Source organism: Phyllostomus hastatus, unplaced genomic scaffold (assembly GCF_019186645.2).
Source record: "Phyllostomus hastatus isolate PE091 unplaced genomic scaffold, TTU_PhHast_1.1 phas_scaffold_114, whole genome shotgun sequence".
NCBI classification, from domain to species: Eukaryota; Metazoa; Chordata; class Mammalia; order Chiroptera; family Phyllostomidae; genus Phyllostomus; species Phyllostomus hastatus.
This window is the reverse complement of record NW_025334006.1, coordinates 5,665,893-6,738,534: the sequence shown is the minus strand read 5'-3', so window position 1 is coordinate 6,738,534 and position 1,072,642 is coordinate 5,665,893. Positions and strand designations below refer to the sequence as shown.

Below are 1,072,642 nucleotides of genomic sequence, written 5' to 3'. Positions count from 1 at the left end.
AACCTCTCCAGCCCTGCCTAGTGTGGCTCAGTGGAGTGAGCATGCTGCAAACCAGTTGCTCGTTCCATTGCTGGTCAGGGCACAGGCCTGGGTTGTGGGCCAGGTCCCTGGTTGGGGCCACGTGAGAGGCAACCACACATTGATGTTTCTCTCCCTCTCTTGCTCCCTCCCTTCCCCTCTGTCTAAAAATAAATAAATAAGATCTTTAAAAACTATGTTAAAAGAAAAAAGAAAACTACAACCTCTCTGAGAGGAACTCACAGTTTCAACAAGAGATGTACTTTCTTTCCAACTGGAGCCATTTCTAGATTTCCATAAACAAATCCCTGAGACTAAATTTAGTATTTCTTCACTTCAGCCTCAAACACCACCTCTCCCTGGCCCCCCCCAAAAAATCCATTATATTTGGCCTATGATTTTATCTCATGAACTATGTACTGTTTCATCTCTTTCCTGTAAAGTAAAATTTTAAATACCATGGTTTTCAAATCCGAAAATAAGAAAACAGGGAGGATAAACTATTTGCAACAAGCATGCAGAGCACGCTTTCATGTCTCCTTCCACCTTGGTTACCTAAAATAGTTAGGCCCTAGTAGGGATGGGGCAGAGAAAAGTTAAGTGAATGTCCAAGAGAGCATCGGTTAGAGGAGGGGATTACAAGTACATCAAACAAAGGTGAGGATATCTATTTTGGAAAGTTTTTAGTTCACCTCTACATGGCCAGCAAATAAATTTAAGTTATCTACATGAACTTTTTTTTTTTAGTAGCCCTGGTGAGGTAGCCCAGCTGGTTGGAGCATCGTCCCCATAAGCCAAGGTTGTGGGTTGGATCTCCTGTCAGGGCTCCTGCTAGAGGCAACCAATCAACACATAAAAATGTGGAACAAGAAATGGATGTCTCTCTCTTACCAATAAATTAAAAATAAAAATATTTTTGATAACTTTTCTGTGACGTGTTAATTTAGCCAAATGGTCTTAGTCCTACAGAAGCATATATATTTTCTTTAGAAATTAGGTTAACGATGCTACTGTCAACGTAAGAAATGTCCAAACCTGTATAAATTTTTTAATGACTTTATTTGAGCCAAACTGACAATTGCCAGGAAGCAAACTGTTTGAGAAAGTGCACTAGAGAATGGCAGTTTGGCAGTTAATTTTATACGTTACAATCAAAGGAGAAGGCGCAAGAAGGGCGACATGGAATTTGTTAGTGAGAGATCAGGGAGGTAGGAGAAAGTGAAGTGAGAAAGTCTCTGAGACTGGATGAAGAATAAAGTGAGACAAATACTTCTTTTACATTGGTGGGTACAGGGCCATTAACAGTTAACGTTCACAGCGCATGCAGGTGGCAGGCGGGAGAACAAGGTGACAGTGAGGGGTTCTGTAGTCTCCTGCCCTGCTGGGAGGTTGTGTCCTGAGGGATCTGGAATAAAGGGATTACTCTGCCATTCCAAAGATGTGTTATCCTAGATGCAACAAGACAGCAGACAGGCCCAGTTAAGTTCAAGATTGAAGGGTTTGTCAAGGAAGCTACAGGCCTGGGATAGGACTACCCGCCATGATTTGCTCTTAGGAAGTTTTCATTGCAGACCCTCCCATGTGGTTACTTTGGTCTCTGAGTTTGTGGGACCTGCTGCGCAGACCTCCCCAGGGCTTGTCGGGTTAGCATACAGCCCCTTTTTTTGGTCAACATTTCTCTGCTTTGTTTCTGGATGGCACTTTGTCTGTTTCCACTGGAATGTAAAACTCACTGTCCCATAATAAGTGTCAACAAGAATGCATTATTAAAGCACAATAATATTTTATGGTTGTGGGTAAATACATTCAAATGGAAGGGAATTTGTCCAAGAGGAAAAGGAAGCAGGAGAATGACATGGCCAAAAGCGATGACCATTTAATGATTGCCTACTGTTTACCAGGTATTGCCCTGGTACCTTTGAATACATTAACCCTGAACTTCTGAAGAGCCTTCTGAGGAGGCCTCCCTGAGCTTATGTGGTACCTGTAAATGATGCCCCTCGCATTTCCCCAGGATCCATGGCTGGTTGACCACCCCCCTACCTGCACCACCAAGCTGCGGAACAGAATCGATGTGGTAGCTCTTCTCTCTGTGGGTTTATTTTACAATCAGAATGCAGCCCAGAGCCCTGGCTGCCATGGCCCCTTTTATGCCCACACTGCTATCTTCCATTCTTTTCAACATTAAAGAGCAGCTGCCACAACACAGCATGGCATCCTCTTAATCCATAGGTATCCACAAAAATGCAATAACATTTTTTACTTCCAATGAGGTGCTGATTTATTACTCTAGGTGTCTTTAGGGCAGAGACTATTTCTTTTTTATCTCTGTATGCCCAGTCAGTGGCCGAGTATTGAATTTACTGCATGTAATCATTTTGTTCTTTTAAACATACATAAATCCAAATTATATCATGCTATTTTTGCCATTTTGAGACTCTTTGTTATTTTGTATGGGTTCTCAAGTAGTGTGATATGTTTTTTAAAGATTTTATTTATTTTTAAAGAGGGAGGGGAAGGGGAGGAGAAAGAGAGGAAGAGAAACATCAATCAGTTGCCTCTCATAGATGCTGGGACCGAACCTGCAACCCAGGCATGTGCCCTGACCGGGAATCAAACCAGCAACCTTTCACTTTGTGGAACAACACTCAACCAGCTGAGCTGCACTGGTCAGGGCTATACAGTATATTTTTACCTTCCTTCTACAGAGAGGTAAATATCCCAGAAATTGTGTCTTTTGCTTCTTTGGGATGTCCCCTTCACAAACAACAGCTTCTGTGCCTATTACCCTGATATTATAATATTTATTGGAGTTTCTACATAAAACAGAACCTCAATAACTCCTCACCAAAATGACCAATTGCAAAAAAAGAGTTCCTTGGGAACTTCCAGTCAAGATGGAGGTGTAGGTAGACACACTCTGCCTCTTCGCACAACCAAAAGAAGGACAACAACAATTTTAAAACAAAAAACAACCAGAACTGACAGAAAATCGAACTGTATGGAAGACGGACAACCAAGGAGTTAAAGAAGACACATTCATCCAGACCGGTAGGAGGGGCGGAGGTGGGCAGCTGGGTGGAGAGGACTTGTGGTGAGGCAGTGGCTGGCGGACCAGGCGGTCCCACGTTCTTGCAGATAAACTGGGAGGAACAACTCGGGAGAGAGACAGACTGCACAACCCAGGGCCCCAGCGTGGGGAAATAAAGCCGCAAAACACTGATTGAAAACACCTGTGGGGGTTGAGGTGCCGGGAGAAACTCCCAGCCTCACAGGAGAGTTCATTAGAGACCCACAGAGTACTAGAATGTACACAAACCCACCCACCCAGGAATCAGCACCAGAAGGGCCCAATTTGCTTGGGGGAAGTGGCAGAAGGGACTGAAATCCAGCAGAGAGTGAAGCAAGCGCCATTGTTCCCTCTCAGAACCCTCCCCCACACACAACATCACAACCCAGCAACTGGGTTTCCCCACCCTGGTGAACACCTAAGGCTCCACCCCTCAGGTGTGCTGAAACAAAAACAAAAAAAATGGCCCAAATGAAAGAACAGATCAAAGCTCCAGAAAAAATACAGCTAAGCAATGAAGAGACAGCCAACCTATCACATGCACAGTTCAAAACACTGGTAATCAGCATGGTCGCAGAATTGTTGAATTTGGTCCTAAATTAGGTGAAAAAATGAAGGCTATGCTAACTGAAATAAAGGAAAATGCACAGGGAACCAACAGTGACAGGAGGAAACCAGAACTCAAATCAATGGTTTGGAGCAAAAGAAAGAAAGAAACATTCAACCAGAATAGAATGAAGAAACAAGAATTAAAAAAAATTAGGAGAGGCTCAGGAACCTCCAGGACATCTTTAAACCTTCCAACATCATAATCATAGGGGTACCAGAAGGAGAACAGGAAGAGCAAGAAATTGAAAACTTATTTGAACAAGTAAAGAAGGAGAACTTCCCCAATCTGGCAAAGGAAATAGAATTCCAGGAAGTCCAGGAAGCTCAGAGAGTCCCAAAGAAGTTGGACCCAAGGCAGAACACACCAAGGCACATCATAATTACATTACCTAAGATTAAAGATAAGGAGAGAATCTTAAAAGCAGCAAGAGAAAAGGAGACAGTTACCTACAAAGGAGTGCCCGAAAGTCTGTCTGCTGACTTCTCGAAAGAATCCTTGCAGGCAAGAAGGAGCTGGAAAAAAGTATTCCAAGTCATGAAAGGCAAGGACCTACATCCAAGATTACTCTATCCAGTAAAGCTATCATTTAGAATGGAAGGGCAGATAAAGTGCCTCCCAGATAAAGTCGAATTAAAGGAGTTCATCATCATAGGAAATGTTAAAGGGACTTATCTAAGAAAAAGAAGATAAAAAATATAAACAGTAAAATGACAACAAATTCACAGTTCTTAACAACCAAACCTAAAACAAACAAATGAAAAAAACAAACAAACTAAGCAAACAACTAGAACAGGAACAGAATCACAGAAATGGAGATCACATGAAGGGTTCTCAGTGGGAGAGTGGGTGGAGGGGGGGGAAGGTACAGAGAAAAAGTAGCATAGATGGTAGGTATAAGATAGACAAGAGGAGGTTAAGAACAGTATAGGAGATGTAGAAGCCAAAGAACTTATAAGTATGACCCATGGACATGAATTAAAGGGGGGGAATGTGGGTGGGAGGGTGTGCAGGGTGGAGGGTAATAAAGGGGGGAAATGGAACAACTGTAATAGCATAATCAATAAAATATATTTTATAAAAAAGAAAGAGTTCCTTGGGGGAATACAGAGACAAAGGAGCCACTGGTTATCTTAAACATATTTAGTTCCTTATAACATTAAATGTGTTCATTCAACCAAATACTTAATATGAAAGCTAATCATGAAAAGTAGTGTGTTGCCTTCCCTTTTTATGATACAGAAACATGTCAGTGGTCTTATCAAGCAATTTGAAAATACTTTAAATGTGCAACACAGTATTTTTTAACTCCAGTATTGGAGATCTGGAAAGGCCTCATCACAAGAAAACGACTGAAACTGCACCTGGGTGCACACGTTATTAGCTGGAGTTACTGTGATGATTGTTTCACTGTCCGGACAGACATGGACTCATGACGTGCACATCTGAGACTGATATGGTGTTACATGTCAACTGTACCTCAATAAAACATCAAATAAACACAAGTACCTCAGACCCATAATCCATTACAATCAACACTGATGAAGAAACCTTCCAAATTAAAAAAAAATATATATATATATATTTTATTCTCGGAAAAATGCCTACTATAATAATATTGTTGTATCTATATCGATGTCAAGGCCAAGCCATGTCTACAGCCCCTTCAAAGGAAAATGTCTAGCAATGCCCAGAACCTGTGGTCCCCCTTCTCTCTGCCCACAGTATAGTAGTGATCCTCTAACCCAAAGGCGGCATTTATTAGCCAGACATGTATGAGCTAGAATGCAAAGCTTTGCCCACACAAAAATGATAGCTAACACTTGAGCCAGTAAGATTCTCTATGTCTTTTTTCTTTTTCTCTATCTCTATTTAAACAGGAAAATTCAGAACATACAAAAAATGGCAAAGACAGAAGCTATGACACTGACTCAGAAACATGAGACGTCATAGCAAACTACAGGTAGGTGGAAGGAGAAACTGTAATGAGAATGAAAGATATCCACTGAAAAAATAAAATGATACATATTTCCGAGGTTATGAATAGAAAAAATCCAGGAAACCCACTGAAAAATTATCAGAACTAATAAAAACATGTTTAGCAAGATGGCAGGATAAAAGATCAACATAGAAGAATTCATTGTATTTCTGTACACTAGCCATTAACATGCCAAAATTAAACTTAAAACATTATTTCATTTATAGTAGCATAAAAACAATTCAAATGTCTATTAGCTGGTATAACAAAATTAGTATATCCAGACAATGGAGTATTACTCAGCAATTAAAAAGAATAAAGTACTGACACATGCTACAATATGGATGAACCTCAAGAGCATTATGACAAAAAAATAAAAGGGAAAACACAAAAGACCACATATTGTATGATTCCATTTAAAAGAAATGTTCAGAATGGGTAAGTCTCTAGAAGATGAAAGTAAAGTACACCTGCCAAGGACAGGAAGAGGGCGAGATGGGAAGTGACTTCCAGTTGGTACAGGTTTCTTTTTCTTGGGGGGGGGGCGGTACAGGAGGATGATAAAAATGTTCTAAAATTATATTATGCTGCTAGTTGCCTAACTGCAAATATACTGACACTCATTGGATTGCACACTTAAAGTGATCTTTATGACATGTAAATTATATATCAATAAAGCTTTTGAGGAATGGATAGCTATCCAAACATGATTCGAATTCATTTATCATTTAATAAAGTCCAAAATAAGGTGCTTTTTTGAGGAAAAAGAAAGAAAAGAAAATGTGGGAAGATTTGAGGTGCTGAAAAATAAGCCAACTGACAGGGAGAGGGGGATGAAACAGACCTTCAAGAATTAGCATCGTCCTACAAGTAACAGAGCACTGGAGTGAAGACCCGCAGCCGTGGAAGCTTCCAGAATTGCCTAGAATTCAGGGAGTCCTTCCAAGTGTAATTTCCATAATGGCCGGCTCCGTCAAGGCACCTTGTCTTCCTAGGTTATAGGGCACACATAACTTTACTAAAGAGTCTTCCTAATCACAGGAGGCATAGCGAAGTATATATACCAATGATACAACAGAAGAATTTCTTCAGTCTCCAGCCAAGAAACCAGCGCTCACGGTAAAAATAATGAATATCACCAGTTCACTGTCATGCAGAGCAGAAAACTAAGCGGTGATTTGATTCTTCACAAATCTTAGCTTGGCCAGCAGCAATATCACCTTCAAACTCCTTCACTCTGAGTGATTTCTTACTTTCCCACCGTGTTAAGCCATTGGAATTAATGCTGCCAACAACAACAACAACAAAATGCTTTTGCTGTTAAAATTCTACTCATCTGCAATTCTACCACCCTCCTAAAAAAAATCCATCTAGACTTCCAAATCACTCTAACAAATAATTTCAGGAGGCTCAAAGTAGGAAGAGTGTTGTTCACTACATACCCTGGTTTTTCAATCTCAGCTTTAAACAAAAGGTTATGGAAGGCCAAATCCGAGGGACTCCCCCTCTCCCACTTCTCTTCACACATCTCTTGATTGTCCCTGACATCCTGGTTGAGGGTGAAGGAACAGGTGTGTGCGAAGGAGGGGTAAAAACTAAAAGAACGTGACCTGGCATGATGAGGAACCAATGAGGAGAGCCTGGATGCTGGTCCTCAGCTAGGAAAGCTAATCAATGTGGTATTCATCACAGCCCTCTCCCCAGCTCTTCTGAGTAGCATTTAAGCTGCACAGTACGGAACACAGATTCTATGGCCTCTGCTGGACTAGAATATAGATGTAATGATCGTGTTACATGAGCTAAAAATTGGAGCACATGCTCTGACTATTATTTATGTGCTTGTAGAGACAATTACATCGGTCCTTGAAATCAGGATCATCCTAGAAAATCTAGGATATATAGTTGCCATAGTTATAGCAAACCAATTAAAATCACTGAAAAGTGTTTTTTATGTAGTGCAATCAATATAAAGACATTCTGAAAATATGGACTAAAACTTACATGACAGCCCTGGCTGGTGTAGCTCAGTAGATTGAGACCTGGCCCGGGAACCAAAAGGTTGCTGGTTCGATTCCTAGTCAGGGCACATTTCTGGGTTACAGGCCAGGTCCCCAGTAGGAGCATGCGAGAGGCAACCACACATTGATGTTTCTCTCCCTCTCATTCTCCCTCCCTTTCTCTCTCTCTAAAAATAAATAAATAAAATCTTTAAAAAAAAATAGACTTGTACAACAGGCTGTAACAGCACATTAGACTTAAAGATTCCCCCACCAATTAAGAAACATACAAAACCAATGAGGCCCTAAAACCATAGCATGTGTGTGTGTCTGTGCAAATGTGCTTCTTTGACATATTCTGAATACAAGAATTTGGAGCAGCACATTTGAAGATATTAAAAAACCCCCAAAAGGCATGAAACCAGTCAGCAATGATTATGTGTCATTCATCAATGCTACATAACAATGTCTCCCTGTGTCCTTGAAAGGAACCACAGTAATGGCACACAAATCACACGTCTCCCTGTAGAGTCTCATCACTGTATGAGTAAAGCTGATCACTGCACTCCCCGTACAAATCATGAGTCAAGGCTCTCCCGTGTCTCAGGAACCTCTCCATCTATCTGGACTTTCGCTTAGCATTGGTACCCCGTGCTACTAATTTCCTGCTCACAACAAATTGTGTATGCTGTGCCACATTGTGTCATAGGATGGGCTCCGGTGACCATTCTGCTTCACAGACATCCCTTAACACCAAGCAGCTCAAATAAGTTTTACACATGAGTTATAACTTGGCGGCGCACCAAGATTTCTTGGCCCTCTGGCATTAACATTATTCTAAAGTCTCAACAAATTTATAGCACATTTCTAAAAGGCCATTCTCTGCCATTTCCTGGACATTCTTCTGTTATATTTTTCCCCTCTTTTATGGTTTTTCCCTGACACCTCATTTCTTTTCTCCTCACCCTACGTTCCTCGGAATACAGTGGCTGAAATACTGAGCGTTCGTATCGGCAGGGAAGGAGGGATGATGCCAGGAAGTGGGAGTGTCCGTCCAGAGAGCGAGAGGCCAACCCGGCCTTGTTCCTGTCTCGTCCTCCCTGAAGCTCTGCCAGGCTCCCAGGACCTTCCTATGGGATCCCCTCCGACAACCCGAGCCCAAGTCAGGTGAGGCTCATCACCTCTCATCGCCGATCCTGAAACAGACACAAACAGCCCATCTGTCATCTCTCCCAAATGGCTCCTCCATCTCTGGCCTTGATGAATTTTCAAACCATTTTTACTCGGGAGGACAGGGACATTTTCCTAACCCTTTAACAATATCCACCTGCCGTGAATCTTGAGCGATTTCTGAAATGCAGGTTGTTAGTCTCTTCACTTCCAAATAGCAAATGCTTGAAATGCATCAAGGTCACACAAGCACTTCTGCTGTGAGGTTGGACAAGCGGAGCAATGCCTGCTGATTGATGCTAATCATGGAGAAGCGTCCCTAAGTATACATTCTAACTAACTATGGCTCACCTGAGTATGTTGCCCTGTTTGTTTTCTCCTCTGCCCCAGTGCAGAGAGGCACCCAAGGAGGGCACTTTGTGGGCATCTCAACTCCAGTGAAACCTTTTCACTCACATGTTCCAATGCAGAGGGTTTCCCAACCCTCAGCCTGAAACAAGAGGACAATGCAATGCTTTCGGCAGGAATCGCAGGACTGCCAAGTGGAAGCGACTGTGACAATCAGCCAGTCTTCCTCTTTACTTCACAGATGAAGGAGCTGACAGCCAGAGGGCCTGGGCGAGTTCTCCAAGACCACACAGCTTCATTTCATCAGAGTCTGGGGAGAGTCCAGATTCCCAGAGATTCTACCTGGTACTCTGCCACCACCTGACACTGCTCTCCCTCAAGAAACTGCCCTCAGGAGCCCTGAGGCCCAATCTGAGATATTGCAGTAGCTGCTAGAACTGTGGCAACCGTGGCTATTAGGCAAAGATGGGGAGGGACAGTGCACGGCTGGGAGGCGGCAGTGCAGGCATCCAGCACAGAGGTGGCTCAGGCCCAGCAGGGGTCAGTATACCCTCCCCAAGGGAACGTGAGAAACTTCATCAATTTATTTACTAATTGCACCCTAGCTAATGACCCAGCAGCTCCGCCCCCAGGAAGATACACAACAGAGATACATGCTAATATCTACAAAAAGACACGTACAGGAATAGTCACTGCTGCTTTATTCACAAGTGCCCCACATTTCCACCGTCTTTAGAATGGATTCATACCTTGTGCGTTATTCACAGTGGAATGCTAGACTGCAGAGAAAAAGCATAAACTACACTCGACAACATGGCTGAATATCACAGACATGATATTGAGCAAAAGAAGCCAGACACAGAAGAATACTTACTGCGTGCAGCATTTACACGGTGTTCAAGCACAGGCCAAAGTAATCGGTGGTGGTGAATTCAAAGCACATGTTTCCTTTATCAGTGGGGTTGACTGGGAGAGGCCCCCAGGGAGTCTTCTGGTGTGCTGGCAATGTTTTATAGTGTGGTTGTTGCGTGCGTGTATATATTTGTAAAAATTCACTGAGATGGAGGCTTAAGATTTGTGCACTTGCCTGCACAAAAGAGAGAAGTAATACTTCATTTAAAAAATTAATTTAAAGAGAGAGAAAGGTTTATTTGATAGAGTTTAGGGGATACAAGAATTCTTTATAGGAAAACTGGGATCCAGAATACTTCATCATTAGCACGAATATTATGAATCTACTATAATCATTCATCTCTGAGGCTGAGAAAATCAAAAAATGGAACAAGAGGAACGGAGGGACAGGTATGTCCCAGGTCATCCCAAATGGAGGAAGTGAAAGCAGCGGTGGGCTCAGACGAGCTCCCACTGACTGGTAGAGTCGTCCCACCTACGGTGACACCCAGCTCTACATTCAGTAACGTCACCCGGGGAGCTTGAACTTGACAATGGTGGGAATAGTTTTCCCACAATAGAACACAAACACTTACAAATCAGAGCTCTTCTACTCTTCCCTCGAGCTGATTGCTCAGCAGCAGGTTGGTGAGTAAGATTTAAGGGCCGTCCACATGGGCTGGTGCACTGAATCTAAATGAAACGCATCTCACTCGGTCTCCAGGCTACTGGGTAGTCGGTCGGGATCTGCTCACATATTTCTTCCTTTTCCCATTTTGTTTACCATTGCTTTGTTTAAATTTAAAAAAAAAGTGTATGCTATTACTCTGCTTCAGTCAATGTATTTAAACCACTTAGCACAAATAGCATCTGACATTCGATGGGATTCAATACATGGCAATTCTGCGTTTTTCTCTTAGGGTTCATTTTATTCTGCTTGATTTGAAATATCTTATTAATTATATTTCCAAGTCCTTAATATCATATTTTGTTTGTACAGGTTTTAGGTATTTCAATGACTTACATCGATCCTATTTTTAAATTCTTAACTTAGAATTTTATTTTTAAACTGTTATCTTATTTCTTATCTTTCTTGAGTAACTTTTAGTTATTAAACATAACATGTGTTCATTGTAATAAATACAGATAAACAAAAGATTGAAAATTAAAATCACTGGACACTTCCAGGTGGGACCAAAGTATAGCGGCGGGGCAGGTACGGGCAGCTCCGGTGCCCTCATGATGCCTCTAATCGCGATGAGAATGTTCCGGAGTGTCGTCTGCCTCCTGGTCCTCCGGTTCATCCCTAAGAGTCCCAGCCGGAGAGGTGTCATCACCATGTCAGTGACCTGTTCAGTTTGCTGCTATCTCTTTTGGTTGGTTGCGGTTCTGGCCCGACTCCATGCTCTCTTGGGACCACAGTTGAAAAATGAAACCATCTGATATCTCGAGCATCGCTAGCCTTGAGGAAGAAGACCCATGGTCCAGTGCGCAGCCACCGAGGTCATGGAGAGAATTTCTCTACATACAAAGCCACCTCCACACCCAAACCACCTTCCTTGACTAGCCTGCTTGGGCCATCCACTGCCTTGAACATTCACAGCACAGCTGAATACCTTATTCTACAATGCAGGATTTTTTTCCCTGTGCCTTTATTACACTTTGATGGATTACACACCTCCTTAATCTAAATGGTGCTGACGACATAAAATATGTATGCATTCTTCTGAGATAGAAGGTGCTATTCTTCTGAGAAACATGCTCTCTCTCCTTGGAACCTGTCGGTTTGAAGGTGGCTCCTGCCTGCTCAGGACGTGGGAATCAGGGAAGTGTTTAAAACCTGTCAGGAGAAAATTCGGCTCCAGTGCAGCATCCAATAGGAGAGCACACTCAGGGGGTGCTGTCTCCCAATAGAATTACACCACAAAGTGTATTTTCAGGATGAATTTCTTCTTCTGCTATCTTTTGGAATAAATTATTTTCCTGTTTTCTATGGAAAGAAAAGAAAATTAAAATCACTCATAAATACCCACTACCCATAAGTAGCTACTACTAACATTAAGAATATACATGCATTTTTTCTCCAAAATTAATGGTATCATATAGTATATACTATTCTTTAACCTCTAGGGATTTTGCTAAATAAATTGTGATTCTCTTTTCCATGTCATTTTCTTTTACAAAATATTTCCACTGATGGTATGGTGTTCCTTCATATGTAATAAATCTTAATTTATTTATCAAATTTCCTAGTCTTGGGCATTTAGGGATTATTTTCCCTAATTTTTAAAAACACTATTAACAATGCCTTGAAGATTCTTGTAGGTCATTTGTTTTGTATATTTGCGATTATCTTCCTAAGATAAAGTCTTAGCAACTAATTTCCTGGGCCAAAACAGCATGTATCTGAAAAGACAAATACTATATGATTCCACTGATATGAGGTACATTGAGTGGTCAAATCCACAGAGACAAAAAGTGGAATCGTGGTTGTAGGGACTGGACGGGGAGGCATGTGGAACGCAGGGATGCGCAAACTGCTTGCTGCTTGTGGGCCACACACAGCCCAAGATGGCTGGGAACGTGGCCCAACACAAAACTGTAAGTTTACTCAAAACATTATGAGATTATTTTACTCATAAAATGATATTCATAATGTAATGTGTCAAATGTATTTACTGTGTGGCCGAAGACAACACTTCTTCTTCCAGTGTGGCCCAGAGACGCTAAAAGGTGGGACACCCCTGGTGGGTGTCAAGTTTGTTTTGCAAGAGGCAACCATTCCAGAGAGAAATGGAGGTGATGACCACACAGCGATATGAAGGTACCTAATGAAGACTGCGGAACAGTACACTTAAAAATGGTTGTGATGAACTTGAACAACAATTAAAATTAAAAAAATAAAAAAAATGGTTGTGATGATAGAGTTTGTGATGTGCATTTTTCCACAATTAAAAAAAATAAGAAAAAAATGTATTTATTTTCAAGCTTTTCACAGGTCTTCTCAACCCCTGTATGCAGAAAATGTTTACAGTTCTACCTGTAGAATGTGCAGTGGTTGTTTCCTGTGTCCTTGACTATACTGAATGCCATTATTTTTCAAACCATAAACAACTTGGTAAGTAGAAAATCGATAGCTCATAGTTTTAATCTGCATTTATTTTACTACTTGTAAGATTGGATGTTTTTGTACATATGTGTTATTATTTGGATTTTTCATATGTGAATTCATCTTCGTTGTCCATTTTTCTATTGGTATCCTCATCATTTCTAAAATATTATTTTAATGTTCTGACTGAAGTGGTTCACTTGGTTAGGCATCATCTTGCAAAGCAAAAGGTTGCCAGTTCAATTCTCTGTCAGGGCACATGCCTGGGTTATGGGTTTTGTCACCAGCTATATACAAGAGCCAAGCAATCAATGTTTTTCTCTCTCTCTCCCCTCCTTTCTCCTCCCTCTAATAAATAAATAAATATTTAAAAGATAAATAAAACAAAATATTATTTCAACTGTAGTTTTTAACATAATACTATTTATTTCTAGGTGGTTTTTCATTATAAATCTTTAAAAAGTGTAATTATAATTTATAAAGCCTTTAAATAATGTAATTATAATTTTATTTTATTTTTAAAGGTTTTATTTCTTTATTTTTAGAGAGAGGGAAAGGGAAGGAGAAAGAGAGGAAGAGAAACATCAATGTGTGGTTGCCTCTTGCATGCCTCCTACTGGGGACCTGGCCTGCAACCCAGGCATGTGCCCTCACCAGGAATCGAACCAGTGACCCTTTGGCTCAGAGGCCAGCACTCAATCCATTGAGCCACACCAGCCAGGCCTATAATTTTATTTTAACATTAATTGTAATTTTGTTTTACACTACTAAGATTTTTAACTTTAAATCATTTTATATTTATTTTTAATTGTTAATCTTGCAAGTGTGTTCTCAAATCTGTAATTGCTGTTATCTAACTTGAATCATTGATGTCATTCTTCCAGTCATTTTATCTTCTTAGACAGTCCTTCTTTTTATCCCTCCTCCTAATTTCTCTTGAAAATAATCTTTTCTGTTTTCAATGATCTTTTTAATGATTATAAGACTAATCAGAGGAGAAGCAGGTTGGCGATAGCTCTGGGCCAAAGAGGCCATGCTGTTCAAGGGAGTTTTGAAGTTTTCTTCCCCCGTTTGCCCTGAGGGTACTCTTTTGGAGAAGAAATAGACGTTTTTCCTTCCCAAGTTGGCCCCTCATCCCTTGAGCCCCATAGAGCAATGCTCCTGCCCACAGTATCAGCCTGTGTGTGCCTCCATAGGAGCGCTGTCAACTCCAGCTACAGCATCTGCCCTTTCGAAGAGAGCTATGGATGAATATGTGGGATTCCTGACGTGCGCGGTCACCAGATTTGGGGCAAGCTGTGCCCACCATGCCCCATGAGGCAGGCAGGGAAGGCAGTCAGGAGAGCACACCTGAGGAGGACCCCTCGCACCCTGCCTTTCTCCTGATGGTGCTGGGAAGCGGGAGGGCGTTGCACCCGCTCTTCCTTCTCGGACACTGAGAGTGGGGATTGTGTCTTATTCAGCCCATCTGGAGTCCTGCGTCTTTGATGTACGTTTGTTAGATGATTCATTAATGTGAGCCAAGTACATTCTCATTCATAAAGAGCTGGCATAGTGCCATGGAGACAGAAATTCTTAGGCTCTAGACTCAACTTTGTGACTAGTTACGTGAGACCTCAGGTGGAAACTTCAATAGAATGTTTCATTACTCTAACCCTTGGTTTCCTTATCTCTAAAAAGTAATAATACCTACCTAATCAACCTTATAAAGATAATATTAAAGAGCTTTCCAGATTGTTTTGGAGATTTCAGGAGAATTTTTTTAAGATTTTATTTATTTATTATATTTTTTTTTAGAGAGGGAAGGGAGGGAGAAAGAGAGAGAGAGAGAGAAACATCAATGTGCAGTTGCTGGGGGCCATGGCCGGCAACCCAGGCATATGCCCTGACTGGGAATCAAACCTGTGATGCTTTGGTTTGCAGCCTGCACTCAATCCACTGAGCTACACCAGCCAGGGCTTAGATTTCAGGGGAAATTTTAATTATTTACACTCAAAAGTAGTTTGGAAAACCTTAATAGACTAAAAAGTGACGAAGACACGTGTGTACTTGTTCTCTTTTTCTCGGTCTCGCACACTGAGATCCAGACTTGGCTTTTCTACTCAACAGCCCCCGTTCTCCTTTTCCTCCTCCTCCAGCCCTGGGCAGATCGGGGCACCCAGTGGAAGCAGAGGATGGAGGATGGCTGCATCTGTGCCGGAAGGATGTGGGTGACCCCCAGGGAGACCAGCAGAAGAGGGACGGGGGCGTTGGAAGACAGAAGGGCAGCCCCGTGGACAGCAGGAGGGAGTTCTGTACACACACACACACACACACACACACACACACACACACGTACTGCAGACACGAAGGAGGGGTACCGGCGTTTAGCTGCAGAGCCTGAGAGTATGGGGGACTACAGAACAGAATGGCAAGGGCGACAGGGTATTCAACAAACGTCTCTGTGGACTATGGAGCGGCTCCATTTTATTTATTGTCTTTCTGGAGATGCCACTTGTACCAGTCAGGGTCCTCCAGAGAAACAAAAATAGTAGGAGACAGACAGATATTTCAAGGCATTGGCTCATGTGGGGACTGGCAAGGTGAAAATCTGCAGGGCAGGTTGTCAAGCTCGAAACTCTAGGACAGAAGCTGATGCTATAATTTTTTTTGTTGTTTTTTGTTTTTTAAGAAAAAAAATTTATTGATTTTAGAGAGGAGGGAAGGGAGGGAGAAAGTGAGAGAGACAAATATCGACATGAGAGAGAAACATTGATTGATTGCCTCTTTCATGCACCCCAACTGGGCACCAAACCCACAACCCAGGCAGGTGCCCCAACAGGGAAACGAAACCATGACCCCTAGGTTTGCAGGACAACCCTCAACTAGCTAAGCCACACCAGCTAGGGCTGGTGCTGTAATCTCAGGGCAGAAATTTTCCTTCTTTAGGAAAACCTCGGTTTTACCATGACAGCCTTTCAACTAATTGGGCTACAAGGCCCACAAACATTATCGAGGATAATTTCCTTTGCTTAAATTCAGCTGCGTGTAGAGGTGAGCCACCACTGCAGAATACCTCCACGGGGACCCCTTGGTTAGCGGTGCTTGAATAACTGGACACGATAGCCTAGCCAACCTGACACAGAAAACTGACCATCACGTCAATATAGATACGATCTGTTTTACGCTTTTGTCCCTGGACTGTTTCTTGGAGACCCTGACCAGAGACCAAACCACACAGTGCAATGAGACCCATTCCTGAAACAAGTATGAACTCTCGGACCCACAAACATGAAAGCCAGCACCACGCCCAGGATGAAGTGGGTGCTGTGCAAAGAGTTTTTTATTATCACTGTGGAGTGAGGGGAGAAAGAAAATAATTGGACAGGTGGGCGCTCCTGGGTGGACCTCCTCCCTGAGGGTGGGCGAGCTGGAGGGGTCCACTCAGGATCAAGTGCTGGCCCAGGGAAGGGCGCGTTGTGAGAGTGAGCACCTTGTCACTGATGGGCGTATGTTCATCCACACGACTTAGTGTCTGCCCCCGTGCAGTCCACAGGTGCTATTCATTTGTGAATAGAAATGCCTTCTAAGGAGAAAGGGCAGACCAGGAGGGACCCTGGGAAGCAAGCAATGGGACGAAAGGAAAATACGCTAAAGGTTTCTGTGCAGCCTGGTCATCCGAGTCAGTTTTCTCATCAGATCAGTTCTCTGGGGCCCTGAATGCAGGTCACTCAAAGCCCTGTGCTCCTGGGACCCCCTCCCAGGGCCCCTGTGTCCTCATGCTGAGTCCCCGAGAGCCATTTCCTCCCCCTCAAGCCCTGCATTGTCCATCGCGGAAGGACTGTGGAAGCCCTCCTGGACTCCCCAGAGCAGAAGATTCCCTGGATGGAGAAGCCGTCTTCCAGGTACCCCTTCCCAGAAGACATGCTGTAAACTGAATCCTGAGCATCGAAAATACAAGCCTTGCCATGTCACACATCACGTTTAATGATCCCTGAAAGAAACCATCGGTAAACCTCGGGCAGCGAGCTGGAAGTCTGCAGGTACAGCTACACAAACCACAAGGTGAGGCAGATGACAGAGAAAGGCTCATTTCACTTGGGCAGCATCTCTGTTTCTTCCTTTCATGGACCATTGTGTCAGCCTCTTTGTCTGCAGTGCAGTAGAGATGGGTCTTACCTAAACACATTAGGAATTTATAGTTAATCTCGAGCTGCGATGAGCCTTATCAATCGAGTATCGGTACTGTCTTCATGAGTCTGCAGCCTCTGTGTTCTGAGAGAGGGATTCGGTTATAAACAAAATTCTTCGGCTGTCAGGACTGTTACATGGTTAATGTAGCTGTGAACATCAGAAAGAATAATTCTTGTCAACTTCCCTTGTCTTTCAGCTCATTTCTGCTCTGCCTTCTCCAGCCTTCACAGCTAGGATGGGATGCTGATACCCAGTTCTCACCTCTGCACCCCCATTGACCGCCCCCTCCCAGTGTGAGGCAGGCTCCAGTCACCGGCACCCATGGGACCAGGAGACCAAGCGTGTCAACTGCCACAACCCTGCCTTTACATTATAACGATGGCAGACTGAACTTTCCAAAACTGGCCACAGTGATGTTTCTGATGTTTTGTCCCATGAGCTTTTTCCCAGAGCTTTGTCACTCTCTATGAGGAAGTGGGGTCTATTTCCCCATCCCTTGAGCCTGGTTGGGACTTTGTGATGACCTCAATGAACACCATACAGCCACAGGACACTATATGACTTTTGGGGCTAGGTCATCGAAAGCAACATAGCTTCTGCTTGGCTCTCTCTTTCTCGAGATGCCAAACCACGGAGCTCAGCCACCATGCTGTGATGGAGCCCAGGCCACCACAGCATGATGCAGAGGCCTCGTGCTCCCGCTGATAGCGCCGGCTCAGGTCCCCACCTCCAGCCAGCGTCACGGCCAGACCTGTGAGTGAGGGGGACTTTAGATGACCCCCGCTTATGCTGAGTGAAGCAGGGATGGGCTACAACGGCTGAGCCCTGCCCAAAGCACAGGTGTGTGAGCAAAAGCAGGGTTGTCTTGTTTCAATAATATAGGGTAATTCGTTGCAACAGCCATAGTAACTGGAATCATGTCTCTTCTAAATCCTGAATCCAGGAGCCAGGAAGATGGCTAGACTCCCCCTTCACTGAGTCAGTCTCCACCAGGCCAGTCCCAAGCCTTGATTCCCTACGGTTGCCTCTCCACATTGGCTTAGCCCTACCCTGGCTGGTGTGGCTCCGTTGGCTGTAGCATCATCCCATAGACCTACAGGTCATGGGTTCGATTCCAGTCAGGGCACACACCTAGGTTTCCAGTTCAATCCCCGGTCAGTGAGCATATGGGAGGCAGCCAATTGATGTTTTTCTCTCACATTAATGTTTCTGTCTCCCTAAAAACAATACACATGTTTTAAAAAGTAAAAACAAAATCAGACTTATTATGAAAAATGAAAATAAAGTAAATAAAGGCTGGGCCCCTGTGTCCTTTCATCCTCCTCACTTCGAACCACTCACCCTGCCTGCGAGCTCAGTCTCCCTCGGGACTGGCGTCTGGCCCTGGACTCCGCTGGGTGCCCCGGAGCTGAGCTTCCCCACTTGTTCGGCCCCATCCCTGCTTTAAACTGTAACCCTCGATGCAGGCTCGCCCTGTCACCCCAGTACACCCACCCCTTCCCATTACAGATGACGGCTGCCCAGGAGCTTGATTACTGACTGGCCCCGGCCAGCCTGGCTTGATTAGTGCTCTGGGGACAACCGTTACCCGAGTGAGGACCAGGTGCACCACGCCCAAGAGGGTTCCTTGCCAGGTGCCAATATCTCAGGATTGGGCTTGGCAGGTGGGCCCGCCTCCCAGGTCACGGGGACGTTGTCTTACCAGGTGCCCAGGGGCCCACTCCTTTTACCCCTCCCCCCATCGGCTCACATGGGTCAACTGTCAGTAACCCCTGGAATATAACTGGAGGGTGGTTTGGGATAAACGTGGGCAGGCAAGTCCTGTTACATGAGGAGGCCTGAGCAAAACGGAAGTTCTCGGAGGGGCAGAAGCTTGAGATTATTGTTTAATCTCCCCATTCTGAAGTAGGGTTTGGAAGTCTCTCTATATTTAACAAAACGAGTACAAATATATTCGCTTAGCTGCTGGTAGCAAGTTTATTTCCAGGAGAAAACTCCACTTCTGTTGGAAAAATTCCACCACTCCACATAGGCAAGTTCCACAGGCACGAATATTGGCTGATGGCAAGGTTTCAGAGAAGAAAGAAAGCATACTTTTTCTGTAAAAATAAAAATTATTTCTTTATTTTTAGAGAGAGGGGAAGGGAGAGTGAAAGAGAGGGAGAGAAACATCAATGAGTGAGAGATACATTGGTCAGTTGCCGCTCACACACTCCCAACTGGGGACCTGGCCCACAACCCAGGCATGTGCCCTGACCAGGAATCAAACCAGTGAACTTTTGGTTCACAGGCTGAAGCTTAATCCAGTGAGCCATACCCACAAGGGCAAAAGCATACTTTTTCTAAGACAAGGACAGATATTTTGCTCCCGATGGAGAAGGACAAGAAAGGGAAGAGAGACTGGCTGGGACCTGGTTGGAGAAGGAGGTCCCAACCAGGGACCTCCCTGGTCAAAGACGGGGCGGGGGGGGGGGGGAGCCACATATCCTGTCACATGATCCCTCCCCGTGAACTTCATGGCTGCAGGAAGGTCCCCCCAAACCGACTATGCTACGCACTGGGTATGACTGAAGGTGCTGTGGACAGTGGTGAGGAGGTCAGGTTTGCGTCCGGGCCGTGTGGGGAGATGAAGATGGGCAGGGACACCGGAGCTGGAGGCAGAGGGGAACGTGGGCTGCAGGAAACAGCAGCAGGAGGAGCCCAGGACCCTCCAGAGGGGGTGGGGGTGGGAATTCAGGGCCGCCCTGCTTCAGCTGTGCAGGCTCCCGCTGAACGCTGGGCTCATGAGGATTGCAGGCACCCGAGGGCACTGATGCTTTCATCCTCCCCCGACCACACGGTGAAGAAGCAGCACGTGGTCGCTGTAGAATATTCAGACAGTCCACAAACTATAGAGAACAACGTGAAAAGTCTTATTTTGCTGCACATCTTAGAAACACATATAAAAATGCTTTTTTCCCCAAAACAATAGAATCAAAATAAATATGTTCTCTTGTCACCCCTTTTCCCAACTATTGTATAATATTAACAACAATATACTTTCATTTCGTGTGTTTGTTCCTCTTTCCCAGAAAGAGTCAAAACAGTGTCATGGTTTATGAAGAATTCTGAAACAATTCATCTAATTTTTAAAAAAGTCCTCATATGAGGCTCATTGGAGAGAGGGGGAGGAGGGAGAAGGAGAGGGAGAGAAACATCGGTGTGAGACAGAAGGAACCTGCAACCCAGGCATGTGCCGCCGAGACTGGGGATGGAGTCCGAGACCTTCCAGTGTGCGGGACCATGCCCCGCCAACCAAGCCGCACCGGCCAGGGCACACCTGGTTTCTTCAAAAGGATTATTTTTGGATAATGAAGTAAATGCTACCAGGTGTCACATACCAAGCTTGTGGTCACTGACAACCCAGTAACCTCCCTGGAAAGTTCTCTGGAATGTGCACTTAGAGCTATTCGTTTTTGTGGACAAGTTTTCAAGTATTGTTCATCTCTGTCATCGTAAATATAAAAAGAATTAGAAAATACCAATGCTTTCCCCAACTCAAGGAGCTTTATACAAATACTGATATGAATAAAACACTTACTATGTGTACTGTAAATGTATAAAAACACCAGCAATCTATGTCTAGAACAGCAACCTTACTAACGTGGCTGTTTCTGAGCAGGAGAATGGGGGAAGGTGATGAGCAGGGGACTTTAGTTTTTTCCTGTACTTACTTTACTATTATTTGAAAAGAACATATTATAATTTCTAAAAGCTTAAAACCAACCAATGCATTAGCATAAAAAGGTTGTCAGGGGGAGAATCGAACTTTTGTTTGACAACTGGGACATTTTTTCCATGAACAATTTGGGTGAGAACTTAATTGTTCAAAATCGGAGACATTTTAGAACCGAGAGTAAACTGTGAAAGGCTTGTTTTTGACCTTGAGGTGGAGAGACGAGAGGACAGGCCCTGCCGTGCTCCTGTCTGTTTCTGGGTGTTGGGGAAGGGGACAGTGACAATGGGAAGTTCCTGTGGGCTCCTCCCCTTTCTCAGGCTGGGTCAGGTGGGGGCCCTGTCAGCCCAGGTGTCAGCCCAGGTGATCCAGAGATCACTGATGACTAGCAAATCCAAGCAGCCCAGGCAGCCTCCTAAGATTTCTAAGCCAGTGTGACAACCAAGTGATATTTCTTTCATTTGAACATGAGGATAAATCTTCTTTTAGAACAAACCTTTTAAACCATTCCATCATCAGCAGACATGTACCCTCAGTTGTTTCTCTGAAAATGGGGATGATTTTCCACAGAGTGACTGGTGAGTACTCAAGAGGCTTCTCTGACAGCCGCAGGCTTGATTTGGGAGACGGCTGGCCAGCGTTGGGAGCTACACTGGAGTGGAATGGAATTTGAACTCGTGGTGCGGACCCAGTCACCATAGAAGCTGGTCATTTTAGGGTGGGTATCATTAACCTTGTGGACAAATTGTGGCACCAGAATACAACACATCATAATCATAAACTTCATTTGCTAAATAAAGACAAGTGACTTTATTTCTTGCTTAGTTATTCGCATTAACCCGCACTGGTCGCCCTCTTATGCCGGAATGTTTTCTCCATAGTAACATGAGCTGAGCCTGTTCCATATGTAACTCAAGTCATTGCTGCTGAGAGTGACGGTTTACTGTGTGCCAAAACCGAATTCCCAAAGCAGGGCAGAAGTGACAGAATCAGCAATTAACAAAGTGGACCAGAAACTCTCTTTTCATGCTAGCTGGAATTCACCCAAAGAGAATTCAGATGGCAAAAGCGTGCTGAGGCTGAGTTAGAAAGTGTAAGCCCCCACGAAATGCAAGAAAAATACACTTCCCTCTAGAACAGCCAGTAGTGGCTCAGGTTGGAGGGGAGGGAGGTCACTGCCCTCTCAGGTCACTGGCCTGTAGCCTGACAGCTGGGAGCTCACCTCTGCAGGAACTCAGTGAGGTGACCCTGGTGAACAGGCAGCATTCTCGTTCTGAACACCTCTCTGATTTGTCACTGTCCTGAGACGGGGCTGCTCCATAATAGCTTTAACCCGGGCATGCACACAACCTTGTGAGGCGAGCAGCAAGTTCGAGCACTTTCAAAGAAACGTTTTGCAGGTCTCCCCAACCCTTTCATTTCTTTTCTCCTTTGAAACTCAAGGTGGGGTTTCTTGATCAGATAGTGCATTCTCTTTAAAAATGCTAATTTCATGTGAAGCATTTCTTGCCCTCTTTCCACAGAGTGGTCAAATTTTGAAGACTAACATGGCAATCACGTTTCTAATTTCTTTATCTGTTCTCACAAAGGTCTAGCTCTCCAAAGCAGTCTTGACATTTAAATGCCTCCCAAGCGTCAGTTTCTGCTAGGTGCCAACGACAGATGCTACCTCTGTTGGCTTGCTGTTGGGGTAGCAGTCCTGAGCATTAATGTGCACCAGAAACACCTGGATACTTTGTAAATGTGTGATTTCCTGGCCCCGTCCCCAGAAACAGTGATTCACAATAGGTTCGGGGTAGGGGTCCCAGGCTTCTACAGTTTTAAAAAAGCATCCCAGGTGATGCTGGTGCAGGTGTTCTGAGGCCCACGTTGCTGTTCCAGTGATTACGATCCCCTTGGTGGCCTCCTGCCTCCCCAGGCTAGAAATTGTCACCAGATAGCATTTGACATTTCCACTTCATTTTGCTTTTTCAATATTGACCCTTTCCCCAGTGCACATAATGACTCGATTAAGACTCAATTTTTACTTTTTCCCGGTCCCACGAGGTCCAGATTTGAGCTCGAGATAGGTGAAGAGGTGCGAGATTTTAGCCCCATGGGTGTTTAAATCAGAATCTAATTTTGATGCAAGGCATGATGTCCCTTTGCTCAGAGCAGCTTAGGGAGTCTAAGCTGAGAAATAGTCACACGGATGGGAAAAAATAAACTCCATTGTGGAAGGAGTGAATCACGTGGGTTTTATTTTTTTCCTGAAATGTCACCCTCTATTTGAAAACTAAAGCATAGTTTTCACGCTGAAGGCAAAAAAAGGCATGAGGACTGCTTAGCGGAACTCTAACTGCTGAAAGCCTCACGCTGGGACAGTTCACCCGCCTGCTCCCCAGGCTCCCAGTTCAGCGCCTGCGAGCAACCAGGTGGGCAAAGCGCACACCTTGCCGGCTGGCAAGGTCACCACGTCCTGATTCCAGGCCTCATGGCTAAAGAATTTCCTGTCTTACCGCTGGGCAAAAATTTTTCCTTCTACTGATATTTCGACCTTCCACAAGCCCTCTGCTCTCCCTAGACTTCCTCGGCATAGAAAAGAGAATTGAGATGCACTGAGCGGAGTCACAAACATTACTTCATATCGGGCCCTGGGCTCCTTCAAGGTGGCAGTTAAGGCTAAGACAGTGGCATATTACTCTTGAACTACAGAGAGTCAGTGAATGAAAGGATGGCATCCCCTTCGCTCTGATAATTAGGGGTCTGGCCACGAGGAGAAGGAGAAGAATTAGGGAATGGATGGTTGTGGACAGCTGTTGAGGGTTTGTTTTTGTTTTTGTTTTTGTTTTTTGCCTCCCTTTCTCCTTTTGGTAGTAGAATTTCTCTTTTCTGTGGGAAGCCCTTTACATGTGCCTGGGACTGAGTTGCCCCTGCCCCTCAGCACAGTCAGGGTATTCTGCCCCTGTCCCCTTCCCCACCCCAGGCCCCGAGTGCTCGGAGGTCAGGGAGAGGCGTAAGACCAAGGGGCCAAGGAGCAACCTCCCTGTTGCTTTCCGCCAGAGCTACGAGAAACCTTCTCTTTCCACTAGGACTGCTGAATCAGCAGAAAGGGACTCTTGGGCTGCGGGATGTTGTCGTTACCATCATAATGAAAGAGCCTCTCTGGGAGAGGGAGGGATGCACGGGGCCCTGGTGCCTTGCATGGGCCCTGCATGCAGCCGAGTCTGACTTTTACATGAGTCAATAACTTTTGGAGTCGACACAGAAGATGAAGCCCAGCCACAGCCCACATCACTTTCACCCACAACGAAACGCCCCTTCACTGCTCCCTCGACCTTGTCCTCCTTTTCCCTTGATTCTGTGCTTGCTTTTCTCAGGGTTACTGCCCTGTTCTCATGGGGCGCATCCTCCATTATCTTCCCGAAAAAGGTCTTTCCTGGCCTTGTTTTCTCGCAGGTTAGTTGGGCGTGGCTTCCTGTCACTTGCAAGCCAAAGAGCCATGACTGCTACAGATTGTACATTTATCCTTGAGATTTACAGCATCATGCCCTGCCCAGAGCGCCTTTCCAGCTATGCACCCACGTCCCAGCCGCCATAAGTGCTGTGCTGATGACTTACACCTGTGCCCTGGGTTGCTGACAAACTACCTTCACCTTGAGATACTTAAGAGATCACATCCTACCCAGGGGCCAGCCACTGGCTAAGGGATGCAGTCCTGCCCCAAGGAGGGACAGCTCTGCAGAGCAATCCATGACCCGGATTTTCCATCGATCGGTCAAGGCTAGACTTGAACTGAGGCTGATTCTTTGCTCAGCTGGCTTTCTGCCTTAACCTGCTCTTCTCGCCTCCTTGCAGACTTTTCCTGAAGAGCCCAGGAAGTCCCAGGCCCCTGAACCCCTCTCTCAGCCCCTGCTTTTAGGGAACACCCTAAGACACACTGCAGTTCCTTTAAAAATTAGTTTATATTTTAATCAAAGAAATATATTACATGGTTGAAAATAAAACTATACGAAAAGGCTTTTGCTGGTAATAGCAGTCCCTTGCCCAGTCTCAGAGAGGCAATCATTCTCAATTCTTCTAATGCCCTTAGTAATTATTTCAATGTTTTAAATAATATGAATATCCTGTTGTTTCTGTTTTAAACGTTATTTATTGACTTTCCGCAATGAGAGAGAATTTAGCTCATTTATACCACCTCTGGTTTCATTCTCCCATGACACACTATCAGAGTATATCAAACTTCTAGTTAAATCAATAGTCATTTTTTATATCACTATGACTATTATGACCTATACCCATATTTCATCAAACTCAAGATGTCATCAACTGTAAAACATACTATTATTTTATATACTGCTACGAAGGAAAAATGTTGCCAATTAGGCATGACATACCATCAGTTATATGGTGCATTGGAGTCTTGGAAATAACATGGGGGTGAGAAAAATGTTTGGTCCCTTCACCTGCCCTCCACGCAGTAGAATCAGGTCTGTGAAAGCAAGCTCGTGGCCTGTTTCACTCACTGCTGCAGGCATGGTGGCTGGCATGTCGGAGGTGCCAGTGAAGGAGTGTTGAATGAACATGCAAATCACGTCTGTTGTTGGCCTAGCAGTTGACCATGGCACAAGTTGATTTTTGAGGAGGCCATCTGCCCACTGGTCCTGTTCTCATAGGCTCCAACACACCCCTTCCTTTTTCTCTCTGGGGATACCTCCAGAAGCTCTCTGTCTTCCTGTCCCAATCTCCTTGGATTTCCCCCCAGAAATGCCCCTTCCTGCTCCCTTGTCCTCCTTTTTCCTTGATTCTACGTTTCCCCTTTTCAGGGTTACTGCCCTGTTCTTACCGGGCACATCCTCCATTATTTTCCCCAAAAGGGTCTTTTGTTTCTTTTTCCAAATACAGTCACATTCTGAGGTTTGGAGGGTCAGATCTTTCACACATGAATCTGGGGTCGGGGGACCTACTGCAGCCCATCGTAGGGGCACCATCGGGGACGCGTGCCCTTTCTTAGTTTCTGCGGCCGAGGGAAGAGAACACCGCAGGGCCTGCGGAGAGGATCAGTGCTCCAGCCCAGCCGCGGCACACCCCACTGTCATTCACAACCCGTCGGTCAAAACAAATCACATGGCCCGGTCCAGTGGCAGTGGGGCCATGATGTACCGGCTTCCACAGGCCTGGCACACGCTGGTAATGCCTGCTGCGGCTACCTACCAAACACGTGCCTCGCAGTAGCCTCACCCTCAGCAAGCCTGGAGCTGAACGAGACCCCTCCTCTTGGAGCCCAAACTGAGCACGTTTTCTCTGGGAGATGGAAGCCCCCGTCCATCCAGTGAGTTGCGCAGCCCGGAAACCCAGCGGCCATCGTCTCCATTTCTCCCTCAGTACAAATGGTCATAAAGTCCTTCTGATTCTGTCGCCTTCAAACATTTGGGTTTGGCTTTCCTTCTTCATCCCTGACACCGCCTTAATTTCAGCCTGCCGTGCTTCTCTCCGGGAGTATTAAAAGAGGCTTCTTGCCCTGGTTGGCATAGCTCAGTGGATTGAGCGCGGGCTGCGAACCAAAGTGTCGCAGGTTCGATTCCCAATCAGAGTAAATGCCTGGGTTGCAGGCCATGACCCCCAGCAACCGCACATTGATGTTTCTCTTTCTCCCTCCCTTCCCTCTCTAAGAAATAAATAAATAAAATCTTTTTTAAAAAAAGAAAGAAAAAAGAGGCTTCTTTTAAGTGGAGAGGAACGGTTCCCGGAGCCTTGGGTGTGGGTACCTGCAGAGGTGCTGGTCAAAGGGCAAAACCTGCAGCTGTAAGACGAATGAAGCCGGGGGACCTAATGTGCAGCGTGGTGACTACAGTTAATAACACTGTGTCACATACTGGAAAGGTGCTAAGAGGGTGGAGCTTACATGTTCTCACCACGGAAAAGGTTGTCCTGTGTCGTGATGGAGGTGTAGACTAAACCACAGTGGTAATCATTTTGTACATATATAAAATCATCACGTCGCACTCCTTAGACTTCCCCAACATTATGCGTCGATTATATTTCCATAAAGCTCTGGGGAGAAAAGAGGCTTCCTTTTATCCCTCCAGGCTTCACGTTTCAGCCCGCTCTCGGCACAGCTACCGGATGTTAGCCTCGGAAATTCCAGTAGTGAGATGTTACTCCGGTGCTTTCCACGGCCCCCTGCCTTTAGGCTGCCACTCAAGCCCAGTAGTAGCGACGTTAGGTAGTGTTGTCATTTTTTCCCGTGAGTTAGAGAACATCGTCCTCTACTCTGAACCGCCCCACCACCGGAAGCTCTCATCTGGAGAGTTGATAGCTACCCACCCTCCCAGAATCCCGCAGGAACTGACACAGTCTGCCCCCTACACACCCTCTTCTCGGCGTCCCCCTACCCTCCCCTACGCATCTGGCTCTTGCTCACTGGGTCCAGTGTGCTAACCTCCTGACCAGGCTTCAACCCTGCTTGCCTGGCCGTTGCAGGACCTTGCATTGACCGGACTGTCTACCTAGAACACTCCCCAGCTAGTTGGTGATTAATGCCCTCATTTCCTTAACATCTTTGCTTATATAAAAAATCACCTTCTCAGTTCTCCTCACCCCATTCTCTCCTCACCCCTACTCCCATCTACCCTACTTTTATTTTTTCTCCTCATACCACTTTCCAACACACAACTTATTCTTTTCTTTATACGTGTTACTATTTATTTTCTCTCTCCATATGGTAGAGAACGTTTGTCCATCTTGTTCACTGATGTTTCCCAACATATAAGAAGGCATGGCCCCTAGTAGGTGCTGAGTGAATGCACAAAGGTTGAAAGAGTGAATCTCTGTTCTTTTACTTTGCATAGGACTTTGTAATTATCAATGGACATATCTGCTGCTCCCACTAAAATGCAGATTTATTTCTCTAACCCCAGTATGATGCCTGGTACATACCCGTTCAACATAGAGTTGGTGAATATTAAAAAGTAAAAAAAATAAAAATAAACCTATCACTCTGCCCATAAGGACACTGAGGCCCATGGTAGGGTCCAGGCTGGAACCCAGGTCTTCTGTGTCCCCGGGTGGAATTTCTCCATTATACAGCCCCACTCCATTAAAAATATTTAAAAGTGCATTTTGTCTTCCAATTCCGTTGTAAATTCCTTGAGACAGGGGCAAGGTACCAAGTTCTTTGAACCTCCACTGGTGTCTGATACAGTGCTAGATAGATGTACTTATTCAATAAATATTTGTGGTTTGGGTGTTCAGTAAAAATATTATTGTTGGTGTTGTTCCCACTTTTAACAACAGAAATGATAATAACCTCCCAGCAATCTGCTTTAAGTAGGTTCAAGACCCTGAAATACAATTTTAACGGTGTCTTCCATCAGCTCACTCCCCGGAGAGATGAAATGAGTTCATAATGAGATTCCTGCAATGAGTCAAAAACCAGAGGGAATGAGGGCAGGGTTTTGCCGCAGGAGACACAGAGGTGTCACTGGTGTTTGGGAGCCCATTTTTATTCTGCTACTCAGAGCCAGCCCTGTGCCATGGGGAGACAGCCAGGAGGATGAGTCCCCAGTGCTGAGCACACACTCTCTTTCAGATCTAGTTTGGCTGTGATGGAGGGCTGGGAGAGAACTGACTGTCCACGCAGGATACACGGGGCATGCCACCAGTCTATGCTGCCCCCGAACCCCACATGAAATAACAAATGGATTCATCGCCACCAACTACAACAGGTTATTCTCTCGGTGAAAGACTCTTATTTCAAGCTTCTGGTGCTGATACGTTTGACTCACTTGGTTTTAAAATACAGGTTAATATCATCTGGTGTTTTCAAGCTTTGGTGATGAAAGCGTTAGTTCAGTAGAATCTGGGCCAGAGGTGGCCAAACAAATAATGACATGGGTAGGGGTAAGGTTTCATTTCCCTTTATGCAGCTAGCATATCTGTAGGAAAAGGAATGGGGAAAACAGGAAGAATTAGCCTGGATTGGAAGGATGCTTGATGTGCATTGTTCCTTCTTGCTACGTTCCTCTGCCACACTCCATCTAGGGTCAAGCCAGAAAGACGTCCCAATGACAGACTTGCAGAATGCCGTCCTGTGTATTCCTGCTCCTGAACTGGAATATAGAAGGGTCTTCTTCACCCTAAAGGACCCTGTGAGATAAAAAAAAGTGAATGCTGTATTCGCCTCTCTGGAGCAAGAGTCACCTGGGGGCGTGAGGCAGCTACTGATGCAAATTTCTACCCTCCCAGAAAGTCCCTTCTCGTAGGTGTGGAGTGGGGCTCAGGAGTCTGCATTTTTAATCCAGTGATTCAGTAAACGGGAATTCTACGATAAACTTACTTTTAAATAGTATGTTAGTTACCGAATGGATTTTGGTGCCAATTCCAATGTGAAGACGGGATTCCCCCCACACCACCAAGGGATGCTCTGGACACTGCAACTCAGAGTGCTCCTTTTCTGACTGTGTCTATCTCTCAAGCTCTTGGGCTGCCAGGGTGACGAGATTGACTTCCGGTGTGTGGGTAGCCCCCTGCTCACTCTCAGTGCAGCCCCCTTGAGGTCAGCCTCCGCACTTCACCGCATGCGTTCGCCCCATCTCCCAGGAGAGCGAGACAAACAAACAAACCTAAAATAACTCCAACTCCAGAAGCACTGACAAGTTGCATACATTTTGACAGATTTTGTGACAAAACAGAGCAGAGGGATACATTTTGTAAGGATGGTCTCCAGTTTCCTCTCAGCCCACAGCGGCCAGCCCTCCTCACCTCTGCTGCCTCTCCAGCTCTGTGGAGCTCACCATCCCCCTCTCCCCAGTTCCATTTTTCCTCTGAACAGTTGCAGGGCTGTCCAGCCTGCTGTCCAACCTGCCGCCCATGGGCCGCACGCAGCCCAGGATGGCCGTGAATGTGGCCCAAACACAAAATTGTACATTTACTTAGAACATTATGAGATTTGTGTGTGTGTGATTACATGTCGCAATGATTTAGTGTATGGCCCAAGACAACTCTTCTTCTTATAGTGTGGCCCAGAGACGCCAAAAGGTCGGACACCCCTGGCAGCGTCTCTGGCTTCTTCCATTTGCATCCTCACAAAGAACTTCGTTGGCCACCATCTTCCTTAGGAGGGCAGGAGACTGAACTGACATTCCTCCCCCTCACCCCCCACCCCCCATCACATAAAGTAAACAGAGGTTATGTGCTGAGACACGAGGTTCTTGGGCACTGAATGCAATGTAGTTCAGCTCTGGTTAGGGCCTTGCTCTAGTCAGGGCTTCTGGATCCAGGGATACGATACCGGCTGGGAGTTAGGATACATGGAGGATGTCTCTTCACCGCCCTGTCATAGATAAAGTAGGGTTCATGATACTTTCCCCACCTCCTCTTGCCAGTTGGGATTGCAGATGAGCAAGCATTAGCAAGAGTAGTTAACAGACCCTGCGAAATTGCATCATCTGGATGAGATCCTGTGCAATTACCTTCCAGGTCTTACAACTTTGAGTGGCTTCTATCCGTATCAGCATGCAACCTCTGAGCATCTGAGCCTCCTCGGGGTTTTCAGCATTCGCACGTCAGTCTAGTGCAGCGATTGCTTTTTTACCCCTTTGTCCCTGCTTTTCTCATTGCTAAGAAAAATGCTGTATTGAAACTCAAAACCATGCCTTTTCTATACCTGGTATTATTTCTCTTTACTGAGAGGGTAATTCTAAAGGTTTTAAAGGAAAACGCAGGGAATCGTAGTCACAATGGCAAATTGAATTACATTCCAGTGGAATGAGGATGGCTGTCTGATAAAAAAGTATAATAACGCATGCTGTATCTCTTATTATTTTTAGTAAAAGTGTTTCTTACAGGAGATTCCACTAAAGGGTTTTTCTCTCAACATAACACCCGATTTAGCCATACAGACATAAATAAATAGGCAGAAGCACAGGGGGGAATTGAAAGTCCAATTGGATTTGGAAGATCTTGTTTTTCTGCTTTTTCTCTCTCTGTTTTGCTCTGATTCATTGTGGCGATGGTGGGAAGGAGAGATGATCTTCCATCTGGGCATCCGTTGCCATTAAGAGATCAACAGACACGGTGGGTGGAATTTTCCTTGATGCCAGATTCTTCCGCAGAGCCTTTCAAAGGAAATTGGTCTATTTCACTGCATTTTTTTTTTTTTTCAGAAAACTCATCTCAAAAATTTTAGCTCTTAGCGCTGCTTTAACCGTACCCCTCAATCTCCTGGGATTGGATCTGAGTTCCGACTTTCAGAAATCACTTTCTCGCCGTCACTTTCATACTTGAGGGACCTGTTGATCCCACACATGCCAGCACAGGAACCCATCTGCCAGGATGGCGTGATGCCCTTGCTGCCGGATGACATGCCAATATCCACCAGCCCCAGTGCCAGCCAAAGCGGCATTTGCAACAATGCCCGGCGTGACACAATCAACTGTGTACCATTCAGCAAGAAGGTCTTCCCAGGGAAGGCACACGCTGCCAAAGGAGGAACATGTTTCTCATTATGGCCAGTCACGCATGGTCCATTTCATTCTGCTGTCCCATGGGTGATATTGGCTCTGCCTGCCCAGAACTTCTGTGATGGAGAGAAGCTTCTCCATACTGGCGGAACACGCCCTGGCAAGGAGAATTAGCAGTCATCAGAACACCCATAGGTTGATCAACTGACCCGATGTGCCAGGGACTGAGGGGTTTCCTGAGATGCTGGGCTTTCAGCATCTTAAGCGTACTGGGATGAGTTGGTCACCCTACCTGTGTACCCATCACCAGCCCCACCAGGTTAATTCCTCCTGGTCCTATGTCTCCGTCCGACCTTGTTTCCACTTCTACTTTTGTGGCAGGCATCCTCCAGATGGCCCCGATGATCCCCACCTCCTGGTTTTCACACATTTGTTAGTCATCTCCAGCTGCGTGTGGACTGGACATAGTCACTCACTTCTAATGAGAATCGGGCAGAAATAAAAGGATTTCAGTTCTGAGGTTATTTTTAGAAAGGGGAATGTGGCTTCCATCTTGAGTATTCCTTCTTCATCTTCTTGCCTCCTTCCCCTCCTCCTTCCCCTCCTCCTTCCCCTCCTCCTTCCCCTCCTTCTCCTCCTCCTTTTCCTCCTCCTTCTCCTCCTCCTCCCTCCCCCCTCCCTGTCCCCCCCTCCCTGTCCCCCTCCCTCTCCCTCTCCTTCTCCCTCTCCTTCTTCCCCACCCCCTCCTTCTCCCTATGAGGACAATCAGCTGCCATGCTTCACACAGACTTATAGATGCTCTCTCATAGAATTGATGTCTCTGCCACCAGACAGCAAGGACCTGAGACCTACCAACAGTCATCTGAGTGAGCCTCTGTCCAGCCCCTGCTGACACCTTGACTGTAGCCTTGTGACAGACCCTGAGCCAGGTACCCAGCTAAGGTGCACTGGGGCTCCGACACACAGACACTAAGACAACAAATGTTTGTATTTTAAGCCACTAAGTTTTGGGATATCTTGTTACATGGAAAAAGGTAAAAAATACAACTTCAAACTATGCAGAAGGTAGACCCAGTTCAGAAACACACTGGATGTAGAATATCACAATATTTAGAATTGACAGGGACTCGAGAGCTCAAATATTTGGAACAGTTCATTCAGAAGATTGGAGCGTGAGTCCGAAGGAGGCCAAGGGCATTGTCGCAGAGCAAGTCGGAGACAGCTAGACAGGCAGGTTCTGACTCAGCTCCGGTGCTGGTTCTGTTCCTCGCCGCCACCCTGCTTGGCCACGCCCAGCACCCAGAATCCTGCTACCTCCTGATTCAGTTCACGAGAAAGAGACTGCCTGGGAGTGACCATCACCTTAATTCTCTCTTCCATGACGGAAGTCTCTTAACTCTTGTTAGCTAGCTGGATGCTGCTTTCCAAGGCGTCCTGGGTGAAGTGGATGGGAACCCCGTCCCCCATGCGGTTCCTTTTGAAGTGGTATTGTTTCTCTGAGATCCTAAGGGGAGAGAATTTATCTCCAGCTTTGTCACGCAGTTGATAAATGTAATACAATCTTTTACACATGACCTGGAAACACTGCAGATTTTTTCCTGGCTCTGACAGTGAAGAAGCCTCTTATCCTCTCTAAATCAACTTTCTACAATGGGAATCAACGATCATCTCAGTTCAATTCAACAAGTGTCCCTAAAGCACCTGCACCAGAATTTGTTCCAGACGCGCTGGAATGGAAGAAGGCAGGAATGGAAAAAGTACATGACACGATTATTATCCTCAAGAAGCATTTCTGCATGGAAATAATAATCATAATTAGAGTCATAACAACATTTGGCCCTAGGGGCTTATCCATGCTTATCTAATATGCATTATTTCTTTTATTTAAAAATATCTGAAAAAATGAAACATTGACTGTTATTAATTCTTAGTGGTGGGCACAAGGTTGTTATATTAGTTTCTTTTAAAAGCTATACTATATTTTAATATAGACAGTATAGTGTATGTTAAAACACACTATATTTTATAAGGTACACATTATATGTTCTGCATGTTTTTTTCAAATTAAAAGGGTGTGTGTGTTCTGTGACACTGAGCGTGCTCCGGCTCCTGGAGACCCTGTGAATGAGTGACGTCCACACCCGTCCTACCCTCACTGGCCCTGCTCGGTTCCTGCAGACTCGTGCCTGAGTCTTCTCTGTGTGATTGGTCCATCCCATATTGGCTCTTTTTCTTTTCCTGCTGCCTCCCGTCTCTCCCACATTATGACTTTTCCAAAGACCCCGCCTTCCCAGGCTGTGTCTGAAGTAGGACAGCTTCGATTTCATCATTGTGGCCTCCAGTGCTGTTTCCGGCTTCACTGGCTCTGGGCTGCTCTCGTTCATCTTGCTCGTGGCCCGGGGTTTTTGCAGAGCTCTCCTCCAACCCACGTTCCCAATGAATCCTTTTTTTAAAACCAGCCTTCTTTACTGTCCAACTTTCACGTCTGTACCTAGTAATTGGGAATGTGAGGGCGTGGATGACCTTGACCTCAGTCTTTAATGTCTATTGAGTGCTCACTATCCCCAAAGCACTCTGACAAGTACTGCATGTTCAATTTCTCACTGATTTCTACCAGAAATCCTCCAAGGAAAGTACTCATTTTTCCTTGTTCCAGTTTAGAAAGGATGAGCAACTTAATCAAAGTCACTCAGCTAATACATGGAATTAAAATCTAATTCTGTATTATTTGAAAACCAGTGATCTCAATCACCAAGCTTAAATTCTTACCAATAAGAAGTAACAAGAAGTATGCCTATGTGGGAAAATACATACACATATTAAATAAGTCCAGACAACTTCAGGAAGCTGCTACACCAGATACAAGGCAAACCTAAGGTGCTGGAGTTAACAGTCAGGAAAGTGAGAAATCAACACTCGCTAACCTGAGAAGAGAAGGTTCCATGAAATAGATTCTTCAACTACAGTTTCTTGAGCACCTGCTAAGTGCCGTGCACCAGGGCTGGGGAATAAACAGGTCACTCTTCCCATGGAGCTCACAGCCTATGGGAGGGATAGGCAATCAATCAATAAGGACAAGAATGAGGTATTTTCGCATTACAACAAATGCTAGGAAGAAAATTTAAGTGAAATGAAAGTGCAACAAAGGTGGGGGCTCTTGGATTGATCGACTTATAAGACCCACTTGATTACAATTTGCAATTGATTTTCCCTTTCTGCTTCATTGCTCTGAGGTTGCATGGCTGGGGCACCCCAAATGATAATCAGTAAGGTGAGGAAGGGACAGCACGTGCAAATTGACCATGTCAGGTGAAGTATTAGATTCTTCTACACATGCACTACCACGTAGTAGTATTTGGATATGTTCGCGGTGGGTAGAAAGGGAATAAATAGTAGGATCGTGTGCATGAGAGCAAGAGAAAGCATCCTGAGCGAGGGGGCAAAAAGCATCCTGAGAAAGAAGCACTAGGAATTAGGGGCAGGATATTTCAGACAGATAAGAAAGGCTGGACTTTTGAAAGCCAGGGTGGGGTTTTGGATAAAAAAAAACTATAGCCAGAGAAGATACTGAATGAGAGAATGAAATGGATGAAAAAATGTATGTTAAGTGGTTTATCCTGGCTACAGATAACACAGCACAGATAGTGGTGGTGAGATAGTAGTGGAAGGCAAAATAATCTTCTAGAGACTAGAGTTCAGATAAGCCTTCTGGAACCTTTATCTAGGGAGGCAGGGGTCAGGAATGGAGGCAGGAATGGAGGCAGGAACCTGAGAAACATCGCAAAGAAGAATTCAACCACCCAGCCCCGAGAGCCAGGGCTGGGAGGCCTTTGGATATGACTTGTGTGAGCTCTCCAATGTGGCAGCTTTGTTTGTGTCCAACAGTTCCGGAGGGTTGAGTTGTTCTGGTCTGTGGCTGTTTGAACAGATTTCAAAAATGATCTCTCTGACTCTTTGCTTTTGGGCTCAAGAGAGAAAATTTCTCTCAACCCCTTACTTGGGTAGGTGGGAGGATTATGGGTAGGAGTTGAGCTTCCGGGGGGCAAGAGAGCAGCTGCCCAGATGGCTGTATTACAGACTACAGACTACAGACTACAGTCAACTCCTGCATTTAGAAGGCTTCATTTCTCACTAAAATTTGTTCCCCCCTTTGAGAAATAACAAAAGAACTTGTGCCATGTGCTTCAAATATCCTAATGCTCCAATACTTTTCAACGATATTTAAACTGGTATTCTCTCTCAGTCCTGTAATTAATACCCTGTTCACCAACATATGTAGGTAATATATAATATAATAATATTATATATAAGTTTTAATTGGATTCTGGGTTTCAAAGAGTAGAGACTTGTCCGAGTTACCCCAAGAGAAAATGGGAAGGGACCAAGAACTGTAAGGATTTGTAGCAGGATATGAAGAGGGGACTCTTTCTGTCTCAGAATTTGGGCTTAGGCTCCCCAATGCACAATTATGGGTGCAAAATACCTGTACCTTCCAACCTGCAGCACTGCACCGTTGATATGGGACATGCAAGAAGGGGTGGTGGGGAACATTCTGGCTGGCCTTGGCCCATCAGCCACCCCCAGGCAATGTAAGAGGAAGCACATTTATTAAGGGGAATGGAGGCCAAGAGTCGGGATGTTTGGAAAGGGCCATCCATATGTTTGTTGTTCATCAACACACTCGCCACCTCACCCTTCTTCCACCGTGCACCACGTGTGGTTGGTGCCATGTCCCATGCCCTTGCCCTTATCACTGTCGTGGGCACTGATCCAACCTCCCACTACCCTCCCTGCCTTTCTTTGCCTAAGCACTTTCTCCTGCTCTCAGAACCCAGACTGGGAGTGCTGGTGTTAATGCCTCCTCCCTGGTGAACCCACGTAGCAGCCTTCAAACGAGAACTGATAGGAGTTGGTATATACGTCCCCCAGGCGCTTTCTTGCCCTTTGGGAGGAATATTCTTCTGGAGAATCCAACTTGCAACACTGCTGCACACAATTTCAACACTCTTAAATGCGTGGAGATTTCTTTATTGTCCCAGCATAAAGATAGTTTTCTCACATGCATACACTGATCAGCCTCTGCTGAATACTAAAGGGCCCGTTGCAGGTTCCCAGAATTCCCTATCTCGTCAGCTCTTTCCTCCTCAGTACTGTGTCCTGTACTCTCCAGTCACCTGTGTGTGTCTTCTCGGACTCTACGTTCTGTTGTTTCAACTCAAGGAATTTACCAACCTCTGCTTGGGTTTTCCCTTCCTGACTAGGAATCTGGAAACTGTTTAAAAATGGAATATATTGGGGTAACATTGGGTAATAAAATTATATAGGTTTCAGGTGTATAATTCTAAAATACACCATCTGTACATTGTATTGTGTGTTCACCACCCCAAGTCAAATCTGCTTCCATCACCATTTATGCCCCCTACACCCTCTTTGAAAACTTTAAGACATTTGGCTGGGACGATAGCAGGGATAATCTCATTTCTTCCCTATTTTTCAGAGATCAGTGTTCTTCATTGCCTAATCCCAGTGTCTTGAAACCCATTGTTCAAATATTTTGTCTGCTTCTGGTGCTTGTTTCCAGTGGGAGAGTGAGTTCGATCCCTGGTATTCCCTCTTGGCTGGGAGCAGCAGCTTCATTTTACTTTTAATTTTTCTGTAGCCTCATATTTTAGATATATTTTTATAAATAAAATGTAATTGGATCTTTTAAGTCTAGTATAAAAATCTTTGTCTTTTAACTAAAGTATTAGTCCACTTTAATTAAGCAATTTTGGATTTACTTAGGTTTATATCTACCATCTCATCTTCATGTTGTTTCCATCTATATGGTTTTCTTATTTCCCTTTTTTCTTTCTTTTAAATTGTTTACTTTTTGTTTTTCTCATTTTTTTTTCTGTCTGGACTAGTTTAAAAGTTACTATGAACCTGATAATGTAGTCAGCAGGATTCAGAAGAGGAGAGCTCAGAATCCAGGTGCCCAAATGAACTCACAACAGGCCTCTGAAAAGAGAATTTAAGGAATGAGAAGTATCCAGCATGACTACTGAGAAAAAAATTAATTAATAATGGGGTGGAAAATAGCTGAGGAAAATAACATTTTCAGCGAAGATTCTGGTGAAAGAGGTAAAATGGCAATTACTACTGTAGCTTTAATTATGCCTGCCTGCCTTACGGGGCCAAGCAGGCAAATGAGTTCTTACAGGAGAAGATCCCAGAGACGATGGGAGGTGGTAGTAGAATAATGTAAGCCCTCCACACCTTGCCCTTTTCCTAAATAAAAGGTCTATTCCTCCGGGAAATGAGAATAATAACAGTAATTACAGCAACGACAGAGTAGTTTTCGTGTGTAACGTGCAATGCAGTATTACATCGTCCTCTCATTTGGCCCTCTCTATAGGGCACTCCCTGTACACACCTCCAGTCTTCGGAGCCTCACTGCTCTGTCAGTCTAGCCAGTGCTGCAGGCACCCATCCTGTATGGGCTCCAGCCAGCTGGATGCAACCTGGTCGTATCTGCCCTTTGTCCCGGGCTGCCTGCCCTGGCGCTTCTGTGCTCACGCTCAGTGTGGGTTGCTGTGAAAACGTCCCTGAGCATGTCATGGGGATGTTTATACTCAGAAGTTGGGAGAATCCTCGCAGTAGTTCTCTGACCCCTACAATAAAAGCCACTGTGATAGGAAGGGCAGTGTGGAGGCTCTTGTCCCTGCTTCCCTCCCCACTCTTTCTGGCCAAGATAGCACTTGAGCATCTCAAGAAGTGTAGAGATTAGTGTTACTACCTGAGGTTTGAAAGGTATAGGGTTGAAAAATTAAAAATGATTTGAAGTAAAAAAAAAATAAAAGAAACAGGAGTAGTGAGTCCCATAATATTTCCATTCAGTTTATCCATCTGAATGCTGAAAAACAAGAGTAGAAAGTATCCAAGACGGATCCTGGTGGATGACAGACCCATAAACCTTACTCAGGTAGCAGCTTCAGCGAGCAGCTGCCATGCCAGCTGTCCCGTCCTGAAGCGGATCATCATGGCATCTCGGTCTTGGCTCGCGGCTGTTGATCTGGAAAATGCCTTCTTCCTCGTCCAGAGTGGGAGGTGGACGCCCAGAATCGGTTTCATTTTACACCAGAGGAGCAGAAGTGCATTCGCTGTCTTGCGCCAGGGCTGTGTTAACTCTCCCAGCTCCCTCCCCAGTAGAGTCTGCAGGGACGTGATTGACTGGACACTGCACCGGAACAGCAGTGACGTCACACAAGGGGACCGGTGAGGATGGGATGGGAGTCCGGGATGCCCTTGCGAGGGAGCCAGCGTGGGGAGAGGAATTCCGCAAGTATGACTAGTGTAATTATGGACTACTAATTTTTTAATTGAATTAAAATAATGGTAGACATTTACCACAGAACATGTCAAACATATACAAAAGTAGGAAGAGGAAAATCATAAATCACCATGTATTCTTCACCTAGCTGCAGCAATTGTCACCAGTCTTGTTTCACCTGTAACTCCCTTCATTTCCTCCTTCCCACGCTATTTTGAAACGAATCCCAGACATCATATCCTTTCACTCATAAATATCCTGCATATACCTCTTTAAAAAAGCATCCTTTCAACATAATTACAATACTACTTTTATGCAAAAATTCTTACGGATGCCTTAATATCATCAAATGTTCAGTTGTTTTTCTTTCCTTTTTTAAAAACAGATTCTATTTAATTTTTTTTAGAGAGAGGGGAAGGGTGGGAAAAAGAGAGGGAGAGAAACACCATTGTGTGGCTGCCTCTTGCAGGGCTCCCTATTAGGGACCTGGCCTACAACCAAGGCATTTGCCCTGACTGGGAATCGAACTGGCAACCCGTTCATTCGCAGGCTGGTGCTCAATCCACTGAGCCACACCAGCTAGGGCTTCAGCTGTTTTCAAATTTTCAGTTGTTTCATAAATGTCACAAATTTTTTAAAAATTCATTGTTTGAATAAAGATACACACAAAACCTACAGGTTGAAGTTGGTTGATGTGTTTTTAGGCTTCTTCTAATTTATCAGTTTTCTTTTCATCTCACTGGTTTTGTTCTTTGTAATTTATCTATTTAAAAAATATCTTTTTTTTTCCTTGCAGTTTGCATCTTGCTAATGGCACCCCTGTGGTACCTTTTGACAGGTTCCTCTCTGTTTACTGTAAATATGGAGCTGGTGATGACATGTTTAGAAGTCCCTAGAGTCTGGGATATCCACTCTAAGGCAGAGGACAAATTTTTGTGCCTTGCACCAACTATGACTAAGGAGGAGGCACAATGTTTGCAGAGCCTTTTTGGATTTGGGAAGCGGTGCCAGAAAACACTATTCTGACCGGTTTATCAGGGGACCAGAAAGCCTTCCATGTCCAAGTGGGGTCCAGGACACAAAAAGATCTCAGCAACCGATCCAGGTTGTGGGGGCAAACCTCCTTGACACCTTGGCCACATGACCCAGCAGATCAAATGATCCTACGGAGATCCCTGGCGGGTAGGAATGTCGTGTGAAGTTTCTGGCAAGCTCTGACTGGAGAAGTATATGTAGCAAGTTTCTGGAGCAAGACCATACCCTCTGAATCAGAGAATTACTCTCCTTTTCAGAAATAGATTCAGGCGTGTTCTTGGGCCCTAGTAGAGATCTAACACCTGAACCTGCAAAGGGCCGTGAAACTCAGACAGACCCTCCTGAGCTCACTGTTACCAGAACTTCCAAGTCATAAAGTCCTCTGGGCACAGCAGCAGTCCGCTGTGCAGAACAAACAGTGCACGGAGGATCCCGTCAGAGCAGGTCCAGGATGCATGGGCAAACCCTATGATTAGTCGGCCCAGTCCCCAAGTCCCCTGTTGGACAGGCATCTGTCCCTCAACTCACACCAGTGGCTTTATGGAGCAGGAGAAGGATGCCTCTGCTTCCGACTAATAGAGGAAGAAAGGATTTGCTTCTGGTTCATGGAGGGGTTGACATTTATGTTGGTAGTGGCCAAAAATAGATTTCATAATTCCAGTGGTAAAGGGACATGTTTCCTAATTGTTCCATTTCTGTGGATGGAGAAGCAGCCTGAGGTATGGCGGCACATAGTTTTCTGGGCAGTGCTGCATGCTTTGAGTGGCTTGGAAGAAATGGGACGGGAAGACGTAAGGCAGGGACGTTTAGAAAAAGGCATGTGGATGGACCTCTGGGAGTGAGTGGAGAGCGTGCAGATTGTCGTGTCTCACTGATACTCCGAGGGGCACATCCACGCAGAGAAGGCTGTAAACAGCCAGATAGACAGGATGACTCATCCTGTGCTGTCAGCCAGCCTGCGTCCTCAGCCACAGCAGTGGCGAGCAGTGGATCTAAAACCAGAGAGGCAACAGTGGCAAGAATGGAGACTATGCAAGGGACCAACAGCATGGGTCCCCCTCACACTGAGTGTTCAATCTGCACAGTGACCTGGAGCCCTTGGAATGGCACTGTGCCTCAAGGACACCACCCAAACACTTGACGGCAGGTTGATTTTCTCAGACCTTTCTACCTCAGAGGGAGCAGAAATTTGCTCTTAACAGAACCGATACTTACTCCAGACCCACATTTGCCACTCCAGCCCACAGTGTCTGCACCAGAGCTGCTGTGACTGATCTGCAGCCTGTGCGTGGTGCACAGCACGAGCACAACGCTGCCTTGGAAGAAAGGGTCCAGTTTTATGACAGGCAGGTGCGACCATGAACACGTGACCACAGGATCCTCTGGTCTGACCACGTATCCCATTATTCAGAAGCAATTGGTCTAATAGAATACTTTATTAAGGAGTGTCATCCCCAGTAAGGCTCCATCTCAGGAATAACACCCTGCCGGGTAGTGACATTTTCTCCAGGGTATAGTCTATGCGTTGAACCAAAAGGAGACATATGGTTCTCTCCTCCCAACACTAGAAGGTGCAGAGGGGAGGGATTTTGCCAAGGGACTTAGTCACTGAAGTTGAAGCTGCCACTACCAACCGACCACGTTGGGATCCTCATGCAGAAGCACACGACTAAGAAAGGATCTAATATACTGGCAAGAGTAACTGACCTGATCACCGCGAGGTGCTCGTGTTATGACTCAGGGTGGGCGGGATATGTCCGAGGCTTCAGTGGGGGCATCACTCAGGGAAAGGTGAATGGGAACACTGCGTGGCAGGACAGGGCAAGCAAAGCGTACTGCTCAGAGATGAGTGTCTAAGTCACCCCCACGAAAGAAGCAAAGCAGGTGAAAACCAATGGACAGATGTTTCCCATCACTCGCCACTCCTCGGATTGCTGAATCTGAGTTGCACTTCAGGCAGCTCTTCGGGTTAGTCTCCCAGAATGAAATAGCTCGTTGCTTACAGCCGTGAGCTCTCCCTCCTGCCCTGTTTCTCGAGTTCCATCCTTCACTCTTGTTCTCTGCAGTGATGCTCCTCAGCGAAGTATGTGTGTGTAGGCCTCTGTTTCAGACTCTAATTTCTGGGAACCTAGGCTAACACAGGTACTACTGTTATTTCTCCTTTACAGAGACGGCCAATTAATTAACACAGCCGTGGAACAGTGCAATGCCGATTCAGCCCCAGTCTGCCCGACACCAAAGGCTCCGCTCTGCACCAGCACTGTCCAGCTTCCTGTGAGGATGGAAATGGCCCCTATCTGCACTGTCCGACATGGCAGCTACTAGTCACATGTGGCTACCGAAACTTGAAATGTGGTTAGTACAACTCAGGAACCAAATTTTTATCTAATTTTAATTAATTTTAAATTAAATAGCCGCAAGCAGCTAGTAACTATCATCTTGGATGGTCTCTGATTATCCAAACCAAACAGCTCAAAACCATTTCGTTCAATTGCTTTCTAGGAAAGATTTAGGGTGAGCTACTAGGCTCCACTGATTACATATTCATTAAACAGTCTGCAAGCACATAGTAGCTAAAACCAATAAAGGTGTACTTGATTATTCTCACTGAGACCTAATTGCAAAAAAAGCCTGATGTCAGAGACTAGAAATTTATTCAACAATTAAGCAGAAATTAGGAGCCAGGCGCCGTGCTAAGCAGGGGAGGGACAATGGTAAATGAGATAGATGTGATCCTTGCCCTTCCCTTGGATAAAACCAAACCCAGATATTACTGGAATATTATCTCCCTTTGTCTTCTTTTATCGTCAAACAGTTCATCTGTATAGGATGTCATTTCTCTCCCCTACTTCCTTGACCTTCGAAAGTGTCATTGTTGAGTTACCTTCCTGACACGACCACCTCTGAAGCACAGGTTGGGAAAGGAACATGGGCCCCAGAGTCAGATACGTCTGGATTTAATCCAGTTCTACTGTTACTTTTTTTAAAACATATTATTTATTTATTTTTAGACAGAGGGGAAGGGAGGGAGAATGAGAGGGAGAGAAACATCAATGTGTGGTTGCCTCTCACACGCCCCCTACTGGGACCTGGCCTGTAATGCAGGCATGTGCCCTGACTGGGAATGGAACTGGCGATCCTTTGGTTCTCAGGTCGGCACTCAACCACTGAGCCACAGCAGTCGGGGGCAGTTCTACTTTTAAAGTTCTGCTTTATCTTATAGTAGGTAGTTACCTACCTCTCCGAGTCTTAGTATTTCTCACCTGTAAAATGGGGTTGTGAGGATTAGATGTAGTCCTATGTATCCTGGCATCAGAAAGCCCCACAAAAGTGTTACTTCTCTTCTCCTCATTCTGACCACTAGGTATTTCCTGCACCAGTTCTCCATAAACATTTATAAGAACTTTCTACAAAATGATCAACTCCACAGCAGGGAGCTGTTGGCTTCAAAAGCCTCAAGATAACATTGGAAAAAACTTACAAAGGGAGATAAAGTTATAGGCGTGGAAATCACATGGCTTTTTCAAAAGGAAGAGGGAGTTACAGGCCCATAATCACACAGTCCTGTCTCATTCACCATAGAAACAGGTTCGGATTATTAACCAGAGGCCTGTAAATACCAGGTAATAAAAAATAGATGATACTTGAGCTGTGCTCCTTTTATTACTTTAGGAAATTTGAAACTGCTCATTTTCATGCATGGCACTATTACCAAATGCTTTTTGGATGCCCGCTGTGTGTTCGTCGCTGTGCTGGGCCGTGGGGGTAGAATCCAGGTGGCCTGGCCTGTGTTCTCCAGACGGAGCCGGTGGAGTGCTATGCACAATACATGTCACATGTGACAAGTATCACACTACTGGGACAGCTGCCCTGTCCTGGAGTGCTTCATGGGCCTGGACAGTGGGTCAGAAGCAGTGATGTTGATGGGGGGCTCAAATGCTGGGAAAATGTTAGTTTCAAGTAATACCTAACAAGCTTAGTGATTCATGTATGTAGAAAACTATTGTTAGCCCTGGCTGGCGTAGCTCAGTGGATTGAGCACGGACTGGGAACCAAAGTGTCCCAGGTTCGATTCCCAGCCAGGGTACATTCCTGGGTTGCAGGCCATAACCCCCATCAACCGCACATTGATGTTTCTCTCTCTCTCTCTATCTCCCTCCCTTCCCCTCTAAAAATAAACAAATAAAATCTTAAAAAAATAATAATTGTTGTTAAAAAAAAAAAAGAAAAGAAAACTATTGTTCCAGGAGCTGAAGGTATGACCCACCCTGAATCCAGGAGACCACAAGCAGGTCCACCTTTGTGCCCCAGGAGGACTGTAGGCAATCAAGAAGGAATCTGAGCCCTTGTGCTCCAGGGGGACTTGCCCACTGCCCAGGACACAGCTAAAGACCACTGCCTGAGGCATAGCTGAAGAACACTGCCCAGGGCAAGAATGCTGCAGTTTTTAAAATCTAAATAACTTATCCCTGAATTCCAGACCCCTTACTTACACTTCGTTCTTCTTATAAAAAGGGCCATTTTAATATGGAATTTAAGATGGCCTGTTAGGGTACAAAGCCTCAGTCTTCCCCAACCACTGGCCCTCCGAATAAAGCACCCATATAGATTCAATCCCTGTCTCTGCTTATTGGGGCTGGTAGGTGACAGGCAGCACTAACGCTGGCTTTTCCCGTTTCAGTGGGAGGGTGTGCCAGCCAGCCTTAGATAGCATGGACCTCTGATCAGGTGACAGAGTTGGGCTGGGGGCCTGTGTGATACTAATAGAAAAGCTCCAGGCTCTCGTTTAAAGCTAGTTTTTGATGGCGTCCAAGGATGGAGCCAGAGGCTGGGGCAAATGCACATGCTGGTTCTGGCCTCAGCACCTAAGTAGGAGATTCTGGCTGTAGTATCTTGAGCTGTCAACAGTATCCTCAGGACAAACCGTCAGCTGATCTTCCTTCAGCTGAAAGAGTTGGTTGCACCTGAACACCCAGTCTGGCCCAGGAACCCTTGCTGTTTTCTGCAGGTGGCTCAGCATCACCGAGAGGACCAGGTTTTTCTTGCAGGGTTAAAGCCCCCTTCTCAGATCACTCTTAATCTTTAGATTTCCCTAGTGAGCAGCATTCTCTGGGATGTGGTCCTCTCCTGAGACTGGGGTCAGAGATACCACTGGTAGCATCTTTGAGTGTCCACTGAAGGGAGAGAGCCCTGTGGACTGTGGGGATCAGGAAGGGCCTCCTGATGTGGGGCGTGAGGATCTGCATAGGCATTCACAGGGCGATCTGGGTGAATGGAACCCCGGGAGCTGCGTGGTGCACCATCTGCGCAGCTGTAGGTGGTGCCCTCGTGGCTGGGCAAAGCAAGGAAGGGATAAAGCGTTCCAGGAAGTACAGACACGGCGAAAGATCCAAAAAGTTGCATACGATTCAGATTCGTTCACTACCATTTTCCTTCAAGGAATAGCCTATAACTCACAGGCATTTTCAGCTCATTATTATTTCAACTCCCTCTATTTCTCTGGAAGATGGCTTTGTGGCAAGTAGTATTACCTTCAGAGCTGCCTCAGTAGAATACATTAAAAGTAACAGCCTGGATGCTGAGAGTGAATTATGGCCAGCGGTGGAAGACAGCTTCCCATCCGTGGGTTCTAGCTCCTCTCTTGTCCCTCCTTAAATTCTACCGCTTACATTTTGAAAAATCAAGCTCATGTTTCGAGGGTGAATCAAGCAGATGAAAGGAAAGGGGGCTGGCCCTGAGAGCACTCCACTAAACGAGGGCCAAAGCTGGAATTAAATTTTAAAAATCATTTATCTTTGCGCAGCGACAAACTGAAGTTGCTATAAATGCCAAGAGAAAACAATACGGAGAAAATGGATGAGGTTACGGGAACATATTCATAAATTTATGCAGTAAAAGTGCCGTGTGTGCTCCAATCGGCAAATGTCTGATATAAGACATTAAGGTGCTGGAAAATCTAAGTTAATATAACATTTCTCCACTCTACTATTTAGATTTACTGCCTGAATTTTTATGGGTTTTAAATGGCTTTTTCTTGACATTAAATATTTAACAGTGAACTGTTAATTCGTCACTTTAATCTTGAATTGTTTTCTACAGAATGCTATGACAGGGGTTTCGGGGAGGAAGTGGGATATGGCTAGGTCCTCGATTTGTGGGCAAGCTTGGGGTTGGAAAGTTCCAGGGTTTTCCGAAATTGCTTCTGCTTGTAATGATGAGATGCCGCGTTTGAAAGCTTTCGTGGAAGGTTTTGTGCAAGTGGAGCAAATGCCAAGGTCCCCGCTCTCATCACCGCAAACTCCTGGGACAAAGGAGGGGAATAGACAGTAGCCATTGCTCGCTGTGCTGGGGAGACAGGGAGGCACCAGCGGTGAGTGGAACACAGCTAGTGAGTAGTCGTGGTGCTGGATAAGTGTGCAAGAGGTTGACCAGCATAGGCACGCCATCTTTCTGTATGTTTGAAATATCCATCATAAAGAGGAAAAAGAGAGAATCAAGAAAGGAACATGCAATAGCACATTTCATTCCAAATGGCAGGATAGGGGAGCCCCAGCCTTACTTCCTCTCTTTCTCTCTCTCAGATAATCTTCCCTTTCCATGTATTAATTCGCCTTTTTGTATCTGCAGTTTCTAACACAACGCCTAGTCCTGAGCCGGTCCACAAAAATGTCTGTTGAAAGAATGAATGAGAAGGTTCTATACAGGGATATGATATAGGAACTTACCTTGAAGTCCAAATAACCCAAGCAGATCAGGCCTGTTGCTGGCTCAGTTCCAACAATGTACCAAACTCTAGTTATGCAGGACTTGTTTTAATTTGGACCTTCTTCCACCATAGTCAGCCTATCTGTGCTCTGTGAGACTGGAACTTCAGCCCAGCCCCCCGGTCTGTTCCTGTACACCGAGCTGCTGATGCTGGAGTGCAGAATGGGAAAAGGATATCCGCCACCTGAGGGGGTAAGACTTTGTCTGTGGATCTGATTGTCATTTTTAGGGTCACCCCATCTCACAAGTATCTATTACATTGCTCCTGGAACCCAGGCTTCAGATACTGAATAGAATGTTCCGAGAGCAGCTAGCTTAGAAGTGTCTCATTGCCCTGACTCTGATGGGGTCGCTAGGAGAGCTGCCCCAGCGTGGCTCAACTCCTGTGATTGAAATCTTGCTGAATTTGCCCTTCATTGCCTACTGCACTCAGGGTCATTTTGAGTTAAACCAGTCTGAATTCTGCAAGTGCAGTTTCCTTAGAGACAATGAGGACAACATCTTACTCTGTATCAGGTCCTTCCCTTGTAGGTAGGATCAACAGTCAATTCTGTGCCTGGGCTCCCTGTGGCTAGAGGACATCTCCCCTATTTCAGGGTGAGGGGCCATGCAGCTACCAGCAACGAGATCTGAGGTTTCACCTCTTAGCTTATGCCCTACATTTCCAGAGCCTGTTCAATTGGGGTTAACAAGCTTCCTGCCAAAGCACTGTCCAGAGGACTTGCAGGTCCTGGGGATGTTGGGATTTCTGGGTTCTCCTTCATCATCTAACTTCCATTCTCCTGTGGGAATTATCAGTGTTTGTCTTCAGATCCCTGTGCTGGATGCTGTGATATACTACCCAGACGCCCCAGTGAAGTTTTCCTAGTTGACTCTTCCTCTTTGCCCTGGATATATTAGCTAGGAAGCCTACCTAGAAGGAGAAGCTCCAGAGTTCTAGCTCCAAATGCCAACTCTTCTACTGACTTTCATAAGTCCACAAGAAAAGGTATTTGTCATTTTTACCTCTTAGGATCTTTATCTATTAAGGAGAAATAAAACTATCCAACTGACTTTTGTGATGGGGAACATATTTGTTAGATGATCAAACTCTCAGGAACGGGGAGGGTGCAGAAATGCAGAGCAATGGACTTGAGCGAAGGCGCTGCCCGCAGAGTCCAAGTACCGCAGGGGCGGGCAGATCTCTTAAATGACAGATCTGTCGCTGTGGGTTTGTCTCTTGCCTTTGATCTGCGCTTCTCTCCAACAACAGTGAGCGTTTCTGCCCTTCAGTCTTTAAAATAAGAAGGAACCTTAAGGGATAGATTCCAGAAAGTGAGTTTCAATTTTTTCAAAAAATGTCTTCCTCCACATGACAGAATCTCAGAACTATTACTCATAATTACCCTGGAGAAGGATGTGCCCTTAGAGGCAGAGGGATGAAGTGGCAAAGGCAGGGCAGAAGGGGACCCTAGGTTACCAGGCTGCTGCAAGCCCGAGCTGGCCTGGCGAATGGATGCTTCTGGACCCCCTCGCCAGCCCCCCTGTCTCAGAAAACTAGCTACTCACTTCCCATATCTGGAAAATGGTTTTACCGGGTGCCTCTCTCGCAACCCATTGTGGAAATGAATAGGTTGAAACAGAATAGATCTTTTCATAACATTTTCACCTAGACTGAACAAAGACGTGATGAGCGGTGAATTCCAGATGCTGACGAGCCCCTATTGCTACCATTTCTCTCTGCGCCTGCCTCTCCTCTGACAGCCCGGGGCACGGATGGCATCCTGAAATGGCTCACCGCTCGCCCTGTCCCTCTCCTTTTCTCCCTCTCCCTCCCCCTGTGTATGTTTCCCTTTGAGGAGGACTGTCTTCTTCCAGGGTGAGGTATAGCACTTTGCAAATATTTAAAAGCAGCAGGATTTTTTTCCTCCCCAGATACCACACAAGGAGCAAACATGATCAATGAGCAACTGCTTGGAAATATGAACAGCGCCTTTTCAATGGTCCCAGGAAGGCAAGACACCTCTAATGGGAACGGGTTTACCATCTGCCACCCAAACACAGTCTTTTTGTGGGTTGTTTTTTTTTTTCAGGAAACAGAGTGGGCTGGGGTTCAGGAACACCCCACGGCTTCCTTATTATTATTCTTTTTTCAATGCAAAGAAAAAACCCGGTCAAAGGTTTATCTGTTTGCATCAGATAGGAACCTGTCTGTAGTTTTTCAGGAATGTTTGCAGTTTCTTAGTGCTTGCAAGCTGGACTTGGCAACAACAAGGTAGGGAAATGTCAGTATATTGAACGGGTAACAAGACACGTTCTGGGGCCGAGCAACCCATCTCCTGCGCAGAGACACACTCCCGCAGCTGACGAGTACTGATGGGCACCAACCGCACTGGTGGCGGGCTGCTGACGGCAGCCTAACACCCCCAGAAAGCCTGCTGTGTTGTAGAAGAAACGAGAGGGGGCCTTGGACAGAAATAATAGTAATAATGTTATATTTATATGGCACTTTGTTCTTTTGTGAGGCTCAACACACATCCTCATCGTAAGTGTATGAGTTAGAAAGGACAAGTTTTCTAGTCTTAAACAGATACATAGCTTGCCAGGGTCAGTCAGGGACTGGGATGGTTAATTTTATGTCAACTTGACTGGATTGTAGTTCTGTCCAGATACTTAGCTCAACATTCCTGCTGGGTGTGTCTGCGAGGGGAAGTCCTGACAAGGTAAGCGTTTGAATTCATGGACCTGGTAAAGCAGTTTGCCCTCCCAAATGTGGGTAGGCGTCATCCAATCCACTGAGGGCTGGCATAGAAGAAAAGGGCAGGGGGAAGGAAGAATTCGGCCCTTCCTGCCTGATTGGTGAGCGGGGACATCAATCTTCTCTGGCCCTCGGTGCTCTGGCTCTGAAACCTTTGGACTCAGACTGAATTATACATGAGCTTCCCTGGGTCTCCAGTTTGCTGACGGCAGATCGTGGGCTTCTTAGTCTCCATGACTGGATGAACCCATTCCTTGCAACAAATCTCTTCACACGTGTGTGTGTGTGTGTTTCCCGTTGGTTCTATTTCTCTGGAGAAGCCTAATACAGGGAATCAAGGCCTTTGATGCCCAGAATGCATTCTTTCTAGCACATAAGGTCTGTGCTCCCCTGAGGGCTGCAAGACCAACCAGGGGATCTGAGGAGCCAGCGACAGGACTTATCAGTCTGGCAGGATGTATCCTAGCATGGGACCAAAGCTGGACCGTGCTCCTACGGAGCTGTGTGGGCTTCTCTGCAGCAGATGTTCGTGGGACATGGTGATACGTCTCTTTGATCCACTTGACATCAGCATAGCGGTGGTGGACAATTCCATCAGGTGACAGCATCCCATTTCCAGCACGGGGCCCAGGACTTGCGTGCTGGCCCAGGACTTTCTCCCAAGCTTCAGAAGGTGCTCAGGAGCCACCTGCAGGTGCAACTTTGAAGTGTAGAGGAGATGATGCAGGCTTAACCAACCAAGCATCAGAGAGTGAAGACCCAGACTTCCTGTCCCATGGTGGGTGGGGTGATTTTGAGGGTGTTCTACCCTGTTCCTCCCAGGGTTCCCAGGAGGACGAAGCCCCAGATGCCCACAGCAGTCACCCGTCCTCAACATCCACTCTGTCTGCTTTCCTTCCTTCCCACTTCACTCTCTCCATTCTCTCGGACCTGTTTCCTGAGATCACCTCCCAAATAAACTCTTTATACTCACATTCTTGTCTTAGGCTCTTCTTTCAAAGAAACCCGTACCCCAGTCGGTCCCCTTGCCTAGTCCACTCTCCCTGCATCTCTCACAAGACTGATGCCTTCTTACCTGTACTATTATCTACCACCCGCCAGCCCAGCCTCCTCTTTCACTTAAATGCTCTTTCATTGCAAAGTCAGCTCTTTGTAGCAGCAATAACACTTGCTCCCGGCTGATTCAATATCTTTTCTGTCCTGGAATCCTAAAGGCAGGGAGCTGCTGCTGAACTTAGCACATTGTGAGGGAGCTTCCTCTTACCTGCCTGTGTGCCCTAGATCGCAGTTGGCAAACATTTTCTTTAGAAGGCCAGGCAGTGAGGATATAAGGCTGGGCAGGCCAGAAGGTCTCTATCGCAGTGAAATAACTCTGCCACTATGGCGAGAAAGCAGCCACGGATGATATATAGATGCGTGAGCTGGGCTGCATGTCAATGGAACTTCACTTGTGGACACTGACATTTGTATTTCATGTCATTTTCCTAGGTCAGGAAGTATTCTTTTTCAACCATTAAAAAAAAATGGAAAGGCCATTCCAAGCCCTCGGGCTGTACAAAAACAAGCAGGGGCAGATTTAGCTGCCCCCGCCCTAGGTCCTAAGCTCCTGGGGAGAGGGAAAGACTTGCCCGGTGGCCTCTGCTCTGTGTTTTGCGTAGTTCCTGCCACACAGAATGTCCCCAGCACTCATTGGGTGACTCAATAAACAAGAGAAATGCCAACCCCTACATGGCTTCCTAAAAAAAATCCACTTTCTTATCCTCGTGTCCATCTGCCCAGGAAGTCTCCCAAAAGACAGTTGCTGCCGCAGTTCCTGTCAGGCTGATCGGTGCTTTGCTGGGCACCAGCGGCCTGTGAGTCGCTGGTAACTGCCAGCTGCGTCAAACCCCCCTTTCCAGTCTCGTCTCCAAAAATTTCCAGGCAACACTCGGGCACAGTGAGTGGGTGAAGTTCAATGTTGAAAACAGGAGCATAGGTAACAGGTGTTTCTGCTACCTTGGTCAGAAGAGGAAAATCCCAACCGTTGTTGGCTGGGAATGGCACGAACACCAGGGGAAAGAGCGACTGCAGTCTATTCAAGCAGTACGCCAGCCTGTACTCTATAAGGCTCAAGCACATTCCTTCCGGGACTCCCCCACTGATTTTGCCCTCAGCTAGGATAACCATCTGCGGACTCAGCCTAAAGGATTTATCGCCTCCTGGTTCTGTTGCTGGAACAAGTGCCCACCGCCGATAAGATCAGGAAGGCTGATTTAACAAATTGAGCTTTAATATGATTTCCTAAGAAAAATTATCATCCCCAGTTCCCCTCTGGCTTGTTGGAACAGTCCCCACAGGAGATAAAGAGATAGGAACTTCTGAAACCGCATGACCTTTGTTGGGGCTCAGCTCTACTCTGATTCTTGGAGCTTGTGTGGGCAGGCGCCACATCCAGGAGCCGCCGCAGAAATGCGGTGAAGTTGGGAAGAGGCTGTTTACCCTAAAGATGCCGAAGCTGCTCCCGCAGGTTTCAGGCAGACACTCTGGGCTGACCTCAGGCAGAGATGTGATGTGGCACAACTGCCCAGACTGCTGGTGACCCCGTCTGGGTCTTCCTGTCACCGACGTGTGTCCATATAACCTTACCTCCCAAACCAGATCCTGGGTTTTGGCCGCCCTCTCATCTATCAAAAGCTACTTTCAGAAAGACTCTCTGGTGAACTTCCTGCTGAAGTGCTGGGTTCTCTGGAACAATGATGTACAACTAATAGTTTGTTGTCTGTCTCCTTCTACTGGAATATAAACTCCAGAAGATCAGTGCAAGCTGTTTCCTTGACTTGACAGGTGCTCAGGAAATCTTTCGTGAAAGAATGAATGAATGAGCGGTGTGCAGCTGGGCACACGAATGCTGCCTTAGCGACCCCCAGCAAAGAGACGGAGTGAGACAGAACAGATATCCCTGCTGCTTTAGGAAAGGCCTGGGGCTCCTAGGCCTGCATATAATTAACTGAGTGTACCTGTACATTTGTAAGTATGCAATGATTTGAATATTTGTAAAGCGCTTAAAACAGGCCTGGCTCACAGAAAGCAGTATAGGAGTTTCTTCGGCAAGCAAACAAGCACAATAAAATAAATAAAAAGCTGGTACACCTTCCCCTGTTGCTTAGATGAATAAGAAAAGATAATGTCTCCTAATACCCATCTCTCTCTCCCTCCTTCTCACCTTCAACCCCCATTTCCTTCCTCCCTCCCATTCACAACAAATTATTTTTTCCCCCATCAATGGATGGCCTTTGCTGCTCTGATTCGTACCAGGTTTCACTGGTCTGGTACTGTAGAGGTGGGAATACTCTTATGACCTAGTGGGTCACTTCAAGAGTGACTTCTCCTTAGGTGATGATTGTTGATGATGATGGAGAGACAAAGATTTTGATCATGAACCAGATGCGGATGAAGACGGTGGCAGCAATACAATGTAATTGCCATGGACTATTCGCTATCCTAAGATCTTTTTTATTGAGTACCCTGTTTAGCCCTAGGAAATAGTTATCATTTTTCTCTCCCTGTTTTTACAGACTTAGGAAGATTAGCTAACTTTCCCAAAGTCAAGCAGCTTATAACTCGTAAGGGAGAGACCCAAACCCAGGTCTGTCTCTATTTGTATATACTCTGCATCAGGCACATGCTCAGACCAGACACTACGCTAAAAGCCATGCTTGGATTATCTCTAGTTCTTGCTGCAATACTGCTAGGGAGGTATTAGTGTGCTTTTTTTACAGCTGTGACAAATGGGGCTCAGAGGAGCTAAGTGACTTGTGCAAAGTTACTGCTAAAAGTGACAGAGCCAGTATTTCCACTCTTACCTATTTTTTAAAGATCTTATTTATTTTTAGAGACAGGTGAAGGGAAGGAGAAAGAGAGGGAGAGAAACATCAATGCGTGGTTGCCTCTTGCACGCCCCCTACTGGGACTTGGCCTGCAACGCAGGCATGTGCCCTGACTGGGAATCGAACTGGCGACCCTTTGGTTTGCAGGCTGGCTCTCAATCCACTGAGCCACACCAGCCAGGTCTTCTCATGTTCTTTCAACACAGTGTTTTGTTTGTCCCAGCACTGTGGGTCATTTTTATGCTCTCCTTTAAATTTTTAAAGTCTTTTTCAAATTTTTGATAATAAGCACATATTTCTTTTGTTTTTCATATTTTAGAGTCTTTTAATTATAATAGTAATACATGAAGACATACTTATTGTAAAAAATTTAACACTTGTAGAAGCTATATTACTTTTATAATGAGGAGGAAAATATCATTAAAATGGTGCTGCTGCATATTTCCTTAGGTTCACTAATGACTTGATTTTTGTTACCACCAGCAGTTCTTTCAGAGAGAAAGGAGGTGGACCTGCGGCACTACCCCCACCTTTCAAATGAAGACCTGGGGAATAGTGGCAGTGCCATTCACCAAGAGTTTCTGTTGAGAGGTTTAGTTCATCTCTCATCTTCCACTTCTACCTGGTCTGCAGACCATGGGGCAGACAGGGCGGGTTGCAAGAGCACCAGTGGGACACAAACTTACCTTGTTTTCTTAGAAAAGCATTGTGGGTTGCAGGCTGTGGGGTACAGGGCGTAGATCAGGCAGGTACAAGGGGTATTGGTAGTAGTCGGGGCCCTAAAGGCCTGGGAGAATCAGTGGGGTCAGGTCAGGATACAAAGAGCCCATTTGAGTGGGAAATTTGGAACCGCTTCCATGAAGGGTATGGGCAGGGTCAAAAGAAACCAGTAAGTTATGGTAAAATGTCTGGACAACAACGGCAATATTTATGGCAATAGTCAACAGCAAAGCCCAAAGGAGCAAGAGGAGAGAGTAGTTAGGCCAACTTGCAGACAGAGCTGTGGAGAGGCCCACCCAGACAGAGCTCTGGCCTCAGATGGAATAACACAGTCACCGCCAGCCCACAGCTCAACAGTAGGGCCACCAGAGGAATACATACCCCAAATTTGTTCACCTTCTATTGTCTAATCTCCCACCAGTGCCTTCTATTTGAAGACCTAATAAGACAGCAGGCAAGGGGGCCCAGTTGGTGCAATTCATGGTGGTCAGCTTCCAGAGGCACAGAGTAAGGGTGGTGAGTGATTATGGAGGGGTCAACATACTGCCAGCATTGCCCCACCATCCTCGCCAAAGGTCAAAAAGGGCAAAGCAGAGGGGCTGTAAGGTTCCCAGAATGCAGATGCAGGAGACAAAGGGACCAAGATGGTAGCCCTGATGACCACAGACCTGCCTCCCATTTAAAATAGCCAATATTTTATGCCCTGCTGGGTAGCTCATTTAGCTGAAGCATCATCCCATACACCAAAGCATCGTGGGTGCATATGGAAGGCAAACTGATCGATGTCCCTCTCTCTCTGTCTCTCTCTCTCTGTCTCTCTCTCCCCACCTCCACCTGCTCCCCTCTCTCTAAAAGCAATAACAACATATCCTCGGGTGAGGATTAAAAATAAAGTAGGCTATATTTTAGAACAGTTTTGGTCTTACAGGAAAATTGAAAAAGTAATACAGAGAGGCCCCATACACCCTGCACTCAGTTTTCCCTATTATTAACATCTTAAATTAGTATGGTGCCTCTGTTATGGTTAAGGAACCAATATTGATATATTACTAATATATTACTGTTAACTAAAGTCCATAGTTTTTTCAGATTTTTAAAATTTGTCTCTAATATCCTTTATTTCCTATCCCAGATTCCCATCCAGCATACCACAGATCATTTTAGCTGTGGCAATTTCACAGACTTTCCTTATTTTTGATATTTTTGGCAGTTTTGAAGGGTTCTGGTCAGGTATTTTGTAGGGTGCCTCTTTGTTGAAATTTTTCTATATTATTCTTATCATAAGGCTGGGGTTAGGTGTTATGGGGAAGAAAACCACATAGGTAATGAAATGCCATTTTTATCACAGCATGTCAACAGTGCATACTATCAAAATGACTTAAGACTGTTGATGTTGACCTTGGTCACCTGGCTGAAGCAGTGTTTGTTAGCTTTCTACACTGTAAGGTTATTTTTTCCCCTTTTTATTTTGTACTCCTTGGAAGGAGATCATTCTGTGTGACCCCGAAAGAGTCAAGAAGTAAGCTCAACTTCCTCAAAAGTAGAGTATCTGTATCAATTATTTAGAATTTTTCTGCATGGGGGATTTCTCTTTTCTCCCCATTTATTATTTTATTCATTCATTTATTATACCAGTAGGAACTCATGGATATTTAGTTCCTGCTTTAGGTCACAAGCTAATACTGCTTTATCTATCTTGCTGCTCAAACTGTCCCAGCTTCAGCCACTGGGAGCTACTGTAGCTGGTTCCTATGGCCCTCTGACATACCCCGACCAATGTGCTTTGTTTCTGGCATGTTTAATGCTCATTTTCTTTTTAAAAATCATTTTAATTTTGCAGTTAAAGTTGACATACAATATTATATTAATTTCAGGTGTACACCCTGGTGATTAGACATTATATAACTTACTAAATGATCATCCCAATATATCTCATACGGATCTGACACCATACACAGTTATTATTGACTATATTCTTCAGGCTGTGCATTCCATCCCATGACTATTCTGTAACTACCAATTTGTACTTCTTATTCCCTTCATTTTCTTCACCTGTCTCCCCCAGTCGCCCTCCCATCTGGCATCCATCAATATGTTCTCTGTATCTATGAGTCTGTTTCTGTTCTGCTTATTCGCTTATTTTGTTTTTTCAGATTCAATTGTTTTTGTTTCTTCTAAATATATTTTATTGATTATGCTATTACAGTTGTCCCATGCTCCCCTCTTTATCTCTCTCCACCCTGCATGCCCCCTCCACCTGCATTCCCCCCACTTAGTCCATGTCCATGGGTTGTACATATAACTTCTGTGGCTTCTACATTTCCTGTACTATTTTAACTTGCCCCTGTCTATTTTCTACCTACCATTTATGTTCCTTATTCCCAGTACCTTTTCCCTATGCCCCCCATCCCCTTCCTTGCTGACAACCCTCCATGTGATCTCCATTTCTGTGATTCTGTTCCTGTTCTAGTTGTTTGCTTAGTTTGTTTATTTTTTTATGTTTGATTATTGATAGCTGTGAGCTTGTCATTTTACTGTTCATATTTTTTATCTTTGATCTTCTTTTTTTCTTAGATAAGTTCCTTTAACATTTCATATAATAAGGGCTTAGTGATGATGAACACCTTTACCTTGACCTTATCTGGGAAGCACTTTATCTGCCCTTCCATTCTAAATGATAGCTTTGCTGGATAGAGTAATCTTGGGTGTAGGTACTTGCCTTTCATAGCTTGGAATACTTCTTTCCAGCCCCTTCTTGCCTGTAAGGTTTCTTTTGAGAAATCAGCTGAAAGTCTTATGTGAACTCCTTTGTAGGTAACTGTCTCCTTTTCTCTTGCTGCTTTTAAGATCCTCTCCTTATCTTTAATCTTGGGTAATGTAACTATGATGTGCTTTGGTGTGTGCTTTCTTGGGTCCAGCTTCTTTGGAATTCTCTGAGCTTCCTGGACTTCTTAGAAGTCTATATCTTTTGTCATATTGGGGAAGTTCTTCTTCATTATGTTTTCAATTTCTTGTTCTTCCTCTTCTCTTTCTGGCACCCCTATGATTCAGATGTTGAAATGTTTAAAGTTGTCCTGGAGTTTCCTAAACCTCTCCTCATTTTTTCAAATTCTTGTTTCTTCATTCTGTTCTGGTTGAATGTTTCTTCCTTCCTTTTGCTCCAAACCATTGATTTGAGTCCCAGTTTCCTTCCCGTAACTGTTGGTTCCCTGTGCATTTTCCTTTATTTCACTTTTCATAGCCTTCACTTTTTCCTCTATTTTGTGTCCATACTCAGCCAATTCTGTGAGCATCCTGATTACCAGTGTTTTGAATTGTGCATCTGATAGGTTAACTATCTCTTTGTCACTTAGTTGTATTTTTTCTGGAGCTTTGATCTGTTCTTTCATTTGGTCCATTTTTTTTTTGTCTTAGCATGCCTATTATGTAGTAAGGGGTGGAGCCTTAGGTGTTCACCAGGGTGGGGCAACCCACTTCACTGAGTTGTGATGCTATATGTAGGGGAGGGTTCCGAGAGGGAACAATGCTGCTTGTTCAACTCTCTGCTAGCTTTCAGTCACTTCCACCACTACCTGCAAGCAAATTCGGCCTTTCTGGTGATGATTTCTGGGTGGCTGGTTTTGTGTACATTCTGGAACTATGTGGGTCTCTCCAACGAATTCAGGAGAGTTTGGCTGAGAGTGAGGCTGAGAGTTTCTCCTGCTGCCTCAACCCCCACAGGTTTTTCCAGTCTGAGGTTTTGAGGCTTTATTTCCCCTGGAACCCTGGAACCCTGGGTTGCTCAGTCTGTCTTGCTCCCCAGTCGTTCCTCCCAGTTTATCCTCATGCAAATGTGGGACTGCCCAGTCTGCCAGCTACCACACACCTTGGTCCTCCAGCTACCACCTTGCCATGAGTCCTCTCTGCCCCAGCTTCCCATCTGCACCCCTCCTACCAGTCTGGATGAATATTTCTTCTTTAACTCCTTGGTGGTTGGACTTCCATACAGTTCAATTTTCTGTCAGTTCTAGTTGTTTTTTGTTTTTAAATTTGTTGTTGTCCTTCTTTTGGTTGTGTGAGGAGACACAGTGTATCTACTTATGCCTCCATCTTCTGCAGAGGTCTCTCAACTGTTGATAGATATGTATTTATTGCCATTTTATTGTTCTTTTTAAAATCTTTTTTCTTTTTCTTAAAGAAGACACTTTAACGTTTCATGTTATACTGGTTTTTGGTGATGAACTCCTTTAACTTTTCCTTATCTGGGAAGTTATTCATACATCCTTTGATTCTAAATGATAGCTTTGCTGGGTAGAAAGAGCTTGGCTGTAGGTCCCTGCTTTTCATGACTTTGAGTATTTCTTGCTAGCCCCTTCTGGCTTGCAAAGTTTCTGTTGAGAAATCAGCTGACAGTCTTATGGGAACTCCCCTATAGGTAAGTAACTGCTTTTCTCTTGCTGTTTTAAGGTTCTTTATTTGTCTTTAAACTTTTGTGTTTTAATTATGATGTGTCTTTGTATGGACCTGTTTGGGTTCATCTTGTTTGGAACTCTCTGTGCTTCTGGAATTGTATGTCTATTTCCTTCACTAGGTTAGGGAAGTTTTCCATCATTTTTTTCAAATCCTTTGATTCTAAATGATAGAAAATTTTCAATTTATTGCTTTCTCTCTCTCCTTCTGACACCCTATGATTGTGATTGTTGGTACACTTGAAGTTGTCCAAGAAGTTCCTTACACTATCCTCATTTTTTAAAATTCTTTTTTATTTTTACTGTTCAGATTGGGTGTTTTTTGATTCCTTATATTCCAAATTGCTGGTTTGACTCTTGGTTTAATCAACTCTACTAGTGATTCCCTGTAAATTATTCTTCATTTCAGTTTGTGTATTCTTCATTTCTGACTGGTTATTTTTTATGGTTTCCATATTAATTTTTATGCTGTTGAAGTTCTCACTAAATTTGTTGAGCTTTCTTATTACCAATGTTTTGAACTCTGCATCTAATAAGTAGACTGCTTATCTTCATTTTGTTTAGACTTTTTTCTGGAGCTTTGTTTTATTCTTCCATTTGGGACATGTTTCTTTGTCTCCTCATTTTGGCAACCTCCCTGTGTTCGTTTCAATACATTAGGTAGAGCTGCTACATCTTGTGGGCTTGGTAGAGTGGCCTAATGTAGTAGGTGTCCTGTAGGACCCAGTGTTACAATCTCCCCCAGTCACCCAAGTTGGGCACGCTAGGTACATCCTCCCCACCCTCAATGTGGGCTGTGTACACCCTCCTGTTGTTGTTGAGTCTTGATTGATTTTGGAAGGTAAATGGGAGGGATTTATCCTCAGGCTGATCAACTGCATGAATTGGCTACAACCACCACAGAGGATCAGCTGTGCAGGGGCCCACTCTACAGAGCAGGACATTTCATTGGGGTTCTGATGCCCCTTGAGTGTGGAGGTGGTTGAGTCATGTTTCAGCGTGGTCTGAAGCTGTCTGCCAAGTGTGATGGGGCTTCCTGGGGTGTGAAAGCTAAGGCCAGCCTCCTCCTGTGTTCTGCCTGGGGCCTTCCAGCTTGAGCTCCAAAGCAATCTGTAGGTGGCTGCTGTTTGTGCTGGGCTTGAAGGTACCCAGAAGAGGCAAGCTGTGAACCAAGGCCAGCTGCCACTACTGTCCTGGGCCAACTTAATGAGAGGTACAGGGCACACCAAGGTCATATGTTGCTTTTTGGGGAAATTTTAGGAAAGTATAAAGCATGAGGCAAGGGAGGTCATTTATATGGAAAAGCCACTGGAAATGGCTTTGGTAGTAGTTCCAGTTGGGTAGGGCACAGTCTCAGGTAATTGCTAGCCGAGACAAACACTGATAATCAGGTTGATGGAGTCTCAGATATGGCACCCCATCTGGCTCTGTGGAGAAAGCGCTTAGCAAAGGAACAATAGCCTCTGCTAGCACTTCTCTTTGGGAGAAAGCCACCCTACAACCATCACTGTGATGCCAGACAATTTAGTTCCTCACTATATGTCCCTGGTGCCTTTCAAGCTGCTGCCCCAGTACTGGAGTTTAGTGAGTCCAAGTAAGTTCATGGGTGGCCTCTTTAAGAGGAATGCCTGGGACTCTGGAAGCCCTCCATCTCCCTCAGCCTTAATTGCCACCCTTTTTTACAGCTAGAAGTTGCGAGCTTCTTTCCCTGGCACTGAAACCCTGGGCTGGGGGAACTTATGTGGGGCTGGTGGAACTTATGTGAGAAATTTCCTCAAGTGGAAACTTCTACAGCTGAGATATCCCTCCTGATTTTTATCCACCACACGTGGGAGTGGAACCAACCTGTTTCACTCCTCTGCCCCTCCTACCAGTTTTGATGTGGCTTCTACATATCCTTAGTTGTAGGGCTTCCATTCAGCTAGATTTCAGGCAGTTCTGAATGGTGGTTGTTCTGTAGTCTAGTTGTAATTTTGATGTGGTTGTGGGAGGATGTGAGTACAACGTTTATCTACGCCACCATCTGACTGGAAGCCTTAATGTGCATTTTCTTACTTTCTTGCACTACAAGGTGTTCCAGGCTTATCTTGTGTATTTCTTACTAAAAGAAGTATTTCCTCTACCCACAGAACATTTCTGATGACAAATGTTGGGTTTTTCTCTCACAATAGGCAATTCTGATACTATCTATCTGGAGTTAGTGGAGACTCTACAGGTTAAGAGCTCAGTCTTATAAGACTGCCCACCCCCACTTGAGATGCCAACCGCCAGCAAAGGGTCCCCAGGGCATCCACACTCTGTCTGACTTGGCTACAAATTGAAGTTTCCCATGACTTCCTCCTCTGGTTTGATTATATACTATAATGGCTCACAGAACTCAGGGAACCACTTTACTTACTATGACTGGTTTATTAGAAAAGATACATTTCAGGAACATCCAATGGAACAGATGCCTAGGGAAGGGAGGAGCAAGGTGCATGGAGCATCCATGCCCTCTCCAGGTGTGCTGCCTCCCAGAACCTTGATGTGTTCATCAATCAGGAAGCTCTCCAAATTCTGTGGATTAGGGTTTTTATGAAGGTTAATCACATAGGTGTGATTGATTGCATCATTGGCCATTGATGACTAACTCAATCTTCTGCTCCTTCCCTCTCTGGAGGTGGCAGGTAGAGCTGGAGATTCCAACTCTCTAGTCACATGGTTCATTCCCCTAGTAATTAAGCCTCCTCATTGCTCCAAGAGTTGCCTAGTTAGTGTAAATTCAGGTGTGGGTGAAAGGGGCTTATTATAAATAACCAAAGAAGTCCCTCTCACCCTATCACTAAGGAAAGTCCAAGGGTTTGAAGTTTTATGCCAGGAACTGGGAACAGAGACCAAATATGTATTTCTTGTAATGTCATACTTGCCCTACTCCTAGAATCTGCTGCCATATTTTTCAAGGATCCCTGGTTCCGTTTACTGAAGAGTGATATTAAAAACCAAGCTCTGGCCCTGGCTGGTGTAGCTCAGTGGATTGAGCACAGGCTGCAAACCAAAGTGTCGCAGGTTCGATTCCCAGTCAGGCCACATACCTGGGTTGCAGGCCACGGCCCCCAGCAACCGCACATTGATATTTCTCTCTCTCTTTCTCCCTCCCTTCCCTTTCTAAAAATAAATAAATAAAATCTTAAAAAAAAACAAGATCTGGGTATTAAGTGTGCTTATTGCTACTGGAGTTTTGTTCATTTAGCTAACAGAGAAGTAAAATTTTATGTGTGTGTGTGCAGTCATGCTTAACATGAGCTGACATGGATGTCTCCAACTCTAATTCATTACCATGTGGATCATTGTGGGTCCCTCCCTTTGCTGATCTGAAAATTTCCGCTCCAATGGTGAGAAACCTGGCTCTACCATTTGCCACTCGCTTACTTAATTGTTCACTTCCAATATACATGTATAACAGTATCAGAACTATTCATCTACACCCCTGTAGTTAACAACTTTATTACAGCACGGTGCTTACATGCAGTGTCTTTTGTCTGTAGTCTTACTGACTCCATTAATTTCCAAAGTTTCTTAGCACCTTTTCCCCTGCCCCCTTCAGTGAGATTGTTCTGTACATTTAGATTATCTTATCATAGCCTGCATTCTTTTCCTGGGATCCCTCAGTACCCTAAATGATTTTTTTAATTTCATACATTAAGGTTCACTCTTTGCACAGTAAAGTTCTCTGGGTTTTGGCAAATGCATAATGTCATATACCTATGGAAGAATCATAGAGAATAATTTTGCTACCTTAACTCCCTATGCTTCACCTGTTCCTCCCTCCCCCTCTTCCCCCAGAACCCCTGGAAACCACTCATCATTTTCCTGGCTATATAACTTTGCCTTTTCCAGAATGTCATATAATTGCAATCATAGAATATGTAGCCTTGTAGACTGGCTTCTTTCACTCAGGAGCTTAAAGATTGCTTCATATATTTTGGTGGTTTGACATTTTCCTTTTATTACTAAATCACATTCTGTAGTATGGATGTAGCACATGTTGTTTGTCCATTCACCTATTGAGGGACGTCTTGATTCCTTCCAGTTCTTGACAATTATGAATAAAGCTGCTATAAACATTTATGTGCAGGCTTTTGTGTGAACATATCTTTTCAAATCAATTGGGTAAATACCCAGGAGCACAATTCCTGGATCACATAAAAAGACTATGTATTTTTAGCTTTGCAAGAAACTGCCAAACTGTCTTCCAAAGTGACTGTACCATTTTGCATTCCTACCAACAGTGAACGGAAGTTCCCATTGCTCTGTGCCTTCCCTTCCATTTAAATCACACCACTGACAGAATAAAGGAAAGCACCTAGCCAATCTCCACTGCTCCAGAAGGCAGGGTGTCCACAGGAAGAGGTGGTAACTGAGGCATACGTCCTTAGAATTTACCGTGCTCATGTCTCCAGGGGCCACCTGTTCCCAAAGGGCGCCCTAAGAAGCAATTTTTTTGTAGTAGAAGGGGAGGTGATGATTCTCTGGATGAAACAAGGGCAAGCCCGTAGAGGACAGCCAGGAGACTAGGGAATGTCATCACATGACTGAATGGAATAGTCATTCTGTCGTATCAATGAGGAGCTCCACTCATCAGACATTCAGGGTGCACATATGTTATGAGGTCCCAAGATTTCCTCCTGTACAGAATGGTCAGGACAAGCCTACCAGCAGGAGCCTTCAGAGTGAAAAGATGTGACATAGCAGAGAAATTAAGAACTTGCTAGCCTTTTCATTTGCCAACATTTGACCACAAAGATGCACTGAGCCTGTACTATGGACCGCTCACTGTGCTAGGTGCTAGCATTCCAGAGCTCCCAGAGCACCAACATGCCTGCAAATGATCACGATTCAGCGCAGTGCACACAATCACAAAGGGACATGTGTTGATTTTGGAGCTGATGATGCAAACCTGGGGAGTAAATGAGAACGAGTTAAGTGACAATTCGACAACAGCTTCTGCATCCAAGGAACCAAGCCAGTCAACCTGAGGGGCCACAATTACTTTTTGAAGCTTATGCTAAATTACTGCAGCCAGGTTTTTGTAGATGTTTGGAAAGAGAGGTTGAATTCCCTTGTGTTTTTTGAGGCTATTGTAGAGGAAAAGATGGCAGCAGGAGGCGAAGGAAGAGAGCCCAGTGACGGAGCAGCTCTGGGCAGAGGGAGACAGAGAGAGGCATTTGTCGCGGGAGCAGCTGCACCCCACGCTCACCAGTTTCCAAAGCATCCCTGTCATTTGGAGAGAAGACAGTGCACATTCTAAGGACACAGTGGAATGTAAGCGATTGGTGGGTCAACACGGCTGGCTGGGCTGGTGATTTTGTAATTACAAAGCAGATTTTTTAGACAGAATGGTTACCCCAACTGTGTAATTAAGAGGATCGTTAAGGAATGTGGCTGGGCTATGCATCACCCTGGGGCTAGAGCTACCACATGGTTACAATAGAAAAATGCAGTCAGCCTTCATCATGAGGTCATTGCTAATTAATTGAAACAAATATTTGCAATAACAGTTCCTGTGCATGATATATTTCCAACAGTTGGCTGAGGGAATCTTAATAGAGGGGTCTGATCGGGGTCAAAAATAACAGAAAAACAGGTGTTAGGCCCCAGGTTAGAGAAAAACCAAATGGCCAGTTGAAATTGGATGGCCGTGGTGTAGTTTTGGTTGAATCCAATTCTGTAGCACTGGTTAGGGCCTTATTTTGGCCAGCATATGACAGAGAAGGCACGGATGAACTGGAGATGTTCCAGAAACAAAGAATGATTCGAGTCGGAAAACAGCACCTGTGGGGAAGGTGAGAGTAAAGAGATGATTTAGTCTAAGCTGTAAATCTGCATAACATTGATAGAAACTTGCAACTCCATAATAAGTTTATTTTTTTCAAGGATGGAAGCTTGCCATTTCCATCTCTCCTGGGCACAGAGGAAAAATAAACCTCACCCGCAGAATGAGAAATCTGAACTAAGCACAAATTTGAACGTTAGATTCTAAAACAGGAGGCTATACAGATATTTGATCTCATTCTCTGGGAGCCTTAAGAACTGTAGGGAGGTCACAAACCCCGACAGAAGGCCCCTCCCTCCACGCTCTGCACAAATTTTCATTTTTACTCACATTATTCCGGACACCTTCTTTGTGAGAAATCATTCATCAGCCTTTGCTAAATAAAAGCACTACTCTGGGAAAAACACAGAACAAATCAATAGCAAAGGACCCGATCTCGCCCATTGGAACTGGGGTCAGTCTGCAGATTGCAGCAGAAGGCACTTAAGGCTTACATATAAATTACATATCCTTTGGAGGTTGCTTCCAATCTTAAGAGTCCAGAAATTATTCACCTTATATTTCCATTGCCCACTTCTACAGGGTCATGTGCAATATAATTACTCAAGGCTCTTTTTGTCAGGAAACTTACATGTTCAATGACCTCTCCAAGTGATTGTGAATATCCCTGGCATAGGACGGCCAAACGTTATAGCAATGAGCTGCAGCAGCCTCTCTGAGAACAGCCTCCTAGGACAGTCTAGGTCACTCTCAGGGTCTAATCAGGAATCATTTTGTTGGGATGGCCCCCTCTCTCTGGCGAGGAGGGAAGGTTCACCACTAGCAACAGGCAAAGGACAGTAAGACCCCCAAGGGCCCCAAAAGCTGTGCTCCTCCAGCTCCTGTATGAAAAGCGGCAGGATAAATCCAGTGCCTTTGTGGTTTGTCCATTTTATTCCATCTTCAATATTTAAAATGGTATTTTTACATGAAAGCAAACGTGTATGCATTATATCACAGAATGAAGTTTTTACGTGAGCCTTTATAAGAAACTGAGAGACTTCAAAGAAAAGCCTCCTGATGGAGCTCTGGCAGAAGCTCCGAACCCCAGGGATAGGCAGGTGTGCCCCGCCATCCGAATACAGCTTAGAGCCATGCATTCCATAGAACCTTCTGGGATCATGGAAATGCTGTATATAGAGAAACGTGTGCTACTGAGCACTTGAAAGGTGAGACGTGAGACCGAGGAACTGAATTTTTAATTGTATTGCATTTAAATAATTTAAATTTTAATAGGCATACGTGGCTCTTGGCTACTGCATTGGACAGGTTTCACAGAAAGGTGTCTTAGGAAGTGGAACATAGCTCAAGGCTCTGCAACGGCTTCCCTCTGGCACTCACCCCTCTCTCCGTGCCTGACCTGAGCATATAGAGCAAGACCTGCTTCCGGAGAAAGCCAGGCGGGGTGAAAAGTAAGTGTGAGGAAGTCTGGGGACCCACCCTGGGTGTCCTGCGATCCTCTCGAGATCATAGGAGTCCTGGAGGCGCTCATTTTTAAGTGTGTCTTATAAATGTGGAAACTGCGGGCTGGGGCTGGAAATATTTACTGTGCCAGTGACTTGGTGAATGAAGTGTTAGCAGCTCACAGCCTGCAGCCACCGTGGGATAGTTCCTGTAATGAACCTGGGTGCTTCTCAGGGGAGGGTGATGGATTGTTTCTCACTGGCCTGCGAGGCTGTTAAGGTTTGAAAACCACAGAGCATCCTTATTTGACTGCGTGTATCGCATGATTTACAAATGCCTCTCTGATCTAGGAATTTCTGTGCTGGTAACTCACAGGGAAATGTTAATAATGTTATAGTAAGTGGGGAAAAGGCACAAAGTTATCTATATTTACATGTAATAATATACAAATAATGTTATATATTATATAATTATAATATGTAATATAATAGTCATTATATGTAAACATAATATATATCAAGAGATTTTTAAATGTGTGTGTATGTCTATAATAAAAATTAGAAGAAAATATACCAAAAAATTAATAGTGATTATTTCTGAGTGGTAGGATTATGAGTGATTTTAATTTTCTACTTTACACCTTTTTCCTTTTCTACCTTGGACTTTTCAATTTTTCTTTCACAGCCATTACTTTTTTACTTGGGAAAGCCAATTATTTATAAACATCGACACCCCATTGTTAATCGCGACTCAGGGTCTGTGCTCAATGACAGCCGCATTTCCTTCATGGCTGTGAATGCACATGGGTGTCTTTTGGTCTTGCCCTTAGGAAGCGGAACAACTTGAAATGTTAAACACCCGCCTTCACTGCCCGCGTACGTTGTCTCTGAAGTGGGTCCTCCATGGAGGGAGGCATGTTCAAGAGGCAATGCCAGCAGGCAAGAAACAAGGGTGGCCTGACCGAGCACGTCTTCTGGGAAGGGACTGGCTAGAGATCCTTTCAAGTGACCAAGGACCGGTGACTGCTCCAGATGGCAAACAGTTACTGTCAGAATGTGCAGTCCTGTAGGACACCTCTAGGGGGAACAGCGGTGTCTTTTTCTAACTTTCAGAAAGGCAACTTCTAGGCTAACAGTGGCCTTGTGGGGACACTTCGTCTCCATCAGTGACTCCGTCCTATTCAGAAGAAGCACAAGGTCTGGCAAACACATGGAAAGTCGCCCTCACGTGAGCCTTCAGAAGCCGAGGCACGTGCCAGGACCTCCAGCGCACCTCATTTCCAACCACAGACAGGCAATTCCAGGCTCATCTCTTCCCTGGGGTGACTCTAGGTCGAAGCTAATGGGCTTCAACCTTGGTTTTGGGTTTTTTTTTTAAGCAATTGCAGATAGAATTAGGTAAATGCAGCCTACCTGAGCGGTGGTTTCTCAGACCTTGAGAGAGCCCATTACCTGCGCTGGCCGGCTCCCTCCCGGTCCACTGGCAGACGCAGGGTTAGCTGAGAGCAGAGCTTTCTCGCGTCACGTGCTGCTCCCACTGCGAACACACTGCTTTGCAGGCAGGGCATGTAACTTCACATGATCTGTCACCCAGCTTGCCACATCCTGTTATGTTGCCTCCCATCAGCCCAAACCGTGATGGAGGCGAACACAACCTCGGGTGACATGTAGCACTTTGTAATGCATTGTAGCATTTAAATCTACATCAGCCAAGTGGCACATGTTGGTTTCAATGCTAGCTGCTCGCTCTTCCGAGGATGTGATCTAATGTCCTCAGGAGAATTGATCTGAAGTCATGAAAATATTCCAGATTTGGTACGAGGATGGCACCTCTAAATTACAGTTGCATGGGTCATGCCCTGTGAGGAGATCTTCCCCCAGAACGGATGCTGATGGATCAACAGCAAGTAACTTACGAGGCAAATAACTGGACGACCACTGTCTCCTCCAATCAGGATAAGGCTACATGATTGTCTTGCAATTTAAACTGAAGATCTTATTGTCATCAGTTTCCTAACCGATGGATGACACACGTGAGATTTTTCAGGAGAACAGTGATGATGAATGAATAAATGACCCAAGTCTCTAATGCCAGCTCTTCCCGATAAAGAAAGATTCGACAGCAGAATGCTCTAGTCTCCTCCTCCTCCAGCTGCTGCCGGAAGGCCTGGGACTGGTGGCTGTGGGGAACCTGATGCTCTCCAAACCCAACTCAAGGAACAGGGAGGGAACTTGGGGACGCACAGCCCTTGAAAGCTGAGAGGCAGTGGAGTTGCAGCTCAAGCTGTCAGTTTCACAGCAGGCGGGGAATCCTCACAGGTTCCTCTTAAGAAAAGACATTCACTGCAATGTCAGAAGGGCTTCAGAGCCCCCAGTCTGCCTTTAGGCTACAGATGCTTCCTATTATCTCCTTTAAAAAAATTCCATGCCCTGGGGTTCTTTTGGCCCTGACAGAGAGAAAGGAAAGCATCTGGGAATAGGAATCAAGGCTGTGTTTCTCAGGAGACTTTCTTATTCAGTAGACTTGGTACCACCCAGCGCATAACTGACATCGTAAGTAGCAGGCACAGTGCCATGGTGATGTCAGACTAATGGCTGTCATACATCCATTAGTCTTCCTGATGTGACTACATTATTATTTTTTTTATTTTTGTTTTATTTTTTATCTTAGAGGGAGAGGGAGGGAGAAAGAGAGGGAGAGAAACATCGATCGCTGCCTCTCATACACTCTGCAACCAGGGGCCAAACCCACAACCAAGGCATGTGCCCTGACCGGGAATCAAACCGGTGATCTTTCACTTTTCAGGATGACACCCAACCAACTGAACCACATTGGTCAGGGCTGATGTGCCTAAATTTTTACCTTCCTGCCTCTGTCAAGACTATGTGGTTGGCAGTAACAGAAACCCACTCAAACCAACTCAGTTGAAAAAGTGCAGCTAGACCTTGCCACACCGGAACTGGAAAGTCACCTGAGTCTAAGCAGCCCCCTTCCTCCTCACTTGGTCCCTTTCTCCCTCTGGAGCCACGTGACTTCCCACCTTCAAGTTCCCTGCTTGTCTCTTTGTCTCTCTCCTTCTGTCATTATCTCTCGAGCTCCATGTCTATCTTTTTCGGCCTAACTGCCTCTCTTAATCAGTTTTCTCTGCCTCTCCAGGCGCACATGGACAAATATAGCTGCCTTGGCCTACTCAAATTCCCCTTAGTTCAAAAGACTGAAAAATAGTACCAGTATCTTGTAGCTCCAATAGAAATTCCCAGAAGACTTAGGATCATGTCGGGTCCACTCCAGTTCAGCCAGTGGCATCCACCGACTGTCCACCTAGGCCACTCGGCATGGACTGGCTGGCAGATGACGCTGGAGCCATGCCGTACACACGTAACTATCATCACTCATTCCTGCAGCTGTAGAATGTTCTCGGCAATGGGGACAATGCGTTGGACATGCCCTTCCAAAGGCACCCTTTGCTCTTCTGTGTTCTCTCTGCTTCCATTGTACCCTTCAACCAAACTTCACAGGAATCCTGGTCTAGTGAAAGAGAGTAGGTTTGGGAGTCAGACAGACTGGGCTGCAAATGCTGGCTCAGCAATCACCAGCCACACAACCGTGGGTAAGAAGCATGAGCCTCAATTTCTCTGTAAGAACAGAGGAAATAGCATCTATCCAAAGAAGTGCTTTTGAGGAATAATGATTTATTTTTTGAAAAAGTCACCTAAACTCAGAATCTTCACTTCTTGAGGATATGTTCTATTGATTTTTGGGAAGAGAGAGAGAGAGCGAAACATTAATTGGTGTCTCCTATACGCACCCCAACTGGGGATCAAACACACAACCTAGGTAAGTGCCCTAACCAGGAATTGAACCTGCAAACTTTCAGTGCATAGGACACTGTTCCAACCAACTTAGCCAGCCAGCCAGGGCCAGAATCTTCACTTTCCATTCACTCCTTACTCTCTTATTTCTGGCTTCTGTTTCTGCCATTCTCTTAAAATTATTTTTGTTAAGGTCCAATATGATTTTCCTATTGCTGGTTTTTGTCTAATCTTATTCATCATTTTAAAAAAGAATTTACTACTCTCTCTGCCTTGAAAATGCTCTTTCTATGGCTTCTATGACAGTATATTCTGTTTTTACAAATTTATGTTGGTTTCTTTAAAATTATTGATTTTTAATTTAATTTATTTTATTTTTAGGGAGAGGGGAAGGGAAAGAGGAAGAGATGGAGAGAAACAGCAATGTGTGATTGCCTCTCATGTACCCACCATGAGGCATCCAGCCCACAACCCAGGCACATATCCTGACAGGGAATTGAACCTGCAACCCCTTGGTTTGCAGGCTAGTAGTCAATCCACTGAGCCACACCAGCCAGGACTAAAATTGTTTTTAACATATAAATGAACAAGAAGAAGTCATCCGTCTTTTGTATCATCAAGAAGTTAACTACAGCTAACATGTTTGATTCTCTTTTTTATTATTTTTTAATGAAAATTTCTTCACCATTTTGTAAAAAATATACTTGCTTATGATATAAATTTAATTAATATGGAAATGAAACTGATAAAAAAATTAGAAATGGCTCAGATCTCTCCATCCTGAAAGTCTATTCTTTGGATAACACACCCAAAAACTCTTTGTTATCCACAGCATCTTTTTAAAATGCAAATATGGAGCTAGAAAAATAGATGGAAATACATTTTTAAAGAATGAGCTCACACTATAGATGCTATTTTTAATTCTTAAAATTGAACTTAATTTAACTTTATTTTAATGGATGCGAAATGGAAGAATTGTTGAACTTGGAATAAATATTTCTTTCACTACAAAAGAAACAATTTTCTAAAAGATTCCTCCAAAGCCAAGTATATTAGGAGGTTAGAGTCCTCTATGTGTCTATTTCAGACCTCAGCATTCTCAGCATCCCTAACTCCCTTCACCCACCACTGGACTGGTGTTGGCTGCGTTGTTGTTACGTTGCCCATGTTTGTAGCTTCCACTTTGATTTATGCATATAATCCCCCCAGTTGCTAGGAATCTGGTTTTGGTTCTACATTTGGTTCTATATTCAAATGTATTTAGTGCTCATTACCAGGCCTTTTATCCTGGAATGTCCATTCCTGAGCTTTTTATTTGACTAAGCTCAATGCAGAATTTTGTTACCCGTATTTTTTTCACAAGTGCTCATGGGTCTGTGTTGTCCGAGTGATTTCCTTGAAGTCTCTTTAGATGAAGTAGCGTCCACAGGTCACACGATCTTTCCCTGAGAACTCACGATGTTGCTCCTTTACTTTTTTTCTAGCATCGAAGGTTCCTGGGGAAAAGTCTGGCGCCACCCTATTTACTGTTCCTTACCGGATACCTGAGAAAAATGTCTTTTCACCTGTGTTCATATAATGTAACTAGGTTCAGTTAGCATCACTAGACCATATCTTGATGTTCAGTGATCTGAGCAATGAAGATAATGTAGACAAAGTGACCAGCACAGAACCTAGTACAAAGGCTGCCCAAGTATGGTCCACGGGCGAAATCGGCCCACAGCCTGTCTGTAAAGAGTTTTGTTGGAACCCAGCCGCAACCATTCATTTCTGGACCGTCTGCCACCGTGGAAGAGCTGAGTGGTGGTGACAGGGACCATATGGTCCACACACCTAAAACATCCACTACCTTTCTCTTTATAGGAAATGTTTGCCAACCCTTCACCTAGACGAAATCTTTTCCCCACACACGCATTTACTCTTTTTCTTATAAAATCAGAAAATGTGGCCATTGACAGAAACTTTTACACTTCGCTTTCGAGTCTAACACGTTTTCTGTAAGAAAAGTCTCCCCGAAGTCTAGACATGGGCCCCACCGGCCTTTTCTTAGCCACCTCCAGAGAAGCTCACTTGTACTCCGTCATTTCCGTATTATATGCTCTTGACTTTCAAAGATGAACTCACATCTGTGTCCTGGGATTTGTCTACAACTGAGGCAGAACGATGCTCCACTTTAAATCTATCTGCATTCAGAAACTTGCTCTTTTCCTTTATATGGTCAGGTGGGCCCTGCCCAACCATAAATGACCAGTTTATACCAACTGCAGTGTGAGATTTAATGTGGGGGGGAGTGAAACTGCTTCTGGTTTGACTAAAGCTCAAGAATATTAAGTGAGTCTATTAAAGGTAATTTTGAAATGGTCTAGATGTTACAAGAGTGGTGCTATAATGCCTTTGAACTGCACTTGAGCAGGATTCATCTGGTCCTGTCTCTTGGGGACCGGGCGGCTCTCCCCATGAGGAATCCTTGGGGAGGTCATTTCCAGCCCCATGGACTGTCCTTGCGGAGGTCATTTCCAGCCCCGTGGACTGTCATCTGCATTCCCATCCCAATTTGTGGAAAGTGGTGAGGGTGGTGAGATAGGGGAAAGGATTCATGGTCTGCTTTTTGGTGACTGGGAAAGTTGAAAATAGATATTTAGTAGAGAGTGAGATAAGGAACCTCCACACTTTATGGTGTTTGTACATAGATTTTATCAATATATCAGCCTTTTAGATATCCACTTGCCTTAGGTCAGTAAAGATCAAAGGCAGAAATTTTATTTAACTCTGTTATCTATTCTTTGCAACGGAAGTAGAGGTTGACGGGTTAAACACAAAATATATTTGGCACGAGTACATATTTATAATTTATATAAAAGCTGAAATATAGCTTGTTCTGTTTCCTCCCCCATGGACAGCAGAGTAGGCATCTATAAACCTGAGAAATATTATGAGCACACACTTGAGAGTCAAGAGACTCAGCAGGTAATGCCTTAAGCAAGTTTCTCACCCTGCTCCTAGTTTCTTGATCTTTAAGATGGAGACAAAATAAGAGTTAACCTTTAGTCAAGCACTATTTTCTAGATATGATGCTAGATACTTTCCATGGATTATCTCACTCAATTATCACAACTTTTAAAGTACATACTATTATTATCTCCACTTGCAGGAGGAAACTGAGGGATAGAGAGGCTCAGCTGCTCGTAAGTGGTGATGCTGGGGTTTGAACTTGGCAGGCGAGCTCCAGAGAGTATTCCACCGCCTATCGATAGTGACATTGTTAAAAATATAAAAAGAGAAAAATTTCAGTCAATTTCTTATCCTGTGCTTTGCATATAGCAAGCACACGACAAATGGCGGTGATCTAAAATAATGATGATAATTGTGATGAAAAGAACAGTAAAAAATCAAAGGGATTTAGAACAGGTATGATCAGAATCCCTGAACGGGCTGCTGGCCCCAAGCAAACAGGTTCCTCATTGGAGAGAGTGCTTTCTTTACTTGTGCCTGATCCCTCTTGGGAGGAAGGCTGTCTCTTCCTGCAACAGTGCTAATGAGGTTCAAAGCCACTAAGGCCATTTATCACGGTTCTGGATTTTGGTCCTCGACCATGAGGCACATGCTCATCCTTTATCTTCTGCCAGAGTCTCAGAGTCAGGGATGATCTTTGTCTATTCATGCTGGCTGCTGGGTAGAAATCAGGGATTGTTACTTTTTGGTCTGAAGGGCTTGGGGATGGGATCCACCTAGGCTAAGGGGCATCAGTGAGAAAAGATGGGAGTGTCCCTCTTCTGGGAGTCTAGCCTGGGCTTCTGCCTCTTCCATAGCAAGCTAACGGTGGGAAGGAAGCTTGGGAGATCAATCAGAATCTGTGAGCTGCAGAAGGGAGGTTCAGGGCAGGCAGGTAATGAGAAGAGGTGAAATCTAGGTAGTAACAATGAAAGGCATTGATAGGAATGGCAAATCACACAAATCACAGGGAAATAAAATTTGGGAGGGGGCCGCATGGTTAAGGAGATGAGCAGTACTTTGAAAGAGTGGGTGGAGACCAAAGTAATGGAGAGCAGAGATTTGAACAGATATTTGTACACCAAGTTCAGGGTCTCATGATTCCCACTAGCCAACTTCAAAGAGAATGTTAAAACTCTAAGATGTTTTGTGTCAACCTCATGGTAGCCACAAAGTGAAAACCTCTGGTAGATACACCAAAGATAAAGAGAGAGGAATCAAGGCATATCACTATAAAAACCCACAGTAGCCCAAAGCTGGAAACAGTCCAGATGGCCACGGATGGGTGAATGGATAAAGAAAATATGGTCTATGCACACAATGAAATAAATAGCATTCAGCCTTAAAAGAAATTCTGACATATGCTACAACGTGGATGAAACTTGAAGATACTGTGCTAAATAAAATAAGGCAGACACAAAAGATACTGCATTCAATATGGTTGCACTTATAGAGTACCCAGAGTAGTCAGATTCAGAAGGTAGGTTGGCAATTCTCAGGAGCAGGGAGGAGAGAGATAGAATCATTGTTTAATGGGGACAGAGTTTCAGGTGGTGCAGATGAGAAAGTTCTGAAGGTAGTCAGTGGTGACGGGTGCAGAACAGTGTGAGGGCACCTAACATCTCTGACCTGTATATTTAAACATGATTCAGATGGTCAACATTGTGTTACATATAGTTGACCATAATAAAAATAATGAATAAGAAATAAAGGGACTCTCCTTAAGTGGGCAAGGATGAACAATAGGACTTACAGTAGTTGCCTCCTAATGCACATCTCTGACATGGATTTATGTTTATAGTTAGTGGTGGTGGCAGCTGGGGCAAAGAGGAAACTGGCTAAATGTGTACAAATTCCATGTCTGCCCATCTGAACCCCTTGGTAGAAATGAGGCCTATAATTTATTCCTGGGAGCTGCCACAAAATGCGGGCAGTCCTGCCCCCCTGCCAATCACTCAGCAGAGAGGTCCACGGTGCCCAGGGGAGATCTGATGGAGGGTGTTAGCACCAGGGTTCCTGATGACTAGAGCTGGCAGGATTAGATCAGCAGAAAAGTAGGTCAATGGAGAAGTCATTTGCTGGCTTGTGAAGAGTTCCGCTGGGGTGGGGGAGAGCAGGCTGTGCTGGGACTGTGATCCAGGGCAGCAGAGCCTTCCCCCACGCGGGGGTCAAGGTTGCTAATATCACGAGCTTACACAGAGCCCTCTGGAAGCCAAACAGCGTGACTCTCATTGACTCTGGCAAGCTCCCCAGTGCTGGCAAATCAGGGCATCATGGGACTCTCGTCTCCCTACAATTAAACAGATAATTAAGAAATAAGAACATATTTTTTCAGTGTAAATTGATAGATGCCGGTTGGTAATGTTAGCATCAGGAATAAATTGAGCGGTAATCTGCAAAGGATGTTATTGCTATTATACAAATAAAGATCTGTCTCCAAAACCAATCAATTTAGCAGATATATACCAACAATCAAATTGTTAAAAATGACTTCTATGAATTACCCAGTGTTCCGTCTAATGGTGCCAGAAGCAGCTGGGAGACAATTTAGAGCTGATATGACCATACGTCGGGAGTGGTTTTTCATCCTGATGGTTTTTGTTCCCTTCTGAGCAGTGTAGTGGAGCCCTCAGCTTTGTTTAATGCGCCCCTGTGAAAACAGAGTGTATTTCACTCTGTGGGTTAGCGAAGTCATTTCGACAAAAACACTCAGGAATATATGCATTCAATATGGGGAGAATAATTCAATTTCTTTTTTATTATTTCAGCTACAAGGTTGCAGTCTCCTTAATTCTTCATTAAGCCCTCTGGCTCACGAGGAAGTTGCTGTTCTTTATGGGCTGCCATACCTTTTTCAAATGAATGTGGAAAAGACCCACAAAGGGCTAGTTACCATCAAGCATTTCTCTGTCTTGTTTAACAGCCAGTTCAAGGAAAGCAGGACGATTGAGTACCTTTTCTTGATTGATACCGGCAACACTGGAAATCCAGGTCTGTCCAGGCTTTGATTGTCTGTTGGTGCCTAATCACCAAGCCACAGGATCTGTTGGTGGCCTTTATTTCTCTTTGCATATTCATGTCAGCTGACAAAGCAGTTAAATAGTGGCTGAACTGAAAACAATTTTCCCAGTTGGGAGCCCGGAACCAACAGGAATCCACCTTTGCTATAACACTTCCAAACTTAGCTCTTACTTTGAAGTTTGTCTAGGAAACTTAGACGAGGTTTATTCCAGACACAATTAACAGTGAGAGCAAAACATCAACTGTAGCCAGCCACCTCCTGCTGAGCGTTAAGCTCTTTCCTCTGCAAATGGGACACTAGGAGACCTGCCAACAAGAATAAACATGGTCCCTGCCTTCAAATAACTTACACAGTGAGGAAATGGCTAGAACATGGAATGGGTTGGGAGTAACTAAGGGGATACAAACTAGGGGAAGTCCCATGACATAGATCTGCTTCGGGAGAGAAAGTTCCTACTTCTCCCCAAAGCGGAGGTAAGCAAGCTGTAGACAGAACATTGTGGAGGGTAAAAAAAAGAGCCACCTCCTTGTCCTAAGTTCAACAATCTCACCATCTGGTTGAGGGAGAAACTTAAAGTGTTGGCTCATATAATACACTGAGAGAAAGAAGTTCAGAGGCAGGGGAGGAGGGACTAGTCGAGGAGGGCCGGGGTCAGCGGTAGGTTGGAAGAGGCATCAGTGAGACAGTAACTGCGACATAGAAATGATACGCCCAGTAATCAACTGAAGCCAGAGTCTGGACCTCGGGAGGAAAGTCAAGAATAAAGATTCAGGTATGGAAGCTTTTGTGGAGAACTGGTCAGGTACATTGTAGAATGTTTTAAAAGTGCCATTTTTCACCCTCAAAAATATTTCATTTCTTCCTCGACAAGCGTGCATGCTGAAACTCTTGATGAAAAATCCCCATGTTTTAGCATAACTTTTAATATAAAAATTTTGGTAGTTCTTAGGTGGTCCTTTGATTGCACCTCCAGATCCTCCCTCTATCCTTCCCCCTCGAGGCTGGTGCATCTACTGGCCCTCTGGCTGCCGAGGGGCTTGGCCGCTGGGAGGCCCGGGTGAAAGACGACAGGAGGGAGGACAGTGAGGTCAAGATGTCTATTCCCCGCGGATCCCTCTTTGCCTGATCACAAGGAGATGGCCGCCTCTCTCTGCGCAGCCACTCGCTTTCCTTTCCAGTGGCCGCTCTGCCTCCTTGTCGGCATGCCCTGCACGGGTAGTCAGCTCCCTGACGTTAGCCTGAGGGGTGCTACTTTTGCACATAATGCATTTATTGAGCTTTATTAACCTTATCAAACTTTATTACTCTATTGAAGTCTTCTCAGTCACCTATAGCATTCACTGTCCTTTTGCTGACAGGGCTCATCACAATAGAGTCCTCTGCAAATATTGATTGACTGGCTGGTTAATTGGTATTACTCAGTCTTAGTTCTAATACATCTTCCTTTAAAAACTTCTATCCCATAGTAATAGCTTTTGGGCTGATTTCTTTTCCTAAAAGAGAATACTTAAGATAGTTATCCCCAACTTCAATATTTACCAATAGGAAAATGATTTAGTAAATTATTGCCCATATCTATATATGATGTAGAAATGAAAAAAGGATGAGACATTCTTACAGGTATGGACGTGGAAGTATCTCCAAGATATATTAAGTGAAAAAAAAATCAAGCAATAGAAAGAAACAGGCTCAGTCTATCCCCACTTATGAAAACAACATTAAGCAAAATATAAATAACATTTCAAATGAACTCTTGCTCCAACAAACTGTAGTCCTAAATTTTTCCTTTGCATCATCTCCTATATTCCTGCCTCAACCTTACACTTCAGCTCCATTATACAGTAGCTAAGTCGGAGTACACATTCAGTGTTTGTTGGATGAATGAATTAATTATAATTTTCAAACATATCCTGCAATTGCTCCCCCACCCATCTTTACTGAGGTATAATTGACAAATAAAAATTTTATAGATTTAAGGTAGATGACTTGATGTTTTGATATATATATATATACATATATATGTATATATAAAGTCTGTCAGAAAGTATCCAGTCATGTAATATGAAAAATAGAGACATTTACTGAAGAAGATACAAGAAACATTGTACACAGGACAATGATGCCTCTGTCCCCTTCAAAGTAGGCACCTTCGGACCTCATGCAGTTCCCCCAGTTGCCATCAGCTGCCGTGTCAGATTTTCCTGAATCTCATCAATGGTCTGAAATCTCTTTCCTTTCAAAGGTGATTTTAGTTTTGGGAAAAGCCACAAGTCACAGGGTGCCAAATTTGGGCTGCAGGCGGGCTGAGGCCCCTGGGTGATTTGATATTTCACCACAAAACTCTGCATGAGATGTGATGCAAAAGCTGGTGCGTTGTCAGGATGAAGCTGCCAGTCACCAGTTGCCCATAGCTGCGGCCTTCTGAATCATCTGAAAGTTTCTGTGGAGGAATGTTCAGGTTTTACAAAAAATTTGATGCTGATTTGTTGCGTTACACACTCAGTCATTTTGAATGCCATGGCCACACAGTACACATGCCCACTCAGTGGTGTCTACTATCCCCACTGACTAGTACAGTGAAGTCATCGTTGTTCACACACGCACATTCCAGTCCACTCTCCTTGGCCGTCAGGTTATGATGATGTTGGGTAAACCATTCTTGTTATATTAACAATGGTTGGACTTTTTCTGGACAGACCTTGTACATTGTGAAATAATTGCTACAATCAAACTAATTAGCATACCCATCACCTCACATATTAATCTCTTTCCTTTCCTTTTTTTTTTTTTGTATGCAGTGAAAACATTTAAGATCTATCCTCTTAGCAAATTTCAAGTATACAAACGTTATTGTTAACTATATTTATCCTGCACTTTCAAGATCCCATCATTGTGTTAGTTCATTCTGTTTCATCTTCTTGGAGCGCCATTCACCCTTCCTTCACCCGTTGTCTCCAGATCACTCCTCTGGCATCCACTCCAAATCCCGCTTATCTGTGCTGTCTTCCCAGACACCTCAAGCTGCAATCTCCTGCCCCTCCTGTGCCATTCTGTAGCAATTCAGCAATTTGCAACTTCACCTAAGCACTTAGGACACCTTGCTTTGTATTCAGGCCCAACTCCAGACTCTAAGGTCTTTGAGAGAACTGTAGCAATTTTGTATTCCTAACACAGTAGCATAGCACCTCACACACAGTAGGCACTCCATAACTAACCGGTTTATTGTCTTGAATTAAATCTAATTACTTGTTAGAGTCTGGTGGACCAGGTCTTGCTGCCTCTTGTAGATCATTAATTGAATGTCTCCTGCATCGATTACTTATGAAATTGAGTGTCATCCTATTTTAAATCATTTACTCTAAAACATCAGGTAATTTAAATCTAAGATAAAAAGCAGATGATGAGAGTAAGAGCATAAGTAGGAAAAATGTTCCTTTGTTGAATATTAAAGTCAACCCAGAGAAGGCGAAGGCCTCAGGCGAAGATCTGGCCTGGCCGACGTGGGAACGAGCAAGAGCGGAGAAGTTGGCACGTAGTTGGGCCGCCTCCCCGCCCTTCTCTCTGGGGAGACAGGCGTATTTTCCTGTCTGCTTTAGCGGCGGTCACCCCCTGCGGATTTCCCAATGAATCAGAACCTGCTTCTGCACGGACCCATAATCCACAGCTTGTAAGTAATTCTCAAATCTAATTTATTAAAAACTCATTTATTTTCAACAACACCAGATTTCTGATTAATTCCCAGCACCATGGGTTATTTAATGCAGTGGGTTTCATTGTCATTTCTGATTTCCCAAAGTGCCTGATTGATAGGAGCTATTGTGGGCTTAGTCTGTCGGCATATTGTTCCCTTGTCAAATGACAATGACAAAAAAAAAAACCTTATTGATGAAATTGCTAGGTGTCTCTTGAATAAGATAGAAATGCGGTGTGGCACTGGAGACCCACAGGTGTTCGGCATTCAGCGGAGAAACTAAAAATCATACTTGGAAATGTCACTGAAATGTATGGCAGATATTTCTGCCGCTACTCCACCTGAAAAAGTCTGGCGGAGTATGTGCTTGTGTTTTTTTTCATCTAATGTCAAAAAAGAAAGGAGTTTATTTCCATTTTGCCTTTTTATGAGGGTGATGAAATGCAGGGCTGTAGATTCAGAACCATAAATCATCTTCAAATGAAACCGGCCTTATCTTTTTTTAAAAAAATCCAGAACATTAAAGACTGATTTAAATCTTTGAGGAGAGTAACCCTTAGAAGACAAGATATTGCCATGAAAGCTCAAAAGAAAATAAAGTGTTTGTGTAGCTAATCTGCCACACTAAATGGAAACCCTCCTTATCCACTGCCTCGTCCTGTCGCCTGGACTGATGCCCTTCCCGGCCGAGCCACAGACACCAGCTAGGGCCTGGGAATTGGGAACTGGGTATCAAAGTAATGTCCACAAAGGGGAAAGAGGCAGGTCTTCCACACATTAGCAAAGCACTTTCACAAATGGGCGTACTCGGCTGCTAAAATGTGGCCACTCTCCCTTACAGGCCTTCCATCTGTGTCATTTATCTTCGTTTTTCTAGATAGACAAGGACCCTTACGGGAGGAGAAGTGGCCACTGAATGGAAAACCCAACCTCCTGTCACTTCTCAAACATGAGGGTTAACCAGATCTTTCTCTCCTAAACAGCTCCATCCACAACCCTCAGTGACGGCAGCCCAGAGATTTGGATTAGCTTCTGTGCCAGACGTTCCCTTTAGCATGGTGTCTAACGCTGGACTCTTCTGCTGTTTATGAAATATTCACTGTCAGAGAGATGAGGTACCACCTTGAATGGCTTAGAGGACACATACTGTGTAAAACTAAGAGCTGAGAAGTCAAGAGTCTAAGAAGAAAGCCCAACGTGGGTCTATGTCTCCCAGCTCCTTTCCATCACCTCCACTTGCCTCCCTGGAGGAAACTCTAAGAGGGCAAACCAGGGGATAATGGCACGAGGTCCCGAGTTCCTGAGGTTCTGCTTCCCTGGGTCCTGTCGTATAGCCAAACAGGCCCACTCAGGTGCAGCTTCGCAGATGTAAACACAGCTCTGTGGACACTGGCGATGTCAGTGTTCACTGACGCTCTGCTGTCAGGAACCTGAGTGCTTTGGGGCCTTCTCCAAGGAGGGGTTTACGGTAATTTATGATAAATACCTGTGTGTAAGGACAGGTATTTGCTAAATGACTACCCACAGAATGAAGATGGTTTTAGTGCGCTTTACGCAAGATGTTACAATTGCGGCCTTTACAAAAAATAGTTTTTTTAAAAATCTCCGTCTTTCACTAAGATTGACTGAAGTTGAAAAGCTAGTATATTAAGATGGTGAGGAGGATGTGGCGCATGAACACCTTTATATGGCTGTATATGCATTGCTGCAAGCTGCACGGAGGGCAGTTGGAGAATGTCTAACAAAATGAAACTGTGTCATCAGAGATTTCCAGTTGTAAGGTGGCAGAGCAAAGCTTTTTCTGCCCTCTTTTTTTTTTCTCAGAAATCACCCAAAACCCACCAAGGGTAAGGAGAAACAAAACACAATTTCATAATCCATGAAATTAGGAAATATTTATAACTTCAAACTATAATATAGGAACTTTAATGAGTTTCATGATTTTGCAGAGTGGAGGAACCCTGGTAATTGGTTAACAATGGGATTCTTAAGACACTTAATAGCAGAAGGTTGGTTAACAGAAGGCCTGAATGAGAGGAGGGGCTAAAAATGGGGAGATGGATTAAAAATCAATATAAGGAACAGAGAGAACCCCACAGAGTCTCACCCCATCCTGAGCAGCCAGGGGACTATCTCCCATTTACTCTGTACCAAGAAGGAGTCAAACCAGAGTATCTTCGACCTCAGGGACACCAGCCCAGTAGAAAGCAGGGGATAGGCACTAGTCTAAAAAACAAAGATTATGTGTCAAATGAACAGAGAGACAACCATCTCCTACCCCATGTGAAGCTGCCAGAACACTAGGAACTAGCCTCATTGCCATGGCCCCCTCTTTTCCCCAGCGTGCTCTACCCAAGGAAAGTAAATTCTAGCCTTCCTCTCCATGGTAACTGAATGTCCCAGAGAAAATACCTAGAGATACTAGTAGTTGTGAATTCCACCAATGAAAGTGGGGCAATTGGCTATATTCCACTAACTTACAATAAAGTTAGCAAGCTTGGCTCTTTAATAGCTGCTTTAAAAATACGAACTGAAAACCAGGGACCTCTTGACACCTGACGAAATCTTCCAATATGAAAGACACACACACCCACACACAAAGGGGAGAAATAGAACTAGGGAGAAATGGAGACAAGTTAGGTAGCAAAAACATTATCTTCAAAAAATAAATGTAATCAATATTAGAGATAATAAAAATAATGCATCTATGGGGAAAGAATGGAAATTGTAAAAAGAATAATCAGTGAAAAGAAGCTTTTAAAAATTATAACAAAAATTTTTTTGTGTTTTTTTTAAATAAAAGAGTGGAAGAAAGAGTTTTAAGACATCTCTCATAAAGTGTAACAAAACGACATGGAGATAAATCATAAGAGAAACAATTACAGAATTAGAGGTTGAAACCAAGAGCTTTAACATCTGAGTAATGGATATACCATAAAGAGAGACAAAGAAAGTCATGGGGAGGGAATTAGCAAAGAAATAATACAAGAAGACTGTAGCACATGAGTCTCCAGATTGAAAGAGCCCCAAAATGTCAATACAAAGAAGAAAAAGACCTGCATTAAAGGATACCATTGTAAAACTACAATGCATCACGAATAAAGAGCCTAAGGCTTTTAGAGATTTTTTTAATAGTCATATACAAAAGATCAGAAATCAGAATGGTATTGGATTTCTCAACAGTGGTTATTGGAAATTAGAAGAGAGTGGGAAATGCCTTTGTGATGCCGGAAAGCTAGTGTCTTAGATTTGAGATGGGTCATCAGAAAATAACAATAAAGATTTCTGAAAGTTTCATAAATAGTGCATTACTCTTTGAAACATCAACTTCACTGGCAGGAATTTATTCTGTAGGTGTATTCACACTGAAGGGTATTAATATCATTAACCAAGTGAGCCCTGATTAGTGTAAATAAAGTTTTATATTAGAACACAGCCTCATCCATTCCTTTATACATTCTCTGTGGTTGCTTTCAACTCATTTGCGGAGTTGAATAATCTCGAAAGATACTGTGTGGCCTCCAGAGCCTAAAATATATATTATCTGGTCCTTAACAGAAAAAAGTGGCTGACCCCAGGTCTCAGCCTGTGGTTCTCAAAGATTATCTGAAGGATCTGTTAAAACACAGATTGCTGTGTCTACCACTAGATTCAGGAGGTCTGGGTTGGGCCTAAGAATTTGCATTTCAAATTCTCTCAAATAATCCTCAAATTACACTGTGTGGGCAACTATCTATTCTGTGTCCTTTCCGAGCTGATAATTGCTCTGTCTACTGCACACTGAGCATTCTGCTGAGAGCTCGGGAGGAAGGAGATAGGAGTGAGGAAATTCCAGAGGCACCCCAGGGCTAGAACAAGGGACATGGATACAGGACACAGGCCTTCTTCTAAGACCAGTTATAGCCGCCTTCTGGAAAGGCACAGAATCATGGTGAATCATGACTGCACCTGCGCAGAAGATGGAACATGACCCCTGCTTCATTATAATATCATTATAATAAATTAGCATGGCAGGGCCCCCTCTCCCCTGGTGGGCAATCAAGGAAAATCATGGGAGACCACATGCACCATAGCGTAAAAGTAATATAACTACTCGTACATGCACAATAAAACCCTGCCAAAACTAGCCAGGAAATATCTGCCCTATAAGAACAGAATCCCTCTGGTCACTGAGAGTCAATCTCTGCTCAGAGTTGGCCCACTCCCATGTTCTGTGGAGTGTACTCTCGCTTAATCAATCTGCTCTCTCCCTGCTGTGAACTCTCTGTGTGTTCGGGTCAATTCATTGTTCACAATCCCCAAGAACCTGGCTACCTGTGCCCACCTGTGACACTAGGATTGAACCCACAGCTCTCAATTTGTCTTATCATAAGCCATGTAATTTTTCCTCCCAGGTATTTGGAGGGAGAGCCATAGAAACTGGAAAAGAATTATAAGGCTTGGGTTCAAGTTTCTATTCTACTGTGTCCTTGGAAAAGGCAGTTTATCTCTCTGAAGCCGTGCAGATAACAAAATACTATTACCTACTTTATGTGGCTATTGTAAGAATTAAATGGGAAATTCTATAAAAACTATTCTATCAATGCTAACATTTTATAAAGTAAAGTTATATTGTTATGCATTAGTGTTAGTAACCTATTGCATTGTAGTATTGCTTTTATTGATAATCCTAGCGGTTCTAAGCAGATGTGGCTATGAGCAGAGACAAAGGCTCTGCCCAGGAAGAATTCATAAAACATTAATTAAATCCATCTCTGATTAAAAAGAAGGCCTTTCACCCATTAAGTAGCTTCAGACATTATTCTGCATTGAAAGGTAAATATTTGCCTTCATTCTTGGCAGAAAATAAGAGTGTGCAGGACGGGGGAGTGGCATTGATAGATCCGACTACCCAGACGGGAAGCTCGAAGCAAACCCTGCCTGTGTCCCTGCCCGGAGCGTCTGTCTTTGGACTCCATTCTCACTTAAAGTCAGCCCCCTGTGCCATGCCAGCCTCCGAGCACCCTCAGGTGCTCCAGCACCTTCTGCTGAATTGCTCCAGGAGGACCTAATGCGCTGAGAACATCTGCCCACACAGGAAAGCTCAAGGAACAACTGCCAGCCCACTCCAAGCTACAAAAAGCCATTAACTGGTAATGACCCTCGGCACAGCCACCAGTTGGATAGAGAGTTGATGCGGTGCATGGCAACATCACAAAGCTCACTAATGTCCCCCGCCTGCCCCAGCTCCCCAGAGGCACCTGAGCTGATGTTCGCTGGCTGGCTGATCTTGCAGGTATCTTTTCTCAAACCCCACTGCTGTACCTCTTGGGGAGGTGAACCAGAGGTGGAGGCCTGCCTGTCTGCTTCGTGTATGCTCTTATGTCAAAGTCAATGTAACTCACTGGCAGCCAAGCCCCAGGTTGCCCAGCAGGTTGGCATATGCTGCTGGAGTCCTGACTCAAATCCCGGTGCTTGCTCGGGCTCTCCCTTGCTGCACTGTGCAAGGTACAGACTTGCTGATTCCAGGGTTTGTGGCCTCCCAGCAGTTCCCAAGCCCAACTCACACGAAACCCAGGTGACTCCCCTTGAGAGCGAGCTCTCAGCCAACTCCAGTCCTGGCAGTGTGTGGTGCGAAGACTCAAGCCAACCAGGGCTACTTACTGCAGTGGGGAAACAGGTGTTGTCTACTCCACAAGGAGGCGGGGCCTCCTGGTGCAGCCTCATCAGGAAGTGTTGTGCCTCTGAGAGTGAGAATGCAGGTGGCGTCACCCTTTGGAGGGACTAACCACATTGTTTATGTGTTTGGAAACCCAAAGGCTGGAACACTCGGTCGGCTTCTGATTAACCAGCATGTGTTCCTGCTCTTAAAGTATGGGAGCCAGAGAGCTAAGCCTGGTGCCTGCTCTCCCCACCAATTTACTTTGGGATATTACATAAGTCACACAACCTCTCAGGGCCTAGGCTGCCTCCTCTAAGAAAAATTAGAGAAAAGAAAAAGTCACATAATGATTTCTAAGGCTCCTCCAAGTGCCCAGGTTTTATGATTCTCTTGAACTAACTCCAGGGATGGCGTTCCTAGCCCCCTCCCCACCCCCTACACACTCACAGAGAATGCAAATAATTTTTTAATATGGATGCAAGCAAAATGTAATAAAGAAGGTAAATTTGCTGCCACAAATTTGCATAATGTCTTCTCAAGCCAAGCAGAAATGGCATTTGGATTATTTGCTGTTTTGAATTATCTGCACCACCGCACCCCTGAATTTGTGCAGATAATTGGGAGGTGACTATACGGCGGGAAGATACACAGTTGTCACATAGGGATCACATCACAGTTGCATTTCAGAGTTCAGATTAATGTGATTAACTCAGTGGAGGACAAGGAAAAGCATGAGTCAGATCTGTACAGTTTCAAATCCAGGAAAAACCTCTTTTCAGAAGTGCTTAATTGCACTGCTAATCACAAAAGGAAAAAGGAGGGTAAAAAATTCATGTGTTCACTAAATTCTGAATCAGTAGACTCTTGCATTCATCAATGTTGGTTTGTGATCAGAGGAACTCCAAAGGCATGAGTCTGGATCACCTGTGCTGGGTGACAAGTGACAGGAACGAGGTGTATAGATGGTGACAGCCGCTAGCCAATCACCAAGCAGCCCCTCAGCAGCTCAGCTTTGTCCTCAGAGGCAGCAACTCACACGAACGCTGCAGAGAAGTGATTTCCCTCTGACACTTCAGTTGAGCTAAAAAGGCTCTAAGCTTGTCTGTGAAGATATACAAAGAAAACGCATGATTTGGAATACAGCTGAGAAGAAAGCCCGGCACCTGTTCAAATGTTCCCTTTCGCTTGGATTCAGAAACCTGAGCAGGTCCTCGTGGTGAAGGTCTTTGGGGTTTCTGCTGAGGCAGAAACTAGAAGCTGCCTCAAGAGCCTCAAGGGGGTGGTTTTAAGACAAATACAACAAGTTACTACTCGACAAAGCAGATAGCAAAGAAATGAAACATTTTGCCCCTGAAGGCAATATAGGATGAACATAGAAATAGGCTCAAAAATTGCTTTGGTTAAAGTCACACTTACAAATCTATAACGGAAGGTTTCCTTTGTACTAGGTAAGCTCAGTGTACCTGACCCTTGACGGAGAGTGGCTGTGCTTGCCCACAAACCCCTTTCTCCCATTCTGAGGCTGCTGCTGCTGATTCTGCTATTGCTACTATCCTTCATTATTGAATGCTAGGCAGTCATTAAAAACTTTGTATTGCACTATCTTATTGAATTCTCACATGTACACTGTATCAGGTGTTACTGCCCCCATTTCAGAAAAGAAGCAACGGGATATTGTACAAAGCTCCTGCGTTGACTGTCCATAGCTCACACAACCCTGCCGCCATGTATTCACATCTATGTATCACATGATCCCTCCCCCATTCCCCATTGCCAGTGGGTACAGGGGCAATCGCCTGGCCCAGTCTGCCTGGGCCAATCGCATTCTCTCTCCCAGAAACGTGGGCTGTGAAGTGAGGGGATGGACACAGGTGTGGAGTATGCCCATTAATGGCAGAGATTCAGCGGCGGAACATATCCTTGAAGGAAGCAGAATCTCTTACTTTACTGGTGGGACTGTGAAATGGTGCGGCAGATGTGGAAAATAGTTTGGTGGTTCTTTGAAAAGCAAAACGTAGAATTGCCATGTGACCCAGCAATTCTACACCTAGGGATAGACACATGAACACTGAAAACAGGGACTCAGTATTTACACGCTATTGTTCATTGCTGCATTATTTATAGCAGTCGAGAGGTGAACACGATCCAATATCCAACAACAGATGAGTGGGTTAGAAAAGTGTGGTATACCTACACAATGGATGTTATTCAACCATGAAAAGTAATGAAGCCCTAATACACACTGCAACACGGATGACCCTTGAAAACAGTATGCTAAGTGAACTATCCCAGACACAAAAGGAAGGACAGATATTGTATGATTCCACTCATGTGAAATATCTATAAGAGGCAAATTCATAGAGACAAAATGGCTCGAGATTACCAGGGACTCAGTGAGGATTTTTGAAGGGGTGTTCAGTGTTTAAATCAAGAATAAACCTGCTTTTACTTATACACAAAATTATCCTTTGTAGTCTGAAATCTGACTAGGACCGATATTTTTAGAAGAGCAAGCCTACATTTCATTATTTATTTGATCAAAAGAAAGTCTCACAATTCATGAGGAAAGGGTCCCACCAGTCTGGGCTAACCTTCATGCCCAATCTCCTCTGTGACTTATTGTTTTTGCTAAGCCTGACTTATCAGATTGGACATGACCGGCATGTCGTTCACAAAAATATTTCTTAAATGTAATGTGATAAATTCTATCCATGAACCCACATAGGGAAATACCGTTAAGGATCTAGGAAGAAGTAATAACCACTACACCTGACTTGCAAATGTGTGTGCTTATGCAGCAGACACTGTTGATGGATTACAAAAAACTCTTTTCCTAAATGTCTTCTATCTCGGCACTTCCCACTTTGAGGGGGTGGGGGGCTGCTCTTTTACAACTAAGAGTGAGCGCATGACCCACTTTTGGGTGTAAGAGAAGTAGAAGACTGCTGGGCTAGGGTGAGGTACGGCTTCTGGAAAAGAATTGTTAACTTCGTGATAAAAAGGGAGATGGCCCTCAGGGTGAAAGAGACACGGAGTGCGGGGGTAACTGTCACATGGGGTGACAGGCTGCAGGAGGAGGGCCAACAAACCAAAGATGCAGAGCAAAAATGCACAAAGACCTGGGCTCCGGATTCGATCCAGAAATCACTCACCTCTAGACTTCTTCCTTTTTTAACACACACTTTTATGGAACAATAATATGCAGACAGAAAGGATACCAACCATAAGTGTACAGCTCAACAGAATGTCACAAACTGTACATACCCAAGAAAGCAGAACCTGGATGGGGAAACCGAGTGTGGCCAGCGTCCCAGTGCCCTCCCACGCCACGTCCTCTTTCAGCCTTTACCTCCACAGGGATGACCCCCTTCCTGCTTCGAACACCACTGATTAATTTGGCCTGATTTTGTACTTTATGTAAATGGAATTGTACAGTGTATAATATTTGGTGTCTGGCCTTATTCATTCAGCATTGTGTTTGTGAGATTCTTCCCTATTGGTGCATGTAGTTGTGGTTCAGTTTTTCTCATTACTGTTTGCCATGCAGGGGTGTCCAGCCCACACACAGCCCGCAGACCGAAGACCGCATACAGTCCAGGATGGCTATGCATGCGGCCCAACACAAAATTGTAAATGTACTTAAAACATTATGGGATTTTTTTTGTGATTACGTCTCAATGTATTTAATGCATAGCCCAAGACAATTCTTCTTCTTCCAAGGTGGTGCAGAGACACCAAAAGGTTGGACACCCCTGCCTTATGTGTCTGTCATAGATTACAATTCATTGATTGCCCTGTGGATGAGCATTTGTGAACTGTCCAGTTTGGGGTTACTATCAATGAACATTCTTCAACTATCTGGTAATAAGCACATGTACACATTTCTGTTGGGTATATTCCTCAGAGTGGAATTGCTGGGTGTTAAGAGATGCACAGCTCAACAGTTCGTGTGAAAAAAGAAGTAACAAAGCCATGTTTGGTTAAGCCACTGTAAGCTGGATCTTCAGTAACTTACAACTGAGTGCAGGCCTGACCAATGGAGCCTTCTTGGTGTTTTAAAATATTCTTGAAATTAAATGGAAAATTAATTCAATTGTTTCAATTCAAACAAATGTAGTCAGGAAACTTAACTAAACAACCACATTTCTAGCTTATTGTGGAATATTAGGAGGTCTCACAAGACAGAACACATTTCTGGATGGAAACAATAGGCTGGATCTGGAAATTCTGGCTGTCAACACTTACACAGTGTTTATTATGTGCTAGAAATGATTCTCAGTGCTTTCCTCATATTAATTAACTCATTTAGTAACCACCAACAGTCCTCCAAGGCAGATACTGGTGGTATTCCCATTTTATGGATAAGAAACAGAGGCAGAGGGGTCAGATATTTAGCCCATGATCACAGAGGTAAGCAATGGTGGGATCGGGATTTGAACTCGGCCTGTCTGGTTCCAGATTCTGTGCTCTGAGCCACCACACACCATTAGAAGGGCCACGAATGTTCCTGTTCACCGCTCTTTCATGTCAGTCTCTACTGTCTAAGATCCGGTTCTGTTCTCATGTATGTCAACCTGCCAGGGCTCTGGAGACCTCTCAGTCTTCAGCCTTCACATTTTACATTTCGTGAGGGGAAGGAAGCCCAGCCTGTAAGTCCAGAATTTCCCTCCTGACCTCCCAGGATACTTATCACACCATCAAATCACTAACTTCTGGAATTTACAATAATTCCACATATTTGCCCACATGCAGGAATTTTGCAATTCTTACCTTCATTCATATAGTGCATTTCCCACCATCCCCCAAATTCCCCTGGATTAAAAAAAACTATTTCTTTTGGTCAATAGTTTGACAAATAATTGCGTTACTATACTTTAACATCAGCACTGGTTGGCAGGCTCTTAGGCCCGGAAGCCCAACGACACTGATAGGATGGGGCAGAGGGAAGTGTTAAGAGGCGTGGGGGCAGGTAGCAACGCGGAGCAGAAGGATGTGATATGACTGGGAGGGAAGCCGAAGCAATCAGAAATGAGAAAATGACCTGCGCAGGGGCAAGTTATCTGGAAGAGCCTTGAACGCAGGCAGCCGTGCTGAGGGGAATATTTTCACTTCGTTTGAAAGCTCTGAGAGAAGAGAAAGGTAGTCAGGGTATGCAAAATGCCATTTTGGTGGATAAGTCACTGAAAAATTCATTTTTCAATTGGAGCTGGAGGTGAGAGGAGTAGTTCCTGAAAAGCAAAGGAAAGCTTCAAGGAATGTAGGGAAAAAGAGAATGAAGACAAAGGAGAGGTAATGGTCATTGGTTCCTTTTGGTGTTCCAGTCACAATACGTCTCCCCATCGGTGCAGTTCTGTAGAACTGATCCCACCCACGGGGCCAGAAATTGGCATTGGGCCCAAGTGTGGCCAGTGAGCATATTCCATTTTGCTGCCTATACTAATTAGTTCAATGATGGGTATGGAATCCAAGCCAGGCAATGCAACTCAATCCCGTGACTTTCACTGGAATTATAGGGAAGGGTAAGCTGTCACAGATATTTCTAGCTCTCAGTAGAAGGATGATAGATGCTTGAAGTGGCTGGCAGCTCCCATATGGGGAACGTCTTCTTGAAAGTGATGTTATTACAGATGAGAGAAAAGAAGAAAATTGAGTTCTAATGACTTGATATTGTTCAAGTCCCTGGACCCAGCCATACCTGAAGCTCTGGACTTTTCCATCATGAGAATCTATATATTCCTTCTTTGTGTTAAAGTCACTTTGAGATAGTTTTCCATCATTTGCAACAACAAAAATCTTTCTACTTGAATTATAATCCACAACAAATAGATGCAGGCAAGGTAGATATAAACCCTTAAAAATCAAGAAAGAGAAGGAGGCTGGTTAATACAGAATAAAAGAAGGAGGCTGTATCTAAGTATATATGCACCAGAAATGGCAAGAGAAAGATGGAGTTGGGAGAGAAAACTGTACATGCCGGCTCCTTACCGGTGTGTGGAAGCAGGTGGGTCTGAGTGAGTCCCGGTGTTCCCTCCCTGCCCAGTTTGAATGTCAGGCCCCTCTGCTCTGGAGGGCGGAGTGTGTATTGTGTGGAAGATGTGATTGAGAAAGTGCATTGGAGGGAATGAAGGCAATGTCTCTGGACATAAGACTTCGTGCTTTAGATGCAACGGTTTTGCCTTTCCGGGGATGGTGATGTATATTTCTGTTGGCTTCCGGCCAGCCGTCTCCTGGGCTGGGTGCTCTGGCTCATTTAATCCATGACTTTTCTTGAGATTCCTTTTACTTTTGATTGTCTCCCAAGGCCTTTCTTGTTATTTCCTTCTTCCCTCCTTCTCCTTCCTTTGATTCTATTTCCATTTTTATAGATTTTTCAGTCGCCTCTTCCTCAAGTGAGTTCAAAAGAGGAACTTGAGATTGTCATCATTAATCACTTGGTATTTAATTGGGTTTTGATTAATATCTATGGATTAAGGTCACATCCCTCACTTAGAATTTCTGGCAGGGCGATGAAGGTGTATATAATCCTAACCCCGAGCCCCAAACTAAAATACTGTGGACTAGGACAAATCACCTGTCAACATTATGCTAATGTTCAGCTCCCAAATTGTAAAGACAGGTTTCTCAAATGTTATAGACAGCTTTAATTTAATCACCCGAAAAGTGATTTCCACAACTTTTAATTAAAAACTGTATGTGGGTGTGTATATTATACATACAATATCTTAAGAGGTTGAGAATATGGTGTACCGTTGTTTTTTCTCATTTTAACCCAAAAGTTTCAAGAGAACACCTTTCCTAGTAGGTTTTATATTTCCCTGACTCAGATAAGCCCCACTCAGTCCACTTCCAGGAGATGCGCGGCACTGTAACTGCAGCGTTGGGAGATGGCTCCCACTGTAATAAAATTTCACAGAAGGCCCTTGATTGTTAGTTACATGTCAGCATAAGTATTGACATGTCCAAAGGCTCTGGGAAGCCATTCGAGGCTTTTCCAACACACTCATTTCCTGACATTTCAGTCTCTCTTTTCATTTCCTCAAAAATCAGAGCTCAGCTTGAGTCAGCAATCTGTCTCTTCCATTCCCCTTTTCTCCCACCCCCCTCCATCCAGCCCGCGCATTCTCTCAATCTCTCTCCCCGGCTCACGTCTCTCTTCCAACATTGATCGGCAGCTCTTGTGTGTCAGCATTGTCAGCTCTAAAATGACATTAAAAAGTCCCTTCCAGTTAAGTTTCAGCCTCTGTTGCTCTCTATTATTTCACTGAATCCACTGAGGGAATAGTTTTTAATTTCATTGCTGGAAATTTCCTTAGTTTCTGATTTCCCCAGGGGATCGTGTTAAGTAAGAAAAAAAATTAGTCTTTTTTTTTCTTCTAAAGATATCAGTGAGTTTCAGGACTGAGATACATCACTGCAGTTTGATATTAACATTAAGTTAGTTAATTATGACAAACACATAGTCGACATGCTGTGATGATGGAAGAGGAAAAGAAAAACCCATCAGTCAGAGGAGCTTCTGAATGTTTTTGCCATAATCTAGGGATATTGAAATTGATGGGTCTCAGCCCATCAACTAACCGACTGTAGCATCCAGTTCTTATTGAGGCAGGATTTCAAGTTTTAAAGACCCCAAATCCAAAGGATCTGGGGTGGGTTGCACTGTGTCACACTTGAACAAAGATTACTTCCATATCCCACACTCATCCCTAACACCAGGACAAACGTGCCCATATTCTCAACACGACCTGCTACCAGTGTCTTATGTCCTTTCTGACCATTCCATTGCCAGCGGACACCTCTGGCTCAGTCCCTGAGACCTGTGATGTGACCACCTGAGTTATGAGTGGCTCTGATTAGGTACACTTGACTGTCCCAGTCTCTGCCTCTGCCACCAGGCTGCAGGATGAGCTCAGCCGTTTTCCTGTAAATCGTGGGACGCCAGAGAACTTCGGAGTGTTGGGAAGCTTGCCGACACTCTGGGTCACCCCTGTCCCTGCTGTGAACCAAGTTATCCTCCTCTGGCTGGAAAGCACCCCCCTAGGTGGGTGACTGGTATCGGGCGGCAGAGCGATCCGGGGCTGCTTTGAATTGTTAGCCTGGAGTTATCGGAAAACAGTCGGAAGACATTTCAGCAGAAGTAGATGGGAAACCCACTGTCCCGTAGGCTTCTCCGCCACCTGTTCCTTTCACTTCATTTCGTGCAGATGAGTGTATTCAGAGCTTCCCTAACTGCACAGGAGTCCCAGGCTGAACTCAGGGCTGCTGTGAAGAGAAATTTATAACCCACCACATCCGCAGGTCAGCATCCTAGAAGCCCACAATGGTCATTTTCCTATCAGCAAAGGTTTTCGAGTCTCTACCCAACCACAGTAAGCAGTCCCTCCATCTCGGAGCGTGTCATCTGCACACTGTCTGCCTCCTTCCTAAGAGCGCTGGCAGCCGGGAGCAGTGAATTTTTCCAGACTGACCTCTCCCAGTGATGGCTCCCTCATAAAATTACCATGTATCATTTTCTCTGAAGGAAGCTGAACATTAGAGAGGCTGTAGCCGGAGCAGGATGACAGCGCTTCGTCCTCAGAGACAGAGGTGTTGAAATGTCCTCGGCTGTGCACCGAGGAAATTCCTCCCGCCCACACCCCCGTGAAGCCCAGAGCTGTGTCTAACGGGCTTTCAGCACCCTGTTGAACACATATTTACCCTCTCATGGCTCCTGCGAGGGTATCTAATCTTGTTTCAAAACAAAGTCAGCCACACTGTACTCCTCCTTGTCCGTCGGAACCGATTAAATCTTACTTACTTCCCAGCTGCTAGAGATGCAGGTACTGGTTATTTGTGTAGGAATTTGGCAAATGTCAGACAAACCCAGGGATGCCTGTCTGGAGGCCTGTTTGCAAAAGACGGTGGCAAAGGGTTGTGTGACTGTGCCCCAACTTCTTCTAAGAGGTTTTAGACAACAAGGTCATGGAATGTCTGCGCTGGAGTGAAATGGTGACACCAACTGTCTTCCTGAACCCCGAATGCTTCGGGAAGCAGAGCACGATTATGTCAATTGTGTAACTGTTGGCTCCACCAACGCCGGGTGCTACCATGGTAAACATGGCCAACATGGCCACTGTCCTTTCACTTTCCTCATTATTATTGGCCATGCGGCAGAACGTCCCCGTGCGTCTATTGGCAGAAAGCCCAACATTTTCCTCTTGAGGTCCATCCGAATGGACACTAAAGGTTTAATCCCAGGAAGACAGTGCCTGGAATGGTGGTGACACGCCTTCCAGAGGGCCAGCTAATCTAAGCACACACTACAGTCCTTGAGGCCCCCCGCTCCCCGCACTCTCCCCCTGTGCTGACCTTTTAGGGCTGTTTTACTCCTCTGTCAATGTCTCTGACCTTTCGAACCCTTATGCTAAGAAGTATTGTCTGTGAGCAGCCTTGCCAACCTTCCTCACCACAGAGGGACCCTCTCTCAAATTTATAGGTGGTCTGCTCCAGTGAATCTTCCATGATAAGACAAGGGCCAGCTCTCCAGGGAAGTTTGTCTTTGTAAGCCCCGCTGTCAGTGGACACTGTATAGTCTCTACCTTTTAGGCACACCCATGCCCTTACGTGTGGTCATTTCTTAGTTCTTGATGCAAATGTGGGATTCAAGACCTCCCTAAACTAAGCCAAATGTTCCAAACCCACAAGCTTCTGATGCTCACATTCCCTTTAAGTCCCCCAGATTGCCACACCACTGAGCCCCGCTTGCCAGACTGCCTGAAGAGCCCCACCGTTTCTCTGGGGAGGTCCCGCAGGGCTTGCTAGCCACCAACAGCCAGGAGAGGAAGAAGACATTTGACCTTGAGGCCGGCCTGCTGGTCTACAGCAATGGGACCTGCCGAGTCTCCCGCTGACCCAGAGTCTCCCTCTCTGCCCCCTGCCACCCAGCTAAGCAGAATGCCAGGGGAGGCAGCCAGCCAGCCTGTGTCTCAGAGGTAAAGCTCTTTGAATTTACACCCATTTCCACCAGGACAGTCTGAGTGTGCTGGGAAGGCTAGGTGAGAAGTTTCAGTTCGGGAGCTCAGCTCTGAACCAGTGCTTTTCTCTGGCAGCCAAACTGCTTGCGCTGCATCCAGCCTGCTAGCCCAAAATTCCCGTTTTTTTGCAGTAAGTCCTCTTCAGAAACACAAATGTCCTGTTGTGCAGTCTGGCCCTAGACTGGAGGACTAGTCGACCACACATACCTTTGTCTTCATGCGCAGAAGGAAGGGGGTGGGGTCTATACCTTTTCCCCCAGTGGCTCTACTGCCTCTTATTTTCTGAGTCCACACAGATGGCGGGGAATTACCCCTCCACCTAACAACAGCCAAGGCCCACACCTAATCCAACACCCTGCCCCCCCCCCCACACACAGTTAAGCTCCAGTTCTTCCCGCATCTAAAGTGGTCTTTTATATTTACACGTGGTGACAATAATGCATTGCATTTACATTGCCCATTGTATTTGCCTTGTATTGCTGTCATAACAAATTGCCACCGATTTGGTGGCTTAGAATGCTACCAGTTTATTATCTTACAGTTCTGGAGGTCAGAAGTCCAAAATTAGTCTCCCCAGGCTAAAGGCAGGGTGTAGGCAGGGATGAGCGCCAGGAGGCTCTGGGAGCAGGAGGGTCTCCCTGCCTTTATTCAGCTTCTAGAGGCTCCGGCATCTCATCTCTTCTCGCTCACTCCAATCTCCTCCTTCCTGAGCTCTTACAAGGGACACTTGTGACTACATCGGCCCTGCCCAAATAATACAAAATAATCTCCCCTACTCAAGATCCTTAACTAAATCACATCTTCAGAGGTTCCTTTGCCATTTGAGGTAACGTAGTCACAGGCTCCAGGGATTAAGACATGGGCATCTTCGGGGGTGTCCATTATTCTGCCTGCCACACTCTTCATGTTTTTAAAAGAACACTTCTAGATAAATCATCTCATGTAATGCTTGTGATAACCTTGAGAGGCAGGTTAAGAACATTTCTATTTTACAATAGGCTAAGGCTGCACTGTCCAAAGCGGCAGCCATGAGTCATGGGTCGCTACTGAGCCCTTGAAATGTGTGGCCAGTCCAAATTGAAATACGTTCTGCAGGTAAAATCCATACTGGATTTTGATGATATAGTAAAAAAAAAGAATGTAAAATACCTCAATAATTTTTAAAATATCACATATAGCCCGAGGTGATATGGCTCAGTGGATTGATCACCTGCCTGCAAACCAAAGTGTTGCCGTTTCAATTCCCACTCAGGGCACATGTCTGGATTGCAGACTGGGTCCCCCAACAGGGGGCGATCGAGAAGCAACCACACATTGATGTTTGTCTCCCTCTCTTTCTCCCTCCCTTCCCCTGTCTCTAAAAATAAATAAAATATTAAAAAAAATAAAATGTCACATACATGTTGAAATAATATTTTGAATATATTAGAGTAGATAAAATATCATTGCTTCAATTAACTTCACTTGTTTTTAATTTTTTAAATGTGATGACTGGAAAACTTTAAGTTACTTAAGTAGCGAGCACTACATTTCTATCAGACAGCGTTGGGCTGAGGTCACAGATCTGGTAGGCGATCAAGCTGTCTCCAGCCCCCTCTCCCAGTGACATGGCCCACATTCCGTGACATAGGAGGAAACGTGGGTTTTAGCGTCTAAGAAACCTGGATTCCTATTCCGACTCTCCCCCTTGTGAGGAGTGCTTATTAATGTCACTAAGGCTCAATTTTGAAATCTGAAAAAGAGGGCAATGAGACCTCGATTATATGATTGTTGCAAATGACAAATGGGCAGTCTGTGCAAAGGATCCAGCATAGGAGCTGGAATATAGTTAATGACAAACAAATGATAGTTCTCATTCCTAGTGTTTTTCTCTATTAAGTAGCTGCTTTAAGTAAATAGGCAAATAATAATAATAATTTTAAAGATGATCCATTATGGGAAAATGTCACACGTATAAAACTTTATTATTCATATGAAACAAAAAAAAAAGTCCACAACTTTACAGCAAATGTTTACAATTATGACTCCAGGCAGCTTTGGGGCGGTAGCTATCCGTGATATCTGGGTGCCCAGGAGCAGGTGAGCTGCTTCCATGGTCTCAGAGGCAACAGAGCCTGTGTGTACCAGGAAAGAAGCCAGACTCTCCCGGGACCCACTGTGCTAATGAGAAAAACCCAGAGCATAGGCACTCAACTTTGTTAGAAGTTTGCCTTGAGTGAAGTATGGCAGACTCATGGAGATAAAGTCTTCTTCCCAGTGGGCTCTGCATTTGTGACATAAGCATGGAACTATTACACCATACTCTCTACCTAGAACGTGGCCAGCACTTCTTAAATTTCCAGCAATACGGGAAAAGGCAATTCATGTATTGCTGTGTTTAACAAAGTGTGTGCAGTAGGAAATGAATGTGTCATGTTAAAAAGAATGCTCTGGTGAGCTAAGTTTGAGAAACTCTGGGTTGAACAAAAAAATGCCGCTCTGCCTAGACTGATGTGCACTGTGACCCCTCCAGGAAATAGGATCTAGTGAGCAGATTTCCGGATTCATCTGACTAAGCAAAACTCTTCTTCCTTTTGGTTGAACATGCTACAGAACTAGTATGGAACTCATGCTCTGAGAAATACACTTTAGGGAATGTTGATCTATTTAAGTGAAAATATATACAATCAGTTCTCAAGTCAACCTAGATTTTTTTTCCAGCTTTATTGAGACATTATTGACATCTAAACATATGTAAGTTTAAGGTGTACAATGTTATGATTTGATACACGTATAAATGTATATATGGTGAAATGATTAGTACAATACATTTAGTTAATGCCTCCATCCTCTAACATAATTACCATTTTTTAGTTATAACATTTAAGATCTACCTTAACAACTTTCAGATGTATGATATAGTATTGTTAGTTATAGTCACCACACTGTAGATTAGACCCCCAGAATTCATTCTTCTGATATGTGGAAGTTTGTACCCTTGGACTAACGTCTCCCCAATTCCCCTACCCCCACTCCCCCAGGCCCTGGTGATCACCTTTCTACTCTCTATTTCTTCAAGTTCAGCTTTTCTGGATTCCACATGTAAGTGAGAAATACAGTATTTGTCTTTCTCTGTCTGACTTCTTTCAGTTAGCACGATGCCCTCAACTTTCACTCATGCTGTCGCAAAAGGAAGGGTTTCCTTCTATTTTTGTGGCCAAGTAACATCTGTATATCATACCAGGTTTTCTTGGTCAGTTCCTCCATCGATGGACACTTAGGTTGTTTCCTTGTCTTGGCTTCTGTGAATAATGCTGCGGTGAACATGGAGGCAGATATCTCTTCAAGAGAGTGATTCCATCCCCTGTTGATATGCCCATAAGTGGGATTGCTGAATCATATGGCAGCATTATTTTTACTTTTTTGAGGAAACTTCATACGATTTTCCACAGTGGTTGCATCAATTTACAATATACACATAATTTCTCCACAGACTGACCATGAGTTTTGAGACAACATTTGTCTGTTGTCTTTTTCATAATAAGCATTCTGACAGGTGTGAGGAGACGCCTCAGTTAGGTTTTGGTTCCCATTTACCTAATGGTTAGTGATGTTTGGTATCACTCCATGTACCTTTTGGCCCTTTGTGTCCTCTTTGGAAAAATTTCTGTACAAGTCCTGTGCTTATTGTTTAATCAAATTGTTTGGCTTTTCGCTGTTGAGTTATATAAAGTCCTTACGTAATTTGGATGTTAACTTCTTACCAGATAGATGACTGCAAGTATTTTCTCCCGTCCCACAAGTTGCCTTCTTATTTTGCTGATAGTTCCTTTCACTGTGCAGAAGCTCATGTAGTTCCACTTGTTTATTTTTGCTTTCGTTGTTTGTGCTATTGGTATCATATCCAGGAAATCATTGCCAAGACCAATATCAAGGAGCATTTTCCCTTGTTTTGTTTTGTTTTTTTTTTTAGTTTTGGGGATTACAAGTAAGTTTTTAATTCATTTCCAGCTACTTTTGTGAGTGGTGTAGGATAGGGGTCTAATTTCATTCTTCTGCATGTCTGTACCCAATTTTCACAGCACAGTTTACCGAAGAGACTATCTTCTCTCCATTGAGTCTTCTTGGTTCCCTAGCCAAGTATTAGTTGATCATAACGCATGAGGGTTTTTTTCCTGGGCTCTTTGGTTCTGTTCCATTGGTCTACATACCTGCTTTTTTTTGTTAATATCTTCCTATTTTGATTACTATAGCTTTGTAGTAAAGTTTAGAACTGGGAATTGTGATGTCTCTAACCTTGTTTTTCTTTCTCATGATTGCTTTGTCTATTGTGGTTCCTTGCAAATTTTAAGATTGTTTTTTCTACCTCTGTGAAAAATACATTGGAATTTTGACAGGGGTGGCATGGGATCTATAGCTGACTTGGAGTGGTGTGGATATTTTAACAATATTAATTCTTCTGATTCATGAACATGGGATATCTTTCCATTTACGTATGTCTTCTTCAGTGTCTTTTATTAATGTCTCGTAGTTTTCATCATGCAGATCTTTCACTTCCCTGGTTAAATTTATTCCCAAGAATTTTATTATTGTTGACACCCTTGTAAATAGGATTTTTTTCTTTATTTGTTTTTCAGATAGCTTATTGTTAGTATATAGAAATGCAACTGATTTTTGTATGATGATTGTGCATCCTGAAACTTTACTAAATTCACTTATTGATTCTAATAGTTCCTTGGTGGAGTCTTTAGGGTTTCCTTTATATAAGATCATATCATCTGCAGAGACAATTTTACTTGTTCCTTTCTAATTTGGATAGCTTTATTTCTTCTTCTTCACTCATCTCTCTTGCTAGGACTTCTAGCTTTATGCTGAATAGAGTTGGTTAGACCTTGTCTTGTTCCTAATCTTAGAAGGAAAGCAAGCATTCAACCCTTCACTGTTGAGTATGATATTAACTATGGGGTTGTCATAGATAATCTTTATTATGTTAAGGTATGCTCCTTTTATACCCAATTTCTTGATAGTTTTTTTTATCATGAAAGGATGTTCAGATTTGTCAAATGCTTTTTCCTCCATCTATTGAGATGATTAAATGATTTTTATTTTTCTTTCTAGTATTGAATCACATTTATTGATTTGTGGATGCTAAGCCTCTTCTTCTTTTTTTTTTTGTCTTGGTATGTCTGGGTAACATTTTGTCAATTTTGTTTATCTTTTTTAAAAAGCAGCTCTTACTTTTATCAATATTTTCTTTGGGCTTAGTTTGTTCTTTTTCTAGTTCCTTGAGGTATAACATGAGGTTATTTGTTTAAGATCTTTCTTTTTTTAATGTAGATGTTTATCGCTATAAACTTGCTTCTTGGAATGACTTTTACAACATCCCATGAATTTTGATATGTTGTGATTTTATTTGTTTCAAGATATTTCTTGATTTCCTTTTTGGTTTCTGCTATGACCTATTGGTTGTTCAGGGGTATGTTGTTTAATTTCCACATATTTGTGGATTTTCCAGTTTTCCTCCTGGTATTGATTTCTAGTTTCATACCACTGTGGTCAGAAAAGATACTTGATAGGCTTATTTTGTGACTTACTATACAGTCCATCCTAGAGAATGTTTAGTGTGCACTTAAAGAGGACATGCATTCTGTTGCTTTTGGGTGGAATGTCCATTTGGTCTAAGGGGTCATTCAAGTCCAATGTTTCCAAGTTGAATTTCTGTCTTAGTGATCTATTTATTGTGTAAAGTGGGATATTAAAGTCCCTATTATTATTTTCTGAATTTTATTTTATTTTATTTTTTATTTTGAAGAGAAGGGAAAGAGGGGAGAAAGAAGGAGAGAAACATTGATGTGAGAGAGAAACATTGGTTGGCTGCCCTCCGAATGTGCCTTTACCTGGGACCAGACCTGCAGCCCCAGCCTATGCCCTGATGGGCAATCAAACTGGTGTCCTCTAGGTTTGTGGGACAAAGCCCAACCAACTGAGCCACACCAGCCAGGGCTCAAAGCCCCTATTAATATACAAAATTGGGGGCTTTGTGTTGGTGTCTATTTCTCCTTTCAGATACAGTGGTATTTGTTTAATATGTCTAGGTGCATATATATTTACAATTATATCCTCTTAATGAATTGACCATTTTATCATTATATAATGACCTTTTTGTTACTTATAACGAATGTTTAAAAATTTTTTAATTACAGTTGACATTCAATATTATATTAGCTTCAGCATAGTGGTTGACATTTCTACAACTTACAAAGTGATCACCCCAATAAGCCTAGTACCCCACTGACACTATTCATAGTTATCACAATATTATTAAAGTCTGTTTTAAGACCTAGACATTTTTTGTTGTTTTTATCATTGCTTTTTTGGTTCTCAGGCCCAAATGATTCTATTGATCATATTCCTCTGTTCATGGCACACTGTGAACATCGGTTGGATTTGCTTCTTTAAATCCTAATACTCAAAGAAGTGTCTTTTATTACTGTATTCTCTCTAGAACCTCCATTCTACCTATTATTGATTTACAAGATAACCAAGTTCCTAGATGGGGAGTAATGGGACACTGAGCAAAGGAATTCTTTGTTCTTGAAGGCTAAATCATAGGACCAGGTACTTAAGTAGACTTTGAATCTAAAGGGAAAAAAAGTTTGGTATAATATGTAGGTCTATAATGCAGATTTCCTCTTGTTTTAACAACCATGCTGACATTATGAATCTTTTGCTTCTCATAGCTTATACCATGTCCCCTTTTGTCCTTACTGACATGACAGGTCCTACTCTGGCACTACTCTGTCTAATTTCAACGTTACCCTTCAGTGAGTCCCGAGGAGCAGAGATAAGAGATCCTGTGCCTTGTTAGCAACAACTACATAACCAAATATATGGACACAATTTTGACAGGGGCGAGGTGCATGTTCTCTCTCCACAGCCAACAGGAAGGTCATTCTTTTCTTTCAGGACGGCATAGTCTTCCTCTCTTTGGCAATCATCCTCAAGCAAATGATGCCATCAAAAAGAAAAGCCCAAAATTAATTGTGCCAAAGTCAAAATAGTTGCCACAGGCAGATGTGCTTCAGTTTATAGATTAATCAACTTTGTTGTTCAGTGCAGTCATCAGAGATATTTTACTTATTCACAGGTGTTTCCTGAGAAAAATGTTGGCACTGTCTGAATATGCACCTGAAACCTACCCAGGGTAAATATGAAATGACTTTCTGGAGTAAGCTCCTTTGTTTTTATTGTTTTTTAAAGTCTTGGCTTTGTCGTCAGCACACCAGGTACCTGAAGCACATGAGCCTTCTAATATCAACAGGGAGGAAGATCTGGGCTGTGGTTCTCAAATTACCTGCCATTCAGTGTTTGTTAATTACCCAGCTGAGACGATCCATAATTGAAAAGAATTTCCTAATGAGCATAGCTAACAATTTATTCATCTAGACTGAATTCTCCTCAAGTCTAAGTTCTATCCTCACTCCATGTGAAAAAGTAGTCCACAACGCACATATGACAGACTTCTTGAATCTACCTATGAGAAAACCTTAACAAACCCATGACTTAAATACTCTCCCTTGGCATTTATCAAGGATATATTTGCAAACTTTCCATATAAAAATGTTTCCATATGTCAAATAAAATTGAAGTTATTTAAATATATTAATTGAATACCTCCACAACAAATGAATTCATTTTAGAATTTAATAATAGGAAAAATTATGTTAGTATATTTAAATAATTTAATAGGTAATAAACACTTCTGCAGTGGTTACATTTTTTCCTTGGCTTCCAAGGAACTTGGAGCTATGTTTTGGGTCCATTGTAGCGGTTTTGCTTAGCCTAATTTTTTATGACACAACCATAATCCACCTGGTGCTTGGCTCTTCTTCTTCAGCTATTTCTTAGTGGTTCTCTAGCATTTTAGTCTTTATTGTGAATCATTTCAAATCCTTTGGGCAATCAATAAAATCAAAATAGTAAGTAAGTAAATTGTACCACATTTTTATATCGCCATTCTAAGAACTGGATCCAGTCTAGCTGAAGGAGAAAAGAGAAGTAACTCTCATTAATTAGGAGGAGACATAGAAATAAACAGGACAGAGGTAACTTCCCTGCCAAAGCGGGGGGTGGACAGACACAATCTGATCTCTGAAAGCCCACTTATTTTCTAAACTGGGTTAGAATTTGCTCTTACTCTGGTTACTGAGAACTTAAATCTCCTGCTGCTTCAGACAAATCGTTAGTGAGTTTTTTTTACTGGTGTACGTTTGTTGTCTGCTTGCTTGTTCGGGGCGGATTTTTTCTTTCCTCTTTCCGTATTTCGCCCCATGGTCTCTTCCCAGGCTTGCATTTCTAAGCACTCTCGAGACCACGGGCACAAATGTGCTCAGAGGAGACTCTGTCATCAGCCCGTCAGCTCCCTCGCTGCCTTTGGTGCCAGACTCCTGTCTCTGGCTTGTAATTCCCAGGTCCCCGAGAACGGGCTGATGGCGGCTGTCTCCGGTGTCCCTTCCACCACTTCAGCTGTGAGGCTGGGCGGCCGCCAGGCAGCAGACAGGGTGTTGGGCTCAGCTGTTTCTGTCAGAGAGATGGATCCTTTTAACATAAAATCTGTTGGGGTGAATAACGTGAGACTCTCAGGTGCTGTGACAGCGAAAGGGTCGCACTCGGAGAGAAATATCAGGCCACAGTCAGAGAGAAATTTCCATGCTACTCTAGACATCACCAGTTACAGAAAGGGATCTGAGAGACAAGTTTAAGGGGAAAGGTGGCAATAAGACTTAAATTTTTTTTGTCTCATAAGCCAACTGATTTTGTAGTATAATTGTAGTCATAATAGTGTAGTATTGAAGAGATACCCACGATAATAAAATTCAGTTTATATTGTGACAGCCTGTGAACTACCTTCAAATTAAATGCAGAAATCTGTGGGTATGTGGAAACATTCATTTTCCTGCAAAAAGAAGTTACTGTTTCACCAAATTTACAGAGGTCAACAATAAAAAAAAAGCCCAGAATGTTTCACTAATCTGATCCAATGCCCTCGTTTCATAGAGCCCATCCAATCACAACTACTCAAGTTACTACTCTGTGCTAACACAGAGTTGCCAGATGAGGGGTTAGGGAAGATTAATCAGAGGAAAGGAAGTTTTCTCATATAATTTATTTTAAAAATATTATACCTTTTGTGCTCACTGATGTGGCTCTGTGGATTCATTGTTGTCCTACAAACCCAAAAATCACTGGTTTGAATCCCGGTTGGGGCACATGCCTGGGTTGCAGGCCAGGTCCCTGGTTGGGGCCATGCAAGAGGCAACCAATTGATTGTTTCCTCTCACACATCGATGTTTCTCTTCCTCTCTTCCTCCCTCCCTTCCCCTCTGTCTAAAAATAAATAAAATCTTTTTTTTTAAAGTCCAATGCCTTCAAGGTAAAAATAACATGCAAGAGCAAAAAAAAAAAAAAAGGTTGCACCGTATAGAATAGTAAACACACAATTTTTCTGATCAAAATGCTTCAGGCATAACAATGTTTTTCATAACTGTTTTAGGTGTTGAGAAGAGTCATTTCTCCAGAGGAACCACGTCATATGCAACAGGAAACCGCACATAGGAGATGCTGATGTCAGTTAGCGCCACGTCTGGATTCTCTTGAATGTTCCTCTCACCGAGAACACGTGGGGGACTCAGCGCCATAGTCAATGAGTCCTTGATTTGCACAGCGCCATTAAACATCACCCCCCACCTTCCCTCAGCCATCTACTTCCAAGGCCACATCTCTAGATTTTGTCATCGCCTAGCCTGTCTCTGTGTCTGGCAGCCTTCCCTGGAAGCTCTCATCCTGACAGCCGCTTCCATCCTCGTGATTCTCTCCGTGGCCGTTGGTTTTGCACGTGGACACCTCTGCTCCCTGACCCTTCTCTGTCCCCACACCGCACCTCTGTTCTGTCTTCATCGCGTTGCCTTTCCTCCACCCCCTGGTCTGCCCACTTCAGCCACCTGGCCAGATGGCATTTTTTGACTGATCCAACCATTCACATTCTCTGCTATGTTATTAGTCTGTAGTAAATGGTATCAGTCTGTATTGGAAACAGAACTAATGAGATATATATATATATTATATTCTATGTAGAATTATATCTCTCATATAGAATTATATATATAACTCCATATATAATATATGTCTTGTATTCTATACATATAATTTAATATAGATCTATAGAACTAACAAATATCCATATATAAATATATATAAACTTCTCTATATAATATATAGAACTTATATTATATGTATTATATATTTATGTAAATTCTATGTAACTATAAAGAATTATATACATTCCATATCTATCTATCTATCTATCTATCTATCTACCTACCTACAGAGAGTGAGAGAGAGAGATTTACTTTACTTAAAGAATCGGTTCATGTAGTTCTGGAGGCTGCGAATTCCCGAGTGTATAGTTTCAAGATGGAGACCAGGGAAGCCACTAGTGTGAGCCCAGCCTGAGTCCAAGCCTGGAGTCAGGAGACTGGTGTTCCAGCTCCAAGACAGGTGGACAGAGCAAAACAATTCTTTCTTAATCAGCCTTTTATTCTATTCTGGCCTTCAAAGAACTGGGTGATTGTTTTATTTGTAAAAGTATTTTAACAGTGTTATTGAGGTATAATTGGTATATTAAAAAGTATATACATATTTAGAGTATACCATTTGAATACCCTTTACGTATGGATACACCCATGAAACCATCATCACAATCCAGATAATAAACTCATTGTTACCCCCAAAGTCTCCTTGTGTTCCTTTGTAATCCTCCCCTCCAGCCCCATGGTGCCACCTCTCCCCATGGGACCTCAGGAAACTACTGATGTGCTTTCTGTCACTAAAGACTCAGTTGGAAATTTTAGAATTTTTCATAAATATCATATAGCATTTACTCTTTTTAATGATTTTTAAGAATCCTCATCTGAGAATATATTTTTTAAAATGATTTATTTTAGAGAGAGAGGAAGGGGAAGAGAGAAAAACATTGGTGTCAGAGAGAAACATTGATTGGCTGCTTCCTGTATGCGCCCCGACTGGGGATGGAACCTGAGAGCTATGTATGTGCCCTGACCGGAGATTGAACCTGCAGCCTTTTGGTGCATGGGATGACACGACACTCCAACCAACTGAGTCACCCAGCCAGAACATCTAATGACTTTTTCCAGTTATAATTTGGAGATTCATCTGTTATTGCATGCATGAATTTAGTTAATTCTTGTTGCTGAGTATAGATATAATTATAATTTGTTTAATCATTCCCCTGTTGGTGAACATTTAGGTTGTTTCTGGTTTGGGACTATTACAAATACATCTGATATATATATATTTGTGTACAAATCTTTATATAGACATAGGTTTACATTTTTCCTATGAATACCTATAAGTCAAAGGCTGGGTTGTATGGTAGGTGTATGTTTAACTTTTTAAGGACCTGCCAAACTGTTTTTCAAAGTGGCTGTAGCGTGTTCCACTCCCGCCAGCAGTATATGTAGTGTAGAGACGGCCAGTTGCTCCACATCTTCTCCAACACTTGGTATGCTCAGACTTGTACATTTAGCCATTCAATGGGTGTGTCGCAGCACCTCCTTGAAGTTTTAATTTGCATTTCCCTAATGACTAATTATGTTGAGCATTTTTTTTCATGTGAATGTTTGTTATCTATACATCTTCTTTGGAAAATTAACTTCTCAAATATTTTGCATATTTTTAATATAATTGTTTCTTTTATTGTTGAGTTTTGATTATTCTTTATATATTCTTGATCTAAGTAAGGGGTGTTTTTTAACCAGATATGTGATTTTAAAATATTGTCTCCCATTCTGTGGCTTGTCTTTTTATTCTTTTAATAAAGTTCTTCACTTTAATAAAGTTTTCTGTTTCAAAGTTTTCAGTTTTGATGAAACCCAATATATCTACTTTTTCTTTAATGGTTTGCATTTTTAGCATTGTGTCTAAGAAATCTTTGCTTAAGTTTATAGACATTTTCTTCTAGAAGTTTTATAGTTTTAGGTTTTATAGTTAGATCTAAAATCAACTCTGATTTAATTTTTATATGATATAAGCTATGGATCAAAAGTTTGTGGGGGGTTTTGCATGTAGCCATCCAATTTTTACAGAATTGTTTGTTGAAAAGACTATCTTTACTTTGTTGTATTGCTTTTGTGCCTTTGTTGAAAATCTTGACCATATATGCATGCATCTATTTCTAAACTCCATAAATTTGTTCCATTGATCTATTTTTCTGCCTATATGCCAATACCACACTGTCTTGATTACTTATATTTATAATAAGCCTTGAAATCAGGTAGTGTAACTCTAAAATTGAACAGTCTCTCTTTCAACCTAGTCTTATTCCTGTCTTTATTTCAATGAATGGTGGTGCCATTTACTCAGCCAGAAACCAGAGCATCATCTTGTACTACTTCCTCCACTCCCACATGTCATCTGTCACCAGTACAGTTCTTCTCTCCAGCCCTGCTGTGGCTATTCCAGGTGTCTTGCAGCCTTTCAAGGCCGAGCAGGTTCACTCACGATTCAGGCAGACGGGACAAAATTCACGGAGCCGTGGAAACACCTAACATGCTGTTATTCAAGGGTGGGGCAATCCACACATACTGCAAGCCAAGCATCGTGATGTGGGAAGTCCCAACTCCCTTACATACTAATTGCACACAAAGCCAGAAGGATGCCAAAATATTATATAACAAAGTGTGATTCTGTGCATGCAAGCTCATTCTCAAGGTTATGGGAACATTGCTTATCTGCCAGTGAGGGAGCCTGACTGACTCCATTTCCCTTACACTGGGCCATTATCATCTTTTTACATTCAATCTCTCCTTTTCTCTCTCTCTGTCTTTCCTGTCTCTCTCTCTCCAAATCCTCCTCCTCCTCCTCCACCTCCTCCTCCCTTTCCTTCTCCCTCTCCTTCCTTCCCTTCCTCCCCTGATGCCCCCTCCAAGCTTTAAAGTTTGTGAGGACAGAAATCATGTCTACCTTGTCACCAATGTATCTCAAGACTCTCACATGGGGCTCAAAAATTACCTGAATTAACAAATTAATTATTTAACTTGTCACCTGGAATTCTGCAACATATACAAACCAGTTTTTTAACGGTTTTCCCCCAGTCTTGGCCCATCTAATCCATTCTCCTCAGCATAGCTGGAGAAAATTTACAAGCAAATTGGACAAAGTGCATTTTCATTTAACCCCCTTCAGTGGCACCTGCTTCCCCTCAAGGTAATCTCCACTTTCCTTAACTTGATTTCTGTCACCCTTGTTGACTTGGCCGTACTTAGTTCTCTAGCCCCAGCTCTCGTCGCACCCATCCTTCCCGTTACGTTGCACGTTTTCTCTCACATTTTGATCTTAGTTCATGCTCTTTGCCTACGTGACTGACATTTTACCCCCTTCCTTCCGCTTCCCTTCCATCAGGCCAGTTCCTGTTCATCAGGTTGAGATGTCTGCCTTGAATCCGCCACACCTGGCTTAAATACTTTTTTTATACTTGCTCCTAAAGGTGTCTCCACTTATCACAACATATTATTTTCATCTATATCCATAAGAGCCTCCGTGGGAGCAGGCAACGGGACCATATTTTTGACCAGGTATCTCCAGCATCTAATGTCGTTCCTGGCACATAGTGGGTGCTTAATGCACATTTGTTGAGTAAATGTTACGTACTCTGACCTACATGGTTTAAACTGAGTGTGACATTGAAAACGAGGTTGATGTTGTTTCTAATGCATTGTTCTATGCTACAGATTTAAAACTCTTTGAACAGTTCAACTTAAGAAAGTTTTCATTTTGATATATATATGCATAACTTTGAAAGAAATCAGAACAATTCTCAAACTTCAATGTGGGTAGAATCACTTGCAGACCTTGTTAAGAATTTCAGATTCCTGCATCCTATTCCAAGAGTTTCTGACTCAGTGTATCTTGGAATGGACAAGGAATCTGTCATTGGAATACACACTGTAGTAATCAAGGTAGCTCATCTATCCTAACAAATAGCCTCCAAACCTCAGACAGTTAACACACAAAGGGCTCATTTCTTGCTCAGATATACCAATCCAAAGGGATCAGTAGCTTCTGCAGAGATCAGGGCCCATATTCCTTGCATTTCATGTTTCTGTCATCTTCTCAGTACTTGGAGTCGTTTGTGGAAAGCCCTGCCTCTAGACAAAATAATTAATTAATTAATTAAGGAAGATGGAGAGTGTGATATGTATATATCTATTACCTGAGAGTTTTTACAGGCCATTGTAGTAGTTGCCATAATAAGTCCAGGGCTAAATTCATTCACGAGGTCACACCTAATGGTCAAGTGGAAAGGGGACTATGGTTTTAACAGGGTGCAGCCAAGAGGGGAACCCCAAATAGGGATTTGTAATAGAAGAACTTGGAGATGATTGGCTCCACACCGCAGGGCCACACCTGCCCAGAATGCTGGCAGCTGTGGCCAATTGTGGGAGGAGCCAGAAACGGGGCTGCAGAGGAAGACTGGCGCTGGGATTTAAACCCAGATGTGGCAGCCATTGGGGGTCTCTCTTTTGGAGATCATGCATCTATTTAGAATCACGCAGCTTTGGTGTCTCAGTTGGGACCATGTGGCTTGGGTGAGAGTCAGGACCACGAGGCTTTGGAAGTGCTCCCTTTTGCCATGTGGAGGGGCTGGGAGGACTGTGTGCATTGTGGAGAACTTCAGTATGTATTATTTCAAATAAATAATAAATTCCTTTCCTTTTCACTATCTCTGGTATTGAGAGACGTCTTTCCTCAGGTGGCAGGCAAAATGAACCCAATAGGTAGGGAGGAACCCCTGGAGAAAAGGGGGGGTCTTTTATATCATTCAGCCCCCTGCCCCCATCTCTTCTGTAACATGGTCTCATGGTATATTTGGGTAGCACAGAAAATGCTTGAATATTGGTGAACAGTGGCATTCCATGTCTACCGCCCTTTGTCTCAGAAACACTAATCTATGGGCCATAGTTGGGGGAAGAAAAAAGAAAATTATATGGCAAAACTCAGTTCCTTTCTTACAAATCCTAAACGAGATCATTCATAGCATAGTTTATTTTTTCTAATATTTGATTTTTAAAACATCTTTGTAATTTCTCTTTAATCCTCACTTTAAAGTCACGCATTATGTAAGATGGTTCCTGCCTATGGCTTTTCTGCTGTAGAGTGAACAGTCTTTTCCACGGCTTCCATCGCCTATTGGCTATTGCGGTAGCTTGAAGAGTCATTTCAGCGACACCCCTTTCTCACGGCTTCTGTGAAGTAGTTCCTTATAAGTAAGTTTCAGGTGTTTTTATTGATCTTTCCATGGAGCAGGAAAGGAGGAGATCGTGACCAGGTAAGGCATTTCAGCCCTTCGTTAAAAAAAAAAAAAAAGACACCTCTTGGTAATTAATTCTATTTCTAGATCTCTTTTCACTTGAGCGCCTTTACCCCTTTGCATTTTATTCGCTTTTATGTGAGAGCTCTCTTCAAGCTATAACCATTTGATCAATATTTTATTTTGCACATAAATGATTTTCCTTACTAACTTCTTAACAGCTTACAACTTTGATAAACTGCCTACCTAAGTAAAATGCTTTCCGAAGAAGATTACGTAAGAAAGTAGTTTGTAAAGATTATACATTGTAAAAGTTCTAGTAAAAATTGCGTGCAAATATTTTTGTCCTCAGAATTCACATACAGAATAGCGTTTTAACACCAAAAAATGTAAACATTTTAAAGAGAATTTTGAGTTTTTTTCTACAGGACTCACGGGCTACAGAAACTATTTGGATAATTTCAGGTGGGGGAGGGAAGAGAAAAAGTATTGTTTCTGTTTTAAACGCGTGGAGTTCACCTTCATCTTCATTTTCTAACTGGTAGAAAGAGAGTTGTAAGTGTAGGAGGTAACTATTCTAAGATGCTGAGCAATTATTGAGGGGAAGAGAGAGGAAAATTGGAAACCCCCTGGTTGAGTTTCTCATCAACTCATTACGTATCACAGGATTTCAAATTCTACTTTTTCTAATCATGAGTAACTTTCACCTCACCACTCTCCCAATCCCTGCCTCGGTTTCCCCATATGACAGGCCAGAGAGTCCTGTGCTTATCTATGAACTTGGAGACTCATAGATCAGAGGAATTGTACCAAACCTGAAAATCACTTTGAATTCTGTTTTTAAAAAATGGTAAAGTGGAAAATGCATGAAAACATTGGCAAGATAAGGCTCTGTCTCCATTTATTAAAGGAATCATTCTTATTCTCAGACCTTTCTCAAATGGCCAGGAAGACGCAGGGAGAAGAGACTCAGCCTCCTTCCAAACAAGCAAATGTTAGCTCTTCTAATGCAATCTAAAGTTCAAAGGATAAGCAGGTGGAACACATCGGAGACGCAGTGGCAAAGGCTCTGTACACATTTCCAGGAATGAAATTCCCTTAAGCCCGGGCGAGGGTAAAGAGACTGCTGAGCTGTGGCCTTTCTCTCTCTCTGCTGCGCTTTACGCTCTCACCGCCATCCTAATCACTGCAGGTGAAAGTTTTACTTGTGTTTCAGGTTGATGCTTTCCAGGCTCTTGCTCTTTGGGCCGCACTGGGACTGGGTCCCAGGGCCTTTGTGTGTTGATACTGGCTGCATGGAGTTTTGAAGAGAACTCATTTAGGACTGTGGAACAGCCCTGATCTAGCAGGCTCTGCTCCTGCACCTACCACTGAGTTCCTGAAAGTCTAGGAGCTTGACTTCCTTCCGCTTCCATTTTCTCATTGAAAAACTCGGGTGGTGGTGTCTGCACTATGTTTGTGCAAAAAGATGGCAAGAGGACAAGAGGCTTTGAGTATCTTATCAGAACAATTTCCCTATGGCTTATACGTCAGGCCATATACATCACTGTGCCTAGATTGCTTTCATATCAAATATAGAAAGGGGCTAAAACTGATGCTGCATCTCATATGAACTTCAGGGCTTAATTAACTGTTACTAATACAAGTTTATTAGAATTAGCATTAGTAGAGCTGCTCTTCAAATCTGCTCAAATGGATTTGTTAAAACTGCCCATATACATTGCAAATACAAATCTGTTTAATCTTTCAGTTCTGGAGGCCTGGATTCCAAAATAGGTCTGGCTGAAATTCAGGTGTTGGTGGGGGTGCTTTTCTCTCCAGAGGCTCGTGGGGAGAATCGACCTCCTTGCCTTTCCCGGTTTCTGCAGAATGCTGCCGTCCCCAGGTCAGGCTCCACTCTCCATCTTCAAAGTCAGCGAGGACGGGCCAAGTCCTCCCAACGCTGCATCTCTCTTGTACTTCTGCCCCCGCTTCCAATTTTAAAGACCCTTGTGGTTACATTGAGGCCACCCAGAAATCGACTTATCTTTTTCTATTGCATTCAATATTTAAAAAATTGCGGCAAAACATACATAACATAAAATTGACCATCTTAACTATTTTTAAGTGCACGGTCAGTAATGTTAAGCATAATTAGCATTGTCCTGCTTTTCTTGGGTTAAAAAAGAAATTCAAGTCCCTCTAAAATGTAACATTTAAAACACACTTCTAATAATTTTTGGCTTAAAAAGGAAATGGATGCAGAAGATACAAATTATTGAGAAATGAATGGCCATAATACCCACCCCCCCACACGCACATCATAACCTGTGGGGTCTGGACAAGGAAAATTTACAGCCATAAATATATTTAAATTTTTAAATTAAATTAATTAAAAAATTAAATTTAAATGAATTTAGAAAATTTAAAAATTAAATTAAAAAATAAACTAGTCATTCATCACAAGAAATCTTTGAAAACACAAAAGTGAAGTTTTATAAAAGTAAAAACAGAAGTTGATGAAACAGAATATAAATATAGTAGATTTTATCAATATGAACAAAAGTGAGTTATTTTTAAAGAATGGTAAAATAAATTTTTGGTGATTTTTATAAAGACAAAAAACCTTAAAAAAATAAAGTGAACAAACTAAAGATCTAATAGTAGCTTCTTTTTTTTTTTAAGAGAAGGGAAGGGAGGGAGAAAGAAAGGGAAACATCAGTGTGTGGTTGCCTCTCACATACCCCCTTACTGGGGACCCGGTCCACAACCCAGGCGTGTGCTCTGACTGGGAATTGAACCAGCGACCCTTTGGTTCGCAGGCCCACCCTGGATCCACTGAGCCACACCAGCCAGGGCTAACAGTAGCTTTTTTAAGTTACAAAAGGTTATATAAGTTTTATACCATTATGTTTGAAAATATGAAAGAAATGAATGACTTTTCAGAAAAATGTAAATTTCTATATTGACTTAAGGAGAAATAAGAGGTAGAAAACTGAATATTTCAGTAACTATAAAAGTAACTGAATAGGTAATCAAAGATTTATCCTTTAAAAGGCTCATTCCAGACAATTTATAGACAAGTTCTATCAAACTTTTAAGAAACAGATAACTCTTATATAAATTATTCCAGGAATAGAAAAAGATGAAAAGCATCCCTATTTGCTATATAGTCATAACTAGAAAAAAAACCATTATATGGATATAAATACATATAAAATTCTAAACAATATTATTATAAAAATCAAGAGATATATGTATTCTCATAAACCCTCACCATAGCCAACCATCATTTAATCCCATGATTACAAAGATACTTCTGTGTTAGAAAATCTTTTCTTGTAATTTTCTACATTAACAAATGGAGACATTACCATTGATAAATGCTTTAAAAATCTGTTCAAATTCAATTCCTAGTTTTGATGAACTCATGCTAAAATAGGAATGGAAAAAAAAAAAACACCCTTCACTTGATAAGTGATATCTGCCATAAACTCAGGCATGAATTTGGAGCAAGTAGTGGGACTCTGAGCGGAACTTCGGAAGCTTCCCACTGAAATCAGGGGGCGGAAGGGTGTCTGCCTCAGCTCTGCTGTTCAACAGACATTGGACTGGAGCTTCGAACCGGAAGAGAAAGAAATAAGTCACAAATATTGGAGGAAAGTAACAAAAATGTCCTTCTATATCCCTTTACTATTTAACTAGAAAGTTCAAGATAATTATTTAAAACTATTAGTGTTGATGAAGAAAATTTAGAAATTTGAACAGATTTGAAGTTAACATTTCAAAATCAAATTTTCTCTTAACATCGAATAATAATAATAATAGTAATAAGTAATAGAAATAAAAGGGATACCTTTCCTAATTAGCAATTACAATTTTCAATTACTTAAAAGACAATCTAGTAAACGTGCAGTATCTATAAGAAGAAAAATAGAGTAAGAAGATAAGTCAGGAGATTTGCTATGTTTCTAAATGGGGACATTTAATATTATAAAGAGACCTGTTATCTGTTTATAAACTAAGTACTATTCTACCTAAGAGCCACAAAATGCAAATTTAAGTAACAATAAGAGAGAGCAATGAGAATGAGTTTTCTACAACCGTTATGTCAATTCGCAAAAGCCAGGTACAAAATAGTGTTTATTATATGATTTCATTCATATAAAGTACCAAAACAGGCTAACTGAGTTTATGCTCTGAACAGCGCAGCCTTAGAGGGGGGTAGTGATGGAACAGGGTGCTGGACCTGGGTGCTGAGTCACAGGTTTGCATTTACTTTTCTAAAACTCATTGAATAGTACACTTAATGCAGTTTTCCATATGAATATTATACTCAATTTTTAAAGTTTAAAAAAATGAGATAGCATCATTTCCGGCATCAAACTAGTAAAAATTGAAAAGACTGATAACATCCAATACTGTTGAGAGCAATCAATGTTTCCACCCACTGAGGCTGGAAAGGTAAATTTTAGAAACAAAATTTGGAGATATCTTTCTAAATTTTTAATTTTCATTTCTTTTGACACAGAAATTCCACTTCTTTTTTTCAAAGGTTTTATTTATTTGTTTTTAGAGAGAGGGGAAGAGAAGGAGAAGGAGGGGGAAAAACATCAATGTGTGGTTTGTCTGTTGCACACACCCCACTGGGGACCTGGCCCACAACCCAGGCATGTGCCCTGACTGGGAACTGAACTCTCAACCCCTTGGTTCCCAGGCCAGCACTCAGTCCACGGAGCCACACCAGCCAGGGCAGAAATCCCACTTCTCTGTAAACTGATCCTATAGAAATAGTTACACATGTGCACTATGCTTGAGAGCCATTTCATACATGGAAGTCACCAACACAAAGTACACAAATGCAAACGCGTGGCACCACGTGGGCTGCATAAAGGTTACTTGACTACAGTGTGAGAACCAAAGGCGCAGGCAGCCCTGGTAGACAGCAGCTGGGAACCTGTGCATTAGGTGACTCAAAGTCTCGCTGCTCTGGGCATACCCATGCATGACTGTGAAAGAGCCTTTGAGGACTGATCTGAGGAGGTTCGACCATGTGTACAGAGACTTTAAAAAGTCCAACAGTGCCAGAGGCTTTTACAATAAAAACACACAGCACTGTCCTGCTCCATCCCAATCCACCTCCCTCCCATACTGTCCCCAGCTCAGGGCAACCACGTTACTGACGTCTTGTATTTCCTTGCGGAGATATTCCTGACATGTATGAACGCAAACACACTTTTACATGAACTTTCCATAATACTCACAGTCTTGCTTTTTTCACTTAATAATATATCTTGCAGATTTTTTTCAGTGTCAGTACATACAGGGTTGCCTCATTCTGATGGTTGAATGGTAACCCACTGTTTGGAATACTATTGGTTTAACTCTACTACTTATCCTTTAGGTCAGCAATTTTCAACCTCTCTTATCTCATGGCACACCTAAACCAATCAGTTGCTCAAATTCTGTGGCACACCAAAACAATTTATATTTTTTGCATATCTGACAAAACAATAGGTATAATTTTGATTCATTCACACCAGACAGCTATTGTTGTGTGGTCTGTCGTCATTTTTTTTCTCTGACTGTTAAAGGTGAAAGAGGTAAGTGACCCTGTTTTTTCTCATGTTAAATTTTTAATTGATTTTTGAGAGAGAGAGGTCAGTTTGTTATTGATTTATGCATTCATTGGTTGCTTCTTGTAGGTGCCCTTGACTGGAGATCAAACCCACCCCCTGGGCATATGGGGCCAACACTCTACCCAGCTGAGCTACCTGGCCAGGGCAGGTATTGCAGGTTTTAAAAATTCTTACGGCACACAGGTTGAAAATTGCTGCTTTAGGTTGTTTTCAACCTTTTGCTGTTTCAGACAGCATTATCATAATTATTCTTGAATATGTGCAAATATACAGAATAAATTATTTTAAGTGGAATTTCTGGGCCATAAGGTATGTGCATTTTAAGCTAATAGATACGTCACTTCTTCCCAAAGTAGTACCGTGTCAAATCTGTTTTCAGCAAAACAAACGTATAAATATTGCCCACCTATTGCTCACCACTGAACCAACTGATGTGCTAGAATTACATTTATTTTCTTGTGAAAATTTTTGTTTTACCTGGAGTTTAAAAATACTCATTTTTTTCATTTGCTTAATATTCTTGGAAAGAATAGTTAAGATTTCTGATGCAGTCATAGGGAAGTGTAACACGTCACCGCCAAGAACTTTCTCCACAGTCAAACTCATCAGGAAATTGATCCTTTCTACTTCTTATTTCCTGAAGATATTCTGCTTGGAACCTCCACATTCCTGCTCCAGTGGAGACCCTCCTTGGTTTAATTTCTCCAGAAACTAGAAATCTTCTCTCCTGCAGGAGTGGGGGAGGACAGCTCTCCTGGATTTAAAACAGACGTGAGGATATACATATCGCCATACAACCTTTTAACGAATCTTCCTGTTTTTATCTGCCTCATCTCTGTTTTCCAAAGAACCAGGCGCTTCCAGTTCTTGACTTGCCTAACCTTTGCCAAATCATTTACCATTCCTCACCTACTTTTCCATCTTTGTGTGGTATGACTTAGAGCTATACATGACAATATGGAGTTTCTGCTTCTGTGCATTGTTCTGATTATTTTGGGGCTGGGGGATGACTTTTAAGAGGAGAAAGTAGTTGTATTATTATTCCGAGTTCCAAAAGGAAACCTGTGGCACACTAAACTCAGCATCATTTGAGAGGGTTCAACAAATGGCCTATTTACAAAGGTCTGAGCTGGATGTAAGGAACTGCAGGGGATACTACTGAGCCAGGGGCTATGGTAGAGCTGCTATTACTCACCTCAGCCCCCAGCCTGAGCGGGAGGGAGGGAGAGGTAACTGGGACCCAGAGGAGACTGTTAAGTGGAAGAAGCAGGGAGAGTAGCAGCGACCTTTGATTGACATGATCCCTTAACACAGCAACCAAAGGACCTCATCATCTTTCCTCTCTCTCAACTCCTGGGGGTGGATGAGGGTACCTTACAGGTGGAACTCAATCAGGAGCCCGAGGGCAAGGGAGCCCATTGATGGCTCCTACACACAAATCAACCCGATGGAGGCAGAGAGCAGGGTAGAAAGAGGAGGAGCGTGGGCCTGGAGGGACAGCGGAAGGTACCTGGCACAGGGGTAGAAATGTCTTCTGCAGGTATCTTAAAACCACAAGTTTCATCTCTTGGCTTTAAATGGTATTTCTATATTTAACACCTAAATTGATGCTATAAAGGACTAAATGCATATCTCAAGCCAGACTTGTTTAAAAATCTAGACTGTATGTCCAACTGCCTACTTAACAGCTTCACTTGTGTGTCTCACGGGCACCCCAAGCCTAGCATGTTCAAAACAGAACTCCTGATTTCTGCCCCCAAACATGTGCCTCCCTAACCTTTGCAGAATCAGTAACGGCACTGCCAGTAGCCCAGCTTTTCAAGGCAAAAGCCTGAGTCTCCACTGAGTTGACTCTCTCCTAACTTACACGCTGTCGATGACCTTGAATCACACCTCTTCTCTCAACCTCTGCTGCCACCACTTGAGCCCGAGCCCCCATCCTTTTTTGCCCCCGTTAATAATTTAAAATGGCTTCTAACTGGATTCTGTGTCTCACCTGTTGCTTTCCTACAATTTACTCTTCACACAGCAGCCCGAGTCATCTTAGCTAGAAAACATATGCCAGGTAACACTCCCGGGACAGAAAATACTTTTATTTCATGCTGAAAATGCTCTTCAGTGATTCAAGGGTAAATTTTTGGATAAAATTCTTAATTTCAAGATGAAATGCTAACTGCTCATTCTGTTTTCAAGTCCCTGCAGCCTTTTGGTGTGACTCTCTAACTGCTTGCATGAATTTAAATGCAGTTTTCTATAGCATCTATTTTTTTGTTCACCCCTGGAACGGCCCTCAGACAATGACTGTTGGGAGTTGGTACAGAAATACTGGAGAACAGCAGAACGTGCCACCCCAAAATATGCCGCTTTGGTGTATTGATTGTTTTGAACTGTAGGTACTTGGAAAAACAGTAAATGCAGGAAGAGGCTTTCTCTGAACTCCCCTCCTGTGCCTGAAGACAGAGCCTCCAAGAGGAAGCCAGCTGTAATACATCCTCTCCCTGGGACTTTCATCCATGAGAACAGACGGACTCTCATTACGGGAGAGGAGGCTAGAAGTCACCACCACACCTGGACACACTGTCCTAAACCATCACGGCTCCCAAATAGTGGGTTGGCTAATAAGTCCATTTAGCATTTTCTGTAAAATAAAAGATACATTTTTCATTTTCACCAATAACTTTATTGATTTGGATATTTTGAGCATGTCGGCAATCTCCTGAATGGTATTACACTGATTGTTCTCAATTAATGTTTCGATTTGATTGGTATCGACTTCAGCTGGTCTGCCGGACCATGGAGCAGCGTCCAGTAAGAAATCTCCAGCCTGACACTTTGCAAACCACTCCTGACATGTTCCATCAGTCACAGCACCTTCTCTGTACACAGCACAAATCTTTTTGGGGGTTTCAGTTGCATTTTTACCTTTCTTGAAATAATAAAGCATAATATTCCAAAAGTGTTGCTTATTTTCTTCCATCTTCAATATTAAAATGGCTACACAAAAATTCACCAATTTTGATGTTTTTGTAAATGCATGCTGATCTGACAGCTGCCATAATACAATCTAACAAAATTGTTTCCAATGAAGTTAAAGACAACTGAGCACTACTAGACCCATCTTATGGAAAAAACAAATGAGCTTTTTGGCCAGCCTAATAATTAATGCCATTTGATTAAAAACTTAAAAATGGTTACAGTGATCAACTTTTATGTTATGTAGTATATTTTACCACAGTAAACACACACACAACTTCTAGGTTCCACTATACTTGTTATTAAAAAAAGTTGGAGGTTTCTTAAAATGTTGTAAATTAGACCCCAAAGTGTGTAATGTCATCTAGAGTAGAGACTGTTTAATAGAGTTCTCTCCACTCCCACACCAGCCTCCACTCCCAGGAGCTCAGCCCAGTCTGTGGTACATAGCAGGCCTTAAGTAGCGCTTATTAAATTGAATTTTGAACGGTTATACTGATGATAAAACAAGCCTATATTCATTATCTAGTAGTGAATAGAAATTGAAACAGATGTGATCTCATAGCACAGACTCAGTTCTGGTCATTATTGTCATTATCCTGCTCACTCTTCTGTGCAAGAGCCTTTTATTATCTAGAAGACAGTTCCTAGTGTCTCCTGTTCCTCTACCACGCTTCCTTCTCTCCTTGTTTCTTTAACCATCACTCCAAGTTCTTGCTTTTCCAGTCTTGAATCACTCCTGTTTCCCATCTCAGATTAGGGCGCTGATGTGGGCTCAGGGTCACAACGGTCTGCCAGCCCCCTGTGGAGTGGGAGCCTTGGGCCCACACCACGTCGTACTTGGAAAGTGTCTGTCCAGTTTTCCGTATCTTAGATATTCATAACAACGAGCATGGAGCCATCTGCAGGCCACCCCACACCCCTTCAGAATCACTGAGGGGCCAGCCCTCAGTGATTATCCCAACTCCCATCACCTCGATCTTGGTTTGCTGCTTCTGCCTTGGTTCTCTAACACCTACCCAGCCCCAGCTAAATTCCAGCTAATTCTTCCTACCACACGTTCCTACTTTTGGGAACCTACCCCCTCACCATTGACTGCTAAACTCAGGATGCACAGCACAGTGCAGTGGTATACTCTAGTCCAGGATGTGTTGGTGAATGTTTAACAAATGACTCTCTGGGCAAAATAAAATAATGCAAAGAAACAACAACAACAAAACCCTACTTGATTTTATAGCATTTGCTGATTTCTGTGGTATAAGCGCTTCTACCAGGGCCAGTTTCAAGCCATCGATGTGATGTCACTAAATGCGGAGCCAGAAACAGGCACACAGTAGCACGTCATTCCAGAGCATTTCCACTTGGGCTAGCCAGCCTCTAAGACAGCCACACCCCCCAGGCATTCACATCCATTGTCGATGCCCCTCCCACACTGTTCCTGGGTTTGTGTAACCAAGAAGACACAGCAGACGCAATGCTGTGGTATGCCCAAGGGTGGGCTGTAGAAGACACTGCAGCCTCTCTCTCTCATCTCTCACTTTGGGGCTAGCTGCCACACTGTGTGCAGCCTGATGGAGAAGCTTGTGCAGTGAGGAACACAGGCTTCCATCCGACAGCCCTGTAGTTACCACCTTGGAAGAGACCCCTTCAGCCCTGTCAAGCCTTGAGATTGGCTCCAGTCCCACCTGACACCTTGACTGCTGCCTCAGGAGAAACTCGGGGCCAGAACTACTCAGCCACACTGCTCTCAGGTTCCTGATTCAGGACCTTGTTGAGCTAGTAAATGTTTGTTATTTTAAGCTGCTAAAGTTTGGAGTAAATTGTTATGCAGCAATAGATACTTAATATACTACTATACACATAAAATAGAAGCAAATAACCTCAAGAGCATAGATAACAGTAATAGTGGTAGTGAAATCACTAGAAAATGACAGGTTTTGAATGTTTACTGATTTTGTTTTTAACATAATTTATAGAATTATATATTTGTATAATTAACTTTTAATGACAGTTTTAACATGTAACTTTAAAAACTCCTGAACATGTAAGAGTCAGCTCTCATGAGTTTATCGAGCCAGTTCCAGAACACCACTGACTTTTATCTAATAGTTGCCAAATACTTCCGGTTGCGTAGACCTCAACGATTCACTGAGCTTATAATTGCAAAATATGGGTGGTTAGTTTTATATCATGTACACATACTACTGTACTAATATGGTTATAAAATTATTTAAAGGAAAATAAACAATATATTAAAATGGATTTTATTTATTTGTGATGCAAAACATTTATTTTCTTTTTTTTTAACCCTCACCTGAAGATATATTTTTTAGTTTTTTAAAATTGATATTAGTGAGAGAGAGGAAGGGAAGGAGAGAAAGTGGGAGAGAAACACTGACTGGTTTCCTCATGTACATGCCCCAACTGGGGAATGAACCTACAAGCTAGGTTTGTGCCCTGACCAAGGATCGAACACGTCACCTTTTGATGCACAGAATGACACTCAACCAACTAAGCTACATGGGTCAGGGCTTAAAATTCAATTTACATCATGACAACGCTATAAGAATATTTTTAAGCTACTTCCTTTTGTAGATTAAAGCTAAACTTAATTGGCAAAGCCACAATATTTCACAACTCTATGAAGCAGAGTAAATTAGAATGGAGATCATTGCCAATTTCAACTCATTTTGGAGTCCTCACTCTTCCCAGGACGCTTGGCATATCCCAGGTGACAAGTAGGTGAATGGAGCAAGTGAGGGCAGCAGTATGGCTAGTAAATAGTATGTAAATAGCATATATAAATGTACATAAATGTATATAAACAGTATATCTAGTAAATACTAAAGTTGAACAACTTTCACTTTTAAGTGAAGTAAATGTATTATTTTTCCTCAGACACCAATGGCTCATTTCACCCAGTCCCTGGGACATCACGTGTCTCCCCGTTTTAATCTTTAGAGACCTGCGGTCTAATGCTTTGCTGGCAGCAAACACTGAGAAATGGTGTTAAATGGCCTAGAGGGGCCTTGGACAGAGTTCCTGGGAGGCACATCCCTTTTGCAAGAGTCAGGGAGTTACTGTAACTTGGACAGACAAAACTGGATGGAATGCCAGGGATTTAAGAACACAAGTAGCTAGAAAACCTTGGCTATCTGTGTGGAGCTCAAAAGAAGAGACAAAAAGAAGGCTGTTTTAAAAACAACAAAGCAAACAAATAAACAAAAATCACAGCAGAGACCCCACATGAGTGATGGGCATGAGCAACCACCAGGGTCATGGTGCTTTGTTCAGAGCCAAAGTAAAGAAGAAAAAAAAAGCCAGTAAGAGAAAGAGAGAAGCTATGTCTGATTTGTAAGCACCTTTTGAGTCCCTAAAGTTTCCTTTTCTGGGAAGATTTAATAGAAAAATAAAGCAGTCACCCACCCTCCTGCAGAACATCTATAAATGTGTTATTTAAAAAAAATCTTTAAAGATGATCATTCAAATGCACATTTTTCTGCATATTATAAAGTAATTTGTCACTTCCTTTGTGTTTTGATAGATGTTTCCTGGCGTCTAGCTCCAGAGCATTGCCTCTCATGCCTCTGAAGGATTGTCATTTCCGAGAGACTCCGAGCTGGCTTTTCAGAGAGGCTGTTTCTCCGTCAGCCACCATCTGCTCTCTAATGGAGGGCTTAGTTAGCCCAGGGACTTGGAAGGTGCTGGTGGAGGTGGGTGGCACCTGGCCCACCTTCATTCAGCTCCTTTGTCACTGTTTAAAACACCTTTGACTAGTTGCTGGGATTAGGGTGAAGGCGAATAGAATATATTGATAACATTTCTTTTATTGAGATTGAAGCGGGCACTAAATGTGACGTTCCAAGAGGAACAAATTTATAATAAAATTACTCCGTAGTTACAGCCCTTCACATCCTTGTCTCCGTGGAGTCCCAGGCTGAGATTATTTTCTTTTAGAGTTGACCAACCTGCGGTCAACCGGTTTACCCAATTTACACAAAGCCTGTTTCTGAGATAAATGTACACAGACACAGCAGGTCCTGTAGGCAGTGACATGTGGCAAAAAGGAAAGGTAAAAGATGATTTTTTTTTTCCTTCTCTTTGTCTTCGTGTTTTCACTACCTTCCTACCGCTGCCTGGTCTAGGTGGGGGTAGGTCAACAGTCCTCATTTACTTTCTGCTCGATGTGAGAGGACTTCTAAACAAAATTAAGCCTCAAGGGCAAGATACGAGAACAGGGAGAAGGAGGCAGGTTCACTGGAGACACACCGCAGGGCTGATTACCAGCGCAGGGACAGAAGAGGTTAATGACAAATCTGTGTGGCTCTGAAGCAGAAAAGACAGAGGCAGTACAGGGGGATCAGGAAAGGGACAGGAATCCAGAAGACTCCAAATTTTTCACAAGGCTGTTTGCATTTTCATAGCACCTTAGGGTAAAATGAACAGAGACCCTGTTTCACTTCGTAAGAGCGTCACCTGGATGAGCTACGTGTCTTCTTTGAAACTCCATTTCTTTTGCTCCTGAACACACACCCGCCCACAGTTGCCAGGTAAACTACAAAATACCCAGTCAAATCTCGACTGCAGATCAAGCAACATGATTTTATTAATCTAAATATATTCCAAGCAATCTATGGAATATATTTCATACCTGAAAACATTTTTTATCTGTAATTCAAATGTAATTGGATGCCCTATATTTTTATTTGTTAAATCTGGCAATTCTGATGTAATTAAATTTCAGATCTACTTGCTCCTAGTGAAAGTAGTGTGACAGGTGCTGAGGACGTCGTCACTGTCACCTGCTGGCCCGTGCTGGAACAGTCACTGTCTTGCATTAGGACACGTGTGCTAGTGACTAATAATTCTTAGTTTCCGTCTGTAGTTACTCAGTGTTCATGCTGTAAGCACAGCTCCCTGTCTGCAGATCTTATGAAAAGGTTTCAAGCAGATATATCTCAGAATCCATTTTCTTTTTCCCCGAATTGCAGGTGTGTTCAATTCCTCCCACTGTGAAAGTAGCAAACATCACCTGTTGATCACAGGGGGAACTTAATGTCCGCCTTCTATGGGCCACATAGAATGCTCGTATATGTAATCTTCAAGGCCAGGATCTCCCCTGCAAATCCTATTCTTTGGGTATAACATCCATCACAAAAAATTTTAGAGTCTCCTTCCCAGGAATTAGTTAATTTGAGACAGGTCATCTCAAATGCATCAAATTCGGATTTCCCAAATGGCAGGGGCAAAGAGAACAATTCTTCAGGTTACTTTTTAAAAATGCTGCACCCCAGTCTGCATTTTGCTAGGGCGGACCCATGGAGCTGGATGCGCAGACACAGTAAACCACTGCCTGCGGAGAGTGGAGGGATTCTCCGATCCCGGCACCAACCGTAAACCCGACCCCATCAGAGCTCCCATATTCAAAGCCAGAAGGAAGTGTGATGGCTTTGTGGGCCCTTGAGGGTTGTTTTGGGGCCCAGAAAAGGCCATTGAAAGGTTTTTAAATTGTGATTGAATGTATTCAATTTTAACGTATTAAAATCTATGTGTAGCCCTGGTTGGTATGGCTCAGTGGGTAGAGTGCCTGCTTGCAAACCAAAAGGTTGCTGGTTCGATTCCCAGTCAGGGCGCACACCTAGGTTGTGGGCCAGGTCCCCAGGCCGGGGCACGTGAGTGGCAGCTAATTGAAGTATCTCTCGAACATTGATCTTTCTCTCCCCCTTTCTCTCTCCCTTCCCTTCTCTCTAAAATTAAATAAAATCTTTTTAAAAATGAAAATGAAATAAAATCTAAATCTAGGCCCTGGCTAGGATATGCTTGGGTAGCTGAGTTGGTTAGAGTGTCATCCTGATATGCCAAGGTTTTGGGTTTCATCTCCCGTCAGGGCACGTACAAGAATCCACCAATGAACGCATCAACAAGTGGAACAACAAATTCACGTTTCTCTCTCTCTCAAATCAATCAATAAAAAATCTATATTTAATCTTGTTTGTTTTTATTGAGATGAATGTCACATAAAATTAGCCATGTTAAAGTGAATAATTCAGTGGCACTTAGGACATTCACAGCACTATGCAACCGCTACCTCTAACTAGCTGTAATCATTTCCACCACTTCAAAGTAAAACCCCTTACCCACTCGGCAAGCAGCTGCCCGCTCCCCTCCCCCAAGCCCCGCAACCATGAGTCTGAGCTTCAGTTTCTATGGATTTATCTGTTCTGGATATTTCACACAAACGCAATCATACAATCTCTGACCTTTTGTGTCTGGCTTCTTTTACTCAGCACAGTACTTGGAAGGCTCATCCACATTGTTCTCCATTCCTTTCTGTGGCTGAATAATGTTTTCCTCAAGTTTGAAAATTCAGCTTATAAATTGTATTATTCTATTTCACAGACTTAGCAAATTTTGAACAATAACTTTTAAACTGACTGATTAGTATTTTGAGTCCATTTACACAGTTAATTAAACTTTCTTTAACATTTCAAACAGTATGTCCTTAACATATTCCATTTTCTTTAACACTTTAATGAGCTTTTTAATGGAAATACAACTCACATATAGAAAAGTACACTCTGCTGAGTTTATGGCACATGACTCTTCACAAAGTGAGCACCCTTAGGTAGCTATCACCCAGACCAAGGAACGGAACATGGCTCACCTGCAGGAGGTCCCTCCGGCCCCTTTCTATTTTCCCGTGAAAGAGTTTTCTTTAAGCCTGGAATCTGTATGATTTTCTGTGGGAGATACGCGTGTCAGCCAATCGTTCTACCAATTATTTGCTAGGCACTGGTGACTTTAACGACTGCAGCTGCGTGATGCAAAGGATGAGATTCAGAAAGAAGCTCCATGTTCATCCTGTGGTTTTCAGGGTCCCTGGCATCCCCTCAGAAGCGCCCCCTCCCCCACCACATTTTCTCCCCCCCAACTCCCCACAACATTCTTCCTTTTGTGCTGAGTACACGTTGCCCTTTAGTGTGAAGGGACTGAAAGTGCAAGAGAATGACACTGTATATCAATTTTATGCTGGGTTTAAGCTGAAGATCAACTGCTAGTTACTGTATATAAATTTCCCCTGGTGTGTGGGCAATTAATCTGGTTGTTATGAAAAGCCTTTACATATTGCCGGGGATAGACACAGGAACTCAACGGGCTTTAACGGCATTTGCTGTTGGAGTCCCAGTGCCCAGTCGGGGTAAAGAGGCCCCCGCAGAGCAGATGCCTGGGGAAGAACCATATCTAGCTAGCATAGATGTCAGTGGCAGCAGCTAGATGAGCAAAGGCCCACAGCTGAGATAAACGTGGAAAGCAGTTCAGAGTTCAGTGCGGGGTACCCAGGAGATGGCTCGGAAGGCTGGGGGCAGAATTCGTTGTTGGGTGTCCGGAACCCTCGGAGGGTTCCGAAGGGAGAGCCGGTCAGACGCTGATCATCCTCTGCCCCTTCGTCATTTTGTTTACGGTCGGAGGTGATTTCCGAGGCGATGTGCGGACTGGTGAGTGATGTTTCACACCTTCGCCTGTTGGGGGCGACCACTCTGTTCAGCAAGGTCTTCTATCAACCCCCTCCCCACCCCCACCGCGGCGCTGGCTGCCCAGCCAGCCTGCTGACGGGCATCAGGGCGTGCCACCCGCACACCGGCCCCTTTGGCCCAGTGATTCCTTTCAGCTGGACGCTTGGGACACAGCAGATGCAGCAAGACTTCTCCGCCTCCCCCTTTTCTGCCTAAAAACGGGCCACGCAATTTGCCACAAGAAAGGCACCTTCTCTTTACCAGAAAGAGAAAAACATCCTTATCACCAGAGACCGCGAATTGCTTTTCTGCCCAGAAAATGGAGCTTCCTTGACCCATGTGGCCACGGATTCCTGACTGGGAGGGTTTGTTGGAGTTAGAGCGGTCCGAGATCTAAAGCAAAATGACAAAGTGCTATTATCTGGGTGCACAGCCCGCATTGCCCTTCCAGCACCGTTGCCTGCCGACTGCGCTGTGCGGCGAAGCAAAGCCCTCTGGGAATGAGCACTTGCCATGACGAAAAGGTTTATTATCATAATGGAAGATTCAATTACTTGCCGTGATGAGAGGTGGAGGAGTTTCTAAATTCATTGCATTAATTTAGAGTTTTGGGGGGAAATAATTAAAAATGTAGGCCACCTATGGGTGCTGCCTAGGAGGGGTGATGTAGTGTGATTGTAATGGGAATATGATGCATTGTATGTATACGGTCTCTGGCTGCAAAGAGTGTATTAGGTAGTTTGCGGTAGTGCTCAGAAGCCTAAAACAAACAAGATTAAAATCAGCAATAAACCAGATTAGGAGAAGCCAGTGAAATTCAGCAATAAATTTGATGCAAAACCAACGTGATGTGCCAAGGCCTCTTAGAATTTGCTGCAGGCTGAGGCTTACGTTTTCTCGTTTCAGTGATATGGAAGGATATGGGAGATGGGGCTGATGGCTGTGAAGGAGAGGTCAGCCAGGGAGCACTCCGCCTTGGAGGAGGAACAATGCTGAGTCTGTGGGGAGAGCAGAATTTTCATGCCCTACAGCTTTTTGTGAAAACAATGTGTGTGTTTACTTCCCCCAGTCACTCATTCTTGTGTGACTTAGAATCTGTGTAAGTCAGCAAATTCCTTCCTCCCCACATTCTCCTTCTGGGTTTTCTATTAAGGTTTTCTTCCCTCTCGCTCTGCGTTCTGTTTCTCCTAGTCTCATTCCCAGCTACCAATCTAGTGAAACCTCTGCTCTTGGTCTCCCTCGTGTTGCGGTAACATTGTATACTAGACAGAAATCGGAGTCTGCAAAGGGCGTTGCTTAGCTTTTGTTTACCTGCTCAGAATAGGGGAAGATGAACTTAATGATATGGGGTTCATTGGGTCCAGGTGTCTAAATATGACAATACTTAGAAAAATCCCTTATCTCAGAACTGTGTGAAAAATGGCAGCAAAGATTTGTTGAGGAAGACTGAATGCTCTCTCTGTGCAGAAAATAGATTATTTTTCCCCAGGCACTTGTATTTAACATACTATAAGCGTTATTTCCTAGCCCCCCAGTAAACAGCCTTAACCAGTAGTTTGAAGAGAATGAGTCCGGTCTAGTCTGTGCCCTGTTTTATGTTTCCATGTTCTTGCTGCAAAGGCACATGCGTTTCCCTGTCAAAACCTCACCTCTAAGGACCAATCGTTATTATGTATTTTCTACAGAAGATTTGTCCATCTGTCATTAATTCTATCCACTGCTTGCTAGTTGCCCACTCAACTCGTTACCACATTGGGTGTCTGGTGCTGCAGCATCTCTCATTCCATGCAGAGTGCATGGCATCCTCAGTCTCTGTGGTCTCTCTCTCTGCTTTGGTGCAAACCGTGACCACAGCTGTTTCATCCCGCTTTGGTGGGAGCATTACTTGCTGCCTGGCTGCTGTGATGCAAGGTCCCGCTTTGAGCTCCACCATGCTTTCTGGGTAGTGCCATTCAGCGTCCTTTCCCTCCGTGCGCCATTGACCAATCAGAGTGTACTCACGTACCATGCTTGTGTTCTTCCCCAACGTGCCCGTGTGTTGCTTGACAGTGGGCAGCACTCTCACACTCGCTTTATTTTTCTTCCTGTCTGGCTCATGATTACGATGTACTAAATAGCCAATAAATATGCCTTTCCACATATACCTTTATATTTTCGCCTCAACCTATTATTTGTAAAATGTTCAAACATACAGAGAAGTTGAAGGAAGAGAATGATGAAAACCTGTATACATAGACATGCCAATGGCTAATATCTGGCCACATATGCTCATCTGTTTATACATATCTTATTTTTGTCTAAGCCAGTTGGAAATACACTGCAGAGATCATGATTTTTTACCCATAAATATTTCAACAGTATCCTAAAAATATGGGCATTTTCTTAAATAACCACAATACTCTCATGACAAAGAAAACAGTATTGATATAATATACTGTCCATATTTAAAATTCCAGAATTGCCTTAAAATGTCTTTTATAGCTATTGTTATTGCTTTTTAAAATCTAGGATCCCGTTAAGGTTCATAAAGTGCATTTTGGTTTTACATCCAAAAAGTCACTTTGAGTGAATGTGGAAGTTTAAAGTGATTCAGTTACTATTTCTGCCCCACAGTTCTTCTTAGTGGATTCTAGAAACAGTGTAGAGGGACTGGAGATAACACGTTTAGAATACTCAGAACGTGGTCCAGTATATATACCAAGCACTTGTTGTTTGGAAGATTAGGACTGTTATCAGGATTAGAACAGGGCTCATATTCGGCTGATAGGCACCAGTACAGGGTTCATATCAAAATGCTATAAACAATAATCCCGCCTTACACGGGGGGGATGTGCTCCCAGAGCCCCAGAGGATACCTGAAACCTCAGATAGCACTCAACTCTATAGGTGCTGTGTATTTTCCTATACATAGTGTACATACCTATGATAAGGTTTAACTTAAAAGTAGACACAATAAGAGGTTAGCAATGATAACTAATAATAAAATAGAATAACTATAATAATATACTATAATCAAAGTTACCGGTATATGAGCCCTGACCAGCATAGCTCACTTGGTCGAGCATCATCCCATAAAGCAAAATGTCGCCAGTTCGATTCCTGGCCATGGGCGTATACCTGGGTTGTGGGCCTGGCACCTGGTTGGGATGTGTGTGAGGGGCAGCCAATCGATGTTTCTCTCCCTCTTTGTCTCCCTCCCTTCCCCTCTCTCTGAAAGCAAATAAATGAAATCTTTAAAAAGAAGTTATGTGAATGTGGTCACTCTCTTCTCTCTCAAAATTTCGTATCAACTGTATGTGTCAGGTAGCAGCTAGGGATGAGCAGCCAGAGAGGAAATAAAGAAAGGCAGAGCCCTCGCCATTATAATCTAACAAAGAACTTAATATAGGAGGCTAGAAGCAAAGGAAGACAAGTCTCACTCACTGACCCAGCGGTCCTGAGCCTGGTCCGATGAGATTGCCAGGCATTCCGACCAGCACAAGCAAAACTATGGTAGTACAGGAGGAGGGGCGAGTCCTTGAGACTGGGCTTCTGCAAGCTTCTGTAACAATCTTACTGAGATTGCTGGGTGTCCCAGCAACGATGCCATCCCAAGGCCTAGAAGGCAGGAGGGGAGTCCTTGAAATTCTATGTACTATGTCCACTCTCTGGGAAAGAACACCCACACATACCTACATTTGGCTAGTCACGTCTCCCCAGCGGAAGCTGGCACCACCTTTACACACCAATCAATATGTTACTCCCTCACCCTCATCCTGCCAACAATGTAAGTCCTCAGAACAAAGGACCTGACGCCTCTGGCCACCCTTACCTTGCCATGCCCTGAACCTATGCCTTTCACCGCCCCCCCGCCCGCCCCCGCCTCAGCAAGGCCCATTCTCTTCCATGAGAAGGTATCACTGATAAACCTTGCTTGCACACTGATGGACTCACTGACCTGTAATTCTTTACTGTGTTGGCGAGAAGAACCCAGTTTCTCCCATAACACACTCACCGTTCCTCTTCTTGTGATGATGTGAGGTGATGAAATGCCAAACCTATTTCTGAATCTGTGTGACCATTTCTCACTGGCAGTAATGACCTGGTGTCACACATTTCGGGGGCCCCTTGCTGAAGTCTTTGTACAGGCTCGATGCTTTCTGGTGCAACAGGTTGCCGGCAGTCGAAACACATGTTCTGTTCACGTCTGCCTCCCACAAATGCAATGCCTTTTCCATCTCAACTAAGCGCGTATCATGCACGGGCTGTAACTTTTGCAGTTTGAGGTGCAACAGCAAAAGTAGCACAGATTTCTTCTTTTTTTCTTCACAATTTCATGGATGGAAGATTTGTTCTTCTCATAGATCTTAGCAACCTTGGCTTATGATTTTTTTCTAAGTCAAAAACTTTCACCTTAAAAGTCAAAAACTTTCACTTTCATTTAAAAGAAACACTTTATAGATTGTCTTCTGTGTATGTGAGTTGCCAGCACTTGGACTTTGGGGCCATTATGAAGTAAAATGAGGGTGACTTGCTCAGGAGCACCATGATAGGAGGCCTGAATCTGATAACCGAGATGGCTACTAAGTGACGACTGGGCAGGGGACACCTACAGTGTGGAGATGCTGGACAAAGGGATGAGTCACATCCCAAGTGAAATGGCGACAGATTTCATCACGCTTCTCAGAGTGGCATACAATTTAAAACTTGTGAGTTGTTTATTTCTGGAATTTTCCATTTCTATTTTTCTGATCAAGGTTGACAGTGGGTAACTGAAACTGCTGCAAGCGAAACTGCGGATACAGGAGGGGCCACTGCGCTGCTGGTGAAGAGCTGCTGCATGGGCCTTTTTTTTTGTCTTGTCGTGCCTGTTACATATGAGGGGTGTAGTAAAATGACAGCAAACTCATGTTTATTAACAACCACACCTAAAGCAAAACCAAAAGAAACTAAGCAAACAACTAGAACAGGAACAGAACCACAGAAATGGAGATCACATGGAGGGTTATCAACAGGGGAGTGCGAGGGGGAGAAAGGGGGAAAAGGTACAGAGAATAAGTAGCATAGAGGGTAGGTAGAAAATAGACAGCGGGAGGGCAAGAATAGTATGGGAGATGTAGAAGCCAAAGAATTTACGACACATGGACATGAGATAAAGGTGGGGAATGTGGGTGGGAGAGGGTGTGCAGGGTGGAGGGGAATGAAGGGGGGCTAATGGGACAACTATGTAGCATAACCAATAAAATGTATTTTTTAAAAAATAAGAGCTGCTGCATGAAGCCCCCCCACGACGCACTCCCCCTCCGCACCTCTCACAGCCGCATCGCCACACCTGTAGGCTCAATTCCAGGCGCTGCAGATGACCTCCAGGACCACGGCTGAACCGCCTGTTCTAATTGGCCAGTGCCTGTGTCATGCCATTCTTAACTTTTAAAATATCATTTTGGGCTAAAATAATGAAAATCTTAAATAGGCACATTCCAGATAACTCTGTTTCTTGTTCTTTTTTTAAAAATTGTTGTTCAATTGCAGCTTTCTCAATGTTCCCCCATTGCTCTCCCTGCCCCCACCTCCCTCCTCTGTTTCTATTTTATTGTTCCCGTCTGTCCACTGAGATTATTGTTTAAAAAATTATTTTGAATTTCTGATATTTTGCCAAGTCAGTCCATAGGTTTAGGATTAAACAGTTTTTACTCTTTAAGGTATTAAGTTGTCCTGTTACACATTCCTGTAGTTTTCTGCATTTTGCTTTTATAACACACATACTAATCTATCATATATAAAAATCTTGTTTATGTTGCCCCAAAGAAGAGTGCATTTTGTGCACGGTTACTCCAGCCAAACAACCCAGCATTCAGTGCTCATGTGAAAACCATATTTATTCATTCACAAATGTTGGCACTGGACAAGTAACAGGTGGGAGTGACTGTTTCTTAACAATTGTCTGCATATGTGAGCCTTTGTTTACTTACTATTCTTGAAATTAAGTGTGGAAATTTCACAAACCTATACAGTTAAATATTTTGCATTCACTTAGTGCCTACAAGTGTTTATGAGAGTGGTGCTTCTGAGCGATTATTTACATAATCAAAGAATTGGATGAGATTTTGAGCAATCATTTAATTAAGTTACTTTTAAGCTTTCGAGGGTGTCAAGGTAAATGAACTGTGCCTAGGAACCCTGAAAAACGGTGCCAGAATTGCCAATGAAATATTAGAGAAGATTTTTGGAGACCGAAATGCAACATGGATGGAGAATGCGGAAGAAGGGATGACCGGGAGTGAAGGAGTGAGATGCCCCAGGATTTCTCACGCGGAGGCGAATGGTGCACAGGCTGCGCAGAACCGGAGGGAGAGGACACTGCAGGGCAAGGCCTTCGTGACGACAGTGAACACGGGCAGTAAAAGCCGGCATACTGAAACTAGGGAACTCTGACAGAGTAAGGTGGGTTATGCTGGGTAAAGTTTGCTATAATAATATATTTAAATTATTATTTTTTGAATACACAAGGCTTAGTATGATTCAAATTTTAAAAATACAACCCTACACTTCAACCACCATTTCCCTCACGAGAGGCAACCAAGATTATCCTATTGTCCGCTTTCCGTATTCTTGCAGCAATATATATAATGCATATGTAAGCGGAGTATGTTCAGAATATATATAAATTTCAGTATATATATTCACATTGGGAGAAGGGAATCATACATTTGACAATACATGGTTGTCATCTTCAAAAATGTTAGTGAAATAGAATAGAAAAATATAAATAAGATATAAACAAAGTTAATGTGTATGTAACCAATAACTAATCAAGAGAACATTACCAGCACCCCTCCCCATCAACTGCTACTGGTCTCACTTACCTAGAAGGTAACCACTATCTTGACTGATGGCATAGTTTATTTTGCCTGCTTTTAAACTTTATACAGATGAAATTATGCAGAATTCTTTTGTGTCTGTCTGTGCTCATTCCACATACCATATATATAGAGAGAAATTTTTTTAATCCTCCCCTGAGAATATGTTTTTGATTTTAGAAGGAGAGGAAGGGTGGAAAAGAGAAACGGAGAGAGACAAAGAGAGACAGGGAGACATTGGTGAGAGAGAAACATCGACTGGTTGCCTCCCATACACACCCTGATGGAGGATCAAACTGGCAACCTAGGTATATGCCCTGACCAGGACTTGAACCCGTGGTCTTTTGGTGTAAGGATGACACTCCAACTAACTGAGCCACACCAGCCAGGGCTCCTCGGAGGTTTTTAAAGCAAAAGTGAAAGGCTAGATTCCTGCCCTTTTGGGGGGGGCTGTGGTCATAGGAGAGATTTAGTTGAAGAAATATCACAACATATAAAAACCATGTGAAGTCTTAATTTGCACTCATACAGTGGTAGATTTGGTATAATGCATAACAGAAAGACCTTCTAAAATCCTGAATGCACACAGCACTGCACAGTTTGATCACTAATCAGTTCATACTCGAGCTTCACAGAACAGCTTCATGTTAGCAAAGGCCACGACACTGTGCATAACACGTTTGAACTGATGCGTTTCGACAAGTGTGGTGGGGAGACTGGAATGAGGGCAGAGGAAGAGCAAAGGTAACATGTGGGAAGCTGTGGAAAGGGCTGAGGAGGGATGATGATTAGGCTATGAGAGGGGGGTTGCTGAGAAGGGGGCAGATTAAGAAACACTGTACAGGTCAAATTTATCATTTGGTGTCCAGCTGAAAGATGACTTAAAGGATCTAACTTGGTATCTATCTATCTATCTATCTATCTATCTATCTATCTATCTATCTATCTATCATCTATCAATCATCTATCATCTATCTTTCTATCTAAAATGTCCCAAATATGCCAGGTATTCTTATATTACCATATGTATATGTCATGTGTATAGACTTTTTAAGGTGAAATTTATAGCATGAACTTAATCATTGTAAAGTGTACAATTCAGTGACATTTAATACATTTGGCATGCCATGCAGCACTATTCAGGCCCAGAACATCTTCATCATCTCCAGAGGAAACTCCGTACCCGTAAAGCAGTCATTCCTCATACTTGCCTCCCCTGGCGCCTGGCAACCACCACTTTCTCTCTCTCTGGATTTACCTCATCTGAATATTTCATATAAAAGGAATCCCACAACATGCGACCTTTGGTGTCTGGCTTCTCTCACTCAGCAGAATATTTCTGAGATTCGTCCACGTTGTAGAATTGACTCTGCTCCTCCCAATGTGTGAGTAGCATTCCATTTATAGATATACCCATCTGTGGACATTAGGGTTGTTTTTACCTTTTGAATATTTGCGATTAGTGCTTCTTTTGCACATGTGCCTACAAGGAAAATTGCTGGGCCATATGGTAATTTTATGTTTAACTTTTTAAGGAACCACCAAACTGTTTTCCACAGCAGCTGTGCTGTTTTATAGTCTCACAGGTAATATACAATGGTTTCATCTCTCCACATACTTGCCAACACTTGTTATTTTCCTTTTTAAAAGAATTATAGCCCTTAGCTGAATTGGTTGTATAGCTCATCCCATACACCAGGAGGCTGTGGGTTCGATTCTGGTCAGGGCACATACCTAGGTTGCAGGTTCAATCCCCAGTCAGGGTATGTGTGGGATGTATCACATGGATGTTTCTCTCTCACATTGATGTTTTTTTTCCTCTCTCTCTCCCTTCTTCTCTCTCTAAAATCAATAAACATATCCTCTGGTGAAGATTTTAAAAAAGTTGTAACCATCCTAGTGGATGTGAAGCAACATCTTATTGAGATTTTTGTTCACTTTTCCTTAATAACAAATGATGTTGGGCACCTTTTCATGTGCAAGCTGGCCATTTCTGTATGTCCTTTGGAAAAATATCTATTCATATCCTTTGCTTTTGTATAAAATTGGATTATTTTTCCCTGGCCAGTGTGACTCATTTGGTTGGAGCATCATCCCATGGACCAAAAGGTTGTGGGTTTGATTCCTGGTCAAGGCACATTAGGAAAAGGCAAACCACTGATGTTTCTCTCTCACTTCCATGTTCTCTCTCTCTTCCCCTCCCTGGTTTCCACCTTCCTATCTCTCTAAATGCAATGAAAAATAATAAAAGTTGGATTATTTGCCTTTTTGTTGCTGAGTTGTAAGAGTACATTTTCTGGATACTAGACTCATCAAATCTTGCAAATATTTCATCCCATTCTGTAGGTTATCTTTTCACTCAGATTTTTGAGCCATTTATTGAAACAGAAAACCCAGGGGGGAAGCCAATGGGGATAGAAGGGGAGAGGAAAAGTAGGTGCAGGGGCAGGCATTGGCTGGAAATCTGGGTGGGATGTCTAGAAGGTATTTGGCTATAATGTATTGCCTGGGACATTATATGCACTCAGTGTTTGTTGAATAATGGAATCTGGAAGAGAATTTTGGAGGGAGCTGCTGTCGTGGCTACCAGCAGTCAAAGGACAGTTCCTTTCAACAAAGTTACCTTTTATTATTGAATAATACTATTAAATTCTATTCTTGGCCAACCTCCTAAAACACTCAGGAGCTCAAAAGCAACCTGAACATTAAATCACAATTTCTTACTCAGGCCACATAGGCTGGACCAGGTATCAAGAATATGGAAAACAAAATCAACCAGTGAGAGGTACAGCCTATTGTGAGTTACTGATAAATTTCCCTCCAAACAAAATACAATGTGTGCACACCTTAAACTAAGCTCATATTTATGTAAGATTTATTTGAAGTGAAGTAATTTAAGTAGCTGAAATAACATTTATAATCCTGATTAAATAAAACAGTTGCTTTTTCCCATAGTGAAAGCATCATTAGCTTTCTCCTTCGGTTTATAATCCTTATGCTAGGCCTTCATTTACTCAGCCATGCTGAAGCACGTTTTTTTTTTATATCTTAAGTGAGCTGACTCTTGCAACCAGGAAATGTTAATGGAGGCTTGAAATACCTCCTTTTCCAGAGTTCTGCCCACCTTGTTGGTATGATGAGACACTCTTTTTAAAAATCCCCTGGGACTGAATCGGGTTCCTGTAGACACCGGGCCTGGCATGGTTTTATGAATCTTGGAGAAGCTATTCTGCTGCTGAGCTAGCCTGACTCTCACATGTCATTTATCCACAATAATAAGAATATCAATACCTTGGATTTAGACAGAACCTCTCATCCAAAGAGATCAAAGCATTTTCATTTAATTGGATGTTCCCATGCCTTTAAGAGCTTCTGGGTATATTTACAAAAATAATAATAAGAAAGTCTGCCCTGGTTTACAATACAATACACAATATAAAAGAAGACCTGAACTCTCACTGCTCCTCACCCTCGCTGCACAGACATATCCAAGACTGGCCGTGGGGTTCAAGGTTCTTTCCGAGCAGATCTGAGCAGATCTCCATGCATCTCCTATGACACCATGTCTCCACGAATCCTTTATTCTAGTGAAATTATTCCTTTAACTTAGAATGCATGTTTTCACTTTGCACCTTAACCCGTCTATAGGACCCTTCTCATCCTCTTCAGGTGTTTAAGTCTCTACTATTTTTTCTTTTTTGATCCAACTCAATTATAACCGACGTATTCCATGAGGAGTGCTATACTTACCTTAGCCTTCCTTGCTTATTTCCCATTGAAACATCTGAGGCTCTTCCGCTCTTATTCTGTGGGCATCCAGTAGATGCTGTGGTTTATGCTCATTTCCTTTACTTTCCCTGTACTGCATGTCAGCTCCTCCACACAGAGAAGTCTATGATTCTCTCATATCTTCATGAACTTTAGTTGTTTTTGTAGCCTGGGGAGTTTGGGCATCTGTGGTTGAGGGGCAAAGGTTACAAACGAGCAGACCCACTGAGGCAGGCATGTCAAACTCATTTACATTGGCGTGAGGGGGGGAGCCACATCAGCCTCGTGGTTGCCTTCAAAGGGCCGAATGTCATTTCAGCTCCTTAACAGTTAAGGAGTAGTTACATTTATACAGCCCTAAAATTATTTCAGCCCTTTGAAGGCAACTATAAGGCTGATGTGGCTCCCAGTGAAAATGAGTTTGACACCCCCGCACTAAGGCATTCCCAATTTTGTTGTTGTTGTTGTTCACAGTTTGGTGAAGGTTTGGAGTTAGTTTGGAAGGTCACCTAGATAGAAGCAATGGGAAAGGGTGTGTCTGTCACCTGAAGATGAAAAGTGCAGTGTGTAAGGTTTTCTGAGGTGGAATGTGAAGGAACAGAGAAACAAAAACCGTTTATCCAATTAAGGTTTAATTGGGGTGTGTTGATCTAATGATCACATCAATGCATTTCCAGTTTGTGGTAAAAGTAACCCATTATTTTGATTTTTATTCAGTTTTTGCTTTTAAGAAATGTTTTATTTCTGTTATAAAAACAGTATCTGAATACTCATAGAGACTTTGAAAAAATAAGAGTGTAAAAAGTTATAAAAAATTACCCATATTCTTGCTCCTCAAACTTCATGAATCCCAAAGAGGTGTATTTTAAACAGAATTGTCACCACACTTGAGTAATAACAGCCAACCATGCACGTCTCACACAGTCTCACAATAACCTTCCAAGGGAAGTACCATTGTCACCTGTTTCACAGATGAATGGAAGCACGTGAAGGCTGAGAAACTTGCCTAAGGTGACCTAGCCGTTAAGTGGAGAGCTGGGGTTAAATCTAGTCAATCTTACCATTCAACCTGCTTTGTTTATTCTTTTTTATTGTGGTAAAATACACATCACATAAAATTTGCCATTTTAATGTATCATTCAGTGGCCTTTAATAACTCACAGAATTGTGCGACCATGACTATGATCACGTTCCAGAACGTTTTCACCATCCCAGATGGAAACCCTGTGTCTCTAAAGCAGCCATTGTCTATTCCCACCTCCTCTCAATTCCCGGGAACCGCTAATCTGCTTTCTGTGTGTATGAATACACCAATTCCAGGTACTTTCTATAAATGGAATCATACACTGTGTAGCATTTTGTATCTGGCATCTTTCACTTGATGTAATGTTTTCAAGGTTTGTCAATACTGCGGCATGCATCGGTATTTTATTCCCTTTTATGGCTGAATAATATTCCATTGCATGAATATGTCACATTTTGTTTATACCTTTATCATATACCACATATTATACCAATTCATCCATTGATGGACATTGGAGTTGTTTCTATCCTTTGTCTATTATAAATAGTGCTGTTTGTAAACATTTGTGTGTATATATATATTTTGAGCACTTATTTTCAATTCTTTTGGATATATCCCTATGAGTGGAATTGCTGGGTTATATGGTAATTTTATGTTCAACTTTTTGAGGAACCACTGAACTGTTTTCCACAGTGGCTGCACCGTTTTACATTCCCACCAGCAATGCACAAGGTCCCAATTTCTCCACATCCTTGCCAATATTATTTTCTATTAAGAATTATATCCATATTAGTACATGTGAAGTGGTATCTCATTGTGATTTCCCTAATGACTAAAGTTGTTGAGCAGCTTTTCATGTGTGTGTTGGCCATGTGCATATCTCCTTTGGAGAAATTTCTATTCAAGTCCAGGGCCCGGTTTTTAATTGGAGTTTTTGTCTTTTGCTGTTGACTTGTAAGAATTCTTTCCATATGCTGGATAACAACTCTTATAAGATATATGATTTGCATATATTTTTCCACATTCTGTAGGTGGTCTTATTACTTCCTTTTTTCCCATTTTTTTATTGCTGTTCAAGTACAGTTGTCTCCATTTTCCCCTCACCACTCCCCCACCCCAGCCACCCCCACTTCCCACCATTGATCCTACCCTCCTTGGTTTTGTCCATGTGTCCTTTGTACATGTTCCTGAAAACCCTTCCCTTTTCCCCCATTATCCCCACTCCCCTCCCCTCTGGTTACTATCATTTCTTTCTTTCTTCTTTTTTAAATATTTTATTTATTTATTTTTAGAAAGAACAGAAGGGAGAGAAACATCAATGTGTGGTTGCTTCTCATGCGCCCCCTACTGGGGACCTGCCCCACAACCCAGGCATGTGACCTGACTGGGAATCAAACCAGTGACTCTTTGGTTCATAGGCCAGGGCTCAGTCCCCTGAGCCACACCAGCCAGGGCTGTCAGTTTGTTTTTAATTTCAATGTCTCTGGTTATATTTTGCTTGCTTGTTTGTTTTATTCATTAGGTTCCATTTATAGGTGAGATCATATGGTATTTGTCTTTCACCGCCTGGCTTATTTCACTTAGCATAATGCTCTCCAGTTCCATCCATGCTGTCACAAAAGGTAGGGTTCCTTCTTTCACAATGTGTAGTATTCCATTGTGTAAATGTACCACAGTTTTTTGATCCATTCATTTACTGAGGGGCACTTAGGTTGCTTTCAACACTTGGCTATTGGAAATTGTGCTGCTATGAACATTGGGGTGTGTAGGTCCTTTTGAATTGGTGTTTCAAGGTTCTTAGGGTACAATCCCAGCAGTGGAATTGCTGGGTCAAAAGGCAGTTCCATGTTTAGTTTTCTGAGGATATTCCATACCGTTTTCCACGGTGGCTGCACCAGTCTGCGTTCCCACCAACAGTGCACTAGGGGTCCCTTTTCTCCCCATCCTCTCCAACATTTGTTTGTTGATTTGTGTATGATGGCCATTCTCACTGGTGTGAAGTGGCATCTCATTGTGGTTTTTAATTTGCTTCTCTCTGATGGCTAGTGATGTTGAACATTTTTTCATATGTCTCTGGGCCCTCTGTATGTCTCCTTGGAGAAATGTCTGTTCAAGTCCTTTGCCCATTTTTTAATTGATTTGTTTGTCTTCCTGAAGTGGAGTCACGTGAGTTCTTTATAGATTTTGGAGATTAAACCTTTGTCTGAGGTATCATTGGCAAATATGTTTTCCCATATAGTTGGTTCTCTTTTCATTTTAATGCTTTTTTCTTTAGCCGTGCAGAAGCTTTTTATTTTGATGAGATCCCATTTGTTTATTCTTTCCTTTATGTCCCTTGCTCTATGGGACATATCAGTGAAAATATTGCTGTGTGGGTCTTATTATTTTCTTGATAGTGTCTTTTGATGTACAAATGTTTTAAATTTTGATGAAGTCCAATTCATCTATTTTTCTTTTTGTTGCTCATGTTTTTGGTGTCATAGATAAGAATCAGTTGTCAGATCCAAGGTTGTAAGAATTTATCCCTATGTTTTCTTTTAAGAGTTTCATCTCTTATATTTAGACCTTCAATTTATTTAAAGTTAAATTTGTATATGGTGTGAGGTCTGGATGTGCCCACCCAAAATTTCATATATTGAATCCTAACCCCTAAAGGTAATGGTATTAGGAGTTGGGGCATTTGGGAGATGCATAGGATCAGTGTTGTTCTGAAGGAGACCTGACAGAGTTAGCCCCTTCCTCCATATAAAGACACAGTGAGAATCACTGACAACCAGAAAGAGGGCCTTCACCAGAACACAGCTGTGCTGGCACCTTGATCTTGGGCTTCCCAGGCTCTGGGACTGTGAGAAATACATTTCTATTGTTTATAAATTATTTAGTACATGATATTTTGTTATAGCAACCTGAATGGATTAAGAGAGGGTCCAACTTCATTCTATTGCATGTGGATATCCAGTTTTCCCAGCATCACTTGTTGAAATGACTATTCTTTACACATTGAATGATATTGGCACCCTTGTAGAAAATCAATTGATCATAGATTTCATGGTTTATTTCTGACCTATCAATTATATTCTATTTATCTATATTTTTATCTTTATTGCAAGTACCACACTTTTGACTACTGTAGTTCTTTAGTAAGTTTTGAAATCAAGAAGTCTAAGCCCTTTACATTTATTGTTTTTCAAGACTGTTTTGGCTATCTGAGGCTCCTTGAAATTCCATATGAATTTTAGAGTCAGTTTTTAAAAAAATCTGTGAAAAAGGCCATTGGAATTTTCATGGGATTGCATTGAATTTGTAGATAGTTTTAGGAAGTATTGCCATCTTAACAATATTAAGTCTCCCAATTTATGAACACAAGATGCCTTTCCATTTAATTAAGTCTTCTTTATTTCAGCATGGTTTGTAGTTTTTAGTGCATGAATCTTTCACCTCCATGGTTAAAGTTATTCCTAAGTATTTTAATCTTTCTGATGCTATTGTAAATAGAATTTTGTTAATTTCCTTTTTGGTTGTTCATTGCTAGTATATAAAAACATGATTGAGTTTTTCCCTTGATATTGTACCCTGCAACCTCGATGAATTCATTGAATTCTAATGGTGTTGAAAAAAATTCTTTAGGATTTTCTTATGTGAAATCACGTCTACAGAGCAGAGATAGTTTTACTTCTTCCTTTCCAATTTGAATGTCTTTTATTCTTTCCCTGCCTAAGTGCTTTAGCCAGAATTTCCAGTAGTTTATTAAACGAAAGTGGCAAACGTGGGTATTCTTGTCTTGTGCCTGATCATAGCTGGAAATTTTCAGTTTTTCAACAGAGTATGATGTTAGCTGTGCTTTTAAAATAAATATCCTTTAGGATGTTGAAGAAGTTCCCTCTTATTTCTAGTTTCCTGAGTGTTTCATCATGAAAAGTGTGTTGGATTTTGTCAAAAGCTTTTCTTCATCAGCTAAGATGATCATGGTGTTTCCCCCCCACCCCCACCACCCTGCTGCTAGTATTCTTGGCCACTAGGTCCAATTATCTGTCTTTATATATATGCATTATTTATTTTTTGTGCTTATACCATGAAAATCTTTTCATTAAAGGTCATTAAAATGAAAATTTCCAGTGGCTATTTGTTATATCTTTATATGAATATTCTATATTTAATATTTCTATGTTGTCTCAAATTTTCAGTATTTTTCTGTATTTCTACTTCTTCAGGAACAAAGTCCCTAAAACTGGAATTACTGGGCCAAAGGCTATGAATACTTTTAAATAAAAATAAGTAATTCCAACTCATTTAAAAAAAATCAGTATGAGCTTCTACCAGCGCAATGTCTGTTTAATGAAATTTGCTGATGTGCCATGCACTTGCTGCTTCATTCCGGGACCTGTGAGTTTGCTGTCTATTCACCTCTGAAGTTCTTCATATTCGCTGCTACTAAGCAGATCACCTCTTTCCCTCCTTCTCAATATTTACTTTCCCTTTTGTTTCTTTTTAAAGATTTTATTTATTTATTTTTAGAGAGGGGAGGGAGGGAGAAAGAGAGAGAAACATCAATGTGCAGTTGCTGGGGGTCATGGCCTGCAATCCAGGCATGTGCCCTGACTGGGAATCGAACCTGTGACACTTTGGTTCGCAGTCCCGCGCTCAATCCACCGAGCTACGCCTGCCAAGGCTTTGTTTCTTGATTTGTCCACTTCCCATACATACTCTCATCTTCGTTATTTGTTCATTTCGTCTTCTGAATGAATGACTAAGCCAATAAAGTCAAGTGCAGAAAATATGAAAACTTACCAGTAAAAATATTAATAAAGCACACATGCACATTATTACTATCCATATTTTATTTAGCTTGGGAAGAAAAGGAATTTGCAATCTGGTCAGTTTTGGTTTCGTTTTTTCGGTCTTTTCTTTATCAATATCCATTTATGTGTTCCTGAGTGCAAGTTTTTGGGGATTGTCTGGGAATATAGGGACACTGAAAAATGACTGAACCCACATTAAACAAATGTAAAACATTTAGTTTTAGAGAGTATGAAAGAAAAGCAATTAATCTGTGTAAATGTTCGCATTTTACTAGATAAAAAAACTGAAGTAAAATTTTGCCCAGATATCAAGCATAGACCCCACCCCACTTAAATACACCCCTTATACACAGACATCGGCATCATGAGGTAAATTTGACTTAAAAATTGATATAATTCTAAAGACAAAGAAACAAAAAAGCCCACGATCAGAATAAATACAAGCAAGACACTCATTAGGAGACCTCACCAAGCAGCCCCTGGTTTGGCTTTCTGGGCGCCCAGGAGCCGCGGAAGGAAAACTACAGTTCCCAGAGTGCTTAGAGGGCGGCGCCTCGGGTTTCCAAACGCGCAGCTTGGGTCCCGCCCCCTCACTCCTGCCACTGGAGTTCCATGAGAAGTTCACAGAACTTCTCTTCTCCCATTGGTGGGCTCTCAGAGAGGTCACTCACTGAGTTCCCGTTGCCTTCGGTTCCTTCCAACCCACGGGCTCCCCGCCCGGTACCAAGATGGCGGCAGAAGCAGCTGGTGGGAAGTACAGAAGCACTGTCAGCAAAAGCAAAGACCCCTCGGGGCTGCTCATCTCTGTCATCAGGTGAGGGAGGCAGGAGGCAGGGTCAGGGGCCAGGGGCCAGCGGGCAGCGGCTGGACCTCCGCTTTGGCATGGAGAAGGGTGAGCCGGGTTCCACCCTGCTGACCCTTCCTTTCCCTCCTTGCCTCCTCTGAGCCCACCCCAGGGGGCCCCACAGACCCCTTTTCTCTGGGGTTGAGCTAGAGGGAGGAGCCCCGTCCCAGTCTTTTCTGTAGGGTGCTCGACCCTAAAAGCACGCTCACTGTTCTGGGCTTGGTAGAGAACGCCAGGTGTGGTCATTTATTCCTTCCACGTTGATCCGTCGATTGCCTTCTGCTGGGCTCGCCGAGGAAGGTGACCACCTGTGAATGGCCACAGCCTCACGTGCAAGAGGCTGTGGTGAGCTGGTGGAAGGGCTGTGGGTTTGAAGGCACACGTCCGTTTCCGATTGTTATTCTGCCTTCCTATCCCGGTCTGCTCCTAAAAACAGAAATTAAAAAGAAAGAAAGAGAAGAAACAAATTTCAAGTTACCCTCCATGCCTATTATTTTCCCAGAATATAAATGGTGGGAGTGGTGGGCCTTTTATGGTTTTGTTTTTTTTTTAAGTGAAATAAATTGAGGATGGAAGAACACTTTCAAATAACATTAAGATGAGAGAGAGAGTAACTAAAAACACTTGAGTGAAATATGACACGTTTTTACGTTGTTGACATTCCAATTTTAACTCTGGCATTTTCCATAAAATAAAACAGGAATGCCCGCCTTCTTCCCCCCCCCCCCGACCCCCCACCCCGTGCCAAACTTTTGGTTGAGTTCTTGAAGGGCTCTTGGAGAGTCCTGATCTTTTTAAAACCCAGGCCTAGCAGTGTCTGGTAGTTAATAAGCTGTTGAGTGAAGGAACAACCTGCCATTCCCAGACTGATAAAGACCCATCTCGTGGGTGTCATTTAGGGACTTCTAGTTTAAGATTATGGCATATTAATCATTATTACAAAAGAATTTTAAAGGATTAACATGATAATTCTCAGTATGGAAATTCTTAAGATTCTTGGTGGGCCATGCACAGAAGATGCTGTTCTGTTGTGGACACCTTTCTTGACGTGACAACACGCAGGTAGCGTAGGTGTTTCATGATATTAGAATATTTGTAGCTTCCCATCCTAATCCACTGTGGAAGTATAATACATGATTTCTTTGGGTTCTTTTTTGAACTGGTTTATGTTTTTCTGCCTTGCAGTCAACATTCATTTGGACAGTATACATTTATTGCCTGTTTGTAGTAGTATGGTCCTGGCACTTATATGTACTTCGGAAATATTTATTTAAAACATTTTATTTATTTATTTATTTTTAGAGCGAGGGAACGGGCGGGAGAGAGGGAGAGAAACATCCATTGATTGCCTTTCACACATGTCCTGACCAGGGATGGAACCTGCAACCTAGGCATGTGCCCTGACTGGGAATTGAACCTGCGAACTTTCGCTTTGCCAACTAACTGAGCCACACTAGTCAGGGCCTTTGGAAATATTTATTGAATCAATAAGTGAATGCCCTGAGTTTTGCAAAGACTAATCTGACATGATGTTACAGTGGACTATATACTTATGATATTATAGTATACTGTATTTACAACATCTTATATAATAGGCTATACTTGAGGGATAAAATATATAAGTACAAACTATGACATAAGGCTAGAAGAGACAGATGGAATGTGGTGGGATTCCAGGAGGAAGAGTAATTATTTCTAGTGGAAGTGGAGTGGGGAATTAGGGGTGTTAGCATCTATATAAAATGTAACTTTTCACCGGTGTTCTTATGTTTCTGTAGGCTTTACCCATTTCTTTTATACTATGTCAGTTTTATTGAATGCAGTTAAATTACCCTAAATGTCCTGTATTTGAAAAAAGCATTAAAAAAAAACAAAGCATTTTTTTTCCCCTGATACAGATTCAGAAACATACATTGCTTTTGGTTACTTTTGTGTTCTCCAGGGGAATCTTCCCAATGCTGCGTGGTGTAGAGTGTGATCTGTGGTTATCCGTCCATTTCTCATGCCCATGTATATTACTTTCACACTATCACCGTGATTCAGTCCTAGGCATTTTCTGCTCTGACGTCTGCTGCATGTTATTGTTTTCATTTTCCTTCCTTGCCTTTGGCCACCTCAGGCCATTTGAACAACCCCTATTTTGTCATATTTGTTACCAGCGTGATATAAATGGAGCGTCCACACCTAGCACTGTGGACACGTTTGGTAAGGATTGGGTTCATGTTTATATGTGACCTTTTTAAGACTGATGTTGTTGATGTCAGAGTGTTTGTTGATGTTTGTATTTCATTTCTTTGAGTCACAGGAACACTTTGGGGTTGGAGTGAGGGAGTTACTATTCTGTCTCCTTGTTGTGTTTCTCCCTGATGTGCTTCTGAACATGCCCAGTGGTTTAAACTTCATAAACAGTAGCCGTGAATGAGAGGAGGATTGTTGTATCACTTCGGTGTTTGGGTGGGAGGAGAGTCGGGGGCGAGTACTTTAGGGAACAGAACGGGGAATGTAGTTGCTAAGGGAGTGGATCTTAAAATTTCTCATTACAGGAAAAAAGTTGTAACATGAAGTGACAGCTGTTAACTTATAGTGGTAATCATATTGCAACATACACATCCATCATGTTATATACCTTAAATAAATATAACATTATATGTCATTTATATTGGGTTGGCTAAAATATCCCTTACTTTTTTTCCAGTGGATGGCTGTAGCAGCACTTAGTTGTGTTTAACTTCATTCGAAACAGTTTTCTTAGTTTCAATTGTGACAGCTGTCAGATCAGCGTGCATTAAAAAACGTGTATGTGCAGTGTACGGAGAAGGTGCTGTGACTGATCAAACGTGTCAAATGTGGTTTGCAGGGTTTCTTGGTAGTCTTGACATTTTGGCCAAATAATTCTTTGCTGTGGAGCTGGCTGTCTTACACATTGGAAGATGTTTAGCAGCACCCCTGGCCTCTACCCACTAGAAGCCAATAGTGAAAGACAGCTGACATACTCCACATATCCAAATCAATAAAGTTGTTGGTGAAAATGAAAAAGTGTAAGTGTGTTTTTATTTTATGGAAAAAATGTAACAGACATTTTGGCCAACCCAATATCTCAATAAAATTGGAAGAAAAAGAATGAGGTATGTATGTATATTTCTTGTTAGTGAATTGTTCTGTCATTCTTTAGCTGCTGCTTTGTCTATCTGTTCAATTTGTATTCTCTGTGTTATCCTTACTGCAGCATGGCACTGATGGTTCTTAATTTCTGGTGTAAAATTTGATTACCTCCTCTTACGCTTAACTTCTTTTCAAATTCTCTGTCAATACTGCAGCTTTCAGGGAACAAATCTCTATAAGGAATGACTGTTGTATTCATTCATTCATTCATTCATTCAAATCCTCCCCTGAGGATATGTTCATTGATTTGGTGGGGAGAGAGAAAGAAAGGGAGAGAGAGAGAGAGAGAGGAAGAAAGAAACAGAGAGACATTTATGTGAGATTGGTCGCCTCCCCTACGTGCCCCAGGTGGGGATCGAACTCCCAACCTATGTGCCCTGACCAGGAGTCAAACCCACAACCTTTTGGTGCATGAGACAATGCACCAATCAAGTGAGCCACCTGGCCAGTGTGGGAAAACACAGTTTAGACTCATGTTTATTAAGTCTGAGCTACATCTTCAGGAGTCATGGAACTGCCTATGCCAGTTTCCTTTCATGTTTCCTTGCACTCACCATTTTGTTACAGTAAATTACATGTTAGGGAGAGTCTATTGTCCTTTGAAAAGCTTGCTTCTTTTAGCTTTATTTGTCTTTTTATCACTGAGCAGTTGTTTTTCTTTTTTGAATAGTGCACATTAAAATTTCTCCCTTAATTCTTTTGTTTGGTTAGGTAAAAAAAATGTCATTTCTAGACTACATTATGCATTAACATAAGTTTTTTTCTTTTTTTACCAGATATAGATATATATATTTTAAAAATTATTTTATTGTAGTTCAATTACAGTTGTCTGTAACAAAAGTTTTTATGTACTTTAAAATGCTGTTCCTATTAGTTAGAGGAGCACTTAACAGTCATCTTTTAACACTGGATAAAAAAGTGCAGGCGAATACGAGTTTGACCTAAGGACAGGGTAGGTGTAGACGTGGAATATCCGGCTCTCATCACTGTTCCTAATCACAGTACCAGATGGTTAAATAATGACTCTATTATTCTGTAGTGTGGTCGTCCATCAGTGTAATTTAAAGATGAAGTGTAGTGTCATTGTAATGAAAGGATTACATTTGGCAGATGAGTATTTTTTAAAGTACCTTGAGACTCATAAATGAAATTCTTAACCGTTTAAAAAGTGTTTGAAACAGTATTTCAGGACAGTCAGACGTTTCAAAGGGTGTGCTCCGTGGCTTTGCAGGAGAGGTCCTCCGGTGGTGAGGTGGGGCTTTGGGAGAGACAGAGTGCTTGGGATTGAGGCTGTTGGGGTGCTGCTGACTGCAGTGTTTGGTTTGAAGTCTTGCTGTTGGCCCTTTAAGATGGAACTAACTGGGTGGACAGAGTCCCGGTTACCTGCCGATGTACAGTCTGGACAGTTTTATCCTCATGCGCGGACACAGCATTTTCCTGCTTTGCTATTGACCACCCCCCTCCAGCCCCACCCTCGTGTTCGGTGTGGAGTTGGAGTGGGAAGCCTTTCTGAACGGGAAATAAGCAAGGTGGCATTTGGGAGGTGCGGTTTTATTTTTGTGAGTTCTTGTCAGATTTTTAATTGGGAAATGTGTCTACCACTTACTGTTAGGTGATTTGCCTTCCAATTAAATGTTGACTCTTCTCTTTATCAGTTGGTCTTTAATGGCCGGCTTAATTGGGAAGACACACTTGGCTGTGACTGAGGAGACCTTACTGAAACTCGGAGCGGAGCTTTCCTGGACAGGCGCTGGTTACAGATGTCAGGGAGGCTGGAAGGCTCGCGTTTTCATCAACTTCCAGGTCTTCACAGAAGATGGGATTTCAAAAGCGTAGAGAATCCTTTCTTGTGGACACCTGTTCAATTCCTCAGAGAGTGTTATGGTCGAGCCCACATTTAATTCAAAGGAGACTTTGTTGGAGGGGCCCAGGCTTTGATGGGAGCGTTGAACAAAGAGCTTTGAGGTTCCCGACACAGTCTGTGGTGGGAAGGGGAGCCGGACCTGGAACCGTGTTGGGTGGGCGGTGTGGTCTCCAGCACCGCCTTCCCTCATCGTCTGAGCCTGTCCCGCGATGCTTCTTAAGGTTGCCAGCTCCCTTTGTCCCCTGGGGAGTCTTGCCACTAGTTTGAAAATTTCTACAAGAATAGCTGGAGACTAAACACTTTTTAAACTTTCTGGAAGTCCTGGGACATCTGAAAGCATATGTGGGTGCAAGGGGAAAAAGTTCCATTTTTTTTTTCTGGCCAAACATGCAGAATTAGTATCTTGGGAACCCATGTTGTAGTTTCTAACCTCATGTATAATTTTAACACGGTAATTTCTTGAAGGCTTTGAGGCATATGGTTTTAATGTTGGGTGACTGGTCATTTTTTTTCGAGCCATTACTTATGGGTAGGTGTGGTCACAGCCTTTGGTGGGCAGTGCAGTATTGTAAAGTAACCTTGGACCAGTTACTTAAAACCATCATATCTTACTTTCTTACTCGTAGAATGGGGTAATAAGGTGATCTGCTATGGTTTTTGGGAAAATTAAGTAAGAGTAAATAAAAGTGCCTCGCATAGTTTGGGTTAGAGAAGGCACTCAGATGTTCATTTCCTAATTTTCAGCATCGGCAGCTTCTCCAGTTACAAGAAACTTGATGTTAATGTTTGCCAGAGAGCAACCAGGTTATGTTAATTTTCCTCCAGAACCGTCCTTGTCAGGTTGGCTAGAAAGTTTGATTCCATTTGCCAGAATGTTCTCTGTGTATCCAGGGAGCCTTGTGTAGCTGAATTTAGACGGTTATTATTTGATGATCTGAGAGTCAGCAGAAGCAGCTAGATTTAATGTTTGCTTGTGTGTGTATGTAAAACAAAATGTAAACCAACATAAAATGTAAGGTAGATTTATTAGATTATAGACACGAAGACTATATAAGCAAGCAAATTGAAGGGCCATGATTTCTTTGCCTAGATAATCCTTGCTGCCATCAAAAAATTATACCGATGATTGCTAAATTATATGCATAATTTTCTAAAATTAGTCACATATTTAAAAAAGTTCAAATATTTGGAGAGGAGCAACAACTAAAAGAAAGTGAAGGCTTTTCTCCCTGTTCATTTCCTTTCAGAACTATCATATAGCTCTGTTAATTGTCTTGGGCTGGGTCCCTTGAGGAAAATTGAAGACTATATTTAAGTATGTGTGGATGTATAATCTTAACAAAATAAAATATATTTAATGTATCAGTGTAATGTTGTTTATGAATTTATATGTGAGGAATCTTCATAAAGATTATAATATATGTTCTTTAGACAAATGGGGTCGCACTGTGTGCTGTTGAATCTTTGCTCATTTGTTTTCTGTATATTACTGTGTATCTCAGAGGTCTTTTCTAGCGGTGCACAGTTGTCTCTGTCGTCCTTTTTAGTGGCCGTGTAGCATTGTGTCGTGGATGTACCATGGTCTATTTAATTAGTGGCCACCCTTTGTTTAGTTTTTAAATACTTCATTTGTTTCTTTATTTCTTTTTATCTTCTGTTGAAAATGCACTGCAGTGAGGACTCATGTACACTGGGGGTGTGTCCGTGATTTAAGTTTAGGGCAATGGCAGTGCAGTAGCTGCATCAGGGTGTGTGTGTGCCCTTGGTGTTTTGACGGACAGAGTCAAAATGTTCTTAAGATGGTGATTTACACTCCCACAGGAGATGTAGTAGAGCACCTGTTTGCCTGTGGCCCTTCCAGAAACTAGGTTTTTATAAAAAATTATTAAAGTATAGTTGACCTACAATAGTGTGTGAGGTTCAAGTATGCAACATTGTGGTTTGACATTTGCGTACCTTAGGATGTGATGACCGTGATGTCCAGTAACCGATCTGTCACCTTAACAAAGTTATTACAGTATCGTCATGGACTGTATTTTCTGTGTTCTGCATTACATCTCCACGACTTTTTATAACGGGAAGTTTGTACCTCTTACTCCTTTTCACCTTTTTCACCCATCCCCTCCTACCCCCAACCCCCATCTACCACCAGTTTTTCTCTGTATCTGAGTCTGTTTTGCTTGTTCATCTGCTTTGTCTTTTGTAGATTCCACACATGAGTGAAATCATATAGTATTTGTCTTTCTCTGACTTATTTCGCTTAGCGTAATATCCTCTAGGTCCATTTATGTTGTCGAAGATGGCAAGATTTCATTCCTTTTTATGGCTGAATCATATTGCATTGTGTATGCATATATATATATCACATCTTGAGAAACTGGATATTTTTAATGATTGTCTTTATTAACTATGCTGTACTAAAAAGTTAAGAGGGGAGTGTTTCTCTCACTGTCATTTAGTGAATACATGTATCCATGTATCTGGGTACACGTGTTTTGCAAATATTTTTTCCCAGTCTGTGGTTTGCGTTCTCATTCTCTCAACAGTGGCTTTCCCAGAGTAGAAGTTCTTTTATTTTAATGAAGCCCAGCTTATCAATTATTTCTTTCACTGATTGTGTCATTGATGTTGTATCTGAAATTCATTGCCATCCCTAAGATCATCTAAATTTTCTCCTATGTAACTTTCTACGAATTTTATATTTTGTATTTTATATTTAGGTCCATTATTGATTTTGAGTTAAGTTTTCATGAAGGGTGTAAGATCTATGTCTAGATTCATTTTTTTTTTTTTTTTGCATGTGGCTGTCTAGTTGTTCCAGCACCATTTGTTGAAAAGCTCTTTCCCCATTCTGGACTAGATGGAGGGTCCTCAGCAACCTTCCGTGCTTGCTGCTCTCTTTTGGGCTCACTTGGCCTTGCAACGTTTCCCATTTTTCTTTATAAAAGTTAGATCACACAGATTCGTAAAATATGTAGTCGTAAAAGAAAAACATTGTCCAATAATCTCATTTCCCAGAATACTTTCCATTTTCCTTTTGTACAGTGTTCATGTGGACCTTGTCCACCTACGTACAGAGATAATAATTGTGAATTATAACAAAGTTAACATTTTTTAGCATGACAGATTTTTTTCATGTTAGTCTTTGTAGTTATATAAATACTTTTTAAGTGGGAGAATTAAAAATATAGGAAATTACAGAGAAGAAAATATAAATTACTCATATTCTTTTCACCCAGAATTAACTACTGTTAATAACACTATTTCCATTACAAAATCATTGTATTGTTATAAAAATAGTATGCACTCATTAAAGGTATTCAAACAATGGAAATGCCGAAAAATGTGAAGATAAAAATAAAACATTGTTTTAAACTTTGTCCTTTATAAGTTTCCCTCATTGAAATTGGGTGGACCTAATCCCAGACATCCCTCCCGTGCACATGCGTGCTCTCTCTCTCTCTCCTGGCTTTCTCTCTCTCTCTGTGTGTCTGAAATGTTGGATGGATAGAAGTAATTTTTTAACAAATATGGAATCTTACTCTGTATGCTAGCTTACAGGCTTACTTTGTTTCCCCTTCCCAGGTATGCAGATATATAGTAAAGTGTACATGTGTTCAGTGTATGGTTTGATGAATTTTTACCTGTATGGCCACTACTCACATCAAGTTAGAGAACACTTCCAGCATCCCTGTCAGTTTTTTCCAGTTGTGTGTGTGTGTGTGTGTTGTGAGGCTGTCTGCCTGTTCCAACCCCATTCATTGAAAAGACTGTCCTTTACTGAATATTTTGTGCACCTTTGTCAAAAATCCATTGACGTATTTGGGTCTGTTCTGACTCTCAGTCTGATCCATTCATCTCGTCTTAATGATAATACCACAGTCTTGATTGCTGCTTTTAGAAGTCAGGACATTTTTATCTTCAGTAAAGACATTTTTTATTTTCAGTAATTTTATTGATTTGGATATTTTGAGTATGTTGGCTATCTCCCGCTATTGGCCTCTAGTAGGTAGAGGCCAGAGGTGCTGCTAAACATCTTCTGAAGCATCAGACAGCCCCACAGCAAAGAATTATTTGGCCAAAATGTCAAGAGTACCAAGAAACTTCACAAACAACTTTTGCCAAGTTTAATGAGTCACAGCACCTCCATACACTGCATAAATCTTTTTTTGGGTTTCAGTTGCATTTTTACCTTTCTTGAAATAATAAAGCATAGTATGCCAAAAATGTTGCATATCTTCTTCCATCTTCAATATTATTAACATGGCTGCATAAAAATTCACCAATATTGATACATTTTTATGTTTGAAATGCATGCTGATCTGACAGTTGTCACAATACAATCTAACAAAATTGTTTCGAGTGAAGTTAAAGACAACTGAGCACTACTATAGCCATCTTACACAAAAATGTAACAGACTTTTTGGCCAACCCAATACTTGGAAACAGTGTAGTCTTTTCAGGACCAGAGCTGTAGTCTAGGGCCAATTTTGTCTCACCAAGATGGCAAAATCCTGTTGAGTACTCCTTCCACTGCTCTGTGAATAATGAGAGTTTGGGTGTGATTTCAGATAATTGTTGCCATTAATCCTTTAAGGTGGTTCTGTTCCTGGCCTTGAGTGGTCCCTCTCACGCATGCGCTGATAATACCTAGCTGAAGACCTAAGGAAGATCCTCGACAGATCTCCAGCCCTCTTTCAGGAGCTCTCTCTCCGCCCCACACCTCTGCCCTGAAAGTTCTAACTTCTTCATGTTGAAGTTTGAGTCCTGCTTGTTTTTTGTAAGTTGTTTCAGATGGTTGCATATGCTCAGAAATGAAGAATAAAGTAATCAGACGTGTGTAAACACTTATGACATGAAAGCGAACTAGAATTCTTGGCATGGTGAGTTGTCCTGGTTTTCGAGTATTTTGCAGTGTATTTAATTAAACAGTTGAATACCTTTAATTCATATAGTACTTTTTCAGGAACTTTTCCTTCAGAACTCTGAGAAATGATTTGGAACTTCTATTTACCTGTTTATGTATTTCTTTATTTTTAGGCATATCGTTATTTTCTGTTTTTGCTTATTTAATGACTGTGTTATTTAGTATTGGTAGTTGTTAGCCCAAGGTCTCATGGAGCGACAAATGGGTTTTCTTGGGGTGGCATAATATTTTGTCTCTTTGTTGGCGGTGGTTTTGTTCTGCTTGCATTTGAGTGGTTGCATCCTGGGCTTGCGTTTCCCGGTTTGCAGTGATGAGCTCTGCTCCCGGCGGTCTTCTCTGTTGCTTCTTACACCGTGACCTGCCTTCCAGCCATGGGATGAGTTATGACCTTGGTCTTCTTAGTAGCCAGTCCTTTATTGGAGGGGAATTTCACCTGGAAAACATCGAAATTTGCCATCTAAGAGAAAGTTTAAAGGGAAAATTGTTGTGTACCATTTCACTGGGTAAGACAATTTTAAGATCCTTAGGAGAACCTTTTCTGACTTTCATTTATTCTTTTTTTAATAGATAGCAGAGCTTTCTTTTTTTTAAGATTTTATTTATTTATTTTTAGAGAGGGAAGGGAGGGAGAAAGAGAGAGAGAGAAACATCAATGTGCGGTTGCTGGGGGTCATGGCCTGCAACCCAGGCATGTACCCTGACTGGGAATCGAACCTGTAACACTTATGTTCGCAGCCTGCACTCAATCCACTGAGCTACGCCAGCCAGGGCTTTATTTATTCTTTTGTTCTTGTTTATTCTGTTACAGTTGTCCCAATTTCCCCACCTTTTTCCTTCTCTACCCATTTACCTATTCTTTAAAAATTTTTTAATAAAGTTGTTGCAAAAAATAAGGTGGCATGTAATTCAACAAGTGATTTTCTATTTAGAACACTGTGCCTGTCATTGTGTTATGGGAGACATTGTTTTATACTCGAACTAAAACTTGAGAGTTTGTTAGAAATCTGTTCTCAGCTACCACCTGACCCTCCTGACCAGAATCTTTGTTGATTTTCAGGTGATTTGAATGCATTTTAAAAAACCAATTTGTATTTTAACTGTTATAAAAAACAGATACTGGCATTATGGCTTTTTATTTTTTTAACAAAGCAGTATATACTGAAATATATACCAATGAAGATGATATGTCTAAGATTTGTTTCAAAATAATTGGGGAAGAGGGATTGAGTCCGTGAAAGGTGGAATACGATTGGAATGTGTTTAGTTGCTGAAGCTGGGCTTATTCAACAAGTGTCTTAGTTTTTGTATGTATTTGAAAACTTTCATAAGAATGTGGGTGTGTTCTTACATATGCGTATATGCTGGGGAGAGGAAAGGGGGTGGGATGACTAGGTTCTGCAGATGACTAAATTACAGAAACGCTAAGTAATTAATTTTTCATGTCCTGCCCGCCCAGCCCCTACTCTGCCCCTCCCTCCCAGAAGCATCTTACACATGAGCGTATTACAGTCTCCTGATGTCTGCGGTTAAGAAACCTTCAATTTGTGTAATCCAGAATTTCCAAAGTAACCCATTACCACATGACACCTATTGATATCTTACAAGACATCGTTTCTGAGGAGCTCATCAGAAACTCCAATTAGGAAGTAGCATACGCCTTAAAATGACCAGATGCTATTAAAACGTTCCCCTAGAGGTGAAAAACGGGGCCCCGTGGACAAAGCTTTAAGGAGGGCGTGGGCCCTAAAGTGGAAGAGGGAGAAGAGGTAGCTGAGCTCAGTAAGGGTCGGGGTAGATTTTAACTTGACTTTGTCAACCCTGGGCTCAGTTTTATATGTTAGTGGGGGGTGATTTTACTTAATTTTAGATAATGGCCTCCTCTATTGGCTACAAGATTTATAGCTTCTGATCCCCAGAAGTGTTTTGTGTAACCAAATTAATTGAAATAGTGAAAAACTGCGTGTGTTTGGTGTAGTAATTGGCCCTAAGTGCTGTGTGAAGCAAGACACCAGTGAGTTTTCAATTGACTTTAAAGCAGAAATTGCTTACTGTCACTTGGTATTAAATGAACCTTTTTGTACTGAATTAAGGGATGTTGTTTTTATGCATCAGAAAACTTTTTCAGAGGGACTTGTTTGTCACTGCGAATTCTTATCAGTTGGGATGGGATTATCCTGTATTTATGGGCTCTAATAAGACATAATTAAGAAACAGACAATTGTAGTATATAATTGAATATAATAAACTCGATCTAAAAGTGTAATGTAGATTTGGTTATGTTTCGAGTGAAGCCATATCTTGGGTGATTATATAGTGATACATGTCTCAAACATTTCTTTAATGTGATTTTTTAACGCAAACTCAGAATTATGATGAGGGTTTGTTACTTTTATAATTCATCGGAAGCATTAATAGACTACTCACACACAGGGAGCTCTGCTTTGTGTAAACAGCCTTTGAAGACCTTCTTCTCCACTAGTTTGTTTAGTGTTCATGTTCTTAGCAATCCTTTTCTCCTCTTCATGTCTGCTTTCACTCAGTTCACACTTCGTGACCACCTTCAGTTCCCCTGAGACAGAGTAGCCATATGTTGCTTGTCAGGCACTTAAGTTTCCTGGTTTGCATTTTAAAGGAAAGGCAAATCTGATGCTCACACTTTGAAATAAGGGCTAAACAGATCTAGTAGTGTAACCTACTATCTGTTGGGTAAAAGCAGTTTGGGACAGAAAATAGGATAATGTTTTGAAGAATCATGTCAGCTCTGGCCTCTTTTTTTTCTTGCATTGGAATCAATAACAAAAAGGAATGTTATGTTCTAGAAAGATCCGTAAGCTAGTAGTTAATTTTTGTCTTACTTGGAGTGAGGTTCTGATTAACCTTTGAGTATTGGTTGAGAGTTTTCAAATACTCAGTTTTTGCCTTTATGATAATGTTAGAATATTTAGGAAATAAAGGTGTCTCCTTATCTACTGCTCTTTCCATTATGCAATTAAAAAATTAGTTAGCATTGCCCAAATAAGAGGGTAGCACTGATTGAGGAGTGGGGTGCAGGTGTTTGATGACACCCAGTTTGTGTGCTCAGAGGAACCCCCTCATTTCCTTCCCCCCCACCCCCACTTTCCAGAACAGGGGTCGCTGAGGGGATCCGATCCTTGTAGGTGGTGCTCTGTAGAGCTCTAACTTCCTGACAAGTGATTTTGGGATGTGTGGAACCTTACTTGTAATTAGTTTTTCTGAGTTGCTTAAAAGGATTTCTATTAATTGTTTTGCTAATCTTTATTTTTCCTGGAGGAGAGGTCACCAGATGCCAACAAGGAATGCCCTTAGTTGACAGTTAAGCCTGTTAACTGTTTTCAGAAAGCATGACTTAATGCTCATTATTCCGCAGGTGTCTCCAAAATTCAGGTGTATTATGTTAAGCCTTTCTTATACAGGTTAATTAGTTTAGTTATCTGAGGCTGTATTAGGCAGCTAGTTCTTGTGGATTTGCCAAGAATCTTCATTGCTATGGCTAAGGGAGGGGACAATTGATAACAACTGTCTTGAGAATTTACCCAACCACAGCAATGCAGCCTGTGTTTCCTAGGGTGGTGTCTTGTTCTGCCTAGGCCATGACCAAATACCAGAGACGGAGTACCTAAACACCGTTTATTTTCTCACAGTTCTGGAGGCTGGAAGTTCCAGGTCAAGGTACTTTCAGGGTTGGTTTTGGTGCAGGCTCTCTTCCTGGTTTGTACATGGCCACCTTCTCCCAGTGTCCTCACCTGGACGTTCCTCTGAGTTTACGGAGGAACGTCCGATCTCTTACGGAGAGAGCGCTCTCTTGCACTTCTCCCTCTTCTTAAAAGGACATCCAGTTCCATTAGACTTACTCAGTCTTTCTCACCTCCTTTATAGATCCAATCTCCAAATATAGTCACGTTGGGAGTTTGGGCTTCAACATAGTAATGGGGAGGAGTGTCACAGTGCAGTCCTTAACAGGTGGGACTCTGGGGACTCATTACTGTGTGGGGGTACCCTAAACTGCTTCCACAGGGATAGTCTGTCATTACCTGTAGGTAACCTTGAGGTGCGGGCAAGCAAGAGCCCTGGCCAGGCTCTTAATTTTTCATAATTGGTTGTCAGCCTTACTGCATGCTTTTCTGGCTTATGATGTTTAACTAACCCTCTAATCCCAAATATGTGCACTGTAGATTCTTTTTAAAAACAACTACTGTCTGGTCAGCTTGAACTATTAAAAGGTTTGCTGAGAGGAGGAAATTCATAAAGCATGGTGAGACCCATTTACTCCTATAAATTCCCTAATTTCTATCCATCTATTAAAATGGATCATTGAAAAAGTTCTTGCTTGGACTATCTTCAGAGTCTTTCAAAACTTGTAGGTCTAAGTTGCATTTTATTTTTTTAAAGATAATTTTTTTTTAAAAAAGATTGTATTTATTTTTATAGAGAGGGGAAGGGAAGAGGGAAGAGGAGAGAAAAATCAATGTATGATTGCCCCTCACATGTCCCCTACTGAGTACCTGGCCTGCAACCCAGGCATGTGCCTTAGACTGGTTATCTAAATGGCGACCCTTTGGTTCGCAGGCCGGCACTCAATCCACTGTGCCACACCAGCTGGGGCTGAGTTGCATTTAGTGTTATGTTCCTGAATGACTTATGAGGAATGGTTATATAAATTTATTATTTTTCCCCCAGAAGGTTGTTGAGGGCATTGTTCACTGTATTGTATAATGTTTTCTTTATTGTTTTAAGTGAAAGATTTCTTTTAGAATTTAAGACTTGTTTAAAGTTTCCTTCCTCAGAGGATCTTCAATCTATCTTTTTGATAATGGCAACTATACACCTGGCTATGTTTCCCTTTTTGCATTGGCTGCTAGGAACCTCAGAGTTAGGTTGAAGGCTCATTTCATATAAACTGCGTTTGCTCGAATGACCAGCATACTTGTGTTTTACATCGATATGGTATTGTTTGTCCTGCATCTTTTTAACTAGTTCCACTTTCTCATTTGTATTATCTACATTTTTGTATGATTCATCTCAGATCATTTTTGGAAAGAGGGAGGATAGAATTAAAGTGACATTTGAAAGTCAATATTAGTATTCATTATTAGTGTTCTTTATTAAACCCTGGTTGAAGGCTGTCGTTCTTGGCATGGGTGCTAGCCCCCAAGTGGGTTCAAAGAACACTTTCAGAGTAAAAGCCCACAAAACTGTAACTGATCTGGCTCCCAGCTTCCTCCCTGACCTCATCTCATCCCTGACACCTTTCCTGACTTCTCTAAATCCACATTGATCACCTTGTCACTCCTTCTTCTTTGAACAGGCCACACATGTCCTGCTTCAGAGCCCGTCTGTCTTCTGTTCTTTCTGGAACTGACTTTTCTGGACAGTGCCACCCCCCTCCCCGCACTACCTGGAAAGCGCCACTCAAGTGCTGCCTTGACCTGAGAGGCCCTTCCTGATCTCTATTTGTAAAATAGCCTCACCCTCCTGCCCTGCCTTCCATTTTCCCCTGCTGCTGCCTCGGCCTCCACGGGTCACGTTCTCTCTTTGTTTTATTGCTTCCCCACGAGAATGGATGCTTCCTGAGGCAGGATTGGTTTTGTTCACAGCTGTGTGTCCAGCCACTTAGAACTGGGCCTGCTAAGGAGGTGGTGCTTCACGGCTACCTGTTGAATGAATAAATGAACTAAATAGGCTCAGTACTATTGTTTGTCCTTTCCTAGACATTTTTGAACAGGCATTCCCCTGTGGGAGATAATTAACTTATTATTTATTTATTTATGTTTAAGATTTTATTTCTTTATTTTTAGAGAGAGGGGAAGGACAGAAGAGAGGGAAACATCAATGTGCGGTTGCCTCTCACATGCCCCCCACTGGGGACCTGGCCCGCAACCCAGGCATGTGCCCTGACTGGGAAGTGAACCAGTGACCCTTTGGTTTGTGGGCCAGCACTCAGTCCACTGAGCCACACCAGCCAGGCCTCCCTGTGGGAGATAATTTAGTTGCAATTGTTTCTTGAGATAGGGGACTGCCTTCTGTACCACCTTCAGATCCTGCACCTGGCTGCGGGTCATGATTTAACTTTTCCTAAGCACTTACTGTACCTGGCCCCATAAGAATACAGAGACAAGGGCTAATGTCAGTTCATAAATAAGTATCCTCAGGGACTTTTGAATGAAGGAGGCTTTAGGGACTTTGGGCTAACGATGTTGTGACTCATGGATGATGTGTTTCGTTGCTAGTGGTGTACACGTCCACACTTCGATTGCACTTTATATTTTACAAAGCCCATCACACGCTTCTCCAGTCCTCACCACTACCTGGTGAGTCAGGTACTCTTACTCTCCTGTCTGTTTGACGAGAGAAATAGACCCAGAGAACTTAAGTGGCTTGTCCCAGGTCAAACCTCACGTCTGACATACCTGATGATGAGAGTAGTAAGAAGTGTTTCCAGTGTATTTCTAGTGGTAGCATTCCAGATCCGTCTTCTTTCTTGTCGCACCCTGTTCTTGTGTGTTTGACTGAAAGGTTACCTTTGGGTGACTAACCTTACTTTCGTACGTGTGCTTTTTCTTTTACTTGGTGGTTCTTTTGTCTTTTTAAAGAGTAATAATGACTTTTGTGTACGTTCTCCTGTCTGCACTCCGTTACTGTGTTAAGTCCATAGTGAAAGCAAAATTGCTCCGTGGAGGAGCCAGGGATAGTGACTAGTTATTTTCGTTTCAAAACACTTGACTGGCCACCCTAAAATACAGAAGCTCACGTAAAAAAAGGAAACTGACCAATTTGGTTTTAGAGCTGCACTTATTTGTGCCGGGTTTTGCTTGTTTCTAGGGCTTGCTTGGAGCTGATGACTGAATTCACTAGAACCATGTAACATCCTAGTAGGTTCTGTTAACAGTGGCTGAACATATGTATCATGGTCCTTTTAGCCCATCAGGTAAATAAACATCTTCCTGAGGGGTTAATTAGTCATGGCGAGAGATGCATTTAATTCATCATGCAGAATGCCAGAGCTGTCATAGTAAAAAAAAGTTCTTAGTGGTCCAGAAACATCTTTGTGTAGAACTTAACAGAAATCTAGTTTACACTTTTATGTTCCTTCATGAACTTGGCAAAGTGGTAAATCATAATGGTTTTGAGATAGGAATGGGAAAAAATATCTGAAGAATGATTTTGTAACTTGAATGCATCTTGGGGTGGCAACTCTAAACCATTTGTCATCTGCGCATGTCTTAGCTCGTGCTTTTTAAAATCATGTTGTCCAGATTCAATGTTACTATTAAAAATGCTGCTTAGTGCTCTTTGTACATCTGTAGCTATCAGCTCTTTTCCCTCCATGTGAGCTGTAGCTTGATTATGGCATAGTCCTGCAGCTCAGGAGCTGGAGGTAGGAAAAGTAGGATTTTGTAGCATGTATAGTGGAAAAGGCATGGGCTGTGGAGTCAAATATACTTGGTTTTAATGCCGATTCTGATATTGTTAACTGTGTGCATGTGTGAGAGTTACTTTACCCCTCTGTCCCTCTGATTCCTTATCCGTAAAAGGGGTGGTGATACTATCTCACCAGCCTGTTTTGAGAATTGCCTTGGATTAGGTGTGCAAAATAACCACCGAGTTGCCTGGTGTGTAATAGACATTCGATTTATACTCCTTGCCTCACTTTCACCTTCCCTTCCCTGCATGTAGGATACAGGAACGCAAGTAAATTTCTGCACTTAGTTTTAAAATTTTCCAAGTAGAGGATCAGTGAGAGCTGCTGCTTGTTAGGACTTAACATCAAAGGGATCTTGGTTAATTTTTGGACTAAAAAAAAGTACAATGTTGCTTTGGGCTAGTGCCCATTTTATGGGCTGTGAAATCTCTTCCTGTTTGGACTGGTCATAGCATATTAAGAGTATGGCGTGTTCAGCCCTGAGTACCTCTTCCTGAGAGGCAGGGCAGCGAGGCTTTATGAACCAGGCTGCCCAGGTTTGAGGCCCCACTGCCACTTAGAAGGTCTGTGCTTGGAGAACCCAGGTCGGCCTCTTCATGGCTAACAGAGCAGCAGTAATGGCACCTACCTCATAATTGTTGTTAGGAATAAATGGATTATTTTGTGCCAACCACTTAGATTAATGCTGGGCACAGAGCAAATTCTAAGTGAATGTTAGCTGCTTTTGAGGGGACCCCGGAGGAAAGCAAGCAGGAGTCTGGGCTTCCATGTTGTGGGAGAAACAGTTGAGGAAGTTGGAGGCATTTAACCTGAGGAAGAAAGAAGTGTGGGGAGTCCTTTACCATTTAAAGAGAAACTTTAGGGAAGAGGGAACAGTTATTTTGTGTGCCTGGGAAAGGTGGACTGGGATCAATGGGTAGACATAAAGAGGCTTATTTTATTTTATTTTATTATTTTATTGTAATGAATGGCTTTGTAATAAGGGGAGCTGTTCAAAATTGCAGTGAATCACTTTACGAGCTAGTGAGTTCTCCATTGCATGGAGGCGTAGCAGGCTGCGGAGAGGGTCCTGACCTGGCCGGCGGGGTGACCTACGGGACAGGTATTCTCTTCTACCCTGCTGCCAGTTCAGACCAAGTGACTGGCTCAGAGTAAGATGATTTCCCACTGAAGTTTGCTGGGTGTTGGTAGAATGCTTGGGAACTTTCTCCCTGGAATCAGTCTGTTTTTTCGGTCTATCACTCATTCATGCTGCAGGTAGTCCTTGTGTGAGACATTCAATTTCTGGCCTTACTTTGCCTAAATGAAAACTGGTTGGGAATGAATTTGTGTTTACTTGACACCGTGCTTTCCTTGGGGAAGCCCAACGGATTTGGTTTCATTTCGGGAGACAGTTCTCCGTGGGAGAGTTGCGTTTTTGGAGTGCTTTTGAGCAAGAGCACAGAGTGCCTTTTGTTTTAGACTCTCTCGTCGGGATGTTTGCTAGCAAGCATCTTTGAAAGATAGAATCTCTCCCTCTGGAGCAGAGGGCAGCCATGTTTACTGCCCAGTATAAAAGATTCGGGTTTCTAAGCTCAGGGTTCTCTTCAGTAATGCGCTGTGTGGGCAGGCACCCAGTTGGGCCCATGTGCTGAATCTCCAAGGGACCCCAGGGAAAGGACACAGAACAGACATGCTGGTGCCCATGCCACTTGCTGTGCTGTGGGTAATAAAGTCCTCAGTCTCTGCCCCAGGAGTTGTGTCCTCCACCAGCACCCATAAAGCTGTGGCAGGCTAATTTGGTAGCTTGTAAATAGGATACAAGCCCCAAACTCATTACAGTTCTTGACATTGAGGAGGAGTAAAGTGAGAGAGCGATCTAGCTCAAGCCCAGTGCCAAATGATCTAGTGGTTGGGGATCGTGAAATTCGACCCCCTGCCTCCAGAGGATGTCCTTTTCGATGCATCCTGGAAAAATGCTACTGCCTTTACTGCTTCTCCTGCCACTCCCAGTGCTACTGCTACTCCGGCTGTGGCCGCTAGCAGCAACTGCCGGCAGTTGTTGGGTGTTAATGATGTGCCAGGCCTCATTTGATCTTGTTTAAGTCTAACCAGCAACCCTGTAAGGAAGGTGTACTTACTATCCCCATTGTAGAGACGAGCAAAATGAGATGCCATGACTGAGGCCTTAGGGGCAGGAAACCGTGGCTCTATCGCAGGCAGCTCCACTCCAGAGCCCGTGACTCTGGAGCATTTAGGAGGATGATCTGAAAACAGACCTGCCTGGGCTTTGAATCCCAGTACTGTCCCTTCCCCTCCTGTGTGAGGTGGGGCAAAGTAACCTCTTCAGACCCCTGCATCTGTAAAAAGAGGAGGGGTGTGGAAGTGGGCCCCACCCCACAGGGGTGTTGCGGGAATTTAACACACCTGCACTCCGTCACGTCACGCCTGCAGCGCAGCTGGTCCCTGGCAGCTGGTGAGCCTCTCTGAGCGTCAGCAGCCATTACTACCGTCTATCCTTGCTGCCTTCCTTTCCTTTAATTAAAAAGAGAGAACAAAACTTTAATGGCTGTACTCTCAGAGTTCTCTAATCTAAGTGTTTTTTACTAAAGGAAAATTGTAATTCAGCCTAGTTTACATCAAGAGGATGACCTTCAAATGTGGGGCAACACTGGCGCAGGCTGTTTTCCTTATATAAATATTTTCTCTAAAAATGAAAATAGATAAACCCCCCATAGGCTCAATTTTCAGTCTTCATTTTACTAACCTTTTCTCTTGCCTAAATAACTCCTAACGCTGTAGTGATGTGTTACTGTGACAGCCGATGCCCAGGAAGATGTCCTCTCAGGGCCTGACATTTTCCTTGGTGGTGACGCTGCTCCTTACTGTAAACAATGTGAAGTGTCAATGACGGGAAATGGAAAGAGCTACACTGGATCAGTCTGCTGTGCTTCCTCCCATCCACAAACGGTGGGAGGAGATCATGGGACGCATTATAAAGATGGCAGACTGGTCCAGTGCAGCTCGGAATGTTCTGCGGCTGTCTGCTGTTACAAAGGGAAATAATAGAGTTAATTATCTAGGAACTCTTCCCTTTGAGGCGGCTGATAAATTGGAGGCATTTTCTGATTGTGCTTTACTTTGGATTAACAGCTTGGAAGGTTTCAGATTTAAAGAGCAAAGTTGTATATCATAGAAACAACAGGAAGATATACTTAGCTACTCTGTACCCAAATGTTGCAAATAATATTGGTAGGTCTATCTTTGAAACCAAATTCTCCCTAAATTCTCCACTCTGATTTACTTGATTAGTCAAACACGTGCGTGGTGTTCTCTACCTGAAAGTACCTTGGAGGAGGTCTAGAGTAGCACTTAGCCAGTTGGCAGGGGAGGACGCGGTGTCTGACACGGGGAAGGCCTGCCTTCAGATGTCAGGGTTCTCCATGTGTTGATTTCCTGGGTGTGCCCCATGTTCCTTAGAGGCATTGCCTTCTTCCTTCCTGACATTCTCTCCCCGCCCCCCACCCCCTTCCCAGTGTCATGCTGGATCAGCTCTCTTGGCATCCGTAACACATTTGCAACATTCTTTTAGGAGGTTAGATTGACGTCGAAGACTGGCCTACCGAATCTCCCTCTAAATTGCAAAAGAAGTTTTATACATTATGTGGCTCATGAATTAAGATCGTTGGTCTAAATGACAGTTTTGAGAAGCCTGTTGTACAGGATTTTGCTTGCAAATATCTAGGAGTGGACAGGTGATTGATTCGCTGACAGACCATCTCTGAAAGCGGTTCTAATGATGGACTTATAATTGATTGCATCCATCATTGAGAGCCTAAAATACTCCCTCCCTAAATGAAAAAAGATAAATGAAATAAATTATGCTGAATGTATAAACTGACAAATCTGAGGGAATTTAATGAAACTCTAAATTACCACAGCCAACAGATAAGAGAAAAAGGTTTCTTTGTTCCTGATTATAACACTAAATTAAAAAAAATTATCCAAGAAAAATAATGTAGGAAACAGATCTGTGGCCAATGTATCAAACTAAGTTATTGAAAGATTTTTAATAAGTGTATCTATCTCAGTCCCTGGTTATTGTTGATTCATATCAATCTTGTTAGTGCCGTTGGAAGAATAGTAAATGCAGGGAATGCCTTGTAGTATAGCCCATATTATTGGCATTATGGCTGTTGTAACAGGTTTTAGAATCCACATGGCCTTGTTGCCAGGCCACCAGGGGCTCTGTACCAAATCAAGGTCATTTCAGTAGCTGTTTGGAAGGGGGCCCCTCAGTGTGTGAGTGACTTTCATCAGTTAGCACACTTTCAGCTGTACGTAAAAGACAACCAACTGCAAGTGACCTAAACAATGGATATTGACCATCTCCCCCTGATGAGAAGTCCTGAGGTAAGGCAGCCGCAGGGTCGGCTGCTTCGGTGGCCAAATGCCATCACAGCAGTCGCTTGGCATTTCTCTTAGCTTCCGCTCCCATGGTTGTGAGATGGCTGAGCTGTTGAGTGTCTCCACTTTGTGTAGCAGTAGTCAGTGTTGGGAAAAGGGGCCTGCTCCCTGTTACTCTTGCCTATAAGGAAACTGCGCCTGGAAGTCCTTAGTCTTGTTGGCCAGGCTGGTAAGGGGAATGGAATTTCCAGGATTCATTCAAACAGATCAAGACCTGCCCAGACTCTAGCAGCGTGCATGCTGCCTGTTGTCCGATTGAAACGGGCGTACCAAGGAAAAAGTGAAGGGAGGCTCCTTGCGTAGGCACCCAAGAAATGCATTTAGATGGGGCATTGGGGTTTCCTGGGAAGGTGCTTTTATTATTTTCTGTTAGTACATTGTGTTCCTAGTTAGTGGGATGAAGGGGCCAGCATACTATACCTGGCCTTGTCCCTTTCTATTTTTTTCAGTGACAGTTTACATTCAGCATTACTTTGTATTGGATTCGGGTGTACATCACAGTGGTTAGACAACCATATACTTTACGAAGTGTTCCCCCTGATGTTTTTGGTACCCACTGGCACCATACGTAGTCATTACAACATTACTCACTGTATTCCCTGTGCCGTACTTTTTTCTCTTTTGCTTTAAGTTTGACTCAGTTTGAGATATTCTCTGTCTTTATCTGGTAGGACTCTGTCTACCAGTGATGATGTCGAAGACAGAGAAAATGAGAAGGGACGCCTGGAAGAGGCCTATGAGAAGTGCGACCGTGACCTAGATGAACTGATTGTGCAGCACTACACAGAATTGACGACAGCTATTCGCACGTACCAGAGCATCACGGAGCGCATCACCAACTCCCGAAATAAAATAAAGCAGGTAAAGCCTCCTTTCTTCAGTTGCTCGCACACCCTCCTGTTCGCCTGGGTGGTACCGCTGGGGGACAGGCGCTGTGCAGCGGCCCAGGACCCTACTGAGCGATGCCTGAGGGTGCTTTCAGGAGTCAGGAGATGGGGACGCTCGCTGGAAAGCCTGAGCATCACAGAGGGCATCCGGGGTTTGCTGCTGCTTCCTTGCATGTCTTATCCTTGGCTCCTGCCATCACCTCCCACTGTGACATGACACAGGTGATGGCCACAACTTGGGGAAGATGGAAGGGACTCCTACCCAAAGGGGAGAGCCGTTCTAAGAGTGCAGGTCCTCGTGCTATGTGAGGCCCCCGCCATGCTGTGTCAGATGTATTTAACGTGCTCATATCGTGCTTTATCTCTGCATGTATGTGTGTGTGTGTGTGTTGCTGTAGCAGTTGAAAAATATTTTTGTTTTCTGAAATTTGACCTTTGAGTATGCCGCCTCATTTGAAGTTGGTTGTGATTTCACTGCAGGCATTGCACATTTTTTGTAATTTTTGTGAAGAAAATCTATCTGATCAGTTATTTATCCATAAAATGAAATATTTATAGATACCAGAATTCTTGAATATAATTCTTAAGAGTGATAAGCATGTATTAATTTTCATTTTATGATTATCTTTTCATGTTTTGGAGTTGTTTCTTTTCTGTTTCTTTCATTTTTTTTCTCCCTTCTGTTTCCTCCCCTTGTTTTCTCTCCCCTCTTCTGCCCTCTTTCTTCCTTCCTCCACCTCTCCTTCTCACCTCCTTCCTTTGGTGGTGGCTGCATGAGAAGCTCGTGGGGGTTCCGGGGGAACCATGTGTTGAGTGTCTGAAGGACGAGGGATACACTGAGAAATAAACGCTGCGTACTGTCACATTGTAGTTATGTGGTTCTTGGGTATGGATTTCGAGGGTCACTCTTTTCATACCTCTTAGTGCTACTCATTGATGGATGATAATTCCTTCCACTTATGAGCACAATTCCTTGCCAGGCGTGGTTATGTCTATTCCTAATTCAACAAATCTAGAATTTTAACTCTGGCCTCCCTGACTCTAAAGTCCTTGCTGCTGGTTTTCAGACATTTTTAAAGCAATAACCTTCCCCATCCCCCTTCTATTAAAATCAGGTATTTGGCAGAACCCCAACATACCGAAGAGGAAGGGAGGCAGTGCTTTCCGTGAGTGTTGAGTGGTCTGGGGCTCAAGCCCGGTCCCGTCCGTGGCAGTCGGCGGCTGCCTGTGAAGCGTCTCCGTGGGCGGAGGGCGGCGGGTACCACTTGAAATGCACTGTCCCGTGCCATCTGGTTGGTGGGGGGGCCCCTGGACTCTGCCTGCTCAGTAACACCTGCCCGCGGCAGTCTCACTTGTTTTCTTTCCTATCTTCTAGACCTTGTAGCATCATGGTTTTGTAAGCAGCTACGCAAGTTACTCTTCTAAGACAGCTGCTGATCGCTTCAGCCTCCAAAATTACAGTCGCTGCATCAGTAAGCTCTGGACCTTTTCCGAAACAGTGTGCTGACCCCTTTATATTTTAAAATTAACTGGGCATTTTCGACAGGAATGCTCTGATTCTTGACCTTTACAAGTGGTGAGCTCATCCTATGGATTTATCTGTGAAACTGGGTAAAATTATAGATCATTTGCTCTAAATTTAAAGTAAACTGTAGTCCATTTTGACCCAATGGACTAAGCCCAGAGGGGTCAGAAAATGAGTGTATAGAGCTGCTGACCTTCTGGCTTCGCCTTGGGTGATCGCAGTGAGCGCGGAGGACCTTTTGGTATTTGTGTTTTCAGATTAGCTTCCCTGACCGAAGGGACTTCGTCCTAACCTCAGAGGGAGGTTTCTGCCTGACTCCTTACTGCTCTGAGTTGAGAGCATCTTTGCCCAAAGACTGTTTGCTGGTATTGAAAAGGAGAGTCTTACCTCGGTTATTTCACATTTGTTTTAGTGGCCACAGTTTTTTGGCATCCTCATTTTTAAGTGTGGTGGAGTTTTGAGCAAAAGGAAACCAAAGCAGAGAACTTTGTGTTTATGTATATCAGTTTTCAAGAAAAAAGTTACATAATTCTGTGTTATGAATTAGCTTTAATGCTGGGAAGAGAAAGAAATGGCCAAAACCCTTTTCAAAAAAGCCTTTAATAATTAATATGTGGGAGAAGAAAAATTAAAGTGAATTTATTTTCATTGTATAATTTGACAGTTTTGTACTTTGAAAGGCCATTTCTTATCACCTCAAAAACACTGATGTGTCCTTGCCAATCTTCCCATCATTTTCGTTTTTTAATTGCACTTTGGGTTATATACAGCATATATGTATGTGTATTTTCAAAGTAGAAATGGAAATGATTCGGTAATCACTAGAGTAGCATTTTTTCAGAACCAAGTAAGATGTTGAGAATATGTACATATGGGTAGAAATTTATTTTCCTGTTTTCTGCCAAAAGAATGTAATGAGGGTTCAGTAAATATCTGCAGAGTGCCAGCTACATGCCTGGTTCTGTTTCAGACTGGGGGCTGTCACTGTGGAAAGCACCAGCTCTGTCCTCATGGAGCTCCCCAGTGCTAACAGGAGGGGACAGACCAAGAAACAGACATGATATTTAACAACATTGATTTAGTCTCTGTATTAAGTGTCTGTTTTGTGCTAAGCATTACTCTAGGCTCTGGGGTATAGAAGTGAATAAAACAAAAGTTCCCATCTCTCCTGGTGTTTGCATTCTAGTCAGGGGGGAAGTCATACATTAATAAGTAAAGTATGCTATTACAGATGTTAAGAAGCGATGTGCCAAAAAAAAAAAAAAAGAAAAAAAAAGGCAAGAAAGGGAGTAGAGGGAATTGCTGTTTTAAACAGGTTGGTGGGAGAAGGCTTCCCTGGGGTTGCATGTGAGCCAGCACATGGAGGACGCAGGAGAGTCAGGAAGGCATCTCAGCAGGAGGGAAGAGCAGATGCAAAAGTTCCCCAAAGCAGGAACATGACTGGAATTTTGGGGAAGCAGCAAGGAGGCCAGCGGGGCTGCAGAGAGAGGACAGCTGGTGGGAGTTGTGGTGGGGTGGGCCAGGTCGTGCGGGGTCTTGATCACCACGAGGACGTTGGTTTTAACTCCGAGTATGTTGTTCAGTGTAGAGATGACATGATGTGACAAGTATTTTAAAAAGGCCACTGCAGCTCTTATGCTGAGACTGAACGTTAGTGGGAACCCAGGCAGGTGAAGGTGTTCGTATTCGTGCCTTGTTACCGTTAAAAGCTGGAGGACACGGAACTGTCCATGTTTCCCATTTTGACAGTAGTTTCATGTACGGGTTTATGTTACGTTGGTGGAATCTACATCCAGGAGGATAACTTGAGGTAACAGAGTTGATCATCTTCCTGGATGGTCCAGTTTATTTTTACGTCAGGTCCTTTTAGATTTTTTTCTAGATTAAAAAAAATTGCAAATAAAATCCCATGTATAACTGATCAGGTCAAGTAAGGTAGATACTAAGCAAAATACTTGGCACTCCTATTACCGTGGAATATATCGTAAAAGTGCTCAAATGCAATGTTATTATATTAGAAAACTTCAGCGTCCATAGGTTCTGCCAGTTTCTCTTTCGGTGACCATTGTAGCAGCCCCAGCAACATGGATGGATATGGTAGATTCAGACTGAGGACTCAGACTGTGGGCGATGTTTGTTGGTATTTGGGTGTTTCCTCCGAGTTGTACAGGCAGATGAGATGATGTCAGATTCCTTTAAAGATACTCAGCGGGGCATCTGACGCCTTTCGTAGGGGTGGGTCGGCTGATGGGAACACAGTGACGTGTGCACGGGTGCTTCACGTTTCACCCCAAGTTTGGATGCCTCGTTGGTGCTAGATCAAGCTCTTAACTCATTTTTCTGGCCTGTAATTGGAAATAAGTATACAAGGTTATTCAAGTGAGTCGTTAGGACTTAATCATCGAGTAATGCAACGGTTGTTCACTGACATTTAACTGAAATAATTTTGTGACTTTTATATGAAAGTATACCTTGAAAGGTAGAATTAGCCTGAGGAATAACTTCAATTAATGCTTAAAAAGTCACAGTAGAACAACATGGTGAAAAGTTATTTACCACCCTAAATATAAGGTGGAAAGTCCTAGCTGCTTGTATGAGAAAGGGAAAAAAGTCTAGAAATGGACAAGCGGGCAGTAACGCGACCTCGCAGTTTAAGATCGAGGCAGCAGCCTGCAGTGCGTCAGTGCCGTCAAAGCCCTGGGACATAGCATTTCCGCTAAGCTGAGCAGTGTCCGTGTGTCGTGTCTGAGAGGCTCTGCCACTCAGAAGCTGGGTATTGCCCTTGGAAAGGGTGGAGTGCAGCCTCTCAGAGAGCTGAAGACCTAGAGTGGGAGCTAAAAAAATCTAAGGGAGCGAAAGCATTGGAATAAGTTTGGGAGTAATTTAAAAATTGTCCATAGTTATAAAGGGTTTTTAAAGAAAACAGTGAATAGTGTTTCTGAAGTTCATTCTTTCTGTGTACTTTCTGTAAGATTCTGGAAAAAAAAATGGGTTGACACATCAGGGAAATACCCATGAAAATACAAATTTTTTTTTACTATAAAAAAAGAAAATATCGTATTTTGTGCTTTTAGAATAGTTTGTTATTTTAATTTTCATTCACCATCCCAGATACATGGGGAGCTTGCAGGGGTTCCCAGTTTCCATTTTCAGGGAGGTGCTTGCACGTCTGTTGTACTGACTGTAGATAATATGCACAAGCAAAGGCGTCTCCCCCATTATTCCTGGTCCATATTCACTGCTTTTCTGACTTTAGGTCTTAAAAGTTATGGCTTTTCACCACCTCCCCGGTGCCTGCACCCATCAGTGCCTCTCACAGATGTCTCTGTTGCTCCCCTCACAGTTGCCACCCGTGTTACCCCGAGGCCCGGTGCACTCCCCTCCTTGCTGCCAGAGCCTCAGTTGCTCTGCCGTCTGTGTCATCTCCCGTACCCACTCACAGTTGCCTCCTGCGCCCTGGTTTCCTCCTTTTCTGTTTCTCTCATAGTCTCTAGTTACAATGACTTGTGGTTCTTGCCTATGAGAACTGAAATTCTTGCTCTTGCTGAACAGGAAGGTGATCAGGAGCAATTGTGAAGTTACTTGAATTCTTAGGAAGCAGAGGAACTTGTGTTTGCAGAGGGGTTTCTGTACTTGGGTTTTGATGTCATGATTCAAACAGTGTGGCTCTTCATGGATTTACTTAAGGAGGAAGCAAAATAGCATAATTTTTAAATTTTAATTGTCCTGATAAGTAGATTGAAATTAAAATGCTGACACCACATTCATAAACGTGAAACACGCATTTGAGATAAATGTATCATTTGTTACCTTTCTCGCATTTAGCTGTTGTTATTCATTGACGGACATAGCCCTGTTCCTCCCCTCGCTGTTTACAAAAGTCATATTTATTGAGCTATAATTCATATTCTATATATATATATATATATTAAAGATTTTACTTATTCTTGCAGAGAGAGGGAGGGAGGGAGAAAGAAAGGGAGAGAAACATCAATATGGGAGCGAGAAACATTGATGATGGGCTGCCTCTCGCCTGTGCCCCGGCCTGCAGCCTGGGCATGTGCCCTACCAGGAATCCAGCCGGCGGCCTTTTGCTTTGCGGGACGTCTCCCAACCAACTGAGCCACGCTGGTCAGAGCCGAAAAGCAATATTTTTAGAGGACAGTTCAGTGCATTTTGGCAAGCTTATACACCTGTGAGTGTGTTACCGTGACTCTGGTCCCCTCGTGCCTCTTTGCAGTCAGTACCACCAGTACACCCCCATGCTGTTGAAGCACCTGCTGATTTGAAAAGATCGCTGTAAATTATTTCTGCCTTTCTAGAAGTCCATAGAGTATGTATCCGTTTGCACCTAGCTTCCTTTGCTTGGCATGAATTTTTTGAGATTCTTCATGTTTCTTCCCTTTTATTGCTGACTGGTATTGCCCCCATTCCCCAAGTTTTAAGATAACACTTCTTCATAACTGACTTTGTAATAAAAAACCTGAAGCCTCAGGGTGGTTTAGTATCTAAGTTCTTACAGTTTCTTATGTTTGCAGCTTTGGTTAACGAGCTCAGTTTAGGGAGTGATTTTGGTGATGTTCATTTTCCATACAGCCTGATGCCATCTGTCCCCCTCCCCCAATGCTGCTTTCCTTTTCCGTTTTCCTTCCTGTAGTGCGCTAAAGAAGCGAGCTGATTACATTGTGTATATCCTAGTGTGAAATGCTGCAATGGTCTTTTTCCAATCAGAAAGGAGTTTGCCAAGATTTATTGACACCCTGTAAGTTTCTCTTGATCAAGAGCCTAGTAGTTGGGCGTTGTGTGACATAAACTTTACTTTTAACTGTTTCCATAGTAACAGTTACACACAGAGGAAAAAGCTGAGATTTATAGAACGAAGGTGATATGAGTAGAATATCAGAAATCAAATTATAATAGATTTTAACTAAGATTTCAAACACAATGGCTTTAATAGCCAGAGTTCTTAACTCTGAGACCAAGAACTACAAAAATATCTGGGAATGGCCTCAAAAATCAAATAAAATCACAAATGGATAAAACCCAGCACTCCTACCTCATCCTACCCTAGTCCTGATTCCAGCACTACAGATGCATGGACTTTTGGTTGTTTTTTTTTTTTTCCAGATCTTTCTATGTTTCTAAGTACCGGTAATATGGTCCTGCTATTTTTCTTGATTTTTCTGTTTTAGACATTGCATACGAACTTCCAGCTATGGAAGATGGGAATACAGTCCCCCTCCAACTCTTTCCCCTACGCCTCCGCATCTTCTTTCCTCATCCTCTCTATATGGTTGTATCCTTGTTTTTGGTTAAATAGTGTCTACTCTGTTATAGCTACATAAATGTTTATATCCAGGCTACCCAGCATGCTATTTTTGTTCGTGCAATTTTGTTGTTGTTTTTCTTGGAGTCAGTGGTTGAATAATCTTGTTGCCTTTCGCCTGCATTGGCTCACCCCCATCTCCCTTCCCTGGATCTCAGGTTTCTTCTGTTTTTCTCTTGTGTTGACGGAGCACATCCTTCAGCAGCTTGGGGAGAGGCAGTGTATATAAGGTCTATTGTTTTGAGAGCGTGCATGTCTGCTAAGCACTCCGATTCCCAGTCATGTGAACGGTCCTCTTTCCCTGCCCCCTCCCTGCCTGTTGGAAGCTTTTACAAGGTTGTCCTTTTATCCTTGTGCTCTTAGACGTCAGAATAGCGTGCCCTGGCTTGGGTCTTGTTTTCACTGCATTGTCTTGAGCACTCGGTGTGCCTTTCCAATCTGAAAACTCATTCTTTTTCTCATTTATTATTTTATTGGGATTTTTCTCCACTTCATTTTTTTTTTCATTTTTCCATCCCTGGAACTCCTATTTGGCAACTATTGGACTTTTTAGATCAGTCTTCTCATTTTCCTAATCTTCTCTTCACCTATATCTTTTTTTTTTATTTTTACTCTTTTGATATTCAAGGATTTCTTTTAATCTTTGTATTGTGTCTTTTTCTATCGTATTTTTAAGTTTGAAGAGTTGTTTTTCATTCTCTATTCTTTGATGTAATATCTTTCTATTTTTCCTAAGGATTTTAATTATTATAATTTTTTTATACACTGTTTCCTGCATTGTTCCCCTCATCCTCCCAGGACTTTTTTTCTTTTTGTTTGTTTTGAGTCCTATCTTTCCATATTACAGGCTTTCCTTGGCTAACTCTTTTTTCTGGAATGGCTACTACCATATTTTTTGGACTATTAAGACACACTCGCCCCCACCCCACCCCCCTGCCCAAATTTGGGAGGAATAATGGTTGTTAGTGCTGCTGTTGAGTTCTGTTTACATTGACATTGGTGAAGTGTTATCATATTTATGTTATTAAATATTTTACCACATTTTTTGCTTCAATTTTTTTTTCCCTATTTCCCGCCTCTAAAACCTAGGCGTGTCTTATGGTCTGAAAAATACGGTCATTTTTATTTAATTTTGCATGCCTAAGGTATAAAGCATAGGCAATAAGTTTCATTCATCAATAAAAAGCAGTTAACAGAATTTGAAAGCATTTGACTGAAAGCAAACTATTTAGAGGAAATAGACATTTATGTAAAATTATAGAATGTCTGTAATAAGAGTAAGTACATTTCAAGGACAGTGCAGCCTAATTTTAATTTCTAGAGCCAGTTAAAGCCTTAAGAAATTGAAGTGGAAATTGAAAAAATGCAAAAATATATAAACATTCTACAAAAGATGGCCATTCTTTTCCTGAGTGTACTGAAGCTATGAAACGTAAAGTGATGGGAAGGTGGGGGGGAGGGAACGCTTTTCAAGGGCATTTCCTTTCCTTGACACTGCTTCCCTCCTCCCCCAGAGTCTCAGGGACAGGCGCCCAGAGAAGCTAGAATGGAGCCACCAATCCATGAACCAAACCTCTATTCCACTGTTGTGTTATTTGCAGTCAGTTTCAACCACATACTTGGGGGAGTTTTCTGAGAGAGTTCTTCATTCAGCCTGTCAGCAAAGCTCTGTACTATAGTGTTTCTTCCCGCCTGTGTCACTGCCGTAGAGACCTGGTATCAGTATTGCACGTCCCATCACTTGTGGTGAAAAGTGACCGACTCCCAGCATGGTATTTCCTGATCTCCCTTTCCATTGGAAGGGTCAAAAAATTCTTCAGGAACCTTCAGCCGTTCTGCTCCAGAATCACAGGTGTAGCCATTGGGGAATTCATAATAAATGGTTGGCATCTGTGCGGCTACTTGTTCATCATCAGTTGGGTCTGACACTTGAAGTACTGAAGCTCGAAATCCTGGACAACACAGGTACACATAGAATTGTGTCAGGACCTTGTAATCTATGGCAACTTCTCTTTTCCAGTTTGCTGGAGATCCTTCACACAGAGGTTCTTTTCATGCCATCACACATGGAGGGATCAGCTCTATGTTCATTCCCGGGAAGAGGTCTCTGCTTTGCATAGTGATGAAGCCTCCGTGCCTTGCTGAAGGACATAGCCACCATCCATGCTCTTGCCAGCTAGCAGAGTTTTGTTGCCCTCTCTCATTTGCTATTCCCTCTTCTCTGTTTTCTCTTCTTGGTGGGACTGCAGATGACCCTAATACAGGCAATTAGGTCATCTTCAACAGATTTTCAAAGGGATCTTTGAGCCCCAAAATGTTTTCTCAGAGATTACAAATGTCCTTATTCAGGGCATTTTTAAAAAAATTTACATTGGAGAGTTTCATAAACGTATGATTTAGGTATTGTCCTAAAGTTGTGGGAATAGGTGAGGTGCTCTCTCAAGAAACCTTCTAATGTTAGTGTTCTATCTTGGTATTTTTCCATGTTTCTTGGAAAAGTTTTGAAATAATTATTGGAAGTATAGTGTCATTATGTGCAACACCCCACCAAATCTTGTAGAAGACAGATTTTCAATTATCAAAAGCATTGTAGACTTTCTAGGGTGATGGCAATGACCGTTACATTAGAGGTTTGGATTATACAGGTGTGTGCATTTGCTGAAACTCATTGGATGGTATACTGGAGATGTCTTCACACATAAATCTCACCTCAAACCAAAACCGAAACTGTAAACAAAGTGTATGCTTTACATCCTAAGGAATTTTTTTCTAGGTGCACTCAAAGGTAGATTAGGAGTAATTTTCCCATTTTGTAGGAGACAAAATACAGAGAGAGGCGGAGATGTACCCAAGTGAGTCAGTGTCGGAATCAGAATTAGAAGTTTGCAAGTGGACTGACCAAGGGGAGTAAGTGTAGGTGTGAATGAGGAACTGTTACTTGCAGGAGTGCCACTGAAGAACCCTAACCAGGTATGGGTTTTGGCTGGCAAGACTTTGGACTGACCCGAGACTGCATCTGTTTCATTCTAGGTCAAAGAAAACCTGCTTTCATGCAAGATGCTGTTGCACTGCAAACGGGATGAGCTTCGGAAATTGTGGATTGAAGGGATTGAGCACAAGCACGTCCTGAACCTGCTGGATGAAATTGAGAACATTAAGCAAGTGCCTCAAAAGCTGGAGCAGTGCATGGCCAGCAAGCACTATCTCAGTGCCACTGACATGCTGGTAAGGGAAGAGCCCGCGCTGATGGCCATGACTGCTGTGGCAGCGTAGCACTCCCTTTGGTTCTGAGTCGTGTAATTCATGTAGCACATTACAGACTGCCCTTGTGGGGTTTGCAGGTGAAGCCTGGCTGGTTCTCTTCCTAATCCCAGTGTTTGAAATGGTAGGCAATTATTATTTATGTATTGTCTGCCTTTGGAACAATGATAAGAAATATAATGGTAAGAAATCAGCACTTTAATCACGTTGGGATAGTAATAGCTTCAGCGGAAGATGTTTAACGAATCCTGTTTTAAAAAATGAAATCTTCATGAAAGAGAACTTGAGGAGATTTATAAACTCGATGTTCCACAAATTCTGTGAAAGAACTTTTACGTTAGGGGTTTATTTTTTCCTTTACATTGATAAGAAAGAAAATAATTTTGGAAGTAACTTTGTCAAGCAAGAATTACTTCACAGCCTGCCTTTAGCTTCTCTCTATCTTAGCCCATTCTGCCACTTTTTGAGTTAGAAATGAAAATTCAGAGAGGCTGGCAACTGGTGGGCGCATGTGGCTGAGCATCAAGGAAATGAATAAAAAATGAAAATACACAGCTTGCTGTCTAACAGCTCTCGGTTTCCCAGGGCCTGTGGTCCTCGGGAGGGCTGCTCTGCCTGCCTCCCCACTCTACGCAGATGCCCCACTTCTGCCTCATTCAGGCCTGTCTGGGGGCGACAGCAGCTCTCCGTAGTAGATACACTGTGCTTGGGTTTTCTTTTCCACAATAGGTGAAAGTCCCTTACCTTTGTTTCACCAAGTGGGGTTGGCTGTAACCCTGGAAAAATCAGTGAGAGGAGTTGGTGGGAGAAACGGGTTAAATGCTCTAAGGAGTTCTCATTCATTCAGAGTTTTAAGAAGAATTTTGCTGTCAGCCTTTCACAAGAATCTTTTAAGGAAATTAGGTAACCTAGAGGTGAGACGTACCCTGATGTTCTGTTCTAAACCTGGCTGTGTGATCGGCTTGAAGAGTCAATTCCCACAGTGGAAGGAGGTCAGTAGTTAGGTCTGCTCCTGGGAGTGGCAAAAGAATTGGCTGTTGTCAGTCTTGTTCATAGTGACATCCTACTTAATCATGACTATAGGGTGTCCGACAACAACAAAAAAGTCACCTTTCAGCTTTACTCTTGGTTTTTGCATTAGGATGCGTGTATGTGCTAAATTATCAAGATTTAGCAATCAGAAGAGATAGGTGTATATAATATATTTAGCATATGTATGTCCATTTGAATCACTATTTTTGGTAGGGGGCCTGCTTTTAAGTAAGTACTGCATATTAAAAATAGGTTTAAGAATTTATTTCTGTGTTAATTATATTCTTTTAGGATCTCAGATTTTGGTTGTATGCTTTTATTCCTTAAGGGCTAATTTATTTGCTTAAGAACTAATCAATAGTGAATAGTCTCCCCCCCCCACCCCGCCCCACCTATTCTCTTAAGAATCTCATTATACATGTCTTGAAATTCTTGGTTGCAAGTTGCAGAAATTCAGCTCTAGCTAACTTAGGTGAAAGAATTGCTCTCCTGATGTAACCAGTCTGAGCAGAGGACAGGCATGCATGTAGAGTGCCACCTCTCTGTTCTTTTGTGTGTCTCCACTGTTCTGCTGTAGATGTTCTTCCGCTCTGGGTGGGGCTTGGGTATTTGGAGAGAATGTCGGCTGTAGCCCGCAGCTGTTCAGCTTTGTGGAGGAAAATACTCTGTTTTTCTAATTTAGAAATAGGGGGTAGGATCTAGATTGGGCCATTTTGAGCACTGAAACTGTCAGTTCCACCCAAAACTGTGTGGTTAGGAGGTGGGAAGGAAGAACAGTTACCTTCAGAAAAGGGTGAATGTATGAGAGAGACTTCTCAGAAGTTCCTTTTTGTTATTTGTAGTTCTTTATATAGACTGGATACTAATCCTTTGTCTGTTGGATGGTTTGTAAATAAATCCTTCTCGCAGTTGGTGGTATATCTTTTTTACTCTGTTTATGGTGCCTTTTGTTATAAAGAAGTTTTAACATATAGCACAATAACATTTTTTTTGTTGTTGTTGCGACTTTTATTTTAAGGATTTTTTTCTATCCCAGTGTCATAATGAGAGTCTCCTACAACCTCTTTAATCCGTTTGGAATCTGTTTCCATATGTTGAATGAACTGGGGATCTAATGTTATCTTCTGTGTACATAGCCGCTCGGCTCAGGCTGTTTACGGAATCCGTTTCCTGCTGCGTTAGTACCTCCTTGGTCACATCCCAGGGTTTACATGTGCGTAGGTGTTTCCTAGCTTTCTGTTTTGTTCAGTTGGTCTTTTCTGCATGTGCTGTACCAAAACCATGCTGTTTTAATTACTGTAATTTTAGTAATTTATCTTGATAGCAGGTGAAAACATTCCCTCACCTTTCTAGTCACAATTGCCTGCGCTGTTCTTGGCCCTTTACTCTTCCACACGAATTCTAGTATCAGCTTGTCCAGTTTCACAGAAAGTGTGATGGGATTAAACTTAAGAGAATTTCATCTTTGTAATACAAGCCTTTCAAGGAATAGGATATATCTCTCATTTACTGAAGTCTTCATATATGTTCTTTATAATAACATTTAGTAATGCATTCCTTAGAGATACTCTATTACATTATATTTTGTTTTATTTCTAAGCATCATATTTTTATTGGTGAAAACAGTGGCTTAGTATTAACTACAATTTCTAGTTATTTGTTGCTGTATAGGCATGCTATAGATTTTTCTTTTTTAAATTGATCGTATATTTCCCTGAAACTAATCCCAATCCTGTCTGCCTGGAAAATGATGATTTATTCTTGAAGACTTGGCTCAGAGTTCATCATCTCTGAATGTCCCAGGTAATTAGATACTTCTCATTTCATAAAATTATGTATCAATTTTATTGTGGTAAGAATACTTAATGTGAGTAGATGCTGTTCTTTGTTTTCATAAGCTGTATGTATTTCTTTGCAATATAACTGTTTTTGTTTGCATGGTAGGTCATTGAGGGCAGGGGCTATATCTTATTTATTTTTGTCTGCCCTGTACTTAGCATAGTCATATAGTCAGAGTTCACAGATCATTAGTCAGATGGGCAACTGTGTGAAGAGTTTTATATCACTAAACAGAAAAAGGCATTTCATTCTCTCTCTGGAGCTCTCGTCTGATTTTTCTCCCTTTTTTTGTTTGCTTTTTAATAGTTCTGTAGTTTCTAATTTTTTTTTACAATAAAAATAATAACATTATATATTGAATACTTGCTACATGCTGGTACCATTTTAAGTGTGTTACATTTGTTAACCATTTAATTCTTTCAACAACACTATGAGAAATAGGTTTCTGATACCATTTCCATTTTCCAGATGAGGTCGTTGCTTTGCATGAGATGGGGCGTTGGCTTATCCTTTTGTTTATAGGAGTGAATAGCACAGTCTGTAAGTGCTCTTTCAGTGGACTTCATATGAAAAAATAATCACATTTCCTTTTCCCATGGTTATGCGATATTAGAAGTAAAATCCACTTAAGGCATCTGAAGGGTCCAAATGGAAATCTTTGCTAAAAGACATCAGAGGAAAGTGAAGACAATAGCCTAGTCTTTCAAAACCCTCTGATTTCCTTGGATTTGTTTAACATAAGATTTTGCATTTTTATTCCCAGGCAGGTGCAGATGCCCAGTAATTTAATCCCTACTCAGGTTAATAAATCCAGAGTAAATAAATCAGCGGTGACCCCTGGCTCTGTCAGCTCCTGCAGTTCCTGCCTCACCATTAGACTGCTCTCATAGCTGTAGGCCTGGCTTCTAGATGGGATATTTCTCTCTCCTTTTGATATGATAACCTGAGGATTGCGTAAAATAATTAAATTGTCACGACTGGCAATGTCTGCAAATAGGCACTGCCTTTTGTTTCCTTCTTCAAGGTAAACAGCTGCTGTTACCTTACAAAAAGCTCAGAGTGATCCAACAAGGGGCCTGTGCGCGTCACGTTGAAATCAGAGACTTGATTTATATGGTCGCCTGTAGCTCTGTGATACGTGCGGTTTAAATTAGACCTTTGCAGGCATTGTGCTGGGCTGATGCAGGCACATTAATGACATAATTTCTGGTTGCTGCATCACATTTCTGCAGTCTGTCCTTTGTATTCCACTCACATTAATTGAAGTAATTTTGGCAGTGAAGCGTGTTTCAAACCTCTGCATTTAAATTGAAATTTTAATTCCCTTATTGTCTTGAAAAGACGGCTGAAGATGCCTTGTTACAGGTTTCATTATCACTCAAAACACTCCAGCTGCCGGTTCTAATGTATAATGACTGATTAATTCTGTGCAGAATTAGTAATATAAGAATAGCAGCGTCTTCCCGGTGGCATGAGCTAACCAGGGAGGTATTCCATGGGAGTTAATATTTTTATGAACTTTTTGTAAGGGAAATTTGCGCAGAAGTCTGAACCAAACTGAAATTGCATAGATGAGCTTTGAAAAATCACTTACACAAGTTCTGATTGATCAGCGCATAGAAGTCAATTCATAATTGCGTTCAAGCAGTGGGAACCAGACCAGTGTGAGTAGTTTGGAGGCACTTTAGCTGACAGTCACAGACTTGTGACTAAAATAATTTTTTCTGTTTCTAAATCTTTCAGAGAGTGGAGAGATTTTGAATGTCTCTTAATCATTTTGTCTTTTTATTATTTGCCTTTTAAAAAAGAATCCATAGCCATATAGTCAGATAAGAATTATTATGATAATTATAATAACAATAATGTATGTGTATGTACCAGCCTTCCTCCCAGAGGACCCCAGAGTGCTTTGCTGAGAGAATGGTGTGGTGGAACTGTTTCCCTTACACTGTGAGAATGTGCCACAGCTGGGGGACAAAGAGAGCGAGGCAGCTACTTAATCGCATAGGTTTCTGGGTCTCTTTAATGAAAATAAGTATATTCATAATATATTTAGCTCATAAGAGTCTCCGCAGTTGTTGGACGCCATTCCAGGCTGTGCCTGTCAGCACTGGTGTGGGTCAGAGGGGCCTGTGCCGAAATCCAGCTTTGACTTTTACTGACTAGTTATTTAATCTGAACTTGCTGAAAGTTAGAGTTGAGGATAATACATACCCCACGGGTGGTGGAAGGATTACGAGATACTAAGCTATACATGTAAAGCAGGCACAGTATAAGTGCTTAGAAGTGTTATTTGTAATTGACTGATTGCTTTTACTGGTACTGTAGGAAAGCATGTGGTGATGATTCCCAGGGGTAATCCCCAAACCTGTTCTGAGGCGGACTTGTTTTGAGCTGGTCAAAGTGTTGAAATGTGGCCTGCAAGTTGAGCATTTTTGATTCCTTTTCTTTTTTGCTTAACGTGGACCTCTGTCTGAATGAAAGATGGTTCCGCATTTTATTTTGTCAAAGGAATTATGGCGGACGGATAGACAGGATTCTTCTCAGAAAACTAGTGTTGTGCCCTCTAGCACATGGGCTAGTGGGCGATCAAGACCCCGAAGCACTACGCCTTAGTTGTGGGATTTGACATGGACGAATTCAGGTTCTGTGTCATCAGTTGTTAACCTGTTCAGCCTACATCAAGTGTATGTTCGTAGGGTACCTGTGGACTAACTATAAGCAGTGTCATTTGTTGGTAAACTGTCCAAAATCAGTTGTGAAATCTCTGAGTATTAAATGTTACTCTGCTGAGTGTCGTACTCGGGTAGAAGCCAGTTCACTGCTGGGAGGTGCTCACCACAAATGTAGATTTCAGTGTTCGAGCGGCTGGTGTTAAACTACTCGTTCTGTCACTGCTTCAGTGAGGTTGCGCCTGCTGGTGCCAGTAAAGCTTTGTCACTAGCAAACAGCCTAATTCTTTTCTCGTGCTAAGGTCAGGGAAGGGGTGCTCATGCACCCGCTATCAAATGATTAATGTACAAGTAAGAAAAAAGGGACCAAAAGGCCCATCCCTTTCATCCAACTTGAAAGTTTTCGAGGTCTCACAGGACCGTTTTTTCTCATCTTGACTCTGGGAGGTATTGAGATGAAAGCTCTGTAAACAGCAGGAGCTGGAACATTCTAATGAGCTTATTGAACTCAGTGACTCTGCAAAAATGTTTTAATATTCTGTATGGATTTCTTTACAACATGATAAATATATCAGTGATCAATAATGAAATAGCCACCATTAGAGCCCATCTGTTCCTGGTGTAGAATATTGACCTGAGAGACTGGTGCCAGTGTTCTACACTAATCACTTACCAGAAAGAATATGACACAAACTCTGACAGACAGACAAATGAATGCGATGATGTCACTGTCGCTCGCTTGTGTTGTCGGAACGTATGTATCTGTGAAGGTGGTCTTAACCTTGAAGGGGCTCGCGTGCTAGTAGGAGGAGACAGATGTTGGACAGATAAACAGCGTGTCTCCTCTCGGTGTAAAACAAGACAGGGGACCATACTTCCTGGGGGTGGAAGTATGGAACGGTGGTCAGCTGTAGCTGCTTCTCAGTACATTTGGGACCTCTTTATTCCCTCAAATACCTACCTCTTATCTTTTCAAAAAGATTTAGGAAAAGCTTCCCTGGCTGGTGTGGCTCAGTTGATTGAGCACCGGCCTGAGAACCGAAAGGTCATCGGTTTGATTCCCAGGCAGGGCACATGCCTGGGTTGTGGGCCAGGTTCCCAGTTGGGGGTGCTCGAGAGACAACCAATCGATGTTTCTCTCACATACTGATGTTTCTCTCCCTCTCTTTCTCCTTCCCTCCTCTCTAACAATAAATAAATAAAACCTTAAAAAAAAGATTTAGGAAAACCTAAAAATAAAGTTATTAACTAGGTAACCTTGGTTTTGTGTCCAAAATTGAGTACCTTAGTGTGGCAGCTTGATTTTTCTCCTAGAATATAAAAAAAAGTACAGGGCTTTGTAGCAACCGTTTTTCTTGGGGCTCAGTGCCCTTTTAGTTGGGTTTGTTTGTGAAGCCTGGGTTTCCTGAAAGCCGCCCTGCTTGATAGGCAGCGAGGTACTGAGTTAGCGCCCTTCCCTTTTATTGTGTTCGCTCACCTGCCTGTTTTGTTTCAAAGCAGCGAGAAGTTCTGTTTTATTGCGCTAAACCTCGTAAGTTTAGAAATTTTAAATCGGTTTACTTGGCTGTAGGGCAGTGTTTCCCAAACTCTGCACATAGGGAATCCTTAAAGTCATGGGGAGGTGAAGTACAGTACAGAGAATATGGTCAGTAAGGTTGTAATCACTCTGTACGGTGTCAGGTGGGCACTAGACCCATTGGGGTGATCACTTCGTTAGGTAAGTAAATGTCTAACCACTATGTTGTATACCTGAAACTAATGTAATATTGCATGGTTGAAAAAAAAGCAAACAAAAAAAAAAAGAATTTGTAAGTCCAGGTCACAGCCTAGACTGATTACATTGAAATCTCTGGCGGGTAGGACACCTCTAGCTTTAGTAATTTTTGACGTTGTCCAGTTGATTCCGAAGTATAGACAAATTTGGAACCATTGCTGTAAAGTATAGCCAATATATAATAAAGCAAAACTTATTGTCCTTGACTTTATTTAATACCAGCTCTGAGTAGTTAGAAACTGAATAGTTGCTAAGACAGACAGCACACTGAGATATTCACATTTATATACAAACATCCAAGGGCCCCTCCCCGCCCCCCCCAAACCAGAATTATCTTCTGGAGTGGAGGCCTCGTGTAGTACAGGTTTCCTTTGCTAGGCGAGTGTTCTGGGAACTCATCTGTATCTGTGTACCTGCTGGTGGTGTTGTGAGAGGCTGCGTTTGGCTTCAGTGAAGTGTTTTGGAAGACTCTTTCAGCGTGTTTGCCCATTTCATGATGGGTGATTTATGAGCGCACCTGCCCACATTGCACTGAGTGTTCACCAATTTTTGTTGAAAAATGGCGTGACCCTGTGCCCCACCTTGTCTACTCACCCCATCTCGCCCCAGGGACTTTGTTTCCCCAGGTGAAAAAAAGTCCTCAAAGGGAAACATTTTGCTGATGTGAAAGAAGTGAAACAAAAAATGACAGGAACACTAAAAGGCATCAAAATTGATGCGTTCAAAAACTGTTTTGAGCAGTGGAAAAAACGTCCCTGTGGGTGTGCTGCATCCGATGGAGAGTACTTTGAAGGTGACTGAAGCTTAAACATGTAAGCATGAATACACAATTTTTTATAAATAAATTCCACTTTTTGGGGTCCCCCTTGTATGTAAGTAGTTTGGTTGATGTTGCTTTGTTCCTGTCATTTAGTGAAGTTTTTGAATAGAACTGGTGAGTATCTGACTCTTATTCTGATGGTAGAGCGTGATTCTGTGGTTAACTCCTGAGTTACTCAGTGGTTAAAGTAGATGCTCCCCGGGTCTGGGCTGACTTGGAACTCTTCAGAGCCATCATCTTGGTGCTCTGATTCCTGCGTCTTTATTGTGGGTGCTTATCTGATTTATAGCCAGGATTTAATGGATTGAAATTGGGTCACGAATTTATTTATTGACAGGTGGTGGCTAGGCACAGCGAGGTATAGTGCAAACAAAAATGGATTTAAAAGCCAGGCCTTTTTAATTCCAGTCCTGACCCAACCATTCACCAGTTTTATGAGCTGAGACAAATCAATCACTTTCTCTCCCTGTTTTTTAGTATCCTCTTCTGTGGAGTGGATATACAAATACCCTGTCAGCATTGTAGAACAGTAGTGAGAATAAGGCTGAAATTTTGCACAGGTAAAGTGCTTTGTGAAAATGAGGCAATCCGAAGTTCAACACGGTGCAGCTGGCGGTGCCATCATCCCTGTCACGCAGTGCTAGGGAAGAGGAGGCAGCAATAGTCTGGGCCTGCTTACATTGCTTAGCCTTTCCTCCTCCTGCTGCCATCACCACTGCGTACCTGTTTTAATCAGCTTGGCTCTGCGTGTGTGAGTTTGTGTGTTACACACTTGAGTCTGTAGGAGCAGTAATCTAAGTCAAGAATGGTGCACATGTCCTTTGCTGAATCCTCCATCACGTCCTGGTTTCAGCCTCACATGTGGAGTTGCTTCAACAGGTTTTTGATTGGTCAGCCTGTGGCCAGATGGGGACCCTAGGCATGTGTAAATTACAGCAGACGACAATGCATGTTGTTGATGGGAGCCCTGTGTCCCAACTTGATGATGGTCTGAGAATGTGGATCAGTAGCTTTTGTTTGGCTTGACAAGATAGGAGGAGCCTGTTAAAGAAATCTATTATCTCAGATCCATCCCAGTACTCAGTACTTGTGGTCGCTTAGCTCTCAAGCTGGAAAAAGCCACATTCCTTTCACATTCTTCTGTGGGACTTTAATGGTTCATGCTAGTGAAGAGCTGTGTACATGGTGAGCAGTGCTAATGGATGTGGGACACTGGCGGAGTGTGGGTGAATTGCTCTGATTTCTCTGTGAGTCTAAAGTGATTCTCAGAGACCTTCTTTGCCAACTCTTACCAGGACAGTTGTTCTGTAGCTTTTTCTTTTTCCAGAATAACAAGATGACAAATATAAGTGACTTTGGGGCACTTGGCAAGTGAGAGTATCTTTCCTAGTGGTCTTTTCTCTTGTGTGTTGGAGTAGGAACCTAGGTTTCAGTGCTCTCTCTATGGGCCCTGATGGGAACTGAGAATTGGAGGGATCATAAAGTTAGGAACATAGAAGGATTTTTTTCATGAGTTCTTCCATAAGTAATTATAATTTTTATCTTTCTGATAAGGTGTTAAGTATAGTTTAAAATCATCAGGAAAGTTATTGTGAAGAGATTTAAGTTCATTTAGAATAAAAAAGGATCTTAAGTTGAAGTTGTGCATCAGAAACCCTAAATATGTGCATAACTTTGGCTTTGAAATTCTACTGCTAGATTGTTGTATTAAGGAAAAATTAAGAATTGTAATTACATGTTCAGAAATATGTATTCGAGAGACCTGACTGGTGTGGCTCAGTGGACTGAGCTCCGGACTGCAAAGAAAAGGGTCGCCAGTTTGATTACTAGTCAGGGCACATGCCTGGGTTGCAGGCCAGGTCCCCAGTGGGGGTTGGGGAGTACGAGAGGGGCAACCACACATTGATTAAATAAAATACATACACAAGGATAATTATCACAATAGAATTTAAGAAAGTAAAAAAAATAGCAATGACTTAAGTATAGGGAATTGATTTAAGGTATTTGTGGAGTATTCATATAACAGGTTAGTATGAAAACAGTAAAAATTACATATTTAGTGATGGGCAGTTGTTCCCAATGTATTGCCAAAGCGGGGAAAAAGCATATTAAAAAAAAAACAACAACAGGATTTTTGTAAAAACTTTGTATGGAAAATGATTGAAAGGAGTCAATTTAAAATATATTATTTTAGCCCTGCCTGGGGTGGCTCAGTAGGTTGGGTGTCGTCCTGCAAACCAGAAGGTCACTGGGTGGATTCCCACTCAGGGCACATGCCTGAGTTGTGGGCCAGTCCCCAGTTGCAGCACATATGAGAGGCAACTGATTGATATTCTCTCCCACATTGATGTGTCTCTCCCTCTTTTTCTCCCTCCCTTCCCCTCGAAAAAAAAAAAAAAAACAACTTAAAATACATTATTTTAACCAAGTTTTGAGAGTTATGAACCATCTTTTTCCTTTGTGATTTTCTGTTTTTCAAGTTTTCTTAAATGAGCAGTAGTTTGTAATTTGAAAGAAAAATAAAGATTAAGAAAAAAAGTACAGCACTTCCAGTCAAGATGGCAGCATAGGTAAACACAGCTCGCCTCCAAATCCGACAACTGTGGAATTAAAGAAACCACATCAGTCCAGACTGGTGGGAGGGGCAGAGACCCTGAATGGGCTGCTCCCACACCCATATGTGGAGGATAAAAATTTGGGAGGCATATTTTGGGAATGAGAAGTCCCAGCCCCACACCAGGGTCCCCCAGCCAAAAGGTTCCATTGACAGAAAGATAAGTCCCCTCAACTTATGGCTGCAAAAACTCCAGGAAAAGAGCTAAATGAAATGGAGGTAAGCAATGTATCAGATGCAGAGTTTGAAACACTGATTATAAGCGTGCTCAAGGAACTTAGTGAGGACCTCAGTAGCATAAAAAAGATCCAGTCAGAAGAAAGGATACATTAATTGAAATAAAGAACAATTTACAGAGAAATAACAATAGAGTGGATGAAACTGAGAATCATATCAATAATTTGTAACATAAGGAAGCAAAAAACAACCACTTAGAACAACAAGAAGAAAAAAGAATCTACAAAATTGAAGATAGTATAAGCAGCCTCTGGGACTTCAAGAGGTCCCACATTTGCATCATAGGGGTATCAGAAGGGGAAGAGAAAGAACAAGAAGTTGGAAATCTGTTTGAAAAAATAATGAAAGGAAACTTCCCTAATTTGGTGAAGGAAATAGACATGCAAGTCCAGGAAGCACAGAGAATCCCAAATAACATGGATACAAAAAGGCATACTATGAGACATATGATAATTAAAATGCCAAAGGTTAAAGTAAAGAGAGAATCTTAAAAGCAGCAAGAGAAAAGCAGTTAGTTACCTATAGGGGAATACCCTTAAGACTATCAGCTGATTTCTCAAAAGAAACTTTACAGGCTAGAAGGGATTGGCAAGAAATATTCAAAGTCATGAAAAGCAGGGACCTACAACCAAGATAGCTCTACCCAGCAAAGCTATCATTTAGAATCGAAAGGCAGATACAGTGCTTCCCAGATAAGAAAAAACTCAAAGAGTTCATCATCACCAAACCATTATTATATAAAATGTTAAAAGGACTTAGTTAAGAAAAGAAGATGAAAACTATGAACAATAAAATGGCAATAAATACATACTTGTCAACAATGGAATCTTAAAAACAAACTAAGCAAACAAGAAAGGCAGAGACAGAATCATGGATATGGAGACAGAATCATGGCTACGGAGAGCATTTTGATGGTTGCCATATGGGATGGGGTGTGAGGAAATGGATGATGAGTGAAGGGATTAAGAAGTACAAATAGGTAGTCACAGAGTAGCCATGGGGATGTAAAGTACAGTATAGGAAATGGAGCAGCTGAAGAACCTATTATACACATGACCCTTGGACAGGGACATTGGTGAGGGGATTGCCTGGGGGAGTGGGGATGCTGGGTGGAGGGGGGGAAGGGGGGGAAATCAGGACAACTGTAATACCATAATCAATAATATATAATAAAAAAATAAATAAAAAATTATTTCTGGGCCTTTTTTTCTTTTTTTAATCTGTAAAATTGTCCTGTGGCCCTGGTCTTGACAACCTTTAAATGTCCTTTACAAAAGAAAATTCTTACATTTTACTTCTCAGGTACTGTCATTCTGTGAGGCTTGCACTAATGGAATATCTCAGAAGACCTGGCTTCCCGTCCCTAGATGGTTGTGTTAATAAAACATGGGAATTATTTGTGGTAGAATGTCTTGATGTTTAAGAAAAAAAATGAAACAAGATGAAAACAAAAGTGAGGGGGGAACTCCAAAGCTTAAGAATAGCTTAATAAAAATGGTTTGGCTTTAGAAGAAGTCTGTGTTTCTTTCACAGCAGTAGTAGGATAGATTTTTCACGAAGCTAGAAGTCACGTTCGATCTCCTTTGAGTTTTGTTTTCTAAGACAGAGTTGAAGATATTTTAAAGAAATTCACCAGCAAGAGGCCCTTTCTTTGACAGCACTTTATCTCACAGCCCGCCTCCCTCCATTCACTTATCAATAACTTCATCTCATTTGCTTTATCCTGGAAATTCCATTATCTTCCAGGCAGTCTATTGCATTAAGCTGGTTAGTACCTAATATTGCCTCATTTGCATTGACACATGCTTGACCTCGGCCCTTCTGCTCTCTTTGTTAATGCACCAACAAGCTCTGATATCTCTCTGGAGCATAATCATTTGGCTGTTAGCTCAACTAATAACAACCCTTCATTTGAGCTTATGAAGGTTTATTAAATAAAAACATGCAATCACCCTGGCAGTAAAGTAATGAAGGGAGAATGGAGGTAGACAGTATCCTGTTTTAAGAGAACATGCTGAGTCTGCATTATAGGTATTTGCTTTCCTTAGGGAGAAGGGGCACCTGAATGGGTCAGATCGATACTGTGTTAGCAAACTGATTTTAAGTATGGGCGTTTCTGATTGCCTGATTTGATCACTGATTAGCTACAGGCTGAGGAGTTAGGGGAGAAACAGTGTTCTTGCTCCAGGCCCTTGGCCTTGCCCCGTGCTTCAGCTCTCTGGGGAAGTGCATCTTAAGAATCACACTGTCAATAGCCCTGAGGCCTTAAGTCGCTGGCAAAGCTGAGCCTACTGGAGCCCAAAGCATCTTCCCCTTCGGGGTTCCAGGACGTGTTTCTTTGTTGTTTGCATCCAGAGCTTTTTGGTGTTCTCATTTAGTTAAGACAGTTCTAAAAATTTGTTTAACTTGTGTCTTCTTATCATATGCATGTAAGAAAAGAGAAGGTATCAATTCTCTGGAATAGTGTAATTTGATATGTTTTTACTGCATCCATAAGTTGGGCCAAGGCACACGTTCAGGTTTTTGTCGTTGTCTTATAGGGGGAAAAAAAAAAGCTTACTTACGGGAGACAAAGTGACCAATTCAGAAATGCTAGGTCATTTTGGAAACATATCATTGTCAGAGTCCTGAAGAAAATATTTGCTTTGGACTCAACAGTGGCAAATATTTTCTTTCGCAGGGAATGTTGTTGCCAAAATAAGCATTTTCATTAGCTAGCAGATGGTTTAGTTATCAGGTTGGTTTGTTTGTTTATTTGTTTATACCTATAAGGTTTCCTTTATTTTGGCTTGAACCTTAGTTCTATTTAGAAACAGTTACTGAAGTCATTTACCTCTGGGTAGCTTACCTTCCCCAACTAAAATCAAATAAGACCAGTAGTTTCCTTTCTGCAGTGAAGCTGCTGTTGAAAATGGCCAGCTGTGGTGCTTCTCCCAAACATTTCCACTGGTTTATGTTAAAGCACAAAACTAGATCTTCACCTAGTCAGCCTGAGGAAGACCGGCAGAAGACAAACACTTAACTGGGGGATAATAACTTCTTAATTTAAACTAAAGTGAAATGGAGAAATAGACACTTAGGAAAGAAAAATGACTGGCACCATAGTTTCTAATTACAAAGATTTCTTTTGTTGCACATTTATCTCTCATCTCAAAGTAAAATTATTTGAAAAATCAGACAGTTCTTGATTGTGTACATATTAGCTGTTTTTTTTACCTATTTTTTTTTCTGAGTTACGGAAACACTTTTTTGAATTTACGTTTTCTTAATGGGCAGGCTTCTAGTAGCAGACATGCTGTCCTGCTCAATATCATGTGTTAAAACATTTTTGTAAATGTTTGCTTATTTTCATAACCCTAGAGTAAACACTTGTTTTTATTCCAAAACAGATTTATTTATCTGTCTGAGCAGTTTCCCGTTGTGTTGAGTAGAATACTAGTGTTCTGTTAGGTAATAATTGGTGTTCTGTGAAAAAAATCCCTACAAATAGTATCTTCCCCGCCCCCCCCCCCAAATAATTTTATAAATACATGTAAGAAAAATTCCAGATACACTCGTTGGCTCATTATCTCCTTGTAGTAATCTGTAGGAAGTAGTGTGGGGTACCTGAGCAGTCTAGGCCGTAGAGAGGTCACGTGGGGCGTGGATGAATGACAGGTGACTGGCGGGTAGACATGTAGCAGCAGCGGCATCCTCCAGTGAACTGGTCCACTGTCTGTTGTCTACCTGACCTCCTTTCTGTTGCTGTGTTGTCCTACAGCTTTAATATGTGTACTTGTGAGATTGTTTAATGTCACAAATAGTCACACTTTATGTACCCAGTTTTGATTATTTCTCATAGCCACTAACTGTGAGACCATTTTGCTGCTTGTCTACTTAACCGCATCTCTTGAAGTTCTGTTGATGCTTCATCCATGCTATTTTAAAAGTGTGCCTACAGTAGTCATTGAATTTGGAAAACAGTAAAATAATTTAGGAAATAACCATTCTTCTTACATTAAAAAAAATCTCTTTGGTTGTATTTTTACTAGTAGTTATGCTAATTCCTAAATTAGATGGATTTCTCCTTTAGGGAAGCCTTAATGTTAGTGTGTGCCTAGAAGGCGGGCCCCATCCCACGCCCCCTCCCCAGCCCAGTGCGACAGAATTGGCCATCAGCGACGGTGGTTGGGGTGACGGTCTGCTGCCTCACCGAGTTCTGTATGAGTAAACTTGATGGTATAGGCTGCTTAAAGCAAGCTAAGGTAAATGTCAGGTTTCTAAAGTGATGTTCTAGACCTTAAGTGTTGCATTAACTACTAGTTTATTCACGTTTGTTTGAGTGCCACGTAGTAAGGTCAGAGTAGGGGAAGACACCGGCCTTGCCTAACTCCCATGATTATACCTTTATAAATAGATTTTTAACAAGAGTAGGACAAAAGAGAGCACTGTGTTTTCATATAGAAATAAGATACTGTTCTCTATTCTTGTTGTGGGAAGGTTTTCAAATCTTTGAAATCTTAAGACCGTGTGTGTGTGTGTGTGTGTGTGTGTGTGTTAATTGTACTTGTATTTTGGGTCAATAGAAGTTACTCAGAAAGTTTGTCATCTAAATCAGTGGTCCCCAATCTTTTTGGAACCAGGGGGACTGGTTTTGTGGAGGGGGGTGGACAGAAGGCTGAGTGCAGGCGAGCTGTGCTCACGCCCCACTTCTAACAGGCCTTGGACCCATGGTGGTCTGCAGCCGGTGGGTGGGGACCCCGATCTAAATGGGTATAATGGTTCCATGAAGGAAACAGCACTTTACTGAAAATGTTACATTGAGGCATGTTGAAAACACCCTCTGAGATTTCTTTATCCATGGAATAAATAGGTTTTGTTAAAAATAATTTCAGTGAGCACTCAGTATGTGCCAGGCACTGGGCTGAGTGTTTTACCTATATTTAAAAAAGAGTTTAAGCGCTGGCCAGGTCATTTAGTTGGTTAGAGCATTGTCTCAGTAGGCCAAGGTTGTGGGTTCTATCCCCAAGCAGGGCACATACAAGAATCAACCAATGAATGCAGAAATGAGTGGAACAACCAATGGATGTTTCTGTCTGTCTGTCTGTCTCTCTCTGCTCTCCCTCCCCTAGCCCCCACTGCTTCCCCCCTCTCTAAAATTAATAAATAACAATTAAAAATCTGTTTTAAAATTTTACTTAGGTGGCTTTGAAAGTTGACATTGTCATATAATTTTGTATTTGGAACTTGAGCTATTTGGGTTAAAAAGCTTCATGCAAATTCCTACACACAAATCGAGTGTGGACTCGCGGTGGATGATTTTTAAGCTTAAACATCACAGTTGGATTTAATCATCATAAGGGATAAGGCTACATGGTGGACCGGTGGTTCACCCAATTATTTTTCATTTTCTGGATCTCCATGTCACTGAAGGTTAATGCAGCCTCTTTTCTCTGCTGGAGACTCAAGTTAAAATCCATTTTCGAGCACAAGTGTGAATGAATTTGTTGTTGTTTTTCCTCCTTGGGGACACTTTGGTCATTTTGCGAGGCTGCCTTTCCATTTGGAATTGCTGGCAGCGCGCGCAAGGCCCAGGGCTCCCGGGCGAGTGGGGGCGGTTGCGAGTCAGCACGGAAATGAACTGGCAGGCTTCAGAGGGCAGAGCTGGCCCAGGGCTTGTCACTCTTTCAGTCCCTGATTCTTTCTTGGTTAACTTAAGGAAACTTATTTGCTGCTGACATTTGATTATAGCATGTCACAAAATGAGTGAAATGGTTGAGGGTTAGCCTTTGCATTTTCCTCCGCCTCCCAGGCCAGCTTGCACGGGGCAGCTCCCAAGCCGTGTGTTCTCACCCCCACAAGCTCCGCCGTGACTGCGTATACTGGAGTAGATCTCAGATCAGCACGTGCCACCGGTGTGTTTCGTGGCTTTCTTTGTCTATTGCTTTTGTAGAAATGCTTCATTTTTTAGGGGCATGTTCATTTGCATAAGTGCATTTAATGTTTTTACCCTGAAGTAAGTATTATTACTATTGCCTTTATTTGTACACACTAGGAATATTTAGAAGTGTAACCTAAGCAGGTAATAGTCACGGCACGTTAATCCCTTCAGGGAGCTTGGCAGTTGGCAGTGCTGCCCCCACCCCCCAGTTCGGCTGTGGTCATCCCTTCTCTGTTGTTGTTACTGCACTTACAGTCCTTGTGTTACTCCGCCTTCCCCTTTTTCTCTCCTAAGGAACAGTACCTAGACTATCCTCTGTAAGTTTTTTTTTTCATTAAAAATACATAAGATCTTTATAGATAAAGAAATAAATATAGTTTTATATACATGGATAAATGGGATCCTGTCATACATGCTATTTTTTGAGACCTATACACTGTGGTTTCAAAATGACTTGCTCCAGGTTCCCCAAACCCCTGTCCTGTCCATTTGTTGTGGGCCTTCCCACACCGTTTTTATTCATCTGGTCTGTTTTGTCTTAACACCTTTCAAAGGGCACCTTACTCCAGTGGTGTCTCCCTCTGCACGGTTTATCTCCCGCTCACCGCTGAAATTCCATTTCTTCTCTCAGACTGGGTCAGGCTGAGTGGGGGGGTGACTGCCGCTGTCTGTGTGTGGTTTGTGCAGAAACTGCATGCCCCTCTGTGTGCGTGGGCCCCTCCGTGTGCGTGGGCACGCGAGTGTGAGTGGGAGAGGGCCTGACTGTGTGCAGACTCGCAGTAGGCTTGGGCTAACCAGGCTCTGATTCGTGGTCACCAGGAGAATTAACAGCAGAACTTACAGTGTGCTTTAGTTAGTCTTAAGGGCTAGCTCTGAGAGTTGATTTAAACCTTTAGTGCATGGAGTTCTTGTGAGAACATGAATGATACACTCATGTAATTGGGGGGGGTCATTTTTTGTGTCTGTTAATAGGCCATGTGTGTGGAATAGATCGTACATACACCTTCACCGTGGTCCTTTAGGTGCCTTCCTGTTTGTCTTATCAAGGTCATTTGCTTCAGCGTTCTGCATCTCAGGTGGTAGGTAAGCCCTTCAAAGCAGAATAGGCCTGCGTGCCTTATACCACGGTCACCCCTATTTCACGGGGCACATGTTCAAAACCCCCAGTGGATGCGTGAACCCGTGGATAGTACTGACCCCTCTGCATACTGTTGTTTCTGCCTTTAGATCCACCTGTTACAAAGTTTGATTTGTAAATTAGGCAGTTTCACAGAGAGAAGATAGGTTTTAGCAATCTCAGCATGCAATTTGTTTCTCTTACTGAGAGTTTTTACCTTTTCACTTAAAGCAAGCATTAAAGGTCTCCAGCATGTTCAAATTACCAGCATCACTCCTCTTGCATTTTGGGGCCTTTATTAAGGAAAATAAGAGCAACTTGAACACAAGCACCGTGATGCCATGGCCGTCGGTCTGACGACTGAGACAGCCACTGAGTGACTGGCGGGGAAGGTCGTGTGCACAGGGTGGACGCGCGGTGCACAGGGGTGATCCAGGCCCTGGGCCCGTGAGGCCTGGGTGGTGCACGACGTGTCACGCTCGCTGCTCAGATGGCACGCAGTTTAAGACTCGTGGCTTGTTTATTTCCAAGGTATTTCCATTTAACATGTTTGGACTTGGTTGGACCCAGGTAACTGAAATTGCCAAACGTGAAAACACAGATGAGGGGACTACTGTACTCCAGAGTCTGATGTATGCTCCCAGGTTCTCGTAAACTCTCCTTTGACAGTATTTTAAAAAAATAGTCTTTCATATTTGTAATGTTGTTAGATGATTTAGTTTTTGTATTTAAGCATCTTTTTCCTCCTCTTCAGGTGTCAGCAGTGGAGTCTTTGGAGGGCCCCCTGCTCCAGGTGGAAGGGCTGAGTGACCTTAGGCTGGAGCTTCACAGCAAAAAGATGAATCTTCACTTGGTTCTCATAGATGAGCTGCACCGGCACCTGTACATCAAATCCACCAGCCGAGTAGGGCAGCGCAGCACGGACAAAGGGAGGATGAGGTCGGTGAAAGGGGCTCTTTGCTACAGTGCATGTGTTTGATTAGGGAATAGTGTTTGTTCCCCAGAATACTGTAGTTTATTTTACTTCTCTTTTTACAGTCCTTTATGTAAAGGTAAGATACATGAGACACATTTACTGTGGGCCTTTCATATACTGGATCAAAGATACTCTGGTGTACCCCAGAAGGAAGAGGAAAAAACCCTAAAGTTGGATAGTGGAGTCAACCTAATGAAGAAATGTAGGTAAAGGAACTAAAGTTACAAGATTCTTTGTTGCTTAGGGTTGTCTTCAGCTTTAGACAGTCCTCTTTCTGGAGTAGTTCAGGAGAGTCCTGCATTGAAGGGCCTGGGGTGCACGCAGGAAATTCATTAGGTTAGTGTAGACCCGGTCGGGAGTAGACCAGATCTTAAGACAATTGAGACAGCAGGACGTTGGCATTGTTCGCATGTGGCAGAGAGCTGTGCATGTCATGTCCTTCTGGGAGTCCTTTAGACTAGCCATAAGGTATTTTGAGAGGGCAGTCTGCTTGTCCATTCTTTCTCCTCAGTTGTGGACAAGAGGAGCACTGGAAGCAGTGCATGCTGGGATGAAATCCTTAAAGCCCTGCCCTATTCAAACACAGATTGCCAACTTTGTGTGTGAAGCTGCGGTTTAGTCCGAGGCACTGCCAGAGAAAGAGGGGTTTCTGTCTCTTTCCTGCATATGGGCGCTGGAAAATCTGCCGGCACAGAAGATGAGCTAAGGGTTATGTACCTGAGACTTAATTTCAACACTGGATATGAGTAGAATAACTGCCAGCACTTGAGCGGAGAGTAGAGGTGGGTGGGGGCCATGCTTAGGAACTTCCGTCCACAGTGTCTGGTGTAAATAGTGGGTCTGAATAGATTTCTTCCCATGCAAGGATTTAAAAAAATACTCTGGGTCCTGTGAAAATAGTCTGCAGCATACAAGAAAATGAGCACTACCTGAGAAAATGATCGCAGAAAAGATCACTTAGTGCTGTCCTGGTAGCTCAGCTGGTTAGAGCATACTCCTGACATGCCAGGGTTGCAGGTTTGATCCCCAGTCAGGGTACACACAAGAATGCATAACTAAGTGGAACATGAAATTGATGTTTCTGTCTTTCTCTCTCAAATCAGTAAATAATTAAAAAATTATAAAGCATTTATTTTAAAAAATTTATTCAGCAAAACAGGAAAACTTTAGGAGACTGAGCTTACGGTTTCTCAAAAGATGAAAGGTGATGTAGTAGATAATTTTTCAAAGTTATCACTCCCCCACTTTAGTGGGAAAAATGTATTTTCTGCTCTTTGATTTATGGGCTCTTGCTTTTGCCAACCGATTGGCACATGGCACAGAGAAGGGCCTGAAATGAGCTGGCGCCAGTGAGCATGCTCTCTCGTGCCCCTGCCACTGCCACGGTGGCGCTGGTCCCAGGGGGAGGGGGAGAGACACATGGAACTCATCCAGGATCAGCCGAGCTGCCCAGCCTGGACCAGCCGGCCCTCAGGATCTGCGCTCGTTGTTGAATGTTACTGAGATTTCGTGGTTGTGTGCAGCAGGCATGTAGCTTCTGTGAAACGTTAATAGGGAGCGATAAGAATGGAAATGGGAAAGATACAAAAAGAAATAACTAAAACATGAACAAAGTATGAGGAAAACCAGAATAAAGTAGGGAAATGAAGTCTTCATTTGTAGAGAGAGGAATTAGAAGAATGAATCAGTGATATGGAGGGAAAACTTCCTCATTATGAAGAAGGAGAGACGAGATGGCAAAGGAAAGATGATGTGTGTGAAAGATGGAGAAGAGCGATCAGTTCAGTGGTTTTAGGTGTTCTGAAGGATGACACTGACATTGTCATGTTACAGGCTGAATTGTCTCCCCCTGAAATTTCTGTGTTGAAGTTCTAACTCTCAGTACCAGAAACTGTGGTGGTGGGGTCTTTTAAGAAGTAAATGAGTTAAAAATGAGGTCGCTGGGGTGGGCGCTAATGGAATATAGCTGATGTCCATATAAGAAGAAATCTGGACACAGCTTGCACAGAGGGAAGACCATGTGGAGAAACAACGATGAGACGACCTTCTGCAAGCCAGGCAGAGAGGCCTCAGAACAAAGCAGCCCTGCCACTGTCTCGAGCTTGGGCTCTAGCCTCCAGAACTGTGAAAAAATAAATTTCTGTTCATTAAGCCACCCAGTCTGAGATATTTCGTTATGGCAGCCCTAGCAAACAAATAGAGAACAGAAGCAATACCTATAGTGTAAATGAAGAAACCTACTTAAACAGGAAAAAAAAAGACCTTGATCTGCAAATCAAAAGATTTCAAGGTAAAATTAATGAAAAACGTTACCCTTATATAAGGATCCAGAAATTTTTATGAATTTCAGAGACAAATTCTGTATGCACCAGGGAGAAAATTTATGTTATCTGTGGTGATGTGATAGTTATTTGCCCATCCAATATTTATTATCCCCTTCTTCATTTTTAACAAAAACCTTATTTTGTTCTTGGTGGCTGTATGCCCAGCTACAGGGTGACGTTTCCTAGCTTCCTATAAAGCTAACGGTAATTAGTGCGACTTCTGCTTGCAAGCTGCTGCATCGAGCTCATAGGAAAAGTTTACAAGGTGCCAACTAAATTGGTATGCTTACTCTTTTACCCCTCACTTGCCTTCCTTTGCTTCTCATGTAGAACTGGACTGGTGCCATCAGTCCATCTTAGACGTGAGGGAGCCTTCAGGATGGAAGCCACACTTTAATTAATTTCTTTAATGACATGGATCCTCTGTTAATAGCCCTGAATAGTTACATCTTTTATGTGACAAGAAGGAAAACCTTTGTTTTACTCAGGCCTCGGCTACTTGGGTCTTCTGTTTTATACCGTTAACCTAGCCCTGATCCGTAGAAAGAAGGGAAAATCAGAGTCTGCTGACGGGGAGGTGCCAGAGTACGGCAGAGCACAGAGTTGACAAGGTGTTGACTGGGGGAGAGTTGGACCACAGATTTCTGTACCCAGCCAGGTGGACACTGATGTGCGTGAGTGGCAGAGAGACATTCTCAGATATAAATTAACAACAAAAAATCACTCTTATTTTCTGAGAAGAGTACTCAATCATAAACTCTGAGGTATAAATCAAATTCAGCAACTTGAGAACAATCAAGTTGTAGGTAGTTTATAGCCTCTGCAAAGCCTGCATACCAGTAAATATCAAAGTTTACATTAAATAATTGACACATTGATTTTTACAAGATCAAAAGTATTAGCTGCAAATTATTTTTGAAAAGATCTGATAGCAGTCTAGTTCATTCTTTTGCATGTGGCTTTCCATTTTTCCCAGCACCATGTATTGAAGAAGCTTTCTTTTCTCCATTGTGTAATTTTGGCTCCTTTGCCCAAAATTATTTGACTATGTACATATAGACTTATTTCTGGCTGTCAGTTCTGTTCTATTGGCCTGTGTGTCTGTTTTTCTGCCATTACCTTGCTGTTTTGACTATTGTTGCTCTGTAGTGTAATTTGTGACACGTCTGGCTTTGTTCTTGTCTCAGGATTGCTTTGGCTGTTGTCTTTTGTGGTTCCATACAAATCTGATTTTTTTGTGCTATTTCTTTAAAAAGTACAGTGCTAATTATCACTGCAATGGCAGTCATGTTACAATATATAGATGTTTCAAATTAACATGTACATATTAAATTTATACAGTGTTGTATGTCACATATATTTCAATAAAAATAAATACATGATAAAAGAAAAAGAAGGTACATGTAGTCAAAGAATACTACATAATAATAAACAGGATTTATTGTATATCTCAGCATTGTTAGTAGAGACTGGGAAATTTAGAGAAACAGGAGATAGAAAGGAATGCTGGATTCTTAATTGAATCAGAAGTTGTTTTATTTTGGATTTTAATAATTAGAGGAAAATGTTTAATTCATTTAAATTTGTGTATGCTAACCTAGATATGTGTATTTAAAGATTTCTATATTGAAAAATCACTAGGGAAAACAGCAAATATATTGTCTACTGCAAAGGATGATGTATTGGCCAGTGCTCTTGATTGCCAATAGTAGAAATCTGTCCTGGAAAGTAAGACAAGGACAGGAAGTTAGTGGAAAGTTATCGGGTAGGTCACAGAATCTGAGAGAAGGAGGTCTGTGTGGTCAGCTCTAAAACCCAGGAGGGACCAAGGGCGATGAAGCCGCTGAGCACAGAGCATGACAGTCCAGCCCCGGGAGGGGCCTGTCTGGCTGGGTGGCGGCCCTGCTGGCACCATGCCTGCCTTGCTGGGATTTTGACTCTCAGGTCAAAATGTTCTCTAAATGTCCCTCCATCTTTTCTTTCTGTCCTCAAGATTCAAAGTCCTGGCTGGAAGCCTTCAGTTTGTCGAGCCTGGGACGTGTCTGGCCTCCTTCAACTGTTATCAAACGAAGTCATGTCCTTTTTCTTTTTAGCTTTGACCCGGACTGCGGAGAGTCTCTCCAAATACAAAGACTGATTTGACTGTTGGTATCCAAAACAAACACACAAACACCCAACAGCAAGTTTCTACTGCGGGAGAAAAGAAATCACGTGAAAGCACACGCATATAAAGAACTATATTTTTGAAGTAGAAAGGAATTGGAATGATATGTATTTAAATCTGTATCCTTTCAGGGGTGTCCAACTTGCGGCCCGTAGGCCACGTGCAGCCCAGGATGGCTGTGAATGCGGCCCAACACACAATTGTAAATTTGCTTAAAACAGTGTGAGATTTTTTTGTGATTATGTGTCGCAATGTGGTTGCTGTGTGGCCCAAGACAACTCCTCGTCTTCTAGTGTGGCTCGGGGATGCTGAAAGGTTGGACGCCCCTGAATATATAGATGTAAATGCATGTGTGTAGGCAATCCCTGAAAGGATAATGCTGAAACCCTGACTTATTAAAAGGAATTACCTGTGGGAGATAAAAACGGGGAATGGGGTTTAGGCAAGAAGGACTCATTGCATACCCTCTGCCTTGCGAATATACGCATCATGAGCATGTACGTGAGTTATTATTACTTTAAAATAATAGTTATTGATGATGCTTTTGAATCATTTTTAATGAAGTGGCAAAATGTTTACTGATGAAGGGAAAAGTAGGATTTAAAATTCTATACAGGATCGTCCAAAGCATGTTGAAAAAAGAGAATGTGTACAGTTTGTGTGTGTGCGGCGGGGGGAGGGGAGGGATGAGTGGGCAGGCAGAGGCTTCGTTCTGTTCAGGGTTTTGGAAGGGCCTGACACCAAAATTGTATTAGTAGAATTTTTTTGTGTATTTTCTAAAAAGAACCCTTACTACCTTTACGAGGGGTGACCCCCCCGAAAAACAGAATTATTCCCTCTCCCTGCTAGGTGCGTGTTCCAGGAACCCATCTGTATCAGTGTACCAGCTGGCATTGCTGTGAGAGGCTGCGTTTGTCTTGAGTGAACTTTTTGAAGACTCTTTCAGAGCTTTTGCCTGTTTCATGATGAGCGATTTATGAGTGCACCTGCCCACACTGCGCTGAGTGTTAAGCAGTTTTTGGGGCCCTCATGCCCCACTCTACCTATTCACCCCATCTTGCCCTGAGCAACATTTTTTGTATCTCCGCATGAGAAAAGTCCTCAAAGGGAAACGTTTTGCTGATGTGGAAGAGGTGAAACAAAAAAAAAGGCAGAGGCACTAAAAGGCACCAAAATCGACATGTTCAAAAACTGTTGAGCAGAGGAAAAAATGTCTCAATAGGTGTATTGAGTCAAATGCAGAATACTTTCAAGGTGACTGAAGTTTAAACATGTATGAATAAATACACAATGTTATTATAAATGAATTCCTTTTTGGGGGGTCCTCATATAAGCTAGTAAAATCAATAAAAAGTTATTTTTAAAAATAGTCAATCCTTTTATTTATTGCATGCATCCTGGGTTAATACTTGATTAACCTTGCTTTCTTGGTCACTGTAGTTAGAGGAGGAGAAAATTTCAGACTCGTGGGTTTTGTTGCCATATTTGTCTCTGGGAATGTAAAGAGCGACCTTGACCCCATTGTATTATATGCTGCCTAACTGTTTTGTCTTTTAATTTTTTTCCTATGCCAGTTTTCTTTCTCTTTCAGTTTTTCTTCCTTTCTTTTTAGATTTTAGCTTCACTTTATTTTGTATTACATGTCTTTAATTCTTGCTCTATCATTTGAGATCATGATTGTTTTTGACTTTTATACTCTCTGAATCATTCATTATTTTTTCTTTATGTTCTAGCTGATCATGAGACTATAGAAAATTACTGTGCCAGCCATTCCTGTTTCATTCTTCAGTTAAATTTTCTTCCAAAATTACTGTGCCAGCCATTTCTGTTTCATTCTTGTTAAATTTTCTTCCTAAGGGCATATTATCCTTGGCAGATATTTCTCAGCTCAGTTTGATTCAATAAACTTTTATGAGCACTTGACCTTTGGCAGGTACTGTGCCAGCTGTTGGGGTTACAGAGGTGAGTATATTAGTCAGTAGATTTACAACTTAGAGTTCAGCTCACCTCTGCCAAGTTTTACTTTGATAACAAAATCAACCAAATGGATGGTTGTTGTAAATTTTGGACATAGTTGGACTTACTTATTACTAAGAAAGGAATGGAAATAAGTTCTAATTAAAAAGCAAATGTTTAATAAGCTGTTCATACTTCTAATCCTTCTTTAAAAAAACTAAACAAACCTAAACATTTCATGGTTTGAAATATTGAAATCAAACACATTTAGAAGCAGCTCCTTACTAATTGGATGGATGGTTCACGGGCAGAGAGTTCTCGGGGCTGTGATGGTAGGAGTTGGTTTTTTGGAAGAGTTTCGTTGGTTTCCTAGTTTTGCTGTGTGCCACCGCGTGGTTTGTCAACAGCAGATCCTGTTTGATCACCGTGTGCAATTAGTAGTTTTCGGGAGACAGTCTTATGTTCAATGGTTGTCCTGAAAAACTCAGCTATGAATGATTCTCAATATATTTTCAAATAAAAATCTGTAATCAAATGTATTTAAAAAGAAAAATAACTCCTATCAATATTTTGTTTCAAAATAAGGCAGTTCAGATCTTTCATATTAATTAGAAACTTGAATAGTCCAATTTTGATTTTTTTTTGTTTGTGAGAATACTTCCTCTGAGAGATTCAAAACCCTTTGAAGTTACTGATTGATTAATGAATTAATTAATCAATACTTTCTGAACTTTATCTCCGGCGTATGATGAGAATAGGCTTTTTCCTATTGTCCGAAGTAGAAACCGAGGCATGTTCCTGCTATTTAAGTGTGATGCTCTATAATGGCACCTGCCTGTCTGTTGAGCTCCTTGTCTGTAGTAACTAAATTAAGAGTTCTCTTGAACTCTTGAGATTAAGTCCTTCCATAAAAGAACAAGGGAAAAACGAAAAGTCATTTGCAGAGTGACTTGCCTTTGGGTTAGTGTTCACGAAAGGAGAAAATTGAAGCCCAAGGGAAAATTTTAGAAAGAGAGATGAGTCTATGAAAATAGTTTTGCAGTAAATCGACTTTCTGAAAGTTTATTGACGGAGTTCGAGGGCCCTCTGGCTCTGCTGATAAGTCAGCAGGTTATTTTTTTCAAAGTTAAAATGGCAAGCCATTTACCGCCCTATATATTTAACTAAAATGTATTTTTAGCTAAAAACTGAGAAGATGGTAGGTTTTGATCTCAAGTGGACCATGTGCACATCTGTGTTCACAGAAGTGTGTGTTATACTCATATATGTGTGTAATCAGACATATCTACCGACTTCAATGCTTCATGTGCAGGCCTGACAGGCGGCATGCCAGCTGTGTGCCTGAACTTCCCTGCTAACCGATACTTTCATTTAACAGTGATGCTTTCATTTGCCAGTGCTTTAAAGATATTTCTCCATGTTTGTTATGGAAATATTTGTAAAATATGTATTTTTCTTATTTAAAATTGAAATGAACTTTTTTTATTTACTCAACAGCACTATCAAACATCATATCCCTCGGGATATGTATCTAGGGGCTAGAGAGGCGTGTGGAGATGGTTTTCCAGTTGTGAGTAAAATGCAGGTAAAAAGCATGAGGAAGCTGAAAAGAAAAATGAGAAGACAATGGTAGTCAATATGTGAAGGATAAATGGATGAATGTGTGATCTAATGGATTTGTCCATTAAAGTGATAGACAGACGGTTGTGATAAACGAGTGCATTTGAAAGCTCTGTTGTATTTCCTTAAGATATTTTAGGTGAGTAGGAAGTTCTAGCTATATTTGAGAGGAGAAGAGTTCCTGGAACTGTATCAGTTCAGTTCTTGGTAAGTGCTGTTTGTGCTTTTATATATGTTATTCTTCACATGAGGTTGTTTCACATTAGTGTGCCAGTGATTCCAACAATTGGAAATGTGCTAAGTTTGGTTTAGCTCCTATCTTAGTCATAGTTGGATCCTCAGTGAGGGGGCGTGATGCCAGGCACTTAACAGATGCTTAAGACTTGAGTAATGATTCCCTCTTTTCTGTATTTAGTGAAAAGGGAGAAGTTAATGACTGTCAGAGTTATCCTTATGGCCTAGGACAAAGGGTCACACATTACCAGCCCTGGATGAAAATAGCTTAAATGTTAATTTTGCCCTTTAACATAAAGTTTGTTTTTCAAAGTTTTCTGAAAGAATATGCTTATTTTTAACTAGCTTACAAATACACACTTACCTCGCACTTCCATTCCAAAAGTAGCGTGGGAGGGAGATGGGGCTATCTCACTGTGGCGAGGGAGGGGGTGGGATGTTCAGAGTTGCATACACCCTCTCATTCCATTTGGAGAAAGTCTTCCTGCGGGTGTGGCCTCATGCCTGCTCCCCTCTGCCCCTGTAACTCATTATGGGGATCATTTCTAAGGGTAGCAGCTGCTGCAGAGGATGTGTGTCGGGACTGGAAAGGGGAGATGAGGATATTTTTTGGTTCTGACTGTCTACCCGTGAGACTTAGAGAAGCTTTTCTGTAGTAGATGCAGTGTGAAGCTTCAGTTTCTGGGAGGTGGGCTGCAGGTGTTGTTTGCCTTGGCATTGCCTGTATTCTTGCACTGAACAGATGCCTATGACTGGGAGTTAACTTGAAAGTTTAACTTTTTTATAGCCTTTATAAAAATTTATGTAGTTAGTCTGGAGATTATAAAGTTAATCATTAAGATGAGGGGCTAGGCCTTTTTGAAAAAGGTGATAAATACTGAATTAACCTGCTTGAGATTCCTGAAATCATCTTTTATTGTAGTGATTCTCAACTTGATGAAATACACAACCCTCTTTTAAGGAAGACTAAATGCCATGAACTCAGAATATGTCGAAAAACTTTAACTTGAAAAACACAAATTCAAGTAGACTTAGCTAGATAAACCTTCACCTGGTTATTATGATGTGGTGTCATTTGCTCTTTCTCTGCAGACAAATTAATTTTTATGCAGTAACAAAGGAGGGCACTGAAGTTGCACAGTGTAATTTGGTTCTAAGGTGGCATCCAGGTGATCCAGAACACACACATCAATTTTTTTTTAACCTTGCATGGGAATGAAAAGACTGAATATTTACATACTTGGAAACCTTAGAATAACACCGTTATCCCTGCCTGTGACAATCACCACTTCACGGGAAATATGCTTGGGAGATATTTGGAGTCACAGTGGAAAGAGGGCTCATAACAGAGACAGAGTGACAAGGGACGGGCACGTGGTGGGACTTCCCAGCTCTGGGAGAAAGCGGGGAGTAACTGCTGCTCTTTTCCCTGCAGTGCCCTCGTGAAAGATGCACCTCCTGTTCCTCTGATTGATGTTACAAACCTTCCTCCTCCTCGAAAGTTTCTTGATACTTCTCAGTATTCGACTCCTGGAAGCTCAAGTGGTAAGTATTTAGTTCTCCAGCCACTACACTTCTTTTTGGAATATTGCCGCTTCTCGGCAAAGACCTAGGGACGCCTGGGGTCCTGGAGGAGGCTGAGGTTAGTGTCTTGGGTCCTCTGATGAGCCCTTTGCCTTCCTTAGAGGGAGTAAGGTTTTAAGATAACTGCCTGGGCCTGCTGGCGTTTGTCCTGGTTGGAAACTGGCAGCTGCATCTGGCCCACCCTCTGAATTCAGTTGTGGATGTGTTTTATTTGACTGGCGTTGTTTGTTTTTCTGAAGTTGAGTTTGAGTGTTTTTTGGTGGGGTGTGTATTATCCTTTTTGGTATAACCTCTACTGCTCCTGTTAGCTTTTTATTTTTAGAGGGAGTGAGGGAGAGAGAGAGAAACATCAATTTGTTGTTCCACTTATTTATGCCTTCATTGGTTGATTCTTGTACCTTCCATGACTGGAGATCAAACCCACAACCTTCGAGTATGGGGAGGCCGCTCTAACCAACGGAGCCTCCCGGCCAGGACTGCCCCTGTTAGCGCTGACCGAGCTGCTTCATGTGTTGCTCTCCCTGTGCGGCCCCTGAGTGCCTTGGAGTGTGTGAGCCCTGTTCTGTAGCCTGGCTCCTGTGTCGTCCCGTGGCCACTTCACTTTGTATGTGCCTGATGCACACACTGGTATACTCACACTTGTACACACACACACATACACACACACACACACACTGCAGTATGAGAACACGTCCTCAAACTAACCCTGTTTCCTCTTGGGCTGCCTAATACTCTGTTGCATGAGATAAAGGAGAGCCATTTTGGCTTATATTTAATGTTGGGGGAGGGAGAGTACACTTTGAATCTGGGCTCTGAGAGCTCCCGGCCTCGCCCAGAGCTGCTCTCTCTGCTGTGCCGAACTCAGTGGGTGCAAGGGTGTGGGCCGCCCTGAGGGCACCTGCCTTTGACTCCTCCCTCCACGCCGCTTAACCAAATATAATGTCAGTTATCACTGGCTTTTCAGATAAAAATTGGGTTTTATGGTTCTAATTAGTTCTGGAGTCCTATAGAGCTTGAAATAATGAAAATACAGAAAAGGCAGAAAAATTATTTGGATTCAATCAATACATTCTGTACAACTTACTGAAAGTGCTTTTTGGGAGGATAGCTTAACAACATATTTTTATTGGGGCGTGTTTAATTACCTTTTAAAAACATCATTTAATTAAATTTAGGGTTATTTAGGCTTAGAACCTTGAAGTTTATTGCTTTTACTATAGAAATCATAAGATTTTTCTGAAAGTCTGCTTATTTACTGATTTTTTTGGAAAGACCTGGAACACTGATTTTTACTTTGATACTTGACAAAGGTGTTTACTCAGTCTCTGTTAAAAGGTTTTGTTTTCCTTCTCTTCCTGATCTAGTGTTGCCATTCTTTGAGTTTGGGCACTGCTTTGGGCTGTTGCAGTGTGTGGAATTACGAAACGGAAAATATTTCTGTACATTTGATTTGTATTGCCTCTAATTTTTGTGGGAATTATCAGTGGTTGTGTCTTTGTGTTTTTATAGTGTTATCACTGCTTAGCTAGGTTATGTCAGTTTATGTCAGTGCTGCCCAGTCGGGAGCCACGTGAGAGAGAAGTGTAATTGCTTACGAAGAAATGATAGGGCAGGCGTTTTGCAAATGAAAAGTACTGTATAGATACCAAATAAACTGAAGATGTCAATTATGGAGAATTTCAGTACAAGCTTAATGTTGCAACATCTGTTATTTTTAACAAGACAAACTCTTACTTTGTGACGGGCACTTCTTCGATCAGGCCCTGCCGTTAGCCTTTATCACTTGGTGGAGCTTATGTGGACACCTGGGCCTTCTCCGTCTCCTCCTTAATGGTCGGGAGTGACTCTTCAAGAACTGTGCATGCTAGTTCAGTGGAGCCGGGACCATTACGCAGAATACTTGTAGATACGTGTACAAACCGTAATTTTTAGAAGGCCTCATTTCTTGACTATTTTGAAGACTGTTGATCTCGTGATTTTTCTGTGGGTGATTGAAAAAGAAGGTAAATTATCGTGGATTAAAATCAATAATAGTGGATATTAAGATGTGTTTAGTGCCTCTATCTCTGAAAGTATTTTAAGTGCTTTATATGCATTAACTCATTTAGTTCTTCAATAGTCTTTTAAGGTAAGTAATGTAGCAGGTCTTTGAATAAGGTTTTGTTGTAACGTTGTGAAATGCCGTAAGGACCTAACTAGTTCTGTGTACATTGTTTCAGTTGAAGTCGCAGAACTGCCAAAGACATTAAGTGTGAAGACTTACCCTTCAATTAGTCTGATTTTACAGATGAGCGCACGGAGGCTTAGGGAGGGTGAATAACTGGTTTAACTGACTCAGCTGACAAGCAGTGTAGCTGTGCTTTCATACCGGGAGCTGGGTTCCAGTGCGCTCAGTCTGTTTTCCTGCAGACAGGCTGGGTGTGCTCTTCGTGCTGCTCCTCTGTTGCTGCCACAACCACTTACCGCAGCATAAATCCGTCATTGTTCATTGTGGTTGTTTAGGCTACAAGTTCAATGTGGGTTTCATTGGGGTAACGCCAAGGTGTGAGCAGGGCTGTGCTCCGTCCGGAGGATCAATGGGAGAATTTGTTCACTTGCCTTTTCCTGCTTTCCTTTGCCTTGTGGTCCCCTTCTCTATATTCAAAACCAGAGATGGTAGGTCACATCCTTTTCATGTTCCATTTCTCTGACCTTCTCTTCTGTCTCCTCCTTCCTTTTTGTAAGGACTCTTGTGATTAGATTGATTTCTACTGGATGATTCAGGATAATCTCCCAATCTCAATGTCCCTAACCTTAGCATATCTGCAAAGCTTCCTCTGCCGTGTAAGGTAGCATTTCCAGAGTCTGGGTATTAGGACATGGATATCTTTCTGGCACCATTATTCTGCTTATCACACTCTGCCCTTAAGTTATCTTTAGGGGCCAGTGTGTAAAAATTAGACATTTTTGAAGTTATATGTGAAATCTTTTTAAGTCATTGCAGTTCTAGTCTTTAGGTCTGTGTTAATCTGGGTCACATTATTAAAGGGGATTGTGTAAATGAGGGAGATGTAAATTATGTAGGGAACTGCATAAAATGTTACTAAGTACACATAAAAGTGTGAGGCTGATGAAATATATTATAATGAAGGGCAGACATTTTCTTATTCTTAATAATGAACAGTAAGTCCTGAGAGTCTATTTGTGAAGTGCTCTGCAGGTCAACCTAGAAAGTAATGTCATTTTCAGCAGATAATTTAGCATAGGCTCTTAGAGCTTCCCTCTCACATTGTGAAATAGTAGGATTAAGGGTGTAATCCATTAGAACTGACGTTTTTATGCAGGGAGCTCTGATAGGGAATCCCTGGGTAGAACAGATCTTCCATTGGGGGGCCATAAATTAAGGTTGGAGGTGGTTCCTGAGAACTTCCCGATTGTTATTAATTAAATGAGAATTTTGATTACTTGTGAATGAGACATTTTTCAGATGTCTTATTTAGAGGTAGAGTTGTGACTTTTCTGTGAGAGATTTTCTATTGTGGTTGAGGTGTTATAGTTTGTGTGATAACATTGTTACATAATTCAGCTGATGCAAACTATGAGGTAGTTAGGGTGGGTACTATCATTATTATCATTGATTATTATATTTATATCTCATATTTTAGTATGTTTCAGATGTTTAGGTTATCATACATCTTGTGGAGAATTATATGTGTATATATCATCTAATTAAAAAATAAAATACTTAATTGTAAAATGCAAAATCAAGGCACAGATTGGCAGAAACAAGCAGCCCAATAAGAGAAAAATGATCAGCATCTCCCTAGCTTTCCCAAGTGATAATGAAGAAAAGAAATGGCATAATAAGTGACTGGGCAAAAAGGCCATTTGCAGAAGAGTCCACATACATGGAAGTATTGGCATTTGTCTGACAAAGTATACAGAATATATAAAGAACCCCTCTAAATGAATAGAACAAGCTAACAGAAAGGCAAAAATATGCAAATTTAACAGGCAAAAATATGAACAGGTAGTTTGTATAAGAAATGTATGCTAGTAAAATGTATCAAAAGCTGCTTATACTGTTTATTTAATCAGGTATTTTAAAAACTCATTTTACAAATATGGAAACTATATCCAGAGATATTGAGGGATTGGTCCAGGTTCAAGCAAGATGGCGGTTGCTGGAGCCTCTTGCTGTCCCTACTCTAAAAGTGTCGGGATGCATTTTGCAAGCCTTTTGCCTGTTATTTTTGCCACAGTATTTTGTAATGCACAGGGAAACTAATGACTAATTTAGATGTAATAATTCAACTGTAACTTGGGTGGAAGGATTGGAGAGGTGTGGAGAAAAGCCAGTAATTGTGGGAAAATGTTGTTTTAAGCTTTTGGATTCTCAGTGTGTCCTTTCATTTGGCCTGCCGCCCTTGGAACACTTTGAGCAATTACTCCCAGGGTAAACAGGCCTTTTGTTTGTGGCTCCTTTATTTGTTTTATTCATGCTCCTGCTGGGATCGTGGCTGTAATGACGCTGGACTTCTTTTCTCTTTGGTACCAGCATTGGTTAAGCAGTAAAATGTAAAGAGAGTACAAGTTAAATGATTTTTTTTTTGCTGCCGTTTTCTCCGTGTGCATTTTATCTCATAAAAATCTCGTTCTGAGACTTAGTATTTATCTTAAGAATTTTGGATCAGATATGTAAAATAGTATCTCCACTTTGGATAGGAGCTACAAATCCCAACATAAAAGGAGGTGAAGTTTCTCCTCTTGGAACTCACATGTCTAGGATAATGGAGATCTGATTCTCCAAAATATTGTGACTTTTTTTTTAGTTATTTTTGTCCTGAGGTTGGGGTCTCCCTTGGCATTTTAAAGCACCTGTTCCTAAAATATCTTGCATTTGCTCATAAAATATCTTTGTTGATTCTTATAATTGATCCTAAGTACAATTGAGAGAATATACAAGACAGACAAAATAGAATTAATAGTTTAAATATTTCTAAGTATAAAAATGAAGCAGGGCCAAAGTTTTAAAAAATTATTTACAGTATATTTAGTATATTGTATGTATTATAAAATATGAATATTATATAATTCATATTTTAGAGAACAATATAACCACCACCATGTACTCTCCACTAGATAATAAATATTACTGTTTTTCCATATTCACTTCAGAGTTTCCTTTTATAAGAAATAAAATATTGCAGAGCCCTGGACAGGTAGCTCAGCTGGTTCGAGCCCTGTCCCAAGGTGCCGAGGCTGCGGGTTGGGTCCCTGCTCTGGGCGCATGCAGGAGTCAGCCAGCGACCGTAGAAATAAGTGGAACAACAGATCCGTGCCCCCCCTCCCACTTCTTCTCTTTTTCTAAATATCAGTAAATAAAAATAAGTAAAACATTGCAAGTACAGTCGAAGCCCCTTGTGATTGGGTGAATTCTTCCTTAATTTCTTTCCTCTCTCTTTTACCACAGGGGTAACTGCTATTTTGAAATTGTTTTTTATCTTTTTCCTGTACGCCTTCATACTTTTACTGTGTATATGAGTGTGTGTGTGTACTTTGTTGTGCATTTATAAATAGAGAAACAGTACAGCTTGTATACTTATATATGTGTATATCGACATAAATGATATACATATGTAGTTTGTATATTTTTATATAGAAGTTATTCTTTTGACTATTTTAAGGTTTAAGTAAATTGTATACTAAATTTACTTATTTACTTAATTGTGTAATTTACTTATAATCGTATAATATAACATGCATCATTCTACTGCTTGGGTGTTTCACTCAATATCATGTTTTTTTGGATTTTCTCCTGTGACAATATAGCTCTAGTTTTTAAATCTTAATGACTGTTACAGTATTTTATAAAATATATCACTATTCATTCCCCTATAGATAAGGTATAAGTTGTTCCTAGTTTTTCATTATTAAGAACCTATAGCAGTGAGTATTCTTGTACATGTTTCTGTAGAACAGAGGTGCTCAAGCAGTGATCTCTTGGGAATAGGTTACAGGAAGGTCTGAGACACCCAACCCTTTATTCGGCCTCTGGAGTAGCCAGTTGGGTCTCAGGGCAGTCAGAATTCCTAGGAAAGCCTCTTTAGGCACATGTAGCCGCCTCCACTGATCCTCACTGTGCGGGATCTGTAGTAGTACTTTCTGTGTGTGCCGCGTTGGCCCAAAGATGGGGGAGTCCTGTTTTGAGAGAGAGAGAGAGAACGAGCAGGAAATGTTTTGCATTTTAAACTTTTCTTGCCAAATGGCTTTTTAAAGTGATTGTACCAATGTATTGATAGATTCCTCTGGGCTGTGCATGGGCATTTGGTTCTCTACTTTTTGTCCTTAAACTTGGCTTTGTTAGATTTTAATTTCTGCAAATTGACTTTTACAAGCCTGAAAGATTTTGTTTTTGTTTTAGTTTTGTAGCTTAAGTTTCTTTAGTTTGCAGTTGTCTGGTTTTTAGTGGTGCAGAGAGTTCGCGATATGGACTCTTCCATATTGTATGAAGTCCATATGGACCATTTGGGTCTTTTGTGAATTGTCTGTTGTTTGCCCATTATTTTATTAGGCTGTTTCTTTTAACCATAATATATAAGAAAGTTAAGTGGATGTGAATCATTTTTCTGTTTTGTTTGCACCTATCCCACCTACGTGATCAATCTCATTAGTTTTTAGTTTATTCTTACTGTGTTTCTTTTCGCACAAATGAGCAGATATGTGTATCCTTTTTTCATGCCTTTCTTCTGTGAAGGGTAGGATACAATACTCACTCTCCTATACTTTGCTCTTTTTACTTTATAATAGATCTTGGAAGTCACTCCATATTACTTCATAGAAATTTTGATTTTTTAAATACTTGCATAGTACTTCGTTGTGTCGATTTACCGTAGTTCTACCACCTTATGTAGAAGTATCATTGAGAGCAATGGCTCAGTGAGCGACTTTGTCCACATGTATTTTCATACTGTTGGGGTGTATCATTAGGGTAAATATCTAGAAGAGGGACAACTCAATCAAAAGATAAGTCCATATGTATTTTTTGGCATTGCCAAATTCTGCTCCAGAAGAGTTTTGTCAGCTTGCATACCCACCATCAGAGTATGAGTGTGCTTGTTTTTCTCACAGCTCTGCCAAATAATGTGCTGTCATAATTTTTTATTTTTGCCAGTTTAACAGGTAAAGAGTGGTATCACAGTGTTGTTTAATTTGCATTTCTCTGATTATGAGTCCATTTGAACAATTTTTCTTATGTTTAAAGTCCATTTTTATATATCTTTCATTCATTGTCATTGTCTTTTATCTATTTTTTTCCTATTTTATTTTGAAATCTATGAGTATATAAATGGATTTCCTAATATGGAACCCATTTTTCATTCCTAGAAGAAATCCCTCTTGATCGTGGTGTATTTTCTCAGACAGGTGTTGAATTTTGCTGCTAGTATTTTATTTAGAGTTTTTGCATAGATAATCATAAGTGATTGGCCTATACTCTAAATCTTATTTGATTTTGGTTTCAGTGTTATTATTTGCTTCATAAAAGGAATGAGAAAGTTTTCCTTCATTTTCAGTTCTCTGGAACAATTTATAGAGCATTAGGACTGTTGGGTGTTTGAAAGTTTTGCAATTGCCCTGTGAAACTATCTGGATCTGGTACATTTTTATGTTTTTACTTTTTATTTCTTAATACTTTTTTCTAATTCTTCTATATGAATTTTTCTCTATAAGCATTCTGTTCTTATTGGGATCAATTTTAATAATCTGTAGTTTCGTAGGAAATTACTAACTTTTTTAGTTTTTAAATTTTATATGTAGAGGTCTACGAAGTATTTCCCCATGGTTTTGAAATTTTCTTTTGTTGCCTTTTTTGTCATTTATTTTTTATTTGTGCTGTCTCCTTTTCTTCTTGATCAAAGTAGCTAGCAGTTGGTCTGTAGTGTTAGTTTTTTTCCCCTAAGAAATAACCAGGATTTTGATTTTATTGATTAGGTCTATTGTTTTTCTCTTCTGTACCTCATTATTATCAGCTTTTACCTTTAGTTTTCCTTCTTTGTGCTTCCGCCCCTGCAATTGAAATGTTTAATTCTTTCATTTTTATTGATAAAAGTGTTCAATGACATGAATTTTTCTCTCAAAAGTACTTTAACTGTATGTATCCCATATATATTAATATATAGTATTTGCATTGTCATTTTTAAGAAACTGTCTTATTTCAGTCTGTATTTGGATGAGAATCCAAATTCTCTTATTTAATAGAAAAATTTTAAATGTAAAGATAAAAGGGTCTTGTGTTTGTCTTGTTTATTTATAGTTTTATTGCATTTAATTTAGAGATTGTTGTTTATACTATTTTTACTTTATGGAACTTACTAACATTTTCTTGTAACTTAATATATAGTCAATTTTTGTGAATGTCCTAGGGGTACTTTAGAAGAAGGTTCATTCTCTATTATTAGGTGTAGAGTTTGATAGATAGCTGTAGGTGTATTTATTTAATTATATCATTTAGGTCTTCTGTCTTTTTGTGTGTGTGTGATTTATTAAAGTTTAGCATGTTTTTCCTCTGTGTCTCTGCATCTCCTGTAGTTCCCTGTACCCCCCCCCCCCAAAAGGTGGTGGTTCTTTTATTTGGTATATAGTCATAAGTGTTACAGCTTTATTGTGAATTGTGGCATTGGGATTAAATGCCCTTCTTTGTCACGGTTAATGCTTTTTGACTGGAATACCTTTGTTCATTCTCTGTTTCCACCCTTTCCAAATTAGTTTGTTTTAGATCTATGTGTAGCATATAGTTGGACCTTGCTTTGTGAGTCAAAGTGAAAATCCCTGTAGTAGGTGAGTTGAATCCATTGACTGTTAATCAGTATGACTGATATATTTGCCTCAACTCTAACATAGTATTTTATGAGTGTGTATTGTATTTGTTATGTTTCTGATATTTGTATTTGTATATTAATGCTTTGCTCTTTATGAAGAATTTTTTGCTGTTTAGGAAGATTTTTTCCTCTACAGTGGTTGTCTTGTAATGTGTTTTAAAAATCTTTGAAAAATGCTTTTTGCCCCTCTCTCTCTTTTGCCTTTTCCCTCATTTTACTGGTGTCCTTTTAATTCCCATCTGTTGTTTTGGTAAAAAATAAAAAATAATACACTTATTCTATTTTCCTCTTTCTGTCTCTTCTGCCAATTTTTAGTTGCATTATTTTTGCTTTGTCATATACTCCCACTTTTACTTTTGTCTTACGTCTACTACATATTTTAAATGCTCGATCTTCTTTTTGCTGACGTTTTCTCAGTTGTCTCTTGGTTGGGTGAAGCCCGTCATCTGAGAGATCCCTTGAGAGGGGCTCACGGCTGCCCGGCTCCTGCAGCCTGGCACTTCACAGACAGCTGGAGAGGGTATACATGTCTCGGTTTACACTCTTATTTCCTGAAATTTCTTGTAAATTGCCATGTTACTGTCTTCCTTCATGTGTTTTATGAAAATTCTGATGCCAATCTAGTTTTTTTTTGCCCTCTAGGTTATTTGATCCTTTAGGCCTTGAGGACCTTTAGACTTAGGAATTGAATAGTTTCAGTAGGAAATGTCTTGGAGTTGATATTTTGGGGTTAATTTCCCCTGATACTCAGTGGGCTCTTTTATTTTATAGATTAAATTTTGGGGGCAACTTTTCTTGGCTTATAATTTTAAGTATTCACTTTGTTATATTGTTTGCTTTTTGTTTAATATGTTACTTTTTTTTCTTGCTTGTCTTCCATTTCTACTACTTTTTCTTTGGTCTTCTTTCTTTTTTCTTTATATTCCCTTTATTTTCTATTTTGATTCTCTGCATTGCTTCAATACCCTTTATGAAATACTCATTTGAATTTATTCTCCTGTGGGTATTTCATAATTTATTCTTAATGTGTGAGATAAATTTGTCTTTTTCTTTCATATTTCTTGAGTTTAGTCAGTTTTCTTCTCATACCTCTCTTTATTTGTGCATGTTTCTTCTTTTTGGATTTTCGACTCAAGGTGGCTTTTATATCCCCAAATTCTTATTTGAGTATAACTCCATCTGGCGTTGTCATCTAGTTTTAGTGTACTTCAGGGTGGTTTTATCACAGGGACTTTTCCTCTGTTGTTGGATTTCTGATTTTTTAAATATACCTCTACATGAATCTCTTCCTTTTTTTTCCTGATCATTTTTTATGGTATAGGGTGTTCTATAGAAATTTTAGCTCATTGGCTCCCTCTTCTGTCAGTACAGCAAAATCCAGGCACTTCAGTGGATTTTTTTGTTTTTGATGATAGGCGAAGGCTGTTGTTTGCTCATGGAACTTCTTTCTTTTTGTCTTTTTTGCCCAGAAACTGTGTGTCTCAAACACTGCTCCTTTATGTTGTGTCTGCTTCTAAGTTCCTCCTCTGTCCATACTCTGATCTGCTTGGATACTGTTACAGTATTTTGAATCTTAGGGTGCACTTTGTCTTTCTACTGGCAGTTTCAGATCAGTCTTGGGTTCATCACTCACTCTCTCGTCTCCTCATCAGTTTTTCACAGTGTGCATTTGCAACAGAGCCTGTGGCTGAGCAGGAGCAGGACTTGGAGAGATCACTTGCTGGGAGTGGGTGGTTCTTTTCTTACTTTTATTTACAGTCGTTTTGAATTTGGGGAATTGCTGCCTTCAGGTTACCCTAAGGGCATGATTTTTAAGACTTGATCTTTTTGTTGTTCTATGTCGTTTTTGGAAGTAATATTGAGAAATGGGGACCTATGCAGCCACCAGTGTCTTCAGCAACTGGATGTTTCCTAAAGATAGAAGTTTTACATTTACATTATTTTTTTTATTTTGGGGGCTTTGCTTTTGTGTTTTGATATCACATCACATTTAATGTGCACAGTTTTGTAGGTAATGTTCCTCCATTTTATAGATGAAGAAATTGTGGTCCTGTCAGATTTTAATGATTTTAGAGATCACACAACTAGAAAGTGGTGGAGATGATAATCAAATAAATCTAACTGTATGAGGCCGAGCTTTTGTTCTTTCTACTACTGTCGTACTGTCTTCTTGTGCAATTGAACTTACAAAAACATACATTAACAGATGACTGCAATCCAGTATATTTGTGAATATTAATTGAAACTATGAACTTATTCATCTTTTCCTTATCTGTTCTCTTATCATGTAACCCTTTTATGTTTTTAGTAGCTTCTTCCATTAGTTGCTGCTTTGATTTTCAAAGGTACATCCTTCTTACTCTAAATGGGGTAATGCACATTACTAAGTTTGTCCCTGGGAAACTAATTTATCTGATAGTTATTTTGTTTTTATCCCAATCCACTCTACCTTCCCCAAAGCAAACAGACCGGCATATCCCTTAGCCTGCTTTTACTTACAGAAGGACCAGTGTACACTGTGCTATTTCTATATTTTTTAAGTTCTGTGGATAGTTTTTTTTAGAATTTCTTTAAAATACAACAACTATTTTTAGAGAGAGGAAGGGAGGGAGAAAGAGAGGAAGAGAAAGATCAAGGTGTGGTTGCCTCTTGTGTGCCCCCTGCAGGGCACCTGGCCTGCAACCCAGGCATGTTCCCTGAGTGGGGATCAAACTGGCAGCCCTCTGGTTCGCAGGCCAGCACTCAGTCCACTGAGCCACACCAGCCAGGGCTATCACTATGCTTTCAAAACTCGGTGCAGTGTGGGGTTTATGTCCACCTCAGAATCGAAACCATTCCTGTGCCCAGGCTAAAAAAATCCCAGCTCCTGTTAAGCGATAGCCCCAAGAAGCAGTTGGCAATAGCTCTTGGCAGTCCCCTCTCAGAGTGGGATATTATGTGGTCTGTAGTTTTCTTTACAGTAATTTAATCTGCACCTTAGGGGTGCTTAGTTAACACCTTTGAAGTACCTTAATCAGGACTCCACACTCCAGGGGTAGTTAGTTAACATTTGAAAGACCCCAATCAAGATTCTGTACTCCAGAGGCAACCAGTGTATCAGATATTGCTGTCTAAGTCGACTCCACGGCACATTAATTAGAATAAAAGATGTTAGAAGCAATTTTTCATGGTGAAACAAATGGTATTGAAGACGTGTAGTTGAGCAGGTACCTCCACTGGGACGTGAATGGAGGAGCAGGATTTGGTGAGACCCGCAACCTGTCCGTCTAGGGCTAGAGCTTGATCTGGGCCTGTGCTGACAGCCCTTGGAGGATCTCGTCAACTCCCCAGCCACCGGGCCTCTGGAAGCCTAGGCAGGCCGCTCCTGCCCGCCAGGCCTGCTTCCCCACCCAGAGCCCCTCCGACACGTGCTCTGGCCCCACACACTGCACTGTGTGCGTTTCCCATCTGCGGAAATGCTGGCTCTCCATTGGGAGCCGGACTTTTTAAAATTTCTTATTTTACATTTTATATGTAATAATGCTTTTTTTAGTAGATTGGATATCTAAAGTATGAATTTGTAGAATTTTGACCAAGAGACACAAGAATTACTTTGAAGTGGCAACTTTCTTATTATTTTCTGCTTGAGAATGCTGCCAGTGTTCCGAGGCCAGGTTCCCATCTGCGGAGACGGCAGCACGGTGGGCACGTGGTCCTGATACCTTAGAGGTCTTAATTAGGCTTGGGATTGTTTGGAGACTCCTTTTTATATTGAATTCTGTTCAACAGTGGCAGACAGTTCTCTTCTATAGGGATAATGTTCTTGAATACGTGTAAATTAAATTATGCAGGTCAAAAACATATCTGTTTTGTAATTTAGGTATTGTGTATAATGTAAGGAATGACACCTAGCAGGAATTTCTACAGTAAACATTGCCATGATCTCTTATACCTTAATTAACATGTATAAGTATAAATGATAGATGAATATAGTGTATTCACTCGAAACTAGTGTTTTGCCAGGGAACTTATCTTTAGCAATTTGAGGATACATGTGTACGGGTGCAGCATGCATTACCAGCCTTTCCTTTCCCTGCATACCATGAGAAGAAAGCAGCTGTGGACTGGTCTGGATTGCTTTCTGTACGCTCTGGGCATCAAAGAAGTAGTTTTCTTTTATAAAATATTCAGCTGCACAAGTGGATTGTTCACCTTGTTTATCCATTTTTTTAATGGGCTATGTCAATAATATTGGTAGTATACAGAATCAACTATAGGCCTGGTAATCAGATATGTATGGATTTAAACTGTAGTTATTGGAATTGTGAAATTGTGGAGCTTGAAAGGACTTTAGATATCATCTAGTTAATTATTTAGTGAGTCCCAGAGTGCCTTAGTTCAGCCTCCTTCAGGATGCCGCGCTCACCCTCAACCGCTGGTGGGCTTCACGTCCACTTAGATGTGGGCGTGTAGGTACGCGTGCCTGCCTGCCTGCCTGCCTGCCTGTCTAGTAAGAAACAGTCGGGGCCAGTGGGATTGTGATAGACATAACTGGTTGAAAGACATGGAAGTCTTCTAACATTTAGTGCTCTTCTGTCAGCGAAAGTCTTCAAAACCAGGCTCAAGAACTCCTCAAGCTACTCAAAGCAGAAATATCGAAGATGAGAAATTGGGAAAGGGAGTGAAGTGTTTGTTCGAGTGTTCTAAAACCCACACACTGAGCACATATTAGACCCATACAGATGCAAGAAAATGCTTTGGGGTTTAGTGGCCTGGAAATATGTACATTTTGTTCTAATTGTGGTATGAGGCCGTACTGAATTTCAGCTAAATTATTTTTGTACAAGGCTTTTTCCATAAAGCACCAATAATTCTATCTGACCTCGCAGGGTTTTTGTGATTATTAGACTCGAGTCTTCGTGGTTGATTATATTATCCTTTTAAATTGCCTTTTAATTTTCAGCTGATGTAAGTGAAATAGAGAGTATAAATTAATTAATATTGGATCTGCTCAGTGTTTATGCTCTAGGAGATTTCAGGAGACAAACAGATAGATAAGCTTCTAAACAGACGTGGCATTTTATCGCGCATACCTTGCTTATTTATTTTTTAATAGGCTATGTATCATATTAGTGAGACTATAAGTAGCTTTTTGCTACATAATCTAGGGGCCCATTGATTCACACCACATTCATCTCATCACCAATCACTCCAGTGGCAGGTGGCGGTGATTTTTCAGGTGGCCTTTCGCATGGTCCTCTTTGTGACTTATTTGTCCTCTTTAGTGAAGATCGTTTTGTCCCAGATACATTTCTGTTACTTTTTCCTGCCTGAAGTTCTGCTTATCTTTCTGTTTCATTTTCTCCCTCTGACAGGTTACATTTCCATGGCCCCTTGGCTGCTAAGTGCTTTTTTCTTCTTGCTTTTGGGGTTGGTCTCACATCATTTTGTGTCTAGTTCCTTATGTATAAAACAAAACTGCAACTAAAATGTGTATTTAGGAACTGCCACTCTGGGAAATATCAATGACTTTTTTAAACAAGATTTTAAACTTTATTTATTCTTAGCAAGAAGGGAAGGGAGGAGAAAGAGAGGGAGAGAAACATCCATGTGTGAGAGAGACATCGATCCATTGCCTCTCGCACATGCCTGGACTGAGAACTGGGCGCAACCCAGGCCTGTGCCCTGACCGGGAAGCTGGACCAGTGACCTTTTGCTTTGCAGCATGATGCCCAACCTGCTGAGCCGTACCCGTCAGAGCTCAATGGCTTTTTTTTTTTGATTTGCCATCAGAATTGTCATGTGATCCTTAGAGGCATAAGGCTTCTTGGTTCTATTTCCAGTTTACTAGTATTTAAAAAAAATTAATTTATATACCATATAATCAAATGCCTTCTGTGGTGTAAAGAAAGCGGTATGAATCTGGTCATTCTTTAAGCCCTTTTCTCTCCTCATGGGCTTCAGGGGTGTAGTGCATCCAAGTAAGACAACAGCATCACAAACAAGTATGCAGAGGACTTGTTTTAGATTAAGCTCGTCCAAGTAATTATATCATTAAATACCTTTGGTTCATATTGAAGTGCATTTTATGAGTTGGGAGCAAAAAAAGGGACCGAGGAAAATAGCCTACATGTCATCTGAAGTAGAGGTCTTCGAAAATGTACGCAGTGGTTAGTTACAAGGACTCACTCCATGGATTGGGATCCTTTCGTTCTTTGGGGTGCCCAGTGCTGCTGAACATCCTCGAGTGGGCTGCTTGTGTGGTTGAGCCTGAGTCTGCCAAAGAAGAACGTGTATGTGCTTTCAGAGTATCACATATTGTACAATGTTCCAGTTGTTCTGATGAGTGGAGGAGAGGGGAGGATCGGGCAAACTTTAACCATTAGGGTCCATATCTAAGCTTGTACTCACTTTTGCTCTGCCTGTCTTAGTCCAGCCACTTGTAAAATGAGGTCATTATTTTAGGGCCAGACGTTTTCACCCTGTGCTGCTTTTGGCAGTAGCGACGGCCCTGAAGTCATATGACACGTTTTACACATATGCACCTGTGGTTTTCAGCAGATTACAAAAGCCTCAGGTTTCATTCCACCCCTCTCCCAGGTTCCCACAGGGGTTAGGAACGTTCCAGACTGTTCCTTGCATTTCAGAACTGCACAGTTGGATGAAAGCTGTAGCCTAAAGGTCTTCAGAGACTTGTGACGTAGACTTATTCTCAGAAAATGTGCATGCAGTAGCAAGACCAGTCTTCAGGAGATAAGAATGCTTATTAGACATAATGTTTAAAGAAACAGGGTTTTTTGTATTTATGAAATATTCTTTGTTATTCATTTCCTCAGTTTTGTCTCACTTGTATGTATTGTTTTTCTTTTATTTTTCTTCCCCCTTTTTATCATTTGTTATAATTTTATCTTATTTACCTCTTCTACGTGTATTTGTAATAGTCTTTATATCAGCTATTTATCTCTTCTAATTAATAAATAAGAATTTGAGATTGTGGTCTCTCTCTTTCAAAGTCTCATGCCAAGTATGACATTTTATAAACAGTGAATGCTTAATAAATGTCACAGGCTGACTGACTCATTCTGGAAGTGGTAGTCTGTGTGAACTTCCCGTGGAGATTTGCTGACTTGTTTTTAATTGTTTTTTGTCTCTTATTACTAGCTGATGGGTATAGTTTGAAGAATGTCCTGTTGCCCTGACTCGTGTGGCTAAATTGGTTGGGTATCATTCTGCAAAGAGAATGAAAGGTCGCTGGTTCGATTCCTGGTCAGGGCACTTGCCTGGGTTGTGGGTTCCTTCCCTGGTCAGGGGGGTGTGCGACATGCAACTAATGTTTCTCTCTCATGCTGTGTTTCTCTCCCTCTCTTCCCCACCTCTAAAAATAAATAAATAAAATCTTTAAAATGAAGAAAAAAAGAATGTACTGTTATTTTGTTATATTTTAGTTACTATGTAAATATAATTTAATTACAAATATGATTTCAAAATCTCTGATTTATTTAAGGGAGTGATCGAAGCAGAGATCCCATTTTCTAGGCCCACTCTGTTGTTGAATTTTATGTTGGAATCTGCATCCATTTATTAATTGATTTTTTTTTGCAGGGAGGGAGATAAACCTGCAGGACATCAAGGAGGACCTGGAACTGGATCCGGAGGACAACAGCGCCCTTTTCATGGGCATCCTCATCAAGGGGCTCGCCAAGCTGAAGAAGATCCCCGAGACCGTGAAGGCCATCAAGGAGCGCCTAGAGCAGGAGCTCAAGCAGATCGTGAAGAGGTCCACAACGCAGGTGGCGGACAGCAGCTACCAAAGGGGGGAGAACCTCACTGCGGAGAACCAGCCCAGGTAGGTGGGGGTGCGGGCTGGGTTGTTGGCAACTATTGTACCTTTTCTAGGGTGGGAGGTAAGTAGTTATCTTCTTTTGATGTTATTTCTTGAATTCGGGGTAGTATAGTCCGTACAAATGCAGATTGGTGAAAACAGCTCGAATAGGTATAATTCAGCTGATTTTTGACATAGTTCTGAAGTTTCAAAGCATTTTTTCCGTGCTCAGAGAATGAAGCAATTATTGTATATTTACTAAGTACTAAGCAGAATCCAAGGCAATTTATGTTTGTATTATTTTATTTAAGTTTCACTACAACTTTATGTGCTACTTACTTAGTACCCCCATTTTACAGTTAGGGGAACTGGGGCTCAGAGATTAAGTCAAGGGTCACAGAACAAGTAGGTGACCTGGGAATTGAATGCAAGTCCATGGTCTTCCTTGCCCCATGGTTTCTCCTTTAATTTGTGGTCATATTTGTAAGTAGGTAAATTGGTCTCAGGAATTACTGTATGTATTCAAAACTGCTAATAGGGTTTGGATTCCTAAGTCTTATTGTGTAAGGGGAAACTGAAATTGTGTTCTGACCCAAACTCTGCTCGATGGTCGTACATTGGGAGACCATGTGCGCCGAACCAGAGTGCAGGGCATCATAGACTAAGGTCATCTGATGGTGGGTGGGACGAGATGTTTGAAACGGAGGCTTTCCTGGAAAATCCAAGATTCACTCCACACAGCTCTCTGTTCTCCCCTGCTTCTGACCCCCGGCTCTTCCCAGACACTAGACAAGTACAGGGCGGGAATTTGGCACGGGGGCGCGGGGGGAGGACAAAGGAAACCCCATTTTCATCTGAGAGCAGAGGGCACAGCAGAGCATGTGCTCCGTTCAGATAATGAGTTCTGGGGAGGCGCTAGACAGTGTGTCGAAGGCGTCACGATCTTGTTGACATGTTAAGGAAATGCTGCTATTTGTACTTAGGGCTTTAAAATTATTATTTTTAAAGGATTTAGGGAGAAATAATAATAGTTTACTTACTGTAGAATTACCCAGACTTTAAATTCTTTTGGAAAAAGAATGTATTCTGGCCCTGGCTAGGTGGCTCAGCTGGTTGGAGTGTCATCTCGCACCACAAGGTTGCGGGTTTGATCCCCAGTCAGGGCACACACCTAGGTTGAGGGTTTGATCCCTGGTCGGGGTGCATACAGGAGGCAACCGATTGAGATTTCTCTCTTACATCGATGTTTCTCTCTTTCTCTCTCTCTCTCAAATCAATAAACATATCTTTGGGTGAGGATTTAAAAAATGTATTCTATTTTCATCCTTATATTCTTTTAAGTATCTAAATAACATTAATTTTAATTATACTTTAGAATTTCAAAAACTAGTTCCCTTGTAAACTTCATTCAAAAGTACAATTGTTGAAAAAACCATCCTTCACCCCTCCCTGCCAGAGAATATTTCAAGGTGCATGTTTTGATGAGCATAGATTTTGGAGTCGAGTACTCCTGACTTTGAATGCCAGCTCTGTAATCTGAGAAAAATACCTTTTTTATAGGGTTGCTGGCATTCAGTGAGGTCATATGGTTAGAGCTTAGTAGGGGAGCACCGGGAAGCATTGTCGCACACATATGTGTGTGTGTGTATGAATCCACACGCTTGTTGATTCTTGCTTCTTCCTTCAGCTCCTTGTTATTTGATCACTCCCAGTGGGATCCAGAGAGGCCGAGGAATGGTTCTAAATTGAACATCTTTCTTCACCCGGTGCCTGAATTTCCTTGAAGACCTTTTGCCTTCTTGCTAATAAAGACTCTAGAATTCTGGTTTTCTGTTTGCCCTGTTGCTGCAAGTCCCGAGATGAATACGCTGAGCTTTCATAGGGAGATAACATGAGGATAGCATATATTGTAAATAAAACAAAAGGGCACGGATCAATACCTTTTCTGCAGATTTCATTACAGTACCCTTAAAAGCAATGTGTCTTTCAAATGATTTTGACCTCTTCCTCTTCTGTTCCCTGAGCCCTTCCAGAACTCATGAGTGAGAACTCAGCATACCGTCCCTGGAAGTAATAAATGTTTCCCTGTGAGGAATGAGTCAGCAAGAGGGTTTTTTTCCTTCTTTAAGTTTTGTTTCTTTGGCCAGTATTTTAAAGGCTTTCGTAGGCAGAATGTAAGCTGTTCATAACATAACCGTATTTTATAAAATGTACAAATCTGCAATGTTGTGCCCAAACTCTTTGAGATAAAATAGTACAGAGAAAGCAAATATTTGGAGTGAACCACTTAAAGATTTTTTTATTAAATTTATTGGGGTGACATTGGTTAATAAAATTGTGTAGGTTTCAGGTGTTCAGTTATATAATACGTCATCTATATTTTGCATTGCGTGTTTATCACCCAAAGTCAAATCTCTCTCCTTGGCCATACACTTGATCCCCTGTACACTTTACTGCCCCCACCCCCACCACCTTTCTCTCTGGTATTGAACCACTTTTTGAAGATCAAAGATTAGGTTCTTAGGCTGGGATTCCAAACAACTAATAATTTTGAGCTAATTTGTGGTGGCTGTGTGCTATCAAATGCTTTATAACTTCTCAAGAGTTAATTACCTTGGAAACTTCATTGAAAAAGCATGATTAGCATCCTTGTTGCTTCTAGAGGTTTAGGATTTGAGAAAGGGTCTTGTCGGAGCATCCCTCAAAGTTTGCACGGTACTTTGTGTTCATCGGACTTGACTGGGAGGTGTTAGTGGCATTTATTTTAGAAAGAAGGAAAGTCACAATATTTCACGCAATTTTTTTTTTACCATTACCATAAAGAACCTTATGCTAAAGGTGTAAGAATCGGTTTTTCTTATCGAAAGTTGGAGCACAGCCAAAAGGAACCGTGATTTCCCGTCCCCGACAGGCACGCTCTCTCCCTCACCCGCCGGCGGAAAGCCTCTTCCAGGTTATCAGCGAGCACGTGCTGCTCTGAGGCAAGACGCCATTTCTGTGACTTTCTCTCAAAGTGCCACTGGTCAGCATCATCTTATTAAATATGTTCTGCCTGTGATGCACTGCAGGCCTGCTTTCATTTGTCTTTATGGAAAGAGAATTACTGTTGTGTGCGACTTTGTTCGCCAAGTGGAGGGGACCAAGCTGCAGTTGTCTTGTTTGCACTCCCTGCAGAGCCAGTGTCCTTTCTCAGCCAGTTTTTAAAAATCGCTTTGGTGATTCCATTATTATTATTATTATTATTATTATTATTATTGACCCCCGGACTATCTAAACTAAAACTTTCCACACTATCGGTTGTCTATTATAGGAGAAATATTTTGTCATTCATAATCTACCTAGTGTCTATAAACCTCTGTTTACTGTTAATGGAGAATATTCAACCACTGTCGTTGCCAGCTTGATAAGCGTTCGGGGAACGTGCGCTTTGCTAATCCTCCCAAACCCCCTGCCACCGGCATGTCCTCAGGAGAGCGGCCGTGTCTTCAGTTTCCAATGGCTGATGTGACCTGCAGCCGGTGCTGCTCGCAGCCAGTTTCTTCAGCTCCTGCTGCCTGATCGTCGCTTCCTTCCCAGAATCTAGCTCATGAGCATGTTCATGTCACTGTTGTTTCAAAGAAGCTGGAAGAAGTTCTCTAATATTTAACACATGGGAAGAGCATGAAGAAGACATGGAGGAAATAGATCTTCCCAAAGGGGTGATGGCTTGTCAGGAATGTAAAAGAGAAAGGAATGCCGTAAAAGAATGATGGGCAGGTGTGAGGCAACTGTGCCATCTGTTTGCAGACGTACCTGTTTAAACATTAAGACACGAAACTCATCACAGGGGAGGTGCCGGAGCCTGTTGCACTTCAGTGAAACTGTTGGTCTTGAAGAAGGCAATGAGGATCGAAGGAGTGGGGCCATGGCTGCCAGAGGTCCTTCTCCTTTCAGGGAGGAAGCCATTCTGCAGTGTTCCTGGTCTGCCTTGTGAATGAAAGAAGATTCAGTGTCTGGTAAAAAACAGCAGAGAACATTGCACGTTCTGTGCCCACTGTCATATTGAAGAAAGGTTCGTGGAATCACCATAAAAAAATGGTAATTATGTGATGTGATGGAGGTGTTAGCCAGTGCCGAGCCGATGATCATTTTGCAGTATGTCAGTGTATCAAGTGTACACACTGTACTCCTTCAACTTCCACAGTGTTATATGTCTGATATATCTCAGTGAAGCTGGGAGGGGTCTTCCCCCACCCCAAAAATAATATTTCCTCATAGTGGAACATTAGAAAGCTTATTCATAAATCCACTTCCTAGAGATGATAAAAGTTAAATTTTTAGGAATATATTCTTATTACTTAGTTGTATATTAGTTTTAGTACAAGAATGTACAAGTTCTCTAGGGAGATGACTTAGGAATCTAAGTCATCAGTTTGATTCTCAGGTGAGCTAATTAAGATCCATTTACTCTGTGACTGCTGATCAGACTTCCTGACATGTCCACTATGTCTGAGAGGCCTGCCATTGATTGCAGTGGGGGGTGTGGGTGGGAGAATGAATATGTCAGGGCAAATAATTCCCTTCTCCAGAGGAAAAACAAAATCAATCCCAGGAAATGAGTCAGGAACACCATCTTTATGTGAGCCAGAAAGCAAACTCGTGTGGTGGAGAGAGGCCACTTCTACTCTTATTTCCACTGCCACCAAGCTTTGTGAACTGTCAAAGTATTTCAGCTTTCATATTTCCCCGGGTAAATCTGGGATTAATAATAATGCCCCTACCTGTGATGAGGCCAGTAGTGAGGCCCACTCAGGTGAGACACCAGATGGCAAGCTGCTTTGCAAAGCATAAATGCTCCAAACCTGCAAACTCTGTGATGTCTGTGATGTTATATAGAGTGTTTGGAACCTTCAGCATGCATGAGAATCATCTCAAGCATGTGCTCCCATGGGCCCTGCACCCAGAGATTCCAGTTTATCACCCTCCACCACAGGGCTGATTTGCATTTCTAAGGCTTGAGTGGCATTGGTGCTGCTGATCCTTACACCCCACTATGAGTAGTGCTGAGATTTAAAAAAAAAAATCCAATAAAACAGTTCTCATGAAAAATTATCTTCTTTGCATCTTATTAATTCATTAAACGTCTTGGGCAACTAATATGTGTCCATTCCTAAATGAGTCTGCACACACACAGTTAACTCCCCTCATGGGCCAGTCTGGTTAGAAACCATAATCATAGGATGGGCCAGGCATGACAGAAGCCCAAAAGATATGAAATATATCCTGAAATCCACACAAAGGCACTTTAATCATATCTGACACCACTTCTAAACAAGGGAAGAATTTCCTTTGACACAAGGTTTTGTGTGTTTTTGCAGTGAAAGAAATGCAGTGACAGTTTGAGCGCAGACTACCTTTTGTATTGTGACACCACAAGCGCACAGAGTGATGAGACCTAAGGCAGCGCCCACTGCCTGCCAGATAGAGAAGTGGGCTTTGATGCAGCCTGAAGGCTGGCACTGGGTGATGGTATCAGTTATAACCCATGGAACAGGTCTTATCTGTTATTCCCTTAGCTGGCCCAGTCTCTGATTTGAACCTGCTGTAGTATGCAAAACAATAGGACTCAAAAGCAGATTTCTTTTACTCTGACAAATACAAAACAAAGACTTAGAAATGTAATATTGAGTAAGTCCTTCAGCCCCTTCAGCCAAGCCCCATTTCCCTAGAGACTGTAATCGAGGGACAGTATGTGGCTCCGTGTTTACCGAGGAGGTGTCGACATTGCCCACTTGACTCATGCACCTGAGGTGCGATGAGGCTACCATTAATTAGTTTATGTAAGTCTTACTAGAAAGTGCGTGAATTTGGAATCAGTACTATTTTCCATGATACTGAATTGTATATTTTAGTTACTACTTGGTGCAGGAAGTGCCAGTAGAAGGAATGAATTCCCTTCATTTGTTCTAAGCGTGTTTCAGTGCAGCTGCAGGGGATCTATCCTAGTTGGGGCACAGTGAAGTTTCTTTTCTGTGTCCCTGGTTCATCCTATTTATACCCTTCAGTGTTTAATGGATGGGTGTATTTAAAGCATGTTCTCACTGATATGTATAATCAAAGCTAGAGATTTAATCAAGTAGAATCATAATCACTGAACTCAAGTTTACTTGCTTCCCATTTGCTTTGATTCGAATGAACTACTCATCTAAGTCAAAATCGAGGTCCTTCCTGATTCCAAGCATGTCCAGGTGCTACATGCTGGGCTTGGGAGTGGCTGCAGGAAGCCGCGAAGACACATGCTTGGCCTTGCTTCAGAGCTGCTCTTAAATGACTTTCCTGTAAAATAAAATGACCAACTCCACGAAATCCTACATTTCAGATACTTAGGAGAAGAGTAACTGGTAGAGAAAGAAAAGGTGACAGGAAGTGCTACGTATTTGAAAGAGAAATGTATGCCTGACTCTAGCAACAGGTCTAAAGAAATCATGAGAAATATTTCATTTGTTTCTCTTTTCATAAACACCCTACTTACTACAAAACTAACATTGGCACCTGTGTCTTTAGACTTTTTAAGACTCCCCTATTACAACAGCATGCCCTCAATCTGAGTTCTACACTTTTAAAGTATATTTTTTTCAGTTTTTAGAGCAATAATTCAATGTATTTCTATGAATCTACAGCCTTCATAGACTGAGAAACCAGAAACAAAATTAGGAAATGAGGCAGATAACAACCTTGAGAAAAACCATGACTATAAAGTAGATGACTTGGTGTTGGAATTGTTCGACACTCATTCGGCTGGCCTGGCAGTTCTGCCACAGACACATCGGAGGCAGAAACGAAGGGGCGCACAGCCCACTGCAACACAGTGTGGTGTGTTATGTCTGTTTCAGAGCAGTGTAGCCATTCCTTCAGATTCCAGATGTATCAAAAATGTAAGTACTAAGAATGTACTAGAAGAAAGTTTGGGACTTTTTTTTTTTTTTTTTGTGATCTGAGGGTGAGGAAGTCCTAAATTGGATAAAAACCCTAGAAGCTAGAAAAGAAAACATTGTTAAATATAGCTGCATAAAAACAAGTGTCTAATGGTCAGACATTATAAAGCTAAAAGAGAAACAGGGAAAATTGCAATATAAATACCTAACAACTTAATATGTAAAGAGTTCCTGCAAGTCAATAAAAAGATAGACATACTAGAAAAATGGCTAGTTCACTAGTAGGTGCTGTCATGTCAAAGGTGCTCAATAATTACAGCTAGTATAAAACAACAGTAAAAACCGCCTTAGTTTATTATTTTAAAAAAAGCAGCTACCCATACCAGCTCAGGTCCTCAGGCTGTGTGCTCTCATGGCACCCTTTGTTTTCTCCCTTAGCACATAACACAATTTGCAATAATTTCATCTCAGTGTTCTCTAATCAATGCCTTTTTTCTCTAGACTTTAAGGTCAATGAGGGCAGAGACCTTAAGTGTGATGCCATTTTTGGTCCCTGACACATAGACACTCAATATATGTAACATTCATATTTTTCATTCAACAGATACTATGGATCAGGTGGGCACTCTGCTAGATTCTGGAGATATGGTGCTGAACAAGGCAAACGAGTTCTCTCTTCTCTTGCAGTGTCCATTGTAGGAGCAGTCAGAAAATAGTCTAACACGCACAGACACACACCTGTATCACCAAAAGTAATCTGATGGACATGATCCAGTTGGTGTGCAAATGGGTTTTACATTTTCCACATGATATCCCAATAGGTAGGTTCGATTGTAATGATTCCTTCTGATTAAAATGACTTGAATAATACCTCAAATTAATTCTTAAATAATGAATTTATTTTCCACTATAATATCTGCAAAATAGAGTGGAAAATAAACCACACAACCTTAGTCTCCAAACACAACTGTTTTTAGCATTAAAATATACGAGGTCTGTCTAGAAAAAGTGCAGTCATTTTTACTGAAATGAGAACAGTTTGTGTGACATTGATGCAACCTTGCAGCCAAGGAGAGTGGACTGAAATGTATGTGCGTGAACACTGATGACTTCACTGTACTAGTTGGTGGAGTGGTAGATGCCTTTGAAGGAGCATGTGTACTGTGTGGCCATTGCATTCAAAATGACTTGAGTTAGTAGAGCAATGAGTCTGCATCAAATTTTGCCTTAAGCTTGAACATTCCTCCTAGGAAACTGTTTGGATGATGCAGAAGGCTACAGCTATGGGCAGCTAGTGATTGGCAGCTTCATCATGACAGTGTACCCACTCATGCATCACATCTCATGCAGAGCTATTTGGCAAAACATCAAATCACCCAGGTGACTCAGTCCCACTACAGCCCAGATTGGTGCCCTATGACTTCTGGCTTTTCCCAAAACTAAAATCACTCTTGAAAGGGAAGAGACGTCAGCCTGTCGATAAGGTTCAGGAAAATACGATGGGGCAGCTGATAGCTATGAGAATTGTATGAGGTCCCAAGTGCCTACTTTGATGTTTTTTTATCTTGTATCTTCAGTAAATGTCTCTATTATTCATGTCACATGACTGGATACCTAAAGGACATACCTTGTATAATACAGTATTATTAACTATAGCCATTACACATACATTAGATCTCCAGAAATGATTCATCATAGAGTTTGTGGAAGTTTGTAATCTTCAGCCACCATCTCCCCATTTCTTCCACTCTCCTAACCCCTGGCAACTGACATTCTGGCCTCTATTTCTTTGAGGGTTTTTTTTTTAAGATTTTATTTATTTATTTTAGACAGAGGGGAAGAGAGGGAGAAAGGAAGAGGGAAACATCAATGCATGGTTGCCTCCGGTGTGCCCTGCACTGGGGACCTGGCCTGCAACCCTGGCACGTGCCCTGATCCGGGAATCGAACCTGTGGCCCTTTGGTTTGCAGCCTAGCACTCAATCCAGTGAGCCACACCAGCCAGGGCTTATTTATTTATTTACTTATTTATTTTTAATTTAGATTTCACATATAAGTGGTATCTTAATGTTGGTCTTTCTCTGACTTATTTGACTTAGCATAAGGCCCTCAAGATCCATTCATGTTGCAGCATCAGTAGGGTATCATTCTCTCTCACGGCTGAACATTTCATTGTATTTGGCATATGCCACATACTCTATGTCCATCCCTCTGTTGGTGAACACTTAGTTTTCTTGCCTTGAATATTGTAAGTAATGCTTCAGTGAACACAAGAGTGTGGATACTCTCTGAGATCCTGTTTTCCTTGCCTTGGATATACATCCAGAAGTGGGGTTGCTGGATCATTGAATAGTTCTGGTTTTACTTTTTTTGAGGCACCTCCATACTATTTTTCATAGTGGCTGCACCATTTTGCATTCCCACCTAACAGTGCACAAGGTACCCATTTCTCCACATCCTCGCCAACACTGGTTTCTTGTCTTTTTGATGATAGCCATTCTGACAGGTGTGAGGTGACCTCTCATTGTGATTTTGATTTGCATTTCTCTGATGGTTAGTTATGTTGAGCTCCTTTTTATGTACCTTTTGGCCATTTGTATGTCTTCTTTGGAAAAATGTCTATTCAGTTCCTCTGTTCATTTTAAAATTGGATTGTGTTTTTTGTTTGTTTTTGAGTTGTGTTTTTATATATTGGCTTATTAGCTGATTATTGGATATATGATTTGCAACTGTGTTCTCACATTCCATGGGTGGTTTTTCATTTTGTTGATGGTTTCTTTTGCTGTGTAAATCTTTTTAATTTGATGTAGTCCCACTAATTTATTTTTTCTCTAGTTGCCTTTGCTTTTGTTGTCAACCCCAAAAATCACTGTCAAAACTTTTATCATGGAGCTTACCGCCCGTATGTCTTCCTCTGAGAGTTTTGTGGTTTCAGTCCTTATATTCAAGTCTTTCACTCCTTGTGAGTTGCTTTCCATGTATGGTGTAGGAGTAATGATCCAGTTTTAATGTTTTGCACGTGGCTGACCAGTTTTCCCAACATTTTTTATGGAAGAGATTATCCTGGGAAAGGCTTATGAATGAATGATACTAAAACTTTTATGAAACGAAAGGGGGCCTGGGTTTGTTTTCTAATTGTAGTCATTAATTGGCTGCACGTTGGAACGAGAGCTTCCTTTGCAGGCTTCCCTCCAGAACTCAGACGCTGAGCAGGAGAGACGGACCTGGCACGTGGGGAAGGGACACGGGCAGGAAGCGACTCGAGCCAGGGCCCAGCTCGGTGCTCTTTTCATCTGCACTGTTTCATCCTACACAGCGTTGCTGATGGTTTCTTCCTGTTCTTTTCATAGTGCAGATGGAGAATTAGTCAGCACTCCTCAAATAGTAACTTCTTTTTTCATGAAGATTATTATTAATAACCGGTGGAACTTATTTCTAACCCTTAAAAGTACGTATTAGATAACCTTGAAGATTACATGGGATCTGTGTCCAGTTTGAAATGGAGAATACTGGATCAGCCAAGCTCGGTAGGAAAATGTGTATGTGAGATGCAGGCATGTAAAACTAAGGCCATTCTGCTATGAAGTAATTGATGATCAAGTTCTTTTACTTTTCATGCAGAGCCTAAGCTCGGAGGTCAGTGTTTGCCTATTGTTTAGAGCACAGCACTACTAGGGAAACAAATACTCCGTGGTTATTGCCTTTTTCCGTCAGTGGGAAAACGCAGACCCCGATGTTACTACGGCCTCAGCACACGAACAGTAGAACAGAGCTGGCTTTCTCCCTTGTGTGTGCCTTGGCTTCGTGACCAAGTAAGGCAGCGTCTTGGCTGCAGACATGGGTTTTCCAGCCACATGACTAGTTCAAGGTTTCCTGGGTGTGAAATTTAGATACAGGTAGTTGTATCTCACCTTAAAAATTAAACATTTCTCATAGGTGCACGATGTAGCTTTATATCACAGACATCTCTTTTCTTATGCAGTTGTGACTGTTCCTTAACATTTTCTTCTTACCTCTTGGCCATCTTTCATGGTGGCCCTTGAAGATGAGACGCGTGGGCACAGCGGCAGGTAGCAAGTTAGTAGAAGATCTGGGAGCATGGGTAACGTTTTATTTATATCAATAGGAAGGCTGATTTTAACATTTTTCAGGTAATTGGGTTTAAAGAACAAATACTTTCTTCATCTTGACACTTTGTGGGTTTTTTTACACAAATAGATTTTATGATACTATTTTTACAGTTAGCTCTGAATGCATGTATCTTTCAGCTTGTAACTTATACTTCTTTTGGTTCTCATGTTTAGGTTGATAAGGTTATATTTTTGAGAGAGAGTTTTGTGCAAAACATTTCTTTCTGTGGTCTTCTAAAACCAGGATGTTATAATCTATAAACTCATTTCCTCCTCACTTGTTATCTGTAAGCAAGTCTCTACCTCTCCCATCTACCGGATCTCATTCCCACCCCCATTCTTTCATTCCACAAATACTCATTGGCTGCATACCAGGGTCTGGATATTGTGAAAAATGCTAGAATACAGCAATAAGGCAGACACAGTTCTTACTCTGGACAAGTTTACTCTGAAGAAGGGGCAAGGCAGGGACTGGAGGAAAGACTATTTGGATGGCCATTTTAATCATGCAGAATGGAGATGGTACTATCTGAACTAGCAAAGTAACAGTGACCATGGAGTACAGTAGCAGTCCCACCTGAGAGATAGTGGAGAGGTGAAAATGAAAGAAGCTGGTGATTGATTGAATTGGCAGGAGGTGGGGATGATCCTCTGGGGCAGGTGGTCCCGTTCACTGACTTCGGGAATGTGGAGAAGTAGGTTTGGGGAGCAAGGTGATGAGCTTCATTGAAACGTGGTAAGTTTGACGTCTGTAGCTCAGGGGAGCGGCCTGGCCAGAAGGTGTGGGGGAGTTACTAGCAGGTGGATAGGCGAGGATGCAGTGGTCAGTGAGCTCACCCGGAGAGAGCGTGCGGGTTGAGGAGAGCTCACAGCGTCTCAGGAAGAGGCTCCTGGGACAGGGCGACCGGAGAGGTGGAAGGAAAGCAGAGCAGTGCGGTGCAGCCAGCGGAAGGCAGTGTTCCCAGGAGCGAGTGGTCAGGAGAGACGGGGGCTGCACTTTTTGAATGAGGAGTGAGGAGCGTGTGTCAGCTTGAGCAAAATGGTTCTTTGAGACTCAGCAGGAGTGTTTAGTGGAGTACTGGAGGGGTAAAAACCAGTTTGCAGTGAGAAAACCAAAGGCAATGTAGATGGTTCTCTTGACACTCTGTTCTAGGCTTGGTCTTCCTAACATCCTAAGTACTGATACCTCTTTTTTTACATTGCTTCCTAACGCTCCTTAAAAGGAACATTGTCCAAATTTGAGTCCTTTGTTCTCTTCTTATCTCTGAACTTTAGTTTTCTTGTCTATAAAATGAGGAGAAAAGTGGTGCAGCAGGTCCTGGAATAACTTTGGTTTGTTTGAAGTCCATTTTGTTCCAGTGTTAATGAGATACCATAGGAACTTACCTCTTGATTATATCCATCAACCTATGGTGTAATTGGTTTCATTACATGTTTTGTCTGAAATTTCAGAACCTGTCAATGGTGTTCAGTGAGCTCTTGCTGTCCCTCTGTCACAGGGTTGTCCTGAGGGTTAGATGAGATAATCTAGGTTGCCATCGTGTGGCTGCTGCTGATGTGGCCGCGGTGGTCTCTGGTGTCGTCCTTGTCACAGTTGCTGACATCGTCCTCCTCCTCCTCCTCTTCCTTCTCCTGCTTGTCACTTCAGCCTTACTGTTTTATGGATCTCTTCCATTGTGACAGCTTTGGCTGCCAGCCCCACGCAGAGGGCCCCAGGCTGGTGTCTCTCATCCTAGATTTCTCCCGGCACTGCCGCCCGGTGTTGCTCGTTCTTTCACTCTCGACGTGGGCACCTGCAAACCCGACCACCTGCCTTTTCCATTCTGGCCTTTGGACACGTGTCAGAGTAAAGGTGTGGCTACAAGGAAGCGTAAACCAGGCACCTCTCCTCACTTCCCGGCCCACAGGCCATGCCCGCCACTGTTGTGTCTCTTTTTGCAGTTCGTAGTCATCTGTTTTTGTTTCGGAGGGGTGCAGCCATTGGGTCTTACTCTGGGAATTAGGCCTTTTTAACAAATTTATAAGTGACGGAAACCGAACTCTAACTAATTTAATGAAAGGAGTTGTATTGGAATGATAACTGGTGTGTCTTACGGAGTATGAGCAGGACTGACCAAGCCGAGGGAAGGACAGGGATGCAGCCGGACTGTGGAAACGTCTGGAGTCGCTCTTGAATCTCCCTCTTAGAATGTTCTCCAGGTGGTAACTGTTGAAGGTACGTAGTAGCAACTTACTGTTACCTTGAGTTTGCTTTTGCATTTATTACAGTCAGTTTGTGACTGGGAAATCTGAGCCTGAGCAACCTGAGATCTGGAAAAGCCCCATGGCATACTGAAAGTCACATGACTCTTCTTCGGAGACGTGGTGTCAAGTCTAGGTTTCCGACGGTTCCTCACACTGCCATTGGTAAAACACTTTGCCATCCGAGGATCAATATTTCCTTCCACTACCTGTGGTGCTGGATTGCGTATTATAGCATACCATTTTCTGACTCTCGAAATAACCCGTGTGTGTGTGAGTGTGTTATTTTCATCTGATGTGTAGAGATTGCAATTAACTGAAATTCTAATCTCTAAGGTTCTTAGGCTTATTCCCATATGAGGATTTCTTTTATTCAATTCAGTGTAAGGAATCATCTAGTAATTTAATGATTCTGCCTGCTCTATTGTCTTTTGGATCAGTGGTGAAAACCCTGACCCTAACAGGATTTAAGCAGCTGTGCTAACTGCATTGTGATGGTTTATTTCTCCTTTTATTTATTTAATATTCTGGGGTGGGAGGGGTGTGGGGAATGATTTTCCTGGGGCTTGTGTGTTTCGTTCATCCCGTGTGTGTCTGCAGCTAGAAGTAAACCCTTGTTATCTCAGTCTGGCGTCGTGCGGGCAGTTGGAGAATGTGTGTGAATATTAACTATGTACTTTAGTGTGTTCCTGGCAGCTTTACATGGGGCCAGACTGGTGCGGATTACGTCCAGTTTATGTGAGTGGTTCCTGATCTCTCATCTTCTTCGACGCATCAGGGGAAAGTCTTCTTACTTTATCCTTTTCTTTATTAAAGAGTGCATAAGGTGGCTGAAAAGTGTGACTGACTTCGGTTTCTTTCTGTTCTCAGCCATTCACTTACCCTCTGCCGCCTGCAGCTCCCGGTGCTGCTCTGAAACCCGCTCAGCATGGTCACTGGGAGCGGGAGTCGGAACTCTCCCTGCCTCTCCCGACTTCAGGGTGGCCTTTGACTCTGCTGGCACTCCTCCCCTCTGTCTTCTAAGATGGTCTTTCCTGGCTTCCTCCGCCCTCGCCACGTTTTAATCACCTTTTCAGCGCCGCTGTTTTCAGGCAGTGCTGGCTCTGGAGCTTCCTTTTCTTTTTTCTCACTCTGCGCTTTGTCCCTGCGTGATCTCGTTCCCTCAGATATGTCTCACTTTTTAAGTTTCCAGTATCAGTCTCTCTCCTGAGCCCTAGACTTGCCTATCCATGTACCTGAGTACATGGCACCTTAAATGGAACATGTCCAGATCTAAACCAACATCGCTCCTTCCAAATTGCTACATTTAATATATTTCTCTCGCTTTCTCTGGAAAGGTACCCATCTTCCTCAGAGGTGGTCAGGCCGCAAGCCCTGACAAAGGGGTCCAGACTCCCCTCTCTTCACTGTTGTGTCATTTCCCTGGCTACTTCTGTGCAGGTTCCAATTTGATCCTTCTGGCAGTTCTGAGAGGCTCCCAGAACAGGTCTTAATTAAAATTTGATTTTACAGATGGAACACTTGGAGAAGTTGAGATTGTTTTTCGTAATTAAAAGGTTAGGAATGATCAGCACCAGGAAAGAATGTGAATCTTTGTTTCATGCAGATTACTCGTGTTAGAAGGAAAAACAAAGACACAAAACAAGCGAACCGAAAGGGAAATGCCCTTGTCCTCCCGCAGCGGGGTCTGCAGGAGTCAGCTCTCCCTGTGCCTCCCTGTGTACAGAGCGGCAGGTAGATTCCTCTTTCCCCCCCGCCCCCCCACCCGCTCCGTGCGTTTTCTTTGGGTTTCGGGGGGAGCTGTCGGGCCTTCGCCGACTGCACTCAGAGCCACAACTGCATGTTTTAGACGCGTGTGGAGGCGTAACTCCCCTGCTCTGCAGCTCACCCACTGAAAGTGTGCAGTTCGGTGGCTTCCAGCTTGTTCCCAGGACTGTGCAGTGGCCGCCACAGTGTGGCTCCGTGTCCCCACCCAAAACAAGCCCCGTCTGGTTCAGCAGTCAGTTCCCGCCCACCCACGTCACTGCCGTTAGATTTTCTGTCTCAATACATTTGTCTGTTCTGGATATTTGATACAAATGTAATTGTACAATATATGATGTTCTATGAGTTTCCCACGGTTTGTCCATGTTGCATGTATCAGTACTTCATTCCCTTTTATAGACAAATAGTATTCCATTGTATGGAATACTACCTTTTGTTTGCCGATTACTTAGTTGATGGAAATTGGGATTGTTTCCACTTTTATGGTTTTACTACTATTTCAGTATTTTACTCTTATGAATAGTGTTGCTGTGCGCATTTGTATGCAAGTTTTTGTACACGTGGGTGTTTCCATTTCTCTTGAGTATTACCTCCGAATGAAATTGCTGGGCCCATATAATACTCCTGTGTTTGATGGTTTGAGGGAATGCCCCAGTGTTTCCCAAAGCTGCTGCACCATTTCATGTCCCCAGCAGCACCGTGCGAGAGCTCCAATTTCTCTGCGTGCTCACCAACACTTTTTATTGTCTGTCCTTTCGATTATAGCCGGCCTGGCATGTTGGAGTGGTGGCTCGTGGTTTCGAGTTGCGTGTTTCTGATGGCTGATGATGTTGGACACCTTTTTGTTTGTTATTGCTCATTACGATGTTTTCTTTGGAGAAGGCATATGCACACGCTCTGTCCAGCTTTAAATTGGGTTGTTTGCCTTTTTATTACAAGCTATAAGGATTCTTTAGATATTCTAAATACAAATCCTTTGTCAGATATGTGATTTGCAGATACTCTCTCCCCATCTTTGGTTTGCCTTTTTACTTTCTTGATGGTATCATTCGGAGCACGGAAGTTTCTGATTTTGGCGTCGGTGCTGTGGGTTTTGTTAACGTTGCCGTGACTGGGATGGCTCAGCGAGGAGGGCTCCATCCCCGGGACACGGGCGGGTGTGTCAGCGTCGGCAGGCACGCACGTAGAATCTCACCGCTTCTGACCTGTCTCTCCTCCCTTTTTTCTGCCCCTGTTGTCTTCCCCAGGCTCTGACGGTCACACTGTGATGGGCCTAGCTTGGCCTTGGTCCTCCACGAGTGATTGACAGAAGCTGGCAGATTGTCTGCATTGTATCAGGGGCTCGCTCTTTCTGTGGTGCCAGTAGACACATGGATCTCATCTTAACCTCGGTTCCCTGCCATGTCTCTTTTCTAAACAGAGCTCGGCCCCTGGTTGCTGACTTGGTCTTGTCCTTTAGTGGCAGCCGGGGTGTGCAGTCACGAGCCTGGTGGCCCTGGAGGTGACCAGGCAGCAGCCACTGCTCCCCTAATGTCCCCTGCTTCACCGCTGGCTCACAGGCCCGTAGTGAAGATTTCCTGCCATCGGGAAGTTGGACACCAGGATGCCTCAGGCTTCCAAATGTCACGATCAATATGGTTTCAAAGGATGTTGGAGTATAACATAGGTTATTAAGTTTAAATTTTGTCAAGTAGGGACATTTGGCATTCTAACTGCCATTATGAGAGAACATAACAGATCTTCCTGTCAAGAGAGTACAAAAAATATCAAATTAAGTATATTTACCTTTGTGAAGAGCCCATCTGTGGTCCTATTATTCTTATTTTCCCTATGCATCACTGAAAAATACATGGTCTGTAGATTGATATTTGGGAACCGCAGGCTTATATAATCAGCATCAATCTGTATTTGAAAAGTGGGGCCATCACTTAATCAAGCATTTACTCTGTGTGATGCCAGATACCAGCTTTATACAGATTATTTTCTTGCACTTCATTAACTATTTTGGCTGTTACGTTAGATGCCTCTTCCTGTACTCTGTCCCTTTCTTGGCTTGTATTTGAGTAGCTCTCCAGTAACACATGAGAAAGAATTGTTTTAGGTATATGTGCATGTAAATATGAATTGACCTTTAAAAGATTTTTAAAAATTACCATTCAAAAGGTAGGATGGCTGTCATGTACAAATACAATGTGTAAATTCTGGTTTATGTATATTCTGGATTGGGAGTACTACATAAATTTTTATTGATTCTGTCTCATCTAAATTAAAATGCCAAATAGATATTAGGGTTTTATCATAGGACAGTTATTGGCTGTCATGCTGGCACATTAATTATAGTAATTGAGCAGTAAAGAAGCCAGAGGAATAGATGATGTGCTATATGTTTTGATGAGATTGTAGTCACAACCTCGTACTTATAGTAATAAGATCTGTTAACTAACGTTGATAACAAGCTCTTTCCCTCTCCTTTTCTCCTTTCTGGGTTGGTTTATAAGTCTGTTTAGGAACTATGAATTGAGAGCCACACAATATACAATGAAAGTCACGTTCCAACATTTTCTATGCTTGTTCATGGCACACACATTAACTTCATTCTGCAAAATTTGCTGAGCAGTGTTCTAAGTGCTGCTGGGCACACAGAGATGTATAAAGCAGTGCCTGTGCTGAAAAACTAATAGTGGAGAAGGGAGTTAAAATGTCTAGATACAAATACATGTGACCCACATTTACTGTCACATATGGGAGCCACATGTGGTTAAGTTCTGCAAAAATGGGAGAAAACGCTCTTCAAATTCAGGAGGGTAAAGAGGATCCAGAGCCTGGGCGATCAGGGAAGCCGTCGTCTCAGTGGTGGAGGGATTCCTGTGCTTTCCTGCCACGGAGCCCCGCCCCAGCTCTGCAGCGGCACCTGCAGTCTAGAACTAGAGAGAGCTGGCCAAGGCACTGACATGGAAATCGGCTGTTGATCTAGGCCCAGCTGCCCTGCAACCTCATTGTGTGTCCTTGAGTATATAAAGCTGATGCAGTAATATGTGTCCAGCGTTTCTCACCATGAAAAATGAGATAATGCGGATGACTAAGCTGCTCCCCGTGGTGATAGTCAGACTGCTTGGCAGGTGTATACTTTTTTCCAGGCACTTTACACCGTGCATTTGAACGGTAGTAAGCACAGCTTCCCATGACTGAAAGGTTCAGTGTCCTTAACCGAGTGCCTAATTTATTGCCAGGGAATAGCATATTCTGTGTAACATTGGAACTGTCTGAAAAATTGCCTGAATTCTTTGGAGAAACTGCTTAAAAGAATACAGAGAAGTAGCATTGTAATCACTCAAACATGTTAAAAAGGAAACAAATGTTTACTGAGCTGCTTACTGCTAGTTTAGGGACTTGACAGTTGGTTTTTAAATTCTTACATCATTCCTATTTTGGATAGAGGAAACTGAGGCTTAGATAAGTTTTCAAAAGTGTCTTAGATCCTCCAGCTGTTTGAAATCAGACCTGTTGGAATCTAATGTGCTGTTTGCATTGTCACTTTGGTGGTTTTCTTGCAGGCGAGTGTACAGAAATCACCCTTGGGTGCATGTGTTAATGCTGTTTACTTACTTGTTTTCGTGGCTAGGTTACTTCTAGAACTGCTGGAGTTCCTGTTTGAGAAGTTCAATGCTGTAGCTGCTGCACACGCGGCGGTCCTGGGATACCTGCAGGACACCGTCGTGACGCCACCGGCTCAGCAGGAAGACGTCAAGCTGTACGACATGGCGGACGTGTGGGTGAAGATCCAAGATGTCCTCCAGGTAAGGCCCTTTTACGGGGTCTTCCGTCTTCATTCAGAGCAACAGGGTGGAGCCGTGGCACGGAGCTCGGCGGCAACCTGGAGCATCCCTTCTTCACAACCAGGGGGAGAGTCGTGTTCCTGCTTAAGGGTGATGCTGCTGAGCTCATGAACTCCTGTCTTCTTCAGAAAGACTGTTAACAAACTTCCTTCCCAGACTTTAAGATTAGGAGGAGATGCTCAGGGCCTAGCAATCAGGGATGTGCAGTGTTTGGCTTTCGGTGGCAGGGTCCTTTACTCCCCTGGAATTAGTCCTGTAGCAAGGAAGTCAATATCAAAATGTTCTTAAACGCTATTTTATAAACATATAGGTAGCTTCATTTAATGACCATTTTCCTGGAGTCAACTCTTGCATATATTGGGGTGAATGGCAGGTCAAGAGCTTATTTTGAGATGAGAAAATCTATAAGTATAAATGAATCATTTTGATGGATCTGTTTGAGATTGGAGATATGATAGGACTGGTATGATGCTGCAGAGATGGCATTTAGAAATTTTATTATATTTTCTCTGCATGTGCCAGGAAAACATATTCGATTTGGCCAGACGAAAATTAGAAATACAATTAGGAGTCAGCTGGAACAAATTTGACATAGCTAAATAGAAATGTCTTCGTTAAACAGTACCTACTAATACGAAAAAAAATTAAGTATATGTAGGGAATTGAAAAATGTAACTGTGTAGGAATGGAATTACTTGCATGGTAAATAGGAGTCTTGCAGCAATAAATAAATCATGATGGAAAGTTGTAGTTATTTTTGACAGTATAGACACATTCCTGGTGGATTGAATGATTAATTCTTGGTTGTTCATTCATTAGACTTTTTGGGGGATTAAGTCTGTGCACTTTCTTGACGGTTCAGTAGGAAGAAATGCGGTTGCAGCTGTGTTCCCTGAGTTCTTTTTGCCACTCTGTCAATTACTCTATGCCCGTGGTAGGTACTCGTGAACATTTGTGTATTGAATAAAATACCTTTATTGTTTAGGAGGAGGTTATTTAACATTTTACATATGGGTTGCTAACCTGTCATATGGAAATAATATATGCCTTTATGTTCCATGTTCATGTTAAGGATGAAATAAGATAATAGAGTTTAAAGCTGTTTCAAACATAGTTAGAATTAGGGACTTCATTTTCAGGCTATGCTGAACCTACCTTCTGCTGTCAGCAGCTCTAAGAGCGGGGGTCTCGGGCTGTCTGCGCAGTCTGCCGAGAGGACAGGGCCTGGGGGTGTGTGCCCCAGCCGCCCAGCTTCTCCTTTGGGATGCTTTCCAGCCTGCAGCACGGTGATGCCTACCCAGACTGCAGTCGCCTCGCTCTAATCAGCAGAGGCAGAGGGCAGCGCTCAGGGGTGTGGAGGCAGCTGGCATTTGTGGGGAAGGGCACTGGAGAAGAGGGAATGGCGCAGGGGAATCCCAGAAATCTGAGAAGAGTGCCCTGGAGCCTTTGCTCAAACAGGAAGCCTCGCACACCCAAGGCTGGCCAAAAACTGCTGCGGAGGGACTGTCAGCAGCGTGGAGATTCCGGAAGTTGCCAGATGCTTGGGAATGTTCGAGTCGGCCCACTCAGTGTGGGGAAAACTTGTGAGCATCCTGTGCTTTTCAGCATGACCTCGGACAGGTTATGTCTTGGGAACAAGGCCGTCCTAGCCGAAGAGTAAGGGTTACTCTAGATGTCATAGACAAAGCCCAAACCAGGTCTCTACAGTATCAGTCCAACCTACTTGTATATTAACTGCCTTCCAGAGCAAAACTCACTGTAAAGTGAGACAATAGGATCCAGGTCCTCGGTAATGAAGCATCCGTAATGTCCAGCATCCGATTGTTATTCTTGAGAAAAAGCAGAAAAATGTGACTGATGATCGGGCTTTCAAAAAGTTGGAGATTAGTATCTGAAAGGAAAAGTTTATCAGGTAGATTGAGCAGTGGATGGCATGCTATAGAAGAAAGGACCAGCAAGCTTGAAGTTAAATCAGTTGAAATCACTTGTACTGAAGCACAAGAGAAAAATGGACTGAAAAGAAAATGAACAAGGTCACAATGTTCTCTGGGACAGTATCGTGCAGTCTAACATTTGTGTAGTTGCAGGTGCAAAAGGAAAGGGGAGAGAGATTGAGGCAGAAAATTATGGAAGAGACAGTGACCAAAAATTTCTACATTTGTTAAAAAATGTAAACCCACAGATCTAAGGAGCTCATCAAATCTGAAGCAGGATTAACATCCAGAAAACACAGGTACATCATCAGGTTGCTGAAAAACAAAGAAAACATCTTATAGACAGCCAGGGGGAAAAAGACATTGCCGGAGATGGAATTCTTCACTAACTTCTCATGAGGAGTCAAATCAATGGATGTCATCCTGAAAGTGCTGGGAAATACAGAAATTGTCAATCTGAAATGTTATAGATATTCTTTGACATGAAAGTGAAATGGAGACGTTTTCAGATGGACTAAAGCTGAAGTAATTTGTCACCATTAGGCCTGGACTTTGGGAAATGTTACATTAGACAGTTTTTCAAGTGAACAGAAAATTATGCCCAACGGTAACCATCTACAGGAAAAGGTAAAGGGGCTCGGAAGTGGTAAATGTGAGGGTAACACTAACTTACACTTTTCCCATTGATTACTTTCTGTTTAAAGACAAAATAAGATGCACTGGTTTTAATAACATACTTAGAAGTAAAATGCACGGCTGTGACTGCACAAAAGGGGCGAATCCGGTCAGGGAACTGTACTGCTGGGTTTCGTCTGTCACGCAGCATGGCTTGGAGACGCGCAGGCTCAGTTCCTGGCCAGCGCGGGACAGCGAGCATCGCAGTTCTGCAAGCCCTCGTCTTTTTGCTGGTGGGGGGCTTTGCCTTCAGTTTGTTAAAAGAAGAACAAAAACAAAACAACCCTTAACATTTGTGAAGCAAAATAGAGTGAAGCATAATAAAATGAGGTGTATCTGTATATGAAGAGGTATGCTGGTTAAAGGAAATTTTGTTAAGTTTTGAATGCATATTCTAGGCCCAAGAGCAGTACAGAAACGGTAAAATAGGCGTATAGTAAAAACATAAAGGGGATAAAATTGAATAGTGAGTAAATATTTGATTAATCCAAAAGAAAGCAGGAGGGGAAGAATAAGGAATAAATGAATAAATAAGTGCAGCAGCATGGATGGACCTGGAGAACATTATGCTACGTGAAATAAGCCAGCCAGAGAAAGACAAATACCATATGATTTCACTTATATGTGGAATTTAATGAACAAAATACCCTGGGGAATAAAATAGAAACAGAGGCATGGATACATGGAACAGACTGACAGCTGTCAAAGGGGAGGGGGTCAGGGGGTTGGGCGAAAAAGGTTAGGGGATTAAGCAAAACAAACAAACAAACAACCGAACAAAAACCCACAGAACCCATAGACACAGACCACCCTTTGGTGTTGCCAGAGGGAAAGGGAGGTGGAGGGAGGTAGACAAGGTTAAAAGGGGAAAAGTGCCTTGGGTGGTGAACACACAATACAATATACAAGTGATACAGTGATATTATAGAATTATATACCAGACACCTACCATATTTTGCCATGTATATGTTCACTTTTTTGCCTAAATTCCTGAGGGAAAAACAAGGATGTGTATTCTACATGGGTATAATGATTACTGTGGGTATAATAATCCCATGTATAATATGCACAAAAGCATGGGTGTACATTATACACGGCATCATACGGTAGATAATTTTATTAACCAATGTCACCCAAATAAATTCAGTTTTTTTTTTTAAATTGCCTAGTAGGACATTACTGGGTCAATTGACAAAACTAGAATACAGACAGATTTGAGAACTTACAGTCAAACTGTGCAGAGAAAAATTTTGTGTGTGTATGTACGTATACAAAACAATAAAGAAACAATATTAACAATAGTTGAATCTGACAGGTTTATTTCAGTTTTTTTCTGCTGCTTCTGTAGAGAATCCAATCTAGGGTTAGATAATGTGTTTACTTTTCATGTCTCTTTAGTTTAATTCAAACTTGAACATTTTCATAGCCTTTCTTTAGCTTTTTAACAGTGGCATTTTGAAGAATATATCCCCATTTTTTAATACAAGTTCCTCGTTTTGGGTTTGAGAGATACACTTTAAATGTAAGTTATAGATAGATTAAAAATATGCAAATGGGAAGAGATATACTATGAAATACTAATAGCAGTAATTTGTATAACATTGGACACTATTAGACTATATAATGTTAAATTATTTGTATCATAGTACTTAATGGCATTTAAAATCTGAATACATAGTATCTTGTAGACTATGTAATTCTATTCTTACAAGGTTACAAAATACTTTATGAATAAGTTTTTATGATCAGATATTTGACTAAGACTAATGTTCTAAATTTAAAATGTTCTAATCTTATAGCACCCTATTTATAATAATATTATAAATAATTAATTATGGTTATGGACAAAGTAAGATATGTTTTACTTTGGATTTGTCAAGTGTATATGATTCCTACATTTTGGAAAATAAAACCTATTATATTAACAATATTTATAATAAACTGAGGAACTTTAAGTTCTATCAGACATTAATTTGAAATGTTAAGATGATTAAAAATGTTTCTGGCTTATTAAATGAGTTATGTTTTTCACATGTGGTTTTATACAGTGATTTGGAGATCATGTCTTCATATTATGGAATGAGTTATTCATTTGTGTATTTAAACAGCTTTATTGAGATATAATTTACATGCTATAAGATTCACCTGTTTCAAAGTATAGATTCCAGTGATTTTTAGTGCATTTATGGAGTTGTGCAACCATTGCCATGATATAGGGTTTTAGAACATTTTCATTACCCTAAAAAGAAACCTTGTGTCCATTGGCAGTCATCGTTTCTGTTCCCCGCCCCCTTCACCCCCAAGATATGTTTACAGCACTAAAGAGGTATCAGCTGTGAGTTCTGTTTCTCTACCTTACAGCGCCCAAGTCCCACACTTGGCAGTACTGTTGCTGTTTCGGTTAGTGCACACATATACCATTGGCATAAGCTCTTTGACAGACAAAGAACATAAAACTGAAACTTAGCTAATAATACAAGGTGAGAGGTCTGACATAGAAATAACATTTCATTTCATGAATGGTGTTTAATTGGCTTGAGGTCAGGGTATGGCCATGTTCTTTCTCCACTTCCGTTTCCCCCCCCCCCCCTTTCCTACCTACTTTTCTGCTCCCATTTCTTTTCCCAAACCTGTTTTAGAAGAATGACCTTAATCATGACTTGACTTAAGCTAGGGTTGATTGGTTCTTAACTACTTTTTCCACTCATCTTTATTACTGATGCACAGATTTGAGAATAAAGCCTTTTTGAACAAGAGATTCAGCTAAATATTTTAAGTTGTACAATAGAAATTATTCCATAACGTGCAAGTTGTTTTTAGGTCTCTGTATTTTCCAGTTCCCCCCAAATTCCTTCAGGCTAGAGATTACTGAGTAATATTAGGCCATACACCCATCATAAATTGGGTGTGCAGCGACACAGACATGTACAGGAACGAGTGTTGCTGAGTGTAAAAACAGTAGTGGCACAAAGGAATGAGTGTTTGAGGCTTTTCGGGTGTTCAGGAAGAAGAAGGGTGTGTTGGTAACTGAGAGTCTGTGGACTGCAAAGTGAATTTGGAGCCGTGGCTCTGGGTGTAGGCTGTGGAAGGCCTGGCGTCATCTGAGAAGTTTGTTTTGATGCATCTTTAGACTAAGGGTTTTTGAACCTGGGAATGTGTTAGATTTATCTGCAGATTGGTTTCTGTGTGTTTTGATTGTTTTTGTTCTTTTAGCTCCTGAGCTGATTCCAATATGTTTGTTTAGGATCCTGTAATTGGGAACCATGGCTTTGAGTCACTGGTTCTCGAAGTATGTTTCTTAGGCCAAGCAGGATCAGTGTGACCTGGGAACATATTAAAAGTGCAGAATTTTATCCCCACCTCAGACTTTTAGCAAATCAGAAACTCTGGGGGTGGGGGTGGGGCATACAGTCTGTGTTGTAACGAGCCTTTTAGGCGGTTCGTATGCATGCTGAAGTGGGGGGCCTTGGTTCCAGGTGTACAGGGCCTCTCAGGAGTTTGCTGGGGTGTGGTGAGATGGGGTGGCTGGTGTGGCAGCGGGGGAAAGAGCTGAGCAGGTGGGGGGGCCGGAGTCCCATGCACGGAGTCTCGGGCAGGGAGACCCTCTGCAGGCTAACAGAGCGCCTGTGGACTGTGTTACCTGAGGTGCCGTCTAGTAGTGAAACAACCAGGACAGGCATTTGTGGGGCGTCATGAGGGGCACAAAGGAGAGATCAGGGGATTTGTAATCCTTTTGGGGAGTCTTAGAAAATCTGTAAAGCCATCTAGTCACCTTGTCAGCCTGATTTCCAGTAGGACAGATATGTTAATGACAGTCCCGTGTTAAAGTGTGGGGCCGTCTGCAGGCCAGGTGCCGGGGTAAAGATGAGCAGGTGGTGGTGGGAAAGCTCCTCGGCAGGAGTGCGTGTTTCCCCCCGACTTTGGTGTCATCGTTTTGCGTGAGGAGCGGCACAGGAGCACGTGTGCCGTCGTGGAGTGGAGGGTTTAGACAAGAATGTTTTTGGCATCAGTTTCCAGGTAGAGTTTTCTGCTAAGGGCCAATTCAGGGTTCTTACACTTGTTGGGGAAATGCTCTTGCGGCCGACAGGCTCCTGGAGAACCGTCACCGTCACGGTCACCGAGAAGAGTAGGGACTCCAGCCGCTCAGCAGGTGCCAGCCTGCATGAAGGGGGCGGGACCCGTGATGGATGGGGTCACGAGTGTCGGGAGTTTGAATTTCAGTGCTGCTTTGAATGGAAAATATTTCTTGTTGAAAAATGGAAATTTTCTCTTGTTTATTGAATCTTGAAAAAGGCAATCATTTTTTTGCTCTTGTGAAGACAATGGTAGTTTTTCTCCACTGGAACCTGGGGTTTTCCCTGGTGGGCAGAATCTATCCCCCCGTGGGAGGACTCATTTGTCACCTCACTTTTGTGTCTGGAGACAGTTTGGTGAGGGGACCAGGCTGCCGTGCGCAGTGACAGGGCATCATCATCAGAGCACTCTCTCAGTGTCAGCCCGGCCACCACGCCCCCTTTGCAGTTCACACTCTTGATGGAGCTGTGCAAATGGAATGCGTGTTTCTGCCCCTCTGAGCAGTAGTAGCACCTTCCCCAATGTCGCCTACGTGGTGACGTGCCCATCGTACTGTTGGCCGCACCTTTTCAAGTGTCCGAGCCTGAGGTTCACTAGAAACACACAAAGTTCCACTGATTCTAGGAATCAGCAAAATGGGCAGTAACAGCGTCACGTGAACTAGCTCATCTTTCACATTTTGTGATTCTGAAAAAAATCTCTTTTTTTTTCATATCTCTTTTCGAAGCAAAACTGCCCACTTAGGCATCATTGTCCTGAATGCGTGTAACACCTTGGTGTGCAGAGCACGGCTCTGTGGGCGGTGGCAGGGCTCTCACTACCCTGTTAACAATGACGGTAGTTCCCAGGGCAGGTCCCTCCACGTTTCCTGGAGGTGCACAGAGACGGGATGTAAAATCATTTTAGCTTTGCTAACCGCCCGTGAATGTTTCAGTAGGGATAAAATGAACCTCATGCAGAGAGAACTTGAAGTTGGCTGTCAGGTAAGAAAAGACACAGATCTTACTGGTAGTGACCCATGACCTGGAGCGGGTTTTTCAGGGAAACAGACACAATTTGTGTTGAATCCAGCTCTGAAACTGGGTTCTTCTTAGGTTTTGTTTCATTTGGTATTTTGTCTAGCTGAGGATTCCACACCATTAAGTGAAACTAGCTTTTCTCCCGTATTTCAGGCTAGATAACTTGTGAGATTACAGAAATAGTTTTCATTACTTAGCCTTTACAGTTTTTTGACAGCTTGTCTTTTGGGTGGCATATCAGAGTCATGTTGTTGGCCAGGCCACTGAGTCTCCAGAAATGTGCCTGCTCCTGCAACTTTTGTTCTGCCTTGTCAATAGAGAGCATGCTGCCCAATGAAGAGTTAACGTTTAAAGTCGGAGTAGAAATCTTCCTCTAAGCCTCTGTAGCACCAGGACCTGCTGATGTGCTGTTATGTTCACTACCTATGCTGAAAGCAGGAGCTGGTGGGCAGGCATACCCCCTGGCTCCCAGTGTGGAGACAGCAAACGCAGAAGTCAGAGTGCACGGGAGTCTAAGACCCAGTGAAACCTGAAGTGAGTGTCGTGGACATGTTAACATACTGGGCCACACAGAGAATAGCAGTGTGGCGGCGGATACCCCGGGATAGGTAGATCCGGTGGAAGGTCTGCTCTCCTTGAACTCCTGCTTTCCCAGGGAGGGTCTGCTTGGGCCTGGCTAGGTCCTGAAGTAGAGGACCCAGTGGTGGAAATGGCAGGTCTTCCTTTCAACTCACCACCTCCAGTACTTCTTTGAGACGTTAGAGGATGGACCGCGAGAAGCCAAGTGCCCCTCAGACTCATTCTGGTGATTAAGTGTCCTTCTGAAGGCTGTGTGCTCACTGAGGTCTGATGCACCTGGGCCAGAGCAACGGGGCAGCCAGGAACGAAGCAGCCATGGTAAGTGGTGGTGAGTAGTGGTAGAAAGAGAAAGATTGTGAGGTAGAGAGTATCGTTCTATATGATTTGAGTGATAACTCAAAAGCACTTGACATTGCTTCGCTGACAATGCTTTTGGCTACCTGAGAAGATTTTAGAGCAATGATAATTATATTTTCCTGGATTGGTAATATGTTAAAAAATTTTTAAACCTATTCTGATTGCAGAGGTAATGTGGGACTATGCCTAAATTCTCAAGTTTAGTGATAGTTCTTTTGGTTTGTCTGTTGCTGCCTACCACATTACTCAGAAGCTTGGTGGCTTAAGGTAACATTCATTTGATTTGCTCTCAGTTCTGTGAGTGAGGAATTCAGCCAGGGCTCAGCTGGGTGGTGCTTGTTTCACGTGGCATCAACCGAGATCGGTCACTCGGCTGCTGCACCTAAGGACTGAGCTGGCTTGGAAGGTCCAAGGAGGCTTCCCCACATGGTTCTCTCTCTCCATAGGACCTCGCAGTGTGGTGGGCTCAGGATAGCTGGGCTTCTTACGTCAGCGCCGGCTTCCAATAGGGAGACATTCTAAAGGACAGAGGTGGAGGCAGGGGTCTCTTAAGGCCCAGTCTTGGGCGTTACACGCTCTCCCATCGATCACATTCTGTTGGTCGCAGGGCAGCTAGTGGGAGGCGTGGCAGAGGGTTTGCAACTGTCTTTACCACGAAGTGGTGGGGTGTGTAGGTCTGCTTCTGCGGAAGAATCCCCCAGAGTCGGACACTGGCGTGAGATTGCTATTGCCGGGCTTTTGTTGCAGGGTAAAGGTTAACGTTTTATTATTGCCTGTTTACTCTTCATTCGTTAGAGAATATTTAAATGATTACCATGGTTCAGCAAATTTTACCAGTTTGATCATGTTAAATAAAATAAAGATCATTCAAAATGCATTTAGGTCTTTCATGGAATTGCTCTTTGTTCAAGTGAGTTTATGAAAATTCTTACAGTAATTATACTTCGTTTACTTGTCACTTTAGGTGCAAACACTGAAATGCTTTCCATGTCTTGCTAATCCCTCTGACCTTTCGTTTTTATCTGATCGTATTGTCCCCACGCTGGAGATGTAGAAACTGGGATAAGAGTTTGAAATCATGTTTTCATCACCAAAGAGTCAAATGTAGAATTCAGCTTGCCCTAGCTCTCTTTCTAAATTTTTAAGTCAGTGGTTTACAACCTGATTTTGGGTTACACTGTGGCATCTTGACATTTAAGAAAATCTGTGATATTCTTTTAGTTACTCCATTCAGTTGAAATGACTTCAGTTCACATATTTAAACAATGAGGGCTTCGTGTTGAGGAATATGTCTCCGTGGGCATCCCACTGAGTGTCGTGTTGTTTGTATGTGTAGCAGTTCCTTCGCACCTACACTTGTATACGAGTTTTCAGATTACGAAGACTGAGGATTTCAAGTTTAGAAGAACAGGAGTCACTGAATAGAGACTTCGCTTTTCTAGTTCTAAAATACAAAAGATTTTGATAAATGCTCTAAAATTGGTCTAAGCCTTTGCAATTAAAATTGGTTTAATTTCCAGTTTCCATTGGTTTAATGGAAATTAAAGTTATTTCATTTATGTTATTGCCGTGGTTGAGATTAGATCATCTGAATGTTCTGAATATTTGGGGAGTCACAGTTATACTAGTGGTCATTGGGCTTCCCTCTCCTCCCCGCCTCCATCCCTTTCTTCCTTCTCTCCCTTCTCTCCTCCTCCCGATTTTTAGGGGTGGTTTGGTTTTCTCTTGCGTGTGTTGCTTGTATGAAATGGTTGTCGGCAGGGGGCACAGAGAAGCTCTGGTGATGGCCGTACCGTTGAGAGTGTGCCTTTGCTCCTACGTGTCACTCTAGCGAGGACTGTGTTCTTCTGATTGTGTCCTCCGTCTGCACTGCCTATATTCTTGTTCTGGAGTGGAGGTGGGAGTATAAAACGGAGGGACATTACTGATGTGTGTTCCATCACACGAGTGTGTGAAGCTTCATGTAAAAATTGAGTGGAAGTTAAATAGCAGGATATTAATATTTTATGTCCATGACCTTAAACCTTTTGAGGTGAAAGGTGATGTAGAACATGCTGTTATAATGTTTCTTTTTATCTTAGCCTATAAGATCTCCATTATTTGAATGAGTTCTGCTAATGAAAGAGATCATGAAAGAAGAATTTTCTGTGACGCTCTGCCGTGTTGTGCAGGACCCAGCTGCCGTGGTTGAGAGGTGGCAGGCGCTCTGGGGCAGGAGTCGGAGACAGTGTCCTTGACCTAATGAATACCACAGTCGACTCTGTTTTAAATGTATGTGTAATCAATCTGGTTCATGGCGTCTTCTGGATTCTGTCATACTAGTCAAGGTTGATCTGCAATCTGTCATCTCTGTTATCTTGAAATGGGGGTGTACAATCAGAACTACCTGTGGACCCCGTATCTGGGGAGCCCCCTTCAGTAGGGTTCCATCTGATTCTAGTGCACAGCCTGGTGAAGAGCCAGAATTAGCAACTATTACAGATTTGGTCACACTGAAACCAAGAGTATTAAAGGCAGTCTTAAAGGCTATGAGAAATCTACAAAAAGATAAATTTAGTTTAGTTTTGAAAATATGCCACTATAGCATGTTTCAGAGAGTTTCTGTTTCTGTGATATATAGCACATTATTTATCAAGTTGAAATGCCAGAGATGGGAAAATACTTTGATATATACTCACTTTGGAAGGAAAAGATAAGCTAAATGATTCTGGTATAACTGATCTCAACTTACAGGTTTTGGCCAACTTTATTTAGCGTAGTAGCCCAACGACAGCATAGGTAATTTCTATTTTTGACTTCAATAATTGAGAACATTGACAAGTACATTATTTTATCCAAGATTTTTTTTGACTGGAAACAATTATATGAGAATGCTTATGATTATTTGGATATTAAGAAAGGGGGATTTCTTATGTTGCTTTTCCCACCACTATTTATTACTTGTATGAGTTTTCTAAGTATATATTAATTTATGTTTTTTTAATGGAGGGGAAACTATAGTTCTTTTTTTTTTTAACATCTTCATATAAAAGGAATTTAAGAAGTTGTTTTAACCTCAAGGGCGTTAACACAAAATATAAGCCAAGAACAGTGTAGAGCAGCTTCAGGTCCCGTGGAAGAATGTTCAGTGTGAACACAAGTGCTAGGGAAGACCACAGAGGGAGGAGGTCAGGATGGGTTAGAGTGGCTGAGTGTGGGGACAGAGTAGGGCTTGGCACATTCTCACGTGGTTGCTGTTGAATACGTCATGTGAATGGTGTTAGATGAAGCTGAGAGAATGGAGGCCTTTTGGTTGGTTTGTTTTCTTAGAAAGTGGTAACCAAAAAATAAGACTGAATAATTTTGGGTGACAGGGAGATCTTCGAGTAAGAGATCGAGAAGTTTGGACTCCCCGCTTCAAGCAGTAGGCTGTTACTTTTCTTTGTTCTTATTATAGAAAACGTCAGGCGTGTTCAGGAACACATGGACATGCATACCGGAGCCCATGTGCTCATCATCCAGCTTCACCGGTCTCAGGAAGTAGGGATTTATGGCCATGCTGTTTCATTTCTAGCCATATCATCTTCCCTTCCCCTTATTTTGAAAACAATTCTAGCGATTATATTGTTTCATCTGTATTCCAATATGAGTCTCTAAAAGATAAGGACTCTTTAAAAACACAACTGCACCGAAAAACATAATTTCCTTATTATCAAATATCCAGTTAGCGTTAACATTTCCAGTGGTCTCAAATGTCATAATTGTATAATTTTTACATTTTGTTTGAAGAGGATCCGAATGAGGTTTAAATATTGTAGTTTGATTGGTAAGTTTGTGAAGATCCTTTTAATCTGTAAGTTTCTCTCCATCTCTCTCTCTCTCTTTTTTTCTTTACCTCTTGAAATTTATTTATTGAAGAAACCAGATCATTTGTTCCGTAGAACTTCCCACATCCTGGCTTTTGTTGCTGGCTTCCTCATGCTATCATTTGCTATTTATTAATGTTCTATAACTTGGGTGTAGAGGCTTAGTCAGATTTAAGTTGAGACTTGGGGGCATGACTGCTTCACACACAATGGTGGTTATTGTGCTTTTCTGATAGAGGAGTAAAGTGGTGAAAGTAATATGTTAGGATGATTTATCTGGCAGCAGTGTATAGAATGAAGTGGTGGAGAAGGAAATGGATGGAGAGGTAACAATAAGTCAAGTTCAATCAGTTCAAGAGGCAGCGGCTAGACTAGGGCAGGGACAGTGAAAAGGAAGAGAACAGAGACTTTTGAAGAACAGTGAATTTTTGAGACCTTTTAACATGGACTAAGAGATGGAGAGCCGTAGGTCCGAGTGAAGGTTTGAGCCTGGGGGTTTGGGAATGAGGCTCAGGAAGATGGTGCTTTGTGCCTCTTAAACTTGAGGTATTGGCAGAATAGCCCTGTCGAGTTGTGTTATAAGCAGCTAGAGAGGCTGGGAGAGAGGCTAGGACAGGAGACAGAAATTTGGGGATCGCGTCTGTCTGGGGATGATAGCTGAAGCCGTACCAGCGGGCCAACTCCCCAACTCCGAAGCTCGTGAGAGTGAAAAGGAGGCCAGGACTGTTTTCCTCACGTAGTGCATCAGCTCCATCAGCTGTCCGTTGTTGCTACGGGGAGCACAGCATACTGTCCCTAGAGATTGGAGTTTCTTGTAGTGAAGCCGCATTTTGCCTCTCTTTCTTTGCTTCTGAATTTTTATATCCTGTGTGGGATGAATAGCAGGGACCTGAACAGCAAGACCCAAATGCTGTTCAGGTCCAGGCTGGTGGCTTTCAGAAGCCTGCGCCTCGTAGGGGGTTCGGACAGACGGCCTGAGGAGGAAGCAGAGGCCTGCGCGGGCCAGTCTGGGTGCCAGCCTGCGAGGAAGTGAAGCGGCAGAGCAAGCAGGACAGAAAGTATACTGGGCCGGCCCAGAGGAAAAGACCTTGGAGTTGAGATGATTGGATACTTATTTCTCTCTTAACCTCTGTATCAGCCCGTATTGGCCAGCCTGACCTGCGTCCGCACTGAGGGCTGGTTAGTGAGGGTGGGCACCAAAAGTTTCTCGATATCCTCTCCTGTTTGTTTGTTCTTACATCCATCAGAACTCTAGGGAATGCCACAAAAATTGTCTGTACTCTTAAAAAAAGTTCTTGCTGACTTGAAGGATCTTAAGAAAATGTATTATTCAGAGATCTACAACATCATATTTATCTACTTTTAATATATACTGTTGCCTAGTTGTAGAAGATTGGACAAGATAAATGTTTGCTTTCAAACTACACATTTAATATAATCAAGTGTTGGAAAAAGGTGATGGGCACTTCTTCTTGGGAATTCAGAGTAATTTAAATTTTGTTTATCCTCCACAGGGTTATGTAGCAAATTTTATAGTATTCAAAAATGAACCATTTTTTTCTTTTTTAAATAATTCTGGGCTTTCCAGAAATACTTGTTGGTGTTGCCAAAAAGTTGTGCCACAGTGCTGAGTGGCATGGACCTTTCTAGGTACCCGCAAGTTTTGAAGGATTTTGAGAATCTAAAGTGAACAACGACAGTGAAATTCACCACTTTAGAATCGATTCCATCTATAGAAGGAAGATAAGGGCTGCCGCCAAGTGAACACACAGCAGATGACGAACACTCAGCACGCGGTAGCCAGCCTCACGGGGGTGATAAATGACAGCACATTAGATATGTGTTAGCGACGCTAGCAGCGTGATATGGCAACGAGAAAGGCCAGCGCTATTTTTGGCTGTGCTGCACAAAACAGCATCTCGTCATGGAGCTGGGGCTGATCGTCGCTGTCTCCCCAGCTCTGGTGAGGCGGCATCTGGGGTGTTGCCTGAGGGTTGGACACTTGTGCCGGGAATGACAGACAGTCGGTGGGAGCCCCCAAGCAGAGCATCTGTAGCGATTAAGGACTTCAGATGAGGCAAGCGTAGGTGCTTTTTGGAAAAGCTGGCCTGTTTAGGAATGAGCACGGAAAGCAAAGAGATGTTAACCTTTTCAAAGATAGGGTGGCACTGAGGAAGTAACGCCACTGCAAAGTTAGTCACTCAGGAGAGTTGTGACTCCTCAGCAGTTGGCGCTGGTCTGATAACGAGCCCTTGAGAGGGCCTGCTCCAGCATTTTTACAGATCGCAGCTACTCACAAAGGGGCTCCAAAGCAGTGAAGCGAATGCTTATTGTGAACTATGTTTCTGTTTGCTTGTTTTTTCTTTTCTTTTTCTTACTGTTGAATTTATTGGGGTGACATTGGTTCATGAGATTATATAACTTTCAAGTGTACATTTCTGTGATACCTGATCTGTATATTGCATTGTGTGCCCACCACCCAAAGTCGAATCATCTTCTGTCACCATGTGTTTGGACCCCAGTACCCTTTACTACCCCGCCCCCACCTTCCGCCCTCTAGTAACTGCTGCACTGTTGTCTGTGACTGTGAGTTTCAGTTTTATACCCTACATGTGAGTGAAATCATATGGTTCTTAGCTTTTTCTGACTGACTTGTTTCACTTAGCATGATATTCTCAAGGTCCATCCCTGTTGTTGTAAATGGCAGTATTTCATCCTTTCTTATGGCCAAGGAGTATTCCGCTGTATATATGGACCACATGGGCTTTATACACTCCTCTATCGAAGGTCACTTCGGCTGTCTCCATGACGTGGCCACCGTGGCTAATGCTGCAGTGAACATGGGGGTGCATATGTCTTTGCAAACAAATGTTTTCAAAATTTTCAGGTGGATACCTAGAGGAGGGGTTGCTGAGTCACATGGTAACTCTATTCTTAATTTTTTGAGGAACTTCCATACTGTTTTCCATAGTGGCTATACCAGTTTACATTCCCACCCACAGTGGATGAGGGTTCCTTTTTCTCCACAACCTCTCCAGTACTAGTTACTACCTGTCTTATTGACAATAGACATGCTAACAGGTGTGAGATGGTATCTCATTGTAATTTTCATTTCATTTCCCTCGTAGCTCCTGAAGCTGAGCATCTTTTTATATGTCTGTTGCCTGTTTATACGTCTTCTTGGGAGAAGTGTCTGTTCAGGTCCTTTGCCCATTTTTTAATTGAATTGTTTGGTATTGAGTTATATGAGCTCTTTGTATATTTTGGGTATTAACCCCTCGTCAGAGCTGTGATTTGCAAAAATCTCCCATTTGATTGGTTGCGTTTTTGTGTTGGTGGTGGTTTCTTTTGCTGTGCAGAAGCTTTTTAGTTTGATATAGTCCCATTCATTTATTTTTGCCTTTACTACCCTCGCCTTTAGGGTCAAATTCATGAACTCTTCTCTAAGTCCATAATTTTAGTCCTATGTTTTCTTCTATGTAATTTATTGTTTCAGATCTTATATTTAGATCTTTGATCTATTTTGAATTAATTTTTGTACTTGAGTATAAACTGTAGTCTAGCTTCATTCTTTTTTGCATGTGGCTTTCCAGTTCTCCCAGCACCATTTATTGAAGAGGCTTTCCTTCTTCCATGGTATTTTTTGACTCCTTTGTCAAAAATTATTTGTCCGAGTATATGTGGTTCTTTAAAAATATATATTTATTTTTAGAGAAAGGGAAAGGGAGGGAGAGAGGTAGAGAAACATCGATGTGAGAGAGAAGCCTCATCTGGTTGCCTGAGCCTCACCACCGGTCAGGGCTACATGTGGTTTATGTATGCCTCTGCTTTCTGTCCCATTGGTCTGTGTTTTTGTTTTTCTGCCAATACCATGCTGTTTGGACTATCATTGATCTGTAGTATAATTTGAAGTCAGGTAAAATATTATCTCTGGCTTCATTATTTTTTCTCAGGATTGCTTTTGCTGTTTGGTGTCTTTTGTGGTTCCATATGAATCTGATGATTTTTTGGTTCTATTTCTTTTAAAATTGCCATTGGTCAACTGGATTTTTATCAAGGGATCAACAAGTATGGCAGTGCCTGCCATACTGAGGAAAGGAATGCAAAATAATACTCGATAATGTAGGGCATGTGCTTTTGATTGGAAATTCAAAGCAAATGTTTAATTTGGAAACAATGGGTTCAGGCCTTACAGTAATTTTCAAAAATTCAAATATGAAATTAAGGAATTATCTACTTTCCACAATAGTATAGGTGAGCAGAGCAGGAAGAAATTAAATGCAGAATGTAAACTGAATATAAGGGAATATTCCTACAGTGAGAACTATTGCATCATAGGGTAGTCCCATAGGAAAATGGAGTTGACTTTCACTGGGCATTTGATCCTGACAGAATCGAATGTGTATCCGTGGGAAAATAGACTGGATATCCCCGTAGGCTTTTTCATTTCTTTCTTCTCTGATTCTGGACTCCTGTTGATGATGATCTGTTCACCTGCTGTGATCAGAAAGAAATGGCCCCTCTTGTTTTTCTACTCCCAGGCACATTTGAGATGCTCTGCTGATTGATACAGGCTAAAGAGGAACTTCATTGCCCTGAGTTGACCTGGCTCCACCCCCCCACCCTGATTTTATAGAATTACTGCCCTCTGTTTGGAATGCGGCACCAGTAGGGTCAGCGGGGTCCCTTACTGACGGCGAGTAGATGTGACAGAGTGGGCTGGTGTGTCTGGGGTCAGGGTTTTCTCCAGAGGCACGTAGTAACCCAGCAGGGCTGCAAACGGCCTTTCTGGGGCACTTTGGGGGTCGAAGGGCTGCAGGGAATAATGCCCGCCATACTGTTGTCCCCCCTCCCAGATTCTACTTTAAGACAAAAGGGTATTCAGCAGGCCAGGTGACCGTAGACTCTGCCTGTGTCCAGCAGAAATGGGGTAATTTCTTGTTCCCGGGTGGGGCCGCTGAAGAAAAGTTTGACTCCTTATGGCGTGATAGTGCCGTGTGGTCCAGTCTTCGTGGTAGCATCACTGTATAATCAAAGAAGTAAGTCGAAAAAGCAGACTACATTTTAGGTCATTACACATGGTCTGTGTTTTCCTGTAACAAATTGCTTTGTGGGATGAGATTGTTCAAGTACCTTCACAATTTAGACATATTTCTCCACACTTAGTTTTACTTTTTTCATGTAGAAATGCCACGTTTCAATTAAATCAGTCTCACACCAGTACTTTTGTCTACGCTGTGCGACTTCCCCACCGCCTTTGCCCCATCCCGTGCCTTCTCGGACGTGCTCCGATCCGCTCCCTCTCATCTCATCTGTGAAGCGTTCACTGATCATTTCCTTTCAAGAATACATTGTGTTTTTTGTTTTTGTTGCTCATTTGACATATCTCATATTTTTCTTCCTCTGCAGAAACTACATCTTTCCTCTTCAACCAGATGAAGGTCCTCTGGAGGACCGTTTCTTACTCATCTTTAAATTTCTCACAGTGCTTTTGCACGTAAGATTTTGATTCATTGTGGACTAATCTTTAAACCCTCTAAGAGAAAGGACTGTTATTTATTCATTGTGGTTCCCCCACCCCAGATTCACACAGCTTCTTATGTACAGGATGCACCTAATGAATGTTTCCTGAGTGAATGAGTAGTAGATACCCAACGCATGTCTATTGATTGGTTGATTTAAGATAGAATTTTACATGCCTTGTAAATATGATGAACTTCGTAGATTTACAAGTCATGCAGCAGAGGAATCATCATACTGTGAGGGTTTGCTGGCTCCCAGGAGACCCGTTCCTTCTGCCTTCTTTTATACCGGATGGCAGTTCAATCATCCCAGGCTTCCTGGTGGCCAGGCAGATCAGCTCCGGGTTCCAGATAAGGGGCATGAAAAAGTGTCGGTGAGAGGAGCCATTAATTATTGGGACCATCATGGCATCGCTCCTAGATAACCCGTGCTCACTCGCTGCCATCATTTTTACTGTAGGTGTGACGGTAGATTCGGGAGAGTGGTGAGAAGTTTGAAAGTAGATTAGCATACAACTACCCAAAATTACTTCTTGGGGGAAAAAAAAGAGGTTTTACATTTTGACTTTTCATTTTTATTTTCTTCTTAAAAGAGTTTTTCTTCATATCCTGCTACAGGTGAACTATATTTACTGTAAATTAAATCCTCATCTTTTAGAGCTGCCTTTTATGTGTAATTACCTTTTTTAAAAAATTTCTTTTTTTAACTTTATTTTTCTTGTTGACACTATTACAGATGCGTGTCTCCCCCCACCCACTTTGCCCGCCTCACCCCTCCCCTCTGACCAGCACCACATTGTTGTCCCTGTCCGTGGTTTATACATACCATATTTTCAGGACTATAGGGCACACTGGACCACAAGACACACCTAGGTTTTAGAGGAGGAAAATAGGGAAAAAAATTTTGAAAGCAAAGAATGTGGTAAAGTATTTAATAACGTAAATGACATAGGCCGCCACCCCCACCACACACACAGCGAGCCAGGTCAGCTACGTTTGGACTATAAGACGCACCCCCATTTTCCTCCCAAATGGTGGGGGGAGTACGTCTTATAGTCTGAAAAATACGGTATATGTTCTTTGGCTAATCCCTTCACCTTCTTTCATCCAGTTCCCCCTCCCCCTCCCCTCCGCAGGTTTGTTATTGGTTTCCCGCCCCTCTCCCTTTCACTCATACCAGCACCTTCTATAACCTGCTAGCTTTAGGAAAGATAATATATATTTTTGTTCAGGTGTACAGGTCATTTTATCCCAGGGCTTACTGCAAACATGAAGCCAAAGCTGGCATTAGTAAATTTTTACTACCTATTGTAGTTAAATTTATTCATATTCAGGAGATTATGCATTTAAAAATGCTTACTAAGGAAGAATACTTTTTAAAGTGTTCTTCCTTTTGAATCATCAGAGCTTCTAGTATGTACGTATTTTGAGTAAATGCTATTTAGTCCGAGCCTGCGTTTCACCTGAGGGGCAGCTGTGACCGGGCGGTGTGGAGGCGTGTCCTGCCAGCACAGTCTGTGAAGTCCCGTGGGCCTCTGGGAGATGCGGTGCTATGGAAGTGCAGGGACTTTTGACAACTCTCAGTCTGCGGGTGCAGAAAGAGCCACGCAGACGTCATTGATGATTCTTTTGCATAATCAAAGAATTTAAAGAGTCATATTAATTTTCAGCTCCATTAGAGATGTAAGAATCAAAAAAGATGTTTGCCAAATGGAAAGGGACTAAACTTGTTAGAGGAAAGAAATTTTAATTTCAGGCTTCAAGAGAATGTTACAAATGGAGCATAAAAGATACCACCTGAAGTGCCTGACGGTGTCCTTTTTAGAGACCAGCAAAGTTCCAGGGGGGAGAGAACAACAAGAACGTGGAATAAAAATTGCTGTGATGGAGTCAGTTTACGATGGTGAATTACTTCTGAGGGCCTCGATCTGAGGAGGCCCAGCTAGTCTGTGCTAATTAGTGTGACCTTGCCTCTGTCACCAAGTCTTTCTATTACTGTTGGGAGTCAGACTGCAGCACGTTTGCCTTTTTTCTTATCTAGTAGCAATGGGGGTAAAGGGGAAAATTCCTAAAGTGAAATAGAGACATTTACAGTGCTCACTTTAAAGAAAGTATGCATTTTTAATATAAAATACTTACAATTTTCCTCTACATTCATTTAAACACCATTTCAGTGTGTATGAAGATCTGTTGTTCTAATCAGAGGACTAGAGAGTTGGGAGGGTGCATGCAGTAACGGCCATGCCCTTTGCTTTAAAATAAAAAACCTGGACACAGCTAAGAGAGCTTGGGAAAACCTACATCTTTTATATCTTTCTTCGCCCATGGCCAGCTGGGGCCGGATAGGGTATGAGCAGTTCACAATACTAAAGGAGCAAGCAGATAGGACCCCGGAACTGTGGTTGTTATGAAGGCACTGAGATTGTTCATGTTTAGGCCCTGTGTGACTCTGGAGGCAGAGAGTTGTACTGCTCAAGTAAAAAAAAACTATGTATGTTGCACACACACAGTATTTAGAAAGGAAAAAACCATCTGTTCATTTTGCCTACATTTCTGTGGGGATTTAATCTGACGTGAATCGCTTGAGATTTGTAAAGAATAAACCTGTGCTAACATTTTATGGGAAAGAGTGCCAGGAGCAGGCGGGGTGGTAGGGGGGACCCAAAACTTTCTCTTTAGGGATTGTTTAGCTCCCAACTCGGCAGAAGCTTTTTTTTTTTCTTTATTGCATATGTACACGGCAAAGATTGTTTTTTTTTTAAACGTTAGCCTTTCCTGCCTTTTTCTGGAAGTGTCATTTCTTTGTTTTATCATGAAAATTTCTCAGTGTATATGTTGATATCCAGAATGATGTTAATTTTTAAAGCAATTTTTAATTTATTGATTAGAGGAAGGGGGAGGGAGGGAAGAGGGGGAGAGAGAGAGAGAGAGAAAGGAAGGAAGACAAACATCAACCTACTGCTCCACCCACCAACATGTGTCCCAACAGGGGTTCGAACCCACAGCCCCAACATGTGCGGATTGCATTCTAACCAACTGTGCTACCTGGCCAGGAAGTCGTTCTGGGCTATCCAGAATGACCTTAGACAGGCTAGTGGTTCACAATATAGTCTCCAGATGAACATCATCAGCATCACTTGGGAACTAGTTGGAAGTGCAAATTCTAGGCCTCTATCCCAGACTTGCCAAGTGAGAAGCTCTTAGAATGGGCTCTATAGTCTGTGTCGAACATTCTCTTCTGGTTATTTGAATGTTCAGGAGAGCCATGAAATTAAGCACCAGGAAACAGTGGTATTACTTTAAGAAACTTCGACACTCATCCTCACTTATGCTAATGACCGTGACCTGGGCCTAGCCTTAAATACATTCTTTCCTCCGAGCCTCACAGCACTTCAGAGAGCTTGGTGTTACCGTGCCCGTGCTCTGGTGATGGCACTATGTCCAAGCTCACGATTTGGATGTGGTTGAGCCAGGCTTCGGGCCCTGGTCTGATTTCAACATTTATTGTCTTTATGATTTTAAGTGGCCGTTCTTGTGACTTTTACAACTAAGTATGTCATCGTCAGGAAGGTACCCAAGAGGTATGTTACATGGCAGGTCGGGTCCCAAGAGCAAACCAGTTCTACAAACCTAGAACTCAATCCTAGCCCCACATCTGCCTTTATTCCCTTTTACCATTTATCTAACCTAATGTCTCTCTGAACAGGTTTCTTCCTGGGAGGCTTGATTCTTTACCTCTTGTAAAGCGAGGCTTTCACTTGCAACTGGAAACGTTAGCATAGTGGGGCGACTCTATCGAGGTCATCATTTCCTTTGGACTGGAAGAGCTGTAGTTGCTTCTGTTCGTATGGGTGTTTAAGACTGAGCCTTTGCTGCCGTCCTGTTTCGAAGAGCCAAGAAATACAAACTGATGAAAATGCTGAGGTTCACGTTTGCCTGCACTTTATTTAGGAGCCCATTTGCAACCCCGAAGTATTTCTTTGACTGGTATCTTTTCTGTCACTACAATCTCAGTGTTATCCATCTCAAGCCTTGATTCATACACCTTTGAACCGGCTTGGCTCTGCTGCACACAGCTGATGTAGGCATCTCACCTAGGCCCGCACGCACTGTCTGGTTTGCGGTGGTGGCTTTTTCCCTGTCTGCCACCTACAGTTGCAGTCTCTTCGGCCGACTTAATTTGTTCTTAGCCCATGAAGACTATTTCTTTGTGTTTTTTTTTCTTTTTTTTTTTTCTGTCAGTTAGTACTGTGTCTTTTCTTAGTATGTGCTCAATAATTTCAAAAATAATATTTTGAGGCTACCTTATCTTGCTATCCTTTACTATTATTTTTAAGCCTGTCCTCTCTGTCTCTTATTGACCTTTCAGTGTTCATAAGTCACCCTGTTCCCTCGAAGCATCGGTACTTGCCATCCCCTACTGCACATGCACCGCTCTCTTCTCTCTGAACGTATTCTCTCCATTAATAATTTAAAAATGTGGCTAGCCTTTACTCAGCATTTATCACATGTACTTAGTACTTATCATCCCATTTAATCCCCCTATTGATAATGCCATTAGTACTTTTACTTACAGGTGATAAAAGTGAGACTGCAGGAGGTTAAGTGAGTTGCCCCAGCTATTAAGTGGTGAGGCCAATGTTCAAACTCAGTTTTGTCTAATTGCAGTTAGACACTTAACCTCTAAGATGTATTGTCTCCATTGTTTTCAAAATTTATATAAACCTTTATGGCTTTGTCTGCTTCCCTTTATTATGATGGTATCTTACTCATGCATTAGGCTTAATGTTGTCATCTGGAAAAAAAAAACAACCACCAAACAGAAAACATATGTAGGGACTACTAGGCTGCCCCTCCAGGCTGGAACTCCTGCACATAAAATCTAGGGAGTGTTCTAGTAGAGAGACCTGAATGTCAGAAGGGGCCACGATGAGCTACAGCCTCCCGCGTGGAGATTTATTTCACGTTGCTCAGGCAGTCTCCACACTAGCTCATACTTCAGCTTGGGTTCCGTTTTCAGTAGGTTCTAAGGACAGGGTAAGGGTGCACACCTGGACAGCACGTGGTGTTGTACCAGCATTTCCCCAGTTCAGCTGTGTTCTCCTGTGTTACAGACAGGACTTTCCTGACTTCGTATACTTGTGTGTCGGCCCTTTTCATTGTTGCACCCTCGCTCCCCGCATTTGCGTTTTCAGTGGGTTGAACTTGTGTCGTAGACTAGAGCACAGGGGGACCAGATCCTTACTTTAATAACTTTCCCTTTCCAGACATTCCCAGGTAATCCTTTCCTTCTTTAAGCAAAGTTTACACAGGGAGCTAAAAGCAGAACAAGAGTGTTGCCTTTCTGTGGTCCTCCTTTATTTATTTCAGTAAGTTCCATCCTCTCAACTCAAGTTCAAAGGCCCAGAGAGAACTGGGTTTGCCTTCCCTTCCTTTCACTGTGAGCCTAACTCAGTGCCTTGACTTCCGTTTTCTCTAAGTGGAGTTATTTACATGTATTCCAGAGGATGACCTGTGGTGTAATTAGTATCTCTAAACTGATTAGAGGATGCAAAGCAGTATTTAAGTGCTTATTATTTTTAAATTATATTTATAAAGGTTAAAATATCGATAACTCATTTTCATCATCATTTAGAATTTGCACACCATTTACATTTCCAGAGTGCTTTATTCATGTAAATTAGCTGGTCCTCCTGGCATTTCTGTAAATTATGTTGGTATTATCCTCTGAAATGTTGCTGTTTTTTAGTTGTTAGTTACTATTTTTATTTCAGCCAAACTATACCTTGTTAAAAGGGTGAAAGTGATTAATAGCTTTTAAACCACTAAAGGTAAACATTTAAATTTTTTTAACTTGTATTAATTTTAGAGAGGAATGGAGAAAGAGAGGGGTGGATTTGTTGTCCCACTTATTGATGCATTAATTGGTTGACACCTGTATGTCCCTGACTGGGGATCGAACCTACAACCTTGGCATACTGAGACCATGTTCCCATCAACTGAGCTACCTGGTCAGGTCGGTAAACATGCTTAAATACCCTTGAGGGTAACTAGGTGCTTGGAACCACTGACATGTGTTCCAGGCCAATATATTAGAATTAATTTATTTCCTTTGTACCGATTATGTAACTTAGGTTTTCCTCTTCCCCTCCGCCTTCACCTTTCCCACTTACCCTCCTCCATCTGTTGATTTTGTATTTTTATATGTATAAAAATGTGTATACAATGTAAGTATATGAGTGTGTTTTCCATATATTTAAAAAAAATTAAACATAGCCACATAGTCAATACCCAGGTCAAGAATTAGCACATTACTAGGGTCTCTGAAGCTCCCATCACTTATTTGTTAAGTTCATTTAAGTACAACATTCTGTCTTACAGACTAGAGATGTAGAGATCTGTAAGGTTCGAATTATGGCCGTGATGAGTATTTATGCTGAGATGTTGCTTCCGTTACATTACTCACTTTTGTACATTTCAGAAGTGTCATCCCACCGGGTTTAAGTGGCATCTAATAGTCACAAGAAGAGATGCATCATGAGTGGTGTAGACATAATACGACATCACGGGAGTGAGGCTGGGCCCTGTTAGAAAAGCTTCACTTGGAGGTGGGTTTAGAGTGGGGCTGCCCCTTTGGGTAGAGAGGTTGGACAGGAGAGGAGGATTGAGTTGAGAAGGAAAAAAAGAGGAAGGTACAGGTGGCATATGTTCTAAGCAGGGGAAATAGAGACATCTTACATGTGGCATGTTCTGGTGACAGGCAGTATCCCACTTTGTTCGGAGGAGACGGTTCCTGTGAGGGCATAATCACCATCCACGTTTGAGAGGTAGGTAGGGGCTAGATTTTGAGGATCCTGGATGACAGCTGAGGATTCACAGTAAATGGACACACACTGAGTACCACCTGTGTGTTCGGCATAATGCTCAGTGCTTTTATATGGACGAGTTTGCAATGAAAACGGGGGCCGTGGGTACAGAGGTTAGTGGCACTGAAGGCACAAGCAGCCTGGAGACAGATGGAGAGATGGAGGCAGGAAAAGCAGTGAGAGGTCTGTGTGGTTGGTTACACATAGATGATGAGACCTCGGATTGGGCTTGGTCCTAACATTTGTAAATCCTGCTAGTCGAAGACCCTGGACCTAGAGGATAGAGACTTCAGATTTTCTTGATTATCTTACATATGCTCTTACATTACTAATGCAAGAGTTTATAATAATATAACGAATATTTAGTTGGTAGATGCTTATCAGTCATCTACCATAGACCTATCTATATTCAGCCCCTCTGCCCACTTGGAATTTGTTCATCTGAGTGCAACTGTGCAGTATTTCCCACTGTGTATAACCAGTTTGGGAGCCTCCCTGTTGACCGAAGACTGTGGTTTGACAGTGCTCTCTCCAGTTTTTTCTTAGGAAGTTTTGCCTTTTTTTAAATAGCAGCACGCTAATGTCAGAATGTAGATTATGGTTTCACACTTTTTTATTTCTCATTTCATCATCTTAGGAATAAAAGACAGATCTCTTTGAGGATTTACTTTTTCCCTCCTTCTCTCAGTTTTAGTACTTGTTGGCCATAACAGCTCTCAAAAGCTTGTCTCGGGCCCTGCTCCCCTCCCAGCGCCCCTCCGAGAGGTCTCCCTCCTCTGTTTCATGTTACCAGGTGGTCAGCTAGATGATGAGAGGATGAATATAGCAGGAGACGGGGTATGGAGATCGGTGGATAGTGTGTTTGTGTGTTGGAGAAATAGGAAGGAAAGCAGGAAGAGGAGATGCAGGGAGTGACACACACGCAGAGTGAAACCGACAGAGGAAAGGAGAAGGTGTGAGACCTCTGAAGGAGCTGCCTGTTGCCGTAGGTTCAGTTTAAGTCAGTTTCCGAAACTCTTAACCAAGTTGTTTAGGAAGCAGTAAAAGTCATAAAAAAATGTGTTTTCAAGTTTTCTTTTAACCAACTGGGAAAGTTGCCATGGTTTTTAGTACCGCACTGGGGCATGCCTGAGAGTCCGGGTTGCCCTCACCGGTGGCACACAGCGCTGTGCTGGGGTGCTGGGGTGCCGGGGTGCCGGGGTGCTGGGGTGCTGCGGTGCTGCGGTGCTTTGCAGGGCAGTCTGAAGACATGGAGCCTCGTGGTGGTGGCTTGGCTCCTAACCAGCCCAAACTCAGGGGAGGTCTCTGCTTTCTCCTCTCTCCTTAAACCAACGGTTTACCCCCTCGGTGATTGTAGTTGTCCTAAAGTGCCGTTTGTCTTAACATGGACAGTGTTGTATGTTTTTTAACAATTAGGGGATAAATCATCAGTCCGGATCTGTTTTGTTGAAGATTTTTAAAATGACTAAAGATATTACACAGTATACACAGTGATTTTTCCCTGACTCATTTTTTGCCTAAATTTTGACACATGTTTAGCTTATTCAACCTTTTGATTTGTTCCCGAATGCATTATTTTAGTAACTGTTATGTTTATTTTTGAGGTAGAATATTAATTAACTTGCTTTAAGGCAAATCACTATTCAAACACGCATTAGCTGCGCCTCCACTAAGAACCTTGGTAACACACTTTCACCTGACAAGGAGAGGTGGGCAGAAAATTAGCTGATGAGATAGTTGTTCTCACCGGAATATAATTAGGGGCTTTGCAAGGCCCTTTGGGAAACTAGAAAACCAGGGATGCGCTCTGAGTGTGGTTATCTTTGGCTCTACAAAATACATGTGTAGTGAAAATGAATTTTTTCCTCTGGAAAGTATTTAAACGTAGAACAAATCATAATTACATTAGTTTTGCTTAAGTGTCTGGCCCACTGAACACAGGAAGTCCTGAAGTCACTCTCTGACCCCTGGGACTCGCCATGAAGTACCGTGAAGTACTGCTTTGTAGGCGGCATAATGGGGAGGCCCTTGTTGTGTTGCCCCTGCAGGCTGGTATGGGGGCAGAAGTGCTGGCGTGTTCACTTTAGCTTTGGGAGGCGAGTTGCGGACAAAGCCCCTAGTTCAGTGCTTCTCACGTTTTGATTTGTATGAATCACCTGTTGATCTTAAAACGCAGACTTTTGTCTTCAGTCCTTCTGGGGTGGAGATACATAATTTGCATTTCTAACAAGCTGTCAGGTGATTCCAGTATGTTTAGATGACAGACAGTTTGAGTAGCAAGACGCTGTTCTTTCTTTAATCAAGGGGACAGATCTCTTTATTCACAGGACACACACGTGTGTATGTGTATGCGCCACCCTCGAGCATGTCTCATCTTGAGGAATTGGCGAGTGTTCGGCGCCTTTAAAGGGCTGTGGTCTCTACTGTTGGCTCTTCAGTGTCTTTTCCTCCTGATGGCTGTGAGCCCGCTGCGTCCGTGCAAAGACGGCTGGCAGGCCGTTGCGTGTGATCCAGGACTCAAGCTCTGAACCTCTCAGGGTTGTCGGTTAGTTGGAATGAATTTGTCCTGTTCTAGTGGTTGGCCGTTAGAGCGATGCCATTATTTATCGAGGCCTGCGTCTTTGCTTAGTAACTGAGTACTGGGTGCAAAGCCAGCTGTGTTCTGCACCTAGTAACTTCGGAATATTACTGTTCCACATGCTTCATGTCAAAAACATCCCACATCAATCGGTAACATCTGACAGTTTCATCACTTAACATTTCTAAAATCCTCTGATTTCTCTCCCTTATGTAAGGCTGCAGCTTTAGTTCAAGGTACCATTCTTAACCACCTCTTCCCCCAATACCATATTCCTGCCCCTCCAGGTCAGTGTACTAGCCTCTTAACTGATCTCCGACGTCTGTTCTGATTTACTCTTCACATTGCAGCTGGACCCATCCTTTCTAAGTGATGGATTCCTCCTTAACTTCCAAAGTCTGAAGGGTCAGTCTAGACTCCTTGGCATGGCACTTGAGGCCTTCCTTGAGTGTGGTGGCCCTGGCAGCTTTGCACCTCACTCCAGTTCCGTGATGGGCCCTATTCCTTCTTGCCTCCAAGCGTTCTTACTGGGTGTGTGCCCTGTGTAAGATGCCTTTTCTCGCCCCTCCTCTCGGGAACACTCATGCATCTCTTACTTCTCAATTTTGATGGCAGGCTACCTGGGAGGCAGTTTCTGAACCTCCAAGGGAGGAACCACTGCTGTGGGCTTCCCTAAAGGTTTTGTTTATTTTTTTGTAGTTGAGTTATAGGAGTTCTTTATATATTCTGAATATTAATTCCTTAGCAGGTATGTGACTTGCCGGTATTTTCTGTTTTTCTGTTTTGATGCACATAATTTAAAATTTTAACGACATTCATTGATCTATTCATTCTTTTGTGGCCTGTGCCTTTGGATCAGATCAGAGAGATTTTTGGTAATCCCAAAGTTGTGAAACTCTTGCCCTATGTTTTTCTTTTCTACAAGAATTTTACAGTTTTAAGTCATACATTTAGGTTTTTAATCTATCTTTAGTTATTCTTTGTATATGGTGTTTGCAAGGACCCAACTTCATTCTTTTGCATGTAGGTACCCAGTTTTTCCAGCAGCATTTGTTTAAAAGGCTCACAGCTCTATTCTTGGTGCTGGGCACATAGAAGTGTTTGTTGAAAAAGAGACTGAAAATAAAAAGAAAATGAAAAGCTGGGTATTATATCTTTCGTTTGTCTAAGATCATTTACAATGTTTTTGCGGCTATGGAAACTTTACATTAAAATCATACAACATTGATTTTGTAGTAAAGTTTTAATGATGTATGTAGAGCACATGTCAATAAAACAAAATTTGTAATTTTGTGTTAGTATGTAGGCAATGATCCGTATTAAATATGAAGGAGGAGAGAAAGGATCTGGAATACTAATAAGACTAATAATAAATATTTGAGTAGATAGAGAGAGCTTGTGGAGATTGTTAAAAGTAAAATTCTCCTTTTTGTGCTTCTTTATTCAGATCATGGTAAAATAATGTTAAGTATTACCAGCAAATATTGATGTGATATTTTGTTTTCTGAATATGATTTTCCTTTGCCTTTTGGGGCAAATGCATCATCCTAACGTGGTAATGGGATTGTAATTGAGAGCTAGCAGAAGAGAAAGATTGCATCTACTTGTGCATCTGTCCTCTGCACCCATCAATCTACTTCAAGAGGCGCATAACTGAGTGCCTGCTGTGGGCAAGGCATTGATTGTGTCAGACGCTGGGGTTGCAAGCAAGGTGAGTATCACTTTAAAGATAAACTATGCCCATAATTGAAGAATCTTAACTATGAGTCTGTTATTGATATAGTTAATGCTTGCATAGTGATTTATTCCTTGCAAAACTGTTTCATGTGCCTTAGTTCCTTTTATTACCTGTATCACAGATGAAGGAGCTGAGGCTGAGAATAATTTATACCAAGTCACATAGCTACCCGGTGGAGAAAGTAAACCTGAACCCAGGATAGACTCTAATTCCAAACCCCATGTTATTTTCTTGCACCATTCTGTACTGCTTCCCTGGGCTACTGTGAGGTACCTCCCAGAACACTTACAAGGTCTCAGAATCACGGTTTTAAAAATACCTTTCAGAAACCCTGATGGCATGTGTTCTACTGCTTGGTAATTTTCAAGCATTATGGACTAATATAACCTATCATATCCCTTATTGGGTCTCTTTAAAACATGAGAATATGGGTTTTATCTTGAGTGTTTTCTGAGAGTATATTTTTATTTAGCTTTAAAAGGAGGGTATGTGTTTTTTGAAATTTCTTTTGATTCTTTCTCTATGCTGCTTGTAATTTCTTTGCTATATTGATTAAATATAAAGGGTGAAGTTCTTACAGCTAGGAAGGAACTTAGAGGAAGAAATATATTAGAGTTTTAGCATGTAAATAAAATGTAGTTCTCATAGTTCACTTTAGTTTTATTTTTATATCTGCTTATACAGAAAGCCTTTATTTAGGCAACAGTAATCCCTTTTGACAATATCAATTGATACAACGTAATGACGGCTTATTAATATATACGCTGTGTGAACGTGAAGTGGTGTTGTTACAATCTTCCCCCGGGACAGAGGGTGAGGGGGCGATCCACTGCTGTCAGTGTGCGCATCCCCGAGTTGCGCAGTGGGCCTCATGTTCTTCGTAAGGACTCTTGCCTCTCTCCAAGGGCCTGCTTACTCTCTTGCATTGGACAAAAACTCTCCTTGACCAAACTTGGTTAGGTTCCTTTGAGCCCTTTTCCTGACTGGGCCTTGACTTTGGACTTCTGTGTCTGTCCTTGCCAAGTCCAGTTTCAGTAAGAATCCCAGTAAGTCTGCTTATTCGGACTACTGTTGAGGCTTTCGTCTGTTCTAAACTCTGTGATGATCTCTTTCATGTATGTTTCAGTACTGTGTCCATGTTTTACAGCAGGGCTGCCATGTTTGGGATTTGAACCTAAATCCATCTGACACCAAAGTTTCCAAATTCCAGGAATGTTATGTTCCTTCCCCAGTTTTTTTTTTTTTTTTTCAGTCTACCATGTGTGAATTGTGTATGTTTTTGTGGAATAGCGACACTTGACATGGATTCTGGGACTGTCGGGCTAGGAGAAGAAAAGTTTGGTGATTCTTTTCAGTTATGTATTTTAATATTCAATGTTTTATAAGACCTGGTGAGCTTTCTGAAGCACATAGGTAGACTAAATATTTTAGGACCATCTTACATGAACAGTTTTCTCTTGCTGGAGCTTTTTGGAGTGACTGCATGAAAAGAGAGGTATAATCAGAATCAAATAAATCTCCCAGTAAGTTAATGTGTAGGTAAACCATCCTTGTTCTTATTCATAGGCTGTGCCTTCACGGTTTGTTCATCAGGGATTGTAGAGTAAACTAGCAAATTTGTAAACGTTTAGCTACAATACATTAACAATGATCAGGCTTTATGGCCACTTTATTGAGGTTTTGTTCTCCCACTACAAAGCTACCATTTTGATGACCTAAAATTACTAGAATTTTAGTTGCATTAGGTTTCCTCTCTCACTTAATTTATTCCCCGTGCAGAACCTGCCCACTCCAGCTAAGGGAGGAGTGTGTGAGGTCAGTGCCACGTGCTGCCCAGCGCCACCTCCACCTCCTCCAAGGGGTCGTGTGGCGTGTCGGCACCTCCCGGGGCCAGGTGTGCTGGGGCCTGCATGTCTTTGTTGGTGCTCAGAGTGTCTCCAGAAGTGGCTGGAGGAGTTGATTTGCTTCTGTTTCTCTGAGCATTTCCATGATTTCTTTTAGAGATCACCAACTGGAGCAGTGGGTGGGCCTGGCTTTCATCCCCCTCCTGACCTCTGCTCCACTTTTCTTGCTGCCGAACGAAGTAACAGCTAGTCTTATTTAGACACTTGGCAGGCTGTGGTCATTCAATTAATTCCTTTCTTCTTTTCTATATATTTTAATTACCCCAGAGATCTGATATTCTGAAAAATGTTACTTTTGGCCAGCTTGATGAGTATTGGAAATATCTTGCTCTTTACAGCTCTGGGTTAGTTAGTCTTGCAGGGCCAATGGTGGGCGGTTGAATGAAAGAACTAGAAATGACTGGACCTTAGCCTTGGAGAAACCTGTTATCAGTTAATGTTTTAAAGAATTGTGCATTTTCCTGGTTCTTTGTTACTATTAGCCTATCTGTATGATGTTCTTAAGAGAATATGCAGAATTATTAGCCTTGTTTTACAAATAAAGACAGAGAGAGTAAGTCTCTTTGCTGAGCTGAGAAACGGCATTCTGTTTTACCCGTGCCCGCCTGTTTATCGCCTTGCCGTTCCTCCCCTCCCGCGGCAGCCCGTCCTGCCGAGCCCGTGCGCAGCGAGTGCAGCTTTGAAGCTGTTGCACGTTCAGGAGCAGCACTCTCAGCCCGCAGGAATCGTAACAGTGCGTTGGGCTCGTGTTTCCGTGTAGCTCAGTCTTCTTACGGGGCTAACAGGCTGTCGGAAGAGGAAGAGAAGAAAGCATTATACTAGATAAAAAAGCACTATATAGGAAAGTTTGAGTTTTGCATAGGGCTATCAAAAGAACCATAAGATTGAGGCATGTGTTTCTGTACGTGTGTGGTTTTCTTCTTTGCGTGAGGCTGTGTATTCACTTGTATTGTGTGTATGTGGACATCTGCCTACGGTCTTTGTATTCTGTTTGGTTGAGGACTTCTGAGGTCTCAGAAGATGGTGTTAGAATTTATTTTTGAAATCTACATTGGCATCAGTAGATCTCAACCAATTAAATTCTTTAGATCAACACCTGTCATTTTACCTTAAGTTTAGGACGGGCACTGCATTGGAAGTGACTAAGAGGTTGAAGTTTTAGATGGTAGCCAGTTAACTTCTTTCCCTTTTTTTGGCTATAGATGATAAATTATACATATATTTAACTTATACATAAGTAAGGGTCAGCCATCTTAAATATACCCAGCCTTTGTGTAAAAAGAAACCTTTCAATAGAATGTGTGTAGGTTAGAATAAACTCACATTCACTTTTGTAAAAAGCAGTTTTAAGCTTTCTGTTACATCCACAGAGTGTTTTTTTTTTTAAGTGGAAAGAGATTTGGAATATGTGCATATATTTAACGGGGTATCTAATTGAGGGCATTCAGTGACTAGTAGAACCTTGGTTTTATGCTTCTGAGCTGGTTTCTCTAATAATTGCACTGATTTGTAGTCACTTTTGGATACAAAGGAAAGGGCCCTAAATAGTTTGTCCAAAGTGTTAACTAACTATGAGAGAGTTGAAGCACCTTTCTGCTGTCTGTAGGTCATAGATCCTCACCGAATCACTTTACCTCTGACAGTGATGTCTTTCATGTCACTAGAAATAAACGCAAGAATTCTTATCATTAAGTAGAAATATTGTTAGTCATTTGTGCATTATAAAAATATTACCCGTGTCCTCTTCTCTTCCTGACCTCTGCCAGTACATTTAGCATGTTCTTACCCTTGCAGAATTCTAATTAGATTTTACCACAGATGTGTATCTGTGGATTTAATGTTTTCAGGACTCAGTATCAGCAAAAGTAGAACAATTTCTTTGTCATTGCATTCTAGCTAAACACATATTGACATTCTCAAGAAAGTTGTTTAAACAAAAATCCCAGCATTCAGTATGCTAGTGGAAGTGTCTCTGGGTACAGATTATGATCAGATTATGGGAGATTTACCTTCAAGGTCACAGAAGTATGCTGGCTCAGGGATAGGTGTTTTCCAATGTCAAGTGAAACTTTTGCAGTGTTGTTTATACTGAGATACTTGAATGTAAGTTCTTACCTGCTTTTTAAAGGTCATGGAGTAAGTCAGTCATCATAATAAAGTAAGGTTTTTTTCTCCTTGATTTTGAGATGCAAGTTTTTTGTTCCTCTCTAATGATGCAATTTATTTTTAAGTGTGTCCTTTGAAAGGAAGAGGTAGGACCCTAAGCCTTGCAGTGAATCATTAAACAATAATCACCTTTCAGTGAGCTTGCTTCTGGTGTGTTGCTTTTGGGGGTTGTTACTTGACTGCTGGGCCAGAGTTAGTTCTGCTCTGCAGTGGGCAGCCTCACCTTAATCTAAGCCTTGTAAAGCTTTTGGACCGTGTAGAGGCTCTGACTTGCACCTGCTGAGCTCTGCAAATTCGGCTCTCCTTGGCCAGTATCTGGCAGGCTGGTGTTAGTTAGCTGACAAAAGGTGGCATGTTTTTGTGGGGCATTTGAACTTTCATTTGAATGTATTTGTTTGAATGTTTAATTCTTTTTCCACAGTCAAGTATGGAGTTCTTCAACCTCTGTCTATGAGGGTAGACTGACTCTGCAGCCACATAAGTATATGTCAATCCCAAGCCGTCATGTAGAATGAAATATCCTCAGAGTTAATTAAAACAGAGCCTGGTCATAAATTGAACTCATGTGATAGCAGCAAGTGTGAGGAAAAAAGTAGCAATCATAAAGATTTTTTTTCATAAGTGAATTGCTGAATTATCAAAATTTAAGGGGAGAGACAAACTTTGAGTGTTTCATTTTTCCCATGAAAATAAAATCCAAAGTGGTTATAGTTATTCTGCTGTCTTTCTCGGAACACTCGTTTGATGGCCAAGTACTGGGCAAGGACTCCGTCTCTTTCTCAGAGGTGCTGCAGGCATTGTCGGCGCTCAGTTCATGTATAATAGTAACATTATTCAGGGCTGACATGGGGCTGGTGCACCGGGGTCAGTGCCAGTGGTCTTAGGAAAAGGGTGATTGGCATTTTAATCAGTGCAGATGTTCAGAACCTTTGTCTGACTGACTGTATTTTTAGCTCTCCAGATTTCCCTGCGCAGCGCCAATTCAGAGGGGACAGCTCCATCTACTGAGGCCCATTTCAGACTGATTCCCTCTGTTGAGCCCAGCGATTTTCCTTTTGCACAATTTGTTGAATTTTCTTCTGATTTATAGGCTCTAGTGGAAGTTACGCTGAAACTGGCAATTTGTTCATTTCAAAACTAAATTCCTTGTCCTTTTGCTTAGTGCTTAAATCCAAAAGGGCTATTGAGGAGCATTCTTAACTCACTTATTTAATAGTGATGTTTTTTGGGGATCTAGATAGATGGTGAAACTGCCCTTAAGAAAATGTCAGTGGAGATGGTCTTTCTTTAGTCATCCCTAGCTTGAATCCCCTCCCATGTCCTCATGTTGGCATTTTATTGGCAATGTCATAGAAATTACAGTGGCCTTGGTGTCACATTGAGGCTTGACTTTTAGTTCTGCCACTTTGGCTGGCCCTGTGATGTTGTGCGAGTGACTGACTTTTTTTAAACCTTAGTTTCCCCAGAGGGAATTGTGGGTCACGCTTAATGGGTGCGGTCTGTGTTGGAAGGGCGGTATAGTCTTTGAAAAGTTTTGAATGGAAGACTCTTCCTGTTTGCATTATACATCAGGCCAGAGATGTCTAGCCTGATCTGCCTCTTCAGAGAGTGCCAGAGCTGCAAAGGGCCGCATCACCCAAGATTCCTGCTCTCAGGGTGGCTCACTCTGAGCACTGAGGGAGTGGAAAGGCCAGGCCGCCTCAGCTGAAGGGCCAGTCTAGCTCCGCAGCTCCCCACAGTGTCGGCTGATGCTGTGTTTGGGCCTTCGCTGTGTCCGGACACCTCCCTCTGCTCCGTCCTGCTCCCATTCCTTCTCTGGAAGGAGGCTGTGGGTGTCGATCCCAAGAGGGCTCCTTAGTAAGTATTCTGCATGCCGAATGCGGTCTCAGAGTCTGTTTTCTGGCAACTCTAGTTTGGGGGCCTGGAAGATAGAGACTAAATAGAATTTGGATGTTTACCTACAAGTAGAAAAGAGGACATTGAGATGATTTGAGCACAGAAGTAATATGCTGAAAGCAGTGTATTGGATGTTTGATCTGGAGAGTCTGTAGTAATTATGAGAGGGAATTATTATGAGAGCTTCAGCAAGAGGTAATAGGTACTAATGAAATGGGAGCGCAATGGCGCTTTCCCACCTTTCAAATGTATTGGGAAATTACTTAGCCTCATTAAGCCTTAGATTTCTGGTGTGCAAAATGAGGGAACTAATAGAGATGTAAGGTTGTTGAGAGCATTAAATGAGATACTCTCAGGAACATATTAGTTACTTACTAAGTGCTGCTTGCTTTGAATAGATTCATTTATTACAGTCTCATCACTACTTATGCACACATGCACAAACACACCCAGGTGTAGGTGTCTCTTTGCTCAAAAGGTTTCGGCTTTGTCTTTCATGAACTTCTTAGTGTAGCAGTCAAGAACATTTCCTCTACCGTGGCGCCTCTGCCTCCTCTCTTACCCTTCGTGATCTCACAGGGCATGCAGCAGGCCAGACCCTTTCGTGCCCCTCGTGCCTCTGCCTGTGTGCGTGCTGTGCAGTCCTGCTGGCCTGGCTCGTCTCTCTGTCCCCCCTGGTGAACTTCTAGGCAGCCTTCAGAGCTCCTGTTTAGACGATCTGTTCCTTAAAAAGAATTGTTCGCTTCCTGGTCTGTATGATGTATACATTTCTGTTTCTCATACTTAACACACTGTGATAATTTTGTAGCCCTGGATAGTGTGGCTCAGTGGATTGAACACCAGCCTGAGAACCAAAGGGTTGCTGGTTTGATTCCCAGTCAGAGCACGTGCCTGGGCTGCTGGCCAGGTCCCCAGTCGGGAATGCATGAGAGGCAACCACATAGTGATGTTTTTCTCTTCTTTCTCCCTCCCTCCCCCTCTGTCTAAAAATAAAGTAAGTAAACAAATAAAATCTTAAAATAATTTTGTATCTACCTGACCATTTTCACTGTGACCTTCTTGGGCCAGGGCCTGTGTTGTATTCATGCTTTATTTCTTGGCATGCAGAATGCTGTCTATGGCACAGCATGGGCATTCAATACATGCTTATTGAAAGCAGGTTGATGAGCCCTGCCCAGGTAGTTTAGTTGGTGAGAACATTGTCCTGATATGCCAAGGTTGCAGATTCTGTCTCTGGTCAGAGCACATACAAGAATCAACTGGTGAATGCATAAATAATTGGAATAACAAATCCATGCTTCTCTCTCTCTCTCTTCCCCCTTCTCCCCTTCCCCCCATCCTCTCTCTCTCCTTTCCTCCCTCTCTCTAAAAAAAAAAGTGTGATGACTGATTCTGTGTTATGCCAGCTGTGGTCAAATTCTTATGTAGTCAGGATAACTTGGTGTTAGCCCTGTGAGGTTCTCAGGGTCTGGGATTGTTGCCCAGTCTGGGGTGCATGCACAGAGGCTGGCTTGCAACCTAGAGCCTTGGGTTAGTAGAAGTTCCTGATACCTTATGAACTTGCCTCATGGGTCCAAGATGTCTTGACAGCTGACAACTTCTTGTTCTAAGAGGTCTGGAATTGGCACGAGTCTGTATTCATTCTCTCCAATGAGGAATGTCTTTGGGTCAGTTTTCTTTAAAATGTTCCTTAACTTACCTTGTCTCTCACAGATTTACAAGCTTATTCCCTCACATACTTACACATTCTTTCTCCAGTCACTGGTCTATTTAAATGAAATTATTTAAAAATCATAATTGTAAAAATCAGTAAAATTTGTCTCAATAAATCACTGTAATTTTTATTATTAACCTCATGGTAGCCCACAAATTGTAGGATTTTGAATCTACGTAACAGGGAAAGTGATGCTGAAACAACTTGTTAGGGATGAGGAAGTCAGAAAGGAGGTTACATTGGGGGAATGTATTTATTTTAGACAGGTTGGTATTAAGATGACAGTGGGCATTAAGATGAAATGTCCAAAAGAGAGTAGTTCAAAGCAAGTCAGGAGAGGCAATACAATTCTTACCTTTAGCTTTTTTTTGTGGGGGGGCGGGGCATGGGATTTCAAGCTTTGAAATGTGTCGGAAGAATAGCACCGTAAACACTGATATACACTTCACTTAGGCTTGCCAAGTCTTAACATTTTGCTACATTTATTTACTATCTCTCTCTCATGTGTAACTATAGAATTACATGTATATAGAAATAGTATGTGTCTGTGTGTGTATTTATAACACATGTGGTGTTGCACACACCGAGACACGAGCCCTAAATATTTTAGCTTATGTACTCTTACAGTAAGAACATTCTTCACATAGCCTCGGTACCATTGTCACACAATTTAATATTGCTACAGTCATTACTTAGTATGCAGGCCATATTCAGATTTTACAACTGAGTTTATAACAATGATCCAGGGTCCATGCAGGGATTGTAAATTATTTTTTGTTTGTTCTACTTAATTTCCTTCAATCTAGAGCAGTCCTTTCACCTCTCAGTGTTTTTACTGACACTTTTGAAGAGTCCAGGCCAGTTATCTTGTAAGAGTCCAGGCCAGTTATCTTGTAAGAATGTCCCACATCTGGATTTGTCTAATTCATTCCTCCGAACTGGGTTCAGTTTGGCGGACTTGGCAAGAGTACTGCACAGGTGGTGGTATGCACTCTGCGTTATGTCACTTCAGGGGGTACACGTTACTCTGGTCTGTCACTGGTGATGCTGAGTTTGGTCACTGATTAAAGTGTTTCCTCCGACTCCTCCTGTAGAGAGACAGGGTCTCCTTTGTCGTCGTTAAGCCGTCTGCGGAGCGACACTTGGAGACCGTTTGCCTCTCAGCGATGTCTCACCAGACATTCTCGCATCCAGTTCTGATTTTTGCCTGAATCAGTCATTACATTTCTGATTATAAGATAGGTGATATATATTTGAAAATAATGTATCCATTACTGATTATTGGGGGATAAGGATGGGTTTGATAAGTAATAAATGGACCTAGAGTTGTTGGTTGTCTATATGGAAAAAGTTAAAATGAAAAACCCACCTCACAGCATGTAGGAAAACAATTACAGATGAGTCATAGCTCTAAGTGTGAGAGCACCTCCCTAAAACTTCCACAGGAGAATACACAATACTTACTTTCATGACATTGTGCTAAGGATTACATCCTTAAGACATAAAAATCACAAGCCCTTAAAGAAAAGACTGACATTTTGGAGTATATCCACATAAAAATCTTCAATATGACAAAAAGCATGAAAAACCAGTGAAAGGACAACCCATAGGCTGGGGGTGCATATTCGCACCTTTTCTAAGAGGCTGAAGACAAGTGCCCAGAGTTTGGGAAGAGTCATGCAAGTCAGTAGGAAAAAGACCAACTACTCAATAGGAAGCAGGCGAGAGATATGACTGGGCAAGTAACAGGAGGAGGACTGAGTGGCTGTCCAATTTGGAAAGATGCTCAACCTCACTAATAATCAGGGAAATGAAAAATAAAACCCCGAAGTGAGAATTCATTTTACACCTATTGATTGGCAAAACCTAATAAGCTTGATAACGCCAAATGTTGGCAAGAAACAGGACTCTTGTATATAACTCAGTGGAGTAATATTTTTGCAGTAATATTTTTAGTGAGCAATCTGAAAATATCTGGTACAATTCAGAGTGTGCATAATTTGCACCTCAGCCATTCTACTTTTAGTTATTACCCTAGAAAATTGTCATACTTATGAAACAAGGATACATGTAAATACAAGGATGTTCATTATAGCACTATTTCAAATAGGAGAAAAAATAGAGAAATTGATAAATGTACTATAATTTTTTTCTCCATATACTGTGGGCAGTTAAGATACATAAACTAGTCCACATTGATAAATTTCAAAAACATAGCACTAAATGAATAAGAGTATATTGAAAGAGTATATTCTGTGAAAGAGTATATATAATATATATGTGTAATAATATTGAAGTATACTATATGTATCATATAATTAACATAATATGTGCATGTATGATGAATGCACAAAACCCAGCATATTAAGATATAATTCACTTATCATACAATTCACCTATTCAAAGTGCATAATTCAATGGCTTTTAGTGTGTTTACAGTGTTTTGCATCTGTCACCACAATCAATGTTAGAACATTTGCATTACCCCTAAAAGAAACCCTTGGCCAACCCCCCTCAGTCTCCCATCCCCTCAGGATACTTTCTGTCTGTTCTGGACATTTCATGAATGAAATCATACAGTGTGTGGTCCTGTGTGACTGGCCTGTGTCAGACGGATCATGTGCTTATGTCTTCTTCCATGGTGGAGTGTGTACCAGTCCTTATTTCTCTTTATTGCCAAGTAGTATTCCACTGCATGGATATAACACATTTATTTCTCCATTCATCCATTGGTGGACATTTGGGTTCTTTCCACTTTCTGGCTACACTGAATAACGCTGCCATGAATGTTTATGTACAGGTTCTGAATGGACATGTTTTGTTTCTCCTGGGTCTCTATCTGGGTGTGGAATTGCTGGATTATATGGTAACCGACTCTGCTGGAAGTGCAGAGTTGTTCCCAACATGGCTGCATCCTTTCCCGTCCCCAGCAGCAGTGCTCGATGGTTTCGCTTCCCCTGTATCCTTGCTGACACTATCTGCCGACCCTCTCTTTTGTTGTAAACGTTTTAGTGGGTACAAAGTAGCATCTCATTGTGGTTTTGATTTGCATTACCCTGGTGGCTAATGATCTTGATCATTTTTTCATGTGTTGCCAACTCCACATTTTTCAAATGAACAGAACATTAGTATGTATTGTTTCTCAGTACATACAGGGTGGGGCGACAGTAGGTTTATAGTTGTTTACATGGAAAATAATGCAATGATAAATAACAGTATAAAGATAAACACTGTTCTGTGTGCAAACAAATGGAAGCCCACTCCCCCCTATGTATAATCAAAGTACAAAAACATGGGAAAGGGGGGGGAGAGGGGCTTTAGCTTTATTTGTATCATTTTACTTCTTAAAAATGAAAAAAGAGAAAGCATGACACAAATAAAACAAAATGTTAACATTTCTTAAATAATGGTGGTAGCTATAGAGTTGTCGTGTTATATTATTTTCTATTTATGTGTAGTGCGTGTGTTTTAAAAAATGTATCTATAAAACTAATGTCTATATTATATATAGATATATTATTTATCTATATATCTGAAGGCAACTACACAAAAATGACACTTGATGTGGTTGGAGTAGGAGATTTTTCTAAGGAAGAATAAAAAAAAAGAATAGAAATCCCAGAAATGCTTTGGTGCATGCTTCTGTTTTGGTGACATATGAGCAATAAGAAATAAACTTGGCTCAAAAAGGTGTAAGTTGAAGAATCATTTATTAGTAGAGACTAAGTAAGGGTTGTCAGCAAAGTCTAATGTTGCAGAGAGGGAGAGAATGTGTTCTTGTTAAGTAAAAAAGCAAATTCATTAATACCTTTCAAGGAGTTTTGATTTGAGAAGCGAGGGTCAAATTTAAACTGTAGGGAGTAACAGTCTATGGTGTGTGAGAAAAACAGTGAAATGCATCAACAGTGCTGGCAGCGAATTGAAGGGAATCGGGCAATAGCTCAACGGGAGAGAGGGAGCAAGGAGCTGGGCTGAGCCTTGAGCATCAGACCAGACTGAGCCCTTGGCCGTCATCCGTGTGCACTGGCTGGAATTTCTACAAGGCACCACAGCAACCCCCTTCCGACTGAGGAACTTGAGAGTGACCGCTTGTATCTCCTCTCCTTCCTCCCTTGTAGAAAGCATTGTATTATTTGCACATATGGCTGTTTTATCAATACTTTCTCATTCTTAGGATCCTTTGAGTGAAGGAATCATAGGTTAGTTATTTATCTTTGTGTCACTGCCAACCAAGGCACTTAGCATATAGTAAATGCATAAATAGTATATCTTAATTTTAAAAGAAACAACTTTATTTGCATGGGGAGACCTTATGGGAAAGCTGCCGAAAGATGGAACAATGAAATGAAACAGTCTGTACAGGGCGTACACATGCTCAGTACATGTTAGTGTTCCCTTATCGCGCCTCCTCTAGGAGATGTTTGAGAGGAGCTGCTTGAGGACAACAATTCCTGAAGGTGAGGGAGGGTCGACAGGGTTACATTTTCAAAGAGGGAGGGAGGGAGGGAGGCCACCTCTGCGTCAGAGTAGAGGGGGACCGAGGACGGAATGCGTGGTCACTGCCCTCTGTGGGGTGAAGGGTGGTCTTGGGTGATGCAGGTAGCAAGGAGGGTATCGGAATCGAGAACAGTTAGGGCGTCTTTGGATGAGCAAAGGGGCAAAAATCAGATGACTAAATGCAGTGTCTGGCAATATTGAGAATTCATGTGAATTTAGATAGTTTGAATTAAATGTGAATGTGTGCTTTTTTTTGCTTGGGAAGCTGGGGTTGAAAAAAAGCATACAGGATGTATAATATATGGGGAGAGACTTACAGGGCTGCAAATGGAAAGTCAGTGGAGACACAGTAATTCCTTTTAAGTGTTTGAACATTTCCCATATGGATAAATAATTCTTATAATTCTGTTTTATTAGAGAACAGAACTCAGGTTGAAGAGTCAAAGACAGACAGATTCCAGCCGAGTGAAAGAACTTACCAGGAATTAGAGCTACCTAATATTGGAACACACAGTTTTGATAGGCAGGGAGTTTCCTGTCAGGGGAAGGAATCCAAGAGAGGCTGGGTGTGAAGGTTGGAAGATCTGCCTGCGTGTAAGGTGTTAAAAAAGGATTTATCGTCAGAAGGTTGATGGGGTAGGAAGGTCTAGTTTGTAGTTAAGAACAGAAAAATAAGGTCGTGACTTTGACCCCAAGTCAGGTTGGATGTCGGTTACAGCCAGAAGGGAGCCCGAGGTCGAAGGCAGGTGTGGCGTCTTCACGCCACAGTTCCCGCCGTTTTCCCGCCTCCTTGCCCTTGACAGTGACCATACCAGCAGTCACGGCTCCTTTACTGGGCCCCGCCTCGCCTGTCTCAGCAGTGCCCTCACTTACTGCTGTATTTTATTTTGGAGTGAGTAGCTGCCATTAACTTTTTTGGCATAAAAATCAAGGAATTTTAAGTTTACTTGTGGATTGTGCGTGTGAAACACGAACCTTTTTTATACATGTCCCGTTCTTGCATGATTTTCTTTTCACTGGCATTACTCAGTAGATGAATTTTACATTTTGAGTAAAGGCCCTATATGAATAAACAAATACATATATTTTTTATTTTTACCAAAACCCAATTCCTAAATAATTTTTCCCCTAAGTTTTCTCCCACCTTTTGCCTCCTCTTAGTAGTACAGAGAAAAGCAGTTTTTCAGTTTCTCTCACCTCGTGAAACGTGCCCTCGGACATACTGTGAAGTCTGGGGCAAGGGACAACTCGTTAGTGCGAAGTCCTGTGTTTGTTTGTGTCTGGGCTCCGTGTTTGGCACAGATAGGCCGCAGAGGGGGTGTGCTCTCGCAGGATTCCACACTCAGCACTTCTTCCCGATGTGGTGCATCAGTGCTCAGGAATTTCCTAGTGATTGCTGTTGTTTCTCTCGCTTCCCCTGGGTGTGGAAGGGGTGGAAAAGGAACTTGGATCGTAAGGTTGGCCAGTTAGCTCTTTTTCCTTGCTAAGTCTGGGTGCTGGTTCCTTGAGAACACTGGATACTCAGTCTCTTTTTTCCATGTCGTATGGTCAAGATACAGCAGCCCTGCCGTATCCACGGGGGTTACATTCTGAGATACAGTTGGCAGACACTACTGAACCCTGTATTTGCTATGTTTTTTCCTAAACGCACATACCTACAATAAAAGTTACATTTAGAGATTAGGCATAGTAAGAGATTGACACCAATAACTAATGGTAAAACAGAAGAATTATAACAATGTAGTGTGATAAAAGTGATGCAAATGTGATCTGTCTTGCTCTCAGAATACGTTACTGTCCTGTAGTCTCCTTTTCACTCAGAGAAACGCTTCGTGGCTTCTCTTCAGCATACTTGAATTGCTGAGGTCGCCACCTTTGCACTCGGGGCCATTATTCAGTAAAATGAGGGTGAGTTGAGCACAAGCACTGCAGAGCCGTGGCAGGCGACCTGATCACTGAGAGGGCCACTGTGCACAAACTGGCAGGGAGCGTCCGCAGCGCGGGCATGCTGGACAGAGAGGCGGTTCACGCCCGGGTGTGTCCGAGCGGTGCACACTTGAAAACTTAGGAATTGTTTACTGCTGGAATTTTTCATTTAGTGTGGTTGGACCACAGTTGACTGGATGTAACTAAAACTGTGGAAGGTGAGACCACGAATAAGGGGGCACTACTGTACTGTTGAAATAAAGTCTCAGTATTCAAGGGAGATAATGTGTTAGAAATGACTAAGAAGAATGTCTAAAATGCACGCAGTTTAATAAAGTGCTGGAGAAAAAATAGGTGTGGGCATTGGTTCTCTTGGGGTAAAGGTGGGGACCACGGTCTCTAAGGGACCACAAAGGAATCTGCGGTTAAAACGTCTAACAGTGCACGGCCCACCTCCTGAAGTTCTGCCGTAGCCTCACCCCTGGGATCTCCGTTTTCCTTTCTCCTGCTTTGACTGTATGTGTACTCACTACCTGTACCTACCTTCAGGGTTATTTTGCATCTGGTCAGATATGAGATGGACTGAGAAGTACAGAACCGGTGAATATACTCTGGAGCTGGGAGACCATTGCAATTGATTGGCCGGCTATTTTATAACAAACCCTTATGTAGAGTGTAGGATTAGGAAAAAGTTCTCATGTATGGGAAGCTTCTAGAATTTATATGAAAAATGAAAAGTGGACAATCATGGGGCAATAGTGTGAGGATGGCAGGCATTTTCGGTGTTGAGAAGGTTGTCATCCTAGGCTGTTTGGAAGTGAGAAGGTGTCTCGGTATGGCCTTCCCGGTACAGGTGAGCTCAGGGAGTGCTGTGCAGCAGAAGGGGCAGCATCCCGAGTCACAGGTCCTTCAGGTAGCAGTCACTTCAGTTAAAGGAGGGAGAGTGTAACGAGGTGGTTCCCATTCAAGGGACATCAGGTGAACCATTCGTGAGAACCATGGTGATTATGGAAGAACAGTACAGGGGCGGGTGAGCTGACTGATGGTCAGCAGAACTGGGGAGACATCTCTAGTTCTCCAAGCCGGTGTTTCATTGCAAGATTTAAGAGGTAGGCTCTGAAAACCAATAGTAAAGAAATTTACCCCCCGAGTGTGGTGTTTTGAGTGAAGCGTGTTTAAAACGGACAAGCTGGTCTGGATGAAGGGAGAGCAGAAGGTCCCCGCGGCACAGGCATGCCCAGCCGGGCTCAGGTGTGCGTGAGTGCTGCCCTGGGAGCCCTGCAGCAGGTGCTCTGTGTTCTAAGGAGACGGCGGTCTGATCGGGCCAGCGGCAACTGGGAAGGCCAGCCCAAGGGAGAGGCAGCGTGTGTCCGTGTGAAATGAGTAGTGCTATTCAGAGGGGGGTCTCAAATCTCAGGGGCCAGCCCATGGCTCCTCTGCTCTGTTTGTTTTCTGCAGCTGCCTTCCAGGCTCCCACAAAGTGAGTGACTTAAAGCAGCACACCCACTTATTAGCTCACCGCTTCTGTGGGCCAGCAGGGCCTCTCAGCAGGCTGCGGTGGGGGCGCGGGCTTCACCTTGGGAGGCTGGACTGGGGAGAGTTTGCCCCCAGGCTTCCTTCACTGTGCTGAGCTAATTTCCGCGCTGCTCCAGGGTTCCCACAGCCTGCTTCTTCAAAGCTAGGGAAGGAGCGAGAGGGGCAGTCTACTAGCTAGTCGGTTTTCAAGAGCATAAGGTGGTAACTGTCATCTTTGTCATTTTTCTACTGGCTAAAGGCAAGTCAGGTTTCTCTCACACCCAAGTGGAGGGGATTATACAAAAGTCTGGCTGCCAAGAGGTGGGGCTCATCCGGGCCATCTTCAAGTCTGTCCGGGACACCTACAGAGTCAGTGTCTACACCTTTTAACTACATTCCCCAGGCGATGCATTTTGAGAAGCAGTGTTAGAGATGATAGGTTCCAAAAGAGTTGGTTTGGAGGGGGAAGAAAATCCCCTGTGCTTGCCTTGGCTAGGTGGACTGCTTTTAATACCAGCGAAATAATTGGTTGTCTAAAGGCTTACTGACTGTAGAGAGCTTGTTGTCTCTCCTGACACTGCCCCCACCTCCAGCCCACCTCTGATTAAGGGGAGTGTGTTTTAATTTTGTGGTGCTGTTGGAAACTTCTTTCTGAGACAGGCTGTACATTCCTAACTCTGACTGTGTGAAACAAAATTGTTCTTTTCCCTTTCACTGTTCCATTTTGGCCACGGAGGTTGGTGGAGAATACTGGATTTGAGGTTCTTTTCCTACTCTCATATCTGAGCAACCTTGGGGAAATCACAGTTCTCTTGCGTGTGGGTTCAGGCCATTTCACTCTTACAGGGTATTGTATGAATTGAATGAATTAAAGAGTGTGAATGTTCTCGTAAGCTCTCAGGCATTACAGAATGTTGTAGTGGACTCCTCTGTTGTCCGTGCCTCATTCTTTTCATAGAAGAAGGTACCTTAAAGTCATGATTGTATCTTCATTGCGTCTCTCTGACCACATTCTATCAGAGCGGGGATGGACCCCGGACCCAAACACAGATTCTGTGTTTTGGAATTTGAATTTGGGACCGAAAGACGATGGTTCTGACCTTGCTGATCTAACGTAAGGAGACTAGAAACCAAGAAAGCTTCAGTGCAGCTGTCCTGTACTGTTTGGAATGAGTGGCAGAGAAAGCTTGCCATAGAGGGCAGAGGGAGATTAGACCTGCACCAAGAATCAGAAGCACAGGGAGGAAATGCACTCCTGGGGGTCCTGTCTACTTCGGATTCCTGCTGGCTTTTCCTGGTCCTGGCTACATTTTTTGCCTTTGAGTTGTGTGATATTCTTTTAAGGTTATTTAATAAATTCCTCTCTTTTTAGCTTAAGCTATTTTGAATTCAGCTCTCTAGTTGAAAATAGCAGAAATGAAGGCCTGTAAGTATGGTACTTAAATATTTTTAATCCCCTAACTACTCATTGCTTTTTCTTCCCCAATGTCTATATAATTTGTTTTTAAGGCCAATTATATTCCTTCATTTATGGAATAGCTATTGAGTATTTATTTCAGGGCACTTTAGAGATGTGAGATGAGAAATATGACCCTTGCCCCTAAGCGGCTACTAATGTACTGATGGAGATGGACATGTAAATGACCATATAATATTAGGCAGAAGAAAAAAACAAGTACTATGTGCAGCTCATATAAAGTGATTTTTAGTTTTCGCTCCATAGTCTTATTTAGGGCCACTTAAAATGTCCTTTTTCTTGTTCTTCTGTTTGTGCAAAGAACCAGCCCTTTTGCCCCTGACTGATGCTAAGGTCCTCTCTGATGCTGTGGGACCTGCCACTTTTGCCTGTGCCTCTGAGCACTGCGAGCAGGCCGGCCGCCTGGCCACGCCTGCTTTTCTTTGTTAAAGCAGGACTCGAGAATTGCGACAATGTGGGCATGACTGGAAACAGATCAGAAGCTTGGGTCTGTGCTTTTAAAAACCCTTGTTCATTGTAGTTATTTGCTCTCTTGAGATGTCTGAGCCATCCTTACCTGTCGGTGACTGGAATATTTCCACATTTAAGGTTAGGGGTTCTGTACTTCCTATATCTTGCATTGCGTGAAAAAGGGTATTTATATAGCTTGTATTATATACCTAAAAGGGTACTTACTAGAAGATTTCTTTGTCCCCTACAGCTTGCAGTTATGTAATAAAAAGGGCACTTCTGTAGCTTGCATTGCGTAATGGAGCAGGTGCCCGACACGTGTGCTGTGTTCCCTCCCTATAACTTGCACCACTTAATAAAACGGGCGCTTAAATGAGATGAGAGTCAAACTGCATAGGGCTGATTTAGAACCACACTTTCATAACAGGGAGGCTCCGTAGGTTATATGTTTTACTGGCTCGTGCAGCTCTTCAAAATGACCCAGTTCAGAGCGACTTTCACTGTAGAGAACGCTGATCGAAATGGGCATTGGCACTGTTGGTGGGAATGCGTACTGATGCGGCCACTGGGGGAAGCAGTATGGAGATACCTCCACAAATTAAAAATGGACCTGCTTTTTGACCCAGCAATTCCACTTCTGGGAATATAGCTGAAGGAACCCAAAACACTAATTCAAAAGAGCATAAGCACCCCTGTATTCACTGCAGCATTATTTACAATTGCTAAGATACGGAAGCAGCCCAAGTGTCCATCAGTAGAGGAGTGGATAAAACAATTACAGGACATTTACACATTGGAAATTTACTTTTCCATAAAAAAAAAAAAGAAAATTTTTCCCTTTGCAGCAGTATGGATGAACCTGGGGAACATTATGCTAAGTGAAATAAGCCAGTCAGAGAAAAGACAAGTACCATATGATTTCACTCATATGTGGAATCTTGTGAATAGTATGAATTAACAAGAAAAACAGAGACAGACTCATAGATGGAGAACAGATTACAGCTAGTGGGTGGGAGTGGAGGGATTGAGCAAAAAGAACTCACGGACAATAGTGTGGTCACTGCTACAGGGACAGGGGCATAAGAGGGATAAATGGAAATGGAAAAAATACAATAAAGATTCAATTAAAAATTTTTAAAAAGAAAAAAGGAAAAAAGATTAGAGAGAGAGAGAGAGAAATGAGCATTGATGGAAAATCCCTTGGGGATTTACAGAGCAATTAAAAAACTAAGAATCTCATTCTTTTTATTTTTTGGCATGGTAGTTTTCTTTTAAAATATTTTTACTTATTTATTTTTAGAGACAAGGGAAGGGAGGGAAAAAGAGAGGGAGAAAAACATCAAATGTGCGGTTGCTTCTCGAGCTTCTCCCACTGGCAACCTGGCCAGCAATCCAGGCATGTGCCTTGACTGGGAATCAAACCTCCGACCCCTTGATCACAGGCTGGTGCTCAATCTGCTGAGACACACCAGTGAGGGCTCATTCTTAATAGCAGAAAAAAATCTGTAGTTAGAATCTTAGGAAAGTATGTGAAGTTTTATCTTACTAAAGAAATTGTGGGAAATGCTAATATTTTTATAGATTAAAAAATTTTATTGATTGATTTTACAGAGGAATAGAGGGGGGAGGGGAAAGAGGGGGCAGGGGGTGGGAGAGAGAGAGGGAGCAATTTGTTGTTCCACTAGTTATGCATTCATTGACTGATTCTTATATGTGCCCTGACTGAGATCAAACCCTCAACCTTGACATATTGGGATGAGGCTCTAACCAACTCAGCTATCCAGACAGGGTGAAATGCTTATATTTTTAATGAGGGAAAGGAACTAGTCCTATTTTGAAAATATTATTAGGAAATCTAAACGAATTAATGGAGTAATCCAAGAATGGGCTAATGCTTTTCTTTAAAGTGAGAATTCCTCAGGAGTCTAATTCTAGAATTGTTCTAGAGACTTCATAACAGAGAGGTATGAACCCACAGGTAAAACTAATACTTCCTTAGGTATTCTGTACCTTTGATAACCACACATGCGAGTATTTTTCTCACAGCACTCTTTAGCCGACCTTTATATCACTTTGCTCATTTGGTGAGAGAGTGTGTGTGTGTATTCATGTGCTCTGTACACACGTGTGGGCATGTGTAAACATTTGTCAGTTTCTTCCCTGCTAGATTTTAAGTTCACTTAAAATGAGAACGCTGTGAGAACCTTATTGTCACTATGTACCCAGTAGTTATCATTGTCCTTGAATACAGTAGGCACTCAGTAATTACTGAATGAGTGAATGAATGGATATTTATTATTTATTCATGTAGCCCTGCATGAGTGTTCTCTGCACATTCCCTCATACAAACATATACCAGGAATATTTATAAGTAACACCGTTTTTAGCCTCTTGGATTATTGTAAATATATTTGATGTGAGGGTTAGCACTATAAATATGGTCAACAGATAATTCATAAAAAATGCGATCACTTTGACTCTTATTTCTTATATTCTGTCAGAGAGAAGGTAACCTTCAAACAAGAAAAGGAGAATAAAAGAGAGGGCTCAATAGGCGGGACATTTATAAGCTTTACACCATGACTTGGCAAATGAATGGCAAAACTCTCTGGGCACAAAGGTGCTGGCAAGTAGGTTGGCCTGTGTACGTACAAGGTTAGGAGAGTTCTCGCAGCCATGAACTAAGTCAGTGGAGGAAGTGGTGCACTTTCCCAGGGCCGGAGCTCAGAGGCAGCTGAGACACTGCCAGGGTGCCCTTTGGGGAAGAGAGGTGCTCCACGGTTACAGTTGTGGATCTGTAGAGAGAGGGACTTGGAAGACAGTTAGCTCAGCAACCAAGAAAGCCACAGGGGGTGTGGGACATTGGTAGGGAGTTGCCCTCTCAAGGAAGGACAGTGTTTAGAAGTTGGGTTTAGTGCCGATGGTCTCCCCCTACCCCTCCTTAGATGTTTCCTCCGTCCGTGGTAAGGGTGCTTCTGGCATGAAGTGTATCATGGGTCAGCGCATCTGCCCGTCTGGGTAGCAGAGGTGCTGCTGAATTCAGCCTTGGCTAGTTCCATGTTCACTCTAAAGTTAGCGACATCACGCCCCGGTTGGTTGGGGGCGGTGTCTGTGATTGCCACAGAAGCAGCTCTGTGTGTTCTGCCTGCAGATGGCTCCGAATCTGTCAGGGAAAGAGCAAGATAAATATTTTCTTATAAATATAAAAGGAAGAGTTAAACAATTATTGTTTAGAACCCAAGCTGATAAGCATATTACATTGAGGCACCAGCAATAAGCAAATTAATTACATGCAAATAACTGTTGTTCAGGAAGTGTGGGATAATAATAGTATCTGTTTGGATGTTTGTGGTAAATTTATTTACATGGCTCAATTTTCTGCTAATTTTCCTTTGGGAAATGATAAATACTTAGTTTCTTTTGCCTTTCTTTCAGAAATAGTCTATCGAAATTGTAACAAATGGCACTTTGTTTTGCTGTCAGTGTTTTCCCAGAGGTAATTCTAAAGACAGTATTTGTGTGCACGTCGTGGAGGAGGAACCGTTCATTGTATGTCCGTTTTTTCTGCCTTAGAAATGGTCACCATCACGGAGTCATTATTCAGTGGAGGTTCCTCCTGAGCATTGGCACCACGCATTCGGTCCAGACGGCCTCTCTGGGGCTTCATTCATGGACTTCCTGTGACGTCAGCTTCTTGGTGAAGTTCGGCCGTTGCCTCTCTTAGGGCAGCACAGAGTGCGGAGCAGTGTGTAGCGACAGCTGATTCATGGTGCGGGCCTCTGCCCTTTTTGCTGTCGAGTGATTGGGCGCATTTTGCAGAGATGGCTCTAAACTCTGCCCAGTGCCCCACACGCTCTGAAGAAACGTCTGCACCCGGTGGTGGCGTCCCACGCTGCTGCGTGTGCGTGCTCCTCGAGGTACCTTGAAGGTGGATGGTTGAGTTCTTTTGTTCTTTCAGGGTAATTACTTGTTGTGAGTCATTAACTTGGGTTGTACATCAGATGCCTCATCAGCCAGGGAACAGTTTTGGTTGGGATAAGGAGTAATTGTTTTTCTGTCTAACTTTCCAGGCTGGCTTATCCACTGAATGCTTCTTTTCCATTGGGGGATACACACCTCCACTAGGTTTCTGTTTCTGTTTTATTTATTTGCTTTTGATATGCTTCATCTTGGACTTTGCTCACCTTTGTGCATTTTTATCAACAACCCTGACATTTTGACATAATTTTAAAACCATTACCTCACGGCATGCCCAACACCGGGATTCATTATCTGTTGTCCACAAAACAGGGAGTAGGATGGAAACGGGCTTTGGCTTTAATTTTTGGTAGAGCAGGAATTTTAACTTTAGTCAAAAAGGAAAACAGTATTTCATACCTGGTACTAGTTTGTACTGGTTACTTTCCACCTGATTTTGCCATTTCATGGTTACATGCCACTGGGGTGCAGGAGAACATGCGACTGGCATAGGGCGGTTGTACCGCTGCGTTCTGTAGACTGACATCTTGCCTTTGGGGACTCTCTTTGCCAGGCCTCTCCATTGACTGCCGTGGGAGAGCCTGGCGTTTGGAAGGCTGATGGCCAAGTGTTCTCTCACTGTGTTTCAGGAGGGGAGTGTGGGTGAGTGAGGGCCCATACACATTGTGGGGACCCACAGTTCTGCCCGCCCTTCCTCCCTCCCTCCCTCCCGAGGACTCCAGGTAGAGAAATCATACTACCTTTTAATAATCTTGATTAAAAGAAGAGAAAAAAAATCAATAGGTAGATTTTAAGGAGAGAGTCAATTTCCTTATTACAGAAGAGGATGAGAGACATAACTAGTTTGTGTAAATTATTTGCTTTTAGTCTGTGATGCTTTCAAGAGTTGGAGAACCAGGGTGTTTAACTTCTCAACTTAGGACTGATGGGCTGTGCCCTCGCCTGCAATGAAAGCTTAGAGTGCAGCCCTCAGAATTGCTGGATCACCCCTGACGGTGACCTGTATGTCCACGGATTATTAAAACCTCAGCATAGAGAATGTCCTGATTTAAAATTTTCCAGCTTTATTCTCTTGGTCTGATGTGAGGAGCAGCTGTCCTTTCTGTAGTCTTGTGTAGTAGAATAATAATTTCTCAGCCACAGGTGAAGTTTCCAGTCAGGGCCAACCAATCAAAGCTTTAAAGAATTCTTTCACTCTTGGACTTCTCAATCAGAGACTCACTCACATTTCCTCCATCTTTGAGTTTGTTCTTCACTGACATTTAGGTGCCATTTGTTATTCCAGTAGCCGCAAACATGCTGTATGAGCTGGAGCACAAGCCTTGGGGGGACCGGGAAGAAGCAGTCTCGGAAGAGATGGCCATCACTCTGTGCTCCTGTTGGATTACATTTATTATGCAGGTCCTTATCCAGTTCTTAAAACCCTGAAACTTCCTACTGGTTTGGCTAGGTGTGCATGAACCTGTAGTTCAGAAGTTTGCTTCTGTAGAATTTATAAATCAGGAAACTGATTCAGTAGTTATGGCTTGAAGACATTTTTTTAACATCTTAACATAATTTCTAGGTTCCTTCGGCTACTTTCATCATTGGCATATTTCCTTATTCTACTTGATGTTTGTTTTGTAAGCTTTTATCAGTGCTTATTTTGTGTGTAGTATAACCCAGTTCTGAACTGGGTTATACGAGGACTTGAAGTTAACTCTGGAAAAATTGCTTGCAGTGAATATCACCACCTTTTAAATTTTTGTGTTTTATTTCTTCCTGTTTTCACTAATCACAAGTCACCTTATGAATGGTATGAGGATGTATATGTCTGAAAGTTCTAATTTGATGTGAGTCAAAAGCTGATTAAAGCGTGCTGGGAAAGGCTGAGGCAGCCGGGAAAGTATTAACCAAGAGACATATGAGTTGAGAACAGGGACTGAGGTAATTAATAATATGGGTTAGAAGAACAATAACGGAGAAATAGGAAGTATTGATTTAGTAGGCACAAGGGTATTGGAACAATGAAGTCTCAGAATATTAGAGAAATAATTGATAGAAACATACCTTTTCATATTCTTTTTAATTCAGCTTGAATATTTGCCTCGAACCTAAAATAATGAGCAAAGTGTAAAATTTACTTTGAAATCATAATCTAAATATTTTAAACATTTCATGAGCAAATAATGTGCTTTCTATTTCAATATTCCATTTTAAGTTTTGCTCAGTTAAGTGATTTTATTATATACTTGCACTGATTTTTGATAATTTTTTAAAGACTAAAAAATTGAGGTATAATTCACATAGCATATAATTCACCATTCTAAAGCATACAATTCAGTGGTTCTCCGCATATTCACAAGGCTGTGCATCCTTCGCCACCGTCTGAGTCCAGAACACGTTCATCATCCCAAAGAAACCGGGTCATTGGCAGTGAAGTCACCATTAGTGGTCACTTCCGTTCCCTGCCCAGCCTTTGGCAGCCGCCAGCTTGCTTTCTGTCTCTGTGGACAAAACCATTCTGCACGCTTCACTTAAACAAAATGGTATGTGACCTTTTATGACTTGCCTTTTTTCTCTTAGCATACTATTTTCAAGGTTCACCCATGTTACAGCATGTATCAGGACTTCATTCCTTTTCACTGCCCAATAATATTCTATTGTGTGGACATTTGACTATCCTGTACTATCCATTTATTAGTTGATGGACACCTGTGTTGTTTCCACTTTGGGCTATTGTGCATAATGTTGCTGTAAACATTCATGCACAAGTTTCTTTTTTTTTAAGATTTTATTTATTTATTTTTTAGAGAAATGGGAAGGAAGGGAGAAAGAGAAAAAGAGAAACATCAATGTGTGGTTGCCTCTTGTGCGCCCCCAACTGGGGACCTGGTCTGTACCCCAGGCATGTGCCCTGACCAGGAGTCACACTGGTGACCCTTTGGTCCCCATGACCCTCAGGCTGGCACTCAGTTCACTGAACCACACCAGCCAGGGCTCATGTACCAGTTTTTGTATGAAGTTATATTTACAATTTCCGTATACCTCTGAATGGAATTTTTGGGACATGGGTAATGTTTAACTTTTTGAGAAACTGCCCATTTGTTTTCTAAACTGGCTATACCATTTTATATTCCCACCATATTGGGCATATTTTTTGAATTGTAGCTGACATATTGTTAAGCGTAAGTTCACCCATTGCTTCCTGCACTGTCGGACCTCCCGAGTGCTGGAACGAGTTGTTACCTGAAGCTTTGAAAGGCCCTCGAGTCTGAGAGCTGGAGGGACCCTGTGCTAACGGGTCCATCCTTACCGAGCTCTCACCCTCACAATCAGCTTGAGTTCACTCTTCCTCCTGAGCTTGGCGGTCCATTGCTGGCCTGGTACAGCATTTTCTGACAGTGTTACAGCTTTACTTTGGGGTTATTGACATTTAATGAGTGTTTTTGTTCCTTTGAAATCATTTGTATGTTTACTGCGGAGGCCAGCATTCATAAAAGGAAAAAAAAAACATTTAAATAACTGCATTTTACCTAGGGAAGATAAATTACAGTTGCCCATCAATAAATAGATAACTTTCATAGCTACCAAGATTATTAAATTGTGGAAGACAATAAATTTGCACCCTCCCTTGTGAGTTACTTGCCTTAAAGCATTCACAACCAATTATCTGAAAGTGAGACAAGTTAACGCAACTTTGCTATCTATTTACCAGTATTTTTTTCTTTCCCAATCACCCTTGTGGGTGGAGGAATCCATTCTATCAGTCTTTCTTCCCTGCTTTGCCCTTCAGAGTAAAATATGTATAAACTCAATGTAGCGTAGTGTAAGTAAGCAGGCAGCACCCTGGGTCTGAGGCACGGTTCTTCGGGCCACGTTGGTGTGGTAAGTGGATGGAGTCAGATGCCGTGAAGGATAGGTTTGTAGACTGGCCCTGTCATGGAGCTGAGAATTGCTGTGCAAAAGCCGCAGACTGTAGGTAGGTGTCCAGAGCCTTTGAATGCAGAGGGTATGTATTTCACTTTCTTCTGACAGAGCCTTCATTTTACAAGGCCTTATGGGAAATAGTTCAGTTACCTTAGTTAAAACTCTTTCCAGGAAGCAGAACATTACAATTATTTGCAGGTATTGAGACTTAACTGCCTTTTGTTAACTTGTCACCAGCTGATTGATAACTTGGTATTATAGTAAGAAGTTTAACAGATTCCTGAATTCTGGTCACATTTGTTCAAATCTGTGGGATGTATCGTAGGATCATAAAGTTATTAAGATAATAATTGGGTTTTCAGCCTGTTCCATCCAGGTAGCATTGGGAGTTCAGAGTGGGAAAATATTAAAGGATTCTCCTTTTTGTTAAAGTAAGAAATAAAGGCATTTTTAGGGATTAGCATGGAGGGGTAGAAAAAAAATCAGGCTTTTATTTAGAACATTTGTGTTCAAATTCTGACTTTCTGACCAACTCTGTGTAATCCTGTTTAAATTACAGAACTTCAAGGGTCACTTTCCTCATTTGTAAAATGTGGATAACAATAATTTCTTACAACATAACTTTTGTATTTGGTAAGACACCGTATGGGACACCTAACAGGTGCTCTGTAGTCAGTGAAATCTGAGCCTGGGGTGTATTGGACCACGTCGTGAAGTTGTGTTATATGTGTGTGTGCATGTGCACACGCTCACACGTGCTAGTCTGTCTCTGCCCCACCTCTTGTTCTCAATAGGATTTATCGGATCATGTGACTGAGAGTTCACTGTTAAATGTATTGGGATAATCAGAGCTTTTTACAATTATCTTCAAACATTGTTTATTGTAAAGATTTGTTAATAGCTGCTTTAAATTTGTCAATTGCTTTGCTTCTCCCAGCTTCTGCCAATGTCACCACTTATGTGTACGTCATCCAAGTTGGGATCCTTGGCATGATCTCTTCTACTTCTTGTCTTTGTAATTATGCTGCTTAGCAGGCTTTGTATGCAAAGCTAATACTACATCAAAGACTGTTGATACTGATGTAAAGCAGATAATTTATTAGCCAGCTGATTACTGAAGTGCTACTAAAGCTCGTAACCATGTCCATTTATACTCAGAAATATCATCTCAGTTGTAAAATTTTTTTTAATTCTTACTTTCCAATCGTTCTCTAAATGGCAAGCTGATAAAACTCTATTACACAGACGCCCGTGGTGAAGAGACCTTTGTATTCCATTAACAGCAGGATACCAGGTGTGGGTAAACAAAAAACCCTGACAGCCTGCATGTGAAGATGTAGTAGATTGAACTATTGTTTAACAAATACTCATTCCCTCACAGCTCCACCCGCCCTGGCCTCCTTGAGCACGATATGCTTCCTCCCCCATTGCTAGTGGGCTTAGGCACGTGACTTTCCATGGCCAACAGAATGTCTGCAGAGCCAGTAGCAGAGGCTTGAAATGTGCTTGTGCCTTAGAACCTGCTGTTTTGCTGAATCCCAGGCAACCAGCACGTATGTGAACAAGAAAGAAGGGCGTACTGTTGCGTGTGAACGACTTTGGAAGTGGTCTGTTGGAAGCCTGTTGCGGTGGCAGTAGCTAACAGACACCAAGGGGTGCTGATTGAAAGGTTTTCTTTGGGCACTGATTTGGGAGTCTTAGCTTTCCGTGTTTGCTTGGTTGGACCTGTTTTAGTGCCTAATTTTGTGTCTCTGGTCACTAACAGGACTGTTCAGGATTGAAAACTCAGTTAGAAGGAGTGCTGACAGTTCATACCTGGGAGAAGGGGGCTGGTTGACCCCAGCCATTTCTGCCAACCATCTGTACTCGGAAGTTGTCTCTAGGAGAAAGGCCAGTGGCTCCTTTCTTGTTGGGTGAGGTCTTGTATCTCCTCAGGGGAGAAAAGGGCAGTGAATACACAAAGGTGGTCTTTTTAATTATGGGAAGAGCCTATTAAAATTCCATTTTGTCTTTAGAAGTAAACATAAAGGAATCTGGAGGAGACCAAACACCTCTTTAACATAATGGTTGTCTTGGGCTAATGTCTTCCCTATGTCTCCAGCATCATTAGGTGCCAATCCTACTGTGTAGGTTCATTTGCAGACAAAACTGATGAGCGAGGGGAGGCTGTGTGCTGGAGACTGCCCTAGAGCTAGCTGAGCTTTCAGACACCTGCCCATTGCTGAAACCAGTTAACCTCAGCAGTGCTTTTATTTTCCCTCTACCTAGGAAAAAAGTGGGGGGAAAACAAGATTGTTTACTTCAAAAGGACTTGGCACCCATCCTTCAAAAGAGAACACTGAAAAAAAGAGAAAAAAGGATATCGTGTAAAAGCTCAGAGGGTTTTCAGAATTTCCCTTTCTTGCCCATTATAAACATGATCTTTCTCTTTGCTCTGAGCTCCCCCCTCTGGCATTCATGGTATATTTCTTTCTGTTATTGCAACTTCAAAGCTCCCCCACCATGTCATTTTGCAAACCCTCTGGACTCGGCAGTGATGGTAGGGGCTTCTTTTATTTCCTAGAGTTTGGGGGGTTGTGGATTAAGGAGCTCAAAGGAACCGCCTGTAATGTTTATTAACGTTTAATTCAGTGCAGGAAACATCGGAAACCAGTGCACCATTTTTGGCTGCTTAAACGATGTGTGGAGCTTGTTTAACCATGTTGTCGGCCTGTGTGCCGGGACCGAAACGGAGTGGCTCTTCACTGGCTTCAGGGTTGTGCTGGCATAACAGAGAAATCCACAGGGCTCTTTGTCTTTGTACTTGAAGCTTCATCTTTCCTGCTCTTTTTTAATGGTTGTCTTTGTTCTAATGGCAACTGACTGCTTTTATTGTATGTAAACTTCTAATTATTGTATCGTATTTTCTTTAAAAAGAATATCGGCGATGCCCAATGCATTTAGCACTGTTTAGGACTCTTGATTTTCAATGTGGCTTAATTTTTCAGAAAACAAAATCTCACCCCTTTAAACACCAAAGGTTTTACTTGAATGTTTTTAGATGGAAAATTTTGTGAAATAGAGTTCTCACATTGGGTCTGTGAGGCGGGGAGGGAGGACATTGTCCTCCCCTACAGGATTAACAGGAGAAAAACGTACATACACATTTATTTAATTAAAGTTTTACATGACACAGGCACCCTCATGTGAAAATGAAGACTGAAAGTCGTGGTGGAACCCACTTGCTATTTTATATTAGGTTGAACAGGCAGAGGCAGCTGTGGAAAAGTGACTAAACTAAGTGAGGAGGCTAAAGGAAGATGAGAATGATTTTAACAAGGCCTCTATGTGTGCACTTCTCTTGGTCTCAGCTTCTCACCCTTGATCAGAATGTTACTTTTGCCCTGACCAAGTAGCTCAGTTAGAGCATCGTCCCCACATGCCAAGGTTGCAGATTTCATACCTTGTCAGGGAACATACGAGAATCAACCAATGAATGCAGAAATAAGTAGAACAGTCAATCAATCAATAAATCAATCTCTCTGTTTCTCCCATCAGTAAAAAAAAACCCCAACACATTACTTTCTTTCTGGTATAGAGAGGGCCTCTTTCATATAGGAATTTCATCTGCTTTTAAGAAAAAGACAGGAGGTCACAGAGTTATATTTGCTGTTTTTCAAGTGCCTTTAATTCAAAGTAGCCAGTATACCTAAGCAACATATGCTCTGAACTTGAGGTCTTTTTGTCACAGAACACTGGGCATATTTTTAGACTTTTGTGGATGACCGAGGGGCCATCCTGTTGAGCCGGGTTAACTGATGCTTCCTCCGCCCTCTGTGGCACTCACTGTCCTTGACCGAGTGTGTTGTGGTGGGTCAGAGGTGCCCTTATCACCGACAGAGGCATGCACAGTGTGCCCCCACACTGACCCAGCCCCAGACTTCTCTCTCTCTCAGTCTCACTGGTCTGCGTTTCGCGCCGTCTGTCTTTTTCCCCTTGCTGTGTGGCTGTAGGTCATCGCGTGCCAGCTCTGTACTGCGTCTGTCTCAGACAAGCTCCTCTTGCCTTCTGAGCTGCCCAGCTGCTCCGGCCTGAGCGGTGCAGGCTGGGCTGAGGTGGTTAGCATAAGCAAACAGAAGTACTCTCTGTGCCATCAAGCTCTTCAGTTCTTAACTATGGATTTTGTAACATAGTGTTAGATATTATTGTGCTAACGGTGGCAATGAAAGACACCTGAAACAGGTGTTTTGTAGACTTCTCTCTTCCCGTCCTATCCATCTGAATGTCTTACACGTTGACTCTCAGGTGTTCCATGGACATCCATTTCTGGGGAAAATGCTCCATTTTCTGATAATCTGTTAATTTCCAAAAGTGTCTAGGTTAGGTGTGAAGTGTCTGGATTGTGTCGAATGAGTAAGTGACTAAAGAAACTTGGCTTCTTTTGATACTGAAGCAAGTAGATTTTGCGGGGGAAGGGAGGTTAGATGATTTCTCTTTATTTGCTCTTTATTATTATTATTATTATTTTTAGTATTATCAACTATAGTTACCATGTTTTACATTAGATCCTCGGACTTTAGCCATTTTATACCTGAAAGTTTGTACACTTTTACCAACCTTTCCCTATTCCTCCGTCCCCAGCCCCTGGCAACTGGTTTTCTACTCAGTTCCTATAAGGTTGACATGTTAAAGAATTCCACATTCACGCGGCATAATGCTCTCAGATTCCATCTATGTTGTCACAGATAGCAGGATAAGCTATACCTGAATCCGTTCTTATACCTGAATAACATTCCATTTTGTGCTTGCGTGTGTGTATACAATGTCTCCTCAATCCATTTATTTGTTGATGGACACCTAGGTTGCAGCACTTTTCACAACAGACATACTTTGAAAACAGTTTCTTGATTTGTTCTTGTGCTTTATTCCTAAGGGTAGTAGAAAAGTATTTGAATGATCCTCCTTTTTTTTCTTTTTTAATTGTTGTTCAATTACAGCTGTCCCCTCTCCGCATTCCCCGCCTTTACTCTAAACAGCTCTTTTTGTGTGTATATTTTGTTTTGTTTTATGAAGGCAGAATTTACTCTTGCCAGTCGTTTTAAGAGATTAGGGCTCTTACAGTTCTGAAAGGTTTTTTTCTTGGCGTCCAGAAAAACGGAGTGGATGTGAGCCGGGTCAGACTAGAATTGCCTGGGCCTTCCTTCGCCTCCCTTTTTACTGTCTCAGATGATAGTTTGGACTTGCCCATCTATCCACTGTGAGCTTTGCCCTCTGAATGAGAGGATCTTGAATTTGACTCTTAACTGTCCTCTTTAGACCAGAGCTATCATTACTCTTAAATGACATTATTGCCTTGGAGTCTACTTTCTCCTTTGATCTTCATTTGTCATCAGGACTCGTAAATTGTGAAACACCCTCTCCCAATACCTGTTTCTTCTTTCTCTTCTTTGTCTTATTTTTCCTGGGAGAAGTCATTGTTCCCTCCACCAAAAAGAAAAAACAAATTCTACATTCATCTTTTACAGCATAGTGTACTAGCTTAATCCTTCTTTGCTAAAACCTTTGAGGACAGTTTTAGGGTCCTGATCAGAGGACTAGGACTAATGAACAGTCTTTGTAAGTGTCAAGTACCTTTCCTGTATGAGTGGTCTTTGGTGTGGTTTAATCAGTGTATAGTAGTTATCCATGGAATGTACTGTGCTCTACACTAAAAGATGTCCCCAAATGAAGCCCACCACCACTTTTAGTTAGGCTAGAGGGAAATGAAATATTTGAGGTTGTTTCCCATTGGCCTAGTCAACCCCCTGAAAAGCATATGTCTTCGTATAGTTTTACCTGTCTGCCCTGATTGTAAATTGAGGGTAAATTAATAAAAATGTGTGAGTGCGTGACTGTGGAGGGGGTTGTGCTGGTGTGTATGTGAGGGATGTCCATGACTCATTAAATTGTACTGTGCTTATCGAAAAGGTAGTTTTTAGGATTTCTCTTTATATGTGGTTTCTCTTTAAACATAGTGCATGTTCTCCAAAAACATGCATTAGAATATTTCTTTTTAAAGAAACTACTGAGAATATTCACTCAAATTTATAATACACTTACTTTATTTTGCTTTTATTTTATAGTTTCTTACATTTTCTATTTTTTTTGTTACTAGAGTTTTAGGTTTTTTATTATGAATTATGGTTTAGGATTTAATTATCCACCAGATGTTCAAGTATTTTACCTTTTGCTGTTACAAGGGGGCGGGGGGTGGGTGGGAAATGAGCCATCTCCTCCTTTGTGGTAACAATTTTCTGCTCAGAAAGAAAGGGAAAAGTTTAGTAACATCCACTTTGCAGCTCATTGTCTTTCCACATGTTCAGCTGCCTGCTGGCCACTTGCTGTTTGCCCTAAATTTGGTGCTGACGTGGGGTAGTGAAGAAGGATGTCTCTGGACTTCAACCTGGGTGGGAGAAAATGTCACTGGTTTTATCCCGAACAAGTTCCATAATTTCTCTTGGTAATCATTTTAAGATTGATAGAATATTTCATTATCTCACCTTTTTCTCCCCTTCACATCTTCTGTTTCCCCATTTTTCTGGGATGTTTCCATAACGATTGTAAATGGCTCCTGAAGTGTGTGAGCGAATTCCTGAAAGAGGCTCCGCTTGCCGTCCCCCAGGCTCCGGACTGGTGTGCGTTTGGTTTTCTCCAGTGTTCCCCACCTGCTTTTCGTCGGCCGCTGTTTTTGCAGAGTCTTCATCCTCTCTAATTATACAAATATGTCGTCTTCACTTTTCTTGTCAAAGACAAATTAAAAAGAATTAGTTCAGATTCTGAGCTGGTTTAGTCGTCATTAATTCCACACCCCACTCCATTTTGAGCATTTTTCTTTCCCTCGTCTTTCCCCCACCTTGACAATTTTAAAAGCTCTTCTCATGTCTGGTTTAGTTGAATAGCATGAATTAATTTGCTACCTGAACTCCTTTCTTCTTTAAGTTTGAGCGGATTGTCCCCAAATCCTTTCTACTTTTTTCCATATTTAGTTCAGATCTGTCTTTGTCTGTAGATATTTGAGGAGTCATTTGTGAAACTACATTAGGTGTTTCTTGTTCATTATCATTTTTCCCGAGAGAATTTTAGTCCTATGTGTGTTAATTATTTAATTATCATAATGATGTCTCATATGGTACTCTTGGCCTGGCTTGCACACTGAGGGAATTAATCCTTTATCCCTAGACTTCTCAGAGTTCCCGATTCTTTAATGTTTGTTCGTTTATATTTAAGTGGTTTTTATATTAGTTCATAATAAGCTTTCCCTTGTTTTTTCCACCATCTCCCAAGTTGTGTCTCTTTTCTAACACCCTGCGTTCTTTAGATTTATTTATTTATTTATCTGTGATCGCTCCTTTCTTTTCCATTGCCTCCAGTGTAGGTCATTATTCTTTTGTACAGTATTCTCGAACTTGGCCCCGAGTGTCACCATGGAATTCTTGTTCAAGGTCCAAATGGCTGGGTCTGAAGCCCAGAAATTCTAATTCATTTGGCTTGCTCTGAGCCCAGACATCTTCAGTTGTAACAGGCATGATGAGGTGGCCCACCAGCTGCAGTGTGGACGGCTGCTGCCGCCACCTGCCAACGGGCTTCTTCCTGCCCGCCTCCGCCTGCCGCGCGGCGGAACATTCCTTTGTGCACTGCTTGTGAAACGCCCCCTGTCTGCAAGGCACTGTGTTGGGCACTCAGAGTATCACAGTGAACCAGACACTGTGCCTGGTTCATAGTCTGAACCAGACTTTGTCCCTGATTTTGCAGTGCTTACAGTGGATTGAATTCCTTTCATGTCTTCCTCATCTCAAAAATTTCTTTGATTTCCTGTTGCTTACATGAAACAGTTGGGTCAGTTCATCAGTGTTTTTGCTGGTGGATTTACAGAACATAAGAGTGATGACTGGGAAACGGATTTGGATTTCAGGTTTGTTTTTCCTTCTGACCGTGTGTGTGTGTGTGTGTGTGTGTGTCCCTTATAGCAGGCGAGGGACTGTATCATCAGCTCACTAATGTTCCTCTCAGTCAGTGTTTAGACCTCAGTCGTGTCCTGCACCATCAAGGTCTCACAGTCAAGGGCAGAGGAAATACATTGTACTTCATCAGTTCTAATATGTCATCGTTATAAGACCCCTCCCAATTTCAGAGATGTGAAATGTGAAATAGTGTGCATCATCTAATGAATTAAATGCCACCTATTGTGTTTTGAGTGTGTGTATTTATGAGAATCGTGAAACTACACAAAGCTACCTTCTAGCTATTGACACGTAATTACCTGGGACCCAAAAAGACATGTCATTGGTCTGGCGCTAATGAAAGAGTCAGGATTTATGAAGAGACATAAAGTCTGTAACACAAAAGAAGCCAAGATGAAGTGGGAGACTGTCTCTCCGCCCAGATGACCTTTCGCATGTTTCCCCTGCATCTGCCTCACCGTTGAATTGTGGAGTGTGCAGAGATTTCTAACAACGAAGTAATCAGGGCGACTGTAACTCAGTGGGTAACTCTTCCATCTATCACTCAGCTCAGACAGCTCAAAGAAACCAGAGTCAGGTTAGCACCGTGCTTCTCGTGAGTTACAACCTCTTTCTTTATTTTTCCTTTTCATTAAGTGTGTTGACTGAGAAGCATTTTTAAAAACAAGCCTAGTAATCCAATTGAATAATCACTTCCTGGCAACCCTCTCCCACCCCCACAGATACCCACTTTATTCCCAAGTCAGGCTCTGCAATAGGTAGCGTTGACTGCCTTTTAAACTTTGCAGAGAGTTATCACAGCTCCTGAAAACTACAAGGGATATCTTCTCTCTCTTCATGTTGCTCCTGGGTGATGCATTCGAAGGGACACAGAGGAGCGTACTAGAATCAGCTCTGTACTTTTACGAAGGCTCTCACCCTGTTTTTCTTCCCACCCTTATCACTGCCCCTAGCTGCCCATCCAATCCCCTCGTCCTTTCAGGCACTTTAGCCTGAGAATGAACTTCTCATGCTGCATTTGGTCATCAGTGTTCATGATGTGACTGGAGGAATCTCAGTGCTACTGGGAGGTTTTAGGTGAAATCTCCTATTTCAAAAGTTTTAACTTTAACCACTAGTGGTAAATGCCAAATAAATGGTATTCTACCAGGGGAGCTAAAGGAAAGGCGAGATCACCGAGTTTCCAGGAAGCACTGCCAGATGGAAGTAGCCTTACAGACAAGAAAGCTGGTAAGAGCAGAGAAGCAGCGCCAGAAAAGGGTAGCAGCAGGAAAGGACCGGGAGTGTGCGGGGGAGGGACTGCACTGATGGACCAGCGCAGAGGGCAGACATGTAAGGCAGGCGGGAGAGGAAGTCCTGTCCAGGTACGGTGGGGCCACGTCATTGGAGGGCCTAGAAATCCCAGCTAAAGATGGTCAGTGTCCTGTTTCACGGAGCAAGCATTTCTGCCACCGTGACGAGGCATTTATCATCGTCTGTGAGGCGGCAGTCACTCTCTTCAGGATGGGGCTTGGGAAGGGCTTGGTGGGGCTGATTCTGCCTGGCATCGCTCAGCCCTTGTGTGTGTGGTTTCTGTGTGAGTGTGCACGCACACTCACTGGAGCAGGGCGGAGGAGAGCACAGCACCGCTGGCTGCGTTCTCCTCTTGTGAATCACCTTGGGAAGCTGCGGAATGAGATTCTGACCACGTGCTCTTTGAGATCCACCAGTTGCTGATGACCAATCTGCTGACAAGAATGGCCATAAGCAGTGCAGAACCACTGGATATTTTGTTTGGTTGGTTTGTTTTTTTTATGTTTTGTGTGTGTGCTCTTTAGCCCTGGAATCGATATTATGAGATTATGGTTTTAGAAAGGAGGCTGTGGATGAGGTTTTCATGATGAATTGGAGGGGAGAAGACTCAAGGCCAATTAAAAAGACACTTGAAAGTCCAGCTGGAGACGAGGAGGGGCAGAGTACAGACAGTGAGAATAGAAAGAAAAACATAGCTATTAGAGAGGACGTATAAGGAGAATTTATTTACTTAGTAAACATTTATTGAAATTTATTCTCCTTTGGACATTTAAAGTTGGAGATGCTGGAGTCTCTGCTTCAAAAAGCCCTTACCGGAGGGCAGCCAGACACTTCAGTTGTGCTGACATGAGGCGCTTAATGACAGGGAAGTGCGCAAGTGCTGTGGAGAGAGAGGACGGATTCCTCAGTCTAGTAGTGGGGCAGGAACGGACTTGGGGGGCCTGAGAGGGCTGCTGTTTGAGCCTACTTATAAGCTAAAGGAAAGAACTTTAGAGAAAGGGGGTTTGTTTATGATCGAGGGGCGAGAAGGGATAATGAGTGAAGTGAACTGTGGAGGAGGTGGTAGTAATGGATTCTGATTACAACAAGAAGGCATTTGAGGGCTTGGTGATTGGCTGGATATTGAGGAAAGAAATAAAGCTGACCAAGTAATCAGTTTTGTGTAACTAGAAGAATGGTGGCAGAATTGGTAATGAAGAGGAGATGAATTTGTTTTAAACCCATCTGAATTTGAGATGATGGCATTTCAGTGGGAAACTCGTAGTGAAGGTTGATAAGGTTGACCGGGAAAGATAAGGTGAGCACCACTGATCAAAGAAGTGGACTGTGATAATAATGTGGTCCATATTACTACGTGCATGTCTGCGGGAATGGGGGCGGTTTGTGAAAGTGGTGCAGTAGGAGACGTAGTTGCTCTGAAAAGAGGCATGAGGTGACTTTTAAAGCAATTGGCTTCCCTGTAGGGACAATGCCACAGCTTCTTTATGGAAGATATTCCGTCGTTGGCAATGACTTTGTCCGGGAACTCAGGCATGGGATGATGTGGAGGCTAGACCTGGAGTGGGGATGCAGCCAGTGCTCCAGGCCTGAGGGCGGGTTTCCAGGAGATCCTCGCAGCAGAGGCCCCGCACAGGGGGAAGGTGAACAGTAGTCACCCGGCCTCGGCAAACTTTCCTGTGTGCCGTGCAGAAGGGAGGCTTGTCTCTGGTTTCTTCACCACAGAGCAGCTGGGTAGCCTTGGATGGAGTCAGAAATCAGGCTTCTGGGTAAGGACTTGGTCTGTGAAGTGAATAATAGTTGCCTCTCAGTCTGTTGCTACTTCAGTTCTGGTGGTTCAAACTCAAATACCAGAAACTCGAATACCAGTCTATGGTCCTTCCCGTGGCCAAGCACCAGGGTGCAGGACCCAGTGGACACGCTGGCTGAGTGTGTGTCTTGGCTGCTGCACAGATTCAGGTACATGCCTGTTAGCTTGCCTTCTCTGGGGGAGCTAGTGGGTGGTCGAAGTGGTCTTTGGGAAAGGTTTCTCCATCTCCCCGGCTTTCATGATGGGCCAGAGCCACTCATGGTATCCAAGGGCCCTGAGGCTCCATCCTTATCTCTCAGAGTTACACCCCCAGAGTAGTCAGCGACAGGATGCACCCACAGAGTGCAGTGTGGTGGTGAAGTGAGGTGTTGTCTTATCTACGCAAAAAGGTCAAACCGCACAAGTAGCACCTGCAGCAAGAACATGGTGGCAGGTGAAGAAAGCTCGGATGTTCCCTTATTCTGGCCATTGTGCCAGGACCTGGGACAAATGCCAGACCCCAGGAACTAGGTGGTTCAGGGAATCATGATCAGTTCCTGTTCTCTTGTTCCCAGGAGACCTGGGTGCACTGATCGCCTGGCTAGAAAGGCGTGCTGAGAACCAGGTCCGACCACATCACAGTGGGGTGCAGATTGCTCACTGTGCATGTCCAAGGGTTCAAGCTGAGTGTTGTCTTCAGGAAAAGCCTAGTTACAGAGTCAAGCTGGCTGACCAAAGGGGTTTTTGGCCCCAAGGAGCAAGGTAGATTCTAGGTAAGAGCTGGCATAATGACCAGGGAGGCCAGAAAAGAAAGGATCAAAGCAGAGAGTAGCAAGTGGAACACAGAAGAATTTTATGGATCAGAGGATACCTTAGGTCGCAGGTGTGAAAAGGAAGAAATCTTTTAAAGATGCTGATCAACTGTGGGTAGTTTATTCTTTTTCTATTAATCTTACCTGATCTCCCTTCTTGCATATGCCCCTGTTTGGGCACACACAGTGTTAGTTGGAGAGTAAGATGCATTGAGGACTGACTTTGTATCAGATTATGTTTTTCACATGTTGGAGCTATAGCAATCAATGAACAACATAGAGTCCTGTGTCCTAGTGGGGAAATGGAGATAGTACACACACAGACAACGACAACTTCCTGATGAGTTTCTCAGAAAAAAAAATTAGGGAACAACACAGCAGGGTCCAACTTGTTCTGGAGGTGTCTTCTCCCAGCTAGGGTGGACCCCGAGCTCTCTTGGAAGAGATGACACGAGTCGAGGCCCTGAATGATAGGAAAGCAGTAGCCGCATGAAGGTTTGGGAAAGGGACAGACGACTGGGGCTTGTTTGGCCACAGTGAGTTTGTGGTGCCCGTGGGACGGATGTTGAGCTGGCAGGTGGGCATGTGGTTTTGGATGCTCAGGAGAGAGGGCCCGGCTGGTAGGTTGTATTTAAAGTGCTACGGCTGGGTGAAGTCACAGACTCGCACTTTGGGGGGTTCTTTTTAATCAGGTCTACTTGCCTAAAGGGAAACTGCACGTAACATTCTCATTTTAAATGGAACAGATTTTTTTTGAAGTAGGCAGAACTTCATGGGCATGAATAGGATTTTGTGTGTATGTGTATACACACACACACACATATATTTTTATGTTTCTGGACCATATATATATATATATATATATTGATTGCTGAGTTTTTCCCACCATGTACTTGATTCTAAAAGATAGCATTTCTCAAAGTTTTCAACTCATATCTCGACAAACTGGAAAATGTCTAACCTCATTATAGAGTGTACTGAAGTGTGCATAAGCAGTCATAGGTTTCTGATCTTCAGATTTATTAAGAGTCCCCGAAATCTCTGTCTTAGTAAATACCGTACTCGCAAAGGAGCGCTGGAACACGTGTGAACTGCTTTATAGCTAACACACCTCTGAGGCTGCAAAAGCCCCGTGAGGGGGGAAGGTGGGGTGCTCTTTCCCCTACAGTTGTGTAGAAGGAGTTGGGGTTGGAGGTCACTCATACAGGGCAACACCGCTACGAACGGTTAGGGCCAGTCCTAGAACCCAAGGGCTGGGTTTCTGTGCCAGGGCCCTTTTCACTTCCTCAGAGGTTCTCAGCCTTGGCTGCACGTGAGAATCACAGGGAGTTCAACAAGAACGACGACAGACTATTCTCAGACGGTTCTGAGGCCTGGGCCTTGGTGTTTCCCCCACTCTCCAGTGCTGCACGTGCAGTGGGGGTGGTTGGGAGCCAGCGCCCTCTCCCAGGCTGCCTTATCGGGAGCTGTGGTGAGACCAGATGTGTCGTCCCTTCACTCTGAGACCACTGAGCTAACCAGGACACTTTCTAATGATGCCAGTAAGGAAGGGCTCTTTTTCTTTCCAGTACAGTCTCACAGCCCTCACTCTGATTGCAAGTCTCTCCCCACCTGGTTGGAGTTGAAGCATCACCACTTTCTCTCTGGCTGCAGCGTGCTCTCTGCCTGCACCTGAGCCAGTGAGGCTGGGCCGGCCCTCTTCTTCCCCTAGCCTGGCACAGTCACAACCAAAACTGTCAGCAAACCTCTTCTCTCATCATTTAAAAGGGGACTTTGTTCAGTTTAGGACTGAGAGAGAGACTTTTGTAGTTTTTGCTCTGTTCTTTGTGCTATAAACTTCTCTCTGATGATTTGATGGTGTTGTGAAGGTTTACGCACAGCTTTTCCTGCAGGTGTGTCTGTGGAATGAAGACAGCTTCTTCTCAGGTGTGCTCACTGTTAGCTAGTGAACTCACGCCTGCGTCCAGCCTCACTAGAATAGTGCTACGCAGGACGCAGTCCCAGGCCAGCCACAGCGCATGCCTGCTGCGACCTGCCCTCGGTGAAGCCAGGAGAAACACTGACCTTGAGCAGTTCGGCACTCATCGTGGTTGGACAAAGCAATTTTATGTCTGCTGAATTGAATAATAACATAAAATTGGAGCTTAGATTCTGTTCCTTTTTTTCTTTTAAAAATTTTACTCTTTTTGTGCTTTACAAAATTAGCAAATCTGATCCATCCTCGCGGATAACGTAGAGTCATGGACTAGTCTTTGAAGCCAGCAGGAGCGGAGAGGACAGGGAACGCCCCTCCGTTTTCCAGAGCAGCAGTGGTACAGGGCCAGGCAGATGTAGGTCTACAGTTGTGAGTACATGAAACAGAGTTTATTCTTATACCATTGTTTCTTACTCATTGTATTACTTATTTGTATTGTTTCCATACAAACAACGGTAAACCTGCTTTTGCCCACCCCTGCATTCTTGATTTGGGACTCCTTTGAGGATGCACAGTAACAAAACCGCCAAGTGGAAAGGTTCGTGTTCTGGCCGTGGGGATCAGCCTAGAGCTCAGCCCCAGTTTACAATACGACTTTCCAAACGTGTTTCTGACATTTTATTTGCCACCTGTCCTCCTTAGGCTGCGTTTATATTTCCATATGTTTATTTAGCCCTTTGAAGACGCGGGGATGTTTTGGCGGGCTTAATGTTGGATTTTTAACCATGAGTCAAGAACTAAAGTGGAAAATTCATTTTCAGTTTGCTCTGGCAGCTTATGTTTCCATTTTTAAGTGGGTCTGGCCAAGTCAACTAAGCATTTCATCATTTTTTATATTCAGACACATTTTGGCTCTGCACTATTATGCTCTGGATAGATGATATATCATTTTCTAAAGCATATGGAGGCATGAAAACATCACTGTTGATCCTTTCCTATTACACATTGTTCTAGGCAGTCAGAGACTCCTGCTTGCTTTTTTCCCAACTAGATTATATAAATCTTAGATGAGAAAGAAAGATTGGTTCATTTTCTGTTCTTCCTGTAAAGTCCACTGTGAAAGTCCCCTTCTTCCTTTTTTCTTATGTTATTATTTCCTACTATAAGAACAAACCATGCTCAGTACAGAAAATTTGGTGTATAAAGAAAAATAGAAGAAGGAAAGTTAACTTTTACACATTTCTAGCACCTAAAAATAATTATTTGTTCATATTTTAGTGGATTTCTGTCTCCAGATTTTTGCTTCATTAACTATCATAAAATTGTCATCATGTGGGAAACAGAAAATTCTAGATTCTTATTAAGTAAACCATTTTATTCTGCTTATAAATACAATTACATGTTCATTATAGCCACGCTTAGAAAAATAGAGGAATAAAGTATAATATTTTAACTTTTTTATTTTAAAAATAGTAAAAAAGTTTTAACTTATATGTATTTACTTTTGATTTTTAAAAAGCATAGTTATGTTCATACCCTTAGTATTTTTAAGCATACCTAATACAGGTATAGTCATAAGACCCAGATGAGAGAAGAGTTAACTTGAAAAGCTAGTGGTAATATTGTACATCAACTGTAATTTAAAAATAAAATATTATTTAAAAAATAAAAATAAAAAAGTGAATGATTCAGAATGAATGCAAAGATGTAAAAATAATATATTTCTCAAGTTTCTAGGCCAAAAAAAAATAAAAAAAGGTTATTATGTTGCTTTATGTGACTGTTCCCTTTTAGAGAGAAAAGTACACTTTTTACTTAGTAGTTCTCCTGGAATGTTATTCCAAATGTATTTTAAAAAGTCGAGCCACTATTGGTAAGTGGTAGTAAGGGTAACACTGCTATTTTCTTAAGTGTCTAATTAAAATATTTAGGTCGTGGGTCAAAATAAATGATTGTTGGTGAAGAACGGCACAAGTCAGGCCGTGTGCGGTGGCTGTGCTTTGCCCTTGAACTGTACCCTGCGCATCACTCCGCTCAGTCTGGGTTGTGTATTAACACTGGGGTGGAGAAAACCCGTCAGTCCCTTTCTGTCATGACTTCCTTGTGCTTTCAGTCCTAATTCCAACTCGTCCTCGGTAGCCTAGAGTGTGTCTGAAAACTCATGGGAACAACTGGTTACCTTCCAGAGACATGTTCTATTCCTAACCTCTGGTACCTGTGAATGTGACCTTGTTTGAAAATAAGGTCTTGGCAGATGTAATCACGTTAAGTTGAGGCCCTACTGTATTAGGGTGGGTCCTAATCGAATAGCTAAAGTCCTTTAAGAAGGAAATGTGGATACAGAGAGAACAGACACACCGGGAGGATGCCGTGAGACAGTGGAGGCAGAGATGGAAGTGATGCATCCACTCGCAGCCCCAGGAACTAGAAGAAGCAGGGCTCTGCTCTCCCAGAGCTCCTGCAGAGAGCTGCTGGGCAGCGAGTCCACACTCGGGCCTCCAGAACCTGAGAGGACAATCTCTGTTGTTGGGTGCCACTTCGAGATAATTTGTTACTGCAGCCCTAAGGAACCCATATGCTTCTTAGGAGCACTGATTACTTACTTTCTGAACTCTCCCAAGTTATGTTTTCTGAGCTTCTTAAAATGTGAGGATAATTTTGTTTGAACACACTCTTTTTCCTAAAAAATCTGTAGAGAGTGTCCCATAGTATTCTATCATGTAGTGTTGCAGAAAGTATAAAGCTGTCTTTATTTTTGTTCTTTATGTAAGTTCTTTATTCTGCCTGTGTCGAAATTTGCATCACAAATTGGCTGTAACTTGGAAAGGGTCATTTCATTGTCACCCCTGCCCCCAATGTGGTAACCACTTGTTTGTTTTACTCATGGTGCTCCCCCCACCCCCCACACCCAGGCAAGAAAATAGACTTCAGGGGGTGTGTGTATGTACACACTTTTCTTTTCTTTAATTTTAAAGTTGTTCCTGTAATTCTTGGATTGGATCCTTGTTCTCAAATTTTTGTATCTTTTATCTGTTCTCAACCTCTTCAATCTCTGCTGTTGTTGTTTTTTCCGTCTGTGTTTGGGAGTACTCCTCAAATTTGTTGTTTGCACCACTGATTTTACTTTGTGGAATATAAATTATTAACCTATTGCTTTTATTGAAGCTTTTTCTTCTGTGACAGCGTTTTTATGTACCTTGCAATTCTTATCTTTCCTTTGTTCATCTTTAATCTTATCCTGGTATCTTTTCCTTTCATCCTATTTTCTAGTCAAAGTTTTTTTTTCCTCCTGTTGCAGGCAGCCATGTGTTCTATGCTACTGAAGTTGCCAGGATTCATTGAAATTTCTCCCTTCAAATTTCTTGAAATTTATCCCCTCCTCACTTTTTCTCTTTCCTGTTTACTCATTCTCAAATGAGGGGAAGTTCACCTGTGACCCCGTGTTTGCTGACTGTTGGAATCTGAAGACTGCCTCTTGGCCTATTATTTAAACATTTGAGTGCTAATGAAATCATTTTCTGGAGTTTTACTGCTAGAAATCAATTTTGCATGTACATCTGCCAGCTCATTCCTCGTTTTCATATAATGCAAATCTATTTCCTAGAGATGGGATCTTCAACCTCCATTTCTGCTTGAGTCCCTGATAATGCGGAATAGATGACATTAAAATAAACATAAGTGCACCTTCCAAGATTATTTTTGTCCTTATCTCTATAGTCTTTTACACAAGAGGATTCTATTTGTCAGGGCTCCATTGCCAGTCCTCTCCGACTCGGTAGCAAATTGTTTCCTTTGCTGTTTCCAAAAGAGGAGAAAGCCGAGCTTGTGTGGGGTGGCGAACGGAGGAGCAGTCGCTTCTCAGGCAGCATTTGGGGAACAGGGTCGCACACGCTGGTTTGGTTTGGAGAGTGCAGATGGTCGGAGAGTGGAAAAGGCTTTTTGTACCCACTTTCAAGTGAGCAAACTCACTTTTCTTCCATTGGCACGGCAGTAAAACCATTACGTTCAAACCAGAAAGGGGTAGGTTTTAACCCTGTTCCGTCCACCTTGTATTTAGTGGAAATCCCTTCAAGACTCCGGCGATGGTTGTGTGTGGGCACAGAGGTGTGTCTTCGCTCCTCTCTGCGTTCCCAGGGTAAACTGGGGTGGGCGTGTGGTGAGCCGCAGGGGCTGTGTGGGGCACTACCGGTCAGGTGCCGTCTTCGCATTTTCACTGCGAAGTCTGACATTTGTTTCTCGTTTCCACTCACAGATTCTCTATTGACTTGGAACCTAGGACAAAATCCTCGTTTAATCTTCTTTTCTCCAGCTTTAATGACATTTTAAATGTATATGTCTAACACAAATTACCATAAATATTAATTCAGGTTACTTATTGATGTTTTATGTATTAATAAAACATTTTCTCTCTTGCATTGGTTACAAATGAATGTTTCTCTCATTCATTTCATAGGTTCAGAGTATTTAACATTTTTCAGTTTTTTTTTCCTATTTGTGTATTTTGTTCTTCTGCATCTGCAGGCATATTTTATTTAAGGACCTGAAGCCCGTGAAAGAGTTACAGGGATTTCTTTAGGGGTTTGGGATGGTGGTTACCCACCCATAAACTGCCATGTGAGCGACAGAGTGACATGGCCCCCAGCCGTGGTGTTTCTTCGGTGAGGACTTGGGCAGGCGGCAGTGCAGTGTGCGGAGTTCAGCGTGCCGAGTTCAGCATGCCGAGTTCAGCGTGCTGACGGGGCGGGCTGCTCGGCCGCAGCCGGTGGCGGTGGTGGCGAAGACATGGCTGTTCACCAGGGTGGCTCCAGAGAGACCTGGTGCCTTGCTTCTACTTTTTTAAAAAATAATTTTAGTTATGGTAAAAACACATAAAATAGACCCTCTTAACCATTTTAAGTGTACCATGAATAGTGTGGCTTTTAAACCATTCTCTTCTCCCGAGAAGAGGTGAGGATTCGATCATTAGTCCCACGTACTGTGGTTTGTTGCACAACCTAGCTTCCTATGATGCGCGTGAGAAATAAAGACCAAAAAAAAAGAAAACCAAAACCCTGAGAGGAGAGGAGTACAACTTAGATATACTTGCCCCTACAGCAGGAATATTAGCAAATATCTCCTTTCCCTGATTTAAGATGCTAAGAAGTACAAGATTGGGGTGGGGGGAAGAAATAGATCCTTAAATGTGCACATCTATTATAAAACAACTGTTGATACCTTTTTTCAAGATATGTTGTAGTTATTTTAGATATGTAAAGTGTGAGAAAATGTGTGCCTTGGAACCTAAGAAATACAGAAAGTGTCACGTGTGGCGCTGAGAAGCCGTCAAGCGTGTCCGAGGCGAGAGCGGGCGACTGAAGGGGCAGCCCAGGGCCAGGTGCGGACACAGAGAGGGGCCAGGAGCCGTCCCGACGGCCTCAGCAGCTGCCTCCGGCCGCACAGCCCACCGGCCTTCGACTCTCTGCCCATGTCCTGTGTCCACAACAGCGGACGGTCATGGGTTTCAGGAGGAAGGGTTTGTTTGCCCCAAGGAAGTTATTTTGAACTAGGTTGTTTTGATTCTCCACCATTATGGGTTGTTGACAGTAACTGACAGCCCAACAAATGTACATGGTGGAAACACGCTCTCAGTAATAAGGACAGAATAGCCGACAGAGTGTTACGTACGTGAACTGCTGACCTCTGTGTTTACTCGGAGCAAACAGGCGCTCTGGGGACATTTGAAATGTGTGTCTGTTTAAAATTCTGTCCTGCGAGGTTGTTCAGTTTGCTAGTCCACTTTGTGTTTTCTACGTATGAAAAGCGCCTCACATTGGCACCGCTGGTTGTTCTCATCCATCTCCGCTCCTTCCTGGGAAGCCCGCGAGTGTCCTCCCTCCGTCCGTCTGTACGTTTATCATGACACGCGTACACAGGAGGGACTGCTACCTTTCCCGGGAAGAGAATGAACCACAAATACGAGTGAGGCGTTGAGAGAGCCCCACATAAATCACTAAGAAAAATCTGTAGTAGACAGAGAATATAAAAGCCACCGTGAATTATAAATAATCCGGCAGGGGTGTAGAAATCATTTTCCATGAAAGCAGGAATATATTTTTTCTCCCTGCAGTAAGGCTCAGTGATTTTAATAACATTGGTTGGCCAGATTCTACATGGAATGTAGTAGAAAGTTCTATAGTAAAGATGGTTGGTGGTAATTGATATCATGGAAGTCGGGTGCTTACTTGCTACTAAATGTCACACTTGCTTTGTATTGCTATCAGGGTATTGTCAAGGAAATGTTTACCTTTTTTTCTCTTACATTTTTCTTAGGTAATAGCATACAGACTTCTGATCCTTTAAAAATTAAAAATATGTATTGAAAATTTCAAACATTCTATCTTTTCTGAATTAAAAAGTAATTTTCCTGATATTAATGATTAACTTTTCTGCTACCTATTTATAAGACATCCAGAGAATCACCATAATTTTTTTTGTTTGCTGTCATGTCTATTTTAACAAGATTTTTCTAAGGAAAATTAATCATAAACATACAAAGTAGTAACCTTTTAAACATGTATTAAAGAGGATATATACTATAAAGGTATCATTTCTTGGTTAATTAGCAGTTTTAGCAAACAAACTATTGCTTGCTTTAGAAAGTTTCCTTTATAATGTGTAACTCATACACAATTAAGAGTGATATGTTAAATGCTAAGTGCACAACGTTATTTTGAAAGCAGGACAATTTCCTTTCCAAATATGTGTCATTGGAATTCAGCAATCTCTGTGGATAATGCAGGAGGTAAAGAAAAAGTAGAAAATGATGCTTGTTCTTAGGTGCTTTCCTGTTGAGATCAAACCGGCATTATTTTTAACAGCACTGACATTTTAAGACAATATATGACTAAATGCTAAATCATGTGGCTCAGGGTGCTTTTAAATGTCAATCTGAAGAAAACTAGAGACAGGCTACTATTACATTTTTACTCCAGTTCACACATAACTGGACTGAAAACATTCTATATATTCATTTTCCAAATACATTAGGAGATGGTTTCTTTAATTCATTTCCAAAAGGAAATTCCTTCCACATGGAAACAACTCTTTGTTTTTATGTTTTGTATTATATTTTTAATTATTTCTACAGCACTACCTTTATTCCTTCAGAGGATTTGCTTTGTGTGGTTCATTGTTTGGTTGAAGATAACAAAACATAAAATGCCTTCCCTGCTAAGAAAAGAGCATTTGCTAAGGTGACAATATGTGATTATAATTTAATAGAATTATTATCTTGCCAACTTTCCCCTCATCTGTGACAAAGCTCAGGAATACTACCATCTAGATTCCCACCCTCAATTTTCAGTTAAAGTATCATGATTGATGTGTGAGAAAATAAAGTCATTATTTTCTGAAGTTGTTACCTGCAGAACCTTTTATTATGGAGAGTTTTAGGTTCTTTTGAAAGCTGTTTTGGAATTGATAAATCTGAAAATTCAAGAAATGTAATATATGAGCTAATTGTCCAGATGAAAAAGTGCTCACTGGAACTTTAAAACTGCATATATAATATGAATAATTGGCATTCTGTAGATTTATGGGTTTGAATTTACTGCTATTTTCATTAAAATTTATGGACTATCTATGGTCCTAGTGATATTTCAAGCAGCAAAAGAAACAATTCCATCAAACATAAGCAATGCAGCTACTTCCCTCTCCACAATGTCCTAAGTCATAAACTTTTATTATTTACCTATATTACTGATCAATTTGAGGATTATTGATGATGATAGCTTCCCTCTCTGAGAGTATAAATTATAAGTAATTATGTGAGCAATCTGTTTCTTTCCACATGGGGCTAAACCAGAGTGTCTTTGGTTGCTATGCTATACTCTGTATTTAGGCTAGGTGTATTCTGCCTTTGTCCATGGAAGCTATTATTTATAAGCAAAAGCATGCTTTTCCAGTTGAAAGTAAATGCAAAGGAAATGAAAGCATCTGCATTACAGCCTATATGTTGTCATTAACGATTCTAACTTTTGCTTCAAGTTATCGTAACTGAATCCTGGAATCACTATATTTTTATAGGTAACTAGATTCTAGTGGGGGTTAGCCTGTGGCTAGAAAATGTTTAGGTAATGGCTTCATGAGTCCAGAAGAAAGAATAGCTGTACCAAGGCTAGCAAAATAGGCACTTATTATATCTTCACTGTGTGAAAGTACATCACTGTCAGGAATGATAAACTCTATGGCCTTTATGGAACACAGCATCATAATTTACATTCACGTGACCATATAATTGAACACCCTCAGGAGGAGGAGAAGCTTCAGATGGAGCCTCTCCGGTAGACGGGTAATAACGGAAAACTAGATTCTGTGCTATCTAATCAGTGTCTCCCGTATGAGAAAACTGCAGAGGCGTCCTGGCTCGAGCTCCATGAGCCGCGCTGAACAGGGCAGGTAACCTTGTACTTGATGCGAGATGTGTCTCCCTAGGTTCTCAGAGCTCGCTGCTGGGGGCAGCTGCCACCAGCACGCAGTCAGGTATCGTAGAGCCCAGGATAAAGGGTGTGGCAGGTGATTTGGAGAATGGGATCATTCCACATAGCAGCAGAGTGACAAATTAAGGTGTGTAGGTAGGACCTACCATGTAGAAGGCACCTACAAATACTTGTTAAACTAATAAAGGAAATCACAGAAAACAGGCCAGAGAATATATGCTAAACAGAGATAAGGGCCCAGTCAGTAGCTGGAATCTCTGCACTAGTGCTGCTTGTGATGCATACATCTGGTGTATGTTTGTAACTGTTTATTTTGTTCTCAGCATTATTGGTATCAGCCAACAGAGAAACTGAGTGCTCTGGTTCAATGGAATGGACAGCTGCCGAGCAGTGCCGAGAGCTCCTTCAGGACCTAAGCCGTCCTGTGCTTCGGTGCCCGTGCAGTGCCCAGCATAGTGCCTGGCACAGTGCCTTCCATGCAAGTGCTTGTTGAATGGAGAGAAACCTCAGAGAAAGGCTGATATTTTGTGCCGGTCCTTAAGAGGTGGTTGGCTTTGATGTGGCAGAGAGAAATGAGACGGGTTTTCCAATTAGTAGAGCAGTATCTCTGAGTAAAGGCGGAGATATTGGGATGATCCTGAGACACACCGAAGATTTCGAGACACTCTTGTTTGATTCCGTAATGCACTGGAGCAGCCTGTGGTAGATGTACGTGGTGGTGATAACGCCGGGTAACAGGCTGTTTTTAAAGACTGGTTCCTGGGGATTTTGTGTTGTCTTTATTGAAGCCCTGTCCCGATTATCTTGTTGGGTAAATCTGCTTAAGGAGAACAAGGCACTAATGAGGCCAGCCTTGTGGATTTCATCTGCCTTGAAACCATTTACTCAGATGGAATTCATTGTGTGCGCACATAGTAAGAGTTAGTGGAAGCTTCATTGGGGAAATGCAAAGGAAAATGAGGCACTTTTCTGTTTCACAGACTAATCTGAGAACCCCCGCAGTAAGACCTGCCTTACTGTGTGCTAGAGGTCACAAAGGGCCAGTGGTAAGAAGCAAGTGTGGTAGCTCAGCATGCCCACCTCCTACAGCTTAGAATGCACCCTACTGCGTAGGATCATTTTCTCAATCAGATTGCTGACTAACAGCCTTATGGACACTTGGTGGACTGAACCAAATGTGAAACTCTGGAACTTGATCCTCAGGAAGAGGGAGCCCCTTCTCATTGCCAGTTGGTATATTCCATTGTTGTGCCAGCCCAGGTGAGACAACCATGCATGCTGCTAAAGGGACCTCAGACATTTAGCAGAGGTCTTTTCCAAAAGGAAACATAAAAATTCTTCCCTTTGCTGCTTCCTCTTTTTTTTACCTTATGTTGGCTAACCATTATATGGCACTACTTTTCCACTTACAGATTTCTTTAAAACTCACAAGCTTTGGTTTGTTCTGTTGCCAAACTGAATCCCAGTGGTACCATTACTGGGAGGGATTCTGACAGCAGTGGTGGCTGTGGCTCTGGCAGTAACACTGGGAGCCCGTGTTTGCTTTTACAGGCACTTGCATTGAGCACACACTGTGCTCCCCTCGGACTTCTACAGGGAATACAAGAAAGGAGAATTAGAAGTATAATCAGAGACAAAAGCAGAAAAACAGTAGGATTGAAGAAGAATTTTTTTTACCTCCCATGAGTGTGTATATGGAGCTTAAAGAATAATTATATATTTTTACTGCCTAGCTGTTCTACTCCAAATATTTTCTGATTTTGAGTTCTGCAGTTATTTTGTGTAGAGCACTACATAGCTATTCATCTTAGTCATTATTATACTCAGCGGTTGTTACACCTCGCTCCTCTTGAGCTGGAGAATCTGAGATGGAGTATTAAAGGCGGAATGAGGACCCGAGTCGGGGGTTGGGATCTGTCATTTGTTCTGTTGCAGAATACAAGCACTTGCAGATTTTGTCAAGTGCACTCCAAAGACATGGTTTTGCTTTTCCACCGTGATGACACTGTAATTGATCAAATATATTCTTTCAAAGAATTATAAATTCTTATTGGAGTTTGAGGAGATGTCATGTTCATTTGTCAACATGTCACTCCAGGGACACAGGTGCAGCAAATTTATGGAGGAAGCACCTTGTGTTTCTCCTGAGCCACATAAATATGAAGCAGACTTGATTGAAGACGTGTGGCTTCAGATTACTCCTCAGAAGGAGAGCAATTAAGACCTGACTGTGGAAGGCATTCAGCTGTGATTCCCAGGTTCCCCTGCAGCACAGGCAGCGATCGGGTCTGAGGGACACCGCGGACGTTTTCGGAGCCCCGCAGATGTTGTCTCAGAGAAGACGACTAAGGCGTCTCTTCTCTGGCAGCGTGCACAGTGCGCGTTTTAGTCAAGTGCATGATTAACTTTGACATTTAAGAGTAGAACTTGGTGTAAAAATGAGCATGGTACTTCTGCATTTGTAATTAAGATGTTTAGTTCCTGTCAAGGCTGATAGAGGTATCCCCCCTCCCATGAAGGGCAATAGATCCTCAACTTCTGAAATTTTAGAAACCTGTACTTAACCTTTAATCGTCATTCCATTTACATGGAAATCTGATTAAGAACTTTTAAAGTTCATGAGCTCCTGGTAAATGCAATTAAGACCTTTTTGGAGTTTGCTGTTAAGAGCTGGCATTTAAAGAAGACTAGGGGCTGGCTACTGTGGCTGTGTTCTCTATAGCAGGATGCCTTCAGCAATTAGTAGAGAACAAGAGGTACCTGAATTGTACTGTATTGCTCCTGAGTTAACATGGTTGGTATTTAAATAGCATGCTGTCTTTTTCCTTTCTGTGACTGGCTTTATGGTATGAGCTTCTTACCAATGGGTAGAATAGAACCAAGGATAAATAGTAGGTGGAGCTCTGGCAATTTTTTATAAGTTGGAGAGTTTGGGTCAGTTCCCCGCCGCCCCCCCATGTCCTGAAGTCATGTTTACAAACATTCACTCTCGCTTATTAAAGAGTGAGGTTAATCTTCCTGCCACATTGCATTGTATTGCATCTCTCTGTTGGATGTGGTGGTCTTTCGGAGAGTTAAAAGATGTAGATTTCAGTGAGAGAAATGATTCAGGTATGCAACTTCTTTCTAAGCTCACAGGCATTTCAGCTGTTCAGACATTGGCCTTGGGTCGTGAGGGCAGAATGGAGGAGTTATAGTCGTCCCTCACTACATCGCGGTTCACTTATTACAGCTTCCCTATATCGAGGGCTTTAAAAAACCCACGATACAGTGAAGTCGCAATAAGTGAACCGTGATATAGTGAGGGACGACTGTAAACGTGTTGGAGCAGGTTGCTGTAGGTTGGTGATGATTAACAAATTGCGGTGTGATGTAAGGAAAAGGGGAGGGCACAATGCACTTCCTAGGAACTCTCTGCAGCCCACTGCTTATTGGTGTTTAAAGAAATGACAAGACAAAATAATGAAATGAAGTATCTATAAAGAAACTCAGTAAAATACAGGGTCCAGCACAAATAACACCCCTTTTTATTATAAAATCATAAGCATGTAGTTGTATAACATAACAATATTCTACCCAAGCACACCATATGACATTTTAGGTAAAATGTTCACATTAAAACTGTCAGTTATTACACATATATTATTACCCTACCAACTACACTCAAGGAAGTGTTACTTCTGCCGGACCTGTATGTTACATACAACAGGCTGCGTAGCTCAGTTAGTTAGAGCATCATCTTGACATGCTAAGGTGTTGGGTTCAATCCCTGGTTAGGGCACATACAAGAATCAACCATTAAAAAAAAAAAAAGAAAAGCCCTAGCTGGTGTAGTTCAGTGGATTGAGCACTGGCCTGCAAACCAAAGGGTTGCCGGTTCCATTCTTAGACTAGGGCACATGCCTGGGTTGCAGGCAAGGTCCCTAGTAGGGGGCTTGTGAGAGGCAACTACACATTGATCTTTCTCTCCCTCTCTTTCTCCCTCCCTTCCCTTCTCTAAAAAAAATTAAAAATGAAAATCAGCTAATGAATGAATGAATGAATAAGTGAAAAAATAAATCAGTGTTTCTCACTCTCCTTTCTTCTCTCTCAATCAATAAATAAAGATTCAAAAATACTTGACTCTTGAGGTGCTTCTGTACTGTTTGAAATTTTTATGATCATATATTGCTTTTAAATAAAAAAACAAACTAAACAAAAGTATTTGGGGAAAAGTAAAGTTAGATAGGAAAACTGATCTGAAAAAGTGAAATCTCGCCCTGGCCAGTGTGGCTCAGTTGGTTGGAGCATTGTCAAAAGGTTGCAGGTTTGGTCCCCAGTCTGGGTGTGTATGGGAGGCAACCAGTCGATGCTTCCCTCCTGCATTGATGTTTCTCTCTCTCTCCTCCTCTCTCTCTGTGATGCAATGAAAAAATATCCTTGGGTGAGGATTAAAAAAAAAAAAAGAATTAAATCCAATGCCGGAAATATCAATAAAATAAGTGCTCCACTTTTGGACCCTGGAGTTTCTATATTTAATGTAAATGTACTATCAGTATAGTTAATTTGTTTAACCTTTGAATTATAGGCTAACCTTAAGTATAGTAGATACATGAAATAGTTTAATCTCAAGTTTTGAATTAGCATACACCATTTTAGTAGAAATAGTATATAATAATCACAGATCTATTATAGATTTGGACTTCTTTGGTAACAGAACTGATAAAATAGGATGACTCCGGGCTTAACCAAGCTGTCAACAGGTAATTTTTATCAGCTTAGTATTTTGCTCAAGGGAGATATATACGAGGTCTGTCCAGAAGGTATCCAGCCATGTACTATGAAAAATAGAGACATTTATTGAAGAAGATACAAGATAGAAGAAACACTGTACATAGGACAATGACACCTCAGTCTCCTTCCAAGTAGGCACTTTTGGGACCTCACACAGTTCTCTTCAGTTGCCATCAGCTGCCTCGTTGTATTTTCTCGAGTCTCATCGATGGTCTGAAACCTCTTCCCTTTCAAGGGTGATTTTAATTCTGGGAAAAGCCAGAGTCACAGGGCACCAAATCTGGGCTGTAGGGGGCTGGGTCACCTGGGTGATTTGATGTTTCGCCAAAAACTTCTGTGTGAGAACAAGATGCATGAGAGGGCGTGTTGTCGTGATAAAGCTGCCAGTCACCAGTTGTCCATAGCTGTGGCCTTCTGAATCATCCAAATAATTTCCATGGAAGAATGTTCAAGCTTAAGTAAAATTTGATGCAGATTCATTGCTCTGCTCAGTCATTTTGAATGCGATGGCCACACAGTGCACATGCTCACTCAACAGTGTCTACCACCCCCACTGACTAGTACAGTGAAGTCATCATTGCTCACACAGGTGCATTCCAGTCCACGCTCCTTGGTTGCCAGGTTACATTGATGTTGTGTGAACTGTTTTCATCATATTAGCAGTGGCTGGACTTTTTCTGTAAAGGCTTCATATTATTATTGTGTATGTGTGTGTGTATTCACCTTGGGGTAGAATAACTTTGCTTACGTTATAGACAAAATCTTGCAGATGTAAAAGTTGACTAAGTCTGAAAGTGAGTGATACTAAGGTGCTGCTTCAGTTACGAAGTATTTTACTTAGGGTATTTTTGTGTGAGATGAATTTGTGGTAATACAGGGACATGTTGGGCAAAATGCTGTTTTGTCCTGTTGAGAGTTTAAGAGGTAAACACAGGAAAAGTTAAATATATAGCAGTATGTGATTAATTGACAATCCAGCTAATCATCTGTGCGTCTGTGGGACTCTACGGGATGACTTTAGATTGTTCAGAGAAGGTTTGTGCATGTAGCTGGAGCTGAACTGGCCCTTTAAGGAGGGCTGGGATTTAGGCATGTGGGAAGACCGCTCTGGAGAGGGATGATACGCATGTGTTCATGCCAGTGAGCACCTTACCGACTTTACCATCTACCTGATTCATTCAGAAGAGTGTAAGATGTGATTGGAGAGACTGAAACCAGATTCCGAAGAGCCTTACAGGAATTCAGTTGACACCTTTTTTGTGGGCTCCTTAAAGAAAGGAGCCACTTCGTTTGTCCCTGGATCCTTGTGCTTTGTAACCTGAGAGCAGCCAAACCCTGTTGTCTCCCAGTCTTGACAGCCTTCCCCTCAAATCCTAGTGGGAACGTGCTGAACCCAGAACCCCGTGCTCAGTAGGTACAAAATACACGTTTATTGGATCTGAACCTGCACTCGTTATTCCTACGGATTCCATTTTGAATGAAGTATAAGCAATCATTGTTTGTGTAGGTGTGTCAGTGTGCACAGATTGCAGATAACCAGTATGAACAAGTCCTTAGTAACTGAACTGCTAATTGAAAATTCTGGGTTGTAGCCACTTAATTGAATAAACTGTCTTTAGAGAGTAATTTGGGTCTTTTCCAAGATGCATTAACTCTTTCAAGTCATTAGGGTGGCACTTATCTCATTGGAGCAGAAATTTAATAAATGGTATTCCTGCATCATGAGTAAATTAATGGACCTCAAAAAGCTTCAAGTTTCACATGGGGGTTGTAGCTGTGCTCCAAGGAGCTCATGTGTGAATGTAAAAATCAATAGGTAGCTGCCCTTTCGAGCATCTTCCTTTCAACTTAGGTAACCTGCTAGGGAGCACCTACTTTGCAAGACCCTGTGCTAGATGTTAACAGAGATAAAAGAAAAAAAACATAGCCTGAATTGAGAAGTACTTGAGAAGGCAAATAACTACAAGATGAAATCTTTGGCGGGTACAGACTGCTGTGTGGGTTTTAATGAGGGTGATACATCAGAGTTAACAGTTAGAAGCCATGACTTGACCACACAGTGTGCTGTTTCACATTTATCCTTGATATGTATATATATGTACACACACATATTTATGCGAACACATGTATGTGTGCATGTGTGCATGTGTGTATACATGTAATGGTGAAATAGGTAGATTAATCAAAGGTATTTTTTACAATCTTCACATACATGTCCCTTTCCTCCTTTGCTTATGTAAATGGGATATGACTTATTAATGTCTGGTGTTGATCTGAAATGAGTACGGTGAAGCTGTGAAAACCAGAAAAAAATCAAGCATTCTTTGGAGAATGGCCACTGGTGGTCTCCATCCATCCATGTCAGCCTGCTGGTGTGATACTGAGCTCCAGATAGTAAAGAGGGTAAGACAGGTCTGTCCTACCCAGCAACTTTTGTTGTGCGTTTATGTCTGTTGTGAAGATACAGGCCTCTAGTTGTCATCAGCAGACAAAAGCTAAGTGACATGAAAAACCACAGCAGAAGAACATTCAACAGGAAAAGGTAGAGCTAACACCCCCACGAGAAGAGAAGGCTTCACGGTGGCACTGCCTCTGCCTCCTCACGCTCGGGGCTGACTCGTCCTTCGGGTGCGCCCGCTCTGCTATGGAACATCCGAACGGAGCGCATGTAGTTTGTTCAAAGCAGTCAAGTTACACTTAAATTCACTTTGTTGGTTTCATTCCTCTATTCTTGATAGATGGTGGAGGTAATTACAAGCTGGGGAAAAAGGATTAAACTGAGACATGACAAAAAACCCTTGGGACTTACTTAGGGAACAGGAATAATCTAGCTTAATCAGATAGTAGTTATTTGAAAACAACAAATAGAAATTAAGTCATGCGGGGCTGTGGAAGGGGTTGACTAACAGTGGGGAGACAGAGGTTTATTTTGCTGGCAAGGAGGAAGCTGTTGAGGACTTGAGCAGAAGAATGATGATGACATTGAACTTGCGTTAGTGAGCTTAATGTGGTAGCAGGTTGTGGGATAGACTGTCACGAGAAGTGTGAGTGCAGGACAGCCAGTGACGGGCTGCCTTAATATGCTGCAGGAAGGCCACTGGGGGTCACATTTGGAGGGGTGAACGCAGGCAGAGAACCCTTAGAGAGGAAATGGTAAGGCATTAGGTATTCAAATAGGAAAGAAAGCATGGCAGTGGAACCCACTGAAGTGAAAGAAGACATTCCACAAGTGTAGCGAATGAATATTAGAAGAAGCCTGGCTTCTTCTGTGATTGAGGTCCTTCATGTAGAGAGGAGGAGGAGAAGAGGAAGGAGGAGAAGAATGATAGCAGTGAGGAGATGATTAGGATATAGAAATAATTTTATGTATTTATGTAATAACACTTACAAAGTGCTCGCTGTGCTCTGAGCAGTGTTCTAGGTGATTTATAGCATTCGCTCATTTACCCCTGACAAATGGGGCAGGTGGCATTATTATTCCTGTTTTAAAGACGTGGAAAGCAAGGTTTTCAGGCACAGAGAGGTAATGTGGTAGTAACTTGGTCCCTGGAGTGTGTTAAAAAAATAATACCAACAATAATATGCGAGGCACTTTCTATGATATTTATTGTGTTTCTCGTGTTATATGAAGTAGGTTCTGTTATTCTCATTTCATAGATGAGGGACATAAGGCTTAGTGAGACTAAATTACTTGCCAAGGTCACGCAGCGTACACATGATAGAACTGACCTCTCGCACAGACTTTCTGCATGGCAGTGCTGCCTTCTCACCTTGGGGTTCTCCAGTGGGGCACATGTCTCTGTGTTGTAAAGTAATTCTCCAAGTGATTCCTGTGTGTAGACCAGTCTTTCTGGAATTTTAGCACAGACGGAAGGAAGAGGTGTACATCTGTTGGGAAGAGGCAAAAACATGGTGGTTTGGAGAGGAGTCACGGTGGGGAACTTTCAAGATGGAGTATTTCCAAAGGAGAAGGAATGTCAAAGGGTAATAGAGGAGGGGTCATTGGAATGGAGGAGACTGAGAAAGACGGTGGTGTGATAAAGGATTCACGGACACATTATGATGAAATGTAGGAGTCTTAGTAGTAAGACTGGAACACCAGCACCTGAAGGCTTTGTGTAGGAAAACCATGGTGCTTGGTAGTCACCACTGATGAGAGAAAGAGAAAGAGAAAGTGATGTAAGAAGGTACAATGAAGTTTAAAATGCGCTTGCCTGGAGTGTGCAGATGATAATAGCAAAGCTTCTTTAGGAAGGAGCCTTTGGGCATCAGGACCACTTTCGTGTCTGCCCCCAGCGTGGTCTCTCTTATTTGCCTTTTTTTTCTGTGAGTGAGTTAGAAATAAACCATCAAATACTGCAAGATTGAAAATACATGAAGGAAACACTGACAGAATTGAAATAAGCCAAAAATGAAACCATTATTGTTGGTTTCAATATTTTAATCAAAAATTCATAGAAAAACTGGACAGAAAACAGTCAAGACTTGAACAACACCATCAGGGGCCTTGACTGAAAGTGGCTTACATGGTACACTCTCCCTAGCACTGCCAGAATACAGACTGTTTCATGTTCACGTGGAATATTCTCTATATGGACTACATGCTAGACCATGTAGGAAGTGTCAATATATTTAGAAGAATTGAAATAACACAAAGTATTCTCTACAACCACAATAATTAAATAAAAAACAGGAAGAAGACTTGGAATTTCTCAAATATTTGGAAATAAAACAAACTTCGTCAATGCATATTGGATGTACGAAAAAAGACTTAAAAGAAACAATCTAAGTTTCCACCCAGAGCCAGAAAAATGAGGGCAAAAAAAAATCAAACCCAAAGCAAGCAGAAGGTAAGAAATGATAAAGATCGAAGGGTAAAATCAAAGAAATAAAAATCAGAGAAACAATGCAAAAATATGAAACCAAAAGTTGGTTTTCTAAAAAGATCAAAAATTGATAACTCTCTAGCTAGACTGAACAATTAAAAATCAGGAATGAGAGAGGAAGATATTATATAGACACCACATAAATTTAAAAGATTATAAACAGTATGAACAACTGTATGTCAACCAGTTAGATACCTAGATGAAATGGACAAATCCCTAGAAAGGCACGAAATACAAACCTAATTCAAAAAGAAATAGAAAATCTGACTTGTCTTATAAGAAATAAGTAAGTAATTAAAAATTTCTCTACCTATATGTAAGCCATGCAAATGTCCTGTCAGACATTTAAAGCAGAAATGATACCCGTGCTTTGCAGACTCTCTCAGGAAACAGAGGGGAGGAAACAGTTCCCACACATTCTCTGGGGCTGGCATTACCCTGATAAAAGAGTGAAAGATATAACAGGAAACAATCGAGTGATATCCCTCCTGAACATAGGTGGACAGATCTTGAAGAAAACATTATCAAATTGAATCCTTCTGTATATAAACTGTATTATGTATTACTGTTAGGTGGGTTTATCAAAAGTCAATTAACATGCTACACCATATTAACAGAATAAAGGACCAGACCCACATAATCATCTCAATACACAGGAAAGCACTTAACAGCCACTGGTGATTAGAAAACAAACCCAAACACCTTCAGCAAACCCGTACTGGAAGGGAACTTTCTGAGTCTAATAAAAGACTGAAAAACCTGCAGCTGACGCCGCCAGGGGACTCTTCGATGGGTTAGAAGTGTTCCAGAATGACGGTGTCGATGGCTGCACAGCTGCACGTAGTTACCTCCACTCGGGGAACCGCACACTACAGTGGCGCCTTTGATGGTGTTTAAATTGTACCTCAGCAAAGCTGTTGGAAGAACATTATTATGGGATAAAATCACATTAGAAACTTTCAAAGATACATGTCCTTCAGAGACCCTATAAACACACACTAACAGTCTTAATGAAAGTTAAATAATGTATTAACCACAGGAATCTCATCAGCGTTATTTCCCCTTTCACGACTGTGTATTTGAGGTGCACGCGAATGTGAGTCTTGTGTGCGTCACAGGGAGCGTTTTCCAAAGTGAGCCCAGTGTCCCTATTGGACCATCGTCCCGCCCGAGTTCCTGTCACTGTTCCTGGAGCCACCGTGGTTCAGTCTTTCAGTGTGCAGTGCTTCAGCCGTGTTTTCTTTCTCTCTTTATTATTTCATTTTTGTGGAATAACTGGTTAAATTTTGTTTGTATTTTTCCTCCTCATTGACTCTCAAATGTATCCCATAACGTACAATCTTATTAATGCTACTTTAATTTAAAATAGTCTTGTCTTTTCTTGAACTATCTTGGTAGATCTTCTCGTCCCCCTTCCTTCATAGTATTTCCCGTAATCATTTATGTTGTCTACAGTCCCTTGGCCTTCTAATCTGTTATTTTATACTCTGGCAGGTGCTTTAAAGTATATTTGTAACATTTTATTTTCCTATTCAAACCCTCTTGTTGCCTTGTCGTTTTGTACTTGACTTCGTTGTCTGAGCGTGGAGTTAAAGGTCCCGATACGTTTTCCCACGTATCACCTCTGCAGGCTTCCCTCTCGGCCTTCATTGTTACGTCACCTGAGCTGTTTGCTGTTCACTGATGATACCCTGCATCTCCCTGGCACTATTTATGTGTTCTGTTCCTTCTATCATTTTTCTTTTGCCCGTTCACATCTTTTAAGATTATATGTATGTCCTGTAGTATCAGGATGTCGAAACATTTTTTTCGTTGTCCTAGTTCGGAGCCGTCTTGCCCTCCTTCCGATGCTCGCAGCAGTTCTTTGTCCTGGTGCGTACTTTCTCCCGAGCACCGTGGTCACTCCCGGTGTCTTCATCTCTAGGTAACACCCCGAGGGAGGAGGGGTTGACGGACTGATTGGTTAGGCTTTTGATTCACTTAAAATGTTTTATTTACATACAGCAAAATTCACTTGTTTTGATATCAAGGAAGGATTTTTTTTTTGAGTATTGCTTGTATTTGCCACACAATACCTTGCATATTTTATGCATTGAATAAATATATGTTTATTTATAATAAATGAAGACTTTCTTTTGAAAGCTATAAAAACTAGGTTTTCTTTGTTCAAAGCTCTCCTGTTGCGGGAGTGGGGGCACAGCCAAACACGAGCAGTTTGATCTCAGCTCGTGGGGGAGGCGTTTGATGAAGGACCACAAAGCATGTACTGTTGGAGTTTGGGGTTTATTTTACTTTGAACACTGAAGTGAGGACTATTCACAAGACCATCCTAGTAGTGGTTTTAATTGTACAATTGCCATTGTTAATGAGTATAATTAAGCAGACAGCTATTCTATTTTCAAAACGATTGTCTATTTTTTATTTGGTTTCCTTACTGCAGAATATTTTAGTCCTTATACAATGAGGAAATGAGACTGTTATATTCAAAAAAATAACTTTTTCTGTTTTTTTTCTTTGTCATTAATATTTCATTCACTGGCAACTCTGTGGGAGAAATCTGATCTTTTTTAGTAATTTAAAAATATTGTTCCAGTCTCTCTATTGTAATATTTTCTGGGATCAAGGTGGTCGTTTGAGGGTTATATTGCACTGATTTTGCTCCTTGCCTTTCTCTGGATTTCTCCCCTTAAATTCTGGGCATCCTGGCGTCCCTGTACCTGCCTTGTCCCCTCCATCCGGTCAGACCATAGTTCCTGCTTGGGTGCTGCCCTTGCGCCATGGAAATGGGGAAGTGCACTCTGGGAAAAAGCCAGAGGAGCTCCTGTGTGCCTCCTTTCTTGGATCGTAGCCCCCAGTTTCTGTTTCATTTGGTTCCTCTCTAGGGTTTTCGCATTTTAGTTTTTTTACATGTTTCTTCAGCTTTTAAAATTATTATCAGCATGAGAGTTAGTTTAATGGACGCTACTTTGCTGTGCTCAGAACACAGCTCCTCTGCATTTTAAAAGAGCAAGTTATTAAAATTTGTGGTAGTTAATGCAGGCGCATTCAAGATAGTTTGCTGAAGAGCCATTGAGCCTTAGTTCGTTTTTTGAGCTCACGGTGATTTTTTGACGTTATTGCTCCTAACATAAGAAGCAGTCTAATTTTCAGATTCACCAGGGGGGATAAGTACAGTGTAGCTTTGTGTAAATCATTGAACATTTGAAGCTAGTGGTCAGGAGAATTGGTTTCTACCTCTCTTGATATCGCGAGGTACCAGTGTTCTGGGCAAACAGTACTATATGTGGTATGCATGTCGCTGAGGTGGATAGTAGTATATACTCATTTATCTATAGTTATCTTAGTGAAGAAATAACAACCTACTCAAGCTATCATAAGGAAAACTAAGGAAAATTCATTAACGCTATAAAGGATATATTATGGAACCAAAAGGTGGAAGATCTAACCCTTATCTGCAACTGGATTTGAAACATTTAAAGCTGTGGAAGACGGGCTGCAACCTTTAAATCCCCCCACATGGGTCTCCTGTTTCTCTGTCTCTGTGCTCATCCAGTTCCTTCTTTATTCCCTCCGTGCAGGTTGGCTTTCTTTGACTTTCCATCCACGTGGTAGAAGGTAGTTGCCTCAGGGGTCTGCATCTCGTCCTCTACATTGATCAGCAAAGACTTATCCCACTGACGCATTCCTGAGAAAGAGAATCTGACTGGGGGCCCCAGGGTAGAAGTAGCTACCAGAGTCTGCCATGTGGTTGGGGACCAGTTCTTAGATAAGGAGGGGATTTTGTAAGCTGGGAAGCTACTGCAGGGGATCAACCTCATTAAATACCTAGAAGGATCTGGATGTTTCATTGAGTAGCTACCTGGATAAACAGAGAAGCTGAAGACAGGAGACGTGTTAATATTAAGCCCGTAATTACCATATTTATTTTTAGGAAACTGCAAGTATAACCACAGGTAGCCACAGGCAGTGTGTTAAAGAGGATTAAATGGTAAATGACATATTTATTCAGTAATGTTACCAATATTACATCAAATTAGAAATCTCAGAGTCGTGGCCCTGCTTTATACGTCATGAGATTTTTTGACTAGCATCGTAACAACTTCTAATTAAATGTTACAGCAGTGGAGATGCCTGACCACCCAAATTTGTGGGTTTTTTTTAAGCATTATATTTTACTTCAACCACAGAACTGTCCAACATACCAGGTACTCAAAAAAAAATATAGTGAATCATGATCTCACTGGATATATAGATTTTCAGGTGCTTTCCAACCATCTTTTCATATTTCTTGTCTTTAGTTTTATAAATAATGCCTTTTAAGTTAAACTTTAAAACATCCATAAGCTCTGACTTTTCATTTTTCAAACTCTTGATCAATAAGAAGTAGCAACTTCTGGTACTTAAAAAGAGAAAAGAAATGAGTGTCTGAGGTATGAAGGAATTTAGAGCCAGAAAGAACACAGGATTATCCTCTGCAGGCAGGATGTATCTGATATTATATGTAATGCCCTTTGCCCCAGAATTCCAGTCTTGAATGATTTTCCCCAGGCCCTCGCAGGTAAGTACTTACAATTGAGACAATGCGGAACATTATCCACAATGATGTAGAATCACCAAGAAATTATGTGATTATAGTTTAATACCGGACTTTCGATGTCTGCATCAAGACTTTGTAGTAGAAGATTTAGTCTAATTCAGTCAAATTTAAAACATTTTAGAAATTGGAGCTTATTTGTTCTTTGAGATATTTAAAAATGCACTTTTACCAATTTTGTTGTCAAGGTACAACTTTACTTGTTTTGAAGTAGTATTGCCCAGCTGGTGGTGAATGATATTAGGGAAAAGAGGCGAAGTACATGAAGGAAATAAACACTGCAAAGCCTGTGATTAAAATGATACCTATCCCCTTTTCGTTTCACTTCTTCTATAGATTTTTGTACTGAGGACTCATTTACAGAGCTTGTTCTATTTTGGAGACTATCTCTAATTTATATATAATAATATATACATCCAGGCTTCCTATCACATGGTGTTTAAAAATCAGTGAGTCATTTTAAAAAATTTTTATTCTCTGGTATGCTGTATGACTCCGTGGTGGGAGTAAAGAAATATGATGCTTTAAGGATTACAGCATTTAAGCTGGGGTGGTCAGGCATTTTTTTCATTAATAATAGTATTAGGTAATTTTTGGTAAATACCTACAGACTGATGTGTAAAATGTGTAGTTTGGGAGTACAGAAAAAGGGACAGCTGGCCCAGAGTAGCCTAGGAAGGAGTCATTAAAGAGAAAATAGTGGGATAGTTTTTGGGAGGATTCTTAGGACCTATTAAGGAGGGAGGCCAATCTAGGTGAGGCACTCTGGAAGTGAGAAGGCCCAGGCATCTCCAGAGGAGAGCAGGGTAGGTTATTTGGGGTGGGGTATTGGGGCCATTGTAAGGAGAATGAGAGGTGATTGGAAATACACATTGAGGTCGGGTGTGTGTATAGCAGCAGCGGTGTTCGGTAGCGTATGGGAAAGGCTAGACAGGCGAGAGGTGAGAGGCAGAAAATTGAATAGGAAAAACGGCGTGAGTTGAAGTAAGTCGGTTGCTATCAGAATGGACAGGAAGGGGCCAAGTAGTCGAGTGGAGAAAGAGTGATTAATGGACTTGGGGACTAACTCTTTTATGGAGACAGAGGATAAAGGAATGTATCAAAGGATGGTTCTGAAGTTCTAAATCTGGACAGCAGTAAGAATAAGAAACTACACACAAACAAAAAAGACAGAGGAATTATTGATATTTATGGGAGGATGATTTAGGTTTCAGAATTTAGGGTTGATTTTATCCGTAAATATGTGAGTGTGCCAGTGAAATATACGATTCCAAGTCAGCGACTGGAGCTTGAGAGAGAAGTCAGGAATAAACCACGCCATGGTGAAGGAAGTGATATATGTGCCGGCTCTGTTTTGAAGTTTGGAACCTAAAGACAAAAGGGAAATAAGATTATACATAGGGCGTGGGACAAAAGCAAGCTTTTTTCTTAAGACGGTGGAAAGGAAGAGGCCCGTGGCTAAGAATAGACTAACAATATTGAGAGGTGTTAACTGAGGAGACTTGGTTGATGTGGAGAAAAAGAACAGTGATCTTAAGATATTAGGGTTTTAAGGATACTGGTTGGTCGGGCCCTGGTCAGTCAGTATTTTATTGCACAAGGCCAGTCACTGAATTTTAGGACAGGTAAGCACCTCAGAAGAATTACTTGGCTCAGTGTATTTCATACTTTGGTAGAACTATCCCTCTGCTGTGTTGGTGGTAAAACCAGTGAAATGAGCGCATTTGTAGACATCTTTCTGTGTTATATCAGTTTGATATTCTGTTCCAGTTCTCACGGTTTCCTGCAAACTTCATTAGCGTTTATGCCAAATCTACAAATTGAGTCCCTCAGTTGAGTTACTCAAGTAGACACCCAATTCGGTATTCTGCCTGACTATTGGGCAGTTGGGGTGTTGTCTTCACAGAGATGGTATTTGTCATCAAATTACTTCATCAGCATGTTGAGTAATATTCCAGTGGCTTCATAAATACATTTTTTTAAAAAATTGACCAATCTGTTAACATGTTTTATATTTTGCTAGTGAAGTCTTTCTTTCACAGAAACTGAAATAAAGTCCATTTACTGCCACTCACAGCTGTGCTCATTGGCCATTGTTGTGCTTTCGGTGAGAATAACGCACCTGGGGAAGAACAGGGGCTCTGAAGTCAACGGGGACAGTTACGCTATAATTATAAGAGCACAGGCTTGTTTCGCTTCTATATTGACTATTTCTTAGAGCATTGCCAAGTTCACAGCAAAATGGAAGGGAATATACAGAGATTTCCATTACCTCTGCTCCCCCACACGCCTCCAGGCGAGTTTCTAAATACCACTAATGCTCTGTGTCGTCGTCTCTGAAATGCAAGTAGTAGCTGTTACCTCACAGATTTCGTGATTGAGGAAGATCGTGTTTTTAAAATGTTTGATATTTCTTAAGTACCCCATAGTGTGCATGTGCTCATACTAGAGCCATAATTGCTTTAAAACTTCCTTGGGGCGAAGCATTATGTTTATAGGGTGCTTTATAAATGTTTTCTGCTTTATAAATGCTTAATGTGGTCCTCAGACTTTCAATGAATGAATGAATGAATGAATGAATGAATGAGTACATGCCCGCAGGAATCAAGAGTTACATAGGATCTCCAGGTCTCTGAAAAGTTTTTGCTAATATCCTGGCTAGAATTGCTTGCCCATAAAAGTGCCCATAAGTACTATATGACTTGAGTATCTTAAATGTAAATGTGATTGTGAAAATGAGTTGATCTACTTTAGTCCAGGTTAGACGTTCTTAGGAACTGTGGTGACTTCTGTTGCAGACCTGCTGCTTCCTTTGACAGATGTGGGGGCTTTTGAGAACACTGGTCTTAGAAATGGTAGAACAGTTGATTCTGGCCCGGGCGCTACCCCCTGAGGCCCTGAAGTGCATTGTATAAGGACCCACTGGCAGTAGTGATCAAAAAGCTGCTTTTTGTTTTGTTTGTTTGCTCCTTTGAAGCTCTTAAGATGAGTAGTGGCCCTGGAGATTACTTGTACTCAGGACCTCTCTGCCTGCTGTGGCTGTGCTAGCCCCGAGCAGGTCAGTTCTGGCACTTGCCCACTGCGCCTGAGGAGCCCCAAGTCCCATCGTCCGTCCACAGAGCTCACCGGGCGTGCCCAAGCCTCCGCTGAGCCCCATCTCCTTATCTGTAACCTGAGTGAGTTTGGGGTAAAGTTGTGTGCTCTGTAAGTGTGGCGATACATCTGGGTGGATTGGCTCCTTGCTGGCGCCATAGCAAGCCCCCAGTAAACATTATGGCATCGTTGCGGATGCTGCTGTAATTTCACATAACCAGTGATTAAATCATGACTGAAGGGAAATGTTGATTGACTCAACACGGTGCCTGGCACATAGTAGACCCTTCATAAGACGGTTCCCCACAGGGCACTTGAGACCTTGCTCCCCAGCATACGTACATGTCAGTTTGGCTCAAATGCCCTTTCATTGATAAAAAGATCCCTTTACTCTTGTATTCACATGCCCATCATACCCTTTCCCTAGTTTAGGAATAGACAGAAAATTGATGGCTTTCTGGGCACAATGTCTTTCCTCAGATCTACTATAAGAAATATGAGTTGCTAGGTTGATATACTTGGATGTCAGGGATGAGGATTTGGAATTAGGTTTTCATGGTTTAAAATTGCTTTTCCTAAAAACACATCATACATGTGTGTATTAAATTGCTTGTCTGATGGCACAGATGCTGTTGACGGAGTACTTGGACATGAAAAACACCCGTACGGCCTCCGAACCGTCAGCCCAACTCAGTTATGCGAGTACTGGACGGGAGTTTGCAGCCTTTTTTGCCAAGAAGAAACCTCAAAGGCCAAAAAATTCTCTTTTCAAGTAAGTATCTCACTATTGGTGATACAGCAGGTATCCAGAAGCGCTACATGCAGGTAGGACTTTCTACTTAATTGACGGCCATTTCTTTACCTAATGTTGATTTGAAATAATTTATAGAAAGTGAATATATATTCAATTTTGTGTACTTTTATTTTCTGTAAGGGGAAGTGGTCATGTTGGAATGTGGTTACTGGGCTACCTAGAACTTTTTCAGAAGTTGCAGGAAAATTCGTTTCTGGGAAGTTTTATGTATATTGGAGGGAAATTAAACTCTGCAGTTGTTTCTGGGGAATTACATGAAATGAAAAGAAATATAATATTTCAGCCTTTGGAAAACCCCAAGTGCCAAGAAACAACCTTTGTTAATAAAGTTATGTAAATCTTTCTAGCTAAGTAGTATTGGGTTTTTGTTTGAATTAATAAAGGAACCATCTGGAAATTCTTTTTATTTTAATTACTATCTTAGCTAACCCTACCTGGCCATGTATGGTAAGTATATGTTACTTGGTACCAGCAAATAGTTATATAATCACTAAATTGACAATAACAACATCAGTAACAGCTACCATTGATTACTTACTATTACCAAGTACTAGGTAGGTTACTTCCTCAAGATAATCTCAGTTCAACATAATTCATGTTATATCAAATTTCAGCATCTGGGGTACAGGCTTACACTTACTGAGTCCTTACTAAGTGCCAGCCAAGGCATTAAGCCATTTTCATCGATTATCTTATTCACTCATTACCACCTTATATGTGTGTTCTATTTTTAATCCTTTTTTACACGTTTAAAAAAAGAAACAAAAAACCTGAGGCACAAGGGAGGTTGGGTTTATGTAAATTCACACAGCTAGCAAGTCTTAGAAGCAGGATTTAAATCTTGGCACACCCGTGTGTTCTTTAGAAGGGTTAATAGCTGTTTAAGACATTGTATTTGTAAATCGAAGCATTTAAAGTGACTACAAAAGTATCATCGTGGTCTTTTGAATAGTTGAGGCTCCAATATCTTTTACTGATTCACTTTTGAGATTTTTTTAAAAATTGTGGATTCATAGAGTTCTCAGTCATTAGGGAAAGTTTCAGCAGTTCATTCATCTTGCGGTCTAGAGCAGAAGAGTTTACTGTGCTCACATGGAGGAAAATCCATTCTGTTTATTGAACGTGTTCCTTTTTTTTTTCTTTTTACAGTTTTATTCAGAGGTTAGATACAGTATCAGTAAAAATGCTTTTGTCTGCAAGTAACATAGAGCCCCACATGAGCTACGGGCAGATCGAACCCCGGGGCAGTTACTTTCTCGCCCAGTAAGGCTGAATGTAGAGGATTCCTTACCTCACCGGTGCAGTAGCATCGAGGACCCGGCCCGTTCTCTCTCTCTGCCTTCAGTCCTACTCTGGTACAAATGGTGATGCCAAAGAAATAGTGTGTGATTCCTCCTACAAATCTTTTTTTAATCTTTTTTTAAATTAGTAGTCTTTATTTTTTGTAGCAGTTTTAGGTTTTTCGAAGAATCGAGCAGACGGTACACAGATCTTCCCTTATGTTCCCTCTCCTACAACTTCCTCTATTAACATCTTGCACGAATGTGGTGCATTTGTTGCAGTTGATGAGCCAATATTTGTATATACTATTAGCTAAAGTCCATGGTTTACATTATGGTTCATAATTTGTTTTCTGCAGTTTTATGAGTTTGGAAAAATGTATGATACCATTTATCCACCGTTACAGCCTCAAGCAGAATAGTCTCATGGCCCTAAACACCCCGTTTTATTCCACTTGTTCGTTCCTCCTCCTTTTCCCTGCTCCCGAGCCCCTGACAGTGACCAGCCTTTTTACTTGGTTTGCCTTTTCCAAAATGTCTTTCATAGCTACAATCATACAGAGTGTAGACTTTTCAGACTGTTTTTTTCCCCCCACTTAGTAGTGTGTATTGAGGGTTCTTTTGTGTCTTCCTGGCTTGATAGATCATCCCTTTGTATCACCAAATGACATTCCATTATGTGGATGTACCAGAGGCTTTCCATCCAGTTATTGAAAAGCATCTTGGTTGCTTCCATTAAGCTACTGTAAACATCCAAGTGCAGATTTTTGTGTAAATATAAGTTTTCAGCTCGTTTGGTTAAATACGTGGAAGCATGGTTATTGGATCATGCTATGTTTAATTTTGTAACAAAGTGCCAAACTGTCTTCCAAAGTGGCTGTGCCACTTCAAATCCTTTTAAAATTATTTTAAATTATTACTGGTACATTTATTAACTTTTCCTTCCTATGACAAAGCCATTTCGCAAGTTTTCCTCAAGAAGGTTAAGATGGGTCTTAGGTCCATTCCTAAACCAGTCACTGGCAGGGCAAGCAGATCACAGCGATTGTCTTAAACCATTTCGGTTTCGCCTCTGGTGATGGGTCTCCAGCTGGACGGGGAGCCAGGTGGCAGAACACCCAGTGACAACAGGAGCTGTGCCAGCAAGCAGGAAAGATGGTGGGTGGGGAGTTGGTAGTGACACTGAGATGGCCTCAGATGCTGCCTGTTAGGCTGCCCCTCCCCTCACCCCTCCCCCAGCTCAACTTCCCACCTAAATGGAGGTGTGTTGCCGAAATCAGGGGTCAGGGTTTTTAGATTGTGTGCTTTTAGCCATCACCCCTAACTTGCAACCTGAGACCATATATCCATTTTTAAACATTTAGCCAGTCCCGAAATTGTAGTATTAGAAAGCATAGAAATTGCTGGAAATGAATAAATGACCTTAAATAATCGTTGCACATTTATTAATATTGCATAGAAACAAAAAAATCATTGTGTGCCCAGAATCAGGCCATTATTACAGATCTGCCTTCTCTCGTCTTGGTTCCGCCATGGACGACCCCTGTGCCCAGAGCAGGGTTGCTGTGTGGGGGTCCTCGGGCCTTGGGCCTCTGCTGTGAAGTGAGGAATGAGGCCGAATCATGGTGGCCCCTTTTACTGTCAAAGTGTATCAGTCCGTGGCTTGTTCCAAACATAAAAGGATTCCCAAGCAGCAAAACACATCAGGTCATAAAGGATTAAGATTTTAGTGAGCTATAATCTGTTTATATCACCTCCGTGAAAGACTTTACTGCTCTCTCTAATTGCCCCTAGCCAAGGTTAATTAAGTGTGCTTCAGTTCTCTCTCATTGTATAACGCGTACCTCTCCATTCTCTGCTCAGCCGTTTATGTTTTTCCCTTATCATTTCTGATCCATAGCTGTCAGCATGCATTTTGGAGGTCAGTGGCTTCTTTTTTGTACTTGACAGGCGGGTGGCACTTGAGCCCTGCACACACGGCCTTCCTTCTGGCTGGCAGTGCCCTCTTAGTTCTTGGCAGAGTGCAGAGAGAGAATCAGGAAACCCTAGTGTTTCCCTCTGACCGACATTCGTCTTAGTGTTCCTCCTCGTTGTCGAGGAGTGGGTAAAGAAGGCATCATTAAGAGAACCACGGCGCTCCTTCCTTGTCGCCAGAACCTATCCTGTTGTCACTGCTGCTCTTCCATTGTGTTGCTGTTTACCCCTCGGTGGCAGCAATTCTTAGAAGACTCTCTCCCGTCAGGCTGTTAGTCTGACTTTGAAGATGGCAGGCTTGAAGTGGAACTTCTCTGAGCACAGTAGAGGATCTACTATTCGATGGAGTCATAATTTTAACTATTGTTTTTTCCCTTACCTACAAGTTTATCTTAGGATTGTGATTTTTTTTTTTGGTATTATTATTTTAGATTTTAGAGACCTGTTCTAAATCTTGAGCGTTCCCCCATGTCTTTGACTTGAAACAGTTCCTGGGTGGGTGTGGACAGGCATCCTTGGCAGCCCTTTAGAATGAACTGTTTCTGGGGTTTTAAGGAGAGACCGTAGATTCCTTGCTTCTGTGGTGCAGTTAATCGGCAGTATGGGTAGCGTGTCCTTTGTCCTAGGGCTGTAACTGGGGGGACATTGAAAGGCAAGATGTCTGCTCTGAGGAGCCAGGATTTCTGTGCATACAGCAGACAATCTTACAGCGATGGCTCTCGAGCTGGACAGGCAACGTCTAACGATGCTGTGAGATGCCCTCATTGCTGTGTGTGCAGGCATCCTGGCAGAGGACCTGGAGGCAAAAGGCAGTTGCAACAGATCAGAGTCCTATCAGCTGAAGTGGAAGATGAGTGGAAGATGCAAATACTGTTGTGGAGGGGTGCTAGCCAGGACCCTCGTTCACAGGTCAAGGCCGCTGGCAGCCCAGCCCTGGCCCCATCATGGAATAGTCAGAGCGTCTTGGTTGGGGACCATTGGGGAGCATCTCATAGACCGGAGTGGACTACTTTCGGAGGGCATAGCTGGGCACTGCCTCTTTGGTTGCCACCTAACTGCTCATTGACCCTGCGTTTCGTTGCAGGTTTGAGTCGTCTTCACACGCCATCAGCATGAGTGCCTACTTGCGAGAGCAGAGAAGGGAGCTGTACAGTCGGAGTGGAGAGCTCCAAGGTGGGTGGCCGCGTTTCTCTGGAAGCCCTGAAGTGTACGGTATGTGAATGGGAGGTCGGAATGCACAGTATTCTTTCAGGATAGCAAAGGTGTAAAGACTCGATCATCTGTTTCTTCTATCATTTCCCAGCAGTGTTGATGAGCAGCTAAAACTGTTACTGGGGCCACAGGACTCAGATCTGCTACCATTCTAGTGGGAGTGCAAAGCAAACAGAGATGCTGTCAGTCTCGTCTGTGCTTAAAGATGAGCCCAGTCATGGCCTGGGGGCTGCCAGTCTCCTGTGGCTGCCACTGTTAACTTTGATTATTGTTTGCAGGACAGTAGTCCTGGGGTATGTCAGGAGCATCTGAGATTCAGAAGAAGGCAGATGCGGCCTCTGATGTTAGTTCAAGGGAGGAAATTTTCTCTGATTACTGTGTTCTAATCAATATAACTTTGATACACAGGATATCTGATACCTACCCGTGGCTACTAAACAGTGATGAACTGAATAAAAAAATGCTTCAGGAAATAAATTATAAGTGAATTTAATTAAATGAAAAAATCAGACCAATAGCATTTCATTTTGTGACAAAAAGGACCTAATCATGGTCAGTGTACTCAATCAAGAAAGACTCGTGAGGGCCTGCTGAACATCCTGGGCCTTGGAAGGGGCGGAAGTCAGGGGCAAAGGAGTAAAAGATAATGACGTGAGATTCAGTTATGAAATCAAGGCATGGATGTCAGTAACAGTATCAGAAAGTAGATGCTGACCACTAAAACGGTATGCATAAAGTTGCTGGAGATGTTGAGGGGAAGGAATGATTATTTAAGTTATTTTATAACTGCGGGCTTTCTCGTGAGGGATGGATCAGAACACTCAGTTTGGATGCACTGGAGGCACTTGGACTATTTTGGGGGGACTGGCCTGTACAATTAGATATTTAGTTTAGGTAACAGAACAAAAAGCCTAGACGTGTGTTTGAGGATGTAAGGAAAAGGAGATCCACCTACCAACGTTTTATTTTATATTAAAGTGTTGCTATGTGTTCTGGAAAACCTGAAGTGTGTACCTTGGAGTCTTGAATTACAGGAGATAGACGTAATTAGTCAACAAGGATAAATGACTGATACTAGAGCCTTTCTCTCTGTTACGTAATGAGTGAGAATGGTAAACACGCTGTGCTGTAGCCACGTGGGATGATTCTCAGTTGTGCGGTGTCCCCCGCCTCCCTCCCCCTCAACTTCCCACCGCAGTCCCTGATCTCTGGGGACACAGTAGCAAAGCAACGGAGAGGAGAGGATTCTGGACCCAGATTGCCTACATCTAAAATTTAGCTTCCCATTTACTAGCTTTGTAATCTGTGTGCCTCTATTAACTCTAAATGGGGATAGAATAGTACTTACACCGTGAGGTTGTTTTAAAAGGTAGGTAGGTTAAGCTGTGAATAGTGTTTAGAAAAGTGTCCTTGTACAATAAATGTTATGTCTTCCTCTTTCTCCTCAAATACTACAGTAATTACTAGAACTGTCTCCTCAGTGTGCAAATGCATTCTGTTTCTCCCTTTGTCTGGCTGAATTCTACTCAGCTTTCCCAAGTACATTTAGTTGTCACTTCTTCTGTGGAACCCTCCTTTCCCTAGCCTAACACACACGCACACACACATGCACACACATGGTCTCTCACACGCGCTGAGGTTGTGGCCCCTGATGTGTGCTCACACCCTAACGTCCCCTGTCCGAGCACTGTGCACACGACCTGGGGACGGAGGCTCACTTGGTGTCCGCCACTAACTGTAAGCCCCATGAGGGAATACCATTTTATTTCCTGCTCTTAGCCCAGCGCCCGGTGTACTAGATGTTCAGAAGGTACTGCGGACTCAGGGACGGGGAGAAGGAGGAAAGCTGAGGTCCGAGCTTCTCAGCCTTGTAGGTCCCTTGAGTTTTTAAGTGGAAGGGGGGAGGCCGTGTGTACATGCATTTTTGTTCTCTGTGGTGACGCACAGCTTTACTGAATAGGCACGTTGTCCTTGAGTCTGGCCCAGGACAACTCTGCTGTATGTGATTGAAAACCATTTTTAAATTCAACTACTATACAGAGGACTTTCATTCTGTGGGGATGGTTAATTGAAGAATCACTATAATGTAACTAGGGACTTTCCCATCCTTTAAAACTTAATTGAAATATGGAACTTTCAAGCAATAGTCTATTGTACTTACCAGTGTTCAGCAAAATAGGAGGATTTATCTTTGGTTACAAGGGGAGAAAGGAGCCATCAAACATATCGTGCTCAAAATAATCATTAAAAAATAATTTTGCTGAGCTGACACATCACATGCTCGGTGAGAGACTAGATCAGCTGACCAGTTTTTGTGAAAGATTGATGGTGTTTCATTTAGGCACAAAAGTTGCTCTGATGAAGGCTTTTAACATTTCAGCAGGAAAAGTTGGGGGGGAAATCGCACCCACTTTCCATGAAAAATGAGCACCCTTTTCAGTTGTTCTGTTCATCTGACTGGCGCAAGGGCTGCGGTGAGGGCTGCGTCTCAGCGTGCCCTTGAAAAGGTGCCATTGAATAGTGCGGGCAAATCACAAGAGAGAGACCGGCAGATGATCTTTGTCTCTGAACACCACGTGGCTGCAGGCCCTGCCTCCTAGTGGTTCGGTTCATAGGGTCAGCTTTTCCTTCTGTTGCAGGCCACGCGGTAAAGAAATCCACCAGAAAAGACCATCAAAGTAACATTTAAAAAGCTCCAATTTTACAAAAGTTAAGTTCCTGCCAACATTTTCAATTTATCATGCAATTTGAAATGTTACTCAACCTAAAAGCACACAAGGGAGGAAAAAAGGAATGAAAAAAAATGAGATTTCTTTGGTATCATCAACCCATCTCAGTTGGCTCTGCTGTGGTACAGATGGTTCATTATAGAGTCTGCCGTTGGCAATTGGGCCGGGGAGGTGGGGATGCTATTTCAAAGCGTGCGGGATAACAGGTGGAAGTCGAACTCGTGTGTGTGTCTGCGTTAATCATAGACTTCCTGTTGTTCGGAGCCTCTCTGCTGCTTCATTGTGGTGCTCAGACAGCCCCGGTGCAGGTCAGAAAGATATTAGTTTTAATGAACATTTAGCTTGAGTATAGCTTCTCAGGTTTAATGTGTGATTCTCCTGCAGAATAGTATAACTGATGAACGCATTATCTCACGAGGGTTAACACAAAAATCAAAATACTGCCACTTATGACCAAAATAAGCTCTTACATTATTCAGCCCCGCTGTGCTTCCATTTTCTCATTTGAAAAATAAAGCCATTATTAGTCCTGACCACTTTAGGGGGATATTGTTAATATAAAATTAGACATTAAAGCCCTGGAAGAATTAGAATAGCTGTAATTGATTTAAATTAAAATGGTGCTTTAAAAACTTATCATTGTGGAATTAAGAGAACTGGGCCCACTTCTTTGTCTCTTATTTTCTCCCCGCCACCTCCCAGCCCAGCCCAGCCCCTCCCCCCCCAAACGCTGTCAGCTCTCCCTCCTCAAGGTCATCCGTGACCTCCATCTTGGCCGGGTCAGCGTTTGCTTTTCTGTGTTCATCTCGCTTTATCTGTCAGCAGCTATTGTTTTCCTCTTCCCTCCATGTTCTTTCTGTCTTCTCAAGAGCTCTTTGAAGTGTCTCTAGGTTTGGTCCTGAGCTCTTTCCTCTGCTCACGCTGCAGACTCTCCCCAGGTGCTCTCGGCCGGGACCAGGCTTTGCCTAGGGCCTGGGGTGAGGATGATTCCAGATCCGAGTCTCCTGCCCGCATTTCATTACTGCTCCCTGACCTTCCTCAGCACCCTGCCCCGCACCCCCATCCTATCATTCTTTTTCCCAACGTGTGTTTTAGTTTCCTTACACTTTTCTTGATATGTACATGTCTTATTAAATTGTTAAATTTCTGCACTTTTCTCAGACTGTCCAGAATGCAAGCTTTATTCAGTAGTGTATTACAGTACCTAAGACAGTGTTTGGCTTGAGTTAGGCACTTAAAAAATACATGATGGCGGCCCTGACTGGTGTCGCTCAGTTGGTTGGGCATCATCCCGAGGAGCAAAAGGTCACAGGTTGATTCCCAATCAGGGCACATGCCTGGGTTGTGGGTTCAGCGTGTGCAAGAGGCAACTGATCAGTGTTTCTCTCCCGTATCAGTATTCCTCTCCCTCTCTTCCTCTCTCCCTTTCCCTCTCTCTAAAAGTTAATAAATTAAATCTTTAAAAAATGTATGTATATGATGAAGGGAAGTCTCTGTCCTCAATATGTTATTTGTTGTGTGTAAGTACAAGCCCACGTATTTGAAAAACCCTAGTGGGAGCTTTGATAAACAGAGTGGGGGGGTCCTGTGAATTGTCTTCACTCATTTTTAAAGTTAATAAAACTCACAAATGGATAGAGAATATTATGTGTCATTGATCCAAGTAGCAATGTATACTCAGTTTTGATTACAGTTTCTTTTCTGTCTTGGGGCTACTTAGAACTTCTGTTTGTACTCAGTAATGGTACCTTTAGAGTGCCACTCTTATTCCCATTAGTTTAATGAGCGGCATTTCTATAGCCCTGACATTAAATATCCTGTAAAGCTCCAACCACTTGAGAATTGACTTCTCTGAGAGGATTTACTTTATGTAGTAAAGATGGAAGTACTGGCATCAAGGAAAACCAGGCCCTTACACTGACTTGACCTGAATTTTTTGAGTTTTTCTCTCTAAAGAATTGTTGGTGACTGGTGTTGTGAATACTTAATGACACTGTATGTGGTTAATCTGTTTGGAGGTGCCTTGCTTTAAGGTAAGGCAATATTCGAAATAGGTTAACCATGAGTTGATTGTTCTTTTTATAGAAGGATCTATAATAGGAATCTCTTAAATAGCAAGCTGTTCTATAATGGAGAATTTAAAGCAAGATTTCAATTATGCACACATTTTCAGGGACGTTTTGACTGAAATGAGGTACAGAAATTTTACACTCATAACACATTTATTCCATAGCCTCAAGTATAAGAAGCACTTTTAGCCCTGACTGATGTGGCCCAGAGGGTTGGACATCGTCCCGCAAACCCAAAGGCTGCTGGTTCAATTCCTCGTTCGGGCACATGTCTGGGTTGCAGGCCAGGTCCCTGGTTGTGGGGAGTGCGAGTGGCAACCAGTCAATGTTTCTCTCAGACACAGATGTTTCTCTCTCTTGTCCCCTCTCTAAAAACAAATAAATAAAATTTTAGAAAAAAGGAACCACATTTAAAGTTTTATATCCTGAAATTTGATTAGAAAATTCTGTGTAGTCTTGTTTTCAGTTTTGTGTAATGTCTTTGTTAATAACAATATGCAAGAGACATGAAAAAATATGTGTATTTTTCTTTCTAAAGTTGCATATAACTATTTAAAAATAACCTTTATTTTTCAGTTACCTTTCTGTTTTAGGTTCCAAAATAGTGTATAAAACTGATTCTCCTTCCTTTCGTATATATTCTTGCTTTTTAAAAGACTATTCTTAATTTACTCCTATGTAAGTTTTCTCCTATAATGATATTATACTACAGTTTTTATAAAAGCCAATTTATCTCTTTTTAAGGAGTAGTATTAAATATATTTTCCTCAGATCATGAATAGACCAATGCATTATTTCAAATCTTTTAGGAAATAAAAGTATTCTCATCCCAAGATTGTTACTGAGTATAGTAGTACCTCCTAGTCTTGCCCTATGCAATGTTTTATGCAGTGAAAATACATATGTATTTTTCTTTATAATTCAGTTATTAGTTTTTTGGAAAAAATATGCAAAAATAATAGCAGAAACTTCTAACATGATGTAACAGAAAATTCTAAAAGCTTCTCTGATATTTTTCATCATTTGATTCACGTTAATGTTTTAATAACATAAAAAGAACAACGTTGCTCATTTTTTTAAACTTTCTTTTGGACTATGAGAAATTACATTTTTTGGCAGGTGGAGTAGTTGATACAACTAATTCTGGTTGAGCTTTTTTAGCAAACAGAGAGGACATCAAACATTTACGGTTTATAGAGAGGAAAGACATCACTGGAAACTGATGAGAATGCCAAATAACAAGTTTATCATGATCTCAGCAAGACAGTGATAATTGAGAAGGCAGTTCTACATTTTCAAAATAAAAGTTGGGTCCCTTCAGCAATACTGATAGAGGTTATCCTATCTGAAGTGATCGTATCAAAATTCAGAAAAAATTGTTGTAAACATGCTTGTAATGTTATGTCTAGAAAGTGAAACAGTAGGTTCTATGGGGGAGAGTGCTTCAGAACTCAAGGCCCAGTGCTCTGCCACTCGTTTTTCAGCCACAGGGCCTGTCTTCTGTTCGTCTTGTGTACAGGTCAGCGTGGAACGCAGATGGAGCTGGGCGGGGTTTGGCCAAGTGCATTGTGGGCTCTGAGACCCAGCTCCGTCCGTAGGCTCCTGCTCCATCTCCCCCTTTTTCTTCTTCCTCGGGCATCCACGGCACCGTTGCAAACTACAGACTCTCAGACATTTTCCCTGTGTAAAGGATAGTGGAGCGAGGAGACATTACAGACTTACAGGGCCATGACAGAGTGGTCAGTAATGGGTGGTGAGACTGTTGGTTCTTCATAAATAAAAACACATTTAATTTGAACCTCACGTCATTTGGGAAAATAAGTTTTTGATGGGTGGTTGAGAACTCAAAAGCAAAAGGCAAAACCTGTTGACAAGTATCTCTGTTGTGGCATTGTTTGAACAGAAGAAACCTGGACACAACTCAAATACCAGAGACAAGGGGAGAACAATTTCTGACTGGTGGTATAGGCATACAGTGGAATGCTATGTAGCAATGAAAATAAGTCAACTGTACTATGCCTTAACTTGATGGAATCTCAAAAGCACAGTGTAGTCTAATTCCATCTGTATGAAGTTGAGAAACAGTCAGAACTGAACAGTTTTCTTTTTTGGTCATATGCATGCTTATGTGATGGGAATGTGACAATGGTAAGGCAGTGAGCATAAATACACATCTTAGGCAAGAGGTCACATCTGGAGAGGGTGGAAGAGGATATGATCAGAGAGGATCACCAGGGGCTTCAAAGGTAATGGCACTGTTTTGTTTCTTAAACTAAGTGGTGGAAATACTGTTTTATTTTTATTTTCATTTTACTTATTTTTTATTACATTTGTTGGGTGACTTTGGTTGGTTCACAGGGTCATATAGGTAGGTTTCCGGTATACCCTTCTGGTGCATCATCTGTATGTTGCATTGTGTGCCCTCTGCCCAGAGTCAGATCATCTCCCATCACCGTGTAATCGGCACCTTCTACCCTTGACCACCCTCCCCACCCTCTTCCCTCTGGTAAGCACCACACTGTTGCCTGTCTGTGTCTGTGAGTTTCAGTTTTATATCCCACATGTGAGTGAAATCGTATGGTTCCAAGCTTTTTCTGACTATTTTGTTTAGCATAATCGGAGACCCATCCATGTTGTTGCAAATGGCAGTATTTCGTCTTTTCTTATGGCTGAATAGTATTCCATTGTATAAATGTACCACTCCTCTATCCACTCCTCTGCCAGAGGACACTTTGGTTTTCTCCGTGTCTTGGCCCCTGTGAATAATGCTGCAATGAACATAAGGGTGCATATCTCTTTGCAAATAAATGTTTTCAAGTTTTTGGGTAGATAGCCAGAAGAGGAATTGCTGGGTCATATGGAAACTATTCTTACTTTTCTGAGGAGCTTTCCTATTATTTTCCATAGTGGCCGTACCGGTTTCCATTCCCGCCAGCGGTGAATGAGGGCTCCTTTTTTCTCTGCGTCCCCCCCAGCACTTGTCATTGCCTGTCCTCTTGATATGTTTTATCATTTCTAAAACTGTGCAAGTGTCATATACACTCCTATACATTTTATAAAAAGTAGAAATATAACAAACTTTTAAAAGCTTTTAAGTCTTTAGAGGTAAAACCATTTACGTAGTGTAATGTTTCCAGTCAGAAGTCTAAGCCAAATTTGGAGCTTTCTGTGACACCTGGAGTGGTTGTGTGGCCGCACCGTTCCCTGGAACCTCAGGTCTAGGTCATCACTGCACCAGCACGGTACCTGAGGCAGTTTGTGAGGTGACAACTTCGGGACAGAGGGGCTGCCGCCCCACTTACCTGCTCCCTCCCGTTCCGCTTCCCCCCTCTGGGACGTTAGAGTCTAGCGTTAAGTGAAGCCAGCAGTGGGTATACTGTTGTCTTGAGTTTTGTAGGACTTTCTCTTTATTTATCGAATCTGTCCATAGTTATGTTTATTTTACCAGGACACTTCACCAGGCCTTTGGGGTACAGTGATTAACAGAACCAAGCTTTGCCTTGAAGGGCAGAAGAGCAGAAGAGACTGTGAATGTGTCACAGAGACTGGCAATAGTACCCCAACATTTGTTTCCCTTCCTTTGTATTAATAGAGCTTCTGATTTTTGGCTGGACATATGGCCACCCAAAGTATAAACACTTCTGAGTTTTCTGTGCTGCCACCCATGAACATGTAATTTAGTTTTTACCAATAGAAGTGAATGAATTTGATGTGTGTGACTTCAGGTCTCCCATTTCAAGGGAAGAAACAGGCTCTCCTTCCCGCCAGCCCAGTGCCTTAGGGAGATGCTGGCACACACAGCACGGATGGAATGTGGTGATGCGCCGTTGTAGACCGCGCCGCTGCGACAGCACCCTGGGGATGGCAGAGCAAGGAGATAGAAGGAGCCTGGGTTCCTCATACTGTGGGGCACCTGTCACACCTCTGATGATCAGAGCCACCATACTGTCCAGACTTCTCTACAAGAGGAATAAACTGCCTTAAGTCACCACTGTTTTGGTTCTCTGTTAGTTACAGCCTTACTTTTAGATATTCCAATTAATTCAACACACAAATGATCACAGCACTGTGATAGGTGTTATGATGGACTTGTGTATATGTAGCTGACATGTGTAATCAAGAGCTGGGAGAGGCAAGAGGCATTCCTAAGTGTTCAAGTTTCAAGCTGCTCATAGAGGATGCAGAGACACGGTTCAGATAGAGAAGGGGAGGGCATTTCAGGCAGTGGGCATGCAGGGATGAATGTATGAATGTGAGCGTAGAGCTCTTCATTTCATAATGCAAACTGGTTATAACTTTCTCTGTTTCAGTAATCAAGGAAGTCCGTTTATGTAGCTAGACCTCCACGGATTATAATTAGTTACTTTCAGGATAGAATGGACACCAAAGCTGCTGTGAATGGCTTTGGCCATTGTTCATTATAACAATAAGAGATTGAGGACTGATAGGAACCACTGGTGTTCTGGTGATGATAGGAAAATAAAAGTCATCATTATACTTGAGCAGAAGCTAAAAGTTATCACATAACTGGGTTTTCTGAGTGGAGTTCAAGTAGGATAGCCATGCCACGTTATTATTAAAAATCTCCTAGGAGAATAGCTTTGTTTTAAGTGCCAATATCATAGGGTGTTGCGTCAGACCGTGCCCGGTGGATTGGGCAGGAGACAGGGCCGGGGGCTGGGTTGCGAAGGAGCAGCCTAATCGAACTCCGGAGAAGCTTGTTCGTTCAGCTTGGGCCGCAAGTGGAGCCCTGGTTCTGTACAGACACGGCAGAGTCCATGCGCTCACATCTGACTCCCAGCTTGTAGTTTTGGTGTGGGTGAGAACAGCAAATAACTTTGGGCCACATCACAATTTTAAACTTGGAAAGCCCACATTATAGTATGGCATGTGTGATTGTTACATGAATACGGCATGGGGCAACAGCAGATTTGCTGTTTTTCGTATGGAAAATACAATAACCGATAAATAGTAATAGAAGAACAAACTTGGTGTCTTGTGTGCTCACAACTGTAAACCTACTTTTGCCCCACCCTGTTTGTAATAGTCAAAATATGAGATTTCAGTCCCAAAATTGTGATGATATCCACTGAATTGCAGCCAGTTTATTTGCATATTCATGCCCACTTAGCACAAGTTAAGTCTGTTTGTTTGCATATTAATGTCTCATTTCAGCACCAGTTATCTAATTTCCATATCCTTGTTCAGTTGGTTAGTGATGTTCCTGTGTGGAATATTGGTGCGGCTGTTCGTGCTTTGAGCAGCTTGCAGAGCATCATGCGTTAGTGGAAGGACAACCCATTACTCATCCTGCTTTTACTAGGCCAGCCACTGTACCTTCCTGAGCCCCAGATTACTTATTTGTAGAATGAAGTTAGTGACACTTACCCTGCCTAGTTGTTAGGGTTGTTGGAAGTGTCCATTGCCATGATGTGGGTGACAACATATTGTAGGCCCTGCTCCTGGGACATCTGAATATGGAGGAGTTCTAGGTGCCGAGGAAGAGAAGACAGGCCAACAGATCGTTTTAATGAATGTTATAAGTACTTCCGAGAGCACGGAGGAGAAAGCACTTAACATCCCCAGAGGGAGTCACGCAGGGGGTTGCAAGGGAGGAAGCTTTACACTGAAGGGGAGAAGATGAGTGAGCCAGATGGAGCAGGGTGAGGACAGTCACTGGGAGAATGGAGGAGATGGAAAACACACACGCAAGTGGGGGAGAGCATCATGGCATGGTAGGTACTGTGCTGCGGGGGAAGCGTAGAGTGCATGGGGAAGATTGGACCTAGACCAGGGAGGCAGGGGGCAGATCTCAAAGGACCTGGTGTAACAGCAAGGAGGTATGGCTTTTGTCCCGTGGGTGGTAAGGGTTTAAAGCAGGAGAGTGACAGAATGAAATCTGCATTTTCAAATATTGTGAATATTGAGTACAATGAGATTACAGTCAAGGAGGCAGGTTGTCTCGTTATTTCAGGTGAGAGTTTACAGAAGGTCACGCCAGCTTCTTAGAAGTGTAGTAATAGCAGTGAGGATGGAGAAGTGGGGCTAGATCCAAAGGCTAAGTGGCAGAATCAGTTGGGCACCGTGACTCATTCTGTGTGGAGTTTGAGCAAGGGACAGGCATTTTGGCTGATTCCTACTTTCCCAGTCTGGTGACTTGGGTAGATGTTTTTAGTTTTACTTAGCTCTCTCTGATTTTATCCAATATTGCTGCATCTAATCTAATCTAATCCAATCTGTTGTCAACTTCCTCCTGTTTAAGGCATTCAGCAGTTTTTGTTTACCAGTTGTTGCCATTCCTTTTGCTAAGTCCAGAGTGTTGGAGTTATGGTTTCCTTCTCCCCCTCCTCAAGTGGAAAATTACAAACAACTTTTTCCTTTTGTAGGCTTTGGTTGATCTATTAGTTTTAGTCCTCATTTTAGTTTTTAAAGAATATGAATTCTTTAACTTTTATTCCAAGATGTACTCTCTATTTTTATTATTAAAATCAAGCCACCATCCATCCTTCTTAATAATTTGCTCTGTGATTTTGTGCAAGTCACTTGAGCAGTTTTCTCAGTAGTGAAGAGAAGTCAAATGATTTCTGTGACTCTCATTCAGTCCAAAGCTCTAGATTGTCGAGTCTCAGCTATGTGGTCACTGTCTTCCTTTCTGAGCCCGAGGACTAATCAGAGGTTCCAAATGTGATCTCTGTAGTCAGACTTATTACCTGGGTGAATTTGGGCAAATTAACTCCTTTGTGTGTGAGTGTTATTGTCTGTAAACTGGGAACGTAACATGTACACACTGCGCAGGGCCGCAGTGAGGATGAAGTGAGTTAAACCATGTAACGTGTTCAGAACTGTGCCCGGCGCAGAGTAAGTGCTGAGTGAACGTCAGCTGTTGTCAGTTTATCTGTGACCTCGAAGCACCTGGCACCATTCTTCACACACTGGAGACAATACATTTTTTAAAATTAATGAATGAATAAATATGCTAATGGACAAATAAATTCAGACAGACTCTCCTAGAATGGTTGGTAGAAATTTTTTTTTGCCCTCTGTTTTCTTCTTTAACAGAAGCTATACGTGGAAGTCACCCTCGTCTTCCACGTTGGCTTCACACAGTCTGTCTGTTACCGGACCTGCTGACACTGCCCCTCGCCCATCTGCTGCTACAGCCCCGTCTCCTGTTCCTTTTCCACACGTCTCTCACCTCTGCCCAGGATCTTCCTGCCATCGCCTCTTGGCCGTTCCGTCTATGTCTTGAATCCTTCGAAATCATTTATTATACTCAAACTGCAGTGATGTAAAAGTATTTACATAAGAAATCATTAGTGATTTCTTATGGCCCTTAGGACAGCGTTTCCTGACCTTTTTGGCCCCAGGGACCGGTTTTGTGGAGGACAGTTTTTCCACAGACCGGTGGTGGGCAGATGGTTCCAGGATGACTCAAGTGCATTACATTTATTGTGTATTTTATTTCTATTATTATTACATTGTAATATATAATGAATAATTATACAGCTCACCACATGCTAGGGTTAGCATGTGTGTTTACCAAAACTCTGACCGAGACAAGTATGCAGTGTTGGGAAAGAGGCGTGGATGAAAGTGGTAAATGAGATAATTTAGTTGGGCCATGTGCCGACTGAAATAAGTGTTGGATTTTGACTTAAAGCCTGCCACCAGCGGCAGCTGTGCAATTGCAGTGTATCAACTCACTTTCCACTATAAAGCCTGCCACCAGATGCAGCTTAACCTTTTCACCATTACTTTGCTTAATTGTCACTTGCCACTCACTGATATGGGTCCACAAGCAATTGATTTACTGTGGTCTCTGTGCAGTCAAACCTCCCTGCTAGTGATAATCTGTATTTGCACCCCTCCCCAGGGATAGCTTCACCGCCTCAGCTCCACCTCAGGTCAACAGGCAGTAGATCCTCATAAGGAGCCAGCAACCTGGATCCCTCCCGTGTGTTCACAGCAGGGTTCGCGCTCCTCTGAGAATCTACGCCCCACGCTCTGACAGGAGGCGCGGAGCTGAGGCGTTAATGCAAACACAGATGAAGCTTCCCTTGCTTGTCTGTGGCTCACCTCCTGCTGTGTGGCCTGGTCCCTAACAAGCCACGGACTGGTACTCGGTGGTCTGGGGGTTGGGGACCCTTGCCTTTAGTATTAAGCCCCATGTCCTTCATATGCCTAATAAGGTTCCACGTGACTTGGCCACCACTTACATACCGCCTCTCCTTGGCCCCTTTTCTCGCCAGAGCCATGTTGGACTTCTCAGAACATGCCATTTGCATGCGGGCCTTGGGGCCTCCTTACATGCTAGACGCGGAATTGGCTTGTCCCTGCTGTCTTCTCTCTTTGTAAGAAGGTTTTGTATAATGCTTACTAAGTTCCTACCAGTGTCAGTCAGTGTTCTGAAAAATTTTACAGCAAGTGTTTTCTTTTATCCTCTTAACTGTTACTTCCTTAGGGAAGCCTTTTGGTTTTTGATTGCTTGTTTAAATCCTCCCGACTAGGTGAGCTTTCGTGTTTGTAGCACATGGCATATTTAAAATTATTCAATTAATTATTTGTTGTTTTTGTTTAAAATATGTATTATTGATTTCATGTTCCAGAAAGGCAGGAACCGCAGCAGGCGAGTTTACCTTGTGTGCTGAGCTCCCCGCACAGTGTCGGGCGTGTAGTAACCGCCCCGTCAGCAGCCGTGCCTTTTACAGATGGAAGGAAGCTCAGGGTTCCACGTTAACCACATGGGGAGCTCGACGGCAGCTGAGGTCTTTCTCTCCGAGTTGAGAGCTTTTTCCAGTATAGCAATACTTGCGGACATATTTGAATATGCCATAGATAAATTACATTAAGAAGGAAGATAAGGGGAAGTCTGTTATTTGAGAGAAGGCGAAGTTGCTGAGATGGCATTTTTTCTAGCGCATGCATAATTACTACTTGAGTCCTGTAATCATGTTGTCAAGTGGGCCTTGTCGTCTAGTTTTGTGAGGCTGAGCAAACCAGGGCTTATGGAAGGTGATCACTTGACCACAGTCACGCAACCGACAAATGATAAGGCTGACTAATTAATACAGCGGAGCTTTGTTATGTGAGGTTTGTTAAAATAACTTGCATTTGAAATGTCTCGTGCCTTTTTCTACTTCATCAATGTAGTTTACATGCAATAAACCACGTTCATTTAAAATGAACAATTTGATGGATTTTGATAGATGTGTACCCCTATCAAGATACACAATGTTTTCATCCCCCCAGTTTCCTTGTGTTGTTTGCAGTGCCCTCTCTCTCCCTCCACCGGCAGCCCCACATGACTGCTGACATCGTGTAAGCACTGGCTTGCACTCTCTAAATTTCACATAAATTGAGTCATACAGTATACAGTTTCGTGACTGGCTTCTTTCACTCAACATAATGATTTTGACATTCATCCAATTTGTTGTGTATATCAGTAGTCTGTGTCTTTTACTGCTGAGCAGTGCTCTGCTGTGTGGATGGAACACCACAGTAGGCAGGGAGATGCCACCTTGTTCCTTCTTCCAGCTGTTGGTATGCGTTTGGGTCGTTTCCGGTGTTTGGTTGTTGTGGGTAATGCTGCTCTGAACATCTGTGTGGGAAGACTTGTACAGGACATGTGTTTTCAGTCTCCTGGGGAACACCTAGCAGTGGGGTTGCTGGGTCGTATGGTCGTGTGTGTTCAACTTTTTAAGAAACTGCCTGTTTTCTAAAGTGAGAGTGTCATTTTCTAGTCTCCCCAGCGGTATACGCCAACACTGGGTATTATCAGTCTTTTTAATTCAGACATTTTAATTGGATGTGCAGTGCTATCCCTTTGTGGCGATTTGTGCATCTTCACATGATCTCTGATCGATGTAAAGGACTTTAACTGTTTTTTGAGCATTCTGTGTTCAAGTTAGAATTAACCTCAAATCCTTTCTCTTATTGTCATAGTTACTCACAACTGTTATTCTGTGTCATTTCTTTTGGAATAATATTTTTTTTTTTACATCTAACTCTGTGAAGTTTTTCAGTATAGAGAAAATAGATAAACTGTTTTACAAGTGAACTGGAAAGCCACATCGGTATTGGTTATGTGTTAAAATAGTGCTTTCTTAAAAATACTCATTGTCAACCATAGAGTCCCAGCATCCTCTGCTAGTTTGTATAATATCATCAAACAGCAGAGAGAATTCTAAATAAGTCCTGCTCTGAAGCTAAAAACCACCCATTGTTGCCTTATTAGTAATCACAGGATTAATGCAAAGTACTGCTAATTAAGACTATCTGTTGTTCTTCGAGTGCCCCCAGGGCCCCAAATGGTATCTTAAACTGACAAGCTGTAAATTAAAACTTGCAGAATGCAAGACCTAGTCTTGGGAAGATGAAGTTATGTACAGGTGACTTGTTCCATTTGAATTAATCAAAGGGCTGCTGGTGTAGACCAGCTGTGTTCTCTGATGACAGAAACGAATCTTGACATTTTGGATAATGAAAATTCAGTTCAGTGCCTCTTAGAGACCTGTATGATAATGCAGTGCCAGTCAGAAGAGGCGAGTGGGGAAGCGAAAACCCTGTCTTATTAAAATAGACAGTGTGACAAGTGGACATTGCTGGGTTTCCAGTTTGCAGGGGAGAAAAGTGTCAAGGGAAGCCTCTTTTTGAAAAATGATAGGAATAGCTGTTTTACGGAAAGAGGGCGAAGAGGTTTGACTCCTGATGCGTGACCTCTTTGGCAGTTGCCTTTGTTCATGACTCCTGGTTTCACGGTTTGTTTTACCAGGGGCAGGGTGAGGCCTGAGAAGCCCGGGGAGGAGACTCGCTTTTCTGGTCCCACAGTGTTAATGCAATCATCTCGTTCCTACCTTGTAAGCCCACTTATCGTTTCCTCTGCGTGTGTTTTTCCTAGTTTGGCGGATTAGCTGCACTGTCTCTTCAAAGGCTATCCAATCAAGGAGGGGTTATTAAAACCAGGGCGATTTATGACTGAGAATTAATTAGAGAAGCATTTTCATGCAAACCATCCAATTTTTTGATTAACAATGGAGCAGGGCCGCAATTAACACTCTAGGAAGCTTAAATTTCCAGCTTTTTGATTCTCAGGAAATGAGATTATCAAACCAGGGTCAGATACTTGACAGCAAAGCAGGAGTGGGGAGTGTGAAATTATATGTTAAAAAAAAACACATGGTCTTTTGATTCTAATTCTGAGACTGCTGTTAAAACAATGGAAAATTCAGAGGAGGAGAAAAACAAAAATCTAAAAATGCAAGAGCCTGGTCCTTCAGTGGCCTGTTTGCTATGCAAAGTATGTGCTGTAAATGCTTGCTTGGAGTGTGTTTTAGAAGCACAGCAGTGTTTTTTTTTTTGTCCTTGCATTATTACTTATTGAATAATAAGTCTTTCTCCAATAAGTTTCTTTTAGACACTCAGTGGCTGAACAAATATTTAAAGTGTTTATATGTTTTAGAGAGAAGTCAACATTTCTCTCATTAGAAAAAGAAATCCACCCTGGCTGGTGTGGCTCTGTGTATTGAGCGCCAGCCTGTGGACCCAATGGTAACAGGTTCGGTTCCCAGTTAGGGCACATGCCTGGGTTGTGGGCATGTGAGAGTCAGCGGATTGATGTATCTCTCACACATGGATGTTTCTCTCCCTTTCTTTCTCCCTCTCTTCCCCTCTCTCTAAAAATAAAAGAAATAAAATCTTAAAAAAAAAAAGAGAAATCTTTTCTAAATGGTGGTTTACTTTGTTGGACTTTAAGTCACTTGAGGCATAGTTGAGGTAGTGAGTTGTCCCAGGGCATAGATTACCACTTAATGGAAAGTGACCTTTGCAGCGCTTAGGGGCAGGAGATGGGGAGTCAGTCAACCCAGAAATCCTGGAAAACAAAGTGTTTTCTGTCCTCAGTATAATTGGCAGCCCACGAAGAGATACAACATAATGAAAATTCATTTCTTCTGGAAAACAATTTACCTTCTCTTAACTTCAATATCTACTTTCAGTTGAGAAGTAGAGGAGTGATGTATCTTTTGTGTTAGCTCACTCTGCCAGGGTGCAACTCTTATCTCGCTCCTCTTTATCCATTAGATTTTCAGATTCTTAAGTAAAGGGACCTTGTCAGTATTTTTGAATCACCCAGCCTTCTTTTCACTGCCCTGTTTTTTGCACTGATGATGTGACTCAGCCCATCTGCAGCTGCCCATATGTCCTGTTGATGGACGGCCTGTTTACTGAGATGAGGGAAATCGTTGGTGTCCAGCACTGAAACGGGATGTGGGGGAAGAACCCTTCCCAGGTGCATGTGGGCATGTGCTGTGGTCCGGCGGCAGCTGGGTCCAGGGGTTCCTGAAAGGTGGGTAAGGCGTCGGCGGCGGGAGACGGACGACAACATGCCTCAAAGGACAGTGTGATGCTCTGTTCCGTTTATTGCAAGTACAAGCAGGTTTTTATCTTTTCATTTTTAGCAGTGATTAACATTTGCAGTTAGGTGAAGCAGAAAAAAATCAATACAAAGGTAACCAGGAATTTATACGAAAGTTTCCATGGATTCAGTTATATTAAACAAAGATTGTTTTGACCAGGAGAGCCATAAATCAGACAATTAGAAATAGCTATATGTACAGAGTTTGAATATCTTATTGTTTATTAAAGTTCTCAGAATTTGTCATCTGACTCCCTGGTAACTGTTTCTGCGTGCTTAGTTTGTAATAGTTAACCAGCTTTTCTTAGTTCTTTGCCTGTCTAATTCTACTTGATATATATTCCTATTCAAGGTAAAGGAGGGGATGTTACTCCAACAACTTTTAGACATTCAGGGGCTATTTCATTAGAGGGGATTTTGTTCTCTGGTCAAGAAATTATTTTGTACAACTTCATTGGAATTATGTGAATCAATAAACCTGAAATACAGGTGTCTAACAATCCCACCACCTTTTGATTACCAAAACAAACATATAAGGAGAGATAAACAGGAAATCCAGCTACAGTAAACCTTTTTTGTTCCTTAGTTAATAAACACCAGGGAGGTCTGCTTTGAGCTAGCCTTTCCATGAAATTTAGACTATTATAAGACACTTGGACTCCATCCTTATTGACCATTCTAATGCCATCCTCATTATATGCTCCTGTATAAGGCAATGGAGGATCTGGAACCCTCTGGAGACTATTAGTTCCTCTTGGGGGATACCATAATTTGCCATTAATCCAATACGCTACCCAGGGGTATCCCTGGGCTGTGGGTAGGGGTCTGTATAATTTTTTTCTTGTTTTCTTGAAAGACTCTTTGTATCTATGGGTAAGGAACAGGCGTGGGAAAGTCTGCCAATAATTCAGCCTGTTGTAACTGATTCATGAATTCTTTTATGGGAACAATTGGGGATAATTTCTTATTCAGGTTTATAAACACCTTGTTTAAACAATTTGGGCAGGATTTAATAGTCTGGGGAGAACTAGATGTCCCTTCAGAATTTCCCTCAAAGTTAATCGTTGACTCACTTCAAGCCTTTTTCTCCTCATGGCCTGTTCTTATGGGAATCAGGGTACAAAGTAAGACCATGATCAATATTAGCAAGGAAATTATTAAGAGCAATCCCCAGGAAAATTACCGCCCCCCTTTGTATGCCACACTCTCTTCCAGGAAGATGGATTCCTTGAATTCCCTCTTTCCACGTTCGGACCTTGTCAGAAAACATGGTTGGAAGAGGGCGTGGCAGGCATGGGACTGGAGGTCAGGTACTGGGCCAGCGTGAATCTGGCCTTTCTTGTGTTCTCTCAACCTTGACTTTCTCTATTTACATGGAGGCTAGGAACTTTTGTTGACATCTTGGGGGTTGTTTTTAAACACAGCTTGATAAGCAGTTTCTGGACTATACTAAACATAAATGGGAGAGACCATAAGGCCTCTATATAATCAGTGATTTTTATCATTGCGTGTTCTTACCCAAAGCGTCTCTGGTTTACGAGCATGATTCATTGACCTATCTCGTCTATCATTATTCCAATCCCACTATGGATTCTCAGCTTTATTTGTCAGTCTTGCTTAATCCTCCTTCCTTTGTTGGTGAAGAGTATCTATCGCTGGCTGGGTGAAAATGGTCTGCAGTTTAATTGGGGGGAAAGGAGGAGGAAAGACTGACAGAGGCTGCAGAGTTGATCTTATCAGATTGGTAGCTGTCGGCCTCAGTGCTGATCTGTACGGTTTTCAACGTTGATGATTATATGCTTTTTAAGTGCTCATTAAATATTTGCTGAAAGAATTTACAGCGATACTCTTGTAGATGTGTTCTTTGTTGGAAAATGTTTCTGTGTTTCTAGGTCCACCACATAGGGAACCTAAACAGGGGAATTAGGGGTTCAGAACCGGCGTGTGCATACACTTTGGGGAGGGGTGAATGGGGGGCCTTCAGGGAGTCTGTGACCCTGGCATGGATGCAGATTTGTGGGGGGAGGGGGGAGGAGGTGTCTAGGTCTGCAAAATGCTGTTACTCCGTGGGTTTGTGTGTGAACACATACACGATCACAAGAACATGTACAAGTCAGTTCCCCACTCTGAGAGCCTTCCTATTTATTGAAGAAAACAATGAAAGAACTTCAGTTAAAGCACATGAAATGATATCCTTTTTAATAAGTGTGAACTAAATACATACATACCTATATTCAAACATTTACTTAAGCATCAAAGGGACGCAGAAATAATTGAATTTAGAAAAACTGGGCAAATTAATCAGGAAGGGCATAGTAATTAAATAGGAATCATTGTAAAGAAAGCAGTGATTATTGTTTAGTGGAGTGGAAACACCAAGGGTATTCTGGGTACTGTTTCCATCGCTAATGTTAGGTCTTTTAAAACTATATTTTGGTGTAGCTTAATCAATCAAGTAAGTAAGTTGATTTGCTTTAAGAGGCTCACAATTGGTAATGACCTTATTACGTTCCGGAATCCCGGTGGTGGGGTTGAGGGTGTCAGCTGTCCCACTGGCAACGTTCCTGCTTTGTCTGCTGGGCTGGGTGCTCAGCTGTGGATGATTGCCTTGGAACAAGGCTATTTCAACATCCGACCAGTGACAAAGATAGTTTCTACTTTTAAGTATAATATTGCCAATTTTTAATAGTGTTTGGCACATGTATGCTTATATACATGATTACATATATCTATCTATATAAATACAGATAGGTATTTAATTATTACTGAAATTTCTACTGAGAAAATTACATTGTTATTGAGTAACCGAAACTCTCTATTCATTAATTCCATCTCCCATGAAAACACCCGGTTTGATAAGGACATCCTATCCTAGCAGAAGTAGTGTAGGAGCAGAGCAGCCCAGTTTCCAATGACCCTGGTCAGTGTAATTTATGAGATTAGATTTTGTGTGCACGATGTTCGGTGCAGGCCAGTGAAAGGAAAGGTTGAAATCTCAGAACTGAAAGCAGTGGACTGGACGAGAGTCGGATCAGAGGAGAGCGTGCATGAATCATCTAGGTGGTAGGTGGGATCCCTGGAGTTGTTGAGCTTTCCCAGTAGAGACAAATGGGAAGAGAAACTCAAGACTAAGACTGGATGGAAGAAGGCATCCCTTCTCATGAGATTGGAGTGTCTTGAATGAATTAGGGAGGGGCGGACAAGTACACAACTAAGGTTTGTAAGTGTAAGTCTTCCACCATCAATCAGCCTTTTAAAAAACTCACCTGGATGTGGTCTTAATGATCCCCAGTAACCACACTCAAATGTTTGTTTTCACTTCTAGTGCCCTTCTGTCGGTTTTGTACCCAGTATATCCAAAATGAGGGGTTTATTTGAATAGTTTAATAGTCTCTAATTCTTGACTCCAAGTTCTTGAGTTAGAACTGTGTATCTTTTGCAACTATTGTGAAAATGATCAAGGAAAAACAATCTTCAACTAATTAAGGGCACTATTGTCTTTAACAGAAGCATCTTGTTCTGATGACGTGAAATGAACCAGAGCCATGGAGATTTTTCTGATGTAACACCAAGAATTTCTCCCCATCTCTTACATAAATCTTCTTTGAGGCCTGGGTATTTCTGAGACCTCCCTGAAAACGCCAGGCTCACTCTGATTCTTCTAAGAATTTAACATTATTGCAAGCAGCATTGGTGTTTTCAGATTTCTTTCAAATTGCTTAATAATGTAATAACAAAAGTTGGATGTTCTGCAGCTAGTTTCCTTTAAATAATGTTAAATATTGTAAATGATTAGCAGCTTGGATGATTTCCACATTTCTCTCAGGGAGTTAAATGTGATGATTTTTGTGGCTGTGCTCGACTTAATTGCCTTTCACGGTGGCTGAGGTCTCCTGCTGCTCTTCGCGCTGTCGCCGCCCACCTGCGGTGTTCGGACAGGCTGCGTGGACAGTTCCTCCTTGGTACGTTCCTTCAGGGAGCGCTTATAAACACTTCATCAGGGTCGTCCTCAACTGGAAGTTTCTTTCAAATGGGAGCCATGCTGAGGAAATATTTTCAAAAATATTCTTTTTTCCATGGCAGTTGTATTTGGTAGTTGTAATTTAATTTTCAGTTGGATGATGGCATGTCTTAGGGTATCTAACTGGATTAGAAAGGCACATTTTTTATGTCAGTGCATGACTGATTTACATTGAAGGTAAAACTCCATGGTAGTGGTCTAGTAATCTAAGTGGACTCATGTATGTGACCGAGATTTGGGTGGACTTCAGTGATTTAATATCCTTCAAAATCATTGTATTATCCTGTGGGACTGTGAAGCTTAGGTCATAGTCTAGTTTTAAACCTGGGTGTATTTCCTAGAACACTTAGAAGCCTGAATAGGTCAAAGAAACTGACCAGTCCTGCCTCAAAGCTTCAACCAGGGAGGCTAAGGGTGTTTGTTGCTTTGTTTTACATGTTGGGATTCAGTGTAAGAATTTGTTTTTCTTTCAAGTGTTCCTCTGTATACCGCTACCTCTTTTGAATTTCATGCCTGAAATCATTGCGTTCATGTTTCACTAGTGTCATTTTTTTGAGTTAAGTAAAATGTTTCAACCTCTCACTCCTCTTGTTCTGCCCAGACTATCCATTGTAAGGAGTTCAGTGGGTATTTTGAAGTCCCTGCTCTATGCATTTGTATGCAGGGTGGGGCAAAACTAGGTTTACAGTTGTGCATATGGAAAATATTGCAGTAATTAATAAATAATAATGCAAGACTAAATTCTGTGTTTTGTATGCTCACAACTTTCCCTCCACCTGTATGGATCACATGACTTCAGATGTGCACATTTCCAGATTTTACTATTTCAGAAATGTTGTAGTGAACATGTTTGTGAACATTTGTGAATAAGCCTTTAAAATAAAGATGTCTCCAAGAGGAATTCTTGGGTAAAAGGATAAGCCTATTTAAAATTTGTTTGAATAGACTACCCAATTCTATTCCAAAAAATGTTACCAGTTTGCCCTTCCTCCAAAAGTCTCTGAAAATGTCCATGTGTTTACATCCCTGAAATCATTTAATATTATCATTTTTTTGAAAAATGACTGGATTACATACCTGATTACTAGCCAGGTTTTGCATTGTTTGCTACATTTATTTGACATTTGTAATTTTTTTAACTAAATTATTATTAAGGGTCTCAAACTATTTGATTTTTGACCCCTCTTCTACTTTTTAAAATAGGGTTGTTTGTTTTTCTTCTCTTTAATGATATTTTGACACTCATATGTTTTAGATAAAAATATGATATACCTTCCCTATTTGGACACTTAGATAAAGCTTTGAAACTTAGCTTGTCCATGTAACCTCTGGGAAGTTGCCTAATTGCTCATCTCTAAGAGATGTGACTTCCTTGTCTCTTGATTTTGGTACAGTCTTCCTCATTGAGTTGCTGTGAGGATTAAATGCAATACTGTAAGAGATCCTTTATTAAGAAATCTAAACACTAAGAGGCATACAAGGAATAGAATTATTTTATTTATTTTTTAAAGACTTTATTCATTTTTAGAAAGAAAGGAGGGGAGAGAGGAGAGAGGGAGAAACATCAGTGTGTGGTTGCCTCTCACATACCCCCTACTGGGGACCTGGCCTGCAACCCAGGCATGTGCCCTGACTGGGAATCAAATCAGTGACCCTTTGGTTCGCAGGCCCGAGCTCAATCCACTGAGCTACACCAGCCAGGGCACAATAGAATTATTTTAAAAGCATACATATAAAGCAAATGACACATTTACAGTGATTTTCACCATAATCACCCCATGGGTGATAATGGGACTCCAAGGATTGCAAATGACCGATTGGAGTTGTCATGGTATTTTTTTCATTTCATTGTGGACTGTGGTCAGGGTGGTACAGATCACTGCAGAAGCAGTAGTGGCTGCACTGGGATGCTCCTGGTAATGCACAGTTGTTATGTTTTGACTGTTCATCTGGTTTGGCAGGTAAGGACCACCTCACAGTTCTAAGTCGCAGTGTGTAATGACATATTTTAATTAGAAAGGCAAATAGAATTGAAGATAATGTGTATGAAACTTTTTGGCCCTATGCTTGATGTTTACTTTTATCTTAAAAGTTGTATCCATTTTGTAGAAGAAGCTTCCATGCGTTTCTCATTGTCTTGAACAGAATAGTTTAAACATAAAATAACTTTTTATTGATAACTTTAAGTCATTGTTACAAACCTCAAAAAATATACTATGCTGAGTTTTCCATCTTCTGTTGTTGATTTAGGTCATCCAGTATCTTGGCTTTTTGTGGTATTGGGTCTGCTCTTTAATTTATTTTTTATGTTTCTTTTCTTATTGTCAGGCAGCTTCTTCTGCTCTTAGCTTATTTTCTTCCAGTAATCTTTGTGTTTATTCCTTCCTTTAGAGGTAGAAATTGGATATAAGGAAGCACTGCTTCGCGTAAAGAAAAAGTAAATAGACCTGAGATGAGTAGTGAGGCTTATGAAATTTGTAACATCTGTCTTGTCCCTGGAGAGGCCTTTTTGGTTTACTTTCAGTTTTTGATTATTATCTTGATTCATGAAATTGTTGGGTATATGTGAGTTGTATCTGCCGTCCAAATTGCTGGACCATACCTGGGCAGAGCACAAAGTCAGTTCCCTTCAGCGGTGCCTGTTAATTTATGTATGTAGTGTGATTCATAGCATTTATTGAATGTTATATCCAGATACTATTCTAGGTGACTTACAAGTGTTCATGATATTGATAATATTTTATTACCATTACATCATTCAATTTGATGAATTTAGTTCTAATAGTCAACTCATAGGCACATTACTGTATTTAAAACAAGTAGAAATTCCTTCAGGTAATTCCTGATAAATCCCCTTGTGGAATGAACGTTCTAGAAAATTCAACAAAGAGATGCTTCTGTGGAGTGCCAGATAACCCCTTCAATATCTAAATTGCTAATGGGAAGCTGCCTCCTCTAGATTTAGAGAGTGTCCATGCAGACAGCACAAACCACTGAAGTTCTGAAGAAAAGAATAATGAAAATACAAAAATGTGGAATAAACAACAGGTTAACATGTATTAGTTAACTAGATAGCAGTGAAACTCTGAGGGCTTACTTAGACTTAGAGGTGCCAGGAACTTAGCACCGTAATGAGGTCTCCCAGGACAGGGTGGGCTAGATTTGGTCCAGTGATTTATATTCACTATACAATAGCAAATTATTCTTTGCATGTAAGGACATTTCTCTCTGCTGTATTGGACTAAGGATATTCTGAATGTTTTTTTTTTTTTTACCAGTTTATTACTAGTGAAAGGTTCAGCTTGACAAGCCAAGTATTGAATTCTAGTTCTCACGGTGCTCCACCCATTCTAACGACAAAGTTCTGGAGGTGGGTGGTGGTGATGTTCACACAGCACTGTGAATGTGCTTAATGCTGCTGGCCCACTTAACCGTGGTTGAAATGGAAAATTGTATGTTATAAATGTTTTACAATAATAAAAATGTCTATTCATATAGCAATGCAATATTTAGCAGCTGCCCACATGCTTAACAGTAGAGAAATTGTAGGTAAGTAGTTTCTCTAATTTTTAGAAAGTATTATTAATTTAAATATTATAAGTGTTTCATAAGAAATATCATTATGAATGAAAATTATACATTCATTACAACCCCAAACATGTAAATAAAATACCTCAAAACAGGTATGTTTTGTAATTTTTACAAAACATTGTAAAATGTTTTTACAACGTTTTACAGGAGAAAACTTAACAAAAATAATAATCAGGAGGGAAAAAAGCCAACCCAGAGAGGAACCCCTACTTCCTTCTCCGTAGGAAACAAAAAGTCTGCCGGAGACTGACTGCAGCCTCTGGGGCCTCCAAATGCGAAAGGAGGACGATTTAGAGAAGATGGGCGTGTTAGGGGCTCAGGTGTGCGGGGCAGCACCCACAGGAAGCACGTTCTCAGAGCACGTGCTCACCGTGAGGCAGGCCGCTGGACCGAGCGGGATGCGAGGACATCTCCGCTTCTTTAAGAACTCACGGTATGTGAGGACGATTCAGGGTGGGAATGGACGTAGCCAATGACTAGTGCTGGGACAATATGGGAAAAGATCTCTTTCTGATTTATGTCATTCTGTTTGACAAAAATTAGTTACAGATGGGCAGCTGCTAAATATTGCATTGCTATATAAAAGTAAATGTAACAAATCAACACATAAGAGCTGGGAGGTGAAAGTAAGTATTTGTTAAATGTTTGGAATACAGTGACTTTTTGCGTAAAAGAACCCCCGAAGGAAAGGATAATTTACTGTTGCAACATAAAAGTGTAAAAACTTTAAAAATCTACCCATATAAAATTAAAAGCCAAAAAGGTTTTGAATACTGTTGCAACGGATATGGCAGAATGGCTACAGTTCTTTTCAGATACAAGCCCCTTTTGGATGCACCGTAACACCTGTTTGTGCATCTTAATGTTTTTTCCACAGTGTCTTATAATTAATAACTCGTTTTGTGCGGATCTCTTTTTCAGGTTGGTATTTTCAGGGACAGTCACAAAATCTAGCCCATGAGAAGGGCTGAGTAATGTCTGAGTGTGAGAAAACTTGATTTGGGGGCCCTTGTTTCACTGAGGTGTGAAATGCTGACAAATGCCTGTCATTTTGAAGCGGATCTGAGTAAAGGGGAGAAAAGTGCTCAGTTAAATTACCGTACAAGTGTAGCATTAACTGTGACTTTTGGTGGAAGATATTTAAAAGGTGAGACATATATTGCAATAAAACACTGAGTGACTATTGGAGTCACATTATAAATGCAAATAACACAAATTATTAGTTTATATGAATTAATTATCAGATATCCTTCTTCCGTCCTGCTAATTCTTCTTCCTTTCAGTTCCTGAAGTCCTCCCTTCACTGCTTCTGTCTTATTTCATCCCTCCTTCTTTCTTTTTCTTCGTATTTTCTCTTTTCCTATTTCTCACTCTCTTTCCCTCCTCATAAGAAACTCAGCAAGAGAGTGAGGCTTTTGAGTTTCATTTATGCCTTTCCCCTCTTCGTCATAAAAATCAACCAAGGATGTATTTCATATGGCCCCAGTTTGATGGAAGATAAGCTTCCGATGCAAATGCGTACTGTCGGTGATGGTGCATAAAGTAAATGAAAGGATGTCATATGTAATGTCAGCCCCTCAGGGCTGCTACGCACACAAGGCATGGCCTGGATAGTGAACTGAGCCAGCCTAACCTTGGCTGCTGGAGATGACAGAGTTTATAAATTTGCAGAGTGGCCTTTGGATGAATTAGGCTTAACTTTTATTGCATCAAATACAATTACTGTCAGTATTTTAACATGATTCTTGCAGAGCTGTTTATGCCATGGGAAACAATAGTTGGAAATGTGAAATCCTTAGAAACTGGATGATCTTAATTTTACCTAATCTCAAATGATGGTTATAATTATTGGGTTGGCCAAAAAGTCCATTATGTTTTTTTTTCTGTAAAATAAGAGACCCATTTTTCATTTCCATGGATAATTTGATTGATTTGGATATTTTGAGTATGTCAGCTATCTCCCACTCTTGGTTTCTAGTGGGTGGAGGCCAGGGGGTGCTGCTAAGTGCATAAGACAGCTCCATAGCAAAGAATTATTTGGCCAAAATGTCAACAGTACCAAGAAACTTCACAAACCATTTTGGACGTGTTCGATCAGTCACAGCACCTTCTCCATACACCGCACAAATCTTTTTTTGCATTTCGGTTGGGGTTTTACCTTCCTTGAAATAATACAGCATAATATGCTGAAAATATTGTGTGTTTTCTTCCGTCTTTGATATTGAAATGGCTGTACAAAAATTCACCAATTGATAAGCTCTTTTAAGTGCACACTGATCTGACAGCTGTCACAATGCAATCTAACAAAACTGTTTCAAATGAAGTTAAAGACAACTGAGCACTACTAGACCCATCGTAGGGAAAAAACTGGATAAACTTTTTGGCCAACCCAGTAAAATTTTATGTTTGTAAGTAACCCTGCCATAGCATAGGAGAAAAAAACTTTTTCTTTTATGATTGTCTCACTGAAAACAGTTTTGTCAGTTCTGTTTTAAAATGCTTTCATTTAAACAATGTGTCCTGTATTTATTTCTATAGTTTTTGAAGTTGGTATTGCCCACAATGCATTTCAACAATAATGGGAAGAATGAAAGATAACCTAGAATTACACCCCTGAGCAAAATACATTGTGTTTACTATTTGCGATTTATTCCAGTTCTATTTCATACGTATTTGTAATTTTAACAGTATGACAGTAATGGTGTGGGTTTAGCTTTCTTTAAAAAAATGGATTTAGGTAGTTTATCTCATGACTCCTATTCATTAAATCAGAATTAGCAAAGGCATTTCACCAGGACTAGCGTTTCTTCTCTTCATCCGTTTTAGTACATTTGAAGAAGTGAAAGTGGAGTTTAATGCCAACCTTCAGTAATGTGATATAGCTTAATTTTTAAAAGAGACAAGCTAGCGAAAGTTCTTCCACGATAAGCTCACAAACCAACCCCCAGCTACAGGTGTGGGCCCCCACTGTCTTTTATGAGTTGTGTTCCTTTAATGTGTTGTGTCTCGGACGTGCATGATATGTGTGATTTGTTTGAGGTTTCAGCCCTAACTTAGTAGTGATTTTTCTCCACTGTGGACTTCACACAAATGAATTTCAGGAAACACCTTCTTCTGCTTGTAGATAAAGACAGTAATATGATAGAGTGATCAAACACAAATGCTCCTTTAATTTATTTTACCAAGACATTTATTCATGTTTTATTTATAAGGCGATTGAAGCCATTCATTTTGTATGGAACTCTTCCTCTTCTGAATAACAAATAATATATTATCATGTATACCACATTGGAGGAGAGGGTGATGAAAGCCATACTCAAAAATAAAAGTTTACTATTTGGGGCTCATTGGGCACAATTACAGTGGCACTACCTTTATGTCCACTGAGCTGTAATCGCCTGTGCAAGACTTGGAAAGAATTGGGATGGCATGTAACACAGAGTCGTGTAGAATATAGAAAATTCTTTGTTCAAAGAGGGAAATGGTGCTTCTTTTCAGCTGCAGAGCATTTGAAATGTGCAGAATCTGCGTCAGAAATACCCGTTTGTAAGATCCTTGCATATACATGATTTCAAGCAGTTCCATTTTGTGGGTGACAGGAGTGAAATAGCCTCTCTGCCCACGGATCTACGATGTGGCTAAGCGAAAGCCATGGCCAACTGGTTTGTTTTGAACTCTTTTCAAAAACTGCCTCATTTGAAGGGCACCTGCAACATTTCATTTCTGAGCCAGTGCAAGCTGCCGACTAGGGTTTCACTCTCCACTTTGTGTTAGTTTTTGCCAGATGCCGTAAAGAAATATGTCTAAAGCTACATTGTAGTGACAGTTGTTATTTACCCTCAGTTAAAATTCCAGGGAATAACTGTAATATGCCACGGCTTCTTTTGTGCTGACTTCTTGAGGCTGCCCACTTCTGGGATAGTTTAGAAGAAAAGATTGTGCCAGAAATGAAGTTTGAAATTTAGAATCTCGTGGCATAAATGGCAGATGATTAGTTAGCCGGTGCATACCTCTGTTAAGGCACGTGCCGCATATTGCACTCAGTAAGGATTTAAATATGGTAATGGTTAACTCTTTATAAATTAGTTTGGGTGGGTCCATGGAATGGGATCTTAGTTCACTGCCCTGTTTTTCTGAAGCATGCTCTCAGACAACTCAAATCTTACTGTTAGATTCCTGTCAATAATGAGGTCTTTCTTAGCACATTCAAATTACCTGACTTATAAACCACTATTTCAGGAAGATCCCTCGTGTGCAGAGATTGAACTATCAAAACATACCTGATCATTATGAAGATAATGGCTTGCGATTTTTTGAACCTCCTATCTGCAGTTTCACATAGTTATTCCATCGTCTGGGCATTTGAAACCCTTTCTCCACAAACAGAGCTTTTGACCCATTCTGTTTTGTAAGTGTGACATTCGGCCATTTGGATGGTTCACTGCAGATTATCTTATCTGCTGGTTGGTGCTTTGATGCCGCCAGGGCCCTGGTTCTTGGCGTTCCTCGTGGTGCCCCTTCATAGTGCCCCTTCATGGTGCCTTTCGTAGCGTTTCGAACTGAGGAAAGTGCAGCTCCTGATGGTGTGTGTGCCGTGTTATCACTGGGCTGCCTTTTCCTTTCCCAGAACAGCCACTGCTGTTGGTTAATAGTTCCAAGGTCAGACTGAATGCTGAAAGTTTTTCAGGTGGGACCACATGAGCCATCTCAACCTCAAGGTGTTGTTGTAGTTTACGAGCGAGAACAATAAGCTGGTGTTGCTTCCCCCGCATTTGTGGGTTTCGGACAGAAGAGAGCAATATGCATGTGTTTTTCTTAGAAAATTCTTCCTCGTAATAACTGGCTTTATGCTGGAGTTTCTGGGACTACTTGGGAGTGCGTCCTCTTTCCATGCTGCTCCCGTCTTGCAAAAGTAAGGTTCCTAGCCTTTATTTTTTCACTCACGAACCATTTCAAATTCTCAGAATAATGTTGTTAAATATTTTAAGAAGTACATAGGAGTACAAAAGGAACCAACTGTTAAAATACAGTTATAAGAAATACCAAGGGCTAGTAGCATGTCTAATATTCTATATTTTCAAAGCAGTTATGAGCAGAAGTGAAATTTTCAGACACTTGTAACAACTTTAACATATGAAATATCATTGATTTTTTACTGGTGACAGAGTTACAGGTATGCTAGTACTATTGTAGTTGTAGCCTGTAATGATAATAGAAGGAAATGCTAAATTTTAGATAGCAGTAAAAGAAAAATGTTTTTCCCCCCAAGGTCAGGTACTCTCTGTAATTTTATTCATGGACCCTAGAGTAAGAAGCCCTTTCCAAAGGGATTCCTTCTTATCTGATCATTTTTTTTCCCCTGAGCTAGTATTCCGGAGTGAGAGAGATTCTTACTTGCCTTTTGCACCTGAAGGGTTGACTTCCTTAAACATTAGCAGATAAGTTCTGTTGCTGCTAAGGATTCAGTGTTTTTAGCTTCTTGTGCCAGGAGAGACATATGTTTGGTGCATTAGTTTCTTTTCCCCAATAATTGGCTCTTTCTTTACTTGAAAGGCCAATACAATATTGTTACCCAAGCTATTGAGAAATTCTTACTTCTTTGAGATGGTGTAGACCAAAGCATAAATCAGTTTGACAGAAATACCCAATCTCTTTCTTCCAATTTGCCCAAATAACTTAATCCCATTTATAAATGTTGACCCCCTCCTTTATCCAAGTGGATGTCAGGTTAGGAATTTGTGATACAGGTCAGTAATTTGAAATAAACCAGTTATTCACTGGAATGAGTAAAAAGACCAAATTGATTTGCAGAAAAAATGTAAAACAAATACATGATCTAAGATTCTGTAAAACTTTTCTCATTGATGCCACGCTTTATTTCTCAAGAGAGAAGTTTACCATGGTATAACTTCCTGCAGCAAAGAAATGTATCATGACTGTCTAGTTTAGCGAGTCGATTCACAAAGGCATTTCATGTCTCTGGGCACATCAGAGAGAATCAGCAGTACGACTATAATTTTCCTATAGAGATGTAATGGGAAATAGACTTAGATGAAAATAGAAAAGGCAGCAAAGTTACAGGGACACTAACCATAATATAACCCCATTAATTGGAGTTTTCTTGTATCAAGCTATAGTTGATTTGAAATATAATACATATTTAAGTCACACAATAGTTGGGCCTTTTATGTTGCTTAACCAAGAGTTTGAGCATACAGGTAGAGACTTACCTCATTTATCTGAACCTAGGGTCTTACTCTGGTCTGCATGTTGTATCATACACCCTGAGCCGTAGGTAAAGGAATGAGAAGGTTTAGGCGGTGTGGTGGAATGTAGTTTGGGAAGGCTGGAGAGCCGCTGAGCCGCTGTAAAACTAAAGACAAAAATTTAGTTAAAAACTCTAGTTTAAAATAAAGTTGAAGTTGTACTGAAGGGAACAATTGTATATGGGTAAAATAGAAGGTTTCAGTTCATTTTTTGATGCATGGAAAATGTGAATTGCACTAATTAATAAAAAGTGTGGTAGTTGGTGTTCTATTTAGTAGGCCCCTATAGGAAGCCCTGCAAAGCAGCGGAAAAATCCCCAAATGATATGCAACATTGTTCTAACAATAATCCAAATTCTTTCTTGTTTTTAGCAAAAATGGGGGGGCATATTTACTGCTCATTTCAACGTTCAGACACCCTTGAATACACTGGTCATTCTCAAACCTTACTTGGTCAGAATTATCTGGAGGCCTTGTTAAAACCCAGGCTGCTGTGTAGGTCCCTGGGTATCTGATTCGTTACTAGGTCACGAGTGGGACTCAAGAACTTGAGCTTCTAACCCGCTTTGAGAACCTCTGCACTGTACTGTCCACTTAATTGTTTGCTGGCTGAAGCGATGGCTCACCTGATGGTCTTTTGCTTAATGTGTCTGTAGGACCCAAAAGGGCACCTCATCTCATTAAAAACAAGAAGGAACAGTTGCCTAGTTAAAAGTTGCTGTGTAATAAACGTAAAGGAAGCTCTGAGCCTAGATGTCAGGAACATTTGAGTCCTTCACACCGGAGATTGAGCTGGCATGAAATGTTTCCTTCTAGTCTCAGTAAACACGGAGGTTAAGGAGATGTTAACGCTCTTGACTGGCTGCGAAAATTCCGACTCCTACAGATACGGTAGTTCCCTGCCTCCCAGCCCGCTCAGTTTCGGTTTTGCTTTCCTTGGTTTCAATTACCCAAGGTCAACTGCGGTCTGAAAATACGGAATGAAAAATTTCAGAAGTAAACAATCCATAAGTTTTAAATTGCAAGCCGTTTGAGTAACACGATGAAAGCTTCCACTCTCCCACGCTCTGTCCAGCCTGGGGCATGGGGATGTGAATCTCCCCTTTGCCCAGCATATCCATGCGGTAGACACTCCCAGCCTTTTAGTCACTTAGTCTTCCTTGTCGCATCCACTGCCCTGGTGTCCCAGTGCTGTGGTCTAGTCACCCTGTTTTACCTAACGGTGGCTGCAAGGCACAGGAGTAGTTTAAACTTTATCATAGGTTTATAGGTACAGGAAAAAACATAGGATTCAGCCCTGTCTGCGGTTTCAGGCATCCACTGGGGGGCTTGGACCGTATCCACTGTGGATAAGTGGGAGCTACTATACATTTACCCGTTTGATCAGTTGCCATGATTTAGAGTTTGACTTCAGTGCGGCCCCTCCTGTGATATGTACTGTATAAATCTGTGGCTGCACTTTTCATTCTTCCTGGTGACTGACCATTCATTATACTGTGTTCAGATTGCTGTCGCCATCACTTGGCTTATGCAAATCTAAGTAGAGAGAGGGTTTCCGATTCTTTTCTTTGGTCATTTTGCTTATTGGTTTATTTGAATGCTGGGTGCCAATTTAATATTTTAAATGAGCCCAGACCCTTAAAAGTGCTCAGATTGAGAGGATATGTGTATGGGTACTCTCTAAAATAGGTAATTTTCTATAAACTTAAAACTTCTAAACAATAAAGTTGATTAATTTTTTTCAAGTACCCAAAGCCAACACATTTGTCTGAGCAAAGAGAGAGATTAGACAATATACGTAAATTTGACAGTTACTGGAGAAGAAAGATGCTGGATGTGCAAGGTGTTTTTTTTTTTTAATCGCCGTTCATTTATCCATCCAAACACCAACAGATTATGACTTAGCTTTTGCCCTGCACCCCTGGCTCCAGGGGCTGTGGAGTTTTTGTATATGGAGTCTCTGCCGCAGTGAACTCTGTCATTGTTCTGAGCAGCTGGCAGTGGAATATAGCTCATTAAGACCAGAGATGTTATCTGTGCCTCCCCCGGCATCAGGAAGAATAGTGAATATGTTTTGCTTCCCCAGATCTAAAGTATCCATTCCATTACCACCTAGGGTTCTCTTTGCTTTTATTGAAAGCCTCTGTTGGCCCCATTGCCTCTTTGAATGATGTGCAGCTTCTACCATCTGTGCCCTTGTTATTCTCTTCTCCCTCTTCTTTGGCTTCTTAATAGGTGTGTGGTATTTGGTCTGCCTTTCATTTTAAAAAATAAAACCCCACTGTAATTAGTACATATCGCTTGTTTATGTAACCAGATGAATATTAAGAGTGGATTTCCACAACTAAATTCCTGCCATTTATACGTCTCTGTTCACTTGGCAATAAAAAGCAACTTGGCGGGGTGGGGTTGCGGTTTGAATTCATTCTGCCTGTCAGGAGGGATCTTACATTTGAGTCCTTATTTTGTGCCAGGTGGTTCACTCATGTCACTTCACTTGATTGCGGTCATAAAATCTGGGAGGTGTAACTGTCATCTTCCCATTTTGTGGATGGGGCCCTGGGCAGCAAAAAGACCAAATAACTCAGTTAATAACATTGCGGAGTAGGGACTCACGCCTGGGCCTTTCTGATTGTGCAGTATACTCTCCACTACTTATGCTACCTTTTGCTGAGTTATCCATAAATTCAAATGTCCATGTTCATTTTTCATGTGGCATCATTGTCTGCTTATGAAGCATGATTATTCCCAAAAGAGACAACTAGAGATATCATATTAAAAATACTATTTTTATGTGGGATTTTAGATGCATATGTAGATCATAATTTTTCTGTTTGGAGAATTACTCAGTCATGCAAATGACATGGGCAGAGATGATCAGGAATAGCAATCTAGAGCTTCCTTTGTAATTGGAGAAATATTTCAACCTTTCTGACAATATTGGGAGTTTACAATGTGCCGGCCACATCATACATTATTTCATTTAATCCTGTAGGAAGTGTGGGAGTAGATGTGGAAAATGAGGCCCAGAAAACTACCAGGCCGTAAAAAAGAATGAAATCTCACCTTTTGGAACAGCATGGATGGACCTGGAGAGTATTCTGTTTAGTGGAATAAGCCAGTCGGAGAGAGAAAAATACTATATGATCTCACTGAAACGTGGAATCTAATAAACAAAACAAACAAATAAGCCAAAAAGAAACAGACTCATAGATACAGAGAGCAGACTGACAGCTGTCAGAGGGGAGAGAAGTTTGGGGGGCTGGGTGAAATATGTGAAGGGATTAAGCAAAAAACAAACAAACCCAAAACTCATGAACACAGACGACAGTATGGTGATTGGTGGTTCCCAGAGGGAAAGGGGGTGGGGGAGGTAGGAGAGAGTATGGCGGGGATAAATGGTGATAGGAGACTTGACTTGGGGTGGTGAACACACAGTACAGTACACAGATGATGTATTAATAGAATTGTGCACTTGAAACCTATATAATTTTGTTAATGTCACCTCAATAAATTCAATAAAAAACTTGAAAAGGGAATGAGGTCTAGAGCAGTTGAACAATATGGCCAAGCTCACAGAGCCTGCAGGCATACAGTGCAGGCATACAGTCCAGGCCTGAGCTGCCCTCGGATTCCAGACCTTTGGCAGTTTAAGTCATGGGGGTGGCGTGATGTTGTAGCCTAGAAAAAGATAAATTATTTGGACACCTGATCGTTTTCTTTTTCCATTAACCAAATAGAAATATTAAGAAAATGGGGTATCCTTTTTTATCTCTCCTCAAATATTAATCTCCTAAAGAGAAGTTTAAGTTCTCATGAATTTACTTCGTGTACTTTGATGGACCCAAGGAAGTTGGTTATATGATTTCTGAGTCACTCTAGTCGGGTACAAAGAGAAGCAGCTGAGGGTTTTGAGAATCGTTTAAATAGTTTAAAGTGGTGATAGAGAAAGGCTAGAGGCTTTGCACGTAGACAACTTTGTCAAGGAAAAGGAGGAAGGATGTGAACCTGATTCACTTTCCACACCAAGGCATCTGTGGGGACGGGACTAGCGATGCCAGGTGTCTTGGCGTGTTAAGACCTTGAGCATAGTGGAGGGGCTTCCCTGAATCTTCTGTCCTAGTTAAAGCGCTGTAAGAGCTGAGGCACTTCTGAGAGCCTGGCAAGACTCAGGAGGACAGGAGCTGGTAGAGACTACCTTCACTGAACATTTGGGGGTGACACTATACATGCACATACAAGTGCTTCTTATTATCCATATTTGCCATAGCAAACTAAGAAAGACCAAAAACTTTCTACTGAGGAAAAGATTGTAATTAAAATTAATACGATGGTACCCATTGTTATTCATATCCTTTAAGACATTGCTGGCATTGTCTTTATATTCGAAGGTATCTTTATTTTATCTTGTCCACTGTAAATGTACCCATATGTCCTTCCGAGGTTAACTGCTGAACTGTAGAGCCTGCCATCAGTGTTCTATGAGATGTAACCACGTTGGACAGTACCCATGCTTCTTTAATTAGCTTTAATGTAATAAACCATTTCCTATTTATTATTTCAGATTTGTTGGTATAGTGTGCTTGGCTTCTTACTACAGCTTCATTAACTGAATTTACTTTCTGTTGTTGAATTTTGACAAGTAGGTACGAGCTGGAGGAGACAATGGGACATTGTAATGAGACCCAGAAAGACTTGGCCTATGGCTGGATTTGAGACCCAGAGAAAGCTGGGGAGCAAGTCTGTCAACTTCAGTAAGAAAAACAACGTGAAAATGTTTCTATTTATTTATTTATTTATTTGGGTGACATTGGTTAATAAAATTTTATAGGTTTCAGGTATATAATTCTATCTATAGAATATAGATTCCATCATCTATATATTGTATTATATGTTCACCACCCCAAATCAAGTCTCCTTCTATTACCATTTGTCCCTGCTGTACCCTCTTCTGCCTCCCTCTATCCCCTTTCCCTTTAGTAATCACCATGGAAAATTTTTTTTTGTGTTAAACACATAGGAGTTCTAGAGGCGCCATTAACAGGACTGGGGCCTCTGGACTTTTCAAAGGCAGAGCCAGCTACTGAATTTAGACACCCCCTGCCGGAGGGAAGGCTGCTGAACCCACTGTGCGGGGTGCAGAGCCCTCCGCCATTAGTTGTTCAGCTCTGCCGCCTCCACCTCGCCTGGTAACCAGAGGGCCCTTCCCGTGCCCGGTGTCTTATTAAAGCCAAAGGCAGCACAGGCCTCAGTCTCTGCCCTCGTCCTCTAGGCGTCCCGAGGGACGCAAATCCTTCTTGGGGCTGCAGTTGAGGATTCAGTCATACTACTTCTCTTTGGTGACCCTAACTTTCAATCACATGATGGTATTTTCATTAAAAAATCTTCTTATGGAATAGTTTTTTAGGAATTAGTTGTGGGATGTAGAGGCCTGGTAGACTTAAAAGTACCAAGTATTCATTATTTCTAATTTTGGGGAACACACTTCCTTCCAAAAATGCTCTGAACTTTTTCTTTCTCCATCAACCTGACTTGCTTCATGAGCATATGCCCCATCATAATTCAGTGTTTTAGAAAAATGAAAGGAGGGATGAGCTCAGAATGACAAAATTGAGGGTAAACCGCTTCAGTGACAGCCCTCCTAGGAAATGACTGTCAACTGCATTCTCTTCCCCCGCTGTGGGGGGAGCGGAGGAGCCACGCTGGCAGAGGGGGTGCGTAGGTGGGTCGGGGACTTGTCTCCCTGGGGGCCTGTCCAGGCGCCGTGCTGCGGTAGGAAGTCGGTGCCAGAAACCGAAGTGCGGCGCTGCAGGGAGACCTCGACCCGGGAGGAAGCCTGCTTTGCATGCCCATTGCTTCTAGCAGTGAGTGGATGTCGGTGAGCCCAGGCCGTAAACCAGCCACAGCTGTTCTTAAGTTTGGGGACCACGTTTGATTTTGAACCTCAGCAGGAGGAGAAAAATGAATTATTTACCTCAATATAAATTTGTTTGGAGGCGTCTGTAATTGACTTATTCAGAAGCGATAAAGTAATTTAGATAATTTCAGAAAATTTACTTTTGAGAAGGAATTCTAATAAAGGATAATTTAGACTAACGGAAAAGGGAGGAATGTTACGATAGATGGTTGGGGTTTAAAACGAAAGATTCTCTCTGAATACCGTCCATTCTCCGAGACTTCAGGGAGCAAATTACACGGACGGAGCGCGACCCAGAAACAGCCCTGCCAATAATTGCTGCTGGGAATACAGTAATTGAAGAATAGCCTATGTTGATTGACTTTCGGTATCTGATTACAGAAGCTCTGAGCCGTGTATCTTGTTCTTTGATCTCTTTTGTTACCTCTTTTCAGAAATGCTTGTAAAATGTGTCTGCTTTATCTATAGATTTTTGGATTCTTAGAAGGCACTTAACCATTTCTGTTTAGTGTTCCTTAGGTAGAATATTTCAACTGGTAACAACAGTAACATTATGTAAAACTTGAATTAATATTTTCTAGAATTTGGAGACTAGTATTTTTGGTGTCGAACATGTTTTTATTATTTATTCTTACTAGAGCCTCCTCTATATGACTCTTTGTGTTGCAGTATTTCTAGATCGTCAGTGCTAGAATGAGGGCCAGCGCCAGGACGTTGCAGCTTGTGGATGCCAGCATTTTTGGATTGACTTGGTGGTGCAGCTTATGTGTTGAGTAAATCTGTTTTTAGGAATTAAATTCAATGCTGTTAACACAAGAATCTGGTCACTTTACTTAGAATTTAACAGTGGCAGAATGTATAAATGGTCTTTCATTTAAAAAAAAAAGACATCTCTATCCTATTCTACTCTAGCAGTGAGGGTAGCCTGTTCATTGTGGATTATTTAAGGTCACCTCCTCGCCATAAGAAGCTATGGCAGTGCCACAGCTGACTATGACATCTCTATTTAGATTTTCTGGGTTTTTTTGTTTGTTTGTTTTATTTTGAAATTCTACTATGCTGCTAGAAAACATGAGTGAATGGATTAAGGCAACTGTGTTGGGAAATAGGCATGCGTTTGTAGCTCCTTCCGTTTTGCCGGGAGTACATTTTGACTTTTATAAACCCAATTCAGTGATTCTTCTCCTTCTCCTTGTGTTGATGTACTGATTAGCCTCGAGGCATAGGAGTAGGTGGCAAGAAAGCGGAGACTGGGAAGGTGAGGGAACTGTCATGGAGGCTGTAGGTAAGATACATACCTCTGAGTCTGCGAGAACAAGAAATGCGGGAAGTCCACATGGCATTTGAGAGCGGCCGCGTTCCCTGCACTGGCATGATCAGAGAATCTGATTTCGGCTCCAACAGGCATTTGGCTTGTGTTGCTGGTGTGCCCTGCATTTTCATAATGAAATCATACCCTCTGCCTTTTGACATGTGGTTTTGCTCAGCACTTTGATTCTATGTATTCATGTTTTTATTGCCATTTTTGATTTAATGTAGGATTTGAATAATGACTGCCTACATTTTAAATGTCACATTGCGGTATCTATTGGCTCGAGTTTACGTATAATCAGTAAACATGTGTTTTTGGCGTTTCCCTGCTGTTGCAGAGATGCGCATTTGGCTGCAGTTGTTCTCAGAGCCCCTCCACTTTGTCCTGGGCTGAAGAACCTCAGCTAATTTTAATCAGCTCTGAGCTGTCATTTCTGTTCATCACTGTCACATTAACATCATTCCTGTTCATCAATGTCACTTCAGCAGCAGATCTGAACTTGCTGATTAGTAAAGTGGATGGAAATCACAGCTCTGTGTGTGTCCAAATAGCTGCTCATCAGCAAAGCTTGTGATGGGGTCTGATGGTTTAATGCAGGCCTTAATCAAGGGCTGAGACACGCTTCCTCTGCGGTTTGACCTAGATGTATTGAATTACATTAACATGTATATACACTTGTGCACACACACACACAGGGGTAGTGTGACATCAATGTTCAAAGTCAATCAGGCCGAACCAAACAAAGGACGGGAATAAATGACTTTGAGGATGGCTTCTCTGGTGATTTCGAGTCAGCAAACATAGCTGCATATTTACTTTGGGTCTATTGAGTCACTCATATGCACTTGAAGAACAGCTTGATTGAAAATATGCTGTCTTTGGGGACATTAACTGAAAAACTGTGAAATAGCAGGGATCAGTTTTATGTTCAGAGCCGACATCATCCCAAGCGTGATGGCTGCTTACTTCTCAGCGGCACTTGTGTGGGTGTGCTAACACACGTTTGCATTCTCATGCTTAGGAGGCGGGGTACCCGAGAGCACAGGGGTCATTATGCCAAGGTGGGATGGCACCACACCTTACGTATTATCTCTGCTGGAGCACAGCAAACAAATATGTTCTACTTGTTGTAAACAACCTTTTTGTGCATCAGTTAAACTCAGACACTGTATATTGAGGATCCAGTGTAAAACCCACTGTCTTTGTGTACTTGACCTTTGGCGTGGCACTTTCAGTTTGGGAGGTAAATGTTATCCTGACTTTACTGATGAAGTTCAGAGCAGGTGAGTGACGTGTCCAAAGTCACACTAGTTATAGTAAAAGCTGGACCTTGAATGTGAGTCTTTCTAATGCCAGGTGTGCTAATGTTGTCTTTCAGTGACATAGCAGCTGTCTTCTTTGTGGCTTAATGTGGTGCTAGACAATTGTGATCAGGATTTCATTTAAAAAATTCCTCGTACCTTGATGCGTACAATCTTACCTGAGTGGCTGCAGCCATTGTGAATCCTGACCTCACTGGGATGAGCACCACCATCGGGAACACTGGAGAGCAAGGATGACAGGCACGTTCACGCCAGCCAGCGTTCTCCGGGGCAAGGGTGGCATTTGCATTCAAATGAAGGACCGCGTGGGCATCGGGACTCAGGTGCTATTTTATGGAGGCCCGTGTAATACATATTTTACAGTAATATCAATTCTTTGACGTGATTAAAAATTACTTCTACCATAGAAATTTTGATTTCTTTTATAGTCTCTAGCTAGTCCTGGAGTCACATATATCTACCCTCCAAAACATGTTGCCATTTTCTTTCTCCTCAGACTAGTGGGTGCATGTTCAAGTATTTCCAGCACACATCTTGTTGCTGTTATAAACTGAGTGAACCATATTCATTTTCTTCCAAGATTTCTGTTGCTATCACATTATCGCTTTCTTTTCTGATGGCTCAGATTGATAGAGTGGTATCACGTGTATTTCTCTTGTCTGCATGCCAGACTGGGTGTCTTGCTTTGCTTCTATTCTGAGTCTAGTGACTTTTGTCCAGATCTAAGAAAGAGTGTAGGCTTTTGAGACAAAGATCTGAACTAGGATTCTTGTTTCTCCACTTACTCGCTTTTTGAGTTGCTGAACTTTTTCCAGCCACATTGACCTGATCTGTAATAATAGGGATTAGTCGGGTTATTGTGAGGATTAAATAGGGCAGCCGGAGAGAAATGGCTACCATGTTCCCTAAGAGTAAGTGTTCAATAATTAATTCTCCTTTACATGTGGTATTGTTTCTCATACTCTTTACCTTTTCCTCCTCCTTCCACCCTCCTTCCTGCTCTCTTTGTCTTTCTCTGTTTATAATCCCAGAGTCTTAGTGATTCTTATGAGATCACACTTACTCACTTTGAAGATCACTTTGGCCAAGCTCTGGTCGTTACTGTTAGACAAACAGGGTCATCAGTACTGTTTCTAACTGCTCTCCTTATTTCAGCAAAATATTACTGGGTACCGTCTTCAGCACGCTACTTTTCTCAGTCACACCTATTGTCTCCTGTGTTGCCTATTTTATCTGAGCCTGTTTCTTTCTTTCTGTCAATCCACTTTAAAACTCTCCTCAACTTGAGAGACTTCCTGCCCAGCTTCTTCATCCCGGCGCAGGAGGAGGTGTGGTTGTGAGTACCAGACTCAGCGCAGCAGTGGTGTGGGCAAGGTAGCATTTAATTTCTCTCTCACATAGAAGTCTGGCAGTCAAGTCCTGGTGTGGTGGCTTTGATCCACGACATCCTCAAGGACCCAGGCTCTTTCTTTCCTAATGTTTCATCATGTGCGTGCTCCATTCCCGAGGTCTCCAGGCCCAAGTCGGGCAGTTAACTCTTGCCGTCCTATCTGTACATTAGTCAGAGGGAGCAGGTGGGGCAAAGTAGCGCCTCTCTCTGGAAGCTGCCCACACTGACTTCCTCTTACATTTCGCATTGGCCATAACTTATTACATGACCATACCCTGCTGTAATGAAGACTCAGGATGATTCCCAGAATCATAATGAGGACTTTGAATCATTCGTGTGCCGGGAAGGAGGAGAGAATGGATATTGGAGGACAACTAGCAGTGTATACCCTGTGAGTTTATGTGAGCTGTGCTATATATTCTTACCCAAAGTCTCAGAAAATTAAATTCTTTTACACCATTCATACAGCTACCTACTTCTTGTACCACACTTTTTCCTTTTAAGTCTACACTATTACGGAAATAGAGAGAATAGCACTTACACTCTGTTTTGCTCGTGTTTGTGCCAAGAGAAGACTGTTTCTGCTAGTCAGATGCTTTGTTCCTGCCGGAACCAGCTCCCATGGTCACTGGCTGCGTGCTTAGCAGGCAGATCCAGCAGAACGTCATGTGGGATGTTCCCCCGTATTCCTCTGAAGGTAGTCAGGTGCGTGGACTTTCATATTGTCTTCAACCAGAATAACGGCGGTAGGCACTGTTCATTTGGTTTTTATCTAAGCATCTGTGGGAAATAGAGTTCATATCAGTGCTCAGGTGTAATCATGAACTGTATTGAGATAGTTTTACGTATTGATCACAATAGCACATGCTTTTGGTTCCCTTTGTTTTCTTTTATACATAAATGTTTCCTATCTTCAGTAGCAACAAGTAGAAGAACTTTCCCTGCCTTTTAAACATGTGATTGGCAGACAGTGAGACTATACGAGTCATTTCACTTTAATAAACAAGGCGTCTGGGTTCCGGGGGTGGGTGCCCTGTCCACGGTCTTGTCACTAGTGCGCAGCAGACCGAGGGCTGCAGTCCAGATCATCTGAATCCAGGCTCAGTCCCCTTTTTCCCTGTGGGACAAGAGCTGGGTAGATCCTTATTTAGTGTTATATTTGATATCAGATATTTATTTTCTTGTTTAGTGCGTGCTTCCACTTACCAGATTAGAAATTCTTATAATTTCCTGTTGCTACTTTTTCAGAAAGGATACATCATTCTTCATGGGAAAACCCTCCATTCTACCAAAATGTTCAGCTGGAGTAAAATCATTTTTCTTTTCATTAAAAGTTAATTTATTTTCCAATTACAGGTGGCATACAATATTATATTAGTTTCAGGTGTACAACATAGTGATTGGACATTTAAATACCTTACAGAGTGATCACTCCGATAAGCCTGGTATACACCCTATACCATACAAGGCCTGTCCAGAAAGTGTCCAGCCATGTAATATGAAAAATAGAGACATTATTGAAGAAGATACAAGACACATGAAACATTGTACATAGGGCAATGATGCCTCAGTCCCTTTAAAGTAGGCACCTTGGGACCTCACACAGTTCTCCCAGTCGCCATCAGCTGCTCCATCATATTTTCCTGAATCTATGAGACAGGAAAATATGACAGTCTAAAATCTCTTCCCTTTCAAAGGTGACTTTAGTTTTTGGGAAGAGCCAGAAGTCACAGGTGCCACATCTGGGCTGTTGGGGACCTAGACACCTGGGTGATTTGATGTTTTGCCAAAAACTCTGTACAAGATGTGATACATGGGTGGGCACATTGTCCTGATGAAGCTGCCAATCACCGGGTATCCACAGCTGTGGCCTTCTGAATCACCTGAATAGTTTTTGCAGAGGAATGTTCCAGCTTAATGCAAAATTTGATGTAGATCTGTATTCATTGCTCTACTCTCTCAGTCATTTTCAATGTGATGGCCACACAGTACACATGCTCACTCAATGGCATCTACCACCCCCACTGACAGGTACAGTGAAGTCGTCATTGTTCACGCATGTGCATTCCAGTCCACTCTCCTGGGCTGCCAGGTTACACTGCAGTTGTGCAAACCATTCTTGTTATATTAACAGTGGTTGGACTTTTTCCGTACAGACCTCATATATAATAACAACGTTATTGACGAAATTCAGTATGCTATGCTTTTTAACCCTGTGATAATTTTTTATAACTGGTGATTTGTATTTCTTAGTCCCTTTCACATGTTCACCCATTCCCCAGCCCCCCTCACATCTGGTGACCATCAATTTGTTTTCTGTATCTATGAGATTGTTTTGTTTTGTTTGTTTTTTTAATTCCATGAATTCATGGAATCCATGAGTGAATGGATTCATGGAATCCATGAGTGAATTCACGGAATCCGTGAGTGAAATCATATTTGTCTCTATGTGACTTATTTCACTCAGCGCAGTACCCTCTGGGTCCATCCGTGTTGTCACAATGTGATGGCCACACAGTACACATGCTCACTCAATGGCATCTACCACCCCCACTGACAGGTACAGTGAAGTCGTCATTGTTCACGCATGTGCATTCCAGTCCACTCTCCTGGGCTGCCAGGTTACACTGCAGTTGTGCAAACTGCAGATGGCAAGGTTTCATTCTTCTTATGGCTGAGTGACATTCCATTGTGTGTGCAGAGCCCGTCTTCGTCTGCCCTTCTGTCGATGGATGCTGAGGTTGCGTCCGTATCTCGGCTATTGGAAATAATGCTGCCGTGAAGATAGGGGCGTGGGTATCTTTTCAAATTGAGTTGTTTTTTTAGTTGCTGTTAAACCATTTGTCCTTCCTCATAGCTTCACAAAGATCTCCTTCTCCTTTTTATAAAGAAAGTCTCTTACCCTTAGTCCTTTTATATTTTCTTTTGTGATAGAATTTGTCATGCACATTAAAAATTGCGTCCCTGCTCTCGAGGAACTTCAGGTCTCTCTAGGGAAACAGAATACATGCACAAGGAGAGGCTCTCATTGCTGCTCTTTTCTTACTGAAATCACTGTGTATTTTTTTTCTTTCAGCGTGCTTTATTCAGTGCATTTTTAGTATAAACCGACAGTGATCTGTCATTCTCCATTCTGGAGATATTAATTGTCTGTTTATATTTTTTTTACTCATATTACCTTGTGCCTGTGGTATGCTAAAGTATCTGCTTTACTCCATTACTTCTAGAAAGAACAGTTTCATGTTTACACACACATACACACTTCATCATCCGTGATTACAAAGAGTGGGACGGAAGGCAGTGGCGGAGTGTCCTGCACCTGCGTGGAAAGGGCATAGCATCCTTCATTCTGTCCTGCATCAAGCGCTGTTATGCTTTGCTTAAATAAGAACTATTTTTTCTTTTGTTGTCATCAGCTTGTATTTGATGCATGCAGCTATCTCCCTGTGTTGCAGATTGTCCTTAACTTTCCCTCCTGGGCTGTATGTTCTCATTTTGCATAACTGCCAATGTGTGAACCTTAAAACTATCTCAGACTGTGAACTTTGACAAAGACGACATAATGGAGTTCGGACCTGCCTTCTATTACTTGCTGATTTAAGTGAAGATGGGCTATGTCAGTACCTGTTAATCAAGAACAGGAAAATCCATTTGTCTTAGATATAGTTTCTGTCTAAAAGCTAACCATAATATTCATGTAGGTTGTGATGATTCAATAATGTGGGGGTTTTCCTTCTTTGTGTGCCATAGCAGTTTTCAAGAATAGGAAAGGAAATTGTCATATGGCTTTTTAAAGAATAAAAGCTGTCTCCAAATCCCATCATAGAGATAACCTGATTTTTAGTTGTCCTTCTGGAAGAAGTTCCTTGCTGTATGAAGTTTATGAATCCCTGGACCTGAGGATTTGTGGGTTCTCTCCTAGAAAACCCTAAGAGGCGTCTTGAGGGATTCCTCTACTGTAGAGATAATGGGTTTGCTAGGTCATCTCTCAGAATCCCTTCTGGTGTTAAGATTCTTTGATAAGCCATTTTACAATTCAGATCTGTAAAAACACCACCACCAGCAACCTCCAAAACCTGGGAGGAGTGGTTAGAGATTTCTCTCTGGTACCACTGAGCACCTCAGAAGAAGGCATTAGATAAACAGAAGGTGTTTTTTTGCTATTACCATTGCCATTACTTGCTATCATTTTTGCAGCACCTGCCTCACTAATGCAGTTGCTTCCAGGGGCTGCAATTTTATTCCTTATGGCTGCTTTTTGTCATTATGTAATCTGTGGCAAACCACCTACCACCTAAATGTTGCCGTTTCTTTTTTTGCTTCAAACTTCAGCCCCAGAACACTGTTTCTGTCCCATTTGTCAATGAGCCACTAATGGAAATTTCTTATAAACACATGGTATTGCGTGTCCAGGTAAAGAAATTGGTAAAAGTCAGTGTAACTCCAATTGATTACCCCAATCATAGTTCTTATTCCTTTAGAAAACTATTAAATGAACATTAATAAATATTCCATGCATGGCTTCATTTTTATAACCAATTGCTAAATTGCTAAGTTGCCTTCTTATTTACTTTCAAATATACAAACACAATTTCCAAATCTGTGCTTTAATTTATTACTGCATAGCTCATTATATATATGTATGAGTGTGTTTTTCTGGTAAATTGCCATTTCTTTCTTATTCAAAAGCTGTGGGTCTCTTTTTCTGTGAAATTTCTGCCAGGAGTTATCAATTTGCATACTACGTGATAATATGTTGACCTAATAGACTGCCAATTTCACTTGCAAAGCTAATAGTTTCCCTTTATAAAGTAGATAAAGACTTTGTTGCCAAAATACATTTATTTATTCTTTATTTTTCTCATCAAAACACTCTTTGTCTTTGCATCAAGAAACTTTAAAAAATAATTTGTTTTAAGTTTGTAGTCCCTTAATGAGTGGGTGTTTTTACGTAGAGAAGCAAAACCCTTCTCTCACTGTTCCCTTCTTCCTGGCATTGCCAGCAGTTGTACTTTTAATTCTAGAAACACACAAGTTTTCACGTTAAAATAGGTGGCAATAAGCTAAATCGTGGCTCAAAGTCTGAGTATTTATGTCTACATGAAATAATCAGGCTTAATTAAGCTAACTTGAGTGGTTACGTTTTTGTTTATTGGGAATGATTCTCCCCATTTTTTCCAAACAGTTTCAGAACTTTTGCTTTACACAGAAAGTGTATGAGACTCTATGCCCGAATGGCACTCGGACTCCTTTTCTGTGTCTGAGTGTCTGTCACTGTTGCACTGTTATCATTCTTGAGCCTTACCGGGTAGCGTTTCCCTGATACTGATGAAAGCTGGTGGCCATTCGCACTTGGAAATGATGATGTATGTATAAATAGTTCCTCTTTAGGTGCGAGTCATCCGCCCAGGGGATTTTGTATTTTAAGGACAAGTTCTTATCCTGTGTGCTTGAGCCTATACTTGGTGTAAGTTTTAGCTGTGTGATAAAGTAAACAATTCTAGGCAGTCTTGGGAGTATTTTGGAGGGCAAGGAGTTTTGCCGTGGTGCTGTGTTTGCCTCGTGTGTGCGGGTTTACCAGTGAGGAAAGCAAAGGCTCACGTCGCTCTCGTGGGGCCCTGCACTTCGATTCCTGGGAGACGGCGAGGTCCTGAAGGCTCTTACCAGTCTGTTTCCTACTTAGTACGCAAGATCAGTGCATTTTGTAAACATTTAAAAAATATATTTTCAAAGAATATGTTGCTCAGAGAATGCACATTTATTCATTTTATTTATTTTTATTGAGATATAGTTTCATATAACATTGTGTGAGTTTAAGTGTGCAGTGTGTTGATTTAATACATTTACTGCAATGTGATTACCTCTGTAACCTTAACTCTATCGAGTCATAAGTATCATTTCTTTTTTGTGGTGACAACAATTAAGCTCTTTGCAGCTTTGAAGTTGAAGGCACAGTATTGTTGACTATAATCACTGGCATTAAGCCCCCAGGACTTATGTACCTACTAGGTCCTAGTTTGTTCCCTGAAATAACATCTCCCTAAGTGTCCTACCTGCCAGTCCACTGGCCCTCTGCTTTTACCATTCTGCTCTCTGTTTTTAGGAGTCTGGCTTTTTAGATTCCATATATAAGTGACATCATAGAGCATTTGTCTTTCTCTCTCTGACATCTCACTGAGCACAGTGTCCTCAAAGCCCATTCATCTTGTTGCAAATGACACGATTTCCTTCTTTCTCAAGACCAGATAACATTCCGGTGTGTGTCACGGCTTCTTGGTCCAGTCGTGTGGTGACGGACACCTGCCTGGGTTGTTTCCACGTCTTGGCTGTTAGGGATTGGAGCACATTTCATTTCTTTTCAGTATATATCCTGAAGAGAAATCACTGGGTCATATGGTTGTTCTATTTTTAAATTTTTAGGAGCAGCAGTCGGCATTCCAGCCAACCATGAGCGAGGGTTCTCCCTCTTCCACACCCCTGACACCACGTATCTCATCTGCTCGAGGCTGGCCAGAGAACGCCCCTCACAGGTGTCCACAAAATGGTCCGAAATGGTTTAATCTGATTTAATGAGCGGCATTAAATTGTATATTTGATGATCAGTATCAGTTTTATTTTTCTCTGTATTCAGAAAAAATTGAATTTTTTTTTCAAACTTGTGGACAGATTCAGAATTTAAACTTAGACCTTAAAAATATTAGTGATGTTAAATGTGTTTAAACTTAGAAATAAGCCAGTGGAGAGCCACAGCATGACCACAGTCATCAAAATAAGTTTTTGCTTATTGGTAGTCAGACCACAAACATACAGCTTGAGCATTTTATGGGACTTGAACTTTTAGATTTTGTTCTTAAACTCTTGGTTGGCTTTGCAGTTTATGGTTTTGGTACTTAATTCCTGTTAGTGATGATTTAAGAAGGCAATCAGAGATTTTTGTACAACTCTTCCAATATTCACTTTGTGTATAAATTCAGTACCCTGACATAATCTGTGTAATGTAAGATCTTTTTCCCCAAGGCAGATTTTTATGCTTCTGTTTAATTTATTATTTCTTTTTTTAAAAGATTTTATTTATTTATTTTTAGAGAGGGAAGGGAGGAAGAAAAAGAGAGAGAAACATCAATGTGCTGTTGCTGGGGGCCGTGGCCTGCAACCCAGGCATGTGCCCTGACTGGGAATCGAACCTGCAACACTTTGGTTTGCAGCCCGCGCTCAATCCACTGAGCTACGCCAGCCAGGCTAATTTATTATTTCTATTTAATTCAGTATTTTTTGGAATCTCAGTAGATTACCTTGAGTGTCCAGATACAATTTAATTCATTATATTGATGCCATCCATACTCTTACTAGATTATACTCCTTAATGTTGGGTTTCAGAGGAAACTTTTTATACTTGCAAACTGAATGGTTGTTCTGTGGGCAGGTTTCCTCCTTCATTTCACCCAGTTCCTTACTTCCCAGCTTTGCTTGAGTTGCCCCCCGAGCACCCCCATTCATCCTTCATACAGTAAGTTTTCATATGATTAATAATGATGATCAGGTCACCCGCATGCCGTGTCTTCTTCCGGCGCAATAAGCCCAGTCCCTTTGATCTTTACTTCTGTTCTGTTCTTGCCCAGGCTTTAATAATTTGAGTGGCTTCTTCTAGAGCTTTAGAAAGAGTAGAATGAGATTATAAAGTGACCCTACTGCTAGAAGTGTGCTTGTTTATCCCCTATATCAGTCAAATTCTCTGAGAGCCTCAAACTGAAGCCACCACGGGAACATTTATTATTTGTTCCAATATGGCTGTAAAAATCGACTTCACAATCATATTGAGTCATCCTGACAGTGCTGTGAGTGACAGAAACTCATCTCATCTGCTGGCCAGCATTTTAAAAGTGATAAATGGACCCTCAGTCTTTAGTTAGCCTGTAAATTAAATTAGATTGATCTTATTTCTCCAAGAAATATCATTACTCAGAAAATTTTGAATTATACCTTTCTGAACAAAGTTAAATAGTAAAGGCTAGGGGCTATGTTTTGATTATTATATACATATATTTTTCCTGGCTTTTAACACGAAATAATGGTGCTTTCGAAAAATGAAAGCATTGAGAACTCAGCATATCTTTCCTGAAGAGGATAAAACATTTCTCATCATTAATGTTTGCAACCTAATTTAAAAATTATGCCCAGGTAGACTGAAAAAAATATTGAGTTGGCCAAAAAGTTTCTTACATTTTTTTCCATAAAATAAAAGACATTTTTCATTTTCAGTGATAATTATATTGATGTGGATATTTGGAGTATGTCAGCTGTTTCTTGCTACCGGCTTCTAGGGGGGTCAAGGCCAGGGGTGCTGCTGAACATCTTCCAATGCGTAAGGCAGCCTCACAGCAAAGAATTATTTGGCCAGAATGTCAATAGGACCAAGAAACTTTGCAAACCACGTTGGCCATATTCAATCAGTTACAGCATCTTCTCCATACACCCCACAAATCTTTTTTTGCCTTTCAGTTGCATTTTACCTTTCTTGAAATAATAAAGCATAGGACGCCAAAGATGTTGTGTATTTTCTTCCATCTTCACAATTAAAATGCCTGCACAAGAATTCACCAATTTTGATAAGGTTTTAAAAAATGCACACTGACCTGACCGCTGTCACAGTGCCATCTAACAAAACTGTTTCGAGTGAACTTAAAGACAACTAAGCACTACTAGAGCCATTGAATGGAAAAAAATGGAACAGATTTTTTGTGCAACCCAATACATGTTTAAGATAAATTTTTACAGGTATTTGTACTTTGATTTTTTTTCAGGTCTAAAATAAAATTTTAAACCTTAATAATCACAGCATGTCTAGGACTAATGTCGTTAGTGTTTTATCTGTCTTCCTTCTAGTCCTATAATCATTTAAAATCAAGTTAAAATGAAATTTAGTACATCTCCTGCTGGTAAAGTGACTTTTATGATAGCTTCCACCATTCATTTGTTTTCCTATTAGAAAACCCATCTACCTCATTCTCCATGTGATTCTGGTACCTTCAGTTTGAAATCGTCTTTTGTTTGTCAGTCAGGATCAAATACTTTGGAACCCATTTCTATCAACTCCTCTAACAAATTAAAGTAGGTTACCACACAGAGTCTAATGCCTTTTTTTCTGCATTTTAACTGAAATATGAGAACCTCAGTACCATCATTTTTTTCCTTTCCTCTATCCTTGATCTCCAGGACCATGCTAATAAGTTGGTTAGATGGTATTTTGTCAAATGGAAGCTTCACACAAATCAAGGGAATTCAAGCAGGGGTAACCTTTTCTGTTCTGTGTGTAAAGTACCAGGGTATGGATGTGCTGGGTGACGGCTGCAGAAAAACCTTGCATCTCCCATCTGTAGTTTTCCTTCCTTCCCTTTTCCTGGCCAGCGTGCTTCAGCGCTTTGTGCCATACGTGCAATAACAGCGAGGTAGGGGGCAAATGAGCAGGAGGGTAATGCTTCACCTTTTGCTCTGACTATTTTGTCTTTTTAATTCCATTTCATTTTGGGATCTCAAAAGTCCAGGAATCTTTATATATACTTGGTATTTGAAAATTTGTAAGGGATTCAAAAGGTGACAAGGAATTTTTTTTTGCCTGTGTGGTAGTTATTTCTGTGCCAAATATGCATAAATTAGAGATCCCCCCCTCTCACTAGACTTTAGGGTCAAGACCCTTGCTTTATGGAGGAAAAAATAAAAGTAACGCTTCATCTGTTAGAATCATTAGGAAATGAAGTGCCTGTCAAAAGTTAATTTCCCAGATAACTACGTCCTCCTGCTGGGAATCCCATTGGTGTCCAGTGGACATGGTATGGGGCTCTGTGTCAGATCCAAGGGAGAATCCTCGGTTTTTAGATGTTGAACAAGTTGCTGAATTTCTCTGAGCCTCAATTTTCTTTTTTCTAAAAATGGACTTGAGTTAATACCTACGTCAGTGGTTTATTGTGAGGGCTCAGTGGGTCTAAAATATTTAGCCAAAATCATATAGCCACTTAACACACATTAGGTCCTTTCCCTTTTCCCATTGCGTGTCATGACTTGATTTCACTTCCCACTCACTCTCGTATTTCTTACTGTCACATTCTTGTCACAGAATCAGTTAGACTTTGCATTTGAATAGTTTTCTTCTTTTCCATATTTGCTGCAGGTTCCCCAGTTTAAATTCTTTTCGTCACTCACTCGAACTATGTTCAGTTTTACAGGGTCTTAAAAGCCAGCTAGTGTCACTACTCTCCCAATTACTGGGTTCTCAGAGCATCACTTCACGTCGCTGTCCAGCCTGTGTCTGTAACTTCAACTCGCTGGTCCTGCTTTGGCTCGGCTTCACCTCAGTCTCGTATGGCAGCCCCTGTGATTCATGCGGATGGCCAGCGCGTGTCCCCTGAGCCTCTTCTTTTCCAGAGGAAAACCCTCAGTTCCCAGTGTATGTCTCCATGTTTCCAATGACCTTGACATTCTGACTGACATTCTTGACTGTTTCAGTTGGTTCAAATTGCTCTTAAAAAAAAATAAAAAAGGGTTCTTCTCTTTTCCAGCTATGATTTGACCTTTCCACAGGAGAGTTGGGTGCTTTACTTTTTTTCTTCTAGATACTGTGCATCTGTTAATGTAACGTAATATTACTCTAACTGTATTTTATAGCTAGTTAATGCTGTTGAATCATACTCACTTCTAAAGGCTTTTCATTGGTGCCCTTTTAAAGCTACATTTGTCCATTTTATTATTTTAAAGATCAAGTTTAGTAAGATGTAATTTACATACAGTAAAATGTACTTTTTTTAAGTGGACAGTCTGATGCGTTTTGACACCCGTACCCAGTTATGTAACCACCTTGGAGACACGGGACATTTCCCCACTCCCAAAGGTTCCCTGGTGCCCCTTACAGTCAGTCTCCTTCCCAACGTCCTGGCACCCTTTGTCTGCCTGTAAGCCTGCCTTTTCTGGACACTATTCTATTCATACATAGGTGGCTGATTTTTATGCTCTGTTACAGAACTTAGTCTTTATTCTTTTACATTTTGTTCATCTTAGTGCGGGTGCATAGCTCTAGACTAGCGCAGTCTTTGGGGATTCTAATTCTGTTTTCATTGTCTTCCCAGTGTGATGACATGAATAAATATGACATGCATTTTGGGCTGTATTTTTCTTCCATTGTATTAGGAAAGGAGAAGTTTGACCAAAAACAAGAACAAAGGCGCAGAACCCTTGTTTGGCACTGGAGAACATTCTCTGAGTTGACATCCGCTCATTTATCAGTCTTTTTTGGTGTCGTACTTGAGCCCACCTACGTCTATTATTCTCATTATATTTAGCCAAGGGCAGCGTAAGACATCTGGGCAGATACTTTGTTGACTGGAACACCGTTTTCATCCTTAATTTTCATTACATAATAACCTAGTAACTTCTTCTGCCTGTAACATGTCTCTGAAACTATCATATGAAGAGAAAATCACAGTTCTCTTTGTCATTTCTATTCCTTAACAGTTTTAATTTTGAAATTTATATGCATTTTACTTTCCATTAGCCATAAATGATTAGAAACCAATGAATTTTGTTTCTCAATTGACCTTTTCTAATGAATCAAAACTTTTATAATGTTGTAGACTTTTTGTACTTGAATTAAAGCCATAGTTTTTCTTCTGAAACTCTCATCATTTCAGTGGCTGTGAAACAATCCCACCCTGTTAAGGAGAAGATGATGCGTGTAAATCATTTGCATACGAAATGAGCTTTCCGAGGAAGGCGCCACGTGCCCTCCGTGTGCCGCTGTGACCCCAGCGCCCGGCAGACTGCCAGGCGCACAAGAGGCGCTCCCTAAACGAGAGTCTTCGATTCTCGCCGCAGGCCCCCTCATGGCAGAATGCACTGTGTGCAGTTGTATTAAATACAGGGTCCTGTTTAGGTTTGTTTAATTATGCATTTATAGTCATCCTTTATAATTATTTTTCTTGTATGAATTTAAATGTTTTTTAATTAGAGCTCCAAGTTTGAGACTGACAAACCCGTATCTCTGAGCAAGTTGAGTATTTAAGGACATGTCGCTTTTCTCCAAGAGTAATGTAATGGTCTTACTGTTTTTTCTTATTACCACCAGCAGTACTTACTCATAGTGAAGGGCCTTTTGTGCTCTATCACCCATCTTCACGAATAAAAAGAAAAGAACGCACAAGCTCTCAAACTCACTTGAGATGCAGTTGACTAAGGACTGTCCAGCATTCCCTAACCCACAAACGAGGGCACGGTGCTGTGTTCCAAATTGCTGCTCTGTCAGCATGGCGAGGCTGCAGTCCCTAGTTATTCCAGAAAGCACTAATCTAGGTGTTACTGGGAAGGTATTCTGTTGTCATGATTATAGTCTATATCCATTAACTTGAAGTGTAAGAGATTATCCTAGAAAGTCTGGCTGGACCTGCTTCAACCAGCAGCGGCCTTCAAAAACCGCTCAGCTTACGAGACGAAGAAATTCTGTCTGGACAGCAGCCTCAGCTCATGCCCAAGAGGCAGAGCCTGCCCTAAGGAGTTTGGACTTGCCTGTCAAGCTGTGTCTTATTATCAGTTCTGTGGCTGTGTTTCTCGGGTTGAACCAGAGCTCACACATTACCCTACCAGAGAGGTGGTCCCTGATATTTTCATAACGAATAATGTGACGCAAAGCCTGGGTCCTGATTCATCAGTCTGCTCCCGTTACCGGTCAGCGAAGACCAGCGCTGTGTGAGAAACGCGAGCGCTCTGCACGCTCGCCCGCTGCAGGGCCGCCGTAAACTGCACTGTTGGAGCCACTCGCTGCTTTGCCGTTTGACTCTTTTTTTCTGGTCCCAGGCCTTTTTCTTTGGAAGAAAGTTTCATCTGGTCTAGAGTACAGGAAGATAGTGTTGTATGTTTACTTTTTGGGAAGGAGCAGAGAAGCTGCTGAGCATTTGATGTGCAGCAGTCCATAGTTAGGCATAGGCTGTGAGCACGGGGTTTTACATTGGCTTGTTCTAGAGCACCAGCACAGAGCGCTGCTACAGAGGGGCTGTCAGTGGCTCTGAGGTTCCATTCCAGGATTCTGTCACACGCTGATAGAGTGCCATAGCATATGGATCTCCATATGGCGTTGCTTTTGGGGTCTTTACCACCTGTAATCTGGCTGAATTTCATTGACTTAAATTTCTCCAAGAGGTAAGCAAATGAAATATGGAAATGGAAATAGTGTGTCAGTGTTAAAATGCTGAAGTTTGGGATGAGTTACTGTTATTATAGTAATTACCAAGAAAAAAATAATTCATTAAATGAGTGCATGAGTACAATAAGCAGCAGTGTTTCTCTAGCACCTCATTAACAGCGGGGAGCAGTGTATCCATTTCTGACTTGTGGAGTGGAGAGGGAAATTAATTTTGTTTTATTGAGTCTTCGCAAGAAGATAGCGTTAGATCATTTTGGACATCTTTAAAAGTAATGATATTAATGAATTTAAATATGTTTTCATGGTTCAGGAATAATGGAATTGTGAATGGCATTTGGTATTGTGATTGAATATAAAAAGTAATAAAACTGGTGGCATTCTGACTGCATGATACTGCAGTTGTTTTATATCATTAAGAACATTTGATTTCAGAAATGGAAAAACAAACATGGCTCCATCGAACCGTGGTTTTCAGACCTCATAAAAATGCTTCTCTAAGCTCCAGACAGAGTTATTGGTTTATACATCAGCCAACACTGTTTCGAGTTGCATCTCAAGTGTTTTAGCTGCTCTTCAAAGCGCCTGTTGTAATAGACAGGGCGGAAATCACCGAAGATGTCTTTGTGTTGCTGATGTCATGTGAAAGGAAAAAGGTACTTCTGGTATACAGTCCAGCAGACATGTTCGGGAAATGGAGGCATGCTTATTGCCTTTGGAAGTTGTTTTGTGACCCAGGATCGTTAGGCTTTACCTCCTTTCAACTGTAGCCCTCCCCGACCCTCTCCAGGAATGGATGGCACCTTGCACTGTTACTGCAGGCCTCTCTGCTGAGACCCCGTGGTGACTGGGAATGGGGGTGGGGACGAGCGATTGTCCCCGGCTGGTGAGAGAACTGATCATACCTGTCTCTCAGCACAGGCGGCCCAGCCTGCGCGGCTGTGTCCACCCCCACACTCAGAGCACCTGGCAGCCCAGGTGCATTTTACCAGGAACGTGCCATGTTCACCGCCCCTTCAGAAATTTGCAGTAAACCTGTGTGTGGGTTGTGTTTGGTGAGAGAACAAATGAAAGGAGCGGAGCTGGCCCTTCCTTGTGTCTGACCCACTTGCCTTTTGTGTGGTTGGAGGACCTTCGGGTTAGCACGCTTGAGCTCTGACACCACTATGCCTGCTGTTTTCTAGTGAGTAGGGGACCCTGGGCAGGTCCAGTGTCTCAGGCACTGATGCTTTACTGATGAGGTAGGGACAGTATTGTGTATCCTACTTATTGTACAGGATTACTATGGGAATCAAATAGGATCGTGTGTATAAAGTGTTCTGCAAAGTGTGGTGCACATGTAAAAGGCACTATATCACAGTGTCTGTCATATGTACATAGATACATGTATATCCATTCCCACTGCCCCAGTTAATTCAGGCCTTTCACTTGGGTTATGTCTGTCTTCTACTAGGTAAATTCCCTGTCTCTGGCTTTTATAGAATGTGTTGCACATTCCTGAAATAATATCTGAAATGTGTTCGTTTCCTTCTCAAGACTTCCTCACCACGCCACCTGTCTACTTTCCCAGCTGCCGTTTTCTCCTTGTTCGGCTTCCTCCGGTTCCACGCCCGGTGCTGCTCGCTGGCCCTCTCACACCTGCCGCCCACGTGCCTCGGCGTGTGCTGTTACCCCTGCCTGGAATCTGCTCTCCCTTCTAACCTTGCTTTGTCTCTATGCCATCGGTCTGATCTGTCGTTCAAGTTCCATCTCAAATATGGTTTTCTGCCTTTACTTATTTCCACCCCCTTTACTAGACTCAGTTTGTCTTTTATAGAAGTGGAATTTACCTAGGTAAAGGGAGCCAGGAACACACAAGGTGGCCACCAGGGGGCGGCAGTGTTCCCAGCACAGAAAAAGGCGTCAGGTTTGATTCTCTTGTAGGGAAATGGACAGTCGTGGTAGGTGGTCATCTGTCCCCTGGCACGTGTCACAGGTGCCTCCTGCCCCCACCTGCGTCTGTTTTGTGGTGTTCAGTTTTCCTTTACCTTATGTGCAGATTTTACGTAGATCTATAAATATTCCGATCTTATAAAATATACATAATAAAAACCTGAAATCAGTTTGTGTAGTGAAAAACTTCACAGTTTACATGCCACATAAATTTGGATTTCTGTTTATCAGTTTTTCTTAAGCTGCAGACTATACCATGTTAGGTGGTAATATCTGTAGGAAGTCAGCCGAAGCCTATTTCTGACGCCCTAAAACCCTCATAGGCTGTACTCCCACAGGGCAATCAAATTTTAAGCTTTGGCTTTTCAATAATTTAATACTATTCTCTGGAAGTCTTTCTTGTTAAAGAGTAGAACAATAAGAATCTTGAAAATACGTTTAATTTCTAAGTTCCTAGTTCCCCACAGCAAAAACAGAATTGTTGTGACTCTTGTCAGTTTCCAAGCACGTTGGTCTCTGGTGGAGAACTCACTGCCTGGGCCCCCAGCCTCCCTTCACCTGGTGCCCAGGCGGGATTCGTGCCAGCTGCCTTTTCTGTGATTCAGAACACAACCAAACCGACTTTTTTCCCTCAACATTACCATGAATCAGAATTCCAAACACAGGGTTCATTTCAGGTCTTAGGTTTCGTGGCCAATGACTGTCATTTTCTCTTCGTTCCTGCACTTGAACCTCCACGTTCCCTGAGCCTGCCCGAGGAGCTGCAGGCTGGTACCCCGCATGTGGCGTCTCATCCAGAGGGCCCCGCCGGACCTCTCAGATAGAATCTCATGTCTGCTCTTTCTTACTCCGTTAGCTCCTTTATATACAGTAACAGTCATCACATTGCATTATGATTTTTTATTCGTTTCTTTTCTTCCCAGCTGGAGAAAGCCTTATGCTGTGAGAGCCTTATGGGCAAGAGTCATGTCTTACTAATTTTTCTGTGGTCCCGATCCTTGCAACCGATTTACATGCGGTAAATGTTTGTAGAATTAAGTGGTGGATTAACAATGACGAGATTCCTCATTTTCTAGTTCTCCTCAGGTATAGAAGTGTGAAATATATAGAAACCCCCCAGACTGCTGTGGATGGAAAATATTTGAAGAGCAGTGGATTAGAAGTTATTGGAAAATATTGAGTGTAGCCCGCAGCGCCCCTGGGGTATGGATTAATTCCTTAACACAGAATGGCCTCAGCAAGTTATTTATCTAAATAACAATGAACAAATATTTATCGAGTCTCCATCAGCCTGAGGGACTGTGCTAGATCTGGCCATTACGTGCACAGAGTTGGGTATCTAAATAGATTGTAAAACTAGCAATAATTAAAACGACTCCTGTCTCTGCTGGTCACTGCATATGTAGTGGTTAAGAAGATGATCATATTTAGCTCTACATTAACGACTTCTCAAGTGGGACATCTCATGTCCCATCTTCAGTGATAACCTAGAACGTTATTCTTTATTTAGCTACATATTTTTCTTTAAAGTAGTAATTTTTTGAGTAATACCTATGTGCCTGTTTTTATTTTTATTTTTTAATAAAATCCAAAACCACTACCTTTGTATCTCTCCGAAGCGTGTCTGCATTTCGACGCCCCAGAGGCACTGAGACACATGCAGAGATGCAGAGCACACGCTCCACAGTCAGACACCCGGGTCTGAACTGTCGCTTCACCACTTCAGCTGCGGGACTCTAGACACGTTTGTTTTAGCATCTCTTTGCTCTTTTGTCCACAAAAGGAGGACAGGAGTGGCACCTACTCCTGGTGGCTAAGTGACATAATGCTCATAAGACTCTCACCTATGATTGTTAGTTATCATGGCACACACTCAATATGCAGCTGTTTTTGAAATTTAAAAAAGTATCAATCTAGCACATTCCTAGGTAGCATGTAAGATGCGATGTTTTATTTTTAGAATTTTGAGTTTTTTACCTTTGAGACGTCAGCCCATAATGTGATGATGCTTTTAGGACTGAGTGGGCCAGACATTAGGTTGTTGCCAACAGAAGGGGCGTGTGTGCGTTAGTGAGAGCATCACCGTCACTTCAGGCGTTGTTCTAACTTCCCTTTCCTGTCAGTTGTTGCACACAGTTAAGTTGTTGCCGTGCAGTTTTGTACCTGTACTCGTTCACTTGTACCAGATATGTTCTTAATAGATTGCTGTAACTTTAATGAAATCCAGTCTTGCTGAATCACTACCCCTGCTTTCTCCTAGAAGGCTCTTCATTGGGGCCTGGCAGATCACCTCTCCAGAGCCTTCAGGTGCCCTGGCTCTCTAATTCTTACCCTTAACGAGGTTTGTGCTGCATGATAAAATATTCATGTTAGAACAGGTTCTAAACTAATTATCTGCAGCCAGCACTTGCCGCCGCAGTCATTTGCTGTTAGCTTGGCTCGAGTTAATGGCTTGTATTTCAGTACAAATAGTCCCTTCTGGCTGTTTCCTGTCGCTGATTCTTATCCTAAATGGAATTTCCATACATATTTAGGGTGAATTCTTTTTATTTTGAAAGGAGACTTCTTACCCTACATTTTCATCCCTTGTTGCTAAGATTAGCCTTATTTTAGTGTCCAGTTCCATGTCATCCACCTTCATCTTCAGATCCCCATGTCATTGCCAAATTCACTTTAGCCACGCTCTTCAGAAAGAAAAAGTCAGGTTTCAACTTGACATTTAACAGAATACACTGTGTCGGATTTTTAAGTAAACAAAATAAGGTGCGCCACGGTAAGGACAAGTTTCAGTGTGTGAGGCTGGAGACCCACAAAGGGAGAGGTATGATGGGACTGAACCACTGTGGGGCAAAGATAAAGGACCTGGTATGGGGGAGTCCGCGGAATGGAGGAGCAAGGAGAGAAGGGGCCAAGTCAGCAAGGAAACCTTGATACTCAAGGACTGGGTCACGTCTAGCCCTTTCTGCTTCTTTCTGTTTCCACCGTGAGTGAATTATGAGTGGACTAAGACAGAGAAAGAGAGGGGATTGCTAGGTGGGTAAAAGCTGGGCCACCTTGGTAGCCTCTAAATGCCTTACCTCAGTGTTGGCCACTTAGCTCTTCAGAAAAGAGCCGCAAACCCAAACCTGGGTTAATTGGGGTGTTTGACCAAGGAGACATGTTACTGGACTAAAGGGGTACCTTTGCCTGTGTACATCAATACCCAATCAAACGAGAACAGCGGTGACAGCTCAGAAAGTAAGGGCTTGTTAGTGGAGGGATCGGTGCCAAACCTAGAGTCTCAGCTGAGCTAATGCTCAAAGACCTGGATCTTTGGTAGCTCGCTTCTAGAGCGTGGGTGTATTATAGGGAACTAAGTGAGCTAGGGTTGTAGCCTCTACTGATTGGTCAGTGCTAGGGGGAGAGTAATAGACCATTGCATCCAGTCCCGAGGTCAGCCGTGGCATGGCTTCTTCGTCTGGTTTTGCAAGGATGTGGTCGGGGGGGGGGTCGTTCTGGAACTGAAACATAATGGAGACCCCGGTGTTATGTCTAGTTTGAAACTGTCTCTGTGGTCAACAGACCCAAGGCTTTTCTCTTAAGGTAATTTGGTGCTGACCAGAACCTCATTGTCCTGAGGGCTTAATGGTTCATGTTTCTGCATGGTTGCAGACAGACACCCATCCCTTCCAAATAAATAAGACAGCTTTTATTCAACCTGACTTCTAGTCATCACACTCTTTTCAATTACCGCGTGGCCTCCACTTCTCCTCCCCAAGTACAGCAGACGCAGAAATCCTACGTTGCATGTGGACACTGTGTCAGCGAACTGATGGGGCCTGCTGTATGCATTCTATAAACAGCTAGGGAGTTCATGAGCCTGGTGTTAGTGCTTTGCTTGTACAGTCAGAGCTTTCCATTTTTCATGAACTTTAAAATAAATAGACTCTTATTTTGAATAAATTGAGTTATTAGATTCATACTCTCGAAAACTGTCAGGATGGTAAGATACAGGGGTGTGGTGCATGAAACACGCATGGCATGGTTTGTATGGAGTTCTGAACGGTAAGGAACATTCTCCTGGTATTCACTGCCCAAAGCCAGCAGTCCCTTATACTTACAAGAGCACCGGCGCAGGACGTTAGCCAGGTAATTGCTTCCCCTTCTCGAGTTGTTTCTGACCCGTGTCCTTGTTTGTTCATTCATCTGCTTTCATTCCTTGATCAAAGCAGAAACATGCCTGTTAAAACACCCACAGTGAAATGCTTCCAGAAAGGAAATGTTAGCTGGCATTTTGGTTCCGTCTTTCTTTTTTTAGTGAAAACATTTTTTTTGCCCTGGCTCTGTTAGGAATGTAACTCCCAGGAATGTGTAAAAGGGGAATCTAATAATGGCATTAGAATTGTGGCTTCTTAGAGTTCAGATGTAAGTTGAAATTAAAAGAGTTACTAGATATTTTATATACATTTTCTAGGTGTAACTGCATAAATAATCAATTTTTTCAATTAAATGTATGGCTCATACTTTCTTTTAAGTTTATGAACTACCCGAGGCATTTTTGGGGAGTGAGTAAACATTGATTAATTTAATGGGAAATTGTGTTTAAGCTAAAACCCTGGCCCCCTTTTAAGTTAGAACAATAATTTTGGAAATTACAAAGAAATCTTAATACATGTTCAGTTTCTCTTTCCTATTCCTTTTTTTCACAATTTTAAAGTAATTAATATAATATTGTATGTCTTTCTCTTAGTTCCCATAGGCTGTGGTTATGCTCACTAAAGAGATAGGAGCTATAAATTTTACTTAATGGGCTGTTGATCATTTAAGATATCTGAGAGTTAGCACTATTTATACTTCTGCAAATTACCTAATTTGAAGAAGGGAAATGCTCGGGATTTCAAGAGAAGTGCCTTCAAGAGAAGTGTGAGTGACAGAAGAAAGATTCTGTGCCCAGCCCTGGGGAGCCATAAGACATTAGCCCTCATTACTGTTTTAAGAATAAGAGCATAAGAGGAGAAATATATGATAATATACAGTAATTATGTAAAATGCTTATCAGATCTCTGGTTTTAAAAATTGAACTAGTTACCGCAACCCTTGGTTTGCATTTGATGTGTGTTTGTTTCTATTTTCTTCTTTCCAAATTGCCTGTTGTTATTCCTTGACCATTTTTCTGCACTCCTTCTTGATTTGTGTATATGCCTAATATTTTGAATATCCTTTCTTGTTAAGTATGGCAAAATTTTCTTCCAGTTTGTTGCTCATTTTTTAAACCTTGCTTAATTATGTGGTGTTACGTAAATGTCTAAAATTTTCTGTTACTTCTGGCTTTTATTTTACAGCTTCTTGGTTTATAATTTTGTTTAAATGAACCTTCCTTACCTCAGTATTTCAAAAAACACTTTTTTCCTACACTCATATAAATCTGTAGTTTAATTTTTCCTTATGACATTTAGGTCTTTATTACATATGCAATTCATTTTTAGTGTAAACATCAAGTAGAACTTCAGCTTAACTTTTTTTAGATGGAAAGTCAGTGTCACTCCATCACCTTTCAGCTCCCACTTCTGTCCTTTCCCCAGTGATTTGAAATACTGTACGTGCCAATTTCACATGTATAATTAGGATTTTTTGATTTCAGGTGAGAAGGAGCCAGCTTAGTGAGCTTAAGTGAGAATGGGGTAATGATTAAGGAGAGGGCGGCTGGCGTTCATAACCGTGGAACAGGAAACGCGGCTGGGCCTCGGGAAACACCCATGACCGGGGACACAAATGCCATTCGTGTTTATTCTCTTTCTCTTTCTCTCCATTTCTCGCCTCCTCTTGTTTCTATGTGTTGTTGACTTCATTCTTCTCTCTCGCTCTAGACTGTCTTTTTATAAATGGTTTCTGATCTTTTTTTCATCTATGTGTAAAGAAACTAACTCTTTTGGTCTCTAGTGAGAGAACCTCAGTTTGGGTCAGCGGTGCTTCATCGTGTTCTGGAAGTGGAGTGGTGTGAGAGCACGGCCAGCCTCGCCCAGGCCACGTGGGTAAAGGTACGGCACGGGTCTGGCTGTGAGCTCTCTGTGTACCCGTACGGTTCAAGTTCAGTGCTCTTTGCTGTTGTCCTTAGAAGACTACAGGAGAACTACCTTCTCATGTTTTTTTTTTTTCCCTTTAAAAAAATTGTTGGCTGGTATTTATTCTTCTAGATGAAATTTAGAATCAGAAGAATGTCAAGCTCCATTATATATATTTGTTGTTTGAAGGGAATATACTGGATTTATAGATGTAGAAGCAGAGAATTGGCTTCTTATTTTCAGACTTGCCGGAATCATGGTGTGGCGCTCTCTCTCTTTTTTAATCTTTATCTTATGTTAAACTATCTTACATTACTATATTAGTGTCAAGTGAATATTTCTTTGCAATTTCTGGTTAACCAAGTAAAGTTTCATGGGATAATAATTTAGGCAACACAAGGGAGTAAAAGAAGAAAGTAAAGATTCCCTATAATTCTGCCACTCACAGACAGCTGTTTACATTGAAGCATGTGCTGCGGCTGCATCGTCCACGGGAGTTAAATTCTGGGGATGCAACACAGTGCCTCTCGTTACCGGTTAGTAATTCATTCACTTGTAAGTCAGCGGGAACCTGATTGCAGCAAGAGTGTATTGGGACTGTGTACGTACAAGTCTGAAGATGGGCCGTGGGTTTAATGGGTCAGTGAAATTAGAGCTGATTCTGTACAACTTTTTGGCCTTTCTCCAGTGGTCATAGGGTGGCTCCTGCAATGACCATCATTATTATCTGTGTTTGAAGCAAGAGGGTAAGGGACAGCAGGTGTCGGTCCTTTGTCAGAAACAAGACAGCTTTTTTGGGTTACCTTGCTTATGTCGGGTCACATGACTGCCCCTCTGTGTGGAGAGGGTTGGCAAAAGCAGGCATTTGGCATTTTAGTCTCTATCACGGGACGTGGGTTGGACAGGCCTTGAGTAGCCAGTCAACACCATCTGTCTTTGAAATTAAGATGAAACTCACCCTTGAAAATATTTTAAATCATGAAAACCCAGTATTGTACCACAGATAACTAAGTTCCTCTATATCTCCTTGAACCGGTGTTTTCCTATACATACCCTTTACTTTATGCTGCATGTTTCCCTCTTACCAATTTCTAGGAAGACAGTATCCCTACTTGCCTGCCACGCGTGTGGTGCAGGACATAGAGTCCTAGGAAACCTAGAAAGCATTTATATACTGCTTCTATCAGTTGCCATGGTGACTCTATTTGTGTGTGTTCATTTGTTTTTACCGTGAAGAAATAGTTGAACTTCTGTGACAGGTGCTTTTGCTCTCACAGTGAGCTCCGCCTTCCCACTCCAGGCTGCCCACACCCAGGGTTGCTCTCTGCCCTCTGGGTAAGGAGGCATCAGGAGAAGCTTCCCTGGGCGGAGGCTGACCTGTGGGGGAGAGTGCCATGGGCCTTCTCTGATGACCGGGGTCTGCCTTCCTAGGTTCCTCTGCTTCCGACATGGCAGCCCTGGGCTTCTGGTTCACGCAGCTCCCTGACCCCCTCCTCCGGCACCTTCCAGACTCGCCGTGTGTGTCAGGTCCCATTGCTTCCGCAGCCATGGCACACTCCTGAGAAACAGAGTTCTTTCTTACCTCGGGAACCTGTTCGCTTTATTTTAACCATAGCTGTCTTCACAAGTGCGGGAAGAGCTGGAAAATTGCAATTAGTTTCAGATAAGCACAGCTGAAATACTCTTCTTTTCTACTACGACAGGATATTGAAAGGATGGAGGGCATTGAGTCACTGCAGTGTCGAAAGATACGACTGATGCGTCATGGAGTTCATGGATCGTTCCGGGACCTTGTTACTTATGAAATCTAAAATAAAAGGATCTGAATGTGTCCTTAGTTAATCCCCAGGCCTCTTCATAAGAGCTTTTTATATTTTAGTCCCTGAGTCATCACATTTTTGAGTTGCTGGCCCCCCAGCGGCCCCCCTGAATTCTCCCTGATTAGTTTTGGTAATAGAGAGGCTCATCAGGAACGCCCTGCCCTGCTGGGGCGCACCGTGCTGACTCATGAAGCTGTGAACGTCGGATGCAGTCGTGAAAATAGGATGGAGTCGCTTTAGTGATTTCAGTTCTGCTTCCTAAAAAATTTATTTAGAATGGCTATTTCAGGCCATGAGAGGACTTTCTGTGGTCAGTGTTCGGGAGGTTGGGAATTCTATTTCATTGGTTTGATAAACGTTGGTGGGTTGTCACACCATGGTCACTTTTAATGGCCATTTGTAATAGCATATGAAATTGAAAGAGACCGAAGTGTTGGAATGAAGGAAAAGTATGTTTTTTAATTATTAAAGTATCCAGAATGAAGTGAACCTTTTAAATTAAGTCTCAAGAAGTATGTTTTGGAAAAGTGAATCGAAATTGGGCAAATGAGCTTGCCCTCATGAATATCCCATAAGTATCGGGTGTAATCGCCCTGCCGCTGCTCCTGGCGGTGGGGTGTCTGGTTTTGTTTCTCCCCTGCCTCTCCAGCGTCGCTTCTTTCCTGCTGGTGCTTGGGTCAGATGGGTTTGCTTGTGCAGAAAAATTAGGCTGCCCTGGTTATTTTTAAGGACCTAACAACTTAGTGTGTTTATCCGTGAGAGCCTTTTCCTCCAAGCACTTTAACAGTTGAATTGAATCCGCATCAGCTGTACCCTACTTACACATAGCTTGAGTGGGAGGTGTGTGATACATCATCATTTTGTGTGTGTGTGTGTGTGTTTTCTTAGAAGTGGATTTGGTAAAACTGGGCGGCTGAAGTTGGGGTGAAGCTACATGAGTCCTAGACTGCACGAAGACCTTGCGAAATAAGGCCTGAAACACAGCGGCCCAAATGCGCATGCGCGTGCTTTCACCGGGCGACTGGGGACCTGTGTTTCCGCAGAAGTGCCAGAAATCGAATTAATTACACGTCGAGACTGCTGTCTTTTGACGTCAGGCACTTTGTCCATCTGAACTTTCTGCCGAGTTAGGCACTTCTGGGCATGATTCTGTAGAATGCAGTTGCTCTACAGAAAAAACAAAGGTGCTAAGAATTTGTTTTCTTTTTCTTGGCATAAGTATGACTCAAATTGTGCTTTATGGAAAAAGCATATTGCTTCTTAGGAATTCTTTTATTTTGTCTAATCGGTTGCAGAAGGAAGCAAAGGTGCCGCTCTTTTGCCCTCTATCTCTACTTATTTTAAATAAAAAGTAAATTACATATAATAAAGATGTTTTAGTCCCTTTGTCACACTTAACTGTACCTTACTAAACCAACTAGTCATCAACTTTGAAGGTTAGGACCATTTATAATGCTCAATTTTGGTGATTGAACAGCAGGAGAAAGGGTAATATTTTCACTTTTCTTTTAATAATTTTTCAATGTTTGTAGTATGTAAGGCTTTTGACATGTAACGTGAGGACAAAGAGGAAACATATTACTTCTATTCTCAGTGAGTTGGTATAGGTACCAACCCCCTGTGGCTCAGCTGCAGGTGGTTCTGGGACTGCAGTTTGAGGCGCGAGACCTGAGGTGGTTGAGCCCAGTTCCAGCAGCCCGAATTCTGTAGCGTGCAAGGAGTTCCATGTTCTCAAGCTTCACCCTGCCACCTGTACATGACTCAGGGTTCTCATCTGGCGAGTGGGCAATCACAATAGAAATCTCTAATTTGGTAAGTATTAGGGTGCCCTGTTGTACCTTTTTAGCTTGAATCAGAATCCCAGTTAGTGGCCCCAGGCAAGACTTTTCCCTATTCAGAACCATAGTGAAGTGCATTGGGATCCACAGCTGTTTGGGAGCCCCGGGGGGAAGCTAATCTCGGTGACTGGGCAGGCGCGGACCCAGTGGACAGGGCACGTCAGAAACAGGGTGGGCTCTCCCACGCATGCGGGATCCTGGGCTTAACCTCTTTTATTCTTAGCTGTCCCGGCTGTGCAATGATGATAATAGTAGTTACCACGTGGGTCATTTATGGGCACTAAGAGCAAGTGCATGGCCAGTGCCTGGGACGTGGATTACATGTTCTGTGAATATCTTGGCTATTATAGTAGCTACCACTCGCAGGACTGAACTTGGACTCAGACTTGGCTAGAAATGTGTCGGCAGGAAGGCTAAGTCTACACCAGTGGTCTTCAAACTTGAAGCATGCGTTGGGATAGCCTGAGGGCACATTAAAATTAATTTCTGGGCCCCACCTTCCAAGTTTTTCACTGGGTTTTGATTCTGGTGTAGAGTTCTCAGATAAAGCGGAGAATGCGTAGTTAAATTTTAATTTCAGAGGAACAGCAACTAATTTTTAGAATATATCCTACACAATATTTGGCACATACTTAAACTAAAAGAGAAATTCACTATTTATCTGAAATTTGGACTAAACTGGGCACCTTGGTTTGTTGTTGCCATTTTGTTTTGTTTTTGCTGAAACTGACAGCTCTGGCCTGGATGGGCCCCAGGAGTCTGCGTGTCCATGAGGCCACCCCCGGGGGAGGCTGCTGCACGTTCAGGACCGCGCCGAGAGGCTCCCAACACCTGTAGCTGATAGAACTGAGGACTGCGACGACAATTGTTTTCAGATACCTGGAGCACAGGTTGTGAAGTTCTCTGCAAGTTCGAAGGGTGTCAGAGATGCAATGCAGTAGTGGTTGTGTCTAAATGGTGCCAATTTAATGGGAGTTATAGATATGTGCTATATATTTTTTAAAAAATAAAGAATATGAGTTCAGTATTAATTGTGAAGGTATGTAAATGCATTGGCCTAAGTGGTGATCCTAGATTCTACTCTTTTTTAAATATATATATTTTTAAAGATTTTATTTATTTATTTTTAGAGAGGGAAGGAGAAAGAGAGAGAGAGAGAAACATCAATGTGCGGTTGCTGGGGGTCATGGCCTGCAACTCAGGCATGTACCCTGACTGGGAATCGAACCTGCGGCACTTTGGTTCGCAGCCCATGCTCAATCCACTGAGCTACGCCAGCCAGGGCAGATTCTACTCTTTAGCATGATTTTAATGTAGCCACATCTTCCTGAATTTCAGATTTAGGGCCTTGTAATACGAGGGATTGTATTTTGGGTTGCGAGTGATAAGGTCATCTGTGCCATGTCTGTGATCTCTCTTAAGTCAGAAACCAGAAACTAGACTCACACAGAGGCAGTATAAGCGAAAGCAGTGATGTCATGAGCTTCAGAGTTAGGCAGTTGTTTAACCTGCCCAGCCTCAGTCTCCCACTCTGTGTCGTGGAAATAGCATTCGCACCCATCTCACAGGGTTATTGTGAGCACGATTTGCAGGAGTACATGCACAGCAGGTTTCAGCATGTAGAAAGCACTTAAATATTATCTAAAATAAGATTAGAATTGACAAAACTCAAATAGTCAATGTAGTGGGCAGATTCTTAAGCCATTGTTAATAAAGCCTCTGAACTCAGTTGGGTTATTTTGCCCAAGAGACATCATTGATTCCTTGTGCATAATCAGTATGCATCGATTAAAGATGCATATTTAAACTTAGGTGCTTGGTCTGCTGCCCGCTAGAACACCAGCTCCATACGGGTGTGCTGCTTTCCTTGCGCTGTATCCTTAGCGCCTAGACCAGTGTCTTTCATGACATAGGTGCTCGATGAGTGTGTGTGGAAAGAAGGAGGGAGGACTGCCACGGACGATTGCCTTCAGTAGCTGTCTTTGGAACATTTTATGGTTTTTATAGGCAGTCCTGGTGTGTACGGAGACTGCGTTTCTATGGATCACATTAGAGTAGAGGTTTAGAATGTTTTAAATAACAAGCCTGGGCATATATTCACAATCATACAGAATGTCACATTTTCCATACAGAAAATGGAAAGGTTTTACACAGGTTTGTGCATTCTTTAAAAGCACTGATGTGAGAGTAAAGTCACTTGGTTTTTTTTTTCTTCCTTTTTACCTTTTGACATACTATGCCACCTTAAACAAACTTCTATTTTGTTGTTTTTAAAAAGCCAGCATAAATAGGTAATACAGTCACATGCTTCAGAATGGAACAGTTTAAACTGTGTATGGTAAACGCCTCCCTGCAGCCCCCGCACACCAGCCACCCTGTTATCCTTCCCACAGGCAGCTGATACCCTCAGTTTGTTATGTTTCATTTCAGAGGCGTTTTTGCATAAATAACAAATATATTCATATTCTTTTTTCTCATTGTACATAAATGATAGCACATTATAAACACTGTTACGAACATTGCTTTTATTTTCATTGAATATGTCATGGAGTTTAATTTATACATGTTTCATTCTAGTTACAGAGTTTTCATTGGGTTGATGTAACATCAGTTACCGATCCACTCCCCTGTGAGTGGGCGTACACTTTGTTTCTAGCCCTTCGCTAGCGTAAGCAGGACTGCAGTGCGAATGTCTTCCCCGGCTGTGAGAATGTGCCTGGAAGATGACCGCTGGAAGCGGACCTTGTGCATGTAACTGCTCTGTCCGTGTGGGACTGATGGACGCGGCTGTATGGCCCAGCACGGCGGCCGGGCCAGTCTGCGCCCTCACCGGGCTCTGCAGGCTCTGCCCGAGGCCGTTCCTTCATCTGGTTCGGCACATTGTCTTATATTAACACACTCTTGACCCATCCCTATTTTCTGTAAGTGTTTCTTTTTTGTTTGAATTTGTGTCTTTCTTGTGAGATTCAACTTTTCATATATTCAAGAAATTTTTATGTTTCCTTGTGTGACTTGTCTGTTCATATTATTTTGAGTAATTTTTAATAGCCTCATTTTTTCCCCTTTTTATTGATTTCTAGGCATTCTTTATCAGGCAATTTAGCACTTTGAGATATGAGTTTGCAATATTTTTCTCATTTATTTTTCGACTTTATCATATTTTTGCCATCAGAAATGTTTGATTTTTATTTTGTTAAGTTTAACAAGTTTTTCTTTTATGGATTCCTTACGACACAGTCAGAGAAGACTTCCACTGGCGGAGGCAGAAGGACTGTTCTCATGATTTCTTCCATTACTTTTATAGTTTCAGGGGTTTTTTACATGAAAAATTTTAATCCATTTGGAAAAATTATCTAAATATGAAGTAGGAGGAAATCATTTGACTTCTGCTTTGACTTTGCTTTATTTGTAATGTCACTAATTCAACTAATTTTTGTTGAATACCATTCATGTGTGAGGGGCTTTGCGCAATACCCTCTGTTTTTAAATTTTTTTTATTGTACTTTTTTCCATTACCATTTAACCCTCTTATATCTTTGCATCCCCTGCAATCCTCAGTCCCCTCTTAGAGGGCATTTTATAGCTTAGTAGGATGGATTAGATTTCCAAGACAAATTACATGTGAAATGCACAATAAGCACAGTGATGGAGATGTTTGGGAATGTAGTGAAAAGAAAGGAGTGACTGATTCTGAGTGGAGAGGAAAGGACAGGACTCATAGTAAGGAAATATTCAGACCATACTAATTTTTTAAATGATTAGTATCTTTAAATAATTTAGTCTCATAAGATGCTCATTGAAAGATTGATTTAAAATAGGTATGATCTGAGCTCTAAGAATGTGGAGCGTATGGTGTGAATAGATGAACTGGTGATATGACTCACAGTTATAATCCTGGCATCCCTAGGAATAGTTTTTTAGCTAGAAAAAAATAAAACTAGGAAAACTAATTTGAGAAAGTTTCCCGTTCCAGGTGAAGGAGAGGGCGGTGCAGTAGTATAAGAACAATAACATTCCAACTTTATGGTTTTGGAATTCCCTTTGAGAAAGAACCAAGAATAATTAATAAAGATATTTTTAAAGGCCAAAGTATGTATTAAGAAGAACCTCCGATAACTAGCAAGATGACAGAATTCATTGTGAGGTGATAAAGGAAAAGAAACTTAATCATATTGGGAAGTGTTTAACACTCAGCACTCTTGCTAAAATTAAGGAGATAGTTTTCAGTCACCTTGCAGGATTTGAATGAAGGGGCAGCATGGATGTGAGGTATGTCCAAAGAACGTAAGTGATAAGAAAACAGCTTATAAGTTTGTATAACTTTCAGAAAAGCGCATGAAATTTGACGTCTGGCACCAGCAGGTAGTTGTTTTCAACTGGAAAAGATAGAAAATTGTTTTCATAGCAGAGTAGAGAAATGTAACTTTATAATGAAGAATGCATTAACCAGTGTTATTAAAAGAGTGAAGAATAAGGAAGACCCAATACTAGAAAAAAACAAAAATATGTGTGGATTATATTTCAAATGTGTGCATATGTATGTATGCGCAAACACATATACACATATATAGATATTAAGGTAGGATATTAAGTTTTGTTTCCAGAAAGCCCAAAGAAGGTATTTTAGTATAAAATATCTAATAATTCTTCCGTTTTTGATGCAGTCTTCTGCATTTCATGCCTAAAGATTAATGTTGCTGTTTTTCTTCATAATCAAATCCTCACACTTCCAGGCTCTTCCCAGTGACTCTGTGGCAGCTGCTAGAGAGTCTCTCTGTGCTTTTGCACACCTAATATTTTACAGTTCCAGCGGATTCCCTGGAACACCTGACAGTTCACGTTGGGCAGTGGAAGTCGTTAGTAATATCTGTGTAACGTGCGATAGACAGCACCATGTAAATGTTGACGGCCTCGCGTGTTTAGAACCTCAGTAGACTTTTCATGCTGTGGGGACTAAGGGTTGCCCGCTCTCTTTTGCCGAGGGATTGGGAATCTGAGGTTTTACAGCCTTAGCAGTTAATGTTGTCATCCAGTTTAGGCACATGATTTTATAGCTTAAGAGAGTAAAACCTGAAGTTTTTTTTCTGATTGTACAAATCACATCTGGTGACAGAGACGCCATTGACAATTAGGTTTTTTGACTTGCTTTATTGCTTTTTTCAGTACACGTTGCTCCTTTTCCACAGTGGCTCTCAATTTTTGATGTATCCCAAGTGATTCCTGGTAAAAATATAGAATCTTGATCTCCTGCCTCAGAGATTCCAATTCGGCAGGCCTGGTATCTGGGCCCGAGCACCTGCGTGTTTAAGTAAGTACCCACGCAGAGGTGATGGTGCTTGTGGCACGCTTTGAGAAAGGTGGTAAATGTCATGCACGAAGCTGAAGTACATGGACATTTATACCCCAGATCATACGTCTAGGAAGGGGTGAAACCGGGACTCTGACCCATTCCAACATCTTTTTGAGGCACCGTTTTCATGTTGTCGGCAGTGAGATGCTTGAGTCTACCTAGACCAGTGGTGCAAGATTTCGGAAGCTGCTGAGGTCAGTGTGAACCTCTGCTTAGGGTGAGGAGCGCTCATTAATAGCCCCAGTGCGATGGCCCAGTGGGAGCCACCCCTACATAGGCCTTTCAAAGAAGTACGTCTATGACAACTGTTCTGAACGTGACTTAATGTGAAACTGATTAGAGATGCTAAAGTAAGTATTGGTATCCCAGTGCTCTCCAGTCATTACCTTACTGAGCATCTCAGGTGGACTTTTCCTCTTTGATACCAGGATTTAGAATTGTTTCAGAGCTCTGTCTTTGAGTAACTGACAGTCTTATAGGAAACCCAACTTAAACACAGAGACAATTAAGGTACAATATTTAAAAGTGATTATTAAACTGATTACGTTTGTGGCTCTAGTCTGTATAATGGTTCACGAGGGGAGAGATAAATGTGAGTCAGAGTGGTGACTAAGTAAGGCCCTTGGATGGTCCATCCAGACAGAGGGGGCCAGTGCCTGTGGAAAATGCTAATACAAATGAGTATCTCTAGAAAGAAGGTTAGTGAAAAATTAGGAGTCACTGAGAAAGTGGATATGGAGATTTGTTTGTTAATGAGTCTTTGGACGGAAATAAACTAGAAGGTGATGGAGAGAGTCTAATGGCAAAGGTAGCAGTGTTTATGAATGAAGAATGTAGATGTCAGTAGGTATTAAAGATGGAGGACGGTCATTTGAATGGCCATCCTTGTTTGTGCTTTGGGGTACTTAAACACAACGTTCCAATCTACTTTCTTTTGTTTTCAGAGTTGTAGCCTACCTTCTTGTCTAGAATGCTGTTTAAATTTGTCCAAATTTGCAGCGGCACAAACATCATAGCAGTGAATTATTGAATAGGCTAAAACGCGAGCCTCCCTGGAAAAAAGACTGGGACTGGAGAATCAATAAGCTTAGGAAAAACTTGTAAAATCTTGCCCGATATCAAAATTGCAATAAATCAAGAATAATAAACAACTGTGTTTCTTGGATAATTGTTTTACTTTTAACAATATAAGCAGAAAGAATTAGTAGTTTCTCTGGGTTTATATGAAAAATTTCTAACATTTGAAAGGTTATGGTAGAATAAAAAAAGTAACAAAACCACATAAAAGAAATTCCTTCTGGCATAATAAAAATCACTTTAGTAAAACAAACTTTAAGGAAGCCATGTGGCAGATTTGGAGAGCTGTGGGGGAGCTGGGGAGGCTTTGAGGCGCCTCTAAATGTCACTCATTGAAACAGCATGGTTGGGGTTCTGACTAATAACCCAAGAATAGCATTACCGGAATGTGATCTATGGCTACTTAAAAGGGTTTATGACTCAACCTCCTACCCATAACTGTGAGAAAATTTCCAATTTAATAAACTTTCTCCCCCATTATAAGAATGGGGAATGTTAGGGGGAAATAGTCTATTGTTTTTGAATTTTACAATTAGATCTATCTCCCCTTGCCAGGAAGCCCTAGCCAGATATATGACCATATGATAAAGTGCTTATTCTATACAGGTGCTTTGAAACTATGCCATTTCTGAAACAAAGGTGTGTGGTCATATGTAGTTGATAATACATGAACAGTTAAATCTTGGATATGGTTAATATGTTGACTTTGGAGTTTCTGATCGATAATTAAAACAAAACCAACACCAGTTCCTAAGTTTACAGAGAGTATTACAGCTGGAAGGGACCCCATTTTTACCGAACGGCAAAACTGAGATGTGGAGAGGTGAATGACTAGTAACTGGTAGAGACCAATAGGAACCCAGGTCTTCGGCATCGGTGCAGGAAAGCCGTGGAGCTACTTAGGAGAGTGGGGGAGGGGCCAGTTTCAGTGCGCGGTAGGACAGGTGGGGTCCCGCCTCGGTCTTTCCCCCGTTTCTGGCAAGACTTCACCTCAGTCCTCCATTTGGGCCCTTCCACCTGAGGACTCCCCAGGGCAACTCTAGCGACAGGAGCAGGGGCCCCAGAGGCTTGTGGTGTGGAGGCCTGCGGCGCTTCTTGGGCTCAGAGCTGAGCCTTTGACTGCCAGTCTGGGGTTTGGTCCGTGGCTGTCAGGGCTGTGTGCTCCTGCACTCAGTCTCAAGTGAAGATGTCGGGGCCCTCAGTGCTGCTGGGAGGAGATACTCTTCAGCCTTGTCAAACACCTTTTGTTACATGTCGTAGTCATTTCAGTCATCACTGAGTATATAAAACCGTTTGCGTTCTCAAAGCACCTCTTTTTTTCATTGGTTGTCTCTGTGTGCTGCATTTGCAGTGCACATTAGTACATTCAGACTGTAGCCCTTGACCCCAGACTGCACGGGGGGCGTGTTGGCTTGTAGGAGAGCCCTGACTTTCAAAGAGTGCCCCCTCACCTGAAAAAGAACTCTGGACCCATAGCACATACAGTACCACTGTAGATGCTGAGAGGGTTTAGTAAATATTTCATGAATTGAAATAGTTTCCTTGATTTAAATATTCCGTTTTGCTGGTAGGGTGTGGGAATGGGATGGCTGTACAGAGAGGTCAGCCCAATAACGTTCACCGTCCAGAGAGACAGTTACAGGAGCTGAACAGTCAGTTTCTTGAATTCCAAGTTTGTCATAAGACAGCAGAGCAGAGTGGGTTTCTGTCACCGGGGCACCTCTCCGGTCTGTGCCTCCCTGCTGCCCCGCAGTGTGAGATTCGGACGCTTGCTGGTGAGTGGTGGTAGCAGTCCTCTTTTTCCCTTTCTGTTCTTCCCCTTCAGGTTCCTCTCAGATGAACCTCTCCTTGGTCCCATAAGGCCAGTCTGTTTCTGCATTTCTCAGTTCGGATTTCTTTTGGCAGGAGGACTAGATGTGGTTGACAGATTATATCTGAAAAGGGCTTTGGTAATTGCTCGTTCTGTTCGGCGACTGTGTAGCTGGCAGATGGGCGCTGTGAATATTGCGAGTGTTCTGGACCTCCACATCCTCCTTCAGCTTGTGAGTGGCGAGCCCTGCCAGCATTTTATTATCTATTAGCAAATTTTCAGAGTTGTTGGCTCTTTCCATCTCTTTTGATCCTATAGCTAAACCACGTTTATGGCTAGGTTCTTTCCCACCTCCCCTACTCCCCCCTCATTATATGTTTTTTTGGAATAAAGAAAATTCTCAAGATGTTAGTGCAGGCTGGCATGAATGGGTGCCAACAATTCTTGCAGACTTGTTAAAAGATTTATTTTTTGCCTGAGAATTACACATATGGCCTAGAATGATAATATTAGGATCTGTGTTGGTTGAGATAATTGGCAGATCACACCTTAAGAAAAGTGATTGGTTGGATCGTCTCTTTCATTTAATTCCTAGTCTCACAGTCAGATTACCTTTAGGTAGTGTATTACTTACATGCCTTTTGAAAAAACTGAGTTAACCCATTTATGAGGCATCTGTTAGTTGGGCTCGAATTATTTAAAATATTCTCTTAACACTGGAAATTTAGAAACAGCCAGCAAAACCAAAATGAGCAAACAGGGGATCCCAATAATCTCAGATCCAAAAAGATGGTTTTTTAAAGGGAGGGGGAGCAGTCGTCACCCAGATAAAGTGAGAGGTGACTGCCCACAGTCTCAGTACAAGCAGTAGACAGTGAGAAATGGGACTTGTGAAACTATGGCAATGGAGACTGGCTCCCAACGTGGAGGCAGACTGTTGGGCTGCAGTGCACTGTGGCCTTCGCACCCACACGGCCCTTCCGTGACGCAGCAGGTCTGTTTGGAAGTCCTTGAGATTTAGGGCAAAATGACTCATCCATTTAAATTCAGTGATGGCAGATGAGAAGATGACCTTTAACCTATCCGTTGTGCTGATAATTAATTCAGCATTGGTGTAGATGTCCGCATTGTCCAACATCTTGTTGTAACACCTGAGTATTGTGATGATGATAATGGACATTAGTTCCTGCTTAGAAAAAAGATGCTAAGATGAACGTAGGCCAGCAGTGCTGCTAAACGCCTGCCAATGCATGGGACAGCCCCACAGCGAAGAACTATTTGGCCAAAATGTCAACAGCACCAAGAAACTTCATGAGCCACTTTTGACACGTTTGATCAGTCACAGCGCCTTCTCCATACCCTGCACACATCTTATTTTGCATTTCAGTTGCATTTTTACCTTTCTTGAAATAGTAAAGCACAGTATGCTGAAAATGATGACCTTTTTTCTATCTTCAATATTAAAATGGCTGCACAAAAATTCCCCAACTTTGATGCGTTTTTTTTTAATGCACACTGATCTGACAGCTGTCACAATAGAATCTAAGAAAATTGTTTCAAAAGAAGGTACACACAGCTAAGCACTACTAGTACCATTGTACAGAAAAAAAAACAAATGAAGTTTTTGGCCAACCCTATATTTTATCTCTCAAAAATCAGAATAAGAATTTCTCATGGAATTTTTAGCCATTATCGTTCTCATCACCGTGGCGAAGTTGGAGCAGTTACATGATGTATAAAATATAGAACCCTGACATGGTGATGTATTCCGGATAGCTCCTTGAATTAATAGGTTATTTGTACTGTTGCCTCAAAATGAGTTGTTTCACTTTGGGAGACTATCAGTCAATTTGCATAAATTTATTCATAATTGAAAAATTGAAGTAGTGCACTGTTAGCTTTATAAAGCAGTTGGCATAGCTGTCAGAGTTCTTAACATTTGCTGCAGTGCGGAGCTGGAGTTCCCGGGGTGTTGAAAGAAGAAGCAGAGAAACAGTTCTTAAATGGCATTACATTGTAGTGAAGAACAAGTGTGGGGTGGTGCTGAAATTAGTTTGGGATCATGAAAAAGAATACAACTCTTTCAGATGGCTAGGGCAAAATGACTCTGGCACACCACGATTACTTTACCCTATCTGAGAAAAGGCTGCTTATGTTCAATAGCTCTTGTTAACCTGAAAAACTGTAGGGTTACATAAATAATGAATGGTCCCGAAATGCATTGGTTTTTGTAATTTAGATAAAGGTAAGATGTCTTGTCAGGCTGAAATTTGCATATTAGAATAATTTAGATTTTTTTATCTTGTTCTTTAAAGGCATAAATGGCTATGAATATTCGTGGATTCAATTAATATATTAATGGTATACTGATACTTCAGTTTTAGGTCTTCAGCCCTCCACAAAGAGTTTCATTTAAACTTTATTAACAGAAGGGCTACTTCAGCATAAATTATAATATATTGGCTTTTTGTCTCTGGAATGAAAATGTAGTACCTGATATGAGTAAATAATTTGTTTATTGCTGCAATGCATCAGCTCTTTTGATATTAAAGAACCTTTTTCAGTAAAGTATGGGCACAGTGTTAATAGTTTTTGGTGCTTATTTTTTTATTTTATTTTTAAAAAATCCTTTTTTATTTTTAAAAGTACTACTATTTACCTTTACTATGAGGTCAGGATTTCTTGCTTCATTGACTGTTTCATTTTAATATTTACATTTTTAATTGCAGTAAAATGCATATAACAGAATTTACTGTCCTAAGCATTTTAAAGTGTGCAGGCCAGCACATTATTACATTCAGCTCCATCCACCTCCAGATCCTTTCCATCTTCCCCAGCCACCATGCCACCTTCCGTCTCCGTCAGCCTGATGACTCTGGCTACCTCATGTAAGCGGGATCCTAGTGTTCGTCTTTTTGTGACTGGCTTATTTCACTTAGCACAGTGTCTTCAAGGTTCATTTATGTTATAGTGCGTGTCATAATTTCCTTCCTTTAAAGTTTGCCTGATGCTCCATGGGATGTACCATATTTGGTTTCTGTGTTCATGTACTCAATCTGTACTGGGGCTGCCTCCTGCTTTTGGCTACGTAAACGATAGTGTACGGAGCATGCGGACACTACTGTGAGCGTGGGTGCACCTGTATCTCTTCGAGACCCTGCTTTCAGCTGTTTTGGGTGTGTACCCAGAAATGGAATTACTGGGTTATATGGTGACTCTGTTTTCAATATTTTGAGAAATCACTATCCTGTTTTCCGTGTTGTGTCCCTACCAGTAGTGCATACAGGTTCCAATTTCTTCACATCCTCACTCCCACTCATTATTTTCTGCTGTGTCTATAGATTTTAAGTTATGGCAGTTACATGTACTTACCGTAGAGATTCAGATAATGCCGAAAGGTGTAAAATTAAAAACCCTCTGTGCTCCCTGACTGATCGGGTGGTGGAGGGAGAAGGTATCACAGGACAGACAGGAGTGTGGGATGATGACTGATGTGGGGAATCAGGTGGCGGACGGTCCAGGTTTGTGGGAAAAGGTAAAATGTGAAGAAGAGGGGTTCAGTTGTTGCATTTGAAATTGTTAAATTGGAAATCTAGAGTTTCGGAGAGAGGTCAGGGCCACCTGTGTGGTGGGATTCGATTAGGAGAGTTTAGGTGGTAGTTGATTGTGTTTTTGGTCGTTCAGGGAGACAAGAAGAAGAGCAAAGAACTAGGGAATGGAACCTCGGGAGCTCTAACATCTTAGCGGTGTGTGGAGAAAAAGGAAACTAGCCATACTTACCGAACTCACAGTCATCCTCTCTCCTGAAACCCCTTCTTTCTGAATCTGTGTGTTCTCGCATGGCGGTGGCATTCTCATTGCAGCTGGAGTCAAACTTGGAGTCTCCTCTGACAATCACTCTGTCTCATCTGTCACCAACTTCTGCTTTTTCCATTACGATCCTTTTCAAATCTTGAATTTCTTATTTTTTTCCACTTGCATCATTTTTAGAGCTTTGTTTTTTGTCTGTTGCAATTTTCTTTTAATCTATCTTCTTGTCTCCAGAATTTTTCCCTCAGACTTTTATCTACTTAATAGATCAGAATTTTATATAAGCTCCCAGATGATGAAGTGCTACTGTTTGAGAAAAAGAAGTTTGGCTCTGGTCAGGTCGCTCAGTTGGGTAGAGCGTCATCCCAGTAAGTCAAGGCTGTGGGTTCGATCCCTGGTCAGGGCACGTACATGTATCAATCAATGAACACATAATTAAGTAGAACAACAACAAAATCGAAGTCAGTCAAGTCTCTCACCCCTTCCCCCCATTCGTTCCCTCCCTCCCTTCCTTTCTCTAAGATCAGTAAATGAAAAAGAGAAATGAAAATTGAAAGTGTTCATTTATAAAAGCACAGGTTCTGGCACTCAAGGCCCTGCAGAGTTTAGCACCAGTCTCAGGCTGCGTTTGGGGTTTCTGCAACATTTGGTACTCCTGAATTTTCATGTCTGCCCTTTCTTAGGCTGTTTCCATCACCTTCTTCACTCCTCACTCATGCAAATGTTCAGCTCGGCAACTCAAGTCCCGTTTCCTATTTGAACAGGAGGCAGTGTGATGACGGGTAAAAGCTTTGTGCAAATTCTTATGCGGCTGCCTATTATCTGTGGAACTTTGAACAACTCTGTGAATTTCAGATTCCGTGTTTGTAAAAGAGGACATTGTGTGCATTAAATTAATTAAAAAGTGAAACCTGAAGTCCAGTAGTTCATATTTCAGATTTTGGTCCCTCTGGGTCCTCCCATTCATTCATTCACGCATTCATTCACCACATGAGTTGCCTCAGCCCTACTATGGGCAGTGGGGAAGCAGCAGTGAACAGAAAGGGCAAGAATCTCAGCTGTGGTAGAACCTGTGTTCTAGAAAAGGGGGTGGGTTATAGACAAGATAAGAAGTAGATCATGTTTTAATACTGATAAGTGCCAAGGAGAAATAATAGGGCAGGACAGGGAGACAGGAAATACCAGTTTCAGATAGGGTGACGGGGACGGCCTCTCCCACTTTGCTCTTCAGAAATCCGTGAATGCGTGCACACTCTCAGTACTTAGTCTGTGACACACTTTTGTTTGTGTAGGTGTGCACGCTTAGTCAGCTTTGTCCTCGGCTGCACAGGGCTTCTAGAGCTGGGGGACAGTTTGTGTTAGTTCTTTGCGTTCCTCACCCAGCTTCTACTGCAGAGGAAATATATCATCCTGTCGAGGAATTGATACAAGATCAAATCGTAGCTGGAAATCGTGGAAAAGGCAAGGCCTTCCTTTATACCTAAGAGAAGGTGGGTGGAATTCCGTGGAAGGTAAATACTTAATTCTTGTGTTTCATCTAATTGTTATGGGACCAGACACTTAAGATTGCAGCATCAAAACTAGAAGAATCAAGACGCGTAGCCTCCCTCAAGCGGCATTCATTGCCCATTGGAGCCTTTGAGGATGGCAGTGCCTTTGAGTTTTGTAATGGAAACTGGACCTCAGAGGGGACACTGCCTAGACTCAGAACTACGTGAAACTCCAATGCTCAGCCTGAAACTGAACTAGGCTGGCCTTGGAGAGGTGGGGAGTCCACAACTAATTTTATTCAAATCATTTGTTTTTTTACAACGCATTTGCATGTCGGACTGAACAAAAATCATCAAGCAAAATGCCCAAGTTTTAGCGTCATTGTTTGGACCCATCAGCAAAATCAGATGATGGCTCGAATATGTAATTAACAGTTAAATTTATCTTCCAGATTCCTTTAGCTTCCAGCATAGCAGGCAGGAAATTGGAATCAGAAAGAGGAACTCATAATGTGCAACTCTCATTTCTGGTTCAGTTTCTTTTTTTTTTTTTCCCCAAAGAAAAGTTATCCCGAGAAGAGTTGAATTTCCTGCCAGCAGTGACATGAAAGCTGTGTTGTTGCTGGTGCTTTTGTTTTCAACTTCGAAAAAAGAAAATCCCCCGACACTGCACTTTGATTAGTTCGAGCAGTTGTTTTTCCTTAGAGGAGACTGTAGTCTATAATTTTATCACCCAAAAATGTGGCGCCTGAGCTCTAACCAAAGTTCGAGTTTGTTTTTCCCTCGGGGATTTGACATTTTCTGTTTCCTGACATTTTTACCATTGTTAGACACTCTTCTTTATATTCTTGCCCTATATTCACCCCTAAGGGAATTTGTGTGTTTTATCCAGTGGAAGGCAGGAGGGCCTTCGGTTTCGGACAAGCCGTTTAATTGTTCACATACATCCAACCGCAGCGTAATAGACCAGTCGTTGGGAACTGGGCCACGAAGCAGCATTCAGATTCATGAGACCCAGATCCTCAGTTCCATCCAAAAAATGAGTATGTACACAAATGAATGATTTCTTTTTCTCTCTCCTTCCCCACCTGGCCCTCCAAACCCCTAAAAATTATTAAGTAGCATCCTTAAAATAAACAGAATGCCATTTATTTCAGCATTTCTGGTTTGCTTATTTATGGTTTTGTGGTTGGGAAATTAATAATTTATTAGCCATTAAATAATAACAAAAATCGCCTTTTGCCGTTATCCTCTATTTGTTTTATATAAAATGAAATGTCCAAATTTAAAGGAAATGAAGGCCTAGAACATTTTTTGCTTCCTTTTTTGGCTCTTTTGATGTATCTGCATTTTAATTAATAATTTTTAAAATGTAGTCTTCATATTTCCCAGCAACATTGCCTATTGTCCTTCATTTTTTTTTAACACTGTATATATTTGTTTTAAAAATACATCTTCTGGAACTAAGTTGTTGATATGAACTGGTTACAGGGCTTATTTAACAGTCTGTTTGCAGAAGTGAATTCTCTAAGGTCTGCACACTGCTAGACAGAATAGGCAACTCATTGCATTCTAAAAGGTAACAGGCCCTTGGTTTGGGGTACTGAATGCATGTGGTTTGGGAGTTGATTCATTTGCCTTGTTCTGTGGCCTCAAGGTGGATTCAGATAGGTGGACATGTGGCTGTGATGGGTGTTGTATCCTGAGAGTGTCATTTGAGTCTGTTGTGGCTAACAGTTTTTTGTGTATTTCCCATTCAGAACTATGCAGTTTGCCTGCCGGGATTATTCTTTGGCCAAACAAGTCTGGCAAGATCTGGACTTGATTTCTTTGCCGCCTCAGGAGCCTCTGGAAAACATTCCCTTCTGGCCACTATATTGTATGCAGGGATGTTCACTCCTGGGGTTATCTGCAGAGGCCTGAAAGGTCAGTCCAACAACTAAGTAGATATTAATAGAAGGCTTAAATCTTTAAAGAATTAGGAAAGTCTTTCATCTGATCTGGGTAATTCTTCCCGGTTTCCATTTGTTGTAGAGAAAGAGGACTGTGAAAAGTCACCACTGCTGCACTGTGGATGAGTGTGGGGTGTTGTTTTGTGTTCGCATGAGCAGGAGAATGGGCAATGTCGAGGCAAGGAGAAATTGGTCAGGACAGGATCTGAGATGCTGCTTTATTGTTCTGGCTGTGGACTCTGGGCATTCCCTCACTGGTCTTGGAGTCTCCAGTTTACCCTCTGGAATGAACTCTGGTGATCCTCGCCCAGCAGGTATAACCTTCGGAGCCACCCTCTTGCTCCCTGGATTGCCAATGTGTACGTGATTATTACATGGGAATCGGTTGTCTCTGGATTGAGAAGAGTAGCTGATAAAGTCTAATTGCCAGATCTGCGTGGTAAATAATCATAGGAGATCTTTATGGGTGGAAGCTCTTGAATTATAGAAATCCCTCCTGATTTTAGACTCTTCAGTTCTGCTTTCCACACACTGAAGGACTGGCTTTAAAAGACAGTTCTTTCACCCGGCTGGCGTAGCTCAGTGGATTGAGCGTGGGCTGCGAACCAAAGCATCGCAGGTTCGATTCCTAGTTAGGGCACGTGCCTGGGTTGCAGGCCACGGCCCCCAGCAACTGCGCATTGATGTTTCTTTCTCTCTCTCTCTCTCTCCCCCTCTCTAAAAATAAATAAATAAAATCTTTAAAAAAATACTTCCAAACAAAAATTGTTAAGAAGAAACATTTTTTTTAAAAAAGACAGTTTTTTCCTTGTTACATCCAGCGGTTATAACTCCTGCAGCTGAGTTTTCCAAAATTCCTGTAACAGGCGCTTCTATAATAGATGAGCAAGCATATTTGAGCAAACAGAGTAAAACATACAACGTTTTAAAAACAATATACAAAATAATTTATTAAGTAAACAGAAACCTGTTTTGGGTTTTATTCTGATATTAAATATTAAAGCAAGAATAAATGCATTCTAATTTTCTATCAGAATCCACATTTTATATGGTTACATAAAGATGGAGTTGAATTCAATAAATTTTTTAAAATGCATTTATCAAAAAATTTCTGCGATGCTTGGATATACATTAAATAAAAATAAGTAATATTCTTCCAACAAGTAGAATTGGAGCACAGTGACCAAGGTTATCCTCAAACCAAACTTAGTCATGTTGACCATTCTGGCCGTATTAGAATCAAAACTTGCTTCACAGCCTGTATTGCGAGAGGAATTCGAGTATCTCGGAGTTGTTGGAATCTTTGATGCAGGTTAAATGTTGAAATTGTGTAAAATGTTTTGTACCCAAAGCCTGCCTTTTATTTATGTTAATTTATTTTGGTATCTGTGATTGAGATAGTTGGGGAGAAAGTGGTATAATTCTTAGCTCGAAAGTGCAAATTTGTGTCCAACTTGACATTATTTCCCTAACTGTCACACTGCAGCTAATGATAGAGCAGCTACTGCGGCCTAGAAAGGTAATCCTTGACTTCCGGCTGTTTGCACGTTCCTTTTCTGGTCCAGCATCGTCCTTTGTTTGGAAACACCCATGGCAAACCGATGGGGACCTTCGGCAGGGCGCTTCATCCTTAGTCCCCGGTTTTTCTCTCGCGTTGCATCAGTAACAGTTCTGCGAGGCTCACATGAGGGCCTGCCTGCACGAGGGGTTTGAACAGGCAGTAGCTGCCTTATTGTGAGGTTCTGCTGTTTATGTAGGCCCGTTTTCTTCTTCAGTGAAATGAGGGTACTGTCATTCCCCACTTCCAATCATCTGGGTGCAGAGGGCCCTCTATAATTGGCACTAATGGAGAGAATCAATGTGGTAAATTTTCCAAAATGGCAGATAATGAGAAAATCATGTAGAAAATATTTTAGCATTCACATTTTCACATGGGTCTCTCTGATGTTCCAGGAATTCATAATTCAGGAAACAAAAGCCAAAAAAAAAAAAAACACAACAGTGTGATTCGGAAGAAAATGAGAAGCTTTACAACCTTGTCACTGCACCCCTCTGTTCCAGCATCACTGGTTGTGGGGCAGAGGTGCAGCGGGTCTCTACCTGGGGGCGGCTCTAGCTTTTGAGGCATGGAGAGCTTATTTTCTTAGCATTGCAAACCTTTGGTCAGATGGGAGCAGGAATTTGTGAAAGAGTCTTTTTCTTAGCTTCCGTGCAGTCACCAACTGCATAGAGATTATGCCGAGACAGCACATAATTAAATATTGTCAGTGTAGATTTGAGAGCAGCTTTGCTGTTGGTCACCTGTCCTGGGAATGCTCCCCTAAAGATGGTGCTGGTGACAGTGCGTGGAAATGTGACAGATGCATATGACTTCGTCCACCCTTGCATATGCCGCATTTTTAAAAATGAAGAAATGGTTTATATGGGATTTTTTTTCGTAGACCTCTTCATGATTGGGGTGGTTTTTCAGGGGTAAAAAAAACTCTCAGATTAGTTTTTTAGTTCATTGAAATGCTGAATTTTGATGTTTATTGGTATTATTGGCCTAGAGTTCTCATTGGTAGTCACATTATTTTATGTAGAGAAATTTCTCCCCATTCATTTGTGGAAGGACCTGGTGGACATTATCTGGTGATATAAAACAGCCTATAGAAATATTTGCAGATCTGGTATGGGTGTATATGTGCACACATGGGCAGCACACTTATGGGTACATGTATGCATGTGTAATATATATAATGTGTGTATAATTATACATATTATATGTTTAATTTATGCATATTTAAATTAAAAGTGAACTCATTCCCTCATTCGAATGGTCTCTAAGTCGCTCTGAATTGTTGTATATCCAGCATTATATTCACAGTTCCTGGTGGAGATCAGCTTTATAAACATACAAAACATTTTAGTGCAGCCTCTCCATCTCTGTGCCTGTTGCCTGTCTACCCCGTGCCACACCCCCAGACCCCCCCTTCATCACTGGGGGGAAGAAGAGAACCCTGAGAGAGAGGGTATGGCAGACGAGATGGCCTAGCAGCTTCCTGCCTCCTCCTTTCTTCCTCTTGATAGAGAACAGCTCTGCTGTGCCCTGTCCAGCTACACTAGTTGCGGCAGCTGCTGTGCCTTAAGGTGTGATCATGGCTTAGCCACTGTGCCAGGGCACAGCCTGTGTGGGGCTGGTGGCAGAGTGAAGTCAAGCGTCATGGCTCCCTGAACATCTGGGATTTGTGTCTTTTGCCAGCAGAGGCTTGGCACCAAAAAGTGTTCTGTCCCCAATTTCTGTTTTGAAGAAAGCCTCCAGACCATCCCTGGGACATGGGGGCCATCCAGCCCAGATCCGCACCTGCCCGCCCAGCTGGCCACCAGTCATACAGCTTCACTTTCCTGTGCTTTTGTTGATGTAGAACCTTAATCGCATGACAGTGTGTGCCCAAATGGTGGTCTGTATGTGTGTGCGCTCATGTGTGTATTTGTGTAAGTGCACAGCCCAAGTATACAGCTGTCATACGGTGTCGCAAACACATTTTATCTGTAGAATGTGTGTATGTGTAAACTTTGTAGAGTTTCGCTAAACTGGGTCCAGCATGATGCCGACACACTGACTTTCATGAAATTGGTTTTCATTAAAGTCTGCAGGTTATTCTTGTACTGGCAGTGGCTTTGATTAAGCACTGTATTAGGGTCACATCCTAGAATAACAGCATTTTGAAATCCCTGGCTGTTTTTGAAAGACTTGTGATTAAAGCTCTGGCTGTTTTCCCGTGATTACTAATGTCTGCTGAGGGCTGAGCTTCCCCGGTTGTTACTGGCGCTTGAGTTGTGTGGCAGCCCCTTGTGCTTTCTTGCCAATATCAGTGGCACTCTCTTGGGGAAGTGATTTTGCATTGAAATGCGAGAGCTGAAAGCTGTAACAAAATTAACACGGGGTCTAGGGTTTCTGATGTGACTACGGAGCTGGAATGGGAATGTTTCCTAAAGACTAATTCATCTGTGATTGAATTTCAGACCAAACAACGCAGCCGTGATGAGAAGGGAGAAAAACCCATCTAAAGGAGATTATGGATGAACAGGTTGAGGAATACGATATGGCAGGGAGGGATCTAGGCAATCAGATATTTTGGCTTCGGCTGGCCCTTTCTTCTTGACAGGAGTGTTCTGTGCCTTGGCAGGAGCCACCCCGGCAGCAGCTTGCTGGGCAGCCCTGTGCTGCTGGGAGTGCCCTCTTCGCCCACTGGCGGGCGGTGGGAACTGCGCTCCTCCTGTGTACGTAAAAGATAAGGAAGTGTGCAAGCACGTTAAGGGGGGAAGTGCCCTAGGTTTTAAGATATGCTGTGGAGTTTTGGTCATCCAATAAAAACAGTTAATGAACATCTACTACCACCCTAGTTAATGGTGTGTTCTTTTCCACACTGAAAAAAATGCCATATTTTAAAAATTAAGAACAATGGATATGAGATTTTTTTTTCTTTAGTTGCTACCAAAGTAAAATTCTACATATTTTTTTCTTCTACTTACTGGTCTTTCCTCTTTGGAAATTTTAGGACTTGGATATTTATTTTCTACCCACCCAGGTTATACATTTGTTGGAGGGAGGGCATCGTGCTTGGGATTCTTGTGTTCTCTCGCGGTGCCGTACACAAAACGGTTCTGTGATCACCTGTCTGGGGACTGATTCAGAGTCTACCACTTGTACCCTACCAAAAACAACTTCTCAACTCAATTATTTAGGCAGAGACCTAAATAATTACAATTAACTTAGGGGGTTCTGAATATAAAGGATTGACACTCTTGGTACTTGTTATTCAGCCCTTTTTTCACATTTACACTAACTTTTGGCACTAATTTCAAGATAGGACAGCGGACTTTGGGCCTTACCTCTGCTTCTCTTTCACGCGTCGTTGGGTAATGATGATTGAAGAAGAGAAATAGGTGTGTGTGGAGGGGGCAGATACTATACAAGAGCAAGCAAAACAAAGTTCCCGTAATCTTTCATTATTTTTATTTTATTGTAAATGTTGTTATTGAGGTAAAGTCCACATCCCATAATAGTCACCATTTTGCAGGGTACGATTCAGCAATTTTTGGTGTGCTCACAGAGTTGTGCGGCCGTCACCACTGTCCTAGAACGATTCTGTCATTCCCCGAGGAGAGCCCTGTCTGTGAGCGGTCACTCGCCATTCCTCCTTCCCCTTCCCCCAGCCCCTGGCAACAGCTCATGTATTTTCCCTCTCTGTGGATTTGCCTGTTCGAGGCATTAAGCATAAATGAAGCCATCCAATCTGTGGTCTTTTGTGTCTGGTTTCTGTCACTTAGCATAATGGTTTTAAGGTTCATCCACCTTGTAGTATGAGTTAGTACTTTATCCCTTTTCCTGAGATGAGGAAGACTACTGGAAGAGCAAGCAGGGGATGGGAGGTGAGTCAGAGTTTGTTGTGGACATGTTAAGTTAGAGTCATTCCTACTAGAATCCCAGAGGAGATACTGAGTAGTCAGCTGGACGTATAACCCAGGAGTTCTGCTTTGCAGATAGGCGTTGAGGTGTCATTATCTTGTAGATGATATTTAAAGCCACCAGGTTAAGTGATATTCTCTATGGCTTGTTTCTAGAGCACAGAAAGGGTGTAAGGGTTGACCCTTGGGCACTTGAAAGATAAAAGTTCAGGAAGATGAGGAGGAATCAGTAAGAAAATGGAGAAGGACTGGTTAGTGAGTGAGGATGAGAATCGAGAGATGACAGGGTGAAGTAATTATTCAAGAAAGGAGCGGTTAATTGTGTCACTTGATGTGTTTAGATCATGAAAATGCAGATTGGGAATTGTTCATTGACCAAGCGCGTTTTAGGAGGGGAGCTTCCACACTGCCCCCAAAAGAGAGCATGAGGGCCCTGGAGCTGTCTGTGCCTTCATCCCCCAACCCCCTGCAGGCTGAATATCCCCTGATGCCCAGTGTCTCCCTCATGCCAGTCGCTGTGCAGAGCACAGGGTCCCGCAGTTACCAGACATCCTCAGGCCCCTGATCCCCAGCACCTCTCTCTGCATCTCCATCTCCTTCCTCCGTCTGATGTCTGAATTTACCCATGCATCTTTGTGGAATGACCCTTTAACCTTCTTCCTAGGGCAGTCAGAGCTAAAATCCATCTCACCTTCAAGAGCTTGTTTCCTTCCTGCTGTTTTAAATGGTGTCTCTTTCCTTTCCCAGGGACATGATCGTATTACTGGGCTAAAGGGGTTCATTTGCCCACACACACTCTAAGCCCAATAAAACATGAATAGGAGTTTGTAGCAAAACCAGGAAATTTATGTAAGGAAATGGTACCAAGCCTGGAGACACACATGAGCTAGCCCTCTAAAACAGGGCTCCCAGTGGCTCTCAGGGGTGGGCTAATAGGGGACTCACCCGTCACAGTGGCTGAGGGGGCTGGTGTCAGGGCTCTACCCACTCACAGCGCCTCACATCAGGGGGTCAGGTAGGGATCCTTTGACCACTGTATCGGGTTCTGTCTGATTTCACAAGGGTGTGGCCTGTAGGGTCCTTCTGCTTTCAGGGGCCAGGGTAGAAACACAGCTGAGGTCAAGATGTTATCTTTAATTGGACCTGAGCTGTTCTCTTGATGAACAAACCCCGGAGGCTTTTTCCTAAGACAGTTTGATGCTGATCAGAACCTGATGGCCTAAGGGTGTAACAATAAGGGAGTGAAGGTGCAGCTCATGCAAAGGTGCCAGAGCCTGGTTGAAAGGAGGTCAGTGAGGCCTGGTGCTTTCAGACTGGACAGAGCCAGCTTGAATTAAGGGAAGAGCGTTAAAGAAGGGAAGTAAGCGCCTGTGTGGTTACAGTAGGTGTCTCTTGGCCTCCTCCAGACCATTTTCTTCCACTTCTCCCTGCAAAGCTCTCAGATCATTCCATCTGGTACCATTCCTTGTCGTAGTTGTTTACAGATCCTAGGAATGCCCCGTCCTGTTCCTAGCTGTACAGCAGGAAGCGCGTTTGCTAGCCGTGAAGGGATTGGTCTGCTGAGCTTGGGCAAGCGTTGGCGCTACCGCCTGGCTTCACTGCAGTTCACAGGAGCAAGGAGGGTTTTTCGACTGTGGTTTTTTTGAAGCGTTAGTAAATATGGAAGACCACAAATGCACCAGTCAAGCCCCTGCTGTACTGACCTGTCCTTTAAAAAGTGTGCATGAAGTTTAAGTGGTTTATGCAGTTGAAAGCAGAACCTACCACCTGTGTCAGGTGTGCTGATCCAATGACGAAGTGGAGGGAATGGAGCCGCGACCTTTGGGCAGCCGGTGAATTGAAGCCACTCTGCAGTTGCTGAAGCAGATGGAACGGGAACAACTAATAGATTGGGTTTTGAAACATTGAAGAACAACTTATTTCGATGCATATGGTGTTGGATCTTAGACAAGATAGTATTGGGAATAAAAATAGATTAAGCAGCATCAGAAGGACAAAGTACCGAAGTGTCATCTACATTAACACTTCAAATCCATTTCATGGCGCCAGGCGCCAAAACTCAGCAAATGAATGAGGGCGCCAAGCGGAGCCTTAAGATCTCCATGGAGTTGAACATGAAAGAGATCAGAGTGAAACTGTATTACCACAAGCACTCTGTGATCAGTTCTAATATTTCCTTCTCCACCACTGTGCTTTCAGCAGATCAGAAGACTAATTGCTTTATAGACTTCTTATAAGAAGCATTAACAGTAAAACATGCAAATTGTTATAATGGACACATTTGCATCAGAGCTCATGAACCTGTTTTACGCTCGGAACGTCTGCCATGTGGTCACCTCTTGTTCACAGAGTGATAGGAAATGGACCTTTGCGTAAAACCACATACCACTGAAGTATGAAAACAGGTGGAGAGAAGCAAACAAGCACGGCTCTGGAGTTTGAGTTTAATATTTGCCAGGTGAACTCATGAGGGGAAATAGCCAGCAGAATTTGAATCATTAAGTAATTGTAAGATGTCCTTTATTAACATTTTTAATTTATAAGTGGAGTAAACACGTTTTCCTTTGACTTTCTTTTATTTTAATAAGGCATTTTTAATAAAAATGCTTCAACTTCCAGTTGTTTAAAGTTTCATACCAGAATTTCCCTGGGGGGTTGTTTAATCTTTAGTTTAATGCAAAACAATTTAATCTGAGTTTGGGACTTTTAGTTTTGGTTGGGTAAATGGAGAACAGGAATGGAAATCCCTTTTCCTTTGGCAAAAACGGGAGAAGGTGAGTCTCATGAATATCTTATATTTCTCAGAGAGATCTAGGTCAACAATTTGCTTACCTCATTGGAGTCTGTGGTAATTTTGTTCTGCCTCCTCCAGATGGCTTTATATGTATTGTGTTCGTCAACTACAGAATACTATATTAAAGCTTTACGTCTTGTGCTGAAGTAGGTAGAAAAGTCCCTGCCTCCAGTGTGCCCTGCCTTCAAGATGGTCAGAGTTCTGGTGGGAGGAGAGGGAGGGCACCACGTGTAACTACTTCAAAATGCAGTGGAAATATAGATGAAATAAAATATTACAGTACAAGATGCATGAGGTAATTCAGCAGAACAGTCATTTGTTTTGGGCCCAGAATGTAAAGATTTCTCTCCAGTTGCAATAAACGTGCAACCAACTTGTACTCCCTCTTGGCCTGCCTCGTGGTTTTGGGAGCTTGCTGTAGCCCGTGTTAGGTCAGCTCATTCCTGCAGTGGGACACTTTGGAGTGCCACCCCTCGGCAACCCTTCTGAAATGTAACTCTCTGACAACACGCACCGAGTGTCGTGCCGCCAGGCGCACTGCTTTGCCTGGACCAGGGCTTACTGAGCATGTGCCGTTTGCCAGGCCTGCACTCGGCAGAACAGGTGTAAAGTAACTGAAGGCTGGCGTTTACCTCGAGGGACTTTCCTTTAACAGCAGACAAATTAATGTTATAAATATGATGATCCGTATCTGTGCAAGGTCACAAAAGAACCCAGGGAAGGCCCTGTGGCTTTATATAAGTACTTGTGAGATAGAGGGTAATATCTTTAGTTTTGGCCCGAGTAGTTAAATATGTTATTATCCTTCAGTTGTTAATAATGGTGAATATGAATGTAGTATTCAGACATGCTGAAACAGAATTTAGGAAGGTTTTTATTAAAGATTTGAGTGGATCTAGGAAAACTAATATATGGTTGTTATATGTGTTAAATATACCTGTTATATTTATAGCAACTTTATGTTTGTTTATTTTGGAATAATTTCCAAAAAAACACAATAGTTGGGGAGATTATGTGTGTGTGTGTGTGTGTGTATACATATTCTATATACAAATCATTTATACTTACATTTACTAATTGTCAAGATTTTATCTTTACTTGCTTCACATCCTATTTTCTTTTTTATTCTGTGCCGAAGTATTTTAAAGCAATTCCTAGACATCAAGTCGTTTTAGCCCCGTGTGCCTGAAGATGCATCTGTGTATCAGAATTTAAAAATATGCATTACTTTTTAATGCATATTTACGCAGCGGTCTGGAAGCTACTTCGGGACGCCGCCCAGACTAGACGGCCAGTGCTGCTGCCCGTGAGAGCAGGACCCTGCGCTTGAGAGGGCTGTGGAGAAGTGGTGCCCACAGGGGACGCCAGGGGAAAGTAGTGTGGGGTTCTGGAGATCGGATAAATGTCGGATCCGAGCCAGGAGCAAGGGAACTCAGGGTGTTATGAGGGGGAGGAGGGGCGGTAGTGGTTAGGTAGTTTCTATCCGAGGAGGTCAACCAGTGAAGTAGGAAGGAGAGGGGCAGTGGGCTGTGGGCACAGTGACCAGAGGTTTTGTCACCTTTGGTTTGGTTGATGGTGGTCCCCGAAGCTGCAGACTCTGTGCTGCCTGACAGAGAGAATTGAAGGAGACAGCCCAGAGACTTTGTTCTGGGAGAGGGAAGAGAGACATTTTGAAGCAAGACTTGAACCAAGATAAAAACTCAGTAGAGGGTATGTTAGTGTTCTGACACTCTTCTTAATCTTCTTAAATTTGCATTAAGTCATACCCTGTTCAGCTCCAAATCTTTAATGGCTTCCCATTGTACTTAGGATAAAAATACCTATTTTTTGTAGCGTGACCTGCCAGGCCTTGTATGAGCTGGGGGTGCTCGTGTCCCCTCTGCTGTGCCCTCCTTCCTCACGGGCCCTCTGACACTGAACTTCTCGGGGCCCTGAGTGCGCCCAGCTCCTCCTCGCTCCGGACTTCCCCCTGCCCCTCTCCCTCCCCCTCCCCCTGCTCAGAACACGCCTTCCTCTTCTGTTCCAGCTCCTACTTACCCTCCGGGTTCTCTGTAAATGTCACTCCCTCTAAGGGTTTCCTGTGGCCTTGAAGTAAATGAGCACCTAGGAGATATTATAGAGGTTATTGTAAAATATTATAGAGGCATCATGGTCTCTCCTGTCACTTTGTTCCTACTTCATACCATGGCAGACAGTTTGTAATGATTTCCATTTGTGGGATAGCTTAGCAACTCTCACTACAATTTTCTCAGCTGCACGAGGGCAAGGCTAATGTCTTTTTTGATCACTCTTATTTCCTCGCGCCCAGCAGAGTGCCTGGCATGCAGCTACCTTTTTTTTCTTCTCTATTTAACAATGTAAAAAAACTCCATTATTTTCTTGTGGTAAAATACTTATAATATAAATTTGCCATCTTAACCACTCGGCAGGCTCTCTAACACCCATTGTCGAGTGGTGTGTGTTTGGTGCGTTCCAGCAGTGCTGTGTAACCTTTAACCCCAGGTTCTCAAAGAGTATTTAAGGATCTGGGAAACACTCAGGATGGAGTGTTAGGACAGAGCCGCTGGCTCAGACATTTGTGTGTGCGTGTGTGCTTTAGCTGTGTGTCTGTGCAGGTGTGTCGTTTTAGTGGCCAGTCCCCATGTGACATCTTCTTCAGAGTTACATCATCAAGGCCAGCCTCCTGCAACTTCGCTTTTATAGGCTTTTCGTTGCTGGTATATAGAAATACAAGCTTTCTACTGACTACATTTAATATTGCAATGAATTTATTTATATTTTATTTCACTGTCCTTTTACATGCCAGGGAAGGGCTTCCTGAGGAGGAGATGGTTGAGTAAAGATGTGAAGGAGGTGAGGGAGCGCACCACGCAGGCCTGGAAGACGAGGGTTGGCAGGGAGCAGGGTGCCCAGGGGCCCCAGGCGGACGTGTGCATGGGGTGTAATGGGGGTGGAGAGAGCCAGGGAGCAGCAGGGGATCGACCCAGAAAATTACAGGGGCTGATAGTATTGAGCCTTGCAGGTTGTTGTGAGGAGTTCGGCTTTCATTCCAAATGACACAGGAAGCATTTGGAGCATTCTAGCGAGTGGAGTAGCTGGATCCGCCTTCCGTGTTGAGAGGAGGTCCCTGGCTGGTGTGCCGAGAGCCCCCTGAAAGGGGGCAGGGATGGGAGCAGAGAGACCAGTCAGGAGACCAGGAATCAGGAGACAGCTGGTGGTGGCTTAGAAAGTAGGAGCAGTGAGGGTGGGGAGAAGCAGTGGGATTCTTGATGTCCTGGGGAGTGAACCAACCGGACTTGCCCAGGGGTTGGATGGGAGGCTGGGCTAAGTAGCAGGTGAGAAGGACTCCTGGTTTTCAGACGTGAGCAACCGAAGGCTGATGTGGTTCTTCCTGCGCCAGGACCTCGGACCATACCTGTGCATGGTTGGTGTGGGATAAAAACTTGTGGGATGTGTTGGAGTTTCATCCACCTTCCTTCTTTTTGTTCTAGTCTGCCCCAGTTCTCCGCTGCTGGAGTGGGACTTGACTGGTGGGTCACACATGTGCACATTGACGCTGCGTCCACGGGCCAGCCGTTCCAGGCCTGAGCCGCTGTGTCTGGCGCCTTCACAGCCTTTTTGTTGGTAGCCTCTGCCCACGGCTGCTCCATCCTGAGCTAATCAGACAGGTCATTCCTTTGAACATTTGATTTTCATAAAAAGCCCTGCCTATATTTTAGATTTCTGAAAACCACATTAGAAAAGCAGATTCACCAATCATTAAAGAAATACAAAAGAAAAGTACTTTTCCAGGAAGAGGTTTCAGCAATAAGCTTGTGTGGCGTATTTAGAAGATGTTGATACGCAGCTACTTTTGAGCAGCCAAATGGCGGGCGTAGCTATTGAACACCGTATCACAAATTCTGTCCTGTGTGTGTTCCCTCGGCCAGTCTGTTCCCTCATACTGTTAGTGTCAGGCCACTCTGTGGAGGGAGGGACCACGGCCTGTTTTCTCTGCCAGGCAGCCCTGACTCCACGTGTCTTCCCTGCATTTTGTTATGCTTATGTAAGTCGGTTTCCAAATTCAAGAGCAGTCTGTCTCTCTTGGAAGGCTTTTTAAAAAAACTCTTTTGCTATATTTTGTGGTAGCTTTGTTCCTAATTTTGGTTTATTTTTCTTGTATAACTCAGTCATAACCTGGACTTCTTCAGGTCACGGGTTGTGTTGATTCATTCTGCTCGTACCACCACGGGCCCACTCCTGGGCACAAAGATGCTGAGTTCCTGCTTATAGATTGAATGAAATGTTTTTTATTAAATATATTTTTCCATTCTTTGAAAACCATTGGTTATAGTGATTTGTTTAAAGTTGAGGTACCTGTTTGAGGGTGAATAATTGGGAAACATTTTAGATTAAAATTGCTGAGACATGCCACAAAATTTGCCCATTTTGTCATAATCAAGGCAGAATTTAAGATGCTTCCCATAAAAGAAAGAGACCATAAGATAATCCTAATTAGATGGTATAAAAATGTCAGCCTGAAATGATACCAATTATTTTTTCCTGAAGCATAACTAATATCCTAAAACAAAATACAGTCCGTTCTCATTTAAAGTCCCATTAGAATTATTGCAGATAAAATCTCAGTGATTATAATAATTGGCATAAATTTCTACTTGATCAGGATACTACTATATTACATTATATAGCATCAGATACTGTAAATAAACCCAATTGGTAGAATACATTGTAAAGGACATGTACAATCTAGGAAGCAAAATTTTAGAGATGTGTTCTCTAGAGTACACTCTCTGGTTCATTGTCCTTCTTTTATGGTAAGAAACAGACGGCTCAGAGTGGGTGAGCAGCGTAATGCCTCACAAGTACTTGATAGCAAAGTTAGAAAGATAAATTCAGATATTAGTGTCCTAATATCTGATTTTATAAACTACTATCCCAAACTATGTTTTACTATGTATCGTCATATTTCACTATCTCAAGTTCACTAATAGTATTTAAGACAAGAGCTATATTCTACTCTGTTACTTTTCTTGTATTATTTATAATGATTATCTTTGGTTTGCTATGAGAATTTATTAAAAACAAACAATAACAGGGACGTCTGAGTATAATCCAAAGACACTGTCATTGGAGGAATTGCATTCTGAGGGGAGTTCTTTGTAGCCTGTTCTGTGAAGAGTAGACCGAGTGGAGACTTCTTTTTCCAGCGGTAGGGTGGAGGCCTTATAGATCCTCCCATGAAAAAGTGGGAAATGTTGGCTAAAACACTTAACAGTTGCTTTGATGAAGTTGCAAGAAAGTTAGGATCAGGAAGCAAAAAAATAGATAGATAGATAGATAGAGCGATAGAGCGATAGAGCGATAGAGCGAGCATATTGGAGAAAGCACTACTCAAGTCAATTTCTGCTTTGAGGGTCTTTGTCAAGCCTGAGTGAACCTTCCAGGCACAGGAGAGCAGGAGCCAAGCTCAGAACCCATTCAGCCTGGTCAGGCTGGTACAGAGTACCCCCAAAGTCCACGTAGAACATGGGTCGACTAGAAATATCACCTCTTCCCCTAATGTCCTCACCTCCTGTAAGGCACTAAAAAAGTTGGTCGCCTTGGCCCAGGCTAAAGGGAGGAAAATGCTCTAGAGATTTCATAACCAGATCTGTTGCCAAAATATATATCCTCTGGGCGGTGTGAGAAAATTTTGAAGCGAGAATTTCATTTAAAATGGGTTCTAGGTTCCTTTATACGGGCAAGCAGAAGCTATTGCTAATACTTTCTGGCGGAACCTACCTTCAAACCAGGCCTCAAAGAACTGCTACAGATAAGTGTCTGCAGAATGTGAGCTTATGCAACACACATGCGCACGCACACCCAGTGCATGAGACATGCAGGGAAAAGGGTTCCAGGAACAAGATTCAGCAGAGGTGAGACACAAAAAGGTCAGCTCGGCGAAGGCCTCCAGTGTCACGATCATGAGACTTGCAGCACAGGCTTAGCTTACAGTACTAGTTTAGCTAATAATCTTCTGCCGTAACGGCTCTGCTTTTTATCTTTTCTTGCCCTACTACAGTGTGTAAATATTTTTAACGGCTGCACCATATTGTGGTTATAGATGTGTTTGTGTATATGTGTGTTATGTTTGTATAAATTACATATGTGTGTGTATAATCAGCTCCCCATTGGTCTGCCTAGTAGGTGATCTTTTTAGTTTAAGATACTGCTTTCTGATGAACACCATTGTTGCCAGATCTTATGTTTACCCATGATACTATTATTTTTTACTGAGGATGGGAGGAAATTCCTAGAGCTGGAATTTGGGGCTCCAGAAGTATGTAAATTTTAACTCCTAGGGTAGGTGCTTTTTACTAGTTACGTCTGATAAAATGGGAAGTAAAAATTTTGAGAATAAGCACAAAATGTAAGTGTGCCAGATAAATGTGGAGCAAATACTATTGGAAAATTCACTAGTTTGTGCTTTGGTGCATGGCTGACATTCAACTTCCTACATTTAATGGAGGACAGAGCTCAAGACAAACAGAAGACCCATTTTTGTCTTTGTTTGGTTTGTGGTTGTCATTATTTCAATTGTAGAATGACAGGGTTGCAGTTCCTTTTTTATTAATATAGTACTCCACTGGAGTAAGAAAGTGGGCATTGGAGACCTGCAAGTGATTAACAATTGGAATAAGTTGTAAAATACAGGTTTTTGAATCAGTTATTTGCTGCATGTACATAACCCCGTGTTGTGCTCTGTTTATGTGGAAGTGAAACATAAAGGCCTGTGCTGTTGCAGTTCGGCCTGTTGGTCATGTTGTGGTTCTTGTCTCCTGCCTCAGAAGACCAATTTTAATCTGTGAGGATGTTGCAGGAGATTTTGCCTCGACTGCCTGGAAAGCAGAGTGTTGCAGATTAAACCTAAACAGTGACTGTGGGTTTTCTAGGCAAGTTACCGAAACCCACCCGGGCCTCGGGTCCGGACGCTGCTGTCCGGGTGCCAGCGCCGATTCCCTTTCCAGTCTGCTAACTGCTCCCGTGCTGCAGTCTGCGCTTGGACTCCACATTCGTACTTAAAGAGCCCTATATCTCTCCTACTTCTCGTAGTCATTTTGAGTTATTATACTTTGCGCCTGCCATATCAATTCCTTCAAAATAACATCTTTCCAACTTCGAGAGTACTTAGAGTTAAGCACATGTCTGAGTGTGAAGACAATGATGGCATTTAACAATGCCATTTCTGCTGTGCGAGCTAGTGTATTTATGCCCTCATCATCTCCAGTGGCCCGGGCTCCATCATAGACCATTTCACAGGCAGAAGAAGATTGATGGGCTCACTCCGTGCTGAGGTGGGTGCTTATCTGCATCGTAAATCCACAGTCAGCCGGCAAGCCGTCGTGGAAAGTCTCCTGACCAGTCATGCATACGTGTCGGGTCAACCCTGAGAAGGGCTTATCTGATCAGAGAATGTCACTGCATTCTGTCATCCTTCCTATCACTCCTGCTTTGTTTTAACAAGAACCACTGAGCAAACAGTAAAATCTTCTGCCGTCCGAAACTTGAGTGAGGACAGAAACCTTACTGTCTGCTTTAATCATAGGTGACGAACCACCAGGGACACTCAGCTGAAACAGCACACGTAGTGTCCGTCCCGTCGTGCCAATTCCCAGTGCTTCTGCTCTCACCTGTTCCGTCTGGTAATGCCTCCTCGGTGGCCCCTCAGAACACACAGGGCCACCCCCGTGGGCGGCGGGGGGAGCTCCGGGCTGGCAGGAAAGGGTTCTCCTGGAGGACAAAATACTCACGCAGGGCGGGCAGAATGGGTTTACCGTAGTGTGTATGTCAAACAGAGTTTATCCTTGTGTTATTATGTATTAATTACTGCATTGTTTTCCATATGAACAACCCCCCATACATAGACGTGCAGATTTATTTTTTGAACAATTACTTATTTAAAACAATAACAACAATGAGCATTAGGGTGCAGCCTCTTTGCACCCTAAAACAGTCTGGCAGCTCCTCCAAATGTTAAACATAGATGTTATCATATGGCCCAACGACCCAAATTCTAGGTCTGTATTGAAGAGAACTGGAAACTTATGTCCACGCAAAACTTGTATGTGGCTGTTTATAGTTACATTGTTTATAACAGCCAAAAGTGGAAATACCCAATGTTTATCAGCTGATAAAGAGACACACTGAATGTGGTACGCACATAGTTTGAAATACTGTCTGGCCACACAAAGAAACAAAGGACTGATGCCTGCTACCACCGACATGAGCTCTAAAAGCACTATGCTAAGTGAAAGGAACCAGGCGCACGATACCTCAGGCAGGGGCTCCTCCAGCTTACACTCCCCGGGGTCTCTGAGCTAGCGAGATCTCACTAACCACGAAGCATATCTAGTGGAGTCAAGATCATTTAAACTAGGGAATCAGTTACAGAGTGGAAGGAAAAGAAGGAATCAATACAGCCTCCTTAGGTAGCCTTAAAATAAAGTGAGTTGGAGGATTGTGTCACTAAAATGGGAAGGCTCCTCAAAGATGGTTAATTAGAGGTCCCTTGTGCCTTATTCATGAACTATTTAAAAATACATATGCAGCGACTATGGATCCTTTGTTAGCTGGCTCACACCTTGCATTTTGGTCTTCATAGAACATGCTGTTTCAGACTGCATTGCAGAGACAGCACTGTTACTAACAGAGCCTTTCCGACTCACGCGAGTGAAAGAGCTCCAGGTAAACACGTTACCGATGGCTCCGAGTGAGCTATTATTAACTTTAAAATTCATTCCTTCATTTTTTTAATGTTCCTTGCCATCCTGTACTCCAAAACCTGTCACAGGTTATTATAGGAAAATAATTAAGGAGCTGAATTATTTTGGTTTTGTTTTTTAGACCAAGAGACCATCCTGAAATAATAGATTGTTATAAAATTCACAGGCTATTTAGGAGCTAGAATATATTCAATTCTTGAACTAGAAAGGGATATGATTTTAATTTGTTTATAAAAAAATAGTGCATGGTCTTTCTCCAAAAATCTGGAAGAGATGGTTGTACCAGAAGTGAAATTCAGTGAAATATTTCCTTCCTAGCAGTCCGCTCAAATGGAAATTCCAACAGCTACAAGGCACTGCACGCACACACACCGTACTGTCCTTTCTACTTTGGAACACGCACCGTTTGTCCTTCCCACAGAAACTCGTCATCAGGCAGGCCCTAATTTAAAGCCTAATTTAGATTCTCTTTCTCTCTGTTATCCCTCATACTTTAGTGAGGATCCAAAGTAATGCCCCCTTCTTCCTTCCGGCTGAGACCCTCGGAATTTCTTTCTTCCTTTTCTTCATCTTATCCTACTCCCAGACTTTGCTGCTGCCTAATTCTTGAAGTCGGAAACATCAAACTCCCTGCCCCATCTCCACCATGCTGCCGTTTCTAACCCAGAGGAGGGTGCCCTGTGCCTGCACCCCAGGGCAGCTAAGAAAGGTGTGACTCTGAGTGTGACCCTCTCTCCCTACAACCTCCCATTGTTTTCAAGTGAGTTTCACTCCGACTCCACCCATGAGTACTCTGTTATCATTAGAGACTCCCAAGTGTCCGTTTCTCTCATTTTCTTCGGTCATATCCTCTCCAAACCTCATTGTTTTTTTTTTCCTTTCTTTTTTTCACCAAACTATGTATTTATTCCATATATTTATTATATGTAAATTAGAAAGTTAATGTTTAATATTTCTTAGAAAGGACCTTTTAAGCCACCAGACATTCCAGATGCTTTAACAGTTGCTTTAAGCACTTCAGAAAGTTCTCGCATGAAAACATGGATTTGGGGAGAGTAGTGAGGGCAGCTGGAGGCAACTGCACTTGGGCAACAATAAAAAACAAACAGACATGGACTTGATCTTTGTAGGCCCCTGATGGGAATAAGCAGTATAAACAGTGCCTCCTGAATTCATCAGAACTTCCTCCAGAATTATTTAACTCATTAAAAGAAAAATAAATATCTACCTGAAAATATATTCTGAGACTCAAATAGTAGTGTTCTAAATTTAATCAAGAAATATGAATCTCAAGATGAAGAAGTACCTAAGTATGATAACATCAAGTTAATAAATTACCATTTTCTCACTACCACCTTGAAATAAAAGTTTAAAAAAATGAACCTACTTGAAAATGAACCTATAAAATACTCACCAATCAAGCATGGGACAGTATTTCATCACAATGTCCATAGATCATTCCTTTTAGGTATAGGTGAGTATCTTTCAAGTTATCACACAAGGCACATTTTAATAGTCATCAAATCTCATTATTTTCTTATCAAGCCTTATGGTTATCAAGCCTTATGGTTGATCTGTGGTCAATCCTTGAATTTCTTTATTACCAGAACGCTTTTTCTCCCTTGTTTTTCCCTTGTAAATAGTAAATCCTTATGCCTGGTTCTCAAAGTCTCTCTTCTTCACTCTCATTTCCACTCTAGAATATTCCACAATTAGATGGTACTACTATATATTTCAATTAGTTCATCCCATCTGGGCCCTCAGCAGCATAAAAGTATTATCAAGGAATCCTTAATTTTTTTTCTTCCCTTCCTTTCAAAGTTCTGTTTTTCACCACTCACCATAAGCCTCCACCCCGCCAAGGTAATTAAGCATGAATGCCCTCACGCCTAGGATTAGGATTCAGGGGCTCCTAATTCTTTGCTGCTCCTGTCATCTCAAGAGACCCACTTTATGTGATGACAAGCACTCTTTGACAAAATGTGCCAGGAGAGCTCTTTTGTTTGTTTGCTTATTTGACTGTTGGGTTTGGTTTTGCATCCCAGAGAGGGAGGCGTGTTCAGCAGGAGACATGCTCTTTCTCTGCCACAGAGATGAGAGGTCCCAGCTCCCAGCACCTCTCGTGGCTGCTTAGAGCACAGAAGGGCTCCAGTTCAGTCAGCGGTGACTGCCAGTGCTCGGGAGGGGGAAAACACATTCTGGGTGATGTTTGTCAGTCCTTTATGAGTTTCGATTACCAAAGGAATCCACCAACAGCACTCGAGTTTCTCACAGAGTTTGCCCTGATCATGTTAAGTTCTGGGTGTTAGGAGGGCAGGAGAGGAAGGATTTCATGCATAGTAGCCCCAAATGCATGCTCAGGATTCTAACGGTCACCAAGAACAGCAAGAAATAGAGACAACGGTACTGTATAATCGGAATTTGCTAGGGGAGTAGATCTGAAATGTGTCCCCTCCAAAAAAAAGATAATGTGGTGATGAATGTGTTAATTAACTAGATGGAGGAACCATTTCACAATGTCTGCATCTATCAAATCGCCACAATGTGTGCTTTCACCAGCAGGGGTGTCCTGCTTTTTGGCATCTCTGGGCCACACTGGAAGAAGAGTTGTCTTGGCCACACATTACATACATTGCGGCACAATCACACACACAAGAAATCTTGTAATGTTGTAAGTAAATTTTTGATTTTGCATTGGGCTGCATTCACAGCCATCCTGGGCCACCGATTGGACACCCCTGAATAGTATTGCCCATGATACCTCAGTAAAGCTGGAAAAAAAAGAATAGAAACAAGGTTTTAAGTATTAAAAATGTAAACTTTATTTAATTTACATTCTAGGACTGTTCATTTTATGAGACTTTGGAAACTTTTCAAAACTTTGTATTTTCCCCCATCTTCCTATTTTTCCTTGTTGCTAAAATAAAAAACAATGAGGCGAGCTCTGTGGGACTCCAGGCAATTCCTGTGGCAGAAGGAAACCGTGACGTTATAATGGCCTCAGATGACGAGACCTGTGCAAACGACCTGTGGTAACAATAACAGAAGAAGCAAGGGAGGGCTTTTGAAATCCTTTTTACTTAAAAGGAGGAACAGAAAAAATGTGCTTCTGTCGGAGCTTTGGGTACTAGTACAGGAAGACTCTCCCAAGTTCTTTACCCGAAGGTCTCAGCCCTTTTGTGTCCCCCTCCAGTCACCTTCCTGGACCTCCGTGGGGCCCTCGGTCATCTGAGGTCAGAGAGGCCATTCTCCCCACTGCTGGCCGAGGTCGGGGGAATGGCCTTAGTTCCAGTTCTCACTGCTGGGACTGTGTCAGAAAGGAAAGTGGTGTATTGGGCCTCAGTTGGGCCGCCGATGTGTTACTTCGAGAGTTATTGTCTACACGACAGTTTTATATATAGAATATTGCTTTTCTTGAGCTTCTCTTACATTTTTGATCAAAGGCGCCTTTTTGTCCACTGACTTGGATAAGCAACTGCTGCAGTTGGTGTTGATTTCATGGAAAATGCATTTTAGACATCAAAACCACCATAAAAGCAGGGTTTGTTGCTCCCCACTTCAGAATTTTCCTGTGGCACCCATATTCTCGGTCATTTTATTCCACCTGTGAGTTTCCGGGGAACATAAAATGATATAAAACACATTGCAGTATGTACGGTTGGGAAACAAGTTGTTTGAGTACTGGATATGGAACCTGCCGTGTATATGACCTTGAGCAAGATACTCTGCACCCCTCCCCAGCCCCCGATGAGCCTCCGTTTCTTCATCTGGGTGTTAGGTAACGACATCACTTGGATAGTACTAGGGTTAAGTGATGCATTTTATGTAAAGGGTCTAGCATGGTACCAGTTTCCTAGTACATGTGTAATAAATAGGAGCCCCCTTTTCTGGTCTTGACCTTCTTTCTTCCTGTCCTGCGTGGTACTTGACACCTGTCTTGATTATCTACAATACAGAATCGGAGCTTACCTCCCAGGAGTAAAATGTGATTGAGCAATGAAATACAAGCAAGGCATTTGCTTCTGAAATGGTGGAGAGAACTCATTTTTTTAATATTTGGGAGCTTATATTCTACAAATAATGTCTTATTCAACATACTTTTTCAGGACTTTATTAAAACTTGGATTCCTTACTGAACATACTTTATGCAAAACACAACTGTTGTTTGTTCCTAAGTGCTTTGTACTTAGAATTCACTTGAAAAGAAACATGATCTTTTTTTGTTTGTTCATTTGTTTACTTATCTATTCATTTAACAAATGTTCACTGAGTATTTATTACACACCAGAAACTATGTTAAGCACAAGGGATACATCCACGAACAAAATAGTATTGTTAATAATGGTACACTTGGTGAGGGTTGAGTCCAAACACATGATTCTTTCCCTGAAGGGGCTTGTTGTCTGGGTTTCTCTTCCCGGTCCAACAGCAACTCACCCATGAGCAGTAGAATGTCTCTGCCAATCCTGATTTGCTTGATCCAACTGTGACTGTAAGTTATTTTGAGTGTGAGAAAAAGTATTCGACCTTTGTTTTCTTCTTAATTTAGTCCCCAGCCCCAAGCTTAGAGCTAGCTCCTCGTTACAAGTGTGCCGGTAGTGGTCGTAGCAGCAGCAGTAGCAGCAGCAGCATAAATCACAGTGACAGCTTGCACTTTAAGCACAGGCACGTGTTGCCTTGGCCTGTGTGGCTTGGCTGGTTGGGTGTTGTTTCTGTAGTGGAGGGTTGCTGGTTTGATTCCCAGTCGGGGTACATGCTGGGGTTATGGGTTCGATCTCCAGTCAGGGGATGTGTAAAGGCAACTAATCAATGTTTCTCTCACATTGATGTTTCTCTCCCCCTCCCGTCCCCTCTCTCTAAAAATAAATAGGTAAGAATCTTAAAAAAAAAAAAAGAGAGAGAGAGAGAGAGAAAGTAGACACTTGCCAAAGAACTTAATGTACAAGAACTCCACTGGCAAGGTGACTCCTGTGAATTCGGGTAATTTCTAGACCATCCAGCTGGCTCTTAGAGTCAGTTAAAGACTCTATTTATTGATGAAGTAAGGAATTCCATATTTATTGTACTGAGTGCATTTTCACAATACTCAGAAAGATTTTATGAAGCAAAATATTTGCTGCAAAGAAAAACTCACCTTTACCGTGGTTCTTTTCTGTAGGGAAAGGCCAGCTTTAAATCCAGAACCCACTAAAAAGTGTCATGTGAGGATCACTGCATTCTGTGGCTCAACAGAAGTGACCATCAAATTCTGTGCTGCTCGTATCACAGGACTTGACACAAAGCATTCATAATTTTAATATCTCTCCATTTAGTGATGATTATTTTTAATTGCAAATTTAAGAGTGGATAAAGACTGATTTTATTCCATCATGCTGTGTTCTCAACAGTTTTTAAACTCTAAAGTTTTCCCAGCAATAATACTGCCCCCAAAATAAGACAGACATATTTTGATTGGTCTGATGAATGATACAGACTGGCATAATGTTGCCTAAAGTAGCAAGAACAACATTTTTGAGTTGGGGTTTTTGTTTCTTAGATTTTGTCCCAGTGATGTTGCGTGTGTGACCAGTGGATTCTGACCTGCTTGGGGGTTCTCCAGGGAGAGTCAGCCGGCATTCACCTCGGATGCACTAGGTGTCAGACGCTGTCCCGAGTGCCCTTGGGTCCGTCACCTTAACCTCACCACAAGTCTTTCACTGAGTTCATTGCAACCTGTGTTTTCAATTCTCTGAGGCTCAGAGTATTTAAATAATTTTATCACATTTATTAAGTAGCGATCTGGGGTCTGGCAGAGATTTTTTGATTCTTCCCACTGTACCGCAGACCTCTCAGTGAGAACACGTTTCCATTTATTTCTGTGGCTTTGGTGTTTTTATTTCAGTTCTGTTAAACGACATCCACTTCTAGTTGGGAAAAATCAAAGAATAAGGAAGTTTAGGAACTAATTATAAGTTGGGTGTGTTCTTAAAGCAGGGACTCACCTGCGAGCACTAAGGTACTGTGATCTCCCTAGTCATTGGTGGCTGAGGTGCCCTTGCCACTCATGCAAGGGAGCCTGTCAAACCAGGGTCCTCATTGTTAGAGGAAATGTGACTGGGGCGTTTCTGCCCCTCCTTCCTGCAGAATGTATGTTCTCCCTTCAATCCTCTGGGCCGTTTCCCTCTCCCCCCAGCCGTCCGTCGTCACTCAGCATTTTCTCTGGCGCCCATCACCTGGCCTCTGCCGCCGAGACCAGAGAGTGAGCGTCATGAGTGACGGGCAGGGAGCGGCCCTGGCCCTTTCTGCGCTCTGCTCAGGATCGGGCAGCTGGTTCCGCAGGCGTGTTCGTGACGGCAGCTCCCAGGCTCCCTGGTTGTGGGAAGGCGTGGAAGGGCCAGCGAGGCTGGTTTCCTACCCGGAATGTTGAAGCTCCGGAATAGATCTGAGGGGACGGAGCCTCACAGACTCCATGGGCTTTGGCCACAGCCTCTACGTTTGGTCGTGGCAGCTTGATTTTCGAGAACGTTTTCCCTGGGCTCGTGCTCTCTATCCATAATTTAGTAAGCCGAATTAGAACTTGCGGTCCATGGAGAGGAAGGTGTATCAGATGCAGCGTAGGTGGCCCTGGGTAGCAGGGCTGGAGTAATAGACGAAGTTCTTGCACGTGGGATTCTGGTCGGGCTTCAGGTGGTGGGAGAGTCTCTTTTTTTCGTGTTTCTGCCCAAGCTTTACTTTTTGCTGTGTAACTGTGAAAATCAGTAATCGTCTGCCTTGTAGTTCACAGGGATTCAGAACAGAAGACTGGAGGTGGGTTAATCAGGTCTGTATTTAATTATTCAATGTGTAAAGTCACAGAACACCAGAATTTTTAGAAACCATTGGAAATTATGTAGTCCTTAAAAAGGTATGCTCACATGGAGTAGGTTAAGGCATTATTTTTTGTGTAGATTTATTTATTTCTTAGTAAATTATTTATGTTTTTCCTAGAGTGCAGAATGTAACCTGGTTTCTTCTGTACACACACAACCATTTCCTCGGAGAATCAATTCTTGATTTTATGATCTTAGAAAGGAGACGTATTGATAAAGGAGACGTATTTACTCTATTCTTATTTTCTCTGTATGTGACCACACAATGTGAGCTTTTTAGGAAGATTTTTACTAAAGGAGTAATATCTGTGGTAGTCTTAATGTTCTCCTTTTGTTTTCCTTTAACTCACCTAAACCACTGATGTAACAGAACATTAATATCACTAATGCAAATGCAGTACTATAAAATGGATTTCTTTCAGATGAGAAAAAATAGCTCATGGTTTTGAATTAAAAGCTGTACATGCCATTATATTTTCTGTTTCTCTTAACACAACACGCTCTGATTAGTCAGTGGAAACAAGTAACCCAAGTGGGATTTGTCTAGACTCCGAGGCCTCCGGGAAGGCTTGACGATCTGGGGTATGGATTTCTGAAGCTTCACGTGTTTTTATCAGTCAATTTTCAAGATGCCTCAGAGACCATTAAGATAGATAATAAATCAGGTGAGGTTAAGCTATGTTTGGTATCGTGCAAAGAACTATAATTAGAAAGAAAATGTTTAATTTAGGAAAAAGAAACGGAGCATCGGAAGTGCAGTTTGTTAAGGTTCTGAGGAAGCCCCTTGTAGGGCATGCGCCCTTCCTCCCGGTTCTGAGACTGCTAAGGAGCAGCAGAAGGCAGAGGAAGGATGAAGCACTACCTTCATGTTGATATAAGCTAGAGGGAGTGATGTAGTCCAGTCTGAGAGTCAAATGATTTTTCTGAATGGACAGCAGAGTTAAAACAGATTTAGGAATGAGGGTGGGAGGTGGGGGTGGGTGGGGCAGGGGAAAGTGGTGGTGGGAAAATGGAGACAAAAAAATTAAAAAAGAAAGCCTTCTTGAAAAAAAAATCAGATTTACTAACCCCCTTACTGAAGGTGCTGGACTACTTCCTCCTTCTCTGGACAAGGCAGGGTCTTCACTGCTAAACTTAGCAAGAAATACTCAACCTCCTTGCACTCTGGTTTCTAAAGTGGAGGAACGGCGTTGCCGAAGCAAGCATGTGCAGCTGCTTCTCCCCAGTTTTATGAGAGGAGTTATTTCACTTTCCCTGCAGTGCGTAAAACACAGAGAAAGGTCAGGGACTCCATTAATTGAGCTTCATTTTAATGGAAAGAAACACGAGACTTGGGGGTGGAGGGAGAGCATTTCTCCCAACGTCCTGAGATACACACTTTCCACATTCTGTATTCTCTGAAATTGCAGGGTATCTGAAATCAGGGGCATCTTAATGGCTGTGGACTGGAAGACAGTCTCGATGAGTCGTCTGCCTCAGTGTGCTGTGACCCTTCAGTTAATGAGCCTCTTACGGAATGTTTGAGGAAAGAGCATGAAACATGTGGGAACATGTTTTCTTTAGACTTTCTGAGAGCACCAACAACATATCAACGTACCAAACTTTGCAACATGGCTGTCAATCAGCAGTGGGAGAGAAAATGCTGGATACGCTTCTCACAGAAACTCGCTGACGTCTTTAGAAAACAAGGATATTGACACCTCTGGGTCACTCAAAAGGGCTGGGCTCTTGCGTATGACATAGTTTTATGAATATCTTAATTCTGCCCTGGCTGATGTAGCTCAGTGGATTGAGCGCAGGCTGCGAACCGAAGTGTCGCAGGTTCGATTCCCAGTCAGGGCACATGCCTGGGTTGCAGGCCATGACCCCCAGCAACTGCACATTGATGTTTCTCTCTCTCTCTTTCTCCCTCCCTTCCCTCCCTAAAAATAAATAAATAAAATCTTTTTTAAAAAGAATATCTTAATTTATTTTTCTTATATCTCCTTATTACATGGGAGACCCGTGGCAAACATCTAGTTATTTCAAAAAGGAGATTTTCAGGAAGCATTCTGTAGTTTAATTAGGGTGAAAATGCTCACTCATAGTTTATTGAGTGAGGAAGACCAGGTCAAGTCATTCAAAATAGTTTTCTGTATATTGAAGGCAGCTGTTTTCAAAGATGGTCCTTCGTATGCCCCTGTAACATTTATCTAGATATACTCAGTTTCTTTTTTTGTAATGTCTCTAATAAACTGAATCTCTCTCTTTTTTTTTCTGAAAGGGGGTCCTGATGACAACTTAATTGAAGGTGGAGGAACAAAATTTGTGTGCAAACCTGGAGCCAGAAATATTACAGTCATATTCCACCCATTACTAAGGTAAGGTCAGTCCTGTGTACTCAACTGAAGATCAGTGTTTTCATTATTGATGCTGATGTACTGGATGTCAATAGGTCAGTCAGCGCCGAAACAAGTCATTAAAAAAAACAAAACAAAACAAAACAAAAACCTGTTCCATTTCCTTGGGCCTCACTATCAAAGACAGTCAATAGAAGAAATAATGTGAACCCTACTAAGGAGCTACTTATTCTCAGGAGTACTGCTCCACGGATACTTCAGATTTCCTTTCCTACTCCCTGCCCCCGCCCCTGGCCTCCCCCTTCCCCTGTCTTTCCGTTCCCCTTCCTACATATTTCAGGGGTTGGCAGGCTAGGGGCCACAGAAGTCTAACCTGTCACCTGCTTTTGTAAATAAAATTTTATTGACACACAGTCATGCTTATCCATTTATGTATTGCCCATAGCTGCTTTTGTGCTGTGATTACAGAATCGTATATTTGCAGTGGACCCCGTATGGCCCGCAAAGCCTAAAATACTTATTCTGTGGCCCAGAATTGCAGACCCGTGACCTGTCACTAATTTACAGCAGTGACTCAGATGTCCTGGGGAATTGGCAGGTCTCTGCACAAACGTGATTTACAAAACGGAAAGGCATTCTAGCCATCAGCTACACGTGTGGTTTTTATGGACCGAAGGACAGCTTGGCGGTGGCTGGACAGCTTGGCGGCCCAGTCTGTTGCCGTGCTGCAGTTGGTCGGGACGCTGCGACTGTGGGAAAACAAGGATTCATGGCACTTCCGTGTAAAAAATGTTTAGGCCCCAGATACCTTTGAAAAGGTGCTTTTTGGGATAGCGGACAGGGATTTGCTCAATGGATCTAAAGTTGCAGTTTTGTGAGGTGAAAATGTTCTTGAGATCTGTTACACAACATGTGCATACAGTTAATACTGCTGAAGAGGTTAAGACGTGTTTTTGACTAAAATAAGGGTACTTGTTGGGTACAGATATTGAATATAATATTAATTGTATGTTTTCCTTGGTAATTGGTCAGTATATATTTTTGCTGGTTTCATATAATGGACAAGAAACACTTGGGTTCATTAAAAGTTAGATACCTGGCCTGGCTGGTGGGGCTCAGTGGATTGAGCGCCAGCCCAAAGGGTCGCCAGTTCCATTCCCAGTCAGGGCACCTGCCTGGGTTGCGTGCCAGGTCCCCCTGCAGGGGGCGCACAAGAGGCAACCACACATTGATGTTTCGCTCCTTTTCCTTTTCTCTCCCTTCCCCTCTCTCTAAAAATAAAAAAATGAATAAAAAAAGTTAGATACCTCATATCATCATGCTAACTTTCTCAGATAACTTCTATGACATTTGTGGCGTTTGGGTTAACAGTTAAGCAAATGCTACCAAATTGGTTAGAGATAATGCTATGTGTGCTTTTTCAAAACATAAGCAGGTTATTACTGGAATTATCCTACCATCTTATTAGCCAAGACTTAGTAAATTAATATCATTAGAAATAATTCAATTCTAATCTCTTAAGCAGTTTTTAACAATTGTACTGGAATACCTTACCCAGTTAGGTTTAAATGCAAAAGCACAAATGTAGAAATTCAACAACGATCCCCACTGACACACAATGAAAAATAAGAGATTCTAAAAGAGAAGTCTAGCCTTTTAAGGAATTATTTTAGCAAACATTTATTGCAAATAAATTTACATCATTTAAGAATCATTGAATTAAGACTATTCTAAATTTAGATTCTAAATTTGATTTTATATACATATGAAATAGCTAAATTACAACATACAGAATTTCTACATTAAGTAACAATTCTCATATATCAACTGACTTTGGTAATTAATTGAGTGTCCACTCTCTCTCCAATTACAATTGATTTCTTATTAGAGTTGCTAATTGTTAGGAAAATGGGAAAATACCTTAATCATTATAGGCATCTTCTAACCTAGGTTAACGCCATAATTCACTGCAAAGTTATGTTATTGTTGGATAAATGGAATCCTTACGCTTACATTTGTTCCTAAGTATAGAAGAAACAAATTCTTTGGAAGTTTTTTGGCAGTGTTGTTAATAAACACTTTTCAAGAGATTTTTTTCCCCATAAATGGCTTTTCTTTTTAAATGCAAAGTTAGCTGAATAGAAAAAAAAGTTACACTATTTCATACTTACTAAAATGCAATTCTGGTAAAATACTGTTAGAACTTAATGTATTAAAGTTCTTGAAAATTACTGTTTAATATTATTTCTATGCTGCTTTACTAGAGAAGTTTTTTAAAAAAATCCTTTCCTGGGGACCTGCTTGTTGATTTTAGAGAGAGAGGAAGGGAGGGAGGGAGAGAGAAAAACACCGATGTGAGAGAGAAACATGGATCGGTCGCCTCTCGTACGCGCCCCGACCAGGATCGAACCCGCAGCCTTGGGTGTAGGGGATGATGCTCAGCCAGCTGAGCCACCTGTCCGGGGCGAGAGTTGCTTTAAGACTTGAGAACACTCCTGCTAGTTTGCTCACATGTTTGGTTTCCACTCTCATTCAGAATGTGAATTTGTTATTGACTAGAACTGGAGAAAATTTTGTTGCATGTTTCAAAATAATTTATCGTCCATTCATTTCTGTGTAACTCTTAGTCAAAGTCACAACAATATCATGTGGTCTGCAAGGTAGGTTAACTCCTTTCCAAGCAGGTGATTATTACAGACCTTATTTTTTTTTAGTATGTATTTATGTGTGTATGCATGTATTTAATGGAATTTGTTCGGGTGACACTGGTTCACAAACCCATACAGGTTTCAAGTGCACAACTCAGAAGAGCATTGTTTGTGCACTGCACTATGCACCCATCACCCCAAGCAAAGTCTCTCCCAGTCCCAATTTCCCCCACTTTGCTCACCTCCACCTACCCCCGACCCCCCCCCCCCCGCAGCTGTCACCTCAGTGCTATATGTGTCCATGTGTTATGTATGGTTTTTGCTTAGTCCCTTCACCTTCTTTCATCCAGTCCCCCAGCCTCCCTTCCCCTCTGACTGCTGCCAGTCCGTTCCATGTATTCATGCCTCTGTTCCTGTTTTGTTCATCAGTTCATTTTGTTCATCAGATTCCACATATAAGTGAGATCATATGGTATTTTTCTTTCTCTGACTAGCTTACTTCACGTAGCATAATAATCTCCAGGTTCATCCATGCTGTTGCAAAAGGTAAGATTTCTTTTTTCTTTTTTCTTTTTTTTGGTCGAGTAGTATTTCTTTGTATGAATGGACCACAGCTTTTTTATCCACTCATCTACTGACGGGCACTTGGGCTGCTTCCAGATCTTGGTTATTGTCAGTAACACTGCAGTGAACATAGGGATGCATATATTCTTCGTAAGCTTTATAGACTTTAAATTAGCCCTTGACTCAAACTGCACCCATCTTCGCAAACGATTATAGAGTTTTAAGCTATAACTTATATGAGCTAATGGAACTTCAAATGACAAGATGTTTCAGTGTATTTTTTTACTTTGGTTTTTACACTTCAGCACTTGCTGATTATTGCATTTATTATTTCTTTTAAAGTTGGGAAGTTTACTTTTGGTAATGAGGAGAATCAAGGCGCATTATCATACTAGTGTATTTCATTTTTCCTAATATCATTTCATTTTTCCTGTAGCCATTTATTTATTTATGCTCAAGTAATGAAATGTTTATTAAGTACTTGCAACATGTGTTCTCAAACTTAGCTATGGACTTTTGTTTAGAAATATTCATTCTTTTTGTCTCGAGCTTATTGCAATATGTATAGGTACAGGAGGAGTATTTTTTACCCTTTTGTTCTTTGCCTTTTTTTATGCTAGTTTCAAGTGAAAGTGACTTAGCATTTTATTACTTAAAAAACAATGTGATGTAGCAGGAGAGGCAGTGTGGAAGAGTGGAAAGATGGGAAAGAGCACAAGATTTGAAATTTAAAATGCAACCGGAACAAATGGTCCAGGTTCAAATGTAGGTTCCGTCACCTCACTTTTGCTCACTGGTTACCTCCTGAGCTCTGATTCTGTGCTAGGTCCCGAGGACACAGAAAAAGAAGGGGCCGTTTTTGCCTACTCACTTGGTGGCTGCATTGGCGGTAAAAACCGAGAAGTCGGAAACCACTAGTCATGGGAGAGAAAGTGGATAAGTGTGGGGCCTCTCATTCCAAGTCTGTCCATCGGGACTGCTCTCTGGAAACCAGCGGGGCGTTACTGAGCGATCACACAGGCCGTCACCACGTAGTCCCGGTGTTTCTGCTTGCGTTGAGTGACTCGTCTTTTTTCCATCCCAATTTTTCAAACTCTTTTTCTAGTTGATTATAATAATTATCATTTACTGATAACATATCATATTAAAAATAGGTTCAGAAGGAACTTACCGCAAGTTGACTTTTCTCACAGCCAACACTGTTCCAGTATTATGTCTTTGTTTCCTTACACCCCTTCAGCGAACTCGCCAATATCCTTCTTGGGGAGGAAGAAACCGTCCAAGTGTGTGGCAGGGCCTCATTTTCCCTTCGCTCCTCTCCTATGTCTAGCAGCACTGACCTCTGTCTTCCAGAAGCTTCAGCAGTGGCTCTTCCACTCTTTATTTATTAAAGACGTTCTTTTTCATGCTTCTCATTCAGCTGGCAGTGCATTCTTTGCAGCCTGAGGTTGGCCCCATTGAAAGCTGAGCCGCCTGCCAAGAGCACCACACAGCACATCCCCATTGTGCTGTTTTCTGTATCCTCAGCGGCCGTTCCTACTGTCCTCACGTGGAGTCACTGCACGGGCCCCTCCGCTCTGGGACCCTGGAGCAGTTGTCTCTGGACCCCGCGTGTAACCATATCCACCCCACGTCTAGGAAATCGTGCAGGCTCTTTACCACCCATTAACTCTGCTGACCCCTTGCTTTGTTTATTTGATGCTTTTCCATACTATTTTCTCTTTTTGGTTGAGAAACCAGGTAATTGTCTCAGGGGGTGAAGTTTTAGAAAATTGGGTATAGCTATTATCCTGGCCTCACTCTTAGCCTTGAAAAGGCGTTGTGTGCAATTAAACCCTCAATGTAAGATTTGGATGGTAAGAGGTCGTTGATCAGTTTTTCTCCTTGTGGGTCTAAATGAAAAAAAAATATTGAAATAAGTACACTTCTGGCATGCCAGGGTAGACTCTGAAGTACTGTCACCAGTATACGGACTCTGAAAATGACAGGAGTGGTGCCTTTTCCCCTGCGACACGCTCGCTGTTTTTGTAGCTTTCTCTGCCAGCATTCCGGAGGAACGGGTGGAGCCACGGTGATAAATGGAACTTGTTTCATAGGCCTTGAGTCTGCAGAACAAAAGGAAGAAGTGTTAGTGTTGAAATTTGAGTGACACATTTTTCTTCTTTTATCTAGGTCTCTCATGAATTTAGAATTTTTACAAAAATTATTTTTGAATAATTACATTTAACCTTCAAGGAAGTATATTTTATTGAGGTATTGACCACAGTTTGACATAATGTAACACTTTTTAATTACAATTACTATATGATGTCACCATTTCAGGAAACTTGAAATTATTTTGTGGCCACTTTTTGTGGAGTTTTGAGGGGAGGAAGGGAGAATTTCTTTTCCCCTTTGTTCTTTTCATTTATTTATCATTATTCTTTATTCTCTGAAAGCCTAAAAGCAGAGAATATATTATGTCTTTGGTTTGTTATTACAGTTCCTCCATGTAGCAGAAAATGATTGACAACAAAGTGTTCTTTTTAATATTTACTTCGTACTGTGTATTTTCCCCCTTACCATTTATCCCTCTTACCTCCCCTCCCCGGGCTGCGCCCTCTCCCTGCCGCCCCCCGCCCCCCGTGATCACCACACTGTTGTCATGTCCATGAGGAGGGGCAAAACAGAAACGTGTTCTTTTAAAAACAAATTCTTGCAGCATCTAACTGAAGTATTCTGAACACACTAGTGCTGGCCCCATTTCTCTGTCTTACTGTGCGTGTGCTCTGGGCCAGGGAGGCAGACAGGTGAGGGGAGGAAGGCGCGGAACGAAGCGGCGCTAGCACTGGGCTGTGCTGCTGTCAGCATCTCCCACGCGCAGACTCCGGTCCCACAGTGGGGTGATCAGGGACAGAGGACGGGGTCTGATGCGGCCACCTTTGCTCGAGATGCAGGGACTCCAGGTCCTGCAAGCTAGGACCAGCTGGGACCGAGGACACGCGTGTTCAGGGAAGCCTGTGGTTCGTGTTCTCAAGCGGCATCTTCTGCCGAGTGCATGAGCCCTCTTGGATTAGGTCCCCATCCTTAGGGTCTCTCTTAACCTCAGTTGTCTACTGTGGAGAACATACACTCAATTCTTCTCTTACCACACGCTCCAGACATTAATTTAGTAAGTGATTGATTTAATCATTCTTTCAGCACGGGAGCTGTTGTTTTGATGGAAAGGCATTTAGCACATTGGATCGTAGAGGGTGGCCCACTGAAAGTGGGCTGGGGAGGTGGTGTAGAAGTGATCGTATTTACATTTTTGATATTTTTCAAATCACTGTGAGTCTTAATTTTTTATGTCTATAAATTAAAGAAGTTAGCTGGTCTGGATTTTTCTTTTTACCTTTCAAGCTTTATGATTCTTTGACTGGGAAATGCTTTTATAATTGGGAACTCCAAAGGCTTGACATTTTAAAATCTAAAAGTCCAACTGACGGTATACTTTTTTCTTTTGCTTATTTGCTTCAACTAGCTTTTAAAAGGCATTTGGCGTTTTGGAGCAATAAGCGCTTTCCATGGATGCAGTGCATTCTTGTGAGACAGTTGAAGCCCAGATGTTTGCTGTCTTGGGGTGACTTGGCAGCGGTAAGAGGCTGCAGACGCAGGCGATGACAGTGCCATTTAAAGTAGCGAAAGTGCCACTGATGGTTCCTCTGTTGAACACAACCTGAATACTGAATATCCGCGCTGGGAACACTCTCCGCTCTTTATTATCAGCCACACGTCATTAAAATTAGGCAGCAATTAAGGCTTCCTGGGTAGAACAAAAAATGAAATATTTATTGGTCATTAAGGAGCAGGCTGGCATTTAGGTCAGTTATTGAGTTGAAATTTTCTTGGCAACTGGGCTTTGGTGATGGACAGTATCACTCTCGCTGAGTGTCTTTCTTAAGAACAAGTAATTGTAGCCGTGTAATCTAATCTTATTTGTAACTTCTAGAAGTTAATCTTGACAGATGCAGAAACTGCCAGTTAGCAGCAGCATGGGGTGCCGTTTCAAAGTGACTGAAGGCCTGGTCGTAAAACAGCTTTGAAACGCCTGTGATTGTTAAGAAGTGCTTGAAGTTACCGGGTCAGGAAGTAACTGAAACCGAACCCAGAGGAATGAAGGGCTCCACCATTGATCGTGCCATCAGCATAGTAAGTTGTGTTTCTAAAACTGATATTCCAAACTCCGTGGCCTTTGCGATTAATATTTTATTTTATGTTCTTGTTTTATTAATTACCGTACTCATCATTTCACATATTGACAACACTGGCAGATCAAAGGCATACAGAAACCATTCTTATAATTAAGCAAAATAAAAGTCCATTGCTCTTGCACGTAACACAATTTATTGAGCACCTACTTTGTGCCAGGTCTTTCCGTCTGGTGACTAACAAGCCTCTGACCACATTGAATTTAGTCCAGTGGAAAAGTCAGACAAGGAAAAGCCAATGAATACACAGGGGAAGCAGCATCAGGTCTGTGAAGTATTTGTGAGCAGCAGAGCAGAGTTAGGAGTTTGGTAATGACTGGTGGTGGTGATGCGGGCCACTGTTTTATACAGGCTGAGTTGGGAAGGACTTTCTGGGAACATGACATTCTATTGGAAAGAGGGGACATTTTCAAGGAACAGTGAACAGAGTAACGGAACTGGGGTGTCTGGTGCTGGGGTGCAGCCTGGGGCCTCTGAGGAGGTAGCTTGTACATCGGGCAGTGGAGGCAAAAATTTCTCCTTTTGTTTCAGCAACAAGGGGGGCATTATATTTAGATGATACGAAACCCTGGGGACCAGCTCTGAGACTTCCGAGCACCCTGAAGGCGTAGAGAGAGCCTTGCGTGATGGCTGCCAGGGAGAGCTGCTTTGGAAGGAAGATTTTCCTTCCTGGATGTGGGACGGTCGGGGAACCCTGTTTGTAATGGCGACGTTATTAGCACTTTAGTTAATACAGTGAAAACCCTCAGTCCCTCTTAACAATGATGTGTGCGCAAATGGAAAATAAATCTTTGGTACAGACCACTTGGAGACAGTATCCAGAGACACTGAGCAAATGTTACTGTGCCATCAGCCGATCAAGAGGTTATCAGGGAGCTGTCCCGTGTGACCTTCCAGGTACGTGAGCATTTTTCAAGGGTAGCCGTGGCCGAGCTGTCGGTCATCATATTCTCCTAAACAAGTGTGTGGTGCGGCTTCATGGGCTGCTCTGCGGAAGGCCTATGTTTTTGGTTTGTTTTGTTCTCATAATAAGCTTTGCCAAGAAATGAAACAGTTTTTTATAGAAAAGCCTGGGCTAATCACTTACCACCATATGAACTGTTTGTATTGGTCTAAACCAGGTCTAGCACAAGAAGTCTTTTCAACGTTTTCTGGCACTAACTCATATTAATAAATGAATGAATTTGGTAGCATCATTTTAGGGCTTCAGAATGCTAAATTTGCATTCGTTCACCTTGCCGGATATCTGCTCCTCGTGACCTTTCCTTTCTCCAATGGTTTTCCAGCAGAACTTCCACAGTGAAGACAGGACAGTAGTTCAGATGTATTTTCTACACAGATGGGGTATCTGTTAATATTTGTTTAGAGAATTACTAGGCAACTTCTTAGAGTGCTTAGAAAATATTTGTTGACTTGTGATGAATGTCTCTTCATCAGATACAAATAAAAATATAATGAAAAATTGTTTTTTCTTAGTAATGATATTGAAATAGATTGATCTTTCTTTCATATCTGAAATAGAATATTAGATTTTTTTCACATCTTTTTACCTCTGTCATAACTAGAAAGTGTGTTAGGGTGAAACACAGCAATAAAAAGGTGAATTTAGAAATTTATTTTTATTATACTACTGCTCCTAAACTATGCCTTTTGTAATTTGACTAGTTAAACAAAATATGAGGCTATTTATTAGAACTTCAGATACTTTTATTTTTACCTTTTCTTTCTCTTAATAAATGGTGATGGAAAAAAATACAGTAAAAAGTAAATTTAAAAAAAGCTTATGAATGCATAAAGTAACTTTTGCCTTTTTTTCTGTTATGAATAGTGGAATACTCTTCTAAAATGATAAAGTCTCTTCTAATAGGAGAAACCTTGCTTTAAAAGCTTTCTTATTTAGGCTCTTGTTCTGTTTCTGTTAGATTTTCACTTTTACTTAAAAAGTGTACAATAGCCCGTGAATTGTTTTTGAAAGTGTGTGTATGTATTTTGTTTTGAAAGAGGGATTTAAGTTTGATTATTTAGGGGACACATGAATGTCACAGCTGACATAATTATTTTGCATTTCTTTGTCCAATATTTTTATCTTCGAGAAATGCACACAATTTGTCCCACCGTGTCAGTTTGATGTGTGCTGTGGTATTCGGAGGAATATTACTCTGCGCGTTCGCAAGGCTGTTATATTTTTTTACAGATACATGTTTGCCCTTAATGAGCTAAATCTTCTATGGACATTTTGAAAGATGCTGGTGATTAGATAGCCTAGCAAATAACATTGTAGATCGTACATTATTCATGCACGAGAGGAAATGTGGCTCCCCTGTTGCATTTTTATGAAACACAGCATTTTTTCCCTGTCCTCAGAATTATGAAAAATAGTGCTGTTTTCAGACCGTTCTGACCTGGGAAGGCCTGTGGAGCACGTGAGTGGTGGTAGACTTAGATTTCAAGCCCCACCTTTGAATAACTGCTTTTGAATTTACATTACAATTGTTAAATGATTTTAATCTTTGAATTAATGTTTGAAGATTAAGGTTTTTTGGGTTTTTTTTTTAAAGATTTTATTTATTTATTTATTTTTGGAGAGGGAAGGCAGGGAGAAAAAGAGAGAGAGAAACATCAATGTGCAGTTGCTGGGAGCCGTGGCCTGCAACCCAGGCATGTGCCCTGACTGGGAATCGAACCTGTGACACTTTGGTTCGCAGCTCGCACTCAATCCACTGAGCTATACCAGCCAGGGCAGATTAAGGTTTTTTTCTCACCTTTTTTTTCACTGCTGTATTTTCAAAAAGTGATGTGTGATATATGGCTGAAAACTGATTGCAACTAACTGGCAATTGTTTTTATTACTGAGCGAAATGGAGAGCCACCCAAGTCCCCGATGCGTACATCAGCGCACACCTCGCCGACAGTGTCCAAGAGGTAGGACATGGCAGCCTAGTTAGAAGTGTACAGTCATTTCTTCTTCTTAACCAGTAGGAAGAACTCAAAACGTGACTGAGAGACAAGAAAAACAAAGATCTGATACACATTTTCAAATATATAAATGTCTAACAGTGACAACACCTAAAGCAGTTTAGTATTTTGTTGTTTCGTAAATCTGGATTCGAACCCCACTGTTGGTTGGATGCTCATGCAATCTGACTCTACGTAATGAGAGTTTTTTAAGGAACAGGGCACTCCAAAGATAGGAAGGCTTCCCTTGGAAGACAGTGTCCTTCCTGAAGATGCTTCATCAGAAGCTGAACTCAAGATGCAGTTAACTAGATGCTGAATTGACAGGTCTACATTCTTTAAATGTGTGATTGCGAATCCCTCAGACATACTGCGCAAATTCAGAGCCGGGATCGATACGTCTTTTCCGTTGCTCGCTCATACTGTTTCATGCCTCAATTTAATGCTGATGGTCATTGGCAGGGCCAAGGAGTTCAGTTGACTTCTGCATTATTTCAGCTTCGGCTTTCTTTTCCCCAACAGCAGGGTGAGCGGGAACCTTGTGTCATGGCTGTGTCTGGAGCAGTTGTAGAGGAGTTCCTTCTGTCCTCTTTCTTTTTCCTTCTCTAGTGTCTGTATTTTTCTTTTTGTTTTTTTCCGGTATCAGTAACTGGCACATGGATATAAGATAAGTCAGTGGCCCTTAAGCAATGTAAAAAAATGACTTTTTTCCTGCTGTGAAAGCTACCATGGAACTAAAACTATATGTCCAAATAAGCCTGAAATCATCATGAATGCTGCTGTGATTTTGACCTTGATTTTAGTAGACATGTTAGATGCAGGTTTTCTTATTACCAGTTAAAATTTATAGTTATTAATTAACATTATTGGAAGCTTACGTATGAAAGACAGAGAAGATTCTTTTCAGTGCAAAGTGTTTACATAATTCGTGCGCTGCTTCTTATGTATTCTGTACATGTATTTGCCTTGGACTGCAATAACCAAAATATGCTTATTCAGCATTCAACGAAATATGTTTATGTTCAGCCACAGGCCCATTTGCATCTGATTTGAAACCTGAATTGATAATGTAATTTGGTATCAAAAATATTGTAGTGATACCTAGAGGAAAAACACGATCTCCACCTCTAATAATTTTTATTTCTTCTGGTATCGGCAGTACATTGTTCGTCTGTGAAACCTGGAAGATTGTTTTACCACTCCCCTGGCCCCGCAGAACATGCACTCCCGCTCCCGTGCGCTTCGCCCTCTCCCGTGTGCTTTGCACACTCCGTGCCAGGGGCTTCTGGGTGATACCGAGGGCTCTTTCTTGGTCTTTTTAAACTTCCTCATTTCCAATCATTCTCATTTGAACATTTAATCATTAGTACTGCCTACTGTGCTTTTTTCCATGCAGTGCCTTCGTGAACTATTTTCTGTTTTATGGTCAAGAAACCCTTTTCATTTTCCTTTTGAACTTAAAAACAAGCAAAAAGAAACCTCCAGCTAAGCAAGAATATTTTCTTGAGACTTTGTTATTTAATAGAAGAAAGGTAAGTTCTTTGATTCATGCAAGATAAGCAAGAACAGACAGATATAAAGAATAGAGGTGGAAGTACCAAAGATGATTTAGTTTTTAATTACCTTAATTTCTTTTTTTTTTTGTAAGAATAGTGGTGTTTACCTTGGAAATGCAGGGTCTGTCCTTTCGCAAATGAAGTAGACGTTGGAGTTTTGGATGTCCTCAGATAGTTCTCAGTACTTGTGGATGAGTAGGAAGTATTTGCCGATTGTGTTTGTTAAACTCAGCATTCTTTACAAGCTATTACTGTAAGCTACCACACTGTAAGTAGATGAGAAAGTTTCTGGTACATTGGAAGAAGAAAACAGTGTAGTGCCAGAAAGTTTCTAGGAATTACTTTATAGCAAAAAAAAATATACATGGAAGGTCTTACTTAATTGGATTTTGTGAATTCAGAATATGTGAATATTTTAAAAGCTAATCTGTTTCTTTTTATTGTTATTGAGATATACATTAACATGAACAAATCCCTACATACACATTAATATGTGTGTATGAATTTTTACATATGTATACACAAGTGTAACCATAACCCAGATCAAGATGCGAACATGAGTATAGATTATCTTCAGTGCCCCAGAAGTCTTCCTCACACTGCTGGCACCCGTTTCTACGACGTAACCATTATTCTGATTTCTCTCAGTATGTAGATTGGTTGTGCCTGTGTTTGAACTTCATAGACATGGAATCATACAATATGTCCAGGTTGGCGTTTGGCTTCTTTTGTGGAACATTACCTCTGTGTTGGTCACCGACGTTCGCAACCGTAGGCGGTTCCTTTCGTCAGTCATTGTGTCAGATATCACTGAAATTTGCAGTTTTAAAAACAATATTCAATCATCGTTGTGGAATAAATGAGAGTTTTTTAGGATCTTATGGTGTTACTACTGCTCATCATTTAAACTTCTTCAAAGCAGCTTCTCAAGAAATCTTTTGATTTCCTGTCTTGTGCGGCTGAGGGACCTCTCGGACAAGTAAGGGACCTGGGGGACTGGGGCCTCTCCTTGCCAGGTGATGAGCCCGGGCGCCCAGGAGCGAGATTGTCTGCAGGAGAGGTGAGACCGTGTTCTGCAGCCTGGGAAGCACAAGTCACGGAAACTAAAATCAGTTGGCTCTGTTTTCCCTGGACTTTGGGATTTATGGATCAATTGATGAAAAAAAATTGGCAACTATTATGGGCTACCAGTTTTCTAAAGAGAAGGAATTTCAACACCAGGAATGGTTAAGAACTACCCTTTTCAAAGAAAGATTGCTGGCAACTTTAAATCAACATTCTTAGGCAAACATCAATATGTAAGCTTGTGTTTGGAAACAACCAAATTCAGTCAAGAAAGGGGGAGAAGTGTGACGTGAGGGATTAATCGAGGGTCCCCTGGATGTAAGAACATCACAGGACTGGATGAGCAGGGCTGGGCCGATTGGAGGCTCTCATGTAATTGCAGTGCGTTGGTGCTGTCTGTAAATCACGTAGTTGCAGCGCATAATTGGCAGTCGGTAAAAATGTTTGGAGTGAACGAAAGAAGGAATCATCATCCGTAAGTGGGTGGGTTGGTTGTAAAAGCACAAAATAAAGTTGGTGGATATTAAATATTCTTTTAATAGGTCTTTGGAATCCTGCTTTAATTCTTGCATAGTAAAAGCTATGTGTCTTTAACCTCTTTATACCCTCTTGAACCTATTGTTAATTTTATGTAGTCACTGCCTGTACTTGAGCCACTTGGCTATTAGGACATACTCTGTGCAGACACATTTGTTTGCCACGTTTTCATGCATCTGCAGCCTCTCCTGGTTGCTCTGGAAGCCTGTGGGCTGCAAGGCCTTGGCAGCCACAGGCAGCCCTCCCCTCCCCTCCGCCCAGTGCGCCCAGCACGCTGGCATCAGCACCGCCATCCGCAGCTCATCTGCGTATTTTATTTATTTATTTTTAATATAAGTTGGAGATGGGAAAAGAAAATTGTATGAAAAAGAAGCCACTAAATCCATTCTTTAACTTGAAATTAGAAAATTTGAGCAGGTTGATGGAGCATCAGTGCTCAGAAATGCGTCTGAATGAATCTACAATCCTTTCTTATTTTGAAGCTTTCAAGAAAATTGAAATGAGGATCTCACTGAAGAATGAAAAGGAACCAACATCTGCCTCTGAAAGATGGGAATCCCTTTGCTTCACAAGCCTTGATTCATTGCAATTTTTTTACATAGTTTTGATTGACATATTGATTTTGCAAGATGCAATTCCTGTGTTCAATAGGCGTTGACTGTACTTAGAGTACACTGAATTGGAGGGGGGCATAATTCTTCAATCTGGTCGTATTTTTCTGTTAATTAGTTTTCATTCATTTTTTTTCAACAGATATTTATTGAGTGCTTACTGTGTGCCAGACATTGTCCTGGCCTTTATGGAGATTTTGTTCCTAGTTAGGTTATCCTGGTGATTTGAGAATTAAAGAAACTTAGCGACAAAGAAATCTATTATTCCTCTAGTGCCGAATATCCTTAAATTTTCTTCTTTACTTTTAAAAATCTTGTAGAAGCACATTTTTTTCTGTCCTTTCCTTTTTTTTAAAGCTATTCTTCCCCTAGTTTTAATTCCACTTCTCCCCATCCTCCAGAATCTTAGGGTTTTTTGTTTGTTTCATTTCTTTTCGCCCTGCCTTGCCTTGCCTTGCCTTGCCTTCCTTCCTTCCTTCCTTCCTTCCTTCCTTCCTTCCTTCCTTCCTTCCTGTCTTTATCTCTCTAATGGCTCCTTCCCTGGGGTCTATAAAATACATGTACCCAATTCAACTTCTCCCATTTTATAAAACCTCTTTTCTGCCTATCACCCCCTTCACCTATCACTTGAATTCCCCTTTCCTTCCTATTCAGCTGTTCAAGTATATTATTCACTTTGAACTTTACTGACCAGTCACTACCTAGCTGTCACATACCAAGGGTATTTTTCAGTCTTATCATACCTGATTTTGTGTTTCAGTCTTTTCTTTCTTTGCTTCTCTGTCATCGCCGTGTCTGGCCTCTCATTCTACATCAGACCGCTCCTTCTGAAGCTCGTTAAGATTCTGTTCTCTCCGCCTACTCACTCAACACCAGTTCTCCACCGTCCTGTTGCTCGCTCTTCCACTGTCTCACTCCTTCAGTAATTCTAGCGATTACTTTGAAAATGTTGCTCCACACTGGAACCCTCTGCCAAGGTCCAGGGACCAGGTTCGGTTCTGAAACTGAACTAATAATCTTTCTTGTCTGCTTCCTCTCTAGTCTGTAGTTGTCCCAAACTATGTGAAGTTCCCGAAACCGTAACGCTCTGTCACGCCTCTCTTTCTTTGCATGTGATTTCTCTCCACTTGCTGCCCCTCTCCTCTGCCTGATGCATTTCTACTCCTTCCTCAGCGACATCTTCGCTGCAGCACCTCTGACACCTCTCTCACTGCTCCCCCTTCCTCTATGCCTTTGTCCGCCTGGCATGTAATTAATTATTCCTTAAGTAGTTGTTCTCCCTCCCAAAGAAGATGCTAGTGACCATTTTTTAACCGGCTTTGCATACCCACTAGGTGGGTATGGAACTTCGATGATGCCCAGCACCTACTAGGCTGTCAGTGAATGTTTGGGGAGTGAGTTAATAATGGAAGCTTTTGGTGGAGAGGAGTGTCTCACAGTTGCGTGTGTCAGAATGATAATGAGGACAGACAGCTGGTGGTTAGGTGACCATGCACAGTTCATGGTTTAGGTTTTGTGCTCCCATGTGCCTTCAGACCATTGGTCCTAAAACTGATTTGCATCCAGTTTTCCTTCTTGGGGTTAATTTTGACACACAAATAGATTAATTACAAAGACAAATTTCCAAATGTGTTTTGTGGTTTAAGGGGAACTGATTCTTATGTAGGTCACTGTAGAGATGAGGACGAAGCAGAAAAAGTCACTTATTTTGCTCTCTTTAGTGCTTAGCTGGCAGCCTGCCTGTGTTTGATTAAAAATGATAGTCTGTAAAACTCCTTAAGGTAGACCGTTAATTTCCCGTGACAGCACGTGACGCTCCTCCTCTGCTCCCCGCCCCCCAACCGCAGCGCACACACCGGAGGGGCCTCCCGCGTGAGACGCTTGTTTAATGTCACCTGTCAGAAAAGGTGCTGCAACGAGTCATCCGGGTCTGAAGTTTGCAAACACACCTCCACCGTGCTGAACATGACAAGGGCTGTCAGGAGTTTCATTGTCCCCCCGTATTTTCCCTTTTCTCAAGAAGAAGAACCATTACAGATGAAAACGTTAGAGGGATTTTGTCATCGGCTCAGTGCGTGGGCAGGAAGTCTTATTTATAGCCTGGATTGGGGAAGGGAGGAAGCCCCTGCTGACATTCTGGGTGATTTCTTTCCAGAAATTGATGTGACCTGCGTTACTGAGAGAATGGGTAATTTTTCTTCCAAATATCAGTTACATCTCATGCTCTTTTCTTCTACTTCCCCTGAAGAGGGGAGAGGGAGCTTTTTCTAATGACTTTGATAGTTCTAAAATTCCTCTTTTTTTCCCCCTCTTAGTTTCTGTCCAGGCTTTTGGACTTTTTACCGAACCCGCTGTTGGGATTCACGTACATATGTGTGTACCTGGGCCTTGGAAAATACATTTGTGTGTGCCGCACATATTTCAGATACAGTTTTATTTGGGGGATGATGAATAACTGCTGAGAAAGAAACCAGTTGCTCTTTGAAATCTAATTAGCAACCCAAGCCGAAAAAGAAGTTTGCATTTAGTTAAGACAGAGCAAGTGGCATGCCCTCTGCAAAGACAAGGAAGGGAAGATGAATGCATTTTTAATGCAATCAGGAAGCCCCTCTATAATTTAAATGTATTAGCATATCCTGAGGCACCTAGTGGTATCGGACTGTCCCTAAGATAACTCGAAGTCTCTCCCAAACAAACATGATTGAATTACTTGAGGGAAGGCATTAAGACAGCAGGCATGGCCCTTAATGGATCGATGCTGTCTGTATTCATTACCTCAGCAAACTCCAGGCCAACTCTCCGTGGTGCTCTAAGGAGTCCGGTTATTGAAGCAGTCGTAGTGATTTCGCTTGCATTGCTCACATCCAATTTGCCACCAAAAGTCTGATGTCATATAAACATTGAATTTCTGGAACATTAATATTGTTTCTCACTTGTATCTAGAAATAGTAATGAGCATACATCTTGAATCCTTGTATCTTGGATTATGTACAAGAGAGTGAATAATAGTTCTGAAACATTCTGCATTCTAGGAATGTTAGGGTAGTAGAGAGAGAGCTGACTGTACGTTCTGGGTCTCACTTTTGCAATCTGCTTATGTACTATGAAGGTCTCGGTCAACTCAAGTAAATAATAATAAAAAATACCTAAAATTACTGAGGCCTAGCAATGCACCCAGCTATGTTATAATGCTTAACAGGTGTTATCTAATCCAGTCTTCACTGCAGCTGTCATGTGGTAGGCACTGTTATTATTCCCATTTTATAACAAGGAACCCGGGGCATAAAGAGTTGACTCAGCACGACCGGGATCGCACTGTTGTGAGGGGGAGGGCCGGGACCGAAGCCCAGGCAGAAGCACCCGGGGCTCTTGCCTCGTGCTCTGTATTTCAGACACGCGCCTCCTTCACAGCCCTTCAAGCAGGGGGTTTCTCGGGCCCTCGGACCTTTCCGTGATGGCCCGAGTGGGCCTGCGTGAGTTTGGACTGTCGTGTCAGCAGGGCACTCTGGAAGCAGTTCATGAACATGATTCTCCTGCTGGGTTAGAATAAAGGATTTTTCTGTTTAAAGAATTGAGATGAGAAGACACAATGCAAACAGCTCTGCATCCCAGGAGTGGCCCAGGCCGGCCAAGTCAGAACCTCAGAGCATTTCTCTTGGTGGTCTGGTCTCGTCACTGTGCTTCACTCTTAGTTTTGCTTTGAAAAGATAAACATTTAAAAGTAGTTGAGATGACTTAGAAGAAAATTGTATGAGTTTAACTGGTTAATTTAGGTATAATTATTTCGATAACTTAAGGACCATTATTTCATACATTTACCCAAGGTAAATTTTCAAGACATTTATTTAAAAAATATTTCAAGTAATTTTTTTTATTGCTCCACTGCAAGAAAGAAGTAGCACTTGAATGTTTTTGAGCTAGAACATTGTGATTTCTCTTTTAGCTTTAGGTCTTGGTATGAAGCAAAATGAAAACTTTCAAGAACTGCTATGCTACCTGCAGGAATATATATATATATATATATATATATATATATATATATATTTATATATATATATTTTAAGATTTTATTTATTTTGTAGAGAGAAGGGAAGGGAGGGAGAAAGAGAGGGAGAAAAACATGGATGTGAGAGAAAAACATTTATCTGTTGCATGTTATACATGCCCTGATGGGGGAATCGAACCCACAACCCAGGCATGTGCCCTGACTGGGAACTGAACTGGCGATCCTTTGTTTTGTGGGATGATGCCCAACCAACTGAACCACAGCGGTCAGGGCAGCAATGTATTCTTGATGAAGTCTCTCAGTTGGCATTAACTTCTGGGAAGCGTGCATTTCCCTACATTTTGTGGCACTGCATTCTTTCTCAAATGACTTCTGCCATTGTGGCCTCTCCTTTTCTTTAATAAGAGTTATGACAAGTATAATATTGTTCTCAAATATTTTAATCTGCATGACGCTGTTATGAATCGGCTTTAAGCACATATATCTCCAAATGGGTGATGTATTTCTTGTTCCTTATCTTAAAGCGGAATGATTTGGTAAGGGCCATAAAAGCGAGGAAATCAACTCTGACTCCGCCAGGTCGTTTGTCAGGGCCATCCCGCCGAACCTTCTCTTACGTGATGACAAATGGACACATCTGTGTACTCATTTGGAGAAGTTGGAGTAAATGCTTAGCAGTTTAATTCAGAAATGTTATTATTCTTAAAAATTCACTTGTTTCATTTAGTGTTTATCTTTTCTAAAGAGAATCTGAGACAGCTGACTGAATTTTTTTGAGGAGCAGTTCAAAACTGAAGTTGTGGGAACACAATGCCAGAAAGAATTGAGGGCAGGAAAGCCAGGGTGTGTTTCCTTCTGCTCCTCCATTTCTCTTGGTACACCTGTGCTCCCCCCCCCCCCCCCGCCCCAGCGCCTCAAGTATCAGGAGGAGCAAGAAATGAATAAAGGCGTGATTTTTCTCTATGGCGATTGCCGTGAACATTGAATAGGCTTGTGTGTGTGTGTGTGGTGTGCTGAGCCTCAGTATTGCATTCATAAAGGAAAAGTCACTTTAAGCCTTAAAATTTAGTGTTTAGCATTTCCTCGAGCTCATTATTTTAAAAGTGTGCCCCTCCCCCCTTTCACAGAGCTGGTATTGCAAACTCTTGTACAATTCCCTCCTCGGGCCGCAGAATCCCCCTAAGGCTTCTCCGAGCTCCCTGGAATCCCTCTTCTCCTGGTCCTGACACAATCATTAAACAGGCCTGAAGCTTCCCGATGACTCCCGCAGCCGCGCTTTCATTGCTCTTTATCATTACATTTAGTTATGTTTCATCGGGTTCTCAGTAGATGTGACAGGGTTCACATCCCAGCCAACTGGAATTAATGTGACAGCTGAGCATTTCCTGAGCTGGCTCCGTCACAGCCTCTGCCAGACCCCACCACGTGTGAAACGTCACCTCTTCCTTCCCACTACAACAGACTGTTTACCAGTCCCACTTCTCCCGTGCTCATTCGTGTGTGTTTCCGAGGACCGGAGGGAATGTTGCGCCTGTTCAGAGTGTTTCTCTTGGCTTTGCTCTGTGTAAACTCCGCTAATCCTTTCAGTCACCACCTCCTGTGCCCTCCCTGGGGAGCGCGAGGGGAAACTGGAGCGCGTTTGAATGCCAGGCCTTTCTTCACCAGGAGGCCCTGGTGGCGTTCCAACCCGCCTTTGCTGCTCCCTGTTGGTGGCGTCTGAGGCTACTGAGAGGGAGGGGCGGAACAGTGGGGATTGGTGGGAAGACTGTTGGAATGGGACTCAATAAATAACTTTTTTAAGAGCTTAGTCCTTCGTAGTTACCATGATGGAAGTGGCCAAGTGGGAAACTATTGAATATTATATTGCTACTTTGGGGAGAGATAATTTACTTTACTGAGCATTTCAGGAATAAGAGTGTTTATATTTTTAAGATTTGGTTATGTATCCAAAACATAGTTTATTAATGCTCTGAACCAGCTTAGAACACAGTCGTTTATTTGACCATTTTTCCTGTACTTATCAGTTTGATAATTTAATTTTATGGCCATATATGTTATTCCCTAGTTTAGAGATTTCTCTCACATGACATGATTAGTAATCGTGTGTGAAATGGTTATGTGGAAACATTACCAGCGAATTAATGCTTGTCTAAATACTGTATGTTTTCACTTGAGAATGTTGGCTCTGGAATGCATTTCTGGCGCTGTGAAGGGAAAAAAAAGTCTTGATATTAAAATGCAGCCAGAATTCAATTTGTGAAATGGAGCTTTAAACTCAGTTGTTCCTCCCACTGGCAGCAACTAGAGGTTACTTATTTCCTTCCTTGAATGAAAATTCTGCCTTTTAAGACTACTTAGTCTTATTTTTAATCTTCAAATTGGTGTTTTGTTGAAGAAAGAGCCCAAACTTTACAAGGTCCGTGTTTGTGTCTGTGTATGACATGGGCTCTCAATTGTACATCCTAATTAGTACCTCTTACAACTAATGGGATGGCCACTGCAAGGTCCCTTACTATAGTAATTAAGCCTTGGAATGGGGAAGTGAATCTTACAAGAAAATTCTACCCTAATGATTCTGGCCAACTTTTTGTACAGCATTGAAACCCAAATCAGGTGTAAAAATCTTATAAGATACAATTAATAACCGACCCTGCTGGGTACTCACTGTTTGGGGTGGGGGACTAACTCTAATCTGTAAAATAACTGCAGTGGGGGAAATTCAGAGAGGGGGGAAAAGCCAGGAGACATATTCCTATTTTCAGGGTTATTCTATCCCACAGAAGAAAGAAGTTGTTCTCAAAGCTTTCCAAGGACCAAGACTGGTCAGTTTTACTTCTGGAGTGGACAGTTCTTGTATATCCCCAAATAAAAAAAAGTGGGGGGGGGAGTTTCTTTACTGATTTAATTAGAATGACCATAAAAGAATCTTTGAATATGTCCTAAGTATTCTTTGTGTGTGAGAAAGAAAAAAAATGAAAGAAGCCATGCACCAGTTTTCCATTTTTCTCCCCAAAGAGGGCCTCCGAGTTCTGTGGGAAAGAGGACCGTTGTCCTCACTCGAGCAGTTGACGTGGATTAGATGATTGACAGCGTGAGCAGAGACTTCCTCTCATCAGGGTCAAAGCCAAGGAAGACATCGTAGTCAAGGAGATCAAACTCTGGACTGAAGCAGAAACTTTTCATTCAGACTTGACTGAATACAGAGATAATGGCTACTGTATCGTCCCTAAATTAAAAATAAAAAAAAACAAAAGGAAAAAATCCAACACCTATAGCTTTCTTAACGCTGCAGATTCTGTATTTATTTTGAATTGAACATTTTTGGAAAAACATCTTGATTCATTAGTCTGAAAAATTATTGTATTATCATAAGAAAAAGATTATTGACTGTAATAGAAATCGGTTTGGGATCACTTATAGCATGAATCAGCCTCATAGCATGAAACCAGGGTATGAAGCTACAGATTGCTTGTTCATTGCATAGGATGATTTTAAATATTACCCTGAAGACCCCTACCTAATATCAAAATTGCCCTCAAAGACCTCACTTTGTAGCTCCACAACTCTAGCAGGCAGGGACTGTTTAGTAGATTGATTTTCATCGTCAGCTTAGAGATAAGGAGAAGAGGTGGTGGGTTTTGTTGCCCAGGCAATTCGGCTCTGACGTTGATGGCGTATAACTGCCACTCGTCCTATAACGCCCACAGTTAGCATCTGCACTGTAGCGAGGAGGCTGCTGGCCGTGTAGGACAGATACCGGAGTCAGTAGGGAGGAAAGGTCAGACCAGTAGGAACGGGTGACTGATGAAGAGCTCAGGCAAAGAGCGCACTGGGGAGAACTCGGTGACGGTAAGAGTAAGGCTGAAACAGTAAGATGTACCACTGTCCTAAAACAAAGTGGTGAGAGAATAGAAGGCAAACAGAAGGAAACTTTGGTAATGGCCACGTGTACACTGTGATAACCCATTTCTTCAGGATGCATGTATATGTGAAATAAAGGAGAAAGAAAGGAGGGGAGTGCGTGCAGAGAGGAGGAGGGACGGGGGAGACAGTCATGGCAGAGCCTCGGAGCGGTTGGCTGTCTTTACTGCTTTATGGAGTTTTGACAGTCCCTCTGTTCTACAAACTGTCATTCATAACACTCATTTTCCTTACAGGTATAAAATAGCTTCAGTGCTTTTGTGGCAATATCTAAAAACAGGCTGGGTACTATAGGAAAGTGGACTCATTTTGGTCTTAAATCTTAACCCTGCTTTTTCCTGGCTGAAAAGAAGGAGAACAAAGAGTACAGCTCTCCAGGACAAAAATAAAATCTTAAAAATTTAAAACTATAACAATGGCAGTGCTTACTATTTTCTAATTTTCTAGTTAAGGTGAAGTTTAGGGAGACAGAAGCACTAACGAACGAAATTGTGTCCTGTACAGGTCTCGAACCCCGAAGTTACGGATTAGCATCCACAGTGGAGCCTTGGTCCACACAGTTTCCCTGTAGATTTTGATGGGCCAAAGGCCGTCTCCCAATAAAGCTTCAGAGAGGATGGACAGCATTATCAGTGTTAGCAGTAGTAATGCTGTACATTAGCACGTAGATGTTACATTTTCAGATTCTCTAGTACATTGAGTTGGTTTGGAATCCAGAACTGGGACTCAGCTTTCAGAAGCCTTTTCCCTAAAGGTCAAGGCAAGCCTCTGCCCCTTACCACGATGAAACAGATCCCCTTGTATTGCCCATCACAGCTGACAGCGCCACTGTACCAAGACAGTGCAGATTTTGTTTGTGAGATGCCGCCTCCAGAGTCGTTTATACCCTCCAAAGTCAGAGGGTGTATAGGACTGCTCCACTATTTTTGCACTATTTAGCATTTGTACACTTACTACTTCCCCCTGGCAGGTCAACAGGGTAAATTACTTCTCTAATCTTTTTCGCTCTGGGTTTTCAGCTCTGCAAACATTCATTCCTTGTAAACTCCAAAGCCCAGCAGATACATTTATTTCCCTTTGTAGCTGAATTTTCTTCCCTGTATAGTTCCATTTTCCTCCCTTTGGACAGATAAGAAAGAGGGAGCCCAACTTTCCTTTGAGGAACTCTCCTCTGTTTTCACTCTCCAGACAACCTCCCTGTATGCGAACTGCATAGCAGAATTCGAAGTGGACAAAACAGAAGTATGTCAGGATGGAGTGCTCCCCCTCCATGACTGTTTGTCTGTGCCTTCGCCTGGTGCGAGGGAGAGTCAAGGCATGAGAGGACCCAGGACAGCAGGGAATTCAGGGCTAGAGGAATTCGAGGCCCTTAAGCCAAGTGGATAGGAGATGATAATTAAGAGACCTAGTCTGGAAAGATCTAGACAGTCATGGGCAGAAGTGAGTTTCTTCCTAGACATCTTGTATTTTTCCTCTTGGGGACTCCTAAAGGAAGGTTTCCTAATATATGCAGTGTCTTCTTAATAAGAAGTTGAGTGATGCACTGGGCAATCTCTGTCATTTCAGCACTGGTTCTGGGCATGTGTGAGTATGGGTTTGTAAACAGTGGTTCTGCATGAAAGAATAGTCCTTAGTAGGAATTTAAAGGGGTGCCCTAAATACACTGGGATTCTGAGAACTTCGAGGGAGGTTGCGTAGCCCTGGCGGCAGGCATGCTACTGAGGTCCGGGTCACGGAGTGAAACCAGTGAAGCCCCACTCTCATTTTAGTCACCAAACTCTGGTAAGTCTCGGTTTCTCCCTTTGCAAAATAGAGTACCAGTGGCTTCATTGGGATTGTGAGGAGATGAGCCGATGTACCTAACTTACTTGGAATTGCACTTGAAACACAACAAGGCCTCCATAAATGCTCTTTAGAGAGGCTGTTGTCATAGAAACAGAAAGTGGATAGTTACATGGATTGCCAGTTTTAGGTGGTCTAAGAGGCCTTAGCATTTTGGGGGCTGCTGGTTGTGGATGGAGCAAACTAAAAGGGCACCAGGGTGGACTGCCTGCCCCTTTCCTCAGCTCTGGGCCTGGCAGTTCTCTTGCTGTTCCTGCAGCTCGGGGCTGATGCAGAGTCGACGCATCGCTCCGCCACAGTGTTTGTAGCATGGGAGGACTGAGGAAGAAGGCTAACACTTAAATTATTAAGGGCTGAATTTTAAGCTTTAGAAGCAAAGATATCATTTGCTGAGCTTCCATAATACACAGAATATACTACTTTTCTTTTCTTCCTTTGCAAAGGATATTGGCATAATTGGTGCTCGGATGTAATAGAAAATGAATTTCGTCTTGTAAAGTATCCAAAGTTTGTTACTGGCATGCTGATAATTATTTTTAAATTCTAAAAATCCCAACAGGGTAACAGCAGCCCTGTCAAATGCAGGAAAAGCTCTGCTAAAATGATGAAGGACTAATTAATTAGAATGACGGTGCAACCGTAATGGGAGCATGTGAAAGTGTCCGCTTTTTGTTAAATTTGTATTAAACACGTTACTTGTGAGAATCATAGTGACCATTACAAAATAAAAAGGTAGGTGGATACTTGTTTAAAAATTATTCCATCTTCCAACATCGTTGGAAGTTTTATGTGAGTTCATCTATCCCAACCCCCTTGATGGACACACCTGAATTTCATTGATGTTCCAAATTTGAAAACATTTTCACAAAAGAGGATCATTACACTTTTAGTATAAATTATAAGCAGAAATAAATTTCAGTTTCCTGAGGATATGATTTTGAGAGCGTATATATTTTTTTAAGTTTCTTATCCTCTAAGGAGAGCTGCACCATTATCTTAAAATTAGTGTGGACCCTGCCTTGAGTTGAGTGTGGAATACAGTGTTGGGACCTAATTGGTTACTGAGACTGCCAAGAAAAACTTGGAACCCAGCGATGTGGGTTTTCTTCATGCATCTTTTTAATGGTCTGCGTTGCCTGGGCTTCCAGAAGAAATCTTATCGTGGTCTCTGCTTCAGGCACGTTATACTGCTGCCGAGAGGCCAGTAGGTGTTAGGGGCCTGCGCGAGCCAGCAGGAGTAAGTCAGAAGCGAACAGCACTTCGGGGTGCGCACAGGCCAGTGGAGAAGAGCTGCAAAGCATGGGCGAGCTCAGTGGAATGCTCCAACCTTTGAGGGCCTGGGAAGTCCTCCTAAAATAAGAAATGTCCTAACCCAGACCTGGGAGGTGGGTTAGTCCTACTTTATCAGGAGTCATTTGAACTGTAGTAAGCCCTTACAGAATAAAAAGATAGGTGGCTACCTGTTTAAAAAGGTTTCCATCTTTAGCAGAATATATTTCCAAAATGAAGAAGAGTTACAGTTATTGGAACTGACTGAGTCAGGCCCGACTGTCTATATATACGTCCTTCTGCTTTATTGAGATGGAGAAATAGCAATTTACTAACTCCGTGGCCTCCATTTACATGGATTTTTTCCAGAGAGAAGTAAGATATGACCGAACTGCCTTCCTCTCTGGGCGAGTCTTCTTCGCTAGCATCGCTGCTCTCAAACTCGGGAAGCAGGCGCTGACCCCGGCCTGCCACCGGCCTTCCGTGTAATGTAGTTAATAATGAGCTTTCCCTTGGCCGGTCTAGGGTTTGTTATGGCCCTTGGGCAATGTGTTCCAGACTCACAGCCTGAATGTTAATAACGAAGTAGAAAAGGCTGAAACTTCTGCGTGTTTCCATTAATTTTTTTTGCAGCCTTGAATTGATTGCTTCCCTTCCCCCAAAGCACACCCCGTGTGACCCTGATTTTGTGTGGCTTAATCAATAGACTACAGAATGACTAATTTGTTTCCAGTTATTTCTTTGCAGAGTGTTTTCCAGGGAAAGGAGAGCACGAGAAAACTGTCCGTGAGCTGGGGCGGAGGGATACGTTGAGGCAGAGCCAGACAGCCGTCAGCCTGTGCTTACCTCGCGAGTTTTTTTAAGAGACTAAGTGGGAGGGGAGAAAGAGCGTGGGAGAGACGCCTGTCCTTCTAAGGCATTGTTTCTGCCACGCCGGGTGGAAGGCCTCCCAACAACAGGCTCCCTGCACCTTCATGCCGGTTGTTTTGTTTCGTGTTGCTCTTTCAGAGCCATAAAAGATGTCTCCCCCGCTGAGTGGGCCTGGCGGAGCTCTGCAAATTTCAGAACTTCCACTCAGAAGAATATTAAACCTTTGAGTGCAATTTAGAGTGTTCCTCATTTTTTTGTTTGTTTGTTTGTTTGTTTTTCATTCTTCTCTTAGCTTTTTTCCCTCTGATTGCTGAGGGGTAACCCAGTGCCAAATTTATCCTGGGGGGGGTGATGCACCATAAGCACCTCATGAAGGCTGAGCGCGGAGCTCCGTGAGCTGGGGACTTGTGCTGGGGCCCCTGCCCCTCGGAAGTCCACGTGCGGCCTGGAGGGAGGGAACTGCCCTTGACTCATTTTGTTAAGCCCCTGCTGTCCACCAGCTACTTTTTGTCTTCTCTTATTTCTCACAACAATCATTTGATTTTAAAAATCCAAAATCTGAGGAAGAGATACAGTGATCCCCCCACCCCCGAGGATACAGAACACAGAACCAGGTGGTGGATTTGAGATCTGAACTCCCAGAGGTCAACTTTAGGTTCTGTTTGCTCGCCAGCACTTTCAGGGATGGGAGGGACACTCGAGACAGCTGAGCGAGCAGCGGGTTCAGCAGGGCCCCAGAGAGCCGCCAGGGAGGCTGGCCCACACGGCATGAGAATGTGTATAATCATACGACTCCATTGTCCCACACTAGCTGCGCAGTGCGTGTGCGGAGCGAGACACCGCGATTACCATGTCAGGAGCAGCCCTTGGAGGGGCAGAAACTCAGCATCACCGTGAACTGTACGCACATCTCACTGCGTTTGGTCGTTGAGCAATACATGAGGAATTCTGTGCATTTTAGTGGCTACCTCGAGAAGCTGAGCTGTAGTGGTACTCTGACCCCTTCTTCTGGGCAAAAATAATAAGTTCTAGCTACGGAAAGTACGGAAAGCTCACACAGAAATGATAGAATACACATTTTACTGGCTTTCTGGGTATGTTTTATTAACTGTTTATGGTTTGGGGCTATACATTTATGAAATAAAAAAATTGACATAGGTAAAAAAAAGTTTTAAAGTAGATTATGCGTCGCTTTAGGTTTTGACAGCAAATAGAGTATCCAGTTAAAAATGAGTGCTGAGCAGGATTTCGGTGTGACAACACACCCGCTGGTGGGTGCCGAGGGTTCTTTGCTGAGATTACCCCCCAAACAGTTCTTCGAATAGCAGGATAAACCATCCGAAAGGGACATGATGGGTTATTTAAAAGATATTAGTAATAAACGTTTTTTACAAGGAAAATACCTTAGAAACACAGGGTTCTGAGGGTTCCATGTGACTTTTTTTAGACCAGTGATTTTTGTCTCAGGTGGATGATTAATTAAATACATGTACCGTTTTAATCATAAAAACGGTAAGAATTCCGCTTGACCAGGTGCAGCCTGGCGAGGTAAGGAAGCTGGAGCGAGAGAGCGCTGTGAGCGGCGGACACCGAGGGACGTCTCCTAGGCACTCCTGCTGCTCCAGGTTCGGTGTCCGCTACCAAAGCAGCGTTTCATTTATCGCTCTCTCCCACGGCCGTGCATTGACTGGTTTCCCGTAACTGACTCACTCATGATACAACAATAGGCCATTCATTTATTATGCCCCTGAATATGTTGTCTTATGTACACAAAGAGTTTGAAGGAATCCAGTGACTAATTCCAGTAGGCAACAGAAATTAAATTTGACAGAGAGAGAGGCTGCAGGTAGGGCTTTGTGCTTGGGAGTCTCGATCATAGCCAACATTTTTGCTGATTTCATATGTGCCGATCTTGATGCGGAGCCTTGCTTGGATTAGCTTATTTAACCTTCACAAACACTCCGTGCAGCAGATGATAGTGACATCCACATTTTACAGACGAGGAAACTAGCATAGAAAAGATTTTTGTCCTTTTAAATGCAAGCTCTCAATTTCTGTGTTATTCTGCATAGAGGTTATTTTTAAGCCTTGAATACAGTTGAGAGCTGGGGTCAATTTAATCTTAGAACATGCCACATTAAGAGGATAAGAGAAGTGATGAGACAGCTGAGGACATACAAAGAAAGCCAGCTACGGAAACCATGCAAGCGTGTTTAGAGGATGAGAGAGTTATTTTTAAAAGCTGCAGAGAGATCAAGAAGAGAAATAAATTATTAGATACGGAGATTACCTGTCTATGGGAATTTTGAGTAGAGCGCTTTCGAGGAGCACATTTAATCAGATCTCAATATGCCATTCATTTTTGAAGTTTTGGATTAGTTTACTGAGTGATAATCCTGGGATATCCCTTAAGATGATTTCAAGACCATTATTTAGTCTAGGATAATAGTGCTGAACTTTTTCTAGCAAATGGGAGCCCATGTGATGCTCCTTCCATTGTCCTGTTCCTTCTCTCATCCAGAGTAAATAAATGAGCACCTGTCTAAAACTAAGGCGGAGGGAGGAATGACACGTCTGCCTTACTGAGAACACGAGACTGACACCAGAATCTTTCCTCTGCCTTGCCGAGGAAACCATTTGCTAATAAGGAATAGGTACAAGATGGGAACAGGTGATGTGCTAAATGTGTTGGCGGACTCTTTTGAGAGTCCGATTTTCTATGCTTTTTCCTAAGACCTCAAAACATGTGTTGCTCAGTTTTAAAAAATAAAATAAGCCTTGAATATAGTTGAGAGCTGGGGTCAATTTAATCTTAGAACATGCCATATTAAGAGGATAGGCTGTTAATTTCTCTCTTTCTGTCTCTCCCTCTCTCCCCCCACCTCCCTAGCTCCCTCTCTCCCTCTCTTTCTCCCCCTCTCCCTCTCTCCCTTTCTCTCTTCTGGTGATGGAATTGAAACAGGGAAATGGATGGCATGGAAAAAATGTAACCCCAGTGCATTCTCTCCTGATCTGTACTTTCCTGATGGCTGGGACAAAGTGTCACCTCTATTGTGACATGCTATTTTCACACGTTACTAAACCCGTCTGTGGTGTTTGGTGTAACTCATCACCACCTCCCCCTCCTCAGACTTTCTTCACTTGGCTCCCAGGATAACACACCCTTCTAGTTTTCTCCCTCCTCATTGTCCCCTCATGGGGTTCCCTGTCACCTGACTGACCTCTTAGCCTATTATACCCTCCAGTTTAGTTCTGGGCCACCTTCTCTTTTTAAATCTCACTTCCCTGGCGATCTAATCCACTTTTAGGCCTTTAAATACCATCTCGTCCCAAATTTGTATCTCCCACCCGGCCTGCTCCAGTGAACTCCACCCTTGCTTGTCTTGCAGCTTACTTGACATTTCTGCTTCTTTGTCATGAGGAATCTCACATTTAAAATGTCCAAAACTGAGATCCCAATATCCTGCCCCATCTGTTCACCACATGCTGTCCCTTAGCCTCCCCCATTTCAGTAAATGGCAATACCATTCTTCCGATTGCTCAGACCAGAAATACAAGAGTCATCCCTTTTTTTCATACCCCAGAAGCAATCCATTTCCATATCCTGTCAGCTTTAGAACACACACACACACACACCCACACACACACACCCAGAATCTAACCACTGCTCACCAACTTTCTTGCTACTCTCCTGGTCCAGCCGTCTTCATGTCTTGCCTGGGTTATTGAATCGGGCTCCTAACTGGTTTCATGTTTGATCTCTTGCTCTCCTCCTCTAGCACAGCAGTCCTGTTTAGATGAAAGTTGCATCAGCTACATTTTTTGGCTAGAAATTTTCCAGTAGAAATTCATGCAGAATAAAAAGTAGAATTCGTTATAAATGTTTAGGAGGCCCTACATAATTTCTTGGAGCCACTGATGTGGAGGGCATTTTCTGCAGACCACGCCCGCCAGCTGCCAGATCTCCTTGAGTCTTTAAAAGATAGGCCTCCCCTAGTTACAACTGTGTGTGCCTTGCTTTGTTCCCCCCATTACCGTGGTCACCATCTGCCTTATCTCTAAGCTGGCTTAGTTGGTTATCTCCACCCACTAGGAATATAAATTGCATAAGGGTGAGGATTTTTGCCTGTTCTCTTCACTGTTGTTTCCCTATCACTTAGGATGTTTCCTGGCACACAGTAGGCCCTCAATTAATGTATGTGGAGTAAATGGAGTTTCAGAGCCTAAAACAGTTGTGGAGTCAGGGCGTGCAATTGTGTGTATGTGTCTGTGAGTCATTTTTCCCCCCAATTTCTGAGTTCCAGTCCCGAGGTAACAATTTTCCACTTCTGAGCAAAGGTGCCTCCGAGTGCGCAGATCTTTCTCCCTGCAAACACATAACATCTATCAGCACCCGTGGGACGGGAGAAGCACAGGTTACCGACGGGTCCCCTTGGCCTGGAACGATTTCAAAATGCTGCCCCACAAAGGCAAACACGTCCGGAGACCTTCGCAGCCCCCTTCGCCTCCGCTGCATTAGCTGCAGACGGATCTGTGCCGAGCTCACCGAGGGGCAGGCAGCTGCATTAAGCTGTGTAATGACAAGCACTAATGACCTGTGGCAAAATGGGTCTCTGTGGGCTCGGCTGCCACACTGGCTGGGACTTTTTCCTTCTTTTTGATAGTGGTAATGAAAAACACCCCAACAAAACAAAACCACATCCAAGATGCAAGGAAATAACTTGTAGTCCAAGTTCAAGGTGATTTTCCTGACAGCTCCATTGTTTCTCTTTCTTTGTGGAAAGCACGTGCATCTTGACTGCAAAAGGTCCGCATGCCATTCATTGCACAGTGATGGGGGACTCGCCGCTGATTAGAGGGAAACACAGTGAGTGCCCTTCAGTCCCACTAGCAGCCAGGATCTTTCATTTGTTCCTTTTTCTGTCACATATGCATTATAGACACTTTGTCTTTTACCACGGTGACCCATGCTGATTGATTTCATTTTCTGTTCATGTCTTTCCCATTCCTAATTTAAGAGAGGAGCTTGCTGATTTTCACATGATTAGTTGAATGGTCTTGAATGAACAGATTAATGTTTTCTATTGCCCAGGATTCTTGTGAGGGCCATTTATATGTGTAGAAATACGCTTTATAAATTACTGTAAGCATTTAAATTGATGCCAATGTGGATGTTAGACCACATTAACATCAATTGTTGAGCTAAATTATTCTAAGAATTCTAAGAATTATTATTCTAAGAATTCAATTGCAGCGCTAAATTATTCTAAGAATTCCAAAAGCAATCATTCTGGTCTATTGTATAAATGTAGATAGTTGGGATATATAAATATAAGGATTTCACACTCAAGTCTTGGCAACCACAGGGGAGATATATATCTGGCCTGGGACTTCTTTTTAATCTATTGAGAATGTCAATATGACCTGCACACACCACTGTGTCTCCTGTGTTTGCTTCTCAGGCGTTCAGAACACATTTTACTCCACAGCAGAATTATTTGACAACACATTTTCTCCCTGCTCTCTGAATCTCCATGGATGATCTACAGAAAAGCAGCACCTCCATTTGTTACTAAATAAACCCTGGTAGGACTCTTTTCTATGAATTCAGTTGTATTACCACCTTCTAAAGTAATTCCTGATAATCCAGCCAGAAGCTTCACTTTTGTATCGTCATTTTCAAGCTAGATTGTTGAGTAAGGGGTCTCTCTAATTTTAGCCTACCAAGAAAGGATTACAAGGCAAATTTGAAGACCTTGGTTGTGCTTCCTGGTCCAATACATTTGTAAATTCTAGGAATACATTTCCTTCTTAAAAACATTTTTGTTCTCATTTTTATTGTCAATTTGTTTTGGCTTTCCCACATGCATGATTTTTATAGCCCCACATAAAGCAGAGTGCTCTGCCTGTTGATTTAATGGTATGTTTCAATAAATTTCTCCTGTTCCAGTGCTTGCTCCATTCCAGGCAGCCGGGCGGGAGACGGGGACGGAGAGATGTGCTGGGTAACCACTTTTAAAAGAGAAAAATTCCATTTTCTCCATTCTTTAATGTCATAGCTGTCCTGCCGGCGACCTGATTCTGAGATGTATTAGGTTCCCCCTGACATGTGTTACAGGAAGTAGTGACCTGACCTTTTAAAAATTTTATTAACATTTAAAAATTTGTTTTAGTGTATTATGTCGGAAACAATGTTTTTTCTCCAGAGTGGATTGGGGTGACCGGTGCCCAGATGGACAGCCGTGTCGTGTATTACACTGACGGACGTTCTGTGGAGTGTACCGACGCCGTCTCTGCCCCCTACCCCTTCTCCGACCGTAAGGCTTGCGCGGATGGAGACATGGCCACTTCTCCTGTAAAGCTTTTACAAGTAACCGAATCGTTGCTGTCTGCTTTTAAATAGCCAGATAGGTTTTGGTTACTGCTTGATAACACAACGAGGCATGGGTGTTCATCCATTCATTCATTCAAACTTTCCTCAGTGCCGAATACATTCCGGACGCCACTGCAGTCACCGGGGACGGAGGAGTGAGCTCCACCATCGCTGCCCACAAGCAGTTTACGAAGTGAGGGGGTAGGACTATCTGTGCTGGTCAGTCAAGATCCTCATCAGATTTTTTTTTCCCCTCCCTCAAGTGTGTGTTCAAAGCCCCAGCCTGAACCTTTAAAAACATTTATCCTGTTACATCACAGCTCTTCCTAGGAAATACTTAATTTGTACGTCCTTTATGGTAAAAAAATATTTGTCATAGGTTAACAAAGAAATCTTCATTATGCAAATGATTAGAACTTAGCCGTGTTGAGTTTTATCGCCGTAGCAACCCTCCTCTGTCTCTCTGCACCCTGAGAAACTGAGCAGTGTGTGGTTCTGGGACCACAGGGAGCACGGGGCCTGGAGCTGGCAGGCAGGCTGCCTGTCCGACCTGCCTCCCGCAGCAGCCGTTGTGACAGTGATGGTGATCGACACGCCCATCCATCATCCGCCTTTTTCCAAATGCTTCTGAAACGGAAATTAAGCCTCCTAACTCCTCAGCGAGTATGGATTGCCGTTTTATTTTACAGTAAATATTTGTTTATTTTATAGGCAGGGAAATTGAGGCATTGAGGACGTAAGTGGATAGATAAATCAGTTACGGACACTGCTGGGAAACATCAGCTAATGTTTATGGAGCCCGCGTGGAGAATAATACTTTCCTAAGCCCTGTGCAGTATATTTTGTTTCTAGCTTCCTCTCACTGCTGGAGGAAAGTATTCCCTGGAACTCACTGCCTTGAATTTACTTTTGTCCCCACGGGAAGGTATTCTTTTGTTGTTGTACGTTGCACGTTTACATTTGCATTTTCTTAATGCATTTGACATTTTCCTTTAGCTACACAAGCCCTAATAAGAACATGAGCCATAGTTCCAGGCTTTTCCAGGCTCAGCCATTCTGTTTTTCAAAAACCGTGAACACTCTCCTCTCTCTGTCAGCTACTGTGCTAGGGGCCGTGGCCAGAAAGGTGAACTAAGAGACAGATTTTTATTCCCAAGAAACTGTATTCTGGTAGATTCTTGGGAGAACCATGAAAGTGTAATAACACTCTTTGTTTGCTTGATTTTACAACACACAGCTTTGTTGACTGCAGAGCTCTTCGAAGCCTTCGGCATTCAGGTTTCATTGTGAGTTTCCAGCAACAAGTAGCCTACGGAACGTATTCTGTGCTTGAGTGAGCAACACACACAGTATGCAACGGATATATTTTGTAGTTAGTGTTCTTTAGAGTACACTTTGAAGAACTGAAGACACAGCCATTTTTCACCATCCGCTTGTCAGACAGCACCAGACGTGATCCCGGCGGACGGCCAGCTTACCCAGGACGGCTCCCGGGGGTTTGCTATGACCACTGTTTAAAGCTGTTTTTTGCCCCCCTCCCCTGCCCCCAGGCTGAGCAGCAGCCTATGGAAAAGAAGCAAGACCGCCTCCCTACGGCTCACATTTATGCTCACTCTGCATAAGGTGCCTTTGTGTGTGAGACTGACTCTTAAAGGTGAGCAGTCACCTAGTCTAGCCACTGCATTCAACCCTTCAGGATAACGGAACTAGTTGTAAACCGAGCCTGAAATACACCCAGACTCCTCCACTTTACCTCACCGTGTCTCCTCAGAGGACACCTGACCAGAGGTTTTCTGCTTCCCGTACTTTGAACTCCAGCACCCAGTGTGGGCCGTGTCTCCCACTTAGACAGGCCGTGCACCAGAGAGGCCAGAAAGAGCCTTCAGCAAAAATCGAGTGCTTTTTGCCATTTTCCTGCAAACTGTCTGCATCAGCCAGCTGTTCTTTCTTTTGCTTTGTAGTTCTCTTATTCACTGCCTATCCCATCATAATATTTGGGGTGTTTTTTTTTTTTTACCTAAATAGCCACGTTGCGTTTGAGGTGCTGGTGAGCCCTTCTCCTCCTTGCTGCACGAGTGGATGCAGTGACTCACTGTTAAACAATCTGATGCACGACGGACACCCTGTGTAGTTTATGTTCTGGATGTTTTTTTTAATGTCCCAGAAAGTGCAATAAATATCTGCAGGGGAGTAAAAACCATTAAATGTATGACTAGAAAAATGAGCTGTAAGAAGGCCTTGCTTTCCTCATGAACATGTTTCAGAAAAGCACGTAAGTCAACGAAAAATGTATATTGTGTGCTAGTCCGCGGGCATCTTCAGGTCCTGGTCCTGGCCATCGGCCCCACTGCCTGTTTCCTGACACTTTTCTATGGTAGGGTGCCTGGTAGCAGCATAACAATGTAGTTTTACACTTGTATGTAGATTATAGTTCATTTATCTGTTCCTTTGTTAGTTGTTTGGAACTCAGAGGGCATTTTCTCATAGAAATAATATCATCTTCTTTGGGGCAAACCTCTGCAAAAACAGTTTTATCCATAATACACCTCTAATGTCTTGATGTAGCTTTCTCAAATTTAACTAAAATATATGCATGCATCCTGGGAGTGAGCATCGAGTCTGATTCGAGATTCTAGGAGCACATGTCTTTCTCCAGAGACCTGAGAGTGGGGTCAGATGCTCGCATGCAGTGTTGGGATACGATAAACCGGGGGGGCTCTAGAGATTGTCCAGTCCAGTCTTCTTATTTTAGAGAGTAAGGCCGTCGCCCTCAGCATGCCCTCGTTGTGATGACCAAGGCCTGGGGCAGAGATTTCCCTTTTGAGAGAGATGGGAGGTGAGTCACCTGGGGTCACTGATGTGCAGGGTAGCGCATGGCCTGGGTCAGAGGCAGTTCTGGGGTGAGAAATGGAAAGCGAAGTAGTGATGGGGGATCTGGGCCCGGGAGGGAATTATTTTCCACTTTTTGTCTCTCTCTTTGTACCTTTCTACCTAGATAGTAAGGCATATTGGCGGGACCCCCTTTCTTTTAGCAAGAGGGCATTCATTCTTTTGCTATTGACAGGGCCAGTGCACCAAAACAGCACCCCTTGTACCCAAGGGGGCCCTGACCAGAGGGAGGAGTCGAGGGGCAGAACCGAGTTGCCTCTGGTGGGGGCAGAGTCTGCAGCAGTGACCGGAAGGGAAGTGGGATGTTGCCTGGCCTCGGGCCGGGCCCAGGAGGAGGAGCTGCTGTGGAATCCCTGCTGGAGTGTGTAGGGGAGGAGCCTGTCCGAGGGTAGGGGGGCCGGATGCCCGCATCTCAGCGGAAGCCATCGGCGAGGTTGGGAGAGAAGACAGCGCCAACTTCGTGGCTGAGCTCCTGGGAACAGAGAGTTGGAGGAACACTGTCAGTGCTTTTCTGATGAGTCAGAATTTGTGGTCGAGTGACAAATCCTGGAGAGTTTCGTATGGACGATTGGATTTTTGGAACCAAATAACAGCATTCAAACACTGCTGTGAATGAAGAAGCATGTTTATTGAGGGGTCTGTGTTTATTTTACCCTGATCTTATAAATACCTATATTCTTAAAGAACAGAAATTTGCAATAACATGCAGTTGTATAACACCTGAAGTGTTAACAGTCAACTTTGTTTCCCCTGCCGTTTCTTTTGTGTGTGTTTTCTCTTGTCCTATTTTTCCCATTTATTCCTCCACTTTGGAAAGTTCCAGTCATCATTTTCAATGAATGCCCTGACTCGATCTTACTTGGCCTAACCACATGCATCTTTGCTTTGTCTTGCTGTACCCTAAAATGCCTTCCTTTGGACTTCCGCCCCGTCTGCAGACTTCTGACTGCATTCTGGGCCCCGTAGTTTTCATTCTGTATTTGATATATTGATCTCTCATTAGCTTGGAGAGAAATCTCCACAACAGGCATGCCTTTCTCTTTGGTAATCCTCTTAAGTATGACTTTAAACAATTACTGTGCTATGTTGTTGTGAATACATTTTTCCCTTGTTCTTGATGTCTGTATTATACCGTCTTATAATATACTAAGTGAATGTTATCATTGATACAGGAAGTTCATTCCTCCTCTTGTTCAGATACAGTCGTGTGGGTGCAGCGCTGTGGAAGGAGAAAGAGATGCCGGGGTAGCGTGGGGCCTGGCCCTTGAGCCCCACAGTGGCTTTCTGTGGGGAGGCCCAAGAGAGGCAAGGGACTGTTGTCACTCTCAAGCTCCACCAAGTGTCAATCTGCCCAGGAAAAAAAGGGCAGAGCTGTGCCTTGCCTTAAATGATGTGAAGTCACCTGAGGAATGCGGAGGGAAAATCCCCAGGGATTGGTGCCTAGAATATCTCTTATAATCAAAAACCACCCCAAACGCAGTTGCATGAAACCTGGAAACCCTGGAAGTCAGGGATGGAAATGAGAGCGTATTGTATGTAATACAGAAGACAAGTCAATTGGGCTTTTCCTGTAAGACAAGCCAGATAAGTCCAAATGCACAGTCATTAAGGCACTATTTAGGAGGGGTCTGGGTCGAGACTTCTTCCCCCATTCACATACTTAGTTTATGCTGAGTCCCCTATTATGGTCATTGTATTATGTTGAGGTGTGAATTTTTACAACCCAGTTACATGAAGATGACAGATACTTCAGGGAGGTTCCTGTGTTTAAACTCATGCTTCGGTCATGCCACATCCGTGTGCCTTGCCTCGAATGCTTGCCTTCTGCTATTTCAGTGTGTTAACCCAGCTGCCTCCCTTTATTGCTGCCATTTTACAATGAATGTGTTTTGCATTTTTATGAAGAGCCCATTAGCAGCTATCGGCTTGACAGAAAGAATTTCTTCAGTTTATGAATACAGTTTGTCTTTTTGAAGGAATTTAGCACTTTAATGCTATTTACTAAACACCATAAAATGTAACATAATAAACAACAGGTCCCTTGGGCGTGTGGTAAAACTCAGCGATCGTCCCCTCAGCAGGCAGGTGAGCACAGCTTGAGTGGAGAAACAGTGATCCACATTCACCCGCTCACTGGGGTGCCATTTACCGGCCTGGGCCCGATGGAGGCAGGGCCGCACTGCTGAATGCCGCCCTGGCATCTCAGCGTGACGGGACCTGGAGGAGGGGAAGACGCATCGTGTCAGCGGCATTTCAGGAGATTACATCAATTCCAAATTGCCATTCCAGTAAGAGTGTTCTTAAAAGTATTGTAACACCCAGTTTCTTCTTAAAAAAGGTTTTACTTGAACTCATTTTAATTTTTAATTACAGTTGACATACAAGGTTATATTAGTTCCAGGTGTAAACTCCAGTGATGAGACATTATATAACTTACTAATTGATCATCCTGATAAATTTCATACCCATCTGCCACCATACACAGTTTTGTTGATGATATTATATTACTGACTATATTCCCTGTCCTGTACTTTACATCCCCATGAATATTCTGTAACTACCAATCTGTACTTCTTACTCTCTTCACGTTTCACCCATCCTCCTCATCACCACCCCCCCCACCCCCATCTGGCAACTGTCAAAATGTTCCCTGTATCTGTGAGTTTGTTTCTGTTCGGCTCATTTGTTTATTTTGTTCTTTAGATTCAATTTTTGGTAGTTAGGTATTTACTGTCATTTTACTGTTCATATTTTCTATCTCTTTGTTCTTCTTGAAGAAGACCCTTTAATATTCCATGTAATATTGGTTTGGTGGTGATGAACTCCTTTAGCTTTTTCTTGTCTGGGAAGTTCTTTATCTGTTTTTTTTTTTTTTTATTCTAAATGATAGCTGCTTGTGCTAAATAAATGTTAGATTTAGTGTTTTCCACCATCTTCATTCATGGAAAAACTTGGACACTTTTTGAGGGGAGGTATGGGAGTAGACAGATATTGTTTCACACTTTATTGTCAGTTTGTGTTCGGCTTGGAGGTGTGCAGTATGAGTCTGTCGGTTACCCGTAAGTGGAGTATTTGCGAGCCGGAACCGCCGTCCTAGTTCATGGTGGAAATCCAGAAAGAGTTAATTCGTGCATGTTCACAACTCTGTGTGTGTGTTTGATTATATTCTGAGATCATTCAGGTTACCTCTGTATTAGCTTTGCTTCTGTTTTCCTTTGGTAGCTATTTCTCCCTTGAAGTAAAGGGTCACAGATGTCCATGCCTGTAGGAGCTTGATTGATAACCTCAGTGAGTGACGCAGGCGTAGAAGGAGAGTGAGGCAGCCGCAGTGCCCTTGGTCCACGTGGAGAGGCCAGCCTGCCTATGCAGCAGCCTCCCCTCAGCTGCGGTTTTGCTCTCCGTAGTTTCTGTTGCCCGGGGTCAACTGTGTCCAAAAATACTAAATGGAAAGTTCCAGAAATAAACAATTCATAAGTTTTAAATTGCTGCTGTGCTCAGGGGCATGATAAAATCTCATGCCGTGCCACCTGGACGTGACTCGCCCCTTTGTCCAGCGTCTCTGTGCCATGGACGCCCCCTGCCCGTCAGTCACTTCGCAGTGTCCCAGTGCATGTGTCCAGGTCACCCCCGTTTTTCTCAGTGATGGCACCTTCACACAGCTGTTACTGCAGCATGAAGTTGTAATTCTTCCACTTTATTATTAGCTATTGTTGTAATCTCCTACTGTGCCCAATCCATTAATTAAACTCTGTCTTAGGCGTATATGTGTAGGAAAAAAATAGTCTAGGGTTTGGTGGGATCCACGGTTCAGACGTCCACTGGGGCCTCAGAACGAATCTTCCCCGGATGAGGGGGAACTGCCGTACTCAGGTCCAGCTATTCGTTGTCCTTTAGAGTGTAATCCTGGTGGGGCCAGATTGTCCAAATCTGAGAAACAAACAAACGGGATGTCCGATCCCCTTGATTTTCATGTGAAATCCTCATATATTCAATTGTCATCTATGTTTTTAAAAATTAAATACTGTAGTCTCATATCAAGTATGTTAGCACGGTGGTTTCCATTCCTAAGCTGCCAGTTTGATAATAATTGTGTTTTAAGTCATAAGTTCGTGAAAATGCTTAGGCAAGAGGCCCGAGTCACAATATTGAGCTGCTAGCCCGAGGCATCTCCCTCCAGTTTGAGTGCGCCCCTGTTTAGGCTCTCCCTGGCCGTGTGCACCTTCCTCGTGGAGCATTACTGGGGCTTTTCCTTGAGATTAGATCACTCAGAACTCTTCCCGTCTTCACAGCAGAAGTGCTGAGTGAAGTTAGATATTGCAAAGTAGAGGTATATGGATACCTCAGTACACACAAAATACTTTGTGTTTATGTCGCACCCTTATTTTTTTAGTCTTTAAAATAAATATATTAAATTTCATTTTACCGTGTATTTATATGGAAATGTATGGATGGTGAAAGAATATGCTGAGGTTTGCTCGTGTGGTTTATTGGATTGTAGATAAGTGCTTTTGTGGTTGTGCTTTGCTACTCACAAATGATCAGCCGTCATCGCCGATGGAGGCATCAACCAGCTGCAAGCTTACCTTTTAAAAAATAAGTATAAAAGGATTTTCTCATTTCATTCAAAGGCTCTGGCTAAAGTCATGATTTTATTGTTTATCATACAGTGTTCTGGAGAATTCATATTAATATCCCTAGCACCTGATGTTGTTTCTCTCGATGAAATTCATTTAGCATCAACTAGAACAGTGTATGTATGAAGACTTTTTGTCTTCATAGTTGCAGTTAAGGATATGTTGAATCGCTTAGAAACCCCCAGGTTGTCCGTGTAAACCAGGCCGTGTATTATGGAATCACACTCTAGGCTGTGTGTAAGGCTGTGGTTCTTTATCAAGGAAGTTTACTTTATTCTGAAAGATTCTGAGAGCTGATTTACTGGTTGTCTGCTTCTACTGTGGACAAATCATTCTACTTTGTAGACTCTTCGATTTAGAGCAGACTGTATTCCTCAAGGTCCTGCCAAGATGAATAGCCCCAGACTGTAACTCCAGATAACAGGGTAGGAGTGGGAAACATTTAAAGTGACCTTCTGATGAGAAGCTTCAGAAAGTACAGTTTTGATTTGGGTAGCTGGGAGTTCAATACCTGTTCCTTTGCTGGACAGCTTCAGTTATTAGACTGAGATGTAATCTGCCTTCTTGTGGTCGTTACTTCTGATTTCTTCAACTTCTAAATTCTCATAGCACTATTTGGTTCTCTTTTCTGGCAGTTCATAGTTTCTGCCTCGTGTATTATCTATATTTTTCTCATGCGTAAAGAACAGCTCATCTCTACTTGGGATGGCTGCCTACTCCAAGAGCCTGCAGCTTTGAAGAGGAACATGAGTCAGCCAGCTCTGCTGATGCAGCTCAGCCAAGCAGAGGGACACAGATCGGGGAAGACCTGTAGTCATTCATTCATTCATTCAAAAATATTTAACTGAGTGCTCATTGTATACCAGGCACTGTTCCAGATACTGGATGGCAGTCATACTCTAAGTCCCTATTTCTTTTCTAGAATGTATGCTCTGAGACAAGGATGCTTCTCTGATTACCTTCATGTCTTCCAGCTCACCTAGCACAGCACAGTACAATACATTTAGAATATGAGCAAAATTTTGTTTTTTAATTGAGTACAAGATCAAGTTCATCTCCTTTGGAGAGAGCCATAGAGAAGAACTACTATGACAGCCATTAAACGGATTGGTCATGGTAGCCTCAGGTCCAGGCTAAATGGTTCTAGTTCTTCAACAATTCTCCCTTCTGAGTAGTAGGATTGTCCTTCTTCTCCAGTAGACTGTTAACCTTTCTTCTGTGCAGGAACCAGGACTGAGTCCTGGATGTGTAATGTGACCTGATCTCCACAAAGCGGAGGGAGGGTGCTGTACTTTCTGTGATTCCTTAATTTCCCTTTAGGCATTATTGAGTAAATGTGTTAATGAATGGCTATTATAGAGCTATGTAACATTGAAGTATGTATACCCTTGAACCCTTGAACTATTTGCTTTCCTGATCATTTTCATTAGTGAAGATTATGATTAAGACTTTCTATTTGCAAGAGGAGTTTCTTATGTATATTATAGAAAGTTTTTGAAAAAGCCCTATAATAATTATTTGGAGATATGAAAATACAGTAAACATGAAAGGCAGAGAGAAAGAGAATTTGAATTAGTAAGAATGTAGGGATAAATTTCCAAGGCTTGGAGTTCTTGCCTGTCTTATTCAGACAACCTTTTTTGTTTATAATGCTAATGTCTGTCTTTTCTTTCAAGAGTATTACTCTGTTTCATTTGCCTGTGCATGAAATAAAGCTAACTTGTTTAGTAATTCTTATCCCTTGACTCTCATTTTTAAGTTCTATAAAAAAAGAATTAAAAGATTCTTATTGACATCTTTGCTGTGGTTAAGATGTGTTGCTTTTTCTAGGACAAATGACAACCCCCCTTGTCTTTGTCATTCCACAACCTTTCTACCAAACCCTGATGACTTACAGTCGAAGTGCTGTGCCCAAGTGATTTACTGGGCTTGATTTGTTCCACGATTTCTTCTTCAGACACTTCCATATTTTCCAGGGCCAGACTGATCTCCCCACAAGGGATAAATAGTAGATTTTCTCATATGTCAAGTGTATTGCATGCATTTCAAAAAAAAATGACTGCCATCTAAGTTATCAACCATACATATAAAATTCCAAAGCTTCAGTTTAGAATTACAGGCTTGTGTTTTTAATTTGCTTTTCTCTCTCTCTCTTTTTTTTTTTAACTTTGTGTTTTCCTCTTCTCCTATATTGCAGCTTCCTTCATTCTTTAATGTAGCAAATATTTCTTAAATGCTCACTGTGTACAAAGAGCTGTACTCAGCACCTTGAGGGTTACAGAGGTGAGTGGAAGCCTCCCCCCTCCCCACTCCAAAGCCACTCCCAAAAGCAGTCACTCTGAAATCCTTCCCTGTCTGCTGAGTAGCACCAGAATAGAAGGCTTCAGGTTTTTTTCTCTTTAACTTTAAGTGAGAGATTTTATATATTTTACTTTTCTTTCATGGTAGATGGATGTATTTTAGAGAGCCTGCATTATTTGGTGAATTGGAATGTTTATTTCATGTCCTATAATGTGTTTAGCAGTATACTGGGCAAAAAACGCATCACTGCGATTGTACTCAAATTTTCATTGACTGTTTTTAATAAGACTTAATTTTCTTCTGTATTTGTTCATGTTACAAATAGCCTAAGCCCTGGTGTGGTGGCTCAGTGGGTTGGAGCATCGTTCTGTACACGAAAAGGTTACGGGTTCGATTCCCAGTCAGGACACATATGTGGGGGTTGCAGGTTTGATCCCCTGTCAGGGGCTGTGTGGGAGGCAACTGACTGATGTTTCTCTCTCACACAGATGTTTCTCTTCCTCTGTCTCTCTAAAATCAGTAAACATATCCTTGACTGAGGATTTTTTTAAAAAAAAATAACATAAGGTTGAACCTTATGGAATGGAAATCATATCACAGTAAAGCTGTTTGACTAATAGATTGGCAGATAGACAGACAAAGGCAAAAACAACAAAACCGAAGCTGCCCTACTTCGGGCGCATCACGAGAAGGCGGGTCTTTGGGGAAGACGGTGGTGCAGGAAACACCGAAGGCAGCAGCAGGAGAGGAGGGCCAGATACCAGGTGGACTGGCTCCAGGGGGGACGCCGTGGGCAGAATCTGCAGGAGCCGGGCCGGGCTGGCGAGGACAGGACGTTGTGGCCGTCACTCATCCGTAGGGTCACCAGGAGTCGACTCCAGGCCATGGAACATACACAGGTAGATCCACCTAACAGATCTTGCCTAAAAAAATGGTGCTGTCTGTTATAAATTCAAATAGCCTTCTTCGGTTAGACTTAATCCCACGTATAACAGATTTGCTGAGGGACTGCTTTATTCCACAGGCTACCTCCAGTTCTAAAACGTGGGGAAATCTTAGTTAACCAAGCGAAACGCTCATTTGGAGGAGAACTTAAGCAAGGTTCAGTAATTCTCAATTTCCCACTCTGCTTGCAAAATACAATGTAAGTTCAGAATTACACTCTTCACAGGTTATTACGCCGTGTGTTCGTTCACTCACAGGGAAATAATTTAAGGCAATTTACTCCCAACTGTTTCCCTCATGCTGACCCTTTTATTAAAGCAACCAACTGCTCAAGGTTATGTTTGTTTTGAAATTATTTTATTTTCTGGAGGTCACAGATTTACTCATGCACCAGGTCTCATTCTCTTTTGTTTTTGTTGTTTATTTCCCCCCTTTTAAATTTCCACGTGTCACCACAACGGCTCTTGACGTCCCCTACACTCTGTCTTCCTGCCTGGTTGGTCTTCATTGCTTCTTTCGCAGGGATGTTTTCTTTTCTTATTTTTCTGCTTACACTTCATATGTTCAAACCAATTTCAAGATTTCTGTTTTGGTAAAATATTTCAGGTCTATCATTTATTAATAATTCCAGTTGCTTTGGAGTGGGGTTTTTTTGTTTGTTTGTTTTTGTTTTTGTTTTTGTTTTTTTCCAACACTCACAACCTTGGAAAAGCAGGCTGTTTTCACCCACTGCCCCTGTGAGTCTGATGCTTGTCTACCACAGGTTGTTCTTTTGGAGAGGAACCCTTTGGCTGGAAGAAAATGCACCATTTTGAAAATTGTAGGCAAACTTTTTTTTCAGAATTTTACAAAGCTTTTTTTTTTCTTTTGTAGCCTTCATTCTAAATCATGAGTTTTCACTTACTCACAGAATGCCGTCCTTCAGTTCCGCTCCCAGACCTGACTGCGGTCAGTTGTCCTTCCCCGACGCTGTTAATGCTCTGCAGGTTCTTCCCATCGGTGGTGCTCCCACGGAACCACTCAAGGCAGAGCGTCGTCGGGGCTGCTGTTCCTGCTGTTCCGGGAGCTTCTACAGAAGCCCTGGGCTCACGCCCTAGGCCTGGCCCTGGGGAGCGTGGTCAGCTTCACTTGAATCCCGCCTTCTCCTCAGAGAATGGTAGAGGCTTTTTGTCAACCGCACTGCTTTAGAATTCTTGACCTTGCTAGTCGTGATCTGGGGCAGGCCTCGGCCTCTCCGAGACTTGGCGTGTCTTGGAGGCTCACTACACAACATTCCACAGAGTGCCGGAGCTGAAAGGTTGCTCCGACATGTCCGTAGATAACAACACCGCACATCAAGCACAATGTGCGTTCGCTCCTTCCTCTGTGGTCTGAGTGTGGAAGTCAGTGCAGAGGGAAGATTAGAATGGCTAATAGATTGTAACATCTCATTGTTAAGGGTGTCTTTTTTAAAAAAAAAGATAGGTGATAGTCCTTTGTACTTACTGATTTTATTTAATGAATTTATTTATTTTTCTCCCTTCCAAGGAACTGCCTTTATTGCCCAGCATAATCCTTGTGAATTAGAAGCTAAAACTCTGTTTTCCATTTGGAGAACAAATGGATGTTTCTGCTGTGTTCTCAGGCAAGAGGGTGATTGATGACTTTGATGTCAAATTCTTAACTGAAATGATTTTGCCTCAATTTGAGAGAAAATAGTGATAACGCACGGTTGTCTCTGCCAACCCACTCAGGCATCTGGGACTTTTTTTTCTCCCGTTTTTCTTCATTTACTTGAATCCTAAGCGGCAAATCCCACATTTTCTCCTAAAATTGGTTTAACGATATGGCAAACATTTAAAAATAGCTAATGTAAAGAATTTAGCAGGCCAGTAGTTTATACACGCTTGCTCGGTCTAATGCGTCCCCCACCTTACATAAATCTCAGGAAAAGCCACAGGACGGAAACGGGTCCCCCTGACCTGACAGGAGGTGAAATGGATATAACCAATGACTCGCTTTTGCAGTCCCCCGAGCGGGCTTAGGGATACTGCCCCTTCTGACCTCAGCCACAGGCAAGAGCTCTCTACCCCCACCTCGCAGGGAACAGTAACTGGGCCGATTTCTCGCAAGACGCAAATCAAGGTTTCCGAAGAATAATTTTGCTGGGACCTTATGGAGCAAATCACCTTTCAAACATGCCAAAGGTAGTTATTTAAATACATTGAAGCCTCTAACCAGGGCAGTCTTTGATGAACTTTTCGCGCTTTAAATAAATCAAAGGAAGTAAAGGGAGTAGAAAAAGCCATTAGAAAATCATTATAATAACAACGACATTGATTTACTCACTCTCCCTTGGAACTTCCCCTCCCCTTGTTTTTAGCTATTCAGGTGGGCTTTATATGCGGAAGTAATCAAACTCTCGCAGGCCATCAAAACAGGAATTGAAGTGATTTTAAAAAAAAATTGTGAGATTTCAAGGAACCTGGTCAGCCCTGTGAGTGCCCAGTTTTGGGGGGCTGCCACTTTCAGGTCGAACCTTTTTAACAGTAAATAGCCTTCTGCCTCTGCCTGTGTGTTTTGGCTTAAAAAAAATCAATCTCGGAGAAAATGGGCTTCCATCTTCCTTTCAGCCCCGTCTCCTTTGATGATTGATGCTAATTCAGTAAGCTGCTGACCCAAGAAAAAGAATTGTTTGTGCTGTTGTTTTGAATAAATAAACTTACAAAGAATCAATGGCTGTAGCTTAGAGAAATTAGATGGTGGGGAGCATCAAGTTTCCTTCTGTCGAGCCCCTCATGGAAATAAAGCAGGGAAAGGGGGTTTCAGCGCCAGATATCTGTGAATGATGGAGGCTTGCTTTGAAGTGGAAATTGTTTTCAATTTAAAAAGAAATGTTCTCTGTATCTGCGGCAGGAAAGAAAGGCTATATTTATGGCAGAACAGGACACCTGCTTATTCCAGTAACCAACTCCAAGCGGGCAGTAGCTGAGCAAGCTTCGCCGCTCACTGGCCCCACCTCACACTCGGCACTGTCAGCGTCCGGACTGAAGGTTTCCCACTCTGGTTTAAAGGGCTGTTGTGAGACTAGACTTTTTATTTAACTTTCAAATTGAAAGGCGGGCAAGAGCAGTTAACCTGGGGATTTTCCGATCCAGCTGGCTGTGCACTGGCAACCGCACCTGCCGTCCTGTGTTTCTGTGTCAGTTTCCCGCACCTCGACCGCCCCGCCCCGCGTTAGACGCGGAGGGCCGGAGACAGTGCCCGCAGCCACTGTTCTTCAGGCAGCGTGGGTTAGTGGGTCCCTGGCCATGAGACTCACAGTCGCTGCTATGTGGGCGGTCCAAGTTGTTCGAAACCATAAAGGCAGCCTTGATTTTCATTACCTTTATTTTGGTGCCATTCATTCAACCATGTCTGATAAAAAGACTGCTTCACTTCTCATGTCCTTCACCCATAGTTAGAGCCAAACCAGCACACTTTCATGTGAATACAAGCAGAGTAGGAGCTCAGTGTTAGCCCTGGTGAAGTTGTGTAAGTGGCAAACAACCTAAACATCAAGAAATAACTAGAAGACTAAGTAAATTACGGTGTTTTCACACAGTGACCCTTTACACAGGGCCACTCAGTCACTCTCCTGTTCTGTGAGATGGAGACAGCTGCGCCCCCCTGGCAGGGCGGAGGTGACGTCCAGGTTCATCCGTGTGAGGCCCTGAGGACACAGACAGGCCCGTGCACCCCAATCACCCGTTTGCTGTCTGAATGAGCGGCGTGCTGCAGTTGTGTCCACAGGGAGCGTTTCCTAGCAGAGAGGAGTATATGTGTTTCAAGTGACTGTGAAACTATACACATAATATGATCTTAACCGTATAAAATGTTACTAAGAGGTAATATAATAAATAGTAAACACAGTTATCCCTGGGTATTCATTTTTACTTTCTGCCTTTTTTTTTCTATATTTTTTGTTTTCACTCGCTGAGCATATGTTTTATGATTTGAAAAAAAATGTGACGGCTGCATCTTGACTAAAAGAAATAATCTGCTGCCTTCAAGTATGCTTGGGCAAATTCAGATACAAGTAAGCAGAGTGAACACGCATGTGTTCAGGCCGCATGCGGGCTTGCAGCATTGTGCAGTTCAGTTTACTTCCCAGTTCTGACTCTACCAGTTCCCAGATACTTCGGTCTTAGGTAAACTACTGACACCTTCAGAAGTCATCTGTAAAAAGAAGAGGGAACAAGGCTGTTTTTTTCTGTTTATCTCACAATGTTGTTGAAAAGATTGAATGAGGAATTGTATGTGAAAGTGCTTCATAAATATTGTCTAATTGTATGCAAAATATTTAGGCTTTTTTGCTTTTTAGAATTTACATGTTATGAACTTTCAAGTATAAAGGGTATTAACTGAAGATATTTGCTAAAAATTTTAACAGAGAAAGAATGAAGTGTGATTCAACAAATAGGAAGTAGGTTTATCTTAAACTGTATCTTAATCTTGCCCTGGCAGGGCAGCTGAGTTGGTTGGAGCCTTGTCCCATACACCAAAAGGTTGTAGGTTCAATTCCCGGTCAGAGCACATATGTAGGTAAGTTAGATCTCTGATCCTGGTGCATGTGGGAGGCAAACAATTGATGTTTCTCTCTCACATTGATATGTCTCTCTCTCTCCCGCATCTCTCTCTCAACATATTCTCGGCTGAGGATTTAAAAAAAAATACTATATCTAAGTCTTAAGCCTACACTATATCCTCCATTGAAATTGTGACTTCTATGAAGAATTGATTAGTCCAGAGTCTAGTTTATTTTATAGAAAAAGAGAGTCAAGTAGACATTCTTAAGTCAGTAAACAACTTGAGTTAGAAGGAGAATGGTGATTTTGTGCATACGAGAGGTCACCCAAAAAATCAAAATTGATTTATAAAAAATTGTGCATTTATTCTTACATGTTTAAATTTCAGTCACCTTCAAAGTCCTCGCCATTTGATGCAATACACCTATCGAGACTTGTTCCCACTGCCCAAAGCAGTTTGAACTTGTCAATTTTGATGCCTTTTAGTGCTTTTGTTATTTTTTGTTTCACCTTTTCCACATCAACAAAATATTTCCCTTTGAGGAGTTTTTTCATTGGGGGAAAAAAAATGTCACTGGGGAGAAAATCGGAAGGGTCGGGGGTGGGGCTTGGGGAGGCCATAATGTTTTTGGTCAAAAACTGCTGAACACGCAGTGCAGTGCAGGCAGGTGCACTCGTAAATCACCCATCATGAAATGGGCAAATCCGTGGAAAGAGTCTTCAAAAAAAATTCACTAGAGCTGAACACAGCCTCTCACAACAATCTGTATCTGTGTCCACTGATACAGATGTGCTGCTAGAACGCTCGCCTACCTGGGGAAGCCTGTACTAGAAGGGGCCCGCCCTCCAGAAGATAATTGGCCCCTAGCCCAACCCTCTTCCTTTTTTTTCTACTATTCAAATTTAGTCTGCAGCAAAGTCAGTTAATCTGAATGAATGGGAATGCCACTCACTGTATGTACTCATTTGCTGTTTGGACGGTGAACTCTACCAGTGCTCATGTTGAGCACCAGAATTAGCGTGAACTTGGGAATCTGCCCTTCACTTATAGGGAGTTCTGTCCATCTTCTTCAGGCTTATTTATTATCAGGTAGGATTCTTGTGAAGATCAAAGGAAATGGTGTATGTAAAAGTGTCTTTTGAAAACATGTACATTAGAGAAACAGGATATTCATGTGGCCTTAAAGGATCACTCCCAAAATATTTATTAATCATTATGGTGGTTGTAACCTAAGCCCACAAATGTTTCGACACCCGTCCCTCGGAGAGGCAAAGCCTTGCTTCCCTGCCCGAGAGTGTGGGTGGGACCCAGTGACGGGCTTCAACTGCTGCAGCGTCTGGAGAAGGAAGAAGAGTGACTTTTCAGTGGTGGGGAAACCTGATAGGCAGCACCTTGCGAGTGTCCAAGTTTACATCACCAGTGACGAGACCTACTGACGCCGTATGTCCCCTGGTGTGATGCGGTGAGAAAGGCACTTTCCCCCTGTGGCAGTCTTCCCCCACCCCCACGGCTGCTGTCTAATTCTGGGGAAACATCACAGACACAAAAGAACTGGCGAGTGCTCTTCAGAAGTTCTGAAATCGCGAAAGAGAAATCAGGAGGAACTGTCATAGATTGAAGGAGTCTAAGACATAACTAAGTTTAATGTGACGTCAAGGGTTAGACCCTGGAGCTGAAAGAGGACATGAGTGAAAAAGCTGGGAGCTCAGAATAAAGTCTGTAGTTAAGGTAATGGGATTGTACCGATGTTAACTTTTTAGTTTTGGTAGTTACACCAGGCTACTCAAGGGGAAGCGGGTGAGGTGCAGACAGGAACTCTGTGCTGTCTGTGCCTCTTCTGTAAGCCTGCAATCATTTCAAAATAAGAGTTAAAAAACAGGACATGGGAAGTATAATGCAGGTTTATGACAACTTTATTCAAAAGAAGTGATATGTACTATTATATTAAGTTGAATACAATAAAGTCTATATAAATAAAAATTTGATTAAGATAAAATTTTGCTACCAGATGAAATTTTGACTTCATTTCTTTTGTACCTTTTTTAGAAAAATAATTTTATTATACATTGTCATTGGATATTTTTCTTCTGGCATATCTTCTTATACTTTTTCTTTATTCTGATGTTCACTTAAAAATATGTACATTAACACATACTTTTCCATTTATTATGGGGGAGGAATGGTTTATCAGAATGGTTGAGATGGACACTCATAAAAAATATACAAATTTACAAGTAGGATATATGGTGTAGAAGTCAGGAAAACAAATATGTCTGTTAAGCATGATAAAGATAATAATGCTGTAAGAATAGTAATAATTATGGAATGGCACAAATCTAGCACTGTTTTAAGGACTTAGCATATATTTAATTTATTTAATTCTTACAACTAGAACTTATAACCCGTGAGGTAGGCATTGTTGTTACTCTCAGGCTGTAGATGAGGAAAGTGAGACACAGGTAACAGATTCTTACAGTTACACAAACTAACAGTTGCCCTGTTTCTGGGAGTTCATGCACCACCTGCAGACCATGCTTACCAAGAAACACCCAGCTAGCCGGGCATGGCATTGCGGAAGGGGAGCCTTCTCAGAGCCATTCCGTGAGCCAGCTTTCCCGTGCACGTGATGTGGTTCCCCTGCCTGCGAGTCCTGTGCCAGATGTGAAGTCGTGTTTACGATCCAACCCCTTTTCCACCTCCTAGGGTCTGAGCTGCTCAGTCAGAATGACTCAAAAGCTACACCTGCTGGGCCCTGCAGCACATTACTTTCTCCAGCACCTGTGCAGGCTTTTCAAGGACAGGAGTTGGTCCACAAGGGGCAGAGGGTTCTGTGGGTTCCCCCCCGCCCCCGTGCTGAACACCACGAAATGACTTTCTTTAAACACGTTGGTGTTTTGATCTTGCAGAGACTTTCTCGATTCTGTGAGAGGGGAAAGGGTGTGAGTGCCCGTTTGAAAGGCCACCCTTCCCACCCGGTTTCCTGAGCAGTGCGACTCTTTTGAATGTCATCTCTCTTCTTTCCCTCCTGACTTGGTTTGCGGGGCCTCTGTCCTGCTCCCCTGGGAGTCTGTATTACATGGCTCATTCCGGCTGACACATGTTGTTAGTGTTGCCGGGCAGATTAGGGGGAGTAAGATCTCTGTGAGTGTTGCTTCCCGTTCTTTCAGGTCAGCAGGTTTACTTTCAAAGCTAGCTCTCCTCGATGGCTCTGCTTGGGGCGTCACTGATCAGTACCTAGTCTGCAGCTCAGTCTCCATCCGACTTAATTTAACTCGCAGTGTGTTCATTTCATATGCGGTGTTGGCTCCTATCGTAGGGCTCAGTATCTGGCATATGTATTAAACTGTCAGGGGGCCGGCAGTAGAAGAATGAGTGGTTCACAGTTTGCTCATCTGAGCCATTATAACTAATATCTGAAGCTTTTGCATCAAATATTGTGATGATTATTCTTTCACTGATTATTAATTTAGTATTACTTACAGTTAGAATTTGTGAAAATAATGCCCAGGAAAATCCTCATTTAAAAGCCCTGCCCTTACTGTATAGTTTTATAGTGTCTGCACACCCTACTGCCTCTTTTCCCCAGTTTGGGGCACCTGTATGAGATTTTACGTATTACTGAACTGACAAATGCAACAGTGAAGTATCTATACTGTTTTGACACATTCACGTGGGGAAAAATCAGGTAATATATATTAGCATGAAAATGTGAAAAGCTGATTAATATTTTACCTATATATCTAAATATACAAAAATGAGGGTATAAAAATACCTAGAAAATAGAAATTTTTCTTTTTTATTAAAACATACTTTACTGAGCAAATGATCATAGTATGCATTCAAGTTCATTTAAATATGTTCAGCAGTCCATCCTAAATCATTTAGAAAGTCACCAAGTCATGTTTGCTATTTTAAACATGTAGAGATTGGTGCAAAAGTAGTTTTACAGTGGTTTATATGGAAACTAATACAATAATTAGTAAATAATAATACAAGAACAAACTGTGACTCTCTTACAACTGGAAACCTACTTTTTGCCCCACTCTGTATTGTTCGAACAATACAACGTGTCTTGTTTACCCAGCCCGTTGAGACCCTCCGCTTTAGCAAACTACCTGGTGGGTGGCGCTGTTTCGCACACACGCAAGCACGCGTGCGCGAGGGCCGGTCGCAGCTCAGAAGAGGTATCTTCTGATGTCAGGTCATCAGCCACCCTTTGAGAGGGCTGCAGTCAGACTGTGAAATAGCGTTTTACAAATGAAAGATAGAGTATTCATCCTTTATGCTAATGTAGTACATTTAAATTTATTTAAAATGCAAGAAAACTTTACTCTTTGACTTTTAATGTGCTCTTGTAACTTTTTAAGGCATGCAAAACCTATGGTTTAACTATACTATATGTAACTTGATATGCTTATAAAGACAAATTTAATACAGAACTACCACATTCTTATTTGATTTTCAATTTTACGGGTTGGTAATTTAAAATATACCAAGCTACCTCAATTTTTTAATAATCAGGTCTGATAAAGTGAAAAGATTTTGTGTACTGTGTGTCAAATTTATGGGTTCTAGGTCAAATGAAATGGGGAAGGAAGAGTGTTAGAAATGACCACATAAAAATAAAATGAAGGGATTTCGATTTCTGGCAAGGCTGAGAGCTAAAAAGTCTGGAAAACCTCCCGGGACGGAACAGTTAGAAATGCTAGAGCTAATGTAATAAACTTCCTTTTAAATGTATTGCTGACCTTGTTAGGAAGTAAGGGGCCCCCTGGGGATGGCTGGAAAGAGAGCAGGGAAAACGGGAGCAATAAGCTGAGACCAATGCGGTGGCTGCCTCGGGGGCATTTGTCAGTCTCAGTGACCGCCAGCTTGAGTTTCAGCAGCTGCGTGGGTCCTGCAGACCAGGCCCTGGGCAGGAGGGGACTTGGAATTGAAACCTCCGTGTGAAGCAGAGAATTTCTGAAGTGTTGCACCTTCAGTAAAAGAGTAGACTAAGAAACAAATGTACATGTCAGCCAAGGGAGATGACAAGAAAACTTGTCCTGGCAGAGCAAACAGTTCCGCTGGAGGACCGTGCGCTCAGTGCACGCCTTGGTTCTTCCCTGGGTCACATGTCTTCGAACATGAGTTCACGGCCTCAAGAAAGACGTCACCGTGAGCCGGAGTCAGGCCGAAACAGCGAGCTGGGAGTTGGTTTCCAGTACTTCAGAAATGGCGCCACTGACTGCCGAATACAAAACGTGTATGTTTCAAACATTTAACAATAAAATTTGTGTCTAAAACATGATAAAAGAATAACAGGTTGTCAGAAATTTCAGGAATGAAAATGTTATTCTTTTTTTTTAAGATTTTATTTATTTATATTTTATTATTTATAGAAAGAGGGGAGAGAGGGGAGGGAGGGGAGGGAGAAATAAAGGGAGAGAAACATCGATGTGTGGTTGCCCTTCAGGTGGCCCCCACTGGGGACCTGGCCTGCAGCCCAGGCCTGTGCCCTGAGTGGGAATTGAACCGGCAACCTTTTGGTTTGCAGGCCCATGCTCAATCCATTAAGCTACACCAGCCAGGGTGAAAATTTTATTCTTTGCATTAAGAATTTTATTTATGGTTTAAACATCAGTTTAGACACAGTCAAGAGAATTAGCAAACTACAAGACAAATCTGAAGTAATGACAAAAGATTTAGAAAATATGAAAGAGAAGTTAAAATGTGTAGTGCGCTGTGGCAGTTTGAAAAAGGACCACCGTTTTCAATACTACTCCCGTCTGAGATGCAGCCCGTGCCCTTGAAACCGGGCAGGCTTGTGACCGCTTGAACTAAGAGTACAGCATAAATCATACCATGTAGCTTCTGAGGCTGAGTTGTAGAAGGTTGTACAACTCCTACCTTATTTGCTGGAATAGTTGTTCTTGGCTCCCTGAGCTGACGTGAGAGGAATCCAACCACGCCGAGGGTATGGGGTTCTGAGGTGTCCCAAACCACACGGAGGGTCCAACTTGTGGGTCACTCCCCTTTGTTTGTGGTTGGCAGCTGAGGTCCCAGATATCCTGGGGCAAACACAGTTCATCCCTGCTCTGCCCGGTCAGAATTCTTGGTCTGCAGAAGAGTTACTATTATTAAGTTTTGGAATGTTTTTCTTAATTAAAACTTTTTTCAATTACAATTTATATTCAGTATTACTTTGTTTTAGATTCAAGTGTAAGTTATAGGGGTTAGACAGTCATGTACTTTACAGAGTGTTCCCCCTAATATTTCCAGTACCCACCTGGCCCTGCACATAGTTATCACAATATTATTGCCTGCCTTTCCTCGGCTGTACTTTTCATCCCCGTGACTGTCTGGAACTACCGGTCTATACTTCTCAGCCCCTGGAGTGGTTATTTACACAGCAGTAGGCAATTGGAACAGATGGGATTAGAAGTTCTGATACGCATCTAAAAGATGTTCCAAAAGAGGATAATGGAAAGAATATGAAAAAGGCAATATTTAAGGAATAGAAATTGATAAATGTTCAGAATTGATAGATGATATGAATTTTTAGATCCTAGAAGCATAATGAACCCCAAGCAGGAAAGATAGAAGAAACCCATTCCTTAATTCAGCAAAATAAAACTTTAGAATGTCAACGTCAATGAAAGATAAAATGCTAAAAACAGACATAGAGAAGACATTAAAAGTAGAGAGAGGAAAAAAGACAGAGTACTTGGCAATGAGGTGCAGCCCATGCCAGCTGGTATAATGAAGAACTGGAGGTACCCTAACTGTACATCGGCAGTGGGGTTGGTAAGTACTTTGTGGTGAGCTGTAACGTACAAAGCCACCCACACTGTCCTGCAGTAATAAATAATCGGTGGGAGCTCTGTATAGCAATGTGAATCTTTCTCTGAAAGGTGATGTTTAGTGAAGACGCTGGTGTGCAGGTATTTATTTAAGGTTTAAAAAAACTTGAGAAACTGTACCTATGAATGGATTTCTGTGTGTATTCTTTACAATCCGTACATGTATAAAATATGAAGACACAGTCTGAGTGGGAAACATTCAAGTCAGTGTGGTGGCTATTTCTGGGAGTGGGAGTGGAGAAGGAAAGGAATGTCATGAAGACCGCACTCGAGGTTTTAGCTCTGTAATGGTTAGTTTCTTATACAGTGTAGCAACTACATGGCTACCTATTCTTTATGCTTACTTGTATGTCTGAGTATTTTATAATACAGTTTTGAACAAGAATATGAAGGTTTAATAACAGGTGTAAGAGGGAGTCGTGTGGCGTTTCCTCGAAGGAACTACACAGTCTGAAAGGATTTGGAGGATAGAGATTAAGTGAATCCGGTGTGCCTTTTAGTTTGAGTGTCTAGTTAACACACAGGGAGAAGATCAAAGCATCTGTGGAATGGAACAGGTTCTACCTGGTGGGGGGACCGTGAGCCTTGCTGATGGGGCGGGTGGCGTGCAGGAGGGGAGGAGGCGGAATAGGAGCCGTGGACCTTTGTGGCTGAAACGTCGGAATTGCCATGACTGGGATATACTGCTGGATAGTGAGGAAGGTGGACTCAGAGCTTTTACATTGTTGGTGATACCACAGAGAAATCTTTGTATTCTTAAAATCTGATTTTCTGAATGTCTATAGAAACAAATAGTCTGCCACGTTTCATTGAAGATGACTACTTTTCACTCTCAAACACCTGACTGTGGTCATTGAGATTTTCCAACAACAAATGGAGTCCTTGTGCCAGCGTGTATGGATGGGAAAGAGGGGGATATTGTGGGGGGTGGGACGGAGAGGACAGGAATATGACAGGTGGTCAGCGATGGAGTTCCTGGCTGCAGCGTGGCTGGGGACGATGGCTGCGAGGCCCTTACTGCCATGTCCGTTCTTCTCTCCAGTGGTCACTCGATCAAATGGACACCGAGGAGTTTCAGTGATTACAGCGTATTTGGACATTTAACTCAGTTTTTAAAAAACCTATGGGCAGAATTTTTGCTTAACAGAGACTCATTCAGAGAGTTGCAAGTGTCCTGCTGTGCATGTGACGTACTGGGGGCGGGGAGGGTAACAGAAAATGCAGGGGACGCAGGAACGGTAGTAAACACCGTGAGGCTGAGCCCAGGGAGATGACAGAGTCTGGATGCTGGCTGGCCTGCAAATACTCACCTTCCAGTTCAGGATTCAGCTAATAACTTTTATACCTGCTTTTTCTTCCGGGTGCTTTTCTTTTCTCGCACCTTGGGTTCTTTTAAAATGTTCAACTTACATCACAACATTTCCAGTCTTTTTCTACATCATGATCCGCCAGTCCCTTTTTTTCTCTACCTCAGTCCATCATCTTTCTGGGAGCAAGGATATGTATGGTCTTGGCTTCCAGCCAGCCTTTGGATTTGCGGCCACTGGGCACGATGTCTTCGCTGGGTGCAGTTACCTGCGACAGGCTTGGGTGGAGTTGTGCTGTTGACCGGGTCCCTGGCCGGCCCCAGCAGGTGGAGGAGGCACACACAGAGAGGACAGTGGCCGCTGGGTCTGTGTGGACCCCTAGAAGTGCTGTCAGCAGAGTGCAGCTTCTGTCTAATTGGCGAGCGTGCACTGAATGCTGACCGGACCACTACAGTCGTCTTGTTTTAATCCTCATCTGAGGACATGTTTATTCATCTGAGAGAGAGAGAGAGAAAGATGTGAGGGAAACATCAATCGATTGCCTCCCCAACAGGGCATCGAACCCAAAACTTAGCTATGTGCCCTGGCTGGGAATTGAACCTGCAACCTTTTGGTGTATAGCACAATGCTCCACCACCTGGCTAGGGCAAGACTGCTGCAGTTTTTATATATCTTTAGGCAGAGAATAGCTGTGCTCTGGAACGGCACTGAGTTTAACAGTTGGGTTTCTCTAGTGTCCTCGGTGTCCCACGTATTCTGAGTTCTCAGTTCCTGTATTGGCATCTGCTGCCGCCTCTGTCGCCTCTCACCGCCCTTCTCCGCCACACCTCAGGACCTGGCTGCTAACTCAAGTGCCGACGTTTCCCCAAACTTGTTCATTGTTCAGCCTGGCCTCAAAATATACTCAAGCAATTGTTCATTATTTCAGCTTCATTAGTTACTAAACGGTCGCTGTGAAATGTGAATTAAAGAAAAAAACCTATTGGATGAGGATATTTAACATAAATACTTGCATTACTCTTAAAACACCAATATATAAATCTAGCAAACTGTTTTTGCAGACATATGTAAAATTCATTTTTGAAAGTAGGCTTAGAGAATATCTTTATTTGCCTTGAAAAACTCTTAAAATAGTTGGTTTGGAGTAGAACTATTTAGCATCACTTGACATGCCGTTGAACTGCGAGTTAAAATCATAATTTAGACATGCCGTAATGCAAACAGAAATGTCCTGACATCATTTCATAATTTTATAGGGATCTTCACCAAAACCTGGAGAAGATTGTACATTTAATAGTGCCATTAACTCTGAGACAGCTGGCCTTTTTGTGAAGCCGGCTGAAAAAAGAATTCTGTGTAAGGGCACACCATGTACAGAGCACGCATTATGTTACGTACATACACCCTGCATTTCCCCTTTGGTCAGTGTCTGTGTTTAATTTAATAGAATGCAGTCTTCCACAAAATGAGAATATATATGGAAAAAAGTGGCAGCAATAAAACAATACCTTACAGCTGTTCCCTTTGAGTCCCAGTGGGTTCGCGATTTTCCTCGACACTGGAAATGACAGTGTAGTGGAGATGATTGCTCCTTGGGGACGGGAGAGAAAAGAAATGGTGCCCAATTTTATTCTCTCTGGAACTAGAAGGACATGTCCCAAATATATTTTTTTAAACAAGTGAGTTATCGTTCAGCATTAGTAATAATGTCGTTTGTCTGCCTCAGAAAAATAAAAGCTGCAAACATAACGCAGCTTGTCTGTCATTCTAAACATCGCAGAAGGCACGGCCCATGGTCCAGACCCATTTTTCTTTGTCAGGAGATGCTTCACTGGTTCCCGTGGGAACGTTGTGACATTTATATTACACTCTGAGCACTTGAGAAGCTAAAGGATGCCAGGTTATGGGAATTAAACAGAGGTACCGTATCTCCTCTCCCGGTCAAGCATTTGCAGTGTCCTGCGTACACACACTGAATTCTTCTAATGCCCCTTTCCGTAAGGTACATTTTGTTATGTTACTGTTTATCTGTGTCGTTTCTTCCGTATGCAGTGTAAGTTGGCTTGTAAGGACACAGCTCAGTAAGTGGACACAATGGTGTGTGAGACATAGGAAACTCAAGGAAACGGTGGCTCCGAAGGTCAGGTAGAGCCCGTCCTGGAGGCGGTAGTTTGCCAGTTAGAGGTGGGCCAAGAATGCGCACCTGCGCCTCCCAGCGGTCAGAGCAGAGACGCACACGTGCGGCAGGTCCTCGCATGACGGCGCTTTGTCCCACGTCCCAGCGTCCATGAAGTGCCCTGGGAATTAACTGTTGTTTCTGTCAATAAACCCACAATAAAGTTGGTTTTGTTACGCATCATTTCACTTAAAGACGAAGAGCCTATTGACAGTGTTAAGTGAGGACTTACTGTATGTCACTCCTGTGATTTCTTGTATCCATAATACAAAGGTTTGCCATTTGCTCAGAAGAGAGTCTGTTGGAAATAACACTTTGGAATGCAATTAGTAGTGTCTTCCACCATCAAGTAAATGCAAAACAACAGAATAAATAAAATACTAATAATAAACATTTATGAGTATCTTCTCTATGCCAGAAACAACTAGCGGATGCAGGAGTAAACTTTTACCCTCCTCTTCAGCTGTCCATGGAAGAGCTGAACCTCTTTTCAGCTAACTAGTGGTCCTGAGGGCATTGCTGTTGTCATCATTTAATGGCTGGGCAGAACCAAGCCATTAACAGCTTAAGTGAGTCTGTGCTGAGGACTGTGGCAATGACAGTGGCAGTGCCTGTTCCAGTCATCATTACCGGTGGTGACTTCTAAATTGTCTCAGCATCTTAAAAGTCTCAACTGCAGTTCTAGAACTGTCCACATTATACTTCTCCGCACAGTGACGTTGCGTGGATCAAACCCTGTTCCAGCAGAAGCCGAAGGCCTGTGCACGTTCGTCTGTCGTGCCGAAATGTGGCTGTGTGAGGGGTTGCTTGGCATAACATTGTCTTAGGTGAAGATGAACACAGAAATATACGGGTTGAGCATTTTCCATGTTTCGGAGGTTATTTGCACTGTTTCTCGGCTCATTAAAAACCAAAATATACTACCGATCAAGGAATATTTAAAGCATGGCATTATAAATATAAAACAAATTGATATTTCCCCCTTAAATTTTGGTCGCTTTCTGTATAATCTTTTGGGGGTTTTGTTGTTTTTGTTGACATTGACGTAACATCTTCTATTGAGTTTTTAAATTTTATTTTTAATTAATTTTTATTGTGTTTTTTTCCATTGCCTTTGAATCCCCCGTATATTCCCCTCCTTGCAGTCACCACACTGCTGTCCATGCTCATGTCCATGAGTCCTTTGTCCTTTTTGCTTGGTCCCGCCACCCCAACCTCCCCCTCCCAGTAGCTGTCAGCCTGCCATCGATGAGTCTGTCTCTGCTTCGCTTGTTAGTTCAGTGTGTTCATTAGATACCACATGTGAGTGAAATCATGTGGTATTTGTTTTTTTAATTTAATTTTTATTTTTTTAAAGGTTCTATCTATTTATTTTTAGAGAGGGGGGAAGGAGGCAGAAAGAGAGGAAGAGAAACATCACTGTGTAAGAGAAACAACCACTGGTTGCCTCTTGTGCAGCCCCAACTGGGGTCCTGGCCTGCAGCCCAAGCCTGTGCCCTGACAGGAGTTAAACCAGCGACCTCTCAGTTTGTAGGCCACCATTCAGTCCACTGAGCCACGCCAGCCAAGGCTTCATTTCATTTTTAAAAGATGTCATTTATTTATTTGTAGAGAGAGGGAAGGGAAGGGAGGAAGGGAGGAAGAGAAACATCGGTGTGAGAGAAACATCACGCATCAGCGGCCTCTCCTGCGTGCCCCAGGTGGGACCAAGCCTGAAACCCAGGCCTGTGCCCTGACAGGGAACCCAGCCAGCGAGCTCTCGCCTTGCGGGACGATGCCCAACCAACTGAGTCACGCCAATCGGGGCTGATTTTTTTTTAAAGTTAGCTAATTTAGAACAGCACATTAATCCAACCCACTCTCCTTTGTATTATTTCTATTGTATTTATCACAATTTTATTTTAATTCGTATATGTTTCATACTCCCTCATTAGTTGCAAAAGGCAGAAAGTCAGTACCTATGCCTGAGACATGATTAATGTACCATATTTTTAGGACTATAAGACATATAGTCCCACATTTGGGGCGTGCATCTTATAGTTTGAAAAATATGGTAGTTTCCTTTCTTCTTTTTAAAAAAATTCTTCTAAATTCTGTCTATCCCTAATGGCTCCATCAATCATATACATCATAGTCTTTTGATAAACATTTATTGAGCGCCCACTCTGTATTAGAACTGTCCTGTGCTTGGACCAATGTCCTCAAGCAGCTGTCCAGAGTTGGCTGCATCCGAATCACCCAGGGAACTTGGAACCTCGCTCCCGCCCCTGGGCCCCCTCCCCAGGGAGCCCGACACTGGACGTAAGGCCCGGGACCTGGCAGCTGTGTTTTTGTGAGCTTCCGGATAAGTCTGATGCTCCCTCCTGTTGGAGGGAGGACGAAATGATGTTTTCCCTGACCGGTTGGTCTTTTCCCTTATCTTCTGTGATGATCTTCATTTCCATTATTCCTTATCTTTGTTCTCCTTCACAGAAGCAAACTGGAAATAGAAGAAAATGAGGAAGTGAAGTGGCTTATTTTCAGGCCTCAGGAAGGGGAAGGCACTTAACACAGTTTACCTAATTTGACTCCTAACAATACTTCTATGAAGTAAATATCCCCATTTTTTAATAGAACATTGAAGGTTTTAAAAACTAACACAAGGCCACACATCTGGTTAAGGCAGAGCGTGGATCCGAACCCAGAACGGTGTGACTCAGGAGTCCTCCGTCTCTGCTCTGAGTATAACCAGCTGTGTCTTGAAACAGAAATTAGTTGTTTTTAAAATGTGTTCACTGCGTATGTCTTCTGTTATAAGAGCAAAGAAAAGTGCAAATAAGTTGAATGCTTCCTTCAAAAGGTGAAATGCTCTATGAAAAAAATTTTTATATTTTTGACCTTTATTTTTTCTACTTACCCTACGTATTAGTGCCTGTCCTAGAAAAGAAAAATGACAATTTTTAATTGTCATCTATAGTTTTAAGTAGCAGTTTCGTTTTGAGTCGGGACTCTTCGTCTTGCAGAAGATACATATGGATGTTGCATGGCTTTGTTTTTAGCACCGCAGGCCGTACCTGCTGACATTCAGTGGGCGTGTTACTCGGTACCAGATGTAAGGTCCTAGTTTTGCCTACATCGAGTGTGTTGGCCATTGCTTTTCTCTCTTGATGGTTTTGGAGGCCATGTATTGACATTTTGCAAAGAGTGTTACAGGTTAGAGGTTGATGGTTGATGTATTTGTGGGTATTGTTTGTCTGTGACATGGAAATTAAACATTGGGCCATAGTAATAAGTCATGAAAGTAGGCACGTGCCGTACCAGTTCTGTGCCGTGTATATATTGTTTCTTATAGAACTATGCATGTACTTGCTTTTTTAAAAATTGCTGTTTCTGTTCTTCTTTCGTGTCAGTACTCATCTGTTTTAGAACCACACTGATAGGTGTGATACAAACGTTGGCAAAGGTGAAATTAGAGCACACACTTAAGAGGCTTGTAGGAAATGTGTTTATGGAGGGATATACTGGCACCTAGACTGTTTAAAGATTTATATGCTCAAGCCCTTACCCGTTTGAATGCCCTTCACCTTCAGCCCCTCAACAAATCGACACGCATCCCTCAGGTTTCCTCCTCAGTAGGACTTTCCCCGCCGGACCCCAGGGAGGCTGAACCAGTATCCTCTTCCAGCCCCCTGTGGTGATCTACCCAAGTGTCTCCCCAGCTAGACGTGAGCTCCTTCTCAACTAGGCGCTCCAGCAGAGTCTGGAAACCCTGCACATTCACGAAGTGTTCGATTTGGGTTTCATGAATAAAGTTCATTATTTGCATTGCAATGCAAAATGGAATAGAGCAATTGATTTTGCGTTTTAAAGTTGTAGGATATATTATGACTTATTTTTAGGGAAACTTAGGTCCAGGGTGGCTAAATTGCTTGCTAAAGTCATACAGAATGTTCCTTAAGTTTTGTCTGACACTGTATTTGTCTTTCAATCTTACACACTTTTCAATAACCCAGCATGTGCCAAACTAGGCATTGGTGCCCTAGGAAATGTAACCGAATTCATGGCCAGTTAGGAAGAAGATGGAACTGGGGAGGGAAGGAGGACTTCGGCTAAATCACATTGAATGGGTTTTTTTTTCACTCCAGGACTTTTCTGAACTATAATGTGCTAAAGTGATTGATAATGTAGCATGCAGCATTTTCTGAAGTTATATGTTAACAGAACCCCCTCTCTAAAATGACTTCTCCTCTCTTGAGAGACTATTTTTTTTTAAAGATACAATTTAGAGAAGATCTACTAAATGAATTCTGTGTGATGTCAATTCAGGTTCTTTATATCAAAGTCATCTTGACTTTGTGTGTGAACAAAAGAAACTGAAAGATACTGGTTGTGGGCTCCTTTCCTGGATTTGTCTCTGATTTACTGTGAATTTGTCCCTGAATGTGACACATTTCTAAGGTGCGGGAAATTGTTTCCATTTACGCATTAGTGAAGGGGTTATCGGGGAGACCCATGGTCAAGTACTCAACCTTCGAATTCATGGTTTTGAGCCTGTCGTCGTCGCTCTGCTTACAAGTCCTGGTCAAGATGGTGTGTGTCAGATCACAGGATAACAAACAGCAATAGACGACCCGCATTCACTTATTTCCCTGAATATATGTTTCATTGCCCGAAATCGGTGGGCTTGGTAGTTGTTTTTCAGGTGGAGACTGACGTATCCACTGTGGTCCAGGGAACAATTGCAGGGACTGCCCTCTGTTGTGGTGGACTTACTGGTTAATAAAGGCGGGAGTTCTTCTCCGATACCAAATATTATCTAAGTGTCCTTTGTAACAAAATTTAAGTTGGTCGCATTCAAACCCTAAGCTTAGTATGAATTAAAGTTTAATTACAAAAGGGCAGTTAGAGGTGGTTACATTGTGATTTGAGAAGGAAACCTCCGGAAGCGGGTCGAGATTGTGGGCCTGGGGAGAGACTCCACAGCGCCAGCTGTAAGGAGGGCGAGCCCACCAGTGTCCCGGGTGGTGGGTGCAGGGGAGCAGCGGTGCTGTCCCAGGTGGAGCCGGTAATGGTAGAAGGGACAATCAAGTTTTTATAGTTTCCCCAAGGGAAAAAGTAGCCTGATTTGTTTAAAGTAGTCTGGGGGAGGAAAACATTCACAAAAAATTAAATATTGTGAACTTGCGAGTGCAGAGATTGCACCTATCTGAGTCTGGAAGGCCAGGGGGAGCTCCAGGCGTGGGCTGGAGCGGGATTGGAGTGGATGGGGTATGACTCAGGACGGCAGACCCCCCGCTTTAGAAGAAAGGGAAGGCCACAGCCAACGTGGCTGTAATTCAGTGATTCCGAGCTAGGAATGGAAATGGAAGTAGAGGGAACATGTCTTTGCAGTTGGTTTTTGGGTTGGCCTGTTAGAAATGTGATCGCAGAGAGACTGTTTTTTTTTTTTTTAGTAAATATTCTAATTTCATCATCTAATTGAATTTTATGTATAAACTGTCAAATGACAATACCTAATTTGTTTACTTCTTAATTCCTTAGACTGCAGTTTGAATGGTTTGAAATGGTCAAAAAAAAATCTTTAGCAGCAAAGATATGTCACCATTTAATTTTTTAGGACAGTTCCTACAGTAGAATTCTAGAATGTTTTTATAGTGGTAATAGCTCTGAGATAAATATCTAACATTCAAAAGTAGTTTAAAAGGTGTCCACTTGGATGTTTAAATTCTCATATGTTTATTAAAAGTAGCAATTATCTTATAACATAGTCTTACCTGGTGAAATATACAAGAAGGACCCAGGTAAGCAGTAGACTTGGGAATCAAAATGCAAAGATACATGTCAATGAAAACAAATAGTGTATTGAATTTGTGAGCGGTACTCCACTAACGGGTTAAAAACACCTAGAAAGTCATAATTGTCCAAGCTGAGTTTCTCCCCAAGTCATCAAAACTAAAATGCAGTTTTAGGTTTTAGAAATATTCGGTCTATCAGGATCGGTCTTACACATCCTCACAAAGATCTGTGCAGAGTAAAGTAGAATTTCAGGGGGGCCCTGGTCAGGATGGGGGCATAGGTAGACACGCTTCGCCTCTTTGCGCAGCCACAAAAAGAATTACAACTAAATCTCAAAACAAACAACACTGAGAACTGTCAGAAAAATCTAACTATTTGGAAGTCTGACAACCAAGGATTTAAAGAAGCCACAGTCATCCAGATGAGGAGGGTGGAGAGGCAAGGAGACGTGGCGTGGCATGGAGAGGCAGCGGCAGTGGAACAGGCGTGGGTGGTCCCACATTCACATGTGGTGGATAAAAATGAGTAGAGATACCATGGGAGTGAGCGATCCAGCCCCAGGCTAGACTCCACAGCCCAGGGTTCCAGCACAAGCAAAATAAATCCCCATAACTTCAGGCTGTAAAAACTAGTAGGGGGGTGGAATGGAAGAAACTGCCCAATTTTCAAGAAACTTTGCTTAAAGGGCCCAGATGGTCTTAAAACATATATATACTCACCCTCTCTGGACTTCAACACCAGGGCAAAAGCTGGAAGGGAGCCAGTTGTATACGGGGAGTGGGTGAGTTGAAACAGGGCAAGTACCGGGCAAACCCCCACAAGCCGGGCAGCGGCACTGTCCCCTCTCTGAGGCCTCCTCGACACAGAGCCACAAAGTGGTGAAGCAGGTTGTCCCACCCTGGGGACTCCCTGAGGCTCAGCCCCACACAATTTGCAGGTGCCTTTTATAGGGGCTCAAAGCAGCTCTGCCTACTACACAGAAACAAACACAGGAAGGCTGCCAAATTGAGGAGACAAAAAAATATTGGCCCAAACGAAAGAACAGAACAAACCCCCAGGAAAAGAACTAAATGAAATGAAGATAGCCATCCTATCAGAGGCAGAGTTCAGAACACTGGTAATCAGTGTGCTCAAAAAACTCTACTGCAACAACATAAAGGAAGAAATAAAGGTTACTCTAAGTGAAATAAAGAAAAACCTACAGGGAACCCGCAGTGAAGGGAAGGAAGCCAGGATTCAAATCAATGATTTGGAACATAAGGAAGAAATAAACATTCAACCAGAACAGCAAGAAGAAACAAGAATTCAAATAAACGAGGATAGCATAAAAAGATTCTGGGACATCTCCAAAAGTGCAAACATCCGAATCACAGGGGTGACAGAAGGAGAAGAGAAAGAGCAAAAAACTGAGAACTTATTTGAAAAAATAATGAAGTAAAACTTCCCTAATTTGGCAAAGAAAATAGACACACAAGCCAGGAACCAGAGAGCTCCAAACAAGTTGGACCCGAAGAGGCCCACTCGAAGACACAGCACAATTAAAATGCCAAAAGTTAAAGAGAGAATCTTAAAAGCAGCAAGAGAAAAGCAGACAAAGGACTACCCATAAAGCTGTCAGATGATTTCTCAAAAGAAACTTTGCAGGCAAGAAGGGACTGGCAAGAAGTATTCAAAGCAGTAAAAAGAAAGGCCCTACAACCTAGATTACCCTATCCAGCAAAGCTGCCATTTAGGATGGACAGGCAGATATTCCCAGACAAGGTAAAGCTAAAGGAGTTCTTCACCACCAAGCCATTATTACATGAAAAGGGACTTAGTTAAGAAAAAGAAGATCAAAATTATGAACATTAAAAAGGCAACTAATTCCCAACAATCAACACCTGAGTCTAAAACAAAACAAAACAAAAATAAACAAACTAGCAAACAACCAGAACAGGAGCAGAAGCATAGGTATGGAGATCACATGGAGGGTTATCAGCTGGGTGGGGGAGGGGGGAGAATGGGGGGAAAGATGCAGGGATTAAAAAGCATAATTGGTAGGTGCAGAATATACAGGGGGATGTTAAGAACGATATAGGAAGTAGAGCAGCCAAAGAAGTTAAATGCCTGACCCGCAGACATAAAGTAAGGCAGGCGGGATTGCTGGGGGGAACTGGGATGCCAGGTGCAGGGAGGCAGAGTGGGAAAGATCGCCACAACTGTAGTAACGTAATTGATAGACTCTACTTTAAAACATTTCATAATTTACAATCTGTGACAGGATAATCCAAATTGGAGCTGAGTTAAATCATGATATTACCTTAAAGATTTTAATGAAGGAAACTATTAACATGATTAAACAAGATGAAAAGCTAATAATCAAATTGTTTTAAGGCACTCTGGAAAAGCTTGCTTCCACTAAGCTCTGCTATGTCGGTTATGAATGATTTTTATTTGTGTATTCATACTTTCCACGAGACAGCATTTAGTTAGAAGTGCCCGTGCATTTGTCATTTTAGAAATTATCAAACTCAATTTTAAATAAAAGTGTAATATTCACCTGGCCTTCCTGCCAGTGTGTAACTGGATTTCCCTCACAAACAGTTGGAGTTAATGTCCCTTTAATTGTATAATAAGAGGGAACCGTGTGTGTATGTATGCAGGTCTCTGGGTGTGAAAAAATAAATACGTGCATACATTTTTATTTTATTAGTTCCATTAGCTTGCATATAATAATTACTGTGAAAACACCTCAACAGTTTCTAGCATGATACCTTTCTTCAACTTTATAGCAATTTACCAACTTGGTTTGCCAATTACAAATGCATTCTACAAAGATGATAGAGACACACATATATTTGGATTTATATTTATATTCACATTTACCAGTATATAGCTATACAGACTCCCAAGTCAACATTAAACATGGATTTTTATTGGCTAATAAATGTACAGATCAGCACTTTCCAAAAGAAATATAATGAGCCACCAAAGCAGTTTATTTCCAATAGAAATATATGCGCCACATTAAAGAAATACATTTTAATGATACATTTTATTTCATCCAATACACTGAAGATACCATTTCAACCTGTAATTAATATAAAAATCATTAATGGGATGTTTCACATTCTCCTTGTCACACTGAACCTGACACACGCAGTGTGTCTGACCGAGCACGCCTGCAGTCCGGACTGGGCACGTTCGGAGTGCCGAGAGCTGCATGTGGCTCTGGCCCCTGCACCGGTGGTGCCTGCAGGTTCAGTGTGACTTCACATCCACCCTGTTTACGACTTAAGTGCAGTTGTTTCAGTCTACGTGTTAATGGCAAAGACGAAAAAAGTTGCTTTGCCCTAATTATGAAGTCAGCTGCGTCCGCAGTGAGGGGCCACCCTGGGGGCCTGTGGATTGGAACAGGTGAAGCGACCGTGCAGCAGGACACTTAGACTGTAAGTGCCGAGAGTGGCTGAGGGCTCTTTGAGTTTCAGTTTCTGAGAAGCGACTCCTTGTTAACCTAAAAACTCTCTGAAAACCATTGGAGTGTTAGGTCCTGCCATGGTCTGGGCTACTGTCTAATGGGCCCAGGTCAAGAGCAGCACAAAGGCCCCAAGGATGAAAGTCAGCCTGCTGCCAACAGCAGTGTCTTGGTTCCCTAGCAACATGCTCTTCCCAACAGGGGACTTGCATTTCTGCCCTGGTAACTAGAAATCAGCTGGGTGTCCCTCTCTTTGGAGTGCCTCCTTCTGTAAAAAAAGTGCATCTCATATTAAATTTGGACTTTATTCCTTTATCTCCCCTTACCTAGAAGAACTGTGTGTTCAATCTGTCATTTTGGGGAGTATGTTACTTCTTTATTTGGCTTATTAAGAGATATTATCCTGTATGCTGTTGGTTTGCGAAATTGTTAAAAACTCCCACAGCAAACCTGTGCTAAATAAATTGCTGGCAAAGACACACTTGGTTTCTGGAGTATGATTTTGCTGCCTCCCCCAAAATGAAAGCAAAGCAATTGGAGGGCGCAGGGCAAGATGTGGGTGTCCCCCGTGTGTCTGCCCGGCGTGAGCTCTCGGGATCTCGAGAGTGGTGAAGTGGGACTGGATCGTAGGTCATTTCACAGCCTCTTTAGTGAGCACCACTTCTTTGCTACAGAAACTAAAAAGGAAAAGGCGGGAAAAAAGACAGCTCGCTAAACGTATGTGGGCACAAAGACTATCTGCCCCAAAATTGCCTAAGTTATTTTTCTTTGTTTGCTGACAGTAGCAACATTTTTTAAATTTAAAGTAGGGATGAAGACTACAAAAATTGCCAGTCCGTGCTTATTCCTTCTCAGGTCGGAGAGGAGAAGCCAGCCACCTCCCAGTTGTGGGTCGCCAAACTGGAGGGCAGCCTGCCTTCCCTAGCCAGTCACTGGCATTCCCGTGTGGAGGGCTGGGAGCCAAGCTGAGGGGAGGGGCCGAGTCCTTGGAGTAATTTGCTTCTCAACAGAGATCGCAAAAGGGAAGTTTCTTCGAGTGCAGGCTCCCGGGCCCAGTTGCAGTGACTGTGGAGACAGACTTTGAAGGACGTGTGGAGTCGGCTCTGGCCTCCATAGCAGGGCACCATAGACGTGGTGGCTTCACCAGCAGAAGTTCATTTCTCACCGTCTGGAGACTGGACGCCCAGGATCAGGTGTCAGCCAGCATGGTGGAGTTCTGGTGAGCTCCCACTCGCAGAGGGCCGCCTTCTTGTCCTCACATGCTGAAGAGAGGAGACTTGGATGCCTCTTTCCCTGACAAGGGCACTAATGCCATCACGGGCGTCTTCACCTCCAGACCTCAGTCAACCTAATTACCCAGGAAAGGCCCCATATCCAAATCCCATCACATTGAAAATGAAGGGCTTCAACCTATGAATGTTAGAAGGGCATGGGGGTGGGGGTGGTGCAGGGACACACACACACACACACACACACACACACACACACACACACCCCCCGAGTTCAATCCGTAACAGGGGGGGACTGCTTTCATGCCGTGAGCTGTGACTATCTCGTTTTGGTAAACCCAAGTTCTTATTATGTGTACACATGCAGTGCCCTTTTCCTCCTTATTTTTTTTAACCCGTATAAAATGGAAGCCTCTCATTTTTCACAAAAGTAATTGCCAGGTGCTTTTAAGGATTTGCATTGAAGCTTTCACTGGTAAAATCTTATCATTCAACTTATACCAGTGACAAGAAAAGCCATTGTTAAGGTGAAACAAAGAAAAATAAAGTTGGCAATTAAATACTGATTAATTCAATTAACAGCTTCCATTTTTTAAAGTAAATTGACAGAAATGCACCTAGTTTTTTCTCAACGCCCAAATGATTATTTATGAAAAAAAAATACTTGCTATCTTTTTTGTTCCTGACAAATATGAGGGCCAGAAATTTTGAAATTCTGGTTATCTTAAGTGACAGTGAGTGATTACTTCGATAATGGAATGATAAAAATAATCCCTGAAATTTATATGGTGCTTTATAGTTTAGGTTATTTATAAAGTGCTTTTTTTTTTTTTTTAAATCTTCCAGAGAGACCTAATGAAAGCCCTCAGACTCAGAAGTTTGGGGGGCAGGGCCAAACAGCGATCAGCCAAGACAAATCCTACTTCTGACTGGAGACCCATTAGTCGTAGTAGAGTGCCACTGAGTCTCCTGATTTATTAGGAGAACTATTAGAAGAAAGCAAAAATGTAGAATGTGTGGTCAATACAGGAAAAGGGGATTCTTCATAAGTGACTTAGTAAACGAAAATGAATGAGGAGTTTGAGGCATCTATCATCTCAAGCTCGTCCTGAGCTCTGGATCCTGAGTTTGGGAGAGAACGAGAACGAGCGTTCTGCCTGGCTGGGGGGCCACGGTGACTGAAAGGACCCCGTCATTTATCCAGTCCTCATAAACGGGCTTCTTTCTGCATCCCTCAGACAGAGAAATGGACTTGAATCGGCATTGCTACAAGGGAAAAGCCAACCAGTATGTTTATTCATGTATTTATTAAATATTTATTGAGCATTTACTAAGTTCTGGAGAACAAATGGGCAAGAATCCTTGCCATCGTGGAAGTTCAATCCTGGTGGGGGGCCGAGTTTCTGTTTTGTTGTAGGCACTGCACTGGCTACTTTGTATATATTCTCTCAGAAGTCCCACGGCAACCTGTGGCATCATCGTTATTTTCCAATTTAAAGATGCAGAAACTGAGTCTCAGTAAGTTGCTCAATATTGCACAGCTAGTAAGTGGCAGGAAAGGTGAAACTTGTTCTGTCTGACCTCTCCGTTCCCCAGCTCCGCTGCGGCCTGTCTCCTGTGGCCGCACTCTCAGTAAGAAACTGCATCAGACATCAGCATTTCCTAGTGTTGGAACCTGTGCCTTTGCTCGTCATCCAGTGGCTCCTTGTCAGGGCCGTCTTGTTGTAGTGTTAGGCCTGGTTGCATCTTCACAAGAAGTTACGTCTGATACGTTTAGCCTGAGCCTGGTCTGGAAGCACAAGCGACTGCTTCCCCTCAGTAACAACAGGAAGGTTCTTAACGGGGCCCCTTCAGAATGGAGGTTCTGGTCAGCGGCCGCCTCTTCAGCAGTGCAGTCTGTGTAACAGCAAAGGACAGCCAGGTGCGCCCAGGCGGTGTCTGCCAGGGTTGGCGTTGGCGGGGGTGCTGTAGAACTCTATGTGTTTTGTGAAGGAAGAGAATTCGGGAGATGACATCAAGAGGAATAAAGAAGATAAAAAGGAGGCGAGTCCACTGCACACGTCAAGGATCCCTACGGGGGGAACCATTCTGCAAACCGATCAGCGGCGGCGGCCTGTCACCCGCTCTGCCCTCGCAGGTGAGAGTCGTCACCTGCCGAGTTGCATAGACTCCTTGTTTCCCGTCAGTTTACAGTTTGATTACCTTGGACCCCGCAGAAGAGGGCGAAATCCTATTTAGTATGTCTTTGTCCAGGCGTCACACTCGCAGCTGGGAGATTATTCACTGCCTGCATGAGTTTCGCCTTGTTGTTAAGACTTCCTATGATGGAATTGTCAGTTAATTTGTTTTCTGTTTCCTTCCTAGGGAGGTGAGGGAGTTTAGTGTAGTGGTGAAGAACCGGAGGCTCTGTGGCCCGGTCGCCTGGCTGCGGATCCCTTCCCGGCTATGAAACCGGGGACCGATGACTTAGCCTCTCATGTCTCAGTTTCCTTGTCTGGACGCTGGGGTAGCAGTCGAACCCACTCGATAGGACTCTTGTGAGTGAAGCACTTAGACGAGCCCTGGCCCGTGGTCAGTGCTGCGTGCGTCAGAGGCAGTGCTACCGTTACGACTGTGGATGTGGTTATCACTGACGTTGCCGACAGATGACGGTGTTGTGCTTGCTTTGGTCATCGTCATCCTCTCAGCCTCACGTGGCCGATGGGCAGAGCCTTTACTTTTAGATTCTTAGTACTTTGCCTAGAAACGTTAACAAATTGGTATCAGCCATAAAAAATCTTGTGAATTTAATAAAACATTGCGTGTGGTAAGTAATCAGGCATTTGGGACAAGACATTTGGAATCCTAGCCCGCTAAGCCTGCTGTAACAAAAATGCCACAGACTGGGCAGCTTCAACAACAGAAATCTATTCCTCATGGTCTGGAGGCTGGAAGTCCAAGTCCAGGTGCCAGCAGATTGGTGCCCAGTGATTTGCAGGCGACCAGCTTCTTGCTATATCTTCACGTGGCCAAGACAGAGAACGTCTCTTTTTGTGGCTCGTCTTTGAAGGGCACTAATCCCACTCAGAGGGCTCTACCTTTGTGACCTAGTTACCTCCTCTAGTCCCCATGCCCTCATACCATCCCTTTGGGGGTTGTCAGGATTTCCACAGAGGAATTTGGGGGACACAGCATCCGGTCTGTAGCACCAGGTGCGGGACGCAGCAGAAACAGCAGAGGTAATGCTGGGGCTCACAGCACGGGTTGCGGCAGGCCTAGAGATACGCTCCTCTCCTCTGCACCCGATCCTCCAGGTGCCTCCCCGTGTTTGCTTTCCCTCTTGCCGGCAGCCCCGAGTCGGTGCCGCTGCCTTGGCTCATGAGCGTGGGGATCGCGCCCAGAGGTCAGGTGACTTGGATGTGGAAACTGGCCAGGACATAGGTTGGCGGTTGCAGGTGCGCAGTGCCACCACGCGAGGCCTGCCCTGTGACTGCGGCTCTCTGCAGTATGCAGTCGGGGCAGAGAAGCGTGTTGCCGGGCGGCCACTGCCGACTGCCGCCGCCCTCGTTGTCCCCTGACACGGTGACCGCGTTGTTCCTGTCTTTCTATCTCATATGTAACCCTAAATCAGGCGGCCACATCATGCGAAACTTAAAATCAAACTACGCTGGACTTAGTTTGAACAACCAAAGCATAGGAAAGAAAAGGAAACATCATCACCACTAGGGTATCAGACGTTTTACAAAATGAACAGAGGAGTGAGAGGAATTAATTATACTATGGAGACACAGGAGTTCCAAGGGTGTGGGTTACAGTATTCCAGCCTGTTCCCGCAGAACAACAGCAGGAAAAAATAAAATGTGTCATTTTTTTACTGGCTCGTTCCATCTGTGATTGAGGCATTTCAGCGCACAACCAGGAAAATGATAGGTTACTTTCACAGTGGTGGAAGTTCAAGAAACGCTCAGTCATTCACTATATCATTACTGCTGTTGGTGAGAGCTTTACTGTATGACATTTTCTCTCTCTGTTCTTTCTCTTTCTTTCTTTCAAACATTTCCCAGATTTGCATGTCCTGCTTGCATAGGGGCCATGCTCAACCTCTCTGTCGTTCCAGTTTTAGTACACGTGCCGTCAAAGCAAGCGCACTTGCTTCTTTCTTAGTGTTGTATTCTTTTCAATCTGTCTGCGCTGGGCCACAAAACGGATTTCAATTTGCTACCTGTGGAGCCAGACTGCAATGCTCAGACTGAAATAGGAGAGAAATGGATTTAGTGAAACTCGAAGTAAAGAGTTTCATGGATTTCTGTAGAAGGATGCACACTCTGAAACCCACTGATAAGATACACACAATCACTTTTGAGTGTCTCGCGGTATTAAGCAATTCATGGATATTTTATATGGAAAATAGACCCAGCTAGATACTCATAAGACTTCATACGTGTTGAGGAACTCAGACACTCCCAGCCTGGGGTGCACTCGCCTACAGTTAGTGCCACTGCACTGGCGCTCGGGCACTTTTAACCTGTGCTTGTTGAGCTGCTCTTAGGGAAGCTCAGCCGGTGAAGAAGAAGAAGTCTGAATTATTTTCCGGACTAATCAGACCGAACGGAGAGATTTTTATTCCACAGATAGGAGAGCTTTTCTCTCTTCTGCCATTTTAAGAGAAGATAACGTGAGGATAAAATAGCTCTGGAGGAGTGAAGAGCTCAGAGAGCCGCAGGCGGCAGCCGCAGGAGCCGGGGCTGTACGCTCCCGGGGCCCTCCCCGCCCTGCGGCTCCTCGCTAAGTGAGAAGACAGACCCTCTTACTGCTGTGCTCCCTTGCTGCGGAAGGCACACCAAGGGACGGTGCATCGCCTTGGATGTTCGTATGCGACAGTCTGTATTATATGTTCACATGTGTTTGGAAAATAACTCTATAAACCAGCAAGCGCCGTCCCCATTTTCTGAGAGTGGAAACCAAGGCTTCTAGTGGTGCAGTGACCTGAGTGAGGCCCAGCCAGGTTCAAGTCCTCGTTTTCGGAACTTAACTATTAGGAATTTATTTTTCCCATTTGCGTCATAGTCACTATCATAACGTAGTAGAGATTACACTGGACTACAAAGGAGCAGTTTACTGTGGACTTCGGCCTCTGCTCTGTCACTCCAGGGTCTTGACAAAGACATCCCATCCCTGGGCCTTGTTTTCTCTTTGGCATAACAGGGTAGGCTGTATCTGCTGGTCTCCGAAATTTCTTGTATAAATTTGCGGATTCCATTCATGATCTTCTCCATTTGTGTCTTCCTTACCTTCCTTTTTGCTCAAAATCACCACAAAAGAACAGCAGTTCCTTGCCAGGTTGTATAAACAGAGGGACACGAGAAGGCAGAGAACAGCGGCTGGCGGTGACTCTATACTGAGCGTTCTAGGCCTCGGAACACCCAGCCCAGTCATCTTGCGCCTTCAGGTTCTCATCCTCCTCTCATTGCTGGTGGCCACCACTGAGCACTCCCCGGTGGCAATGGCAGACGGCACGCATGGATCTGCTCGCTCCCCTTTCCCTGCTGTTCCTGAGGTAGCCATTCAAATCTTTAATGTTTCCTAATGACTCAGCGGCTGGGGGCGGGCGGGTGTGAGTGGAGGTACTATTGGGAATTCAACAAACAGGAGAGATGCCAGGTTAAAAATTATAAGTTGAAAGTTACAGTACTTGAGAGTTTTAAACATAAAGGGTCCTATATTTTGAGTGACTACAGGGGCTTTAAAAAGTGTTGGCCTTCTCCCTGCTCTTCTTTGGTATTTTCCCTTCATTCCTAAGCTGCATCTTAGGGCCTTCCTGTCCTGATGAACTGTGACGAATTCAAAGACGCTCCTTTCTGCCTCATCTGCATGTTGTGTGTTTCACCAGACATTGTTGTTCATCTTCTCTTTTGTACTGTAAGGGGTGTTCAGAGAGAGAGAGAGAGAGAGAGAGAGGGAGAGGGAGAGGGAGGAAGGAAGGGAGAAGAGTGGAGGGTACTAGGGTGTCGGTGCCTTTAATTAGTTCACTTGGGGAGGACGGGGTATTTTTAATACAGACACCTGAACCTAGACAGTTAACTCCTCATGGTAACTCTTGCTCTAGAAAGCACATTTCTTCGTAGGAAAGTCACTGTCAAATAGCCATATTATTCCTGTTCAAATGGCAAGAACCATTTATAGATAATGCAGAATCGTTAAAGCAATTAGCTCTGCCTTGAGATATGTAGAAAGCATAGCATGTCCCAATAAAGATTTTTTTCCTTCTTAAACATATTACAGGCAAGTTCTCAAAGACTGCATCTTACCGTATTGCCTTTTGTTCTAGTGTGCATTTCTTCTAGATGCATTTGTTCTAGCGTGAGACCTGGTAAATTTTTTTCCTAGAGGCATTCCACTCATGTAGCGATTCACTCAGCAGGTGTTTGTTGAATGTTTACTATATGCAGAGCACCATGAAGTACGGGGGACACGATACCCTGGAAAAGTTGACACGGGGCTTCCAGCCTGGCAAAAAAAAAAACCACAACCCCCAACCCCCCCCAAAAAAAAACCCAAGAAATTGGGAGGGCTTGTTACAGAGCTGAAATACCTGTGCATACAGGAGACTCCTGTGTGAACACAACCTGCTTGGAAATACGGGTTTAGAAAATTCCAGAGTATTGGGGAGAGCTCTGCATCAGAAGGACAGTGAGAGAAATTCTCCCTGTTCGCAGTCTCAGTGAGCAGTGTCCACGCCTGGCCTTGCCCGTTAGACTTGAAGACTCAAAATGACTTAATACAGATCTGGTCTCCCGTCACGAAGTATGAAAATGAAAATGCCGTCAGAATTGGAGCTTTCTTCTTGAGTATTTTTGTCATTAAAGAGCTTATTTGTTTCATGTTAGTTTTAGAAAATCTTTAAAAGTATATTTCTGCAATTGGTGATAATTCACACCAGCACTGCATTCCTTAGACTTAACATATAAACAAAGAAACAAGAATTTTTTTTGTTCACTGTTATGTTTAAAAAGCCTCATTAGCAAGTGCGTCCATCTGATATTTCCCAGAGGTTCAGCGTTAGCTCTTAAGGGAGAAAAGGGCGGGGGCGGGGTGGTGAGGAAGATCAGACAGGAGGAACTGTTGGCGTCTGCAGGCTTCGCTGCTCTTTCCTCTCCGCTCAGGTGGCTGCTGCCAAAGGATGAAATCAGTGAAATTGCCCTTTTGTGTGTAATTCAAGGTTAATAACTGGTGAAAGAACTTTTGGTCATTAAGCGAGCTTTGTAATTTTAAAAATGATAGGAATCATCTCCTTTTAAATTAGGATTCACTTAGTAACTAAAGAGTCGGTGCGTTTATCTCATTCCGCTCTAGGCATCTGCCCCTTTGTAGCCTGGTTCGTTCATCGAGGCCCTACGGGGCTGTGGCTGCTCCACGGGGTGCGGGGGGGGGGGGGCCGGGGGGGGGAGGTGCCTTCCTTCCTCCTTCTTCCCGCTTTCCCCTCCCCTGCCCATGAAGCCCCCACGATCCACCCCCACCTCACTCTTTAATTTTGTTATAACACGTCTTCGTATCTTCATCCTGCTGCTGCGTTATGAGCTCCTTGTGCCAGCGTGGTGTCTTTGGCAGCCCGGCGCCCACCCAACACAGTGCTTGGCATATAGTAGGTGCTCACCATATCTAATGAGGGGACGAAGTGCGGCCTTCCGAAGAACAAAATATACTTACCCGTATACATGCATGCACCCAGAAAATGTGCATCACATGCCTGTCGTGCACAGGGTTGCCTGTGGGCCTGTTACAGGCGCTAAATGTATGGGGCCTCAGCCCTAGCTGTGAGAAGCCTACAGTGTTCGTTAGAATCAAAATGCGTATTTGTGAAAAGAATGTCTTAACTATTGATGGTGTGTATCAAAGACGTGCATTGTTCATGGGCCAAAAGATAACGTCCACTACAGTTCAGAGGCCCCAGGACCCCCCTTCCCTAAGGAGAACCAGGGGCTTACTCGCTGAAGAAAGGGAACTGCAGCCCAGCCTCCGAGGAGGGGGTAAGGTTCATCCTGAATGTGCTGTGGCTGTGCTCTGCTCGGCAGACTCCCTCTCAGCCTCCATTCATCGCGCACCAGACCGACTGAACAGCTTCCGCCAGCACGGGCTAGGAGATAGGTGTTACTAAGAGAAAGGAAAAGTCAGCAAGAGAAGAGGAGCTGCACTGTCCCCAGTCCTGCCACCATCCCGTAGAGAGGCATACGGGGACTGGGCTCTGCTGAGGCTGCAGGGTGCGTTTCAGCTCCCTGGTTGTTCTGCCGGCCCCGGGGGGCAAGGCTGAGGAAGCAGCCCCCCATGGGAAGTTCCCGTGTCCTCTTCTGAGGAAGGAAGTGACCAGCGCCGTGGATAACTGATCTAGGTAGGACACAGCCCCTTCAGCTGGGAGAAAGGTATCGCCCTGCCCCAAAGAGTTAGATTTCCAGACAACCCTGAGTGAGCTGTGGGTGCATCACCAGCTAATCCCGCTTATTGCAGTGCAGTGGCTGAGGGTTTGGGCCCTGGAAGTAGAGAGCTCAGTTCAAGTCCCAGCTTGCCCGCTTCTTGGCTGTGTGACCGGGAGGGCCTTACCCTGTAAGCCTCAATATTCTGAAATGAGAACTGTGGACAATACTGATTTATTCTTCATGGGAATGTAGTGAGGATTAAGTAGAGTGGACATTTAGTACGTAAGTGTTCAGTGAACGTTGACTGAAAAGGCAGGATAATGATCCTCCAAGAAAGGGAAGAGGGAAATTTGGACAGATATATGCACCCCTGTGTTCATTGTTCGCGAGAGCCAGGGTATGGAAACAATCAAATGCCCGTCAGCGGATGAAAGGAGAAGGAAGGTCCTGTATGTCACACAATGGAATGCTAGTCATTGATTTAAAAAAGTGGTGAAGTCTCATGATTTTCAACCACATGCACAGACCTTTAGGGCATCATGCTAACGGAAGTAAGTTAGACAGTAAAAGTCAAATACCTTTCACTCATGTGGAATACTAAAACCTAAAAACAACAAACAAACAACTCCAAAAAAATAAACAAAACACCCAGAGGCGGACAGCAGACTGGCCGTTGCCAGAGGGGAGGCAGCGAGGGGGTGCAGCGGGCAAGGGCCCGTTGCCGGGCGACGCTGGGAAGCAGACTTGGGGTGGTGAGCTGTGAGGCGGTCCGTGCAGCTGTCGGGGTGCAGCGTGGCTCACCTGAACTAGACGTGACGTTATGCTCAAAACTCACCTCGATGGAGAAAACAAAGTGTGGAACATGAGTGGATCAAGCAATATTGAACTTTTCTCCAGTAAGAGGTTTCAGAAACTCTATATGCTAATGTAAACTCAGAAACTTCAAAAGAAGGCAGGGAGTTTGCAATACTTTCCCAAATTATTTGACCTTGGGATCTCCCCTTACATTCTGTGGTGGAAAGACAATTAACATCTCCTAAAAATAGTATTCCATGTAGCACAGTTCGATAAACACTTCCCTTTTGTATTTGTGGTTACATGATATGAAGCAAGGTTTTGTTCATAAGAGAAGTATATGATGGTCACATTCAATTTTGTGTGTATTAAAACAGCAGCTGCAACAAATTTCCCCAAATCCCATTAGCGTCAAGAAGGCACAGCGAGAGCACTTGCATGGGAGCAGCGTGTTCTGGGGATGGCCGGTGGGCCAGTCTTTTTGGGGAAAGGGCTCGTTTTGAGGACCAAGGAGTGGGTTTTCGGCGGGCTCTCCCTGCAGGACTGCAGAGGCCTCCAGTCTGTTTGGAGCCGTTGGAGATTTTCTCGTCAAACCACGACGTGTGGAAGGATTTTTCAGAAAAGTAGCATGGTGATAGGCATTCCAGGGATATAAAAAAGGTAAAAAAAACTGAAAGCAAGGAGACCTTTCAGGCTAGCAGCAGTTTGTGTTCTGGGAAGCGGGGCAGTCGAGGTGTTTGAACTTTGACTCCTGTCCAGGCTGCATGGGCTGTGGGTGGGTGGGCACCTCTGCAGCGCCGCCTCCGTCTGCTGCAGCCCGTCCCGTGCCCACAGCGCACAGCATGAGGCCGAGCGTTGGGAAAACAGAGTGGGAGAGGTCATGGGAATTATTTTAATAACGCACGGTAACAAACAAAAATACTGTGAAATAATCTGTACAAAAGGCATTTCTCTGAAGTGGATTTTGTGGTTTCTCATTAAATTGAAGTGACAGAAACTTAGAAATAATGCTCTTCCTTTTCAAGAAATAATTATTTTAAATATAGCAAGACCAGAATTTTACACAGGTTTGCCATGTCTCTTTTAGCATTCTATTTTTTTTTAACCCTGCCTTGCATGGTGCTTGATAGAAACTGACCGGGAAATGATGGATGGATGGATGCATGGATGGAAGCCTGGATGGACGGATGGACAGACAGATGTATTGCAGAGGAGTTAAGAATTACAGCTCTCACCCCACAGGCTTGTGATGGACTGTGTGGGGCTGTCAAATGTGTACCCACAGACAGAACACAGGCCACGTGGAGGTGTAGACAGGGGACGCCCCAGCAAGGAGACAGATCCCTGGAAACCGACCCGACTGCCATTCCAAACAGGCCGCCACCACGCCCCGCAGAGCTGTTCAGGGCATACATTCGTCTCACAGTTTTAAGAAGTTATTTTGGGCTAGAACTTCTTAGCATGAAATAGGACCCTTCAGTTTCCCTAAAGTAAAGATAAGTGGTGTTTGGTATTTGGATTGTCATCTTGTTCTATTCCTTTAGCTTCTGGTGCACTTGCTTTTTTTTCCGTTTTGCATTTACTGTCTATATATCCAATTAAGGGAAAATGGAGAACTTGAAATTCAGATAACTCATTATTTTTTCCCTAAACTAATGGGCTGGTCTAGGTTTTGGGTGAAGAAGGGAAACTGTAGAGCTTAATTTCCATTTTTTTCCATTAAGATTGAGAAAAGCACCCGTATCGTGCACATTTATCAGCGATGGTATCACTTTGCAGTTTACTCTTTTCTATACTCTTAGGAGCTTATTATAAAGAAAAATACTTTGAAATACCATCAAGCATACTTTCTGAATGTTACCTATTTGGGATTCATACAGTATCTTTAGGGAAGGAAGCAGGAATCAAAACTGATCATTGGAACCATTAATAAGGTAGAGAATCTGTTTTAATGCGGAAGCAGTGTGGTGTGGCAGAAAGAGGTATGTCTGGAAATCAAGAGGGGTCACTGCTTTTGTAGCATTGTTAGTGTGCTCGTGGCCAGACTGCACCACGTCACGCATAGGCCGTGGTGAGATTTAGAGGAAGAAAAATGCAGGAGTCCTAGGATGTTTGTTGTACGATGAAGTAAGCGTTCAAACCCTTACAGGCAGCCACCAGCACCGGGCCTTCGTCTTTTCCCCGGCCTTCTTACGTGTCGGCTGTGTCTCTGTTCACACGGCCCCTGGGCGGGTGCGCAGGGCAGGAGAGTGCGTACCGGGAGACAGTTTTCCAGGGGTGTCTTGTGTGTTCTTCACAGCGTGTGAACAGAAGCTCAGCGCCCTTTTTGGTGGACCACCTTCTCAAGTGGCTGAAGACTGAACAGCCTTGAAAGGAGAGATGGTGGCTCCCTCTGGAGTGAAGGGCAGGCTTATTTACTGCCTGATGTCACACAAAAAATGTCTCCTTCCAGGGCAAAGGTCGGGCAGGTTCTCCTCCTGTACTGAGTGCCATGCACCCCCTGGCCCTCATCACGTGGCTCAGGGGTGTGGGGCCTCACGGACTTGAGGGCACTCTGGCCAAAGTTATTGCTGAAAGTCATTGAATATCCTTGGTCTCTGAAGGGGGGGCAGTTAGTGAGGGAGCGGGGGATCTTCTGCCAGTGTCCATGAAATTGTGGTTGGCTGACCTGTGAGCTTCCAAACAGGGTAAAAACCCAGACCCTTCACAGCACCTGACAAGGTCGAATTTGAATGTGCTGATTTTGAAGTAAGGCGCAGAGATGCAGTTATGCATTTGCCGCCTTTGGCAGCTGCCTGTAACTCCTGGCCCACAAAGATAGAAAAGGACATAAAATGTAGAACAAGACATAAAATGTAACACTAAGATTTCTTGCTAACCCTTACCTCTTACCCCATTTGGGACTTGGAAGCCTTAAAACCATTCTTTTCATTGCAATGACATGTTGGAAATTATTGATAATGCACTTTGATTTTGAGAGTTTAAGATGTAAAACTAGAAGAAAATAGTTTCTCTGGCTACACATAATCAGCTACTGTACCTGCATTCATTAAATTCTTGTTCCTTTTGCATTTACCCAGGCGAGGGTTCAGTGGGAAATTTAGAGGCTCCTTAAATGGAGAAAAATAGTTATTCTTTCTCCTTTAGAAAAAAAAATTAAGTTTCTGCAGCCAAGAATGTTGAAGAGGAAATGTTTCCTTTTCACAAGGCAAGGGAAGCTGGCTGTTTTTAAATCTGCTTTGGGCAATTACATGTGGCTATGAGTAGCCAATTTGGAAACATTATTGAAACTTTATGTCTTTGGTCTTTGGTGCAGTATAAGCAGAAGTGATGATAACTGTTAGGTATATCAGCTTGAATTCTGGGCATTTTCAAGGTCACCGAGAAAGGGAAAATAATCCATTGATTTTTTACTAGAGTGTTCATTTAAGTGTCTTCTGTGAAAATCAATGTAAAATTTCCCTGCCACTCAGAATGCAAAGTGGCGTGTAATATCACTACTCCAAAGTGCCCCAAATTGTTGCATTTTTTTTAAACAAGCAGGCTTCAAGTTGTGTCCTTACCGCATAAATTCAGCTTCTCAGATAGGATTATTTCCATATGGATGCATAATCAGGAAAAAATAAACTTATGTCAGCCTGAATTCTACTTCTACCTTTATTATTTAAGCTGCTCTTAACCTCTTCCTAGGTCACTGATCATCTCATTGATTCACTTTTATTCATATGCCTCAGAGGACGAAAATTCCTTTCTTTGCAGGCATTATGTGTAAGTGAAATGTTACTCCTCCATTTACATTAATAGTCTTAAATTATTTACCTGCTTTGGAATTCATACGTTAAATTTGCCAGATGAAAGCTGTCAGATAGATGCGTGAATGTATTCGTGCTATTTCCCTGTTGCTCATTAAAGTAGCTGCTTTGGGGGTTCTTGACAAAAATTAAGCACCTTACAGGGCAGAAGAGAGGGCAGAGGAGGTTAGGCGGTCCATATCACAGCCAGCCGGGCCGCAGCTGGCACCGACTGGCCTGCGGCAGTTCCCACTAAACCTTCGTCTTCGCCTTTCCACCTCCGGTGTGCCCCCTTCATTAGAGCCAGAACGGAGCGGGCTTGGGTGGGAAGACGGAACACTGGATAAAACAGGGGGAACAGGGTCTCCCCAGGCAGAGCTGTGGCAACCCCTCTTGACTCGATGAGGAATAGTATCCTGAGCAACGAGAGACGTTTAATTTATTTCCGTCGTGACTTACTCAAAATTAAAAATGAAGCCCTGAGTCATATAAATTATATAAAAAAAAATTCCTACATGTCATTGCTAGTCATGCCAATTTAAATTCTGGAAGAGTCCATCAAGATTAGCGAGGAACCCCAGGCTGGCCACACCTGGCGGGGCCGAGTGCCGCTGCCGGCCCGGTGACCTCCATCCGCGGCCTCGCGCTGCCAGGTCAGGCCTGGTCTCCCCCAGCTGGCGTCCCTGACCTTGCCCAGCCTCTCTCACCAACGTACTGGGCAGAGAGGACTGAACTGGAGCTGTTGAGAAGCTTTTACTTACCGTATTTTTCAGACTATAAGACCCACTTTTCTCCCCCCACTGCGCCCCCTACCAAATTTGGGAGGAATAATGATTGTTAATGCTGCTGTGTGGTTCTGTGTACATTTACATTGGTGAAATATTACGTTATTTGTGTTATTGAATATTGTACCACATTTTTTGCTTCAAAAACTTTTTTCCTATTTTCCTCCTCTAAAACCTACGCGTGTCTTATGGCCTGGAAAATATGGTACTTGATCAGTTTCTTTAAAGCCACCTGAAAGGAAAAAACAACTAAGCTTTGGTGGAAGTGGAAGACAAAATTGAAAACCCACGTGTGGACCTAGGTCAGTGAGGCAGATTTAGAAGCAAAGTCTTACTCTTACTTTGTTTTGGGCTCTTCTGTGGGGTGTTTCCCTTCCTTCCTTCCTTCCTTCCTTCCTTCATTCACTTGCCCATTCACTCATTCAGCAAATACCTGCTGAGCACCTGTTGTATAGCTGACATTGTTCTGGGCCCTGCGGCTACATCAGAGAACAAAACAGCCAAAGTTGCAGATGTTAATAGTGTCATAGCTATTTCTTGAGTAGTGAATCGTAAAATACAGATGTAACAGGTCAGCTGACAACAAGTGCCCGGAAGACAGGTAAGTGGACCAGCAAGCTGCTTGGGAAGGGGACCCTGTGGCAGAGATACCTGAGCAGAGGCCGGGGCACATGAGGGAGTGATCCGTGCAGGTGTTTGCAGACAGGCGTTGAGGAAGAGGAGCAGCAAGTACAGAGTGCCTGCATGAGCCCAGGGCACTGTGAGAAGACCCTGTGATCAGAACACGGCGAGTGAGACGTGGAAGGAGGTGAGGCCAAGAGATGTGGTGGGGGTCGATCGTACTCGTACGGTAGGTCTTAGCAAAGACTTCGCCGGGGGGTACAAAAGGAAGTTAATGGAGGGCCTAGGGAAGTGGAGGGACGTGGTCTTAGATTTTAAAGCAGTGCTGAACATTTTTTGTTGGGGGGAGTGGCTTTTTAAAAATTATTTTATTGATTGTGCTATTACAGTTGTCCAAATGTTTTCCCTCTTTGCCCCCCTCCATCCAGCACCCCTCACTCCCTCAGGCAGTCCCCACACCGTTGTTCATGGCCATGGGTCAGGCATATACGTTCTCCGGCTGCTCCATTTCCTGCACTGCACTTTACATCCCCATGGCTACTCTGTGACTTCCAATTTGTACTTCTTGGTCCCCTCACCTCTTCACCCATTCCTATACACTCCCCTGCTTTCTGGCAACCATCAGAATGCTCTCCGCATCCATGATTCTGTCTGTTCTTCTTCTTTGCCTAGTTTGTTTTTTAGATTCAATTGTTGACAGATATGTATTGATTGACACTGGTGGGTGGGACAGAAATGTGGAACAGGCTGGCTCTACATCCACCTGCGGTGGATAAAAATTTAGGAGAAATATCTTGGGAGCCAGGAGTCCCAGCCCCACACCAGGCCCCCCAGTCCAGGGTTCCAGTGCCAGGAAGTTAAGTCCCCGTAAGTTTTGGCTGCAAAACCCAGCAGGGATTGAGTTAGTGCAAGAAACTTGTAGAGCCCCAAGCAGTTCCTCTTAAAGAACTCACACATGGAACTCAGACTCACTCCCTCTGAGCTCCAGCACCAGGGTAGCTGCTTGAAAGGCACCAGTGGCATACAGGGAGGAACTGAAGTGCCTGGCATCAAGGCAAGAGCTAGAGGACAGCTTTCTCCCAGATGGAAAGGTGGGCAGAGGCCATTGTCCCTTTTTTGAGCCCTTTCCCGCCACGGAGCCACAGAGCCTGCAGGCCAGGCAGGTGCTACATCTGAGACTCCATTAACCTGGCTAATGCTCTTTGCCCCGCCCTCACCCTGGAGATCCCCTGAAGCTCTGTCCCACCCAATTTAAGGGCCCACTTAAAGCTGGGCCCACTGAAGCTGTTAACAGTGGTTTTTCATACAAATGGCTGGTCTTGGCTCATGCTTCACAACTTCCTAAATCCTCTCGAACAAGCAACAGCCTGCCTCAGTGAGCTCCCAACCCCAGTACCTCTTGCTGAGTGGCTCCAGGTTCAACGCCAGCAGAAGCCAGCTTTGGATCACAGTTTGGCTTTGCCTGGGAATCTCCAAGCCCAGCGTGAGGAACAGCCATCTCAGATTGCTTTACAGCTCATTCAGGGTGACCCTGGGCAAAACACAAGTGCGGGCTGACCTTGGCCTGCACCACCCAGGAAACCCCAGAGCCTGCACACCCAGTGGACAGCTACAGACCAGGTCAGAGCACCACCACCCTGCCCCTCCACGGCTGATCCTCCGCGGAGGGCAGAGGTTGGTGGTCAGTGGTCAGACCCAGTCCTTGCAGCTGACTGGCCTGCATAAATCCCTCCCACCGACCTGGCAACAGCAATCAAGGCTCAACTACAAGACAAGGGTATACTCGGCCCACATGAAGGGCGCACCTCAAGTCCCAGCTTGGGCGATGGGAGAGGGTGTGCCATGGGACCCTACAGGACACCTACTGCATTAGGACGTGCTACTAACACAGAGAACCGAAGACACTCTACCTACTACAAAGAAACAAACACAGGGAGGCTGCCAAAATGAGGAGACAGACATGGCCCAAATGAAGGAACAGATGAAAACTCCAGAAAAAGAGCTCAACAACAGAACTTTATATGATGGTGGCAATGTTCTAAAATCTACAGTGTCCAGTAAGGTAGCCGTGAACCACCTGTGGCTGTTGAGCAGTGGAACTGGGGCTAATGCACCCGAGGAACTGATTTTTTAATAGCATGTTAATTGGAATAGCAATGCGTGACTAGTGGCTAGCATATTGGACAGCACAGGTTGCAGTTTCCACTGGTTGCTTTGTGGAGCATGGTATGCAGGGAGCCAGAGGGACAGAAGCAGGGAGAAGACCGTAGAAGCTACTGTAATACTCCAGACCGGGGGTTAGCACACTTTTTGTGTGTGTGTGTGTGAAGGCCCAGGCAGTAAATATTTGAGGCTTTGCATGTCATGGTCATCATTACAACTACTTAAGTGTGTCATTGGAACATGAAAGCCAAATAGGCAATGTGTAAATCAACTAGGATGGTTGTGTTTTTTAAAAAAGATTTTATTTACTTAATCTTTAGATAGAGGAGAAAGGAGGGAGAAAGAGAGGGAGAGAAAAATCAATGAGTTGCTTCTCATGTACCCCCAGCCGGGAACCTGGCCTGCATCCCAGGCATGTGCCCTGACCAGGAATCGAACCAGCAACCTTTAGGTCCACATGCTGGTGCTCAATCCATTGAGCTATACCAACCAGAGCTAGAATGGTTGTTTTGATAAAACGTTATTGGTGTGTCAGATTTGGCTCCTGGGCTGTGGTTTGCCAACCCTGATGTGGGTGGCAGGTGGTAGTGACTCAGACCAGGCTGTACTTCAAAGGTAGGTGTGACGGGGTTTATTCATAGACCGCATGTGGACTGTGTTGGAGAAGACGCAAGCAGGTGACTTAAGGTTTTTTCTCTTCTGAATTGAGTAGAATGGACTTGCCATTGACTAAGATGGAGGAGACTTGGATAGGAGCACATTTGAGAGGAGAGAGCCCGTTGAATTTGATGATGTTAAGTTTGAGAGGTCTAATGTGCACCCGGGGAGAGTGTAGAGTCGGGGATAAAGGTGTGGACTGCAGTCCTTTGTGTTTGGAATGCCCTTCGGCCCTTCTTTGCCTGTTGAAATATTAGCAATCTGTTAGGGGCCAACTCAGACGTCCTTTCCCCCACGAATACTTCCTTAAGACCCCCTCCATCCCTCTCTCTTCTTCCCATCCATTCGTGAGCCCTTGTCATGGCTTTGCTGCTGCTCCTCCCACTCTACATTCGATTCCAGGTGTTTGCTTTAGTGCCCTCATGATATTTTCGACTGCCTAGGAGCAGCTGTGAACACAGAGGATGGTATGGAATGGACTGGTTTTTAAATACCAGCTCTGCCGTTACTGGCCTGTGGTTTTGCTAAGTAACTCAAACTTTTGGAGGCGCCATTTCTCTACCTGTAAATTTAGATAAATGAGGTTTCATGAGATTTAAATGAGATACTTACATAAATTTTTGCATTTATTGCATTTTAAAAATTTGTTAGTTGCTTTTAAAGAGAGAGGAAGGGAAAGAGAAACACTAACTGGTTGCCTACCATATGTGCCTGGACTAGGGACCAAACCCATAATCCGGGTGTGTGCCCTGAGCAGGAATCAAACCCACAACCTTTCAGTTACAGGACAACAGTCACTCCTACTAACTGAGCCACACCAGCCAGGGCATTTTTTAAATGTTAATAGTTTAACAAAAAATTGTGTAAGGAAAAGTCATAAAGAGATTGCTGGTTTTTAAAAAAATCTCTTCCAGTGTTTTTTTTTTTTTAATTTTCTCTTGCATATACTTCCTCTTAAATTATTTACATGGAAAGGATTAAGCATTAACTTTTATGCCTTATGTTAATTACCAGTGAGTTTCTCTTTTCTCATTTTACAATCCTTATTGAAGTTCTTTTGAATCATTGCCACTTGACAGTTTATTAACTTGGGAACAGCAGATGAATATCTGATTCTTCCTTTACCCCAAAATGCCACTTTTTTTGTTCATCAGCATGGCATCACTGAGTGAAAAGGGGCCTCAGCTAAAGTCAGTGCTTCATAACTTTTTCATGAGACCTTAAGACACTGTGTTAAAAATGCAGGGCAGTGCATCTGGTGGAGACGGGAAGTTACGTGGGGAGCTAAACCTCTGCTTAGTGGCTTTGTGAATCTTCAGCAGCAAGAAGCGTAGTTGCTCTTTCCCCAAAACAACTATTTGCTGGAGAGTCGTCTTGAAAGGATTGTTTCCGTGACAGTATGTGCTGGGGAGATTTTTATTGAGACTTTCCATTGATGCTGTCACATAGTGTTTACTGAAGACAGCTTTTTATTTCAGAACTGTAGATAACACTGAGAGTTATGGACGGTCTCCAACCCTTTGGCTACAGTGAATCAGCGGGAGAGTGCCTTCCCTTGTCAGATTTACGCCGGATTTTCTGTCCTTTCCTTGGAAAATAGTTGTATTGGCTGGTGATGTATCTGGATGTTAAGTGTAAATCTGCCTCACTTCATTGCCTTTTAGCTTTTTGTAACCTACACCATGTTCCTCTACGACACAATGTAGAGTTTTTCTGTTCTGTAAACTCCTCTGGACTCCTAACATACTTATTAGTTAGCTAATAACAGTTGCAGGAATGACTTCCACATACAGGCCATTTTTAGTTAGAATCTTTAGTGCCTTCTAATTCCACAGCCCTCCGACACAGGGTCTTCTCTGCAGCGCCCCTACATCTTCATTTTGTCCATCTCAGTATTTAGACATTTGGTAATATAAAACACTCCACCTATTGAGGAAACTCCTTTCTTCATTCAATGGAATTGCCTGTCAGAAAGCCTTCTGTTCGTGCAGGAGCACTCTGTCTCTTGCCAACTTACCTGTCCATTCCAGTGCTAGCCTTTGGGTTTTTAAGGAAATAGTCTAATTCCTCTTCTATAAAACAGTCCTTCAATCTGGATGATAAGAATATGGTTCTGTTTTATACACCCTGTAGGTTCTCAGATAATGTCAGTTACTGATAAATTTTCTCCCTGTATTTTTCCTTAGAAGTAGTTTTAAGAAAAGTTTTAGCAGATGCAAAACAAAACAAAAAACAACTTAGTTGCAAACTACATACTCGGGGTGGGTCATGAGAAGGGTGGGAGTGGTTAGCAGCTGCCTTGGTTATTCTCTGTGCAGTGAATATGTATTTGTGCCGGTGAGAAACCTCACGTTTTGGGGAAGTACACTGGTGCGTTACATCATTGTTGAAGCACGCCTGTTTGCGTGTTCGTCAGGGATGAGGGGACTTGGATGCACAGTGACCGCCCGTGCACACCCCGCACACTGCCACTGAGGGGACGGGGAAGGAGGTCTTTGTGACAGGCACCGCCGGCGGGCGGGCACTTGGCCGGAAAGAACAAGAACGAGAAGGACTCGCTGTGCTTCCTGTGGCAGTTTTTTCAGGTTTAACTAGAAGGAAGTGCTTTCTGGGTGCAGGGGGCATCGGAGGATTTTCTCTAACTTTCTTGACGTTATTTTGGTTTTAGTTAGCTACAGATTTTTGTTTCATTTGACTTAATGAGTCATCTTTCTCGAAGCTTCACACTCACATTTTCATGGTATTTTTGGAAAAGAATTAAGAAAGCCACAGTCAACTTGGATGATTCTCCAGGATGCTACCATAAATTCAGTAGAGAGATTGCCCCTTTATGACGGAAGATTAAGAGTACTTCTTTTTCTAAGTTATTTCTAAAATAACTTTGTCTCTTGGTCAGAAGAGTAAAATTAATTAAATATTAATCTGGAAATCTCCCAGAGCAAGATATAAAGTAATTGACCTTGAGAAATGAAATGTTATAGCATTCAGATGAATAAGCACTGACCGCTGTGATTGCTCTCCTTAGATCTAGGTGAAGGGAATAATTGAAGTAAGCTTTCGACCAAGTGATAGTGGGGCTTTGATTTTCTGATATTCTAATATTGCTACTATTTCTAAAGCCAGAAAGCAAGGAAGGATTAAAAAAGATAAAAGAAAAAAAACTCCCAAACACCCTATACATCCCAAAGGTGGATAAACAGCATTTTAGCGATTTCCTTTCTGACCTACCGGAGTACAAATGAGATGATTGGAAACAAGGTAATAATTACTGGTTACAATAATGAAATTCTTGTTACATTGGTGTGAAATTATATGCTGTACCTGAAACAGGGACCTTCTTGGGAAAACCATAGAGGTTAGCAAACAGGATCCCAAGTCTAGAGTCTCAGGATTTACTGCCTGTGATGACCCTTTACTGAAGTGTTCTGAGTTCCAGTTTCTGCTTTCAGATGATAGATCGGTAGAATATTATTAATGGTGCTACCGCATCTGCTGAGCATGGCTCTAGGGAAAAATGGCTTTGGATATAGTCAAGTCTACGTGGTGAACTACCATCTATTCAGATGTGGCAGACGCCAAGTTTTCTGGGCACCTGTTTGGGGGTATGTCTAAATCCATTAGTCTTTTTTTCTCCTCTCTTTCGTCCTCGCTTCCTTCTGTTATTTGCTGAATTCTGAACATACAGCAAAGAATGAGGCAAGTTCCTGTACTCACGAGGCTCACAGTCCAAAGCATTTTTGGACAAAGTCTCCACAATTATCAGTATTGAATAGTAAACAGTTTACAGTTATATACTTCGTTGCCTATTTTTTTACATGTGTTAACTCCCACTAATGGGTACGCAGCAGTATGGTGACCTCGAGTCATTTCCTGGTGAGTGCTGTGAAAGACATAATAAGCTCTAAGTAAGATTAAATGTTCTGTTTTTCTCTCTTAGATTTCATTTGGCTTTACAAGACTCAGTTGATAATGGATACAAAATGCATCTAGTTGTACAAATGGAAAATGAGAAGTAGTTTTTTTTCTTTTTAACTCAGACTTTACTTAAAATATGGGTCACATTTAACTAGAAGAGCCGCATATTCAACATAAATAATCAATAGTGGTCATAGCTTCACCCTGTGGTAATTCATCTTCTGCACAACATTTTAATCAGAGCCCTAGTGTGATGTAAAGAAGTGTTGCCTCGCTTTATGTGGGGAAATGTACATGACTTCAACTTTGCCATTTTATCCATGTTTAGGGGGCAGTTCTGTGATAGTAAGTGCACTCGCCTGATTGTGCAGCCCTCGCCCCCATCTGCCCCCAGAACTTTCTCCTCTTCCCAGACGGGAACCCTGCCCGTCAGTCCTAACTCCCCACCCCCTTCCCGTTGCTCCTGATTTCTCTTACCTGGGATATGAATAGAACAATGTCTTTCATCCTCAGATTCTTTGTAAAATAGACTGGTTATTATTGGTATACACTGAAAAAAATTCACTACTTAATCTGCAGAACAGCCCAAAGTAAAGACAAAAAGATAAATAGCATGGTAATCTGTGCAGATGAAGAGCACACTCCCAGGTGCAGTGGGCCAGCCGGACTTGGTGCTGTGGGACCTCGGTCTGGCCTCTGGCCCCACCCCTGCTCTGGAGCCTCGGCGGTTGCTCCTGGGCCAGGTAGGAACCTCGCTGAAGCTCGGTTGCCTCAGTTCTAGAATGAGTATAATGAAAGCTTGCTTTACCTACGTCAGGGATGTTATGAGGAGCCGGGGAGTTAGTTATGTCAAGGTGTTGTGCAAATCAGCACTCACATATCGGGGGGTAAACTCAGACGTTCTGTCACGCACCCCTGTGTTTTCCTCTGACTGTCTTGCCAGGTCTGCACATCCGAAATTGAGGTTTCATCATCACGCTCAACAAACCTGACTACATTCTTTCCTTATTATTCTCCCTAAACTTGATTTTTTTCTAAGTCTCTGACTTCCTTTCCGGTGTTTGGAACTCACCACCTCTCTGTAGGTTCCTCGTAGTGACCTGTCGAGACTCTGTCCCCTTATCATTCTTCACGGACTGTGAAGGTGACAGACACGTCACTGCTGTTGTCCAGTGGGTGGGGGCACTGCTGGCTGCCCGCCCTCTCTGCCAGGCACGCCGTGTCGACGTGATTTAAAGTGCAAATCTCAACTTATTTCTGGTGAAGCCTCCAAGAAAATAAGTGCCTAACAATAATTTTTCTCCTTTTCAGTAAATCGTTTTTGCCATTTTCCAAAGGGTGGCTTGCAACAGAAGAATGTGATATTTAAATAAAATTCTTAGCATCAGAAAAGTGCCAAAGTTAACTTTTTAAAAGGGCTATTTTGCCCACTCCAAAACTGACATTCTGTCACCGCTCAGACTTTCATTTCTGCTCAACTCAATGTATGGGTGTTTGTACAAACCATTCACCAAGCCCTAGACAATAGCGCCTTGTCTGACCAGGTGGACACACAAGTGGGTCGTTAGTCACGCACAGGAGGTCCACCCCGTTTTGCCATTCCCAGCCCAGGGTGAGAGCTGGGGGCACTTCAGGGCTCAAATTATACGTGGGAACATCCCACGTCCTGGAAAGAAGATTAAATCACACCCTTTAAGCCTGTGTGGTCACTGCCGCATGAAGCTGGGGGTGGAAATGATGGGCCGTAAGTTGGTTTCCCGTTAATTTCAGCAGGACCTGGCCAAATGTAAACGGAATCCTTGACATTCACTGATGTCATGATTGCTCACTTTTTTTTTCAACAGGCGTATGAGTTCTAAACTCGAGGCAATCTCTGATCCTTTCTATTAGACTTCACTTATTGGAAAAATTATATTTAGGGGTTTTTTTTGTTTGTTAGTTTGTTTTAGTTTCTATATGCCTTCCAGAAATCCAGGGATTCCTTGACATTCTAATTTTCCTGTATTGATTTCATGCAACTTCTTGAAATTTTAGGGATTCAGTGAAATGTGACTCTCACCTCATTGTCAGCATTTCTTGAGGAATTGAGCAAAGGAAAAAACCTCAATTGTTTTAAAGACAGGACTAACTCAAAACTTGGATGAGATCCTTAACTTCCTTAGGGCCTGGTGTAGACGGGAGTAGACACCTGGGTCCAGGCAGGCTGTTCCCTCTTTTATGAAGCAGGCGGCATCTGGTTTCTAATACTGAGCCGTATCGTTGATCCACCTCTGCCGTCTGACTCGCAAGTTTACATGATTCCTCCGCACGTAACGCAGCTCTCTCTCGGTCTTTCCTCACGAGCGGTGTGCGGAGTTACACGGAAGAGTGCGTGCGTGCCTGCCTGCCTCTGTTAGATGGCCTCTGAGGCCTTTCCCCCTGAGGTGGTGAGTCCCCCCCACGGTTTCCAACTCTGAACCATCGCCCATTAAAGATCATGCTCCTGGCATGCTCCTGTTCTCCTCTGCCTACCGTTTTCTCTTTTTCTTCCTCTTCTAGGCATTCGTTCCTTTTTCTGAGGAATAAATACTGTTCTACCCCATTCTTTGTACCCACCCCCAGATTTCCCAGAGTCTCGCTCCAGTGTGCACTGTCCGCCCCAAACTGATGCTGTCTCCATTCCCACAAGGTACTCGTTCCCTCTGTGTCCACCCCCGTGTCGGTCTCTTCTTCTACCTACAAATACACTCGTCCCCTCCTTCCCCTAGAGAGACCCCCTCCTGACACGACACCTTCTCGGGACTTCTCAGGGCCCCGGACCCCCTTTTCTACATCAGGTTTACCCCAGGAGCAGGCTGTGCTCCTTTTCCCGACCTCCTACTGACTCTTTTTTTTTGTTGTTTTTTTGTTTTAATGTTTTAATAGTCTTCATCATTCTATTTAGAACAGTGGTTTTTGGCCCTGGCTGCATTTAAATCATCTGTGTGGCTTTAAAACTGCAAATGCCTGAGCACCACCTTGACAGATTCTGATTTCATTGGTCAGGGATGAGCCTCTTCATTGATAAATTTTGAAATCTTCCCAGAAGATTCTGATGTGCGGCCAGCATTGAGAACCACGGCGCTAATGACCACTGCTGCAGCCCCCTCTTTGAGTTCATCAGGCTCTCCCGCCAGCATTTACCCTGCTTGTGTTATTAGTTCTTTCAACGTAAGTGGAAGCCTCTTCAGTACGCCCATAAATATCCACTTGCAGCAGCGTGCTGTCTTTGTCGCCCACCTTTCCAGCTGTGCATTTTCTCTGCCTTCTTTTCTTTCCTCTCTCTCCTTCCTATCCCCAGGACGTTGCTTCTGCCCAAATTATTAACCTAGGTGGGTCTTCTGGCCTATATAATCTAGAGCAGTGGTCCTATTTCCTTGCTTCACTGCTATACTTATGTAATATCACCCCTATATGCTCTCTCCCCAAACCCAGAACCCTCGTTATAAACAGCCTTCTAGACACCGTGCCTACACACACCATTGGCAGTTGTGTCCAGAGAAGAGCTTATCATCCTGCTGGGACTGTGGAGGGAGTTGTTTGTTGGTTTGTTCGTAGCTTCTTGGTTTTATTTTTTCAGCCACCTGTGCCGTAAGCACATATCAATCTTCAATTTTTGTCTTCCTTTTTGTGGCTACCAGTTATTAGCTACATCCTATAGATTCCATCCTAGCAATTGCTCCTTAGTTCGCCATTCTTTTACTGTCTCCACAGTCATTAATCTTGTTCTGGCTGCATAGGAACAATTACAGTGGCCCACTACCTGGTCTTCACTGTGTCCTGCACGGTGCTGCTGTATTAATTTTTAGGCACAGTTCCAATATTCTCACTATCCTTTAAAACCTTCTGTGGCTCCTTATTAGCTATAACCGGAGGCAAACAATTACTGTGAAACCCTAGGCACTTGATAACAGTTCCCTGCCAGCGTGTTCGGTCCACCCCCATTCCTCCTCCACAGGCCTCTACGCCTCAGCCAAACCAAGCTGTTGGCTAGTGCCTCACCTTGAAACTTTCTCCCTGACTTTTCTTGTGTAAAGGCTCTGCCCTATGAAGTTTATTGCTTTTTCCCGAATCCCTTAGGAACAAAGACTTTTGCCCTAAAAGTTCCAGTCTGTGCAGATTCTTCTCATGTTACCTGACTTCCAACCACAACGTGGAACTAAGTAGCTTAAGGTTTTCGGTGGCGAGGATGTCATTCAGCCAGAGCGTGCTTGTGCATTAGAAGGTGGTTTGGGGCTGATCGTGGTGCGTGGGGGACTTGGTGCGGGACTTGGTCTAGCAAACTGCTCCTCTCTTCTAACTATGCAGGTAGAGTGAGGTTTTTCACTTTTATTATATACAACTTCCATGCTTTCTGTACGTGAGAGCCCATCTCCCCAGGCTGGAGCTTTTGATGAAATATGTCATTCAACCTTTGACAAAATAAATTCCCTAGAAAGTTGGGCCAGTATGCTTTAGATTCTTTTACCATCGTGTGCTTCCTCTGCCACTCAGTTATTAAATCCAGATTGTCCTCCTGCTGTCTTGAAAGAAATGAGATTTCTCAGCAGTAGCCAACAACAATGTCAGTCAATCTGAGACTGTTAATGACTCATTTATAATGCTGGCAGACACATGAAGGCTGGAAAAATTAGATGTACAGCATCATTCATTTACCTTTGTGGTTTGCATTGCTGGGAGACAGTAGAGTGCTCCGTGCAACATTTTGCCAGACGAGAATTCTTTCAGCAGAATGAACGTCCCATTTGGGTGTGGATAATGGAATGACAGACTGATGACTTCGTGCCGTTTGAGCTTCCTGCCACAAGGCGTTCTCTCGAGACGAGCAGCAGACTCTGCAGGTCTGCAGAAGTTGGGCTGTCCCAAGCACCGTGACCTATTTTGCATACATAATTTTGGATGTGTTTTTGGTGTTTTGAGAGCACCGCTTTCATAGAATATGACAAACTCTTTTTTTAAAGTAGCAGTTATTAGAAATTGCAGCAGCAATGAGCTTCTTTTGATTTGAAGATAATGTTCTTTTCACATCCGGGGACGTTGCAGTAAGGAGCTTGGGTGCCATATGAACCAGCATAAGTTCCCTTTCAACTCCACGTTGTGTTGCTGCGTCCATTCCACTTGAGTTCGTTTCCAGTAGCTGAGATAAATATGCTCTAGACTAGTTTTCCTTTTGGTATGTAGAACACATTTATAAAATAGATGCCTTGTTTTGACAGTTTGTAGCTGTGGAAGAGAGTGAAAATAACTGGCCCAAATAGAGACTGAAACAAAACCTGAACTCCCGAAGTGCTAGTGCAACTATAAAGTGAAATATAAATGCTAATTATGTGCGGTGGTCTGGGACCTGGTCCTACTCTTTAAGAATACCCACCGTAGGACGGGCCTGTGCTTTCTCAACAGGGCAGCGACAGCCTTCTGTGAAAGGACAGCATTGAGTGAACTTCATGACTTGTCTTTCTCCTGATGAATGTGTTCTTCTAGTTCAACACGCCCATTTGCAGTCTTCACTTTGAATTTGTGTTGCTTCCTTGAGTAGCAATAACAGCTTCTATACGTCTTCTGCCCATTGTTTGTAAGTTCTTAGACTGGTTTTGAAGAGGCCTTTAAGCTTCTAGGGAGGCCCCCTTTGCTGTAAAGTTAAGCAGTTTGGTGAATGGGCCTGCATATCATTTTTGTAGAATTTTTTTCACTGAAAAAAAATGTTCTTGTATTTTTTCCAGCTTTGTGTTGCCAGAGGAAAAGCCAATGGCCTATTAAGATTAATAGGGCTTCACCGAGTGTCTGCCGTACGTAAAGCACCATGTCCATTTAAGAGGACAAGAGACTTACACACCAGTTGGCACTTAAATATCCCAAACCGTTGATTCATAACAGCCACGACTATGTTTGTTACTTCAAGTATCTTGAAGTGTTGTAAGAAATTAGGACCCAGCCTCACAAAGCTTACAGTCTGAGCAGAGAAAATTGGTTATCCCGAGATGGTTTGGTTCAGGAATACCAGTAAAGGCGTGGAGGTGAGGAAGAGACATCACATGATGAATAATGGAGCACTATAAGTAGTATTTGTATTTCAGAAAACGTTGTGTAGACTTAAACAGTGGTGGCATGGCGGTGGGGATGAGAGTGTGGACTCAGGCGTTGCCAGAGTGCCTTGTGCGGCCACTTTCCACGTGGGTCATCCTAGAACAGCTCTGTCTCCTGCCACAGCCTCCTCCTCGGCACCAGGGCAGTGACCGTGGAGCTTGCCCTGTAGAGTAGGTGTTGGGGTGAAATGTTATCTAACACTCATCAAACAGGCGTGTCGCTCGGCGGTATTGCACCACAGAACCGTATCTGTCAGCGGAGTTCCCCTGGTGGGCTGTGATGGGCAGGCGTGGGCTACAGGCGTTTTAAAGCCTCCCTTCCCTTAGATCGTCAAATAAAGGCTGGCACGAGCCAACACAGTAGCCGTCCAGCACAAATGAATAAAAATTACACCTTTTTTGTCAGACTGGCAAAAAATATATATATCTTTTTAGTGTGCCACATAATTTTAGTAACTAGTTTATGTGCGCCATGAGATGAAAAAGGTTGAAAATCGCTGATCTGTGTGAATGTTAGCTATAATAAGTATTGTTCTTTAGAAGACTCCTGTTAACTCTTACACAATAGATGCTGTTATCCCCTTTATGTAGTGATCTGTATATTTAAATTTTCTCTGTCATTTTCATTTTATCATTTTCTTAATATGTGTTTTTTTAAAATCAAAATTTTATATACAGCAGTGCCAAAGTTTTCTAGAATGACTGGAGACTAAGAAGTTTTCAAAGCAAAATTTAGCAGATAATTGTGGTGTAGCTTTAATGTTACAACTTAATTTTGAACCTTTTCAAATGGAAATTTCTCTTAAATGTTTAGTGATCCCTCTTGCCTCTTTAAGCCTTAACTCTCCATTTCTTGATGATTCATGCATCTGTCAGTTACTGGATTGTAGGAACCTTAAAAGTAAAAAGCTTACCTTTGGTCATTTCTCTTCAAAATAAATATCTTTGTGGACAGCGTGCCATGGAGTGAAGTTCCGACACGCTGAGCACGGCTTGAAATCGTGGGTTCAGCCCAGAAGGCAGAAGCACATGCATGTGTGCGTGTGTGGTTTGAACACGCACATAGCGTAGTAACCACGTCGTTGCAGGGGCTCGTCTCAGCGCAGTTGTAGGTTGTGGGCAACAGTTCCTTCGGGCCTCATGCCGTCATCTCAAGTCTGTCTGCAGGGCAGACAGAGGAGGACAGAGAGCTGTGAGGTCCAGGAGAGTAAGGACAAGCGGGGACCCACGAGAATGGGCAGTGGTGTCGGTGCTTGCTCTCTGCAACCCTGATGGCGTGCGTGTCCTGCAGGAGAGGTCGGCACCCTACCGTTGCGCCAAAGACACACTTGGCATGGGACTCACTGAAGCTGTAGGGGGCTCCAGGGAAGGCGGTGCCGTTGCAGGCCCACACTGCCCCACGCCCAGGAGTTGACGGAGCAAAGCAAAGACCCCAACCTCTGGAATCTTTAAAACAAGTGGCCGCTGCTTCTCTTCCACCCTTGAATCTCAGGGAGAGCGTCTCCCGCAGCCCTTCCCAACCAGAAGCACAGGGAAGGGCACCCAGGCAAACGCAGCTTTAGGCTGGCCAAGCGGCATCGCACAGCCACCACAATAACAAATTAGCCCTCCGCGTAACTTCTTCATCGTTTCAGAAGGGTGATGTTCTACAGAGCAGAGCCTTCCCAGGCTTTTCATAGTATCTGGATGGCAAATTCGAGGCATAGTCAGAACACGTAATTGCATTATTAACGTTCCTCTGGGCCTCCGAGCCCGGTACAATGGCTCATTGTATTTGATGCTAGGGTTCTCATGTAAAATGGAGAGTAAATAAATGGGGAAATTCTTTTGAAAAGTTCCATCATCAATTTGTGACATCAATTCTATAATAATATGTTATATTATAATGGAATTTGATTCAGTGAGTTAACTTGGGCGAGCAGAAAGACGCTGTAATGTCATGTTCATAGTAATTCTTGCTACACTCATAACTATAGTTGACCCGTGAGCAGTGCGAGGGGTGGGGGTGCAGAACCCTCACACAGCTGAAAATACATGCATAACTTTTGACTCCCCAGAAACTTAACTACTAGTAGCCTGCCTCTGACCGGAAGCCCTACCGATGGTGTTGACAGCTAATTAACACATATTTTGTTGTTCTGTGTATTGTACACTGTATTTTTACAATAAAGTAAGCTACAGAAAAGAATGTTATTTTAAAAAACTGTAAGGAAGAGAAAGTACATTTACAGTATCTATTTATTGGAAAAAAATTCACATGTAAGTGGACCTGCGCAGTTCAAACCTGTGTTGTTCAAGGGTCCACTGTATTTGGAATGAGATTGCACTGAGTGCTGAACTTGACAGAAGGAATTGACAGGCATTAGCTTGTACCCTACGGCAACAGGCAAGCATATGACCCTTTGAACACTCTAGGACTGTGAAGTTTGCAATCGTCCACACATGTTATACATAAGAGCCTGATGAGTATTGGCATGAGTATTGGCATGCGCATTAGTAGTTAGCTGTGCCCTCTAAACTTGAGGTTCCTGACCCATTTCTCCTGCCAGATAGTGGTTCACAGGCCTTAGAAACATCATTGCTTCATCACCCCGGTATCGCTGCACAGGGCAGCCTCTAACAGCAACAACGACACAACAAAGTTCTCTGGGAACACTCCTGCTCTGTTGGGCAGTTTCACGGTTTATGGGTTGTCTTTCTTCTGACAGAATCTAGCCTTTTTCCTGATGACATACAAAATGCTTCAGAAACACACATCTCAGCCAAGGACTTCTCCTCGAGACAGTCACCTGCCCTTCCGACGAACACTTCCGGAGAGGGTGGGTTGGGCGGCCCTGTCAGGTCACAGGCGACCGTGGGGGCTGGGCTGTCGGGCCAGTCCTCCGCCCACGCAAACTTCCTCCTGTGAGAAGGGAGCGAAGTAAGACAGCGCTGGGGACAGCAACCTGCTGAACCTGCGGATCGCCTCCGCCTGTCCCCACCCTCTCAGTCCCGGCTCTCCAAGGCTGACGTTGCTCAGGTGGCTGTCCCTGCAAGGCGGTTTGCTGGGCGAGGGTCCCCTACACGCCCCCCCCCAGCCTGTGTCATGCTTTGTCCGGGGTGGCCACGCTAACACTGTCTCTGTGCCACTGATGGTCTGGGCCGTGGATGAGGAACGCTACTCCGGTCAGCAAGTCCAGGGGCGTCTGGGGAAAGGTTTTCTCTGATTAAAAGGTAGTGCAAAAACCAACAGAAAAACAGGCCCATTTGTTTCTGTCATCAGTGTCAAAGGGACGTTTCACCTAGAACTGTGAGAGCCATTTTATAATCAAGAAGGGACAAGCCTCTGATGATAAAAGAATAGGGAAAAAAATGGAAGACCTTGAGTCCTTGGTGATGTTGTAGAGCCGTGGAGTGAACTAATTCTGAGACTGTCCTGCCTTTGGAACTCTTGCCACATAATTATCCTTATGCTCATAATTATCCTTATTGTTCAGTCTGCTCATGGCCCTGGTGCTTCGGCCCTCAGAAGACATTCCAGGCTCCTCCTCCTAGTGCACCTCCAGGACTGGTCCGCTGGTCCGCCTTGCAGCAGAGTTGAGGGGTCAACCAGGTCCATCTGATTAGTTGTGTTCGTGTGACATCTGGAAGGGGAACTGAGAGGAAGGCAACTTTTTGAGGCTTGGCTTTTTTCTGGGAGCTGGTTTGGCGATGTTGGTATTTTTGCAAGTGTTACCACGCCCTTGCCAGTTTCATGGTCACCCAGAAGTAGTGGTAGCCTTGGCAACCTCCTAATTCCTCGCTTTCCTACTAGTGACAGATGTAGTAGTTCCTCTAGAGAGTGGGTCAGGTCTTTAGTGTCACTTTTAAGTAATTTCTGGAAACCCAGCTTCTGCCCATCTCCACCAGCTTTTCCCATAAAGCTGTAAGCACCAAATTTCTTATACTGCATCCTTTTCTGCTCAAAACAGCTAGAGTGGTTCCGGTTTCTTCCATTGGAACCCTGTTTACCACCTTCATCAGTTTTCTGTTGGCCACGTACATACTGAACAGTGCAGCGAGGGCTTCAGTGCAAGTCTTGTAACAGCAAGCCCAACCTGCAGCTGTCCCCGTGGCGCCCAGAACAGCAAGTCCAACCCGCAGCTGTCCCCATGGCGCCCAGAGCAGCAAGTCCAACCCGCAGCTGTCCCCACAGCGCCCAGTCCACGACGCGAATGAGCGCCGTAGTTCCATTTGTCGGGGAAGGCTCCGCTTTTCCCTTTTGTTTTGTCTCCCTTCCCTTGTCTCCTGTCGTCGTCTCCCAGCAGGTGTCTCTCTCTCTCTCTTCCCACCTTGTCCTTCTAAACATCAGTCTGCTCTCATCAACGTGGGTCTGTCCCTGCCCACCTGAGGCCCAAGCTGACCCAAGAGGCCAGGGCCTCACTTGACCCACTTCCTCAGCCCTGCAGCTCTCCCAGCGGGCATTGCAGATACGTCTTTAAATCCACCTTAAATGTAACACTGTTTTTAACTGAAGCCTCTCACTCTATTTCTTTGGCTTAACATCTTGTTCCTATCGTAACCATTGTTCCTGTCACATTCTATCATAATTATCCGAGTGTTTCTCTCCACTAGACAGTGACCTTTGTCGAGAGAAAGGCACGGTCGCATGTGCCTCTGTCGCCCACCGCCTGGGACACAGTAGGCACACAGAGCATATCCCCTGAGCTGCTGACTTGCTCAAGTGCCCTAATCCGGCTTTATGCAAATCCCAGTTTCACTCTTCGGAATTCATTCATTCAGGACCCTAAAGATGTTTCTCAGCTTGCATTTCTGAATCTTAAATATCACATGGGGCACCTGGACCCACATTTCACCAAAGCACGTTTGAACTCTATGTCGTGAATGACTATCTGTGATATTATCCAATGCCGTTACATGCCCTTGTACGGGCCGTAGTAGGTTGTGGTGTCTTGGTACCTCCCAAAGAACTGGTTGCGTTGGCTGGTCTGGACTGCTATGTGGGTATGGCTGTGACTAGTCCTCGGGCACTGAAGTTATTTTAGTGGAAATCCCCGTGCCCTTTCACTGACCGCCCCTGAAGTCGGTAGACTTGTCCCTTTGTGGTTGATGTGCCGTTGTTGCTAGTGTTACACGCTTGCGAGGGACTGAGTTACTTCTGCTACCGGACGCCGCTTCTATGGCTCAGCGCACCGTGTCTGCTGTGCGCCAGCCTGCAGCCCTCCGCCTTGGTCTCAGGATTCCTTCATTCCTGTGTCGCTTCATCTCCATGGGCTTCGTCCTCCTGTCACTTTCCCCGTTTCCTGGGTTTTACGCCATAGCTTGGCTCCTAGGGCCATTGCCAGCCTTGAAGAATGTTTCTTTCCCCTGGAGAACCTAATGGTGTTTGTGACCAGGGCTTAGTCTTTGAGAAGTCCACCTTACAGATATTTCTGATTCCTTTTAGCACTGCTCATTGCTCCTGCTTTATTTATTTTCTCTTCAAGTTACTTTCAAAGATAAACCAGACTGCAGTGTGGGGCCCTGGGTCACCAGGGTTTCCCTGGCTTCTAGAATGACTGTCCACAGTGTGGCTAAGTTGTTTGCTCACAGCGAGGTACACCTTGATAGCCATGTAAGACTCTCAACCTACACCATGTTATTAATGTTCTAGAAAACTGAGACAGAGGAGAAATTGAAAAATGTAATGTACTTCAGAAATAACTCTCTTTTAAATGAGTTTCATATTCTACAGCAAGGAATCCTCAGATTTCTCCCTGACAAAGGAATCGGGAACTATTAAAAGCATCTGTCAATGATACATTAATATTCAGGGCAGCTCGCCCAATATGGCTCCTTTATATTAGAGTTGAAACTGTGCGTACGACAGCACTTGAAAGGCAGCCCGTGCAGCTCAAAGGGATGTCTCCTTCTCTCCTGAGTTGCTCATCCCTCTGGAGTTGTTGACCTGGGAGTCCTAATAGATCCTGTGCTGAAAATAGGGGAAACATGATTTCAACATCAAAAGAAGAACAAAGGAGGGGTGGTTTTCCTTCTTCTCAGCTGCCCCCTGGTGGCAAAGACATCACCAACAGCAAAAGTATTTAGCCAAGATTCTTGCTGTGTAGATGCTGCTGCTGGTGATCCGTACACGGGCCTCAAACCGAGGCCTGTGCTGTGCAGGTTGCCTCTGAGACAGAGGAGCAGAACACTGGGTCCTAATTACATTTGCCTTTCCACCGGCATCTGCTCTTATCATCGCTGCACCAGGCTCTCCCGGCTCCGTCAATAGCTGTGTATTAACAAGAGACAATCGATAGAAAAATTAAAGAGGAAAGTCAAGGTAATTAGGCTAATGCTGCTGCTTATGAGTTCTCAATAACTGCTTTAGCTTCCTCTTGTTTCCCATCTCCAGGAAAATAGGGCCTGATTGAAGGACAGGGTCGTGTTTGACTGAGGACATGTCACAGCGACACAAAGCCAGGCAGGAAATGAAATTAAGCTGCGTTTGTTTTAGGGAAGCGCAAGGGGCTTCGCACGGCAGCGTGGGGAGAAGAGGCGTTGATTTGAAAGTGCCCTTTGGCAGCTGCGCCTTTGTCGGTGCCTGTGTCAGTGGTGCTTGCCCCACAGGCAGGAGCCCGCTGGAAAGCACTGTGACATGTCACGTCGAGGAGCTCCAGAGGAAGGTAGTTGCACTCAGAAACAAGGTCTTTTTGGAAACTAGATGCCGTCCTTGACAAAACCATGAAATAACAGAACCTCTCCGCTGCCAGGGCGGACCACACTTCGGGTGTCCTTCTCTGTGGCCACAGACAGAGATCTCGGCCACTCGCCGGCCTTGAATGGACAAGGTCTCCTCAGTGGGCGAACGAGGCCGGTCTCTGGTACCGAGCCACCGGGCACCTTTGTGCCCTGAGCACACGAGAGCCACCTCGGTCCTGACTGCGGCGTGTGATGGTGGCGTGTCTGCCTCTTAGCAGAAGGGGCAAAAGAACCGAGGAATCCCTGGTTTGGGAGAGATAAATCTCAGGAGAAAGGATAGGTTAGTGAGAACGATATCTCATGTTTTATATTCATTTGCAGCCTTTATTTGCACTATTTCTCTCAGCTCAAAGCGCTTTATATGTAAACTTTACAACCAAATTACGTACCGACATCATTTCATTCACCAGCGATACGGAGCTGTTAAACATCTGCCGGGCGCAGATTTCCGGGAGGAAAGAAAAATGTAGAAGAGAATTGGATCTTGTTAAATATACAGAGAAAATTTGGATAGGAGGGAGCAGACTATGAAGAAATTTACTGAGCATGTGTTAGGTACAGGGCAGTATAGAAGGCTCCCTAGGCACAGAGCTAATGTGGTGACCCTTCCGTCTCCCCCGGCCCCCCGCCCCCACCCCCAACCTAGGTCTGTGAATCAGGAGTGAGTGATGAAGCCAGACTTGAATCCACGACAGTTTGGTTTCAAAGCACAAGCTCTTAACTCTTTCATTACATTATAATTTTTACTTATTGAGGCTTAATTTAAAAGGACTTCCTGGGGGGAGATGACATGTCTGAAGCATGGTCTTTACTGAAGGAACTCAAATGGAATTGAAGAAGGAGATGCTAGGGTGGGGGGTGGGAGAGAACTGAGGAAAACATGCACCCCAAGGCATCACAACGTATGATGATGAGGCCCAGACAGAATTAGAGCTTTGATGAGGATTATCGTTATTCTTTTTTTTAATTGCATTTATTTATTTTTAGAGAGGGGAAGGAAAGGAGAGAGAGGTAGAGAAACATCCATGTGTGGTTGCCTCTTGCCCACCCCCTACTGCAGACCTGGCCCACAACCCGGGCATGTGCCCTGACTAGGAATAGAACCAGCAACTCTTTGGTTCACAGTCCAGCGCTCAGTCCACTGAGCCACACCAGCCAGGGCTATAGTTAGTTATTCTTAACGTTACAGACGGTTTTCTGTGATCCCATCACTGGCTGGGCCTGCACCTGCAAGTTCCTGCTGCAAGGAGAGGACTTCCAGCAAGGAAACCGTCCTGACTGGTGCTTTGGGCCTATCATTTCATCCCTTTTTATTGAATTTATTGGGGTGACTCTGGCTAACAAAATTATACAGGTTTCAGGTGCACAGTTCCACAACACATCATCTGTGCACTGTAGTGTGTGTGTTCACCCCAGGTCAGGTCTCCTTCCATCACCATTTATTCCCCTTTACTCTCCTCTACCTCCTCCCACCCCTCACTGCCCCCCAGCTGGCGATCACCACACTGTTGTCTGTGTCCATGAGTTTTTTCTCTCTCTTTTTTTTCTCAATCCCTCCACCACTGCCCCCACCCCCTACGCAACCATCACCCAGGTCTGTCATTTTTCTACGATCTTGCTGGGGCCTCAGAAGATTCTGTGCACCTCTAGACTGAGGCCAAGGAGTTGCAAATACAGCTAAACCCAGACACATGCAATGGCTGAGCCCTTTGCCACTTGTTGCCCGTGACCCCAAGTGTTGGGAGGTTGACACTTTTATGGTGGAAATAGTACACATTAAGCATTTGTTCCTTTGCCTAAAAAAAGTTATCCTAAATCCATAATCCCTTCCCTTTTAGATATTTCACTCTTGACCCATTTTATTTCGACATTACAAGGGAAGCTTTTTTATCGACCCGAGTGCTAGGTGTTTGACGGTCTCACCCTGGACTCACCTGGCCTGGCCATTTCTCCGTGGCGTGGCATGTGTCTGGGGCCTGGGGGCCCGGGGCTGGCGGAGGGCATCCATTCAAAATTGTTTGTTGAGTGAATATGTTAACTTCCTACTTTTCTGTGTTTTGCAATTATGTTAATAGGAAAGTTCTACCTGATATACTAGGGAGAAAACAGCTGTTTTTAGAACATTATCTCAGCCTCCCTTAAGGTGCATGCTTGCTCTGCAGTTCACGATGAGACAGGTGTTTCTGACAGTGCGTGCTTACTTGGTTTTCTTTCAAGTGGCTCACACCTTTTATTTATTTTAATTTTTTAACTTTATTTAGCTTTTAATCAATCTAGGAGAATCCTAGGTAAATTAATTTTCTACCATTTTGCTTTAAACATACTAAAAGCCCTTCTTTTTTGGTTAGGATAATTGCCAGTTCCAAGACAGGTGGAGAGCTTCAGTTATTCTGCTGGTTAAGTATTACCTTAGAGCCTCATCATAACTAGAGAAACAATCCAGTCTTTATTCAAAAAATTGTGACCTGGCTAATTAAGCCACAGGCTCCATCAGCAGTTTACTTGGTGTTCCCAGCGCCAGAGTCTCTACCTTACATTGTATTTGTGATCCACCGACCACGGCGTGTCTCTGCCCAAGACTGAGTTCCCCGCACTTGTGCCAAGGGTGGGGGTGGGGGACACTCTCTCGTCCATGCCAGGGACTGTACTTCCCAGTGACGTTTGGCCTTGGCATTCAGGGTTGAGATTCCTGAGATCCTCTGGTCGCTCTACTTCAGGGCTCATTTTTGAGGAGAAAACTTCAGCGAAATAGTATCGTAACGATACACACGGGTTCATACAGAGAGAACTCAAACAGAATGCAGAAACCTTTTCTTCTGTTGCTGAAATACTTCAGAGTCGCAGAGATGCATCCCATCTTTCCCATGATTCCTCCTTCAGCTGACAGCAATAAATTCTGCCGTGGTTCGTGTAAGTCAGCACCGAGTTTTCTCTTTCCAGCGACGGTCTCACTGTAACGCCTAGGAGAAAGCCAGACAAAGGAGAATAGAAGGAGAGGAGAAAATAAGTTGCAGAGAGTCAGAGGCTCAGAAGTGCCGCTCCAGCAGGGGAACGTTGGGACTCAGGTACGTCAAGGCGAAAGATCTGCTGTTCCGAGCACACTCAGAAAAGTGCCTACATCGCCAGGTCTTGGGTGGATGTGACGTGAATTAGATGTGTGCCGGGAGTCTCCCAGTAGCTTTGTGCTGCTGTGGAAATAGGAACCTTCTCTTCTCCGAGCTCAGAGGTTCAGTTAACAACTCAGTTGCTAATGATTCGGTTTTCTGAAATACTGTGATTGCTGTATATTAAGGCCTATTATTTTTTACTTTCATCTAGTAGTGGAATGCATTGCAAAGAGCACACCCAGAAGCAATTATTACCGAAAGCACCACAGCCCAGAATGACAGCGTCTGTTCGCTTAGTAGAAGAGTAGACAGCCAACGACACGTTGCTCTTATTGGCGGTAGTGGCGGTTGTCGGCGTTGCTTTTATTTTGTTCTTACATGGAAGACAGGTGGCACGTTTGACCTGGAATAAGAACTCCCAGAGGATTAGTGGTGACATCAGTTACTCAAAATCACACCAGAAACATTTACAGAAATTGGGATCCTGTGAGGATCGGGTGAAACAGTTTATGAATTGGTTTTGAAATTAACGTGCACCGAAACACATGCTGGTAAATTGTGATGGCATGTCTCTCTGAACCCGTATGGATCAAATTACCCTGCTCAAAAGAGGAGGTGGCGTGAGCTCTTTTCGCCCCTCGTGGGATCAGACTGAGCCTGCCACCCAATTCAGCCTCTCCGTTGCTCTTCCTTCCCCCACCTCAACATAACTGTTTCTGTCCCGAGGCAGTATCTGAAATCTGTATGATTCAGCAAGAAAAACCAGCCACCAAGGAGAGTATTAATTCTTTTCTTGCCTATCAGCCATCACCACATAATTATATCCTCTACACTCTGATTGAAAATTTGGTCTTTCAGATTTAGAGTGCCTTGTTAACTTCTTGCTCCTGGTTTTCACACTGAAAAAGGAGAATCTATACGGTCAAAGCGGCTGGGGGACCAGTAGACATTTGTCTTTCTTCCTGTGGGCGTGTTCCTTAAACCGTTCCTTCGTGCCAGGCCAGCCCTGATTGGCAGGTCCAGGAGCAGATGGTGTAGCAGGAGCTGGGGCGCTGCAAACCTGCATTGCTCCAAATACTTCTCATAGTGCTCAGTTACTGAACTCACAGCTTTCCCCTGGCTTTAGATTTCTATCACTGGAGTTAGTGCGTGGGATTAGATAATGAGCCTGAGCATATTTTCCTCAGGAGGCTGCTTGTAAAAGATGGTATCATTTTGAAGGGAGAACTCGGGCCCTAGAAACCTGCAGTGACTCTTCCCCATTAACACACTTGGTGAACAACCCAGGACAAGCTGCGAGAGAGGGCGTGTGAAGCCCACGGAAGAATGAGCCCCTGCGACGAGAGGAACCACATGGAGCTTAGACGGAAAGGTCATTTTGGGGTTCTCCTGCAGGTCCCCAAGACCACTCGTATGAGTGGACAGTCACTAGAAGGACTCGTGGAACCTGGCATGCGGTTGTACCCCTGGTTCAGATGTGTTACAGTGAGGAAGTAAGGATACACTGCCGGTTGGCAGCCAGCACAGGTGGCGTCTGGAGGGACCCGTGAACTGGCTTCCTTTATGCGAGCACTCTCCCATGAGGAGGGCACGCAGGGCATCCTGTGCGAGCACTCTCCCACAAGGAGGGCACGCAGGGCATCCCCTTCTCCCAGTAACAGAAATGCAGCCACATATGGGAGCGATTCAGTGCCCAAGGCCAGGGCCTGGCCACCTGCTCGTGTAGGCACGCCCTGCCTGGCATGTACCAAAGTTCCTGACTCCATGAAGGAGAGCCGATATTCAGCACATACCATGCTGTTGGCAATCTGGGCACACTAAAGGAGCCTTGTTAGTTAGGAAAAGGTGAGAACAATTCCAAAATCCAAATTCCCAAATGTGAACCGAGGGCTCGCTTTACAAGCAGACCCTTCTTAGGATGACAGCCTTACTATTGTTAGCCGTTTTAGCCCCAGGGTTCCTGTTTTCAGGGATTTCCCTGGATGTCTACAGGGGGACAATGCCAGGACGTGCTCAGGAGCCAGGGCAGTTGGCTTAGGGCAGATGCCTGTTCTTGTGGAAACAGAAGAAACACGTCCATCCTCACATCAGTAGAGGTGGTGGTGATGTGGGGGAACTTCATTACTCGGAAATTAAAATTGGGAGACTCTAGTGTTGTGCTCTTCTTCTTTCTTCTTTCTTCTTCTCCTTCTCCTCTTCCTTCTCCTCCTTCTCTGTCTTCTTCTTCCTTTTTTTTTTCTGGACTCCCTGCCCTAGCTGACAGACTTGTCAGTGGTGTCCAAGGGGGTGACAGAGGGGACAGTTCCCCCAGCTGCGGGATTGTTCCCTCACAGTTTTATCCATGTTTCTGTGTCCCACTGGTGGATGGGAGCCTATATTAAAAAGCTTCCTGTATAATCAGACCAAAGAACTGTGGCTTAAAAATGTGGCTTACCTGGTTTGAGATTTGTTCAGTCTGTGTCATAAGTAATTCTAATGTGGTCGAACTTCAAGACATAATACCAGTGCTATGTCCCAAGTCCTCTAGTTCAAGCACCGAGGAGCACCCAGTGTGTCCTGGTGCTAACGTCAGTCAGCGCACTGTGCCTGGAGACTCTGTGAGAGACAAAGCCTGGCCACCGGTGTGCCATGTGTTTGCCCTTCCTGGTGGCTGCTGGCTTCTTCTTTGCCAGAGGACTTTGGTGCCCTAAATACCAAACCGATAAACCTCTGAAACCAAAATGAGATTGCTGGGAATTCATCCGAAGTGAAGCAAAGCTACAAGGCCTAATATCTGGGGCCTCAGATTACACGGGCTTCTGCTTCTCTACCACCTCTATCTCCCCTTGTCTCCTTGCCCCCGAGCTTCTGGGTTCTGCACGCCCTAACGGTGAGCCGTTGTCAGTAATGGTTGACAGAAACGTGTTCTTTGTTGCAAGCATATTTAGACCCAAATGTGTTCAAGGTCATTGGCCTGAAGCACTTTTTCCAGTGTGTCCACTGAACTCCAGTATCCCAGGAGTCTCAGGGTGTTGGGGTTTTATAGGCTCCTCTGTGCATGGAGACTCAGAACCATTGGTGGGCCACTGGCTTCTTCTGGAATGAGTAACCGTGCAGAGCAGAACCGTCCGCGGTGCTTCGTTCTAGCTGTAAAATAAGGATGGGACACAAGAAGTGAGCAGCTGGTGTGCAAGGGGATCTAGTCTTGCTTGGGACTTACCCGTGGGAAACTTCAGAGAACCAATTTTTGGAGAACGCAGATGTTCCTGAAAGGCAGGAGTCAGGCCACTTGGAGAGAGGTCATTTGCGTGTCACACCCAGCAAGTGTGTTGGCGTGGAGGAGGACTGTCCCCCGGAAGGGACTCCTCCTGCACCGCTTTCCTGGGTCCTCCGAGTTCCTCGTCACATTGAAACCCATCCCCGAGCCGGGAAGGCCAGCGCCCTCCCTGGCCGCAGAGGCACCGTTCACTGCTCACACAAGGTGGAGCGCGGCCGTCTCCTTTCCCAGCAGAGTGGCACTTATGAGCATTTCTCTGGTAGTTATTTGTAATTGTACTAGTGTTCACCAGGCCCAAATGTTACAATTAAATCATTTGAGATTCTACTCACATCCCTAAGCAGATGCACCAAATTACAGCTCAAGACTTCTGCTTGAAACCTCGAGTTCCAATTAGTCAAATGTCCGGGGTGGGAAGGGCGCGCCAGGGAAAGGCCTGCGCACATTCACAGCCCAAAATAGTTTGACATTTTTTTCCTGCTTTGCCTCCATCCAATTTGAGGTTTCAGCGTGAAAGAGGGTGTTGCATCTTCTCAGAAACTGCTTGGTTTTCCTTTCATTCCGGTGTGATTGGTTTCCATGGACTGAATTAAGGCGGAAAGGCCGAAGCCGGGTGGGGGGTGGAAGTGAGCAGGCAGCTCCGTGTATAACCGTACCGTGGTGGGAGTCTCAGTTCTCGGGCTTCGTTTTGGGCAGAACCACAGTTGTACATATAGCTCCTTCTCTCATACTGGTCTTGACGTGTTGTCTTAAAACCCAGCTGCACGATATTTACGTCTACTTTGCAACTTTCTCTTGTTGCAAGAGCCTGTGCACTTGACCTCATCCACACACCTTCTCCCACCCCAAATGGCTACTTTATTCTCTCTTGAATTTTCTAATTTATTTCCTTCAAGACCAGCATCTGAAATCTTTTCCTCCAGTGAGTCTCCCTTTCCTGGGCACGTACTGTGTCTCCGCAGAAGTTAAGAACTTAGCTTCCCAGGGGCTTTCTCAGGCTGCCCCTTTACCTGTTCAGAGCCATGATATTTTCACTGTAGAATGGGACTAACGGCACCCACCTTTCTGGGATGTCTTTTTTTTTCATTTGTTTGTTCTTTGGTCTGTACATCCCTTTGTTCATTTGTTTAGCAGGTCCTCTGTGTCGGGTGCTGTGCCAGCACAGAGGATGTCAAGTGCAAGGCAGGCGTGGTCTCCGCACTCTGATGCCTGCAGCCCAGAGGGGAGAGTGGACATTGAACAAGTGGTTACAAGGGTGGTGGTCACTGTTGGAAAGGAAGAGAAGAGTGAGTTCAAAATGCCACCGGAGCATTACAGGAGAAGCAATGGGAAGCTGTCTTAGTCCCTTGCAATTCTAAAACAACACACCATAGACTGAGTGTCGTGGACAACAGAGATGTATTTCTCACAGTTCTGGGGACCAGGAAGTCCATGGTCAAGGCACTGGCAGCCTCGCCATCTGGAGAGAGATCACCTCCTGGTTCTTACCTGGCTGTCTTTGGGCTGTGTCTTTAAAATTTTAAATAACTCGCCTGACACAGCAGTAAGTGGCGAGGCAGGCCACCTGACTCCAGACCCTGCTTGCTCATCCAGGGAGGGCGATGAAGGATCATGTCTATGGTTGCTTTTATCTTCTCTTCCATCAGGGAAATTTGGAATTGCTGGACTAAGGAGGAGCCATCTTTAATGGCACCACCTGGGACTGTGACCCAGGCAGAGAGGCAGGAAGCTGGTATAACATGCAGAAATCAGTGCAGCACAATTGATCCACTGAAGAGCCTGGGTATTCGTGGAATGCCTGTGGCTTTGCAGGCACCGTGACAAGCACCAGGGATCCAAAGGCGAAAAGGCCAGGACCCTGTCCCTGAGGGACAGGCCCACCCTCTGCGGAGGCAGACGTGCAGACCGGCGGGCGCGCTTCAGAGAGGAGGCCACCTGTGGCGCAGTGTGTCGCGGGGGCGGCGAGGGCTTTGGGGAGGAACGCGTGCTCTTTCTCTTTCACCTCTATTTTATGTATGTATGTACATTTTTAATAACAAAAACAACAACATGGGTACAATTTGAATGGTGTAGAATGTTACACAGCTACACGCTGAGAACTGTGTTTATAAAGTAGCATTACTTTTCTTGCCCAGATACTCAAAGGATTCTTTAATAATTTCTGAAGTTTAATAACCTAAGATACATAGTATTTTTCTCCTAGGATACACTGTGCCTCTTTCAGTCTTTTAGATTATAAAGCACAAAGACCATGCCCCTCATAAGGGAAAATGGACAGTTAAAGTTCTTTGCTAGTGTCATGTGGTTGAGGAACAAAAGGTTGCAGTTTTGAAGAATTTCTCAAGGGTGGGGAAGAACAAGGAGGAGGGCCAGGAGCATACTGATAGACTAGGTATTTTAAGTATGAAATTTGGCGAGATTCAGGGATTGTGCCACATGCCCCAGGTCCCATGCCTGCAGCAAGGTATGCCATTAAAACCGTCTGGGGTAAGGCACTTGCCCTTACATGTTGTTGTGTAGAATCCTATTCTGTAAGATGCTAAAGTTGTTTTAGGCAGGCAAAGAGTTCCAGAAGCAAATAAGAATAAGATTGGAAAATGCCATAACTAATCTCGTTCTTGGCATTTCCTTACTCCCTAGAATAATAAAAAATCTAAGAAGTCCCATAGTAAGAAAAGCAATCCATTTAGTTTTATTTAAAACAGCACTTCTCATATTCATATGACCACAGAATTCTTACTTGTTTCCTTCAGTATTGGATTAAGATACTCTTTTTCTAAGCAATATTCTCTTAATACCCTAATAGATCTGGGAGAGGCTGATACATGATGACAGTATAATGATAACATACTAGTGCTGAAATAAATTAATATCCAGGCTTCACTGGGTGTTCCAGGCACAGGCCTAAGGTGGTTTTACATGTATTATCTCATTTAAACACAGCGGCACTCGGTGCCTTCTCGCCTTACAGATGAAGAAATGCAGGCTTGGCAGGGTTGCACACTCTTTCATGCTCACACACTAGTCAATGGCAGAGCCGGGGTCAGACCCTGTTAGTTTGGCTCCAGAGCCACTCAGCTCGCTCTTGCCCACCGCCGTGGGATGCTGCTCACGAAGCTGTCATCAGTTACGGCCTCGAAACACTCTGTTATGGACCCGTCTTCCCCGTGGCAGCAAGCTGGGAGAAGGGCCTCGCTGAGTTGCAGTTCAGACGGAGGGTGAGGCAGAGGAGTCAAGAGGTAGATAGCATAGGACATCAGTTCTTGAATGTTGGCCTAGAAACATTGGTCTAGTGTGAGGAAGGAAGACACAATGGATGTAGAAAAGAGAGAGAGAGAAGCAGCAGTATGCAGGTCAGAATTCATCATCTCCTTGACAAGTCAGTCCCTTCCAGGGGAAATCACAGGGAGAGCATCTTGGACTTCCCCTGGCCTTTCGTGGGGCTCCCTTCCGTGTGGCGAGGCTCTGCAGAGCGCAGGGACAAACAGGTGTGCTCAGCAGGGATACCGAGAGGCCCGTCTTGTGCTGTTTGGTCTTTTCTAGCGAAGAGTAGCACTTTGGTGTAGTACTTTTGCACAAGAACTACATCGGACTGTGTGTAATACTCTCAATTAACACAGGACCTTGTTCACACTGCTGTTTGAGTGATGGGGTGGCATCGGTGTGAAGGGTGTACACCATCGTCATCTTCCCCTAAAGGAACCTCAGTTCTTGGGAGAACAGGGGAAAGGGAGCGAGGGCTGTGAAGTCATTGGAGACCTGTCCTCTGAATCTCAGAACCCAGGGTCAGGAGTCTGTTTTTCAAGACAACAGAAAGTTCTGTGTAACAAAAATATTTCCATGGCTTAGGAAATGGCCTCCACATTGCAAACAATATTTGATACAGCAGAGTTATAACAAAGTAAACAGATATTTACCATCTCCCAGGTTCTCTGGTATCATTACCAGGCCTGTGATACCCAGCAGCACACCCTGACTTCAAACACGAGACCACACATTCACAACCCCGCACAGAATTAGCACGGAGCAGCCTATCAGCGGTCGGCGAGAGCAAACAAGCCGATAAATGAAGAATTTACTGTTAACAGTAACTCTGCTGGGGCTTCAACTTCCCTAATTAAGAAGTCTTAAAAGAAGATTATCTTTTTCTGTAATTTTGAATAAAACAGTGTAAACAGAAGATGCCCTAAGGAGCATTTTTGGAAAAATCCCAACTATTGCATAGAGCCACACAGATGAAATAATTTAATTAGCTTGGATAACGCTCTTTCTTCTAAAGCATCTGAAACAGATTCACGAAACTCATAAAAAGCCTTGTATTTCCTGGCATATGTGGGAGTTTAAGAGTGCTTAAGAGCCTGCTTTGAAAGATTTTCTGCGTCTCCCCTGATAAAACGTACTGTTGCCAGAGCTGTAAGGGAAGGGCGCTGCTTGTGGCGGTACCCAGTTGTCCGTGTCTTCATAGAATTTTTGAGTGGAAAGAGACCTTAGAACTCTCCAATCTGTCTCTTTTTAAGAGAGATCTGACGCACAGATGGGCTGTCGACTCAGTGCCGGTCCCATAGCTAGTTTGGTGATGGAGCCGGGGCCAGACCCGCCTGCAAGGTAAAGAGAAGTCCTCGGCTCTTCCCACCACCGTATTGCATGGCCAGCATCTGAGACGGTAGCTGACGAGTGAGTTCTCTGTGTGACTTGGTTCAGCTCTAACTACCTCCCAGTACAGCTTACCAGCAGTTCTAATCAGAAAGCAAACTGATTAGTTTGCTTTCGCCTGGGCCCAGCGATTTGATGTGTCCTTAGCAAAGGGGCAGTTTCCATTGCCTTTCACTGGAAGGCGCTGCTTTACCCTCACGTGAAACCTCACAGAAATGGCTTGCCAAGAAGGAGTGAGGGAAGGGCACGTGGTCAGATACGTGATGCTCTTCACTGCTTCCTTGAGTTCGGCATTCTCCTGCCTGGGTTTTCTGTCTACATCTTAGGAGCGGGAGGGAGAAAGCGCAGGGGTGGGTGGTGTTCGGTGGGGGAGTGGGTGGAGCGAGGGCTGTCCATGAAGACACTGGATTCTGAGATTCGAAGGGTTGGATTTCCAGTGGTTTTATAATCATCCCTCCCCTCTCCCTCCTTACTCTCGGAACAGGCATTCTTTTTAGGGAAATACTAAATGAATGGGATTATAAATTTGATGATGCCATTGGGAGCTTGGTCATTGGAGGAGGGAGAGCGCGCTGAGTGGGACCCATGATGCTGCTGAAACTCATGACAGGAATATTTCTCCTTCTTTTCGTGCACCAAATAAACTGAAAATGCTGTGTCACTGTGTAAGTGATTCACTGTAAAATTTGAGCTGCTGGGTTTGAACAATATGAAATTGCTGATTTTCAGCCATATTTTACCTATATGAGGTCCTCATTCATATGGCTTAAGTTGTAAAAATCAACAAATGATGTCACATATGTACAAGAAACATCACAAATGGCTAGTGAATATACAGGGTCCGGCACAAATGACACCCCTTTTTATTACAAAATCTTCAGCATGTAATTCTGTAACGTAACAATATCACACTCAAGCACACCGTATGACATTTTAGATGAAATGCTCAAATTAAAACTGTAAGTTATTACACACATATTATGACCCTTCCAACCACCCTCAAACAGGCCTTACTTCTGCTGGGTCCTGTATAAGAACCTCACTATTACTAGAAACCAAAAAATGAATATTAAAATAAGGAACTGTTTGCTTACCTTTGTCAGATGTTAAGCCTACAAGTAGTCTTATAGTCTGCCAGTTGGATCATTGATAAATACAACTGCTAAGTATGAAAATGCTTAAAACTTCATGTGTTTTACTTATAGATGTTTATATGAAGGTAATACACCAGTATGTGAGTAAATATTTTTGTGCAAATATGTTCATCTCAGCTTATTTATAACATCAGAAGATTGAAAACATACTAAATATCTAGTAACAGGGGAATTGTAAGTTAATCATGCTGCATCCATATGATGTTGTTATATAGTCATTAAAATGATATTTATCAGCTGTTTATAATGATACTGAAAACCGTCTGGAATATAAGTGAATACAGTAGTATCAGAACCGTATATTCAACATGCTCTTAACTATGTGAGAAGGTATTTCTAAATGCAAAAATGAGACAAGAAGAAAATACATTAAAACATTGAAAATGGTTAGCTTTTTTCTGCACTTTAAATTTTATGCAATTAACATGTATTTTTTTATAATGTGGGAGGGCCTTTAAAATAATTGTTGGACAGCACTTGATGAAGGCAGGATGTCTCCCGGGCCAGACTTTGGCAGGTCCGCACAGAACACGGACACCTGTGTTTCCAACAGGTTTCCGGGCAGTGGTGCTGCCGTGGGTCTGCTGCAGCTCCGGCTCCCACGCAGGAGCCGCTATGGGCAGTGCGTGGGTTTGTTTAAACAGCACTGAGCACCAGGTGTAAAATGCGTGTGTCTCTGTGAGTCGCCAGGCTGTGACAGATGAAAGCTTGGAGTACAGCTTCTTCGCTGTCAGACTGTGTGTCTGCCCCGAGGGCACCATGTCCTGGCTTTTTTTTCTGTATCCTCTTCACCTGGCACAGTCCTCGGCATAGGAAAATGCAGGGCGGGGCAAGAGTAGGTGTGCAGCTGTTCATATGGAAAATGATGCGATGATTAACAAATAGTAGCACAAGGATAAACCGCATTTCACAGATGCCATCAACCTCGTTTTGCCCCACCTTGTCTGTCGTCATGTCGGTTAACTTATGGAGTGAATTAAGTGGTAAAGAGCACGGTTTTGAAATTGTAAAAAGGGAGTTGGACTCGGGGCTCCCCTCAGACTTGCTGGTGGTGTGAGTCGGACGGAGTGCTGACCTCTCGGTGCCCCAGTTTGCTCAGAGGATTGGGTGAGTTAATACACAGGTTTGGGAATAGCACTTCCTAAATGTTGGCAGCTGTTGTTACTTTCATAAAGAACTGCCTGCATCTTAATGTTTTTCAGAGAAGAAAAGTTATCTGAGTAGTCAGCAGAATAGATATATTTTTTTAACTAAACTTTCTATCTCAGATGTGCCATTTCATTGACTTTTCAGTCATGTTTGAAATGACCGGAAAGCTAGTAGCTTCAAGCCTGTTGAGTAGCTTGATCAGATGTTTCTCCGTTAGCTAGTTCACCTGGGAGTTGCTGAATACTGACCAAACTTTTGCCGATCTGCAGAGTGTTGAGAGGTGTTACACGCACGTGCAGACCCTTCTTCCTTGGGTGATGTCTGCAAGGCGGTGGGACGGCAAAGTCAAACCGAAGACCCGGTTTGGGTCCCAGCCACGTCATTTACCAGGTGGTTTCAATTTCCGCCTCACTGAGCAGAGATACCAGTGACTCGCTAACGAGTTGTTGTGGCCAGCGGGTGAGGTAACATGGGTGACAGTTTCTGTGAGTCTCCTGTAAAGGTAGGCGGGACTTGTTAGGCTGTTGGCTGTTATCTGTAATGTCACAGTATTTGTGAACATAAGTTTGTCTTCCTGTAAAAGGAGCACACCCTGTTTCTTAGGGTGAGTTTCCATTTTCACTTAACTGGGTGTTGTATCTAATCAGGATTACTATTCCCCCCCCCCCCCCCGCCCTTGATTTCAGGGCCTAATGTTTCAATGGAAGTGACTGCTAACAGATAGAGTTGTAACCCACCCGCCTTTTGATTGGATTTGCCACTGGGTCCCATGTATACTGTGCTAGGTGAAATTTAAAAGCTGAAAGCTGAATCATTTTGTATGCAGAGTAGATAGGATTTAAAATACCTTGTTCTCATTTCAGAAACCCAGGATGAATGGAATACTTCTAACTGTGGTAGTCTGGGGCATTGCAGTTGTATGTATGTCTTGAATGTGCTTTTACCATGGCCAAATCTTTGGTCTCTTAATCACTAAAAGCATCATTTTTTTTACATGTAGTATAAAAATAAAAAGGAGTTTTTTGAAGATCTTTGTGTAGGATAGCATTGTGATGTTAAGTTTATACTTGGAGTTACTCTGGAAATCAGCTAATTAAAATTTTCTCTTTTTTGCATTGATTACCTTCCTCTGTATTATAGTCTTCTCCATAAGGAAATGTCAGATTAGCCCATCCTTTCACTTTCCTCAGTGTTTGATAAGCATGCGCACTTTAAACATCACCTGGGAATCATTTTCTTCTCCCCTTTGTGATTTATTTCCCTGTTTGGGACTCAGAGTGGCACGTGCTTTCTGGGCGACTTGCTTTCTTTTTGAAGGACAGAGTCCTTAGCCTAGATTATGTCAAATCACTTGAGTTTTGTGAGGTTGTAATCAGGTGCAGTTCACACAGCGCTAAAGAATCAAAACTGATTAAAGTTGGGCCGGGAGGGCTGATGAAGACACCATTGCGTTCGCCAGGGCTCCCCCTTCTGTAAGCTTTCGCTCACTGCAGCTTTCAACTCCCACCTGAGGATGGCTTTCAGGAGGCTCGCGTTGGGAACGCCCGTGCTTATGTTTTAAAAAGGAGAGAGATGGCTTTATAATTATTATGTAAGAACTCCGAAGTACGAAATAATACATTGGCTAGGCATATTACAATTACTTTGTCTTGCATCTGGTTATGCTGGCATATTTATTTAATTAAATTCCCTGCTAATTATAACTATGTACTTGTGTTAATTATTATTTGCTCAACACAGGAAACAGTGTAATTCTTTAAAGGAAAGCATCTCTCTTTCTCTTTAAATTAAATTTCAATTTAATATGCTCCCTAAAAAAGCAGCAGTGACATTTCATTAGGATGGTAGTTGGAAAATATTTATCTATGTCAGTGAAATTTGGACTGGCTAAAATTTAACAGAGTTGTTTCAATATCAAGTTGTACTTAGGAACCATAAAGCTTTAGAATATAATGGCCATCACTGCCAGGTCTTTGAGGGAAACTGTCCTCCCCTCCATGCCTCCCAGTCACAACTCTAGAACAGAGAGGGAGAGAATTAGTGCTCCGCAAAGACTGTCAAAGATCCGACAGTTTACCTTCTAGTATGTTCTCTGGAACGTTTGTTTGACGTGAGATCACCCGGCTCACGAGACTTAGTGTGTTTATGGGCGTCCTGAGCTTGCAGGTCTTGCAGTAGAGTTCGAATGAGATTCCCAATGGAGTTGAGTCGTTTCCATTTCACTTTGTCTTCTCTCAGTTTCAAAATTCTCCTCCCTCTATAGTTTTCCCCTTCCTTTCAATCTTTGTCAGACACGAGATATTAGAAAACATACCTCTTTTGTGTAACTGTTCTATTGCATTTGTATTCACTCTTCTTTTTTTAGTAATTTTTTTAGAGGGGGGGAAGGGAGGGAGAAACATTGATTTTTTTGTTCCACTTATTTATGGACTCACTGGTTGATTCCTGTATGTGCCCTGGCAGGGGATCGAACACGCAACCCTGGTGCATAGGGACGACACTCTTAACCAATGGAGCTACCCAGCCAGAGACTCATTTGCATGCATTCTTGCATCAGTTCAGAGGGCTTGATTTTAGTCTGTTCTTTTTATCATTTAGTTTAAAACTAATTTCTGGACTAGAAGAGATTAGCCAATGAATTTATATGCATACATGAGGTCTGTTCGGAAAAAATCCAGCCATTGTTAATCTAATGAGAACAGTTTGTGCGACATCTCTGTAACCTGGCAGGCAAGGAGAGTGGACTGGAATGTGCATGCATGAACAATGATGACTTCACTGTACTGGTTAGTGGGGGCAGTAGACACTGTTGAGTGAGCATGTGCACTGTGTGGCCATCACATTCAAAATAACTGAGTGAGTAGAGCAATGAATCTGCATTAAATTTTGTGTTAAGCTTGAACATCCCTCCACAAAAACTGTTTGGATGATTCAGAAGGCTGCAGCTCTGGGCAACTGGTGATTGGCAGCTTCATCATGACAACGCACCCATTGACACATCATGTTTCATGCAGAGTTTTCTGGCAAAACATCAAATCACCCAGGTGCTTCAGCCCTGCTACAGCCCAGATTTGGCTCCCTGCGACTTCTGGATTTTCCCAAAATTAAAATCACTTTTGAAAGGGAAGAGATTTGAGACCATTGATGAAATTCAGGAAAATACAGCAGGGCAGCTGATGGCAACTGGGAGATTTGTGGAAGGTCCCAAGGTGCCTACTTTGAAGGGGACGGAGGCATCATTGTCCTACATACAATGTTTCTTGTATCTTGTATCTTCTTCAACAAATGCCTCTGTTTTTCATAGTACATGGCTGGATACCTTCTGGACAGACCTCGTACACATAGCCCATAGACACGGGCAACAGTGTGGTGAAGGCCATGGGGGTGGGAAGGCCAGGGCTGGGGGAGGAGGGTAAAGCTGAGGGATGGCAAAATAAGGGATCTCTATAATGTGTCAACAATAAAAAAGTAAGTCAACTCTCTCTCTGAAATACCAACTTAAATTTTTTTTTGCAATTTAGTTTTCCTGTTTACTCTCCCTAATTTATGTCAATAAAACTTTCTCTCTCAAGAGCTTTAGCTTTGACTTCAGACAGAAATGAGTTTAAAACATTTCTCTTCAGGTAAACTGCCAATCTGCTGAGCCTCGGGGTCTTCACGTATCCAATGGGACTATCCGTGGTGTCTGCCTTTTAGGGACAGAGAAAAAGTCAAATGGCATAGCGTAGGTAAAGCATCTAGTTTAGACTGTCACCAAAGTTAAGTAATGAACCCTAATTAGGCAAATGAAAATATACTGCAGTGTTTTTTCAGAGAGATTCCTAGTTGTCATCTGAAATTTGTATTTGACTCACAGAAGGTATTAGCTATGAGCTACATAACACCAGTGAATTCCCTGAAGTCTGATGCCGTGTTCGGGACAGATGTTCACTTGAACTACAACCAGCACTTTCGGACTGACTGCTGTGTCCCAGGCACTGACCTGTGCACAAGGTGGAAAAGACAAGGCCCTCTTCTCCGAAAGCCCTGGTCGAATGAAGAAGTGAGATCAGTAAAGGTTGTTTTCAAAATACTGTAACAAGGTCTGTGGAAGAAAGGTAAAGAGCAGATTCTGGGAACCTAAAAAGGAGGGTGTTCTATCAGAGACTGTGACATTTCAACTAAATCAGGAATGAGGCAGTTGAGGACTAGGGGCCGGAGGTCGGGGGCACTTCCAGGGTACTTTCTGTTGGGATGGAAACCAACAGCACCTGCTCTGCCAGAGCCTGGGCTGGCCTCGTGCAAGGCTGTGACCATAGGCAGGCCCGCTCTTGAACCTGGAACATCGCTTCCCACATCTCCGCTTCCTGCTCCCCGCTCCCCACCAAACGTGTGGGACTGAAGGGTGAAACGCATGTAATGAGGCTAACTGAGGCCTCGTGCATAGTTTTACAATAAGTCCATTTGCAGCAAACACTGAGAATTTCACTTTTGTTACCGAGAAAGCCACATTTGTTGTGTGATAATGGCTAAACTCGCCCACCGGTCAGTCACACAGTTGCTGGGCTACCAAAGTGGGGAAGTTTCATTCCCAATTAATGTGCCATTTTTCTCAGAGACTCAAGAGACGTGGTTTTGATCCATCACATCTTTCTGTCCTGGGGTTGTGTCTGGTTCGAATTCCAATTTTAAAGTCCGTCTGCACACACACCGCGCCTGGGGCCGTGTAGCTCACAGAAGGACAGTGGTTTCTTTCTACTGTTCTTTTTATTAACAACTAAGGGAAACAGCATTTTTTTAAAGACTTGCTTAAGAGAAACTTGTGGTTATTTACTAATGGGGAAAAATATCCTTAAATGCAATGTATCAATCCTGTTTCCTAGATAACAAAGCAAATCTGAGATCGTTTGGGACTTTTCCTTGTTCCTTTCGTCATGAATGTTTCATATCCGAAGGAGCTGGTTTTTGTGCGGAATTAGCTTCCAGGTTTGAAGGACTATTAGCGATCGCCACGAGGAGACTCACACTTCGGTTGTGGCTTCTACAGTTTCTTTCTTCCCCAGAACAGAATATTTCTCCATCTAGTTATAGCAGGTGCCCTTGTTTCACGGCCTCATCAGCTGTATCTTAAATATGTCCCCCTGTGCCAAGATGAGACATCAAGGAAGTGTCTAATTTTGTTTTGGGAAGGAGTAGAGATTAGTAATTAGTAAGCTTGGCAAAATCAACACGTATAGCTTTTCATACGTGTGGAACGCGACATTGATCTCCCACATAGCTATGTCAGTAAAAATGTCATAATGTTCTTATAATCATTTTATAACTAAAATACTAGTTAGCTTGTTTTTAGTCGCTGAACTCCTACTAAGCATATAGCATGTGTTTATCTTCACAGTGGAGCCATCACGCAGATGCTAACATGATGATACCCAGTTTATCTGTGAAGAAGCTATGGCTTCACGGAGTCAGCACATCACCGTTACCCTGCAGCAGGCAGGGCCGGGATAGGCCCCCAAGCCTGCCGATTCCTGAGCCTGTGCTCTTAAAAATGAGGCCACGCTGCATCTTTTTAATTCATCCGTGAGCAGCTAAAGTAGATTTTCCACACGACAGTCCTTACTGTAAACCATGATTTATTTGCTCTTTTATGATAGTGCTTGTTAGCTTATTAATAGTTTTGTTTGTAAACACTAAGAGCACGCTGATGTCAATGTAGACTTATTAAGGTGTTTATTCAGCAAGGTTGTTTTGCTAATAATAAGCCAAACCTTATACCAGGCGCTGGAATTTAAAAAGTGAAAAATGATATCTCTTGACCTTGAGGAGGTGACAACATGCCCAAAGATTCCCAACTCCACAGAGCTCTGGGAAATGAAGATTTTGTTTGTTTTGTTTCCTGTGAGGCTCCTTTAGTGTTTATAGTGGGTTGGCCAAAAAGTCTGTTTAGTTTTTTCCATAAAATAAGGACATACTTTTCATTTTCACCAATAACTTTATTGATTTGGATATTTTGAGTATGTCAGCTGTCTCCCACTATTGGTTTCTAGTGGGTAGAGGCCAGGGGTGCTGCTAAACGTCTTCCAATGCATAAGACAGCCAACTCCACAGCAAAGAATTATTTGGCCAAAATGTCAATAGAACCAAGAAACTTCGCAAACCACATTGGCCATATTCAGTCACAGCATCTTCTCCATACACCGCACAAATCTTTTTTTTGCATTTCACTTGCGTTTTTACCTTTCTTGAAATATTACACCAAAGATGTTGCATATCTTCTTCCCTCTTCAGTATTACAATGGCTGCACAGAAGTTCACCAATTTCGATAAGTTTTTTGAAAATGAGCACTGATCTGACAGCTGTCACAATGCAATCTAACAAAATTGTTTCGAGTGAAGTTAAAGACAGCTAAGCACTACTAGAGCCATTATGGAAAAAACTAAATGAACTTTCTGGCCAACCCAATATATGACCTGAATTGATCGGAGGCTATATGTGGCCTTGATTTATGCTTCTTAGTGTAATTTTTATATATGTGCTTCATTATGGGGTACTGCTCCAGATTCTGCTGGAGTTGTTACATAATGAGTAATAAGTCCCCGTTTCAGTCCTGTAAGTTTTGAGCTCTCTCATTTCTGAAATACAGCTGGTCCTGCAGCTTCAGCACAGGGAACTCTGGACCCACACAGCAGATGGGGTGTGGGGGCCAGAGAAAGGAATGATCACTTGATCTGACTGAGTCGGAGGAGTCACGGAAGAGAGGCTTCAAGCACTGAAAATCGCATTCGACAAAAGGTGGAAGGCAACCCAGGCAAAGGTGAGATCAAGGGCAAAGACAATGCGCCATGAAAGAACCTGGCTAGGGTGTCTGTGGAAGACAGGGCCAGAAAGGCAAGTCAGCCCAGATCTTGGAGGGCCTGGCATGCCCCAGGGAAGTGTGCACGGCTTTTCTGTGTGCCTCCACCCTGGGCAGACCCAGAGAGGCCGTAAGCAGAGAGTCAGCTCATTGAATGTCTGCATTACAGGATTCCTCCAGGAGGCAGTTTCACTGTCTCATCTCACAGCGACTCTCCATCAATGGGCTGTGTGAGTTGCTGCTCCCAAGAAACCCATAAAACTGCATCAAACGATGGACTCTTCACACTGCATATTTCCCACTGTAGCGCCATCCTTCCTTTAGGCCATGAGCCTGTCACCTGCATGTTTTGATATGAGGGTCCCAGGGACAGGTCTACGTCCAAAGGTCTTTCTCCCATGGATCTATTACTGCGGTAGAACTCTCCTACTGGAGATTTATTACATTCATATATTGTTTTTATTTGTTTATCATTTGTTTTTTTGTCCATTCAGCCATCACGTGTTTACTGCACATCTTTAACGTGTGTTGCTTCCCCCCTCGGCAGCGTAAGAGACAGAGAGGTGACCCCAGCCCCTTGGCCAGGGGCGGGGAGAGGAAGCAGCGGTTTCCTAGCCTATGCTGTATACTGAGCACTGTTCTAGAAACTCTAGTAACCTTCTAAGCAACCCTGAAATGTGACTGGTAGCTACATCTACTCTATAGACAAGGAATTTGAGGCTCAGAGAAGTTACCTGCCCAAGGTCACATGGCTACCAAGGGCAGGACTGAGTTCCTGCTCGGGTGTCTTCCTCAAAATTCTGTTCATGGGTAGGACCCCATGGGGAGACTCAGCGTGGAAGGTGGAGTGTGCCTCGTGCATCAAGAAGCTTAGTTCACTGGAGAACAGGCTGACAGTGACAGGAAGGGAGAGGGGAGGGAATTTCAGGGGAAAAGGGGAAAGGTTTTCAGGAGCAAGTATAAAGGACACATGGATAAAAACTAGCGGGGGGGCGGGCGTGGAAACAGGAGAGAGGTGGGCTGGGATGGGAGTAAAAGGCAGAAAACTACTTGAACAACAATTAAAATTAAAAAAAGAAGCAGCAGCTTAAGTCACATGCCGTGGCAGCTCAAAGAGGGATGGAAACACATCTTGCCGAGAGACTGGGGCGCACTGCCTGCGGGAGGTGACAGTTCGGGAGGGCGTCCCGGATGGGAAGTACCACCCATGCACTGAATTCAAGTTTTCTTTCCTCTGGCAAGCAGTGTCCTACTCACAGACATCTTATACAGCGTTTGGTTACATAGAAGCGTAGTGAATGTTCGAATGAATATTCTCTGATCAAATTTACTCCAGCGTAAAACAGTAAATGGGGAGAAATCCTGAGGCGTACTTTTTTTTAAAGGCGGCCTTGGGTGAGGTACTTTGGTGATGAAGTCAAGAAAGGAAGCAGCACGAGGGGAAGTGCTGAGGGGAAAAGTGCACAATTTGGAGGCGATAAGCCCTGAATTGAGAGGTTCATACTCAATGGCTTCTCAGTGAACTTGTTGACTCTAGCCTTTCTCCCACAGCGATGTTTCTACAACACCTACCCGCACGCTCTGCTGCCTTGCCTCCAGACCTTTGCCGCTTCCCCGGTGTAGTGCGACTCGCCAGTGAAGGTGCGGATCTGGCCCTGCGTCTGCAGGGTCTGCTTTTGCTTCACTCGGTTGACCTCGGTGCCTGACTCCGAAAATGCACATTTTAGGTTCTCGCATCCTCCGACTGTTGTCAGTGTGAGCATCGTCAGCTCTCCTCTGGGTAGTCTTTCCAGAGAGTGAGGTGCTCTGTCCTTTCCTCTGCTCCGTACACTGTCCGTGCTTGTGTGACAGAATCTCTAATGGTTAATGTACTCGTTTGTTTGCTGGTTGGTATCCTCTCACTAGGTAGTGATCTTTTGAGAACAAAAAAACCATGTGTCTTTGTCTCCATATCCACAGCACCTGGCATTGTGCCTGATGCATAGTTTTCACTCAGTAAATGCTTGTTGGGTGGATGGTGGGTAGATATAGGGACAAATGAACAGTTTTGTCCTGAGCTGACCCTTTATGTCGCAACCCCGTTCACAAAGTGTGTTAGCCTCATGGAACCTCTGGGCCAGCTTTACCCCTCTAAGTCCTGAGCCACGTAAAACTCTGGACAAGGTTTGGCACCAGAGCTAATGCAGGAAAACCCAGGTTTTGATTTTTTTTATGTGGTAATTCATTAGCAGTACTCTCGTGGGCAGACGTAAATGAGTATCTGATGTATAAGTAGGTTGCTGGATTTCATTGGCTCTCTCACATGCCACATGAAGGGGTTGCTTCTTCCCCTATAGTCAAGGTCCCAGCACTGAAAAAATAGGACACAATTATCTGCGGTGACCACCGAGGTAAAATATCATGGCTTACTTTACATGTCAATAGTTCACATCATGGAGCTTGTTCAGCCTTTACCAGCATCCTAGATTCTCAGCTGATTCTTCAAAGGAAGTTGGAACCGACTTTACCAGGAGTGCCGGGCCATTGCCAGGCTGTGCAGTTACTCCTTCTGGGAGCAGGATGGGGACAGATAGGGCTAATGAGTCGGGCCTCGAGCTAGAGGAAGTAGCTGGCAAGCATTGTGCCAATTCATCTTGCGCTGGGGTCCCCTAAGGATTGAATGAATATTCGATGATGAATTTCTTTGTCTTAGTCCAAGGATTTTCCAAATATTTGGCCATAACCAAGAGTGTACAGGCATAAATACATATATACATACTATGGACATACTCATATGTAAGTGTATAGCACTACATGCAATGCACTCTGATGTTTTTTTGTTCTTTTTTTGTCCTGCTCCTGTGTGTATTGGTTCATCTCATGCTGGCCGTGATGCGCAATTTGAAAAACACTGCTTCGGTCATTGTCAGTAACACAGATTCAGCAGGTACAGAATTTCAGCTCCACCTCTGTCCAGAAGGTCCTGCACTGTGCCGGCTGTGCGTTGTCACAGCCCTGGAGGGGACACTGGGGTTCGTGTGGACGTCATCTGTGCAGGGTCTCACACGCTGCAGTCGGCTGGCAGTCTTCCTTGTGTCCTTTGCCTCGCCTGCTGACGCTCCTTCCTCAGTAGCAGGTTGTCCCGGAGGAGCTGCTGAGTGGTCTTGTGAACGGAAAGAGGAACCGAGGGAAATTACTGACCTTCTGTGTTGACTCAGGCCCCAGCCCTCCGCACCCCGCATGACAGCATGTCAGCAATGGTCCTGTCTCTGCAACTCAGTCGAAAAAAATTAATCAGCAACTAGATAGCTTCCTAATAGCCATGCTTGTTTTTGCATAATAGAAGGAGAAAAGGATTAAGTTCTTTGTTCTAATTAATAGGAATGAAAATAGAATCTCAATCTGTGGTATGGCCAAATGAGGGAAAATAAGGCTTGTAAGTAATTTTCATGGTTGTTTAAGAATAATTGTTTCATTATTGAGTTAATAGTTTTTACAAACAGCCTCCATTTCCATATCATATTTCTGCAGCAGCTCTTTATCGAGATTGCTCTGGTAGGAGATGACAAGGAGTTGTTTTAACTCCATCACTTGTCTGAAAGGCGAGTTGCGAAGTCGTTAGGGGAGGGCGTGCAGCAGGGAAGAATAAGGTAGGGGAGGGAAGTAGGGGGTCAGATAGAAATCAGTTGATTAATAAGACAACAAAATTCATTCACCAGCTTGTTTCAAAGGAGGCTCTTATTATTCTGGAGAGAAATTAGACATCAGATCCCTCATAGGCCCGAGGCTCTGACATGTGTTTTATAATGACAGTTAATTAGATACTGTCTGCAGCAATCATAGGCTGTCATTTCTAATACATTTCTGGGAAGTTGAAGGACAGGAGAAGTCACCCCCGCCCCATCTTCCCCCTTCCCGTAACTGAAATCGGTTGCCAAAATTAACTGTGAATATATGAGGCACAAGTTCAACAATTACACAGCCGTTCTGCACATTTCTGTCTCCTACTTAGTATGTGTTCTGCGTCCCAGGCTGTGCCGGGCGTGCATTTTGCAGACAGAGTGGCTACTGCAGTCCCGATAACGCTCAGGAACGCCTCACACAGCAGTCTCTGCCACCTGGTCTCACGGAAGATGCCGCTTACCGGGGCAACTTGTGTTAGAACACAGAGAATCTTCCACGCTGTTGGGTTCAAACCACTGGGCACCTGCCCCCTTCCAGCTTTACTGAAGCAGAACTGACAGTGCGTTAATTAGAATTATTTATTCTCGAGTATGTAAACCTCAGATTTGGGTAACTCTTGCAGCAGTCCCTGACCTTGATGTTTAATGCACCCTTTGGCTGAACATCATGATAACGTGGTGATACAGTATAACAGAAAAGAAAGTCAGCCACGAGGCAGGAGTCCTGCTCGTGACAGTTGAAAATCGTAGATTGTTAAAATTGTAAGGGACCATAGAAATGACCTAATCCCATCTTGTTGTTCACAAAACAAGGACATCTGAGGCCCAGAGTGCTGAAGTAACGTCCTGGCAGGCCTGAGCAGGAACGCTTTCTCCCGACTTCAGACTGTCTCACCTTCCCCTGGGGAGGGCTGCCTCCTCCTCCCCCAGGGGACCGCAGACCATGAGGCTGTCCGGACCTGAAGTTCCCCCCTCTGCGGGATGCGCATAGGAATAACACCTACCCCACTCGGGGGCGGACAGTGAGCAGAGTGGGGGAGCCGCTCCACACTCGTCTGTAGGGCTCCAAGCCGCCTTGGGCTGCCCTCCCACAGCTTCGGTCACGCCCTCCTCCCCGGTCTATGCCGAGGCCTTATAGATGCCTGCTAAGGGGCCTAAGAAGGCCCTCAATCCACACTCAGGCACAGGCTACCCACTAAGTTTCCGCTTTCTGTTTTAGAGACAGGGCTGCTCAAGTCATGTGTAGAAATCCAGTCTTTTCAACCCAAGCGATCATACGGACGTCTCCAGGGCAGTGGTTTTTAAACACAACAGGGGAAGAATTCCCTAGAACATTGCTTAAAAGTACAGCTTCTGGCTCCCTACCCTCCCTCTGTTCTCCTGCCAACACCCGCCTCGAGAGAAAACCTAATGCAGTGGGTTTGGAGCCAACCTGACCCAAGCGTGTTTGCGAGGTTCGGTTGTGTTTGTGTTCGCCGTCCAGGCTCCCCGGACAACCACCGGGCGACGCCGCTTACTAGAGCAGATCACACCCTCAAACGGGCTCCCTTCCACAGCTGCTCTGATCTCCGGGTGCTTCTTTATGGGCTCTGATGGATTTGTGCATTTTGGAGGTTGAAATGTCAGCAGTGAGCTGAGAATCTAAATTCGTGGAAGTACTGGTGCTGTTTTCTTTTGCTCTTACATAGTCACACCCAAAGCTGCTGTCCCCACCCCACCCCCAACCCTGCCAACTCCACCAACACCCCATCCACAGCCTTTCTCACCTACATGGACTAGAGAGTCGGTCTCTGTAAAGGCAGGTCTGCTGTCCACTACCGGTAGTAGAAACCACATGTGAGACCTGCTTTGTTTTGGGGTGGTAGGTGGTTTTCGATCTCCCCACACCCACCCTCCAAATAATAGGGCTATGCTTATACTGAGCACCCTTTTCTTACAGCTGGCCCCCTCATCGTCAGAGACATTTTCAGAACGCGTAGCTGGGATTAAGGGCATGGTGTCTGATACTGAGTGCTTATTCTCCATACAAAATAACCTGGTGCCTCATTGTATGATTCCCTGCCGAATGCACTAACCAGCCAGGGCCGAGCTGGGAAGGCTGCAGGAGCGCAGTGGGCCACGTCCCTGAAGGCCCAGACGGATGTGTTGAATTATTCTCAGGCATGAATAGAAAGCGTACTATTGGCCAATTCCCTGTGTGTTCCCATAACGGTTCCCTCGCTTTCTAAATGAATGCAGCCTCCTTCTCAGCTGTGGACTCGTAATGTTTGTAAGGGTTTAAGGATGTTCCAGTGGGAAGTAGAATGACATTGAATAAGATGTTGAAAAAAGAAGGCGGTCAAAGATAATGAAATTTTATACATTTGTAAAGTTAGCTTAGACAGGGCCCTGCACACAGCAAGCGTTTAATAAGTGTCAGCTCTGGTTGAGGTTGTTGTGGTTATTCTCATGCGGTCACCATTTCACGCAAGCTGTTGCCGATAATCAGTGACACACTGACCATGAACGTTAAGCATAGGGACTTGAAGGCTTTTAACTTGATTTTTTTTTTAGGGAAAAAAAGCAGTTTTGAAAAACCACTTAGTTCAGGCCTATTTGTGCTTATTATGGTACATGGTGCTTAACTTATGGTCATTAGTTCTGAGTTCATATTTCCACTGGGTTTAATGAATTAGAAGTTTTTAGGTGAATTAAATGGGCCGTGTGAAGACCTTCCCCGGACCAATGTCGGGAATCACCAAGGCTTATGGATAACGCACGATGTCAGTTCCAAGTCTGTGATGAGTTTTCTCTGAGGATACTAATCCTTCACTCGGCTTGCTCCCGCCTCCTCATTGGTTGAATAAACAAAGATGGAAATCTGGTCAACCCCAGCCTGTTACCCCAGCAGTGGCTCCAGTACACGGCGGTGAGACAGAGCGCTGCCTTTACCCCGGGCCCCAAGTCTAGGATTTTAAAGAGGCTTTAACTCCTTGTGCAGTCACAAGTGGGCAGTTTTTCCAAAAGGTAAACAAGACATTGCAATTTTTTATTCTCTCTCTCTGTGTTGTCAGAAGCGAGGAATTCCATTTCCCTCTTAAACTCTTCCCTGTGTAGCGCCCCGTGCCAGGGTTTCGTCATCTCTCTCATCTGCAACAACCCTGTCCTTTGGGGGAAAGGAGTAGCAGTGGACGTGGGTAAAATGCATAGCCTCCGTGCAGTAGGCTTGTATATGAACTAGAAGCGCGTACGTTGGTCATCTTAGCCTGCGTCACGGGGCAATGACTTCAGGCCACTTGTTAGACCGTGGAATAGAGCAGTCAGTTTGGCAGTCCCACAGTGACCTGCAGACAAACGACTTTCAGATCAGAGTGCACAGTGGAGCACTGTCCCCACGCTCTTGTCTTTTAGTTGATCATCCTTAATAAAATTAGACAAGAAGATAAATTAATTTTATCTGCCAAACATGTAGCAGGTACCACCAGCAGATTATATGTATAACTACACTAATGTTATCTGGGATATAGTCTCCCCATTGGGTTGGCTGTGGATTTAGTATGATAGAAAGGACTGCAGAGGAGTTAAGGCATCAACATATCCGAGAAGACGTGAGATGTTTTTCCCTGCCCATGTCTCCCATGAGGCGTCCACGATCCCACCAGCTTGTCCATTCACTCTCCTGTTGAGTGTCCTCCATCCATCAATATGTAGGAGATAAGAGGGTCAGTTTGGGTCCCTGCCTGCGGCCGAGTCATGGCTGTCAGCATTTTGGGATGTTCCAGTATCTACAACGGAACTGAAATTTGACATTCTTGAAACTTAAATGAATTCCTACGAAGTATAGAATTGGGCTCAGAGCTAAAAGAAATCAATAAGTTATCACGAAGGAAATACATCTGTCTTCTTATTGCTTATAACCTTAGTGCACTTGAAGTTCTTGGACGTTTATGGGTAGACTGTGGATGAAAAGCCCTCTTAAATCAAAGAAACAAGGCGGAAGAAGGTGCAGATCTGACTCTAGCTGGGCTGAAAGCGAAAGGAAGTGGGAACTTCAAGTTGCAAGCACTATTCTAAGGCACCGGTTGGCTGCTTGAGGAAACTGAGTTTGGGTTTCTTGTTTCCCTGTCCCTTTGTTGACTGTCCGTCACAGTCTGCTTTCTAGTCCCACCCTGGGGTGCTAGGGGGACCAACGGCGGTGTCTTTCATGTTGCCGCTCAATGAAGCATCAGTGCAGCGCCCTCCTGACTGGCCTCTCGTCCGCCTCTCCCTTTCTGATGCTGCCTGCACTGGCCAGGTTTGTCCATTCCTGTCGGTTCTGTATTAGTGTAGCCATCTTTCGGGAGCTCACTGAACATCTTGTCTCCGGCTCACTGGGGCACGTGCTGCCCTCAGCCCGACCCCCTTCTGCGTGTAAAGGGACCGCCGAAGAAGGCTCACCGACCTCTCTGTGGAGGAGGGACCACGGGGCGCGCTTGGTGAGCCGGGTCCACTGCGAATGTGGGCAGGAGTTAGTCACGCTTCTCTCCAGTTTTTAAGACTGTGTGTAATTTATAAACAATTCAATTCATGTTTGACTTGTATTCCCTTAAATCATCAATGTATTCCTTTTTAAGAGTTATCCAATGTTCGAGAGCTAACATTTGGCTCAGAGGAAGCCTGTTTATGTGCCAGATAATCTGGATTAAGTTCAGAAACCTGTCGATTTGGGTCTTCACATGAGTGTTATTAAAAAAAAAAGTATGATTTTCTGTGTTTCCGTGTTGCAAATTATGGGCCACAGATTTGTCCCTTGCTTCACTTATGTCCTCATAATTTCTTTGCATCTAAGAATAGTTATGTGTAGCTCACCGCCGTCTTAAAAATACGAAACACAGCCGTCCTGTAACAAGAAGGCCCCTCCAGCCTTCTGGAGAAGGGACCAAAGGGAAACAGAAAGGAGCATGCGCTTTCGCTTCACCCGAAGTACGAGAGCACCTGAGGGCTGACAAAATCACCCTGCTCAGTTGGTCAGATACTCTTTCATAGTTTCCTTTTGAATTGGTGTTTTACATTTATTCAGCTAAGATTATTGATTTAAAATTACTTTACCGGGTCTTTAATGACTCTTGTTCCCTATGAAGCAGAATTATTTGAACACAGTATTTATCAGAATTTCTGTTGAAATGAAATACCACTCACACTTTGTTCTTTCTCCTAGGCCTCTGCTTGTTCCGTTCAGTGTGTGTGTGTGTGTGTGTGTGTGTATTAACTTTGCTTTCAGAGACATAGCTGCACAAGAAATCATCAGGAAACCATAATACTGATAAAATAGAGATAGAGGTAGAGGTAGAGATAGAGATAGAGAGATATGTGATTTAGACAACCTGAGGATCTCCTTTTGGAACTCAATTTATAATAAAAATACTTGCAATTGAGTGCAGGCTGTGAACCAAAGTGTCGCAGGTTTGATTCCCAGTCAGGGCACATGCCTGGGTTGCAGGCCACGGCCCCCAGCAACCGCACATTGATGTTTCTCTCTCTCTGTCTCTTTCTCCCTCCCTTCCCTCTCTAAAAATAAATAAATAAAATAAAAAAACAATACTTCCTACAGAGGGTCACGTGAGAAGTTGCTACTCGGGAGCTGCAAAGTGTTTCCCCATTCTAGCCAATGTCATTGTAAAGACAAGGCAGCATTACGGGTTTTGGTGGAATCGGGGGTGGTCTGATTTGGAACTGTTGTAAGAAGCAGATGAGTAGTATAGATGAGAGACACTGGCATATGGTTGAGAATACAGACTTAAAAAACATCCTGTTTAGGTTTAAATCCTAGCCTAGTCATTTATTAGCTGTGTGGCCTTGAGGAAGTTTCTAAATCTCTGTTTTCCAGTTTCCTCCCTTTGAACACGGGGATGATACTAGTGGTACCCACCTTACAGGACTGTTGTGAAGATTAAGCTTGTTCACGTACGTGGAGTTCTTATGCAGCCTCTGGCCTATAGCCGGTGCACATATGCAGCATTTTCTGCTGTCACGAGTCATCGTAAAGATGGTCTTGGTACCTTCCCTACCTGGGTGATACTCCCTGGAACTGCATTTTCCTGCACCTCTGTGCAGCCTAGATATTTAGCAGCATTCACTCTTTATCCCCTATTTTGCCCCTGAAAGACTTACAAAAGTATACTTAATTGACGAGAATTCTTCCTAGGACTGGGCTGTGACTAAGACAAAGGAAAGGTCCAAAGTATGTAGAGTAAAAGTTTCAACCAAAGGTACCATCCTTCTTTCTCTCGATTCTGAGCTCCCTGGGTAATTAATGAGAAAAAAAATATATAAACCAGGTTCCTCATAATTCCCTTATTAACTTTAAACAGGACCTGATCTGTGATTGTATTTCATTTACGGTGTCTCCACTAATTCCAGGGTGTGGAGGGAGTCAGAAGGTGGCCGCGTACCTGTGCCATCTCCCTGCCGTCCCTCCGTCAGAAAGGCGTCGTGGTCTAACCAGTGCTGGAGCGTTTTCTCCTTTGTCCTATCACAGAGCAGAAACAATCCCCAGCAGAGATTGCTTTATGTAAACTCCTTTTAGTCTGTAATGCAGTCTCTGCCATGTCAGGTTTTTTTCTTTTAATTTAATTCTTCTAAAACGCTAACAGTGTTTCCCTTCTGATTTGGCCTCACGTGGGCTACCCCACAGAATTTTAAATAAATTGTTACAGTGTTAATTAAGATTTTATGCCCAGGCTCTGTTCTGTAATAGGTAAAGTAGGAGTTGGCCTCCTCTGTGTCTTCAAGTAAGCAATCCGCAAACATCCTTATGATCTTAGAAGATTTGCTATAATAGAGGATGAGGAAGCAATCAAACAAATCCTATTGATTTGCCTCTGTGGGTATAATTCACATATCAGTGAGTACCTTGGATGCAAAAGTACCTTTGGAATTGAACTTTCCATTGCAAAGTTGCATTAGAAAGGCAATTTTTTGTTTTGGTTTTGGCCACAGGGTTTTGCCTTTAGATTCTGTAAAATTTATACCTACTTCTCATCTTCATTGTTTAAGTGAGAGGTTTAAATACTATGCATTTAATGTCCCTGTCTAGAAGAATGGGGTGTTTTTAATGGCTTTCTCAGTACTACTAACTCTTACTTTTGCTATAGAGCTAGGTGAGAATTGTGAATTTATGGTACTATAAAAAGCAAGGCGTGAGGGAAAAAAGAGGAAGAACAAATATCTTAGAAACTCTGTTTCTTGACATTTTTCAGAACTCACCAGACCGTTGGCTCCTTGGGGACGTTTTAGTTAGGGATGTGCAGGTCAAGGGTCGTCTGGATGTTTGCTGTGGAGCAGGACGTGTACTCTGGTGGGTCACAAGAGCCGAGGCTGTCGCTAGAGGGGATCGGTCTCGTTTCACAAGTGATGGTCATTAGTAGTTCCGGACAGTTGGCCGTGGTTTCAGTTTTGCTCATCAAGCAGTGCCCGACATACCTTAACGTTCATAGCTAGCACGGTCTCCAGAAATATCCTCACTTTTTTTCACATTTGAAATAATTTTTTTATTCCTATAATTGCTTTTTTAAGAATCTAAAAAGGCCACACTTCTGGCAAGTTATTTAACAACTTATTTTACAAAGTCAGTAAGAGGTTTGGTTTTGTTTTTGTAATGATATTGGCCTCAGTGATGTTTTGTTGGGAGCTCAAAACCTACTTGTAAGAGTTTGCATTAAACAGGGTTCTTCCCATACATGTGTTTTTGAAACTACCCCTTTATATTAGTAGAGACAGCTCTCTTGCCTGGACTTAGCAACTCTCCCAGATACACCAGGAGTCTACCTGAATTCTTATTATTAACTCCCAAGAGTAATGTCTTCTTTTCATTTTGGTCACAAACTGTGTCATACGGAACCCCACAGTGCGTTGCAATGGCACCACTCAGGTGCATCTGCCGTGCTTAGCCATTGGCTGGGAGCAATTCCCGGAAAGTGGCCTTCCACGGACACCTGGGGACCCAAAGGTGCGCACCTGCAGGTGGACGGTCAGCTCCGCCCCCCCATGGCACACTCCCTTACAGGGAGACCCAAGGGGAGCAGCTCCTTGTCCGCCCCAACCCGCTAGCATGTTGGTGCTTTTAAAGCCAAGGCTTGTTCAGTTTTGCCTCCCAAAACGCTAAGTGGCCAGTTGTTCCTCCGGGGATTGCTCTGATCACACCTGCCTCGCTTCACGGTGACTTCACGTGTGACATCACAAAACCGGGCCTGTGACCCTTTATTCCTCTTTGGAAGCGTGAGACACTGGCCGCTGTGTCAGCAACACTGACGACAGGGGAACACGCCGCCGCCTGTGTTCCCTCCAACCTCGGTTCTCAAAGAAAACGGCAACTCTTAGAATAGCACGTCTTTCTCTATTGGGGAACTAGAAGGTATCATGCAGCAAAAACACGAAATTCTGCATTCTCTAAATGCAGAATTCAGAACAGTCTGTGAGGAAGGCTGTTGGAAGCTGAAAGCTTTTGAAGGGTGTTTTAGGTTATCTGGTTCATTTGTTGGTGGTCCTGGGGGGCGAGGTGGTAGGGGAGGTCATTAAACTCTAATTACCATATTTTCAGATTATAAGACTCACCTTTATACCACATTTTTTGCTTCAAAAAATTTTCCCCTATTTTTCACCTCTAAAACCTAGGTGTGTCTTATGGTCCAAAAAATAGACACAGCTAGGTTTTAGAGGGGGAAAATTGGAAAAAAAAATTTTGAAGCAAAAAATGTGGTTAAAAAGTGCATATTGTAGTTTGAAAAATACAGTAGCTCCGACAGAGTTCCTGGGTTCACAGTAAGACTACACGGGCTTTCCGCAGGTTCCGAGGTCTGAAGGCGGTTCGTCCACACTGTGCGTCAGAAGGCCTGCGGCTAGGTGTGGGTAGGCCTGAGTTTGGCATCTGGCTCTGCCGCCTGCTAGTTGTGTTTCCTTCAGTGCGTCCCTTAGGCTTCCTGGGTTCTTTTTCTGCAAAATGCAAGAATGGGAATGTCAGCCAGTGCAGAGCCCCTTTCCAGCTCTAACATTCCGCCAGGGCTTGGGGTTTTTCCAGAAAATTAACACCAGGCCGCCCCCATTCCTGGGAGAGCGTGTTGTGCCTCCTGAGAGAATCTGTCCAGAGTGGGGCCTCCCTCACCTGTGTGAGTGTCCCAGATGGGACTCAGCATTAAGTCACTGCTGTGAGTGGAGAGGGAGGGACTCAGAACCTCAACTCCCAGTTGTATTCTTGGCTTACTCTCAGCTCTTAGGCCTTTGGGCAACTTGTCTAACTTACTTTTGGTTTCAACAGCTACAAAGCAAACTGTACCTTTTTCCAGGCATGCCACTTAGTGCATGCAGTACACAAAAGCTTTTGCTGTGTCAGAATCAACCTCTCCTCATTTTCATCAGAGAGAGAGAGAGAGAGAGAGAGAGGTGGGGCGGGGAAGAGATCCTTTGTAATCCTAGCCTGTGTGAGTCTTTCTATCTAATTTACCTATGGGGGTGATTACCACCAAGGTGGGCTAATATCTAAGGGCTGCCCGTGGCTGCAGCATTTTCCGTGTTCCCAGTAGCTTTTGCTAAGAACGTGTTAGCTTCCTTGGCTCAGGGGAAGTCATCAATCTAGACGTTGCTAGTCATTTGTCAAAATGCTGCATTAGGAATGGTCATATTTATGTGTATCTCAGTTTACTAAAATAAATGTAACTTCTGAGGGCATACAATCAAACTAGTTAGATACCTGGGCCTCCAGGCTTACAAATAAGCAAATACCCTCCCTGGTTTTGTAAAATTGTTCAATTATTTCAGATTACACAAATGCACCCATTCTTGGGGCCCTGAGGGCATTGGCATTAATCAAAGTGATGCAAGATTCGATTAGAAATTATCAGATGCTCCGCACATGCAGATCTCGCTAGGCAAGGGGTTTCTTCTGCAATAATCTCCTTGAGCGGATGAGGCACGGTCAGGCAGGCAGGCTGGAAGCTGTCAAAGGGCACGTTGCAAATCAGGGCAGGAAAACGGTCCCAACATGGGGCCTTCTTTGCAACCTCGTCCGTGGCAGAAGTGGAGCCTGGGGCAAATCGCACTTTAACGGGTCCCCTGAGACACGTTCTTCTGTAGGTAAAATCTGGTTAAGTGAATGCCAGGAATTATTGTCCTTAGGTTCAATGTCCCCAGGACCTGGCCACATAATACAAGTGTACTGTGCATGTGGGTTGAGGGGCATGATACCAAAGGTCCAGGGCGTTGTGAGGAGTCTACAGACAGACAAGAGAAGTCTCCACAGACCTGCCCTGTGGCTGCAGGGGCACCCACTGGTGGGTTCCGCTGTGGTCAGATGCTCGGCCCCTGGAAAGGAGGTGAGAGAGTGGGAAGACCCAAGTGTCCATGAGGATGTTTATCTCATGGGAGCTCTATGAAGATTAGTAACGGAATGTATGTAGCAATCTATATAGTTTATAGTACTCAATAAGTGATTTTTTTTAGAACCTCTGTAACTCATATCCTTGACCACGTATATGAGCCATTTTATCCCTTGGAAACTTTACTTCTTTGCCCCTGCCCAGGCGTAGAGAACTTAGGGCATCCACCATGTCTTCATAGCACCCTTAAGTCTCTTTGCTGCCTGGGCTGCCACGCCCAGTGCCAAGACCAGCCTGGCTGGAGAGACCCAGAGAGCAGGGATGGCCTGTCGTTGCTGTTGAAAGAATAGGGCATCGTCACATGCCCATGTGGGCTTTGGTGCTTACATATGAAACTCTGCTCTGTGTGACACCATGATATCAACGCATGGCCTTGGCCGTCATGCCACTGTCAGTTCCCCTAGGTCACAGGGACGTCCAGCCTGCGGCTCGCAGGCTGCATGCAGCTCAGGATGCTGTGAATGCAGCCTTACACAAAATCGTAAATTCACTTACAACATTATGAGAATTTTTTGTGACAATGTGTCGCAGTATATTTAACATGTGGCCCAAGACGACTCTTCTTCTTCCAGTGGGGCCCCGAGTCGCCAAAAGGTTGGACACCCCTGCAGGGCATAACTGCTTTTATGAGCAGTGAATCCTGTATGATTCCTCGTGGCAGAAGGCCAGACTGTTCATGTCGTTCACCATGCCAATTACCCATCCGTTTGTGCTCTTGAACTCTGGCAGTTAAGTTGGTATAATAAAGTGCGCCTTCAGTGAACTATGTGGGGAGTTGGTGTATGGGATAATTACTTGTAGGTGGTTTTAAACATCGTAAATTATTCAGAAGAGAGGAGGGTTCTGATTTTGACAAACTAACAGGAATAGCTTAGTTTCTTCTTCCTTTGCTATGATACAGCAGTAATACATGTTCTCAATAACAGGAGGTAATACAGAGTTGTGATACATTTGTGTTTTGCTAAACTCGTCTGTGCAGTGTAGTTGTTCAGACTCTCAGCCGATCTGATGGCAGCGAGTACCAAGGGAAAGTTTCATACGGAAGATGAATCGCATATTTATTTTTGCCTTGTTTCAATTTGTTGTCTTTAGGTAATTTACAAATATGATATATTCCTCATACCCCCATCCTTATGTTAAATTAAAAAAGAGACCTTTAAGACAGAGACAGATACTTTTTCCGAAAGAAAGGGTTTATTGGGCCATAAATAAACCCTTTCTAGCCAGAGAAAGGAGCAGGTCCTGAGGCAAGTAATTTCAACCACCCCCATCCGGGCCACACGGAGAAGAAAATACGTCTGCCTTCCTGGGGTCGACGGAGCTCAGTTGTACAATGAGTTTGGGGAAGAAGGATGTAAGCTGTTTGAAAGAATTTACAGTAGATGGTGGGGCCAGGGGAGTGGAGGTGAAGCGGGGAAAGTTCTGGGGTAGGGAGCTAGCCCAGAAGGAAGAAGTACCCGCTGCTTCTGGAGCAGCTGTGGACAGCAGGTCAGGAAGTTCACGCACAAGCAGGATGCACTGGCTTCTGAGAGTTGGCTCTGCTTTCTGGAAAATTGTTGAGTAGCTGTTTGGAAGTTGATTCAAAATTACCGTGTACATGGAGGAGCATGGGCAGTGTTTTGTAGGTTCCGGCCCAAGGCTGCTGAGTAACTGATTTCTGCCCGCCCTCCCCCCTCCAGCCTGCTATAACCTAATGTAGGACATCTCAGGGGGTTTCTCTTGTCACCTTTGTTCTTAAAGGATAGTGATCATTAGTTTAAATTAACATCCATTTTAACTGTCCTTTTATTTTCAATGATAACAGTTATGAATAATTATTATTAATTCAAATCAATAAAAATTTTTATTTTGCCATTTAATTTTTTTTTCTTAAAGCACTTTCTCACTTGGTTAACAATAAGTAAAGTATCCCTTAACCCTCATTTTTTCTTACTAGGCCAAAGGTCAAGTGCAAGTGCTTGTCATGGTGCATAGCAGTTACTGAACTGTTAACGGTTAAGACTTTAAGAGACCATTCGGAAGACAGCACATGTACCTTTGATACCTTAATTGGATCGTCCAGTTGAGAAAACACACCTTAATAAGTATTTAGTAGGTTAGTAGATGACCTGATGGTCATCTACCTTCTGACCTGGACCCTCAGTCTTTGCCTCTGAGTTTCATCCCCATTCAGCTGGCTGATAGACGGAGAATCTTGGACACCCACATCCAGCTAATGGAGCACCAGCCTTGACCTGCACCCGTGTCTCTTCTTTGTTCTTCCCTGAAGTCAGCCCTTCATGTCCACGGCATCGTGCGTGGGCTCCGCTGGGGAGCTGGCAACACGAGCTAGTTACAACGATGCTTCCAGATTTCTTCAGAGTCTGTAATTAAATGACATCACCAAGTCTTAAATGCATCTTCTGTGAAAGTCAGAAGGCGAAATTACCCATTAAAAAGAGAAGAGCGTTGCTTGGTGTTAAAGAGTCCCGAGTTTAGCATGCTGAGGAGTCGCTCCGGGAAAGCTGCGGAAAGCCGGCGGTGCTCGGAACGGGTGGGTGACAGGGGCTGGTTGGCCGTGCAGTTTGGAACAAGCTGTGAGAGAATCACAGCTGCACTCGGGCTAACTGTTAAAAAAGGAAGGCATTTTAAAAAGTCTTTCTCTGCCAAATGCAGTTAACTGCTTGGCTGCTGGTTGTTACTCTGAACAGCTGTGCTACCGCAGGCCTACCGCAGCGATGGGAGCTCAGAACAGTATATTACGGTTAACAGGAGCGTGGTGTGTTGAGCCCAGCGCCGTGGGTTCCGTTCCCCTGGGACCAGCTGCCTCCACCGAGTGAATCTGCCAGTCCCAGTGTCTCCAGCCCCGGCCCATCGTCTCCCACATCACCGCCCTACATACGGCAAGCAGCGGGGATCTGGGGGAGAGCCTCTGTCCATCAGTGCACAAGTGGCAGCGCCATTGCAGTGATGCTTTACATCGGTGTCCGTTTTGCCTGTTTGGCTTAGTACCTAATTTGTAGAATGAGGGTATTATTACTTGTGCTACAGTAAGAACCATTTATGTAGTCTTTGTTCCTGTTGCTCGTAAAACCCCTGGCATCTCTGGAATGAGGTGGCGCCTTCTGTGTGCTCCTGAGATGACTGGTACGTCTGGGCGGGCAGCTCCAGCTTGGGGCCTGGCTGCCAGAAGGGCCGAGGCATGAGTAGGGGGTTGGAGCTCTCCCCCACCCCTCCCCCAGCCCCCTGGGAGGGGACGGAGGCTGGAGATGGAGTCGGTCACCCACAGCCAGTGGTCTGATCAACCGTGCTTATGCCAGAAGCCCACGTCAGACCCCCTAAACAGCAGGACTCAGAGAGCCTCCAGGTGGGGACATGCATCCACGTGTCAGGAGGGTGGCACCCCCAACTCCACTGGAACAAGAAATCCTGCGCTCAGCCCTTCCGCACCCACCCTCCGTACCTCCTCATCTGCGGTTGCTTCGTTCCTTCGTCATAAACTGGTGGCAACAGTGAGTTCGCGGTTCTTGCTCGCTTCTGTGAGCCAGTCTGCCAAGTTACCGAACCTGAGGAGGAGACCGTCGGAACCTGGTTTATAGTTGGTCACTCAGTAGTAGGAGAGGCCTGTCCGAAGTGGGGACAGTGTTGTGGAACTGAGGCCTTGTGGACTCGAACACATACTCTAGTTAGTGCCAGAATCGAATCGAATTGCTGGACACCCAGCCGGCGTCCAGAGAGTTGGAGAACGAGCGGCAGGCATGGAGAAACCCACACGCTGGGCGTCGGAAGTGTGAGTAAAACCTGCGTGTACTTGTGCGTGCAGTTTCCTCCAGCTGCCAGCTGCGCTCCCTTCCACAGACAATCACACAAGCACTTGATCAAGTCTTAGCTTTTTCAGTAACTCCTTTCTCTGGTACTTCTATAGAATCGAGAAATGTTTTCAGTGGATGCTTTTTCTTCGTCTGTTTCTGTGCCGTAATTGGAGACTTTCATCCTTTGTCTACTGAGTAATTTGGGACCCAGTGCTGAGAGACGGAGGAACCAGGATGCCCTGACAAAATCCTTTCTTCTTCACCTACTTTCTGCAAACTGCGTGGCCCCTTTCATCCTCGGCCCTGAGAATGCCATTATCTCCAGGCACCGATCCAGGAGGTCAAAGGGGGAGATGAAGGAAGGAAGCGGGCACATGTTTTATGTTCGTGGTTTTACTTTAGAAACACTGAGAAGTGTTTCTACTTCAGATCTCAGCCTCTTTCCAATACACCAGCTGTATCAGTGAATGGTTTTTTTTACTGTAAGGAAAAGAAACCAATATCAAAGAAAAAAGGAAACTCTTTGGAAGGACAGCAGAGTGTCTCAAGAATCCAAGCTTTGGAAGGATGGAACCCAGGGCCTCTCTGGGGACCTCAGGAGGAGTCCATGAATCTCCCTTCTTTGGTGCACCCACTACGTGACCCATGCTTTTCCCAGTTTGGCCAGACATCTCTTGACCCTGCAGATCATCAGTGCTCAGACAGGGCCGCGCGGTGGGCAACACAGCTTCCAAGCGTCCACCCTTCAGGGGTTATGGATTCTTCTCTGAGTGGGGGACTGGTTAGGCCACCCCAAAAGTATCCATGTTGTTACTAAAGGTCCCAGAACCTTCATTTTATTTCATCAAAAAGCAAATGTCTCACTGACTAGTGTGGGTCAGTTGGTTGGGTGTTGTCCCACAAAGCAAAAAAGTTGCCAATTCAATTCCTGGTCAGGGCACATGTCTGGGTTGTGGATTTGGTCCCTAGTCAAGGCACATGCCAGAGGCAACCAATCGGCGTTTCTCTCTCACATCAATGTTTCTCCTCCTTTCTCCCTCCCTTCTCCTTTCTCTAAAAAATAAATTATTTTTAATAAAGTAACTGTCAGATAGTTTTCTAGACCAGCGTCTGTTCCAGAAATGTAATGAAAACTCTCAAAGCACATTCAAGTACCTGAGAAGTTTGGAATGGTAGGTCCACAAAGCATTTTTGTCCAGGCTGAAGGTCACATAGAGGGCCTACACTCTGTCGCTTTATGTTTTGCTGACCTTTATTCAGTTGTTGGCCACTCCCTCCCCCATCCAACAATGACATAAAATCCAACAGTGAGGCCTTCATCATCCTGGCTGTTAGAAGACTCGCGGCCCATCTGTAAGAACATACAGTGTGATGCATATTCAGTTTTCCTTTGTGAGTATTCAGGCAAAGAGGGAGGAAAACCCCTGAAGACCCATATACTCTCTGCCCTGTCAAAAACGTACAATAATAAAATTAGTTCACCAATCTATCTAGCCAGCGTCTGCTGTGCTCAGAGGATTGTGCTAGAATTACAGAGAATCTAAGAAAGTTGGGCCGGTTTCTGAGTTCAAATAGCTTATACTGTAGTTGATAACATAAGATGTGAACACAGAATTAGTTCACTATACTTCACCGGTGTGAATAAATCCCAAATGATTAGGATTTAGATGGGAAGTGCTTTAGACATAAAAAAAAAGAAAGATCCACGACTAACAACGATGATAAGTAACATTTATTGAGCACTTTTAATGGGCCGTGCCATTTGCCCCTCCACATACTGGTGGCGCTGCAGGTAAAGCAGCTGGCTCCCAGAGGATAACTACTGACTCAGGGTCACACGGGTAGTAGGGCATGACCTAGGTCCTTCTTCCCAGTACTCGTCTTCTTAATTATGGTTGTCTATTCTCTAGAATATGCCATCTTTTAAGGAATTTCCTAGGAGAAAGGGGAATAAAATCCATGTACAGTGAAAACACTTGTTTTTAATATAATACAAAAATGGCTAGGTTTTCAGTTGGTTCTTCCCCTCATCGCTGCTGCTGTTTCTCCTCTGCTGAATCTGCCTTGCCACCTCCACCTCTGACTTAAGGTGTCTCAGACAAACTTCCTGTATTTTCTAAATTTTTATCTGCACTGCCCACTTGATCTCTCCTTTTAAATGTCATCCAGATTTGTCCAAAACAAAACTCTTCATTCCTCCCCAAGCCTGTCTCTCCTACTGTCTTGCTCATTTCAGGAAATGCCACCTCCACCCTCCCATCTGCTCGGCCCAGAACTCTGCATGCCATGTTCGGTGCCTCTCTTTTTTCAATCCCCTGGAAGGTTATGGGCACGTCTCAGGCGTCCCACCTTCAGACTACACTGGCTATGAACGATGCAGGATTTAGGGGCGCCAGCTCCTCACACAGTCAGAAATCCACATATAACTCTGACTCCCCCAGCACTTAACTACTGATGGCCTACTGTGGCCCAGAACCCTTCCCGATAACATAAACAGCCCACTGACATGTGTTTTGTATGTTACATGTATTATGTACAGGAGGTCTGTATTACAGCTGCAAACCTGCTTTTGCCCACTCCCGTACCGCATTCTCACAGTTAAGTAAGCTAGAGAATAAGAAACATTAACAAATTATAAGCAAGAAAAAACACATTTATAGCACTGTACATATTTATTGAAAAAAATCCATGTGTACGTGGGTCTGCACAGTTCCAACCTGCATCGTTAGAGGCTCAGCGGTCTGTGGAGACTCTGCCACCTCACACCACCCGCCTCCACTGCTGCCGCTCTGACCTGGCCGCCGCCGTGTCCCATCTGTGTGCTGTCACAGCCTGTATTACACAGCTCTGGCTTCTTTTCTTGCCCATTGTACTCTGTTGTCCACATAGACAGAGCGATCCCGTTGAAACACAAGGGGAACCACGGCACTCCATTCAGATTCTTCACCGTGGCCTGTGAAGCCTTCATGACCTGGCCCTTCCATGTGGCTCTGGTGTCCTCTCTCACCACTCACTTCGTCCTCTGCCGGCACCTACACAGGCCTCAGTGGTGCTCTGCAAACGCAGAGGGTCCGTTCTTCCTCAGGACCATCGCCCTTGCTGTTCCCCGATCCCAGAACACTGGCGTTCTAGATGAACTCCAGAGCTCCCTGTTGCACTCTTGACTTTACTGTGGTCTCTGTTCAAATGTCACCGTCTCCAGGGGCTCCCCCTGCCTGTCCTGTGTAGAAAAGCAACCGCTAGTCCCTTTTCACATCCTGGGCCCCTTTACTTCCCTTCATGGGATCTGCCACCCCTAGCTGTGCGCCTGCCTCACCTCTGGCTCCCCTGACGAGAATGTGAGTTGTGTTAGGTGGCAGCTTTGTCTTTTGGGTCCCCAGTATCTAGGGCACAGGTGGCAAGCACAAGGCCTGCAGGCCAAATCCGGCCCTGCACCTCGTTTTATCCAGCGTGACACCTTGTTTCTACCCAGCGACAGTGCCAGGCTCTCTCTTAACTGTTCAGGAGTAGTTACATTTATACAGTCCTGAAATTGCATGCAGCCCTTCGAAGGCAACCACGAGGCTGATGTGGCCCCCCGTGAAAATGAGTTTGACGCCCCTGATCTAGGGCGATGCCCGCCCTGTAGTAGATGCTCAGTAAGCACCTGTGCACTGATTAGCAGTTGGGTTTAGATGTTTATTCAGCACTAAGCCATTCAGTCATTCTAAGTACAATTCCAAGATTCAAATATATTCATTTTGAGCAGTGATACAAAGGAGCCTGGTCCTTTGAAAGTTCACTGTGCAAGCCCAGGGCTCAGGCAAATTCCAGAGCCTTCACAGGGAGCCCCGAAGCTCCTGAAGCTGGGCCGTGTGATCACTTAATAAATATTTGCTAACTCAAGATCAGCCAGGCACTATTGTGGGCTTTGGGGGGAGGCTCACAGAGATGGGGTGCCAGCAGGCGAGCGGCTCCAGCAGTGACATTGACTCTTGCTCATGAAGTACAGAGAGATCATTAGGAAGGCCCTGCGCGTCCCGCCTGTGTTCGGCCGCTGTTCCCTGGGGATGCCGTAGTCCCTGCACTCCAGTACCTCCCTGGACAACATACCACCTAGTCCCTAAGTGCCAAAAGATCCAAAGATTCTTTTGGTATTCTGTTAATGGTTTGTGACTCATTTGCTTATTTTTTATACCAACCCATGGCCTCTGAACTGTTGTGTTTAGTCTGGCTTTCAGTCATATTTGGAGTGCCTCTGTTTCCTCAGATTAAAAAAAAGCAAACAGCTTCATTAGTGATTATGAATGAAAATAAAAATAGTGATAGCAGGGGAACATAAGCTGATGAAGGGCCTAGAGGAGGCATTTTACACATCCAAAAGCAAGTGTCAGGCACCAGCTGATAAGGGGATAAAGAGAAATCAGTATGTCCATACAGTGGAATACTATTCTGCAATAAAAAGCAGCAAAGTACAGGTACATGTGAAAGCGTGGATGAACCTTGGAAATACGATGCTAAGTGAAAGAAGCCAGTCACAGAGACCACCTCTTGTGTCCATCTATATGAAAAGTTCAGCACTGACAAATGCATAGAAACAGGAAGCAGATTGGCGATGGCCAAGGGCGGGGAGGTGGGCGGAGTTGTGAGGGGAGGAAGAGTCACTGCGAGTGGATACGGGGCTTCTGGGGGTGATGGAACTCTTCTAAAGTCGGTTATGGTGATGGCCACACGGCTCTATTGAATATGCTGAAAGCCGCTGAATTACACACCTTAAATGGGTGGATTACATGGTATGTGAATTATATCGGTAAAGATGGAAGGAAGGGGAGTGAGGGAGGGAGGGAGGAAAGAAGGAGGAAAGGAAGGAAGGAAAGAGAGACTAAGATTCTCTATCTGAGAAAGGGAAAGAAAAAAGAAAGAAATTCTTTCCTTGAAAAGTTCCAGAACACGGGGCTGAGAAAATCATTATCATTTTCCTCAGTCCTGACACCGTGCGTACACTCTCCACTTTGTGCCACCTTGCGTTTGGCTGGCCTGTATTCCGTGTCACTTCTCCCTCCCCACGCCCTCACCACGGAAGGCACCTGTTTGCCTCTTGCCCCTCTTAATGTGTTCAGTTGTTCATTTCCAGCAAGCTTCCTGATACAATCTTATTATAGTCTACCACACGAACGATAAAGGATTACCGTTTGATGGGAAAACAAAACAGTACAATGTATTGGAAAGAAGACCGGAAGAGGATTTAAAAGACTTGGGTTCTAGGACTGAGGTTGACCTTGGGACATCCTTGGTCCAATGACAAAACTCCAACCTCGGTTACTCAGTCTGGTTATGAGATTGTGCTTCCATTATAATAAGGGCAGGTTGACTGATCAGTCTGAGCCCCCCTGTATCAAAGGGAAATGTCACTTAGGTGTTGGCTGTGGAGGCAGATGGGGAAAACTCTCTTTCCAAGACATACTGTTGTTGAAAGCCGTGCACCTCAGTCATCGCAGCCAGATTCTACTGATTTAATCCCTACCTCTTCCTCTTAGACACAGTCAACATATCGATCATCTAGTTAAAATCCCCAAGATCTTGCTACTTTTTCTGGATAGCGACCTCTTCAGCCCACTGACCACGTAATTAGAAGAAATACATATTCTCATGTAACAAACCTGACACCATTAGCGTTAGGCGCCTCCTAAGGGAGTGGGAAGCTGCCTCCAGCCTGGTAAATAATGAGCACAGAACTACCACCACCTGACCTTCCCAGCAGAAGCGGGAGGCAGCTACGTTACCGTCCGCAGTGTGGTCAGTGAGTCAGTGGTTGCTGAGTGAGCTGCAGTTACCCCAGCTGGAGGAGAGACACGCTTTCTTAGGAGCAGCAGAGCATGCAGTCGTGTGTACATAGACGGGAAAGGAATCTGATGAATTGATTTTCACTGCCAAAGTCTGAGAGATGTCTTCACCTGAGATTTCCTGGCCGTCCTACAGCTTTCAGCTGCGAGGAGTCTCTGCCCCTCCCACTGGGCGCACTTATGTGCTGCTGAGCACCGAGTAGGGTGAAACAAATGATGCGAAAACATGGGGGTGATTACAGTCACACCTCACACTGCACCGGAGCGAGAGAGCTTTCACACTTGATAGGAAAGTCGAGGAGGCGATCTGCCTTTGTCACAAGTTCACGTGTCAGCCCTGTCCCTCCAAGTCTTAGCTTGTGCGTGGCCACGTGCATTCCATTTGAAATAAATAATTAGGCAGATTCTTCATATCGTTCATTCCCTCGTACCAGAGCTGTGTTATTCTCCTGGTTAAGATTTACGAGCAGCCCGTAACTGAAGGGAAGAAATCCTGACTGAAATATTCTTCAACTTCACAAAACAAGCCTTTCCGGATGGAGGTCTGCAGGGAGAGGGTCGCACTGCCTGCAGCAGGGGTCCTGTGGAACCTGCCTGTCAAAGAAACAACGTTCCTTTTCAGGCGGGTGGTCCCATAGCTCTCACACGCATTACACTCACTTAGGAGATGGGAATCAGAAAAGGCATTTAAACTCAACCCTCTGAAGCGTGGGCGGAGATGTACATTACCTCAATTGAGTTATCAGTGTAAATATCTGCTTTAGCTGTTGACATCATTAGGTTTCAGTGAAATGAGATGTTCACGTAGATTAGGGAAGATGTGGGAATATTTTAATCATTGAAGTATAATTTTTTTAGGGCTGGATATCAGGGACTGGTTTTGAACTATGGATCCTTTCTTCTCCACTTGGAATGGTGAGATATTCGTGTCTTAGAACTATAAGGAGGCTGACAGCTGGTCTCATTCAGTCCAGGAGTCCCAGCTCCTCGAAGCATGGGAAGTCGGTGATAAGCTAGCTTCCCAAGATATTTTCAGGATGTTCATGAGTGTGGACGCACTCATGATACGGCTGCAGAGTTACACAGAGGTCTGTTTGTATTTGAGTTGGAGTTATATCAGCTCACGTTGTGGCTCCAAAGAAGCAGAGGATCGGTCGACCTGGCTCACTTAGGTGTGCTCAGCTCCCTGGGTAGGCCCCCCACCTGCTAGGAACTTAAATATCTGTTGGCTGGATGGTTGGACAAAGAGTCCAAGAACTGTTCAGAGATTGTTTTGGCATAAATTTGAGTTAATTTTTTAAAGGAGAAATCAATTCTTATTTAATAAACACAACTTGATTAGTAAAAATATTTCGAAACAAAAATCTCAGTGACAGTGAGTTAGTAAAATCAGTTCTTGACGTATAAAGTACTGTCACAGTATAGTACTGTGAACTAGAGTCCAGAGAAGTTAATCAGCTTACGCCAAGCTGGGCAGCAGGTGGCGGTGGAACCAGAATCAGAATCGGGAACTATTGGTCCGGTATTCTCACCCCAAACCGTATCATATAAAACATACCAGGTTTCTTCATATGTTTGATTTTTATGAAATAAAAGTGTTGTCTAAGATTTAGAAATCAGACATCCGTGGCTCTCGGTAAAGCTTACCCCTGTAGTTGCCTCCTCACTTTTATTCTTATGGATGGCATGTGAAAACTGAATAGAACTTTTTTTTCACATGCAGATGAGGCTCTTCTTAGGGGAATTTTGTGGTTTAGGGAATTGGGGGAGGGGCGGGCTGCAGCCTCCTTTGAGACTCTGCAGACAGGCGTGGCTCCTGGAGAAACAGACGCGTGCAAGCCCAGACCCCTGCAGTGGGAAACACAGCGACAGGCGGTTGCTTCACAGACCCCGCGCTGAGCTCCCTGGTCTGGGGACTCAGCCGCCGTTCCTTCTGTCCTGGCCATGGTTTGGGAAGCCTGCTTTAGCACTTTCCCGTTTGCTTCCACCCAGATCGGAATTAAACGGCCCATAATGCTTTAGCTTGTAGAACACCCTGAAAAGTACTTCTCAGTGTCCACAGAAAGTGATTGTTTTATTAACAACTAAGACAATTTTATTTTTTCAGAATATGGAAAAGGGAAAAAAAAAACCCTGCTGTAGAGGAAAATTGTTCAGAGGAACAAAAATCTAAATGACTATGCTATGATGAAGCCATAAATGGAGCGCTTGTAGAATATGCATTTTTATCCCAAAATGGATCTGTAAGAACTGAGACAATTTCGATGCTCTGGAAAAATGTATCAAATGAAACGTGTTTATAGTTCTCGAGAGGAGGTATCGAAAGCAGTAGCAGCGTGAGTTTGTCTGAGCGGCTTTGCAGGCTGGTCGGCGTAGAGAGAGCCCGACAGCCAGCTGCCTTCCCAGGGCTGGCTGCCTCGGGAGCACCAGCCCGCCTGGTGCAGGAGGGAAGGGCAGGTGGACGTTCGCTGGCCTTTTTTCCGAGGCAGGCTGGCCTGCCCCAGCCCACCCTTTTTCCTCCTTACCTGTGGGAGCGGGTCGGCTGTTAGGAGAGCAAGCGCAGTGTGTTTTGTTGGCAAATAAGGGTGTTGATGAGCGGGGGGCCTGCAGAACCCTTGGGAACCTGAGCAGGGAGCCTTCCCACCACATTTCGTCGTCGTCACTGATGATTTTGTTACCAATGATTTCAGGAGAGTCTCCTTGTAGGTATCAGGTACCTCACGTAACAGGTGAACAGCAGGTCGCAAATACGCAACTCCAGAACCACTTCGGGCTTTCCATTTCTCTTCCCACACCAGTATAAACATTCCCCTCGCCTCTTCTGAGTCTTTTCTTCCCTAGTCTCTCCCGATACAGAGGGAGACTGAATGAAGAGTTAGATTCAAGGACACCTGGGCAAGGGAAGCCATTTTCTCCATATACCTTGTCCATGATTTTGCTGCTGACGGGGTTTTCCCCCTGCTTTCCACTCTCCGTGATCAACATCAAATCCTTCATGAGGCTTCTAGTGTGCCTGACTCCTAGTTGAAAAAATAACTCTTCCCAGACACCGTATCAAAGACATTCAAGTGACTTGAGTAATTAGGGTGGTATTTTCATCTTTGTTGTCCAGACGAGTTGTACACTAAGTGTCTCTCTCCCATTTTACTTTTTATTTAATTTATTGGGAGTGATGTCGGTTAATAAAATTATATTGGTTCTAGGTGTACAATTCTATAATACATCATCTGTATGTTGCCTTGTGTGTTCACCAGCCCAAGTCAGGCCCCCTCCCCCCACCCTTTGTCCCCCCTTTGCCCTCTCCCGTTCTCTCCCACTGTAAGTGGTGCATTACGTCAGAAAGCCACTGCCAGCCAACCCCTTGTCAGCTATACCGATGACACTGGTGCCCCCTGGCCTCCTGAGTGACCCTGGAAGCACAGCCTGCTTCTTCTGCTTTGTAATTCTTAATTTTCAGGGTCTGTAACATCTCAGAATGAAATCACCCCTTCCCTGACTTTGAACTTCAGGTACTCGGCCCTCCCATTTCTTCTCTTGGCATCCGCGAGGCACTGTCTTGAATTCAGCTCCTTCCGGTTTAAGTTCTTTCAGCCCAAGTGTCCCTTCCGTCATTTTATCAGTTCCCTCAGAAACTGCCCCAGCTGCTGATAACAGCCTGGACATGTCTCCGACAACTGCCACCGGTCACCGCCCCTTCCTCCTCGGGGGCGCTCTGGCCCCACTGACGGAGCGTCCCGCAGTCCAGTCACTGTTTCTCAAGGCAGCTGCTCACTGTGAGCACTTTCCTAAATGTCCAGAGAACTTTAAAAGAAGTCAAGTATTACACAAGCAAGTTCATATATAACTATTGTTGAATGTAACTATTGCCCGCAATAAATAAGGAATGAGGACACGGAGAAAAGGGAGAACAATGGCTTAATGGGCCTGCTTTTCCTTTAACCACAACCATGAAAAAATATAATCCTCATTAAAGGGCTATAAAGTTGTCTGCGTGAGTGGTTCAATACACTAATGTCTCCCGGCTTTTAGTGCCATTTTAGTACGTTGACCCTCTGTTCCCTGCAGCTGGGAGTGTATTAGTCTTAGTGGCCTTTGGAAATGAATATTCATTTCCTTTCAGGACCTTGAGGGGATTACTCTTAGCAATGAGGAAAGCTCAGAAAAGGCCAGAGCGGGGCAGCCTCCCACCCTGAATCATGGAAGACCCCGGCCGTGCCTACTCCGAGGGTCTGCAAGGTCACGGAGTGAGGAGACTGAGGCTGGGCTCCGCAGCGACGATCAGGGCAGCCAGGGTGGGACCCGGGTCTTTCGATGCCCAGGCCGTAGTCTTTCTGTGACACCACGCTGCCTCCGTATTAATTTGCCTTTTTCAGTCCTCAGGTTCTAAACCACTGAAAGCACAAAATGCCCAGTATCTCATTTGAATGGACCATGGTTTGAGGCGTTTGTAACAAAGCTACTCAGGGAGAGCAGAGGAGTGGAAAAGGGTTTCTGTCAACCTCAGAGTCTCTTAGAAGTAAACTCTCATATCTTGAGACATTCACTTCACCAATTAGACCATAGTTTTTCCTTTTCAAAAATTATCGTTATGATTATTAACGACTTTGTAAAAACATCTGTAAGTTGATGTATGGAGAATTTATAGAACGCCTGTGAAATGCAGCAGAGGGGAGAGCGTGGATATGATGGTGCTTCCGTTTAAATTCTTTTTTCTGAATTGTTGGTAAGCATCCTGTGGAGATGTGTAGGATGCCTTCATTAAAATTCTTATGATCAGCTTGGCCGGGTGGCTCGGTTGGTTGAGTGTCCTCCCATGCACCAAAAGGTTGCAGATCCCGGGTCAGAGCACATGCCCAGGTTGTAGGTTCGATCCCCAGTTGGGCAGGATGTTTCTCTCCCAAATCGATGTCTGTCTCTCTGTCTTTCCCTTCCTGTCTCTCTAAAATCAACTTAAAAACCATGTCCTTGGGTGAGGATTTTAAAATAGAATTCCTGTGATTGCATTTTTAGTTTACTATAGGCATCCAGTCCACTAGCCTAAAAATTTAAGGTTAAATTCTACTTAACTTTCTCCATAGGCAGCTTGTTTCAGTGGGGGCTTGCACTCCTTTAATTTCTTCATGACAGGAGACCAGGTCAGATGAAAGAGCAGTTCTGCTTTCCCAAGGCCACATCATTCGGATCCCAGACCAAGGCCGTGGTTTTCCTGAGCGGATACCCATCAGACTTATGGGGGACAGGGAGGCTCTAGTGGAAATGTGGCCAGAGGGCCCCCCCTTCCTGAGGAAGGCTGCCCCAAAAGGCTCCAGAGTGGACGGGAGGCTAAAGTGGATCGATGGCTGTGCCTGTTTCGGGCACAGTGTGGACCTAACACGAAGCTAACATGATTGTTCTTAGAGATCTCCATCTTGGGTTTCACGTGGAAGACACCTGACTGCAGCGATGGGCGCCTTCCCCGCCGTGTGCCCAGGAAGCTAATTATTCAGTTGGAGGGCAGTGCAAGCCCCCGCCATCTGTCTGCCGGTTTAATGGAGTGTCAGCACATCCCAAATAGGAAGTAATTGGATTGACAGACACAAAGCCAGTTATTAGACTGTTATTATCTGATTGGAAAAAGCAGGCGGAGAAGCAGACAACTGTAGCAAAGCTAATCTGATGATGTCTGTTGTTCCCGGAACGCACGCAGCCCGCCGCCCCGAATTCACGGGCTGTGCCACCCCTGACTGGCTGAGGAGTGTTTGGAGTTCCTTCGCTCAGAATTCATCTCTGTGTTCTTATTACAAATCATTATAATGCAATCTAATAAAACACAGTTTGCATAAAGATGGGGCCCATTTATAAAACTGTCACCGCAGCCACTCTATTAATAGAGCCATTTTAAAGATTTATTGTGAGCATATGTTACTTTTTGCAGGGGGCCAGATTGAGAGCTGCAGGATTTGAACATGTAAGAATGTGATAAGTTTTTTTTTTAAATGTAAGCTATTCTGCCCCAGTAATATCATTAGACTCTAGCATTCTTCTCTGACTTTCAGCTATGATCATCAAACAACGGGCATGACAGAAAGATGACAAGGTCTTTCCCAGTTACCTAAGTACCTTTGTCCTTTCCCAGATTTCAATTTAACTGCCCGGCACCGCTGGAGGTCAAGGGGCACATGGGCACATGGGAGGGAGGGGCTGAATCTGAGAACCCGCTGGAGCTTTATTCTCCTCCAAGCAGCTGGCTGGGATGGGGCCGATGGGGAGAACTTGCAAAGGCACAGCCTCCGTTCGTTCACTGATTGCTTCAGTGAGAATCACAACCTCCCGGAGTTTCTGGGCCTCGATGTTCTTGCAAAGCACTAGCAGGCCTCCCGCAAGGTTCTCTGGAGCACCCGCAGTGTGTTACATCCTTTCCTAAGTTCTAGGTATTCAGCTGCGGTCCAGCCTGAGTCCCTGCCCTCGTGGATCAAAGGGAAAACAACAAATGAGAAGTAAATATATATGGTATCAGATTCCGATAAGATCTACAAAGAAAAGAGGCAATGAATGGAGATAGAGCGTAGCTGGGGAACTGTCTTTAGACTACATGCCTTCCAGAACACCTTCAGGAGGTGAGTGCGGGGGCTGGCTGCAGTGACAGAGTGAGTCGTGTGGCTGTCTGGAGGAAGAGCAGCCTGGACGGACGGACAGATGGATGGATGGACAGAGGGGCCAACACTTTCACAAGCCTGGAGTACGTTTTGAGTATTTCGTCAGTGTTGCCACCAACACACCTGCGACTGCCAGGTTCCATGCCCGAGAAAGGTCCTCGTCATTCCTTGTTTGCTAGTTAGGAAGGACTGATGGTAGTACGCAAGGGTGTTTCGGGTCTAAACAATACATAGACACAGGATGTTGTCAGAAAGTTCCAAGTGGGCTCCAGAGACCCACACTGTTGTAACTCAGGCATTGAAAGTTTCGAAGGCATTCCTACTTAAAGAGACTCAGTGGGGACAGAACTTTTATGAAACAAATACTCCCTCATTTATTTGGTGGGCACATGTACAAATGAACGAATGAGTAAAGTCCTAGGAGTATTCCTTACCATATAATGAGAGTTTCTAAATGTCAGGCACTTTGCTTGGGTACATTAGGTGACTACAGAGCATTAGTGCAATACATCCATCTCTGCCAACCCTGCCCTGGAGGGCCAGGGAGGCACTGTTCACCCGTTTAGTAGGTTAGGGGTCTGGGGGTCAGCCAGAGTCCTGCAGTTAAATATTTGTGAGAGCCGAGACCCCAGCCCAGGCCTGTCTGACCCCAAGCCCCGGGCTCTCCTCTGTGCACCATGTTGTCCAGAAGAACGTACCAGGAGTTCTTAATGCGAGTAGCACACAGTGTTAGGAACCATGGGAACTGCAGAAAGACATGAAAGCAGAGTCTCTGTACCCAGAGAAATGAAAATACAGCAGGCAAGAGGCAGTTACATGGAGACGTAAGGGAGGCCCTTGAGAGGTGAGGTGTAAATGAGTAATTGTGTTCCTGGGACTGGGAAAGGTAGGGAGGGGAGGGAGAGACAACAGGCCTGAAACCTGAGCTTTTAAAAGACAGGTAAAACTGAGGCAGGCTGTATCAGAAAGTTCCAGTCACGTACAGGTGTTAGAATCGACGCCTGTATTGATGGTGAAAATTGAATGGCACCATGATTACCTAGGAAAATCACTTGGCTAGTTAGATGGATATGAACTGTTCTCTATACACGGTAAATACAGTGGGGCTAGATTTTCCTACAGATTTTTTCTTCCATCATCGGTTAAACTGCAAAAGAAATACTCACCTTGTGACTAACAGACATTATATTGCTTTAAAGATGCGTAGTTTAAAATGCTAGATTACACAGTCGTACTCAGGGAGCTGGGTGCTGGCGCCATGAGAGGCAGCCAGGAGCCGAGTCTGACTGTGGGGCCTGAGTTTGTGTCTCCCTGTCCTGCCCACCTGGGACGCGTTCCCGTCACGCAGGATGGCACACGGAATGCCTGCCTCTCGCAGCCCATGTTTCATCAGCATCTGTATGAAATACGGGTTTTCTGAATTAGGTTGTGAACTGAGTGAGTGGGAAAACATAAGCGAAAGGTCCAGGGCAGGAATACTCTTGGGTTCTTGTAAAATAGCAAGCAAAGGAGCATCCTACAGAGATGTCAGAAAGTAATGGGGCTGGGTTGTATAGGAGGGCCATGAGAACCAGAGAGAGGACTTTAGATTCACATGCTCGAAGAAGAAGGCATGGAAGGTCTTTGAAAAACAGCCTATCACCATGAAAGACCTCTGTCCTGTAGATTGATCTGGTGGTGAAACTCGGGTGGGAGGGTGAAGTGGGAATGGGACGGCCCAGTGCAGAGGCAGTTACAGTAATCCAGGATGAAGGGGGTGGAGCAGAACTCGAGACCAGTCATCAGGAGGAGACTTGTTTGGAGATGATTCTGTTGCCTTTGTACCTTCCTTGGTCTCATTGAAGCAAGTTCAAGGGAATAATGCACATTCAAAAGAGCAGGTTAAATACCAAGAAATTAGTAAACCAGCTGGCTGTAGCTTTCTGGAATGCAATTTATCATTCATTCCTCCATCCATTCAATCATCCTGTATTTTTCCTTCCTCTCTGCCTTCGTACTTGCAGTCGGACACATTACTTCCCCAGATGCCATTGCCGACACAGCGCTGTAACAGGTTGGCGGCACTAAATTAGGTAATGAATATGGGCGTGCCTCCAAAATGCTGAAGACAAATTCGCAACATTATTATTATTTAGTTTTCATCCCTATTGGGTTCTCTAAAATCATATTTAGACAGGTAGATGGGTATATATATAGCTTGTGCATTTGGAAATAAATACATCATTTGTTGATTCAGTTTCTGGTTTTGACTCCTTCAGCATTTTTATGTCAATGCCTTCTCCTAGAGAATTAATTGACCAAGTAAGGAGTCTCCTTCCTCCCTATCAAGACGTAAAGTAATCACTTTGGTCCTCTTTACGATGCTCCATGTGACAGATTCACAGCTGCAAGAATACAAGGTTTGCTATTTCGTTTTAATATCAACATCCCTTTTGTTTCCCACATAAGACAATATTAAGTAACAGTCCATCATTAAATGACATCCCTGCATTAAGTTTTCAGCCCCCTGGTGATATGATTTTCTTTTCTTTTCTTGCCAAAATTCAAAACGTCTTCGGGACAGTAGAGAAAAAAGAGTTCATTTATGGGAGCATGTCATGAACATGCCCTGGTCATTGATTTTAGGGTTTAGGCAACCCAAGCAACCGACAGTGCTAACACTTCAGTAAAGCTTTATTTCTCTCAGCGTGGAGACCCAACAGGCAGGCGTCTTCTCTTCTCTAGTAACAGTGCTTCCGAGCGTCCAGCGTGTGTGACATCTCAGGTCAGAGAGCAAGATAGACAGGTTCGAAGGTCGTCTCATGCTTTGTCCTGTCCAGGGTGGTCACTTACATAAATTATCCAGGGGAGTAGAATGGTTCAGCCTGTGGTCAGAGTCGATTAAGCTCATCTCTTTTTTCAGATTAAAAAAGAAAAAAAAATTCTTCTGGCCCTGGCCAAGTTGCTCAGTTGGTTGGAGTGTCATCCCAAAGCACCAAGGTTGCAGGTTCAATCCCCAGTCAGGGCACATACAAGAATTAACCAGTGAATACATAAATAAGAGGAACAACAAATCAATGTTCCCTCCACCTCTAAGCAATAAATACAAATTTAAAAAAAATATATTAAATGACAATTGGCCAAGAGCCACAGCGTGCACAGCAGACACCCACCAAGTACTGCACTGTGGCGTGGGCCGGTGATTAGAGAGCGTGACAGTGGCTCTCTCTCTTTGACTATACTCGTGCTCTCAGCAGTGCTGTGTGTTCCTGTGCTAATTTCCAAGGGGAGCAATGAGATGAGAGGCATGGACTGTATTTGGAAATGATTTTCTTCTTATTGGCTGTGGGCTAGATGCTATTTCCTAGCTTCCCCTCCTGCTTATGTCCTCCTGTTGGTTATGTTATAGTTGCCCTCATGAATAATCAATAGGCTGTTTCCCTCCCCTGCACCACCGCGGACCCAGCTAATAAGAGGCACCATTTGTCTTGGCAGCAATATGGCTTATAATTCCTGAATACTTTCTCAAGGTAGAGGCTCAAGGCTGTGAATCTGATTAGAGCTTGCAGAAGCGAAGCCAGCCCTAATTGTCATGAGTAGAGAAGAAACAACATCAAATGACCAATAACACTGGCCAACAGCAAATGAGTGTATGTTTTCTGTACTTGTGCTCAGCTAAGCACAGCCCTAAGGTGTCTGTTTACATCATGGCCGTTTTCAGAGTCTACTTAACTTACTTCCCTGTGCAGGAAGTTTGCACTGACCTTCTCCTAACACCCGGTGTCAGGTGCTGCGGGGAATGCGGTGAAGATGCTGGCAGGGGCCCCGCCCCCGGAGAGCCCGCAGTCATACGGGGGATGGGTGTGCAAACAAACTACACAATGGTCTGCACCTTTAGCCTGTTGGGCTGTCCAGAGTATAATTCCTAAGTACTTTCCCCTTGGGTTAGTGGCTTTCATACCTTTTTTCACAGTAAAAATTATATTTTCACCAAGATCTGGTATACATACCTACCTGTATGTAAACTCCCTTCCAAGTAAATACAGATGTATGCACATAGACCACATGCATATTCATATATGTAAAATATATGACCAAAATCAGTATGTACCACTAATATATGTAATACCCTCTGCTGCTTTCTTTCCTGCTCAGTCCTCCCCACCCTACTGTCTTTCTCAATGCCAATGGCAACCCTCTTCATAACCACCAATAGGGTATGAATTACATTTTGGACTCAGCGCTGCTTTAGCCTGAGCTCTTCAAAGAGCAAGTTCTACGTTTCATCCATTTTTCAAACTTATGATCTAGTGGGTCCTATCATATAGCAAACACACAAAACGTCGAGTCAGTGAGCGAATAAATGGATGTGCAGATCTGCTGAGAGCTGATTTTTGGTTCAGCCTGATGAACAGCACAGATACAGTCCCTGTAATCCTGACCAACAGAAGTAAAAAATTACCAGTGCCTCATCCTGTCACTTCCACTGAGGTGACTATATCCCAGGACAATGAATTATTTATTCTTGAGAAATAATCCATGTAGTTCAAGGGTATGCAAAACATCTACCACCATCAACATTTAATGCATTTTACTCCACTAATGATCTCTCTTTTTTTTTCCAGCATGCTATTGAGGATTTTTTTTTTGAAACCATGACTTAAGGAATGAAATCTACCTTCAATTATTTATGGTTCAAATGAATGCAAATAAGACTCCCTGGCTTGCTGTGCTGATACTCATTAATAAATATTTCATTAGGTATCAGGAAGATTCAGGTTGACTAAATGGAGCTCTTTTTCAATATAAACAAAAACCCCTGTGATTTTCACAACTGTGCAGGCCCAAGTCTGATGCAGGGCTTTCGCTAAGGCAAATAATGAGTGTTGGGTACATCTACAGAAGGATGGGTCCTGTGGGAACGGGGCTCAGTGGGGGCTGTGCTGTGAAGTAATCCCCTAGTTAAACCAAGGTTAATACCATTAGCAGGGTAATTGTGCTATTAAGAGAAATGGCCAACCGGTTCAAAGAGAAGCCCACGTAGTGTAATTGCTCTTTTCATTTCTGCCATTGAAGAGCAGAACACCAAGCCACGGGGCAGAAGGCGGGGATTTCCTGCTTGGCCTCACGTTGGGACTGGGTCTCAGAAAGCTCCAGTCTCTCCCAGCTCCTGGCCTGCGTGGGGCGTCGGGGTCAGGCCGGAGCCCTTTGACCTGGAAGGAAGGGAACACACCGACGGTAGCGGCTCCTTCTGACACGGGCATTCCGCCCACTCCTTCTCCCAACACAGCTGTATGCATCTGACTCGGCCAGTGGTTCCAAAACTAACAAAATATCCAAACCTTAGTTGTGAAAAACACTCCTTTCCATCTTTGGAAATGAGCACATTGAAAAATGTTCTCGAATCATGGAATTGCTGGCCATTTACTTCACTTTATTGTGAGTCCCAATGCAGATGGGCTCTGCCCTTTTGAGAATTTGGTATGGAAGAAATAATGGCGAACTAATTAGGAACTGGATCGAGGTTCAAGATACAGGCTTAAAACTTTATAGCTGTGTGACTTTCATTCAGGTGCTTATCTTGTCCCAACTGCAGTTTCTTCATTTGTAAAAAGCAAATCTGTCAAGCAGCCCCCAAAGCAGAGTGAAGTTCAAGAACATGGAAGTCCTTCAGGAAGGCTAACATGCACTGTAGTTATGAGAGATCGTCATTTATCCACCTGACTCATTGGACTTGGCATCCCTACTTGCCTTAATTAATTAGTTAGATGCTTGGGAGGTTTGCCGTCATGTTTCGGATTATTGCTGGATGGGATCTTGGGTAAACGATTGTTTTAAAAGAGAAGGAAATACAATGAAAACCTCCTGTCCAAAAGGAACTTGGTATACTGTAGCTGCCACAGAAGGTACACATTTGGGAAGAGACGTAAAAGCACGGGAAGGTATTAATGAATATGAACGCACACGGTCACCATCTGAATACATCAGTGCTGAACGCAGAACTAGCTCTTGGCCTGTGGCTGTCATGCCCGTGGGCCATTAGGTTCCAGGGTTGACCTCATAGAAAAGGACACCTTTACGTCTGTTGTCATGTTGAAAATAAACTGTCAGAGGAACTGGCTTCCAGCCTGATGGGCTACAATCTTTTCACAAGTTTCCTATGAGATAGGGTTTCCTGGAATAATTTGTCCATTAAGATGTACTTCACACTGATGCTATGAAAAAGCACGCACTCCTTGCATTTTTTTCCCATTGCTTTGAAAACAGGAGACATTTCTCAGGTGAAACCAGGGCTTACATGAACTTTTTTCCATGTTTGAATACCTTCTGCAGGCTTTTTCTGTCTTGCATGTTCAGCTGCAGTTAGTAGGGACTGTCAGCCCCAGCACACAGCTCACTGAGCAAAGCACCCTGAGTGCAGACGCCGCCCGCTGAGCAGCCACTCTCCGTGTGTCTCCACTGTTTGTCCACAACATAATGCAGAGGAATGTCGGTTCTGTGGGAACTGACTACACTGTAATTGAAATTCCTATATGGAATCTAGTTTCTGTTTGAAAATATTATATATTCCATCAATACAATGCCTATCCAACTGACAGATATTCACCTACAAATAATCAGTTAGATAGGAGGCTTTATTTTCTGTATTATTCCATATACAGATATAATTATATTTTCCGTCATTCAGATTAGTTAGCATGGTTTTTCTCACCATGCAAGATTATTATGGTGTTGTTGACTGTATTCCCTATGCTATACATTACATCCCCATGATTTATTTTATTTCTTTTAGTGTATTGAGGTGACGTGGGTTAATAAGATCATATAGGTTTCAAATGCACATTTTTACGGTACATGATCTGTGTATCGCATGGTGTGCCCACCCGCTGAAGTCACGTCTCCTTCCGTCACCATGTACTCTGTCACTGGCAGTTCGTACCTGTTCCTCCACTCCATCGTTCTACCCTGTCCCCTCTCTTCCCCTTGGGCAGCCATCACCTTGTTTCACCGTGTCCGTGAGTCTGTTAGCAGAATTTTTAGCATTTATTTAGCTTCACAGAGGATATGAAAATGTGAATAAAATAGAATGGTAGGAATTATAAAGTCTTCCTAGGTGGTAAGTAGACCTGGTTATGAAACTAACTGTAAAGTAGGAAGAGACTGTGAGGCCTCTGGAAGGAAAGCAGGACAATAACAGGTGAATCCAGCTGCGATGGGTTAACACGGTTTCACTTTGTTCACTTTCCACATGAAGCTGACGTCACCGCAGCCCATCGGGTCCAAGGAAACCCTGAGAGGGCGGCGCGCCAGCGGGCGGCCAAGCATGCCGCTCTAGAAAGCCCGTAATCTCCTTCCAGTAGGAAAGAGCTCTGTGGGAGGTAAATTTGAGGAGAACTTTGAGCCATTATGGAAATAACTTTGTGAATATTGTTGCAACATAATTATAGATATTGGTCTGGGCAAGTATGGATATGGGAGGAGAGAACGGAACCAATGGTGATACGAGAAGATTATCATGGCTTAATTGAAGTAATCAAGTATGTGAATCATACTTGAAAAGAAAAGTTCAGGGCACAAGAAATGTCTGTGACTCACATATGTCACAACTGTGGACGAGGCAGTCCCTTGCTATCTTCCAGGTACTTTCCCTTAGTGTGCTGTGCATTCAGCATGTAGTTAACCAAGTGACAATAAACATAAACCTGGGATGAGACACAACCATAAGCTAAGTTCAGAAACAAGGTTAGCTGCCAAAGAGGCTCATTAGAGGTAATTCAAACTGCTTTCCAAGGCATTCATTTATTAAGTGTAATGAAATCTGTGCTGTTGAGGAACAGTGAGGGAGAGAACCCACTGGCCAGCCTGTCTCCTCCAGCAGAAATACTGTAATTTGTTCCCAGCAGGCTCACAATTCTTGTTTTTGACATGCTACGAACTACCCCCAGTCTGTGACTCCCGCCCGTCGTTGATGCCCAAGAAATACTCAGCTTGGGCCACAGTCACTAAATTTCATATCACCAGGGAGGTGAACGGGTTTGATTTGCTAATGGGTCACCTAAAAATGCCTTGTTGATACATGTAACACAGTGCTTGCACATTTCACTCTCAGTCTTTTCTTTCCTTCTTTCACTCTTTCTTCATTTTTTCACTTTCTTCAGGCAGCCATGTATGTTTATTCTCTAGAGCATAGCTTTAAAATAGTTGTGCAGTGCAACCCTTTTAAAAAGCACTGGCCCTTCAAGATAAGCCTAAATAATTTGTGATAGAAACAGAATATTTTCAATTGTTAAAGCATGCACTAACTGTGTCTGCTGTATTTGGCACGGTGCTAAGTGTTCCCGGTGTGATGCAGAGCACGGTAGCTGGCCGAGGGGCGGGGGAAGGTGGCTAGTGCCGCATGAGGAAGTGGTTCAAACTTATAAAGGCTCCAACTTGTAGAGGCGTTAACAGAGGCCCAGGGAGAACTTGATGAGGGAGTGAGCTTCGAATGGGCCCTTGAAGGAAGTTTCTGGTGAAAATGACAGTTTTCCAGCCTCCACTCTAGCTTTAATTACACAGTTTAGGAAACACCTGGGTTGGAAGGAGACCATGGAGATACGAGCAAATACATGGGATTTTTTTATCTTAATGTTGGGAGTACACAGAAAGCAAAGTTTGCTGATTGCCTAATGGAAATGTGTTGGACTTATTTCTTGATACCTCCTACGTACCACTGTCTGAGGAAGACGGCACATTCCCTCTCCTCAGAATGCTTACAGATGAGCAGGAAACGCACCGTGTCAGGAACCTTCTGTGGGCCTGGGGAGCAGCGGGGGCAGAGGGAAAGGGCGTTTGGCCTAGACTCGGGGAAGACCTGTAGAAAGTGACTGTGGGGAAGTCATGTCTGGGGAGAATGTTCTAGCAAAATAAACCAGCATGGGCAAAGGCCTGGAGACAAGAAGAATGGGGCAAGTAGTTATATATTCTGTGCCTTAGTGGGCTTAATATATTCAGTAAAGGCTATTTGTTAGTAAATGGAAGGAGGAAGGGACTAAAGGTGGAACAACCAGTTGGGTTATTTTAGAGAGGCCTGAGAAAGAAATTATCTTAAATTATGCTCTGCCCATGCAGTCACATCTCATTTAATATTAAATATTTAATATCATCTCATTTAATAAAAGCCCGCACTGTGGTGCTGGATGTTCCCGATGGCACCCCAGCGGTGCCTGCTGCCCAGCTCCAGCATGAGTTAATGAAGGTGGCACCTCATGGTGTATGCTGTGTGAATGGTAGTCCCTGGGGCGTGAGCCTTTCCCTGTGGATGCTTTCAACCCAAACAGCACCCGGCAGAAGCTGGACACTCCATGAATATGGCTCACCTAAATGAAGGAATGAACAGTGAGTGAGTGCATGTACATAGAAAATACAGTGAGAATGCCTCTAGCTTCTTACACAAATAGCGAGGCTGAGTATAAGAAGAAATGAAAGATTTTCAAGTTTAAGCCTGAGTCAGTGCATTGAGGATGGTACAAAAATGGGGATCATCAGAGGGGACTGCAATGATAGGAGGAAGGCGGCTGGGAAGAGTACCATTTAAGCAGTTTGATCATCAAGAGTTAGATGCCTGCCCGTTGAAAGTGTCTAACAAGCGATTAAAAATGCAGGACAGGAGCTTGGGGAAAGAAGCCAGGGTGCTGGATAAGACATTATATTTCAGAATATTCAAATATTTTGTATTTAGCAATATGATGGCCCTCTCAGTTCACGTAAGGTTCTACTACATCAGGACTTTCCACGTGGACTTCGGTTGATTGTCCCACCCCTTACCAGCACCCCTCAGCAGTCCTAACCCAAAGGGTGAACATTTGGCAGGCAGCAGTGTTAGAACAGTACGTTGCAGCATGGCCTCTGCAGCTGAACTGCCCAAGTTCAAATTGTGGCCCCATCGCTTAGTAGCTATGTGACCTTGGGAAAGAACTTAACCTCTGTATGACTTCATGTCTTCTTCAAATGACGATTAGAAAAGTTCTTCTACTCACTCTGGGCTTTGCTGTTCTTTTTCAAGTTCCTTTAGGTGTAAAGTTAGATTATTTATTTGAGTTTTTCTTATTTCTTGACATAGGCCTGTAATGCTATGCATGTCCCCTTGGGACTGCTTTCGCTGTGTCCCATGGATTTTGGGTTGTTGTGTTCTCATTTTCATTTGTTTCAAGGTATCTTTAAATGTCTTCCTTGATCTCATTGTTAACCCACTCATTGTTCAGTAACATGCTACTTAGCCTCAGTGTCACTGTGTGTGTTTCAGGTTCTCTTCTCGCGATCGACTTCTAGTTTCATACTATTATGGTCAGAGAAGATGTTGATATAATTGCAGTCTTCAATTTATTGAGACTTGTTTTGTGTCCTATCAGGTGGTCTATCCTAGAAAACATTCCGTGTGCACTTGAAAAGAATGTATATTCCGTTCCTGTGGGATGAAGTACTCTGAAGCTCAATTAATTCCCTCTGATCTAGTGTGTCATATAAGACCGCTGTTTTCTTGTGGATCTTCTGTTTGGAAGGTGGATGTCAATGGAGTGTTAAGTCCCCAGCTATGACTGTGTTTCTGTCAGCCTCTCCCTTTATGTCCCTCAAGGTTTGCCTCACATGTTTAAGTGCCCATTTGTTAGGTGCATAAATGTTTACAAGGGTTGTGTCCTCTTGTTGGGTTCCTTGTGGAAGCAGCCCAAGTGTGCATCAGTAGATGAGTGGATAAAAAAAAATGTGGTACATTTACACAATGGAACACTACTTGACTATAAGGAGGAAGGAAAACCTACCCTTTGCAGCAGCATGGATGGACCTGGAGAGCATTATGCTGAGTGAAATAAGCCAGTCAGAGAAAGACAAGTACCATGTGATTTCACTCATATGTGGAATCTGATGAACAAACTGAACCAACAAGCAAAACAGAGACAGACTCATAGAGATCGAGCAGGCTGACACCTGTCAGTGGGGGTAGAGGGAGAGGCTGGGGGATGAAGGGATTGAGCAAAAAAGAAAAAAGAGAGGAAACTCATGGACACAGACAACGGTGTGCTGATTGCTGAGGGGAGGAGGTGGAGGAGGCTGTAGGGGGACGAATGGTGGAGGGCAGAGACCTGACCTGGGCTGGTGAACACACAATACGGTATACAGACAATGGTTGCAGAATCGTGCGCCTGAAACCTATATAATTTTGTTAACCAGCATCACCCAAATAAATTCAACAAAAAGTGAGGGGGGGGAGTCCTTTACTTCAGAGTGTTGGGAGGAATAAGTGCAAAGCATGGTGATCACTTAAAATAGTGCTGGCATATTGTAAGTCGTGTAACTGGCAGCTATTAATGTTATTTTTTCACTTGCTCAGTTTCAGCATACGTAAAATGCAGATAGTAATTGCACAGGCCTCACAGAGTTATTGTGAGAATTGCATAAAATAACCCATAGAAAGCTCTTCAATCGGGACATGGCAAGAGCTCAATAAATGTGAGCAGTTACAAGTACAGCCCCTGCTGACGTAGTAACAGATAGGAGGTCTGCCAGGTGGTCTTGTGTCTTGCACTAGAATATCTAAAGGCCAGACAAGTTGTGGAACACCTAGAATGAAGTCTATTTAATGCGTTACATGTAAGTTTGAGGTAATATGATAGACATTTTATAAGTTGCAATTTCTCTTGAAAATTTTTCTGACAGCCTTATCTTTTAGAATGAAAATATAGAGGAGAGGTTATTTTACTTTAAATAAGATGAATACACCCTGGTTGGCATAGCTCAGTGGATTGAGTGCGGGCTGCGAACCAAAGCATCGCAGGTTCGATTCTCAGTCAGGGTACATGCCTGGGTTGCAGGCCATGGCCCCCAGCAACCGCACATTGATGTTTCTCTCTCTCTCTCTTTCTCCCTCCCTTCCCTCTCTGGAAATAAATTAATTAAATCTTAAAAAAAAAAAGATGAATACAAAGAGTGAAAACAGAATCCCAGGCTTGTCAGAAAGGGAGGATTATCATTATGTCTTTGAGTTTCAGATCCATAATCCTTATTCATTTATTTATATGCATTTTTGGTTCATAAAGATTGCTTGATATTAAGGATTAGATTTTGAATGATGTCAATTTCCAACTCATATGATTAAAAAAATTAAACAGCTGTCATTTTCAAGAGGCTTAGTTTATTTTACCTAAAGTGCTTTTCAGTCTGGAGGGAACACTTACATGTCATCAAAACCACTTGCAATACACTCATCATAAGATTTTTTCCTAGCTAAATTTGCTCACAAACTGCAGAGTTCAAATTTTGTGGATAATATTCTTTACTCCCTTTACTCAATGACTCTACCTCTTTTCTCCTGGAGTCCTGGGCCTGAATTTCACTCATTGCAAACAAGAGCACCCAAACCTTTTTTTATTTTGTCGGTTCAGTGAATTGCCTCCTAGGGTGATGGGTTGAGGACATGATTGGGCTCTGCTGTGATGAGCTTATCTTGCACTGTTACCCACAAAATCTTTGCATACAAAAGGCACAGACAGCAGTTAACCTTCAGCGTGAACAATTACAGACCGTCGGGGGAGCGTCTTCCGGATGTGCCAGTGACTTACTCCCAGGCATTAAGAGGCAAATGTGTTTCCAATGCACATTAACCTTTATGGATTTTTCTTTAGTTTTCATGTTTCACTGATTCATGGACCTAAATATGCCTGTTGCTGCTGCTTCTGAATGAGTCTAAATGATCTTTTTCAAGTCAGACGATCCAAGCAGGTTGACTGTGTCTCCAGTCGACTCCTCTGAGGCTGCTCTCCTCCTTTGCCCAAGTCGCTTTAGTTTGCTCTGTGCACCTTCAGTGTTGTACCTGAGAGTACCTGGGTAAGAAATGTGTCTTAAAGGAGCCGGGCTTGCTGGGCGGCCTCTTCCTGCGCCCCGAGTTGTTTCCAGCCTTTGGTGTGACATCACTTGGGTTTGATCCCAAAGACCCATTCCCCTGAGTACAACTAACAATTCTTTGTGCAAGGATGGGCTCATGTCTCACTGCGACTTTTATTATGTGTTACAGGTTGATTTTTTTCCATCTAAGTCAAGCGTGGCAGGGATTCTGAGTATACTCATAAAAGTCTGCCCTGCCCGGCAAGCGAGGTGCGGAGCGTGTCATCAGCAGCTCTGGCGCTATGGTTAGCACGGCCCGGGGTCTCTGCACACAGACCCACATGCCCCAGGGAAGCCCTGCCTGTGGCACTCAGCATCTCGTTCTTCCTGTGTCTGAAGACTGTGTCTACTCACTGGAGACGAGGAGAAATGGAATTTCACTTTCTCTTTCTAAGTCACGTGTCATTCGTGCTAGAGGGTTGCAGTTACCGCTGCTCTCTGCACTGCCTCCATAAAACAAGAACACAAAATCAAAGGTGCAAATTTCAGAAAATTCAACTTTTGATTTCTCTCTCTTGTAGCATGAGAATTCATGTGTCTCCCTCATGAACAGTATTGGCATTTATTGCTAATTAGGTTTTTGATGTACACATTTGTGAATATCTGTGTCATGTGACATTAGTAAATGTGCGTGTTTTAAATATGACAGTAGAGAGCTGCACAGTGTGATGGGCGTGGGGTCTTAGCCTGGGATATACTTGATAGTTCAGCAGAGCTTCTGCAGTCCTGTGAGTATCGTGCAACTCTTCACATAGGAACCTGGGGCTAAAATGAAGGGATGAAGACGGTTCAGAATTCCCAAAATGTTCTTCAAGCGATTGTGCAGTAGGAGAGACTAGGAGCTTCTCCGTGGAAGTGAGCCTGGCCCGCCCCTGCAGGCTCAGTGCTGGATCAGAGATGAGTGCAACTGATACGCCGAGAGATCCATAGCACGGAGAAGGTCGGAGGCGTAAATCTCCCATTCCGGCCGGTTTTAATGCAGGCGATCAGGAGAGAGCTCCCCAGGCCTTTCCGGTGAATGTTTTCTGGGTGTTATTCAGCCCACACTGCCAAAGCGTGTATGATAACATACGGCAAATTCGGCAAGTATCATACGGCAAGTATCAAAGTGAGAGGAATTAAAATATTGTATGTTGTCTGCTGTAGATTATATACAAGTGTATATATTAAAAACGTAATTCGCAATAAACACTGACACACTGTTTGTGGGAAAGACGTGAACGAATTCATTGTGCTCCAAAAGCCAGAATTGTGAGTTTGATTTTCCTGAAATTTGCACTGTTAATTCTGTGTTCGGATTTTAGGGAAAGATGATGTATCCCCATGATTGTATTCAAATTATGTGTTTTGGGCAAGAATGCCAGAGAAGCGGTGCCGTGTTCTCCTCCGTGGTATTAGGAAAGCACGTGATACCGGTCTGTCCCATAAATAACAGTGTTGGCCATAGAACTGAAAAAATTCATTAAGGTGTGACCATAAGAAATACCTGTTTACTATGAGCAGCTGTTTTCATTCGGATGAGTACATATCATTGCAGCTTCTAAACTGCAGTGAAGGCCCTGTGTGTTCAAGGCGATTTCCGGCTGGTAGCAGCTCTAATTCCTGGCAGAGGTGAGACAGAAGAGACGGGGCCTCACAGTGGAAGAGAAGTTGCGACGGAGAGGCTGGGTTAAGCAAGGGCTGGGGAAGCTTGTGTGAAATTTTAATTAGTTTATAATTTCTCGGGATAGAAATCAAATCAAGATAAAAACTTTCAAAATCCTGAGTAAATATGGAGTGTGCTCATGTATGCATTTCCGAAGGATACGTACCTGTATAAGAAAGAGTAGCCCTGGCCGGGTGGTTCAGTGGGTTGGAGTGTCATCTTTGTACACCACAAGGTTTCAGGTTCTGTCCGGTCAGGGCACATACCTGGGCTGCAGGTCCAATCCCCCACTAAGGCACGTCCAGGGGGCAACCAGTTGATGTTTCTCTTTCACATCAACACCTCTCTCTCTCTCTCTCTCTCTCTGTCTCTGTCTCCCTGTCTCCCTGTCTCCCTGTCTCCCTTTCCCTCTCTCTGTCTCCCTCTCTCTCCAAAATCAATAAACATGACCTCCAGTGAGGATTAAAAAGAAAAGAGTAAATTTAAAACATTAGTATTCCGTGCATGTGTATTTTAGGAGGCCCCCTGGGTGATGATATTCTGAGAAGAAAACCTTGGGTTAAATATTTACAAACAGCGGTATTAGAATGGCGGAAGCAGGATCCATGCTTCAGACGTCCCAGTGCAGTGAGAACCCGCGGCCTGCTCTCCTTTGTTTCTTGGTTTATCCTGCTTCGCAACCTTGGGTTTGGGAGGCTGACCTGAATAAGATTCCCCCAAACCCCGTAATTGGCTGCTCTGCGTACAGCACTATGTAGATCCTTTCCTCTGAGCCTCCCTCGCTCCCCTCTCCGCGTGTATGTACCTGGGCTGTGTGCCTGCCTTCGCACCACTCACAGAGAGAGGAAGCCCCTCGTGTGGGAGCGCTTCAAGAGATGAGATAATACCCTTTTGACAGGGTTCCATCTGTGCTCATCTTCACTTTGAAGTGAAGCGTTTTCTTTCCTAATGAGATTCTTTTCACTGCTAACAATGCAGCGCTTTCTTACCTCTCCAGAGCAGATTGGGAGCCCTGGTGGAAAAGCTGGGCTTTTTGATGCGTCTCCTCTCCACCCTGACTGTCTCCGGCCTCCCATTCAACAGGCCACGTTTAAAGTACTTGATAAGTGAAAGGAGCCATGCAGTCGGCTGTGGGGATCCCGGGGAAATAAAATACAGACTCACCTATGAAAAACGATGAGGAACGAACTACTCCCGGTGACTTGAGGGAAAGAATTCAACAGAAACAAAATGAAGATGTTCACTGTAGGATTATCTATAATGAAACCAGGAGGCAGCATCAGTGCTTCCTAATTTACGTTTTGGTTTAGTAATGTTGTGCTCATTAGCATGAGGGAATGAATGCCTCTCTAACACTCTGCGAAAGGGCAGAATGTAAAGTAGCATGAAACAACTGAACTTTGCAAAGCAGAAAACAATGCGGAGTGTTGGTGGGGACTGCTGGGTGCCCTTTCAGTGCGGGGCAACTGCTAACGTCGGGGTGGTGGAGGTAAGGGAAGATTTTTCTTTCATTCTTTAAAATAAATTTTTTTTTGTTTGAACCTCTAGTCCAAATTCTTGGGAAGAGGACATCATTTGTCAGCAAGGACATGCCCTAGTTTCAGGAACTATGGATTGAAGTGAAAGGATCTGTTAATTATTTTTTTCCTACAGCTTTCTACACCAAATACTTCCTGAGAGCCTACTATGTGCTGGCCGGTACCACGCCCTGAGGAGACAGCCTGGGCAGGTTATACTTGGCCCCTGGCCACGTGGGGCTTTGTTCAGTTACACAGAGAGCATTAGCTACCGTTTCCTTAGCAGTTACTGTGTGCCCACCGCTCTGCCGAGTGCTGAACTTTTCCTTCTTCATTGAGTCATCAGAGCAGCCCTGTGAGTTATCGTGTCCACTTCACAGAATACAAAAGTAAGGTTCAGAGAGGCTGAATAACCTGCCCAAGACTGTACAGTCAAGATTTGGGCTCAGAAACATCAACTCTCCATTCTGCGCCCGCCCACTCAGCCTCCGTCAAGCATTCCTCCTCGCAGAGACCAGGCCTCTGGTTCACCTCCCCCTGGATGCTGGGAAAGGACTTATTCTGTGTCCTTCCTGCCCAAGGAAGAGCAGTTCGCCTCTTCAATGTAACTGCTACCCATTTTTGACTAGAATGAGAACGCAAGGCTGATAAGACAGCTCTAATTTTTCTCTTTCACTCTCTCTCCCACGTTTCGCACCTTCTGCACAGCAAGGGCCCTCATGCTCTGAAAGCAGATTTAGAAACATGTTGAATGGGTCCCCTCGAGTTAGAGAAGACAGCATCAACCTGGCCATGCCATTTGAGACTGATGCGTGTGCTTTAGGGAATGAATGGTCTATGCTTGAAGAAAATCCTTCAGCGTCAGTGCGGCTCCCAGCGGTTTCATATTTCAGGGACACCAAAGGCAAATAAGGGGCTAGGACAAAAGGAGAGAGAAAATGAGGATAATTTAGAGCCTTCTGTCACTGTTTAGGAGCAGGTTAGCTATTAAAGATTTTGTTCTAATGTTAAAGATTTTGAAAATGTAGTGAGTACTTCTCAGAAAATTCTCTTAGGTCCCACTGAAAATAGTAAAGAGGCAATCTGATGATTGATTCCTATAATATTAAAAAATAATAAAATATATTTACTCATTAGCAAATAAATAACTGGTTCTCTTTCAAAGGCCGACCAAGGAGCCCCGTGTGCACTTGGGTGGGTGATTTCTCTAGAGTGTTCCATGAGATGAGGAGGGGTCAGCACAGCAGGACGTAGAAGTTGGAGGTCTTACAGTCATGGCCGTGATAGCTGTCTGCTTTTATTTCTTCATTGCCCCTGCCCACCTTCTTTCATTCACTCTCTTCTTAAAGATTCATTGTATTTTGCTTTAGGTCATCATGCTTTCGTTTCTCTCTCCATGGTGATAACATCAATTAAGAAGCCTCAAGCCCTGGCTGCTATGGCTCAGTGGATTGAGTGTGGGCCTACAAACCCAAGGTCACTGGTTCAATTCCTAGTCTGGGTACATGTCTGGGTTCCGGGCCAGGTCCCCGTGGCAGGTGCGTGAGAAACAACCACACATCGATGTTTCTCTCCCTCTCTTTCTCCCTCCCATCCGCTCTGTCTAAAAGTAAATAGATAAAATCTTAAAAACACAAAAGGAGCCTCCTTGTGTTTCTCATCACTTCCCAATTTCTACTTTTCCCCTGCATTCTTCGGGTGACTTTTTCATTATGATTATCCTATATGTACTCACTCCCTCCCACCCTCCACACGCCCCGCCCCCCAGGTTAATGGAGTGTTTAACTGGTGACATACAAGATTAACCATCATTAATTAATTAATTTATTTATTTATTTATTTATTCAGTGAAGGAAACTCTTTATAAGGCTAAACAGCTAAACTTAAGGGAGCATTTGCACACCACGCTTTAAATGTGGCCCAATCAGAAAGCAATTTATAAAATATAGTCTCTGATATATGTAGGTAATTTTTTCCATTTTCTAATTTAATTTTAGTTGAGTTGCTAATATGTTCTTTTTTTTAATCAAATGATCGAAAAAAGGGAATAACTGAAAAGACTTCTTCCCACTCCTCTTCCAGACCCCACCCCCATCCCGGCTTCCTACAGGTCCTCGGTTTTTGTTTTTCATGAGTCTTCCCTGGGTCTCTTTATGATAAAATAAACTAATGAGGATCTATAGTTCTTCCACAAAAGTCAGTGTAATGAATACAAATTGATATCCACCTTGGGTTTTTTTTCTTTTTCCCTCACTTAACAATATGTCCTGGAGATCTTTCCATGTTAGTGTCGCGGGAGCTTCCCTGTTTACAGGGTCAGGGTTGCTGCATGGTGGTCCAGTGTGGAGCTGTGCCGCAGCTTACTTGACAAATCCCTGATTGGTGGATTTTTTTAATCATTTCTAGTCTTTTGCCATTAAAATAATTCTGTACTGACCTATGTAATCACGTTCACATATGGCCGTCAGAAACCTTTCCCAGGAGTAGGGTTTCTGGGCCGGAGGGAGATGCATCTGTAGTTGTGAGTGGTGGCGCCACCTCGCCTGTCCGGAGGACCGCACTTTTCCCCACTCCCACCGACAGTGTAGGGGAGGTCTCTTTGCTCGGCCACCCTTGGGCCAACACAGTGTGTTTCACACTCTTGGAATTTGAACAATGCATGGGTGTAAAAAGTGGCATCTTACTATAACTTTCCATTTGCCTCATTATGAATGAAGTTGAGAATATTTTCTGACGTTGAATGGCCATTGTATTTCTTTACTATAAACTTTTTGTACCCTTTGGTCATTTTTCCAGAAGTTTCTTTTCTCCTGGCTGTCATCTGTGATACAAGTTGCAAATAGATCTTCCCAGATAGCCATTCATTTTGTTGCCTTTATTTCATTTGATTTCATTTCATTTCTTTTGACCTTTTTGGAGAAAATTTTTAAGTACCGGGCAGCCCTGGCTTTGCGTAACATTGTGGAACTATGAAAAATTACCAGGCAACCCCGTCTTAATCAGCGGGGAAAATCACAATTGTTTCATGACTTCAAAATTTTTGTCAATACATTAAAGACTCTCTCACTAACATGGTATACATGTTACAAATGTATACCAATGTGAAGAATAAGACTAGTAATATACCTAGTCCGATGTGGCATTAGAAACACTGAGGACTAAAGGGCTTTATTTCATTGTTAAGAGCTCATCGAGAGCAGTTTGAACAGTGCTCGCGCCTTCTTTGTGTCGGACGCCTCACCATACCCCGTGAGCATCTTTTCCGTGCCTTCGCTGAAATGCCGTGCCTTCTTCAAAGTTTGGAGCAGCTGCCAGTGTTTTATTCTTTGATTTCTAATGTCATGAAATATGTCAAAGAGTTCTTATAATATGAAATTTTTCACCAGCATCCTTTCTATGGGTCATTTTTGTCCCTTTTGCCATGACACCTTCCTCTTCGTTGAGGTCAGGTTCACCTTCACTCTGGCTGCATCTGCCTCACCGCAAATGGGGGCGGCGTCAGCAGTCCCGTGGTCATCTGTTTCTTCTGTAAATCCATTGCATTGGATTCAAACTTCACTCCCACCGTTCCCACTTTTAGTTTTTTTTCTGTATTTTTTTTATTTTTTGCCAATTCCCTCATTTAATTATCCTTTGTAAAGTATCATATGAGCTTATCAGTGGGAGACAAGGAATACACCGCACGCTCTGCTGTCTGTCCATGAGTTGAATAACAGATGTGCTGTGATCAGTCACCGGTACACTTGAAAAGCAGTGACGTGATTGATCATTGATCACAATGAATAGCAATTACTCACGGACAGGTTTCTGAACTGAAGAGCTTATACTTTATGCCATTACTCACCGTTAACATACTGTGGTAACTGGAATTTGAATGTGGGTTTTGGAGGGCAAGTGTTATTAGCTAAACTGTAAGTAGCTTCAATTTGTGTGTATCAGTAACATACAAAGCAGGAACTGCCAGTACAGAAAAGTACGAAGAATAACATGACACTCACTCACCTCCGAGCTTTGACGATCATTATCGTTCCTCTATATACAGTTTAAGTGTTTTTAATAAAGGAAACGGGTCATTACAAATAAGGCTGCAGTCCTTCTTTGCCCCTCCCTTCCATTCTGTTCTCCTTTTACAACCTCCCAAGTCACAAATCATCATGGATTCAAAGCATATCCTGTATTCATTCTCTCTCTCTCTCTCTCTCTCTCTCTCTCTCTCTCTCTCTCTCTCTCTCATTTCCATGTACACATATAAAGATCTCAGTGAGAAATGTGTAGTGTTTGGGGGTGTGCTTCTAGTTGCATCATAATTGTTTTATTTTTGTCACGCTTTCCTTTGTTTCTTATGTTCTTATTTACTTCTTGCATTATAAAAATATTTTGTGCATCTCCTTTTTTGACCCTAGTTTAAAAGTTGCCTTCTATTTCATCCTATTTCTACTCAATGAGTAAAATAATTTGTATTTAAAAAAAATAAATATTTATATAGAGAGCTGACTATTACAGATAGATCTGTTAGCAGATGAATGTTGTAGAGTAAGAGTCTGCTCTCATTGAGAATTCTGGGAATTTCCCCTGTCTCTCCACAGAAATAGCCAGTGTCTAGAGAACCCTGTGTGGGTTCTGCCATATCATTCAAACTGTTTTTCTTTCTTTCTTTTTTAAATTTTAATTGTTTTTCAAGTACAGTTTTCTGCCCTTTACCCCCATCCAAACCCCCCCGTCCTCCCCCCTCCCTCTTATCTCCACCCCTCCTTGTTATTGTCCATGTGTCCTTTCTACTTGTTTCTTCAAACCCTTCCCCCCTTCCCTGAAATTCCCTCCCCTCTGGTCGGTGTCAACCTGTTCTCAATTTCAGTGTCTTTGGTTATATTTTGCTTGTTTGTTTTGTCCTAAGAACCCTGAAACACCAATCTAAAAGAACCTATGCATCCCAATGTTCATAGCAGCACAATTTATAATAGCCAAGTGCTGGAAGCAACCTAGGTGCCCATCAGTAAATGAGTAGATCAAAAAACTATGGTATATTTACACAATGGAAATCTGAAATCTTTGCAGCAGAAAGAAAGAAAGAAAGAGCTCCCACCCTTTGCAACAGCATGGATACAACTGGAAAGCATTATGCTAAGTAAAATAAGCCAGGTGGTGAAAGACAAATACCATATGATCTCACCTTTAACAGGAATCTGATCAACAAATCAAACTGTCTTTCTGATACAGCTAACAGCCATGTTCCCGTCTGTCTTCCAGATTCATTCAGGAAGTCGAGCACGCCTTGGGGCTCGGCCCAGCCAAGCAGTGCCCTCTCCGGGAGTTTCTCACTGTGTACATCAAAAACATCTTCCTCAATCAAGTTCTGGCAGAGATCAACAAGGAGATTGAAGGAGTCACGAAGACGTCGGACCCCTTGAAGATCCTAGCTAACGCTGACACCATGAAGGTGCTGGGAGTGCAGCGCCCTCTTCTACAGGTAACGATCGACCTTGAACTTACTCTGTATCAGCTGTTTCTATGGCCTTGGCAAGAGTCACAAATTAAAAAAGAAGAAGAACTACCCTCTGTTTTTTATATTTGCCAGGGACAAAACAAGATTAAATAGGCATTAGGGACATTTAGGACGAATGTAGAGCTCATGAAAATTCCTTAGGACATTTAAGGAAAAAGTGGCTAGCTTTGAACACGGGAGACAGTAAGTCTCATTAACATGCAGGCAGCTCTCTTTCTCTTCCCGGAATTTGCCCTTCGAAGGACTTACAGGTAGGAAGTCTCCCTCTGCCTCACCTCAGCCGCCAGCTGGGGCCCCTGACCCCTCTTAGGACCCACCGACTGTGAAGAGCCTGGCTAGCTCACAGTGAATTGGAACCTCCCAGCACACTGGCTTTTAAAAGTCAGATCATTTAATTCAAGGGATGATCTTGTTAATATGGAAAATTTTACTTTAACTATATAAAGAAATGGTTTCTGAGCAACAGAAATAAAATAATTTCTCAGTAGACGTGTGGAGTAATAGGCTTGAGATATTTATTTCATATCCATTTTATCCAGTGACTTGAGGGCAAATATAAAACTAGAAGAAAATAGTAGGAGTTTAAATTATGGGTATACATTAACTACTATTACCCTGTAATTGAATCTTTATGGCATTTCTTCATTTAGGAGAAAAATGTTTCTTTATTTTTTACGTAAGTTGCATGATAGGAGGCTATCTCAAAATGTGGAAGGCTTGAGCTCTTCCAAGAAACATTGTATCAATGGACGGGAGTGATAACTGTGTCCATTGCATGCCCTTGCCTGCCTTTATGTCTTTCTTGAGTTTTCCTTCTGTGTTTGTTAGAATGAATAGCAATGCTGAACCTTTCACAGAGAAGTGTCCTAGACAGGAGCATTCATTGCTTTTTTATGAGCAGACTCCCCTGTGGTGTAGAGAAATTCTGGGAATACAGACACTCGCCTCCCCCAGAACGTGAACTGTAGCGTCACCCCAAGGAACGACGTGTGAACGGGTTCATTCGGGTTGCCTCTGTGCCCGCTTTTCCTGACTGCCCTGCCCAAGTATGTCCCCTTCCCTGCTTAGTCTCCATTCTCCCCTCTCCTGCTTGTCTCCCTAACCCATTCTCCACGCCGGAATCAAACTCCATCCATGATGTCACCAAAGCTCCCTTGCCAGGTGACTCATGACCAGGTTCTCCCAATAGGAAGCACTAGCAGCGGTGGCTGGGGGTAGGGGGTGACGATGAGAAGAGAAGGGGGTTGGGTTTGTTTGTATCTCCTTCCTCCCCACTTTGGATCACGGTTCTGGCCGTGGGTGCACCCCTCCCTGAACAGTCCCGCCGGGGACCCTGCTCTGTGGCTCCGGCTCTCACGGGACTCTGGCCACACATTTCCCGGTGGTGCTTCTTTCACTGCTGCCCGCACACCTCTAAGTACCTCCTCTTCGATGTTTCTCCCTTTGAATCATCTGAATGGAGTTCTCTTTTTTGTCAGGATCCCAAATAGAGCTCCCCAGTTTGTCACTATTTTAACACCTTGGTTTTTTTTCCCCTTAACACAACTGTAAGTATTAGCTGATTTATTTTCTAACTCGCTTATATTTTGTCTTTTCCCACTGGAATGAAAGTTCCAAAAGCATCGTACAGTACCGGGCAGCAGGAAGGTACTCAATAAATAATTTTTTGAATGAATGCACACGAGCGTGGATAGTTGGAGGGGGCCTGGGTAGAGACAGCGATTAAGTTTTGAGAGTCACCGATACCTGCGGAGTCGGGGCGGGGGCAGGGGGGCGATGAGAAATGGAGAATGGCCATATGGTTACCGTCCTGTCTATCGGAACACCTTCCAGCACGTGTGACCCTGGAGTGCCGTGCTGCAGCGTTGTGCAGAGCAGCTCGGGTGTGCTCAGTGCGCTGAGTTTAGAAGACGACAAAGTGAGTGTGAGAGCTGAAGCTGCTGGCTTGTTAAACGTGGTCCTTCCCAGCTTGAGTAGCAAAGACACGTTAAAACGTGTAACTGATCGACTACACTCGGGCCACACACTGAGTTCTTGTCCGTCCCTAGGCCATCTACCGATGTGTTCGTCACGTCACTCCAACCTCGTCACCAGCCACTTGTGACATAGTACGTGTCACTATGCCTTTTGTTTCTTTCTTTGTCCCTCTTGCTTTTTAAATCAGTGACTCCACATTGAGGCTAGAGAAGAGCTCCAGCTTGACCTGTTCTCTCTCTGGCCTTGTGGAGATACAATAATTCCATGTGAGTGAGTGAACTTTGCAACGAGGTCCATTCAGGTTACTAATTTCCGAATGTGTTTTCAGAACCAAAACACCTGCCTTCTTATTTGGTTATTTTGTTGCCCTCTCTGTCTTCATAAAGTTTTTATTTTATGAGAATGCAAAATAGTTAGACTTTATCAGTAAATTTGTTTAATAGTCACAGACTTCATTAATGAGATTTCAAAGCAGATGAAGTGAAGGTTACTTTTCTTTTCGATCTTGAGCATTTCTCTTGCTTTATTATGACCGTAAACTGTTTTCTACCATAATTTCCCATGCTCAAATTTCAGTGTTTCTTATGTGTGTTTCTCTGTTACCTCGATGTTGTTATCCCCAGCTAATTGTAGGTGACTGATCTGAAGAAAAAGAAACAATTCTAAAAAATTTAAGCTGAGCTTCCAAAACAACTGTTAAGAAGGGAGTTGGAGAAATCTGTGTGCTTGCAAAAGATGCCGTACTCAGTGACATGAAGTACAAAACTTCCTTTAAGTGACTCCCTCTGCTGAACTGCCGCTCTGTGGCAGAGCAGAAGAGGTGGCTCCCTCCCCTGAGGCAGCCCAGCCACATTCCCCAGGAAAGTAGAAGGACAGCTGTGTCGCTGCTGCCGTCATTCGTGTGATGATGCGCAGATTAAGGGGTCCCAGGGTGCTTTGCCCTGCTCTCTGAAGTGGCATCTGGGCAGCACAGAGTCGGTTAGAAGGGGCCGAGGCTGTGGGCGGTAATGGACTTGCACATCGGTAATTTCACTTCCTCGGCACAGAATTCACAGAAGGGAAGGAAGTGAATAGAAAGGAAGAGATTATTCGAGCACCGTTCACAGGTGGAACAGCCGTTCGGGTGCTGACCCTAAATGGCACAGCAGCATAGTATGTGTGGCAGCGGAAGTAGTAATAACAGTAATAACAGCATTCGTAGTAGCAGATAGTAATGATGATTGCGGCTAACACGTTAATAGCATTTACTGGGAGCCAGGCACTATTCTGAATGCTTTGTGTGTTTCGACTTGTGTTTTACATATGGCAGCAGCGTTGTGAGGGTTGAAACTGGGGAGGAAATGGAGAAGCAATGAAATGAAATATGTAACTTGCCTTGGGCGTGTAGCTCGCAGGTACTAGCCCTGTAGTGCAAACGCAGGCACCCACCCAACCTGGCGTCCGGCTCTGAATGAGCTCTTCTCGAACAAAGCCCCGCCTGAGGAGCAAGCTCGTCTGCGAGCTCTTTGTGCCCCGCCAGCTATGAGGGGCGCGGAGCTTGTAAGTGAGCTTTTGGGGGCCCCCTCCCTTTAAAGCAGATTGGACATTGTCTGTTGAACCTAATAATAAAAAGAACCTAATAATAATAAAAAGGGATTTGTATTTTGTAGATCTTTGTGGTTTAAAATGTTTTTTTTCTAGTAAATCATTTCTGTTGTATTTCATGAAAGTATCAATCAACGGCAGCTTGGGGCTGGAGTATCTGGAACCTCACCGTAATTGGGGACAACTGTGTCCCTGATTCTTGTACTGTCTCCCAGAGACGTGAAAGCACAGAACCACCCGTCTCTGGCCTCAGTGCCCAGAGCACTTTCCGACAGATGGAGTAGCATGGACATTCGTTGCAGGCGGTTCTCTCCGAAATCCCCAGCTCCAAGAGCAGCGTGCTCTGTAGATTCGCACATTATTGAATAAGTGGGTGAGTGAATGAAAATGAGTAAAAATGAGTGTCCTCAGTGCAAGGACACGTGTGTGCATGTTTTCTCCTCACGGTGTAAGAGTCACAGTCTTGGGTTTAAGACTCTTGACAATGCTTAAATTCAAACATCATCCTTCTTATGCCACTAATGCTATCAGTACGAATATACCTCACGTTCTTACCATCTGAGATCCCACTTTTTTAAAAATGGCTTCTACATGTTGCAAGACAAAGCATGCCGATTCAAAATCAGGAAATCTCTTAAGAGAAATTCCTGATTTCTCCTGAGCCGGGTCTCCTGGCGTTCAGACGTGGAACTGTAGAAACCGCCAACCAGAGAGGGGGCCCTCTCATGCCTCGCACGGCCACCAGAGTCTGCAGATCACTCACTCCCCAGACACAGGGAGTGTCCACACAGTTCCCTGCTTAACCTGAATTTGGGGGTGTCATTTAAATAATTCCTGCCATCCAAGGAAAAAATGGCAGGGGGCTACTGCCTAAGATTTGTGTCTTTTAGCTGTCAAACTGCTGAAAGGGCAACTACACGCTTGAACGAAGGTGCAAGTGAAGATTTTTCCTGCCCCCTGATGGAATATGCTTTACCCTTGCCACTTAGAGAGTGGTCTGTGGACAAGAACATCAGACCTCTGGGTCAGCATCCACACTTGGGTGGCATCGCCAGCTGGTTTGCAGGCACGTTAGAGTGCAAGGGGCTCCGCCTCCTACCAGCGCAGCACAGGGTGTGGTCCAGGGGCTGTGGGCACCAGCAGCTCCTGAGCTCGGGAGAGATGCAGTCCTGAACCTCACCCCACTCTGGGCGGGGCCCAGGAACCTGTGCTCTAACCTGCCCTCTGGGCCAAGTTGATGGAGGCGACAGTTTGGGAGCACTGTGTTGCACACTACCACCACTCCCGACTGGTGGTCAGGAAACCGGAAGGGCCCTCTCGCCGACGGCTCGTAGCGTGGTGGAGAGCGGTGGTCCCTTAAAGGATGCAGCTTTGTTTCATGCAGGCCCAGGAATTGTAAAAACAATATTTACAGTGGCAGCAGAAGCTGCCTCCCGGTCTAGCACATTGCTGAATTGTGCAAAGTTCTTTCCAAACACAGGAGCCTGCGTTTCCTGGCGGCTTTCCTAATGCTGAGGCTCAGATTCCCACGTCATTGGAGGAAAACACAGAGGTTGTGCAATTAAAACTCGAAGACAATCTCTCAAAACATTTCAAGCGTATCTCCATTTCCCCATCTCCCTCTCCGCCCCAGTGTCAGTCGGATTATCTCCGAGGAGTGAGGCGGTTGTGGAGTCAGCCCGCAGACAGGCACCCTAGCCAGCTGCGCTTCCCGCTGTCGCTGGTGTGTGTAGAGCAGTGGCTGTTAACGACCGTCCCCGTCGTCGGAGTCACCCATGGGCTTTCTGCTGAAGCTGCTGCTCCGGTCCCAGCCCAGAGATGCGGCTCAGTGGCCCAGGAGTGGGGCCTGGGCATCAGCGTTTTGTGAGATGTCACATGATCCCAGCAAGCAGCCAGAATTAGTGCCATTGTCCTGGATCTTTCTACACTGTAAATCAGTCACTGCCCCAAGAGGGCGCAAATAAAAATCGTAGTTGAGGCCTGCGTTACTCAGTCAGGGTTTGTGAATGTGGGATCTCTTTGATCCTTGAACCCAGCTGCGCACCTGAGCCTCGAAAGCGGATGCCAGTGGATTTAAATCCCAGCATTTCACTTGAAAACCTTGTGGCCAGGACCAAATTGCTCACCTCTCTGCCCCTGTTTCCTCCTCTGTAAAGCAAGAATAATACAACGTGTGTCACAGGAACACAAGAGTCACTTCTAGTGATCAGATGGAGTAATGATTGTAAAGCACACCCCCCCTCTCCCCGTGTCACACGTGTGCCGGTTTCAGTCGCCCGCTCCGTAACTCTCGGCTGTGCGGACTCCCGACCCCTGCTGAGCACACGTTCCAGCGTGCGTCTCCTCTCACCTCTAACCTGTGGTCTGCCCACTCCTGTTCTTTGCACTGTAGCACCCGCCCAGTAACTGCTGTCTCGTGCCTCCCACTATGCTAGGGTGACAGCACCAGAGGCACTAGAGGCAGCAGAGGCAGTGTGTCGTGTTTATCACCAGTAAAGCCGAGTTTCTTTACTAGGGCCACCACAGGGAGTTACCACCCACTAGGTGGCTTAACACAGTGGGGTTGTCTTCTCTCCCAGTTCTGGGGTGCAGGGGCCCCACCCCCCGGGGGCTGCAGGGGAGGCTTCTTCCCTGCCTTGCCCACCTCCTGGGCGTTCTGGTGCTTATTAGCTTCTGGCAGCATCACTTGGATCTCTGCCTCTGTCTTAACCTGTCTCCTCCTCTGTGTCTCTATTTGTCCTTTTCCAGCTCTTATAAGGACAATGCCATTGGACTCAGGGCCCACCCTAAGCCAGCATTATCTCACTCAGTCAGGACTTACATCTTCAGAGACCCTGTTTCCCAGTACTGGCACATTCTGAGGGTCTGTGTGGAAATTTATCTGGGCATGTGAGGCATTCTCTACCCCACTGCAGCTAGTAACTAGAAGCCAATTATACAGAACACAGTATATCCAACTTGCCATATTTGTTCTGAAGCCCCTCTGGCAGAAGCAATGTTACGGCAATAGGGCCAGGGTGTCCCCAGCCTTTTTGGCACCAGAGACTGGTTCCATGAAAGACAATTTTTTCACAGACTGGGGTAGGGTGGGGGGACAGGAGGCAGTGCTCAGGCTATAATGCAAGCGACGCCCACGGATAGGGAAGAGGGAGGTTGGGGACCCCTGGTCTAAAGTTTGGGTGTCAGCAAGGTTCCATCTGAATGTCCGGTAGGCTGAGTGACTGCTGGGGCTGCAGTTAAACCTTATTGAAGGCTGGTAGATACCGCTGCCTACAGTGCCATGGTTGGCTAGTGACAGTTACACTCATGCCCAAACCCGTTCTCTCCATGGACGCCGAGGTGCTGCCAGCAGCCTCCTGCTGGCGCCCCAGGGAAGCGCAGCCCGCAGCAGCAGCACCGCGTTCTCATCAGGCCACCCCGTGCTGGCGGGAAGAAGGTTGCGTCTGCGTTCTGTTCGCATCACGGCTGGTTGTTGCCATTCCACTTAGTGGTACAGAGTATATTCGGTTTTTATTAGTGTAACCAGATTAGTCCCATTTAAGGTCTGCTGGAAGTCTTCATGGAAACCATTAAGTTAAAAACAGAGCCGATCTATTGATCTTCCCCCGGTAAGCTCAGAGGAGGTGCCCATGGTCTCACTGCGCGGAAACGCATCTCGGAGTCAAGATGCCTTGTGTCCTGATTTGATTCTTCAGTGTTTCTCTAGACCTAAAGAAATACTAACTTACAGCAGTTTGCACTTTTGATTTTCTTTGAATTTTACTCTTACTATCTTATTTTATTTGCTACTGATACTGCTTGGCCTCTTCCTGACAAGTGGGGGTCTCGAGTAACCGACCACGAGTGCCACGCCAGGCTTATCCAGGAAGATGGAGAAGAAAATGCCTCCATCCTGGCCTCTGGCTGCCTCGTCACCGTGGCCTTCAGCGCTCACCCGCGCCCTTCGGGACAGCTGGGGAAATTAAACATTTCATGACCGATGGGGGCTGCTGGCATTTTATAGCATTCATCTCTGTCTTCAAGTTGTCTTATCAAGTTGTTGGTTTTTGTGTTATTAATTCTGTCACTGGTTCAGTACATCTTAACTTTTGTAGCATTTCTGCTCACTCTCAGAGCCATTCAGGAAAACAACGCACGTAAATTCCGTCGTGGCGTGGGGGGAAAGGCAGTGAAGCGGGCTCCGGGGCCTCAGACAAACCCAAGCCGCTTACGTCCCCCCCAGCTTCGCTTCCTGCACTTGCAAAATGAAAGCGCCGCCAGCCCGACGGCCTCTCGGACTGCATGGAAAGCACAGCGGGACCATGCCTCCAGCAGGCCTTAGTGAACTGCCCCGCACACTGCTTGTTCCACAACTGCTGTCACTACCGTGCACGCCCCCGGGGTCACCCTGCTCAGCGAGTCTGCAGGCTTTGGAGGACAGGGCGCTAAGAAAACACCTATAGACATGATCGGCGTTTCCCATTCAATGGGAAGTTTCACTGGTTTTTACCAACGGTTGGTTGGGATAACTATGATTAGATAACACGTGTGAGAACCTGGCAATGCCTTTTCCACAGCTTATTGTGAAATGTTTTAAATACCTGAAAAGGTTGAACAGGCTTGTTCTGTGAACTCCCACTCACCATCTAGACTGTACAGTTAATGCATGGCTGTATTTGTTTCAGGGCATGAGAATTTTGATTCTGCTTTATTCCTCCGAGATACGAGTTTCTAATACTTCCCTGAGCTCTTTACCATGGTGGTATTCGTAGGTTTTTAATATCTTCCTGAGAAAATTTGAACATAAAGAGAAATAGAGGTAAGTGGGAAAATAGCTGCTTTGATAAAAGAGGGTTCAATTTCTAAAAGCGCCCATTCAGACACTCCCTGTGAATAGGGCCGTGAACAAGACCTTGACCGGCGCACGCCCGTGATTAGTGCGTAGGCAGTGCCTTCACTGGCGTGAAACCACGAGGGGCCTTGTCTTCCTCACTGTTGCTGGAAAAGCCTGTGAGGTGAGGTACGGAGAGGCAATCTCTGTGTGCGGACAGAATAGGCACGTAATGTGACCAACTTGAATTTTTACAAGTATCTTTACAGTCTTATGTCTGGATGAAAAAGTAGGATCTTGTCTGGTTGGCTGTTTTTGTTAGAGAAGTTTCTGGTTAACTAGATTTCTGTAAGTAGCTTTCACAAAGCAAGGGGAGAGGAAAATTTTATACTCACACACACAGGGTGGGGCAAATGTCGGTTTACAGTTGTGAGTCTGCAAAACACAGAGTTTATTCTTGTGTTGGTATTTATTATTGTATTGGTTTCCGCATGAACAACAGTGAGCCCACGTCTGCCCCACCCTGTGTGCGTGGGGGGTGTCTGTGTACATCCTAACTTCTATGTAGTCTAGTCAGCTAGGCTTCTGCTTTTGGAGAAAGTGCAGAGGAGCTAGAAATGAAGACTTCTTTTGTTTGTAGAAAATCATCTGCGGCCAGCCTTATGCTACCTTGTATTAGAACTGTTAAGGATCTCAGAGTTTGTGTTTTCTGAAGTCAGTTTTAACTCTAAATGTTTTCTTCAAAGTCCATCATCTTTCACGGTGTGTTTGGGACAGATTCTAATTTAGATGCAACTTTTCAAGAATGCATTTATTGTATCTGGGCTATGAGGTCAGTTTAAAAAGAAGAAGCTGCGCCCTGACCAGCGTGGCCCAGTCAGTTGGACATTGTCCCTCAAAGCAAAGGGTCACCGGCTTGACTCCCAATCAGGGCACATGCCTGGGTTGAGAGTTCAGACCCCACTCGGGGCTCGTTTGGGAGGCAGCCAATCAACATTTCTCTCCCTTTCTTTCTCCCTCCCTTCCCCTATCTCTAAAAATAAATGAGTTAAATCTTTCTTTAAAATTTTTTTTAAAAAGAAGCTGGAAAAAAAAATAGCCCTGGCTGGCGTAGCTCAGTGGATTGAGCGCAGGCTGCAAACCAAAGTGTCGCAGGTTCGATTCCCAGTCAGGGCACATGCCTGGGTTGTAGGCCATGACCCCCTGCAATTGCACATTGATGTTTTTCTCACTCTCTCTCTCTCTATCTCCCTCCTTCCCCTCTCTAAAAATAAATAAATAAAATCTTTAAAAAAAAAGAAGCTGGAATGGCAGGCTTGACCCTCATGGGTAGGGCAGTTGTGAGGGATTGCCGAATGTGAAAGTAGTTACAGCTACTGGCGCTTGTTCCCCGGCTTTTCCTGGTGCTAGGAGGCTCGTCTGCGGCAGGCTGTGTCAGTGCGACACCAGTGTGGGGACGAGCCCGGGTTCTCCCCTCGGGTTCCGAATTTCCTTTCTCCCTCAGTAAACTGGTGACCATCTCAGTCATCCCCTAGACCGTGCATGAAGCAGGGCTCACCGTGGGCACGCACTGCGAGACGCTGACCGGCTGCTGTCTGTGCTCATCTTGTCTGGGCCCGCTCCTTGGGGGGCCTGCAGGGGGGGCGGTAATGACTTCTGACAGGTCTGCTGACGGGGACCAGATCCCGTTAACGCCCTGTCGCTCGGATCTGAGGGCTGTTGCCTTTGCCTGAAAGGTATTTGACTTCACTTGCTAACAAAGGCATCTTCAGATTTATTTCTCTTCCTTGCATGCTAGAGAAGGGGAAGGCTGTCCCATCAAAAGATACCGAGAGAAGAGGCTGGCTGATAGCCCGAGCAAATGACAGTTATCATTCTTGGGCGCAGCGGGATGACTGGTGGGAGCCGAGATGAGTGCAGCAAGGGAACCACTGTTCTCGGGGAATTTGGGGGGTTCTTACCCCAAGTAATCTTTGTTCTGCCTGAGTGTTGCAGCTTTGGCTTGGAGATGTTCTATTGAGAAAACGAAGCAAAACAAGACTCTCTCAGTTCGAAAGTTAAATGGCCCTTTAAGATTAACTGTTCGAATAAAGCAGCTGGTTTTCTTCAGGCTACTCAAGGATCCCGTCCTACTCAGAACTCTCTCTGCACTTCGTCTCAGCACGCTGGGACTAGGGTGGGCTGGCTAAAACCTGACGCATCTACTGTGGCAAGAATGGCGTGACACAGACGAGTCATTTCCATGGCTGAAATTCTAATAATGCTGAATGATAAATGCTGGCTTATTGAACACCTACTTTGTGCTATTGCTAGATGAGAACAAGTGGAGATAAAGAAGAAATATAAAGTGTTATCGCCAGCTCTCAGGAGCTTCCAATTTAGTTAGGGAATCGGAAGACTTGCGGTGTGAGAGTGGGGGAGGGAGAACCCCGCAGCGGGCTGGGGATTCAAGAGGCTTCAGACAAGGGGCAGGTCCTGAGCCGGGTGTTGGAGGGTGTGCAGAAATGGAGAACGCAGAGGAGAAAGCAACCCAAACAAGGGACATACCCTAAGCAAAGATACAAAAGGCGTGTCCATGAGAGAGTGAGATTACTCTCAGTGGGTAAAGGCACGAATGGAGAGAGAGAAATAAAGTTGACAAGGGCACAGAACACTTAGGGGGCCTTAAATTTTGAGTAGGACAGCTTACTTTGGAAGTGGGAAGAGGTGCAGAATCATGAAGGGGTGTGCCCTTAATGGGTGCTCTTTTTTTTAATCCTCGTGAGGATATGTGTACTGATTTTAGAGAGAGGGGAAGAGAGGGAGGGAGAGAGAGAGAGAGAGAGAAACATTGATGTGAGAGAGAAACATCAATCGGTTGCTTCCCATACATGCCCTGACCAGGGACTAAACCCACACCCTAGGTATGTGCCCTAGGGAGCTCGAACCCACAACCTTCCTTTTAGTGTATGGGACAGTGTTCCAACCAGCTGAGCTACCCACCCAGGGCTAATGGATGCTCTTTCAAGGGCAAATAGGCTTTAGCAGTTCACAGATAGGGCTAAAGGTCAAAGAGCTTGGGGTCCGAGAGGCCAGCCAAGGCAGTGACCCAATAATCCAGTTCTGAAGAGAAGACAGATTTTCTGACGAATGTGTCTCTCCAGACAGAAGCTTCCGGTAGTAGCTTCATGGCTGCCTGAGATTTGCTCAGCTCAGCATTTGAAGTCCGCCTTTTGATCGATTGTCATAATTGGCCCAACAAACCAGACAGGCTTACTTTCTGGAATAAGCTTTGTGCTCGTAAATCTTCATCAGGTTTTCGGCTCCGAGACTTCACAGGCGGGGACTGGATGGGGTTCTTCATCACCTCTGTCCACAAGAGCAGCCGTTCGCCGGCAGCAGGGTCACATTTGTTTAAAGACTGGGCTGTGCACCTCTCCTGCGTTGCCTTTTTCGATGCACAGGAGCTCCGTCAGTGAGAGCCCTGCTCTGGGGAAGACGTGACACGCAGCCAGCTCATTAACAGGTTATCCGTGTCATTATGTCCTTTTTGGATTGTGCGTATTGGAAATAGTCCTTTGAGGAGAAAAAAAAAATCTACCTAGGCTTCTGGTTTCCCTTTCTTTTTCTTCCTCATTTGTATCTGCTTTTTCCCCTCCATAGTTACAGCTATTCCCGTGATGGGCGGTCATATCTTTGGAGTCCAGAATACCCTGAGTATTCACTCGCAAATAGCTACAAAGTCAAATTCAGATAACTGCACTTAAATTAGAGCCACTCGGCACCTCTCCTCACACACTGCCTCCCTCTGCCCTGTTTCAAGCGCAGGAGCTTAACTGCCTCTTCCTTTTTATTCCACAAAGCACTTTTTCATTTTTTCTCCCCTTGGTCATTCCAAGGCCAAGGCTGCCTATCAGGTGCTTGCAGAAGTGCCCTGGTCACCTTGCTGCTGGGTTTGCCCCTGGCTTCCATGGCTTTGCCAGAACGAGCAGCAGCCGCCAGAACAGAGAGAGGCGGGGCCGCCTGTTAATGTCTTCCTTCTCAAATGAGAAATACCCACTTTTGTTCCATCCTTTCTAATGCATCCTTTTGCATTAGAGCCAAAAGAAAGGTCTGACACATAGTAGGCACTCATTTGTCACATGAACAAAGGGAAATTGCCTCCAGTATGGTAGAGGGTGGCCTCTGGCTTACCCAGCTAGGGTGGGGTGTGTAAAAGTGAACCTCTACTGTTTGCCAAGGGGTAGCATGAAAGACTTGACTGTCTTTTTAAATTTTTTATTTCAGAAGTATTTTAGATTTACAGAACAGTTACAAAAGATAATGCAGAGAATCCCCATACACCCCACACCCAGTTTCCCTACTGTTAGCAGCTGATGTTCATATGGTTCATTTATTACCATTAATGAATCGATATGGACGCATTCTTAACATATTAAGTTCCACCGTTCATTCAGATTGCGCTGTTCGTTTGCACACCGGATGTCTTTACTCTGTTCCAGCGTCCCATCCAGCACAGCACGCTATGTTCAGTTGTCCGGTCTCCTTAGACTCCCCTTGGATGTAACCGCTCTCAGACTTTCCCGTTTCTGCAACAACTCTGAGAGCAGGTTTTGGGGTGCCCTGCAGCACGGTATGCCTGATGTTTTTCTCATGGTGTGACTGCAGGTACACATTTCAGGAGGAAGGCCGCAGGGATGAAGGCCCATTCTTATCATATCAGGTGTACATGCTGTCAGCAGGACTTCTCACTGTCAGGGTTAACCTTGATCCCTGGCTGGGGCAGTGTCTGTCAGATTTCTCCACTAGAAAGTTACTCCTTTGTTCCCTCTTTCCCTAGCTTGCTCTCTGGAACGAAGTCACTATGCGCAGCCCACATGCCGGAGGAGTGGGCAGTTGCGCTCTGCTTCCTCGGTGGAGGAGAAGGTGCATGAATTATTTGGAATGCTTCTGCAAGAGAGATGTGTCTCCTCTCCCATGTTTATATGCATTCAATCATTTATTTATGTCAGTACGGACTCACAGATTTTTATTGCACACAGCAGGTTGCCATCCAATACTACTTTATTTTTGTTGCTCAAATTGTTCCAGCTCTGAGCATTGGGAGATATTTCACGTGACACGTAGCCCCTGTGACCCGATCTTTCTGATTTTTAGCACTGATTTTCTGGCACTACAAGATGCTCCAAACTACACCTGTTTACTTCCTACCGCAGTCCCAGAAACAGCCCTTTTTCCAAGGAGCCTTGGCTCCTGTGCTGGAGAACAGTCTTGGCAGCGAGGGTCTGGGGACTTGCTATGCTCATTGCTACTTGGGCATCGTTACTTCTAGGGCTTCTCAGCTGACAGAGAAAGGAAACATATGTATATATATCATATGTACGCATATTTCTGTATGTAGCCACTGTATCTATTTATTACGCTAAATACGAGTCCATCCTGATGTCTCCAACTCTGATGCATTGCTATACAGACCTAGCCTCCCTCCGTAACACTGAAAAACCTGGCCTCTGCTATTCACCATCATTACCTGTTCAACTCCAGCAATATACACCATATCAGACTTGCTGATCCGTCGGCGGCTTGTAGGGCACGACTTTATCAGCTAGCGCGTGGCCCTTCTGTGCAGCTTCTCTGGCCGTCGGTTTCACCGACTCTGCTCATTCCCGAAGTTACCTGACTCAGCACCCTCTCTCCCCCTCCCTCCCAGAAGGCTGTTTTGTACATTTGCAGTACGGTCAGATGGTTGGGCCACATTCTGCACTCCATCCGGGTCCCTTACCCTCCTAAATGACTTTTTAAAAATGTACGCACATGAAGGTTCATTCTTTGTGCTTCAGAGTTCTGTGGGCTTGGACACATACATGATGTCATGTACTCACCATTGCAGTACCATACAAAACGGTTTGTACCAACCCCCAAATTCCCTATAATTTACTCACCCTCCTCCCCTCCCCACATGCCCCTGGCGGTCCCTTCCCCTTTTACTGGTTCTGTAATTCTGCCTTTTCCAGAATTCATATCATTAGAATCACACAGTCTTCAGCTTTCTCAGACTGGCTTCTTTCAGTTAGTGATGTGCACATGACCCATCCGTGGCTTTTCACGGCCGACCGCCCTTCTCTGCTCGTCACTGAACAATGTGCCGCAGTGCAGATTGCATCCCAGACCGTCTGTCCACTCACAGACGGAAGGACGTCTTGGTTGCTCCCACTTAGGACGTAAACACCCGCGTGTCTGTTGCTTTGTGGTCCTATGTTTTAGAATCGGTTGGACATGATCTTAGCTGCATATGGGGGTGGTGGGGTCGCGTGGGGTTGTGGTGGTGAGGAGAGACGCGAATAAGTACTTTACAGTGGTATTTTGATGAAGGTATGAACATGATAAGTAAACTGTTCAGTCTAAAAAAATGGCAAAAGTAAAAATTCTTTAATTAGCTCTTACTCTTAGGTTCTGTTTAAAAACTTGCTCTCAGATTTTGTTCTTTAAAAAAAATATTTAGAATTCCTTTCTAGGAAAAACTCTCCCTCTAGCTCTACCCTCCACCCCCCAAAACTGTACCCAACTTGCTGAGACGTGCTGCTGTAGCTGCGGTGAAGACCGCACGGCTGGTGGCCCCAGACTCCTCTGTGTGAGGAGTCAGAGTCACAGAAATTCACCGGCAGTGGACTCCTCTACTTAACGATTTCCCTTCTCCCAGGACAAAGAGTAGGGGAAGCTCTGTGCAGGGGGAAAAGAGAGCTCTTGCCTATGAGAAGAAAAAAAAAAGGCGTAGGGACTTAACCATCTGGAAACCTGGAATTAATGGGACAAAAGAGCAAATGGAATTCTCTTACCAAGTCACTCCGAGCTAACAACAAGTACAGTGATTCTTGGATCTGGGGGTCCTCCCCCAGGGATCTCTCAGAGAAGGAGCCAAACCCAAAGAATGAGCCACATGCAAAGTGAAATCTGCTCTGTTAAGAACTCAGCTTGTGTCTTTCAAGAAGACTTTGTGTTAATTAAGCTTCCTGGAAGAGATGCCGGGGCCCTTAAAGAGGCCTCTTGTTCTCTGCGTGCACACCTTCCAGCGTTCACTGGCCGGGTGGAGGGGGCCGGTTGGAGGCTGACTCACACGGCGGTCGATGGTGAAGGAGGACTAGAGAGAGAAGGAAAGCGTGTGTGCTGCCTGGGAGGTGGCACGCACAGATGTGGCGGGCACATCCTGCTGGGATGTACAGTGATCTGCATACCAGTAAAACGTAAGACAGCTCAGAGGCTGGATTGAATTAGCAGGTCCTCTTCGTCTGCGGAGGAATTAATAGGGTGGAAGAAGGACAGGCAGAGAGGGCCCAGACTGCACGTGCAGACGGAAGTTTCTCCACACCCAGCATGTCAAGAAGTGTGTAAGCTGCAAGTCATCAGAAACTCTGTGATGCATAAAACATAAATAAGAGCAAATTAAAGACATCTCTTTAGGTGAAAAGCAAAAAAAAAAGAAATGAGTTCTAATTATAACGTTAGAATTTAGCTGGTGAATGTTTTAATTAGTCCCCAGGCAGCTATATTTTTTAAAATCTTGCTATAGTTCATATATTTGTCTAAAATGCATTAGTTAAATATTTATTAGTTATGTATTTTTAATGTCTGCATTTTTGTGGAGTAGCTTTATAATAATAATCATAAGTGACTGGATTAAAAGCTAATTTTACTCTTTCTCGACTGGACATATCTGTGCTATCTAGGGAAAACCAAGCTAATTGGCTCATGAAACCACTGACAGTTTCACCTCGTGAGTACTAACTCAATCGCAGACCTCGTACTTGGGTTAAAAAATAATCGATTGCTTTAGAGCTAGCTTAGAGAATGCAAATACTTCAAGTAATGGCAAAATTTTTAGGCTTTTTAAAAGTCTACTTCCCTACTTCTTTCAGGTCCTTGGCATATAGTGACAGGCTGGTTTACTTAAATGACAGAAACATAACACAACACACAAGAAACATGGTAGCGTCCCTGGCTGGTGTGGCTCGGTCGGTTGGGTGTCATCCCGCAGAGCGAGGGATCGTCGGTTCAATTCCCGGTCTGGGCACGTGCCTGGGTTTCAGGCCTGGTCCCCAGTTGGGGCACACGCGGGAGGCAGCCGGTCAATGTCTCTCTCTCACACAGATGCTTCTCTCCCTCTCTTTCTCCCTCCTTTGCCCTTTTTCTAAAAATAAAGTATTTTTTTAAAAGGAGTGTTGTAACCAAACTCATATACACGGGACAAGTATCTTTGTAAGTCATAACTCTATTTAATAAAAAGACTGGTTGTGGAGCTAAACCTACAGTGTGCGTTTTCCCCGGCTACTGCCGGCATTCTCCGTCACACGGAGGCCAGCCTGCAGCAGAATTTCAGAGCAGGAAATCTGCTCCAGCTCTACCGCTGAGGTTAAGCCCAACAAGGTAAGCGCCTGGCGTAACGGGACACAGCTGGGAAATGGCAGCATCACTGGGGGAATACAGGCCTCTCTCCTGCTGACCTGCTCTCTTTCTGGTCAGCCGCAGTGCATTTGAACTCCACTGCCTTGTCAGGTACTGAGTACTTCATTTACGTTGGATTTTAACAGCACCAATGTTTGTACTATAAGAGAAATGTTTTTTCAGCATGCACTCCACGTTTTTATATAACTTTAGAAAGCTAAAACAAAGAATATCCGTCTAAAGACAATAACCATATCCTACCTAACAGAAAATAAAGACATTCTCATCTTAATATCACTAATAAGAAAAGGCTGTTTTGTTTGTTACCATTACTTTGACAAGAAAAGTGTTTGTTCTGCTGAACTTCCAGGAAAGCATCATTTCTGAACCACCTCCCATTTAGGGTGACTTTGCTTTCCTCTAAAAGCAGAGCGGGTTTCACTCCAAAACCATGTAACAATCATCTCTCTTCTAATTTATGGTTTTCAAAATTTTACAGTGTTTTTTCCCTTGCTGTCCGGCGTGCTGTCTGAAAAGTCACAGTGATTTAAATAATTGATGGCTACTTTATGAAATTGTCAGGCAGGATCCATCCTCCCGTCTCCCCCAACGCAAGTCCTTGAGCAGCTAATCCTTTTATGTTGTGTGCTTTTTTTCCCCCTTCCTGGTTTCATTTAGATAATTGTATTATTCGCCCTGGAATATAATTGCCGCTGTACCGTGGGGAAGGCGGGCGGAGCGGGGTGGGCTGCCCGCTGTTGGCATCTGTAGGTCGTAAATGTCTGTTATGCTCTAGCCTCTAATTTCTTTGCCATCCCACCTTTTAAAGATTTAATTATACCTGTGTAAAAGCATAATTTGAAATGTGACTTCTGATTCTTTTGGAAGATGAAAGAGACATTAATCCATTGTTAAACATGAACAAGCATGGTACAGTGGAAAAAACTTTGAGCTGGAATTCAGAGATCTGTATTCAGCTGAGCAACTTCTGAGCGCCTGCTGTGGAGCAGGCAGTGGACGGAACGTGAAGAAGTGTAAAGACCGAAAGGAAATGAGAAAACTGCGCCCTGGGAGTGTACATCTAGGTGATTTGCTACCAACTCATGACCTCGATTTCTCACCTCTAGCAAAAGGATGTTGGGCCCCTTCGCGTGTTCTTCCATCTACGTAACATTCCATGACGCTTTGAAAACAGGCCATAAAGTAGCAACCACATTCCTTCCTTGTCAGATTTCATTGGAAGAGTAGGCGGTGGTGTAAGTTATGAACTTTCTGTGACAGACATCAGTTGGTCACCTCTGAAACCCAAGACGGTCCGCTCTCAAAGCTCCCAAACAAAGGGTCACTTTTTCTTCCTCCTGTTCCTACCTTCAGTGGACACACCCCGAGCAGGGGCTGGCTGGGAGCAGTAGGCAGCCGTCTCCGAGCAACTGGAAGTCGTTATCAAAGGAGCAGTCACTTTCCTCTCAGATTACTGCCTGACACCTTCTCCCAAGCTCACGAAGCTGTTTTTTTTCACTGCAGATTCTGATTCTCTTTTAAAATTATATTTTATTGATTGTACTATTACAGTTGTCCCATTTTTCCCCCTTTGTCCCCCTCCATCCAGCACCCCTCACTCCCTCAGGCAATCCCCACACCATCGTTCATGTCCATGGGTCAGGCATATACATTCTTTGGTTGCTCCATTTCCTACACTGTACTTTACATCCCCATGTCTATTCTGTAACTGCCTATTTACAATTCCTACTCCCTTCACCTCTTCATCCATTCCCCCACACCCTCTCCCTTCTGGCAACCATCAAAACGCTCTCCGTGTCCATGTTTGCTTACTTTGTTTTTTAGATTCAAATTGTTGAAAGATATGTATTTATTGCTGTTTTGTTGTTCATAGTTTTGATCTTTTTCTTAAATAAGTCCCTTTAACATTTCATATAATAATTGTTTGGTGATCATGAACTCCTTTAGTTTTGTTTTTTTTTCCTTGTCTGGGAAGCTCTTTATCTGCTCTTTAATTTTAAATGATAGCTTTGCTGGATAGAGCAATCTTGACTCTAAGTCTCTGCTCTTTATTACTTTTCCTGGGAACTCCCCTGTAGGTAACTAACTTCTTTTCTTTTGCTGCTTTTAAGATTCTCTCTTTATCTTCAACCTTTGGTATTTTAATTATGATGTGTCTTGGAGTGGGTCTCTTTGCATCCATTTAGTTTGGGACTCTCTGTGCTTCCTGGACTTGCATGTCTGTTTTCTTCACTAAGTTAGGGATATTTTCTTTCATTATTTTTTCAAATAGATTTGCCGTTTCTTGCTCTTTCTCTTCTCCTTCTAGTAGCCTTATGATGCAAATGTTGGAACACTTGAAGTTATTCCAAAGGCTGCTTACAGTATCCTTGGTCTTGTTTTATTCTTTTTTCTTCTTATTGTGATTGATTACTTTTTGCTTCCTTATGTTGCAAGTCGTTGATTTGTTTATTGGTTTCATTCACTCTATTGTTGTTTCCCTGTAAATTGTTCTTTATTCAATTAGTGTATCCTTAGTTTCTGACTGGATCTTTTTTATGCTGCTGAGGTCCTCACTGAGTTCCTTGAGCATCCTTATAACCACTGTTTTTAACTCTGCATTTGATTGCTTATCTCTACTTTGTTTAGTTCTTTTTCTGGGGTTTTGATCTGTCCTTACATTTGGGCCATGTTCCTTTGTCTCCTCGTTTTGGCAGCCTCCCCATGTTTGTTACTGTATATTAGGTAGAGTCACCTTGTCTTGATAGTGTGGCCTAATGTAGTAGGTGTCCTATAGGGTCCAGTGGCACAGCCTCCCCTATCACCCACCCTGGGGACTCGAGGTACACCCTTCATGTGGGCTGAGTACACCTTCCTCTTATAGTTGAGCCTTAATTGCTGTTGCCAGGTCAATGGGAGGGATTTACCCAGGCCAGTCAGCTGCAGGGATTGGCTTCAACCACTGACTACCAACCTCCGCCCTCCATGGAGGATCAGCGCTGCAGGGGCAGGGTGGCAATGCTTCAACGTGATCTGTAGCTGCCCACTGGGTGCACAGGCCCTGGGGTTTCCTGGGTGGTGCAGACCAAGGTCAGGTCCCACCAGTGTTCTTCCCAGGACCACCCTGCCTTCTGTAAAGCAATCTGAGATGGCTGCTACTTGTGCAGGGCTTGGAGATTCCCTGGAAAAGCCAAGCTGTGAATCTAGGCTGGTTGTGGCTACTATGCCAGGCCTAAGGCCACTTAACAAAGGGTACATGCGCTAGGGGCTTAGTCAGACTGGCTATTGCTTGTTTGAAAGGATTTAGGAAGTTGTGAAACATAAGCAAAGACCAGCCATTCATATGGAGAAGCCGCTGTTAACAGCTGTAAGTTGGGTGGGAAGGAGCCTGGGGACTCCAGGGCAGGGCAAACAGTGTGAGCCAGGTTGATGGAGTCTCAGATATGGCACCCACCTGCCAGCTCTGTGTCTCTTTGGGGGAAGGTTCAGAAAGGTGACAATGGCCTCTGCCCTCCTTTCTGTGTGGGAGAAAGCTGTCCCCCAGCTCCTGCCTTGATGCCAGGCCCTTCACTTCCTCCATATACAGTGGTCCCTCACCTATCTAGAGAGTTACGTTCCAGAGACCCCCGTGATAGGTGAAAATCCGCGAAGTAGCAGCACTATATTTATTTTATTGTTTATATATTTTTAAAGCTTTATAAACCCTTCCCACACTCCTATAAACCTTTCTTACTCTCTTATTAACCTTTCCTACATTCTTGTAAACACTTCATATGCTCTTAAACACTTTCTACACTTTTAAACCTACATAATTTTAACAACATATAAAATTCTATATGGGTACTCACCAGTGAAGTGTACGGTTGTCCCTTGCTATATCGCGGTTCACTTATTGCGCCTTCACTGTAGCGAGGGACGACTGTATGCCACTGGCGCCTTTCAAGCTGCTGCTCTGGTGGAGGAGCTCAGAGGGAGTGAGTCTACGTAGGTGAGTCAGTGTGTGGGTTCTTTAAGGGGAGCTGTTTGAGACTTAAGCAGTTTCTTCTCCCTGCTGGTTTTTGCAGGTAGATGTTATGGGGACTTAATCTCCCTGGCAGTGGTATCTTGGGCTGGGGGACCTGGCGTGGGGCTGAGAGTCCCTGCTCCCAAGATATCCCTCCCAAATTCTTATCCCCCACACGTGGATGTGGGAGCAGCCTGTTGAGCATCTCTGCCCCTCCTACCAGTCTGGATGGATGTGGTCTCTTTAATTCCGTAGTTGCCAGACTTCCATTCAACTCAGTTTCCGCTGGTTCTGAGCGATGGTTGTTCTACAGTTTAGTTGTAATTTTGATGTGGTTGCGTGAGGAGGCGAGCCACGTTTACCTGTGCCTTCATCTTGAGTGGAAGTGGAGGATGCTGACTTTAACGTGTTTTTCATGAGTCTGAATTTCGTTGTCCATTGGCTGAAAGGGGAAATCACAAAATGTTTCTTCTGCTTTTTCATCTTTTATTCCTTTCTCTTTGGAGGTATCTAGTTTGGATATGGTAAAACTTGCCAACTCCAGAACTTAGAAAACTTTGAGATATTAAATATAAACACAATCATGGATCAGGCTTTCTAACTTTCAGAGGAAATGCTGTTCATCTCTGCCAGATCCGTGGAGCGTGAGATAAAGTACACCCAAAATGACAGCATATACCCTGTTACAAATGGAACACAAATAACACATGATAAAATAGAGGTTTAGAGTGGATTTTATAACATATTTATTTTGGAGGCACCCATCATAGCCCATTTGCCTTATTGGAAAAACGATTTTCCTGTTACACAGGGAAAATGGAGTATTTAAAAAGGAAATGAATGTGACAACCAAATGGACTTGGTTGAAACTGGCAAATTTGTTTCTTATGTACTTGTTGTTTCTGCACTCGGGAGAGTGATATGGGCCTGGACCTGCTTTCAGCAGTAATGGCACTTTCACGGAAAACCTAGCCATCGGGGTAAAATAGCTTGCGCACGTCCCGTCCTCTCTAGGGCTGTCCGCTGATGCTAGAAAACTCTTTTCTTCGTATGCAACACTGATGCTTTCCAGTTTGCAATCTACTCCCTTTTCCTTCTTCTCTGTCTTTATGAAAGTCTGTGCTAGCAGCCCTCTCCTCTTTTGTCTAGGAATAAAATATATGAGTCTAGTAATAAACCCACTTCTTTTTTTAATAACGTTATTTATCTCTAGGACTACGTTCTTTAGACCCGTGCTCCTAAAACTGGAACATTCATGTTCATCACCAGGGAGGTCTTTTCCCAGGCGCAGTGCGATTCAGTCTGGTCGGCCCCACTGCTCTGCGTCTTGGACGAGCCGTCAGGTGAGGCTGTGGCTCCAGGGGCCGGACTCCGAGTACAAGGGCTGTGGACCAGGGGTCGACAAGCTTTTCCTGCGAATATTTGCCTGTGGCTACTCGGGCCACATGGCCGCCGTTTGATCAGTTGTGCCATCGTGACAGAAAAGCAACTGCAGGCTGTGTGTGCGTGAGTGAGCGAGGCTGTGCTGCAGGGAAGCTGTGCCGCCCGAGATGCAGCAGCTGGATTGGGCCTGCGAGCCGTAGTTTGCCAGCCCCTGGATTAGACAGTGTCTTTGAAGTTATGCCGCGTGCGCACACACACACACCCCGAATGGTCTTCGTTCTCATGTTTGCATGGGATTGTTTTATAATGTAGGCACATATATAAAGTGGGTAGCGGTTAATTTATGTTCTACTGAGATATTTTGAGCCAAATAACCAGGAAAATTTTGAGCCAGATAACCAGGAAAATTTTGAGCCAAATAACCAGGCTTCTTTTCCCCCTGGAGGACTTGGAGTCAGGTGAGAGGCATAATATTTCAGCATCCTTGTGGCGTAATGGCGACAGCGCTTTGAAAGACCCCTTTCTGTCCGGCAGGCCGTGGCTCACAGTTACACACTGTCGTCCGCCCGCCTCTCCCCGAACTCTGACCCTCCCCTGCGCGTGCGTTTCTTTTATCACCTCCCTTGCCATATCGTCTGGCACTGATCCACGTTTGGGTAATGAGATAGTTTGTTGTGCCTGCAATGACGAAAATGACTTAAAATGTTTCTTAATAAGTTAACAGGAGCAAGTGTTGAAATTACTGTAATGAGATAATGACAGTGCAGCATATTGCTCTGAAGATTGTGCTCTGGTGAGAAATGTACACTCCTAATAAATTCGTTTTCCCTGTATTTTCCTTGGCAGACTTGTTTACCACTCGCCTGCCCGTCTGCTGGCAGTAGAAACGGGGGCTTAGGGGCTGATGGTCAACGAAGGACAAAGACCGAAGCGGGTGGTGGGTTGAGGGCACTGCTGAGCCTCCGGGTGGCCGCCGTGAGGGACTGGCCCCCGCGCCCAGGCCCTGCGGGGAGGGGCAGGGCCTCATGGGAGGGTGAAAACCCAAGCCCGTGGCCTCAGGCCGGTGTGCGAGGTTCACCTTTTCAGTCTGCCTTTTGACGTGCACCACATGTACTTCATTTCCTTGAATTTTTACGTGTTACAGTTGAAAGTGACCTAACTGTGCTTGCGCACATTTAGCCAACATGCGTCACGTGCATACTTAGTACGCAGCACACTACAGAGCACGGAGCTACGGAGACGGAGAAGCCCTGAGCCCTGCTCTCAGGGTCACTGCCCAATAGAGAGTGGCGACTTGCTAACAAGTCAGCACAATGTCCGCCGTGGTCTGCATTCCTGCATGGCACGTGGATGGGAGCTTGGAGAGGGAGTGGTCCCTCAAGAAAGATTCCCTGAAGGCGGTGGTGCTTGAGCAGGATCTGGAAAGGTGGGAGACTGTTCCAAGTAGAGGAAAAGGCATTGACAAGCGCTCGTATATCTATGTTCTATTTCACAATGCAAGAGGCCTTGCAAAGAAGAGAAATTCCTAAAACAGGGCAGCAGGAAATGGAAGAATGAGGGTGAGGGGACTAGGTGGTGGGGGGAAGCCACGGGCCCCCGTGGCCCCACGTCTTCATTTGTCCCCTAGAAAGATGGCGTTTGCTGAGACGGGGACGATGGGACCCACAGCGGGCAAGGCCTGTTCTCCTGCAGCATTTTCTCCAAGTAGACCCACCGTCGTTCCACGTAGCGGGGAACAAGGGTTATAGTAGGGTGGAACAAGCAATAACAGGGGTGATTCTACACCAGCTTCCTCAGATAAATGTAAACATGGAAATCCACCCCCTCCCCCAGTGCTGCCAGGACAGCTGCCCAGTCGCCCGTGCTCACGCCCGCGTTAATGCCGACCAGCGCGTCCATCTGCACGGCCTCTCTCTCACACTTCTGCCCGAGCCGTTGGACTGCACTGAGTCTCAGCTCACCACACCTCCCACCCCTGCCGCTCGCTGCCTGCGGTCCTCACTGCTCGCTCTTCCTCCCCACGCCCTTGGCCGCACTTCTCCGCCGCGCTTCAGCCCTGTCCTCAGGTGCCGCTCGGCTTTTATGACCAAACTTAGAATCCCCCGCAGACGCCCTCTTCCAACTACCCCCTGAAAACACCCATTTACATTCAAACCACACTGCATGTACTACTTTGATTGTAGCAGATTTTGTCCTACCTCATAGCGATTTTTTTTATTTAAAGGGACCTTTTATTAACTCAAGCCTAAAAATCCAAACTTATATCTTGAAAATGAAATGTGTGTGTGTAAGTAGCCTCCACATCATGAGAACTTTAGTTTCTCTTGTGTGTTTTCTCTTTATGTGAAATCGATTGAATAAGCTGTTCTCTATTTAGAAAGACCATAAGGAGGCTTGCTCTGACCCCTCTTAGGACAGACGGCCCGCAGGGAACATCCTGTTCACGAAAATGGGACGAGGGCCCAGTGCCGGCCAACCAGCAGGGATGGACAGTGAGGTCAGATGCATAGTTAGGCCTGGCGCTTGCCTCTGCCCGTTGTGCTGACTGGACAGTATCTGTGGCCTGGGCTCGTCCCGCACTGTCTGGTGTCTGGTTTTCTCGGAAAACCCAAAGCCCTGTCATAGGGGTTGGTGGGCTTCCTCCCAGGCAGAAGCGCTGCGCCGGGGTCAGCACTTCAGCCTGCGACTCCCGTCACCTGTCCCAGCCACGTCACCTCCCTCTCGCCCAGCAAAATACTGCTTTCCCGCTGCCAGCTGGCAGCTTGCTGGACGCAGAGCCCCACACGCAGCGTTGCGGCGCCATGGGAGAGCAGGGGTCCTCTTGCTTTCCTGGGGAAAGGCCCATCTCCTCATGGTGCCCCCGAGCACGGGCCACAGAGGAATCGCCTCGCTGCGGCTGCGTCAGAGTGCTCATGGTCACGGTCTGTTGTCGGGGTAGACGGAGTGTCTCTCACTGGCTAAGCTTGTTGGTCGTGCAAGTTTAAAAGAACATGAAAGACAGACAGACATTTGTTTACCATAGCCAACCAACAGACTTTGCAGCTGAGTGTGTGGCAACTGCCTTCTACTCCTCATTCCATAGACACACACACACACACACGGAAAATTTCATTTATAGCAAAACATTCCACTTATTTTATATGTGTGTCGTTGGTCTTCAATCAAGCAAAGACATCGGGGATCGAGTGAGGGAAATTTGAGAAAAGACAGTGCAAGAAGCCAGCCGAGACTGGAATTTTATAAAAACCATTACTCTTCGTTGCTTGCCTCATTACCTGAGGATTTCATTTCCTCTTTTAAGTCTTCAGTTCTAGTTTTCTATTAGGTTTTTTTTTCCAGTTTCTTGTTAAACTCAAAACGCTGAGAGTAAAAACCATAGGCCAACCTGATGTTGGTCAGGAGCCGTGTGAGCACAGCTTTTCGACCCCCTAGCGGACTCGGGGGTGTGCGTCCCACACTGCTGCTCCGGGCCAGGAGCCCCTTCCAGTCACCCAGACCCACAGAGCAGCCCATTACGTGTCACCCTGAAGGGGTCCGTGCTGTTGCTGCTGGAAAGTGTGGACCAGCGAGCCAACCAAGGCAGCCGGGCACAGCGTACTGTGGGTCAGCGCACTGTCCCTGGGAGGGCCGGGTGGCGAATGTCAGGTGGGAGATTGCAGGCCCGACAGTCAGTCCCCTTGCAACTACTCCCCTCTGCTTCCCTGGTGGGAGAGCAGCCGTAGATGGCACATAAATGAACACACGTGGCTGTGTTCCAATAAAACTTTATTTACAAAAACAGGTGGCAGGCTAGGCCCTGGCCAGGCAGCTCAGTTGGTTAGAGCATCGTCCTGATATGCCACGGTTGTGGTTTTGATCCTGAGTCAGGGCACATACAAGAAGCAATGAATGCATGCATGAATAAGTGCAACAATAAATCAGTGCCGGGCCGAGAAGAGCCACACCATAACAAAATTCTCTTGCATAGAATTTTCACCATGCGGGTACAGTAGACATAAACAACTTCAAGTGCATTGGTAATAATAAGAAGCATGGTTTAATCATGCCTGTGTTTAACACCTGCTTTGCGGAAGTCCTGAAAATTTGACAGCTCACTCATGCAGCCTGCAGGAGCCAGCTCCGCCACGCCACTGTGTTTTAATCATCTGCCTCCTTCCCCAAAGAATGCGCTTGATAGAAGCATGGCCAGCACGTCTGTAATGCCCTGCACACAGTAGGTATTCAAGTCTTCATTTACTGAACACTCCAATCTTTTGCATTCTCACCAATTTAATACATTGTGAAACAAAAGACAAGGATTTCTTTTCCTGAAAACCACATTTTATTTTCTTGGTTTTGGTCAGCTTCCACACTGTTCTTTCTGTACATCTCTGAGCACTTCAGCCTATGAAATATTAATGTTTTTAATATCTTGTGACTAAGGGTGTGTGAGTTATTCATGAGCATAATGTTCAAAGAAACAACTCATAATATAAATATGTTTGGGAGCTATTTGTCAATAGAATGTCAGTTTTTTTAAGTCTGTTTTTGTTCTTCGAAACCAACAAAAATACTGTCAGTCCCTGCGATATGTAGATTAATTGTGTTTATAACATTGCATAACATTTTAAAATTTTCATTGGGTGCTGTATAACTTTTATGTTTTCAGCCCGAATCTTTGGTACTGAGCGGAATTAGAAATCCCAGCATCTTCGTACTTCAGGGTGCACTAGGGAGAAGAGAACGTTCTTCCCGTACGTAGTGCAGGCTAACATTTCCCAACATGCATTCCGCAGGCTCCATTGCTGCAGGACGCGGACGGGTGCTGTGTGGGAGTCGGGGCTGAGGTGGAAGCGGGTTTGGGAAACGCGGTTCAGCAGCGAGCAGATTACGTTCGCAGCTGCGCGTCACCGAAGGGAACACAGCACACCGGACTTCCCAGGGCACTGTCCTCCACCCGAGTGTCTCAAGCACATCGTGTTCCAAGGAACACTCTTCGGGAGCTACCACACTCGGACATAAACAGACTTACAGAATCGTAGACTGTTCACAAGGAGGGGCCTTAGAGGTTTTCTGGGTTCGCCCCCGTACCCCAGCGCTGTGTCACCGTTCCTGGCCCATCACCCAGGCGAGGTGGCTGTCAAGCTTCTGCTAAAATCCAGTCTTAGCAGCACAGCTACTGCTCCGGAAGGCAGTCCACTGCACTGCTGGCCTCTGTCCCTTTGTTTTTTTAAAGCAAAGATCTTCCTTATAATTGAAACAAAGTCTGTTTTTCTGTAAATTATCCATTACCTCTAGTTTCGGCCACTCGAATACTGGAGAAACAAGTTTGCTTCTTTTTCTACAAAATAACTATCGTGGTTTCTGTTAACCTTCTCTTCTTTAAATTGAACATTCCTAGTTTATTCAACTCTTCCTCACATGGGGAAGTTTCTAGAATTCTCACCATTCTGATTATTCTCCTGGATAATGGTTAGTGTCCCTCTCAAAATGAGGTACCTAGAATTACACACAGTCTGTTACGGTCTGCCAACAAAAATGTTTACCTTGTCATTTGCAGTTCTGTTTCGGGCGCTATTCTAGACCCTGGCGCCGAGACAGGCAAGGCCACAGCTGTCATAGAGCATACAACCCAGTAGTGGGGAAACCCAGAAACCAGGAAATAAGGAAACAGGAGGATGGGCTCAGGTAGTCAGAAGTGCCACGTATAGACAGGAATGCCTGTCATGCTAGAAAGTGTTTAGGGAGGAGGTGGCTTGTTTTAGATCAGTGGAGAGTGCCAGTTAGGAGGTGATGTTTCCCCTGTTCTTAAATGATACAGAGGGCCCAAGGAGTCAGCATCTGTGGATGACATTGTCTGTAGAAAGGAAGGTCACCTTGGGGAGTATCGTAAGGGAAGGGAGAGCAACGTGAGTGTCCAGCCTGCCGCCCACATGCTGCATGCATATGGCCCAGGATGGCTGTGAATGCGGCCCAACACAAAATCGTCTATTTACGTAAAATATTGTGAGATTTTTTTTTGTGACTACGTGTCGCAGTGTATTTAATGTGTGGCCCAAGACAACCCTTCTTCCAGGGTGGCCCAGAGATGCCCAAAGGTCGGACAGCCCTGGGAAGGGTAAGCCTGGTCAATCTGGCCCACGTGGGTAGCACATGGAGAGTCTGGGGACCCGCACTCGGCAGCACGGTGCGCTGCCGTTGGTCCAGGTCTGGATTTGGGGCGGTTGTTATTTTTCTAAGAATCTGATCAAGTTTCTAAGTCGTGCTGATCTTTGACAAATTAAAATTTCAAGGTCATTTATTTCTTTTTTATACTCAATAAAGCCAGTAATGTGGAATGCAAGTGAAAAACCATTATCGTCCTTAAGTTGCATTATTTTGGCTTCCTGCTTGTACAGATCATGTTAAATTCTTGACTCTGTCACCAGTAGTAATAGCAGCTTTCTCAGCTTTCTGTTTTTCTTAAATTTAATAAATAGATCGTATATGTCTTTATTTGCAGTTACCAGTACACTTATTTTCAGGTCATTTCCAAGGACTGTAGTCTGCTATGGAAATCCCTGCAGGTTGAAGAGAATCAGTTAACAATATATCTTGTCTCAGTATAGCTTTTCAACCACCTGCTAGTACCTGATTCTGTGAAAGGTCACCCACCCCATCCTTCTCCCCTAAGGATAGCCCTCAGAGTAATTGAAGACACAGATTGTTCAGTCCACTAATTTAAAAGAAAACTAACACAATACCCTGAATGCATGTAAATAACATCTCCTTTTCTAAGTGCCCATAGCTCACAAGATGATTGAAGTTTAATCAAGTCTTCCTAAAATGCATTCTCTTCCATTTTAAAAAAAAATAAGCATAACATTTTCCTGATTCCAGTCTTTGGGGTGGAGATTGGGCGGCAAGCCAGACCCTGTGGAGTCGTCTTTGCTGAAAGCATTCTTTCCAAGAGAAGGGAGTAGCAAGGTCTGCTGCCCCTGAAAATCTGTGCCTGGCATGGACTCGCACCAAACAAGTTTACGTTCACTGAGCACTACTCTCACAGTGACCTGGGGATCAGTGGCTTGTCGAAAATACCAAACACAACACTAAATAAATTAATTAAATGATAATCAGGTATCGTTGTTCTTTAGCACTTTTTCAAGGCCTGGGAGGCCAGAGATAGATCAAGTGACTGGAAGCTAGGGTTGGTTGATTACCTGTCTTTTTGCTCCTAATGTTGAGAATCCAGTGAACAGTTCTAGCCTGAGGGAGAAAAGTACCTGTTTAAAAGTGCAATTTGGCTCTGCATTGGGCAGTCAAGGTCATCTCAGGCTTGTCTCATGATGCCGAAGATGACCATGTGCTTCATTTCCAGCCAGAACTCCTGCTTCATGGAGCAGGCAGGTTCGGTTGCCATCACTTGCCTTTTCTCTTAATATTGGTATTGTCAAAACTTCGTCCAGCGCTTGGGTCATCATCACCTCTGTTTTATGGGGAGAGGAGATCTTTCTCCGCCCTGACAGCTGCGTTGTTTGGCATCAGGCTTGGGCACGCCGTTCACCAGTGTGACCACCCCCGACGCCCTCATTCAGTTTGGTCCGGTTCAGCTGTGTTCATTGAACTTGACCATGAGCTCATGATCGTTCTCATCTCAGGGGACAGAGAGGTAATGTTGGAGAGGCAGTTCCCACTTCCCACCAGGTTAAACCTCAGAACCTCTAGGTTCCCGTCAGCCAAGCAGAACAAATGAGTTACACCCCCTTTCCAACCCCAGGCATTGCTTCTCCACCTCAGAGAGAGAGCTCAGCCTCCCCGTGCCGCCCTTCCCGGCTTGTCTGTCAGCACAGAGGTACTCGGGGACCAGTTCTGGCACCACACAGTCCCTGGTGGGCGGGTACACGGGCGTTGCAGTGTGTGCCCTGGCCTTCCGAGGGGAGGGAGATGGTGCATGGAGAGACAGCGGCCTCAGCAGAGTCACTGCTCCTGCGACAGGGAGTGTGGACAAGGGTCCATCCCATCTGACCGCAGGGTGAAGCGTCATAAGAACAAGTCAGTGGTGTCAGTTCACACACATCTCTCTAGACACTGGCTGTCACCCTCCTCTCTCTCAGGAAGTCGGGTAGAGCTGTGAGTGGCAGGCACAGGGCGTCTGGGGACTGACTGGTGGAGGGAAGCGCCTGCAGAGACTCCGGGGAAGGTGTCCCCGACCCCTGCGTGCCCTCTGTTCTTGGTCTCCTGGTTACTGGGTGTTTTTGGTGCCCATTCTCCTCCTGGGATCAGCTGTGCAAGAGAAAAAACTTAACCCTGTGCTTCATATACTCGGAAGCTAAAAGGAGTTCAGGAGAGAAGTTTACATCAGAACCAATGGTCTTACTGGTCATTTCTGATAAAACCTGCAAAGGAAAGGTAGTGGGAGGCTCGGGGATACAGTTCACTCTTTAATCCACTCAGCAGGTATTTTATTTTTGAAACATAAGTGCAGCCATCAGCAAAATGGAGAGATACTGTGGGACCCTCTTATCTCCCATCCCACCCCAACCTTCAAGCAGCCCCTCTTGCCCATTCCTTCTTTTGGGGTGTATCCTCCTAACTGTTCCTTTCCTTTAATCTCAAGAAACCAATTTAAAAAAGGAAAAGAACTTGCCTGTTGGCATTAATTAAATAAGGAAAGACCCTTATGATCTAGACCATCAGCCAGAGTCGTGGGGCGGTGTGTCACCCCTGCTCGGAGTCCCTTCCCGGCTCCTCCTGTTTCCCGTTGGCAGGAAGCAGGAAGCACCTGCTGCCCTCTAGCTGACGTGGGGCTGTCGTGGCTCCTCCTGCTGTTCCGAAGGCGCTGCCCACGCAGCTCTCTTTACCAGCAAGGAGCAGCGGACAATTGTTTCTCATGCGCGGCTTATCCAGGCGTTTACTAGGGAGAGTGTCTGCTCCTTGATACTCCTCTCAACCTCTCCCAAGCCACCAGCCTTCCTGGAATAATCTAATAACCCAAATCAGGGAACCAACTTAGTTTCACCTGTGGATTTTCAGCTGCTCCTCTACACTGTAGCACCCTGAAGATTTCTTTTGTCTAATGAGATGTGAAAATAAGAGAGAACTCCACCCAAGTCCATGGGTCTTCCAGATACCGGGCCAGCAAGATGGATCCTTTATCTCGATTCTCAAGTTACCAGCACAACTGCATTTGGAGTTGTGTGGCTTTGGGACTAGGGGCCTGGATCCATATTTTAGCCCATAGCCTTCAGGACTTCATTTTCTCTGTGCTAAGTGTCCAAGTGGTGATGTCATAATTCTCTCAACATATTACAGGATGATTGATGATTCTGAAAGCATAGAGTGTATCTTTGTCTTTGGGGAGAAGTAGAAGCAACTAGTGATTGAACCATAGGCATTACGTTAGCTCCTGGCATTTCATCTGCCAGTCAGAGCAGTTAACCCTGCATTGCCCTTCACACTTGAGAATGATGCTGAACAATTGTTACATACGTTGACTGCAGTGAGAGAAGCATCAATTTAGACTGGCACCTGGTTGTTGGCCTTTAGATTTGCCACTTCTTAGCTGTGTAAATGGGTCCTATCCTTTAACATCTCTGAACCTCAATTTCTTTACCTATAATCTGAAATATTTACCCTATAGCATTGTCTGGAAGATTAAATGACATGGAACATGTACACGCCTTTTATAAAGTGAAACCCTCCGTGAATATTGATTTTAAGAAAGTGGCTCGTATAGTGTGAAAAGCATGGTCTTTGGAATTAGACCCCATACCTGCCCCTTTGAGCTATATGGCCTTTCTTTCACAGAGAGTGGGGTTTCCTGATCTAGTTAATGGAAGTAATGCCAAGGTGACCCTCACAGCATCAGCACGGAGATTAAATAAGAAATGCACATGAAAGTACATTGTGAATTTAAGTTCTCTACAGATTCAAGTTGCTGGTGCAGTTGCGAATGAGAAAATCTGTGTGCATGCTGTAGCGGCTTCAAGTTGCCTCATCCCAGCACTGCCATTCACCGAGAGCACGACACCACTTCTTCTGTGATTGCTTGTTCACTCCTCTGGCACCCACAAGGCTGTGCGCTCCTTGAGTGTGGGCGGAAGGGCTGGGTTCTCACTGCACGTGCACCTTCTGGTGGAGTATCCTCACGTGCCGTAGGTGCTCAGGAAATGTCTGTTGAATGAGTGAGTGCATGATTTTTATCATCTGCTGTACCTCTTACACTGTGGCACCTCATAAGTGTCACTCCCATTTATGGAAATAACCACAAACTGGAATTGGTGGGCCCATAGGTAACTAACGTAGCTTGTATGAGCCCACAGAGCTGCTGCCATTCTGCACCACCAAGCTCCTTAACGCCTCTTGACTCAAGTCCCTCGCTCGTTAGGTTCTTATCTACGGCCAGAAATACACTTTAAAAAAAATTACCTCCACTTGATCTACCTGCATGATAGCCTTCTAATCCCCCGGGACTAAGGAGACATATTTTATTTTGCCAGACGGCATTGTTGAAGACGCTCCGAGTCGCACACCTTAGGAACGCCTTGAGGGTGGGGGCTCGGCCTGGCGCAGGTGCTCCGGAGTGTCGATGACAGCACGGCGTGGTGTTCCGTTCGGTGTGCAGGCATCAGAGTGTCCCTCTCCGTTTACCCTGCGGCAGCTTGCAAACCCTGTAATGCAAAATTATTTTCAAGTTGGTCATGAGAGTGAAAAGAGCGTCACAGCCTTGGGTATCTATTACACTTCGTCTGTTGTGAACAGCGAGGAGCCTCTTTCTGCAGCTCGCCGTCCAGTCCCAGGGTGCATTTCCAATTCCAGTTGCTGATTTTGTGACAGCCTTCCACTCCGGCAGGTCTCTTTGTTGTCCTCGTGGACACCCTCTGGGTCCTCGACTCTTTCCTCCAAAACTGTCGAAACCCCACCCACTGGCACCAGTTTGTTTCCCAAAGACCCGATTCCACTCGTCTGAGTGACCCTTGTTGGTGGGGTTACACCTACAGCCATCAGTAGCGCGGTCGCCGTTTTCCCAAGCAGCCGCTGGCCGGAAGTGGCCCCAGCGGTCCTGATACATTTCGAGTGTGTGTCCCGGAGGTAGCAAGACAGAGCATCCGTCTTCAGTGCCACCTGGCTCCCTGACACGCTCGTGCTTCATCTGTGGCTCCGTTGGCAGGCGCTTCCCTCCCTCTCTTCCCACCCCCTCACCCGGAGAGCCTTTCTGAATATGACAGCCATCTGAAGACGAATTATCTCCTCGCAAAGTTAATTTCTGCTTCTCCGCGGGGAGCCGCTGGTTCCCGCTGGGCTGGAAAGTGCTGCTGTTCAGTTAATGGATGAGTGCCCCTTGGGTCTGGTGCGCACCCTGGAACTGGTGCAGCGCCAGGCCGTCCCTTTCCTTTCGTTTCCCACCCGCAGCTGGCACTGGGAGCCCTCGCCGGCTCGGTCATGGGGCCGTGGCTCTCAGTCGTTAGCGCTGGCGGAAATCGAGCTGAGGACCAGGACTAGAGAGCCATCCTTAGTCAGGATAGTTCCGTTGTTTGGGGTCTGTTTGTTTTAGAGAGTGAAGTCACCAAATCCTTCCAGAGATAGGGCCAATGGCCTAGCATAAAAGGTTCATCTCTTGAGTTTTAAGAGCTGAGAAAGAATGGACTTTCTCAGGGTGTCCTCTGTGTACAAGATCCTGAGGGTAAAATAAGATGCCGGGTGAAAATCACTCTAAGCACTTGGAAGTGTAAGGCTTGTCCTGTTGCCATGGTTTTGATGCCGAGGCTTTTTAAACAGTCGTGGTATCATCTAGGAAGCAGGGCCAGAAGCCAACTCAGAAACTCCTTAGGACACGTGTGTGGTGCTTCTGTTAGGGTTTGACGTTGCCACCTGTAGGTCAGCCAGTGTCAGAGACTGGTGCTTTCATACGCTTCAGACTATACCATTCTGGCTTTTTAGATGGAATTCTGAAGGCCGACAGCCTTCAAACAAATCCAAAGCCTGTAGGCCAGAGCCTGCATGTCCTCGGGAGGAGCCAGCCCGAGCGGTTCGCTGTGTGTCAGAAACCAGCCCGAGAGCAGCTGTGCCCAGAACACCTTGTCCCCGCAACTGGCTGGCGCCAGGCAGCCTGCTTCCCCTTCCCGAGCCTCCCTTTCCTGCAGCGTGTCTGCACGTTACCCTCAAACCAGCGGAGCATGAGAGATCTTCTTCAGACTCAGGGTTCTGAGGGAGCAAGCAAGGAGCCAGCCATCCCTCATCTTTACAGACTGTCACTTATGGTGAAAAACGTTAGTTCTGGTGACTCCAGGGATGTGCTGGCCTTCTGTGAGAGGGAAGAAAGAACCACGCAGAACAAATTAAAAGCAAATGTTCCTCCCCATACAGCTGCTGTGTGACTCCCGGCAGATATCTTAGTGTCACCAGTTTGGCTTTCATGCGGAGGAAATGATGTTTCAGAGAAACGTCAGTAAATGGAAAATCACATTGTAACGTATCCAGCATAGGGTTAACACATGTATGTGCTTAATGGATGTTATTTCTCTTTTTCCTCTTTATTACCAGGTTTTAGACATAGAGTATAAATTCTTTAGGCCCTGAAATAACAATAATACCCCGTGCAAAAACACTTCAACCTTTTAAAAGTGTGAACACACACATGCAATAGTCTCAGGGTCTACCTAAGTAGATCCTGGGCGTGGCTCACATGAAGTCCATAGGTCTGTGTCTCTTCCTCACTGTATGTAGCTAGGAATGGTTCCAGCGTGTCAGCCGAAGTCCGCTGCTCCGTGTGCTCTTTCTGTGCGGAGAGCATTCTTGCTTTTATGCTCTTCTCTTTTCTTACTCCCTCACTCTTCCCTGCAGGGGTATCCTTCCACCCATCCCCAGATACCCAGATATAACCCGGCTCAACTGCCGCCTCCTGCACAGGTTACACCTAATTCTCTGGGTCAGTTCTCGAGCCCAAAAGGAAGTGAGGCTCGTGAGAGGAGGACGCCTGTACAGCAGGCCGACGCCCAGACAGGGCGGGCACTCGGTTTGCAGGAAGTGAGAAGAAGCTGCCGTAGGACCAGAAATAGCGACTCACAAGGCAGGGTGCTCAAGAGTTGCCTGTGGACTCTTTAACAATGGAAACTCCTGGGTCCCACCCCACAGACTATGTATGGTTCTCTAGATCTTGTCGGGGCTCAGGAATCCACAGTTGTATCAGCACCTTCTGGGTGATTCTCACAGAAGTGCTTCCTGGGCCACACTTGGAGGAACGCTGGTTTGCAGGGAAGCACCTTGCATATCGAGACAATGAGGGGCAAAGAAGGCAGGGTTGGGGATGTCAGAGGGCTGCTTTCACAGCTCTGAGGTCCGGCCCGTGTTCCTTTGGTGATTATACATCTAAAGTCCTTCGACAAGGTGCTCACTCGGTCAGCTGCAGTTTCCGTGGGCAGCTTCCGGAGCATTTCGATAAAGCCATGAGGCATTTGCCAGCAGCGGTACACATGAATCATAGCTTTAGTTTATTTTGATCTTTTTTTTTTAACTTAGACCTACTTTATCAAAAAGAACTTTATTCCTAGAGGCTTCATGAACTGAGGCATTTTATTTTGGGGATTGATTGACTGACTGAAGAACTAGTTAGAGCAGAAGGATGACCTTTTGGTAAGCTAAAGGTCAGAGAGCTGTGAAGCTGGTGATGGTGCCTCGGATTTTCAAGGCTCCCTGCAAGAAGACAAGGTTGGTTTTTACAATAAAGATTAGATACATACATGCATACATATATAAACACATATGCATATATATATAAACACATACAGTTTTCTTTTTACATTTAGTGGCGGTGATTGATTTATGGTAATGGTGAGAAATTACATTAGGGTAAAGAAATATGAGTAAAAGCTTTTAAAAATTAACTTCCACAGCAGAAGTTGCAAGGCTGAGCTATGTTGTTTGCTTCCCACATGCCCCTGTTTAGGATGGTGTTGGGAGCAATAAGAAGTGCATCTTCTCATGTCGGTCCTGGAATTCTCTCTTTCCGTGCCATGGACTTCTGGTCGCCGTCAGACGTTCCTGGGCGACTGCCGGCCCTCTGTGCTGTGACCGTGGATGGCCGTTCTACGTAAATATGTGTAATAGCCGCGATGAGTGAGGCAGAGCGCTGTGTGGCCACTGGGGGCGCTGCCCACAGGTTTCTGAGAGGCCATCCGACTGGTGCACCGACTTACGTGTGGGAATTGGTCCTATCCCGGGCTATTCAGACGGCGTTTTACCCAGCGCCTCGGACTTGGCTCACATAGCACATCTGGGCCCTACACCTCAGCCCCGCGCCCCCCTCATTCTCTTTCACAGCCTCTTCTGGGTGGCCGAAGCTTTAGGGAGGCTTGTTACTTTACAGAAGTTGAAAGGAATTGCTAGGTAATTCCTTCCATGAGCTCCCAAACTTTCCCAGCAAAACTTGCTGAATACCAACCCATGGTGTCTTGGTAAGCAGTGAATTGTCGCATCCTCTTCTGGCCTTTAGGACATTTGCGCTTGCCCTGACCCATGCGGCTCGACTGGTTGGAGCATGGTCCTGTAAACCAAAAGTTCGGGGATCTGATGCCCCCAGGTCAGGGCGCATACCTAGCTTGCAGGTTGGGTCGTCTTCGGGGCGCATATGAGAGACAACGGATCGACGTTTTTCTCTCACATCCATGTTTCTGTCCCTCTTCCTCTCCCTCCCTTCCCCTGTCCTTAAAATCAATAAGCATGTCCTCAGGGGAAGATTAAAAAACTAATAATAAGATATCCTGATATGTTAAAGTGCATTCAGGATCTTCAAGAGAAGGACATGCAATTAAAAAAGAATTTGCACTCAAATTAGGGAAGCAGGGGGTTTGGTGAGTATAGGTATTTATGGAACAATAGACAGATCTCCTGTCACCACAGGCCTGGACTTTGTGCATAAAGCACGTACACCGGACGTGGAAACATAAGCACTCCCCTGCCATGGGATGTTCAGACCCAGTGGTCTTACATGGTGAGAAGTGAAAATGCATGGGTGAGGCCAGGTGACCAAGATCCCTCAGAGCAGGAGCCCTGACAACAGAAACCCAAGGAACGGACAGCTAGTCCCCAGAAGCCAGGGCCTGGGGACAGTGGAGGGAGCGGTCCTCTCTCAGTCAGCATCTTCTCAGGCCCTGGGTGGCCCGCCCAACCTTCCTCCTCGGCCTCCTCCACCCAGCCGTGTCGCTCTCAGGCGCCGCCTTGCCCACTCTGTGTCCGGCATTCCGGGGAGGGGTGCCCACACGCATTGCTCCTCCTCGCTGAGGGCAGTGGGTGTGCTGGATGCAGTGCCAAAGGCCCTTCTCCTGTTACAGTTATTTCTGTAGTTAACTCTATTTAACTCCAGTTCTATAGTTATTTCAAGAAATAAGTAATAATTCATTGCTAATTGTGTACAAGGCATAATGCTAGGTGCTCTGAGATACACAAAAATGAGTAGGACCAGGCTTTGCTTTCAAGAAACGTACATTTTAAACACAGGGACAGGAAAAAATACCCATCTGTATGTTGAACCCTGCCTCACTCATCAAAGTGTTCATACTATTTTGTACACCTGACTTCATGTTGTTGGACAGGATAGTGATGCTCTTGCATTTTATTTTGTCTGAGCACTTGACTGAATCAGAAATTAAGTACCAGAAGTTGATTAGAAGCAAAATTGAAAGCTTCTGATTTCCATAAACAGTGATCATAATACACCCACAGGCCCTTAGTCAAAGCCTGTTTATTCTAGAAGAGTTTGTCTGTCTGATTTCCTGGTTCACACTATTTTAAGCAGCAGCAAATTAACAACCAGGAACTGAAGACAAGAGTCGGCTGTTATTTTTTTTTCAAAACACTGAGATTTAATAACTCGTAGTCTATAACAAACACCGTATAAAGTCGTAAAATGACGTGCTGGCTCAGAGCCATTGAAGCGGGGTGCAAACCATTCTACCTGCCACGATCACCGTTAGGGACAAAGCTTATGGCTGCACAGAAAGGTTGATATTAATCACGGTGAATCCTTAATTAGTGAGGAGTCTGTGTGGGGTTACATTACATCTATGGATTCTATTCTGAAAGGCAGGAAAGCATGAATGTGTTTCAGAAAAATCGTTAGAAATGGGAGTGTAAGAAATTATATAAAGTGTAAGAACGTACTGGAATTGTTTTATTAAACTTTTCTTAAGTAAGTAAGCCACCTATTAGGAACTGATATTTTATTTGAGACATTCTTGTCTGGAAAAAAAATGAAAGTGAGTAAGTGAAGGATTATTATGTAGGTAATTTGAAAGAGGCTCACTGTATGTAGTGCTTTTAAGTGTTTCCTGGATCAATTTCATGGGACAGAAGTTGTTATCTTGACCAATTTTATTTGCCCAATCAGATTTAAGGTGATTTATCAGCCCTGGTTGGGTAGTTCAGCTGGTTAGAGCATTGTCCCGGTACGCCAAGGTTGCTTTTCTCAGATGTGATCTTGTATAATCTTGACAATGATAATGAGGCTGAGAGGACTTAAGTGACTTCTTAAGGTCACAGATCAAGTCACTGGCAGAGCTGGGGTGAGTCTCAGCCTTCCTGATCCTTGCCTCTACACACTACCCACTGCCTCCCGCAGGCCCTTGGCTTAGCAGGTGCTGGATGCTGCCGAGCCTCTCGGTGTATGCAGGTCCTCTCGGGGCTCCAGGGCTGTTTCCCAGGAAATGGTTGCGGCCAGGGGTTAAGGACTAGAGATAAGCAAACAAGGAACTCAGTAGTAATGGTTGTTCCCAGCACTGTGGGAGCACCAAGGAATGAGTGACTACAGAGAGAAAGGTGGACATTTCAGGTGGTGGGGTGAGGGGGTGGTGACAGGGAAGAGGCCCTAAGGCACAGGCGTGGCACGGGTCTGCAGTCCCGGAGACAGAGGAGGTTGACAGGAGGTGCTGCTGGTTGGAGGGGCCTTGCAGGCGAGGAGGCTGGGCCATGACTGGTGAGAAGGGCAGAGTCACCCAGCGACAATGAGGACTGGTTAACATGAAGCGTTGCCACTTATTTCTTCCACTAAATCTCAGCACTGATACGTGCCCCCGGTTTATTTCTCTCTTCTGTCTGTCGCAAAGTGGAGCTCTCTTTGATTGATCTCTGGATCTCAGAGCCCATGTGTGCTCTGAAGCTTTTGAGTTGTCCAGCTTTGCAAGAGTCATGCAACGCCCCCTGACGGGGAGTGCAATGTGCATGCCGCACCCCCTGAGATGGGCTCTGTTCATCCTGGTCTTTGCTGAGCAGCTCCTTTGCAAGGCCCTTGAGTTGTCTGAAAATATTCAGCACTGCCGTGCCCTGCACTTTCTCCACCCATGCCAACAAACTGAACCACTGGACCGTGGCCCGGACCCGGGACCCTCAGGGCTGTAGCAGTGTTGGGCTCCCAGAGGCCTATACCCCACACCATCATTGATCTTCCATCTGCCACCTGCCTCCTGCCAGGGCACTGCATGGGGTGCTGCCAACTCCAGCCTCTCATCCTAGCGTTCCCAGACCCCAGGGCTCTGTTGTGAGTGCCTAAGCCAGTGGGGCTCTGAGTCAGACTTTTTGGTTCAAGTCCTGGATCTGCCATATACTAGCTGTGTGGCCTCGGGCACATTTCCCGTTCTCTCCCTGTCTCAGTTCTGTCCTGTGTAAATTGGCAATAATAATAGTGCCTTCTTTGCAGGGTTGCTGCAAGGAGTAAGTAAATTAATATGTCAATTTCTAGCTTACATGTTGTTAATGTGAACGCCTTCTAACACAGTAGTCAGCACCCAGAAAAGTCCGGTGTGGTCATTACGGCCACTGTCACCAGTCCTTTCAAAGCACAGAGTGCCTCCTACCGGTCCCTCTTTCCCAGAGATCTGTGCAGAGACGCCATTTGGGGAGTTTTGGGAATCAAAGACTTGGTTATTCTTTTACAAGTGGGAACAGAGAAAGAGAAGAATCTCTCTGAGCCCCACCCCCACATTTCCCGTGACTGCACAGAGGTGAGGCTCTCCGAAGATTACCCTGCCACATTCACTTTGGTGTGATGCATGGTGTGACCTGTAGGGCAGCCGTGGCAAACTCTAATCACTTACTTAAACCTGCCAGAGACTAATTTTTAGAAGCCACAGAGGTGGGTGTGCATATTAAAGGAGACCAACCAGGTCCTTTCTGTAGAACCCGCAGCAAATGGGTATTGATTAAGTCAATTAAAGGAAGATTATAACCTGGCACTGCACTGTGTGTTATCTGACCACGTGGCTCCCAGGGATCTTCAGAGCACGTGTGCTAATGGCCTTCTCATTTAAACCAGCGTGAATTTGAGGTTGTTTCATCAATTTGGTAATCAAATAATTGCCAAGAACACAGAAGATAAGAAACAAGAATTTTTTTTTATAAGTCAATTAAAATACTTGAAACTGACTTCAGTAATAGTTCAGTGTGGAGTGTGGCTCAAAGAGACCCTTTCTTTTTTTTTTTTTTTTTTCAGATATTAAGGGCAGGGGCTCTTCAGCTTTCATTTGTTCTTCTGATCTCACTGTCCAGTCTGGGCCAGGGAAGGAAGGGTCTCTGACCTGCTGCCTGCAGAGCACAGGCCCTGCTGACAGCATGGAGGAACCCAGGTGGGAAGAGGGTGGAAGAGAGCCGGGGATTCTCGGCGTTGGATGCATAAACTCACTTAACTCCCCTTCCCCCCACCCCTTTCTCAATTGTCTGTTCTGTCTCCTAGTCCGGAAACCCTTTCTTTTACCCTTTGCAGGGAGTAAACCCTCAGATTTTTACCAGCGTGGAGGAGACAGTTCCCCAGTGAGGGAAGGGACCTGGGGAACTGCCTCCTTAAGTAGACTTCCCACTAATCTTGATATTAGCCACTCCTTCCCCTCTGTCCCCAGCTCCACCTGCACTGGGGCTGCTTCCCAGCATTCCCTGCTACTGGCAGAGGACTCCACTCTCTGGAGTCTGTGAGCGGCACTTTCCATTCAGACCTGCCTCCCAGCCTCCAAAGTTGTCTGCTTTTGTTTCCTCCCTCCTGTTCTCCTTCCCCATATCGGTTTATGTCTTGGAAAAAATTTCCTGTCATTTCAGTGGCATTTTGGCAGGGAGAGAGACTAGATGCGTATGTTCAATGTGCTTCCTTTACCCAGAAGTAAATCCTCCCCCAGGTACGTCTCTCTCACCCCCGCTCCCAAAGCCTTGACTCTGAGGGCCCTGCCCTGCCTGTCCATCGGGCAGCTGAAGGAGCACGGAATGCTGTCCCTTCCTCCCCTACCGCCCTGTGCTGGGAAGGGCCAGCTCGGGTTCTGCCTTGTCTGTGATAAAGCCTTCCAGAGCCCCTCAGGCCGTGGTGGAAAGCACTCAAGCACACCTCATGTGGGGAGCTGCATTTCTGTGTATGTAATTTTACATCCTCTTCAAGAAGAACAAAACAGAGATAGTCCTCTTCATGCCAGGGCCTGACCTGAGAATTTGGGATTCACGTCACCACATGGCAAAAGGAGAGAGCACGGCTTTGGAATGGGACCAGCGTGCAGCAGCGCTGCACCTCGCCTCTGAGGACGGTGTTACGGTGCAGGCGGAAGCGGACTTCTGATCCCGCCGTCTCCTCTGGAAGGTGCGGTGTGCGAGGTCTCGGTGAGATGAAGCGTGTGGCCTCGCTTAGCACAATCCCTACACCCAGGGGGCATTTAATAAAGATTAGCCCGCTCCCCCCTTCTAGGTTCACATAGCCTCAGCACAGTGTTTTCCTCTGTGGGTGCTCTGGAATATTCACCAGATGTTGTTCTGGAAAAAGAAGTCGATAAAGGTTCTTCATTAGACATAGTTCTCTTGCGCTTGCGTACCCCAGGTGTACCCCATCAACCTGAGCAGGAAGGCAGACTCTTGCTCTAAAGCAGAGTCTTGGCAGGAGATCCTTAGTGCTTGAGAAGGGCCAGGGGAGGCAGGACGCAGGAGCCATTGACGCTGGAAGGGCCTCAGTCTCAGGATTGGCTTTCCCAGAGCCAACCCGAGGCTTACAGCTGTGCTTCCTCTTGGCAATTATAAAAGTGAGAACAATGTTAACAAACTTCCAGTTCAGTCCACAGTTGGCCCCTGGGGATCCGGAAGCTGGCTGATTTTTTTTTTGACCTCAGGTGCTCTACCATGTAGGGTTGCCAGATATAATTATATGTTCAGGTGTCAATTAGGCAACAGCCCATTATTTGGCAGTTTGGGGTAATGAGATGGATCTTTGCGCTAATCTTTCAATTCAACAAGCATTTAATATATGCTTTATACATCAAATTCTACATTGTACTCTACCTAGTAAGGTTGTATCAAGAGCTGAAGGTCAAAATTTTTCATCTGGATTCCTTTGTGAGTTCGTGAATTTTTAATTATTAAAATCGTGAGCAAGAAAGAAAAAGGCAAAAATTTTCCATGGAAACAATTCTCACTCTCACACACAAGCATCCCTTTGTATTCAAGTGACAAGAATTTCAAAGGCAGTTGCTTCATGGAACATATAAAATGGGAATTCATGTAGTGAAAACAATACTGACCGAACACAACAGTATCTGACGCTGTAGAGACCGGGCACGATCTAAATACAGATGTGCGTGGCTCTGGGGAAACCTTGAAAAGACGGCCTTTCTCTGAAGATTCCCAGTTCCCTATGATACTTGGCTTTCCCGTCACTCCGTGTCAGAGCTTTCTGTGCAGATTTTTCTCAGTGCCACATCTACATTTATATAGACATAGTATTCATTCAATTCCATAACGATTAGTTTTTACACAGTTTATCATTTCTGCTCACCTCAGGCTGGTCATTTCATGAAAGAACCTCTACTCCTTCTGGACCTCTGTTTCCCAGGAGTAAGGAGTCCACACAGAGCAGAGAATACAGTGGCTCTTAGGGGCACGAGGATGGGTGACACGATTTCACGCGGTTCTGTTCCTGCCGCTCGTGGCTGGTGGCACATTAGAGAGAACACACACACTCACGCCTCCTCTGAACTTAACTTCTCCAACACTCCCTTCTTCGTGCTTGGCCTCTTACCCCACTCATCAGGTGAGAGTGGGGATTTTGTCTCTTGTAACCTCTGTCATTGGTGGGGCGTTGAGACCCCAGACCAAGTCTCCAGACCACTGTGTACCCACTTATTTGAGAACAGACGCATTTGGGTAGTTCGACTCAGGGGTGCGTGCGAGGCGGCTCCGACAGGCTCCCCCACTGCTGGTTGGTAAATTTGCAGAAATGTTGTGAGCTGGTTATTAAAGCGCAGTCGTCATTAAAAAATGAGTTCTATAATATTAGAAACAAAGGTAATAAATACTCAAACTCATTACTTCTTGATTATCTTACTCAATTGCTCCGCTCTGTTTGCTCTTGGTCGTTTGCATCGTTGTAGCAGAGAGCAGAAGTGCTGTGTCACCGCGTGTGACACTGTGGTCTATTCCCAGCTCCGAGTTCAGTGAGGTCGCCTTGGTGGCTTGGAGTCGGCCACGGTGGGAGTGTTCACACATGGAGACCAGCAAAACCTGTAGACCGGGACTTCCTCATCTCCCCGAGAGCCGGTTGTCAGACATTTGTCAAATATCTGCCAGCCATGCTGTTCGTTTCTGCCTCTGCCAGCATTCCAGAACCTCATGTGCTGGAGCCACATTGATTACCTTTTACCCCAAAGATGTCAAATCTCTGCCTCTCACATGGGCGTGCCTGTCTCACGTTTCTTTGTGCCACCGTCCCAGGGAACCCCAAGCCCAGACGTTTGCAGTGGATCCATGGCCACCCGGAAACTGCCCTGGCCATCCCAGCCTCAGGGGCACTCGGTAATTTCTGTCTTCCTCCCTCTGTTTCCACCTCTTCCGCCTCCTTAGTTTATTCTTTCAAGGAGTAAGGGCTCTGGTGCTTTGCATCTGGCTCCACTAATCACTAGTTGTGTTACCTTGACTTGTTACTGAGCTTTTTCTGCCTCAGTTTTATCAACTGTCAAGTGGAGATAATAGTGTCTAACTCATAGAGTTAATATGGGGATTAAATGTATTAATGCTTTTTTAAAGCACCTACAATAATGCCTGGCATATAGTAAACAAATATTCATATTTATTTAATAAAATAAACTCTTCTTGTTGTTACCCAACCCTTATAACAGGCTTATTAAGAAGTAGGGAAGCCCTGGACAGTGTAGCTCAGTTGGTTGGGCATCATTCTGCTAACCGAAAGGTCACTGGTTCAATTCCAGGTCAGGACACATGCCTGGGTTGCAGGTTCCATCCCCAGTCAGAATGTGTATGAGAGGCAGCCAATCAATGTTTCTCTCTCACATTGATGTTTCTCTCCTGCCTTTTTTCTTCCCTTCCCCCTTCTCTAAAAAAATAAAAATAAACTTAAAAAAAGTAGGAAGCCTTTAAGACAGAAAGGAGAAGAAAAAAGGGAACACATGAAAACAAGAGAAGAGGAAGGCTAGCCTGGCACTGTAACACAGGAACAGGAAACGGTGTAACACAGGAACGGGACAAGGCACAGAGGAGGGGAGAGCTAAGGCAGGGTGGCAAATAAGAAAAATAATTCAGAACAACCTGGAAAGATTGAAATATATAAAATACAACATTTAATTTCAAAAATCTATACCAGGAAAGTAAAGGGATACTTTATAAACTCATAGGAAAGTAAAGGGATACTTTATAAATGCATAGAAATTTTCCATTTTGACTTAAGCAATTAATCCAGTCCCGCTCCTCATCCCGGGCGGAAACTTGACACACCCTGAAAGCACTTGGGCCGCACTAGACGCACTAGACGTGTATCCAACGAGACCCACGGAGACCCAGCGAGGGCCGTGCGTCCATGTCTCTGCAGCAGAGCGAGCTCGGGGCCCGCAGTGCTCGTGGGTTCCAGCCCTCCGAAAATCTCCAGTGATCTGAGCACTTAATTTTACCCTCATTTTTAGAACAAAAGGGGAACAATAAAGAAGAAAATGGACAGCAGGGACAGTCTACCTTTCATTTTCAAGATCATCTTAGTGATAAAAGGAACAGAGAATTTAAAAGAAAAGAGATGAGGAACCATTGAAACGATTTGAGTGCTCAGCCTGTATTTTACGGTCGGCTCTATTGTTTCCAGTTACTTGGGAACTGTGGTAATTTTATGAATCATTAGAGTTTTCTTTCCAAATTATATCTGAATGTTCTTAAAGTGCCTTCTGCGATACCGACCACAGTAAGAAGCTGTTGAACAGTTTTATTATTCCATTTAGTACTTTTTCATTTTGTATTAATTTTGCATTTAAAAAAATGTATGCTTAAAACCAAAAGATAAAATCATGACAGCTGAATCTTTGTGTACTTAATTTCTTCTACTTTTTAAAACATATAAGCCTCTCATTGTTTTCATCCTCAGTCTAGTAAGAGACTCTGGAATAAATACGAAGGCCTGTTTCAGTAGATTGGCAATGTTCTGTTTCAAAGCAAAAACCTCCCCATCCCAGAACTAAAAGCAGTGACAGTAGCTGAACACCGTTCTTTGGCTCATGTGTCTCATCAGGCACGGTGATCTCCAAAGGTGTACTCTGCTCATGGTCCCCAATAGTCCCTCCTAGAGTGGGAGCCCCCTAAAGGCCAGTCCCCCAACCTGGGCCAGCCCGTCCAACCCGGGACCCACAGGCAGCGGGCCCAGTGAGGTCAGGGTGGTGTGTGTGTGTGCGTGCGTGTTTTCCAGTTTACTTTCTTGGGAAAAGATGGCCATCTTTTTGTCATTTTCCTGCCATTTTTGGTATTAAAATATTCATACTTTGATCACACATTTATAAAAACAGTGGTATTGTAGGTGATCGATTTTTTATTTTATTTATTTTATTTTTTATTTATTTATTTTATTTTTTTTTATTTTTATTTTTTTATTTTATTATTTTATTTTATTTTATTTTATTCACCATAATTTGCAAAATGGAAAGTTGGATGTCTGTTGGTCCATTTATTTTTCCTGGTCGGTGAAGCCCAGGAGGAGTCTGGGCTTCCCCAGACTTTGAAAGGAAAAGTCTGCATGTTATTGTCCTGTGTCGGCTGTTTCTTTCGCAGTGGCATCGGTGTTTTTTGCGTGAAGAGATTGTCTTGGAAAGGAATACATCCGAGTGTCAGTATTCTGATTTTGAACCACAAACTCCTCCTGGACTTCGGGGAGAAGCTACCTGCCCCCCCGGGCAGTGTGTGGGTGGCCCTGTCCCTCTCACTCCAGCTTCGGCTGGAGGCCACTGAGTCCAGTTTCCAGTTTGCATTACAGTAATCTCTCATTCCACATAGGCCAGTGTCTTCGCAAAAAATGTGCTTTTATAACTCAGAGCTAGGAATAGTAAGTGCAAATGGCTCATCTAAACTTGGGAAAAGGAGTTAAAGCCCCGGCTGACTTCACGGTGGGCAGGCCGGAGTTGTCCCCGCGGCTCATGAAGCGTGCGTGCCCCATCTTGGGGGCAGGGAGAGGGAGGGCAGTTTGTTCAGCATCCCACAGGCAGCGTTAGAGCCGTGTTTGCAGTGGGGCGCCCTGTTTGCTTGTCATTGGATTCCTGCCCGGCGCCACATACTGCTTTCCTCAGCAAGCAAAGGTCAGAGAGCACTCGGCTTTATCCCTAGAATGAGCTGGAGTGCTAGGTTTACAACGGCCAGTTTTGCCCAGAGTAAGCTCTACTTTTTAAAATGCATTAGCTCTTCCTGGATGTATTGTCTCTCCCAGGGTGAGGCGTATGTGAATGGTGCCCGTACCCTTGAACACAAGCCCCCTTGCGTGTGCACGCTTGCTCACCCGCCCTCTCCCCCAGACAGCTCCGTATGTTCCCCTTTCCTGGAAGCAAGCTCCCCGCTCCTTCTCCCACTTTGACGGCTCTGGGCCTCACCTCCGAGGCGCATGAGTAACTGAGACTGAAACCACTGGTGGGGAAACTTGTCAGCATAATTGATTATGATGTGGCGAGAGCCTCCGAAGACGGGCGAGCCTGCACGGAGTGGAGCACGCGTGTGTGTGGTGTGCGCCTCTCACGGGTCCGCCCCACGTCCTCCTCTGACATGTTGATTTATAAACCTGCGGCTCCTCCCTAATGGATCGTGCTCCGGCGTGGGTCACTGGGGCCTCCTGCTGAACAGACCTTGCCTTTGCTAGCAAACAGGAGAATGGTAAAGGTTCTGCTCTGTGGATTTCCAGATTCGTCTGCTTGCTGGCACTCAGTGCAGTGGCTGAGGACATGTAACCTGTAACAGGACAAAATAATCACGTGAAATGCTCGAATGATCTGTTGCATCAAGGGAGGCATTTCCATGAATACAGATGCTTTGTGGCATGACAGAACCTAGTGGGAGCACGATGAGAATCTGAGGAATATAGAGAAATGCAAGTGTTTAAAATCACCTAGAGCAGCAGCTTCGTGTTCTCGAGTTCTTTAAAAACCTCTTTCTGAGTGCTATACTTACTCCTTGAAACGGCTCTAAGTGTTAGACTCGCGAAAATGTAGCAGTGATAACGACTGCTCCACTTTCCACAATCTGTTGGGTTGTTGATTGAGATATTTGCAAAGTACTCTGAGTTCTTGGGAGAAAGGGTGTTAGAAAATGCTGTGGTGATATTGTTAGCAATTTCACCACATGAAATTATGCAAAAACCCAGTTTCAGAAAGATAAGTGTGAGGAAGTTTGAATTATTAGGCTGAGCCTGCATGCCAGTCTTACGTCCTGACGTCTGCTTGTTTTGTCTCGGGTGTCGGTTCTGGGTAAACCAAGAGACCAAGGGGTCAGGAAATTGGGAAGCAAGAACAGCACTGGCTGGTGTAAAGCTGTCACTAAAGAGACCCCTGGCTGCTGGCCGTGGGGTAGCCCCGTCTCCAGAGCAGCCTGGCGAGCAGCCGGGAGTCCAGTCTTCATTTCCCCTCCTGACTCTATCCTCCCCGCTGACAGAATTAGCTCACACCTTCCCCTCACGGCCCTGAGGGTCTCTCCCCGCACCTCCCTTCGTTCCTATAGACGGGAGTCTGGCCTCGGGAAGCCCATGGCAGAAACTGTCGTCCAAGGTCCCAGTAACCTGCTCCCATAGCCCGTCACCCTTCACTGCGACCATTCCACACCCGGAAAGACGGGCTCACCGCGGACTCCTGTGTGTGCTTCAGAAGAACAAAAGATCCAGGCCGCCTGAGTTCAAATCAAAATCTGGCTGGAACTAAAACTTTCTAGTTGTGTGACCTGGGACAACTCTTCGATCCCTTAGTACTTCTGTTTCCCCAGCTGTACAGTGGGGACACTTGTAACCACCTTTTGATGGCTAAATAAAATGTATAGGGAGTTAAGAAGAGTTAATGCATATAAAGCACTTAGACCCACCCTACAAGGCATATTTCATTATAATTGTTGTATTTCCAGATGCAGCATAGTGGTAGTGCCTGGCACATAGTAGGTGCTCAGTAAATATTGGCTAGATTGACGGGAATGATAGGTAGCTTATTCTAACATTCAATTTATAATATAAATTCTGTTGATACTTATAGGTATATTCAATGTAAGAGAAAGGAAATAACAGCACTTGAATATTTTGCCTTCACCAGTTAAGTCATCCAGGAGCTAGAATTTGGTTACCTTTGACCTGTGTGTTTTTATAAGCTCACCCGTGTTTGTTCTTTTTCATGCCACTTAACTTGTAAACTGCTTCCTTTATTACTGTTTTCTTTGAGCAAATTACCTTTTTAAAAAGCAGCTTATATTTAAAAGAATAAAGGATTTTTTCATACGGACACAGTAGACCGTAAAGCCTGGAACAATATTGGGCCCTCTGAACAGAACGACAGTATTTAGGAGTATACAGCGGAGAAACAGGATTCCAGGAGCAGATCCTCCATGGGAGCTCTTCTCTCCACAGCGGGGGATTCTGCGAGGGGCCGGTTTCTTGAACCTAGCCTTTTCCTTGAAACTTTTTTCTATAGCTTTCATCATACTTTGTTTCCTTGATATTTTTTCTCCTGTGACCCTGCTCTTTTTCCGGTGGGATCCTCTCTCCCTCCTGCCACTACTACTGTGCGAGCCACCCGGCACTGCTGTTGGGGCCTCAGGCAACCTGCTTGCCTTGAACTCTCACCTCTCCAGTCACCCTGACCTCAGCCAGGTAACACCCACCTTCCTCTGCCACCAGTTTCCCAGGAGGGGGCGCAGCGTGGGGTGGTGCAGAGCCCACAGAAATGGGCATCGAAAGGCCTGAGTTCTCCTTTCTTCCTCTCAAGTCTCTTTTTCTAATTCTTGCTGCTTTTAAGGTTTTTCTACTTACCACTGGTTTCCAGCAATTTGGTTATAAGGTGCTTCACTGTGTGTGGATGTATGACGTCAGGGATGGCGTTGTACATCACATGCCATCGCTCTGCGGACCTGTACGAGCTGCCTCCTTGCAGCAGTGATGCGGAGCTTGACCAGGACAGGGCGGGGCCGTCTGAGCCCTGCACAGTGCATCACGGCTTTCCTCCTGTGACCCAGCAGGAGCCTGTTGGTGTGACGTTGCCGCTACAGACCTGTTCACTTTCCTGTCAGCTGTCACCTCTCTGTTTTAGTACCGAGGGGTAGTCTTTACCCGAATCAGTTGTTCTGTTTGGGGCTCCAAAATGGTTTTCCAGCTCTGTTGTTTGTCCTCCATGTCTTAGCGGGTGTTCTTCTTTAAAGGAGAGCTTTCCCTCTGCAATAATCCCAAAGCAGAGATCCTACTGGAAAGTCAAGAAGTGTGTAATTCATTGTCTTTATTTATTAATTCTCAAAGAAGGACTTGATTTAATAGGCACCTTGAGTGGTAATAAATGAGTTTCTCTGGCTTTCTCTCTGCATTGATTTTTTCATATTTTTTAATAAATATGTTCACCTACAATAATTTATCCTGTGTGATGCTCTAATCATCAGCTCTGGCCAGAAGGAGCTGGATCGAGATATTTTTAGACCTGGATTCTAGATTCTGAAGTATCACAAGCTAGCTCTGTATCTTTGACAGGCCCTTTAATATTTGAGTTAGTTGTTTCTCTTTTAGCCAGAGAATTAGACTGGATGGCAAGGGTTAGTTCCAGCTCTAGAATTGGGGTTCTGAGCTGCACCAGCTGATACCCTGCCCTGCTTCTGCCCACCTGCAGGGGGAAGCCCTCAGCCTGTCCTGCAGGCCCTCTGCGGGCTGCTCCCTGAGGCCAGGCCACCCTTTATCCTCCAGTTCCTGAGCAGGAACCCCCGCCTCCAGCCCCCTGTCCGACCGGCCCCTACTCCCAGCCTTTGCATACACCTTTTCTCTTCCGTAAGCTACCTGGCCTCTTCCTCTCCGTGTGGCCAAACCTCACCCATCCTCCAAGCACCCTGTTCAGGCTCCCGCACCTTTTTACTCCTGTTCCAAGAGCAGCAGCAGGTGTTGTTGTTTCTCTACCTTTGTGCGGTGGCACTGTGTGTTCTGCTGACCGGCCACCTTCAGGTCTTTGGAAATGTGATGTGTGATGTATGCGTGTGCGTGTGCACGCAAGTGCCGGTGCGCACCTGTTCATCCATCCATCTCCACTCTCCGGTCGTGTTACACATCCGGGGGAACCGGTAACCTGGGTGTAGAGTTCCGTTGAACTGAAGTGTGTAAGTGGACAAATGCTTCTCTTATTACCTAACAGTTAGGGAAACGAAGAGGCCCCTGGGATCTCATCGCCTCATTGTGCACAGCTGCTCTGCACTTCTCCTCCTTCCCTGCGATCGTGTTCTGTGTGGGATAGGAACTCACGAACTCCCCAGTAAGCCTCCCAGCACACCAGCTGTGCTTATCAGGTCGGTTAGGCACGGATTTTATTCAACCAGAAATGATCCTCTACCTAAAATGTTAAAAAAATAGTATTAGTAATTTGCTTCACATGCATTTCCAAGTTTTTAATTGGCAAGTAAGTTTTATAATCACTTATGTGAATTTTAAAGGGGTACAGTTTGTCTAATTGCCCAAAATGTTGACCTCATATTTTCTTAGCTTAAGCCTATTTATAAATTCTTCCTGGCTCTTTAGGAGTCTTTAAGAGTCTCCTGACTCCTCCTGCCAAACAGCACTTCAGAAGGTATTTTCCTGTGGCTCGTATGAGTATGTTTGTCTTCCTGAACAGTGGGACCTTTTGAAATTACGTATCTTCCTTCACTTGGAGTGGATCATCTAGTGATTAGTGACATCGATTGGATTGATTTTTGTGCTTTCTTGTTGGAGAAGGGGAAGAGAGGGATATTCAAAATATTTAGGTACTGTGCAGGTGCGTGTTCTAACAGGCCCGCCAGGACCTCGCTCCTGCCGGCCTCCCTCAGCCCGCCCTCCTGATCTCCGCACACGCGTGCATCCTCCCCCAGCCGTGAGGAGCCATGTGCGATTCCCTGCGTCCCACGCCATGTCGTCTTCATGCCGCTTCACTCCCTGAAGTGCTTTTGTCCCATCTTCTCAATCCCCAGGTTGCTATTTACCTTTCAGGGCTCAGCTCGATTACAACTTCCTCTTTCTCACCACTGCCCCCACCTCCCGTGGGCCTCTACTGTACAGTGTACGTATAATACACAGATGCCTGGGGTGGCGCCTGTGACACTGCATTGTCCTTGCTTGTGAACTTGTTTGTCACCTCCTACTCACATCTTGTCTCATCTGGCTCTGTATTTCCTAGAATTGGCCTAATATTCAGCACAGAGAAAATACTCATTTAATGAGTGTGTATTAATCAGTTAGTTAAGCTCCCTGCTCTTTCCCCAACTAACCTCTGATCCTTCTGAACACACTTTATCCAGTGGTCTGTAGTAGCATTGCCAACAGCACAGCTACGTCTTCACGTTTTATATACACGCTATAAGTGAAAACCACTATGTGGAATACTTACACACTCACAGGTGGTTTTCTCAGACACATTTTTGAAGGGGTGCCAATTTGTAATGCAGTGGGACATACGTCGTTCAAAACTGAGATTAAACATGCCCACGTGGAACCACCCACCCACTGTCCTCCCGACCAGTCTCCCTTCCTCCTCTAGCAAAGGGGGAAGGGAGCCAAAGGGAAGGAGGAGAGAGAGGTCTTAGGTGTTTCTAACAGGAGAACATTACTGGGGTTAGGGGGAGTCTTCCCACAGAAAGGAGTTTTTAGTTGAGACCTGAGAGATAAGAAAAAGTACTCTAGAAAAGTAAGACAAGAGACAGAACTTGGCAGGCGAGTGTAGGCCCTGAACTGGGGGTGAAGAAGCCCCGTGTCCCCAGGCCTTCGAGAGGCGGGGGGGGAGGGGGTGGGAGACGAGGGGCTGGGAGGTGGACAGAGGCCCGTGGTGCAGGACCAGATGGGCGGTCTGAAGAACGTGGGCCTGGTGCGTCGTTAGAGAGCTGTAAGTGGTGAGGGATAGCTTTAAATGCTTTCTTTTGATATTAAACCTGCATACTGTGAAGTGCACGAGACTTAAGTGCAAAGAATTTTTACATTTTTACTCCTGCAGCAGCTATTGAAGAAAGGTATTTTCAGCACCTGGGGGTTTCTCTCCTTCCCAGTCAGAGCTCACCCCTCCTAGGGGAGCCAGTGTTCTGACTTCTGTCGCCAGAGGTTCCTCCTGCCTTTCTCTGGAACCACGATAAGGAAGCCGTACAGTTGGGCTCCGTCCTTTCTGGCTGCGTGTTCACTCGGCACACGGTCTGTGAGGCACATCCGTGTCGTCACGGGTAGCGGTCGTTCATCCGTTTTCATTTCTGTGCCACACTCCAGTGTATGATTATGCCACAGTTTATTTACCCCTTCGGCGCTGGCGGATATGAGGACCGCTTTCATTATTGCTTTTGACTATTACAAATAACACTGCTGGGAGCATTGTGTCCATGTCTTTGCTGGACGTGAGCACTCGTTTCTGTGGGAGACACAGCTTGCTCAGACACCTCGGCCTGTGAGGTGGAGGGTGATTCGGAGGAGAGGGGCCGTGCCGGTCCCCAGGCACCAGCGCCCGGATGCGGAGCCTTTGCCCAGCTGGCTCCTTAAAAAAAACAAACACATTCAGAAATTCTCAATGTCACACAAATCAAAATATAGATTAAAAATCAGAAAGCAGATTTGCTTTTGGTTGTTGCCATTAGTCCTTGCTAGTTATTACTTTTCTAATCAAGGTGAAATTGGTCTATAACGTGTAATTGTTGGGTATACGACATTGTAATTCGATATTTGTGTGCCTACAAAGTGATTGCCACCATAAGACGGGGGTTATTATTGTTTACAGCCAGCCACAGCCTGGAGGTGATAGTAATTGGAAGGACAATATAGTATGACAAGTTTTATTGAACTGTAGTTGAATATGTTCCAGTAAAGAAACATTATTGTCACCATCAGACATTCAGGCAGCCGCCTCCCTCCCCACTTGCTGCTGCGTGGTGCTGATGGTGGCAGGGTGTGTCCGAAGCGACACATGATTTATTTATGCTTCCTTTCAAATTCTCCCTGCAGCAGTTTCCTGGAACCCTAGGCTGTTTGCAGCGTCTCTGATCAACCATCCCCGCTCCAGGGGCTAAAACTGCACAAATCCAGAGTCTGCATGGTGCAAATTTTCATTGTCTTTTTTCCTCAATTGTAAATTTATTTATATGTCTTAAAATTTTAAAATGAGCACATTTTATTGTGCATATAAAACGACTGGGATGATAGAAAATTACACAGCCAGGTGAAATTCAGCATGTTGTGGTAGAAAAAAGTCTAAGACTTGTAGTCACAATACACGTTCAGTCTTTACAACATGGGAGTTAAGACGCAGTAAAGTAGTAACGCAGAGGCTGTGGTCTGATTCCACCTTACCAAGTCAGGGTCTTAACCTCCTGTTTGATTTTATAATTTTACCTTAGACCTGTGTTTTCACCCTGCTCTCAATGTGCTGTGCACCGGCATTGATTCACCCGACAAACACTTAACTGAGCACCCGCACTGTGCCAGGTACCTGGCGAGTTAGTTGTAGAGACACAGTGGTGTAGGCACTGATCAAAGGACCTTCTGCTCCAGCAGCAGAGAGTAGAGTATGTGAACCAGTGGTTGCCACACCCCGCTTGGGGCTTGAGCTAAAATTTTGCCCAGGGCACTGTGGCAGCGCAGCAAAGCGCGTTTAAATCAGAGCAGGTAGCGCTTGAGCTGCCTCTGCAAGGATGAGAGGCGTAGGCATTGGGAAGCCCAAAGGCACAGAGCCGGGAAGTGGCCTGGCGCCATCAAGGAATGACTAGGAGTTTTGTGTGTTTGGAGCGGGGGGCGGGGGGGGCCTGCGCAGGGGAGCTGGGGAGAAGGGAGAGCGGCAGACGGAGCCAGGGCTTAACAAGCCGGTGAGTAGGAAGGGCGTGGACTGAGAAGGACGAGACCTGGGTTCTCACCCTGTCCTACCAGGAGGGACTCCTGGCCTGTCCTCAAGCCTGTCATCCAGCCTCATGTCCTCAGCAGTGTGACCAGAGAACTGGGGAGAGCCATTTCCAAAGCACTGTTGCAGTAGATGTGAAAAGGCACTCTATGAAAAATGTTCCCGTCCTTAGATTGTTAGGGGAAGCTTCAACACCACATTCCCCTCCTTCAGGTTCACAGCGACAGTGACATCGGCGTATGGAAAGTTTCTGGTCCTCCGGGGAAGGAACCAATTCCGTGTTCTTTAACTCAGCATTTGTCCAATTATTTGAACTTAGAACAAATTTTCTGTAATACCACTATCAGTATCCAAAATGCTGCAGAGCCCCATTTTGGAAAAAAAACGGGCCAGGCTTCAAAGGCGCAATCATCCTCATTTATTCGGTCATTCGGTGTCCGACAGAGCGGAAGGGGTGCACTGCTCCCACGCCCTCCTGGTGTCTGAGGCCGACGCTGCCTTCCTGCAAGAAGCTCCAGCTGTTTGTTGTTCGCAGCATCAACTACTCGAGGATTTTTCTTTCTTGTCTTCTCATTTTTCATGTCATGCCCAGGCTTCATTACCTAGTAATAAGTTGCAAGAAACGAGAATTGAGTTGTTTCTGAGCAAATATCAATCATTTATGATAGGTTTAGTAGAAATTATAATGCATAAAAATCAGGGTTTTACTTATTGGAAGTATTTCAACATTGGCAAGTCCCCAAATTAATCAATGAAGCATTTGTGATGCCAAAGAGATCATGTAAATGAAAACAGAACTGACCTTTTTAGAAACTGAATACTTTCAACATTTACCTGTCAGAGCCACTGATTTGGAAATTGTGATAGATGCTTGAAAAATGGGAACTTTTTTCCCTTGTAAAAATACCCATCATTTGGCAAACTAGTGTCATTTTCCTCGAAGAGAATGTGGTGATTGATTATCCAGAGTGCGACCATGACAAGGTAAACCAGCCGGAGAGCTGGGAAATTGTATGTAATCATGTAGCATCACAAAGGCCCTTTGTGAGCACGACCATTCAGATTAAACCATGGCTTTCTCATCATTTCCTGCGGGTGCTTCCTGTTCACCCCAAACCTGTATCTCCAGGGGATACTCCTCCGGGCTTGCAGTCTCCCCCTCGGCTCCGACCACCGTCCACCCAGTGCTGGTCATCCGCAAGAACTGGGGTAAATGCAGACCACTCCGACTCCACCCCGAGAGATTTCCGACTGCAGAGATGTCTGCCTGGCATCCTTCCCACAGACGACACTCAGAGAGCTTTACTGATGCGCATCAACATTATTAGTTTCTTTTATTGGGAGTACTGTCCCGAAGATCCTGAGATGTTATAAACAGGTGGCAGAGGAGGAGAATGGAAGATGGACAGAAGGACAAGAAGACTTGCCGGTTGTGCTTTTGAGAAATCGATGATCTGGCCGGGAAGCCCAAGCCCACCTGGCATGACCTGGAACAATTAATTACACAGTGTTGATGTCCTCGTGTAGAAGCGCCAGTGCACCGACTGAATACCTGGGAGACAGGGGCCAATGGGTTAGAGGAGTCATCAAATTATCCTCAGTTATTTGAAGAGTAAATTGAGTCATAAGAAAGGAAGAGGTTACCCAAACCTGCCCCACAGTTGATTAGCAATCACATAATTGGAAATAGAGCCAGGCCTTGTCTCGCAATAATCTCAGCCGTCTCCCCACACCCATCTTCCCTGCAGCGGTTTGGATTTTACAGGGGCTTTGTTAGGAAGGCTGAACTCCACTCTCCTTTATTAATTTCTGTCCACATGTTGTAGCAGAGCCTATGTTCTGAATCCGGAGGAGGCTTTTAGATTCTTCTTAGCAGCGTGGGGACATGCAGCTAAGCAGAATCAATTCCTGTCACTCACACACAGAGACAGAGAAACGGGATTATGGACCAGGGTGAAGCTGCAGTGTTTTAATCTTAAAATCAATACGGAGAAGGAAGCCGAACTTGCGGGGATTCTGTAGAGACGGTAATTTGGTTTGCTGTAACAAATATAACTTTCTTCCTTTTCACCTTCTGACTCTTTCACTTTGGGGCAGTGGGGTCGGGAAAGAAGATAAGGAACCTGCACAATGAAATAATCTTGAATAAACACGCCCCTGTAAACACGCAACTCACGCCAATTCTCCATCGTTTACAGAAACGCTGTACACTTTTGTCCCTTCCTTTCATTTTCAGGACGAAAACAGTAACCAAAACCCCGCACCCCTAGTCTGCACTGAAGCGTAGTAAAACGCCTTTGGTTCTCTCATGGTCACTGTCAGATCGGGAACATTTTTTCATTGTGTGCTTTATGGCCAGGTCTACCATAGCTTAGGCCACTCTATCTGAATAAATACGTGTTTAACAAGTCATTTATCGACCAGAGGATTCCAAACTGCTAAGCATGTGATTAATATTAATCCCAACGTCATTCTGCTCCTTTTGAAGGAGGCGTGAACTCGAATGGTTTGATAAACCACTCAGCCTTCTCTTCAAGACTGAGAATTTGCTCGGAGTGCCTCTCTTTAGACGTCACACTGACTTACTGCAGAGCACCCCCTGTCTGTAGCTGTGAGACGGGCGTACTTTTCCTTCAGGAGCTTCTCTAATTCAGTTCTGAGTGTGCCTGAGTCCGTGTGGGCACTCCTCCCGCAGGGCCACCAACATAGGAAATACTGGGGCCTCATGAGGAGAGGGTGAGGCTACAGACAGAACCAAGCGCCAGAAGGGAGGGAGGCAGAATGGTGGAGGTAAGAGAGACTCCCTTTTCCTAAGTCTGTTTCTTCATCTTCAAACTGGAGATGATTACGGGACACCAGGTAGGTAGGCGTGCTCAGAGGATTGAATGCGATAAAGCCTGTGGAGCCCCAGCATGGCACCTTGTACTTCTAGGGACCCAGAAAATGTCCGTGATCGTCAGGAGCGTTACGTGAGTCTGCAGCGAGGTAGCACGTGCTGTGTGTGCACAGACATTCTACAGCCTGTGAGGATAGAATCAGCCTGCTCTTTCCTGATGGGTTGATGGTTTTGAAACCTTTAAAGCGAATCATGGAAGGCTTTTTCCTTGCGGTGCCTGTCGTGGGTCCCTCCTCTCAAAGCAGAGCCCCGGAGGTAGCGAGTGAGGCCCCAGCTGAATATGTATGCACTTTCTGCAAAGCCACCAAGATGCCAGTGAATGGCCAGAACTCCATGAGGCCGATTTGAAACCCCCTGTCCCTGCACAGAAGACACTTTCTCAGATATCTGGAAGGACTGCTCTGCATAGCATACTTCTTGTGTTGTCATTTTAACCAGTATTTCTAAATGTCACATCCCTTCAGGAAAGCTCCAGTGTCTTGAATGATCACATTAGCTCAGTTGTCCTTCCTTGTGTCACACGTTAGTGCGTAAAAACAAAGAACAAATGGAAAACCTCATGAGCTCCCTCCGTGTCCCTCTCCAGAGCACCATCATCGTGGAGAAGACGGTGCAAGACCTCCTGAACCTGATGCATGACCTCAGCGCGTACTCGGACCAGTTCCTCAGCATGGTGTGCGTGAAGCTGCAGGAGTACAAGGACACCTGTGCCGCCGCCTACAGGTAGGGCTGCCCTTGGGCCTGAGACGGCACTTTAGAGCCAGACCATTGTTCTGCTTGGCAAGGTTGCCGCAGGGCCTGACGTTTCCCTAGTAGGGAAAGGGCTGCTGTTGGTTTGTCAAGGGGCCTGATGAGAACACGTGCCCCAGAGGTAGTCTCCTGGAGGGTTCTGCAGCCATTCCCACCAAGGGGATGAAAGGGACAGAGGGATAGAGCCACGTGGGGCCGCCAGCGGTGGCTTTGTTGAGGTGTCAGCTGTGATTTTCATGAAGGCTGAGAGTCCTAAGGTTCCCCTTCCTTGAGGAAATTCCAGAACTTGGTTAGTCCCTTGCATGATTCTAAACGATCTTTAAAGTAAAGCAATTTCAAACTCCCAGGAACTCTTAATAATCTATAGTATGATTTATTTTTACTTCTTACAAATGTATTCCTCTTAATGTTTGATCTGTAGCCTTCCCGCTGTCATGAAAAGACAGTTACACTGTTTTTAGCATCAGTGGAAATGAAAAACCATTGTTATGAACTTGAAAACCTGTAGTTTTTTCCTCTAATTTCTTTACCCTGGGTTCAGAAATCTCTTTGAGCTTCTGGAAAAGATCATAGCACTTCTCATAAAGAGCTAATAATCGGAACAAATTATAGTCTGGTTGACAAGACCTACAGCAATGAGGGGAGACAAGAATGTATAATAAAATAATAAATTTATATGATAATTAAGCATAGGTAGGTGAAGTACATCTGTGCACAGCGCGGCTTGTTCCGTCTGTCCTTGCACGTTGCACGTGTCGGATATTGACCAAGCGCTGTCCAGGCCCCCGACACGGTGTGAGTGAGTGAGTGAGCGTGTCGGGGCGGAGACGTCATCAGTCAGCTGCAGGCTGCACCTGCGTGAGCTCCCATTCTTGGTAGAGGACAGAAAGGGAAATGGGGGCAGAGGAACAGGACGTGTACAGCATTAGGACATATCCACCGCATTAATTTATGGCAGAAAACATGGCAAGATGCCACAGGAGGAAGACCTTACCTGAGGAGGACCAGCAAGGCCTGGCGAAGGATGTGAAGTAGGCCTTGTGAAGGAGGCAGATTCAGACAGGATTCAGGCTTAAGGAGCTGTGGGAAGAAAGGAAGCAGAGCAAGGGCAAGGAAGTAGGGAAGAGTGGGAAAAGGAAGAACACATGATGAATTTGGGGTTTTGGAAAGGCAGGCTGAGCCCCCATTGCGGAGGATGCGAATGCCAGGCTCCAGGAACTTGGCCTAAATCAGGTAGCGGGGAGCCGATGAAGGTGAGAAGCAGGGAGTGCCAGGTGCAGACCTGCATGGTAGGGCATTTTTCCTGAGCTTCGTATAAGTGGATTGGACAGGCAGGTGTGTGCAGGTAGAAGACCCAGGTAGCAGGTCTCTGAATGAGAGGAGAGGCAGGGAGATGGCCGGTAGGGACAGATCCGGAGACATGAAGGTGGTGCATTTGCAGGGCATGGCCACTGGTTGGCTGGAGGGGTTAATAAAGAACAGCTGTGAGAAGAAATAGTTGAAATTAGCCTTGTCTTTTTCATGCTGTACTTGTAGGGGCTTTTTTAACCTCAAATTCCAGATCTCACGTGTACCCATTGAATTTAATGTTACTTTTAGCTCATCATTTTAGTCTATTGAGATATTTTTGAGTTCTCATATGTCATCAGAAAATCTTAGCTATTCCTTCAAATTTCCTGTCATTCTTGATCTTATAAGCAATCTTTTAGTTTCTTTATATCATTTTTTAAAATGTTTGGCAGGTCAGCTAAATCAACAGTTTGGGGGCGTGTCTCTCGAGACTTCCTTTGGGATTGACATCCATACGTTAGTCCACACTTCCGGAGTCCATGTGTGTTCTAACTCTCAGCCCAGACCGTAGCTCAGAGCCGGCTCTGGAGCCTAAATTTGAGTACTAGCGTTCCCAGTTTTCAGTTATATGACCTTGAACCGTTACTCAGCCACTCTGTGCCTTAATTTTCTCATCTGCAAAAAGAGATAACAGTTCTTCCTTCATGGGATTGTCTTGAAAATGTCAGCCTCTTAAAACTGTCATCAGCAAAAAAGTAAGCTCCCTCCAAGATGCTTAGCTGCTATTTTGATGGCAAAGCCAACGATGACAAAGATCACCGTTACCACCCTTCATGACAGCACCTCTCATATATTATCATGCACCCTATAAGAGACGTAGATTTCTTGATGGTGACCTCCCAGGCCTAATCCCTTAAGGCAGCTACCTGTCCCTCCCGTCTCCCCAACACGGGCTGTCACAAGCCAGCAGTGGACAGCACTAGGTCTCTGTTCAGAAACCCTGCCTTCCCTTCACTTTTAGGACTCTCTGCTCTCTGTTCTGCCAAACCTGCGTTAAGGACTCTCATCTTGGACAGCTTACAAATTGCCCTTGGAAACAAGGTCTCTTGACCCTGAGCCAAACCGACCATTTCTTCATTCAGAAATGGAGAATGCTGGGTCATTGCCGGGTCAAAGACTTACCCGGTTAGTAGGGAGGGGGTAAAGCCACGTGACTTACTCACGTACAGCCTCCCCAGCTCCTGGGGAGGACCACGCCCTAATCGGTCACAAACCTTCTTTGTGTTCTGTTCTAGAATTGTGTCTATAATTCTAAACTAACCCAATGTCTATAATTTACCTTCTTATATGAACAGGGCTTTTTGTTTTGTTTTGTGTGTTATTTGAAATAGGAGAAAAGTGTATATTTATACTTAAAAAACGCTGTTGAAAATTATGGGGCGTATGGGGCGAATAGCAGGAAATAGCATTCTGGCTGGCGAGTGGGGCGGGAGGTCAGGAACACGTCGACTGGCTGGCTCAAGGCAGGAACATGAATGGTGGTAACCATGGTCTGTCCTTCTTATAGGAATTGAGCTATTTCTCCGTCATTTATATTTCACCCTTTTGTCCAGACGGTGCAGCTGTATCTCCGGCATAACGCTGTGCTGGGACCATGCGCATCGCCGTTGGTTCTCATCAAGAGCGTGTCGATCCCCTCCCCGTAGAGCCCAGCATGCCACGTTGGTATCCCTCTTGGCCCAGTCCCCTGGAGCGTGCCCACTCTGAGGTCCTCCCGTCTGCAGGGTGGCATCCGCAGTGATGTACCACTGGTGCCGAAGGACAGGCCCAGGGTGCTTTCTCTCAGGGCCGGGAAACAGAAACCTGTGAAGCTTTGAGGGAAAAAAATAGAAAATCATTGATATGGTTGTTCTGCTGAGGTATCTGACGTTTTTGGTGTCTCTGGGCCACACATTATATACATTGTGACGTAATCACACACAAAAAATCTCATAATGTTCTAAGTTAATTTACAGTGGTGTGTTGGGCCGCATTCGCAGCACGCTGGGCTACAGGTCGGATGCCCATGTAGAAATCTACAACAGTGCGCACCCAGCACGTACAGCCCACGGTGCCTGTGGTCTCTCACTGAATCAGGTGTTCACGCTGGCGGGAGAGTCTTTCCTTTTGTATGAGCCTGAAGATGCCAAGTGTCCTTACTTCCTCTCCTCCCGCTTCTTGCCCTCCCCCACATTGGCACCTGCTGGGGAGTAATTAGGGCAGTCCTAATTTGGACAGCCAAATCCTGATTACAGTGAGAGGAAAAACAGGAAATGTTCTAGTTTGGCTGCCAGCAAATGACTGACTTAAATAGCAAGCCATATACAATTCAAATGATCCGAAATGATACAACACTGGGGAAGGAGGAAGGGAGCAGGGAACATCGCCGTCCGAGTCTCGCACAGCAGACAGACAGCTTTTGCAGAGACCATCCCATCCATAAGCTTGCAATGCCCTCTGCCGAGAGCCGCTCGTGTTCCCCGGTTGCCAGGAGAGCCGAGCCTCCCCTGGGAGCCGAGAGGTCGGGGGAGGGCAGCACTGGCACCCCTCTCCATGCGCCCCTGACTCTGGAGGGAAAGGCCGTGGTACGTACATAGAGATGCCATGTTACCGGCTTGGGATGAAGGGAGGTTTCCTAATGGGGAGCCAGGACTAGAGGCCTTTTCCTTAGTCAGTCACACCCCTCGGGCCTTAAAGGAAAACACAGCTGTGAGCTCCCAGCAGCCGCAGCAGCAGTTAGGCAGCGGCCCACCAGCCTGCGGCGTCCCAACTCAGCGTCTCTCCTTGGGCTGCCCTCTTTGTCCCGAGGTGCAGTCAGCCGCTTCTGTCCCAAAACAGCCATTTAAAAATTGGAAGTCACAGTTTTCTGAAGTTTCCGTCTGTTCCAACTTAGCATCAGTTCATTAATCATTCTGTTTTTGGGAGCGGGAGGCCTTTCTGCATCGTGTTGGGCCTGGTAGGGAATACAAATAAATAAAACATCTTCTAACCTAAGAGGCTCAATAGATATAAGACACAAGCATGTTCCGTTAGGGCCTGCCTTTCTCCACTTCTCCCTAGAGGACCGAGAACTCATGCTGGAGCATGGGGAAAGGGCGACACGGGGACAGACTTGCAGTAGCCGAGGGCAGAACCCAGTCAGGCGCAGGGCTGGACACGCTGTGGGCCCTCGGTATGCTTGTTGAATGAGCGAGGCCATTGCTGACGGACTCCCTGGGATGAGCAGGCAGTGGGGCAGCACATCCATCGTGATGGCTGGGGAGGAAGAAGGTCCAGAAGCCAGAATGAACTGGAGTGGGTGCCATGGTTGGGAAGGAGCATGAAGAAAGGGGAGCTGGGAAAGCTTCCCATGTTTAGCAAAGGAGAGGACGGCTTCCTCCAGGGTCAAAGCGGCATCTGAAGCAATGGTGGCCACACTGTGCTAATAGTGCAGACTGGACACCGGGGGCTGTGATGGCTGGGAAAGCCCTTCAACTTCCCGGTGGGGCCACAGGCTAGGGTCCTGCAGGAGTGAGAGCCTCACTGGGTCGCCTTTGCCAACAAACTAACTTTGAACTGCAAAGGACCACAGGCACACGCCAGGGAAGCCCTCCCCAAGCTCCACGCAAGTTGTCCTCCAGTTTGCCATCTCCAGAGTCGTCAGGTGCTTCCTAGGGTGGATTGTTGGGTGGAACACGCCATCATAAAGCTCTCCAGCCAGGACTGAGTGTGATATGAAAAATAACCTCATGTTTTCCTGCTCTTCTCCTCTTTAGTCTGCTCCCTCTTACCTTAAGGGATATTTTGATTTTGACTTTGCATTTTGTGTGTTGTTTTGTTTTAATCTGCAGCATCGTACTAGCTTATTTTTGCATCTCCCCTTGTCGTTGTTATGGTGTTGCTTGACCCTGCATTACACTTCGGCCTGCTATGGGTGCAGTCGTTCACAGCCAAAAATCAGCCCCGGCAGCCTCATTCGTACCGACCTTGTCCAGGGTCTAGCTTGGCTCCTAGTTTTTGAAGCGTCCGTGAGATTCAGGCTGGGAAAGCAAACATCATGCCCTGGCTGTCACCAAACAGTTGAACCCAATTAGCCCCGCCGGCCCCTGGTTGTTTACCTAATGAAAGACTCAGCACCCCAGCTGTGTCCAGGGACCAGGCACACTTGCACGCCCCAACTGTTCCAGAGAGGAAGCAGCGCTCATCAGAGGCAGTCGGCACCACCAGATGTTTTCCGAATGAAATTTACTCAGCTGTGTCTACAGGGTGGACCCTCCTCGTGGCAGCCTTATCACCTGTTCCAAGAAGTAGACCTGTTTTCCTCTTCCTCCTGGGAACAGGTACAGACAGCTACACAGATGGCTCTGTCCGTGGCGCACTGAGCTGTGAATTCATTAGTAGATTATGGTCCTGGTAGTGGTAATTAACCCTACTGCTCTTGTGGAATAATTGTGGGAGATTTAGCTCCCCTTTTTTGAGGCTACTTGGATTTGTCCTGGAATTTTTCAGCCCACACAGTCTGGCTGAGCACAAAATTATAAATGAGTAAATGCAGTTGGTCAGGATAGAAACTTGCCATTTGAATGAAAAATTTCCTTTAGGGTAATTGTGTGTTGCTGATCAATGCCAGTATTTCAGATTGGAATATTAGGAATTGCATTTGGAATGGATGTCCACGCCAATAGGAATTAATAATTTATTGTTGAGGGCACTGTATAGGTAGCATGTTAGTTAATTTGGATTACATTTTTTAAGTAAGAATGGATCAATGAATATTAGTGAAGGCAGTAATATAGTACTTGAATTATTGGATTGATCCAGTCTTGTAAAAAATACATAAATAAATAATGTGAGTGTCTTTAATGAAGTATCCCACTAAGCTACCATTTTTCATTCCAGCTGGTGCTAAAATGAAAAAGTCTGGGTTCCCAGGATGTGCACTGCCACCTCTCACCTATGGACCCAGACTGTTTACTGCGCCCGAGGCGGACGTGGGCCCGGACGGATGGGCCCCGAGATCTAGAGGCTGGAGAACTGAGTTAGCTCCTAACTGTGGGCTTTTAACTCTGCAAAGCAGAATCTGACCTGCGGTATGTGGGTGGAAGGGGCATTGAGCCACCCATCCAAAGTCCTTTGTAGAAACAGACTCTGAGATTCAAATTGTATATAATCTCCACATGTCACAAAACATTCTTCTTTTGATTGGAAACACTTCCTGTAGCTCACAGGACCCACAAAGTCAGCGGACGGGCAGACGTGGCCTACAGGCCGCAGTTCACCCCGCCCGTCTTACAGGCCGGGTTCTAATGGTGAAGTCCGGGTGAGGCTACAGAAGGAGGGTTTTCGTTCCGTTGTTTTCCAAAGGGAGAGATTGTGGAAGGCTGAGGTAGTCAGCGGGTCCTTCACAGAGAAAGAAGGGGAGACTGGAGGGGACGCTCCACCCACGGCCGCCCAGGAATAAGCGTAGAAGGGAAGGCTTGGCAGCCCGCGCTCTTTGGCACATGTGTGTTGTGAGTCCGCACTTTTTCATGTCGGATTTTTCCAGAGGGTGGGGGCACACCTGTGTTCTTTGTTCTGTTTCTTATTGAATTCTGAGAGGTATGGTGAGAGCCTGGTGGAAAGATCTGTAATTCGGCCAAAATGCCAAACGGCTTGGTAGTTCACCTAAGTGATTCAGTGCAGAGAAGAAGTAAAGGAAACCACTCGGTCGGTTTTAGTTGAACGTGTTACCGAGACTCCTAAGGCTGAAGGGGGCCTGTTTCCATCTCCAGCCCAGTTCCCACAGACTCTCCCAGCACCAGGGGCTATGCTGGGCACTGCGGCACAAACACTAGGGAGATGGCAACTCCGTCCTCAGAGCGCTCACCATTCAGGGTGGGATCCCAGACCGGAAAGAAGTGTATGGTAGGACAGGTGAGAGCAGAGGCCGTGTGTAAGGAAGTGGTTCTTACCTTTGCCTTCACATTGGAATCCTGTGGAAGGGAGCTTTTAAAAATTCTGATGCCTGGGTCCCGCCCTCTGAGAGTCTTATTTATTTGGCCTTGGGTGTGACCTGGGCTTCTGGTTTTTCTTAAAAGCTCCCCAAATTATCCCAATGTGCAGTCAAGATACAAAACCTCCAGTATAAGGGTGATGAGGCACAAAAGAGAGGACTCAGCTGTCCTAAGGGAAGAGCCACGGTAACTCTTGATGAGTGGGGCTTGTAGAACAAAAGAGCAGCGGGCCTGCAAACCAAAGCATCACCGGTTCGATTCCCAGTCAGGGCACATGCCTGGGTTGCAGACCAGGTCCCTGGAGAGGGGCCCCAAGAGATAACCACACATTGATGTTTCTCTCTCTCTCTTTCTCCCTCCCTTCCCCTCTCTAAAAATAAATAAAATACTTGAAAAAAAAGAAAAAACAGAGCAGACCGCATGTGAAAACTCACTGTCATGAGAAGGGAAGGAAAATGCAACAAGCAGGACATCTGACACCCAAAGAACCACCACAAAACAGAGAGCCCTGGGAAGGGAGCTCGACAACTGCTGTTTTTAAATGTTCAAAGAGGTGAAGGAATAGAATCCATAGTACAAGAACAGGACATTCTCAGGTAGATCTGTAAAAGAACAAAACAGAAAACACAGCAATGAAATGTCAACTGAAAAATTTTCAAAAAGCAATGGGTGAGTTAAATCACAGCGCACGTCCTGGAGAGAGATTTCCTGAATTAAAAAGCAAAAAAAAAAAACAAAAAAAACTAAATGCTTTAATTAACTCAAGCAGTAGCCATTCAGACCAAAATATATTGACTTTTATCTTGTTTAATCTGTATCTCAATGTTTCCTTTGACAGGCTAAAAGGGGCTGGGAAAACTTTCAATTGTTTACGGTGTCCGAGGTTAGTTTTAGCAAAAGTTCTGAAGGATCATGGAATTCAAAACTTTGAAAAAAAGTAGGAGGTGAGCAAGCAGAGCCGCTCAGTCAGTGCAGGCCACGTGTTTGATGACTGTGTCTGTGAAGGAAGCAGAGGGGCGTCACCAGAGAGACATGCTGGGTCATGGGAGAGGTCCATTCACTCGTTCATTCGTTTTTGAGAAAACAACCCCAGGGGTGGAGAATACAGAGAGAGATGTAGTCGTCCTCTGGTGTCTGCAGGGAACATGCTTTAAGGCCCGCAGTGGATGCCTGACGCCGTGGGTAGTACCCGACCCAGAATGCGCTGTTTCTTCCTGCACACGTGTACCTACGATGAAGTTTCATTTATAAATTCGGCACAGTAAGAGATTAACAACAAGTAACGACACAACAGGACAGTATAGCCCAAACCTACTCTTGAGTCTGTGGAACAGTTGTCACTGGCGATAATGACCTGGTGTCACTCATTTCAGGGGACCCCTCATGGAAGTCTTCTTACAGGCTCGATGCTTTCCGGCACAGTGCGCTGTCAGTCAGAACACGCTTTCTGTTCACGCTTGCCTCCCGCAAATTTCATGTCTCTTCCACCTTAACTAAGCACCTGTCATGTACTGTAGCCATACCTGTTACAGATTGAGGTGTGACAGCAAAACTGGCATAAATTTTTTTTTCTTTGTTTGCCATTTCATAGTTAGAAGAGTTCTTCTTACTGCAGATCTTAGCAACCTTAACATATTTTTTTCCCTTTCATTACTAAGTTGAGAACTTCCTTTATACTTAGAGGAAGTACTTAATGGTTTCTCTCTGGCATATCTGAATTGCCAACATCTCTTCTCTTGCACTTTAGGGCACTTATTAGGTAAAACCAGGGTCATTGTGCAGAAGCACAGTGAAACCCAGACAGTCGATCTGACAGTGAAGACAGCTCTCGGTGACCAGTGGGTGGGAGTGTCTGCAGTGCGGGGACGCCGGGCAGAGGGACGAGTCACATCGTGCCACTCAGAACAGTGTGTGGTTTTTAAACTTATGAATTATTTATTTCTGGCATTTCCATTTAATGTTTTCAGACCACTGTTGACTGCAGGTAACTGGAACCACGGAAAGCTAACCTATGGCTAAGGGGAGACTATTATATAAAGGAAAATAAGGGGATAATCAGGGGGAGAAATGATCCCCAAAAGCCTTGGTGGAGAGGTAACTGGAAGGGACTGAGGATGAAACAGATTCAAACCTACTTCTGTGGGGGGTCGAAGGTGGAATGTTTGAAAGTGATAGGGTCCCCTCCTTTCTCTGTCACATAGGAATAAGGGGGGTAAGCAATGAGGAGATAAATTAAGGGCAAAGATTTTAGAAATGGCCATTGCGGGACATGCAAGAGGAAGTTGGTCAGAGATGGGTAAAAAGCAGGCGGAGAGCGTGGAGGGTCCACCAGCACTGTTCATCGCAAACGCGAGGCTGTGCCATTCCGCACCACCGCACCCAGCGCCCCAAGTATAACGGTGTAAAAGTTAGATGGTGGGACTGGTCGCTAAGTACTTCAGAATGATGCAGGAAAATAACAAGGAAAAAAGGGAATCAAAGGTACAAGTGTGAGTAATTTGAGAGTCTGTTTTCCTATCACCAACTGCAGTTACTGTTAGAAAACTTGGCTTATAGTGAGAAGAAATCTAGAAATCGACCATGGTTCTCTTATGACTTTAGCGCATTTTCAGAGAACTGGGCAGTATTGCCTCCTACAACATGAGACAGGTTACCCCGAGTTAGGTTGTCCTGAGTCGAGGTTTTCAGCTTCAGCCTCCTGTCCATGAACGTTAAACCTCCTCCTGGGGAAGGGAGCTTTCATCACACGTGCACACACGTGCAGCGCACATGCACAGTGCCGTAGAGCTGCAGAACGCCCGCCCGTATAACCCCCGTCCCCGAGTCAGTCCCGCCTGTGCTGGAGCCTCATCAGCTTCAGGGGGAGCCAGCTCATTAGCACTCCCTTCGTAACTGTCACTTCTGTCACCTGGAATTGCTGAAGATTTTTAGAACATTCAAATTGGCTAGAGGGACAGAAATGGTGACTAGAAAGAGCAGCTTTTTAATCCCGTTGGAATCGAACATTTCAGGTGCCTGCACGGGTACTTTCTGGTCAGAGCAGGGGTCATGGCTGACCCACGGGCCCTCTCAGCGGACTTGGAGCCTGTCCGCTGTAGGTCACTGGTCCCAGGCACTGCAGAGAGCAGTCCTCAAAGACTCTCTGCCTGACATCAGGGCCAGAGGGTTCCTCTGTGATGGCAGCTTTGCTTTGAATACCGAGGTGTCCATAGTTCAAAAAGTAACTTCAAATAGAACGAATTGGTCATTTAAACCAAGAAGTCAAAGGACAACCCATTGTAATGCTCCGTCACCCTTCAGGGACTGTTTATGTTGCATTTAGTAATAGCATTCTATTATACGGTTACTCCACCTTATTTGTTTAATATCTTTCTTCAAAGATCCCTCCAAAACCTAGCACACACTTTTGTTAGCTTTCATGATTACTCAGCAATGAAGAATCTAAGAATGAAATCTTGAAATGATTGTCCCAGTAATGTGGCCTGTTGTGTGTCGCTGCCCCCAACCCAGATAATGGGTCATGCTAACAAGAGGGAGGGGCAAGGTGTCTTCTCTGGGTAGCAGACGTAGATGAAGAGCGCCGACCAGAGGTTACGCAACGTGCTGACGCATCTCTCTTCTGCCGGTTGTGTTTAGGGGCATTGCCCAGTCGGAAGAGAAGCTTGTCATCAGTGCATCTTGGGCAAAAGACGATGATATCAGCAGACTCCTGAAATCTCTGCCAAACTGGATGAATATGGCTCAACCCAAACAGCTCAGGCCAAAAAGAGAAGATGAAGAAGACCTCATAAGGTAAAAAGTTCATCTTCTAAGTTGTACTAAACATGAGGAGGAAAAACATCTGTTTAGCTAATTCTTTCTTATGTGAAATTTTGGCCAATTATAGGTGTCAAGTAGCAATTAACTGGACTTTGTGAAGTCTGTTTTCGTCCTAGGGTACCTCATTTCCCTGCAAGTGTGCATTTTGCTCAAAACTTTAGAAGGCAGAAAATGATAGGAATCAAGTTTGGAGCGAGCTAGACTCAGTTAAAATTCCTTTCAGCTCTGGCCAGTGTGACTCAGATGGTTGGATCATCGTCCCATAGACCAAAAGTTCACCAGTTCAATTCCTGGTCAGGGCACATACCCAGGTTGCAAGTTCAATCCCCAGTCAGGGTGCATATGAGAAGGCAATCAATTGATGCTTCTCTCTCACATCTGTGTTTCTCTCTCTTTAATTCTATCCCCCTTCCTCTCTCTCTAAAAGTAATGAGAAAAAGTCCTCAGGTGAAGAAATGTATATGTATGTGTATATGTATATATGTATATATTATATACATATGTATGTGTGTGTGTAATCTCTTTCAATTTGTAGTTGGATCAGTTGGTCGATTCTCCCCTCCTAGCAGACAAATACAATTTGTTCATCCATTCACTCACTTATTCAGCAAAGCTGTTTGACCTTGTTATGTACGGTGCCTTGGAAATATGATGATTAATAAGAATTAAGTTTGTGCCCATACAGAGTGTGTTGCAGTTGTCCTTAGTGTGTCCTTCCATTCACAGACCCATCAGTTGAACTTCCCAGAAAAACAAATGTGCTTCCATGTCTGTTCATATTTTTTGTATTACCTCTGACTGTTTTATGCTTGTTTCGACAATAATAAGGTCTCTCTTTCAGCTTTATCACTCCGTGTTTACCTGTGTGCAGTGTAAATGATTTACTTAGGGACCAATTCGGTGATGCTGCGCACTTTCACGTGCCGGGCTTGCCGCAGTGACACGTTCCCCCGCTTTGTAGAGGGGGGGAATAAATGGGGGTAGTTCATCGTCACATTAAAATCAAGCTTATTCTCACAGTTTTTTGCCTATCCAAGTAAATAAATAAATAGTACAAATAAAATAAAATAATAAAATAAAATAAAATAAAATAAAATAAAATAAGCACTTTAAAGAGGCAAAGACCAGAAAGGGAATAAAGAAGTAATGGCCAATACCTTACTTTCAATTTACCGTCAAACTGCTGTGGGCTCTTCTCTTTCTCAGAACGTAGGCTGCAAGTATCGATGACTTTGGGTTGCTCCCGCAGTGAACCATCTGTATATGCCATACTTTACCAACATTTCTTTTCTCTTAAATGATTTTAGAGAGAGAGGGAGGGAGGGAGGGAGGGAGGGGGACAGGGGAGAGGCACAGACAGACAGAGGGACATTGATTTGTTGTTCCACTCATTTGTGCATCATTGGTTGGTTCTTGTATGTGCCCCGACCAGGATCAAACCCACAACCTTGGCGTGTCAGCAATGGAGCTCTGTCCAGCTGAGTGACCCTGCCAGGCTTCCACCAACGTTTCATTATGGAAATTTGCTATGGTGCCATTTAAAACTTTCTTAAATCGTGACACTCAAAAATTCACCAGTAATTTAACCTAAAGCCTTCCTACTTATGTTTTTCTTTCTCGTTATTCATATTTTCCTAGAGAAACTTGTCAACTAGTTACTTTGATATAAAAAAACTATATATTATAGTTTACTTTTCAAATTAATAGACTTTATTTTGGGAGAAGCAATTTTAGGTTTATAAAAAATTTATCTAAAACCACACATTTCCCATATATCCCCTCACCCACTCCTGGATTTCCTGTTTTTAACATTACTGTGGTTCGGGTGTTAGAGTTGATAAGCGATGAGTATTGACTAAAGTCTGTAGTTCACATTGGGGTCCACTCTTTTTGTTGTACACTCCATGGGTTTTGACAAATGTGTAAGAATCTTATCCACCACTACCGTGTCAGTCAAAACAATAGTTTTGCTGCCCTCAAATCCCTCTGTGTTTCTCCTAGTCTTCCCTCCCTTCCTCTCCCTGGACCCCTGGCAGTCACTGACTTTTATTGTTTTTTTTTCACTATCTGCATAGTTTCGTCTTTTCCAGAGTGTTATTAAATTGGAATCATACAATATATAGCCTCTTCAGATTGTCTTCTTCTGCTTTGCAGTGTGCACTAAAGTTTCCTCCATGGCTTTTGGTGACTTGATCTTTTTTTTAAGTTTCTGAATAATGTTTCATTGTATAGATGTACCATAGTTCATTTATCCGTTCTCCTGTTGATAAAGTTGCTATAAACATTCACGTGCAGGTTTTTGTGTGGGTCTGCGTTTCAATGCACTTGGGTAAATACCAAGAAACACAATCGCTAGGTCTTACGGTAAGAGTATGTTTAGTTTTGTAAGAAACTGCCACAGTGTCTTCAAAGCGGCGGCACTGTGGTGCGTTCCCACTTGCAGTGACGGAGAGTTTTTGTTGCTGCACATCCTCGATAGCATCTGGTGTCGTCAGTGTTCTGGACTTGGTCCGTTCTAGTAGGTGTGCTGTGGTGCCTCTTTAATTTTGGTTTTCATAATGACATATGTTGAGCATCTTTGCATATGCCTATATTATATCTGTGTGTGTGTGTGTGTGTGTGTGTGTGTGTGTGTGTTTTAGGTGAGATATCTGTTCAGATCCTCTGGCCCTTTTTTAACCAGCTTGTATGTTTTATTGCTTTTGAGTTTTAAGAATTCTTTGTATATGTTAGTGGTGGTCTTGGGCCACCTTTAGACTAATCCAAGTCCACTTTCAAATACCACTATACCACGTCCTGGGGAGTGCATGTACCTTAGGACGGTCTTCCCCGCTCCTCCCCCCATTCCCTGTGACGTTGCTCATTCATTGCGTTTGTCCATAAGCTCTCATCACTGCATACAGTATCGTTACTATTTTGAACAAACAAACTGTTACCTGTTGATCAGTTAACAGTCAGAGAATTTTCCCTTATTTTTTTCTTCTGTCATGCTCTCTCTTTCATAATATAGGTCCACATTTCTGACCAATATCATTTTCCTTTTCCCTGAAGAAGTTCTTTTAACATTTCTTATGAGACAGGTCTGCTGGTGACAGATGCTTTTGATTTTTGTTTGTCAGAGAAAGGCTTTATTTGTCCCTCACTTTTAAAGAATAATTTCTAGGTTGGTGATTCTTTTCTTTTAATATCTTAAATATTTCACATCAGTCTTCTTACTTCCATAGTTTTTGAAGGGAAGTCCAATGTAATTTTTAGTCTTATTCTTCTTTAGTTAAGGTGATTTTTTCCTGTGGCTTCTTTCAAGGTTTTTTTGTTTGCTTGTTTTGATTTTGTGCCATTCGAATAATATATGCCTAGATGTATATTTTTTGGTGTTTTTCATGTTCGGTGTTCTCTGAGCTTCCCAGATCTACAGATGATATCATTGGTTTGGGGAAATTCTCAATCATTGTTGCTTCGGTACCAATTATGGGTTTTTTTCTTCCTTCTCCTTCTGGTATTCACATTACACCTTTTGTAAGTTTTCACAGTTCTTGGATATTTTGCTCTGTCTCTTCACTCTTTTTTTTTCTCTTTGGATTTCATATTCAAAGTTTCTATTGACAATTCTTCAAGCTCACTAATTCTTTCCTTGGTTATGTCCAGACTACTGATGAACCAAAGGCATTCCTCATTTCTGTCAGGGTGTTTTTGATTGCTGGCATTTTCAGAGTTTCCATCTCTTTGCTCATGTTACCCATAGTTTACTTTTTATTGAATATCTAGTACATATGTGCATGTATCAAAGACACAACTCAGTAAATTTTCACACTTTTTATCATGTAACCAGTATCTAGATCAAGAAACAAAATAATACTGCCAAGGAACCTTTTTATGTTTCCTTCCGGTCACTACTTGCCTCTCCAGTATCTAAGTTCTAAGCACATAGATTACTGCACTCTGTTTTTGGATTCTGCGTAAAAGGAATCATGCAGTTATGCATTTTCTCATGACTGGCTCCATTTGTTTCATGTAATATTGGTGAGATTCATCAATATTGTTATGTATAAGGTCTTATTACTCTATAGACTATATTGTATGCCATTATGTGAATACACCACATTTTTTTATGTTTTATTATTTGTATAAGTATGTATATGTATTTATTCATTCATTCTACAGCTTATGGGCACCTGGGTAGTTTCTAGTTTGGAACTATTTTTGTATAGTGCTGAAATGAGTATTCTCTGTGTCTTTTGGCAACCATATGTAAACATTTCTGTTGGTTATGTTATATAAGTAGGATTGCTGGTTCATAGGCTATGCATATGTTAGTTTTAGTACACACTGCCAAACAGCTCTCCAGAGTGGTGGCAAGAGTTTGTATTCTCATAGTAGTGTATGAGCAACCTATATTTGATCCACAGCTCATCTATACTCGATGTTTTCCATCTTTTTAATTGTAGTTGTATAGTAGGTTTATAGAGATATCTCTTGTTGGTTTAACATGCATTTCTCTCATGATTAAGGAAGTTGAGCACCTTTTAATTTAATGTATTTTTATTTTACACCTTTTAATGTATTTTTATTTATTTACTGGCCATTTGAATATCTTATAATGTATTTGTTCAAATCTATTACTCATTTTTAATTAGGTTGTCTGTATTTTCTCTACTGATTTGTGGGAGTTCTTTTATTTTTATCCTCACCCAAGAATATGCTTATTGATTTTAGAAAGATGAGAAGGGAGAGAGAAACATTGATGTGAGGGAGAAACATCAGTCGGGTACCTCCCATTCAAGTCCTGATGTGATCAAACCCACAACCTAGGAAAGTGCCCTGATGGGGGGTCGAACCCACAGCCTTGTTGGTGTACAGGATGGCACTCCACCCAGCTGAGCCACCTGGTCAGGGATGTAGGGATCCTTTAGCTGGATATACCTTTTTTTATGACAGATCCATAGATATATACATACATACATACATACATACATACATGGATGGATGTCATCTTCTCCCACTTTACAAGTTACATTTTTACTCTCTTCATGGTGTCTTTTAATATACAGACTTTTAAACTTATAATAAGCCTAATTTGTTATTTACTTAATGGATAGAACATTTTGTGTCCTATTTAGAAATCCTGGTTTATACCAAAGTCACAGAGATGTTTTTCTTTAAAACCTTTGTGGTGCTGCATATATATTTCCCTGACATCTAAAACAAATTATAAACTCCTAAATTTTTATTTTCTATCCCTGTTCTCTACACACCCCCTTGATTTAGATCACATCATCATGGCGATAATAGCAGAGAGCAACCTTGTAACTTTTGTTCTGTCCAGAGGTAGAGTGATTGAGGCATCGATACATGAGAGCCTCACGTGAGATAATGAAATGGATCTTAGGACCAAGGTCAGGCCACACGGCTGGGCTCCTTCCCGCTGTCACCGCCACAGTCCTGCTGTCAGAGCCGTGTGGCATCTGGATGAGCACACTTCCGCTCCTTCTCGTTAGGAATACTCGTTTAATTATATCCCAACCTTAATAGTTGTGTTACGTGCAGCTTCTGGGGGATGAATTGGTTTTTTTCTTCCATGTTTTTTACATTACTTCAAATCAGCAACTTTCTTCTATCATTCCTTGGCTTATTTTGATGCCACACCTTAACAGTACTCTGTGCTTGCAAAGAGATTTTCAGTCAGTTTTATTAGGTCTCTTCCATAGCTTACACTTGAAGAGTTTCTAGCCCTATCCCAGAAAAAAGAGCATGCTGATCTAAAGCGGTGAACCTTCATATGCTACCTTTGTGCTTCTGGTTCAGAAGAGTGAGAATTAAGTTCCTGCCCTTCTTTACTCTTGTCTTGCCCACTTAATTGTATCACTTTGGTTCTTAAATTTCAAGAAAAAACAGCCCTGGCAGGGTGGCTCAGTTGATTGGAGCATAGTCTTGTGCTCCAAAAAGGTCTCCGGTTCCATCCCCGGTCGGGGCACATACAGGAGGCAACCATTCGATCTCTCTCTCCCTCTCTCTCTCTTTCTCTCTCTCTCTCTCCCCTCCCTCCCCCCTTCCTTCTCGCTCTAAAACCAATAAGCATATCCTCAGGTGGGGATTTTTTAAAAGTTAAGGAAAAACAAATAATACACATTTTTAAAAAAAATTGTTGGTGAATTATAATAAACATGAAGTATAGTCTCACTGTATTAACTCAGTGAATTATGATGTGTGATTACACCCATGTAACCACCCCCCAGATCAACATCGAGAACTTTTCCAGCACCCCAGAAGGCCTCCCCTCCAGGTAACCACTGTTCTTTTATCACCATGGCTTAGTTTGGACTGCCCTCCACTTTTAATAAATGTAACCACAGTCTCTGGTTTATTTTGCTGGACAGGATGCCCGAGAGATTGCCCATGTTTCTGCATGTAGGCATGATTTGCAAACAAATTACATTTGCTTTAACAGAAGAAAAATAATTGTATAGGCCTGTTTTGTTTTGTGTATGATTGATTCTTTCCTCTTAATCTGTTACATTCTCTTTCCTGATTAGAAGTGGAAAGCGAAGGTAAGTGGTAGAGAAGCCTTCATTGATATTCCAGTGTGGTAGCGGTGCCAGAGAGCCTTGATTTCACACATTAGAGCACCATGGAGCATGGCGTGAGCCAAAAGACTGAAAAGTCACACTCTCCTCCTATAATTAGTTTTTGAAGCTTAGAGGGCTATTTGGCAGATGGATGAATATAGAATCCAGTGCCCTTTGCATTGAATAAAGGTTATGTTCCCTTCATTACTAAATGGGGCCTTTTTCCTATTCTTATTTTTTAACTAAAAAATAAAATGTATTATTTCCAGGCTTAACTTTGAATTGGGGGGGGGGGGGAAGATATAGATCAAGCCAGGTCTTTAATAGGAAAAAGAAAAATAGCAAATACCCTTTTGTTCCCGGGAAGCAGCAAGCAGGCTTTCCAGCCCATTGTCTTTGCACCTGTCATGTGTGTGTGTGTGTTTATCCTTTTGAGATCAATGAATATGCACTGATAAAAGCAGTTCCGCTTTCTGGGGGTGTAATTAACAGAAGTGGTAAGGTGCAGGGAGAAGTAAACAGGATGGGTAGGGGTTCTCTAGTTGCTGGGGGCCATGTGTTGTAGAAACACCGTCCTAAAAAAAATCCCATAGCCCCATTTCACATGGGACCCCAGAGTAAAAAAAGGATAAGAATCATTTCTCTAGAGCCAGGTTTGAAAATCCGTAAGTGGGTAGATGTGACTGGCAGGACCAGAACCAGAGATCTCAAGGGATACAAGGGAAAAAATACGGCTGCGAGTACATGAAACAGTTTATTCTTGTATTATTGTTTATTAACCATTGCATTATTTATTGTATTTATTAATTACTGTAAACCTACTTTTGCCCACCCTGTATATAACACCTACAAATCAGTATTGAACTCTAGCATGCAGAAAGATGAACAGTAAAGAATGAAGTTTCTGGAAAGATTGTGTCGTCCATTTCAACAGTTCCAACAATCAGAGTCAGCCCGTGCCTGGCGCTGTTCAGCAATGTGATGAGATTTTGGGCACTATTATTCCCATTCAAGAGATGAGGAAGCTGAGGTGCAGAGAAACTGAGTGATTTCCCCAAATTCACAGAGCCACAAAATGACGCAGGGAATTGAACCCTGGTGGCCTGGCTCCCAGAGCTACTCTGCCTGCCTAAACCTGCATCAGCCAGCCTAAAAATGAGCCAGGAGTTGGTATTTTTTGGAAATTTGAGTTATTACTTTATTTTTAATGATCATCATAATCATGACTGGTACTCTGATCATTTTCTACTAATGCCATAAAAACTTATCATCTAGGTGCTTTTACTCTAGACTCAGTGTGTTATCACCACTGTTCATTGTATTCTGTCTCATGTGTTGCATTGTTGTGGGGTTTCTCCTTGTCAATCACAAGATGGTAGCAGAATGTCCACCTGTTGGGGGGTGCAATACATTGAAACCAAGAATGTAGATGCTTTAAAATTGATTGTCTAATCTTTCCTTTGAGTTTTATGTTAGCCTAACCAAAGAAAGTAATTATTATTGAAAGGAGAAAGAAGATAATGCAAAGGGAATGAAAATATAGAAATCATACAAAACAAATTATGTGGGTTTCAGCTAGACTGTGCTGCAGTCCCGAATAGAGAAGAGAGACAAAGGACAAACCAGAATAAAAGCAGAAGCAGGTTTGCACTTTGACCTTCCTTCCGTGGAAACCTAGTGGACATTGGAGATCCTCCGTGAATGCTGAATGAGGGAAACCGAATACGGATAGGAAGGATCACTCGCTCTTCAGATGAAAGCGTGAAAGGTAGAGAGTGGTGAACCAGATGCCTTCAGTGGCCCCCCTAAAAGCTGTATGTCTGGTCACATGTCCCTTTTAGCAGCTCACAGGCCTGAGTTCCGGTCCTCGGCATTCGGTTGTGTGGTTTGCCCTGGGCAGGTCTCGACACCTCTCAAGCAGAAATCTAGTGGGCCTAGAAATCCCCAGTGGGCCTAGGAGTGTATTTAGGTGTAAGTAGGGAATGAAGAAAGTAGAGCATGCATTTTCAGAAAAATTCCACTTGGAAATTTAAAAGGTTCTCAACACAAGCTAAGCAACAGCTGTTAAAAGGTTCCAAATAACTATAGCTGTTGAAGAGTCTTTAGATACATTTGATTGAGGAAACAAGTGAAAAACTGACTTCGGCTAGACTGAGCAAAGTGTTTGCTAGAATGGGAACATTTATTTCACTCTCTCTGCATGTTTAATATTGCTTTAAGATGTAATTATAAAAGGAAAGATGAATCAGAAAACATGAATATATTAAGTAAGTGTCAGGGTAGAAAATGCTCTGCTAAAATGGTCTTTTCTCCTCAATTAAACAAGACGAAGGTCATAGAAAACCGTAGGACACTGCCAGGCCAGGCTGGATAAGCAGACTTAAATCTCAAGATTAAACAGAAAAGACAGGTAATTAACTGGAGACTCAGCTACAAACATATCAATTAATGTTCAAGAAGATTGAATTAGGCATTTTGTTATTATATCAAAATGATATGACTCTTGTTAGCATGATTGACAAAAAAAAACCCAAAAACCTTAAAATCTCTCCTATACGTTGCATAATTGCTGGTCTGTTTAGTTATTTGAGGACTGTAATTATCTGGTAGTGTCATTTAAACGTCGCCATAGAGTGTTTTCCAACCTTTTATTTCTGTTTAATTTCAGATCATGAAATTATTTAATATTTTCACTCAGGTGTACATTTACTACCATTCCTCTTTCTCTCATTTGGTATCTTCACAAAAGGAAAAATTAATCCCTCTAATTTAGTCCCCTCAGCCCTTCAGAAAGTGTGGCCAATACCAATGTTTTCTGTGCCAATGTGGCGGAGGGAGGGGCACCTGCTCTCTGGCCTGGGTGTGGGCAGGAGGAGGTGTTCCTAAGACAAGGGTGAACAGTGAGGGTCCTGAATCATTGGGGAAAAGGCCTGTGCCCGCTGTCCCCACTGATGGCTTCCCTCCGCTGCAGCCCGACCGGGAAGGAACCCTCGCCTTCACCCTTGCCTCCTGTGCCTCCTGACTGCTGCGTCTTTGCCACGCCCATTCCTCTCCCTGGACCGCCCTTGGCTCCTCCACCCCGCACCTGTGCAGCTGAACGTCCACAAGGCAGCTCAGACGTGGACTCCTTTGGCGTCTCCTCCCCAGACCCTCTCCCCTGCACCTCCCACCCTGCTTCCTCCTGTGACTGGTCACTGCCAGTTCTGCAGTGTTCCACGAATACACTGTCATTCTAACATTGTTTTATCCCTGAAGGAAATCTTCATCTTAACCATCTTCACTTTTCTTCCAGTTTTATGCAAAGCATTTACCCTTCTGTGTAGTATCTCACTTTGTCCCAGGGGTTCCAATCTCTTTCTCTTTTTCCTGAGACCTCACCCGCTTTCCCACTGGGCAGTTCCTCCCACTCTCTTCCAAGAGTGCTTTCTTGCACACCTGACACTCAGCAGCTAAGTTTGGGATTGCCCCCTCTGCCCGAGATCAGTTGTTTAGTGCCTGTGCCCTGACGAGATTGAGATTCTCCAAGCAGAAATTGCATGGCAATGTGGGAAATAACCAGAATGGTCAGTAAGCTGGACTACTCAGACAAGAAAGCTCAGTGGTATATAAGTTTTGACTTTTAAATGTAATCATTCTTGGTAGTTGAGAAACCAAAGTATGTGTTCAATTTATGATAAGCAGTTATTGGTTATTTTATTCCAATTATTGATAACCTGTTTTGAATCTTAAGAAATGTCCTATATGAAACTGTTGCTATTTCAACAAATATATAAGTTCTAGTGGCTCCTAGCAGGAAAACTGGAATTCCCAGCACCTAGAGGGCAAACCTTGTGTCTTATTGTTTGTATCCACTCTTGCTTGATGACAGCCTATGAAGAAAACTTAGTAGCCAGGCTTGAGTCGCTGGGCTAAGGAAGATGCATCCATGTTCCAAGCTAACAGAGCATTTCCGCGCCACCTTATTCCAAGTTGAGTCAATATCAGAGCTCTGGGCAGGTGCCATCAGCCCGAAAATGTGGGGCTTCTCAATGAGCAATTTGCTTATTGTGCCTCCTGTCTGTTTTCATGGAATTTTCCACCGTCTTTGCCCACTGATACATTGGGGTGCTCATCTACTCCATACCAAAAAGGGGGGTACAGAGTGTGGAGTAAAACCTGAGGCTGAATCTAGGGACAGAAGCCCCACCCTGCCCCTAATTCTCTGTGTGACTTTAGCCAGGTCCCCTCACTCCTCCACACCTCTACCCCTGATCTGTGAATGACAACTTCTGATTCTACCATTTACACACTGTTTTTTGAGAGTGTGTGTGTTTTAACTAGCAGAGCAGGCCATCTCTGACGTCTGATAAAGTTGTGTGTTTATGTTGTGTGTTTGTACTGAGGTCAGAGTCCTTTGTGGTAGTCGGTGTACCCAGTGCATGCTTTCCATTTTGTGGAAGGTGGAATATAATTTTGCTGTTTTCTAGCTGTTCCTCAGGGGTCTAGTTTTAGTATGTTTACCCTTATGGCATATTTTTTGCAAACACTCATTATATATTTGATGTCTCAGAATCACAACCTTTGGTTTTAAAGTTGTTTTTGAAAGAAAATTTGGCCAATTCTTAGATGATTGTTATTTTCTAAAAATATATTGTCATGAAATCAGCAGGCACCAAATGCTCTTGAAAGCAAGTTCCTGTCAAGTCAGGATTCGACATTGATAGAAAAGGTGGAGGGTTCGTGACCAGAGTGTTTAGCAAGCATCCTTGCTCTGGAATTTCAGTGTTGAATGCCAGGTGTAGAGGGTGTCACATAATAGTTGCTCAATAAATGCTTGTTGAATGCATGTATTCTGTACTCAACTACTACTTGATATACAAGTAATAGAGTTAAATAAGGGAAAGGGTAGGAGGAGTCTTAGAGAGGATGTGTCTTAGCCCACTTGGGCTGCCATAGACTGGGTGGCCTAAAAACAGAAATTCATTTCTCACAGTCCTCAATGCTGGGAAGGCCAAGGTCAAGGTGCAGTCCTATTCACTTCCCCATATGGGCTCTCTTCCTCACTTACGGAGGCCTGTTTTCTTGCTGTGTCCTCAGGTCAGGTCAGAGAGAGACCTCTCTCTCGTGTCTCCTCTTATATGGGTACAAAGCGCATCATGCAGGCTCCCCTTAGTGACCTTAGAACTTCCCAAAGGTCCCATCTCTAAATATCATCACTTTGAGGTTTAGGGCCTCAACATTTGGATTTGAGGAAGGATGCATTCCAGTCTCCATAGCAAAGTGTAAATACTTAACTGTCTATCTTAAGTCTGAGCTGTAATTGTATATTAGCGATTGGAAATTAGAAATAAAACTATAAAGGTTTAATGTATAGAATGCCTTGTTTGCAATGCAGGCAAGAGAACAAAAGTTATGATACAGGGGAAGAAAAATGGTAACTTCAAACTGTAATTACAGAGAAAATGTAAAGAATTTCCTGTCCCGTGATTTAGGCAGCTCTGAGTTCCATTCATTCTGCAGAGTTCCAGAAACCGGCAGCAGTGTCCTCAACTCCCTCCATTTTCGGTGACAGGGAGGCTGCTTCCTGAAGGGTCACCAGGACAGGTGTGAGTTTACCTAAGGGTCTCTTCCAGAGGCGACCCAGATGGCACCTCTCTGTCAGGAGCACCACACGGGGGTGCCCTTCTCTGCAGCCCACCTGTGCCACTGCTGGTGGTGCCAGGTGACCCTCAGGGTAAGGCCGTGACCCTCAGCTTTCCCAGCCCACAGGTGCGCTGATTTCCTTTTATGCTAATTAGTCATCTGTGGGGTGGTGACTTGAGATCCTGTGAGTTTCCTCTTCTCTAACACCCTTTCAGCCAATAACTTCAGCGTTCAGTGATGAACTGTGAAACATTTCTTAGCCGACATTCTCTGTTCAAAAGAGTTTTTCCTCTACTTCTGTCTTTCCCTCCCTCCTTCTCCCCTCCCCCTCACTCCTTCTCTTTTCATCTCTTCCATGACGTCCAGTCAGTCGCTGCTTGAGGCGTAATTGGCAGGAAAGCTGTGTGGAGAGAAGGAAGAGTGGTGGGAAGTGAATGAAAAGCATCGGCGTTGGATAACGCAGCATTCCAGTGACAGCGTTAGGGAGACAGGGTCCCCTCTCTATAATGTTAACACGGACACTTGGTGGCTAGCAGTCTCTGTGCCGTCACATCACACTGGCCCAAATGTTTGAAGACGATCGTGTTTGATTACAAACGTGTTCATTAGCCTGGCTGTGTGTTTCCTTTCCTGTTACATGGTCGGCTTAAGGGTGAGCACGGCAGAGTTGTGGGCAAGTAGCTGCTTTCGTTCCCCGGGACACCTTCAAAACAGCCAGGGGTTCCAGCACTTCTAGGATGTGAACTAAGCAATTCTATTTTCTTGGGTCTATGTGTTTAACAATCTGTCGCTCCATTGCTGGCACCTCCGCTGCTGGAGCATGACCTGGAACCACGACGAAAACAGCAGAACAGCTCGGAGAACTGGTGTCGTGGTTTGTTTCCTTTCAGGAACGAGCGCTCTTACGCCTCCCGTGGTTCCTCTCTCTCCAAAACTCCCCAGGCTTGTTTCCCGAGCCAAGTCTGTGTGACACGTCCCGGGACGGAAAAACGGGCTTACCGCATAACTGTCCCCATCACCCTCCACTGAGAAATTAACCTAAAATGAGGCCTGGGTGGGCAGCTGACTACACGGGCAAAGGGTCCCTGTGACACCCAGCCCCCGGGTCCGGCTGACCCGCTGCTCCTGACACCTTGTGACCCAGCCGGAGCCACTTGGCCGTCCTCGGCGGAGGTGACACCCACTCAGTCACCCTTCTCGGCAGTCATTCCTCGACTTGACTCACGCACTCACCCTCCTCTTTCCTGTCAGAGTTCTCTCGTGGTGAATGGGAGAGTTTTGTGTCTCCCTCTCTGCACCCCGCACTCACGCCTGAATCCTTTGTGGACTGCAAGCGCATCAAGGAGCCAGAACAAGAACTGTTTTCCCACAGGCAGCTCTGGTTTACTTTATTGTGAGGCAGCTGCCCATCAGTCAAGCATCCTGGTCTTAAAGAGTAGGAACGTGCTGGTTATTATTCAGGGGCTCCACCCTGAGACTGGACAGATCTGTGCACGTCCGTCCTCCTCTAGCACTCGTGACAGGGGAGTGTTTAGGGAAGCCCAGTTCCATGACTCAGAGCAGTTCTTATGTCCTGGGTAGGGGGAGGGGGTGGGGGCACTACCTGAACCCCTAGGAGACACTAAGCTGCTGCAACTCGTGAGAGGCAGTGCGGCTTGCGGCCCTGCGCTGTGAAGCGAGAACAGATACAGCTCTGTCCCCACCTTTGCTGCAGCGCGCGGATGAGCACGTCTCCCTCTCTGTGCCTCCGTTTCTCTGTGAAACGCCAGACAGGTGTTGCTGTCTTTGGGAGACCCAGTCAAGGACCACATTCAGAAAGCCTTACAGGCTTAACACATGTTTTCAGACGCCGGGTCATGGCGCATTAGCAGATTATGAAATAACGTGAGTGGTCTTGGAACCTACTGCAGGAACCAGGACATGGCCTAGGCAGCAGTGCCTTCCTAGTAGAGATCTGCTAAAGAATTAATGACTCAATAATCAAAAGACAGATGACCCAGTTAAAAAGCTAACAAAGGGTCAGAATTGACATTCCTCTAAAGAAGATACACAAATGGTCAATAAGCATGTGAAGCCGGCAAGAAAATGCCCATCGAAACCACAGTGAGACACTAGCTCACGTCCACTAGGACGACTGTAGTAACAATAAAAAGAGAGACGAGTCGTCACAAGGGTTGGCGAGGATGTGGGTACATCGAACCCTCGGTACTTCCGGTGAGCGTGTCAAGTGATGTGGCCATTTTGGGAAATGGCCTGGCATTCCCCAGAGGGTTAAAAATAGTCACCATGTGGCCCAGCAGTCCCACCCCTAGGGGTGCATAGCCAAGAGAAATGAAAACATGCATCCACAGAAAAACTCACATGTGAATGGTCATAGCAGCATTACCCGTAATAGTCAAAAATGGGAAGCAACCCACGTTTCCATCAGCTGGCAGATAGAGAAATAAAACATGCTATGTCCCTACAAGGGCGTATTATTTAGTGATAACAGAAATGAAGTACTGCTACATGCTTGAACATGTACGAACCTTGAAACCACCTTGAGTAAAAGAAGTCAGTCACAAAACACAAGATACGGTATGATCCCACTTATATGAACAGGAATTAAATCTCGAAAGCCTAAAATAGGGAAATCTCCAGAGACGGAAATGAGATTAGCGGTGTCCAAGGGCTGGGGTTTGGGGGTGGGGTGAGCCCAAAGCATAATGGGTACAGACTTTCTTTCTGAGGACATGAAAACGTTCTGCATAATTGTAACATTGCATAACTCTGTGCCTATACTAAAATCCACTGGACTGCACAGATTCATAGGTGAATTTTACTCAGTAAAGCTATGAATTTAAAAAAATGCCCATGCCTGAGCCCCACCCATAAGCAATTAAATCAGAACCTCTGCAGGTGAAGTTTGGCATCAGGTATTTTGTTTGTTTTCCTGGAGGAGCTTTTAACATACAGCCATGGTGAGAATGACCAGTTTAGACTGCCCACCACGCTCCATCTGAGCGCCAGAACGTCCTAAGTCAGCACTTCTGGTGTCTGTCCCAGTGAGCACGCTGACTTAGAAACACAGGAGCAGAGCCAGTGGTCACCCCACACACACCATATGACAGTCACGATCAGTTCCTCTGGCTGTCATCTCTGAGTGTGTAGGAACCCAGAAACCCTATTTCCCAGCAACCAGGGAAAATAATGAGCATTTTTTTAAGTCCCAAACAGATCCTAGGAGAGATTCACCCTGATTCCAAAGAGCACCCTGAGAACCAGCCCGCTAACGTGTTCCCAGCTCTGCCTCTGCACAGAGCTGTACACTGCCCAGGCTCGTCGCACCAGTCAGGAGCATCGCAAGTTCCTAGGTGGTAGAAAAACAGGAGGCAAAGAGAGTGAATGAAAAACTCGATTGTGATTATTGAAGGAGGCAACTTTCCAAAGAGGAGAATCACTTACTAACTATGAAAAATAGCTACTCACATGATAGTGTGCGATGAAATGCACGCGCACGAAAACCATCGCAGAGGAGACTTAGGGAGAATTTCAGCCCTTTCCAGGACAAACCTGATGTTTAATCAGGGTGACTAGATTATTTTATTCCTTCCTATTTACAAAGGTTTAGCCAAGATCATTCTAGAAAAACAGTTTTTGAAAGCCCGATGAAAGGACCGTGCCACCCCCATTACTTCTGACACAGACGAATTAGACAGGTTTGACGGTGCTGGAGATGGAGCAGCTGTGGAAAGCCCGAGTGATGAATGGCCCTGTCACGGTCACATCTCACAAGACTGAGCTGGTGTTATTGCAGATCTAGGTGAGGTGGCCTGGCCTTTGTATAACCTTCATCGGTTTAGGCTCCGACAGACAGCAGCTAAGTGGGCCTCCCAGGTCACCTTGACACATCTCGGCTTCACTCCCTGTACAGCTTCTGGAACCAACTCGTCCCCGTGCCACAAAGTCGACTCCGTTTCCAGTAGCACTGACCATGGTCAGACACCATCGCTAGGTCTGGTAGAGGTCAGGCTCTAACAGGGAAAACAGAAACCCCTTCTAGTAGTTCCCTCAGAGGGCATTTAATGGGGGGAACTGGTTATTCGGGTCACTGGGGATCGGAGCGCTACACGGGGACATTAAGATAACCCATAGCTGGTAAACAGCAGAGAGCTACCGTCCCCCTCAGCTGGAATGACGATGGAAGGAAGCAGCTAGTAGAGAGGCCCCCAGAGGGAGTAGGGCATGGTGGGAACTAGCAGAGCCAGGACAGAGATGCGTCGCTTGCTGGAGACATCTCCCAGGGCAGAGAGGAGAGGGACATGCCCCAGCCTCTCCTTTCCCTTTGCCCTTCGATGTCCCACCAGGGACAGGCTGCTGGGATCAGCTCCCCCCGCCCCCAGTGCAGACCAGAGCAGAGGGGTGCAGGGGAGCGAGTCTGGGGGCAAGCAGGCCCAGGACTTTTGGGGTCTACCCTTCTGTCATTCCACATCCATCCTCACCCTTACACCCATATTTTAGAGCTTCATACTTCTGCTCAGTACAGCGCCTAGAGGGACTCATCATCTACAAGTATCCCCCCGCTCTCCCCAACAAGGAGAGTCGGGCTTCTCCAGCATCATATTCATCTCAAGGTCAGGGTCTCTGCTGTCCTCCATCCCCAGTCAGACGTGCCTCCTCATACCTGGTGACCTCGGCACTAAGCGGGAAAGTCAGTCACCACCAGCAAGCACCTCATATGAAATAGTGGGGGAAATGCCAGCTCCCACCCATTAGGAGGGCCTCTGTGAGTCCTCGCCCTGCCCATGCCCTGCTCTGTTCTGGACCCTAGGGGGACTGGCCCTCAGGCCGTGTGTCCTGGGCCCAGGGCAGGGTGGGGCACGGGGGTGCTTATCTCCCAGCGGGGGTCAGCCGCAGGAAGCAGCAGGCCTGGGTGGTTTGGGGAACGGGGCAGGGAGAGAGAGCGCAGTGTGTACGTTGTGTGACCCAATACAAGCCCAGACTCGCAAATCAGTCACTTAGACGCTATTTGCGATGTTCTCTCCTAAGTGCCTTCAGCCTGCTGAAAATGCAGATTTTTTTTTGCCTCCCTAACATTTCAGCGCATAACAGAATTATTGAAAGACTAAATGGAAACAATTTTAGGCATCTTTGGCAAAATTCTCTGAAATGAATTCTTGTCAGATAGACCTCTTTAAAGATTATGAGTGCGTGGTAAAATTAAGTTAAACAGGTTTTACGCTCTCAATAAAATCCTTTCAAATGAAGTCTTTGTCAGATCAAGCTCTTTAAAGATTGTAATTGTGTGGTAAAATTAAGCTCAACAGGTTTGACGCCCTCCCTCCGTTTGTTTCATAGGCTCTTGTGTGAGCATGTCGGCCCACAGGGGGCGCTGGCGATCCCTCACAGGGACTCAGCAGCGCCTCAAGCACACACATTTCCCAGCCGATTTCTGCTCTTGGCTGTGTCAGATCATCTTTGGGCAATTGCTGAGTGCCTGTGTCTTCACTTCTCAAGATAAGGACCATTCTGTTACCCATTTCACTCAAAAATATATGTAATGTCTTCGTTAAATAATGTGCTTTCTTAAGAAGGAGAAGGTAAAGAGTAAGATTCAGATAAATGACGCAGCAGCAGCATGGGCCCAGCGGGTAGGTGGCAGTCGGTCCGGCCAGCCGGGAGACCCTCTGCTGTGGACCCCGGCCGCACCTCGAGCCAGCCTGGCACTGCAGGCCCACCCAGCCTCCGGCCCAGCCCCCGCCGCCTCCCAGCTTGGTTCAAGTGACTCCAATAACAACACCCTCCCACTTCCCACGGTGCAGTTCTTCGCGTGTCCATTTCTCATTTGTGGTAGGGATCCCAGTTTTTGTTTTTAATTGCAAAGTGAACATGTTCTTTGGAGAAAGCATGATCCAGTCACACAGGTGCATTTGGATATATATTCAGTCTTTTCTCAGTTCCTATAAATATGTAATTTTTCTTTGTGAATATTATATGGTGCACCCAGGTTTACAGCAGCTTATTTTACTCAACTGCATATCGTGGCTAAAAATTATACTATATGCAACATTTTCCTATGGTATCAAGTACTTTCTACTGTATAATTTCAGAGGACTGCATACTTCCCCACAGTGTGGATATGCCATCATTTATTTAATAAATGAGAGGGTTCAGGACAAAACCTGTAGGCTGGCAGCTAAAGCCGCCCCCTGAAGGTTATTGTAACACAGAAAACCGGGCACCGAGCGCTCTGACACCGTGGGTCCTCGAAGGAATGGCTTTTTGTGTGCGGGACGGTTCCAGCTGTCAGTCACTCACTCCCGATGTCACGCTTCCTGTGCGCTCTCCGGGTTGTTAGGGGCGATTATGGATTCCTGTCAAATGAGACGTCTGCTATGTATTCAACACGGCGCCGCTTGTGCTTTCCTCAGTCTATTGCTCTCCCCCCGGAGGAGGTTAAGCAAACCCCAGTGAGCCGGAGGGAAGTGGGATAGGCATCTGGCAGCCACCGCAGACGTGCCCAGGGCCCTGGGACCCCCCCCCGCGAGCAGATTAGACTTCTACATAAATACATTTGTCTTGATTGTCACATTCCACCCAGGGTGACACCTACACGCGTAAAAATGGCTCCAAGCCTGGTTTTCAAAGCTGCCTGCCTCCCCCGTTGCTTTTTAAACCGCCTAGCTCAGGGGCACTTTCTGTGTTATATCTCTCCAAGATGATTAAGGGGCTGGGGGAGTTGATGTATAGGGACAGATTAAGAAAAGCAAGTATTTACCACTTGACTGAGTGACAGCCAAGGGGAAGATATTAGAACTGCGGGGTTCAAATCGCAGCGGAGGCATTGTTTTGCTTTTCCCAGTAACTCGATTTTAGGGCTATCTAATTCAGGGGAAGTTTTCCAAGGATGACATCACTTAGGCTAATCAGATCATTGTGGCAGTTAGAAATTACATGTAGCTGCCAGTAGCAGAAACTTGGAATAGCTGTGGCTTAAACAAATAAGGGTTCATGCTCTCTCCTCTAAAATGAAACCAGAAGTGCACCTCCGCCCGGCTGCCTTCGGCTCCGTTGTTCTCAGTGCTGTTTTCATGCCCAGGGTCATCTGATGCCCTGGCTGCACTCCAGTCAGCGGGGAGGCCAACGAGGTGCTTGCCAACTGAGACTGCTCGAAAGGGCTTCCTTGGAAGCCCACCTACTGACTCTGGCTGTTACTCATTGACCACCACGCCTGCAGGAGGGCTGGGAAGTTGCATGGGGTGTTTCGTTTTGTTGTATTTTGTGTGTGGGTTGGGTGCGTGCTGACCCCAACAGTATCAGGGCCCTTCCCCTAAAAAGGCATGGGGTCACGGATACTGGACCGGCAGCGAGTGGCTTCTGCCACACTTCACCTCGTGAAGATTTTGAGAAGTCTGGGCTCTGAAACACAGTGACATTTGCTATGATGTTAAAAGTTCCCGTGGGTAACACCAGCCCTTGAGATCTAACAGACTTGCTTCCGATCACTCCTGTCTATTTTCATTTCTTCATCCACAGCATATCTCGGGTTGAAACGCAATGAACCGGCCATCTCAACAGACGTAAGAGTAATGATAGCTACAGCTTGTCAGCCTTCAGCGAGCTCCATGCGCTGTGTTATGTGCTGAAGAATATCATCTGAATGATTCGCCTCAAAATTGTGGCTAAGGACAGATGCAAAGGAGGCTAATAACTGAAGCCGAGCAGCGGCTGCATGGGGGTTTATTAAACTCTTTTCTCTCCTTTTGTAATGACTGAAGTTCTCCCGGTACTGATTTTAAAAGTCACTTCATTTTCTTCTTGAACACTTCACGTGTGGCCAGCCCCAACACCCGCAGCTCATGACGCTCAGCGAAGGGCAGCAGCGTCAGACGGCAGGTTAAGTGGCGGGTTCAGGACTCAGACCCAGGTCTGCCTGACCTTGACATCTGTGCCCGAGCCCCTACTGTACTCAGAGGAAGCTCGATTCCCAGACTCGCAGCCCAGGGCGGTTTGAAATGCAGACTTTCGGGCCCCACCCCAAGGTCTTTGACAAGCCCCCGAGGCAGATTTCTGCTACACTCAAGTGCCTGTGCTCTGTCCACAGAGCTGGATCGCCTTCATGGCCATGATGTCCCTGACTCAGTCACTCAGGACTTTCCCTTAGACGCGTGGCCTTCTGTTGAAATAAGCCTAATCGTGAGTCGCTACTCAGAATCATAAACATTTAAATAAGCATGTGATTCACAGCAGCCCTTTCTTTCAACCCTGGGTGTCTGCCGTGGTGCCGGGTCCTGAATCCCTGTGTCAACTAAGCATCACTCTGAACATGTATGTCAGTGTTATTAATCACTGCCTGCTTGAAAGTTAATCCAGTTTGTTCTACTTCAGCAAAGCCCTTAAGTAAGGTGTTTGGAGTTTCAAAGGCCTTGGAGAGGCTTCCAAGGACACCTCCAGGTGCCTGTTGCCACTTGCACCGGCAACAGCTCTGCTCAACAGCGCTGCACCCGGGCCTGGCTTTCCCAAGGAGATGGGACTTTTCTCCCTGACATCCTCAGTCATCGTTCATCCTTTCTGCCCTCTCTCCTTTTGAAAGAAAGAGACCTGGCGGAACTGGACAGCCTGAGCCCCAGCCCCGCCACTCCTGTATCTTGTGGGCGAAGCAGTTAACCTCCTGAGCCTTCATTTCTCCCTCTGCGCCACGGCTGGTCCGGACGGTCTCAGGGTCCCTGCCCACCCATCCTTCCGCCACCCCATGCAGCCTGACGGCTCAGGCCTGCGCACTTGTGGTCTCATGGTGAAGACGCGGGGCTCTGCGTGAAATCCTCCCGACCTGATGTTTCCCGTCAGCAGAGGGATCCTGGCGCCGACTTGACCGGGTCTCCTTTCCGAGTAATGAGTGCCTGCACGCTTCCGAGTCCGCTTGCCCCCAGGCCCTTTTCAGAATGAGTGAATGAGGGAACCAGCGAAGGGATGAGGCCCAACCCCGTCTCAGCTGCAGTCCGCTTTCCTGGAGAGGCTGGGTTCCCTTTGCTTTTCGATGTTTCAAACCGTTTTCTAGCTGCCAGATTCACTTGGTGGTTTTATTTACCTGGACAATTTTCAAACGAGGTATATTGTTATCACCCTAAGCTGTTTGTCAGTTTCCATAGCAGGAGAAGAGGGAAGGGAAGACCGCCTGGGGCCATCTGGCACTGTGCAGCTCGGGCCCATGCCCGTTGCTGTGGAAGGTGCAAGCCTCGGGGTCCCTTCCTTCTTCCAAGAGCACTCTTTCTCCTACCAGGGTAATTTTAAGCAGGCATCTGATAGTTCTGTCATGAAATTAAACCTAGGTAAAAGAGCATGCTATAATACAGTGATTATAAAAACCATTGTGCTACAGGTGTCTTTTGTTTTTTTTCAATTTATTGATTTTGAGAGAGAGGAAGGAAGGGAGAGAGAGAAACATTGCTTTGCTGTTCTACTTATTTATTTACTTATGGGTTGTTTCTTGTATGTGCTCTGACTGGGGATTGAACCCACAACCTGGGTGTATAGGCAGCACACTACAACCAACTGAGCTACCGAGACAGGGCCTAGACGTGTCTGAAGAAGTGTTGCCCACCCCTGTCTTTTCCGAGCCGCGTGTGAAGTGTTTCTGGTTTGCTTTTCAGGGCAGCCTTTGGCAAGGAGTCGGAAGTTCTTATCGGGAACCTGGGCGACAAATTAATCCCTCCACAAGACATCCTGCGAGACGTCAGTGACCTCAAAGCCTTGGCCAACATGCACGAAAGCCTGGAGTGGTTAGCGGGTCGCACGAAGTCAGCTTTCTCCAGTCTTTCCACCTCCCAGAGTAAGTGGCTAGAGTGGGGGCTCTTGTGGGGACAGCTGGGGAGCTAGACCGGGCACTTTCATTCGCAGTGTGTGTCGCCATACGGGGACACGTATCCACCTTGTCAGAAGGTCTATGCCAGAATGCTGCCTGTGCTGAGCCTCTGGCACTTGTGACCCTGAAAGAGGAAGTAATCCAGGCTTCCCTGCGTGGGGCGTGGGAAGCCAGAAATGCTCCGTGTAAACATAGCTTGATATTAAACCTTGGAAACAAAGTCAGGCGAGGTTAAACCCTGTGTCTCAAGAACGAAAAGCAATACCTTTTGTCCTCACAACTTGTCAGGGGTAGGAACCGTAGCTCAGAGCTCAGAGCTGAGCCCCTGGCCAGTGTTGTCATTTGAACTGATACCAAGTTAATGAAAAAGTGTCTGAAAAGAGAACAACAGAAGCGATCAAGGTGCCAGAAAATAGAGAATATGAGAAAAACAATTAGTCTGGTAAGGAGATGGCTGCGAGATAACTCAATTATGGATTTCAAGGAAATTAAGGAATAGGATATGAAATAAAAATATGAAACTTCTTTTTCAATCAAGAACCAGAGAAGAGTAATTTGCAAACTTTAGGGCACATCAACTTTACTCAATAACTACAAAATCAATACTGTTTGAAGGCATTAAGTCACAAGTGTGTGTTGGGCAGTTACAATAGAGGCAAAGAAAAAAACGATGGGGAGAAGGAATAAAGGAGATGGCAGATCCGAATGCACAAACGGAGGGACAGAAGGAGGGTAGAAAAAAGCAAACTAACAGCAAGAGCATGAAAGAAACAAAACCAGCTCTGAACTTAATATTAGAGTTAACCCGTGGAAGATTTATTGCAAGTAAAATGCTTACATTATTTGCAAGGTGAACTTCAGAGTAACTTACTTCTAATCATTGTCCTTTGCAAAGTTGTTATTTCTTGGTTAACAGTGGTTTCCAGCATAGAGATGGAGGAGGTGTAGGTGAAATTCACAGGGGAAAATCCCGAAAACCGGGCCCCTGGGCAGAGGCTAGGGCCCTGGAACGCCGCTGCACTGGGTCTCGTGCTGATGGTGCCTCTGTCCTCAAGGTCAGCAGAAGGAGGGGAGCTTTCGAGTGAGATTATACACTCTGTTTTAGAAATCATCCTAAAATATTACCATGAATTTATACTTTTATATTTTACTTTTTGTTATTTAAAATACTACTTTTTGTCTGTTGGTAAAATTGTACATGTTCATTCCCAGAATCTATAAAAATAGAAGATCTGTCCACCTGTTAAGGATAGTTTGGACACAGGGTTGGATCTGGACAGACTCCACATAAGCCGGATTCTTGAGAGATCCTCAACTTTATAATCCCACGATATCAGGCAATCTGTCACAAGCAGTCATCTAAACTGTCCCTTTTATCTCCCAGTGCCACCCACTTAACAAAAAAAAAAGTCAGAAATAGCTAATTTTCCTTTTGCTACTTGCAAAACAACAGCTCTGAACAGGGACCAGATGCAGCTCTTCCTGATTCCTTTCATTCTTGCACATGCAGGGCTGCTTGGGTAAGCGTCCTTTCGTTGGGTGGCCACTCGACGCCTAATATTTAATAATGTGGCATCTTATGTCCAGCGGCACAGCATCCCTGATTCCTGTCCTGTCCGTTCTGAAAAGGCTCCCCAGGGCAAGAGAGCGCGCAGCCTCCGTGGCAAGCCGTTGTAGGACTCACACAAGCTCACCCGGCGTCAGCCGTTTGCGAAAAGAGAGAGAAGCTCTCCGAGTTACGCTCAACTTTGTAATTGCACAATTCAGCTGTGGTTCATGTCACCAAGAAGTGCTCAGCCCAGTTGCTGCCCAATTCATGTCTTTAATCATCTCTGTTATTCTGACCAAGATCTCTTCTACCACGCCCGCTAGTACTTGGTCTCACGTGCTCAGTTCCATTTTATAATGTAAGTCGTGCCCTCAGTTCCCCTCGGGGTAATTACTCCACACTTATTCCACCCAGTAAGTGATGTGAGTAACTGTCAGGGTTTCAAGGATCAGCGCACAACCCAAGCAAACTGTTATCATTGTTTCTGCTGTCTTTCTTAAAACAAAGCGTCACACGAACCTGGGTGATTCTGCTAACAACAGGCCTAACTCACCCACACCAGTCTGTTCTTTGAAATCTCGGGAGAGGTGGCCACTGATGTTTATAATTTGAGCAAAGCTGGGAATTCTCCCATAATGGGTAACTTTGTTCCATGTCAGTGTGACTCTAGAGAGGAAATAAGGGACAGGTCTTTGCTATTCTTTTGAAAAGTGAACCTCATTACCTCAACAAAAGTTTGGCCAAGTCCGGACACTGGATAGCAGGAAGAAAAAGCCAGCTTTTTGTCTGGCACTAATGGATACTCAGGGTGAGAGGAAATCAAGAAAAAAAGATTACAGATTTATTTCCTATTCCGCATCCTGTTAACTACTTGGTAGGCTAACGCCATGCTTTGTTATGTTTATGAAGTTCTTCTTGTAACGGAGGGGAGAAGTTGGCAGAAGTTATTTTCATGATGGAATATCTCTTCCCGTATGATAGCAGGGTTCCCATCCCCTTGTCATGCTGAATAGTATTGCATTTTAGGGGCAGAGCGTGGTTGTCCATCTGTCCTCGAGATCAAAGTTGACCATTTTTTCAAAGACAATTTTTCCATCTCTTTCAGTATTTGCCTAAATGGCCCCGTTGTCTTTACACTGAAAAGGGTCTCCTCCCCTCCCGGAGCTCCTGACTGCACCAAAGGCACTGCTCTCACTGTTGTCCCCCCAACGGTCTGGGGTTCCTGCCCTATTTCCTCTCCCGGTTCTTCTTCAACCTGACCTACTTACAGTCCTTTCTGTGGACAGTCACAGCCCTATTGAAGAAGGAAAGCCACTGGTAAATCAGACGGCTTCCGGCGTGGCTGGACCCCGAGGGTCACGAGACAGCGTCATGTCCCAGACGTGTTCACACACCTGCTCGCTCACTCTCCCTTCCTCTCGCTCTTGCCATTTTCTCTGTGTTGCTTTCCATGTGGCAACATCCTTGACCACCAGCGGCCCCAGGGGTATGTGTTCCCAAACAAAAAGAACATTTTTGCCGAGAAACAGCCCCAGGCAGGACTCAGGACTGACCAGCTGGGCCTACTCTCTCTGGGTCCCTCTGGTTCTCTTTGCATGTGCCTTGTTTTCTGACTCTTTCTGCCCACTCACCACTCAGCCTCGGTCTCCCACGCTTACTTCCAGAATTCCTTTCTGCTCAGGCTCTGCTTCAACAAACATGCTTTCAGTGCGAGGAAGTTGAGCCGGATCGTAGTAAGGGCCGGACGTTCAGGATCTAGGTTTAATGCATGTTCTGCCCCCACTGATCACAGCCTCGGCCTTGGAGTACAGGCTCAGTGTGGTGTTTGCCCATTGCAGCACCTGCTGGGTGTAAGGACCCTAAAGAAAGACTCCGAGATTAACTGTTAGGGTAAAGAACATTCTCAGCAAAATGTGACCCACATAAAAATTGTCAGAGTTGGAACACTAATAGTTTTCTTTTGTATTGTAGCCTTTTGTTTTCAGAACGTGTTGCTTTTCAAAACAGACTGCCGGGAACAGGAAGCAGGGCTCGGGGCTGCTTCCTCAGGGGCCTCCTCTCCGTCCGGGACTCTGTAAAAAATCTCCAGGATTAGAGATTCCGAACCTCCCTTGATTATGTATTCTGCTCTGTACTGCAACCTTCCCAGCTAGGGGGTTATCTGGTTTTTGCTAGAGTCCCTTGGCTTCCCTCTAAACCTCTCCTCTCCGTCCCACTCTAGAGAAATTAAATGTTGAATGTCTTCTCTGTAAAATACTTTAATGCGTGTGAAAACATTTCTCTGGCCCTCACCTTCCCATCTCTGAGCGTTAAAGACTTTTGGTCTGAAGACGCAGTCAACCGATATAAAATGACCATTCTCCCTTTCTTGGCTTGTTTCAAACTTGGCTGCTAAAATGACCCTTTGCCAGTCATCGTCCTGTCTTCACTGTCCTCAAATAATCCAAGTACTAATGTAATTCCACACCTCAATCCACTGACCAGTGCTAATATGGCTCCTGGAGCTGATTTCTTTCGTAGCATCTTTATTTGAGAACAAACTTAGATTTAGAGTAAAGTCGAAAAGATAGTACAGAATTCCTGTGTATCTCCTACTCATTTTTCCCTGTTAACATCTCACACTCATCACCACTAATGAACCAGTATTGATCCATTATTATTAACTACAGTCTGTACTTTATTCGAATTTCCTTAGTTTTTACCTCATGCCCTTTGTTCCAGGACCGCATTGGGACGTCACAGTACCTTTCGTCATTACGCCTCTCTAGGCTTGTTGAGTCGGTGACAGTGCCCAGACTTCCCTTGCTTTGGTGACCCTGGTGAGATATTCTGCCGAGTTCCTTCAATATTGGACTGTCCAATCTCTTTTCATGACCAGACTGTGTGTGTGGGTTTGGGGAAGGAAAACCACAGAAAGGAAGTGCCGTTCTCATCCCCGCGTGTCAAGGACAACTCCTATCGCTGTGACTTAGCACCTGTGATGTGCGGGGATTGATTTTTCTGCCTCCTGTTCTTGCAGTCCTCCCCAGACAGTTCCTTCTGAATTCGGGATCGACTTCCCACTTTCCCACCGCAAATTGCTTTTGTCTATCTTTCTAATGACTATTTTTTTTTCCACATGACCAGTGTTATCTATTATAAGCACAATGTTTGGACAAGTCGAATAGCTGCTAAAAAATTGTTGTCCCCCTTAAACAATTACGTGGCTGATAGGGATTAAAATCGTGTGGGCCCGAAGGGCTCTGTGTGCGGGAGGCCGAGTTTCCTTCCCTGCGCCATGGTCCGAACCCGCAGCCATCTCTTACCTGCCGCGTGCGCTGCACCGACCCTGTGCGTGCACACAACCACAGGAATTTCAGACAAAGCCTTGCTAAGAATAAAGGAGTTGTCTGAATTCCGCTCACTGACAACCGTCTTATTATAACCCCTTTTCACTGGGTTCTCATGTGCAGTATTGGCTCAGGACCCCAGGGCTGAGGCTGGCTTCCTGAGCCGTGTGTTTGGAGCAGCATTTTGCAGTTTCGCTGCACATCAGCTGCGTTCAAGTGGGGAGCTTTAAAAACACTGATGCAGGAAAGAAAAATAAATAAAAGACGGACTCGGGGCCCCACTCCCAGAGATGTCCATTTAATCGTCCCAGAGCAGTCAGATCAGAGGTTGAGAACTGCTCTTCTGAAGCATCGGCCTGTATTAGATGCAGCAACCGAGTCTGTGGTCAGACTCTCGGGGAGGTGCTCAGACTGCTGTGCTTTTTAACACTCCTCAGGCGACTTCAACAAATTGCCAAGGTTGGCACAGGGACCCCCCACCTCCCTCTTTCATTTCTGTAGCCCTTTGTATTTGGGAAATCTCTTGTCGTTATCTGGCCAGCGCTTCTGTTCTCAGAGGCTTGGGCTTCCCACGACTTTCCATTTTATGGACAGTAGCAACACCAGGCGCAGAGATGGCTTTGATTCTGTGTTCGATTCAAGACGACAGTGTGCTTGCTTCTGCTGAGCGGCTGTGAGTTAGCCAGACTGCCTCCCAAACCGATGAAAAATAAAAACATTCCTCTTGCCCTTTCCAAGCCAAAGAAGTGAGAAGAGCACACAGAATCGGTGTCTCTCTCAGCACAGAAGGCTGATCGCCAAACCAGTGGAGTGAAAGGCGAAGTCAACCACATCGTTGACAATAAAGGTGGAAAAGGTCCGGGTGTGTCTGTGTGTCCTCCTGGTTCATGGTTGTGAGCCGTACTTGGAGACCTTTGTGCATCGTCTGCCACGATGCAACGTTTTCTAGGGGAGGAGGTGTCCCACACGGGAGCTCACTGTCACGGGCTTCTTCTGCCTTCATGGCCAATGAACCTTGACCCGCATCCCGCACCCAGCTGTTTGTTTTTCTGCCCCCACACAAGTGAGAATAACACGTCCCTAGTCAAGACCTCGCGAGACATTGTCCTGTTTCAGCTCTGCTTTTGTCAATCCATTAAGCTAGAATTTTTCCTGTCATAATTGCATCTGATTATTTTTAATTAAAACTCCATGCGTGGTAATTCCTCTCCTGCTCCAGCATTTACAAGTTTCAAATATTTGTAGACTGTTATCAGGCAGCTTCTCCTCAGGCCTTTGCTTAGCCTGGCTCTACATACTCCGTTCCTCTAATCGTCTCTCCGAGGTCAGGCTTTCTGTGCCGTCGTCATTTATTGGCCTGAACAGTGATCATTTTTTCAGGCTGACTCTCATTCTGTGGCTTCGCTCTTGTCAGCCTGCTTCCTCGGTTGGTGATAGTTTCCAAATTCGTTGTCACCGGTCAAGTTCAGGGTCATGCTGTGCACCAAGAACACTGAATCACCACTGGTGGTATATCTGGCCCATACTCTGAATTTGTTTGGGTCTTATCTAATTGACACCACTTCTGCTTTTGTATGAGCTTTTATCACTTTTTAAAATAATGCCCAAATATATTTTTACACTGTTTTCAATCTCACAGCTACTCATGTTTTGTAGGAATAAACATGCCAAGTGATCATTTTGTGATGATTCAGTCTTGTTCGTTGTCAGTGTTAATTATACTCTATTGTAATTTACAAACCGATTGAAATTTATCATAATGAAGGAAGAATTGCGTGGCAGGTTTCCGTGCCCAGGGTGTTCACTGGCCCGCTCGTGGGAGTCCCGTGGAAGCCGCACTGCTACCAGCAGCGGGATGCTGGTGATCGTGGTTCTGTAAGGACTGGCACCTGGGGCCCCCTGGCTCCGTCTCCACGTGGACGCGCTGAGCGCTGCTGCCGCTGGTGATCAGCCACGGGGCCGGGCCGGGCCAGGCTGACCAGTGCGCTCCCCGTGTTCCTTTGCTTTCAGCACAGTTTAAGTACCAATACGTGAGGGTTAGTCCCCTTTTAAAACATTGATACTCTTTTTTTCCCCCTTTCCTCTCATTGAGTATCCTTCCACGGCTTCTAAACTGTGGTCATTTTTTGCTTCTTTTAATTCATAGGGCATTTCCCATACCTCTCCCTAGTCTAGAAGGCATGTAGACGTACTTGACTTTGAAGTCAGGTATGTATGGGGCAAATTAGGCAAGTTACTGTGTTTCCACAGGAAAATTATTTAGCCTTTCTGAGCTGGGCAGGTTTTCTTACCTGTTAAATAAAAACGATTGACGCTTATTGGGTTGCTGTAACCATTGAACGAAGTGATGAACCTGGAGTTCTTAGCAGGGTGCTGTGCACAGTGGGCACTCAGTGTGGGGTCCTGGCGTCACTACTAGGACTCTTATCACTGGAGCGCTCACCCCTTCGCTAGTACTGGGTCTTCTCCCACCTCCTGCCTCACTAGGCTTCTCCTTTATCCCAAATCCGCGGCTGCTTTTAAAAGTCTTTGAACATCTGCACTCCGGAACATTTCTAGTAAATCACAGCTGTCATTCTGCCAGAGTTCTGAAATGTATCCAAGGTCATGGCCATGTGTCTGAGACTGGATCTGCATCTGAGGCCACTCTGTCTGCAAGTTGCCCATCTGAGGAGCCAAAGTTGAATCTTAAAAGGATCCCTTTGTGTTGCAAAATGCATACCAGAACCAAACACAATCCCTTCCTGTCAATCAGCTGGCCATCCCTAGCGTTCGCTGTCCGGTGCTGAGCTCTGAATAGAAAGCAGCACCCCACCGCCCTCAGCCAAGGGGCGATTATCAATTGCGATGCTACAGAAGGTTCGTGCTGTGGGCACTCCAGTGAAATTAGGGAGTTCAGAGCATCTGCCCATAAAGAATTGTGTGCACATTTCTTTGAACATGCCGACATTTGTACCATAAGGGAAATATTTTATTAAAATATGATAATGTCATGGATGCTTAAGTGTGGTGGCTGGGAGCTTCCAGCTGAATGATTGTATCTTAAAACTGGAAATTGGTAACAGGAAGAAGAAGCAGAAGTGAAAATCTCTGGGGAAAGGGAGAGGCAGACCTGGGAACTCAAGAGACAGCCCTAACGTGTTGTGCTGAAATGGCAGCGCCCGCCTGAGGGGACGGGCAATGCCGAGTTACCCGAGGCCACGCCCCAGCCCGGTGAGGATGGTGAGGACGGTGAGGACAGGTGGCCGCCTGGGCAGCAGGACAGGAACCAGAAGTCTGAGGGGACTGATTTGGCTGCCAACCAGCAGAGCCTCTTCCAAGGAGAAGCCGTGAAAAGGTTGCGCCTGAAGGCGCTGATTGTGCTATTGATCCAGGTTCTTATCTAGAGAAGCCCCCAGCTAGTGGGGCGCTTTAACACTTCAGATAAGCCGGCTAACCAAGGTGAACTCTGACTTCGTGAACTTCTTGCTAGAAAAAGAATGTGTCTTTGAATTTCTTCACCCTGGAAACTAAGTTTAGGCATGGCGCAAAACTCAGAGGGTAGGAGAGATGAATCCGTGAGGAAAACGGAAGGAGACCGGAGGGCTGGCCTAGGTTTAGTGGAAGAAATCTCCAGCACTTTGTGGGATTGGATTTAGAAAAATGTTCTGAACGTGAACTGGATCTGCTCTTTCAGATGGCTTCGTTATTAATCAGCAGTGCATAAAGATGCTGGCCTGGCGGCGGCCCCAGGAAAGTGGAATGTCGGGGGGCGGGGGGGAAGGGGGGAGAGTAGTACGTGCAAACGTGTGTGTGAGCGACAGTCTGGGGGGCGCCATGACGATGGGAATGGCATTCAGTACTTAGGTTGCATTTCATACTTCCAAGGACCTCCATAATCATTCATTCTTAATCCCTCACTCTTGCCTCAAGCTGCAGGGACAGGCCAGCCATTATTCTGTTTTACAGAAGAGGATGATCACAGAACACGGAAGTCGGGCTAGGTGCCCAAGGTCAGAATGACGCAGTGACAAAATCCAGACTCAAACTGATCGTTCCCAGAATGCAGACCATGGTGTCTGGAGAGACCACATGATCACCTGTTTCTAGTGTGCCTCCGTTTCCCCCGGAGGTAATGCCGTTCTTCGGCTGACTTCCCCAGTTGCAGCAGCAAGACGGATGTGACGCTGCGTCCTTCGTGTGACTGGCACTGAGTGCACTTTGAAGGGGGACAGAGGGGACGGTGGTCTGGACATTTCACCCGCTTCAAGAAGCTGAAGTATGAAAGCTGCACCCCTCCTTCCCCCAGGATCTATTTCAGAGCCAACTTTTCTTTCTAGTCATGTATTTAAGGAAAGGTTTTCTTTTACTTTACTAACCTAGTTCCAATACTGCAGTTATACCCAGCATTATAAATCATGCAACAAAACTACAAAAGGCCTTCTTCATTACGAGGTCCAGGTCTGTGCTGGGTCTAAGTCTTCAGGACACAGGGCTGCTTATTCACAGCAGTTAGTTCTGCGTACGGCCCTCTCTGAGCTCTGGTTGTTGAATGCTGGGTAGTCGACCGGAGTTCTTAACTAATAACTTAATCCAATTTTTAGGAAGGGAAGACTAACGAGGGCTGTCCTCTAAGACTCATGAAAACCTACATGTCTTTCTAGAAACTGAGAGTATCTGATCAGATTCTTCACGGAAGCAAAAAAACTCCTGTAAATGTCGGAAAGCTGGCACGTGCTGGAAACCCCCTTTGTCCAATTCATCTAAAGAAGCTACTATTTGTAGGTGACTTGTCAGCAAGTCTGTCAAAAGCTTCCCGCTCCAGATAAAAATTCAATAACCTTTCACTGCGGATGTGCCACAATTATCACTCATTTAAAACCAGTCCCTCTAATGGAGTATTTTATCACGCTGGACAGTCTCCGCATTGTTCATTATTTAGTGTTTGCTAAGCCGAAGGCACCGCCACGGCACCTCCCTTATCTCTGCTGCCTCAGAATTGGATTTTATATTTCCAGCCCAGTCAGATATGACAAGTCATTTTCTTCCCTCTTGTCTTTTAAGAAACGCAAACTTGATTTCTTTTTTTTTCCTCCCCACAATCACCACTTCAAGATTAAAGTTTATTGGAAATGTCTGTATTCACCAGCTCTGGGACCTGCACTGGGGGACTAGTGCATTTTAATTGCAGTCGGGGTTTTCCTGTCTTCTTTTTCATTCTTTTTAGTTTCTGATACATGTGTATTCTTCACGTCTTTAGAACCTCGTTCTCCTAAAACACACAGCGTCTGGCAGAGGTGAGGTGTTCTGAAGCCTGATGCAGTTGGAAGACAGGAGGGGCTATTATCGGAGTGATTACATTACAGAGCCTCAGTAAAGATGATGATCAGCTATGTAACTGGGTTTCTGCGCATAAAAATTGTCTTTATATGAGAAACTTCCTGAAAGGAAAATGATAAAGTCATTAGCTGGACGGACACCTGGGGGAGAAATGCCAGTTCAAACAATAGCTCTTCTGTATTTAGATTGTTACTGAGAATTGTAACAATGTAAGTCATTAAAAAAAACTCAGGCACCTGTGGTTGCAAGTGAATTATTTTTTAAAAATACACTTTATGCAAGCTTTGGAACTGAGCTATAATACATAATACTTCTAGGTATTTACCTTTTATTGCAGGTTTTTATCTTGGGTGCTCTTTTAGTGTAGCGCTATTTTCGAATGAAAACCAAGTCCCTTCTCTTGATGATGAGAAATCCCTGGGAAAGGTAGGCGAGGCAGCCTGCAAGGCTCAGAATGAAACAGCCATGCATCTGCCCCCTTCACTGCAAGCTCTCTCCTTGGGCCTCTGGAGGACCTGCCCACTTTCTCCAGGTCGGTCTCTTGCACAACTTTTAGGGAAATGCAGAATGTCACTCAAGGACTGTGATGACAAGATTTTTTGGACCTTTTACGGGGTATATCAGGAGACTAAGAATCATAGTATAGAGAGAAATTCTCACCGAACTACTGAGCTTAAGATGCATGGATTATCGTTATAAGCATCAAAACAGAAATAACATCCGTGTCTTTATGCAGTACGCTAATCGTGAAGGCCATCCTTGAGGGTTGTCTTTATGAAGGAAAACATTTGTTCGAATTTTACCCAGAGAGAGACGTTCAGAACTGCTTGTAAAAGAGAGTATGACAAAAATCCACCTGTATTATTTGTTTAAACGGACCACGAGTCCAATTAACACGTTTGCTCAAGCCAACAGCTTTGGGCTTTTCACAGAAATCTTGCAAGGCTGCTAGAGCTACGCCCCCACGAAGGAGTTTTGCATATGCTGCCATATCTGCCTCCCTCCTGGAAGCAGGGCCTGGGTCACTGCAGACAGATGGCTGCCACCAGCAGAAACGCCTCCCACCGCCTCCTGTTCCCTCAGACACGTGCGAGAGGGGCCTTACCCCCACGCGGTGTCCGGACTCTCTCCCTGACCCGACCCTGACCATGGAATGCTGAGGCAAGACCAACGTCTTACGTGACCCTCCTGGCTTTTCTGTTCCTCGGCACCTGCATAGCTCAATAGTAGCCATGGGCTGGCCTTGGAGAAGGCACTTACCCCCATGGATGGTGTCATCTGAGATACAGACCCCTCATAGGATTTGCTCGGAGGATCAAGTCAACTAGGTATGCCGAATAGCTAATACGGTGGCAGGAGTGTCCAACCATTTTGCATCTCTGCACCACACCGAGAGAAGAGTTGTCTTGGGCCGCGCATTAACCACATTGCGACACGTAATCACAAAAACATCTCATGATGTTTTAAGTAAATGTACGATTTTGTGTTTGGCCGAATTCACAGCCCTCCTGGGCCACATGCAGCCCTCGGGCCGCAGGTTGGGCAGCCCTGGCAGAGCAAACGGCGATCCCTCCGATAAATGGTAGTTTTTTCCTTCTGTTTCTTCTCCTTTTTAAAGCTCCTTACCTCATTCTTCGCCATCATAAGACTCTTTTTCTCCTGACTCACTTTATTTCACCGCCAACATCTGCCCACAGTGGTACTCAGTGTGAAATGCCCCCGTCTGCCTCCTGTTGATAGCCAGGCCATTCTGCTTAAATTAATTTTCACCGGCAAGGGATCTTTGGTATATTACATCTGAAATTAGACTTCCAGCACTTAGCGTTTAACAGCCTCCCAAAATCCACGAGGCCTTTGAACTCAGGTGCAGGGTGAGGTTGTATTGTTTGAGACCACAATGAGTGAAACTCAAGGTTAAACCTCCAGCTCTCATTAAACGACTTTTCTGTAAACTTGCACTTCATCGTAGCAGGGGATGTGGAAGTGAAGAAGCTGCTGCATTGTGGTGTGAGTAAAAGCTGTAACAAAAGTGATAGACGACCCAACTCCACAGCCTCGGGTAGCTCTGGAGCTCCCGGGCCTTTTAACATCAAGGGGTTCTGTCCGTACTGATCCAGGCTGACGGACCATCAGTAGTTAAGACTTACCCAAGCTTCAGCCAGGCCTAGTCTGCCAGGGTAGCCTTCTCTACTGCCTCCAGGGTTATAAAACTACTTAATACCTCTTTTCTACTTAATGTCTCTCAACCCTGTAAATGCTTATATAGATGATGTCTCTCTTCTTTTTATAAAGTATTTTTTAATCTATTTATTTATTCATTTTTAGATAGAGAGGAAGGGGAGCAGAGAGGGAGAGAAACATCAATGTGTGGTTGCCTCTCGAGCTCCCCCTACTGGGGACCTGGCCCGCAGCCTTGGCACGTGCCCTGACTGAGAGCCAAACCACTGACCCTTTCATTCGCAGGCTGGCACTCAATCCACTGAGCCACACCAGCCAGGGCTTTTTAAAAAGATTTTATTTATTTATTTTTAGAGAGAGGGGAAGGGAGGAAGAAAGAAAGGGAGAGAAACATTAATGTGCGAGAGATACATTGATTGGTTGCCTCTCACATGCCCCCATCTGGGGAACCAGGCCTGCAACCAGGTATGTGCCTTCCTCGGAATCGAACTGACGACCCTTTCGTTCGCAGGCCGACACTCTATCCACTGAGCCACACCAGCCAGGGCTAGATGATATCTCTTGATGACTGTTCAGGGAGTTCTGGAGGTCCTAATTCTGTCTGCTAGGAAATTAGTGTTAGCTAGAAATGGAAACTAGTATTTCTTTTCTTCTTTTTTCTTAAACTCTTTTAATCATTTTTAAGTGTACAGTTCCGTGGCATTAAGTACATTCACATTAATGTGCAACCATCACTGTTACCCCTCTGCAGAACTTTTTCATCTTCCCCAGCTGAAACTTCACACGGATTAAACACTGTCTTTTCATTCCTCCTCCCCCAGCCCCTGGCAACCTCCATGCCGCTTCCTGTCTCAGAATTTCACCATTCTAGGGACCTCCTACCAGTGGAACAATATAGTATCTATCCTTTTGTGACTGACTTACTCATTTAGCATGATGTCCTCATCCATGTTGTATCACGTGTCAGAATTTCCTTCCTTTTCGAGGCTAAACTGTGTGGATATAGCACATTTTGTTCATTCATTCCTCAGAAGACACTCGCACTTTTTAGACATTGTGGATAACACTGTTATGAACATAGGCGCACAAAGATCCCTTCGAGTCCCAGCTCTAAGTACTTCTGGATGTATACCCAGATGTGGAGTTATAAAAATTGGTATTCTGAGACCAGATGTACTGCATATGTATTTCTGCCTCGCACCTCCCAGCCCCCTCACTGCTTGTATAGAGGTTGTCTCCCGATGAGACGTCCAGCATCATCTCAGACATGCTCATCGTAATAGGGATAACACGACGTACCAGGCCCTTTCCATCGTTTCATCGAGTCTTGATGGCCGGTGAGGTCCATGTTCTGGCTGTAGCTGTGGGGTTAGCTGCAGGCCGCATGTGAGTGGCCTCAGGGCTGCCCTTGTCACCGTCACATTTGGTCACCTTCAAGTGAACCATTATTTCTCTACCACCTCGTGAAATAGAAAATAAAATAGCCCAGCTTGTTGAGACAGAATCGATACATCCCATCGTGTAAGTTTAAGATAAACAACAGTGTGATGACGTGATACACGCAAATACTGCGGAGTGTTCACCACAGTAAGGTTAACATGCTGTATATTAGATCCCCAGAACTTACCATATTTTCAGACTATAAGACACACTTTCTCTTTCTCCCCTTCCCCCACCCCACCAACAAATTTGGGAGGAGAAGGAGGGTGCGTCTCATAGCCCGAATGTAGCTCACCTGGCTCACTGTGGGGGGGTCGAGGGGGGCAGTGGTGGAGCAGGGTCGCCACTTCAGGAAGCCGGCAGCAGCAGGAGTGAGGCGGTGCGTCTTACAGTCCGAAAAAGACGGCATTCCTCCTACGAGGAAAAGTCTGTACCCTTCCTGCAGTCCCTGTTCTCTCTACTTCTGTGAATGTGGCTTTTTAAAATTGCACACATCAGTGAAGTCACACAGTATTTTTCTTTCTTTATCTGATTTTTTTTCTCTTAACGCCCTCGGGGTTCATCCACGCTGGTGAGATGTTCTTCGTTTTGTTATGGCTGAACAATCTCCGTGTGCGTGTGGGTCACACCACATTTCCCTGGTGCATCCGCAGGTGCGCGCTGAGGCTGCTCCCGTGTCTCGGCTGTCGTATGTCAGTCATGCCGCAGGGAACGTGGGTGTGCAGATGCCTCTTCCAAACACTGGTTTCATTCCCTTTAGACAGAGCCGAGGGTGAGATCACTGGATCACGCGGTAGCTCCATTTTTAATTTTTTGTGAACCCCCCACAGTGGCTGTTTCAATTTATATTCCCATCACCACGGTACATGGTTCCCTTTAGCACCTGTTATTTTTTATCTTTTTGATAATAGCCATTCTAACAGATGTGAAGTAGTATCTCATCATGGTTTTGAGTTGGATTTACCTGATGACCAGTGACGTCGAGAATCTTTTCACGCACATTTTGGCTGTTTGTTTGTGTTCTTGGAAAAATAGATTTTAGATCCTTTGTCTTTTTAAAATGGATTACTTATTTTTTTTAGCTATTGAGTTGTGTGTTTTTGCTATTGAGTTCTGATGGCTCTTACACATTTTGGATATAGTTCTCTTTCAGACATAAGACTTGCAAACATTGCCTCCCTTCCACAGGCTGCCTTTTCGTTTTGATTGTTTCTTTTGTTGTACATAAACTTTTTAATCTAAAGTGATCCCACTTTTGTTGTTTTTTTCTTATATTGTTCATGCTTTTGGTGCCATATCCAAAAACCATTGCCAACCTCAATGTCTTGAAGCTAACCCTATGTTTTCTTCTAGGAGCTGTATGGTTTCAGGTTTCATGTCTAAGTCTTGACTCTATTCTGAGTTAATTTTGTGAGCAGCGTAAGATGGGGTCCAATTCTCTCCACTGCATGCGAAGGTGCACTTTTCCCCCACACCATGTATTGATGAGACTGTCCATTCCCCAGAGAATATTCTTGGCTCCCTTGTCAAGTGTTATGTGGCCGTTTGTGCACGGGTCTATTTCTGGGCTCTCGATTCAGTTCCGTTCATGTATGGGTCTGCTTTTACACCAGCGCCGTGGCTGTGCTGATCACTACAGCCTTGTAGGGTCGCTTGAAGTCAGGAAGTGTGGTGCCACCCGCTTTGCTCTTTTTTAAGACAGCTTTTCTATTTAAGGTCTTTTGTTGTTCCATGCAAATTTTAGAATTTTTTTCTTTTTTTTTAGAGATTTTATTTATTTATTTTTAGAGAGAAAGAGAGGGAGGGAAATATCAGCATATGAGAAACATCAATTGGTTGCCTCTAACTTGCCCGCAAGCCAGGCAGGCCCGTGCCCTGAGAATCGAACCTGCAACCTTTCTGTTTGTGGGACAATACCCAACCGAGCCACTCCAGTCAGGACTCAAGCCTGGGTTTTTCCTATTTCTGTGAAAGATGCCATTGGAATTTGGAGTGGGATTGTATTGAATCTTTAGATGGCTTTGGGTATTATGGACATTTGAACAATATGAATTCTTCCGATCTATAAACAGGATATCTTCACAGCAAAACAAAGCATAAACAAATATCCGATTTATTTATGTCTTCTTTGGTTTCTTTTATCAATGTCCTACAGTTTTCAGTGAATAGATCTTTCCCTTCCTTAGCTAAGTGTATTCCTAAGTATTTTATTGTCTTTGATGCTATTGTAAATGGGATTTTTTTTTTATTTCTTTTTCAGATAATTTCTGTTAGTGTATAGAAATGCAATTGATTAATTTATGTTGATTTTGTATCCTGAAACTGTACTGAATTGATTTGTAAGTTCTAACGGTTCATTTGCTGAAGTCTTTGGGGTTTTCTATCACAAGGTCATGTCAACTGTAAACAGAGACAGTTTCCATTGTTTCCTTTCAATTAGAGTGTTTTCTGTCTCTCCCTCGCCTGACTGCTCCAACCGGGGCTTCCGGCAGAGCTGTGTGTACAGCAGGAGGAGCGAGGGCAGCCGCACCAGCCGTGCCCCTGATATCAGTGGAAAGCATTCAGCCTTTCGTCGTTGCGTATGACGTAAGCCATGGGCTGAAAGCAGTGTTAAGGCCCTAGATATTGTCTGCCTTACATTCCTGAGGAATTTAAAATTTACAGTTAAGATTCAAGATTGCTGTTCTGTTCTCTAGATCGGATATTTTCAGTATAGGCTTCATGCCCTCAAGGAATGTAAAAAGCAGTATGTTGGGGCATGGGAGAATATATGAGACCATATATTCATACTTTTTAAAATTAAAACAAGGTATTTAAAATTAAAATGAGATGACATGAAAGGCCTAAATTGAAATTACAAGTAAGAACAAACAATGAGAAAATGGCTGAGCTGACATTTTTCTTGTTCCTGGTAGTGCTCTTCACCAGTCACATTATGTTATCTCATCAGTAATAACAATCTAATGAGATATGCCCGGAAATTGGCAAAAGAACTTGAACTTGTCAAGACCGTTACTTGGAATATGGATTTATGTCCACTGCCATCAATGTGAACTTAGCCCTAAGTGTTTATGAGCCTTGATATAATGTCTCACACGAGTTTGAAGTCGCCGTGATTAGGAAGATGTTTAAGGACATTATCTGTTCCATCTCCAGCTCATCATTAATTTTTAGTTATATTTTAGTACCACAGTGGATGTGTATGATTTATGAATAACTAAACGTGTATACATTGTGATCTGGCTCTAGAGGCTATTTTACTGATGGGCTGTTAAATCGGAGGGGCTCAGGGACCCTGCTGCCTCCCAGTGGTGCTGTGAGGGGCCGGGGCTGCCCTGCCCTTGCTTTCATGTTCCTGTGTCTTTTCAGTGGGTATTCGATGAGCACTGTGAATTTCAACTGAAATTGTGAAATGATTAGGGCTTGAGCAGCCCCCAGATGCTTTGTGCATAACCTAAGTGGTAAAGGACAGAGTGATTCCAATAGGACTTTCTGGAAGAAAATCTGGAACTAACAACAGTTCCCACAGAGGGAGGGCTGGGAGAAAGGGAGGGGAGCCATCCCCGAGCCCAAGGGGAGCCATATTGCAGAAGTGCATTCAAAAGCATCCTTGAAATAGATGTGTTTATCGTAGAAGAGCTCCTTCCCCCTGGAACAAAGGAGAGGGCCCAACAGCTTGCTGAAGCTCCCCTAGTCATCATGGTAAGGGATTCTGGGAGCAGCTTGTACTGGAGCAGCAGAGCCGTGCTTCGTCTCACCCACCCTTTCGTCACCACAGCCATCCGACCTTCTCTCCCGTGTTCCATAACATAGCAAAAAAAATAAAAATAAAAACCCTTTTCTCTCAACCAAGTCACAGTAACTTTGACAAATTAAAGTGTTTTGAAATTATTCTTCCCTTGTGGAAGCTCCTCCGTTGATTTTCATCCTTGCAAAGTGAAGCGTGTCACGGCCAAAGAAGGTGCTGCTGGAGTGGACAGAGACTTCCCGTCTCAGCTACCTTGCACCGAGGCAAAAACCACCCGACTGTCTCCCACAGTTCAGCGGGAGAGCTGGGCAGTTTTCCTGGCCTCACCAGACTCACTCAAGCAGCTGGGTTCAGCCGGTATCATCTGGGAAAGCTGGGCCTGTCTCTCCATGTGGCCTTTCATCCTGGACAGCTGTAGTGCTCAGAGATCACAGGGAAATTCCCAGGATGCAAAGCAGTTGCTCACATCCCTAAGGCCCAGACTCTGGAACCCACACAGACGTAACTTCAGCCACAGTATCAGTCACTGCAAGCCATAAGGCCAGTCCAGAATCAAGATGTGGAGGAAAGACTTTACCTTTTATTGAAAAGAATTGTGACCATATTTACAGTAGCACACTTGTTGAATTGTGAGGAAATAATGCCAGAAAAGATATATCACTTATTTATAATTAATTATTTAGGACTGAACAGAGACTCTGTTTTCTCCTCATTTCCTTATAAAAACGTTGTATTTTTCCAATGGGTAATACACCTGATGATTTTTGTCAGTACAAAGGCTATATTTAAGGACTAAGATGCACAATTACAATGATGCCTCACTGGCATACTCAAAGTTGGGTTTTTATATTCATGACTTAAAATTAACTGAATTAAGATTTTCAGTGCAGCTGTATTTCCCTAAAGTCAGAGTTTTTCTTCCCTTCTTCATCAGGGATTAACTTGTAACATGTCTCACTGAGTTCATTGTTCATATGAATTTTTTCCAGTTAGATGAGTCAGTCACACATAAGTAGTTTTATTTTTAAAAGAAGAATAACTGTAGACTGTTAAATGTCTGGAAGGGGAACAGAATACTGACACTTCATTAATGACACATGCAGTGGAATTTTAAAAATAAGAAATAAATATGCATTAATTAAAATGCATGATAGATGTACCATAACTTTAATTTTCATAACTACAGTCTTTAGCCTTCAGTAAAATCCTATTGGCAAAATATAACTTAGTCTAAGTAGGATTTTCCTAATAAGCATCTAAGAGTTCACGCCATTCTGGTCTTTAGATTAAGTTTAGATTCTTAAGTGCTAATGTCATATTTTCTGTGTCCACTATTGAGGCGGTGGATTATTCCGTGATTTCCGTTGCATACCCGTCCTTCACTAAGGGTCCCTTCTTAGGCTTTAGTACGCCTTCATGCAACAAGAAAAAGGCTTCATTATCATGGAGCATCTGTTAACTTGAGCAGAACCATTGGAAACATCTAAACAGTTGAGAAATGCATCCCAGGAACATACTGCAAAGGGCTAGAAGGCAAGAAGAGTGACGATAACTGTTTAGCTTGAATTCATTAGGAGTCAATTACCCGTGTTGCAAGTCACTTAATTTTGTACTTTCCACACTGAATTAGCCATGTGAATTACTTCACAGCCCAGCCACCACCGCCAGATCAGCCAGCACTAAGACTCCTTCCCCTCATCCTGCTCCACAGCAGCCTAGATGGTAACGCGAAGCACCGGGTAGCAATCACAGCTGACTAGGGTGTGCTGCACGGGGCCTAGTGAGTACTTCCTGTTGAGACAGCTGTGGACTAGGCCAGTCTAATTATTAGCATCAGTAGTAAAACCAGTCCCAGGTACTCAGTAAATGCTTCATCAAATTGAATTAAATTAACGGAGTGCTTCCAATGAGGTCCTGAGATCTGCTAGTCCTCGTCCATCCGCTGAATAGGCTGGTAAATCTGTGTCTACAATGAGCCAATGCTTTCTCTTGTTTCTGCCAGTAGTACCGTTTCCCTTTCCCTCTCTCCCTCCAAGCACTGGTGATAACAGTTCTAGAGCACAGGAAGATCCCTCCCAAGCCATCCATTATCTCTCCCAAGGCTTTCTCCTAGGATTCCACAGTGCAATTGCCTTTGGATCGCCACAGTATTTATCCATTATCTTCTTTACTTGAAGCAATATGTTTAATTGTATGCCTATTTTATTCCTTGTTAAATGTGGATTTTTTTTTACCAATAATGTTCTTTCTGATCTTTACTTTAACTTATTTTTCTTTTCCTTAAACAATTTTTTTCTTTCAGCACCTGTTTTGGAACAAATATTTACTTACTGACTGATAAATGTGTTGTGTTCCGAAATTCTTTTTAAAATTGACTGCTGGAAGTTCTGAATGTATTTCTTTCATAGAAACATTGTTATATCTGGTTATGGGATGTGAGACTGATTTTTAATCTCTTATGAGTCGTAATTTTCTCATCTGTAAATTAGGTATAGTCATGCCTATTTCTTTTAGTCACTATGACAGTCTGCTAATTTCACTTCCTAAATATTTCTATATCTGTCATTTCTTCTTCAGTCCTACCCTAATTTGCACCTTTATGATTTCTCACCTGAATTATCTCAGTAGCCTCCTACTGATTGGCCTACTTCCATTCTCCTTTCCTCCTGTGATACAATGGCTGGCCCTACCAAAGTGATCTATCTGAACGCAAATGTGACCTGCTAACTGGATACAGTGGTTTCTTCCCATCATCCCACAGGAGATGTCCAAGATCCCTACCCGGGCAGAAAAAGGTCTTCACAGTCTAGAGATCTGGTTTCATGGACATTGAACTGCCCTTAGTTCTCCTGCAGCGTCATGCCATTTGTCACCTCCCTACCTCTATTCAGGCTGTGTCCTTGGGGTCTGATACCTTTTCTACTACCTTTTCCCACTCCCCTTCACCTGGTTGATTCCTGTTCCTCCTTTAAAATGCAGCTTTAGCACTAGCAGTTCAAGGAACTTCTTTGGACTCTCTCCAGTTGAATTAAGCAACCTTTATCTGACCTTTTGTAATACCCAAGAGCTATCTCTAGAATTTTACATACTACTCAGGGTTTGGCAGAAGTAGTGCCTGCTTGAGTGTGGTTGGGTGGGTCATAGTATGGGTGCAATAATTTATAGTTTTAATTTGAACATGTCACCTAAAATGTCATGTGGTATGCTTGAGCGTGATATTGTTATGTTGCAGAATTACATGCATATGATTTTGTAGTATAAGAGTTTGTAATAAAAGGGGGCATTATTTGTGCCAGGCCCTGTATCATACCATTTATCTATTTCTGCATCTGCCTTTCTGATTAGACTAAAAGCACCTTGAAAGTATGGACTTAGTCTCTTTCCTCTTTACACCACCAACTAGTATGGCACATAGAAGGGTCTCAAAAGATGTGGATTTTATTTATGAGCAAATAAATGGACAAACTAATCAACTTTAACCTCCATTAATGCTATTATATCAGTAGCAAATATACCGTATTTTGTCATATATGATGCACACTTTTTGCCCAAATTTTTGAGGGAAAAGTAAGGATGTGCATTATACATGGGTAGCACTAATTCCGTAATAATTAAAAACATTTATATAATGTTTTTAAAACATTTATAATATTTATATAATTTATATAATTAACATTATATAAATGTTTTTAATTATTTTATTTATGCTTACACATTAAAAGCGTAACTCTAGGATGCAATAATGATATCTGTATGTACAAAAATAAATGCTAAAATTCCCTTATAATACAAAAACAAGTATCTAAATATAAGTAAATAAGTAATTGAATTAAAAGTTTGAAATGAAAGATTTTTTCCCTGAAAGTTTGGACCAAAAACCTGGGTGCGCACTACCTGTGGCAAAATACAGATATTTTTACCTGACTGACCGTGAGAACACGGGCCTTGGAGCGGACGTTCCCCGCCACCCACCACCCCTACACGTCCCGACGGCTCCGGGGATTGCGTCGCTAGCCTTCCCTCACCGTGCGATCACACCTAAGAGAATGTGATGGGGACCACAGCCGGCGCTGTGATGTAAACAAGGACAGCCTCTCTTCCTCGTGGCACAGACCCAGTCAACAGTCTTTAAGAGACAAATCAGAATGCTGGGGTTTGACTAAAGGAGAAGCTATGAGTAGGGTTAAAATCCTTCTCAAAAGATAGTTCCAGGTTTGCTCTAACAGATTAACAGATTGTTGATTTAGACACCCCCCCCCCAAACTCTTTGCCATAGGACAGTGGTTTCGAGACAGTTGAGAGGGACCCTGAGCAGGCACAGTCCTAGGCCTTCCACCTTCCCTGCCGACCAGAGCCCCTTCTGCACTCTGTGCTATGAATCCTTCATGTCTGCAGAGTCAGAGGCCGTGAAAAATCATTCAAAGCTGCCAGCTTCATCTTTTATGTTGTCCCTGGAAGGTTTCTCCCCAAGATACTGAAGTGAGAGAGATAACAGTGATCAATTATGATGCCTGAAGCCTACCTGTAACTTGCCCAGAATATGGCTTTGATATACCAGGCATGCGGTTGGCTAGGAAAAAGACCGGTGTGGGATCTGGAGGGATGTTCAGTAAATGGACGGACCTGTGGGTGGGGAAGTAGAAGATTGCCGTTTTGGGTAAAATACACCCCAGATCCAACCGCATGGCACATAACCATAAAGTTAGTAAGGATAAACAATATGTTACTTAGGATGAAGCTTAAGTAATTTTTTAAAAAATATGATGAATGAATATACACATATATCTGTGCTTCCTTCCTGAACCCCGCTGAAACAAAACAGAAGGGGTTTTTAAAGGTATAAGTCCACAGGAACAAAGAACACGGGAGAAACAAGTCCAAAAAAGCCAATTTCTGAACCAGCACTAGGGACACCACAGAGCTCTTCAGCTTTCTTTTTTCTGAGTTGGCATGCCTACCTCCGGAATGGGGAACAAGCACACACGGGTCTAAGCACCGGAAGACTGGTTGGAAGTGCGTGTGAGACATCTGTCCTCCGATGTTCTCCCATACTTCACACTCCAGTGGTCTCCTGTCGAAATGACAACAGACCACTGGAGGTTTGGTCTCTAGACCTGGTAGAATGGAGATTCCTTGAACTATGGGACATAAGTCAGTTGAGTGTGGGGCTCCCTCCTGAAATTAGGGCAGTTAATTCATAGTTCACGTTAATGGGTGTTGAGGCCTGCCTCCCTTTCCTGATTGGCCAGCAGCTACAGTATGGGACTTCAGGCAAGAGTCTGGAAAGTCTTCTCTGAAGAATCTGATTGGCCCAAGAGAAAAAAGCAAAAACAAATCCAAAGAGACTGACGTGAGTGGTTTCTGGGTGAAACAGACCAGCCAGATCACCTACAACGATGCCACAGTTTACAACCTCTATCTCCACAGACACAAAAATTTCAGTCAGCCCCCCTTAAATGTGATCAGATGGCCAGGACAGTATACACTTGAGGAAACCATACAATACGGAACACAGAGACCAGAACAAACAGGAAAAGTAACTTAGAGGAAGCAAGGATTGCCCTGAAAGGCACATAAAAAAAAAGAAGCTAGAATTAGTATCCTTAGAAGAAGAAATGATACTCATCCAAGAAATAGGACTGGTATACTACATGAAAGGAACATGAGAGAACAGAAAAGAACTCTTGGAAATGAGTGAAAATAGAAATCTCAAAAGTTTAGAAGATAGAGTTGAAGAAATAGTTAGAAAAACAAAGGCAAATAGAAACTAGGAAAACAAAATGAAGGAGACTCTGTGGAGCAGTAGTTATGTCCAGCAGCCGCAGGAGGGCCGCAGAGAGACATAAAGGGGAGAAATCACCAAAGAAAAACGTTTTAAATTTCCCCAAACAAAAACCATGAATTTTCAACTTAAAAGGGCCCAATACCCAGTGTAGTAGACAAAAATAGACCTAGTTTCACCACAAAGCAACCATCACAAAATTGCAGAACCCTCAAAATAAAGAGAAAATCCTACAGTTGTCCAGGGGAAAAATACAAGGTTTTATAGAAAGAATCGAAAAGCAGAAATGCAGTGACTCCTCAGAGGTTATACTGGATGCTGGAAGATGATGGAAAAATGCCTTTTAGATTCTAGGAAAAATTATTTCCAACCTGAAATTAGATGTGTAACAGCTCCTAGTGTGAGAAAAGAATTTAAAAAATGCTTTCAGACATACTGTACAAGATCTCAGAAAGCCTACTTTCCATGCAGTCTTCCTCAGGCCTACCAAACTGCAGGAGTTTGCATCAAAGATAGGAAGGTATGGTATACAAGAAACGGAGACTCCACAGAGAAAGAACCCCAGAGTGGTGATGACAGGAGACGCCCAGGTGGCAGCTCTGCGACAGGCACAGGGAGGAGCGATTCCGAGAGTGTCAGGAGAGGTTTGTTCGGGAAGATGCTGATGAGGAGACCTGACTTGGGGTGGTGAACACACACTACAGCAGACAGATGACGTATCATAGAATCGTACATTTGAAACCTATATCATTTTATTAACCAATGTAACCCCAATAAATTTAATGGTAAAAAAAGATGATGTTGCTAGAACAACCAAAGAGTCTGGATTTATTAAAAGGGGAATTGTACATTCAGGGAAGTGTATGAGGCTGAATGATCCCTAGGTATGTTAAAAAAAAAAAAAAACCTAAGCAAACAAATAACAAGGTGATTATTAGCTCCAGAAAAAAACAAACCTATTGTCTAGGGGGAAATCTGTGGAATACTGTATGACCTTTGATGTCAGTAGCATTTATCTAGTCTCTTTTATTGAATTCATTGGGCTTGTATTAGTTAATAAAATTATATAGGTTTCAGGGGTATAATTCTATAATACATCTTCTGTCTGTATGTTGTATTGTGTGTTCGTCATCCAAAGTCTAATCTTCTTCTGTCACCATTTATCCCCCGCCTGCTCTCTTCTACCTACTCCACCCCCTTTCCTTCTGGTGACACCGCGTCTCTGGGCTTATAATGTGAACACGGAGCATCGATCTGCTCAAATACTAGTAGACAACTGGGGCAAGAATGTGATGGGGGGAGTGTGTGTAAGCGGAGGAAGTTCAATCCTCACCTTCCCTAGTGACAGGGCAACAGATTAACTCCTAAAGCTGAGAAGCCAAGAAGTAGCACAGTAGGCAAGCTGTTTGACTTTACCGGGACAAGAACCAAGAAAATCAACTAAAAGATTGGAAGTGGTTGCCTAGTGAAAAAGCTTACCTAAACTACTTGACTCTTTATGTGTATATTTAGCTAATATTCAAATAAAAGGGAGCTAGAAAGTGATTGCAGTAGCAGGAGTTCTCACTGGGTCCCTTGATTTCAAGTTTTTTTAATCAGTTCTAGTGAGTAGTTAACGCCACTCTAGGAAAGTGGTGGTTAGACCCACTCAGGACGAGCCTGTTGCCCACAAAGTTCCAGTCAGTTCTCCTGAGATCCAGAAACTCCAGAAAAATGGACCTTCCAAATGTCAGTCGGAATCTGGACTTCCGCAGTTTCCCCCGTAACATTTGTGATGAACGACTGTGACAATCTGCCCTCATTTCTAGAACTGATCAGCAGACCCAGGTCTTACCAGAGCAGTTGATTTGCTTGGCCTTGGGTGCGGCCATGAAAGCTCTGTTCTCCGGTATTTAACCAGGCCCTGGGCAGCCTGACACAGAGCAGACCAGAACTGGACTCTGTGTGTCAGCAGTATCTCCGTGAGAAACCACAGGGCCCTGATCATGTCACTTAGCTTTTTTTTTTAAGGTATAATGAAAAATGTTGAGTCCTTATGTGTTTAGATGCACATCTGTAATGTTATATCTAACATTATATCATCATAAGTAGTAGTATAAATACTCCACTATTTTTTATTCAAGTATAGTTGACATACACTATTATATGAGTTTCAAGAGTACAGCAGTTATTCGACATTTATGTACCTTACAAAGTAATCGCTGTGATAAATCAGTAATCATCTGCCACTGTGAAAAGTTATCATGATACCACTGACTGTATTCCTTGTGCTGTACATTGCGTCCCCACGATATTTTGATTGTGTAACTGGAGGTTTGTACCTCTGTTCCCCTTAACCGTCTTCACCCAGCCCCCTCCTTCTGGAAATCACCAGTCTGTTCTCTGTATCTGTGAGCCTGTTTCTGTTTTGTTTTGCTTTTCAGATTCCACCTGTAAGTGAAATCCTACGGTGTTTTTCTTTCTCTGTCTGACCTATCTCACTTAGCACAAGACCCTCAAAGTCCATCCGTGTTGAGACAAATTGGCACGATTTCACTCTTTTTATGGCTGACATTCCATTGTGTGTGTAACACATCTTTGCCCGTGTGTCTGTTGTTGCTTCCTTATCTTGGCTATTTTAAACGCCATTGCAGTAAACAGAGGGGTTCATATATCTTTTCAGATTAACAGTTTACTGTTGTTAAGATAATTTTACAAGCCTTTTGACAGGTTTCGGGGCAAATCTCTCTAGGGGTGTAATAATCATGCTAGAAGATTTAACTTCCCTCAGATTGTTAGAATAGATTAACCAGAGAGCCAGGTAATATTCGGTTGTAATATTCTGGCTATTAATAGACAAATCCTTAGAGAGATATAATCAGAACTTGAAACATACTTGTCTATGATCAAAACATAAAACTATTAGAAAAACATTTAGCTGTATGATGATAAGATCATAGAACTTCCAAGATCAATGGGACCTTAGTCACTAGTCAGCTCCAGTAATGATTACTGTCATTTATTATGCACAAGGCAGTATTCTGGGAGTTCTAGAATACTATTTCTAATTTTCATGACCCTGTGAGGGGTAAGTGTGGTGGGGAGATTATATCCCCTTAAAGGTGTTAACCTCTTAATCCCCAGAACCTCGGAGTATGTTCAGAAAAGGGGAAGTAAGATTGCTGATCAGCTCACCTTAAGCTAGGGAGGGAGCCTGGGTAACTCAGCTGAGCCCAGTGTAATTACAAGGGTCATCAGAAGTAGAAGAGGGAGACGGGTGAGGATTCTGAGTCACGCAGTGTGAGGAAGATGCTGCTCTTCACTGCCGGCTTTAAAGACGGAGGAAGGGGCCACAAGCCAAGGCTGTGGGCATCCTCTATGAGGTGAGAAGGCAAAGAGCCAGTTTGCCCTCCAGTGAGACCCATGTCACATGTCTAATCTCCAGACCTATGAGATAATTCCTTTGTGTTCAAATGACAACATTTGTAGTACTTTGTCACGGGAGCAATGAGAACCTCCTACAGTCAGGATTATTGTGTCCATTTTTCAGATGACAAAAGTAAGGTTCAAAAGATTGGGTAACTTCTCTAAAATCATGCACGTGGTAAGTGGCAAAGCCAAGACTAGAACCTAGGACATTGCGACTCCCAGACCCGACTCTCTCAACTGCAGTAATACCTGGCGTTTATCAGCACCAGCCAGGCACGAGGCAGGCTCCACTGCGTCGTCTCGTCTCGTCCTTACCGCAGCCGCTGAGGAGGCGGTGGATATCCTCACTTCTTGGAGGATGAAGGTGAGGCAGAGAAAGGTCGAAGACAGTGGTGGAGGTAGGATTTACATCCATGCAGTCGGACTCAGGTGCCCACCCTCAGCGCCACTTGGCCACATTCCTGTCCCTTGAGGACAACCAAACTGAGCCCAACGCCGGACTCTCCCGAAGTCCCACATCAAAGCGAGGCCACAACCAGGTCTGGAACCCAGGTTACCTCCTGCCTCCTCTAGGGCTTTATCTTCTTGAAAAACACACTGCATGTGAAGAGGCAGGTGAAGAAACACACAGCAGACAAAGACGCTGAGTGACAGTTCTAAACAGGAAGAATGCATTTGCTCTCTACTTCTTGTGAGCGTAGTTCAGTTTCCCAGAAACTTTACCCTTCCTCAGAATCTTTTGTCAGAAGTAATTATGCAATTCCCAGTCGCTGTATTCTGTATTTTAAGAGTTAGGTTCGTACACTCTGCCTTAGATGAAGCTTCTCATTAAGTTAAATGAGTTAAAAGATTCCCTCCACGACTGCATAGCTCCAGCCAGGGCAGAGATGAACCGCCCTTGACCTTGTCTTTCCTCCTCACAGACCGTCCACAGAAATGATCCAAGACATTTAAAGGGCTCTGCTTTCATTTTCTGTCACTTGTGTGCACAATCTAAATCTTACCACACAAACAACGCTTACCATGCTAGTGAAAACAGATTGAAATTTTAGGAAAATTGAGTGTCCCCACATGTGCTTCCGCCCGATCTGTATAATTCTTTTGAGGTTTCTGGAAACATGAACCAAGCCATTTACGCTTCAGAGGAACAGATTATATCATTTGAAATCCTCAATAAAAATGCAGTCTCATATTCTACAGATGGGTGTCATTTAATTAAAATATGTATTTAAAATGCAAAGGGCTACATTAATTCCGCACTGTGGCTGAGATTTTAATTGCACTCAAGTTAGGAAATTCTGAGTTAATGTTCCTCTGGCAGCTCTCATTCAGCCTCTTGGAGCAGATGTATTATGATCTGAAGAGGGTTTCAATATGTTTTCACGTGCTGCACAGGCATGGCTCTGGGATGCGAGGGCGGCAGGCCCTGTCCCTTGCCTGGGAAGGGACATTGCAGCCTGGGGCTACTGCCCGTGGTGCCCGTTTCACCAGGTGGCCCCCCGCCAGTCACCCCTGCAGTTGGGTCTTATCTCACTCCCCTGAGTCAGATAACTCAGAAAGGTTGTTATGGCAAGGAGCTGGGGGGTGGTCTGCAACATTTAAAGGGCTCAGAACATTGAAAGGCTCGAAATTAAACAAACAAAAAAACCTCTGTGAATGTCTTTTAGTGTTAGAGCACATTTTAGACTATACTCTAAGTGTTCAATAAATGCTGATTGGCCAAAAAGAAAGCCACCAGCCTCACTGACATACTGTTGTAATATAATAAGCTGTGAAATGCATTCCACCTCGGGACCCAAGAACTTGACCTCTTAGGAACATCTCTTTACATTAGAGACAGTCCAGGGGCAAAAGAAATGCCAGCATTTGGGAGTGTTTCTGCAGGGAAGGCAAGGTACGACAGAAAAGTGACAAATAATAGATGTGGTGGACGCCAAACTGCGGGGTGACTGCAGGGTCAGGGATGTGGGGGAAAGACTGATCTCATACTCTAACGTCCAGAGAAGAATCCGTGATATTAAGTGTCAAACAGAAAGCACTGAGAACTCCCATGAAGGGAAATAGGAGGGTGAAATTGTCACTGAGCAGGACAGGATATTGTCCCTTCATTCATTCTGTCACTTCAGTCCTTCAGCGTGCTCTGGGCCCAGGACTGAGCCCGATGCGAGGATTCAGTGGTGAGCAAAAGGTCCATGGTCCCAGCCATTGGGAGTCTCACAGCTTAGGGGGCCATTATCTACATGAGACAGGACCTGTCTACATAAGGCAGGCATGCAGATGAGTAGCTAAATGAACGCAGAAAGTTTTTGTCTTTTTTTTAACACGGCTACCTAGGAAATATTGAAGACAGAAAGAAGGGCAGTGCGTCTTGAAGGGATGATGGTTAAGAACATTATATTTAGAAATAGAGACTTGTCATATATTTTATGAGATTGTTTTTATTATGTATGTATACCCCTGTGAAATCTTTTTAATTAAAAGCTGCAGAGCTAATAATAGGAGGTAATATATGAGAAAGAACTTCAAGTTCTGAGGAAAATAGGCAGCATATAAATCTTTGGGGAAGAAAATAAATCTGAAACTCTGCTAAGAAAATGAGCAAGAGAACTAGTCGTTGAACTCAGACTTTCTGGCTTCTCCTCTGGTTATTTACATCAGAAGACAACGCAACCTCCTCAATATGAACTTTTTAATATTAAAAAAAGAAAGCCAGCTAAGTTGAAGAAATAACAATGTCTGACTCCCAGGCTTTTAGCTAAACCTAGTTTTGTCTTACCCGAGTACACTTCGCTGTTTCAATATTGTCCACCACCGAGCGGACCACCCCCACCAGAAAATGCCGGACGGATAGGCCTGGTGTCCCCACAACAAGCCTTCCTGAAGGAAGGTTTTCCAGATGCACTTCCCACAGGGAGGCTGGCCGCAGGCTGGAAGGAGGACCTCGCTCTAACTGCGCAATCCTCGGTGAGCTCTGGTGGCCGTAAACCCCGGGGACATGAAACACAGGTCTGCACCTCGGAGGCTCAGGCCCGGCTTTCTGCCTCTGCAGGGGGGTAAGGGCCAGAGGACCTTGATGGATGGAGAAAACCCAGTTGGCTTAGTGCGCAAGACGTGGCTAGTAAGAGACTGATGTCTCTTGATTCTCATAGAAGACAACCGGGACTTCAGACGTGTTGTTTTTTAAATATTCCCAGCTCAAAGTTGGGTTCTTGAATAAATCAGATATATCTCAAATTTTATGAAGGATTGTTTTTGCCCCTTTTTCCTTTAATTCCTATTAGATAGTTTGGGGGGAGGGAAGAAGAAAGAAAAAAAAAGGCAAATTTTCATAAGGCCAGATGTTTGCAGAAACTAACTGAAAACAAGCTTCTTTTGAAGGAGTTATTGCCTCCTTAAAAGTGCTAATTTCCATGTGAAACGTAGGCCTTCTTGCGGAGGCAGAGAGGAGTACCCGGGGCAGTTCAAAGGAGACAATTCATTACTGGTTAGTGTACACTCGCCATAACAGACATTAACTCGCAGAATGAAAAACTAATAGAGTGTTCGCGGCCGCTTTATCACCAGCGGCAGTCTGCGCTCTCTTCATCAGTACTGTTTGCCGACCTGATGGGGACCACGGCCGGCCCTGCTCCTCGCAGCTCATCTCAGATTAGTTGGCCTCCCTTTCTGAGCTCTGCTGGGCACCCCGCCCCTCTGCATCTGAGCACGCGGTCCTGGGGTACCAAGGAAGCTCTGGAGTTACTCTGTCCACTTTTGATATTCTGCCCTTTCCCTTTGATTTCCTGTTGTGTCCCCAGCAGAAACTCCCCAGCACTGAACATTCATCGTTTATACCATAGTCATCTGTTGGTTGATCTCCACGGCCACTTTCTGAGTGAAAGCTTTATTCCCATTTCACAGATGCAAAAACTGAAGCATAGAAGTGTGAGCCGTGCCTAGCCAATGACAGAGCGAGGATGTGAATCTTGGAGACACATTACTTTTCATTAAAATAACAAATTTTACTCGGCTTCTCTGATGTTTTCTTTCTCATATTCTACACTCTACCTTCTTCAGCAGCCTTCACTGTAGACAGTGTAGCCTGTCCGCTCTGTGATTTCCACTTTCTCGTATGACAGATTTTTCCCTGTCTCTCATCTCAAGAACTTCACATATTTCCTTCTAAAACTATTTTAGTTTCTTTTTACTTTCGGGATTAGAAAGTCTTTTACTTCTTTTATCATTAAGTTTTTCTTTACCTGATAAAAACAAGTACAGCACTGGGAATATAGTCAGTAATATTGTAACAGCTACGTATAGTGCCGATAAGTACTGGACTTATCAGGGTGGTCACTTTATAAAGTATATAAATATCTAGCCACCTGAAACTAATGTAATATTATATGCCAACTACAATTGAAAAATAAGTCATTTTTAAAATTTTAAAAATAAAAGTAGCAACAACAAAAACAATTACAGTCGCATTCTAACAAACTTGAAATATCATAATTGCTTCATTACGTTCGAAGCCTGTCTTTCTTTGCCTCATTGCCTTTTCCCCTCCCCTACTCCTTATTAGCATCTTTGCTGTGTGCACTAGAGCTTTCACCTAAAATAACAGCAAAATGCCAAACAGACTGTTTGAGGCGCCCAAAGAAATTAAAACCCTGTAGAAATTCCCGTGCATTCATTCTGAGTTTCATGTCTCACAGGAAGGAAAGCACAGCCGTGTAGCAGCCATCCTTGCTAATGGGCAGAAGGCGAGAAATACTCTGTGGCAACTCCCCTCTCTGAGAAGAGGTTAGAAACAACATTCACATTAAGATTAAAACAAACATGAAAAGAGGAAGCAAGCGATATTGATGTAAAAACTACAGATCACTTAAGGAGATATAAGCTATGAAGGATACTTTTTTTTTTTAATCCTCACCCGGGAACATTTTTTTTTTTCATTGTCTTTTAGAGAGAGAGGAAGGGACAGAGAGAAACATCGATGCAAGAGAGAAGCATCGATCACTTGCCTCTTGTACGTACCCAGATCAGGGGTCTTACACACCCAGGCCAGGTTCAGACCCGCAACCCAGGCATGTGCCCTGACTGGGAATCGAACTGGCGACCATTTGGTTACAGGACAGCGCCCCAGCCAACAGAGCCACCCGGCCATGTGAAGGATGCTTTCTTGATATAATGATGACAGTAGTGATGGTGTAATGCAGGAGCCCCAAACTGAGGAGCTTAAGTGTTTGTGATATTCTGAAAAAGCCCACACAGAGGACCAGCAGATGTGGACACGCCGTTTATTCCTCACATCGCCGTCGGTGTGAGAGACCACACCCTGCCCCGGGTCCGAGACTTGTTTTAAGGGGTCCCAAACAAACAAGGCACAGATCCTACCCGTGATTCTAAACTGCATTACCTCAGTGTGTAAAAGGTCAAGAAGCTGTCACAGGGCAAGAAGCTGCTCCCAAAAGGAGATAAAGAGGAAGTTACAATCCATTCCCAAAACAATACGCATTCCTTCTGGCCAGTGGCTGTCTGACCAGCCCTCAGTCGTGGGAGGGGCCAGGGCCATGTCCACCGGCCCCACAGATACAAAGTCCAATTTGACCAAAATAAGATGAGAAGTACATTTTTTTGCCTGTCCTTTGGATGATTTTTTTTCTTCTCAAGAGGAAAAAAGGTGGACACCAAATATCCTGTAGTACCTAAATAGACCAAAAGTAAGCATTTGCTGGGAAAATAAAAATGTGTGTAGTCTTTGGAGAATGTCGCCTTATCATACCGGAGTTCACACAGCAAAGAAAGTAAACACCAGGCACAGTTGGGTGGTTAGTTTTCAGAAAGTTAAACATCAGCCATTTGGGGAAAATAAAGGTGTGATCCCATGACTAGAACTTGTCAAAGGGAACGTAGTTCATAGTGAGGCGTGGGGAAGGCTTGAGGTGTAAAATATGAACCGAACATGTAAAATAATATTAAACATTCTATGCTAGGGTGTATTCTCTCTCTCTCTCTCTCTCTCTCTCTCCCCCCTCCCCCCCCCCCGTTAAATCCTCACAATAACCCATGGAGTAGATGCCATAATTATCTCCACTTCTACATACTGGAGACTGAGGCACAGAGACATGGAAATAACTTACCCAAGGACCCATTAAGTTACTAGGTTACGGAGCCAGGATTGGAATTCTCCCAGTCTGCCTCTCCCACAGTCTGTGCTTTGAACCACCACACTGTTGTGCGGTGTCCGGGGGGCTCTCCGGGGAGCTCACGTGGGAGACCATGAGAAGGGAAGCAGACACCTGTAGCCACAGACAGGCGCATAGCAGGCACATGGCCTATGGGGCCAGCCTGTGGGGAAAGCGTCCGGGAAAGAGGCACGTGCTTAGTGACCCTTCACCCCACTCCTTCCGGCTCCAGATGTTCTCTGAGATCTGCGTTGCCTTTGCTCAGAAATAGTTCATGAGTAGAAGGTTATTTTTATGCATCACGGCTCTCAGGAAAGCAGAAACCACCTCTAGGCTCCTCGAGCAAGGAGGAATTTAATATGTAGTATTAGATGCTTTACAAAGTGGGTGAAGGACTTAGACAGCATAGTCAGACGGAAGCAGAGAGCAAGGGAGCAGCTTCTGGCTTGCTGGGAAGGAGGAAGTGCAGGTGGGGCGCCTGCAGTTCCCCCACCTGTGGCGGCAGCGGGCCAGCAGCCGCTGCGGGAGCACCCCTGCACGCCACCTGCCTGCCTCGGGGAACAATGCCTTCCCCTTCGCCTCGGGGAGCACCTTTCCCGGAATCTAAACCCCAAACCCTGCGGGCAAGAAGCTGGAAAATACAGTTCCTGTCGTTTATGGATAGAATGTACACATTCCTGTAGTCCCCAGTGTCCAGGGAAGTGGCTGCAGGTGATGCTGAGTCGACGGTAGACAAGGCACAAGGTGTTTTCCTGTCTCACTTCCTACAGTAAATTTAATGTGGGGTGTTAGCAAGGGGAATATATTCCCAAGAAAGCAAATAAAATCACCCATCTCCTATGGCAGTAAATATAAAGACCGTCTTTCCAAAATAAGCCCAATTCAGCTGTTTTAGCCTGAATAAAAGTCCTAACTTGTCAGTGTCTTCATGTGAGTATTGAAATAATTTATAACACAATTTCTGTCTCCTCGAGTGAAAGTAATTTGTATCATTTCAGGTCAAAATGCCGTGGCTGTGTGGATTCACAATCCTTACTCCCTCGCTGCACGTGCGGGCACACCCCCACGTGTGTTTCTTCTCTGGTCCCCTGACAGCGCCTGTGGCAGCAGGAAAATAAGCTGTGACCGTGAAATAAATGCCAAATCCAAATATAAATATAAATAGGACCTCTCAGGCCCCGTTTGAGGAAGGCAGACCCGATCTCTCAGAAACGGAAGCAGTGTCTCAGTTTTCCGCAGTGTCTGTTTTCCCCAGTGTCCCTTCTCGTTGCTAGAGTGACTCCTGAGTTCACCTCGCCGAAGACCTGCGCTCCGCAGGCGTCCAGCCTGTCCTTGAAAACACAGATCCCCGCCCTGCGTCCCTCGGGCCAACCTGCTTTGTGTGGGGAACCGGCTTTGGCTCCGGGCGCCATCATTCCTTGCTTTCCCCCAAACCGCCACTGTCTTCTGCCTGCCCAAAATGCCACCTCTATTTATTAACTAAACTGGCAACTCTGAAGCAAGTTCTTCTCCTTCGGTATCGAGATAAAATTTAAACCTGCCACCCTTCCCAATCCCCTTTTTCTCCTGCTTGTCCTCACTGCCCATTTCCAGAGTTCTGTTGTATTCTGATAGTTCTGTGGTTGGTTCCTTATTTAAAAGTCAGATGGCCGTGAGTTTACCCAGTGTACATGTCTCAGTATATCCATGTATTGTATCCTCTCTGTTCCCTGGCCGTGTGAGCAACGAAGCCCACAGTGCTCCAGTTTTTTGCAGGGTGTTTTGATGAGCAGTGAGATAAGTCCAGGAGTTTCAGTCTTCCGGGGTCCTCGCCAGGAGGTCCAACAGCAATAACTTAGATTTACTGAGCACTTACTACGTGCCAAACACTGTTCTAAATGCTTCATGTGCTTTAGCTCATTGAATTCTTACAGTGATCCTCCTAGACAGAAATTATTACTGCTCATTCACAGCTTCAACAGTTTGCCTGAGGTTATTTAGTTAGTAAGTGGTTGAGTCAGAATTTAACCACTGTCCAAACCTGTACATACGTGGCCAGTAAAAAAAGAAATGTTGTCTTAGGGAAATTGGGCTCATAATTAATGAGAACACTCATATCTTTTTACTTAGGGAGAGAAAATTCTTTCAATTTTGAGGCAGTATTCTGAAAGTATATAATCACCTGACAGCTAAAATGATTGCTTTTCTATGTAGCTTACCCTTAACTGGCATAAAAACAGATTATTTATTTTTTGGTTTTTAGGAAACTTGATTCTATATGAACTGCTAATTATTCTAGGGATTATATAGCAAGACTGGATTGGATGCGTGAACGGTATTCATGTGTTGCTAATGCACAGAGACAGAAATGTGGCTGCATCTTATTAACCTTCACAAGGCATTAATCACTGTGTGTACGGCACCCTCCATGTACTTCGCCGCGCGGAGCGTCTGTTCCGAGCACTGAACCATTGCCTTTACCATGTACTGGAGAAGTGACCGCGCTTGTTCTCACCGACTAGAAATTCCCTTAACCAGATTCCCACCGGCAAATCCTGCACCTTGTGGTGGCCACTGAACTCTGCCTCTGTTTCTCGCTCCCAACGTGCTTCAGAGGAAGCCGGTGCCAACCACACAGCTAGTCTCAGTGATTGCGAACTTGGTGGCAAGTTCAGCTCCGTCTTCCAGATAAGTCAGCTGTCTCTGTGTTGTGCACACGCTGATAGGATCGGAGTGACCAGGGACTCCAGGATTCAGCCAGCTGTGCTCCGCAGTCACAGTGCTCACCAGGGTTTGTCATTACATGGATAAAGCTCGTCTAATTGTCCCAAAGCCTATGTAAGGCTATAAATAGAGGCGAAGGAGACTGAGGTTTATCATTTATTTATTGAACACATGTATATAGAATAAATGATAGAAGCAGTAGTAACATATAGTAAGCACTTGGGCGTTTAACGCCATTGTAAGCATTTATGTATTTTCTCATTGAATCATCAGGACCCTGTGAGTTAGGTCTGATGATCCTTTTACACACGGAGAGTCTATTACAGAGAAGTTCTCCCAAATGCTCTGAGAAAGTCAGAATTTGAACTCAGGTCTGTCTGCCTCCAAGGGGCACCTTCCTGTTCACTGTACTTGACAGCCACCTGCTGGCTCCAGAAACCGAATTACATACTGGGGACCCAAGGAGGAAAGTGAACTTGCACTTGCTCTCAGCCGGGAAGGTAGTGATTCCTTCTCAACCTGGGTCTAAAGTTGGGACCGGTGCCGCTGCCTGGATGGGGAACTCGGGACAAAAGGCCGCTGGAAAAAGGTAACTTGAAGAAAGACCCCAGATGGGAGTTTAAGTCCGTTAGTTCTGTCTTTATTTGCGACACTTATTTGCTGTGTCGTATCGGAAAACGTGCCTCATGTCTATTTGGTCCAGCCTCACCGTTTGTCGGTGGGCCCAGTGTTTCTAAGTTACACAGCGAATAGGCCATCCACTGAGGCTCTCTGGAAGGTTTACAGCTGCTGAGCTGGAAGGGTGCTGTTTTAATAAGACATAACTGTTATCTCCTTGCCATATAATATTTTTGCCTCTAAAATTCTGTAAAAATCAGTGTCACTTATTCACCTGAAATATCTGGTTAAGTATTTGTTAACACTTCAAGATGCTCTTTGATGCGGGGGTTTTACAGAAATACAAAAGGCTTACAAAGTCCCTGAAAATCTAATATGGCTCCACAATTGTGCCTTTCAACAGAAGGACGGGCGCTGTTCATTAGCTTTTTCCCCCATTTCTAGAAACGTTCATTTCCAGCAAGGGCTGATTTGGCCACACTACTCACCTTTTGAGTCGATAATTAGGTTTTTACAAAGCCTCAGGGAGGATTATTTGGAATAAAAGAAAAGTCAATATCAATGCCCGCCTCCCCCGCAGGTCCCAAAGACACCGCGGCCTGCACTGTCGCTGACGACGTGGAGAAACCACGTCTGTGTCTGCTGGTCTGCGCCGTGCAGAGGGCGGAGCCCGACGCTGAAAGCCTCGGAGGCCCTGGGCTTGCTCGGGCCTGTTACCGCCACAGAGCCCCGCTTCGTGATGAACGGGACGTGGTTTCCCCTCTGTGGAACGGTGCCCCATCGCGTATGTGCCGTGGGCTCAGAATCGGCCTCTGATCCTGCGGTAGCCCAAGGAACTAGCTCTCCTCTTCGTCTTGGTTTTCATTTTTGTTTGGCTCCTCACAATGCACCTTACACGAATCTCCTTTGTTCCCGCTACGTAGGTCAATATTTGGAATGATTCTTCAGGTTCAAACACCCGTAGCCTTTCTGGAGCTTAGTTGCTTACCCTGAAGTAGAATAATGTTCCAGGCCAGTGAACGGTTTGGAAGATGTTAGGTTAAAGGCATTGTGAAGATATAATGAAAAAAAAAGATATGAAATTCTTTGATTTGTCCTTAAAGATTAAATTCAACAGGCATTATTGCGGAATGTAAGGGAGAACTGTAGACTGTGAAAGGCAACTGGAAGAATAAAGGTATTGCTTCTGTTCCCGTGGATCTCACGCTCTGCCGGGGGTGCCTTAGGCAAGCACAGTGCGAGGGGAAACGAGTCCCCTCCACGAGAGGGAGGCGGAGTGTGCCCACAGTTCCAAGGGTGGTCTCTGGTTCTGCAGCAGGCACCTTGTTAGGGGCCAAGCCCCCACTCCCAGCCCCCTGGCTTGGTCCTCACAGCAACTCTGCATCGTGTGACTGAGGAAAAGAGCCTTGGAGTTGTTAAGAACTGTGTTCTAGAGGAAATAAAAAGTGAACAAATGAATTTTATTTCTCTGGGCAGCAGCAGAGAAAAGTATGGTTTCAGGCACTGGCCTGGCAGCTTGGTTGGTTAGAACGACATCCTCATGCACCAAGGTTGTGGGTTTGATTCCTGGTCAGGGCACACACAGGAATCAACCATGAATGCACGAATAAGTGGAATAATAAACAAAATTTTTTTAAAGAGTATGGTTTCATAGGATGAAAATTAATCAGGATCCTTCAAGTTCAATTCTTTATAAAAGTTTGGTCTTGGGGGTGGGAGTGGCCTTATAATAACACATTCTCAAATAGGCGGTACTGACCATTGGAGTCGTCACCTGGGCAGTGAGTGCGGCAGGCATATCTTCTCCTCCCCAGAGAGTTACTCTCTGTAATTGAGGTAATGTGAGGCATTTTGGAGGAAAGGAAGAGTAAAAGGAACGAGAGGGAGATGTTCCTAAGAACACTGAGAAGTTATGTTGCCCACAGTGGTGGGATTAGCAGGGGAAAGGCGGAGCCCATGACCACTGCAGTAAAACGTGGCACCACAGGAAGTAGGTCTTGGCCTCCCGCACTCACAGGAAGTGTGTGTTTCTACCACGAGTGTATCATCAGTTAGGTGACGAGACCCTGGAAATGCAGATATAAGTAGGACACCTTCCCCTTCCCCTCTAGGTCCCCCATCCTAATCTCGTTCTTCCTTCCGGGTCATGAGAAGTGGAATTTCTTCCACCTTTTCCCACCCCGATTTTTAAGAAATTCCTTCCATTTGCCCTTCATCCGCCGTGAGCGTGGACAAAAGAGCTCCCTGGCCGAGGCAGCGGTGAGGAGCCTTCTCGCCCCCGCACACGCCGTTAGACATAAAAGGGCCGTGGGCCAGGTGCTGTGTCTCGGAAGGGGCTGTGCTTCCAGAGCTGGTTGTGTGCGGGGACGCATGACTGGGGTCCAGTCTGGACAATGCTCACTGTGTCCCCATTCTCTGCCATCCTAATTCTGTAGGTCAAGGGACAATCTGAGCCAGCACTTTGACTTTAGAAAACTAATTGCCTTTGCTAGCTCAAACCCAAAATTCCTGAGGAAATCTCAACCAAAAAGAAATAGTTCTTATTTGGGGATAAAAGGGCCATTGCTTCTGAAATAGGCAAAATAAAGAGGACCTACTAAACATGTTTCTTAGATAAGGCTCATCCTAATGTAGAAACTTAGCAAAATAACTTAAAACTAGGTTATAGATAGTTTGGAAGGCGAGAAAGGATGTCTAAACAAGTGGGTTGATAATACTGACTAAAGCCTAGATTGTTGGCAGAGAATAGCCAGGTGTTCGAAATGTGTCTCAGGAAAGAGAAAAAATGGTCAAAAAGTGTCACCATGAAATTTTTTTAATTGATTTTTAGAGAGGTGGGGGGAGGGGGACAGAACAGAGTGCAACATCAATTTGTTGTTTGGTTTGTTTGTGCATTCATTGATTAATCCTTGCATGTGCCCTGACCCCAGATGGAACCCGCAACCTGGTGTGTCAGAGGGACACTAACCAACTGAGTTACCCGGCCCCCACAAAATTTTAATTTGGAGCCATTGACTTAGATAAGGAGGGAAGGACATCTCTATCCTACAGAAATCCAAACTAGATGCTAATTGTTAGCATCTAATTAGCATGTGAAGGTCACATATCCATTCCAGAAACCAGTAGGTTTATTGATAAATAATTTATTTAACACTTACAAAGTGTCTGCTGCGTACAAAACACTGGGCTGGGAAAAGAGTCGCTCTTACGGCCTTGCAAATAATTCAAGGGAATGAATAAAAAGTAAGGATTGTGGTATAGAAAAACTAAGAAGGTCAAGGTAGAGCCAGCTGGCATTCAAGTTTCGACTTGGAACTGTGGTTTTATAGTGTGTTTAACACTTTCAAATCTACCCCCATGTCAGGCTCAGAAGTAGTATATCCCACAGGCACTCACCAAGGGGAAGGAGGTGGGGTGGGGGGTTTCCTGTCACGGCCCCCACTGACTCTGGACATCCCATTAATTCTTAATGTCATCAGCCTACTCAGTATTCCCAATTTGTTTTGTTTTGTTTTGTTTTAAATATCATGCTGTAACAAAATCAGAGGATCTCAAAATTATTTATAAAACCTAATAACACATTGTTCTGGGAGTTAGGAAGGTGCTATCACCACAGTTTGCTAAATAAGATGGGGAATTAAGTAGTTCCGTCCAGGCTGAAGCAGAGGTCACTTTGTGGTGTCTGTCATTTCTCTCCGTGGACAGGAAGAGGAGTCAAATAATGATTGTACCGAAATACGGTCTTCTAAAATGTTTTCCAGTGAGAAAAATCTCCTGGGATCATCCCTCATCGTTTGTCATTTTCTGTCTGCTAAAAAGTTGGAATTCGCAGAATTAACCTTTCTTTTCCTGCTGTGATAACCATCCTTCCCTTTTCAATGTATTGCTTTGTTGACAGCTGATACCAGCCTAAGCTCAGGTTGTAACAATTTTAGATAATATTGCAGATGCACAAGGACACCCTCATATGAATCAATTAAAGGAGGCACAGTAAGTTGCCATGGAAAGTAGAGCAGCTGCATCCTTGAAAACAGATGCTCTTCTGGGTCTGAATAAGTCCAATTTTGACTAATTTTAAGACCTAAACAGATTTCAGTCTGGTTAATACTGGGATGTGGAACCACTTGAGACACCCTAATGAACTCTGCTGATTGCTCTCCATAATAGCTAGTATGTTGGTTTGCCTTGTGAGATGCTGTGTGTTTGATATGCCAGCGATTTGGTGTCAATAGAAAAGAGAGAGCCCACGTCTTGGTGGCAGCGAGATGGCCTCATGAAGTTAACGTGACTTTTAAAGGCGTCCCAATTTATAGGGAAAGTGCTCAGGCTATAGGCATTGGCCAGAATTGCCTTAAACTGTACTTCTGCAAGGGTATGAATAGCCCAGGAAACCAGCTATAATAAACTACTCCCCTACCCCCACTCTGTTTCTAGAATATACTCAAGAAACTAAGGAGAAAGTTGTAGTTGTAAATGGCAAGTTGTTCCTTATCAGTCCTGATCTTTATTAATCTGTTATTATGTGAATTATTTGTCCTGTTATGTTGGTCAATTAAAGCATTGGTTCTGCTTAATTTTTAAAAAAATTGGTGTTTCCAATAAATTAGCGTAGCCAAATGTGTGTCTCAGATAAATAACTCTGTCTAACTCACATTTAATTACCTAAATATAGAGGATTGAATTAAGGCAGGGACAAAGCATGGTGTCAGGAGACCATTCCAGTAGTCTGTGGAAGAGACGAGGGCTAAACCAGAAAAACAACAGTAGATATAGAAAAGACAAAGTATATTAAGAAATCATATATGATGTAAAGTTGGCAGAAATTACTCTTTGCTGAGGGAAGTGAGGGAGACAAGAGATGCAAAGATTACTCTAATGTCTGCAGCTGAGATCCTGAATTGACAGGGAATTTACAGGGAATTCAGGATAAAGAGCAGATGCTGGAGACAGATAATGAGTTTAGTTTTGAGCACATTGCATTTTCGATGCCTGTGGGATGCACCACTAAAGCTAGCTGGCAAACAGCTGATCGAATGAAGTTTAGGCATCATCCATTCCTAGATAATAGCAAAAACCATGAAAATGTATGAGCTCACTCAGAGAACATACAGAATGATAAGTAAGGGAGACCAATAGGAAAAAATCCTTGGGAACACCGGCCTTTATGGGTGAAGGAAACTGTAGAAACAGTGTCAGAGAGGTGAAAAGACACCCGGAGGAACGTGGCAAAAGAAAACAGAATTTCCAGGAGGGAATGGCCAGTCACGTCGAATGGGGTTAATGCTGGAAAGCACCCAGTGGATTTCGAGGTTAGGCTGTCATTGGTGATTATCCGGATAATTATTTAACAAAGAGGCAAAGGCAGAAATCAGATCATGGCACAGGGAAGAGTTCAAGAAAGGCAAGATGACAGAGAAAGCAAGTGTTCACAATTCCTTTGAAGTCTTGCTAAGAATCTGATGCCCCCAGGGCGGGAGTAAGAGAGAGCAGCAGGACTGTGGGCCTGGGGAGAGCGGCATGAGTTTGGGAAACGCACTGAGTAAGGGAAAGGGGCCGGCCAAGCACTACTGAACGATAACTGAAGGGTTTTTTGAGAATAAAATCCAGAAAATTTCAGTGGCACCAAATCCATACTTTTGTTCTACCTCCCTGTCAAAAGGTGAGGTGCAGAATTAGCCCAGCATTAGATCAAGTTGCCAACACAGTCGCTAGACGTATCCACCTCTAGCGACTAGGCAAAGGTGGAAATGCAGGCTTTTAGCTTTCCAGGGTCTCTAGCGGAGTGAGCAAAGGAAAATCGGAAATCTCTGCTGCTTCACCCAACAAGCAGGGTTTGGCCCAGAGACCAAGATTCCACCTCCTCGTAGGCCAGTCAGCTCGGTGGAGAACGCCGCAGCAGCATTGCCACAGGTAGTTAGCTGGGCGTCTCAAAGGTGCCTGCTTTTATGCCACAGCCCTACGAGGGACAAGGATATCGTGAATGATCTGGTGTGACCCATCATCCCCAGTTTCAGAAAAACAGCTCAAAGTGCACATCTTAATAAAAGGATCAAGTACTAGTGTTTTTAAAGCCCACAATATATGCGTGGTCTGCCGATGTGAAGCAGTCCCCAAGATAAATATCTGACCACGTAGCCTCTAAAGGGGTGTGTGCAAGTGGGGGCATGTGCATCTAGCAACCTCCCATCTTGACTGTAATCTCCCAAACGGCAGAATCTGTCAGCCTTGCTTTTTTGTAGATTTCCATTTGACATTTATAGGCTAGTTCATTGTCTTCGTGGCCTTCGTCTGCCATGCTCAGCAGCTCTTTGGTCAGTGTATTCCTTCTCGGTAAGAAAACTTCGTAAACTTCAGTGAGCCCTCAAAACTTTGCAAGCCACCTTTGCGATAGAAATCGGGGCCTAATTTTCCATGTTGCTTTACTAAAATGTGATGTTTTTGCTATAGACTGCAGTCAAGCAAAATGTATAGTGTTGCTGTTCTAAAGTGTTTTTTTACCTCATTCATTGCAAGTTTTATCCTGGTTACTTAGCTTGCCATTAACTTACTCTACTTGGATATTTTTTAATGGTATGATTCGGCAGTGGTCAGTTGCTAAACATAATGAAATTATATATTTCTGTAATAAGAAGTTGAGGGGGGTGTGTGTGTGTATAACTTTCTTGGTGGAATTTGTCCAGAATGCCATTGGTAGAGTTTGGGATATTAGTACAATAGTTCCCCCTTATCTGCGGCTTTCCTTTTCATGGTTTCAGTCACCCACAGTCAACTGCAATCCGAAAATAGGAGATAGAAAATCCCAGAAATAAACAGTTCATAAGTTTCCAGGTGTGCACCATTCTGCGCAGCATGATGAAATCTCCCGTGACCCCGTTCCACCCTGCCTGGGACGCGACTCATCCATCCGTCCCACGTCTCCCCAGGGCCTGCTGCCCTCCCGTCAGCCACCCAGTGGGTAGCCTTCTCCAGTACCAGGCCCACTGTCCCGGTATCACAGTGCTTGCATTCAAGTCGCCTTTATCTCGCTTCACAGTGGCCCCAAAACACGAGAGGTGGAAGGCGCTGGTGATTTGGACATGCCAAAGAGATGCCGTAAGCACTTCCTTTACACAAAAAAAGGCATGAAATGTAGGGAAAAAACAATGTCTACAGGGTTCGGTACCACTCAAGGTCTCTGGCATCTGCTGCGGGTCGTGGAACGTATCCCCTGATGATAAGGGGGATGGCTATAGAACTTTGAACGTCAGACCACGGGTCCAGTTTTTTCAGGGCCTGATTTCTGCCTCTTCATTGGTACATAGCATCTCTCTGTGCCACAGTTAGTGTCACACACCCGAGGAATCCAGCAGCTCAAAAGCCCTAACATGCTTCGAAACATCTCATCACTGTCACCTATGGTTGCCGTCATCCAGCCTGCCAAACGAAAGCATTAGGAACGCTGTGATCTGACGCAGGGATGAAGCACCGTTGCTTCATGGGATGAGGCACATTGAATAACGTTGACATTAGAAAGGGAACGCGACGTCACACATCTGGCCTCCTGCAGATCGAGTCGGAGAGCATCGTAGGTGATGCCCAGGCTGCTGATAGTTCTAAACCTACATCACTACACTCCCTTCCTCCTTACACATCAGTTCCTGTGATCAAAATTTTTCTTCTTTTGTGTTTGCTGTGATAATTGATTAAAGTCTGGTTCCATAGTGGGGAACATGGCCTTCTAAGTCATGACCATCTCTCTGGTCCCGCCTGGGGGCTGGGCGAGAGTCTAGGAATAGACGCAGCTCTGAAAGCCCACAGCTGCAGGTGCCGCGGCAGCCACGCGTGACTCCTACCCTCTGAGGTGTGCACAGCCTGCCCGCTAGTCAGCAGTGCCTCGCCGTATCCTGGGGACACCGCCTCCTCTGGTGAGGAGGAGGATTTTAGATGGAAAAGCAAAAAATACTGATAAATGGAAATTGAACTTCAAGATGGATGGAATTACCTTCTAAGTAACTTGTTGCTATAAGTAAGCTTCTTACCCTGGACAAATCACATGCTAAGGAGTAATAATAATTATTCATGTTTATTATTTATGTTAATGTCGAGTGAGTTTTGTGTGCTTTTGGTTTAAGTGTTTTATCTACATTAACCTATTTAATACTCTCAACACCTCCATGCTCTAGGCGCTATTATCTCCACTTTACAGAAAAAGAAACCGAGGCACACAGAATTTAAGTAATTAGCTCCTGGTTACCTAATAAGTAGTGAGGTCAGGACTCAAGGCCAGTCTTTGAGGCTCTAGTGAACTAAAAAATATTTTTTAAAAAAATGTTAAAGATTTTACTTATTTATTCTTAGAGGGAAGGGAAGAAGAGAAAGAAGGAGAGAAACATCAATATGTGGGAGAAACATCGATCAGTTGCTTCTCACTCACCCCTAGTCAGGGGACCTGGTTCCCCTGGCAACCCAGGCATATATATGCCCTGACTGGGAATCAAACCGGCAACTTTTCACTTTGCAGGACAATAGCTAACCACTGAGCCACACCAGTCCAGTCAGAGCTTAAAAGAACTCCTGAACAAAATTGCCACATTAACTTGGAAGAAGTCATGGGGAACTGGCTGCACAATAGAAGTATAGACATAGACAAATGTAGTTCACATTTCTGCTGTTCAGTGTTTTCCTGAAGGCGGTGTCCAAGTGCTAGTAAATATTTTATCAGTTACTTAGGGAAGATGCAGAAGGTAGCTTTATAAAACTTTCCAAGAAGACTTTTAGGACTTCAGTTGACTGTAAGCTCTATGTGAGTGAAAGCAGAATCTAGCACGCTAGCACCCCCACCCCTGGGCACCGCAGGCTTCCAGCGAGCAGTGTGGCGTCGAGAGCGAAGGAGTGGATAGCCCATTCAGACAGGTCAGGGTACTCCGCAGTAGTTACTGTGTCCGCCCCTGCATCCCACACTTCGGGGGAGGCATACAGCAGTTGCTGTGGTTTTGCTGGTAAAGTATGAGAACTGTAAAATTCTTCAGTTCATTCATTTGGAGAATAGTTGAAAAACTGGGGCTGTTTAGCTTGGAAAAGGGAAGACTTCAAGGAAGACAAAGGAAATGTCTTTAATACGTGAAGTGCTGACACGTGAGAATGACTGTGAAGTTGGCGAAGCAGAGCCAGTGATTAGAAGTTAACGATGACACCCCTGGCTGGGCAGCTCAGCTGGAGTGCCGTCCCAGCACCCCAAGGTTGGGGGCGTGCTCCCCAGTCAGGGCACATACAAGAATTAATCAGTGAGTGCATAAGTACATGGAACACCAAATCAAGGTTTCTATTCTCCGCCCCTCTTCCTCTCTGTCTCTAGAAATAAATAAAATAAAGTGTTTTTTAAATAAGAGAATTTAATGACAAAGATACGGCTTGATGTGGGACGGTCAGAGCTTTCAGAGAAGGAATCAGCCGCCTCAGAAGGCCCCCGTTTCCTCCCACACATGTGCGTGGTGGGTAGGCAGCCACTGGCAGACGTGTGCGTGACGCAGGCACAGGCCGCATGGCTGGGCCGATGTCTGCTGAAGTCACTTCCAACTCCGTGAGATTCTGCTTTTGTCATTCTGCGAATTCAAAACAGTCATCGGGCCTCTGGTTTTAATCAAGGACAGAAACATTCTACCCTGTCTTGGGTGTCTAATGCCGCCAACACCAGCACTCGCCAGATTGGTAAAAACAACGTGATGAGCGACAAAACACCATGTCATTTCAGAAGTGTCTCTAGGCCCCTCGTGGAATGACCGGCGTTGTTCTCACCCCTCTTTTTCAGTGCTGTCTCCGGCCCAGGATGGCCACGTGACCGTGGACCTCCCCCCAGTGTCCGAGCAGATCACGCAGACCCTGAGCGAGCTGGCCAGATCGTTCCAGGACATGGCCGACCGCTGCCTGCTGGTCCTCCACCTGGAAGTCAGGTACGACCCCGCTCCGTGCAGGACCGAGGGTGAAAGACGCTGCGGGTCATAAATCACGTGCTTGTCTCTGGGGAGTCTCACCGTAATTCTTGGTTATTATCGATGCTGTCCTTTTCTTCCACTGAGTGTGATGTTTGGCGTCACTCGACCGCGCTCAAGGTGCGGTATTGTGAGCACGGCAACTCGGCGCCAGCCAGGCCTGCGGCAGCAGAACAGCCCGGGTCGGATGTCTGGACCAGCTGGCTGTCAGTCTTAAGACGGTTTAATTAAGTTCACTGACCCTCAGCGTCCTCATCTTAGAAATGGAAATGATAATTCTTAACTTACAGTTTTATAAATGGCATAATTAACACAATGCCTGCCACACAGTAAGCATGCAGAATGTGGCGGCTTCACGATTATGACGACTCCACTGTCCTTGATATTTGTACTAAGGTGTCTGCCAATCAAATGAAGGACTGTGATCCTTTCCTTCAGAAATTTAAAACCCGATTGAAGAGAGGAAATTAAAATAATAATTCAAGAAAATACACGTAGTTTCCAAGGTACTGTACCCTCGGCCTCTTGTTTCTTCCCCTGCAACGCAGAATGTGCTGTTGCGCTTTGGCAACCTCTTACACCCACAGAAATGGTAGCAAGGAAGGATGAGGGAGTCTAATTGCCGATTCACTCATTCAGTAAATATGTACCGAGTGCCTTCCTCGTGCCGGGCAGTGTTCCGAAGGTCGGTGGGGCCTGGCGAGGGACAAAGCGCTCAAGGCCACAGCCCCCCGGGAAGCACACCCTCCCGAGGAGAAACAGCCAGTGAGGGAACACAGAGACAGTTCAGAGAGGTGCAAGCGACACTCTGAAAAAGCAGGATGGAACCAAGCAGCACTATCCAATAGACGTACAAAGTGAGCCACACGTGAAGCACACAGGCAACTTAAATGTTCTAACAGTCACATCGGAAAAAAAGAGGGAAGCCTAAATTACAACAACACACTTTATTTAACCCAGTGTAACCAAAATACCATTTCAGCGTGTCATTTGCATAAACATTATTAAGGAGATGGTTTGTACTGTTGGCCCCGAGTCTTCGACGTCTGCGTGCTGGACGCTCACGGCACCCTGGCATGGGACTGGTGGCTTTTCAGGGGCCTGCACGTGGCCGGTGCTGGCCTCCGGGCAGCGCAGGGAGTGGCTGCGGTGGACCCGCAAGGGGGATCTTGTTGGCTGTTTGTTTGTTTTTTAGGTAGAGCATCCAGAGAAAACATGACCAGGTGGTGAGAGGGAGCCATCTGTGCAAAGACCAGGGGGAAAGAGTCTCAGCCTCTTCTGAGGGAGGAACGTTCACAAGGCCCTGAGACAGAGGCGGGGGTGGAAGGGAGAGGGGTCCGGCTGACGGCGGCCTGGTGGACGGGGGCAGGGCAGGCGTGGAGGGGCAGGTCAGGCACCGGGGTGTAAGAGGCTTTGCAAAGGAGACATGTTCATTCATCATTCACATTCTTTTCATTTTTTAAAAAATGAAATGTATTGGGGTGACACTGGTTAGTAAAATTACATAGGTTTCAAGCGTACAGCTCCGTGATACACCATCTGTGTGTGGCATTGTGTGCCCACCACCCACAGTCAGATCTCTTCTCGTCGCCACGAAGTTGGCCCCCTTTACTGCCCTCCCCACCCCCTTCCCCGGTAACTGCCCTGCTGCTGTGCGTGTCTGTGAGCTTCTGTTTGGTTTTCTTCATTTTTGTTGGTTTGCTTTCATTTTGTTTCTTCAGTTTTTGTTCATTTGCTGCTTTCTGTTTATGTCCCACATGTGACTGAAATCATGTGGTTCTTGACTTTCTGTCTGACTTACTTCACGTAGCATGTTGAGGACTGGTTAAAGATGCAGTCTGTGTACATAGTGGAATACTACTCAGCCATAAGCAAAGCTGAATACTGCCATTTGAGACAATGCAGATGGACCTGAAGAGGATCGTGCTAAGCGAAATGAGTCCGACATTCACTGACATGTTTAAAAGATCCCTTTGGCTGTACATGGAAGAGGAATTTCAGGGAGAGGGCGAATGGAAGCAGAGTGACCAGGTGCAACCAGTTACGAGCACCAGGGTGGCGGAGGTGGGAGTGTGAGGAGCGCTGGACTAGAAACACCTCTGAAGGGAGAGCCGATAACATTCGTCCAAAGATCAGATTGGGCGCAGGGCTGGACGCAGTGAGAGAGAGCGTGCTAAGGACGCCACCAGCTGCGGGGCCACCGCCAGGGCCGTTAGCTGCGGTGAGCAAGACTGAGTGAGGACAGAGGGTGGGCGAGGGGTGGAAAGCAAGAATCCCATTTTGGGGACATGTGGTTTGGATGCTTAATAGACATCTAAGTCCAGCAGCAGTGTTAAATCGGCAGTTGGGTATGGGCTTTAGAAACTTCAGATCAGAAACCTTAGCACCGGAAAGTGTATAGTAAGTAATACATTTTCATGTGCTACTTGTTTTTTTATTCTTCATTGTCTTGTCCAGTGAGTTACGTCTTTATTGCTTGCAAGCACCTTTATTGTGGGTGGAGCGAGAGAAGGAGCATCTCCGGTTTGGAGTCCGTTTTACTCAGCATCATTTCTGAACCCATTTCTTACCATTCAGCTGTCCAGAAATAAAGCTGTTCCTCTGGGCTTTCTAATTTGATTTACAGTAATATCTAGGTTTGTGTTCTATTTATTTATAGGATGACAGGTGTTTTCTGTGACTAGGTAAATGCTACAGGCATAAAAGAAAACCACCCGGTAACGTTCGGATGCCTCTGTTAGCCGGTGGCACAGAAAAACGGGGGAACATCAAACGTGTTACTCTCGCAGCTCCTGGAATTACGCTATTGATTGTGTGGGCCCATGATATTGTCTACATTTAGAATTATCTGCTTGTAGTGTAGTTAATTCCAAGTGGGGTATTTTGAACATGTTTGAGTAAAATCTTTTAAATCTTTGACCTCCATTCTGCCCTTTTTGTTTTTGTACATCTTGGCAGTACTATTCTATGATGCCGAACACGGTTTGGTCATTATTTATTAAGTTTACAAGGAACCATTCAGTGCTGTAACATCCACTGCTACATCTCCTTTAACATTCGTCAGAAAACAGAAAAAGATCACTTGAAGAAAGAATAACAAAAATGGCCGAGTTTTACTGTGAATATTAAACATGTTTATTTTTTTCTAAACTGAATGTCCTCACCTCCTCCTATAACACTGTTTCAACATGCAGGCCACTTTCTTATGAATATGCTCCATTTTGTCTTTGTTTTGTTTGCAGCACGGTGCACAGAACAAACAGAGCGCTCCGTGTGCGGCTCAGACCGTGCGCGTTCACACCATGCGTTCCCTGTCACAGTACAAAGCTTTTTGTTCTGTTTTACAGTTGATGACAAATCCGTTTACGGAATGACTATGACACACCCCAAGCCAATCATTCAGCCGTGATATAACAATGCTGAAACCGCAGACTGCTGTGTGCCCCGGGTACCCACAGTGGGTGACCGCGGGAGAGGCTGTTAGCTCCCGGGGACGGAAACCAGGTGCATCTCGTTCGCTGTCACAGCCCGAGGACCAGGAAGCGCCCTGCTGCCTACTAGGTGCTCAGTGGAAACACCAGCGCCTCTCGAGGATTGGCTGGCTTGACACCAAACCCAGATGAATTAAGTGCTGTCTCCCCAAATCAAACCGGTCTCCCATTAAAGATGACGAGTCGGTTTGGGGATTCTAGCTTCACCGAGCATTTCACTACATGTATTTGAGGGACAGAGAGGTGCCGTGTGGCCAGTGTCGTCATTGTCATAGTAGTCAGCTCGTGTGTGCTCCATCCCCATCCTGCCGTGAGAATGGGTTAGAACTTAGCTCCCATTGTCCACACGCTGGTGCAGTGGAGAGTGGCTAGTTAGTCAGGGTCCCTGGCATTTGTCGCCCACCGTAGTAAGCATGCAGATGGAAGAGACCAAAAAATCATGGGAAATGCTGGCGAGAGGTCCAGAGTGACTTCAAATGCCAAAAATTTGTCTTCTTCTCCCAAATATTTTCATATTCATAACCCATATTTTTCTTTACTGTTGTTAAAGTTCAAGTCAAAAGTGTCCCCAAACCCGGTAGGTTCTGTGTTGCAGGGACCATCCAAGGGCATTTGACATTCTCCCTGTGTCACCATAGGTCACAGTTAACCACCAAGCAGTGCCTGGCCACAGTCTGAAACATAAGGCAAGTGACACCCCCAAGAAGTGAAGGACATGGCGAGGCCACAACACGGGGTTCAGTATTCTTTCATATTGGAACTTTAGGAGAAGAAGTTTGGGTCTAAGATGCCGAGAATCTCACCGTCAGCAGGCCTCCACGCAGGTCCAAGTGCAAACTGCCTGTCCCTGTTGGGACCCTAAGTGTGCGCTTTCTGAACTTTCCACCGTTCCGCTGTGTGATCAGCATTATCTGGCAGAAACTCTTGATGCCAAAGTCCTATCAAGGTCAGGAACAAGATGCCAGAATCCAAAAGACACAGGGGAAAAAAAAACACTTTTCTAAAAATTTTTAATATCTGTCAGTGACTACTTTAATTTCTTTTTCATCTCTAACCGTTTCGGGAGAGGAAGACAGTCCCTTAAAACAGTGTTCACCTCTGCTCTCTGCCACTCACATCAGGATCGCATAAGCCATCACCTCCCGTTCAGAATAACGTCCTACGTAGTCTCTCTACTTCCAGCTTATTCCGTGCTCCACCATCAGTCCACCCTTTATACTCTACCTGAGTGATCTTGCCAAAGCTCATACCTGATTACATCATTTCACCTCCTGCCATCCTCCTGAGGGTCCCTATGGCTTCTCATGGTCCGGAGTCCTTGGATGACCTCCAGAGCCTAGAGCCACCTGGCCCCAGCCCCTCTCCCCCAGCTCGCCTCACGCCTCTGTCACGTGATCCTTGTGGACCCAGAGCAACCCCTTCAGTCCCTGAAACTGTCCTCTCTGCTCACCCCCATGCCTCTGTCCATGGCCCTCCCACTGGCTGGGGTTATAGTGTTTATAATGCACTGTAGAAATACTTGAGCATTTATGGCTTGATTTTATTTTCAATTAAGAACTGCTTAGTGTGAATTTCAACCACGATACCAGTCAATTATGCTAGTCATTAATCCTACACCAGGGTTGGTTGACTTTTACTACATCAGAGAGATCAGATTCCAGAGGGATCTGTAACCAGTGCATTTACTGCTATCTTGACCAAATAGTGTTGCCCATTATAATGCACATGGATGTCAGAATGAGCTTTTATTGGCGCAGTTAGTCATTAGTTGATCAGCAGCCATTAGACGATTACCCATCATGAAAATGAGCTGGAAGTCAAGATATTTGGATTCCCTTACAGGAAGAGGTTATAAGAATATAGCAAATACTATATAAAATGCAGTTCAAAGTGGATTATAGATCTAAATGTAAAACCTAAAGCTTTAGAACTTTTAGGGAAAAAAATATGAAAGAATTTTAGTCACTTTAGTTAGGCAAAGATTCTTAAATCTAACACCCAAAGCACTGTCCATAAAAGAAGTAAATAATAAATTGAACTTCATCAAAATGTAAAGCCCTTCTGTGAAAGCCACTGTGACAATGAAAAGAAAAGGGACTCTTTCCCTCCCTGGCTGCTGGGACATCGGCCGCTGTCATGAACGACACAGGGACTACCAGACCAGGAAGTTCATGACCAACAGACAGCTGCAGCGGAAACAGGTGGTCCGTGACATCCTTCACCCTGCGAGGGCAGCAGTACCTAACCCGGAAACTCGGGGAAAACACCAGATGTCACCTTTGTGTTTGGATTCAGAACCCATTTTGGTGGTGGCAAGACCGTTGGCTTTGGTGTGATGTTTGATTCCTGGGATGATGCAAAGAAAAGTGAACCAAGCACAGACTTGCAGGGCGCGGCCTGGGTGAGGATCAGGAGACCTCAGGGAAACGGTGGAAGGAGCGCAGGGCAGGATGAAGACAGTCAGGGGCACGGGGGCCGACGCTGGGGCTGCCAGAGCAGGAGGGGAGGTTCTTTAGGGGCCTTCTCTGTGGTGGCGGGCAGATTTTCCAACAGAGGACTGATAAACTCAGAACTTTTATGTGAAAGAGAAGACAAGTAAAAGAGCGGGAGAAAATATTTGCAAAGATGCATATCTAATAAAAGACTTGCTTCCGGAAAATATAAAGAACTCTCAGAACTTAGTAAGAAAGCAAACAACCTACTTTAAAAAACATTAGGCAAATGATGTGAGCACAGAGATATATGGATAATAAGTAAGTCCATGAAAATACACCCAACATCATCAGTCATTAGGAAAATATGAGTTAAAACCAAAATGAGATACCATTATACATCTATTGGAATGACTAAAAAATGTCTTAACTGACAGATACTCTTTGAGGGCATTGCGCTAAGTGAAATAAGCCAAAGAAAGACAAACCATTTTGTGGTATTATACATGTGGAATAAAAAAAAAAAAAGCCAAACTCATAGAAACAGAAGAGTAAGTGGTGGCTGGGCAGTAGAGGAAAGAGGAGGCGGCCGGAGCAAGGTGCAAACTTCGGTTGTAAGATGAACAAGGTCTGGGGATCTGACGTGAAACGTGGCGACTCTGGTTGGTGACACTGGACTGTATCATTGAAGTTTGCTACAAGAGTAGAACTTAAATGTTCTCACTAATCAAAGAATAAATGAGTGACGTAATGGAGGTGTTAATTAACTAGATGGAGGAGGGATCCTTTCAGAATGTATACCCATCTCAAAACACTTTAAATATCTTACAGTTTTCTGTGCCAAGTGCACCTTAGTAAAGCCAAACTTTAAAAAACCGACAACACTAGGTGCCGGTGGAGGGTGAGGAGCAACTGGGACCTTGCGCATCGCTGGTCGGAAAGCACGGCACAGGGACTTCGGAAAACAGTTTGGCAGTTTCCTATAAAGTTAAACCTGCACTTACCATATGACCCACCAGTCCACTTTTAGGTATTTACCAAAGAGAAACAAAAGCTTATACAGAAACCCGTACATGAAGCAGCTTTATCCACAATCACCCCAAACTTGAGACAGCACAGATGCCGACTGGTGAACAGTGAAACTGTGGCGCCTCAACAGATGGGAGGAGTGAACAACATGGACCCATCCCAGACACTTAAGCAGAAGGAAGAAGCCAGTCTCCACAGCGACACTCGTGTATGGTTCCATTTGTGTGGCATTCTGGACAAGATGGAATTGTGGGACAGAAAACACATCCGTGGTTGCAGGAGCCTGGGGTATGAGTAGAGGCTGACTTCGAAGGGGACAAGGACATTCTCTAACTCAATTATGGCGGTTCTTATGCAACTGTGCGCATGTGTCAGAAATCCCAGAATGGAGTGTCACAGGTTCGATTCCCAGTCAGGGTACATGCCTGGGTTGTAGGCCATGACCCCCGACAAACGCACATTGATGTTTCTCTCTCTCTCTTTCTCCCTCCCTTCCCTCTCTAAAAATAAATAAATAAAATCTTAAAAAAAAAAAAAGAAATCCCAGAATGGTACTCTTAAGAGGGTGGATTTTCCTGTTTGTAAATTTTTTCTTAATAAACCTGACTTTAAAAAAGGAAGGTGATGGTCAAGCCTGTTCTTGCATCATTTGGGATATTGCCCAAGGCTTTTGCAGCGCCTTGCACTATTTTTAACAAATTCATCACTACTCGGTGTTTTATTTAATACTAGACTAATGTTAATAAATATGCTAATCATGATGGCAGCCAACACTACTGTGCACTTCCTTCATGCCAGACCCTATGTAACACGCTCTCTGTGTAGTAGCTCCTCAGCTATTGTTATCATTCCCATTGCACCGGTAAGGAAACTGGGACAGAGAGGGGAAATAGCGTGCCCAACGTCACACAGGTAATACGTGTTGGAATTGGGAATCGAAACCAACCCAGTCTTATTATAAAGCTTACACATGTGAGATCTGTGACTTCTGCCTCTCATTTTCACGATGACAGTATATTCTGGAAGATGTAGTGCTTTTCACACCATGCACGCCGTCCGGTCACCGAAAAGGATGTCAGTGCTCATCTCTCCCTCCCCCACAACTCGTGGATTGAATAAGCCAGGACCGCAGAAGCTGACGTGCTCAAGGTCCCTGAGCTGTTCTGTGGCATGACTACGATGGCTTTCCATTGAAAAAGGGGAGGGGTCCGTAAAATTTTGCAGGGCCGCTGCTTCTTTAAAGATCGTTTTCATCAGAAAGACTTCTTGCTAAATGCCCTCCCCAATCTCTCTTTTTCAGGGTTCACTGCTTCCACTATCTCATCCCTCTTGCGAAGGAGGGGAACTACGCCATCGTCGCTAATGTGGAAAGTATGGACTATGACCCTCTGGTGGTCAAGCTCAACAAGGACATCAGTGCCATCGAAGAGGCCATGAGCGCCAGCCTCCAGCAGCACAAGTTCCAGTACATATTTGAAGGTCGGTCCCAACCCCTGGCCCTCGAGTATGGGAGGAGGGAAGAGCTATGGTTTTCCTGGTTTTTCTGCATCACTGAAGTTCAAAATTTGCAGAAAGAGGTTGTTGGGACTTTTATTTCTTTTTTGATGAAAGCTGCAGTACCTGGTATCTCTGCGTATGGCTAGGTCGACACCAATATGGCTGCCATCTGCTCCTGGTTGATAAGGAGATTCAATCCAAGATAAGGCAGATGGCAGCCCGGCTGCCTCCCTGACGTGCCACTCGGGAAAGCTGGATGGATGTGTGGAGGGCCACGAGTTACCTCAAGAGGAGCTCATAACGGAAAAGAAACACACGTGCACACACACACACACAATGAGGAGAGAACCCTGAGAAATCCTTCAGTGGCTAAAATTGGTCCCGAAAGGGGGAGTTTTCTCCCTGAGAATGCGTGATTGTCGGACACCAGCAGACACCTCTGACTGGCAGCGATTTCAGGGTGGCTGTGAACGCCTTCAGGGGCGGGGAAGGGTGTGAAAGGCAGCGCCATCTGCGTTTAAGGTCAGAAATCATGATGCCAGCCAAGCCTTCATCGTGCGGAATTCCTTCCTCGGACCCCTTCTAGGGCTTTACATTCTGTCCCCTCTCTTTCGGTTTCTTCGTATGTAGGCCTCGGTGCTAAAGCACCCATGGGCCCCACATAATGCAGCCAGCGTTATTTAGAGCAATCCACTTTTGAGCTAAAGCATACTCCTGTCTGTTTCGTGGGAGGAAGAGGAGGTGAAATCCATGCACCACTGTATTTTCATGGCTTCCTCTCCCCTCCCCTCCCAAATTACCTGTACAGGAGAAAGCGTTCCTGTGCACTTCGGGAGTTTTTTTAACTGGGCATATTCTCTAAGCCCTGGCACAACGGCCTCAGGTACACAGGTCGGTGCTGGGATTTGCTAGGCTTTGTTGCCAGCAAAAGGCCCCCATCTGTAAGTACTAGGGCCGTGTACACATACTCCACAGTCATTGCGACGCCCGCTGATGCAGCCTTCAGAGATACGTATTCTTTGCTCTTTGACACTGGCAGAGGATTAGAAGAGAGAAACCCCGTGTGTCCACTTATGCGAGGCGGCACTAATCTGTCCTCTCTTGTCTTCCCGCCGCCGTGTGCCGGCCCCTCAGGCCTAGGACACCTGATCTCCTGCATCCTCATCAACGGTGCCCAGTACTTCAGGCGCATCAGTGAGTCTGGCATCAAGAAAATGTGCAGGAACATTTTCGTTCTCCAGCAGAACTTGACCAACATCACCATGTCGCGGGAGGCAGACCTGGACTTTGCGAGGTAAGCAGGTGGATTGGGCTCCGCCCCTTGCACCAAAGCCAGGAACGCATCGCCTGTAAAGTCATTTTTTTCTAAAGTAGATTATTGGTTCTTAAAAAGCTCATTAAAAAAGAAAAACAGGTGATGGACGTTAATTAAGCTTTTGGTGGTGATCATTTTGCAATATATACCTATATCAAATCATTATGTTGTACAGCAAACTAATGTCAATTATATCTCAATTGTTAAAAAGCAAATGAAATTAAATAAATAGATGTTTTTCACTCACAGAGAAGGTAATTCTATAAAAGTCTATTGGACATTTAACATCCATTAGACAGGTAGTTTTTCCTGTTGTCTAACCGAAGTTCTTTTTACTGTAAACTGTTGCTGTTTTCTGGTTATAAAAGTAACATATGCTAACTGCATAATATATGTAATATAAAATACAAAGAACAATATAAAGATTACTCATAAACCTTGAATCGGGAGAGTACAATATTTGGTACCCTTTCTCCTGGCTCTTGTGCACGGGCTGTGTGTACAGGTGAGTTCTCATACCTGTGCACACCTGTGATTTCTCTCCCTGCAGAGTTAAAACTGTGTTAACGCAGTCTTATATTCATTTAACTGTATTTCCCATATCTATAATACTCTTTGAAAGCATGATGTTTCCCATGTCTATTAATATTCCTTGAAAATATTACTTTTAATGCCTGAAAATATGACTTTTAACTCCATGGTATAAATGAACCATTATTTATTTACTTAATCATTTGCAAATGTGTAGACATCTGGATTTTTTCCATTGTTTTCTGTCATTATAAGTAACAGGATTGAATGTGTCTTTACATGAACCTATTTCCTCATCTCTTCCATCTTGTCCCAAGTGACACCATCTCCTCTTGTGTCATCGGGGGCAGGCGAGGGGGCTTACCAGTCCCCACCCACACTCTCCCTCTGTGTAACTGAAGCTTCTTTTAAACAGCACGTTCCCTCTTCTACATTTGCTGATCACGGTGTTCAATGCGCCTGTTCCAACCTGAGAGTTAATTTTATTCCCTCTTTATGTGGTCTCCACACTCTTTACACCTCACTTCCATCGTCAGACCTTCGGCGCTTTAGTGACAGCATGACCAGTTCTGAAGGGGACAGGTGATGACTATGGCGTCTCAGCGCTGAGTGTGTGCCCAGGTGAATTATCCCACCTGCTCCTTGACGGCCAGGAAGTCATTTGTTTTTAATAATCCAGAATGTTCCTGCCTACCGTAGGAATACTTCCGTGTCTTTCCGCTTGATATTTTGATTCCTTAAGAAGTTCAAGGAAATTTGAAACAATTCTTGAGACATTTCAGGGAACGGTGAAGCGTTCTATCACTTTGACAGTGATTAAGACGTATGCTGGGAATCTTGCTTTGGAATCGTATATCTTTAGGTTTAACCTCTCCTCTCCAATTTGCCACTCAATTTGTTCCATTGCTACTCTCTCCCTCTGCTGCTCTCTCCCGCTTCCCGGTCTTACTTTTCCCTGCCTGTCTGTGTGTGTGTGTGTGTTCATTAAACTCCCTATTTTAGGCCAAATTCGGTGGCAAGCCTTCCTTGCTCAGCTCAGAGAAACCAGGTGTGACTGAATGCTGCATTTATTTGGTCGGTCTTATGGGGAATGATCTCATTATTGAATTAGCCTCATAATAACATTGACAAGGGGAACATAAGAACATGGAGGCCTGAGGGAGAGAGAGAGAAGCATTACTAATTCTCTGAGGAATATAATTTCCTAAATTCAATCACCCCTTTTAAATGATTTTTTTTTATTTAGCTGAAATAAGTAAATTAACACAGTTTTTGGCAGACAGTCTGGGTCTCGAAAACACAGCAGAAAAAACCGCGTCTGAATAATGAAGGGCCGACCAGGCAGCTCTGAGGCTGGCGTGGGTGGGCCGAGCGCCAGCGAAGCGTCTCCCCAGGAAATAGCCGCACCAGCCTCCGAGCCAGGCCTTTCGCAGCTGGATCTGGGAGTGAGTCCGAGGGGATGGGTGTGAGCCCACACGTGGCCGTTTGGGGCAGGGACTGCTCCTGTGATTCTTTACTCCTAGTGGGTCGTGAGTCGGGCGAGTGTAAGCGTGCAGCGTGGGTGCGCCTGGCCTTCTCATGCTGGCCCAGGAGACATCTCCTGACTGCACTGCGAGCCCCAGGAGGCCGGGCTGCCCTGTCTGTCCTCTCAGGGCCTGGGCCAGGGTGAGTGCCCCTCATGGTATTGGGTGGGTGAATAGGGGCCACATGAAGGCTTCGTTTGGTGTCAGCGAAGGGCTTGGATAATGACAAACTTCACTTTTATCTTGAATGCCCCGAGAGTTTTAATTGGCTGACATGGGTCAGTTCCTTCCTAGGTGTGTAAGAAACCAGGCGTCTCCCTTGCAGTCCTTTCTTTGTGCAGCAGAAGGTGTTCCAGAAGGGACTGACGTGCCCCTGCTCTTCACAGTCTCCGTCCCTCATTTCCTCTTGCTCTCATACACACACACACGTGTACACGCGCACGTACACACACACACACACACACACTCTTTATAGCCTCATCTTGTTTCCGTTCCTGTTTCTGCCGGGGACAGGCTTTGTGAAATGGGTCCCATCAATCCCACTGAACTGGAGGCTCTGTAAAATAAATAAATACAACAGCGATGGCAAAAGAGCCAGAAATAATAGGCTGGAGCTGTGTGCCTCAGCATTCCTTAAGCAATGTCTAATCAAGCATGGGCAGCATCTGTATTTCCAGCAAATCTCTACAGGAATGTTATCTTCTAACGCAGTAATTAATCACTAGTTGCCATGTGTCAGAAAACTTACTTAACAAGAAGTTGCAAGGCTCTTGTAGAGTCTCACTTCTGCAGCCTTCCTGGCCAGTGGGAAGCGTGAGACCCTTTCTGTAATCAAGAAATGAGGGCTCTGGAGCAGTTCCGTCCACATTCCTTCTTCTGCTCATGGTCTTGTTGTCTCTCGCTTTTTCTACCCACCTGCGCTCTAACTCACCTCTACTAGGAGGATAACCCTTGCACGCGTAAAGAATCAGATGACCTACATGACCTCCAGAGTTACAAAGAGACCCCGTCCCATGGGTAACGATCTCTGCTATGGTTCTGACCACTGTTACTTTTCAAAATCACAAAGATGCTTTGTCCCAGAAAGTCACTGCAGGTTAACTAAAAAGTGGAAGAAGGGCTTTATAACTGTGCTGTTTAGTTCCTTCATCAGAGGTCATCTTACCCCGAGCTGCCGTGCTCATTGGAGGACAGAGCTACAGGAGGAGGGGAGCAAGCCATGCGGACAGCTAGGGGGAGAACATACCCAGGGGAGGAATCTAAGAGCCAAACCCAGAGGGAGGGAGGAATGTGTGTGGCCCTTGACGAGCAGCAGGAAGGCCAGTGTGGCTGCAGTGAGTGCATACGGGGAGAAGAGTAAGAACCGGGGTCAGAGGTTTGATCTGAGGGATGGAGACCTTGCTGGCTGTTATAACGATGTGTTGGCTCTTACGTGCGGTGAGGTAGGCGGCTTCAGGAACAGGAGAGTGCCATGGCCCAACTTACACGTAAGAGAGTCACCGTGGCTGCCATGTGGACCATAGCTGACTGGGAGGAAGAGGTGGCAGGCGAGGGCAGAAGCAGACAAACCTGTCAGAAAGCTGCTAAGTGAAAGTTGAGGTGACTCACAGCGACATGGTAGCAGTGGAGAGGATGAGAGGTGGTCAGATTAGGTTATATTTTAAAATATATCCCGTCATCTGATAGGACTTGCTGAAGGATTGGATGTGAGCCAGTGACTCAAAGGTTCTTCTTCTGGGCAATTCACAGGATAGAGTTTTCATTGACCGAAATGAAAATTAGCCCATTGGAGAGACACATTGAGTTGGGGCTGGGTGGGGAGGGTGAAGGGGCAGAGAGGCAGGGGATATGGAGAGTGTGGGTTTGGCAGTGTTAGGTTTAAGATGCCTATCAGACTTCGGAGGAGAGAGAAAGAAGACAGAGCTGCACGCATTGTACAAACCCAGAGCTCAGGACGGAGGCCGGGGCTGGAGAGAGGAGCTTGGGCGTCATCAGCGTGTGCATGGGATCGAAGGCGATGAGGCGGAGCAAGAGGTGAGAGCTCAGGGGCACGAGCAGAGGAACAACATGAGCTGCCCAGGAAGCGAGCCCGGCACGCCACCGCCGTGCGGATGCTGCAGTCCTGAAGAGCCACCAGTGGCAGCACCTGCAACGGAGCAGGCGACCCGTAGGAAGATAACCGGGAGAGGTCCTGTCCGAGAAGTCAGGTGAAGAAAGTGCTTTAAGAGGAGGGTATCCTCATCTGGGTGCGATGCTCCTGGCAGGTTACATTAGCTCAGGACAGAGAATTGGCCGCTGGCGGGCCACCCAAGAGGCTTGAGGTGCTTTGCTTTGCACTTCTTTATCTTCCCTACTCAACCGACCTAGCAGAGACACAAGCCTTACATGTATCTGGGAATAGGCATCTCCCTCCTCTGTTCCCTAGTAGGGAATACAGTGATTAGAGAGTTTCTGTTGTGATATGGAAAAGTCATCTTTTCTCATTGGCTGGCCACTGAGACAGCTCTGCGCTTCCCAGCATAGGTACTCATCATGTGTTTCCCACCAGGAAGCAGAATCGTGGTCCCTCTAGAGGGGTAAATAACGAGAGCACTGGGTGCTCTCGTTGTAAATGAGGGGCAGTCTCTGCTCCCCGGAGCCCCACCCCTCCCTTGCCAGCTGCCTTCCACTGACTCTGGGTGAGCTTTGGAGCTGGTCTAGATATGTTCACTTAACAGTGGAGACCTGGGTTTCCTACACATAGTGCCTGTACATAGGAACATGTGCTCCACAGAAGCCAACAGAGAGCTCTCCCTGGTAGAGAAAGAACCCTTTGAAACCTAGGGACCAAAGGAGAAAAAAGTCTTGCCTGAAATGCCTCCTCTGAACACAGGTTTATATGAAGAAGCACAATATACCATATTTGTTTAACTCAGTAAGAAATGGAATCAAAAAGTGAAAAGACCAATAGATTGGGAGAAAATATTTGCATATATGTGATAAAGAGCCTCATATCCAGAATGTATAGAGGACTCTTACAGCCCAATAACACAAAGGCAAAAGCCCAGTTAAAGAGCAGGTAGAGGCACCCCAGCAGCAGTAAGTACAGCTAGTGCCCAGGGCTTGGTTTTAGTATTATTCTCAAATAAAAGCACCCAGAGCCCCTGGGAGAAATAGGTAATCCTAGGGCTGGGGAAAGGAATACATAAGGTGAGCCGAGACCATCTTGCCGTAACTCGGGGAGGAAGCGCTGAAATCCCACGCACGTGACACGATGCAGGTGTGTCGGAGCCAGCCGCAGAGCTTGCAGTGGCCAGAGCCGGACAGCTGGAGCAGAAGAAACAAATAAGCAAAGTGGCATTGGATCTTAGCCCAAAGCCTAAAAATAAATACCAGTGAGTCCGTGTTGATATAAATAAGTGACAGACATATTAGTAGATGAGGAGAAAGTGACAAATCTCCTGTGCAGAAGAATTCCGAATGAATTATGTAGCTGCTCTACCCTTCTTCTTAAGCACAGGATACACATACTGACTTCCTTCCCGAGAACACCTGCGGGTTGGGGGAAGGCAACTTCACGGTAGAGGAATCTGGCAAGTAGCCGTTGAGCCAGGTGATCAAGGTCAACCTCAACAAGCATAAATCATGTTGACAGGCGCACCCTCGGTACAAGGGGGTGAAAACGGCACTTTACCTCTGTGAGCTTCTTCCCCAAAACCCACAACCCCGCACAGTCCTGAGAAGAAGCATCAGGAGTACATCCCAAGGGGAGGACCCTGCGCAGTACCTGACTGGTGGCCCTCGAACTGTCATGGTCAGAAAACCAGGGAAGGTCTGAGAAGCTGTCCCAGCCGAAGGAGCCTGAGAAGACATGACAAGTACGTGTAATGTGGTCACTGGATGGGGTCCTGGAACAGAAGAAGGACATTAGGTTAAAAACTAAGAAAATGTGAACAAACTATGCACTTCGGTCCATAATGTACCAATATTAGCTCATTTGTTTTGATAGATTTACCATACTAATATAAGATATTAATAATAGGGAAACTGAGTATAAATTATCTGGGAAACCTCTATTGTCTTCTCCATTTTTCTGTGAATATAAAACTACCAAGGGAAAAATCTATTTTAGTTAATTAATTAATTAGTAAAATAGGCATAGGATGTGACCAGACCTTTCTCCAAAGGAAGCACACAGACGGCCAGTCGACACTTGAAACGATGCTCACCATCAGTCACTGATAAGGAGATGCAGGTCCGAGCCGCAGGGAGACGCCACGTTGTGCCAGCAGGATCGCCGTCGTCGAAACACGAGCGTGGGGAGGGTGTGGGGAGCCCTAGTACACTGTTGGCAGGAATTCTGGTGGTGCAGCCGCCTTCGACAACCATTCCAGAGCTTCCTAAGCTGAAGACTCTGTTCACGTCTCTAGCCCCAGGACCCAGAATGGTACCTGGCATTCAGTACCTGTGCAACAAGGTCGAAGTGTCTGGACTTCGTTCGTCCTGTCAGTGACTGAAGGCCCTGAGGTGGACAAGTGAGGTGGTCAGATCTGGATTCTAAGTGGACGATTTCAGCAGCTGGGTGGGAAACGGAGTTGAGGGCGATGAAACTGGGGGCCGTGCAGACCGGCTGGAAGAGGGAGAGGTGTGGGGCTGGTGGGGATGGGGCAGGCAGGTTTGAGAAGTGTGAAGAGGCTGAAATCGGCAGGGTTTAGGGAGGGACTGAATCATGAGGGTGAAGACAAAGGAGTCGAGGGTGACCCCCACTGTCTGGCATGGGCATCTATCTGGCTGGGTCACAGCACCATCAGGTAAGGTGAGCCTGCAGGAGGAGGGGTGTGGCTTTGACAGAGGCACGATCTCCAGGGGGCACGGTGAGTCAGGACGCCCGTGAGACCTGCAGGAGGAGATGTCCTGGGCGGCTGCGTGTGGGAGCTGCACCCACGGGCGAGGCCGGACTGACGTGCGGAGTCACGGCCTGGAGCTGTGTGTCAGACCACCCACTGCAGGCAGTGAACACTACAGGCAGACAGCAGCCCCCCAGGGAGCACCAGCCTGTCAAGGGCACGGGAAGGAAGAGGAACCCCTGAAGAGGATAGGGAGGAAGTTCCTGAGTACCATGCCAGAAGTGGGCAGCGCATCGGAGTGCTGCCGGCACTGAACTGGCGCTTTCCCTGTCAGGTGACAGGGCATCCTACTCCCCTGGACACTAAAGCATCTTCTCAGTTTAGCCTCTCTGACTCCTCTTGGAAGGAAACTGGGCACCTTCCTCAAGGGGCCAGAGGGGCAAAGCCAGCCTGGAAACGAAATATGTCACTTGAGACCCCTGCTTTCCCTTGACCTTGTACTCTCACTAGGGCCAGGGAGGATCTCTGGCGTGACCGAGAATGTTGAATCCCCTCCCAGGGGGCGGTTCAGTAGGCTTGTTTTCTTTGAAACCTACCGCACCAGGACTGTGACTTCAGTTCCTGCAGGAGAAGGTTGTAGGCTTTCCTCTCTGGAGTGACCAGGGTGCAGTGTGGTAAGGGATTAGCAGTGACATGCTGCCATCTGCTGGACGCCCCCACAGCCGTCAGACAGACGAATGCCCACGGTCCCCAGATCTCCTGAAGAGGGGGCACTGCCCCCAAGGTGGCCTTCGTGGGTGACTGGGCTGAAAACAGGAAGTGCCTTTACCTATCCCATTTTCTTTGACTGCCTCGCTAAAATAACCGATTTTGTTACTGAAAAAAAAAATCCAAAATATTTTCACATCTTTTTCTCTTTTTTTTTCCTGTCCAGCTTTATTCTGCCATTGGTTTATCTGACTTTTCAATTCTGGGGTAACCTATCCCCTTTCCAGCCTTTACCTGTAATACTCAAGATTTTTGTCTCAAGATGATTAACCATGTGGATCTGTGATTAATTTTGTAGGAGAGATTAGTCTGCTGCCCAAATTCTTTTAACGATGATGCAGAGACAGCCCTGATTTTCCTAGGGGCTGGCATAAATTGAGAAATAGGATGAGTTAGATAGCTTTTGCTGCCTGGTAGAAGGAATTGTGCCAGTTAATAAAATTTAATGACAAAAACATCTACATGACTTGATCTCTGAGAAAAAAATTAAAGATCTTTATATAAGTAGATTTGAATATTACATCTCCCTAATTAAACCTTCATTTGACCTTGCTAATCTGTTTCTGACCATCCCATTTTCTACTGGTCTCCTTTTTCTGTGTTTATGGCACTTATAGTAGGTTCCATATATTCTTTTTTTTTTTTAAGATTTTATTTATTTCCAGAGAGGGGAGGGAGGGAGAAAGAGAGAGAGAGAGAGAAACATCAATGTGCAGTTGCTGGGGGCCATGGCCTGCAACCCAGGCATGTGCCCTGACTGGAAATCAAACCTGCGACACTTTGGTTCGCAGCCCGAGCTCAATCCACTGAACTACGCCAGCCAGGGCAGGTTCCATATATTCTAACAGTTGATCTCTGATTGGTTGTTTATTCATGCTCTTTGATGGCAGTGAGTATGCCCACTGGTGGGCCTGTGCCCCATGAAGCTCACCAAAACAATGAGTGCTTACAGTGCTCTCAAACAAGTGCCTGTCAGCACTGGCGTTTGATTTCTCACCAACAGATCTCGTGTGTGAGGTTCTGATGAAGTAAGATTCCTTTTGATTGTGCTCAATTAATGTGCCATGCCTTGTACATATATAATGTCAATGTAGAATTTGCAATGGCAGTCTTCCCTTTGTAGCGATACACTGCCATTGGAATGATTCAGAGATTAGTTAGCATAGATGCCAGGTGTCGTTATTTCTAATAGAGATCCCAGGGAATGGAAATCAGAAGCGACTTGTCCAAAATCTCTCATCAAATTGTGCTATTCATATACCCTGCACCACCTCTGTGGTCGTCATAGTCAGGAAATAAAATTAATTCACCCAGTGAGACCATTTTCTGCCAGGAAAGGATTGTATTGCACTAAAAAGGCATTAAACTTGTTTTGTGACTGAAGCCCAAGAAGGATCATTTATTTACTGACTCTATTAGAATTCTTACTGCAAAACTTGCTGCTGGAAGCTGACCTTTCTTGTTTTCTAAATAAGGACATGATGTTTAATTTTGATGCTTAAAAGCAGGAAACAGGTGTGGTTCTTATAGCTGTGAAAGCAAAGCTACAACCCCTTACAAACCACGTGAAGGCCAGACTTCCTCCCCAGCTCCAACTTTTTCTTGTTGCATCTTGTACAGGAAGCCCTTCCCTCTATTCCCACCTTCCGTTTTGCTCGACACCCTTCGCCATTCTAAAGAAAACAAACCAAAGGGCCGAGGGGAGGCCAGAGGACCAGAGTGAATGCAGTGGTCCACTCCCAGCCCAAGTCCCAGTTTACATGATACCGTCAGGATCCAAACTTAGCTCCACCCAACCCCCAAGCGTACACACGTTCTCAACCACAGGAAATCAGGGCTGTCGTTTTGTAAATACTGCGTCTCTGTTTTGCTTTGTTTAATTAAAATGTGATTTCATTTTTCAATTAGGCTGCTAGCTCTCAGACACTTTTTTCCCTATGTTTGTTCTGGTTGTGTGTCTTTCCTGCTTGATTTCCTTCGAGCTCTGGCCTCTAGCAGGTCTAATCAGCGTTAATTAGCAGCTTCACCGTGGCGGGCTCTGCAGACCCTCCTATGCTGGAATGCGTCGGGGCTGGTTTTGCTCGGCCATCGGGTCTTCGGTGCTGTTTTCTGCCCACCCCTCCCTAGCCACTGTCCTGAAGCCACAGCACCTGACGCCCAGCACCACTCTCTGGCAACCACCCCACAAGTTACACAAGTTAGAACGCAGACAGGGTTCGCTTCGCAGGTGAAATCTATCATTAACCCCCAGTACGCACCCTGCACCCTGAAAACACCAAGCTGGTGAACCAGGTGGTTCTCAAAAGGTAGGAGGTGTAAGAATTTCCTGGAGAACTTGTGTTCAGTGGACTTCTTTGACTCCATCCCTAAAATTTGGGATTCAGAAGGCTGAGGGCGGGGCCAGGCATCTGCACCACTTGCCGGGGATCCGACGTGTTCGTTTTAGCCACTCCTGGAGAAATAAATGCTCACCTAACCTCTTGTCCTTCGAGACTCCTACAGCGTCTGGGCCGTTTTCTCTCAGCTTCTGATCCTCTTTGAGTTGCCCTTTCTTTTTGTCTCTCCGGCTGCGGACAGGAAACGTGATTATAGCCTAAAAGCACCTTCCTGGATGAAGTTGGGTCATCCCTAAGTCTGCTCCCCAAGGCAGGCACCTTGGGCCAGGTTGTGTTCTTAGAAACCTGTGTGTGAACCAAGTGGCGTTTCATTTAGCGAGTGGCCGGCCAGTGCACACATCCGACCCACCACTGCCCAGATCAGGGCGAGCCACTGCGGCTCTCTCGGCTGACGTCTTCCCCTCAACACAGTAAAGGGTTTGACCTGACGGCCCACTGTGGGGTCTCAGGCAGACATGACTTGCCCAGAGTCCCGTGACATACGTAGAGCCAGAGATGGGGCTCAGAGGTTTTCAAAGGGGAGATTTAACTTCAGCTCAAGTCCACGAAGATACTGTGCAGGACAGGCACTTCGGTATTTGTGTGTGTGCACGTGTGTGTGTGCGTGTGCATGTGCAGAAGGGGTGAGGAGGCCTGTTTCTTCTCATAGCTGAGATCGCAGCTGCAGCATTGGCTCACCGCAAGCATGGGAGAGGAAGACAGACAGAGATAGAAGCTGGCTACTGCTTTTACGCGACCTCTAAAGGTCTTCTAAGGCGCCGAGTAGTGCTTCAAAAAATAAACATGCAGGTACTCAAAAGCATAAATGTCACATCCACCATAGCCCTGCCCCCCTCTGCCTGCTGCGGTGCTCCGGCTGATGGGAAGGCTTCCTTCAGACCCAAAGCCGGCTCCCTCCTCCTCCAGGCACTCTTCACCTCCGTGCCCCAACCTTTAAAGGCGCAGGCTTCCGTCGCCACGGTAATGATTTCCATTGCCTGGCATCTGCATGTTTAAATTCCTCCGAAGAAGTGCACACCTTCCCTTTTTCTCAGTTGGAGACGGAGGCACAGGAGGGAGAAAACAGATGGGGGCCAGAGAGGCCAACCCGTGATCGACTTCTCCCTGGGTACAGGGGGAGGAGCGGATCGATGCCTCGGGCAGCCGGTGCTCACTCCGAATGCCGCTCTCCTGTGGGCAGTCCGTTCCCCGGAGGCACTGACTAAACATTGTGGGGTATGGGGACCGAGGAGGGAGGGGGCGAGGGTGGGGATTTCTCGCTGCCAGAGCATTTTATTGACGATCTTAAAGGCTTTGTGATATATTCGACCAGAAATTCATTACAGCCCAGTTCCCCGTTTCTCCCTTAGGTGACAGTCTGCTATTGGTGTGTGCCGCTGTGAAAGTAATAATAGGTTTCAGATGTTTGTGAAAAACACGAGTAATTACTCGCGATGATAAATCAGTCATGTGAAGTTTCGACTTCGCCCCGCTCCACACGTGTGGCAGTGGGGTCTGTTTCTTTTGTTAACTTTAATTACACCGCACGGGAGAGTTTTTATTTTTCAGTTTTCAGAAATTTTGCTTTTTTTCTTGAATTTGTTTTATTTTCTTGGTCTCCTAGTTCTCCGGGGAGGGAAGTGTTGAAATGATAATGACACATGACTGCCATGCGAACAAGGGAAGCACATGGCTGCCAGCGAGCTGATTGCCTGAGTTAGATTCCGTAGCTATTGGCTATCAGCTCCTAGCCAGTTCCTCTAATGAGCCTTAAATATTTGCTGTTTGTTGTACAGAGGGAAAGAATGTCCTCTCGGGCATTTTGGGTCTCCCACTCACGATGGCATGTGTTTAAATTATGGGCCCCGAAGCCAAAGAGCCTCTATTAGTGCTTTTTCCTGTTTTAAATCAAACACACACACACACAGTGTGTTCCTGTAAAGCTCATGGCTCGGCTCCTTTCCTGGTGTCCCTCTCTATCCCTAGGGCCTGTGCAGGTCTGCGTGGACAATGCTGACCACTGTGTCAGCTCACCTGTAGGCTGAGAGGGCAGTTGCCCTTTGGTAACTGTCTTAAAGGGACCCTCACCCAGGCAGATACAGTGGCCAGGACTGTGCACGAGCCATCGTGGTGCAGTATCACACACAGGTGTCCTGCTGTGGGCACCAAGGGTGGCTCACCCCCAGAATAGAAACTGCAGGCTTGCCTATCGTTTTAACCCAAGTAAGTAGTATGGATATTACGTTTTTCCGTTCTGCTAATGTCTTGTCCATTCCTGATCAGCGCACCAGCGTAAGTCCTCACTTCACAGGGCTGCTTAATCTCCCACAGCAAGCTGCCCCTCTTCTAGAGCAATAGGGTTATTTCCCTTTTCAGTATTTATCTCTTTCTTTGAACTGTTGTGTTTTTTTTAAAGATTTTATTTATTCTTGGGGGCAGCAGAGAAGGGGAGAGAAGCATCGATCAGCTGCCTCTCACACACCCTCATCTGGAGATCTGGCCCACCACCCAGGTGTGTGCCCTGACTGGGAATCGAACCAGTGACCTTTCGGTGTGTGGGATCACACCCAAGCCACTGAGCCACACCAGTCAGGGCCGAACTGTCGGTATTTTTAGAACCCAACAGAAGAACAGTAAGAATTGGTCACAGATAATTCTTCTGTGTGGAAAACCATGTGAACCAAGACTTCTGTGCTCTTTCTCTGCGATGACAATTGGGGTTCATGGTGTTTGCCCCTGAAGCTAGAAGATCCTGCCCATCATCAAAGAATACCACTGCAATAGGGTAGTTTGGGCAATGCATATATTTTACTCTTATACATTCTGTCTTCAAAATTGATGACTCAACATGATATCTCAGTAAACGGCCAAAATATCTCATTACCCATAACCACTCGTTTTCTCTCCATTCTGTATCATGGAGTTTTTCTATCTCCCAGTAGTAACAAGTGCTTAAAAAAATAAATATTTTTATTATTGCTAACATTATTACTAGTAACTACTGTGTATTGAGTACCTTCTTCATGTAAGACACTCTACTTATGTGATTTACACACATTATCTTATTTAATCCTTATAATAACCTAGTATTTATTAGCATTTTCATTTCACAAATGGGAAAAATTGAGTCTCTGAGAGATTAAGTACCCTAGGTGGATGCAACTAGTTAATGACAGAACCATGACTCAATGCCAGCTCTGTCTGCATTCTCGCCACTTGGCTACACAGCTCATTACAGCATAATGTATTAGTATTTCAAGAAGATATATCATGGCCTCAGTGATTTGATAGACTCTCTCAAAGGGTGATGATAGGCTGTTCCTAGTTGAAAGGCTTAAAGGAGGGGTGGCGATTTCTTCTCCTGCCTGAGAGACACTGGAAGGAGGTGTTGTTTGGCAGGCGTGCAAGGATAAACAAAGAAGAAAGACCAGGAAGAATATGAGAAGGCACTTGAGCCCAGTGCCCAAGCTCTGTCTAGAAATGACTGTAAGTCGTCGTTGGCCCAGCGGGGCAGGGACGGGCGAGGGTCTCTGGGAAGCCTGGCAGGGCAGCGCGTTAGCGAGTGTCCAGGCCGTTCAGGAAGGAGGGCTGCGCCAGCTGGCACAGGGCGGGCCGAGCCACCGCCACGTGCAGCCCACAACCCCAGAGTATCGGTAGAGCTCCTTCACGTGGTGGTAAGACAGTGATGGACGAAACTGCCTTAAAGTGGTTTTTAAGAAGCTGCTATGTTTTCCGACGGGAATTAAAAATATTCAGAAAGGAGAGGAACGCACCTTTTCCCCAGTTATTTTAGAAAAACCCATTTATTTTAAAAGACAGATAACAGCAGTGATATATGATTGGCATTTGTCACTTTTTTGACCAGCGAGTTTCTAAATCTCCTCCTGTGTGTAGGGCATTCCGCACAATATGGTCTCGGAGGGAGGCAGAGCCTACCCCCTGTCCTAAAGACACAAAGTCCAGGCTTGCTTACTATACGGAGACGTAACCTAGGCTGGCCAGTCAGATGTGCCCACTCCACACTCTCCACAGGGAGCTAGGGACTCTGAGCACAGGGCAGTGGTGTCAGAGTCAGCGGCCATGGCATGGTCAACACCCAGTTCTGCAGGGAGCAGGGCAGGACCGGTGTCTGTGCCGAGGGGCAGCAGCAGCCACGTCCCCGTGCACCTGTCTTCGAAGAGTGACTCTGGAGTGCTTTGGGCCATGACCCCCCAAACGCTGGGCAGCCTTGTTTGTTCCTGCGCACTTTCTAAGTCTGGTTCTCCCGTCTTTCTGGCTCATCTATGAGTTACCCAGTATGTTTTTAATAATTTCCTCTTTGTAACTTACAACCTTGACTGTTACATATGTATATAGTAAAATCTAGTGACTCTAGTAAATCCTAGCGTTTAATTCTTCCAGTTCCGTGCAAAGCTTGGAATCTTACATTATTACTCGTTACTGTTGAAGCTTTAGTTTTTCCCCCCACATTTTTTTATTGTCGTTCAAGTACAGTTGTCTCCATTTCCCCTCCGCCATTCCCCCCTCCCCAGCCATCCCCATTCCCTCCCTTGATCCCGTCCTCCTTTGGTTTTGCCCATGCTTTGATTTGATTATGACTCATTAGTATTAAAATCCTGATACAAAAGTATACCTCTTCATCTTGGTCAATTATATAGAATACTCAGATATCTTTCAAAAATCTTAATTTTTTAAGGAAAAGCAAAATTGGCCCAATTGCAGCACATAGGTGGGACAGCTTATTGAAGCTATATGTTTATGTCCATTATCTACCGCTGTGTAATAAATCATCTGAATCCTTAGTATCAAGAGCAACAGCTGTGTTAGTTCTCTTGGTCTCTTGGTTTAGCAGACTGATGCGGGCTCAGCGGTGCGGTTCTCCTGCTGGACCGCTGTGGATTCTCCTGCACGGCTGTCCTCTGACGCAGCCGGGGCTGGGGTAGCTAAGACGGCTCATGTGTCTGGTGGGGACATCTGGGAGGCTGGGCTCAGCCGGGAGCCTGGGCTGGCGGGCTTCCTCTTTCTTTCTCTTCCTCCGCCCTGAGAGGTCCCTCCTCTTCACATGGCTCTTCCGTGTGGTTTCTCCATCAGGGTAATCTTCTTACATCATGACTTAGGGCTCCCAAAAACATGAAAGTAGACACTCTAAGGCCTTTTTGAGCAAAGACCCAGGACTGGCACAGTCTACCACATTCTATGAGTTAAAGCAAGACCAGCCTCACTCACGTTTAGTGCGAGAGGGGACCACACAGCACCGTGGCTCAGTAGGGCTTACCTTTGGAATTCAGCGGCACTGTGTCCAGACTTCAGGCCCTGGATCAGACGCTCAGTGCCTGGTCTGGTAGACACCTACTGTATCTATGGGGACCCTTTCAGCTGTAAGGAGCAGAGACCAAATCCACACCAGCTTGAGAACGTGCAGAATAATGGCACTGGGCTAGTCAAAGGGTGATTGGTTTTGGACTTGCTTTCCCAAAGGAGTTCCACCGTATCAGCAGGGCCTAGTCTTTCTTCTCTACCTCTCACTTCTGTCTGCGATGCTGGGCTTTGTCATTCCATGGCCTGTCTTTCGGGGGGCAAGTCGTAGCCCTAGACTTGTGTCATACTTATAGCCAGAAATCTTAGGTAAAGAGAGACCCCCCCACCCCCGCCCAGGCTCGCTATAGCAAGCCCTAAAGTGAGGCTCTGATAGGCCCAGTCCATCTCTGAGCCAATCGCTGTGACCAAGAAGAATGGAGCATCCTGATTGGACAGTCCACATCACATGTTCACACCTATTGTGAAGGGTTGATCAGCCCAACCTGGACCTCAGAGAACATGTTCCAGAGAAAAGGAAGGTTCTGTTACTGCAAGAAGTGGCACAAATGCTGGATAAACAAACCAAGAGACAACTACTGTACCCAATGGCAGTTTGCTGAATGAATGAAATCTAAGTACTAAGTGAATGGCACAGGCAAAATCCTGACTTTTCTATGTGCCAAAGAAGACAGGAACCTTTAAAATTATTTTCTTAGAAGCCATTTTCATGAGAAGAGTTAGAAAGAGGTACTCTTGGGACATTATTCAGAGTGGATTGAAACAGAAGAATGTTGTGGAAGAGACTGTTGTTGAGCTGTGCTTGAAAGAGGAGAGCTTTAGAAGGAAGGATAGTAGAGACAGGGGAAAGGTTACCTTCCCAAGAACCAAAAGCAATTAAAAACAGAGGAAGTTACAAAGTTTAATTCTCAGCGCCGCTGCTTCCCTTAAACCATGTCTGGGAGGAGGTCAGGAGCTCCGTCACCATGGCACTGCACTGTGCGGCTTCAGGCATGGCTGCTTCCAGGACGGTGTTCGTAACACCGAGTGCCACAGGTGGTGCTGTGAGTGTTCAGGGGGCTTAGGCAAAGTTCAGCTTCCAAGGCAGTTGCTATCAAAGGAGAAGAAGAGCCTTTTCAAAATATATTTTCATTTATTGTCCTCTGTCACTTTGATTAACAGCAGCTACTGAAATTACCAGAAATAAAAGTAGTCCACATTTCCGTGTGTATAGTCCTTCCATGAAGCTGAAGGTGTCCATGAATGTGAGTTAGTTTCAGCTCCTCTCTCACATGCTAAGGAGGAAAGGAAAGTGTGCCCACCCCTTCCCTCTCTCTCTCTCTCTCTCTCACACACACACACACACACACACACGCTAGTTTTCATGAGACAGGTGAAAAGAGAAATCAGTAGGGAGCAGAGAGGAGGTTGCAACTTGGTAAGAAGAGTCCCAGTTGGTTCTCAGATTACTTAGATCATTTGTCTTCCCAGAAACCTGAAGAGCCTTTAGGAGACAGGCCTTTGGGAGGGTGTCATCTGGCCCCTCCTTTAACCAGCAGGAAACGGGCTTAGAGAGAGGAGCTAACTGGCCAGGAATGATGGTGATAGGACAGAACCCAGATTTCCCAACTCCTGGTCCAGGGCGCCCTCTGGAGGTCTCCGTGCGGATACCAGCAGCTCTCCCGGGTTCGCATTCCTCAGGAACAGCGGCGGCTGGGGCAGTGGCAGGCGACCTGGGCAGAAGGGACACCCCGCCCCCAGTTTCTGAGACAACACTAAGGGGGTCAGGTTTACCCCACTCCCCATAAGGTTTGTCTCCTCTAAAACTAGAATACTATTGCTGTTGGACACTTTTTATCAGCAGAAATGACTGTGTGATAATGATTACAACATCCCTTCATGAGCCACACAGGCACGTCTTTGTTACTAAGTAAATACAGAAAGATTATTAGTTTTATTAGCTTTAGATATTAATACTACCATGTTCTCTCTTAGCTATAAATATCTGCTCTGCCCACATCAAATTGAATCTTTTCTAAGTCATTTAGAGTAGAAATGATAACTCAGTTAATTACTCTCTAAATGCCACTGAATCCTGAAGTCAAAACAAAATGTAAGAACTGCGATGATGTGAGAGGAGACACTGTTGGGGGAGGCTCCTCTCCCACTCAGGAGCAGGAGGTGGGGTCCGTGGCAGAAGGCCTGGAGTTCTTAGGCCGGCGCCCGTGTGCAGGTGGCCGGCCAGGCCCCTGCACCGGTCGGCACGGAGCAGTTGGCCTGGCTGGGGAGTTGTGTCGACGCTACCTTGTCAGGTGCCCGCTCTGGTACTAGCCTTCTGCATCCAATGAAGATTTCCCCCCAGGGTATGCGGGTCCCTTTCCTGAGCCTCCGAGTTCACGGTGACTCTGTAGGGAGGAGCCAGGTAGACGGGGAGAGTCTGTTTTTCTCTGACCCATTTGGAAGGGCACCGAGGCTTAGTGTTGGGGTCCTGTACACAAAACCTTCGGATTCTTACTTTCTCTGAGAGGTGTCTAGTTGGATATAAGTACCTGCTTTCTGCCTTGGAAGAACATTCTCAGACACGTAGCCATATCTAGCAGACAGGCCTGAGGGCCCTTACACCCCAGAGTGGTCTTTCCGAGCAGCTAGCAGGGAGGGGGTGGAGGCGGAACTCTGGAGCACAGGACGCCTACCTGGGTTTTCTCTTCGTCTGACAAAGAAAACAGACCTTGTCTAGACCCAGACCTGCCCACCCACCGGGTTGTCCTTCTCACGGCACCGTCGCATTGTCCAAATGTGTGACCTGGTATGTCCCCCGTGTATCGTAGATTGAACCACTGTCTCACTTCAGCACCTTGGCGGCCCTTTTAAAGCAGCCTGTTCTCAGGCTCTTACACGTCTCCGGGACCGTCTACCATTGGGAGGTTCTTGCCACTGATTTCCTTCGTGAGCAGAGCCATGTACAAGCCCAGAAGCACCTAATTTATATTGTGTCAGTATCTGAAGCATCTCCTAAGGAAGGCAGTTGCTCGAGGTGGTTATGACAAATTAGCAAAGGGATCGTTCATTCATATAATTCGCACATCAAATAGTTACCAAACACGTGTGGGAGCTAGCCATCCCAGAGCTTCAGAAACGAAGATGCAGTCCCTGCGTCTACACAGCGTAGCAGGGTTGGCTCCGCGATGTGGACCGTACTATGGCATGAGAAGTAAGAGGGAGCGGATTAAGATAAGAAAAGATGTTAAAACCTCATAAGATTCCCGCCTAGGTAGGAATACCCAGGAGAAATGAGAACATATGTTCACACAGAAACTTGTATACCAGTGTTTATTGCAGCATTACTCATAATAACCAAAAGGTGGAAACAGCCCATCTGTTCACTCTTGGGTGGATGAATGGACAAGCGTGGTATATCCATACAGAGGATTATTATTTGGCCATAAAAGCTTGAAGTACTGATTCATGTGACAACATGAGTGAGCCTGGAAAACATTATGCTGTGTGAAAAAGAGCCAGTCACAAGAGATCATACACAGTATGAGTCCATTCACGTGAAAGTCCAGAATAGCGAGGTCAGTGGAGACAGAATGCACGTGAGTGGTTGCCTCGGCGGGGTGGGGGGGTGCGGGGAGCAGGGGTGGGGGGTGGGGAGCAGGGTTTCTTTCTCAGGTGATGACAATGTTCTGAAAGTGATGGCAGTAATGGTTGCAGATATGTAAAGATGTCTAAAACCATTGTATCGTGCACTTTAAATGGGTGAATTATATGGTATGTGAGTTATATCTTCATAAATCTGGGGGGTTTTTTCTTAACCCTAATAACAGAAATCAAGAGCAGTGGTAGACGACGGCAGGAAACTCTCCCCCCTTCCTGCCCTGCCTCCCATCTCTCTTTCCCTTCCCCTCCAACAGGGAGAAGCTTCCCGCGGCTGAGGAAAGCCAGACAGAGTCTGGAACCCTGCCTGTGGAAGTACGGGGATGCTTTTCTCAGTCCCGCTGATGTTTTACATAATCATTAGGAGTTGATTATGGAGCTAATTAGGACTAAAGGACTTCCAACTTAAAAACAAAGAGCACATTAGACTCAGGAAGGGAGAGACAGGTATATATAATTCAAAATCTGACCCGCACGTGCCCTCCCAGCTGGAGGAGGGCTTTCTGACTCCAGCAAAGGAGTTGGGCGCAGTGAACTCCGGAAGAAATAGCCATTCCGGAGTGAAAGCTGCATCGAGCGGAAAGAAAAACTGAGAGATGAATCGCAGAGTCCATCCCACGTCCATCAAGGTAGGGCAGCCGAAGAAACGAAGAAACGTGAAGGAGGTCTTTTGTTTTCTACGTGCAGAGACAGTTCACTTCTAAGCTTTTGTCCGTTACTCAGTTCAGATCGTTCTAATAAAGCAGACAGTGAGTGTGGTTACAAAGTCGTGATTCACAATCCAACGGCTTCACCTCCCCAGTCACCCACCCCATGTGGGATTACAAACTGTGGCTCTTTATTGCCACCTGACGACAACCAGGAGCACAGCCCCTCTGAAGTACTGGCCTCTTCAGAAGCAGATTGGCTCCTTGCAAGCTGAAATTCAGAATGAGAAAGAGGCCCCCTATCGGAGGCAGGTCTTTTCTTGCAACCCCATCACCTGGAAAGCAACATTCTGTACACTGAAATCGATTTTCGATATATTACACTGAAAGCAGTGATTTTCAGCTGTAGTGCCACGGCGCACTGGTGAATGTTTAAAACCTGCAGCACCCGACGATTCGGTCAGGGGCACCGACCTCTTTCCCCTCAGACTGTCGGGTTTGAAAATGAGAACAGCCAACACAACAATAGCTGTCTGATGTAAATGAATCAAACTTATACCTATATATTTTGTCAGATCAGCAAAAAATATATATTTTGGTGTGCCGCAGAATTTTAGTAGCTAGTGTGTGTGTGCCGTGAGAGGAGGAAGGTTGATGGTCGCTGCATTAAAGCGTTAGGCCTGGGTCGCCCCAAGTCTGCCACCACTCTCTCTGGGGTCGTTGCTGCCACCGCTGGCCACTGGCCGCCTCTCTGGGGTCTGTGGCAGCTGCCAGCCTGTTCTCGCCGCAGCTGTCATCGCCGTCACTTACAGGCTGTTGCGCCTGCCACTGCCGTCCTGCTGCTCCTGGGACTTGCTGGCACCTCTCCATGTGGCATCAAGGTGCGGACACCGCTCACCAGCCCAGGCTCCTCGCCACCCTCACAGCAGTGACGCCCGTGGGACCGGCCCTGAGCGGGGGGGTTAGCCTGATGGTCACCTTGCGACCTTGGAAACACTTGGGTGGGGCTCACAGTGAGACTGGATTTGGGACTCAAAAAACCGTGCACTTTTTTAATAAAGATTTTGTTTATTTACTTCTGAAAGAGGGGAGGGAGAAAGAGAGGGAGAGAAAGAAACATCAACGTGCAAGAGATTGATTGGTCACAAAAAGGATTAAATCCGCAGGGAGCAAGGACGGGAGGGGACCTACCAGGGACCAGAAGATCAGCAGGTTGCCGGACGGCAGGAGGAAGAAGGCACACAGTCCCCGGATGAGCCGGCGGGAGTGGGGCGGGGCTCGGCTTCTGTGTGTAATGGGTACCCAGGGCTTTGGAGAAGTTCCAGGCTCATAAACAGTTCAAAAAATAAAACTCGGGTGGGGGGGTGCTGAGGCAAACCAAAAACAGGGATTAATGAAAACTCACAGACGTGAACATAGCACCATTTTATTCGCCCCTTCAAAGTGTCGGCATCCAGAATTTATTCCTGGGAGAGCTATCTTAGGAAACACTTACAGCACGTGAAGGCTGCTGGTGCGGACGTTGGAGCCCCGGAATGAAACGCTCCTCATGTGGCGTCAGGGAGAGAGGTGCCCAGCCTGGCAGTTGGCGCCCCACCTGTGCACCCTGAAGAGAAACCTGCCTGTCAGCACCTTCTGCACCCCCACGTGACACTCCCACGCAGAACTCCCTTTCACCAAGGGAAGTGGGTTCTTAGGAACAGCATCCTACCTGCCCATGCTTAGAGGCCTGGCATCCAGCTAACTGGAGTCCCAGGAAAAGACATCAGACAATGAAGAGCAAGGGAAAGAACTGAAGAATTAGTAGAAACGCTTTTATCAAACCAAGGAAGGGCACATGTCATCACAGTAACAGAGTCTGTTGGGCGCCCACTGGAGTGAATGGGTAATAGCCCCCCCCGCCCCCGCCTCCGTAAGTTTCGGAATGCCAACAGTACAGTTGCTGAAGGCTGGGGTGGGGGCTCGGGGCTCGGACAGTGTCAGACGTGTTACCAGTGGCACTGAGTGCCAGGAAATAATGAAGCCACGTCTCCCCAGCTCTGAGGGAGAATGATTTCAACCTAGAATTACATAGCCAAAGAGCATATCAGCCCATTCTGAGGGCAAGAGAAAGACACTGTGAAATTCATAAGGATTCAGAAAGTTTGCTTTTCATGCTCTTCTTCCTGGGGAACTAAGTGAGGATGGCTTTGAGCAGAACAAGTAAATAAGCCCCAAAATTAGAAAACGCAGTGTCCGAGGAAACACTCGATCCCACTCAGAAGACCAGTGAAAGGCCGCTGTGAAGCAGGCTCAGGGAAGAGCCGCCCGAGGCGGGAGACGGGACTCACACCCTGGGATGGGCCTCCGGGAAGGGAGAGACTCGGGCAAGTGGAGAGTGAGGTTAAGAAGCTAAGAAAAAAACCAAAACAAACAAAAACACCCTTAAGGTATGACAAGTACAAGTAATGCAAGAAAAAGGAAAGCAGCGGGGTGGGGGGGCGGACAGTTGCACAAGAAACTCATGGAGGAAACTCAGAGCAGACTTGCAGAAGCATCCTCTTGGAGAGGGCAGCTGGTTAGGACTGATGGAGAAAGAGATGTGAGCCCTGGGCGGCACTGGCCCTAATGCTTAGGACACACGAGGACGCAAACGCTTTCTGTTGTGTTTTCACGAATCACCGTGCGGGACAGAGCACGAAGGGTCCCGTGGTGTTTGCGGGGCTGCCCGGTGAAGGCAACGAGAGAAAACCAATGATGGAGGCTGAGCGGAGGGCAGTGGGGGGACAGTGGGGGGGGAAGAAAGGTCGGAAGCAGGGTCGTGAATAACCTCGCCTTAAGAAGCAGGGGCAGGCAGGAGATGAACGGAAGTCGGAACAATGGTTTCAGTATTAAATTATAAAGCAGAGCATTTCCATACTAAAATAATACGACACAAGGAAGAGGAGAGGTGTTACGGGTCAGCTGTAACTTTATTGACTGCATTTAACTTTTAAAAAAAAACATTTACTCTCACGTGATGTGACGTCCCATGGGGGCGACTCGAAGATCGGCCCCTCCAGTGGCCTGGCGACGTCACTAAGAACCCAGGTTCTTGCCCTTCCTCCCTCAAGGTGTGCTGGCCTCATCCTCTGCAGCCCCCTCTGGGGCCCAGGCTGGTACCTGCCTTCCCAAGGATCACAGAATCATCCAGTGGAAAAAGGCCATTCCCCTCCCTGTGCTTTATTTTTGTCAGCAAGGAAAGCTTGTCCCACCGTCCCTCTGCAGACTTCTCCTGTCTCATTGGCCCAGCCCGGATGCACGCCCTCCTCTGAGCCAGTCCCTGGCGACTGAAACAGGAAGCTGCCTTCTCGCAGCCACCCGTCCCTGGACTTGACCTGGCAGAAGGTCCCTGGAAATGGCAATTTGTGTCTCAGTGTGAACCAAGGTCTTAAGCATAACTGCTAATACGATTTCTCTCTTAGCTGACATACTCACACAGACAGCTGTTGAGAAAGGTTGCTGTCTGCATTATCCGTGTATTTGGGTCAGTCTCAGATGTGAAGCAGAAAAGAAGCCACTATGTCGGTCTGGTTCTCTCATTGTGTGACTCTCCCTTGAGAGAAAAATAGAGGCTCCTCCCTTCCAGCTGAGGGATCCAATCTGCATCCTCGGAGCTGCTGCATGAATTTTTCTTTGATTATGCAGCTTTATATCATTCATACATCCTAAAGGATCTTTTACTTCTTTAGGTAATCTGTAGCTTCCCTATAATATATAGATTCTATATAGAGAGAAAGATTCTGTGTCTCTTCCCAAAACTCCCTTGTTTTGCAACTTGGTAAATGCAAACCAGAGTTCGAATCCCAACTCCACTACTTACTAGTCGCTGCATAACCTCCAGTTGTTTCTTGACCTTTTAACACTGTAGTTATAATGATCCTACCTCTAAAGTAGAAATGATGAGTGTACATGTTTGGGTGTTTTTAAGGATTAAGTGAAACTGCAAGCAGAAGTGCCACTACCAACATAAGGAAGAAATCAGCAATGGTTCGGCTTTTTCCTATTGTAATGAGGGAGAGGCTCTCTAGCACCTGGCTTCCCGGGTTTTGTGTGTGTGATAGTCGGTTGACATTCTTGAAAGAGAGTCAAACTGTGGGGGCAAGGCAGAGGAATTTAATTCTTATTTGAAACAGGATCATAGTAACTAGAGGACAGATGAAAAGCGGCAAGGAGAAGACTAAAGGGAGAAGACACCGGGGCTTTCGACCAAGTTTCCTCCATCAAAGCCTGCGCGCTGCTCCCACCTTGCCCGGAGCCGGGTCCTGGGGAGCCGCCATTGACGGGCGTCGGTGGACCGGCCTCCTTGCAGAAGGGGCCGGGGCAGCTGCCTTTCTTCACTGAGTGACTTTGAATCACACAAAGAAATCAAGCTCAGATCATCAGGAAACACGAAGTGAGGGATAAACTATGTTACAAGATTACATATAATTCAATAATAATGGAATTTCTCTAGCACGTTCCCCTGGTGGGGAGGTTCAGAGGAGTTCAAGTGGATCGTCTCCATTAGTGACAGCGTGCGTCGGTGGACACGAAGGCGCGGTGTTAGACTCCCTGCTCTTCGCGTCCCACGCTGAGGCCACGGGACGGGACAGAGCAGCGTTCCTGTGGCTTTAACCTCCGTGGCTCTACACACACCGCCAGGGACGTTTTAGGCGGAATTTAGAAGTAGGTTATTCCCGTCCCTTCTCGGTGGCGTTCTTGGTTCTGAGTGGAGGCACCGTTTTTGTTATTTCTTCTCTAAACGTGCCTGGAGCAGGTGCTCTAGGTTCGCACAGCTTGTTGAACAGAATGCCACAACTCAGTAAACGAAAGACTTCCCGTGACTTTTCACAAGTTGTTATAACCCAGCTGTAGCCCTGGAGTTCGTGAGAAAGCACATATTTTTATTTCCAGGATTCCAGGGATAAAGTCGTAATAATCCTCAGGGTCTTACTACTTATCATGTGATTCTGAACCTAGGGAGTTCTTTTCCAAACGTCTAGCACTCTGAGTAACAAGGACAAAAACAGACAACTTGTCTTCCCACAGTCTCCCCTTCGAGGGTTGAGGGGGGAGCAGACCTGGTACGGGACCGGCCTCCTGCACCCACTGTGGACCCCACAGAGAAGCCGGCCCCCCATTTCCGAGGCAGTCCTGGGAAGCATGAGGCTAAGGAGTTGAGGTATTGACTGTACAAGAATTAGCATTTCTGGCAGATGGGGACTGCTTGAACCCATTCAGCTGGGAAGCATCTGCGTGGGGGTAGATGGGTGTCGCCGAACTTGGACATGGATTTGAACATACAGCCTGTGATGGAGCAGCTGGAGACTTTTCCCATGGAGATCTGGTGAATGCACAAAAAGGCTCAAGGCCTCACTGGTTCCAGAGTAGGCTACACGTTGCAGAATAAAAATATTCTCCCCACTTCCTGCGCTGATACTCAGGGCAGCTAATCTCCACTGTGCCGCTCAGGAGCCCTGTGTGTGCTCGGTTGTTCAGAAGTTACGGGCCCCTCTCATTTGTCTTACGTATCTTTTCAGTCGTCTCGCGGTGCCAAGCTCAGTTCTGTGGGTAAATTAATCTTGTTTGAGAAATCCCTGGCAAAAAAAAATGCTTTTTTATTTTCTGTACTGCTTTCTGATGCCTCATCCCTCCTATCTCTGCCTTCTCATCGCTGTCTTACTGGTTTCCCATTTCTTACCTTATTTCCTCGCCGTTCTGCCCGGCCCCAGGCCCTCGCCTTCCCAGAGAGCATGCGCAGCACAGGATGCTCCGGGTCTTCACGCAGAGCTGGGCAGAAGCAGGTTCACAGTCACTTGTGTGGAAAAACGTAGGACACAAGAATAAACAGTAGTCCAGGAGGAAACTCTGTGTTTCACGTACTCACAACTGGAAACCTACGTTCGCCCCACCCTGTACTGTATATTGCCATCAGCAATAACAAAGGGATTTCTTAAGATCCCTGGGATACAGTCTGGGTCTTTTTGCACCACCACGCCCGCCCCAACACTTACTGTATGTGAGCCAGTAAACCTCATTTCTTCCTGAAGACCTTACATCCCAGGTTCCCTGGTATGTGAATCAGTTAGCCCAGTGGTTTTCTCCATGGAGAAGGCAGACAGCATCTTTCAGGAGGCACTTTTATAGAAGAAGAGAGAGGCAGTGCCACAGGGAATGGAGAGGGACGCATGTGAAACGAAGAGATGCGTATTTTAGTTCAAGTGCAGCCACTCTGACAGGGAGAGCTGCTTCCCTCTTGGTCTGGCTTCCTTATCTGTCCAGGGAGCAGCCTGCATCAAATACCCCGAGTGCCTTTCCACCCTGCTTTCCCTTGGGGCATGCTTCATGAATCGCTCTCCGTCATCCCTGCTGACAATGACATTGCGCCACATTGCAAGGCAGGCCCTGTGTTCCCTCCCTAAGTCGCCAAGTGTTCAAAATACATCATTGTTGCTTCTAAATTCAAACATCAACAGGTGCTTTCGTTCACTCTCAAGTGAGTAGGAAAGGTCACCCTGTGGGACAGCCCAGAGCTCCTGAAGGCTGGGGGAGGGGGAGACGCAGAAAGACATGGACGGGGGCAGGGAGGGCCAACCAATGGGACAGGAATGCGCCCACTGAGGCGCTGGGCCCCCCACAGTGTCTAGGCAGAAGGTCAGAGAATCAAGAAAGTCAGCAGCAGAACTGAACCAGGACAACGGGGTGGGGAGCGGGGAGCGTCCAGTTCCCCTGACGTTGGTGCATTTGGAGGCCAGGCGAGGAAGGCTTGGCCCTAGTGGCCTCCTTTCCCTGAGCAGGTCCTCTCTCCCCCGCTCCGTCTTGACACAGAAGGAAGGCACATGGAAGAATGGCTCCCTGGGCTGTAAGTTTGAACCAAGACCTTCCTAGGGCTTGACTGGCTTTAGGTAAGGACCCTAAGAATCAAGATAGATGGACATTTGCTTACCCCACAGCCCCAAAGCTCTCAAAGTGCACGTGTAAGGATGTATCTGTATGTGTCTAAACCATGAGTCCCACAACCAGTCTTCCTAATTCTAGAGATACTGAGGTTCTTCCTTCATTTTCCTTGCTGTGATATGGAGAGATCCACCCACATTTACGTCACCTCAGTCTCCTGCTTTCAGGGGGTCTGCGCAGAGACCCTGGTTACTCAGAAACAGAAGCGGGTGGAAAAGAACTCCATGCGGTGTTGTTAGTAAGTGGGTGGGTGGTGGATCAACGGACGGATACACACCTAAGTGTGGTGTATGTTTGCGTAGAAAAGATGTCTGTGTCGATAGAGATAACTGTATGTATGCATGTCTGTGTGTGATACTTAGAATAGAATCCCTATAATCCTAACTTGGAGTACAAGATGGAGCTTCAACAGGTCCATAAACACCAAGAAATTTTATGCAAAATCTGTTTATATAGATATTAATTTTTTCTGGCTAGACAGTCCATGATTGTACCAAATTTTCCCAATGTACGGTGAGATTCTAAATCTCTCCTGTTTGGCCCTCTGTATTTCCTCTTTCCTCTTGGAAAATTCCGAACAAAACGTTCGCTGTGGATCAGAACGGGCATCCATACCATGCTGAAGTGATCCGGCCTCCCCAGGCCCGGTAGTGCCGTCGTCCTCCTCTCTGCCCTCCGCTGCGGTCCGCCGCTCCCAGCTCTGCACGCTTGTTGCCCAGCTGCCCCGCGCGAGTGAGCCCCAGGGGTAGTCTCGGAGCACGCAAGCTTGCGCTCTGTTGGAGAGAACACAAGTTCCCCTTTCTGCACTTGACCGCATTCTCCCTTCAGGAGGGAACCCTGAGGAATCGTTGGTTCCTGACTCTCCCGCATCATCATCCTTATCTGGTCCCAGCAGTCCTCCCTCCACGTCCTCAGAAATTCATCTCTGTGGTTTCGGTTCTCTGTAGCAGCTCGAGACCTGCCGGGTCTCAACCTTCCTTCCCCTCACCGCCCCGTAACCTTACATTTTACGTTACAGAAGTTTCTGCCACCCGCTGTGGCCCATCCGTCCCCTTTGCCAACCTTTGTTAACGAGACCTGTGGACTGTCTCCCTCTAAATGAGTCCTGTTCGGCTGCTCTCACATCACTTCCCTCTCAACCAACATTCATGTCTCTGAGTTTCGTCCCCTAAGCCATCCTTTGTGATACCGCTTCCTTTGAACAAATTTTTTGTTCAGTCCTTAGGCTGACTTTTGAAAAACACTCCATCCAGCCCAAATGTGCGAGGTTGTTTAGCAATTCTCTAGTAACTGTCCTTTCTTAACTAGCCAGCTTCTTCACTCATAATTTATTCCAGAATGTTCTGGTTCCCCGATCTCACGGTCCCCCTGACGTGTGATTTATAGTCTAACCTCCGTGCCTTTGTTCTGGCTGTTCTTACTTATTAAACTTCTTTTCAAAATGCACCACACTCCCACCCCCTCTCTGGGATGACTCACTGCCCCAGTGGGCACTCATTTTTCTGTTCTCCGAGGTCATCAGCACATTATGTGTATCTCCCACCATGCAAGCACATGGCGTACAATAGATATTTGATAAAGATTTCATTGTTTCAAATATAGATCTCCAAGCAGCGGAAACCCAGAGTAATAAAGGTATGTTTTGGGGAAAGCAGATAATGGCTGGTCCAGAGTAATCACCATGAAGACACAGCTAATTCTGAGGCGACTGCCGCTCACGTAACAATATTTATACTATTTAGTCCAGCTTTCAAAGCTTATTCCTTCCTTGGCTGAACTGTAAAACGTGACCAGCTAATGTGTGCCTGCACCTGATAGACATGAAGCATTTCCCTCCCACAGGTGACAGTGAACACCACACCTGTATACGCCCACGTCTCCCTGTGATTATGCCGTCAGATGTGTGTGTGGTTCCATTCCAGCTGGTCCTCAATACAGGAGAATTTTATTGTCATACTTTCTGTTCCCAAAGAGTAACATAAACTGCATTAGTCAGCAATATATACTTATGTGTATATATGTGTGTATATGTATATATATGATCTTTGCCTTGCTATATATTGAATTGCTGACTCCCTTTCTTGAGACCCAATAGTCATTTCTTTGTCTCCCTAGTTTATGCATGATTCCAAAAGAAAAGTAACTTAGTATTCTTAATAAAATGGCATAAGGTTTAGATCATTTTTTACTACATGCAGTAAAATTGCAAATGTGTGCGGCTTATTTGCAAATGCACACATTAATAACTGATACTTAAACAGGTTGGATTAGCAATTTTACTGGTATATCTAAGAGATTTTTCCAATAATTTGCACACTAAAAATCAATTTGAATACAACATATAAATGGAATTTAATTTTTGATATAAAATTGTAGTTATCATCCTGAACCATTAAATTTACTATTTAATATATGCTTTCCAGCTCACTTGGTTAGAATTTCATTGCACCTTATCTATATAAATTTAATTAGGCTTGATATCATCAGTATATTACAGAACTAATTAAAGATTTAGATAAGTGTTGAGGGGGCTTATTGAAAACTCCACAAAGTTCCATTCGGAAAATGAGATATCCTCCCCTCCGTTCATTGTGGGAGAACGAAACAGCAAGAAGTGTTTCTTGCGGTGTTCCTGAAAACTTACTTAACCGGATTTCATGGACTTACCCCATTCTTTGGAGAGCTTTCTAATTACTCTGTATCTTTGGGCAGTCCAGTAGCAGTTGTAGTCTTTATTTAAAGGCGCCAACACCCTCACTTCCCTCTCCTCCCACTGAGCTCCCACCAGGTCCCCGTGCGCACGCGGGCGTGAGCGCCCAGAAGCACACGGAGCAGGAGTTCTGATTGAGGTCGCACAGCATGAAGGGTTGTTAGTGGGAAGTTTGTCTGTCCTCACAAGTAGAATTAACGTGGAGAAAGATCAGTGCCTGCCATAAACACGGTCGAAAAAGGGAAGAAAAGAAACCCTAACCCAAGAGGTAGTAGTACCTAAGCAAACCCGAGGTTCCTGCTCAGGGGCCTGCCCGCTCTGAGTGAATCATTTCATAGAAATCACTTTGGATCCCCTTGCATCTGCGTCTCTGCGGCAGAGCATAAAGCAGATTGGTTTAAAAGACTGTTATTTCAACTAAGTGCTTCGTGTCTTCATTACAGAGCACAATAAAGCTTTTTGTTGCAACGAAGCCACCACTAGTTTTGATTGAATATGCACTGAAATAAAGCTGCATCCACCACGTTCCCAGGGAGCTCAATGCTCTTGTCAAAAGCACTTTTTTTTCCAGTGCAGATTGAGGGACACAATACCTGGTATAAGAAAATGAAAATGCACGGACAGATGACAGAGGCGGACCACCCTTGACTGGGTGCTATTTACTACAGAGGCACCCCGGAAGCCGGGGAGCCAGAGGAATGTCAGCCTGGAGGAGGTACACGCTTTGGGTTTAGGAGAAGCAGATTAAAGCTCTGCTGTTGATTAGCTGCGTGACCTGGGGCCTGATCTCTCTCAGCCTCTGTTTCTGTTCCTGGAAAACAGAAGTAAGTTACTGATTCGGCCCCTCCGCCCAGCCCGGCCCCTCCCACTTGGCGGTTGTCAGACATCACGACATGCTCTAGTGGAATCCATTTCTTCTTTCCGAGATGGAAACCGAGGTGCATCGGGACCCAGCACTCTGACAGTGACCGCTAATTGGCTGGTGGCCGGGCGAGGGCAGCTCCCCACGCATCAGAGGTGCCACGCCACGTCTACACTGTCACACGGAACATGAAGGACCACGGGCATTTTTAAAATAACATCCTGGCTGTCCTTGGCAGCCGTGGGATTCATTTCCCCTCAAGCAGCTGTTTCTGAAACTCGCCACGGCATGGTTCCCGCCCACGTGGCTGGTAAACATTCGCGCCCCCCTGCCTGAAGAAACACTTGCAGAAACATTCTGGCCACAAACCAGTGTTTGTTTCACCACCACACTTGGCATGGTTCTTGTTGAAAACATGAGAAATGTTTGCCAGCAAGGCAGACTCTGCACAGGAGCGTGAGCCCGGAGTGAGAGGGACACCCCAGCTACCTGGTTTGGGACATCCAGGGCCCTCCAGGCACAGCAGTTTCCTTTTTGGCTCGTAATCGGCATGTGACGTCTCCCGGCATGACCTTCGACTTTGACATTTCTGGCTCTGAACCGTAAGAGGCACATTGAGGAGCGTTGTGATTCGGGGGTATTGTGTGGGCCGCAGGCGAGTGCCTTCCTCTGCCTGGGTGTTTAGACTAAGCGCTGAGAAGGAAGCGTGGACAGAGGAGGCTGCAAACGGGCCAGAGCAGTCTCACTGTGCAGAGGACGGACGGAAGCATTTCTGGCCTCTTCCTTCCTGTGTGTACCCTCCCCCCTCACCCCGCAGTGTCCGCAGCCCCGACAGGGAAGGGCTCACTGGAATCGGGGTGTTGGCGCAGCTGTGCTTGGTAGCACTGGCCTGGCCAGCCGTGGAGCACAGTCTAGGGGCCAGGTCAGCACCCGGGGTCCCAGCAGAGTGGGCCCAGCTCTACTTCTACTCGGAACCCTACTTCTGACTCGACAGGTGACCTCAGCTAATCCCCCACCGTCTTCCTCTGACTTCATTTCGCCCACAGGGGAAGCATCGCCAGGCCACGCCCTGCCCATCAATAGAGCCCCACTGGACCGTGCTCAAAGCACAGTGATGGTTTGTGGGGACCGTGAAAGCACCAGAAGTTTTGAGGTTAACTCTGAAGGTGCCAATGTGAAAGAAATGCCCTTTTCTTCCCCCTTCTTCTGCAGTGTTTGCAAAAAACCTGGTGGTTCAGGTTTCCAGGCCATTTTCATGTCTTTTTACTTTCCCTGTTAAGGATGGGCGTATATGTATATGAACTGTGTCTGCTGAGATCACAGGCCATTCCACCCCTCACCTGTCTCTTCCGCCTGCCTCAGTGCAGCCCTGAAGAGTCACCCTTTACCGTGGGTGTGGGTCTGAAGGTCAGCCGTGTAAAACCACTGCAAGAAGAAGTCTCATCTTTCACTTTAACGTAAGTTAGCGTAACAGTGACACTTGGAGAGTTGTCTGCACTGTCTGATACCCAAGCGAAAACAGTGTCACTACATTCTCGCCCGGCCTGTGCTCATAGGATGGTCACAAGTAGGGTCTCAGTGGGTCTCAAGATGACGAGTAAACATTTCGTGTCCCCAGGCTTGGTTCTGGGTGAGAACTGCAGGCTCTCAGCCCAACTCAGAGTCTTCCCGGGTGATCTGGGGGAGGCAGGACAGGGTGGTGTGCTGTGTCGCCAGAGTTCAGTCTGGCTGCCCTCACGCAGCTGGGGCGACCCAGGTACTTCCCCTCTGTGCGCCCCCGTTGTGAGGATGCACTCAGGCACACCTGCAAAGCACCTGGCATATAGTAAGTGTCAAATAAACACTAGTGTCCTTCAATAAAAACTGTAGTCAGTGAATCTTTGGCTCTACTATGTTTCTGTTACTTTGTAATCATACACATAGAATTGTTCCCAACTCTAACCTATTTTGCTAGTGGGGTTATTTATTATTAGTTGTTGGAAATTTTTCTTGAGACTAGTGAATAGGGCTGGAGGGAGTTGAGCGGCATTTGGTGCAAAGATGCCGGGGTCACCGAAGCCGCAGACACGCAGAGCCCCACAGACCAGCCTCGCACCTCTCGGGCCCGTCGGTGGAGAGTGAGCAGGGAAGCTGTTTGCCTTCGCGTCAGCGGACCGTCTTCTCTGCAAACATCACAGCAGAACGTCGAGCTGCAGCAAACGTCCTGACGGACTGCTCAGCCTCGACACGGTATCGGCTGTGGACGAGCATCTTCTGTGCAGCCAGGGGTCTAGTTCATAACATTGGCATTTTATGAGAGCTTTATTGAGATGTAATCTACACAACATAAACATTAACTCTTTAAAGTATCTAATTCATGGGGGGGGTGCAGTCAAAAAGTTGTGCGGCCACCGTCGTCACTGGCTGATTTTAGAACATTTCTGCACCGCAGAAAGAAACCCGTATCCATTAGCAGTCACTCCCCACTTCCCCTCACTCCCCACCCCCACCCACCAGTGCACGTTCTGTGTCTGTGAATTTCTGGAGGCATCGTACACAGGGAAGCACACAGCTGGGGTTCTTTTGTGTCGAGCGTCTTTTAGTGAGCGTAACGTTTTCAAGGCTCACAAAACTAGCATCTGTCTCTGTGCTAGGGTACAAGACTGAGTTAAATGTACACGTCCAGGTACCCACCCCGTCATCACCTGGCCTGCTGCGTGCTTTTTCACTTCCTCTTTTGTTTTTCTTCTGGAAGGAGACGTTAGGAGGAGAAAAGCAATGTGTTTTTATTGAAGTACAGCTGTACAAATCTTAACTATGCAGCTCGATTACTGTCACCCAGATGGAAATAAGAAGAAGTACTAGAATCCCCCCGACCCCCCCAGAAGCCTCCTTGGCCCCCTGCCCACTCATTTCCCCCATCCCAGGTATTATTTCCTGGTCTGGCTTCGCCTTACTTGGCTGAGCCGGTTTCCCTGGCGCCCACATGTAGCACATGGTCTCCCAGCCTCCCCGCCCGAATTCTCAGGGCCAGCTCTTGAGGCCTCAGTCACTGCATCCGCCACTGTCACCTCCTGTGAGAATGCGGGGGCACCAAAGCTCAGGAGGCCCTGGCTGCGCCTTCCCTGACCCTCTGTGCTGGGCCCGCTGGGCCCAGGCCTCGCACGTCCTCCCTGCCTCGGTCTCCTGCTTTCCTCCCAAACAGCGTGCCTCCCTCAGCGCAGGCCCTTAAGGGAACCAGTTTCAGGGGCGGAAAAGCGCCCCCCTCCCTCAGGTACACTTTGTGGCCGACAGGAACCCCCAAAGGCAGGGTCCCTGCCTTCACACTCGCCTGCTGGGGGGCCGGGGGATTCTACCCGGATCAGAGGCCCCTTCCTCTCTTGAAAGCCTGCGCGCTAGCTTCTCTTCAGACATAAGGACTGTTCTTCAAGAAATTAAGGCTTCCTTTTAAATTCACTTTTTGGTCTTTCAAAAACTTTCCTTTCTGTGTGGTCCAGAGCCATAGGTTATCATTAGCATTTAAATGGAGGCATTAAAGGCTCAAAGACCTTCCTTTCATAATGTTGCCCTTTTAAATCCAATACTTTTTTTCTTTCTAAAAAAAGAATGCAAATGCTATATATATTTTCTCCATCAAAGGCTCTTTTCTTTATATATAGACTTAGGAAAGCAGCATTGTTAAGCAATCTGAGTACTAGTGTTTTTATGTGGAAAAGGCCAGTTTTAAAAAATTGCTGTTCTGTCCCTCATTGCCCTTTTTCTCTGCTGACTCTCAGAATGTATTTTCCTAAGGTTAATTGTATCCTAGTACATCTCATTTTCCTCCAGACACCCTCCCCAGACTTAAATCCAATACTAAAGTAAGAATTTGCCCCAGCTGGTGTGGCTCAGCGGGTTGAACAGTAGACTATGAACCAACCGAAAGGTCACTGGTTCGATTCCCAGTCAGGGCACATGCCTGGGTTGTGGCCCAGGTCCCCAGCTGGGGGCACATGAGAGGCAACCCATGGATATTTCTCTCCCTCCCTTCCCCCCTCTCTAAAAAATAAATAAAATCCTTTTTTAAAACAAGTTTTAAAAAACAAATTCAGTGTATGTCCCTGCCATGTACCATGGAGTTCCCGGAAGCCTCTCCTTAACCATAGTGGAGAACCCAAGGGTTTGATCCCGTGTCACTCACAGGACATTGTGACCGTCTTCTCAGACCCTCTATTTATTTGCCAAACTCGGGTCAGCAAACCTCCTGTGTCTGGTTGTCAGGAGATTAAACAGAACAGTGATCGTCCCCCTAATTTATGATTTCATGTCCAATTATATGCGTCTAATGTCCTCCCTCCTTCACGTTTCACCAGCCCCGAGGAGGGGTAGCAATGGCCGGCCCTCTGGGTAAAAGGCGCCGCTCCTGCCTTCTCTGTTCCCACTGCCCGCCCTGCCCTCCCTGCCTCATCTGAGCCTGCTGTGCGCGCCCACAGCGGCGGCCTGATGGGGGAAGGTGCTGGAGGTGAGGAGTCGGCAGCCTGCGCTGTCTTCGAGGCAGATTTTGTCCAGCTACCCCCTTGGAGTCACAGAGCTGCAAGGGAACCTGAAGGCGGGGGCGGCCTGACGAGGGAGAGGCTGGGCGGTCCCGTCTGCCGTGCTCGCTCCTCTGACTGTGCATCCTCCCCTGATGCGGGCAGGTGGGCGAGGAGTTTCCCGACCTCGTTGGCGGTCCTGCCGGACTCCTCTCCAGACCCCCTCTGCTCAGCCTCCTCCACACCAACCGCAGAATGTGTCCCCAGATGCCAGGGTGGGAACCAAGGCCAGACTGTCCGCATCCAGAGGACAATCCGAAAAATAAGGACAGCATGCTGGGTTTGAGTTTCTCATAGAAGAAAGCATGTACCTTAGTTCTGAGGTATCTTAGTTCTGAGATGATTTCTGTGCCACTTGAGGAATGTTAAATATCTTCTTTCATTAAAAGTGGTATTAATTGATGGGGTTTTGCCCAACAACTGAGGCAGATTCCAGGCTGCCACCTCTAAGGCCGTCTCCCCTCCCTCCCCTCTTCCACCTGCCCATGGGAGCCCAGACCCGAGCGTGACAGCTCGGCCCCAGTGATCTGGCCCCCGCTTACCTCCCCGCACCCCACATGCCCCTTGCACTCCGGTGAGAAACAGACCGTCTGCAGTCCCCCCTCCCCCCCCCCCCCGCCAGTACCGTATTCTTCCCACTTGCCCACCCGCTTCACCCACTCCACGTACTTGTCAGGCACTTTCTCCCTCGTGTCTGCCCCATCATTCATGTCTCCTCCGCAAAGCCTTCCCCGACAGCTCTAAGAAGGATTCAGCCCCTCCCGTTGGTGGCCCGAGAGTCTCATTTGTACCTTTATTAAGCCGCTGTCACCTAACTGTAATGACATGGCTACTGTCACACCAGACTCTGCACCTCCAGAGAGCAAGGGCTGTGTTTTACTCCCTTCTGTTACCCACCCGACCTGCTGTATACTACCTGGTGCATAATTGATGCTTAAATATTTGTTGAGCAAATAAATAAATAGAAAAAGAATTTTGAAAGGTACTGTGTAAGCGCCAAGGATACTGTAGAGAGCCATGAGCTGTAGCCATTGTCGCCAGAAGGCTGCGTCCCGGGAGAAGTTAATAAATATATATGATGGCCCATCCATGCGGCTGAGCCCTCTGCAGCCATTAAGAACAGGGCGGGTCGATACGTGCTGAAATGGAACCACCTCCAAGACGTATTGTTAGGTGGGAACAGTGAAACATAGCGGAGCATGTAACACCATTTCTCTCTAAGCGTTGTGGGTACACACACACTCAGTCATGCACACACGCACGCTCGTGCAGGTATAAGGGGGAGAGAGACACTTCGCACTATATGCTTTTTGTACCTTTTGTCTGTGTGTTTGTTCTGTTGCTCGCTTATTTAACAAACGGTCGTGTGTTATGTGCCAGGCACTGGTCGAAGCACTTACAGCCATTAGCTCATTCAGTCCTCTTAACAACCCGATGAGTTGTTGGTACAATCAGCATCCTTACTTTATTAGGAAACTGAGGCCCCGGAAGGTTAATTAACTTTTCCAAGTTTGCACAGGTAGTAAATAAATACCCCGATGCCTTTTTTTATCATATCACTAGGTGAAAAAAATTTTTTTATGAAGCAGACATTACTCTGAATGGTACATGGTACATGGGCGGGTGACCCGTGCCGTAACAGAAAGAAGAAATTACTCTGATAGCGTCACAGAGGACAGAGGGTCTCAGCAATCCTGAGGTTTGTCAGGCGTTGGATACTCGGACGCAGAGCCACGAAGCACTGGGTGTGTTCCAGAACAGCGGGTAGCTAACTTTGGCTAAAATAGGTTGATGCAGACGGAAAGGGGGAGAAAAAGTCGAATAAGGGCCAGATCTCTCAGAGGCCTTGGATATCACAGTTTGGACTGAATCCTGTTAGCACCAGTGGACACACAAGTTGTTGTTGTTGTTGTTGTTGTAGCTGCTCCTGTAGCTGATGTTCAGCCCAGGGTGAGTCTGGGAGGAGTTAGTGATGGTGAGAGACTGCAGCAGGAGACTGTAATAATGTCCCAGTAAGAAGTAATTAAGATCTGTGATAATGAGATTGGAAAGGAGAAGTGACTGTAAAAGATGTTATTGTGATAGACCTGGTGGTCATGTCAAAAGAAGTGGAAGAGCGGAAACTCAGAAGTGATCCAGACGTTTTGAGGTTTTGGAAACTACACTTCTGCCGAGCGACATTTGGAAGTCAGGGAGGCTAGCTGCTGAGGACATCCGGTAGAAACATCTGCAAAGCAGAGCAAACGAAGCTTTGATCAGTGAAGAGGCCAGGTCGTGGGGGGGGGGGGGGGGGCATCCCGTGAACAGACAAGACTGCGGGAGCAGAGGATGAGCAGGGGGGCCCGCACCTGGCTGGGGACACCTGCAGTGAGCAGGTGGTGCAGGAGCCTGTGGGAACATCAAAGGGACCGAGGGGGCTGGGGGAGGGATCCAAACAGCGGGGCTCAAAGAGAGTTGAGTTTTGGATGGAAAACTGCCAAGGGGAAAAGTACTAAGCAAAGGCCACTGTGTTCATCCACTAGGGTGTCATTGGTGACCTTTCTAAATACAGTTTCAGGTAGGTAGGTGGAGGCTTTAGAAGGACAGACCGTGAATACAAATGATTTTTTTCCAGAAATTTCACAATGAAAGGAGAAGAGAAACGATGAGAAGGGAGTAGACACAGGATGGCAAAGGGCTTGGGGTTTGTTGTTTGGCTTTGTTTGGTTTTCAAAATATGAGCGATGTAAGGGTGTTGGAAGGCAGAAATGAAAGAAGCAGTGAACGGGCTAGCCGCCAGATACAAGAGTTAAAACCAGACCCCAGCAGGGCCCTACAGGCTCTGGAAGAGAGCGGGATCAAGGGTGTAGGGTTAACCTTAGAAAAAGAAAGAAGAGAAGAGAAACCCCTCTTTGGAGTGGAGAGGGAAGGTTTAATAAAACACCACTGCTACCTCGTGCAGTTGTGCTGAAGGAAGAAACAATACCCAGGTGGCCGGGAAGTGCAGTAAAAGTTAGCTCTTGTTTCTACCGTTGTTACACGGCAAGTGCCTTACCCCACCATTCAGTTTCACAAACCTAACCTGTGATGTGTAATGTTATTTAGCTCGTTGGGTAAATGCAGAAACTGAGGTCCAGGCAGGCCAAGAAATACCCAGGAATTCATGTGTGTTTCCACCAGAGAAAGAAAGAAAAGTGGGGGGTGCAGGGATCCCTCATCTGTGGGGCCTCCCCTTTGCCATTTGTAAGCAGTCATCCCGAAGTCAGAGTCCGAGTTGCATGGGAACACTCTTTGCCTTTATGCTGAGCTCGTATTTTATTCATGGCTCCTCCCCTTCTCATGTCAAAGAATCAGACTCTGTTTTACATTGTGCTCAGTCACTTAACGGGGTTTACTGACTGTTGGCTCTCTCATGCATTCACTCCTTTTGTTTCTTCAACACCACCAGGTGCCCTGCGCTGAGGCCAAGGGGTAACAAGAACGATACCCAACCCAACCCCGCTCCCACTGAGCGGGTATTCCAGGGAGGGGCGGGGCAGACACTTAGGTACGGAATAAGTGCTTGCACAACCTTTACTCCATCCCAGCCACTTTGCCTCATCACGTCATCCTTGTGACAGGCCCATGGTGCTGCTTCCTTTCTCAAATGAAGAAAGTAAGGCAGAGAGAGATTAATGAAGAGCCCATGATCGTAGAGTCAGAGGCATAACTGGGATTCAAACCCGGGCCCCGGGCCCCTGGCTCCTGAATCCAGGCTCACAACCACGGTGTTATGTGGTGTCTCTACATTTATACATACAGTTACACAGGACACACTAAAAACATTTTTGGTAATACATGTTTTTAGATGGAGGTGGTGCTCAAAGCAAAAGCAAAGCTCCAAGAAAGGACAGAGCTTGATGAGGACAGGGCAGGTGTCACTTTAGATGAGGTGGTCAGGGAAAACCTCGCTTCCTGAGAAGCGGACATTTGAGCAAAAACTGGGCTGAACCTCTTTTAAACTTTTTTTCCTCCCACCTTCTGTCCCTTTACTCCCATTCAATGATTTTTTTCTGATTTCCTTTCAATTGGCTTGCGGTAGAAAGCAACCCAGAACTCTGAAGTACAGCAAAGACAGGTGATCATCACCTCCTTGACCTGTAGCTGGCACTTTCTTTCACGGGAATGAGACGATGCCGTGGTTTCGTGCCGTTGGCCCCCCACATGCGCCTCTGTGATCGCCTCCACCTTTCCTCTTCGGGGGTTTCTCCCAGCTACGGGGTGCAGGCTGCTGGAATTTCTTCCAGACAGATGCCCTTGGGTTTTTGCAAGATGAATCTCATTTTGTCATTTGCAGCCCAAAACTCCAAATCCTCCGGGTCCTTTACCGTCGTTCTTTTCCTTTGTCGCTGTTCACGGCCCTTCTCCATTTAGTGACATTGCCCTTTCCACCACTCTGTGTGCTCTTGCACATTAATGAAGGTATTAAGTCGGATCAGTTACAAGCCAGTGTCCTGAGCATTCGCTGGCTGCTTTCTCTTCAGAATGTGTCGGTTTGCCTTTGTCATTACCCTTTGTTTTCCAGCCTGTGTCCTATCGGAGTAGCCATTCAGAATAAATTTGTTTTGCTGGTAATATTTTTTAGAGGCACTGTATAAAATGGTTCACTGACATCCAAATATATATTATTCACAGTGGTCTTTTCATCTACCAAATTTCACGTTGCTACCCAAAGGTATCCATCACGTTTGTCAGAGTATTGGGCTCTTTAATTAAACCCTGCTGGATACTGTACATATTTCTATTAGCTCCTTCTGATTTAGTCCATTATTTTTCTAATTGACATCCTGAGTCACATGTCCTTGAATCTCAGGTGGCTCATTTGGTAGCTTTGGTTTGTTTAGGTTTTCTCCCTTTCATAAATAACCTCGGGGTTTAGTAAATACACAGAGTGTTTGCCTTCAGGACCTACTGATTTGCATATGCTCACACTTTTCAAATAATCTGCTGATTTTCTGGTTTCACTGCCAAAACCATTTCCCTTTCCGACCCTTCAGTCCTGAAAGATCTGGTCTTTTGTCTCAGCAAAGTAGAGAAGTCTCTTACAACAATACGAAGAAGGGTCCTAGGCTTTCTAACTGGGGCCAGAAGGCCAGAGTCAGGGTGCGACTAAGGCTGAATAGCAGTCCTGGCATCTAGCACCACTAGCAGTGATAAGGGCTTGCAGTGAACTACGCATCCAGCCTCACCCAGACCGGGCTTAACACACTTGTGAGCTGGCTGGCCAGGGGCAGGGTCAGCCGCTCAAGAATAGAACCAGCTGGCACCTGCAGAATCAGTCCGTCACCGTGGCCTGATTGGCACAGTGCTCTGGTGGCCAGCTTTTCCCATTAAAGCCATGCAGCCCAGGCCTGCCCACACTGACCTTGCACCCACACACCAGTGGAGAAGGTCCCCCAAGTTGTAAATATGGGACCCAACACCAGTGAGCCCTTCGTCCCTCTATCATTAGCTCTGCCAGTCACCTGGAGCAGGGGCCTCGGGTCCTGTTCCTTGCCTAGGGCCCTCTGACCCTTTGGTAGGAGTATGGGTAGGCAGGCTGGCCGGCAAGGCCCAGATTTATCTTACTTTACACTTGATCTGAGCCAAAAGGCCAGGAAGTGATGAGATTTATCTTACTTTAAATGAAAGCATTTGCCCAGTGCCTTTGATGCCTTTGATCTGGGCCTGGATTGGACTTTTTTTTAAAGTGTCAATAAAAGACGCTTCTTGCAGCAAGGACTATCTATGTTATATTAACATTTCAAATGTGGCTGGAGTTTCCCAAGCATTAGTAATAATAACACTAGGTCACCCTTTGAAGAAATTGTTGGCATTATTTACTGAAAAGTTCCAAATTCCATTTCATGACTTAAACCCAGCAAAGCCACAGGGTCCCTGAGTCATTGTTACTCAGCGCACCTCCACGGTCGTCCCCCAGACTGCTGCTCTGAGACGCGCAGGAGCAGCAGGTGACACCCAGTCAGGGCCTCGTGCTGATTGGTAAGCAACACACAGCTTCGAGGCCGTCAGAGTGCACCAGACTGGGTCCTTTTATCAATCTGTGCCATTAGATAATTTATTTTTTTAATGGAAAAGACTCCCTAAAGTAATATTCAATAATTTATTTTCATGGAAAAGACCCTCTAAAGTGATATTCAGCGCAGCATCGCTCTCCTTAACCTAGACTCGCCTTTTGATAATCAAAGGGCGTTGACGGGAGCCTGAGACAAACACAATTATGGGAGCAAAGTGAAGGGCCTCCGTAAAAAATCACAGAACGAGAGGGTAATTCTATTCACCCTTTCATATTTCATTATTTGATAACATCAGAAGATGAATCCATCAGAATTGCTCTGGCAAGTGCAAACAGAAGTGCGTGCCTGATCAATATTTATTAAAGCCTTCAGAATGGGGGGAGGAGTTGGGCAGACTTCTGAACGGGCTGAATAATTACTCCTACGGTTGGGGTTTGACCAAAGGCAGTGCCCAGACCAAAGAGACACAGTTTTAATTGCGCCGAACTTAAAATGCAGATCTTGCTCTATCCCTGCTGTAAGAAAACTTAATTTAAAAAATTATCTGATGGAGCGGAGAGTGACATGCGCATCCTCACGTTGTCGAGAAGGACATCGCAGCAGCAGCCGGAGCTCTTTATAAATTTCAAGTGCGTTCCGAAGATGGGGGGCAACGTTTGCAGCCAAGGGAACAAAAAGACTTTCCCCCCGCCTTTTCAGCAACTGCAACTGATCTAGGGAGAGGCCATCCTCTTATAAGGGACGGGTCTTAGAGCAATTCCTTGGTGTTGAGTGGTTGTGTTTTGTTTTTTTGGTTTTGGGTTTTTCTTTTTAAGAGAAGTATAACAAGGCTGTGGCTGCTGCTGTCAGAAATACGGGGCTGCATTCCTGAGGGATGGGCACAGTGGGCATCGACCATTCACATCTTCCCAGGAAGCAGGGAGGGTATCAGAACGAGACCAGCAGGCAACTGCCACTTACACGCAGTGCCCGAATGAAGGCCCGTGGTGTGCGCCACTTTACGTAGAGAGAATAAGGGCCAATGGTCCAGCGAAGAAGCCCTCGAAAGCCTCACAGCGCACTCCCGGGCTCTGCGACCTCGTGAGTGATTGCCACCAGCCGAGGGAATTTCTGCCCCGAGCTTTCTAAAGATCGACCTTGACTTTTTCCCTGGAGCGTCCTGGTCGGAACAAAAACCTGCACAGTCCATTGTCAGGAGTGTTAAAAACTATCCCAATATGGACTATAAATCTAATTCCGCTCCTAAGTCTCTAAAAATTATTAGCTTTTCTCTACTCTAGTTTTCTCATTCCTAAAATGAAAATAACTTCAACGATTTCAAATGAGAATTTTCAGTCGTGTCTGTAATAAACTCTAAGCTCTTTGAAGGGGAAGACAAATGAGATCAATTACATTACATGTCTTAATGAACTAATTCATTCTTCTGACACCCAGGATTGCCACCCGGTTTGTTATTGGTCTGGAGCGCGCACCGAGCTGAGTGTGCGCCTGCTCAGAACCGTCTGAAGTCGGTCACTGCCGCCTCTCGCAGTGACGGCTCGGGCACCATCAGCACCAGCCGATTCTGGCGGAAGCCCGTGCTTTTAAAGGACCAGGCAGAGGAGGCCGTAGAGGTTTTTCCATCCAAAACCCAGTGCAGAAGCGGCATCTGCTGTAACTTGGGTCTCACACGGGAAGCAGAGGTTCAAAGAGCTGACCGAGTTTACCCAAGGTCGCACAGCTGTTTGGGGGAGGAGGGGAAGGACAGACAACTAGAGTCTGAGTTTAGTTGGTCTCTCGAGTATTTATTTACTTCTCTAAGTCTTGCCGCTGTAACTACCTCTCAATTATTTATGGGATGATTATCTAGTGCATAGATTATTCAGTTCCTTTCTTTTCTCCCTTTCCATTTCCCTGCTTATTAGCATATGTACTATTGAGTGAGCAAGAAAACAGGAGTCCAGTGTTTTATCTGACGATTTAGTGACCCATCTGCTACTGGGCTTTATTTAAGAGCTCAGAATGCTGCGGCTGTTGGCTGAGAGAAGTGGGGGGAGCTAAGTAAGGTTAATGCTAAGCTATATTCAGGTGAATTTTTCTTCCTTTGAAACTTACATTTAAAGAAGTCAGCTTCAGAGCCTAATTCTCTTGTTGATATTAATACTATCTTTATCTCAGGAAGGGCTAGATGAGAAAGTCTGCACAATGAAATTACTTAATTATCTCCCTTCCTCGAGGAAGTCATGAGTCAGAAGGGCAGCCAACTTTTGGAAAGAAAGGTCACCTTGTCCATTACTAGCTTGGAGGAACAAAAAGGGAGAAATAAAGAGAGGCGACAGAATGAGTGAGAAAGCCGAAAAGCTTCCCTGGAATTCCTGAATGCCGAAATTACGGCGTGACTTCTGTGTTCGGCCTAGAGCACTGAATTCCCAGATCAGACCCACTGCTGTTCAGATATATAACTGCAAAGGGCATCCATGAATCTGGAATTGCCACAACACTAGCTGGTTTCAGTACAGTGGAAGGCAGAGAGAGTTGAGTCAGTATGTGAACTTTATTAAATTCATATTTCCTAAATCATGAGTAAAAACGAATTAGCTATACAAGTATTCTTCGAAATTAGTACTTTTGCTTTGTACAGTTGTAGATATTGCTGTATTCTCGTGGCTTTGGCGTGAGTCCAGGGCTCAGAGTCCCTCCTGTTGAGGCCTGAGACAAGTCCCTCACATCCTCTAACGCCTGGCTGGCCCGTCGGAGAGTCACGGTGACTGCAGCGCCTACACCGAAGGGCCCGTTATGTTAGAGCTGCTCAGAGTGAGATACCGCTCGTGTTAACGTGTGCCCAAGGGTGAGAGGAGCCGCAGAGGAGACCGCCTCTCACAAAGTGCCCGCCCGGCGGGGTGGCATGGCGCTGGGTTCCAGAGTAGGCTCTCCGGCCACGTGTAGCAGCCGGCCCGTTGACGTTAGGGGCTAAGGAGAGACTGGCTGCACGGGCTGTGCCCCAGAAAGGGTCTAACCTGAGTGCGTGTTCACCGGCCCCATCCCGCAGCCAAGGCAGGTGCTGTCTACCGTGACACGGGTGCCAGGAGGCCGCGGCTGCGGTGGCAGTGCCTGATGGTGAAGGTCAGGCTTCCGCTGCCCCGAGGCCTCCGTAAGTGCTGATCGATTATCTATCCCAGTTGGGGTACGTGACTCCATGTCAGCGTGCCAGTGTTTGTCACGGAAGCTCGTGTAATGGTCTGGTTTGGGGCACTTGCCCCTCTTCTCCGTGGGGCCCCCCACACGGCCTTCCTCCACCTCCAAGCATCTCGGTCGCTGTTGTGGTTTAGTGTAGCCTTTGCAGCTGGGAACTGTTCTGAAAGATGAATGAGTTTCATTGTCTTTAAATATTTATGTTTCTTTATGATCTAATATGTCTTTATGGTTATGGGGATTTTTTGCCCCTAACCGTAGAGAACACACCATCAGTTAGCTGCCAGTTTCGTTTGGTAACTCAGCCTTGCGACCCCGGGGCCTTGCTCATCCAGGCTCATGAGGACGCTGCTAGTCTCTCAGTCCCTCCGAGTGTCATCCCGGGATTTGTGACGGTCTGCGCTGCACAGAGGACATGGAAGCATTGCGGACTTCAGTGGCATGCCTTTGTCCCTTATCACACCGGGGGACTCAGGACTGGAAATCCAGGCATCTCTCTTTTGTCCTTGGTGCCCGGCGGGGACCAGCAGTCTCTGTGGAAAACCAGCTGTTTACCCCTGGAAACAAGTCATCTGATTTTTTTCCGAGAGAAATCCCATTTAATCTGATCTGATGGGTTCAATGCTACTTCTTAAGATAAATGATGAAAATATCAGCATCATAATACACAGTAACTCAATTCTTTTGGTTTAATCTCATTGAAAAGCATTATAGCCCACTTATTGCTTCTGTCTCCTTCCCTAATGCTTTTAGGTCCTTGGCTCAAGGAGGTGGGAATGGCTCTGCATGCTTTCCCATGCCCCTCAGACTCCATCGGCTCAGACTCCTCCTTGCTTCAGACCCTCCGGAGTGAGAGGATCTGGGCGGGGCCTCGGGGCCTTGTGCTTTTCCCAAGTTCCCTGGGGCTCTGTGGTTTGAGGAGCTCCAGTTGGGAATTGCAGCTCTCGGGCGCCTCCTGGCTTTGGAAGAAGCACAGGCCCCAAGCTCTCTCGTTCCACTTGGTGAATCTAGATGTGAACATGGTCCTTCTTGAGCGTTTTTTAAAATGGGTGCTTAGTTCTGCAAACAGTCTCTGGTCACCTGTGCCCCGAAGGGAACCAGAAGTAGCTGAGGCAGGGCCTCGTTTGTCCAAACGGGGGAAGCCACAGGTGCAGAGGGCACGTGAAACCATCGGGTCGATGTGATGCCTCCTCCTTCAGCATCAGGGTTTGTTTTGTTTTTCCTTAATGGTGGGATTTTGTAATCACAGCAGATCTGCTGTGGAGTAGGAGTCGTTCGCACAGGTTTTATGCTTAACGCAAAGCATCAGAAAGGCTCCTGACTGTAGCTGAGATTGGGTCCCAGGCCTCCAGAGGTCCACGGTCACACGTCTCCTCTATCAGACGTACCTCTGTCTGCACTGGAGGTTACCCTTGTAACCTCCAAAGGATGGTTCACGGCTCCGAAGGATGCAGCTCCACGGGTCGGACCAAACGTGCCTCTGAAGCCCAACCCACCCCCCCCAGTCGGCCCCACGAGGACACAGTGCCAGGGCGCAGGCCGAGTCGCTGCCGGGAGCCACTTGCACGCCTGCAGAGTTAGGGCACGCCCCCCATTGCTGCCGCTCTTCCTGAGCACTCACACGGCAGAATCATTTCTCCTGCCTAAAAAGTAACTAGAGTGTGTTAAGTGGAAAACGAGGCCAGGCAGAGCGGGAAGAGGAGAGAGCCGTGTGGAAAGACGCCGGTGCTCTGACCGACCGCAGTCCCGCTGTAGCCCCGGGGGTGGCTGAGCTCCGCCCCAGGACATTCTGTTTTTCGGGATGTTCCCGATGAGGAAGAAACAAGCCCAAGGCCCAAGGCCCAAGGCCAGCAGGACAAGACTCCTGGAAGACCCGCAAGGCTCCTTCACCCCCTGCCTGTCCCGGCCCGCTGCCTCATCACTTCCCCTCTGTCCTGGCAAAGTGGTCCCTCCCAGACACTCTGCGAACCTCGGTCACACTAATCTTCCAGAAGAACAACTCACAGTGGCACCTCTGCTCCCCACAGAACCTCAGGACGGTGTGGGGGGGTGGGTACGGAGACAGGGCCTTTACTGGCCCAACTCAGCTTCAGCGTCTTCAGTGACGTCACTGGCCTGCCGTCCAACTCTACCCTTTCACTTCACTGCCTTCCCCGCCTGCCTCCCCGGTACTCAGCTGCACACCCCCCCCCCCCCGCCCCGTCCGTCCCCCCACAACCAGATTCCTCCCCCTGCCTTCACTCCCGCCCTTCCCTTTCCCCAAATCCAAAATTTGCTCCCGGAAACCCTGCCTGACAGCATGCCACCCCACATGGAGTCTTCCCGGCTCCTTCACCCTGCCCTCTGCGCACTGCGACTTCTTCCTCTGCCGTGAACGCACAGCGCGCACACCTCCTCGTGGCGTTCGCACTGTCCTTCTTGGCTGTGTCCGTGAAAAAAGAGTATTGGACTGGGAGTCAGGAACCTGGGTTCCTGTCCCGGCACAGCCACTCACCGTGTCGGTGACATCCGGCCAACCCTCTAACTCCGCTGTGCTTTCAGCCTCCATGTCTGAGATAAGGGACAGGAGCACGCCGGGTGCAGTGAGGGGAGGTGACAGCACATGGAAACTTGTCGGCAGAGACACAATTATTATTTCTCTGTTTTTCATTACCTTTCCTACTTGTCTCTGAGCTATTTGAGGAAAGAGGCCACATCTTGCTCATCACTATGTATTGCTATTACCATTACTGCATTACTCTTAATTCATTATTCTTATATTTCCAACAATAGTTAATGTTTACAGAGCACGTCTGACTGTGTTGGGCACCATTCTGAGTGCTTTATGTAGATTCATTAACTTTTCCAATAACCCTAAGAGGCAGGGACTGTTATCATCCCACTCTGTGGAGTAGGAAACCCTGCGTTCCTCAGAGCGCACATGGAATGAGTGGACGGATGAAGAACTGAATGAGATAAAAACTGCTGGCAGTGCCTGACAGGTTATCGTTTCTCTCCTCCTTGGTGCTGTGTCCCACTTCCCTTTGTTTCAGAGTTAAATTCAAACTTTGGAGAAATTCTTGATTGAACTCTAAAAGATGTGAGGTCTCCCTGGGTCTTCTCTGTATCGTCACAGGGAGAGCTCCAGTGACTTCCAAGAGGACAGAGACCGGGTCTGTCTCGTCCTCCATTACATTCATAGAGCCCAGCACAATGCCTAGTGATCAGTCAATGTTGACTGAATAAGTAAACCAGGTAACTTAAAAACTGCAGATTCACTGCCCCTGAAACCACACGTGAGTGTCTGGCGGTGGTGATGCTGAGCAGTGCTCTCTGTCTCTCTCTCTCCAGGCAGTACTACGAGATGTTGTACAACACGGCCGACGAGCTCCTGAACCTGGTGGTGGACCAGGGCGTGAAGTACACGGAGCTGGAGTACATCCATGCCCTCACCCTGCTGCACCGCAGTCAGACGGGCGTGGGGGACCAGACCACCCAGAACATGAGGCTGCAGCGGCTCAAGGAGATCATCTGTGAGCAGGCCGCCATCAAGCAAGCCACCAAGGATAAGAAGATAACCACGGTTTAAAGGGGGCACTGCGGGGGGTTGGGGGGGGGGCGGGAGTGGTCAGTTTTGTTTACTTAGTCATACTTATTTCTTTCCCTGATGTGTTACTGATGTATTCTGAGCTGCCTTAGTTTTTTCCCTCTACGCTAATGCTTTAGTGGAGAGAAGATGTAAGGGTTTTTTTCTCTTTAGTTGTGGCTTTTCATATGAACTCCAAAGGGAGTTTGCAGTCTGGAGCGTTTTGATTTAAGGCCGTGGATTCCAAATGGACGAGGGTGGGGCAAGGAGGAAGGTCGTGTCAACATGGACCCGGAAGAAACGAGTGCCTGTTAGTGACGCCCAGCCGTCTCTGGAAAGGAGACTGCCCACGAAGTCCCAGTCTCTTCCCAAAACTGCTCTTACGTGAACAGTAGGATTTTTACTCTCTGGACCTTGTCAGTTTACAGTTCAGTGAAATAAGTGTATGTGCATTGCTTTCTCTCTCTGTTGCCAAGATCCAGTGAATGGCTTCTCAGCTGGACGGGGCTCTCCACAAATTCCCCAAACCAAAACAGGAGCTCCTCAGGCCAGGCCAAAAAAAAAAAAGTCCTTCCATGTCAATCCCTGGGATGTTTTTATATGCAGTAGCTCCTCCACGGGTTATGAGTTGGTCTATTACCTTTTCATTTTCATTTCTGCTGTATCGAAACCAAGAGCCATCAAAGTAATGACCAAAATGAAAGAATGAAAGGTGATTCCATCTTCTTCTTGATTTTATTGCTGTACTTGCCAAGAGAAAATTATGGCTAGAGAACTTTTCACGTCACTGTTAACACTGGGTGTGACCGGTTCTCAGATGCTCATTTACCCTCTGCAGGAGCCCCAAGGCCTTCCTCACCTTAGAAACCGCCCAGGTCTGCCCAGCAGAGCACAGGGAGGCCCGGGCAGCCCTGACACTCCTCCTCTGTGTGCCCGCCAGCCAGGTCCATTTCCGGAGCGCTGTTGGCCGGTGGGAGCACTTGCTGCTCCCACACGCCGGGCCTGCCCACTGCTCCAGGTCTCTGAGCGCCCTTGCCGCCCGTGCTCGATATGCCCCGGGAAAGAGCAGTGTGCTGACCGCAACACCCCCGAAAACATGTGGAAGGGAGAGCGGGAAGGGCTCTGACCCCCAACATGGTCACTGCCCACACCCCGGTGGTCCAGAACTTTACCCTTGTTTGCACAGTGCTGGTCTTGGTGGGAAAACCAGAACATTAAAAAAAGTTTGAGAAGCTTAAGTGTCGTGTATTGTCGTTCTTGTGTTCTTTACTCAGCAGATACTCCCTGAGGTCGTATGCGTGCCAGATGCTGGCAGGTGCGTGCTGATACTAAACAATGGGGACATGCTCATTACTGGGTTGGCCCAGAAGTCCGTATGACGGCTCTAGTAGTGCTTATTAGTTGTCTTTAACTTCATTGGAAACAGTTTTGTTAGATTGTGTTGTGACAGCTGTCACGTCAGCGTGCATTTAAACAAAAAACATCAAAATTCGTGAATTTTTGTGCGTCCACTTTAATATTGAAGATGGAAGAAAGTACACAACATTTTTGGCATATGATACTTTATTATTTCAAGAAAAGTCAAAATGCAACTGAAATGCAACAGAAGATGTGTTGCAGTGTGTTGGAGAAGCTGCCGTGGCTGACTGAACATGTCGGCGCGGTTTGGGAAGTTTCCTGGTGCTGCTGACATTTCGGCCAAACAGTTCTCTGCGGTGGGGCTGCCTGATGCACTGGGAGACATTTAGCAGCACCCCTGGCCTCCACCCACTAGAAGCCAATAGTGGGAGAGAGCTGACATACTCAAATCTTTTAATAAAGTTATTGGTGAAAGTGAAAACTGTGTCTTTTATTTTACAGAAAACACTAAATGTCCAATATCTGGACTAGGACAGAGTGTGAGGACCGGCCTGAGCTCCCTCGGCCCAGACCCTTGAGATAGGCGGTGCCCAGGCCCCCTGCGGGCCCCCACCTGGAACCCTGCCCTCTGCCGCATGGCCTCACCGCAGGCACCCAGCCCCTCCCCGGGACCTCAGCCTCGCCTGAATGTGTCCTCAGCCTGGCAGTCACTACTCTGTGTTTCAGATAGCCTGGGAAGGAAACCTCAAATATGGCCAGGTTGAACTGGCAACTAAATCCTGATAATTCTCAGTCACGCCATAACCCAGAACGTCTGGGCGCTAATACATTCGTTCAGTCAGTCAGTCAAAAAAATATAATTGCCTGTCACAGCACAGGTGACACGGGATCCATGCAATGGCACGCAAAAGAGACAGTCCCTTGTACCACGGAGCTTATACGTTCACTCGATGAAGAGTCAACCTCCACCGTGACACCGCCCTCCCGGAGTCCGTGTTCCTTTCGCAGTCTGCTAAAGCCTCGTTTCCTTGGGGAGAGATGTCTCCCAGGACTGAGGCCAGACGTCCTCAGCCCCGCCCACTGCCGCTGCCTCCCAAGCTCCGCCCTTCTGGAAGCTCCGCCGGGTGTACCTCGTGGTCCAATGCTCCCTCCCCGGCTAGCACTGAGCCTGGAAGTTCACCCTCGATCATTTGTTGATGGAAAAAAAAGTGGATTCCCGCCTCACAGGTTCTGAGCCGACCCAGGCCATCGTCTTCAGGATTCTCGCTCCGAGGTGCAGCTGTGGCTGCCTCCCCAGGAGCAGGGCGTGGAAACCTCCCGGTACAGCCCAGAGGCTGGCAGGCCCGGGGCGAGCTGGATGCACTCCGCTGGGGGCAGATGTGTGCAGAGCAGCAAACGGCCTCCCTCCGGCAGGGCACGGAAACAAGGAGCGCCCCGGTCCATGGGGCTCTGCTTGAGAAGCAGAGTGCGCGTGGAAATACGCACGCCTGAGAACGGTCATCCTCCTGTGGCAGGAGTGTCACACACACCGGGCGTGATCGGAGGGAGGGAGGGTGACGAAGCACGGAGGACCAGGAAACAAAGCAGGGCCGGGCGCCACACAGGTCCTGGCTCTGTCCCGACCAGGCGCCATTGTTACAGGCCGCACGTAATTCGTAAGCGTGTAACCTGATGCAAAAGGCAGCGGACGAACTGCGCGCAGCTGGAAGCGGTTGTCCTCGTTTGGCGAAGGCAGGGATGCCTGCCTGGGACCGTGCGAAGGTGTGGGAAGAGGCTCGCCACCTGAAAATAACTAGTCCCGTTCTAGCTGGGCCGGGGTGTAATGAGATGGAGCTAATTATCAAGGATGTAATGAGATGCAGAAGCCACTGGAACTGAGCTGGAAATGTCTTTGAAAAGGATGCAAACCCCAGGGCGGAGTTTCTGTGAGCAGAGCTGGGTGTGAGTGTGACAAAGTGTGTGTGATGTAAGAAGTTGCTTTCCCATACCCCGGCCAAGACTCGTGTCTGTAAGCAGAAACACCGCCAGGACACTCACTCTCCTGCAGCCAGGGCCCCTGGGAACTGAGAAAGCCACAGTCTCTAAGAGCTGCACGTGTATCTGTACCTGTGTGTACAGTTTAGAGTGTTCACGCAGCTGAAAGGAAAAATAAGGAGCCTGGCGCTGCCAAGTGCACGTAGAGCGCCCTGTACTTCCTCCCATCCAGAAACTCCGGCTCAGGTTCCTCCTGACTTTGCAAAGATCCTCCAGAAGGAGAAGAACTGGCAACTCCTCCTCCCGAACCTACTTAATTACCTACCAGGCTGAGCTTTCTGTCCCAAGGATTTACTTACTGCGAGAGAGCAGCAAGGCAGTAAAGCATTAGCACCTGTTTTTTTGCTGTTTTTATTTTACAATTGCCATTATGTTATTTTAGATATCATTTACTGAGGAGCATTTAATATATGTCAGATGCTGTGCTAAACGCTTTACCGCATTAGTCCATTTAATCCTCCTCATAATTCTGCGAGGCATTTCCCGCCCTACTTTGCAGAGGAAACAGGCTCAAAATAAGGACTTGGCCCCAGAAAGGTGCCAGCGCCAAAGTTCACACTCAGAACCCCGCTGTCCTCTATCCCGAGCCAAACCCCCTCACCCCGCATGGCAAAGGGAGGAGACTGTGCATGTTATATTTGAGCTCCAGGTGGCATTGGCTGGTAGTCTGGCACCTCCGTGTGACGCCTTGGCTCACAATGCCACCTCAGCCTTTTATGAGTGGTTTGCATTGTTGTTTTCTTCTTTTGAGTTTGAGAATACAGTTATCACAGTGGGGACGTGAAGCCAGGAAGGGCTTAGGATAGAGGAAGCAACAGGAGAGCCTGAGCCGGGCTGCTTTGGCTCGTACAGAGTCAGAGAGAAGGGGGCCTTGGAGACAGGTTCGGGGGTGAGCCCAGGACGAGCGGCCGCTGCCCGCTGCCCCCCTGGTGGCATGTCTCGTGGGGACCCTTAGAGTTTCGGGGATGCACGCCTGTGAGGGAAGAACGGTGTGGGCATGCTCCAGGGAGGCAGAGCACACCATACAGGTTATTAAATGCCCTGTGCCTCGGTTTCCTGATCTGTGAAATGGGGTAATCATGACAGCTCGTATCCAACAGTGTTGCTGAGTAAAGCAAAAGAGGTGTTCAGTGCCTGGCACGTAATAAAAGGTACACACACATCACAAATAATAGTACCCTGGTCCCTCCAGCCTGCTTCCTTTTCAGCTATTAGTGAGTTTGCACATCTGCCTACCAACGCGCCAAGCACATCTCATTCGGGAGTCTGAAGGCTCCCGCACCCTGCAGGGACCAGGCCTTAGCAGACTTACGACCTTCTCCCACCTATGCTGAAGAATGTCACATGGAACTCCAGTAAGTCCACAAATTGCTCTACAAAACTGAGGTAAGACAAATGCCACTTTTTTTTTCTAAATCTACTCTGAGCTCCTACTTACCTTTTTCAGCAAAAGCCTGACTTCAGTCACTTTTTGTGGTTTTCTGGGAAATGGGAGGGGCTTGACTTCCTTGGCATAGTGCCAATGTCCAGTGCCAGTGTCTCCACCCCGCCCGAGGTGGAGACAGCAGCATCGGTGTGTCCTGATCACTGTGTTACCCCTGCTGTGGACGGCTGCTGCCCTCAGGAGCTGTGGCTCCAGATCCACGTCCTGTCTGGTGTCTCCAGGCTTCATCGAGGGGCTCCAGGTGCAATGTCCGGTCTCCACAGGGAGCCCCTCGGTCACCCCCTGCCAAGGTCCTGCCCGCTGGGAGGTACCATGGAATCTACAACCCGTCTTTTCTCAGCTTTGGGGGCTCCAGCGTTCCACATTAGGCAGTTCTCCCCTCTTCCCTCCAAAGCTAAAGTCTCTCCCTCTCTGCTGCTGGGAGATCCAAGGTCCCCTCCCTAGCCCTAGGCCTTCCGGACTCATGGCCTCCTTGAGGGGGTTTCACAAGGGACCCTATCCTGTCCCCTCCCTTCCCTCTTCTTTTTCTTTCTGAAACAGGAAGTTTATTAACCAGACGCCTGGGGGCAAAGGAGCCAGGGCTTCAGGGGCCGTCACAGATGACCCTCCTACAAAGGTGGCAGAGGGAAGGGATATTCCTTTTATTCTCATTTGGAGTTCAGAGATGACATCCATCAATTCCTCAGTAATTCACCTGTTGGGCATTTGTTATGAGCTGGTTGGAACCTGAGAGAGCTTTAGTCCCAGCCATCTCACTTTGCTGGGGGGTCAAGGAAGGAGGCCCAAGAGAGGGGAGTGGGGACACACAGTGACTGAGGCAGGACCAGCACCCAATTCTCTTGGCAGCCAATCGAAGGAGCCTGAGTTCAGGAGATCGGTGGTGCCCCATATGGTTAGGCTACCAAGTACAGGGCTAGAAGGCTGGGCCCTGCCATCAAAGACATAAGCGTCTCATGGAAAGAACAGGGCACTGCACACACACGAAGCAGCTACGGAATATTGCAGCACACTGTGGAATAGTGCAAGCCCACGCAGTGCAGAAAGCTCCTTGTGTGGTTCAGGCTCAGCACTTGAGGAATTCAGAGAAAGTAAGAATATTGTAGACTATCGTTAGCCTGGTACAACGTAATGAAGGGCGTGGAACGGGACTGTGGTCAGAAGATGGTACAGAGCTGGGGTAGAGACGGGGCATTTGAGAAGACGGGCTGCATTTTGACAAACCCCACAGTTTTAAGAAAGTAAAGGAAAGGAAGCAAAAGAAAGGAAATCTCTCAGAGTAGAAGGAGGACTATTAGCTAAGTGCAGTTGTGAGAATTAGTCAGGTGGGACAAGGAGTCAGGGAGGAGGCCCAGCACATTGGATGTTCTTTCATTATGTGTTCTAAACCCTGCTGGGGTCAGTAGATACACGGGGTCTTCGCAGCCCCTGGAATGACGTGTATGTAGCATTTGGAGGAATGGGTTGTTAGTGTACTGTATGAAATGAAAAGTCTGAGATTTTGATCCAGTCCTCAATATTTGCTGGTCTCCACCTCCTAGAACTATAGTAGGATTGCATTTTCTGGCTCCTTTGTGTTGGGACCATGTGATTTGGTGGCTGTGAGTTGTGAGTAAAAGTGTATCACTTCCCAGCCAAAGCTCATAACTTCCTGTGTGCAACCCTGCAGAGCTCACTGTCCCCCCTGCCACAATATCCGGCTACATTCCAGACAGCAATTGCTGAGTGTGCTCGGGTCCCAGAGGGAAGAAGATGCAGAGCAGAGCCCCAGCTGACCTGCAGTGACGTGATGTAAGCATGAAATGAATCTTTGTTGTTTTAAGCCATTGAAATGTTGGGGTTATTTGTTACTGCAGCATATCCTTACCTCTCCTGACTAATATACACAACAAAGAGGCTGATGATTATGAGGAGAACAGATAAAGCAAGGGAGTGTTAAACAAAGGTGAAGTTATTTCATCAAAGAGAACTATTTGGCCCTGACTGGTGTGGCTCAGTGAATTCAGCACCAGCCTGTGAACTGAAAGGTCACTGGTTCAGTTCCCAGTCAGGGCGCATACCTGGGTTGCAGGACAGGTCCCCAGCTGGGAGCATGCAAGAGGCAACTGACTGATGTTTCCCTCACACACTGATGTTTCTCTCATACATAGATGCTTCTCTCCCTCTTTCTCCCTCCCTTCCCCCCGCTCTAAAAATAAATTAATGAAATCTTTTAAATAAGAGAGAGAACAAACTATTTGAGCAGAGTGATGGGGATAGGAGCCAGACTGAAAGGTTCGAGGGAGAAGAGGTGATGCTCTGTCAGTTCCAGGTGCTCAGTCAGCACATTGGTCCTAGAGACAGAAGCACTGGGGATGCATTGTCACTCGGCGAGCGACCCTAGAGACCCCCAATGTGTTTGTCTGGCTTCCTCTGCCTTCTTCCTTTAACTTGTGTAGCACTAATGAGTCATACATATAGGTCTTAGTTCAGTGTTTCTGTTTATACAGAAGCTTCTACATACATCCAGGACATAAAGAGAAAAACTAATACTACTATAATTACCTGTTATTAAAGCTTTCAAATCCTAAGTTCCCACTGAGGTCCAATCACCTCCCTGGACCAACTTCTTTTCCTCTGGAAGCTCTCCATCGCAGCGCCCTCCAGCAACAGCCCCCAGCCTGGAGCTGTTCTCTGACAGCCCAGCCCAGCCCCGCCCGCCAAACACGAGAAAGACTGAGAGGAAACCCTGCTTTCTGCCCACTCCCCTGCTCCCCACCAGCCCCGAGTTCCCTGCTTTTCTCTGAAGTCCCAGTGGAAGCAAACACTGACGGTTTTGAAGGAGATCCGTGGCTGCAATTTAAAAACGGAGAGACGAGACAACAGCGTGCTGTGAACTCAGCCGGTTCTCAGAGACTAATGAAGCACGCGGCGCCAGGCCGTGGGTACTTAATGAGCTGCGGTTCACTCATCTATGATGCGGCGAGCGTTAAAGTCTTTTCACAGGGGTTAGAGAAAGCCTCCAGCCTTGCAGTATGATTAACTGTTGTCATTTTCTTGGATTTCTGATGCCGTGTTTTCTAGATGCAGTTAGTGGCGGTGCAGGCCCTGAGCTGCACACCCCCGAGGGCTGTGCACCTGGCCCCAGACCCTACTCAGAGTCTGGGAGGGAAGGAGGAATACCTAATTCCCACCCAGCCCTTCCCCGATGGGGGACTGATCGCCTCAGTCCATTCGGGCCACTGTAACAAAACACCACAGACTAGGTAGCTTGAAAGCAACAGAAATGTATTTCTCACTTTTCTCGAGGCTAGGAAATCCCAGATCGAGGCCCTGGCAGGTTCACTGTCGAGTCAGGACACACCTGGTTCATAGATGGCACCTCACATAGTGAAAGGGGTTAGGGAGCTCTGTGGAGTCTCTTTTGTTCATTTGTTTTGTAAAAGATTTTATTTATTTATTTTTAGATAGACGGCAAGGGAGGGAAAAAGGAGAGAAACATCAAAGTGTGGTTGCCTCTCAGGCGCCCCCTACTGGGACCTGAACTGCAAGCCAGGCCTGTGTCCTGACTGGAAAGAGAACCAGGGACCCCTTGCTTTGCAGGCCAGCACTGAATCCTCTGGGCCACACCAGCCAGGGCTATTTATTTATCTCTTAATTTACATGATTTCTTATCTATTTTCCATTACCATTATCCTCCCCATACCCTCTTCCACCTCTACCCACCCCCATCACCAACCACACTGCTGTGTGTCCACAGTGGGGTCTCTTACAAGGGGACTAATGCCGTTCGCGAGCACCTCCTAAAGGGCTCACCTCTTAATACTGTCACCTTGAGCATAAGGATTGTAACCCATAAATCTGGGGAGAACAGAAACAGGCCAGTTTGACTTGCCGGTGTGTCAGGTTCCCTGGGAAGGAAGACATCAGGAGCCGTCAGCCACAAGAAGGAAGCAGGAGCAATGTGTCTCGTCCGCGACTTTGCTGGCGGGTAGCACGCCCCACAGTAAGCAGACAACGTCTATTAGCAAGCAAGGACAAAAGTCGTCTTTCACGTGCTCTGTAAGTCCACTGAAGCCCCTACTCACTGAAATCATCTCTGTTCCGATGTGTACTCCAAGTCAACACAGCCCCGTTTTGTCAGCAGGACCAGCCTCACGTAACCAGATCCGGAGACAGTGCTCTGTTAATTACAGGGGTCGGGGAGCCACCCTGCTGCTCCATAGCCGTCAGGACCGGGCTGACTCGTCTTCACATTTTTCCATGAAAAGACAAGAAAGGCCATAAAGTCTCTCACCAGCCAAGCACATATCTCGAACACTTGGAAAGTTTGCCACAGCCACCTCCAGGGAGCAGGTTCTGGAAGGAGGCCCCAGAGCTGGTCTCTGAGAACAGCACTTCTCAGGGAGCTGCCTGCTCGGGCTGCCCTGCCCCTCATTAACAGCGCCCCCCCACCTTCAGATGGAGTGTCACTTCCTCTGGTCCCCTACCACAGGACACCCACTAACTGTCATTTTCCTAGTTGTGGGCACAGGTTTGCACTGAGTGGTCCGCTGGACCTTGGGGAATACAACTTGACTTTGCAAAGCAGGCCCTGAGTGTAGCCCCCACCTGGCTCGGAGCCCAAGGACACATTAGTCCTCCTCAGAAACAAGGCTGGGAGGCGGCCCAGTGACATGGCCCTTCTCGGACCCACTGCGCGTTCTGCTCCCGTCACCCCCAATCAAGAAGCCTGACCTGGAGACCCTGCCCCACCCCCTGCCCAACCCCTGTTGCTGGTACAAACTGGCTCCCTCTCTGAGGACCACATCAAGATTTAGAGTCTGCCCTGGCTGGTGTGGCTCAGTGGATTGAGTGTCAACCTGTGAACCAAAGGGTCACTGGTTCGATTCCCAGTCAGGGCACATGCCTGGGTTGCTGACCAGGTCCCCAGTGTGGGGCACGCGTAAGAGGCAACAATATACTGATGTTTCTCTCCCTCTCTTACGCCCTCCCTTAGAATCCATCTAGCTTATGCTCTGACCACCCAGGGCCATGCCGGCAGCCTGTAGCTTACCGGTAACTCAGGGCTATAGCCCCGGACTCGAACTACAAACTCCCTCCTCGGATCATTAGCTCTTGCTGCTCGGAAAGTTTCATCCTGTCCCCACTCCTGTGATTTCTGAACGAATGGCTCTTTTAGAGGGAGCCGGGCTCTCCAAAATGTGTCTCATATCCAATAAAAAAGAATAAGTAAAGATAAAACCCCATTATCGTTTTTGTGGAATGAGAGAGGTTTTTAAGGAGGTTTTTAAAAGTTCAGCACTATGCGTATTGAAGTACCGTCAGTAGCTGCAGCCATGAGGGAGACTTCGGGGAGATAAATGGCTGGAGAAGGGCTTGGGGGCTTGTAGGAGGTATCACTGAGTTTTTAGTTTGCACCTTGGGGAGTTTGGGGTAACCACTAGAGGCTTTTAAGCAAGAGAGTGAGATCAGGTTTTGACATTACAAATACCACCCTGAGTGGTGGGGGGTGGGGATGAATTCAGAGGGAAATCAGTAATGAACTTGAAGATGGACGGCAGGGGGGATGGTCATAACCCAGGAGAAGGATGGTGGTGGTGGCTTGAACTAGGACGGCGGAAATACAGATGGAGAGGAGTGGATGGATTCAGGAGGCATTTAAAAGCATGCTGGCTTGACCTAGAAGAATCCCTGACACATAGTAAGTGATAAAGAAATATTATTAGAATGAATGAGTAGATGACGAATGAGTAGAGCTGGCAAGATGTGATCGCCGGTTGGACGGCGTGGGGGAGGAGGGGGTAAGAGGAACTGACCCAGGAGAAAGGGAGGTTCTCGGGCGTGTAGCTAGGTGAAGTGAGCGGGCCGCGTGCCAGTCAGCGAGACAGAGACCACCGTGCGGAGGGGAGGCACGAGGTTAAGTGGGACATCTAGGACAAGAGCAGAGGCACAGCAGAGGGCTTGGGCTGGAGGAGCAGATGTTGTGGCCCCTGAAGTCTTCATTCATTCAGAAATTACCTGTTGTGTGACTGCTTTGTCCCCGGCGCTGTGGCAGGCCGGAGGGGCACACAGAGGAACAACCTGAGGTCCTGCGCATGGTGACACTCTCATCAGACCACGATCACCGCACAGCTGAGAAGAGCCAGTGTGCCTGGGCGGGGCAGGAACGGGCGCTCCACAGGCTGTGGGAGGGACTTGAAATTAGCTGGAACTTTCTGGAATACAGTTGGGCAGTAGGTATCAAAAAGCTTAGAAATGTACTTATCCACGACTCAGCAATTTGTCTTCTAAGTATTTATTTGCTGGTCGTAAGTGCAAGTTCTGCTGCCCACCAAGAGGACCCTGCTTCAGTCTGGGCAGCCTGTGCACCGCCACGCAGGCACCAGGAGCCCCACCCCATTTCACACCGGACAGGCCCAGCTCCTTGGTCCCAACACCCTGAGAGGGTCTCTGAGGGGACCCGGCCGGATGCAGCTGCAGAAAAGTTCGGGTCTCACTCTGGTCCCTCGCCTGAGTCTAAGGCACACTTTCGCAGGAAGATGCTGGCACCTGCTCCAGTTGTCTATCTCTGTGTGACAAACTCATCCCTCTTCGCAGCCTAAAACAATTATTTTACTCTATCTCATGATTCTCTGGGTCTGCAATTAGGGCACAGGTTACCTGGGCAATTCCATCCCACGTGGCACCAATCAGAGCCAGTGAGCAGTACTGAGTTAACAGTGGGGGCTGCTCTGGGGAATCCAAGGGGGCTTCCTGCCCATGCTGGATACCTGGGCGGGAAAGGCACTAAGTCCGGGCGCAGAGGGGCCCCGCACGGTCTCTCCAGCAGGCTGCGGACTTCTCACAGGATGTGCACGGTTCTCACAGGATGGCTCAGGGCGCGAAGGTGAGGACCGCAACTGGCACTGTGTCCCTTTAGCCATAGTCTAGAGCTCAACAAGGAACAGGCAACTCACAGGTCCGCCTGTCAGTGGGAGGAGGGCTATCCAGGAGTTCACAGCCACCTTTCGCCCGCCACACTCCCCAGGCCAGGATCGCCCAAGGGCGGGGTGCAGCGTGTACATTCCAGCAGTTCCCCTACCCTCTGCGGTGTGGGCCAGCGTTTCTCCCTGTGAGTACTGCAGCATGAATATCTCTCAGCCTCATTTCCCATAGAAAATCAGGCCAGTAGAGCAAACAGGAAAGATCCCTTTCAGTGTCTCTCTAATATCTGTGTGTCACACAGACCAAGGCTGGCCGGCCCGGGAGCTGCTAACCCGCCCCTCCCCACCCCACCCCGTAAGACTCAGGACTGTGCAGGGGTGTAAGCAGCCCAGGGTCAGCCGTTTACTTCCAGACACGCGGCTCAGCCAAGGGCACAGAGTTTCTACTGATTAATTACCACCCTGAACACCAGAGGTAACTGGCCATTCTAAGTCAAATGCACAGACCTGAGTTATAATTCCAAGATACTCCCGTGGAAGCTGGGACACTTCCTCATTTGTCCAATAGCAGGGAGAGAGCCCTGTCGCGTGTCTGTGTGACGACCAGCGTACAATCTCTTATCGGGGACTCTTCAAAACTGCCAGGCCGGTTGTCCAAAAGTGAAAATACAGCTAAAAACTGCCAGGGCGCCATCCGGGCATGACAAGCTGCGATGAGGCACACCGGGCAGCCCTGCAGAGAGAGCTGATCGGAGAGCCCCTGAGAAGCCGGTGGACCCCCTCGTCACACGCTGGCGCCCAGCTGCCCTTGGGCTGTCTTTGTACCGGAGGGTCAGCCGTGCGCTTCCCCAGGGGCCACACGTGACAGGAAACACGTCGTTTAAAGGATTTGCCCAAGAATGTTACTGAACGAACGATGATACCAGCACAGAAACGAAACACAGACCCTGGTGGGAGAAGGTATCTGATTTTCAGAGCTGCCACTTTGTACCATCACCTTCAATGTCTGTGCTCAGCTAACAGGTATGGAGTTCTTTTGGGGGGTGATGAGACTGTTCCGGATTCGATAGCAGTGGCGGTTGTGCAACCTCCAGAATATACTAAAACCCATTGAATGGTGTGCTTCAAAAGTGTGAATGCTATGTATGTGACATAGCTCCAAAAATGTGTTTAGGAAAATGTCAAGTTTTTGGCAAAGAAATTGAAACGCTCAAATGAACAGGAAAGTATGCGCAGGAGGAGAAGCAGTCACTGGGGTCGTCCCAGACGTTGGACCCTTGTGTGAAGACTTTCGATCCACTGGTACAAATCTGTTCAAAGAACTAAAGAAAACCACAGCTCAGGAATTAACGGGAAGAGTAAGAGTAATGTCCCGCCAAACAGAGAATCTCAGTGGGGAAATAGAAATCATTTTTTAAAGGCGAAGCTTAACTCCCTTCCCCTTGACTTGGCCTGCAGTTAGCAACTCAACTCGACTAAGCAGAATGTGGCAAGGGGGATGGGATGTGACCATACTGGGTGCTAAAAACACTTCCAGGCTTCTCCCTGCTCTCTCAGGTCACGTGCTCTGGGGGCGGCCAGCTGCCTGGTCAGGAGGACACTCAAGCAGCCCTGTGGAGGGAGCCACGTGGTGAGGAGCTGAGTCCTCCAGCCAACAGCCATGTGAATGGGCCACCTTGAAAGTTCATCTTCCAGCTCTGGTCACACTTTACATAGACTTCAGCCACACTGGCTGACATCGTAATGATGACCTCATGACACACCCTGAGCTAGAGCCCTCCAGGACATGTGCTCTTGGCTTCCTAACCCTCAGAAACTGTGTGTCTCAGCCCTGGCCCGGTAGCTCCGTTGGTTAGAACATCGTCCCAACATGCCAAGGTTGCAGGTTTGATCCCCAGTCAGGGCACATTCAAGAAGCAACCAGTGAGTGCATAAATAAGTTGAACAACAAATCAATGATTCATTCTCTCTCTCTCCCTCTCTCTCCCTCCCTCCCTCCCCCCTCTCCCTCTCTCCCCTACCTTTCTCTCCCCCTCCACCCTTTCTCTAAAATCAATAAATAAAAATATAAAAAGAAAAGAAGCTGTGTACCTCACACAAACTGTTGTTTAAGTACCTGTTTTGGGGTAATCTGTTATGCAGCAATAGTAGCAAATGCATGCCGAGAGGAAAAAACCCTCTGAAATTATCAAAGGAAAGAAGATCGATAGCGAAATGTTACCGGGAAGCTAATTTTCTTTCAGAGCAAGGCAGCCCACAATGGAACGGGTCACATGTTAAAGTCGTGAGGTGCGTGGCACTTAAAGCTCGCAAGCGCAGGTGGATGGCCATTTATCACCGATGACCAACGTGGCTTCCTCCTCTCGTGGGTAGGTGTTTCTGCGAACGACCTCCGTTTTTCACTTTACTTACCAGTCGACACCCACCACTCCCACTGCCTTCTGTTTTCTGGAAAGAATTCGCACTAGTCCAGGACTATGATACACACACAGGCCCAGGGTGCGCCCAGAGGCCACACAGCAGAAGTGAGAGTTGCTCTCATTGAAACGAAGCCGACAGAGCTGGCGGCCCTCTGGGCCTGGAGAGGGACCCAGAACCACGGGCCGTGCTTAAAGCCACTAGCTTACTCTGGTCGGAGACCGGCCCGGTCAGCCCCTTCCTCCCAACCCGGCCACCTCCCCTCCGATTCTGTCAGGGGCTAAACATGACCTGATTTAAGGTGAGCTAAAGAATATTCCCTGTTGCAGACGGGAAAAGAATGTGTGGTTATCTCACTCCTTACGGTGACTATGAGAAAGGCTAGCCCTCTCTCCCCCTGACTGGAGAAACCAGACCTCAGTGTCTGTTGTTGACAGGGACCACCTTGATGTTTGTACATCAAGGCCGTTTTTTAACTTGCTGATGTTGGGGGACCGTGTCCTTGGTTCACCCCGACGGAAGGTGGAGGAGGTGGCGTCGGCTCACGGACAGGCCTTGCTGAGGCGAGCTTCTGGGGGACCGCGTGCGAGAGTCAGCCACGTCAAAAGCACAACCAACCTGAAGAACGGCCATCCTTGAGAACAGCCTCTGCAGGCCTAGAAAACTCACTGCGGCTTTTTTTTTTTTCAGCTCTGGTTCTGAGTATGATTTGGGCCTGGAAAATGTCTGTGGCCACGGCAGTCAGCCGCCTCAGTCATCAAAGCTTCTGTAAGAAATCTGACTTGGGCTTGTACTGCCTTCTAATGAAGACTCAGACGACCAGTGATCGGTAGCTGGGGTCTCAGATCACAGTGTAAAGCGGTAAGCTGCTTGGTGCTCCTGGGTCCTCAGATGCCAGCGCGGCGAGCTTTGGGCGGTGAAGCCAAAGGCGCGGGACCTGGCAGACACGTGCCTCGAGCGAAAAGGGGGGCGCCCTTACTCGTCAAAATCAAGCCTGAGACATGGTGGAGAACCAGCACCTGGCGTTCTTTCAGCCGCAGTCTGCACTCCGATCACATTCTGCAGGCCGGGTGTCGGGCGGCTGAAGGGTGATCAGTCGTATGCTGGCATTAAAGCCTGCTGCGAGGTTAATGAAGAGTGCCAGTGGGTTTGCTGGAAGGTAATTTAGACCTACATAATTATGACTTAATCCCTCACCCCGTGACATTACAAAGGTCCCCACCCGAGTGGAAGCCGCAGGATTTCCTGCCGCAGAGGGTACAGCTGTGTGCGTGACTCCGGCTCCCTCCTGGACGCAGCGCTCACATCGGGCATCATGGCTTTATTAAATGGTGTGACCTGGCCCCGTCCTTGGGCACCGGGCGCTATCCGCTAATCAAAACCGCACAATGTGGCTGAGCGAGCTGTGAGAAGGAATCGAGCTCTGCATCTTAAAGAGCAGATTTACTTACCACGCTAGACGGGAGAGCCGCTGGCCGCGTGGGGCTGGCTCAGAGCAATCTCAGGTCTCCCGCAGCAGCAGCTGGAGGTGAAGGAGTCCTCGGAACTGTCCGGAACGCCAGCACTGGTTCTGGGGACAACTCTCAAGGCAGGGAATCGCCGCTGGAACCCCCCTCACACGCACAGCAGACTCGCATGGACAAGCACGGCCCCTCCGCAGCCTTTATGCTTCTCCTTCGTCTTCCCAGGGAGCCAAGGGAGGAGCGTGGGAGTCAGAGACCCTGCTGTCAGGTCCACAGTCCCTTCCAACGCAGCTTGGAGCCAACTCAGACACTGAACCGGGTGCAACGCCCCTGCTGTGTCATCATCGCACAGAAGCGTTACAGAGGGGACTTAGGCCAGAGGCGGGCAGAGAGGGGCAGCGAGCATGTCAAGCTCGGAGCAGAGAGGCGGAGCGTGGGTCCGAGGTATTTCCAGAAGGAGCTGCATTTGGGCTTGGCTGCGAGGACGGGGTTATGGATTAAACTGTTTTCTCAAAAGACGTGTGTCGAAATCCTGCCCCCACCGTGGCAGAATGCTGCTTTATTTGGAAAGAGGGTCCTGATTGACGTAAATAGTTAAGATGAGGTCACACTGGAGCAGGGTGGGTCCCTACTCCAGCATGAGGGGGGTGATGATGCGAAGGGGAAGTTTGGAGACACACACCTACACACACAGGGGGTGCCACGTGAAGACTGCAGTTACGCTGCTGCAAGGCAAGGGGCTTAACTAGACACGAGGAGAGAGGCTGAGACAAATTCCTCCCAGCGCCTTCAAGGGAGGATGGCTCTGCTGACACCTTGATTTCGGACTGGCCCTTGGAACTGTAAGACAGTAAATTCTGTTGTTCTAAGCCCCCCAGTTCGTGGCACTTTGTTACAGCAGCCGTAGCAAAGCGATACGGATTTGTAGGACTACGTATTTAGACAGGTGTAGAGAGAAGCTCAGGCGAAGAGAAGAGCACGGCTTACTGAGTCAAGGATGAGCGTGCAGCCCTGACGGGTGTGGCTCAGTGGGTCGGGCATCGTTCTGCAAACAAAAGATCTTCGGTTTGATTCCCAGTCAGGGCACATGCCTGGGCTGCGTGGGAGAGGCAGCTGATGATGTTTCCCTTTCCCATCAATGTTTCTCTCTCCTCCTCTTTCCCTCTCTCTAGAAATAACATAAATAAAATATTTTTTTAAAAAGTGAGCTTAAGTCCTGTCCTGCCAGTTCAGTTGGTTAGAACATTGTCCCAATATGCCACGGTTGTGGGTTTGATCCTGGGTCAGGGCACAAGAATCAACCAATGAATGCATAAAGAAGTGGAATAACAAATTGATGTTTCTCTCTCTCTCCCCTTCTTCTCTCTTACTTACCCCCTAAGTAAGTGAGTAAATAAATAACCTTGCGCACACACCAGGAGCGTTCAGCAGTTGGGTTCTACCGGAGGCAAGCATCTGAAGCGGAGCCGTGGGAATGCGTACGGGGGGGCCAGGCAATGGAGAGCTTTGAATGGTGGGAAATGCTCTCTCTGGCAGAGTTTGCTTCCCAGTCGGGTTTTTGTGTGTGCGAGTTCATATTTATTCACACCCACTTGGGCAGCAGGTGAGCTGGCCAGGGCCACCGCAGGAACATGAACTTGGACGCTCCTTCTTCGTGAGGGACAGGAAGCAGCCTAGGGAGGGCGCTGCAGCAACCCCCCGACGGCAGTGCAGAGAAGGCCTGAGACAGACACAGGGCAGCAGGACGGAGAAGAGCAGGTGAAGATGAAGGATGAAATGGTGGGTTGGCCGGCAACTTTAGTGGGAGGAGAGGGAGACAGGCATTGACCGTGACATTGTCTATGTTTTGAGCCTGTGACTGGGAGGACAGTAGTGCCATTAGTGCCATTACCACATTTAGCGAGTAAGGGAGGACCCTGTGGGGGGAGCTGTGGGGTTCCCAAGTACAGGAGTCTGGCAGGCAGTTGAACTTGGAAGAAAATATGACATCATTCACCTGCATAAGAGAATTGAAATTTTGAAGCCAGTGGAAAGATAGCGGTTCTACTATATTGGAAATGAAATTAAATGGGGGTGGGGGGACCCATTTTGTGAATCCATGTACAGGGTGGTCGTTCTAATCTGGTCAGATGTGGGTTGCTATGTTTAGCACTATTTTGTTGTGTTAGTACTATTAACCAAGAAACACTTGGTCAGTAGCCAAAACTGCTTGAACCTTGCTGTTAGCAAATTCATTCCTCTCTGTGGAAGGATGGAGTAATGAAACAAATATACTGCCTGTCAAGGTGTCTTTCACGCCTGGAAAAACGAACGCACGGACCCAGGCTTGAGGCCCTGCACCCCAGTGACCCCCAACCGCACCCCCACTTTGTCCCCGTGGCCACAGCAGGGAACACGAGTGGGGACACCAAGGGAGCAAGAAAGCAAGGCTCGGATGACGGCCGCCCACTGTCTTCGGAGAGTTCCGTAGTTGGTGAGCACCGCGCTCTCTGACAGGGGACACGCTGGTCTTCGGAGTGTTCTAACTGATGCGTGGGGAGAAAGAGGCGCATCTGGGAGGAAAGCCACAGATGCTTTTAGCATCAGCGTGAGAGAGAGAGTACTTTCTCTAAAGCAGAGGAAGAAAAGCCGTGGTTCAAGTCCACAGTGAAGGGTAAGAGAAGAACGTTCTTAACCCATACGCCACCCTGCTTAACTCCTGTGTGCTGACGGGTTAATTAAGCCAGGTGAGAGTGACAAACACCTCAGATGACCTGTCACCAAAACCTGTGAGTCCAATAACAGTGGGTAGATCTCACACTGTGGCTTGCGACATAAACTGCTCGCTGCCTCATCCTTGTCCCATAAAATACAATGGGAGCCGCGAGTAATTAAATAATTGCTAGCAGCCACGCTACGGAGGGTAAGAAGAAACAGACGGAATTCATTTTAACAAAATTTAATAATATTCTAATAAAATATTTAAGCCACTGTCCCAAATTTTACCATTTCAACACATAATTAACATTTGAATTTTTTGAAGTATTAATATTTCATGGGGATTTTTCTGGACAAAGTCTTCAAACTCCGGTGTGCGTTTAGACTGAGAGCACAGCTCCCGGCACACGAGCCGTTTCGCGTGCTCAGCAGCCGCCGCGTCGGGGAGCGCGGCGCCCCCTCTCCTGAACGGGCCGCAGCCGGCGCTCAGCTGTCTGCCTCCTGTCGGTTCTCTGGCGAAGGGCTCCTCCCTCGTTTTCAGAATGGATGACCTTTCGCCAAAAACGGTGATTGACCAATAACTCGCTTGGAATCTCTTCCAAGTTGCACGGCATTTCCTCTTGTGGGGGAGGGGGCGTTGGCCGTGGGACGGAGGTCACTAACGCGAGCCTGTGCGCAGGCCAGACTGGGCGTCCGTGAATGTGCACGAAGGGACGTGGGCGGAGGCGGACGGGAGCCCCCACGCACAAAGGGCCGTCTGCGTGCTGCGTCCCGTGCAGGATGCTGCGTTCACACGATTTCGCTTCATCCTCACACTGAGCCTGCACCAGACGGTTATTTCCCACACTTTTCAGGGGAGAACACAGAAAAGAGGCTGAATCCCTTGCCCACGTATGTGTTACCAGGAACAACTAGTTAAGCACTGCCGGCAAGGGGCCCTAATTTTCCGTTTTAATAGTCCTTTTAGCTCTGAGCAACATCAGGTCGGAGGCCAGCCCGACAGACAGTGGCACTTGCTGGATCTCCTGGTCTTTGGCAATGAACGTGTCACGTGGGTGAGGCGCTGTGCTGTTCCAAGCCTGTCTCACCTTCTGATCAAGCCATGGGGTCACCCACCCCTGTCACACCACCCCACACAGGACCAAGCAAGGCTATTCCACACGCTGCTGAGGCGGGGCAGGGACATTACCCCAGAGAAGGAAGCTAAGCAGTGCCCCCCCCAGGCCCCCACTCCACCCCTGCCCCGGGGAAGCCTCAGCCCCTTCTCTCCCATAAACTCCTCTCTCCTGTTCAACCCCACAGGCTGAGGGATGGGACATGACTTGGACATCTTGGCTGAGCCTCACCCCCAGCCTCAGAAGATCCCAGGAACTACCCAGCCTGTAGAACAAAAAGGTCGCTGAAGGTAATGGCCATAATAATAGTATTTTAAAAAGTAACTGAAGGGAGCTCCTCATTTGAGAGAGAAGGTAGAAATGCCCAAAAAGGGTCACCAGGCTGGGTACGGACAGAGGTCAAGGGAAGGGTGAGGTGGTACAGAGGGTGTGGGAGCATCTTGGCCCCCCGCAGTCAGCCCCGTAGCTCACCTGCACACTGGGCGAGGGGCACGGGGAGCTGACCCCTCCTCTTCTCCCTGGTCCCCCGTCGGGTCCGTGCACACCCTCGGTCCCACCTGCCCTCCCTGCCTCCACTGCTCAAAACTGGGTGCTGACTTGTGCTTCCTGCCTGCCTTCCTTTGCCCTGACGCATTTCCCTCGCTGGATTATAAACTGCCTGTGGGCAGGCCTCGCTCTGGCTGGCACCTTGCCCTGTGCTCCTCCTGGCGCTTTGCACAAAGCAGGCGCTCTGTGAGTGTGTGTTGAACTTCGGGATAAAAACCAGGGCTGGTCTGCAAATATAACGTTGTAAAGTAAGAGGGTTAAGAGTATAAAGGATGCGAAGACTACTGAGAAATTCATTTGAATTTGAGAGACAGAGGCCGGAGGAAGATGCTGAGAGGGACCGCAGGGGGTGCGGCCCCTGCGTCTGCAGAGCTGGAGGAGATCAGAGACCGGGCACTATCGCATTAGCCCATTCAAGCGCTCCAGCTCCGGAACCTATTTGATCTTATAAAGGAAGAGGGAGAGAGAAGTTTCCTTTGGCTTCTGGAAGCTGCTCTGCGTTTCACAGAGAAAGCTCTGTACGTTGCAAAAGAGAAATGAATATGAAGTGGTTAACTGCTCCAGATTCTACCAAAGCCAAAAAAAAAGAGGGTGAGGAAAGAGCTCAAGTGGCTGGTTAACCGTTGGAAATGTCCAGGAGAGTTTCCACCGTCAAAGAAATAATGAAAGAATCCAGAGGGTCCTCGGCTGGGACAGAAGGCAGACAGACGTTTCCGGAATTCCAGGCTCCCTCCCAGTGACCCTGTCCCACGGACAGTGCAAGCTGTCACAGTCCCGAGAGCCCCGGGTGGAAGTGCCACCAACCCTGCCTCTGAACTGTCTAGTAAGGAGCTGGCAAGCCAGTCTCAGAAGCTTCTCTGGCAGAGACATGCCATTGGTCAGATGACTTTCATGGGACCATCCTAAACCAATCACCGTAAGTTACGGGACACTCCGATTTGGGCGCAATCAATCGACCCTCATCAGGGTCTCCAGTGAGGTGGGGTCAGCCTCCAGGAAACAAGAAGCAGCACTTAGGGTGGGGTAGCCGAGGGAGCTGGGGGTGTGTTAGGAAGGAGGGGGTGGAGTGGCGATTGGGGGTGATCAGTGTTGGGTTGGCAAATATCAGGGTGTGCTCCAGCCTGGGTATCTTGTGATCCAGTTTTAACAATGCTGGTTGCAGTAATGTAATCTCCATGTTTTTCCCCCAAGATGCTTCAGTGGTGCTTGATTTTAGTTCAGGTTTCTGTGGGGTGCACCTACGTGGAAGAGAGACTGTGGCCTTTGGGATCGGAAAACCCGACTTTACGTTTTGTACTGCGCTTACCCACTGGCTTAGGTTTTCCTAGGCAGGCCACCTGACCTTCCGACTCTGTTTTCTGGTCTGCAGAATGTGGATAATGATTGCCACTACCCTGAGTATTAACAAACAGCACATATATAAAGAACACACGGTAGAGTGCTTGGCACACACCAGGTGCCCTTCTGGTGAAATCCCTTTGTTCCATCTGTGTTAGCCGTGGGGGCGGTACCAGGAGGGCCAGCTGCTTATTAATTTGTGGGGGAGGAGGAGCAGCCGAGATTTGTTTTCAAGGGCAACCCATGAAAGAATTTACAGTTGCACCAAGTTCCCTGACAAAGCTGGCAGAATAAGCTTTCTCCGTAAACACTGAGGAAAGCAGTAGCTAGAGCCAGTCGAGCATATCAGGGACCCAGAGAAAAGGGGAAACAGTGGCACGCCATTTCTCTGCTCTCCTGGACTCGATCCTCTGCTCGTCCACCAGCTCATGACAGAGGAGGAACGGGCTTGGTTAGCCGCGGCCTCCTCCGCTGTCCCCGAGCCCTTGGTCCAAAGCCCCCTCACTAGCGCCTCTCACATTGGGTTACACAACCCACCCGTCTTTTCTCGTCATCTGTGCGTAGTTCAGTTTCTCCCATCACACCACGGGTTCGCGTAGGCGCCTTTTATTTATCACATCTCCCTAACGGGCACTCTGGGAGTCCAGGAGCTTCGGCTCGTTTCCTGTGTAATTACAAAGGGAAACTGCCATTTACTAACTAAAAGGTGACCCCTTTTAGTGCCGCGATGAGGTCGCGGGATGTTCGTTTCCCTTTTTAAGGGACAGCTGTAAAGTCGACAGAACTACCCTCAGAGGAGCCATTAGGAAGATGCTCCCTCTGACCCACGTTTCATTTGCAGGGAAGGGGCTGCCGTCTTCTTGCTGAGTCGTTCCTTTCTGATCTCCGCCTCTCTGGGCAGCTCCCTTTTCAGCTGTTGCTTCTTGAGAGAGAGGTCTTGTTCCTCCCTTCTGGTAGAGTGACTCAAGACTCACAGAATGAGCTTTCTTCAGTTTGCTGCTTTTCTCCAAGAGCTGCGTGCTTACCAGACTGGCGTGAAGGAGTATGTGCGATTTTCCAAGCAGGCTTTGAGGGTTAGCAGTGGTAGCGTTGTCCCCGTTTTGGTTCCCACACACCACACCACGCATGCCGTGACGTGTCCTCGCCTTAGACGGTCTGCTTGGTGAAGGACGGAGCCCAGAATTGTAGCTTGGACAGCTGACAGCTCAGATTCTGCAGCTGGTCACTTCTTTAAAAGCCTTATACTGTTTTGCTCTCAATTATTTCGTTCATGGACCTGCTTCACAAGGAAATGTCTTCAGTTTCCGTGGTTTATCATCTCTGATCAGGAATTAGGTGGCTGATTAGTCCTGGTGACATTAATAGACCAGTTTTGGTTTGGGGGAGAGGAGGGAAAGGTAGGAAGGCACAATCGTGCTGCAAAGCCAAGTTTTGCTTCCTACGTACATTCCATGTACCAACCTATACCTCAATGATGGACATTTGTTAAAGGCTTCAAACCGATAGCCACACTGTCATTTGGAGTGAAGTGGACTTGTCTTTGGCCTTGGATGACATGCCCAACCTTCCCTTTCAAAGCCCCTGGCCTTTCTCCTGATGCTGAACACCCCGGTGTCCTGTCCTCTCAGTCCCCTGTGTCAAGACAGGGACCCCGATGCCACCTCTGCTGTTTCTTCTTTGCTTGCGTTCATCTGTTTTCCTACCACTGGAAACGGTGGTACTGTTTCCTGGACGAGTCTGCTCATGCTTTCAAGATGCTCACATGCACCCCAGGGTATTCTTTTCTTTCCCAGCCTCCCCTCCTCTGCTCCTCTATTTCTGCCGTCAACCTTTAAAACAAAAAGCTAAGCAGTTTAGCCGGGAAACTTGAGTTTGTTCAAGAAAACAGAGGAACTGCACCTTGGGACATGCAAACTGCTGTGAACCACAGGCAGGCCCAGGAAATAAAGGGAACCAGGCTTTCCAAGAGGAAGGGAGGCAGTTGGGAGGGGCAGTTTTGGAAAACAGTGTTTTGGAGAAGAGCTAGAGTTTGGAGTTGCGATGGCTTCTCATTGGCCAAGTTGTTGCTGGGCAAGGAGAAAATCTTTCTTCTTCCTCCCTGGGGACGTAAAGCGATCCGTAATGAGTGGTGTGCTCAGGAGAACCCTCCCTTCGTGGCTTCCCACACCCGTGTTGAACGAGACTCCCCTGTATTCGTTTTCACGCTGCCTGCGCAACTCCCACGACAGACAGCCTCTCGCCGCAGCGGCAGCCCCTCCGGTGAGTTCTGTTGTGAAACAGTGCAGATCTTTTTACTCTCACCTCAGAAAAATTAACGTTCTTTGTAGTCCAAAAATAGGAGCAGACGAATGTGAGATTTTAAGGGCATTACAACCTTCTTGTTGTTCAGCTGTAACTTTAAATCCCACCCCCTCCTCCACAACTTCCTGTTGGTTCATCGGCTAAAGAACGTGGCTGCTTCTAAAGATCCTGACATCTAGGTCTCTGCCTGTGCACGCTCATTATCAGGGTGGAAAGTACTCTGTCTTTTTACGCTCGTTTTCAAAAACAAGCATCATGAACATACAAAATATTGTTTAGGATTTGTCTAAGGAGACTTGGCAAGCTACTTTGTGAAGCAGTTGGATGGGGCCGTCCTCTCTCCCAGCCCCCTAGTGGTGATCTGAGTAGGTGTGAGCCGAGTCGGCCTGGGGAAGATCTCGCTACGTATATTTTTAACTGTGACCCATATCCATATATTTCTTTCTAAATTTTAACATAAAGAGTAATTTTTAAGATGGCAAAGGGCTAGAAATCAGCCAGGTGATGCCCCGAGAGTTGCGATGACTCTCATCTCTGGAGCTGGTCAGATGCACAAAACATCCCAGCAGTCGTCCACCAACTATTCCCTTCTGAGGCGCGAGCCTGTGACTCCGAGCGCTGCCGCAGGGAGGGAGGTGGCGCGTGTCTGTACGTGCAGAAGCGGCAGCCGTGGGCGGAGCTGGCAGTGTAGGAGTGCCGTGATCCTGGCCACGAGCACCCAGTTTTCACCCCTAGGGTACAAAACTCTGGGTGTGGTTTTCAGGAAGGTCTCATGCAGGTCCTGCTAGATGGCAGAGGTCCCTTCCAGGCGCCATCACATTCTTTCAGTAACCGAGGCCGGCCTGGGTGCGGACCCTGTTCGCCCAATAGTTAGGGTCCAGGCACTGAAGAGAATGCGTCGAGGGGAAGTTCAATCCCTTTGAGAGGTGACCAGAGGAACAGGATGGTGCAGACACCCAGGGCCCAGCTGCAGCAGGAACTGAAGGACCAAGGGAAGCAAACAGTGTTCCGAAAGCCATGGGAGGGGCCTCTAGAGCAGAAATATAGTCACGGAGGGACGTGGGAGGTGTGAGGGAGGGAAGCACTGACCATTCTTTTGCCCGCCCTCTGAGCTCCTGCCTCCTGTTGGCCACAATCAATCAAAAGACAGAAGGCAAGGGAGCAGGTGATACTGTCTGCAGGGTCAGCCCCTCCAGGGATTCAGAGACTGGACGGGAGCAGGTGGAGCGGGAGGGACCTGGAGGCTAGCCGCTGCCTGTGCCTACAGGTGATTAAAGTAATGCTGATCGGGTGCTTGCTGGTGCCTGCCTGAGATTAGCCCCATCTTGCACAGTGTTAATGCTCTCTGGCCAGAGACACAATCTTTATTTCTTCTGAGAATTCTAAACATTAGAATAAGCAGTGGTGTCTTTTTCGAGAAGTGATGCTGGGAAAACTGGGTGTCCACACACAAAAGAATGAGGTTGGACCCTTGCCTTACAGCATCTATGAAAATCAACTCAAAATGGATCAGAGATCTAAAAATGAGAGCTAACACTATGAAACTCTTGCAAGAAAATGCAGGAGAAAAGCTGCATGACATTGGATTTAACAGTGATTTCTCAGGTATAACACCCAACATGACAATAAATTAGGTTCCATGAAAATTAAAAACATCTGTGCATTAAAGCACACAACCAACTGTGAAAATGCAACCCACGGAATGGGAGAAAATATTTGCAAATCATACATCTGATAAAAATCGAATAGCCAGAATATGTAAAGAACTCTTACAACTCAACAACAAAAAAACAAGCAACCTGATTTAAAAAATGGACAAAGGACTTGAATAGACATTTCTCTAAAGAAAACATACAAATGTCCCATAAGCACATGAAAAAAAATGTTCCAACACCACTAATCATTAGAAAAATGCAAACCAAAACCAGAGCTATAACCTCACATGCATTAGGATGACTACTATTAAAAACACTCAGAAAACAGCAGGTGTGTGTGATAATGCGGAGAAACTAGAACCCTTGGGTACCGTTGGTGGGATGTAAGATGGTGCAGCTGCTGTGGGAAACGGTAGGGCAGTTCCTTAAAAAATCAGGCTGTCACATGTTCTCACAATTCCACTTCTAGGGCCCACACTCAAAACAGTTGGAAGCAGGGTCTCATTCATGGCAGCATTTTCCACAAGGCTCAGACAGAAGACAGACGTAACCCAAGCGTCCGCTGACAGATGAGTGGAATATTACTAAGCCTTAAAAAGGAAGAAAATAGGCCCTGGCTGGCATAGCTCAGTGGACTGAGCGTGGGCTGAGAACCAAAGTATCGCAGGTTCGATTCCCAGTCAGGGCACATGCCAGGGTTGCAGGCCATGGCCTCCAGCAACCGCACATTGATATTTCTCTCCCTCTCTCTTTCTACCTCCCATCCCTCTCTAAAAATAAATAAATAAAATCTTTTTTAAAAAAGGAAGAAAATATTGACACAGGCTACAACATAGGTCACCCTTTAGGAAGTTACTCTATGTGAAACAAGCCCGTCATGAAAGCCACACACTGTTTGATTCCACTCACGTGAGGTGTCTAGACTACCCAAGTTCAAGGAGACAGACGACGGAATGGTGGTTGCCAGGGACTGGGGTGAAAGTGGGTGTGCAATTGTTTGGTGGGAACCGAGTGTCAGGTGTGCACAGTGGAAAGAATCCTGGGGATGGATGGATGGAGGTGACGGCTGCACAACTGCGAATGTACTTAACACCACTGAGCTGTACGCTTAAAAATGGTACGTGACCGTGCATGTCATGTGTACTTGACCACAAACTTTTTTAAAGCCAGGGTGTAGAGAGTAACTCGGTACCTAAATAGTTAAAATCTAATTTCTCCATGATTTTTCTTCAAAATAACTTTATGAAAGCTATAAATTACTTCCTGAATGAATTCACCATCAAGATGGACTCTTGAGTGGCTGGGTCTGGTCAGGAACAACGGACAAAGCGTGACAGGGGGAGCTGGGGGCTTCAATAATTAATGAACTTCGAAGAGCGCCCTAAGCCTCCATGTATTTATAATGAAAATACTATGCATATTCATGCCATGCTGTTTGTATCTGCAGGACTCTGTACAAAGCAGATAAATAATTCAGACACAGATTTGCTCACCTGGGCAGCAAGAGGCCAGAGGTCAGGATTCTATCCTATTCTGGTGGTTGCTGATTTTTGTTCCCCAGATGTACACGTTGTCAGTGTCCTGTCACTCACTGGAAGTCCATGTGACATGATTCGAGGAACGATTTCCCTCTATACCCTCCCCTTCCAACTTCTGAATAAGTAATGTTTCATTCGAGGGGAAGAGAATTCTGAAGCCACAGCTTGCCTACTTGTACTTGTTCACGCATGTGGTTATTATTATCATTATTACTTCTGTGCGCATCCTAGATGGTGTAATAGTCTGAGTGGTTCGCATCATCACAGACCTTAAGGAAGGCAGAGAGTATGCCCCAGACAGGGGGCGTGAGATGGAGGAGGAGGTTCACGCAGCACATCCATGAGGCCCGTCTGGCACACAGGGTGGCCGGTACGAAGACCGGGACAGAGGTGAGACTTCATTTTTGCTTTTCACAGATCCAACAGACTTTCTTCCTGTCCCTAATTTAGAATCCAGCCATCAGTGTCGCCTTCAGTGATGGGTAATTGGATGGGTCCACTGGACCGGACCACAGGATGCCCAGAGATTGGTCCAACATTGTTCTGGGTGCATCTGTGAGTGTTCCTGGATAAGATTAACATTTGAATCGGTAGACTTGAGTAAAGCAAATCACCCTCCCTAACGTGGGTGGGCCTCATGCAACCCACTGAAGACCTGCATGGAACAAAAAGGTTGAGTTAAAGGGCATCAGGCCGTGGAGATGGGACATCTGTCTTCCTCTTCTCTCAGCCTGGAATCGATGCCATCGGCTCTCCTGGGTTTCCAGCCTGCCGACTTCCGATCTTGGGACTTCTAGCGTTCATAATCCTGTGAGCCAGTTCCTGCTTTCTACTTGGTCTCCCATTGGTTCTGTTTCTCTGCAGAACCCTGATTAATATACCTCCATTGTTGGAAAGATTTGCAGCTTTTTTGGGGGGGGCCTTTATAGTAGCAAAGATTTGTTTATGACAGAAGGTAACACTGACAGTAGCAAAGCCCAGTATGCAAATGATCACTTGAAAGTCAAAGATTCCACCTTCAGTTTGTTACTAACCAGCTGGGAGAGACTGCAGGAAATTCGGGCACTCCATGCACGTATTAACTTTGCTGCCTTTCAAACTCTCCCAGGCCTTAGTGGCTTAAAACAACCATTTATTTAGCTCATGATTCTTTGGGCTGACCGAGCAGTTCTTCCGATTTGGTTTTGGCTCATCCAGTCAGTTGGCAGGTCAGCTGGTACTGGATGATCTAGGCTGGCTCTGTGCCCGTGTCTAGTAAGCAGCGAGAGGCAACTGCCCAAGGCCCAGGGAATGAGGCCTGTTGTCTCCCATTGTCCAGCCGGTGGGCCCTGGCTTCTTCGCACGGGGAGCACAGTGTCCCAAGAGCAACGGGAAAGAACAGACCAGCGCCCAAGCACTCTCAAGTCTCTGCGGGCGCCGCAGTTTCACTGCTGTGTTGACCAGAGCAAGTGACATGGCCAAGCCCAGATTCAAGCAGCAGAGAAATAGACTCTACCTCTTTTTAAATTTTTAAAAACTTGTTGATATTAGAGAGAGGGGGGGTGGAAAGAGAAGCATCATTTTATTGTTCCACTTATTTATGCATTCATTGATTAATTCTTGTATGTGTCCTGACCGGGGATCGAACCTGCAACCTTGGCATATGGAGATGATGCTCTAACCAACTGAGCTGCTACCAGGCCAGGGCCTAGACTCCACCTCTTGATGGGAGGGGCTACCGAGTCACGCTGCAAGGCGTGTGTGTACAGCGATGACAAGAATTGGTGGTCATACTTGCAGTTTGCCACAGCAGCTCAGCCGATTCTACACTCATCTCTCTCACCCCTCACCACAGCCCTGGGAGGCAGGCCCTGGGCTGACATGGGTCAGATCCCAGGTCCGACTCGAAGCCAGTCCTGCAGGACCCTGTGAACCTTTGTTTCTTTGGAGACTTCAGAGGCCAGGTCCTCCTTTCTGAGATAGGAATCCCGCTACTTTAATTTTTGTTTAAGATTTTATTTATTTATTTATTTATTTTAGAGAGGGAAGGGAGGGAGATAGAGAGAGAGAGAAAGAAACATCAATGTGCAGTTGCTGGGGGTCATGGCCTGCAACCCAGGCATGTACCCTGGCTGGGAATCGAACCTGCGACACTTTGGTTCGCAGCCCGCGCTCAATCCACTGAGCTACGGCAGTCAGGGCTTCCGCTACTTTAATTTCAAACACTCATCTGCACAGGTGTTCATTCAGGAGGAATGAAGTGGCAGTATCATTCAGCGTAATCACTATAAAGGTAATTTCTGAACAGGCCACACGTTTATAAAGCACCTACTATGTGCAAGGAGCTTTGTGCAAGGGAGGAAGGGATCTGTAGTGAAGAAAAGTAACCAAGAAAATTTGTCCATAAAGTGTAGATATAAATTGTGTGAAGTGTCTAAAATAATGCAGTGTATCAGAGACCAACGAAGTGTCCGATTAAGCTCATGGGAAAGCATCATCTATCTGTAAAGCCAAGGATTGTAAGGTTCCTGCCTGCTCCTCGTGGCTGTCAGAATCTCTCACCAGTCCCCTCTTTTCTTCATGTTTTTAAAGTCGTCCCCTAGATTCTGCTAAGATGTTTGGCTACACAAGACAATTACGTCCTCTTCCTCATTCATGCCCCTTTTCCTCTAGGAAGGCAACACCCACCCGCTTCTTCCCAACCTCCTGTGAACAGGTTTTATTTCTACTATATCTCTAATTCTCAGAGACCCTTCCTGAAACACATCCAGGCCAGCCTCCTTGCCTCTGTGTATGCTACTTCCTCTTGTGGGACTGCCCACCTCCCCCTCCGGTGTGCCTCTTTGTTCCTTGAAGGCCTGGTTTCACTGGGACCCCCTCCAGGAAGCTGCTCAGCGTCCCTGTCTGGGGACACAGATTTATCTCAGCTGACAACTCGTGGACTAGCTGTGGGCACTGCTTTATCTGCCACAAGGAGTGAGCCCTGTCTGATCAGGTGGGATGTACCTTGCATCGATGTGAAAGAGATACATTGATCGGTTGCTTACCATTCATGCATCCCCAACCAGAGATCGAACCCACAACCTAGGTATGTGCCCTCAACAGGAATCAAACCAGCAACCTTTTGGTGCATAGAATGATGCTCCAACCAACTCAGCCATGTGGCCAGGGCCTAGTGAACTTTTAACTCATTTTTAAAATCTCTGTATCCTACAGCCTGCCCCTAATGTAAATCTCTTGACTACGGGACCAAGACTTTAACTTCTGTGCATCCCCAGGGCCTGAAACTGACCCACCAACATAGTGGGGCTTTGAGTAACTGATTGGTGATAATGGTGGCCTTGGTGTTTCCTGCACTTTTCATCAGAGCCTGCAAGATTTGCTCTCCCACAAAGCACCCCCGTTTCAATCTAGCTCTTAGCTGGGGATGTGAGTTTTGAGGCGTATAGATTATGGTGGGATTTCTCACACAGTTCATCCATCTGCCTTCCATTGGCCCTTCCTTCTATTTTCACTACCTAGTGCCTTCCGGATGCTTTGATTATTAAATCCCGTGTGTGTCAAACTCTCTTTCCCTTCCGCCACCTCCTGTGACGCTTTCTTTCTGAAATCCTTCTGGTCTTCCTTGATCGTCCTCTGCATATCCTAGCATGGCACCCTCGAGTCCTCATCTCCTCACAGAATATTTCATACAGTCCTCTGTGGTCATCATTTGAACCTTTTCGTCATTTTTATCTTAATTTGTGACTTCGCTGATGCAATTCCCCTTCAGCCTGGGGAGGCGATCTGAGCCGGAAACCCTCAGTAATCCGCATCTAGGCCTCTGTGCGGGTTTTGTTCCTGGCTCGATGCTTGCAATGCCTTCGCCAACAATCCTTCCTCAGCTTCACTTGCCTGCCTTTGTCAATGAGCTTTTTCGATCACCTCTTCCAAGACTACAGTTTGTATCTTTGATCTCCACACCAGTATAGTATCTCATCCAGGGGATCTATTGGTGGGGCACCCCCCGGAAAATGCCTGTGACACCTGCTTAGAACAGGTAGCACTGCTCAGCCAAGTCCTGCCTGGGCTTTATCAGGCTCTACCAGCCCAACTGATTCCTGCCGTCATTATCTGAATGTAGCCGATTGCTGTAAAGATAACAGTGAAGTTCCGCCCGTGTTGGACTCTTTTCCCCACTTCATTGGGTCATCATCATGAGGCTCAAGGTGCCTCCCTGGTGTTTTGAAGAACCCTTCCCACCACCCCGGGGCAAGGCCCCGGGGATGTCTTCCTAGCTTCTGTATTTTCCCTCCTTAGCCTTTATGGTAACTAACGTTAAATGATGATCTGTGTAATCATTTGCTTCATGTCTATAGACCCACCAGGCTGCTGTTAGATAATAAACTTGCTTCCTTATGAAGGAACTCCCCTCCCTCCGGGGAAGAAATAACAAAACATAAAAGCCTATGACATGAATGCACTGAATTATCTTGAAGTTAAGGTCTGCCCTGTCTTCGCTTCGGCTGCTGTAGAACAGGGCAGCACGGACGGGGCGGTTCGCACACAGCAGAAGTTCACACCTCACGGCTCTGGAAGCTGGGAGGCCAAGATCAGGGCGCCAGGTTCGGGTTCCAGGGAAGACCTACCTCCAGGGTGCGATCGCCACCTTCTCCCCGAATGTTCCCAGGGCAGAAAAGGGGATGCCATTCTGGCCCCTTCTCATCCCATTCCCGAGGGCTCCACCCTTGTGACCTAATCACCCCAGAGGCCCCACCCCCTCACACCACCACGTTGGGGGTTAGATTACAACCTGTGCATTTGGCAAGGGGCGTGGGGCACAATCATCCAGTCTATGACATCCTCCACAAAGCAATGTAGAATTTTGATTTAGGTTGCAGACTGGGAAACCAGACTCCCCATTTGAGTCCAAGTCTTGCCATTGTGTGCCAGCGTGGGCTGAGTGGGTTACATAACTTTTTTATTACTGTCCAGCTACCGTTGTCCCAACTTCCCCTACTGCTGCTCTCCCCTGCCCCTTCCAACCCCACTTGTCCTTGGCCTTGTCCATGGGTCCTTGGCCCATGTTTTGATGCCTCTCTCTCCTCATCTATAATATAGGGATGATCATACTAACCTCTACCTTTCAGGGTGCACGTAGGACTAAAATGAGCTGCTATGTGGGAAGCACTTAGTAGGGTGCCTGGCACAGAAGAGTCACTCCTAAGTGTCTTAAGTGTTAGTTGTGGTTGTACTTTCAGTGTTGTTATTGTATCGGCAGTGCCTCCCATGGCCTAACTGCTCTCCCAACTTCACGGCACCCTGTGAACAGTATAGTACTCCCCAGAAAGTGTCATGAGCCCCAGACGCTGCCATCTCAACACATTTTCCTTTACACACAATTGGGGGAGGGGTAGTGGAGGGAAGCGAAAGGGAAAGGGCCCCACATCCTTTTCTTTGCCCAAAGTCTACACTCCTGGGAAGACCATCTTCCCAAGTGCAGAAGACAGAGGCTCACCCCTGCCTTTCCTCTCCGCTCTCAGTGAGTGAGGTCTCACGTCAGGGCGCTAGCTCCAGATTGGTGGACACCCATGTTCCACACAGAAAAGTTAGGGGGCAGGGCAAAAATACTTCCGGGGCAAAGCTACCAAGTAGCTGAGGCTGGTGATTGGCACCCTCTTTCAAGCTTAAGCTCTTTTTTTTTCTTTCAGAGATCTTATGTACTTACTTTTCAGAGAGGGGAAGGGAGGGAGAAAGAGAGCGAGAGAAACATCGATGTGTGAGAGATGCATCAATTGGTTGCCTCTCGTACGCCCCCAACTGGGGACCTGGCCCACAAACCAGGCATGTTGCCCTGACTGGGAATCAAACCAGTGACCTTTCGGTTTACAGGCGGATGCTCAATCCACTGAGCCACACCAGCCAGGGCTCAAGCTTAAGCTCTTTACTCCTTTGACTCTCCCTGCCCAGCAGCTGGTCCTGAATGTCCTCTCAGAGAGGTGCTTTTGGGTGTCATGGTGAGAGACCCTCATACTTTCTCTTTCCTCTTGCTCAACTAGGTAAGGACTCAGGCTCATCTCAGAGGCCTCTGCTCCCCTGGACTACCATCCCTCCCTGCCAGTGCCCACCCTGCCCCACTTCCCTGGCCCTGGAAACCTGACCCCCCGCCCCCGCCAACACTAACGTTTTCAGTATCTCCCCAGGGCCAGGCTCTCCGGACCACACAAGTACTTCCTGAGAAACTCATTCAGACTTGCAGGGAAAAATAAAGTGTAATGGTTAAGTTCAGAGGCTTTGAATCTAGAAAGACCTGAGTTGAAGTTTTCATCTGGACACAAACAGTGTCTGGGCAACTTGTTAGCATCTTCCAGCCTCATTCTTTCCCTTTGTAAAATAGAGACATCACTTCTACTTCAGAGAGCAGCTGGAATAATTCCCTGAGACATATACACAGCAGTTAGCATAGGTTCGTAGGTTTGCAATAAGCAATGAATAAATGGAAGTGATCATGGATGTTCTGTGCTAATGGGAGGGGTTTAGACAAAATATTGCCTCCCCTCCCCTCCTCTCCCTTTCCCTAAGTCTGTACTCTCTATCTGGTAAAATAACTGGTACAGAACAGTGCCATCAGTTTTAATGCCCAGAGTCCCAAAATAGTGATTCTATTGATAAAATTTCAGTCCAGGAAGCATTTTGGTGAACTTGCAAGAGCGAAGATGGAGCAACGAGAGGTCTAGGTTCCAACTCCTGCTCAGATGCCACCGGGCCGGGTGACTTGGGGGCAGACACTCCCCCTGGAGGGCCACCGTTTCTTCTTCTGTGAAAAGAAAAGTCAGAATAAGACAGGCTTCAAAGTTCTTTCTGGTTCTGATTTGCTTTGAATCTCTATGAAGGGTCAGTCTCTTAATGACTTCCCATACTGATACTTAAGAACCTTAACTGATGCATGTTTTTTCTTCTGACGTGTTTTTGTGTGACCTTCTATTGCCTCCTGTTTTCTGCCTGCAGACGTGGTCACTGGGGGTAGACTATGGAGTCGGTCATTCTAGGTTTGGATCTCAACACCAGCGCTTGACTCTGGGACAGTTATTTAACTTCTCTGGGCCTCAGTGACCTCATCTGTCAAAGGGGACAGACAAAGGAGAGATGTGAAGATGAAAAGAGATAAAACACTTGGATATACGTAACCCCAAAGGCTATGGTTCAATGACCTGAAAGGCACTAAGCAGTTTGATATCTTAACGAACTTATTTCAGGATGTGTTTCCTTGTGGATCTTTGGTACCCTATTGCCATCTCACTGGTGTCCTCACTGATTAATGAGTTGAATTCAATCACATATGATCATTCTGGTTTTTGTATGAGAATCATATATTTAACTCTTTGAAAAGGATCCTTTGACAAGTCCTGACTGACTGCTTCAAGACACATTCCTTAATAGACTGGCATTGGCAAAACTCGCTTTGCTAGAAATGCTGATTAAGTTATTGAAAAAAAAAAACTACACTGGGTTTCAATTTTTATAGATTCTGCGCCCCCTTCCCTAGGTCTGTCAGCTAGAGCCAGGTCCTAGGGGGCAAAACGTGGGGAGTCTCTACCCACTGGAAGAAGAAATAAGCTGCCAGAAGAATCTAGCAGAAAGAGATACTTTCATAATGGCCTTTACATTTATGACTAGCAAGATAATGAAGAAAGGTAATTCGGAGAGCTTTATGTCAGTTGTAATAGTCCCTCAAGCACTGAGGAAGATAATAGTCCATGGACGGTGTCCACAGGATTTGTTCTCCTCCCCCGAGAGCCATTGACGGGGTCATTCTGGATGTGTAGCTGCTGTCACTGAAGCATAGAGAAAAGGCCCTGTGGGCCAGGAGGGTGAGGACAACGTCCCTGCAAGGATCTCTATTGTCATCACTATGACAATAATAGTTGTTATAATTTTCATTCTGCTTTTCTATCGAGTGTCTGCTTTGTGAAGCTTAAGGCTATGGGATTTGGGCCACATAAAATCACACTAGCATAAAATCATGCTTCATAATCTTGCGAGAATTATTTTATAAAACTGCAAATAGAACCTATGCAAAAAGAAAAAAATAATTACCAGTGCAAGTCACTTGACTAACACAATTATTTATGGGAGGTTAATAGCTTTTCAGAAGCTTTCAGATATAGTGTCAAACTGACAGTCAATTTCTCAACAATCACACACTCTCTCTCTCTCTCTCTGGTTTGGATTGTTTCACCACTGCCAACTTCTGTCCCCAAGGACATGGCTTATCATGTCAGGGGATAAAATATCAATTAATTAATTGCAAATCAGCTTTCAGTTTTGTCCGGTAGTTTCTCTTTATTTTCTGCAACTAAACTACAAGGTCAGGAGCCATGTTTTTTAGTTCATTTATGCACTAACACTACGCTCTGCATAGACATCTAACACTTCCAGAATACACCTATGCGAAAAGACCCCTGGTGAATGAAACAGGATGGGGGCTCATGGTGATCTTCCAGTGGAATGAAGAAACCTCCAGCAAGGGGCTTCGAGGTACGAAGAAAACAGCTGTGAACAAAGAAAAGGGATGCAGAGGGAAAAACGGGGAAACAAGAAAGACAAACGAAAGTAACAAAGCCAGAGACTGAATGGACTAAAGAGAGAAAAAAATCAAAAGCAAACAAACAATAAAAGAGGTGGACAAAAACAAAGCGAAAAATCGTGTGGCAATGGTGGCGTTCACTGCAAAGGGAAGACTCGTGGAGAGGCGAAGACTACAACCCCCAGAATCCTCTGCGGATCCTCCGCCCCTGGTTGTCAGTCTCCTAGGCAACGTGGGTAAACAAGATGGCGACCTCCGGGAGCGATCCCCAGTGGCCGAAGTTTAGCTCTCTCCAGAGAACCTCGAGCAGTTCACGAAGTGGAGCCCAGTCTATACTGTCGCGCTCAGAAAGACAGCCATGGTCTTCATTTCCCATGGGGCAGAGACCGAAAATTACCTACAGAGACTCCTCCTCCTACCTGCTCCAGGAGCTCATTCACCGGTGTCAGGAGTCAGACACAGACGTACAGATATACGAGGACAAGGAAGACGAGCTAGAGGTAGAAGACGAAGTGGAATCCGAGGAGTCCTCAGAGTCCGAGATGCTGAATTTGGAGGTTTGCTTCCCCCACCCCGACCCTTTACCCCCTGGCTCTTTTCCCCAGCCGTGGGGCCCTGCTTCTTCAGCGGCAGCATCCTGATGCACCCTCATTAGCGCGTGGCTTAGCCCGTTCCTTGGGCTTTCGCCTCCAGGGGTGCCTCATCCCGACCACCTCAAGGCTCCCTCTCTTTTCTTCCCATTTCTGTTACCCCGTTTCCTCACCCCTTGTTGAAATATTTGTAGATATCTCCTTTATTTTTCAGTAGCACATTTGGTTTCTTCAGAGTCTCATTGTGCAGCAGTCAAATTATGGAAAAAAAATCAGCCTATCGGTATGGCACTTATGGCTTCAACTTGGTCAAAATGATACCTTGACCATATTGTGCATCGGTACAGCTCGTCTTTGACATCTCCTGCGCCTTCTCCCCATGATTCCAAAGCACTTCAGTGTTCTCCCACTTCTAGTCCCTTCGTCCTCTTTGCTGCAGGGAAACATTTTACTCTTTTCAAGTAATTTGAGAAGGGCTTCCTCAAACACTGACTTAAAAGTTTAATATATTACATCTGCCAAGGGTGTATGGTACATTATCAAGACACACACACACACACACACACACACACACACACACACACCCCCTCGCTGTGGGAGTGTTTTAGGGTGTAGAGAATGTTCCCAACATTCCCATCTACGCTGCCCGAGTGGTGGCTCTGCCTTCCACGTTAATGCAACACCTCTTCTAACCACAACCCAAACCCGCTTCTTTCTCACACTCACTATCATCATCCTTTTTCTTCCTTAGCCCATCACCTGTCTTCCGCCCCTTTCTACTTTCTACTTCTTGTCACATCCCTTCCTTCTCTTGCCTTCTAATACATCATTTGCTATCTTTCAAAAACAGATTGATTTGCTTCTTTTCAATAAACAGGGAGGTTTCTTCCTCTTTGTCCTGCTGCCAGGAAACTCAGAAACAGTATTTTTTCTATATTTCAATAGTTTTTCTTTAGATAGGTTCTTCTCTCCCCTTTCTTCTTCTTGGAATATAAATTGCCTGAAATTCTTTCCAGGAGTAGATAGGATGCAGAGAAATAGAATGTTTCCAGTGTCCCCATTCTGTGATAGTCTTCTGGCGTTCTTCTGTGCACCTCTGCCCCTTTCCCCAGCCGCCTTTCCTCCCTCGAGCCAAGCATGTTTCTCTGTGTTAGGCCATTCCCTTTCACTAGCTCTTTTCCTTATCAGGCTTATTTCTTGTTATTCTCCTCTCAGTAACTTGCATTATCTTCTGCTACCCATATTCTACTGTTAACCACTTGCACTTGACCCCACTTGGATTCTCTCCTTCTGCAGTGTCCTCTTGTTCACCTTCCACATGTGGCCCATTGTTTCCACCTGCATTTTGTCTTTCTTGTTCTTCTACCTCCTTTTACATGGGCTAGTTACACGTTAGTTTTGCTTAAAGTGGATAAAAGGAAATTGTTCCCTATTTTTTCATCCTGTGACTTATTTTGCAACCCTGAACAGTAACTGTTGCAAAACCGTAGCAGTGTTTTTACAGTTTTGAGATGTTTGTATGGTTTCCACCAGCTTCCACCCCAGAGGAATTCACAAAGGAATCGCCAGTTCACTTTATTATTCTAATTAACGCATGCTCTTACGGTCTGGGGTTCATTAGTATCGTTGTTAATCTGTCTTCAGTATGCCATTAACAAACAAACCGTAGAGGGGGACAGTTGAACTAGTGTTTCCTTTCTGGCTTATGGGATGTACGTGGGACAAGCTTATGAGTTCTCCCGCATACATTCTAAATATTAATATTTATTTTGTGTTTTCACATTCTAACTTAGCTTTCTAGAATATCTCATACGTTTTAAGATACCGAACAAACTGTAAAGTTGAAAAGGAAACATTTGAACGTTTGTGTTCAGTGATTCATTTTCCATGTGTTCGCCTAGTTAAGATTTATAACGTCACTGTGGTCATAGTGGTCACTGAGTGCCTGTGATTGCCATTAGCCTCAAACCTCTGGAGAACCTTATGAACTTAAGGGAGGTAGTGCAGACCAGCCATCCAAAATACCGCCTTTGGTTTTTGTAAAGCCTTTCATTAGCTGTGAGATTTTGAGCACTTTACCTCTCTATGTCTCCTCTGCAATATGGGAATCATCATAATACCTATCTCTTAGGAGAGTTCTGAAAATTAAACAAGATTCTATATGTAAAATACTAAGTATCGTATATTATTTATACTGCTTTTTTAAAGATTTTATTTCTTTATTTTTAGAGAGAGGGAAAGAGAAAGAGAGAGGGAGAGAAACATCAATGTGTGGTTGCCTCTCACGCGCCCCCTACTGGGGACCTGGCCCGCAACCCAGGCATGTGCCCTGACTGGGAATCGAACAAGCGACCCTTTGGTTCACAACCCTTGCTCAACCCACTGAGCTACCACCAGCCAGGGCTATATTGTTTACTAATATAAATAATAACTTCCATGTTTTCATCTGCTAACCCCAGCCCATCAAGTGATTTCATTAATTTAGCCTGCAGTGAACAAACGTTCCTCGAATGATTGCTGTGTAGGAAGCGCTCTGATATCTAGGGCAGAGAAGCATCTGGGCCCATTTTATGTGTCTGATGCATGAAAACCACTCTTTGCCAGTAACTAATGTGGGCAACAACACCCACTCGTTAGATAGGTAATAACATCAGATATAATAAGAAGCCGTGTTGAAGATCTTAGTAGGGTGCCTGGTGTAGAGCAGGCTCTCAAGGAACTATAGATGGTCAGTACTGCATCGTAGCAACAGTGATGGTAGATAGAACATGGCGAGAACATGACTGAGGCCGTACGTGGTAGCCCCACCCAAGGTAAGGTATGCCTGTGAGTGAATCATAGCTGCTCTGTATGTGAAGTATTACAGGCACGGCCGTGTCCAGATGGCGGCCGGGTGCAGCGCTCCTGGAGACTGTAAGGAAAGTTGGCCCTTGTCTGGAGTGGTGGGGGGTGGGGGGCAGACAGACAGCAGAAAAGGCACCCAGGGGGCCAGGCTGTGGAGGGCTTGGTGCTGTTGTGCGGACTTTGGGCGTGGGTCTCTGGCGGCCGAGTGGGGTTAGATCAGAAGCCGGGAGGCCAGTGGGAATACCCGAGGAATACCATGGAGCAGAGGCAGCATCTGGATTAAGGCAGTGGAAGTGGAAACGGAAAGGCAGCTAAAGATGGAACCAAGTGAGATATTTGAGATGGGACAGTTACTAATTGAATAGCAGAGGTCTGGGCTGCTGCCCGGTCCATGGCATGGTCTGGAGGGGGTCATCACGGCTACTGACCACTGTGAGAAACAGGAACAGGGAGAGCCGTGTTTTGAGGGGTTACGACTGAAATCAGGGGAGGTTCTTAGAGTCGGAAGACCTGGGAATCATCAGCACTGGCGGCCATGCGGTCAGGCGGGAAGAGCAGAGGAGAGCGGCCAGCACTAGACCCCGGGGCGCAGGTCTTGGAGTAGCCAGCCGACAAGGAGGACCTGGGGAAGGAAGCTGGAGAGGATCGGTGAGAGAAGCACAGGAAGGAAGAGTCATACGTGAGGGACGCCAAGGCAAGAAGGAGTCTTGAGCGTGGGAATGGCTTTGCTGCCAGCCTGGCAAATGGGAAGAGGCCCAAAACACGCTTCCTAGCTTTGCCTGCCCGAGGGTCGCCGGAGACCTAGGCCCCTGTGGTTTCGTGATGTGGCGAAGGCAGAAGCCTGGCTGTTGGGAGTCAAAGAGAGAATTGGAGGCGAAGAAAGGGAACTCAAGGATAAGAAAAGCAACTGTGGAGGAGCTTGGGTGCCGAGGGAGACGACAGTGACAGAACAGGCAGGGCTGAAGGGAGGAGCCCTCTCAGGACCGAAGAGCCTCACAGCGTGTTTAGCTGGGGGGTGACTGGTTGAAACCCCAGGCCAATGAGGGCAAAACCGGTGGTCCGAGAGCGAGGATGGGAGAAGCAGAGGAAGTGGGGCCCTGAGTGCGAGAAGGAGCCGGCTCTCTCTGAGACCCAGGTGAGAGGCGTCCGGGCAGGCTCAGAGCGCAGATGGGGTGAGTGTCCGGCCCTTTCCGCTTTGGCTCTGAAGTAGAAGAGAAGAGCGTCTGCTGAGAGTGAGGGTAGAGGCGTGGGGGCATGTCTTTGAGGAGAGCAATGGAGAGTTGATTGGGCAAGGCGAGGAGTTGAAAGGCCGCAGATAAGCAATGGGAGACAAGGAGCTCCGAGGTCCAGCCACCAGCTGACTTTGGAGCGGCAGCAGAATGCAGAGTCAGGGTGGGGGGGGCCTTTCCCGGCCCCCTCAGCCGCTTGGGGGGAGAGTGGGTGCATTCATTCACCCACCCTGTACGTACTAGGCACTGAATCGCACCCTCCCATCTATGCGGCAGCTAGTTTGAACTCTTTGTCACATTCCCCTAATGGGCCACGCCTGTCTTTACCTTTGAGATTCTGTATATGTTCCCCCGTTGCCTGCGTTACCCTTCGTGGCCCTCTTTTCTGCCCTTTCTTCCCCTTTCCAGAATAACTCACAACTTCGGATCTCAACTGAATTGCTCTCTCTCCCCAAGGAAGCCTTGGCTATGCGCCTGCACCTCCATAGAACTGACAAAAACGATGCCCTACTTACAGTCAAAGCACCCTGCCCAGCTGTATTGTAATATTTATCAAACTCATCCTGAAATTGCGTGTGTACCTGTCTGACATGTGTGAGAAGCATGACTCAGTTCCCGAACAGTGCTTGCTTGTGAACTTGATTCAGGTGTGTGTACATCTGTGGCAGTTGCAATCAGGGACAAGGAATCAGAGACTTGAGAGCAGAGACGGTGAAGTTGCCCGTGGGATGCTCAGCAGGGAAAGGAGTGCAGTCAGGAGGGCACAGGTGGGCTCTGAGGAAGGGGAGGATGAACAGACCGGAGATCCTGTTGTGGTCCAAGGCCAAGTTCCATAGGTTGTGGAGAGGGTGAGGCATAGGCACCTGTGGGATTAGAGAGGATGGAGCGCCGTGGGGTTTGAGAGTTCCAGGTGGGGCAGCTCAGCGTGATGGCCAGGTTGGTCCAGGGCCCGGCCGTGGGAGTGGGTGGCGGAAGTTGGGTGGAGACCAATGCTAAGGTGTCTGAAGTTGAGAAAATACAGAGTCGTGTGTAAGTGCGTGTGCCTGAGTAGTAGGGACAGTGAATGGCCATCCCTGGGGACTGTGAAGCCAGCTGGTGTAGAGACAGGGCATAAGCGGATTGAAAATGACCCAAGACCAAAAGGGAAAGGCGTGGCTCTGACAAATGGCAGGGACCTCAAAGGAGCAGGCAGGGGGCTGCATGGGGCGTCCTGCCTTGGGGATCTGGGGGAACGTGGACAGTGTGGCCGGTCTTTCTATGAAGGGCCACCCTGAGAAGCAGACAGCCACCTGATGTAAGGAAGGGGAGCAAGACTTCTCTCCTCCAGGAAATGGAAGGGCTGGGACAGGCAAACTTCAGAAGTGTGTCGGTGGGAAGTTTTGGATGGAAGGTAACACCCTGACGCTATCTTTTCCCAGGCCTTTTATAAGAAATTGGAACTTTATTTACAAAAGTAGGTCTCTCTCCCCCATGTGCTGAATGGGTTGACTGGTATGGACGAATGAAACATTAAGATGTGGAATTCCAATTAGTAAACAGCTGTCATTTATTGGGAACATTTGCCATATTCTAGCCATGGTGTTAAGAGTTCTACGTAGGAGAATTTTTTTCACTCTCCCCAAAACATTAAGAGAAGGTAATAATATTTATTTATTTATACAGGGTCTGGCAGAAGTAAGACCTACGAGAGTGTGGTTGGTAGGGTTATAATATGAGTGCAATAATTTACAGTCTTAATTTGAACATTTCACCTAAAATGTCATGTGGTGTGCTTGAGTGTGATATTGTTATGTTACAGAATTGCATACTTACGATTTTGTAACACAAGACTTTGGAATGAAGAAGGGGCGTTATTTGTGCCGGACCCTGTAGAGGAAGACTGTGAGGCTCAGAAAGAACTTTGTCTGCCCAGAGTCATGTGCCCACAGCGGCGGATCCCGGGGTCAGACCCGCCCGCCCGGCCCGAAGCCTGTGCGCTCTCCCTGCGAGCCATCCCTGCGTCCCGGCGCTAGTGCTCATCTCGGGGGAGAGACACTCCTTACAACAGCATGAGCCTACATGTCGTTCTTACCTCCTTAGTACCGGCAGCTTGAGTGGCACCGTCGTTTCCTGAATTAATACAGAAAGCCTGGAAGAGATATTTTGCCGTCATAGTCCACATGCTAGTCTTGCTCAGTTAGACTGGCGTGACTGAGGTGATTTCTGTGCTTTGTGTCCTGGGGCTGGTGTTCGTGTCCCCGTGCTGGTCGTTATGGAGTTGCAGGCAGCACAAACCTAGCGCTGACCCACCTGTTACAATTTGTTTCTGTCATTGCTGAGGAAAGGACGTGCCGGGCCACCCCTGGTCCCTAGATGTCTGCGGACCGAGGGCCAGCCTCTTTATGGAAATGCTTATTACCCTGTTAATAATTCTCGTAAATTGTACGAATCCGGCAGTGTTAGCCAATAGGACGCTAACTGATGACCCGTTTTCTCCTGCGAGAATACCCGAGTCAGAGGAGTCATGGCCTGGATTGGACATAACCAGCCTTCAGGGTGTGGGCGAGCCGCCCAGCGCAGTGGTTAGCATTGCCGTGGGGTCGGGCAGGCTTGGGTTCCTGTTTTCGCTCTGTCACGTACTAGCTCCGTGGTTTCGGGCACATCAACCTCTGTGAGCCTCCTTCACCTGGACGACGGAGCTAAGCGTGCCTGCCCAAGGGTGGTCGGGAGGACTCTGCGAGCTGATCCACTGAGAGGTCTTAGCGCAGGGCTGGGGAGGAGACACGCCCCGTTTGCCACCACTGAGATCGATGTGCCCACTGCCCTGTTCATTGCACTCGGAACGCCGGCCAGTCACCACCTGCACATTAGTGGCGAGAAAGACATTGATCTGATAGTTCCTGATTCTGTCGTACGTCATCCATACGTGTTCATTTTGGAGGGCTCGGCTCCTGGATGTGCCGTGTCCTAAGTAAGCGCTGGATCAGCCGAGATGCCTCGCTCCTTTTGTAACGGAAGTCCTCTCTGCCCGCCTCTCCTGGTTTCTTTTGCAGGAGGAGTTTGACGGGGTCCTGAGAGAGGACATGGTGGCTGAGGCGCTGTCCCGGTTGGGGCGCTCCGGTTCCGGGACCGAGCAGGTCTACCTCGACCTGACTTTGTCGGTGAGTACGACGAGATCACCGCTGTCTGGCTGCACCTTGACACTGGCTGGACCACGTCCCCCCTTTTCTGGCACACATCGCTTTTGTGGGCCCCCAATCTCAGAGCCCTGCATGGGGTGGAGACTGGCGATAAGAGTTATTTCTGGAAATGCAGACATCAAAGAGCCCCGGCTAGTCCAATAAGCAGCGCCTCAAATTCTTTTGTTTTCATTCCCTTCACAGCCTATTTCTTTCATCTTAAGTAGTCTATTTTATAGCAATCAATGCCTTCTTTCCAGAAGGTTGAATTTGATTCTGTAAAACTAATGAAAAACTCCTTACGAATTTTCTCTCTGATCAGTACCAGGACTAAAATTTGTATCTGAATCCACGGGAACAAAGGGTTTTGGTATTGACTTCCCCCCGCCCCCTGAAGTCAGTCAAGAAATAAGTAGCTTTGAGCTATCTCTCACTTTCCTAAAGATGCCAATTATTGATGAGAAAATGTATTGTTATTCGTCAATTTGCAGGAATTCAATACTAGTCACGGTGTAGCCCAGCATCTTGGCTCCAATTTTATCATAAAAACAGAATCCTCACTCTCCTTCGGCGTCTTTCCCATTTTGCTTCTCTACAGCCCTAGCGAAATAACTCTTTCTGCTTTCTCATGTTGCACAGCAGCAAGCATTCCTTGGAGATTTACAGAGTAAATGCAGATGGGCAAGAAAACCACACAGAAATTTCTGCTCTAACACCAATGTGGCTCAAGCGTATAAAATTCATCGTCAGGCTGTTCTGTCTTGCATTTGAACTAGCAAACTATCCAAGAAATGTTAAGCTTTTTTTTCACCCACGCTGGTTTCATGGCGTGTCCTTTGAGATCAGCACATTAAGGCTCTAATCTTTTACTGTTTTCACTCTATAAGGTTTTATGGATGACTCAGCCAGTCAGGCAATGACATACGGGGGGGGGGGGGCACCCCGTGAACGGCACCATGCTAGGCATTGGAATGGGAGGTAACTCCGGCAGCCAATACACCCCACACAAGAGGCTTTTGATCAATATTCTACTTGTGTATGCAGTGCTATGCCTTAAATTGATCTACCAAAAAAAGCAATTCTTTAAATCTTATTTCAGCTACATGGACTGAAGCTTAACTTACTTTGCCACTGACCTCCTTACATTTGAGATATTACACGTTGAATTACTTTGCTTTCATAACCCGTCTTATTGAATACACTTCCGTGGGATTGCCTGGTTTAGTGGCTCCCCCACCCCCTCCCGTCTTCGTTACGTTGCATGTTATTTTTTACTTTCTTTTATTACTTGTGTGTGTAGCTTCTCTCCTACTGGAATCATAATTTTCTCAAGGGCGCAATAGGGCTCTATTTCAGTGCTGTATTCCTCGTCATGCCAAGCACAATGCCTTGTACGTAGTAGGTTTCCAGTAAGTATTTATTTACTACGGTTCTGGTGGCCTTTTTTCAATGCTGTCATTGTTACATTTGAGAACTTGCCTCTAATGACACTTCAGCGGTCAGCTTTTCCTGCCTTTAACATCGCAATATAAAGCAGTGATACGCATCTCTGCTCCTAGGGACCGGATGCCCCTCCAGCCCCTGTGGAAATTCACTAGAAGCAATACGCCATGGAAAGAATGTTCGAAGAAAAATCAGGAGACTTGGATCTGCTTCTCTATCACTAACCTGCTCTGTGATGCTAGGCTATTTACACAGCTCTCTCTGTACCTCATACTCCTGGTCCCTAAACTGGGAGTCGTCTGGGGGGTCGGGGGGGGGGGGCATCTCTCAGGTTATTTGGTCAGATAAGATTATTGTGGGAGAGATTTGAAAATGATCCCTGTGAAAATGTGGGTGGTGTTAATGATCCCCTGACTAGGTGTGAACTCCCTTTAACATTTTATTTACATTCTGAGATTTCACTTTTTCTTCAGCCAAATAAAGGCTTTGGCTTTATTGCTATTGCATGTTTTTAATTAAAAAAAAAAACAAACCTCTACTCTAAAGGGCTTCATAACACTGCTTTAATTTGCCTTTCCATGTTGTATTTGTTCTCGCTAACAACACTAATTTTCCAAGCTATTATTTTCTTCAGAGGAATGCATTTTTTAATGGGGTATAGAGTCTGTTTTGAGGTCCTAGTAGAAGTAGGCTTCCAGTTTTGCCCCCTCGCTCCTACTCCATTTCATGAAGGCAGTTCTGGATTTCTCTGGTCTGGTGTCATTTCTAGACGCTGCAGGAGGCTGCGTGCAAACCCGCGACAGCAGCGTTCAAGTCTTTCCCCTTTTACTTCCACAGGGTCAGGACCTGGTCGACGTCAGCATCCTCTGTGGGTACGTGCACCTGCAGAAGCTGGACCTCTCGGTGAATAAAATTGCAGGTGTGTAATCGTCACTCTAGTCATTGATGGGTCACGGGATCATTTAACATTTTAAGCTTTGCCGTGTGTAACGTAGTTGAATGCTGCAGAACTTGATACAAATGCTGCTGTGGCTCAGTTGACATCGCGTCAACACTTTCTGTGTAAAAAAGGCTCCGATGGCTGGTGACGGCGGAAAGAGTCGGATGGGCAAGCGTGCAGCGCCACGCGATGGTGGAGCGTACCGGGTGGGATGCTCGCTCTTCCCTTTTAGGAGATGGGCCCTCGCTTCTTTCCTGCTTCCTGAATATTTGGTGATTCCCTTTTATTTCCCTCTTTGCGGTTATTCAGTGTAGGTGAATTCATTTTTGGTTTTTTCCTTCAATGGAGGTTTCATTTATTTTGCATTGGCATCAGTGTTTGTTGGATTTTATTTTGCTGCAGAAAGCGTTAGTTTCCCTGTGGTTCAGTGCATGGGAGAGGGCTCCAGGGCGGCTCAAAGGATGCCTAGGGCTTTCAGGGAGAGGCTTGGGCAGGAGCCAGATACCAGGGGAATGCAGAGGGGCCCCTCGGAGGCCTCAGGGCTGCAAAGGCTCCTAGTCGTGCTTGAGGGGGAGCCTTTGGAGGAGATACTCACCCAGCCTGGGGGCCAGCCGGCCTGCAGAGGTGAGTCAGGTGTAGCCCATCTTCTTGATTTGCTTCACCTGCTCCTCCAGGACGTGGTTCTACAGGAAGTCTCAGAGCTGAGGTTCTGTGCGGGCAGAGCACAGGCCCTGCAGGTCTGGAAGGGCCGGGTCCCGGTTCTTCTCCAGGACCACGGCAGCTTCCATGGCATCCTGAGTTTCACCCCACTCACCTTGAGGTGGCTGCAGCACCTTCTGGGAGAGAATGCAGCCACTGTGCTGGTATGGCGTCTTTAAGAGACGCTCAGCACCCTGGCGCTTCTTCCCCACAGCCCCCAGAGCCACATGGTCCCGGTGGAAATAGAAGCGCAGAGAGAGGTAGGTGTGGGCGGCCTGCACTTGCAGGCTGGCCAGGCGCTGGTGGCAGCCTCCACCTGGGGGTGGGGGGGTACACGGTTGTTCAGCGATAAGGAGTTCAGGTCAAAACACAGTGTCGGCTGGTCTGGGAGGCTGAGGATGGCTGAGGTGGTGCCGAAGGTGGTGCCTGGAAGAGAGGCCGGAGGGTGGTCTGACCTGGAAGAGGGGGTGGCCCTGGGTCTGTTCCCTCCAAAGACTGTTGAAGCAAGAGACAGGTGTGGGGCGGGGGGCTGCCGAGGGGGCACTGTCGAGGGTGCTGCCACATTCCCATCGACGTTTTAATCCTGGCCATGCACTGCTGTCCTTATTTTGAGCACTGGGACTCACAATTTTTTTTCCTCTATTTTTTCTGTCTCTATATATTTAGTTGATTGTTTAAACTCTTAACTTTGACATTTGGAGTTCTATATAATCTATTCATTGTGACACCTTGTTCACATTTGATAAAATCAGTTACATATTCTTGAAAGCTTTATCCTTGTTTCTAATTTTCTGATCTTATTTGAAGTTAAAGTGTACAATTTTTTTTCTTTGGACTTCTAAGAAAGGAAGCAAATCCTTTTTTCTGCCCTGCTTTCTTCACAGATAAACTTTCTACTCTCTTCTTTAGTTTTTCTTTTTTATTACAATTAAATTTTACTGATATGGTCCTTTCCGGCTCATTTTAAGTTTTTTTCCTTTCTTTTCTTACCTCATATGACTGCAGTGATTAAAATCCACTTTCATTCCAATGATTAAGAAATATTCTAGTATAATTTTTCTTACAATTTTACTGTTTTTATTTTTTATCCTCACCTGAGGGCATTGTTTTCACTGCTTTTTAGAGACAGAGAAAGGGAAAGGGGAAGGGAGAGAGAAACATCCATGTGAGAGAGACACTGGTCCCTTGCCTCCCGTATGCACCTGGACTGGGGATCAAACCTGCAACCTTCCAGCTGCAACCTTTGAGCCACGGACGATGCTCCAACCAGCCGAGTCACACCGGCCAGGGCAAAATGTTACTGTTTTGAAAGACGTTTACCCCCTGGTTTTATAAAACGTTATTACGCAAAATTACAAGCCTGGGAACAAGTCAAGAGACTGGTGTCGTGAAGAGTCGGCTTCAACAGTTAGCAGCCCACGACCTGTCTTGCTTCATCCGTAGCTCCCTGCCCCCTCTCCAGGGCTATTTTAAAGCCTCAGAGAGGCTTTTAGTGTGACTGGCAGGAGGTCTCCCCGTACCCCACCCCTCCAAGGTTGGTTTCATTGATTGGATAAGGAATTATGGAGCGGAGGGGGATTCAATACTGCTAGTGCTAGGCAAGGGCACAGAGGTGGCTTCACGCCTTGCCACTTGAGCGAGGAGCTCACGGTTTCCAGTGGAGCTTTCCTCTTCAGAGCAGTCTTCAGGCTTTTAGGGCCTGTTTTGTTAACTCATCAAATATTTGAGGATCTTCTGTCTATGGAGCACAGCAGGTTTTTCTCTTTGTGTTGCTGATGAGCTGACGTAGACCAATCTCATTTTGCATCAGAATCACCTGGGGTGTGAGGGTGGGGCTGTTAAAACACAGGTGGCTGTGCCCCTGACCCGGAGTTTCAGAGAGAGAAGCCTCAGACCTGGGGTGGGAGTCGAGAATTTGCATTTCTAGGTAGTTCCCACGGGAAGCCGATGCTGCTGGTCCAGGACGACACTTTGAGAACCATGGATGTAGACACGAGGTGCTCCTGCCATCTGGTGGACAAGGCGGTCACTACACCAAGTAGGGAATTCAGGGGCCTGAAAGGTAGAAGCCCGGCAAACCCAGACCACGAATTTTTCTGTCGGTCACCTAAAAGCATTGGCCATCTGCACAGTTTGGAATGTGTTTGTCATCTCTTCATCTCCATCCAAGTGGTAGCTGCTGCCACCGTCACCGCTGCATTAAGACAGAATTGTATGGTACAGCCCTTACCTGCCCTGGGAAAGGTCAGCTCCAAGGGGGCCCCGGGGCTGGTGGAAATGAATAGTGTTGAGACTACTACTGACAGGCACAGAGCTGGCTCAGAATGGACAAACAGGCAAAACATGTAACGTAGTGACAGTTTCTCCTTAGGTTTCCACTCACGGGCAGCCCATCAGTTCCCAGCAAGGGCTTCCTGTTTCCATGGGCTGCCCCTCCTGGGACAGTTGCATTTAAAACGACAGGCTGAAGAAGGGTTTACAATTGGTGGGGACCTTCTGGCTTCAGCAATAGTAACTGCTGGTTCTGTGACCTCGAATGGGAAGGGAGGGAGACGTTATCACCGCCTTCAGGTGGAGAAACAAGTCGCCAGTGGAGACAGTGTAGTAGACCCTCATCATGTGTGTCCTCCTGAGCCATTTTCAGACCTCCCCCGCCCCGTCCTGAAGCGCGTCTGCCGTAAACTGGCAGGGAGAGGCGGCACAGTACTTCATTTTTCGCATTTTACATGTAATGTCGTTAGGAGAGAATAACAGCACAATAGTTCTTGGGAAAAAGGCGAAACGAAACCCACACATACATTTGAGCCGCTCCAGAGTCAAAGTAAAATAATTGCATTGATTTAAATTGCTTCAAAGAATTAATGAGATTTAGGATTAAGCCCAACTAAAACAAAATTTAATCTATAGCCAAGAAAGTTCTCTAATTGTGGCATTTTCAGTCTTTCTGAAAAGACCTAGTTCAGTTATTTAGGGGCTAATTTTCTCTTTTTTTACATATATTTTGTTGACTATGCTATTCCATTTGTCCCATTTTTTTCTCCCCTCTCCCTCCCTCCACTCTGCAGCCTCTCTCCCTCCAGCATTACTCACTCCCTCCCCCACCTTAGTTCCTGTCCGTGGGTTGTCCATATAAGTTCTTTGGCTTCTCCATTTCCTATACTGTTCTTAACCTCCCCCTGCGTATTTTGTGCCTACCAATTATGCTTCTTATTCCCTGTACCTTTTCCCCCATTTTCCCCCTGCCCCCTCCCCAGTGATAATCCTCCATGTGATCTCCATTTCTGTGATTCTGTTTCTGTTCTAGTTTGCTTAGTTTGTTATTGGTTGGTTTTGGCGGGGCAGGGGGGAGGGTTAGATGCGGTTGTTGATAGTTTTGAGTTTGTTGTCATTTTACTGTTCATAATTTTGATCTTCTTTTTCTTAGATAAGTCCCTTTAACATTTCATATAATAATGGCTTGGTGATGATGAACTCCTTTAACTTGACCTTATCTGGGAAGCACTTTATCTGTCATTCCATTCTAAATGATAGCTTTGCTGGGTAGAGTAATCTTGGATGTAGGCCCTTGCTTTTCATGACTCTGAATACTTGTTTCTAGCCCCTTCTTGCCTGTAAAGTTTCTTCTGAGAAATCAGCTGATAGTCTTACGAGAACTCCTTTGTAGATAACTCTCTCCTTTTCTCCTGTTGCTTTTAAGATCGTCTCCTTATCTTTAATCTGGGGCAACTTAATGCTGATGTGTCTTGGTGTGTTTCTCCTGGGATCCAACTTCTTTGGGGCTCTCTGAGCTTCCCGGACTTGCATGTCCAGTTCCTTTGCCAGATCAGGGAAGTTTTCCTTTATTATTTTTTCAAATAAGTTTTCAGTTTCTTGCTCTTCCTCTTCTCCTTCTGGCATAGGGGCTAATCTTCAAGAGGATTATCTATGGCCCTAGATTCTTGTCCTTTCCTTCAGGGCTGGCAAGTTTTGAAGCACTGAGCTGTTAGGAGCAAGCTGGGGCAGCAAGGAGGCCAGCTATTTGTTATGTGGCTGATCTGGAAAAAGGGTGGAGAAGGTGGGGAGGCCGGGGGACGAAGGTTCAATTTCTGGCTAACGGAGAGTTTGCTGCGCCCGTGCATGCGTGTTCCACACACCCCACTCATTTCACTCACCTGGAATACATTAGATGTGCTTGCATGTAGCATAATTTTAAAATGTTCTCATGTACCATGTGCTGTGTTTAATGACTTAGTCTAATTTTATTGGCTTACCTGATTGTGTATTTATTTTTCTCCCCAGATTTGTCTTGTGTGAGTTGTATGCCTTATCTTCTAGAACTTAATGCTTCTCAAAATAAACTGACTGCATTCTTCAATTTCACGCCACCCAAAAATCTCAAGGTAGACTTCATCGGTATACCAATTACGTATGTTAACTGGTCTGCAAAGTACGTTCATAAGCAAAATGGCATGAAAATGGGAAATTCAGAGAGCTAGGGGTAAACAGTGTATCTGAAACGAGATAAAAGGAAGGAGGACTTACGCATCATTTATTTTGGAAAATGTCTGTCCATGGGTAATCCTTTTAGGTAGCTTTGCTAAACCTAGTGTTCAAACCAAAGGACTAGCTTCCTTCTGTTCTCTCTCCCTCATTCAAATGCCAGGCGTTATTTGCATGTTTTTACAATAGCAGAATAATTTTATACGTGGAACATCTGTAACAGTTTGCCCGGGGGCTCAGATCTTGCTTCCTTGTGGATCCAGGCTTTAGTTTTCTTAGGATGCAGTGACTTCAGGCCTGCGCAGTTGCCTGTGCCTTTGTGGGGCAGAGTTAAAACTCTCCGGGGGCCGCGGTGGGCGGAGCAGCGAGCTCCGCTGTGGGCCTCTACGTCACGTGCTGCAGCACGCACGGGGGATCAGGGGATCGCCTGGGCTTCTGATGGAAATGAGATCCTGAGCCGGACGTCTGGGGTGGGGCTCGGGAGGGCGATTTTTAACCAGGTGATGCTGTTGCTGCTGGGCCTAGACGGTACGTAAGCAGAGAGGGCGTGGGGTAGCGGTTTCCAGACTTTTCCGCACACCGCAGTCGCCCGGGGAGTTTTCACACCACCCATGCCTGGACCCTGCGGCCAGAGATGGCTGCACTTCGGGGGCTCAAAGGTGCTGATGAATTTGGGAACCAGTGCCATCGAGCGTGGGATTCGTGTGCCTCTACTAGACTGAAATATTTAATTTAAAAGTGTTTTTTAGGAATAGTTTAGGAGCTATTGCCTTTTATTAGCTACTGGTTTTGTTTTATTTACCAACCAAATTAACTTAGATCCATAGTACTCTGACGGCGTTTGCACAAATGTGGAATCCGACATCTGTCCTACCAGTGAGACAGCTCTCTGGTTTTCCTTTCTTTGTTCACATGACTCCACTTGCATCAGCCGTGGGTTTTTCCCCCTTTGAAATCGCAGTGATTGCCAGGGTGGCGTTCCTCTGTCCCGGTAAGCTGCCCAGGGAGCCTGTTTGTACACAGCGTGGGTCTGTGGTGCCGGGTTACTGGGAATTGTATTGGCAGAGCCACTCCATACCCCCTCCTTGGCCTTCCCCGCTCTGCCCTAGTCCCGGGGAAATCTGTCAGTCAACAGCGTGACCTCTGCCCTGGAAGAACTTCTGTGGAGCTTCTTCCCTTCACACCCTTATCCACACCCTCACCTCACTCTCTCTCAAACACTCCACAAATGTATCAAAACATCAGATAACCCCAGCTTTGTTTATTTGTTTAGAGACATTTTAAGTTCATAGCAAAATTGAGAGGAAGGTATCAAGATTTCCCACATTCATCCTGCCCCCACTGGGGTGCTCCTTTTGTTACAGTCGATGAACCTAAGTGACACATCATTGTGTCCCCAGGTCGACGGTTTATGTTAGGGTTCCCTCTTGGTGCGTCCATGCAGGGGTTTGGACAGATGTGTAATACAGGCACCCGTCATTGTGGCAGATGCCCCATCCTTAGCGTCCCTGGAGAATGGGAGCGAATGTCCCCGGAACTTGAGAGCAGCACCAGACCCCCGGTGAGAGGCTCTCGGAGCTCCGTGGGCAGCCAGGAGGGGAATGACGGAGGCTCTGGCGTTATCAGTGCATCACCATATTTAATCTCCCAGCAAAGATGCAAGGTGACTGGAAGGGTCCCCTTTTGCAGACGAGGACACTGACGTACAGAAAGGTTAGTCATCTAACAGCCTTTACTGGGAGGCAGCAGGGCTGGCATTGAACTTGATACCGGCAACCCAAAACCCAGAGCGGGCCCGTAAAGCAGGCTTGCATCCAGTGCCCCGCCCTCTTGGGGGGCTCTGCTCCCTTTTCTCTTGCTGTCTGTGAGCCTGCACCACCAACCGGAGAGAGGACACATTTCCTAACGAGCAGGGACTTGCATGTCACCTCTGTGTTTCCTAGAATGTTTTTGCTCAGTGAGTGACTTGGTGGGCACTTCCCACAAGCTCTGGGAGTCGGTGGGACTCCCCCGGGGGGTCAGAGCCATCCCTGCCCTTTGCAGGTCTCCCAGCACTTGTGACGGGCCTCACGGGCGTGGGCGGATAGATGCAGCAGGGAGACACGTGCCACGGCACAAGACACGCAAGGTGGGGCTGAAGAAGTGCCCGTTTTCAGTAGCTCAGATGATTATAAACTCCTAGTTTGTCACTATTATGTAGAAGGAAAAGGGAGCAGGAAGTTCCACCGACATCATGCCAGACTGACGTCTTGGTTCAGCATGATAGGATTTTGCGTAGTTGCAGTTTGTGCATGCGTGAGGTTTCGTGTTCTGATTTGTTTACTGAACGCTGTCTGGGGGGCGCGTTTCCGGCCTTCCCGGGGTTCCCCTGCGCGGGCTGGGCGGACGGTGGATCTAGCCCCAGTGCTGTTAAAATCGACTTAACCAGGCTTCCGGCCTGCCGCTTGGGCTGTTGCCAATGTTGTTTTTTTTTTTTAAAGAACTCAGTATTTCAGGTTTTAAGTATTTAGTATTTACTGCATTGCCAAAATAATTGTACATTTTTGAGGGTGGAACCACTGTTTTAAAGGATACAAGAAGATAAGAATGGTGGTTTATATAACTTTCATACTTTTCCAGAAAATACAAATTAATCAATGCAGTGTTTCCAAAAAGTTAGAATTTTTTTTCCTTTTAAAAAAAAATCACTTTCGTGTATGTTTTACCAGCAGGTGAATAATTAAAGTTATTTAATGTCGTATTTCTCTAATCTCATATTTTTGAGTGGGCGCAACTGACGTTGCTGAAAACGCTTTCCTGAAATAGTCCATTTTGAGGAAGGGTGTTAAGTTGAAGAGCTATGGCCTGAGGGGTGAATTAGGAAGATTTTTCTGGCATTAGGAGGGTGAGGTGGAGAATGTATTGTGATAAAAATAGAAAAGGCAGAGAAACTCGATCTGTGTGTAAACTAAGTGAACACAGTTTGCTGGGCATTAGAGAGTCTGGAAGACAGGTGGTAAGGGGGAAACAGGTGAGTCCTGAAGGAAGACGAGGAAAGTTTACAGCAAACGCTGACACTGACACGGAGAGAGGAGCTGGAGGGGCTGAGCGCTGGGGTTGGGGCATCTGCTCTGGCTGCGGGGAGAGGTTAAGGTTAGAAGTTAGGCATGACCTGTATGGCCCCTGGTAGACAATGATGAAGCCGACGTGACTATTTTAGCTTTCGTGTGTTTTCCCTAAAGAATTCTAACTCTACACCCAGAAACACATTCTGATATGCATTGAATTATTGTGGTTAAGAGGACTGAAAAATAAAGTATGACACACTGTTTCTTTTTCCTCACAGAAGGCCGATTTTTCCAGCAACCAAATTTCTGAAATGGGCAATTTGTCGGCATACGAGGCTCTCACGACACTAATTTTGGACAGTATCCTTTGCTAAGTAAAGAGGGAAATTTGGTTAATAGGCCCATTAGTAAGTGTGTGTATACCAGATGGCATGGAATACTTACTACCACATAAGCAATTTACTAGAGATGTGTGACTCATTAAAATAATTAAGAATTAATCATCACAAAATGAAGAAAGATGTTTTATTTACGAAGGACTAAGACTTTGTAAAAGCTTATCAAGAGCATTTTATTCCTGAAAAGCTAAGCGAGACCGTCATTCTAATAAATGTAGGCTTATTTTTAATTCTAGAACCAAATAAGTTCTGTTTGAACTGACTCCTTTTCAAATTTACTTAAACATGTACCTTGTATAAATTCAGTGTCTGAAAATCCAGATACGGCCGTTATGAAAATCAGCAATTATTTATTTTACAAAAGCATTCATATTAGATTCCCTTTAAATAGCAAGCTTCTCCATTATATTTAAAATACACTTTCATTTAAAAATATAAAAACCACTTTTGATTTGCAGCCAAGCCCAGGAACAGATCCGCTGCCAGAGTCAGGCTCCCACGCAAGCAGCCCCCACTCTCAAGTGGGCGTGCTCCAGCTTCTGGGGCCGAAGGGGTTCACTGGGGTATCTCTGTGCGTTTAATGAGCTCCAGTGTCTTCTGTACACCAGAGACCGCCGTCCTCTGGGCGATGGAGGACGGCGCCCTCTCGCTCTCAGGGAGGTTCTCTCTGTCCCATTCCCCCAAGGGTGTTCAGGGCGGAGTGGAGAATGAAGGGACTGGCTCCAGCGCCAGTGCCATTCTTGGGCTGTTGCATCAGCACATGCGCACTACGCATGAACTGGGGGATGCGGGGAGGAGGGGAGCTACGTTAGGAAGGAAAAAATCGTTCTGCACTTTTGCTGGAACGCTTAGGATAGCACCACGCCCTTTAGAACTTCGGTGTGAAAATGAATGATTAGTGGACAGGATTTAAGAAATGTAAAAACACCACGGGTAGAGGAACATTGTCGATTAAAAGGATCTCTTTATGTTGCTTATGAGTATGAAATTGGTTCAACCACTTTTTTTTTGCCAAGATAATTTATTTTCTTATTATATATATTTTTAAAATTTTGTTGTATTTTTCTGTTACCATTTAACCCCCTTATACTCCGCTCCCCGCTGCAATCACCACACTGCTGTTCCTGTCCACGAGTCCTTTTTCCTTTTTGCTCCCTCCCTGCACCCGCAACCTCCTGGCACCCCCCCAGAAGCTGCCATCCTGCTCTCTGTGAGTCTCTCTCTGGTCCAACTAGTTGTGAAAACCACTCTCCACCATCTTGTGAAGTTGAGCATCCAAGTTCCCTGTGACCTAGAGTTTTCATTCCTGCATTTGGAGGGGTTAGCACGTGTGCACCTGGAGGTGTGTGTAAGAAATACTAATGGCAGCTTCACTTGTCGTAGCAGAAAACTGAAACAGGCCTGATGCCCGCGGATACGAGAAAGCATAAACTGTGGTGTACGTACACAACGGCATGTTCCACCGTAGTGAAAAGGATGATATATACTCCCGTGCAGCAGTGAGGAGAGATCGTAACAGGCTAAACATAACTCGGGTGTCAAACCAGTGGGAGAGGGGAGAGGAAAGAGACAAGCAATGTAGTGAGTGTGTCCAAGAAGGGCACCAGGAAGACCCAGGACAGGGACACAGGTTACTGCCGTCGTTCTGCTTCCTGGGCTGGGGGTGGGGTGACAGCGATGGTGATGGCTTCGGAGAGTGTTCATTATATTTTTAAACGTAAATAAAAAGCAGGCCATATATGGGCCAGTGGCATTCCTATGCCAGCGAACACATCTAAAAGCCTGAAAATGAGGAATTAATTTCTTTAAAAACAAGCATTTACCAAGCGTCACAGGTCAGCTGCATCAGAATGCCCTGGAGGGTTTCTCCAAACGCCTGTTACCGCCCCTGCTGAGTTGGTCTGGGGCGGCGCCCAAGGTTGTACGTTTCTAACAGGGCCCAGGTGACGCTGACATTGCTGGTCTCAGGACCGCGCTTTGAGATCCTCCGCTCGAAACTAGTCGGTCCTCTCTGTTACACCTCGCAAGGCACACTTTCCTACTCCGATGGCCTCAGACGGTTGACTGTTACCTTTTCTGTACTTTTTGTGTTTGTTCAAGCTTTCCTTATGGGTATATATGAGTTTTCTACTTAAGGGGGGAAAGGTGCACTTTTCTTTAAAAGAAAGTTAAATAAAAGTAACTATCAAAGTAAATAAACAACACAGAACAATTATTTAAAAGCAAATCAGTTGTTAAAACTAGTAATGCTGATAATGTGATTGTAGTAGATCATATTAATACACCAGAATGAATTAACTGTAAGGTATGCACTTCGTCATTTATTTTCATCTGCTGTTTTGTCCTTTCCTATGTGGATAACTGATGCTTAGTTAATAATCACCCTAAATTGCAAGATGATGAACTTTGCCAAATGTATGTAAATTTACTTATTCCTGAGAAAGGATACACAAATTTACTTATTCCCGAGAAAGGACTGCTTGTCTCCTTTACAATTGCAGAATTATGAAATTTAACAACAATTCGTAGAATTTTTAAATCCAGACAGGCTTTTAGAGATCACCCAGTACTAGCTGCTACGTTTATGGAGGAAGAGCCCGAGACTCAGGGAGACTCCAAGAACTGTGTAGATTACTCTGAAAATGGTTGAACTGAGACTAGTGTCTTAAATTCCATTGTTTTCCCCAGGTTGCAATTCACTGAGCAATTGCTCCTTTTATCCCTTCGCCATTTAAAGTGTATGCCTCTTTCATTTCTTAGAGAATTTCATTCCTATAGGGAAGAACATTTTTCACTGGCAAGGTGATACAGATCTTTCAGGATTGGTTCTGATTAAAGCCATCATGGCTGGTCTCCCCACTAAGAGAATCGTGATAGATTTCCAGGATTTCGCAGTAGCTGCTTTCTGTACACCCGAACCATATTTTTCGATCAGAGACAAACGAAGAAGAGCGAATACCGAACTAGTGAATAATTTATGTCAAGAGCTTCAAGCCGCTAACCACCAAAGTGTTAAAAATCGCATCGCTGGGCTTTTCCCCAGCTGTGAAGTCCCACCTGGGTGCCGCTGGCTTCCTACACTGTGTTTCCTGGAGGATCTAAAATTCCGTGAAAGAGATTTAGCCACAGAACAAAAAGGCTTTAGGCCTGGAATGCAATATGATAATGTTGGGTTCTTTGAGGCTCTTTCTCCGGATAGTGGCCTTTTTATACCTGAGAGGATTAACCCAGTAAGCTAATTCATTGGAATAGTTCATTGCTTTATCAGATTACATTTCTTCTTATCCAAAAGTCCCAAGACCTAAGAAAGGATGTGGAAGAATAGTGTCAGGAGGAAGTGTCAGGAGGAAGGGCAAGTAACATTTTACAAAGGGTCTTCAAATGAGAAAACGAGCGATTGGGGAGGTAAAGGTATTCCTTCCCGATGGCAAGCCATGCACTCAGCTCTGTGCAAACTGCATCCTGCAAGCTGACCATTGTCACTGCTGGCAGTCAGGAAAGAGGGGACTGTGGGAGCCACTAGGGAGGAAGCTGCTGTGCCACTATAAAAACACACACACAAAAAAACCCTACTTCTTCCTCAAGAACCTCCTTCATTTATAGTGCCTGAAACACCCAGAAACCTATAAGGGAATGAATAGTTGGGAAATGACAAGTTTTCTGAAATGGACTTATTTCTCCATAGAAGTGTTCAGTCAATCCTGGTGCTATGAGCGCCGGCCACAGCAGCTGCCCGAGCCCCTGTTACGATTGAAGTGGCGCATCTGTATTTCTCCTCCTTTGGCCCTGGCAATGCCAATGCCATGAAACAGGCCTCCCCATTCTGGTCAAAGCCAGGCAGCTGCAGGTACCGAGGGGACCGCGTTTAGCCTCCAGTGCCTTGGAAAACGGGTGTGTACGCAGTCAACACGCCTTCCTTTTCAATTCCCGTCACCTCTCCGTGGTGCCAGGGTTCCTGTTTCCCAGCTTTCTGGTCCTTGCCTGCTCCCCACGGGGCTGCTTCCCGGCTCAGCCACCCACACGCACGCGTGACACTGTATACTCGGTCATAATTCACAGGATCTTCGCTTCAATTGGAGCGCAGCCACCAGGACGCGAGGGCTCCTGAAACGGGACCTAATGACTGCTGCTAAACCCAGACAGATGGCCCTTTGAAGCTCTTCTTGCCAAAGATGGCCTCCTCGGAGGATGTTTCATTCTACTTACGGCCGTATGAGAGTTTAATCTCCTGTTTTCCATGTTCTACCTCCTTTGTTACAACCGATAGCTGCAAAGACCTGGTCTCTGTTTCAGTAACAGAAGGATTCTTTAAATCGCCTAAGAAAAGGGAAGCAGAAAGGAGCGTAGTGTCGGTGAGCATGGACGTGCGTTTGCAGGGCCGTTCTGGCGGAACATTTTATGAAAGCAGATTTGAAAATGCATATTGACAGCAAACAAACTGGTTTTGCCCAATAAAACTGAATCTGAATGGTACCAATGAGGAAAATCTAGAAATTTCAGGTTGATTTGGCAAATTTTCTCATCATTGCGCCTAGTTTCCTGACTTGCCCCTTTCTGCAGCCTAGTTCTTTTCAGAATCGATCCTGACCTTGAACCTTCCATTTCGTGCTGTCAGCCCAGTGGCAGAGGCTGTGACCCCTTGGCCTCAGGTGCTTCTAAGCCAGTACAGAAACAGCGCCCTCTACTGTAGGTGTTTGATGGTTCGTGCAGCTCATTCACACCCATTTCCTAGTTTGTTTGTTTTTTTTTTTTTGCACAATCAGAGCAGAGAGAAGTTAACTCACACAACTTGTAAGTAGCAGAGTTAGGATAACGACTAATAATTATGAGGCAAAATGTATGTTTTTGTGACGCTATGATCCCTTCCTTACTCTTTGGAAAACTGACTCCATGGTGGTCGACTCCATGCTGCATGGAAGCGGATAGCGGGGGGGCGGGGCTAGCAGCTGAACGGACGAGGCTCTAAGGAAGAAGTGGTTTGTCGAGAGCGGGTACCAAGAAGTGGGGCGGGGCTGCTGTGGCCTCCTCACACCACGTCACCTCCGAAGTGGCTCATCATAAGGAATCCTCACCCAGTAATATCATCCTGTCTGTTCTTTCCAACCCTTGAAATGTTTGAACCTTTTGTTTGCCAATGTTTGAACCTTTTATGTTTGCTAAGCTCATGGTGAAGGGTACCTTGTCTTAATTTGTAAAGTGTCTTTTTACATGTCTGTTAGCCACTTAGATTTGCTCTCCTAGGAACCTCCTGGAAATATACTGAACACTTTCTTTCTATGTTTTCAACAGGGGTTGGCGGGGAGGGTTTAGATTTTATTTATTTATTTTTAGAGAGAGGAGAAGGGAGGGAGAAAGAGAGGGAGAGAAACAACAATGTGTGGTTGCCTCTCGTGTGCCCCCAGTTGGGGACCTGGCCCACAACCCAGGCATGTGCCCTGACTGGGAATCGAACTAGCAACCCTTTGGTTCACAGACCGGGATTCAATCCACTGAGCCACACCAGTCAGGGCTCACCAGGGTGGTTTTGTCTTTTTTTCCCCCATTAGTTTATGGCTCTTCTTTATCTTTTGTCTACTACATATGTTGTGAGTATGTTCTTCCAATCTGTCATTTGTACTTATGTAATTAAAAAGTAAGAAAAAAAGGAAATGAGGTTATCTATCAAAAATAAATACTGAAGATGTTGGTTGGATATGAATGTTTGAAAAAAGGAAAAGCCAAAGCAGAATTTAAAATTGAGCCCGAGGAACTGGCAGGGCTTGGGAAGGAGGAGGAGAGAGTCACAAGGCCATCCGGGTGTTCCGCAGCCGTTGAGAACACCCACCTGGCAGAAGCGGAGAATTCTCATGGGTTATGAGGGGGAAGAAGTTGAATAAATAGGTTTTGCTCAAAGTGAAGAGCCTGAGTGAGAAATCTGGAATTCGTCCTATGAGAATTGTTTGATTGAAGCTTAATATGCAATCAACATTTTGAAAAAAATTAACCTGACTACAGTGTATAAGGTGACTTGGGGACAGGAGGTTAGAGGTGCCCGTCGGTGCTAAAGCTTAATTAAGTTGGCAGAGGAGTGAATGAAAATAAGGGAATAATTAAAGATACGTTTTAAGGGGGAAAAAAACCCCCAAAAAACAAAAAAGCCGGGTTTTGGCAAGGGATTCTTGAAGGTTACAAGTGGCCGAGAAAACAGTGATGTCGTAGGCGACTTGGGAGGGAAAACTGAGCTTTGGTGGGGAAATGGCATCAAACCCTGGACAGTGTCCGAACAGATTTGAGGACCTAGAGGGGTGAGGAGAATGGGGTGACTTTGAGATTACAGTTTCAGGTGCCTGCAAGGACAGAACACGGAAGTAAAATTTTAGCAACGACTAGAAACTTAGTCAGTGGACGGGGAGATCAAGGCAGAGCGGTGGTTTCATTTATTCTAAAAGGAGAGGGCTCTTCCTGTCCGCGTCAGGGCAGTGGTTTCTCTGCACTGCCCTCTGCAGCAGATGCCTCTTCCCAGGCAGGCGCTCTGGCTGTGCCCGGGGTAAAGCCTGCTGCGTGTTGCCCCTCCGGGACGACTCTGTTCAGAAGTCCCGCCCTGGGGGAAGCACTTGACCTTCTTGGGGAGACCTCAGGACCCAAGGCAAAGCCCGCTGCCGAGGAGGCAGCTGGGTGCAAATGTGAGCGTGTGCATGTACACACACACACACACACACACACACACACACATAATGTGCCTTTAGAGAGTTAATTGTAAGTCATGCTAGTGTTAACTTCCATATGAAACCTCTATTTCAGGATTTACTGATCAGCCTGTATTAGCATGTATTACTGCTCTGTTTTCGCCCTGGTCTGATTTAACGCCAACTTTTTTTCTCTCAAATGTTTTCACAACATTTTCCTTAAACATAGTCCTGGTACACAGGCAACGAGGTAGAAGAGATCTGTGGGCTGGAGCTGTGCAGCAGCCTGACCCGCCTCAGCCTGGCCCACAACAAGATCGCGACGATCAGCGCCCTGGAGGTGTTACCCATCAAAATACTGTGCCTGGTGAGTCCGACAGAAAGTGTTCTTCTTTAGACGTACGAGTCAACACTTCAGTACGTGTATGAGTTACAAGATTACTTACGAATTTTCAGCTTTACGGAGAAAGAATTCTTTACTGATATGTTCTTGTCCTCAGTTGGCTTGCTCCTTTCCGTATCTGGCGTGTGAGTGTGTGTGTGTGTGTGTGTGTGTGTGTGTGTGTGTGTGTGTGTGCGCAACATTTTATGCCAGTGGAAAATGATTTTCTAACTTGGTACCCAAGTTTAATTTTTCAAAAGACTGACTTTTTACATGGAAAGAGAGGTTTACTCCTAACAATTCAAGACATTTTACAATGTCTTATTGGTGAAATAACATTTAAGCATATTTGAGCATTGTATTTATTGCTGTTCACACTCTTCCTTTCAAATGAGCCCCAAGATGTTCTCCGGGCACTGAGTTTTTGCCGTCCTTTCATGTTAATATATGCTAGGTTCCCCTTCTCACAGCCGAGATAAAGGGACAGTTCCAATCAGAGTGTTTAAACTTGTTTATTTCTTCCCCATAGAGAGCACTCTTTTTTAGCTGTGTGTAACTTGCTATGTGACTGTGACTCAATGGAAATGCAGATAACTTACAAAAAATCAGCAGGATCATAATAGTCCCACATACGCCGCATTTTTGGAATAACATCATAGCTCAGTACTTCGGGGGCTGATAATATTCTTGCTGGGTCATCCATTTTTTCTTCCTCCTCTCCTCTTGCCTCCTACCTCTTAACCTTGGATGGCTCTGCTGTTCTTTATTGTATCTGTCAGAAGGTGGGCAGGGAGGATTTTGAGCCATGAGGCTGGTAGCTTATAAAATTCCTAAGCGAACTCTCCCGCAGCAGAGCATTGAACTGTTGTTTGAAATATCTTGGGTTTCTGCAGAGTTGTGACATACACAATATACTGCCCCTGTCTTATTTAACCATGGCTAGCTGATGGATGGCTGTATGTTAGCTCACCCCCGCCACCCACCAGCTTGGAGGGTGACGTGCATTTTTAAGAGCCCTCACTCCTTACAGTGAGTTAGGAGAGGGCAGAGGACTGGTTCCCAGGACTGGGAATGGACATGAGGCGTGGGAACGTTTCATCATCCCCGCTAAGGTTTCATGTTTTTCGCCCACCAAGGCCTATCAGCAAAGCATAAATGAAAATGAACTTGATAAGTTGGATTGCAGGTTTAAGAATTGCTTTAAAATCACATTGTGCAGTTTGGTAGTTTGAAGGGTCATTGGCCGGAGGTGCTGCTCCGTGTGAACCTTATCCTTTTCTCTCCACGTCTGCCTGTATCGGCGTCCCCATCCGCTTTAGGTGGAGCTTGATGTGTCGAAAGCCATCTGGGGTGCGCTTACGGGACCGAGAGCGGAGCTCATTATTAAGAATGCCATCACGTAGCACTTTCATCCTGAGAGTTTGTTTCAGTAAAGAAGTAATCCACGTTGCTAGTTTCGGGTCTAAGGTAGCTTTGGGACAAAGCATAAAAGGTTTATTTTTTTGCTGCAGATGGATTGGGTGGATGTTTCCCAATCCCTGCCCACACTACCCAAGACAAACTAGAACATACAGGATATGCTATCATTCCTTTTCGAGAATAGGAAGATTTTCTTTTCCATGTGTTAATAAAATGTAAAGTAAAATGACACACATTTGTTTCAACAGTTTTTTTAAAATTATATTTTATTGATTATTTTATTACAGTTATCCCAATTTTTCCCTTTTTGCCTCCCTCCACCCAGTACCCCCCACTCCCTCAGGCAGCCCCCACGCCACTGTCCGTGGGTCATGGGTATAAGTTCTTTGGCTGCTCCGTTTCCTACACTGCCCTTTACATGCCCATGGCTATTCTGTGACTACGTATTTGCACTTCTTAATCCCCTCACCTCTGCACCCATTCCCCCACCCCCTCCCATCTGGCAACCATCAAAACACTCTCTGTGTCCATGATTCTGTCTCTGTTCTTGTTTTCTTAGGTTTTTTTTTTTTTAAGATTCAATTATTGATAGATATTTTTTGCCATTTTATTATAGTTTTGATCTTCATTTCCTTAAATAAGTCCCTTTAACACTTCATATAATAATTGTTTGGTGATGATGAATTCCTTTAGTTTTTTCTAGTCTGGGAAGCTCTTTATCTGCCCTTTGATTCTAAATGATAGCTTTGCTGGGTAGAGCAATCTCAGCTGTAGGTCCCTGCTTTTCAACAGTTTTTAATGCTTTTATGTGTTTAATTCGTGGGCTCAGAAAACCAATTGCTTTACTATTGAAAAGTTTCTTTTACAATTTAGAGAAAAAAGAACAATTCACTGTACACACCGAGAGTGCACTGTCTACCATCATCTTTGGTGATAAATGTAAGGGGAGTACGATTCCCTGGTGGGCTATCGTGGCCAGCGCTTCCCTTAGCGAGGACGGTGCATTTTAAATTCTGAAACTCATTTTGCCTCAGTAAGAACCATGCGTTGTTTTTCTCCCAAACTGGGAGATGAGTATTTCTCGATTCATTCATTTAAGGAAATGGCTTCTCTCCCCTTTACCTGCTGGTCAAGGCAGGGAGCTGCTGGTGCAGACACTGGTTGTCCCCTTTGCGGGCCGATGTGTCCATTTCTCAAAAGCACTGGATAAAGGGTTTGACTAGATGACCTTCAACTCAGAAACCCTGTGATTCCGAATATTTCTCAGTTCTGCCTTCTTTATGGCCGTAGGCCACCTCATTAAACTTTTCAACGCCTCACTCGACTCCCAGGCACCCACCCTTTTGAAAGCCTTTGGAGACACCGTAAAGATGGATGCAGGCCCTCCCCCACCTCCCGGCACTTCAGAGTTCTTGGCAAAGAAGGACAGTGTATATAAATTAGACATGTGAGCGTATTTTAAATAGGATATTGAGGTCTTATTTCAATACATTAAGTTAATATGGATATTATGTTCAGTTTAGTGTCATTTTTTCTTTTCCATTACACTTTCTAGAACTTGTTTGAACTCTGAACAGTAGGAAATTTGACTTAACTTCGGCAAATGAGGTCGTGAGCATTTTCCTTCTCACAGAATTTTTCGAACACACATAAAAATAAAGAAAATTGTTTAATGAGCCCCCGTGTACTACCGGCCAGCTTTATAGGTCATCAACATTCTGTTAATATATTTTAAAGAGCCATAAATTAAGCCAATGATCACAAATCTTGCTCATTATTGAAGTTAGATCTTAAGAAAAAAAGGATGAAAATGAGTTCTTGCTATTAAATGTACCAGGAAAAAATCTTATACAAGAAGAGAATATTGTGGTTTAATTTTTCTAGTTCATAAGTGCTTATTAAAAGTTTTAAAAGTTTAAAGATGGGCAGAACTGCATTAATTGAAACCTCAAAATTCTCATTAGTAGGATTCTCACCTTAAACTAAGTTTAATTTTACTGCCACATATTTTTTTTTTAATTTTATGTATTTATTTTTAGAGAGAGGGAGAGAAACATCAATGTGGGGTTGCCTCTCACGCACCCCCAACTGGGGACCTGGCCCACAACCCAGGCATGTGCCCTGACTGGGAATCGAACTAGCAACCCTTCGGTTCATAGGCCGGTGCTCAATCCACTGAGCCACACCAACCAGGGCACTGCTGCATATTCTTATACCTCAAGGTTAAGGACCTAAGGTTAAGGACCCCAAGGAGCTATGACTATGTTGGAAAATGTACAAGACAGTGCAAATTGTCGTTATCACCATTGTTTGTCCTTATGGGCACTTGGGGGTTGGGAAAGAGGACAACGTTTGAGTCTTGAATCTTTGTTTTATGCTCATTGTCTGAGAAGATATTTATGCATGATTTATTGAAGAACTTACTTTAGTGGCATGGAGAAATTTTATTAGCTAACCATTTTTTTAGCTAACAGTTCTACAGCCTGAGCTGGGATCCGCTGGGTAGTTCTTCTGCTGCTCTTGCCTCATTCAGCTGGCAGAGCGGCTGGGTCTGGGCCCGGCAGGGATGCTGGAATGACTGGGTTTTTCCTCCGTATTTAGTCTCAGGACCCTTCTCCATGCGACCTCTCCTTTTCCATGGGACCTCTCCCCAAATTCTGCCCAGCAGAGCAGCCAGCATTCTTACACTGCTGCTCAGAGCTCCCAGACACAACGGGAAGCTGCCAGGCCTTCTTAATTCTTAGACTTGGACTTAGACTTACACTCCTGCCGTATTCCTTCGGTCAAGACAAGTCATAGGCCCAGCCCACCTTCCTGAGGCGGGAGCCTCACAGGAACACGAATAACTGAAGGCTGGTGTCACACCCCCGCAGCCCTCGTGATATGAAGTGATTGTATTCAGAACGTTGCTGAGGACAAAGTATATGTGCAAAGTACAATATTCCAGTAGTTTGCTGTGATGCTGATGGAAGAACCGCACTGATTTTTTTCTGAAAGCGAACATGGCGCTATGCTATCGTTAGGTTTGAGATGATTCAGTATCACCTAGTTTGTATCCCACTGATCTGAATGTTCTTCTAGCCTCAGCTTGACTGAGTACATTCTGAGTCTTCCAGTGGAGAAGTTGGGCTGTATGTCTGTGTGTTCGGGGAAGCGAGTGATGGAAACGGGGGGCGGTGGCCAGAATGGCCCCCGGACTTGGAGAGTTTCGGGGGCCGTGTTCAGAGTGACAAGTTGTCAGTACTCCTTTTCCTGGGGAGGCCTTTCAGACACTGAGTGTCTTTGATCGGTTTCAGAGCCATAACCGGATTGAGACGATCACGGGCCTGGATGAACTGAAATTCCTCCAGATTGTGGACTTGTCCCACAATCAGATCAGCAGCCTCCAGGGCCTGGAGAGCCACGACTTCCTGGAAGTGATCAACCTCGAGGACAACAAGGTAACGTCACGCTGCCCGTGTGTCTGCGTGAAGGAGATGTATTAGGACCCGTCCTTAGTTGCCCGAGGGCTGTCCCATTAAATGCCCGCTTAGACATGCCACTCTGGGAAACCTGGAGCAGTGGTGGAAGAAGGCCTTTAAAAAAAAACACTCCTTAATTTTTGAAAATTTGATCATTTCTAATTACATTGTGTGACAGGTTTCCACTGCAACCAAGGGCACATGATTTTCTGAAGTAGACACGTTTGTGGGAAATTTTGTGTAGAAAGACAGCATTAGAAACGCCTGAAATGGCGAAGCAGAGAAACCGCAGACGTGAAAGTAGCCTCAGGCCGGCGTTGCCCGAGCCTGCCGCTGGCGGAGGCGCAGGAAGCGGGTTCTCGTGTCCCGTGGGTGACCACCGTGCACGCTCCCAATCCGTGTGGGCTGGGGATCGGGCTGACTCACATTTCTGTATCTGGCTTCGTGTTCAAATGACATAAATTGGCTTTCACTCTTAATCATACTTTCTTTTGAATGAAGTAGTTGTACTTCTAATCATGGTATATTAAGTTGGTACCTGTAGCTGATTTCTTATGCAGTAAGATCCACAGTAAAATAGGATTTTACTCATATTGAGTACCTTATCACATGTTCAGAAAAGATTTCACAAGAAGATGGAATGTTTATTTCCTCTTGAAAAGTGCCAAGCGCGGCTGACCCTGCAGGGGAGGGGGACACGGGCCCTACTTGGGGTGGAGGTGTGTTCCTCTGTTCAGCCCCGGCAGCTCGGAACTTCCAGCCTCCGCTAAGTTGGTAAGAACCCGGACAAGGCCGTCTTGGGGTCTGAGGAGAAGTGGGTGTGTAATTACACAGACAGAGCCGTGCACCTTCACTCCCACGTGATTCGTGAGTTAGATTGTTTTCTCCACTCCGGAAGTCAGTCCTGATGGATGACGTCTGTCCACTGTGCCGTGTATCTTGTGAGGTCGGCACAGTCTCTCTTTCATCTGATTTCAGTGTCTTTTTCACGGAAGTGCCCTTGGTGTGACTCTCACTCGAGGGCGGGGGACCTTGGAGAGGAGGCACAGGCCTTACCTTAGTGATGCAAATACCGACACTGACAATCATGTTGCAGAACAATCGTGCCAGTTGCTGCGCACTTACCCACGAGGCGCTGTTCTGAGCACTTTGCATAGATCTCACTTAGTTCTTATTATAGAACTCTATTACTGTTGCTGTGTTATAGAAGAAACTGGGACAGAGAGAGGTTAAGTGACTTGTCCGAAGTTATTTATCCAGCAAATAGCAGTGCCAGGATGCAGACAGAGGCCGGTCGGCCTCTGGGGTCGGTGTCCTGACCCTGCAGGGCTAACGGCCCCTCCTCTCAGAAAAGGGTAAATGCCTCAGAAGAGCATTTTCTGATAAAAATATAAGAGAAAACATAAATGGGTATGCAATTTTAAATTTTCTAGTAGCCACAGTCAAGAGGTAAAAAGGCACAGGTGAAATTAATTTTAAAATACTACCATTTCAACTTATAATCTACGTACAAAATTACTAATAGAATGTTTCATTCTCTGCTGCTTCACACGAAGGCTCTGATGTCTGGCGTGTATTTTACACTACAGCACATTTGGAGTCACCCTAGCCGTGTGCCCAGGGCTAAGGTGCCGCTGTGGCTCGTAACTACCATCCTGGATAGCGCTGGTCTAGAAAGACCTCACAAATAATACATTGTTCTCTTCCATGTCAAGAGACTTCTCAAATTACATTGGAAACAGTTTAAGGAAAAGAGTGAGTGAATAAAGGAGTGTATAATTTTCAGATATTAAAGAGACGCCACTTAAAAAAAAAAGTGGCCACATTTCCCAGAGGTGGGGATCCTGGGGTGCTCGCTGCGCTTGCAACAATAACACGATTCCCTGGCTCCCCCGTGGGCAGGGTGGGGAGCAGCCAGCAGCACCGTGAAATATTCTCAGGGCCATGCAGACATTTCCTCGGAGACTTCTCCAGGACTGCTGAGAGGGCTGCGCATCAGGGATGGAAAATTCATCGTTTAAAAAAAAAAACATAACATCACCACAGCTTCTCACATGATTAATCTGATGCTGGGAATATCATTTCATTGGTATCACCTTCATCAGTGTTATTTACTTGGTTTTAGCTGTTGAGACATTGCCGTCCTTCGTGTGATCATTTAAACATCTGTTACATTCCTTAGCAAACGCTTCTCACCCACTCGTGATTTGGGGACCTTTGTCACTGTCTACTCTGTAGTCCCTGTTAGATTGGGTGTCACTTCCAGCACTTGAACTTTATCCCAGAGATGTTACTTAGAGAATGCCATTTTACTTTTCTGAGACCTAGGGTCATCATTTCGCAATCGTATGTCTGTCTGTCTCTCTACCTCTATCTCTCTGTCTGTCTTTAAAAAGAGTTTTGCTAGGCCCCATCACGTCTGGATGTAAGCCTTGGCGGGCACAGCCCAGAAGGAAATGGCAAACAGAGTCATCTAAACTAGTCTGCCTGGGAGGTCCAGGCTGCCAGGCGTCCGGAGGTGGGGAGTAGCCACCAAGCAAAGAAAGTTCGAGAAGAGGGGCAGGCTGGAATCCGGGGACCGGCTGTGCTGATGTGACATTCTTAGCAGCAGATGGCCGAACTTCCTTTCCGAATATAAGCTTGCTGGCAGCATTTCGCTCTAGGTCATTTGGGGTGCAGCGCCCCCATGCCGTATGTAATCATCCGTGACGCACACAGCCTCCGGTCCTGGCATTCGAGGAGAGAAGGCGCGAGGGAGGCTGGGTTGACTGGGGGTGAGGTCTCAGGAGAGGGCCGGTGGGCGCCTGCAGGACGGCCAGTGCCCGGCGCACGCTGTCCCTCCCCAGCCGTGGGAGCCGGAGGCTGCGCACACGCTCCCCTCCGCCCTCAGCAGCCCCATCCTTCCTTTGGAAGGCCTGGGAGGGGAACTGGGCTCCGTGGTTTTGACTCTCAAAGGCCGGTGGTCCCAGCTGACCTCTTAGTGGTAACGCAGTCGTGTGTAGTCCATGCAGTCTGTGACATTCGAAGGTCCTTCCATGTTGGTGACCGCAGATGTCACCGTCTTCTAAACTGGGCGTGTGGTGGTCCTGTTCCAGGACTGTGCCATGACTCAGTTAATCACACAATGACGGCGCTTTCGGGAATTCAGACTGTTTTTAACTTTTACTGAGGACAGGAGACAGAGCGTTCTTGTATCTAATTTTTGCCTGTCTGACGATCAGCATAAGCCTCCTGAAGCGGGACGGCTGGTTCATCGCTCATGCATTTTTAACACAGATCGCCCTTGAGAAAGAACGCGCCGGTTTCCACTGTCACCAGCCATGTCAGTGAGTGCCCGGGGCCAGGACTTGTGGGTGAGACGAGGTGACCTCGGGAAACATGTCCTAACCTTCGTGTGTTCGGTCCAAGCACCAGGGGCGTTCACTGCAGGGACATCAGCCCATCGTTTGACCGGGCCGGCGTGAGCCACGTCCTCCTGAATCACACGTGTGAAAACCGGGCCTTTTCTCTGGCGGAGGACCCGCACGGCGGTCTGGGGACGGGCTGGTCATCTCACAGGGAAAGTCGTGTGTAATGGCTCAAAGCTGCTGGCAGCAGGTTCGGGCGGGCGGGTCGCAGACTGCGGCTCGGAATCTGCCTTTCTCACTGTGCCTTCGAAAGTGGCAGCCCCCGAACGTGGCGCGTGTGGTCTTGCCCTGATTTAGCTTTGGGAATGGTTACCTTCTGGCTGTGTTTGGCGGTTGGCTAACTCAGGAATTCTTGGTGGCAACTGTGCCGTTGGAGCGCTTTCACAGTGCATGCAGAAGTGACCTCGGCGGTGGAGGGGGGAATAGAAGTGAAAAGCGATGATTAATTTTTTGCAGAAGTTCAATATCTATATTTGAAATAAAATTATAATCATGCTAATTATTGGAAACTCACATAAAAGCATCTGTCTCGTGTAGACTGGGAAACTGAGGCGTGCTGCAACCCAAGTTCTATCCCTGGTCAATTTAAGGACCCTTTCTCCCTGACTTCTAAAAGCTGTGACACGTAACCTACACAGAAGAGAGAATGAAACACAACTGCACAGATGAACAAAAGATTTGAGAGTGAACACATGTGGAACACCCATGTTGGGAAGCGTGTCATACAATTTCCACTTTCCTCTTTCCTTAAAATAATTACCTCTTATTAAAAAAAAAAAAAAAAGACAGAGCTACACGTGCACACGCAGTGAGAAGGCTTCACGGGGCACAGCTGACCAGGCGAGCAGGGACGGGCGGGACCTGGCGGTTGGGGAAGGGTGGGGCTGGGAGGAGGAAGAGGTAGCCTTTGCCTGCTTTTCTCGTGCTCTGTCCCTGGTTCTCTGTGCTCCTTTACTTCTGCCTCTGCATAGATGTGGCTGAGGTGAGGAACACCTCACGGCTCTCCAGCCAGAGAGGAGAGAGGAAAATGGGCTGTGTGTTCACACGCAGTGATTTCCGGGGTCTGTGAAACTCTGTGGGATTCTCATGAAAAAGTTGGATAATCAGTGGAGCAATTTTAAAAATCAGTCAAATTTAAAGGATCCAAAGTATCCCCTCTTTTAGCAGGCTTCCTGTTATCTTTGTGGGTTCGGTCTGTTGCTAATGTATCGTTTCTTTGATTAAACAGATTGCTGAGCTGAGTGAAATAGAATACATCGAAAATCTACCTCTCCTTCGAGTTCTCAATCTTCTAAGAAATCCGATTCAGGTAAGAGACCATTTATATTGGGAGGCTGGACGAGGACTTTCTTGGAACTCTTTCTCAAGAAGTACTTTCAATAAAGGACATCAGGCTGGTGGATGCAGTGCGTTTCCCTTCACTCTCAGTGTCTCAGGGAGCATTCTGAAGGGTTAGGCCGGGTAGCGCCCTGCACTCCACTGTCAGCGAAAGGGAAGCCCGAGATTGTCCCTTCTGTGTGGCCCCTGGGGAGTCATCCAGCAGGGGATGAAGGTGGCGGGAGGGAGCTCTTAAGGAGGTGACGGACGCTCGGGGCTGGAGGTGTGGACAGAATATGGCTCCCTTCTCCTAGCAGGATAGAAAGTCCAAGATTAGATACCTAACGAAACTGCCTGCATGTAGCTGTGAAATCGGTGTTGTTGTAAAATGATCATAGAAAAGAAATGTATTTCCCCTGGATTCTTCGCGCCTGGGATTGAGAGACCCGTGAGAGTCCTTCAGGCCCTGTCTTCTTCTTGTCCGCGGACGGTCCTTTCTCCCGGCCATCGTCCCTCCCTCTTTCTTCCTTGGTCCTTCGTTCTGCTTTTCTGCCCGTACCCTCACTTCTCTCTCCATACACGCTTGACTTTGCATGTGTCTCTGAGTGCCTTTGTCTTGGTGTGTGCCTTCATTAAACACGTCTGGACAGGCAAAAAAAAAAAAAATCAAATGAAGGTAAAAGTGAAAAATAAGATTTAAAAATAAAAGCCATCCTTGGGACAGGAGCAGCGGCAGGCAATGGGAAGGCAGCTCTGGGAGAGGAAGCCACGGGGCTTCCCGCGACTGCGCCCCCAGCGTCAGGCCCACGAGGGGTGTGTGCTCGTTTAACATACATTCTCACCAACAAAATGCACTGGTCACCATTATCTCTCCCTTCGAAGAGCCTTAGCTTCAGAATACAAAAACTTTAATTGTATCTTTAAAAGGCACATGACCTTAACCCCGCAGATGGTAGGGAGTATGGAGGAATTCACTCCATAAGGGAATATCATTTGATGATTGTAAAACAAATTCATAGTAAATGATACAAATTAATACAAAATGAAACAAAGTCGTAAATAAATGACAAACTAATAATAAGTAATGTTTCATTATTTGTTGTAATGAAACTCTTTGGAGTTAGGACAGTGATTTCCAGAGATTTTTTTAATCCAGATTTGCAACTGGTGCCCCAGAAGAATTTTTAAAACATGCAGTGCTTGACTGTCTAGTCAGGGGCACTGATCTTTTCTCCCTTAGATTGTCAAATTAAAAAAAATGACAACAGCCAACACAACAATAGAGAGTGAGTGCGAATGCCCTGTCTTGAGCCACAAATATGTAGGTCGTGTAATAGAGTTGCATCTTACTGGTCATGGTCACATCTCATAATTTAAGTTTGTACCTGATCGATGAATTCTCGGTCCCAGAAATCCTTATATACACGTATAAGATAGGCACCCGATTTTTTTAAATGTCAGTTTGGAGCAAAAAGGGTAGGTAATTACTACTATTATTGTTTTGGTACGTCAATCAAAATAATACCAATTTTTTTAAATTAGATCGGCAAAGAACATTTCTTTTGGTGTGCCGCAGAATTTCGGCGATCAGTTTACACATGCCGTGAGATGCGAAAGGTTGAAACTCACTGAGTCAGAAGACAGGGTTTGAGTCGCTGGCCATGAAACCTTAGAGTCAGTGCTTCTCCTCTCTGGGGTTACTTAGTTGGCCTTCTCTTCAGAAATGAAGGTAATTGTAGCTGCCCTGCTTGTGTCTCAGGGAGACGAACAAGATCACACACTTGAAAAGCTCTATAAGTTGCAAAAGGCACCGTGTGCATCTGACTTGTTAGTATGAGGGGGCCGGTCAGTGTGAAAACGCAGAGGCAGATGAGTGTGTGTGTGTGCACGCGTGTGATTGACGGGGGTTGCGGCTGAGAGACCGATGCCCGTGAAAGTAGCGCGTTGGTGCTTGTTCATTTGAGGAAATGAAGGCAACTGAATGGTCCTCTTGATATTTTCAATAGGAAAAATCCGAATATTGGTTCTTCGTCATTTTTATGCTGCCACGATTAACAGAACTGGATGAGAAGAAGATTAAAGTGGAAGAAAAGGTATGTAGTCGTATTATTGCCCGTGTCTCTGAGTTAACAAGCGGAAGCGCTCACGCTGCCTGCCGCGGGACCGACACAATCCATACGAGATTTGCGTGTTGTAAATGAATCATCCGTCTGGGGAGTGTTTCCTTGTCCCGGGGCCCGTCTGTGGAACCCCCTGCAAAGCTGAACCTCCCCCCGCAGTTCGGCAGCGGCGTCCCACTCCTGCAGGCTGGTGGCACCCCAGCAGACTGTGAACTCAGATGGCTGTCACGCTCAGAGAGTATGTGTGCCAGCCTGTGCGTTGCTCTAAAAAGTCACTTCATAAAGAAATGCATTCCAATGCCATCCTACCATGCAGTCAGAAGGTACCCAAGTGAATCCCTGCTCTACTATTTTAAACCTTTAATTCTGCTCTTCAAGGTAATAATTCACCTGGATTCACAGTTGCAGAGTGGCTGAAGGCGAGCACCTGCCTCCCTGCCACCACACCTGTGCCAGCTGCTTTGTCTTGCCTTAGCGACTGGAGACAGCTGACAGCTCCACTAATGAGGAGTTTCTTACACTGGATGCAAATCCAGGGTGGGAATGAAAACTGGTGTAAATAGGTAGAGAGGCAGATATTCCATTTCATAAAGGCCTTTCTGAAATCTTAGTTAAAAATAGTTAGAGATGGGTGCCCGAGTCTGTTATTATTCTTACACTCAAAGGTGCTTATTAGATCTCTCTGCCTTTAACGTTTTTGCAGAGGGGATGAACCTCAACGTTGTGAATTAGGGACGGTGTGGCAGACTGGGTCACGGGTTCTGAGGGAGGATGGAAACCAGAGGATGGAGAGCTGTACGTTGGGATGAGAAGGGCCTTATCTTGAACAGAGAGAGTTAGGCTGAAAGGGGGAAGGTTTGGGTAGAATTTGAGATGATAGTGCTCGGTGAGATGGCATGAGAGAGAAATTCTGCAGCATCAACTGCCTGGAATCTGGAACAATGTACTTTATTTCTTGTTTTAATACTAAAAGTTGGGGTGTTTCCTGTGTCAAAAGGAACCCTGGATTTTAGAGGTTTTGTTTTTGCATTCTCCCTCCTAAACGAGGGACTGTAAGGGAGTAGAGGGCCAAGGGACTCCAGCTCAGTATTTTACAGTAATGATCATTGTTTGGGTTTTAGGAAAGCTAGAGTAGACATGAAGGCTGAGCCCAAAGATTCACAAGCATGTGTTCAATTATTTTCCCTAGCTGGTTGCACGTCTAGACTATTTCATCAAAGAAAATCTAAGCCTTGTGTGCTTTTTAGAAATGCAATTCGTTTCCCTTTTGCATTTCAAATTCTGAAAAAGGTTACAGCAATGAATAAATACAACCCTCCCCCGGAAGTGGTCGCGACCCAAGATCACCTGATGCACGTCGTCCACAGCATGATGCAGCCGCAGAGGATCTTTGACAGGTATGCATCCGGGGTCCTCGGGGCAGAGCGCAGGGCGGCGAGCACGGGGCAACCTCATCGTCTTCCGTAGCCTTCTGGCTTGTGACCCGTTGCTTTGTCACCTCATCCAAGGGAGGGGGCCGGGTCTTTTTTGGGTAGTCTGTGTTGTTGCCTCAGTTACGGCGTGTTACCGCAAGCTTAAACATGGGCTCTCAGTGTTTTCCCAAGTGCGGTGATGAGTGGGTGCATCTTTCCCCTTTCATCTGGCCTCTGATTGGCCTGTGACATAGGACAGTGTAATAATAATATATAATGATGAAAAGGGGCTGGTCAGTGTTTTAATTTATTTATTTTTAGAGAGAGGGGAATGGCAGGAGAAAGAGAGGGAGAGAAACATCAATGTGTGAGAGATACATCGATCGGTTTGCCTCTCACACGCCCCAACCTGGGACCTGGCCTGCAACCCAGGCATGTGCCCTGACCCGGAATGAAACTGGCAAACCCTTCGGTTCGTGGGATGTTGCCCAACCCACTGAGCCACGTCAGCCAGGGCAGAGTTTGTTAGTTAGCTTGCTTGCTTTCTCTCTCTCTTCCTTTCTTTTCTTTTTTTTTTTTTTTTCCTGTAGGATAGGACCACAGACGATTGTGATCATTTCTGTCCATTGTCAGTTTTTCCTTAGCTGTGAGTGAATGCTAGGTACCCCTGCCAGAGACCATCCCGTGCATGCAGATTATCAGAACCCCTAGAAGGAAGCCCAGCGGGCCCAAGGGGGAAATGAAAGCCTTTTTTGGTGACGGCACTCGGAGTGCTCGCTCCACTGGGCTGAACACAGGAGTAGTCTCTCACCTCTGAGTTCGAGGATGGGTTTCCCACAGGTTCTCCTCCTCTTTTCACACAGTCTGTCGGAGCAGATGGCCATTCATGCTGTAAGTGCAATGCAGAAATTCTATCAATACCCAAAGGCATTTTAAAAATACTCATAAGATCTCTTGGTTATAAATGGCTTCTCTTTTTCATGTGATATTTGCGCCTGTACATCACATGGTTGGTTTCCCACAGGGAGCAAAATGTTTTATTTTGCATCCAGGACATGATTTTTTACATGTAATTTAATAATACAGACAATGACAGTTTTATATATTTATGGTAGCCCTCTAGGTGAAATGATTTATCATTTATTTGCATGTATCTGGAAAAGCACATTTCATTTTTTTCCTTAAAAAAGAGCATTTATGTCCTCATTGTATTTCTTTTTCAGTTTATAAAGATTGCTATTTGTTTCATGCTTTAGGGTACATTCGTATAAAAATATGTATCAAAGAAATTTACAGCAGTGTCTGATGAACACATTTCATGATCATTTCTGGCTGTTGAGCCAGATAAGAACAAATAGCCAAGCAGCCCCAGATGCTCACAGTGGAGCAGTGTTCATTGTGAAGAAGTTGTGGGCGCAGGAGCAGCCCCGTCTTTGCCTGTTCCACTCTGGCCAACTCACCGCTCTCTGGCAGCCCCCAAAGAGGAACCCTGACCTTGACCTTGATACTTTTATGCTGCATTTTGGGGGAATCACTGTTCCCTCTCCTGCTGTGATTGGGGTGAGGATACAATATTAAAATGACCCAGGCCCTTGTTGGGTAGCTCGGTTGGTTAGAGTGTCATCCTGACATGCCAAGGTTGCGGGTTCAATCCCTGGTCAGGGCACATGCAAAAGTCAACCAATGAAGGCATAAATCAGTGGAACAACAAATCGGTGTTTCTCCCTCTCTCTTCCTCCTTTCCTCTCTCTCTCTCAAAATCAATTTTTTAAAATGACCCAGCAGAACCTTGACCCTGGCCTGGTGGTCATGGATAGCCTCTTGCCCTCTGGAATGACAAGGTTCTAAAGGCTCATCTTCTTTAAGTCCTGCTCAGACTTTGGAATCCCCCATTTCTCCAAGGTGCCCTGGATGGTTTTAGCGAGAAATGGTATTTTCCAGTCACAATCCAAGCACTAGAGGTCATCATTACTCTCGGGTCAGTCGTTGTTTCCAGGCCTTGTCGTGGACAGAACTAGGAGTACAGTTACTTATTTCCTTCCTTCCTCTCTTCCTTTCATACACATATTCATCTGCCTGTCCTATTTGTACCTATCTATTAGTATCTACATCCATCCAACCTGTTTATATCTAGATGGATCTATCTGATTCAGTCTACACATAGATGATAAAATACCTCCTCTGTTCATACTGATGCTTGCAATTCAATTCTGAGACTACAGATGAGCTTTCACTTAACCCCCTCCCCATTACATGTATGTCTCCGTCTCTCCCACACCAAGGACACAGAGGAAGGAAGTAGAACATCCCTTAATTACTCTTGTTTTAAAAGCCTACATTATACTGCACCAGCCTCAGAATACCAATACCAATACCAATACTAATACCAACACGATCACTGAAAGCACTAGAAACATATTTTGCCTATGCTCATCCCATTAACCCTGCCCCCACACCATTTTCATTATGGTAAAAAAAAATACATAAACTGTTCTATTTTAACTATCTTCAAGTGTACAGTTTGGTGACATTAATTATATTCACAATGTTGTGCAGCCATCATCACCATCTATTTCCGAGACCGTGGCACCAAACAGAGACTCCGTAACAACAGCCCCCACTCCCTGCCACTCCCAGTCTCCAGTTGCTTCGCATCTACTTTCTGTCTCTGAATCTGCCTACTGTATATCTGTTATGTAAGTGTCAATCACCCTGTTTTAAAAATAGTTTACTGTACTTGCATTGTCAGAACACATACCCATGACACGCTGCACGCTGTCCTTTGCTGTCATTTAGTCTTGGTTCTGTGGATAACTGCGTGTTTATTGCTCACTTCCAGCCCCTGTATTGATGTCTCCTGCGTCATTCCGGTCGTAGGAAGCTTGTTGTCTAGTAGATTCCTTGGGAAGGTCTATAGGATCAGTATCCCTTGCTGATAATATCCTCTCAGTCATTATACTGAGTTATACTGTCAGTTATACTGACAGTCATTGTTGCCATAGTATATGAAGTCCATGGCGTGTACTTTTTTCTTTGACTATGTTAAAGATGTGACTTCATCTGTTTAGTGCAAAACATCGCTGTCAAGAACCTGATGATAATTTGATTTTTTTTCTAAGTTATGTGTATTCTTTTTTCTAGTGGAACATTTTTTTCTTCTTTTAAGTTCAGTAATTTCACTAGACCGAGTCTTAGTATTTGTCCTTCTGGGCTGATATAGTCAGGTGTATCTCTGCATGTTCTTTTACAATATACAGCTATGTTTTATTTTTCATTTCAGGAAAGTTTTCTTCAATTACAGACTTTAACATTTATTCCGTTCCTTTGCTTTGGTTTTCTTCTTCAGAAAGATCTCGTGTGCCTATTTTCAATATGTGTCAGTTTCTCTTGAATTTTTTTTCTTTAATCGTTGAAAAATTATTTTGAGATAATTTAGATTAGATTCACACGCAGCTGGAAGAACACAGAGCAATTCTGCATATCTCTCCCGGTTTTCCCCAGTGGCAACGTCTTGCTTAGCTGCAGTAGAACGTCAAACCCAGCAAGCCGACGTTGGTGCAGCCCACCAGCCCTGCCAGAATCCAGCACTCAAACTCTTGGGTACATTGAGTTCCATGCAATTTTATCACTTGTGTAGATTCGTATGAGCAGCACTGCAGTTGAGTGCAGAAGAGTTTTGTCACAAAGATCCCTGCGTTTCCCTTTTATAGCCTCAGCCACCTCCCTCTCTTTCGTCTTCCCTAACCCCTGGCAACCAATAGTCTGTGCCCCATCGGTATGATGTCGTCATTTCACGAATGTCGTGTGAGTGGAATGACATAGCATGTAACCTTTGGGAGTGGTCTTTTTTCCCCTTAGCCTCATCCCCTGCAGAGCCATCCTAGTTGTGGGTATATCTCTAGTTCATCCCCTTTGGTTGCCGAGTACCATTCCCTGTGTGGATGCACCGCAGGGAGTTTGGAGATTCTTCTAGGCCACTTCCAGCTTTCGGCTACTGCAAACACGGCTGCCCTGATCCTCTGTGTGTGGGTTTCTGTACACGTGCCGTTCCAGCCCACCCACTTCCCAGGGGGTGCTGTCTGGGGTTCCCCTGTCCTCAGGTCTGCAGGTGCTGCCGCATTGCTTCCTCCTTCCCCTCCCACACAGATCTGTGGTTCGTGGAGATACTGCATCACCCGGGTTGTTACACACGTGCTCCATGGGCTTTGTTTTTCTGTTTGTATGTGGGTATTCAGAGAAATTGAAAAATTCTTCCACCACCCCATTCCTTATAGAGTTCACGTCTCAGCCCTGTGTTTATTTAAAACATTGTACTTCCTCTGTGATTGTGTCATGAGTGGAATCCAACACTGGAACTCCATGTGTTGCAGGAGATTCTAGTAATAAACTCATTCTTTCGTCCGGACTTTCGGGCCCAGAAACTACACCTAGGTTTACACATCAGCGCTTATTTATTAGCTGTTATTCTGAGCAAGTCAGTCGACCTCTTGGTATGTCAGTTTTCACGTGTTAAACAGGGATAATGGTGGAAATACCTTCACTAGCTTCCGGTGATAACTAAAGAAGGTAATGCTTGTAAAACTCCTAGCATAGTGCCTGGAACCTAGTAATTGCTCAGGTAAATTTTAGTTACTCCGTTTCTTTGCACGTCGGTGTTCTAATTTAGTAGGTATGCATGTGAAAGTTTAACTCTCAGAGTTAAGAAGTCTTGCTTCTTTCACTTTGAAATCCCTGGAAGGCTACTTCAGCAACCAAGAATTAATGTACCTTCCCATGTATTTTCCTTTAAAAGCATTGTTCAGTTAAACTTACACTCAGATTTAGAGTTCACTTGTTACCCATGCGCTGCATGTCAGTTTTGACATAGAATGGTGATCAGCTTCCTTCTGGAAGCAAGACCCGCCAGCTGTGCGGTGCCGCCTGTAGCCAGGGCTCAGCTGCTGAGCTAACTGTGACCGTGACGCGGACTCGCTGCGCCGCACGCAGCCAGCATGCCGCCCCTCGGGCTGAGCGGACCCGCCCCCGACCCTGCCCTGTGTTGCAGCACCCTGCCCAGCCTGGACGCCCCGTACCCCATGTTGGTGTTATCTGGCCCGGAAGCCTGCGGGAAGCGGGAGCTCGCCCACCGCCTCTGCAGGCAGTTCAGCACCTACTTCAGATACGGGTAAGTTTGCGCGTGCGCCGGGGAGGCTGTGGAAGGTCGGGCATTGCCGATTCGGGCTGATCCTTTTAAGCAAGTTCAAACATGTGCGTAGGCGGCGTGTCCGCTTCTTTACCGTTTATCACGCTGTGATGTACATTGTATTTTTTTTTCCCTTTAATCCTCCAAATGTTTAACTTTAATGCCCTGACAGCCGAAATCACCCTGCGAGGTTTGGAAATACGTGTGTTTTCAATTGAGTGTAGTGGCGCAGGAATGCGGGCTCATCCTGTTGCCGTGTGTGCGGTGTGATGGCACAGACCAGCGTGCTGGGAGGTGCGGTGGGCGGATCTGTGCTGGGGGGGACACGGTGACACGCCGCCTCTCCTCTTCTCTGAGATGGCACTCAGCCGCTTGATCTGCATGCACTGGGCCTCCCCCTCTGGGCGCATTTCGGGCGGGAGGGTGGAGAAGGGGCAGCGGGAGCCTCTCCTCTCCCTTCCCTCAGGTTAGCACTCAACCCACTGTTCGTTTTTTGGAACAAGTGTCTTGCTGTGTGAATCCCTAATGACCCAGACAACACAGAGGCATATCCAAAACACTAGAGCCATCCTAAAGAAACCATCAGCCAGATCTACAGATTTAGGAAAAGTTTCTGAGAATCAGATTTAAAAGGATCACTGTGGTCTTCAAAACTCGTGCTGGTATTTATTTATTTATTTGGTAAAGAAATTACATTTAGATTAGTGGTGCTTGTCAGTGAGCTGAGGATGTGACTGCAAAGATATATATAGGACAGCAAGAAAAATAATGCAAATTATTTGCTAATGTCGTTACAGGGAAGTTTCTCCCTTAAGCCACTTGTGTTCAAACAACGTAAACACTATTTTAAACAGGTCCATTTATTTAGATATCTAAAATTGCATTCCTCGTTTAAGCAACCTTAGGCTATAAATACTGAAGAATAATTTACTCATTAATACATTGTCAGCACCCTGAAGGTCACACAAATAAATTAAAATTTACATTAGAATAAAAACATGCGGCATGCCATGATACTCACATGAGGGCACTGAACTTGCGAGGAAAGGTAAGTGGACGCAAAGGAAGGTCGGACTGGGGCAAAAGGGTGGACCCTGACTTTGTGCTCATGTATAAGCCTAGGACCTTTTAGAAAACCGCATGAAGGGAACCAAGGCCGCCTCTGATTAGAATCCCTCTCGCTGTTGGGATACCGCTTATGTTGCAAATGTTCGGTGGCCCTGACCCTCCTACGCGTTGGCATTACGCACGGCAGTGGCACGTTGGGTCCGACGTGCCCTTGGAGGTGTTGACCAACTCATCACCGAGATTCCGCTCCGGTCAGCCTTTACGTTCTCACCCGGATAGCCAAACCGTCCCCACCGCCACTATTCGTTTTCCTTAAATCCTGCGTTTCCCCTATTAGAATGTTTATCCATCATGTTCTGGTTGATTTATTTAATGTCTGTGTTCCCTGCTCATCAATAAGCCCAGTGAGGGCAGGGGCGGATGTCCAAGTTGAGTTCTTCACGCTCCGCAGATGGCCAGGCACCTCATACGTGCGTGATGAATATGTGTCAACTGAAGGACTGATGGGCTGAGTGGGTGAATGGGTGAATGAATTAATGGTATTAATGGTATTGTATGCAGATTTAATGGGAAATTACTGCGATAAGAAGCATAGGTGAGCCCTGGCTGGTGTGGCTCAGTGGAATGAGTGCCGGCCTATGAACCAAAGGGTCCTTGGTTCAATTCCCAGTCAGGGCACCTGCCTGGGTCGTGGGCCAGGTCCCCAGGAGCAGGGCTCTTGAGAGGCAACCACACATTGTTCTTTCTCCCTCTCTTCCCTTCTCTCTAAAAAGAAATAAAATGTTTTTTTAAAGAAGCATAGGTGATTTTCTCCCACCTCCAGTGGTGGATATATGGAAAGATGAAAGGATTTATGCATTTGTTCATCCATTCCTTTAATAAATACTTGTTGAGTTCCTCCCATGTGCCAGGCCCTGAAGGCACAGTGGGAACCAGATCAGTAAGGGCCGTTTCCTGATGAATTGTACGATCTGGGAGGGAGCTCAGACCTTCAGTAGTGTCACGTGTGGTTTGTGTGGAGGCAAAGGATGGCGGGACGGGAGTCCAAAGATGAGCTTCACGCTGCTGAGCCATTACTGCTGCCACTGCTGCTTTTCTGCTCCGGACGGAGTTAGCGAGCCTCTGCCCCGCTCAGAGCATCCCTCAGCCAGCCGCCCACTGGCCTCCTCCGGAACAGAGATCCGGGCTTGCTCAGTGGCCAGCCACTCTAAGATTCCGTCAAGGAATGAGTGAAGCACCGTATCACTGTATTAAAAAAAGGGCATTAGATGGCTAGTAATTTCATCCATTGAAAAAAATAAGATAGCTACTGTTATTATATGCAGCAATTTTCCAATTAAATAATAAACCCAAAACACACCAGAGGCAGGTCACTGATCTTCTTTAAATTTTATTTTATTCTCTTTTAATTTATTTTTTATTTTTTAAATTAGGTCTAAAGGACCATTCATTAATCTTAAATATATATATACAATTCATGGATTAAAATATTTATCAATGTAGTACCAATAGGTTATTTATTGGAATTTTGGTTTGGAATGGGTTTTACCTATTATGTATTTAATAGGTAAATATTATACCTATATAGGTATATATATATATTTTTTTTTACCTATATAGGTAAAAATGTTTATAATGTTTATTTTATATAGGTAAAAATGTTATACCTATATAGGTGTGTGTGTGTGTGTATATATATATTTTTTACCTATATAGGTAAAAATGTTTATGTTTATTTTATATAGGTAAAAATGTTTATAATGTTTACCTATTAAATACATAATAGGTAAAACCCATTCCAAACAAAATTCCAGTAAATAACCTATTGGTAATACATTGATAAATGTTTTATAAATGTATTTGATAAGTACGCTGATAAATACTTGGTGTATTTTATCAATGTATAAGGAGGGAATGTGTTTGTAGACCTCCTCTGTTGACTCTGCATGTTTTATCAGTGTATTTAATAAAATACATCTGCTTTATCTGATAAAAGAGAATTCCAGGTTATCTTTCTTTCTTTTTACATTCCTTCTAGATGCTTCGAACCAGTCCCCTGGCTGCCTCAGGAACTTTCAGTGACAGCCTCACACAAACAGGCTTTCGAGTTTCCCATCTCTGCAAAGAAGGCCCCACTGACTTTCTTTGCCCATGCCACATAACAGCTCCTAAATGACCTACTGGGAAAGGCACACTCACATACAAACAATAGTGACACTGAATGACCTCAAAGGTAGACAGTAGCGTTTCAGTGGAAAACTATAAACGCATCACAGTGATTAAATGCCAAAGTCTGGCTGGCCTTGGGATCTTTTCAAGAAGTACAGTGAAGGGGAACATGCAGGCACAGCAAGAATTACTTGAAGAACTTATCAAGAAGACTTGCTATTTCCACTTAAAAAAAAAAAACAAAAAAAAACCCTGGAGCCTCCAGCCTAAATAGTTCCTTTGCACACTGCTGTTTTGTTAGACCTCCAGATAAAAACATCTTAAAGCCTTAAGTAAATTACTATAAATTACTGTATAACTTAAGCTTTGCATGGTTTTAAAATGTTGATAATGCTAAAATTTATCCATTTTTTACACAAAGATATAAAAGGTAAATATTGCCATGCATATTTTGTTGACATTTAAAACCACAAGTAAAGAACTTGAAACACTGTCTAGAGAAATTGCTGTTTCCTGCATACCTGTTAATTATGGACTCGAGAAAGCATTTTTATGTAGCATCATCAAACCGAAAGCTTCAAAACAAGCGTAATTTGGTGCCTTTAATTGATGTAAATGTAATGCTGAGGGAAAGAAATCAATGTGAAGCAACACTGGAGTGCGTATACCTTTTCCGCTGCGGGTTTTCATGGAAAGCGTTTGCGAATGAGTGGGATTCCTTCCCAAGGGCATGCTGGGAACATGGGAAGTGAAGTGGGAGAAACCGGGAATGCATCTCAGGCATCTTCTTACCCTTTTTCACTTTCCTGAAACAGCCCTGCCCATGACTCTGTGATTAAAAAGACACATAAGCATTTATAAAAGTCCATCAGGTTCCCATTAACGCTGAAGTCACACACTAGAGGCGGGTGGTCTGAGGGGCAGTGGGAAGGTGGTGGCTGGTTGGGCCCCGTCTGCTCTTCAGTGAGCGAGTCCAGAGCTCTGACCTCACCCCCAGCGCGTGTTGGGATACAGGTGTATCCAGGGTGTGCCGGCACTCCCCGGAGGTCCGGAACCCCCCCGGGGGGTATATGGGCGTTCCAACTGCCCATCAGCTTTCGGCAGCTCGTGGGTGCGGCCCAGGCTGAGGCCAGAGGAGGCAACATGTTTATAGAACCTGCTCTGTTTTCTGTGCATTGAAGTCCCCGCAAACAATAAGGGGAATCTTGGGTGCGATGTTCTGCAGGCTCTGGAAAAGGTCACAGACGTGAGCTGATCGAACCTGCTCCCAGTCGGTACGTGCTTTTAAGTGGGTGACGGCGACAGCAGAGCTGTCAGCTGGGCTCCTTGCAGTCTAGCATCTGTGCAGTGGCCACCTGGTTGGTTTGCAATGTCATGGCCGTCAGCCTAACATTGGCACTGTGGCCCGGCTTGAATCGGTTCCGGAGGAAAAACCAGGCATAGCCAGCTGGTCCACTGTTACGTTCTCCATCCGGAGAAGGTGACCAGGGCCTGGGTGGAAAAGGGGCCTTGGTAGCCCGGTCTGCTGAGGAGCGGTTGGGAGGCGTCAAAACAGTGGCCCGCCTCTCGGAGGCACAGCCTGTCTGGCTGGTGGGCTAGGATTTCTTCTGGGAGGAGGCATTTCCTTCCCTCCCACATGAGGAGCACCTCCACAGGGCCTTGTGCAAAGTCGTCTGCGCCTTCTCCGAGCGCTCGGGCAAGGATGCTCCGCTGCATGGCCCTAATGGAGGGGCGTGGTGGCTACAGGGCCAGTCTGTCCTCGGACTCACAAGATTCCTCTGGAACTGGGGAGGTTGCATGCTCGGGACCGCCCTGCATTCCCCAAGGAGCTCTTTAGGATCAGTGGGCTCCAAATACTCCGGGTGCTGGGAGGCAGCGCTGCTGTTCAGTGTCTTGGCAAGAGTACTGTATAGCCTACTGGTACCATTTACTGGGGAAATGCAACATCGCTCTGCCCAGGCCTCCTCAGGAGCCAGGGGGTGTGGGTGCGGGTGGGGGCACTGGTACCCGTGGGGTGCAGCTGCCACAGCTGCTGTGGGTCCTGGTGCCAGAGGAGCACGGCACTGCCGAGGCGGGCAGGCGGGGCAGAGGCCTATTTTATTCTTCATTCAAAATGGAATTGATTGATTTTTAATTAAATGAAAAAAAAAACCCAAAAGGCATGAATAGTCTCGTCGCAGAGTATAAGCGTTTACATAAAGGCACTTGCTCTGTCATTTGCTTAAATCTTTTCCTCCAATTTTGTCCTGGTATTTGGTCTTCCTTTATCTAAATTGCACTGGCTCAAAACCAAACACTCAGAGAAATTTTCATGTGCTGAGTGCATGCCCAGATATATAACTATTGAAAACATAATTGGTGGTTTATAACAGATAGTGTGGTTGAGAGAGTGTGCCCTCGTCTTAGGCTTGAATTTGCTATTTGTTCCTGGTTTTAGAAGTAGGTTGGATGTTCTTTACATGTAGTGTTAGTGGATGGGAAACACGGATTTACTGCCTTCAGGGTCTCTCCACTCCCAGCCCTGATGTGACCTCCCAGATCAGTGGCCCCCGGAAGAGCGCTGAATAGCGAGGGAAACGCAAAACAATACCAGCCTGCTCACCTGCTAGATTTAAGACCATTCAAGTGCTCTGAGTGGTCGGTCACAAAGGAAAAACCATGTTCTTCCTTAGGTCTCTATTTTAGAGCACTTCTGATGTTCATAACCTTTCGCATGATGTCGACTACTAAATACATTTTACTCTTAACACTGTAATGGAGCAAAGTGAAAGACTGCAGCTGTTTAGTTAAAGGAGCAGGTATGAGCTCCAGCCACCAAATGCAGCCTAGTCCAAACTGTTGACACTGACGTGACTGACTGGAATGGTTCACTCAGCCATTCAGTCCGTGTCTGCCGAGCACCATCCGTGAGCCGTGTGCTGGCAGTGAAACTGGGGAACAACAGGCGTGGGTCCCGTCCTCCCGGCTGCGTGCAGTCTGGTCCCTCGGTCAGCGCCGCCTGACAGGATACTGGTTTGAGGAGCACTGTGATGAGGGACATAGGCGCTTCTGAGACAGAAGAAGTAAGAGAGGCTGGGAGTGGGGTTCAGGTGGGGCCTGCATGCCCCAGAGGACGAGCAGGCGTGTTGGAGTAACTGAAAGTGCACCCGGTACACAGGCTGAACCTGAAGTGTGCAGAGAGATGGCAGGAGGCAGGACTGGAAGGAGAGGCAGCAGCCTGACCCTGCAGGGTCTCGGAGCAGGGGAGCGTCGTGGTCACAGCTGCATGCTGGAAAGTGCGCTCTGCCGCATGGCGTGCCGTTTGGGAGAGGGCCTGGGGAGGGAGGGCTGGACACGGGGAGACTGGTTAGGAAACAGTGACGGGGGGATGGTGGTGTAAGTCAGAAAGTGGTGTGAATTGATACTCAGACAGCGTGTGCTGGAATCTTCTGCGTTGCTGGTCTCTTTGTGTCCAGCAGGTCAATGACACGCAATTCGCACGGAACATTAGACACAATTTAATTTGCCTACCACATCCCCAAGGAATACCCAGGCTTCTGTGGATACCCATGGAAGGAGTTCACTGACCGACAATATGGCGCACTGTAACCTGCTTGAATTTAGAGGCACATACAGCCAAGGCTCCGCCTAAATCTTTGCAGCAACAAGGAGTGTATTACTCCCTGAGGCAGTGTGGTCCAGAGTTGAAATCTCAACTTTGAATGCTTCTGAGGCCCACTGACAAAATCTCTACTTCCTCGTCCACCTGCTAGCTCTTCTTAGACATCTTTTTCTCCCTATTACGTGTCCCTGGGTATTTGAACATTGCAGCATTTGGCCTGGCCTTCTGCATTCCTTCCCTGCCCGATCATCGCCTCCGTCCCCGCAGGGACTTGCTTTGCTAGGGTCCCGGATGGCAGCTGGCCAGCGCATTGGCCTTTAGAATGTCTGACTCACCCTCAGACCTTTAGGGCTGGTGGTGCAGCCCGGGGCTAATCTCTAACTCAGTTCGTTTGTCTGTTAAGTGGGAGTACCAGGCAGCGTGGCTCCCATTGCAAACCATGATTTGACTCATTGATCAGGACTTACTGAGTAAATTAATTAGTAAACGATGAACCCGTGGAAATTTAAGTTACGATTAAAATTATATTTACAGACGAGATGAAGGGTATCAAAGGTGATAACCAAAGCAAATTTGTCTGCCTAAAATTTGGCGTTATTTTTTCCTAAGTGTATTGAAACGTCACCTTCACTGTGAAGTATTTCTTTCTGAAGTGTTCCTGTCCGGGCAGCATGCTTCACAGTGAGTGAGGAGGGGATGACAGGTGCGAAACCCCTCAGGTCACTGCAGGCCTTTCCTAACAGCAAGCCCCGCAGTGGGTGCAGGTTCAGGCATCGGCGAAGCCAGCCCTTCGCTGACCTTCCCGGGGGCTTCCAGCGGCGCCCCTGCCTGTCTTCCTTTTACAGACTCTGAAACCCCCCCTGCCCCTCCACTTCTTTGCCGGCTGTGCAGCGTCGGTGCAGTGTATGAGAGCTGCACTGAGGGCGTGATGCCGATCACTGGTTTATCCTTCCCAGCTGTCAGGGACGCCGACAGACGAGGGTCCCAGGTCCCTGCCCAGGTGTGTGAGGAAATGCCAGTGTGTTCAGACAAAACAAGTGTCACAGCGATGTGACAGTCTCCTCTTCGAAAGTACTCTCTGTCCCGAGTATATAGTTTGAAGATGATGATAAGACCTTAACATTTGCTAATTTCGTTGATTAGAGTAGAAGATGAACAGAAGATGAACAGTATACAAATTTGTCTTTGACTTTGCCATGGAGGGGCCTGGGAAGTTGAGACTTTATCCCCATAGTTGGATATGGAAAAGAATTGGCATTGGAATCATCCCGACCTTGCTACTTAGTCGTGTCCCGTAATTGCCGTGTCTGAGTTTCATCATCTGTAAAACATAAGCAACTCTGTATTCTCATTTCCTATTGTCAAATGGCAGGTTAATCTAATAATCCACTTGCATTCCCAGAACTTTTCATTGAGAAGGCAGAAGAGTCTGAATCAGGAGTCCTGGGCTGGTGGGGCCCCCGTGGTGGGTTCTGGGGTGACACTGGCCTGCTGGGACCAGTCGTTTCACAGTCGTCTGTGCAGGGGGGTTCACTGCAGCTGCTGCCCGCATCACACTACGTTTCTTCATTCATGTTACAAATACTTAGTGCCTACGCTGGGAATGCAGGGCTTCATATGATAAAGCCCTCCCCTCATTGTCCATATGCCGTGCTGGGGAGGACAGGAAAAGACAGATGCAGAGCTAGAAGAAAGCGGCATGGGGAATGGAGAATAACTGGGGGCGTGGCATGGCGTGGCGATGCTGTTTCAGACGGTGGTCAGAAAGGGCTCTATCAGCATCAGAATTGGGGGTCCCCAGAGGAGGGTCCCACCCAGCGCCGACAAGTGATGGCAGCTCAGCGGGACGAGCTCACTGCTGCCCTAGAGCAGCAGAGGACAAGGACCTGCGATGCCATTGGCGCTGGCACTGAGGCCCTGGGTGTGTAAGGAAGAGTTGCACACTCCAGCGACAGGGTCGAGAAAGCTTCTTAGGAGGGTGGCATGCGAGGTCCCGAAAGACCAGGGGGCTAGCCAGGGGGAGGGGTGGGAGAAGAGCAAGCAGGAAATGCCCATAGAACAGAGACCACATGAAAACACTCCCGTGGAAAAATGTAAGTGATAAATATTGTTATACTTCCCAAAGCACTACTTTGTGATGGCAGAGGAGGTGGTTCAGAAGGCCATAAATAACAATGAGCAGAAATCTCAGTGTTGACAACCCAGACCGTGTATCAGCCCCAGAGTGCGGCTGCCGACTCTGGCCCAGCCTTGCAAAACCACACAGGTGTCACCGTCGCGAGACTTTCACGTCCATGATTTATGGATCACTGCCAGCGTTTTCAAATACACTTTATGCGGGACTCACTTCCACTTGAATCCTAAGTTACCGGATTATCTATTTTATCTTTCCAGGGCCTGTCACACCACCAGACCCCCTTACTTTGGAGAAGGGGACCGAGTCGATTACCATTTTATCTCACAGGAAGTTTTCAGCGAAATGGTAAACATGGTAAGAATGCTGTCCTTCATTGCACGAGAAATGCATGTCCTCTGGGAGACACATTAGGAAACAGTGATAAAAAAGACAACGACTCAGTTTTGTGTGTGATATGAGAGGGGTTCTTACCGGGTTGTCTCTCCTTAATCCATTTAATACATCCCTGTTCACATGCTGTTTTTTTTACTCTCTGATCTTGGAGAAAACACTGTGACTTTTCAGGAGGACAGAGTGAGTGGACATGTGAAGAGAAGAGCAGGAGGAGCACTGTGACGAATCCTGGTGCCCTGTGCGCATCGGGCGCTGCTGTTGTTACATAGATTTCACTTCCCAACAGACCCTTCTCACACACCTGACGTGGTGCATGAAGCGTGCAAACTGAGCATTCGGTCCAGACACCCCTCCTTCCAGTCGCCATCAGCAGTGCTTCCTAATGGCCATGACCTTAAGCACCGTTTCGTCATGGCGTGTTCCATTCAGCTGTCCCGTCCCGGACACGCACGCAGCCTTAACCGTCCACTGTAACGCCCCCGTTTGAGAGCTCCTGAGCCTCGGAGGCCAGGCCGCCCCCCAGTGTACGCAGAAGCCCTTGCTGTTAGACCAGAGAAGGTTCCCTCCTCCTCGGAGGTCTGTGTCTTCTCAGCGTAAAGCCTTCTGCCCTGCATTGGTCTGTGTCATAGGAGCCCTGGGCAATCGGACTCAATTTTTTTCCCCCTGAAACTGATAATCTCATTGGTAGTAATTCATGACCCCGTTGCTGTTGAGTTCATTTTCTCAAAGATAAGTCACGTGTTCTTTCTCAGCCTTCCCGCCGCAGAGAGACTCTTCAGGACCCCAATTTGTTTTATCTGCCAAAAGTACATGCTGACGTCAGTACATCTCCACCCCTGACATCAGGTCTTCGTCACCGCTGGTGACTCTGTGAGCCTTTCCTCTTCTCTTTCTTTGCACCAAGGGCCTTCATTCTGTTTACATCATTCTGTCCGTCCCCAGTGACTCCTACACCACTGTGTGGTTTCTTTCCTGGAACCCACCAAGGGACCAGATTAAGGGTGATACTATGTTTCTGCTTTTTTAAAAAATATATTTTATTGATTATGCTATTACAGTTGTCCCATTTTCCCCCCTTCATTCCCCTCCACCCTGCACACCCTCTCCCACCCACATTCCCCACCTTTATCTCATGTCCATGTGTCATAAGTTCTTTGGCTTCTACATCTCCCATACTATTCTTGCCCTCCCCCTGTCTATTTTCTACCTACCCTCTATGCTACTTACTCTCTGTACCTTTCCCCCACTCTCCCTCTCCCATTCCCCTGTTGCTAACCCTCCATGTGATCTCCATTTCTGTGGTTCTGTTCCTGTTCTAGTTGTTTGCTTAGTTTCTTTTGGTTTTGTTTTAGGTGTGGTTAATTATTGTGAGTTTGCTGTCATTTTACTATCCACGTTTTTTTATCTTCTTTTTCTTAGATAATTCCTTTTAACATTTCATAAAATAAGGGCTTGGTAATGATAAACTCCTTTAACTTGACCTTATCCGAGAAGTGCTTTATCTGCCCTTCCATTCTAAATGAAAGCTTTGCTGGATAGAGCAATCTTGGATGTAGGTCCTTGCCTCTCATGACTTGGAATACTTCTTTCCAGCCCCTTCTTGCCTGCAAGTTCTCTTTTGAGAAATCAGCTGACAGTCTTATGGGAACTCCTTTGTAGGTGACTGTCCCCTTATCTCTTGCTGTTTCTAGAATTCTCTCCTTCATTTTAATCTTGAGTAATGTAATTATGATGTGCCTTGTTGTGTTCCTCCTTGGGTCCAACTTGTTTGGGACTCTGAGCTTCCTGGACTTCCTGGGAGTCTATTTCCTTTTCCAGTTTAGGGAAGTTCTCCTTTATTATTTGTTCAAATAATTTTTCCACTTGTTGTTGTTCCTCTTCTCCTCCTGGTACCCTTATAATTCAGATGTTGGAACGTTTAAAGATGTCCTGGAGGTTCGTAAGCCTCTCCTCATTTTTTTGAATTCTTATTTCTTCATTCTTTTCTGATTGTATGTTGTTTTTCTTCCTTCTGGTCCACTCCACTGATTTGAGACCCAGTTTTCTTTCCATCACTATTGATTCCCTGTGCATTTTTCTTTATTTCGCTTATTGTAGCCTTCGTTTTTTCATCTAATTTGTGACCAAAATCAACCAATTCTGTGAGCATTCTGATCACCAGTGCTTGGAACTGTGTATCTGACAGGTTGGCTATCTCTTGGTCACTTAAAAGTATTGACTCTGGAGCTTTGATTTGTTCTTCTGCTTGGGCCTTTTTTTTTTTTTTTGGTCTTGTGGCACCTGTTACATATGAGGGGCAGAGCCTTAGGTGTTCACCAGGGCAGGGCATCCCAATTGCTGGGTTGTGACGTTGTATGTGGGGACGGGGTCTGAGAGGAAACAATGGCACTTTCTCTGCTCTCTGTTGGATTTCAGTCCCTTCCGCAAGCAAAGTGGGTCCTTCTGGTGCTGTTTCCTGAACAGGAGGGCTTGTGTACATTCTAGGACCCTAATGGGTCTCCAACAAACTCTCCTGTGAGGCTGGGAGTCTCTCCCCGCACCTCAACCTCCACAAGTGTTTTCAATCAGTGCTTTTAGGCTTTATTTTCCGGCATTGAGGCCCCAGGTTGCGCGGTCTGTCTCACTGCCTGTTTTCACTTGGTTTATCTGCACACAAATGTGTGACTGCAGACAGCCAGTGGCCTTGTGCGCCTGACTGGGTCTGCTTGTTGCCCCCACCCCCCTGCCTGCGCCTGGGGTCTGCCACCGGGGTCTGCCAGCCACAGCCTGCGCCCTGCGCGCCCAGGTCTGCCAGCCACGGCTTTTTCCTGCCGCGACCCCTCTCTGCCAGCTGCCGACTCTGCCCCTCTTACCGGTCTGCATGAATGGTTGTTGGGACTTCCATACAGTTCACTTTTCTGCCTGTTCTGGTTCTTTCTTTCCACTTTTGAAAGATTATCATCCAACCAGCGATGCTTGTATGGCTGCATCTTCCCTCCCCTCCTCCTCCCTCGCCCCTCCTTCCTTTTTGTGTCCCCACCCCCAAATAATGAACCTGGCTTATCCTTCAGTGCCTATACTATTGGGACATTTAAGCATAGACTGTACAGTTTCTACGAGTTTCAGTCTGAATGACCAGGTTTATACGTGGTGCACGTTTTCTCTTATGTTTGCAGAGAAGCCCACGGGAGAAAGGCTTATAATCCCTAGGCCATTTTCCCTCTGACCTTGTTGAAAGTACATCTTGGAAATTCTGTTTCTCTCCTAGGGTTCTATTTCAACAGTTTAATGTATGAAGAGGGCTCCGGGACTTCATATTTCTAAAAGCTTTAATAGAGATTCGAGGGGTTATCTTATTATTAGTGAGAAGCATTCTCTTAAGACTGTTTGGGTTGAAAGACAACCAGCTCCCAAAATCAATGCTGATTTCTCTTATTAGCGTCTGAGGCATTTTGCCTTGGTCCAGAGCTCCAGTTCGCAGATCCCACGGGCTCCCCTGCTGTCCCACACCTTGTCACATCTGCAGTCAAGTGTGCTTCAGTTCCTCATTGAAGAGATCGCTGTACTTCCACACGATATTCAGTCTTATAGTTTTGTTCCAGCTATAGCAATCCTTATGCATTTGAGAATTATTCATTTTTACCTCTTCTGATAACATATATGACTTCAGAATGATATTATATCCATTAACTTCAGTTTTGCTTCTGATACCCTTTTCTTCCAAGTGGGCTTGACTATTTTACGAAGAGAGACAAACCTGGAGACTGTGAACTCCCGACATCATGTCAGCTTGGCCAATCACGTCCACAACTCATCCTTCTGTACGCTGAACCCCACCCCTCTGCAGGACACCCACCCACGGGCCCTGCTCTCTCCTCTTACGGGCGCCTGCTTGATAGACAACCCTGGCATACCCCATGTCCGCCCACCTTCCCATACACATGGCCTCCCCAACACACAAATCAGCCCCCAGCGTGCCCCCAGACACACTCACTTACCCCCTTTCCCTCTTGTGGAAATAGGACCACAGATCTGGAGGCATCTGAAACACAAAAATTGCTATTTATGAAGAATTCACAGGCAAGGAGAAACGAAAGGGATATCACTAGCCAGAAGCCAGAGATCACTCCATCTTAATCCTTAAAGCAAACATGAGCAGAGCCTGTTTTGTACACATAAGCTCAAAGCAGGAGTCCTCCCAACCCTATATCCTTTCAGAAAATGTATTTGGGATCTGCAGAGGAAGGCTCTTGTCCCTGCAAGTAAACTGGCTCATAGTATACAGTTGGAAACCATTTCAGGGGTGCATTTTGAAAACAGGGTGAGTCACAGTAAACAGGGTAAAGTACATACCTGATGGAAAATTCAGTATCTGTGTATGTGTGTGTATATGTATCTCTTTATATGTGTATCTCAATTTGGATATAATACATAGATTCAAAGAAAAGGGGTCACAGCATTTGTTCCACAGAACACAGAGAGGGTATGACATGCGGGAGGAAATGATTAAGGTCACAAAATGTTGCATTTTTACCTTTGAGAAGGTGTGACATAAACTTCTTTTGATTGGGGGGTGGATTCTCCCGCCTTGGGCAGCAGACTTGTGCCCCGGAGCCCCGCCCCACTCCGTGAGACGCCCTCGCTGTGCTGTGCAGCTGAGGGTGCTGCTGTCAGTGGGGTTCAGCCTGGGGCGCTCCACTCCAGTAGTTATTTAAAAACCGTGTGCGGGAGCAGTCGGAATGGCCCACATTTTTATTCCTTCTGTTCTCACCAGCCTCCCAATTTAGGTTAGACCTAGTGGTTTCATAACTAGAAGACTGTCAGAGAGAAAGACAAGTTTGAGAGATGTGTTTTACTTGCTTTTTGCAAGGGAGTACAGCTTGGGTAGAGTTTGGCTTCCAGAATACTGACAGAAGGCAGTCTTTATACTTCAGGCGGTTGTAGGGCACACAGTTCTGTGGTCAGTTTTGGTAAAAAGCCACCTTTATTTGGAAAAACAGGGGAGGCCCATTTCTGACAGCTTACCTTGGGATGCAAAGGTTTCAGGATGTGCCTGTAATGCATGGCCTTCAGGCTTATCTGGGAACATTGGCTTTTGAGAATGGAAGTGTTTCCGGGCTACCTGGTGTGCCGGCAGAGCGGACACGGCTGGGGCGGAGGGCGGACTGTGAGTTCTCCTGTCCATATAACGAAGGGTTATGGCACAGGTTTGGCAGGAAGTGGGTGAGTGAGCAAAGTGATCTGTCCTACATACGCCCCGATACCTCCACTGTCCTCTAGCATTTTGTCAGGAGATTATTTCCCAAAGCCTAATTCTTCTGCCAGCAGACAGTTCCGAATAAATTTCTCTATCGTAGTTCGATGTTAACGTTCATAGACCCATTGTCATTCTTACATAATTGCTGTTGTCGGTAAGTTTTGTGGAATCATATAAAAAAGTAAGACATCAAATAACTTTATTAAATTTCACTATGGCGGCTCTCTTATGAAAATCTCTGTACTTCTCAAATTTCAGGGCAAATTCATTCTAACATATAATTATGGCAACCACAGTTATGGATTAAATAGGGACACCATAGAAGCTATTGCAAGAGACGGTTTAGCAAGCTGTGTTCACATGGAAATAGAAGTAAGTGTTTTTCTTTCAATCAACTGATTTGTAATGTGTGTGTTTGTAAATTTATATTTGGGGTTGGGAGGGGCCGCGATGCGGGTAGCACACTGCTCGGCACAAGAAGAATGCGTAAGGAAGTGTGCGAGTTTGTTTACAAGTATTGGGCTGGCCAAAAAGTTTTAGTTTTTTCCATACAATGGCTCTAGTTTCACTTGAATTTTATTCAAAACAATTTTGTTAGCTTGACTTGTGACAGCTGTCATATCAGCGTGCATTTAAAAAACTTACCAAGAGTGGTGAAGTTTTGTGCAGCCATTTTGATATTGAAGATGGAAGGAGATATGCAACACTTTTGGTGTATTATGCTTTATTATTTCCAGAAAGGTACAAATGCAACTGAAACACAAAAAGGATTTGTGGTGTGTTTGGAGAAGGTGCTGTGACTGATTGAACATGTCAGAAGTGGTTTGCGAAGTTTCTTGGTACTGTTGACATTTTGGCCAAATAATTCTCTGCTGTGGGGCTGTCTCATGCAGTGGAAGATGTTTAGCAGCACCCCTGGCCTCCACCCACTAGAAGCCAATGGTGGGAGAGAGCCAACATACTCAAAATATCCAAATCAGCGAAGTTATTGGCAAAAATGAAAAACGTATCTTTTATTTTATGAAAAAAACATAACAGACTTTTTGGCCAACCTAATGATATGTGGGAGGAAAGACAGGTGAAAATTAAGTGACAGAATTAGATCAAAAGACAAAGGTAATGCATGACACGTGTATGAGCAAAGCTGCCACTCAAGGATTATTTTCTAAGTCATTTTTTGACTAAATTACCCTTTTTCTCCTGAGAGCCTGGTGTCTGTTCCTGTAGCACGGTATTAGACAAAACCTGACTCGTACCAGATGTGGAACTGGTCCCCTGTCCCCTCGAGACAGTGGCAGCTCCATGCAGTTGACCTTGCTCCTTCATGCCTCGTGGGAGATGTGTGATCCGTGTTGTCATTCGACTTTGCTAGTTCACGCTTGCAGTATTCGCATTCTGCTGGCAAGTTGGGCTCGCGGAGTTCAGGCAGCATTGTCTGTGCCCCACCGCGGCTCTCCCTCCGCGAGTCTTCCGTGTCAGAGTGCACATGAGTCCCCCACGGTGCAGGTCCCGAGTGCAAGCACGGATACTCCACTCTGGGGTTTGAAAACATGTGGTTCTGTTCACTGAACCTTCAAAGGCAACCGATTGTGTTTGTTTTCGGGTTGCCTTCCCTGACTGACACCTCTGTGGTCAGGAAAAAAAATGATAATAAAAGTGGCTCGGTTAGCCCAAACTTACAGAAAATCCTGGGCACGTCTAGCATGCCTTTACTATGGGTTAAATTTACTATCAACTTAAGGCTTTGTTCCCCGTAGCTGCACCAAGCAGGCCACGTGACTCCTTTTCGGCTCCTTGCGTGGGCACAGGTGTTGGACTGCTTCAGTGAAACCGGTCACATGTCTTCCAACTCCTTACTTTCCCGAACTTCAAAATCCTGCAAGCCTGATCTGCCTGTGTGGGATTGGTTTTACATCGTTAAGGAGGTTTTCGTTGTTTTTAGGCTAATAAGAAACAAAAGGCCTTTTCCTAAAAATGTTGCCCTTGAACAACGAAGAAACAAAAGCAGATGCACTTTTTGAAACACCAAACCCCTCCGGTTCCTCGCACTCACCTGCTCCCAGTCCGGCGGTTCTCCGGGTGCTGGCCCCCGGTTTACAGCTTCCTCCCAGGGAGCACTCTCCTGCTCGTTTCCAAGGGGTCACGTCTGTAAATCAGGTTTTATTCATTCCCCTGATTCTGTCCAGCGAAAGCTTGTTTTCAAACTGCTCTTTGTCATCGACTCTTTTAGAAATTTTTTTTTTTAAGGAGCCTGTGTGTCTTCCCATGAATTTTTAAGACAAAGATTTTGCATGCTGAGTTAAACGGTTGGTGATAGGATCGAGCTGGAAGGCACGTGGCGTCGTCCATTTAGAATAACGCTTTCATTTCGCCAGTGAGGAAACGGGTGCTCGGGTAGCACGAGGGTTTGCACGGCATCTGCAGGAGCCAGGTTGCTGCAGGCACGACCCAGCCCCCAGGTCTGCACACCACTAATACCATACCTGCCCCTGCTTCCCGCTGGGAGCTCCGGGTATCGTTAGCTTGGCCTTCCTGTGCTCTGGAGGCTGAAACAGGAACCAGCCAGCCAGGCGACTGGTGGACGAACAGGAGGTGTCCCAAGGAGATGACAGAGGGGTTACAGAGGAGCCTTTTCTCTCCAGTAAGAGCTCTCTGTCCTGCTGCTGCCGGGATGCCTTTTGAAATGTAGAACTGATATGACTTTTCAGTAATAAAGATGCAGTACCGTCATGAGTGTACCTATTTGTACCTCGCAATTTTCCTTTTTGAGAATCATATTCATTAGCGTGATTCATTAGGTAGTCGAACACTGGTCTGGCTGCCAGCCACCATGAAAGCCAAACTTGTGAGACATGCGCTGGTGAAAGGAAAGAGGTTTATTCAAATGTCAGCAATCTGAGAAGATGGGGAACTCATGTCCCAAAGCCCATCGTAACATCTCACTGCAGACAGGGTTTTCGTTAAGGAGGAAGAGGGGAAGCAGAACAAAGAGATCAAGGGGTGGGGCTGGAACGGCCTCTACGAGCAGACGAGCACAGTCCCCTCCGATAAGGACCTCAGCACTGGTCAAGGGATGTTCTGGTGTGCACCGTCCTGGTTTTATGGCACCCTGGCTTTGCGGTTGAAGGTCAGCAAACCTCCCGGAGCTGGGATGCCTGAGGGCGGAGTCTGTATCCTTTGAAGTTAGCTCCTGGGATTCTTACACACACGTGCTGTTCATCTACAAGTTCCATATGAGTCCGTCAGCACTTATAGAAACAACGTCAGAAGTAAGGGGGGTGGGCTACAGTTCCCCACCGTTACAATTCCTCACTGTTAGAGGATGCCAGGTAGAATGAAATCTTGTATCTGCAATGATAATCTACTTCTAATGAACAGGGAGAAGTAATCCAATCTTGAGATATTTATAGGAAAGTAATAGCTAATATACAGATAAAAGAAATCATTCCGTGCACTACTACTAATTATACTTTATGTTGCCAGACACCTCCAGAATGAATTGTGGATCTGTTTCTGATTTATCTTTTTTTTTAATGGATAGGGTGTGAGAAGTTTGAAGTATGCCTATTTTGAGCCTCGATATATCCTGGTGGTGCCCATGGACAAGAAGAAATACGAGGGATACTTACGGAGAAAAGGATTATTCAGTCGTGCCGAGATTGAATTTGCTGTTTCCAGAGTGGACCCTTATATTAAAGTTAATCAGGAATCTCCAGGATATTTTGATGCAGTAATCAATGCAGGTTGGTGACTTTCAGCAAAGTTTTATTTCTGAAGTGCCAGAGCAGTGGGGAAGAACCCACTGCAGGGTGTCTTGCTATTGTTGACAGAATGCAGTTACTTGTGGCTGCAGGACTGAGGCCCCTGTTTCCCTGTTGAATGTCTGCCAGGGGTTTGGCCTCAGAGGCTGTTCCCATGCCCTTTCTGTGTGATGGACAGTCTTAGAACTCTGCCTACCACAATATTCATAAGATCAAATGGAGCTGAAAAATATCAGTGTCATCAACAGTTGCAAATTGACTGTATTTTGGTAGGATTCTGTTGCTTTAAAGTGCACACTCCTTTACTGCAGATGACCTGGATGTTGCCTACCAACAGCTGAGTCAGCTCGTTAAAGAATACCTCGGATTACGCAAGGAACCTGCCAAGACTTTGGCTCCAGTTGCAGGTACTATCCTAGCCATTTTGTGTCAGAATTTGCGTGTGTGTGTGTGTGTAGAAGAAAGCAAATCTTTGAGTTGTTATTTGAATACTCATCAACTCAAGCTGCTTCTAACTTCTTAATCCCCACACTCCCTCTGGGGCCATCGTCCCCACAGACCAATCACCCTCTGGGCCGGTACCTCTGCTTGTCTCGGTGACCATAATGGAACTCAGAGGACCGCGCTCCGGGGACTTGCTGGGCGGTGCCTGGCAAGGTGGCGCAGGCGTGGTCGTCAGCCCCGTGGGTCAGGACTGAGCCTTCCACCCTGAGCCTTCCCTTAGGGTTCCTTGAGGTGGTGTTATGCTCAGCAGGTTTGTATTTAGCATTGTTTTGGTCCAGGACATTTCTTCCCCATTTCCTTTGCGTTGCCCTTGTCCTCAAAAGGTTGCACCGCAGAGCGCAGTGGGGAGACACCGGCCAGAGCATGTGAGCCCAGTCCCGGGCCTGCTGCTCCCCTGGGCAAGCTGCTTAGCTGGTCAGAGCTTCACTTGACTGTCCCGCTAGATGGATTGAATGCTCCCCACCGGCCTCACGGATCCAGTGTGGGCAGCAATGGTGTAGGATGTATAAGAGCGCATCTCCTTGGAATCTAGGATCCTAATGCCCTGAATTAGAATTTTGGTGCACGAGTAATTTGAAATGTACTTAAAAGTTTTCCCCAAATCCACCTCACACACACTAAGATGGCTACTATTGAAAACAAAAAAAAAACAAAACGTGTGGTGGCAAGAATGTAGAGAAACTGGGAATGTAAAATGGCGTGGCTGCTCTGAAAAACAATATGGTGGTTCCTCAAAAAATTAACAATAGAATTACCGTATAACCCAGCCATTCCACTTCTGGGTTTATTATACCTCCCAAAGAAGTGAAAGCGGGGACTTGAACAGGTATTTGTACACCTGTGTTCATAGCAGCATCATTCCCAATAGCCAAAAGGTGGAAGCAACCCCAGTGTCCCCCGAGGGGTGAGTGGATGAACAGCAGTTTGCTGTACGCATGCAAGGGAACACCGTCCATCCGTAGAAAAGGAAGAAATTCTGACGCGCTATAGCACCAGTAAACTTTGAAAACAGTGTGCTCAGTGAAAAATGCCAGTCACAAAACCAGGAAAACTGTACTAGATGACTCTGCACGTGTGAGGTACCTGGGGCAGTCCACCTCACAGCAGCAGAAAGCAGAGTGGTGGTGGCCAGGGGCTGCGTGAGCACAGACTGGGAGTCAGTGTTTACCGGGTGCAGAGTTGAGTTGTACACGATGAAGAGGTTCCGCAGGTGGATGGTGATGATGATGAAAAAGTTCACAATGGCGTGAATGTGCTTAATGCCAATGAATTCTGCAGTCCCGAGATGGCTGACATGGCAAATGTGACGTGATGTGTCCTTTACCACCATAACAATGAAAACGGGAGGTCCCTCTGGTGGACTGAACCACCTCCACCTGTCACTGCAGTGAATGATAGTCCAGGCTCTCGCTGCTGTGGCGATGGGCCGCAGCCTGCTGTGCACACGTGGTTTCTAGCCCTCCTGTCTCTGACCGAGGGGGACCTGGCCTGCCAGCTTGCATCACGCTGTCACCAGAGTTAAAGCGGGTGTGGTGCCCCTGGCAGTCTGCAGTGAAGGCAGGTGAGACAGGTAGCACCCAGGTAATGACAGCTTTTCCATCTCCATGTGTCTCTTAGGGGGAGAGTGACGAGAGTGTGATCTCCTAAGGATAAAGTAGCTGAGGAGAGCACGCCCTGACTGAGTGTGGGCGGCAGGGAGGTCTGGGCCCCACCCACAGTTGGGGGTGGGTGTTAGGTTAGGAGGCGCTGCTCCGATTCTCCACTTGGGGCGTGGGCCCTTCAGCAAGGCGAGTCCATCGCGGAGATGATAGCTTCATGTATTTAATGAGGCTTCCGTCGCTTGGCGTAAGTTTCTCTGGAGGAAATCTGCCTCCTTTGGCTTTAAATCTTGGCCGGCCCAGCAACCTTCTGATGTTTAATTTGGTCCCCCCAGGTGGACCTGTCCCCGTGGGGGCTGTCCCTGACGTTGGAACGCCCTGCCCGGCTCCCCGAGCCAGGCCCATCTCCCATTGTAAATTAATCAGTGGGTGTTGCGGCTTTTAAATCAGCCCCTCGTGGGTTTGGATAAACAGGAGTCAGTCCCGCGGGCCTGACCGGTGCTGAGTAATGGAAAAGAGCCCACGTCTCAGTAGGTAGCTCGGGGGACACCTCCGAGGTCCACGCTGGGGCACGGCTCTGTCTCCGCCTCCACCGTCAGAGAGGCTGCGTCTCTCTGTCTCGTCCCCTTGCCCCGCGCCCGCAGAAACTCCGGACACTCTGCGCTGTTGCCACTGGCGAAATTAACAGACCAGATACGGTGTGTGTGGGAAAATGGACTCCCCTTTTCTTAAAAGGTGTAATAAAATGACATTTTTATACTAATTAGGTTAGCCCCATTGGACTTACTGAAAAGAAGGAATTATAGAATTTGTAAGATCTCGGATCCTTTAATAACTGAAATAGGACCAGTTATTGACTGATAGAATTCCATCTTTTAAAAACGTCAGTGGGAGTGTTTGTGATTAATATATCAAATTGCTAACCTCAACATCCCCGGATTTCTCAGCAGGTTTAGTATTGTAGAAAATAATGTGTTTTTTTTAAGAAGCCAAACCCTTTACCTTATTTATACAGTTAATCTATGGAGGAAGTTTTGTTTTCTTGTTTTGTTTTTTATTCAGTTGATGGTTTACAGATGAACTTGACTTAGTGGAGGCCAGGCATTATTCAAGCGAATATTAAAAAATTCTCACTAACATAGTCCTTATTCTAAGTTTTTATAGTGTCCCTAGTGGCCCAGGAGGAGAGCCAGTGGCCTCCGTGAGTTCAGGCCACAAGGTGCTGCCAAGGAGCTGCGGGCCAGGTGGGGGCGGGTTCACTGCAGGGGACGGGCCCTTCCCCATCACCTCAAAGCCACCACCTGACTCCCAGCCGGGTGTCCCCACCGCCCTCCGGCTCTCCCCTCTCTGCCCAGCGGGGTCACTCTGATTTTAGTTTCCATTGTTTAGGTATTTTCATGTAAATACTCATATTATTTGTACAAGCAGAACCCCTAGAAACAAAAATCAATGATTTCAATATAGCAGAATATTTTATATAGGGGTCCGGCAGAAGTAAGGCCTGCTTGAGTGTGGTTGGTAGGGTAATGATATGGGTGTGATAATTTATAGTTTTATTTGAACATTTCACCTAGAATTCCATATGGTGTGCTTGAGTGTGATATCATTAGGTTACAGAATCACAAACTTATGATTTTGTAATTTAAAAAAAGGGGCATTATTTGTGCTGGACCCTGTATGTTGAATCTATATAAAATGGAGCTATGAGAGGTAAGAGAGAGAAATAAGAACTGTAGGATTCTGGGAGACACAGCTTTGTCTGCACAGTTAGAAAACAGGGCTAGGAACAGCAAGCCTTATTTTGCATCCTCAATGTCACCAATAATGATTTGTTCAGAGAAACCCCTTGAACTCCCATCTCCCTTAAAAAAACCCCGCTCTGTGTAGCATGGGAGAGCGTGACTGGAGCCTGGCCCCCGGAGCGGAGGCGCTCCCAGCGCGGGCAGAGACCTGGTGGCCGGAGGCGTTCTTTTCACGGACACGGGGATCCCTGCCAGTGCTCCCTGAAAACTATTCCCAGGCGTGTGACCTGGGAATTAGATGATTCTGTCTTGAACGGTTCCTTGTTGCTTATTTGTGACCGAGGGTGCAGTCTCGGTTTCTCTCTGACGGGGGGAGAGGCACGCAGTGGCAAAGCAAGCCCCGCCAGTGGGCTCTGAGTGAGTGCCGCAGGCCCCCCCCAGCCTGGCCCCGGGAGTGTGACCCTTCCGAAGGGGAGAGCCTGATTGAATTTTTATTTAATGCATGTATACAATGGTAACTTCAGGTACAGGGTGACTATCAACCCTCGAGATCTTTAGATACACCATTAATTAAAAATGTATATCAATTGAGGTACAGAATTGTCTTAATTTTTTTCCCCATAACAATGCAGGTAAATGTTCATTTCTAAAGTATGAAGACTAAAAAATCCTGAGTAGACTAAAAAATCCTGAGTAAACAATTATAGTTTGTATAAAACTAAGAAAAACCCACTTTATTCCCAGCTCAGGGCAAGGTCTCCCTTTGCCCTCCCCATGCCTCTCTGCCCGGCCTGTTTCTGGAATAGCTGGTGCTTCCAGGAAAGCTTTTAAAATCAGATCCAACTCCCACCCTAAGTTCTCACTGTAGAGATCATAAAATTCTATTTGCACATCATTATTCAGAATTCTGACTAATGACAGAGGAAAATGATGGTGACGAGTCAGACGGGAAATGGGTCAATTTACCAGTCCATAAAGTGGGGCCTTTATTGCTGATAAAGGGCATGGTAGCACTTGCCAAATTACATAAACTGTTGAATTGCAAAAGTGTGTGTTGCGGGATCCGTGTATGTCTGAGTGCAGGAGAGCAGGAGGGCTTAGAGATGGAAAGAACCTTCAGCTTTGGGTCTCACTCCTCTTGCATTGCTCTGTTTTTACTGTGGAAAACAATAGCATGACAGTTGCCTTTTTTACCCCTTGTAAGTGTACAACTTAGTGTCATTACCTCACTCACAGCATTGCCTGACCATCACTACTACCCGTTTCCAAAATTTTGCATCACTGCAAAGAGGAACTCTGTATCCATTAAGTACTAACTCCCTCCTCCCCAGGCCCCGGTACCTCTCCCCTATTTTCTGTCTCTGTGAATTTGCCTATTCTAGATACGTTCACTGTGATGATATTTTGTTTTAACTTATTTCTTGACTAAATTTGTATTGTAATTCATGAGCCATGTAAACTAGGGAGGGAAGAATATTGAACAGGGCATCCCCCCAGGAACCCCACCCAGAGGCAAGCTCCTCCCAGTCCCCACTCCGCCCCCCACGCCCCCACAGAAACGTTTGGTTCCATGGGATGCACAGGACACGCCCCTGCCCCAGAAGGTCCGGTCAGAGCCTAGAGCGGTCCAAGCTCAGCTCGCCTTGTGGGGGAGAGGAGCTGGTGGTTATGAGCCTGGCTCCCTTCTGGGGATGGCCCACCCTGGGAGCCCCTTGGGGGTCTGATTTGTGTGGAGCCTCTGAGTTTCAGGCCTCCCCAGAAGAGAGCTGAGCTGAGCTCCTTCAAGGCTGTTGCAGACCCCTGGCCTTTCAGAGCCACGGCCTGCAGACGGTTAAGGCAATGTCGGGACCGCAGGCATCTGTCAGGCCGCTGTCATAAACAAGTGCTTGCTGGGGTAGCAGTGTCCAGAGGACTATCCCTGAGACCAGAGTCACCCTGAGAACTTGCTGTCGTGGTGAACAAAGGAAGCCACGCCCCTCTGCAGCATCACCCTTGTTAGTGGCCCCTGAGAGCCAGTCATAGGCCAGAGCAGACCTGGAGGAGAAAGAGGAGCCCTGGGGGGGGGGGGGGGGGGGGGAGGACAGCAGCTTGAACTGGAGTCCTCAGGAGCAGCTTTTCTGAATCACGGTGACTTATGACTCCCTCGGATCTGTTCTCCCCCTCCTCCCACCCCGTGCCCCATACTTATTTACGGGGTGCCAGCCCAGCTGCTTGCACCTCGGTGACCTGACGTGACTCCTCCCAGAGCCCACAGTTTCTCTGAGGGGACTGCCACTAGCCAAGGACACAGACGGGACTTTGTGTGGCTTAGATGTCCGTCTACTTGCTTCCATCCATTGCGGCACTGACCTTTAAAAGGTGGCTAAACTTAAATCTCATTCGCTGAGAAAATTTCCTTGCCACTCTCAGACCTGGATATAAATTTTGGTTCTGTGAATAAGCCCCTCTATGTTTATTAAAGTTCATGTTTTCAGTGGGCAAAGATTGTTCTAAGTTCCTCTTACTAAGAGGATTCCAGGCACATAGTATCTGCAAGGAGAAGGGGTGGTTATATTCTTCCATATGTGTAATTTCATGCTTTTCAAGGGCCTGTGTGCATCGAGAAAAGGAAAGATATCTTGTGTTATTAATTTCTAAAGTTACATAGTCATAGTTGTGGAGATGTTTTCAGCTAACTTCTCTTTATGTCAAAGCAGGGGACCCCTCTAACAAGAAGACGCCCTCTGGGGTACCAGCGCACCTGGTTCCTTCCCCGAGGCGCCTGGCAAAACTGCAAGCAGATGGCCGGATACCAGAGCATCTCTCTGGGATGCAGGTGTATGCACAGGTCTCCGAGAGCCAGACCCTGGCTCCCTCCCAGAACCAGGAGCTGACGCAGGAGGGGGCAGCCCCTCCCAAAGAGCCTTCTCCCGACAGTCACATCACTGCTGAGCCTCCTGCACAGCCCAGTTCCTCAGCTCTCAGTACTTCCCACAAGGCCCAGGACTCAGCCCCAAACGAGAAGGCAGGGGATGCTGTCCCTGAAAGTGAGGCCAGGACCTCCAAGACAGTAGCAGGTGAAGAAGGACAGGCATCCACTGGGCACCCGGACCCACCTCCAGTCCACAGCCCTCCGCAGGGACGAGATGAGGAATCAGGGGAGGTCGGGGAAACCGCCCCCGCCCCACCCCCTTCTGAACCTCTGCAGGGGACTGGCCCCACGTCCCTCAGCCCCCAGAAAACCCAGGATGAGGAGACCGAGTCAGCCAGCCTGCTGCCGCCAAGAGAGCGTCCGGACCCTGATGGGGCCGAGATGCCTGGACCACCTCTGGGAGATTCCCAGCACCCTCTGGAGGAGGGAAGCCCCAAAACCGCAGGCACCAGGGTCACCACTCCTTACCCAGCACTGCCGAACCCCCAAGACCCAACAAAGAGCAAACAGACCCAGGACAGGGAAGACCCAGCGAGTTCGCTTTCCAGAAGCCGGCTGGCTCCCACCAGGCTGCCCCAGCCTCGGGTCCTTGCCCCCCTCCAGAGCCGGAGACCCACCCCCAAACTCCCCTCACCCAGCAGGGAGGAGGCTCCAGAAACAGCCTCAGATCAAACCATGAGGCCCTCTCCGAGGCCTCCGCCAACTCAGGAAGGCGACCCCGGCAAACTGCCTCTCATCAGCCCTCCGCATCCCAAACCACCACCCCACCCGAGCGCCCATCTGGGCCACAGTCCCCAGCACATCCAGGGAGAGACGGCCCAGGAGGTGAAACTCCCTCTGATCAGCCCCCCCACGCAGGAGCCCGCCCCGCAGCCGGCCCCTGCCCCTGCCCTACCGCCGGAGGAGGGCGCTCCGGGGGTCAGGCTCCCTCGCCTGCCCTCGCCCTCCGTGGAACGGCCGCCACCTCGGAACTCCAGGGCGCGACAGGAGGCAGGGCCTGCAAGGAAGAGGCCAGCACCCAAAGCAGGCCGCGCCTCCAGCAAGAAGGTTCCAGAGATGCAGCCCTCACCCCCAAAGCAAGAGCCGGTGCGGCAGGTGGGAGCTGGGGAAAAAAAACTTCCTGTGCAAAGGGAGACCCCTAAAGGACCAGCGCACCTGGAACAGGTGCCGCCTGGAAGCCACCAGACGGCCTTGCAGCCGCCGTCCCAGAGTGGAGCCACTCTCCCAAAGGGGGCTGCCCACCCAAGCCCCAGCCCCGCTCAGGGGAACCCGAGAAGCCAAGGCCACACCCCAGAAATTCCTGAGCCACTCCACGCGGAACCTAGGGGTCCCCAAACTCGGGAAGAGGAAAAGGAGAAAGCACAATATTCCAGAAAAAAGGCCCATGCCAACCTCCCCCCAGACGGCCTGGTTCAGAAGGCACCTGTGCCCCAAAAAGGGCCATCTTTGAAAAGAGAGCGTCCTGTGGGATTATCTCAAGAAAGTAAAACCACCCTCAGCAGGCACCAGCCATCTCAGGAGGGTGAAGGTGCTCATGGGAGAACACTCCAGAACGCAAAGGCCTCCGCAGAGTCTGCACCGGCTGGTCCCGCTCTCACGGAGCAGCGTCTGAGGAGAAAAGCAGAGGCTCAGGAAAGGGGCCAGCGGTCTCAGGAGACAAGGCCTGCCGCAGACCTCCTGGGGCAGGACGGCGCGGCCCCCTCCCAGCAGCCTGTCGGGGAGACCAGTCAGGCCAGAGAGAGCTCTGTGCACAGACACAGTGCTTCCAAGCAGCAAACCAAAGAGAAACGCACCCGAAAACCTGGGGGAGCCCCACAGGGGAAAAGTCCCACTGCGCCCCAGGGTCAGCCATCTGCTGAGGAGCAGGGCAGCCGGCCAGGACGGCTGCGAGCGAGGGGCAGTCAGAGCACCACAGTTTAACCGTGACAGTGGCCCCTGAAGAAGTGCTGCCCGGGATGGGAGGCGGTGGCCTGGACGCTGTTGGCGGGGACACGGACCTCCCCCTGCTCTTGGAGCCAGCCCGGGCACAGGCAGCCAGTGGGTTCCTAGAAGCCAGCCCGTCTCTACACCACGGGGCCTCTTCCGCAGCTTGTCGCAGCCTGGAAGAGCAGCAGCCCCTGTAAAGCGTGTCCCAGCCAGTAGTGCCCCCGCCCCCTCCGACTGGTAGCATCGGTCCCAGGGATCTGTGTCAGCGAGCAGCCTGGCGTCAGACTCCCGCGGACCCCAACAGCAGTGCCAGCTCTGGCTGAGGTGGTGTGGTGTTACTGTCCAGTTTTGTTCTGCTCATTAGAAACAACTGCTTTTAGATTAGCCAATTCTCTCACGCTTCTTACATCACCGAGGGGTCCAGAAGCAAGACCACCAAGAAAGCAAGCGTTTGCTGTTTCTGGTTTTTGGTTCACCACCACCAGCTCCCCTAACCCTACCCCCACCCCCAGAGATTTCAAATCCACAGAAGATTTGTGGGAACCTTCTGAAGGGAAGAGGAACAATTCTTGTCACACGTAACACTGTGATCCAACGTTTTAGATGCTATCAGCCCATATTGCTTCAAACTTACCTCTGTTTGAAACATATTTCAAAATGAATAGCTTGCTTCCTCACTCTCTGAACAGGAGCCTTGTGTAAATTAGCTCATGCCTTCATTATGCCGCACCATCTGGTAGAACTGGTTAAAAGAATTAGTGGGGTTGAAGTTCGGGCAAATTTGTTTTCGTGTATTCGTACCATCAGGATTCTCTTGCTGGCCATGACAGGCGTCCGGCCCAGCCAGCTTCCGTGAATGGCTCAGAAGGGAGTGGAATATCTCACTCAGCCAGACGGTGGGGAGGGCAGAGTTCGGGGAGATTGAGGAGCAGTTACTGGGCGGAAGCTGGACCCTTGTCATCTGCACTATTTTTGTCATCTACCGGATCCTTATCTCCTGGACTCTTGTCATCTCCTGGGCTCTCATCAATTGTCATCTCGCTTGTTTTTCTCCATATGGGCTTTCTTCTCTTCGATGCGAATGACTGTGTGTCAGTTTCTGCACACTAACACCTCTCAAGTTTCACGTCACATTTAACAACGGGGCAGCTCCCACTCCTAGAAAGCGATCAACTCAAGTGTGCATTCTTAAACCAGTCTACGCCGGCTTGGGACAGGGTCCTGTTTAGACATATCCATTGTGTCCACTCCTAGAGTGTGTGGAATCTGCCTTCCCAGAAGAGAGGACAGTTGTGAGCGAGGCAGCCAAGGCAAGTTTCAACTCTTAAAAAGCTGCAAGATGTTTACTGAATGCTTATTATACTAACTGTACGATGGCATGCAAAGTTGTGTTCAGCATTCTGTATTTTAAAAATGTAATTGACAACTGCATAACTGCCTGTATAAATGTGTCTTACCTTACACAAAAGGTACTTGTCCACAAAATTAAATGTATGTCACTGTTATTTCAAGGGTAATAGAGGAAACTGATATTTTAAAATCCGTGATGCGGCGATCCTCTTGTAAAACTAAAAGCCTGTGTTATAACTACCCTCTGATTTATCTGGTTTGTCCAACGTGAAAGTAAGAAGGCGAATTTTAAACATAGTGCTTACTTTGATTATGTTAGTTCATTCAGCGAGCACGGATTGGGTGCCTCCTGTGTGCCGGACGCCATGCGAGTCGCTGCATACAGCGAGATAGTGAGGGCTCTTCAAGGAGCTTGCTCTTGAACGGAGGAGGTGTCAGCAGGGTTCACGCCAGCGCTGTGGGATTTGGGCAGCCAGAGGCCCTGCAGCACACTGGGCTAAGTTTAGCATCAAATGGGCAAGAAAATGATGTATTGACTTTTCCAGACTGTCATAAGGATACCCGGGAAGGACACGGAATTCCGCCTGGGATGTGGGAATTGAATCAGGAAGTCGTTCCCAGAGGAGGGTGTCCTTCAACTATGTCTGCAAGGTTGCAAAGTTCGTCAGCTGACCGATGAGACAGAGGGGACGGTTTCTGAAGAGCAAACAGCACACGCCCAAGCATGAAGTCTGGAACAGGCATAGCATATTCTAACAGCCCAAAGCTCTAGGTGTATGTAAAGGGCCTTCTGAGCTATGCCGATGATCTGGGGAGCTTGATCTCCCAACAGCGGGGAGCTGTGGAGTGGTCCAATTTTTATCTTAGAGGGTTCTGTTTAGAGATCGAGTAGAGGACAAATTTGAGAAAAGCAGTACAGGAGGCAGGAAAAATGGCTGAGAAGCTTTGCACAAGAGTAGTCCTGGCAAGACAGTGAGGGCCTGGACTAAGGCACCGTGGCAGGGATGGAGATTCAAGAATTACTTGAGTGGGTGTGTGAGGAGGGCAGATCATGAAAGAGGGAAAAAATGAGGAGAACCACCTATTTGGTCATGAGAGGTGTATGGGATACTTGGGAGGCGCCAATACCTCACTCAGGTGAAGGACTTTAAACATTCCGCCCTGGGCAGTTGTTTCCGAGGCTCCTGAAGGCGTGTGGTTGCATTTTCGTCAGGGTACTGATGGGAAGTGAGAAGCCAGATTTCTCGTCCTTGGACGTGAAGGGGTCTCGCCTCCTTCCCAGGGGTAGTGCAGTTTCTGTGCGTGTTTGTGTGTCATCTGGCGGCACCAGGGTCTCCGAGTCAGGGCAGCCGGGCAGCGTGTTGTGTGTGGTCCAAGGCAAGGGGCAGGAGAGAGCACCCACTGCAGTCTGGTGAGAGGTTTCTGTTGTGATTACTGATTTCCTTGATGTAAGGAAAACTCCTTCTTTTTAATGGTAGAATAAATACTTTTAAATGGTCAGGTTCCAGTCTACATCGACAAAGTTTATGTCACTTCCATTTGCTGTTTCTCGGCAAAGTTACCTTTATGGGGAAAAAAAAATTATGGACTTCAGTCATTCTATTAGTTACTATGACCTTCAGCTTTTTCAAGGAAATCTGGCCCCTAGTATTCAAATCAGCAGAGATAACCATTCAATGGATGTAAGAGAATCTTCGAGTGTTCAAAGGGCTCAATCAGTTATTTTCAAGCTTCAAAAGGTAATTGGGCAAAGGGCATGATTGGTTAATTTACAAAAGAAGAAATGAAAACCAATCAATATATCAAAATGTACTTAACCTCACTATCAGCTAAAACCAAGTAGACATTTTTGGGGTCCCAAACTGGCAAAGATGGAAAACAAATCAACACCTGTTCTCGGCGAGTCTGAGGGGAAGGGCACTTTCCATGTCATCGGCGAAGGGAACCGGCGCGGCTTCTCTGGGCACGGTTTCACAGTGCCTGTCAGAACCTTAGCAATCGTTCGTGACTCTAACCCGGTAATTCTAACCCAAGAATTGCCATCAGGAAATGGCTTGTGTAGATTAATATCTTTACAATAAAATCTGAAAATAATCAAGGGATTATTCATCTCATGGGATTTAAAAGTAAGTTATGGGGAAAACTTACAGGATGCTGTGTTGCCAGTAGAATCACGCTGTGGCAGAATATGGAGACGGGAAAATATTTGATCCCCCGAACTTCAGATAATTGCACTATTTATATAGTGTCTAGGACAGGAATTGATGAATTAGTTCAATTTGAAAGATGTAATTCTAGAAATCACCTTTCTTTATTGACCAAGCATTCAGAGAAGAGGGTAAGAAGAGTCTATTTCTTTGTGTCGACGATAGATAAATAAATTAGAAGACCAAACCTTTGATTTTAAAGGTGATATTGAGAGTATGCTCACAATTAGGAAAGGTGAAGACTTTTTTGTTAGATTTATGATTTCAAAGAACACTAAATGTCAAAATGATCATTGGAAATTTCAGTATCAGTACGATTCAGCTGTGTGAACTTGGGCAAGTTATGAAATTCTCATGTATAATATGGCGATAATATTAGGCATCTCAAGGTGATTGTGAAGATTAAATGAGTTACTGTATTGGAGAACACCCAGAACAATGTTTGACGCGTAGTTAGTGTGGATGTGAGTGCTTGTTAGTATTCACACGTAAGCAGCAAAAGCTAATTTTTTAAAGAACTTTACATTGTATTTTTCAATTATAATTTACATTTAATATTATCCTGTACTAGTTTCAGGTGTACAGCATAGTGGTTAGATAATTATATACTTTACAAAGTGCCCCCCTGATATTTCCAGTACCCACCTGGCACCGTATATAATTATTACAATATTACTGGCTGTATTCCCTGCGCTGTACTTTGCATTCCTATGACTATTTTGTAACTACCAATCTGTGCTTCTTAATCCCTTCATCTTTTTCAACTAGCCCCTAAACCCCCTCCCTTCTGGCAACCTTCTGGCAACCATCAGTTTGTTCTCTGTGGCTATGTGTCTTTCTGTTTTGTTTACTTATTCTGTTCTTTTGATTCCTCATATAAGTGAAATCAAATGGTATTTGTTTCTCCGACTTATTTCACTGAGCATAATACTGTCTGGGTCCATCCAGGCTGTAACAAATGGTAAGATTTCATTCTTTTTTGTGGCTAAGTAATATTCCCTTGTATGTACACACCATGACACTTTTATTCACTCATCTATTGATTGGCACTGGGCTGCTTTCATATGTGAAAACAATTTCTTAAGTAGCATTTTATCATTAATTAGAGTAGGGACAGCACTGGTCACAGCAGGTGTAAGAGTTTGGCCAACGGGATGCTCTTCTCTGGAAATCCTTTTAAAATCATTGGCAGCCTTAATTGAATTAAGGGGCTTAAGCAGAATTAGAATAATATTGGAAAGACATTGTGGTTCAACAAAACATTCCTTAGATCAGTAGATTCTTTTGTGGGCATTCGCAAGCAGCATTGAAACATGGGGCGCACGCAGGAAGGACTCGTCAAATCGCACCGGGCACAGAGGACATCATACGTGTTACCTGTTATTTGTACCATCATTATCCGACTGCTGATAAAAGCAAAGGCCTTCGTACTTCATGTGTCAGACTGGTTAAATGGTAGGTGCGGGCGGGACCTGACTCGGGACTAAACCAGCAGACAGTGGGCATTTGTTTTCTGTCTGTGGTGTGTTGAGATGCAGACTAGCTTCTCCAAGCTACCAGGTCTAAAGGCCACCCGATTCCAAAGACAAAAAGAGAAAAGCAAAGTGAAAAAAAGGCAAACACCATCTCTGCTGCAGGAATCGATCGGCAAAACAACATTGTTGAAAGAGCTGTTGTTGAAGGGTGCGCCCTTGACGGGCGAAGACCACGCTCACCCCAGAGGCGGGTGCAGGCTGGGTGCGGGTCACGTCCGAACTCGACCTATCAAACACCCTGCTCAGGGGAGGCAAGACCCTCAGCGGGGATTCGAGCTCCCTGGGGTTCCTGCTGGCCATTGCCCCCCTCTCTTCTGTCTCCTCTCCCCCAAATTCTGTACACATCCAGACCTTAGGTATCAAGTTTCTGCTCTTGAAATGGACCTGTCCTGTGTGGTATCGCCTTCCAAGTGTCCATGAACTGCTTCATGATAAACTCATCCATTCGAAAGAACTGAAATTTCGGGGTACTTTCATCATATGGTTTAAGTAGCACATTCTGAATACATATCCAGACATCGAGGCCTTAGTTGAGCTCTGCTGCGGACATCCCAGGTACATGGCTTCTACTGCATGTGAAGTATGAAGTTCAATGGCGAGAAACACTCTTTGAACCTCTTTCTCTCTGTGTGAGAATGCACATTCGCATGCTTTGCTTTGTCCTGGTGTGGAATCTGTTCTCTGTTTAAATAGCTGATTCCTCCTTTGATGAACACTCTGGAATACAGGACTTTGCTGTTAGAATGGTGTAATAATCACATTCATTTTACCATGTAACATGAACATCACTTCTGTATTTCCTTGGGCTTATATGCTAGCTTTCTACTATAAAAGCTTATTTTGCTGTGGGAAATTGTTACGGATATTATGTAAAATGGTTATTTTTCAGGTTGCTGTCATTCCTTTCTTATAAGCACAGACAGACAAGACTTTTAAGATTCATTTCTGTCCTGAAAATATAGGTTCTTTTGGCGCCTTTATTTTTACAATAACACTTCCTAGTGAGCAGAGCTTTTCCCTTTATTTTCCACTACAAACTGTATAATTGTCCTAATAAAAATAAATACATATTTTAATTGTATAGCAGATTTTTGTGCTTCTTTTGGCCATGTTTACAGTGTATATTTCAATATTGAGAGTCTTTTGCAGGGATTTTATAGGTATTTACAGTTTATATATTGTATGTATATGTATTTAATCATGGTAGGTATAAATTACTCTTGTTAGTTAAAAATTGCATACAGCATTTTTATTACCTATTACTATTCCCTAAATAAACTTTTTTTTTAAGCTCCATTTGAGTGGGGCGAGGGGAAACTGAACAGTATTGAAATCATCTGGGCATCTGAGTACTTTCATCTGAAAATTAAAGGCTATTTTCAAGTTACAACTTTCCATGTGTCTTCAAACAGTCTCTACTGTTGATTTTTTTTTGCAAGGTTTTGTTTAAATGGTATTAGAAAAGTGTCCCATGTCATGTGTTTGAACAGGAGGGTGACTCGGTTACTTTGCTGTATATATAATCTTAATACAGAAAAACCAGTTATTAAAATAGTGATTTTTGGTTTTCCAGATACAGCTGACCCTGAACGGCACATGGGTGAGGGGTGCCAGCCTCCCACAGGGTCCAAAATCCATGCATAACCTCCAAGTCCCGCAAAGCTTAGCTACTAATAGCCTCCTACAGACTGGAAGCCTCACTGCTAACAATGAACACGTATCTTGTATTTTATATGTAGCATACACTGTAAACCTAGATAAAAGAAAGTGTGGTTATGAAAATTATAAGGAAAATACATTGACTGTGTTTATTGAAACACACACACGTGTACGTGGACCCGTGCAGTTCCAGCCGTGTTTTTCAAGGGTCAGCTGCATTCACAGTCTGACCGCCAGGTTCTAACTTCGTTACTAGGTACTGCCGTGGCTGTGGGCCTGTAATAGGAGCTCATTGATGTCCTTCATGTTCCCCTTTCTTTGATGCTGGAACAGGCCCTGTTTAGCCTCTGTGATGATACGACATTAAATATGCGTACAAGCCTTTATTCTTAGCTACATGGCTTCCGCTGCACTTACCACTTAGGTTGGGCGCTCTGCTGATTCTTTTAGGATGCTTTATACCAATATTATTTTAATTCACTTGACTGCAGAAGGACATAATTTTAACTAAAAGGTCTAAGCTATTTAAAATTAATTTGAGATGTAGTTCTGGTTGTTCCAGATATTTCATTTATATTTTCCCGCATGTGGTAATGATAGTAATCCATAAAATAACTTGAAAATCTGTCATGCATCATTAAATTCATTTATGCTTCATTGGAGGTATTTAAATAAATTTACCTAGGCTGTAGACTGAAGAACTTGGTTTTTTGTGTGCCATAAAGTAAACTTTATATATTTTTAATGTTGCCTCGAGGCTGACTTTAATTTAGGCACTTTGAATAAGATCACATTAAGAAACTTCGTAGTAGGGCATTCTACCATAGCATGGGAATCATGGTTTTTCATTAACTGAGAAGTAGAATCTCTTGCTCACTGAGGCTCTAAGGCACTAGGAACGATAGTAAGGACTGTATGGGACTGTTTATTACCAGAGCCCACGTCACTGAAGTGGGGGCTTCACCACACAGTGTAATAGTCGTCTTCACCCAGAATGCTTTGCTGCTGAGAGACCATGAAGTCATTCAATTGTTAGAATTACAGCTGCATTGTATCAGATTGACCTTGGCTTATTTGCACCCTAGTACAAACGCCTGATGTCTTAGAAAGCTAGCACAAGGAACGCTCATACAAACGCTGTTATTTTGAATAAGGTTTATACATATAAACTTTATATGTATTTTATATATTATATGTATAATAAAGGAATGTTTGTATTTTTATTGTGCATATGTTCCTTTATTTTATATATATATAAAAATCCTTTCCAAAGAAATGATTTCAATGAATATAGCTTCTATTTCTTTAAATTTTATCCTAATTTTTTTTCAAATTAACCTGGTCTTTTTCACAATGCTTTATTCTTACAGTCCCATCGAAAGGACAAGGGTTTGGGTTTGGGTTTTGGTTTTGGTAGGGCCCAGGACCTAGCCTCTCCATCTCCTTCTCTTCCTCGCCTCGGCCCCCTGGAGTCCTCAATTTGGTTGTGTTACACGTGCTCCTGGGCGCCTCTACAGAGCCACTCTCGCCGTCCCAGAAGCCTTCGCCCCAGGCATCCGAATGCCTCTCTGCTTCGTGACTTTAGGTCACGATCCAGCCTCTACCCCTGAAGGTTGTGGTGTGTGGACAAATCCAAATACAAACATTTTTTCTCACTTGAGAAAGTTCCTTTACCCTATGTTATGCCTTTTATTTTAAACTTTGTGTTCTTCACCCTACCAGATATTAAGCCAGTTCAGCTGAAATTTCTAAGGTCGTCTAAGAAGTGTAGTTCCGTGGATTCTACAGACAGAAACTACTTGATGAAATTATGGACCAAACTGTCATCCAAAAAAACACCGGCGGTAAGGAGGGACAGACGGGCGACGCCCCAGGGAGGGCGGCGTGGGGTCAGACAACAGTGGGGTTGCCGTTTGCCGGTCAGACTTCCCACTGAAACCGTCCTCCGACGGGCAGCCTTTGAACACGGGTCTTTTCACCTGTTTCTACACCTCTACGAAGAGGCGTGGGATCTAAAAACAGAATATTCAGTTTACATTTCAAGACTACCTTTCCCCCAGCCTCCGAGTCTACATGTACCCTAACACTCGGCTCTTCTGTTTAGCAAGAATAGAAAAAGCACAACCATAGAATTAATGCCATAACACATGTACTTCCAGGGAAAACGCGCTTTGTTGTTGGGATCTAACTTACAGTGATCCTGTGCTGAGTCGCAGAGCGAGCCTGCTCAGACAGAGAGTCCTGTTTTCGTAACGCAGCCCTACCGAAACCAGGCACGTAGCCTCGTCCCAGGCCCGCTGTCTGAGAGCTCGGAGACATCCATGTGTGCAGAAGCGCCGAATGCGGCTGGCGCTGCATGCAGATCAGGAGGCGTGCATCTGCCGTTGCAGTGGTTTGCAGGTGATGATCTGGGAATACGAAGAGATCTCAGCTGTCACTGAAGCGACAGAACTTCCGCTTGGGTCGTCATTGCCTGGGACGTGTTTCTGTAAGCCTAGCCTGTTCTGAGGAAATAATCACATCATCGTCTAAAGTCAGAGCCACGGGCAGTGGTCCAAAGCATCAGACGGGCCACTTCCAATGAAAGGCCACGGCAGCGGTCCAGCCAGGCGTATGCATGCCACTCTGATTGAGTCATGGAGTGGGGTGTTTCAGGTGGAAGAAACGGATGCCCATTCAAACCAGCTTCAGTAGAAGTAGTTCCATCATAAAAGTACAGGGAGCAGGTTCCCAGTGCATGGTGAGCAGGGATGACACGCAGACCTCTCAGGAACGAGCTAGCTTTAGAAAGTTAGGTGCTCTCTGCTCCCTTCGCCTCTGCTTCTCTTTCTCATGTGTTCCAGGAGCTCGTGCTCCCCGCTGGCCTCCTCCGCATAACTTGCGCTCATTCTCATGCGCGGCAGCCCCAGCTCTCCTGACCTCTTGGCTCTGTGCCCACCGTTCCCAGCAACTTCCCTCTGCCTCTTTGGCTCAGACTGCAGAAGGCAAGAGCATCTCACTGGCACAGCTGGGCAGGTGTCTCGGCTGTCCCACGCAGATCGAGTTAGACTGCTTTTCCGGTTCCCCGTGGCGAGGCCAAAGGCAGGGCCACTTGGTACCGATTGTGGCTCCTTACAGGGAGCTGCTATAGACTCTAAACCCCTGTAAATAATATGAATGTGTTCCCTGCTACTTGAGTGCTTATGTGTCTGAAATAAACCTGGAATTGTTCCCATCCACCTAGGATCTGTGGGAAATCAAGCAGTAGTCATTAGGAGCAGTGGTCACGCCCCTTCTTTGGATTAAGTTCAAGAGCTCTGAGGCCCTCACCATCCTGGAATGTTGTGGGAGAGCCCTGGGCCTCTAGACCTCACTCCACGGGTGCCACGGGGCTGCTCCTCCAGGACCCTGGTTCCGTTCTGAGCCAGCCGCTCTGGGGTTCTCCACATGCTGGCCTCCTGCTAGGGCCTGTGCCTAGTGCTGACCCTGAGACCTTGCCGTCCTCAGGGGTCCTCCTCCTGGAGGAAGCCATCAGTTTCGGCCCTGGGAAAGCCAGCTCTTTCCAGGGCAGTCTGCTGTGCCCTGTCCACTTGCTCTCCTGTCCTTGGATGGCACGGCTCTATGCTTCCCAGAGCTTTAATAACTTGTTCTGTAATCTCCCCTCAGACACGGCACATCCATAGCGTGCACTCCGGAACATGGGTCTCTGGCACCTGCATTCATTCCTGAACGATGAGCCTGTATCCTCACAGCCAGGGCCAGCTCACGGCCCCGTGAGGCTGCGCTTCAACACACCGATGCGCAGCGCACACCCTTGGTGTGCCCCCTCTGCCAGTCGGGGGGACTCATGGTTTCCTGAAACCTGACCAGTCTGCTCACTGCCTATGAGAAAGCTCTCAGGCCGAACTGAAGGCAGCTTTCCTGGGTGAGGGCACTCAGGGACCTAGGAGTGGGAACAGGAACAGAGAATGTTTTTTAAGCAACATTATATATTCTTGGCAATAACTCACCTCCAACTTTTCAATAGAAAGTTAACAAGCAGTATGGAGAAACAAACGTGATAAAAAGGCAACGTGAGGGCAGAAGAGGCCCCTGGGCGGCAGTGGACGGGGGAGGGGAGCAGATGGCACCAACCACCGGTTGTCAGAGAGCCCGGTGGAGTTCCACCCGCCCAGGGTCCCCTCCACTCCCCCCAACCCCCAAACTCACCTTGTCCCTGGGTCTTTCCTTCTGCTCCCCTCATCCTAACACTCCACTCTTCTGTGCGCCTTGATGTGTCACCACGCGGATGTCAAGGTGCGGGTGCAAAACAGGGAGGCTGCGTCTGTCCGAGTCTCAGGGAAGCGATCCTGTTCCTCGGGAGTCACACGTGTGTGCGCTGTAACTGTTGGGTAAGTGTGTGTTTGTGTGTGTCGCCACCTCTGCGTGTGTTTCGAGTCCAGCTTGCCTCTGTCTGCATTTACCTATTGGTGTCTTGGCCTGAGAGGAAATGCAGCAACTTCGAGTTCATGTGACAGTCTTGCCACCTACTGGGTGATCTTATAAGTCACTTGTCGGCTGTGAGACGTCATTTTCCTTTCTGTAAAGGGGAGCTAGGAATATCTGCCCCACAACGTCAGTGTGTCAAACGCTTAAGGAGCCTCCTTCTAAACTGTTGACCATAAAACCAGCGTTAATTGTTGTTATGGCGACCGTGGCCGGCAGGGAGGGCAGGAGGGGTTCAGGCCCTCAGCTCTGGGACACCTTTACTGTATACCAGGTTCTGCGCCAGTTGTATAAAGAAGTAATTGGCGTGAATTCAGGAAATAAGTGCACCTGACAAGGTTATTCGATACAATGCCAATATGCAAAAATGTATTGGATTTAATAGCAATACGTATTCCCTTTCCTTCCCCTCCCTCCCCTGCCCCTGTCCCTTCCTGTTTTATTCCTCTCATTCATCTCTCTCTGCCCATCCTGAATTTGTTTAATCCCTACCATGCGTGCCAGAACTGGATTTGCTTTTTTGTGTGCAGCAGGCGTTGGCTGACCGGGCCCTGTTCTACACACCAAAACAAGGTGGACCTGGTCCCATCCTTCTGGGACGAATAGTCCGGCAGGCCAGGGTATGGGTGGGGGCAGCCAGGGTATGGGTAGCTCTTCTACTGTGGCCTTCTTTCTGTGAGCAGAAAACGGGCCGATGGAGCGTGGGGAGCCTCAGCGTCACTGACTCCTCATACACCCACAGCTGTTCTTGTATCCAGCGTCACTGGGGGTTCACCCCAGGAGCCAGCAAACTTGTCTTTCTTAGGAAGAAATGACCAAGGATATTACTACTTATCTTCAAGTCTGGGGTGGGGGGGAACTCTGCTAACATCCCTTTTCTTGCCAGTTACTCCAGTAGCTTATCAATATCCAATGCTTTTTGTATGACCATACTTTAATGTGGGTTTGAATAATTTAATAAAATAATGTCCTCACTGCCTCATTCCCTGCTTATACCGTCACTCCTGCTGGTTTCTCTCTTCTCTCTTCACAGCTTAAATGGTATTTACTTTTCTGAATGACTCCCAATGCACGTTAATTTGAACGTCTCTACAGATTCTAGGAAACTATAAATATAGTTTTAATCAGCCTTACTTCTTAAACATAATTTTCTTGTTAGGTTTGAGTTTTTTAAAGACGCACAGATCTTCTTTACTGCTGCAGAATGTACGTAGCGGAAGTACCCAGTGAGAAGTTGTTGATGTGTCCCTCGCCTGCACGGTCAGGACAGGAGTCTGAGTCCCTGTGTTCTGCTCGTCAGGTGTCACTGTGCTCTCTGTCCCCATCCCCGGCCTGAGAGCAGCCCGGCCACCTCTGCACGCGTGCATGAAGGTTGTGACGGCTTAGTGGAGATTTTTTGCCCTGAAATTACTGCGACCAGGTCTTTGCCTTCTGGGATTAGCTTTCTGAACTTCAATTATATCTGTTTCTTCGACAAGTTCCTCGGACCTCCTCCTATAGGGGACACTCTGGCTCCTGGAGCAGGCCAAGTTACCGGAAGCCAGTTCTTTAGGAAAAAATAGCCGAAGGATCAGTTCATTCAAAGCCAATGTCGCAAGCGCACGTGTGCGGCAGACAAGGCAGGGCAGTTCCAGAAAGGACCCAGACATGCGAGGGCCGGTGAGCAGTGGCTTTGGTGACACAGTCGTGGACACTGACGTCGACGAAGCGCGGTTTCCTTCCAGTGCCGAGACCGTCTGCTCAGGGAGCTTGTCCTGGATTGCACAGCTCACGGGTTTCTGTTTTGACTCTGGAAGAAAACTGCTTTCCTCTGCACAGGTGCATTTTTCAGTGCCCAGAGTTGAGCACCGTGTCCATTAGCTGGAATAATATGGAAGGAGATGCTTCTCCCACCAGCTACCCAGTACAGTTTGCATCATGAATTGGTGGCCTATTAACATGAAAGTATCATTTATGATCTTGGTGGATGCACATCAGATGTAAGGGTGTCCGCCCACTGTACTTTTTTATCCTTGAAATGTATTCTTCCTTTGTCCAGTGGGCGCCTTCAGGTCGCGCCTGTGGGGGGAGGGTCTTTGTCTGCAGAGGCCCCTGTCCGCCTCGGATGAGAATAAGTCTACCAAGACATGATCTGCTTGGAGAGGAAAGGTGGTCGATCTCTCACAGGAGAAGGACCAGAAGCCTGTTCCTCAATGGGCTTTTATTGGGTTTGTTTACACAGGAATACAGATAAAGCTCCTTAATCATTGCCAGGAAGTAAGGATCAAACAATAGATAACAAAGAACTCTGAGGGCCTATTTTGAGTCAGGGTCAGATAGCTAAAGAGCTGTAAAACTTTGAGGAACAAACTTACTTTTTGTTTGGACCCTTATCATTTAATTGAGAGCATTCTAAACAAAGCAGGTTTCACAGGATTTTACATATTCTTTCTTAGGCCTGATCACCTGGGGAACCCGCCCTTTCCAGTACAGGGCTGCACCACCCTCTGTCATTATTTCAGGCTTAGGTGGAGCAAGGGAAGGAAGGCAGCCAAGAGATTAGGAGGTTTTCTCACAGACAATGAGGACTCAGGCTATGTCAAAGCCAAGGGGCAAGGGTCCATCACCCCCTTTTGCCGTAGCCCCCAAAGTCCTTCCTTGGGGGCCTCCCACATGATCGTGACTGTCTTAGATCGTTCTCCCCTTGGGGAATCTTACCCATCATTGGCTAACCGACCAAGCATTGGGGGCCAGGCAGGGTGAAGTAAAAGGAGCAGAAGTGGCACTACTGCCAGGAAGATAGGCTTTTGTCTCCTTGGCAGTTTACAGTCCAAGGTTGCTCCCTCAGCCTTAGCCTTGGCGGGGGTTACAGCTTCTGATACCAGGCAGGGTGGTTCCCAACATGTGCCCATGTCCTTTTGCCCTGACCCGTGCTGTCTTCGGTAGGTAGCCGCCTTGCTCTCCAGCACGACAAGACATTCTCTGCTCTGTTGTTCCTTGCCTGTCCCAGACCGGGAGCCAGCCTCTTCTCCAGGAAGCTCTGTTTTCTGTGAGCGGGCAATGGCTGTCCCCACCCCCACCCCCGCCCTCACTGCTGGTGGGAGGCCCCTGTTCCCAGGCCTCTTCCATGCACAGATGACATGTCTCAGGGGTTCTTGCAGCCAGTTCAGATCCCAAGACTTCAGGATTCTTACCTGACTTCCTCTCTCTTTCACACATTTTTCCCCTTCCGCACTGAGAATCCTGGCCCTGACAGACAGGGGAGTGATAAAAGAATAGATTATTAAATTTTTTATTTGTTTTATCCACATTACAGACAAGAGTCTCAGAATAACAGTACTAATGTTACCAGCACCCATTATAAGAACTGAAAACCGTTATAAAAAGTGGGGGTAAGCGTTCTTCCTCTTCCCCCCGCACCCCCATTGTTAGTGTTGGCTGTGTCGGAGCTGCACTATCAGAGCACAGGGTGGTCACGCACCCTCTCTCTCAACTTCCATTCTGTCTCAGTTCTCAGATCTGTAGGAACTTAACACTCCTCTCATTAGCACTCCAGTAAACATCTCTCTAGCTGTTTTGTTATCTGAGCTCATTCCCTGGTGAAGACAGAAAGGGACGTGGGAGCAGTGCTCCCTGAACACTGACCTGCTGACAGTCTCTGACACTCCTATGCTTTGTAGTGTGTGGGTTTTCTTTTTTTTAACCTGTCCTCTTTCCTTGTTTCACTTTCCTTTGTCTAGGACTCTAAGGGTTTGTATGCTGCTTCTGCTTTGTGTATCTGAAGTATTTGTCATTTCTCTTTAATCCTTTTCACCACTTTTTTTTTAGTTCAAAAACTTTCCTCCACTTACCTTCTCTTTCCCTTACAGCATTATTTATTGTGTTTATTCACTCTTACATTCTTTCTAGTTTAGTTTTTCTTCCTAAGGTGGCTTCCCCCCTCCACCTTATTTTTCTAATTCTTTCCTGAGTTCTGTCATGTCTTTTCCGAGTTTGCAGAATTATAATTTATTCATTCCTTCGTGTGGTGTGTCCTTTACTTAAGGTCTTTGGTTTATTTTGAAATAGTGGACTATGGACTTTATCTGTTTTGTGAGCAAGCTTTCATTGCATGTAGAGGTGTTATTTTACTCCTTTCCTCTTTTTTCTCATAAATACCTTTGCATGGGGTTTGACCAGAGAATTCTCATATTTATGGGAAATTAGGTTTCTCAAGCTTTAAGAAGGCAACATGGTTTCTTCAAATAGGGATAAAATATAACATCACTTTCTTTCTGACATTTCCTGTCTGTGTGTCCCTCCCCACTTAGGTCTAGACTTTCTCTTCCCTTTGTCTCTGCTGACCCTGACCCAATTAACTCGTATTCCACTCCCGCAGCTTTTTTTCCCCTTTGGTGTGAGGAGGCCCTGCCTGGGAAGGGAGCCTGCAGGGTCCGACTCAGGAACTCACAGGGCTCCGGCTCCTTCCCCACCTGCTGTGCACCTGCAGCCTCGCCCGCTGCTGGAGCAGGAACAGCCCACGCATGCGCACGTTTCCCCTGTGGTCCCCTGTGGTCCCCTGCTGTCCTGCTGTGCCGCCCAGGGGATGCTTTTGGAGCTATTTTGGGGTTCTCCTGTTCTCAGGTCTTTTAGTCACCTTGCTGCTTCCTTCCTTCGGCATCTGCTTGTGTAGGAACAGGTACCCTGCTGGTGTAGCGGCGGGCACCACCTGTATCTGGGGCTTGAGGAGACACCTTGTCGCCGTGTTTTCTCATAAATGCTTCAATATGCTTTATGTTACTACTTTATTTTATTTACTTTATTTTACTGCTTAGTTGCTCTGTCTGTTTCTATGTGGGGATTCTGGAGGATCCCAAAGCCATGCTTCCTCGACTGCTGTCGTCTTCCCAGTCATGACGTAACTGAAATCCAGCATCAATACAGGAGAACCATGAGGACCATATAGAGTAAAATTACAACAGCCAGTGAATATGCAAGTACACAGTGATTGGAGGAGGAAGAATAAATCTCCCTGAGAGGAAGACAGCAGATGTGGTCAATCTAGAGTAATTCCATGGTACTATGAAACGTTATAGGCATATCTGTGGAGTTACTTAAGTGTACAGTTTTTAAAAGGTGAAATTTATTAGATTCTACTCATTTATTTTTAGAGAGAGGGGAAGGGAGAGGGGAGGAGAGGGAGAGAAACATCCATGTGTGGTTGCCTCTTGCACGCCCCCAAGTGGAAACCCTGCCTGCAACCCAGGCATGTGCCCTGACTGGGAATGGAACCAGCGACCCTGTGGTTTACAGGCTGGTGTTCAATCCACTGAGCCACACCAGCCAGGGCCTGAATGGTGAGATTTAAAGAGTGGATTCCTGTCTTCCCTTCTTGTCCCACTCCAGACCCCCACCCCCACCCCCACCCCACACATAGTTCCTCCTCACCCCACTCACGCAGAAACACGGAGCTGATGGGCAGGGAGACGCTGGAACGGTCTGGCAGCCACATACCCACCCGAGGGCCCGTGTGCTCAGCAAGTCCACGGGTGAGCTGTCACGTGATGTGCGTTCTAAGGGGCAATTTCAAAAGCTTGGCCGCAGTTTCTCAAGTTAGCCACAGCTGATAGCAAATTCTAGTCCAGATCATAAAGAGTAGTAATCATTATTCATTGTTTATGTCACCCTCCCAAATTTCTGTTGTTTTACGTTGAAAATATGTATGGAGCCCCTGCTTTGTGCTCAGGGGTATGTGCTTGTGCAGGGGGTACGGGGGTTGGGGGGAGGCTTCTGGTCTCCGGGGTGTGAATACTTTCTCAGAGATGCTCAGTGTCCATCAGCCTTGGCACCCCCACAGAGCAGAGCCACCCCTGCATGTAAGTTTCTGTAATGCACAAATGTTTTTAGAGTCACACTGACTTAATCTTTGAAACCTGAGTCTTACAAAGTTCCCCCAAGAGACATGCAGACTTTTGAAGCTCTACTAGCCTGCAGGGCTAAGCAGGCGGAGAGCCCGGAGGTGTGGGCTCAGCACCGTGGCTGTGGCGTGGATCCTTTTGTCACCGGTGGGAGTCAGGTTCTTGCGGTGTCTAAAGGAAAAGAGTTCCCTGAGACCTGCACGGGGGCGATGTGGCTCTGTGGTACAGTTGGTTGACTGATGATGTACAGTTAAGGGGGGTCCCCCTCCTGACTTCCCAGTGTCCCATCTCCATCCATCTTCCCGTAGAAGAAGTCTAATATTGACTTCAGTAGGGCCAGGATGAAGGTCGCCACCCAAGGTTTCTGCTCCATGTCCAAGTCTAGTCCAATCCAGCATCCGGCTAGCTCAGCGTGTGTTTCCAGCTGTGGTCCATGACTGTGCGTCGATATTCAGGACCTCTCCCGGAGGCCATGGGCCACGTGGCCACGAGAAGAACAGGTGCATGCGCTGTGCGAGTGCAGGTCTCAGGCAGGAGAGAGAGCTTCCTTGTTTCTCTGCGATTATAATAACCAGGAGCTTGGGTCTGGGATGGACCTGGTGCTTTCTCCCAGTGACCAATCAGCTTCCCAAGTTTTCCCTGGCTTTGGGTAGGGTCGACCCGCTAGTTAGACTGCCAGGCCTCTGTGGTCCAGCACCTCCCCTGCAACCCCCAACAATCTAGCGCTGGAGGCCAGAAGGGAAGAGTGTTAATCCCCTTGGCAGAGCACTGCTGCAGTCCCCTGGGGTGGGAAGCCGTAGCTTCCTGGCTAGCAAGCAGGCTCCCACTTCCCAGCTTATTAAGCTCAATGTCTAGTCTGTTTCACTCCCCTTCTCAATATCTAGCTGAACACTGGTGGTAACACTTTCACTGGCGCACCTGTTTGTTGCTACTCCCCATGCAATATTAAGTGAATATCGATTTACGAAGGAGCCTGGTACTGGCATTAAAATCAAAACTGGTTTATTTCAGATTAAGGTACTGCAGGCAAAGGTTAGTGTATTTTAAAGGCATTGGCTGTGTAAATAAGCGTTATTATAAATCCCTTAAGAAATGAATAGGCTTTTACTGAAAACAAGCACTTGCCAATTTGTTTTCTGTAAATTAACAATTGTATACGTTAGGTTTGATTGAAGCGAAGAAACCCAGTGCGTGGACAGTTGCTAAACAGGCCCACACTCCCTCAGACACGCTCTGTGTGTAAACACCTGTTGTACTATTTATAAAACAGCATGTGCTATTTTTTTCATCTTTTTAAATAGCCTTTTACCACCAGATTATAAACCTTTTGAATGCTAAGACTGTGTCTTTTGTATCTCTGTGTCCCTATCAAATGGCTACCAAGGACTTAGTGATGGTGACGGTGATGTTGGTGAAATACAGGAGAACTCCCCCCCCACCATTTGTCCTACCTATTTCCGGATCAGGCATTAACATTATTGGGTGTATTCACTGAGTTAGGCGCTATGTGTGTTACCATCTGGGAAACCTAAAAAGACAAGAATAATCTGGACCCTTGAGAGAAAATCTCATTGGAAAAATAAAAATATAAACATGAAATAGGAATAAAAATTTGCCACATCGTTATTTAGATACATATAAAATTTATACATTAAATCACAGTCTTCATAAAAGTATTTTGACTTTATTTATAAATGTTTCTCCACCGAATACATAGCAATTTTTAGGCCTGTTTTTATTTTATTTAGACGTATAGTTTTTCACTTTTCTCTCCACATATTTGGCAATTTCTAGTAAGAAGAGAATGACTACAGCTCTTTTAATCATCTGACGTATTTTCAACAGCAGTATAATTTTCTGATCGTTTCTGTTGCCTAGGAAAAGAAGTCTTTGGAGAGGCAGCGTGAGGCAGCCCGGCAGGCCCTCCTGGGAAAGACGCCTCCTCATCACACGCTCCTGTTCCAAAGGTGGCGAGTCCTCACGTTTATTTACAGCCGGGCACCTTCAGGTTGATTTTCTGCTATCAGATACGGCAAAGCCATCTTTGCCCTACACCATCAACACAAACGGGGACCTTTATGCTAAAACGAACCCAGTCATTCAGAATCAAAAGGCCATTTAGATTTGTTTTGAATTACAGTTTTTATTATTGTCTGTCATTTCCAGCTATCCATTGACAATTTTTCACCGATATAAGTAAGTTTTGTCTATTTGTCTGCTGTGTATGGAAAAAGGGACTAATTTCCCCTCCAGACCGGGAGGATGCCTTTGGGTGGTCTGGGTCCAAGGACAGGCCGTGTGGTGCAGACAGAGCCCTGTCGGAGGGTCAGGAGGGTCGTGGCCGGATGATTGGCAGTGTCCCCCGCCGCAGCCGGGCAGCCGTGTCCTGTGTGACCCCTGACTGGCAGAGTGGCTGTGCCTATTAAAACGCTGGACAGAGAAACTAAGGGTTTTTAAATATGCGCTGCAAGCGGGGCCCTGCTGGAACAGAGAGATGCTTCTAATCTGCATGCATTTCCATGCGGTGGGGCCGCTGTGCATACAGCCACTCTGTTGGCAAGTCTGGGGTGCAGGGCGGCAGGATTTATTCCCTAAAAAATGGTTAATGGTTCCTTCAAGCTACTCTGGGGAAACAGGCTAGTATGGATGAAAAAAGAATATTTTAATACTAAATTTCAGCTGAGAATGTTTAGAACCGTTTTATTCTGGTATTATTTCACAGCATTAGATTACATATTAATGATTTACTAGGTAAGGACTATTAACAGCAATACAAATTTGCTTAATCCACAAATTAGAATGTAATAACGCCAGCTCTGAGGTGCATGTTTATGAGTGGATACATCACATTATTCCAAATGGACTTTATCGGCATTTGCATTTACGGGGAATGAAATGGTCAGTATTTAGGTATTACCTGTGGGTATGTGTGGTATCATTACAAAGTTCTTTGGATTTTTTTTTTTGGTTATTTCTAATTTCAGGGGCTCAGTACCAGCACCCACCAATGGTGTACATCATTTCCTAACTTTAGAACAACAGAAAAGTTTGGAAATTTGTGAAGAAGAGTTTTTGAGAACCCTCTTTCGGGCACATCCTGAAAAGAGGTGAGCTGAATTTTGCTGGACGGAATCGGTTCTCCTGCCGGTGAGTGAAGCTCACGGCTCTGGTCCCGAGGCTCCAGGGGGATCCCCAGTCCGGGAAGCAGGGCCCCCCCCCCCCCCGCCCACGGACTTTGAAGGGCAGAGCTGCTGGCCTCCAGGGAGGGCCCAGGGGTATATAACCTCAGTTCCTACAACTGGGAGCTTCTCTCCAGGACTCTGAATCTTGAGGGAGTGACAGAAAGATGCAGGCGCAGTTCGAGGCCGTTTGGGTCCCCAGTTGGTGGAAGGATCCAGAACCCACCGTGCAGCACCCGCAGTGATGTGTGCCAGTCTCTTCCTGTATCGCGACTCAGCCGTTGTTTTGGCGCCTCGTTGTTAAGCCTGGTTCTCTAGTTGTCGATTAAGTCTACAAACACCCCAATAGCTTTTCAGTAGCTCCCTTTTTAGTATTCAAAGTAGACAGAGTGGGTGTCTGTGATTTGCAATCGACATCTCTAATTAGTACAGTGGCTCTATTTCACAATGTTTACTAGCTGATATCCAGCGCACAAAATGCCATTTCAGGGTTCCAGTGCTTCACATGGCAAAGCGAGGTTCGAGAGCTGATGATGTGTGAGTGGAGGACCCCCTGTGGACCACAGCAGGCCCGCCACTGCTGATTTTAGTGCTTGGCATTGGGGGCAGTCCACTACACTCTGCTCCGGCTTCAGCTGGCTCTGCCGCAATCGGCTGTCTCTCTGTAGGGCTTGAACCCGCGCTCCCCAAGCGAAGGTCTGGCTGGGTGATCAGTCGCCATCTGCAGTGGGGTGCCACTCTTGGGCAGAGGTCTCTAGCCAGGGCCCTCGTGGGAAACAGGCTGGTCTACAGGTCGGCTGCCCCTGTGCTGAACGCCCATCCTCCCTCCAGTCCTCTGGAGCCAGAGTGGTGACAGAACCGAGTGGAGAACTCGCTAGAAGGGGTCTGTGGGTTCGGCCGGCTCTGCGGCGCATCCGAGCACAGGGCAGCAGAGCGGGCAAGAAGTGTGACCGGAAGGAAGCGCTCAGACGTTGACCATGGATCTTCCTCTAGATCAGGGGTGCAAACTCATTTTCACCGGGGGCCACATCAGCCTCGAGGTTGCCCTCAAAGGGCCGAATGTAATTTCAACTCCTTAACGGTTAAGCAGTTACATTTATACAGTCCTAAAATTATTTTGGCCCTTTGAAGTCAACCTCGAGAATGATGTGGCCCCTGGTGAAAATGGGTTTACACCCCTGCTCTAGAAGTATCCGTTATTTTTCTTCTTTATCTCTTTTCTGTAACTTCTAAATTGTCTATACTAAACATTATATAAAAGTATATATATAAATGTGTGTATATCCTAAAAATCTATTAAAAATCCACAAGAGCCCTGGCTGGTGTGGCTCAGTGGATTGAGTGCCGGCCTGGGGACTGAAAGGTCACCAGTTCAATCTCAGGGCACATGCCTGGGTTGTGGGCCAGGTCCCCAGTTGGGAGCATGTGAGAGGCAACCAATCGATGTTTCTCTCACACATGGATGTTTCTCTCTCTTATCTTCCCCCTCTCTAAAAATAAATGAAATCTTTAAAAAATCCTTGAGAATTTGATGAACTATTCAAACAATGGGAAAAATTGATCCTTAAGATACAATTAAGTTTCTCATGTTTCTGTATGTTAAAAAATTTAGATAAAGAGTTAAATACAAATTAGTGCCTATAATATAATAAGTGTTAAAGGTCAGATGCAAATGTACACCCCACACAATGCAGGTCTACAGATACTCATGTGTATGTAGAAGGAAAGAGAACACTGAAAAGAAATACACCAAAATTCTATCAGTTATTGTCTTTTAATAATGAGGTCAATCTTAGTTTTCTTTGTTCTTCCCCATATTTTCAACAGTGAGCATTTTATAATTTCCAAGTATGAATATAACCTTAAAATATTATTTTAAGTTTATAAAAGTATGTTATTCATACTTTAAAGTATGAATATAACCTTAAAATGTTATTTTAAAAGTCTGCCACAGCAAAGGTATATAGTCTATGAGGGTGATGTATTATGGGAGAATGACAGTTTTAAAAATAAGTAATATTCTCCTTCATTTCTGAGTTTTATTGTTATATCATTTGGGGTTTCCTTCAGTAATCGGATGATGAAAAACGGCTGTCGCTTTCGAATGGTCTGCTCAAGCCTGCACAGCTCACCAGCGCTGGAGACCTGGCGTGGTGATGAGCTGATCAGCTTCCTGTGACAGTGTCACAACTGCGGCCCTCCGAGGGCTTATTTAGCTGGGAGTTTTTAGCATACAAAGGCAGGTTGGCGGGAGTACGGCGAGAAAGAGAACGTCGTGGTTCAGGCTGCTGTAACACATCACCGTGGACAGGTGGCCCAGCTCACGGTCACTTCCCACGGCTCTGGAGGCGGGGGCATCCGGGAGCAGGCAGTGCAGTCAGGCCCTGGCGTGGGTGCTGTCCCTGGCTGGCAGGGAGGTGGCTGTCTTCTCGCTGTGTCCTCACGGCGCAAAACAACGAGAGGAAGCGAGCTGTCTTGTGTCTCTTCTTTTAAAGACACCAATCCCATTGACGGAGGCTTCGCCTGCTGACCTGGTCACCTCCCAAAGCCCCCGCCTTCTTACACTGTCACATTGGGGGTGAGGACTCCAACATACAAGTTTTGAGAAGGGAACACAAACAACGTTCAGTCTATAACAAGAAAAAAAGAAAAGAAAAAGTGCCTAGTAGGCTGCAATGGGCTGCGTGTCCTCTGTCCCGTGGTGAAAAGGGACCAGTCTGACCCTCTGTACAAGGTAACACGTGTGTCTTTCAACTCCACCGCCCTTTGACCTCGACTTCCAAAGCCTTTTCATTCCAATGTTTCTTTGCTACAAAGGGAAAGTCATTGTCAAAAGGCAGAACTTACTCTGTGATCCCTTTTTTGGTGTGTGTTTTAAGTGAAGAGGTTTTCTTTCTTTTTTCCAAAAATAAGATAACCAAAACACGCGTGTTACAGGTTGAATGGCATCCCTCCAGAATTCTTACGTTGGGGCGCTAAGAATGTGGCCTGACCAGAAACAGGGTCATCACAGGTGTAGTTAGTCAGGATGAGTTCAGACTGGAGTAGGGTGAACCCCTAATTTAATATGATGGGTGTCCATATACAAAAGGGGAAATTTGGATGCAGGTGCATATACGCAGGGAGAGAGCCCGGGGGGGGATGCAGAAGCCAGGAACAGTGAGGAGCGCGAGCAGACCACCAGGCGCAGGGGGAGACCCAGAACGGCGTTCCCCTCACGGCCCCCGAGAGAGCCAGCCCTGCTCACCCCAGCCCCAGACTGGGAGACTCCAGAACCGCGAGGCAATGGGTTTCCACTCTCAGCTCACAGAACTGTGACGGCAGCCCTGGTAAACCAATGCCGTGTCTAATAACCACCGTCCATTGTCTTTTTTCTTTTCTTCTTTAACCCTCACCTGAGGATATGTTTACTGATTTGAGAGAGAGAGAGAAACATCAATTGGTTGCCTCCCTTAACCTACCCCGAGCAGGGTTTGTACCCGCAACCTAGACAAGTGTATGATGAGCATGTGCCCTGCCTGACCAGGAATCAGACCCACAACCTTCTGGCGTGAGGGACGATGCCCCAACCAGCTGAGCCATCTGGCCAGGGCATTCTGGCCACCTTCTGTGTTCTCTTCAACAGACTACATTTATATCGCTAGAGATCTGGCCATGAAATCTATGGGCTCTTATGTTTCTCACTAGAAAGGGGAGAACATTTGTGTTTGTCTAGGTTGGAATACAAGACCTCGTCCATAGAACATAAATGCACCTGTGGCTGGATCTAGGGGAAGGACTCGGTCTGGTTGTACTTCCAGAGAAAAGGCCCCGGGCCTGGGGTCCTGGTGGCACTCTCCCGCTGTGGGGGACAGAGGGAGGAGTTGGTCCGTGCCTGGAAAACCCAGGTGTCAGCGGTATTGCCTCAGCTTATGCCTGTCCGTGGGGTGCTTCCTGGACCAGCTCAGTAACTCCGCGTGGGAGCCAGAAGTTGGGAGACCAGCGCTTGCATGTTCTACCCTCGGGGGCCAGCATTCTCCGAGGAGGCTCCCAAAGCCGTCCTCTAGCAGAAAGAAGACAGACACAAGAACTCAGCCTGAGGGCGATCTCCTCCTCCAAGCAAGCGGTTCGGCTTCTCTGTCCATGGATAACAAGGAGTCAAAACTTCTAATCAGCACCCGTAGGTGCAGGGAGATAGCCCCCTCCTGGGCCATGTCTGGACGGGAACATCGCTGCCACGTAGCCCTCACTATAGCTGCTGGGAGCTCAGGTCCGGTGGGAGGCAGGCGCCCGTGCTCCGCTGCAGGGGAGCTCTGTGCAAGAGCAGGCTCTGGGTTCCGGCCAGGACCTCCCACCCCGGGGCTGTGGCCTCCAACCTAACAGACGGCGCGCTTGGGCCCACGTTGGACACATCACCCTCAGTGTGCATATGCCGCCCACTACATTTCCCCCTGGGGTCAAGGACGGCCCGGAGAGCTAATTGGACTGTGTTTTCAGGGACAGGGCCCTGGACTCCCAAAGCTGCCTTATTGAGACTGGCATACCCTTTGCAGCTCAGCTCCAGCTGGCATCTCACCACAGTGAACACAGACACCCTCACCTAACTGACGGGCGTGGTCTGGAATAGATGCACTTCCCGTCAGCCCTTACCCCTGCCCCTGCCCCTGCCTCATGTGAACCGAAAGCTGTGGTGCGAACAGGTGGCGGTCAGCTGGGACTTGGTCCCTGAAACGTAGTTTTTTTATTGTAGAGCTAGGAATTGTTATGTGGATGGAGAAGAAAGAATAATCACAGCCAACTGCTAGTCTTGCAGGGAACAATTATCTATTAATTTTCAACATTTTCAACCAACCTTTGGCTAAATCACAAAAAGACATAACTCTGCAGTCAAAACTTACTATAATCAAATGTTGACGATGAAAAGAAGATTCTCACGACAGAGTTTAGAAGGTGGAGGTGGCAGTCACTGTGTCCTGTGTTGGTGACAGAACAGGAAATGGAGGTTTTAAACGTGGCCCGGCCCGTGAAGATGGGGCGCCGACAGACGGAGGAACCGAAGGTGGTGGAACCGCGGTTGGCGGGGGAGCGTCGGGGAAGTGGTCTCCGACGAGCCGAATCCTCCCCTGTCGTGGTGGAGGTCTGTATCAACCAAAGACGCGTCTGAGGCTGATAAGTCAAGAAGTGTCAGTGACATATAACTTAGAAGTGAGAAGATTGTCCTCAGGACATCTGCACCAGACTTGCTTAAAAACAGCTGGCTCTCACGAGAGGGAAAGGGGGTGATTACTTTTTTATTAGAAGCCCTTCTGTGTAACATAGTTTGAACTGCATTCATGTGGCAGGTTGATTAAAGTGTCAATGAAATGTTTTGGGAGAAAGGAGAAAAATCACAGAGGAAAAGACGAATATATTTCCATATAAACCTCAGAAGCTTCTCTAGGTTCAGGTGAAATTAACAGGGAAAACAGCAAGCTGTTTGTATTTTGTTTAAAAACACAACAAAGGAGGTGACATTTGGTCTACAAAGAGTTCCCTCAGACTGATCGGGAAAACACAGAGGTCGTCAGAGGATGAATGAAGAAGAGATGAGACAGTTCACAAGTGTCACCGACAAGCTAATTAGTAAATATGAGAAACAATGTTCAGCCTTGCACAGCCACTGCCCGTGCCCTGCAGGCAGAGCCGGCTGGGCAGCCGGAGCTGCCTCCCCCGGGGAGGAGCCGGGAAACAGGTGACTCCCACAGGTGGGCACCTGGGAGGGGGGAGTGCCACTACCCAGACACAGGAACGGATCCCACCCCAATGTCAGCAGGCAACCGGGGGAAACCACGGTCCCCAAACTAGCATGAGACAGCCTCGCGTGAAGTCCAGGTCGGGCCCCAGCATGCTTTCCCTTCCTCTCTCCTCAAAGTGGCAGGAAGCACCGGATATAAAGCGCCCTCGGTTCTAAACTGCCAGGAGTCAGGACCTGTGCTGGCCTTGTTTCACCCTCCGGCACCCCCCGCGGTGCCGCACTCCTGGTAGGCACCTGGTAGGCACCCGGTTATGGTTTTATGCTGGGTGAGAAGTGCCTGCTAATGTGCGCAGCGCCTTCGTGCTGGCTGCGGTGTAGACAGCCTCTGCACAGACCCTCGAAAACCTGAGCCCCCCGATACTTGTCCGCAAACTCCCTACTGGTCTCGGCCAAGGTCACCTGAAGAAGCCGCAGGCATCAGTGATGCGGGCGCTGCGCAGTTCCCATCTCACAGGTGTCACTTATGTCTCAACTTTCAGCAGAAAGGGTTCCCTCGGCGTCAAGCCTGCACTGTTCCAGCCTTACCTGTGGTCGAAAGACCCGGCTTCCGAGTCCTCCAAGAGCAGTGTCTACTCGCACCCAGAATCAGACACAAGTGACAGCAGGAAGGACCAGGCCCTAAAAGGTAGGAGTCGTTTCGCATCTGGTTCTCACAGAAATTGTGTTACTATCACTATATGTATCTCTCACACCTTTTCTGACGGCTACAGATTGGTTTTGATTCAGTGAGTGTGTGAAGTCCCAAGCTCTCCTTGTAGCTAGGGCAAGTTATTAGTCTTCCACTGTTACAGAAGAGGAACCAAGTTCAGAAAAGCCAGGAGTGTGCCCACCGTCACTCAGCGACTTAGAGTGGCCGCTGCTGCCTGGCCCCCCTGCCCACATGCCACGGGGGTCTCCTCGGAGGGGGGACTCACACTCACTGGAGGGGAGACGACCTGGGCTCCACCTTGAACACGGTGGCCTCCATTCAGTGAAAGTGAAGAGAAGCATGGAAGGTTCCAGATTGCTGGCCGATCTCCTGCTCTGGGAGTCTGACGGAATCCTGATGGTCTTAGGTTTGAAGGATCTGGCCCAGCCCCTCTGTGTCATCCCCTTTCTCACCCGTTGCTCCGCAACACGTGAACACGTACCTTTGGGCACAGGCACGTGGTCATTGCATTTCAGTCCCTGGGCGCAGTGGACAAAGTTCCTACGTGACAGAGAGTGAAGACCTTGAATGGTGCAGGGAGACCAAAGGGCTAGAGGTGAAAATGGGCCCAGGAGAAAGGAACCCAGTGTTGGGGTAGGAGGTGGGGCTCTGTGAGCCGGTGATGGAGGAACGAGGGGGGAATTCAGGACCTGGGGGCCGGGAGGGAGCCACCGTCAGTCAGCAGCCTCGGGGGGGCGGAGGTGTTCTGCTGGAGCCCAAGGAGGCCTTGAGGAGGCCCGGCTAGTTCACGTGACCAGGGGAACCAGGAACAGGATAGAGACTTGCTGGACTGCCAGGGGCGAGGGGACACAATGGGGGAAGGAAGAGGTCCCTGAAGCGGCTGTCTCCTGACCCGTGCCAGGGGAGCCCCCTCCCCTGCAGTAGTTGTAGTCATCATGGCCGGCCCAGCCATTTCAAGGACTGCACTCAACAGTAAGGATTAGAGGCCCAAGACCCAGTGCCAGGAAACGATCCCCAATTCTCAAGTAGGCACTTTGCGTCAGCTTGCAGGAGTGGCCGGTGTTAAAGACTGGGACCTGCCATGCCAGCAGCGGAGGGGACCCGGGGGCCCTGGGCCAAACATGTCACCACCGTCCATCACAGTCCTGGCTTCCCGAGGGACGGTGTGCCTGGACCTTTCCCATCTCATTTCTCTCCTCTGCCTGCATCCTCCCTCAAGTGGGATCCGAGGAAACTGCCTTCCGAACACGGTGTGGGCAGGCAGGCAAGCTGGGCTACTGTTACCTGTGGGTGGTACGTGGTGAGAACATCGGATTAGGAATCAGAAGACCTGGGTTCTAGTTCCATTTCTACTGTTGTCTGCCTGTCTAGTGTTGGGAAATGGGCTAATGCCTGAGCCTTGGCAATGATAATATCTGTTTAGATGAATGTAGTAACCTCCCACGTTCTGTTTATTACTGTAATGCATGTGTAGGATAATGTAATATCTAACGTAGTCACAGAGGGCCAGACAAGATGAGTGTGGTGTGAGTGAGAAGCAAAGGGCTAGACATCTAGTAGGTATTATGGTTGTAAATTTTTATACACATAGCAGAAATTTATGATAACTTTCTTCAGTGACGGTTTCTGGAGACTTAATTCACTTCCTCTGAATGGGCCGTGTTTTCCTGTGTCTTTATACATCTTGGTGCTCTTTTGTTGAAAATTGGGCTTTTGAAAAGCAGCCACCTCTCCAAGTCTGCAGGCTGGCTCCAAGCAGGGGAGACCTGGACCTGTGGATTTGCAGGGCGCATCCTGAGCCCAGGATCCACCCCGCAGGAAAGGCTTAGGGTCTTTTCAGCTCTTTTCTGGACACGCTCTTTCCCTGGGCTTTTTTCCAATTCCTCATTATGCACAGGTACTTTTAAAATACGTCTTAATGTCCCTAAGAGACTCCTGCTGCTTCTTGGGGCCTGAGCTGCTCTATTATATTCCTCAGTTAGTTAGTAATCTCCTGCCCCAGGTATCTGAGCGTCTGTGGCCCCCTTGTGGTTTCCGAGAGCCCTGTGTGGGGCCTCCCGTGTGGCTTCCTCTGGACTGAGAGTCCAGCTGCACGTGGGACCCTAGAACTCGGCTAAGTCACGCCCACACCCACCAGGCAGCCCCAGGCAGGTGAGGACACCCCTCTCCCCTCCGGGTCACAGCAGGGAGCTGGGCACCGGGCCTCCCTTCCTCTAAACTGTACTTCACTCCCCAGGGGCTGGGGGGTGGGGGCAGAGAACAGGGGTAGTGAGGCAAAGGCGAGTAAAAACACCTTGATATTTCTTAGTTTTGTAATGTGACTTTTTCTTGATTGGCCATTCACATGGTTGCTGTAGGCCTGCGGCTAGTTTCCAGAGCTCCTGTGAAGTCATTTTAGCTAGTCTCTAGTTGTTTGTCTAATGTTGCCTTGGGGGAATGAGGGCCTGGAGCTTTCTGGTCTACCGCCCCGCTGGCGCCCTTCGGTGGCGGTTTTCTGACCAATCACACCCCACCACTGGCCCCGGGTCAGTGAAACGCTCATGTCTTTCTCACGGGAACTGACAAACCAGGCTTCCGTCAGATGTGTACTTGATTTTTGCACAAATGCAACTTTTATTTTCATCTTCTTATCATTTTGGCTTTAGCCCCACATTCAAGCTTGATTAGTTCTTCATCTTCAATATTTCCTACTCGATAAGTTTCCACAAGGCCAGCACGCATGCCACTCACGCCTTTGCCACGGGCACTGCCAACACCAGCACCCCGGCCTCGGCCGGGAGTTGCAGCCTGTGGCGAGTCTCTGGAGACTCGGTTCCAGGGAAAGTCCGCCTGGTGTGTGATTCTGTTACCGGTGTTGGGGTCCTTGGGCTCCCCAAGATAGAAATCGAGAGGGAAACCCAGAGAAGTTTTCGGGCAGATTTTATAAAGCGGGTGCTGGAGCACACGGGAGGCAGCCCAGAGGAGAGACGGTCTCGGGACCTGACTCGGGCGCTGGCTCTGCTGGGCTGCTCTCCTGAGCTGGGGGCCAGGGGCTCGCACCAGGGAACGGGCTTTTGGAAAATGGCAGGCTTGTGGAATTTTCCACGTCAGGGCAGGAAAAAGAAGTGTTTAGAAGGGAGATAAAATTCTGCTTTTTTTTTTTTCCTCAAGAAGTGGTAGGGTGCTGACCTTCTTGTGTCTGCTTATCCTGCTGGCTGCCTGGCCCTCATTCGGCTCCCTACCCACCGGGTATTTTTCCACTCCCAGGCCCCAAGTCCCTGTCCTGTCTCAACTCCCACTGGCATCCCTCTAGTGTATTTACACGAGAAACTTCAATATGTGCACTGCAGAAAGCAAGACACACTACATCAGGGGTATTTTCCAGCTCAGACGTCAGCAAGCTTTCTGGAAAGGGACAGACAGCAAACACTTTGGGATTTATGAGTCCCATGGGGTGTGACTGCCATCGCAGCGTGAGAGCAGCCCGCACAGCAGACGATGCTGAACAGAGAGATGAACCGGCTGGGCTGGGTTCCCCTGCACTTAATTCACTGAAACAGGCTGCAGACCAGTGGCCCGTGGGCTCTAGTCTCTTGACCCTTGCCTTAGGAAGAGGGCGATGAAGTTAATCTGAAATAATGTTTCTTCACAAATCCTTTTCAACACGTATTGCTCACTCCAGTATTTTCTGAATGCACAAACCATTTCTTTAATAAATTCAAATTGGCTAAGGTTTAAAGTCAGGTATCCTGGTTTATGAATCTTTATTTCCATTTTTAAAATGGCGATATTATTTGTCTCCAGTACTTTTCTCGCTGTCAGTGAATTCTCAAAGACGAGACACTCTAAAATTGCTCCGTAAGTTATTTCAGCTGCCTGGGATATACCCTCCCAGGGCGTGGAAACTGAACGGGTTGAGAAAGAAGGTCCAGCCTTCTACGTGCATCTTTTTCCTTCCAGGCGTTTATTTTCTCAATATGCTTTTCTTAGTCTTTCTAGTTTAAAAAATATCTCCATGGTGGAAAAAAGGCAGCAAACGAGGAAGAGCCTTTTCTTTCCTTTTTTGTACCCTGCTAACATGATACTATCTCGAGGAATATGCCCTTTGGTCTGACTAGAGCTTTACGATGCCCGTGTTTGCCTTCAGCACTTTGGATCGCTTCAGTTGGCCCAACAGATTGCGTCTCCCTGGTCTTGTGATGTAGGTCACCCCATTGTTCTCACTCCCTCTGGAACCCTCTGCCTCACTGTCCCAGTCTCGGTGCACTGCTCTCTCCCCGATGACAGTTCGGCTTCTGTGGCCGCCATGCATCTACCTTCGGGCTGCGTCATCCAAACTGTCCTTGCTTCAAACACTCCTCAGTGGAGCCTGGCTCCCTGGGTCATCTTTGGCGTCTTCCTTATTGGTGAACAGAGCAACCTTAGGGAGGGGCGGTGTGGGTGTGCACGCACACGCTGAGTGTGCTTACGCGTGATTGTGAAAGAATGCAGTGCAGGGTGCGGTCACTGTGGCTGTGAGCAGGTGGAAGGGCAGCACAGGGGTCACCTGCTGCAGCAACCTTCCGTGCAGTGACCCAAGGGCTGTCCAACCGCACATGTGACACCTGGAACCTCATCCTCCATCTTTCCTGTCCGAACGTCCTGTATTCCTTAAAGATCGCTAGGAAATAATTCTCAATACTATTCTGGTGCTTACATCGTACAATGCTGATTTTCTTTGTTCAGTGTAGCAAGGGGCTAACTATATGTACTGTATCTTTTTTTTTTTGCTCATGTTTTATAGCACTACATAAATCGACACTTCCTTGTGAAAAGGGGTCTCTCCTACACAGACGACACACGTTGACAGTCATCAGTCGCCCAGGCTTCAACATCAAACCCACCCTCCCTCCAATCCCTCAGGGCCGCAAGTATACCAGTGCTTGACCTCTGACCTCCATGCGGAACGCTGGCTCCCATCGTGCGCAGCGCCTCTGCCTGCCCTGGCCAGGGGTCCCGGCTGTTTCTCAAGCAGCCGACCACCTACAAAAGAACGTCCTTCATGCCTTAATTCTCTCCATCAGTTTCTTTTGTGATTCTCTGAATAGTGTCCATTTTTTCATGTAAGTTATTCTTAGCTCATAGGAAAGTAATTTCAGTTTTTCCCAGTTGCTATTAATGATTTTTCCAGCTGCTCCCTGCTCTGAAATATCTGATGGCAAAACCTCCCAGGACCCCTGCACTGCACTGTGCATAGTGATTTTTGGATATCTCCAACCAGGCTTGCACTCTTGAAATCTCAGTGTGTCCACTTATAACATTAGTGTATACTCGATGGAATTGGAATCGTTTATGCTGATTACGAAAGGATTGTAGAGTTCCACTTAACTGTGACCACCACGATACCAACTGCACCTCTCCAAGGGAATTAATTAATGTAAATTTTTATGGTCCTTGACTAGCCTTAGCAATATGAAGGAATAAAAAATATCAGGCAGTTTTTTCTATTTCACCCTTTCCTGGCTCTGATTACATACTGCCTACCTCAACAAACATTTTAAACAGCTTTCACTAACTTGCTGTTCACAGAGAGAAAACTCATGCAGTTATAGGTGAGGATGGCATTCAGCTGACATGTGCCCGTAGGGTTGTCCTGGGTGTTGAAACATGGGTGCATGTGCACGTGGCATGGTAAACGGTCTCTCCTCCGAACCCTCTGTGCACGGCGACTCGTGGGGACAGGAGCCTTCACACAGGGCTGAACTGCTATGTACTTGAAATATCAAAACCCTCCAATGGCTTCCCCTTTTAAAATATCAAGACCCTTTAATAACTCCTTTTCCCATGGCGCAGACTTGGATGTAAGCTGATTGGCAATGGCGTCTGTCTCCCAGGGTGCCCTGTTCCCGGCGGGAGCCGGTTAACCTTCTTTCCTTGGAGCTGGTGAGAGGGGACGGGAGGGGGCAGGCAGGAGAGCACGAGGCTGAGCGGAAAGGGTGTGGATGTGATCCCCTCAGGAAGAGTGAGAAGGCCGAGAGTGGGTCGCTGTGCCCCCCAAATCTTAAAGAATAGTTTAACTTTCACCAGCATCACCTAGTCTCTTAAAAAGTCATTGTGAAATATTTAGGACGCACTAGAAGATTTGAAAATAGCAGTTTTGCCCTGGCTGGTGTGGCTTAGTGGACTGAGCGCCGGCTTGCAAACTGAAAGGTCGCCAGTTCGGTTCCCAGTCAGGGCACATGCCTGGGTGTAGGCCAGGTCCCCAGCGGGGGGCGTGCAAGCAGCAACAAAATGATGTTTCTCTCATACGTGAATGTTTCTCTTCCTCCCTTCCCCTCTCTCTAAAAATAAATGCATTAAAATCTTTAAAAAGAAAAGAAAGGAAAGAGCAGTTACAGTTTCAGGTAACGTGGAGGAGATGCATTTGTCCCGGTTGCTCTAAGTACAGCGGAAATCCTAGTCCTTACACAGAAAACGAGCTCAGGGAGGCTGAGAGGAGAAAGGGAGAAGAGACCGGCTGGGGACCTCACGACCCGAGTGCCATGGAGGTGAGTTCCCGGGTTCTCCTCTTTGCCCCGAATATCCTGACCTGGGTGCTGGAGAAGCTCCAACCCCAAACCCTAACAGTGCAGCCAACAAAGACTTCCACGAAAAGCCTGCTCTCTAGCCAGAGCATGAGGAAGGGGGCAGCCTGACATGACAGAAAACTCTTAGACGATAACTGGCTCACTTGAGCCAAGTACCATGACACAGCCGCGGCTGTAACAACACCCTCCTTCCCTCCCTGCTGGGACACTGTCAGAAATTCTCGTGGGGAGCAGAACTGTTCCCACTCACTGTCGATGAGAACTCTTTCCCCCAGTGTCACCACAGGCCATTTAGGAGCCTGGGCTTACACTCCCCAGCTGGGGACAGGTAGGGAGGGCCACAGAGTGCCCCTTCCCCTCCCAGCCCATGTGGTCTCTGTGCAGGCCTAGTGGGGACTAGAAACTTCCACACGTACCCAGCACTAGTAAGGCATCATGTCCACCTTTTCCACTGTAAGTATCAAAATCAGCCAGGATACAGAAGAATTCTCATCACCGTCAACCAACAGGATTGAATTTGCATTTATAGAGCATTCCATCCAATGACCACCAACAAGCATTCTTTTCAAGTTCTCATGGAACATCAGCCAACATAGACCATATCCTGGGCCTTAAAAAGACCATTGAAATCATACAGTTTGCTCTCTGACCACAGTGGGATCAAACTAGCAGTTAATAACAGAAAGATAACAGGAATACTTTCAAACATCTCTGAACCAAACAGCATTCAGTGAGGAAGTCTGAAGATAGTTTAAAAGATATAGCAAATTGGAGAAAATGAAATACACCGGATAAGAACCTGGGGATGCAGCTAAAACAGCTAGAAAGGAAATGTGTAGCACTGAGTGCGTGCCCCAGGAGAGAGGAGTTCTAAATCAGTTAGCTCCTACCTCCAGCACCCAGAAAAAGTAAAATAAACCCAAAACAGAAGGAAATAATAGAGAGCAGAAATCAATAAAAATGAAAACAGAAACATCGGTAAAACAATAAGCCAGTCCTTTGAAAAGATCAATGAAATTGACAACTTCTTGCTGGTAAAAATTAACTAAGAAAAGAAAAGATACAATTACCAATATTAGAAATGAAACCCATCCACTCTGGGAACCAGCACTGGGGCAGCAACTAGAAGGGCACCAGACACAGGAAGTGGGGGAAGTGACTGGCACTGGGGCTGAACACACTGAACAAGCAGCATTGTTCCCTCTCCAACCTACCCCCCCCCACACATATAACCCCACAAAGTGGGAAGTGGGCTGCCCCACCCTGGTGAATACCCAAGGCTCTGCCCCTTACAACGGAACAGGTGTGCCAAGCTTGGGAATCAAAGCAGCTTACCTAATATACAGAAACACAGGAAAGCTGCCAAAATGAAGAGAGGGGGAGATAAGGACCAAAAGAAGGAACAGATCAAAACTCCAGAAAAAGAACTAAGTGGCACGGAGATAGCCAGCCTGTCAGATGCAGAGCTCAAGGCACTGGTGATCAGGATGCTCAGAGAAATGATTGAGTGCAGACACAAAATAAAGGAAGAAGTGAAGGCTATACAAACTGAGATAAACACACACACACACATACACACATATAACAATGAAGGGAAGGAAGCTGAGATTCAAATCAATGATTTGGAACAAAAGGAAGCAATAAACAATCAACCAGAACAGAAAGAAGAAACAAGAATTCAAAAAAAAAAAAACAAGGAGAGGCTTGGGAACCACTGGGACAACTTTAAATGTACCAACCTCTGACTCACAGGGGAACCAGAAGGAGGAGAAGAAGAGCAAGAAGTTGAAAACTTACTTGAGATAATAATGAAAGAAAACTTCCCCAGTTTGGTGAAGGAAATAGACATACAAGTCCAGGAAGTTCAGAGAATCCCAAACAAGCTGGACCCAAAGAGGGCCACACCAAGACACATCACAATTACATTACCCAAAATTAAAGATAAGGAGAGAATCTTGAAAACAGCAAGAGAAAAGAAGAAAGTTATCTACAAAAGAGTTTCCATAAGACTATCAGCTGATGTCTCAAATCTTGCAGGCAAGAAGCGACTGGCAAGAAATATTCAAAAGTTATGAAAGGCAAGGACCTACATCCAAGATTGCTCTATCCAGCAAAGCTATCATTTAGAATGGAAGGGCAGAAAAAGTGCTTCCCAGATAAGGTCCAGTTAAAGGAGTTCACCACCACCAAGCCCTTGTATGGAATGTTGAAGGGACTTATCTAAGAAAAAAAAGAAGGTCAAAACTATGAACAGTGAAATGACAACTAACAACTCTCAACAACAGAATCTAAAAAGAAAACAAAAACAACAATTAAAACGAACTGGAAAAACAACTAGAACAGAAGCAGAGTCATAGAGATAGAGACCACATGGAGGGCTGTCAGTGGGCAGGGGAGAGTGGGGGAGAAGGTCTGGGGAATAAGAAGCATAGTTGGTGGGTACAGAGTAGACGGGGGGTGTTGGGAACAGTATGGGAAGTGGAAAAGCCAAAGAACTGATATGTATGACTCATGGACATGAACTAAGGGGGGACTGCTGGTGGGAATGGGGGTACCAGACAGAGGAGGGGCAAAGGAAAAAAGTAGGACAACTGTAGTAGCATCCAATAAAATATTCTTAATTAAAGAATTGAGCAATACATAAAAGAATCCTATAACATGACCAGGTATGGAGTTTAACCCCGGGATGCAAGGTTCGTTCAGATGTTTAAACCAATCAGTGTTACCCACCACAGAGAAATCTATGATCACATCAGGTGATGCAGAAAAAGCATTTGACAAAGTCCAACATCCACTCATGATGAAAATTTAGGAAAAGAGGATGCCTTTCTCAACCTGATGAAGACTTCGGTGCATACGTCTCTATTCCTAAACTGTACATAGTTTTGTGTTCACAGTGATTTTAAACTTTCTATTGTAAAGAGGTTTCTTGACTTATAATGGAATTACATCCTGAGAAGCCCATTTTAAGTTGAAAATATCTTAAGTGGAAAATGCTTTTAATACCCCTAACCTGCTGTACATCATAGTGTGGCCTAGCCAGTTTCTACTGAATGGGCCACACTATGGCACCAGCATGAAGCTGAAAAATTGTAAGTTGAACCATCATAAGTCGGGGACTTTTTCTGGTGTGTATATTTACCAATTAAATTTTTTTCTCAACATTTTATTTATGGGATTAATCCATGCAGATTGTGTTGTTTTAGTTTTAATGAGTGGGGTTTTTTTGCTGTATAACATTCTGTTGTGAGAATATACCACAATTTATTCACTCTCCTGTTGATGAATGCTAAATTTGTTTCCACCTTTTTGTTGTTGTTGTTGTTACTAGAGAGGATGCAGCTAACCGTACTAAATCACTGTGTTACAGGGAAATCTGGTACAGATGTCAACTGTACCAGATACTGCTACATGGGTTACTCTAATGCCCCCTCACCAACACATATTGCGTTGGTTAAAAAGTTCTTCTAGTTTTTCCATAAGATGGCTCTAGTAGCACTTAGTTGCCTTTAACTTCATTCTAAAGAATCTTGTTAGATTGTACTGTGACAGCTGTTACATCAGCGTGCATTTAAAAACTTATAAAAATTGGTGAATTTTTGTATTGCCATTTTGAAGAAAACAGGTGACATTTTTGGTGTATTATGCTTTCTTATTTCAAGAAAGGTAAAAATGCAACTGAAACAAAAAACAAGATTTGTGCTGTGTATGGAGAAACTGCTATGACTGATCAAATGTGACAAAAGCGATTTGCGAAGTTTCTTGGTCCTATTGACATTTTGGCCAAATTAGTTCTTTGCAGTGGAGCTGTCTTATGCACTGAAAGCTGTTTAGCAGCACCCGGGCCTCTACCCACTAGAAACCAATAGTGGGAGATAGCCAACATATTCAAAATGTCTAAAGCAATAAAGTTACTGGTAAAAATGAAAAATGTGTCTTTTAGTTTGCGGAAAAACTAAACGGGCTTTTTGGCCAACCCAGCAGGTGAGTTGCCATCTCTCTAGGTCTTCACCAACAAGCAGAATGGACGGCCATTCTCTTGTTAACCCAACGGCTGCAAGTGTGAACTCAGTGCAGCGTTTCATTTGAGTTTCTCCCATGACTAACAAAGTTGGATATTTTTTATACAATTATTGGCCGCTTATGGCTTCTCTGCTGTGAATTGCCTGTTTTTACCTAATTTTAAATTACATTAATTTTTTAATCAATTTGCAGAATTTATTTATATATTCTGACCATTAATTCTTTGCTAGTATGGATATTGCAGATGTCCTTTCCAAGGCTGTTTCTTGTCTTTCCACTTTAAAAAAATGTTATCTTCTAATGAATAAAAGTTTTTAACATGGCCAAATTTGTTGACCTTCTTCTTTATATTTCGTGCTTTATGCCTTATGAACTCCTTCCCTCTCCCCTGGTCATATGCTCACCTAGGTACTCTCCTGAATGCTTTCTTTAAAAATTTTTTGCTTTTCCCATTTAGGTCTGTGCAATACCTGGACTGGATTTCGTGCATGGTGGAGCATGGGTTACAGTGTTTTCCCCATTGCCCCGCCCCTTTCCTCTCTAATCTGCGAGACCATTTCTCTCCCTCCTTGTTTCTATGAATGGGCCTGTTTCTGGCTCTCTGCGTTACTGTGTCATTTACAGTCCATTTATAATAGGACTTACAACATGGTAGGGCAGATTGTGGACTTCACTGTTCTTTACAATTATCTCAGCTATTCTTTACGCTTTCTTTTTCAAGTTACTTTAGAATTTGTTCATCAAACTTTACAAATCCCTTACTCGGAGTGGATAAGAATGACAGAGGCTCATCTTCATTTTGATATTGGATTTTCTTCTCTATGAACGTGCTTCATTTGTGTGGGTTTTCTTTAATTCCTTTTATAAAGTTGTGTAATTATCACCGTAAGGGACATTTGTATCTTTAGTGAGACGTATGCCTACGTGCCTTTTATTTCAGTTATTGTAAATGCAATATCTTTTAAGATTATATTTTCTGTGACTGGTGTATAGAATGCCATTCATTATTATAGATATCATGTGTATTAAGTCTAACAATATAGTTGCAGGTTATTTCAGGATTTCTATCCAGATAGCACTAAAAATGACCTTTTTTTTTCATTTGTATTCCTACTATTATTATTCTCTTTCTTCTTTTTTATTTCATTTGATTTTTTTCTTTTTCAAAACTGCCCTGGAAGAAGCCTCCAGCACGGTGTTGGACGGAAGCAGTGACAGGGGGCATCCTTATCAGCGTCGGGTTTTCAAAAGAATATTTCTAATGCTTTACAATTGTGAGATTTGCTGTACATTTTTGGCAGATAAACTCCTTTGGGAAAAAAAGCTTCATTGAATTCTTGGTTTACTGAAAGTTTTATTATGAATGAGTATAAAAAAGGCATTTTTCTTTTGTAGGGTGCAGAAATTTGAGGTATGTATTAAGTCAATTGTATTAATCGTATTTATCAAATCGTTGTTTTTTTCAACTTACTCATACTGATATATTAAAAAACCTCTTACAGTGATTTCCTTTTCTTTTCTCGTTAGCCACTCTCTCTTCCTCCTTTCCTTCTCCCTCCCTCCTCCCATCCCTCCCTCCCTGGATTACCTGCTGACTATAGAAAAGTTAGTGAGTGATATGTAACAGAAAGGCTTACAGAAATATCAAAAGCAACATCACACAAATAAACAAGTAGCAATATTATAATCAGAGTAAAATGTCAATACAAAAAAAATCATTAAATGATACATAAAGTGCCCTTTTACATTAAACCAGCTGCATCCCATTACGAAGCTGTAGTAGTCACAAAAACCTTAGGATTTTTTTATTTGGTATTTATTTTACTTTTTAACTTTTGGCTTTGTTTTTATTGCAGTAATAGTAGTTAATAGCATTATATAATTTTCAGATATACAGCAGTGTAACGCGTTAGCCGTACACGCTAGAGCGTGCTCTCCACCAAAGGCCTGGTTTCCGTTCATCACCAAACACTCGGTCCCCTTTACTCACGTCACCCTCCTCCCCCTGGAAACCCCCAGTCTCCTGTCAGCGGCTGTGAGTTTAGACCCTCATGAATTGAGCCATGTGACATCAAAGTAAATAAAGTGAAAAGCGTTAGAAATGTAAATTACTTTTGGTCTGAAATCAAAGCACTATCATCTCTAAAATTAGAGTGCTAACTGGAACACATGTTAGGATTCTTGTGATAATTAAGCTAGATAATGCATGCACAGTGTGAGTGATACCCCATGCCACGAACTCTTCATTTGAAGCTCAAATCCAACAGGAAAGAAACTGGATTAATTCGGGACCATCTCAGTTAGCGGTCCCTTCTCCCTTGGGTTTTACCTGGCATCACGTCCAGCCTCCAGGAGTTCGCAGAGGTTCCAGACAGCAAGGGAGCAACCGGCTCCCGCACGCATGAGGGAAGTCGTGGGTTCAGCCTGCTCTCCAGCCTCCACTCCTGAAGCTGCCGCCGCACCCCCATCATCCCGACCACTGCAGGTACGTCACTCCTCTTTCGGTTGCAACTTCGGTTCTTTTCGTGAAAGCACATAGTAAACCAGCTGCCCCCTATGTCTTTCTGGGGCTAGGGGTGTGTGTGAGCCACTCTGCCTTGATACCTTGCAAGTCTTCTTGGGAACCCAGCGAACAGGCTGGGGGCCAACCAGTGGTCATGAAGGTCCGGCCCAGAAAGTCCCGCCCTCAGGTGGGATTTCCGCTGTGCCCTGGACCCCAAGGTTACGTCTCTGGAGTCGTGGTTCCCAGCTTGGTCTGCACATCAGAATCCCCATCAGCTTGAAGACTACCAAGGCCCGGGCTCCACCCGCAGCCAATGAAGTAAGGGTCTGTGAGTTTGGGGGCTCAGCATGACACTTTTGTCATGAAAGGCCCCAGAAAGCCCCAGAGTGATTCCAGTGTGTAGCCGGTTTTGAGAACTACTTCTAGATGGTTGAGTGGGAGATTTCTAGAAGGATTTTGTCAAAAGTTTTCACTATTTGCTGTCAGCAGTTTACAAGTGACCATGTCACCGTGCTCATTAGAGTAGAGCATTATAATTTCGTCATTATTAATTTGATAGTTGAAAAATATTTTATTGATGGGGTTTAATATTTTTCATATGCTTATTTTTTATTAGTATTTCCTTCTCATGAATTGTTGGTTCATGTCTTTGTTACATTTTTATCCTGAGATGTTTAGTGGGATTTTTTTAAGAATTATGTGTATTAAATATTAACTGTTTGGTCCCCATGTGTTATCATGAACTCTGTTTTCTAAAAGCAGCACTGTGCAATGGAGTTTCCTGTGCTGATATAAATGCATAGAAATATCCACATTGTCCAATAAGGAGCCACAATAGAGCTCCATGTGGTTAATGAGTACTTAAAATGTGGCTACCGTGACTGAGGAACTGAACTTTTTATCTTTTATTAATTTTAGATGTAAATGACCGGCTGTGCTGGTGGCTACCATGTGGCACGGTGCAAATCTAAAGGGTTTATCTCCTGACTATAGAAAAGTCAGCTTTTCCTATTGACGCAGTAGTTATTTTAAGAGTTTTTTCTTATAAGCTCTAGTTTCAGTGGATTATAATGAAGAAATGAAAATATGGTTTCTATAATTATATTTTATAAATTTTATTAATGTTCTTTATGCCTTGACATGTGCTCAATTTTTTAAAAAAAATCAATGGAATTGAAAGTCTATAAAATTTTACATCTACTAATTTTGTTTTACTAATTACATTATCTAAACTACCTAGATCTATCCTCTTATTTTTATCAACTTGCTCTATCGTAGATGGCATTGGTATTTTAGTATCTCACTATATTTGTGTTTCTGTGTGTTTCTTCCCACATGTCAAATAGTTCTTTGCTATATACGTTTTCATGTTATGTTAATCAGCTTATAAATGCTCAGGACTACAAAAGCATAAATATGAATTCCATTTTGTGTCAGTATAGAAAAGTCCTTTTTGTTTTCTTGAATCGCGTTTGCCTTGAACTTTCTTTTGGTAAATATCAGTGCCACCCCTGCTCTTGTTTGCCTGGTATATTTTATTCTATCCTTCTAATTTTATTCTTTCTATGTGATTTGATGTTGATCTCCCTGTTGTAAAAACCATAGTTGGATTTCTGCTTTAACTCAGTCCCAGTGTCTGCCTTTAACTTCAGTTGCGGAGAACTGTTTTGTGTCGTTTTAACATTGGTGAGTTTAGTCCTGTTTCCGTCCTCTTTGTGCGGAGTTTGGGACTGTAGAAAACAGCTGTTTTCACTTCCTGCTTTATGCCTTTGGCTGCGTACTTGCTCTTTTCATTTATAGTGATTTGGAAGATATATTTTCCCTACTCTGATGTATATCATGGAATTTATGATGTTTTTATCTCTCCCTGCCATTCCCATTTTCACAATTATAAATTTAATTAGGAACTGTAGACTCACTTTATGGAAGGCCCCCTCCTCCTTTTTTTCCCCAAATAAATCCTCAAGAGCTCTTCTGGCTTCGTTTGGGGTAGTTACGTTGTTTTATTTCTCTCTGGGTTTTTCAGTAGTTTCCGTGTTTGCTACCAATCCTTTTATATGATTGCTTTCTGGTTGTCAAATTCTTCGTCTAAAAGCCCAGAGGGAAAGTGAGTGGTGGGGGCGGGGGGGAACACTTCAGAAAATAGTTATACAGCAGTGTGGGAACGTGTTTGGTTTCTGTATGTGTTCTAGTAGAGAGATAAGAGGTGGGAGGTGACTGAATTTTTTAACATTTGTTTAAAACATATATTCTGCTATTCCCAGAGTATATTTTCTTTTTTTTTTTTAAGATTTATTTTTAGAGAGGGAAGGGGGGTGGGGAGAGAGAGAGAGAGAGAAACAGAAACATCAATGTGCAGTTGCTGGGGGCTGTGGCCTGCAACCCAGGCATGTGCCCTGACTGGAAATCGAACCTGCGACACTTGGTTCTCAGCCCACGCTGAATCCACTGATCTACACCAGCCAGGTTCCCAGAATATATTTTCTTTCTGCTCTCTCAAAATCTAGTGCCCAGTGGATATACCAAGGCTTGGCATAAGGACTTAACTTTAGATTTTATTCCTAGTGCCAGTTATTTTTGTTATTATGGTTCTTTCTTTCTTTCTTTCTTTCTTTTCCTTTCATAAGTCATTGAGTGGAGAGCTAGGTTAGGTAGATGCTAATGTGCTGTCATACTGACACCTGCACCTCAATTTCTAGACAGTACTACATTTTCAAAAGTTTGTAAAGATGTGTGTAGGTATGTATGTATGTATGTATGTATATGTACAGTATGCAGGTCCATTCCAAAAAGGTTCAAGGATACTTACAATGGTACATTCAATTCACTCAGATAAAACATGAAAAAGCACAGATGTTGGGGCAAAGTAGAGAAAACCATGTTCAGTATATAAAACGAAAGCCCTAGTCGTTAGAGGTGGGTCACAGAATTAAGCTTCCCAGCAGTCACAGTAAGGAAGGACAGAGGACCCACAGTTTCAAGATTCCTGATGACTTGAAGATAAAGTCAAATCCTCAGTCGGGACTGGCACAGCTTTTCTTGATGGATGGGACCTCGAGACATTTTTTCCAGTTCTCCCAGAGGGGGCGCTGTGTGAACCTGTGGACCGCATGCTCAATACAGGCAATAAATCCAGTGGAGTTGCACACAGCCATTTTTTGAAATGTCCTTCAAGGTAGATTAAATACGATCATAATCCCTGTCCCAGGCCCCCAACCCTCCCAAAAAGGAATTTTTCCAGAGGCCCTGTCTAAACACAGGGAGGGAGGCCCTGCAACATAACGGTTAACTGTGTGAGACTGCCGAGGGGATTTCTGAGTTCAGATCCTGGTTCAGTCGCTTGCCAGGAGTCTGGCCTTAGGCAGTTGACCCATTTCTTTATTACTTCAACCAGCAGGTTCACCCAGGGGAGGGACTGATGGAGATGTTGTTCCACAGGCTGGGAGTGGGGATGGAGGTGTGTGTGGGGGGCGGGCGGGGTGATGAATCAGGCTGAACAGTAGCAGGCAGGTCTCCAGCCTCAAGTCCTCGAACCCCTGTGGTGGGTCTTGGAGGAAAATGAATAATCAAGTGGTAGAAAATTAGAGGGGAAAAAAGTGTTCTATCAATTCTGAGAGTCACATTCTTTTTAACATTATAATATCTTTAAAAGCAGGGCACATTTAAAAATTGATGGTGTGCCGTAGTTGCACTGACAGCATTGTTTTTCTTTCTTGGTGGAGTGTACAACGATGGTGCATATTTCCGTTTGTAACATCTTAGATTCCATGAAAACGGCAGTGATAATTATTCCAAGAGACCAGCTTTTCTCATGGGCACTGTCTGGAGAGGTAGGACGGTCCCACCATCTAAGAAGGTCATGGCTGTCCCATTAGGGTTCTGTCGGAGGAGGTGCTGAGGAGAAATCTGCATCTCCCGGGTTAAAAACAAGCCTTCTTTTCCAGGTCCCTCATAATGAAGGGAAAGAACTACGCGTACCGGCAAACTCCTTTGTCAACCAGGCAGAAGAGTTAAACCACAAACAGACATAACGTGCAATTAGAGGAAGGTAGGGAACAAGTGCACCGCCTGCCAGGGTCCCCTCCAGTGGCACGCACCCTGGGGTTGTGTATTTTTTTTCACCAAGTCCAGCCGGAACTAGTCACTGCCAGTAGGCCCTCCCTCTGACCTTTCCCTCCCGTGGAGCAGTGCGGTGCCGTCCAGACTGGCCCTCAGTGCAGCAGGAAGGACGTGGATGACCACGGTGACAGAGCGCACAGACGCCCACGTGGCATGGCCAGGGCACTGTGGGTACCTACCCCGGCCCAGCTTTGGAGGCGGCTCCCTTTACCTTCAGGGGAAGCTCACAACCTATTCCCCCCAGAACTGTGCACGTAAAGTGTTCGTCAACTGATAAATGCTCAGTAACATAGCTGGTTTTCTTTCTCTAAGTACTTAAGGCAAGGCAGGGTTTGGAAGATACAAAGGATCGGTCAGGGAACAACGGAAATGCTACCGCCTTCATGGTGCCCTGGGCAGGGGTGACCTAGACACCCCCTTGTGGTTTGCATGGTCAGGTGTCCCAGCCTGCTTGGGGCCGTTTATGCCTCCTGTCCCAGTAAAACTGTTAACAGGACTACCCGGGACTCCGCGGAACATTCTCCTGCTGGTGACAATTTATACGGTCACCCTGCAGGAGCCAGTGGAGTCCATCTTCTCATTGTATTCAGACGGTGTGAGAAATAAAATAATTTAAATGTAGCACAATAAAAAAAAAAGCATACTTAAAACCTTCAAGAATTTCAAGACCAAGCAATCACCCTTTGTAATAAATAAAATACGAACTCAAATTAAAAAGTCAGTAAGAGATACCATGGTATCAGAAGCTTCCATATTGAACTTATTATGTGAAAAACATTTGCCATTAAAAGAACTCTTTTAAACTAAGATTTCAAAAAGAAGTATTTTTAAAGTGTTACACTAAAAAAATGTAATACTCTTAAAAGACGACAATACAGAGAACCTGAACATTAAATAGTAAAATCGGATAAGAATATAAATAGAATAAAAAGCAACAAGAATAGAGAGAAAAAACTCACTAAAACAATATATACCTCTGCATAAACTACACACAGATATGTCTATATGTCTAATATGTTTATCTCCTTAGTAAAACAAACAGGAAACTGAGAGAGAGAGATGGGGAGAAAATGAAAACCACACCAGGGCTGGCAGTGGAGGACGCCCAGGTGGTTCGCTGACACCATGTGAGGGGCCCAAGCAGAGTCCCCGCGGGGAACAGGTGTGAGGGCACCCAAAGAATTACCAATGACCTCGTTTCTGAAACCCCGTCAACCGCCTGAAGCAGAGGCCCCGAGTACATTGGGGGAGAGACACTGTGTACTTGAGTGCGTGCCGCTCAGACTTCCAAATGCCTAAGCACTGTGTTCCTGTTTTCAGACCTTTTTGAAAACTGGTCATGTGGGGGGGGGGAACAAAACTCTCCCTTAAAAGTCCCTGATTAATGAAAACACACCCCAGTCCCAAACTCTGTGATAGCAAAGGGCATTGTTTACAAAGATGATGAAACCCACAAAGGAAGAAGCTCCTCGGTGTTAACAGCGGAAGCAGGGCTGTGGCCGTCTTTATAAAGCGTGCGCATTAAGTCGTGTTGAACGAGAGCCGCAAAAAGTGAGAGCGGGTTCACCCACTGATCAGAATGCCTCCGTCCAATCAGTGGCTCAGCAAAGACCGTGTCCTACTCGCTTGCATTTAAGGAGAAAGCTCTGCAGTTTCATATTTTATTTATTAACATGTGAAAAGCTCCCAGTTTTTTCATTAACCCAGGCAGTTGATGGCCTGAGGGATGGGTTTACAATTTGATGAGGTGAATTCCTCAGCACATTAAATTAAAACCCCTGGTACTAAAGCTCCCAATCTAATTTTCACCCTAGTTTATGAGGCTCTCTTGAAAATTCTATTATCCTAATGCATACATCTAATTCTCGAACTCCTGAAAGAAATAGTACTTCCTACCAATTGTGAAGTCAAAAAATATTCTTAATTGCCGCCGTGGAATATTTAAATTTTCTGCTTACTGGACCATTAAGTGTAGGAATAGAGGTACAGTCTGGGGTTTTTGCCCCCTCAAATTGCAATAGTTGGAAACTGCAGCAAAATTCCTAATCTAACTAGGAAGTCTGCCAAATAAGTTTTTGCTTGGATCACAACATTTCCTATACAATAACTCCACTTGCTTTTCTTGGCTCAGGTCCTTAGAAACCCAATGAATATATGATTCAGAAAGCCAGATGGAAGAAGGAAAAGCAAGAAAGGCAAGGTAACTTGAGGTTGAAGGACACTGGTTGGCTCCAGCCCACGGGCGTTAATAAGGAGGCCCTTGCCTGCGAGGTTCAGCTGCAATGAGAGTGAGCGCACTCTCTGTAACTTGCCCCAGACACTCCTCCCCGAGGTGACTGCAGGACCCCCTCCCTCACCTTCCCGGGTCTCGCTGGCACGGGTCTTCTCTGATCATCCTGTCTAAAACCTCTCTGCCTGGAGCCCCATCCCACACCCCCCAGTACTGATCCCCTTCCCCTGCGCTATTTGTCTCCAGAGCACGTTTCCCCATCTAACATTTATGTTCATTACTCACCTTGTTTGTTGTGTGTTTCCCTTACGAAAACGAAGCCCTGGGAGGGCAGAGATAACCACAATTTTATATTTTTTCTTTGACTATTACCGTGTGTTTTGTTTTCTTAAATAGTATGTGTTGTTTGACGTTGAGCTTTATGGAAATGTGGTCCCTGTTTGTTGCGTTTTGCATCCATCAGTGTGTTTCTGAGATTCACCTTTGCTGACAGCTGAGCTACAGTTCCTTCCTGACTTTTCTGCTCCCTTTCTTTCAATGGCAGTTTTGGTCTTTTCCTTCTTCTGTCTTTGGCAAAGCGAGCAGCACTGTTGTGGACAGTCTTGGCATGTCTGCTGGTGCCCCTGGGCAAGCGTAGCCCTGTGAGCACAGCCCCAAGCGGAACTTCTGGCCGCGGGATAGACGCGTTTGCAGCTTTAAAAGGTGGCGTCTCGTTATCTTCCAAGTTGGCTGTTCCAAGTCACACCCCCAGAGCACCCTACGAAAAGCCCCCTTTAACGTACTCCTCGTCCCCACTTGCTGTTTTCGACTTCCCGTGTTGGCCTGTCTGATGGCTGTCATGCCATACGTCACTCTGGTTTTCAGATGCATTCCCTAATTAATGAAACTGAGCATCTTTTCCTGTCTGGTGGCCACTGCGTGTCTCTATTCTGTGAAATAGTGCCTTTTTTGCCTGTTGTTTGTCTCTCCTTTTTTATTTTAGGAGTTCTTTATAAAGCTGGATATGAATAATTTACCAGTTATATGTATATTATAAATATGTTCTACTCCTCTCTGCTTCCCTTCTCCCCTCCCATCCTGGTCACCCTTCCCCCCCAGAACATCTGTCTGTCTGGAACAGGACGGGGGCCCAGCCACGTCGTTCCAACCCATCACACGAATGGGGAGAAATTCCCAGTAGACTCCAATTGCTAACCTCACTCCATGACCTTAACTTCCTGAACACAGAATTTATGGGCAAATGGCACAACTTATGGGTAATTTGATAGCAGCTGTAACGCTTTGGAAATTTTAATTCCATTTGTTGGAATCATTTGCATCAATGTTATTCTGAGAGTCAAAGTTTTCATTTCGTATTTTTTCCTTCACCAAAGCTCTTAATTCTGTATGAAATTTAATATTAATTCTACAAAAACTCCTGTTCTCAGGTGAGATCTAAATTCTCTTTCAGTCGATTACAAGTTCTGTAAATACAGAGACCCTGTGGATTTCGCTCATCAGTGTACTCCTAGTGCCAGAGCACCACACAGGGCACGTAGTAGCTTGCCCAGTGAATTAAAAAATACCTGCCTAATGAATTATGTGAAGTATAGGTCCCCCAAAATTAGTCATATATCTTTAAGAGTCTAAAACTGTTCATAGCTTCTGGACCAATAAATCTTCTCAGGATGTATTCTGAGAAAGAAATATGATCAGTGCAGACAGATTTATTTATATACAAGGATGTTTATGTGATTGCTATTTATACTAAAGCGGGTTTGGAAACAGCCAGTGTTAGGTATTCAACAATAATGCATTCGTGCTAACAATTATGGAGCATGCATATAATGGGATGTCACAAAGTCATGAAAACTCACGTTTTCAAAGAATATAAGGTATGCATACAAAACACTGTTAACTAAATAAAGCAGAACCTAGAACTGTGTGTTTAGCGTGACCTTAACTTTGGTATATGATTTGTAGGCATAGAGGGAACTAGAAAGATACATACCGATATTTCTCAGTGGTTATCCTTGGGTGGTGGGAGTCACCGATGGGTATGATTGCCACATTAGATCAGCTTGAAATTAGCACGATTTTTCCAGCTTGATATTTCTATAGTTCGGCACAGTGCTTGTGACCTGTGACGTGCGGCACTCAACAATTCATTGGAATAGTGAGAATTCTAACCATTCATAGCCTGTTATCAGTAACTTGTCACGGACCACATATTCTAAACTTGCATGTATCGTATATTCCTGCTTGCACAGCAGGTGGTTGGCACGCCACACCGAGCCACCAAGGGCATGCTGGGTACTGGAAACGCCAGAGGCACATAACACACTTTTCGCCAGCACCTTTGAATGCCTGCCGACAGTCACTGTGAAGTGCATCTGTGGAGTCTGTGCCTTAGATGTGTGAAGTGAACTCAACACGCAGTATCCACGGCAGAGTGTGTACCTCTTTGTTTGATTTGAGACAGACATATTTTTATTCACGCTTGACGGGAGATTGTCAAACATAAGGCCTCCGGCATTGCTGGGCTCTGTGATGTCTTGCATAAATCATCTACAGGGCTCACACCTTGACACGTTAAGGATGACCCAGCATTTTGGTGTCTGTATCTATGAATTTATTTTTTATTTGTATATTTGTTTTGTTCTTTTGTTGCTTTTTGTTTTATATCCCACATGTGAGTGAAATCATATGGTTCTTGTGCTTCTCTGTCTGGCTCAACATGAAACTCTCAAGACCCACCCATGTTGTTGCAAATAGCAACACTGTCATGGCAGAGTAGTGTTCCGCTGTGTGTATGGACACCTCTCCATCCAGTCCCCTGTCCAAGGACGCTGAAGTTGTTTCCGTGGCTTGGCTCTTGTGAGTAATGCTGCAGTGAACATAGGGGGTGCAGATATCTTTATGAATGAGTGTTTTCAAAATTTGGGGGTAGGTACCCAGAAGAGGGATTGCAGGGTCATGTGGTAGCTCTATTCTCACTTTTTTGAGGAACCTCCGTACTGTTTTCCGTAGTGGCCGTACCAGTTCACACTCCCACCAGCAGTGCATGAGGGCTCCTTTTTCTGCACATCCTCTCCAACACCTGTTATTTCTCGTCTTATTGGTAATAGGCATTTTAACAGGTGTGGTGTGGTATCTCATAGTGGTTTTGATTCGCATTTCCCTTATAACTAGTGATGTTGAGCATTTTTTCATATTTCTATTGGCCATCTGTGTGTCTTCCTTGGAAAAATATGTATTTAGGTCCTCTGCCTATTTTTAAAAAATCTAATGGTTGGCTTTTTTGTTCTTGCGTTATATGAGTTCCTTATATATGTTGGCTGTCAGCATGGCTACCCGAGGGGACGTGGGGTGAGGGGGAGGATAAGGGGGTCCATACGTGGTGAAGGAAGGAGCCAGGACTTCGGGTGGTGAGCACGCAATAAGTATTATAAAGTTGTACACTTGAATTTTATAGAATGTTATTAACCAATGTTACCCCAATACATTTGATTAAAAAATATTTTAAAGAATAAACCCACCTAGAGGTAAAAAAAATATTTTTTAAAAAAGATGATTCGGGAATTTGGACATTAAGAAATATTTTGATCTTGTCGTGTTGCCCACTGACCGCCCAGACCTGACCTTGAACGTGAAGAGTTCGGGTCCAGGGGGGTCCCTGTAGGAACTGAGCTCACGTCTTCCTGGGCTATTTGGTTGGGCTTCCCCAAGTCGTTAAGGAAAACCCCCATCATATCAACACGTACTGGACCCCCCTAAGCTGGAAGCCTGGCATCTTCCAGCTCGTGCAGGCAGCGAAGTGCTGACCTGAGCACTGGTGGGGTGCCTCTGTCCGCGCCCCGGCCTGGGTTCTCTGCTGCCCCTGAATGCGCGTCGTGGGCATATATCCCGCCAGGTGTGCCCCTCTTCGCGTCATCAGCCACCTTCCGCGGCGGCTGATGGGGAGGGAAAGCTCTCTGAGGAGTCGATGTTAGTTTCTTCCGTTGGCCCAGCAGGGTGCTTCTGTGCCCACGGCAGACAGGACACGCAGGGGTGTTCACACACAGCCTTCGTGGGGGAGAGTGGGCGTGTGTCGCTGTGAACTGCCGCACACCGAGTGATTCCAAGAATTGGAGGGAAGGAGTGCATTGTTCATCCCATCCGTCCAACTGTTTTCGTCCTCGATGACATGGGTGTTGTTACACTTTGGGTGACGAAAGAGTGTCATTGGCTGTTGACACTGATTGAAGGAAAGAGATGTGGGTGTTTTGTTCCGGGTTTGTTTTGTTTTTATTTTTGTTTTTTGGTGAAAAAGAGAAGTAACTCATCGAGGGAGGTAACGCAATTCAAACCTGCGGCCTCCCAGCGGTGAAATGGAAGCGGACTATCAGAGAGAGTTTTCCTCTCCTTCTTCCCCACCTGTTCTTCTCCTTCGGCTGACATCTCTCCCCAAACTTGACATTTAAAGTCAGCCCCCAGAGAAAGAGAGTGGGGGTGGGGGGACTGGGGAACCTTCAAAAAAAAAGGGAAAAATGTCACTTTCCAGGTTTATTTACACGAGAAGCATGCAGGCAGGCGTGTGTGTGCGCGCGTGTTGGGCTTGCGTGGTCGGAGCGGTGCTGGAGGAACAGGCAGAGACCCTGCGCGCGGGGCCACGTCTGTGTCTCTGAGGTCGGTCTGAGCCGCTGACGGGCACCGGGGCACTGGCTGCTTGCGGGGCAGCCGGGTAAACGGGTCGGGGTGAACTGCTGCATCCTGGTTTGTCTGGTTCAGTCGCAATCGACGGAAGAGCCATTAAAACCTGCGGTCTGAGAGGCTTTAGGGTCCCTTTGCGCCCGCAGAGAAAAAAGATGGGTCCAAGGGTTTGGGGGTAGGTGTGGGTAGATGCACACCATTACCCCTAACAGCGCACTTGGGAAACTTTCGTTTCTCGTTCCTGCGACTTTAAACGCTGCTGGCCCAGAAGCTTTAGATTCCACGGGAGGAAGCTTTCACCAAGGGACGCAGTGGCGATTCTGTTGAGGGGGCAGTGGAGACAGCCACTGGGTCGCTTTTGGTTTCTTGTGCCACTGAAGCAGCAGGCAAAGAAGAGGATCGCCGTGTCGTTGGGGGGTGGGGGTCGGCACTGACGTGATTCAGTGGGAAAGAGGGCTCCCGCCACACCCAGTGGCCCCAGTGCGGGCAGCGCCAGGCTCCGACGCTTCAGGGAGAAGGTGTGGGCCGTTCCACAAGGCAGGGAGCCTCGATGGGCCGCGTGGCTGGCAGAGGGCAAAGGGGACGTAGCATGAGGACTGGAGTAAGAACGTGATAAATACCAGCCACGGCCTCGTGAACAGTCACTAAAATGGGGGCTATTAACGAGCCCGCATATTTTGCTTCTTGCCTTGTTATGAATATATTAGTGTGTTAACATTAGGAACTTAATTTGATCTCAGCAACAAATCTCCCTGCCTATTTATTTATTTTAATCCTCACCCAAGAATATGTTTTTCTTCCATTGATTTGAGACAGAGAGAGAGAGAGATAACGATCGGTTGCCACCGGTATGTGCCCTGACTAGGGATCAAACCCACAACGTTTTGGTGGAGGGACGCTGCTCCAGCCCACTGAGCCACCCGGCCAGGGCTCATTTTATAGAAGCTGTGCGGTGGTGATCTCGTAACTTTGGGCTCAGGCTACAGGATATCAAAGAGGAATTGTGATGGATGTGGTGACTTAGGAAAAAAATAATAACATGCTCATTGGTGGGAGGAAGAGTTACATCATGGTAGGCAGAAGCATGCCATTTGCTGTGTGAACAACAGTTCCACAGGACTCTTCTGAGGAGTTGTTTATTCTGATGTGGTTTGCAAACTGGAGAACATATCCTTCAGGAAGAACTGAAGACAGGTTCTGAGGTGGTAAAATCAAGGCAAAGATGTTAAAAGTGAGAGTTGCAAGGAGCCGATGGCCAAAGGGATGATGTGTTGCTAGGGAAACACGACCATCATTCATTTTCTGATTGGTGGGGGCACCTGGACTCGCACGGACTGGCCGACCCAGTGGTCCGCAAGTGGAACTGAGAGGTGAGGGCAGTGAGTGGTTTCCGCTGACTCACGGGCAGCAGGTAGAGCCACAGGATACGGCCCACAGTTGGAGTCACAGGGCGGGTCACAAGGCAGGGGCCGATGCCTCCCTGTCCCTTGGGGTCTGCAAATAAGCTAGCAAAGCAAGTTTCGTGGTGAAACAAACAATGTAGACAGGTAGACCGACGCAGAGTTGAAAGTGCAAAGCAGCCTCATCACTTGAGCAGAGTCAGAGACCAAACTGCAGAAGGGTCTAGATACTGAGCCATGGCATTGTGATAGTAGAATCCTGCAGGTGAACTGCGTGTCCAAAAGTTCAATGTCATTGTCGAGCAGCCCACGGGCTTTGGGAGGCTTGGACTCTGCAGTGCCCGGAACCTTCGCCTGCAGAGTTCCGGGACAGACTCCTCTGGGGGCATGTGCTCGTGTGACGTGGAGGCAGAAATGAAACAGAAGCCCTGTGCTTGCTCATCTGGCAACAGTGGGCAGACAGGTGGCCTTTTGCAAATGGGCCACTTTTTAGCACCTTTCACTCAATTTCCACGATGACTTTCTCGAGTGGCTGAACCAGCCCCAACCTGCCTACCCCACGTGAAAAATAAACCATTAGGTTGCATTGCTGCAGATTGGGTTTCTGTCACATGCCGTTAAACTTCATCCTGATAAAATTTGTATCAATGGGATGACAGTGACGTGTTCATTTTCTGACCAAATTACATATGCAGACACATCTGCAGAGACAGATGTTTCCTAGAACTAAAGTTTGAGCAATGCCGTGGCATCAATTCTTGCTTGGAAGGGGGATACCAGGCAACCCAGTGGGTAATGGGTAATGCATTAACCTCCGTTTATGCCAAAGATCCCAAATCACTGAGAATGGCAACTCTCATAATGATCTTTCTGTAAAGATTGTCGGTTTCTTATCAAAGTGTAATTCGGGCATGGCATTTATCCGTGTAGAGGCAACAACATAATTTAAATGCTTTCTGAGACAGAAGGTGGAGAAACTAAAAGAACAGTTAGTGGGCACATTAAACATTCTGTAAATTACAGCTACTTAAGTAAATTGTTGATAAAGGCTTTGTAATTCAGTTACCTGAGTTTCTATACTGCCCATCTGATATTGTTCATTTACCCAAACGTCAAGGGCTTCCAATACCAGTAACAGTGGGGCACGTGCTGATGGGAACATTTAAGACCCAGAATTGCTTCAGAGTCCTGTTGGGCTACTTTCTGGATTTTATTTTCTTCTTGCTTTTTTTGTGCTGCAGAATATATCATAGGCTCTTAGAGGAGAGGTAGAGACCTACTCTACCTCTATAGGACTTCAAAGACACATGTAACATAACAAAAAACCAGATTCAAAGCTAAGACTAGTTGTTGACATTGAGCATTTGTCTACACCATACAAGGAGACAAGGCAAAGGAAGATCGTGCAGTTGCTTAGTGAGATTTTAGAGGAAGCATAGTGCAGTGATTGAGAGAGTGTAGATTCTGGACTCAGTCTTCACAGGTTCAAATCCCAGTTCCAACACATATAAGTAATAAGGCAAGTTAGCTCCTCTGTGCCTCTGTTTCTTACCTGTGAAACAATAACTTTCTAACTTCAATGATTTGTCATAGGATTAAATAATATGTAAGCTGAACAGAGTGCCTCACACGTGGCAAATATATGTTTACTCTTACTGCTCTGTCAGCCCATTTAATTGCTGGAGTGAAACCCGTCACTTTAACAATGCTCAAGACTCTGGGAAATTGATACAGGCGAGTGGCCTCTCATGCAGCAAACTCCCTCCCAAGCTACTGCAGGAAATAACAAAACCCCAGCCCCCTCAGCAGAAGCTGCCTTAGCTGTGGCGCACACCTGCGCACCGAGGAGTCTCATGCAGCGACGGAGCCAGATGCTAAACCTCGGAAGTGCTGATCAAGAAACAATCAGACACAAACATCACTTAGTTCTAATGATGGGATGGTTTTATTACGTTAATTCACAGATCAAGGAGGTCGCAGAAAAGCTTCAAGTATTACATACTTGCATGGCCAGACGGGCTCGCTTTTTCCTTTTACAGAGAGCTTTCGACACACACGCCCCCTCTGTCCGTCCGTCCATCGATCCGTACTCATTTCTGATCGCCGCTTCAATGCTGAGTGTCCGATGGGGACAAAGACGTAGGATCTTTTCTGACACCCACCTACGTGTTCACGCCCTCGTCAGGGAGGGATGTCTCGGGGCGAGAGGCACCGCTGCGACCCGCAGGTGTGTTTTGCAGGGTCCCTTGCAGAAGACTTCTAGGCATGTGGTGCATGGCACTTTCTAGTCCACTGCCCCCTGTGCCTATGGGACGTGAGAGGAAAGGGGCCGGGAAGCAGCCGGGAAGCAGCCGGGACCGCTCACGCTGCAGTCACAGACTCCAGGGCTCTGTCCCGACGGAGCTGAGCTGTGCTGTTGGGCTGCAGCAGAACTCAGCTAAAAGCAGACTGGGTGTGGTAAACCGCTTTGAAAATTGCTTGCGAATGAAGATCCATTTAAAAGCAACAGATCAGCGATAAAGAGAGCCGACCCTTGCCGTATCACAAAAATCAAGGTTTCTATTAAGGCAAAGAGGTTTTGAGAGATTTGCTTCAGAAACTCAGTGCCACACCCCGCTCACGCCTTCCCAAGGAGGCTGATCCTCTCTGCATTTCAGAGGCGGAAACAGACCGGTAGACTGGGAAGTGGCTGGTGATGGATCCACCGCTGGGCCTTAGGAAGCCAGGTTGCCCGTCCTTGTTTGCAGTGAAATGCACCCCCACCACCATCCAAGGCAGAGCTCAGAGAGCTTTGGAAACTGCACAGGGGCCCTTGACAGGTAATGGTGATTGGAAACACCTGCAGGAAATGTATCACTTTTATTAAGAAACAATGATTGTACACTTCGAGATAAAAACCAGATGTCTGATGAGTTGCTTCAGAAGGTAGAAAATGGCTCTTGATAAGAAATCATGGTTTAAAAAAAAAGACTCATTAAGTTTGTTTGGCGAGACATTTTATTCATAAAATCTCCCTTTCCTCCTTAACTCTGCTCAAATAACTCCTAAGGCTGGAAGCTGATGTTTGATATTTACACAGCGCAAAATCTGAATACTTGCTGATGTCTTTTCACTGCTCTACACTTGCCAGCGCTGTCCAGGCCCCTCCTCCCGCATCTCTGTTCTGGAAATGTAGCACTGAGTGAGGTGATCGGAACGGAATGAATCAAATCCCCACAGTCCCTCCCCAGCCCCCACAGGGTTGGTTAGGGAATCTTACTTTAGGAACCATCCTCTTCGTTTGGCTGATGCTGGCTCTGGAGTGAAAGCAGCTAGCGCAGAAATGGCCTGTGATTGCAAGCAACACCCAGACGTTTTTACAGTGGCTCCCAGGAGTCTTCTTTACATCTCAAAAGATACAAATAATCCAGTGTGCCAAAAGAAGTATTACAGCCTTTTTTTTTTCTTAGAAAATGTGGATCTTCTTTATTACTGTAGGCCAAGCGTTTCCCCCCCACCCCACACACACCTACATCTGGTACCTTGCAGCTTGCCTTGCTTGATTAAAATTGGGGAAATGTGGTAGGATGGTTAGCGGTTTAAACAAGTAAAGCTCGGGCAGGTGTTTAAGTGCAATACTGAGAACATACAGGAAGACAGCGAGCTCCGGGCAGCATCCAGGGAAAGCCAACTACACCAGCTATGGAGGTGTCGGGGTCCCCCCAGGCCGCCGACCTCAGACGCTGGGGAGTCTCCAGTGCTGCCCTGACAGGCATCTCCTCGAGGGGAGCATCACGTGATGCTCTTCCCTCCCACCAGCAGGCAGAGAGCAAAGAGCCACGTGCGGCAGCGGTCCCTGGCGTGAGCCCTGCACCGGTGCTCACTTCCCTCTCCGGCTTGGAACTCGGGGCGTTGCCTCCCATCTGCCTCCTTGCCAACAGTGGCGAAGAGCAGGGACAGGGAGCGGGGACCATTAGACGGTTTCTCAGAAACTTGAGGGGAGTAGCACTCCCAGTGCTACTAATTTAAGATAAACACATCATATTTTTTAAATCCTCAATCAAGGTTATGTTTTTATTGATTTTGGAGAGAGAGTTGGGGCGGGGAGAGAGAGAGAGGAGACATCAGTTGGTTGCCTCCTATATGCGCCCTGACCGTAGACCAACCCCACAACCTAGATATGTGCCGTGACGTGGGTTCGAACCCGCAACCCTTTGGCGTACGGGACAGCATTCCAACCAACCGAGCCACCAGCCATGACAGGTGCACCATTTTAAATGTGAACCATTCCTGTTATCTTGCTAGGAGAATATAAGACCCCGATATTGATACTGATCAGTTTTCCAAGTGGAAAGGACTGGCAGCTCCACTGAGGTGATTCGGAGAGACACGGAAAGGCAAAAATTGGTGGCTAAGAAAAACTGTTGCACACGGTCTTAGAACACGTGCTGTTCTTCTCCCAGCATCTTGAACTGAAAAAGGAAAGACATCATTTCAAATATGCAAGTTTCCTTTAGGTAAGACTAGTATCTCGACAGTCGTCAGTCTGCCAGCCTCGGGCTAGAAAATTCCTTATTTCAACCTTGGGGCTGACTGTATCTAGAGTTCAGTGTTTTGAAGACTGCCCCCCTTTGTTAGTTCTTCCCACCTCATAGCAGTGCTTAAAAACTGAAACACATTTTGTAGTGAGATTATATATATATATGTATATGTATATATACACACACACACACATATATATATATTTCAATCCTCACCTGAGGATGTGTTTATTGATTTTGAGAGAGACATTGATGTGAGAGAAAAACATTGCTCAGCTGTCTCCCTCATGCACCCCGAATCAAACCCACATGGGAATCAAACCCACAGCCCAGGCATGAGCCCTGATGGGGAAGCGAACCCACAACTATTTGATGTACAGGAAGATGCTCCAACCAAGTGATCCACCCACCCAGGATTTGGAATGCATTTTAAGTGGTGTCAGATTGAGTCTAAATATCTATTAGCATGGATAACATTTAACATACTTTTTAAAAAGTGAATGAGTCCAGTGACTCTATCACTGAAGTTCAAATATCCCACATGACGGGTCGATGGATGGGTGCTTTCTTTGCAGCAGAGGGAAGAGCCCTTTCCCAGACGTCACCCACCCACTGGTGCTCGGGCCCGCAGCCCTCCGATGGGTGCTACCGAGGATACAGGAAAGGAATGAGATGTGGTCCTGTGTGCTAAGAAACCTTACTTTTTATTACTTTTAAATTTTTATTGAATTTACTGGGGCGACATGGGTTAATAGAATTATACAGGTTTCAGTATAGTACATCGTCTGTATATTGTATGGTGTGCTCCCCACCCCAAGTCTCCTTCCCTCTCCCTTTATCCCTTTACTCTCTCCTACCTTCCCCCACCCCCTTGTCTCTGTGGTAACCACCATACTCTTGTCTGTATCTATGAGTTTATTTTTCCTTTTCTTAACCCCTCCACCTTTTTCACTCGGCTCCCCAAGCCCCTCCCCCTCTGACAGGTATGGGCGTGTTCTCTGTATCTATGAGTCTGGTTCTATTGTGGTTGTTGGTTTCTTTTATTCATTACATTCCACATGTAAGTGAGATCATATGGTACTTGTCTTTCTCTGACTGGCTTATTTTACTTAGCCCAATGCTCTCCAGGTTCACCCATGCTGTCACAAAAGGTAAGATTTCCTTTTTTTTTTTTAACAGCTGAATAGTATTCCATTGTGTAAATGTACCACAAGTTTTTTATACACTCATCTACTGATGGGCAGTTGGGCTGCTTTCAAATCTTGGCTATTGTAAATAATGCTGCTATGAACATAAGGGTGCATATACTCTTGCAAGTAAGTATTGTGGGTTTCTTTTAATATATTTCAAAAAATGGAATTGCTGAGTTGTAAAACAGTTCCTTTTTTTTAATTTTTGAGGAAACCCCATACTGCTTTCCACAGTGGCTGCACCAGTCTGCATTCCCACCAACAGTGCATGAGGGGTCCCCTTTCGCCACATCCTCGCCAGCACTAGTTGTGGATTTTTAGCTGATAGCCATTCTGACAGGTGTGAGTTTGTATTTCATTGTGGTTTTTATTTTGCATTTCTCTCATGGTTAGTGACATTGAGCATCTTTTCATATGTCTATTGGCCATCTGTATGTCCATTTTGGAGAAGTGTCTCCAAAAAGGAGACATTTTTTAATTGGATTGTCTTCCTGGTGTTGAATTTTTTAAGTTCTTCATGCATTTTGGATCGTTACCCCTTATCAGATGTATCATTAGCTAATATGTTCTCCCATTCAGTGGGTTGTCCTTTCATTTTGTTGATGGTTTCCTTTGCTGTGTAAAACCTTTTTAATTTGATGTAGACCCATTTGTCTATTTCTTCTTTTGTTTCCCTTGCCTGAAGAGAGATATCAGGAAAAACATTGCTACAAGAAATACCCAAGATGTTACTGCCTATGTTTTCTTTTAGAATTGTTATGGTTTTGAGTCTAACATTTAAGTGTTTAATCCATTTTGAGTTTATTCTTGTGTGTGGCATAAAAAGATGGTCTAGTTTCATGTTTTGACACATATTGTCCAATTTTCCCAACACCATTTATTGATTAGACTATCTTTAACCTACTGTATATTCTTGCCTCCTTTGTCAAATAGTAATTGATCATAAAGGTGTGAATTTATTTCCAGGCACTCTAGTCTGTTCCATTGATCTATATTTCTGTTTTTATTATAATACCATGCTGTTTGGATTACTATGGCCTTGTAGTATAGTTTGATGTCAGATAGAGTGATTCCTCCAACTTTGTTCTGCTTTCTCAAGATTGCTGTGGCTATTCTGGGTCTTTTGTGGTTCCATATACATTTTTTAAATGTTTATTCTAGTTCTGTGAAATATGCCATTGGTATCTTGATAGTAACTGCATTGAATCTATAGATTGTTTAGGTAGTATGGACATTTTAATGACGTTAACTCTTCCTGTCCATAAACACAGTATATGCTTCTACTTATTTGTATTTTCTTCAGTTTCTTTCTTCAGTGTCTTATAATTTTTGGAGTACAGATCTTTTACATCCTTGGTTAAATTTATCCTAGGTATTTTACTTATTTTTTTGATGCAGTTGAAAATGGGATTTTCTTGGTTTCCCTTCCTGAGAATTGATTATTGGTGTATATAAATGCTACTGATTTCTGGATATTTATTTTATATCCTGCTCCTTTACAGAACTTATTTATCAGTTCCAGTAGTCCTTGTGGTGGAATTTTTGATAGAAAAGATCAAGCTGTTCCTGACAGGGAACAGTCTTCATTGGGCAGCCAGTCTGAACTCCTCAGTTACTGATCCAAGAAATGTTTTAGCCAGAGACATGGCTTTCTGGAAGACAGGTTTATTGTTTAATAGCAGCAATATTCTGGAACCTAGAAAATAATTCAGTTCATTAGATCCTTTAGAGCACTTACCTTAGCCTAAGCACTGTAACAATATTACATCAGACCCATGAGATTGAGGGGAAAAAATGGTGAAGAAATTGAGGTGTTCCCTCTCCATCTTCTGGACATATTATTCACTGGAAGGAGGGGGATATTAAAAATCTCTCCCCCAAAGGGGTAACATTCAGGTGATAACCCTGTGATGTATGGTTGGAAGTGCGGGGCTGTTCAGTCTTTCCCCTTATAAATTTGAGCTTCTTGCTTAATCGGTATAATTTGCTACACATTAGTACTCTGTTCATTAAGATTTTGTCCTGTTAACCACTACAAATTTCACAGATAGCTAATTGCAGGGAAATCGGAGTATGATTCTGTTACTACTGTGCATGTAAATGGTGCCTTTGAAGCTCCAACCCCGGCTGGACTTAGCCCTGCTCAGTTACACTTAATGACGTGAAATCTAACCAGAACCATTAGCGGAATAGCCCACTCAGCCACTAAAGCCGTTCAAGCTCAACAGACATCTTTAGATTCCCTAGCTTGAGCAGTCCCTAACAACAGGACTGGCTGGTGATTTGCTGGCCACCAGGGAGAAGTTGGTGCCGTAGCCAACACCTCCAGCTGTACCTGCATAAATAACCCTTCCCAGGTGGAATTAGAAACAAACAAACTTGCAAACTCTGTTAAGGGGCAATCCCAGTTTTGCCTCAAGCACCACTGGCTTGTTGGGATTTAAATTTTCTGATATTTTCAGCTGACTCCCCACTGGGCTTGGAGCTATTTTGAAATCCAGGTTAAAAATTGTTTTACTCATTATTATTCTAATTTGTTCAATGGATTTCATTGTCAGGCTATTGGTGTTGTATATCAACACATGTTTAAAGACCCCTACAAAAATCCTAGCACTGGCTGAATGAATAAGGAAAAGGCATCATGCCATTGCATCCCCTCACACTGAATATTGTATTGAATATTAGTGGCGAGAATGGGGATCTTTGTCTTGTGCCTGGTAGGAGAGGAAGAGCGTTCGGCTTCTCACCATTGAGTGTGTGTTAGCTGTGGGCTTGTCACATACAGCCCTTATGAAGTTGCATTAGGTTCCTTCTGTATCCACTTTGTTGAGGATTTTTATCATCAGTTGATGTTGAATTTTGTCACATGCTTTTTCTGTATCTGTTAAGATTATCATATGATACTTGCCCTTGTTTTTGTCGATGGGATGAATCATTGTTTTGCTAATGTTGAGCCACCTTTGTATCTCTGCTACAAATCCCTAAAAATCCCACTTGATTGTGAGGTACAAGCATTTTAGTGTATTGTTAGTTTTGGTTTGCTGGTGTTTTGTTGAGAACTTTCCCATGTTCATTAGGGATATTGGCCTGTAATACTTTTTTTTTTTTCTTTCTTGTAATGTCTTTGATATCAGGGTAATGCTAGCCTCAAAGAATGTTTGGGAGTCTTCCCTCCTCTTCAATATTTTAGGAATAGTTCGAGAAGGACATGTATGAATTCTTTAAAGGTTTGGTAGAATTCACCTGGGAAGCTATCTGGTTCTGGGCTTTTGTTTACTCAGAGTTTTTTGATTACTGCTCCAATCTCATTACTAATAGGTCTGTTCAAATTTTCTGTTTCTTCCTGCTTTAGTCTTGGAAGGTTGTATGTTTCTAGAAATTTGTCAGTTTCTTCTGGATTGTCTAATTTGTTGACATATAATTATTCACAGCATTCTTTTTTGTTTGTTTAAGCATGACAAATCAACTATATGCTTTACTGGCAGTAGGTGCAGGGCCAGAAGTTCATAAATATTCATACAAGTATTAAAAAACACCGCAACTTACACGTACTTTATTTACCTGATTTCAAGCCTTCTTGTTGGTACATAGGATGCTTTATAGTGTTGGTCTCGTCTTTGTTCACACTGACTTCAGTGGGCTGCACTTGGGTTTCCATGCTTGAGTTGCTGCCCAGTTGCTGCTGTTGCTGTTGGTTTGTTTTCGGTGAGGATCAAGGTAGTCCTTGCATATAAAATCTTGTATTTAATTCCTTCTCTGGCCATCCTTTCCTGGGTTCTTAGCTTTGCATAGTTATACTTACAATGGAACCAGCGTCCTAAAGTCAGCAAGATAACTGCTCCAACTGCAACATCATATGATCTTCTCATTCTACTAGTTAAACAAAAAATGTCCAGAGCCAGCCACAACAGATCCTTATGCACCGTGCAGTACTGAGCCCCATGCACAGGGCACGTCCTCAACGTCTGACACTCCTGGGCTGCCACAGGGACGAGCCGGTCACCCTAGTCCCACCCTGCCCGCGCTGAGGGCTGCCTTCATAGTGTTCTTTAACAATCCTTTGTATTTCTGTGGTATTAGTTGTAATCTCTCGTCTTTCATTCCTGATTTTATTTACCCGGGCTCTCTGTTTGTTTTTTTTTTCTTGGAGTCTTGTTAGAGGGTTGTGGGTTTTTTTTTTTTTTCAATTTTATTTATCCTTTCAAAGAACCAGCTCTTAATTTCATTGAACTATTTGTTTTTTAAGTCTGTATTTTGTTTATTTCCACTCTGTTTCTTGTTTCCCTCCTCTACCTGCTTTGGGTTTTGATTGTACTTTTTTCTGGTTCCTTTAGGTGTGTTAGACCATATATGGGATTTTTCCTACTACTTGAGGTACGCTCACATTATTATTAACTTTCCTCTTGTAATTGCTTTTGCTTCACCGCATAAGACTCGACACGTTGTGTTTTCATTTTTCTCAAAGTAGTTTTTGATTTCCTGTTTGATTTCCTCTTCGATTCATTGGCTGTTTAGCAGCATATGGTCTAATCTCCATGTTGTGCTTTTTCCAATTTTCTTGCTGTAGTTGGTTTCTAGTTTCATGCCATTGTGGTCAGAAGATATGCTTGATAAAATTCTTGAATCTTCTTGAATTTATTGAGGCTTATTTGTGGCCTAACATATGGTCTATCCTAAACATGTCTATTAATTCAATCTGTTCCAATGTGGCATTTAAGGCCATTATTTTCCCCCATGTTAAAAACATTTATTATATTTCTTCCCAATACCATTTATCCCTATACTCTACCTTCCCCACACCCACCACACTGCTATTAACGTCTGAGTCCTCTTTCCTTTTCTGCCCGATCCTTCTCCCCTCTAAACAACCCCCCTCCCAGAGCTGTCAGCCTGCTCTCGGAGTCTCTCTATTTTGAAGCCATTATTTTCTTCTAATTTTCTGTCTGGGTGATCTATCCATTCAGTTAAATGGGCTATTAAAGTCCCCAACTATTGATATTATGGTATTACTATTACTTTCTGCCTTCTGTGCCCATTAATATTTGCTTTATGGACTTGGGTGCTGTGTTAGGTGTGTTGATACTTAGGATGGTTATAGCCTCTCCTTGGATTGACCCCTTTATCATTATTTAATGTCCTTCTTTGTCTCTTTTTACATTCTTTGTTTTAAAGCCTATTTTGTCTGATGTGAGTATTGCTACTCCCGCTTTCTTTTCATTTCTAATGAAAAGAAAATACCTTCTTCACTTTCCATCCATGTGCCTATCAACCTTAAGTGACTCTCTTGTAGGCACCATATAGATGGGTCTTTTTTTTTTTTCAATCCATCCTGGCACCCTGTGTCGTTTGATTGGAAAATTTAGTACATTTAAAGTAATTATTGGTGGATATGTACTTATTGCCATTTTTTGTTTTGGTGGTTTTTATTCTCGATCTCTTTTCTCTTCGTTTGCTGGTTTCCTTTAGTGTTTTGTTTTGTTGCATTTCTTTTTATTTTTGTAGATTTTTGTTTGTGGTTACCATGAGGTTCGGGGGTGTGTGTGTGTATGTGTATCCAACTCTCTCTATACCAGTCTATTTTAAGCTGATAGGCATTTAAGTTCAAACATGTTCAGAAAGCACTAAATTTTCACTCCCCGCACACTTTATTTTTTGATGTCACATTTTATCTTTTTATTTTCTGTAGCTGATTATTATAGTTAATTTTGCTACTTTTGTCTTTTAATCTTCGTATTAGATTTATGAGTGGCAGATTCAGTGTTAATTCGGTATTTGCCTTTATCTGTGATGGTTTCCCCCTGTATTTTCTTATTTTTGGCATGGACTTTTCTGTATAAAGACTGTTTAACATTTCTTAGAAAGCCTATTTAATGGTGATGAGCTTTTCAAGTTTTGCTGATCTGGGAAATTCGCTCTCTCTCCTTCAGTTCTGATAACCTTGTCAGGTATGCTAGGGTGCAAGTTCCTTCCTCTCCGCACTCCAAACATTTCCCGCCCCTCCTTTCTGGCTTTCAATGTTGCTGCTGAGAAATCAGCTCATGGACTTTCAGGGTTTCCTTTGTACGTGACTCATTGATTCCTCCTTGCTTCTTTCAAGACTGGACTTTTATCTTTAATTTATCCACTGAATTCTAGTACACCTTGGTGTGGGCGTCTTTGGGTTCATCTTGTTTGGGATTCCATGTGCTTCCTGGACCTGATGTCTCCTTCCCTCCGCGATTAGGCAAGTCTTCCACCAGCACTTCTCCAAATACGTACCTTCTCCCCCTCCTGGGATGCCTGTAGTGTGAATGTTAGTGTGCCTGATGTTACCCCTCAGGGCCTCGCACCATCTTCATTTTCTTAAATTCTTCCTTTTCACTGTTATGACTGGTGATTTCTAGCATTCTTACCAATCACTGATCCATTCTTCTGTATTAACCAATCTGATGTCAGTTCCTTCTAGTGTGTTTTTTCATTTGTTATTGTATTCTTCATCTCTGATTGGTTATTATAATTTCTTTTTTGAAATTCTGAGTCCCTTTATTCAACCTTCCAGTTTATTGAACATCCTTATATGACAGTTTCTCCAAGTTATTTATCAGGTAAATTATTTTTCTCAATTTCTTTGGTTGGGGGGGGGGTTTCTCATGTCCGTGAGTTAAACAATACAGCTCATCCCTCCCAGTCTTGAAAAGTCGGTCTTGTGGAAAGGGGAGTCTGTGTAGACGAGGTGGTTTCGGCAGGCTGGCTGGAGTTGGGGTGGGCGTGTGCAGTGCCCGGGGCCAGCGTGGTGTGCGTGTGGTAGTGCCCTGTTGTTCTGGCTGTCCGCAGCCAGGCCCAGGGCCGGGAGGGGCAGCACTGTGTGCGTGCACTGTAGAGCCCTGCCGGTTCCACTCTCGATCCACGTGGTTGCCTGGTGAGTGCCCTGTTGTTTTGATCGACCGTGGCTGGAGCTGGCCTGGGGAAACCTGACCACGGCAATGCAGAACTCTGCCGGTTCCCTCTTACTCCAGGCAGGGCTTCCTGCTGTGCGGTTTGCCCTGTCGTTTTGTTTGACTGTCAGCTCCCTCCCACTCCGGCAGGGACCTCCCTCTCCATGTGAGTGCACATGGCTCGCTCCGTTGTCCTGATAGCTGCCCGTCTACACAGCCCCCAAGTGCATGTTGCAGCACTCTGCCGGCTCCCTCACCCTGGGTGAGCCCCTTTGTGTACTCGCAAGGCATATTCTGTTACTTTCACTGCTGCGGAGATCTGAGCTGGATCACCGCCTGGGCAGGAGCATAGCGATGCCCTGCTGAGCCCCTGAAATCACTCAGGGTGGGACTGTCCAGCATATATGCACTGTGGTTCCTCCCTGGTGGCTGTTTTGGCTCTGGCTGGGGCAGCCCAGTGGGTGTGCACAGCAGTAGCTGAGCTTCAGTGCCCTGTTGGGCCAGTGGGTCTAACCATATGGGTAATGGTAGGGGCTGTGCACACCTGCTACAGCGCCCTCTTCCTGCTGGAACCGGTGCTAAGAGGGGTGACTGGATGCAGTACTGTGGCCCTGCACGCTGGCCAGAGCACGTGGGCGGAGCTCTCACCAGTGCTACCCACAGATAAGGAGGATGCAAACAATGGCGCTCACCAGCTCCTCCAATCTCCTCCAGGTAGCCTCCTCTTCAGCTGTCCCCTAGTTGTCTCCCGGAGACAGCTACTCTAAACACAGGCGTGCATTCGGTATGTCCACGGGAGGAAGCACACTCTCCTCTTATGCTGTCATCTTGGACCCTCCCCAACCACAGGCCACACTGTGGGCCACCCAGGTGGAACCGCCTCCCCCTTTAAGAACACAGCCTGCACCCAGGGAAAGAATGGCCTCTGAGTGCAGAGAGAGAGCGGCCGGTACGTTTACCTGCCGAGCATGTACTTGCGTGAGGTCAGCCACGGTCCAGGGCTAAGGGAAGATGGAGGGAATGAAGGAACCCTGACCCTCGTGCTCTTCTCTCCCACATCATCACGAGCAAACTGCTCGAGGGCACACGCCACGCTGGCTGACGTCATCTCTGTCTCAACCTGATGCCCGGGGAGGAAAACCGGGTGAGTAGAAGGGGGGCCACCTTTCTACGTGTATGCACAACCCCCACCCTCACACACACCCATCACAAACATTAAGATACCTTGTAGAAAAACAAAAACTTTCCATTTTAGTTGCGATTTGACCTGATTTACACACCAACGCCATATTTTAATCTACTCATTAGCCTGCTTGCAACTGTCCGAATTGTTAGGCCGAGTGAAACCTCCCCGGCTCAGAAGCCCTTCAAAGACTTCTTTCACCTGCCCGCCTGGAAGCAGCCCTGTGAAGGCCTGGGGTGGGGGTGCTGTGGCTCCCTGGGTGAGGGCCAAGGCCAGCTTCTCCTGGGCCACCCTGGTGTCGCCTTCTCAGTTCTAGGCTCATGGGCTTCATGCAGAAGAGTGAGGAGGAAAAAAACGTCTCTTTCCCAATTTATACACAACTTTTTTTCTTATTAACACTGTGCCATAGAGCTATGCTGCAGGTTTGTTCTAAGCACAGAAAGCCAGATGGCAAAGCACACAGTTTTGCATAGAAAACAAAACAGATGGTGGGAAAGGGGTCCCCCCAGTCCTGCTCCACTGTCACCGGAGCTCGGGCCCCAGGGACAGCCACCCCTTTCCCAACCCGCTGGGGAAGGTCCAGCCCCAGTGTCACCAGTGTCTCCATTCGCTCGGTCACGCAGGTAGTTGTTCCTGATGATGCCGGGAGCACATGACCCACTGAAAAGTGCCTCGGAGGAGTGGAAGGACGCCAGAACAGAAGGACAAGGACACAGGATGGTGATGACTTACGGCAGACAATCAACAGGACAACAACAAAAAGGGTAACTCTGTCCAAGGCTGTGGGTATAAAACTAGTAGCTCTGCAGACTCGACTCACTAAACAAGTGCAGTCCCCAGCACTCTGGTAAACGAGACAGAAGTAACGAGCGCGCTGTCCAACAGCGGACGGCTATGCTTTCCTGCCATTTGGGTCGTGAGGTTTCCATTCGGGGCCCACCCAGGTGGGCCTGGAAAGCCACGTGAAATCCGCCACGTCCCCGCCTTCTGCGGATTCTCTGGTGCGTGGCTGGCCCGGTGCTGGGGGCGAGTTCAGCGTGAACAAAAGTGAAACGGCAGCCGGACCCGCGCCGGCCCCCGGCTCACGGCCACGCCGGCCCCCCTGGCAGACCTCAGTTCTTCTTGCCCTCCTTCCCAGGCGGGCTTTTCGCGGTCCCTAGGCTGTTCCACACCTCTGTGTACATCAGCGTCCCAACGAACACACACACGGTGCCCAGCCAGTGCCACAGGGTGAACGGGTTCTGGAAGTACAGGATGGAGACGATGAGGCTCACGAACTTGCGCAGGGTCACGACGAGGGTGACGGTGAGGGAGGCGCACTCCGTGGTGAGGATGAAGACGCCCCGGATGCACACGTACCTGGAGGGACGGGGTTAAGGGGTTTCCCGGGAAGGACCGAGAGGAGACCCTCCCCACCTGGCTCTTGGCTTCAACGTTCACCCTCTAGGAACCGGCACACCTGGGGGTTGTCTGCGGCGGCCCTGAGGCTCCCTGCAGAACACCCTGCAGAACGCCTGCCCTGCCGTTCCGTCTGTGGGTCCCCCCTCCCCTCTGCCTGCAACCTCCCCCTGTTCTCCTTCTGGATGCTTCCCACAGTTCACAGTGGAGGTCGGCTCCCAGGGAATGACCAACAGGTCACCCCCTGGGGCCCAGGAGAGGTCCTCACGCCCACCTTTATTTGACCTGGCCCCCAGTCCAAGAACGGAGTTTGACCACATTAGATTTGCCCTACAATCTATCTGACTGTTTCAAAGACTTAATTCTTTTATAATGGGCTTAAGGTCATGCAAAAGAGCATTTTTTTTTAAATTAAGTTTAAATGATTTGAAATTTCTTTCTGAGTCCTGTGACAGCTTGTGAACTACCCCAGGCCACCGGAACAGTCCAGGGAGAAATCACAGAGCACACACACCGTGTTCCAATCCCGACTTCGGCACTGCGCCCAGAGCCCGTCCTTCCAGTGCCCGCGACCTGCTGACCTGCTGACCTGCTGACCCGCAGTGCCGCTGGCACCTCTTCAGCCCTCCACAGAGGAGCTCTCCGGGGGCACCTCTCTCCTGCTCACTGCCGAGCAGACCAAAGCGGCAGGGGAACCCAGGCCACCGCACCGTTGGAGGAATAGACATCCCTTCACCGAACCCACCCCGAGGGGGCACTCGGCCACGCAGGAGAAAGGATACTGGGTAGCGACGTTCATGAGGAGGTAGAACCACATGACGGGCACTGTCACCCCGACGACGGGGACTTGGTACGACTCTGCGGAGACGAAGAGGGGAGATGGCCGTGTCACTTCGACAGCTGACGTTTTCGTCTTTCCGACCAGAGCGGTGCGGACTGGACCCCGCAGAGACAGCAGCGCTGCCTCCCTGCGAACAGGCTTGGACCAGACGCCCCTTCACTTGCCTCGATCCCAGGCTACGTCAGCCTCAAGTGTCACTGCACTGCTTTCTTAAAACAAATGGCAGTATCTCTTAATCTTAAAGTAAACTCTTTACCGGTCACCTGAACAGGACCCTACTTTTCAGAGAGCGCTGTGAAGCCCGGAGAAGTTCAAGTGAAGCAGTCTTCACCGACAGCAGCAGAGGAAAGACCACCAGTAAGTAAACGCCACGTGAGATATTGTCAGTCCTAACAGTGATCAAAGAATTCGAAATTAAACTAGACCGTGGCATTGCACAGCTATGAAGTTAGAAATTAAAAACTTACAACCAGTATTCTAACCTGGCAAAGGCAGAAGTGGAATCAGCAACCACTCAACTGGTGGTTATATAATTGGTGCTGTTCTTTAGAAAAATCCATTTTACAATTCCTGTCACAGGGCGGTACAAGTACGGGTACCAATTCATAGGAATTCATCGTAGATAATTCAAACAAGGAAAAAGTTCTCCACTCACTGCAGAGTAACTTACAATAACTCCAAATGCCCAGTGACAAAGTGGTGGCCGCACGAGCAAAGGTGCTGCGACCAGATGGGGCCCTGGACACGAATGTTCGACTTAAAAAATCCAAGGGCCACTCACAGTCACATAAACACGCACAACGAAAGCGAGAAAGGAAGTGTTATATCCACACGAGGGCTCCAACTACGCGAGAACTCACACCGTGTGTCTGGAAGGACAGCGGGACATGAAGTCAGCTGGCGTGCAGGGTGACGGGAGTTTAACTTCTCTTAAGTACATTCTCCTGTCAGTTGTGCACGATGAGGTTTGCACAGAGACTACTCGGGAGGAGACCAAACGCCCAAATGAAAGGGGGTGAGGGCACAGGAACCCTCTGAGGGCCGTTTCTTTCATGGGGCTCAGCGGTTTCTGGTGTTTGAAACACACAGCCTCACGTAGCAAGTTCCAACGGGCGATGCTGAGATTCGGTTAGGAAAAGAGCATTTTCTTTTGCAAAAAATAAAAAGCCACCTAGAGAGGCGAGGGGGTAGAACGGTACACCTGCACTGGTAGGAAATCCCAGTACGTGGTATTCTGCGGTCTCTGGGACACTGCGCAGGTGTTGAGATGCAAAGTTAATGAAATTTATTAATAACTTCAGAGATCCGCTGGATCGGGTTGCTGAGGGGAGAGACAATCGGTATGACTTAAAGTAACCCAGCTCTCTCAGAAAAATCAGAGATAAATGTACATTTAACCCAAGGACAATTCTGAAAAAATTAAAGGGATTCTAAAATAAATAAATAAATAAATAAATAAAATAATTAGAAACACCCAGCACTGCAACTTTTAGAAGCAGCATTCTAGTAACCAAACCAAAATCAGTCCTAAGATTTGATAGTGTGTTTATTTAAATAGCTCTTTCCTACATGGGGACTGTCAGAAACCTTAAAAACCATTGTGTCAAAGATCAACTATGTATCAATGATATCTCAATAAAAAAATCCCAGAAACGAGTAATTCAGAGCCTTAAACATTTTCTTTCACACGACCTCATCATACGTCTTTTGCAGGCACGAGATGGGGGAGGCGGCGCTGCAAACTCAGAGTGAGAGAGGCAACACCTCCCAACTCCCACTCCGATGGCCGGCGCTTCCCGAGCACCTCCGGCCGCTCCGAGAGAGACACCCTTCAGGTACGAGGGATTTAAAGCCTTCTTTGTGTGTTCATCAGCCCTATACCACACGACGTCTTTTATTAGCTATTCAGGTCACATAAGTCATTCATTTCAAGTTAACTGGCACTTTATAGCTTACTCATTAACTAGTCACTTTAAGAAATAACAGCTAACTTATACTGTAGACTTCTTGAGCTAATTTTGCTTATTCCTGTGGCCTTTTTAACCTGACTCTTGGAAAAGGAGCCCTGTCATCATCTCTGCTGCCCCTGTCCCCAGGTGGCTAGCACTGGGTCTGCCTGTCGGGGCAGACAAGGACGGACGAGGACAACTGGGCTCAGAGAGAGCTGGCCCGCTGGCCCCCTCTGGGGGCTCCAGTCTCTGCAGTGGGTTATCACTGTGAGCTTGCATTCTCAAAACATCAAAGCTTCCACACATGCAAATGCAAGCTATTCCAAAGCTAAACAGAACATCTGACAGTTTTCTCTTACTTCATTTGCAAATAACTGAGAAGCACCTGTAAGAGCTTTTGCTGCCACTAATGCATAGTGCTGATTCATGGCACTATGTCCCTGGATGGTGGGACAGGATGGTTTCAAGTGGGCCGGATGACTTGCGTTAAAAAAGGGATGGTCAAGAGTAAAACTGAAACTGGCACGTAATTCCACTGGGTGACCCCACACTCACCAGACTTATTGAAAAGCACAGCATGGTTGTAAATATCAGAAGCCAAGAAGATGAATCCAGGCAGGGGAAGGGCATGCTATGGGGAGAAACAGTTCACATAAATTGAAATGCAAAAACATTGTTGAATAATGAGCGTAGTGTTACAGTAATCCAAAGTTTTTCAGATTGACAAGCAATATCAAGAAAAGCAAATGAGACTTCCAAGTTCAATGTACCCAGTGCATCTAACCACGTGGCCTTATACGACACTGTCACCCCCAAGTTACGGTCCTTACCTTACGGGGTGTGATGGTCGTCTCTCACACACACACACACACACACACACACGCATGCATGAAGCCAGTATCCTCCCTCAACAGAAGGGAATGGGAGATTTAAACACATGGTCGTCTGCCCAAAGGACTTGTCACGTTTCACTGTTTTTGAGAACAGTCAAGCACAATGAGTTTAAAAATCATAATGTGAAGGCGGATCTCAAGGAGTTTAGAACAGTAGTAGGAAAGGCAGTTGAACAGTGAGGATGTCAGGGAGAAAGCAGTGAAGAATAAAAAGATGTGGAAGAGAAGAGGGAACAACAGGTAAGCAAAGGCTGATGCACTTGCAGCACCGCCGCCACAGTAATCTAATGCGGAACCCCGGGAGCGCTCCCTCAGCAGGTACTGTGTGCCACTTACTGCTCCGACAGAGAGAGGGGAGGCCAACGGGACGTTTATTTTCTAAATGCCCAGCTGCACACTCAAGCTCCACCTACATATGTCAGGTGGCTTGTCTGCAACGTCCGTCCAGAATGTTGTCGGTGAGGGAGAACTGTATCACCCTGACCTTGAGGGGCTGTGCTGGGGCATCACCACAGCAGGGGCGGGGGAGGAAGAGGAGAGTCACAGGAGGAGGCTCCAGGTCCAGTTCACTGCAAAGCAGCTCGTGTACATAAATAACTGCTATTGAACTCCCCATGAGGTGAGTAAAGCCCCTCGGAGGGCCTCACTCCCTCACTCTCTCAAGGGCCCGCCTGCACCTATGTTGTTTCTGCAACTTATTTTCCCCGTCCGGTTTCCCTGTTGGTCTGAACCTGGTTCCACCTGCAGGAACACGGGGGTGAAGGTTCCTTGTCTCTGCGGGGGTCCCTGGAGAGCAGACTTGTTCTGCTCACACTGACCGCCCGTGTAGAGAACTGCGGCTCAAACGCACCCTGGCAGTCCACGGGAGGCGCTTCAGCCTGCGGGGCCGAAGCAGTCACCGGACGATAAGCTGATCCGTCAGCTACATCAGGAGGAGGGCAGCTACGTTTGAAGTAACGTATTACAGTAACAATAACAACTGCATGAGGTAACGATAACAACTCTGTGACTTCTACCCTCCCCAGGTTCAAGCAGTCGCTTACATTATAGAACAAAGCCTCCTTGGAGTGTTTCCCAAACTGCTTGTAGAGAGTCTCCTGGAAAATGCCCATCCTGGCTGACATCAGAAGAGCGAAGGTCAAGGCTCCGATGCCTGCAAGACACGGGTCAGGTTACAGGATGCTTGCACTTGCACATTTCCAGATATTTTCTTGAAGAACATTTACTGGTCGCTTAAATGCACCACAAATGTTACAAGCCAATTGTAGAATATGGACAAAATTTTAAAAAGAAGTAAAAGTCAACCATAATAACACCATCCAGTGCTGTAGTTTTCTCCATCTCTCTAAATCCATCTGTGTATGTTTTAGGCTTAGCCAGGATCATCGTGAGCACACAATTTCATATCTTGCTTTTTTTCGTGATCTTTCTCCTGGATTTTCCTTCAGGTTATTCATTAAAGTTTTTCAAAAGTACGTGTGAATGGCTCTGTGGCTCTAGCATGTGGGTGTACCACACCCAAATGTCTTACGAGGATGACCAGATTACTTCCAAGTATTTCTTCATTAAAATCGACGTACATCCTTGTACATAAATAAGAAATGTTGATTATTTCCTGCCCTGGCTGGTGTGGCTCAGTGGATTGAGTGAGGGCCTACAAACCAAGGGGTCACCAGTTCGATTCCCAGTCAGGGCACATGCCTGAGTTGTGAGCCAGGTCCCCTGGAGGGGACACACAAGAGGCAACCACGCATTGATGTCTCTCTCCCTCTTTCTCCTTCCCTTCCCTCTAAAAATAAAAATCTTTAAAAATGTTGATTATTTCCTTAAAGTAAACTCTCGTACATGGATTTACTGAGTCAAAGGTTATAAACCTTTTAAAAACTCAATACATAATTTCTTTTTCCAAGAAAGGCTACGTCAATTTATACAGTAAACAGTTTATGTGAAAATGATTTTCCTGCTGCACCCTCAGCAGCGAGAACAATCATTTATTATCTTGCCAATATAATGGATCAAAAATAGAAAGGCATTACGTTTTGGTTTTATTTGCATTTATTAGACTAATGAAGCTGAATGTAAAATTATTGGACATTAATTTTTCCCCATGAATTATATGTTCAAATCCTTTGCAAACTGTTCTTATGGGATAAAGTATTCTACTAGCTTGTAAAGATCTTTCTATGTTAAGAACAGCAATGTAGGAAGCAAATTTTCAAAGCCAAGAAGCAGGGAGAGCTTTCTTTCACTGCTATTTCCCCTCCACTCGGTCCGCCCGCCTCGGCCTGTCCTTGCTACCGCGGGCTGCATGGGACAGTGCTTCACGCCGCATAGCGCAAGATGAGGGCCGGCTCTGCAGGAGCTGCCTCATTAATTCTGAGAAGAGACACTTCTACCTGAGCCAATTCCCCAGGACGTTCTGCGAATCGGTCAGGTTTGGGAACACCGCCATACAGAGGAGCTAACTTTTGAAGAAAATAAACCTAGGGCTGAGAAACGGGCCCCCTGGAAATGGCAACAGCCAACCTTGGCGACGTGCACTGCTTCTTACGAAGCCTCCGCTCGCTCGGCAGACAGACCGTGCAGAGGGGGCCGACTCTCCGAGCCCCGCTCCAGAGCGACCTCCGGGCGAGCAGGCCTGTCCGGCCCTTTCTGTACCGCCGGCAGCCAGGAGAAACACGGCTCCGTGTCATAGAACACACGCCCGTGAACCTGGGCGTTTTCTTTTTTTCATTTCTAGAACACCAGGCTCAGAGATATATGGTCCCAGGTGCCTCTCTTCGGCGGCATAATTTGTTTAGCTAAAGCTCCTTGCCAAGAAACACATCCCTTAGGAGAAAACTCAGCAAACAGAACTGCAAAGGCAATTATCTTGATTGTAATTACCGTACTTGCCTAGTAACCACCATGCAAATGCCTGGAATCCGTCACTCTCACTCAGGCTGGACTGGGAAGTCTAGAAAATAAGGAAAACACTAGGTACAGAGACCGGAGCCACAGGCGGCGGGCCCGGACACAGGGAAACCTGTGACCCGTTCCCCTCCCCTCTTCTTCCATCATTAATGAGGACCCGGTACCGGGGCCCCCGTGGCCCGCAGTGAATGTAAGTGGTTTGTGACCCCTGCTTACCACCTGCTTCGCTGACATGGAGGTGCAAATGAATATCCCCACGGACACCAGGGCGATGGACATGTACTTGAACATACTGTATCTGCGGACACAAGAACAAGGACACCTCAGGAAACACGGGCACCAGTGTCCACGTGCTGTTCTCCGTCACCGGCGCCCGAGAGGACAGACCACCAGCAGACGGCCGAGGGGGTCGTTTCCCAGCGGGGTCCGTGTAAGTCTGCATGTAGAAGAATCGGGGTGCCCACTGGTGGCTGCGCAACTCCCTTTCTTGGTGCTGCTTAAAACAGTGTCTAATAGTTTGCACACCCACAGACTGTCTCGTCAGAAAAATTTTTTTAAGAAGAACAGACCAGACACAACATTCCATTCTGCTCTCTGGAGTCCGCACGAGGCCTGACTGGCATCGGCCCTTCCCCCGGTGTGCAAGGGCCTGGGCCTGGGTGTGGCCCTCCCCCGGTGTGCAAGGGCACGGGCCTGGTGTGAAGGCGCACACCACACACGGGGAAGAACGGGCCTGGGTACGAGCAGCAGGCCTGGATACTCAGCATCACTCAACCGTTCATTTTCAGGGGAGGATTTTCTTGTCAAGTCTCCAAATGACCAAAATGTTTTTAAATGTCGACGAAGTTGGATAAAGGGAGGAATATTAAACTAATGGGACTGCTGGCAGTAATAACAGTGGTATTTCACATTAACTAAAATACGATCATTAACATCCTTTTCAGGCTCTCAGCGATAAAGCAAAAGGCTTCGGGCGAGAATGAAAAGAGATCAAATTTCCAAGATGAGCTATCCGAAGTTTCTACTCAACCACTGTGCGCAGTCCTGGTCACAGCAGCTCACACAGGCCAACAACAGAACTGGCCGAGGAGCGGAGCGAGGCTGCGCACGCTGGGCGAGAGCAAAGGGCGGGGTGAGGGCCCCGGCACAGCTGGGGGCAGCTGTGACAATCAGGAAACGCTTCTGTCTGGAAAGGTCAAGACAGAAAGGTTCACAATTGAGACCTAAACCTAAAAAATAATGAGTGAAGAATATACTATCAACTTGGGGGGGCTCCTACCCAAGATAAAAGTGTTAAATAATAAGTTTGACTCCACTCTGAACTGGAGTCAAACCCACCATCCAGGGGAACTGCCTGTACATCTTACAGCTCAGACCCCTGAATCGTGAAAACGGCAGACAACCTCAGGGCTGGGCCCAGAGCACCGTCCCGCCCCGAAGAACTGTCTGCAACACAACGAGCTGGCAGACGGCGCGACGGTGGGCCTGAGAATTACCCGACTGAAAACTGGAAACACTGTTTGGAATCGGTGCCCCCGCTTAGCTTCCCTGCACCAACGGAAAGCCCTGCCTTTCATTTGTGTAACTATTCCCCTGCCCACAACACACCTCGCTTTTGTCTCCTATTGGGAACACTGTTGGATTTTTGCCTGATTCACTGCTTCCCAAATAGTTCTTCTTCTTCTTCTTGTTTCTTTTTTTTTTTTTTTTAAATCGCAAATGAATACTGCCTCTCACTTTGGCCTTTTATTTTGAGGTTTGAGGTTGACATAGGTAGTAATTCCTGATATTAGACAGTTAAGGAAATCCTTGCTCTCTGACACTGAGGAGGGCCGGAAAAGCCGAGAGAGAGAGAGAGAGAGAGGGAGGGAGAGAGAGAGAGAGAGATTGAGATTGAGAGACTGAGATTGATTCAGGATGACAGGCCCCCAAACAAGTTAGGAAAACCCGAAATGCTTGAGGGAGGCTCTGGACATTGAGGCAGCATCAGAATACATTGTTTAAAACTTCTTTTGTGTCCCTGTTATGAGCCAACATCAAAGGTTGGAAGAACCACAGGTCCGCCCCAAGGGGAATTCTGTTCTACCAAGAAGCACACGGTCACTTCAAACATGACTGTAACACACAAACTCGTAAGTGCAGGGAACCCAGGGATGAGAGCACCTGCAGCGGCACCTACCTGGGGAACACACGAGCCTCGGGGAACACAGGGTTTGTGGTGAGCAGCCTAAGACAGGACAACTGTCCTTTTACGACACAGCTCTTCAACCTCAAAGCTCTAAGTTCCCACACTTGGAACTAATCGCTCCCGCCCGAGCTGGTACAGAGTGCTAATACTGGGGGTGGGAATTAAACACACTGAGAAGCTGGCATCGACCTGTACAATTTCGGATGTAATTGTGAGGGTGAACTCCCCTGAGGAATGTTCCAGACGGTGTGCGCTGTCTTCTCTCAGCGCCCCTCCTCCCTGGGAGTGAGAGGAGAGGCTCGGAACGAAAGGGGGCAACAAGCACTTGAAGAAAACATCCCAGACACTTCTGGTCTCCCCCGCCCTGTGCCACAGAGAGCCACTGGTGACACTCACAGAGAACGGTCCTGAAACGCCATTCCATCTTCTCGGCCATTGGGGCCTCCTTTAGAGATTTCCTCTTTAATAACTATGATATTCCTCAGCTCGCTATGGCGTATGGATAAACACCATCTGTGACGCACTGTCCCACCCGCTAGCTCAGGGGCTGCGAATGTTCCACACCGGGCTCTCCAATACGGTCACCACTAGCCACATGTGGCTACTGGGCAATTAACATGCCACTAGTGAGACTGAGAAAATATATCATCTTAAGTAATTTCAATGTTAGATGTAAACAGTCACGCGTGGCTAATGATGACCATATGGGACAGTGAAGTTCTAGATCAACTGGCTTCCTAGGTTAGCGTGGATCTAAGGACTCAGTGACGACGAGAGCGCATTCTACCCAGAGGAGATGCTACTCCAGAGCCACAGGCGGGACCTCGTGCCTGGTCAGCTGCTTCAGGAATGAACGTCGCTGTCCAGAGAGAACAAGGACACAAAGAAGGTCAAGAGCAAACCATCTCCACCACAGACGGGGCACAGGAAATGCTTCCTCTACATAAATCATAAAAGTGTATTGCTTACCTTTTCTTCAAAATGATAATTCCTAGAATCATGTTGGCAATTAGAGAACCCTGTGAAAGAGACGAGGGAGAGTTTCAGTGCACGAGGGAAAGACAGTGTCATTCAAGACAAATAAGGGCGTGGACAAGGGGGCAAAGAGCTGGGAAGGAGGAGGTTAGGATGCTCAGGAAGGTCCGGGTGTTTGTACAAGGGCAACAAGTGTAAGCCATGAAATCGATCTAGCAAAACAGTAAAACTTTTTAAAGATGACAGTAGAGATAAAAGCGATCAGTCCTCAATACCTAGTCCTAGCTGAAGCTGTGGTTACCAGGAATAAATTATGTTACAGACATGTTTTTGTCAAATTTTCCGTCTACCTTACTTACAAGAGCTTTTCACAAGCTTCTCGCCCCTCACGTTAATGAAAGAAGGCACAGAGACCCCGCCTCTCTGGAAGGGTGCCTGCCAACCCACCCCCGTGTGTGTGTGCCTGCTGGAAGTCTGCGGTGCGCTCTGAAGGTCGTCTGGGTGATTACATCAGCTCTGCGAAGTCCTTGTAGGAGCAGCACATTCGGTCTCACAAAAATCTCAGACTGCGCCGAGGTGCTGCAATCCCGACCATCACCCATTTGGGATTCTTCTGCTACGCTGTCCACACCTCCCTTGACGTCTTTCCTGCTCCTCGGGGGACACTGTTCTTGTTTGTATAAAAACTAAACGCAGATCTGTCACCACACGTGAGGCAAAGAAAAAAACGGCTACTGCTTTAGAAAAAAACATGTCTTCATCAAGAATTTCCCTTTATTGTGGATTGAGCGCGGGCTGTGAACCAAAGTGTTACAGGTTCGATTCCCAGTCAGGGCACATGCTCGGGTTGCAGGCCACGGCCCCCAGCAACCGCACATTGATGTTTCTCTCTCTCTCTCTCTCTGTCTCTCTCCCTCCCTTCCCTCTCTGAAAATAAATAAATAAAAAAAAAAGAAAAGAATTTCCCTTTATTTATTTCAAGTCTCTGCTTAAAAAAAAAAAGAAATTGGAAAAGAGAAGGGTCCATTTCATTGACTAGAAGTAAATGCAATCTTATGGAAAAAGAAAAAGCGATGAGAAATAAATTACACGCATAGCAAGTTTGACGACAAAATCAACCAGGTGAAAGGAATTAAAGGCAAAATCTGTTTCTCGGGAGGATTTTGACTTTCCTTTTATTCACCACCCACGAGACCCCGGATAAGTCCCAGTAACCCCCCACGTTCACACTTCCCTCTCTCTCTCCCTCCCTTCTCAGGTGAGACAAAGTCAGCCCCTGCAAACCAGGCTCACGGGTCTACGAGACCCGCTCTCACCCCCTAAACGCGGCTCCTCGCGAGCCCTTTCCGCCCCCGCCCACCCGGTGCTCCCACAGGAGCGCGCTCAGGGCACGGCGGCACTCACAGAGCGGAATATCATGTGCAGGGGCATGGCGATGTTGAGGTTCAGGGCGTAGTTGTTCACCACGCTGACGGTGAAGAACATGGTGACCATCGTGGCATAGTATCTGAAACGCAGAGGGGACAGCCTGTCATCACACAGGGCCCACCATTTGTAGAAAATCAACTAGAGATGGCAATACGCGTTTTTAGTTAAAAAGTATTTGGCTTGTTTCCTCTTTATTAAGACTGCATCACTATTATCCGTTGAAGTCAAATAATAAGTACCTATAAAACAATACTTCACAGGGCCAGACTAACATGGAAAAAGTTTAAATTACAGAGTATGCTTTAAGAGACAGTAATGTTTCCAGTATGCATAGCAAATGAAAACTGGTCTTCAAAAATGTCACTTAATAGACACCGATAGGTTTTTACAAGTCAGTGGAGACAGAACGTCAGCACCGTGGCAGCGTGAGCAGATGCCACCGTTTCTCCTCTTGTATTTACACATCAGACAATTTCAACTCAACCAAGGACCCTGCTCAACACCAGACTCGCCCGAGAGAGCCACCCGTCAGGCCACCGGAAGGGGGTGCGTTGGAAGGAGTAGGGGAGGTGGGATGGAGCAGGGCCGGAGGGGAGGCGGCAGGCACGGTGGCCGCAGACGCAGCCTGGTGCCCCGCCTGGCTCCAGTGAGCACGACAGCGGGGACAAGCCTGGCTCCAGCCCGCACACCACGCCCTGGAGGGTAAGAGGGGCAGAAGCAGTGTTCTTCCCAGAAAAGGAAGGGGCAGCTTCCGCCTGCCCCTCTGCAGCAGAGCTGGCTAGAGGTGGCTGGGAGGCCATGGCTCTAAGGGGGTGGGGCGGAGCCATAACACTGTGCACTCACCTCCTCTGCCCCACAGACCCCGCAGGGCCTGGTAAAGCCAGGAGCACAGGGCAAAAATGGGGTCGCTCTGGGAGCGTGCAAACCCAATTCTCACCATGAGTCACCTCCCCTAGTCACAGCAGTCCTGACCCACGCCTGCGGTGAGCTGCTGACAGAGGGGACACCCGGCATCACAGTGGGTACAGAGCATCTTCCTTAACCTAAGCAACGCCACCCCACCGTGATCCCAGAGGCATAAGGGGTGCACATAAGAGATAACAGAACCTGCGCTGTGACACCACTCATGGGGAAGGAAAGGGCAGCCTGCCTATGAACCTGCTGGATTGCTGCGAGCAAAACCGAATGCAAAAAGAGGCCACTACCTCAAACGCACACAGAGAAACCACCCACCGAACACCACACACCACCGAGGTAACTGGGAGCACAGAAAGGAAATGAAAAATCTCCAAAAACCAAACTCAGAAGCCATGGGAGACTGATTTAAATGACAGAATTCAAGACTGCAGTGATGAAGAAACTCAACGATGCACCAAAAACAACCAAACCCAGGAAGGCAGTTTAATGAGCCCAGGAATAAAATCAATGAACACAAGGAGTACTTTACCAAAGAGTCAAACTACAAAAAAGAAAGTCTGGGGCTGAGGAACGCAGTGAGATACGATGTAAACCAGAGAGCACTGGAAACAGAGTGGACCAAGATGGAAAAGAGAATTCGAGAACTTGAAGACAGAACCTAGAAATGACCCATGAGGAAGAAGAGAGAGAACTAAGAGTTGAAAAAAAAAAACCAAAATGAAACAACTGTCTGCACACATTAGAACCAGCAATCAAAGGGTACCAGGATGCCAGAAAGAGCGGGGGGTGGGGGGGGCAGAGATCCCACCTGAAGAAATAGCTGATGAGAACGTCCCAAGCCTATGGGAAGAACTGGGGTTTTAGAATAGAGGAAGCCAACACAACACCTAATTATATCAATATAAAAAAAAAGCCCACTCCAAGACTCATCTTATTTGAACGGTCAAAAATCGGTAGCAAAGAAAAAATTCTCCAGGCAGCCGGGAACACAAAGACTGACCTACAAAGGAAACCCATTAGATTATCACCACCTGACTTTTCAGTGGAAACATCAAAGGCCGCGGAGAGTGAAAGAAAACATTCAAAAGATATTGAAAAGAGAGGAACCATCAGCCGAGGGTAAGATACTCAGCAAAGTTATCCTGTGGCTATTAAGAAGAAAGAAAGGCTTTCCCAGACAGACAAAAGCTGGGAGAACTGACCACTGTAAGACCCACATACGAGAAATGCTGGAAGGAGCCCTTCTACGGGAAATGGGCGCCCAGAAGCAGACGAAACTCTGCATTAGATGACTCCACAGACAGCAGCAGGCAACTGAGAGCCTACTTCAGACTAGGTTACTAAACACTTCATTATCACATAATGGTTAAAGGGGGAAAGGACATTAACATAATTATAGCTACTGCAATTTGGTAAGAAATGCACAACATAAAGAGGGATAATTGGTGACCACAAAATCATCCAAGAGGAGGAGAAGGCCTGAACGGGTAAGGGGGAATAACGAGGCAATTAGAAGAGAAAGGACTACTGTTATGCATGAGGCTCTTTACACAATCCTAATGGTAACCACAAAACAGAAATCCAGAGCTCAGACATAAAACATTAAAAAGAAAGAAAGAAAAAGAAATGGAGGGGGAAGAAATCAGAGAAAACTGCCAGACTAAAACAGCAGCCAGAATAACAAAGGGAAAGAGTCAGGGACACAGAGCAACCAGGAAAGGTAAAGTAGCTGTAGTCAGTCTTCACATAAAGTTAATCACCCTGATTATAGACGGACTGAACTCACAAACAGAAACGCAGAAAGGAGGAGCACGGAGTGCAAACTGAGACCCGGCTACAGGTTGCCTGCGCGAGCCTCGGCGAAGGGGTGGAAGATGGCACTTCAGACAAAGGGCGCCCGGGGAAACGTGGGTGCAGCCCCACTTACATCAGACACCACGGAGTTCAAGATTAAAAAAAAAAGGTAACAAGAGACAAAGACAGACATTTTATAATGACAAAGGAGACAATTCCTCAAGAAAGCATAACACTTAATACATACGCACCCAACCTGGGAGCGCCGAGATACGTAAAGCAATCACTAACAGACCTAAAGGGAGAAACTGACAAAAATACAATTATTGTAGGGACACGAATACCCCGTTGACAGCAGAGAATAGATCATCCAGACAGAAAGTCAATAAGGAAATACCGGCCTTAAATGACACATTAGATCAAATGAACTTAATGATATTTACAGAACTTTTCTTCCCAAAATGACAGCACACGAATTCTTTTCAAGTGCACACAGAACACATCTGCCAGGGCACCAAACTAGTCTTGATGAATTTAAGACTGAAAACATACCGAATGTATTTTCTGACCACAATGGTATGAAACAGAATTAACTCCAAGAAGAAAGCTGGGAAAAACACAAATATGTGAAGATTCCACAACATGCCACTAAGCAACTACTGGGTGAAAGAAGAACTGAAAGCAGAGATCACAAGACACATAAAGACAGCCCTGGCTGGGTGGCTCAGTTGGCTGGAGAATCATCCCATATACCAAAAGGATGTGGGTTCAATTCCCGGTGTGGGCACATGACCTAGGTTGCGGGTTCAATCCCTGGTAAAGACACATCTGAGAGGCAACCGATCAATGCTTCTAACATCAATGTTTCTCTCTCTCCTTCTCCTTCTCTAAAATCAATTTTAAAAAAATATATCCTCGAGTGAGGATTTAAAAAAAGATACATAAAGACAAATGAAAATAAAAATTCAACATACCAAAATTTGGGGTATGCAGAAAAAGCAGTATGGATGGGGGAAGTTTACAGCATTACAGGCCTACCTCAGGAAACAAACAAAAATCTCACAGAACCTAGCATTACACATTAAAAAACTAGAAAAAAAAAGTTCAAGACAGTGGCAGCATAGGGGGCATCTGAACTCGACCCCTCCCATGAGTAAACTCAAACACACACAAACACACACACACAGATACGGAACAATTGCTCCTGCAAGACAACCGCAGGCTGAGGAAACAGCTTCTGAACAACAAACAAAAAGATGAGGGAAGGTGGGCAGAGCCACAGGCACCCCCCGGGGAGGGAGCTGCAGGAACTCTGGGGCTGGAGGAGCCAGTGAGCGCACCAGGGCAGCCCGGAGCTCTGGACAGGCGCTTTGGCTTGGCTGCACGATCACAGCAGCTCTCCGAGCTCTGCTGCCTGATCCCTCTGCCTCCCAGCCAAGAGAACAAGCAGCAACAATAGGGTGGGACCGCCCACTCCTGGCCTACCCGCTGGGTTCCAACAGGCTTCCCCAAACTGGCTGGCACTAAAGCCCACACAGAGGTCACTTCCCTGCAACACCCCTTTCTGTACAACAAACACGAGAGGGACTGCAGAGAAGGTGGGCAGCTGCGGGAGCTCTCTGGAGACTGAGGGGATTGTCCGGGTGGGAGGTGCCTGTGAGCAGCACCACTGTTTACATCCGCCTCCGCCCACCAGCGAGGTAGCTGGACAATCACCCAAATCCATTTCAGCCCTGAGCAAAGAGGATCAACAGGCCATTACTATATGCACCTGGCCGAAATCTAAAAATACAAAATTAGTAACAAAATTCAGCCAGATTTTTCTACAGCAAGCTACTCAGGAATGCTGAAAAATAACATCAACAAGGATGAGCCTTAACCAGTCCTTGCATGCATTCACACCAGCATGTCCCCCTCAAAGGGGTCAATGACACAAGCCTATTAAATGCCCACAAGGATGGGTCAACACATTGATTTCAAGTCTCCACAGCAAGCGTGCTGAGTTGCGACACACTGCTCATTATACAACTGTTGGTTTCTATTTGGCCCCATGAGCACAATTATGTAAATCTGGACTACTGGACAGAGGTCTAGAATCAACAATTTTGCCTTAGTTTGACAATTGTTTTTTTAAGGTTTTACTTATTTTTAAAGAAAGGGGAAGGGAGGGAGAAAAAAAAAGGAAAAGGAACATCAATGGTTGCCTCTCATATGCGCCCTGATCAGGGACTGAACCCACAACCCAGGTAAGTGCCTTGACCAGGATTCGAACCAGCAACCTTTTGCTTTCCATGACGCCCAACCAAGTGAGTCACACCAGCCAAGGCAGGTCATTTCCTTTTCATTGAGATGAAATTCACCACATAAAAATCAATCATTTTAAAGTGAACAATTCCATGGCATGTATTACATTCACAATATTGTGTAACAACCACCTCTACTTCCAAAAGCCATTTGTTTTTTAAAAGGAACAATGATGCCACTCTTACCACATGTGATAACACAAGGATAGCATACATAACTGTTTTTAAAATGTTGGTGACAACACTAGGGCTCTCACTGACCACATACTAGAGAGACACACACACACACACACACACCACTCACACTCACATATATATACATGGTCGTCTCCACCACAGTTATTTGAAGTGTTGTGGCAGGAATTTTATTTTAAAATACATTGGCTCCCTGGAGTTTCACAACATATTAAATTCAGAAAATAAATTATTACTCTGCAGATACATTTGATACGAATCTTATCAAAGGATGTCTCATATTCCTTTTATGTAAGTACCAGAAAAGCTCTTAACTTCAAAAAGAAAAAAAAAAGCCGAGAGAGACTTCCCTGGGCTGTACCTTATTGGGATAGCCGGCCGCTTCGTGCCCAAGTGAGCTTCAAAGAGGAAGCCTTCCGCAGCGATGAACAAAAACTGTGCGAACGTCACGATGTTCCCGCATCCTGGGTGCTTCCTGAGTAGTGAACCACAGAAAGGCATAAAACGTCAGGACCAAGGCCACTATGCCTGGTTACACTGAAAGCTCAGGGCGACAGGGAGAAAGCCCCCTCACCCACTGTCCCCCTCTCGGTTTTCAGGCCCGTGGGCCACACGCACTATGACACAATGCCCCCCACAGAAGGACGCCCAGCCTGCCTCGCTCTCCCGGAGGGTCACTCCACTGCACTCCCTGCTCGAACCGTGACACCACTGTCCTCGTGAACTGTGAGAGGTTGGCCGAATGTTCTTTTTGGGATCTGCACTTAACCAAGAGGACTTCGGTCAGGATCCCAGTCAGTGTAGGCGGCAAAGCCCAGGGACAGAAATATGCTCAGGTCTCATGGAAGTGTTTACAGATCCCCCTGACCAGGAACCTCCAAGACCACGGTCAACGAACGGAAGATTCATGCCCACTGTCGATGGCAGAGACGTCACCTGAGCTCCCCTGTCGGGGCAAAAACTGGCTCCTGGGGAGGGGGGAATCTTACTGTTTTATAAGTACACAGCACAGATATACATACAGTACATACATATAATGGTGTATCTGTGGTGGGATGGTCAGGGAAAAAGGTCCAAAAGGGGGTCCTTTTGGGGTGGGCGAGGGGCAAGGGGCAATAATGGAGCCGCTATAGCACGCTGTTCTCCACAACTCTTAACGCACATGCGTCAGGCACTCGACAGTGTCCATGGAGTTCAATCGAACCTCTCCAGGGGCCTCTGGAAGGGGCAGGGGACCCTTCACAGGGACTGCTAGGGCAAAAATCATGAGCTAGGAGCAATTCCTTCTGACATTCCTCCTGCGGCACTCTGTGGAAATCTGTTCCTTAAGATGTCCGTGGTTTTCTTGAGCTCATCCCCCATAAGGCTCTGTGCCACCAGCGGAGGGGGTCCAAAGTGGGCAGCTGTCTTTGTCTTCCGGAAGCCCCCAGATCTCCCATATTAGCGACACTGCTGTGTTATGAAACTCAGCCTCCATATTGTATATTTTCACCTTCACCCAAGACACTTACCCAAAGCCAGTGACTAGAGATGTAATTATATTACTAAATAGTGATATAATACTATTTATTAAAAACTCCATCCTCTGTTGCTGGTATTGATATTATATAGCAGTGCCAAGCATGCAAATTCTTAAATACAGCCATCAGGTGTAAACATAAAGACCTCCAAGTGCAACCCATGTGGGGTTTTTTTGAGATTTTATTCTTTTGATTTCTTAGTTTTCTTTCTTTATTATTTTATCTATTTATTCCCCATTTCCTATACTGTACTTTACATCCCCATGGCTATTTGGTAACTGCCTATTTGTACTTCTTAATCCCCTCACCTCTTCACCCATTCCCCCACCCCCTCCCATCTGGCAACCATCAAAACGCTCTCTGTGTCCATGATTCTGCCTCAGTTCTTCTTGTCTGCTTAGTTTGTTTTTTAGATTCGATTGATAGATGTGTATTTGTTGCCATTTCATTGTTAATTGTTCATTGTTCACCTTCTTGTACAGAGTGAAGCGTACCATCTGAAGCAGAACAGCTGCTACTCCGTAGGGTCTACTGCCTGTGAAGGTTTCCTTGAAAACTACTGCTTTCTATTCAACTCAGCGACTTCTTTTAGCACTTTCTATGTTCAAGGGATGGGGCTAACGGTTGCAGGAATCCATAAATAATCATGGAAGACATTTACCTCGTTCAAGGAGCAATTAAAACCATTAGCCTCAATATGAGCGACAGGAGCAGGAACTGGAGCCGCAGACGGATAATTCCTAGCAGGCTCCGCGCAGCTCTGTACAGGCTGCTCTTTAAAAACCATGTGCCTGGGGGGCACCCCCCCACTCCACCCCCGCAGCGTGGACTGGGCCGGTCTGGGGTAAGGCCCTCGAACCTGTCCTTCTGAAAGCTTCTCACTTGATTCTACTGTGCAGCCAGAGCTGAGAACCAGCTCTGGGGAAAAGGCCGGGGGGGCAGGGTGTGTGGGGGGAAGGGTGTGCATATGTGTGTGTGTGAGTGTAAGATGCGCAGGTAACTCGGATGTGCTGACACAGGGTTGAGAACTGCTGTGCTCCACAGTGGCTAAAAGTGCACGGTGACATGCAGGTTGCAGGCTCTGTCACTTCCTCTGGGACAGTGGAAGTTAAACGCCCTATCTGCATCTGGTTTTCTTATCTTTAAAATGGGAGCGGTGTTAGCGCTTATCTCATCGGTTTCCTTGCAGAGCAAACGCGCCAGGCCCTGAAAAGCACTCCCCCTGGTGCCTGCTGTGGAGGGAAAAGGCAGAGGCTGGAACTCCAGGACGACCAGCTCGCAGGACCCTGCGTACCACACTAGCAGGTCTTCAGCTGAAGTCTAGCAACCTTTTAAAAATATTTATATTGACCATGTTTCTCAACTGTAAGACAGAGGTGACATACAATTAACATTCTAGGGAGGATTCAACGAGAAAATACACCTAAAGTGCCAAGGCACAACTTAGCCCAACAGGGGCTCATGAAGCGTCCTTGCTTCCCCTTCCATTTGCTCTCTACCAAAGCCTAGGTCAGTTCGGCGACAGAATCATCGTGGGGCTAGCTGCTAGGAAGCCCTCGGCGAGAATGAGCCCGGACCCCTGCCCTCAGGATGACAGTAGGTCAGGGAGCCACTCCTGGAGCATGAGACAGTGAGAAGCCACAGCCACAGAGGCTGGCTAGGGGGCGGGGCTCCCACTCTGCACACAGCGTCCAGCCGTGCGGCAAGCCCCTGAACCAACGTGGGGACACCTCGCTGGAAGCGACCGCGATCTAGAATACTAAAATTGTACAAAAGAGAGAAAGAAACAATCTTTTTCAAAAAATGATTCACCTTGCAAGTGTATTCTCCATACTATTTTTAAAAGGCATCATAATTACTGGTAATTTTATCTTTATTTTTAGGGAGGCAGGTATTATTACACCCGTTTCACTGCTGAAGACACCTGGGGCCACGCGGCACCAAGTCAGGCAAACCCCGAGGGCCACGCGGCCAATAAATGGTGTGTGCAGACCCTGTCATGGCCCCGTCATTTATTATTATTCACACAGGGCGGAAGGGGCGGGGGGTTGTATTTAGTTTATTTGGAGTCGTGCAGCCGTCACCATTATGTAATTTTAGCACACCTCCGAAAGAAACTCCATATGCATTGGGAGTCACTTCCGATCGTCCCCTTGACAACGCTAATCTACTTCCTCTATTTCCATAGGATTTTTTAAAAGGAATTTCATTTATCTACTTTTAGAAAGAGGAGAGAAACATTGAAAAGTGAGGGAAACATCGATCCGCTGCCTCTCACCTGCCCCCTACCGAGGACCTGGTTGTCCACCCAGGCCTGTGCCCTGACCAGGAAACGAACCCGTGACCTTTCGGTCAGCAGGCGGGCACTCAATCCACTGAGCCACACCACCCACGACTCTGTTTCCATAGCATTTTTAAATATCCCTAATGCATTCCCATCATTCAATTTTTTAAAAATCAATTTACAGAGCTTTTTAGGAACATGCTGTTATAAAGAGACACATACTTCTACATCACTAAGTGCAAATAAATCGTTTCTCTGACTTTGCATTCTCTACGGCAAGAATCCAAATTTTTATTTTTATTTTTTAAAAAGCAACTTTGAAGAGAAAGAACTGGACAGATCGTGTAGGCCGTTTGTTATCTCTTATTCTTTTCTATTAGCTTCAGCATTAGGCACAGACTGAAATAAAAAAGGGAAAATAAACGTTCCGGGTTGTTCCCTCCCAGAAGACACAGGACACCTCGCAGCTCAGTCAGCTGGCGCAGACCCCCCGGGGCGTGACTTCACACCTGCTCCTCGCCCTGCACTGTGCTTCCTGCACTGTGCTTCTTCGTATTCTATTTCAGATCCCAGCTACCGGGATGAACATCGGAAAGAAACACCTACGGTGGTTTTCCAATCTGGGGAAAGTGATTATAAATGGCTGCTTCTCCCTGCAAGTCCCTTCAGCATTTGCATTTATACTAATAGTGCGTTCCGCCTGCCACTTACCAGGGCGCCCAAGGGTTCCAAGGAAGCCATATAAAAAGCACAGCTCCTGCTCTATAAAAAAGTTACGAGCTGTGATGTCCCAAGACAAAGTCACAAATTCTGAGGCCAAAACTAGAAACACCTTCAAAAGACCATCCAGTCCAACCAGTTCTTATTTTATTGATCTGTCGCACGACAAGTTGTGAGTTGCCCAAGCAAATCAGGAAAAAGCTGCTACTCGGTCTGGTATACCGTCCCTTAAATCAATGAATGTACCCCTCACCATCTTATGGAAACCCATTACAGATTTATGGGTCTTCTTTAAGTACACTTCCAGCTTTACATAAAAAGGTAAATGAAGGATGATTATTTGCAAGTTATTTCAGAGTTCTAAATAGACGCTCCCATAATGCGTGAAAACATTTATGTACCAGTAGTTAGATTTATCCACAACATCCCAGGAACAAATTCATAAGACAAGGTATACCCATACTGAAATAAAAGTTTTAAAGAGGAAGGCCACTATGAGTGTGCTTCAGGCTTTGCACGTGAATCTCATTTAATCCTTCAAAACCACGTGAGGCTGGTCTAACCATGACTCCCCCCCGCCTTTCACTGTTGAGAAAACAGACTCCAGGAAATCGAGTAATTTAAGCAAGGGCTTAAACTAGTCAAAAGTGCCTTCAGCTGCTACCATACTGGCATCGCACAGCCTTTGACAAGATTTAATTTAATGCACAGGTGGCAAGCACAAGGCCCGTGGGCTGAATCTGGCCCTCCACCTGGTTTTACCCGCCCGGGCACCTTGTTTCTACCTGGCCGCAGCACCGAGCTCTTGCTTAACTGTTAAGGAGCAGTTACATTTATACAGTCCTAAAATTACATCCAGGCCTTTGAAGGCAACCTCAAGGTGAAGGTGGCCCCCAGTGAAAATGAGTTTGACACCCCTGATTTAATGGCATATTCCAACACAAATATTACACTTTTATTTGGCTGGCCTGACTTTATCACTTTTTTATATTTAAAAATCAATTTCCAAAGTAACTTTTCCTTTGAAAGGTACCAGCTTCCAGCAAGATCTATTTTTTCCCATATCCCTCACCACCTACTCAAGAACGACAGATGACAGATCTTGATCAACATTTTCTGCATAACACAATTTCAAGCTCAGTAACTGCAAAAATTAACCCCACACAGAGTTCACCTTAAATAAACTGATTGCTTCAGAATGACTTCACCAGTGGTATCAGGAAAATAAAATACATTTCTAGCAGGCACCCCGTGAGGAACTGGGTGAGCAAAACCTATAGGCTGCTCAAGTTCAAAGTGAAGAGGGAGGGTGAAAATGGTATCGGACGAGGAGTTCACATGCCCTGGATCCCAGGGGTGCCTCTGCCACTTCCAGGTGGTAGAAGGGCCTTTAACTTCTTAGGAGCTGCTCCATTTTCGGTAAAGCAGAAATGATAACTCTTGACCTATCTTGTACACAGATCGCTCTAATAGTCAGTCACAGGAGATGAAGTGTAGACTCGGAAACATGGTGGTGGAGAGCACCGCGGACAGCACTGTACAGCAGGAAAAAGGAGGCCCAGAGAGGCTGAATGATCTGAAAAGGTCACACAACGGGGGTATGGCAAAACCAAAAACGAAGTTCATCATTTTGAGATGTTTAGTACTGAGGCTTTTCCAGGACACCTGCTGCCTTTTCTGTAGCAGTTTCTCCTCACTGAATTTTGCACATTACTCAGCAGTATTTGCATACCATCTCAATAAAACCAACCCAGTCTCCCTTTAGTAATGTTCCTAGCCATTCTGTTTTTTTTTTTTTGAAGGAACATTGGTTTATAACATTACGTAAATTGTAGTGTGCAACACTAGAATTTGACATCTGTTTGTAAAACCCCGTGCTCACCGCCAAAAGTCTAGCTACCATTCATCACCCCCTTGACCTGTTCTGCCCTCCCTCCACCCCCCATTATTAAACTGAATCTATTGGGGTGACACTGATTAATGAAACCATACTGGTTTCAAGTGTACAACTCAATAAAACATCATCTGCATGCTGTATCATGCGCTCACCACCCAAAGTCAAGTTGTCTTCTGTCCCCTTTTATCCCCCACCTTTGCCCACCTCCCCCTCCCCTTTCCCTCGCGCTATCACCATACAGTTGTCCAGGGCTATTGTCATATATGTGTACTTTATTGGCTAAACCCTTTCACCTTTTTCACCCAACCCTCCAAGCCCCCAGCTCTCTGACAGCTGTCACTGTTCTTTGTATCTATGCGGTTCTGTTTCTATTCATTGTTTTGTTGACTAGACTCCACATGTAAGTGACATCATATGATTTTTCTTTTTTTTAACTGGCTTATTTCACTTAGCATAATAATCTCCAGGTCCATCCATGCTGTCCTAAAAGGTAGGATTTTTCTTCCTATTTACAACCAAGTAGTATTCCATTGTGTAAATGTTCCACAGCTTTTTTAATCCACGCCCCCACCCCCAATCTTAGTTTATAAAGTTACATCTCAAAACACATGCTTCCCAGTTTAAAGAGTAATACGTATCTTAAAGGTGGAAATGTTCTTTTGGGTCAGTAACACGGACCTTATACATAAATAAGAACTGATTCTGCTCCACCACTGAGGGGCAATGTTTGGGCCAAGTACTCATGCCCGTCTGTCTGTAAGGGTAATAAAAAAATGCTGTGCGGGCCACTTGAATACACATAAAACTTTCTTTGCAGCGTGTAAAAAATCAGGCTGCCTTATAAATCAGAAAGCTTTGCTTCAGTCAAACATGGCATTATTACCAGAAAGGAAAAAAGCTGAAGCAACCTAGCCACGAGTTCCCTGGCCACCTGGGGCCAGTCACGTGAGAAATTCTCCAGATTTAAACCCCCCAGTGCGTGTAGAAGTGTTGACGACAGCAACACCCCGAGTGTTCCCTCCCAGGGATGCTGTGAAACCATTGGGCGGGAAAACGGACGGTGCGCAGAAAGAAGGAGTGGTCGACTCGGCAGGGTCCCAGGCAGCGGAGAGCTCAGCAGCTAGGGCTGGGGCTGTCCTACCCGGGCTTCCGCCCGGGCGTAGTGGGGGTGCGGGGGGAGCGCGAGGGGAAGCACGCAAGGGGACGCCTTTCCTCCGGCGTTCTCGGTGCACCTCCGGGAACCGGGAGCGGCCCGCGGGAGTCACTCACCTGACCAAGAGCTCTAGGAAGATCACGTTACTGCAGCAGCCTGCGAAAACCAGGCCCACCGCGCAGAGCTGGCGCATGCCGGTGCAGGGGAAGGGGGGCAAGTGCGCAGAGGAAGTGCCTGCCTATACCACCACCCCAGGTAGCCGAGTTGCTGCCTCAGCAGGGGCACAGGACATCGCCACCTCCCCGGAGCGGAACTCTTCCCCGGGGCTGCCGCACTCTCCCCTTCCCCAGCGGCCGCCACTAACGCTGCTGCCCGAGAAGCTGTAGTTCGCGGTCAGCCCCGGACCCATTCATCCGAGGGGGCGTCCTAGACCCAGCCAGACTACGTATCCCAGCAGGCCGCGCGCCCTCACGTCAGGGTGGGACGTGTCCTGCTTCTGGTGGGCAGCCCCACCGGAGTGAGGAGGGGCGTGGTGACCGGCATTCCCTGCGCGATAGGAAGCCGCGGGGTTCGCTGGGAAGTGAAGTTCCAACCTTGTCCATGTTTCTTAGGTTTCTAAGGGCTCAGAAAGAGATTCGTGCATCACTATCTCAACAAACACAGGTGGTGGCACTAGCGCTACAGATCTGTGATTTAGCGCTGGGGACATTATGGCATCTGAAACAATTCTGAGTTGAGTGAAAGTAGAACTTCCTCTGAACGTACTTTTCTACCTTTTGAAAGGAACACTGGACTCCGAAGGTTCTGGGGTTGAATCTTGGCTCAGCTACTAATCAGCCCTGCTATCTCAAGCAACTTCTTTGCACCTTAGACTCATCATTGGTAAAAATGGGAGGAGTAATGCCAATCTTACTGCTTGTTGTCAGGGTTACAAGCTATGATCACCTGGGGATCTTGTTAAAATGTGGATTCTGATTCACTGCAGCTGCAGTTTGCCCTGAGATTCTGCATTTCTAACAAGTTCCTGGGTGCTGCCAATGCTGAAAGCAGACGCCTGTAAAACAGTTGACGCTGGAAATTTCTGTAACCCACCCCTCTCACTGACTCAGGAACCGCCCAACACCCAACTTTCCCTTAGTCTCCTCCTTCCCCTTAGCCTACAACCATACTCAAACTAATTTCTCTTGCTCCTTCATTTCTCCACCAAATATCTTTAAAGGGTAATCTATGTTCATGGTCTTTGCTTTTACACTCAGATCAAAGCCAGATTTTAAAAAATAGTTTCATTTAGAGCTCTCCTGACTTCTTAATTGTCAAAACCATATACAGCAGGTGTTTGATTAATATTGTTTCATTCAACACCATTTAGTTGTAATGTTGATGAATGTCCTTAGAACTTAACTCTTGCTTTTATCAATTAGCCTGTGGCAAAATTGTTTTCAGTGTTTCACGTAAAGCCTCAGTTTCCAAGAACCTATCAATGATGTTCAGTGAGAACTTACTGTACCGTAGTCTTACTTGATCTTGCAAATGGCTTTTTACAATAAAAACTCAATCCTCCTGATATCCTCTTGTCCCACTGTTTATAAGACACGATACTCCTTTCTCTTCTCTGACTTACCATTTTCAGTTCTTTGCAGGCTTTCCCTCCTCTGCCCACTGAATTCCCCTCCGAAGTTCCACTGTTTGTTCCCAACTATTGTTACCCTAAATACATTCTATTGGTGATCTCCTCTCCATAACGTCAGCCATCACCATGTAACAGATCCTGTACGTACATATATGTACAGCCCAACTCTCCCTCATGTCTCAAAGGTCGACGTTTCCAACTGTTTATTCGACATCTCCAACAATGTAACCTGAGGAAGGGAACTTTCTACTCACAAAAGCTTTCTGTGTGTAGCTTTTCGATGCACCCCTCACAGCTCCCTCCTCCATATCTCCAGCACTCCGTCCGTACCCAGACCATCCCAGAAATCATGGTGCATTGCAGTTATCTGGTTGCACATCAGTCTCCCTCTGCCCCTTCACAGACAGGAGGCAAGAATAACTAATCAATCTCTAGATCCTTAGCATTAACTACAGTAACTAGTATGTTATATGTACCTTGTTTTGCTGTTGAGTCAATGAATGAGCTTGACTTCCTGAGAAAAATAATTCACACCTCATAAATTCAATAAATATGTAATTTTTTAGCCAAATGAACCTAAAATATACAAACAGCAAAAACGCACTGTGAGATGAATTTTCATAAGCAATGGCATAGAATCAGGACCCCAGCCAGGAAACAACATTACCAGCATCTCAAAAACTCCCTGTTCCCTCTTCCAATCACAGATGCCCCCTGGGAATAACTACTTTTCCCACTTTCTAGCACCAGAGGTTAGTTTTGCCTGTTTGGGGACTTGACATACATGGAATCATACAGAATATTTTCTTTGGTTTCTGCTTCTTTCACTCAACATTATGTCTGTCAGTTCATCTGTGTTGTTGCGTGTGTTTGCAGTTCATTCATTGCCATTGCTGTATAGCATTCCCTCGTACGAATATACCACAATTTATTTGTGTCTTCTCCTGGTGATGGAGAGTTTTGTCTATTATAAATAGTGCTACTAGGAAACTTCTTGTACATAGCTTTTGGTGAACATAAATACTCATTTCTGTTGGATATCCATATATTAATCAAGGTCCAGTCAGAAAACAGAAATCACCAGTAATTTGAACAGGGAAAGTTTCGTATAAAGAGCTATTAATTAGTAACAGAGGATTGGTTTCTATGAGGGGCTAAGCAACTCCCAAGATTACAGGGAGAGCAGATGTAAGGAGCAGCTACTGCCCAGGACCACAACAGACCACCCAAGGAAGTAGCAACTTGGAAAGAGGGTCTTCTCCCCTGAAAATGGAGACTCAGGTCTTACTGAAGGTTTGGCTGTAGCCATCTGGCTAGCAGAGAAGTTCAGTGAGGCGCTGAGAAAACTCTCTGAGCCTCCTCTGGGGTCCAGCTGGGGCAGGGGCCAATTTCTCTGGAAGCTGCTGGTGGGGTATTGTACTCTCTAGGAAGTTGGCTGGGGCTCTGGCAGAACCTGCTGGTGACCCCCTGCGAGGGTACTGCTGAACTCATGCAGGTGAGTGCCAAAGCATAACATGCCAGAACCAAGAAGACAGGTCCCCTCCTCCTATCTGGCTCCTGCAGCGCCCTCCCTGGCGGAGCTTGGCATCACAAGCAGGATCGTGAAGAGTGGATTTGGAGCCGAAAGGCTGTAAATGGACAACTGGAACACCCTAGGTTTTTCAGGGGTTATTTCAACTTCAATAGTGTAATTGTTTCATCATAAAACCAAAGTGATGAATTATAGGCATGGCTTCATCTCCTACACTTTTTTTCTTCCTTTTCCCCTCCCTGAGCTCCAACTTCTAGCATCTTTGAGTGAATAGCATCCTCTTAGACAGCAGCTGGGCGCACCCTGTTTAAACCTTTGCACAGTCCTCTCCCCTTGTGAAAAAGGACCTATTGTTCTGCGAGTGTCCATCATCTTTGCCCCCGTGTTGCAGCGGCCAAGGCTTTTCTTCTGTTTCCAGCCACTCAGACATATTTTGCATCATTTATAAAATCCACTTAATCAAACTGTTGACCAAAAACTTAAGAGAGATGACTCCTGAGGGAGACTCCCTGACAAGTGTCCTCATGTGGACAGTCCTCCAGAGATGTGTCATTTTTTTAACTTGTTTTCCACGTGTATTACATGAGGATGGATGATTTTTTCCCTCCCTGTATCACATAAATCTTGAGGTACTTAACGCTGTTCACAACAAATATACTTAAAGCATGTGTAAAGCCGCAATATTGTTGTCACTTGTTTCATAAGTCAGATTCGAGCAATGCCCCAGTGTACTGATAGACTTCTATAATCTAGCTTCTTCAAGGAGGTTACTAAAAGACAGATTTTCCTTCTCAGAGTACTGTCGTTTAGGCAAGACAGAGCTTTGGCTAGGAAGGAAATCTTCTCCACCGGAATGTTAGTGGCACAAGGTCAAGGACTTCAGCCACGGTATCCTCCAAACTTAGATGGCATCTGGCTGTAGTAAATGGTCAGTGAGTAATGGTAGGACAGTAGGAAGGAAGGACAGACAGATGGGGTTGGGGGGCAGGAGGAGGAAGAAGGATCATTAGCAAAACCAGCTCCCTTCTCAGGGGGCCTTACACACGGGGCAGGAGAGGGGCTGCAGACGGTCCCTGGCATGGGAGAACATGCAAAGCAGAACGGCCACCCAGAGGAACCACCCTCAGGGCCCAGGCCTGCACGCAGGAACCACCTGTGCTTGACCCACACACCTCATGGGTCCCCATCACTGCTGCTCACCTGACGTTTGTCACATAGTGTGACTGAATTGAGGTGGCAAATGTAAATGACTCAGCAACAGGCGCTGTTGCACCACGTACCTTTGGGAAAAGAACAATGTCGGAGAACCGACTTTTTCCACCAAGTGTGACACGTCTCGAAGTTACTGGCTTCACTCCCCGCTCCCCGCCAGCACTGAAAATGTGTTCAGGGGGAAAAAAAAACACGAGATCATTTAATTTTAATTTTCTTACACTGGTTCTGTCACCATTTTCCTATCTCCAGGAGTAAGCGTACGAGAAGATGTCACTCACCCACGTACTGAAACACGCTTTGATCTGTTCCGGGGGGTGACTGCTTCCGTTCATAAATGCCTCCACGTGTAGCTCATCTACCCCTCCATCCATCATGGGGCAGAAAGGGGTTATTATGCACAGGAAAAAACCTGAGCGTCAAAAAGGTTAAATGTATTTCCTAAGGCCCCCAAATTTATATGCACGTGGGACCAGGCAGGTGAGGTGAATGTGGCACTCTGATTGCAAAGCATGGGTGTTTTGTTGGGGGGTCAGAGACTGTAAGCTCTGTTTGGGTATTTTCAAATTCACATTAAACATAGTATTTTTAATTGTGTGACATACACATAACAGAATTTACCATCACAACCATGTGTAAGTGTACAGTTTAGTGGCACTGAAGGCATGTATTTGCATTGCTGTGCAACCATGGCCACTGTCCATCCCCAGAACTCTTTCCATCTTGCAAAACTGAAACTCTGTCCCATTAAACAATCACTCACCCTTCTCTCCTCCCCCAGCCCCAGTAAACCACCATTCTGATTTCAGCGTCTATGAATTTGATGGCTCTAGGTACCTCATAGAAGTAGAACCCTGCAGTAGTGAGTATTTTTGTGACTGGCTCATTCCACTTAGTATAATGTCCTCAAGGCTCATCGGCGGTGCAGCATGGGTCACCATTGACTTCCTTGCCAAGGATGAATAATATTCCAAATGTACCATGCTTCCTTCATCCGTTCATCCATCAAGGAACACTGGGGTTGCTTCCACCCCTTGACGTTGTAAGTAATACTCCACAAGCGTGGGTGCACAGACATCTCTTTGAGACCCTGCTTTCAGTGCTCCTGAAACATCCAGAGTGCATTGCTGGATCGTGTGATTCTGTGTTGAATTTTTTGAGAAATCATCCTACTATTTTCCACAGCAGCCACACCATTTTATATTTTTACCAACAGTTCACAAGGGTTCCCTGTCCTCCATATCCTCACCAACACTTGTTATTTTCTGTTTTGTTTTGTTTTGAATAGTTGCCATCCTAATGGGTGTGAAGTGGTACCCATTGTGGTGTTGAGTGGCATTTCCCGAATGATGAGTGACGTTGAGCATCTCGTAAGATGCTCACTGGCCATTCGTAAACTGTCTTTGGAGAAACGTCTATTCAGGGTCTTTGCTTTGGCAACTTTAAAGCATGGAACGCACCACTCTCTGAGCCAGATGCTTTCCGTAGACCTCTGTCCCACCCTAGGTGACAGAGCCGGGCGAGGGAGGAGGCTGTGACCCGAGAGCAGCCCTCCTGTGACCCTTGCTCAGTTGGGACCACTGTCTTACCCCAACACGCTTCCTTTGGGATTGGTGACGCTTTTTTCATTTTCTTAATTTAAAAAAGTTTGTAGATTTGTGTTTACATTTGTAAATACATGCAAGAGTTAGAAAATTCAACAGGCACAAAGGCTGTCTGTAAAATAACTTTCTTTTCCCTCCTGAACCCCAGCCTCCCAGCACCCCTACTTTGGGACCACCGTTGTCACCCATGTTTTGTGGATTCTCTGTTCACGACAAAAGATTCAGCTTTCTTTCACTCGGATACTATTTTTTCCCCTTAGCTATTGATCTTGGAGGATGTTTCAGAGTAGCACTGATTTGTTCTTTTTAATGGTGGCGTAGCATTCTATCTATAGATGTGCCGCCTTTGACTTCATTGGTCCCTGTAGGATCATCAGCTTGTTTCCAGTGTGATAAGCCGTGCTGCACTGAAAATTCACAGCACGTGTGTCTGAGTAAGTCAAATAGACGGATAATTGGCCTTGACTTTAGCTCTGAATCATAGTCAAATCAACAGACCCACTCATGTTTTAGATTCAAAACTGTAGCATTATCAGTGCCACACTCTTACAGGATTCCCATAGCAAAGGATATTCCTTCCTAAACCTTCTTCCTAGAACCAGATAGTTAAAAAAAGAGAGGCCAGAATAGATACTTTAATACTTATACAAGGCAAAATATTATGTATTACACCTCAAGCATTGTTTGAAGACTACAGCCTAACGATGATCCTTCTGCAGTCGACAATTGCCAGAAAATCAATGGTAGTGCCACAAGGGTAAGATTCCTACTAAGCAAAAAATTCCAGTTAACACGTCAACTTTAGAACTGAAAATTGTACTGAAATAATTTTGAATGGAAACCTTCATGTAATTCGCTGCTTTACCGTGTGCACTCCACACCATTGCCGTGCGGTGATTCTTACTGAGTCACCGGATGAACCCCTCCCTGCCTCAGTGCCCTTGACACTAAAGGGCTCTGGTTTCCTCCCGAAAATGGGCTTGTCGCGTTGAAAGCTGATCGGTGCTCTTCCAGCGCCCTCTAGTGTCCTGTGCTCAACCTGGTTTATCGCTTAACACGGCGGAGATTGTTTCCTTGCCTCCTGCCCCCACCACCACCACACCGCACACTGTGTGAGGGCAAGGATGATGCTCTTGTCACTTTTGTGTGCCCAGCTGCCGACAGCCGTGCCCCGCCCACAGTGGTCACCCGTGAGTACCTGTTGAGTGAATGAATTAATGAACAAGTGAACAAAGGAGTGAGTGAATAGATTCCTGTGTTCCTTTCTTGGGCTCTGCCTGCTTTTTACCGTTAGAATTGTGTCTCCTTTCCCACTGCTGCTCTCTTTACGTGCAGCAGGCTGGGCTTTGCCTATGGTCCCTTCCAACTCTCTGTAGCCGGAGAAACCCGACTGACTGAGCACGTGATTGGATTTAAAAGCAAATATGAGGAACGGAGGGTTCTCCCTGGTTTAAGTGTATAGCTTTAGTGCATAATCTTTCTGAGAAGTGTTTTGAATATTCAAAGACATTTTGTTTTCCTTCTGGTTCTTGAGTTCTGATTACGGTTGTCAGTTAGCTGGTTACTAGGTTACAGAATCATCGCTGTTTGGTGAGGCTACACAATTCATTGATGGTTGAATTAGGTGGCCAGCGCAGGCCTAGGAGGCAGGAGATAATACACGATGAGGTTTGCACATGATAAGGCTTAATCCGTGTGGGTTCATTGATAAAGGAAAAGTGTAGGGCATGGTCCCCTGCCATCAATAATAATAGCTAATATTTGAAGCACTTCACTGAAATTTTCTAATTTAATTTTCATACAAATCTAACAAGATAGGAACTGTTATGATTTCCGTTTTGTGGGAGGAAATGGAGGCTTAGAGAGATTAGGAGATCTTGCCACGGTGATGTAAAGTTCTGAGCTTGGCGAGCACCCAGATGCAGCTGATACTGGAGGCCACAGTCACAGCCGCTCTGCTCCATCAACCCGGGAGATTGTCCGTTTCCTCAGAGAAGCAAGATAAACACCAGGGGACCACCGGGACTTCTCCATACACTCCAGCTCTCCATCTGGCCCCCGGTATCTCCTTCAATCATCCACCACTCTTCCCTGCGCCAGCTGCTCTGCAGCCACTCTGAACTACCTGCTGTTTCCTCGAAATCCAAGCACAAACCTGCCCCAGGGCCTTTGCACTTTCAGTCCTATGTCTGGAACACTCTTCCCCCATGTGCCCCCGTGGCCCTTCCCCTCATTCCATCCCATTCTGCACTTAAATGTTACTTCCTGCCCTGGCTGGCATAGCTCAGTGGATTGAGCATGGGCTGTGAACCAAAGTGTCACAGGTTCGATTCCCAGTCAGGATACATGCCTGGGTTGCAGGCCACGGCCCCCAGCAACTGCACATTGATGTTTCTCTCTCTCTATCTCCCTCCCTTCCCTCTCTAAAAATAAATAAATAAAATATTTTAAAAAGTGTTACTTCCTCTGAGAGACGTTTCCTGACCACTGGATCTAAATAACGTCCCCTGACATTCCATCTGGCCACACCCTGCTTTATTGTCTTTATTTTACCAATGCCTAATGTGGTAGTGATGGTCTTTTCATAGATTTATCTTTAAGATTTTGTGTGTCTCCCACTAGACAGTAGACTCCAGGAAGCCAGGGACTTGGAGCGGGCCTCCAGCAACCAGAACTGTGTCTGGCACATGATAGCACCTGTCGAATGCAGGAGTTACTTTATCATATGTCAGTGTCCTTCGAAATGAATGACAAGTGCTGAACAGCAGTCCTGTGCTGGGCACCTGCCAGATGTTTTACAAGGTGTTATAGTGCCTTGTGAATTACTTTGCCACACCCCTATGAGAGAGGAGTGTTTGAGAGAGGCGTGTTTTCTCTGCATTTTATAGACACAGAAAAGGAAACCGAGTTCAGAGAGGCTGGAGAATCTGTTCCTGGCCAGTTAGTGGCTGAGCTGGGACGTGGACACGCTCTTTCCCACTTTGGGTCATGTCCTAGGGGCTCATTTTTCTTGCAGAACTGCTCACCAAAGCCCTCGGTGGCAAGTAGCTGTGCTTCCATTTTGCTGTGATGGTATTTCAGCGAGTTCTGGCTGGTCACAGAAGAAAACTGGATCAGGAGCTTTTCAAGCTGCAGCCTAAGGTCCACAGCACAGCCTCTCCAGGGTCACAACATGGACGGCTGCCCGTCCAAGACCGGACTTCCTCCTGGGTGCTTCAGACCCCCCTACTTTTCTTCAGGCTAATAAAAGACTAATAACTGAGCAGTGACAAGGAGAGTGGTCGGAGCAACTCCAAGGCAGAAAGGTTGTATGTTCCTGCCCACCTCTTTGGTACAAGGAAAGCTTGCTCCTATGCAGAATGTTTTCCAAACTTTTTGATGATGGCCCTGGCCAGGTGGCTCAGTTGGTTGGAGCGTCATCCCCTACACCGGAAGGTTGTGGGTTTGATCCCATTTGGGGTGTGTACTCAGGTTTCAGGTTCGATTCCTGGTCAGGACGTGTAGGGGAGGCAACAGATCGATGTTTCCCTTTCTCTCACTCTCCTTTCCTCTCTCTCTAAAATCAATAAACAGATTCTTAAAATCCACAGGTGAGGATTTTTTAAAAAGCAGAAAATAAACTTTTTGATGATGTGTCAACAGGATTTTTTGCAAGCAGGGTGCTCTTTACCCATGCTGCTCTGATTGCTGGAAGGTGCATCGCTCACATGTGTGGAAAGCAAAGAGGCCGTCCCTGATCTCCTTCTGGAGAATCGTCATATTCTGAATGTGGACCTGGATGATTCCACTTTAATAAACCTATGCCATTCTGGCCCCGGGCAGAACACAGGAGGGGGCTGACCTTGGCCCCTACCACCCAGGAAACCCCAGGGTCTGTGCACCCAGTGGACAACTACAGACCACATTGGAGCGTCACCACTCTGACCACTCTGCCACTGCACAGCTGATTCTCTAAGGAGGGCAGAGGTCCCTGGGTAAATCCCTCGCATTCACTTCCCAACAACAATCAGGGCTCTACCACAAGAGGAGGGAGTACTCAGCCCTCATGAAGCGTGACAGGGGAGGCTGTGCCACTGGACCCTACAGGACACCTACTACATTAGACCACACTACCAAGACAGGGAGTCACAGGAGCTCTACTTAATACATAGAAATAAACACAGGGAGGCCACCAAAATGGGGAGACAAAGAAATATGTTTCAAATAAAAGAACAGATCAAAACTCCAGAAGAAGAACTAACCAAAATGGAGATAAGCAATCTATCAGGTGCAGAGTTCAAAGCACTGGTTATAAGGATGTTAAAGGAAATTAGTGAGGACCTTGGTAGGCCACATAAAAAAGACCCAGTATGAACAAAGTATATACTAATTAAAATAAAGAACAACTTATAGGGAAACAATAGTAGAGTGGATGAAGCCAAGAATCCAATCAATGATTTGGAACATAAAGAAGCAAAAAACAATCAATCAGAACAATAATAAGAAAAAAGAATCCAAAAAAATGAGGATACTGTCAGCAGCCTCTGGGACAACTTCAAGAAGTCCAACATTCACATCACAGAGGTGTCAGAAAGACAAGAGAAAGACTGACAAATTGGAATCTATTTGAAAAAAATAATGGAAAAAAAAAGACCTCCCCTAATTTGTGAAGGAAATAGACATGTAAGTCCAGGAAGCATAGAGTCCCAACAAGATGAATACAAAGAGGTCCACTCTAAGACACATCATAATTAAAATGCCAAAGGTTAAAGATAAAGAGACTCTTAAAAGCAGCAATAGAAAGGAAGTTAGTTACTTACAAGGGAGTTCCCATAAGACTGTCAGCTGATTTCTCAAAAGAAACTTTGCAGGCTAGGAGGGACTGGCAAGAAATATTCAAAATCACATGAAGTAGGGACCTACAACCAAGATTGCTCTACCCAGCAAAGCTATCATTTAGAATTGAAGGGCAGATAAAGGGCTTCTCAGGAAAAAAAAAAACTAAACTAAAGGAGTTCATTATCACCAAACCATTATTATATGAAATGTTAAAGGGACTTATTTAAGAAAAAGAAGATCAAAACTATGAGTAATAAAATGGCAATAAATAGATATCTAAAAAATAAACTGAGCAAACAAGAACAACATAGACAGAATCATGGATACAGAGAGTGTGTTGATGGTTGCCAGATGGGAGGGGGTGTGGAGGAATGGGTGAAGAGTGAAGAAGTACAGATAGGTAGTCACAGAATAGCCACGGGCATGTAAAGGACAGTGTAGGAAATGGAGCAGCCGAAGAACTTATACCCATGACCCATGGACAAGGGTGTGGGAATTGCCTGAGGGAGTAGGGTGCTGGGTGGAGGGAGCAAAAGGAGAAAAATTGGGACAACTGTAATAGCATAATCAATAAAATAATTTATTTAAAAGAAAATCTACCCCATTCTTGGGGGAAGAGATGAGGGAAGGCAGTTCTTTCACACAAAATCCAAACACCTCAGAATGAACAGGAATTCTATTCCCCATGAGGCACAATTGTGGTGATCTGGGTTTTTGTTGCAAATAAAAGTTTTGACATTTCTTTATTAACAAGCCCTGTAACAATGCAACCGCTCTTTGTGTCATTGTAACCGAGTCAGCATTGGTTTCCCATCCCAGGCTCCGTGCACCCACAAATTCATGAAATGGTGTGGGGGTGTTACAGAGGAGCGTGGGTGGATTTGAAAAGAGAAATTCTAGTGTGTGCGGCATCGAGCATGTGGCGGTGACAGCTGAGGAAGGGGAGCCACAGCACACCCTGAGATGACAGGTGTCGCCGAGGCAGCCAGGGGTGGGGTTGGGGGGCCCAGGGAACTACCGTGTATGAGCAACTCCTTGGCTACAGGAAAGGTGGGCCATCCTTAGAGATGCGTGAGGTGGACCTCATTACCTGCCATTTGCAGTTACCCCAAAAATGAAATAGAAACTCAGAGAGGCTGACAGTTAATCCAAGTTCATGTACCTCAGACTCACTTCTCTGCTTAAAGGCCTTCGTTGATCTCCTGGATCTGTGCAGACAAAAAAAAAATCCAAACTTTCCTTCCAGGGCCCTTCGCCCTATCTTCCCACTTGCACACCCTAACCACTTGCACTGGTGTGACAGGACATGCCACAGTCCTGCTGTGCCACAATGCCACTGTGCAGTAGCCATTCTCAGATAGCAGTTATCTCAAGGCCGCACGCTAACCCCGCATTCTGTTTTTGTAAAACGGCTTCCCGCCAGCAACTGCGCTCCTCCCCCCTCCTCCTTCCACCTTTGCAGCAAGAGTATAAGCCAGCCCCCGCCTGAGCTCGGGGCCCAGAATTTGGAGACGGCCTCCTCTGGGTCCGCATGCGTGAATAAAACTCCACTTCACAAACTCCGAGGCTGTCTGAGTCGCTTTTCTGTAACACTGGGACCTCGGTTATGAGAACCACCTGGGCCTCCCTGTGCACGAGTGTGACGACCTCTGTCCTGCCTTCCTGCACGGTGCCTGTCATTTCCGTCTGCAATACCCTCCCTTTCCAGCTGCCAATGTGGGCTCATCTCTTCAGTTCTGCTCAGGTGGGGCCTCCTCTTCTAGGAAGTTCCCTGACCTCATCCCGAGCCGGGGCTCTCTGAAGCTCCTGTAGCGCCCTGTGCTTCGTGCACCCCCCACACAGCGCTGCGCACATTCGACCACAGGTCACTTCCAGACTAACTCTCCTCGGTGGCTCCCCATGGCCCACAGGCAAGGTCCAGCACATGGTGTGTGACCTGCAATTCTCTTGCTGTGAACCCCAACCTTTTCTCCTAGAACTGTATTGTTCAGTTTGGAAGTCACTAGCCCCACATGGCTATTTAAGTTTAAAATATTAAAATTAAGTAAAATGAAAAATTGAGCTTTTTAGTCACATTAACCACATTGGAAGTGCTCAGCAGAAACATGTGGCTGGTGGCTACCATACTGGATGAGTTTGTAGAACATTCCCATCATCACAGGAAGATCTACGGGACAGCGCTGTTGTAGAGCCCCCACCCCACTCCTTTATCACCCCTGTGTCTCTGTTGTTCTGGCCTTCCCACCTGGACCACCCTTTCCATTCTCATTCTCCTGCATAAACACAGTGTGTCTCCCTGCAGGAGCTCAGGCACTATATCTCCCAGCAACCTTTCCATGCATCCCGCATGGGCTGCGTGCTCCTCCTTGGGCTCATATAGCTTCCTCTGCCTACCTCTCTCATAGCACCTGCCTTCTGGGGTGCTCAGTGTACCTGAACTGGGGAGAACCTGAAGGTCAAGGACCCTGGGTGTTAACTCATGTATGTCTTCCTCTGTTGCCTCTGTATAGCACTAAACTTTTTCAGCACCAGATACGTAGTGCCCAGCATACTAATCAATTCATAGTAGATGCTCAATAAGTACTTGCTAGGTGAATGAGTGAGTGAATGAATGAATGAATGACTCTGTGGGCAGCAGCGACACATCCTTGGGAGAGCCTGGGACTGTAGACCTTGACATCCCTCTGAACAATAAAGTGTGTGTTCTTAGAACATGTCTCCCTTTTCTTTGTTTTTATTTTTTTTCTTTACTTTTTGAGGGGGTGTTCTCTGTTTGTCACAGAATAAAAGGAAAATACCAAAGGTAACAGGAAAACAAAACACCTGGAGATCACGACCTTCTGGCATCTTCTCATGTAACAGTATTGCTGACTCTCCCTCGAGGTCCCTCGAGTCGGCATTCGCTGTCCAGTTGTTACGTGGTTTGGCACAGTTTTAATTTGTACTCAAAAGACAGAACCGAGGGCAGCTGGGCAACTGTGGGTAAGGAGCCTTTTCCAACACACAAACACTTGGCCTTAGCCAAAAGGCCGAGAAGAGATTTTTTTCCAAGGAATCTGGAGCAAGAACTGTGAGGTCATTCTCCGAGGAGAGCTGCTAGTTTGCAGGATTGCTACTAGTTTGTCCGGAAAATGGCCCTTCTCCAGTTCCTGGCCCCGGAAAGATCGTGAGAGGGCAGCCTAGGGGAAAATTGATCGACTCATAAAAACTCTCAGTGGAACAGCGATGCTTTATCATAGAAAACGGTGCTGTCTGTTGTCCACTGTCCCTCCAGGTCCTGTGCCCACCCTTCCCTCCTCTGTCCTACTCTGAGCCCCGGGAGTCCCCTCCATGGGACACACCTCTCAGGCTCCTTTGCTCGCTGGCCTCCTGTTGAGTCTGACGAATAGAAGGCGCCAGCCAGGAGGTCAGAGGGCAGGGCGAGAGAGAAGTTGGGGCCTCCGCTGTCCTTGGCCCTCGTCTCCCTGGGCCATGGGTCAGGCTGTGGCTGTACCTTCCCACAACACCGCCCCTGACAGAGGGCTCCTCACCTATGAATGAGCTCCTGCCGGGTCCCACCACTGACGTTCCTCCTTTGCCCTTTCGTGTACCTGGCGCTGCTAGTCCCTGGGCGACTCGCATTCCGTTGTCGGGTCTCTTATCCCTGTGGCAAGTTGTCCTGTTATAAAACTCTCTTTATTGCCCTGGCTGGCGTAGCTCAGTCAGTGGGATTGAGCATGGGCTGCAAACCAAGCATCGCAGGTTCGATTCCCAGTCAGGGCAGATGCCTGGGTTGCAGGCCATGGGCCCCAGCAACTGCACACTGATGTCTCTCTCTCTCTCTCTCTTTCTCCCTCCCTTCCCTCTCTAAAAATAAATAATAAATAAAATCTTTAAAAAAACCTCTTTTTATTGACCCTTTGACTGTATCTTCCATCTCCTTCTGGGATCCTGACGGAGGTAGCAGCCACATCTCGCCACCTTCTTTGGGGCGATGCATCTGGCTGTTTCCCAGCTGAATGTGGCTGTTGATTTTGTTGGTGAGACACGGCAGAGCAAGACTGGGCAAGCCCTGGACAGGGAGGCGGCACAGATCTGTCCTGGTCGTGTAAGTAAAGTCTCACTGGACCCCGGTCGTGCCAAAACGGCAGAGCTGAGTGGTCATGACGAAGCCGAACGTATTAACTATCTGGCCCTTTCCAGAAAAAGCTGGCTGACCCCGGCTGCAGAAGGACACATGCAGAGTGGGCAGAAGTAAGTGTACGGTTGTGCGTGTGTGAAACACAGAGTGTATTCGTGTGTTATCATTTATGAATTATCATATTATCTTCTATACAAACAACTGTAAACCCGTACCCACCCCTGTGCCTCCTCTACACTTACCCCACATTGGGGTTCCCATCTGTGCCCACAGACTCACGTATAAAAGCCACACAGCCTTAGCACATGCCGACCCCGCCCTGACTCTGGTGTTGGTCAGTGAACATTTCATAGCTCTGGCCACAGGCTCTGGCACCAGACAGACCTGGGTTCAAGTCTCAGCCCTGACATCTGCTGGGTGACCCTGTGCAAGTTTTTAGAATTTTAAAAGCCAACTTCATGTTCTTAATCTATACAAAGGGACTAATGGTGCTACATCCCACCACATCGATTTGTAATGAGAAATGAATGAGATGATATGATGTAAAATGCTTGCCACAGGGCCTGGCACACAGTGAATAGTTCGAGTCTGTTAGCACCAAGCCCTGGGCGAGAGGTGGGATACAGAGATCCACAAGACACAGTCTTAGGCCTCAGGGAACTCGCAGCTATAATGATGGAGAGAGACGGCTTCACTACAGAGGTTTTCCCATGTCCAGTTTGGGACTACAGTACAACCTGAACCCTCCCTCCTGGCCCCCAGTCCTTTAAAACAAAATGTCCCATGTCTATTGATTTTAGAGAAGGAGGAAGGAAGAGGGAAAAAGAAACATCAATGTGAGAGAGAAATATCGATGCGATCACTTGCCCCTCATGTGCACCCTGACTGGGGATCGAACCAGTAATCTAGGTATGTGTTCCCACCGGGGATTGAACTCGCAACCTGTTGGTATACAGAACCATGCTCCAACCAAATGAGCCACACAGGCCAGAGCCCCCAGTCCTTTTTAAACTCCCAAGGCTGCCCCTTTGAGTCCCAGCTTGGCAACTGCCAAACCTCACGACCTTCATTATTGGCGCTATTTTCATCCTACCCGGCGAGAGAGGGGCTCTCTGCTCCATTAAAGGTGATCTGTGCTCTATTTGGATGTCATCATTTCACGGCCACCAACGTCCATCAGTTTTGCATAGAAAGATGCAGCTACCGCACTGTAGAAAGTTCTTTGCCTTCTATTAACCCTCGACCCCAGGAGTCAGCTGCAGCCGCAGCTCCCATACCATAATCTCATCAAAAAGATCTCAGCCTACTTATTCGCATTCCATAGGAACCTCAGTGACAATGCTGAGCTGATGGAAGGGTCTTATGAGTCATGAATATGAATATCATTATTCAAATTACTCGGGTAGATGTCTGAGATAAAAGGAAATGTTTTATTTTGTGTTCATTAAGCACTGGAGGGTGCGTTTCCCCGGACGCCGACTCATTATGCCTGGAACAGTTAATGGGAGTTAAATTCCAACATCACATCAAGGGGGAGACATGATCTCTTAAGTGTTTGGAAACGCCTTTCTCCCAATTGCAGATCAAAGCTAGGTTGTGAACTTCGATGTTGTCTTGCTAATGGATGAGACTAACTGTATGTGAGTGTTCTTCCTCCCTCCAAACACGAACTTTCCCCTAAATGGAGATGATTACGGAAGTTTTGGAAGCCTGAGGGACTATGAGGTCTAACAGGGCTAGCTGCTGTTAGAGGCTTCCCCTCCCGGGGAGAAAAATGGGGGGGGGGGGGCTTTCCTTGTACCCTCTCACTCACGTTCCCCAAACATGAGTGAGATGCTTCTGCCCTGGATGTGAGGAGGCTGAGGTCCGGGGTGGCCAAGTGACCTCCCCCCCAATCATGCAGCTGATAGGGGCAACAAGCCCAGGACTGTCTGTTTAAAAACACATTCAGGTGCACTGTTTTGGGTCATTTCCCAAGTGTCCGTCAGGTACCTGCTCTATGACAAATGTGGTACACGGGGCTGGGGAGGGCATACGAAACGAGAAGCTAACACAATTGCCAGAGCCGTGAGACTGTTGCGTGTGGACTCGTACAAGCTATCTGGGGATGTGGATTCCCCCCTTCCACAAACCCTCGGGTGAAAAGTTGATTAATCCCAGATCGTGGTGAGTGTGTCGCTCAGCAAGTGCCCTCTATGTGACTGGGGGAAGGGAGGGTCACGCACAGAGGAGAGGAACGTGGTAAGAAGGCGCCTGCTGCAGGTTGCGCCCTCGGCGTGCCCGTGGGGCAAGACGCCCCTCCTCATGTCCCACCTCATTGTACAGGAGGCTTCTAGTGCCTTCCGGAAGGAGAGAGCCCCCCAGAGAGCCCAGCTTCAGGCAGGTTTTAATACCATTTAAGACAGTATGTCTCCACTGTGGTGGAAATAAAGCCTGCCCACTGTTGGCACAGGTGTGAAGGTGAAAATGGCTCCGGGCCGTCTCCATGCCGTCTTCCCATGACTGCTCCGGGCTCTGTCACCTTCCCTCCCTGGACCTGTTTTCTGGGTCCAGGTAACACGTGGGCCGTTCCCCTCTGTGCTCTCTTTGGCTTTTCCTGTCTGGAGGGAGATGGGAGGGCCCAGAAGGAAAGGAAATGGACCAGCTGAGCAGCACTCGGGGAAACGGCCGGCCCTGCGGAGGCCGCACCTGCAGGGCTGGGCTCAGTGCTGAGCATCCGATCACCAGCCAGGTCCAGACGAGTGGGGTGAGTGCTGGGTGAAAGGCAACCGCAGTGATGCAGGAGGCGCTGGCTTCGTGAAGAGAGACCGAAAGCGCTGAATAAGTAGAACTCCGTCAGCGATGATCTGAGGGAACTCGGGGACCATCTGAAGGCTGTAAACAGTCAGCAGAGGAAGAATTATTTGGGTTCGACCTAAGACGTATAACAAAGAGTAATGAAAAGAAATATATAATAATAATGGACTGAAATTTTATACCTATTCCCACCCCAAGAAGCCTCAAAACATTTTATGGCTCAGTGTAATATACACACCACAGTGGGATATATTCAGACTGTAAAGTGGCTTGTAATTTAGCTAACGTTTCTGCAAAAATATTTAGTGAGAGGGTAAGGGCACTTTGTGCACAAAGGGCAGGACCCTGGCTTTGTTTACCTGCCAACCACCCCCAGGCACAGGGTGGGTGGGGTGTTGCTTTAAGTAAGACCGCTCACGAATCTTGCCCCTGCCCATTTCAGAGGAGTGCACAGTTCAAGCCCCATTGTACAGAAAAAGGTTGAAGGATCTTCACAGGCAGAGGAATGCGGGTCTCAGAAAACCATGGGAGGCAGCTACAGCTTCCATCTCAACACGGTCCCAGGTCGCCAGCTACCTGGTGTGTCCGCAGGCCTGAGGCCAGACCTCCCGTCCAGACTGGGAAACCCTGTGGGTGGGGTGGAGTCTCCACCTCTCCCTGGGCCTCAGTTTTCTCAGCCTCTACCTGAGGAAGCGAATCTTTGTCTCTCTGTGATACTGCGTGATGGGTGGGCTTCTGCATTTTCCTGTTCCCCCTGCTTAGAGTACTCTCTCCTCAAGTATCCACACCCCTCACTTCCTCATTTCATTCAGGTTTCTGCTCGAACATCAAGTTGTTAGAAAGACTGTACCTGCCCACCCTGTCTAAAATAGGAGCAGCGCCCCCACTCCATTACCTGCCAGCCCTTGCTCTTCTTTCTGTTTTAGGCAAACTTATCAATACATGAAATTATGATATGATATAAGATTAGTTTTTTTCTCCTCTCCACTGACTAGGATGTAAGCTCCTTAATGACAGGGACACCACTGTCCTGGTCCCTGTTGCATCACCAGTGGCATCAAGGTGACATCTCTGGCCACCCACAGTGACCACTCAGTAAATTCACCAATGTGAGCGTATTTAATGTGCCCTGGTTGTCTCAGAATGAAGGAACCTTATCCATTTTAATCTCTTAAAATATGTATCCTTTCCATAGCCCCGGATATATAGACTCGTGGTCTTCTCCCCTATTTGCAGATAAGAAAACCGAGGCACAAAACACAACCTGAGAAAACTTGACGTGGCAGGAGCCAGAGTTCAGCCTCGAGTTCCCGAGTTTCCAGACCTTTCTTGGGGCCCTCGGGCATCTCTCGTCGGAGCCCACATTTTATGTCTATAAGCTGCTTGCCTCCGACATGGCATAAACTTGTAGAAATCATAAAGGGATTAGAAAGAAACTCTTCACACAGAATCGGGTACGTGTATAAAATAGTGATCTCATTATAGGGAAGTCTACATCTGGGCCACCCTCCTCTGCCGCTAACGACGGGGCCCCGAGGCCTCTGGCACAGGCTGTCTGCACAGTGCACACTTCAGCTGCTGCAGGCGCTGCTGGTCCAAGAGGCTGAGAGCGCGAGAGGTGCTTTGGTGCTGAGCTTTCCCAGCCTCCCATCGGGCTCAGATTCTTCATGGCCGCGTGCAAGGCCGGTCACGAGCTTTCCTACCTAAATTTCCAACGATTGTCCTTCATTTGCCATTTGCTGATGCACCAAGAGGATGTGGAGGTTTTCCCACTGTAGTTCCTTTATGGGCTGGCGTCAGATTCGTTTTTAGTTTGGTCACCAATGCCTAGTCACCGATGTGCCAGGTGGCAACATGGGGACGTGGAGGTGGTGGACAGTCTCTTTGACAGAGTCCCCACGAGAGCTTCGCAGCAGATTAAGACACAGAACCACGAGTGACAGCTATTGTCGTCCCGGGAAATGAGGCCGTCATGTGCTGTGGTGGGAGGCTCTGGGACCGCTACCAGCAGGGAGATCAGGGTGATCACCTGTCCAAGGGCGATCCAGGGTGGACCCCACAGACACACAACCCACGAGGGCGCATGGCCAGGTCCCATGACAGAACGAACACTGGGGCCTGGGTTTTCGTCTCCTGGCTCCCGACTCTGCTTTGTGTTTTCAGGGAGGTCAGGCTTTGCTTCATTTTGCAGAAGGCTTCACTCTGCCCAACAGCTCAGCAAGCGAGGTCCAACCTCTTGGTCTTCCTTATGAGGCACAGGAGAAATGACAAAAAAAAAAACCCACAAAGATTCTGGAGCCCACTGACTTGTGTCAGTTTGCAATTATTCCTTCTCCGCGAGAGTTGACCCCTGCCCCCATCTCCCCACAGACCCGAGATGCATTTGGGGAAGGTCAGATCAGAAATACAAGAACTAAAACGCCAGGGGCCAGTGAAGAAGTCCTTTTTTTCAAAGCGAGTGTTAATAGAGCCGGCCACCTCAGACTCTGCACAACCTTTTCCGACGAGGCAAATAATGATTAAGTAACCCCTCTTCCTTCTTTTTAATCAAAGATTTTTTTTTCAGTCCTTCCCCTGGCAGTGCAGAGAATTCATTAGCTGGGCGAGCAGAGGGAGCTCATTTGGGCACTGCGCTTTAGAAAGGAAGGAATTAGGTTCATTTGCTGTCTGAGTCTACCTTTGGTGAAACAAAAAAATCACACAGAGCGATTCATTCTTTCACACGATGGTGTCGCAGGTGCGATTGTTCTGTGCAGTGCGGCCACGGGGACCGCCTCAGGGAACCGTCTTCATCCGCGCTGAGCCTGTGCCAGGGCCAGGCCCGGACCACAGGTTCTCAAAAAATAGAGCTTCCTCCTCCGTTTGCAGAGAAATTCCACTGACCCTTTGAGAGGCCGTGATCATCTGGCCATCCTGAACACACCGAGGAGAGAAAGAGCCTCAGAGATGGAGGTGGCAGGGTGCGGGCAGGCAGGGCTTCGAGCAACGGTTGGGCAATGGTTTTCATCGAGCTCAGTGTGTGAGATCTTTTTTCTGTGAAAATGATTTTCTTGGAGTCCTCTCTGCTAATCCTTCATTTAAGGATGTGTAACACTGGACTCTACTATTTAACGGGCTTTAATATTCATGCAAAACCCTGAAGAAGGGAAACCGGAGTTATGGAAAGGGAGGTGTTTTGGAATCCGATGGATCTGGCCTCAAACCCTAACTCTGCTTCTTAGTAGGTGCTGTGACTTAAGGAAGTTGTTTAAGAACCTTCAGTTTTGCCCTGGCCAGGTAGTTCAGTTGGTGGGAGCGCCGTCCTGTGCACCAGAAGGTTGTGGCTCCAGTCCCCGGTGGGGACATGCACCGGAGGCAACTGATGGATGTTTCTCTCTCACATCAACATTTCTCTCCCCCACCCGCCAACTTCCTCTCTCTTTCTAAAATCAATGAACATATCCTTGGGTGAGGATTAAAAATAAATAAAATAAAATCTTCAGCTTCAGATTCTTCATCTATAAAAGGGAATAATAGCACCTACCTATTATACCTTGAGAATTCCTTAAAACTACCTAGTGAAGCTCCTGGAACATGGAATGCACTCAGTTTCGGTCTCCTCCCTACTCTGGCCCCTTCAAACGGCCTCTGATGAAATGCACAGTCCAGGTTAACGGGGAAGGCTCCCTTTAATGTATGAGAGAGCGGCTGCCTGCAGACACGGCCCTCACCGAGGCCAGGTCCAACCCAGAGCCGCGAGAAGCTTGGGGGGCTCCAGGGGAACTTCCTGCAGCTGCTTCCTGCACACCGGCTTCCTTTAGAACACAGATCCTTCCATCCTTTGCTTCTCCTCGGAGAGGCGGTGAGACCTCAGCGAAGTCAGCCTGGCCTGCAAGTGCGGAGCCTGGATGACCGGCGACACGAGTAAGGAGCGGAGTGCGGAGTGGGTGCATCCGCCGGTGCTTCCCGAGAGAGGACCGGGCGGGCGCTCCGCTGCGTTCTCAGCCCGCGCAGAAACCTGAAACGAGCGCTCGCCAGTCACAGCTCGCCGTCATTTGTGCCACTTCTATCCTCCAGGGGTCAATACATCCTGCTTCCGAAAGACACCGGCCCGTTTGCCACGCAGGGGGGAACCTCGCCTTCCATATTCCCCTCGTTTCTCCTCCATCCTTTCAGATTCTCTGCAGGTTTCCCCTCTAAATCAAGCCCTGATGGACACAAGTGGGAAAAATCACTTCCCTCCAGCGAACGGCCTCCACAATTCTTAGAAATGCTGATAAATGCCCCGTACGGCTTAAAAGCCACTTAGGACGTTCCCATGGGAGGTGTGCTGGCTGCAGGAAAGCGAGATGGGGGTGCTGGCGGTGGTTTAGGGGTGAGCGGGACAGCATGAGGGCCGGGGCGTTTGGGGAGGGGGGGCCGGGGATGTGTGAGGAGTCGAGAGGCGGGGTCAGGAGTGACAGGCCGGGAGATTGTGCCGGGAGAGCGTGCAGAGACTGGCCACACAGCCAGCCCGGCTCCCTGCCTCCTTCCCGCGTTTACTGAGGACGTAGATGACCTTTTAAAGCTTTCAGTAGGAAAATTTGCGTTTCTTTCTCTCGTTTTGTTTTATAAAAATCACACATGTATGCACTGTGTCCAGAAACATAGATAACAATTGGGGTTTTAAATGCATTGGTCTCTTAAATCAAGTAGAAAACAGAACGTGTAGCTACACACCGAAGTTACAACAGTACTAGCTTTTATCGTCGTCCACGTATTCACGAGATACTTCTTTGAGTTCACGTCCGCTGTCCCTCCGTTCCCACCTGAAGGACGCCCTTGGTACAAGGCAGGTCTAGTGCTGAAGAACTCTGTGCGTTCTGGTTTCTCTGGGAATATCTTCATTTCTCCCTGATTTCTAGTGGACAGTTTTGCCAGGTACAGGATTCTCGGCGGGCAGCTTCTCCCCTTCCGTGCTTTGAATATATCAGCCGGCTGCCCCCAGTCTCCAAAGCTTCTGGTCAGAAATCGCTCTTGGTCTTATTGGCGAAAGTGTAATGACGGTGATCTTCCTCTCGGCTTTAGCGATACTAATAATGGACCTCACTGTGTCTGACACAACGGGACCTTGTCTTAGAGCACCGTGGCATCCGCTAAGCTGTAGCACCACTGTGAGACCAATCCGAGTCAAAGGAAAAGAAACTGACAGTTTCAAGGGTAGACACTAGAAGGTCTTTAAAACACAAAAATTATTACAGATTTTCAAACTATAAATAAAAAGCATCTGAAGCATCCTATGTATTTTCATTTCTAATGAAGTAAACATTATTCTTTAGTGTCCCACAGAAACAAAAAATTCTTTAAGTCTCTTATTTTTCGGAGTAAAGGGGCCTTGAGACCAGTAAGTGAAAAACCCTGGTGCTTCATCCCCAGCTGTGATTGGCCCATTGGTTGCTCTGACCTCAAACCACCACTGTGACAGAATCACAGACGACTCCTATACGGAGGGCCCTGGCTGGCCCGAGGGTTTTGTCCTTTGTCCCCCAGGATGCTGACTCGTGGGGACCTGTCAGACTTGGGTCTGCTAACTTGTCTTCTGCAATTCCCCCCATTTTATTTTTTTCTCTTTTTTTTAGTATCCTTTTTCTTTTCTTTTTCTTTTTTTGGTCATTGTTTTTCTTTTTCTTATTTTTCTTTGTCCCCTTTTCCTATGTTTCTTTATTTATTTTGTTTGTTTTTTTCTCATCTTCTTTTGTTTTCTTTTTTCTCGTTCTTTAAGTTTTAATTTTCTCAATTTTTTGTTTTCTCGTCTTTTTCTTTTTTATTATTTTTGTTTTTCTCACTTTTTGTTTTAAAGCTTGTTAGCATTTTTAGTTAATAGTGTCAGTACAGTTAGGATAGTTAGTGTTGTTGGTATCGTTCATACAGTTCATATGGTTGTTATTGTTTATTCGCATAGTCAGCATTGTGGGTGTTAGCACAGCTGGTATTGTTCGCACAGTGAGTAGCACAGTTAACGCTGTTAGTGTCATCCATTAGTGCGTTTGGCAAGTCACCGTGTGGCCTGACCTTGCAGCCACACCCACCGAGCTCCGGCACAGGAGCTCAGCGGGGCAGCGCTCTCGGGAGCATGAGGCTGGAGAAAGTGCTCTGTGACGCACACAGGAGCGCGTGCACTTTACACTCGGCACTCAGGTTACCAGGAACACGTTGAGCATGTTCTGTGAGGTCCGTCCTCCCTTGTGCCGCCCCAGACCTCTTCCTGGGGCCAAAATACAACAGCCTTGTGGAAGATATGCGGAGGCTAGGAGAGGTTGTGCATACAGTGATCACTGGGGCCCTTCCTTTTACGGGAGAGAACTTCAGGGAGTTATGACAACACCTCCTGCCATTTTTTGTATCTTTTGAATTGGAAAAGACCCTAAAGAAATTGATGACTCTTGCCCTGGCTGGCATAGCTCAGTGGATTGAGCGTGGGCTGCGAACCAGGCATCACAGGTTCGATTCCCAGTCAGGGCACGTGCCTGGGTTGCAGGCCACGGCCCCCAGCAATGGCACATTGATGTCTCTCTCTCTCTCTCTTCCCCCTTCCCTCTCTAAAAATGAATAGATAGAATCTTTTAAAAAATTGATGACTCTTGACCCCAGGGACAGAGGAAATCTAAAACAAATTATGAGGGGCCTGTGGCTAAATGTGGGCCAGGGGGAGGAACTCAGGTCTTAAAACGACCCACCCTGTGATGACAGGGACCCCTGGGTGACAGAGGAGAGGATGAACCTGGGGTCTGAGAGGGACCACATGCCGGAATCCTTCATCAGCGGGAGGTCTAACAGAGTGACGGCCACATACCTCGTCCTGAGCACCACAAAACCAAAGCAGAGTGCTGCACTGTTGTGGCAAAGCCTTTCCACCACCCGACTCCGACAGCCGTCCCTCCCTGACTCAGGAGGCTCAGCCAGACTTCGCCAGGTTCTGCCAGCCACAGCAGCGGCCCGAGGGCCAGGAGCCAGGGCAGAAGGCCAAAGAGCCTGCCAGTGCCCCAGCCAACCTGGAGTGGAGGACTGCCGCCCCCAGCCCAGCCCCTCAGTGTGAGCCTGGGGAAGCCCTTCCACCTGCCGCAGCAGCAGCAGAACCCCAGAGGGAACCAGCCAGGGCCAGCAGGGGGTGGTCAGGAGGTTCTTGGGCTTTATCTGGGGAAAGCTCTGCTTTAAACCATTCAAGAAGTCTCATGGCAAACAGAACAGGACAGAGCTGATTTAAATGGTGGGCAGCCAGGGCAGGACTATAACCAAAGGTCAAGCAGGACTCCCTGCATTTTATATGCTGAACTCGAAGATGCTGAGCTCCAGGGAGCCTGGCCACATACTGTGGGGGAGATCGGTCAGAGGCTGGACTCAAACCCGTGGTGGCAGTGCAAGAAACACAGCTGTGCATGCAGAGACTCCTGGCCGAGAGGTCTTGGTCCAGTGGACGGTGGAGATCTTCTGCAGTGTTCTCTGCACAGGACTCACATCAGGAGGGCCCCTGGCATCTCCGTGGCCTTCAGAAGCCTGGTACCTAAGACACCCGGTGAGCTTGGAGGATGCCCTGGAGCCGTCCTGGGGACAAGGGGAGAGTCCACCCTAGCTGCAGGCCCACCACTTGGCCCCCGCCTGGGTGAAACTTCAGAGACTGAACTGTTTTTCCTCCTTTGCTCTTTTTTTTTTTTTCATGTTGGGGGGAAGGGGCAGTTTTAATTAAAGGGCTCGGTTCTTCCAAATCTTGTACCAAACCAAATGCTTCAGAAAGGTGTTTGGGGACTCTTGCTTTGCATCCTCACTGCAGAGACTCGGGGCTGTGCCTCCTCCCACTTGAGAAACATGTAGTGATGTAGTACTTGGACTTAATGAAAACAACTTTGCATGTTCTGTTCCTCTTGTTCTTGTGGTCCTTTGGCTTTGACCCCTCAGCTCTCCAGTCTCTTTTCTTTTTGATGGCAGGACGGTGTGGGTGGCGCACCCAGCCCACCACCTTCTTCCCGTGGATGCTGGATGTTCTGTGACGTCAGCAGGTATCACCTCTCCTCACCTCTTGGCTTGGCTTGCTTCCCTCTGTCCTGGTCTCAGGTGAGCTTTCCCTCCAAGAAAGCAAGACGGCCACCAGCAACCACAGGCTGCACTATCCCCTCCTCACGGCCACTGAAGCAGAATTGGGAATGCAGTCCTGCACTGAGATGCGCCTTGTTCACGGAGCCAGTGAGCTCCTGGGGTAGCACAAACCCAGTCAACCCACACAAGGCACCTGTGCTGAGCAAGATAGTGGGAGTCAGTCCTCCTGGGCTTTTACATTCAGATGCCTCCTAGGAATACCCTTCTGGGTTCAGAGTTACCCTCCGCAGCAAACAACTCCATGGCTTAATGATTTCTCCGGAGACGTTCGATGCCTCAGAGAGTGCCCAACCACGCAAAACTTGGAAAGATAAACGTAGGCAAAGAAAATCAGCAAATCCAAGACGCGGTCAAGCATGGGAATCGATGCCTAATTGTTATTCAGGGATAAGAAGTAAAAGGACATTGAGTTTCTAAATTCAGTACACACACCAGAGTACGCTTCACATATGCTTTTGGTGAACGGACAAGAAGTCCCCCTCGCCCCCCAATAACATTGGGGCAACAGAGAATGCAGGTGGGGAGGATGGCGCAGTCCCTCATGACACAGCCGTCCTCACTCTGGCTTCTGAAATCAGAGGGCAGCGTCCTGGAGAAACTCAGAAGAGCAGACACTCAGGACTGGAAGGAATTTCGAAAAGTCATCTAATCTGCCCCCTAAATCATCCGAGGCAGGTCCATTTTATTTTTGCAAAGCCCCGAGGGAAAATCACGCGGAAACGTCCTTTTGGTAGAGCCACGGCGGCGTTAACAACTCTCACTCGCTGGAAGTTTAATCCCTCTAATTCATCACCTGCCACAGCAAACACAAGTTGATGGAGTCTATCTATTTTCTAAAGATTTACGCCTCCTTCCACAGTGGGTGTGAGGAGCCCGCCGACGGAGTCGGCTCAGAGTCTAGGGGAAAGAGAGTGTGAAGAAGCTGAGTGCTTCCATAGGACGCCACCCTAAAGGAAGATGCGGGACAGCCTCGTCCTGGAAACCTGGGCGGGGTTTAGCGTGATTGGCAGGGGCCAAGGGGCAGAGGGTAGCGAGCAGAGGGGCTGCAGCTGGCAGAGAGCGCAAGAACTGCTCGCAAGGTGCTTTGCAATAATCTAGGGAAGGATTATTTCTCGAAACTGGGGAAAAGGAACTCTGACACAGAGGGTTTCAGGAAGGTCGTCCGGTGTTCGTTTGCAACCTGTGACGCAGGGGGTCATTAAGGAGTGCTCGAAGCTACGTGGGGAGGCTCAAGGACGAAATCCACCACCGTTCCAAAGCTTCGTGGGCAAATGATTTATAAAAAGACAAGGCCAGGTGGCAGCAGGAAGGCTGGTGAGGCTCGGCAGCGAGTGTAGCACAACAGAAAATAGTCTCATCAGTCTTTGTGAAGGCGCTACGCTGACCTTTCAGGCATCGCCACGGAAGAGTTTGTCATGTTGACAGGCTGAAAGAAAATGCAAATGTGGGGCGGAGCTGAGCGAACCGAAGGGAAGCGGGCGGAAAGGGTTAGAGGCAATCTGAACTGCGAGAGATCACACCGGGGGTCGTTTGGAAGCTGGAAACGCGCCTTCTCTTCTTGGACAGGAAGATCGCTCCAACCACGCTATGACTCTTATTGCTATTATGACTAGCTCAACATAATTAAACTGGGATCTCAGGGTCTGTACCAAGAGCATGTACCGGGAAGGATATCATTATAGGTACATGAAGCCAACCTTTCAGAATTCCTTCAGAGCCAGAAAACAAAAACCAGCCCAGAAAGAAAAGGAAAAGTGAAAGGAAAGAGGACTGAGGGCTCCCCCTTGTGGATACTTGTGAGCCCTGCACCTTAGTGGGAAATGGGGGACTTGGAAGGATGGACAGATAGGTAGGGGGTGGGTGGATGGATGGATGGATGGATGGATGGATGACGATGACTTAGAATAGAGTCCAGACTAAGCAGGTTACCTGGAACAGTTGTAAAGCAGGAAAGGGCTGGGAGGGGATAGTGCCATCAACCTCCATGTGCGGCAGACCCCTGACCAGCCCAGGCCCCACACCGGCCTTGCGTTGCTGGTGGTTCAGGGGACTACTTCACTCAGCAGCTTCCGTTTCCAGCCGCCAACCCCCTGTGGTCCCCTGCCCTGTGACAGCCGGCTCCCCAGGCCTTCCTCATTCCTCCCGTCATCCCCTCGCAGACTTCCTAGCTGACCTCCTGTCCCTGAGCTCCTGATGCCGCAGATGTGGCACCCACCTCTCTGCACTCTCTCCCTGGGTGACCGCACCCACCGTCCCAGAGGCAGCTGAAGCTCCAAGTGTTGGAAACAGAGCAGTTTCCCCTCGGGCACCATCGGTGCCTGCGCCAGGGCTTCTGGTCTTTGTATCAGCACCTGGGTCCACCTCATGGCTCAGACCAGAAATCTGGGGTGCATCCTTGCTGCTACACTTCACCTCCTCCTGCCCACACGTGCACATAAAATCCATTCCCCACACCTGTCATTTCTGTCTCCCGCATTTATCTCCAACCCTCTTCATCTCGGCTGCCCTAACCCTGGACTGAGAAGCCTACACAGCTTCTCCTCTGGACCCCTCAAGTGGGCTCCTAACTGGCCACCCCACTTCCACGGTTGCTTTCCAGTGGTCGGTTCAAGCTGTCGCCTGAATGATCTTCTAAAACAAGCACAAAAGTGGTCCATCCGCTTACAGCTCACTCATTGTTTCTCACCGCACTTCCAGTGAAGTCCCATCACCTGGCAGCGAGGCTGAGACGGTGGCCCCCGAGACCTCTCCAGCTCATCCCCTCCACCCTCCAGCACCCCTGGCCACACTGCGCGGGAGGTTCTCCAGCCACCTCAGCTCTTCTCTGCCCCCGGGGCTTCATCCGCTGTGGTGCCCTGGCCTGGGGGCTCTTCCTCTCCCTTTTCAACGGCTAATTCCTGTTCTTATTCAGGTATCAGCATGAATGTCACTCCTTCAGAATAGCACTTCCCAGCACCCCCCGCTTTTAGTCCATTCGGGCAGCTATAACAGAATACCACGGGCTGGGTGGTTTATAAACAGCAGAAATCTCTTTCTCACAGCTCTGGAGGCTGGGAACCCCAAGTTCAAGAGGCTGCCAGATCCCGTGTCTGTTGAGGACTTGCTTCTGGGTTCACGAATGGCCATCTTGTCGCTGGCAGCCCTCTGGGGCTCTTTTGTGTAAGGGCACTAACCCCCACGAACCCCATTCCTGAGGGCTCCACCCATGTGACTTCATCACCTCCCACAGGCCCCGCCTCCTCTTACCACCTCATTGGGGGTTAGGTTTCAACACGTGAATTTGGGGGGACACATGCACCCAGTGTATGGCACCCTCAACAGTTCTTCTCTACCACGGCAGTCCGTCTTTCTGCACACTACACCACCTCAGGAACTGGTAATTTTGTGCCTATTTTTGGGAGTGTCGTTCGGTCTCTAAGAAATTACACTTTTCATAAAGGCAGGGGGCATGTTGTTTTTGTTCACCAGTTTTCATTTTCTGGAAACTTGGAATTGAGACGCAGAGGAGGGGTCGGTCTCTGCCGGTTGCCTACTTGGGGGACAAGCCCTCCAGGGGTGCGGGGAAGCGTTTCTGGCCAGAGAACAGGAGGCGGGTAAAGGGAGAAGAGGAACCCCCACAGGAGGAGAGCCGGGCCCAGAGACAGAGGCCCGGAGAGACAGACACACCACGCCTGCTCTGGGTGTCTGGGTTGGTTTTCCTTCGTGAGATCTCCGAATCCACCCCTCAATCCCCTTCCAGCTCGGGCCAGGCCGAGTGCACTTCTGGAACCCGAAAACCATGGGCCGGTGGGAGATGAAGACAGAACGACTGGGAGAAAGTCCCCCAAGCAGTTCAAACAACAATGACACATCTCAAGTCAACCATTGCAACGGGCCCAGTGGCAAATCTCAGGAGTGGGGACTCAGGTCGGTACATTCCCGGTCCTTTGCCTGTCGTTTCCCGTCTTTGCCTTTAACATTACACACCGCCCCGGTGCACAGTCTCCTGAAGCACCTTCAGGCTGCAGCGTGGCTGTGGGCTGGAGCCTTCCGGTCGCCCGGCCGGCACCTGCCACCTTGAAGGGGAGTCTGATGTGAGCCCTGGAGCCGCAGGTTCCCTCTCTGCGGCTGCAACTGTGGTGCAGCCGGGTGCCGTCTGGGCCATGATGGATTTTGCGTCCCCTCTCTGAAGGACGGCGCTGGGCTAATGTAACACATCTTTCTTGCAAATAATGCGCTTCTAGGTTTCTGTGCTTAGGGGTGTGTGATTTCTGAAGGGTAAACATGGCCTTAAAGGGGGAAAAATTGTTCTGCTTAACTATGCAGAGAATTCCCAGCAGCTCCTTTAATTTGGTTTTCTTGAATAGGGCACATTTGCATTCCCTGACTTGTGGTTCTTCGGAATAGCAAATGCGTCTCTCCCCTCTCTGTGTTTCGTTAATGACCAGCCGGTGGGTCTCCAGGCTGCACTAACACCAGCCAGTCCTCCTGAGAGTTGGAAGCAGGGCGAGCTAGCTGGTTTGTTTCTCTTTCTCTGCCCTCCCTCCCCCATCTTCTTTTTAAAATGCCTTTTGTCACGTGAGGACTGGACCTCAGAAATCAGTGTGCGTTGTGTGTGTGCAACACACACACACACCTGCCATAGAGGGGGGATGGAAGCCGAGAGAAGGAAAAGCATATAATGTCCAGCTTAAGATAAAAAAGATTACCTTGGTTTACAGCTGAGGTTGGTAAAGGGGGTGGCTGTTTTTATTGCTTTACGACTTAGGTTTCTAGTAGCACACTCTCCTGTGGCATTTACCATTTGGTGTCAGTAACACCTACTGCCAAATGGCTGCCCCCCTTCCACCAGGGAGGAGGTGCAGTTCTGAGCAGGAGCTCGGTCGCTCCCGTAGTCCCCTGGTCCCTGGACTCCTTCCTGAGTCGAGGTGAGCGAGGAGAAGCCGAGACCAGCATACCTTGGGGACTCACACCCCAGTATGTCTCAGGCGAGTGAACAGAGAGGAGCAAGGAATTGACTTCTCTAGCTGGGAAGCCAAGATTCTTACACATCATCTGAGCTCAGACATTGTGTTTATTCCAGCTGCAAGCGAGGCAGATTGGGAATCAGTGATCGGGAATAAGTTAGAAGAACAAAAGCATCAAGACCTCTCCCGGAGACTATGAAAACGTGCCATGCTTCCCCAGACATGCAGTAAAGGTTATAAAACAACTCCGCGATCATCTAAAAGTACTAATATTTCATCAAGTTGGGTCCCCACCCCCACAGTCCTCCTGATGCATGTGAGTACGTTTCTCAGGGTCAGATGATCAAAAGCCCTGGCATCATGGCAAGAACTAGCTTTGGATTTTGAAAACCTGGTTTTAAGACACAATTTCCTCACCCAGCCTGGGTAAGTCACGACATTTCTAAACCTTCCCTTTCAAAAGAAAATATCTACACCACCTGGTCGACAGAAGGACCCGATGAGCTAATGTATGGTGGAACTTTTGTGAGCTATGCACCACGAAGCTATTACTATTTCTCTTGCAGGCGACAAGCAGCGGGTTTCAGCAACGCTGATCAAAATAGTGAAACATCACCCTGGCCAGTGGCTCAGTCGCTTGAAGCATCATCCCATGGGCTCCAAAAGGTGGCAGGTTCAATACCCAGTCAGGGCCCATGCGGGAGGCAACCAATCAATGTTTCTCTCTCACATCGATGTTTCTCTCTCTCCCTTCCTCTCTCTCTAAAAACAATAACCATATCCTTGGGTAAGGATTAAAAAAATAGTGAAACATGTTTAGTGCTTGTGAAGCACCTCCCAGGTACCTGTGTTCACTACGTACGTGCTGGTCCCCATAGCTGCTCTGCTGGCCTCTGTGCATTCTCACCTGCAGCCAGAACCCCAGAGTGCTTTAGGGTGCGCTACAACTAGAGAACCCTCGGGGGTGATGCGTGCTCTGGGGGTTACTTACACTTCTGGGACTGCCCCAGGGGATTCAAATCATTTCATCTGTTTCACTAAGAAGAATCCGCTCCGATCACCCTGGAACTTCCTCTTGCGTGATGAGGTGGAAGGCTGTAAGTTCAGGGGTGGGGCATGTATCGGCGAGATTTCCTGTCTATCCAACCTCTGACATCACAAGAAATTCTCTCGGGGCGTCCGCGCCTGTGGGAGACGCGATAATGTGCTGACTTAAAACGCGTGCACTGCTTAACGCAACCCGCCCATCAGGCCTAAGGCGCCGTGCCAGGTCCTGCAGAATGAGGAGCACAAGTGATCACCCTCGTCCACAAACAGTCACACAAAGTGAACTGAGGGTTATTTGTAAGGAACACCTTGCCTTTGGCTGGTAACGTGCCCAGCATGGATTGGAAGGTGGCGCCCTGGTCCTGAGAGACACTACAATGCCACAGCATGACAAAAACATGAAAGCAGCTCCATGTTCAGAAAGACGCCCCTGGTGGACCACGCTCTTTGATCTGCCGCAAAGCACTTTGGCCGGAACGTGTCTTTTCCACTGCGGGAGGCTCACAGCACAGTCAACGGGGCTCACGCTGAACCTGCAGGTCCAACCGCATTCTCAGGAGAAGCCAAGTCCGGCTGGGAACGGGGGCCAAGTCGCTGACGAAGCCTCGGCCCCGGGAAGCAGGGCAGAGCGACGGGCACGGCTTGTGGCTTTTGTGGGGGTCCCCGGGCAGCTGGTATCTCGATAACTTCTGCTCCATGAAAGGACATTAATTTTGCTGGGTTTTCCTGTCATTGGCTGGTTAACAGTTACTCTCGGAAGTGATGTAACTATCAATACATGCGTGGGATTGCTGGCTTCCGACACCAACATGGGAGGGGGTTGCTATTAACCAGCCAAGTCGACGTCGGCTTCTCCAGATAACAGGAATGGAGACTTGGTGACGCAGACCAGGTCTGCAGACCCAGGCTTGACAAAGCCTTTCTGGTGACAAGCGGCTGGCAGATGCTTCTGTGCCATCTTCCACGGGCTGTTCAGACGGCACGCAATCGACGGTGCCCGTGAAGTAAGGATCACGCTCTGCCAAAATCTGATGACAGGCACAACCGTTCAAAAGTGGATCCAGCCCTGGCTGGTGTGGCCCCGTGGATTGAGCTCAGGCCTGCGAACCAAAGGGTCGCTGGTTCAATTCCCAGTCAGGGCACATGCCTGGGTTGTGGGCCAGGTCAGGTCCCCAGTAGGGGGCTTGAGAGAAGCAACCACATGTTAATGTTTCTCTCCCTCTCTTTCTCACTCCCTTCCCCTCTCTCTAAAAAAAATAAATACATAAAATCTTTAAAAAATCAGAAACAAAAATGGTCCAATGGTAACTACATTTTTCCATGTTCACCTTCATAGGGATGCTTTCTTTCAGAGATTCATTAAAATGTATCATTTTGATTGTTGAAATGAGGGAAAAAAATGACTTCATTCACAGTTTCAAGGCTTCCCAGACCTTACAGGGTTTTGAATAACTTTAATTGTCAAAGTGTTACAACCTAAAAATAGAAAGTTCTCTTGGCCACAAGCACGTTTGCTAATTTGATATATACCCACACCTTTTGGGGAGAGGAGTACATATTTAAACCATCCGGGCACCGGGACTATTTAGAGCTTCCCTGTCACATCGGAGGTGAGGACGCTGTCTGTGTACGTGTTTTCCACGTCCGTCGGAGAATGTCGCTCCTGCTCTTCCCTGGGGACACTCTCAATGCACACGGCTCAACACTCGGCCACAACACGAAACACCGGTTCTCCAGCGTCCCGTGGAGACGTTCCCTCGAACACCCTACACTTAACCCTGAACTGAGGCAGATCGAGAGAGCCGCCCACTCTGCTCACGTCATCTGGGGCCATGATTAGCGTCACCACTTCTCGGAGCTATGTGTGGCGTTGCGCCATCGGTCGGCGAGGAGACGCCGGAGCGTTCACACAGCCAGGCCGGACAACGGGCTTTGTCCTAGCGATGGGTGTGGTGAAGATTCGACTCCCCACTCCGGGGGGAAGCTCGCCCAGTGTGAGAGTGCATTTCCTGAGTGACAGGGTGGCTTGTCATTACTGGTGGACCCCTGGGACACACGTGATAGTTCACACTCAGAAGGTGACCCAGGGTGGGGCTAGCCATGCCAGAAAGACCACCCTGTGGCTAGAGGGTCAGGGCTTCGGACAACCATGTGGGCAATGATTCAGTCAGTCGTGCCTGCGAGGTGCAAACTGTGGGTGCTGGAGGTCGGGTGAGCTCCCTGGGTTGGTACACTCTGTGCACACACACTGTCATGTGTCGGGGACAGGGGGGCCATCTGCCCCTGAAGGTTCACACTGGGAACCCTCCCGGACATTGTCCAATGCATCTCTCTCTTCGCTCGGTTCTGGATTGTTTCCTTTTGCTGTGACAACACTATGATTGTAAGTATAACACTTCCCCGAGTTCTCTGAACCACGCCGGGGAGTAACCCGAACCGAGGACGGTTTGGGGAAAAGCCCGAGCTTGCAGTGGGTGTCAGAAATCTTGGGCAGCCTGGGCAGCCTCGGGGACTGTGCCCTTAACCTTGAGTTTGGCTAATTCCGGCCGGGTAAGCGGTTTTAGAGGGCATTGTTCACTGCCTCACGCACTGGGACGTGAGGACCGGGAAGGCACATGTGAGCACCGAGCGTCGTCTAAGAGAAGAGACGCCCGGTTCAGCGGCGTGCGTGGAGCTGGCAAGGCCTGCTTCAGGGGGCTCAGCTGCTTTCTCTGGCCACTTCCTGTGGACAGGCCCTGGCTCCGTTTTCCCATCGGAAACAGAGATACCCTGGGACCGGATTTTGAGGTTCTCAGAAAGACATACAGCACTTGCATCCTGTTGGATCCCTGCCCCAATCAGGGTTAGTGCTGGGCAACGCAACGCTTCGAGGTCCGTTCTCTGCAGACAGCGGTGGGGCAGCTTCGGCAGGGTGGGGCCGAGGTGGGCGGCAGGCAGTGCTCACCCCCCGGACGTGCTGCTGAGACTGGCCGCCTGCTGCAGCCCTGGCCATGGCGGGGGAACGGAAAGGACAGTCACAGAAGGCTTGTTATACCAGAGAGCAGAGCTCAGTGGCCTAGGTCTTTCGGCAAGGACAGCCACCAGGGACCTGGCTATGGGGGGACCACAGATCCACTGAGGCGTCAGGGCTGGGGCCACAGGGGAGTGATTCCGGAAGATCCTTGTCTTCATTCCCCCTGATTCTTTAGAGCAGAGAGACGCTCTCACATCTCGCCAACACTGCCCTCTTGGGGAGGGGGAGAGTCACTGCCCAAAGGGACACAGACCAAGGGGTCACAGAGGATTCACAGTTCCCGTCTCATTGTCAGCACGAGGGGCTGCAGCCAAGGGACTCTCAGTGTCCCCAACAAATCCTCAGCTCGGACCAGCCCGCGTCACCCCCGTGAAGGGCCAGAGTGGATGGCTGCTTGTCCCAGAGCCCACACAACACCCACCTTCCACGATAGACAGTCAAGTCACGTTCCATGGACACGTACCCTCTCTCGCAGCTCTGTCAGTGAGGGCAATGTTGACATCCGATCAGGGGTAATTTGGTGGATCTTTAGTTATAAAGAAAAGGAGGGAGCAATTTGGGTAGTGAGTCCCACGGCGGGGAGATGGGAAGTGGGGGCAAATGGGGCAGAGTTCCTTGCACAGCTGGGGGCTGGGCTGCAGCTCCATCTGTCTTCCCCAACAGGAGAAGAAGGTGTGAGAAGACAGGCGCAGGAGAGAGATGCAGGGGCTGCCGGAGAAGGGACTGGCTTCGTGAGTGCCGGGGCAGGGTGGTGGGTGGTCGGGGCACCCGGGAAAGAGCAGGGGGCCCAGACACCCTGTGAGGCTGAGTCGAGTTCAGGACTTCGCATTTCAGTCTGCAGGCAAAGGGGAGACAGGGGAAGGTCTGTGGCAGAGCCGTGCTGGCATACATCGGAGATCCGGTGGTTCACAAACCACCTCTCCCCTCAACGGCGCTGCATGGAATCCATCCTGCGTGTGGACAGCAAAGTCGCTCAGAAAACAGAGTGAGGTCGTCTTCTCTGCAGCCGCAGCCCCAGAAGGAATCCGTCACCTGTTTGCCCCGAGTGGAGTCTCCCTCCAGGCCACTGACCCCGGGAGATAATAATGAGACCCAGATTGGCAGCGACCGTGACATGTAGAAGAGGCGAGGTTACTCCTGCGGCAAAGAGCCAGGACCCCTGCCCTGGACTGAGGCAGGACGGCCTGAGAGACTGGACCTGCCAGGGGTGCCGGCACCCTCGCGTCCCACCTGTTCATTTGCCCGCCGCGCACCTGTGGATGCTGTGGACTGTAGACTACTAGTTCCGGGCCTTCAGGTGTCGAGCACCAGAGAAGTTCCTAATATACCTTTTGGAGGCTCGGTAGAGTTGTCATTTTTTCACCAACTAGGCCTGAAATAAAAAGTGTTAATCCATCATCCATAATCAGCATCATTTCACAAAGAGTGGCATTTTAATGCCACAGAGAGAGAAAAACAGGAAGGAGATGATTACAGAATGCAGAACAATCTTCTAAAATGAAAATTTTAGCCTTTAAAAAACTCCCTGGGTTGATCACATATTTTTATCAGTTGGCATTGATTAAAAACAAACAAACAAACGAACAACAACAAAAAAAGGCGGGGTAGATGTTTGGAATTCATTGAAACGGTCCGGGTTCAAGGTCTGGCTCACCTGCTCACTGGCCCAGTGGCCCCAAGGGTCAAGGTGAGCCACTCTCAGTCTCTCGGCCCCGGTTTTCTCCCCATGCGATGGGGACAATAAGCCCCATTTCAGGACCGTTGGGAGGCCCCGGTGAGATTCCATCTGGGGAAGAAGGGCTTTGTGAGTCGTCGGGAGACAAGCGGAGGTCGGACGCCCCCAGACTCGGGAGGCTGCAGGTCGAATATAATCAGCGTTCCCGAAGCTCTCAGACTCACCCGAGTCCGCTTGCTCCGGGTTCTAGGTTTTTCTGGGTTCCGTTACTTTAAAAAGGGACATAAGAAATCGCCATCTACACAGTCATCTGAGGCTGGCTTACTCCCACCCCAGCCACTTGGAGAGCCCCAGTAGCTCAGAGGGCGTTTCCCTAGCACAGTTTTCTGTCTCAGAGTGTGAGCACTTTTTTTCTTTAAATCTTCACCCAAGGGTGCATTTACCGATTTTAGAGAGGAAGTGAGGGAAAGAGGGAGGGAGAGAGAGAGAGAGAGACATCGATGTAATAGGCACATCGAACAGTTGCCACCCGTATGTGCCCTGACCAGGCATCGAACCCACGACCCTTTGTTGTAGGGAACAACACTCCAAGGGAGCCCCCACCCCCGCGGGGGCTGGTGACCTCTGTCCACAACCAGACACCATGAGCTGCGGGTTGTCTCAGGCAGAACTGATGGCCTGACGTTGGGGGCTGGCTTTGGGGAGATCCTTTTTAGGACCGCAGGCCACTGTCAGAGGCTGACCTCCCGAGCCCCGTCTTCCATGTGTGCGGTCCAAACGGCCTTGGACGCCCAGCTGGCCCTCCTGAGAGCAGGCCCCAGGGGTCATATTACAAGAAGGCGAGGCCGACACGCCTAGGGTAGGCCGTGCTGGACCCTCCTTATTTCCTACCAGCGCCCTGCTCCTGCCTCCGTGACCGCGGATTCCTGGTCCCGGCTCTGGGTTCTCTTTCTGCCTCCTGCAGCCGGAGTCGCAACTGATCCTGGTCCTGGCAACAGGAAGAGGTCCTTCCCGCCCAGGATTCTCACTCGAATGTCTGTGCTCTTCCTGCACGTCCCTGGCTCTCCTTCTCCCCCTGGGTTCTCCCACTTCTTTACCCTTTAGCTGGTGGAATCAGCTCCCATTGGCCGGCACTAGGGGGCGCTGGGAGTCCCCCAAGCCCTCCCTGACCTCTCTTCTTGCTCCCTTCTGCCCTTCCCTCAACACCTCTTTGGCCCAAACCTTCTCTCTCCCTTTTCCAAGGAAGTGCACCTTCTCCAGAAGCACTTTCTCTTTCCTACGCAGGTGTGGTTCCTGTAGGTTGTAGGAGCTGTGGGCACCTAAGGGAAGACCCTGGTGGGTCTTCACACCCCTTTAACATGGACCCACAGCTGCTCCGAGCCTGTCAGGTTGAACTCCTACTAAACAGCCTCTTCCTTCCTCCTCCTCAAGGTGATCTCTGCAGCCCTGCAGTCCGGCCCCCATTTACAGCTCAGTAACCCCCCCTGGCTGCCATCCGCTGAGAGCTCAGGCCAACTGAGTCCTCAAAATGCCTTGAACTCCTTCTCTGACTTCCACTCGGCCTGAATGCAGGAGGATCAAATGCCGAAACTGGGGTCTAGATTCCAGGGTGAGACAGCCGGATGGAAACAAGATGGGGCCTTGAAGCGGGGGCGAACTGTGCCGCAGATAAACCAGAAGACGAGACAGCAAATAGTAAGGAGGCTGTTCAGGAAACTCCGCCCTGAGAGCAAAGCTGAATGCCAACACTGTGGACACAAACAGTTTTTAAAGCAGCGCGACTCGGGTTCAAAACTCCAGCTCTGCCTCAACGAGAGGTGAGATCTCCGGCTGGTTATTTAGGCCCCTCAGACTTCCAGTTTCCTTGTCTGCAAAATGGGGGTGATAATACCTAGGAGCCTCGTAGGATTAAGGGAGGTCAGGCGGGGATCACTCCCTGGCACAGCGTTAGGTCCCCAACAACCATTAGTTATAGCAAAGCGCGATGTGACATCGCCACCTAGTGGCCAATTTTGGAGTTGCAAGTAAAAGGCTCCAGAAAAAAAAAATGTCTATGAGATAGCTTGCTTTATCTTATTTAAATAGCAGGATGCGTAAAGATGGGTAGAAGCTGGGGAAATTGAATAAGCAGGTGGTGATGGGGAGGCATTCTATTCAGGGAGAATAACATGAACACAACCAGAGATGGGAAGTACTACACTGAATTGCGGCGGGGAGGTATAGCAAAGAGACAAGCAATTTGTTTTCTCACAGAGTCATAAACCCTGAACAAGCAGGCGACGGACAGGGGCAGTGCTAGGCCCCAGGCTGTGGCCTGCATCCAGGCTGTAGGAAGTCCACGGTTTTCCTGACCTTATGCTTAGTTTCACGGTGAAACTGCTTTTCTGTGGTTGCCCTCGGAGAATGCTGGAGTAGTTCTCACCCCGGGAGTCCAGGCTCCCATCCGTAGGGCGGCCTGGTGGCCTGTGGGTTCTGCAGGAGCGTGTCTGGACACACAGGTATCTCCAGTGCGGACAGCTGAGGAGCCACCTTTGCTGGCCACCGACTCCTCTCTGTGGGGACCCTGACGGGCCATCGGGAAAAGCCTGGAGTATGTACAATGGACACTACGTGCAACTTCAGAAAGAATTACGGAATCACGGTGCTTGGAGAGCCAGTCAGTGGACAGTGACCGATATCACCAACGGGGCGTCTCTAGGGTCTGCAGTGTCCTCTGGGAGAAAGCCAGCAGGTGCCACACGCCAGTGACTGATGTTCTTCCGCACCTCACTGCTGGACAAATCCTGTGTCCTGGAGGCCTTGGGCATGGCTGGGTGTGGATGGCTGCCCACAGTCATCCCTACTCCTCTGCCCACTCCCCTGCGCCAGCTGGCCAGCGGGGGCCAGGGTGCCTCAGTGACCTGAAACAGTCTGCCCATGTAATGCTAACTGGTTCGTAACTGGAATTAAACCTACGACCTGGGGCTGTCATCTGTGTTCAAAAGACTGAGATCACTAGCGTGGAGAAAAATGTTCGAAAAACCTCCCATGCATGCATGCACATGCCAGCACACCCACCCACCCACAGACAGACAGCGAGATGCCACAGAGAAATGGACTGAGACAGGGAACGCAGCTTTGTCCTAACTTGAGCAGAGCTGGCACCTCACAGGCACCGCAGAGAATCAGGGGCAGCCAGAGGACTTGGCAAGGTCCTCATTCCTCCTACAGATTCCAGTCCCTTCCTCTTATCTGCTCTCCCGCAGAGAGACTGGCCTGCTGACTCCGCAGCTGAGGCCCCAGGGCCTCGGAGGTGCTCCCTCCCGCCGTCTGCTTCAGACGTTTAAGCGATGCCCTCTCGGTGAGCTGAAGGGGCAGAAACATTGCTGCCACTTGTCCTTGGTCCCGTGGTGTCCCGTTGGAGCCCGGGGTGATCTATGCTGTGGGCGGCTAACCCTCACCTAATATGTCACCGTTCTCTAAGACAGGTTCTGGAAGACAGAGCTTTGGGTCTTTGTGGGCCACTCTCGGGGGGTCTTGGCAAGCTAGCAGCCTGCGGACCGTGACTGCTGTCTGACCTAAAAGAGCTGGGAACCCCAGGTTTGTGGGGGTTTTATTGTGATAAAACACACATAACATAAAATTTACCATTTTAACCATTTTCAAGTGTCCAGTTCAGTGGCATTAAGGACAATCGCCATGTTGTGTGAGCCTCATCACTGTCCATTTCCAGAGCAATATCATCTTCCCAGACAGGAACCATACCCATCCCTCCTTCTCCTGGTCCCTGGCAACCACCACACCACTTTCTATGTCTGTACATTTGCTCATTCCAGTTATCTGGTGTAAACAGAATCTCACAATATGTGTCCCTTCGTGCCTGGTTTTCTTCCCTTAGCATAATGTTTCCCAGGTTCATGCGTGTGGTCGTGTAGATGAGAATTTCATTCCTTCCTACGGCTGAATAATGTGCCCCTGTCACGTTTGGGCATCCGGGCTGTTTCCGCCTTTTGGCCACTGTGAGTGATGCTTCTGGCAGCCTTGGTGTCCGAGGGTCTCTTTCAGTCCCCCGTCCAGCTCTTTGAGGGTACATACTGACTTCCAGATCATAAGGAAAGTCTGTGCTCAACTCTTGAGGCACCTGCCTACTGCTCTCCCCAGCGCCAGCACCATGGTCTGTTCCTGCCAGCGACAGACGAGGGTTTCCGTTTCTCTGCCTCCTCACCCGCGCGCGTCCTGTTCCTTCTGTAATGACAGCCCTCCTAATGGGTGTGAGGTCTGTGGGCTTTTGTTCTTTTCTTCTTGCAGCTCTCAGAGTCCCAGGTTTGAGGGGAGCCTGCGAGAAATCCAGGAGGCTGAGCCTGGAGACATGCTGGGGCGGGGGGGCGTCCACTTCTGGGGCAGCAATTTCCCATGGAGGCACTGCTGATATCTTTGACTGGGTACTTCTTTTTGACCTGTGCACGGTGGGATGCCTCAGCAGCATCCTTGGCCTCTACCAAGCAAGATGCCCTCCTGAGTTGTGACCATCAAAAATGTCTCCAGACATCACCGAATGCACCTGGGGCGGCAGAAGAGTCCCCCCTCCCCACCCCACCCCACCCTGTTGGGAGCCACTGTCTAAGTCAGAACCAGCTAACGCCACATCTGCCCCATCCGGGGGAGACGAAGGGGCTCCCCAGTCGCTCGGAACTAAGCGTCGTGAGTCCTGGTTCCGACTTGCTCATCGTGCGCATCTGTTTCGATTTGTGTTCCCTCTACGTGGAACAGTTCAGCTCAAAGGGAGCAAGTCTGTTGCAACGCTCCAGAAAGCACGAGTGTGTTTGCCACACCACTAGGGGGCCCTGCTGAACAAGAAAGACTCAAGATGGTAGCCAGGGTGTGCTGGGTGAGTGGGGTGGACTGGGCTGGTGGGGTGGTGGGCAGGGACTGGAGAGGGGGCTTTCGATGAGCACTTGGTGATCCGAAGACACAGGTTCATACACTCGGAAGCCTCCGGCGTGCCGGCCCCACCCACTGCTCATGGGCCAGCTCCTGGGTGGTGCGGCTGGTTGTCTTCCTGTCACAGACAGTCTTTCTTTGATGTCACTTCCCTCCAAAGCTGATCATCTCGAAGACCCCCCTCCTCCCTCCGCCACCCAATTTCACCAGTTGGGATACAGGCGCTCCATGTAATATTCCTCAGAAGAATGCACCTCGCCCAGCCTGCTGACATGTGTCGCCGTGACTGCGCTGTCTTGATTTCTGAATGAGGGCAGCACACAGACGCCGTGTCTGCACACTGCTGGCTGGGCGCCGCCTGTGCTCTGTTGGCACCGGAATTCACTGCCAGCTCTTTCCACACTCCCTGCAATATTGCAAGAGAGCAGAGGCCAAACCCTGCCCTCTCCTTCTTTCTTAGAGCTAAGGGGCTACGTGCAGCTTAGCGTGCTTGTGCCAATGAGCTGAACTTGCATGAACAGTGGAGAAGGGGCAGAGGTCATCTGCCTGCACTGCGGCTGTTGGAAGAAGGTCAGTTAGAGGTGAATGTGATGGCTGGACTCCACCTCCAGGTCCGTGAGAGGTGAGGCGGCATTAGCAACATCGTGAATCACAGCCATAGAGATGTGCCCTCGGAGCCAAGTCTGAAGGTGGCCCCTGGCCTCTCTATCTGCCCAAGGATTTCCCGGATGCCTGATTCCCAACAGTTCATCCCTTTCCGCAAGACTGGCTCTGTTTCCTGCATCGAACCCGACCTGACCCATGTCTGTTCTCTCACAGACGTGTTCCTCACTGCCTTCCCACGTCGCTGATTTAAATTTGGGACATATTTATTGACCATTTGCTGCGAGGTAGAATTTGCCAAGTGCTGTCAGGTGTTGACGTGCAAAGGAATGTTCTATTGACCTCGTCTTAGGAAAACAGACTCCGGAGCTCAAGGACCAACACCCCAGAACAATCCAAAGTCAATAAATGATTGTTGCTTCCTTGTGTCTATTGAACATTAGGCTCGCTGGCCAGCCAGAAGGGGTGGGGTCAATGGAGTTCCTTCATTCAAACAGGTTGGAGCTCGACTTGATGGGCAGGGTAACCCTGGCTAAGTGAGGGAGAGTGGAGGTCGTGAATGAAAAGAGACGGTGACAGAGTATGGCATCTCTAAAGGTCACTGTCCTGGGTTGACGTCCTCACCGTGTCACCTCTTCTAGTTGGGGGGCCAAGTTTTCTCGTCTGAAAAACCTGTGAACCCTGCAGGGTTGTTGTGAGGCTCAAATGAGGTTAAAAAATAGATCTCTCACCCTGGCTGGCGTAGCTCAGTGGATTGAGCTCGGGCTGCAAACCAAAGTGTTGCAGGTTCAATTCCCAGTGCAGGGCACATGCCTGGGTTGCAGGCCATAACCCCCAGCAACCACACATTGATGTTTCTCTCTCTCTCTTTCTCCCTCCCTTCCCTCTCTAAAAAAAAATAATAAACAAACAAATAAATAAATAAATAAAAATAGATCTTTCTGTGAAATGTGTGTCTGCGTCTACATCCAGGTGTCTGTTTTCTCTGGAAAGCATAATGCGTTCCGCCGTGTGGACTGAATCTCCTTCTCTCTCTGGCCCAGCACCTCGCTGGCCCGCCCTGCTCTGACCCAGGGTGACTGGAATGGGCGGCGTCCACGGGCTCTTTTGCCCTCTCTCTGGGTCTCACATTGGGTTCCGCTAATGGGAGGCGTCCACAGGAGCCTGGACCAGGACAGGAAAGAGAGGTCAAGGCTATGGCCCAGGTCCCTCCGTTCCAGCTGCACTGTGTTCCTCTGCCCGAGGCGGGAGCTGGCGGCAGGCGGCCACCTGTCTCCAGGGCTAGCGCACGGTCCAGGGTGCGGGAGCTGTTGTGGGTCTCCCGAGCTGCCCCTGGCTGGCTTCCTTATATTCTACCCACACCCTCGCACACAGTCTTTCTAATTAACTTTCCCCAAACACCCTTTGGGAAGATGCTGTTTGTTACCCGCCGCGATTGTGGCAGATACGAAATGTAAGCCGCTGTACGCAAGTGCTCCCCTTGACTAGGAGCCCGTGATGCTTCCCTGTTATTGAATAAAGTCAAGTCCAAATTCATTTTCCTAGCCTATGAAGAATGCAATTAAGAGAGTGCACCCACATGACAGGCTTTCCGATGACCCTGCAGCAACCACGTACAGAAGGGGGACTGGAAGCCCGAGGTGACACAGGGTTGGGGGCAGTGAGTGGCACTTCCATTGGTTTTACTCCCCCGCTTCCAAGACAGGTAAACAATTCCAGGACACCCGTCCTGCCCTTTCCTTTCCTCTCTTTTCTTTTCCTCCGTATCTATGTGCTCTCCTTCCACTTTTCCCTCCGGACACCCAGAGGTGGACGCAGGAGGGGAGGCGTGGCCTCGTGGGAAAGGTGGGCGTGGTGAGCCGCTGGAAAATTTCTCAGCCAGCGAAGCCCTGTGGCGCATCGGACAGGTGACCCGGCAGACAAGGGGGCAGACAAGGGAGCAGCAGGCGGCTCACTCGGGCGGGCGGGCGGCGGGAGGCCGGGATGGGGAGGAGGAGGGGCACAAGTCCCGCAGGGGCCTTGCAGGCTCATCCCGACTCTGCGCCCGACCCACTTTCTTCCCTTCCCGTCTTTCCTCTCAGCTGCAGCGTCAGAGGTAAAGTCTCCATTTTCGTGGACTAATAGCAGCCCCTTTGGGAAATATAGGCACGTCTTACCTATACTGAGCGAATGTAAAATGTTTAAGTGTGTTATTAATAGCAATGCCACAGAGAAAAGCACTGGGAGACTCAGTTTCTGAACAAGGAATTACGGCCGAGGAGGGTGGTAAAGTGTCGATTAGAAATAAGGACGCCCTGTCCTGTGCCGTCCCTCCTACAGGTCCTCTGGGTCTGGGGGGGTGGAGGGGGTGGGGAGGGGGGAATTTCACCACAGGGACGACAATTTGTCGGTGGCTATTGCTGGCCAGGGCCCTTTGCTAAATAGTTCACTTCGGGGACAGACTCAAGTCTCGCCATCCCTGAAGCCTGTTCTTTTTCTCCAGTGGTGTGGGGTAGCCCTTTATTCGGCTTTTACACCGATGGGAGAACTCGAGGACCACTTCCGGCAGTCTGTCCTTCCCCCTCCCCGCCCCAAGCTTGCCTAAGGACTGGAATCGTGTTTCACATCTAACCAGGTCCCAGCCACGCCAAGCACGGGGTCAGGAGGAGTCACCTTAGAACAAAATCTGAGAGTTAGGAGGGATGTCAGAAGTGGCCTGATCACAAAACAGCTCCAGTTTCAGATGAGCAAACAGATACATAAAGAAATGGACACCGTCAAACTAATTACAAAACTTGGAGCAGAATTCAGGTCATTTGATGTCCAAGCTTGTATTCTTCCACTGCACTCTGAAGCTCTGTGGTGGCTTGGAAGCCGGCCAGCCCTGAGGTGTAGGTCCTGATGGGTCAGCTCCAGGGTTGGACGAACATGTGCAGATCATTGCGGGGGGGATTGTGGGGGGAAGATGAGTCACCGCGAGCCCTTCTCCTGCGAAGATTCTAGAAAGTGCTGGAATCTGGTAGCTCAGCCTCCGGAAAGGTGATGGGACAGGTTAGGGGCAGATTCACAGGTGCTGGAGGAACATGGGAAGTGTCACCCTTCCGCACCTGGAGAGCCAGCGTGGCAGGTCCGAGAGGCCAACGTGGTTCTTGTCACCTGGTTCTCCACGCAGTGGCCGGCTCTCCAAAGCAGGCCTCATTCATGCATCCGCACTGCAGATCTGTGAGAATGGGATTTTCCGACCTGAAGTCAGCATTTAGATGCATCGTCTAAACGTGTCGTGCCTCCCTCCACGTTTTCCCACTAACCAGACAGACCCTTACACAATTGGCCTTGATGTTTTTGCCATGTCTGCTGAGGTATGTCATTTTCTAATCAGAAAAAAAAAATCCTCAAAGAAAATGGCAGCTCCTCAAGATCCCAGATCTCCCAGCTGTTGGGTACTTTCTCTGATTCATTCGATCGGAACAGCAAACCAGTTCTTTAAACATAGATTGTGTTCCGTTCCTTCAACAAATATCTGCCCCCTGCTTACCCTGTGCCAGACCAACCAAAGCCACCGAGGACGCAATAGTAGTGTGTCACCGTCCCTGCCCTCAAGGAGCTTGATACCTCGTGGGGAAGACAGTCAGTTACACTGCCATGTGACAATGACAGGGTGGACACTACACGGTGTGACGTGGGCACTGCGGGGGGCAGGCAGCCCAGTCTTGGGATGGGGGACAGTGTGGTGGCCAGGCTTCCCAGCTATTTCCTAGGAAAAATAACACCCAAGCAAAAGCTGGAGCCATTCACAGGAATTAAGGAGGTGAAGGTGGGGGTTGGTGGTGAAGAAAGGGGTTCAGGCAGGGGAAACTGCACATACAAAGTCCTGTAGACCTTCCTGTATAGTTAGAAAATGACAAGCCCTATAATGTCTGTTGCCAGAGCAAGCATGAAGTTCAAGGGTACAGTAGCAAGAGATGGGACAGAGAGGGTAAGACAAGGGGAGCTCCTGGATGGCCCCGTAAGGCACAGGAAGGGGGCTGGACTGCATCCTAACAGCAGTGGGGCACCCACGAGGGTGCCGGCAGGGATGTGATGGGAAGTGCTCAGGTCCCAGGTGAGAAACCACACACAGCTAATAACCGTGATGATGGTGATGAGGATGATGAGTACTACTGGTGGTAATTTTATGGAGTGGAAGGGGAACTTTCTGCATTGAAGAGGCGGATTGAGACAATAACAGCCAGCTCAGAGCCCAGGTGTATAGCATTAAGTAGTTGTGTGACCATCTTTACCAGTAACTGTTCTAGGAATTTTCCTAAGGACATCAACTGATACATAAACGGAGCTTCAGGCACAAAGATATTTATCAGAGCATTATTTATATAGATGAAAACTTGGACATATTCACAATTTGCAATGAAAAGAGGAAGATTAAATCAGTTACTGGTACATTACATCCCTAAAATGAAATATGAAGCAGCCATTGACATGAAGTTACCAGAGATTTTTTTAAATGATATGACAACACGTCTGTAAGTGGAAAAGGCAAGCGCTTACCTACGGCAGGAATGTGTGTGTGCGTGAGAATGTGGATGAAATGCGATTTTCATCTTCTCTTCTATACTTTTAAATATTTTGTCATTTTATACAAGGAACCTACATTTCTTTCCCATAAGAAATAGTATTTGGAGTAAAAAAACATTGTGATGACCACGACCAGGTATGCCCTCTTCTACAAACAGTCAGGAAGTCCCGGATCCCCGCCCAGGACTGACGGGGAGGGCCAGCCATTCAACAGCTGCGCACACCGTTTCCTGCTGGCTGCCTTCTGATGGGTCGGGGCCCTGGCACTTGGGTGCCTCAATGTTTTGATGATCACTCCCGGAAGGAAATGTGTGTCACCAGAAACTTCGTCTCCAAATAGGGGTCTTCCTCAGAATGCGTCTGTCGGTTCAGGGGAATTGCTGGCTCTTAGCCTTCCTCGCTGGTTCCTAGTAGTTAGTTTCAATCTTCTGAGACTTGTTTATAAAATGAGAATAAGAGATACATCCCCCAGAGCCTATGCAGGGTGATCGGGTGAGGAAATGAATGTGGACGAAGCCTCTGGCCCCCACGAGAAGTCATTGGCCTCCTCTTTGTCCACACGAGGTAAGGCTCACTGCTCATTGGCTAGTCTTGAGGTCACAGGATCATTGAGTAGACCTTGGCCTCGCACTGGATTTGCTGAGTGTCTGCTATGCATGTGCACACCCTTTTAGACGCCCGACAAGCTGCTGGGCTTTCTCCAGGGACTGCTAGTTGTACTGGTGTTTTCCGTGGTTCTCTAGGGCTGAGCCATTGCCGACACGGGGCCTTCTTTGGCTGACTTCACTCAGTTGCAGAAACTTTCCACCCATGCTCACAGCCGGCACGCTGGCAGCACGGACCCCTTGGGTTGTTTGTGATTGGGCCTCCGCAATACCTGAAATATCCACTAAGATGGAACTTCCCCAGGATTTTCCATCAAAGCAGAACCAAAGCTGCTTCTTAGTTCTCTCCTGCCCGAGCAAGCTTCTCTGGTGGGGTTTTGTCACTGCGGAGGGGACTGTCTGTATGAAGTGATGTATGACTCACTCAATTAAAACTGGGACGCCCCATGCCCATTAACGATCTAGCTCGAGTTTCCCAAGATCTTGAATCACAAACAAGACCAGTTGTTCAGTTAAACAGGCTCTTTCTTTGTGGGCCTGGACAGATTCTCTGTACAACCAACATGAAGACAATTCCTCTGCAGAAAAGAAGGAGATGGAAAACATTTAAAAAAAATCCTCGCCTGAGAACATTTTTCATTGTCTTTTTTTTTTAGAGAGAGAGAGGAAGGGAGAGAGAGAGAAACATAGATAAGAGAGAGAAACATCGATTGGTTGTCTTCTCATACACACCTGACCAGGGAATCGAACCTGTAACCTGGGTATGTGTCCTGACTGGGAATCAAACCCATAACCTTTCAGCTATAGAACAATGCTCCACCCAAATGAACTATACTGTCCAGGGCAGCAAACATTTTTAAAATGCACTGTAGGGTTGTTGTTGTTGTTATTGTTTTCATGAGACTGTGAACATTAATACTACTACACACCTTGATTAGGACACGGGTCACAGCTCATTTCTGTGCTGGATCCAGGATGGCCACCTGATGTTGCCTGTAAAGAGGTGGCTTCCCAGCCATGGGTTCAAACAAAGTTAGCTAACAGAGGGGAACGCTGGAGGCCGTGGCCCCGGCATCGATCAGTAGGTGTTTCTGGATTCCGAGGAAGTGACCTGCCTTACCACTTCCCAGGCCCAGAATCACGGCAGCCCAGGGATGGGGTGACGCTGCATGAGTCACACAGCTATGCCACGGTCTTCCTGCTGGCATTTCAGGTGCCCACAATTCCTTTCTCTGCATCATTTAACATTGACTCGGCTCTGCCCAGACCTGCCCAGCACCCTTGCACACAGGAATGCCGGCCTTCTGTCGCAGGGAAACGGTCTCTGAACCCTGCGTGTGTCCAGGGCGGAGCTGCCAAACAAAGGGCAGGGGCCTGGTGCCTTCCGCACTCCAAGTCAGATCCCATCTGCAGTATCGGATTCCTGGCCTGCAGCGGATTACAGCTCTGGAACTGGGAAGGGGCTGGTACAGTGGGAAGGCGAGGCATTTGAGGGGGGCGCCCTGGGAGCAGAAGAGCTGGGTAAGGACCTGATGCTGAGGGAGAAGGCAGAGAACTTAAATTGGGTGTAGCATGAGGATGGAGCACGGTGCCTTTACTGAGACCCAGCTCTGCCGAAATCTCTCTTCCGGGGAAGGCAGAGACTTTTATAATATATTTCAGAAAAGTGTCAACATTCTCATCAATAACAAGAAAAACGTATTTTCTATTTTTAGGTAACTGGCAATGATCAGATCCTGGGAGAAGGACCAGGCGGTATGGGATGCCTGCCTGGGGAAGCTGGGCCTCTGTGGGCAGAAAAAAGAACTAAAAATGCAAGGGGGCTTCTGCTAAGTGCCAAGTAAATGATTTAGGTAGCAATTGCCTTGCAATTCGAAGAAAGGAAAGTAATCAGGGCTCCCTGCACCACCCACTCCCACCACCACGCGACCAGCTTCCAGGGGAAGAATGAGACATTTGCTGAAAGCACGATAGAGCTGTCAAGATTCCAGCAAATCAATTACATAAGTTGTGAAGCCCAAGTCGCAATTCTCTTTGTTCTGGAAGGCTGCAACATTTGCAATTTTTCATTAAAATAAAAAAGAAGAACCCATTACTGCTTCCTCCAAAAATGTCGCCCATGCCCAATGCACGGCACCCTTCATTTTCACGATGCTGTATCTGTGCAGGTGTCCTTGCTGCTAGCATCTGTCATTCAAGGCCACTGGTCATCAGGTTAACCCAAGGGGATCGTTGGCACAGACTGGTGTCTAGTGAGGTAATTAAACGAAGAGAGGGTCACAAGGAAAAGTAGACATCGTGAACCCACCAGGTAGGTGCCCACCATGTTGGCAAATCACTTTGTCAGAAACGTCGAGGACCGGCCCCAGGGGTCATGAAGGACTCAGGCAGGGAGAAAGGCTGGGACGCCGTTCTGGGGAGGACAAGACCGTGATGGGAGATGCCAGGCTGGGACCAGGCGCAAGTCAGGAAAACAACTAGGGAAAGGGTGGGACCGAAGCCGACTTTTCTGTGTAGGGACTTGTGAGACATTGATGGAAGGGCGTCGGCAGCACGGAGGAACGTGGATGCGTGATCGTTGTGAGAAGACAGGCTGTCTTGGTTTGAGTTCCTTCAAAAGCAAAACGCCTGTGAGGAAGCTCGGTGAGCAAGCAGGAAAGTGAGAGGAACAGCCATCCAAGGACGTGTTACTAAGTGCTGCCACTGGGGGCGCCCGGGAGGCATCCCGCGGGGGCGGGGGCGGGGCTGCGAGGGACTGGAGGAACACTCACGTGCTTTTTTTCCCCTTGGAATCAATTATTTATCACAAAATGAACGATTTTATTTTTAAACACATATTCATTTGTATTCCTATTGAAAAGGAGTCAACAGCATTTTATTCGAACTTTACAAATACCTTTATATTTGGCCTGAGTCCAGCCTGAAGGGAGACTGCAAGAGCCCAAAGGAAAAGCCGCTGAAAACAAAGCTGAAAACGATCGTGCATTGATCAAGCATAATTAAAGCGATCAATGCACTCGAACAATGAACAGTGGCGCAGTCTTGAGCAACTTTCGGACGGTCCCGCCGAGACATGAGAAAGCTGAGGTTTTGATCCATCGATTCGTCTTATTGGCTTGAGGTTGCTTCTGGGGCTTTAACTCCCTGGCACGTCTGGCCTCCCCACGAGTGAGTGACTGTGATCCTGGCATGAGAAAACCGCCAAGAGGAACAGATGTTTGAGGGAGTTAGTTATCACCCTGCGTGGGGACTCTCCTCCCAACCGCAGGGGAGCAGGGGCGAGAGAGGTGTGGACCACCCTCGGCTTCTCCCGCGCATGCTCCGCAGCATCACGGACCTCTCCCAGACAGGGCTGTGGTGTCCTGTGTGTCCAGCTGCCTGCTTCTCCCTCTTCCTGTGCACCACTCGTTTCCCTTCCCCTCCCCCCCCCCAGAGTCCCTACTCCCCGTAACCTGTTTAGGTATTCGAGTGGGGGGCGAGGCTCAAAGGCAGCTTTTGCCTTTTAGCAGGTGAGTAAGGAAAGAATTTATAATTCCAAACTTTCTGCCGTTTGAGAAATATGTTTTGGGAGAGACAGAGGTCTATCCAGAACCTTGAAATAGGTTACTTTCCAGGCTTCTGCCAGGTGTCAGGTGGCTCGCAGGCCTGGGAGAACAGAGACGTATAGTTCGGGAATGCATATCATCACCTTATCGTCTCCATGACTGAAAACCAGGGGACAGTCTCCTGTCAGCATTTGAAATGGCCACAACCGTAAAGTGACAGTGAGTTGAGGTGGGCACCATGCCTGGGAGCTGAAAATAAGAAAAGAATTAAATACATTTTCCTAAAGCTGAATCAGAAAAAAAATTATTTTCAACAGAGATCCTTCTTGCTCCTATAAAAGCAGCTGCAGAGCCAAAAAACGATCCTGGAAACTATCAGCCCAGAATGTAGCAAGTCAACCTACACCTGAAATTAAGAAATTCCCCATTCTTGACACACGTAGTCGCCACCGCGGCAGCTGACTGTGGAGTCACAGAGCAGACAAGAATACAAACACAAAGAAACAGGACTAGCGGACAAACTGCGATTCACATTCCATGCAAATAGCCTAACTCACAAAAGGAAGGGGACCTCTCCACATGAAAGGAGAATTGTCTCGGAATTCATTCCCCCACCCCCTCAGGTGGCACTTCTTTTTACACAGATAATTTTTTTAGTTGATTTTGTGTGTATTGGGGGTGGGGGAGGGGAGAGCAGGGGGGGAGAATGATAAACCTGTTAGAGACCAGAATAATCAAAATAAATCTGGGCGAGTTCGAGGGGTCACCTTGCCCAGCTTCTGGTTTCCAGGTAGAAATGACCCCTAACAATGGCCCTCTGAAAGAGCCTGCCAGAAGAAGGTGATGCCACCGTCTTTTTCAATATCCCGGCTTGTACATTTTAACCGTCCAACACGACAGCCCCTTCTTTATATCAATCGTGTGCATCTGTCCTGAATTTTAAGTCTGTGCTTTATATTCTGTCCTCACTGGTATGTTGACAACAGCTGTCTTCTGCAGTTCTGATAATCTGGCTACTTAACCCTAGTCGAAAAAATAAAAACCTCTGGGTTGCCCCTATTCCTGGACCCGTAGCTCGTGACCTGTGCAGAATCACCAAGGAGAAGGAACTGGGGAGTGACTGGCTGGGGTGGGGATGGCAGGCTGAAATTTGTCTCCCCCAATTTGCCATAGTTTCCTAGAAGAAAATTACTTTTCCTGAATTTCTGGGAGCTGGAATGTGGGTGAGGCTGCAGCCCAGTTTGGCCATCTAGACTCAGCGCCTTGGGGGATGGGGGAGATATAAGAAGGAAGAAAGTGGGTGGAACAGAGTTGTGACTCTGGCCGGAACTACCTACCCTGGACCTAGTACTCAGAGAATCAAACTCAAACTCAAGTGCACTACGCATCATTTCTTGTTGGGGCATGAGAAGTGGGAAAAGCCATGAGTGAGTAGATGGATGAGACAGTGCATGGGGTGGTAGTGGGGGTGGACTGCCTACCGCTGGGAGGAATGTTTGGCTTCCATGCAGGTTGAAGAAAGAGTCCGAGATCTGGAATCAGCAGACTGGGGCTGAAGTCCCAGAGCCACCGGAACCCAGCTGGTTCACCTGGCACCAGTGCTTAACCTTTCTATAAATGGGATTAGTGATTCTGTTTGTTTCACTCGTACTTCTTCGTGATGTTGTGAAGATCAAATCAAGCTAATATATACAGAGAGCTCTGTGGGCTGTGATGTGCCACACACACACACACACACACACACACACACAACCTGCTGTTGTTACAGAAGACGGTAAGCCCTGGCTAAGTAACTCAGCTGGTTAGAGCGTCCTCCCGATACACCAAGGTTGCAAGTTTGATCTCCAGTCAGGCCACGTACAAGAAGAAGCAATGAATGCATAAGTAAGTGGAACAACAAGTTGATTCTCTCTCTCTCTCTCTCTCATCAATCAATAATTTTTTTAAACAGGTGGTATAAGCACTGCTTGGGCTGTAAATCTCACCTCCCCAGCTTCAGTGCAACCAATACACGGCATTTCAACTTCTAATAAAGAATGCACTTTTAGCCTACGATGCCCAGTGCTCTTTGCCCACAGTTCTGCGTACTTTGATTCTGTACCCTCCTCTGTCCTCTGTTAAATTTCTCTAAATAGGCTTGTTTCACACTCTGAGACATCGCTGTCGGGGGCTGCAAGTGGCAGGATTCATATAAAGACCAAGTTGGCAATATCTATCAAAATGATAAGTACATTTACCCTTTGGGCCAGCAAAACCACTTCCGAGAATTTATTCTCCTGATTATCTGCACACACACACACACATTACTTAAGTATAAAATTATTTATCACAAATTTGTTTGTATTAGCAAAAGATTGAAGACAGCGTAAATGCTTAACAATAGTGCACTGGTTAAATAAACCAAGGTACATCCACATGGTAGAACCCTATGCAGCTGGTACCAAACAAACAAACAAACAAACAAACAAACAAATCCAGAAACTCTGAATGTTCTATTATGGAAGAGCCCTAGGATAGATTGTTAGGTAATAAAAGCAGGTTTAGAGCATTTTATAAAGTATGGTACCTTTTCTATATGGAAAGGGGAAAACCAAAGCTATAAGAAAAGAATAAAAATGATGGTCAGAGAGAGCCAGAGCTCAGGAATGGGGGGAGGGGGCGAGAAGGGGGGGCAGCTGCGAGAGTGAGCCTGTTCATTGTATGCCTCTTTATTCATTTCGATGTTTGATCGATGTATTGTCTACCCAAAAATAATAATTAAATATTTTTAAAGATTATATTTATTTTTTAAAACAAGCAAGCAAAATACAACTAGAGACATTGAAATAAAGAACAAACTAACAGTAATCAAAGGGGAGGTGGGAGGGGATAACGGGGGAAAGAAGGGGGAGGGTCATCAAGGAACATGGATAAAGGACCCATGGACAAAGCCAAAGGGGGGTAGGATTGGGGGTGGGAGGTGGGGATGGCTGGGGTGGGTGGGAGTGGGGGGGGAATGGAGACAACTGTACTTGAACAACAATAAAAAAAGGAGAGGAAAAAGAGATTTTATTTATTTTTTAGAGAGAAGGGACGAGAGGGAGAGAGGGAGAGAAACATCAACATGTGAGAGAAACATCGATTGGTTGCCTCTCACACACCCCCAACCTGGGGACATGACCTGCAACCCAGGCACGTGCCCTGACTCAGAATTGAACTGGTGACCTTTCAGTTTGCAGGACGACACCCAATCCACTGAGCCACACCAGTCGGAGCTCAGTCATATTTTTGAAAAACATTTAGTGAGCATCTATTAAGTGCCAGGTATGTATTAGATCCTTGCGACATATCCAGAAGGTAAACTTTCCTTGCATGTAGAAGAGATATCTTTTAGAGTCCGTGCCAGGAATTTTCTATCTGATTCCTGAACCCTAGGGACTGTGACAAGGCTAGCCACTTGCAGCAGAAGAAGGCATCAAGGCCACCCTCTTTTTCTGCCAGCCTTTCACTTTACTGAGGGTTGGTTAAGCCCCCAAGAATCAGGAGGGGAGAGTGTGGAGCCCAGGTTACTGGCTGCAGATGCAGCTGTCCCAGCCTCTGCTAATACGCAGCTCAGTGAATGTCCTACACCCCGATCAGTCAATCAGTCCTTGGGAAGGAAGGCCTAGTAAGAGCAAAGAAAGTCAGAAGTGGAAAGGTGGCAGGTTGTGGGGGGCAGAGTTACCCCCTTACCGCCCCATCTTGCTCATTCACACCCCTATCTGAGCAGCCCTTTCCTTGAACTCTAGAAGCATAAATAGTGAAATTGCCCAGATCTCAGACAGAAGTGGTATATTGTCCTATTTTCATCAACAATCTAAAAGAAAGATTGCGGAGGGAATGCAGAGATTTTGGTAAAATGTTGTGCTGTTACCGAGTACCAAGTAGAAAGGACATTTTTGAGATGTATTTCTCAGGCTGTGCCTCAAGAACTCGGTTAGAGAAGCTCTCCCGCTGGTATGAAGCCCGAAGGGCTGGAGGACGACTTTTCCCAAACAGCTTCTTTGCTCCAAATACTGAGAAACTTGGGGGAAATCTACCACAAGGCACCATGTCCGTTCACAAAGCACCTGGCAGCATTTCACAGCTTGCCGATGGGGCAGCCTGGGGCAGTGGCTGCCTAGACTAGGACATTTCCCAAACCGTAGTCTGTGGTGTCTGAATTCCTCGGGTATAGTATTCCCTATACCCCTCCCACTCAAGCTGGATCCAGAGAGAGAGGAAAAAAGGAAGGAAAAAAACCCCAACACATCAGCTTGTTGTTCCACTTATTCGTGCACTCATTGGTTGATTCTTGTATGTGCCCTGACCAGGAATCAAACCCACAACCTTAGTGTATCAGGACCACGCTCCAACCAGGTCTCTCTTTTCACTGAGTTCTTAGTTTAGGTACAGCCAGCACCGTAACTGCAGTCCTCAGTGTGTGTTAAGCTGCTCTTCCTAAATAAATGAGGTATGCCTGGAGAGCAGAGACTGTTGTTACGCTTCATTTTCGTCCCACACCATCTTTACACAACATTTAGCACACTTCATCGATCCTTCCGTCAATCAGCAAGCGATGACTGAGACGCACTCCGCACGGTCGCACTGAGACGCACTCCGCACGGTCGCGCTGCGACATTTGCACAGATGGAGTCAAACCCCTCGATCCTGTGGGGAAAATCAGCACTGGCTGTGCATGTTGGGACACCCCCATGACACAGAGAGAGGTGCCCTATGAATACGTTCAGCTTAGAAACGGCACGGGGAGTTGAAGTTTGTACCCGCACGGTTCTAGCCCATTTCTGATAACTCGAATCTGTACACCTGTTTAGAAGGCCATTTGGAGTCACATCCCAGAAAAAATGCAGAAAGTGGATCAGCATTTGGGTTAGACTCTTACCCAACAGAGTTCCAGTCATGCACGTGTACTTGCACCTCAATTCTTTTTGTTTGTTTAACGGGAAATGTTCATAGAGACATTCGCGCTCACCTTGTGAGCCTTCCCCTTGTGATCGGTAGTGTGCGTTTGCTGGCCCACCGTCTGACCGACGCCTGCAGACAAGCACCGTTGAAAAGAGGGAAGGAGAGCGTCCCCTAGAGGAATCGGATTGTCCTGCTACCCTGTGCTTTGGGCACCAGACCCTGTAAGGGCCTCTGGGCACTGAGCTGCGTAGGTCCTACGCCAGCGACTTGCAACCAGTGTGCAGGGAGAATTTTTAACGCGTGCACTGACCTCTTTTCCCTTTGATTGTCAAATACAAAGATGACAACAGCGAACACAACAATAGCTGTGCGGTGTGAACGAATCAAAATTATACCTAGTTGTTTGGTGAGATCAGCAAAAAATATATGTTTGGGCGTGCCGCAGAATTTTAGTGATGAGTTTATGTGTGCTGTGAGGAGAAGGAGGTTGGAAATGGCTGTTGTATGTGCCTGTGTGTGATGGGAATTAACACATGCGTCTGAGTCCCAGCTTCATTGCTGAGGTCCGTAATGATTCAGAGTAATTAAGCACCGTTTGACTGGTTAGTTAGTTCAGGTGTCTGAATCTGTCACAATAAAGCATGTGATGTTAAACATGTTTGGATTAGAACCTTCTGGAGCCGATGCCAATGCAGACAGCTATATTAATCACACGGGAGGTTATCTTATTTGAGATTTTCTATGCACCTCTGAGTTACAGTGTTTCATCCATCAAGGGCTTGCTGAAGACATCTGTAAACTTTGATTTATTGCACTATTCCTGGTACAGAATTAAATAGTATTATACTCAAATATATTGGCTTAATTGACAGGTAGAGATTTAATCCTGTTAATTATCTAGTCCACTTGAAAGCTTCCATTAACCCCTTGTTGAATGGGCAGGATTCAGAAGTTATCTGAGCACCTATTTTGGGCACAGGCAAATCCATCATTGTCCTTCTTCTTCAGGAAGTTCATTCGTGCCAGCCCCCACTTGGGAGCGAACGCCTGCACCCATGAGACTGGTGTCCTTTCGGGGCGCCTCCTCCGTGACCCCAAACAGCTCGTCCCTTTAGGTAAATGACATCCGGAGGTTGATAGTGAAGGTCTCTTCTGGCTTTGGGTTTCATTTCATGAGATACATTGCATGAAATTTGTTTATTTATTTACTTATTCAACATACTTTTATTGAGCACTTACTATGTTCAGGAACTTTCACACGTAAAGACAGTTGAGACCCTCTCGCCACTAATGGTACATCTCTTGTAAATCATAAAGTCCTCTGCGAGTACATGGGGCGCTCATTAACAATCGTAAGCTGTGCCTTCATAATAGTGCCTGCCAATAGGTTGTTCGTGCCACAGAACACAAGGGAAGTTCAGTCTGATCTTTCCAGAACAGTACTTCTAACAAAGAACACCAAGGTGGAAATTTCAAATGCTGTGGAGCAGGACTGTGAGAGACATTTGCAGGAGGTGAATTCATTCAGAGCTTTTCAGCTCATCCATCACAAAGTGGCCCTGCTCTCTTCCTGCATGCAGGGGACCTCACCATTAGAGCCATCTGCTGAGCTTCTCTGCTCCTCAGGCCACCTCAGACCCTCTCTGTTTCCAGTCTCTGTGCTAAGTTCAGAGGACACAGGGGGAGGACAGATTTATCTGCCTTTCTAGAGGTCACACTCTGGGGGAGACAACACAGAGGACTATGACAGAGAGTCCCCCAGGGGGCTACTGGAGCTCAGAGTGGACACGCTTAGCCTAGGAGGATTCAAGGAAGGCTTCCTGGAGGAGGAACTATCCGATTTGGGTTTTAACAAATGATGCCCAGTCACTCAGTTAAAGAAAGAAGGGTGAGTTAGGGTGTGGCACAACGTGAATGACCTGGCCAAAGTCACCAAGGAGTGAAACCACAGCGCTCCTCAGAAGCCACAAGTAGTCAGTGTTTTTGAATGAAAG

General features: G+C 44.9%; 3 protein-coding genes, 1 non-coding gene and 2 pseudogenes across 4 annotated transcripts; 2 read left to right on the top strand and 4 right to left on the bottom strand.

Annotated features, from left to right (window-relative positions):
* Nucleotides 1–143,428: 143,428 nt before the first annotated feature.
* On the top strand, nt 143,429–818,286 carry EXOC4 (exocyst complex component 4). The gene is made up of 18 exons (XM_045855728.1): nt 143,429–143,542; nt 166,084–166,273; nt 176,181–176,375; nt 195,191–195,375; nt 205,146–205,255; nt 221,734–221,977; nt 240,624–240,798; nt 335,691–335,836; nt 340,217–340,305; nt 447,792–447,888; nt 622,108–622,327; nt 680,297–680,433; nt 691,398–691,553; nt 713,395–713,573; nt 759,632–759,773; nt 768,065–768,243; nt 769,396–769,555; nt 816,814–818,286. Exons 1-18 carry the CDS (start codon nt 143,457–143,459, stop codon nt 817,049–817,051), a joined length of 2,928 nt encoding a protein of 975 aa, XP_045711684.1. The 5' UTR covers nt 143,429–143,456; the 3' UTR covers nt 817,052–818,286.
* Nucleotides 174,669–175,271, bottom strand: LOC123829681 (annotated as a pseudogene).
* LOC123829854 lies at nt 520,435–520,541 on the bottom strand. Its single transcript, XR_006787661.1, has one exon. It is a non-coding gene; the product is annotated as a U6 spliceosomal RNA (small nuclear RNA).
* A 34,362-nt stretch (nt 818,287–852,648) lies between the features above and the next one.
* On the top strand, nt 852,649–955,238 carry LRGUK (leucine rich repeats and guanylate kinase domain containing). The gene is made up of 21 exons (XM_045855580.1): nt 852,649–852,960; nt 860,099–860,206; nt 862,505–862,586; nt 867,585–867,685; nt 871,111–871,192; nt 878,138–878,262; nt 882,993–883,136; nt 887,793–887,873; nt 889,888–889,974; nt 891,292–891,398; nt 896,458–896,577; nt 905,828–905,924; nt 911,458–911,571; nt 914,741–914,942; nt 915,272–915,367; nt 921,498–923,558; nt 932,115–932,236; nt 942,611–942,699; nt 943,717–943,839; nt 950,164–950,309; nt 955,096–955,238. Exons 1-21 carry the CDS (start codon nt 852,649–852,651, stop codon nt 955,236–955,238), a joined length of 4,542 nt encoding a protein of 1,513 aa, XP_045711536.1.
* LOC123829680 lies at nt 900,688–902,872 on the bottom strand (annotated as a pseudogene).
* A 32,902-nt stretch (nt 955,239–988,140) lies between the features above and the next one.
* SLC35B4 (solute carrier family 35 member B4) lies at nt 988,141–1,015,501 on the bottom strand. The gene is made up of 10 exons (XM_045855716.1): nt 1,015,117–1,015,501; nt 1,007,788–1,007,901; nt 1,002,193–1,002,295; nt 1,000,783–1,000,832; nt 997,842–997,923; nt 997,608–997,668; nt 995,756–995,865; nt 994,375–994,450; nt 991,812–991,887; nt 988,141–990,990 (listed from the first exon to the last, which is right to left on the bottom strand). Exons 1-10 carry the CDS (start codon nt 1,015,191–1,015,193, stop codon nt 990,744–990,746), a joined length of 996 nt encoding a protein of 331 aa, XP_045711672.1. The 5' UTR covers nt 1,015,194–1,015,501; the 3' UTR covers nt 988,141–990,743.
* Between the last annotated feature and the right edge of the window lie 57,141 nt (nt 1,015,502–1,072,642).

Bases quoted from the DNA above. Each gene is read 5' to 3' on its own strand.
- EXOC4 (XM_045855728.1), top strand. From the start codon at position 143,457: ATGGCGGCAGAAGCAGCTGGTGGGAAGTACAGAAGCACTGTCAGCAAA. The intron at 205,256-221,733 runs GTAAGTATTTAG...TTTTTTTTGCAG, and splicing joins GACTCCTGGAAGCTCAAGTG to GGAGGGAGATAAACCTGCAG. The intron at 759,774-768,064 runs GTACGACCCCGC...TCTCTTTTTCAG, and splicing joins GTCCTCCACCTGGAAGTCAG to GGTTCACTGCTTCCACTATC.
- LRGUK (XM_045855580.1), top strand. From the start codon at position 852,649: ATGGCGACCTCCGGGAGCGATCCCCAGTGGCCGAAGTTTAGCTCTCTC. The intron at 883,137-887,792 runs GTAACGTCACGC...TTGATTAAACAG, and splicing joins TCAACCTCGAGGACAACAAG to ATTGCTGAGCTGAGTGAAAT. The intron at 932,237-942,610 runs GTAAGGAGGGAC...TCTGTTGCCTAG, and splicing joins CATCCAAAAAAACACCGGCG to GAAAAGAAGTCTTTGGAGAG.
- SLC35B4 (XM_045855716.1), bottom strand. From the start codon at position 1,015,193: ATGCGCCAGCTCTGCGCGGTGGGCCTGGTTTTCGCAGGCTGCTGCAGT. The intron at 991,888-994,374 runs GTGAGTGTGGGG...TCGTCTCCGCAG, and splicing joins TGTGCTTTTCAATAAGTCTG to AGTCGTACCAAGTCCCCGTC. The intron at 990,991-991,811 runs GTATCCTTTCTC...CCGTCCCTCCAG, and splicing joins CTCATGAACGTCGCTACCCA to GTACGTGTGCATCCGGGGCG.